This window comes from Homo sapiens, chromosome 14, assembly GCF_000001405.40.
Source record: "Homo sapiens chromosome 14, GRCh38.p14 Primary Assembly".
In the NCBI taxonomy this organism is placed as follows: Eukaryota; Metazoa; Chordata; class Mammalia; order Primates; family Hominidae; genus Homo; species Homo sapiens.
In genome coordinates this window covers 46803510-47956942 of record NC_000014.9, presented here as the reverse complement: position 1 = coordinate 47956942, position 1153433 = coordinate 46803510, and the positions used below count along the sequence as shown (strand labels likewise).

At 35.3% G+C, this 1153433-nt stretch overlaps 1 protein-coding gene, 1 long non-coding RNA gene, 1 other non-coding gene and 4 pseudogenes across 14 annotated transcripts, besides 17 other annotated features; 5 read left to right on the top strand and 2 right to left on the bottom strand.

Annotated features, from left to right (window-relative positions):
* On the bottom strand, nucleotides 161189-162500 carry LOC100420098 (kinesin family member 20B pseudogene; annotated as a pseudogene).
* Nucleotides 161304-161803: an enhancer, noted in NCBI's record as "OCT4-NANOG-H3K4me1 hESC enhancer chr14:48264343-48264842 (GRCh37/hg19 assembly coordinates)". NCBI's record gives its function as "activates a minimal SCP1, AML or CMV promoter by ChIP-STARR-seq in naive H9 embryonic stem cells {active_cell/tissue: H9 hESC(naive)}" and the evidence as "EXISTENCE:reporter gene assay evidence [ECO:0000049][PMID:30033119]".
* Nucleotides 161804-162305: an enhancer, noted in NCBI's record as "OCT4-NANOG-H3K4me1 hESC enhancer chr14:48263841-48264342 (GRCh37/hg19 assembly coordinates)". NCBI's record gives its function as "activates a minimal SCP1, AML or CMV promoter by ChIP-STARR-seq in naive H9 embryonic stem cells {active_cell/tissue: H9 hESC(naive)}" and the evidence as "EXISTENCE:reporter gene assay evidence [ECO:0000049][PMID:30033119]".
* On the top strand, nucleotides 161929-191990 carry LINC00648 (long intergenic non-protein coding RNA 648). Its single transcript, NR_039996.1, has 3 exons — nucleotides 161929-161971; nucleotides 167000-167037; nucleotides 189186-191990. It is a non-coding gene; the product is annotated as a long intergenic non-protein coding RNA 648 (long non-coding RNA).
* A 3848-nt stretch (nucleotides 191991-195838) lies between these two features.
* MIR548Y (microRNA 548y) lies at nucleotides 195839-195948 on the top strand. Its single transcript, NR_037503.1, has one exon. It is a non-coding gene; the product is annotated as a microRNA 548y (primary transcript).
* Nucleotides 280102-280601: an enhancer, noted in NCBI's record as "H3K4me1 hESC enhancer chr14:48145545-48146044 (GRCh37/hg19 assembly coordinates)". NCBI's record gives its function as "activates a minimal SCP1, AML or CMV promoter by ChIP-STARR-seq in primed H9 embryonic stem cells {active_cell/tissue: H9 hESC(primed)}" and the evidence as "EXISTENCE:reporter gene assay evidence [ECO:0000049][PMID:30033119]".
* On the top strand, nucleotides 281338-1117320 carry MDGA2 (MAM domain containing glycosylphosphatidylinositol anchor 2). 12 transcript variants are annotated; one of them, XM_047431049.1, is made up of 18 exons: nucleotides 613697-613845; nucleotides 650801-650866; nucleotides 655393-655532; nucleotides 738748-738922; nucleotides 812669-812865; nucleotides 825097-825229; nucleotides 859820-860089; nucleotides 895365-895694; nucleotides 921639-921932; nucleotides 999300-999569; nucleotides 1036783-1036931; nucleotides 1074722-1074899; nucleotides 1079434-1079454; nucleotides 1082743-1082898; nucleotides 1083352-1083510; nucleotides 1101789-1101919; nucleotides 1111072-1111177; nucleotides 1114924-1117320. In XM_047431049.1, the coding sequence occupies exons 6-18, from the start codon at nucleotides 825199-825201 to the stop codon at nucleotides 1115010-1115012; spliced, it is 2184 nt and encodes a 727-aa protein (XP_047287005.1). In that variant the 5' UTR covers nucleotides 613697-613845; nucleotides 650801-650866; nucleotides 655393-655532; nucleotides 738748-738922; nucleotides 812669-812865; nucleotides 825097-825198; the 3' UTR covers nucleotides 1115013-1117320. The 12 variants fall into 12 exon arrangements, 11 of the variants coding, with proteins under 11 accessions (NP_001106970.4, XP_011534824.1, XP_047287007.1 ...); NM_001113498.3 differs by lacking the exons at nucleotides 613697-613845; nucleotides 650801-650866 and adding an exon at nucleotides 281338-282426 and having other exon boundaries at nucleotides 1114924-1116851; XM_011536519.3 differs by lacking the exon at nucleotides 650801-650866 and having other exon boundaries at nucleotides 608798-614001.
* Nucleotides 336800-337999: an enhancer, noted in NCBI's record as "CDK7 strongly-dependent group 2 enhancer chr14:48088147-48089346 (GRCh37/hg19 assembly coordinates)". NCBI's record gives its function as "activates an origin of replication core promoter dependent on BRD2, BRD4, P300/CBP, MED14 and CDK7 cofactors, with strong dependence on CDK7, by STARR-seq in HCT116 cells {active_cell/tissue: HCT116}" and the evidence as "EXISTENCE:reporter gene assay evidence [ECO:0000049][PMID:35650434]".
* Nucleotides 390556-391055: an enhancer, noted in NCBI's record as "H3K4me1 hESC enhancer chr14:48035091-48035590 (GRCh37/hg19 assembly coordinates)". NCBI's record gives its function as "activates a minimal SCP1, AML or CMV promoter by ChIP-STARR-seq in primed H9 embryonic stem cells {active_cell/tissue: H9 hESC(primed)}" and the evidence as "EXISTENCE:reporter gene assay evidence [ECO:0000049][PMID:30033119]".
* Nucleotides 391056-391557: an enhancer, noted in NCBI's record as "H3K4me1 hESC enhancer chr14:48034589-48035090 (GRCh37/hg19 assembly coordinates)". NCBI's record gives its function as "activates a minimal SCP1, AML or CMV promoter by ChIP-STARR-seq in naive and primed H9 embryonic stem cells {active_cell/tissue: H9 hESC(naive and primed)}" and the evidence as "EXISTENCE:reporter gene assay evidence [ECO:0000049][PMID:30033119]".
* Nucleotides 420138-420705: an enhancer, noted in NCBI's record as "NANOG hESC enhancer chr14:48005441-48006008 (GRCh37/hg19 assembly coordinates)". NCBI's record gives its function as "activates a minimal SCP1, AML or CMV promoter by ChIP-STARR-seq in primed H9 embryonic stem cells {active_cell/tissue: H9 hESC(primed)}" and the evidence as "EXISTENCE:reporter gene assay evidence [ECO:0000049][PMID:30033119]".
* RPS15AP3 (ribosomal protein S15a pseudogene 3) lies at nucleotides 512419-512872 on the top strand (annotated as a pseudogene).
* Nucleotides 566706-567396: an enhancer, noted in NCBI's record as "NANOG hESC enhancer chr14:47858750-47859440 (GRCh37/hg19 assembly coordinates)". NCBI's record gives its function as "activates a minimal SCP1, AML or CMV promoter by ChIP-STARR-seq in naive H9 embryonic stem cells {active_cell/tissue: H9 hESC(naive)}" and the evidence as "EXISTENCE:reporter gene assay evidence [ECO:0000049][PMID:30033119]".
* Nucleotides 655455-656654: an enhancer, noted in NCBI's record as "BRD4-independent group 4 enhancer chr14:47769492-47770691 (GRCh37/hg19 assembly coordinates)". NCBI's record gives its function as "activates an origin of replication core promoter dependent on BRD2, P300/CBP, MED14 and CDK7 cofactors, and independent of BRD4, by STARR-seq in HCT116 cells {active_cell/tissue: HCT116}" and the evidence as "EXISTENCE:reporter gene assay evidence [ECO:0000049][PMID:35650434]".
* Nucleotides 678439-678518: a silencer, noted in NCBI's record as "silent region_5695". NCBI's record gives its function as "represses an Ori minimal core promoter by ATAC-STARR-seq in GM12878 lymphoblastoid cells {active_cell/tissue: GM12878}" and the evidence as "EXISTENCE:reporter gene assay evidence [ECO:0000049][PMID:35858748]".
* Nucleotides 742830-743030: a silencer, noted in NCBI's record as "peak2152 fragment used in MPRA reporter construct". NCBI's record gives its function as "represses an SCP1 promoter by STARR-seq MPRAs in K562 erythroleukemia cells {active_cell/tissue: K562}" and the evidence as "EXISTENCE:reporter gene assay evidence [ECO:0000049][PMID:32103011]".
* RPL13AP2 (ribosomal protein L13a pseudogene 2) lies at nucleotides 755817-756394 on the top strand (annotated as a pseudogene).
* Nucleotides 847779-848760: an enhancer, noted in NCBI's record as "OCT4-NANOG-H3K27ac hESC enhancer chr14:47577386-47578367 (GRCh37/hg19 assembly coordinates)". NCBI's record gives its function as "activates a minimal SCP1, AML or CMV promoter by ChIP-STARR-seq in naive H9 embryonic stem cells {active_cell/tissue: H9 hESC(naive)}" and the evidence as "EXISTENCE:reporter gene assay evidence [ECO:0000049][PMID:30033119]".
* Nucleotides 852356-852915: an enhancer, noted in NCBI's record as "OCT4-NANOG-H3K27ac hESC enhancer chr14:47573231-47573790 (GRCh37/hg19 assembly coordinates)". NCBI's record gives its function as "activates a minimal SCP1, AML or CMV promoter by ChIP-STARR-seq in naive H9 embryonic stem cells {active_cell/tissue: H9 hESC(naive)}" and the evidence as "EXISTENCE:reporter gene assay evidence [ECO:0000049][PMID:30033119]".
* Nucleotides 852916-853477: an enhancer, noted in NCBI's record as "OCT4-NANOG-H3K27ac hESC enhancer chr14:47572669-47573230 (GRCh37/hg19 assembly coordinates)". NCBI's record gives its function as "activates a minimal SCP1, AML or CMV promoter by ChIP-STARR-seq in naive H9 embryonic stem cells {active_cell/tissue: H9 hESC(naive)}" and the evidence as "EXISTENCE:reporter gene assay evidence [ECO:0000049][PMID:30033119]".
* RPA2P1 (replication protein A2 pseudogene 1) lies at nucleotides 959138-960564 on the bottom strand (annotated as a pseudogene).
* Nucleotides 970950-971150: a silencer, noted in NCBI's record as "peak2151 fragment used in MPRA reporter construct". NCBI's record gives its function as "represses an SCP1 promoter by STARR-seq MPRAs in K562 erythroleukemia cells {active_cell/tissue: K562}" and the evidence as "EXISTENCE:reporter gene assay evidence [ECO:0000049][PMID:32103011]".
* Nucleotides 1070301-1071500: an enhancer, noted in NCBI's record as "MED14-independent group 3 enhancer chr14:47354646-47355845 (GRCh37/hg19 assembly coordinates)". NCBI's record gives its function as "activates an origin of replication core promoter dependent on BRD2, BRD4, P300/CBP and CDK7 cofactors, and independent of MED14, by STARR-seq in HCT116 cells {active_cell/tissue: HCT116}" and the evidence as "EXISTENCE:reporter gene assay evidence [ECO:0000049][PMID:35650434]".
* Nucleotides 1138114-1138645: an enhancer, noted in NCBI's record as "OCT4-NANOG hESC enhancer chr14:47287501-47288032 (GRCh37/hg19 assembly coordinates)". NCBI's record gives its function as "activates a minimal SCP1, AML or CMV promoter by ChIP-STARR-seq in primed H9 embryonic stem cells {active_cell/tissue: H9 hESC(primed)}" and the evidence as "EXISTENCE:reporter gene assay evidence [ECO:0000049][PMID:30033119]".

Below are 1153433 nucleotides of genomic sequence, written 5' to 3'. Positions count from 1 at the left end.
AAATATTTGGCTCCTATTCTTCAATCAAACCTGATTGTCAATAGTTAAAATTAAAAACAACTACTTCTTTCCTATTTCCTCATAATTGTCTATTGTTTCCATGGAATAAAACTGTGGATGCACAAAAACCAGGTGTGCTGTCTTTGTAAATAGCCCATATATTATACAACATTGAAATTGATTCTGACAGGTTATTTATTGTTGGCTTTACTCCAAGATTGGAAATATTATAACATTGTGAGATGAATATATTGAGAAAAGAACAGTAAGGCAAAGAATAAATAAGCAAAAGTAATTAGGAATGGATTACATTCTTTAATGTAAAGGAACACGTTTTGCTAAAGTATGTACAACTCCCAATGCATGTACAATTCCCAATAGCAGAATTTTGTTGAAATTAATTCTTTGAGCTATTTTCTGAAAATTTAAAGTTTTGTTTTAACATAATTTTTTATGTTGTGTTCATCTTGTCATCATTTGGATGCCATCAAATAACCATTAACATCTTTTTCTCAGTAAATAGAATGATTTCCTACAAATTTAAAGAAATCATTTTATTTGTTTTTAATTGAAATTTTAAAATATATACCTTGTCTATTTATTTTGACCATTAACAGTGAATGATAAGTAGCATAAATTATTTCTACTAGTTCTGACTCTGCTTCTCTGATCTATGCTATGGTTTTAACAGGTTAAGAGAGCTAAATGTCTTTTAGTTTTCTGTAGCATAGTCAGTTAAGCCATCAATAAACTTAGATTCCTGTCCTGGTTGTTGTAGAACGAGATTACTATTATAATAAAAAATCAGTAAGTATATCAGATTACACACATCTTCTGTATTCTAGAGTTAATTTCCTCTAGTTGTAATCATGAATTCTTTTAGATTAATATAATCATGAATTCTTTTGTGCTTTTTTTCTTCAAAAATGTTAAGTTTCTGAAATTCAACTATGTTTAGTCTGTGCTGCTTATTAATTTTCTTTGCTTAAACTCTCGCTTTGAATGAATATACTAAAAAATTTGTTCATATATCTGGAAGAACATATACAGAATATTTGCATATGTACTTAAGAGAAAAATCACTACATGAGACAGATTGTGGGTCTTAAAATGTGTTAAATAATGTAAAACTGTTTTCTGAGATGATTGAAGCAATTTACATTCTAATTAACAGAATATGAAGATACTAGGTGCCTACAATCTTGCCAGTAGTTACCTATCATGTGGAAATTTTGGCCATTCTGGTGGATAAATAATAGCAACATGTTGTCTTTTTAATATTTATTTTTTTTTATCACCAATAGTATGAAAAATATTTCCATGTGTTTATTGGCCTTTTGCATTTTTTCACATTTGAAGAACTTGCGCTAGTCCTAGTTACCTCCCTTTTTCTCATTGACTGGTGTGGATTCCTTATATATTGTAGGTACTATTCATCCTCTATCTTATGTGTAACAATAATCTTCTCCTTTATGTGAAGTTTCTTTTAAGATTTAACCTTTTTATTATCATCATTTATTGGCTAAGAGGTAATTTATTTAAATGTAATGATAAAATTCGCTATTAATAAATTACCTCTTAACCAATTTTAGTTTAGTAAATAAATGTAATGACAAAATTAGCTATAATAAATTACCTCCTCTTCTAGAAGTCATTCTTTGCAGATTCTTTGAAGATCATTTTCTATATTACATTCTAGAATATGATCAGTTTTAGATTTCACAGTTAAGTCTTTGATCTGACTAGAATTTCCATTTTTTAAAAGTGAGGTAGAGGCATAATTTAATTTTTTTCCATATGGATACCCAATACATCAGCTTTTTTGTTAAAATGATAACTTTGTCCCACTGTTCTGCAGTAGATCTCGTTGTATTTTAATTGTCTATATATGTGTGGCTCTGTTTCTGAGTTTTCTATGTATCCTATCAATCCATGTATATCCTCAAACAAAATCTATGCTGTCTTTACTACTGTAGCTATATCTTTAGCACATATATCTGATCATGTAAATACTCTTTTTTAAAAAATACTAAACTGGCATTCTTTGTCCTTCGCATTTTTCTAAGAATTTTAGAACCAGCCTATCAATTTCACAAAAATGTGTTGAAATGTTTAATAGTGTTCTATTAAATCTGAAATTAAATTCTGGAGTATCAGAGTTTTTGAAACCTAGAAATTTCAATATACAGCCATGCATCACTTAATAACAGAGAGGCCTTCTAAGAAATGCCTCCTTATGCAATTTGGTCACTGTGTGAACATCATAGAGTGTACTGATATAACCCTAGATAACATAGCCTAATAAACACATAGTTTCTATGATAGAGCCCTTGGCTCCTAGGCTACCAACCTATACTGCATGCTACTTTACTGAACACTGTAGGCAACTGTAACTCAATGGTGTCTCTTTGTGTATCTAAACATATTAATATAGAAAAGTTACAGTAAAAATATGATATAAAAGATAAAAAGAGGGCACTTAACATAGATGGAGTATGCCGGCATGGAAGTTCCTCTTAGTGAGTCAGTGAATGAGTAGCAAGTGAATGGAAAGGCCCGGGGCATTACTAGACACTATGTAGACTTTGAAAACATTGGACACCTAGATTATATTAATTTTTTTTAATTTTTTATTCAGTAATGAATTAGCCTTAGCTTACTGTAACTTCTTTATAAACATTTTATTTATTTTAATTTTTGACTCTTGTAGAAACACTTAGCTTAAAACACAAATACATTGTACGACTATAGAAAGATATTTTCATTCTTTATGTCCTAATTCTATGGCATTTTTCTATTTTTAATTTTATTTTACTTTTTAAACGTTTTTGTTAAAAACTAAGACATAAGCACACACATTAGCCTAGGCTCACACAGGGTCAGGATCATCAACGTCATTGTCTTCTGACTTCACAATTTGTCCCTTTGTCCCTCTGAATGGTTTTCAGGGACAATAGGACTTATAGAGAGAGCTGTCATCTCCTGTAATATCAATATCTTCTTCTGAAATATCTCCCGAAAGACCTGACAAAGGCTGTTTTTTTTGTTTGTTTTTTTTTTTTGAGATGGAGTCTTACTATGTCGCCCAGGCTGGAGTGCAGTGGCGTGATCTCGGCTCACTGTAACCTCCGCCTCCCGGGTTCAAGCAACTCTCCTGCCTCAGCCTCCTGAGTAGCTAGGACTACAGGCACTGGCCACCATGCCTGGCTAATTTCTGTATTTTTAGTAGAGACGGGGTTTGGTCAGGCTGGTCTCGAACTCCTGACCTCAGGTGATCCACCCACCTCGGCCTCTGAAAGTGCTGGGATTACAGGCGTGAGCCACCGCGCCCAGCTGGCTGTTTTTTTTATAGTTAACTCTTTTTATTAAGCAGGAGTACACTGTAAAATAGCAATAACAAATATACAGCTATCTAATGAATAACATAGATTTAATATGTACATGTCCAGTTATAAGCAGATCTTTTTCAACCAAACATGGATTAAAAATACAGTATTTGCAGGATGTGAAATATGCATATACATGGAAGGCCAACTTTTTATATACACAGGTTCTATAGGGTCAACTGCAGGACTTGAGTATGTGTGCATTTTGGTATATGTGAGAAGTCCTGGAGTCATTCCTCTGCTTATACTGAGGGACAATTGTAGTACAGTAAATACTAGGTGATAAGAATTTTTCAACTCCATCATAATCTTATGGGACTACTGTAATACACACAGAATGTTATTCACTGAAATGTTATATGATGCATGATTGTATAAACATGCTGTATCTCTCCATTTATTTTGATTCTTCCTTAATGTCTCTCAATACTTTGTTATTTTTATCTTTCATATTTTCTTTAAATTCATTCTTAGGTACTTTGTATATTTGCTGCTATTAAAAAGTACATTATTAATTTAACACTAAAAATTGATATATAAAAATCTAAAGTCACCAAAATTAAGATAATATGAAGAGTGAAAATGTTCTAGAACAAATAATGGCTTCTCTCTTTTTCTCTCGCTAATCTAATTATTAATTTGAACTAATCTCTTCAATAGAAAAGACATTATTATATTGTTCTAATTCTTAAGCATTTCTAGTTCTCAGTGCCTGAATTTTGTTTTTGTAATTTTTGGCTCAGTATGAAAAATGAACACACACTGAACACATAAGAAATCATTATGTACTCTAAAAGTAAAAAATGGATAATTTTGATTATGATGAGGTTGATGGGCTAATTTTAACAGAGAGTCTCTGAAGCTGATGACTTATAACGATAAAAATGGTCATCTTATATTATTAACTAACAAACTTTCTTATATTGCACATTTTATTGTGTAAGTACATACATGTAACACCGATTTGCTAGAGTTGTTTGATTAATCCTGATCATCTAATTGTTTAAAATCAATTCATAATATCAATATTTTGTTCTTGATGTAAGCTACTATTAAGCTCAATTATCTTTTTTAATAAAATATATATTATCTTATTGATGAAGTAGAAATTTCAGGTAATAACCTAAAACAAAAACAAAAAAATAAAATATGTGAAACAATGGTTTTCAAGATATTGGACATCAAGCAATAAAGGATAGAGTTCACTGAGAGACAAGACAGAGATAGGGTTAGCCCTAGGAATTCCTCCACTTACTGACTTAAAATGTTTACAAGCACTGACGCAGTGAAGGGAAATCAAGGTGAAGCTCAGCTCACTCCATGAGTTGAGAAGATGGAGCTTAGGTTCCCGCATAGACTAAGGTAGGCAGAATTTATCAGGCAGAATACCAGAGAGAAGAGAACTTCACAGAGAATCTGATATCTGCAAAGGGTATCCCTTGACTATTCAGCAGTGATCAGAACATAAATGTGAGCAAATCTTTCAAGGCAAGGGAAAGAACCAACCAAATGGATTAGAGGAAAGGGTACATCTATTTCTCCTGATCAAAGCATAAAATCTAAAAATTTACAGGACATTGAAGAGTATCTACAAGGTTGTTGCCTCAGCAGTGGTGAAGATTTAACCTTAGATTAACTGCTCCTTTGGTTTAACAGATTTTTAAAACATTGTACTTTTTACCAATGAATACATAAAAAAAAAACACATTGTTTCCAAACACAAAATTGTGTCCCAGAATACAGCTCAAGAGTATTTGTAAGAATATATAAATATCCAGCACACAACGATGTACAATCTACAATGTCTGGATCAAATCAAAGATCTCCAAGAATGCAGAGAAACAAAAAAATACAATTGGCCCTCTGTATACACAGTTTTCACATTTCTGAATATGGAGGTTCAAATAAGGAACTTGAGCATCCATGAATTTTTGTATCTGCAGAGATCCTGGAACCAATTCTCCATGAATATAGAGGGCCAAATATATGTCCTAAAGTGAGGAGAAAATAAATTGATTGACTTTGACAATAATTGAAACAAATATTACAGTTAGCAGACAAGGATATTAAAGAAGTTACTAGAGCTAAATTCCATATGTTCAAGAAGTTAGGTAGAGACATAGACAAATCTCAAGTCAAATCTTTAGAGTTGAAAATTACAATATCTGAAATAAAAATTCCACTGGATATGACTAATCACAATTAGACATTTCATCCTTTTTTTTTTTTTTTTGACAAGAGTCTTGCTCTGTTGCCCAGGCTGGAATGCAGTGGCACAATCTCAGCTCACCTCCATCTCCTGGGTTCAAGCGATTCTTGTGCCTCAGCCTCCCAGGTAGCTGGGATTACAGGCTAGAAAGAGGGAAAGTGTTGAAAAACTAACTGTAGAGTACTACACTCACTACCTGGGTGATGGGATCATTTGTACCCCAAACCTCACCATCATGCAATATATTCATTTAACAACTCTGCACATGTAACCCGTGAATCTAAAATAAGATCTAAAATTATTTAAAAACTAAACAAAATAAAATAAACATATTATTGAACCTATGTTGATATAAATAAATAATTGAATAAATATTTATTCAATCATGTGAATAAATGAGGGAGAAGAAACAATGTTTCACAGAGAAATTCCAAATAACAAATACAGAAGGAATGAGAAAAAAATCACCTTTAGAACAGTAATGAAACAATTACCGAGGCAAGATGAACTTAAGAATACTAAAGTTACTGGGCTAAAGTTTAGGTACAAAGGATAATTGTAAAGCCTAAAATATATTGTCCAAAATACGTGTTAAATTACTTTTGTGGTTTTACCATATGTCTACAAAATCTGTGATACTGCTTTCTCTGAGAGAAGCTTAATTTCTTTTCTTGATTTTGGGGTGGAAATGGTGACTTACTTCTAAATAATGGAGTTTGGAAGGAAAGAATAGTAACTTTAGGGTGGAGAAACCCAAGATACAGTACCTTCACCATGTGATCAACATACTGTCACCAGCAATGTCAGGTGGACATCGTGTATCACTTGATATTATGTGATAAAGGGGACATGCCACCTTGTTTTATTTTTTTCCTAAAATCCATAACTTCGGGCTAATCACGGGGAAACATCTGGAACAAAAAACAAGAGAAAAACGTTTTGTAAAATACCTGATTACTGCTCTCAGAGTGTCTAAGTCAGAAAAACAGAATGGTGATGACATTGTCATGCATTGAAGCAGAATAATGAACCTATATAAATTACTAGTATATGCAGCTAGGTAATCTGGATAGATCCTGGAAGGCTAGAGAAAGCCTGTAGTTTAGTTAAGAGTATTGTGCCAATAGTAATTTATTTTTTGACAAATGTGCAATAGTTATATGAGATATAACATGATGGAATGCTGCCTAAAAGATGTAAGTAAACTCTGTGTACTACTTTTGTAATTCTCATGCAAATGTAAAATCGTATCAAAATAAATTTTTAAAAATTGTATGATGCTCATCAATTGACTCAAAACTTACTGTAAAGACATAGTAGCTAAGACAATGTGGTACTGGAGAAGTATAGATACAGATCAATGGAGCAGAACTGGAAGTACTGAAGACAACTACACATACATGGTCAATTGATTTCTGAAAAAATGCAAAGGCAATTCTATGTAGCTACGATAGTATTTTCAACACATGGTGCAAGAACAATTAAGCATCCTTATAGAAAACAGAACCTTAATCTATACTTTCTTCCTTACACAAAAATGAACTCAAAATGGCTCATGACCACAAATATAAAACCTGAAAATAATTCTGTAAGAAACAGGAGAAAATTGTTACAGCCATGATTTAAGCAAATTCCATATTACAGTTCCAAAGAAATCCCACGTAAAAATAAATAAATTGTACTTAATTAAAATTAAAGACACTGCTAAGAGAACAAAAGACATCCCATGCTGTGAGAAAAATATTTGCAAGCTTCTGGATAAAAGGGCTTGGATCCAGAATATATACAGTCTTAGCAAAACTCAGTAAGTATGTAATCAACCCATTAAATATGTGCAAAAGGTTTGAACAGATAATTCTCCCAAGAAGATATACGAAGGGTAATAAACACATGAAGAGTTGGCTCAACATCATTAGTCTTCAGGGAAGTGTAAATTATTACATCACTACCTACTACCAGACAACTAATTGAATGACTTAAAACACAGAGAGAGAGAGAAAATACCAAGTGCTTCGTGTTTGTGAGGCTGCAGAGCAACAGGCACTCTCATACATTGATGCTGGAAGTATAAAAAGTACAGTTGCTTTGGAACAGAGTGAGGCAGCCAAGTATAACGCGGTCCCGGAAGAATCTCCAATCAGCTGCGCACTGGGAGAACAGGGTGGAGCCACACACATTTGCAAGTGGGAGGAGCCTGGCCCCTCCTGTTCCTGTGGTAACCTGGGATTCAATCGGTGAGATGGGGGCCTGTTAACAGTAATCCCTGTCATTTTGCTGTGCTGTTCTTCCTTTTTCCTTTGCTTCCAATAAATTCCCTTCCTCTTTACCCTTCAAAGTGTCTGAGAGACTAATCTTTCCTGGTCGTGTGATAAGAACCTGATTTTCAGCTGAACTAAGGAGAAAGTCTTGCAAAAAGAGTGTGGCACATTTATATAAATGTAAACATATACTTACCATATGACACAGCATTCCAACTGCCAAGTATATATTCAAGTAAATTAAAATTTTGTTTACAAAAGCCTGTATGCAAACATGTATACTAAGCCTGCATGGAAACATGTATACTTTGTTCATATTTGCTAAAAACTAGAAACAGCCCAAATATGCTTCATTTATTGAATTAATAAATAAATCGTTGTGCATCCATACAATAGTGGAATAGCAATATCATAATGCTACTCCTCAATAAAAAGAAACAAATTATTAATCTATGCAATAACATAAATGAATCTCAAATGGGTTATGCCGAGTAAAAGAAGTCACAATTAAAATGTTATATATGATTCCAGTTATACAACATTCTAAAAGAGAAAAAACTCCAGTGACAGAAAGTGGAATGGAGCAGAAGTTGCTTGGGACTGGGCATGAATGGAAGTGTTGATTGCAAAGAGGGATTGTGGAGTTTGGGGAATGATTTTGATAGACATGACTGCAAGCATTTGCCAAAACTTGCAGAAATCTTCACTAAAAAGAGTGAGTTGTACCAAATATCAATTATACCTTAATATATAAAAAAAGGAAAAGCATTGATCCCTTTTCTAGTTTTCTTTACAAAAATCTAGGATTTCAGCATTTACTTTAGCTCCAAAATGACATTTTAAGTAGAGCTTTTTGATGAAAAACATTTAATCCCCATGAAATTGTATTTAAATATTTTTTTTGCCCTGCATACTTCCTGCAGTGAATAAAGATAAGGAATCATTATTTCCTGAAATAATTTTATCTTAAGGAGACTCATGTATAATAAATTTATAATAAATAAATGTTAATGTTAATAAGTGAACTTTAACAAATGACTTTAGTGTAAAATTTGTCCTATAATGATGTTTGAAATTGAAACTAGAACTTTGAAATTGGAACTTTATTATTGAGAAGTGAGTATCAAACTGTATTACTCCAAAAGTTTATCAAATGTTTAAATATGTTAGAAGTTGACATAGAAAAAAGATAAACATTGATAATGATATATTGGTTATGTTTTCTTTGCATAATGGGGAAATTACTCTACTGCTGTTAACTAATTGTAAGCATAAGATATTCCTGAAGATGTTAATGATGCAAATGCAGGTGATAAAACCACTGTTAGTGACATAGTATTAATGGGTATTCTATTAACTGCTCCCCTTGAACAGCATTTTTCAGTGAGCAAGAGATTCAAGGCCATTTATTCAGTTAAAGTGGTATTACTTAGACAGAGAACCATATGAGTGGACCAGATAACAATACCATAGTGTTCTAAAAGGCTTTTAAAACAGCTTTTGTAGTGTTATTTTATCCCTAAGTACCCTATTCCATCATTGTGAAGAGATGTCCAACTCCAGGTTGAATACAGCAGCAATAATAAAGCTCCATTTCCAATATCCTCAAAAATTTGTAATCAATGTGTATTGCACATATGTGTACAGATACAATGTAGTTTGGATCTGCATATGTGAGAAGTTTTATTAAATATATGCATTGAAAATAAGAACTTCTAGTATTTACAGTTTATATTTATCCCACTATTTCATTTACCACTTTAGCAAAATACAGTATGTGCATAAATAGTGATAAAAGAAAAACTTCAGCCAAATTAAATGTAAAGGAGTTTAATTGAGCAATGAGTGATTCATGAATTGGGCAGCCCCCAGAATCACGGTAGAGTCACAGAGACTCCAGGAGTGCCTTGTGGTGAGAACATATTTATAGACAAAAATTGTAAAGTGACGTACAGACATCAAAAGTGAGGTACAGAAACAGCAAGATAGGTTACAACTGGGCATGTGCCTTATTTGAGTGCAGTCTATGAGTGGTTGAAGTATGGCCGCTGGGATTGGCCAACACTCAGGTATTGTTACAAGTTCATGCTATTGAGTTAGGTCTTTTTTTTTTTTTTTTTTTTGAGACAGAGTTTTGCTTTTGTTGCCCAGGCTGGAGTGCAACAGCACAATCTTGGCTCACTACAACATCCACCTCCCAAGTTCAAATGATTCTCCTTCCTCAGGCTCCTGAGTAGCTGGGATTACAGGTGCCCGCCACCACACCTGGCTAATTTTTGTATTTTTAGTAGAGACGGGGTTTCACTATGTTGGACAGGCTGGTCTTGACCTCCTGATCTCAGGTGATCCTCCCGCCTTGGCCTCCCAAAGTGCTGGGATTACTGGAATGAGCCACCGTACCCTGCCAGGTTTTCAATCTGTCTGACTATTGAGCTAGGTTACAGTTCATCCACAAGGACTAAAATATGGAAGGACAGAGTCCTTCTCAGGCCATATTTAGTTTGCTTTAACAATTTTCCCCTTTTGGTCATTTTCTCAATTTTGAGAGAATGACCATAACCTTTAGTATCATTATCGTAAATGTACTTCTATGGTTTTGAACCTCACTGGTTTCCAATAGTGGGTTTTGCAAGGAGGGAGGACTAAGTAGAGGGTACCTCCTTAGGCTGGCACATTCTGTTTACAGGAGAAAAAACAAAACCTGGTCTGTTCTAGGATCTATGTATTTTCTTGAAGCCTTAGTTTGATTATGTCACATTTAGCATGAGTGACTCCATTTTAGTTTGGTTTGGTTTGGTTTGTTGGGGACTAGTGCATACGCTCAGTTCAAAATAATGGCCTCCAATAACTTGGTTTTAAAAGATGCCCCCCTTTTTGCCAGGTTCTCACTTAGGTGAGAGTGTGACCAAAACTTAGGGCCTTAGCACCACTCTCAGTTACCATCATTTTGGGTTTCCAGTCTCAGTACGTCAGTCATAGGATATGGTGTCCTCATGGTGGCACACTTCTTTCAGCTTTTGTCATTCCAGTTGGAGAAAAATCATTTGACATCCGGGAAATGGATGCATGCAAACATTTAAAACTTTTGAAAGAATACAGCACACCAGGGAGACTATTATTATGACGGTCAGGAGGATAATACCAAGAGTTTGGAGTATGCTCCTTACCTAGGGTCCTCATAACCAAACCACATAAAATTAACTAGATTAAAGAATGAGCTAGATAAAGAGTCTACTCGTTCGAGTAAGTGGTCTTTTCATTAATCCCCTACAACTGATTTTTTATAATCTACATTTGATATATTTCTCCAGAGGCCACAAGCGTCAGCAGCTGCACAGGTACTTTTCTGTTTAGCCAATTCTATTATTTAGCATAATTTCACAAGAGAAGTTAAAGTGTATTGTGTAACAATAGCCTTTAAAGTAGAATTTGCTGTAGAGCCTATTATGAGGGAGACATTTCTAATTATTTCCTCTTTTATTCTAAACCATGGAAAAGGACCTAACAAATGATGTCTTTCTAGAAGAGTGAAGGCCTTCACTCTAGAAGAGAGAAGGCAATGTTCTCTTTAATCTGTGATGTGGGTTAAGAAGAGTTTTGACTGATTATGAGGTAGCATATGTACCACTAAAGTTTCTCACCTACATTGGGCTTTCATCTTTCATCTATTAAAGTATAAGTTTATTCATGTATAAGGCTGGCTGCAAAATTCTTCACAAATAAAAGTATACCCTATAACTGCTTATAATAGATCTTCTTTTCATTTCTATTGTTCACAGAGGCATAAACAAAGAAAGATATTCAAAGATAAGAGTCTCGTGATAGTAGACATTTTGAGCCATGATCCTGGGAAAAGCTGTTCAGATCAAGGACGCCATCTTCTTCTGGAGAGAAACTTTCCTGGTTAGTTTTACTTTAAGGGTACCAATGGGTGTACAGTTCCAGGGATGTGGCAGGACCTTTCTCAGTTGTGAGATTAGGAACCCAAGGTTCAAAACTCCAAAGTTTTGCTGTAGTGTGGATGGCGAGGACAGTCTTTCTCTGATGTTCTCAGAAGATCCAGTCCTTAGGTTCTAGATTGTGAAGGAACTGTCCTCTGTGAACCATAAAAAGCTTTCTTTACCTGGTGAAAATACACTGTAGCATAATAATCTACTGTTATAACATCAGCCCCCTTGCATGGGAAAGCTTTATACAACCAGAAAACATGCACTGAAAATAACAATTGAATGAAATCCCTTTATAAATTTTTAAATGGCCCATCAGGTAGCCAAATATACCTTAAGCTTTGATTGTCTTTCCAGGAATATGGAACCAAACACTGGTTTTAAACTATTTACACAATTTATAAGTCACCATATCAATATATTTGATTTGGATTATTTTATCTTTTCCATGACAAGTCATGGAATGCAGAACCTTTAATAACAAAACTTTTAGGACTCAGGAAGGACAAGGTGGACGTCTTGGGTCTTTATGAGTCCATGCTTAACATCGGACTTATGTCCTCTTGAATACCAGTTGTTTCTCCAATGTAGCTGCATAGCACTGATAACTAATGGGTTATCATAGGTAATTTGACTTAGACCATGTAGCTCATTCAAATAGTATATTTAAACAATTTTAGTATTGGCTGATTTAGCATGATAATCTAGAGCTTGATTTTTAAAGGTTTAAATACCAAAGGTTTAAAACATTGGATATCACAAAATAGAATCTTAGGTTACCATAAGTCATTTACTTAGCCAAAATGATAATTCAAAAATTTTTTAAAGGAAAAAATATTATGCTGATAGAGGAGACTTAGCTTTCCAAACAGGACCCAGTGAAGACAGCATGAGGCCAACTGATTGTCTCCTTTCTTTCCTTTCCCCCCATTTTCTTTTGTAGTTTACTTAAAAGGTAAACAAAAACTTTTCATTATATTTTACTATTACATAAAAATCATTTTGAGAAGAGAAAAACAAGTTTTATGTTTTCATTAGTATACTTCAAATATTAAAGCTAGTTTTTAATAACATTTTATAAATCTATTCAGTTTTAATTAGTTTGACCAAAAGGTAATATTTTTATAAACCTTTCATAACCATTTACAATATTTTTTCAAGAAAACTCTGTTGTGCTTTTATTCCAATGTCCAATTTATGGAAAAAAACTGAATAATGTCATTTTAACTTTTGTCAGTATGTTCACACATAAAATATCTTACAATTAATTTTTATAAACCTACCGCAACTTGTTCAAACCTCTAGCGTTATTTAATTTGAAACAATCCTTTAACCCTCTAACCTAGGCAAAAATTTACGTTCCCATACCATCTTATAATCTCTTACAAAAACAGATTTTATTCTTCTTACACATCTTGAATGTAAACTTATTTTTTCAGTAGTCTCAATTACATATGGCAATGTTAACTCTCAGAGACTTTTACTTTTGGTGAAAACCTTGGTAAGTAAGGAATTCTAATTAAGTACTAGGTGTGGAGTCTAGCCTAGAACACAACAGGCAGAAGTGCAGATAAGGGCTAACTCTCCTGCACAGCTAGGGGGCATGACCAACTAGTCCACATCTCCCCAGGCCTTATCTAGAATCTAATATCTCCAAGGTAGGTAAACTGAACAATTTTCAACAGCCTAAGAAGCAGTTTATAACCTTAAAGCATTTAGTAAACTTAGTATCTGACCTGCATAATTAAGACCAAATGTCTTTATTTTACCAATAATTTTTATTTTATTACTATTATTTTAAATTATACTTTAAGTTCTAGGGTACATGTGCACAACGTGCAGGTTTGTTACATATGTATACATGTGCCATGTTGGTGTGCTGCACCCATTAACTCGTCATTTACATTAGGTATATCTCCTAATGCTATCCCTCCCCACTCCCCCCATTCCACGACAGGCCCCCGTGTGTGATGTTCCCCTTCCCATGACCAAGCATTCTCATTGTTCAATTTCCACCTATGAGTGAGAACATACAGTGTTTGGTTTTTTGTCCTGGAGATAGTTTGCTCAGAATGATGGTTTCCAGCTTCATCTATGTCCCTACAAAGGACATGAATTCATCCTTTTTTATGGCTGCATAGTATTCCATGGTGAATATGTGCCACATTTTCTTAATCCAGTCTATCATTGATGGACATTTGGGTTGGTTCCAAGACTTTGCTATTGTGAATAGTGCCACAATAAACATACGTGTTTGTGTGCATGTGTCTTTATAGCAGCATGATTTATAATACTTTGGGTATATACCCAGTAATGGGATGGCTGGGTCAAATGATATTTCCAGTTCTAGATCCTTGAGGAATCACCACACTGTCTTCCACAATGGTTGAACTAGTTTACAGTCCCACCAACAGTGTAGAAGTGTTCCTATTTCTCCACATCCTCTCCAGCACCTGTTGTTTCCTGACGTTTTAATGATCGCCATTCTAACTGGTATGAGATGGTATCTCATTGTGGTTTTGTTTTGCATTTCTCTGATGGCCAGTGATGATGAGCATTGTTTCATGTGTCTGTTGGCTGCATAAATGTCTTCTTTTGAGAAGTGTCTGTTGATGTCCTTCGCCCACTTTCTGATGGGGTTGTTTGTTTTTTTCCTATAAATTTGTTTGAGTTCTTTGTAGATACTGGATATTAGCCCTTTGTCAGATTGGTAGATTGCAAAAATTTTCTCCCATTCTGTAGGTTGCCTGTTCACTCTCACGGTAGTTTCTTTTGCTGTGCAGAAGCTTTTTAGTTTAATTAGATCCCATTCCTCAATTTTGGCTTTTGTTGCCATTACTTTTGGTGTTTTACACATGAAGTCCTTGCCCATGCCTATGTCCTGAATGGTATTGCCTAGGTTTTCTTCTAGGGTTTTTATGGTTTTAGGTCTGACATATAAGTCTTTAATCTATCTTGAATTAATTTTTGTATAAGGTGTAAGGAAGGGATCCAGTTTCAGCTTTCTACATGTGGCTAGCCAGTTTTCCCAGCACCATTTATTAAATAGGGAATCCTTTCCCCATTTTTAGTTTTTGTCAGGTTTGTCAAAGATCAGATTGTTGTAGATGTGTGGTATTATTTCTCAGGGCTCTGTTCTGTTCGATTTATCTATATCTCTCTTTTGGTACCAGTACCATGCTGTTTTGGTTACTGTAGATTTGGAGTATAGTTTGAAGTCAGGTAGCATGATGCCTCCAGCTTTGTTCTTTTGGCTTAGGACTGTCTTGGCAATGTGGGCTCTTTTTTGGTTCCATATGAACTTTAAAGTAGTTTTTTCCAACTCTGTGAAGAAAGTCATTGGTAGCTTGATGGGGATGCCATTGAATCTATAAATTACCTTGTGCAGTATGGCCATTTTCATGATATTGATTCTTCCTATCCATGAACATACAATGTTCTTCCATTTGTTTGTTTCCTCTTTTATTTCTTTGAGCAGTGGTTTATAGTTCTCCTTGAAGAGGTCCTTCACATTCCTTGTAAGTTGGATTCCTAAGTATTTTATTCTCTTTGAAGCAATTGTGAATGGGAGTTCACTCATGATTTGGCTCTCTGTTTGTCTGTTATTGGTGTATAGGAATGCTTGTGATTTTTGCACATTGATTTTGTATCCTGAGACTTTACTGAAGTTGCTTATCAGCTTAAGGAGATTTGGGGCTGAGACCATGGGGTTTTCTAAATAGACAATCATGTCATCTGCAAACAGGGACAATTTGACTTTCTCTTCCTAATTGAATACCCTTTATTTCTTTCTCTTGCCTGATTGCCCTTGCCAGAGCTTCCAACACTATGTTGAATAGGAGTGGTAAGAGAGGGCATCCCTGTCTTGTGCCAGTTTTCAAAGGGAATGCTTCCAGTTTTTGCCCATTCAGTATGATATTGGCTGTTGGTTTGTCATAAATAGCTCTTATTATTTTGAGATACGTCCCATCAATACCTAATTTATTGAGAGTGTTTAGCATGAAGGGCTGTTGAATTTTGTTGAAGGCCTTTTCTGTATCTATTGAGAAAATCATGTGGTTTTTGTCTTTGGTTCTGTTTATATGATGGATTACAGTTATTGATTTGTGTATGTTGAACCAGCCTTGCATCCCAGGGATGAAGCCCACTTGATCATGGTGGATAAGCTTTTTGATGTGCTGCTGGATTTGGTTTGCCAGTATTTTATTGAGGATTTTTGCATCGATGTTCATCAGGGATATTGGTCTAAAATTCTCTTTTTGTGTTGTGTGTCTGCCAGGCTTTGGTATCAGGATGATGCTGGCCTCATAAAATGAGTTAGAGAGGATTCCCTCTTTTTCTATTGATTGGAATAGTATCAGAAGGAATGGTACCAGTTCCTCCTTGTACCTCTGGTAGAATTCGGCTGTGAATCCGTCTGGTCCTGGACTTTTTTTAGTAGGTAGGCTATTAAGTATTTCCTCAATTTCAGAGACTGTTATTGGTCTATTCAGGGATTCAACTTCTTCCAGGTTTAGTCTTGGGAAGGTGTATGTGTCCAAGAATTTATCCATTTCTTCTACATTTTTCTAGTTTATATCCATGGAGATGTTTACAGTATTCTCTGATGGTAGTTTGTATTTTTGTGGGATCGGTGGTGATATCCCCTTTATCATTTTTTATTGAGTCTGTTTGATTCTTCTCTCTTTTGTTCTTTATTAGTCTTGCTAGTGGTCTATCAATTTTGTTGATCTTTTCAAAAAACCAGCTCCTGGATTCATTGATTTTTTGAAGGGTTTTTTTGTGTCTCTGTCTCCTTCAGTTCTGCTCTGATCTTAGTTATTTCTTGCCTTCTGCTAGCTTTTGAATGTGTTTGCTCTTGCTTAAAACTATCTTTATCCCCAAGATTACTTAAGTCACATGAACTAAAAGGCATGAACACTTTTTATTTTGCTTTCAAAATATGTAAGTGCTTATTTTTGTTTAAGCCAATAAATTAGAGCTCTTTTATATAAACATTATGCACAACAATATATAATTACACAGACAGTTGGAAGATTACTACAGTAGTTGAAAGATTTTTCATTTGTCTGTTTTTAAGTTTCTCACCTGGTTATTTGCTTTATCGTGGAGTCCTTGGAAGAACAGGGCCAGGAAAGGGGTTTCTAGTGCCTCCTGTTTTTCCCATGGAGTCCAGGCTGTTCAAACCTTAATATCCAGTTTTAATTAAGCTTGCTTTTAACCGTAGCACTCTTTAATAAAGTCCTTTTAAAATTTCTTATTACCCAATTTTAGCCAGGCCAAATGGCCAATATTTCTGGCTTTTGAATTTTACCAAAGGTAACCTCCCAGGTGCTCAGAGAAAGGAAAATTTAAGATAGTCTGTGGAGGTAAAGACAACAGGTCAGGTGGATATGAAACCAGAAAGGACTTACTTCCTAAGCAGGGAATCCCACTCAGACCACCATTGCGAAAGGGAAAGAACCTAGCTACTGAGCTATGGCACAGGACAGTCTCTATCACACTTCCCTGAAGGAGTCTAGAGTAGTTAATTTTGAGCTTGTAAAGGTTTTTGACTACTCAAGATAATTTTTAGAGCTAACTATGACATAAACCCTAAAATTCCTGTTCCCTGGAAGGTGGAGACCAAAAATACTGTCATGTGGTTACAAGGTCAAGCTCCCAAGATCATAAAACAAGATAGAGACCCCATCTAGTTTTTTGGCTTGTTTCAGAGACCTGTAGGAAAGTTTGTTACTGAACAGCTTGCTGGGCCATCTTGACTGCAAGCTTATGGGGTCCTAAGCCCATGTTTTATCCTAAGGTACCCCTCGAAACAGAAAAACAAACTCATAGCACATCAGTTTAAGGACTAGCCTCACAGTTCTTTTTCTCATTAATAAAAAATTTACAGAAGAGATAAACAGTGATTTTTACCATTCATTCGACTGTTTGCACAGAAAGAGAGAAGCCAAAAATCTGACTGGTAAGAAATTTTTACCTTTTTGCCCACACGCCAGGCTTCTGGGTTCCCTTTCTCTGAGCTGCCCTAGTGACTCAGCTTGCGGCACCATTGCCCTGGGGGCCAAGACGCATCATAAAGGAAAATTATCCAGAGCAAAATACGTGTAATAAAACATAGACATTAGCCACTCTGCTTAGCACCCAATATCAAACTGGTAAGGCTCAAATTTGCCTTCAGATGGGCCCCGACATCTTTAATCCAACCTCCAACTAGGAGTTTCAACACGGGGTCTCTGGGCAAGATAGTCACCCTGAGTAATAGAAAAGATAAGAAAGGGAAAGGAGAAAGAGAAAAGCATTGCCTGTGGCAGGGTGGGGCAGGCAAAATGATCAGGGAGGCCAGAGAAAGACCCACCCATTGCAGTGACACTGAAAAGTTCAGGTGGCTGCTTCTTGGTAGCAAAGGGATTTTTTCCAGCAGTCTCATCACCTCTAGTTTCCCCTCTTAGGGAGGAAAAAGCTCCCCATGTCCCACGATCCTGTACATGCCTAATCTTGTCACCCACAGCCGTCAGCAAAGAGTGCAAGGCAGATTATTCCAAAGAGAATAGCAGTTGACATCCTGTTGTGCCAAAACTGTTCTTAGCCAGAAGGGACTTTACCAAGAGCCCTCACTTTTAATCGTACTTCAATGCATTGTTGTTCATACGGAAAGTTCCACTATTAAGTTATCTTTAGTTAGATTTTGCAGTTTCTGTAAGACTTCGCTGCCTCCCAGGCCTAAAGTATAGGCCAGAAGGAACTCAGTTTTCTCAAAATTAAGGATCCCATTTGCCTAAAATATTGGCTAGGTTCTCTTGATTAACTTGTCCAATGATTTTTCTTATCTAAGTGTGCAAGAAAAATGAAACAAAGGGGTAGAACACAAAATTCCCTCTGAATTTTCAAAAGCCAAGTTTTATAACCCCTGTAATATTACTGCTTACTACCAGTTCCTTTCTGACCCAGTCAGATGTAGGAGGCCTCTAGCTGGATCTAAGCCAGTTAATTCCCAGATCAAATCCATTCCTGGACCCAATCTAGTTTCTTTCTCGACTTCAAACCCAGTTTGGATCAGAAATTTGCTCAAAGAAACTCAGAGAGCTCAAAAAACAAATCCGTGGAGCTTCAAAATCCAAGAAGGAGCTCACCCACTATCCCAGCTGCTCTGAGAGATCAATGGACACAAATGGGTCTTGCAGATACTTTGTGTGTTCACTCAGTGATCCTGGGGGTTGCTAGAAGCTCCATTTTGGATCCCACTCCTGACATCATCTGATAAAAGAAAGTCTTCAGCCGAATTTAATTTAAAGGAGTTTAATTCAGCAATGAATGTCTCCAGATTCCTCATGGTCAGAACAAGTTTACAGACAAAAAAGGTAAAGTGATGTACAGGAATTGGAAGTGAGGTACAGAAACAGAGATTGGTTACAGCTAAGCATGTGCCTTGTTTGAATGTAGATTGAATGCTCAGCAGTCTATGAGTGGTTGGAAGTGTGGCCACTGAAGTATGGACAACACTCAGCTATTGTTACCCATGCATCCTTGCATACTATTAAGTTTTCAATATTTATTTATTTATTTATTTTGAGGCAGAGTTTCGCTCATCACCAAGGCTGGAGTGCAAATAGCACAATCTTGGCTCACTGCAACCTCCACCTCCTGGGTTCAAGCGATTCTCCTGCCTTAGCCTCCTGAGTAGCTGGGATTACAGGCAACCACCACCACCACACCCAGCCTCTACTTCTCAGGCTTTTTGTATTTTTACTAGAGATGGGATTTCACCATGTTGGACAGGCTGGTCTTGAACTCCTGAACTCAGATGATCCACCCACCTCGGCCTCCCAAAGTGCTGGAATTACAGGCATGAGGCACTGCACCCAGCCAAGTTTTCAATTTTGTCTATTAAGCTAGGTTACAGTTCATTCACAAGGACTCAAATATAGAAGTATGGAGTCCTTCTCAGGCCATATTTGGTTTGCTTTGACAATAGTCACAGTAGTCTTTTTCTAATTTAGTGCAAGTAGTTATATATTTTGTTACAGAAATATGAATATTCATATAAACAGGTTGCTATTACTATAATAGACTGTTGTACATTATTGAGTATATTACATAATTTGCAAATATATAGACATTACCACTCTAAAAATAAAGCAAATGGTAAATTCTAAAACATATCTAACCCAGAATATTTTATATATGCATTTTAGAACTATAATTTCCCGTATATCATGAGTTAGATAGTCCATCCTGGGATTGTTTTTATTTTCTTCTAATCTCTGAAAGATTATTTATATGGAAGAGCTTTTTATTCCCCAAAGATATTGTGAAGCGTTACCTGTAAACATTTTGGGGGATTCATGTCACATTAATAATTAAATGTCATTCAATACTATAGATCTATAAATTCCCTGGTTCATTTTCTAGAAATGTTTATAATAATTTATAAACACTAGTAGAAAAGTATTTATCTCATCTAATTTTTTAACTTCAATACATAATGCTCCTCATATTTTCTCCTTTTTCTCTTTCTCAGTCTCTTTCCAAATGTCTCTTTCTTTACCTTTCTCTCCCTTCCTTATCTCTCTCTATCTTTATAGGTATTTCTATCTCATTTTTTTTTGTTGTTTTTTTTTTTTTTTTTTTTGAGACAGGATATTGCTCTGTCACCCAGGCTGGAGTACAGTGGCACAATCACAGCTCACTGCAGCCTCTGCCTCTCAGGCTCAAGTGATCTTCCCACCTCAGCCTCCCAAATAGTTAGGACTACAGGTGTGTGCCACCATGCTTTGCTAATTTTTGTAGTTTTTTAGAGACAGGGTTTTGCTATGTTGCACAGGCTGTATCTCGAATTCCTGGGCTCAAGCTATCATCCCTCTTCAGCTTCCTAAAGTGCAAGGATTACAGGCATGAGCCATGGCATCAGGCCTCTATCTAATTTCTATTTTACCTATAGTTAGAGGAAACTCTTCTCTTGGACTTACTGGATCAGGCTTTTCTAATCAGACATATGTTTTCCCTTTTAATTGTCTTCCATATATCTTCATCTTTTTTGAGTATACTCATTCTCTCATTTCACTGTTTCAGGTATTTTAGATAATTTTCCCTTAAACAATGTCTACTATTCTGCACATTCATTTTAACATCTACATTTTGTAGCAATTCTAATTGCCATTTTTTCCAAATGTATTTTTTGTCTTAATATACAGTAGTTCCTCAAATAATGTCATTTCATTCAATGTCATTTTGTTGTAACACTGCCTAGAAAGAAATCTATTTCTGTCTGGGGCCACTGGCTGTGTGGAATTTGTAGCTCTCCCCATGTCTGCCTGGGTTTTCTTTAGGTACACCAGTTTCCTTTGTGAAAAGAAATAAAATTTAAAAGCTGTTGGAACCCCAAAAAACATTTTAAGCCTTGAGAGAAATAGGACTGTAATCTGAGCCTCATATGATTACAACTTCTGTTCTCAGATTATAGATTAACTTGCTTTCTTCTTTTACAATTACTAGAGAGAATGAAACAATGTCAGGGGCAAAAACCTCCTGCCTTCTTAATTAGCGACGCTTATTATAAATTAACTTCCCCTTTTTCTGTCCTGCTTTGCTTAGACCAGATGACAGCAAACTCATGATTATTACATCCTCTTTATAAACTGCTAAATGTACCCTTCCCAAAAGGAAACGCTGCCTATAAGGAATCAACTGCTATAATTATGTGCCAGCCTTGTATAATACAAATAATGTAATCCTGCTGAAAGCACCTCTGTCTCTGCCTGTAGATAAAATCTTAACGTGCCTACTTTTGAATGCTGACTCCATTCTTTTGGCATTGGTGTTTCCAGGTGGTCTAGCCTCATACTCTGTGCTTGAACAAATTCTCTTTCAATTAGATTCTGATCCTTTTGATTATCGTAGGTTGACCCTTCCTGCATCCTAAAGATGTGCAAGTTTGGTGAACCAGTGTTTAAATTTCCCAGTCTGAGAAAGTGTAGGCATATGAGTGTTTTAACCCTGTGGTGGGATGATGCGTGTCCAGGGCTGGTTCCTACCTTGTTCCCTGCACTGCCAGGAGAGGTTCCAGCCACCCACCTCTTTTTTTTTTTATTTTTTGAGACGGAGTCTCTCTCTGTTGTCCAGGCTGGAGTGCAGTGGCGCGATCTCAGCTCACTGCAAGCTCCGCCTCCCGTGTTCACGCCATTTTCCTGCCTCAGCTTCCCGAGTACCCGAGTAGCTGGGAGTACAGGCGCCCGCCACCGCACCTGGCTATTTTGTTTTTGTTGTTGTTGTTGTTGTTGTTGTATTTTTAGTAGAGACGGGGTTTCACCCTGTTAGCCAGGATGGTCTCCATCTCCTGACCTCGTGATCAGCCAGCCTCAGCCTCCCAAGGTGCTGGGATTACAGGAGTGAGCCACCGTGCCCAGCCCACCCACCTCCCTTGAGTGGAATATATGGGTTAGAAAATAAATGAAAAATTATTGTAAAATAAAAATTTTTAATAAGTCTACAATAATCATATAAATGCATGACAATAAATGACTCAATTGCATGGTGACAGGAGGAACTCCTGACAATTTCTGACATCACCACTGTCACTAATCACCAAAAATAAGGTAAATAATTATTTTACTTGTTTTTATTAATCTTTCTTAAATGTAAATATGGCTTACATTTATTTCAATGTTTAATATTAGAAGCGTTTTGAGTCTGTTTAGAAGTTTGGTTATGTTTTTGTGACAACAAATCTACTTTAGGAACTTTTACTCCTGTTTATATCAATAAGCCTATGGTAAAATTCGTTTCATTATACATTGTTTTGCTCAAAGTCACAGTTTCCAAGAACTTACTGATGAGGTTAAGTGATGATTTATTGTACTGTTCATTTTTTTAAAATAACAGATACTATAATTGTAAATTGTTTACAAACCACTTATACAGTATTACTATTTATGAACAGATATTGCTATTGCAAAAAACAATGACATATTTCTTTCTGTCCCATGGCACAATAGAGTATTTTAATTTTCTGTGTCCTAATCCATTAATAATTCTCTTAGTGCCTGCAGCGTTTAGGGCATCTTCTTTTATAGAGTGGTAAAACTGCAGACAGCAAATGTTAAATTCACTTTAACATGCAGCTCTGCCTTCAACAAGCCCATGTTACACCGATTCTTGGTGTCAGTTCAATGTGATGATATCAAAATAAATATCCTCTCGACAAAAGCATTTGAGCATGGAGCATTTCGGATTTTACTTACTAAGAACAGTAGATTTGTAGGCTTGTAGAACATAGTTAACAACTCTTCAAAGATGTTCATCCACTTTTTGGCTTGTTTTGGTGAATAAGCTCCTTACTAATCTGGTGCTTTGCATCTCTGAAGTCATTATGAGACTATCCATGTGTTAAATGTCCATCATTATTGACACATTAAATGTCATCATAAGTTTAACCCCTTTCTCATGGAAAATGGTTTTAAAGCACAGAGCTAACTTGAACTTGTGAAATCGAAGTTGGATCCTATGAATGTTCTCTTTTAATGGGCTCTTTGCAGTATCTTTCAGATATACATGAACCAGTGAGCAAAGATTTAAAACTTCTCTTCTTTTCATATGCTCATTAGTCTTTGAAGGTTCTCCATTTATGAAAACTTCTTAATTTGAGCTGCATTTTGAGTAGGCTTAAAGCCATATCTTTTGCTTACTTTTGGGCATTTAAACCATAGTTCCCCACTATTAGATCTTATATACTAATCTTTTCCTACACGATCCTCAGCCAGTACTGCATTTGTCTGCATATAAAGCTCTCACATCAAATTTTCTCCTTTTTGTGCATGTAAAGATTTACTTTTTTTTTTTTTTGGCTTTCTAACTGCAGCCATATTTTCTTACATAAACTGACTAATAGATTGAGCCTCTATGTATTGTCTTCGCTTAACTCTGAAACCATGATCTATGTGTATATTTTATAGTGTTAGCATTTCATGTCAGCCTGGAATACCATCTTGCCAAGCAGTCACCTACAAAGCCTACTATATAATACATTTTCATTTTATCTGTTTTTTTGCAGAAGAAAAGATTAATGAAATAGAATCCTAGAAATTTTCTTGAAATCAACTCATTTTGTTCATATTCATCTATTTTCTACTGTATGTACAAATGATTTGGGCTGCTTTTTCACTACATCGCTACCACTTCCTATTCCATCTCTTGTAGATAATTTTTAAAGACTGGATACAGAACAGAGTTTCTACCTCACCATTTCTTTGGTAAAACTAGAAATAAACATGTGAATCCTTTGCATTTTAGTAATACTTTTAGTTATTATGACAGTAAAAAAAAACAGGAATAGCAAAGCAATGAACAGGAGAAAAAATGAAAAAACTTAATGTACCCCAATTTTTTTTTACAATCATAATATCTGACCTCTATTTTCTCATTTCCCTCTATGATTTCACTATTGCATTTGCTTATATGGGTAGCATTTATATTAGTAATCTCCCAATCCCCATTTATTCTATTAAGTTTCCACTCCCAGATCCATAAATCCATCATTTGATTTATCTATAAAAAGTGTTTATTCCTTGTCTCACATGTGTCATTTGTAGTTTCAGAAATTTGAAACTAAATGCAAAGTTCAGTCATATATCAGAAATTATTTTCTCTTGACATTTCTTTAAAAGTTTTTATGAAGGAAGACAGAAAGATGAACCAATCTACAACTACAGAAAGGTTGCCTGTGCTAACAGAAACTTGAAAAAAAAAAAAAAGAAAGAAAAGAAAATTGCCAGTAAGGTGATAGGTAGGCATTTCAAAAGACATGATCACTTGTTGGACTAAGCTGAAGCCAGTATCAGAGATTTTTAGCAAAGATAAATAAACCTATTATAAAATCCTTCCAAAATTCTGACCCACAATATAATGATTTGCGTGGCCCCCATCCTGAAATTCCTGCAATATCAGAACTTCTCAACAGTTAGTGATTACCTATGGCTGGTAACAAGGTTTTGATCAATAGTGTTATTATAGCCAATAGGCACTTAAAGAGTACTAGGTCACACTTGGGTAATGACATCAGTATATTCCTGGTCCTATTGTTACTTCATCATTACCAATTTTTTTTTTTTTTTTTTGCTCCTTGTGTTCATGTCCATGAGTTATACTGCATTCAAAAAAATTGTCTAGATTTCCGTTTACCTCCCCCTCTGACTTCAACATGGCCAAGTCAGGTTGAGAACCCCTGATCCCCTATCTTTTTGAGGATCATTGGTTTGCCATGCCTCAGTTTCCAATTTTAATCTCCACTGTTGTTTCCTTTCTAGCTACAGCAGATTTCCTGACAAAGCTGATTGACCGGGTTTCAATGTATGGTTCTTGTTTAAGTCTGAAGCGTGATCCCTTTATGTCTCTAAACCGGGGAGCTGTCACCTATAACCAGACATCAAAATGATTACGTTAACAGTAATGACAATAACTAAAATATATTATGTATTTGATATGTACCAGTCACTGTGCCAAGTACTGCACCATGCTTTATCTCATTTAATCCTCATAAACATACAGTTTATATTATTATGCTCATTTTATATGAGGAAGCTGAGTTTCACAGAGTAAGTAGTTTAAATTGGGTCACACAGCAAATAATGCTAGAAAAACATGACCTGAATCCAGCTGGATGCAACTCCAGATCTCAACCACACTTACCATACTATCTCTTTCTACCTGCTTTTAAACATTTTTTTTCTGATTGGATTTTTAAGATAAGTGATTTGTTTAAACCCCTAGTCATTAATCCCGATTAACTTCTTCACAATCTTAGTTTCCACAGTGTGGGGGTGTATCAAATGGCTTATTTAACAGCTAGAGCTACCCTCGGTCTTTTGTCAGTTTTAATGACTATTAGGAATCAATGAAATAACTGAATCAGAATTATTATCTTAATTATTTTAATGTGACTACTCTTTGTCTAGCTACTGTTTCTGGGGGAAAAAATCTAGCAAATCTATGATTTAGGCTCAATGCCATATTTTAAAAATGATAAGATCTTTGTACCAAGAATAGACTCCTCAATGGTCCATGCCGTTCCTCAAATTATAAGCAGCTCAAATCTAAAACTATGTTCTCAATCTTAGCTCCCAGTCTAGTTCCTAGTCCTTGTGATTAGTCTTCATGAATATTCTCTCATTCTCCCTTCTCTCCTTCTTTCTCCTAATTGATCCAGAACTGCACCCCACTGGCCTGCCCTCTCAAATCAAAATATCTTAAAGGAGTTTCTTTCATCATTATGTCAGTGGTAGCTCTACCAATCTGCACACTCCCAGATGGCTAAGAAATACTTTTAGATCATCTAATCATGTGCTTTTCAGATTCCTGATGACTGATTTATAAGAAGATTATGTTTCATAAATTGATTGGGTTAGATAAGGGACTATTAAAATTTCATTATTTCTTTCAACTGTTGTTATGACTATGACCACATTTAGAATTAAGTGATTTGTTTTAATGTAGGTATATATGAAGCCAGGATAAGGAAAAGAAAGGGAAAGTAATTATTTCCTTTTAAAAAGTGGAATGATGCTAATATGGCCAAAATATGTTTGACTTTGTCTGGCATCAGTTTACTTGTATTATATCCGTCAGCAAGAACATAGGTGAAGGAGGTCAGTAGTCATTACTTCTTGATAAGACTTACATTCAAGGTTCCAATTTCAGATTGTATTCCTAAAAATATTCCTATGATTTAAATTTGCAGATGGAGTGGTTTTTAGCTCAGAGTTTATGTGATAAAACAACTAACTTAAGCATCAAAACTGGCATCAAAATTGAAGAACATATTTTATTTCCAAAATAGAAGATAGAAGATATTGTTTTAATACAATACATTCTAAATTTTGGTGGTAAGACTCTAGAAGGATCACAAACATTTAAAATGATAAAAAGTAGACTATTCAAGAATGTAACTAACAGAAAATCACAGAATATTATTTTATTTTATTTATTTATTTTTTTTTTTTTGAGACAGAGTCTCGCTCTGTCACCCAGGCTGGAGTGCAGTGGCGTGATCTCGGCTTACTGCAAGCTGCGCCTCCCAGGTTCACGCCATTCTCCTGCCTCAGCCTCCCAAGTAGCTGGGACTACAGGTGTCCGCCACCACGCCCAGCTAATTTTTTGTATTTTTAGTAGAGACGGGGTTTCGCCATGTTAGCCAGGGTGGTCTCGATCTCCTGACCTCGTGATCCATCCGCCTCAGCCTCCCAAAGTGCTGGGATTACAGGTTGAGCCAACGTGCCCGGCCGAGAATATTAATTTTATGTAATACCAATGTGCAATACAGATCATTCAATAAGAAATCTTTGTTACAATTTGATAACTGGATTATTTAAAGTCGTCACCTCTCTCTGTCTCTGACTGACCTGTAAAAATTTAAATATCTGAACATTTTTCTATAGTTTTATGTAATAACTGTAAACCAAGTTTGAAAAGAAATCACAGAATATATTTTAAAATCCAGTTCCCATCTGGTGTCTCACAGCTTGAGTTTTGTTTCAAGGTGATTTTTAAAATTGTATGTCACACAGAGATGTCAGTGAGCAATGATGCATAACCATGTGTGGACTAATTTATGCCACAAGCACTCATTTGAGGAAGGAAGAGAGAAATGAAACTTGGTCATGTTTACTTGTTACAGAATCAAGTACTGTACTGATATCAAATGTTCACAGAGTTCATAGAGTCAAAATTAAAAAAGAAAACTCTTTTAACATTGAATGGGGACATAGTCACCAAAATTGTATACTAGGAGTCTTTATTTTTAGAAACTTTTAGAAATGTATTATAACATGGAAAAATTGAAAAAAATTGCTAAATCAGCTACAAAATTGAGAAATGTTGGTTTACTCATGATCCTTTTTTTAATCGCTAATGTTTTTCTTCATTATTTAACTCTCACACACCCACACATATATATGTATACACGTATATGTGTGTATGTGTATACAATGATACATTCATTGAATCATTTCATTATCTTTATTTTCAGAAATAAATATAAGAATCATCACAGAAGCAACATGGTAGAATAGGAAGCCCTGGACCTTCCTTCCCCATCTGTCCCCCTACAAATGTATTGATTCAGCAACAATCACTGACAAATTCCCTTTGTCAAAAATCAGGAACTAATAAAAAGAGTCAGGTCTGGTGGTCAAGGAACAACCCACTTCAACCCTGCACTAGCTGAATGCTCACTAAGTCCTGGACATAGGGTATAACCTGAACTACCACCTCACACTCTCATTCTAGCTGTGATAAAGATTTTTACCTAACCTAAAAATGGAAAATAAGCAAGGCAAATGCCCTGTCTATTGGCAAACTCCTGGTCAGATAAATCTTTTCTCTCTACAACATAGTTAAAGAAAAATAAAACCCTAATAATTCATTGTTGAAAACTTATTGAAAGGCATGGAAAATAGTTGCCTATTGTTTCAAAGAAAGTCTTAACTGGGAAAAGGTTCTTAGCTAAAAACAGGAAAACTGTTCAAAATCTCTTTGACATTCTTGACATGGAGGCAATATTCATATTCATGAAAGATAATCAAGGGCATAAGAAAAGGTGAGCTGATATTTAAGTATGAGTGTGTATGACACATATACCAAAGAAAAAATGGGTTAACAAAATTAAATCCTAACTACAGAACTCACCTTTTAGTGAAGTATATTACTGGCATAGAAAAAAGGTTGAGGGATTCTTCTCAAAATTCAAAATACAGTAATGGAAATATGCAGAGGATAAGAAAGTAAAAGATAGATATGGGGGACATAAGAGAACTTTAAAATTAAACAATTTCATCTAAAAATAACAGATCAGGAAAAAAAAACAGTAGAGAAGCAAAAGTAAAATTCATAAAATATCCAAATGCATAGACCTGAATCTGTATATTGCTCTAGGAAAAAAAAGAAAAAAATGATGAGAAAAAAAGCAGGATGGCCTTCTTTTATCTATAACTTTATAAATCAATATGAGAAGAAACGTGGTGCATACCAGTTGTTAACCCAAAAATGCTCCAGTTAAACTTAACCAGCCAAGGAAAACTATTTTATTTACTTACACATAATTAGCATGACTTGTATTTCTAGGTATGAAGGAGTTGTTTGTAGCTTACCAATGACCCTTTTGAGAATAACTCAGATGGAAAATACACAAATGTATGTTCGTATTGACTTTGGAGAGCTGAAGAATCAACCTGAAATAGAGGAGACAAGAGAACTGTGAAGAGATGACATGACAGGCTATTGCCTTCTTCCCTCTGGACACTTTCTGATTCTGGTCCCTAGGCAAGAGTTCAAGAATCTGGGTTTTGCCTGAGAAAAGCTTACTTTTGAGAAGCAGAAAAGAAATAGAGATTTCAATTCATTCAGAAGGCTAAAGAGACTTGAGAAACAACAACAAAAAGCAATAAAAAGAGAACCCTCCAGTGAATGTCCCACTTTCAGGAAAATCAAATTGAACAACTATCCACACAAGAAAATACCTTCATTAAGAACTAAAAATTAGGTAAGCAATCACAGTACTTGGTTTTAATATCATATCAAGAAAAGAGGCACTGAAGATGGTAGGAAAGACAATCTTGGATTGCAGAAACTACCCCTTCCCCATTCCCCCAGAAGCAACTTTGTGGTGCAAAAAGGGTTCCAGTAAGCTCCACCACCATAGCATAAAGCACTCTGGGGTCGTACACTTGAAGGCAGTTTAGGCCACAGGATAGCAATTCCTGGGCAAATCCTGGTGCTGTGCTGGTCTTAGAGCCAGTGGACTTGCAGTGCACAAGACCTAGTGAGACACCAGCTAGAACAGTCATGGGAATGCTGGCATCACCCTTTTCCCAACCCCAAGAAGCACAGCTCACAGCTATGGGAGAGATTTCTTTCCTCTGCTTGAAAAGAGGAGAGGGGAGAATAAACAGGGTTTGTCTTGCAACTTGGATACCAGCTCAGCCACAGTAGAATAGGGCACCGGGCAGAATTCTGTGGCCCACATTTCATGTCCTAGCTAGCATGACAATTCTAGACACACCCTAGGCCAAAAGGGAACCTGCTGCCTTGAGGGGAAAGACCTACTCCTAGCAGGATTCATTACATGCTGACTCAAGAATCCACGGGCCTTGAATATACACTAGCGGTACCCAGGCAGCACTCACAGTGGGCTTTGGGTAAGACCCAGGGCCATGGTGGCTTCAAGCGTGACTCAGCTCATCCCCAGCTGTGGTGACCATGAAGAGAGTATCCTCCTGCTAAAGGAAAGGAGAAAGAAGAGTAAAGGGGACTTTGTCTTGCAGCTTAGGCACCAGCTTGGCCACAGTGGAGTAGAGCACTTAGCAGTATCCTGGGGTCCTGATTCTGTGCCTTGGCTCCTGAATGGCATTTCTGGACCTGCTCTGAGCCAGAGGGGAGGTCACTGCCCTGATGAGGGATACCCAGGCCTAGCAGCATTTACAAGCTGACGGAAGAGCCTTTTAGGCTTGAGCGAATATCAGTAATAGTCAGACAGTACTCGCCATGGCCCTGGGGCAGTGGTGGCCATGGGGAAAGACTAACTCTGCATGAGGAAAGGAGAAAAGAGAGGGAAGAGTGGGAAGAACTTTATCTAGAGGCTTAGATGCCTCAATTCCCTTTGAATACTCCGAAAGCCTTCCCAAGAAGGATAGGTGCAAACAAGCCCAGACCAAGAAAACTACAATAAATACCTAACTCTTCAAGACCTAGACATCAAAGAACACCTCCAAGCATCAAGGAAAATATGAACTCACCAAACAAACTAAGTAAGGTACCAGAGACCAATCCCAGAGTGACAGATGTATGTGATTATTCGGAGAATTCGAAATAGTTGTTTTGAGGGAGCTCAACAAATTTTAATCATAGCACAGAGAAGGAATTCAGAAACCTATCAGATAAATGTAACAAAGAGATTAAAATAATTTTTAAAAAGCAGAAATTGTCGAGCTCAAAAACGCAACTAGTATACTGAAGATTGCATCGGAGTCTCTTAACAGCAGAATTGATCAAGCAGAAGAAAAAATGAGTGAGCTTGAAGACAGGATATTTGAAAACACACAGTCAGAGAAGGCAAAGGAAAAAAGAATGAAACAAGACTCCAAGAAAATAGCATGCCTCAAAGATCACTGATCTTTGAAAAAGCTGACAAAAACAAGAAATGGGGAAAGGATTCCCTATTTAATAAATAGTGCTGGGAAAACTGGCTAGCCATATGTAGGAAGCTGAAACTGGATCCCTTCCTTACACCTTATACAAAAATTAATTCAAGATGGATTAAAGACTTAAATGTTAGACCTAAAACCATAAAAACCCTAGAAGAAAACCTAGGCAATACCATTCAGAACATAGGCTTCATGACTAAATACCATTCAGGACAAGGACTTCACGACTAAAACACCAAAAGTAATGGCAACAAAAGCCAAAATTGATGAATGGGATCTAATTAAACTAAAGAGCTTCTGCACAGCAAAAGAAACTACCATCAGACTGAACAGGCAACCTACAGAATGGGAGAAAATTTTTACAATCTACCCATCTCACAAAGGGCTAATATCCAGAATCTACAAAGAACTCAAACAAATTTACAAAAAAAAATCAACCCCATCAAAAAGTGGGCAAAGGATATGAACAGACACCTCTCAAAAGAAGACATTTATGCAGCCAATAGACACATGAAAAAATGCTCATCATCACTGGCCATCAGAGAAATGCAAATCAAAACCACAGTGAGATACCATCTCACACCAGTTAGAATGGCAATCATTAAAAAGTCAGGAAACAATAGGTGCTAGAGAGGATGTGGAGAAATAGGAACACTTTTACAATGTTGGTGGGAATGTAAACTACTTTAACCATTGTGGAAGACAGTGTGGTGATTCCTCAAGGATCTAGAACTAGAAATACCATTTGACCCAGCCATCCCATTGCAGGGTGTATACCCAAAGTCTTATAAATCATGCTGCTATAAAGACACATGCACACGTATGTTTATTGCAGCACTATTCACAATAGCAAAGACTTGGAACCAACCCAAATGTCCATCAATGATAGACTGGATTAAGAAAATGTGGCACATATACACCGTGGAATACTATGTAGCTGTAAAAAAGGATGAGTTCATGTCCTTTGTAGGGACATGGATGAAGCCGGAAACCATCATTCTGAGCAAACTATCGCAAGGACAGAAAACCAAACACCACATGTTCTCACCCATAGGTGGGAATTGAACAATGAGAGCTCTTGGACACAGGGTGGGGAACACCACACACCAGGGCCTGTTGTGGGGTTAGGGGAGGGGGGGAGGGATAGCATTAGGAGATATACCTAATGTAAATAACGAGTTAATGGGTGCAGCACACCAACATGGCACATGTATACATATGTAACAAACCTGCACATTGTGCACATGTATCCTAAAACTTAAAGTATAATAATAAAAAAAAAACCTGAATGATCTCTACAATGAAAACTGTGAAATATTAATGTAAACAATTGAAGAGGACATACAAAAAATAGAAAGATATTCCATGTTCATGGATTGTAAGCATCAATATTGTTAAAATATTCAGACTACCCAAAGCAATCTACAAATTTAATGCAATCCCTATCAAAATACCAGTGACATTGATTATGGAAATTAAAAAATCAATCCTAAAGTTTATTTGGAACCACAAAAAACCCATAATAGCCAAAACCATCTCAAGCAAAAGGAACAAAACTCAATGAATCAGATTAGCTGACTTCAAATTATACTACAGAGCTATAATAATCTAAACAACATGGTACTGTCATAAAAACAGAAACGTAGTCCAATGGAATGGAATACAGAACCCAGAAATAAATCCATCCATCTACAGTGAACTCATTTTTGACAAAGATACCAAGAACATACACTGGGAAAAGCATAGAGTCCTCAATAATGGTGTTTGAAAAACTAGATATTCATATGCAGAATACAACTAGACCCCTATCTGTCATCATAACAAAAATAAAATCAATATGCATTGAAGACTTAAATCTAAGCCTTCAAAATATGAAACTACTAAGAGAAAACATTGGGAAAATTCTCCAGGACTTTGGGTGGGCAAAAAATTCTTGAGTAATACTCCAAAAGCACAGGTAACCAGAGCAAAAATGGACACATGGGATCACTTTAAGTTAAAAATCTTCTGCACAGCCAGGGAACCAAACAACTGAAGGAAGAGACAACCCACAGAATGGAAGAAAATATTTGCAAACTATCCATCTGACAAGAGATTAATAACCAGAATATGTAAGAAGCTCAAACAATTCAAGAGAAAAAAATAATATGATTTTTAAAAGGGCAAAAGATCAGAATAGACATTTCTCAAAAGAAGACATACAAATGGCAAACAGGCATATAAAAACGTGCTCAATATCACTAATCCTCAGAGAAATTCAAATCAAAACTACAATGGAATATTTCACTTCAGTTAAATGGCTTTTATCCAAAAGACAGGCAATAATGAATTCTGGTGTGGTGCAAAGGGAAGCTTCCTACAATGTTGGTGGGAATGTAAATTAGTACAGCCACTAAGATGTTCCTCAAAAAACTAAATATAGAACTAACATATGAACCAGAAATCCCACTGTGAGGTATATAGCCAAAAGAAAGCAAATAAGTATATTAAACAGATATCTTCATTCCCACATTTATTGCAAAACTATTCACAAAAGCCATAATTTGGAAGCAATGTGTCTTTCAATTGACGAATAGATAAAGAATATACACAATAGAGTACTATTCAGCCATACAAAATAATGAGATACGGTCTTTTGCAACAACACGGATGGACTGAAAGAATATTGTGTTAGTGAAATAAGCAAGGTACAGAAGTGGGATACATTTTCACACATTTGTGGAAGCTACAAAATTAAAACAATTAAACTCACAGGGATAGAGAATAGAATGATGATTACCAGCGGCTGGGACGGATAGTGGGTGGGAGGGGAATGTTTAATGGATATAAAAACAGAATTAGATAGAATGAATGAGCACAACAAGCTGGCTACAGTCAAAAATAATTTACTATACATTTTAAAACAACTAAAACAGTATAATTGTATGTCTGTAACACAAAGAAATGATCAATGCTTGAGGTGATGGATACCCCATTTACCCTGATGTAATTATTACATATGATATGCCTGTTTTAAAATATCTTATGTACACCATAAATACATACATCTAACATAAAAATGAAGAAAAAAAGAGTTAGCCAAATGAGAAGGGAGGAATGAGAGCTGAGCCTATAAGTAAGCCTTTTTCCCCTAAAGACATTTGCCAAAATGTAAAGTTGCATTTACAATGAAGTAAATAACTAAATAGCCTCTCAAAGATAAGCAGAGAATTTAGCTGTCTCATCAGCCCAAGAAGAAAGAAATTGCAATTGAGACCTTCCATGTGGGGAGGCCCTGGTGAAATAGACCAGGCTCTTAGATGAAAGTCTTGCTAGGTTTGGCCTTACATGAAGGTAAATCAGACAAGACGATTGTGGATAACTATAATGAGCAGTAAGGTTGGGGCAGTACTTACCATTGTTGATGTCCCTTGGGTTGAAATTGATGTACAGTCTGCCAAAATTTTATTTCAGTTGTAAGTGACAAATAAACCTTTATAGAGGTGTTTGTTTCATTTTGTTTTGGTTTTCTAAGCTGAGTACTTGAATCTACAAGAAGGTTACTTCCCAGATTTTTCAGAAATTACTGAAATTGGCTCTAAACTGAAATTAATTCCTTGAAACCCAAAATGCCATTTTGGTGTGCCACTGCAAGTAGGACTAGTGGGTTTAGTTTCTTAATGATGTTTTGGCTTTAGTCTCTCTCATGGTAGGTTCAGTGGGTTTCTAAATACATTCTGTAGTTATTTATCCCAGTTCCAGACTGCACGGTTGAAATAGACATATTCAACAAACAGTAGAATTTCCTTACAAGTTTCCTGACCTGTGGAGTAAGAACTATCATGGTAAGACTTGAAAGAGGAAAGAAATTAGAACTGCTTCTCCCTATTAAAATAATAATTCAAAACCGATGCTACATCCCTGGAAAGATGGCGAAGTTGTGTGTTACCATCATAGACTTAAAGGAGAAAGGGGTAGTGATTCTTACTATTGTGCCCCATTTTGCTTGTCTGTTTGACTGTCTGTGAAGGACACAGATGGATATTGGAGAATGATAGTGGATTACTGTAAATTTAATCATATTTTAACTCCATTTTCAGCTCCTTTTCCTGATTTTTTTCCTGGAGCAAATCAACACAGCCTTGATACTTGATATGCAACTAATATTCAAGCTAACACACACACATACACACACACATTATAATCTGTTAGTAGAGACAGACAGGATAAGTTTGCCTTCTCCTGACAAAGAAAACATGCAATATGTGTCAGTATACATTTACTATCTTACCTCAGAGCTATATAAATTCATGTCTAGCCTTATAATAATAATAATTTACTTTTCAGGAATGAATTTTGGATATCATTCTGGTTTGCTTCATTGATATCATTGTTCTGACTGAGCAAGGTAAATAAAAAGTAGTGAATAGTGATACACCTTCCTATGACATATTCTGGGGCCAGGGTGAGGACCAAGGTGAGGTGAGTCAGGGACTCTCCTTGGGAGCAAAAGTTAAGGTGCACCAAAAAAAACTCTGGATCAAAAATATTTTCAAGTAATATTTAAATAAATCAATTAGATTTTTTAAATTCGTGAGAAAAATATTAAAATTCTAAATAATAATTTAAATAATATTTAAATTATTAAAACAATTTAAATAATGACAATTTAAATAATAATTTAAAGAATAATGAGTAATACTTATTTTTCCCATTTGACTAAGGCTCCAATATGGTATAGAGTGGCACTATTATTAATCCTGAACAGTAAAACAGAGCCAACCAAAATTATTACAGATGAAGCACTTTATTATAGGAATCTGAGTTTGCACAGATGTGGGAGAGATTTGAGGAATAAAGATCTGGAAGGCTACAACAAGATTATAAAAAAGGTCATTACTACTTTAGTCTGATGCACTGGAGTAAGTTGAAAAGCTACTGTGGGTTGGGGAAAAATGTTTAGCTACCAAACTGACATGAATTGGGAGCTTATAGACAGTTTTATATAGTTCATTACTATATGTGTAACTGGTGGGAAAGCCTGTGATATGTAACTGATGGAACAGCCTGTGAAGCCACCATGTGTAGATGAAGCCACTGTATCTGGCAGTCTGACAGCTATGTTCTCTTTAGAATTACAGCCTTTGCTTCACTTCTGTTTCCCAAATCCTGCGCTAGTTCCTCTCATTGGTAAAGTCTAATCTGGATCCATATAGGAAAGAATATAATAATGAAGTGTTTCCAGTCTTGCATGTGGTGGTTATGCCTAATAGACAACAGACAATTCATCCGTTTGTCATCTCAGCAGCCATACAAAGCTTTTTAAATTTATCTGAATATAGGTAAAGAGTGTATCATGCTTCTGTCTAAGCTGGCATAACTATCCTTTATACAACATTCTAGGGTTACATACACAAAATAAATGTTTATAGAAAACCAAGATAGGGGCCAAGATGGCCCATTAGAAGCAGCTGCAGTCAGAGGATCTCACTGAGAAGAATGAAAATGGCAAGTGAATCCTGCACTGGCAACTGAGGTATCCAGGTTCTTTCATTGGGACTGACTAGATAGTTGGCATGACCCACTGACAGCAAAGAAAAGCAGGATGGTGCGACGGCCCACCTGGATCCACATGGGGCAAGGGAGCCCCCACCCCCAGCCAAGGGAGGTGGTGAGTGATCATGCTACCCTGCCTGAGAAACCACACTTTTTCCACAGATCTGTGAAACCAGTGGATCAGGTGATCCCCCTCATGAGCCCATGCCACCAGGGCCTTGGGTACCAAGCACAGAGCCGTGCAGATTCTCAGCAGCCACTCAGCCGGAAACTGCCTAAGGCTACCAAGTAACTGGGGAGAGGGGCGGATGCCATCACTGTGGCTGCCTGCTGCCTAAGTTGACTGAGCTTCCTGGGGGAGGAGCAGCAGCCATCACTGAAGCTCCTGTCTGCCGTTTTTCCCCTGCCAGTGTTGAGGAGACTGGATAGTTTGGACCCAGGAGGAATTTCCCACAGCACAGCACAGCAGCTATGGCAGATTGTGGCCAGACTGCCTCTTTAGGCCAGACCTGCACCCATCCCTCCTCACTGGTGGGACCGCCCTGCAGGAATTTCAGCAACTATAGCCAGGGGTTTAGGGAAAGAACTCTGATCTTCCTAAGACTGAGCCCTCAAGGAGAGGGGTGGCCATGGTCTCCATAAATCAGTAGACTTAGTCTTTCCCCCTGCTGGCTCTGAAGAATCCAGGCAATCTGGATGAGTGGGATTTCACCCTGTGCGGGGCACCCTCTCCGCCAAGGGGCAGCCAGAGTGCTTCGTTAACCAGGACCCAGATCCAGTGCCTCCTGATTGGGTGAGACCCCCCAACAGGGGTCACCAGACACCTTATACAGGATCGTTCCTGCTGGCATCATGTCGGTGCATCTCTGGGATGGAGATCCCAGGGGAAGGAGCAGGCAGCCATCTTTGCTGTTCTGCCGCCTCCACCGGTGACATCTCCAGGTGCGGGAGGAACCCAGGCAAATAGGGTGTGGAGTGGACCCCCAGCAAATCTCAGCAGTCTTACAGAAGAGGAACCTGACTGTTAAAAGAAAAACAAACAAAAAGCAGAAAAGGCCTTTGATAAAATTCAACATTCCTTTATGTTAAAAACTCTCAATAAACTTGGTATTGATGGAACATACTTCAAAATAATAAGAGCCATTTATGAAAAACCCACTATGTCATACTGAATGGGCAAAAGCTGGAAGCATTCCCTTTGAAAGCTGGCACAAGAAAATGATGCCCTCTCTCACCACTCCTATTCAACACAATTTTGGAAGTTCTGGCCAGGGCAATCAGGCAAGAGAAAGAAAGAAAGAAAGGGTATTCAGATAGGAAGAAAAAAAGTCAAACTGTCTCTGTTAGCATACAGCATGATCCACATTTAGAAAACCCCATCGTCTCAGCCCAAAGGCTTCTTAAGCTGATAAGCAACTTCAGCAAATTATTACTACTATTGCTTTTGAGAATATATTACTTTCTTATTTTTTGAGAATCATTATTTTTAAGAGCTTTTTGAAGAACAGAATGCGGCTAATCCTGTCTAACTCTCTCTGCCTTTGTGTTTGGTTCCCTAAGTTTTTAGTGTAATGAAAATGCACTGAAAAGATGATGGATTTTAACCCATCAATTTTCTCTTCTTACCCTGTGTCCTTGGTTTGTTATATTTATATTATCATTATAGGATACTTTTGACAGATATTTTGATTGTTCATTTGACACAGTTTAGTTACACCTTCTTACATTCTCCTAAATTCTTCACTTAAAATTATTCAATCAAATACATTTCATTTTCATATTTTTATATGTGTGTGTATGTGTGTGTATATATATGTGTGTGTATATATGTGTATATCTATATACACACACATATACACATATATACACACACACAAATATATATATACCAAATATATATGTATACCATATGTATTATATATATAGACATATACCAAATATATATATATACCATATATATATATGGTGGGGCCTTTTAGTAGAAGTACCTCAAGTGTTTCAGTTTCATCAAACAGGTTTTCATATCTGTAGACTGTCTTATATTTGCATTATATACTATGATAGCTTTATAGTTACTTTGTTTTTCCTATAAACTATCTTTCTGAGACCATATATAAGTATTTAATTTCTCTTTCAACTTGAGGATCAATTGGCTATTAATGATTTCTGAAAAAAATTCGTTTGTATTTTCCTTCCTAACTACCATACAGCAGAATATTTACAACAATGTAAAAAACTTCCTCCAATTAAGTGTTTGTTGTCAGCTATTCTTAAAATAAATAAAGTCTAGCTTTTCATCAAAAGACAACCCTCTTTTCTTCTAAACCATTTCTGAAAATAGCTGTAATCTTTTGACCATCTGCCATCACTACATAACAAATACTAGTCACTAGTCACAGACTAGCTATTTTCCTTTTGTCGTATTTATAATTAAAATTTTATTTCCTCAGCATCATCAACACCATTATTTTTTTCTTAAGGAAATGAGTTAATACATCAATGGAATTATGTTTTCACAGTCATCTCCACTAACTTGTCGTACTTTTTTGTTCAGCTTGTTTCTTCTAGTACCTTTCCTCTAGTGCCTGTCTTCTTCATTCTGGGCATATTCATGGCCGAAAAATCAGTTTCTTAGGCATGTTTTCCAGTTGAGTTGCTTTCCACTTTGACAAATGGTTTTGAATGAACTCTTCTCACCTTTTTCAGCTCTCTTTTTAAATTACCTACCAAAATGGTCCAATAGATTTACTTTTTAGTCGCAGTTACAAACTCTTACCTATTTTTCTAGATGTATGTTCTCTCAAATTTTAGGGGACTTCCAAGGTCAAGTCTTCCCTTTTTTTCCCATAAATTTCAGCTTTCTGCTGCCCTCTCCTGGCCTTCTGTGGCATGTAAACATTTAATCCTACTGCTGAAAGTATAAATCTAGAGTTTTACTTCGAGGGAAGTAAGGCAAAGATTCTGAAAATTTAGTGTGTATCAAAATCTCCTGGGAAGATTGTAAATAAGTTACAAAGCCTCTCACTAGGAGATTATGATTCTGTATATCTGAGGCAGAGATCACGAACCTTCAGTTTTAATAGACAGTGTTACTGTGATTCATGTGAACTATAAACCACATTTCAAGAAACCCTGAAATAGGAAAATCTGACTCAAGGTATTGGTCATAAGCTCTTTGGTTGAAAAAGCAAGTCTTGAAACAATGATATTCATTTAGAAAAAAGTGTTTTGCATGCCTTTCAATTTAAATGTTTTAATTTTTATGTAAATGGCAAAACAAAAAAAAATAGTATTTTGGAGTTATCTAATTGACATTCAAAATTAGCGCAAAATTTAAAGAAATATAAATACCTAGGTACAAGTAGATACAATGACCTCTAGCTTATTAGCTAACTCTTCTTATTCTTAGAATTATCTGCTCTGGCCCAATTTTGTTGTTGATTAGTCATTAGGACAAGTCAGATCTTTCTTGTCACAATCAAATAATTCCAATAAATTCTACTGATCCTATTTGCAAGTATCAGGTCAATAGTCTTTAAATATGGATTTTTTTAAATCTAAAAACACATAAAACTTGCTTAAGTGTGCAGAATTAGATACAATATTAAATTTATTTCTCACTGATGTCTGTAACATTTATTTGCCAAAGTCTCTAAATGTATGATTCATAAGCTTAGCCCATATGAGAATTACCTGATAACTTTAAGAATATACCTATACTTGGGTCTCACGCCAAGAAATTCTGATTTAATTGATCTGGGTACATTCTGAGTATCAGAATTTTTTAAACCCCCTGCCCCAGGTGAGTTTAATGTACTCTAAAACTCTTTTTCACTTAGACTTCTGGCCAGAACAATGGTTGTTGTTCATCTGTTTTCTTATACTCTCGGGAGCCTGCTTTGCCTCATCTCCAGTTACCATCATTTTTATCCTTGAATTATTGATAGAATATGTAATTTCTAAAACACATAAAATTGGCTGGAGGATATTCACGGTTATGGTGCATCTGCTAGGCTCGGTATTGGGGGACAAGATCATAAAGTCTTCAGTTATTTTGTCTTTAATAAGTAGAAGCCTGACATTTTCCAGAGTATTGCAGGACAAAGGATGCTTGAGTCCTTGATCTTTTTTCTCAAAAACAGTTGAAATAATTAAAAAGCTAGGTAGCATACCTTTTTCTGCATCTATAGCTTTTGCTAGTAACACATAGTTATCTTACTCTCTTAATTCTGATTCTGGGATTCAAATCCATACCTATGTCGGTCTTAACTTCCATGGCATAGGTAATTTATATCCATTCTCTATAAAAGATTGATAAAAATATAGCATCGTCTTCTGAAAGAAATTGGAATTCTAAAAATAGTTACATAGCTAAAGATTTGACAGCATTATCAATGGGATGTAAAGTGGCTTCAGGTCACATATAAACAAAGATATTTTCTGAGTTTGGCCTCATCAGTATGAATTTGTCTAAAATATGGATTTAACATTTTACATAAATTAGAACTCTAAATAGTCATCAATCTCTAAGGCTAGAATGAAGGTATACTTAATAAAGTAAATAACTGAGTACATTAAAGGTGCCCATTGTCCTTAGATAATATTAAGCTGCAATGTAAGCAGTGTGAAGGACAACGCTTGCCTAAAGCTACAACATGGAAGTATTTTAGCTACTTTAAAATGCTGCATTAATTCTTTATGTAATTCAGGTTGTAAAGGAGAGAAGAAAATTAAGGCAGTTCTGCAGGTTTGCACTTGTCTTTAATGTGCATTTTTAATTGAAAGATAAACTTAAGTAGGAATTTGGAGTGCCTTTTAAATAAGGTCAAAAATCTGGCTGAGAGAAAGCCCCTTATCATAAATCCTGTGCTCAATTTTTTCCAGAGAAGAGTGAACACAAATGTAATGAGATACAGAAATTGTTATACTGTTAGTAGTTTGTGCACCTTCTCTCTTAAGGAGAAAAAGGGAAAAGTTCTCAAAAAGCATTTGTCTTGAGACAGTTGGAAAAGTGAGTATGTTCCCTCCAGAAAACTAGGGAGCACATGCAGAGGAAAGTGTAGCAGATTAAAGCTGAATAAAGAAAAGTCATGGAAAGTGGTTATTTACAGAAAACAAATACAATAAATTATAGGTGTGTATTAGTCTGTTTTCACACTGCTGATAAAGACATACCGGAGACAAGGCAATTTACAAAAGAAAGATGTTTAATTGGACTTACAGTTCCACGTGGTTGGGGAAGCCTCACAATCATGGCGGAAGGCAAGGAGGAGCAAGTCCGGTCTTACCTGAATGGGCAGCAGGCAAAGAGAGAATGAAAGTCAAGTGAAACGGGTTTCCCCTTATGAAACCATCAGATCTCTTGAGACTCATTCACAATCATGAGAACAAAAAAGGAAAGAAATGCCCCCATAATTCAATCACTTAACACTGGGTTCCTCCCATGACACGTGGGAATTGTGGGAGTTACAATTCAAATGAGATTTGGGTGGGGACACAGCTAAACCATATCAAGGTGCAAGGAATATTTTGTGGAAAATGGTGAAGCACCTGCTTATTTGTTCCAGACTGATGGAGAACAGGGTGGAAACAGAGGATAACATAGGCATGTTAACTACAAGCTAATCTTCAGCAGTTACAAGGAGCCCTCCTGATTCTCCAAGATTACAAATCAAGTTTAACTAGGTTTCTGAATCCGCAGGGGTGCCAGCTTACAATTGGTTTACTAACAAATTAACATAAAACCCCTACATTTAATAAAAGTCATTCACTTTTGTTGTTTTGTTACCCAGAACTGTCACTAGTACAAGATATAATCACTGAAAGAAATAGTTTCCCCACCCCATATCCTAAAGAAGTCTATTCCTAAAATGGTCTTAACGCCCTTACAGATGAGTAGGGCTCAGAAAAGAGATCTTTGTTGAGCATTGACATTGTCATCTGCAGTTGCTGTACCAAGTCTCAAAGCCTCTAGCATAAACTAGCGAGAACAAAATGAAGTAAGGAGCTTGAAATAGGGTGCATAAACATGTCACTACATACTGACTACATACAATCTTGATGTAAATGACTATTTTAGATCCACTTTACATTCATGTTGAGAAAACCCTTTTCTTTCCAGGTACATTTTATCCCTGTCCTCTTCGTGTCTAATTTTCATAAAAGAGTTATTTGTATTTACTGTGCCCATTTACCCTCTTTCCACTCTTTCTTCAACCCATTACCATCATTCACTTTTTACTATATCTTTAAAATGGATTTTAACAAGGTGATCAATGACTATTATGTGGCTAACTCAAATGGGATTTTTAAATTTGTAAAATTTTTATCTTTTTTGCATTCTCTCTTCTATCTGTGTCTCTAACACAACTCTCAATTGATCTTTTCTGCCTTCTCCCACATCTTTACCAATTTATTTTCACTTATCTGATATTTAGATCCAGAATCCTAGTTCATGGGTCAGCAAACCACGGCCCATGGGTCAAGTCCAATTTGCTTCCTAATATCTGCTAATAAAAATTTATTGGAACATAATAATGCTCATTCATTTATATATTGACTGTGGCCAATTTAGCACTACAATGGCAAATGTGTAGTAGTGACAGAGACCATTTGACCTACAAAGCCTAAAATATTTACTATCTGGCCCTTTATAGAAAAAAAAAACGTAGACTCCATTTATAGTATTAAATATTAGGCCAGTTTCTCATTTTTCTAAAAGTTTTTAATATAAATTTCATCAACTCCTCTGCCTTCAGTTTGTATCTGTAAAGAGATGACTCAAATTTATTTAGTAAGTCTAGATGACAATTCAGGGTTTTAAATCTATATATCCACTTGCACTTTCACTAGTTCTAATGGGATGTCTCACAGATATTTCAAAGCCCGATTCACAATTTATAATTTTGAATTTAAATTCACACACAGACACACACACACATGTTCACACACAAAACTGCCCTAATTAGCTCCTTTCCTTAGTGAATGGTGCCACCATTGATCCAAGTGCTAAAATCCAAAGTCTGCCATTCACAGCATCTCCCTTTCTCTACACTTCACCAAAGGTAAGCAGTAGCAAGTCCAAGCAATTCTACATTTTAATGTATCTCATACGTGTCTGATTGTATCTGTACATATTAACTCAATTTTTGTTATCTCTCATCAGGACAAATGCAATAAACCCTTCGCTGGTCTCCCTGCATCCATTTGTATTTCTACTCTATCTTCTTTGTATCTAAAAAAAGAAGGGTGAGGAGTGTCTTTTTTCAAAATGCAAAAAGTGTTAACTGTTCTCTGTGAGAGGTGGTTGTAGTTAACATATTTATGGTATGCTGACCCACATGCATTTCAATTTGCTCTCTCTCTGACTCTTTATTTTTTGCTTCTACTTTAAAGGAATACATACAGTTTATATAGCTTAGATATTTAGGCAATCTCTAAAATATTTATGCACTGATAATCAGATCTTTTAAACTCCTACCTAATGATACATACTTATATACAAAGTTGTAAGTTCTGTGTATAGCTTACATCTCATTCCTGGCAGAATGCTTTATTTATAAAGCAGAAATACTGCTGCCAATTATAAATTTCCCAAATTAAATCTTTCTGAATTAACCTTAGCAAGTCTGCTCTTTTAAACCTGTATTTCTACAGTAAGCTAGTGTATATCAAATATGAATGTAAAAGACATAAAGACCTCCCCACCCCCCGCCACACACACACACATCATTTTGTGCAGTACTGGGCCAAGCTTTTAAGCAGACTAAATCGGGTACTCAGTCCAGCCACCCCCTTATCCCTGCCTGGGTCCTGGCATGTAACTTTATCTGTGTCAGCCTGATCTTGAACTCCCACATCATTATCACAAAATGGCTGGTTTTAAGTCACACACTGAGTTCTAGGTGAATTCCCCCAGTAATGACACAAAATAATATTCCATTCTATGTCTAGTGCAAGTAAGTAATTTATCATTTATAGAATGAATTTGAATGTTTATTCTTTGTGACCTACTATGCAGGTCCATCAAACCCTCGCTCCCTTCTGTCTCCAAATTTATCCTAGTTCACGCTAATCCCTGGGAGAGAAGTGCTGCAATATTCAAATGACATAAGCCTTTTACTGTGCCTTCAGCAATCAGTTCACTTGCCTCTCCAGTTGCCTGACTTAAAATACATGCCTGGTGTTTGGAAAACCAATAGCAGCTACAGGAAGTGGGCTGGGATCAATTAAGCCAGCCATAGCAATCAGTGGCTCTAAGCCTCTATATTAGTTTAATTAATTAATTATTCATTCATTCACTTACAATTTGTATGTCAAGTTCTACTATGTACCAAAATCCTTACTAAAATTGAGGAATGCAGCAGTAAAAATGAAAGTGAAAAGAGATAAAACATCCCTAACTTCATAGAGGAAAGGTACAGATAAAAAAACATACATAACTGCAACATGGAGTATGCAAATTGGAATGACTGTTTTGAGGAAACACAAGACAATAAGGAAGAGGGGTGAGGAGTGTGTATTCTTAAATGGTTGATTAACACATTTCTCATTAATAAGTTTATATTTGAATAGGGATATGAAGAATAAAGGGGACAAGTGATGTTATTAGAGAAAAACATCCTGGTCAGCAAAGCACAGGCAAGCTGTGGACATTTTAGGGTGTTCAGGAATACCAAGGAGGTTGGTAAGTCTAGAGCAGATTGAGCAAGAAGGAGAGTAATGAAAGACATCACCAGAAAGGAAATAAGGAAAGAGATTTTATAGAGCCTTATAGGGTGTTAAGGGGACTTTAGCTTTTCTTTTGAGTGAGACGAGAAGTTATGGGGATTCTAAGCAGAAGAGTGACACAATATGACATGTTTTTAAAAGGATCACTCTAAAGTCAGTGTAGAGAAGAGAATATAGAAAGACAAGGGTGGAACCAAAAGAACAGTAAAGATGTTTTGCAAATTTCCATTGAGAGATGATAGCGGCTTATACTATGTTACAGTGGTGGAAATGATGTGAAGTGTTCAGATGAATGCCTTTTGAATGTTGGGTTGATGAGATTTGCAACCAGAATGGATATTAAGTAGGAAGTAAAAACGAGTGAAAGATGTTTTTGGTATGAGTGAAGTGGAAAAATAAATTTAGCACTGAATTTATTCTGGGAAGTACAAGCTTTAGGAACAGGGAAGAGTTTTGGACATGTTAATTTTGAGACAGCTATTAAATCTTCAGTAGAGATGCTGTGTGTACTTTTGGATATGAAAGTGTAGAGTTCATGTCACAGCATCTATATGGAGATATAAATCGGAGAGTCATTAAAGTACAGTTGGTATTAAAGCCATCTAACTAAGTGAAATTGCTGAGGGACTTCGTATGGATAAAGATGATAACGGTCTGAAGACTGGGCTCTAACCACGAAAATATTAAGAGTTTGGGGAAATAAGAAGGAACCAGCAAAAGAGATCGACAAAGGAGCAACCAATATAAGAGGAAACCAGACAAACATGGAGCCTCAGAATACAAGTGAAGAACATGTATCAAAGAGAAAAGAGCAATCCCTTCTTTTAAATCCTCCGATAGGTCAAGCAAGATAACAATACAAATCACCATTGGATTTACCAATATGGAAATGATTAGTGATGAAGAGTATTTTTCTTTTTCTTTCTTTTTTTTTTTTTTTTTTTTTTTTTTGAGACAGAGTCTCACTGTCTCCCAGGCTGGAGTGCAGTGGCAGGATCTCGGCTCACTGCAAGCTCCACCTCCTGGGTTCACGCCATTCTCCTGCCTCAGCCTCCCGAGTAGCTGGGACTACAGGCGCCCGCCACCACGCCCAGCTAATTTTTTTGTATTTTTAGTAGAGACGGTGTTTCACCGTGTTAGCCAGGATGGTCTCGAATTCCTGACCTCGTGATCCGCCCGCCTCAGCCTCCCAGTGTGCTGAGATTACAGGCGTGAGCCACCACGCCTGGCCGATGAAGAGTATTTTCATAGAGCAGTGGGGGAAAAAATGTCTAATTTAAATAGTTTGTAAGAAAGAATGTCCAGGCATGACTTTGGAGGAGTATTTTCTGTACAGTGGTGGAGAATAACAGGTCAGTAGTTGGCGAATATATGGGGTATTAGGAGATAATTTTTTCCTTAAAAATACTGAACAATACGTAATTACTGATTAAAATGCTATTGTGGAGACGGAATAAATGATAATGTCAAAATTAGAATAAAGAATTCCGTTTCAGTAGGTAAGAGGGAACTAGTAGAAATATTGTCAGGAGAAATGGCAGAGTATAAGGATATGAGAGAAGATACATGGGTGATATGTGTTAATATATTAGGGGAGACTATACAAGTTCCCTTCTCAGTGAAATAGGAAGAAAAATGGTCAGCTGAGGATAAAATAGGAAGAATGTATAAACAGCTTATGTAGAGAGCATATGACATGAAATGGTTTTCTTATAAAATAGGAAAGTAAGACAGTAACATTATCTCATGGCACTAAATACCTCCTGGTAATTAGTATTCGGTTTCTTCCAAGGTTGAAATTTTGCCATATGCATATGATAAAGGAAGAAAAGGGCAAGGAAGTTATTATTGTGCAAAGAAGTGATTATAATGATGGACCATGGAAACCGAGCTGTGCACAAGGGGGAAATTTTATTTTTTCTCATCATTTTACATCAAGAGTTAAAATTAACCAATTTATTTATTTAGCAATGCCATGGTGCTTATGCACTAGTAAGTTTCTAGTAGACAAAGCAAATTTAACAAAATAATCAAACAAATAATTTAAAATTACTCTTGTAATAAGTATAACAACGGATAGGTGCATGATATAATAGAGGGATTTGAACATTTTAGATGATCAGATAGTTCTTAATTAGGGAATGTAGCACTCAATTTGTCATCTGAAGAATAAGGAGAGGTAGCCTCTGGCATATGAAAGAGTTTATGCAAATACGTTGAGTGGAGACGTAGTGTGGCATAGACCAAGGAATGAGCAAAAAGCTGGAGCTATGAGAGTGAGAAAGATCAAGATTCAGAATGAAGCTTAAGAGGAAGGGAGAAGGTAGATAATAAAGGGCCTTACAGTTAGGGTAAGCATAAAATTTATCATCAAATTTTGTACCCTTATGAATGAAAGGGCTGCTACTGAAAATTATGCCACTAAGATAACAGATATAAACTGAAACTGCCTTGGCAATGTAGTGTGTACAGTCATTTTATTCATAAAGCATTTTAAGGACTTAAATTTATCTACAAGTCACAGTGAATTATTGAACATTTTTGTGCAGGGAAGTGAGACAATCAGACAAATTTTGAAATAATCACTCTGGCCACAGGGTAGAGATTAAAATGGATAAAATTCAGATTGACTCTTTAAAGAGTAATTTAAAGAGGCCATACAGAAAATAACAGAAAGATAAATATAAATTGAGAGAAAGGATTAATTCAAGATATATTTATCAGGTGAAGTTTACCCAACTTTGCAACGCTGTGGTAATGGAAGGTGCTAGGACAGACTTGTGTATTTGAGGCTTTAATAACTGAATGGGTGATGAAAACATATTCTGAAATAGGGAATACTGAAAGAGAATAATATTAGAAGAAATATCATGGGCTCACTTTTGAATATATTAAGTTTGGAATACTCTTTTTTATTTTTTTTTAACAGTTGACTATAGGCACAATGTTCTACAGCAGACCTCTACAACCTACTCACCTTACATAACTAAGAAATCACGCTTGTTAAACAGGAACCATTTGTTTTACCCTACACTCACTCTCTGACAACCATCACTCTACTCTCTGTCTCCATGAGTTTGCTTATTGCTTATTTACCTCATGCTGTGGTTGAATGTTTCCCCCAAAACTCATTGGAAACTTAATTCCCAATGCAACAGTGTCAAAAGGTGGAACCTGTTAAGAGGTGATTAGGTCATGAAGGCTCAACTCTCATGAATAAATTAATGCTATTATTGTGGGAGTGGGTTTCTTATAAAAGAATATTTGGCCCTCTCTTGTCTCTCTCTCACCTCACCCTTTCTTTGTCCTTCAGCCATGGGATGACACAGCAAGAAAGTCCTCACAAGATGCCAGCGCCATGCTCTTGGACTTCCTAGGCTCTAGAACAGTGGACCAATAAACTTGTGTTCATTAAGAATTACCAAGCTCAGGTATTTTGTTATATCACAAGACAGACTAAAACACAACGTATAACTGGATTCATAAAGTATTTTCCTTCTATGACTGACTTGTTTCACTTAGCATAATGCCTTCCATATTTACCCATATGGCAGGGTTTTCTTCCTTTTTATAGTTGAATAATATTTATTGTGTGTTTATTCCACATTTTCTTTATCCTCTCATCAGTTGATGGACATTTAGGTTTTTTTCCAAATCTTGACTATTATAAATAAAACTACGATGAATATGAGGTTGCAGACATATCTCATTTTTTTTTATATGTACCCAGAAGTGGAATTACTAGATCACACAGTAGTTTCTCCTTTCATTTTTTGAAGAAACTCCATGTTTTTCATATCAGCTGTGCCAACTTACATTCCTACCAAGTGTTCCATTTTCTCCATATCCTTGCCAAAATTTATTATATTTTATTTTTATGCCAATAGCCTTCCTAACAGGTATGTTGATATTTCATTGTGATTTTGATTTACCTTTGCCTGAGGATTAGTGATGTTAAAGATCTTTTCATATAACTCTTGGCTGTTCTTATGTCTTCTTTGGAGAAATGATCCATTCTAAATTGCCAAATGTTATAATTAATGTATTTGTATTAACTCTTTAGTTTTTTCAAAAATATCAACTTAGATATTTACCTAATATCTAAGATTTTTTGTAGTATATTTTTCTAAGTAAAGCTGCACAAAATTTTGAGGGAAATTGAATTGACTAGTGACTATACAGGAAGGAGAAAGCTGTAAGTTCAAAAGGGATAAAACATGTAATAAAGATAAAAAATGGTAAATTTGACAGTAAAAATTAAAATGTAGTGTGAAAATAAAGATAATTTGATAGTAAGTTAAAATAACATTTATACAAATTATTATAAAAGCATTTTGTGAAATATAACCAATTCACAAAATAAGAAATAAAAAATTTGGTATATGGTAAATTGTACTGGCCATGTAACATGTAATTAAAATAAAAGTAGAACAATATTGTCTATTACATAACAAACACAAAAATAATAGTAATAATTTTTTTTTTCTTTTTTTTTAATTATACATTAAGTTTTAGGGCACATGTGCACATTTTGCAGGTTAGTTACATATCTATACATGTGCCATGCTGGTGCACTGCACCCACTAACTCGTCATCTAGCATTAGGTATATCTCCCAATGCTATCCCTCCCCCGACCCCCACCCCACAACAGTCCCCAGAGTGTGATATTCCCCTTCCTGTGTCCATGTGATCTCATTGTTCAATTCCCACCTATGAGTGAGAATATGCGGTGTTTGGTTTTTTGTTCTTGCGATAGTTTACTGAGAATGATGATTTCCAATTTCATCCATGTCCCTACAAAGGACATGAACTCATCATTTTTTATGGCTGCATAGTATCCCATGGTGTATATGTGCCACATTTTCTTAATCCAGTCTATCATTGTTGAACATTTGGGTTGGTTCCAAGTCTTTGCTATTGTGAATAATGCCACAATAAACATACGTGTGCATGTGTCTTTATAGCAGCATGATTTATAGTCCTTTGGGTATATACCCAGTAATGGGATGGCTGGGTCAAATGGTATTTCCAGTTCTAGATCCCTGAGGAATCGCCACACTGACTTCCACAATGGTTGAACTAATTTACAGTCCCACCAACAGGGTAAAAGTGTTCCTATTTCTCCACATCCTCTCCAGCACCTGTTGTTTCCTGACTTTTTAATGATTGCCATTCTAACTGGTGTGAGATGGTATCTCATTGTGGTTTTGATTTGCATTTCTCTGATGGCCAGTGAAGATGAGCATTTTTTCATGTGTTTTTTGGCTGCATAAATGTCTTCTTTTGAGAAGTGTCTGTTCATGTCCTTCTCCCACTTGTTGATGGGGTTGTTTGTTTTTTTCTTGTAAATTTGTTTGAGTTCATTGTAGATTCTGGACATTAGCCCTTTGTCAGATGAGTAGGTTGCGAAAATTTTCTCCCATTTTGTAGGTTGCCTATTCACTCTCATGGTAGTTTCTTTTGCTGTGCAGAAGCTCTTTAGTTTAATTAGATCCCATTTGTCAATTTTGTCTTTTGTTGCCATTGCTTTTGGTGTTTTAGACATGAAGTCCTTGCCCATGCCTATGTCCTGAATGGTAATGCCTAGGTTTTCTTCTAGGGTTTTTATGGTTTTAGGTCTAACGTTTAAGTCTTTAATCCATCTTGAATTGATTTTTGTATAAGGTGTAAGAAAGGGATCCAGTTTCGGCTTTCTACATATGGCTAGCCGGTTTTCCCTGCACTATTTATTAAATAGGGAATCCTTTCCCCATTGCTTGTTTTTCTCAGGTTTGTCAAAGATCAGATAGTTGTAGATATGCGGCGTTATTTCTGAGGGCTCTGTTCTGTTCCATTGATCTATATCTCTGTTTTGGTACCAGTACCATGCTGTTTTGGTTACTGTAGCCTTGTAGTATAGTTTGAAGTCAGGTAGTGTGATGCCTCCAGCTTTGTTCTTTTGGCATAGGATTTACTTGGTGATGCGGGCTCTTTTTTGGTTCCATATGAACTTTAAAGTAGTTTTTTCCAATTCTGTGAAGAAAGGCATTGGTAGCTTGATGGGGATGGCATTGAATCTGTAAATTACCTTGGGCAGTATGGCCATTTTCACGATATTGATTCTTCCTACCCTTGAGCATGGAATGTTCTTCCATTTGTTTGTATCCTCTTTTATTTCCTTGAGCAGTGGCTTGTAGTTCTCCTTGAAGAGGTCCTTCACATCCCTTGTAAGTTGGATTCCTAGGTATTTTATTCTCTTTGAAGCAATTGTGAATGGGAGTTCACTCATGATTTGGCTCTCTGTTTGTCTGTTGCTGGTGTATAAGAATGCTTGTGATTTTTGTACATTGATTTTGTATCCTGAGACTTTGCTGAAGTTGCTTATCAGCTTAAGGAGATTTTGGGCTGAGACAATGGGGTTTTCTAGATATACAATCATGTTGTCTGCAAACAGGGACAATTTGACTTCCTCTTTTCCTAATTGAATACCCTTTATTTCCTTCTCCTGCCTAATTGCCCTGGCCAGAACTTCCAACACTATGTTGAATAGGAATGGTGAGAGAGGGCATCCCTGTCTTGTGCCAGTTTTCAAAGGGAATGCTTCCAGTTTTTGCCCATTCAGTATGATATTGGCTGTGGGTTTGTCATAGATAGCTCTTATTATTTTGAAATATGTCCCATCAATACCTAATTTATTGAGAGTTCTTAGCATGAAGCGTTGTTGAATTTTGTCAAAGGCTTTTTCTGCATCTATTGAGATATTCATGTGGTTTTTGTCTTTGGCTCTGTTTATATGCTGGATTACATTTATTGATTTGCATATATTGAACCAGCCTAGCATCCCAGGGATGAAGCCCACTTGATCATGGTGGATAAGCTTTTTTGATGTGCTGCTGGATTCGGTTTGCCAGTATTTTATTGAGGATTTTTGCATCAATGTTCATCAAGGATATTGGCCTAAAATTCTCTTTTTTTGTTGTGTCTCTGCCAGGCTTTGGTATCAGAATGATGCTGGCCTCATAAAATGAGTTAGGGAGGATTCCCTCTTTTTCTATTGATTGGAATAGTTTCAGAAGGAATGGTAGCAGTTCCTCCTTGTACCTCTGGTAGAATTCAGCTGTGAATCCATCCGGTCCTGGACTCTTTTTGGTTGCTAAGCTATTGATTATTGCCACAATTTCAGATCCTGTTATTGGTCTATTCAGAGATTCAACTTCTTCCTGGTTTAGTCTTGGGAGAGTGTATGTGTCCAGGAATTTATCCATTTCTTCTTGATTTTCTAGTTGTGTAGAGGTGTTTGTAGTATTCTCTGATGGTAGTTTGTATTTCTGTGGGATCGGTGGTGATATCCCCTTTATCATTTTTTATTGTGTCTATTAGATTCTTCTCTCTTTTTTTCTTTATTAGTCTTGCTAGCGGTCTATCAATTTTGTTGATCCTTTCAAAAAACCAGGTCCTGGATTCATTAATTTTTTGAAGGGTTTTTTGTGTCTCTATTTCCTTGAGTTCTGCTCTGATTTTAGTTATTTCTTGCCTTCTGCTAGCTTTTGAATGTGTTTGCTCTTGCTTTTCTAGTTCTTTTAATTGTGATGTTAGGGTGTCAATTTTGGATCTTTCCTGCTTTCTCTTGTGGGCATTTAGTTCTATAAATTTCCCTCTATACACTGCTTTGAATGCGTCCCAGAGATTCTGGTATGTTGTGTCTTTGTTCTCGTTGGTTTCAAAGAACATCTTTATTTCTGCCTTCATTTCGTTATGTACCCAGTAGTCATTCAGGAGCAGGTTGTTCAGTTTCCATGTTGTTGAGCGGTTTTGAGTGAGATTCTTAATCCTGAGTTCTAGTTTGATTGCACTGTGGTCTGAGAGACAGTTTGTTATAATTTCTGTTCTTTTACATTTCCTGAGGAGAGCTTTACTTCCAAGTATGTGGTCAATTTTGGAATAGGTGTGGTGTGGTGCTGAAAAAAATGTATATTCTGTTGATTTGGGGTGGAGAGTTCTGTAGATGTCTATTAGGTCCGCTTGGTGCAGAGCTGAGTTCAATTCCTGGGTATCCTTGTTGACTTTCTGTCTCGTTGATCTGTCTAATGTTGACAGTGGGGTGTTAAAGTCTCCCATTATTAATGTGTGTGAGTCTAAGTCTCTTTGTAGGTCACTCAGGACTTGCTTTATGAATCTGGGTGCTCCTGTATTGGGTGCATATATATTTAGGATAGTTAGCTCTTCTTGTTGAATTGATCCCTTTACCATTATGTAATGGCCTTCTTTGTCTCTTTTGATCTTCGTTGGTTTAAAGTCTGTTTTATCAGAGACTAGGATTGCAACCCCTGCCTTTTTTTTGTTTTCCATTTGCTTGGTAGATCTTCCTCCATCCTTTTATTTTGAGCCTATGTGTGTCTCTGCATGTGAGATGGGTTTCCTGAATACAGCACACTGATGGGTCTTGACTCTTTATCCAATTTGCCAGTCTGTGTCTTTTAATTGGAGCATTTAGTCCATTTACATTTAAAGTTCATATTGTTATGTGTGAATTTGATCCTGTCATTATGATGTTAGCTGGTTATTTTGCTCTTTAGTTGATCCAGTTTCTTCCTATTCTTGATGGTCTTTACATTTTGGCATGATTTTGCAGCGGCTGGTACTGATTGTTCCTTTCCATGTTTAGCGCTTCCTTCAGGAGCTCTTTTAGGGCAGGCCTGGTGGTGACAAAATCTCTCAGCATTTGCTTGTCTGTAAAGTATTTTATTTCTCCTTCACTTATGAAGCTTAGTTTGGCTGGATATGAAATTCTGGGTTGAAAATTCTTTTCTTTAAGAATGTTGAATATTGGCCCCCACTCTCTTCTGGCTTGTAGGGTTTCTGCCGAGAGATCCGCTGTTAGTCTGATGGGCTTCCCTTTGAGGGTAACCCGACCTTTCTCTCTGGCTGCCCTTAACATTTTTTCCTTCATTTCAACTTTGGTGAATCTGACAATTATGTGTCTTGGAGTTGCTCTTTTCGAGGAGTATCTTTGTGGTGTTCTCTGTATTTCCTGAATCTGAACGTTGGCCTGCCTTGCTAGATTGGGGAAGTTCTCCTGGATAATATCCTGCAGAGTGTTTTCCAACTTGGTTCCATTCTCCCCATCACTTTCAGGTACACCAATCAGACGTAGATTTGGTCTTTTCACATAGTCCCATATTTCTTGGAGGCTTTGCTCATTTCTTTTTATTCTTTTTTCTCTAAACTTCCCTTCTCACTTCACTTCATTCATTTCATCTTCCATCGCTGATACCCTATCTTCCAGTTGATCGCATCGGCTCCTGAGGCTTCTGCATTCTTCACATAGTTCTCGAGCCTTGGTTTTCAGCTCCATCAGCTCCTTTAAGCACTTCTCTGTATTGGTTATTCTAGTTATACATTCTTCTAAATTTTTTTCAAAGTTTTCAACTTCTTTGCCTTTGGTTTGAATGTCCTCCCGTAGCTCAGAGTAATTTGATCGTCTGAAGCCTTCTTCTCTCAGCTCGTCAAAGTCATTCTCTATCCAGCTTTGTTCCATTGCTGGTGAGGAACTGCGTTCCTTTGGAGGAGGAGAGGAGCTCTGCTTTCTAGAGTTTCCAGTTTTTCTGTTCTGTTTTTTCCCCATCTTTGTGGTTTTATCTACTTTTGGTCTTTGATGATGGTGATGTACAGATGGGTTTTTGGTGTGGATGTCCTTTCTGTTTGTTAGTTTTCCTTCTAACAGACAGGACCCTCAGCTGCAGGTCTGTTGGAATACCCTGCCGTGTGAGGTGTCAGTGTGCCCCTGCTCGGGGGTGCCTCCCAGTTAGGCTGCTCGGGGGTCAGGGGTCAGGGACCCACTTGAGGAGGCAGTCTGCCCGTTCTCAGATCTCCAGCTGCGTGCTGGGAGAACCACTGCTCTCTTCAAAGCTGTCAGACAGGGACCTTTAAGTCTGCAGAGGTTACTGCTTTTTGTTTGTCTGTGCCCTGCCCCCAGAGGTGGAGCCTACAGAGGCAGGCAGGCCTCCTTGAGCTGTGGTGGGCTCCGCCCAGTTCGAGCTTCCCAGCTGCTTTGTTTACCTAATCAAGCCTGGGCAATGGCGGGCGCCCCTACCCCAGCCTGGCTGCCGCCTTGCAGTTTGATCTCAGACTGCTGTGCTAGCAATCAGCGAGACTCCGTGGGCGTGGGACCCTCCGAGCCAGGTGAGGGATACAATCTCGTGGTGCGCGGTTTTTTAAGCCCGTCGGAAAAGCGCAGTATTCGGGTGGGAGTGACCCGATTTTCCAAGTGCCGTCCGTCACCCCTTTCTTTGACTCGGAAAGGGAACTCCCTGACCCCTTGTGCTTCCCAAGTGAGGCAATGCCTCGCCCTGCTTCGGGTCGCGCAGGGTGCGCACACCCACTGACCTGCGCCCACTGTCTGGCACTCCCTAGTGAGATGAACCCGGTACCTCAGATGGAAATGCAGAAATCACCGTCTTCTGCGTCGCTCACGCTGGGAGCTGTAGACCGGAGCTGTTCCTATTCGGCCATCTTGGCTCCTCCTTCATAAATTTTTAAATGTTATTGTGACATTAGTATATTAAATGCTGCTTGCAGAAATATAATTTAAATGTTTTTAATACATGATAATGTATATTTCTAGTTTGAACTAGTAATTTAATTTTTGTGACTTCACTAGAGCAATAGATCTAAAATATTAAAAGTTAAATGATAATGTTATCTGGTCTATACTATTCAAATTACTTTGCTATTTATTCATATTAACTTTATGATACAATATGTCACTCTTTATCAATATTCCATGTGCTTCTGAGAAAGATGTGCCTTTTTTGGGGGAAATAGAGAATTCTATATATGTTGTCCTATCAAATGTATTGATGTGTTACTCACTTCCTCCATACACTAATTTTCATCATTTTGATCACTTGATTTCTGAGGAGGTATATTAAACTTTTCTATTTTTGTTTTATTTGTTTTGTTTTGTACAGACAGGGCCTCATTATGTTGCCCAGGCTGGTTTTGAACTCCTGGGCTCAAGTGATCCTCCCACGTAGGCCTCCCAAAGTGCTGAGATTATAGACATGAGCCACCACACCTGGCAGGTACTATAATTTTGTAAAAAATTCTTATACTTCGTAAACAGTTTCTTCAAATGTATCTCATAACTTTGTTGGTAGTACTAAAATTTTATTTTTATGTCTCTCATTTCTCCCTTTAATTTTTTGCCTTGACTTCTCCTCAGTCTGCCGTGTTGTTATATTTCTATTTTTGTCATTCATTTAGTATGCTTTTTATCCCTTCATAGTCAATATTCTATTCTAATTTTGTTTTATTGGGGCCCTCATCAATTGCCTTTATTTGTTTCTCTGTTGTTGTTGTTGCAAGCTTGTTGGTTTTTACTGATATAATCATGTCTACTTTTTAATAGGTAAGTTTAAGGTATTTACACATACCATGATTTGTGATATACTTTAATACATGTTACCATTTTATTGTTTTCTATACCACAGGCTTTCTTTTCATGGGTTTTCTCATTCTTGTGTCTTCTTACGCAAGTCATGTTAACTTTTTGTTCTATTACTCTACTTTCTAATATTTTAGAAGCTGTGTTTTTAATCTCTATTTCCCTAATTATCCTTAAAAATATTAACATTACGGGGTCAATGAGTGTCTGATTTTTCTATTCGGAACTAGACCAAGGGTTAACATTCTTTCCATGCTCCCCGCCTTTTTCCGCTTCTCCATCTCCAATAATGATGCTATATAAATGTGACATTAAAACTATTATTATGTTTTTATAATCACTATTTAACTTGATTTAATTGATATTAATAATTTATAATTGTTTATTTTATACCATATTAATATTGATTTTAATATTTAATACTTAAATATTTATTGGCATTTATCTTCATTTCGTAATTCTTCTAGATTAAGTATGGTAAATTTTCTGATAATTTAAATGTCCAAAAGTGTCTTTATTTTGACCTCACATTTAATAGTAGAGTGAGTACATAATTTTATTTTTAAAACTAGTTTTGTTGATAACTTTGGCAATATCTTACAACATATATTTTCTCTTTGGAAGCATTTAAGATAGTCTCATCACACCTTATATGTTCTGATATTTCTCCAGAGACTGTACTGATCTTTTTAATGTTACTTATAACTTAGGAGGATTCTTCTAGTTTGAGGATGTGACATTATTTAGTTTTGAACACTTTCCCTCGATTGTTTCCTTGAGGTTTACCTTATGTTCATTTCCTGTTTTGTCTTTCTGAAAGTTCTATTTGCTGGATATTGTCATTTCTAGAATTATCTCTCAGGCTCTTGACTTTCCTTCCATGTTTTCTATTTACTTTTCTCATTGTTGGCACTTGGAAAGAATTTTTCCTGTTGACATAACTGCTAATTAATTTCCTCTTCACTTATGCCAGTTGTGCTAGTGAGCTCTTTATTTTGCTGCTGCTGCTGCTGCTGTCGCTGTTTAATTAGAGAAAATGTGAATCATGAGACAGACATGATTAAGCCACTGGAAAAAATTATGAGACCCCTATAATCCAATTCAGGAGAAGGACACAGAGAATTTCCCAAGATAACAGCAGAAAAATTTCCCAGGATAATAGTTGTGCAACATACCCAAGAGAAAGTAATTCAGATAGGAGAATTGAGATTCCCAAAGGAAAAGTTTCCAAGAGGGAAAAAAAATGAACATTTATTGTTATGGATTAAATTGTGTCCCCTCCCCACTCTCAAAGAAAAATATGCTGAAGTCCTAACCCTCAGCACCTCAAAATGTGACCTTATTTAGAAATAGAGTTGTTGCATATGTAGTTAAGTTGAGGTCATACTGAAGTAGGGTGGGCCCTTAATCCAATATGACAAGTGTCATTATACGAAGAAAAGAGACACAGACACAGGAGTGGCAGATTTGGGGGAGAATGCCCTGTGATGAAGGAGGTAAAGTTTGAAGTGCTGCAGCTGCAAGCCAAGGAATGAACACAAACCCCTAGAAGCTAGGAGGAGGCAAGGAAGGATTCTCCCCTGTTGTTGTTTTTTCTTTATAAACTTTTGTTTTAAGTTCAGGGGTACATGTACAGGATGTGCAGGTTTTTGCATGGTTAAACTTGTGTCATGGAGATTTGTTGTACAGATTATTTCATCACTCAGGTATTAAGCCTAGTACACATTAGTTATTTTTCCTGATCCTCTCCCTCCTTCCACCCTTCACCCTCCAATATGCCCCAGTGTGTGTTCCCCTCTATATGTCCATGTGTTTTCCTCATTTAGTTCCCATTTATAAGTAAGAACATGCAATATTTGGTTTTCTGTTCCCTTGTTAGTTTGCTAAAGATAATTACCTCCAGCTCCATCCATGTCCCTGCAAAGGATATGATCTCATTTTTTATGGCTGCATAGTATTCCATGGTATAGATATATCACATTGTCTTTGTCCAGTTTATAATGAGTAGTTATGTTGATTCCATGATTTTGCGGAGTATTTGGGTTTATTCCATGTCTTTGCTATTGTGAATAGTGCTGAAATGAACATACATGTACATGTGTTTTTATAATAGAACTATTTCTGTTTCTTTGGGTATATACCCACTAATGGGATTGCTGGGTCAAACAGTATTTCTGTCTTTAGGTCTTAGGAATCGCCACACTGTCTTCCCCAATGGTTGAACTAATTTACACTCCCACCAACAGGGAATAAGCATTCCTTTTTCTCCACAAGCTCATTAACAACTGTTATTTTTTGACTTTTTAATAATAGCCATTCTGACTGGCATGAGACAGTATCTCATTGTGGTTTTGGCTTGCATTTCTCTAATAATCAACGATGTTGAGCTTTTTTGATATGCTTGTTGGCCACGTATATGTCTTCTTTTGAGAAGTGTCTGTTCATGTCCTTTGTCCACTTTTTAATGGGGTTGTTTGCTTTTTCTTTTAAATTTGTTTAAGTTGCTTATATTAGATCCAGGTATTGACCTTAGTTTGCAATTTTTCTTCCCATTCTGTAGGTTGTCTGCTCATTCTGTTGATAGTTTCCTTTGCAGTGCAGAAGCTCTGTAGTTTAATTAGATACAATTTGTCAGTTTTTGCCTTTGCTGCAATTTATTTTGGCATCTTCATCACAAAATTTTTGCCTATGCCTATGTCCTGAATGGTATTGCCTAGGTTGTCTTCCAGGGTTTTTACAGTTTGGGGTTTTATATTTAAGTCTTTAATCCATCTTGAGTTAGTTTTTGTATATGGTGTAAGGAAGGGGTCCAATTTCAATTTTCTGCATATGGCTAGCCAGTTTTCCAAGCATCATTTATTGAATGGTGAATCTTTTTCCCATTGCTTATTTTTGTCAGGTTTTTTGAAGATCAGATAGTTGTAGGTGTATGGCCTTATTTCTGGGCTCTCTAGCCTGTTACATTGGTCTGTGTGTCTGTTTTTGTACCAGTACCATGCTGTTTTGGTTACTGTAGCCCTCCCTACAGGTTTTAGAGGGAGCATGGCCCTGAGGAAGGAATGCTTGCTTTTGAATTTCTGGCCTCCAGAACTGTGAGACAATACATTTCTGTTATTTTAAGCCACCTAGTTTGAGGTAACATTGTTATGGCTGACCTAAAAAATTAATACATCCATCAATTTTCACTGGGTGCAAAGATATTGACTAAATTATAAAACAAGGCAAGTATTAGCTAAACCAAAAAGTATTAAAGAGACATAATTGCAGCACACTAAAGTGTTCAGCTATGAGTAATATTTGAGCAAACATGATAGTATAGGCATTCAATATTGACTTTACTAAAATTTAATATAACTGTAGAAGTATAATGGGAAAATAAAAGTAGAAAGAATGACATCAAAGATCTAGATACTTATCTACCATCACAGAAAGTCAATATTCTTTTCCAAAATTGAGGAATCAAAAGATAACAGTATATGTTATTCAGATATATGGAAATATGAAAATAAAAAGCTGAGTCTATGCTGCAGATGAGAGGTGAGCCTCTGGAATAGTGAAAAGGCATCACTAGAACGTTCTTGACTTTTTGTTTTAAATATTTTATTTCCATTAATTTAGAAAATGCTGTTCATATATTGCTTGATAAAAGTAAAGCAAAGATATAAAAATTTACTGCCTATGCAATAAAAAGTAAACATACAAAGAATGTTTAGACTCTCAGAAATTAAAAAGATGACAATATCCTTAACAGAATAAAAGATATGAGATAAAATCTCAGAACTCTCCCAAAAGTTAAAATAATATTTGAAAATACAAAATTAAATAATTAAAAACACATACGATTATTTTTTAAAGTTCATCATATCAATTCCAGAAAAATATAAAACAGATAAAAGGTACAGAAATAGATAACTAAAGATACCATAGAAGTCAAAATATACAAAGACTTCTTTTGAACTCTTTATCTTTTCAGGTCAGTCTCCTGAAAGCCTTCATCCTCTCACATACAACTCTATAATCCAGTCTCACTGGGTTTGTTTGTTTTTTGTTTTCATTTCTAAAACTCTCTATGCTCTTTTTCACATCTGGATGTTCTCTTATGCCCTTTTCTATACATGGAATTTAATCTTTGATTTTGTTTATATGTCAGTTTTGATGCCTCTTCTTTCTGGAAACTTTCACTGGTGCCTTCCTACTTGTCTTGTGGGTAAGGTTTCCTCTTGGCACTCTTATAACTCTAATACCCATATTTGAGCACTTATTAAGCTCCCAATATTATATAAATATGTATTTCAACATTTTCATTTTCATCATGTTAGTCCCAAACCTATAGGTTCTTTGTGTTATACGAATAAAGAGTAATCTACATTATTAGGGAAACTTGAATGTATATGTGATTTCTGTCTAATGTTTATTGTTTAAAGGTAGACTATATTATTACAAAATAGCATCAGCCAGATGATAGTATTGTTAGACATTTATAGGTCTTTTTTACAGAACTGCCGCAAGCTATTTTTTCTATGCCATTCCTTAATTTTCAAATCAGTAGTCCAAGACCATTTGTTTGAAAATTATTCAGACATTCTATTTTCTAAATTTAAAACTATAATACTCATGTACAATTACTGAGAAAAAATATTAGAAGTGATAATATCACATATAGCTGAATCACATTCAGTATTGTTCTTCAATTCATAGCATAAAATAACATTTTTAATTTTTATTATAGTCTATATCTAATGCATTTTTATTAATTATTCAAAGACTATGCCAAATAACCTAAGAAATACATTCAAGAATCATAATTACTATTTTCCTATTGCCTGATAATGATGAATATCATATACATATGTTTATTAATTTCTTTGAACAAAAGTAATGTAACAAAAATAATATTTTATTTTTGCATTTCTGTGAAAGCTTTGTAAGTCTGGTAAATCAGATTTAAACTCAGCGCAAATTCTTAGAATGTCTGCTTGCCAGCTGGGAATGGAACTCCTGGGGATTCTGCAGGCATACTGAAGGATTGATACAATGATAAAGTGCTCTGAAGATCTCCAAAAATATTCTTGGATGAAAAGAAAAAGAAAAAGATAACCAAATGATACCTGTTTAAAAAAAAAAAAACAGCATTGAGATTGCATTTACATCCAAGCAAGAAAAATGTACCCCAATTATTTGTTATTCTTTTGCGTAACTAATTCAATAGTTGAAAAACAACTCAAAAGTCTAAAGACCCAGAACTCCTTGTTTATCAGAGTTCTTTTTATTTGTTTGTTTTGTTTTTTTGAGACAGAATTTCGCTGTGTCGCCCAGGCTAGAGTGCAGTGGCGCGATCTCGGCCCACTGCAAGCTCTGCCTCCCGGGTTCACGCCATTCTCCTGCCTCAGCCTCTTAAGTAGCTGGGACTACAGGCGCCTGCCACCACGCCTGGCTAATTTTTTGTATTTTTAGTAGAGACGGGGTTTCACCGTGTTAGCCAGGATGGTCTCGATCTTCTTACCTCGTGATCCACCCGCCTCGGCCTCCCAAAGTGCTGGGATTACAGGCGTGAGCCACCGCGCCCGGCCCATCAGAGATTTTAAATCACTATCTCTATTTCCCTTACTAGTCTGGCAATTTTTTGCTCAACACTCAAATGTATCCGTAACATGGATAGCATTTTAAGAAAAAATACCTCAAACGATGAATATATTTTTGATGATTTCCTTTTAAAGTATATTGTTTATTTTTTAAAAGTTTTAATTATTATGAATACATAATAGTTGTACATATTTATGGGGTATATGTGGTATTTTGATACAAGTATATAATGTGTAAGAATCAAATCAGAGTATTTGGGGTATCCACTACCTTATGCATTCATCAATTGTATTATGATAGGGACATTCCAATTCCATTCTCTTAGTTATTTTGAAATATACAATAAATTATTGTTAACTATAGTCACTTATTGTGCTACCAAATACTAGATCTTATTCCTTCTATCTAACTGTATTTCTTTTTTAACCATTACCATCTCCTCTTTATCTCCCTCTCCTCGTTACTGTTCCAGGCTTTTGGCAACCATCATTTTACTGTCTATCTCCATGAGTCCATTTTTTTTTGTTAGCTCTCACATATGAATGAGAACATGCAAAATTTGCCTTTCTGTGCCTGGCTTATTTCACTTAACATAATGTCCTTCAGTTTCATCCATGTTGTTGCAGATTACAAGATTTCATTCTTTTTTATGGCTGAATAGTAATTAATTGTGTATATGTACCACATTTTGTTTTTTTCTTTTTTCTTTTTTTATTATTAGTATTTTCGGTGGCACAGGTGATTTTGGTCACATGGATGAGTTTTTTAGTAGTGAATTCTGTGATTTTAGTGCGCCTGTCACCTGAGTAGCATACACTGTACCCAATATGTTGTCTTTTATACCTCACCCCTTTCTCAACCTCCCCTCAACTGAGTCCCTACAGTCCATTATATCATTCTGTATGTTTTTGCATCCTCATAGCTTAGCTCCCACTTATAAGTGAGAACATGACAGTATTTGGTTTTCCATTCCTGAGTTACTTCACTTAGAATAATGTCCTCCAGTTCCATCTATGTTGTTGCAAATGACAGGATTTCATTCTTTTATGGCCAAGTAATATTTCACTGTGTCTATGTACCATATTTTTCTTCAATTTTTATTTTAGATTCAGGGTTTACATTTGCAGGTTTGTTACCTGGGTATATTGCATGATACTGAAGTTTGAGAATGAATGAGTACCATCACCCAAGTACTGAGCATAGTACTCAATAGCTGATTTTTCAACCCTTGCCCCTTTTCCTTCCTCCCCCATCTAGTAGTCTCTAGTTTCTATTGTTGCTGTCTTTATGTCTCTGAGTACCCAAAGTTTAACTCCCACTTATAAGTGAGAACATGTGTCTACCAGATTTTTTTGGATTCATTCATCTGTTATTGGACACTTAGGTTGCTTTCATATCTTGACTATTGTAAATAGTGCTGCAATACACATGGAAGTGCAGATATATATTCAATATACTGATTTTCTTTATTTTGGCTATATACCCAGAAGTGGGATAACTGGATCAAATGGTAGTTCTATTTTTAGTTCACTGAGGAAGCGCCATGCTGTTCTCCATAGTGGTTATACTAATTTACATTCCCACCAACAGTGTATGAGGGTTCCCTTTTCTCCACATCCTCACCAGCATTTGTTATTGCTTATCTTTTGGATAAAAGCCATTTTAACTGGGGTGAGATGGTACCTCATTGTAGTTTTTATTTGAATTTCTCTGATGACTAGTAATGTTGAGTATTTTTTTACATACTTGTTAGCCATTTATATGTCTTATTTTGAGAAATATCTATTCAGATATTTTGCCCATTTATAAAGTGGATTATTTGGGTTTTTCTTCCTTATTGAGTTGTTTGAGCTTCTTATATATTGTGGTCATTAATCTCTTGTCAGATGGGTAGTTTGCAAATATTTCCTCCCATTCTGTAAGTTGTCTCATTCTTTTGTTGATTGTTGTATTTGCCAAAAAGCAGAAACTTTTTAACTTGATGTGATCCCATTTTACCATTTTTGCTTTGGTTCCCTGTTTTTGAGGTCCTACTTAAGAAATACTTTGCCCAGCCCAATGTTCTGGAGAGTTTCCGCAATTATTTCTTTCAGTTATTTCATAGTTTAAACTCTTAGATTTCAGTTTTTAATCCATTTTCGTTGGATTTTTGTATATGGTGAGAGATAGGAGTCTAGTTGCATTCTTCTGCATATGGAAATCCAGTTTTCCCAGCACTCTTTATTGAAAAGACTGTCTTTTGGCATGTTCTTGGTGCCTTTGTCAAAAATGAGTTCACTGGAGATGGATGGATTTATTTCTGAGTTCTCTATTCTGCTCCATAGGTCTATGTGTCTGCTTTGATGCCTATACCATGCTGTTTGTGTTACTATAACTTTGTAGTATAATTTGAAGTCAGGTAATGTGATGCCTCCGGTTTTTTTGCTCAGGATTACTTTGGCTATTCTGTCTCTTTTGTGGTTCCACATAAATTTTATGATTACTTTTTCCATTTCTGTGATGAATTTCATTGTTATTTTGTTGGGACTGCAATGAATCTGTAGAACTTTTTGAACAGTGTGTACCTTTTTTTCAGATAGTGTGCATATTTTAACAATATTAATTCTTTCAGTTCATGAACATAGAATGTCTTACCATTTGGTCTCTTCCATTTCTTTCATGAGTATTTTAGAGTTTTCATTGTAGAGATCTTTCCCTTCTTTGGAAAAGTTTATTTTTAGGAATTTCATTTTATTTTCAGCTAGTGTAAATGGGATTACTTTCTCGGTTTTGTTTTCAGATTGTAAACTGTTGGCATGTATAAATACAACTTTTTTTGTATGTTGATTTTGTGTTCCTCAACTTTACTGAATTTCTTTCAGAAGATGCGAGAGTTTATTCATACTAGTCATGAAATTAGTTTTCTATAAATTTATGGGTAAATGTTAATGAACTAAATTTACATATTTACTATTATTATCTTCTAAATATATTATTAAATAGTTTGTGTTTTGAATATATTCAAGTGACATTTGTTTCCAGGATAAGACACACATATTCAACACTTCTTAGGCTATGCTTTTAATCAATTGCTACTAATCTGTGGCCAAAAAAATCTAAAATCTACACTCCCTTATATGCTTACAAATACTGTGGACCACAATTAATACTGTGTTATTTCCCCAGTTTAAATTGAAATGTAGCAAATAATTTTATAAGCTATCTCTCTTCAGGAAATTCTGCCTTTAAAAAGTCACATTAAATCTTATATATTTTTAGATTACCGGGCCTATTTATTGCTCCGTTACTGCCATCTTTTTATCTTATGGGATAAAAAAAAAATCACACACAAAAAAATGTGGATTCTTAAATGTGCTGCTGGCCCTTGTATATTTATCTGAAAGGTAGGGGAAAGTACAAATTGACTACTTAAATGAGCCACTTGGGAAAGCAACAGGGACTAACCTCAAATAATAAGAGGTCAAATCCTGTCAAGGAAATGTGTTTGCTATCCAATGTTTTTTAAAACTCACTTAAAAAACTGCCTGTTAGATTGGGAAGCATGCTAAGTGCAAGAGCTGCTGTGAGAGGCACAGACAGTGGTGAACTATAATTTTAAGTAAATCTGTGTATGAAAGAAAACTGACACTACAACCCATATCCTTTGCCCTCAGAGGTTACAACATTTAGAAAGCACTTGAAATGTTCAGTGCAACATTTATATCAGTAAGAAATCTTAAATTGTTGAATAACTCGATTTTCTTATTGCTGTGGGAATTTAGTTAAATGCCCATTAATTCTCAAGATTTTGTGTGTGTGTGTGTGTGTGTGTGTGTGTGTGTGTGTGTGTGTGTGCTGGAGTTTCACTCTTGTTGACCAGGCTGGAGTGCAATGGCACGATCTCTGCTCACTGCAACCTCCCCCTTGCAGGTTCAAGTAATTCTCCTGCCTCAGCCTCCCGAGTAGCTGGGATTACAGGCACGCATCACCACGCCTGGCTAACTTTTTGTGTTTTTAGTAGAGACAGGGTTTCACCCTGTTACCCAGGATGATCTCGATCTCCTGACCTCAGGTGATCCACCCACCTTGGCCTCCCAAAGTGCTGGGATTACAGGCGTGAGCCACCATGCCCAGCTGTCTGAGTTTTTAAAAAGCCTCAAACTTAAAACTCATATCCACTTACATTCCCTGGTTAATTAATCTACAGTTAAGATAGCATTTCTCATTTTGCAAAGTCATCATTTCCACAAATTTTACTTTCTTCAAAATCTATAATGTTTTACCTTTAAAAAAAATCCTTAGCATTTGTGTACATGAGAGCAATGTAATTTTAGGGCTGAGATCTCAACTGCAGCCAGTTGTGCCATTTTCTCCTCTGTGGACATTCATGTATATAACATGTCAGTGGGCTGTATTTAGGATGACGTACACTATCAGATAGATTTTCAATATTATTTTGTTCTTTATTCAGTTGTTTTGTTAATATTGATATTAATCAAGTTTTCTTCAAGCATAAATGCCTTTAGCAAAATGCAATTGGCAGATCATTGGGCTACAATTGTTTGTACTCTCAATGATAATCCATATTTTATAAAGGTTATATATTGATCATACACATCAAGAATCAGAATGTGCTGGTTGAACCTAGTTCTTTTTTTTTACTGTGCTGTGCAAATTATGAGTAGCCCACATGTTCAGGCCTCACCAATCTAAATAAATATAAAGTCACGTTTTCATATTACAGAAGCTTGTGTTCCCTCCTCATAATTGCTGCATCTCAAACTTCTCAGCAAAACAGAATGCTCCCAAGTTATTACTGAGGGTTCACAAAAGAGTGTCACTTGTTCTTACAATGTAGTGTGCCCTCTATATTTGCAACACAGGGTCTTCCTTTGTTGCTACTCCAGCTACACCTGCCCAGTGTCCCTTCAATCACTTGAAAGGGATGCGCTATTTCCACCTGGCAGTGGAATTTCTTAAGAGACAAGCAATGTGCTTGTCCAGCATATTCTCCCTGATACTCCAATATTCCCACTCTCTGTGCAGTGCCGGGTTCTGAGTGTAAACAGAGAGAATGGCTGTCTTCACAACTCTGAGCTAAAATTATTCATCCGTTCCTCAAATCAACAGTACTTAGGCCCAAAGTTTGAAAAAGTTTCTCATGAAAGTAATTTTTCCTGCATCTCCCCTCAGCTGCTCAAATCCTGCAAGTAACTCTCAAAAGTAAAAATCAATAATGAAAACCACTCATTACAAAAATAACCTCTCTTATTCAAGCACACAGAAAAACATATTTATCCTGCTTCCTCACTCCAGCCCACAAGCAAATAAAGCAAACTTCTTCAGGAATATAACTCCAGCACATCTTCACCAACCAATACATGTTACCTTCTAGTATACATATTAACTTCTGGTTAACTTCTTCCCTGACAACTGACTACATCCCAAGCCCATTAAGACGATTTGCCAAAAATGAAGAAGCATCCTGCACCAATTGAAACAGTTCCATTAGCTATGACTATGTCCCAGAGCAGAAGTCTGCCAAACACATATTTGCCCTTGAATTAGATATAATAAAACACCAGTTCTAGTCATTTGTTGTAAATGGTTGTGTTGGAATGCAATATACCTAACAACTTGATTATTTTCTGGAGGATGGTACTAAAGAAATAAAATAGTATTCATCAAATATTTAAGCATGTGCCAAACACTATTCTAAGGATTTCACAATATTAAGAAAAATTCTAAGCAAAATGGAAATGAGTATATACAGAACCCTAAATTCAAAAGGTATGAGAAATTAGAAGTATTGTCAGCATGCCAGAAGCAAGAACAACACAAATAGAGTAACTACAGAAACCAACAGAAAAACCACATGCGAGTGAACTTGTGCTTGTTGTCCATAACTCAACTGCACCATCGGCAAATGTGCTACGCCTTGTATAGACTATGGACTATTCGCGATTTTTTTTTTTTTTTACTTAATAAATTTCGTACCAGCCCCCTTCCTCAAAGCACCATCTCTCAGAGCTTAACTATGAAACACTGTTTTCAGTTTGTTCCACAGCACTCTCTGATGCTCTGTTCTTGCTATGTTCTTTTTGTTTTTGCATCTGTTTCTGTTTTTTAAAAGAGATAGAGTCTGGCTCCGTTTCCCAAGCTGGAGGACAGAGTGCAGTGGTGCAGTCCTAGCTCACTGCAACCTGGAACTTCTGGTCTGAAGCAATCCTCGCATCTTAGCCCCCTGAATACCTGGGACTACAGGGACATGCCACCACACCTTGCCCAGCTAATTTTTTAAAAGTCCCCTTTCTCTGTTTCATTTTATATTGGTCTTGTTGTCGTTTTCAATTTTATTAACGTTTACTTCTACGATGTCTAATTTACCACTTATATGTCCAGCATATATTTTACTTCTCCCATTGTAGTTTTTATCTTTAAAAGTTCAGTTTGGGTTGCATTTATTTATTTATTTAATTTAGGGACAGAGTCTCGCTCTGTGGCCCAGGTTGTAGTGCAGTGGCAAACAGCTCACTATAACCACAACCTCCTGGGTTCAAGCAATGTTTCCCCCTCAGCCTCCCAAGTAGCACACCCACCGGGCCTGGCTCATTTTTAAATTTTTTATAGAGATGGAGTCTCACCATGTTGCTCAGGCTGGCACTGAACTCCTGGGCTCAAGTGATCCTCCTGTCTAGGCCTCCCAAAGTGCTGGGATTACAGGCGTAAGCCACTGCGCCTTGCTCGGGTGGCTTTTAAGTCTCCCTTTTCTCTACTTAACAGGTTCAAATCATTCCCCAAATTTCTTAAACATATGGAATGCAAGTATATGAACTATTTTAATGACGTATGCTACTAATTTTATCATTGTTAATTGATTTTAATTGACTAAATTTTCTCCATGTGAGGGGTCATAATTTTCCTTTTTTGGGGGGAGGGGGGCTGCCTGTAACTTTATTGAATGCTAGACATTGTAAATGTTGCTTTGTTAGGTGATGGGTATTTTTTTTTTGTATTTCTTTAAGTATGTTTTATTCTTATCCTGAGATATTTTAAATTAGTTGAAAACAGTATAATCTTTTGGGATCTTGGTCTTAAACTTTGTTGGGTGGGACCATAGCAACATTTATTTGAGGCTTAATTTTTCTCCACTATTGAACATGCTACTAAATATCCTATCAATTTTGAAGTTTTCCACTATGATTTGTGAGAAAATGAACTATTTCTAGCCAAGTGTGAGCTCTGGGGATTTTCTTCCTTCTAATCCTTTCTGAACTCTATTCCAGGTTTGTTAGTTTCCTCATCCACATCCTGATTAGTGCTCAACAGAATACTCATGAGATAGTTGCATCTTTGGAGTTCTCTCTCTGTGTAACTCTGTCATCACTGATACTCTGCCCTGCAAACTCTGGCCATCTTGGCCTTCTTAGACCGCCAGTTCTGTTTTTTGTGCTCATGTAGAGTAGCAGACTCCATCTTGCTTTTTTACTCAGTGCCACAATCTAGTATCTCTCTCTAGGTAGTAAACTGGGGATATTGTAGGGCTCATCTACCTGTTTTCCTTTTTTTAGAGATCATGGTTCTTTGCTGTGATGTCCATTGTCTTGAAAAGCATTGACTCATGTATTTGTATTGTTTTTGAAAATTGTTTTAGGCAGTTTTATGGACAAATTCAGTGTCTCCCCAAAATACATATGTCGAAGCCCTAACCACCACTGTGGCTATATTTGGACATGGGGCCTCTAAGGAAGTAATGAAAGTTAAATGAAGTCCTAAACATGGGGTTCTGATCTGAAAGGATTGGAGTGCTTGTAAGGAGAGACATCAGAGTATATATATTCTTTATCTCTCTCCCTTGCCTGCCTTCCTCTTCCTTTGTCTCCCTACCCATACACAGGAAAGACCACTCACTTGAGAATACAGTAAGAAGGCAGCCATTTGCAAGCAAGAAAGATGGCCCTCATCAGAAAATGAATCTGCTGGCCCCTTGATCTTGGACTTCTGACCTCCAGAACTTGGAGAAAATAAGCCAAGACACAAATTTCAGTGATACAGAGAACATAGAAGTGAAAGCATGGAGCTAATATCAGCAAAGTCCAGTAATATTAATACTAGTAACATTTATAAAGTATTTACTCATGTGTTAGCTACACATGTGATAAGTACATCATATGCTAAGTGTTTCTTTTCAGGATTATGTAGAAAAGCTCAGAACTCCTAATCAGAAAACCAACTCTCTCTAGACCTCTAACCCATTATAGAAAGTAGTGAGGAGGGTTCTTGAGAACTCTGGGTGCTTCAGTGACCTAGCAAGAACTTCATGCTTGCTTGTATTTCTCCTTCTTAACACCAAAATTCTGCCTTGTGACTTAGGAACTAACATCACTGGTCATCCATTTTCACCAAGTAATTCCAATTTATTTAAAAGGCCAAGTGAACATATTAGAACTAAAAATAATATGGTTGGAATTGGGAAGTCAGCAAATGGAATTAACAGCAAATTGGATACAGCAAAGGAGTACATTTGAAATCAGATCAATAGAAAATATTCAAATAGCAGTAAAAAAGGGGAAAAATGGAAAATATAGAAAAACAATACAAGACATGTAAAACATAGTAAAAGTTTTATATGTATGCACATAAAAAGAGAGGTAAAAGACAGTGGATCAGAAGAATTATATAAAGGAAAAACATCTGAAAATATTCCAAAAGTCATGAATAACATCAATCTGTAAATTCAAGAAACTGAAAGTCCTGAGAATAAATGCTCAGTAAAAGTCCTAAGAAAACCATTATAATAAGCATCCTAGTAAAACTGCTGAAAACCGAAAGCAAAAAGAATATATAAAAGCAGGATGAGCACTAGGCTTAATACTTGGGTGATGAAATAAACTGTACAATAAACCCCCATAACACAAGTTTACCTATGTAACAAAGCTGCACTTGTACCCATGAGCTTAAAATAAAACTTAAAAATAAATAAATAAATAGAGATGGTGATGAAAAAAGAATATATTAAAGCACAAATAAAATGGATATGTTCTCTTCAAAGAAGTGAGGATAAGAAATTTCTCAATAGAAATAATTGCAGACAAAAGCTAATGGAATGACATATTTTAGTGGAGAAAGAAAATAATTGCCATTCTAAAAGTTTATAATAAAAACAATCTTCAAAACTGTATGTAAAATCTGCATGCTTATAGCAACACAATTTGCAATTGCAGAAATATGGAACCAACCTAAGTGCCCAACAACCAATTAGTAAATAAAGACAATGTAATGTAAATAGACGACGGAATACTACTGAGACATAAAAAAGGAATGGAATAATGTTCTTTGCGGCAATTTGGATGGTGCTGCAGGCCATTATTCTAAGTGAAGTAACTGAGGAATGAAAAACCAAATATTGTATTTTCTCACTTATAAGTGGGAGCTAAGATATAAGGATGCAAAGGCATAAGAATGATACAATTGACGCTGGGGACTCAGGAGGAAGGGTGGGAGGCAGGTGAGGGATAAAAGACTACAAGTTGGGTACAATGTACACTGCTCAGGTGATAGGTGTACCAGAATCTCAGAAATCACCACTAAAGAATTTATCCATGTAACCAAAAACCAACTGTACCCCAAAAACTATTAAAAAAATTTTAACTATATATGAAATAAATACATTTCCAGACAAATAAAAAGTGAAAGAATTTTTTCCAGAAAACTTGCATTTAAAAACAAACAAACAAAAACCCAGTAAAATGAATTCTGCTGGCAGGAAGAAAGTGATCCAGAAGGAAACAAGAGAATGAAAGAAGAAAAGAGGAACATAGGTAATGATAAATGTGTGTGCAAACACAGATGAATACTGACTATAAAAACATCAATAAGCATGTATTCATTGCATATGTATGTGCATGTACATGTATGCTTCCTGGTGACTTTCAAATATTGTCTTCAACTTTGACCTCTCATCTGAAATGAGCACCCATATATTAAACTTTTGTTTCAACGTCTCCTTTTTTAAGTCTAATATACATCTCAAATTTAGTATGTTCAAAATTCAAATTGTGGCCTTCCCTCCTAAATGATTGCATTTTCCATAGTTGTCAATTTCTTGATGAATGGCCAGTTTAGTTTTCCAATTACTCAGGTAAAATATCTTTAAGTCAACTTTTACTCGTATAGTTTTTCGTAGATAGATATACTTTCAACAAATTCTGTCTTCACACTATTGCCAGAACCAGATAACACCATCTCCACTGCAAACATTCTGATCCATCTTTCCCTTGGATTACCCCAATTGCCTCCTGAGTGGTATCCCTTCTTCTCCCTTCCCTCCACACAGGTTATTCTCAAAACAGCAACTAGAGACATCCTTTTCAAAACCTAAATCAGACCTTGCCACTGTTCAAAATGATCCAGTAGATTCTATTGCATTCAGAATAGAAGTAAAGTTCTTTCAGCAGTAAACAAGGCTATCCTAAATATGCCTCCTGTTATCTATCTGACCCCGTCTCATACCTCTCTCTCCCTTTTGCTAACTCTGCCTCAGCCATAATGTTTTCCCTTATTTTTTTCAAAATTCCAAGCCTGTGCCTCTCTAAGAAACTTTGTAATTGCTATTTTCTCTACCTAGAATGCTCTTCTTCCAGGCATTTGCACCTTTTCTATTTCATCTCCCTCACCTCCTTCAAATCTCTTCTCAGACATCTCCTTATTTATCAGGCCTTTCCTGACCACACAATTTTTAACATTAACCATACCCAGCACTCCCCATTTTTTTCCATATGGCACTTACCACCATCTGATAATCTATACATTTTACTTTTTTTGTCCATATTTTTTTTTTCCCAGATGAAAGCGAAGTAACATGAAGGCAGGTATTTGGCAGATATCTTATTTCAGTGAGTGCATCCACAGCATAGAAATAGCCAGAAACATTTAGACACCTAATCTTACTTGTTCAGAGGAACATGTAGCAATACTGAACATTTAAAATACACATTTTACAGATGGGAAACAAAGTAACTACTTTTGTGAAGCTCATCAACAAATAAGTGCTGAAATCAGGAGTAAAACCCAAAATACACCAATCTGTCCTTTCTGTTTGCCATTGAGCTGTCTTCAAACCTTGCTTCAAACCACTGAGGAGGAGGATTTAATCAGTCTTTGTGTTCCCACTGGAAAGACCTTGAGCTAATGTACACAAGGAATTTTTAAGACAGCAAAGCCGAACCTATATGTTTCTTTCAATAGGTTGGATCTCAGAAAGCGATTATCTTACAGTATGTCTGGCAAAACTGTTTACTCCTTGGAGCCTTTTAAGATAAAATTAATAGAAAGTATTTGAGGGACTCTAACCGCCTGCTGAATTAATCATTATTTTTCACTGGGATTCTTGAACTTGAGATGTAGTGAATGGAGTCTAGAATTTTAAGTGAGAAGTCTTCGGAGAGACAGCACCCATGTTTCCCACAAGAGAAGCAAAGGGAGATGGTCTTCAGAAGCAAAGCTAATGATGAAGCAGAATCAGGAGAGGAGAGAATAGGAGAAAGAGGCTTTTGATCATTCTTCTAGTGCACTTTTTTACTGACTTTTAGTAGAAATGCATAAACATTTTCTACCATAATATAACCTGAAAGTTTTCAGCGTTTCTTTTCTGTTTTTCTTTATTTGAAATCTGTTTTCATTGCAAGAAATGAGGATATAATTTTGTATATATGTGAACATCAACTGCCAAAACATCATGCATTGAATTGTTTCTATTTTTCATAGTGATTTGGGATCACTTAATCAAAACAATCTGTATAAAAATAACTTTTACACATTTTAATGAGATATGCTTTCTAGATGCAAGCTAAAATACTGGTGAGTAAGAATGTTAAAGATCAGACATATCCTTGAGTATAATTCAGGGGCCATTTATTGCCCTGAAAACCTCAAAATTCATGTGTAACATGGCAAAATATATTTCAAGATTACTATGCTATAAACACATATTATGAAGAACAATCCATCTTATTTCTGTGCTGTTTAATAATCAGATTATATGGTTAAATGTTTTCATTAATACAAATAGGTAGATAGTAAAATAAACATTTATTTTAAATAAATTGTATAGTAACAAATACTTCCATAACAAATTGGCAAAAACTTAGTACTTATTAAAAATTGGTATCATTCAACAGTTATATAGAAATGATAGGCTTGTTTCTATGTATAGGACTGACTTTTGATAAAATCCACATTTTCTTCCACTGGAAAAAATTATCTACTTTCTCTTTTACCACGACATGATGTTTTTCAAGTGTCAATTATACAAGGAACTAGTACAAAGAGTTTCATATGTTCATGTATTTGGTACATATCTTACATGTTTTTATTAGAAAATAAAGTCTAGTCATAATTTTTTAAATATTCCCAGGTTTTTATAGCTTTAATATTGACACCCATTATTCTCTATTTGGAAGTGTTTACTATTATTTTAAAAAGTGGTCACATTTTTAAGAAGGAACTGTCTTTCTAGGAAATAAGATTACTTCCTACACGTCACTCAGGAAAATATTTATCTGAGTATACATCTAATATTTAGATGATACCAAACCGTACCAAATTGGCCATGACTCATCTCATCTATAGTTGATCTCCATATCTCTTACTACTGCCTACTTATATTTTATTTTAAACATAGTAGAAGTGTATTTCAATGTTCTTAATATGAAGAACAATTGATATTCCAGTCTTGTGTGGTGCTTCTCTCTTACTTTTTTAACTTCTCAAGGGTTACATGTGTTTCTCTGTTTTTATAACATTAAATAAATCATACATTACTTGAAGAGTTAGTTTCCATTTGCATCACTTCCCAGATCATTAATAAAACTTATGCTAAGATCAATCCCTATATAAGCTCCCTTTAACTTGACAGTCTACTGTTTTTCATGATTCTTTGTTTGCTGTCCTTCAGCATGTTGTCAGTCTTGCTGACAATCCTCATGGCACAGGGACTGTGAGTTAATTTTTCAAGCAAGACAGTATGAGAAATATGAAGCAATTTTAAAAGACTTGCAATGATGGATTCTCCTAAAGCAAAATTCTTCCATTGCTTATGAAAGTTATTTACGAAGTTATTTATCATTAATATGAGATGAGAATTATCACAATTCATTTTTTTTGATTTATAAAGGAGAGCTTTACTTCTCATACAGGGTTGCAGCCTGCAAGGTGGCCATTCTGACAGGCTGGAAAGCATAGCCTCAGTTCAGAAGCCAAAAACAGACACTTCTAAAGAGGGACAAAGGGAACTGGAATTTATGCTGAACAGGGAGGCCAAATATGCATTAATCACAATTCTGGTTTTTGTTTTGTTTTGGTGTGGTTTGGTTTTTGAGGCAGGGTGTCACTGTGTCACTCAGGCTGGAGTCCAGTGGTGCCATCACAGTTCACTATAACCTCCACCTCCTCAGCTGAAGCAGTCGTCCTGCCTCAGCTTCCCAAGTAGCTGGGATCACAGGCATGTGCCACCATGTCCAGCTGTTTTTAAAAATTTCTTGTAGAAATAGGGTGTCCCTGTGTTGCTCAGGCTGGTCTCAAAACTGCTTGGCTCAAGTTATCCTCCTGCCTCGGCCAGCGAAGGTGCTGGGATTACAGGCATGAGCCACGGTACCAGTTATTATTGTTGATATAATGTATTTTAGTGCTGTCTCCTTTAATACATGTATAGTAAAATAGTAATAAAATGTGATTAGAAATTCTATCAGGCCATTTAAACCATTATATGTAAAAGCTTTGCTCCTATTTATTTGTACTTGTTCTTAAATGAAAATCTGGATCATTTTTGTGTTCCAATTATGAACCAGCCCCAACTACTTCAATATGATTCTTCAATTATCTAAAATATTTGTCAGTTTGCTAATCGTGTATAAAAATGGTATCATTCATTCCACAGAGAGACTCACAAAAAGAGCAGTTGAAGCAACGCAGTATCTCTCATCTAGTTTATAATAGGAGATATATTTCATGATGAATACATTGACAGTTTCCTTTAAGCATTTTCTACAGCCTTCAATCAATATTCCTTAGGTTTTGTGAAATTTATATAATGTTTTCGGATATCCCCTTAACAGTCAGCCTCCTCAAAGATACCTGTTTTGTTAATTATGAAAGAATGTCTTTCATTTCCTGTTTTACAGATATAAGATTTGTATTAATTTCTATTTATATTGTCTAGGTAAATTTTTCTAGTTTATCAAAGAGGAGAGACAGTGGTTGTACTTGATTTAACTGTATTTGAATGATAGCAATGCCTAAAATCTTGATGACTTTATTCACAAATATACAACAACAGTTTCCTGAAATCTAAATTAATGGCATTAGCCCAGGTGTTGGCAAATGTTTTACAGAAATAAAACACCTTTTTTTCCAAATGAAATCATGGGAATATCTCAAGATATATAACAGATAAAAGCAGGTATCTTTATGTGAAACAGGTGCATGGGTCTGGAAGCTTTTTCCATCTGTGTCTAGACCCCCAAGATTTTCCACCTCACACCCTAAGTCATCTCCAGAGAATTCTAATATGGTGAGAATATCATTCTGTTGATTGGGAAAGTTGGCATGGAGATGTACAATCAAGAGATACACATTCAGAGGCAAATCAATGGCCTATGCAGATATTAGCAAATAAGGGTTAAACACCCATTCCCCCACCACACACACACTCACACACGCACACACATTTGCTCTGAAAACCTGCAAGTGTTCTATAGAAACACAGGTGATCACAAGGAAGATTCTACTCTATTGGCTGAGATGTGCCAGATGTATACTAGGTTTGTAGCCTAGGAGTAGTAGGCTATCCTATATTGCCTAGGTGTGGGTAAGTGCACTCGATTTAGGTTTGGGTAAGTGTACTCTGTGATGTTCTTATGAACATGAAACTGCTTGACACATTTTTGTGAACATGTCCTTGTCATTAAGTGATAGATGACTATATTTATAAATGTGATACAGGAATCCCTCTCTGTACTCTAGCCCCGGGCACCAGAAAATCAGTCATGAACCTGATTACAATGACAGTCTACTTAGCAAATAAAGGAAGAAAACACTCAGGAAAGCCATCTTAATAAACAACTAATTGGAATAATTTAATTTCCAAATATTTGATTTGTTTTTAGCTTGTTTCTCCCCCTTTGGGTGAGCTGAATTGACAAGTTACCTGGTCTAAAAAAATGGCATAAATAGACACATTGACCAATTTCTCATTCTATTTGGAAATGGGTGAGAATTAAATGAATAACACAAAATAATTATTGGTCATACGCGGTGGCTCATTCCTGTAATCCCCACACTTTGGGAGGCCAACGTGGGCTGATTGCTTCAGCCCAGGAGTTTGAGACCAGCCTTGGACGACATGGCAAAACCCTTTCTCTACAAAAAATACAAAAATCAGCTAGGCATGGTGATGTGCATCTGTAGTCCCAGCTACTCGGGAGGCTGAGGTGGGATGATCGCTTGAGCCCGGGAGGTGAAGGTTGCAGTGAGGGTTGCACCACTACCCTCCAGCCTGAGTGACAGAATGAGACCCAGCCTGAAAAAAAAAAAAAAAAAGCGTCGTTTTCCATTTACAAATAAGTGTAGACACAAAAATCCTGAATAAATTATTTTTTAGAAAATGTTTTATATCTTTAATTTTTATAAACATACATCATCAAATATACTATATGTATGTCATACACATGACATAATATACATGTGTGTTATAATATCTTTTTGAGAGCCTAGTACACTTTAGAATAAATTCATCATAAATGCTTTGGTTTAAAATTCCAAATTTAATTGTTTTGATTTAAATGCTAAATGGCACTGAGAAAAAACTGCACGTTACATGAATTCTTGAATAAAAAGGTAATATCTATAAATTTATAATAATATTATAGTAAAAGTGTATTTATAAAATTAGGCATTACTCAAGTGTCCCAGAAGAAGTCAAGTTATCTTTTAGAAAACAGAAATTTTTAATATATTTTCTTAGAAGTTATGCATGAAGTAAAATATTTTATTAACCTAAGAAATCTGAATGATGATGTACTTTTTTAGTCTGAAGGTTTACACATTTATATTTTTATTTCCTGCTATTTAAAAAACATTTATTTATGTTCAGGGGAATATGTGCAGATTTGTGACACAGGTAAATTGCATATCACCGCAGTTTGGTGTACAGATTATTTCATGACCCAGGTGATAAGCATAGTACCTAATAGGTAATTTTTCAATCCTCACCTTTCTGTCACCCTCCACCCCCAAGTAGGCCCCAAAGTCTGTTGTTCCCTTATTTGTGTTCATGTGTACTCAATATTTAGCTCCCACTTGTAAGTGAGAATATGCAGTATTTGGTTTTGTCTTCCTGTGTTTTTTCACTTAGGATAATGGCCTCCAGCTTCTTCCATGTTGCTGCAAAGGATGTGATCTCTTTCTTTTTTATGGCTGTGTAGTATTCCATCATGTATATGTACCACATTTTCTTTATCCAGTGTATCATCAGTGTGCATTTAGTTTGATTCCTTGTTTTTGCTATTGTGAATAGTTCTACATTGAAGATATGCATTCATGTATCTTTATGATAAAATGATTTCTATTCGTTTGGGTATATAACCAATAATGAGATTGCTGGGTTGAGTGGTACCTTTCTTAAACTTCTTTAAGAAATCACCACATTGCTTTCTATAATGGCTGAACTAATTTACATTCCCACCAGCAGTGTATAGGCATTCTGTTTGCTCCATAACCTTGACAGCATCTGTTATTTTATTTTTTGACTTTTTAATAATAGCCCTTCTGACTGGTGTGGGATGGTATCCCATTGTGGTTTTGATTTGCATTTCTCTAATGATTAGTGATGTTGAGCATTTTTATACACTTGTTGACCATGTGTATGTCTTCTTTTGAAAAATATCTGTTCATGTCTTTTGCTCACTTTTTAATGGGGTTGTTCTTTACTTGTTAATTTGTTTATATTCCTTATAGATTCCTGGATATTAGAACTTTATCAAATGCATAGTTTGCAAGTATTTTTCTCCCATCATTTGGTCATCTGTTTACTCTGTTGATAGTTTCTTTTTCTGTGCAGAAGCTCTTTAGTTTAATTAGGTCCCATTTCTTAATTTTTGTTTTGGTTGCAATTGCTTTCGGAGTATTTGTCATAAAATCTTTGCCAGGGTGTATGTCCAGAATGGGATTTCCTAGGTTATTTTCCAGGGTTTTTATAGTTTCAGGTTTTGTATTTTAGTGTTTAATCCACCTTGAGTTGATTTTTGTATATGGTGTAAGAAAGAGGTCCAGTTTCAATGTTTTCCATGTAACTAGCCAGTTATCCCAGCACCACAATGCTAGGATTTTGATGATCACAAATTATATATGATTATATTTTAATGGAATTTATCTGAGCACCAATCTCATGTGTGACTGATTTTCAAAATGTGTTAAATGAAATATACTTTCAAGGTCCATTTATTCAAGATGAGGTTCATGTCATATAAAATATAAATAATTTCTTAAAAGTTATAAAGACAAAACAGTCTTCTAAACACCAGAGTTCACATGGATTCCTAGAGTAAAGAGAATGTTTTTTATTAAATGATACAATAGTTTTAATCAGTGCTTCTACAGAGTGTAATACATAGCTCAAAAAAAGTTCAGTATATTCTTTAATCCGATTTTTCAACTTTATTTCCTCAATCAGCAGACAAGGAAAAACATTTTTCTCCAAACATTTCTGTAATGAATAAGTGTATTAAACTACCAAGTTCTCATTCATTCACTCACTAATTCATGTATACATTTATTTATTCAACAAATTTTAATTGAGAGCCTACCACATGGCAGAGACTATGCTAGGAGTTAGGTTATGAGCATGCACACAAACACAGACACACACCGATTACTATAAAAGGAAGTTAATAATATATAGAGGATGACAGATACATAATTGGATTTAATGTAGATTGCTAAACTTTGTGTTAGAATAAAAATTTCCTCCTTGAATATATCTGCCGAAGGTTAGCAAGGTAACTTTATCTCCGTGCAGTGTGGACAATATGATTTCCTTCAGTATATTAAAGTTAATTCATGGTTGTATATGTTCTATATTTAGATTCATACACCACTTCCCCCAAAACAAATCAAAATTTGGAACTAACTGACTAAGAATTGACATTAATGTTAAAATTAAGGGAAAAAGGCTGGATGAGGTGGCTTACGCCTGTAATCCCAGCACTTTGGGAGGCCAAGGCGGGTGGATCACCGAGGTCTGGAGTTCGAGACCAGCCTGGCCAACATAGTGAAACCCCATCTCTACCAAAAAGTACAAAAAGTTAGCTAGGCGTGGTGACACATGCCTGTAATCCCAGCTACTCAAGAGGCTAAGGCATAAGAATCGCTTCAATTTGGGAGGCGGAGGTTGCAGTGAGATCGTGCCACTGCACTCCAGCCTGGACAACAAAGTAAGATTCTGTCTCAAAAAAAAAAAAAAAAATCAGACAAGGACAAGAAAACAGTTATAAGAACCCTATTTGATATGTTCAAAAGCTTAGTAGAACATAAAGATACAAAAAACACAAATTTGTAATGATGAAAATTCTAATACCTGTTATTAAAAAACTAGATGGAATTAATAGTAGATTAGACTTTGCAAAAGAAAAAATAATGAACTTGAAGACATGGTAGTCCAAGTGAAGCACAAATTGAAACAATACGGAAAGAAAATTAAGACAGTAGCATTAGAGAGTTTTGAGACAAATGCAAATGACCTAGAAACTAAAATTGGAGTCCCTAATGGAGAAAAAGTAGGATGGAGGGACAGGAGAGAAAAAGTATATGCATATTTTTCTAATTTGAAGAAAATTATAAATTTAGAAATCCCCCTCCAAATCTAACAAACCTCAAGCACGAAAAAAATGAAGAAAAAATATATCAAAGCACATTATAATCAAATCACTCAAAATTGGTAATATGGAGAAAATCCTAAGGCAGCAAAAGAGAAAAAGCACAAATTACATACAGAAAACCAAAAATAAGGAGAATGGCATATTTCTTTTGAAAACATTGCAAGTGAAAAGATAATGAAGTAACATTTTAAAAGTACTGATTTTTTTTAAATCCTATAAACCTAAAATTCTATATCCAGTGAAAAATCTCTTTCAAAAACAAAGATGAACTAAAATCCTTTTAGACATTGAAAAGCTGAAAGAATTATTCACCAGAAGGTCTGAACTATGAGAAATATTAAAGGAACTCCTTCACTCAGAAAGAAAGTTATACCCAATGGAAATATAAATCAATGCAAAGGAATGAATAGCACTGAAAATGGTAACTATGTAAGTCAATATATTTTTGTATTATTTATAAGTCTTTAAAAGAGAAATAGTTGTTTAACAAAAATAATGTGTTGTGAGATTTAAACATATATAGATTTAAAATGTATAACAATAAGAGCAAATGGCTTGGGGAGAAAGAATGGAATTATATTGTTGAAAGGTTTAATAATTTATATGAGGTAATATCATATCATTTGAAAGTAGACTTAAATAAGATAATTATACATATGCTAAACCTTGAAGCAACCACTAAAATAAGAAAACAAGATTTATAGCTAATAGGCCAACAAAAGACATAAATGGAATTATAAAATGTACTTCCTTGATCCAGAAACAAAAAAGGCAAAGAAAGAGAAAAACAAATGAAGCATAAATGGAATGAACAAAAAGCAATAGAAAGATTATAGATTCAAATGTAACCATACTGATAGTCATGTTAAATGTAAAAATCGCCTAACCATCACATTGAAAAGGCAGAGAGTACCAGACTGGATAGAAAAGTAAGAGTCACCAATATGCTGCCCAGCCAAAAAGCAAACAAACAAAAAACACTTTAAAGACGCAATTAAATAAAAGATAAAAGCAATAAATATTATTGGCTCTTCTGAAACTCAAAGGTTTAATAAAATTAGTCCTGTTTTCCATCAAGTAACATGGAATCAGCAGTTCACTCTGGAACATATTCCCAACGGTCAAGGTCAAGAACATTACTGTCAAGTAGATAATTGTGGCCCTTTATTTATTGTTACAGGTGGAGTTAAATAGATTTATGTATATTCTGGGTTTGGCTCTGCAAACTAGTGACTGAAGCCAATGCTATTGAGATGGAGTCTCGCTCTGTCACCCAGTCACCTCCCATATTTAAGCAATCCTCCCACCTCAACCTCCCGAGTAGCTGGGATTACAGGTATGGACTACCATGCCCGGCTAATTTTTGTATTTTTGTTTTTTTCTTTTTGTGACGGAGTCTCGCACTGTCGCCCTTACTGGAGTGCAATGGCACAATCTTGGCTCACAGCAACCTCCACCTCAGGGGTTCCAGTGATTCTTCTATCTCAGCCTCCCGAGTAGCTGGGATTACAGGTGCCCACCACCACACCTGGCTAATTTTTTGTATTTTTAGTAGAGATGAGATTTCACCTTCTTGGCCAGGTTGGTCTCGAACTCCTGACCTCAAGTGATCTGCCTGACTAAATTTTTGTATTTTTAGTAGAGACAGTGTTTTGCCATGTTGTCCAGGCTGGTCTCAACCTCCTGACCTCAAGTGATCTACTCGCCTTGGCCTCTGAAAGTGTTGGGATTACAGGTGTGAGTCACTGTGCCCGTACTCTTAGTTACATTTCATCAAATCAAGGCACTCACTTCACTTCCTACTTGGTATGACAATGGAATAACAAATATTACCTTCACTGGGCCAATCATATTCCTTATTACCCTCACAGCAATGGGTTAACAGGAAATGGCAATAGATAAGTGAAAATTGGCTATAAAGGCTGGCAAAGGGGACGAAGTCACAAAGAATTAAAGAGCTGGTTCACAAACTCCAGTATTGTTTTACAACTTAACGTGAAGGCAACTAAAGATATATCTCCATTATATAAGCTATTATACTTTTAGGGGAAATTGTGAAACAGGAACTGAAAGATGACAAGGGAATTTAATAGAAATCTTTCTTGCTTTACCATAACTTTTAAATTACAAGTCTAATAGTCACTAGACTGGCTACAATTAAAGATACCAGATGCCACAATTTTTCAAAAGGAATACTTTATCTATTAAATTGAACTAGCATTCTAGATGTACCCTAATTTATAAAATAAGGCTTTTTTAAAATTTTTGAATCTAATCATATACAACACAATCAAATTATTGCTAAGTGAAGAAATATCTACCTAGCCAAAAAAAAGTGACAAAAAGTCATAACACGGCATTTTTTATGGAGCTTGGTCTGCAGTTTACACAACAGTAAAAGAGCATGGGGCTTTGGAATGAAAACACTCTGGTGATGGTTCCAATCTATCTGCTCAGTAGCTCTTTTGGTAAAAATTAAAATTGTAACATTTTATTTAGCCAACTTTATTGTCCAAATGCTGTCAGCACAGTATCTCACATTCCACATGCTTTTTCAATGTGACTTTACCACTTCCCCTTCAAGATGTAGAGTGTCATCTCTCTTTCCTTGAATCTGGGCCGGTCTTGGTGACTTGCTTGTAACCAACAGAATGTGGCAGTAGTGATGCTATATGACTCTTCAGACTAGGTCAGAAGGAGGTCTACAGGTTCTGGCTATGTCCCTTGGAACACTTGTTCCCCAGAAATGCAGTTATCATTCTGTGTGAAGCCTGAATCTCATGAAGTCACAACTGAGGGTCTCCAAGTGACTACCTTACATAGCCTAGCCTTAAATTCATCCCAGCCCAGGCATCAGACATTTGAGGTAAGTTCTTAGATGATTTTAGCCCACAGCAATTCAAATAACTCCTGCTATTCCAGTGGGAAGCCAGTAGGCTTGCAGACATGGAACAGAGACAAGCCCTCATGTATGCTGTCTGAATCGCTGACTCAAGGAAATCATAAGCATAATATAATAGTTGTCGTTTTGTATCATTAAATTTGGATAACTTTGAGGTTTGAAGAATTAAGGAAGATAAGGTATAAAGATGACTAATTTATTAAACAGTCCATTGTCAGCCCTCACTAAGGGTAAATTTCCTTCTTTTATTTACCTTTAGATCAAGAGATCAGACAATTAAACTAGAATTGATCATGCATCAAAACTTTACAATGCCCTAATTAGGAATGATAATAATGACATAATATACACCTTTGAATGAAGTATTGAACAATTTTTTGAAAAAATTGTTCAGTTGAACTAAACAAATTTTTAGTCTCATTTTAATAGCTAATATGCCTCTTATTTTAAAGTTATATAGTGTGAATGAAATAAAAATTCAATCTAGATTATACTCAATTTTCCTATGTAGTTTAGTTTCTTTTTCTTTAAGGAATGGCTTTGCTTTCTTTTGAACGTTAACACCCAGTAATAATGATGACTTTATTAGTTACACAGATAGGGGAGTAAGTCTTGATTCATAGGAAGAGTCAACGCTAAGTTGGGAGCCTGCAGTCTTCTCAGCATGATTTTCGTGTAGTGAACTCTTTGGGACAACAGGCTATTTCATTAAATCATTCCTCTTCTAGCCAGTTTTTACTACTACTTCCCCACACAGCTCTCCCTAACAACGCTATCATTCTCTTACTTCTAATTGTGTCTACACTAACTGTATAATGTTTTGTATTTTGCAGAAAAAGCATATTAGGTGGCACTAATTTCGTTCAGGAAAGAGCACTAGTTCTAGGACAAACATGAATTATTCTTGCTGTAAAACAAGAGATGACTGCCTGTAAGTTTACTTGTTTTATCCTGGAGGTGCTGTTGAGTTTGCCCAGCCTGGAAGAATCTTACAGCAGATCTGAAATTATTAATGTTTTAAAAATATAAATGTTAGCATTTAAACATGTTTGAAAAACTTTAATTTCCTAAAAATGGATTAAAGGAAATGGCAAAAGATTAAAATTGATATAGAAATATATAATGTTGTTTAATAAATATTCACTTCAATTTTACTGATTCATATCATCTGGGGATAAAAACCAGACCATAATAATAACTACTATTCTTATTGATATAAAGCATATTTCAAAGAACAGTGGTAACACGAATACCTTAAAATTATTTCAAATGATTCAGAATGATACCATATGCTTTTTGGCTATGATGTGACTTCTAACTTTTCTTCTTAATTATGTCAGCTGTTATAATGAATTCAATGACACCTTTTTCCAGCCTAGATTTTGCAACAATATATGTTTTGCAACATATCTATAAAAGAGCCTTATGTATCTTTATCTTTATTGGGAATATACTCCCAATAAACGGGGTATCCATTAGACAAGTGGTAAATTTAATTTTTCCTCAAAATTTAAAATAGGGCTGGGCATGGTGGTTCACACCTGTAATCCCAGGACTTTGGGGGACTCAGGCTGGTGAATCACTTGAAGCCCAGAGTTGGGACCAGCCTGGCCAACATGGTGAAACCCCATGTCTACTAAAAACACAAAAAAATTCGCTGGGTGTGGTGGTACACACCTGTAATCCCAGCTACTCGAGAGGCTGAGGCATGAGAATCGCTTGAACCCGGGAGACGGAGGCTGCAGTGAGCTGAGATCGAGCCACTGCACTCCAGCCTGGGCGACAGAGCAAAACTCCATCTAAAAAAATAAAAATAAATAAATAAATAAATGATTCTCATTTAGTTCTATCTGCACATCTAGAAGTTAATTTTAAAACAATTTAATATGAAGGAAACAATTTATCGAGGTAAAGCTCACTTGAAGAATTTGTGTCTGATTCCTTACTGTGGCTTCCTCCTTGTCTTTTCACATACTCAGTAAACTTCATATTTGTTTTCCCTGTGTGTGTATAATATCTAGAGAGAGTAAAGTCATTTATGTTCAAGTGTGTGAGTTTATATTAACATATCTGTTTGGTTTATGTTTTTAAAAATATTTAGGTCAGAGTAAGTAAGAAAAGGGAAAGACCTCATTTACTATAATTTTTTTGGGGGGCCAGCTAAGAAGTACAGTTGTATGTAGGTAATAAGAATTAACTACAGTTAGAAGTTTCTTTTGTAGCAGGAGGTTTCATGACTGTAATGAAGATATCCTTCTTTGTGTGTTGGTTTTATTACTTGTTTTACTGTAGGCTTACATTACTTGAGGCATTAGTTTCTTTCTGTAATTTGCAAAACTGACATTATTAGGAATCACTGTATCAGAGGTCATCATGCCTGCCCACCCGCTGTCAATACATGCATGAGCAATAAATTTAGTTAACTTATCTTGAAGCCTAGCCTTGTTGGAAATGAGGACTGCTGAGTCTTTTGACCTCTCACAGTATCCCTCTTGCTTTAAGTTTCAGGCTATTAGTTTCTGCTAGTAAAATTATAGCTTCAAATGTTCATATTCAAAAATTTAAAATGTCTAAAATTGAGTATCCAAGCTTCTGCCTTAAACAACTAAAAAAGAGTAAAATAAGTAAGTGTAAATAAGAAAAAATTAAAAAGTAAAAAATAAATAGTAAACCAAAAAAATGAGAAAAACAATGAAAACAAGCTATTTCTTTTAAAAGACTAATAACATTGTTAAATCACTAGGAATAGTAGTAAAAAAAAATGTAGAGAAAAGACATGTTTTCCAGTACCAAGATTGAGTGTGGATAAATTATTATAGTTTCTTTAGACATCAAGTAATACATTGTTAACGTTATGAGCAACTTTATGCCAATCAATTAAACATCTTTGATGACTTGGAGAAATTTCTTGAAAGGCACAAGTTAACCATGAAGGTTCAAAAAATCAGTAAGTGGAACTAACTGTATATCAATTAAAAAATTGAATTCATAATTTAAAACAGTTCCACAAATAAGGCATGCACATCTGCTTACATTGCTTGGATTCTACACTGTACCGGAGATGCTAGTCAGTGCAATAAAGCACATAAAAAATAAAAGACATACAGCGTGGAAAGGAAATAGAAAACTGTCTTATTCACAGATCACTTGATTGACTATAAAATCCCAGGAGTCTACCCCAAAATCCTCTATGACTAGGACATGAAATTAGAAAGGTACAGTGTACAAGATCCAGTATATATTTTTATACTAGCAGAAAAATATTAAAATACAATATTGAGGGGAAAAGTGGAACTTACAGTAACATCAAAATTGAAACGAATTCCCCTTCCTGTGTCCAAGGGGAACATCACACACCGGGGCCTGTCGTGGGATGGAGGGAGGAGAGAGGGATAGCATTAGGAGATATACCTAATGTAAATGACGAGTTAATGGGTGCAGCACACCAACATGGCACATGTATACATATGTAACAAACCTGCACGTTGTGCACATGTACCCAAGAACTTAAAGTATAATAAAAAAAGATAAAAAAATATTGAAACGAATTTATCAGAAGGCTTGTGAGCCTCAAACTGAAAACATGAACAATTGCAAAGATAAATTAAGTAATATTTAAATGTATGAGAAATTATAGTATGTTCATGGGTGGGAAAATTAAATTTTAAATATATAAATTTTCTGCAAATAGCTCAATAGTATCAATACAATATCATTCAAAATATCAAGTCATGCTTATGGACAAGCTCATTCTAAAATTTCTGTGGCTATGAAAAAGACCTGAATAGATAAAAGTGTCTTGGGCCGGGCACGGTGTCTCACGCCTGTGATCCCATCACTTTGGGAGGCCGAGGTGGGCAGATTACCTGAGGTCTGGAGTTTGAGACCAGCCAGGGTGACATGGTAAAACCCTGTCTCTACTAAAAATACAAAAATTAGCTGGGCTTGGTGGCACACGCCTATAATCCCAGCTACTCAGGAGGCTGAGACAGGAGAATTGCTTGAGCCCGGGAGATGGAGGTTAAAGTGAGCCGAGATCCTGCCACTGCACTCCAGCCTGGCTGACAGAGCAAGACTCTATCTCCAAAAAAAAAAAAAAAAAAAGTCTTACAAAATGAAAATGTAAAATATTATTTCCACTCACTATCTGATTTCAAAACTTAAATAAAGCAACAACATTCAAGACAGTATGATAGTGGCATGAGGAAAGATAAATGTCAATGGAACAGAACATAAGAGTCCTGAAGTTAACCTACACATATAATGTAAATAGATTTTTGACAAAATCTCCAAGGCAATTCAGTGGAATAAAGAAACTCTTTTCAGGTTGTGTTGCTGGAGCACTTGCATAAATTCTGGAGATATATTGACCCTGATCTCACATCATAAAAGTAAAATAATTTGAAATTATTCATAATCCCAAATAAAAAGCTAAAACTATGAAGCTTCTGAAAGAAAACATAGTATACACTTTATAGTAAACAAAGTTTTCTTAGAAAACTGAAACGTCAGAAAAAGCACTAACTACAAAACATGATAAAACTGAACTCCATTAATACCATAAACTTCTGCTCATCAAAAGTCACCATTAAGGAAATAAAAACATAGAAGCCACAGACTGGGAGAACATATCTGCAAACTCACATATGTGACAAAATACTTCTTTTATTCAATATATATGAACAACTCCAATAAAGCATTTTAAAAATTTCAACCAAATTAGGACAAAAAAATCAGAAAATTTAAAGAAAGACATAAATTGGAAATAAGTGTATGAAAAAGTGCTCCATATCTTTAGTCATCCGTGAAATGGCATTAAAAATACAATGACATACCACTTCTCATCTACTAGAATAGTTAAAATTAAATGTCAGCATCAACATTGGAAAGGATATGGAGCAACTGGAACATTCCTACATTGCTGGGGCTGTGTAAAATTGTACAATCTCTTCGAAAATTGTGTTTTTTAAAATTAAGCTAAACATGTTTAGCATATGACACCACAGTTTCACTTGTTAGGCTATCCCCTCAAGTAAAACATATGTACTGTTAAATAATTACAGATAAAATATTTGGTAGATTTATTATTAGTTGCCAAAAAGCTAAATGTCAATCAACAGGAGAATGGGTTTTAAAAATTCTGATATATTCAGAGTGGAATATTACTTAGGAAATAAAAATGAATTGCTGACTTATGCAGCAACAGGCATGAACCTCAATATAATGTTAGCATTATGTTAAGCATTGTCATATATGGCAAAAGTAACATATGTTAGTATAATCAGAAGTGTGATTGTTTATGGAGACTGGGATTAATCTAAAGAGAAAAAGAAATTTTCTGAGTTGATAGAAATATTCTACATTGTGACACTTGTCAAATTTCATCAAAGGGTATACAATATATGAATTTATCACTTTATATAAATCTTACCTCAAAAAGAAAAATGTCCAAGAAGTTCAAGTGTTGATGAGGATACAGAATAGCTATACTTTTTATACATTGTTGATAGGAGTGTAAAATGGAATAACCTCTTTGGGACACCTGTTGTCAGTATCTACTAAAACTGAACAACATATATCCTGACAACTAGCATCTGTACACCTAGTTATTTATCCAAGAAATATAAATGCCTATGTCCCCAGGAAGATATTAAAAATGCTCAGACTGCATTATTTATAATGGCCATAAACAGGAAACAAGCCAAATTTCCACCAAGAGGAGAAAATAATCCAGCTTATTTAGGAGTGGCAATATTGACATTTTGGACCAAATAATTATTTTTGTGGGAATTATCTTGTGGATTATAGGATTTGACAGTATCCATGGCCTCTATCCACTAAATGTCACTAGCAATCTCACAGTTATGACAATCAAAAATATCTCCAGACATTGCCATATGTACCATCAGGGCACGAAAACTACCTCCATTTGAGACCCACTGAGATAGAATAACATGGTATATTAATTTTCTGGTATATTACTCAACAATAAAAATTAATGAACCATTAATCAACACAACATAATAAAACTAAAACAAGGTAGTGTGTTGATAAATGTTTAACAACATGTTCTCTGAGGGGAAGGTGACGGGGAGGCGGATATGGAGCATTTGCCATGGTTTCTACAACTATTTCAAAGTCTAGGTTTTAGATGGTAATAGATTTATGTTTTTTGGAAAATATTCTAATATTTAGGCTATCCCAATGTATCTGGATATGTGGTATACCTTCATTAATTAGTTTATAGGTGCCATTTCACAATTTATTAAAGGTATTATATAAAAGTTTACGAATCTATAAACTTTGAAGTCTTCTAATGTTGAGATTCTATAGTATTTATAAGATTGACATTTGTCCTCAGAATCTATTGCTTGTTTGTGGTTTTTAAAATGAAATGGACCTAAATTTTTAGTGATTTTTTTAATAAATGTTCCTTTTGCGTTCATTTGTAAATTCAAATGTGTCTTTTTATCAGTCACTAAGAAGAAATTGCTTTATATTTTCAAAATTTAATGTATTTACATACGTATATGTATATGAAAGATCCCTTTAATATATGCAAATAAGTAAAGGTCAGGCCTTACTTAGAAGTTAAAGATGATATTGGGACCACTGACATTTTTTTTATTGAGCCTGTGGTTCTGAATTGCTGATAATATGGATATTAAATGTGACATTGAATTCTATCGAAAGATGCACTCACAGGAGTAATTAAGAGGGGGTCAAGAAAGGAAGCCTGGCTTTTGATTCCAAAAGAAAACATTTGATTTCTAGATCAAATCGAAGGACCAACCAATCATGCCATTACAAATTCTGTAACATGGCTATAATATCTAGATTTCAAATAAATAGCACAAGTGAATTCTTGAAATTTAACTTTCTATCTTCATCCCCATTTCACTACTCTTTTTCTCTGCAGACTCAAGATGAAAGCTGATTACAGACTGTACTTGATCACTAACAAATGAGTCAGCATCTTTTTCAGATTTGAAAGATTCCTGGATTGAGTCCTCAATTAATACCTCACATACTAATACAGTCACTAAAGCTATCAACATTTCTTTGCAAAGCAAGGAGTACTTTGTTATACCACTCCAAATCAATGTCATTCAGTAATTTGGGGAAAACATTATCTGTAAACTACATCCACTTCTATCACAAAATGTACAAGTTCTTAGAAAGCAAAGGAGGGTAAACACTGGGCTTCATTCTTCCTCGTGTTAGTTTAAAAATGTAAACTAAATTAGTATTAGTAAAACACACTTGTGAATGCCACTTGAACATCTCTTTTGCATCCTTCACTAGAGTTCGAGATAATTTCAAAAGCATTTCACAAAAGTTGTTTACACTTTCAGTAATGGCTTAGGTGCATATAATAGAAGTAAGTTTGTGTCACTCAGTAACTGTATCTATTCTCATGTACATTTATCTCTAAATTTCACCAACTCCACATCAACCTTCCTGATCATAATTCATCTCAGGGACACTAGATAAAAATCCAAAATGTTTTTTTTTTTTTTTTTTTTTTTTTTTTGAGACGGAGTCTCGCTCTGTCGCCCAGGCTGGAGTGCAGTGGCGCGATCTCGGCTCACTGCAAGCTCCGCCTCCCGGGTTCACGCCATTCTCCTGCCTCAGCCTCCCGAGTAGCTGGGACTACAGGCGCCCGCCACCACTCCCGGCTAATTTTTTGTATTTTTAGTAGAGACGGGGTTTCACCGTGTTAGCCAGGATGGTCTCGATCTCCTGACCTCGTGATCCGCCCGCCTCGGCCTCCCAAAGTGCTGGGATTACAGGCGTGAGCCACTGCGCCCGGCCAAAATGTTTTTTAAGGAAGGAAATTGGTATTTGTCTTGGAAGCAATACTTAATGTATGTCATTTGTGAATATTTAGTTACAGCAAAGTTATGTTTGTTGTGAAGAGCAAAGCAACTGCCCCTTTCAAAAATGAGAACATAAATTACTCTTGCCCATAAATGTAAAAGCATGCCCTTGCTAAATAATACATGGTCAGTACCAAACTATAACTGCAGTGAGAAAATTGATTTCTTTGAGAAATTTAGCCAGTGCCAGGTGTTAAGAAATCTTATTTCATGTAACTGATTATAAATTATAAATATAAACTTACACTTTAGCCATTACATGTCTAATGCAATTATTTGTTGTCTCTTAAAAGTTTATAAAACTCACAATATTAAAATCGTCTCCAAACATTCCCAAAGATATGAAACACATTGAACTTCCTTGTAATTAAGAACGAAATGCAGTTTGCTTTATTTAGGCTCTTTCTGCCTCAGTTCTTCAGATTATGACCATAATCTCCTGTAATTAGGAAGTACTTCATACCTTAAGCAAGTTTTACAACCCACTAAAAAGCTAATTAATTTTAAGTTCGAATTGGTTCTCTTGCACTGACATTGCTGTGAGTAGTTGGCTTGGCTCAAATATAAAGTGCACTTATCTTTGACCTTATATAACTGAATGCAAGGGTAGCTCATTAGAAGAATTGTAGCATTTCTCTTGCATGGATATATTACTAATGGTTGGTTTTCAGATGGAAAAAAAATGATATGGGGCTGCAAACTAGTGAAAATTCAGGCAAGGTCAAATACCACATGCAGTTTAAGGCCTCTTTTCATTTGCTAGTGACATTGGGAGGGAAGCAAGCATCTAGAAGTCAGATAGAGTGTTTATGCCTTCTTCGCTGTGCTAATCTTTCTAATTTTGGTTTTAAAGCATTCAACCTAAGGTTATTTAACCTTACTGGGCATCTTTACAAAGCAATGTTCTTGCATTTTCAGAGAAATATATGTATTTACCTATGTGCACAAGATGCCTCTTATAATCACCTCAAATCCTTCTGGCTCCACCGCTTCCTAAGCCATTGTTCTGGTCACCATGTCCTTGCAAGCTTTGACCAGCTTTGTGAAGATGCACTTGGAAATGCGGCAATGCCTTGGCTCATGCCAGTGTCCTGTATTTTTTCTCTTCTGCCCTCAGATACATGGGTTGCCAAGAAGTATGGAGAGTTAACAACTATGAAACTGCTCTCAACTAATGGAGATCAATGTTTCCCCTTCTTCCAACTGTACAGTTTCCTGAGATAATTTACTAAAACTCCTTGGGAGGTCCACCTGTATAAAGCTCAGGTGGCTAGTAACAAATGCCAACTTGATTGTTTGCTCATTTTCCTGTTTTATTACTTAACTCCTGCTCCCTGAGATCATTTCCCAAGTAAACTACCTGCATGCCAAACCCTCCCTTAGTCTTAGCTTTCAGGAACCTGAGACAAGACAGTAAACAAGACATGCAACAATGAACACATTGACAGTCTTTTTTGAATATAATTGTCTCCTACTTTATAACATGATAAATATTAAGAGACTAATTTCTAGGTTTCTTAATTTCACCAACAGGCAAAATTTTTTAAAAAAATAAAGGACTAATGTAGCATTGACAACTATTTTTTTAACAAGTATGAACATTTAAAACAAGATAATCATCTTCTTATAATCCTAGGTTCGAAAATTTAACCTATATCTGGATGTAAAGAATGTGACTTGTTAGGGCATTGGGTAAGTTATTAGGACTTTAGTCAAGTTATTAATATCTTGAGCCTCAGTTCCTTCATCTGTAAAATGGAGATAATAATAGCTTAATAAAAAGTTCTAATAGTAGCACAGTAGATAATCGATAATAAAGTGTATCAGATATTTCTTGTGGCATAACAAACCAGCCTCCATCTAAGTAGCTTAAAGTATCAACCATTTAATTTTCTCAGGATTCTAAAATGTGGGCTGGAATCAACAGGCCTGTTTCTACTGCTTTCTCTCTCTGGGGTCTTTCATGTAGTTGTCACAATCTAGAAGTTTCACAAGAACTAGGTAGTTAGTTCCAGATGGCCTCACTCACATATCTATCTGGTGGGTTAGCTGGGTACCTTGGATCTCCTCCAGGAGGTCTAATGAGAGGACTGCTGGGGTTTCTTACACTGAGGCAAGCAACATTCCAAGTGGGAGAGAGGGGAATCTGTAAAAACCCCTTGAGGCTGAGACTGATAAGTAACAAAATGTTAGTTCTTTCTCATTGGATTGGTCATAGCAAATCATAAGGATTTGGAAAGGAAAGAAATAAACTCCACATCTTAATGAGAGAAGCAGTAAATAATTTCTGGCCATTGTAAGGTATCTACCTCAGGAGTAGTACTTGTAAAGAACTAAGTACAGTGCCCAGCACAGTCTCTACTATTTAAAAAATAGCTTATTTTCATTACATATTGGTATTTTGTATTCCTGTTTTATAAAAGAGGAGTTAAATTCACTTTTCTTGGATGTGCAGAAAATGTATTAAGCTGAAGAATAGTACTTTATATGTAATAAATCTAGCCTAAGAGAAACTAAACATATTTATTTTTCTCATTTCACACAAAATATCAAATCAATGTATATGTAGATAAATATCACTAGTTCCAGCACCACAGCATCAGCGTTTAGTAGTTACTTGTGAAAAACACCATTTTTATTTATTTATTTATTTTTGAGGTAGAGTCTCACTCTGTCACCCAGGCTGGAGTGCAGTGGCACGATCTTAACTCACTGCAACCTCTACCTTCCAGGTTCAAGTGATTCTCTCACCTCAGCCTCCGAAGTAGCTGGAATTACAGGCACCCGCCACCACACCTGGCTAATTTTTGTATTTTAGCAGAGACAGGGTTTCACCAAGTTGGCCAGGCTGGTCTTGAACTCCTGACCTCAGGCAGTCCACCTGCCTCAGCCTCCCAAAGTGCTGGGATTACAGGCATGAGCCACCGTGCCCAGCCACAACACCATTTTTCTTTTACAATCCAGTCATATGGAATCCAGTTTGCCTCCTTTTTGCACAAAAGTTCTTACCAAAATATGACCATAACATGATTTCCATGTAATTTTCTGCCCCATCAGACCTAGAGCATCCAAATATAAGAACATATCTATTCTGCTTGGGAACAAATTACAAGGTTAGGATTGTGTGGTTCCCTTTCTACAAATATTCCTAAACTTCATGTGTAAATTAAGGCATAAACTTAATTATAGCAATGGACACAAAACAAGTACAATCATCCCTCTATATCCATGAGGGATTGGTTCCAGTATTTGTATTGGAATTTGATATTTTCCCCCACATGTACCAAAATCAATGGATGCTTAAGTCTCTTATATTAAATGGCATAGTTTGAGTATAACCTACACATATGCTCCTGTATACTTTAAATCATCTCTAGATTTCTTATAATACCTAACACAATGTAAATACTGAGTAAGTCATTTTCATACTGCCGAGACCAGGCTCGGTCATGGAGACCCTAACCCAGCGGTGCTAAAGGAATTAGACACACACACAGAAATATCATGTGTGGAGTGGGAAATCAGGGTTCTCACAGCCTTCAGAGCCGAGAGTCTCAAACAGAGATTTACCCACATATTTATTGACAGCAAGCCAGTGATAAGCATTGTTTCTATAGATTATAGATTAACTAAAAGTATCCCTTATGGGACATAAAGTGATGGGCCGAAATAAAGGGATGGGTTGGGCTAGTTATCTGCAGTAGGAGCATGTCATTAAGGCACAGATCGCTCATGCTATTGTTTGTGGTTTAAGAATGCCTTAAGCACTTTTCCGCCATGGGTGGGCCAGGTGTCCAGGTGTTCCTTGCCCTCATTCCAGTAAACCCACAACCTTCCAGCATGGGTGTCAAGGCCATCACGAGCATGTCACAGTGCTGCAGAGATTTTGTTTATGGCCAGTTTTGGGGCCAGTTTATGGCCAGATTTTGGGGCCTGTTCCCAACACATACTGTATTTTTAATTCATACTTTTTCATTGTTATATTATTATTTGGGATTTCATCCAAATATTTCTGATCTGCAATTGGTTGAATCCACAGATGTGGAATCCATAAGTAACCAGGGCAAACTGTATAAAGATTTCGCCTGGGAATATATGGCCAAGTGTCAACTCCATTCTTGTTACTTCAGTAACCTCCTGTTACTCTCTTCAATATAAGAGTAACATTTTCCATAGGTGGTTTTAAGTATTAGATGAAATAATGAATGTGTATGATGCCTTAGAGCAAAAGTCATTATTTATAATACACACACACACGCACTCAAATGTAAGCTATATTTACTATGTAACAATAATGCACTTCATATCTAGTTATAAACTACTGAGTGCCAAGACTTCCACATTAGTCTTTGATTGTGCAAAGAATGTTGGTCCACGAATCACTTTCACAGGAATTTGATTTCTGCATCACTTGGTTTGCTGAATGTCACACCTCATCTCTGTATGCCTGAGTGCCTGACCACTACTCCTTGTCCTGTAGACCTACACCCTAGGCAAAATAACTAGGATTACCTGCTAGCTTCCCTTCAGTTAAATCAAATACACTTCCTACCAGATGACTTGGCATTGTAGCTGCTCAAGACCCATAGTGAAAGGATTAGAAAGTGATAATCAAAGTAGCTAACCTTGCTGCTCTACTACTTGTCCATTTTAGGAGAATTGGATCAGCTACACCAAGATAGTCTCTAAACAGCAATAAGATTCCACCAGACACTCTAATTACTATCATAAGATCTCAGTACATTGTGATCTTGGTAGGATTGAATTAAAATCTTCCATAACCCAAAGAAGCTATCCTCTAATTTCCTGATTTAGAATTTTTTCAGGGCATCTCTGCCTGCCTTCTGGAATTGATACAAGTTGATAATATGTAAACAAAGACTCATACCTATTGCACCCAGGCCTTACAAAAGACCAAATCAGTTACGTTATTTTCTAAGGTACACTAAGTATGCTTTTTATTTTGATGAGTTACTTAGCAGGACTTGTTTATTCAAACAAACTTTCTGAAAACCCTTTAGAATTTCTACAGTTTTCAATGATTCTTATTTTGCCTAGTATATATTCTCAAAATTCACAGAAATTATATGAATCGGTTTGTTCTAAGCATAATTTGTATCAAAGAGGAAATAATTAGGAAATATTTATTATGTTCTATCCCTAGAATAATACTTATTCTAGCGTCTTTTCAGAGAACAAATGAGCAAAAAAGGTGAAAGAGCAAGCAATTCAAATAATATAAACACTCAGGTTAAGAAATCTAGTTATTTAAAATCTGTACTTGGGAGAAAATATTCACAAATTATGCATCCCACAAGGTCTAATATACAGTATCTATAAGAAACATAAACAAATCAACAAGAAAAAAATATTAAAAAGTGGGTAAAAGACATGAACATAATCCTATCTAAAGAAGACATACAAATGACCAACAAATATATGAAAAAATGCTCAACATCACTTATCATCAGAGAAATACAAATTTAAAGCACCATATAATACTATCTCACACCAGTCAGAATGGTTATTATTAAAAAGTTTAAGAATAACAGATATTGGTGAGGTTGTGGAGAAAAGGGAATGCCTATTCACTGTTGGTGGAAATGTAAATTAGTTCAGCCACTGTGGAAAGTAGGTTGGCGATTTCTCAAATAATTAAAAACAAAACTACCATTCTATTTTTAGCAATCCCTGTAATGGATATATACCTAAAGGAAAATACATTGTTCTACCAAAGAGACACCTGTATTCATATGTTGATTGCAGCACTATCCACAATAGCAAAGTCACAGAATCAACTTAGGTGCCCCTCAATGGTGGATTGGATAAAGAAAATGTGGATGTGGCACATACATATCATGGAATACTAGACAGCCATAAAAAAGAATGAAATCATGTCATTTACAGCTACATGGATGCAGCTGGAGACCATTATCCTAAGTGAATTAACATAGGAAATACTGCGTGTTCTCACTTATAAGTAGGAGCTAAATATTGAGTACACATGGCCATAAAGATGCAAGGCAATAGATAGTGGGGACTCTACAAGGGGAGAGAGAGGGAAAGGACAAAGTTGAAAAACCGCCTATTGGATAATATGTTCACTATTTGGGTGATAGGATCAATAGAAACCCAAACCTCAACATCACACAGTATAGCTATGTAACAAAACCATACATATAACCTCTGAATCTAAACTTTACAAAAAATTAAAATTAAAAATAATAAAAATTATTCTTGGTTTATCAATAGTGAAGTCTTAAATGGATTTTAGTTATTGAAAACAAAATAGTATTGTTTTAGTCCATTTGTGCTGCTATAACAAAATATCTAATGCTGGGTAACTTATAAATAACAGTAATGTATTCCTCACAGTTACGGAGGCTGGCAAGTCCAAGATGAAGGCACCAGCAGGTTTGATGTCTGGTAAAGGCCTATTGCTCATAGGTGGTGCTATCTGCATGTTCTCACATGGCAGAAGGGAGGGAAAGGGCAAAAGAGGACAAATGCTGTATCTTCTCATGGTAAGAAAGTCTAAGAACAAAAAGGGCCTAATTACTTCCCTCCAGCCCCTTTGTAAGGTGCTAATTATTTCATGAAGACACTACCCTGATGACTTAATCACTTCCCAAAAGTCCCTACCTCTTAACACCACCACGATAGGGGTTAAGTTTCAACACATAAATTTTGGAGGGTACACATTCAAACTACAACAATTATTTAATAGCACTGTATTATTTTCTAAACCTAATTACCAAGGTAAACCAAATAATTTATATCATGAAGAGTCATGTAGTTTAATGTAAGGTGAACACATGTAAATGTGGGTGAGCAGTGGAAGATTATAAGTCAAATTTACTAATTCATCATGTTGGCATTCTTTCTAACAATCTTTGAGATACTTATGTAAATGTTCTTTTGAGCAGAAGGTGGTTTAAATTTGAGGAGAAAAAGATTCACAGTGAAGACATTTGTGATGTTTTCAAGAGTATTTGTTTTCCTCATGGGGCTTACTCGGGAATAAGATGTTTCACTCTAAACGTTGAGGTCTTTAAAACAAAAGAAATGATCCTTTACATGACGACTGGAAACAGAAAATAAAATACCACTACAGGAAGCAAAGTAATAGTAGGAGCAAATGGTTGTAGAATGGAAAACAAGAAATGAAAGTGAATCATAGGCTGTGTGGAGAAAATGAAAGAAACATAGAAAAAAGATTATTCAGAAGAAATGGAAGTCAAGAAAAAATGAGTCTGAAAGAATATGTTGCTGGTGTAAGAAAGTCTTAGAAATACCGGTGATAATAGGACAGTGAGATATTTGTGGAAGCAGCATTTTAGCACTTTGAAACAAGCCAAGGGGAAAGACTGAAGAAGATAAATCAATCCAATTCTTGAGGGAAAATTACCACATTCCCAATGAACAGCAATTAGAGGCCAAAATTTAACTCACCCCTGAGTGCTTATGTAATTAGATTTGGAATATTTGCAGTGATAAATAGTCTAGTAAAAATATTGATTGGAAGAATGGTACAAAATGAAAAGATCTTGGAATGTATAATATGACAAAAAAAAAAACTGTGGTTTAACTTTCAGCTTGAGCTCTTAATAGCAATGTGACCCTGGGCAACTTATTTCAGTTCTATCAAGATAATTTTTTTGATATATTTATTGAGATAAACCTCAATTTCCTTATCTGTGAAAAGATATTTTAACTGTCTCATTCTGTTGTGTGTAAAATTATTAAATCTAATGGATTGTAATAATTAGAATTGCCTTATCTGGGCACTGCTTGGGAGAGAAATACTTATTTTTGAGAGACAATAATAGTCCTTTAAATCAACACCCTCATGTCCAGCACTGTATATCTTCTCTTCCCTCTTATTTCTTTAAATTAGGAAAGGTTAAATAGAAATGATGGAAGTGGCTGGATCTAATATCATTAATATCATTAGAGTAGTTAAATTTATAAAATCATAACTTCATTATAGAATTTAAGAGCAGTTTTAGCAGTGCTAGGAAAGAAACTACTTAAGCATTTATTCTTTTTATAGTTTAGCCTATAACACAGCAATTTGCTATTTTATTTTCCCTCTGTTTTATGTATTCTTAAAAGACAAGTGAGCATAAAAAATCCTATTAAATGTTGCATAATTGATGTTTGAAGGTTATAGTCCCACTTTCTTCTGTAAAACTTTTAAAATCATAAACCTTAAAATAATTAGAAAAAATACATGTTTGTCCAAATTCATAAACCAGATTTTAGCCTTATGAAGAGTTTCTTAGAGCTTCTCTTTTCTCATCACCTATCAGTGTAGCATATTCAGAGTTCAGAGATTTTCCTACAAGAGAAGGTACTTTTCTTTTTCTCTATTCACCACCTGTCCCAAGAACTTCCCATTGAGAAAATAAGAAACATTAGAACAAGTTTCATGCTATTTATTTAGCCATAATGGAACTTTGGTGATTTAAGAGAGATACCTGCAAAGATGGTTAGGATATGACATGATCAGATCTTTATCTTGGACTATATTTCACTCAAATATAAAGTACCTTATATCATTCAAAATGAGCATCCTTTTTCAACAGTTTGTACATATAATGTTTATGTCTACCTCTATAAATATTATTCCCATTATCCCTCCTTCTGACAATTTTTATGTAAATTTGATGACATTCTTCTTGCATTCTTATCTCCAGGATAATTCAGACTGCTTCCAGAATGGGTAAAAGAGGGCAAGAAAAGATGTGACTACAATAGTCTGGGACCCAAACAGATTAAAGTATGAGATATTTCATAGCATAAGCAGTATATTATTAATCATATTTCCTAGTACATAATACATGCTCAATAAGAAGTTATTGCATTAATTTAACTGAAGACTGAACTAGAATTATCTGAGTGAAATTGCACAGGATCTAGGAGATATAAGAAATGGTGGAAGGCTTGCTAGCACTATCTGACACTTGATTGGCCATACAGATTCATCAAATGGGAAAGACAGCTGATACAAGGAGGAACACATGACTGGGAGAATCATGTGAACTAAGAGACTAGGCTTTAAAAAAGAGAAATCGGAGCACATTTGTGGATGGAAGATGAACTATTTTTATTTTGAAATGTTAAAAATTAGACGCCTTTATTGTGTTAAAATATCCTTCGTGGAGTTGGAAAAAGTTTAAGATTGTAGAAATGTCCTTACAATGTTAATTTATCTGGAGCTGGGGATTTAAATCCATTTAATATGGCTCAATTCTGTTGAGCAATCTCCTTAACTGTCTTGGGATTCATTCCCCTGTTATCATGATTCGTTTCAGACTGTGAGTTCCTAACAGAGAAGTTAGAAGAAAATGGGAACTTAATCTCAAATAATATAATAGATTTCTTCAAGCTATACAACTTTCTCTCCCAAGTTTTTCTTCCTGTACCAAGTCCAAAGTATGAACATGCCTTGTTTCCCTGTTTAGCACTTTTAAGGTTTTACTCAAATATAAAGTAGCTTATATCATTCAAAATGAGTACTCTTTTTCAACAGTTTGTGCTTATAATGTTTATGTCTACCTCTATAAATATTATTCCCATTATTCCTCCTTCTGACAATTTTATGTAAATTTACAATTTATATAAAGCCTTCTATCCCTAGACAAAATTATTTACCACTCAGAGGTTACAACCACTCTGCTCTATATTACATTTAAAGATTTTTATGAACTTCAAAACTCCCATTTCCTAAAACTTCTACTTCCTCAATCAATTACTCCTGGTCAGTTTAAATAAAATATAGCAGCAATACCTTTCTCATGACTTTCTCTATCTTCTAAAATTACTGTTCTCAGAAAAATGGGTGTGGCTTCATTTGATTTCTGCTTTTGCTGAGTGTAACCTCTAGTAAACATACACTTTGCAGCATGGTACAGTGTTTAAGACCATTGTCTCAGAGCCAGACTGTCTGGGTGCAAACCTTGAGTCTACCACTGGTTTAGTAGTTGTGGCACTGATCAAATCACTTAAACTTCCTGATCCTCAGTTTCTTCATCTGTACCTGAGTAGAACAGTAGTTCCTATTTCATAAGGCTTTGTGCTGTGTATCTTATATTTGCCCACCAGATTCCCCTCTGAACCTAGTTCCGGTCTGTTCTGCGCTCTGGAGGGTCTATTCATATGAATGGAATCATTGAGTTCTCGTGCCTGATAGCTTCCAACTGGACCAGAGATGAAGGAGGTGGAGTGTGAAGTAAGAGTATTTATTCTCCTTTCTTCTTGCCAGGTTACTGTACATTGGCTGCATTCACCAATCAAGGGCTATAGCTTCTGGTTGGCAACAATTCATATAACTATAGCTTCCATTAATTCCTCCTTTCATTTGCCCCTTCAGGTCTAGGGATGGTAAAAGACTTCCACTATGCTAGCCCCATGCTATCAGTGCCCTTCTTGAGGTAGATTCAACTGTCCTTATATCATTTGTTTAAAATATGCCATTATTTTCCTGTTGGCACCCAGAGAGTAATTGAAGAAATTAAAGGAGGTAATAATGTGTCCAGTGCATAGCAGAGTCAGTTCTATAAAAAGGGTTAGATATTATACCATATTATTATCATTATTATTCTATTATCTCTGGATATTTGAAGTTTTTATGACATAATAACATGTATCATTTACATACAACTGGTAAGTTCAAAGTGCTTAATGTAAATCAACTAATTTAATAACACAACCCTGCTGAGTAGCCACTATCATTATACTTTACCAGAAGAACTAAGGAATAGAGATACTAAGTAACCTGCCAAAGATCCTACCTGTAGTACGTACCAGAACTGGAATTTAACCTGTCAATCAGCCTTTGCATTATTTGCTCTTAGCAATCTATATTGCTACCTTCATATCTTCTCTTGAGCCAGTAACCCTGAAGTGCATTTTTACTCTGACCTGTCTTTAATATCACTCTGTTTCTCTCTTCTGCTCTCTTTTATGGAAATTTATTTCCATAAAATTTATCTTGTTCTTGCCCTCATAGTTGTGCATGTTTGTGCTGATATAAATTTTCTCACCAACTACTAATTTATCTTGCCTCCTAAAAATCAATTGAGGTAAATGAGGTACATAATGCATTCACAAAATAGAAGCAAAATGATGTACACATGCACCAAAAAATAGAAGCAAAGTGAAGAACTTAAGTGAACATGTTTTAATGATGGAGCTTAAATACGAGCAAACAAAAATCATATAATCATAAATAATGCTAATACAGAGAAAAAATGATAAGCATGGGATTACTACATCAAGCATCATAGAGATAATAGAAAAAAGTATCCAAATACAAAACACTTTTGCCATTTCAAAATATTAAACATAATAACATAATTTTAAATGTAATCTGAAACCTAATTCTAATCCTTTACTGTTTTGAAATAAGGAGTACCACTTAATTTTAATTGGATTTAGTTTAAATAAGATATAATCATCAAGTAATAGCATATGTTTATAGTACATATTCATCATGTTATTAATTTTAAAATATAATTCTTTTATTTCCTATGTCTTATACTATTTTTATATTTCCTAACAATGGTACTTTTCATGTTTATCTCAGGAGGAAACAAATTTATATTTTAAATATGAAGTGATACTTGCTCTTATGAAATAACACTCAGAAATATAAGTATTATTTACTTTGATTTACTATTTGATACACATAAATATATATTATTATAATCTTTAATGAAAATAAATGTATATCAAAGGCCTACTATATTCCAGATACTTTGCTAGTTACTGTGATTTGGAGAAAAATTAAGATTCTGGATCTACTCCAGGAAGCTTAATATCCAGTAGAGAAGATTAGCCTTAAGAATAAAATATTTCAATAAAAAGAACAAAATATCCTGAGGAAACCCCCAAGTGAAGGAAAAGTATAGTGATTATAAGCTATCAAGGAACGTTTACAGGAGAATTAATCATTCGAGCTAGGTGTGATTATTTTAAAAGCTTTTAAAAAGGAGAGATCATGAAATTGAAGAAAGAATCATTTCCAGTAGAGAGAAATGCTTAAGTACAGGATAGTGACTGGAAAATTAAGCATATTTTCAGCCTAACCAAACTCATCTTCCTCTGGAGTGTACTGTATACCAAGTATAATAGTAAAAAGTAAGACATGAACACCAGGGTGGTGGCAACTCATGTAGATTATTGAATGTTAGTCGAGGAGTTTAGACTTCCTTGTTGAAAAACTGAATGTCACCCCTTTAGAAAAATGTATGATGTCATCAGCATATGGGCTAAATTTAGGGTAAGAGAAAATAATGGCAAAGAGACCAATAAGAAAGCCATTGAAATAGTGAATGTAGAGTATACTATGCACTTGAATTCTTTCAATATCTTTGTGAATATAAAGCAGGGGAAACATATAAGAAACATTTGCTGTGTCCTGTTCATGATCACTCATAGAGATTACATAGAATAGGTTCACACATTTCCTCTCAAAGGCATTTATTATTTGACTAGATGACTTTCTACATCCTTTATGAGAAACTTTATGAGTAAGTAGTTTGCATTTACTAATGTAATAGTAAAGAAAAGTAGGATAAGAAAAGAGAGCAAGCTGTTTTGGTTCCTGTGGCTTTATAGTATAGTTTGAAGTTGAGTAGTGTTATGCCTCTGGCTTTGTTCGTTTTTAGGATTGCTTAGGCTATTCAGGCTCTTTTTGCTTCCATATACGTTTTAGAATAGTTTTTTTCTAATTCTGTGAAGAATGACATAGTTTGATAGGAATAACATTGAATCTGTAAATTGCTTTGGGGAGTATGGCTATTTCTATGATAGCTACTCTTTTAGTCCATTAGCATGGAATGTTTTTCTCATTTTTATTTTTAGTTCTGGGGTACATGTGCAGGATGTGCAGGTTTGTTGCACAGGTAAACGTGTGCCATGGTGGTTTGCTGCATCTATCAACCGATCACCTAGGTATTAAGCCCAGCATGAATTAGCTATTTTTCCCAATGCTCTCCCTCCCCCAACCCCCCCGACAGGCCCCACCCACTATGTGTTGTTCCCCACCCTGTGTCCGTGTGTTCTCATTCTTCAGCTCCCACTTGTAAGTGAGAACACGCGGTGTTTGGTTTTCTGTTCCTGCATTAGTTTGCTGAGGATAACAGCTTCCAGCTTCATCCACATCCCTGCAAAGGATATGAGCTCATTCCTTTTTATGAATGCATAGTATCCCATGCTGTATATGTACTACATTTTCTTTATCCAGCCTATTGTTGATGGGCATTTGGGTTGATTCCATGTTTTTGTTATTGTGAATAGTGCTACAATGAATATATGCATGCATGTATCTTTGTCATAGAATGATTTATATTACTTTGGGTATATAACCAGAAATGGGATTGCTGGGTCAAATGGTATTTCTTTTTCTAGATTTATGAGGAAATGCCACACTGTCTTCCACGATTGTTGAACTAATTTAAACTCCCACCAACAGTCTAAAAGTGCTCCTATTTCTCCACAATCTGTCCAGGAACTGTTGTTTCTTAACTTTTTAATAATGGTCGTTCTGACTGGGGTGAGATGGCATCTCACTGTGGTTTTGATTTGCATTTCTCTAATGATCAGTGATGTTGAGCTTTTTAAAATATGTTTGTTGGCTGCATGAATGTGTTCTTTTGAGAAGTCTCTGTTAATATCCTTTGCCCACTTTTTAATGGGGTTGTTTGTTTTTTACTTGTAAACTTGTTTGAGTTCCTTGTAGATTCTGGATATTAGCCCTTTGTCAGATTCATAGATTGCAAACATTTTCTCCCATTCTATAGATACCCTGTTCACTCTGATGATAGTTCCTTTTGCTGTGCAGAAGCTCTTTCGTTTAATTAGATCCCATTTGTCAATTTTTGCTTTTGTTGTAATTGCTTTTGGTGATTTCATCATGAAATATTTGCCCATGCCAATGTCCTGAATGCACGTACATCTAGATTTTCTTCTAGGGTTTTTATAGTTTGGGGTTTTACATTCAAGTCTTTAATTCATCTTCAGTTAATTTTTGTATAAGTTGTGAGGAAGAGTTCCAGTTTCACTTTTCTGCATATGGATAGCCAGTTGTCCCAGCACCATTTATTAAATAGGGAACCCTTTTCCCCATTGCTTGTTTTGTCTGGTTTTTGCTTGTTTTGATGGTTGTAGATGGGCAATCTTATTTCTGAGTTCTCTATTCTGTTCTATTGGTCTATATATCTGTTTTTCAACCAGTATCATGCTGTTTTGGTTACTGAGCCTTATAGCATAGTTTGAAGTCCCATAGCATGATGACTACAGCTTTGTTCTTTTTGCTTAGGGTTGTCTTGGCTATATGGGCTGTTTTTTGGTTCCATACAGATTTTAAAATAGTTTTTTTTTAATTCCTTGAAGAATATCAATGGTAGTTTAATGGGAATAGCATTGAATCTATAAATTACTGTGGGCAGTATGGCCATTTTTATGATATTGATTCTTCCTATCCGTGAACATGGAATATTTTTCCATTTGTTTGTGTCCTCTCTGGTTTCCTTGAGCAGTGGTTTGTAGTTTTCCTTGAAGAGACCCTTCACTTTCCTTGTTAGCTGTATTCTAGGATTTTATTCTCTTTGTAGCAATTGTCAATGGGAGTTCATTCATTATTTGGCTCTCTGCTTGTCTGTTTTGGGGTATAGGAATGCTTATGACTTCTGCACGTTGATTCAGTATTCTGAGACTTTGTTGAAGTTGCTTATCCACTTAAGGAGCTTTTGGGCTGAGACAATGAGGTTTTCTCGATATAGGATCACGTCATCTGCAAAAAAAGACAATATTACTTCTTCCCTTCCTATCTGAATACACTTTCTTTCTTTCTCTTGCCAGATTGCCCTGGCCAGAACTTCCAATACTATGTTGAATAGGAGTGGCAAGAGACAGTATCCTTGTCTTGTGCCAGATTTCAAGGGGAATGCTTCTAGCTTTAAGAGAGAGTATCCTTGTCTTGTGCCAGATTTCAAGGGGAATGCTTCTAGCTTTTGCCCATTCAGTATGATATTGGCTGTAGGTCTGTCATAAATGGCTCTTATTATTTTGAGGTAGGTTCCTTCAATACCTAGTTTATTGAGAGTTTTTAACATAAAGAGATGTTGAATTTTCTCGAAGGCCTTTCCTGCATTGATAATCATGTGGTTTTTGTCATTGGTTCTGTTTATGTGATGAATTACATTTATTGATTTGCATATGTTGAACCACCTTGCATCCCGGGAATTAAGCCAACTTGCTCGTAGTGGATAAGCATTTTGATGTGGTACTGGTTTCAGTTTGCCAATATTTTATTAAGAATTTTTGCATTGATGTTCATCAGGGATATTGGCCTAAACTTTTCTTTTTTTGTTGTATCTCTGCCAGGTTTAGGTATCAGGATGATGCTGGCATCATAGAGTGAGTTAGGGAGGAGTCCTTCCTTTTCAATTGTTTGGAATAGTTTCAGAAGAAGTGTTATCAGCCCCTCTTTGTATTTCTGGTAGAATTCAGCTGTAAATCTATCTGGTCCTGGGCTTTGTTTGGTTGGTAGGCTATTTATCACTGCCTCAATTTCAGAATTCATTATTGGTCTATTCAGGAATTCAAGTTCTTCCTGGTTTAGTTTTGGGAGGGTGTATGTGTTCAGGAATTTATCCATTTCTTCTATGTTTTCTAGTTTTTTGCATAGCTATTTATAGTATATTCTAATGGTTATTTGTATTTCTGTGGGGTCAGTGGTAATATTCCTTTTATCATTTTTTATTGTGTCTATTTGATTCTTCTCTCTTTTCTTCCTTATTAGTCTAGTTAGCAGTCAATCTATTTTATTAATTTTTTTCAAATACCAGCTCCTGGATTCATTGATTTTTTTTAGAGTCTTTCGTGTTTCTATCTCCTTCATTTCCTCTCCAATCTTGGTTATTTCTTGTCTTTTGCTAGCTTCAGGATTTATTTGCTCTTGGTTCTCTAGTTCTTTTAGTTGTGATGCTAGGGTGTCAACTGAGATCTTTCTAGCTTTTGATGTGGGCATTTAGTGCTGTAAATTTCCCTCTTAACACTGCTTTAGCTGCATACCAGAGATCCTGGTATGTTGTCTCTTTATTTTCATTGGTTACAAAGAACTTCTTGATTTCTGCCTCAATTTTATTATTGCTCAGGAGTCATTCAGGAACAGGTTGTTCAATTTCCACGCAATTGTGTGGTTTTGAGTGAGTTTCCTACTCTTGAGTTCTAATCTGACCACATTGTTGTCTGAGATACTTTTTGTTATGATTTCAGTTCTTTTGCATTTGCTGAGGAGTGATTTACTTCCAATTATGTGATCAGTTTTAGAGTAAGTGCCATGTGGCACGAAGAGGAATGTATATTTTGTTGTTTTGGGGTGGAAATGTCTGTAGATATCTATCAGGTCCACTTGATCCAGAGCTGAGTTCAATTCTTGAATATCTTTGTTAATTTTCTGTCTCAATGATCTGTCTAATATTGACAGCAGAATGTTAAATTCTTCCACTATTATTGTATGGGAGTCTAAGTCTTTTTGTAGGTTTCTAAGAACTTGTTTTATGAATCTAAGTGCTCCTGTATTGGGTGCATGTATATTTAGGATAGTTAGCTCTTCTTGTTGAATTGTCCCCTTTACCAATATGTCTTTTTTGATCTTTGTTGGTTAAAAGTCTATTTTGTCAGAAACTACCATTGCAAACCCTGCTTTTTTCTGTTTTCCATTTGCTTGATATATTTTCCTCTATCCCTTTGTTTTCAGTCTATGTGTGTCTTTGCATGTGAGATGGGTATCTTGAACAGCACACCCATGGGTTTTGACTCTTTATCCAGCTTGCCACTGGGTTACTGTAGTTGTAATTGGGGCAATTACAATTACTGTGTAATTGTAATTGAGGCAAATATAACTGGGACATTTATCCAGCTTGCCACTGGGTTACTGTAGTTGTAATTGGGGCAATTACAATTACTGTGTAATTGTAATTGAGGCAAATGTAACTGGGACATTTAGCCCATTTACATTGAACATTAATATTGTTATGTGTGAATTTGATTCTGACATCATGATGCTAGTTGGTTATTTTGCAGACGTGTTTATGTTTTTGCTTCACAGTGTCACTGGTCTGTGTATTTCAGTGTGTTTTTTTGTAGCAGCTGGTAACAGTTTTTTCCTTTCCATATTTAGTGCCTCCTTCATGAGGTCTTACAAGGCAGGCCTGGTGTTGATGAATTCCCTCAGCATTTGCTTGTCTGAAACAGAAAAAAAGATTTCTCTTTCACCTATAAAGCTTAGTTTGGCCGGATATGAAATTCTAGGTTGGAAATTCTTTTCTTTCAGAATGTTGAAAATTGGCCCCCAATCTCTTCTGGCCTGTAGGGTTTCTGTGGCTTCTGCTATTATTCTAATGGGCTTCCCTTTATAGGTGACCTGACCCTTGTCTCTAGCTGCCATTAACATTATTTCTTTCATTTCGACCTTGGAGTATCTTATGATTATGTGTCTTGGGGTTATTCTTCTTGTGGAGTATTTTACCAGAGTTCTCTGGATTTCCTGAATTTAAATATTGGCCTGTTTTTCTAGGTTGTGGAAGTTCTCCTGGATGATATCCTGAAGCATGTTTTCCAACTTGGTTCTGTTCTCCCTGTCTCTTTCAGGTACCCCTATCATACTTAGGTTCAGTCTTTTAATATAATCCCATAGTTCTAAGAGGTTTTGTTCATTCCTTTTCATTATTTTTTCTCTAATCTTATTTGACTTATTTCAGCAAGATAGTCTTCAAGCTCTGATATCCTTTCTTCCACTTAGTCTATTTGGCTATTGGTACTTGTGTTTGCATTTTGAAGTTCTTGTGTTGTGTTTTTCAGCTCCATCTGATCATTTATGTTCCTCTTCAGACTGGTTATTCTGGTTAACAGCTCCTGTAATGTTTTATCATGGTTCTTAGCTTCTTTGCAGTGAGTTAGACCATCATCCTTTAGCTTGGCAAAGTTCATTGTCACCCATCTTCTGAAGCCTGCTTATGTCAATTCTTACATCTCAGCCTCAGACCCATTCTAAGCTCAGCTGGAGACTTGTTGCAATCTTTTGGAGGAGAAGAGGCACTCTGGCTTTTTGAGTTTTCAGCATTTTTGTGTTTATTCTTTCTCATCTTCATGGGTTTAACTACCTTTGGTCTTTGAGGCTGCTGACTTTTAGATGGGGTTTTTGTGGTGTCTTTCTCATTGATATTGTTGCTTTCTGCTTTTGTTTTTTTTTAGTAGTCAGGCCCGTCTTCTGTAGCGCTGCTGTGGTTTGCTTGGGGTCCACTCCAGCCCCTATTCACCTGAGTCTCTCCCATCCCTGTAGATATCACCTGTGGAGGCTGCAGACCAGCAAAAATGGCAGCCTGCTCCTTCCTCTGGGAGCTCTTTCCCAGAGGGCCATGGCCTGATGCTGGCTGGAACATTCTTGTATGAGGTGTCTGGAGACTCCTGTTGGGAGTTCTCACTCAGTTAGGAGGAGTGGGGTCAGAAATCCACTTAAATAAGCAGTCTATCTGCCTCTTGGCAGGGTGGGTATGCTGCACTGAGGGAAATCCCCCTCTTCTGGGCTGCCCTGACTCTCCAGACCCAGCAGGCAGAAACGACTAAGATCACTGATCCAGGATACTGCAGCCAGCCCTCCTCCCAGGGGCTCCTCTCAGGGTTATCAGTGTTCTATCCATAAACCCCTGGCTGGGGATGCTGAGATTCCCACAGGGATGCCCCACCCAGTGAGGAGTGGATCTGAGTCCCACCCCATCTCGCTGGCACCAGCAGCAAGGGAAAGCAGCCACTGGAGCCATGGTGATGGCGGCCACCCCTCCCCCCAGGGAACTCAGTCTTCTTAAGCAGTTTCTAGCCAGCTGTGCTGGCCAGCAGAGATACCAAACTAGTGGGTATTAGCTTGTGGAATTCCTTGAGAGCGAGGCTGCTTGTCTCCCTGTCTTCAGCCCCCTTCCCACAAGAGTGGATGGGTCTCCTGCCTCATGGGAATTCCCGGAGTCGGAGTATGCAAATACTCCTGTGTCTCAGTGCCTGCTCAAAGTGGCCACCCATATGAGCAGTCCACCTGAGCAGTTACCATGATTCTCCACAGCTTTGTGTTTGGGAACCAAGACTCTGGAAGCGTGGCTCAGGAAGTGACCTCCTAATCCATAGGTTGCAAGGATCCCTGGGGAAAACCTGGTTTTCAGGGAGAGGAAGCTCAATTCCTCACCATCTCCCTTGGCTGGGGGAGAGAGTTCCCTTTGGCACCTGCAGTTCCCAGGTGGGTGGGTGGGGTCTTACTCCACCCTGTTTTTGCTGACTCTCAGTGGGTCACACCAACCACCTAGTCAGTCCTAATCAGAGAGCTGTTGTACCTCAATTGAAGATGCAAAGTGCACTCACAGTTTTTTGCTTTTTAGTGGGAGCTGCAGAATGGAGCTTACTCTATTTGAACGTCTTGGCTCCACCAAATGTTTTCCCTTTGTGTTGTCCCTGATTCCTTTTAGCAGTGTTTTGTAATTCTCCTTGTAGAGATCTTTTACCTCCTTGGTTAGGCGAATTTCCTAGGGATTTCATTTTCTTTGTGGTTCTTGTAAGTGGGATTTTGTTCTTGATTTCACTCTCAGCCTGAACATTGATTATGTATAGAAATACTACTGATGTTTGTATATTGATTTTGTATCTTGAAACTTTGCTAAAGCTGTTTAACAGTTCTAGGAGCCTTTTGGCAGAGTCTATAGGACTTTCTGAGTACAGAATCATATTGTCAGCAAAGAATGATAGTTTGAGGTTTTTTTTTTTCCTATTTGGATGCCTTTTATTTATTTCTCTTGCCTGATTGCTCTGGCTATGATTTCTAATACTATTTTGAAAAGGAATGTGAGAATAGGCATAAAAACAGACACACAGACCCAAAGGAAAGAATAGAAAACTCAGAAATAAAGCTACACACCAACAAACATCTGATTTTTGACATGGCTGACGAAAGCAATAGGAAAAGAACTTCCTATTCAAGAAATGCTGCTGAGATAACTAGCTAGGACCCCTACTTTTCACCACATACAAAAATTATCTCAAGATGTGTCCAAGATTTAAAGGGCAGGCCTCAAATTATAAAAATCCTGGGAAACAACCTAGGAAATACTCTTCTTGACATTAGCCTTGGCAAAGAATTCTCAACAAAGTCCACAAAAGCTATTGCAAAAAAAAAAAAAAACAGACAAGTGGAACCTAATTAAACTAAAGAGCTTCTGTACCACAAAAGAAACTATCAACAGAGCAGACGGACAAGCTACAGAATGGGAAAAAGATATTCTCAAACTACGCATCCAACAAAGTCTAACATCCAGAATCTATAGGAAACTTAAACAAATCAACAAACACAAAACACATAACCCCATTAAAAAATGGGCAAAGGACATGAACAAACACTTCTCAAAAGAAAACATACATGTGGCCAACAAACATGAAAAAATGCTCAACATCACTAATGATCAGAGAAATGTAAATCAAAACCACAAAGAGGAATCATTAAATAGTCAAAAGACAACAGATGCTGGTGAGGCTGCAGAGAAAAAGGAATGATATAAACTGCTGGTGGTAATGTAAATTAGTCCTGTCACAGTGGAAAGCATTTTGGAAATTTCTTAAGGAAATTGAAACAGAGCTACTATTGTACCCAGCAATCTCATTATTAAGCATATACCCAAATGAAAATAAATCACTCTACCAAAAAGACACATGCACTTGTATGTTCATCACTGCACTATTCACAATAACAATGACATGGGATCAACCCAGGTGCCCATCAATGGTAGATTGGATAAAGAAAATGTGATACATAATCACCATGGAATACTACACAGCCACAAAAAGGATAAAATTATGTCCTTTGTAACAGTGTGGATGGATCTGGAGGCCATAATACTAAGTGAATTAACATAGAAACAGAAAACCAAATACCATATGTTCTCACTTATAAGTGAAAACTAAACATTGAGCGTACATGGACATAAATATGGAAAGAATAAACACTGCAGACTACTTGAGGGTGGAGGAAGGGAGGGGGAATACGTTGAAAAACTACCTATTAGACACTGTGCTCACCATCTGGTGATAGGATCCATACCCCAAACCACAGCATCATGCAATATTCCCATTTAATAAATCTGCATGTGTGCCCGCTGTATCTAAAATATTGAAAATATTTTAGAAAAATATTGAAAATATTGAAAAAGAAATGAAAAAAAGAGCAAACTTTTAGGAATGAGGAACAGGCTAAAGCAAGGGAATAATTGTTAAAAAGGAGAATTGTAGAATTTACCCAAGAAATGAAGAGCTCCCTACAAAAAAGGGAAAAACTTTGCTATCAGAGGGGCTATACATTAATAGAGGCTGACCCCCATCCTCTGGCATTGAAAGTACAGCAGCCTGAAAGTTGCCATAGCAGTCTGAAAGATTCCATCCAGACCTTCTGTCCATCTGTAGAACTAGCACCTCACCTTTTCACAGCTAGCAACCTCGAGCCCACATGCCCTACACAAGCCCCATGACTCATTTCGATCCTGTATGCCTGCTCTCAAAACCCACCCAAAGTTATTTTTTCAGACATCTCTTTCAGCATTTAAGCATTTGGGGTTTTCATGATAAGTATTTGGGGTTTTCATGATACCAGTCATCATAATGGGGAATGCTTTGTTCTTAACAAGTTTTGTTAAGATATACTTAGCAAACTTACATCCTTTAAAACACAAAAATGATTAAAAACAATATTTAGTATAGTTAATAGGTAAGCACATTCTTGACAACCAGACAAATTTATATTTCTCAGAAGGGCAGTATGTGGGAGTTTAAAACCGAGTTTAGAAAAAATTTTAAAAAGCACACTGCTATTTTTTATTTACCTACGCAAATTTGTTTACGATTTTACCTGTCATTTTAGACTTACCTATGTAAATTTTTTAAATGACCCCAAACTTTAATGTTTATGGAAAATTTGTTCTCATTTTATTATACTAATAGTAATATGATGTTTGTAACTGTTTAGTCATTAGACACAATTGGTTGCTGACCAGTCTGCAAATAAATGTGAAAAACTATAGTGCTGCTTAAAGATGTCAATGACTAAGAGAATAGCATACACACTAGTATTAAAAAACCCACCAACCAGAAAAACCTCTGGACCAAATGGATTCACAGCCAAATTCTACCAGATGAATAAAGAGGAGCTGGTACCAATCCTACTTAAAGTATTCTAAAAACTCAAGGAGGAGGCACTCCTCCCTAACTCATTCTATGAGGCCAGTGTTATTCTGATACGAAAACCTGGCAGAGACATCATGAAAAAAGAAAACTTCAAACCAATAACCCTGATGAATATAGATGCAAACATCCTAAACAAAACACTGGCAAATCAAAACCAGCAGCATATTAAAAAGCTAATCAGCCACAATCAAGTAGGCTTTATTCCTGGGATGCAAGGTTGTTTCAACACACACAGATTAATAAACGTGATTTATTACATAAGCGGAACTAAAAAAACCACATGATCATCTCAATAGACACAGAAAAGGCCAACAAACTAGGCATCAAAGGCACATTCCTCAAAATAATAGGAAATATCTTCAACAAACCCACAGCCAACATCACACTTAATGGGCAAAAACTGGAAGTATTCCTCTTGAGAACCAAAACAAGACAAAGATACCCCCTCTCATCACTCATATTCAATATTGTACTGGAAGTCCTAGCCCAGGCAAAGACATCATGATGAAGTCTCCAAAATCAATTGCAATAAAAACAAAAATTGACAAATGAGACTTAATTAAACTAAGGAGCTCCTGCACAGCAAAAGAAACTATCAACAGAGTAAGCACACAACCTACAGAATGGGAGAAAATATTTGCAAACTCTGCATCTGACAATGGTCTGATATCTAGAATATATAAGAAACTCAAAGAAATCAACAAGAAAAAACAAAAACAAACAAACAAAAAATAACCTCATTAGAAAATAGTCAAAGGACATGAATAGACACCTCTCAAAAGAAGACAAACACATGGCCAAAAAGCATACAAAAAAATTCTCAATATCACTAATCACTAGGGAAATGCAAATTAAAACTACAATGAGATATCATCTCACACCAATCAGAATGGTTATTATTAAAAAGCCAAAAAATAACAGATGTTGATGAGGTTGCAGAGAAATGAGAATGCTTATACACTGCTAGTGGGAATGTAAATTAGTTCAGCCACTTTGGAAAGGGTCTGGAGATTTCTTAAAGAATTTAAAATAGAACTACAATTAGACCCTGCAATCCCATTACTGGGTATATGCCCAAATAAATATAAATTGTTCTACCATAAACACAGATGCATACATATGTTCATCGCCGCCCTTTTCACAAGAGCAATGACAAGAAATCAACCTAGATGCTCATCAGCAGTGGGCTGGATAAAGAAAACTTCGCACATATTTACAATGGAGTACTATGCAGCTATTTAAAAAAAAAATAAGATCATGCCCTTTGCAGCAACATGAATGGAGCTAGAAGCCACTATCCTAAGTGAATTAATGCAGGAACAGAAAACTAAATACTGCATGATGGAGCTAAACGTTGAGTACACAAGCACACAAAGATGGGAACAACAGACACTGAGGCCTAGTTGAGAGTAGAGGGTGACAGGAAGATGAAGATTAAAAAAACTACCTATAGGATATTATGCTGACTACCTGTGTGACAAAATTACCAGTACACCAAATTCCTGCTACACACAATTTACCACATAACAAACATGCACATATATCCCTTGAACCTAAAATAAAAGTTAAAAGAAAAAAATTAAAATTAAAATAGCATAATACTAGCCACTACTAGAATATCTTACAAATAATTAAAGAATAAAATAGAAAAAGATTTTATAAATACAGTCAGAGGGAGTAAATGCAAGGAATATTAAAAAGACAAATACATAAAATAATAGAGAAAGTACTCAGATTGGTCTAAATACTAAATCTATACACATCGTAAAAGAGCAGACCTAACCATTATAGGATTATATCACTATGAAACAAAACAGAATGAGATACTTAATGCAAATAAATTCATTATGATACCTCCACAAGATATATTCATTGAAATTATGTTATTGAAGAAGATGTAAGGTTATAGAAAAAGCTTGAAATAGGATAAGTAAAATAGATATTCTAAAAATTATACGTTATATATGGACCGGGCTCAGTGGCTCATGCCTGTAATCCCAGCACTTTAGGAGGCCGAGGCGGGAGGATCACCAGGTCAGGAGATCGAGACCATCCTGGTCAACACGGTGAAACCGCGTCTCTACTAAAAGTACAAAAATTAACTGGGCGTGGTGGTCCTCACCTGTAGTGCCAGCTACACGGGAAACTGATGCAGGAGAATCGCTTGGGCAGAGGTTGCAGTGAACCGAGATCATGCCACTGCACTCTAGTCTAGCAACAGAGCAAGATTCTGCCTCAAAAAAAAAATTATACATTATGCATACAGATATTTTATTATATAAAAATATTTACTTAGATATTAGAGATGGTTAAATATAGAAACATATAGATATATATTTGCAACAACAAAACCAACAAAGATACACACCAAAATATTAATGGTAATATTTTCTGAATAGTCATAATATCTGAATTATGTGATTAATGTTAATCTTCAAATTTTTGGTAGTTTTCAAACTATGCCTCAAATTTTGTTTTTATAAAAGAGGAAAAGGCATGAAAAGCACAACACAAGTTTCCTTGTTTCCTTTTGTTAAAAAAGAACAAAATGACTAATTATTTGAAGAAAGAATTATATCATTATCGCCTGAACTCAAAATTTCATTGACATTATTTTGTTTTGTAGAAAAACACTACCTAATATTTAAACAGTTTGAAAGAAACAAATTACGTGTTGTCATTTTGCCACAAATTTTTGTATCTGAATGTTTGGGAAATTTGGATTCCATAATATATATTGCATTAACTGAACCCTCTAACTTGATCAATATCTCTAGAAATCATATAATCATGTTGAAGTTTGAATTTTGATTTGAGGAACTGAATTTGCCTTGAAGATCTCTTCCTGCTTCAGATAGAGTTCCCATGTGAAAGAGCATCAAAAAAATATGGTAATAATAGAGAATCATGTTATAAAGTATAGTTTAATATAAACCACCTCTTTCAGAATTGCCTATAGTCAACAGATAAGTCATGTATAAACACTAATGTTTAAGGACCATTACTTTAGAGTTTCCAAAGGTCTAGCCACTCCATCGGCTTACTGAAGAACTCTAATTTTATGTAGTTGACCTAAAATACTTTTAGAAGGCTTTTTCAGAAAACTTGGCAGGGCCTCCAAATAGATTTGGAAATGAATCTCATTAAAAGATATAGATCACAATAATCTAAGTAGATTTTACTGCTGACACTAGTCCTTTTGTGCCTTTTGTTGATGTTTTGATGTTATTTGGGAAGCTCTTCTAGGATTCAGAGCATCGATCAGCATATAGGTGATTCTAAGTTTTTAACTATGGAAACATATCCCCCCCAAAAAATATCTTCTATATGCCTACTTATATTTGTACAAAGGAACAGTCACTGTAAATGAAGAAATTTCTGTGACAAAAATTTTAACAAAAGAGCCTCTTAATAGTTCACTATTTCTTCACTATCCCCTTAAAGCAAATTGTCATGCAGAGTAGATATGTGGCATGCTTGTCTATTCCAGATAAATTGAAAGGAAGTTTAATGTAGTTTTTGTACCCAAACTTCTTTGAAGTCTTCTATTTTCAGAGAATATGGAAAACTCATGTGGACATTTGGCTCCTTCCTCCAAGGCAGTCCTAGATATACAATATAAATAAAAAGACATTGATGGATCAAAGAACAAAATGTAAAATTATGAACTTTTGGCAAAGAAGAAAGTCATTGTTTCTCCATGTGTGTGAAAATGGGCAGTTCAGATAAGTTCATTGGACATCTTCGATGGGGAATGCTTGGGGGATCTTTTCTCTTCCCTATTTACTAGGTAGGTCAGTGCCTCCTTAAAACTGGAAAGGTAGCTGTGATAGTCAATTTTATATATTAACTTGGCCAGGTCACCGTAACCAGTTATTTAATGAAATCAAACCTACTAGGTGTTGCTATGAAAGTATTTTATACATGTGGTTAAGATCTACAACCTTTTGACATTAAGTGAAGGAGATTATCCTCAATAATGTGGGTGAGGATCATCCAATCAGTTGAAAGCTTTCAGAGGAAAACTTGAGGTTCCCCATTGAAGAAGAAATTTTGCCTCAAGACTGCAGCATTTAACTGCTGCCTATTTTCAGTATATTGGACTGCCTTACAGAATTTTAGCTTGCCAGCCCATACAACCTCATAAGTCTACAACCACATGAGCCATTTCCTTATACTAAATGTCTCTCTGCTTGACCCTTTATATATGAAGATTTATATAGTTTTACATATAGTTTTTATATTTTATATATAGACAAAGGATAGAAAATTCGTTTTATATAATCTTTTATATATATATACAAGATAAAAAACAATCCAAAAAGATTTATCAATATGCACACATACATCTAGATAAATTATAAATTATAGTGAAATTCAAGCAAGAGTATCTAAAATACCATGACATTTCCCAAAGCTTCTAGAGAAAGCTTTTGCCCTAAATGAGCAAGCAACCTATTGACATGAGGAATCACTTACACTGCAGGCAAGAAAACAGTGTTACATCATTTTCAAGGTATTAAGGAAAAATAACTTAAATAAATAAATGCCATAATTTTATACTAGCAAACTAATTTTAAATAAACATATAATATAAAGTTATTTTTAATAACACAAAAAGTCTCAAAAGTTTTACAACAAAAGAAGCTAATCAAAATTATAAATGGAGGAAATAACCAAAAAAGGATTGTGATAAATCTAAGAAGATGCTAATACGTAAATTGTGTGTAAGGGTCAGTAAATAACTTACTGAATTATACTATTATCTAAATGTATAATAAACAAAAATATTCAAAAGAATGCATAACTGAATAAAACAATACCAAATGATGGTTTTGGAGGTTGGAGTACTGAGGGAACAATCAGGAAATGAATATATGCCAGGTATTTTGACAGGAAGGAAATTTTCATTATGTCAAGCAAGTAATAGAGGAAAAGGTTTTAAATTACCTTTATAAATGAGATGTTAAGTGAAGCACAAAAAGTCAAACTTATGCAATTTGCATATGTACAGAAGAATATTGTATCTATTCACTGATTAAAATAAATGTAAATAAGTTAAATTCATTTACCAAAAGAGAAATCCTAAAAATTTGTAAAAACAAGATCCAGCATTATGTAACAACCATGAACACATTTTGAAAGAGGACAGTGGTAGATAAAGAAAGCTTGATAGTAAAGGAATGGAAGAAGATATTCTAAGATAAATAAACCTAAGGAAAGCAAAAGTGTAACTTTGAACACTAGGTGAAATAAAATTTATTTTAATGGAATTGTTTATTATTTATAATTGCTAAAACATCAAAAAGGACCGATAATGTAAGTGGCCACTAAATATAAAACTTTTATAAGTAAACATTGGATAAAATCTTTGTGACCTTGGTGGCACAATTTTCTCGACAGGTCATAAAAATTGCTAGCGATTAAATTTAAAATCTAGAGTATATTAAGAACTTCTGCAATTCAGTTAAAATAATAAATAAATAATTTCAATAAAACAAATAGGCCACATCTTAAATGGACACTTCAAAAGAAAAGATAGAAGAATGGCCAGTAAGATTATGAAATATTGCCCAACATCATTAGCAATCAAGAAAATCAGCTAAAGCTACAATAAGATGCTACATCAAATCCACTAAAATGGCTAAAATTAAAAAGATTGATAACACTGAATGTTAGCAATGATTAGCAGCAACCAGACTCTTAAATGTATGTAAAATATCCTACTATTTTGTAAAACAGTCATTAAACAACTATTATATGACTGGGCAATTCCACTCCTATATATTTACACAATAAATTTTTTTAATATATTAAAAGAAGATTTTAAAAAGATGCTCATAGTAGTTTTATTCATATTGCCCCAAACTGAAAAGAGCTTAAATGTCAATCAATAAGAGAATGAATAAGAAAATTGTGGTGCATTTATTTAATTAATACTGTCTGGCAATAAATGGAACAAATTACTAATATATACAACAATATAGATGATTCTCAAAAATGTATATTGAACAAAAGATGTAAATATAAAAATTAACATACTGTGTAATATATCTTTGTGTGTCTACTACCTCAAGTGACATATTAACAACTTCAGACAGGAGAGGAACAATCTTGTCAGATAGGGAAGGATTGTTTCTGCTGACAAGAAAGGCTGAGTGGAACTTAGACTTCAGATACTGAGAAATACCTGATTACACCAAAGCATCACATATCAATTCTTAGAGTCCCGCTCTTTTCCAACAGATGTCCTAAATTTAAATAAGATATTTTCAGAAGCAATCAATACAACTTATTTTGTAATTTGGCAACCCAAAGAATCAGACTCTTTTCCTGATTTTTTGTATAATAGCATTGTGCCTTCAAGAGATAGATTCTACTAAGAGGCAACATGGATCTCTCATCCTCTGACAATTCATTGAGGAAGAATTTTAGGCTCTAATCTAATCATTTTATTTTTTCTATGAGAGTGCTAAGTAAGTGGAAAAGAGACTAACACACAGTCTTACATTACATGTTACATGATAAGCACTTTATTCTAAGCAACTACGCATAGAACTATAAGTACCTCTTCACAACTATGGACTATGTGCTGGGGCATTGCCTTGTTCTCTGATATTTAATTCTAGGATCTATCTAGAAAGATATTTATTACTTTCAAACCCAACCAGATCAATTTAGCAACTTAGGCCTTCCCTTTTCTTGAGATTCTCTGGCCTTCCATATCTCCGTGTAATATTTAGTCTATCAGTCTGTGTTCTGTACCAAAAAAAGATAATCCCTTCTAGCTAATTTAGGGATTTATTTCAAGGTAGTAATTTAAAGGATTTCTGGAAGGGCTGATGAAACATAACAGAGTGTGAGCTGGTAGGAATGCACCAAAAGCCACCCCACACAATTTTATCTTCAGCTGTTGCTCTAACCCACATCAGGAGGCTGCCTGACAAGTTGGGAAGCCACTTCTATGGTATCCTCTGCTACGATGAATCCTTTCATTACATGAATTAAATTATATATGAGTGCTAAATGACATAAAAAGAACATAGTGTATAACTGCATTGGTTTATAAGAAAGCTTCCCAGTTTGTTCACCTTTTATACTAAGTAATAACATCTGAAGGCACAGTACACTAATATAGTCTATGCAGCAAACACCAATAGTTGTCACTTTCTCCCTAAACATGATATCCGTTCACCGTCACCTTTCTCCTGGGCCCAGTTTTTGAAGCACCCTTGGAGGTATTTAATATGCAGTTTGAACTATATTAGAGTTTGAGTTTCCTATTTGATTATGTCAGATTGGCCAAAACATAGGGGATATGCATTTTATTTCACCCAGAGATAGGAGAGGTTTATGGAAAGCTGAAGACCTGAAGTGAGAACAAAATTATTTGCCTTTTGATTGAATCTTACTGCATACATCTCATTCAACAAACCATTTAAATTCAATGATAGACTTTCCAACTCTTCACTTGTCTCTGATATAATTATACAACTATAGCCATAGCTTCATTATTGGCAAGGTGTACTTGCCCTCATCTTGACACTGAACTTGAGCATGGAATTTCTCTGGCTAATGAGAAGTTAGTGTAAGTTACTTAAGCAGAGTCTCAAAATGTATTTGTGGAGTTCAGTTTGCCTTCTTCAACCCTGGTGATTCACCATGAGAAGAAAATGACCCCAGCAAGCCACTGATCTTCTACGTGGATCACAGAATAAGATGCATGGAGATGGGCACATGCACTGGCTGATTGCTAGACCCAGAAGATTGAGCATCATAAGCAGCATACCTGAATCCAATCTGTAGTCTACAGCTGGAAGCCTGGAGCCTAGATGTTAGAGTACATCCTTGGCCAGCCACAATGTGGTCACCCCATGACCCATGAGTATGAAAATTAATTGCTACTGTTTTAAACCACTGATTTTTAGGGTGACTTGTTACACAGCATTACTGTAGCAATAGCTGACTGATACACATTAATATTTTAATTATATACTTGTATTCCTGTGTGTAATAAATTGTTATGATTCATCTAGCTTACCCAAACTAACATATTCTAGATAAGATGTGGTTGAAAGATGTTAAAACTATTATAGAAGAAATAATTAGAAAATGATAACTTTTATAATTGAAATAAAATATATATTAAGATTTTAGCACACATCTAACAATACATTTTTTAACCTTGCAAAAATCTTTCTTCCTTTTGCAGAATATTTCTTTTTGTTGTTAGTTTAAGGCTAGTTGAAAGCATATTCATAGATGGAGAAAAATCTAAACTAATAGAAGTAGCTCTAGGGAGGAAATTCAATGTTTGCTAGAATGAATTTTATCAAAAATAGTCTAAGTAGAACTCATTAATTACATCAATTATGAAAAATATTTATGAAGTACAAATATGGGTAAATTCCATGTATAAATTAAATTTCAGGTATTATCTCATTTGGTCCCTAGTATAATGTTGAGATATTCTTTTTTAATAATTATTCCTCTTTCACAGATAAGAAGACCAAAGTAAAGTTTCTTGTTGAAAATATTTATAAACAAATTTACTTAGTAACTATTTAAGTAAAATGTGCTTGTAATAAGTTAAATCAATATAATACAAATATGTAAACATTTAGGAATTGATACTATTATGTTCCCTCACCATTTTAAACCAGCTGTTTGGCTGGGCACAGTGGCTCACGCCTGTAATCACAGTACTTTGGGAGGCCGAGGTGGGCAGATCACTAGAGGTCAGGAGTTTGAGACCAGACTGGCCAACATGGTGAAACCCAGTCTCTACTAAAAACACAAAAATTAGCCCAGCGTGGTGGTGTGTGTGTGTGCCTGTAATCCTAGCTACTCCAAAGGCTGAGGCACAAGAATCGCTTGAACCTGGGAGGCAGAGGTTGAAGTGAGCTGAGATTATGCCACTCCACTCCTGCCTGGGCGACAGATCAAGACTCCGTCTAAAAATAAAAATAAAAATAATCCAGCTATTTTAGCCACTTTCCTAAAATCCAATACTCTACATGTGTCAAAGTGATAATGGGTAAAATTTCCAAGGTAATCGGTTAAGTTTCCTTTAAATATTTCCTAGAAAAACACTTCAAAGAATATAATGCTTCACCTTTAAAATGAAGACCAAAAAATCAGGCTATTGAAATTAGTTCCCTCAAAAACATGAGTGCCCCCTAATGTACAGAAAACATATTTTAAGGAAATAAATACTTCTGAAGTCCCTACTCCTCTTTATTGCAAGATAACGTAAGTGATTTAAAGTTACAAAATACACAAAATTAATTAAATTTTGAAATGTATGAGAAAGATGTAAAACCTGAAGGGCAAATGACTGCAAATAGCAAGAGCAGACTAATAGCAAAGAAAAAAAAGAGCAAGTTATGTAGGACTAGCATATTAGGTGTGTGTGATCTAAGAACAGTGAAGTCCTCTGCCTTTGAAATGTGACTACAGCCCTGTCATGCTCTAATACTCCACAGGGCAGCAGAATGATTGGAGTGAATATTAACTCAGACAGTTCTGGGGAGTCTCTATTTAGCAACAGCTGTATGACTAGCACAAACCTAATATTGTAGAACAGGATAGATAGTAAGACACCACATAATCTTTTGGTCATGGGGCACTGTTACATAAATGCATCTGTGTTGTTCATTTGAAGACTGCTAGCAACAGTTTATTAGATTTAAACAAAAGGACTAAAGTCAAAACTACACAATATGCAATTGTAATAATCTTCCCTTACATTCTAGGCAGGTGTGTTAGTGTGAGGCATCAATCCATCTGTTAAAATCACATTTATATTTCACGGTTTGTATTTCCTTGTAAAGAAAGATATCATAATTCTTAGGATCAAAAGTTTGCAGAACTACAGATCTAGGTGAAATTCTCAACTGAGTTACTTAGTACTGATCTGAACTGAGCAAATATCAGCTTTAGAAACAACCATACAGTCTTCAAAGAGTGTTTGGAGATATGTCAACTAATATATATTAAACCATTAAGCCCTTAAGACAGTAATTAAAACATGGTAAGTACTGAGTATATGTCATTTTTTTATTGTCAATATTATTGATCCATTTTCTTATGCTTTTTCTGTTCTCACTTCAAATTTTAGAACACTTAATTTGAAGACACAGTCTAACGTGCTTAGTGAAAATATGAGATAGACAGGAATTATGACAAAAGTTGGGAGAGATGGAATCATTGTAAAAAGAATGTCAGTATGATAGCCACTGAAGTTTTGCTGTGCTCAGAGTTAAGCTGGTGTAGCAGTTTAACAAGTCTAGAAATCAATCAGAGAACACGGCTTGTTCTTCCTGCTGCAGAAAGTAGAAAACTATTACTGTGTTCATGTAGATCAGTGGTCTTACATTCTCTAATATTTTCTAAAATTTCCTACACTGTACCTCCTTATCAGTTCAGGCTGCTGTAACAAAATACCATAGACTGGATGCGTTATACACAACAGAAATTCATTTCTCACAGTTCCGGAGGCTGGAAGTCTAAGATCAGGGAGCCAGCATAGTTAGGTTCTGGTGAGCAACCTCTTCTGGCTTGCAAACTGTGTACCTATTACATCTTTCGACGGTGGGAAGAGGGTGGGAAGAGACCTAGCCAGCTTTCTGGTCTCTTCTTATGAGGGCACCAGTTCCATTCCTAAGGGCCCCACTCTTATGACCTAATTACCTCTCAAAAGCCATCACATTGGGATGAGGTTTTATCATGCAAATTTTGGGGGGAACACAGTCTATTGCACAGCTTAAAATCACATTTATAGGAAATATAATCTAAGAGCCAGGCACGGTGGCTCACTCTTGTAATCCCAGCACTTTGGGAGGCCAAGGCGGGCAGATCACGAGGTCAGGAGATCGAGACCATCCTGGCTAACACAGTGAAACCCCATCTCTACTAAAAATACAAAAAATTAGCTGGTTGTGGTGGCAGGCACCTGTAGTCCCAACTACTCAGGAGGCTGAGGCAGGAGAATGGTGTGAACACAGGAGGTGGAGCTTGCAGTGAGCCGAAATCGCGCCACAGCACTCCAGCCTGGGCGACAGAGTGAGACTCTGTCTCAAAAAAAAAAAAAAAAAAAAGAAAGAAAGAGAGAAAGAAAGAAAATAAAATATAATCTAAAACAAGTCATTAGAATAATTCAAAATCACACATTATTGATGCAAAAATCTTATATTATATTGATTCAAAAGTATCAGTATAGCTCATAACCGAAAGAAAAGAAACAAGATTTATTGCAAATAATTAGCTATTATAAAAGACCTTATGAAGTCATTACATTCCTGCACCTTCTCAAGGTAAGTTTGAACGTAAGAGAAGGAGCTTAATATAACTAGTGCAGGAAAATAAAAAAAGAGACATGTGTCCAGATACTAACATAAAAACTGTATTAAGCTAATTAATAGTTGTCAGTAAGATAGCTAATAACAGTAATAAATAACAGTACAGCCCAGTGTTGTCTAATATGATAACCCCTAGCCTGGTGTGATTATGGAGCATTTAAAATGTGGTCAGTGGTACTGAAAATTGAATTTTTAATGTTATTTATTTTAGTAAAGTTAGATTTATATTAAAAACTAAGAAAATGTACAATATCTCAATAATGTTTACACTGATTAATTATAGGTTTGAATTACAGTTAGGAGATGCACTGTGTTAAATATAGTATATAATTAAAATTATTTTTTTCTGTTTTTTTCCGCTTTTTGTAATGTGGCCACTAAAACATTTCAAATGATAAATGTGACTTACATTTGTATCTCCATAGCACAGTGTTGCTCTTGTCAAAGTGAGCGCTAGACCTCTGAGCATATAGCAGGATAAAATTGATTAATGATAAATTATCTCTCTAATTTGTTGAAACAATTATGTGTTGAAACAAAATATGTGATTTTTATAACTGAGACATATTATTTCAATATGTGATTTCTGCAACCTAGATTTATGCATGTTACAAAAAATTAAATTGCATACATATGGGTGTGCATATACATATATATATAAGATTTTAAAACAATCTTTATTCATTAAATTCAGTGAGAATTCTGAATTTTATGTGTTCTATTGAAGTTGCTTAAAGTGTATTAAAAGGAATCTCATGTTTCCTCTGCTACACAGACCCATCAGTAATCTTGCTTTTGCCAGAATTAAATTGTAACCCTGACAGCCTTTCACCAAACATGTTCTTGGAAATTCCAGAGCAATTTAACTTTCTTCTTTCCAAAGAAATGTATATAAGACATCAAACACCTTGCATAATTAGATTGATTAAAGTGTACTTTGGTCCCTGAAAACATTGATTTTCAGCTCAATTAAATTTTTCAGAAAATTTTTGGCTAACAATGTTCTTCCTCTATTTCAAATAAATTAATTACTCAGTCCAGTTTTGTAAATTAAACTAAAATTTAAAAAAACTAATCATGTTCTCATTTTAGCAGCCATTCAAAAAAAGCAATCTACTTGGATTTATCTAACTTCTGCAAAAATAAAAGCTGTAAAAATGTTTGATGCTCAGGCTACTTTTAAATAATATATGTTTGCTTAAATATCTCATGACAATTCTGGTTACTATAAGATTGATCTTATTTTCTAGCAGCTTATAAAGGATATCATTTAACTATACAAATATATAAAGATATCTGAAAGATGTATCATATCATTTTGTGATATTTGAATTATGATGCTTAATTTTTCATTTAATGAATCAAAAATTTTTTAATAATTTTATATAATTAAAAATTAAATATACATTAAAAACTCATCTGAATTCCAATTTCAAATGAATGCAATTACCATTGCATAGTTTATTTTTTATTTTGTTGGTAACACTGTGATATGCTTTGGCTGTGTCCCCACCCAAATTTTATCTTGAATTGTAGTTCCCATAATCCCCATGTGTTCTGGGAAGGGACCCAGTGGGAAGTAATTGGATCATGGGGGCGGAGGTAGGAAGATGTGGGGAAATTTGGAACTTCCTAGAGACTTGTTGAATGACTTTGGCCAAAATATTGATAGTGATATGGACAATGAAGTCCAGGCTGAGGTGGTCTCAGATGGAGTTGAGGAACTTGTTGGGAACTAAAGCATAGGTGATTTTTGCTATGCTTTATCAAAGAGACTGGCAGCATTTTGCCCCTGTCCTAGAGATCTGTGGAACTTTGAATTTGAGAGAGATGATTTAGGGTATCTAGCAGAAAAAGTTTATACGTGGCAAAACATTCAAGAGGAAGCAGAGCATAAAAATTTGGAAAATTTGCAGCCCGATGATGCAATAGAAAAGAAAAACCCATTTTCTGGGGAGAAAGACAAGCCTACTGCAGAAATTTGCATAAGCAACATGAAGCTGAATGTTTACAACCAAGATAATGGGAAAATGTCTCCAGGGCATGTCAGAGACCTTCGTGGCAGCCCCTCCCGTCACAGACCTGGAGGTCTAGGAGAAAAAAGTGGTTTAATGGGCCAGTCCCAGAGCCCCCCACACCCTTTGCTGTGTGCAGCCTTGGGACCTGGTGCCCTGCATCTCAGCTGCTCCATCCATGGCTAAGAGGAACCAAGATACAGTTCAGGCCATGGCTTCAGAGGGGGCAAGTCCAAAGCCTTGGCAGCTTCCAGGTGGTATTGAGCCTGCAGGTGCACAGAAGTTAAGAATTGAGCTTTGGGAACCTCCACCTAGATTTCAGAAGATGTGTGGAAACACCTTGGTGTCCAGGCAGAAGTTTGCTGCAGGATGGACCCCTCATGGAGAACCTCTGCTAGGGCAGTGCAGAAGGGAAATGTGGGGTTGGAGCCCCCACACAGAGTCCCCACTGGGGCACTGCCTAGTGGAGCTGTGAGAAGAGGGCCACCATCCTCCAGACCCCAGAATGGTAGAACCACTGACAGCTTGCACCATGCAACTGGAAAAGCTGCAGACATTCAATATCAGCCTGTGCAAGCAGACAGAGGGGCCTGTGCCCTGCAAATCCACAGGGGCAGAACTTCCCAAGGCCGCAGAAACCCACATCTTGCATCAGCATGCCCTGGATGTGAGACATGGAGTCAAAGGAGATCATTTTGGAAACTTAAGGTTTAATGACTGCCCTATTGGATTTTGAACTTCATGGGGCTTATAGCCCGTTTGTTTTGGCCAATTTCTCCTATTTGGAATGGCTGTATTTACCCAATGCCTGTAACCCCATTGTATCTAGGAAGTAAGTAACCTGCTTGTGACTTTACAGGCTTATAGGCAGAAGGGACTTGCTTGTCTCGGGTGAGACTTTGGACTTGGACTTTTGAGTTAGTGCTGGAATGAGTTAAGACTTTGGGAGACTGTTGGAGCGGCATTATTGTGTTTTGAAATGTGAGGACATGAGATTTGGGAGGAGGCTAGGGCAGAATAATATGGTTTTGCTGTGTCCCCACCCAAATCTTATCTTGAATCATATAATAGTTCCCATTAATCCCCATGTATCATGGGAGGGACCCAGTGGGAGGTAATTGAAACATGGGGGCTGTTCTCATGACAGTGAGTGAGTTATCATGAGATCTGGTGGTTTTATAAGGGGCTTTTCCCTCCCTTTACTGCATACTTCTTGCTGCCACCATGTGAAGAAGGGCATGTTTGCTTTCTCGTCCACCATGATTGTGAGTTTCCTGAAGACTGACTTCCCAGCCCTGCAGAACTGGGAGTCAATTAAACCTCTTTCCTTTGTAAATTACCCAGGCTCAGGTGTTTCTTTGTAATGGCCTGAGAATGGACAAATACACTGAATGCAACATTCATTGATTTTGAAGCATCCCTTTAACATCCTTAATGCTTTCATATTGTCACTTAATAATGCAGTGAATTACTAAAGTACCTAGAGCTATTGAAGTTGACTCTAAATCCACTTTGTTGACCCATCATTGCTGATAGCCAGGTAGTGGTCTTTGAAAGTGAATATGTTTTTCTATGAGATATTTTTTAAGGGATTTGCAAATTGACAATCTCTTTGTATCTATTCTCAGTACTTTTGAAAGTAACATTTTTTCATGTTATTTAATCTTTATGAAACTTATTTATAAGCAGCATTGAATCATTTTCATATAGGATACTTTCATCTGTTGTATGAAAATGTGCTTAGCTGCAGTTCATTGCACATTTTCATAGAAGTGTCAATGATCTTTGACATTTTTCACAATTTCCTCAAGCCTTCTTAATACAATATCATTGCTTAGTGAAATACAAATTTTTTTATTTGGATTTCTTTCTAACATAAAATAACAATGTTTCATACAGCTGGAAATATTAATATTCTTTAATATTTTGGCCTTATGTATCTTATAATGCATTGTGCTATCCTGTAAGAAATAATGAGACCTTTATTTCTCCAATTAGGACGTATTTAAAACAGTTTGGTGACAGTAATACAGTTTTCAAACTTTTCTCATAAATTTCAGAAACATGATACTATATCCTTGCTAATTTAATCAGTGTGCTCCTTAGAAAAATTTACATTCAATCTTGTAGTTTTATTGTTGCATTTAAAAATCTGTTGCTCTGTGGTGGCTCATGCTTATAATCTTAGCACTGTGGGAGGCTGAGGTGGGAGGATCGGTTGAGGCCAGAAGTTCAAGATCAGCGTGGTGAAACCTCCTCTCCACAAAAAATGAAAAAAAAATCTGAGTGTGGTGGTGTGCAACTGTAGTGCAGCTACTCAGGAGGCTGAGGTGGCAGATGGCTTGAGTCCAGGAAGTGGAGGCTGCACTGAGCCATGATCATGCCACTGGATTCCAGCTGGGGAGACAGAGTGAGATCCTGTCTCAAAATTAAAAGTGTTGGCAGACTAGTCATATGATAAATGGTTCAATTATTAGATAAGCTATAAAACTATGTTAAATAACCAGCTAAATATAATTGATACCTTTTCTTTGTATTTGACATTTTAAAATATTTTTAAATTTATATTTAAAATTTTCATAAATATATTATAAATGCAAACATACACAGGTATGTTACATTGATAACTCAAATATCATTCGCAACTTTGACATTGTAATATCATTTTCCAAAATAGGCAACAACTTTTGGTAAAAGTTGAGCAAAACAGTAGAAAACGTTCCCTTGATTTATAGATGAATTCCAGGAAAATTCAATGTATATTACAACCACTAAAAATATTTTGGTTATATGTATAATGGAGTTAGATTCTAGGCTCAGATGATTTTAAATGGCAATGAGGAAAATTCAAAATTTGTGCAGCATTGGAGAATTTTGTTTGTTTTGCAGGACAGCTCCATGGTTTATAAAATGTCTAATATTCTTGGTCTTCATCTACTAATGCAGCAACATCCCCTAATATTTTAGCAATAATCAAAGAAATGCCTCCAATAAATTTCTAAACACCCTGAATGGTTGTGGCTCTGTTATCAAGGAGAGCAGACTCGTTATAAAATAGTGAATTCTGTTATCCATGGGAAACCCATTGCAGACTTGTGCCACATTTCCCTCTCATCTGCTATTCTGTGTCCTTTTATATTAAATCAGTAATCTTAGTTATATCATAATCTCCTTCATAAAAGCAGCTATTATTAAAAACTTAACCTTTGCAAGAGACTTTTGGGTTCATCACAGAAAGATGATATTAGGGGGCTTTTTAACAAGTTCACAAGAATTAATTTTTTTTAATATTTCTGACATGAAATTTCTGTTTCTGTATGCTAGACACATAGTTTTACATTAAACATATAATATACAGATTCATCTTTACATATCCTTTATATAAATATAGTCATTTAGTAAATGTTGTAGTGACTACAATATATATTTTAAATGAAAAAATAACATAGCTTTGCCCTCTGAAACACAAATGAAAGTGATCATTGACTTGCTTTTGCATACAATATTTGTGTCTTTATTTCAAACGAAGGAAGGACTTCGTGTGCATTTAATATTATCAAAACATTAAAATACACATTTAATCCTCACAACAATCCCAAGAAGCTATTAAAGATGAAGAAACAAATATCAGATTAAATGACATTGTCAAAGTCATAGTGAAAGTCAAGTTTGGTTAAGCCTTTCTACTCTACCACCCTGCCTTCCATCTCAGCTTGTCTGTGCATGGAGTGTTCCAAACTTTTCCTTTTAAAAGGCCCCCTTGTTAATGATAAATAAATATCATAATGACCCGGAATATAAAAATAATTTTGGAAGTATGTTTTAATGCATCTAGTTTTTGTTTGTTTGTTTTGATACTTTGCCTCCTTATTGTCGTTATACTCAACTTATTCTGTTCATTTTTAAGGCTATTGAAGCATCTTGCTATTTTTAATTATGTGCTGTTCAATGTAATGAGCATTTTGGTTATTGAATAAGTGTTAAATGCATACTTCCCCTAAAATATGTTTGCTATAGTCTGTAGACTAATAACATGGATTTTGGAAATAAACAAGCCAATGCTACTGTGTTTCATATCTACACTGAAAGTACTGAATTTCCTTAAACAGGTAAATTTAAAAGTTGTACTTGTATGTGAGGATTTTAAGAATATTGCTAGTTTTATAATTAGAACTGTGAGAAAATCCATTTCAGAAACCTCATCAGAACTATCAGTGTGAATAAATCTATTTACTTCTTTTCAGACTCTTACTCCTCTGTATTTTTATTTTTCTAAGACGCTTTGTATAGTCACAATTTCTTTGGAATACCCATAAATCATCTATTCCCCTAATATTAGTCTCATTGAAAAGCAGTATTTATGATGGGATGATTGGAAAACTATTTATCATCTCTCTATGGTCACTCAGGCTTTGATCCCAGTCTTACTTGTATCTGCATTTCTTCTCACTTTTAAAGAGACAGTTTCAGCCCAGCCAGGTTATTCATTAGTCTTTGATATAAACTTAGGTTTTTAAGCACTTGTTCCTGTGAAGACTTATGTAGTTTCTCTTGCAGTTTTACGTTGTTAATTGGGACAGTCAGCTATTCTCACAGCTTCGTTTCTAATCATCTCCCATTGAATTTCCCACCACAGACTAATTTTCCAGAGTTGGAAAATAATAAGCACATTCTCTCTTTGATTCTGATGTCAGTTTCCCAGTACCTGAAATACTCTACATTATTTTCCTAGGCAACTTTTTTTTTCCTTTAAAAAACTAGACCTAGCCAGGTACAGTGGTTCATACCTGTAATCCCTGAAATTTGGGAGGTGAAGACTGGAGGATCACTTGAGCCAGGTAGTTTGAGACCAGCCTAGGCAACAAAGTGAGATCCCTGTCTCTACAAAAAAATGTAAAACATGGCCAGGTGTGGCAGCACACACCTGTAGTTCCAGCTACACAGGAGGCTGACGCAGGAGGATTGCTTGAGCTCAGGAGGTGAGGACTGCAGTAAGTCAAGATCGAGCCACTGCACTCTAACCTGCAACAGAGTGAGACCCTGTTTCAGAAAAAAAGAAAACTGGAACTAGACTCATGGGCAGTAGGGCAAGGTGAAGGAGAAAGTGAAATATTTTCTTCCTAGGCATACTGAGCTAAATATCTGCTGTTGGTATGAGTTTAAGATTGTCTGCAAAACACCTGGTTATCTTCATTATGATGCTCTCTCTTTTTGTGTTTTCTTCTCCACAAACAATACTTTCTAGTGTCACAAACCCACAGTATAAATAAATGTAGAAATATTAAATGGGAAAGCTGCATAAAAGTGTCCCTCTTCTTCATTCTTATTATTGATATGTTCTAAATTTCTATTTATATATGTGAACATTATAGGAACAAATCGTTGCTTTTTGTCGATTCTTCACATCCACAAGGTTCTTTCACTCATGGATACCCCCATAAATGTTTGATTTTTTTTAAGAAATTAACTTGTAGAACCACTACTGATAAAACTTGAGAACAGCTGATATTAGTTTCCACCTTAAAATAAATACATACTTATAAATTTAAGGTTGTTTATATATTTAATTTTACTGGATGCTGTGGTGAAAAAAGAAAAGTGATAAATAGAAACTGCAGGAAAAAAGCAATACCTATAATTGTTAGAGATGAGAGAATTAATTAATTTGAAAGTGAAATTGCACTGCCTTATTTTGACCAAAATGGAAAGAAAATAGCGTGGCTAAAATGGAGAGAATGAGAAGATAATCAGATCACTGACCTTAGAAATAAAGTACACTATCCAATTCTCTAGGGATATGCATTCTCATGCAATTAAGATATATAGTGGAGACTAAATAGAAATTTTGAGAATTAAAATGATATTTTAAATGAAAATCTAATGTAAGGAAACTAAAAGAAAGAATCCAGAAATAACAAGTCATGCACATCGTACAAAAGAAAGGAATTCTTTAAAAAATTAATAAAACAACTTCAAATACTAATTCACTTTATATTTATAAACATGTATATTAGGATACTTGTTTTCATATAATCGAACATGACCTAAAATAATTTTAAAACAGTTTATGCTGTAAACAAATAGCTGCTCATAAGAGAATCCTCATAGGAAAACAAACATTCCAGAATGGAGCCTCCTTAAAAATATATTTTATAAAATCATTTCCAATTTCTATATTCAAGTTCCCTGTAGTTTTCATTAATTTCTATGGAGCAGAAATACATTTGCTTGTAAATGTATGCCTTATTACAATGACTTATAGTGTAAGGTGCTTAAACAAGCAAACATATACGACATATTTGAAATGTTTAATCTCACTAAAAAAGTTTTAAAACTCAATTTTATTAATAATAATTATAAAGATTTACATGTTTACTATCAGAAATAAACAAATACATGTGCATTAAAACAATGGGGCTGGAGCAGAGGAGCAAGATGGTTGAACATAAGCCTCCACTGACCATTCCATCTGCAGAAACACCCATTTTAACAACTATCTACACACACACAAAAAAAAACACCTTTATAAGAACCCAAGCTCAGGTGAGCCCTTAGTATCTGTTTCTAACTTTATATTTCCTAAAACGAGGCATTGAAAAGGTAGGAAGACAGTCTTGAATTGCCAACACCACCCTTTCCCCCATCACCTAGTAGCAGCAGGTGGTGCAGATAGAGAATTTGTGTGTTTGGGTGAGGGACAGCACAGCAATTGTTGAACTTTGCATTGAACTCAATGCTGACCTGTCATAGTGTAAAGAAAAACTGGGCAGAACTCAGCTGATGCAAGACCATAGAGGGAGCAATTAGACCAGCCCTAGCCAGATGGAAATTGCTCATCCCAGTGATCAGATCTTGAGTTCTGGCAAGCCGGATCAGTGGGGGTTAAAGGCCTCTGGGTTCCTAAATAAACTTGAAGGGCAGTCTAGGCCACAATGACTACAATTCTTAGGCAAATCAGAGTGCTGTGTTGGCCTCAAGTCCAGTGTACATAAGGGACATGTGACTTAGTGAAACATGAGCTGGGGTGAATAAGGGAGTGCTTGTGCCACCCATTCCCCAACCCCAGGAAGCACAGCTTGTAGCCCTAAAAGTGACCCCTTCCTTCCATTTGAGGAAAGGAGAGGGAAGAATAAAGAGGATTTGTCTTGCATCTTGGATACCAGCTCAGCCACAGCAGGATAGGGCACTGGACAGAGTTGTGAGGGTCTCATTCTAGGCCCTAGCTTCTGGACAACTTTTCTAGACACACCTGGGCCAGAAAAGAACCCACTTCCTATAAAGGAAGAACAAAATATTGGAAGATTTCATTTGCCACTCACTAAAGAGCACCTGGGCCCTGAATAACCAGCAGCAATACCCAGGTAGCATTCATCATGGGCCTTATATGAGACTCTAGATTGTGATGGCTTCGGATACTAGCTCAACCACAGTTGGGTAGAGCACCAAGTGGGCTCTTAGGGTCCCCAATTCCAAGCACTGGTTCTTGGATGGCAATTCTGGACCCACTAGGCCAAAAGGGAGCTTGCTACCCAAAAAGTGAGTCTCAGGCCTGGCAGCATTAACCACAAACTACAGAAGCACCCTTGGACCTTAAGTGAACACAAGAGGTCACCTGGAAGTACTCTATGTAGGCCTGTGATGGGGCTAGCCACAGGAGAGGCTCCTCTGCCTGTGGAAAAGGGAGAGAAGAGTGGGAAGGATATTTTTCTCATGGTGTGATGGCCAGGTTAGCAGCAGTAGAATAGAGAGAGCGTCTGGTAGAGTTTTAAGGTTTGTGACTCCAGTCCCTGGTTCTTGGACAGCATACCTGGATCCACCTGGGGCCTGAGAGAACTTGCCAACCTGAAGGGAAAGACACAAGCGTGATTGAATTCACCACCTGTTAATTGTAGAGCCCTATGGCCTTGAGCAAACATAAGCAATAGCCAAGTAGTAGTTACAGTGGGCCTTGGGTGAGACCCAGTGCTGTGCTGACATCAGGTCTGACTCAGCACAGTCCACATAGTGGTGGTCACAGGTTTACTTAAGTCACCCCACACCCAGCCCCAGGCAGCTCAGCACACACAGAGATATATACTCCATTTATTTGGGAGAAGGTAAGGGAAGAGAACAAAAGTCTCTGTCTGGTAATCAAGGAATTCTTCTGGATATTATCCAACATCACCAAGGCAGTACATCTATGAATATGCAAGAACCACAGTGGTACTGAACTTAGTGTGCCCCCTAATGCAGATATGGCTTAGATCAGAATGCCCACATCCCTTCAAATACCTGAAAAGCCTTCCCAAGAAGAGCAAGTACATCCAGCCCAGATTGTGAAGACTACAATAAATACCTAACTCTTCAATGCTCAGATACCAGTGAACAGCCATGAGCATCAGGTTGCTCCAGGAAAACATAACCTTACCAAATGAAATAAATAAGGCATCAAAGACCAGTCCCAGAGAAGCAGCTATATATGACCTTTCAGAACAAGAAATCACAATAGGTGTTTTGAGAAAACTCAAAGAAATTCAAGATAACACAGAGAGGGAATTCAGAATCCTATTAGATAAATTTTAAAAAGTGAATAAAATAATTAAAAAGATCAAGCAGAAATTCTGGAGTTCAAAAATGCAAGTGACATACTAAAGAATATATGAGTCTCTTAATAGCAGAATTGATCAAGAAGAAGGAAGAATTAGAGAGCTTGAAGACAGACTATTTGAAAATACACACTCAGAAGAGACAAAAGAAAAAAGAATAAAAACAATGAAGCATACTTACAGGATTTAGCAAATAGCCTTAAAAGGGCAAATCTAAGTTACTGGCCTTAAATAAGAGTTACAGAGAGAAATAGAAGTAGAAAGTTCATTCAAAGGGATAATAACAGAGAATATCCCAAACTTAGAGGAAGAAGTCATCATTCAAGTACAAGAAAGTTATAGAATAATAAGCAGATTTAACTCAAAGGGGACTACCTCAAGGCATTTAATAATTAATCTCCCAAAGGTCAATGATAAAGAAAAAAATTGTAAAAGGAAGAGAAAGAAACAGATAACATACAATGGAGCTCCAACATGTCTGGCAGCAGACTTCTCAGTGGAAACCTTATAGGGCAGAAGAGAGTAGCATGACATATTTTAAGTGCTGAAGGAAAAACAAAACACACTGTTACCTTTTACCATAAAAGAGTATACCCACTGAAAATATCCTTCAAACATGATAAAGAAATAAAGATTTTCACAAACAAACAAAAGCTGAGGCATTTCATCAACAGCAGACCTGCCCCAAAAGAAATGCTAAAGAGATTTCTGCAATCATAAAGAAAAAGGATGTTAACGATCAATAATATACCATCTGAAGGTACAAAACTCACTAGCATTAGTAAGTACACAAAAACCCACAAAATATTATAATACTCTAATTGTTGTGTGTAAATTACTTTTAAGTAGAAAGGTTAAAAGATGAACCAATCAAAAATAATAACTACAGCAACTTTTCAAGACATATACAGTACAATAAGATAAAAATAGAAACAATAAAAAGTTAAAGAGTGGGGAGACAAAGTTATAGTGTAGAGTTTTTATGAGTTTTTATTTTGCCTGTTTGTTTGCTTAGACAAGCAGCGTTAAGTTGTTATTAGCTTAAAATAATAAGTTATAATATAGTATTGCAAGCCTCATGGTAACTTCAAATAAAAAAAACACAATGGATACATACAGAGAAAAAAGCAAGAAATTAAGTCATACCAGCAGAGAAAATCACCTTCACTAAAAGGAAGACATGAAGGAAGAAAAGAAGAAAGAGAAGACCACAAAACAACCAGAAAACAAATGATAAAATGGCAACAGCAAGTCCTTACTTACCAATAATATCATGGAATTAAAATGGACTAAACTCTGCAATCAAAGACATAGAGTGGCTGAGTGGATGAAAAAATGAGACCCCAATGATCTGCTGCCTACAAGTAACACAATTCACCTATAAAGACACATATAACTGAAACTAAAAAATAAATAAATAAATAAATAAAACAGAAAAAGATATTCCATGACAAGGGAGCCAAAGAAGAGCAGAAGTAGCTTATACTTATATAATAAAAAAGGATTTCAAGGCAAAAACTATACGAAGAGATAAACAAGGTCACTATCTAATGATAAAGTGATCAGTTAAACAAGAGGATGTAACTATTGCAAATTTACACGCACCCAACACTGGAGCACCCAGATATAAAAAGTAAATTTTATTAGAACTAAAGAGAGAGATAGATCCCAATATAATAATAGCTGGAGACATAGCAACCCACTTTCAGGATTGACCCAATCTTCTAGACAGATAACAAGGAACCATCAGATTTTATTGGCACTATAGACGAAATAGACCTAAGAGATATTTACAGAACATTTTATCCAATGGATACAGAGTACACATTCTTCTCCTTAGCACATTGATCTTTCTCAAGGATAGACCATATATTATTTTGTACATATAGTGCACAAAACAAGTCTTAAAACATTCAAAAAACAGAAAAAATATCAAGCGTCTTTTCTGATCACAATGCAATAAAACTACAAATCAATAACAAGGGCATTTTGGAAGCTCTGCAAACATACCTCAATATGCTGCTGAAGTAATAGTGGGTCAATTAAGATGGTAATTTAAAATTGTCTTGAAATGACAATGGAAACACAATATACCAAAACCTATGGGAAACAGCAAAAGTAGTACTGAGAGGAAAATTTATAGCTATAAGTGCCTACATTAAAAAGTAGAAAAACTTCAAATAAATAACCTAACAATGCATCTTAAAGAACTGGAGAAGCAAGAACAAACTAAAGCCAAAATTCGTAGAAGAAAAAAAATAATAAATATCAGAGCAGAAACCCTCTGTTGCTGACCTCCACCTGTGGTCCTTCCTTTACAATGGCAATGAAAGTTTTTCTTTTGTTCTTTCAGCCCCAGAACAGTGTGTGGAGGCTCACATTGTGAACATTTACTCCTAGAACTACCATAGCAACATACCAGGAAAACTGAAATAATTTTCAGTTTGAAATAAACAGCTTTGCTGCTGCAAACTTTGTTAGACAGCCAAAAAACTGAATGCCCAAAGTGTGAGAGGGGGAAACTTCCCCTCTGAACACACATCCTCACTGGGGAACCTGAAAATCCAAATCATGGGAGAAGGATTTAACCTTACCCAGAGCTGAAATGAATTTAGAGAGCTAACCAAAGTATGAAAGTAGAAGAACAGCAGGAAGAGCCCGATAGGCACTCCCAGTCCCCACTGGGAAGCCATTTTTTACTTTATCTCACAGGGGTACTAGGGGAGGGCTGCCGGTGGACTTGGGGAAGGATGAAAGGGAGAAGGAAACTTTCAGCTGAACTTTGTAATAATTTTGCCCAAGAGTAAATTTTCCTGGGCAGAATCTGGGGTTAGGTAGCAGGGGGGTGAATAGGAAGTACAGAAAAGAGCACAGAAGCCATGGCAGGGTGGAAGGGGTGAGTCCTGAAAGCCCTGCTTGCTTTCTCAGTGAGAAGGCATGTAGACTGGAGCAAGATCTCAGCCAGATACCTGGATATAAACTCAGTGCTGTTGATGAAGCATGGAGGGAGTGAGACTGACCTTGCTGGTGGCATGGGAGCTGGGTAAGACCTGTCATTGCTGGTGTTACCCCCACTTCCCTGGTGACCTGTATGATGCAGCAGAGGTGGACATAATCCCCCTGGGAACATAACCCCATTGGCCTGAGAACCACACCTCCATCTCTCACAGCAGCTGCAAGAAGCCGCACCCATGAAGAGTCTGAGCTCAGACACATCTAACCCTGCTCCTAGTGGACTTTCTCTACCCACCCTGGTAGCCAATGACAAAAGACATAATCTCTTGGGAGTTCTATGGCTCTTCCCATAGCCTGAGAAACCAAAATGCCTATCCAAGTGACCCTATGGCAAGCTTGTATCCGCGCTATACTACTGCAGCTGATGCTGTCTTGAAAGCACCACCTCCTGGCTGGAGGCTAACCAACTCAAGCCATTACAGCAATTCATAAAAGAATGACCCTGCTCCAAGAAAGGAGAAAACAACAGCTAATTCTACCACCTGTAATATCCTGACTAACCGGAGGTCTTGAGTCTGTCCATGTGACAACTTCACTGCCTGCACAACTAGCGTTTGAGAAAACCAGCATACTAAACAAAGCTAAAACCAAGGACCTTCACAGAGTCCAAATCACTCCCCTGCTACCTCCACTGCAGAAGGAGGCTGTATCCACAGCTGAGAGACCTGAAGACAAATCACATCACAGGACACTTTGTAGACACTCCCCAGTACCAGCCCAGGGCCTGATGGCTCCACGGGGTGGCTAGACTCAGAAAAGCAATAAAAATCACTGCAGTCTAGCTCTCAGGAAGCCCCATCTCTAGGGGAAGGAGGAGAGCACCACATCAAGGGATCACCCTTTGGGACAAAAGAATCTGGACAGCAGCCCCTGAATCCTAGATCTTTCCTCTGACATAGTGTGCTCAAATGAGAAGAAACCAGAAAAACAATTCTGGTAATATAACAAAGCAAGATTCTTTAACACCCCTAAAAGATCACACTAGATAACCAGCAATAGATCCAAACTGAAAAGAAATCTCTGATTTGCCAGAAAAAAAAGAATTCAGAAGGTTGATTATTGAGCTACTTAAGGAGGCACCAGAGAAAGGTGAAAACCAAGTTAAAGGAATTTTAAAAATAATACAGGATATAGATGAAAAAAATCTCCAGAGAAATAGATACCATAAATTAAAAATAATCACAACTTCTGGAAATGAAAGACACACTAAGAGACATGCAAAATACACTGGAAAGTTTCAACAATAGAATCAAACAAATAAAAGAAAGAACTTCAGAGCTTGAAAACAAGGCTTTAGAATCAACCCAATCCAATGAAGACAAAGAAAAAAAGAATTTAAAAAATGAGTAAAGCCTCCAATAGTTGTGATTATATTAAATGACCAAACCTAAGAATAATTTGTGTTCCTGAAGTAAAAGAGAAATCTAAAAGTTTGGAAAACTTATTTGAGAAAATAATCAAGGAAAACTTCCCTGGCCTTGCTAGAGACCTAGACATCCAAATACAAGAAGCACAAAGAACACCTGGGAAATTCATTGCAAAAAGAACACTGCCTAGGCACATAGTCATCAGGTTATCTAAAGTCAACATGAAGAATCTTAAGAGATGTGAAGCAAAAGAGTCAGGTAACCTATAAAGGAAAATCTATCAGATTAACAGCAGTATTCTCAGCAGAAACCCTGCAAGCTAGAAGTAACTGGGTCCTGTCTTTAGCCCCCTTAAACAAAACAATTATCAGCTGAGAATTCTGTATCTAGATTCCTTAAACAAGACAATTATCAGCCAAAAATTTTGTATCTAGCAAAACTACACTTCATACATGGAGAGATAAAGTCCTTTTCAGACAAACAAATGCTGAGAGAATTCTCCACTACCAAGCCAGCACTACAAGAACTTCTAAAAGGAGTTCTAAATCTTGAAACAAAACCTCTAAATACACCAGAATAGAACCTCCTTAAAGCATAAATCTCACAGGGCCTATAAAACAATAACACGATGAAGAAAATAACGAAGTCTTCCCACAACAGCTAGCAGGATGAATACAATAGTACCTCACATCTCAATACTAACATTGAATGTAAATGAGCTAAATGCTCTACTTACAAGATACAGAGTGGCAGATTGGATAAGAATTCACCAACCAAGTATCTGCTGTCTTCAAGAGACTCACTTAACACATAAGGACCCACATAAACTGAAGGTTAAAAGGCAGAAAAAGATATTCCATGCAAATGGACACCGAAAATGAGTAGGAGTAGCTATTCTTATATCAGATAAAACAAACTTTAAGGCAACAACAGTTAAAAAAGACAAAGAGGGACATTATATAGTGAATGATAAAAGGACTAGTCCAACAGGAAAACATCACAATCCTAAATATATATTGTAACACTGGAGCTCCCAAATTTATAAAACAATTAATATTAGATATAAGAAATGAGATAGATAGCAACACAATAATAGTGGGGGAATTCAATACCCCATTGACAGCACTAGACAATCATCAGGACAGAAAGTCAACAAAGAAACAATGGACTTAAACGATACCCTAGAAAAGAATGGATGTTAACAGACATTTACAGAACATTCTACTTAACAACTGCAGAACATACATTATATTCATCAGCACATGGAACATTCTCCAAGATAGATCATATGATAGGCCACAAAACAAGTCTCAATAAGTTTAAGAAAATCAAAATTATCTTGAGTATTCTCTCAGACAGCAGTGCAATAATATTGTAAATCAATTCCAAATGGAATCCTCAAAATTATGTAAATATATAAAATTAAATAATCCACTCCTGAAAGATTGTTGGTCGATAATGAAATCAAGATGGAAATTTAAAAAAATCTTTGAACTGAATGACAATAGTAATATAACCTATCAAAAACTCTGGGATACAGCAAAAGCAGTGCTAAGAGAAAAGTTCATAGCATTAATCGCTTATGTCAAAAAGTCTGAAACAGCACAAATAGACAATTAAGGTCACATCTCAAGGAACTAGAGAAACAGGAACAAACCCAACAGAAGAAAGGAAATAACAATGATCAGAGAAGGACTAAATGAAATGCAAACAAAAAATACAAAAGATAAACGAAGCAAAATGCTGATTCTTTAAAAAGATAGATAAAATTGGTAAGCCATTAGTGAGGTTAACCAAGAAAAGAAGACAGAAGATTCAAATAAGCTCAATTAGAAATGAAATAAAAGATATTACAACCAATACCACAGAAATACAAAAGATCATTCAAGGATACTATGAACCCCTTTATATGCACAAACTAAAAAACCTAGAGGAGATGGATAAATTCCTGAAAATACACAACCCTCCTAGATTAAATCAGTAAGAAATAGAAACTCTGAATAGACCAATAACAAGCAGTGAGTTTGAAGTGGTAATAAAATAATTTCCAACCAAAAAATGTCCAAGACCAGATGGATTCACAGCTGAATTATATTAGACATTCAAAGAAGAATTGGTACCAATCTTGTTGAAAGTATTAGATAAGATTCCATAAGATAGAGAAAGAGGGAATTTTAACCAAATTATTTTATGAAGCCAGTACCACCCTAACACCAAAACCAGGAAAGGACATAACAAAAAAAGGAAACTACAGACCAATATCCCTGATGAATACAGATGCAAAAATCCTCAACAAAATCCTAGCTAACTGAGTCCGACAACATATACAAAAGATAAGCCACCACGATCAAGTGGGTTTCATGCTATGAATGCAAGGATAGTTTAACATATGCAAGTCAATAAATGTGATACACCACATAAACAGAATTTAAAATAAAAATCACATAATTATCTCAATAAATGCAGAAAAAGCATTTGACAAAATCCAGCATCACTTTATGGTTAAAACCATCAATAAAATCTACCTAGAAGGGGTATAGTTTAAGGTAATAATAGCTATCTGTGAAAAACCCACAGCCAACATTATACTGAAGGGGAAAATTTGAAAGAATTCCCACTGAGAACTGAAACAAGACAAGGATGCCCAACGTCACCACTTCTTTTCAACATAGTACTGGAAGCAATAACCAGACCAATAAGACGAGAAAAAAAGAAAGGTCGTTCAAATCAGTCAATAACAAGACAAACTGTTGCTGTTTACCCATGATATGAGTGTATGCCTAGAAAACTCCAAATACTCATCAAAAAAGCTCCTAGATCTCGTAGATGAATTCAGTAAAGTTTTAGGACACAAAATCAATCTACACAGATCAGTAGCACTGCTACACACCAACAGTGAGCAAGCTAAGAATCAAATCAAGAACCTGACCACTTTTACAATAGTGGCAAAAATGAAATAAAATAAGTAAAAAAATAAAATACTTGGGAATATCCTTAACAGGAATATCCTCAAAATGTGAATGACTTTTACAAGGAAAACTACAAAACACTGCTGAAGTAAATCATAGATGACACAAGCAAATGGAAACACATTTCATGCTCATGGATGAGTAGAATCAATATTGTAAAAATGCCAAAAGCAATCTACAAATTTAACTCAATTTTCTCCAAATTGCCATCATCATTCTTCACAGAACTAGAAAAAACAATCCTAAAATTCATATAGAACCAAAAAAGAGCCTGCATAGCCAACGCAAGACTAAGCAAAAAGGACAAATTTCAAGGCATCACATTACCTGACTTCAAACTATACTATAAAGCTATAGACACCAAAATAGCATGGTACTGGTATAAAAATAGGCACATAGACCAATGGAACAGACTAGAGAACCCAGAAATAAACCCAAATACTTACAGGCAAGTGATCTTCAACAAAGCAAACAAAAACACAAACGGACACCCTATTCAACAAATGGTACAGGGATAATTGGCTAGCCACATGGAGAAGAATAAAACTGGATCCTCACCTCTCTCCTTATACTGAAATCAACTCAATATGGATCAAAAACTTAAATCTAGGACCTGATACCACAAAAATTCTGGAAGATAACATCAGAAAAATTCCTCTAGACATTGGCTTAGGCAGAGATTTCATGACCAAGAACCCAAAAGCAAATGCAACAAAAATAAAGATAAATAGATGGGACTTAATTAAACTAAAAAGCTTCTGCCCCACAAAATAAATAATTAGCAGAGTAAACAGACAACCCACAAAGTGGGAGAAAATCTTCACAAACTATGCATTCAACAAAGGACTAATATCCAGAATCAATAAGGAACTCAAACAAATCAGCAAGAAAAAAACAAATAATCCCATCAAAAAGTGGACTAAGGACATGAATAGGCAATTCTCAAAAGAAGATATATAAATGACCAACAAACACATTAAAAATGCTCAGCATCACTAATGATCAGGGAAATGCAAATCAAAACCACAATGTGATACCACCTTACTTCCACAAGAATGGCCATAATAAAAAAATCATAAAATAATAGATGTTGGTGTGGATGTGGTGAAAAGGGAACACTTTTACACCGTTGGTGGGAATGTAAAGTAGTACAACCATTATGGAAAACATTGTGGAGATTCCTTAAGGAACTAAAAGTAGATCTACCATTTGATCCTGAAATTCCACTACTGAGTATCTACCCAGAGGAAAATAAGTCATCATATGAAAAAGACATTTGCACACATGTTTATAGCAGCATAATTTGCAATGGCAAATATATGAAACTGGCCCAAATGCCCATCAACCAATGTACGGATAAAGAAAATGTGATATATATATATATATGTATATATACACATACACACCATGGAATGCTATTCACCCATAAAAAGGAATGAAGTAATGGCATTTACAGGAAACTGGGTGGAGCTGGAGACCATTATTCTAAATTAAGTAACTCCAGAATGGAAAACTGAACATTGTATGTTCTCACTTATAAGTGGGAGCTAAGCTATGGGATGCAAAGGCATAAGAATGATACAATGGACTTTGAGGACTCAGAGGGAAGGGTGGGAGGGGAGTGAGGGATAAAAGACTATACATTGGGTACAGTGTACACTGCTTGGGTGATGGATGCACTGGAATTTTAGAAATCACCACTAAAGAATGTATCCATGTAACCAAACACCACTTGTTCCCCAAAAACCTATTGAAATAAAAAAAAAAGATCAGAGCAGAAATAAGTAAATTTGAAATTATGAAAACAATACAAAAGATCAATGAAACAAAAAGGTGGGTTATTTTTAGAGATAAATACAATGAACATATCTTTAGTCAGACTATGAGAAAAGGAGAAAAGACACAAATAAATAAATCAGATTTGAATAAGTATACACTATAATCCATACCACAGAATTTTAAAGGATCGTTAGTGTCTACTATGAGCAACTATATGCCAATAAATTGGAACATCTAGAATAAATACATAAATTCTTAGACACACACAACCTACCAAGATTAAACTATGAAGAAAGCCAACACTTGAACAGACCAATAACAAGTAATGAGAAAGAAGCTGCAATAAAAATTATTCCAGCAACAAAAAGCTCAAGACATGATGGCTTCACAGCTGAATTCTACCAAACATTTAAAGAAGAACTAATAGCAGTCCTACTCAAACTATTCCAAAACATAGAGGAGGAATCACTTCATATCTTACTCTATGAGGCAAGTTTTAGCCTAATAACAAAAGCAAACAAAGATACATCAGAGATAGGAAACTAAAGGCCAATATTCCTGATGAATATTGATGCAAAAATCCTCAAGAAAATACTAAAAAAACCAAGTCAACAACAGAATAAAAAGATCATTAATTGTGTTTAAGTGGAATTTATCCCTGGTATTCAAGAAAGATTTGACATATGCAAATCAATCAATGTGATACACATTATATCAACAGAATGAAGCACAAAAACTGTACAATCATTTCAATTGCTGCTGACAAAGCATCTGATAAAATTCAACAGCCATTTACTATCTAAACCCCATAAACTGGGTTTAAAAAAACATACCTCATCATAAGAAAAGTCATCTACAAGAGACCCACAGCTAGTATTGTACTGAATGGGAAAAAAACTGAAAGCTTTTCCTTTACGATCTAAAATACAACAAGAAAGCCATCTTTCACCACTGTTATTCAATGTAGTACTGAAAGTCCTAGCTGGAGTAATCAGAAAGATGAAATAAATAAAGTCCATTCAAATTGGAAAGGAAAAAGTCAAATCATCCTTTTTTACTGATGCTATGACCTTCTGTTTGTACAAAACTAAATACCCCACCAAAACACTATTGAAATTGATTAACAAATTCAGTAAATTTGCAGGATAGAACATCAATCCACAAAATCAATAGCATTTCTATGTACCAACAGCAAACAATCTGAAAAATAAATCAAGAAAGGAATCCCATTTACAATAGCTGCAAATAAAATACTTAGAAATTAACTAAAGAAGTTAAAGATATCTACAATAAAAACTACAAAACCTATGCATGAAATTGAAGAGGACACAAAAATTGAAAAATATTCCCTGTTCATGGATTGCAAGAATAAATATTGTTAAAATGACCATATTACCCAAGGCAACCTATAGTTTTAATGCAATGTCTATCAAGGTATCTATGGTATTCTTCACAGAAACAGAAAAAAAAATTCTTAAAATGTATACGGAACCACAAAAAGCAGAATAGCCAAAGCTATCCTGAACAAAAAGAGTAAAACTGGAGAAATCACATTATCTAACTTCAAATTACACTGCAGAGCTATAGTGATCAAAACAGCATGGTACTAGCATAAAAACAAACACATAGATGAATGGAACAGATTAGAGAAACCTGAAATAAATCCATCCATCTATAGGATACTCATTCTCAACAAAGACACCAAGAACATATATTGGGGAAAGGATAGTCTCTTCAATAAATTGTGCTGGGATAACTGGATATTATAGCAGAATAAAAGTTGACTCCTATCTCACCTTGTACAAAAACCAAATCAAAATGGGTTAAATACTTACATCTAGGACCTCACACCTCACCCTATGAAACTATTAAAAGAAAACATCGGGTAATCTCTCCAGAACATTGAATGGGGCTGGAATTTCTTGAGTAATACTTCACCAGCACAGACAACCAAAGTAAAAGGGAACAAATGGGATGACATCAAGTTAAAAAGCTTCTACACAGCAAAGGAAACAATCAACGAAGTGAAGAGACAACCTACAGAATGACAGAAAATATTTGTAAACTACCCATCTGTCAAAAGATTAATAACTAGAATATATAAAGAGCTCAAACAGCTCTATAGAAAAAATCTAATAATCCAATTTTAAAATGGGCAAAAGTCTGAGTAGACATTTTTCAAAAGAAGACATACAAATGACAGATATATGAAAAGGTGCTCAGCATCACTGATCATCAGAGAAATGCAAATCAAAACAATGGGATATTATCTCACTCCATTAAAATGACCTTTATCAAAAAGAAAAGCAATAACAAATGCTGGCGGGGAGGTGGAGAAAAGGGAACCCTGGTACACTGTTGGAGGGAATGTAAATTAGTACAATCACTATGTAGAACATCTTGGAAGTTCCTCAAAAAAACAAAATTAGAACTGCCATATAATCCAGCAATCTCACTGCTAGATATATACCCAAAAGAAATGAAATCAGTATATCAAAGAGATATCTGCACTCCCACATTCATTGCAGCACTATTCACAATAGCCAAGGTTTGAAAGCAACCTAGATGTTCATTAGCAGATGAACGGATAAAGAAAATGTGGTACATATACAGAATGGAGTACTTTTCAGCCATAAAAAAATGAGACCCTGTCATTTGCAACAACATGGATGGAACTGGAGGTCATCATGTCAAGTGAAATAAACCACGCACAGAAAGACAAATTTCACATGTTCTCACTTATTTGTGGGATCTAAAAATTAAAACAATTTTACTCATGGAGATGCTTGAGGTGGCAGATACCCCATTTACCCTGATGTGAAATGAGAGGTAGCTATAGAAATCCTGAGTAATGATTTCCACATTACATGCCTGTATCCAAATATCTCATGTACTCCACAAATATATGTACCTACTATGTACCCACAAAAGTTAAAAATTAAAAAAGAATGAGATAACAATGAATGCTATAAAATCAATAGAATTAAAAATATAAATTAGATTATTGAAATTATTTTAATATATGACTCTACATAATATATATTTAAAGTATTATAGCACAATATTTCCATTAACAAAAAAATTAAATGTCATATTTATATTATCAGAATAAAAAACTGAATCTACAAAATTCATGCCAATGAAAATAAACAATTTTAACATATAATCTAACTGAAAACTATGAGAAAATTATGGTTCTTAAATACATAAAAATAAATTTTAATGTTGCTAATTAAGCAACTCTTTCTTGAGAGAACTTACTTTAATACAAAACAGACTAAAAAACTTTGCAAGAAAAGCCCATAACATCAAACACATTCTCTGTCTACATAAACCCTGGCACAGAGTGAAGAGAAAGTGATTTCGACAGCCTTTCAGGTACTTCTCGTTACCCCTAGTGGCAAATAAAATTTACCAAATATGTCATGTGCTTCCATATGAAGAGAGAGCCATGAAACTAATTCTAGGCAATGAATCTAGAAGTGAATCGTGCCGCTTCCGGGATAAGAATGGACATGAAGGTGTGCTTTCTGTCTGTACATTTCTCTGACCCATGTGCTCTTCTGAATGGTCTCTCAATGGCTGTGAAGCAGAGCCCCACCATGATGCACATTGGACATGCATCCTCAGAGAACATTAAATGTTGTGCTGACACATTGCAATTCTGAGATTGTTGCCTATCATGAATCAGACTCCCGAAATGAGAAACGTTTGAAGTCTGCATATTCAGGCCTGCACTATTTCACCAGCCTCACCAACAGAAATGCCTGGCCTCTCCTCTCAAAATACAACACCTTCATAGAGAAGCAAGATAATTGAGATTATTACTATTTCCAGAGGTAGGGTTAGGATTAGACATAAGTTTGGGGTTTAGTTTAAGTCTTAGGTTGAGGTTCTCATTAATTAACATGCTCTCAGGGAGCCACAGTCTAAGAGTTGTATATTATCTCTGAGTCTGGAGATAGCTTATGATATTAAAAATATACATAGCTCAGTAGACAAAATAATAAATGTTGGAGTCAGGGAAGTATGAATTCAAATACTTGTCATTTACTGACCCTGTGAGTATGGACTAGTTACTGAGTATCTGCAACTACGCTTTGTCTGGAAAACAGGATATCAAATCTGTTCCCATAGACCAGTTATTTTGATAGAATATAATACATTATGAAAATACTTAGCACAGTATTTGGCATATGATAATAACTGGTAATTATCATAGGCTTACTAAGTGCTCAGTAAGTAAAAGTTATTATTAACTTGCCTTGATTCTTCTCCAGTGATATCATTCTATAACTCATAGTGTATATGTTGTGAAGAATCATTGTTCTAATCCTGTCTTTTTCTATTTTCTTCTCTTTAAAAGTTTGAAAAAATTTGTTCTAATATTCATTTTTATATAATTATTATCTATACTTTTAACCAGATTATAGCATACTTATGATTTAATATTAAATTTTATCAAATATTTGTTTGTTTGTTTGTTTGTTGAGACAGAGTCTAGTTCTGTGGCTAGGCTGGAGTGCAGTGGCGCGATCTCGGCTTACTGCAACCTCTGCCTCCCGGGTTCAAGTGATTCTCCTGCCTCAGCCTCCGGAGTAGCTGGGACTACAAGCATGTGCCACCACGCCCAGCTAATTTTTTTTTTTAATAGAGACGGGGTTTCACCATGTTGGCCAGGATGGTCTCGCTCTCTTGACCTTGTGATCCGCCTGCCTTGGCCTCCCAAAGTGCTGGGATTACAGGCATGAGCCACTGCGCCCAGCCTATCAAATATTTTTATAAAAATTAATAATTTAGGTGTTGAGCTTCATACCTATGTCTAGTCCGTAGTATGATTCAAAAAATGTAGTTTTATAATTTTGTAACAAATCTTTCAATGTTTTCATTGGCGTGCAACTTTAATACATTGACTAGATAAATTGACCTAAATTCTCTTTCATCCTTCATCCTGAACTCAAAATCTCAAGCAAGCTAAGCAATAATACCCCGGACTTCAAGGATGAATGTTGGGGCAAGCAGGAATGATGGTGGAGAAATGAGAGGTAGCTGTAGAAATCCCGAGTAATGAATTTAGTCTCTAATTGTTTGTCCTTTTTTCCTAAGACATTTCTCTCACTGCTTTCAATTGAGCTTACTCTTAAGTCTCGCTCCCCCTCAGAGACCTGGTTTACAACAAACTGGACCTGTTCAACTCATTTTTGTCTTCCTCGCATGCTATTTCCATTTTTGACTTAAATTTTCAGTGAAACGTGCTCTCTTTTTTCCTACAAAGCTAGTTAAATTCCTGCATTATTCTAAATGGTCTTATTTCTCTTCCACAGAACATTTCTCATATTTCAAATGGGGTCTTTGAAAGGGAAGGGTCACAGAAATCCTATTTTCTTCTTTTTCTTCCTTTTTTTTTTTTGTTAACTATAAAAGCACGTGGATTCTAGATGCCAGGGCATCCTCTCCTGAAAATATGTTCTATATTGGAGAAACTTAACATCATACAATTTTGTCAACAGAAACTCGCACCACCCTGGGCTGTGTTGGGTGATTGTAGTGAAATACAGTTCTGACACATTTGCAATCACTTGTGCATTGTCTGGCCCAAGCAGCCTGCACTCCATTGGCCCCTCTGTCTCACAGTGCTCACCTGCTGGCTGTCATTTTATGAAGGGCCTTGATTGCAAGTGGCCTTAGCTTCAGGGTACTCTGGAGCTATATATTTTTCTGTTTTTAGCTATTTTTTTAATCTGCCAGTTGCTTTTGAGTCCTGAAAAAGAAAAAAATACCAATACATACATATATATATAAATGTATGCATATATATGTCCACATTATATTGAAATATGATACATTAATATAATCACTGACAAAAGTTTTACTCTTTTTTTCCAGTTTTATAAAATCAAGGCTTTATTTTGTTTGACTCACTTAAACCTGAGTTATTTCACTTCTCTTTTAATACCTTTAGAAGTCACAAAGCTTCCCAAATTTCCCTTAACATTTTTTCAAGACTTTTATGTAGAAAACCTACTCAACTCTGTAGCATTGCAACTAGGTCAGATAGAAATTCCCTGGAGGAAGTAGGGAATGTATCTATCATTTTCATATGCTTATTACTAGGAGCTCATCTGAAATCTTATTAGGGTTGAGTACAGGGATTTATTTATTTCCCTTCCCTTTGGCTAATGACTTATTTACATATTGACCTGTTCCATGGGATTTTGGAGGGAATAAAAAAACAATAAATAGGCATTTGTCTCGAAAATGAAATAGTATTCAAAATTATATTTTTATGAAAATCCTTCTTTTGTTGCATTAGCAATTTGAAATGATCATTGTGTCATGAAATAATCACTAAATGACATATGGTCCTTAATCAGCATTGTTCACTGCTGGCAGGATCATAGAGTCATTGGACTTGCAAATTCAGGTTTTAACTTATGGTGGCTTAGTGTATTGTATGAAAATCGGAGATTGGGTATTTTAAGCCAAAAATATTCAACTCTGATTTTACATACGTGGATACTACTGGCCTGCATAGCAAAATGAAGTTTATTATCTGCTTTTATTCCATTATTGTGAGGTTTGCTTAGGATATTTGTGTGAGATTTTATATTAAATGAAAGATACATGCTGCACCTTTTTTTAAAAAAAAGCAAATTGTGTATATTTAAAGATAATTCTCCTAATGATGTAGCTAACCTTATTACAGTGTTGATCCTAAACAACATTCCTCATATGATTTATGGAAATGTATCTCTCTTCAGCAAATATCAGCTCACAAAACTGATCTGCATAAGGACTAAGATTATCATAAATAGAAACACTATTTTTGATTGAAGACGTTATCTCCACAAAATCAAAAATTTTAATCTGGTACAGTAAGAATTAGAAGAAATTAAAATATTATCCTTCCCTAATTACATGGTGCCAAATACAGCATTGTTAATTTTTTAATGACAAGTATATTACCGATATCAATAGCTTTTACTAATAGATATTATTGAGATAGAATATATAATGAAGATTATTTTAATAAAATAGCATTGCATATATATTTATTATGGGTGAACAGAAACTGCTAAGGCATAGATTTCTCTCTATTTACAGCAGAAAGTAAGTTCCAAGATAAAAACCAACTGGCTCTTTTTTAGCATTATATCATGTATCACTGAATTTTTATATATATATAAATACTTCAGGTTATTAATCCACTTTGATGTTACTAAACCTTTGAGGAGAAATAGGAACAAGTACAATATTGCTTCTTTTACAGATAGAGCAAACAAGATGATAATGCATAATATCACAAAATTGCCCAAATAAAGTTCTTGTCAAGAAATTTTTTCAGATATACTGGGTATTCTGAATATATGCTTGCTTTCATTTGTTTATCTTATCTAAATTTTAGTTATAACAATCTGAGATTGTTACTTTCTATTTGTTTAGGAAAATAAACTGTCTTATGGAGGTTAAGTGACTTTCAGAAATTCCAACAACTTGTCAACAAAAGAGTTAACATTATGATACTGTTCTTCTGTCTTCTATTCTAAGGTGTATTCCATGTCTATTGCAAATTGAAAAGAATAAAATTAATTCATAATAAGAATATATCAGCTATTTCTATGATAAACAAAGCCTATATTTCCATTGTCTTCTCTAAGAAAAATATTTCTGTGCAGTGAGACAAATTTTGTCTTTTCTGGCTACCTGATTTCCTGGATTACTTTGTTGGAATGGATCCTAAGAACACAGTTCATTGCCATGATTCAGAGTAAGTATTTGGACATAGATGCTGCTCCCTGGATTTGTTTCAGGGCTACAGTTTGGCAGTCTCAGCCCTACCTTTGATTGATAACAAATCAAGATGGCTACTATAGTAAGCTTTACTCCTAAACTTAGGGAAGACAAAGAAAAAATAAATCTGTGAACTCATAGCTTTATGTTATCATTTATATTTATTTCTAACTAATAAATACCATACTTCAAAAAGATCGATCTTATCTCCAGCAGCACTTGTGCACACAAATCATGGAGTACTGGTTATGTGCTCCTTACAAAGCCTTTCTTTTACCAGTGTCTTTTATCTTTTTAGTTAGGATCTGAGCTTTTTGATACCAATGATATATTTTATGCCCTTTGCCATTCATAGTGCACTAAGTCAAAGCCTTTACATAGTAGATTCTGGAATTTTTTAAATTTCCTTTTTGATTATTTAATTTATTGTGTTTGACTCCACTTAATATTTGAAAATGTTACAACTTTAGAAACATTGTTATTTTCTTTTTAATTTTGTATATCCAGATAAAATTATTTAAATAATATCCTCTATTTTCCTGATAATTATCTGCATCTCATTTAATTTAAATACTTTTTTATTCCTAATTTTCTTAATGTTAATAATAAATCCTCAATTTAACATTCTTTTTCTTTACTAGTACTTTAGTCACGTAACAGTTCATCAAATTCTGTTAGAAATGAATTCTGTTCATTTATAAAAATTTTTATATGTGTCTTCAGAAATCAAATTTTAATTAAACAAATCACTACGTTCTTTAAAAAAATGCATCTTAGTGCATATTTTTATATATTGTAATTATACATTTTCAAACCAGTATTCATATTTTCTTTTATTAAATGGATTCATATTTATTTATAAACCATTTCTTACAACTGTATTTTGGCATGTCTTTGGAGAAATTACATCTTTTAGAATATATTGTCACAGAAGGGCCTCTCAGGGTTTCTCTTCCTCCTTCTATTTTACAAAATAAAGTGATATTTGATTTAATGTAGCAAAATGTCCAGTGATACTTTTTGAGTCTCCACAAATAATGTCATGAAGATATTCTATTTTTGTCCACAGAAGTCTTTTACTTTTAGCTTTTATGTTAGGTCTATTATTCATATTCTATTAATTTTCAAATGTGATATGGAAGTCAAGGGTTCATATATATATGAATGTGTATATGTGTGTTTGTGTGTGTGTATATATATATAGTTGTTTAAACACTATTTGTTGTAAATAATTTTTGTTTCCCAATTGACTTCTTTGGCTACTGGGTCAAAATCATTTGAGGCTTTTATCTGGAATTTTTAAAAACTTTTTCTTCTATGCCATACCATTCATGGTCCTTTGTTTCACCAATATCACAATATCCTGATGATTATATATTTTATTGATAATGAATCTTGAAGCGAATTAGAGTAAGTTCTCTAAATCTGTTCTTTTTCTCAGAATTACTTTGTTGTTTTTCTATATAAATTTTTAAACAGTGAGTTAATTTATTTGTAAATTTTTGCTAGGATATTGAGATTGCATTAAATCTATATATCAATTTGGGGAAAATTAAAATATTCATAAATGAAGTGCTTTAATCCATACACATGCTATATATCTTTATTTCATTACTCATTTCCCACCCAGCAGGAAGCTCTGGGCACACAACCACCCTCAAGTGCCAGATGTTTCTTGCCTGGTCCTTGCTATGAGACTCAATGTTAGGCAGATCAAGATATGGGAGATGCAGACGGGGCTCCTGCTTTTGAATCTTTCCAGCCACCAAGATGTTGTAGCAGATCTGAGCTTTACACCCAGTGGCGGTTTGATTTTAGTCTCTGTGTCATGGGGTAAGACTCTTCGCATCTGGAACCTGAAGAACCATGATACGGAGGTGAAGGAACTACTTGGCAATTCCAAAAATACTGTATTTGCTCCTTTCTCCACTTTACCAGTGTCATTTTTACCTTAGAAAAAGGACTTTGTTCACTTCTCTTCTATCCCTAAAATACTCTTAGAGTCTACTCAATGAGCTTTCAGAGAAGAAGTCTTAAATATTTTTCATTAAATTTACCATAAAGTATTTTATGTTTTTAAATGTTAGTGTAAATTGTTCTTTTAAAAATTTTGTTTTCTAATTGGTCATTGCTAATGCATAGAAATTAAGTGATTTTTTGATACTAACTTAGTGTCTTAATTCATTAGTGCTGCTATAACAAAACACCATAAACAGGATACCTTATAAACAAAAGAGATTTGTTTCTCACAGTTCTCGTGGCTGGGCAACCCCATGATCAAGGTGCCAGCAGAGTCAAAGTCTGTTTAAGGCTATTTTCTGCCTCATAGAGGACACCTTCTAGGCGTGTTCTCACGTGGCCGAAGGGACAAGGCAGCTCTCAAGTTGTTCTTTCATGAGGGCACTAATGCCATTCATGAGGGCTCTGCTATCATGCACTAATTAATTCTCAAAGGCCCTACCTCCTCAAACCATCGCACTGTTGATTAGGATTCAACATATGAATAAGAGGGGAATGCAAACACTCAGACCATAGCACTTAGTGACCTGAATTTTTGTGGAATTCACTAATTGCCTCTAGTAGATATTTTTATAGATTTCCTTAATTTTATTTTCCATCATTTAATTGATAGTATTAAAAGATAGAATTAACTTTTGCGTATTAACATGTTCTGCAACACTGGTATATTTATTTTTAGTCCTAATATGTATTATTTGGTAGATTCCTTAGAGTTTTCTACACACAAAAGAGGTCATATGAGAAAGACAGTTTATTTTTGTCTTTGTAAGCTCTATATCTATTTCTTTTCCTTGACTTATTATATATACTAGCCAGTATCTCCTCATATGTTAAATGAAAAAGTGAGAGAAAAATCATTTGCTATGTTTTTAACTTCAGGGGGGAAATGCACTATGTCATATTCAGTATGATACTAGCTACAGAAATTTTTAATAACTTCATTCATTAAAGATATGTCCTTCTGTTTCTAGTTTGATGAGATAATTTTCATCAGTGGATATTAAATTTAGTCATTTTTTAATACTCTGAAAGGATCACATAATATTTTTCTTTTTTCTATTAATGTGTTACACTAAATAATTTTTGTATATTTTTGTATCTTAAACAAATCCTATGTTATTGGGATAAGCCATATTTTCTTTTTTTTAATTAATTAATTTATTTTTTATTATACTTTAAGTTTTAGGGTACATGTGCACATTGTGCAGGTTAGTTACATATGTATACATGTGCCATGCTGGTGCGCTGCACCCACTAACTCGTCATCTAGCATTAGGTATATCTCCCAATGCTATCCCTCCCCCCACCCCACCACAGTCCCCAGAGTGTGATATTCCCCTTCCTGTGTCCATGTGATCTCATTGTTCAATTCGCACCTATGAGTGAGAATATGCGGTGTTTGGTTTTCTGTTCTTGCGATAGTTTACTGAGAATGATGATTTCCAATTTCATCCATGTCCCTACAAAGGACATGAACTCATCATTTTTTATGGCTGCATAGTATTCCATGGTGTCTATGCGCCACATTTTCTTAATCCAGTCTATCATTGTTGGACATTTGGGTTGGTTCCAAGTCTTTGCTATTGTGAATAATGCCGCAATAAACATACGTGTGCATGTGTCTTTATAGCAGCATGATTTATAGTTCTTTGGGTATATACCCAGTAGTGGGATGGCTGGGTCAAATGGTATTTCTAGTTCTAGATCCCTGAGGAATCGCCACACTGACTTCCACAATGGTTGAACTAATTTACAGTCCCACCAACAGTGTAAAAGTGTTCCTATTTCTCCACATCCTCTCCAGCACCTGTTGTTTCCTGACTTTTTAATGATTGCCATTCTAACTGGTGTGAGATGGTATCTCATTGTGGTTTTGATTTGCATTTCTCTGATGGCCAGTGATGGTGAGCATTTTTTCATGTGTTTTTTGGCTGCATAAATGTCTTCTTTTGAGGAGTGTCTGTTCATGTCCTTCGCCCACTTTCTGATGGGGTTGTTTGTTTTTTTCTTGTAAATTTGTTTGAGTTCATTGTAGATTCTGGATATTAGCCCTTTGTCAGATGAGTAGGTTGCGAAAATTTTCTCTCATTTTGTAGGTTGCCTGTTCACTCTGATAGTAGTTTCTTTTGCTGTGCAGAAGCTCTTTAGTTTAATTAGATCCCATTTGTCAATTTTGTCTTTTGTTGCCATTGCTTTTGGTGTTTTAGACATGAAGTCTTTGCCCATGCCTATGTCCTGAATGGTAATGCCTAGATTTTCTTCTAGGGTTTTTATGGTTTTAGGTCTAACGTTTAAGTCTTTAATCCATCTTGAATTAATTTTTGTATAAGGTGTAAGGAAGGGATCCAGTTTCAGCTTTCTACATATGGCTAGCCAGTTTTCCCAGCACCATTTATTAAATAGGGAATCCTTTCCCCATTGCTTGTTTTTCTCAGGTTTGTCAAAGATCAGATAGTTGTAGATATGCGGAATTATTTCTGAGGGCTCTGTTCTGTTCCATTGATCTATATATCTGTTTTGCTGCCAGTACCATGCTGTTTTGGTTACTGTAGCCTTGTAGTATAGTTTGAAGTCAGGTAGTGTGATGCCTCCAGCTTTGTTCTTTTGGCTTAGGATTGACTTGGCGATGCGGGCTCTTTTTTGGTTCCATATGAACTTTAAAGTAGTTTTTTCCAATTCTGTGAAGAAAGTCATTGGTAGCTTGATGGGGATGGCATTCAATCTGTAAATTACCTTGGGCAGTATGGCCATTTTCACGACATTGAGTCTTCCTACCCATGAGCATGGAATGTTCTTCCATTTGTTTGTATCCTCTTTTATTTCCTTGAGCAGTGGTTTGTAGTTCTCCTTGAAGAGGTCCTTCACATCCCTTGTAAGTTGGATTCCTAGGTATTTTATTCTCTTTGAAGCAATTGTGAATGGGAGTTCACTCATGATTTGGCTCTCTGTTTGTCTGTTGTTGGTGTATAAGAATGCTTGTGATTTTGGTACATTGATTTTGTATCCTGAGACTTTTCTAAAGTTGCTTATCAGCTTAAGGAGATTTTGGGCTGAGACAATGGGGTTTTCTAGATATACAATCATGTCATCTGCAAACAGGGACAATTTGACTTCCTCTTTTCCTAATTGAATACCCTTTATTTCCTTCTCCTGCTTAATTGCCCTGGCCAGAACTTCCAACACTATGTTGAACAGGAGTGGTGAGAGGGGGCATCCCTGTCTTGTGCCAGTTTTCAAAGGGAATGCTTCCAGTTTTTGCCCATTCAGTATGATATTGGCTGTGGGTTTGTCATAGATAGCTCTTATTATTTTGAAATACGTCCCATCAATACCTAATTTATTGAGAGTTTTTAGCATGAAGGGTTGTTGAATTTTGTCAAAGGCTTTTTCTGCATCTATTGAGATAATCATGTGGTTTTTGTCTTTGGCTCTGTTTATATGCTGGATTACATTTATTGATTTGCATATATTGAAGCAGCCTTGCATCCCAGGGATGAAGCCCACTTGATCATGGTGGATAAGCTTTTTGATGTGCTGCTGGATTCGGTTTGCCAGTATTTTATTGAGGATTTTTGCATCAATGTTCATCAAGGATATTGGTCTAAAATTCTCTTTTTTGGTTGTGTCTCTGCCCGGCTTTGGTATCAGAATGATGCTGGCCTCATAAAATGAGTTAGGGAGGATTCCCTCTTTTTCTATTGATTGGAATAGTTTCAGAAGGAATGGTAGCAGTTCCTCCTTGTACCTCTGGTAGAATTCGGCTGTGAATCCATCTGGTCCTGGACTCTTTTTGGTTGGTAAGCTATTGGTTACGGCCACAATTTCAGATCCTGTTATTGGTCTATTCAGAGATTCAACTTCTTCCTGGTTTAGTCTTGGGAGAGTGTATGTGTCAAGGAATTTATCTATTTCTTCTAGATTTTCTAGTTTATTTGCATAGAGGTGTTTGTAGTATTCTCTGATGGTAGTTTGAATTTCCGTGGAATCGGTGGTGATATCCCCTTTATCATTTTTTATTGTGTCTATTTGATTCTTCTCTCTTTTTTTCTTTATTAGTCTTGCTAGCGGTCTATCAATTTTGTTGATCCTTTCAAAAAACCAGGTCCTGGATTCATTAATTTTTTGAAGGGTTTTTTGTGTCTCTATTTCCTTCAGTTCTGCTCTGATTTTAGTTATTTCTTGCCTTCTGCTAGCTTTTGAATGTGTTTGCTCTTGCTTTTCTAGTTCTTTTAATTGTGGTGTTAGGGTGTCAATTTTGGATCTTTCCTGCTTTCTCTTGTGGGCATTTAGTGCTATAAATTTCCCTCTACACACTGCTTTGAATGCGTCCCAGATATTCTGGTGAGTTGTGTCTTTGTTCTCGTTGGTTTCAAAGAACATCTTTATTTCTGCCTTCATTTCGTTATGTACCCAGTAGTCATTCAGGAGCAGGTTGTTCAGTTTCCATGTAGTTGAGCGGTTGTGAGTGAGATTCTTAATCCTGAGTTCTAGTTTGATTGCACTGTGGTCTGAGAGATAGTTTGTTATCATTCCTGTTCTTTTACATTTGCTGAGGAGAGCTTTACTTCCAAGTATGTGCTCAATTTTGGAATAGGTGTGGTGTGGTGCTGAAAAAAATGTATATTCTGTTGATTTGGGGTGGAGAGTTCTGTAGATGTCTATTAGGTCCACTTGGTGCAGAGCTGAGTTCAATTCCTGGGTATCCTTGTTGACTTTCTGTCTCGTTGATCTGTCTAATGTTGACAGTGGGGTGTTAAAGTCTCCCATTATTAATGTGTGGGAGTCTAAGTCTCTTTGTAGGTCACTCAGGACTTGCTTTATGAATCTGGGTGCTCCTGTATTGGGTGCATATATATTTAGGATAGTTAGCTCTTCTTGTTGAATTGATCCCTTTACCATTATGTAATGGCCTTCTTTGTCTCTTTGATCTTTGTTGGTTTAAAGGCTGTTTTATCAGAGACTAGGATTGCAACCCCTGCCTTTTTTTGTTTTCCATTTGCTTGGTAGATCTTCCTCCATCCTTTTATTTTGAGCCTATGTGTGTCTCTGCACGTGAGATGGGTTTCCTGAATACAGCACACTGATGGGTCTTGACTCTTTATCCAGTTTGCCAGTCTGTGTCTTTTAATTGGAGCATTTAATCCATTTACATTTAAAGTTAATATTGTTATGTGTGAATATGATCCTGTCATTATGATGTTAGCTGGTTATTTTGCTCGTTAGTTGATGCAGTTTCTTCCTGTTCTTGATGGTCTTTACATTTTGGCATGATTTTGCAGCGGCTGGTACCGTTTGTTCCTTTCCATGCTTAGCGTTTCCTTCAGGAGCTCTTTTAGGGCAGGCCTGGTGGTGACAAAATCTCTCAGCATTTGCTTGTCTGTAAAGTATTTTATTTCTCCTTCACTTATGAAGCTTAATTTGGCTGGATATGAAATTCTGGGTTGAAAATTCTTTTCTTTAAGAATGTTGAATATTGGCCCCCACTCTCTTCTGGCTTGTAGGGTTTCTGCCGAGAGATCCGCTGTTAGTCTGATGGGCTTCCCTTTGAGGGTAACCCGACCTTTCTCTCTGGCTGCCCTTAACATTTTTCCTTCATTTCAACTTTGGTGAATCTGACAATTATGTGTCTTGGAGTTGCTCTTCTCGAGGAGTATCTTTGTGGCGTTCTCTGTATTTCCTAAATCTGAACGTTGGCCTGCCTTGCTAGATTGGGGAAGTTCTCCTGGATAATATCCTGCAGAGTGTTTTCCAACTTGGTTCCATTCTCCCCATCACTTTCAGGTACACCAATCAGACGTAGATTTGGTCTTTTCACATAGTCCCATATTTCTTGGAGGCTTTGCTCATTTCTTTTTATACTTTTTTTCTCTAAGCTTCCCTTCTCGCTTCATTTCATTCATTTCATCTTCCATTGCTGATACCCTTTCTTCCAGTTGATCACATCGGCTCCTCAGGCTTCTGCATTCTTCACGTAGTTCTCGAGCCTTGGTTTTCAGCTCCATCAGCTCCTTTAAGCACTTCTCTGTATTGGTTATTCTAGTTATACATTCTTCTAAATTTTTTTCAAAGTTTTCAACTTCTTTGCCTTTGGTTTGAATGTCCTCCCGTAGCTCAGAGTAATTTGATCGTCTGAAGCCTTCTTCTCTCAGCTCGTCAAAGTCATTCTCCATCCAGCTTTGTTCCGTTGCTGGTGAGGAACTGCGTTCCTTTGGAGGAGGAGAGGCACTCTGCGTTTTAGAGTTTCCAGTTTTTCTGTTCTGTTTTTTCCCCATCTTTGTGGTTTTATCTACTTTTGGTCTTTGATGATGGTGATGTACAGATAGGTTTTTGGTGTGGATGTCCTTTCTGTTTGTTAGTTTTCCTTCTAACAGACAGGACCCTCAGCTGCAGGTCTGTTGGAATACCCTGCCGTGTGAGGTGTCAGTGTGCCCCTGCTGGGGGGTGCCTCCCAGTTAGGCTGCTCGGGGGTCAGGTGTCAGGGAACCACTTGAGGAGGCAGTCTGCCCGTTCTCAGATCTCCAGCTGCGTGCTGGGAGAACCACTGCTCCCTTCAAAGCTGTCAGACAGGGACATTTAAGTCTGCAGAGGTTACTGCTGTCTTTTTGTTTGTCTGTGCCCTGCCCCCAGAGGTGGAGCCTACAGAGGCAGGCAGGCCTCCTTGAGCTGTGGTGGGCTCCACCCAGTTCGAGCTTCCCAGCTGCTTTGTTTACCTAATCAAGCCTGGGCAATGGCGGGCGCCCCTCCCCCAGCCTGGCTGCCGCCTTGCAGTTTGATCTCAGACTGCTGTGCTAGCAATCAGGGAGACTCCGTGGGCGTAGGACCCTCCGAGCCAGGTGCGGTAAACCATATTTTCTTGTAATATGTTTTATATGTAGCATTCAATTTGCTGATATTTTTAAAAGAAATATTTGCCTCTTATTCATGAGAGGTATTTGTCTGCAATACTTCTCTGTTTGAGTATCCTTGTCTGGTTTTGGAATCAAAGACATACTTGCCTAATAAAATAAGTTTTAAATACTTCTTTTTCTTCTGTTTTCTAATATAATTAGTATATTGTCATTTTCTTAAATGCCTAGAATCCACTAGTGAAGCAAAACAGTCCTAGAGTTATCTTTGCAAGAAGATTCCATCATTAAAATTTTATTTTTTTAAATATTAATAATACTGTTGAGATTTTTCTATGTCTTGTGCCAATTACGTCTTTCAAAAAATTCAAAACAATTTTTTTCTACTCCATTCACGTTGTCAAACTTATTCACACCGAATTATTTGTTGCATTTTCTTAGTAATGTAGTACTGAGAAATGACATCCATTATTTCATTTCTTATTTTGGTAATTTGTAGCTTTTCTCTTTCCAGAGGATTACAAATTTTACTAGTCTTTTCAAGTATTGCCTTTTTACTTTGTTGACATTCTTTACTTTTTGTTCATTTTCATTTTTAATGACTTCCACTGTTATCTTTAGTTTCTTTTTTCTAACTTTATAAATTTGAGACATATATTATAAATTCCATGTATTTTTGATTTGTAAACATAGTTACTAAATTACCTTGTAGTATACACTTTAGCTTCATCTCACACATTTTGAAAATTCATGTTGTTACTAATATTCATTTCTAAGTATTTCCTAATACTGATTTCTTTTTTTTTTTTTTTTTGACTCATGGCAATTTAGAGTATGTTGAGTAATTTTCACAAATTTGGTGTTTGTCAAAATTATCTTTCTGTTATTGATTTCTATTTTAATTCCCACATGGTCAGAGAACATACTCTGTTGATTTCTGTTCCTTAAAACTTATGTTAACATATTTTGCTATATTTATGTCTATGTGCTTCAATGTTTATGCTACTATAATTAGTATTTTTTAAGTTTAAATTTTTTTTTTATATTCAGCAATGAAAAAAAGAAAGAATTGAACATTCCATAATGTTTAGATGTTAATTTTTCCCAATTCCATCTATTAATTTAACAGAATCTCAATAAAAATCCCAGCAAGATGAGAGGCTGAGGTGGGCGGATCGTGAGGTCAGGAGTTCCAGATCAGTCTGGCCGACACAATGAAACCCCATCTCTACTAAAAATATAAAAATCAGCTGGGCATGGTGGTGGGTGCCTGTAATCCCAGCTACTCAGGAGGCTGAGGCAGGAGAATCACTTGAACCTGGGAGGCGGAGGTTGCAGTGAGCCGAGATCGCATCACTGCACTCCAGCGTGGGTGACAGAGCTAGACTCTATCTCAAAAATAAATAAATAAATAAAAATCTCAGCAAGCTTTTTGTAGATGTTCTGTTCATAAGATGGTTCAATATTTATGTGGAAAGGTAAAGCTACTAAAATAATCAGAACAATTTTTCAAAAAAAAAATTTGCAAGACTCCTATTACCTGATTTTAAAGCATGTTATTAAGCTTCAGTAATTACAACTGTTTGCTATTAACAAAAAGATAGAAATACCGATCACTGGAACACAATAGAGATTCCAAAAATATACTTACACAAATAGGGTCAAAACACATAAAAACTTACAGCAAAAAGAGTGAAAAAGAAATTCTGCATCTAGAAGAAAACATAGGACAACAATCTACATTACCTAGGGCTTGACTGTGTGTTTTAAAGTACAGCATTAACAGTATAACTCATGAAAGAACATAATGAAAAATTAAACTTTAAATAAAATTTTAAAATATTTTGCTCTGTGAAGGATGCAGTTGCAAGAATGAAAAGACAAGTCATAAACTGGGAGAAAATATTTACAAATAATATATCTGATAAAGAGCTTGTACTTAATTAATAACAAGGCAAAAGATCTAAATAGACTCTTCACTGACAATTCCCAAACCTGGCAAGGACTCAGAGCAGCAGGACCTCTCATTCATCGCTGCTGGGGATACAAAAAGGCACTTTGCAATGTAGTTTGGCAGTATCTTACTAAATATAACTTAGATTTATCATACAAGGTAGCAAGCGTGTTCCTGAATATTTACACAATTGATTTGAAAATATATGTCTAAGAAATACATGCAGATGAATGTTTTTAGCAGTTTTATTCATAATCACCAAAAATTTCAAGCAATGTTGAAATAATATCCTGTAGTTGGATTAATGGATCAATAAACAGTGGTACATCCATATAATGGAATATTACTCAGTAATAAAAATAAATAAGCTATTAACTCATGGAGCTACTTAGATGAACTTTAAGTGGATGTTGCTATACATAAGAAGTCAGGCTGAAAGTCTATGTTGAAGTCCATTCGTATGACATTTTGGAGAAGGGAAAACTGTTGGACTGAAAGACAGATCAGGATATTCAAATGATTGTGGAAGGGAGAGTATTTGACTAGGAGAGGCACTAAGATGTTTCAGTTCAATGGAATTAATCCATATTGTAGTGTAGTGGTGGATATAAAATGCTATGCGTTTGTTGAAACCCATAAAGATGTACCACAAAAAGGCCGGGCGCAGTGGCTCACACCTGTAATCCCAGCACTCTGGGGACCGAGGCGGGCGGATCACGAGATCAGCAGTTTGAGACCAGTGTGGCCAACATGGTGAAACCCCATATCTACTAAAAATACAAAAATTAGCCAGGCATGATGGCAGACCGCTGTAATCCCAGCTACTCCACAGGCTGAGGCAGGAGAATTGCTTGAACCTGGGAGGTGGAGGTTGCAGTGAGCCAAGACCACGCCATTGCACTTCAGCCTGGATGACAGAGCAAGACTCCATCGCAAAACAACAACAACAACAAAAAAAAGATGTACAACAAAATGAGTAAACCTTAATTTATACAAATTAAAGGAATTAACCAGAAGACTGTATTGTATGCAATGAACATAGTGACGAAAAGATTCTAGCTGTATCACAAATTTATGGAAAATCCTCACTGAAAAGGGTGGGCAGAAAACTAGCTGACAAGTAATTTTGGAAAACGGTGCTTTGATTGGAAACTCTAAGACTAGAAACAAAAGGAACTGTACATAAACACTATAGTTGTTTTTCACAGCCACCTGGGTTAACAATTCTGAAAAAGCTGTATATGTAGAGTAGGGTCGAACGAATATGTAAATACATGGTGGATGCTGTGAGGCAGGTTTATTTCTATTGGGAGAGCAGTTTCAGATAGGCAAGGACAGGGGAAACTAGAATGAACCACGTGGTAATGGATTAGAGTTAGGGACAGCTGTGTGAACTTATGTCTAGCGTAATACAGATACAAATATATAAGTAGGTAAATGATTATATATATTTGTGTAAACATGAGTTAGTACACATATATATATTCTCTAGTTCTATCAGTTGAAGACCTAGAAGTAGCAACACTACAGTAAAACTGACACACTCAACTACCAGGTCTTTGTTTCTAAAACTGTTCTCCAATAAAATAAATCAAGATTCCTTGGAGAAATGGCCTAATCCAAAGATGAGCAGGGAATACACAAGATGAGCCTAGAGTACAGCTACTCTCAAAAAGATGAGAAATAACGACTCTTGGTGAGGATGTGGAGAAAGAGAACCCCAGTACACTGCTGATGGGAATGTGAATTGGTACAACTACTACAAAGAACAGTTTGCAGAATCCTCAAAAAATTAAAAATAGAACGATCATTTCTGGGTATATATTCGAAGTAAATAAAATCATTAGCTCAAAGAAATATCTGCACTCTCTTGCTCATTGCAGCATTATTTATAATAGCCAAGGTATGAAAACAACTTGAATGCTATCAACAGATGAATAAATAAAGAAAATGTAGTACATATACACAATGGAATACTAATCAGCCATAAAAAAGAAGAAATACTGTCTTTTGCAACAACATGAATAAATCTGGATGGATTATGCTAAGTGAAAAAGCCAGACACAGAAAGATAAATACTGTGCAATCTCACTGATATGTGGAATTCATAAAAATCCAACTCATGGAAACTGAGAGTAGAATACTGGTTGCTAATGGACAATGGCCTGGCGGTTAGGGGAAATGGATGCATGTTGATGAACGTGCACAAACTTTCAGTTATAAGATGAATAAGTTCTGAAGATCTGGTGTACAGCATGGAGACTAGAGTTAACACAATACTGTATTGTATACTTGAAATTTTGCTAGGCCGGGCGCAGTGACTCACCCTGTAATCCCAGCACTTTGGGAGGCTGAGGTGGATGGATCATGTGAGGTCAGGAGTTCAAGACAAACCTGCCTAACATGGTGAAGCCACATCTCTACTAAAAATACAAAATACTAGCCAGATGTGGTGGCAGATGCCTGTAATCCCAGCTACTCAGGAGGTTGAGGTAGAAGAATCGCTTGAACCCGGAGGTGGAGGTTGCAGTGAGATAGCTGCCTCACCCCATTCTATCATCTAAGAACACAGCAAGAAGGCGCCCTCTATGAAACAGAAAGTGGACCCTAACCAGACATTAAATCTGCCAATACCTTGAACTTAAGAGTTCCAAGACTCCACAACTGTAAGGAATAAATTTCTGTTATTTTTAAGCCACTCAGTTCATGATATTTTGTTATAGTAGCCCAAATAGACTAAGACACTGTCTCTTGAGTGTGGGTTGTAGCAAATAGTGACTTGCTTTCAAAAACTACAGTGTGGAAGAGAGGAGAATGCCTTTACAGTTGAAAAAGCTGTTCAACACTACTTTGGTCAGGTAATCAAAGTTAATATCATCAACAATAAGTCACGCTGTTAGCATATATCCTTACTACAAGTTGATGAAAAAGATACTTTACAATCTAAAGCTCTTTTTATGCAATCTGTTTTCCTTCTCTTTCTAGTTTTACCAGTATTAATACATTGGCAATAGAAATGCTTTCCTGCTATTCCTAATGACCCTCGTGTTTGTTATTCACAGGTGTTACCGTGAGAAAATATCTTGAACTTCTACTCTGTGTGAGTAAACTTTCTAGAAGAACCAAATGACATTTACTTTTAATGTAATAATTACTATGTTTGAGTTTAAGTCTACTAAAATGGTATTTGTTTTTCATCTCTAGAGTGAATTGATATTTTTAGTATTCCATTTTATCTCTTCTTTTCATTTTTAGTCGTGTTTCTTTGTGTTATTTATTTTGTCGTTTCTCTTATGTATCTTTAATCTATAACAATCTAGCTTCTAAAATAATGTACTACTTTATAAACAATAAGAATTTTACAAAAATATAATTTGAATTATTACCTTCCTGATTTTTGTGTTCTCATCATATATTTAATTACACAAATGTTACAGGATATCACAGTTCATTGTTATATTGCTTTAAACAGTCCATAGTATCTTAAAGACATTTAAAGAGATAGATACAAATATTGATATAAAGTTATGAACATAGATGTAGATATTTCAAAATTTTTTGTAAATATGTTCTATATATTTACATCTTTCTGATGTTCTAGGTTTATGTGTATTAGATTTATAGATATTCACTTTCTATAGCCTGAAGAACTTATTTTAGTCTTTCTTGAAATGCATTGCTGCAAATTCTTTGAGCTTTTATTTAAACATACCTTTATTTTACCTTTATTTTACAAGATTATTTCTTTGAATATAGAAATTTTTATGCATAATTTTTTTCCAACAGTATAAATATTTCATTCTAATTTTTTTTGGTTTCAATCATTTCTGGTAAGAAATCAGCAATTGTCTCAATGTTATTCCACCTTAAAGAATGTAATGTCTTTTTTCCTCCACCAGTTTTTACTGTTTCCTCTTTTCCTTTGTTTTTCAGCAGTTCCACCATGATATGTCCACGTACAGTTTCAGCATACACATTGTGCTTAACCTGTGAATTGATGTAATACCAATTTTGAAAAAACATTTGCTATTCTATCTTTAAATAGTTTCTTCTGTGCAATTTTACTTCAACTTCTTGAGCTTCAATGACTATGTTTCATATTATGATTTAATTTTATATTCAATATTTGTATTTTATAGCATCCCTTTAATCTTGCAAGCTCCATTTTCTTTTATTTACTCTTTGATATGGTTTGGATTTGTGTCCCCACTCAAATCTCATGTAGAATTGTGATCCCCAGTGTTGGATGAGGAGCCTGGTGGGAAGTGATTGGATTATGGGGATGGATTTCTCCTGTGCTGTTCTCATGGTAGTGAGTGAGTTCTCATGAGAGCTGGTTGTTTAAAAGTGTGTATCAACTCCCACTGCTCACTCTTCCTTCTGCTCCATCCATGTAGGATGTGCCAGCTCCTCCTTCACCTTCTGCCATGATTGTAAGTCTCCTGAGGCCTCCCTAGCCATGCTTCCTGTACAGTCTGTGGAACTTTAATTCAATTAAGACTCTTTTCTTTATAAATTACCCAGTCTCAAGTAGTTCTTTATAGCAATGACAGAATGGAGTAATACACTCTTTTACTTTTGGTGTTTCAATTTGAACAGTTTCTACTTACTTGCCTGTTGGTCACTGACTCACTGATTCTTTCCTCTGCTGTGCAGTCTTCCAATAAGCTAGCTGATCAGAATAATTATTCATTTCTGTTGCCATATTTTTAATTTCTAGCATTTTCCGTTGACCTTATTCTTTATAATATATGCTGTGCTAGTAGTTCCCATCTGTTCCTGCTTGTTGTCATCTGCTTTTTGCCCAAGGTCATTTAACATATTTCACATAGTTACTTTAAAATAGCTGGCCTATCCTTAAGACCGTTTAACATTTTTATTACAGTTATTTTTAAGTCCCTGTTTGATAATTCTCACATCTCTTGACTGCTTCTCTCCTGAAGCATTTTCTTTCCTCTTCATTTGTCTAATAAATTTTGCTTACGTTCTGGACAATTTGTGAAAAAAAATAGATGCTGACGTAAATATTTTTGGCTATAAAAGGGCATGCTCCTTCTGAGTCAACCTAGCCTATAGTTGACCTAGGTCTAAACTCTGTTGTTGCTTCAGTTAGATTTAGTTCCCTACAGGTTTCAAATTATTTGAGGGTAGTTTTAGAACCTTTATTTTAATAAACTTGGGATCTGAGTGTCTGAGCCATTTATTTTCATGTCATCAGATCTCATGCTCATGCACTTGGGATAGTTTTATTTCATCTTTCTTTCCCCACACCCAGCTACAAATGGCATCTGCTGCATGCTTATTGTCAGACCCAGAGTGCATATAGGGATGCCCTCCATTTTTTTTTTCTCATTGTCCTCAGACCTCAGTAATCTCTGTACCTTTGCACCTTTAGAAGTCATTCTCACCTGTTCTCTAGGCACAGAGAGGTGCTTTTCCCTATTAAGTATAAGGCACCATGGCCTAAGGGCTTTCTCGCAGTTATACTGCTCTGCCCTCACATTTTAGCAGGCTCATCACATTACCACATGATGAGTATCTGAAGTGTCCAGAGGTTTCTCTCAGTCCTACTTCTTCCCCTCAGACTTCAGCAGGCCCTACACACCTGAACCTCCCATGGAATCTGTCTCAGCTCTCCTGTGCTGCCCACAATCTTTCTCATGAGAGCTCAATAAGGCTTGTGGGAAAGAGTTGGCGGATAGTTGCAGATATTTTTCATCTATGTCTCCTAGGGATTCTGTCATACCAGTCTGTTATTAGTCTTTAACAACTCATTGAAAGTATAACTGTTTTCTTCTTGCTCATAGCTTTGGTGGCTTCTTCATTATTCAGCTGTTTGGCCACAGATTAAAGCATTTGTGGATCACTTCTATTCTAAGCAAATCACTGTGTGGGTTATAATTTAGTAGGTTTCTTTGCATGCTCCCATCTCTAATGAGCTTAAGAAACTATGACTTTAAGTTTCGCGTGGTTAGGATTGAAGAGACAATCCTCTTGCAACTCTATGTTCTAAGTGGAAGAAGAAGATATCACCCATTATTTTTAATGGACTAATTCTCCCAGTAGTATCTTTGTAAAATGATTAATGAAAAATGTTTTGAATTTTTTTAAAAAATTGCAATTTTTTTATTTCTATAAGCTTATTTAGGAATAAAAGCTTTTAATTTTTCTAAAAATATTGGGATGCCCATGATATTGGAATTTCTCAGAAAAATAGACAGTTTCAGCCAGGCATGGTGGCTCACACAGTAATCTCAACACTTTGGGAGGCCGAGGCGGGTGGATCACCTGAGGTCAGGAGTTCAAGACCAGAGTGGCCAACATGGTGAAACCCCATCTTTACTAAAAATATAAAAAATTAGCTGGGTGTGGTGGCGGGCACCTATAATCTCAGCTACTCGGGAGGCTGAGGCAGGAGAATCACTTGAACCGAGGAGGCAGAGGTTGTGGTGAGCCAAGATCACGCCATTGCACTCCACCCTGGGTGACAGAGCGAGACTCCATCTCAAAAAAAAAAAAAAAAAAACTCTCTCTCTCTCTCTCTCTCTCTATATATATATATATATAGTATATATATATATGTATATGTATATACACACACAAACACACACACACACACACACACACACAGTTTCTATGTCCTGGGCTTACTAAATCCCAGGCATAAATCCAATTTACAGTAGCTAAAATAACAAACAAACATGGTTAACTGCTAAGAAAATATCATGGTTTTACACCACAAGTTAAAAGCAAAATTCTCCTGTATGTAAAACTAGAACAATATTGCTATGGAACTAAGAATCCTGAAGTGTAAGTATAAAATTCTAGGTGAGATTAAGATAGTTTTGGGAACATAAAAGTCATGTTGAATACAAAGATTGATCACTTAATAAATTGATTACTTAGACCTTATTTAAATCAATGTTTAAAGCTTAAGAGAGGCAAAACAATATTTTTTACAAAACCTGAATATAAAATATTTGCATTTTAACATACAATCGCCTTGAATATAAATTTGAAAACTCCAGGTTAATATATTCTAAAGTACTAATGAATGGTTTAATCATAAAAATTACTATTATTCAATAAATTCAAAAATGTGCACACTCATCCAAATGTAGTAACAAATTGGTATTGCTCTATTTCAACCATGTATTTCTTATTTAAAAAATGCATAGTTGTCCTATTAATCAGAAAAGTTCTGAGTTACAAATTAGCAACCAGTTAACTCAAGAACAAAAACAATAAAAAAAATTATTGATTAAATCTGATTATACATATGCAATAAATGTTGACTGAAGACTATATTTATTATTAAAAAGTCCATTAGTTCTTCAATACAAAAGAACAAATTATAATTGCAATATGAGTAAAAGGGAAAGAGATAAACTGAAGTTTATTAAGTAGTTACCATGTGACTGGCACTATTACATCACAACTTTATTTTTTACAATGTGCAGTTTATGGAACTTGTGGTAAAGAGGTCAGTTTCTTAGCCTTAGTCAAACACTAGTGGGGCTTAGTTTCAAAATCAGGTATGACTGCCTTTTAATTCCATCTCTAAGAAAAAAAAAACTGGAGGTGATAGGATTAGAAGGATAAGAAGATGAGGCCTAACTTCAAAGATAATAAGTTTTGTGTAAAACCACAGACCGTAGAAAACAGAATGAGGAGGGCCATCAAACAATGAAATTCTCTCAGGGAACATTAAGTCAGTTCTTGGCCACAGAGAAAGGAATACAAATATTCTGGCAGGTCTACACACTGGTTATCTAATAGTGAAACAACTTAGGCAAGGATTTAAAGTATTACCAAATCACCGAGGGCTATGGCTGGAAGAATCAATCAAAGGAGGCATAAAAATGCCTCATAGTTGCACCTAGGGACTCTTTATAAAATAAAGTTTGGTTAAAACATAGCTAGAGATCAGCAAATAGCTTGAATATCCTCCAGCAATGCTCAAGGCAATGAAAGAGTTGACTATGTTCATATACACAGCTCCAAGATATTCAAGTGGTAGAAAGACTGGCAATTTTAAAATACAAAATGACCCTGAAATATCAACCAGCTGGAAAAAGCAACAACTTTCTACTTTTCTGAACAATGTCTTCTTCAAGCTACTTATTGTCCCCTGGACATTCTTTATGAAATTAACTTAGAATTAACTTTTTACGTATTAATTTACTAAACTCAGTCCACTAGCCATGATCTTTAAAATATGTAATATCTCCAGAGAATGCTTTATATTTGGATGACAGCTTTTATTTAAGCATTAAAGTGTAGATGTTTGAATGACAAAAATTAAGAGCTTTCTATCTGGGCTTTATCATATCACAAAGGGCAGAATTGTGTTTTTGGAACAATTTTGAATATTAGAATTTAAACACATAGATAAATACACATACACATATATTAAGTCAGGTATCAAATTAAATAGAAATTGTACTATCATGCTATAAAACTATATTATAGCTATGAAATATGGAAATGTAAATGCTATATTATAAGGGAGATTACTTTCTTTAAAAGCTCTGCCTATGAAAATCAGCAACAGAGGTCAGTAGGTTTGTTTTCAAATATGATGCTTCAAAATGTACCCCAGAAGTATCAATTCTGTAGGTTATTGGCAGTTCCTTTTCTCCTCACGTAGAGAAATTAATATAACAAATAAGGATAATTATCAAATCTATGGCTATATCTGTGAAGTCTTTATTTTTTATAGTGAACACTTTTCCTATAAGCAACAGAAAAACCAACCATGAAGTAAGAAAATATTTCACTTAACAAGAACCTAAAGTTAAGCAGTCACGCTTTTCCTTACTCATCTCACAAAAATCAGGATTCTGAGTCAACACCAGTATTAGTTAAGATTAGTTTTGGATTTAAGGGACAGAAAATTCAAAATAAAAACTGGCTAAAAATATGGAAATTTAATTATTTACTGTGTAAAAGTTCAGATACATGAACCATGGCTGAAAGATGCCCTACAGAATTGGATATCTAACATTTTCTTTTGTTGTTACATCATTTTTATTTGGAATTCCATTTTCAATTCACCTTAAGGTAAAAAAAATTGCTTTAGCTAGAGCTGTATGCAACAGGATAAACTAGAAAGAGGAAAAATATCAAAAGTTGCATATCTTTCGTCAGAACTTAATGACCTGACTGCAACTAACATCAAGAAAAGTTGGTACATATATAGACGTTAAGCTGTTTCTATTATAATTTTCTTGTTTTTCCCTGGGAGACCAAAGGATTGTCACAGCTTCAGCCACTGCAGAGTTAGGTTTTATTCAAGGGCAGGAGGCAGAAGAAGCAGGAGCTATCTCCATCTGTTATCCCCTTATTATCTAAGAGGATATTCTTTTTCCAATTGCTTCCTCAGGATATCTCCAGTTACAACTCATTGGACAGAACTAGGTCACATGCCCAGCTCTAGCAGCCAGGACAGTCATGAAAGCAAGGATTTATCAAGGAGAATAAGATTGGTTTCTATGACCAAAACCAATGATAATGAATCCTCTGCAACTGGGAACTTTGGAGTCAAAACAAGGAGTTTTGTTGGTATGCAAAATTGGAGAACACCTATTAACTAAGCAAACCATAGTGTTTGCCAGTATAACAATGTTTTGGATTTTAAAAATCCAACAACATTATAAAGCCAAACACAAAAATATTTAGCACAAATTGTTCAGTTTTGGAAAGTGGTATTAGAAAATTGAAAGGAGAAGAAAAGAAGAAAGGAGGGAAGGAAGAAATGGAATAAAGATCAAATGTTTTACATTTCCAAATATTTATTCAAATAAACAGGAAATCAAAGTATGTAATAAACTAGAATTGAACAAAACTGAGAATACAACATATAAAAATATTACACAATGCAGCTAAAATTTTTCTACAAAAATTAAGTCTTAAATGTTATGAGAAAGTAGGAAATAATAAAAATACATATTATTAGATTAAAAAAGAAAACTACAAATATATTTTAAGATATGAAAAAATAATTTGAAATCAGTATGCATTTTTAATTTTTAAAAAACAATCATGTGACAAACTAAGAATAGGACACAAGATATTTACCCTATTGAAGAATATCATGAATCAATAGAAAACCCCTTATTAACAGAGAACAAAGAAATGATGCCCAATTGAACAACTATTATTTATATTATTATTTTAAGAAATATAGTAGAAAATTGAAGAATTTAGTCATCTTAGTAGTGGAATGTTAATAATGATAGCTTTTATTATTAATAATACATAGAAATATAGGTACATTAACATTATATTCAAATTTATGAGAGAATACAGTAACATTCAAGACAAGATATATTATACCTTATGCCATATCCCTGCTCTATACTGTAGTTCTATAATATCAGAAATAAACAGATTTTTTAAAAGTAATGTAAAAGTGTTGATATGGTTTTGTTGTGTCCTCACCCAAATCTCATCTTGAATTGTAATTCCCATAATTCCCGCATATTGTGGAAGGGACCCAGTGGGAGTTAATTGATTCATGGGGGCAGGTTTTTCCCGTGCTGTTGTCATGATAGTGAATAAGTCTCATGAGATGTGATGATTTTATAAAAGGGCAGTTTCCCTGCACACGCTCTCTTGCTTGCTGCCATGTAAGACATGTCTTGCTTCCCCTTTGCTTTCTGCCATGATCGTGAGGCTTCCTAGCCACGTGGAACTGTGGGTCAATTAAACCTCTTTCCTGTATAAATTACCCAGTTTCAGGTTTGCCTTTATTAGCAGCAGGAAAACAGACGAATACAAGTATCTTTCCCACAATACAAATAAAAGAAGGGTTAAACAACATTAATCTGCAAGACTGTTATGAAGAAAGTAATAAATCTCTACTTAAAAATGTAAAACAAGACCTGAATAATTAGAGAGATATCACATATTCCTAGAAAAAAAGAGTTACCATGGAAAATATTTTACTTATATTCAAATCCAAATAAATACAATACAATCATGTTTCTATAAACCAATAAAATCTGAGTCAATGGACTTCCCTAGAATATTATCTATATAGGATTCTGAAACTCAAATCGGAGGTGCTAGGGAGACCTCAGCTGATCTGAGAATCAACAAAAAATCTACTGGCCTGCTAAATTCAAAAGATATGCATTAAAATACTGTCATTAGGCAAAATAATTCATGGTTTCTATCATCACCCTCACACACACAGAACAATGAAAACCACAAGCTCCACTGATCCATACATATTACATGTCATAAATTGAAATAGTGCTGCTGTTCATGTGAATTATGATGACGTCTTTGGGCCACATGGTATCCATTCAGCCTCCAACAGTCCATAGACTAGAGGTCAGCCATGTGGGCAGTCAAACATAGAGTTCCAGTAAAATCTCTGGAAACTAAAGTTCTGAGGAGCCTCCTCGGTTGGCAATATTCTATGCATATTGTCACACATTGATGTCAGGAGGGTAATGCATCCTGAAAATAATAGAAGCCTCACATTTGAAACACCCACACCCCCACTTCATTGAACTCCACCCTGTGCATCTCTTCCCTTGGCAGATTTTATTCTATATTCTTTCTCTGTAATAAACCATAACCATGAATATATCACGGCTTTCAGTGAGTTCCCTGGGTCTTTCTAGTGACTTGTTAAATCTGAGAGTGATCTTGGGAAACCCCCAAACATACAACTGGTATTCAAAGTGAGGATGGTCTTGAGTACCGTGTCTTCCAACTTCACAGAAAATATCTCACGTTTCCCCTTACAGATACTCCTTCTTTAATGACATTGTACAGGACACCAAATGCTTGTAAAATCATGCCTAACATGAATTTTTAACATGGAGTCAAGAAAGTAATAATGAGTTGTGTAGCTACCAAGAGATCATAAGAGATAAGGAGGTTTTCTCAGAGGTATTTTTCCTAGAAGTACCAGTTACTGAAGGAAAGAAGAAATTCTGGGTCATCGAGGAGACTAAAATAAACTGCTGCCATAACCGGTGCTGCTGGTGTTTGTTGACTGGGGTATCCACTGGGAGGATGTCAATGTGGAAACACACTATGGGCTAGAGGAGCCTGGTGGCCTCTACTATTCCAAGGTGTGAAACCATGAACATCCGGGGGAAATGGTAAAGATGCTTAGTCTATGAAATATTGCATCACAGAGGGAAACCTGACTCTCCAGTAAGCCTGATGAGCTCAGATGAATTGTACACAACCATAGAGACTTGAGGTTGTAGATTATCTCTTAGGTAGCAAACAGAAGATGTGGTCTGCTAAGAGAATACTGTAGTGCTATTTTCCAATTGAATTTTATATAAAATTAGAAATTCATTAATCCGGAAAATAATTTACTTCTAAGGTTTACTAATTATTTAACACCTTTTAATTAAACTAAAGTTTAAAATATATATGCATATATACTACATAAATGTCAGAAAATAATTTTAATAAATTTGTAATAGTATTTATGATACAGTGTGAACTGTACATTTGGCAGAGTTGCTTAAACATCTAGGTAAAACAATATAAGCTTAAATATAAAAGAAAAAAACACTAAGTTTGTTTTAAATTACCTCATTTACATAACAGAGTGTGACCATAAAGCTCAGTCTTTGCTTGGTCATGTTTAATTGTTTCTAAAATGATTGGTTTTTAGTAAGAAGCAGCTTACCTTGGGCTTAGAGGGGAAATCAGAATGTTGTATCAACAGTAAATAATAAGATGCTAGTACGATAAAGGAGATTAAGGAAAAGTATGAGAAACACTTATTAAAAAACATATGCATTGGCTGGGTGCATTGGCTCACGCCTGTAATCCCAGCACTTTGGGAGGCTGAGGCAGGCAGATCACGAGGTCAAGAGATCGAGACCATTCTGGCCAACATGGTGAAAACCCAAATCTACTAAAAGTACAAAAAAAAAAAAAATTAGCCGGGCGTGGGGGCACACACCTGTACTTCCAGCTACTCGGGAGGCTGGGGTAGAAGAATCTCTTGAACCCGGGAGGAGGAGGTTGCAGTGAGCAGAGATTGTGCCACTGCACTCCAGCCTGGCGACAGAGTGAGACTCTGTCTCAAAAAAAAAAAAAAAAAGCATTTTAAATATGTAAAATTAACCCAAGCAATGAGTATTTAATCAGTTCACTGCTTAAAAATCTTGTGACAATGAATCCCTTATCATTGTTTCTATATAATAAAGAACACTTGTACCAGTGTTCGTGATAAATTTTTAAAGTGTGGAGACACTAATGAAAGTCATATCAGCTTATTTTCAAAGAATCCCAGAGTATCTAGGCTGAGTGGGGGAAAACAGCCACTGAACTTGATACTCAAGGACATATCAGGAGGGAAAGGGCCGAAAATACATTGGTAATCAGCAGTAGTTGATATTTGAAAATAGGCTAGGAGGCCCTGTACTAAGTGCATTCCATGTGTTGCTTCACAGGAAGCAAAAGCTGATGTCAATTATGATAACTGATCAAAATGGTGAATTATATGAAGCCCGATTTAGTAGCACAGTCCGACCCTTTCTACCACTCTCCAGTGTCAGGAGAGGGTGTGGAGAGTTTGTATTTGCATATTTAGGAGTTGGAGGTAAAATGATCTTTGTCCTTTGATAAAATTAAGAACTGTATAAATTTCAGTGATACAAGGGATTGCAGCTACCATACCCTGGCTGCTGGAAATTGGTTTATTTTAATTGTGAGATCATATCCAGACATAATACATGTTCCTGAATGAGCATAACTGATTTTTGCAATGTTCTCATACCTAGAAATATAATGCTGTGAATGACAGCAGAATGACAAGGGTGGCTAAAGAATAGCTCCCCAAACACGCTCAAGGCAACTGGTGAAGAAATGTGACCCAATATTTTAACCAGGTTCTTAAATCATTGCAGTTTGGCAGTAGACCTGGGGGAGGGAGTGGGCAGGAAAAAGAGGTTTTTTAAAAAAAGAAAAGACGAGAGACAACACAAAGATCTGCAATAATAAAGCTACAGGCATTTCAAGTGATTTAAACAACTCTCTTTTATCTAATTGCACCTGTGTATGCAAGGCAGTGTTGTTTAACATAACGGTAGAGGAGTAACTGGGAATTATTGATAGCTGTTCAGGCTCTTTCAGAGGAAGGCAGAGCTGAGCACTTCTCCAACCTGCAGCCTTATCTCTGTGAAGCAGCAGCCGTGAGAACATAGCTCACTCCATCTGTGTTATATTCTCTGATCTTAGCAGCTGAGGAACAGCAGGTGATAGACTCCTAACGTCTAGGGAGTTGGAGCAATTAGACAGCAAAGAAATAAATACTCGACACAAATAGCTCACTGCATCACCACTGTTTACCTATACAGAGCTCTTTGGAAATTATGTGTTATCAGTTTCAAATCATACACCTTAAGTTACCTGATGTTTGAAGATGTTATAATATTTGGCTGGTAGCCTGAATTTTAGTGGGTTATAGATTCCAAGTGTTTTATGAATATCGTGCCTTTGACTCTTGTTTCCTTTCATTATAATGGACAATGCTTGTTATTTAACATATTGCATTATGCAGTTTGTCCTATGTCAGTAAGCCTGATGTTTTGGTGAACATTTTTGTGAACAGTAGAAGGAAAAACTTTGACAGAATTCTGTATTGAAATTTCATATTATTATTTGTTCCGTTGCTATTGTTGCTTCAACAAGCTTGAATTCTGGTTTGTTTGTTTGTTTGTTTGTTTGTTGCCTATTGTTTGCTCTGCTTAATGGAAAACAGGAACTGGTAGTTTTACTTCATACCTAAGTAGCCTGATAAAGTTCTGGTCTGCAACAGGGAAAGGATATTGGATCTCTTGGAATTGCTGAGGAATCTATATAATTCTCTAAGGTACTCATTTTACTGAGGTTTACATGGCGTGTAAAAACAGCCAATGTTTTTAAAGGGATACAGATTGCTATTATGTTACATAAAAGTTTTGCCTCCCAAGTCATGGAAAATTAATAAATTAACAAATGAGAAAGGGAGAGGAAAAATAGTAGTGAACTATAAGCTGGTGAGTAAAGAATGTAGTAGCATATGTTAAGAATGTGGTATGAGCTGGACACAGTTGCTCATGCCTGTAATCTCAGAACCTTGGGAGGCCAAGGTGGGTGGATCCAATGGACTCAGTAGTTCGAGATCAGCCTAGACAACATGGTGAAACCCTGTCTCTACCAGAGACGAGATTGTGCCACTGCACTTCAACCTGGGTGACAGAGTGAGATCCTTTCTCAAAATAAATAAATAAAAAGTGATGTGTCAAGTCTTTTCTCCAGCTGAATATGTGTGTCTCACCGGCTTTTCTGCATGTGCTATCTGTGAAACTGTAGAGGAGAAAAAGCTATTTCTTTTCCTCGCCCATCGCTAGGTTCATGACTGTGACTCCTGTAACAAAAGACAGATTACAAGAGAAAACCATACAACGTATTTAATATAAATTTTACGTAATATGGAAATTTCAGAGGTGAAAACTGTGTATATTCGGAGGGGAAAACTGTGTTTCCCAAAGAAACAGGGAAAACTGTGTATATTTTATGCTAAGCATGATGAAGAAGTAGACAGTTGTGGAGGAACATGATTGGGAAAAAGGAAGATATGATCTAATAGCTATAAACTGGGAGAAAATTTAGCAAGACCTGTTTGTTCTGACAGAAACCAGAATATTTCACCACAAAATATACTTTTTTGGTGTATTTCTATATGGCTATTCTGAAGGGCTGCAACCCACAGAAATACCCCTGAAAAAATTGCCCTTTTGTGTGGGAGATTTGCATTATAGAGAAAATCTGCATTAGTAAAAAAATACAGCAACGCAAACAGACTTTTTCTGAGGGTCCTCTTATCCGGATCCAGGAAAGATTAACTCACAGAAAAAGAGACTAAAATCTTATACCTTCAAAGAAGTTTTGACAGAAAAATGTTACTGCAGGCCACCATGTATTCTTTCTGAGAGTTGCTATCTGTGAGATTTCTGCAATAACAAGTCTGCTTTTGCTCACCATGCCTTTCCTCCTCTCTCCCTCCCATATCCTATCTTTCCCCTATTCCTTCTGTAACCTCAAGATGGTACAAAAACTTCAGCTATCTGGCACTTCCTTTGAGTCTCATACTCAGTGCATGGCTCCTATATCTATATACATGTTAGTAAAATTTGTATACCTTTTTGTTCCTGTTCATTTGTCTTTTTTTTTTTTTTTTTTTACACAGGTATCCTAGCAAAGACCTTGTGAGGACTCAGAAAAAATATTTATATTTTCTCCCCTTCAGATTTTTCTTGGTGTTCCTGTGTGACATTCCTTTCTTCTGGGTATATTTCAAAAATCCCCTGAAATAAGAGTCTTATGACCTATTTTCAGGGGAAGCTCAGCTAGGTTTTATGGTCTGCTTCAGGAGACAAGGTCAAGGTGAATTACTTTTATTAACTGTTTCTATATCCTGCTTCAGAGACATCTTCCTGTTTCTGTGGTTTGATCAATTCCTTCAGCTTAAAATACTCATTGTGTCAAGGTGCTGTATTTTGGATAGCACGTCCTGAACCACATCCCTGTGTAAACTTGGGCAAGTTCCATAATCTTAGAATATACTTAGTTTTCTCATATGAAAAATATGCGAAAGGAGATTAAATAGGACTCTTGTGAAAAGTAAACAAATAAACTATATTAGCAGCCTATTATCATGCCTGGAACATGTTAAGTGCTTAGAAAATATCAATTATTGTAACTACCTAAATAAGTCACCAAGTAAAAAGCCAGTGTATCTAAATTATAAATCCAGTCATTCTAATTCTAATTCTTGAGATTCAGTCATGGAAACTGTCCATTTTGTTCACTAAAGATTATTTGTTGTGCTATTAATAAAATCTGCACATAATACCTATCACTTTATGTTTCTTATATTTTTCAATGTTAGTCATTCAGGTTTCAGGGAATAGGACATGGCATTCACATAGGAAATGAAATCTGTACTCAAATTGGGCAACATTTGGCAGATGAGACTTTTGATGTCTTTTGTAGTGTTGGCACACATTGCCTATTTTGGATTTAATTAAGACTTCAAAAATTTAATTTTCTTGGAAGTAGTCTTTTTAATGTCCACATCCAGAGACATTGTTTTGTAACTAAAACTGTTGACCTTTTTGAAAAAGTTGTTCTGTGTTTTTTTTGTGTTATATATATATTAAAACTGGTTTTTATGCGTAGTTTAAGAAGTAATTGTTAAAATTTTAAAGGGCTATTGAAAGGTTTCACTTCTTCACCCATGAGTTAATACTTGACATTTAACAGCTAGTGTTTTATTTTAGCTAGCAAAATTTTAATTTTTGTAAAACAGACACTATTTCTGTGCAGTGTGTAGAGCCCACTCAGCTGATTTAAATTTTTTTTACCTCAGAATGAGTTAATTTATTCCACAAATTTCTCAAATGTTTTGAGATGATAAAAAGGTAAAATACTATGAATGTTAGTGAGTGAAAATGGGGGCATACTTTGAAAGGAAAATGATGTAAAGTTGGAAATTGAAGTACTACAGAAACATCTTCGCCTACTTCAGAATTCCCTAGGATCTTATTTCTTTACTCAGCAGGCCTTTAAAAGTCAGATTAGGGAATGAAGACCCATGAGGTTATTGTGCAGAGACAGTGCTAGGGAAGTTCAGTTCATTTGGGCCATCATCATGGAGATAGAAAGGACTAGGAAACCCCAGAGTCAAGAAGAATAAATCTCTTCCTCAGTGCCATGACAAGCCATGTCTGAGCCTGATGCAAAAGAAGAAATGGGCTCTGCAATATACACTTATGTAAAATATCTGTAAATTTCATTTGTTGAACCAAATCGAAAAAGGTAATAAAAGTTAATAAAAATCAAAAACCATGAGTATACATAAAGGCCTGCATTGCCTCACTTGTTCCAACACTATTGTCAGCCTTTATTGGCCCACCCCATGGGGGATGTGACAGTTTTGTGGCCCTGACTAGGACCTAGGGCTCATTGGGAACAACTTTTTCTCTTGCACAAAGCACAGGGTTGTAAAACAAACAAGAAACAATAGCCTGTCTTTATAATTTTCTTCACCATGGATTTTTTAAAGTATTTTTTTTAGAACAGTTTTATATTCACAGCAAAAGTGAGAGGAAGGGTCACAGCATCAATGTACCTACCTCCTGTCTCCACACATGCATAGCGTTTCTCATTATCAACATCCCCCACCAATGTGGTACATTTCTTATGACTGATGAACCTACACAGACACATTATTATCACCCAGAGTCCAAAATTTACATTATTGTTCACTGTTGGTGTTATACATTCCATAGGTTTGTACAAATTTGTAATGACATGTGTCCATCTTTATAGTATCAGACAGAAGATTTTCACTGCCCTGAATTTGCTCTGTATTTCACCTATTCATCCATCCCTCCCCTCAACACCTAGAAACCACTGTACTGTTTGACTGTCTCAATACTTTTGCCATTTCCAGAGTGTCATATAGTTGAAATGATACAGTATGTACCTTTTCAAATTGGCTTTTTTTTTAGTAGTATGCATTTACGTTTCTTCCATGTCTTTTCGTGGATTGAGAGCTCATTTCTTTTTAGCAATAAATAATATTATATTGTCTGGATATACCACAGTTTACTTATTCATTTACCTACTGAAAGACAACTTGGTTGCTTCCATGTTTTGGCAATAATAAATGAAGCTGCTTTAAACATCCATATGCAGATTTTTGCTTGGACATGTTTATAGCTCCTTTGGGTTAATATTAAGGAGCATAACTGCTGAATTGTAGGATAAGAGTATGTTTAGTTTTGTAAGAAACTGCTAAACTGTCATTCAAAGTGGCTATACCATTTTGCATTCCCCCCAGAATGAATGAAGGTACCTGTTGCTCCACATCTTCATCAGCATTTGGTGCTTGTCAATGTTCTGGATTTTGGTTACTGTAATAGACATTTAGTGGAATTTCTTTATTTTAATTTGCATTTCCCTCATGATATAGGATGTGGAGCATATTTTCATATGCTTATTGCTATTTGTGTATCATATTTGCTAAGGTGTCAGGTCTTTTGCCCATTTTAAAAATTGTTTTCTTATTGTTATGTTTTAAGAGTTCTTCGTATATGTTGAATAACAATCCTTCATGACATATGTCTTTTGCGAATATTTTCAGTCTATGATTTGTCTTTTCATTATCTTAACAATATCTTTTACAGAGTGGACATTTTTAATTTTCATTAAGTTCAGCTTGCCAATTCTTTCTTTCATGAATTATGCCCTTGCTGTTATATATAAAAAGTTATCAGCAAATCCAGGCTCATCTGCAATGTCTCCTATGTTTTCTTTTAGGAGTTTTATAGCTTTGCATTTACACTTAGGTTTTTGAACCTTTTTGAATCGATTTTTGTGATGGGTATAAGGTTAGCATTTAGATTTAGTGTTTTGCATGTACATATCCAGGTATTCCAGCACCATTTGTTGAAGGGACTATCTTCTCCATAGTATGTTTTTGATCCTTTGTTTAAGATTAGTTGAGTACATTCATGTAGCTTTATTTCTGCATGCTCTCTTCTGTTCCTCTGATCTGTTTATCCTTTTGCAAATATTAGGCTACCTCAATTACTGTAGATTTAAAGTAAGTCTTGATGTCAATACTACCAATCCTCCAATTTTGTTCTAGTCTTTCAATATTGTCGTGGCTATTCTGGTTCTTTTCCTTTTGCATATAAATTTTAGAATCAGTTTGTCAATATCTACAAAATGACTAGTGAGATTTTGATGAGGATTGCATTGAATTTACAGATCAAGTTTGGAAGAACTGACATCTTGGCAATATTGAGTTTTCCTGTCCATGGACGTGGATTGTCACTCTAGTTCTTGGATTCCTTTCATCATAGCTTTGTAGTATTCCTTGTACAGGTCTTGTATATATTTTCTTGGATTTACACCTAAGTTTTTATTTTTGTAGGTTCTAATATAAATGATATTGTGTTTTTAATTTCAAATTCAAATTTTTATTGCTGGTATATAGGAAAGTGATTGACTTTTGTATTTTAACCTTTTGTCCCACAACCTTGCTATAATTGCTTATTAGCTCTAGGAGGGTTTTTTGGTCAATTCTTTAGGCTTTTCTACATAAATGATTACGTCATCTGTGAACAAAGTTTTATTTTTTCCTTTCCAATCTGTATACCTTTTATTTCTTTTTCTGTTTTATGTCATTAACTAGGACTTTGAGTACAATGGTGAAAAGCAGTAGTGACAGGAAATATTCTTGCCTCTTTCTATTTTGGTGGGACAGCTTCCAGGTCCTCATCATTAAAGATGATGTTAAGCTGTAGGCTTTTCGTAGATATTCCATTTCAATTTGAGGAAGATTTCTTCTCTTCCCAGTTTACTGAGAGTTTTTGTCATATGTCAGTGTTGGATTTTCTCAAATACCTTTTCCGCATCTATTGATACAATTTCACGACTTTTTAAGCCTCTTGATGCAATGGATTGCATTAATTGATTTTTGATATTGAACCAGCATTGCATATCTGAGATAAATCCCACTTGGTTCTGATGTATAAATCTTTTTATATATTGTTGGATTAAATTTGCAAATACTTTGTTGAAGTTTTTTTTTTTTTGCATCTGTACTCATAAGAGATATTAATCTGCAGTTTTCTTTTCTTATAAAGTCTGTCTGGTTTTGATATCAGGATGATGTTGGCCTCATAGAAAGAGTTGAGAAGTACTCCTTCTACTTCTATTTTCTGAAATAAATAGTAGAGAATTGGTATAATTTCTTCCTTCAGTCTTTGTTAGAATTCACCAGTGAACATCTTTGGGCCTGATGCTATCTGTTGTGGAAGGTTATTAATTATTGAGTCCATTTCTTTCATGGATATAGGGCTATTTGGATTTTGTATTCCTTTTTGTGTGAGTTTTGGCAGATTTTGTTACTTAAGAAATTGATGCATTTCATCTAGGTTATCAAACTTATGGGCATGCAGTTGTTCATAGTATGCCTTTACTATCTTTTTGTTGTCAATGGAGTTGTAGTGATATTCCCTCTTCCATCTCTGATATTAAAAATTTGTGTCCTTTGTCCTTTTTTTTTAGTTGGCCTGGTAGAGGTTTATCTATTTTATCTATTTTATTTACCTTGCAAAAAATCAGCTTCTGGTTACATTGATTTTATTTATTGATATCTTACTTTCAAATTCATTGATATCTTACTTTCAAATTTATTGATTTTTTGCTCTAGTTTTCATTATTTCTTTTCTTCTGCTTATTTTGAATTAAATTTTATCTTATTTTACTAATTTCCAATGGTAGAAGCTTAAATTATTGATTTTAGATCCTTCTTCTTCTTCTTCTTCCTCTTCCTCTTCTTCTTCTTCTTCTTCTTCCTCTTCCTCTTCCTCTTCTTCTTCCTCTTCCTCTTCCTCTTCCTCTTCCTCTTCCTCTTCCTCTTCCTCTTCTTCTTCTTCTTCTTCTTCTTCTTCTTCTTCTTCTTCTTCTTCTTTCTTTTTTGATGGAGTCTTGCTCTGTCGCCTAGGCTGAAGTGCAGTGGTGCGATCTCGACTCACTGCAATCTCTGCCTCCTGGGTTCAAGCAATTCTCCTGCCTTAGCCTCCTGGGTAGCTGGGATTACAGACACGTGCCACCACGCCCAGCTAGTTTTTGTATTTTTAGTAGAGACAAGGTTTCACGATGTTGACCAGGCTGGTCTGGAACTCCTGACCTCAAGAGATCTGCCTGCCTCGGCCTCCCAAAGTGCTGGCATTACAGGTGTGAGCCACCTCACTTTTCTAAAATATGTATTCAATGCTATAAATTCTAAGACCTGATTTTACTATATCTCACAAATGTTATAGTGTTTTCATTTTCATTTATTCCCTTTTTTTGTTTTTCTTAACTTTTTTTTATTTATATGTTATCTTGAAATGTGTTATTCTGAGATTTTTCCAGTTATCTGTCTGTTATTGTTTTCTAGTTTAATTACATTGTGGCTTGAGAGCAGACAATTCATCATTCTTTTTTAAAATTTTTCTTAAGGTGTGTTTTATGGCCCAGCATGTGTTCTATCTTAGTTAAGGTACCATGTGAGCTTGAGAAGAAATGTATTCTGCTGTTGTTGGATAAAGTAGGTCTATAGATGTCAATTATATTCAGTTGATTGATGATGCTATTGAGTTCAACTGTGTCCTTAAATTTATTTTCTGCTTGTTGGATGTGTCCATTTGTGATAGAAGGATGAGGCCTTCAACTAAAACAGTGGATTCATCAATTGCACCTAGCAGTTCCATCAGTTTTTGCCTTCCATACTTTGATACTTTGTTTTTAGGCACATATACATTACAGGTTGTTATGACTTCTGGAAGAATGAACCCCTTTACCACTATGCAATGCTCCTCCTTTTAAGTTAATATTATTTTTAACAGACAAATCATAATTGTACATTTATAGGGTACAATGTGATGTTTTGATATGTGTGTACCATGTGAAATAATTAAATCAAGCTAATTAATATACACATCACCTACTTTATCCATCATTTTTCTGGTGAGACATTTGAAATATACTCTCTTAGTTATTTCGAAATACAAAATACATTATTGACCATAGTCACACTGCTGTGCAATAAATATCAACACATTCCTCCTAGCTGAAACATTGTACCTTTTGCCTAAAATCTTCCCATTTTCTCTATCCCCGTCACCCACCCAGCCTCTGGTACCTATTATTGTAGTCTCTACTTCCATGATTTCAGCTATTTTAGATTCCAAGTATAAGTGAGATCATGCCATATTTGTCTTTCTGTGTCTGGCTTATTTCATTTATCATAACTTCCTTCAATCTCATCTATGTTGTTTCAGATATTTTTTCTTTTTTATAAGGCTGAATAGTATTCCATTGTGTATATGTACCACACTTTCTTTATCCATTCATCCATTGGTGGACATTGAGGTTGAATCTATGTCTTAGCAAATAATGTTGCAATAAACATGAAAGCGCAGATAACCCTTTGACATACTGACTTCATTTCTTTTGGATATACATTCATAAGTGAGATTGCTGAATCATATGCTAGTTACATTTTTGGGGGTTTTTTTTTCTTTTTTTTTTTGAGACGGAGTCTCACTCTGTCGCCCAGGCTGGAGTGCAGTGGCATGAACTCCGCTCACTGCAAGCTCTGCCTCCTGGGTTCACGCCGTTCTCCTGCCTCAGCCTCCCAAGTAGCTGGGACTACAGGTGCCCATCACCACGCCTGGCTAATTTTTTGTATTTTTAATAGAGAGGGGTTTCACCGTGTTAGCCAGGATGGTCTCAATCTCGTGACCTCGTGATCCGCCCGCCTCGGCCACCCAAAGTGCTGGGATTACAGGTGTGAGCCACCGCGCCCGGCCTAGGTTTTTTTTTTTTTTTTTTAACAGACTAGTCATACTGTTTTCCATAATGGTTGTACTAATTTACTTCTCATACCTCTGTTTGTTCTGAAGTCTGCTCAGTCTAAAATTAATATAGCTATTCCTGCTTTTTTATTAGTGAGATCATAGCATGTCTTTCTCTCTCCCTTTATTTTTAGTCTAATGTCTTCCACTTTTTTACTGACTTCTGTGGTTTTAACTGAACATTTTATATAATTCCATTTCTCTCCTTTCTTAGCATTAGTTTTACTTCTTTTATTCGTGTTTGTTGGAGGTTGCCCTAGAGTTTGAAATATACATTTACAAGTCCACTTTGAAATAACACTATACTACTTCATGGTTAGTGCAAGTACCTTATAATAATAATTTTTAAATATCCCAATTCCTCTCTCTCATCTCTTTTATCATCACTGTCATTCATTTCACTTATATATATGTGCACACATGCACATATACACATACATAATAAAGTACATTATTGTGATTAATATTTTGAACTAATCATTATTTCTTAGATCACTTAAGAATAAGAAAAATAAGTCTTTCTTTTAGCTTCACTTTTTAAAAATGCTCTTCCTTTCTGTTTGTAGATCTGAGTTTCTGACCTATATTTATTTTTTATCCTCCGAATTTGTCCATAGAATTTAATTTTTTTTTTAATTTTGGCAGACTTCACCATACAAGAATTGAGCCTGGTGTTTTCTTTAAATTATTTTATGATTACTTAAAGCCATTCTTTATAAATTTTGGTAAGTTATATTTATCTATGTATTTGTTAATTATTTTTCTCTTTTCAAAATTTTTAGCAAAGTTTTTCACGGTTCTGTTTATTCTAATGTCTGTTTTGGTAAATTCTGTTCTTCAAGAAATATATTCTTATTATATAAGTTGAAAATTTTATTGGGATAATATTGTTTATAATATCCTCTTGTTATATTTTAACATCTTTAGGGTCTATAGTGATATCCTCTTTTATTCTGCATATTTTAAATTTGTGCTTTCTGTGTTTGTTGATCAGTCTTCCTAGGAGTTTATTACTTTGATTCATCATTTCAAAGAATTCGTTGCTTTGTTGATTTTTCACTTTTACATGTTTGTTCTCAAGTTTTTAATGTTGCAAGTTATGCTCCCTGGGAAGCAGACTATAGGTAAAACATAGCACAGTAGGTTGATTGGGTAGTGTTCTTGGAATTAACACCAGGAAGGAAAGGAAAGGAAGCAGAATTGAAAGACAAAGAAGTTTGACTTTGATAGAGACCACCCTGGCCAACATGGCGAAACCCTGTCTCTACTAAAAATACAAAAATTATCTGGGTGTGGTGGTGCACACCTGTAGTCCCAACTACTCAGGAGGCTCAGGCACGAGAATCACTTGAACCCCGGAGGCGAAGGTCGCAGTGAGCCGAGATCATGCCACTGCACTACAGCCTGGGCTACAAGATGAGACTCCGTCTCAAAAAAAAAAAAAAAGTTGGATTTTGATTCATTCACAACAAAAGCTTCTTTTAGAGTTCTGGAACTGGGATAACTTTTTAGCATTTCTCTGATTTATTGCAACCGGACCAGAACTTTTTACTCCTGTATCCACCAGTATTGGATGTGAGATGCTTCAGTAAAAGATGAAAAGATGAAGGACTTCCAGGAAGGCAGTTCTATTAGGCAGCAGCACTCCAACAGTTTATATAATAAGCAGCTTAGGAAATGGGTAGTGAAGCACAGTGTCCACTTCAGTTAATCCATGCTGCTCGAATCCATGTGTACATATATGTTGGGAGCAGCTTCTCCATGATTCTAGTATGTGTGTATTTTTTTCTTTCTCTAGTGGAGACTTATTAAATGAAGAAACCACACAGCTTCCAACTCTGCAGTAGATCTTGGGCTGTAACTGATATTCAACATTACCATCCTTGTTGTAAACTGAATGTCATATCCCTCAAAATTCATATGTTGAACCCCTAACTTCCCCTGTGATGGCATTTAGAGGACGAGCCTTTGGGGCATAGTTAAGTTTAGATAAGATCATAGAGGTGGGGGCCCCATGGTGGAATTGCTCTCCTTATAAGAAGTGAAAGACCAAAGCTCTCACTCTCTCCCCACCATGGGAGGACACAGCAAGAAGGCAGCTATCTGATAACCAGGAAGAGGGCCCTCACTAGGAACTGACTGCCAGCACCTCAACCTTGATCTTTCCATCCTCCAGAACTGTGAGAAATAAAGTTTTGTTGTCTAACCCACCCACAGTATTTTTTACAGAGGCCTGAGCTAAGATACTTCTTAGTTACGCATTTTCACCCTCTTCGCCCTTAAACAGCACCTCTGCTGGTCAGGTGGCCTAACTTTGGAAGACTCAGACCTTCATCTGTGACAGTTCTATAGTCACAGTCGCTATGCCTTCTCAGGTCCTGGCTGCTGTATTATTACATTGATTCTCAAAGTTGTACAAGAGAATATCAAAAGACACCAAAGTGGATTAAGATTAGTTACTGTTAAAAATATTCCTCCTGCTTTACGTTCTACAAGAGCTCTACCTTTTTCCGAAGTTCAGATCAATTATCCCTATCAGGATAGTGACTTCTCTTCAAGTCACTTGGGAAAAGTCCCCTGAAGTACACTGGAAGAAGCCATAACTTAAGTTCATTGAAATTTTTGCAGTGTCCCAGAGTCGATGTATTCTACCTTTGTCGACCAGAACTTCTCCATCATACAGTCCAAACTTGTGGGTCTGGAAAGCACAAACTCTGTAAATGAGAAACTGGTGATGATGTTAAGTAAGTTATTTATATTTTAAGTCCCTGATTTTAGACTCATGTATTTTACCTACTCGGAAAAAATCATATTATGGTTGTTGATTTAGAATACACATCCTAAAAAGTGACATCCCATCTTTGTATGGTCTCATGTCTGAGCTAGGCATCCCACTGAAATCTTTAACTTAACATGCCATTGTTCCACTACGCACCACCCAGCAGCTAATTGGTCTCCACGCAGAATGGTGCTATTAGGGGGACTCAGTGATTGTCTTGTATGTATGGACATCATGCAGTAACAGGAGATAAATTTGTGTTGGAGACAGGGAACCCATGCTACTGAATTTATGCATAGTCTTCCTTACATCACCATGGTTACCATGTCTACATGCACCTCATGCTCACACTTGGGTTGCGTGATGGTTAATATTGAGTGTCAACTTGATTGGATTGAAGGATGCAAAGCATCGTTCCTAGGTGTGTCTGTGAGGGTATTGCCAAAGGAGATTAACATTTGAGTCCGTGGACTGAGAAAGCCAGATCCACAATCAATCCGGGTGGGGACAATCTAATCAGCTGCCAGCATGGCCAGAATAAAAGCAGACAGAAACACGTGGAAAGACCAGACTGGCTAAGCCTTCTGGCCTCCATCTTTCTTCCATGCTGGATGCTTTCTGCCCTTGAACATCAGACTCCAAGTTCTTCAGCTTTTGGATTCTTGGACTCACACCAGTGATTTGCCAGGGGCTCTTGGGCCTTCCACCACAGACTGAAGGCTGCACTATCAGCTTCCCTACTTTTGAGGTTTTGGGACTCGGACTGGCTTCCTGGCTCCTCAGCTTGAAGACAACCAATGGTGGGACTTCACCTTGTGATCCTGTGAGTCATTTCTCCTAATAAATTCCCCTTCATATAGACACTATCCTATTAGTTCTGTCCATCTAGAGAACCCCGACAAACATGGGTTGCTATCAACTGGACAAATCATTGCCAACTAAGTTTTTTAGTGCTTCAGCACTTCTACCATAGTTAGTGTGCACTAATGAATGCAAACATTTGTATTACCTAATACATGGTCTGGTACAGCATCCTCAGATGTGAACTATGCTGCCTCCTGTATCCAAAAAGGACTACCAAATGTTGTACTTCCATCTTATTGCAGTGCAGTAAGAAATATTTTGTCCTTTATTTTGTAGATGTCCCATCATGCCCTCAACCACAAAACACCTAAATTTTACGGTTATAATCGCTGTCAGTGGTTGTACGTTGATATTCTATTGTTCCAGCACCATTCTTTTCCTATTAAATTACACTGGCAAATTTGATTAAAAAAAACAACTGACTATATATGCTTGTAAACATTTCCAGATTATGTTATTCTTTTAATCTAAATATGTGTCCTTATGCCAATACCCCACTCCATCTATTACTGCAGTGTATGATAAGTCTTGAAATCTAGTAGTGTAAGTTCTTCAACGTTGCCCTTAATTTTTAAAATCACTCTTGCTATTTAAAATTGTTTGTATTACATGGAAATTTTATAATCAGCTTGCCAATTTCTACAAAAGTCCTGCTGAGATTTTAATTGGTATTTTGCTTGTTCTGCAGCTTAATGCAAGAAAATTATCTTAACAATATTGAATTTTTCAATCTATTAACATGTTATATATTACTGTTTACTTAGGATTTTTTCACTTTTCCTGCCTTGTTTTGAACTGATATTGTGGTTTTAAGTAATTTTTTTTATTTCTACTATTGGCTTAGTAACTATGCCCCACTTTTTGATTTTGTAGCACAGTTGACCATTGAACAACACAAGTTTGAATTGTGCATGTCCAATTGTCTATGGATATTTTTCAATAAAAGTTACACTGAGTGCATCAGCCTCTCTCCTTCTTCTCCTTCTACCTCCTCCAACTGTTCCACCTCTGCCACCCCAAAACAGCAAGAACAACCCCTCCCTTCCTCCTCCTCCTCCTCAGCCTACTCAAGGTGAAGCTGATAAGGTAAGGATGAAGGCTTTTATGATGGACCACTTCTGCTTAATAAATTGTAAACGTATTTGCTCTTCCTTAGGATTTTCCTAATAACATATTCTTTTCTTTAGCTTAATTTATGTTAATAACACAGAATATAATACATGTAACATACAAAATATGCGTCAATTGTTTATGTTTTTGATAAGGCTTCTGGTCTAAAGAAGGCTAATAGCAGTTAAGTTTTTTGGGAGTCAAAAGTTATACGTGGATTTTTCGACTGCATGGGGGTCAAGTTGTTCAAGGGTGAATTGTAGTTCTTCTCATGTTTACAAACTTACCATATTATGTATTTGAATAATAGCACACTAATATCATATATTTACTTACAACATAAGAATCTTACAATTTTATGCTTCTACTTCCTACCTCTCATCCTTTTTTTTTTTTTTTTTTTTTTTTCCTGCCAGCTCCACCTCCCGGGTTCATGCCATTCTCCTGCCTCAGACTCCCGGGTATCTGGGACTACAGGCGCCCACCACCACGCCCAGCTAGTTTTTTGTATTTTTAGTAGAGATGGGGTTTCACCATGCTAGCCAGGATGGTCTTGATCTCCTGACCTCGTGATCCACCCGCCTGGGCCTCCCAAAGTGCTGGGATTACAGGCGTGAGCCACCGCGCCCGGCCTCCTCATCCTTTTATTGTTACAATTGTTATTGTTGACATTCCCTTTATTTCCACTTGTTATAATCTGTTTGCTTTTAACAATTTCTAAATATTTTTAAATGAGGAGAAACAATGCATTTACCCACATAAATATAAACCATATACTTTCATTGTTTTCTGGATTGTAATATTTCAGATGAGAAATGTGCCAATATTCTTATTTTGGTTCCTGAGTAAGTAATGTGTAATTTTTCTTTAGCTATTTTTAAGGTGTTCTCTTTTATCACTGATTTTTTCAACAATTTGGTTATAATGTGCCTCACTGTGATTATCTTTTTCTTTATATGAGGGCAAAGGTGTGTTAAGTTTTGAAAACTTAGTTGTCTATAGTTTAATTCAAAATGGGACAAATTTGTGGTAATTATTTTTGCAAATATTTTTACATCTTCGTTTTTATATCATCAATCACGTAATGTCTGTGCCACTTGAAATTGCTTCACACATCACTGAGACTGTTCAGTGGCTTTTTATTATTTTTCTTTGTGTTTCAGTTTGGATAGTTTCATATCATATGTGTGAGTTCATTGACATTTTCTTCTTCAGTGTCTGGCTACTATTAAAAATCAGGACTTTTTTATTTTATGTATTTTACTTCTTAATTCTAAATTTTGCATTTGCTTCATTTTTATACCTTCCATATCTATTTTTATTCATGTTTCTTTTAAAATTTTTGAACACATTTAAAACAGCTTTTGTGAAGCCCTACTCATATAAATCCACCAATTCTTTCAGTTTCTGTTTCTCTTCACTGATTCTTCTCATGGTCATGGCTCACATTTTCCTGCTTCTTCTCATATACAGTAATTTTAAATTTGGCCCCAAACTATGAGAGCTATATTGTTGAGTGTTTGGATTTTGTTGCCATCCTTTTACAAATGTCAATTTCATTTGGCTAAGTAAGTATGTAATTGTGGATCAGTGTGATTCTTTAGAGGTTTGCTTTTAAGCTTTTTAGGCTGGACTTAGAGAATTCTTTACCTCGGGACTACTTTAGCACTTATACTAAGGCCTGAACCTTCTCATGTTTCCACTGAATGTTGTAGATGTTCAATCTATTCTGGTTGGTTCAGAAGTAAACATTTCCCCGCCCTACCTGAGCTCTGGGAGTCCTTCAGCTTAAAGCTCCCAGCCCTTTGACTTTTCCCATGCATGTACAACTTAGTACCTAGAACATTCTCAAGGAGACCCCTGTGCATATTCCTGGAGCTCCTCCTTCACCTACTTTCCTTCTCACTGGTAATGTGTCCTACACATTCAATATTCCAGGTAAGTCAGTCTTCCCTAACTCTGATCTCTGTTTACTCAACTCAGTGAGATCATGCTAGTGACCCCCTCTGCACCACAGGTTGGAAAGTAGTTCCAGGCAGTTAATAGAGCTCACTTTGTTTCCACTTCCCTTGGACCATAATCCTAAATTGCCTAATCTCCTATATCTGAAAGAATTTGACTCATACATTTTCCAAGTTTTCCAGATATTTATAATGTTAGGAAAGCTCCTGTCTCTGTTAATCAGCATGGCCAGAAGTAAAATTCTGTGTCTGTTCATTCTTGACATTTTCGTGTTTACTGATTTTGTAATTTCACCTATTATTTATTTAAACATTTCATATATAGCATTTTACATTCAATTTCTGATAATTTCTATATCTGAAGCCATTGGGAGTCTTAATTAGATGTTTGCTATTTGTTGTTTCTGCTGTCTCACTCACCATGGCTTGATTTCTTTAATCTTAATCTTTAGGTATCCTAGGGTCAACTTTTTCTCCAGGGTAGAATTTGAAATTATCTCTGCTAGGAGTTTGATGTAGTAAGACCTGGGACCAGGCTTGCTGACATAATGCCAGGTTTCCAGGATCAGCTCCCTCAAGCTTAGTCTCTGGAACACAATGCTAATTTCAACACTTGTCTCAGGCTAGCTCCAACTTTCCCATTTGTGTCTTGCAGGTAGCGCACTGTTCTTTGATTCTATCTCAGGATTCAGGTCATTTTTTGCATGTTTATTAGGTTGTTTATTTAAGGGGTGCTTGGAGATTTACTTATTTCCCTGCAACCACAGCAGTGCATTGAAATGTAGATTTTATAAAGAAGCTAGTAGTTTTCCTCATAAGTTATTTATGTTGATTCTGAAGATCTTTATGTCTTGGGTGTTTGGTTTTGGTTTTAGCACTGTGTGTGTGTGTGTGTGTGTGTGTGTGTGTATGTGTGTGTGTGTGTCTGTGCGTGTGTGTGTAATTTCATCTTATTTTGCAGCAGATCCAGTGTGCTTCTCAAATATTAGGTTCATGCTATTGATTTTGAAAAAATCATCATTACCATCTCATTCCCTCTTATTCTTTCATTGAATCTATCCCATTTTAATCTATTATCTTATTTATCTCTTAAACTTGCTTTTAGTAACTGTAAAATCCTCAGCTCTTTCTCTCTGTTAATTGCCTGTTGAGAATTATCTGCTTTTTAATCATCGTGTCGGAGTCTATTATTTGCTTTCTCAATATCCATATATTTCGTGTAGTAATGCTATTTTTAGCTGAATATGTGTCCATTTACCTAAATATAACATTTTTCAGCACTTTTTGCAGCTACTTTGGGTCAGTTAAATGGTATATACGTGAAATTGATGTACAACATTTGGATCACAGTTTTAAAAGGAAAAGAGTAGGTCTTCCCATTCTTCTTTCCCACTACAATGGAATGTATGTTTGTGGCCCCCTAAATTCATATGTTGAAACCGTAATCCCTCATCTCAATGTGATAGTGTTTGGAGGTGGTACCTTTCAGAGTCGATGAAGTAATACTGTTAGTGCTCTCATGGATGGGATTAGTGCTCTTATGAGAAGAGGCCATAGAGTAGCTAGCTCTCTTCCCTTCATATGAAAATAAGATCTTGGTAGTCTATAAACCAAGAAGTGAGCCTCAACAGACACATAATCTGCCAGCACCTTTATCTTGAACTTCCTAGCCTCCAGCACTATGAGAAACAACTGTTTGTTGTTTAAGCCACCAGCCTATAGTAGTTTGTGACAGCAGCCTAAACTATTAGGTTGGTGCAAAAGTAATCACTGTTTTTGCCATTACTCTCAGTGGCAAAAACCGTGATTACTTTTGCACCAACCTAGTAACACCTTCACTGTGGGGGTGCAGACATGGCAGATGTGGAGCATCCAAGCTGGACTCTGATTAAAAAGCTAATTGAGGAAGTTACAATAAAGGATCTGGTTTGTTGACAATGTGGAAATGTCTTATCTATCATCGAAGTCCTGAAATGCTTACAATTTATGAAAGAGAAATAGGCCGGGCGTGGTGGCTCACGCCTGTAATCCCAGCACTTTGGGAGGCAGAGGCAGGCGGATCATGAGGTCAGGAGGTCGAGACCATCCTGGCTAACACGGTGAAACCCCGTCTCTAACAAAAGTACAAAAAATTAGCTGGGCGTGGTGTCGGGCACCTGTAGTCCCAGCTACTCCGGAGGCTGAGGCAGGAGAATGGCGTGAACCCGGAAGGCGGAGCTTGCAGTGAGCCAAGATGCATCACTGCACTCCAGCCTGGGCGACGAGCGAGACTCTGTCTCAAAAAAAAAAAAAAAAAAGAAAGAGAAATAAACATCTATCTTATCTGAACTACTGTTTATGTGGAATTTTGTCAAAGCCACCCATATCCTGTTCAGGATTTATATATATTATATATATATAAATCTATATATTAGAAGGTTTTTCTTATTTAATATATTTTTCATTTTATAACTTCTATTTGGCCTCTTTTCAAATATATCTGCTTTTTATGTCACCTTATCTCTTATAGTAATTGATTTCCTCTTTCCTGCTTCATTCAATTTAAAGCTACTTATTTTATAGTCTCTATGTCAGAGTCTGATCTGAGAAGCAGTACCACCAGATTTGTGTATAATAAGGGATTTGTAATAGGGATTTGCCTTATATATTTGTGGAAACTGTTGAAAAGTCTTTGTGAAACTATTGTTTCTGTGTCTAGTGCTGAGCCTAAAGTCATCAGCGCACACAGTCTGAAAGATAAAATGGACGTAAAATGAGGGAAGCGAGACAAACTGGTACCTGCAAGAATAAACCCGAATCTATCAGGACAGAGTTGCAACCCTGCTTCCATGTGTCCAACTTTAAAGTTGGGGTAATCTGCAGGAGGAGCTGCTATGAGCTAAACCATACCTCACTGAAAGTCAGAGTGATTGAAAGTGGGTGTCTGGCAGCTGTGGCATTTCTGAGGGCCCAGCTACTGCCCTACTCCAACAATGTGATCCCACAGATAAATGACACCTGTGTGAGCTACAACAGTGCCATGTGCCCAGTGCTGACTTTCTGAAAATAAAAAGAATATAGATGCTGTTTCATTTCATCCTTCCAACTCTCATACAAAATATCTCTCATGGCCCTCACTAACAAAGATGATATGGTTTGGCTGTGTCCCCACCCAAATCTTATCTTGAATTCCCGAGTGTTACGTGAGGGACCTGGTGGAAAGTAACTGGATCACGGGGGCAGGTCTTTCCCATGGTGTTGGGTGGGTCTCATGAGATCTGATGGTATTACAAGGGGGAGTTTCCCTGCACAAGTGCTCTCTTTCTTTGCCTGCAGCCATCCATGTAAGACATGACTTGCTCCTTCTGCCGTGATTGTGAGGCTTCCCCAGCCACATGGAACTGTAGGTCCATGTTAAACTTCTTTCTTTTGTAAATTGCCTAGTCTCAGGTATGTCTTTATCGTCAGTGTGAAAATGGACTAATACCAAAGAACTATGCTTGGAGGGGAATTCTGGGGAATGCAATTCCAGTTTAGTTCATTTGGCATGATACAAATCCACCATAGTCTCTGTAGTAACCAACATTCAATATTTTCCTAGTAAACATTGGCTCCTGGTATTCACACTCCTATCTAATTCCATCCCACAATTAATAGGACTTACATATATGACAGATAGAATATTGTTGAAGTGAAAGTGTGTGATGTAAGAATTAGGTCATTAAAAAGTTTACAGCCTCCTCTCTGGTCTTCCATTTTTCTCATTTTGGGAGGAGTTAGCTACCGTGTTCTGAGGACACTCAAGTAGCCATGTAGAGAAGATCATATGGAGAAAAAACTCAGGCTGACTGCCAACAGTAAGCACCGATTCTCCAGCCATGTGAAATAACATTAGAAGCAGCTTCTTCATCCCCAATCAATTCTTTAGATAATTCAAACCAGTCAGCCCTCAAGTCTTCCAGCTGATACGTCAAATAATGTGGAAGTGGAAAGAAATCACCCATCTGCACTGAGTGTGTGACCCTTAAAAACTGAGAGATAATATGATTAGTGTTGTTTAAGCCACTAAGCAACAGTTAAATAACACAATCTTTAGTGCTAGATACTGCTTTGAATGGATTATTTCTTCTCCTGGTTTGCCATTTTGTATTTTGAACTCATTTTGGAAGAGTTTTATTTGGAATGACACTAGATGGTTTGGTTTTAGAGTGTTTACCATCAGAGTGTCTTGCATTTGTTTCTGTCAGATGCATGAGGGGATCCACTGATCTAAGTATAATTTGACACCAATATTTTAGCTTGAGGATGCCCACATCTTATAGACAATTGAAAAAAAAATGAAGCCCAGATTCACATGACATGAAATGCATTGTCTTAATTTGTATTTTCCTGAAAGCATTGCTTGATACAATGACTTATGTATAGGTGGCATATTTGGGAGGGGGGTCTCAGTAATTCAGAATGAGGCAGGGAAGAACATGATACCAATAAAGAGTATGCTACTGAGCTGTCATCATCGCTGGAGGGAGATGGGGCTCAATCCTTCTGGGGTGTTCTCAGAAACAATATCAAGTATCCCTCAGAATCTTCCTTTGGAAAGGAGTTGAGAAATGTTTTTCCTAACTCCCATCCTCCATTGATTGAGGATTGTCCAAGATGTGTTATGGGCTTTAGAGAAAAGCTGGGGGGTGGGACAGTTACATGAGTTGAGGACTCCACTAAAGGCATAGAAAGTCTCTACTACAGCTGTAGCAGGAATTGAAGATGGACACAGAGCATGTGATATAGAACCTCAATATCATCTGATTACAAATTCTAAGGAGGATGTTTTTTACTCTTTACCCAGAGACCGAGTCACAATAAACAAGCTTACATGTATATATATATATATATATACACATCACAATATTATTGTGCCACTGCACTTCAGCCTGGGTGACAAGGTCGCTCTGTCACCCAGGCTGGAGTGCAGTGGCATAATAGTGCCTCCACACCCTCACATCTCCCTCACACACCCTCAACTTCCAAGGCCGAAGCCATTCTCCCACCTTAGCCTTTTGGGTAGCTGAGACCACAGGCATGCATCACCATGCCTAGCTCATTATTGTATTTTTTGTAAGGACAAGGTATCTACATGTTGCCCAGGTTGGTCTCAAATTTCTGGCCTCAAGTGATCCCCCTGCCTCAGTCTTCCAAAGTGTTGGGATTACAGGTGTGAGCCACCACGACTGGCTTAAGTTGTCTTACTGTGCCAGCAGGAAAATTATGTTTTCTTATTCTGTCATTCCAGTGAAGGTCTAGCACTTTTGCAGATCTAGCACTTTCTGCTTTACCTGAAAAACTCAGTTCCAATTCACTATCAGCACTCTCTACTTCATCTTCTATTCTAATGTGAACATTGGAACCAAGCTACTAAAATTTCTTTCTTCCCTGAGAGTAAAGCTGCAGCATCACCTCCTAAATTTATCGCTCTAATTTTCCATCTCATCATCAATCTGAAACATAAATATTTTATTTACTTTATTGAGAGTTTAGCTGTCCATTTGTAATATTTGTTTTTCAATGTTTTATCCATAATTTTAGGTGCTTTACAATAGAAAGATATTCAGGGTATCTAGTCAAACACATTAACAAAATGGAAATCCCTGGCCTTCTTGCTTGATTGCAGTGTGGAAATTCTCTGAGGAAAGAGATGCTAGCCTTTCTGTCATTAAATTCTAATCATTCTCCAGTGAATTCTCCAGAAGGGATTTTGGATACAGTGATCCTTGATAGGATCACTAAAATATGATTTGGGAACTAATGAGATTTGGGTGGGTAGTTGGGAGGGGAAATGCTATTGGAATGCAAGACAAGACTGTGAGCTTTGGCTGCAAAAGTAATTCCCCAATGTTTAGCCTAAGATTGAAACCATTCTTAGTTTCAAGCTAAATTAAGTAAAGCATTGCAGAAATCATCTAAATAATTCATGCCAAAACAAGACATAACTATGTTTTGCCAATATTTTGTAGCTGTTTCAGATTGTTATTTATTTTTAGGGAGTAACGAATGGCAAGGGGTAAAATTGTGATATCAGTCAGAATTTCTATAATTATAGTCTGAACATATTATTATATTTTATATGCTTCTATCAGGATATAAACTAAAGAAACATTTACTCTTCTCCACTTCATTTTACACTTGCCTGGGCTCTTTGGCAAGTGCCCATATTCCCCTTTTCCTTCTGTAGTTAAGGAAACAAGTCTTTTTACTATCTTTGAGAAGTAAACTGATCTAAATTGTTAATCACAGTCGAGTCTCTCCTTTGAAGAAATGTATATGGTATACGTATTTCCTTGATCTTATAAATTGATGTAAATCCACTTATCAGAATTTTTCTACTTCTTACTGCTTCTTAGGAAGTCCTACTGTTCAGAAACATCCAGTGGTTCCCAAGACTGGCCATGCATTACATATCAACACACGAAAGCTTTTAAGAAATAAAGATTGTTCACTCCTGATAGGATTTAGGATTTACAAAGGTGTGGATCAAGTACTGATAATATTAACAAACTTCTCCAAGTAATACATATAAATTTTGCTTAGCCCAGATTCTCAGACTCCAGTGAGAATCACTGAATTAGAATATGTCAATTATTTTCCTCCAGGATTTAGACAAGATCTTCTAGCAACTAATGTACCCTTGAATGAACAAGGAAACTATGGCTTAGAGAAAAGGAATGAAAATTACTATTGTCAAAATGGGATCTGATTACTAATGAAAAGTAAATTGTTTAGAAGAAAACAGTAATGGGCATTTTTAGACAGAGGAGTTAATTTGCTGTTTTATTTATCTCTACCTCAGTAAGACTGAAAGAAATTTATTTTAAATTAGACAAGAACATAAGGAAATACTCCTTCAGAGTAAAGCTACAGGATAATGTCCAGTTATTTTTATAAGATCAAACTGGTTTTATATGTGAGCCCAACATATGAATGTAATTTTTTAGAATTAAAAGGTTTAATATTTTTATTTTCATTGTTAACTGAGGTATAATTGATGTATATCAATTATACGTACTTAAAGTTAAAACTTGAGAAGTTTTGACAGATCTGTACACCTGAAGAACCATCATTACAATTAGTGTAGTGAACATATTCATCACCCCCCACCAGAAGATTCTTCCTGCTTTTGTGCAATCCCTCCCTCCTTCTGTGTAATTCCACCCTCCATCTATGTATATCTCCCTCCAACTTCATCGCAGCCCTCCACAGGGAATCACTCTGATCTGCTTGCTGTCTCTATTAATTGATTTACATTTTCTCAAATTTTAGATAAATGGAATCATGTAATATATAAAGATTATTGTCTGGCTTCTTTAATTTAGTATGGTTATTTTTAGATTTATCTACATTGTTGTTTGTGTAAGTGGTTCATTTTGTTATTGCTGAATAAGATTCCACTGTATGGACATACTACTATTTGTTTATCAATTCACCTGCTAATAGAGAATTGGATCATTTACAGTTTTGGGCTATTACAATAAAGCCGTTATGAACATTTATGTGTAAATCTTTGTATGACTATAGGCTATATATTCACTTGCGTAAATACCTACAAATCAATAGCTGGATCAAATGGTAGGTATTTCTTTTTTTTTTCCATATATTTTTAAAAGCTGCCAAACTGTTTTTTTTTTTTAAATGATTGCACCATTTTCTAATCTTATCAGCAATGAATGAGAATTTCAGATCCTCCACATTCTTACAAACAATTTGTATGGACAGTCTTTAATTTTAGCCATCTAATAAGTATGTAGTAATCTCTTATTGTGGTTCCAGTTTGTATTCCTGTAATGACTAATGATACTGATTATTTTTGCATGCTTATATTTTATTCATATATCTTCTTTAGTAAAGTATCTGTTCAAATTCTTTTTAATTTTTTTTTGGTTGTTTTCTTATTGAGTTTAGGGATTATTTATATTTTCTCTGTATCTTCTAATAAGTCATTTACAATTTTTTTTCCTACAAGTTTGTAGTATTGGGAACAGGCCCCCCAAAATCTGGCCATAAACTGGCCCCAAAACTGGCCATAAACAAAATCTCTGCAGCACTGTGACATGTTCGTGATGGCCATAACGCCCACGCTGGAAGGTTGTGTGTTTACCTGAATGAGGGCAAGGAACACCTGGCCCACCCAGGGTGGAAAACCGCTTAAAGGCATTCTTAAACCACAAACAATAGCATGAACGATCTGTGCCTTAAGGACATGATCCTCCTGCAGATAACTAGCCCAACCCATCCCTTTACTTTGGCCCATCCCTTCATTTCCCATAAGGGATACTTTTAGTTAATCTAATATCTATAGAAACAATGCTAATGACTGGCTTGCTGTTAATAAATACGTGGATAAATCTCTGTTCGGGGCTCTCATGTGAGACCCCTGATTTCCCACTTCACACTTCTATATTTCTGTGTGTGTGTCTTTAATTCCTCTAGCGCCGCTGGGTTAGGGTGTCCCAACCCAGCTGGTCTCGGCATTGCAGTTTTTCTTTTTATTGTCCTAACAGTGTCCTTTGAAGCACTAAATATTTTAATGTTGATAAATTCAAGTTTATCAATTTTTTATTTCATTATTTTTGCAACATATAAGGCCCGAAGTCACTGATATGATTTGGCTCTGTTTCCCCACCCAAATTTCACGTCTAATTTTAATTCCCAGTGTTGACAGAGGGAGCTGTTGGGAGGTGATTGAATCATGGGGGTGGACTTCCCCCTTGCTGTTCTTCTGATAGAATTTCCACAAGATCTCATCAGTTGAAAGTGTGTAGCACTTCCCCCGTTCTCTCGCCCTCTCTCTCCTGCTGCCATGTGAAGAAGGTGCTTGCTTCCTCCTCACCTTCCGCCATGGTTGTAAGATTCCTGTGGCCTCCCAGACATGCTTCCTATTAAGCCTGCAGAACTGTGAGTTAATTAAGCCTCTTTTCTTCATAAATTACCAAGTCTCAAGTAGTTCCTTATAGCAGTGTGAGAATGAACTAACACAGTCACAAAGATTTTTTTGTTTTCTTTTAGTTATTTTATTTTATTATTTTATTTATTACTATTATTTTTTTGAGATGGAGTCTTGCTCTGTTGCCCAGGCTGGAGTGCAGTGACACAATCTCAGCTCACTGCAACTTCCACCTCCCAAGTGGAACATGATTCCACTTGAATCATGTTCAAGTGATTCTCCTGCCTCAGCCTCTTGAGTAGCTTAGACTGCAGGTGCCTGCCACCACGTCCAGCTAATTTTTGTAGTTTTAGTAGAGACAGGGTTTCACCATGTTGGCCAGGCTGGTCTTGAACTTGATCTCAGGTGTTTCCCCAGCCTTGGCTGCCCAAAGTGCTGGTATTACAGGCATGAGCCACAGATCTGGCCTTTTTTAGATATCTTATAGTTCTATATTTTACACTTAATTATAAGATCCAATTTGTGTTAAAATTTTTGTATTCGTGTAGACATGAGTTCATTTTATAAGGAAATAGGGATGATATTGAGTTTTAAAAAAATTTGTTGTCCATTTCTGAACTCATGTTCTGACCCATTAAACTGTTTGTCAATCTTTATGCAAGTATCATACTGAATCCTATTAAATACTTCAGCTTTATATTTTGAAATCAAGTAATGTTAGTATTCCTACTTTGTTTCCCTTCAAAGTTATTTTGACCATTCTTGTTTTTTTTGCATTTCCATATGCATTTTTACAATAAGCTTGCTAACTTCTACAAAAATAAAACTGATAGAATTTTTATTGGAATTATGTGGAATCTACAGATCTATTTTGGGATAGGTGTTATCCTAACAATACTAAATATTTTTACCTATGAGCAAAATATGTCCCACCATTTACTTATGTTTTCTTTAATTTCTCTCAGCAATGTTGTGTTTTTATTCAGTGTTCAAGCATTGCATATTTTAGGTCAGATTTATTTAAGTATTTAATAGTTTGTGATGCCATTGTAAATTACATTTTTTAATTTTTATTTTTCTATTTTTATTGCCAGCAGATAGTAATATAATTGATATGTTTCAAATCAATATTTCACACTGAAGACTTTCTAAACTCCATTATTAGTTTTAGTAGATTTGTTTTAGATTTCATCAGATTGTTCATATGGATGACTAGGTTATTTGCTAATAAACACAGTTTAACTTATTTTCCCATTTGTATGCCTTTGATTTTATTTTCTTGTCATATTACACTGGCTAGAACCTCCAGTACAATATTAAGGAAAAGTGGTGAGGGTAGTCATTCTTGTCTGTTTCCTGATTGTACCGGAAAAATCAGTCAGTATTTTACAATGAAATAAAACATTAGTTGTAATTTTTTCATAGATGCCATTTATAAATTTTGAGGAAGTCTTTTTCAGTTTCTATTTTTCTGATAGTTTTATCAGGAACAAATATTAGATTTTTGCCAAATGCTTTTTCTATATCCATTGAGATAATCATACAATTTTTCTTTTTCAGTTTGCAATTATGATAGGTTTCAATAGCTGATTTTCAAATGTTTAAAAGAACCAGGTTGGGGATGGTGGGTCACGCCTGTAATACCAGCACTTTGGGAGGCCAAGGCAGGTGGGTCACGATGTCAGGAGATCAAGACCATCCTGGCTAACATGGTGAAACCCCATCTCTACTAAAAAATACAAAAAATTAGCCAAGTGTAGTGTCATGCACCTGTAGTCCCAGCTACTCAGGAGGCTGAGGCAGGAGAATTGCTTGAACCTGGGAGGCAGAGGTTGCAGTGAGTCCAGATCGCACCACTGCACTCCAGCCTGGGTGACAGAGTGAGACTCTGTCTCAAAAAAAAAAAAAAAAAAAAGAACCATGCAAGTCTGCATAAATTCACTTGCTCATAACATATTATACTTTTAAAAATATCATTTCATCTGACTTGCTGATTAAAATTTTTGTACCTATGTTTATAATGGATATAAGTTTATGAGAATATAGGTCTGTGTTTTTGTGTGAGTTTATGTTTCTTGTAATGTCTTTGTCCCTTTGGTATTAGGAGAAAGCTGACCTATAGAACAAGTTGAGAACTATTTCTTTCTCTTCAATTATATGAAACAGTTTGTGTAGAATTAGTATTATTTATTCCTTAATGTTTAATAGAATTCACTAGTGCAGGAATATAGGGTCAGAATTTTCTTTATGGGAAGATTTAAACTGCAAATTCAATTTCTTTAGTCGATATAAGGCTATTTTGGTTATCTATTCTTGTTCCATGACCTTTAGTAGTTTGAGGTTGTTAAATAATGTGCCTTTGTTATTGACATTGTTGAATTTATTTATATATTATTATAACATTGGTTTTAATATTTCCTTAATATCTGTAGAATTCATAGTGATGTCACTTCTTTAATTCCTTCTGCTGTTAGTTTGTATCTTCTCTCTCTCCCTCTCTCTCTCTCTTTCTCTGAACAGCCTGGCTATAGTTTAGTTTGGTTAATATCCAATCAATTTAATGTGAACAAAGTGTTTTACATGTGAGCACAACATAAGCATTACATTTCAGAATTAAAAGGTTTCAGACCTTAGTCTGTGCAGCATGGCCACTGTGTCTGGTCAGGAGGTGAAGCATCTAAAGTTTGGTATGAAGTAGCTTATTAGTACTGTTATCTCCTCTTTCTAGCCTATCCAGGTTTCAGGATTTTCTCAGCAGTGTGTAAAGAGAAAGATCCAGAAAGGGTTCATTCTAAGGTTTAATTCTTGGAAGTCAGGATTTGACTGGTTACTCATCTGGTTCATGGAATGAAAGGCAAGAGTATCTAAGTTTGTCTGGAGCCACAGTTTGCTTCCATGAAGGTAGCCAATCAAATATAGGAAGAGAGAGTTTAGTTTACTGATTACTTTTTGGATAGGTTTTGAGATATTTATATTATGACATTAGTCAGAGCTTTTGCATATGTTTCAAAGCAAAGCCTAGTATTAGGAACAATACAAGTACTGATATAAAGGAGAAGGACAGAAAAATTCCTAGAAGCCAACAAACATTTTGGAGGGTAGTGCTGAGGTATGTGAAAGGACTGGTAGTGAGAAGCAGCTTCAGAGCCTGATTGCCAGGGAAGAAAAGTCAAGGACAAAGAAGAAGCTCTAGTAGGTGGGAATTGAACCACTAGAGACCAGGAAATCTCACTTAACAATGTACCTTAATAAGTTTGCAAGGAGGACAGGAGAAGAAAGGCTAATAGTATTGTCACTATTAATGCCTTGGCAGGCATTAATTTTAATAATTGAATAGGAATTTAGAAAAACCTATGTTGAAGTAAGCAGTGAGAAATCTCTGGGGAAAGCAGAGGCAGGCAAATACCGTAGGACTTGAAGAAATGGATTTTCGAAGAAAATTTGAAAGCACATTGTAGTATTTTGAAAAAGTTGATAGGATTTCATAAGACTTCTGGTATTGTCCTTTCTTAGTAAAGGTGAAGGTTTGGATTAAGTGGTTCTCAGAAGTTCTTCATGGTCTGGTGCCAAACTATGCTGTTCATAAAACTGCAGGTATGTTCAACGCCACGAATGAGTTACAAAGTATTGTAACATTTCCTTACTTCAAGGTTGGCATCACAAGATTATTTTGAGCAACGAATATTTAAAATTATGTATATGGCATTTATTAGCGAGTTACATTTTCTACCTGATATTATGTTTCAACTTCGCACAGACATGCTTTAGAAATAAAACACTATTTTTTATTTAAGCAAACTTTCAGTTGATCAATTCATCAAAAAAACTCTTCATCTGCTTAATTATTAGATAGCTGCTACGATCATTTCCCACTAAATGTAAAGAAGGCTCTATAATATTATCGATCCATTCTGTGAAAGAAAAACAAAAACTCAGGATTCCAATTCACTACGCCAATAAATCAATAAATAAAGCTGAAAACTGAGTCATAAAAGAAACTGCCTTTCCTTTTGTTCCTAAGCAGATAGCTACAGATAAAAGGTTAAATGTCTCCATAGGTAGCTACTCTATGCTCACCTTATCTTATGTAAAGTGCCAATTTACTGAGCACAAGATGAATATATAATGGAATATTTCCCTACCTGCTCCTTTTCCCTGACAACATGTGAATTACCAGACCCACCTTATTTCTCCTTCAGCCCATTTTTCCCTTTTACATCTTGAAGCACTCAAGGTCATCTATGGAGAAAGGCACAGACCACAGACTGTTTCTGTGATTTCAGGTTTATTTCTTCCGGGCATGCCCTTAACCTTGGCAAAATAAACTTCTAAACTGAGTGAGAGCTGTTTCAGATACTTTTTTTTTTTTTTAATTGAGATGGAGTCTCACTCTGTCACATAGGCCAGAGTGCACTGGAGCGATCTTGGCTCACTGCAACCTCTGCCTCCTGGGTTCAAGCAATTCTCCTGCCTCAGCCTCCCGAGTAGCTGGAATTACAGGTGCCTGCCACCACAGCTGGATAAGTTTTGTATTTTAGTATAGACGGGGTTTCACCATGTTGGTCAGGCTGGTCTCGAAATCCTGATCCCAAATGATCAGCCCACCTCGGCCTCCCAAAGTGCTCAGATTACAGGCATGAGCCACCGCGCCCAGTCACAATTCTAACTAAATTTTTTATTTAACAAATATTCAGTATGATTCATACTATTAAATGTAATCATTGTTTTTCATTTGTCTTTATCTCTGTATTTCATATAATCATTTCAACTATAATAATTTTTGAACATATATTTCCAATTGAAAAACACTCACATAGAAAAATCAACAATAATGACAAATATAAAGAAGAATGTTAAATATGTACATGTGGCTCTTGAACAACACGGGAGTTAAGGGCTCTGACATCCCAATGCAGTTGAAAGTCTATGTATAACTTTTTACTCTCCCCAAACTTAACTACTAAGAGCCTACCATTGACTGGAAGCCTTATGAATAACATAAGGCCAATTAACACATATTTTGTATGGTATATTGATGTGATTCTGTATTCTTACAAAAAAAGTAAGCAAGAGAAAATAAAATGTCATTAAGAAAACCATACAGAACAGAAAATATAATTACTATTCATTAAGTGTAGGTGGATTATGGTAAAGGTCTTCATCCTCATCATCTTCACCTAGAGTAGACTGAGATGGAGGAGGAAGAAGGGTTGCTCTTGTTGTTTCCGAGGTGGAAGAGAGGGAGGCAAGTAAGCAGGCACACTGGGTGTGACTCTTATTGAAAAAAGTCTTATGTAACTGCGTCCGCATAGTTCAAACCAATTATTGTTCAAGGGCCAGCTAGAAATATAAGAAATAGTGTTAAAACCACTCAAAATCTCACAAGACAGAAGCAAAGATTTTTAACAGTTTTTCTGTACACATGAACTCTGTCTAGAACCACACTTCTATAGATAAAAATGCAGATGTCTTCCTTTGTACTTTTTTTCCTTCTTAGGGGCCTCTGTTAAGTTTTCCTGTAATCAAGCACATGTTACAACAACAAATATCAAATATCACTTAAAATGTTTTAACGTCTACTGGGGTGAAAATGAGTGTAACATTCCCAGTTTAGAAGTCTTTTGACTGTCCCAGATCCGTATAGATAAATAAGAGGTGAACCTCCAAACGAATTCCACCTATTCAGATAGCATCTCAAAACTATGCCTGGGAAATGGGGGTAAGGAGGAACTAGAACCATTATCCCCTTCTCTCCTTTTCCCTTCACTACTGAGAATCTCCACCTTTAATTCTCTTGAAGTGTTTTCAATGACTGAGAGTTAAATAAATTTGTAGGTTGCAAATTTGAATCTTGCATTTAACAACCATTCTTTCAAAAGACACCACATTTGAACAATCTTCATTTTCTTTGGATGTTAATTTTAAACATAAAAAAAAAGAAGCTTTCTGTTTTGTTCTCTAATTATAACCCGAAGGTTTGGACAATTTTCCCAAAAGATGTTTATTTTCTTTGGAAAATAAATTAAAGGGGTTTTTCTCCTTAGTTATACACACAAAATCTGTTATTTAATTTATGGTGAATTTAATGAGAAATTAGCAAATGTGTTATAACACAGTCTGCACTTAATGGGGAATGGCAATTTCTGTTTAATGATTATTAAATGGTTTTATTGCCAAAATGCATCATTAATACACAATATTAAATTGGCATGGAATCTGAAACACAAACTGCATTAATGGTTTTCTTTTCATCCTCTCCATATTTTCCCTCTGCACCACTGCACACAAGTGACACCCACAGAGAGCTGGTTGCAAAGTCACTAACTTCTTTGAAGCAAATGTCCACCACAGCTTGGTGGGCACAGCATCACTCAGCTTCCCTCACATATAACATTGCAGAAATTAATCACAGAAGGAGGGAAAAGAGATTATGTTTTTTTTCTTCCCTGGAAGATTTAAGTTCAAAACAAAAAAGCCAATGTCAACATTATGCCTTATCCCTGTAAACTAAGAGGGAAGACTAATAACTAAATATGCAGTAGAAAGTGAGTTGATTCTGCCCTGCAGCATCATTGATACCAATTTGCAGAAAACTATGTCAAAAACATGAGAGTCAGAACAAAAGGGAGTTGAAATACTAATTTCCTTCTTTTTCCTATTGCATTATCGGTACTTTGTTAGAATTCTCAGTATTTTTCCCAGGGCTGTCATACTTCTGTAAAATGAAAGCAAATATGATTGCATCATAATAAAATAAGCAGAACCAAAGAGGGTAGCTAAAATGATATATCAGGAGTGACACAGAAATGTGATTTCAAAAAAAAAAAAAAAACCTAACTTGATTTTAAGCAGTCATTGCAGAATGTGTTAGCAAATGATGACAGCTTTCCAATCCTTTTTGTAACTCCCATTATAAACTTTATATGAGCTCTCTAACACTCCCAGTTTTTTCCATTTATTGTTATTCAGGATATTTCTTTATAATGAAAATGGTTTGACTGTATACGATTCTTTATTTTTTTAAAGATGTAAAAGTACAAAGATAAGGTTATAATTATTTTAAATAAAATAATATAGATAATATTGAGAAATATTTCCTTTTAGGATTCAAGCCTGAAATCCTACACAGGACAAAAGCAGCAGTCAAAAATTGATTGCTGGATAATGCCAAATTATGTGATACTTCTCAGTGTGTGTGTGTGTATTATACAGATATATATATATATAGCACATATATAATATATAATTGTATATATAATAATAACTGTACATATATATATATATAGTTTCTAACAGTGCTTTCTTTTTATTTGCATATTTCCATTAAAATGAACTAGCATTTTCCCAGAAGACTTTATAGCTTACTAGGAGCTCATAAAATTAGAGACTAGAAAAAATAAGAAAGAAATGAACGGAATTACATTTAGCTTCCATGTATTGCCCATAGCACCGTCACATAATAACAGTGATGAAATAGTGGCTCTTATTTTGATCTCCTGAAATCCTATGTGTGTGCTCTATCTCAGCTTTAGCAAACATGGTTGCATTTGCTAAAATTCACTGGATTCTCTAGAGTAAGTAAATACATTAATTTTGCCCAAAATGTTATGTTACTTTTATTCAACTCTTATTGTCTTCAGTGATATTCTAAAGCCAAATTTTGGAAAGATTTTTTTTGGGGTCATCAATGTCCAAATGGGAACACAGAAAATAATGGGCATATTTGGACATGAGGTCCAGCTCAGTGATTGTATTTCAGATGGCAAGTATACCTTTTTGTACAGAAGATAATATAACTTATCAATGTTACCAACATTTTGATATATAGTTAGCTTAGTTATCATTTTAGACCAGATATATATTTCTATCTTTAAAAGTAAAATTTGTCTCCTGAGTGATAATAATGTTCTAACATAAAGTAATGGGAAAAAATTGAAAAAGTTCCTTATTAAGATGAATAAGTGTGATTTCGTACTTACATATATGATATGTACGTACGTGTGTGTGTGTGTTTCTAATCAGTTTTTCAACTTGGTCACTCTAGAATTAACTGTCTACCTGGGTTTAAGTTATTGATCCACATATTGAGATGAATTGAATTGCAATCCAGTGATCAGACTTACCATTTGCCCATATCTGTTTTTGACCGGTATGCTAAGAAGTAGATACTGCTTTGTCCTGGGAATTAAATACTGACTTGGAGCCCTATATTTATGAATGGAGAGATTTATTAAAATCTCTCTTGGTTTAACACATGTCTTTCTGTTGTCAGGCCCTGACAACAGAAATGCTTTTCTCCACCCATGTCAAGGACATCCTTGTTGCCTCCTGATTGATTTGACCAACCTAGCAGCTGAGATTCCACTTAGATCTTACGATTCTCTTTTATTCAGTTGCAGATTGAACCATCCTTTAGAATGGATGTTTGTAGTTTGTTTGTTGAGCTACTACTATGCTTGTTATGATCGTCTCTTATCTTACAAATATGTTTGCCAGAACAGACCTAATGACAATGGGTGATTATGTTAACTCTTTTGATTTAAATTATAATTTATTTTGGACAAAAATTTTTTAAGGGTATAATCCTACTGGGGAAGTTCTTAATATATTTGTATGCTTTGTCTTCATATTGTATTTCTGCAATTTAAATATAAATACCTTCAAAGAAGAGACCAGAGCAACAGAACATTAAAAAGCACTATATTTTTAATTGGGTTGCATGAAAAAGCAGATTTCAGTTCACATAGGAAGATCCTTCCTAATTTAACCTTGAACTACTCCAAAAGTAATTAAATAACCCAAGAACAGAGGAGTGAGTTTGAAGATATTAAAAAACAAATTAGCCTATCACTAGATGGTGATGTCTTATATGCCGTAAAATAACAGAACCAAAATAGTTTAGAATATGATCCCTAAGAGTACTCCCAACTCTACAATTTTATAATACTGTGTAATGGTACAAGTCCAGTGTAACTAAGGTTATAAGCCCAGCTCCTTCTACATGCCATAGGCCCTCATCCAAAATGCTGAACCTTTCTGATCCTCATTCCTCTCATATTTAAAATGAGTATAATAATGTTTTCAGGGCCATGGTGAGGATTAAGGAGAGTGTGTCAAGCTCTCCAGCACTTTATTTGTAGACAATGTTATAATTTCATTATAGTTATTATTAAAATGATGTTTGATAAGACTTTAAAAGCTGTCCAATTCAAATATTCTTTCAAATGCTTAAATGTTTTTTACAGCATTATTGCCAATGCAATTCTGTGATTGTAAAATTTTAAAACATAGCTTCATTATCTTTTCATCTTATAAAATCTGGATATGTAAAATACAAAAATGTGGAGTTGTTTTTCTTAAGTTGAGGTAGAGGTCTCTTGTCCTACCAATTTACCTCCTTAGCCAGAACATCCTCTGAGCCTGAAAATCATGAATTATTAATACATTTTTATAGCTGCATAAACATCATTACTTTTAAGATAGCTCTTCCCTTATCGAATATCTACCATTATTAGAAAGCTCTTTCTTATAATAGAAAATAAAACTGCCTCTCTGGCACTTCCTCTCCATGAGACTGTTGCAACAATTTGTGGCCAAACAGAACAAGTCACCAACAGGCATTCTTAAACATTTGGAAACAAAAGTTAGTTTTACCACTCTTTATTTTTCAAAGGTAAAATTTCCCAATCTGAAGGAACACAGTTTATATATATTTTCAAATGCCTCCAAATCCATTGACACTCTTAGCTTATTTTATTTTATTTTATTTTATTTATCTTTATGATGTTACCCAAACACCAAGGGTTATTCTGACTAGGGGAAAGTATTATAAGACTGTGACCTCCCTTATTCTCAGAATATAACCTAAATCTGTATTTTCAAGCAATCATATCCCACTAATGACTAACATTTAGATTTCAGCCAAATAAAAGTTCTAAGGCTTTTTATACACTCTGCTGCTAAAATCAAACTGTCTCATTCCATATAGACAGGTTTTTTTTTTTAATTTTGAACCTAGCCCACTTGATGTTCTCTTGTTAAATCTGAAATCTAATAGGTATGACAAATCATTCATCTAAATTGTTGATTTGAAGTATTGAACAAGATAGATGTAAATACAAACATCATAGTGAAAACCTCTCTCCAGACTGGCAACAAATGATTCTTTAAGTGTCTTCAAACGCAGTAATTCTAGTCAATCCAAAAATACCATGAGCATTCAGTCACTACTTCTTTGTCAAAGGTAATATAGGAGGACATATTCACAAGTTAATTTAAAAAATCGTATATTAAACTGGTTGTGTTTAGCCCAAGTAAAAGCTACTTGTTAAAGCTTCATATCTAAGACTAGCACACAGTCAACACATTTATTACAATAATAAAAAGTAAATATGAGGAACTTTTAGAATATGTAGTATTTGAGGAGATACTACTGGACGATGGTACAAACATATACTTTGCATTACAACACCAAATTTTAAGTTTAACAACTTATTCTTATATTAATAGCTTTGATGAGAAAGGTATGCTGTTTTTCATATGAAGGAATAATATTGCAGTTTGTTCAACTGTAATAAGAACTTCAAGTGAGACAACTGACTTGTTAAAAACATGGCTAAAGATAATTCAATAATAAAAGTTTTTATCAGCACAAAAGGATTAAAAATTATAGAAAAGATGGTCATTATGATGTACAAAACAATGATCAAGTTAACTCTAGTACTGATGAAAATATCAGAAATTTCAGATCTGAATTCTTAAGTAAGAAAATAAGCTATGAGAACAAAGAAATCTGAATTTAGATCTATACGACTAGTTCTCAAACACCATGAACATGTAGAATATTTTTACAGAACACAGTGCTCCACATTTTGAGCAATAAACATTCATTCTTTATTCTGAGAGAAGTAAAGCAAAGCATTTCTACAGAAAATAGTTGTCAGGGCAAAGACATAGGTGTCTGGGCATATGCAAAAATGTATGTCAAAAAGCCAAGGAGAAAAATTAAAGATGTCTGATATCCAAAAAGTTTTATGCTTTAAAATCATAAGAAGTCAATGGGTTGATTTAGATTCTCTTTATGCATAATTCATTTCACTAGATCAAAATATCAATCAAACTTAGTATATAGAAATTCTATATTATTTTAAAAATTCAGAATGAGAAACTTTTATAATTTTCAAATCTATATTTAACAAGAATATGTCAGAGATTCTGAATAGAATTTTTTCTTTTTTTTGAGGCAGAATCTCTCTGTCACCCAGGATGGAGTGCAGTGGTGCAATCTCGGCTCACTGCACCCTCTGCCTCCTGAGTTCAAGCGATCCTCTTGCCTCAGCCTCCCAAGTAACTGGGATCACAGGCATGTGCCACCACACCTGGCTAACTTGGGTATTTTTAGTAGAGATGGGGTTTCATCATATTGGTCAGGCTGGTCTCGAACTTCTGACCTCAAGTGATCTGCCTGCCTTGGTCTCCCAAGTTGCTGGGATTACAGGTGTGAGCCACTGAGCCCAACCCTAATATAATTTTAATTAAAACATTTAAATGGTAAATATATGTATTTAATTCATTATTGTTTTCTTTTTCCAAATGAGCTTTAAGAGCAGAAGAAGCATATTTTGAAGAAGTGAATAGTTTCAGAAGTAACTAATATTTGACAACAGTTACCTTTTAATTATACAAGTTTCTGAAAAGTTTTTTTTAATTATTGGCATTATTTTACAAAAGTCTACCAGTTACTTTACAATTTTTAAAAAGCAAACACAATGGCCAGGTGTGGTGGCTCACACCTGTAATCCCAGCACTTTGGGAGGCTGAGGCCTGCAGATCACTTGAGGTCAAGAGTTCAAGACCAGCCTGGCCAACATGGTGAAACCCCATCTCTACTAAAAACACAAAAATTAGCTGGGTGTGGTGGTGCACGCCTGTAATCCCACCTACTCAGGAGGCTGAGGCAGGAGAATTGCTTGAACCTGGGAGGCGGAGGTTGCAGTGAGCCAAGACCATGCCACTGCACTCCAGCCTGGGCGACAGAGCAAGACTCCATCTCAAAATAAATAAATAAAACAAACAAACAAACAAAAAACATAAACACAATAGAATTTCTAAGACTGACTTAATTATTTCTACTATTTTTCTTTTATTAATTAATTTAGATTGAGTCAATAATTTACTTGCTCTTATATGGCTATAAAATTTGAGAAGAATCTATGTCATTTAAAAATTATGGGGCTTTGATAACTGCTTTTTTATTATTTAAATTTTTAGGTGGAATTAAGTATGTTAATAAACTTCTTAAAGTAAGCTTTTAACAATTTATCTTTTACCTATAGATAAAAATGTCAGCATATTAATTATTCATCTGGGGTTTCATTCTAAATTCCATTTTATTATGATGGACTATCAATATTAGGTCAGATAAATTGAGTTTTATTAATAGATGTGTATATCTTCATGAAACTAGGGTGGCTAAAGGAAAAAATGTTATGACATGAATATATGATATTTATATGCAATAGTTTCAAGTAAACTATTTTATAACCAAAGTGCTTCAAATTGTTCTACTTTGTGGTCTTTTTAACTCTATAAGTAACAATGTAGTATAGTGGACATAGAAAAAATATTTCAGTATCAGAGTACACTTTTCTAAAAATGTTATATGCTTGTGATAATTGATTTCATAAATTTATCTATTTAATTCATTAAACAAATATTATTCCTTTCTACTAAGTGCCAGACAATGTTTTAGAATCTGGAGATACCCCAGTGAAGAAAACATTTTAAAATGTCTTCCATCTTACACTGTAGTCTATATATTTGAATAGATGGGCTGAAAGTGGATGTCAACTTCTTTGTGCACAGTAAATATTTTGATGCTGTTGACAACTCCACCTTCTTGGTATATTCTATTTTAGTTCCACTTCTTTGCCAAACTACTTTTCTACCAACTTAATGTTAGTCTCCTTTGCTAGCTCTTATTTCAATACTTTAAATATTAGTGTTTCCAAAATTATGTTCTCTGGTTCCTTCATTTCTTTGTTGTCTAGCCATGAATATTAACATTCCCTTATAAGACTTCATCCACCATCTTTATGTATTTAATATTAACTTCTAATCTCTGATCTATGCCACGCCTTTGAATTCCATATCATTATTTGGAATATGATAATTTCAAATAATGATTATATTCCTGATCATATTCCTGTCTCTATCCAAAGTAAAGTTCAGGCACAAGCATTGTAAAAGGCAAACAGGATAATTTAATTGATGTATAATAACATTAACAGAACATTAGGTACCAAATAACAGCTTCCAACATAAAATGAAAGTATTATTAGTATTGAAATTATTGTTTTATATACATAAACAAACACAGCAGTACAGATAGCCTTTAAAACACACGTCATTGGGCTACGTTGCAGTGATCAATACAGTTAAAACATCAGAAGACATTAATTAATTATTAGAAAGATGTAGATTTGTCTAATACTGTAATCAAATGAAATTACATGTAAAAATCAGTAACATAATTTTATTATAAAAACTTAAATATTCTTCTAAACAACATCAAAACCATTATCAGGAAACTATAATAATTAACATAGAAAATTTTATATTGAATACTATAAAATTTAACTTGACAAGAATTTAAAATACTAACAGCATCACTAAATAGGGTTCATAATTGAAGTAAAAAAATTTATTCTGTGACAAAATGAATAATCATTGTTGATCAACATGTTTGGCACATCTCATCTCATAAAGTGATGGCTGCAGTCTCTAGGAGTTGATTTGCAAATTCACTAGCTGAAGGAGTATTTGGAACATCCCAGCCTGGACAGGAAACATAGAGACTGAAAAATGGTGTATTGTGGAGAGTAGCCCCCTCGCCAGGCATCATTCATGCTGAAATATCAAGGAGAGAGACCCTGAAAGCTGAATCTGAGCTTAGTCTTCAAGGGACTCTGAAATACAAGCACAGGATTAATGCTTCATGACATGGGAAAAATGTGTGAGGAAGAGTGAGAGAGTAGAGTTGTTCATGTTTATGCAAAAACACACACACATATATACATATACATATACATATGTCATGTTCTTAGCAGATTGAGAACTCTTAGTGTTTGTGCATTGTTTTAATATCTTAAGATCTTAAATTTTGCAAGCAATAGTAGACAACATTCTTGGCCAGGATGGCAATGTTGTCAAAGCAGACGTTAGACAAAATAGTGGAAGTTAGCACCTATCAACAGCTTCCAGTGAGAAAGAATCATAGCAAATGATATAAGAAAGCTGTAAAACTTTATGCCAAAACATTTTAAAACTTAGATGAAATTTACAATTTCCTACAGAGATTCCAACTAACAAAACTGCCTCAAAAAGAAATAAATAATCTGAATAGTCCGTAACTACTAAAGAACTTAATTCGGCAAGTTTAAATTTTCCCACAAAAATACACCATGCCTAGATGGTTTTATTAGTAAGTAATAAATATTACATAATAGATGATGAAATTTTTTACAAATAGAAAAGAGGAACCATCCTACAACTCATTTATGAGATTATATAACATTGATACAAAAACAGATAAGGACATTATGAAAGAATTTTTTATATCCATTTTACTATTTAATATAGATACAAAAACACAGAAGAAAACTCAGAAACAATATATAACTTACTGAAGAATTTGAGATTAACCCAGGATTTCAGTTAGTTTGATGTCAAAGACTATTAATGTAATTTGCCACCTTAGGAGAGTAAAGGTGAATATCTAAATGATCATTTTGATAAACACAGGGAGAAAAATATAAATAAAAAGTCTATAATCTTTCATGTTACATCCTTCAACACAAGGAAGAAAAGAAAACTTTCCAAATATGATAAAGAATATTTACCCAAAACTCATAGTGAAATATATTAAAATCATGTATTCCTTTTAAAATAGAAATTATATTATACATCGAGACTATGCCTACTGTGAGCAATTTTATTCCATCTTTTACAAGATGCTAAAGTCAGTGTAATCAGAGAGGATAAAGAAATAAGATGCAAGATTTAAAAGGAAGAAACAAGTGTTTCATAATAAGCATATTATAAGATACTCTAAATAGAAAACCCCCCAAATCTGTAGATATATAATTAATATATAATTCAAGGTACAGTCAGTTAAAGGGAAATAAGAGACAAGAATTTAATGCCAGTAATTGGGTTACAAAATTTCTACGTGGATTAGAGAAACAAAACAAAGTGAAAATAATAACGAGATTAGGAAAAATGGGGGAAGAAATCAGGTACTATAGGGAGATCTGGTGGTCTATGCCGGGGCAGGCACTACTGCAGAAAACTTCAGCCCTTTGCTGGTTACCAGCCTCCAAAACCTGTGCTCTTCTGAACTTACTTCCTTCTGTCCCCAAGTATGACCTAGTCACCACAGAAGGCACCATTCGTTGCCGGTTACCAGCACAAACACCATGATTGCCATAATCAATTGCTATAACCAGTTGCCTAAAACCACCTCTGCTATGGCTGCTGATACTGTGAAAGCCAACAGTTGCCTGTGGAAGCCACAGGCCAATGGCTTCCATCTTCCTCTTCTCTCCTCCTCTCTAATCTCCTGAGAGTGTTGACCTTTGGCAGGAATAATCCCAACCTCGTTCTCAAGGAATTCTAGAAATTCTCAGTTTTAAGTATCTAGCTTCAGCAGTAGAAGGATAGAATTGAAGGTGAGTGTGGGCCTCAGAACCAACAGAAAATATCAGGTGAAATTAATACAAGAAATGGGCAAAATTTCTAAATGCAAAAGCTAGATATAAAATCATTATACAAAAATAAATTAAATTTTCATATAAGTTATCAATCAGAAATTAAAATAGGCCAGGCTTGGTGGCTCACACTTGTAATCCTAGCACTTTGGGAGGCTGAGGCAGGAGGACGGCTTGAGCCCAGGAGTTTGAGACCAGTTCTGGGCAACATAGCAAGACCCTGTCTCTAAAAAAAAAAAAAAACTTAAAAATATTAGCCAGGCATGGTGGCATGCACCTGTGGTCCTAGCTACTTGGGAGACTGAGGTTTGAGGATCACTTGAGCCTAGGAGATTGAGGCTGCAGTGAGCCACGATGGTGTCAGTGCACTCCAGTGTGAGCAACAAAGTGAGACCCCCATCTCAAACAATAGTAATAAATTACTATGAATTATTCTAAAACAACTAAAATATCTATGACTAAAACTAAAATTACAGAACTTTATTATAAGACATTAAAGAGGCTGGGTGCGGTGGCTCATGCCTGTAATCCCAGTGCTTTGGGAGGCCAAGAGGAACAGATCACTTGAGCCCAGGAGTTCGAGACAAGCCTGAGCAACATGGTGAAACCCTGTCTCTATAAAAAATGCAAAAATTAGCCGGGCATGGTGGCATGCACCTATAGTCCCAGCTACTCAGGAGGTCGAGGTGAGAGGATCACCTTAGCCCAGGGGGACTAAAAAAAAAAAGACATTACAGAATATGAGTTGCAAATCATAACCAGACTAAGAAGACTCAATATTTCCAATATCAAATCTCCCCGGATTGATATATAAAATCAGAGTACCTCCAATCATCATCACTATATCATCTGTTTTGTTGTTTCTGTTTTTGTTTTTTTAACACCAAAATGTATATAAAATATCTAGCTCCAATATATACCTGAATGAGTTGAAATTGCTCTACCATATGTAAAGCATAAGCAATGAGACAATATATATACATATAGTAATTAAGACTGAGTAATGAATAGATAAATTACAGAGACTATAGTACCCAGGCTTACACATTATATCCCAAATGATAAAACTATCATTGCCAATCAATAGGAAAAGTATGGATTGTTAAAAAAAATTGTACTAACAAAATTATTTGATCTTATTTTTAAAAATTAAGTGAGATTTCTATTTCACATCTTATACAAATCATTTCCAGGAATACTTAATATGTAAGTAGTAAAAGCAAAATTTAGAACTTTTACTTTTTAAAAGTAAGGAATTATGACACCTGTTAATCAAAAGTCACCATAAAGACAATATACAAATTGAAAAAATTTTTCAGCAATATTAGCTGACAAATACTTCTACCTAGAGACTACAAAATTTTTTTTACCATATTAAAGGCAAATAATTACTCCAATAGAAAATGAAAAAAAAAATACATATTTCACAGAAGAAAAAATTCCTGTCCAATAAAAACATGAAAAAACAATCAGCCTAACTAGTCATTGTAAAATACTTTTTTTTTTTTTTTGAGACGGAGTTTTGCTCTTGTTGCCCAGGCTGAGTGCAATAGCGCGATATCGGCTCACTGCAACTTCACAGGGTCAAGCGATTCTCCTGTCTCAGCCTCTCGAGTAGCTGAGATTACAGGCATGAGCCACCATGCCCGGCTAATGTTGTATTTTTAGTAGAGATGTGGTTTCTCCATGTTGGTCAAGCTGGTCGCGACTCCCGACCTCAGGTGATCCGCCCACCTTGGCCTCCCGAAGTGCTGGGATTACAGGTGTGAGCCACCACACCCAGCCATAAAATACTTTTTCACAATCACAATATAATACAATTTTACACCCACCAGAGAGAAAATTTTAAAAAGTCTAACAATACTAAGTGTGAGAATGTAGAACAATTGCTGGTATAATGTAATCTGATATGATACCTTTGGAAAATGATTTGACATTATCTGGTAGAAGTAAAAGATACGTATATCTTATGACACCATAATTCAACTCCTGGAATAAATCCTTAAGCAACTGTTGTACATATACATATAAGGAGAAATTATAGTAATGTTAATCTTAGCCTGATTTTTCTTAGCAACACCTGAAAACAACCAATATGTTTTCTGAAAGGAGAGCAATTAACTATGTGTTTGTATATTTTAAACCAGTAGATGAACTTGTCACATTTGTTGAAACAGATGATACTGTGCTACAGTGCATTCTATTCACACATTCATTCTAATATAAGACATTACTATTAGGCTTACACAGTTTAAGGAAATAACAGAATCATCACATATTGTGCACTTTTTAATGTATGTAAAACTCACAAAAAAGTTCAATATTTTGCTCACAGTAGTGAAAAATATTCATATGTTTGTTTGTTTTTTATAGATAAGAGAAATAAGACCTACATAAGTTATCAAAAACAGAAATGTTTAAATGGCTAGTTGAGAACAAAATTTTAAACCTCTGGAAAAAGAGTAGCATTCATCTGAGAATTCTGAAGGTTCTAAAGTACAAACCTCTCAAAATAATTAATAGGAAATATAATCATTTTCTAGAACACTGGATGTTGTGTTTGTCCTGAACTTTTAAAAGGATGTTTGTGGTTATACAGGGAATTATGGACCAGTAGGACTTATATTATATCCCCTCCCCACTTAAGACAAATCACAAGGTAATTGATGAAAGAAATAAAGCTAGCCATAAAATATGTAAATAAGTTTAATTCCTTGGGAATAAACCATTATATTTTCCATGAAAGCATAATAATCTTTGCCCTCTGTAAGTGCAAACTAGTGCATTAGCAGTCTGAAAACTATAAGACATTTGAAAGAGATCAAAACAATTATTGATCAAGAAAGTTCGCCTTTTAAAAGTTAAAAGAAATTTTACAATTCCTTAATGAAGAGATGAAAAAATAATTAACCTTGGCATTACAGAATAGTCTTAGCTTGAATATGAAGTGAGCTAAATACAAAACTAAACAAACATTTCTCAAACAAAATAAAATGCCATGCTAACTTTTATAAGAGGGGATGATCTGTGGATGTCTCAACTTCTGCTCAACTCACTGATAATGAGAAAAAGCGCATAGAGAAATATCTCAGTGCCACCTGTCTCTGCACATGGTCACTCAGATTCCACCCCTTCACTGCCAGCCCTACAGACCATACAGTTCTTGCCACCTCCCAAGTTGACGATGCTCACCTACTCTCCCTGGGCTGATCTTATTTTGTGCTTATTTCCCATTAATCAAAGAACATGACTTTTTTTTTAATCTTCAAAGACATATTTTTCTTCCAAATACTTTTTTAATCAAAAGCTTTGCTATTCAGAATAATTGTACTCATGTGGCCTTCAGAAGATATTTTGGAGTTCTGAAACAGATTGTTCATTAGGTCTTTCTCTTTGCATTTCTTCCATAATGCACCTTGTTCTTCTACAGATGATGTAGGTGTTTCTGACAATACAGGTAAAGAAAGCTCATAAATATTTCAGTTTATCATCTTACTACACACATATTAACTGATATGGTTTGGCTTTGTGTCCCCATCCAAATCTCATGTCAAACTGTAATCCTCAATGTCGGAGGAGGGTCCTCCAACAATGCGGGAGGTGATTGGATCACGCAGGTGGACTTCCCCCTTGCTGTTCTTGTGACAGTGAGTTCTCACAAGATCTGGTTGTTTAAAAATGTATAGCACCTCCTCCTTCACTCTCTTCCTCCTGCTCCAGCCACATATTATGTGCCTGCTTCTCCTTCACCTTCTGCCATAATTGTAAGTTTCCTGAGGCCTCCTAAGCCATGCTTCCTGTACAGCCTGCAGAACTGTGAGTCAATTAAACCTTTTTTTCTTTATAAATTACCCAGTTTGAGGTAGCTCTTTATAGCAATGCAAGAACAGACTAATACATTAACCTAATACCTACTGTATGCGAGGGGAGTGGACATGCATTGCAGGAATGCCCTCTCAATGAGTTTGTCCTCCTTCACTAACAACATCAACAATACTTATGTGGATCACTTGAAAGGTAAAAGCAGCCAGCCTGCATTTGCCCTACAAGTCACACTTAGAATATGAATAAATGGAATACATTGAGAGTATTCCTCCAAAGAGAAATCTAAAGTTCATTTAAGTTGCCATAAAGAGAAATGACTTTAATCACTAAGAACATTATATTTATATTATGAGGTGGTATGCTTTATGTTTTTTTTTTGTATTAGCTTCATTTTAGACTTCATTTCGCATTCCTGCCCGTGTTTTACATATCTTTTCCTGTATCACCAATTTCTTCTATAGGCTATTGTTTATTTTATATATTCCTATGAATTGTAAATTTTCTATCTTTTAGGAACAAGATAGTGCATAAATAACTACACCTTTGACATATTCGTAGGTTGGTTTGGAGAAAGTTAAAGGTATACTCATGCATACTAAGAGTAGAGGAACAGATGGGTGTCAAGTATAACACTAACTAACCTATCTTTGGCATATATTATTCAAGTGATTATTGTCCCTAGATAATCTATTTGTTCCTTCATAAAATGTATTCTCAACCAGAAGTTCTCAGTATGCATAAAAAACAGATTTTGACAAATTCATATGTTCTGAAGCACATAAAATAGGTTGAAGGAAAATGTTTCCACACTGGGAACTTGACAACATTATAGTTGTGAGTATAACCATTTAGATGAGAGTGTAAGTCACGGAAAAAGGGAGGAAAATGTTGATATCAGAGAATTAACAGCAGAGAGATCGATGCAGGGAATATACAGGAAAAATTAAACGAGATTCCCAAACTTCTGGCCAGGAGAATGCACAGACTGTAGCTGTTATTTAAAAGATCAGAGTAAGTAGAGGAAAAAAAATCAAGTTGAAATAAGACTAAAATCTCTATTTCTGTGTATTTAATCAAGTGTGGGAGATATGACACATGCTTTAAATTGGCAATTAGTAATAATGAAAAATATCATAAAGATTGCTGCAAGAAAATGGAAGGAGAATGCAGTTAAAGAGAAAAGAGCATGGGAGAAATGTCGAAACCAGCTAAGATGCCACAGGATGCTAGCAGTATGAATAGGAACAAAAGCCTGAGGACACAGTGAGGTCTTCCAGTTGACAAAGAGTTCAAGAAAGCAAACAATATTTTTTAACCTAGACTTGCAGAAGGCATCAAAAAATTACTTCAGTAACAATAATTTCCCTTGAGTGATGCAAGATGTAGCCAAGCTGAAAAAAATATTGTAACTCTGAAAGACATTTAGACACACAAAGCAGGAAAATGGAAGTGGAGGGAACTGCTATTTATTGAGTAACACCTATCTGTCAAGTTCTATGCTAGCTGCTCTTCTTGTGTTCTCTGATTCCCCACTTCAAATATTGTAGCAAGAAGATTTGCAGCCAGTGGAATAAAACAAGGACATATACAAAGCAGGTAAACAACAACAAAAAAGACATTTACAAAGTATAATACTTCAGGTCACCAATCAAGAAGGGATTTAATCATTTCACAAGAAATTTCAGACAAGCAAGGCTGAGGGTCTACAAAGCAATTGGCATAGATTCTTCAAAATGTTATGATGATAAAAGATAAAGATAGACTAGGGAACAGTTCCGGATTTAAAGGGACTACAGAAACATGACAACTAATAGTATCAGAGTGTGATAATGGAAGTTAAATTAAAATAATGGTATTTTTCAAGATTGTATGATAATGCATATTTCAATCTTTAAAAACTTGTAATTTGTATGATGACTTTTTATTTCTGAATAAATATTGACTGTCATCCTTTTTTATTTGTAATGTTATATAATGTACAGTATAATAATATAAAAAAATGCAATTTCTTTTTTATGGGGCCCCTAAAATTGTATGAATTTCAAGCCCCACGAACCCCTGAATTTTCTCCTAGAAGCAGAGGCAGAATTTATACTCAGAAATGAAAGAAAAAGGGGAAATTTTTTTTATAGAGTAATTGTGTGCTATATAGTAAAGAAAAGAGGTGGGAATATTCATCTGAAATGTGCATCATCTTCTGGTTGAAGTGATCTCAGACCACTTTAGATGGATATGTTTACATTCCAATACTTAAAATCTATACTCAATATTAAAATGATCAATTAATGTGTACAACAGATTTATACACACAACAAAGACCCACCTATATTTTTATGATCAGAAAGTGATTTTACAGAAAGACTGGCATTTCCACTGAAGCAGAATCAATCTGCAGAACTCCATTGGAATGTTTAAACTGTGAAAGAAAACTCATTTACGAAATGCTGGCGTTAAAAATTAATAACTTTAAAGCTGGATTACCCTAGATATTTGCATTTAATTCCCTAGGCTCCTTCTTCATCCTGTTCATCTGTTATTAGCTGATTTTATGATATCAATGTGCACATCTATACGAACTGGCCCCAGTACAAGAGTCTAGTCACCTAATGTTTGAAAAACTTAAAGTTCTCATCAGTGAGTATAATGATCAGTTTCCCGTTTTTATACACGTGTTTGAAAGAAGCAGTCCTGGCTTTCAAATCTCAAGTATTTCATTAAAATCATCATACATGGTCTTTAACCATTTTGGTTCCAATATTGCTCAGTATTTTTTGACTGTTTGGATTCTCAAGCTGGGCCTTGGTGCTGTTGTCCTCAAAACTAGACACTATTTATTACTCATTTCAAGAATCACAAACCTCATAGTATAAAATCCACAAATGTAGGTTATATAGATTTTATTCAATTGTATATTTGTACATAGACTTCCATGTTCCATCCAAGTAAGTAAATATTTTGAGTGTCAGTTGTCACTTCAGTGCTTCAGAATGACATGTAGGCCCCAAAGCAAATTCTTACAAGATATTGTGTGTTAGTCACCTACAGGAATGTTCAAAAGATTGAGTATAATTTCTTGGTAACAGTTACCGTCATCTTAAATACATGGAGCTTAACTTAAAACTCATCAGCCACTCCATGAACGCTGTCTTGTTTAAAGAATATCTTGTCCCTGGCTTTTCCCCTGAGTTAATACGATATTAACAGGGTATTAGTTACACTTATCTGTGACATCAGCCCGCAGACTCACCAGCAAACTGTGACTATGAAGCAAGAGATGAGCTTTCAGGAAACAAAAACAAAAACAAAAACATTAAAAGCCTGTCAAAGATCTATCAACTACTGAGTTCTTGTGGGAGAGTTTCCTTCTTAGCCTCCATTCCCTGACATTGATTAGAAGCATGGGATCAGAAAGCAGCTCACTATTAGCCCCAAAATTACACTCTGGAAAGATACACAGCATCTGGCTGAATATGCTGTCAGACATTCTTTTATAGCAGGGCCAGAAAGAGAGAGATTTTGTATCTTATTTCTGTGGCCAGCACACTGTTAATTTCTAATCTGGTACAAAGATCTGATTAGTCAATGTAGTCAATGAACATATTTTGTTGATAAAAGCTCCAGAAAACAGTTAAAATGCAAACTACTTTGTTTTGGGAATTATTGATACTGTCCAAAAGACTTGCATCTGGCACTGTAGACATTTCAGCTTTCATCAAACTCTGCATGTCCTAGTTTTTGGCCATCCCCGTTCATGATTATTCCCAATTTTTTTGGAAATAACCAAAGGACTAATTAGGTCACTTGCAGCTTGGCTTCAGTGCCAGGTCCAGGATCCCAGCTGGAAGTGAAGGCGTTTAGGAGAGCAATCACCATGTCTAACACTGCTGCTTGGCTTTGGGGATAATTGACATTTCAAGAGCTGAACAAGCTTAACATTGAATGAAATGCACTGAGGCAGAGCTGACACTAGGAAATGAACACATTTGTTTTACAAATATTTTCCAGGCATTTGCTATGCGCCAGCCATTGTGCTAGATGCTGAAGACAGAAAGGTTAAAATTAAATAGCACCAGCCCAAGGAAACTACAGCCTATGGATTTAGATAAGTTGTGATTTACAATATAGTATGATGAATGCCACAACTGAGGCAAAGTAGAAGCGTAAAAGGGTTATAAAGGAAAAAGAAGGAAGGTTTTGAGGAAGAAGAGTCATGCTAGGGGTGACTAGGAAATAATAGCAGAAGTAAAAGAAAACAATATAAGTGGAAAACAGATTGTAAATTGAAAACATGGCACCTTCTCAGAAATCAAAATATTTAGAATATAGATTGCACGCTCATTCCCATGATTCTTAATACTCTGCATTATTACCTGCTTCTTACTTTTTTAGCATTATTTAAATGTTCACTATTCTTTAGTTTCTCATGCTTTGGTTCACATCTCCAACACTCTAAGCTCTTTACTGGTTTATACTCTTTGCCTATTTGGTTCTGCCACGATTTGATCAATCTTAGCCTTTTTCTCAGCTTAGATCTCATCTCCTTCAGGACATATTTAAGTGACCACATCTCCCTTATATTACCATCATGAAAACCTATAGAATCTCAATATTAATAGTTGTAGCAATTTATAATCACTGACTTTCATCATTACATTAGGCCCCTCCTATCCACAGAGGGGTATGTTCCAAGACCCCCCGTGGGTGCCTGAAGCCACAGATAGTATAAAACTCTAAAAACACTGTTTTTTCCTACACATACATACCAAGGATAAAGTTTAAGTTGAAATTAGGTACAGTAAGAGATTAATAATTACATCTAATAATAAAATAGAAAAACTATAACAATATACTGTAATAAATGTTATGCAAATGTTATGCAAATATTATGCTCACTCTGTCTTTCCAAGAGTAATATAATACTCTTAGACCACAGTTGATTGCTAGTAACTGAAACATTTGGAAGTGAAACAGCAGATAAGGGGGCGCTACTGTACTTGTTTATTGCCTATATTTGAGCATTTCTATCTCTGTTTCAGGACATAATTTTCATTGTTTGAATGTTATTTCGTCAGTATCTAGATCAGTGCCTGGTATATTATAGAGTCTCAACAAATATGTGTTAAACAAGTGAATGAACATTTCCCTCCTCTTCACTCTTACATTTCAAGAGAACATGGATAGTTGATCATATTTACCTTTGTATCCTCACAGTTTAGGTCAGTTCTTGATGCACAATCGATACTCAAAAGATAGATGTTGATTGATTAAATAAATGAATGCAGGGTGGAGAGCTGTAAGAAACTGGGTTGATGAGGTAAGTAAGAAGCCAAATCCTGAAGGGCTCTTTAACCCTCATTAAGGAATTTAGATTTTTCTCTGGGGGCAATATAAGCAAATGAATGGTTTCAAAATTGGGAGTGACATAATCAGAATTGTTTAAATAATAAAGGTGTCCCAGATGCAGTGTCACAATGAATCAAAGGGATAAAACTATAGCAAGTCTGGGAAATAAGTCTATAGAAACAATCTATATGATTCCATCTCTGTCCTAGGGATTAAATATACCAGCATAAGAAAGATAATGCTATCAAAAGATATTCTCCATGTGGGCCCTTTATCTTTATTTGGTCTTACAAAGCTGATGCTATTGCTTTTACATTTGTGTCCAAATGTTCCTTTTCTTGGACATTAAATGAGTGTTTTTTAAACGAAGCTCATTTATCATTAAACTATGAGGACATATTAGGAGGAGAAAACTTATTTTCTCAGGATCTTATTCATTTAACAATATTTAACATTAGCTGCCTTCCTTTTTTTCAGGTTTTGAGATTTTACTCGAAAATTTATAAAAGCAGAAAACTGTAGCATCTTACAAAATACGTTGAAAATGAGGTTGTATTTACCAATCACTGGGGGAATATTAATTTACAAGAGAGATACAAAACTGAATATGCTGGCTTTCAGTAGTGCACCTCAACCAATTTTCTAAATGCTTCTAACTTAGTAGTATTTAAATAAGTTTGGGAACCAGTTTAAAGGTTTCAGATAAAAGCAATTTAATGCCTTAGGAAGTCTGATAGATAAGACATTTCAGTCATATAGTTTACTTAATACTATATGCATTTCATCATTCAATATAAAAATAATGATAGATTTCCTGGAAGTTTATCAATTTTTGAATATCTAGATGATCATGAATAGAAGAGTATAAAGACTGTCATTAGTAATTTCTCTTTAGGAGACAATGTATGTACCACATACGTGCAGCTACCTAACCATAATTACATAGCGTGTCAGCAGCAGACCTCAGATTTGAAAACACAGTACTTGTGCATAAACTTTGGGTTGGTCTGAAACTAGGCTTGATTTCTCTTAATCTCTCTTTGTCTCCCAGATCTCATCAGATGAAGGATAAATAAACGTGTCTCTCAAAGCCATCTTTATTCGAAGAAGTTTCCTTCGCACTACAAATCTAAAGTTCTTTCTACGAACATCTTGTATGAATTGATACCTGATTAAGCGCATCTAACTACGTATTTGTATATGTGTCTCATTGCCTCATAAAAATCCAGAAGTCTTTAAATGTGATTCAAAACCAACAAAAAATCAAATAAACATTTAAATAAATTAGTGAGAAAATGTGATGTAGCAAGTAATAAAGAGTAAAATGTGAACTGCCTATCTAAAACAGGATAAAACTGAAAATGTATTTAAGAAAATAATATTTTAACAGCTTTTAAGGGATAGAAATTTTCTGCTAACTAGAGATACTTATAAATTTATTTATTTGTACTCCTATGATCCATAAAACTGAAATCTGCATTCCTTAAGCTAAAAAGAGACAATAGGGCATTAAAATGCTATGACTGTGCACTTTTGATGTCTTATGACTTCATTAGAACATACTAATTCTAACAGGTCATTAATTTATATTTATTTCTCTTATTTATACATCATTGATTTCACTTGTCAAGATCAAATTCATTGATAAAAATCTTTGCAGAATGGCTGGGAACTTCCTAAGAAATAAAACCTGAAGTTCATCCTATAGTTCTAACACAATGCATATAAAGGAGAGACTGTACCTAAATGTTTAAATATCTTATCCCAGGAACAAAATATCAGGAAGCAGTTTTTCTTGATCTACTGAAACAACAGACCAACTATATTATCCTTTTTTACAGAGAGACCACATTTTATTCTGCCCAAATATCTACGGAACAGTCCACAGGAACAATAACCTCAGTTGGGATTTATGATTTCTTTTCTTTTTTGTTTTCTTTTTTTGAGACAGGGTCTCCCTCTGTTGCCCAGGCTAGTGTGCAGTGGTGTGATCTTGGCTAACTGCTGCCTCTGCCTCCTGGGTTCAAGTGATTCTCCTGCCTCAGCCTCCCGAGTAGCTGGGATTACAGGCACACGTCACCAGCCTGACTAATTTTTGTAGAGACTAGGGGGTTTTGCCATGTTGCCTAGGTGGTCTCAAACTCCTGGACTCAAGTGATCTGCCTGTCTCAGCCTCCCAAAGTTCTGGGATTACAGGTATGAGCCACCATGCCGAGCCAGGATGATCTATTTTCTTATTACATTTATTTTCTGACTTTTTTCATGGTACAATATAAACTTTCAATTCCACTAAATGAATAATAACCTCCCAACTATTTTTAGGAAAAACAATTTGCTGAAAATATTAAGCAAAAGTGATTTTCATTGGATAATTGTTTTTCTGTGTGTTTAGTAATCTTCAGTGTTGTTATTTCATTGAGTATTTAAAAGACACTAGGAAAATCAATTGATGATGTGGCTTATTCAGGAAGAAAAATCATAGCATGTTCCTAAAGCCTGTATTATGAGTTAATTTATACGCTACAGTAAAATGTTGTAACTGACAGTATTTACAACTGTTAGTAGTAGAATCTAAGGAGACAGAAGGCAACAACTAGCCAGTCTTCCCTGTGAAGTCAAAATTCCATTCTCTTCCCTGGGGAAGAGGCAGAGTCAAATAATGGAGGTGCTCAATTTCTTACTCTCTGGGGTTACTTAATTTCTCAGCCTCGCAGCCAACAGAGTGCAATCAAGTCTCTACAAGAACAACTGATGCGGCTGAGCGCGGTGGCTCACACCTGTAATCCCAGCAGTTTGGGAGGCCGAGGCAGGTGGATCATGAGGTCAGGAGATCAAGGCCATCCTGGCTAACATGGTGAAACCCCATCTCTACTAAAAATACAAAAAAATTAGCTGGGTGTGGTGGCGGGTCCCACACCGAGTAGCCTGTAGTCCCAGCTACTTGGGAGGCAGAGGCAAGAGAATCCCTTGAACCCAGGAGGTGGAGGTTGCAGTGAACCGAGATTGCACCACTGCACTCCAGCCTGGGTGACAGAGCGAAACTCCATCTCAAATAAAAAATAAATAAATAAATAACAACTGATGCACGTGCACTCCTTTCACAACTGCTGGGCTCGGATGGTGGCTTATGCTGAGTACTCATGGAAACATTAATGTTTACTTCCATAATAGAAGGATTAATAACACACAACCTTCTTTAACTGACCAAAATCATTCTCTTCTTTCAGTATTGAAAAAGCCTAATGGTGAAGTAGAAACAGAGCTTTTTATTTATTTTTTAAGCAAAAGGAGCATTTAAGACTATCACTTCTGTATTGCTTAATATCAATATATTCTCTTTCTTCCCAACCACCAGCACCAGCACAACAAGAAGAAAGTATACACACATGAATACTCTGTACTATTTTATGACTCATCTCAGATCTCATTAATCAGAATTTTAATGTGGGGCCCAGGGAATCTATAATTTTTTCAAGAAAATAAAATTTTGAAAATGTGCTCTAAACTCTTGATAAACACCACGTTATCTGCCCATACAGATATATTTACTACCGGACACAGATAGAAGCATAATCTTAAGCTCTGAGAACATTCTCAGATGTGTATTACCAATGAAAACTGTAGCAATTAAGCCATGACACAATCAAATTAAATTTACAGTTTTAATAATAGCACTACATACATAGTATATATGAAAGTTTTCCCCAAATCATTATTTAATTACATGCATTTTAAGTTATTAGAAATACAACAGCTAAAGTCTGTCCTAGCTCCTAATGCCTATAAACTAATAAGTGCTTGTCAATTTTTTATTTTGCAGAGTTAAATGTGATCACATCCTTTCATCTATATTTCACTATCCACCCCCAATGCAATACACCTAAATGAGCAACGTAAAAATATTATTTTAAATATTTTACCATCACAGAGACTGTTCTATTTGTAACTAGGTTTGTTTTGGTGGCTATAGAAATATCTGGTAGTAGAGATTCAGGATTTCGTAAAACACAGGGCAAATGAGAATTAAAAAAAACTGGCTTTACATCTACTTGATTTATTTAGACAAATAGGGTATAGTTAAAAATGTTTTAATGAGTTTTATATTTATGTGAATTGACAGAAGAGGTAAAGGTTATCTGACATGTTTATCCTCCTTTCTGAAATAGACTGAAAATACGTTGTAGTTGGAATTTAGTATCTGGCAGTTACAACAGGCTCATAAACCGGGGATGACTTCAGCGCTTCAGTTAAAGACTGCAGATGGTAACATAAATGTGAACTCTCTTCAGATTTTCAATTTAGACTATAAAAGAGATTAAGAAATGAAAACCACAAATTATATAGGAAGAGAGCAAGAAATTGCATTCAGAAAAAAATCTATTTCAAAGCAAAATGGATAACTCTCCAAAAAAAGAAAGTGCAAGGGAATAGTTATTATAAATTCAGATAACAGTTATTGCAAATCAGATAACAGCACTGCATATACTATATTTGTGTAATATTGCTTTATTGTGTAGACTGCATATTACTGAAATGATCTTTCAGGGAATTGTCATCTTACTTTATTCACCATTGTTCTTTGCTTATTTTTTGTTAGTGCAACTGAGGAAAATGATTGAGCAAACTTAAGTCATTCAGAAATTCAGTAAAAGAGCTAAAAATAGAATAGACTTTACTGTCGGAATGTGTTTTTGTTTTGTTTTGTTTTGTTTTGTTTTGTTTTGTTTTGTTTGAGAAAGGGTTTCACTCCGTCACCCAGGCTGAAGTGCGTTATCTCAGCTCACTGCAAACTCGGCCTCCCAAACTCAAGCCATCCTTCCAACTCAGCCTCCCAAGTAGCTGGGATTACAGGTGCACGATCCCACACCTGTCTAAGGTTTGGTTTTGCCATTTGCCCAGGCTGGTCCCGAACTCCTGGGCTCAAGCAATCTACCTGCCTCCGCCTCCGAAAGTGCTTGGATTACAGGCAGGAATCTTAATTCCACTGTTGGCATTTCTTTTTAACTGTTCTTAAAAAGAGTCAAAATTTGGAAATTGTCCAATTTAATTACAGTATAAAACCATTATTTTGTTCTGAGTTATAAAATTGTGGGTATAACAAAGAATAACTGTGATGCTTGGATTCCTACAAAATCATGTGTTAAAAAATTTTGAAGACCTTAAATCATACTAGAAAATGAGTAACATGAGAATTATATTTTAGTTTCAAGCCTTACACATAATAAACGTTTCCAATAAGGACACTCAGTAGTCAATTTGATTATCTCCCCTTGGTTTGGGGGATATGTCACAGTGCCATCAAAAATGATCCCAAAACATGATCCACATGTGAAAAACAAGTAAATCAGGTTAGCTATTGGTTCCACATTTTGAAACTCCACATCTGCAGAACTGCAGCCTTCTTTCAAGAAGCTCTCTCCATCTAGAATGTATACAGCCTTGGATTATATGCCCAATGGACCTAAGACTCATCAGGACCAAGGCCAGCTTCACTCAGATTGCGCTCCATAGACTGCCTAGTCCTCTCCTCCAAGCCCTCTGTTTCCCACTTAGACAACTACCAGAATGCCATCTAGGCTTACACTTGTGTTGTTGCTGCATTGCCAACAGATAAAGGTGCTGTTTGAACTCTCTGAAGAAAATAGTCAAATGTCTCCTTTTTATTCTGCTTCTCAAATTAATACAGACTTTAAAGACACAACTCTTTCAGCATTTCACACAGTTCTTTATCCCCACAGCACATATCTGCTTCTAGAAAATCTAGGTCAAAGCTGTCACACAGTACTAGGAACCTCAGGCCCTGTCGTTAAAGCTGTCTCATCATGCCACACTTCACAAGTTCCTTGGTGACATTTTCTCTGATAGCTCAACCTCCTGCCAATTGTCTCCATTTTTACATGCCAATCCATACACCTAATATGTCTAAACATGTCATTCTCTTATGAGGCATTTCAACTTCCATGAAAATCAGAAGATAGATATATATTTATATTTATTTATATTTATATACCATATATAAATACAGTTCTTGGCTCCTACTATATATAAAAATATAGTCCTGGTTCCCACTCTCTCTATATGTGTAATTATTGTATTTATAATATATATAATTACAAATTTATAATATATTATAAATTTATATTTATAAATAAATATATTTATATTATATATAATTATATAATTACATAATCATATATAAATATATTATATAACTGTCTATCCATATATATATATATAAAGTAGGGGCCAGGGAATGGGGAAGAGAATGATGTTACCTATTTCTATAAGCTATTCATAACATTGAACTTCTCAGTATAAAAGGACTTAGTTGCCCAAGTACACAGAGAATTACTAACAATTGAGTGACATCAGTTTAACAGCATCCACGCTGTTATATATACACTTTCATTATCTCCCACAAAAAATTCTTTCACAAAAATTCACCTGAAAATTTTGATTTTCATGGTACATTATCATGATCATGATTTTGATCATTGTCTCCAACAACAACGATAAGAATCACAATATCTCAGCCTCACTTTATACTCTGTTCTTTTCATCCATGGTAGTAACATTCTACAGACAATTCATAATTTCCAGGACGCTTCACTTTATCCAACCGTGCATGCTAAGGCACTAGGAATGTATCTGGAGTAAAGTGGAGAATTGTGGTGAATATTCGTTGAATAAATAAATCAATAAATTAGTCAGCTTGGGCTGCCATAACAAAATACTGTATAATGAGTGGCTTAAACAACAGAAATTTATTTTCTCAAAAAGATCTGGAGGCTGGAAGTCTAAAATCAACGTGTTGCCAGGGTTGGGCTCTCCCAGGGCCTGTCTCTTTGGCTTGTGATAGCTGTCCCCTCATTGTGTCCTGACATGGTCCCTTATTTCTCCATGCTTAAGTCCACTGCCTTTAGGTGTGCCCAGATTTCTTCTTCTTATAAGAACACCATTCAGATTACATTAAGGCCCACCCTAAAGACTTCATTTTAACTTAATCACTGTTTCAAGGCCTTAAGCTCAAATATAGTCACATATGAAGTACTGGGGATTAGAGATTCGACATATGAATTTTAGGGGAACACAATTCAATTCATCTCCTGAACTATAAACACTTACATCATCCACTCAAAACTCAGTATTACAATAAGACAGGCAAATGCCAATTTATGTGAAAACCTCATTGTTATCTGTTTAGTCAGTAAGTATGCATATCCTATAAAAAATTTAAAATACTTTATTAACGGAGAAGAAACTCAGTAAAAATAATAAATTTTAATAGGAAAAAAATCAAGAAAAGAGTTACAATGTGTGATGGTTAATACTGTCAACTTGATTGGATTGAAGGATGCAAACTTTTGTTCTCGGGGGGTGTGTCTGCGAAAGTGTTGCCAAAGGAGATTAACATTTGAGTCAGTGGACGGGAGAGGCAGACCCACTCTCAGTCTGAGTGGGCACCATCTAATCAGCTGCCAGCACAGCTGGAATAAAGCAGTCAGAAGAAATTGGAAGGAGCAGACTTGCTGAGTCTTCTGGCCTTCATCTTTCTCCCATGCTGGATGCTTCCTGCCCTCACATCAGACTCCCAAGTTCTTCAGGTTTCAGACCCTTGGACTTAGACCAGTGGTTTGCCAGGGACTCTCGGGCCTTTGGCTGCAGACTGAAGGCTGCACTCTTGGCTTCTGTACTTCTGAGGTTTTGGGACTCTGATTTGCTTCCTGGCTCCTCAGCTGGCAGACAGCCTATCGAGGGACTTTACCTTGTGATCGTGTTAGTCAATTCTCCTTAACAAACTCCCTTTCATGTATACATATATCCTATCAGTCTGTCCCTCTAGAGACCCCTGACTAATACACAATGCCAATGTTTGTATAGGGAAACTAGTTAACAGGTTGAAGCTGTTCTTATACAATCCCTTCACATGTGTATTAGGTAAGTAAAGAGGATGTGTGATGAATGAAAAGTACAAGAGAAAAGAAGAAAAATAAAAACAGAACTCTAGAGTTCTAAACCCAAGGGCAACATTTTTAGTTTAAAATTAATTATATTGATGGATTTTGTTAAAAAAAAAAGAAAAACAAAGAAAAGAAGAACAAATCATAAAACTATTGTAAAAGAGAAGCAGAATTCTACAGTGGTTAAAAACAGCAGCTGGAAGCAAAGCAAACCTATGTCTCTCCCTGTGATTTGAATGACTTACTTAACTTTCTGAATCTGTTTTTTCTTCAGTAAAAAGTATTAACTGGGGATTAAAACAAGGCAAATGAAGAGCTTTGCACAGTGTCTGGAGAACAGTCAATATTCAATAAATGACAGGAAAAAGAAGAAGGATATACACGAAACTGAGTGCTAAATAGTCAACTTACTCGCATCAATATAGGGTTATGGATATGTGATTCATGTGGCACATGCTTAGTTTCCAGGTCAGAGCTAGAAATATAAGATCAAATCATCATCTTTTTCTTCTTGTTCATTATTAACCTTCTGGTAGTTCATATTTGCTGAATGCTGACTTTGCAAAACAATACGCTAGACATTTTATGAGCATGGTCTTATTTAATGTTCCATATACACACACACACACACACTCACACACCCCTAGTATTATTATCCACACTTTACAAATGAAACAAAGCAATTTTTCCAATGTCGTGCATTTACATTTAACTTAGGTATTTATAATTCTAGAAACTAAATTTTAGCCCAGCCTACTTATTGTCAATTGTGGTTGCTATTCAGATTGTTTCCAGAGAAGCCAATTGAAGCATGTTAACTAAATTATTTAATGTATATAAGATTAAAATATATTAAAATTACCTATTTATTGCAAATCTCAACCAAAAATAAGGTCAAATGTTTTCTCTTGCATTCTATTTTATAAAGAAGATATGACTACCAAGTAAACAAGTTAACTTTGGACATACATGGAAGAAAGGGGCTCATCTGTAGTCCCTTTCACTTGATAGATATGGGCCATGGGAACCTGCTTCATTGCTCACTTTTCAAAAGAGAACTTTTACTTTGATAGACAGATGGCTGCTAGAAGGTACCCCATGCCCTATCTTCTTGCCTGCCTTGGTCACTGATGTGGAAAGACAGAATTCCTGGAGCAACATGACTGATTTTGTTATCATGAAAGTAAAGCTAATAGCCTCTCAGAGGTGTCGAATTTAACAGCTCTGGAACCACATTAGAGCTTTAGGGTATAATTTTTGAATTAGTTGTCCATATTGCTTAAGCCATGTTTAATTGAGTTTTCTCATACTGAAAGCCAAAAGCCTCCCTGAATGATCCAAGTTCCATTCACTGTGCAAAAACCTTGAATAATCAAATGTGAATTAACTGTGACAATTCCTTATATTGATTTATTTTTTTCTCTAGTACACATACAAGATTACTATTTTTTCCCTGAGGAAAAAATAGATAATAATTTTAGACTAGAAAATATAGAAAGCTGTTCTTACACGAAAACTATTTTTATGTATGACTAAATTAACAAAAAGGCCTTTGGCAAAAAATGAAAAATTCTAGCAAAAATAATTTCACAGATGATATGAAGATTTTCCATGTAGCTCTAATTATGTGTATATTGCCCATAAAACAATTGGCATTTTCTGTATTTAGATCAATACTGGGCCAAAAAATTACAAAATAAGAAATACCTCTTGTCGTCATTGTAAATGTTCGTTTTGCTAAAATATCATTGATTTTTGTTTGTACTGTTTCATCATCAGTGATATAAGAATTCTATCTTTCTTCAACAATTGTAACACAATATATTTTCAGTGCAGACCATTTATTAGGATTTTGGTTGCTTGTGAACTGTAAATGATGCTGTTGCTGATGCTCTCCCTGGTGCTTACTATCCCTGAAACACCTTCCAAAGTTTTCGAGTTATCATCATAGAATCAGTCCACACTAGACTCCAGTCATCTGTACCATCATTGAAATTTCTTTTAAGGGTAATAGAAAGGGCAAGAGAAAACATTCAGAAGCCAAAAAGACTCTTCTGGTCTCCTAAGAGGTTGATGCCACAAGATTCTCAAGCAGAACTGGGTATACACAAATACATAACCTCAGAAATGCAGCACAGATTTGAAGTGTACCTGTACTCACAAGTTAAATAAAATTGTTATTTTTTAACATAAGCAATTAATAATATAGTGTTACAGATTAGAAATGCATAAGAATTTGGACACTTTCTCACTGTGTGAAAAGGGCAGACCTTCTTCTCTCAAAACTCTTCACAAACCATATCCATGAAATACTATAAAATCCCTGAAGACAGGTGATATCCTGTAATATAAAATAAAATGTTGTATTAACCTCTCTGCCATAGACATTAAAAAATTTTAGAATATAATTTTATATCAAAGTTTGTCAACTCAATCAAAAAAGGTTTTTCTTTTTCCTATAATTATATTTTCTTATTATGTATTCAAATATAATTTCTCTTTATGTTAATAATGGCAATGCTGGAAGGTAGTTTAAGGGAATTGAGGCTTGCTAATAATCAGGTGAACTGATCCTTCACCGCTAAGCCTCAAGACGACTACACGTCTGGCTAACAGCTTGACTACAATGCCATTAGAGACTCTTAGCATAAATCACTCAGCCAAGCTGCTCCAGGATCATGGATCTTCAGAAACTATATGAGATAGTAAATATATTAAGCTGCTAAGTTTTGGAGTAATTTGTTAGAAAGCAATAGATAACTAATACAGATACAAACTAAACAGGAACTATTTATTTGGCCATAGTAGTTGATAAATAAAAAAGGGATTTGAAGACTGATCAGAATCCATTCGCAGGACCGGAATCCACTTGCAGCATCTGCAATTCATGGTGTATGGGTATTGTTAAAAAGTATGTATTTCAAACAGTAGGTTAAGTGATTATTAATATGTAATTTGCTTTTTTTTGCAACAAAGTCCCAAGTTAGCAGGCATTATATATATGCTTATCCATCTAACTATCCATCTATCTTTCCATTGATATACTTAACTATCTAGAGATGGGACTAAATGAAGCCTACTTAAATATTAACAATCAAGGTTATGGGGCCTAAAAAGGGTACAATTTGTTTTACGTGACCAATTCTGTCTTAAAGAGTTTATTTCTTAATGTGCTGTTTATTCTATAATAATGATACTTCAAGGTATTGAGTGGTAAAATCTTATAGTACAATCTCAGGCAAAGAAAATGAAGAAAGCAGTTAAAGGCAAAAACAACACCAACAAAAAAAACATGGTGATGGCAGTGATGGCCCATCTGGAGGGACCACTGCAACGATGCTGACCGCAGCAGGGGAGGTGCAGTGGGGATGTGTGCTTAAGGAGCCAGTGAGGGATGGGAACAGGTCGAAGCCCCACTCCCTACTGAGTTGGTGGGTGCAGCTGCAGCTGCCCAGCCATAACTCTGAACTCAGGCACCCATACACTCTTGGGGCCCAGGAAGCCCCCCCTACCCTTGCAGACTTAGCAGTGCCTGCTCCTGCTCCCTGGCCTCTCCCTGCTCCCGGCACCTGCTCTGATTTTTAAGGAAAGCTGAAGCTAAGCCTGGGCACTGTCTTGACCTGGACAGGTGTGTGTGCGCTCAGGGTGGCGCTGACATGCCAGCCCCCTTTCCCCTTCTGAAACTTTGGGCACTGATGGGGCACCTCCAGGCATGCACTGAGCCACCCTCAGTGCCCCCACCCCGAGCCTCCCTCCCTGAACTCGTCAGTGCCTCAGCCCCATCTGAACCTTTGGGCACTGACAAGCTCAGGGAGGGAGACTTGGGGAGGGGGACTGATGGTGACTCAGTGCAGACCTGCAGGTGCCCCTCAGCACAAATGACCTGGTCACTGTGGACAGCATGTTGACAGAGGCAGGAGGAGGACAGGCTCCTGGGTGGAAAGGGGTGGGTCCCTGCTGAAATCTCACCTTCAAGCCAGGGACAGCCTGAAGCCTGCCAGTTCTAGGTGGAGTCTGGTGCCCACGGTGAGAACCTATAGTGTTTTAAAACCCAAAACCATAAAATCCCTAGAAGAAAACCTAGGCAATACCATTCAAGACATAGGCATAGACAAAGGCTTCATGACGGAAACGACAAAAGCAACTGCCACCAAAGCCAAAATTGACAAATGGGATCTAATTAAACTAAAGAGCTTCTGCACAACAGAAGAAACTATCATCAGAGTGGGCAGACAACCTACAGAATGGGAGAAAATTATGCGATCTACCCATTTGACAAAGGTCTAATACCCAGAATCTACAAGGAACTTAAACAAATTTACAAGAATAAAACAACCCCATCAAAAATGGGGAAAGGATGTGAAAAGACACTTCTCAAAAGAAAACATTTATGCAGCCAAGAAACATGAAAAAAAAAAAAACTCAACATCACTGGTCATTAGAGAAATGCAAATCAAAACCACAATGAAATACCGTCTCATGCCAGTCAGAATGGTGACAATTAAAAGGTCAAGAAACAATAGATGTTGGTGAGGCTGTGGAGAAATAGAAACACTTTTACACCGTTGGTGGGAATGTTAATTAGTTCAGCCATTGTGGAAGATAGTGTGGCGACTCTTCAAGGATCTAGAACCAGAAATACCATTTGACCTAGCAATCCCATTACTAGGCATGTAACCCACCCCCCACCAAAAAATAAATCATTTTACTATAAAGACACATGCACCTATATGTGTATTGCACCACTATTTACAATAGCAAAGACATGGAACCAACTCAAATGCCCATCAGTGATGGACTGGATAAAGAAAATGTGGTACATATACACCATGGAATACTATACAGCCATAAAAAAGAATGAGTTCATGTCCTCTGCAAGGACATGGATGAAGCTGGAAGCCATTATCCTTAGCAATCTAACACAGGAACAGAAAACCAAACACCACATGTTCTCACTCATAAGTGGGAGTTGAACAATGAGAGCACATGGACACAGGGAGGGAACACACACCCGGGCTAGTTAGTGGGTAGGGGGCGAGGGGAGCGAGAACATTAGGACAAATAGCTAATGCATGTGGGGCTTAAAACTTAGATTACAGGTTGATAGGTGCAGCAAACCACCATAGCACACCTACACGTTCTGCACTTGTATCCTGGAACTTAACATTTTAAAAATAAAAATAAATAAATAAATGTTAAAAATAAATAAGGTACAATAAGAGTTTAACAGCAGTAGCTAATGGTAAAATAGAGTAATAACAATAACAATTGTTATGGTAGTTCCCCTTATCCAATAAAATTGAGCAATAGCAATAACAAAACTATAACAATATAACACAATTACGTGAATGTGATGTCTCTTTCACTGTTTCTCAAAATGTCTTATTGTACTTAACTGACCCTTCCTTTTCTTGTAATTTGTAGGTCTGGTAACCAAAACCGCTACTAAGTGACTAAGAGGCAGGTCGCATATACATCATGGATACACTGGACAGAGGGGTGATTCACATCCCAGGCTGGATGGAGTAAGAGGGCACAAGATTTCATCATGCTACTCAGAATGGTGCACAATTTAAATCTTACAAATTGTTTATTTGTGGAATATTTCCTTTAATATTTTCAGACTACAGTTGACCACAGATAACTGAAACTCCCTAAAGTGAAATTGTGGATAAGGGGACTACTGTATTAATACATAACCAGAGTACACACAAGATGCCTTTTTTATAGCTATCCATTGATCTCCAAATATTGTTATTCTCCAATACGTACTCTACTGTATCTGCAGAGCTATTGCCCAACTGTGACGAGTTTTTTTTACAAATCTCAATGACTTTTTTAGTAGTAATCTTACATGAAAAGACTTCTTATAAACTAGTAATCAACAACTGAATTTAAGGAGAAGCTCTATAGCAAGACATAAACTCAAAAACAATAAAAATCTTGATTTATCCAGATATTTAGGAAAATAATCATTCAAGTTAGAATTTTATAGAAAGCTGAATATTCATTCTTTCAAAAAACACAAAAAAGATTGTTTTCAAGTTTATTCAAAAGTATAATAAATCACAAATGTATAGGCCAGTGAATTTTCACAAAATTATCAGATTTCTCTAACCAGTACCAAAAACAAAAGAACAAGTATTACACCTACAAAACACCCTTCATTCCTCCTCCAAATTAATTTTTATCAAAAGGAAAAGCATTATTTGACTTTTAACAGCTCAGATTAGCTTTGCCTGTTTTGTACTTTATATAAATAGAATCATTTATTATGTACCTTTTTGTTTCTGGGTTATTTTGTGCATGCTTATGAGATTCACCCATATTATTAGTAGTAGTAATTACTTCATTCTTACAACTTTTATATAGTTCATTGTGTGACTTTTTTTAATTTTTTTACATTTTTTTAAATTTTGGATTTTTCTAAAAAAAGTATTGCATTGTTTATCATTATAAATAATATATACTTAGAGTATTTTCTTCCTGATGCAGGTTCCTAATTTTGAAGATCAGTTACTCTCCTGTGAAGTATATGCTTTTAAGAACACTGGAGTAGTGCAGGGATTTTGGCCCTTCATCCATGTTTTCTTTTGATTTTAAGAATTTTGAGTCATCGTCCTTATTTTCATATTCTATCTTTGCTTATTTTTTCCAGTTCTCTATTTTTATCTGTTATGATTTGGGAAATAAGAATTTTGAACTTAATGAAAGTAATGTCAACTCATTTCAAACAGAGTTAACTGAATATTTACAATTGGCCTATAAAAACCGGCCCTGGGTTTATGAGATGGATAAGATAACAAAGTAATTGGCTTACTCTCAAGGGCAGGGTCTCTCCAATCATGTTCAATAAGGGATGGGTTTTTATTTTTCCTCAAATCCTTGTGGACTGATAGTTTTGTAAAATAAGACAAAAATAAGATACTAGAAAAAAATGAAAAAGTATATAAAACATAAGCCTATATTATTGATTCAACAGGTATCAAATTACTCTGTCAAAATAGTATGTAGTTTTCTAAATATATACTATCAATTTCTGTATTTACATCATTGTAAGTCAGTAATAAACATTTTACAAATCATAACAGTCCATGGACCACTACACCAATCAGTAAATTCTCCACAAAATACTCTAGGTGTAATCCTTGATTACTTCTGGGTTTGTGACTTTATTGATACAGTCATTAATTAAATTTTTATCTTCATCCCTATTTGACCAAATATACATGAAAAAAATGAAATTTTGCTTCACAGTATTTCCTTTGCTGCCAAATATAAAGCCTTAAATAACTGTTTAGTAAATTAATGAAAAAATGAATAAATGTATTGATGGGTAGATGGAATGAAATTGCATGAATCGTAAATTCCCTATTAACTGTTCAAAGAATATTTAATTTCAGATTTTTACCTGGGTCCCTAATAACTAACTGATATTGTTGTGTTTTATCTATAGGTAACCTTGTTCTATAGCCATGTTATAGTATAAGTTGTTATTTGTAGACAGGTTTATGTAGTGTATGGTGCTGTTGTCTCCTGCTCAATAGAGACCCTTTCTTTCCCTCTAGCCACTCCTCTAAAGCCATGTACAGTGGAGATATGTATACATCAGTTAGTGCTTTTAACCTTCCCCCAGCAAGTCAATATTTTCCTAAGATTTAAAGAAGTAGCTGTTTCCTCCAAGGCTTTTTTTCTTAGTCTCTAAATCTTAAGTTGCAAATAATGGAATCTAAGTTTAAAACCATGCTTCATCAGAAATACTCTCAATGTACTAATGGAACACATTATCATTGCTGATTATTATTTTCTCTAATACCATAAAACCTCTTGATTATTTCTAATACTCATATAATAAAATATATTTTATATTGGTAACATCAGGTAAATAAGTTGTTATGGATATCAAAAGTATGACCAGTACAAGCCAGCGTTTTATATTGCCTCCCACCTTAAAAATTACACTGTTACACATTGATATCCCTGAAAACAAATGTGTTAATACATATCACTCTGAATCATTCACAGTGATATTACTCAATTAATTGTTTATTTAATTACCCTATTTGGTAATCAAAACAGGTGTACAGGAACCATATCATGCAGTAATTAAGCTGCACCCCTATTAATACGTGTGTCTAAAGATTTTTTCACACTTTGTTATTTGACTAAGGCTATATCTTAGAGACTTAAATAAAATTCACTCAATATTTCTATAAAGCTTTTTGAAAATAAATATATTATATGCATAACAGATATTTTTGTATTTGGGGGCCTGCCTAGTATCTGTGCCTTTTCCTATGTTTGGAGACTTCTCCATTGTATAAGTCTTGACTGGAAGCAAATTTCTACCACAATTATAAAAGCCGAAAGCATAAGATTCTAACTTACCAATTTCTTCTGACAGATAGGATTCCAGAATGTTAGTCTAGATTTGGCCAAGCTTATGAAGCTCCTCGGTGTGTGAGTCTTGAGCTAATACACAAAGACTTGGGCATCATAAAGAATTCTTTATAGCAGAGACAGTAAGTGTAAGGTTTTAAAGACAATAGCATTTGGTGCCCAGTGCTTTTATTTTTGGCAAGATGAACTGTGGAATGGTGTTTTTACCAATGAAAGTAGTAATTCTGTTAGGAAAGAATTTTGGCTCTTTATTCTTATCAATTTTAAGACCTTAGGCTTCTTCTATTCTGGTATTTATGTGAGATCCTTGACATCCTTCCAATAAAGTTATTTTTTATTGTTATTAAGTTGCCAAAGTCAGATTATGATGGTTGCACATAAGAAACCCAACTGATAACTTGGTACCTAAAGTGATGCAGCAGAATCCGAGGAAAGCAAGAGCATCTTGGAATACTTATTTGGCTGGACAAAAGTAAAAATATGGCAGAAGCGACACTGTCTTTAGGCATAGCTCTTGACTGCTTTGAGATCTCTCATTTTCCTTTTGAAAGTTTGCTTTTAAGATGATACCTCTGGGAACACACCTTCCATACTGGAAGCCCAGAAGGTCATATGTAGATACTATAGTTGAGAGCCCTAGATGCACTCCCAGCATCAAATACTACCCCTGTGAGGGAGCCATCTTGGACATTCGGCACAGTAAAGCCTTCACATGACTGTAGCCACGTGGGATAAAGTGACATTCCAAGAGGGAATCATCCACTGATGCTGTCAAACCATGGAATACTAATACATTGCTGAGTAAAGCTATGTAGTTTGTGGGTATTTTGCTATACAGCAATAGATACATAGAAGTGACATATCAGTTAGCATCCAACAAGAGATAGAAACCACAACATCAATTTGAACAGGGAAAATGTAATATAAAATCTGTTAATTAGTAAAAAGTGGTTAATCTCAGCTCACTGCAACCTTTGCCTCCTGGATTCAAGCAATTCTCCTGCCTCAGCCTCCCAAGTAGCTGGGAGCCTGCCACCATGCTTGGCTAATTTTTGTACTTTTAGTAGAGATGGGATTTCGCCATGTTGGCCAGGCTGGTTTCGAGCCTTATTTCACATTGGTTATGTGCATTTCAGGCAAGGAGACAATCTGCAAATCTAAAGCAGTCCTTATTTTTGTTATTGCTCGTGAAGAGGTATCTATGACTTGCTTATCTTAATCTTATTACACATATTAAGTTAGATTTCCTTTCCAAACTCAGCTGGTTGTGGTGTTTTATCTAGTGGGTGAACAACCATTTCTGAAAGGTTTGAATCCTTAATGATTTTGGCTTTTTGATTTTATTGTTGTCATTTTCTATTAGCACTTAACATTGGTCATGGAAGTACTTAAAGGCACCTGCAAGAATCCCCTGGGTTCCAGACATAATCCTCATTGGCCTATTGTGCAGCAACAAATTCATGTCCCTTGAATTATTAGGATCAATCACTGCACCTAGTGGAGTGACACCTTTATTTGTTTACACACTCAGCAGCATGAAAAACCCCCAAAATATGCAGGCAACACTCTATGCTTCAAAGGGAATTGAAAGCATTATTGTGTTCCCTGGTGAAAGCATTCCCTTTTTGGGAATTAAGACCTCAAGGTTTCCAGGGTGGGAAACAAACATTCTGTGTCTGCATAATTAGGTAAAATCATGAGAGACACCAATCCCTAGCTTTGATATTCCAGCCTATGTTTCTGGTGTTAGGCGAAACAGAAATATGTAATATTGTCTCTGACCTAAATTATATACTTCATCCTATGAGACCACATTTTTTCAGAATAGTGTCACACATTATTACTATCAATGACTCTTCAGTAAAGCATTCTACCTTTGTATTTGGCCAACTACTTGAGTGAGAGAGTATGTAACAAGGCTGATGAACTCTGTAAGACCATTGTAGTTTATGTTGAGAAACTAGTGCCTTGATTAGAATCAATGCCCTGAAAATCTCATAACATTGATTAACGTATTATGAGACTGCAGATAGTGGTGCTAGGAGAAACATAACGAGCACTGAGGGCAAAGCCATATCCAGAAAATATTTTTAATCATGGTGAAGTTAAATTTCTATCTCCTCCCTCATGTAAAAATGTAATATATCTGCTTCCAAATGGCATGCTGGTCCACATGAGGAAAGGTGCTATATAGAGAACTCATTGTTGGTCTATGTTACCAGGAGATTAGGCACTCAGCGGTGGCATTATTCATGTCAGCTTTGGTGAAAAGGAAGCCCTCTTATTGAAGTCCATATTTCATCCCTACTGCTATGATCTCTTTGTTCACGGGCCCATTGAGTGAGTACTGGGATGGCTAGGGAAGGAAGCTAGGGAGGAGTACTGGTAACCATGGAGTTATTTGCCTACTTTGTAATTTAAGGTATCTTCCAAAGTGCATGCCTTTTGGTAGGCATTCACAAAAAGCAAAAATATCTTCACAATATGTTCCTACTCGAGATATCTGTCCACATGTCTTCCCAAGAATTTCTTCTAACCAATTTGTCACTCCTTTCACATCCCTAATCATCCAGTCAAACTACTAACAGCTATATATCAATCATTGTAGTCCTTAAGTCTAGATATCTCCCATTCCATCCAAAGCAGACAGCAAAATAAATTGCTTGAAGTTCTGCCTAACGGGAGGTCACACTTCACTGCTGCCCCTCCAGGGTCATCTTTGTGGGACTGAAAGTCTGCTGCTGGTCACTTTTAGGTGCCATAAGCATATCATCCAGAACCATCCAAAAAATATTGTTTTCTTGCTTTTAACCCCTCAGTCCATGGATCATAAGTAACTCCTCATGAGGCCAGAAGTGCGGTTTGAAAGAGAGGAAGCGATGCTGCAAGAGTTAGTTCCAAGTAAGTGTGAACCACCTGTTCATGCAACGTATTAGTACCTCTGGGACCTGCCTGAGCCCAGTTTCTAATATACTATGTCCATTTGATGATTATTGCTTTTGCTCATGCCCATCCTTTAGTCTGGTAGATCAGAAAATGACTAGTTCATGATTAAAAGATCAGACCTCATGGTACCTGATATTCCACACTTAGCACTGAGTCTTTACCAATGCTAAGTAGCAAGCCAGAAGCTCTTTCTCAAGAGGAAAATAGTTATCTGCCAAAGAGGGCATGGGTTTCCTCCAAAATCCTTAAGGAATTTTTAATCCTTTGTACTGCAGTTCTCCAATAGGTTTTTGCCAGGTTCTCCATACAGTATTCCTATTTGCCACAGGTGATTAGAGTATCACTGGATTGCCATGATTATAGGCCCAACAGAAAAGTCGGATTGTACTGAAGGGTAGATTGCAACAGAGCCTTCTTTTCCCCTGGGAGACCAAACTTACAGGTAATTTGGTACAGAAACACAGAAATGTGGCACACATTTCTTCCAAATTAAAAACAACAACAGCAACCCCACCAAACACTGCCTTGTGTACGTGTGTTGGTGGGGTGGGGGGTGGGGGCAGGGGGTAGTTAGGCAATGTGAAGTAAAGTAACCTGTGTTTCAACTTGAAGAATATATCTTGTGCCCCAGACCATTTGACTTACAGAAACTATACTGACGTGAGAAGCCCCTGAAATTTTGTGGGGTTTATCTCTGTCTCTCTGGCTCATCTATGTATTACTAAGATATCTAAAGAATTTACTACTTCCAGCTCATCCAATCCAATATGAACAATAACATCAATTTGTAGAAACAATGTGATATTTTGTGGAATCTGGTGATCAATACCTCTGAAGACTGTATTATGCACAAAGGAGGGGAAGAGACGTAACCCTGAGGTATGGCTGTGAGAATGTACCATTGATCTTACTAGATGAGACCAACTTCTGATAGTCCTTGCAATTTTTGCATGGAGAAAAAAGGACTGGTTAGGTCAATATCTGAAAACCAAGTTTTAAGTACTATATTGATTTTTCTACTAAAAATATTATATCTGGATTATTGGCTGCAAACAGAGTCATCAAAGTCATTCTCTAAGATCTATCCAACTTTTGTGTAGGTCAAATAGTCAAGTTAAGTGAAGATGTGATAAGTATCACCACCCTGCATTTTTACAAGTCTTTATGATGACAGTACAAACATTTTCAAAGCCTTCAGGCATTGTTTCTTGTTTAATATCTGAATAGGGAGAAAAAGGCCCAGTGGCTTTCATTTAGACCTTGTTACTATTGTGGCCTTTATGCATGGGCCACAAAGCTAGCATGGATTTTGCCATTTACCAAGTGCGTCTTTTCTAATATATATTCAGAAACTGGAAAAATAGCTATGGAATTGATCTGTAGACCAACTAGGAGCCCATTGTGACAAAATGGGGCTAAGACTTCAGCTTTCCCCTAACTACCATTACCTCCCGCTTTGTCTGGTGAACAATGGCAACAAATTTTGAAGGGTTCTGGGCACAATGGAGTCGAAAAGCTGCTAGAGAAACTTGCTAGAAGGCAAGGGCTCGTAGCCTATGAAAGTTGATGCTGTGATGAATAATAGTAGGCTCCCTACATAACAATCCACTAACTTTTATGTGGGACAAAGTGTATAGGGAAAAGGAAAGTTCTTTCCTCCTGCTCTGATCTTGCAGTGACCTTCTAGTGTCCATTACAGCATCAAGTCAAAGTCTACAATCTCAAATCCAGTCAGCTCAGTAGTCCCCCCAAATCACATCATCTGAATCTGTTAAGTAATCCATTAGGTATAGCACCTGGGAACAATTCCTCTCCATCTATGAATAAGTGACATTAAAAAGACATTTTCTCTACCCAACCACAATGGAGGGACAGGCATAGCATAACAGTTACAGACATTATGGTTCAAACAGGGAGGAAATGGAATATAGTAAGCGTTCTAAAATAGTTTCAAAATCAAGCCCAGCAAGCTCCATATGTTCCACCACCTGGAGTAATTCTTTGTGGCTCTTGACTCTGTCCTCTGGTCTCTGCTAACCTCACAAATTATCCTTCCTTTTTAGTGATAGTTAGCAGGATTTGCAGGTGAATAGTTTGTTTGTTTGTTTTTTTAATTCAAAGGTGTAGAAATTTATTTTTAAATGTAAACACAGTCCTAATATTATTTAGAAACTACATGGAAAATGAAAATCACAGAGTGTCAAAACTGCTTTGCAAGTGTTAGTTTAATTTCAGGACTAAAACATCAGGAGAATCAATCAAAATACATGATTTGAAATTCACATTCATGTATTTCCCATGACTTCATTATGAGACTGTATCAGTCAGGATAATCTAGACAAAAGATTAGCAAATAAGGCTCCATGGACCAAACCTGACTTGCCAACACCAACTTTTTACTTTGCTTTTAATATTTTTATTGTGGTAAGAACATGTAACGTGAGATCTATTATCTTAACAAATCTCTAAATATACAGTATAGTATTGTTAAGTATAAGCAAAATGTGCAGCAGATCTCTAGGACTTACTTACTCATCTTGTATAACTGAAATTGTATACAACTTGAACAGCAACTCCCCACTTCTCCCTATCCCCAGCCCCTGACAACTACCATTCTACTGTTTCAATTAGTTTGACTATTTTAGATACTTACATAAGTGGAATCATGCAGTATTTGCCCTTATGTGACAGGCTTATTTTATTTAACATAATGTCCTGCAGGTTCAGTCACGTTGTCACACATGGCAGATTTTTATTTATTAATGGTCAAATAATATTCCATTGAGTGCATATACCACATTTGTATTTATATATCCATCCATTGATAGATATTTAGGTTGTTTTTAAATCTTGGCTATTGTGAATACTGAGATGAACATAAAATAAAAATAAATTTTTGAGATTCTGACTTCAATTCTTTTTTTTGAGATGGAGTCTGGCTCTGTCACCCAGGCTGGAGTGCAGTGGCATAATCTTGGCTTACTGCAAGCTCTGCCTCCCAGGTTCAAGTGATTCTTCTGCCTCAGCCTCCCGAGTAGCTGGGATTACAGGTGCATGCCACCACGCCTGGCTAATTTTTGTATTTTTAGTAGAGATGGGGTTTCACCGTGTTGGTCAGGCTGGTCTTGAACTCCTGACCTTGTGATCTACCTGCCTCAGCCTCCCAAAGTGCTGGGATTACAGGCATGAGCCACCGCGCCCAGCCGGCTTCAATTCTTTTAATAAATACCCAGAAGTAGGATTGCTGGATCATATGATAATTCTATTTTTAATATATTTAGGAGCCACTATACTGTTTCTCATAGAGACTATGTTACTGAACCATGAGAGGTTTGGTCTAGGTCCTGCTGCTCCCGCACAGAAAGCCAATCAGAGACAATGATTATTGCCAAGGAAGGAGAATTTAATTAGGTGCACAGTGAAGGAGATGGGAGATCAGTCTCAAATCCAACTCCCTGACCAACTAAAATTAGGGGTTCGTATGACAAGGAAGAAATTAACTATGTATGGAAAAACAGGAACTCAGGAGGAGTAAGAAGGCAATCATAATGAATGAGGGGCCTGGTTCTCATTGTCTAGCTGGGATGTTTCAATTCTTTGATAACTTTTGAGAGGTCTGGTTTTTCATTGTCAGGATCTGCTAAGTTTCAGGCTTAAAACCAGAAGGGTCAATTTCTATGTTTATCAAAAACAAAACAAAACAAAGCTGTCTATGGGACTACTGGGTCGGTTTCAGTCCCCTCTTTGTATTGATTGATTCCTTAGATGACTAAGGGGAATCTGGTTGTTGATTTTTCTGGCTGCTTTATGCTGAGAAGGGGGTGTCCTTTGCAGCTGCATACCATGGATGACCACGTGACCACCCAGGAATCAAAGGTTAATCTAATACTGTAGTTTTCTTCTGAAAAACAATCTTTCTCTCTCTAGTCCTCCACTTCTACCAAAGACTAATCACAGCAGGACTAACTTACTTACCAAATAATCTTCAGTCTCATATACTTGGACTGATTACCCACACAAAGTGCAGCAAGAATCATTGTCCACAAAGGCTCTTCTAAATTGGCTTTGCTGGAACCTCTCACAAGGTCATTTCAGTCAAAACCATGGGAAAATAATCAGTTCTTTCAACTGTGTCCCATTATAAAAGGAAACAGATTCTTATTAAATGTATGCAAACAAACACATTGCCATAAATTAAGAATCACAAATAGTTTACAAATTCTGGGGAAATTAGGCAAAGAGAGATAAATATGCCTCAAATTCTGTATACTCTACTCAGTATACCTAAAGTGTATTTAAAAGCTATAAATAGCTCAAAAAAAGTTCTCCAGACCCTGAAAAGCAAAACAAAAATAATCACTGATATTTCAAATTTAAAAAGCCATAAAAATTATTTCAGTTCTCCATTAGTTCAGTCTATTCAACAAACTCCTGCTCTGCTTCATATTGGTTTAGTAGTCTTTGTGAACACATTAGTCTTTTAATTAGGGTCCTGGAAGTTTTCTCTCTAATCCAGTGGCACAATTTCCAAAGTTAGGAGAAACTTGCATCCAAGAGTCCTTTCCATGAGCTCCCCCAAAGAAGCAAGCTCTGGACTGTAATTGATTATAAGTCACTTTTGGGAAGAATCAACACAAAACAATTGTGGATGACAAAAGTCTTAAGGCAGCCATAAGTAAAGACACAGTTAACAAGGAAATTTTGTTATTTCTGTTGGCATACAACAATTTAAAATAATAATTGTAATCATTACTGACAATATAAATTAAGACACATCAGAATTTCAGGAATGTTACATAATCCTGGAACATATATTAATAACACATCTATATAAATATAACTCAAATGAAGCTAAATAGCACCTCACATTTGACAATGCTTCCTGTATAATTTTTACATACCAAATAGCCTAATATGTTTCACTCGGACTTCAGGGGACCCAATATCCAAAAACAGTTACTTTGAGGTCAAAAAGACTGAATTTAAAACTAATATTTTGCTGCTGGAAAATATGTCAAATATTAAAGTTTTAAGATACTTGATATCACAAAATAGAATCACAAGTTATTCTAAAATAGTCATTCATTTAGCCAAGATGATAATATGAAGACATTTACCCTTTGATAGTGAGTAGACTCAATTTCCCAAACAATAAGATCTAATAAAGATAGCATGAGGCCAAATAAATCTTTTTCTCCCCCATCCTCTTTTCTCCCCTGAATTTTACTCATAAGGTAAACAAAAATCTCTTATTATCCCTTACATAAAAATTTTTTTCAGAAAAGAAAACCAAATTGTACCTTTGTATAGTGTATTATTAATGTTAAAGCTAATTTTAATAAAATCTTATAAACAACTTATCTAATTTTAATCAGTTTGACCATAAGGTAAGATTTCCATAAACCTTTTATAAACTTTTACAACTTGCTATTAAAGAGTAGATCAGTGCTTCAAGAAAACCCTGTTATTCTGACATATGGGCTCCAACACTGGCTTTGCATCAGTGTGCTTTTGATATTAATATTTACTTTATAGAAAAGCTCTGATCTAATTTTACCCCTCAAAATTGACCCTTACAATTTTACATGCCCACCTCTTCTGTGATAGTCCCTGAGCCTAGATGGATTGAATGGTTGTAATTTCTGGCCCTGTGTCTCACAAGAGCAGTTCATTTTTATTGTCACTTTCTCACAGGTTTGAAGACAAGACTTTGACTTGTGTCAATGCTCAAGATTTATCTGAAGTAGGTGACTTTTTCTGACCCGGAAGTCAAAGCCTGTAACTTAACAGCACAAGAATTAGTTAATAGGATATTTATATTATAGAAAGTCCTATAATTCCCTCTAACATGTTACAAGTTAAAACATTGTAATTTGGAGTGCAGGAGTTACTGCCTGCAGCACTTCAAATCACTGTATGAAAGCAATTAGGTTACTCATTGCATATGTCTAATTGCTAGCATTCTAGTAACAGGACTGTGACAAAAAACATAAAAAATATGATAGGTCCTACGCCAAACTTAGCAAAGTAAGACAACTAATGTTTCTATCCATCATTAAAAAATGGCAAATGCAAATATCAGCTTTGGAAATTCAATAGGAAGACAAATAATCTTTCATTTAAATACCATACAACAAAATGGGGATGAAGTAAGAACAAGCACACGGTAATTTCTTTTCAGCTATTTTGAAAGAGCATCATCACACATTACCAAGATTAGTTTCCAGATACAGTACTGACAACTGATTAGGCAATTTCCACCATTAAAATCTTCAAACCAGTGCAACACTTGCATATATTTTGTTTTCAAGTACATACATGAAGCCACATCAGTGATAAATGTCTTGGGATAAAAAAATCACTAAAAGTCTCACATATGTTTATTACTACTTAATCCAAGTGAACATCACTACATTTCAATATTAGCAAAGACAACAAAATCAGTTTGAGAGAAATCCCAATGAACATAATTTCCTTACAGACAAGGCCAATCTTTGCAGAACACTAACACTGTGTACTTATATCACAGATTTTCTTCATTACTTAAAGGAAAAGATTCAAAAACAACTCAAATTATTGATTAAATTGAATTATCTTGGAAATAAACATGATTTAAACATTTTTATTCTCACCTAACAAATAACAAAATAATGTACTATTTTGGCTTAGAACTTGTAAACAAAAGTCTTTTATTTTTATTTTACATTTTGCTGGGAACCTTAAAGCTCATACCCTCTAGATCACCAGAAGTAAACAAAATCAATCAAATTTTAAGTGGCTGGTGTCGTCTATCAATTTTTTGCAGGCTGACAAAGGTAGCTTAGGCATTTTAGATACATAGAACCACTGAGAAGTTGCTGAAAATGCAAAGCGAACAAAATGGCTATTCATAAATAGAATCAAATAAAAGCCTTCCATTAGAACCTAAAAAAATCAATGGTTTCATATATATGTACATGTAAATAAAACTCAAATGATTTTACCTATGCAGACAATCAAGAATAATATTAAACAATGCAATGCAGACATTTATGTGAAATTTGGCTCCATGTTCAATCTGGCTTCATGCCTAACTATGTTTAAAAAGAATCTCCAAACTGCCAATGTATTTTATTACAGTATTTCTTAATTTACCTTCATCAAGACTAAGAGCTTTAGCTATAAGCAGGGTTAATTAGACACTTCTCCAATTTTCTATCAGGTTTTAAATAATATTTTACTATCTAAACTTTTTCAACTTTTATTTTCTCTGAAAGTGCACAGAGATACACATACAGAGAAACAGAAGAAAAACTACATATGACTTATACAAACTATCTATAACATTCTTGGACTTTTTGTTTTGTCCTAATTTTTTTTTCTTTACAACCTTCCATGCCAAAAATACATCTTCATATCCATAACTTTCTTCACCTCTCTCTCCTCTTTCCTACTGTTTTAATAAATAACCTTTTCAAGTCTGTAATGTGAATTAATCTTTAGATAACTTCTGAATTAGAAAAAATTATTCTTTTTCTCAATAAAACACATCTTTCTGGCACATTTCATATACAGAATTATGTCTTAACTAGAATTCTTATCTTTAGTAACCTTAAATTTTAGTGAAAACCTCGAAGGGAAGAGATCCTAAACTATCAGATGTTCTGGGGGCCTCTAAAACTGTGTATGCATCTTCTCTGGACTTGTTCATGTAAATTCTCCATTAGAGAGATTGTCCTGTTTCTTTTTTCAGAAGTTTGTAATGGCTCCCTCCCTCTGGTGTGCCTCTGCTGTACTGTGGCTTCTGGAGCTGAAGCAATCCCTAGGCTCTCTTATTTCATTATTAGTAGCCTCTAGGCATCTAGATTATGCCAGGTCTTGTCCACATTCCAATACAGGTGAAAATAAAACCAGTCCTCTGGGCAGTCACCTTAAAAGTCTAAACACTGGACAGATGTTCCAATTGTTTATTTCCCTCCCCTGCAATAAGCCAGGGGCTGAAAGACTTTCCAAGCATGCTACATTGAGCTGGACGTTGGCATGTGAACATGTACTTGAATAAGTCTCCACCTTTGTTCTCAGAGGCCCTCGGGCATCTAAATTTGCCAGGTACTATCAGTTCTCTGTGAGAAGCAGACAGATGTCAGTTTCTTGGGCAACCTCTTGAAAAGTTGGAATATTGGACTCATACTTTAACTCTTTTCCTCTCCAGGGAGAGGCTAAGTTTGGGGGGTTTCATGTGCTTTCTCTGTACTGAGCCAGGATAGGAGCTATGGCAAGGTTGTCCAACCCATGGCCCATGGGCCATATGTTGCCCAAGACAACTCTGAATGCAGCCCAACACAAATTTGTAAACTTTCTTAAAACATTACAAGAATCTTTTGTCACTTTTTTTTTTTTTAGCTCATCTGATATTGTTAGTGTTAGTGTATTTTATATGTGGCCCAAGACAGTTCTTCTTTCAGTGTGGCCCAAGGAAGCCAAAAGATTTCACACCTCTGGGCTATAATGAGTGCCTGTGTTTTAGTCCAACTGCTGTCTTTGTTCTCAGCAGTTCCCAATATGGGTCCTTTCCTGTCAGTGTTCAGATTCAGGAAAAACAGAAATCAGTCCCTCATGCAGCCGCCAAAGAAGACAATGTTGGATATACAATCTAGCTCTTTCATTTTCTCTCCGGGAAGAAGCTGAGACCTTGGGATTTCCTCTGGATTTCATTGTGCCAGTGGGATTACAGTAAGAAGGATCATCAAATTTTACTAAAACTTCGATCTAACTAGTTTCATTCTTTTCTGGAGTACTGGAGCCACTCAGCTGGTTTCTTAATTTCTCACCAAGGAAACTGGTTCACGTATTATTGTTGAATCAGTGTGTCCATGGGGAGAAAAGGGGGAGAGAGCCTCTTATTCTGCCATCTTGCTCCAAACTCTACAGATGACTACTTTAATCAGCCTGGTTTTTACCACTAGAGTTTTTGGGGTGAAACACTCTTTCATTTTTTACTCTCTGTCACTTTTAGTCCAACCAGATAGTTTTACTCTAGACATAAAAATTTGAAGAACTTTCTGTGCCTACCGTGTATATCACAGGAATTTGCTCCATTATACAAGATACTTAGTGAGAGATCTTACCTAAATAATCCCTTCGTGATTTTTGCTTTTATTGATGTTGCTGAGGAACATTGCCCTTAAGTTTTCTAGAGGTCCTATGGTTTAATTGAGAAGCTCTGTGAGTCATACCCTTAATCTTAAAAAAAAAAAAAAGGCTTTTGTGTGGCTAAATACTCTTATCTTTTGATCTTTATGAGGTTTCAGGAGAGAGTTTTAATGTCACATCCCAGCATTTTCTATAGATCACACTTTCCTGATTGTAAATTTCTTCTATCTTACCATAGTTGCAATGTGGATTGGCTGAGAATTTCCAAAAATCATCAGTCCTTTTCCTTTTAGTATAATAATTCTTCTCTCAATTTATCTCTCTCTTCTCAAATTTTACTATCCCCGCCAAGCATAAATCAGGTCACACCTTCAAAACTTAGCTTGGAAAACCCCTTAACTAAGTATCATACCATAGTTCATTGAATCAATCCCTATTAATGTGTATTTGCACTGTGCTATATTCTCTTTCTTTTACAAATAGTACTACATTTTGTTTCCTGTACACATGCCTGTTTGTATATTTTTGCCAGTATATGTTTGGGATAGGAAAGAATTTCCAGATACAAGGGAAAATGTGTATGTGATATTGTCAGGTTGCCTAACTTCTTTCCTTACTTGTTGCACTATCTTGTGCTAAATGAGAATGCCTATTCCCCAAGTCTTACTAACATAATCATTTCAAACTTTTAAAACTTTTTCCATTACGATAGATGAGAAATGACATTTAGTGCACATTCATTCTGCATTTTTTGCTAGTGCACATTAGTCTGTTTGCATTGCTATAAAGGAATGGCAACCGGGTAATTTATAAAGAAAAGAGGTTTATTTTGGCTCATGTTCCTACATGCTATATAAGCATGGCACTAACATCTGCACAGCTTCTGTTAGGGGCCTCAGGAAGTTTACAATCATGGCAGAAGAGGACAAGGAAGCAGGTGTATCACACGATGAGAGAGCAAGGGGAAGGATGTCATACTCTTTTAAACAAGCCAATCTCACATGAACTTATACAGTGGGAGCTCACTCATTACCATGAGGACATCGCCAAGCCACTCATGAGGGATCTTCTCCCATGACCCACACACCTCCCACTGGGCTCACTATCAATTTTGGAGGTCACAACACAACATGAGATTTGGAGGGGACAGAACATCCGAACCATATCATATTGTGATTAAGAATGAGCACCTTTTCCTCTTGTTCACTTCATTTGTGAAGACTATTTCCTCTGTGTATAGAATACTTAACTTTTAATATTTTGAAGATATTATTTCACTGCCATCTGGCTTTAATTTTTTTCTGTTGAGGAATCTGGCTTCAATCCTATTTTAAATTCTTTGTAGGTAACCCATCTTTTTTCCGGGTGCTTTAATGATTTCTCTTTGTTTGTTTTGTTTAGTTTTAGAGCATATTTATCTTATTATGTGGAAGTGCACTTTCTTCATTTGACTTCTTCCTAATAAATATAATGGGTAAATATAATTTCAACTTTTTATTTTACATTCAGGGGGTGCATGTGCAAGTTTATTACATGGGTACATTGTGTGATGCTGAGGTGTGGGATACAAATAATTCTGTCCCCAGGTAGTGACCATAGTACCCAATAGTTATTCAATGCAGAGCCCCCAAGTTCCCTTCCCTCTCTAGCAGTCCCCAATGTCTATTGTTGCCATCTTTACATCCATGAACACTCGATGTTTAGTTCTCACTTATAAGTAAGAATATGCAGCATTTGGTTTTCTGTTCCTGCGTTAATTCTGTGTTCATCCTGTGCTTAGGATAATGGCTTTCAGCTACATCCATGTTGCCTCAAAGAATATAATTCCATTCTTTTTTTATGGCTATGTATTATTCCATGGTGTATATGTACCACATTTTCTTTTTCCACCATTGGTTCACACCTAGGTTGACTCCTTGTCTTTGCCATTATGAATAGTGCTGCAATGAACATACAAGTGCATGTGTCTTTTGGGTAGAACGATGTATTTACTTTTGGATATATACCCAGTAATGGGGTTGCTGGGTCAAATAAGAGTTCTGTTTAAAATTCTTTGAGAAATCTAAAAACTACTTTCCACAGTGACTGAACTAATTTATATTGTCACAAACAGCGTATAAGGATTCCTTTTTCTCCTTGCCAGCCTTGTCAGCCTTGCCAGCATCTATTGTTTTTCAAGTTGTTTATGATAGCCATTCTGACTGGTGGTGAGATTCTCATTGAGTTTTTGATTTGCATATCTCTGATGATTACTGATGTTGAGCATTTTTTCATGTACTTGTGACTGCTTGTATGTCTTCTTTGGAGAAGTGACTGTTCATGTCTTTTGCCCACTTTTTAATGGGGTTATTAGTTTTTGCTTGTTTAATCATTTAAGTTCCTTATAAATCATTTTTTAGATGCACGGCTTGTAAATAGTCTCTCCCATTATGTAGGCTGTCCATTTATTCTGTTAATAGTTTCTTTTACTATGCAGAAGTTCTTTAGTTTAGTTAGGTCCCATTTGTCCATTTTTGTTTTTGTTGCAATTGCTTTTGAGGACTTGGTCATAAATTCATTCCCAAAGACAATGTTAAGAATGCTGTTTCCTAGGTTTTCTTCTAGGATTCTTAAAGTTTGAAATCTTACATTTAAATCTTTAATCCATCTTGAGTTCATTTTTGGATATGGTGAAAGGTAGGAGGAGTCAAGTTGCATTCTTCCGCATCTGGTTAGCAAGCTATTCCAGCACCATTTATTGAAAAGGGAGTCATCTCCCTATTGATTATTTTCATCAACTTTGTCAAAGATCAGATGGCTGTAAGTGTGCAGGTTTACATCTGGGTTCTCTATTCTGTCCCACTGGTCTATGTGTCTGTTTTTTGTACAAGTACCATGTTGCTTTGGTTATGGTAGCCTTACAGTACAGTTTGAAGTTGGGTAATGTGGTGCCTCCAGCTGCATTCCTTTTGCTTAGGATTGTTTTGGCTTTCAGTTTTTTTTGTTGGGGGGTAGTGACCCCGTTTTTGTTTTCCTTTTGTATGACAGATCTTTCTTCAACCCTTTACTTTGAGTCTATGGGTGTCATTATGCATTTGCTTCTTAATCTGAGGCTTTATATTATCATCAGTTTTTAAATTTTTCAGTTATTATATCTTTAAATTTTAATACTTTTTTTCCTCCTTGGAATCCAATAATGTATACATAGACTATTTTTATTAATCTCGTCTCATATGCTCTGTTCTGTATTTTCTAGTCCTCTATATTTTTTTGCTATATTTGGGAAATTGTCTTCTGATCTATTATCCAGTTCAATAGTATTTCTTCATCTATATCAAATCTGTTATTAAATCCATCTTTGAGTTCTTGATTTCAGTTTCTCAATTTTCCAGTTATAGAGTTTCTCAGGTTATTATAAGAGTTTCCATTTCTGTGTAAATCATTTGTTTTAGTTCCTGGAATATTTTAGGTATAGACTTTATTTCCCCTATATATAGACCACAACTATCTGTCTTCCCCATAGATATTTCTATTTTATGTTTCCTCGGGCTTTTATCACTATATTAGTATAACAGTACTGTGATGAGCAAGTACCAGTCAGGTGACTAACATAACAGAAATATATTTTCTCACAATTTTGGCTTGTAGATGGCCATCTTCATCTGATGTTTTCACATCATTTTCCCTCTGTGTCTGTTTTAATATCCTCCTCTTATAACAACATCAGATAATATTAGATTATAGCTCATCCATTGTCCCAATTTTATCTAAGTCACCACTTTACAGGCCCTATCTTCAAACAGAATCATTTTCTGAGGTACTGGAAGTTAAAACTTCAACATATGAATTTGGGGGCAGAGGTGGCACAATTCAGACAATAGCAATCAATTTGCCTTATTTCTTCATACATTTGGATATACTTGATTAGGCCACCAGTATTGCTTATTTTAAAATGAATTGTAGAACTTCCAGCCTCAGTAGCATGGACGTATAGTCCCAGCTAGTTTGCAGGCTGAGGTGGGATGATGGCTTGAGCCAAGAAGTTCAAGTTCAGCCTTGGTAACATAGCAAAACCCCATCTCTAAAATATTAAAAATTTAAAAATAATTGGAAAATAAATAAATTGTAGAACTTATTTGAGACTTGAGGCAATATGATATTATCTGGATTACCTTAATCAAATAAGTGCTGGAGTTGATTTAAAGCTGTGATTCAGACCCAGTGAGAGCTAGTCTATTTCAGTTTCATCTTTACTCCTAAATTGCAGATCTTTCAGCTTTCAAATTAAACTTGGTATTTTACCATGCTTTATTTGTTTAGTGTGGCCTAAATCACAACTTTACCCTGCTAGGCCCTTGAATTTGTTGAAATATTCTGCTTTGCTTTTCAGCCTCTTGGCCACATCTTCAGGAACATGCTCATTCTTTGTGTTGAGAGAAAAGGGAAAGTGACCTCAATGCTTGGGTTACTATACTAGGTTTTTTTAATCTCTTAAATATTGGCCCCACAATTCTCACTGGCTTGTTAGTTCTCTGTTGTTTAGATAAACAGACAGACAGACACGTAGATTGATGTCAATATATAGCTATACAGAAATTCTCGTTACAAATTACTGATTTTTCAGTGGCAATTTTGATCCAAATTACCTAGACTGTCATTACCAGGAAGAAAGCTCCACCCCACTGATACTTCTTAATGAGCTCAAATTAGCTATGACAGCAAGGATACTGGAGAAAGAACAAACTAAAAATGAGTTTTATTTTTTCATTACATATTTCAAGTGCTTTTAATTATTATTTGAGAGGTAAACAATTAGTGTTAGAGACATTTACTATATTACTTCCTTCTTTCTTTTTGAAAGCATCCCTGGAAACTTATGCTTTTAAGTATTTTCTTCAAAAATTGATTTAGACAAAATAAATATCTTCGAGCCAAATAATTTTAAGAAATGCATATATTTTAAATGTTTGCTAAATTAGAAAAATAAATGGCAATTATACACTATCTGCAAAATAAAGAAGACAGGTAATTTTCAATTCTGCATGCTGGAAGTCATTGTTTCTGAGTGCAAATTCTTTTGGTAGTTTAAAAATTAAGATTAAAAATAACGGTCATTATAAGCCATATGCAGTGGCTCATGCTGGTAATCACAGCACTTTGGGATGCTGAGGTTGGAGAATTGCTTGAGGCCCGGAGTTCAAGACCAGTCTGGGAAACAAAGTGAGAGCAAGTCTCTACTATATATATATATATATTTAGCCAGAAGTGATGGTGCCTCCCTATAGTCCTAGATAATCTGGAGGTTAAGGTGGAAGAATATCATGAGCTCAGGAGTTTGAGGCTGTGGTGAGCTATGATTACACCATGCACTCCAGCCTGGCCAACAGAAAGAAACGCTGACTTTAAAATTAATAATAATAATAACAGTAATATTCACTATAAATTATTTTAAATAATCTGTCACGACCTTAGATTTCTTGTACATAATTTTATTTTATACTTATTAGCTTTCAACATTGTGTGAGAAATCAATATTTTGTGTTTACTTGAATGTTTTATTAACTAAATGTGATAATATTATTTGAATAGTGATACTATTTATTTGCAATGTATCATTGAAAGAAGGCAAATATATTGTATTACAAACCTAGACTTTCTCAAAAGTGATAATTACCCAATTATGTTTTCACAATTTCCTGTTTACAACTCTTTCTAACATTATTAATTCAATATGGAAAGTAAACATGAGACTCACTTTATTTTGAAATGTAAAGAAGTAACTTGAAATTCACTATCAGTTCTTTATTTCTATGCTAACAAGAGGAAGGGTTACATTTCAGCAGAAAAGGCAATACACCGAGTCAGATAAGCAATAATTTTATCCTTTGGGCATTTGTTTATCAAATAGAGAAGCCCTGAATAAATATGGAATTACTCTATATTGTGGGGAAAGACAACATATTTTTAAAATATATTGCATTATGTCATCATCAAAATTAATTATTTTAAGCATTTGCAAATTCAAAGCTGGATTTTAAATTAACAGATATGTCCCAAGAAAAAGAAAATTATTCTGAAACACCTCTAGTCATCCTAAAATAAGACTTTCAACATAGATTATGATTTACCCCCAAATAAAATAATTACTTGAAAACTTGGGTTAAAGTTAGGATGTAATGGTATAATCTAAGAATACTATTAATAAAATTGCAGTTTCTTAGCAAAGTGATCCAATTCAAGCTATGAAGAGATAGCAAGTCTCAAAAGTCAGTGTGTGCCTTTCACAATCTTTGAACCTGGGACACTGTTTTTCTGCCTAATTCCAAACCTGTAGAGTGAAAGCATGTATTTTACTCTCTCATTATATATTTTTCTTCAATTAACTAAATCCAGGTTTTGTTCATTTCTAATTAAAGCATTTTTCAACAAAATTTTTGGAAAAATAGTATGCTTGTTAGGAAGGTAAAGCATGGTGTGACTAGAGAGTGGTTTGTCTTTAGATTAGACTTAATAATAAAATGACAGGATGAGTGTTATCTGCTTTAAAAGACTCTTGAAAAATAGAATAATATAATATGTTCCTGTGTTGGTGTGGTGAGTGTTAACTGAGGAAGGAACGGGAATGGGGGAGGAATTTGAAAGTGCTGACAATATTCTGTTTGTTTTGTCTGTGTGCTGGTTACATCAGTGTGTTCAGTTTGAGAAAATTCATTTTACTGTACACTAATGATATATGCACTTATGATATATGCACTTTTCTGTGTATATTACAATTCCATGAAGATTTTAAAAATTAAGTGGGATAGGACACATTAAAATGTATAGCAAATGTTAATATTTATTGAAATTGAATGGCAGGATATATGGGGTCTTATGCTCTGCTTTTAGAATTTTGAAATATTTTGAGATTTTAAAAATAAAAGGATTTTTAAAATAAAGTAAGATGATGCAAGATGGATAGCTGGGTTGGCAACAATTACTGACTTCCTGGAATGAAGCTTTACATGAGAAACTAGCACTATTATATTTATGTAAAACAATGGCTTGGAACAAACATTGTGGTGATACGTTTAATTGAATAGAATAAATTTCTAAGAAATTACCTCTTGGACATATATGCATTGATTGACACCTCCAGTAATGATTTGGTATCATATATACAAAGCTTGGAGGTGAATCTCAGAATCACATCTAAGAAAGGGAAATGCTCTCTAAGAAAGAAGGGCACTTCTTAGGTGATGTTTCTCCACAAGTAGTGCCTGATCCCAGAAAGCACGGTTAGGGAAATGAGATCAAAAAGGGGGTAAAGTCAATAAACCATGTGCTAATAAATGGGCATTGCTGTGAGCAACTGGAGACTCAGATTTGCTGATTTCATACTGAGAGAATTTCTCACCAATGAGTGAGAAAGCTGAGGTTTTATCTAGCAATCAATATTCCTTATAGTTGCTCCTATGGGCATTAATTTTCCAACACCTCTGGCCTGCTCCTTAAGCAGACTTCATGTGCTTCTACAACTACAGAAAGCCCTCAGGTTGAGGTGTCTGAGGTAGGAAGCCATTGGCTTGTATGACATTCTTTACTGAAACTGCAGGTGACCTCCAGGGTGGACCAAAAGAGTAAGGTCAGGGCATTATAAAAATGCTACACATTCCTGAATGTATTTAACCAATGTTTCAAATGTATTAATATTACTACTCATCTAATAACTTTTAATTCATACTTTGTGGTTTTGCTTCCTTTTATTTCATATAAAGTTGATAATAAAAATAATAGTAAGATGCACAATGTATTTGGTTCAGATGTTTTGTATGGGTTCAGGGTTCTAAGAATTTTCTCTGAGATTCTGAAGCAAGAGTTCTTCCACTTTCAAAACAGGTGACCTGTGCTAAATCCATTTCAGTTTAATTTCTGTTGCTGTAGAATGAGATTTATTTATAATACAATCTTATAATTATACTTTGTGATTCTATCATTCTTTTCATCAGTATTTTGTAAGCAATAAGGGAAATTTAACAAAATTCAAAATAACCTGAAGAATACAAGCAAGGCAAAATTTATTAAGGCTACCAGGTAACAATATGCAGAATAGCTGGATTGTTTACAACAATGAAAGTAAAGATGATGACTTAAACTAAAAGTTTAGAAAATTTAATGTAATAATTCCCATTTTAATGATATGTGGCTATGAGACCCCTAATGCAGCCTTCTCCAGACAGGAAAAAAAAGAAAGCACAGAAAAAGACAAAAACTAATAAGGAAAAGAGAACCTTAGCCTTAGGCTATAACTGGGGCACAATTGACATACTTAAAATACACAGAAGTAGTTGGAGGGAGAACACAAGAAAGAGGGAAGAAAGGGAGGAAGGGAGGGAAGGAAGAAGGGAAAGGTGGAGAAAAAAGGCAAAGAAAAGGAAAGAGAGAAAGAAGGAAGGAAGGAAAGAAGGAAGGAAGGAAGGAAGAAAGAAAGAAAGGAGGGAAGGAGGGAAGGAGGGAGGGAGAGAGGCATGCAGCAAGGGAGGGAAGAAGGAAGGAAGGAGAAAGGAAGAAAAAAAGAAAGAGAAGAGAGGGAGGGAGAGAGGGAAGGAGGAAAGAAAGGAAGGAGGGAAGGAAGGAAGGAAAGAAAGAGAGGGAGAGGAAGAAAGAAAGAAAAGAGAAAGAAAGAAAAAAGAAAGAAAGAGAAAGAAAGAAAGAGAAAGGGAGATAGGAGGAAAGAACCTATCTAATTCTGGCAATAGCCTCCACTAAAGTCAAGAGATTGACTGCAAAAAAAAAACATGAAAGATGTTTTTTTGCATTCCCTAATTCAGAAGCTGTACTAACTAAATATTAGGCAAGCATGCCTCTTTACCTTTCAGGTGCAGTTTGCAAAGGAAGTCACACCATGCACACTTTCTGGAAAGTATAGTTAACTACAAAGTGAGCACTGAAGAGGTGACAGACATTTTAAAAACCCTGTTGCAGCATGCTGGAAATTATGGAATTTATCTACTATATTGGTTTAGAACCAGAAAATCAGATTCTGCATGTAGTAGAAAAAAAGCCTGAAAATAATAGAGAATTGCGTGGCTTGCTCCTTGCTAAGGCTAAAGCAACTTACCCTCAGCGATCACTCTCAGAAGGGAATTTTACCATTGCAAAAATAATAAGAAAACAGGACCTAAGACAATTCATTTGTTCTGCTAACAAAAATTAAATCCTCATAGATCTAAACTCTGTTTTAAAAGAAAAGTAATTAGCATCAGGCTAATACAAAATTCTGCAGCAAAAGAGTAAGGGAGTGACACTGAACAGAGCGCATCTCTGACAATAATTTACTTCAGGATCTAGAAGAAAATTATAGTTACTTATTTAACAAGGCTTAGGAGCTCCTGAGTGTCAGGGGAGGATATGAGACAAAAACAGGATGAAGAAAAGAAAGCAATAAGTAAGTTATCAAAAACCTTCAATGAAAATTATAAATCAGTGATAAAATCTCCATTTGACTCTTGAGCGGTTATTCACTGTTGTGGAAAATCACAGCGGTATATAGACCAGAATCATTAGAAGATTTTTTTTTAAGTATTTGCTTTATACTAAAGCCTCTTTCATATATATATGTGTGTGCCTCTGTGCGTATTCATTTGTGTATATAATATATAATATGTATATATAATATACATGTGTAATATATATACATATAATATATGGGGAATATATGTATATATAATACATGAAGATATATATAATGTATAATATATGTCTTCATATATATGAGGCGATATATATATGTATGTGCTCATTTGTATATATAATATACATACACATGCACATGCACACACATGTATATATATGAAAGAGGCTTTAGCATAAAGCAAATAGTAGTTGCTCCCAAAAGTGTATGACTAGAATAAACAAGGAAGACATAATTAAGAGACAACATTTCAGAGATGACAAAGGGCTTATTATATTTAAAGTATAATTTCTTAGAAAGTATATATATATATGTATATATATCCTGATGAAATATGTGAATCACAAACACGAAATAAAAACACTGAAAGAATCTGGGGAGAAAAAGCAGATACCTATAGTGGATGAAAAATCGACCTGGCCTCAGATCTCTTCTCTACAATAATGAATGACAAAATAAATTGGTGCAGAAGGCATCAAATTACATCAAGATACAATGCACATAAATAATCTAATTAGGGTTTTTTATATTTATATTTACAAATAAAATTTTTAATCTTACACTTCAGATTACTCACTATTTTTAGAGTATAGAAAATATTTACCTAGAAGAACCCTAAAAGGCCACAATACAAATTTCAATGAACTTAAAAAAGCAGAAATAATATAGTCTTCATTTTTGTCAGTATGCTATATTTAACGGGGCAGTTATCTAATCAAAAGGTAATTTTTAAAAATTCTTCCTGGCACCCCTAGGTGACCCAGAATTCAAAGCAAAAACTGTACAGTCTACGTGGGAACTAAAAAAAGACAACAGAATCTGTGCAAAATAGAATGAAACAGCAAATTCTACACTCAAAATCAGAAGTGCCGCAATAAACATACGTGTGCATGTGTCTTTATAGCAGCATGATTTATAGTTCTTTGGGTATATACCCAGTAGTGGGATGGCTGGGTCAAATGGTATTTCTAGTTCTAGATCCCTGAGGAATCGCCACACTGACTTCCACAATGGTTGAACTAATTTACAGTCCCACCAACAGTGTAAAAATGTTCCTATTTCTCCACATCCTTTCCAGCACCTGTTGTTTCCTGACTTTTTAATGATCGCCATTCTAACTGGTGTGAGATGGTATCTCATTGTGGTTTTGATTTGCATTTCTCTGATGGCCAGTGATGATGAGCATTTTTTCATGTGTCTTTTGGCTGCATAAATGTCTTCTTTTGACAAGTGTCTATTCATATCATTTGCCCAGTTTTTGATGGGGTTGTTTGATTTTTTGATTATTTAATTATAAAATTATAAACTAAGGTATAATTTCTATTTGATTATTCTCTCTTTTCTTCTTTATTAGTCTTGCTAGCAGGGCCACAGAGCACTATCACACACCCTTGGGACAGGTTCTTTCTTCTACCACCACTGCCACTGCTGCCACCGGGGCCAAAGTGTGTTCTCACCCGTGCCTGAAAGCCACACACATGTATGCCTGGAGTTGCTCCCACTAACAGCAACCTCCCCCACCACCAAGCAGTACGGCTGCTGTGCACAAACATGCACTCTGCGAATAGGCTCCTTGTACACTGCTGCAGCTGTCACCAGTGGCCCAAACACACTCTCCCCAGAGACTGAAAGCCTCCCAACTACCTGGGAATTCTCCCATTGGTAGAATTCCTCCAACCCCCACCAGCAGCAGGGCCATTGTACACTTGCATGTGACCTGAGTCCATATGCTCTCTCTATAGGTTGCACTGCTCTACCCATCATGGTCTCTGCCCCTCTGCATCACTGTGGGACCTGATGACAGGCGTGCCCCATCTCGCTGTTACCCACTGCTGCCACTGCTGGCCCTTGAACAAACCATCTAGAGACCAAAGAATAGACCCACCTTGACCCACCAACAATGCTAAAAATTGACAGGGATAACTCCTCACATATCAATAATAACCTTGAAGGTTAACAGATTAAATTTTCCACTTAAGATACATAGATTGGTTGAATAAACAACAAAACAAGAAAAATGAATCAACTATCTGCTGCCTACAGAAACTCATTTCACTTGCAAAGACACATAGAGTCTAAAAGCAAAGAGATGAAAAAAAGATATTCCATGCAAATGGAAACCAAAGCAAGCAAAGGTAGTTATATTTATATCCAATAAAAGACTTCGAGTGAAAAATAGTAAAAGGACATAAAGAAGGACATTATGACAAAGAGAGAAATTCATCTAGAAGATATGACAATTCTAAACATATAGGCACCCAACACAGGAGCACCCAGATATATATAGCAAATGTTATTATATATAAAGGTTGAGATAGACTCCAATATAATAATAGTGGAGACTTCGACACCACACTCTCAGGAGTCTAGAAAATCAACATAGAAACACTGGATTTAAACTGGACTTTAGACCAAATAATCCTAACAGACATTTACCAAACATTTTATCCAACAGCTGCAGAATGTACATTCTTCTCATCAGCACACAGAACATTCTCTGGGATATACTACTACATGTAAGGCCACAAAAGAAATCTCAACAAATTTTTAAAAATCAAAATCATATCAAGTATCTTCTCAGACCATGAAGGAATAAAACTAGAAATTAATAACAAGAGGAACTTTGAAAACTGTAAAAACACATGGAAATTAAACAACATGCTTCTGAACAAACATTGGTTCAATGAAGAAGTGAAGAAAGAAATTTTAAAATTTTGGAAGAAAATGAAAATGGAAGCACAACATACCAAAACCTATGGGATACAGTAAAAACATTGATAAGAGAAAACTTTATAGCAATAAACACCTACATCAAAATATTAGAAAGATTTCAAAGAAACAACATAACAAGTCACCTCAGGAAACTAGAAAAGGAAAAAAACACAAAACAGAATTAATAGAAGGAAAGAAATAATAAAGATCAGAGCAGAACTAAACAAAATAGACCAATAACATCAAAAGATTAATAAATGAAAAGTTGGTTTTTTGAAAAGATAATTAAAATAAACCACTAGCTACACTAACCAAGGGAAAAAAGAGAAACTCAAGTAAATAAAATCAAAAACAAAAACTTAGACATTATAATTGATACTACAGATATGTGAAAGATCATCAGAGATTATTATGAACAACTATACACTCAAGACTCTCTCTCGAAAACCTAGAGGAAATAAGCAAATTCCTGTATGAATATAACCTACAAGATTGAATCAGAAAGAAATAGAAAATCTGAATGGACCCATAATGAGTAAAGAGATTGAATCAGTATTAAGAACTTTCTCAGCAAAGAAAAGCCCAGGACCCAAAACCTTCACCAACAAATTCTACCAAACTTAAAAAGATGAACTAACTCGAACTGTCCTCAAAGTATTCCAAAAAATTAAAGAGGAGGAAATTCTCTTTAACTCATTCTAGGAGGCCAGCATTACCCTGCTAACAAAGCCAGATAAGGATACAACAAACTAAGAAAAGTATTGATCAATATCCCTGATGAATATAAATACAAATATCCTCAACGGAATACTGGCAAAATGAATCCACAGTACATCGAAAAGATAATACTCCATGTTCGAGTGAGATTTATCACAAGAATGCAAAGGTGGCTCAACATATGCAAATCAATAAACATGATACATCACATCAAGAGAATCAACGATAAAAACCATATGATCATCTCAGTAGACAGAGAAAAATCATTTGAAAAAATTCAACATTGCTTTATCATAAAAACCCTCAATAAACTAGGCATAGAAAGAACATCCCTCAATATCACAAAGGCCTTATATGATAAACCCAGAGTTCACATCATACTGAATGGGGAAAAGCTGAAAGCCATTTTTTTTAAGAACTAGAACAAGACAAAAATGCCTACTTTCACCACTCCTATTCAACATAGTATTAGAAGTCTCAGCCAGAGCAATCAGACAAGAGAAAAATAAAAGGACTCTAAGTTAGAGGAAGTCAAATTGTCCCTTTTTGCAGAAAACATGATGTTATAGTTAGAAAAGCCTAGACTCCACCAAAAATCTCTTAGAATAGATAAACATATTCAGGAAAGTTAGAGGATACAAAATCAGTATGCAAAAATCAGTGGTCTTTCTATACACTAATAATGAACTAACTGAAAAGGAACTCAAGGCAATTCTGTTTACAATAGCTACGATAAAATAAAATACTCAGAATAAATTTAACCAAGGAGGCTAAAGACATCTACAAAGAAAACTACAAAACACTGATAAAAGAAATTGAAGAGTGCAAGAACAGCAAAACATCTCAGGCTAATGGATAAGAAGAATTAATATTGTTTAAATGACCATACTACCAAGAGCAATCTACAGATTCAATACAATTCCTATCAAAATACCAATGCTATTTTTCAAAGAAATAGACAAAAATTCTGAAATTCATGTAGAACCACAAAAGACTCAGAATAGCCAAAGCAATCCTGAGCACAAAGATCAAAGCTAGAGGCAACACATTACTTTGAAATATATTACAAGGCTGTAGTAACCAAAGTAGCACTGTATTAGAATAAAAACAGACACACAGACCAATGAAACAGCAATGAAACAGATAACTCAAAAATACATCCATGTATTTACAGCCAACTGATTTTTGACAAAGGTGCGAAGAATATACATCAGGGAAAGGATAACCTCTTAAATAAATGTTGCTGGGAAAATTAGATATCCATATGCGGGAGAATGAAACTAGATCCCTATCTCTTACCATATACAGAAATTAACTCAAAATAGATAAAAGACTTGAACATAAGTTGGAAATTTACTTAAGTGTAAATTTATAAAACTACAAAACTACTAGCAAAAAACATAGAGGAAATACTCCAGGATATCGATGAAGGCAAAGATTTGATGGTTATGACATCAAAAGCACAGGTGACAAAAACAAAAATAGAGAAATGGGATTATATTAATCTAAAAAGCTTCTGCACAACAAAGAAAACAATCAATACAGTGAAGAGACAACCTGATGAATGGGAAAAATATTCACAAACTATTCATCCAACAAGGCACTAATATCCAAAATATACAAAGAACTCAAACAACTCAACAGCAAAATAAACCCAAATAATTTCGTTAAAAAGTAGGTAAAAGATCTGAACAGACATTTCTCAAAAGAAGACATTCTAATAGCCAACAGGTACATCATCAAATGCTCAACATCACTAATCATTAGGAAACTGCAATTCAAAACCACAATTAAATATCATCTTGTCCCAATTAGAATGACTATTAACGAAAAGACTAAAAATAACAGATACTGGTGAGGATGCAGAGAAAAGAGAACTCTTATGCACTGTTCGTGGGAATGTAAATTAGTAAAGCCATTATGGAAAATGATGTGGAGATTTCTCAAAAAATCTAAAAATAGTACTACCATATATTCTTACAATCCTACTACCAGGTATTTATCCAAATACTATTGGGTATTTATCCAATCAATACTACTGATTAAGGAAATCAGTATATCAAGGGAATAACTTAATTCCTATTTTTAATGCAACACTATTCACAATAGCAAAGATATGGAATCAACCTAAGTGTTCATCAGTGTATGAATGGATTTTAAAAACTGGCATATTTACACAATAGAATACTATTCAGCAGTAAAAAAGATTGAAATCCTGTCATGTACAACAGCATGGATGAAACTGGAGGACAATATATTAAGTGAAATAAACCAGGCACAGAAAGACAGACATTAAATGTTCTTATTAATATACAGAAATTAAAAGAATTGATTTCATGGAGGTAGAGAGTAGAATAATAGTTACCAGAGGTGGAGAAAGATGTGTGTCAGCAGCAGGTAGGGGGCGGGACGGTAGAGGTTGATTAATGCATACAACATACTGTTAGATAAAAAGAATAGCATCTATTGTACAATAGCAGAGTAGAGTGACTACAGTTAACAACAATGTATTCTGTATTTCAAAATAGCTAGAAAAGAGGGCTTCAAATGTCCCCAACACATAGAAATGATAAATTCATGAGGTGATGTATTCCTAAATATCCTGACTCGATAATTGCACATCCTATGTATGTACGTATCCCATAAACATGTACAAATATTATGTATCAATAAAATAATCTTTATTTCTTGTCTGCTTTTTTATTATTTGTTTCCTCTCATTAGAATGTAATCTTTTGAAAGAAACCAAATGCTAACGAGGGAGGTTAGTTAAATGGTTACATTGCGTTTACACATTGGAACGCTATTCAGTCATTAAAAATGTTGCTGGAAATGATCACTTATTGCAATGGAAAGATGTCATTCTGTATAAAAATGAAAAAATGAATATAAAATATGTAAGAAAAAAAGAATGTCATTCAACATATATCTTTAAAGCTGGGTGTGGTGTTGCATGCCTGTAGTCCCTGCTACTAGGGAGGCTGAGGTGGGGGATCACTTAAATCCAGGAGTTTGAGGCCAGCCTGGGAACATAGTGAGACTTTGTCTCTGATATATACATATATATTAGAGACATACATATGTTTATATATCTCTTTCTATATATATATCTCTCTATATATATCTATATATATAGATCTATAGATATATAAATATATATACATATATGTTAATATCTCTCTATATATCTTTATATATATTTATATATAGATATAGATACATATGTATATACATATATACATATATCTCTATATAGAGAGATATACAGATATATATACATATAGATATTATATACCTTTATAGATCTAGATCTATATTACATATATATATATGTCTATACATGTAGGCATACACACACACATACACAGATATATAAATATCCCTCCTCTAAGGCCTAAAATATTTATTACCTCAGGGCAGAGTGAGGATAAATGTTAAATGTTCTCTTCAGGCTTTTTAGATAGAGGAGTTGCTTTTTTTAAATTTATTTTTGTTTTTTTGGATGTGCACCTCAGCATGCCCAAAACCAGGATTTTTTTTTTTTTTTTTTTTTTTTTTTGAGACGGAATCTTGCCCTGGCACCCAGGCTGGAGTGCTGTGGTGCAATCACGGCTCACTTCAACCTTCACCTCCTGGGTTCAAGCAATTCTCCTGCCTCAGCCTCCTGAGTAGCTGGGATTACAGGCACCGGCCACCAAACCTGCTAATTATTTTATTTTTAATAGAGATGGGGTTTCACCATGCTGAGCAGGCTGATCTTGAACTCCTGACCACAGGTGATCTGCCTGCCTCGGCCTCCCAAAGAGATGGGATTATAAACGTGAGCCACCATGCCAGGCCCCAAACCAGGATTTTCACTTAGCATAATCTATGACATACTAAATAGTTATAGAACATTTTTAATATGTTCCAACCACACTTTTTAAAGATAATGCGGAATCAAATGGAATGAATAGAAAGAAACATATCAAAATACTTTACACGTGGTAAGGGTAATTGCTTTGTGAGGGAAAAAATATGTTCTGGATTGTGTGTGCCTGTGTGTGTGTGTGTACTGGTTCACAATATTATTTGGGGTTGAGGTTAAAAAAAATGGCAAGAAAAGACAGTTTGAAAGCTTCTACTCTACATAAATTTTATTTAAGGGAGACAGGAAGAAGAGGGAAATTCCCCTCTTCTGGTCAAAGGAAAGTAAGAAAAAAGAGGAGAGGGCTTGTGAGATTTCCTCAGACCTTTTCTAAGTAAAGTGGTCTTCATCAGATAGATGCAGGGGAATGCTGAGGACAGGGGCACTGCTGCCTTGATTCTTCTCTAGGACATCTCGGGGTACTACACCCCTATCTGGAGAGCAGCCTCATTGAAGTTAACTTGGGCATAGGAGTCCTTCAAGTCTAGTTTTCCTGGTTCTTTCTGGTTCCCTGATAGAGGGAATAATATGTCATCTATGTTTCAAAAAGCGTTATTCCACTGAGCTCTCAAGATATTTTTCTGAAGTACGTTTTACAGATGCAGAAACTCAAGTGCTATCGATTTGTCTAAGCTAGGCAAGTGTGATTCCATAATGATTTAAAAGAAAATTTCCTAAAGACAAGGAACTGGGATAAAGACCCTAGTTATTTGGTCTTAGCCAAATAACTTCTGTGTAGACTCTCACTTAAGGTACAAAATGAGCTCTTGTATTCATTTCCTAGGAATGCTGTTAACAAGCACCTCAAACTGGGTGGCTTATAACAGAATATTTTTTTTTATCTTACAGTTCTGGAGGCCAGAAGTATGCAGTCAAGATACACAGCAGGACCATGCTGTCTCTGGAGGATCTGGGAGACTGTGTTCTATGCCTTTCTCTTAGCCTCTGGTGTTGCTGGCAAGCCTTGACATTCCTGAACTTGTCAATACATCACTCTAATCTCTGACTCCATTGTCACAAGATGTCCTCCCCTGTGTGTGTGTCTTTTGCTGTGCCTTACTAGAGCATGTTGATCCCCATCTGTTTCCTTGCTCTGCTAAGCAATAAAACTTGAAAATGAAAATTAAAAAAGACATCAGTCCTATCGGATTAAGGGCCCATGCTACTCCAATATGACCTCATCTTAACTAATTTCATCTGTTGCGACCATTTTCCAAATCAGCTCACATTCTGAGATTCTGAGAAGGATGTGAATTTTGGGGGGAAACTACACCCTCTAGTACAGCTCCCTTTGCCACATTTCTTCTTTCCGTATCTATCTTGTCATGTTCTTGCCTGTTGGCCTACATCAGGTGACTCAGCTGCATAGGTTTATTTGGCTGGTCTTATTTTCTTTACTCTTCCAGTTTGATGAGATACACTGGGATACTGGCCTCTCCAAACTCCTAATAATCAATTTCCTTGCTACAGGTTTTTTTCCCCCTTCTTCAAGGTACTTCTTTTCATTGATTCCTCTGAAATCCTCCTACTCCAGCCCTGCATTCCTGTGGATCTCCTCCTGACCTTACAAAAAGATGTTTTGCCTTCCTAGGCCACCCCAAATAGACAGGTCCTGGTCCTACCACCTTACTAACTTATTTATAGAGGGTTGGGCAATGCAGCCATAAATTGAAAATATCTTATATTCAATTTATTTCTGATTCCCTGTAATTCCTGCTGCTCTATGGTTTCACATTTATTGAAGTCGAGCATCCCTTCAGGGAGAGGGCAAAAGCCAAGGGAAGAAAAAATGTGTCAGAGCAGATATTTGAGAGAAAAAGGTTTTTTAGGGGAACTCCCAGACTTAAGCTTTAAATTATTAAATTCTAGCTCAGAGGATTCAGACCATGGCAGTCTTTTGTAAACCAGAGAGTAGGGAGAATGCAAGGTTGAAATGAGGTCCATTTTTCCCTATACAAGGAAGGTAAAAACTGCCCTGGTGGGAGGCTTGGGGGACAGTGGAGGAACAGAGAGAGAGAGAAAGAGAGACAAAAGAGACAGCCAAGTTGGAAGATAGGTATATGCATGCTCCTTACACTTTAAACATTCTGTGGTATAGAAAGTCTTTTTGCAAACCTTGCCTTAACTCTGATGAAAATGCCTCACAGAGTATAAATTAGAAAATATACAAAGGAGTAGAAATGTCAACATGGTATATCCAGGTACAGAGAATGAAAAGTGGAGCCATTTGGTTTCCCAATGTGAGTGATATGCAAGAGTTCCAGAATTTCTTGATGGCCTCAGAGGAGAATGGGAAATGCTTCCATGGCTGGAGAGCTGGGAAAAGCCTGATGTTTGGAAGAGGAGGGAGCTAAGTCCTTTTTACTCAAAGCCAGTGGGCAAAGATGTGAGCTGTGGGTATAGCAGGGTAAGTGGCAGACACTCACAGATCAAGTGGAGGCCAGAAATATTGGACAAAAAAGGACATCCTTCCTCATTGTCAGGACAAGGGGAGAGGACAAGGAGAAGACTGTGTGAGAGTAACCCAGAAAAACTGGGTAATTACATAAAGAAGACTAAGTTGTAAACCCAGAAGATATTGTGTTTCTCTGACGTCCAAACATTAGCTGATATGAGTAGCTCATTAGCAGATTGAGTTTAATTATGGAGGATGTTAGAAGTTACATTTCTATAAATATCTGTTGTGATGGCAAATTTCAAGCCTATCATCTGGTTAAGACGCAAATATTCTTTTATTTCCTAGTACATGCACATCTGTAAATTGCTCCAAATACAGAATCTTGGAACACATTTTTCAACTCTCTTCTAGTCCTTTATATCTTATCTGCGGGTTAATCAGATCATCTCTTTGTCAGAAACAATAGATGTTTTAATATTTACATCACAAAATTTCTAATCTAACTTTGATGTTGATCTTTAATCTGGTCTATTGGCAATCTAAACGTGTGTGCATTGCTTCATACTGACATGCTTTTAAAAGATAGTAAACCAAGCATAGTGATAAACAGGAACTTCTTCACATTAATATTTAAGCTGTCGAGTTCTCCAAGGCTACATCCAGGGATGTGGCACTTTCAAAAATAATCTTGAAGCAGAATTGCACTCTCAAATTTTCAAGTTTCCAGAAGATATTAAGTGATGCCTAAGTACTGAACTGCCAAACCATTACAGCTAAACCATGGAAAGACTTCAGAATTCGATGTGACTGGACAGAAATGGGGCAGATGAAGTTTGAATGAAAGAAAGTAAAGTAACGCTTTTAGAGAAAAACATGTCATCGTACTTATAAAACTAAAGGTTCTAAGCTGTCAGTTCATCCCCAAATGGAAATTATCCAAGTTATTACCCCTATATATTAATACCCTTTAACTAAAAATATTATCAATAAAAATATTAAGAATAATATATTACTTGACCACTATGTGCTAGGTGATGAGTATATCTTACATGTATTATTTTATTTAAAATTCTAGTATTCTTTTGCTCTTTTCCTTTTACGGGATAAGGGGAATGTCAAGGTCATACTGACATCAACGATCCAGCCTAGGGCAGTCTGATGTCAAAGCTCAGACGTTTACCTACTATGTCACACTGCCCTGCACTGAACATCTTCTACTCTGGAACAAATCAGCCTTGTGTCTGTTCCTGAAATAGTGTCAGAATTATAATAAGAGTTCAAGGTAGACATGCCAGAATAAGAATAAATCTAGGGCAGGGCTACTAAAATTACCCAGGATATGGTATCTAAGGGTAGCCTTTTAAAAAATAATTATAGGTTCAAGATACAAATTGTATAGAAATCATGAGTGGTACACAAAATCCTGAAAGTTGAAATTAGGGACTAGCGTGTCTGGCTTGAAAAAGGGATGGCATTTACCAAACAAGTAAAAACTCTCAGAAATGTGCTGCTACTTTTAAGCTGAAGATAGAATATCTAGAATACCAAGATCCTTGCCTCATGCTTTCTGCCTCTCCTTCTTTTCTCAGCTAGATACTCTTCACTGGCAGCCACAATATATCTGAGACCTCAGCCCCATCATCTGGTTACAAATTACCTTGGCATCCTCTCAAACAGTATCCAAATATACAGCCTTTCCTGGGTACCTCCTTTTCTATTTGCACCCCCAATCTGCTGTTTCCAGGGATTGTTCTTTGGGTATTTTGTTGCTTCCTCAAGTTGAATATCTCTCCTGGACCTCTCTCAGTCCATACAGTGGGGATCTGGGACTTGACCTGCCTCCTTATTTCTAATATTAGAATTAACCATTCTTATTCCTCTCTTTGTTCTCACTAAAGCCCTCTTGAGAGATAATTCTGTTTCCCTAAATGAAATTTTCTCGTACCTAACAGCAGTGTCTGCATCCCACTGCTTAGGAGCAACTGCCCCCTATCTGCCTCCTGGAAATAACCAGCACCTGGAATCTCCAGTGCTATTCTGTGCCTCATGGCTTTCACTATCATCTGAAACAGCCAGTTCTATGTGATGCTTCTTAGACTTCTAAAATTAAGTCTTGCATGCTGGAAACTATTACTAAGTAGAAAGAAAGAAATGGGTGAACAGGGATTTGGCTAGAAATAATTTACCATAATCACTGATAATTTTCACATTCTTGTTTGGCAATAGTGTGAATAGGAGTTTGTGTGACTTAAGGGGCCAGCAGGGAAAATGGAAGTTGATGTAAACAACAAACAGGACCTGAGATTTGTGTTTTGGGATGAGGCTAAATTGGAAAGAAAGACAGATTTGTCCCCAGTGTTCTGAATTTGCCTTACTCAGCTGTATCTCTGGAGATACCAGTTTTTCTCACCTCTGTCCCACTACCTTGGTTGAATCTTGTGCCAACCTGTGACTCTTTCCATGAGAACGTCTCCCCCATGCTATGGAGGTTGGAACATCAAGCTCATACTGGAGAATGGAGACAGAAATTTTAAATAAAACTATAGTCAATAAAATGATAACAGGTTATGTGGAATTTTTTATGCTCTATGCAACACCCATATTCACTGTGAAAAATCCAAGAAACTTGTGATCTCTGAAATTATTTACACTGTTCCTGAAGAAAACTGCTCTAATGGGAGATATAAAGTGTGCTGGGCCAGATTTCATAGTGTTCTCTGGGCCTGCCTTCTATAGCTTTTCCCTTCTCTCTGATGTGAACCATCTCTTGCCTGTCCTTAAGCTTCAGCTCAGGCTCACCACCTGGAGGCCTTCATTAGCCAGTGCTAAGGTGTGGTTATATATATTACGTCTGGTTGGTCAGTGCAGCCTGAAGAATGTTGAATTGCAAGAAGCAAAAAAACGTCATTTGATTAAACTGACAATTATTTCCATAAGTAATCTATGTAGTATTTTCATAGGAATAGAAAACCCATATTAAATACAGTGCATTTAAAAAATCTGTTATGTAAGTCATTTAATGATTGCATGTAAAAGTTGCCACTTTGTGGCCTAGGACTTTGTTTATCTACAGCACTTACAGTATCAGTAGAGGTAATGGTGCATATGTTGACCAATGCACTCTGCCCACTAGATTGTGTGCTTCTTGAAGGAAGGAAATATGTCTCATAAAATCTTTAAGTGTACAACAGTCTAGGATAAGGCCCAGCAAAGAGTAGCTGCATCTAGCTATTTCCTCATTTTTAATTTAAACTACAACTGGAATAAATTGTAAATTGACTGGGTTCTCTAAGTTCTCTAAGTTCAAAGATTTCACTCAGGCATTGCTGAGGGCTCACTGGGTGCATGTTCCTTCCTCTGCAGAGATGAGCATTATACAGAAAAGAAAGGTCCTGGGCTCCTGAGGCTCTGTTCTAATGTTGAAGGTTAATAAGAGTAATCTCCATACTGAGTCTGGGCTCCTTTAAAATGATACACCAACGTTTGGGGATGACAAAGTATTCCAATCTAGAGTCCTTCACACACTCAAAGATCCTATGATTCCATAACTAAGCATTAAAAAGTACAGTACAAATATGGGGGGGAAGTACTACTTGAACAGAACATGATAAGCTGAAATCAGGAAGAGCCTCATGGACAAGATACATTATGTATGAGCTTTGATCTGAGAAGGGAGGTGCAGTTTATTGCCCCATGAAGCTACTGTGCTGCAAGTGTACAGGAATGATCTACTCACAAAAGGCAGATTTCTAAAATCACGAGACAATTTTTACCCCACAGGTGACCAGTGAGTGTCACTCATTTTTCTTCAGAAATGGCACATATTGACTTTACTTATAGTATGACGCTTAATTCCATCTAGTTAAAGTGGAATTTCAAAAATAACGGGTTCTCAACACTATGTGAATGATCCTCTGGGGGACCTCTCAAAATGTTTGGTTTCTCATGTCTTGTAAACCCAGAGGGTAAGCACTAAATCGCACCCTATAAAAAATAATATGCACAATTCATTTAAGTGAGGAAAAGGACCTTGGGGAAAGACTGGGGACTACACATTTTCCAGTGCTTAGGGTCCCCCACCCCCAACAGAAGTACAGCATGGGGAGAGGGACCTGCAGTGTGTCCTACCAGCCTATTATGGGAGCAGATAAATGAATACTGTGCTCCAGATTTCCCATGGCAATTACTTTTGTAACACATGTATAAATGTGCGTTTTAAACCAATCACTTCCTACCCATATGCTGTTTGAATAGTGAAGCATATATTCAACAAAGTGGACTGCGTACAGGAAACATTATTATCTCGGTTACAGGAAAAAAACACTACTATATTCCCAGATGTTCCCTATTAATTTTTAGCGAAGTATTTCCACACTTGTTGCAATGTAAATTAAAGATGCTTTAGATTTTCTAATCCTTTTGTACCTATAAGTTTTTAAAGCCCCTGAAACATTAGAGCTACCTCTGCCCCAACAAAAGAGCCTGTCTTTCACACAAGGAAAAGATTTTCCAAGCAGTTAACTTTAGTAGGAGACATTGCATATAAAATAAACTAATCTCTGAACTCCTAGTGTTTCTTCCCCCAGTGCCTTCATCTACTGTGATGACCATATTTCCTTTAAAGAAGACAGAAATAGAGAAGAAACGTTGCCACTTCCAAATGCTGTGGCCTGTTCTGCCCTCTAGCCAAGCATAACGGATCCTGGAAGACCTTGGGCGGCGGAGAGGAGATAGCGTGTCATGTAATTACCCTGGGTCTAAGGTGGTAGCTGGCCCTTCAGCGTGCAAACGCAGACGGCGGCATCAGAAATACATAACGGGCATTCGCCACCGCGGAGCTCCCCGAGAGGCGAGGGAGCGCTTTGGCGGGGGAGGTTGGAGGCCAGATGCCGCCGGCCTCGCGGAGCCTTTCGGCGTTGTCCATACTGATGAGCTCGGCTGACACAGGAAGGCAGAGCAAAGGAGGGGCAGAGGAGGCGCGGAGGCAGGCGGCAGAGCCGCGCACCCGGCTTTGACGTCGCCCGGCTGCGGCTAGCAGCTCGCGCTCTCAGCACGTAGCGCACAACGTGACCACACACAGCCTTCCTCCCCGGCAGCCCAGCAGCCCAGCAGCCCGGCCGCCGGTCCGCCTGCGCCCCGCGCTTGCCGCTTCGCCCTCCTCCTCCTCCTCCTCCTTCTCCTCTTTCTCCTCTTTCTCCTTCTCCTCCTCCCTCCATTCGCCTCCGCGGCGCGCATCTCCGCGCACACCCAGGGATCCCGGCCGGCGTCGAACCCCAGGCGCCCAGCCGCCCAACCAGGGCACCTCTGCCGCAGCAGCGGCCCGAGCGGACGCCACGCAGCCGGGTGCCCTCCGCAGGCGGCCGCTCCCGCGTTCACCTCTGGATGCCACCACTACGTTAGCTCAAGCGGGGAACCCCTTCTGCGGCTCCCTCCTCTAAACTCCCGCCTGTCCCGACCGTCCCCACCCCCTCCACCTGGCGGGGGCGGCGCGGAAGCGAAGAGGACGCGCGCAGTGCCGGTGGGCACGCGTAGACGTGTGTGCGGATCGGGTATTTGCCTGGCATTCTCCCTCTCTTGCAAGTGGCGGTGCCTGGACTCTGCTTTCGGCTCCGGGAATTGGTGCGGCCGGCCAGAGCACCTCTACGCTGGCCGGGCGCTAAAGGCTATTTTGGAGAGCGGTGGCGGTGGCGGCTGGGCTGGTGTGCCCAAGCGAGCTCCAGACGCACACTCCGCTCCCTGTTGGACCCTTTCCTCCTCCTTCTTCCCCCTCCTCCCTTCCCTCTTCCCCACCCCCGTTCCCCTAGCCCCACTCCTCCTCTTCCTCCTCCTCCTCTTCCTCCTCCTCCTCTTCCTCCTCTCCCCGTTCGGCGATGCGAGTCTGTATCGTGTAACAGGATTGGCGTTGCAATGGCAACTGATGGAATGGGGGAAGGCAAGACAGCAGGGCTGGGGGCTTCGGACTGCGGGCGGGCGGGCCGCTGTCGCCGCTTGACGCCCCTCCGGGGACCTTCGCGAGTTACTTTGTAAAGGCGAATCCAGGCAAGAGAGCCCTGCTCGGTGTCCTGGGTCAGAGGCCACTTCCTGCTCCTCGGCTGTCCAAGCCAGGCTCCTACCGCGCGGCACCCCCGGCCCCCTGCCCGCGCCCGCCGCCGGCCCAGCGCGCCGCCGCCGCCGCCGCAGCTGCGGAGACTCGAGCCCGCTTCCCTGAAGAACACTTCGCCTCGCAGCTCCCCTTCCCATCACCGCCCCCTGCTCCTCCCCGGCGTCTGCGATTTTCCCAGGCACCCGGTGTGAGTGCGGCGTGCGTGTGAGTGTGTGTCAGGGTATTGTGTTGTGGGAGAGTGTGTGAGTGTGTGTGAGTGTGTGTGTGCATGAGTGTGTGGAGTGCGGGGCTCCTGCGCTCCGCTCGCCGCCGCCGCCGGGGAAGGACAGACGGACGGCGCTTCCTCCTTCGGCGAGCGGTTCCCGGGCACCTCGGCTTGGCCCGGGCGCGAGTGGAGCGCGCCTGGCTGGCCGCCGGCCTCCTGAAGGTCCCGTTGCGTACCCCCTGGGCTGGATATGTTCATGTTCACGTGAAGATGGATTTACTGTACGGTCTCGTGTGGCTGCTGACAGTCCTCCTGGAGGGGATCTCTGGCCAAGGAGTGTACGGTGAGTGGAATCGCGACGCTATCGTGACCTTGTGATTCTTAGGCAAGATAGGCTGGTGAGCGAAAATGCACGACTCGCGCCGTTCCGGGGCCCCTCCCGGCGTGGCATTTGATTTACACTTCATCACGTTATTGGGAGCGATAAAGAGGCAGCGAGCGCGCTGCGGATTGGGCTGCGAGCCGCTTCCCCGGCGCCTGGGCTCTGGCTCGGAGTTGGGTTTAGCCGGCAGCAACGCACTCGTGCGAACGAGCGGCTTTGCACTTGATTTATCCCCGCGGGGAATCCGAGCTCCAGCAGTCTTTGATTTAATAATGGTTTGGCTCCTTGCATGCCACGGTGTCGGTGTCACGGTTTCCCCCCACCCCCCAGGGAAGCTTCCAGTGTGACCCCGTGAGTCTCCCCACCCCTCTCCGCCCCCGCCGCCTCCTCCTCTCCACCTTTTCCTTTTTCTGTGAATGCCTACATGCCTTGATTTTCCGGCTCAGGAAGTGGGGTGACAGTTGAGTTGCGTTCTGCACCAGCGGTTGCCATGAGCACTGACTTCGGGAGGGGAAAATAGCAGGCAAGATTCTCGGTGCCAGACACAATTAAGGGACATGTTTGTGTGAATGGATGAGCAAGTGCATGAATGAACGGACTGCTAAGTCCGCGCGTCTGGGTTCCAGGGCAGGACACTAGCTCGCTGCAGCGGGAACACAATCTCATCTCCCCTCTGGAAAACCCAGATTTAGGTTTAGGAACTAGAGAAGGGCAAGCTTGTTAATTAGGAGGTTTTGAAGTCCTCAAAAGCAAATACAGGTTTTTTTGCCTGTCAGCAGTTGGCACCCTTAGCTTTCAGGATGGAAGCACACACACACACACACACACACACACACACACACACATCCAGGTCATAGTTAATAGTGGACTAAAATGTATGTCTTCTCTTGGGACAAGCAGGTGGTGCCCAAAAAATAACTTCTGTGTTTTTGAGGTCTGGTGGGAGGTTAGAGGTGCACCCCTTGAGGGGACATCAAGCCAAGACCCGCCCACAGCCGGTCCCACCCCTCGCCCCTGAGTCAGTGTCCACAGAATGTGTGCTGAAAATCCAGCCCACTTGCCCTTGGTTTCACTCAGGGGTTTGGACTCCGGTGCTGCAGGACTAAGTCAATGGCTGACCCAGGGCAAAAAGGAATGAATATTTGTGGAAGTGTCAGAGCTTTCCCTGCAGACCCTGGAACTGACTGCAGAGTGGACACAGGTGCCAGTGAATCCTGAGTCCTCAAACTCTCTGGGAACGGAGTGCACAGTGGGTGGGTGTTTGGGGATGAATGCTACAGACCCAGCCTTTACTGTGTCCACTGTGTTCTGTCCAGGGCTGAACAGTGCTGAGGTGAGCTCTGGTACCCACTGCACTCCATCTGCTCCTCCCCTTTCCTGTGTTTCTAGCTCCCTTCTTGGCTCCCAAGAAACCTTCACTTTCTCCCGACTCTAAGGATCAGAATGTCCCCTCTCCCAACCCCTCCTTCCCAAGTGAAAGACAACTTGTCTCGTGGTGGTGATGGTTGTGGTAATGGGGGGACGTGTGTATGAGAGAGATGCTGAGTCTCCTGGCAGACCTCAAGGTTTGACTGACAACAGGAGGTGGGGCCTGAAAAGAGTAGGAATTAACTTAGTGCTCTTGTGACTATCCTGGACCCCGGTGCCCTCTGAACAGCTGAGAAAAACGGGGATTCTAGCGATGTAGGAATGCTGGAGATAAAGCTTTCTCAAAGGGCTGTTCCTTAGGATGGGAGAGTCTGAATTCTTCTCATCCCATGCCTAACTCTGTATTCCTCTCTCATTGATTCAGATCATCTTAGCTAAAAGGAATTTTTTGTTCTGGTTTGTTTTTTAAATTTGTATGTATGCATGTGTGAGTGTATGTGTGTGTGATGGGGTGATGAGAAGTGAGAAAGGTTGGGGACGTGGGGAGACAGTGGTACATTGCTGGAACTATCTGGATCAGAAGGACATGGTTCCATTTTCCTGTCACTTTTTGTTATTCAGATTATTTGCCCTGGCAAGTCTCAGATTGGGTAGTGGAAAAGGGTAAGATCTAGCAGAGAAGACAAATAGGAAACAATTGCATTAAAATAATCCTGTGTTTATGTCTGTTAACAATAAACAAGGAGGCAGTTCTGCTACTGAGCTGATGATTGTAATGAAAGTGGGGGTCTTTTTCATTTAGTTTTGTTTTTATATTGATGTGGTTATTAGTCATGTAGCCAGGAATAGAATTGTTTTTGTGTGAAAAATATTAATCAGTATTCCTGGCCATTATAAATGTCACAGCTATGAGGTGGGTTAAAAATTATGTATTACTTTTAAGATATGTTTTACCTGTCACAGAAGTTAGGTTCTCAAAGAAGATTAGGCCCCTAATCTTCAGCATTAGCATCACCCTGGAACTTGTTTGAAGTGCACATTTTTGGGCCCCTCTGAGACTTTCTAAATTAGAAACTCAGAGTGTAGGGCCCAGTGATTTGTGTTCATCACCTCGAGTGATGATTACAGTGGACACTGAAGTTGAGAAGCACTAACATAGGCTTACAGTTTCATTGCTTTGATTTTGTAAGTCATGAACTTTCTTAACCTAAAGTAGTTTTGTTTTTATTTGTGGAAGCATTTATAAGGAAGAGAACATTTTTTAAATTTATCAAAAAAAGGAATCAATTGTAAAGGACATAGACATAAGATTTAGTGTAAAGTTAAAAAGTGTGTTTTGAACATTTTATATGAATAACTTTGAGAATGATTAATTTAAAAGGCAGGGTTATTATAAACAGAAACTTCAACAGCCTAGACAGGAACTTTGCTAGCATAAAAATCTGTATTCCTTTATTTGCTTATATTTGCTACATGTAAAGCCATTCATACTACACACAAAGTAATATTTCTCAATAGTGTTTTCTAGTATCATGGTTCAAGAGGAAACACAAATGATTTTCTAGGTTACTCAGGCAAAATCACTTCATTGTAGCCTAAAATTGTTTACATGATTGAGAACTATGTCATTATAAACTTTCTTCCCTGGAATAGCTAGGGTATCCCTTTTCTCCTCTACTTCCTCACTGAAAAACTCTGAGCATGAAATTCAGATTCTGTTTTTTAGTGAATTGAGAATATTTGCTGTAACACATGGATTATATTGTCTCAAGTATTTTAATCTTCTTCCTGTTATGCCCAATCTGTTTGACAACCCTGTGCAATACTTAAGTGTAAAAGTTTCTGCTATAGACCTAGGAACTTACTGTCATTTATCTGGGAATAGTGCTTAGCAAACGAACTGCACAATAGCTAAGATTTATATATGGTGTCACAGTTGGATGAGGGAGATTATCTCTTAACTGCCTGCCTTCCACCAATAATTCTGTCCTATAAATTTTTTAAGTGGGATTTGTACTTTATATTTATTACATTTTCAATATCAGATGTAACATTATAGTAATATAAATTATTTGAAAATATTTCTGAAGGAAAAATTGCAAGAAAACCTCTTCATAATAGAATAGCACAAAAAAATCATATGGACTAACCAAGGCAATTTTAATGGATACTACCCATTTGACATATATATTTGGCAATATATATATGTGCATTTAAAAAATTTTACTTCCTTAAGCTATAGATTTTTGCTTATTGGATTTTAAAAAGTTATTTATATTAAAATAATTCTCCCAAATACTCTTGGAATGTTAAAGTTTTGTTTGAATTTTCCTTTTAGCTTAATTAAACATCACTGGATAACAAAAAGTCATTAAATGAACTGGTATCTATTTTTCACGTTATTAATTTTGTTGCACTCACATTTCATTAGATTTAGGATAACTAATCGATGTAGCTTCAAGAATTGGAATGTAAAACCTAGCTATCTGTATGCTTATTGAAGTACCTAGAGCTAAGTGATCCAATGCATTTTCTTAGTTTTGAAAGTTTTCTTTGTAAGTCATTGTATGGTAGTAAGTCATTTGGGTTAACTGTGTTTTCTAGAGATCCTATTGACAATGACATCATATCAATAATTGTATCTCCTGTAAACTTATCAGTTGGCTTGCTAAAAAAAGAAGAAGTACTCTATTGACATATTCTGTAATTTTACTTCTGGTCATCATGCCTTTAATTTCCAAGGAAGTTATTAAACATTATGAATGCATCAGCACAGACAAATCCCCACTGCAAACAAAAAACAAAATACAACTCAAGTCTGAATAGCTTTTTTGGGAACCAAATCAAACGGTGATTTGGTGTCCTGAAATGGTTAATTCACTGTCCAAAAATAGCTTTCAGAATGCATTAGAAGTAATAAATAGAGTAAGCTTAAGAAACACTTGAGTATGACAAATTAGCAAGCTATATTAACTCAATTCAGGTAATATCAGTAAATCTCATACAATTTAAGAATGACAGCCCAGGCAGTAGCTGGACAGAAATGGCCTTGGTGAAATTAAGAACAAGGGCATAAGTGACACAAGAAAGCTCTGGAAGATATTTCAGATGGTATTTTAGTGGGTTGAATCTGGATGGATAGGAAGGGATAAGAATGACATGGATGGTCAGTTGGCCATTACATTCAGTCTCAGGATGTTGCCATTCTCATAGCAAAGCTATCCGAAGGTATATTGATTATGATTTTTTTTTCAGATTGGGTTTGGAGAGGCCGTGTGATGAGATACTGCCTTTGACTAAACCATATTTAGGGTGTTAGTCTGTAGGAAAAGAGGAAGAGATTATTTTAATAAATGCTGTTAAAAAATCAATGTGAAGCTCTATTACATACCATCAGCTCCAACCTCTTTTTCCTCTTCTCACTCCATTGTCCCTACACACTCATGCACATTCTTATATTGTCACCACCATGGCCACGATCATGAAAGAAAAGTGGCTGGGCTGCTCATTGTATCTTGGGATCATTTTTGCCCATTCAAAAATTGTCCTTGTTGGTCATATTACTGAGATTTCACATGCAAAATGGGCAGATTATTTTATATAGTGTTACTTGCTCATGTCCTATATTTCCCTGGGAAAGCCCCTAAGTGGATTAATAAGTATTTTAGATTGAGCAAGTTGAGCCTAACTTATTTTACAATGAATAAGTCAGTGAGAGTGCCAGAGTTTAGACAATTAACAGTCAGAGATAAAAGTTTAGAGATGAAATAATTCCGGTGAATAGATGTCACAAAAGTAATTCCAGGAAGGCATTTTTCATGATCTTGATTTCTTTGCTTAATCTTATTATCTCTGGTTATGCTTCTTTATACTTATATTTTGCCAATATTTTTATTTTTGTTTTATAGTTGTGAAACACCTTAAACCCTGGTTGAGAAGCAGGGTACAAATAAACTTTTCTGCAAGGATGTGCTCTGTACTTCTTTAAAACTTATTATTTTAATGTAACTGCAGTAGGACTCATGGGGATGGGATTATAGCATAAGCCTTGTGAGTTCAATTGTATTTTATTAAAACATTGTCAGGAACCATGGTTTTGGGTTGTGTTCCAGGTATAGAGGCGATTCATCACTCATATTCTCTGATTTGATCCTCATGCTTTGAGAAGAGTCTTGCAAGGGTTGGGCTCAAGGTTTGTAATCTATAAAGGCAACAGCAAACAGCCAGATACACTGACCTACTCTGGGAACTGAGCTCGAGAGCTTATGCTCTTTGGTAGCTCAGATTAACTAAGGGAATGTGCTGTCATCTCAGTTAAATAAGATAAGGTCTTCCTTAGGCTCCCTTTTGGCTATTTTGGAAGGACATGCAAAGTATATTGCATATATTTAAAGTATGAAAAGAGTGAACATTTTTAGCTTCTTTGTAATTGACATTAACTTAATGGTCCCACAAAATAACTTTTGTTTCTTTGCTTCAGTGACTGAGTGTAAACACTATATTACTTAGAGCAAACAATAAAATATTGCATTCATAGAAAACTATATCCTATCTTTATTTTCAAATCCAATTAATAATCTTTTGGCCCTGTAAAATCATAAAGTGGGAGAAGAGACTTTAAGATATCATTAAATCATCTCACTAACTCAAGGCACAGTGATTTTACCATTATGTCAGGCAGATGGAGGTCCTGCATTGTTTGTGAAACTTATTTTCTCCAGGGTCCAGTTGTATTCATTAGATGAATTTGTTTTTTACAAATTACTAAAATCTCTTATTAAAATAATGGGGCATGTACTTAATTATTTCCGTTTTATACCGGTGCAATTCCATTTTCTTTTCTAACTATACCACCTTGCACTGATCCCATTTCAGCTTTTCTATATCAGTTTCTTGCTACTTTTCCAAGACACTATGCCATTTCTAATCTTACATTTTTAAAAACTGTTTCTTTTCCTGCTGATTTCATTGATTGAATTGAGTAAGATCTGTGCTTTCTGTTTCAACATCCAAATGATATATTCCCTAGGAGTTACAGAAGAGGATTTCAACTATTATAAACATATTTTTGGCTATTACACATTTGTTATTTAAATACATATTATGGTATGATGAAAGGCATTAGAAATTATGATGTAACTTACACTTTGTGTCTCTACAACTTTGCATAAACAGGAACCTCAGTTTCTTGCTGTTCCTGCTCAAATCTATATTAAGGACTGTGGTGTGGCTGAAATTTGGGGTCATGTGTATGACATGTTACAGTATCTTCAAGCAGTATATTTTTTGTCTTGTTTTGTTGTAATGTGAATGGTGGAAATAAAAATAATCAAGTGATCCTGTAGAAGGGGAAACACATCTTCCTGAAAGAGGAAGGGTTTGTTCACAGCTAGGCGTCTCTAAGTCTTAATGGACAGCACAAAAGACAGCTGAGATCTGAAGGAGGTGAGTAGGAAGTAAAGGCTATTGGAAAAATGTATCTACCCTTTAAATAATGGCAAAACAGCAAAAGCATATATTTTTATCTGAAGCCACTAGAACTTTGTTGTAGTGCATCAGGATGAAAAAGAAAAATGCCTGCTGTCTGCCTGAAGAAATACCATCTTAAGGGAGATTTTTCTGGTGTCCTGAAAGGAAAGGATGAGGAGATAAAGGGCTCTTAATAGAGCCTGTGGTCACTCTGAACCAGATTACTCTTCTCACTGATGGATTGTGGGATTTGGGAACACAAGGAAAGGTTGGGTACAGATTGATCATTGGAGCATTCCGTCTTTTACTCCTGAGTGTAACTGAGTTGGGTTTTTGCCTCACCTGTGCTGGACTGCTTACTAGGAAGGCAAGAAAATACTGGAGGAAGATGTGCCACTTTTCAGAAGTGGTGACCAGTTTGAATTCCCCACAGAAACTCTAGGCCTGTTTAGGTTCAGTTCTCATAAATTCAGTCAACTAATTAATGTATAACTGCTGTAGATGATGCATGTAGCTATGTAGTAATGTGTCCGGAATTGGTGGGTTCTTGGTTTCACTGACTTCAAGAATGAAGCCGCGGACCCTTGCGGTGATGTTACAGTTCTTAAAGGCAGTGTGTCCGGAGTTTGTTCCTTCTGATGTTTGGATGTGTTCGGAGTTTTTTCCTTCTAGTGGGTTTGTGGTCTCGCTGGCTCAGGAGTGAAGCTGCAGACCTTCGCAGTGAGTGTTAACAGCTCTTAAGGCGGTATGTCTGGAGTTGTTCGTTCCTCCCAGTGGCTTTGTGGTCTTGCTGGCTTCAGGAGTGAAGCTGTGTAGACCTTCGCAGTGAGTGTTATAGCTCATAAAGGCAATGTGTACCCAAAGAGTGAGCAACAGCAAGATTTATTGCAAAGAGTGAAAGAACAAAGCTTCCACAGTGTGGAAGGGGACCCAAGCGGGTTGCCACTGCTGGCTCAGGCAGCCTGCTTTTATTCCCTTATCTGGCCCCACCCACATCCTGCTGATTTGTCCATTTTACAGAGAGCCGATTGGTCTGTTTTACAGAGAGCTGATTGGTCCGTTTTGACAGGGTGCTTGATTGGTGCGTTTAAAATCCCTGAGCTAGACTCAAAAGTTCTCCACATTCCCACTAGATTAGCTAGATACAGAGTGTCGATTGGTGTATTTACAAACCCTGAGCTAGATACAGAGTGCTGATTGGTGCATTTACAAACCTTGAGCTAGATACAGAGTGCCGATTGGTGTATTCACAATCCCTTAGCTAGACATAAAGGTTCTCTAAGTCCCCAGCAGATCAGCTAGACACAGAGCGCAGATTGGTGCATTTACAAACCTTAAGCTAGACACAGAGTGCTGATTGGTGCATTTACAAACCTTGAGCTAGATACAGAGTGCCAATTGGTGTATTCACAATCCCTTAGCTAGACATAAAGATTCTCCAAGTCCCCACCAGATTAGCTAGATACAGAGTGCCGATTGGTGCATCCAGAAACCCTGAGCTAGACACAGGGTGCTGATTGGTGTGTTTACAAACCTTGAGCTAGATACAGAGTGCTGATTGGTGTATTTACAATCCCTTAGCTAGACATAAAGTTCTCCAAGTTCCCACTAGACTCAGGAGCCCAGCTGGCTTCACCCAGTGGATCTCGCACCAGGGCCACAGGTGGAGCTGCCTGCCAGTCCTGTGTGGTGCGCCCGCACTCCTCAGCCCTTGGGCAGTTGATGGGACTGGGCACCATGGAGCAGGGGGCCGCGCTCCTCAGGGAGGCTGAGGCAACGCAGGAGTCCATGGTGGGGTGGGGCGGGGTGGGGCGGGGGCGGGGGGGAGGGGGGGCGAGGGAGGGGGCGGGCTGCTAGTCCCGAGCCCTGCCCCGCAGGGAGGCAGCTAAGGCTGGACAAGAAATCAAGTGCAGTGCTGGTGGGCCAGCAGTGCTGGGGGACCTGGCACACCCTCCACAGCTGCTGGCCCAGGTGCTAAGCCCCCCATTGCTCAGGGCCGGCAGGGCCAGCAGGCCGCTCCGAGTGCAGGGCCGCCAAGCCCACGCCCACCCGGAACTCCAGCTGGCCCACAAGTGCCCAGCGCAGCCCTGGTTCCCACTCATGCTGCTCCCTCCACACCTCCCCACAAGCCGAGGGAGCCGGCTCCAGCCTCAGCCAGCCCGGAGAAGGGCTCCCACGGTGCAGCGGCGGACTGAAGGGCTCCTCAAGCGTGGCCAGAATGGGTACAGAGAGTAAGCGAGGGTTGTGAGGGCTGCCAGCACACTGTCACCTCTCAGTAAGTGCTGTAAAATCAAAGAGGTTATGCATGAATCCAGGAGATAGAAACAAATGGAAAAACAAATAAAATAAGGCTATGAGAAATACACAAATGTGTGTATCTAGAAGAAGAGAGAGGAATTACATTTCCTATTGTGGTTGGAGAAAACTTGAAAAAGCTCGGAACAGTTAAGACTTGAAAGTGGGTAGGCATAATATAGATAAAGAAGGAAGAAAGGGCATTGCTATTGTGTGGGTTCTAGGTGGAGGAACAGTGGTGCAGAAAGAAAAGTAGTCCTGGAATGGGTGTGTAATAAAGCCTCAGCAATTTCTTTAAAGTTTACCCCAACTAGAAAGATGTATCTGTCCTTTAACCTGTGTCATCATACAATTTTATTGTATGATACTCTGGAACTTGCTCAGATATATATGTCCATCAAGATTCTGAAGTGTGTGTGTGTTAAATGTGCGAAGCTAACTGACCATTTCTTCAGAAGGTAGGACAGTTATCTCTAAAGTTCCTGTGGGGGGCAACTCCTTTTGGAGGTAAACTCAAAGACTTTTTAAAGTCTAAATTTTTAGAGTGCTAAAAAGAAGTGCTGTTTAGCAGCAGCAACTATGGGTCCAGAATGACTAAAATCATTTCGTTCTTTACGAATGTACAGCCACTGGGATGAAGGCATTGCCCTTGTGAAAAGAGAGGTATGTGCTTTCATTATTGTTTTTTATTACAGTGCAAGACAGCATGATGTAGTTGAAAACTGTTGGGTAACGTGGGCTTTCTTCTTGTTCAGCTGCTGCTTTACTGTGTTACTTCAGGCAAAAATCTTGATCTCTATCCCTCAGTTTCCACATCGAGTAAACTCTTAGGAGAGTGGGCTGATGCATAGAAGAAATGTAGATATTAGCAAGAATAAGAAACTATGGCTGCATTTTTATATCTGGAGTAGAAGGGGGAGGGAGCATGGAGAGTTTCCCTTCTGTTCTTAAAAATCTACACTTAGATGCTCTAGCAGTTGAACCTCATAATAGGACTATCATTTAGTTTTTAGACCAGAATAAGAAGCTAGAAGGTAACAGAGACCAAGTAATTTTTTTTCTGGAAAAAATATTCTGGTTGTGTCAGTCTAGGGGAAAATAACAGAAACTGAGTATTTTTAAACACTTTAAGTATTATAAATATGTGCATGAAAATGCAATTTGATATTGTATTTCGATGCACGTGTAGTTTATATTGTTGCTTATGCTAGTCTCCCTTTCTCAATCCACATAACCCAGGAGTTTCTCCTTCTTCTCCTTAACAGTGGTGGTTAGCAAGGAGCTGGCATCCTCCCCCTCATTTGAGAGCTCCAGAGAACATTAGTGTATCCTAAACCTTATGGTTATGGGTAAATTTATGCTTATATAAATCTATAAGTGTGTTCAAATACGTGTATTGATCTTGTTGTTGAATCAAGGAGTAAGAGTATTCTTAATAGTCTTCAAGACTAATTAATAGTCTTCATTTCAAGACTAATTGGAAAACAGCAGTTTATAAAAATCAGCCACCCAATTGGAAAAAATAACCTAGGGATATATTTATTTATAAGAATACTTATAATTGGTAGTTAATACATAAAAACAGAAAATGAGGATAAACCATTAAATGGGGTCATCACACAATTACTGTGTCACATCTTCTAGTTTTGATCCAGAAGTAACCAGAATTGGTGTTTCCCACCCAGTCACCTAATCATTTAAAACATTTTTAAATTAGAATTAACTGAAAAGGACTGAGTGGGACTTTGCTCACCATTAAACTGTAACAGCCACATACCTAAGAAAGCATTTTATGCATAATGCAATCGTTTTCTTTGGCAAACACTTTCTATTTTTGGAGGGCGGAAGGTAGTCCACTTCCATATTCTCTATTCATATAATTAACTAGATGGCTGTAATTGCTTAATTCAATTATTATTCTCCATGTCTGAATATTAACTCAATATTAGTCAAGTATATTGGTCAAGTATCTCTTTAACCACATAGAAGGCAATCTTTACTCAGGACTGTGAAAGACAACAAAAATTGTTAGTTGAGAAGATTTTTCCCATTATGTGAAATGAGCAATATTGACTTTGCTAAACAAATCACCTTAAGCAAAGACACACAGTACTGTGTAATATGGAGAGATACAACTGCCAAGTAATTTCACAGTTGTCAGTCTAACTTGGTATCTCAGAATGAGTTAAGTTATTATCAAGAATTGGCATAGTTAATGCTTTTATTTCAGTTCTGAACTCGTTCCTTGTTTTTCATGGGTTACTCTACGCCATTATTGTGACTCTCTCTCATCCTTTGAGTAACTTATATTTTTCATTTGGTTCATGTTTCACACTGGTTTGTACCACCTGTACAACAGAGATGCTGTATGCATTTTAGAGTTTTAGGTCTTTGTCCCAATTAATCAAAGCTCAACCTTTGACTAATTTTGTTCTTCCTTTGTTGTGCATAGATTTATCTAAATATACTTGTCTAAGGAAGTGCAACCCTTTTCCATTATGACCATTCCCTACAATATTATAAACTCCATAATGACATCATTACTGTGAAAATCGGGGTTTAGAAACCTCCCAGTCTTTCCCCAAGACTAGAATAACTCCCAGTGGACTGCAGCCTGAAATAATCTGTCTTGTTACTCAGAGTCTGCTTACTCTCTGATTATTTCCTGTGCCTCACTATCAAACATCCCTCCAATTGCAGCAGCTGGTGTGGAAAGTGGCCTTCTTCTTGCTTCCTGTGATTTTGCAGTTGAACTCTATGGTCATTATATCTTTTTGATTCATATTTCAAACAGTGTTTCAGTTTTACTTTCTGTCGTCATTGATACTAATTTAATGCCTTAATCTCTAAGCTTACTTATGCAAAGAAGTACTTTGACACCCTTATGTTTAACCACCTTCCCTCTTCCAGAGAGAGCTAAAGAAGATACACACACACACATGCACATGTGCATATACATACACACATTCATAATACAAATATATGTTTGTATATAGAGTATTTGCATGTATACTATAAAAAATACATATTACATGTTCAAGCAGAAATCGATTAACTATGTTAAGAGTATATAAGAGTGCGTATGTGTATTCAAAAAATGCATGGAATAGTAGCTAAACTTTATTTAGGCTAATCCCAAGAAACTGGGTGCTTTTCCCACTTCCCTTGCAAAGCTGACTCTAATTCAGTGTTGGCAACAGAGTATGCAGTCTCTCACCTAATACTCAGTTTGTGTTTGAATATTTGTGATACATTCATGTTTCTATTGTTCATGGGTTTACAAAATTACCTTTAGAAACTCCAACTACTGGCTGGGTGCGGTGGCTCACTCCTGTAATCCCAGCACTTTGAGAGGCCGAGGCAGGCGGATCACCTGAAGTCAGGAGCTCGAGACCAGCCTGCCCAACATGTGGAAACCCTGTCTCTACTAAAAATACAAAAAATTAGCCGGGCGTAGTGGCGGGTGCCTGTAATCCCAGCTACTTGGGAGGCTGAGGCGGGAGAATCCCTTGAACCTGAGAGGCAGAGGTTGCACCACTGCACTCCATCCTGGGCAACAAGAGCGAAACTCTGTCTCAAAAAAAAAAAAAAAAAAAAAAGAAACTCTGATTACTTCGTTTTTTGCAGTTGACAAAAGAGAAATATTTCTTAGCTGCCTAACAGCAATGCATGTGCAGTTTATTCCACCTGCATTACAGTAATGTGTATATTTGAAGCTTAGCATCACTTGCATATTCAGAAGACCATCCCTGCCGTTCTATTAATCAGGTCTTTTAAGTTGTATTTTATTCTTTATAAGTGAGCTTTCAGTGCACCAGGCATATCTATATTCATGTCTGGATTCTAAAATACATGCACAAACAAAACTTAAGTAACTTGGATTATCTTTCATCTTTTTTCACCTATAATTGAAAAATAATTAAAGATGAGATATAGTAATTTTTCATAAAATAATTGCCATTTATCAAGTGCCTACTGTATGCCACACCTTGTATTAGAAGTTTTATACACATTGTACCATGCACTAATCTTTGTATGAGATAGATGCAAAATCTGAAGCTCATGAAGTTTAAATAACCGCCATATAGTTACTGGTGGCTGAATTTGGAATCAAATATGAAATGTATGTAAAAGTAAATACTTGTATTTATACTTATTTATATTATTAAAATTATATTCAGATATGTGTGTGCTTATACTTATTCTAATTAAATCATAAAAGTTAGGTAGCTTACATTGTGCTATGCATGAAAATTATCTTAAACAGTATATACTTGAAATGCAACTTGGGTAATAATACATTTTAGCTTGTCACATGCGAAGTATATGTAGGTAGCTAATGTCAGCACTTTATACCATATGGTTTTCTTTCTTAGAAAAGAAAGATATGTTTTATAATTCTTTTTTCTTTTCAGTATTGAAATGCCCATACTGAGGACTCTCTCTCATATAATTTATTTTTGGAATGATAGGATATTTTAAGCTTATTCATAATTAGTAACCTGTAAAAATGAAGAAATGGTTCTACTACATATTCTGCAGAAGTAGTTATATTCCTCCATGTAAAATAGTAGGTATGTGCTTATAAAAAATAACCACTGTCAGGTGTACTACTTTATTTCTCCCTAGGCTGATTAACAATCGCTGGTCTTGGAAAGATTGATAGTTAAATGTCATATTTGGCCTGATTTTTGTTGAGTTCCCTCCGAGTATTGCTTGGGCATTTTTCGCGCAGAGTTAATTGAGGAGACTCTATCAGCGGATTTCTTTTCTTGACAATCTTGTTGTGTTCAAGAGGACAGTTGATTGCGAGCTCTGCCCTTCTCTTAGCTGACAGTGAGTTCCTCAGACCTCAAAGCTTACAGATTAGTGCAGTTTAGTGATTTGTTTTAGGCTTTTAGCTACAGTATTTACCACTATAAAAGTCATTTTTCCTATGCTTTTTGAATGCTGTTATTGTGTCCTATAGTATAACCCTGTATCATTGTGACTATTGTGTGATTGATACAGAAACTGCTTCAATAGGAAACCATTTCAAGAGAGAACAGGAAAGGTATTATATTCAGCTGTAGCGCCATGCATTTCTAAGCAGCTGATGTTTTCTTTAACTGATAAACATCCCCCCTCAAATTTTCAGAGGCAATTGAGTCTTTAGAACTTTAACTCTTAATTCAGTCTGGCTGCAAGAGCACTGCCCTGAAATTCATTATACATTCACATTTTACAATTGGCAATTCATTAATTCTGTAGTATAACTGTTGTTATTGTATTTCAAAGCCAGATCTCTTCTTTAAAAAAAAAAAGCATGGAGAAGCACTGATTTTGTGAATTCCTTCTTTAAGCAATGGCTTCCTAATATCTGACCAAATGCTTGAAACTAATGGGATATGACTTTTTGCACACTGGAAATAGCGCTAATGTTAAATGGTGGAGCCATCATGCATTTTGTAACTAAAAATTTCAAATTAAACTGGAAGCCTTTGTAAAGGATAGAGTAAAAGATGAGTCAAATCCAAGTTCATAAGAGTTTAATAGATTTCGTGATTTTACAATTTACACATTTAGTTCTATATTTGGGAGTACTTATAGAATATAGTACACCTTTTTAAAGTCTTTCTCTGCTTCCAATTTTTGCATTTTGTGATATATTAGATGCATGCTCTATTTTGAGTGAGAGTGGATAGTGACTTCATAATTGAGGTATACACTTATACACCTAAGATTTAAGTACATCTCTATGTTGTGGTTTATCATTTAATTTTACCAACAATAATTAAATAATATCCATGAAAGCTGGAATACAGTTTCTTAAGTAAAATAAAAGGTAAAATATCTTATGAACCTAAAAATGCCATTTAAATGTCTTTGGCTGTGACGAAAGCTAATTTAGACTTTCTTAAGATATTTCTAAGTTTGTTCTAAGAATATTTTTAGCGGCTTAACTATTGACTGCTTCTCATTCATTTTACATAGCTGTCACCCTCCCAACAATTATTATGACATTTCAGAGGTTTTCACAGTAGTAATGAAAGACTCAGCATTTCTACAGATGGAAAGTTATTTATAAAGCAAATAATGAAAATAGTAAAGCAGAATTTCAACCTACTATTGTGCTCTGCTCTGGGGATTAGACTTGAAGTTGCATGGGTAGGAGCAGATGTGTTAGTTTGGTCATAATCTTAGCCTAGAGAAATAGGAATAAATTTATTGACATAGCAGGGTGATAGGATTTCATGTCATGAGGATTAATAGAATAGATCAAAGCAGAATGCAGTGTGTTCATGTCATAGGTTGACTTCTCCAGGAAACCGACCCCAAGTGGAAGGTTTACATGCAGGTGGTTTATTAGAGAGTGATGTTGGGAAGAACACCTGTAAGGGAAGAAGGGAGCCTGGGAAGAGCAGAGGGAGAAGGTGAACTCTGATTCACTTGCAACAGAGTCCTAGGCTGAGTGCATGGGATGCTGTAGAGTTGGGATGGACCTTCAGAGATATTCCAAATAGAGAAAGAATTCTGTTTACTCTCTTTTCTACCAGTCCTTGGACGTGGGTTGCCCCTGGGGCAGAGCCAATATATTTGGGTTAGGCAGCTCCCTTTACTGGAAGGCAAATTCTGGGAGGAACTCAGTTGTGAGCAATCATCAGGTAACACTCTTGGAAGTTGGGAGAGTGGATGTCTTCTTCATGCAGAAGGAGTTCTGAATGTTACACCCCATCTTAGACAGCTTTTGTTGCTCATATCTGCTTGCTTATCCTGTTTGAGAACTGGCCCTCCAGGAGCTGGCCTTTTATCTTAAGGAAACTCACAAAAGAGGATGGTTAGCAGGACAAACGTCAGCCAGCCCTTATGTCTGGTCTCAGAACCGTGTCTGATACTCATCATTCCTCTTTTCTACTACTTCTTCTAGAACCCATTACCCTTAGCTAGCAATTCTAAAGGATTAGATTGTGAACTTGGCAAAGTGAGCTGAAGGGCCTAAGATCTTGGTCACCAAGATCTTCTCAGGTCACAGCTGATGGATTTATCGGTTTCCTACCAGAACTAGGTAAGAGAGCATCAACACATACTTAAAGTGGGTCACTGGGGTGCCAGAGTTCTTCTCCCCTGCTCATGTTACATAACAGCAGCCTTGCCACCTCCAGACAATCAGGATTTATTATCCCTGCCTGAAAAGTGACTTTGTTCTTTGCCTGCTTGTCTTTTGCATAAGGAGCCCAAATAAACAGGTGACAACTGTCACAGGAGTTTGAGACTTTTGCTATTGTCCCTAAGAAAAGTGTCCCCCTCTGGGAACCAACACATCTTAGCCACACAGGCCCTGTAATTCTGGGGACAGGAAGCACAGGTACCCTACATATGTCATGAGAGTGAAGATAACTGAGGATACTACACTGTCTCCTCTTGGTTCTTGGACTTATGTATTCTACCTACTGGGGACACAGCTACATATAATAGTCATTAATTTAGGACTGTGTCATATCCTGCAAGTGTGGGGTCCAACTTTAAGAGTATCATCTCCAAGCTGCTGAATTAATGCTGCTCCTTCAAAAGTTTTCTATTAGATGATGTGATAGAACCAGTAAATTCCATTATCATTGCAGCACCTTCTTTTCTGTTCAGTGGATCCCTTTGGTTAGTACAATGTTAGGAGAGATCCTGTTTTAGGTATATCACATATTCTGAAATCTCTTACATTGATGTGTTTTATGGGGCACTGTAGGCACAAGGTAACTGTCAGTTCCAATCAAGATGAATTTCTAATCTTTCATTTGTAAATGGAGTCCATTGTACTCAATTTCTACCAAATGCCTAGTTAGTTTCCTTGAGGAATGGGGTACATCAGGGTCCCTCCTGCTGGCAGGTTGGACATTTAGCAGCAGCATTAGCTAGTTCAATGCTGATGAATGGGAGCTTTTGCTATTCAGTATATGGATAATGTCTATAATTTTCACTACGGCTTCTTCCCTTTTGTGTCTATTGATGCAACACTGGAGTAGCTGATGGCAAGCTGACTAATATCAATAAATCAAGTTATTCTGTATTCTGATTCCAATTGCTATTGCTCTGTAACAACCCACCCCAGCTTTGTGGTATAAAACACTCCCTTTATTATATTCGTGGATTCTGTGGGCCAATAATTTATATGAGGGATATTCAGAATGGCTTATCTTTGCCCCGTAATTTCTGAGCCCTTACCTGGGAAGACTTGGAGGTGGAGGATGACTTGACATCTGGAGGCTGGAATCATCTGCTGGCATCTTCACTGACATATGTGATACTTGAGACTCTGGCAGATAGCTGGGACTTTGGCTGAATTGAAAACTTTGGGCTTTCTTACAGCACGGTGTGAGGATTCTAAGAGTAAGTATCCTGAAAAGGTACAAAGGATCGCTTTGAATTTTGCCTTGGAAGTTACATGCATCGATTCCGTGACGCTCTATAGTTTGAGGCAGAGACAAAGGTCCACCCAGGTTGAAAGAAAGGGATTATAAATCCCACCTCTTTACACCTCTTTATGGGAATAATGTTAAGTTTACATTTGATGGAGGACTTGTAGAATTGGAGAAATTGTTGTGGCCTTTTTAAAAGAATACAATCTGCCACATGCCTCTTTTGTGGTGGATGCTCTCTGGGGGACAATAACATTGTCTACAAAGATCTCTCTACTTTGTGCCCACTCCCATAGGAGGTACATTTGCATGCCTGTTTTTCTGAGTTATTGTTGCTGATTTTCTGTCACTTCTCTTTGCAGGCGTCCAGCCAACAATCAGCTAAGTTATTCACTGCTGCCAATAAGACTATGTTTATTTTTACCGCAGCCACTTCTCTTTCCATACAACTTATATGGTCCCTGAAGCTGTACCCCATTGGGAATATTTTCTCTCATTGCACTCTTTGAAGGCACCCATTAGTGGGGCTGCAGGGCAGGTGCAGTACCTTTTTGGTTTATACCACATGTGGAGCTAACTGATCTGTGAACCTGTCTTGAACTTGGTGGTTAGACAGGACTGCCCATGCAGTCATAGGGATGAGCTGAGGGAAATGAGGCAGTGCAATAGGAAAGATGTAGGGGTTTGCCATTTCTGCATATAGCTTACTTGGGCTTTCTCTGTCTACTTGTGCTCAGTCCCAAATGTATCATTTTTATTTAATAATGGATTGCTACAGGACCTACTTGATCTTATGACTTGGCTGACAAAACCTAGTTATAATGGACATTTTTGGCACCATGGTCTCTTAATTGCCTATTTTCAGGCATTCTGCCTAAGTAAGTTCCCAGTAGTATGCCATAAACTGTTTGTCAAGTGATTTGTAATTCTATATTGCAAATGGCACAGGCTTGCTGAAAAACCTTCAGTGGCTAACATTGTGATTTTTCTACAGGGACTTGCCGTAGACTTTACGTGTGGCTTGTCACACTAAAGATACTTCTAATATCATGGGATGTGTGGGATTATATGGTCTAAGCTTGAGGAATTAATTCTTCAGTTGAACCTATACCTCCTCCAAGGTCTTTAACTGCCCTAAGCCACAGTCCAAGCCAGCATCCTTCTGTGGCACTGGTAAATAGGTCAGAACAGTATTCCCAGCATGGACTGTGTTCTCTCTTAGATCTAAAGTGTTCTGTTATGGATTGTGCTACCTTCTTATTGATGGGGAAAGTGAGCTAATTTGTTCTTTTTTTGGAAGATTGCTTTTTATTTTGGAATGTGCATCAATTTGTCTTTCTCTTTGGAAAGATTGTCTTTCCATGACTCAGGCCATAGACTCCTACAACTCACTGAGGAGGTGTCTATTTTCCATCCTCTGAGCACATGTCTTACCCAGACTTCCGAAGTACTTGCCACTTTTTGCTTATTCGGTTCTCTTACAGGATGTCATTGATATTATGTAATGGACCAGTGTAATGTTCTTTCTAATATCCAATACATTCAGATTCTTTCAGACTGTATTATGGCAGAGGACAGAAAAGTTATTATAATCCTGGGTCAGGATGGAAGATGCGTACTGCTGTTATGTCCATGTGAATGAGAACTGCTTCTGGTTCACCTTCTTGGTAGAGATGGATAACAGTGTTTTTGCTAGATCAATTGCCAGGTACCATGAACTAAAGTTGGATTAATCTGCTGTAGCAAAGATACTGCAACTGGCCAAGCACTTGCAACTGGGGCTTCTACTTGGTTGAATTTGTGTAGTTCAATTCCAACTTCCAGCATCTATCTGCTTGTTTATCAACAAGAGTGGTGAATAAAATGGAGGGCACAATGAGGACTATAAAATGTGCCTCCTTTAGATCTTTAAAAGTGGTACTGATATCTTACATTTTGTCTAGAATGCCATACTGTCTTTATCCTAGCAACATTATCATCAGGGTGTTATTAAATCCTGTATCCTGGGAGGGTCCTCCCACATCAAAAATGCCTCTCTTATCCAACATTATATTCCTTCCCATCTTAATCTAGCGTCCTTAGAATCAATTCATATACACACTCTTCTAACTTCTGCCAGTACTTATTGGCTAAATCTGCCTCTTTCAGAGCACAGTCTTTTTTCTTCTTCTTTTCTCCCTTGGTAATCTAAGCACCTTCATTGCTGGGTTAATTTGTAACTTAACCCTGGTGATGAGTTTGGCTGCCAGTAGGAGAGTTGGGGATATATTCTAAGGGGAAATATACTGTCTTCATAGGTGGAGATCTCTTCATAACTGGAACTCTCAGTTATTCAACTTTATGTTCCATTCTCTGGTGACCCAGCATCTTCAGAATTGGTTCCAAAGTTATTCTACTGATTCTACTGGAACATATTGGCTGGGTCCTGTGGCTCTTTTGAGCTATTGTCCCTGTCCTCCTTTTGAAGGGTTAGCACTTCAGCCAGTTGTGACTTACCGTTAGTTATTAGCCAGTTGGCCAGCAGAGGAGGTGGTGGAAAATCCTGGGTGGGACTTACATTCTTTTTCAGGGAAGAGTCATCTTCATTGTCTTCAAGCAGGAAACACTAGTCTCTTAACAGGGAGACTTCTGTAGGCACCTAGTGTCCATAGGAACCTGATGATCGAGATTATTGACTGCATCAAACTAGATTTTGTTATCTCTAGGGCTCTTTATTTTCCTAATTTGCACCCTTACTTTCATGTAGCTGACTTTTCAGGTGAATTCAACCATATCTAGAGCTTTGCTCTTATAATTAAGTTCTGTACCTGAACCTAAGGAATTTTTACACAATTTGTAGAGGTGAATTTCTTTTTATTTACTCCATGGGAAGATCTTTGGCCTTAAATTGATGGTTGTGTTAGTTTTCTTTTGTTTTTGTAACAAATTACCACAAACTTAGTGGTTTTAAGCAATATTAGTTCTCTATGTAGGTCAGAAGCCTGACATGGGTCTCACTGAGCTAAAATCAAGGGGTCAGCAAAGCTGCACTTCTTTTTGAAAGCTCTAAGGGAGAATCCATTTCCTTGCTCTTCCCAACTTCTACAGCCTCCTTTTATGTCTTGGCTTGTGGCCTGTTTGTTCCATCTCCAAAGCTAACAACATCACATCTCTCTGTGCCTTTCTTCCATAGTCCTGTCTCCCTCTGACTCTCCTCTTTTTCCGCTGTCTTGCACTTTCTGAGACCCTTGAGTACATTGGACCCACCCTGATAATTCAGGATGTCCTCTCTATTTTAAGGTCAGCTGATTAGCAACTTTAATTACATCTACAATCTTAATTCCACGTTGTCATGCAGTCTAACATATTCACAGTTTCCGGGAATTAGGATGTGAACTTCTTTTGGCGAGGTTTGGTTTGTTACTGGTTTATTACTGCTTACCACAGTAATACATCAGTGTCATCTTTCCATTTTCCATTGGCTTTCTCAAATGCGTGGGTAGCCTCCAGAGATAACCATCTAATTTTGTAGTCCTTGTAATTATTACTTCCCCCAACTCTTTAAGCACCAGCGACATTTCACTTACCTTCCTCTGATATATTATCCCAGTTCACCTAGAGAAGACAGAATTACATAAAGCTCAAGAGCAATCTCAGCCATAGATCTCAGCAAATCTCAGCAAAGAACTATTGCTTCCACAGTATTTCCTGGATGAATGAAATCTATTCTCCTGGAAAAATCATTGCTATTGTCTTGTTCGTATTTCCTGAGTTTTTTGTGTTCCATAGAAAATTGATTTTTCTATTTTAAAAGACCTTAACTGTGGCAATTTCACATGTTCTTATGGTGAGGATTATTTCTTGTCCATCTAAGATTCTTATGGGATATTGAGGTTCTACTGGGATAGCACTCATATCCACCAGTGGCTCCATGAGTTGGTTTTTGGAAGTTAGCAGGATAAAAATGGAGAGAAGATAGTTTGTCAGACAGTGCTTCAGCCTGAATCTGTCTCAGACTTTCAATTACTTCCCCATGGTGTAGTAAGAATCTGGGCCACACAGGTCAGTTCCTCAGGGATTTTGAAATCCTGATTTCTGACTCTGAGTTATAGTTCTTATTCATTTTTACTTTTTTGAAAAAATTAAAAGTGATATGTTTTCTTTCCACTATTAATTATCAGTTGCTGGATAAATATTTGTGTGTGCCTGGGGGGAGGGGAGCAGCACTGAAATGATCTTTGCAATTTTAAAAATTACTAAAGAGTTATAAGGTACTAATTTTTTATGCAATATCCACTTGCCTGGTTTGCTGATGTTTTACAGTACTTGTTTTAACTCAGCAAATAATTATATAATCCTGAAACTTTAATGAAATTTTAATATCATCTTTATAAGCTTGTTACTTGTGAATCAAAGTTTAATTCTATTTCAACACATATAACAATTATAACTTGAACAAATCAGTATTTTCAGATAAAGGAAACTGACTTTGTAGTTTTGCCATCATTGGAGTTAGTCTCATTTATATAACATTTAAGAACATTCATGTGTTTCTGATACTTTTATTGCTGTTATGTATGTATAGTAAAAGTTCCGATTTCTCTGTGAATAATTTATAATGTCTATATAAAACTTTGTTCTCAGGAATAATAGATGAGAGGAATATGGACTGTATATAAATTTTGTGTAAATAACCTTCTTTATTCCAAAATAACTTCAGATGTTCTGATAGTACTTTATAGCAAAAGAAAGCAATAATACTTTCTAGCAGATAATTATATTTGATAACTAATGCTTCTGTATATCTTTTGCTAGTTCTTCCTGTTCTCCTCAATCACGAGTAATCAAGATCCTTATATTTCTGTCCTTGTCCCTCTTTCTTTTCTCACCATGCACCCTCTTGCCTTGGGCAGTTTAAATACTGTCCCTGTCTGCCAACTTTTAAACTTACACTTCATATCAGGTCTTTGTTCTGAGCTCCAGATCCGTATGTGTAACTGTCTCTTTCACATTTTTACTTAGAGTGCTCAAAGGCATCAACATTAATTTGTCAAAAGCTGGACTCTTGGTCTACCCAACTCTTTCTCCTCATCCTACCTCTTCTCATTAAGTCACCCAGGTCCACATATCATTCACCTGAAAGTCATGCTTGACCTTGACCTTTCGTTTTTATCCCTGAAAGCAGATCGTCACCTTTATTTGGGGAGCAGTTCTGCAAAATAGATCTCAGATGTACCACTGCCACCACCGTTATCCCTTCCATGTTTCTATTTTGTCTCATCGAATGTAGTATTCTCTTCATTATTCTCCCATTTGCCCTGTGAGTACCCCTTCCTCATGCTTCATATAACTCCCTACATACATCCATACATCAAGCCTGTGTGATGGCTAAAAAAAAACAGCAGATTACATCACTCTTCTGATTTGAAAGCCATTCAGTGGTTTCTCATTCCTCTGAAGATAAATTTGAACCTCTACTATCATTCTCACACACTCCAGATATGGCCCTGCCCACTCTGCTGCCTCATCTTGAATTGCTTCTCCCTTTAAGCACTGTGGTGGAGATACAGTGATTTTTATTTCATCCCACGGAAGCGCTAAGTTCTTTCGTGCCTCAGAGTCTTTGTGTGTGCTTATCCATTGCTCCGAAAATGTCTGCCCTGTATTGGAGCTCTTCAGAGAAACAGAACCAATAGGATATGTGTGTATAGGTATTTATGGGTATACACACACACACACACACACACACACACACACACACACCACATGCACACACACACAGAATCTCCCTTAAGGTCATCTACAGGTTCTTGAAAACTGTGACTTTAAGCAAAATGACATATAATGAAACAGACTTTACCATAGGCTAGTTAACATAAATGACAGTTAAGTTCCTGTGGTATATTTTTGATCACAAAATCATCACTGAATTTCTAAATAAAGACCCAAAAAGCTTCTAATATTAAACATTGAAATAAATGTTAGTTACACATACTTTTAAGAAATAATAACACCAAGTAAGATAATTATTTACCCAATTTTTGGTGAATCATTGAGTGACAGCAGTCATAGTGGCAGTGGGTCAAATCAAGGAATAAAAGTTTGCAAAAAGAAAACTGTCACTACCTACCATCATGCAATTCAAAAGAAACAATAACAAATATGATGGGCTTGCTGAGTGTGTTCATTCCACATTGTTTTTTTGTGCATTTGTATGATTATCATCTGCTTCACATATTTTTATTTTACAATAATTTGTGTTAATTCATTCATTTATGCATTTTTCCAACCTGCTTATTCCAGTTCAAGGTTGCAGGTGGCCAGACTCTATCTCAGCAGCCCAGGGTGCAAGTTGGGAAGCAACCCTGGACAGGTTGCCTTTCCATCACAGGGTGCATTCACACATACCCATACTTACTCATACTGGGACAATTTAGACATGCCAGTTTGCCTAATGTGTATATCTTTGGGATTTGGGAGGAAAGCTGAGTACCCAGAAAAAACCCATACAGATATGGAGAACCTGCACACTCCACACAGGCAGTGGCTTCTGCTGGGAATTGATTTCTTTTTCTCATCAAAATTATAATGAAAGATGTTGAAAGAAACAATGTTATTCAAGGACCTGCTGCATATGTAAAATAAGGAATTGGCTCACATGATTATGGGGGCTGATAAGTCCCAAGATCTGCAGCTGGCAAAGTGGAGACCCAGGAGAGCTGAGGACGTAGTTCCAGCCTAAAGGCTGGCATGCTTCAGGCCCAAAAAGAGATGTTTAAGCATGACTCCCAGAGCATGAAAAAACATGATGTCTCAGTTTGAAGGCAGTCAGGCAGGAGGAATTCCCCTTTATTTGGGCAAGGGTCTGCCTTTTGTTCTTTTCAGGCCTTCGATTGATTGGATGAGGCCCACCCACATTAGAGAGACCATGTGCTTTAATCAGTCTGTTGATTTAAATGTTAAAATCATCTAAAAGCATCCTCATAGAAGCACTTAGACTAAAGTTTGACCAAATATCTAGTATCCTATTACCCAGTCAAGTTAACACATAAAATTAACCATTACATTCTCTACCTCTCTCCCAACTTTTTTAGCCTAATTCATCCTGGTTTTTCAATATTCAGATTAAAAATAGAGCTGCCTCAATTATCACCATCCCCTAAATTTAAATTTAAATCCACTGTTATGTCTCCTATAGCATTACATATTTTCTCTCTGAGTACTTATTATAATTTATTATGCTCTATATATTTGTGGGGTTTTTTTGTTTTGTTTTGTTTTGTTTTGTTTTTGAGATGAAGCCTCACTCTGTTGCCCAGGCTGGAGGGCAATGGCATGATGTCGGTTTACTATAACCTCTGCCTCCCAGGTTCAAGCGATTTTTGTGTCTCAGCCTCCTGAGTAGCTGGAATTACAGGCACGTGTCTCCATGCTCAGGTAATTTTTGTATTTTTGGTAGAGACGGGGTTTCACTGTTGGCCAGGCTGGTCTCCCAGGCTATGCTGTATAAATTTGTGAAATGATTTGTTTAATGTGTAAAATTGGATGACCAAAAGGACAGGAACTACTATGACTTGTTTGCCATTTATACATAAAGCACTTAGCAGTTTGCCTGACACAACACATTTATTTTACTGGAGCCACAGAATTAATGGGTAGATCCATGAACAAACGCTTTAGCTTAAATTTGTCTATAGATAAACTTTTAAGCAGTTGCTACAGTCTCTAAATAATAGAACAGTAAGAAAGTTTTCCAGTAGTAAGTTGCAATTTACTCCCTCATTTATTAAGAAGAAAAAAATACCCAATAGGTTTTTTGGCAAAAATGTAAAGTTACTCTTAATCACTATGACTATGGAAATAATAATTAAAACATTTAATGAGTATACAAATATTTTATATGATGAATTTTAGACATTTAAAAATGTATTGATATTACTAAATAATTATTTCCTCTAGGTACTAGACATGAGGTCAGAATACATATATAAACCATCATTTTTAAGTGTTAATGTGATAGCTGTAGGTACAATTGATGTTAATATAATTTTAGGTAAAAATGTATTATCTCTTCTCCATTTCTGTTTGTATTCTAAAGAAGATCTGTTTAAATATGGTTTAAGAAAGAAGTGTTGAACACAACATGAAGAAATTCCAAAGTTAAGTGATTTTATGAACACTTTCTTATGAACTTTATTTTAAGAACACTTCAATTAGGTCAAAATATGCTTCTGAAATGTATTCTGCAGAGAACATTGGGTGATTTTATTTATCCAGTCTTATGCTACCTATGAAAGGCTTTTACTTCCCATTCCTGGTCCCCTGTCTGCCATAGATCTTTCTCTGACTATACCAGCCCACTCAGATATTCTTTGCAGCTGAACTTTGCTTGTGCTTATCTTTCAGTGCCTTATGGTTTAGCACTTATTGCCCTCTATTTATTTTTGATTACGATCGTTCTTTGAGCAAATCATTATTAGACATTATGTATATAGCAGGCTACTTTCTAGTCATTGAGGGAAACACTCAAAGAACTATAAAAATGGTTTTTGTCTTCAAATGGCATATACTGTCATTGGAAAGATAAGGGAATTTATAATCATGCCCATAATAATACCATTTACTGAGAATATACTATATAGAAAGAACTTGATTTCAAAAATTCTCAACATACTTCTTTAATAGTATCCCAAAATTCAGAGGAAGAGGTTAAGTCTCAGACTGCATAAATAGTGAAAGGTTATGTAACTAATAAATGTGAAAGCCTAGATTAAAAACAGAAGTGTCTCACTTGACAATCTGTATTCATGTCTCTTAACAATATAAAATGGCACAGTATGACATAGGCAAACCATTGGAAGATTCACAGGAAACAAAGTTTGAAGTTGTGTGTGTGTGAGTAGATATTTGCCTACACAATTTGAAGTGGTTAGTCATAGTTTATTGTTGTTTTGTAGGCATTTATTTGTTTATTTATTATTGATGCATAATAGATATACATATTTTGGTGGCATCTGTAATAATTTAATACATTAATATAATTTGTAAAGATCAAATCAGTGTATTTGGGATAGCCGTCACCTTAAATGTTTGTCTTTTCAAAAATGGATCTATATAAGTTATAACAATAATTTTATAGAATTCAGAAAAAATGACAAAGATGCTACAATGTATATAGCTGATTTCATGTTTTATATTGCATGTTTAACCTTCTAAAACTTTTAAAACAGCTATAAAACACATATATTTTGGACATAAGGGTATTAATATTTCCATGTTATTTTGTGGTAGGCGAAAAGTGGCAAGCCACCTGCCCACCCCAATATTACTGTACTGCACAGAATAAGTTAAGTATCAACATGGGTAATGTGAACTACTTTTTTCTATAAGAGGAGATCAGTATTGTATACAGTGTTTATAAAAGGTTATGGTTTATGTCTCCAGTTGGGTTTTGATCAACTAGGATGAAAAATCTTATGACATTCAGTCCCTGAGCCAAATGGAGAAGTGGAATTGTGTTTCACATAAATTATCATTTTTTTTTTGCCTTTTTAAAGCTTGTGTCTGATGTTAATGCCTACTATTATAAGGAAAAGTCATCCCAAGGATGACATTACAAAGATTCATACAGTGCAATAAAATGAATAATTCATTTGAAATAGGCCATGTGTGTTACTGCTTATAATCTAATATAACATGTTGCAATTAATAGAAAACTTTTGAAGTTGATTTTGTAAGGTGAGCCTCCAAAATGTTTGAGCAGACCTAAAATATGCTTGAATAATTAAAATCTTAGAGTATTTTTAATCTTCCTGACTTAATCTGCATGACACGTATTTGGCAAATGGATACAAACATTTATTTTTATGAACATTTGACATATTAGAATACCATATATGATGATAGAGCTAAAGATTAATCCAAACAATATTGAGTATAGACAGACATAATTCATAAGACATGGCAATGTATTTCATTAATAAACTATCTCTTAGATGTTCATGTAAATTATGGTGCAGTAGAATGCTCCTAAATAGTTGAGTGAAACTTGGCCCAAGGGAAGCAGAGATATTAATCACACAAAGCACTATTTACACACACTAAAGAGTGTGGATTTAAGGAGCAAGTAAATCTCACTTTCAAATTACAGATTCACAAACAATTTCATTTTACATAAAATGGCTCTGATCAAAATTCAACCCTAAAATTAAATTGTCATCTAATATTTGTGCAGAATGTGCCATATTTTACGCTAAGGGTTGTAGGGCATTAAATGATGCATAAGAAAAACTTTTATTCATAGAAATTATGCTCATGATTGGGCAAGTATTTCATATGCATTCTCAGCTGCACACCATAATGAAGAATGCACTACTGTTATCCCCACTTCACTGATTATTATACCAAGCTTAGAGAGGATAAATAACATATCCAAGTTCACCCAACTAGTAGGTGGCTGACCAAGGATCCAAGGATCCAGACCCGAGAAGAAAGACTCTGAAGCATGCATTTTCAATCACTTTTCCACTATTTTGGCTTCAGAAGTAAAATTTAAACTGAAAATCTGCTAAGAATTATATGTATAATATATATGCATCTATATGTATTATATATGAGTATTATATATGTTATATGTGTATATGTGTATGTATATACATGCATATATGTATATGAAAAGCTTAATGAAGTAATTGTATGGATTCTTGAAGTATGCTTTAAGAAACTAGTTTGGTAATCTATCCTAGACAATCATTAGTAAGTGAAAAAAGCAAAACCTATTGGTATATTGTATATATTTATATCTTTGTATTTAACATTGAGTATATTTCAAAAATGAAAGTTTACATGACGTAGTCAAACTGAGAAAAATTTTCTTCCTTTTTTTTTTTTTTTTTTTGAGACGGAGTCTTGCTCTGTCGCGCAGGCTGGAGTGCAGTGGCGGGATCTCAGCTCACTGCAAGCTCCGCCTCCCGAGTTCATGCCATTCTCCTGCCTCAGCCTCCCAAGTAGATGGGACTACAGGAGCCTGCCACCACGCCCGGCTAATTTTTTTTTCTTTTGTATTTTTAGTAGAGACTGGGTTTCATCGTGTTAGCCAGGATGGTCTCGATCTTCTGACCTCGTGATCCACCCGCCTCGGCTTCCCAGAGTGCTGGGATTACAGGCATGAGCCACCGCGCCCAGCCAGTTTTCTTCATCTTTAATATTGGGTGTTATTGTTAATCTGTTTTGTTAAATAGTTACATTTTGGTTAGAGCTTCTTTTGATCAGTTGTAAGCATTTTTGTTAGTGCTGGTACTAGTTTTATGAAATCTTAAAAAAATGTATAATAATGAAACAGTCTGTAATTATAATATTTGTAATTATAAGAATTATTTTTATAAGAATTATACGAATTTTCTTTTAAGATTTATAAGAATTGTGAATCATAAGAATTGAATTGGGCCGGGCGCGGTGGCTCACGCCTGTAATCCCAGCACTTTGGGAGGACGAGGCGGGCGGATCTTGAGGTCAGGAGATGGAGACCATCCTGGCTAACACGGTGAAACTCCGTCTCTAATAAAAATACAAAAAAATTAGCCGGGCGAGGTGTCATGCGCCTGTAGTCCCAGCTACTCGGGAGGAGAATGGCGTGAACCCGGGAGGCGGAGCTTGCAGGGAGCCGATATCGCGCCACCGCACCTCCAGCTTGGGAGACAGCGGGACTCCCTCTAAAAAAAAAAAAAGGATTGAATTATAAGAATTGTGTAAAGATGGTAGCTGCATTATTTTTAGAGAAACAGTGTCTTAGTTTCTTATTGCTGCTGTAATGAATTCCCACAAATTCCGTGGATTAAAGCCATTCAAATATGTTATCTTAAGTTCTAGAAGTCAGAAATCTGAAATGAGTCTTATAGGGCTAAAATCAGTCTGTCTGTAGGGCTATGATTTTTTCTGCAGGCTCTAGGGGAAAATCAGTTTCCTTGCCTTTTCCAGCTTCTAGTGGCTGCCTGCATTCCTTAGCTCATGGCCCCTTCCTTCTTTTCCAAAACCAACATGGTAGCATTTTCAAATCTTTCTCCTGCTCTGAAACTCCCACCTAATTATTATTTTAAGATAGATATATATTTTTAAGATTTATTTTTAGTTTTAATTGACATATAATAATTGCATAAATTTATGGAGTAGAGTGTAATGTTTCCATATACATGTGTAGTGATCAAATCAGGGCATTTAGCATGTCCGTCATCTCATACATTTATCATTTCTTTATGATAAGAACATTCAAAATCCTCTCCTAGTTTTTTTTTTCAAATTTACAGTACAATATTGTTAACTGTCTTCACCCTGTTGTGCAATAGAACACCAGAATTTATTTCTCCTATCTTAACTATAATTTTATACCCATGGATCAATCTCTTCCCTTCTCCCTCTCCTTCCTACCCTCTCCAGCGTCTGGTAACTTCTCTTCTGCTGTGTACTTCTGCAGCTTTTTTAGATCCCACATATGAGTGAGATCATGTGGTATTTGTCTTTCTGTGTCTGTCCTGTTTCACTTCATGTCCTACAGATTCATCCTTATTCAAAAATGACAAGATTGTAATCTTTTCTTATGATTAAGATTCCATTTTGTATATATATCACATTTTCTTTATCCATTTTGTCCATCCATGGACACTTAGGTTGATCTTATAAGAATCTTTGTGTTTCCATTGAGCCCAATTGGATGATCCAAGATAATCTTTAAGTCTCAAGATCTTTAATGTAATCACATTTTCAAAGTTCTCTTTGCCATATAAAGCAACATATTCACAGCTTTTAGGGATTAGAGTGTGGGAATCTTTGGGGGCCATTATTCTGCCTACCACAGCCAGATTCTAGTATGTAGACTGAAGTGACTGTTTTTCTATGAAAACATATCTTTATATATCTTACAGTAGGCGTATAGATGCTCTAATAAACTAATTTCAAATTGGCTGTGGAAAAACTCACCTGGTCTACACTCTGATCCACTGAATGACCTTTTAATGTCTTATTTCCTCCTTTTCACTATATAAATTATACTGAACAAGGAGAGTGCTCAGTAATGAGCTTTTAGCTTTTACTGTATTTTTAAGAACTGATTTAATCAGTAACCCTCACAAAAATTTTTCTTTTCTATTTAAATAAAGAAAAGTGGAGAATCTATGCCATTTAAAAATCCTGGCCTTGGTTGTTCCTAAATTTATCTTTGCAGGTAAAATGAAAAAGTAAAAACATTTTGTTATTCTATCAAATGAAGATTATTACATAAGGAATGTGTCAGTCAAATTATGACTTCTTGATATTTTTTATGTACACAGCAGACCTTTTAAGAAGAGATTAAGAACTGTTAGGTACGTTAACATTTGGTGCCTCTTTGCTTTCCTACTTGAGAATGGCTGGTGATAGAAAGATGCAAGGTTTTATTTCAGGAACTAGGATGCTATTCTCTTGCATATTAAACTACTACTAGGGGATGGGTATCTAGGAATCATTGGGAAGAAATTGCCATATGCTATTTATGTAGGTAATTTCCATATAGCAAATCTGATGGTGTAGAGAAATCATTAATTTACATATGCATGTCCAAAAATGGTGAATGTTAGTGATTGCTGCATCATTTAAAAAATGATTGACAAGAAGCACCATAGATGCTAAAACAGGCTGCTCATTAAATATGTTTTCAACTTTTGATAGACATTTTATTAAAAATGGTATAATGTAATACTTTAAAATATTTTCCTTTTAAAAATTTTTTGCTTATGAATAGAATTAAAAATAAATGAAGATTTACAGAACCTGTTATGTATTTGGCTCTTCCTTTAAGAATAGAATGTGATTTCTCATTAGTATAAGGAAGGAATATAATCATTGTGATTTATCCAGAATAACAACAGTAATGCTAATAGCGAATGCTTACATAGTGGTTAGTATTTGCCAGGTGATATTTTAAGTGCCTTACATACATACATACATACAAAATACTCTGTTGTTATCCTTATTTGTTGACATATGAGGAAAATTAGGCAAAGACACATTAAGCCCAAGTCCCATTAGTCTTAAATAAACAGCTGGAGTTTGAACCCAATCTATCTCCAGCTCATTAAGAAATAAATTATATTGGATTGTTTAAAATGTTATTAGGGAGTAGTCTTGATGAAATGCGAATAAACCAATCCACTTATTAATCTTCTAGAGGCTAAATTTACAAAGTTAACCTTTTTTAGTTAACAGAAGTTGGGTTATGGAATTTACAATGTTTATGCTTTAATACAGATATTATCATCTAGAGATGGATAGATGATAAATAGATAGATAGATAGATACATAGATAGGGCTGGTAGAATTGAGGACTCTAGTACTTCTATATAATATGGATTTAGGAACACAGTTTGTTTGCTTGGTAGGATATGAAGCAGTGTTTGCCAAGCAATATGTGTGAGGCTGAGAAATGTAAATTTTTGATCCAAATGTATCTGATAGATAATCTGTGGGAACTAAAGCTCTCTCGAAGCCCTCTTTTGGAATGGTCAATGGATGTATGTTATTGTCTGTTTTTAATATGCTGCAAAGTCATGTTTTGAGCTCACTTTATTGTCTTAAAATGTATACATATTTGTTCAGCATAAAGAGTTATGTACTGCTGATTTATATATCACGCCCTTTTCTAAGTGCCTTGGGAATACTGATTCAGTTAATTCTCATAAGAGTCCAATGAGATAAGTACCAAAATAATTCCCATTTTACTGGTGAGGGAGCTGAGTAGTAAGAAATGGGTACATAGCTGAAGGCTACTGAGATAACAAGTGGCAGAGCTGTCTCCAGAGTCCATTCCTTATTCATAAATAAAGTAGTTCACATCTGTAAGAGCAAGTTCCCCTAGGGAGAGAATCTTCTCCCCTCCTTATTTTACCCCACTTTACAATTTTTCCTACGTTACACATTTGGAATGAGGTAATTAAGCACTGTAACACCCAGTTCCCATTCTTCACCACTTGGGTTCTAGCTTATTTTCATCTGCAGATTGTACTGATTCTCTTCTTTCCCCTTCACTCTCCTCTGCTCTCCTCTTCTCCATTCCTATCCTTGCATCTCTTCCCTATCAAATGAGTTCAATTGATGAATGAACTGCTAAATAAATTAATACACTTCTGAAATGGCATTTTATATGCAGTGCCTGACAACCTTAGCTAAAGCTATTACATGCAGATGAGGTATTACAGCAAAACTTTCTAATTATTTAATATCAAATTGTGTTATCACAAATGTTCAACCTAAAATATATTCTAAGAGGTTGATATCCTCATTATGATAAATAGCAGCTTTTTAGAAGATAGCCACTACTTATCAATCTTTCTTTTGATTTCTTATTGGCTCTCGTCTGGACTTTTGAACTCCTGGCCACCATTCAACTCCCTATTCAAATGCTGTTTCTTTTTGGTATCCTCTCTTTCACTGGATCTTCTCTCTCCTTTCCCTTTTTCTCTAATACTTGGATCCTCATTATAGTATTTTCATTAGTCTACTTTTTACAGTCACATTTGGACCTGGACTCATGTAAACAGAAATGGTGAGATGTCTCTAGAGACACTCATTGAATCAGGGATTACAATTGTCCACAGTGGGCAGAGTTGACAATGTAAATGAAGTAACTCATCATGCTCTGGAATCAGACTTGCATATACTTGACTAAGGAACCTGTTTTGTCCTTTAGACCAGACGTGGTCATTTAGGAATCAAGCTAATGATCTGTATCCCTGGCAAGCCTATGGACTTCTTGGCTTCACTTCAAGTATAACAAGTTGAGACATACTTAATTTGCATTGAATACATACATATGTATAGGTGTACATATGAATACTTCTGTATTTTTAATTAAATGAGTAATTTAATGAGTGTTTCATTCACTGGGAAGAAGATGAATATTGCTTCTTGCCATTGAGGAGCTACTTGAGTAGGGAAAACAAAAAAAAAAGGTAAAGAAATCATTGCGAACTTGCTTATTCGGGAAATGGTTGATACGTACTTTCTTGGTGCAAGTCATAGTAAGCTCTATAGTACTAGCTGTGAACCAGAAACAAGTGCTCCTGCCTTTATCAGCCTTACACTGGGATCTTGTGTATGAGAGAAAGCAGAAAGGGCTTGATGATAACATAAAGAAAGGAAGGCTTCTTAAAAGAAATTATGTTTAAGTCTTTGTAAAAGCATCAGAAATATTGAGGGACGTGAGGATATTTTGTGCAGAGGGATAAGCATGTTCAGTAAGCCACAACTTTTGACACTTGGATGACTAGAAGTGGGACAACTATTGGAGAGTAGATGGATCTTAGAAGGTGAGAGAACAGTCAAGTGTCAAGGAAGATGTACAAAGAAGAGGTAGGATTCTTAACATTTGGGGCTTTTATGATATGCTAAAAATTTGATTTATATGCATTCTAGAATGATACAGAAATCCCTCCACAAATTTTTAGAAAGGAATATGACATGATGATTTTACCATTAAAAGCCAACAACCACAACAATAAAGAGCAACCATAAGGAAGACTAGTGGGGTAAAATTGGAGGCAGGAAAGACAGTTCAGAAGTCATTGCAGTACATCGGGTAAGAAATAATGAGGGCATGAATTGGCATAATCATGTCAATGTTAAATGAGGGAAGACTCACTGAAGAGACATTTAGAAGAAAAAACCTTCAGAAGTTGAAAACTGGATATACACCATCAGGGAGCAGAAATGATTCTCAAATCCTTGACTCAAGATGTAAACTATCCAAGAAGGGGACCATTTGGCATTAAACTTGAGGGTGAGGAAAGAGGAGATGGAGAAATATATGACTTACGTTGTGACCATGTTGTGCATTAAATGTGCGAAGACGCTCCCAGTCAAGAGAGCATAGCTAATAGGAAGCTTGCTATAGTTCTGGAAACAAAGGCAAGATGTTACCTAGAGTTACACATTTACTTGAGAGTTCTCATTCATTCAGCAGATATATACTTACCTTCCATTCTTTACCAAGTACTGGGCTTAAAGCTAGTGATGCAGTAATGAGCAGGTTAAGGCCCCTTTTCTCAAGGAGCTAAGAATGGAAAAGTGAATAATGGGTATTTGAGAGTTTAAGCTATATAGATATTTGAGATTGTCCAGGCAGTGTTTCTACTGTGCAGAAAGGCACATGTGGAGTCTTATACAGTGTTAACATTTTGACGGATTGTTGTTGGAGGAGAGGTCCTTGAATGAGAGACTGGGAAGCAGCAGCCTCTGGTAGGAGCTGAACTGGGAAACACATGGAAACATAGAACAGTATACAATATGAAATGCCATAAAAGTCTTAAATAAAAGAAGAATAAAAATAGCATTTTTTATTTGAAATCTAAGAGGTTATCTGTGCCCCTTTTGTAAGGAGTTATGACGTACTTGTGCGCAGGATTCAACGTGTAGTGCTTTGATGCAAAAATGCAAAGCACCGTATGCTGGAGCCCATGAGTAACTGTAAAAGCAAGGAGGGCTCATTTCTTAGACAAAATAATTTTTTACAAAATTACTGTCTCTGTTATATTCAAAGGGGAAGAAAGTGGAGGAAAGCCAAAGGATTTATCTATGTCTGGGACAGAGTTTTTCAGAGAGTGAAGTTCATGGCGGATGAGGCATGGTAAGGCGGTAGTGAATATGTTTCTTCATCAAAGTTTTAATCAAATGACATTTTCAAAAGATATAAATCGCTGTTCACATGGAGCTTACATTCTAAGAGGGTAAAATAGACAACAAATTTATATCTATATCTATACACACACCTTTATACTCACGCATATCAGGTGGTGATAAGTGCTATAAAGAAATATAAAATAAGATGAGAAGATAAAGAAAAATGGCAGGAGGTTCCTAATTAAAGTAAAGTAGCCAGGGAAGACTTTCTGTCGTGACATTTCATCAAAGACCTAAATTATGTGATGAAGTTAGGGTAGAGTATTGCAGGGTGAGGAAATGCTGACTGCCAAGACCCTAATGTATGTGAATGTCTGGTATCTTCAAGGAATGCCAAGAAATTACACAGAACTAGAGAAAGTAATAGAAGGTGAGACCAGAGAGGTAACCAGGGCCCAGTTGTGTGAGGCTTGACCATTTTAATAATGAATTGTAGGGTCTGAATGGTGATGTGAAATAATCTATCACAGGTTTTAAAGGGATCGCTTTGGTGCATGGGTAAAGACTTGACTATAAAGGGTTAAACCTGTATGAGAGAGGCCTGTTAGAAGGCACTTGCCATAGTTAAGGGGAAGGATGATGTGGTTTGGACTAGGGTAGGAGATGATGCAAAGATTCATGATGCATTTTGAAAGTAGAGGCTTAACAGTTTTGAGTACTGGGTGAGGGGTATGGGAGAAAAAGAGGCGACCAGAACTATTCAGGAATTTTAGTCGGAGTAATGGTGCAGGATTAGGCTGAATAAATATGAAGGTGAAATTGTTTGGGAGATCTGTAATTCCTACTTCTTACCTAACACTGGCAATTGCATGTTCCAAAGAGCCTGCACATGGTATACATTTAATGAATGTTGGCATTAATTCCATCCAAAAGTAAGGATGGAGAGGCAGTTTTTGTTTGAGGTGCACAAATTACTCTAGGTACTGTTGTTGCTAAGTTTTCTCACAGCAAAACTGGGTTTCTAATTTATTATCTTCCCCTGAATTCTCTCTGCCTGTTACTCCTACTGCTCAAATTAAATTTATTTTGATTGATTTCAACTGCAAAATGGGTTTTATATTTATATGTAAACATTCGTATATCTGCACACACACCCATAATGCACACGTGTATTCTGTGGACACGTACAGACTTAGCATGGACCCCTTTTCTACTGAGTATTTCTGACTGTGGATGTCAGGGGCCTCATCTAAATTATTTGCTTTAGGCATCATTAAACCAGCTTCTGTGATTCTGTTGTAGCTTTGAAGACTATAATCACATGTTCAAAGCCTGGCAGGATTTGATTGAGAATGATGGTGGCAAAGGAGACAGTAAGCAAATGAATCAGAGTTGTGTCATATCATCTCTTTGGGTAACAGCGTAGACATTTAATCTTAGTGTGTTTTAGTTTGCCTCACCAAAGCCAGTGTAGGAACAGAGCTGTGCAATTAGCATGAAAGTTCATCCAAGAAGAACAATGAAATGAGACCAGCTAAAGTTTAGTATTACGTATATCATATCTGAAATCTGACACTTGACACTATCTAAAAACTAACTTGCACTTACAATTTGGATAACATTTTCTATGGTGAATTCGCATGAGTTTTTATTTCTTATAATATGTTACATGAGGGCATTTTTATGCAGAGCTACATGTATTTACAATATGCAGAATTTAGATTTTTAAGAGGTAGGAGTGGTACAAACTTTTGGGGAGATATTTAAACCTCCAAAAATTATTTCCTTGAAGTTTCACCAGGATATTCTTGGAAAATTGTTTAAAACTAAATTTTTGTACTGGTTATTTTAAGTGACAATTTGGCTGTATTATCTCAGGAGGAACTTAGCTATTAGGAGAGTGGTTTTCCTCTCAAATTCATTTTCTTATATTTATGCGGAATTTAGTTATTTTAAATAATTTGCTGCCAAAGTTAAATAGTTTATTCATAAAATTAAATAACTGTGGGTATCTTAACAACCAACAAAACCAGCATCTCATAATGGTTAGAGTTAGAAGCGCTTGAATTATTCTACTTGGATTTGTATCCTGTTTGTACCCCTAGCCAACTGGGTGATCTTGGTCAACTCATTCCACTTCATATACATACCCATATCCATAAGTATGTTTTATGAGACTTGTGTCCTTATTTATAAAATGCAGATAAAATAGCGGGTCTCATAAAGTTGTTTTATATGTTGAAATGTGAAAAGGGGTGTACATATTTATTATGATGTTTAAAACATTGTAAATACTTATGCACTTTTTAAACTGCTTTAAGTATATGCATACATTTATTCATTTTTTTAATTTTTTTTTTTTGAGACAGAGTCTCGCTCTGTCACCCAGGCTGGAGTGCAGTGGCATGATCTCAGCTCACTGTAACGTTCATTTCCCGGATTCAAGTGATTCTCCTGCCTCAGCCTCCCGAGTAGCTGGGATTACAGGCACGCTCCACCATGCCCAGCTAATTTTTGTATTTTTTTTTTTTTTTTTTTTTTTTTTTTTTGAGACGGAGTCTCGCTCTGTCGCCCAGGCTGGAGTGCAGTGGCACGATCTCGGCTCACTGCAACCTTCGTCTCCTGGGTTCACGCCATTCTCCTGCCTCAGCCTCCTGAGTAGCTGGGACTACAGGCGCCTGCCACTACGCCCGGCTAATTTTTTGTATTTTTAGTAGAGATGGGGTTTCACCATGTTGGCCAGGCTGGTCTCAAACTCCTGACCTCAGGTGATCTGCCCACCTTGGCCTTCCAAAGTGCTGGGATTACAAGCGTGAGCTACTGCACCCGGCCCACTCAAGCATTTATTAATGCTGGCTTCTGGATGCTAGATATCTTCAGTTGATGTAGCTTTCTGTAGCTACAACAATTTTAGTGGATTTTGCTCTGATGATTAATTCAAACCTGGAAACCAACAAAAACTGCCTTCTTCATTTGCATGAATGAAGGCACAATTAGACAGCTTTGAGGTTTCACACAGTTTATTTCCAGTTATACTGAGAAGTTGTTGCTTTTAATAGTAAAATTAATATTCTTTTACCTTTTTTGCTTAAATTCAAGTTATACCTTATGAAGATATATGTGTTTTAGGAGTTTTTGAGTCTGGGGGGATCAAAGTGTTTGAAAGTATTATATAACCATAAAAAGATCAGATGTAGTGATATGATATCCATGTTGTAAGAAATTATTTGTCCTTTACTGGCAAGCCTTATTCCCTAAGTAGCTTTTTGAAAAAAATTTCCGATTTATCCTGCTGCTTCTTAGTTGCTCGAGCATTTTAAAATAGACAACTTTTTGAATGAAGATTTGCAAATGGCCTGTGTTTTTTGTCAATAAGTTTATTGTCTCACCATCGTTCTCTCAGATTATGTCTTACATAAGATGTGTCTATTTTTATGTTTTCTAATTTAATACTTTTCCACCTTATTCTTCGATATTCACACACTGCTTGTATTAAACCTACACTCACTGGAAGATAACAAGGCATGAATAATTTTCCTGACAGCAAATCAGCATTATTGTTCCTGAAAGTTTGAGTTGCAAGATTATAAAACATTCACACTTCTGATTTTAAGGACCATTGAATTTGGGGGGTTAATTGTTTTCTCTGAAGACAGATTTAAATCAGATAATGGCCACAGTCCTTTGTACCCAGAAATTGATATTTTTCTAGCCTTGTAGAAAGGTATTAGCACTTTGGCATCAAAGTACATTTAATATGTAAGGGATGATGACAACTCATGGCATTCAGCCTGTTGAAGTTAGTTTTTATAAATTAAATTCATGTCTACTGGAGCAACTTTTTTTCGCACAATTATCCCTACTTTTAAAAAGTATTATTATTTGTAAACCATCTGCTCTGTGTTAGATACTACGTCAGGTCATATAAAAATTAGGAGAGAATAAATTGATGATATCATATTCAATTCTGTTGTATGTCTCATTTAATCATGTCTAAATCATAATGTAGGCATTTATCTGATTTTATTAGTGATGAACCTGATACTCAGATAAATAAGTGACCTGCTTAAGGTCAAAACTTTGAGATACAGAATCCTTGGACTTTCTCTTAGAAAAACAACATAAAATTTATTTCTTGCCATGCTTTGTAGAGTACTTTAATATAAAAACTAGCTGTGATTAAAAATGAGTGACGATGATACAACTCATAAATATTGTTTACCACCTGCCATTTACTGATCTAAATGTTTTCTGTCTATAAAAACATTTAATGTTCAGCACAACTCTATTGGGTAGGTATTATTATTATTACCCATGATAATAATCAGATGAACAATTTGAAGCACAGAGATGTTAAGTCACTTGCCTGAGGTCACACAGTTTATTAAAGAAGTGTTAAACTATGATTTTTTAGCCTGCCATTGAAATAGTTTTATTTCATACTAATGTGCTCTTTTGAAAGTGATTCAGTTAGTGAACCTGAACATGGTAATGATTGAGATGGAAGACTCTAAGAGCAATAAGCCTTTTGCCTAGCATCCTATAGATTTTTCATTTGTCACAAAGTAAATAAAACAAAAGTATTCTTTGCCTATATGAACTGGGGCTCAAGAACTCATGAAGTCAGATTAACTGCTACTAAGATCAATCAGTCTAACTAAAGTTTATGGTTTAGGCATATGAAATAGAAAGTTGATCATTTTATTTAAAAAAATGTAGCACAAAATATAGCTTAGAAAAGCTAAAAAAGAAAAAACAGTTTTGTTTACTGGAGGCCAGATTTACAAGCGATTTTTCTTTTAGAACAGACAACATTAATAAAATTCTAAGACTGTGTTTTTACATTTGAGGAATTTTTTTAAATGGACACATATAAAAATATGCATATTACACAGAATTTATTAAGTGAGCTTACACAGTTATACAACTAATAAATTATTTGTTTTCTTGTCTACTTCTTGATATGATTATATAATTTTTTACATAATTGAAATCAGTTTATATCAAATATTTTGTATGATATTTTATGATAACATGAAAAGTGCTTATGATATAACTAATTTTAAGGGCTGCATTTGATGTGTCATAATATACAAAATTCATTTTGAATCTAGATAGATTTTAGTTTTTCCCCTCTATTTTGAGAAATACCACACTAAGCAAAAAATTACAACAAATGGTGCATTTGGCTTTTTTCTTTTTATATTTAAGGTGAATTCCTTGAGAGAGGATTACTGAGTCAAACTATACAAACATTTTTCCAAATTACCTCCCAAAAGATATGTACTTTATTTTCTTTCTTAAAGGATCCACTTACTGGCTACATACACTTTGGTCTGTACTTCATCCTAGGAAAGGACAGTCTATTTTTCAAACCTTTCACCTTTATAGTATTTTAATGTAGGGAGTTTGTCATCTAAACATTTCGGACCCAGTTAATAGAGTTTGCACCAATCCTTATGTTACAAAACTCAGGATCCTTTAGCTAACCTACAGGAAGTATTTTTGAAGGTGCTTAGACCCAGGGAAGAATTAGACCCAGGGTAAATGGTCTATCATATATTTAAAGTGGACTGCAAACTAAAATTTGTCTTGTCTTTATAGCAGCATCAGTAGAATTCTGCAACTTTCGCACAGCATTTGTAAAATAAGCAAAATGTGCAGTGTAGTTCACTGGAAATTACTGATGTGATACCAGTATTTTGGGATGTATTGGAATTCTTCAAACTGAAATTTGGCGTTTTTTCTTATATGCCCACTTAGTTTTGTCATGTTTACCTATGAATTTATTTATACTACATGTTTACTAAAGTGTTTACAACATAAACTAACATCTCACATTTTAAAAAAGTAAACAGTGTTAGAGATTATCCCTGAATGGTTCAATTTACACACTTACACATGCACAAATACTATGATTATTCCTTCCAGGAGCAGCTTTTAAAAGTGCACAGCCTGTGTAGTTGGAGAGTTCTTTGGAATTCCAAAGCCCCCTGCTCTTTATTGAACTAAGGTTTAACTGGTGTTCTTATGGGCTCATCTCTGTGTCAGGTGTCCAGAATTCAGCAGCAAATAAAATGGGCATAGTCCTGACCCTTAAGAGCTTCAATATAGTGGAAGATTTGAACAATAAAAAAAGACATCGTCGTTCCATGTAATGGGAACAATGACAGGAGCAGTAGGGGGCATGATGAGCGCAGTTAGGATACTGACCAAAAACATTTCTAGGGTCAATGAAAGCATCCCAGGTGCATGAAAATAATATTTATTGACAACATTTGCCAGGCAGCATGCCAACCACTTTACAAGCATTATCTCATTTAACATTTATATAGTTATATGAGATAACATATTTCCATTATCCTCATTTTAAAGAGGAGGTAGTTGCAAATTAGAGAAGTTAAACAACTCCTTCAGGTTCACACTGTAAGAAATGATAGAGTCCCAGTTCAAACACAGGCCGAGTTAAAAGTATGAGCATTTATTGTTGAAAAAAAACTTGAAAGATAAGTGAAGTGTTAATCAGAAGGAGAGAGAGGTTGGGGAAGGAAGGAAAGGAAGAGCCCCCCCCTCAAAAAAAAAGAAAGAAAAGAAACTATGCCAAGTCTTAGAAGACAGAAAGAGCATGACAAACTCAAGGAAAATTAAGAAGGTCATTATTTATGTTTCTTTTAATGTGAAAGACAAAATCACATGCTATAAGACCATAAAGGAAAATAATGATCAGTTCATGAAGGATCTTTTAAGATAACAAGTTTGAACTTTATTCTGAGGGAACTGTAGGACCACTGAAGTTTTATTAAGAAACATGACCTTTTACAGTTTGCTTTTTACAATGTTTCTCATGACTACCATTTGTGTATTGGAGTAGAGGGAATGAACAAAACTGGGAACAGTTAGGAATAGTAATTTAGGTACTAGATAATAGCAGCCAGGCTGGGAAAGTAAGGATGATATCAAGAAGACATATTTAAGGATTAAAAAGACTTAATGATTGGTTTGGACTCAATGATTGGATGTTTGTGTAGGAAGAGAGAGGTTTCAGGAATGCAGGTATGTTTCTGGGATGGGAGTGAATTCATGGCACCATTCATTTCTATAGGGAAAATGGATGATAAAATTTTGTGCAGGAGGATGATGAGTTTGCCCTTGGACATATTAAGTGACTGCAGACATGTCTAATTTATAGTAGGACATATGAATGCACAGTTCAAGAAAGATTAAACAGGGCATCAGGATTTGTGATTTACATCCCATAACAGTATTCATATGGTTTCATGTCCATGCATAGGTGTCCAATCTTTTGGCACACCTGGGACACATTGGAAGAAGAACCTTCATCTTGGGTCATACATAAAATACACTAACACTAACAATAGCGGATGAGCTAAAAAAAAAAAAAACTTAAAAAAATCTCGTAATGTTTTAAGGAAGTTTACAAATTTGTGATGGGCGGCATTCAAAGCTGTCCTGGGCCACGTGCGGCCTGCAGGGTGTGGGTTGGACAAGCTTGCATTAGATATTATGAGAAACCCTTGTCTTGCATCAATGTGTGCAAGACAAGAAGCTTGCAAAGTGACTAAGAAGGACCTTACAAATCATAGGAGAAAAAGCCTGGAAAGTGCAGTGTTGCAGCAATGAAAATAAACAATTGGGAAAGGAAAATATTAAGAGTCAACTACTGATAGGAGAGATATTGGGTGAAAAGTAATTTTGGTGTGAATAGATTATATTGAGAGTTGAGGTAGAAACCAGGCTAACAGGGTAATGTATGAGTGGCAGGAAATATTGTCATCCGTTACGGATAATTTGGGGAAGAAATTTGGCTTTGTTGGGATAGGATGGGCTGAAAGGTTATGTGATGACAAAGAGGGCTTTTCGTTTTTGTTTTAAAAAATAAGAGAAATTTAATCATTTTAAAATAGCAATGGAAATGTATTTAGGGAGGTTCCTGGAAAGGAGTTTGGGCTGGGGGAAGAGAAGATTCAAAAATTACTCTCCAGTGTAGGCCAGAGGAAGGGGATGTGGATAGAAAGTGTCCATTACATAGCATCTACTGTCCTTGAGAAATGAGAAATGAGGTCATCATCTGGTTACACTGATGGGAGTAGAAGAGAACAAGATTATTTAAATGCTCCAGAACAGTGGTTTTCAGCTCTGGCTATGAAAACCAAATATCAGACAATTTATGTTAGAATCTCTAAGAGGTAGCATCTAGGAATTACTACTGCAAAAGCCTTCCAGGTGATCACATTGTGTATCCATGGTTGAGAACTATTAAGAGGATTTTTTACCTATCTTTTCAGAGGAAAAAAGGAGCTGTCTTGCTCTGTGACCAAGGATGGATTTCTTAGCATTTCTGTTTTGCTTGCAAAATGGGGATAACAGGGCTTAACCTCACTAGGTTGCTGTGAGGAATAGCTGAGCAAAGAGATGTAAAGCAACTACCATACTCTCTGGAATATAGGAAGTACACAATGAATATTGACTGTGTTGTTTTTTGTATCCAGATAGAAAAGAATCTTAGAAATGTGTTTCATTTCTAATATCTGGCTGTTCTATGTACTCAGGACATTGGGATAGTTGTATTGACTTCATTGGAATGCAACAGGTAGAGAATAGATACTCTAGATGTCCTTACTTCCTTTTGTACTATTATAATAATTCATTCTCAGAGTTACAGGATGCATAGCTGCATATGGCTTATTTTGATGATCGCCATTGTTTTTAATATTTAGACAACTGAAAGTATAGGATTCTTTCCAGAAAGAAAGTCTCTGTATTGTATGGATAATTCTGTAAGCACAAAAAGTAAGATTTTTACTGAAGAAACAGACATGAAACCAAAGTGTTTGGATCATCAACTTGTGTTATCTGTCACTGAAATGCATTACATAATCTTTGACATACAAAATTTGAATCTGTGTATGATGCAAACACACACACTTATACACATACATAGACACATACTACATACATATATACTCAAATTACAAGCTAAAAATTTAGTTTCCATAGTATAAAAATAACCTATTGAAACTTTTATTGCTCCATGTAACCGATACTTATAAAAATATGTAACTTTTTGAGGTATATATTGCAGAAGTGATTGCTAACTAGGCTTTTGTCTATGTGTTCATTTTATAAGTACAACAATTAAGTGCCTGTGTGACTTTTTTTAAACTTATGCTGTGTGTGTGTTTGTGTGTATTTTTTCCTTCACAAAAATGGTATACATCCTTTTTTTTTTTAGTATCAGAAGTACTGCCTTATATCTAAATCATATTCTGTGAGCCCTCCCCACAAGTTATGTTTTTATACCTTGCTTTTATACCTTGCTATTCAGAGTGTGGTCCATAGACCAGCAGTATCAGTATCACCTGGGTGCTTATTGGACATGCAGAATCTCAGGGCTCACCACAGACCCCCGGAATTAGAATCTGCATTTTAATGAGATCCTTTGGGTGATTTGTGTTCACAGTAATGTTTGAGAAGCCCAAGTGCCTCAAGGGAAGCCTTTTCTTCTCTAGTAGACATTTTCTAATGAGCTGCAGAGGAAGGAGAATGTTTATTCCTTTAGGAAGAAAGGATGCACCTAATTTTAATTGCTTAACTATAAAATATGCATAACTAATGTATAAGGGAGAAAGTAATAAGGGTTACATTTTAGCTAGTCGGCTGCAAAATAATAATTCCTTTATTTTAATAACAAACAGTTGTATCTCCTTTTGTATAAGGCATCTCTTCTTACCCTGAACTAGTTACAACTTCATTCTCCAGTACTTACTCTCTGAACCAATGCCTTTATATGGAAGATCTCCCGTTTTCAGAGAGGTAAACAGAAACCGCTGTGGTATGGCACAAATAGGGCATGCCTGCCCTCCACTATTTCCTTTTTTTGGCATACAACTGTTTTCAATAATGTATTACTTAGCCTGTGTTTATCAGGCAAATGCAGACCATAATAGTTAATAAATTTTTAAAAACCAGAACAATAATACCAATATATCTGTAAACCTCCACTCAGCTCAAATGAATCAGAATTGCTATTAATATAATGCTGTTGTAAGAATCATATGCTGTCCTTCTAGTAACTTATTTAATAATAGCATGTACATCCCCACAACACAGATATGACACAGATTATTTATAAGCCGTTTTTATTCACATACAACCCTAATGTTTTTTTTCTTGTCACCAATGGGAAGAGATACCCTGGATGTGAGGCGGGCCCTGAGATGGAGGTTAGCATGCAGGATGTTTGTTAGGTGTGGTTATTAGAATCAAGAGAAGTGAAAGAACAGAAAAGCAGGAGTGGGTACAGGGAGGAGTTGAGTGAGGCTACAGTGCCTGTGACAGCCTCTGTGTACTCCATGGAGAGTTCTGGAGGTGGGATGGCTCTTCAGCCTTGTCTCAAGTTGGGATATGGGGCTGACCTTTATATATGTGGAGTATGAGTGTCCCTGCAAGGAGGAAAGTCCTCAAACGCAGCAGTTTCCTTCGAGACTTTCTAAAGCTACGCTTAAGCGTAGCACAAAGTGAGCTGTAACTCTCACACCAGCTGGGGGGAAAAAAATCTTCATTCTTGAAGGGGAGTCTGGCTGGTGCATCATAGTATCCGTCATATTTCCCCTTGAGATGTAAGTCTAAAGAAATACAAGGTCCTTCAGTATATCTTGATACTCAAAAAGAGGTTAGTACTGTTCACCATAGTTTTAGTCTTAGGAGTTTTGGTTGGTCTTTGAAAATTGCCCATTTGTTAATCTAATACTTAGTGAGAACCCTCTATAGGCAGTTCTGTATTATACAATTTCTTAGTGTTACAAAGTTACATAGAAATCACAATTCGTCAAGAATAATGAAGCTTAATGAAACAGACTTTAAATTCATTAAACAAATATTTCTAAGCACCAAATGGTGCCAGTCACTGTGCCAGGCCTTGAGTTTAGGGTGGTGAACAAAACCAACGTGTTCTCAGACCTCATGGAACTTATGGAGGATGTAGAGGCAGATATGAAACAAATAGTCATGCAAATAGGCCCATAATTACACATTTTGATAGGAGCTATGAAAGAAAAGCAAAATATGCCATGCAAGAGCAATTTGCATAAAAATGGATGAGGAGAATTACTGAGAAAGTGTCAGGTAAGATGAGACCTGGAGATAAGTGATGGCAAGAGTGGGGAAGAAGAGAACTTGAGACAGTGGGAAGAGAATATGCTAAAGCTGGTAAAGAGTTCAGGTTCGCTCCTTTTCTACCTACCTACCCCACCAAAACCCCAAAACTATGGCAGGTGGTACTGTGTCCGGAATTGGTGGGTTGTTGGTCTCACTGACTTCAAGAATGAAGCCGCGGACCCTCACGGTGAGTGTTACAGTTCTTAAAGGTGGCGTGTCCGGAGTTCGTTCCTTCTGATGTTCGGATGTGTGCGGAGTTTCTTCCTTCTGGTGGGTTCGTGGTCTTGCTGGCTCAGGCGTGAAACTGCAGACCTTCACAGTGAGTGTTAGAGCTCATAAAGGCAGTGTGGACCCAAAGAGTGAGCAGCAGCAAGATTTATTGCAAAGAACAAAAGAACAAAGCTTCCACAATGTGGAAGGGGACCCCAGCGGGTTGCCACTGCTGGCTGGGGCAGACTGCTTTTATTCTCTTATCCGGCCCTACCCACATCCTGCTGATTGGTCCATTTTACAGAGAGCCGATTGGTCTGTTTTACAAAGAGCTGATTGGTCCGTTTTGACAGGGTGCTGATTGGTGCCTTTGCAATCCCTGAGCTAGGCACAAAAGTTCTCCAGGCCCCCACTAGATTAGCTAGAAACAGAGTGTTGACTGGTGTATTTACAAACCCTGAGCTAGACACAGAGTGCGATTGGTGCATTCACAAACCTTGAGCTAGATGCAGAGTGCCGATTGGTGCATTCACAATCCCTTAGCTGGACATAAAGGTTCTCCAAGTCCCCACCAGATTAACTAGACACAGAGTGCCAGTTGGTGCATTCACAAACCTTGAGCTAGATGCAGAGTGCCGATTGGTGCATTCACAATCCCTTAGCTAGACATAAAGGTTCTCCAAGTCCCCACCAGATTAACTAGACACAGAGTGCCAATTGGTGCATTCACAAACCCTGAGCTAGGCACGGGGTGCTGATTGGTGTGTTTACAAACCTTGAGCTAGATACAGAGTGCTGATTGGTGTATTTACAATCCCTTAGCTAGACATAAAGGTTCTCCAAGTCCCCACCAGATGAACTAGATACAGAGTGCCGATTGGTGCATTCACAAACCCTGAGCTAGACACACGGTGCCGACTGGTGTGTTTACAATCCCTTAGCTAGACACAAAGATTCTCCAAGTCCCCACCAAACTCAGGAGCCCAGCTGAATTCACCCAGTGGATCCCGCACCGGGGTGCAGGTGGAGCTGCCTGCCAGTCCAGCGCCGTGCGCCTGCACTCCGCAGCCCTTGGGCGGTTCTGGGCGCTGTGGAGCAGGGGGCGGCGCTCGTCAGGAGGCTCTGGCGGCGCAGGAGCCCACAGAGGGTGGGGGATGCTCAGGCATGGCGGGCTGCAGGTCCCGAGCCCTGCCTCGCTGGGAGGCAGCTAAGGGCCGGGGAGAAATCCAACACAGCAGCTGCTGGCCCAGGTGCTAAGCCCCTCACCGCCCGGGCCGACGGGGCTGGCCGGCCGCTCCCAGTGCGGGGCCCGCCAAGGCCACGCCCACCCGGAACTCGCGCTGGCCCGCAAGCGCCGGGCGCAGCCCCCGATTCCCGCCTGCGCCTCTTCGTCGGCACCTCCCTGCAAGCTGAGGGAGCCGGCTCCAGCCTTGGCCAGCCCAGAAAGGGGCTCCCACAGTGCAGCGGCGGGCTGAAGGGCTCCTCAAGCGCGGCCAGAGTGAGTGCCAAAGCCGAGGAGGCGCCGAGAGCGAAGGAGGGCTGTGAGGGCTGCCAGCTGGCTGTCACCTCACAGTGTAGCGGACAGGAAGAAGAATGTTGCCAGGCAGGTAAGGCTGAAGACTTAAGCCGGACTATCTCAGGTAGAGCCTAAGGCGGCTGTTGTCCAGAATTCAGGAGACAAGTATTGACTGTTTTTAATGATATGATTAGTTTACCAAAACAAAAAAACCAAAAAATCAAAACAAAAACCTATCTGCCATGTAGAAAATGGATTCAGCCTAGATTGTTGATAGATAGAATGCAAATATTCAGAGGATGCAGTAAGACCACCCAAGAGGGCATCTAATCAAACAGAGGGTCAATGCCATGCTTGAGCAGAGACTTAAGTATGAGTGAGTCTCACTGTACCATTGATGGGAAGCAAAGGATTCTAGGTCTAGGAAAACAGTAACTTGGAATTAACAGAGACTGGAAACTCTGTCTGGTGTCCTGAGGTTCCACTTAGAATAATTAGCTGTATAAAGATAGCAAAAGAACATGGGGCAAAAGAGAGGGCAAAGGCTAAGTCATTGGGCTCCTGAGATTAAGGTTAAGAATTTTTCCTTTTTTCTGAAAACTAAAGCACTAATGAAGGCTTTAAAGCAGAAAAATGACCATCAGCCTAATGAGCATATTAGAAAGATAACTTTGTTAGTCCTGAGAAATAAAGTTTGAAGAGTGATTGGTAAGACTTGACGTAGGGAAATGGTTAGACAGACATTTCAGTAATCCAGATAATAAATAAAGGCGGCTTATTTTGAGACACTGAAAATAAAGATTGAGGAACAGAATCTAAAAATGTTTCATGTGAATCTTTATATGTCTATTTTTATTTGCCAGTTTTATTTGATAATCCAAAGTCATGGGGCAATTTTGATAGTTGGAAACCACAGTTACCCTATTTTAGACTGAAAATACAAATATGAATTTTGTGTAACATTGCTGTTAGGGTGATATTGTGAGCATCAGCATTGGTATGTGAGTAGCAGGTACAATTTAATATAAGTTTTAATAGGAGACTAAGTAAAACATTGTTATATAAATATTTTAGTAAAGAATCTTGTATTCTGAAGTTAAATGACATACTTTTTTTTTTGTTTTTGCATAAACATTGTTTAGGATCATCTGTGTCCTTTATCATTTCTCTCACTGCAGATCTAAGAAGTTTGACCAACTTTTAATAGAGGCCCTTACAGTATGCTAAAGAAAAGCATTCCAAGATAAATAAAAACTTGTCACAGAAACAACTATACTGTAACCTGTTGTGTAAAAGGAACCATAGATTTGTCACTTACTACCTATACAATCTAGGGCAAACTGTTTAATTTTTAGGGCCTGTAAGTTGGTCAGGGCATATATATTGCAGCATTCTACAACATAAAACTTTAAAAATGAGAGTTTCAGTGATTTTTTTAAAATTTAGATGTCAAGTGAATAGTAGAACCAAGTCTAAATGAAGGTTCCATTTAATTATGATACTAATAGAAATATCTATATGGGCAAAGATTAAAATCATATATTCAAAATTCACTTATCCTGCATTTGCAGAGTTTAATGGGGTGCCTGACATACAGTCTCTTTATTTCTATGTACTACAGTTTTTATCTGAGAAGCATTTCTTGTTATGAAGAAGATAAGCAGAAATGTTATGTTTCCCTAGGTTGAGATCAAAGGAACTAAATTGGTTTTGACTTCTACCATTTCAGTGACCTCAATTTTAATTTAAAATTAGAAGCATATAGGGAAATTATTTGCCATCTATCTTACAGCCTGGAGCTTAAAAAAAACTGATTAGATATAAGAATATTCATTTATATTCAGGTTCTGGAACCAACCCTTTGGCTCTATTTATATCCTTACAGTTTGATAAAATGTATAGTTGTTTTCTCATGGGTAAATAGAAAAGAGTTATCATTTATTTATTTGTTTGTTTGTTTGTTTACTTATTTGAGATGGAGTCTCGTTCTCTTGCCCAGGCTGGAGTGCGGTGCTGTGATCTCAGCTCGCTGCAACCTCCACCTCCTAGGTTCAAACGATTGTCCTGCCTCAGCCTCCTGAATAGCTGGGATTACAGATGGCCGCCACCATGCCTGGCTAATTTTTGTGTTTTGAGTAGAGACGGGATTTCACTGTGTTGGCCATGCTGGTCTTGAACTCCTGACCTCAGGTGATCCGCCCGCCTCGGCCTTTCAAAGTGCTGGGATTACAGGCGTGAGCTACCGCACCCGGCCTAGAAAAAGATTTATCAGACAAAAGGAACGAGGACCTTCAACCTTACTACGTTGTGAGCACATATTTTACAAATTACAATGATTAAATTAAAACAATACTTATATGGGTAGACATTAAAGGAAAATCAGTGCCTCAAAAAAGGGGATGGTAAGGCTAACATAGATTAATAACCTCCTGAGCATACAATGTAGCTGAACATTTTTCTCACTGAGATTACCAGAAGAAGTCGGCCATTGTTCTTTGGTTTGGGAATTAAACAAAAGAATTTGTTTGAAGTGATGGATAATTTCAGTATATACTTGGGTTTTGCCATATAGATAACCAGCTAATGCTTCTGACTTTTCTGCATAGATTGTTTAAGTGGCACACATCAAAGGGGTAATAGTTTGGGTTTTAATTATAATCCATTACAAACTCACATTGGGATTTTAGGCAAGTGTTAAAATTTGCTCAAGCCTCAATATTTTTTTTTTCAGTTATAAAATGAGGATATTAATACTGGTTTTCTGTAACTCACACAATTGTAATGACAATTAAATGAGGTGTTTATGATGAATGGGAAAGCATTTGAAATAAAGGGAAGTGCTATGCAAATAAAGTAGTAATACCCCCTTAGATCACTTAAGACATGCCTGCCTCTGCTGGTTCACAGAGAGAAGTATTTAATATATCCTGATGATATAGGCTGACAGTACTGCATTAGATATTGTATGTGACCTAATTTTTTAAAAAAATCTATGCATTAGTTTCATTGAGACCACCAGTCCCTTGAAACTTCAGCTTTTATAGTTTCTTGTCAGTAGAAACATCCTGTCTTAGTTCAGTTTTTGTTGCTGCAATGGAATATCACAGACTGGTTAATCTATGTAGAAAAGAAATTTATGTCTCACAGTTTTGGAGGATGAGAAGTCCAATATCAAGGTGCTGGCATCTAGTGAGGGCCTTCTTGTTGCATCATCCCATGGTGGAAGGGTGGACAGGCAAAAAAGCATGTGTGAGAGAGAGTGGAAGGGGACTGAACTCATCGTTTTATCAGGAACCCACTCCTTCAATAACAAACCCATGCCTGAGATATTGGCATTAATCCATTCATGAAGGCAGAGCCCTCTTGATCTAATTGCCTCTGAATAGTCCCACTTCTCAACACTATTGCGTTGGGGATTTTTTTCCAATACGTGAACTTTAGGGATGCATTCAAACCCTACCACACCCTCACCACCATCCTTTAATTTTCCTGACTTAGATAGAATAGTCCACAATGACAGCTACACCCTGGTCAACATCCACAATTCATTTCCTGGTTGGCTTCAGTGCAACCATCTGGCATCAGAAGCTACTCTGGAACAAGCCACCTATCTACTTCCCCATGACTATGACCAATCCTAGTGTTGCCATAGAAAATCGCCCAACTCTGAAGATTCATGCCATTCTGATGACATTTTACAACAGGCTAGCAACAACACCTAGAAGATTTCCGCATCCATGGGTCAGTTTCCCTACTTATTTTCTGTAGTGGCTGCATCAGACCTCATGCAACTTCCTAAAGATCAGCTTTCGTCCCCCACCACCTTTAATTGACAACAGATGGTGTTATTTGTTTTCACTGGGAAATCATCATCAGCTGTCTGCTCTACCTGAAACATTCTTTCCATATCAACTTTGTCTACTTCATCTACACACCTCCCATTTATTCTTGAGGTTACAACCTGAGGAAAATGTCCTTGATCCAAGTCAATGTGTTTTCTCACACTGGAGGACACATATCCTTATAATTGCTGCTTCCTTTTCATGATTTCTCTAACTCAATGAAGGCAGAATTGCCCCCTTCACAGTTGTCTCCTTAATGCCTATCACTGTGTCTGACTCATAGTTAAGTGTTCAATAAATATTTATTGAGTAAAAAATAGTGATGTCATTCATTCTCCCATCCCCCTCCAAATCTTCTTCTTCTCTCTTTTGTGGCTCTCTTCAGGTTACCTTTTCGTTACCTTTAACTTTGACTTAATGCAATATGTATTTATTAAGTAACTGTCACTCTTCTAGGCATATCAGGAATTTATAAAACACATAGTTTTGTTCTTTGAAGGATGTTAGAAAATGAAACAGATATATGTGGAATATGTTATAATAGCTCATATGAATTTAATACTTACTATGTTACAAGCACAGTGCTTATCACCATGCCCATTATCTCATTTAATCATCACTATGTTTAACCAACATTACATGTTAATTCCTATGTAATAATGTATTAGTTTTCTCTACATCATGCTCTGGTGACATAATCCCAGAATTTCAGTTGTTTAGAACAATAAAAACTTATTTTTCGCTTACAACGTATGTTGGCTGTGGTTCAGCTGGGATTCTGCTCTGTGTCTTCTTCACTTTGGGAACTAAACAGAATGAGCAGCCCCTACTCAAGATATGTCTTAGTCCTTCTTAGGGGTTACCAACATTCAGACCACAGTAGGACTTGACATTCTTGTGTCAGAAGGAAAAGAAAGAAGTGGCAGAAACAGTTAACATCATCCCTGCTCACATTTTGCTGGCCAGAGGAAATCACATGGCCACTCCTAATGCCCATGTTTTGATGTGTTATACTTATGAAGAGATGCTGTTTGCTCTGGGGGCATGATCAAGAGAATTACATGAAAAGAGGCAAGAATGTATTATTAAGGAGTGGGAAGCCAATCACAGTGGTGAGCTCTTGTAGTCCTAGCTACTCAGGAGGCTGGCGTGGGAGGATCATTTGAACCCAGGAGCTCCAGTCCAGCCTGGGCAATAGAGCAAGTCCATGTCTCTAAAAAAAAAATTTTTTTTTAAGAAACAGTAAAAAAAGATGAGGGAGGTTGGGCAGAATCTCCCATGCATGTTTGAGTATTAAGAAAAGTGGCATGGAAAGAAGAAGGGAGAATAGTAATTCCTAAAGACTAGACCTTAACTGTATTTAATATAGGGTTCAAGAATTTGTGAAGGGACTTGGAATTGTAAATAAAAGGAAAATCAAGTTCTAATATGCAAGAATATGAGTGGTGGGAGTTAATGAGAGTGCTCAGTAATGCCAAATGCATGTATTCAGGCATAAAGATCATTAATTTGGCCAGCGGAAGGAGGGTGACCAAAATTTCAAAGGATTTGCTCTGTTTAAGTAATCTCCAAATATTTGTTATGTTGAAGTATATTACAGGTAAATGGCTGGATCTAATTTTCAGCATTGGAGATGCTCAGTGATTACAGTCGTAATTGGACTTCAGGTGACAAATAGTGGGCAATTTTGCCAACTCATGCTTTACCTTGTCTTAATTAAAGTGATGTTGTGCCGTTGTGCCTCAGCCAGCCTGACCCAGTCACGGTGAACACAGATACCCAATCATTTACTGCTGGGGAAAGTTCAGGTTTGCTATTCCAAAAGACTGAAAGCCCATTCTTTCAATTTCTCTCTTCTTCCCTCAAAGCTTTATACTGTATTTGAGCCATACAATGGCAACCAGATTCTTAATCTTATTTAAAAATTGTTGATACTCTGAAGGGCAGTGTATAAGCTAATTTTATAATTTGGAAATTGGAATAGACAAAATTTGGGGGCAAAGTTTATGGCCCAATTAGGGAAACAATTAGGTTATCCTGCCCTCTCATCAGTATTTGAAGAAGTATATTTGTACGCATCTACAATATACATCTATTATTAGATGGAAAGTATTCACGTGTAATCAAATCTTTATGATTTAAAAATTTGGAATTCAAATTGAAGAAAGTTTTAACTTGCATTTGCCAAAGATTTCGTCTAAACAACAATTTTCTAAGAGTATCTTTATATATGTTAACAATATCACAGTGGTGTCCACTATATATCATTTTGTTCCATGTGTCCTGGCACAGGCCACACAGTGTCATGACTGCTAGTTATTGCTGTCATTCAAAAACTCAGTTATTAATGTATTCTTGAATCAGAAACAGTGATTCATAGTTTGATAAAATATTCTGTTGCCATTGAGCATTCCTTTATTTCTAAAATGTAGCATCAATTCGATGCCTTGGTTTTCATATTACATGCATGGTTAGGTCCTCATATCCATCCTTCAATATTTAACTTCAGATTTAATGTATGCCGGCATTAAGCCAGGGATTATGTGTGCTCCTAGCCAAGAGCTTCCTGTGAACCTTTCATTGGAGCCTCTTTGGTGGCCAAGATGTGAAGGAAAGTTTGAGCCATCGGAATCAAGTGGATGGCTGTGTGCTGGGATGAGGACAACAACAGATCAATCTGTGAGTCAGTCAGGCTCCACTGCCAAGAGTAGAGCAGCCCTGGATATCTAAGTAATAAGTTAAATTTCAATCGCATTTAGAATCAGTGTTAAAAACCTATTCAGATATTGTCTGTGGTGAAAAGTGTCCAACTGGATGACTGAGTTTGTCAAAGGAAACAAAACATAAAATTCACAGCCTTTTAAAACGTCAGTACCAGAATCAAAAAGAGCAATATAGCTCCTTATGCTTGACCTGTGAGTACAGGGAATTACCTACTCATCTGTGAGTTGTGCTACGTGCTCCCTTGAAAGCCCTTAAGGCTTGGTCATTCTGAGATTCCATGTTTGCCATCCGAAAGCTGGAGAGATGTGTCACTGTGCCCTTTATCTGCCTCCTCAGATGCTTTCTGACTGAATACACAGTTCTGAGTCATGGCTACTTCCACCCTTCACTTGATGTATGAAGACTTTGACTTACCTGTGAAATTATTAGTATTAGTTTTAATGTACTTAAAGCTGTTTGCTAATTCATTCAAAAAAATAAGCTATCCATTTCTTTGTTAGCAGCCCACCTCATTGTGATGATGACGCAGCTAACTACTGTACCATAAAGAGTACAATTTTTATTCATGTGGTTTATATTTGGAATATTATTATTGGGCAGTAAAATTATTAGTTACTATTTATGATTGTCTAGTTAGTAGTATCTAACACAATGCTAGGTGCGGTATAGACATTGTTTCCAATCATATTAGCAGTTTTGTAGATAATGTATCTGTGTGTGTGTGTGTGTGTGTGTGTGTGTGTGTGTAATTAAACTGAGGCTCAGAGATGCTATTATATCAATGTATCAAAATCATTATAACCTAGAGATTTGTACTTCAGGGCTGTGTATCAAAACCTTGATTCTTCCATCCTTTCAACCTATAACAAAAAAAAAAGAGGCCTGCGGAAGCTAGAGTCCCTGGATGGGTCACATCTGACCACCATGAAAGGCTTTTTTATTCCCTCCAGTGTGCCTTGTATGTGTGGCCCTTTTCTGTGATTGCTTTGAAGAGAAAATTTGGAAAACTCTAAAGTCTACTAAGTTGTGGTACTGGAATTTCAGCTCAAGTCTGCATGGATCCAAAGCTGTGTTATTTTGCGTCATCATGGCTTAGTTTTTTTGTTTTTGCTTTTAAACTCAATCTAATTTCGTTCATGTTCCAAGCTTACGGACATTTGTAATTTTGTGGCCAGTTAAAAGTACTAGAATAGACATTGTAGAAAAGTAAATGCAAAGAAGAAATGCAAGGTAGATAAAATAAAATATTAGATGCGGCATTCAGAAAAATTGCAAAAATGAGCGACATACAGTGCCTTCTTGTAACACATTTAGAGAACTTAACATGTATTGCAGTAAGAAAAATTGAAGTAGAGAGTTTTAGAGAGTCTTGAGAAAGGACGGGTCACATTCAGGGAGTAGGGGATGATTGAAACATCCAGATAGACATCCACACAGACTTGATGGACAGGTAGGCTTTTGATAATGAGGAGCATGCAGATGGACACTTGGCAAAAGGAACAGATAAACAGAAATGGAGGTACAATGCCTACCAACTTTCATAGAATTCACTTATCTTTCATTCTGAATTTTGCATCTGCAAAAAGTGCACCAAGATAGGTCCTCACTACTTTATAGGCATCGGAATGATATTTAAGACTGACTGTGATACAATTTATGAGTGGAGCATTTTGCTTGATTAGAAGCAGCATCTCAAGCTAGTACAGTTATTTGTATTTATGCATATGTTTATCCTTGTCTCCCTTTTGGCCATAATGATGATAATTATGTTTCTCAAAATTGCTCTGAGTTTTGCCATTTTCACCCCTATTGAACACTGATAGGATGTAGCTAAGAGATGCAAAACCAGTGAATTCTTAGCTGAATTCAGACTCTCAGATTCAGCTTATATTGAAAACTTTTTAATTAAAAAGTTATTTATTAAGAAGCTGTTTGGGTTTTTTCTAAGTACTGGCATTTTTTAATATAAATCTTTTATTAATCCACTCATTTATGTACAGTGAACATGAATTTACCCACCATTCCCCAATTACATTGTTCTTCAAGCTGCCTCTGTCTCCATCTTGGTCTACGTATACTATTTAGTTTGCACATAATATGCTATAGGCAAATATATAAATAATATGCATGTAACCTAAGGAAAAAGCAATAAATATAAATTAGTTTACCAAGCAACTCAGTTATGGTTTTGTAAGACATCCATAAAGAAATTGTGTTAGGAGACAGTTAATAAAGAAACTATATGAGACCTAAGAACTGTAGCAAGCTGGTAGGTTTAGTGCAGAAATTGTTTTTTAAAACTGTACTGACTTGACAGCAGCATGCAAGCTCACCAGTTTTTCATTTAAAAAGGACTAATAGGCCGGGTGCGGTGATTCACACTTGTAATCCCAGCACTTTGGGAGGCCGAGGTGGGTGGATCACCTGGGGTCAGGAGTTCAAGAGCAGCCTGGCCAACATGGTGAACCCTGTCTCTACTAAAAATACAAAAATTAGCCAGGTGTGGTGGTGGGCACCTGTAATCCCAGCCACTCGGGAGGCTGAGGCAGAGAATCGCTTGAACCTGGGAGGCAGAGGTTGCAGTGAGCCGAAATTGGGCCACTGCACTCCAGCCTAGGCGACAGAGCGAGCCTCCGTCTCAAAAAAAAAAAAAAGACTAATACAATTTAAGTGATCTTAGAAATGCTTTATTATTCACCCAGTTTACCAGAATATTCTACTCTTCACTATATATGAGACTGTTAGATCTTTTGTAGGCATATGAGTTGAATCCCTTAAAGTTCTTTATTTAGTAACAAGATCATACCAACAGTGGTGCTCTAAAATCATTGCTGTCCGGTAGAACATACGTGAGTGATGGAGATGTTTTATATTTGTGCTGTCCAATAGGACAGTTGCTAACCACATTTGGTTTTTGAGCACTTGATATGAGGCTAGTAAGAATGAGGAAGTAAATTTTTACTTTTGTTTAATTTTAATTAATTTTAATTTAAATAGTCACATATGATTAGTGACTACCTAGTATATAGCTCAGTTTTAACTGATTCATGTCATATTTCTAATGTTTTTGGACAAATGTATCTTGTGAACATTTTATATATGAGCTCATACAAATATGGAAAATGCATTTATAGTCCATTATCTAAAAAATTGTTCTATTTTTATGTTATGCTTTCTTAGGTGCAAACTTTAGAAATTAGTGAGATTTCAGTTGTCCCTTTTGTGTGTGACAACTTCTAAAAGTAGCCTAAGGAACCATTTGGCCCATTACTTTGTGCTTAAAGCAGACCCAGTAATTCACAGGAGAAGCATATAGAAGAGCGTTTGGAAACTCAAGACAGGCCTCAAGCAAAAGGTGTCTGAGATAAAGAAGTACGTGCTCCAAAACTGTACTGGCAGGTAAGTAATGAGGAAGGAGAAGTTAACATCATTATAAAATTTAGGTCTTCTTCTTTTTTTGGCATTTTAACCCAATACCTAGAACAATAATAAAACAACAATTATCTTACAAATTATATAAGTAGCATAAATGCATAAGCAGACACTGTTAACGTATCTCTTCTAATTGGCTAATTTAGAGTTTACTGCCAGGAACAAAGTAGTCTGGAAATTTTAGCAGCGTATCAGAGGAGGAGCAGACAATGTGCAGACACTTACTTTGGTTCTCCTGTCAAATTTGACAGTAATGGCCCTTCATATTTTACTGTCTGCTTCAAAATTCAGAGTCAAATGTATTTTAGTTATAGCACTGAAACTCACAGTGCTTATTGGTCTTATGCTGAGATTTTGTGGTCCTGATCTCTCTTCCTCACTTTCTCTCGCTCCTACTCATTCCTCCCAGGAGACGTGGAGTAACTTTTGTTCTTGGAGAGATTGGAAGGAGGAACAAGGCCTCCCCCTTTAGTATTTCCAGCCCCACCCATGCTAGTGCCAAAGACCCCATTGAAGGGCTCAGGCTCAGATTGTTCCAGTGTGTCAGTGCTGAATGGACATGGTCAGTCCACTCAGTTCTGGGGTCAGTATCAGGCATCCCATTTGCTCACAGATTTCAGTCATACTTTACAATTTCCACTTTATTAATAATCACGGTGAGGTGGGGAAGAGGTTTGTTATTTATTAGACCCCTTTGAAACCTAATAGTTCTCACCTAAGCTGGTGATAAATGAGATTGAGGCTTTAGGATTGCCTATTAGAATATCTGGGGGACTGTGTCAATGTGCATTTGTCCTCTTCCTTCTATCCTCTGTCTAACTGACCTAATTCAACTGCAGTCCCTGTAAATATCTCCACTGAGAACTGGCTTAGGATATTGGAAAAGCCCAGTTACTATTCTACTTAGTGTAGACTTGCACATTCCGCATTTCAGACTTTTAACTACACCAGGCTACTATACTGTGAAACATTGTTGTGTATGTGGGCTTGGGCTAGAATCATACACTTTACATTTATCTTGGTCAGTCCCTCAATGCTTAACATAGCCATTGATCTGTATAACTGGAATTACTCTTAATATGTTCATGAATTTCAAATTTTATATTGATTTTTAGTAAAATGTTATTATAGAATGGTTAAAATCACTATTTTGGTGGAAATTAAAAGCACCACTAAAATGTTATTTTTAAATTTTCTGAATCTTTTTTTATTAATTCAACATCTGTTGCTCAGGAGGTCAAGGCAAATAAAATAAATGTGTTTGTCTTTTTTATGGCCATACATCTATGAGAAAGAATATAAAGGCAAATAATAATAATAATAATACCACATCAGGAATATGAATCAAATTTGCTATAGGATTTTTTTAAATTAAATAATGAATTCTACCCGAGAAAAAAATAAAGCAAATAGGTGCTTACTAAGCCCACCAATTATAGAATCTACTTTGTGACTGCCAAATACTAATAATAAAGTTAAACTTATGGAACATTTACTGTGTACCAGATACAGAGCCAAATCCTTAATAGATACAATATTCTAAAAATCCAAACCCCACCTGAAGTGGGTACTATTATTGGCACCATATTATAGAAGAGAAAAGTAAGAGATAGAGAAATTATGTAATTACTAGGCCCTGGAAACATGTACCTTAACATCTTACAATGTGGAATTGGTTTAAATCTGAGATGCATACAAATTGCTACACTTCTCATTTTCCCTTTTCTTCAGTAGAGGTTTTATCTGATCAGATAGCGATTTAGATCTTTGTCCCACTGGAGGGTTTTAAATCAGGAAACTTGGCCTTTTTAAAATCTCTAGCCATTTTTAAGAATCACTCATTGGTGAACACTTCTAATTTATATGGCTTCATGGAAGCATGTTGTATTAAAATTAATCTATAATTTATCTGTGAGTTAGCACGAGTGTGGAAATAACATTAATGGAAGGCCAGTATTGGGTGTAAGAGAGGTAGGCTTCTGCTCTATAAAACTGAATGAAATGCATCTGAGAGAAATCATTGATTTAAAAGGTGAAAAAGTGGCCGGATGCGATGGCTCATGCCTGTAATCCCAGCATTTTGGGAGCCAAAGGTGGGTGGATCACTTGAAGTCAGGAGTTTGAGACCAGCCTGAGTAACATGGTGAAACCCTGTCTCTTCAAAAAATAAAAAAATTAGCGCAACATGATGGCAGGTGCCTGTAACCCAAGCTACTCGGGAGGCTGAGGCAAGAGAACCATCTGAACCCAGGAGGCAGAGGTTGCAGTGAGCTGAGATCGCACCATTGCACCACTTTTTTTTTTTTTTGAGACACTGTCAAAAAAAAAAAAAAAAAGAAAAAAGAAAACAAGAATAACCAATCTCTGGGCAAATTTAAACAACATTTTTTATGGGGAAAATTGATTTTTGTCCGGGAAAAGTTTATCATAACTTCTAAATAATCTATATAAATTTCTTCTAGAATGGCACAAATTCTGTTGTCAACCCCTCCAATAGAGCTACATAGTAGCCATATTTAACACAACTCCAAATATTGCAAAGATGTTTTAAATGTGTTCATAACTGATGAAAGAAATTTAAAATAGTTCATATAAAAGTATAGGTAAAATTTTTAATAAGTGAATGGGGGTTTATTTTTAGTGTGACATGAAAAGTTAACCACATGAAATCTTTTACCAGCAAAGAAAATTACATTGTCATCACGTGTGATGAATGTTGATAGGACAGATATGTATCATTCACAAAGGAAATCAGGATAGCTATATATAAATGTATGTGCAGATAACATATTAAATCCATATCCTAGATTGTTTGGGTGTTTTCAGCCCTCATAATATGAAGTGAATCTCTCTTTCACAATAAATAATATTTCTGCAAGTTCAGGATTTGTTTATTTCTGGGATGGTTGGTGGGTGTGCGTGTGCGTGTGTGTGTGTGTGTGTGTGTGTGTGAGAGAGAGAGAGAGAGAGAGATAAATGAAGTAAAGTTGCCTGCAAATAGTAGATTCAGAACTTCCTCCCCAAAATATGCATTCCCCTCTTCTGGTAAATGTCTGAAGTCTACCTTGCAGCTTGTTTTATTTCTTTTGTTTAAAACTTTGCTAATGTGTTCAGATGTAGAATTCATTTGAATAGGATATGTTTTCAGCAGTTTGCAGTCTAATGAACAACGGGGCTTTTGGGGTCACACAGAGCTGGAGTTGACCCTTGCCAGTAGCTGGCTGAGTGGCCACAGGGAAATTATTTATACCCTAAGGTCTCCTCAATTATCTCTACAGGAAAATAAGGTAATGGTAGTTACTTCAGAGTTGGTATGAAAAAGAAATGAGAAAACTATAACAATGATCACAATGGCTGGTGTTTGGAAGGTGCTTAAAACTCAATGTGAACGGCTTTCTGAGATTCTTCTCTAACTTCGGTTTTCAATACCCGCAATAAGGGAAAGAAAATATGGTATCAGTAGGTCTCCAGAGGATGCTAAAGTGTTGGAGAGGTGAGGAAGGGGAAATATTAGGTCCTGCTAATAAACTTGATCAGCTTTTAAGTATCGTCAGGTTTAGATAACTGGAGCACATTTGCCTTATCAATAAGTACCATATTTTAAAATAGATATGAATTTTATTCTGTGTATTTTTACCTGGTGGAATATGTATAAAGTACACTTAATTTCTTGTATATAACACATTTCCTATAGAAATGCTATTTTAGCACCTCTTGTGGGAAAAAAACAAAGTATAGATAGCTTTTAAAGAGTACCAACAGCGGCAAATTGCTTGGAGAAGGTATAGAAGCATACCCAAATAGTTTCTCATAGCCAGTAATTTAAAAAATTACGTTATAAATGCTGTTTGAGAAGTTGAAAGACAGATCACCTTGGAATACTAATAAAATTTAAAATTGAGATGACGGAGGTTCTAACCTTCGACATCCAGAACTTTGAGCAGCTTAAGAAAGTTATATGACTCAAGTTTTTGTTATTGTTGTTAAAGCTTGTATTTGAAAAAAACATTTTGAAGTATTAGAAACATAACAACTTATTATTTTAGATTGGTAGTTTTTCCATGAGTATATGTAACCTCCTAAATTACATGAATTCTATTGAATAAGCTTTTATACTGTGACTGTGGGGTGTCACACTTTATGCCAGATGACAGCAATGAATAAAACACAGAAGATCTATCTATCTATCTATCTATCTATCTATCTATCTATCTATCTATCTGTCTATCTATCTATCTATCACATTTGAAATATAATTTGGTGAATGCAGTGATAAAGTAGAATTTGGGTACAGAATAGGGAAATCATATTTCTTGGATTCAGCATTCATTTGGAAACTTGCGAAGTATTGCCAGATAAGATAGCCGGAGTTTCTTCCCACTAAACATTTTGTTTGAGTCCCAAATAATTTTTTAAACTTGTGATTCTGTGGTATCTCTGCCTTGCTAAACACAACTTTCCACTCTTGGAAAGTAATAGGTTTTAGTGTTTCTCTGTTTACTGAGCAAGTGCTTCACATAGGTGAGTTACTCTGCTGTTGCTCCCCATAATTGCTTTTTGATGTGTTATGTTATACTGTTGGCCAATAAAGTGCTTGATCAATATGCACTACATCCCAGATAATCCTGTTATTTTCATTGGCTCTACTATGCTTTGTTTGGCATGTGGCTTTCCAAGCACTTAAGATTGGGAACATCTCAAACGTAACATCAGAACTGAATGCCTACTGTTTTTTTATTTTTTGATTATGGCCATTTTGGCAGGAGTAAAGTGATATCACATTGTGGTTTTGATTGGCATTTCCCTGGTCATTAGTGATGTTGAGTATTTTCTCATGTTTGTTGGCCATTTGTATATCTTCTTTTGAGAATTGTCTCTTCTTGTCCTTAGCCAACTTTTCGATAGGATTGTTTGTTTTTTTGCTGATTTTTTTTGAGTTTGTTGTCGATTCTGGGTATTAGTCCCTTGTCAAATATATATATAGTGAAGATTTTCTCCCACTCTGTGGGTTGTCTGTTTACTCTGCTGACTGTTCCTTTTGCCATGCAAAAGCTCTTTAGGTTAATTAAGTCCCAGCTATTTATCTTTGTTTTTATTGCATTTGCTTTTGGGTTCTTGGTCATGAAATCTTTGCCTAAGCCAATGTTTAGAAGGGTTTTTCCAATGTAATTTTCTAGAATTTTTATAGTTTCAGGTCTTAGGTTTAAGTCCTTAATCCATATTGAGGTGATTTTTATATAAGGTGAGAGATGAGGATCCAGTTTCATTCTCCTACCTGTGACTTGCCAATTATCCCAGCACCATTTTTGAATAGGCTGTCCTTTTTCCACTTTATGTTTTTTTTGCTTTGTCAAAGATCAGTTGGCTGTAAGTATTTGGGTTTACTTCTGGGTTCTCTATTCTGTTCCATTGGCCTATGTGCCTATTTTTATACCAGTACCATGCTGTTTTGGTGACTGTGGCCTTATAGTATAGTTTGAAATCAGGTAGTGTGATGCCCTCAGATTTGTCCTTTTTGCTTTGTCTTGCTTTGGCTATGCGGGCTCTTTTTTGGTTTCATATGAATTTTAGAATAGTTTTTTTCTAATTCTGTGAAGAATTATGGTGGTATTTTGATGGGGATTGCATTGAATTTGTAGATTGGCTTTGGCAGTATGGTTATTTTCACCATATTGATTCTCCCCGTCCTTCACAATATTGATTCTCCCCATCCATGAGCATGGGATGTGTTTCCATTTGTTTGTGTCATCTATTATTTCTTTCAGGAGTGTTTTATAGTTTTCCTTGTGGAGGTCTTACACCTCCTTGGTTAGGTATATTCCTAAGTTTTTGTTGTTGTTGTTGTTGTTGTTGTTTGTTTGTTTTTAGCTATTGTAAAAGGGGTTGAGTTCTTGATTTGATTCTCCGCTTGGTTGCTGTTGGTGTATAGGAGAACTACTGATTTTTGTACGTTAGTCTTGTATCCGGAAACTTTGCTCAATTATTTTATTCTAGGAGCTTTCTGGAAGAGTCATTAGGGTTTTCACGATAAACGATCATATCATCAGCAAACTGTGACAGTTTGACTTCCTCTTTACCAGTTTGGATGCCCTTACTTTCTCTTGTCTGATTACTCTGGCTAGGACTTCCAGTACTATGTTGAAGAGGAGTGGTGAGAGTGGACATCTTATCTTGTTCCAGTTCTCAGAGGGAATGCTTTCAGCTTTTCCCCATTCAGTATTATGTTGGTAGTGAGTTTGTCATAGATGACTTTTATTACATTGAGGTATATCCCTTTTATGCCGATTTTGCTGAGAGTTTTAATCATAAAGGGTGCTGGATTTTATGGAATGCTTTTTCTGCATCTATTGAGATGATCATGTGATTTTTGTTTTTAATTCTGTTTATATGGTGCATCACATTTATTGACTTCCCTGGTATGAAACCCACTTGATCATGGTGGATTCCGTTAGCTAGTATTGTGTTAAGGATTTTAGCATCTATGTTCATCAGGGATATCAGTCAGTAGTTTTCTTTTTTGGTTGTATCCTTTCCTGGTTTTAGCATTAGGGTGATGCTGGCTTCATAGAATGAATTAGGGAGGGTTCCCTCTGTCTCTGTCTTGTGGAATAGTGTCAATAGGATTGGTAGCAATTCTTCATTGAATGTCTGGTAGAATTCTGCTGTGAATCCATCTGATCCTAGATGTTGATGTGGATGCGGTGATTGGGGAACACTTCTACACTGCTGGTGGGAATGGAAACTACTACAGCCACTATGGAAAACAGTGTGGAGATTCCTTAAAGAGCTGAAAGTAGAACTACCATTTGATCCAGCAATCCCACTACTGGGTATCTACCCAGAGGAAAAGAAGCCATTATACAAAAAAGATACTAGCACACACATTTTTATAGCAGCACAATTCACAATTGCAAAATCATGGAACCAACCCAAATGCCCATCAATCAACAAGTAGATAAAGAAACTTATATATATATATATATATATATATATATATATATATGATGGAATACTACTCAGCCATAGAAAAGGAATGAATTGACAGCATTTACAGTGACCTGGATAAGAGTGGAGACTATTATTCTATGTGAAGTAACTCAGGAATGGAAAACCAAACATTGTATGTTCTCACAGATATGTTTCAGCTAAGCTATGAGGACGCAAAAGCATAAGAATGATACAATACAATGAACTTTGGGGACTTGAGAAGACGAGTAGGAGGGAGGTGAGGGATAAAAGACAACAAATACTGTGCAGCGTATACTGCTTGGGTGATGGGTGCTCCAAAACCTCACCAATCACCACTAAAGAACTTACTCATGTAACCAAATACCACCTGCACCCCAATAACCTATGGAAAAATAAAAAAGATAAAAATAAAAAAAGAACTGAATGCCTGATTTTCCCTCACTGGACCTGCTCTTCTAGACTTTTGTTTTTTTCTCAGTAAGTGATAAATTCATTCTTTTAGTTGCTCAGGTCAAAAACCTTGACTCCCTTTTTTCTCTCCAGACCAAATTCCAACCTGTCAGCATAGTTCTGCTTCTACAAATATCCAGAATCCAGCCGGTTTCTCTGCTACTACCCTCATCCAAGTCACATGTCATCACCTGTCAACTGAATCACAGACAAGATCCTAACTAGTCTCCTGCTTCTTCCCTGTGCCCCTCCAGTCTGTTTTCAGTACAGCAGCCAGAGTGATTCTTTTAAAACTTACTTTTACATCTTTCAGCTGCTTAGAACTTTCCAGTGACTCCTTGTCTTATTCAGAGAAAAGCCAAAGATCTTTACAGTGGCATAGCAGTTCTATATGATCAGGCCCTTGTTGCCTCTGAATTTCCTTTTTACAGTGCCTATCTCCTACTAATATAGCCACCTGGACTTTCTGCTCAGTGTTCTTCATATATGGACGTGCATTCACCCATTTCACAGCCTTTTTATTTGTATTTGTTATTCCCTTTGTTTGAATGTTCTTCCCTACGAGCCTCACTTAGAATTTTCTCGTGAACATCATATGCTCTCAAATATTTTTGCAAGAATGTATGGATTTAGTGGGACCTACACAAAAGTTGACATATAAGTTGCCTTACTGATGTCTGTCTGAGGATCATGTTACATAATTAGGATTATTTGTTTCTCACAGTTCTGTCCAGAAAAAAGTGGAAAAGTCTTAATAAAAGATGCGCAATTCACGAGGAACTACTTGTGCTTATTCCTAAGCCAGTGTCTATGAGAAATGATACATGCTATGCATCATTCAGTGATATCTTTCCCACCATGAGTTAAAGGTATTACTCAATGGAGATTAAACTGTTATTTTATTGGGCTTACATTATGTCTCTCAAACCATTACCAGTGACATTGTGGTCATGGAAATGTAAAAGAAAATCATAGTAATTTAAATAATGACAAGTCTTTTAGAGCTTTGTATTTTTTATTATTAGGAAAAAACAATAAATGTAAGTTTATCAGAAAAAAAAATGGCTGTGATGCAATTCAAAGTATTACCACAATGCTTGCTTTTATCATATTATGAACACTTTTCCTGTGGGGCTGGATTAGGCCATTTCTAATATACACAAGAGTATTAACCTCTTTTAAGTATTCAGATAGCCATTGACTACTTATTTGAACATACTGAATTAAGTTTGCTTATTAACCAGTTTTATAAAATACATATCCCATATCCCCTCTGGCCTACATGATGCAATCAAAACCACTTACTCTGGATGCAAGGAACTTCCTGCTTTGTCCATTGATCTGATGACCTCACTACCCTATTGCTTGCAAGGACCCTCTAACCCCCTGCCCTCTATGCCCTCAAAATTCAGCTCATTGACTTGTATGTTATGAACCAAAACTGCTGCCATTGATCTTTGGTGTCCAACCATACAATTTGAACCATTTCCCAGTTTAAAATGTTTATTTTAAAACTAAAGGCACAGAAGATTGTATTTAAATTTTTATTTTGCCTAAGGAATAGTTATGTTGATATATAGCAACTAAAATAACCTTATATTTTCCTTCTTAGCTGCAGTAAAATTCAAGAAAGGTGAAAAATAAGTGGATGAACAAGGTTCATATATCACTAGTTGTAATGTTTTCTTAAACTATAAATGAAATTGAAATACCTATCTTTGTAAATATGCACTTTATTTTCTTCTTTTCCCCATGCTGATCTCTTTCATAGGAGAGTAAAGAAGTTACAGAGATTTGGAAGCAGCACATATCTGGAGATGAATGTCAGGCAATTTGTGTTCTGCTAAAGTGTGCAATATAATAGAGAACCATAGGTTTTTTTCCTTGGGTATTTATATCTTATAACAAATCTTAACTTTCAAAGTAATTTGACTCTTGCTAGTCATTGACCAAATAATCTTTAGCAAACAATAGTGCAAATTTTTTAAAATTAAGGTGTTGAAAAATTTTCCTCTACCATTTAAAATTTAGAAAAAATTAGTTACACCAGTGCGTGTGTTTTCTTTATTCAGGCATCCTAATGTTGTAACTTTTACCTATACAGGACATTTTTTGTATTACTCATTAAGCTGCTAATAAAATGGCAAAGTTTAAGCAGTAGGGAAAACCGGTGAATTATTTTACAAAATTCTCTGTGCTTCATGGAGCGAGGCATTTCAGTTTTACAGAAGATGCATGCTTTCTGACTCACTCACAGCAGCTCTTTTTGTCCTACAAACCATTTCTTCCCAGTGGGAAACAGATCATATCATACATCTTTATAAGTATACTGTGCACTGTAGGGAAGGGTGGTGCATTTTCAAAGTAATATGGTGGATCTGCTGACACAAGGCAAACAGTACCTTTAGTATTTAGCCTCAGATGTAAGTTTTTAGCTGGAGGCCATGATTCCAAGATTGCTACACACAGTCAGGTCTCAATTACCCCTACTGATGGAGAAGTGCAGGTATCTCATGTTCTGACATGTGATAAATATAATAAATACATTTAAACATATAGAATATATATTTAGCTTTTGAATTAAATTGTGTTCCACACAATAGATACAATTTAAAAAGTTTCATTAGGCCCATATCAAAATTTAGCTTTCTTTTTGGAGTACTGATGTTGACAGAAAAGCAAGAGATTCCAAATTATGTGTCAGGAAGAAATTACGTGGGATTAAATACTTTAGCCTGGCTGGTAGATCAACTTTGCACTTTCTATATCTAGTTCATTTGTCCAGTTCATGCAACAAACACATATGTTCTAGATACTAAGGACATAATAGTGAGTATGGAAAGGAAGGTCCTTGATCTCATAAACTATTAATTTAGTTGGAGGGAAATAAATAATAAATAAGTCAACAAATTAAAATGCAAGGTAATTTCAGCTAATGATATGTGTTATGTAAAATAGTGTATCAGATTAATATTTAACACACTAATTTGGGCAACAGGCACCATTAGATATGGTGTTTGAAGACGGCCTCTTTGATTCAGCACCATGAAGGAAGAGACTTGGATGATGACCAGGAGATGGCCCTTTGTGTGGACTGAGCATATTTGAGATAAACCAAGGCCACACTAAAGAGTGGGAAGGGAGATAAGGAGAGATGGGGAAGGAATTGGATTACTGGGGGCATTACATTATGAAATATGTGTATACCGTATGATCAAATGGCAATAGAGATTTTGAAAACCTACTGTAAAATCAAATTTGCCTTTTGTGGGGGATTATCAGTCCTCAATTTTTGGAAAGGTATTCCACAAACGTCCTTCAGAACTTAAAGTGATTTTGAGGAATTCTGATTAATCTTTTTTTTTTCATTGTAACCATTATAAAGCTTATCTATAACACTATGGGAACATTGGGCATTGCCTTAATTTTCCTGCCTTGAATATTTGCTGGGCTGATTTGATGTGATTTTCTCCATTCTGGCAAGTGATCTTATTCTATCTGTAATGTTTATAGAAAAATGTGAAAGATACAGCAGTTTCTGATCTTCTGTTTACCAGCTGAGTCATCCATTCCCGTGTGTCTATACATCTCTCTTGTAGTTAGGACTTCTACATTTTAGTACATAAAGTCCTTGTAGCTATAATAAAAAGTGTGTGCATGTGCATCCATATGCACACATATACAAACACACAAATATTGCCACTTAACTATTTTTCTTCTTATCTATAAGTGAAAAAGAATGATTGCCTTCATCTGTCTCGTTGAAAATTTAAATGAATTCATGGGGTCCTGGTCAAGTGCTGTGTTACTCATTGAAAAAAAATGATTTGCCAAAGGCAAATAAATAAACCTAAGGGAACTCTTATGACTAGACAAATGTCTGTAGCATTGGTAGCACAGGGCATTTTAAACTATGGGGGAAAAGAGAGAGGAGGAGTAAAAGAAAATGAGACACTGAAAATGGAGTCTTTCAGTTATGCATGCGTTCACAGCATACACCCCCCCCAACCAAGTTTAGTGGTTTAAAAAAAAACCATGAATTTGTGAATGGTGTGGTGGTTCTTCTGCTGGTCTTGCTTGTACTGTGTAATGAGCAGTCCTGTGCAGGTAGGTCAGCTGGGATGGCTGGGCTTTTCTCTATGTGGCATTTCAGCCTCAAAAAGAAAGCCAGAGCAGGCTTCCTGAGAGCAGGCAATCTCAAAGTACCAAAAGGTTGAGAATGAGGTCTTTTTGGAAATTGCAAGATCATTTCCACTGAAAGTCATAGAACCAGCCCAGACTAAAAGGATGTGGAAATAAATTCCCGTTCTTGACAAAAGGGGCTGCAAAGAATATGTGGTCCTTTAAAATTTGAGAGAGAGTAAAACCAAGATTGAAGACTAGGTTGGGTGTGGTGGCTCACACCTGTAATCCTAGCACTTTTGGGAGGCTGAGACTAGAGGATCACTTGAAGCCAGGAGTTTGAGACCAGCCATGGCAACAAAGAAAGATCTTGTCTTTATAGGGGGGTGAGGGTGGGGGGGGGTGGGGAAGCTGTGAATGGTGGAACACGCCTATAGTTCCAGCTACTTGGTAAGCTGAGGTGAGAGGATAGCTTGAGTCCAGCAGTTTAAGGCTGCAGAGAGCTAAGATTGTGCCACTGAACTCCAGCCTGGGTGACAGAGCAAGACCCCATCTCTTAAAAAAATAAAAATAAAAACTAAAGAAAAATAATAAACATGGGATGAGAGTGGTGGAGGGGAGAGAAAGGGATGGAGGTGGGAAGGAAAGGAGAAAGTGACATTTGAACTGCCAACATGAAGGTTACAAATATTCCTTCCAAGTTTTATTCTGTTAATCAGCCATATGTAAGTTAAGAAAAGTCTTCCAAAGGCTTGGAGGCTGTGTTTGGCTGTTTTCATATTGCTATAAAGTAATACCTGTGACCAGGTAATTTATAAAGAAATAAAAGACATTTATTTGACTCATGGTTCCGCAGGCTGTGTACAAGCATGGCACCGGCACCTGCTCAGCTTCTGGGGAAGCCTCAAGGAAGCTTTTACCTAAGGTGGAAGGTGAAGAGGGAGCAGGCACTTCACATGGCAAGAGCAGGAGCAAGAAAGAGAGCAGGGAAGGTACCACACACTTCTAAACAACCAGATCTTGCGTGAACTCACAAATAGAAAGCACTCGTTACCAAGGGGATGGTGCTAAGCCATCCACTGGATCTGCCCCTGTGATCCAGTCACCCCTCACCCGGCCCTGCCTCCAGAATTGGAGATTACATTTCAACATGATATTTAGAGGGGACACATCCAAATCATATCAGAGACTATGGGTGCTGGGTAGGAGAAGGAAACGAGGAAGGGAAGAGAGCAGAAAGAGAGAACAAGAGAAACAGAGAGAGAGAGAGAGAGACTATGAGGGATAAGTGGGGGAACTGGAAACAAATCCTCATTCTAATTTTAGCTCAATCATTGGACAAAATAAAAGTATTTGCTAATCAGCATTATGCAGAATATAGGTATCTTGTTAGTTCGGTGGAATGACCGGGCATAGCACTTTGCAGTGTGATATCAAATATGACCCCCTTTGAAGAAGCTAGTCTTTCGACAGTGATGATTTTATGTCTATGGTATACAATTTGAAGATGTACTCTGATGTTTTGGACTGATACATCATTATGTGGAAGTAGTGCAGACTGATCTATTCGTGTAATAAAGCATTCAAATGAAATCCGATAGTTTCATTAATGACTAAGAAAGGATTATAAAAGCAAAGTCAATTAGTAGTGAGACAGGAAAAATTAGGATTCCTTTATTTAAATCTTTGAAGGTGGAAAAAGTAAAAATATTGCCTGTCTCTGCATCTTGGCAGACAGACTGTGTTGTTACTTAGAGAGTTGTGGTCCCAATTCTTATTGGGGTAGATTATATATAGACTCATCAATTTAAACCCCTAAATTGGCTAGATGAACTTGTAAGAAGAAGCAGGCTCCCAAGGCTTTGTGTGGGCAACAACTGGAAGTCCTATATAGGCTCTACTTAATGTAGGACTGATGGTCCATCTTGTTTCCTTCTTATTGATAACTTTAGCCATTCAGACGTACCAAGTACTTCACTTGGACTCCAGTGATATATTCAATCAGAACAAAGTTCAGAAGTGTTATGCAGGACTAATCCTAACGTTCCGCACTGTGGAGCCATTTCTCTATATAGTACAACGTATTTCACAGTCCTTGAGCCCTGAATAAGGGAAATGTATATGTTGGGCTACTTTTCACCAAGCTCTCTCTTTTGTCTGGTTTGCATGCTACAGACAAACTGGTGGTAAGTTTTCCTGCCATTGGAGGCCTCAAGGAAAAAGTCTAACAATTTTCTGTCTGTCACTTTTATCCTCCAAGGGGGCAAAAAGAAATTCCTGTGCAAACTCTTCCTTACTGTAAATAGTTTTTGATAGAGACATTGCAGGAAACTAAAAATATGCACATTTCAACCTAAAAAGAGAAGGAACATAGGTGGTCTCTTTTTTCCTGTTGTTTTTAGAAAAATTGTGATTTTTTTTTTTAAATAAAGAGCTTCAGAGCTCTGTAAACACCCTGTAAAATAAAGTTGAATTATTCTACTGTTTTAATGAGTGATTCATCTGATCAGAGTTAATGCTGTTCATTTCTCTTGGCTCACCATGATCTGGAAGCAGGCATTAATTAGTGCTTTTAGTGCACTCACTCCATGCTGGGACTCTAGGTCTTACCCGTGTTTTTGGATTTTAGAATGACTGGCACTCATAGGGCACTTTTGTGACTGGGTCTGTCGATTGGTTGTTTAACATGGTCATTTCATAGAAACATTACATTGCTGGTAGAAGATGGAAGCAAAATATGTGTCACTTACTTTAAAAAAATAGTTTGTTAGCATTCAAAATAGTCACAAGTTTTCAGTCCCGAGAGGAGCTTTCTTAGGTTAATAATGTAGCGTAGATTGTATCATTTATTCTGCATCATAAATGTATCATTGTTTCTGAATGAGTAAATTTCCTATAGTAGCCATACATAAAACAGTGCATAGCGACTCCAGGAAAATAAGCCTAAATCAAAACTCCGAAGCTGGGGGAGAGAATATAATTTTTGTACTTTTATGGATTCAATAGATTTCCTTGTAGTTAAATCAAGTTCAACTTTCATTAAAGAATGTCTTTTAGCATAGGCCCATACATACACAGACTCGCTTTCATATGCACTGGGCTAACAGATCTAAACACTATTCACTGATGTAGCTAAAACATGACCCTTTGACCTTGTCTCAGATGCCACTGAAATGGGAATGAAAAAATCTTTTACCCACATTTTTTAGGAACAACATTTTAGTTTTATCTCAACTATGTATATAACTCTGACATGCTATTGTCTTTCTTATTTAAAATAAGAAATGTTTTAAATAAAACCATTTCATTTCACTGTTGAATAATGGAAAAGGAAATGAATAGAGCTGTTTTATCCTACACTAGTAACAGAAAATAGCTTTATATGTAAGCATCCTTTATAGTTTAAGGGTCATACCTTAAACTATTTCTTTTTAATCCTTTGTCATCTTCCAGAAAGATAACTGCCTTTGATCAATACAGATTTTTTTTTAAAAAAATTTGCTTCTAAACCTAGGATGTAGAGACTGGTGAAGAAAGTCACAAAAGTATTCACTTCATGGCCTGTCACCTCAAAGGAGTCCTTTATCTTGCCCTATAACCACAGCTGTTCCAAACAGCCTCTCTTCATTGTTCTCTTTAAATATTAGAGACCTTCACTACTTTCTTCATGCCTCCTGTCTCACTCCTCATCTCTATTTAGCTGATGGCCCTGACTAGTATTTATTCGACAGAGCAAAAGGAGGTTGCCAATATACAACATAGTCAGTGCTCAAAAATATTTGTTAAATTAAGATGCTTAGGATTTCTGTTTGACTTCATATAAAATATTTTGTCAGCCTGTACTCTAAAAAACTTCTGAAAACATACTTATACTGTTACTCTAGATAGCTATACAGTCTTATAAACAGTAGATATTTTGTACCACATATCTCTGTATGTTGTAAGAAAGTGCTATATTAACAGCATACAATTTTGGTATCACTAAATTTAAAATTCTTGTTAAAGTTGCTCATTAAATCATGGGAAACCTACTGGCTAACATTACTTTTTTCATTACTTGGAGATGACTTCTGAGCAATCAGACAGACAGTTGAAAGCTGCCTTTTGGCAGTAGGGATGGATTGATAATTGAAGTGCAGTGCACTCTTCCCTACTTTTTTTTTTTTTAATGATCCGATGAGAAAAGACACAACTCGTGTAGTTTACCAGGACAAGGATGACTGAGGTTGGAGTTGTGAAACATAAGCATCCTCACCTGTGGGTTTAGATGCATTCCTTTTATCTCAACAGCATAGAACTCCAATAAATCAAGACTACAGAGAGTCCTGGAAAAAGTTTGGACACAATTCTTACTACCTTTAAAAGGAACCATGTAGACATTCATTCAATAAGAATTAGGTCAAGTATTAGACTATTTTCCTGGGACAACCATATACGATATTTTTAAAATTTTTTTTGAGACAATATCTTGCTCTGTCATCCGAGCTGGAGTGTGGTGGCGTGATTGCCGCTGACTGCAAACTCTGTCTCCCGGATTCAAGTGTTTCTCATGCCTCAGCCTCTCTAGTAGCTGGGATTGCAGGTGGACGCCACCACCTGCAATCCCCAAAAAATACAAAATACGAAAAAATACAAAAAGCTGCTTTTTTGTATTTTTAGTGCAGACAGGGTTTCACCATGTTGGCGAGGCTAGTCTCAAACTCCTGAGCTCAAGCAATCCACCTACCTCAGCCTCCCAAAGTGCTGGGATTAGAAGCATGAGCCACCGCGCCTGGCCCATATGCAATATTATAGAAGAGAAAATTCAATGTAGCCATGTCGTCTATATGGCTATAAGTCATGTATGTCACATTTCCTTGAAAATTTGAATTACACTTCTTTATTCTGTATAGTGTAAACTAACAACCAAATCAGCTCTTATTTTGGCTCTGTGGAGTGACATTATTGAGGATATGTGAAATATGCAGTAGGTTGTCTATATAAATATATTAAATCTTTAATTTGTATATATTTTATACATTCCAAAAAGACCTCTTCTTCATTTTAAAACACAGAGTTGAAGGGACGATGACACAGAATAATCCATCAGTAGACTTGATTCCGAGCCCTGGCTCTAGCACTGACCCACTCACTGACCAGCAGAGCAACCTTGAGAATGTAATTTACATGCTCTTGTCCTTATTTATCTGTGAAAGGAAGAGATGGGGACACACTTATTTTTAAAAATCTATTCCAGTTCTACATTAGTATAATTTTAGACCAGAAACTCGCAAAATGTATGCAGGAAATGTTGTCAAAGGGGGAAATGGAGGCAAAGTCAGTAACTTTTTTAAGGCCTATTGTTTGGTATGGGATCAAATTCATTGGTGGGGTCAAATGAAAATCTCATGACTCCTTATTCTAAGCAAGTGCTACTTTCTACTACTTCTTAGAATAAATAAAATATTGAATGCAGTAAATAGCTGTGTGTAAGTGCTTTGAGTTCCATATATTGCCTTTTCCTTTTGTGCCTAAGTATACATCAGTAATTATCTTAATTTGATTTGATGCCATTTGAATAAAATGCAAAAAAAAAAACAGCATTTGTCTTAGTTTCCAACTGACTTCATTCTTTCCTGATAGCAGATTTTCTATGTAGTTATGTTTTAGATGGAATGGCTTAACAGATTCGTTTTAAGTTAAAATCATTGACTCAATTACAGAATATCTTCTTTGTGCATAATGATATTTTGAGGCATACTAGAAGAGGACAGGCATAATGTCTTCCCAAATGGTCTTAGTATCTAGTTTAGGAGATGAAATAAACTGATGGGAAACAAATAGAGAATGACATATGGTGGTTGTAGCACACGAGATTCGTAATTTGAACTCAGACACTTTCTACTAAACTAGGTATATATTCACTAGGTATTGTGTCTAGATTTTTAAAATAACACTTCCTTACAATGTATCTCATATCAGTTAGTTCTCCTAATTATTGTTTCTGTGGAGAAAGTCTTTGAACCTTATTTAGGTGGGGAAGAGTGTAGAGACAGTTGTAGCTTGAAATACATAGAACATACTGTTTATCATTTTAATTCTTTGTCAGTATACAGATTCAGTGGCATTAAATACACTCACAGTGTTGTGCAACCATCACCACTATCTATACCCAAATCTTTTCAGAAATTATCTCTAACATAAACTGTACCCATTAAACAATAACTTCCCCTTCCCTTTTTCCTCCTAGCCTTTGGTTATCTCTATTCTACTTTCTGTCTCTGTGAATTTGCCTATTCCAGATACCTCATGTGAGTGAAGTCACAGAATATTTGTACTTTTGTGTCTGAATTATTCACTAAACATGTTTTCAAGGTCTATCCATGTTGTCACATGTATCAAAATTTCATTATTTTTATGGCTGAACAATACTTGATTGTATGTATATATCACTTTCTATTTATCCATTTATCTGTGGATGGATACTTGAGTTGTTTTCAACATTTGGCTATTGTGAATAATGCAGCTACAAACACCAGTGTACAAATATTTGTTCAAATTCCTGCTTTCAGTTATTTTGAATATGTACCTGGGAGTAGAATTGACGGGCTATGTAGTAGTTCTATGTTTAACCTTTTGAGGAAGCACCAGACTGTTTTCCACAGCAGCTGTAATATTTTATGTTTTCATCAACAATACATAAGGATTGCAATTTTTCAATATCCTTACTAACATTTGTTATTTTCTATTCTTTTTAAAATGATAACCTTCATAATAGGTGTGAATTTGTGAAGTCCTAGCTTTGTGGCTCTGGTTTGCATTGCCTTAATGAATAATGATGTTGAATGCCTTTTTGCATGGTTATGGCAGCTTGTTTTTCCAGCATGTATACTAAAGCACACTTTATGACTATGTCTTATAGACACTTTACTTGTAAAGGTTTATACGCACGCTCAATGTCTTAATCAATCAATGTTTTTTTCTTGGGTAATTATATCTAGAAGTGGCAAGTCCAGACTCTGTGTTTTGTGTGTGTGTGTGTGTGTGTGTGTGTGTGTGTGTGTGTATGTGTGTGTGGTGTGCGTCTCTGTGTGTGTTTAAGGAATCTTCCATATATTTAACTCTCTCTAAAATAAACTATAATTGACTATATTTTTTAAAGGAAGCCATAGTAGCAACTACTAAACCCAACCAAAGATGTGTGAAAGTATTTTAAAGTTGTTATAATAATTAGGAGAAAGGTGTTTGGCAAAGGTCTATTGTGATTCAAATGACTATAAACTTGTCATATTTATATTCATAAGCAATGAATATAAAAGAAAGGGAGATATTATAAAGTTATTTTTTACATTTTCCAATTTCTGAGATATAAAAATACAAAGTTAAAAGACTTAATGTATTCCATGACACCCCCGGGGCTAGTCATATTATAGTTGGAAAATTTTACCAACATTATTAACTTACGTTCATTATTGAAAAAGAATTTTGGTGAATTTGCTGGAAAGAAAAAAAATACAGGAAATTGTCACCTATAATATTTTTCCCAATTGACTTCAGTTTTACTGAAGAAAAAAAGTAATTTCTTTAATTAAAATATTCATTTTGTTTAAAAGTTGGATAGATTACTTCATATATATCATTTATTGATTACCCAATCTTGATAAATCTGTGATACATAATCTTGAATTTATTTTAATGATTCTCTTAGATTTTTTAAACCGATTACCCAGAAGATTTAACCTTTAAGGGGAAATTTTCATGACCAGAGTTTAGTAATGAAAGTGTCTCATAACTGCTTGAACATACCCCTCTATCACAGAAACTCTCAGTCATCTATATAGTAAGAAGGTTTTGATGGGATTTTGAATGTATGGTCTCAGTGTAGTAACACAGTGAGTCGCTAACACCTTAGCATGAATCCTTGATTTTATTTAGCTACTGATTAAGGCAGAGCAGGGCTCTTACAGAATGGGCTTATCTACCAGGATATATTAGTTATGGATACAGGCTCTTGATTTGGACTTGAATCAAGACTCCATGACTTACTAATTTTTAGGAGTTAGGAAAGCTTCCTAACCTCTACAGGACTAGTTTCTTCATCTGCACAAAGGGGAATAACAAAATACTAACCTCACAAGGATATTTTAAAAATTAAATAAACCACTCCACTTAGCAGAATGCCTGGGAGATGTTACATGTTTAGGTAGTATTAGCTGTTAATCATATTGGTAGTAATTTTTGGTAGGGGTATGAGGATAGAAGGAAAACAGAAAAGTACAATTTCTAGGCACTTGCTGTTTATTTATGTCACAAGGAGCCCTTCAGGACAGCCAAGGATAAAACGGGCTTCCTGGGAGGAGACAGAGTGGGGAAGGTGAGGCTGAAAGTGAAGCTGGATAATGGTCAAAAACAAACGTCACGTGCATGATACTTTTACTGTGGTCCCTGAATATATGAAACATCAAAGAAAAACATAAATATGGAAATAAGCCTCTAAAATGGACTTTCCAGAATGAGTCAGAAATGCTTTCTGAAGATGATGAAGAGCTAAATCTTTATCTGTTTTCAGGTTTCAGTTCTTAGGGTGAGTCAAATGCTTAAAGTTAGTTAATTCTCATGAAAGTCCTACTTCTTGACTCTAGAATTACTAGAACAAAACTGTATGTGTTTTGGCTTCCTTTTTATTTAACTTTAAATTTCATTTAGATATAATTAGCATGCAATAAAATGCACTTATTTTAAGTTTGTAGGCCCATGAGTTTTGACAAATGTGTACATCTGTGTAACTACCCTCACGGTGAAAATATAGAATACTTCCATTATGTCCCCAAATTATCTAGCTTTCCTTTGCAGCCAGGTTCCCCAACCTGGCCTCAGGAAGCAACTTACCTACTTTCCAGAATTATAGATTAGTTTTCTGTGTTCTATGATTTTATAAAAATGTAATTAAATAGAATATAACCTTTCATATTTGGCTTGTTTCATTCCCTATGGGGATCTTATTAAAGTCAGATTTGTTCCCATAGAAAAAACATTACACCTTATGCAGATGTCTGTTTCTTTACTTGGGGCTTTGAAAACTACCTAATCATATAAGAACATTGAGTTATGGGGCAGAGATCACTATATGTCACTATATGCCTTATGCCCTTGCCTAGAGTGGGCACTTTCCCAGTGACTCATTCCAGGTAATAAACATTTAAGATTCATGGCTGAGGGTGGCTCCTTCAAAGAATATAATTCATGCCTCTCACTTCATTATGCTGTCATGTCCTTCAGTGAATCCTTCACTTCGATTCAGCTAAAAACATAGTAGGATGAGTTTTTATGGGTTGCTGGGTTTTTTTTTTTTTTGTTTTTTTTTGTTTTTTGGTTTTTTTAGAAGGAGTTTCACTCGTCACCTAGGCTGGAGCGTGATGGTGTGATCTTGGCTCACTGAAACCTCCACCTCCCAGGTTCAAGCGATTCTCGTGCCTCAGCCTCCCGAGTAGCTGGGATTACAGGCGCCCACCACCGTGCCCAGCTATTTTTGTATTTTTAGTAGAAAAGGGGTTTCGCCAAATTGGCCACGCTGATCTCAAACTCCTGACCTCAGGTAATCTGCCCGCCTTGGCCTCCCAAAGGGCTGGGATTACTAATTTCTTAAAGTATATCAGTTTTTCTTTTTTTTTTTCTCTAATGCTATAGATCTGCAAGAAAAATGGCTTGAAAATCTCTCCCCAATTATTACATTAGTCACTTGCCATGTCCAAATACAACAGGCCTTTATAGTATGCAAACTTTTTGTTAGTCTCTTTCGGGGATAAGAGAGTAACTTGTTACAGGCTTTGTTCTAGATAAGCACGTGTATATCAGTCTGGGATTTGTGAAAAAAATGTTTAGCTGTACCTTGAAAGTGGGGAAGGTTTTAATTACGAGGAGTGGGGAAGCATTCACTGGTGAGGAGAATAAGTACTAATAAAGGCCAAAAGGTTTGAGGGAGATGGAGGAAATCAGGGAGTTGATAGATAATTTGTGATCTACACCATACAGTCTTTCTTACCCATTGTGCTACAAGCAACTTAAGAACAAAGATGCTTTTTGGCTCCATTTGATCACCAGCATCTAGCACAGTTCTGGTTACACAGTTGGCACTCAATACATATTGGTTTAAAAATGAAAGGGTGCATGGCACCTCGCAGTGGGAACTAGGCCTAGTGGGAATGGCTCTGAATCTACAGTACCTACCTGGTGAAGAATCATGGTTAAAGAGTCTTTAAGTAACTAGCACAATTGTTTCTGACTTCTGAGAATACCAGCAACACTTAGGGGGCAGTATTTCCTCCTCTAACTTTTGAGGAGCACTGGACCTAGAGTATTTCATAAAATGAAAGAGTCCTCTTTTGCTCAAATTGAAACTTAATGTGTCTATTAATTTATTATACCTTTCCAATGAAAACAACTCTGTGGGTCCTTCAGAGAAATCTGTACATGAAGCTTTGCTTTCTTGGGACTGTTGAATTTATGCACATGCTCTCAAGACATTATGCTAACACTTAATGATGAAAATCACAGTAGGATTAGTTATCACCAGCAGTAGCTATTATAAATGTATGGGAGAAAATATGTTAAAATAGAGGAAAATATTCATCTCCATCTCCTCACCATGTTCTAACAAACTGGGTCTTTAACAGTATGACCACCTACTCTAATGTTTGTCCTACACAAAATCAGAAATTCTTTAAAGGGAGCAAGCCTTAATTTAGGAATTAATTATACTTTGTACGAGGACTATTGCTTCACTCTATGCTGAATCTAAATTCTTTTCTGAGGGAGAAAAGTGCGCTGATTGATTTATTTTGAAAAAATTGTAAGTTTTATCCTGAAAAGTCCTAGCACTTCTACAGTTTTGCTAGTCATTCAGTTATATTTTAAATATTTAAAATGTGAAAGTCACTGACACAAATCTCTCTGCAAGAAATATTTGCAGTAACTAACCTCACAAATCGGCAAAGTTTTGTTTTTAACAAGTATTTTATGTTATTTTATTTTATTTTAAATTACGGGATACATGTGCAGGACGTGCAGGTTTGTTAGATAGGTAAACGTGTGCCATGGTGGTTTGCTGCACAGATCAGCCCTTCACCTAGGTATTAAGGCCTGCATCCATTAGCTATTTATCCTGATGCTCACCCTCCCCCATCCCCCAACAGGCCCTAGTGTGTGTTGTTCCCCTCCCTGGGTCATGTGTTCTCATTGTTCAGTTCACACTTATGAGTGAGAACATGTGGTGTTTGATTTTCTGTTCCTGTGGTAGTTGGCTGAGAATAATGGCTTCCAACTCCATCCATGTCCCTGCAAAGGACATGGTCTCGTTCCTTTTCTGGCTGCATAGTATTCCATGGTGTCTATGTACCACATTTTCTTTATCCAGTCTATCATTGATGGACATTTAGTTTCATTCCATGTCCTTGTTAATGTGAATAGCGTGGCGTGAACAAACGCATGCATGTATCTTTATAATAGAATGATACATTCCTTTGGGTATACACCCAGTAATGGGATTGATGGGTCAAATGGTATTTCTGGTTCTAGGTCTTTGAGGAATTGCCACATTGTCTTCTACAATGTTTGAACTAATTTACATTCCCACCAACAGTGTAAAAGCATTCCTGTTTCTCCACAGCCTTGCCAGCATCTGTTGTTTCTTGACTTTTTAGTAATTGCCATTCAGACGGGCGTGAAATGGTATCTCACTGAGGTTCTGATTTGCATTTCTCAAATAATTAGCGACGTTGAACTTTTATTCATGTGTTTGTTGGCTTTGTAAATGTCTTCTTTTGAGAAGTGTCTGTTCATATCCTTTGCCCACTATTAATGGATTTTTTTTTCTTGTAAATTTGTTTGAGTTCCTTGTAGATTCAGGATATGAGCCCTTTGTCAGATGGATAGATTGCAAAAATTTTCTCCCACTGTATAGATTGTTTGTTCACTCCAGTGAGAGTTACTTTTGCTGTGCAGAAGTTCTTTAGTTTAATTAGATATCATTTGCCAGTTTTTACTTTTGTTGCAATTACTTTTGACATTTTCGTCATGAAATCTTTGCCCATGCCTATGTCCCAGATGGTATTGCCTAGATTATTTTTCCAGGGTTTTTATAGCTTTCGGTTTTACATTTAAGTTTTTAATCCATCTTGAGTTAATTTTTGTGTAAGGTGTAAGGAAATGGTTCAGTTTCAATTTTCTGCATATGGCTAGCCAGTTTTCCCAGCACCATTTATTAAATAGGGAATCCTTTCCCCATTGCTTGTTTTTGTCAGGTTTGTCGAAGATCAGATTGTTGTAGATGTATAGTCTTACTTCTGAGATCTCTATTCCATCCCATTGGTGTGTCTGTTTTCATACCAATACCATGCTCTTTTGGTTACTGTAGCCTTGTGGTATAGTTTGAAGTCAGGTAACAGGATGCCTCCAGCTTTGTTCTTTTTGCTTAGGATTGTCTTGGCTATACAGGCTCTGTTTTGGTTCTGTATGAATTTTAAAGTTTTTTTTTTATTCTGTAAAGAATGGCAATGGTAGTTTAATGGGAATAGCATCGAATGTATAAATTGCTTTGGGAAATATGGCCATTTTCATGATATTGATTCTTCCTATCCATGAGCATGGAATGTTTTTCCATTTGTTTGTGTGCTCTTTGATTTCCTTGAGCAGTGGTTTGTAGTTCTCCTAGAAGAGGTTCTTCACTTCCATTGTTTGTTGTATTCCTAGGTATTTTATTCTCTTTGCGGCAGTAATGAATGGGAGTTCATTCATGATTTGGCTCTCTGCTTGTCTGTTGTTGGTTTATAGGAATACTTGTGATTTTTGCACATCGATTTTTTTTCCTTAGATTTTGTTGAAGTTGCTTATCAGCTTAAGAAGCTTTTGGACTAGGATTATGGGCACACTTCAACTTTCTCTTTCTATTTGAATACACTTTATTTCTTTCTATTGCCTGATTGCCCTGGCCAGAATTTCCAATACTATGTTGAATAGGAGTGAGAGAGGGCATCTTTGTCTTGTGCCGGTTTTCAAAAGGAATGCTTTTAGCTTTTGCCCATTCAATATGATATTGGCTGAGGGTTTGTCATATATGGCTCTTATTATTTTGACATATGTTACATCAATGCCTAGTTTATTGAGAATTTTTAACATGAAGGGATGTTGAATTTTATTGAAGGCTCTTTCTGAGTCTATTGAGATATTGTCTTTAGTTTTGTTTATGTGATGAATTATGTTTATTGATTTGCGTATTTTGAACCAGACTTGCATCCTGGAGATGAAGCCAACTTGATCATGGTAGAAGCTTTTTGATGTGCTGCTGGATTCGGTTTGCCAGTACTTTATTGGGGATTTTCACATCGATGTTTATCAGGGATATTGGCTTGAAGTTTTCTTTTTTTGTTGTATCTCTGCCAGGTTTGGGTATCAGTATGTTGCTGGCTTCATAAAATGAGTTAGGAAGAAGTCACTCCATTTAAATTGTTTGGAATGGTTTCAGAAGAAATGGTACCAGCTCCTCTTTGTACCTCTGGTAGAATTCAGCTATAAATGTCATGCTGTCTTAACTAAACTGCTGCCTTTGCATGGCAGTGAGCTTTTCAGCTTGTTTGAATTTCTGCCAAACTTTAACAAATAAGTGTGAGAGCATGAATGGGAGATGTACAATCCCAGAATTTAAACCTGAATTTTCACATCAGACATTAGCGGTTTTCTTTTGCCGTAAGGATGAGCAGAGAGAGAAATTCTCCTTTGTAAAGCTGGTACTAAAATGTTATAAGATTCCATAGACTAGAATCATTTCTTTTGACTTATCAAAGTTCTATTCATTGCCAGTTTAAAGGTGAAATGTCCTGTCCTGTTCCAGAGTTAGGCTGTAATTGGGTTAAATTGACTTTTTTTTTCTAACAATTCATCATTATTTGTTGATTAGTCATCAAATTTAGAAAATGTTACTTTGTGAAGTCAATGGAAAATTATCCTTCTGACTGTGGTTGATCAGTGAACATACTGGAAAATATTGTTTAATGCAGTGCTAATATAATTCTCCTGAAATACTGCTTATGAAATTTTCTTTATTTTATTCTATTCAGAAAAATTTTTGTGGTTACATAGTAGGCTTGTATATTTATGGGGTACATGAGATATTTCAATACAGGCATACAATGTACAATAATCACATCAGCCATCATGTCAAGCATTTATCCTTTGTTTTTGTTACAAACAATCCAATTATAATCTTTTAGTTATTTTAAAATGTACAATAAATTATTGTTGACTGTAGTTACCCTGTAGTGCTATCAGATATCTTGACTTAAACAATCTATATTATATTCTTGGTATTTTAATAATTAAATTTAATAAAATGAAGACAGACCTCCAATTTTTCTGATCTGTAAAAATTGTACCTAGTATTCATAATCATGCCCTGTATTTTCTTTCTAAATGTATTTTTTTACACCTTTCCCTCTACCTTGAATGTGTCTTACTTTGTCAAATTCCAACTCATCCTTAGGGATCTAGGCCATGGTCTTTTATTTCTACTAATAAGTGATAACTACATCTCCTGAAATGTCTAATTGCATCTTTCTTTTGGCATTTTTTATGTTTTGCTTTTTACAATTAAAATAAAAAGTGGTATCTGCTCCTACTACTTCTGGTTAACATTATACTGTAGGGTGTGGCTAGAGCAGTTAAGCAAATAAAAGAAAGAAAGAAATGGTATCTAGATTGGAAAGGAAGAAGTAAAGCTATCTCTGTAAATAGACAACATGCTTTTGTTTATAGAAAACCGTAAGGAATACACACACGCACACACACACAAATACACACACACAAAATTAGAACTAATAAACTAGTTCATTAAGTTTGTAGGGTACAAGATCAATACACAAAAATCACTCATGTTTTTATACACTGGCAAATGAACAATCCAAAAATGGTATTAAGAAAGCAATTGCATTTATAACACCATGAAAAAAGAATAAAGTACTTAAGAGTAAATCTCACAAAAGTGCAAGATTTGTACACTGAAAACTACAAAATATTATTGAAAGAAGTTAAAGAATACCTAAATACATAGAAAAATATCTCGTGTTCGTGGATTGGAAGACTTACTCTTATTAAGATGACAGTAATTCTCAAATTAATCTATAGCTTCCATACAATCTACATCAAAACCCCCTCTGCCTTTTTTGCAGAAATTAACAAGCTAATTCAAAAACTCAAATGAAAATTTGAAGGACCCAGAATACCTAAAACAGTGTTGCAAAAGACTAACAAATTTGGAGGATTCATGTGACCTGATATAAAAACTTACTACAAAACTGCAGTAATCAAGAAAATGTGATATGATATGTAGCATAGATCAATGGATTAGAGTCTGGCAATAAACTCATATTTTTGGTAAGTTGATTTTTCATAAGGGTGCTAAGACAATTCTATGAGAAAAGCAGTCTTCTGAACTAATAATGGTACTGGGACAAATGGATGTGCACATGCAAAAGAATGACATTGGACTTGTCCTTTACACCATATGCAGAAATTAATGCCAAATGAATTATAGACCTAAATGTAAGAACTAAAACTATACAACTTTTAGAAGAAAATGTAGGCCTAAATCTTCATGAGTTTAGGTTAGGCAATGATTTCTTAGAAACAACATCAAAAGCATAAGTGACAAAAGAAAAAATAGAGTGTGATTGTTAAAATAACTGCCCCACAAAGATGTCGACATTTGAATCTTCAAAGCCTGCAATTATCTTACATGATAAAAGGGACTTTGTGGATGTGATTAAGTTAGGGATCTCAACATGGGGAGATAATCCTTGATTATCTAGGTGAGCCCAATGTAACCTCAAGATTACAAGAGAAAAAACAAGGCAGGAGAGTTGTAATCAGAGGAGGAAATGTAAAGATGGAACCAGAGGGTGGAATGATGCAGGGCCAAAAGCCAATACATGCAGCCTCTAGAGCTGAATGGACAAGGAAACAGATACTTTCCTAGAGCCTCCAGAAGTCATGCAGTCCTGCCAAATTTGAGTGAGATCCATTTTGCCTAGAACTGTAATATGATAATTCTGTATTAGTTTCAGCCATTAGGTTTGTGGTAATTTATTACAGCAACAATAGAAACCTAATATATATAGATAAATTGGACTTCATTAGAATTGAACCATTTGTGCTTCAAAGGACAACATCAAGCGAGTGAAAGGACAACTTCAAAAATGGGAGCAAATATTTGAAAATCATTATCTGATGAGGGACTCACATGTAGAAAATATAAAGAACTTTAAAACTCAACAAGAAAAAGATAAATTACTCAATTAAAAAATGGCCAAAGAATTTGACTATCTTCTTCAAGGAAGATACACAGATTGTTAATAGGCATATGGAAAGATATCCAACATTATTGTTCATTAAGGACATGCAATTCATGCACTAGGATGACTGTAATGAAAATGATGAACAATAGCAATGTTGACAAGGATGTTAGAAATTGATACCCTCATACATTGTTGGTAGAAATATAAAATGTTTTGGCCATTTTGGAAAACAGTGGTTTTTCAAAATGTTAATCATTAAATTACTTATGAGCCACCAATTTGTGTGTGTGTGTGTGTGTGTGTGTGTATATATATATATATATATATATATCTATCTATCTCCAAGAGATTTGAAAATATAGTTTTACACAAAATTTGTATATGACTGTTCATGACAGCATTATTCATAATACTTCAAATGTAGAAACAACAAAATGTTCATCCACCTATAAGTAGATAAATAAAATATGGGCCATTTATATAATTGAATATTATTCAGTAATAGAAAGAAATGCAGTAATAATATATGCCACAATATGGATGAACCTTGAAAACAAGTTAAGTGAAAGAAACCAGACATAAATGGCATTTCTTATATGAATTCATTTATATGAAATGTTTGGAATAGGCAAATTCATAGGAAAAGACAGTAGATAAGAGGTGCAAGGAGTGTCTAATGGGTGGCAAGAGAAATGGAAAGAGATTGTTATTGAGTATGGAGTTTCTTTTGGGATGATGAAAACATTCTGGAATTAGATTGTGGCAATGGATGCAGAATTCTGCGAATATACTAAACAAAGACTCCTGAATTGTACACAAAATTGTGAAGTTTATGGCTTGCAGATTGTATCTGAGTAGAGCTGTTATTAAAAATATGTTAAAAAATAAAATTCAGGGCAATGAATACTTTGAACAGAAACATGCAAGTATTTCCATAACTTAGGAGTGCTACCTCAACATGACTCGGGTTGTTATGAAAGACTTCTTTATAGAAGAGATATCTAAGTAGGAACATAAAATAATTTGTTTACTCATATTCTCTTGTAGCCAGTGACCTCCCTAACAACAAGAAGTGCATTTTTGGGAGACACAGTGTCAGATAAAATAGACAGTTCAAGGGTGTATAAATGGCACAGTGAAGCCAACAGGAATAGCTAGATGCCCTCATTATATATATTTTTTCAATTTTAACATGAATATGTTTATTACTTTTTTTAAAAAAAGTAATAAATATATATTCCAAAAATATCTCAGGTTTTTATTTTAAGTTTTATTTTAAGTTCTGGGGTACACGTGCAGGTTGTTTCGTAGGTAAACTTGTGAAATGGGTCGTTTTTGTACAGATTATTTCCTCACCCAGGTATTAAGCCTAGTACCCATTTGTTATTTTTCCTCATCCCCTCCAACCTCTGATAGGCCCCAGCGTATTTTGTTACCTTCTATGTGTCCCTGTGTTCTCATTATTTAGCTTCCATTTGTAAGTGAGAACAGGCAGTGTTTGATTTTCTGGTCCTGATGCCTTCATTATTGTAGGAGCACATAGCATAAATTCAGCTGCGTGACCAAAACTAAAAAAATCCAAGAATTAATAGCTATTTGTAGTTAAGTCTAAGGTACTGACCTCTGAAAGAAAGACAATGCAATGGACAATGACTACTAAGGAAGTTTGAACATCACTGGAAACGGACAGATGTTCATGATGAAAGAGTGCTTGGACAGAGCAAAGCATGTGGAGACCACTTATAGATGATTTTGTGTGGTTCAGCCCATGTCTGCTAGGTACTCAATTTCCTTATGTTGCTGTCCTCCTGCAAGCTTCTGTGACTTTGGCTTTTGAAGGGCTTTCTTTCAACCCTCATGGAGGGTGGGTGTGAGGAAATGCTTGGGGACAGACATACCCTAGAGCTGCCCTCAACCACTGCCAAATGAATGCTGGAGGATAAATATTCCCTGATTTTCTATTCTTTGGAAACAACAACTCTGGGAAGAGTGGTAGACCATTTCCCAGATGTGCCCAGTGGACTTGAGTCCTGATGTCTGCAGATATAACCTGTTCTTTGATGCCTATCATGTTGGCTGACTTGCATTCATTGTCTTGCTTTATTTTATTCTAAGCTTTCTAAGATCATCCTAGCAAAGACTCAGCTATACTCAAATCCCAGTATTTTGGGTCTGCATCTGAATAAAAAAAGTTTTAGATACCACTGAAACAGGAACCATGAGTGAAGACATTACAGAACAATCAGAATGACAAACTAAATCTCATTGACTAACATAGGTGGTCAGGTAGAGTGTGAAGACATTGTGTTGTTGGTCAGGGTTATGGTAGTAGTAGTATTAAGTGCAGTCTCGTGTTGACGGTTAATGCTATACACCAATTCTTTAGGGAGTAGTCAATTAAAATGAATCATTGAAACAAGCTTAATTTAACTAAGACCAAGTGGGAAATGGAGATATTATTGAGAAGAATAAAATAATAAATACTATTTACATCTGTCCAATATACCTCCTTTCCCGTTCTGGTAACAGACATCAGCCTCCAGAACTCAGGAGTAAACATGTGACCTAGGTTGAACAAGTTGTAGTTACTTCTCCTCCCATCTGCAATAATTGCTTCAGAGCTGACCAGTCAGAGGCCTTCCCAGAGACTGTATATACTGAGATGAAGGAAGAAAATGTTTCTTGCCTCTTGTTTTGCTAAGATTGAATGATGTGTAAGCTGAGAGCTCCCGGACTGAGGAAGGTGATACACAGTGGAAGACAATTGGAAAAAATGTACATAGGAATATTAGGAAAATATATTTATGTATAAGGGAAGGATGAAAGGGGAATAGGTAGAGAGAGGGAGATGGGTAGATCGAGTCTGAAAGTGAAAGAGAATTAAGAAATTATGGCAGCCTATTAGATGCCTTATACTTCCTAGTTATGGGAGCCGGTGAATCACTCTCCTTTTGGCTTCTGTTGGCTTACATTGAGTAATCAGTTGCACCTGAGAGACTCTTAACTGTCAATATCTCTCTTTCCTGCGCATTACCGTACGCCATACTTTCTTATAAGCCCTGTGTTTGTATTCTCATTTAATCCTTATAGCACTTTCCGAAATGTGTATTGTTATTACTCAATTTTATAGATAAGAAAACTGGGGTTAGAGATCAGTAATTTGCTCAAGTTTTTTTGTTGTTATCAGTAGAAGCAGGATCTTAAACATAAAGTACAAGTTCTGTGGTAACCCATCATTATTCTGGAAGCTGAGTGGTGCTAATGCTGCAGAGAAGCTATTGGGTGAACCAACATCTGGAGAGTTGGGGAAAAGGCAGCCATCCTATTTTACATATATTTTTGTTTCCTACAGGACCTCTATACTGTCTTTCAAATAGTCACTCAATATATTTTCATTTAGTGCCAAATTACCTATTTGGAATAAACAGTTAAGACTGTAAACCTTAGCAAATTATATTCAACCAGGAATAGACACTCCTGTATGCATATATGTTTCTAAAAGTATGTTAGAGTCTGGGCATTACAACTTAAGTTGATATTAACTGTTATAAGGAACATTAAGTAGGAAATAAAGTTTTGCTTGAATGGGGAAGTGGGATTCAGAAAAAGCTTTATTGAGTGTCATCCTGATATGAATAAATGTGTACCATTCAGGTTGAAGAGGAAGGCATTCTAAGGACAGGGAGCAAGTGGGAAGGGTATGAAGCCATGAAACAAAATGAGTGTTATGGAAACTGTAACAGCTTGGCTGAGTTGTGGGGTATTAATGGGATGTAGGCAATGATTAATTCATGGAGGAACTTCTATGGGATTATAAGAAGTTTGAATTTTATTAGTAGGGAAAAAGAAATCACTGAAGATTGGATATTCACAAAGATGGCATAAGAAGATAAACCTTTAAAAATGGAGGATGATTTTGATTTATGCAATAGGGGAGATTTAGGAGATTTTGTGATAATCCAGGCAGGAGGCTCTAAATTTCTGAATCAGTGCCATAGCAGAAGGAATGGAAAGGATGCGTATGAGAGTTTTTAAGATATTTAAGAAATATGAAATTTGGTTATCTGTACTACAACGACAGAACAGTGCTTTTCTCTACATAAAGCTCTGTCTTATTTATGGTTCTGCTACTTAAATTATATCTACATAACAAAATATAATCAGTCATCAAGTATTGATTGAACAACCATCATGTTCTCAGATTTAAGGTTAATCTGTAGCAAACAGATAGTTATTCACAAGTGTGATCATGTTTTACATTGTATAACATATTACATTAAAAAAATCAGTGACTTGATTGCCAGAAGAGAACACATTTGATTCACATTTGTATCCTCAGTACCTAGCACAATGTGCAGATAATAGAAGGTACATAGTAAATGCTTGTTCAATGGGTGAGTGAAATATTAACAAATTTCATGGAATCACTGAATTAAAAATTAAAGCGTTTTATAAAATATGGATGATTTTATTATTTAAATAAACATTTACAAGTTTCTCAAATATATTGTCATCAGAGGGATAACTGGCTAGGTGCTTACTTTTTACCAGACACTTTGTGACCGTGAAAATGCAGGAGATAGAGTAATCAGAATAAGTAACTTAATTGCCTAGTGCCTCAGTTTACGCATTAGCACAGTAGGGATAAGATTGTCTTCCCTTTACATAACTAAAATGTGTTGAGGATTATGTGGATTTAAAGTAATTAAAAATAAAAGACTAAAGGGACGACTAAGCTCTTCGGAGAAAATGCTGTTTACACATAAGGTAATCATTTCAAATTCTAAAGACAGCTAATAAAGAAGTTGTCTTTAAAAGTAATCACATATCATCTGGGGACCAGATTCCAGCCTGAAGACAGAAGGAGTTTTAGATGATTTTAATCCAAGATCCAAATACAGAGATTTAAATAAAGAACAGGTAGTTATTAATAAACAGACATAATGTAAAATTTATCATTTTCTCCATCCTCCAGAAAGTTAAAGGCAGATAATTAGCTTTATTGCTGGGTGTTAAGATATTTATCAATTTTTCAAGGTTGAGAGAACTCAACATACGTATTTGAAATATATTTCAAGAAAATCTTGATTATTCAACATCCCAAAGTCTGACAGCTGAAAGTCTCTGAAAATAAATGAGAAATCAATTAAATGCTTTTAATGAGAATTGTCAAGGTGAATCAAAGGCTCATATTGCCATTTAAATCAGGAGTTGCAAAGTTCTCTGTTCTCACTGGCTAGCTGCTTCTTGTCATTCAGAGCTCAGCTTTAATCTCATCTCCTGATAGACAGGTCCTTCCTGACCATACAGTCTAATCTAGCCATTCTCCCTCACGTCATTCTATCTTAAGTCTCTGCATTACACTACACTTGCTCATTTATTTACTTGCACATTGTCTGTTTCACCTCAAGCTCTGTGAGAATAGAGACCTTTTCTGTCTGGCTTACTTATCTCTCTCCAGTGTCAAAAACCATACATTATGTGTTCCCAGTAAAATTTGATTGAATTAATGAGTTATGAATCAAAATCATAATTTGGATTGTCTTTAGAAGAAATATCTTAAGCTTTTACAATTTGGTGTTATTTACCCATCAAAGAGAGTGCTGTGGCATTCACGATAAGATGTACATTTGCTCACTTGCGGTAATTAGAAGCTTATGCAGTGAGAGACTGAGTTGAACCTGACAAAGAGGTTGAAGTTGTTACTAATTCTGGATTAAGAGAAGATGTTTTGAATAATTCTATATCATCAAAGAGTACTGATGAATAAAGTACAATTTTATTGAGAATATAAACAAACCCCAAGGAAAACTGCTGCTTCCTTTGATTGATTTATCTGGGTAGAATAATGGTTATGTAGCACTGTAGCACAAGCCTAGCATCGATACATCCTGCTTTGATATTTAAGCTAAACAATGGAAAAGATTGTATGTGATTTGATTTAGAAGTAGAAGCCATAATGTTTGCTCTAGAATCAGTGCTGACACTCTATATTGAAAATACAAAATATTATAATCACTAAAAATTAATAAGAAACTAAGACATGGAGTCATCGAAGATGATTAGGTTTCCAAAAAGTCCGTACACTGAACAAGCAAGGTTTAGCATATAAATTGAGACATTTCCATCAAAAGGACTGAAAATAATTTCAGTGTAAATATCAGATTCAGCCACATGTAAAAGCCATTCTCATCACATTTTTAAAACATGAATTGATTGTGATTCCATCTTTGCTGTTGCATGTTTTATGAAAAATCTTGAATGAAATATAGAGGTCCATTTTCATGACACTATTATGGAGGACTGGCCGTTGGAAGAGCATTCCTTTCTTCCTCCCTCTTTTATGTCTCATATCCTACTTAGACCTTTAAGAGCAGTGTGTGCCATAATACTGTGTCAGGAATTAAGACATAAGTAATGAAAAAACAACAACACCATAGCTAATGTTTAGTGAATCTTTACTGTATATCAAACACTGTACTAAGAATTTTAAGTCTGTTATCTTACTTGGCACTAACAATAACAATATGAGATAGATAATATTATTATGTCAGTTTTACAATTGAATAAGCTTGCAGAAGTTAATTTACTGAAGGTCCATTTTATTTCAGAACTTGCATGCTTAACTGCTGTTTCTTTACCTACAATAATGAATGCAGCACTGGGCAGAATGAGGGAAACAGCTATGTAAAATAATTTTTGAAACCCAGTGTGTATTAGCCAGGTTATATGCTAGAAAGCGCTAACTAACAACAAAATTTCAGAGACTTATAATGGTAAACATTTACTTTCCTGCATAAATTCAGGTTGTTGCGCCTGTGTTTTCATTTTGGGACCATTGGCCACTGGGGCATGTTCTTTCCACGAAGAAGCAAAAGAGAAGAAGAGTTTTATACCTACTAAAGAAGGCTTTACTCTGAATTGGCAAATGGTCACCTCTGCTCAGGTTCTGGTTATCAACACAAGTCATGTGACCAAGTCCAAAATCAATGGGACAACAAAATATAAGGATTTAGAGTGGGAATATGCACTGTACGTATTTCATACGGTAGAACTTTCTATGTTCTTTCCATGTTACTCAGCTAAGTTCATTCTAAAGTGTATCCCCCAGATTATTTGATTCTTTTTAAAAGACTATATTTGAACATATTTCCATAAAAACTTGATTGTTCACAATTCCCAATTCTTATATCCTCAAATAATCAAAACAGTCATCCTTTACCAGAGCTTGGATTATTGAAAATGAGGATTGAGTGAAGTTAGCAGGCAGAGGTAATGTGGAAATGATGCTTTTTTATCTGACTCTTATTCTCAAATCCTGTTGAGAACTACTTTCTAAAAATGCTACTTTTCTCAAGTCAGTAAGTGAGCTCAAATGCAGAAAGTAATAAAGGAGAGGTTGGAGAGAGAATTCTCTTTCCTGTATGTTCATGAAAATACATGCTTAGGGCTTTCATGAGCTTGAAAGCTGGATGAAGGGATAAAAGCTTTTAAAGCAAATTATTGAAGAAATTTAAGGCATTTTGATAAGTTGTAAGTGCTTTCCTGATTTCACGTGATTAAAATTTTGCTTTGCTCAGTGTGGTTGAGCTATTCAAACTTATTAGCAATCATTTTTCTTTTCTAAAATGACACAAGTTAGAGAAATCTGGTAAGCCAGCCAACTACTGTTGATATATGCTCCTTTGATGTGTAACCTGTGGAGACGGCCATTGTCACCAAGTTGGCTAAGAGGAAACAGGCAGCATGTTATGTAGTGGAAGCATTATTTCCCATAATTGCAAACCATAGAGTAAGAAAACCAGTGCCTTGTTCTGATGTAAAGCCTCAGGAAATTGTAAATACATATTGTTTCAAAGAAAAAAAAATGACTTCCAAGAGACATACTGGCTTTTTTTTTCTTTGTGCTTTCAAATATATAGAGACTCCATGTAGTCTCCTCTTTTCAGAGATTACTGGCAGGTGGAATATTTCCCCTTTAAATTTCTGTTTCTACAATCTCAGATCTTCTGTTGATAGAGCTTAAAATAGTGGCTCGAATGGAATCTTGTTGATATGGTGACATTTTGTAAAGACTCATTGCTGTGGTCTAGATATTTGTATACCCTCAAAATTGATATGTTGAAACCTACTACCAAATGCAAAATGATTAAGAGATGGAGCCATTAGGAGGAGATTAGATCATAAGGGCAATGCCCTCATGAATGGGATTAGCAGCTTTATAAAAGAGGTGTGAGGGAGCTTCTTTGCTCCTTCACCACATGAGGACATAGAAGGCAAAAATCTATGAGGAGTGGGCCCTCACAAGACACTGAATCTTGTGTCTTGATCTTGGACTTCCCTGCCTCAGAAACGTAAGCAATAAATTTCTGTTGTGTATAAATTACCCAGTCTAAGATATTTTATTATAGTAGTAGGAACAAACTAAGACATTAATTTACATGTAAAAACTTGAGCTTTGGAGAGTATTCAATAGAGCTGGGTTCAAGTTTTTGCTCTACCATTTAATTGGGGTGTGAATTTGACAAAGAAAAACAATCTCTTTGGATCTGCTTTCACATCTGTAATATAAGAATAATAATTCCTCCCTCTTTGAACCTACTATGTAAATTAGATGTAAATACATATATTCACATAGCATAGTAACATGTAATAATACTAATAATGGGTATCCAATAGTTTTAGTGATTGCTATCACTTTTTAAAAAATGTTTTCACCTGGAAAATGGATGTGTAGCAAGGACTACCTTCCCTCTGTATAGCGTTGAGTCTACTGGATTCAATTGTAGATTTTAGTGTCTTTTGAGAGCAATCCTAACTTTCTGTAAAGATTGATGTATCATGATTTTTATTATTTTTAGATGTCTTCCAAAGCACAAAGAGAACACATATTTCATTTTAAAAGTGAGAATAAAACTTACCCTATCTTTTTAAATTATCATATCAGTCCATTGGCCCTTATTATAAATTTAAGATATATTATGGGATTTTAGCGGTATCATTTTTCCTGTATCTTGAAACACATTGCTGTTTCATCATTCCTAGGGATTATTTCTTTATTCATCATTAATGTTCAACTATCATAAAATTACTAAAAAATACAATTAAAAGGGAAGATAATCTGCAATTATTAAATGAGTGAAAAGAAACAGCAGCACTATAGACTTTGATTATGTTGCTGAAATTTCTAAGCAAAATCTCAAACCATGAATCTTCAGATTACCATATCCTAGATGAATTTTCTCAAAATCAAGAATAAGTGGATGAATAATATCTTTTTAAGGACAAAAATAAATATGGCATTCTCACTTCATTAGTCATTCAACTGGAAGGACATTATCATGTCATACTTTACTACAAAAACTTGATCCATTCTATTTTGATAAAAGGTTATCTTTTGTAATATTTTTATCCAAGAATTCATTTGGAAAAGAGGTTAGTATGTTTCAATATTTTTACAAATTGTAACTTTTCAATTGTCTTTCCTGTTCTGTAAATTATTCATAAAACTTAAAAATATATTTAAGATATTTGTATTAAAAAATTGAACCCAAATAGCAAATGGTGATGATTATTTTTCCTGGAATGCTAAGGGTAAGATATTCATATACTTTGACCTAACATGGTACTCCCAGAAGTTTGCCTTAAGAAAATCTTTCAACTAAAGCAAGAATAAATTCATTGCAGTACAAAATGTAAACAAGCTAACTGGATAACATAGGGAATGCTTTGATAAATTGTGATGTATCAACAGCATAGCACATCATGTAGCCTCTAACAATGATAGTTATGAAGATCATGCAAACTTAGAAAAACACTTCTGATGTTGACTAAAAACAACATTTAAAGAATCCAAAAGAACTTAATAAGTCAGTACTTTTTGTAGGAATTATGGTAGTGGATGAATTAAAAAGAAAAATATTAACTCTGCTGTTTTTCCATTATTTGAGAAGAAAGACAATTAGTAAAACTAGCAAACTTAATTTTGCCCTATTTTGGTGATGTCTCACTATCGTCATTGCTTGGCTGGGGAACTGAATTTAGATTTTGATAATTTCCATAGAGTAAGATGGAAATTCACCATACTTTTGGGACATTGTGTATTGGGACATCATTTTGCTCAAGCAGTTTATTTCTTTTTTTAAATTTTTTATTTTACTTTAAGTTCCAAGATACAAGTGCAGAATGTGTAGGTTTGTTACATAGGTATATGTGTGCAATGGTGTGCTGGGCCTATCAACCTGTCATCTAGGTTTTAGGCCCCACATGCATTAGCTATTTGTCCTAATGCTCTCCTTCCCCTCACCCCCACCCCCTGACTGGCTCTGATGTGTGTTGTTCCCCTCTCTGTGTCCATCTGTCTCACTTACGAGTGAGAACATGTAGTGTTTGGTTTTCTGTTTCTGTGTTAGTTTGTGGAGGATAATGACTCCCAGCTTCATCCATGTCCATGAAAAGGACATGATCTCATTCCTTTTTATGGCTGCATAGTATTCCATGGTGTATATATACTGCTTTTTCTTTATCCAGTCTATCATTGATGGACATTTGGGTGGGTTCTATGTCTTTGCTATTGTAAATAGCTCTCCAGTAAACAAGTGTGCATGTGTCTTTGCCGTAGGATGGTTTATATTCCTTTGGGTATATACCCAGTAATGGGATTGCTCAGTCAAATGGTATTTCTGGTTCTAGATCTTTGAGGAATCACCACACTGTCTTCTGCAGTGGTTGAACTAATTTACATTCCTACCAACAGAATTAAAGCATTTCTATTTCTAAACAGCCTTGCCAGCATCTATTGTTTATTGAATTTTTAATAATCGCCATTCTGACTGGCGTGCAGTTTTGATTTGCATTTCTCTAATGATCAGTGATGTTGAGCTTTTTTCCATATGTTTGTTGGCTGCATAAATGTCTTCTTTTGAGAAGTATCTGTTCATATCCTTTGCCCACTTTTTGATGGGGTTGTTTTTTCTTGTAAATTTGTTTAAGTTACTTGTAGATTCTGGATACTAGACCTTTGTCACATGGGTAGATTGCACAAATTTTCTCCCATTCTGTAGGTTGTCTGTTCCCTCTGATGATAGTTTCTTTTGCTGTGCAGAAGCTTTTTAGTTTAATTAGATCCTATTTGTCAGTTTTGGCTTGTATTGCAATTGCTTTTGGCGTTTGCATCATGAAGTCTTTGCCCGTGCCTATGTCCTGAATGCTATTGCCTAGGTTTTCTTCTAGGGTTTTTATGGTTTGGGGTTTTACATTTACGTCTTTAACCCATCTGGAGTTAATTTTTATATAAAATGTATGAGGTGTAAGGAAGGGATTCAGCTTCAATTTTCTGCATATAGCTAGCCAGTTTTCCCAGCACCATTTATTAAATAGGGAATCCTTTCCCCATTGTCAAGCAGCTTATTTCTACTCTTTACTCTACTTTTGTCTCCTGTCTCATATATCTTCCTCCTTTACAGAAATATGCACAGTAACATGATTAACTTTACCATCTTTCTTTAAGAATAGTCTAGGCTGGGCATGGTGGCTCGTGCTTGTAATCTTAGCACTTTGGGAGGCAGAGGCAAGAGGGTTGCTTAAACATAGGCATTTGAGACCAGCCTGGGCAATATAGTGAGACCACATCTCTATAAAAAAATAAACAAAATTAGGGGGGTATAGTGGCACATGCCCGTGGTCCCAGATACTTAGGAGGCTGAGGCAGGAGGATTGCTTAGGCCTGGGAGGTCGAGGCTGCAGTGAGCTGAAATCGCAGCCTGGGTGACAGAATGAGAATCTGCCTCCTAAGGCACTGATACACTGATGCACAGACTAGAGATAGAAAATATATCTTAGATTTTTGAGATGAGCTAAAGAAGTTATCAGTTAAATGAGTATTTGGCCCATAGTAAGCCATTTATACTATTTTTGTTATTATCAATACTAACATTTGTCTTCACCCACAGTAATAAACTAGTATATTTTTGCAAGGCTCCCTTCTCATGTATGCACCTCATTGGCTCCTTTAAATTTGTACTCTTCCAATACAGTACAGATTGACTTTGGAGATTGAACACTGGGGAAATATGGCTGTTTGTTTTTATAATGATTGATTTGACATTTGCACCATCATGCATACCTTAATTCTGAGATATGACAAAAGCAGGGAAATGAAGAGCCAAATTCATGTGGAAGGAATCTCTCTATTTTTAGTTGTTTTTAAAATCATACCAGTAATTCACATTAAAACTCCATTATGGAAGCAGTTTTAACAATACTGGTCTATACTGTAGAAATACATATTTAATTCTTTCTAGAGTAAGCTGATTTTTATGTTTTTTGTTTTTGCTTACAGCTTAAATATTTCATAAAAACTTTGATACTGGTTTAAAAATAGTATCTGTAATGAAATGGGAAAATAGAAATTAAGTTAGAAAATCTGTTTCAAATATATAGAAGCCAAGTTATAAGCATACATATAAACAGTCTCTGTGATTGACATTCAGATTTGTACTTCAGCTTCTAGGAAACTGGAGTTGGGGTTAAGGAGGAAGCAAACATGATGTAATTATGTAATTTATAACACTGATAAAGGAATATATATAATAGTTCTTCAGAGGAAGCCCAGATTTCTTTAGCACTGAATTCCAAAATGCATCATGTGGGTTTTTGTGTGCTAAATATAAATTGATAGGAAATGTCCTAAATTATATTTTTACATAATATCAGTATTAAATTTTATGTATATTTTATGTGACCTTCAAAATTAGAAGCACAATATTAAATTGTCTTTTAGTAAAGTTGATTCTGTGAGGGACAAAATTTATGTAATTGAAATTCAAATCCTTACAGTAGCTGATCTTGATCTCTGATAAAATTTAAAGTACCAAGGGAAAGGGTGGCTCACACACATGTTCCCTAAACATTACTTCTTGTCCTTCATGGATAGTAGATGGCAAAACATCCAAAGTTTTATTTTCTAATGATTACCTATGAGGTTGGCATGGCAAAAGTAATTTTTGCCTGGAAATACTTTAAAACTTGTATTAATAGTCAGCATGTTCGGCCAGTCAATCAGCAGTTCCAAGTGACATGGTGGAATTTCTCTCAGAGTCTACACAGTTTTAAAGATAGACTAGATGGTTTTGGTTATTTGCCAGAAAATATGTTTATGCTTTTGATAGAATTAATGTGTGACTCATTTCTTCAAATATTTAGATAATGGGACCAGATTTTTTTGCTTGCTATTTTATATGAAAGCTGTTCATTAAAATGATGAAAATCATATCATCAGTATTTAAAAGGAAATTACTCTTCACTGTAGTACTGGGATTTGATTTTTTTCTGTTTTTCAATTATCTAATAAAATGTCCTCTCCATTATTTCGTTTACTACAGTTGTCCATTTGCAAAGTTAATATATTGATTGCGTTTTGTAAAATGGACACAATGATTAGAAATTATCTACTCAGAAAAGTAATCTGGAAGAGTAAACTCAGAAGTCACTCATACTAAAATAAGCCATGGGTGTTCCAAAAATAGAAGACACCTACCTATATAAACTTTATACACACAGACCTATGTACACTTTATACACACAGACCCACGTATACTCATGCACTTATGCCCCTTAATGATAGAAGATAGAGGGTGTGGGTAGCCCAGGGCCACATAGCAGCTGGAATAGAGCAGTGAGGAGCACAGACTCTGGGGCCAGACTTGCTGGCTTCAAATTCCAGCTCTAGTGACTGGCTTCATAACTTTGGGCAGATTATTTGCTCTTTAGTGCCTCAGTTTTGCCATCTGTAAACAGAGCTAACAGTAGCAACTACCTTACAGTGTTGGTGTTCAGGTTAAATAATTAGTATATGTAAAGTATTAAGAAGTTTTTCTCATTCATAATAAGCACTGAATAAATTTTATCTATTATTTTTATTATTAGTAATAATAGCAGTGGTACTAGACATGAAGGCAAAGAACATTCTTCATTTTAAAGGCAGAAATCAGATATTACAATTGACCTGTCATGACTGGATTAACTAGAATTAGGGTACAATTCATAGTTAAGAATATGAAAGCAAAAAGAATATTTGAAAATTGTATTTAGTCCATCAAACTGGACTAAGAAATACAGAGTTGGAATATAAGGGTGGCTGAATATAAGGGAAGCCAGGGACAAAGCATATGAAAGTTCCGTTGCTGGGCCAAGCCCAGGAACCCAGGAGAGGAAAGATGCACTTGCAAAGCTGGCCAGTGTATAGGATTCTGGCATGGGGACCTTGGCAAGCAGCCCAGGAAGTAAGACCGCAAAGGAGTAGTAAAGTACCTTTACTTAGGCTTGTGATATGGATAGGGCCACAGTTGCTGATCTTCAGCAAGGACAATAGTGTTTGAATCGCCTAATACCTACTTGGGTTTAATCTGCTCTCTTCCTTGGTCTGACTCTAGCATGTAAAAAAAGCCACGATCCACAGAACCCATTTTCTTCTCCATAAGAACTTGCCATATATAACCTAATGTTTTTGCTTGTACTTATATACACCATGTGAAGTTTATTATCAGCATAACAAAGAGAAAAGAGAATAGCGAATAAAGACAAAAAATGTTCATTTTGATTCAAAGCACTTTTGATGCAGTCCATAGAATTGAAAGTATTTTTTTTTTCTATTAACTTTGAAGTTTTACTCTCTACTGTTTCACCTTTCTGGAATTTCTGAAAACAGCAGCATTCTACAATGAAATCACTTCTTAATTTTTAAAATAAGGTTAACAAATGCATGAGTTGTAAAACACTCCTTCCATGTCATTTCTTCCAATCAGCTCTTCATATGCTTTTAGCTGATTTTCTCCTGCTTATTAAGAGCAGCTGTGTTTAAGCAGCTGGAGCACAAGTTGGCCAGTAAATGCATGTTATATAGACATTTAATACCACTTGGTGCTTTATCAGGCTTTACAACCTCTAATTAGTTAAACCACAGAATACCCGAGCACATTAGGTAATTATTACTTTTCCCCCATTTCACAGATAAGGAAACTGAGCGTGAGAAAGATTTGTTTTCTATTAGACTCTAATGGTTAAAGACCAGTGTGTAAGATGAACACTGGGTTTGTGAAAAAACGTGCTGTCTAGTGATATGGCAAGTCCTCAGGGCCCTGGAAATGAGAAATGTAATAACATTGCTGCCAGTATTATCCAAAAGATTATAATGTGGCTGATAGCAAGCTACTTTTTCAGAGCTAGTAATAGTCTATGTATATTATGCTGGATTCTCTAACCAACAGTTCATACTCAACTGCTTGGAAAACACTCCCCAAAAGAATAATGCTCATTTCTTCAGTGTTGTTATCTTAATCAACTCTCATCTTTTCATTGATATTTTGATGGAACTTATATCTGTTAATGTTTCCAGGGGTGTAAAATGAGTCGGAGAAGCAAATTCCTTAATGGATATATTTGGTTATGGGATTACGCATTAAATTAGAGAAATAATCAGTTGCAGAGGGGTTGGTCGTTGGTATTGTTTCATAGGGATCTGCTAAAAAAAACAGAAGACTGTGGTAAATGAATTAGATTGTCTGTTTCTTAGCATAATTTCTGCCTTTAATTATTGCTTTACACTGAACTAGAAAGAAAATATTAAAATAACCAAAAAATAAAGAGCATTTATATTAAAATTCTAATCAAAGTCGGGTAAATTTGTTTCATATATGAAGTTTAAATTAGTCTGCTGTTCTGATTGGTTTACACTATTGGATTGTGCTGCTGAGGCCAGAATTTCTGGTTCCATTTATATATGGGCCAGTTAATTTTCCATTGTGAAAAAATATATTACTGTTTCTGAGGTCTGTATTCCTAAGTCCAGCTAGTTGCCTTCCCAGAAACTTGGCTGCCTCTCTTGAGTAGTACCATTGGAGGTAGAGAGTTCCTCCCAGAGGACCTAGAGAAGACATGCTGCCTATTTTAGGATTTGGTGGAATTTCTACCTGAAATATTTGGTCCTTTGTAAGCCAACTCTGCAAAAACCTGAGTATTGACCTAGGGGATACCACCAATTCATCCCTTAAACATTTTTGATGATCGATTCTTATGTTTGAATCGGGTCAGAATTTGTTTAAAATTATGCAATCAAAGTTTAATAGCCTTAATCATATTCAAGCAATTGTTATAATTAATAACATGATCCCAAATATTTCTGATTTAAGCAAGATGTACAGCTAGCAGTTAATCTAATACATAAAATATGGCCCATGATTTAGATAAAGTTTGTGTGGGGACATTAAAAATATACAAGCGGCTTTTATAAAGTAATAAGAGAGCACATGGAAGTCAAAATTGTTGTTCATAGTCACTGTACACGCACATACCTTGTATTTTGTAGAGAAGAAAAATCAGCAATGTAATAAATCATAAATGCCACAAGCAGTGCAACAATTTGGAACAGCAAGGGATGGGATTGAATAGCCTCAGATTCTATTTGGAACTTCTTTCTGCAGTAAAACAGACATGGAAGACATGCTATGTGGAAGGAGTAATAAGAATAAATGGTGGAGACCAAAAACCAGATTCTGTATTCTGACTGCATATACTTTTATTTAACAAATGAGCAAAGTATGTATGTGTGTGCATAAGAATGTACTGTTCAGGTGTGTTTGTGTGAATGTATGCAGTATTTTTTTAATTATACTTTAAGTTCTGGGATACGTGTGTGGAACTTGCAGGTTTGTTACATAGGTATACACGTGCCCTGGTGGTTTGCTGCACCCATCAACCCGTCATCTACATTAGGTATTTCTCCTAATGCTATGCCTCCCCTATCCCCCGACCGCCCCCCGACAGGCCCCACTGTGTGATGTTCCCCGCCTTATGTCCATGTGTTCTCATTGATCAATTCCCACTTATGAATGAGAACATGCAGTGTTTGGTTTTCTGTTCTTGTGTTAGTTTGCTGAGAATGATGGTTTCCAGCTTCATCCATGTCCCTGCAAAGGACATGAACTCATCCTTTTTTATGGCTGCATAGTATTCCATGGTGTATATGTGCCACATTTTCTTAATCCAGTCTATCATTAATGGACATTTGGGTTGGTCCCAAGTCTTTGCTATTGTGAATAGTGTCACAATAAATATACGTGTGCATGTGACTTTATAGTAGAATGATTTATAATCCTTTGGGTATATACCCAGTAATGGGATTGCTGTGTCAAATGGTATTTCTACTTCTAGATCCTTGAGGAATTGCCACACTGTCTTCCACAATGGTTGAACTAATTTACACTCCCACCAACAGTGTAAAAGCATTCCTATTTCTCCACATCTTCTCCAGCATCTATTGTTTCCTGGCTTTTTAATGATCACAATTCTAACCAGCATGAGATGGTATCTCATTGTGGTTTTGATTTGCATTTCTGTAACGACCAGTGATGATGAAGTTTTTTTCATGTTTGTTGGCTGCATAAATGTCTTCTTTTGAGAAGTGCCTGTTTATATCCTTCACCTACTTTTTGATGGGGTTGTTTGTTTTTTTCTTGTAAATTGGTTTAAGTTCTTTGTAGATTCTGGATACTAGCCCTTTTTCAGATGGATGGATTGCAAAAATTTTCTCCCATTCTGTAGGTTGCCTGTTCACTCTGATGATAGTTTCTTTTGCTGTGCGGAAGCTCTGTAGTTTAATCAGGTCCCATTTGTCAATTTTGACTTTTGTTCCCATTGCTTTTGTATTTTAGTCATGAAGTCTTTGCCTATGCCTATGTCCTGAATGGTATTGCCTAGGTTTTCTTCTAGGGTTTTTATGGTTTTAGGTCTTATGTTTCAGTCTTTAATCCATCTTGAATTAATTTTTGTATAAGGTGTAAGGAAGGGATCCAGTTTCAGCTTTCTGCATATGGCTAGACAGTTTTCCCAACACCATTTATTAAATAGGGAATCCTTTCCCCATTGCTTGTTTCTGTAAGGTTTGTCAAATATCAGATGGTTGTAGATGTGTAGTGTTGTTTCTGGGGCTGTATATTTTTAAGAGAATATATACCTTTGGTTGATAATATGAAATGGAAATACAGAAAAAAGTATCACTTACAAAGTAATATATCATTTAATCTTCTAACAACTCCATGAAAGGAAAATTATTATCCTCATTTTGCACATGAGTATACTGACTTAAAGAGGTTAAAGAACTTGTCTAAGTTGAACATATATCTCTAACTCCAAAATCTGTGCTTATTTGAATATGATAGTAGCAGCTTTGGTTTAGAGAATGTTCACGTTAGGTTGGTTTTGCCATTGAAAGTAATGGCAAAAACCGCAATTACATTTGCACCAAGAATATAATATATTGAGGATACTAAGTGGGTCCTATGTCTATTATTTCTTTAAGTAGAAAAGCATTCTTTCTTTTAATTTTAGTTTTTGTAATTAATTCTGTGGCATATTTGAGAAAGAAGATAACATTTTTAAGGTTAATATTTTATGGCATCTTATCTGGACACATTCTAATATTATATATTGATTTAAAAAAAACCTTTTCCTTTATTCATTAGATTTGATCAATGTGTGAGGTTACACTTAATTCCAGTTTAAATATTTTCCTATCTTCAACAATGAAGATTTATTTTGCCTAAACATTTTATTCAATACTTCATTAAAGTTTTTGCTCTATGAATGTAACCATAGATCTTTAAAAGCAGATTTACAGTTCCTCATGCTTAAGATGAACCTTTCTTTAAAAGTGACCTTTTTGAAATTAAAACATTAGAAGTTATTAATTGTACATAAGTGGAATACAAAACAACAAATGAATAATCTGTACCTGAAATATACTTAAGTTTGATTTATCCATTGGATTATTCTTTTAGTAAACTGAATGAATTAGGACACTGTGAGCTGTAGTAATGGAAATTCTGACAGAACTGGCCTAAATAAGAAGAGAATTTCTTATCTCCAGAATTTCTCAGTGCTCGATAATTGATTGTTGACTGAACCATAGCATCAGGACCTCTCTACTTACTGCCCTACCATTTTTGGTGTATAGTTTCTTCCTTTGGCTGGTTTCCATTGTGCTTGCAAGATGGCTGAGAACTTGACCTGGGACTGTGTTGGGTTTTTCTTCATAGTCAATGAGAGACAGAAAATCTGTTCCCCAATCACGAAATGTAAATAATTTTTTTAACCTGACTGGACCAGATTAACTGCAGTTGCCATGTTAATGCCATGCACTGGTGCAAGCCAGCAGTACTCAAGATCCATCCCCTGGAGGCAGTTGTGGGGAAGATGCATGAACAAAATTGTGGATTAAAATGAGGAGAATGATTATTAGATTTTGGCCCTGGACACTAAAAACACATATTATTTCATAATCCAGTATTAATGTGAGTTTCAACCTTAGTTTTTATATAAGATCTCTGATTATCAAAGAGTTGAATTTTGTTTTGTTTTTTTCTCACCCTGTCTTATGGTGCTGACAGAGAGTGTTATTTTGAAAAGCAAATAAAGGTATTAAAAACAAAAAACTCCACAAGGTTAGATATATTATTTATTTCAGTAATCAGCCGATTTTATATCAAAAATGACAATAAATGTGATAGTAAGTTCAAAACCAGCCTGGGCAACATACTGAGACTCTGTTAAAAAAAAAAAAGACATTAATTTTATGTTTTAGTAAGATGTGAGGGAAGAAATTACCCTACCAAAAGAAAGTTAAAAACTCTCCAAATAGAAGCTTACTTCATAAACATCAGTGCAAACTTAAAAAAAAATTGGAAGTACATGTTTTATAGCCAGCAAAGTAAATGTCATCAAAAGTTGATCATGAAAAAAATTCTGCATTAAAAAATATTCTGACCCCAGCAACAATTTACAATATAACAGGATTATTTTTTATAGACTATAACGATTGGCAGAAAGATAATTTTACCAATCTACAAATATTTCTTAACAGAAATTATTTAAATACTCTTTAACTTTATTCTCCTTAGAAAATATAAGCTTAATAGTGTTTGGGGCAATATCTATGAAATTTAAATTGGAATAAATGATCAGTTAAACAGACTTTAAGTGGTGTAAATCATCCATGCCACCTTCTCTAAAGACATATTTGAAATTTCTCTTTACTGTGAAGAAAATGCTCTTTTATCTTGGTGATGTATTTTTGCTAAAAATTGGTTATTAATCCGTAGTCCATGCAGTCATATTCAGTATTTAGTTGTACTTGTCAAAAAATGAATTCCAAAATAACTGCATTTTGTTATATTTGTATGATTCATTAAGTTTTATATGTTATATTAAAAGAATGACTGCTGATGAATGCTTTAAGTGGACAGGAATAAGGGATGCTGAAGAGCTTTAACATTCTTACTTGCGGTACTGGAGTAAAATCCCCCAGAACAGCAGTTGGTTGATGACTTTAGTCTATATAGACAGCATGAGTTCCATAAAATCCACATGTGATTTTAAAACTTCTAACTTTAATAACCTCGCTGTGTCATAATTCAGGCAAGCTGGAACATAATCCATATTATTAGGGCCCCAGCAGTACTGACTAATGAAGAAAAGAAGGAAAATGGGATTTAGTGGACACATGGGAGTGAGCCCAGGAAACCTGTAAGGCTAGATTCTTATTGGGAGCTAGCATGGGAGTAGCCCAGAACGTCCAAAAACATATCCAGGTGTTTGGAACATGCCAGCAAGCAGAGGAATACGAGGTTTTAGACAATCTGACAATTCATAGTGAATTTCAGCCATGCCTGGAAGTACAACAAATAAAATTTTGTACTTTTTGTTGATGAGGTGAATGTTAAAATCAAAATAAACAAAAACTATACATAGAGTTAAGGCCTTAGTTTAGTGGAACACTCTTAGATCAGGTTCCCTGGCCCAATAAGAAACAGGGGTGTTAGGGAAGTGGAATTGGAAGTCTAGGCATTTTCTGGGTCAAGCAAATGCAGATGATAGCAGCTACCCCAGAAGAGCATGTGTTCAGCCCTCCCACAAATGCTGTAGACACTGGATCTCATAATGGAAGACTTAATTTTACCTTACCTACAAGTGTTTTGCATATGAAGGCATTCTCTGTCATAGTTGGAATGAGCTCAGAAAGATGAAATTTAGTTTCTAGACAAACAGTATTGCTGCTTGTTTGGGCAAGCAAATGTTGAATGGTTGCTAGAGTGTGTCATTCAACATGTAGCATTTCTAGGATAATGTATGATAAGTGTTTTTCCTTCAGTTGTTATGTTCCTCATTTTAGCTTGCCATAAGTAAAGCTTACCATCTTATTCCATTACAGATACTTTTTGTCACAGGTTCTATAATAAACATGAATTGCAAATAATTACATATGATAGATGTTTGGATGGATATCTTCTAAAATATTTTAAAATAATACTTTATTGGGCTGGGCATGATGACTCAGGCCTATAGTCCCAGCACTTTGGGAGGCTGAGGTGGGAGGATCACTTGAGCCCATGAGTTCCAACCTGGGCAATATAGTGAGACCCCATCTCTACAAAAATTAAAAAAAGATAGCTGGGCGTAGTGGCACATGCCTGTAGTCTGATTTACTCAGGATGCTGAGGCAGGAAGATCACTTCCAGGAGTTTGAGGCTGCAATGTGCTGTGATCACGCCACTGCATTTCAATCTTGGCAACAGAGCAAAACCTTCTCTCAAAAAAAAGAAAAAAAAAAAGGAAGATGGATGACTAGATGCAACAAGGAGGAGAGTCTACCACCAAGGAACTGGGACACCAGGAAGACTAGCATACTCCAAGCAGATCTGCACACGGAAGGCATTGAGAGTGGACAGAGGGAGGACACAGATGCTGGGCTGAAGAGGGAGGAAGCTGGGAACTCTGCAAGGGGCTACCACATACTAGGACTAGTTCCTGGCCCCCAGTGACTCCTGGGGAATGAGTGTGTTAAGCAGGCATGGTGCAACCTGCTCATGCACAGACCTCTGGAACCCTGGCAGGAGAAGTCTCCCCAACCCCCATGGAAACTTGAGGGAAACTGGCAGGAAGAGCTACTTAGAGAAGTGACAAGTGCAAGACTCCAGCATGTGTGCAGCCCAGAGGGTTTAATGTGGGAACATGTGCCAGGGAGCACATCCAGGGACATTCATCTCCTAGGATTGCCTTGCTCCCCTGGGATACTCTAGCTTTAAGTGAACTGTCAGACCTGAAGAGACCAGGGTGATCTTGCCTGTGAGACAGGGCCAGTCTGACCTGAGCATGCTTCTGTCTGCTGACCTCTCCTGGGATCCCAGCCTGGATGTGCCTGCTTGCTGTACAGCCTTGGATGCCCAATTGAGGTGCCTTTCAAGGGCATACATCATAGCTCCTGTACTAGCAGACCATACCTTACCATCAGAGAGCTCTAGTAGAGCAGCCCTTGCTGACACACACCAGCCTACACATGTCCTTCTTCCACCACAGCTGCCCGTGTTACTTCACTGGCACACACTCATCCACAGTCATCACCCATCACTTTGCTTGTGTGCATATGTGCAGGCAAACCTTGCCTCTCCTTCCCTGCTGGCATGTGGATGTATGTGCACCCACCATGCCATTGCTGCTGTTGTGAGTGCACCACCTGCCCTGCATCACGATGCTGCCATTGCTGGCGCAAACACATGCACAGACACCAGCAACACCACCCCCACTCCAAACTACCATTGCTGCCAGAGTGAATGAACACAAGGACATCCGCACCCCCATTCCCTGCCCCACATTGTCACAGCTGCTGGCACGAACACCTGGACAGAAATTGCCAGCCCTACACCTGCCAGTGCCCTGTCCCCATGCCAGCACGGCCATGGGTATGAATGTGTGCACATGGACCCCAGTGGATTCAGCCCCCAGGGCTGCCTATGCCACCACTGCCAACAACCTTATGGAGACTGGTGCCCAGGACCCACCAGAATCTCACCCCATCCAATGAGCATGCACTCTGTCGTATGGCCACAACTGGTGGCACAAGAAGCAAGGAAGTCAGATCCTGCTGCTACTACTCAACAAAGAACTTTGTCTGGCACCACCCTCAGAGAATTGTGACCAACGGTTTGGGAATGCGGACTCACTCGGCCCCTCCAGCTCAGCAGGTTTCCAACCTCCAGCCAGAGAACAAAGCTGGGGGCCTGATAACAGCCCCCCAAAGTTAAAGTACACAGCCCAATAATACTGAGCTGAACCTTGGCCCTCAAAAACCTACAAGAAACAAAGCCAGTCAACTGGACCTACCTTATGCCACAATCAAACTGCCAAGGACATCAAAGAAGATAGAAAAGCAAACAAAACAAAACAAAATAACAACAACAATCCAAAAGGCAGCAACTTGAAAGATTGAAGGAACATCAGCCCACACAATGAGAAAGAACCAGCACAAGAACTCTGGCAACTCAAAAAGCAAGAGAGTCTTCTCACCTCCAAATGACTGCACTACTTCCCCAGAGCAGTGGTTCTTAACTAGGCTGAAATGGCTGAAATAACCAAAACAGAATTCAGAATACAGATAGGAGCAAAGATAATCAACATCCAGGAAAGAGTTGAAACCCAATCCAAGGATTCTACAGAATACAATAAAACTATACAGGAGATGAGAAAAAAAAAAGTGGCCATTTTAAGAAAGAGCCAAACTGAGCTGATGGAGTTGAAAAACTCAACAAGAATTTCAAAATACAATCACAGGTATTAACAGCAAAATCCACCAAGCTGAGGAAAGAATCTCAGAGCTTGAAGACCAGCTCTCCTCAATAACTCAGTGAGACAAAAAATAAAGAATAAAGAAGAATGAACAAAACCTCTGAGAAATATTGGATGATGTAAAGAGACCAAATCTGTGACTCATTGACATCCCCGACAGAGAGGGAGAGAAAACAAGCAATGTGGACAACATATTTCAGTATATTGTTCATGAAAATTTCCTCACTACAGACGCCAGCTGATATGGTTTGGCTCTGTGTCCCCACCCAAATCTGATCTTGAATTGAACTTCCATAATTCTCACATGTGGGAGGGACCTGGTGGGAGATAATTAAATCATGGGAGCAATTTCTGCCATACTGCTTTCATGGTAGTGAATAATTCTCCTGAGATTTGAGGGTTTTATAAGGAGAAACCCCTTTTGCTTGGCTCTCTTTGCCTGCTGCCATCTGTGAAAGACGTGACCTGCTCTTCCTTGCCTTCCACCATGATTGTGAGGCTTCCCCAGCCTCGTGGAACCATAAGTAGATTAAGCCTCTTTCTTTAGCAAATTGCCCAGCCTCAGGTATGCCTTTGTCAGCAGCATGGAAACAGACTAATACATCAACAGTCAAATTCAGAAAATGCAGAGAACCCATGTGAAATACTACAAAAGACCATCCCCAAGACATATAGTCATCAGATTCTCCAAGGTCAAAGTGAAAGAAAAAATGTTAAAGACAGCTAGAGAGAAGGGGCAGCCACCTACAAAGGGAACCCCATCAGGCTAACAGTGGACCTTTTAGCAGAAAACCTACAAGCCAAAAGAGATGAGGGCCTATATTCATCATTCTTGAAGAAAATAGTTTCCAACCAATAATTTCACAAACAGCCAAACTAAGCTTCATAAGTGGAGAGAAATAAGATTCTTTTCAGACAAGCAAGTGCTAAAGGATTTCAATACCACTAGAATTGTCTTGCAAGAGATCCTGAGGGGAGTGCTAAACATGGAAGGGAAAGAACATTACTCACTGCTACAAAAACACATACAGTACATAAACCAGTGATACCATAAAGCAACCACACAAACAAGTCTGCATGATAACCAGCTAACAACATGATGACAGGAACAAATCTGTATATATCGATATTAACTTTTAATTTAAAGGGGCTAAATGGCCCAATTAAAAGGCACAGAATGGCAAGTTGGATAAAAAAGCAAGATTCAGTGGTATGTGAGACCCATCTCACGTGTGGTGACATCATAGGCTCAAAGTAAAGAGATGGAAAAAAAAAATCTACCAAGCAAAAAAAAAAAAAAAAAAAAAAAAAAAAAAACAGAAAAAAGCAGGGGTTGCTATTCTAATTTCAGACAAAACAGACTTTAAACCAACAAAAATTTTTTTAAAGGTGAAGAAGGGCATTGCTTAATAGTAAAGGAATAAATTCAACAGGAAGACCTAACTAACCATCCTAAATATATATGCACCTAACACAGGAGCACCCAGATTCATAAAGCAAGTTCTTAGAAACCTATGAAGATACTTAGGTCACTACAAAATAATAGTGGGAGACTGCAGCATGCCCATTGACAGTATTACAGATCATTGAGGCAGAAAACTAACAAAAATATTCAGGGCCTGAATTTGACATTTGACAAAATTGACCTAATAGACATCTAAAGAACACTCCACCCAAAAACAACAGAATATACATTCCTCTTATCTGCACATAACACATATTGTAAAATTAATCACATAATCAGACATCAAGCAATCCTCAGAAATTTTTTTTTAAAAAAATGAAATCATACCAACCATGCTTTCAGACCACAATGCAATGGAAATAGAAATTGATACTAAAAAAATGACTCAAAACCATAACATTATATGGAAATTCAACAGCCTGCTCCTGAATGACTTTTGAGTAAATAATGAGATTAAGGCAGAGATCAAGAAATTCTTTAAAATTAATGAGAACAACGATAAGATACAATATACCAGCATTACTGGGACACAGCTAAGGCAGTGTTAAGACGGACATTTATAGCACTAAACTCCCACCAAAAAAAGATAGCAGAGTCTCAAATTAACAACCTAACATCACAAGTGGAGGAATTGGAGAAACAAGAGCAAACCAACCCCAAAGCTAGCAGAAGACAAGAAACAACCAAAATCAAAGTTGAACTGAAGGAAATTGAAATGCAAAAACCCACACCAAAGCAACAAATTCAGGACTTTGCTTTTTGAGAAAATTAAGATAAACAGAACACTAGCTAGACCAATAAAGGAAAAAAGATTCAACTAAACGTAATCGGAAATAAAACATGAGACATTACCACCAATCCCCCAGAAATACAAAAATCCTCAGAGGCTGTGATGAACACCTCAGTGCACACAAGCTAGAAAACCTAGAAGAAACTGATGAATTCCTGGACACACACAACCTTCCAAGACTGAACCAGGAAGAAATAGAATCCCTGGATACCAATAATGAGTTCTGATATTGAATCAGTAATAAAAAGCCTGCCAACCAACCAAACAAACAAACAAACTCCCAGGACAAGATGGATTTACAACCAAATTCTGCCAGCTGTATCAAGAAGATCTAGTACCATTCCTACTGAAACTATTCCAAAACATTGAGAAGGAGGGAATCCTCCCTAACTCACTCTATGAGGCCAGCACCATGCTGATACCAAAACCTGGCAGACACAACAACAAAAAAATACAACTTCAGGCTGCTATCCTTGAAGAACTTAGATGCCAAAACCCTCAACAAAATACTACCAAACTGAATCCAGCAACACATGAAGAAGTTAATCTACCATGATGAAGTAGACTTTATCCGTGGGATGCAAAGTTGGTTCAATATTTGCAAATCAGTAAATGGGATTTATCCTGTAGACAGAACTAAAAACAAAAATCACATGATCATCTTAATAGATGTGGAAAAGGTTTTTGGTAAATTTCAACATCTCCTCATGTTAAAAACCCTCAACAAACTAGGCATTGAAGGAATATACTTTAAAATAATAAGAGCCATCTATGACAGATTTACAGCTAACATCATGCTAAATGGGCAAAAGCTAGAAATATTCCCCTTCAAAACTGGAACAAGACAAGGATGTCCTCCCTCACCACTCCTGTTCAACATAGTACTGCAAGTCCTGGACAGTGCAATCAAGCAAGGTAAAGAAACAAAAGGCATCAAAATAGGAAGAGAGGAAGTCAAACTATTCCTGTTTGCAGACTATATGATTCAACACCTAGAAAACCCCATGGTCTCTGCCCAAAAGCTCCTTGACTGGATAAACAACTTCAGCAAAGTTTCAGGACAAAATCAATGTACATAAATCAGTAGCATTCCCATACACCAACAACGTGCAAGCTGGGAGCCAAATCAAGAATGTAATCCCACTCACAAAACTTAGAAAAAGAATAAAATAACTAAGAATACAGTTAACCGGGGAGGTGAGGGATCTCTATAATGACAATTACAAAACACTGCTGAAAGGAATCAGCGATATGAACAATTAGGAAAACATTCCATGCTCATGGATGGGAAGATTCAATATCGTTAAAATGGCTATGCTGCCCAAAGTAATTTACAGATTCAATGCTATTTCTGTAAAACTACCAATGACATTCTTCACAAAACTAGAACAAACTATTTTAAAATTGATATGGAAACAAAAAAGAGCCAGATTAGTTAAGGCAATCCTAAGCAAAAAAAAACAAACAAACAAAAAAACAAAACAAAACAAAAAAAAAAACAAAGATAGAGGTATCATGCTAGCCTATTTCAAACTATACTATAGGGCCAAAGTAACCAAAATAGCGTGGCACAATACAGAATCAGACATGCAGAACAATGGAACAGAATAGAGGGCCCAGAAATAATGCTGCACACCTATAACCATCAAATCTTCAACAAAATTGACAAAAACAAGCAATGGAGAAAAATTCTGTATTCAATAAATGATGCTGGGATAATTGGCTAGCCAAATGCAGAAGATTGAAACTGAACCCCTTCCTTACCCCATATATAAAAAATCAATTCAAGATGTACTAACAACTTAAATGTAAAACCTAAAACTGTGAAAACCTTGGAGGATTACCTAGGATATAGGACCTGGCAAAGATTTCATGATGAAGATGCCAAAAGCAATTTCAACAAAAACAAAAATTGACAACTAGGATCTAATTAAACTAAAGAGCTTCTGCACAGCAAAAGAAACTATCAACAGAGTAAACAGCCTACAGAATAAGAGAAAAATATTTGCAAACTGTGCACCTGACAAAGGTCTAATATCCAGAATCTATAAGCAACTTTACAAAGCAAATTTACAAGCAAAAAACAAACAACCACATTAAAAAGCGGGCCAAGGACATGAACAGACACTTTTCAAAAGAAGACATAAACATGACCAAGAAACATGAAAAATGCTCAATATCACTAATTATAAGAGAAATGCAAATCAAAACCACAATGAGATACCACCTCACAACAGTCAGAAAGCCTATTATTAAAAAATCCTAAAATAGGCTGGGCGCGGTGGCTAACGCCTGTAATCCCAGCACTTTGGGAGGCCGAGGCGGGCAGATCACGAGGTCAGGAGGTCGAGACCATCCTGGCTAACACGGTGAAACCCCGTTTCTACTAAAAATGCAAAAAAAAAATTAGTCGGGCGTGGTGGCGGGCGCCTGTAGTCCCAGCTACTCGGAAGGCTGACGCAGGAGAATGGCGTGAACCCGGGAGGTGGAGCTTGCAGTGACCCGAGATAGCACCACTGCACTCCAGGCTGGGCGACAGAACGAGACTCCGTCTAAAAAAAAAAAAAATCCTAAGATAACAGATGCCAGTGAGGTTGCAGAGAAAAGGGAACACTTATTCACTGTTGGCAGAAGTGTAAATTAGTTCAGCCATTGTGGAAAACAATGTTGCGATTTTTCAAAGAACTTAGACGTGCCATTTGACCCAGCAATCCCATTACTGCATATATTCCCAAAGGAATATAAATCATTCCACCATAAAAATACTTGGCTGGGCATGGTGGCTCATGCCTGTAATCCCAGCACTTTGGGAGGCCTAGGCGGGTGGATCACCTGAGGTCAGGAGTTTGAGACCAGCCTGACCAACATGGTGAAACTTCGTCTCTGCTAAAAATACAAAAATTAGCTGGGCGTGGTGGTGGGCACCTGTAATCCTAGCTACTCGGGAGGCTGAGGTAGGAGAATTGCTTGAACCCGGGAGGCGGGGGTTGCAGTGAGCCAAGATCGTGCCATTGCACTCCAGCCTGGGCGACAGAGTGAGACTTTGTCTAAAAAAAAAAAAAAAGAAAAGAAAAAAAAACTTGTACTCATATGTTCATCACAGCACCATTCACAGTAGCAAAGACACGAGATTAACCCAAATGCCCATGAATAGTAGAATGGATAAAGAAAATGTGATGCATATACACCATAGAATAGCCATAAAAAAGAACAAGATCATGTCCTTTGCGCTTTGCAGGAGGAACATGGATGGAGCTGGAAGCCATTATCCTAAGTGAACTAACACAGCAACAGAAAACCAAATACCACTTGCTCTTATAAACCACAGCTAAACATCAAGTATATATGGACACAAAGAAGGGAACAACAGACTACTGGGACCTACTTGATGGTAGAGGGAGGGAGGAGGGTGAAGATTGAAAAACTGTCTGCCGTGTACTATGCTTATTACCTGGGTGAAAAAATAATCTATACACCAAACCCTTGCAACACGCAATTTACCTATGTAATAAATCTGCACGTGTACCCTTGAACCTAAAAGTTTAAAAAAAGATTAAAAATTCATCTCAACTTTTCATCTAAGGTCTTATTGATTAATGTTTTAAAGTACTTTATTATTTGAGACTCCTGTATAAAATCTCAAACAATTTAATATAAAGCTCTTTTGCAGAATCATATGTGTATCGTATGTATATATTCAAATTTTAAAGAAAATATAAAATTTACAGATTATAGCTGCCTATTTTACTTCTTTAAAAAAATCAAACAGGAATGATAGAAAATTATCTAATCAGCATTCTGTGAGAAGCTCTATTGTTAAAAATAATCATTTCTCATCATAAATACACCCCCAAGATTTTATTATAATTGTCATTATTTAATATCTATTTCTTCTCTGCCCTTGGTGAAAGGGTTAAATTTATATGCACTTATAAAAAGGATAAGCATGTTTTCATTGACTGGCAGGAAACAGTTATTTCATAAAAGGCAGAAAACTTGTCAAGATGGACAAAGAGGATGTGCACGTGTGCTCTCCCTGAAAGCAGAGGCTAATTATGAAATCCACTACTTAAAAGCCTGTTTTATTTTGTCAATTTACATCACTTATTTATTTCTGAAATCCAGAGATGTTTACTTATTATTTTTGGAAACTTGACTGTTGTTCTTCATTTGTTGAGGTACAAATAATGTACTCCCCCAGAAAACTGCAGAGTGAGTCAGTCATTTTCAGTAAGCATTACTTTTATATTGAAAATATAACTTCCTCCAGATGCTGGGTTAAAATCAAAACTAGCATTATATTAGCCTAGACCTAAAATTTCTCCAGGATATCAAAGTGGACTAATTCTTTTCTTACCCCTGCCCAACCCTATCACAGGTTATTTTAAACCAGGATTGGATACTGTTTGAAGAGTAATGTTATTTTTAGAAAACATTACATTTGTATCCATAGGCATAGATGGGAATAGAGTCTTCACCCAACCATAGTCTTTTTTTCTAGGTGCTCTGGCATTATGGTGTCAGTCATACCTTCTTCCTGCCACACTCCCCACTTGCCTTCATTTTCACTGTCGACTATTCCACAGGATTCTACTTTTTAAAGTCATGATGACTCATATTTATTAGAAAGTAGACTATTCACACTGATATCTCAACTATGTAAGATAAGTGAAGTATTTATAATGACAAATGTGGATAATCCAAAAATCTATTTACCCATCTTATGGATCTGTTTGAAGCTCTTTTATATAACAATGTGGAGAGGTGAGTTTTGAATGTACAAATTAATAAAGGGAGGCCAAATCAAATGTTTGTTAAAGATGACTCATAAGTCAATCATATACATTTATAATACAAGTTATAGACATAGGGCTAAGGATACTATTCCTAACAAATCTTTTATTCACATTATATCTATAGTGCCTGACGTAGAACATGATGCCATATAGCAGGTACTTAGTAAAAGGTTTTTGATTGAGAAATGGATTTAGTTTGATGCAATATAACATTTGTGAAAATTTTTCTCCATTTTGAACTGTTGAATGTTGACTCAAGCTTTTTAACATTGTATCTGCCTCCCCTCCCTTTCCTACCAGATGTTGGAAATCTCTCACTTTCTCTGGTTCTTAAAGACCTGTCATGAAAGGGTCTTTTCTCACAATTGATTTGTCAGCCTAGACTACTGGGATGTTCTGTAGACCTAAGGAACTGTAGAACCAAACCTATTTATTTTATAATTGCAAATTACACCCTTAAATTTTCCCAGAGATAAAATGACACACCAATTTCTGACATGTTCCTGATTTTATCATGATCTTTAGAATCATTTGAATACTAAAACGTGTCCATCCTCAAAGTTCTGTAAATTTTACTTCCATTAGATTTGTAAATCTTGCCTCCCTTATAGTGCCATTTTTCTTCCTTGGTTAAATTAGTCCAGGAAACACAGTCATTCTGGGGATAGTTCAATTTTACTCCTGAATAATAATTTGTGAAATGTGTATTATGTACCTACTTTCTACAAAAATAAAATGAACTATGCGCCCTGGGGAATGGAAAGATTCCAAATGCATGGTTGTTCCCTCCCAAAGAAGCTATGCCATTGTGGAGCTTGCTGAGGCTAGTGTCAGAGAGTGTGGCATTCACTGGATACATGTGTCTTTGGATCAATCACTTTGTCTCTCAGTCTTTTCTTTATTAGCAAACTGGGGAGAAATCCTCGATTACAGAGCTATTGTGTGCATTAAATTTTTTAATGCAGAAATTTTAGCAAATAATCAAACACCACATAAAGATACTAAACATCCCAGAAAAGCTTACAGAAGGAGCGAGGAACTGTACCAATTAAACGTTTTAGTTTTATTTTAGTAAAAGTGCCATAGAGCTATAATAGCAACTATTTACTGAGCTTGTATTATATGCCAGGCACTTTTCATTTTAAACTCAGATAATTTTACAATAACTGTATGAAGTTGCAACTATTATTTTCTCCATTCTGCAGACTGGGATGCAAAGGTTAAAGAAACTTAACTTGACCAGGCTGTTCCAGCTGGTGTATTAGGGATCCAAACTTACATAATCTAGTTTCTCTGTTGTTCTGCTCAAGGTGATGAAATTTTGGAAGCTGAGTTTACTTCTGGCTGTAATCCAGAAAAATTGTCTTTAAAATGCAACCTTGGAAAATACATAGAATTCTAACAAGTGCAGATGAATTTCTGAGAAGATCATTCCTGACCCAGGGGATTGTGTGAAGAAAGGATCAGGAGTGGGAATGTATTGGGCAGGATTTGGAATGACTTTTGCAGATGTCTGGAGAGAATTGAAGAGGCAATTAATTACAGGTTCTGATAGTTGGGATAGATCAGATTGTGGAGTCTTAAATGTCACTGTCTGGAGTTTGTGTTTGATTAAGTGGGCAACAGAGTCCTATAAGCTGTGCTATGTGTCACTTGCAATGACAGAACCAACTTAGAAGCCAGGCACAACCTAAGGTCTGATGCTGGGAAATTTGAGTGAAGCTACCCACCCGAATATAGCCAGAAAAGCTTGAGCAAAAGAACTGGGGGTCAGGTGTCTGGAAGGGAGTCACTCAGTAAGAGTGAATGTTAAGAACCTAGCTCAAGATAGGCCCTAAATTCAGAAATGTCAAAACTTTTAAGCAAAGGAAACTTTAAAGCCCAAGCAACAATTTTGTTTGTTTGCAGCCTGTTTGAAGAACCAGTTTGCTCTCACTGATGGCTAGGGGGATGGAGGAGCTTTCTTAGGGTTTACAAGCAGGGCTTACATGGAAAGGAAGGTAAATGATAGAGTTGTGTTTGTGGAAAAAATAATTACCAAAGGGTCGAGATGGATAGAAGAGACTGAAGATAGAAGGAGCAGTTTAAATGAAATCTAGTGGAGTTTTTGTCAACTTAATTATTTAATTGTGGGAGGTGGAGAAGATCTAGTGACTAATTTTTGCTGATTCACTATTGCTCTATTTTCTTATCTTCATTTTTCTGGGAAAATGTCTCTTGCAGTGTAAATATTTTTAACTCTTAAAAATATGATTGTGGTGGATTGTTACTTACATTCCTGCCTCTTGAGTCTTCCTTCTGAGGATATGGGATGATTATGACTTTAAGTTGAACATACATGGCAACTTAATGACAACACTGAGTATGGCATCATCAAATATCCCCAGCACACATATTGGTCAGAATAAAATGCTGTGTCTTTCCCAGACTCAGGAGTGTATAGTCTTAGTTCCATTCTATGTCCAGTTTCATCAGTCTCTCTTATACACAACTTACAAACTCTCCACAGCCACACACTCTCAGTTCTTATAAGAATGAGACTCCAGTGACTGAGAAAGTTGCAGCATTGTTGAATATAAAGCAATGAAAATCAAAGTTTCTGAGTTCTAATTCTAGTACTACTGCTAGATAGTTGTACGACCTTGGTTAAAAATATTGGAGAGATATTTGCCTTCAACTTGACTAAGAAAGCCAGAGAAAGCATTGGTAATGCTTTTTTTTTGGTCAGTGAGAACACACACAATAGGAATTGTATCTCTTGTTGCCAGCTTGTACTTTGACAAAGGTAGCCATTCTGTTCTAATAATCTCCTTTCCCATAACGTTTATAGGCCACAACTCAGGATTCAGAATGTCATTTTGGCTTAGTTGAACTTATTTGCTTGTCTGGACTTTGCCTTATTCTGTAACTCCACTGGGAAAAATTAGAAAAGAGAAATATGGGAATAAGGAAAAGAGAGGTCAGATAGGTCCATAACAGCTAGTGGTGAATAACTTTTGTTCTCAGTTTCCACACTGATAAAAGAAAGCATTTGAAGGAAGTGATTGCTAAAGCCAAAGTGTAAAGACTCTGTATTCTAAGTCTTCTAAGACTCTGTATTTGAATGTAACCAAAGTTTAGAGGTAGTGGATTAGAATAGAAAGAGTCCAGTCTCAACCAGAGACTCTTAGGTGAAATGGAAAACTATTTTTTGTCATTAAAATTAGGAAATTGGATCAACTCATTATTCAAACAAAACACGTAACATTAAAAATTATTTATCATGAATACAATTAGGGAAACAGATTTATTAAAAAATGTACTAGTAATAAAATTACCCTGTTCTTTGGAAATTTTCCCAAGAATTATTACCAACTTCTAAGCTGTTTAGTATTCCTATCCACCAGATATTCATTCATCCAGAATGAGTTAGTTCTTATGTTGTCAGGGTAGTCTCTGAAGACAAGATAATTTTTCAAGGTTTTGCCATTATTTGAGTGCATCACACAAAAACATAAGAGAAAACGAACAAACATGCATTTCAAAAAATATCTTCAAAGTTATTTTTCCTAGCAGCAAAATTCATATCCATATATTTGCTTTTCTGGAAAATAAAACAGAGACAAACTACTAGGTATGTGATATACTCATCATCAGAGACAGTCAGATGGCAAATGCAGACTGCAGCTCAGAGAAAGGAACACAGCCCAAATCAATATCACCTCTAATGGAACTCCCACGCCAAAATCCAGGACATAGGCATCCAGAGAATCAAATGCTCTTCCATAATGGAGAGTGATTTCAGCAACTGAACATTCATTGAAAGAAAATGGATTTCTTAAATGATAACGGGGGGTGGACGGGGAAAGGAGGAAGGATTAAAACAACAAAACCCAGACGAAAATACATAGAACTGCTGTTTTCCCACCTGAAAAATAAACAGAATGCTTCATTTCATTTCACCTGTGACTTAGCTATTAGGAAAGTATAGGTAGTTAGATATTATCTTCATTACTGATAAATATTTATTGAACACCTAACGTGTGCAAAATATTGGCAAGTTTCAGAGATGCAATAAAATATAAGACAACATATATACTTTTATGCCATATTTTTTCTATTATGAACTATATCCTATAGTATTGTTTTTATAAGTATATATACACATACACACATATATAAATACATTACAGTCACACACATATGTATACACATACTTGTATGTATGCAATGTATATGTAGGAAAATATCAGGAATAAATATTTCAAAATGTCAGTAACATTAAAATAGAGGTGACATTTTCTTTTACCTTTTAGTGTTTTCCAAAAGCTTTCAAATGTCCACACTATTATTTGAAAAAATTAGCTATTTAAACATTAAATAAATAATAAAGATATAATTCATTTCAGATATTACTTAACAAGTTAATTATCTATTCATGTTACATAATAATAGAAATTGTTGAATGCCTAGAAGGAGTTCCAAGGAACTGACCATAATATACTAGTTGATTTCTAGACATCACATGTCATAGCCATAGTTATAATGTTTTTTAGACATCTATTCTGTGCCGAACACTTTTCTTGTTGCCAGAAGCAGTGAAAAAGTACACAAAATTCTTTGCCCTCAGAAAGTTCACATTCTAGCGGGGAGAGTTAGATAATGATAATAGAAGCCAATAAATATGCAGTACATCAGATGATAATAAATGTATAGATAAAATAAATCAACGAGGTGGCACAGAGTGCCAAAGCAGAGGTTAGGGCCGCCTCAGGTTAGGGCCGCCTCAGGTTAGGGCCGCCTCAGGTTAGACCTGCCTCAGGTTAGGCCTGCCTTAGGTTAGGGCTGCCTTTTAAAATAGGTTGATGAGTGAAAGTCTTCCTGAGAGGGTAATATTTGAGTAAATATCTGAACGAAGTCAGGGAACCAGCCAGCAGATAGCTGAGGGAAAAGCAATCCATGGGGAAGGAACGTAAGTACAAAGATGATGTAGCAAGAGCTTGCTTAGTGTGTTTGAGGTATACAAAGGAGTCACATGGAGACTGAAAAAAGGCAAGATTAGGGGTAGTAAGAGATGTTATTGTGCTTTTAGTAAGAAAGAAAAAATTTGACTATTACTTTGAATTTAAAATTTTTTAAAAAGCCATTGGTGGGTTTTTACCAAAGGAGTGACATGATCTGACTTTTTCTCTTACATTTTTTTTTTAACAGAGAGAAAGAAAAAGACCAGTTAGGAGGCTGTTGTAGTTCAGGGGTGAAAAGATGGTGATGGTTTGGACCATTATAAAAGTGGTGGAAGTTATGAGGTGTGATCAGATTCTAACTGTATTTTGACATTATAATAAATAGGATTTGCTGAAAGATTGGATACTGTAGTATAAGAGAAAGTATTCAGGAACTTCCTCAATATTTTTGGCCTGAACAATGGAAAGGACATAGTTGCAATTTCCTAAGGAGGGTTAAACTGTGGAAGAGCTTTAGCTCAAAGCCAGTTTTGGACATACTAGTTTGGAAATGCCCATTTAATATCCAGGTGGAGTCATTGAGTAGACAGTTGGATAGTCAGGTCTGGAATTCAGAAGAAAGCTTGAGGCTGGAGGGATACATACGACAGTCAAAGGTGGTATTTAAGTCTGTGGACCTAGGTAAGATCTCTGGCAGAGTGAGTGCTTATACAGTAGAAATGAAGGTCAAGGGCTAATCCTGGGAGAACTACAATATATAGGGTCACTGAATTGAGATAAAAGCAGGGTAATATGAAATGGCAAGGGAGGAGGAAAGAAAACTAGAAAAGTTGATATCTTGAAATATTATTTTTAGTCTGGTTTAAAATAAGCCCCAAATGATCATAAATCTTTCAGAAATAACGTATCCTTTCTTGCTGGAAAACAGAAAAATAACTGGAGTCCTTTTGTAAATACTATTGTTGATGTTATTTCTCCTACTGTTTTTCACTTTCCTCTTTCACATATATTAATTTCCTCTTACCGCTCCAAAAATAATAAAGATAAGATCTACCGGGAAAGGACAAATGGGAATTGATTTGTACCTCGTAAGTATTACATGAAAAAAAAAATTCTTAAATATGGCTACAAATTCTTTTGAACTTGTTTGTTTTGTGTTCCAATATGTCAAGGAATAGATATCCACATGTAATACTAAGGTCTTGGGAGACCTGGCTTTGCATCTATTAATATTTCTATTGCTTTTTATTTTGTGTGAATTCTTGGGAGATGCAGGATTGATATATAAAATGTCTGATAATGCAGAGATGTCTATCAGTGATTAATAAGAGATCAAATTGGGGGAAAGGTTGAAATTATTAATGTAGGATGGCATGGACATCCTTTATTTAAATAAAATGTCAGGGTGTTTCATGGAAACCCAGAAGAACAATATGTTTGTATTTAGGTATGGTGTGAAGAAGTGAGAACATCATGATATTTAGCCTGAAGTGCAGCTGCATGCAGTAGATATGTTTTGATAGAACAGAAAAGCATAGAAAGCAAAAGTGTTTATCCCCAGGCAAAGAACAGGCTTCAGTTATTTCTGAGCTGGTCATCAGAAATCACCCTAATAAGTTAAAGGCTGGTCTGTGATAAAAGGCTAAAGGAAAACCACCTACCTAAGCAGTCTGGAGGCAGAATTTAGAGCTATGCATTTCAAAATATTTTTTTAATCAAAAACAATATTATCCTCTTAATTATATTAAACAATTATTAAAGTTGATTTGTATTTTAACTTAATATTTACATATATACTAATACATTAATATTACACATATCTTTCTCATTTTAATAAGTACTTTCACCTTTATGAATGCCCTTCAAAAGTGTAAATTAATAAGACTCTATTTGTGCTTTAAAAAGGCTAGGTTGGTTTGCCTCCTACATGTTCCATAGAGATCAATTCAGCCTGGTGGCCGCAACTTGACTTGGACTCTGCCACTCTCAGTGTGAATGCTGGGCCAACCTCTGCTCTTTAAATTAAACAAGGGAGTGTTTTCCTGTGTGTTACCCGGTTATCAAAAATAAGATTCCCCTAAACAGAACTGATTATAACTGGTAACAGAAGCAAAACCATTGTCCCATCTGGCAATATTCATATAATTTCAGGAATTCTGCTTTATTATTAAATGCAGGGGCAGTGTTTACAAAGATGCAGTCTCATATAGTGAGACAAGAATTTGGTCTTTTCTTTTTTTCAGGATAGTGAATTTAAAAGTGAAAAAAAAAACAGTGAATGAATCATGTATTAACTTACATAACATCTAAGAATTTCTGTGATTTTCTTCACCAAATCATCTACTCTACTGATAGGTTGTTCAACAGTACTGTAGACTCATTTAGTGTCACATACACATTCTCTGCAATATCAGTGTCTGTGATAGTGGTTTTATATTTATAGAGTATGGCTTTTATATGCTTGATACTGTTGATTCCGAAATAAGTGAAGGAATATTAACATATTGAAGTGGTTTGCCAAACATATTGTACTGTATCCTATAGCCACAGCCACAGTGGGATTATAATCATTTTATTCACAAAGAAGTCACTAGTAAAGAAAATAAAATGCTATTTAGCCTTAAATATCTAGTTTAGAAATTGTCACTAAATATCTTTGAAAGACATTTTATAAAATTAACTTTACTAGAGTATATGAACCTGAGTACCTGGGAGTGTGAATCATTAGCTCAAATTAGGAAAGACGTGGGGGCAGGGGTACTGATTTAGTTATGAGTTCTTTTTGGAACTTGTTGAAATCATGAGGACAAAAGAACATCAATGAAGCAATACCCAGCAGGAAGTTTTTTTAAAGTATGCTAACAATTCACAAGTGAGCTTAGGAGTTGAGAAGGAGATTTGGGGATAGTAGCTGTGTTTGTCAGCTTGGGCTGCCATAACAAAATACCACAGATTAAATGGCTTAAACAACAGCAAAATTATTGTCTCACAGTTCTGGAGGCCAGAAGTCGCAGATCAGGGTGCAGCATAGTCGCTTTCTGGTGAGGGCTCTCTTCTTGGCTTATAGACAGCCACCTTCTTGCTGTGTGCTCATGGGGCCTTTCCTTAATGCATGCATATGTGGAGGGTTGGCAGTATGAGAGCAAAAGAGTGCTCTTTGGTGTCTCTGCTTATAAGGACAACCAGTCCTATCAGATCAGGGCTCTTCACCCTTATTACCTCATTTAACCTCAATTACATTCTTATAGGCCATATCTCCAAATACAGTCACATTGAATATTAGGGGTCCAACCTATGAATTTTGGAAGGAACTTAATTTTGTTCATAATAGTCAGCAAAGCCAAGGAATAGGTAGAATTGCTGATGCTTTGCATATTGAAAATATAAGAGTATAAGAGCCAAAGGAAAAGTCTGATAGTAAAGAATGATGAAGACTAAGAGAAACCATTGACTCTGGGTAGTAAAGTGCCATCATGAGAGAACCACACTGGAATGGTGGAAAAAGGACCTCCAAAAAAAACTGTTCTTCAGAGAGAGAGAGAGAGAGAGAGAGAGAGATAATACTGGTGAAACCTATCAACATGAACTTTTTTAGAATTCTAGAAGTAACTCAAAAAGCTGCAACAATCCAGAGTATTTATTTGAGAAAAATCATTGAATTTCAAAAAGAGCAAAGAACTTTGTGGCATTTTTTTGCTTTCTCTATGTTCATCCCACTCTCCCTTACCAACCAGCAGCTTCCTGAAAGCAGTAGCTATGGAAACCAGCAGGGTATCATCCATTGGTGAGAGACAACAGATTTGGAACCCCTCAAAAAACTCCATCCTCACTGATTTGTCACTATTTGACCTGTCTGGCAGATCCCTGAAAAAGCCCCATTCACAAGTTCTATGTTTTTTTACCTCACGTAGAGCTCATTCAGTGAGGAAAGGCCTATCACTCAGGAGTTTGTTGAAAAAAAATAAATAACCTCAGCTGCAGTTGTGAACATTGTTGCTGTCTGAAGTAGTGATACCATTTGGGCCAAACAATAGACTGACTACAACTTTAAAGGACAATTTAAGGAAAGAGAAGACCATAGGAGATATGATAATGTCCGCCATACTTCTGGAGATCTAGAAGGCCGCAGGCATGTGCACGCTGGCCACATTCAGGGTTGTGTGCATGCCCAGAAAGGAATTCAGAAGACCTTAATTTCTCACCCTTGACTGATCTCGAGGCTTTGCACAAACAAGAAGTGAAGTCTAAGACAGTTTTTAAATGTTAGAATTTTGAAAACACACCTCCAATACACACAGAGAGCTCCTATTCAAAAGCTAAGAAACTTACTGGTTCAATGCATTTAAGAAATCTCTGTCTCATCATTTGCTGCTCATATGCTAACTAAGCAGAGACTTCTATGGATGCATGTAACAAAGTATATAGACTTTCTGGATTAGTCCTTAAGCAAAAAAATTAGTCATTAAGCAAACAGCAGCAACAACAAACTATGGGGATGGAGGAATCTGTTTCTTAAATTGTCCCGTTTTCAACCAAAAAAAAAGAAAAAAAGTCGCAAGAAACAGGAAAGCAATGCTCATACAGAGGTTTAAAAAAAAAGTCAAAACAAACTATTCTTGAGGAAGTTCAGATGATGGGTTCAATTGAGAAAGACTTCAAGTTAGTTATTTTACATATGTTCACCAAACTAAAGGAAACTATGTAATAAACTAAATGAGAGAGCTCTAGACAGTAACCTGAGACCACATGAAGTAATAAAGAACGCAGGTAAAAGTTACTCTACACATGCATGTAAAAGAGAGTACAAATATATTTTAGTTTGTAACTTTTTTATCTGATTTAAAAGGCAACAGTATAGTTTTAGAAATTGGGTTGGTGGATTTATCATATATAAGGATGTAATTTGTGTGACAATAATAGCAGAAAGCAGGGGAGGGGCGAACATAGTTATATTGGATCAAAGTTTTTGCATGGAAATTAAGTTGTTATTAATTTTAACTAGATGGTTAAGATTTTAGATTAATCGTATTTAATAATAACAACCACATCTAAACCTAGGGATATAATTTTTATGCATTTACAAATGCTCAATTGATGCTTTACAGAATTTACAGTTATAGAATTTAACTAACTTGTTCGTGGTCATACCAAGAGTAAGCACAGAGCCAGATTTTAAATCCAAGACTTCTTATTTGAGAATCTCTGTGTTTAACATATTTTAGGCTTTGAAAGAAGTTTATAAAGCAGTAAGCAACTTTTATGCTTTTACCTGGGCAAACCTGGGAATGTCAAGTAGCTGTGAAAAATGCTATTTCTCTCTTAGCTGCAGCCAGTTTCTCTGACTGTCACCCTTACTTGGCATGACTGATTCCCAACTCCTGTCCTCCCAACTTTGTATTCCGTTCAGACCAAACCCTGGATGGAAACACATAAAACCTAGGAAAGGAAAACAGGAAGATGAGGAAGTTGGAGAAATCATGTTCTTAGGATCTCCCCTTCAGTTTTTGATTCTGTTGAGCACCAACAGTGATACAAAATAGAGGTGCAAGGATGAAAAACCAAGGGGCTAGTGTTCAAAGGTTTCAAAGCCTGTAATGAATGCATGTGGCAACTGATGACTGCAATTCTGCCCATTACCTTTTATTGTTGCCCTGGCCCTCTTCTGTATATACTGGATGCAGTCTTTCTTTCATGTATAGAAGAGTCTTAATTCAATCTTGTTGTGCTGTCACTGTCTTATCAATAATGAAAAAATTAGGTTAGGACTAAAGTAGAGCTGTTTTAGTCTAGATTTCCTTTTGGTAATTCATGTGAGACACCCTCATTAAAAACTGAATGGGCCTAAATAACATGCTTCAGGAAAATATACACTGGGGATAATTTTTTTTAAAAAACAACTTGTTTTGTTCCTTTGTGAATCATGGAGGACAAATAACCTTGGTTAAAATAAGTTACTGACAGCTTTAACATTAATTCATTCCATTTACTGTGTGCCTAAAATGAATCAGGTACTGTTCTAGGCATCAGGCTCTAAAGTGAACAAGATTTAACTCCCTGACTTTCTGGAGATCCACTGAAGGTAAAAAAGGGAATAACCCAGGAGCTAGAGAGACCAAGAAACATTCTCAAGGTTTTAAATTAATTTGAAATCCCAGACACTCAGCCCCTGTTTCTGGAGCTCCCACAACCCTTCTTTGATGGCCAGATCCCTGGTCAAAACCAAAGGGATTTTCCTGTGTGTCTCATTTTGGAGCCTTTCCATTTCTCATGTTCTTTGGATAGAGTTAGTGGCAAAGCAAAACTTCTACATTTGTATGGAATTACTTCCTGATGGTCCAAATACAGTCCTTGAATTTGTTTTCCCATAGAAATATGATGGTTCTCTTCATATTCAATATTCAGTAAATATTGTAGCCTGCTTCAATAATACTATGATGAGTAGATTCTGTAGGTAAACATATACCTGTATGTGTGTGGATATTACACAAAATTAGTCCACATTATTAGTTGATTAATAACTGTGTCTTCTAATCTTTCCCCAGAGCAACCACCTGACCCCCTTGAGTGTTTTCCAGCAGGACTCCTTTCTTCGCAGCATACCTAGTTACATGCTGCTCTCACACTGTATCTTATTAGTCTCTATTTCCTATCCTTACTAGATTCTCATGCCTGTTAAGCTATATCATTCTGCTTAAATCATGTTTTCCAAGTTCATGTTAAAATGAAGCTTCTATATAAAGTATTTTTCTCCCCATCTGTAACTTCTCTTCTTCTGAATTATCATAAAATTATGTTTGGATTTATTTTAGCATACCAATATACTACTTGGCATAATAGTTTTGTTTTTCTCCTAAATACAGTACTTTTTTCTCCATTCCACCATTAAACCAGTCATTTAAAAGGCAGAAATTCTGCTTAAAGCATCTAAATGTTTCCCAAAAGTGCTTAGCACAGCACTGCATACTGAGATGAACACTTAAAATACAACCTGTTCATAAAGTGGGCTACATTAATTCCAGCCAGGCATCTCAATAAACACTATTTTTAAATTGATCAGATGCACTTGAAGGGCATTGCTTTCACGCCCCCACACTATCTCCTTGATTTCTTTTTGTAGCCCACCACTGTACATGAGACTGCTGCTGTTTTTTTTTCTTATTATCATTATTAAATACTTGATGTTAGAATCCAAGCAGCTTCTTTTTTCCTTTGACCATGACGATTTCTTAAATGTCATTGATTGAAACCACAGAGTTGAAATGTGTTTTAGGGAATAAAGCTTTGTTGGAAGAAAGTCACCTGTGTAAATAAAACATTATAAGTAGAACCCTGCATAGTTTTCCTTTGCTTTTGGTATGTGCAGACCTTTAATCTATAGCTTTCATTCTTCTTTATAATGTATATCAAATCATGAACATGTTCTTTTTTGAGAAATAAAGTGTATTCTACCTCTCTCACATGATCCCTGCCCCTCTTTCTAATCTTTTGTGATCTATAGAAACATGAGATGTTTTCAAACCAAATATTGAGTCTATCTGACCACAAAATGGAGATTTCCTCTTTAGTGAAAGTGTGTGTTGATGGATTTTATGTTGTGCAATTTAAACTGCTTCTCAACCATTAAATATGGACACTTAAATGCATTTAGGATTTAGACATCAGCTTTTAGTGGCATCAGCCTTCCTATTTTGTTCTCTTTTTTTGCACAAGTATTAAACACAGCCAACAGTGACTTCAGATTAATTCATGGATATGAAACTCATTTGTCACAGAACCTGACAGATTTTCACAATACTAATAGAAGGCCAGCATTTTTCATTTAAATATTGAACTTGGTGTTGCATAGTTGAATAATGAAAATGATTCTTCTTTCTTAAAAAATTAAAATCAATTTTGGTTGGCACAGAATTTAGATAATAATTTTATACTCACTTACCTTGGTATCATTCTGTTAGTAAATTAGATTAAATTTAGAAAAGATTGTTTTACTTTTAAAAATAAATCCAGTCTGAAACTGCAGCCATCCTTGGTGATCTAAAGGGTTCTGGGAATAAGCTATTTCATATTGGCCCTGTAATATTACTGTCATGGTATCTACAGGTTTGATCCCATTAGACAGTCTTCTTTGTATTATCTAGTACAGACTGGATGGGAGAAACAATGTGATTGGCTTTGCTAATTAACCTCACCTCTTGTGGGAAGACAGAGTCCTCACAGCCCAGCACTTCACAGGTCATTAACCAGTTGACCTGGTATTCAGTGTACTCCTCTGGACCCATCAGTGACTACCCTCTGTACAAAAAATAAACCAACCAATAGCATTAACAACAAAGCAAACACACACAAAAAAACAAACAGCATAGCACTATCTTACGAGGAAGCATCTTTGCTGGAGAGGGGAGTATTAGGCTTGGCAGACACATGATTGACATATCCCATCCACCCATTCATTCAGAATTGGATTTGAAGAGGCAACAATTACCTCACATTGAGCTTTCCTGGCAATTAAAAAAATATGCAATTTAGGAAGCATATATTTTATTATAGTTGTTAGCCCATAACTACAAGTTTTAAATAGGAAAATTGTATATTTTACCTTAGGAAAGCAAGTTAGTAAAATGCACTTTAACCTGCTAATGGTTTTTTTAAAAATCAGGGAGCTTACACACGTAGTCTCATGACTGGTTAGGCATGAACACAATTTGACTTTTAATAACAGTTATTTTCTCACTGGTGATATTAATCTTAAAATTTAGTCTCTGACATACTTTCTATAGTCTTTATATTTCAAATGTGTGGACATTATCTTTAATTCTTTTGACTATATTTAGTATTAGAACTTTATAAGACCCGTTCTCAAAGCTTCAAGATATGCCTGAGGAGGACCAAAGAAGTTTGGCTAAATGTTTCCTAGTAAATATAATGGAAAGACACTGGATTAAACAAAGTTAATCAGGTTTTTTGCAATACATGTTCTCAAAGCCTTTCTATGTTACATATTTTGGGACTCTGGACTCTGGCAGAGAAGGTTAAGAAACCGACCCCTGCTCTTCTTTATACTTAGAAAGCTCACTGGACTAATGCTCTGTAGTTTTCACTTTGCCAAATGATATTTTAGTGCTTAATCTCTTAGATAGCATCTTTCAAAACATCTCCCTTGATGATTTATAGATTTTTATGAAGTCTGGTGACTAGATTAGATGATTTATGACTATACCTCTAGCAGGGTGCATGAGTGAACACAAGATATTTTTGAATTATCTGAGTATATTCATTTGAAGTGGCAAGAACAAGGGTCATTAACTTATTAACCATGTGGAAAAACTAGAAAATTGATGGTGTCATCTGCTCAGAAGTTATATTCAGTTCATTGCTTTGGATCATGCTTATGTCCTAAACTCTTTTATACTGAAGTGTCAACGATTTAACCAGCCATCTCCTTATTTCAAGGTTAGTGTTTACTTTCTGCTTGTACATCTTAAGACAATAAGGCAAATTATAATAATCCATGAGACAGTGAACTCCGTTCCTGATGTTGTTTGTCACACTTTCATAATTGCAATTATTATTTTCTGCATTTTTTAAATATTTTTCTACTTCCCATTCTTTTTGTTTTTTTAGAGTGCGTGCATTACTCTATAACCTAAAAGATAAAATACTTTTATAGATCTATTTTCTCTGCTGTTGTCGCTGGGACAGGGTCTTACTGTGTTACCTAGGCTGGAGTGCAGTGGTGCAATCATGGCTTACAGCAGCTTCGACCTCCCAGGCTCAAGTGATTGCCCCACCTCAGCTCCCAAGTAGCTGGGACTACAGATGTGCACCACCATGCCTGGCTAATTTTTCTATTTTTTTGTAAAGACAGGTTTTTGCCATGTTTCTCAGGAAGGTCTCAAAGTCTTGGGCTCAAGCAATTTGCCTAGCTTGGCCTCCTGAAGTGTTGGAACTACAGGTGTGAGCCAGTGCACCCAGCCTATACATCTATTTTCTAATTCAACACAGTGTCTGACACATCTTTGTATTATCCAGTTGTCAATATCCACAAATTAGTTAATGCCAAATATAAGAAGCAATTATTGCTTGTTAATTAAAATAAAACAATACTAAAATGTATATAAAGTAGCATTTTTATAATAGCACCTTAGAATTGTTTTGTCAAAATTTTTTTAAAATCTGATTTAACTGGTTTATTTTTACTCCAGTTGACTTGTAGGTACATAGCAATTTTTAAATGATATTATTATGTCTTCAACCTACTAATGACTTAAAATACTGTCTCTCTTTAAACTATACTAGAGTGTAAAGGATATAGTAACAGTCTTGACTCTGAATTTACCAGTAAGAGTATAAATATCACTAAAATTAAATAAAAACTGAAAAAGCATCAACTACACTAATCATAATCAACCTCTGACTTATATTGTGTACCAACCGATTCATCGAATTGCTTCTCAGAGGTTTTTACAAAACTCACAGGAAATTGTCTAAATACAAATCTTTTCAGAAATAAAGATGAGTTTTTAAATGTCTGTTAAAGGCATAATAACAGAAGATATTGTGAGTAGAATATCCTAAGGAGAAACATGTGCTTTTCAAAAAATAAATATTTTGGCTCCCTATAAAATACAATCTTAATTATTTATTATGACCATGTAGTCGCAGAATCATGGAACACAAGTGGTGCTTTAAGATTATGCTTTAAGGCTACATCATCCATTCTTTTGCCTTGAATGAGGGATAATTCGTAACAAAATAATAATTGTTTCTTATTCCTTATCCTCCTCCTTCATGGTTTTCCTATCTTTGTGTCTTTCTCTTTTCCTAACTCTTTCTCTCTCTGTGTCTCTATATTAGTCAGTTTCTTCTTCTTTCCCTTTTGTGTTAGACGAAGTAAGGAAAGTAGATGATAATGCGTTGAGAGAGCAGTTCAGTAATCCAGAACAGTATGTGGTAAAATGAGTGACAGCACCAGTATTTTACTTTCCGAAGAAGACAAAGGAGCCTTGTGTGATTCTCCCTATAAAGCAGAAGACAGATTCAGGCTGCTCAGGGGAGGAGCAGCCAGAGCCCTGGAGGACAACCTAAGAACAGTATTGGGAAGTGATTGCAAGGCTTAAGAAGAGGATAAAATGGAGTGGTTTCCAGGGGAACTCAAACACTGTAAGAAAATTAGAGATTGTAGATGAAGACATTTCTTCAAGCTCTCAGAGCGATTAAGAGGTAAAACTATAATTCAACTGTCCCCTCCCCACTTTTTTTCTGATTCCAAAGCAGATGTTCCTTCTGAAAATTTACTATGTGTGGGCTACTGGCAGAAAAGGCTGAAAGAATAGAGAATGTAAAGAGGAAAAAGGGAAGAGACAGTGATGTCTTTATGGGGACAAGAGCTTATGGGTAAGAGAGAGAACTGCAACATTAAGAGTTTGAGCATCAGTACAGAAAGGGTAAATTTAGAAACCAAACGAGGAATTAAATTAATATACCCCAAGCATGGGAAAATTATGTGGCCTCCTAACTGCTGTGACTGCTTTCTGCCTCTGGACATATTTCGTTTGTCTTGCAAAGTGTTTTGGTTTTATTTTTGGATTCTTCTTGTTCTCAAATTGAATTAGTGCCTACATTTACAGACTAGATTATACCCCAAAGTGCTCATTTTATTCCACTTTTGAAAAGTCTGAAAATGACAATACATGATTCTTATTCCTATATGGTCACAATTTTCAGTAGAGATCATAAATAATTACTCTTTTCAGACACACATTCATCACTTCACTCAGGGACTCACCCCAGCCTGCTTCAGTCATTTGTCTGCCTTGGTATCTAGGTGGATTTGAATTTTTTGAAATCTGAAGTAAGGAGCAAGCAATAATCTAATCTTAGATTGTAGGATGAGTCATTTGACATGTATTTACTGATCAGGCAGTAATCTAGGACATAAAATATAATATAGTGAAGAAACCAGAAAAAAATTCCTTCATGGTGATTGTGTTTTAATGTGCATGGCAGATAATTACCAATCAAATAAAATATATAGTGTGGTTGGGTGTAGTAGTTCATACCTGTAATCCTTGCACTTTGGGAGGTCAAGCTGGGAGGATTACTTGAGATCAGGAGTTCAAGACCAACCTGCACTACATAGTGAGACCCTGTATCTAAAAAAATACATGTTTTTAATTAGCCAGGCATGGGGGTGCATACCTGTGGTCCTAGCTTGGAAGGCTGAGGCAGGAGGATTGCTTGACCTCAGGAGTTTGAGGTTACAGTGAGCTATGAGCACACACTGAACTCCAGCCTGAGTGAAAGAGCAAGATCCTGTCTCTCTCTCTATGTGTGTGTGTATATATATACATATATATATATACACACACACACACACACACATATACATATACATATACAAACACACACACGTATACACACAGAAAGAAAAAATAGGGGAGGGACGGAGTGTGTGTGTTGGTGATAAATGCTTAAGAGAAAAAGCAGGAAAGGGGACAGGAAGTATCAGTGGCTTGCTATTTTAAATAGGATAGTTAGGAAAAGTCTTACTGTGGAAGTACCACTTGAGTCACTTTAAAATAAGTGGATGGGCCGGGCACGGTGGCCCACGCCTGTAATCCCAGCACTTTGGGAGGCCGAGGCGGGCGGATCACGAGGTCAGGAGATCGAGACGATCCTGGCTAACACGGTGAAACCCCGTCTCTACCAAAAATACAAAAAATTAGCCGGGCGAGGTGGCGGGCGCCTGTAGTCCCAGCTACTCGGGAGGCTGAGGCAGATGAATGGCGTGAACCCCGGGGGGCGGAGCCTGCAGTGAGCCGAGATCGTGCCACCGCACTCCAGCCTGGGCGGCAGCGAGACTCCGTCTCAAAAAAAAAAGAAAAAGAAAATGAGTGGATGATCCCTGTGGCTCTTTTAAGGAAAAGAGTTCTGAGCAGAGGGCAAAACCAAGGGCAGATGCCCTGAATGGATTTGCTAGTGTGTTCTAGGAACCTTGACGAGGCCAGTGTGGTGAGCATGGAATGAACCAGTGGGAGAAGTAACAAGGGTCCAGATTTGGAACGCCTTACAGGTGACTGCTACTACTTCAGCTTTCACTGACTGTGGTATGAACCATATATAACTGTAAATATTAGGCTGTAAAGAAAGTGAGTTTATGCCAAATCTACTCTAAGCTACACCATGAAGCTGGATATGATTTACCTTATATAACTATCCCCCACTTCTCTCAGATACAAGTAAGGGTAAACTGTGCTCTTTAAACAATCTGTATAGTTCACTGTGATCGATTGTTTGGAAGAAAGGATGCAGGTAGGTCCCAAAGATAACAGAATAGAAATGATCAGGTCTTAAAATGGGTGCTTGTTGAGTACAAATTCCTCTTTTGATTGTTGAGTGATGTTCTGGGTATCTATTCACTGCCTGTCAGCTCCATAGCCACCCTTCATTATCTGCTCCGCTGTAATGGAGTTAGACCCTCCAAGTGTTTCTCCTTTGTACATCTTAAAATTAAGCTTTGTCAGTAGAGGGCACTAAAGCAACATTGCAGAAGGAAAAGGGTTTCTTTTCCTGGTTCTGGTGTGATTTGGTTTTGCTTTTTGCTACTATTGCAAGAATGCCTGCATGGGAACATCCGGTGGCACTCTGCTTTAGCCACACACCCAGTGCATGCAGTCCGGGGCACCAGGTTCTTGCTGTGGCTGTCCCTGGTTTATAGATGGTCTCCTATGTACAGTTGGTCTCCTGCTGCTCTGCTGGTGAGCAAGCTCCAATGCTCTGACTCCATTTGTGTGTGCACCAACCAGCCCTCACCAGCCTGTACCCTGAGGGAAGTTTCCACTAGGCTAGACAAATGTGGATCAATTCTGGTCTGGACAATTCAGCAGACTTCTCCACTATCTACCGGGCTGCAGCCATACCTTCTCCAGTGATCTGAATCCTAGACTTGGGGAGGTCTCCCACTTACCCAAGTTGTTCCTTCTTAGGTACTCCGTTACCCCTGAGATATATAATGAGCCCTGATTTATATAATATATATGGGAGAGAGAGAATATGTGTATGCATACGTGTGTATCACTAATTAAGTGCTGGCACCCAGATACGTGCTGTATAATTGCTATGCTAATCACATAGGGTAGAGTAGACAAGGGGATTTTTACCTTTCAAATATCTTAGAGTTCAGTGGGAGAGAGAGAGAAAAAGAAAGAAACATATACACACACAATCACATCATGTGGTAAGACTTATGATGGAAGTGACAGAGTAAATGTAATAGGAAGGTCAAGTACATCTGATAGGGAGAGTTAGAGATGTTTTGAGTGTGAGAAAACGCTGCCTTTAAGGACCACCCAATCAAGAGTTGTTGTGTTGTTATCTTTGTATATAACACGAAATCTCAACACAAAAGATAATTTCTAAAGATGCTTAGTCTTGTTATAGACTGAAACACTTTGACTTACCCATTATTGTTCCAGAACTATAATTTACTGGGAATCACCTGGTAGTTGAATAATGAAGTCGACTTTTTAGATGCTTACTTAACACTCATGAAATTATGCACTGACCAGATTCTCCTAATTGTAGAAAAAAAAATAATTCACAAATTTGAAAGCTCATGTCAATTATTTAGTCATACTTTAATAAAATATTGGGGCAGGAAAAGCTCTCAATTTTATTTTATCACTAAGCCATATATATCCAGGGCACATATTTGCATATGGTTACAACGTGCTAGCACAGATTCGAAACATCATACATTTGTTTAACTACTGCTTCTTTTAAATAATTAGGACTTAAAAGAGTCTAGCAATTATAGTTTAAATTGCAAATGGAAAAACATAGAGGTTCTATTTATCTGAATCTGTATTGTCTTAAACATCAGTGCTGGTAGAATTACTTTGCATTTAGCAGTATTTTTCCTTATCATATAAATAATACATTAAGGTATAAAACTGCCCACCTGTGCTGTACATGGTTATTGTTCATTATGTTGTCCTTGGGAAGTCTGGTTCCTAAATATTTATTACTATGAACTCATCCAGTTGCTTTAATTCATAAGGAATATGTGGAAATCCTAATCTTGTTCTTTTGAAATGCAGTGAACCCTGGAATTAATGTGGTAGCTGAAGTAGGGGGAAGTTTAAACCACAATTCTTTTGCACAGGATCAATGGATCAGTTCCAGTGTAAACAAAGGTTGGTTTAGTCAAATTAGCCATCTGTCTCTGATGAATTTAAACAGTAATGTGACACATTTAGTACTGTAACAAGCTTTTGCTTATTTTTAAGTTTTTTTTTTTTTTTTTTTTTTTTTTTTTTTTTTTTTTTTAACAGAGAGAAGGTAACAGTGGATAATAGCAGCCCTGGGTTTCCTCTTTAGATTAACTCTTGAGCTGCATAGTAGCATCTTTCTTTCATGTACAACAGTTGGCAGAATTTTTTTTTATTATTATACTCTAAGTTTTAGGGTACATGTGCACAACGTGCAGGTTTGTTACATATGTATACATGTGCCATGTTGGTGTGCTGCACCCGTTAACTCGTCATTTACATTAGGTATATCTCCTAATGCTATCCCTCCCCCCTCCCCCCACCCGACAACAGGCCCTGGTGTGTGATGTTCCTCTTCCTGTGTCCATGTGTTCTCATTGTTCAATTCCCACCTATGAGTGAGAACATGCGGTGTTTGGTTTTTTTGTCCTTGCGATAGTTTGCTGAGAATGACAGTTGGCAGAATTTGTAACGGTTGCACGTTTGAAGGAACTTCCATTTCTAGATGCTACAGTTCTCAAATTTTTTCACAGTCACTTGACATCTGTTCAAAGTCTTTTTTTCTTCATGGATTAACCAGTTAAGTCTGCCATTCTTCCATAAAGTGGTCTATAAGCTTTAATTACATGCATGAATTTAGTGTCATATTTTACTTTTGAACAGACAGAAAGATGTCTACTTCTTTTGTTATGTGGCTAACTTTAAGGCAAGGTCATACATTTAGGGAAATTGGACCTCTGAAATCTCTTGATGGCAAGGCTATATGGAATATATATGCTTAGCTATTAAAACTATTGGTTATTTAACCCATTTCCTGTTTAGAAACAGTGCAGCCTGCTGCCAGTACTCATTTATCAGGGCAAAGGGGAAATGGTTTAAGTAAAATCCTTTTACTATTCATAGAAGTTAGTAGTAGTGCAATAGAGCGAGACTCCATCTCAAAGGAAAAAAAAAGTTAGTAGTAGTTCTGGATTGTCTTGCTGGATAATTTTCACTTCATTACAAACTCCCAATTATTTCTTACAACGGTATAAATATATTCTGGTACTTATTCTTCTCCATTGTTAAAACTGGTATGATGGTTGATTGGTGTGATTAACAAGTCAATAGAGGACTTGTAAACTCTTAACTCTTAAGTGACAAAATGCTTGGAAACTCCCATCTGCTGCAGCAATGTGAGACTCACAGTTACCTCCATACTTCAGAATAGACAGAACATAGGACAATTATTACTTATTCATTTCTTTGTGCTAATATTTACATCACCTTTGGACATACAATCCCCCAGATCACAGATGTGCTCTATAAATATACAACCACCATCTGGAGGAGAAATATACCTTTAAGTTTGTTTTTAATGATTCATTTGTACATATTTCATTTGGTAATTTGTATTTGCTTGACTGTGTCTTTGTGATAGATTGAATTTTCCACCCTAATTCTTCACCCTACCTTACATCCACACCCATTGTTTTGGGTCTTTGTAGTTTCTCCACCTAGAGGGAGGGTTCCATTTCTTGATTTGAGTTCAGCCATGTTACTTGGTTGGATCAATGAGATGTTAACAGATGTGGACACACTTAATGACTTTCAAGGTATGCCTGGGCTTGCCCTCCTGGGTTCTGCCATTGCCATGAGGGCTCAGTTAACCTCTTCCTCCAAGAAGTAAAAGAGACATGTGAAGCCCTCTTGGAAGGCAAGACTAGCTGACAGCAGCCTAGACCAGCCAATCCCCAGCCGACTGGCAGTCATGGGAGTGAGAATAAACAATTGTTGTTTTAAACCACTGAGTTTGTGGGTGGTTTGTTATGTATCACATTTGTGTCTAAAATTTTGATTGATTCAGTGGCTTTTATTATGAAGAACACTGCCTTTAGAACTATTGTACTGGAAGTTAAAGAAGATGAAAAATTTCAGTCTGCACCTATTTCATGTTTATTTGTGTCCTCCTTTTTGTTTGAATTTACTTATATCAAACATCACCACTTCTGAGTTCCATTATCTGCTTCTATTTTTAGCCTGTCACTTTATTATTGAAATGCACTCCTTCCCGACTCAGAGCCACTTCTTCCACGTCCTTTCTAACACAGAGCTGACTAAACCCTGGCCTGTAGTCTTGGAGAAAAATGGCAAACTCCTCACAATGACTGCCAGTTACCTCTCAAAGTCTTTCACAAAAGCAGCCCCTTTGCCTGACTGCTAATATAAGACATGACATTACTTCCATTCCATTTATACTGTTTGCATTTGACTTAATTTCCCAAAGTTAGGTGTTAACCTAAATAAACTAGTACCTAACTTACATCTGCATGCCCAAGAGAGGAAAACAAAATGGCTTCTTCCAGAACAATGAATTTGCCCTAAAAAGGACATCGTGTTTCTGCTCTTAGAACCATCAAAAGCAAGTAATTGTCCTGTTATATGAAAGAAATTGTGTAAGTGATATAAATGGAATGTACATAGCTGCTTTTTAATTTTTTTTTTTCATTTTGTTAGGAATTAAAATACAGACTGAATACCCAACACCTGGAAATCCTAACGTTGACAAATAGGTTCTGAAGAAACAGAAGTAAAAAACATGTTGACATATTAAAATAGAACTTTTCACAATTCAGTTTCTAATTTTGAGACACAATCTGGATTTTCCTAGGATTTAGCTGAGTGGCATTCAAAAACAGCTGCAACAGGAGCAGCAATATTGTGTTCCTTCAGCTGTGTCCAAACGGATCTGTGAGACATTTAGGTGCTTCAGTTTCTCTCCAGATAGTCTGGGAGTTACTGGGGAGGTTTTCCATTATATGTTTCACTGTAGTTCTAAAATTTGTCATGTGTTATCTGATATTGTCTACCTTTTCTGCTATTGGTGCCGCAATATACCAGACTTGGTTCAGAGTGCCAGGACAACCTGTGCTTTTGAAGCTACTGATATGGTTAGGCTCTGGGTCCCCACCCAAATCTCATCTCAAACTATAACCCCCACATGTGGAGGGGGGGACTTGGTGGGAGGTGATTGGAGCATGAGGGTGGTTTCTTCCATGCTATTCTTGTGATAATGAGCGAGTTCTCACGAGATCTGATGGTTTTGTAAGTGGCGGTTTCTCCTGGCTCTCTCTCACTTGCTGCTATGTAAGACATGCCTGCTTCCCCTTCCACCAGGATTTTAAGCTTTCTGAGGCCTCCTCAGCCATCCAGAACTGTGAGTCAATTAAACCTCTTTTCTTTATAAATTACCCAGTCTCGGGTAGTATCTTTATAGCAGTGTGAGAATGGACTAATACAGCTGCTATTTTTGTTGGCACCAAAGCTATTGAATCTAAAGCCAGCCCTTTTCATTGTTACTTGATCTTTTATTGAAGCTACCAGCTTCTCCCTCAATCACACCTCTACTCTGGGGTTTAAATATTATGAGTTCATGAAGACTGGGCTATAAATCAACCCGAGTAATAGATGTTTCCCCTATTTTAAAGCACTCTTACCTAACCAAAATTAGCTCACTGTCTTTGAACTTCTATTGAGCCCCATGTCTCACCCATTGGATACTTTTTTTCCCAGTAGTTTTCTAAGTTACATGAGGCTCCCTACACATATCCAGACCCATTTAATTACTATAGTGGAAAAGGTTTAGGCTGCTTAAACTAGGACCTCATGTAGATTATAAATATTTTATAGTGATGAATTTTACCTTTTAAGCTGCATTTATCATGATAAGGGAATGCCATATTTGTACTTTTTGCTTACTGTCTTTACTAATCAAATAACAATATAATAATTAATGCTATTTAACAAATAGATATTTGGGACCTACTGTGTACCATATCTTTTGCTAAACTCTGGAGCTAATAAAATGATAAGTCAGAAGTTACTTATTTTTTCTAAATAAGTGTCCAGTCTACTAAAGACACACATATCCATTAAAAATACACAGGAGTGATAGGAGGATACCGTGACACAGTCAGTGTAATGAGGTCACTATTCTTAAAATTCCAAATTAGGACACAGGCATGATAGCATATGCTGATTTCAAATTATATTCTAATATGTGGTGGTGTTTTGAGCCTTCTCCATATGTGTGTGGAGGCAGACAATACGTGTGGAAAGAGACATCATCTCCTATTTCTGTATCTTCCAAGCCTCTTAGTCCCAGATGAATTTATGTAAAATGTTTGATCCAATATGTGTCTTTCAGATTGGAATTTTACTTGTTGATCAATCAATAAATCCCAACATATATACTAAGAATCAGCTGGTGGGTCTTCCACAGTGCTGGATATTGTGGGAATGGAAGGGCAGACAAGAATAAGGAAGACTGGAATGTATGCAACATGATCTGTGCTCAGAGTTTGTAATCTAATTGGCGCATGTCTCAGACATATGTTGCTTTCTTTCCTGGTGTTTATTTCTCCTTCCTCCAGCACCCTGATATTCCTTTGAAGGATTCATCCTGCCACCATTCTAAGCTATGTGTAGTGGGAAGATTTGAGGACACCACTGACTCAATAGAACCATCTCTGGTCTCAGTGATTGACTTTAATGATGGATATGTGACCTAAATCAGGACAAGAAATAAATAATCCCAGGATTAAGTGGATGCTGTCAGAAAAGATGCTGACTTCAACGGAGCTGTAATATGGGGATTGGAGAACTAGGGCTGATGCAGCCATGTTGCTACCATAAGGGAAGGCATGATGTTTTGGAGGCCATAGGATGGAGCCTAAGATGCAGCCTATTCCAAGGAAGGAAGAACAGGAAAGCATAGCAAAATCAGATCACTGATAACATTGTTTGAGGCACTGGATAAAACCTAGAATTGAACCTAATCTGTACTACATCTGGATTTTAATTTGCTTGAGCTAATTATTCCCTTAAAAAATGACTTTGGATTAGTTCTACTGTTACTGGCAGCAATAAAAAGTTTTAACTGATACAAAGAAAAAAATATTCAGTGGTATGACTTGTGAAAAAGAGCTCAGTAGCAAGAAAATTAGAAGAAAGTAGTATCACTGAAAAGCACAGATTAATTCTAATGTGATAGTGCAAGGAGGTGAATATGATGTAGTGGAAATATACTAAACTTGATTTGCTCTATTGGTCCCTGGAATTACTGGACTGAAATAGAAGAGAGAGCAGGGCTAGAGGTATGGCCCTATGGGTAACTATTAAGATGACAGTTAAATTCATTAGAAATGAACTCACAAATAATAAACAGTAAAATGCAGTGGACTTAGTGAGAAAAATTTATTGTTAGGGCAAAATTGGTGGGTGAGAAGATAATGAAGGCAATAATAAAGAAGGAAAGACCAAGTCAGGACCTGTCAAGGTTATAAAAACCAAAGAAAGAGAAACATTTATAATGCCAATTAAAATGGATAGATCTAATGCATTTCTTTAATGCTAATGACTGCAATCGTAATTGACTTGGAAGATGAAAACTGGAAATTTTTCTCTGCCTTTAAAGGGCTTGGTAATTAATCATAAATATGTAGAGGCGAAGACTGCTGTTTGATGCAATTATAAGAGTCTGTAGCTCATCTCCCCTCACTTTGCACTGTTAGCCTCAAATTATGTGAAAGACTTAGCACCCTTATAAGGAGCTCCTGAGGTGGACTAGAGAATCTAGATGTGGTGGTTTCTGTTGAATAACCCTTATGGTGGTCAATTTTCTACAACATTTGCTTTGATCGTAGTAATATGTTTGTTGGTCTTTTCCTCATTAAATTATTTTCAGAATCTTTCTCCCTTGATTTTATAGACTTCTAAATATAAATGCACACAATTCTCTGAACCAAATAGAATACATGTTTTCAAATTTATATGGTTTTTACCTACATAGAAATAAGTGCTTCAAATAAGAAACCATTATTTCCTTAATTTCAAAGGGTAAATGCATTCAGTGTTGCAGTCAACATTTGACAAGTCTTTATCAACATGTCTTGGGTTTAAGGAAGAGTCTCCCCGACTAAGATGAAAGAATACTGCTTAGTTTAGTGCTATAGAATGACAACAGTGAACATGCTATGCTCCTAGAGATAAATTCATTTAATTCTCATAACAATTCTATGTGCAGATGTTATTATTATCCAAGGTTTACAAGCAAGGGATTGAAGTTCAGATAGGTTAAGTCACATATATAATAATAATACATTTTCTAATGGCTGCCTAAAATAGGTCAAATACTTCTTTTCCCTTTTAATATGAGTCGCTGCTAGTATTGTCTTTTGAAGGACCATAAAACACATACACATTTTATGTGATTGTGCGTCTTGTATCCTCATTTTGAGAGTGATCATATTTGAAGTCTTTCTAAAGGAGAAATACCAGATCCAAAGAATTATATCCTCTACTGGGAATGTAATGTTAATTAGGTGGTTTTTGTTTGTTTGTTTGTTTTGAGGTGGAGTCTCGCTCTGTCGCCCAGGCTGGAGTGCAGTGGCATGATCTTGGCTCACTGCAAGCTCTGCCTCCTGGGTTCACGCCATTCTCCTGCCTCAGCCTCCCGAGTAGCTGGGACTACAGGCGCCCACCACCACGCCTGGCTAACTTTTTGTATTTTTAGTAGAGACGGGGTTTCATCGTGTTAGCCAGGATGGTCTCAATCTCCTGACCTTGTGATCCGCCCACCTCGGCCTCCCAAAGTGCTGGGATTACAGGCATGAGCTCCTAGGTGTTTTTAAATCTTATACGGAAAATTAACTTTAGTCTAAAAACTTAAAGGTGTGCAGATTACATGAACTTAATTTACTTATAATTTAGGTAAGGTGAACACTAGAAAAAATATTTGTTTTATTTTACCTATCATTTTGATGTTGCTCATTCATGTTTCTAAGTAGCAAAAAATTCAAGTGAAAATGTGATTCGTCTAACTATTGTGGGATCTAGCCAGCAGCCTGCAATGCAACATGACTCTTTCTTTGTTCCCAGGCAGATTGGCAGGTCGAGAAGTAATAGACACACACAAGATAGGGGGTCCAGGGGGGTCACTGCCTTCTGGTCCTGCGATGCCGCCAATGCACTTGGTATACCGGCATTTATTATTAAGTTTAGTGAGGATGGGGGTAAGTTAATGAGGGATTTAGGATCGTTTGATTATGAGGTGAGAAGGTCACATGGGGATGAAGTAATTCTTTAGCATAACATCTGTATGCAGAAGTACAGTATACAGAGATAAGAATTTACAATATAGTGTGTATATCAGTAATTTCTAACAGAGCCTTAAAACAGAAACAGACTTTCCATAACCTATGATTAGCAAGATATTAATCAGCAGTAACAGTGGCAGGAAAAGCTGGTTACAAACAATCAGTAGAAACAGGACGTGAAGCTAGACAACTGGTTAGACCAGAAATTCTCCGAAGGGAGTATGCCTTAACCCTAAAGAGGCCTAGAAGAGCCGTGGCAAGATGAGGGCATTTATAGCCCTATCTTATCCATATGAACAGGCGCCCCTCATGCATCTGTTTATAGGCTCTCCACAAGGGTTGCATTCCATTCCCAGAGCTATGAACATCTGCTTTCCTGGGATAGGAATCTTGGTGATGTGAAACCTCCCTGACTACACGTCTGTTCATAGGCTCTCTGCAGGGGGAAGCACATCATGCACTGTTGGCTCATTCTGGCAGCCCAACCTGGCATTGTTTTTACACAATCCTGCATGCTATTTTGTATTTACAATAATCAGGAGGATTTCATCTTTTATTCCGTAGCAGTAGTTTCAGGGGGTCTCCCTACAGTCTAACCACTATGGCAAACAGGAATGGTGAAAAATGCTTGGAACTGTATAAATGTCATATTCATACATATCCTACAACTTCTAAAAAGTCTTCAGGAAAGTTTCTAACTGTGACATGCATAACGGCATTTAGCCAAACATGTAACTTACCCCTACCCATCAAAACAACTGCTTCTCCAGGTATAGTTCTAGCTGACCATTCTCAGTATGTTTCATGAAATAAAATAATTCAGCAATTTAAGTCAAGGGTTCAGAATGCTGGAGTAGAGTTCTTTGTTAATGATCACTAAGAATGTTTAAAAAAAATTAGAAAGAGAGATTTTTAATTTTACCTTTACAAGAATACATGTTTTTCTTTATTATTATTTAATTAAATCTTCTCTATTATAATAAAATAACTAAAAGTATATAATTGGATTGTTTGTAACACAAAAGATAAATACCTGAGGGGGGGGATACTTCATTTACTCTGATGTGATTATTATGCATTGCATGCCTATATCAAAGTATCTCATGTACTCCCATAAATATATATACCTGCTATGTACTCACAAAATTAAAAATAAATTTAAAAAGTGATAATTGCTCATGATAGAATTTCTAAGAAAGGATAGAGTTGATATCTGTCTATGATTTATAGAAGTTTTTCTGTGATGGTTATCTGAAAATAAACTCGCTAAAGTTATGCACCAATGAGCTTTATTGCAGATGTAGTTTATAAAAAAGTTTGTAAAAAAAAAATTAGCCAGGTGTGGTGGCGGGCATCTGTAGTCCCAGCTACTCAGGAGGCTGAGACAGGAGAATGGTGTGAACCCGGGGGGCGGAGCTTGTAGTGAGCCCAGATCGTGCCACTGCACTCCAGCCTGGGAGACAGGGAGACTCCATCTCAAAAAAAAAAAAAAGTTTAAAGTTTGTAAAATCTCCCTTGACACTATAGGAGGTAATGATCTATGTCCCTTTCCTAGAAAGTTTTCTGAAATTATTTTTTGGAATATATATAGTTTGTACCTGAGAGTAGATATTTAGATTATTTTCTTGGTGTAGTAGATAGATTGTTTTACAAGATAAAATATATTGATGATCTTATTCATGAGTTTCAAAATCAGATGCAAAAAGAGAGAATTTATTTAAGGCTATGTAAAGTTAGAAGAGAATTATTTGATTTGATCAATTTGGTCTAAAAAAACTAATGCACCCCAAAGCAAATAAATATTAATCTAATCAATACTTTCCGTTATATAGATCATTTAAAAACTGGTTAAATGTAGCTTTTAAAACATTTGTTTTACTTAATGTTGTTGCCATAATATGTCTATACTTTTTGTGGATTATTATTTTCTAGTCTTATTTGCAAATCTACTGGAAATCTATTCTCAGGCAATGACAGAAGAGACCATGATCTCCTTCTTTTATTGGAAGGTGGAAAGTTGCCACAAGTTTCAACAGCCACTGACCAAAGAACTTCCATATTTTGGATTCTTATCAATATGTATGATGACTGTTTGATGAGATAATATATCATGAGCTGTAAACAACTAGAAGATAAGCTCTCAGAGGGCAGAACAGAGTTTGTTTTGTACTGCTTTATTCTGCATGCTAACATCATGCTCTGCCTACGATAAGCACTGATTAAATTTGATTGAATGAGAGCATGGTGGGTCAGAGGTGTGACTGTTAGCAGTGCCGTGTTTAGGTACAGGAGAAAGGCTTCTAGAGGACTTAGGCACTGAGAAGAACAGGCCTGACCTGGCCTCAGTTCTTGTGAAAAGGATGTGGTGGTTTTATTTGGCCTTAAGTTTCATGTGTGCTTGCTCTGAAATGTGGATACAAAAAAGGTCAAGGGTAATCGTATTACATATTATAACATCTAAAGAAGGAGTCTTATTTTGTTAGCTTCATGCTCTTGCCAGCATTTTCTGTTTTTGCCTTCTGTTTACTCCTTGCCCTTAGTGTGTAAACATGCTCAAGTTTCTCCAGCATTAAAACTAAAGAACTTATTTGGCTTTTACCCACTCCTTTTATCTCTTTCCTCTCTCTCATGTCCAAATTATTAAGGAGGATAATTGGTAGTGGATGTCTTCAATTTCTCCTTTCTCATTTCCGCTTAACCTCTCTGCAGTCTGGCATTGCCACCACTGCTGTGCTCAAAATAGTTCCATTGAAGCCTCCAAGGCTGATATTATGAGGGTCAAATGCAGAGGGTATTTCTAAGAAATTCTTGCTGCATTTGAGGCTTCTCCTCATATCCACTTCTTGAAACTCTGTTCTCTTGCTCCAGACTTCAGAGTTTCCTCTTTTCTAACTACCCAACCTCACGCCACATCACTCCTGCTGTATACTTTAGCTTTCCCCAAGGTTCTGCCCTCAGTTTTTGGCTCACTTGTTTTCTCATGTACACATGCTTCACAGATTATCCTTTCCACTGCAAGTATTTTTAACACAACCTCTATAATAACTGTCTTTTCCTTTCTTTCCTACCTCCTGCCCTTCCTTTTTCTACTCCTTCCATCCTCCTTTCTTTTGTTCCTTCCAAGAATCCATCTATAAAATTCTTGACAGATACACAACAAAACAATGGCTGTTTCCTAGTGGGAACCAAGAGATTGTGTCTAGTTTCTTTTTATAGTTTTATTTATTTTCTGATTTATTTTACAATGAATGTGAATTAGCTTTAAAGTCAGAAGTAAAAAACAAAATTATTTCCAACTAGAAACAAACAGAAATAGTGATTATTCTCAAGAATAAATACCCTGTTTGACTCTCCCGTAATCATCTCACACACTTGACCTTACCCTCTGTGTGAATTAAGTGAAGGGCAGGAACCATGTCTTAATCACCTTTGTAGGTTGTTCAGTATGGTGCTTGGGACTTAGTAAATACTCAGTGAGCATGCTGATACTGTGATAAGCTCACTGCACTCTCTACAATTAAAATGACATACCAAAATCTTGGGAGACGTGGGTGAAAACTCAAAGCAGATGGGGCTTGGAACAACATTCTGGAGAGGAGAGTGCACCATGGTGATCTCAACAATTGTTCTACTTTTTTCTTACCAAAATCTGTCTATTTTCAGCAAAGAGAAGAGAGCCTGAGGAGGAAGTATAAAGTCAGACGCTTACAACAGACTTGCTGGGTTGGAGAGAGAGACTGTCACAGCCAGGGCTGCCAAGTAAATCAGGACTTGAGGGTGAAGAAGAAATCTCAGAGAACTAAACCAGAAATAATATGCAGTAGGTGATTTCCTCTGAAGGCATTTGCCAATTCTTACACTACACAAGTGTAGGGTGAAACTCCTTGAAATCAAGCAGAAACCTGTTCCCGGGAGACCAAATAGCTGAGCAAAGATATCACCGTCCAGTCGTCCTGGGGAGAGAGAAGTTAGAGTTTAGTGCCTAGGAAAGTGGAGTGGTCCTTTTAAATACCACTAGCTTACAGTTTTGATCCCAAAAGTACTATGATCCAAGAATAAGAGCAAACTGGAAGAAAACACCATCCCTAACAAATCCCAAAACTCACACTTAACTGAAGATATCAGTACCTTACCTGCCTTCTAGAATAAAATAAAATTCTATTTGGAGAAAAATCAGACCAACCAGAGCTTTTGTGCAATATCTTGTGTACTATTTATAATATTCATTTAAAATTACCTGGCATGCTGATAAACAGGTTCAGATGACCACAAATGAAAAAAACATATTTAATAGATTATTTAGATTTTGGAGTTATCAGGAACGCCTAAGTATGATTAATATTTTCAAGAAATAGAGAAAAAGATGGAGAATTTTCTTAAAGAACTGGAATCTGAAAAATGCAGTGATTGAAAATTAAAAATTCAATATATGGATTCATAACAGATTTGGCAAGTCAAAGGAGAGGGTTAGTGAACTGAAAGATCAGTGCCTAGAAATATCCAGATTAAAGCTCAAAGAAGGAAATGCCTAGAAAATGAAGAAGAATATTTAAAAACTGGTGACATGTGCCTACATATATATAATTTAGAGTTCTAGAAAGTGAAGAGCAAGAGAATGGGACAGAATCAATAAAAAATTTAAACTGAAGATTAAGCCACAAATCCAAAGTCTGTACACTCCAGGAGGGTAAATATAATGGAAAAAAAACACATCTGGACACACCATAATAAAACTGCTGCAAAAAAAGAGAGAGAGAAAAAAAAAAAACTTAAAATCAATTAAGCTTTTTTTTTATTATTTTATTTTATTTTTTGAGACGGTGTCTCACTGTCGTCCAGGGTGAAATGCAGTGGTGCAGTCTCGGTTCACCGCAACCTCTGCCTTCCGGGTTCAAGTGATTATCCTGTCTTAGCCACCTGAGTAGCTGGGGCCACAGCTGTGTGCCACCACGCCCGGATAATTTTTGTATTTTTAGTAGAGGCAGGATTTTACCATGTTGACCAGGCTAGTCTCAAACTCCTGACCTCAGGTGATCTGCCTGCCTTGGCCTCCCAGAGTGCTGGGATTCCAGGCTGAACCACTGTGCCTGGCCAGCCAGGCTCTTTTAATTTTGTTCATTTTGAGTTCCACATTTATAGAAAGTGACTGAAAAAGTAGAGAATATCCAGTGGCAAGTGTCCAGAGATCATAAAAGACCAAGAGACTGGACCTGGAAACCAGAAAACCATAAAAAAGTGAGAGATGTGGGAACGTTAAACCAGAAACGAGTAAGTGAGACAATTACCGTAGTCTTAAAAAATTTCGAGTGTTGTCAGGATGAAAAGGCAATTTTCTTGTTCTGTGTTATCCAGAGGACAGAGTTAGGATGCAAGCTGCAAGGAAGCAATTTGTGACTCAACATAGGCAAGTTTAACAAATGAAGCTGAATGAAAATGGAACAGTGAACTTCCAATCATTGAGATTTTTAAACTGGGATTTAGAGGACAAAGCTTCACAAATGTAGAAGGTATTCTTAAATTGAATGTGAGTTTAATGAGCACTCCTGTAAGACTCCTTGTAACTTGAAGGTTAAATAATTCTGTAATGTGCATTCTAGTGACTGATGGTTGTATTTTCATGACCACAACTCGCTTAAGAAATCATTCATTTAGTCATTAACTTAGCAAGTGTTACTGAAGACCCACCTCATGGAAGGCCCCCTCACAGGCATTGGAGCTACCAAGAGGCATAAGACACAGTCCCTGACATTATTTTGATTGTGCACATGAGAAAGCCTATTCTGGAGAGTTTATAACTTATTCAGGTCACTATAATGTAACTTAGTACGAGAGAAGACAGGACATATATTATTAAAATGGAGCTGAATAGTGTAAAAGATAATTCATCGCCACTAAATGGGTATTTTATTCCTTTTTACAGAGGAGATTACGTGCTGTTTGTCATATATTGAACAAAACTGCTATAAATATAACCCTTTTCAGGACACTCAGATGATCTTAGCATACTGTAGCTTAATTCTCTAGAAGCCATACTTGGAGCCTCAATGTTCTTATCTTAAATTATCTTTCATTTCTTCAATGATCTCTACTTTCTGTTTCAGTTGTCAGTGTAATGATTCCAGTTTTCTGGCGTGAAGTGATCAAATAAGTCTTTATGTAATGGTAGAAGAAAGATGTTATTAATAGTAATTTTTAAATGTATTTTCTGTGCCATTAAAGTAAAATCCTCTGCACTTATTTCCTGCCCCAAACATTTTCTCCTACTCAGTCTAATAGGTTTAACACTCCTTGATCCCATTATTTTAATAATCTAGGCTGAAGGGTTGGCTTACGTTGTAGTTTGAAATAAGGATACAAATCTTCAAAAATATGCTTTTCATACTAAAGTCTATTTTAAAAACTATCATCTAGTAGAAAAGATGCTTTACATTTAAAAGCACCTTTAAACTGGAGGAGGAAATAAAAGAAATACCACATACCTCAGTTGTGTTCTATCTGTCCTTGATTTTGCCCTCAAGCATTACTGGAAAGTATTGTCAGTTCCACTGCCTGAAGATGGTTTTTGGAGGAAAATAAATGTTTCAACTGTGACGCTGTGTTCCCATTTGATACACCTTTCAACTTGCAAGCTGCTGAAGGAAGAAATAGGGACATTTCGTTTCAGTGACAAACTAAGGCAAAAGCAGCTTCTAATATGATGGATAGCAAAATAAAAACAGATATCTCTGTTGTGATCGTGTGCTGAAGGCTTAATGAACTCACCCCTAGTCTAGCTATAGGCTCACATATAGGCAGGCAGACAGGCCTGGAGTCACCTGGAGACTGAGCCCACCTGGGGATTAGAGCAAAGTGCAGGTGCCTTTGCTTCATCTGTTTCCCTGAATGGTCCTTACCTGTTGTCATCCCTCACAGTTTCATTTGAATTTATATCGAGACAACCTGAAGATTCCATGGATCGATTACAGATGTTAACCTCTAAGTATTCTGAATTCCAGTCTCTTTGTCATCACTTTTTCCACTTCAGATAGATTTTGCTAAAAGCATACTAACACATAGAACTAAGGGCATTCTCCAAATCACTTTAAAATTATAAAAAATTAAAATTAAAATAATAGATAATAATTCAGGGTCAATATCAATTAAATTGTATTTAACCTCTACTTTTTGTGTTGAACTTCTAATGTATATCCAGAACTATTTTGGTGATTCTAATTAACGTAGGTTTTACCATAATAACTTTGTGTACTTACCGGGTGTTTTGTCATGTGAAACCTGAATAAGCGAGAAATATGGACTTGATTATATTTTCATTATTTTTCTTTCGTCCTTTTTGGCCTTTGCTTATTTGGCATGCCTAGGTAGGGAGCACAGGCTGTTTCCTATTTCAAGAGCATGTTGTTAATGTTTGATAACTATATAAATGTACACAACAATACTGATGAGCCAAAGAAATTAAGCTTTGCAAAGGGCAGCTTTAATTTGTTGATCTGGAGCTTGGAAATGTGGGTTATTTTGTGATTGAATAACGTTCTTGAATGTTTAATGTATGGCCCCATTTACCTTGATTAGCTCAGCAATTCGTGACACATTATTTCCAAAGATGCTAATCAATTTTAAATCAAAATAGATTGAATTGCCTCTAAAATTGTGGAGATTACCCGAAAGTGTCAATCTTTTTGGGAAATTGAAATTCTGGCATCTTAATGAATGCAGCCTAGTTATGGAAGTACTGTATGAGAATAATGGGTTTTCGAAATACTATAAAGTAGGGATAAACTTCTGAATGTAATAGTTACTTTTAAATTAATTTAGCACTAGAATTATTTTATCTATTACATTTGAAGGAAATACCTCTGCTATTATTGCTGATTCTATTCCTTGTATAACTGTTAAAATTTGAAACTTAGAAATATCACCCTCACTAGTTATTATCTACCTCATTCACTTCTTCTGGATTGTTCTAACTTTACAGTTTCAGACATTCTCTGTGGTCAGATGGTAGCAAAACTACTCAGAACTGCATGTATAAAATTATTTAAAGCAGAAAGAGAAGGCAGTTTCTTTAGAGAACACTTCCAACTGAACATAGCATTTCTACTGATATTTAATTGTGTGTGTGTGTGTATATATACACATATATACATATATATACATATATACACACATACACAAATATATACATATATATACCCACACATATAAATATATTCTAGATATTTAATTAAAACACAACATTATGTTGTTTTGATTAATCTATTTCACATGTTAACTTGCATTTCTATTGCAAGAGAAAAATCATTGGCATACCTGTATAAAGAAAGTGAAATGCAAAGTTTTCTAACCATTGGTTTATATTAGTTAATGTGTTTAATTTTAGTTCAGTGGAGTATTTAAAATAAGGAGAAATAGAAAAGGAAAATGTTTTCCTTTTAGAGTCATTCAGGGGCTTAATATATTAAGAACTAGAAGGACAGTTTTTTGTTTCGTTTTGTTTTGTCTGAAAAGTAAGTATAAACATGCCTATGGGCTGGGTGCGGTGGTTCACGTTTGTAATCCCAGCACTTTGGGAGACTGAGGTGGGCGGATCACCTGAGGTCAGGAGTTCGAAACCAGCCTGGCCAACATGGTGAAACCTCGTCTCTACTAAAAATACAAAAATTAGCCAGGTGTGGTGGTGGGCACCTGTTATCCCAGCTACTCGGGAGGCTGAGGTAGGAGAATCACTTGAACCCAGGAGAAAGAGGTTGTGGTGAGCTGAGACCGTGCCATTGCACTCCAGCCTGGGTGACAGAGTAAGACTCCATCTCAAAAATAAAAATAAAAAACAAACATGCGTATGGAGATAAAAATCACAATTTTTAATAACATAAAGATATTTTGAAGAGTGGTCATAGCATTTTGGAATTTGTATGATCCCATCTCATATTGAGCTCCTACCATTACTACCTTTGGTGCTTTGGACAAATTATTAAACTCTTTGAGCCTCAATTTTTTCATTCATAAAATGAGCCTAATTACTACTGCTCTGTAGAATTTTCTGTTTATTTGTTTGTTTGTTTTTTGGAGAGGGCAATGGCAAGGTCAGGATTTAATAAGATATATGTAAATAACTTAGCAGTGCATCACTGCACCTGGTAAATGTTCTTGTTAAAACTGCTCTTAATGCATGAATGATGAGTCAGGGAACTTTGCAAGGTACCCTGAGAAAGACTGAAAGAAGTACATGTGATATCATCTAAAAACTGATCCCCCACATCCAGATTCTAGTTTCTTATTCAATAATTGAATATAAAAAATTACAGTCATTGAACCAATGACTAAGATGCTCTGGAAGGAGGAAGCAAGTCTTCCCTTAAAAAGACTGGGGTCAGGGAATGTGGGAAATCAATTTTAATTTCTGTGTATGTGTGTGCCTTCAAAGTGGAAGTTATTTTCACTAATTATTTTATCCATGACAGGTTTTGCTATCCTTGGATTTAAATCAATGACAAAATATCAATGTCTTCAATAAGCATTAGAAAAGAAATAAAATTCTCGTGTAAGTTGAAATTCATCCTGTACTGATATTGTTTGACAAATTATTGTTCCTTAATTCTGAATGACACCATTCCTGTACTTTGAGGAAGGTCAATATTAGTTTAAATCTGAATTTATCTTTAACTCAAGTGAAGTTTATTCAAGTTTTTCATGTAATGAATCTAATAGATTGGAATCATATTTCAAGGAGTGGTCACTGGTTCCTTCAGTGTTCTAAAGTGTACATTCATTTCCAACACGTCAAGTGCTTAATTTAAAACACTTATTGATTCTTGATTTTTGCTTGGACGTGAGCTCATTTATTTTAATGGAATTGTTAATAAAATGTCAGCTTTCTCCTGTTCTGTGTTCTGTATCTGTTTTCTGACTACACTTACTTGTGATGTGTCATAGAAAAAAATGACTAATATAATTTCTCAGGCCTTGAAAAGTACTTACACTTTAATGTCCATATTATAGATTTTTACGTTAGGAAGTTCACATGGGTTCATAATATGCAGTTTTACTTATCATTGACATCAGCCTCTTCTGGGAAATTAATCTCATGAGTTGCTTGTAGTGGGATAATAGCAGCAACTGTGCTTTTGGATGATCATTTTCAGTGTTTTATGATTTTAGGCAGCATTTTTGTTGCAGGTATCCATTGCATTTAGCTTGATTTCTCAAAGTGTATATTTGTTGAGTCAGAAGGATAGAGTGACTTTTCAAAAGAGAGGAAAACATCATTAAAGAGAGAATAGTACATTGTGAATGCAAATCCTTAGAGAGCTCATAGTGGCTCCTGAGAATAAGTGAAGTAGGTGATTTGATGATGTGATGCTTCCTAGGGAATATGGCTCAGAGGTCTGCACTTCATAATATCTGAGATCTGGAATTAGTCTATCTGTTAAGCCAGGTGTATAGACATGGCATTTGCCAAATAAGAAATGACTTTAAAAATATGAGGTTGTTCCAAAATAGTTCCCCTTGTTCTCAAGCAGTGGCTCTACTGATTTATTATCTGGCTTCATGGAGAGGAGAGAGTTTATTATCAAGAAACATAATGACCTTCTAGCTCAGTGCACTTTATTTACCTGAAGTAATACTGAGATGGGGGAAAATGTCTTTGGACTCTTGGTTTATCTCTTAATTCCAAAAAAGAGGAGAAAATAGTCCTTACTCATTTGGATATCATTATCTCACAAATTATAGCTTATTAAGGTAAGAATGCCCATATATGGTGTAAACTCATAATTTTTTTTCCAAATGAAAAGATGACTCCAGAAGATTAAAACAATGTGACTTGGAAAGTAATTAGGGAGGGTAAAGAGGGATAAAATTTTTCCACTTCCCTCTGACAAAATAATCAAATAAAAACTTGGGAGAATTTAACCTTTGCCGTTTTTATACTTGCGTTTACTCATCATTTTTAAAAGAAAACCATCAACTATTTCCATTAAGCATTACATGTAAATTCAAACTCTCTAAGATAGAGTAACAATGTAATTGACCACATGAGTTGTATTTTTGAGTCATATGCTGTATACAAAATTGCAATTTAAAATAATTGCATGGAGGGGAAAACAAAACAGGTGACTTAAGACATGTGGACCTTCCATCCTATGAAGAGAACTGTGGAGAAACAAATAACAATCAGCTGCTTAAATTAGAATGTAGGTATGCATGAAATATAAAATAGATTAAGAACTAAAAACAAAATAAAAATATTTTAATTGGTAGTGTTTTTTATTTGTTTGTTTGTTTTGTTTTGTTTTTGAGACTGAGTCTTGCTCTATCGCCCAAGCTGGAGTAAAATGGTGTGATCTCGGCTCACTGCAACCTCCGCCTCCCGGGTCTAAGTGATTCTCCCTGCCTCAGCCTCCCAAGTAGCTGGGATTACAGGCACCCACCACCACTCCTGGCCAATTTTTGTATTTTTAGTAGAGACGGGGTTTCACCATGTTTGCCAGTTTGATCTCGAACTCCTGACCTCAGTTGATCTGCCCGCCTCAGCTTCCCAAAATGCTGGGATTACAGGTATGAGCCACTGTGCCCAGCCTATAACTTGATTTTTTAACAACCAAGGGCATATGGCCTCCAAAAGAGGCAAAAGTTGGAAAATGAAAACAGTAAAAATTATGATAGCCTAGCACTTAGCTAATTATCTATGTCTCCTGAATGTGTGTTTGACAGCTTCTAGTGTCACCAGACTTTATATAAAGCAGACTGATACTATAGATGGCTTATGGCTCCTAAGTAGCTTTATTGTCAGATTCCTGTAAGAGGCTTAAACATGTTAGTCATCCAACTTTCTTTTTAAAATGTTTCCCTATAAAGATATCTAATGTTATAGAATATTAGATAAGAAGAAAAAGCATAAAAGTAGACATAAAATAACAAAATGTTTTTTGGCAAATGCTTTTTGCATATTGTTGCAAATTATGAGCATATTCTTATCTATTTTGTGTGTGATGTGATATGTAGATCAATAATAAAAAGCTTAATGTTTTGTTTTATTCTAAGCAATTAATTAGTATCTTATAACAGTTTATACCAAGTTTTATATATTTATCAACACACATATGCATATATAACATTAACGTGTGTTTTTTTAGAAATTATTTATCTCTATATAGATATTTTTAAAATTGCATTATTGTTCTCTTCTTATTAAAAAGAAATTTAGCACATTTGTTCTCCTGCAGTATCTGTGAAGCCTGGTGAACTCACTACCACCCGCCCATCCTCCACCCTCACAAATTTAGCAAGTTTTTCTGGTTACAGTATTCTGCTTCTAGAAATCTAGAGTACCATCAGTCAGTTGCTGTGAAAGAATTATTTCTTTGCCTACCTTAGTAATATACATATACATGCCCAGTTAGCACACCCATACCTCTTCACTCTTTACTGCTCCAGTCACCTACAATATAAAAATCTCTTTATTTCTATTACATAACCACCCCCATGACCACACACGATAAAGCATATACATTTTTCTCTCCTCATCATGGGCACTCATCACTTTAATTTTTTACACTATTGATATTTTTAAAAGAAAGAAGAATTACAAAGTGAGGAAATTTAAGACACACAACATTTAAGACACACTTTTTCTTTATATTAAAATTTTCAGCTTTCTAGTTGAAAAAACAGTTTCATAAATAGGAACAAATGAACTCATGTAAATTAGGTTATTAAACATTTTTTGTCAGTTTCATGTATTTAAGTATAAGCTATTCTTCATGATGTTTGAGTAATGTCAGTTCACTCTAGCCTTATGCACAAATATGTGGGTAACTGAAGGACAGAGGTGTCTATGAGCTGCCCAAGTTCATTGAGTTGATTGCATGGGAGAATCTAAGAGTACATTGCCTCTATCTTTCTGGAATAGACTAATTTTATACTGAGTCATTTAACATCATATTTTGCATTTAATATAAATTTACATATATGTGATTTTTTTTCAAATCTCATCTGTGATTTGCATATTGCTTTTTTAAAATGAAGATTAAAAATAGTATTTTTGGAAGTTATAACTTACTTTCTAAATATTTTGCTGTAAATATCCTTTGTTTTCTTCTGCCATTTTGTACTTTTGCTATGAGTGTTCACATGATGGCATGCTAATATCTCTGCATTAACTTTTACTGAAGGATATATTTTAACATCATAATTTTCCTTCGGAGCTCTGGGGTGTTTTAAGCTTGACTTCTCTTGATTTTAGTCATCAAAAGACTCCCACATTGAGAGTTAAACTATAAAAGTCAGCTGAAAGCATTTTTTGCAGGCATGATATTTTCCTTGCACTAATTTAAAAAATTCAATCTAAGATTCATTTTATCTGACTGGTATTTTCAGTCTAAAAGGAGGATAAATAATCATATGTGAAAACATTTATTGACATATATAAACTATTTGTTAATAATACAACTATGCTGAGTCTCAATCTGTGATTCCTTCCAATTGTTTCTTCTGTTTCTCTAATGAATGTATCTATAGTGCATGGGGCAATTTTTTTATTATCAATAAAGTGTCCACTTTTTTTGTTCTTATGGATAACAGTATATTTTCTAATCATTTTCTAGCTTACCCTTGAATTAGAAGTCTTTCAGTTACATGTGGTAGAAAACTTAACCAAAATGGGCTTTAAAAATTAAAAGATCATAATTCTGCCTGCGTATCTGCAAAATAAGATTTTTCTAACTTGATGTACATCTTGATCTAAAGGTTCCTGATGTCATCTTTGAAGTTTGGCTTTGCTTATCTGCAGTGCTTCAGCTATGCCCGACCCTATGAACAGGGACAATGTCCAGGTCAGCTTCCCACATGGCAGCTGAAGTTCAGAGGAAGATTAGCATTTCTTCTGGTACTTCCCCTTAAAAAGATGGTGAGATTACTCTACTGCAAAACCCAACAAATATCTTCTTATGGCTTATTGGCTTCATCTGAGATACTCATCCCTGAATCAAACTCTGTACTCAAGAATATATTCAAGTCTATTAATCAGTAGTAATTTAGTACCTGGTTTAAACATGTGTCCCTTTGAATCTAAGGCTCCACACGCTAAGAATAAGTTCAAAGGAATTTGGCAGAGGAATATCTGGGGGCTACTGGTGAAAGAAATGGGGATTACATGCTGAGAAGGTGACAATAAATGTCTGCTACAGGTCATTTGTAAAAGACCATTTTACAACACTCCTTATGAAAAATGATCACTGGTTTGTTTTTAATTTCCTGTAAACTCATGGTTTTACTTGGTAAAATTTAATGCACAGGAAGGATATGGTTCCAGGATATGTGCTATAAAGGACTGATGAATATGCAAACAGGGGACATAAGCATCACCTGCAAGTCAGGTCTTATTTCCAGAAAACTATGCATAAATGGACTTTGTGCCTAAGAAAATGTACTAAGTCTTTGAACTGGGGCTAATGATTGAACTATGGTTATTTTCCACTGGCTTTAGAAATAAAGAGTCTCATTCTCTTTGATATAATTTCCTGACAGTGGAATGCAGGCAGTCTTTAACTTAATAACTGATTATGATTCAAAAATGTATTTGGTGTTTCAGAATTTGAAATAAACATGTAGATATTGGTTCTGTACTATTTGCAGATGAGAAAACTGAGGTGCAGAAAACTCAGTGAATTTGACCAGGGCCACACAGCCAGTAAGTGACAGAAATGGTATTTATACCTGTACAGTCTGTGTTCTTAATTGCTGCATATACTGTCCTTCAAAGTTGGGCCTTTTTTTATTCCTAAAAATATATTGTGGTACCTGATAACTTATGTTTCTAGACTTGCCCACCGTGGCTTATTTATCTTTTTGTACTGCTGAGCATATTATTCTGAGAGTTAAAACTAACCCCCTTAGTTTTAACTAGGGTGTTAGATTAGATTCACCTCTCATCTCTGTCTTAAGTACTTGTTGATATTTGGCACCCAGCCACTGGATAGTCATTGATTCTATTTTCAGTGTGTGAAGATTCCGGAAGAATCAGGAAGCAATGCCCCATTGATCTCTATACAAAGATAGCAGACATTCTGCTCACTGACTGCAGTGATGTCAACATGCGACACAAGCTTGGCCTATCAGATGTGAACTTTACATCTTGATATGTGCAGGGTATTCACAGGTTATTCACAGTAGTGGTAACCAAATGGAGAGTCCAGCAGCATTACTGAAAATTACTGTGATGTTGCCAGGGGAAGCATCTTAAATATTCATTGCTGTGGCATCATCTTTATAATCAACTAGCCAGCCCCTCATCCAGGCGTAATTCTCTAGTCTGCTGTGCAAGTCTAGGAGTCACTCTAAATGCTGAAATAAATTCCTTTTCTGCAAAAGCTCTTTACCATTACTTTCTAACTATGACTGGCAGAGCCACTTTTCTACTCTGTTCTTCAACTAATTTGTTTATTCAGTAAAGTTTATAAGAAAATACAAAGTGAGCATAGGAACAAAGGTAGAACTTTGTGTATATGAAGAGACAAAACATAGTTAATCTATATTTTAGAGATAACTAGGCTTAAATTACACAGAGCTTCTTATCACAGGAGATGGGACAGGGCCACTGGTCCCCTGCTGGCATAAGAATATCTAGAGAGGTGGGAAAGAAGAAAGAACTTAGCATTGTCATGATGTGACCCCCTTGTAATCAGATGTTTTGGCTGACAAGCAGTATCTAAGAGTATCAAAGAAATAAATGAGTTGTCTTTTGCTAATCATTGGAGAGGAGGGATAAAATAAGGGGAGGGATAGGAAGCACCCTTAGTTGGGACTATTATTCCTATGTGATCTTTCAAGTATAAAGGACAATTTACTTTATATGTGTATAAAATAAGACCCCGTCTGTATAAAATGGACTGCAAGGCATGAGATATAATGGAAGTATACTGATGGTAGAATTACTGGGTATCATTCTAGTCCCAGGGCTGGTGTCAATAGGTTTGTGATTTATGGAAAAACATCTCAAGAGTTTCCTGTGTTCTTGTTTGTAAAACAAAGATTAGAGACATCTAAATACCCCTCCTTCTCCAATTATTACTACAGAAAACTCAAAGGGCAGAATTCCAGGAGTTAATTTTAGTCTAGAGTGGCTTTCTGATCTAATTTTACTTGCTTCTTAAGTCCAACTAGGAGCTCACAAATGAAAGATGGCTCGTCAGTGTCACATTTCTCAGGAACTTGGGGGCATTGCCCATCTCTCTTTTAGACTTAAAAAATGAGGCCGGTTGTTTAAAGGAGAAAAAAAAATATGCCAAGTGGAGTTTTCTCTTCAACTGCAGCTAGTAATTGTAGTAAGTCTTCCCTCCACCTTTCTCAAAAACAAAACAAACGAATTGAAAACAGTAAAAGGCTGTCAAGGTGGTCACCTTGTTAAAACCAAAACTCCTTGTTGTTAAGTCTGCTGTTGGTGGCTTTGTTGTCAACTTCTGAGTTTCAACTCCCCACTCCGGTGTCACTACATTCTACATAATGTTTTAGCCTACTAGCCTATTCCTAGAAATCAACAAGATTTGTTGAGCTTTTGCATTATTTCAGATGTTACATATTCATCTTAGACTATTCCAATAGTATCTGAGTTCTTACACAAAGAGGGAAGGTACATAATAAATGTTGTTGAATTGATTCATATGTGAGTTACTTACTGAATTTGGAGAAACCATTTAATATTAATTTTTACAGCATTAGAAACAGAGGTCAATTAATTTTTAACTCAGAATATATGATAGGGAATGCCAATTTAATGTACTTTTAGTTTCTTAAATTTCACTCTCCAGCTATCATTTATTTATGGTTCTTAGCCTTAGGAACAATATGTATCCGAAGAAATGTTTACATTGTGATTGATTCTGCTATTACTGGTGAAATGCTTATTTACCCATTCATTTTTCCAGAATGGGTAAATAAAATTATCTATTTTTCTATGTGGGTAGAAAAAAATCACTAAAAATTGCTAGTGAAATGCTCATTTACCCATTCATTCTTCCAGATGAATGAGTGGGTAGGAAAAGTCACTAAAAATACTCGTGGGAAAGAATTAAATGATTCAACATTTTCCACATCAGGAGATCTTGCACAAAATATTAAATTGTCCCATGTATATATTAAAGTGATTGTTTAGAATATTTCTTTCATTGTAAGCACCACTAGTACATAAACTATTACTGCTTTGTTCACTACAGTATCAGCCATATAAAAAAATGAAAGAAAGTCTTCAATAAACATTTGAGCAATTAGACTGAATACTTCTCCTATATAATTTGTAATAGTTCCTATTTTATTAAGGTGATGCTTTCTTTCATCATGAGCTTTACTTCAGTAACACTGCTGTATAAGAAACATTGTTTCTGTAAAAGTCATCAGTATTTTAGATTTGTTAGAAAAAAAGCATAAGCTATTGACATGGAATGACTATATATAATAGCAAATGGTGAAACAGTTCTTATCTTGAAGATGAGGTACATGAAGTGTACATCAAATAAATAATACAATAACTAACTTTGTGAATGTAAGGATATTATTAAAAGTTTCCTTGAATACTATTTAGTCAATTTTTTGTGGCATTGTGTATAAACGCAGCAGAGTTTTGAAGTTCACCTCTGAATGCTGGTTGAGAGCTAGAAAAGATCGTGTGTTAAATGAGGATGATAAAACATGGGACCTATTTTCTTCCCATTCTTTCATCTAGCTCAAAGATGGCTGACACCCTCACAGTGAGAAAAAGCCATGGATTTTGAGTGGCTCTATAGGGAATCTACTTTATAAGAGACTGACATCAATAATTTCAAGATTATGCTGTCATCTCCTAAGAAAATCATTGAACTGTGGATTTAAATTAGTATTTCACAGTTAAAATACTATTAAGTATGGACCTTGGCATGGACTACGATAGATTTATGATGTCGATAGAACAAAGCATCTCTTAATAAGTCATTCAAATCTTTGGCATTTGAAAGGTGATACCATTTCAGTAAGTAAAATGGAGAATTTGATTTCTGATTTTATAGTCCCCCAACTCTGGGGTCTATTTGAGTCTTTATGAGTGATTTTGAACTACAGTTGAATTGAGATCACATTAAATGTTTATAATGAGGAAATTATCATGTATACCCAAAATTTTACTGAAAATTTCCTAATGCAGAAAAATGAGAAGAAAAAGCTACAATGGGTAGTTTCAAGGTCACTTTTTAAAAATTCTGACACTTATTTAATTTAAATTCATTGTTGGACATCAAAATCAGATATAAACAGGAAACGTTTTACACTCTAACATGTTTATGTGTCCACATATGCCACCTGAACTTAGAAAGAAAATAAAATACTAAGTCAGTTGATATGCATGGTGTTCAATGGGCAGTTTTCAGTAATTCTCATGGTGCCCCATGAGACAGTAGCACATGCCAGCTCTGTGATCCTTGACAAAGACTTTACTGAACCAAAGTTTACTGTTTGTGGGTTATTGTGCTTAGGTATGCAAAATGGCTAGAGCAATTTGGAATATGTAGGCCTGCAAGTGTTTAACATTAAATACACACACACACAAACCCCTGTTTCTTTGAGCGGTAGACCTGACTCTGTGTTGCCATAAGTTGTTCACCTTCACCATTCCTTTTTCACTGTCTTCCTGCTCTTCCTTTCTCCTCAATTCAATGAAGATAGACTTCCTGCCTGAACTGGCTGCTTTACCAGTTGCATTGATATTTCTAGTTTAAAAGTGTTTTTGTCTGTGTATCTGTCTTCATTTGCTACCTTTCCTCTCTTAGGTGTGTGCAATATACAAAAATTTTAAATAATAACTTGAACGAAACAATTTTTATACTCAGGAAAATATAAGTCCTGTTTTAAGTCCATTAGAATTGAAACAATAGGAAAAGGGCAACAAACAAACAAAACAACCCTCTTGCACATTAACTGTTTCCACAAAAAGAAACTTTAAAACAGTTTAGTTATTTAATAGATACTTTCTGTGTTATAAACAAAACAATCTCTTCCATGTATACTATTTAAATATAAAATAATTTTAAATGTTTATTTAATAGATTCAGTATGTAAATACAAGAACCTCTTATGTGTTAGCTGTTTCCACATCATATAAATTTTTAAATGTCTAATTATTTAATAGATATGTTCTGTATTAGAAGTGGTTATGTTTTTTTCTATAAACATATTTAATGCTGAACTTATGACACAGTCTTTCAAAATTCAATTTCATTTCCACCAGTAATGAGGTTTCTTTTGGGCCAAAATGTAAGTTGTCTTCCTTCATTCATTAATTCATTATAGTAAGGTTTGTTTACTGAAGGTCTTCTTCCTGATAGGTACTGTCCCAAGATCTGAAGGAACACTAATGAATGAAATATAGTTTTTGCCTTCATGGAGTTAACATGTGTAGGTCGGTTGGTAGACACAACACAAACCAATAAAAATAAGAAAACTGTGGATTACAATATCTGCCATAATAAAGTTGAGACAGGGCAACAGAATAGAGAACAACAACTTGTAGAGGTAAGGCTGTTTTTGCCAAGATACTTAATGAGGCCTGTACCAAAGAAAAAACATTTGAGCTGAGATCCACACTATGGGAGCAAAGCACTCCCATTCTGGGCTGAGTAAATGACAACTGCAAAGTCTCTCAGGCAGGCATATGTTGGAGCAGGGCAGAAAGAATCACTATTGATGGGAGGTTAACTGTGATGAGATCAGAGAGACAGGAGCCAGCTCCTGTAAGGATTTATTGACAACCACAAGCAGTTTGGATTTTATTGTAATCACAATGGAAAATCACTGGAAGGCTTCCCATTTATCCTTATATCACCTAGGTGATATCAGTCTTCCATTTCAGGAAGAAAAGGGAGGGGAGGAATAACTAAAAACAGCAACATGACTATTCAAGGATGTTCTGATTACCTCAGATTTTTTTTAAGACATTGAGTTAAACAATCACAATAAATAAAATTAGGCAGAACTCTCAAGCTAATATCCAAAGGCTAAAGGCCAAGATAAGTTAAGGTTTGTAGAATTGCTTAAAAGGGCTTTTCATGTCTTATTTAGAAAATGTTAAACAAGGAGAACTCTCTTTAGTTCTCACTGTATATTTCTGTCTTAGTTTGGGTTTCTATAATAAAGTTCTATAGACTGGGTGGCTTATAAACAACAGGAATTTATTTCTCACAGTTCCGGAGGCTGCAGGCTTGAAATCAAGGTTTTAATATGGTTTCTGGTGAGGGCTCTCTTCTAGGTTGCAGACTGCTGTCTTCTTGCTTCATCCTTATGTGGTAGAAAGGGTGAGGGAGCTCTCCGGGGCCCCTTTTATGAGGATGCTAATCCCATTCAGGAGGGCTCTGCCTGCATGGCCTAATCACCTCCCAAAGTCCCACCTCCTGTTACCATCACAATTGAGAGTTAGGAATTCGACGTACGAATTTTCATGAGACACAAATATCAGACTATAGCATTACACACCTGTCCCCCCAAAATTCATGTTCTTCACATACACAAAATAAATTAACATCCCCACAGCCCTAAAAGTTTTAACTCTTCCCAGCATCAACACTAAAGTCTAATCTAAACATCATTTGATCAGACATGGATGTAACTCAAGGTACGATTCATCCCTAGGCAAATTGCTGTCAAGCTGTGAATCTGTGAAATTAAACATGTTATGTTTCCAAAATACAAACATTGGAGGCAGTCATAAGATAGACATTTCCTGTCCAAAAGGGGGATAGAGAAAAGAAGACGTAATGGATCCTAACTCCAAACTGCAAGACAAATTTCATGAGATCTTAATCCTTAGGAATAATCCTCTTGATTTGATACTCTGCTTTCCAGGCCCACTGGGGTGAAAATGTCATCCACATGGCTTGGTAGGAAGGCCCCCCACCCCAGTGGCTCTCTGTCTAGGTCCCACAGCTATTCTGGGCTGCAGTCCCACACCTGTGGCTGTGCCAGGTCGTCATATCCTTTGAAAGGTAGGTGGAGGCAGCCATGCCCCCAGTGCTCTGCTGGGCACAGCTCCTTTTGCCTACATACTTCAAATAAAAGAGCTCCCCACACTTCCCCCTTCTGTGCTTTCATACCACTTTCCTTCAATGATCCGATCCACTTTCATGGATAACCACTTATGATCTCCAAACTCATTTTTTAACTCATTGTCCTTAGTTCCAGAATAAACATTTCAAGGGTTTTACAAAATATACTCACGCACAATACTATCCCATCCCATCTCAGCAAAGGTGCTTCTAGCATTCTATCTTTTTTGTATTATAGTTTACTTAATTACTCAATGTAGACTAAATTCTGTCATCTAGACATGTCTGTTTTTCACGGCATTCTGGTACAAATGGCAGCTACTTTCTCATGTTCTCTTGTGTGTGTGAAGTGTGTGAACGTTGAGTAACCCAACTTTCTTCATAGAAACCTGTCTGTATCTGCAACCATCTTAACTCTTTGCCTATATTCTCATAAGAAGGTGTGTTCCTTGGCCGGTTGCAGTAGCTCACGCCTGTAATCCCAGCACTTTGGGAGGCCGAGGCGGGTGGATCACGAGGTCAGGAGATCGAGACCATCCTTGCTAACACGGTAAAACTTCGTCTCTACTAAAAATACAAAAAAAAATTTAAAAATTAGCCGGGCATAGTGGTGGGTGCCTGTAGTCCCAGCTACTCGGGAGGCTGAGGCAGTAGAATGGCATGAACCCGGGAGGCGGAGCTTGCAGTGAGCCGTGATGGCACCACAGCACTCCAGCCTGGGCGACAGTGTGAGACTCTGTCTCAAAAAAACAAACAAACAAACAAAAAAGTTGTGTTCCTTTATGCACAAGACTTATTTTCATGTCTGTGTTTATCTTATTGCCTCCTATATTGTTCTAGTCAGGATATCTAAGCTACCCACTAGATTTCATATCCATATGGAAATAACCACCAAAAACAATCAATGCAACAGCAACAAATAACCTTTCTTACTTATACGTGGAGACTTTGTTTTTATAACAACAATGGGAGTAAGTGTTATTCTTTTTTCCCTTCTGTTTCTCATTCATATTTTTAAAAATTCAGAAAAACTACTGGTAGCAAATATATATATATACAGAGAGAGAGAGAGAGAGAGAGAGAGAGAGTCAATCAGCAAATTAGGAAATATGTGGCTGCCACTAATTAACTCTACATTACTCAGATATTTTTACAGGAAGCATGCTCCTTAATAAAGGACCAGTATAGTAAAAATAGAGCAAACAGCTATATAAGAAATAGTGTAAGGAACTGGAAATATTTAGTCTGGAAGTAAGATTTATAGGAGAGATAACTTTCTTCGAATATTTGAATTGTAGCCTTGTTGAAAAGTAGCTATCCTTATGTTGGAAGTCTTCCATAGAGAATGGAAATGATTACACTACTATATCAGGAAGACTTCCTAACAAATAGAGCCATTCAAAAATAGAATTCTTTTTCACTGATGTCAGGAAGTACCCAGTGATATTTAGATAGAGGCAAGACTTGTCAAGAGAGGCATAGTGGGATTCATGTATGAGGATGAGCTGGACTACATTAAAGTTGCAGTCGTTTTTTCAGTCCCTGCTTCAGTTCTCAGATTCTGTGTTGCAGCAGAGTATAAAGAGTAACCCAAGCAATCAACTGAAAGATCTTAAGCCCAAATTTAATTTTCTTCAGTTATTGACATAATCTCAGCAGAAACAAAATTTTGTATGAATTGTTTAGGCAGTTCTGACACTGAAGATAAGATCCATAGAAGTATTATCTGGGAGGAATTCTTTAAGTATAAAGAAAAATACTAAGAGAATAATGCATTACCTATATCACTAGGGACAAGTTGAAATCACTATTCAAAACCTTTCTTTTTCTAGTGTCTGATAATTTATAGCCAACATGTTATAGCTACTTGAAAGGGACTAAAAGTGAGAGGTTTATCAGCTCTTTTTTAGTTAGGATCAAACATGGCTATGTGAAATCTTGTTCTCTCTCCTTTTCAGGTCTGGTCTGTTTTGTACACTCTTTACAATTGATATTACATTGAGCTTATTTTCCCAATTTATTTTTATGCAAATGGATTTCTAAACTGATGTGTCAGTCCTGCTCTCCTGGTAGTTCATCTTCTGAATGTTTAAATCACCATTGAATGTATTTTTTTTCACAAACCATGTTCATAATTCTGTCTTCTAAATCCTCTTCCTTATTCCATTACCTAATTTGAAAGTAACCAGTCTCCATTATCTCCTAGGTTCCTATGGCAGCTGGATAGTCCTTTGTTATAACCATGATTCTACATTCTCTGCAATTTATCTCTCTGTTCTCTTTTATATTTTCATTTATGATATTAAGTAGATTTGATATTATCATGTATCCTCATTTCAATCCATTATATGCTCAACTGCCAACAAGTGCTTCTTATCAAATTCTAGTGAAGTAACTTGGAAGAGCACAATGATGGTACATGGTAATGTGCAAAAAAAAAAAAAAAGTAAGCAGCCTTTTTGTCTCTTCTTCCACTACCTCCTAGTGACCATAAAAACAGAAAAAAAAAAGTCTAAACTCACGCTGGCATCCAGAGCCATAAAATAAACTCTGGATTTTAGAGATCTAGGCTGGCTCTGCTGCAGGAAACCATCCAGGGACCTCAGTTCCATCCTTTGTTTGACTTCACACCTTCTGACCTCAAATGATCCTCCCGCCTCAGCTTCCCAAAGTGCTGGGATTACAGGCGTGAGCTGCCCCGCCCGGCCTGCATTCTTTTTTCATACTAAGTGTTGGAAATTCCTGTGTGTATTTTATATTTGCAACACATCTCAATTAGGACTTGTCTTCAATAGCCACCTGTTTGGCTAGTGGCTACCATACTGGACAGCACAGGACAGGCCTGGAATGGTGGCCACTGTTGCAGAGGCAGTGACCTTAACACATTGTTCTCACATGCATAGTGAAGCCTAGTCAAGTGTCAGAAACTTCCAGCCTATAAAGGAAAAGAGAGAGAAACATACGAAGTCCGGGGCAAGCAATTTAATTTAAAATACTGAGAAGAAATTTGCACACGACACTTGCATTTGTGTACCATGACAAGAAGTCGTTCATGTGGCCATATCTGGGTGTGAACAAGGTTGGGAAATAAAGCTTCTAAATGGGTGTTTGTAGGAAAAATAGATTTTTTTAGAGGAAAATTAGCTGTTTTTTTAATCAGTTCCATTTTTTCATATTTATTTTATCTTATGTGTCAGCCTTAGTTATGCGCCTTTGCTCAAACTGGTTAGCCCATTTGGATGTCTTCTCTGACATCCAAACTCCATTTGCCTAAACACTTTGTGCTCAAAAAATTACTTTCTTTATAGAGAAGATGCTGATCATTCCAGACAATAGGAACTTACTGAACTCTCATAGCTCTTTATCTATGCTCCTGTCATCACTAGTAACTCTGTATTTTAGTAGTTATTTATGTGCATGTCTTATCTCTCCTACAAACTTTTTGTCCACAGAGAATAGGACCTGTGTCCTATTCATAATTTTCTCCTACTTCACTGTGAAGAATGTGCTTTGAGCATCATTTCTTCTCAGTACTCATTTGGTGAATGTGTGAGTAAATTGATTATTATTTTTCTAAATTTAGGTCCAACCAAGTAAAAAATCAATAGACAAGACTCATAATGGATATATGCCGAACACATGAAGGTCTTACCATAGATTATGAATTATTCCATAGATAAATTAACTCTGGATTTCAATTCAAATTATATTTTTTATTGATTTTGTATTAATGTTGCAAGAAATGGCAGTGTAAGTTGAAATTTGGGGGTTAACTGAAAACTAAGGGAGAATTAGGACACATTTTGCAAATAATGACATAAAAATAGTGTATTTTTTACTAGAATGGATTATTAAAAACTTGATCAATTATACATTAATTGGTTCATTTCTTCATTTGACAAACACTTGAGTACATAGTGATGCAACAGGCATTTTTTAAAAAAATATTTTGACACATCTTAATTGTACTTATTTATGAGTATAATTTGATGTTTTTATACAGATCTATGTTGTGTAATGAGTCAGTCAGGGTAGTTAGTGCATACATGACCTCACGCAGTTATTTTTTTGCGGTGAGAACATTCAAAAGCCCCTTTTCTAGCTATTCTGTAATATACAACATTTTACTGCTAATCTTAGTCATATCACTATGCAATAAAACACCAGAATTTATTCCTCCTACTTGTAAGTTCGCACCTGTTGACCAACCTTTCTCCATCTTTCCCTTCCCTCTCCCCTTTCTGACAACCACTGTTCTACTCTCTGTTTCTGTGATGTCCACTTTTTCTTTTTTAAAGATTCCACATATGAGTGAGATTATGTGGTATTTGCTTTTCTGTGTCTGGCTTATTTTACTATTTTACTTAACCTGATGTCCTGCAGGTTCATCCATGTTATTGTAAATGACAGGATTTCATTCTTTTTCATGGCTGAATAGTAAGTCCATTGTGTATACAGCACATTTTTTTTATCCATTAATTTGTTGGTGGACAGCTAGGTTGATTCCATGTATTGGCTATTACAAATAATACTGAATGAACCATGGGAGTGTGGTTATCTCTTCAGCATGTTGATTTCATTTACTTTGTATGTGTAGCCACTACTAAGATTGCTGGATCATATGATAGTTGAATTTTTAGTTTTGTGTGGAACTTCCGTACTGTTTTCCATAATGGCTGTACTAGTTTACTATCCCACGAACAGTATAAACAGTTTGTTAGTGTTCCCTTTTCACACATCCTCGCCTGCATTTTTTTTCTTTTTTTTATGATAGCCCTTCTAAATGGAAGGAAGCTGTATCTCATTGTGGTGTTGATTTGCATTTCCCTCAGGATCAGTAATGGGCATTTTTGAATATACCTGTTAGCCATTTGTATGTCTTCTTTTAGAAAATGTCTATTAAGATCTTTCTGCAACAGACATTCTCGAGACTTCGGATATAGCATGAAGAAGTCAGACATCATTTTTGTACTCCCTCTTGTAATATTACAATATAATTCACTATAATGTGATGGAGAAGAAGAGCATTGAAAAAAAATATATGTATATGTAAAATTACCCACCAACTGTTGTAAATGTTATCAAAACTGGTCACCTATAGCAGGTTCCTAGTCCATAGCTCAGTATTCAAAATTAACATCTGCATCCAAGGAATAATAATGGAGAAAATTAACAACGGCATACAAAGAATAATTATGGTTTAAAAAACCATTTTTAGAATGAAAATATGGCAATATGGATTACTGAGCAATTAAAACACCAAAGTTTTGAAAGAGTTCATTTAGATTTTTTTAGAGCAATTTGATCCTTGGTCTCCCTTCACGTTTAACCCCAGATATATTCGTTTTATTACAATGTAATCAATAAGTATTGTGTCACCTAGCTGTATAAAAAGCATCATAAAGTTGCCGTGTATTCTAGGTTATTAAGGAGATATTAGGGTTACACATTTTGTACATCTATTTTTGGTACTAGGCTCTATAAAAGATGAGAACCCTTACTTAGAGAGGGAAGCTAGGACTAAGCATTCACAAACTAGATACAGGTTAACCACATTTTAAAAGAATGTCACAGATACATAGTGAAAAAGGAGAAAGTAAATGTCATCTTGAACATCAATACCACTCAACCATATTCCAGAGAATATGCATTGGTATTGGCAACCAGGAAAATTGTATTGGTATTGACAACAAAATAAAGGGATAAGAAGCAAGGGTAAAGTTAAGATAGTAGAGGAGGCCGGGCGCAGTGGCTCACGCCTGTAATCTCAGCCCTTTGGGAGGCCGAGGCGGGCAGATCACGAGGTCAAGAGAGAGAGACCATCCTGGCTAACACGGTGAAACCCTGTCTCTACTAAAAATACAAAAAATTAGCTGGGCGTGGTGGCGGGTGCCTGTAGCCCAGCTACTAGGGAGGCTGAGGCAGGAGAATGGCGTGAACCCAGGAGCTGAGATTGCGCCACTGCACTCCAGCCTGGGCAACAGAGCGAGACTCCATCTCCAAAAAAAAAAAAAAAAAAGGTAGTAGAGGATAATGTAGTGAGAGAGTGGTGAATCAATTAATTTTGCTAATCATATCACTTATCTAGGACTGCTTTTACTAAGCCACCTAAATATGCCTTTTTTTTTTTATGATACCTAAAGCATGTTTTACTCTCTGACCTCTTGGCTTTTCCTATAACTAATTTTGGACATGGAACCCAGCTATATCCACTGTACTGATCATCAACAGATTTTAAAACAGATTTATATTTCAAGTACATATTTTTTAAAAAAGTAAAATGGTCTAAATTGTCTCATTGCAGTCCATACTATAATGGAGAAACATCAGGTAACCAAGTGCTACTTTGAAGGATGAATTTGAATTTTTAAATGTTAAACGGGGCATTTGTGTATGTGTGTTTAAACTTTTTCTGAAGCAGGATGATTTTAATAACATAATATATATTAAAAAGTATCGTTTAGCTGGACACAGTGGCTCAAGCCTATAATTCCAGCACTTTGGGAGGCAGGAGGAGGATCACTTAAAGTCAGGAGTTTGAGACCAGCCTGGGCAACAAAGCCAGACCCCTTCTCTACAAAATAATAATTAAAATAAATTACTCGGGCATGGTGACAAGCATCTGCACTCCCAGCTGCTTGGGAGGCTGAGGCAGAAGGATTGCTTGAGTCCAGATGTTTGGAAGCTGCAGTGATCTATGATCACGCCACTGCACTTCAACTACAGACTGGGTGACACAGTGAGACTCTGTCCCCCCCAAAAAAATACAAATAATAAAACAAAAAAACCCCCAAAGGATTATCTTTGAGATTTAAAATGTTATACTGGATTCACAAACTATTTCAGTTCTTTGTGTAGTATTTAATAAAAACCTTCTCAGAAAGTTAGTTATTAGAGTGGGCTTATCAATATCCTAAAAGGTATGGCTTGAGATACAAATCTTCATGATAAAACTGATGAGTGGCATTTCTCTGGCTAGGTTCTTTGGTTTATGTTTTGGTGTTTTACACATGAGACAGAATTTAGTTCTGTGAGGGAGCCTTAATTTCATCAGTGTGATCATTGAGTATATGCATTTATTCTTTCTTCATTTGTTGGTTTATTTGTAATTTTTAGAAATGAGGGTCTCACTCTGTCACCCAGTCTGGATTGCATTGACATGATCGTAACTCAAACTCCTGGCTTAAGGGATCCTCCTAAAAGTAAGGGATACTTTTTAATATATATTATATAATTACAAACATTCCTGGATGCTTCAGAAAAAGTTCCTTAGCCTCCTGAGTAGCAGAGGCTACAGGCCCAGCTATTTTGTCTTTTTTTAAACCTTTCAAATGGACCTTTTAAGTCAACTTATAAATTAATATAGCATAATTAATTCTATGTATCCATAACTCCAGTAATTATGAGGCTCTCATCTTATTTCTTCTCTTTCACTTTTTTGCTAGATAATTTTACTGGAAATCTTGCACATGTTATTTCATGTATAAATACTTATATAATGTATTTCCAACTAATATAGACAATTGAATGGTGTGTTAGTTTGCTAGGGCTGCCATCAAAAACTACTATAAACGAGATGGCTTAACAGCAGAAAAGTATTGCCTCACAGTACTGGAGTTTACAAATCTGAAATCAAGGTTTCAGCAAGGCCATGCCACTTCTGAAAGTTCTGGGGAAAGAGCTGTTCCTTGGATTGTAGATAGCTGTCTTCTGGTGTCTCTCCACATCATATTACTTTTACTTGTGTCAATCTTTGTATCCAGATCTTTCCCTTTATGACATCAGTCATACTGGATAAAGGCCCACTCTAATGACCTAATTTTAACTTGAGGTTAATTGACCTCATTTAACTTTACCTCTGTAATGACTTTCTATCCAAATAAGCCCACATTCTGAGGTATTGAGAGTTAGGACTCAAATATATCATTTTGGGGTGACACAGTTCAACTCATAATAAACATTAATCTATCTAACACCATTATTTACAAAATCCTTAACACTATCTAATACCAGTTCTTATTCAGGTTTCCTTGATTTGCTCTAAAATATCTTAGTAGATATTTGAAATATTGGAGCCAAAGAATATCTGCTCATTATATTTATTTGTGATGTCTTTTTCATTCTGTAAAGGACTCTATCTCATCCTCTTTTTTAGAAATGCCCTTCAGTTGTCAAGAAACTGATTTACTTGTCCCATAGAATGTTGTGCATTTTGAATTTGACTGAATCATTTCTTAAGAAGTCATGTAACCCATTCTACTATCATCTCTTACCCGTAAACTGGTAGTAATATTCAGAGGTTTGATCATATTTAAGTTCAGATTTTTTAAATGTTACATCATATCATGAAGCACATAATATCTGACTATTCCACTTTCAGTGAGGATAAAATTCATCGGTGGTTTCAGGGATGGTTACCCTTATTTTTGCATTATAAAATATACATTAATATGTAATCTAACAAAATTCACTGATGATCATTACCTAGATCTATTATTATTTCACTGGGGTTTCAAAATAGTAATTTTTATTACCCTTTTTGTATTTTTAGCTATAATCTTTAATAGAGAAGAACTCTCCCAAATTATTCAGAAAAAGCAGGGTGAATGTTTGATATTTTTTCTTTTTTTAACCAACTTTGAATATAAGTTGCTTCTAACTAACTACAGTTGTAATGAATTGGTTCTATTAACTTTCGTTAGTCTCCTTGTGAATATATGGATTTTAAAATGTCTGATGTGTTTTGATCAATTGTAGTCATGATTATTTCTAATGCTAAAATTGTTGCATTCTGGACCCATTGGAACCCCTTCTGCTTGGTTCTGGCAACTTCCAAGCCTGTCAGCACATGCCCCAGGTTCATCTTTTATGTATCCTCCCAAGAGTCCAAAAGTCAGCTATTTCTCTGGGAAGCACTGGTTCAAGTGAGAATTAGTATTTGGATACCACAAACTTGGTGCTAGTTGTTAAATTTTGAATTTTAATGAAATTTCATTTCAGATTTTCTGGCTCAGCTATCTAAATCAGTATATATTTTTCATGACCAGTTTTCTTTCTGTTCTTTTGTAGTGTTGATTTTCTTATTACCAATGTATAGAGAAGACCCCTGGTTACAACTGTAATCATATACAAAATAACCTAAATAGGGAAAGAATTCCTGTTACGGGCTGAGGCCTCTAAATGGTCAATTGTTCAGTCACAGGATTAATTTACCTTTTGAAAGACTTTTAAAATATCCAAGGAGTTCAGTCAACAGGAGCAGATGAGGAAATGTGTTCAACATAGTTTTGACCGAATTGAAGGGGTATGAGCCACACAGATTTATGTGTGGGGATTATACATGTTTTCAAGTATACTTTATCATACTGTTTTGTGAAAATATGCAAATGATTTTTCAGGGGAAGTAGACATGCAGATTTTTTTTTAAATCGCTTTAAACACTTTTAGTATTGGTGTATTTTCCAACAATGTCTACTACTAAATTTCACATTTTCTTTCATCTTCAAATTAAATATAGACACATATATCCCTGTGGTTATCTGGACAAAGATAAATGCCTGGACACAAAATGAGAGAATGCACAATTATAGTAGAATAAATTAGATCCGATTGAAAATGAAAATCTGTTTATAAATTCTCAAGCATGGAATCGCAGTGCCTACGAACTGCCCCTTCTAGGGAGACAGAGCCTGGATGTCGTGATTTAGTAAGTACAACAACTCATCAAAAGATAAGTTCTGCTTCTGTTGTGCCTCTTATTTCTCTTATTATCTTTGGAATAGCCAATCTTTGCTCATCTCTATTGCTGGAAGCTGTAGGTATATAAGCTGATAGTGGTAGGGAGCTATAGGACAACTGCACTGTTCAGATTCTAGCAATGCACATAAAAATAAATTAATTGCCTATTTACAATTTATGAAATACTTTCTTGGTCTAGAAGAATAGGGAATAACAGTGTTTATGTATATTGTGACTATTGGTAGAAGGGCATTAACCTGGTTAAATTTTAATTCTGTATCAATGGGGGGAGAAAGAACTATATTTGCATAGACATATAAACTAGTTTTCAATGATTTTCCAATGTTAACAAATATATAGGCAAAATCTACAATAAAGGATAAAGCTCACCTTTATAGCAAATCCTGGAGTATTGATATCTCCAATATGCTAAGATTTGCTCGGGATTTAAGATATCTCAGTCTAACAAAGACCAGTAAGTGGGAAGACAGCCAGGTACATTTTATGCAACTTTGTTCCATTATATTATATTATGGACTAGTTCCAGCTGAAATAATTAGGAAGAAATACGCCTAAAAAATGAACACACACCTTTGGTTTCAAATATGGACTAAGATTAGCTGATTAGCTATCCTGGAGTGATATGAACATATTGGCATATAATACAAGGAAAATAAATATTGTAGAATAAAAAAAATGCCAGAATAGCTAAGTATTAAAATATTGAGTGACTACTTCCCTGCTACATGATTTATAAACTGTAGTTTCATAAATTATAAATGGTGATGTCAGAACAATAAATAAGGAAACTGCTTTTATAAAAAGTTTTCGGACCAAAATATGTAATAATACACAGGGTATATATATATGCCAAAAACTGCTATGCCAAAATCCTTCTCATTAGTACTATATGCTTTTCCTTTTCAGTGCAAGAATTGAAATATTTTTTCCTAATATTTTTATTTTGTTAAGCATTGGGCCCCTTTATTTCATATACATTGCTAATGTGGAAATACTTGTTCCAGTGCATTCGATAACAATTTAAGTAATGCCATTATTTTTTTCCTGACTTGAGTGTGTTAGAAATATAACCTTTGTTGGTGAATTCCTGAAGGAAAGTTTTCGTGTGTTCACTCAAAAGTATGATTTCTCTTGTACCTATAATGATGGGAAAGACACTGTGAGCACATGTATATACTAACAGTAGATTAGAATGAGGATGCCTTCATAATAGCACAGTCTAACAGCAAAAATCAAGATCTTCTATGCCTGCCTTGTTCCAGTAACAGCTTCATGAAAAAAAAATATTTATCCTTTGCTCAGCATTTTGTTGTAGGAATATTAGCTCAGTGAACAAGTTGCAATGCATATAATTAGAGTTGATAAGAGAGGGTAACTGCCTCAGAATAGTCTATGGAAATGAAAAGGATTATATTACAGCAAAGAAAGGTACATGAGGAAGATTCTGGTATCTGGATATTGATAGAAAAGTTAGAGATTTATAACTAACATGCCAGGTTTCCTGTCCAGTAGACCTAGTTTCATCTCTGCTCCTTCTGCTGTTTGCTTTCTGCCTCCCATGTGGAGCCTGTTAGATGATTACTTAACTTTCAGAAAAAGTACCCAAAATAGAGTATTATACCTAATCCTTACTTAAAGGAATATTTATTAGAAAGTAACATACAAAGTGAATTTTTGTGAATTACATTGTATTTTTCCATTGACTTATGTTAACATTTCAGACATAGTGTTTGTGATTTATTTTTAAATTTCAGTAGCCTCTGACAGTGCAAATTTTATTGCCTCCCAAATTTGTAGACGTCAGAAGTTACTGATTGGGTAACAGAAATTTCTTAGATTATAGATAATCACAATTTAAAGGAAATGTTCTGATAAAGTAGTTATAAAGGGAAAATACCCCAATAACACTAATAATTACACACTAATATGTTTATTTTTAAATTTTATTATTATGTTACTTTAACTAGAGCATAATCTATTTATGTAATGTTCAATTTTTAAACCCTCTATTAAATTGACATACAAGCAGACTCAGTAAATTATCCAGGATCTCTCACCAAACCAATCAGCGGTAATGTTTAACGAGTCTATTAACTGAATTTGTATATTAAAAGACTCAATATTGGCCAGGTGTGGTGGCTCATGCCTGTAATCCCAACACTTTAGGAGGTTGAGGCGGGCAGATCACTTGAGGTTAGGAGTTCGAGACCAGCCTGGCCAACATGGTGAGACCCCTTCTCTACTAAAAAATAGAAAAATTAGCTGGGCGTGGTGGTGCATGCCTGTAATCTCAGTTACTCAGGAGACTGAGGCAGGAGAATTGATTGAGCCAGAGAGATGGTGGTTGCAGTGAGCCGAGATTGGGCCACTGCCCTTCAGCCTGGGCAAGACAGTGAATCTGTCTCAAAAATGAAAAAGACTCAACATTGAAAATCTTAACAGTAGTTAAATCTCATTCTCAATGAACATTTTTAATGGTTTCTAAATTTATGAACATAAATAACCTGTGGAAAAAATAACTGATGTGAACTTCAGTCCTTTTTCAGGGGTCTCCAACCCGCAGGGTCACAGACTGGCACCAGTCCATGGCCTATTAGCAACTGGGCCCCACACAGCAGGAGGTGAGCAGCGTGTGAGTGAGCATTACCACCTTAGCTCCACCTGCTGTCAGATCAGCACAAACCCTATTCTAAACTGCACGTGCATGAGAGGGGTCTAATTTGCCTGCTCCTTATGAGAATCTAATGCCTGATGATCTGAGGTGGAACAGTTTCATCCCCAAACCATCCCCCTGCCAACACCAGTCCATGGAAAACTGGTCTTCCAGAAAACTAGTCCCTGTTGCCAGAAAGGTTGGGGACCATTGTTTTATTTTACTGAGCATATATGTATAATATATTATATATATTATAGTAAAATGTATAGATTACTGAGCATATTATACATATTATAGTAACATATATGTATGCTCAGTAATATATATATTATAATTAATTAAACAGTATATCAGCATACTTAATCTCTAATTCCAACACCAATCAGATATCTTTCTTTTAAAATTTCTTTGGTAAATTCTCCACATTCATTTTTCCACAACTGAAAGTTAAAATTTTCTATAAAAAAGGTGGGGAATCAGGGGCCTGGGCAAGGTGGCTCATGCCTGTAATCACAGCACTTTGGGAGGCTGATCCAAGGGAATTGCTTAAGACCAGGAGTTTGAGACCAGTCTGGGCAACATAGCCTGACCCCATTTCTACAAAAATATTTAAAAATTAGCCAGGCTTGGTGGTGTGTGCTTGTAGACCCACCTACTTGGGAGGCTGAGGTGGTAGGATTGTTGGAGACTAGGAGTTAGACATTATAGTGAACCATGATTGCACCACTGCACTCCAGCCTGGACAATAGCATGAAACTCTGTCTGTAAAAATAAATAAAATTTTGTAAGCATATGGATAGGTACAAAAGATATTATTTTTCCTTCTTCCACCTGCTTGTGGAAAATTTATCACAGCATTAACTCATTCATTCATTTGGTTCAAAAATTTTTGGTCCATTATAAAAATATGACAAGCAAATAATTATTAATATATTCAATGTGTAGAATGAAAAAATATATTTTAATTATTAAATGTACTAAGTATGTGAAGAGGCAATTTACCCAAAAATGCAAATATCCAATAGCTTTGAAAAAAATTCAATCTCACTAATTTTCAAAGAAATTAAAATAAAATTAGGGTGAAATAATTTTTCGAACATCAAATTAAGAAATGTTTTTAAATAAGAGATAACCTAGTGATTTTGAAAGAACAATGAAATGGGTATTTATGTACACTGCCACTGAAAATGAAAATTTGTTCTTCTTTGAAAAGCAACTTGGAAATATCTGTGTGAAGCAATGATAATTTCTTTCCTTCTATTAAATGATCACCATCCTCAATAGACATGCACTGTGAGAAATACTCGAATAGTTATTCAACAGCATTAGACATAACAATAGCGTTTAATCACCACAAATAACATTCCTTGAAGGTAGGTCTATCACATTTTGCAGATAGAAAATTGAGGCTACGAGGAGTAAATAAAACTGCTCAAAACCATGAAGATGGCAAATAGGGGGTATATAATTTGAAAATAGAGTTGTCTGAGGCCAAACCTGGTTGATTTGATTTATTAGACTATTACCTGTGGGGGAATTATAAATAAAGTAAAAGCAGCATGATTTCTAATTTTCCATAACAATATTGCCAAATTTCTTTCTTTTATTTTTTTTTTCTGGATTTAGGGATACAAGTGGAGTTGTGTTACATGGATGTATTGTGTAATGGTAAAATCTGAACTTCACACAAATAGTGTACATTGTACCAAATAAGTAGTATTTTTCCCCTCATGCCACCCAACCACCCACCCACCTACCTTTTGAAGTCGCCAGTGTCTATTATTACACTCTGTATGTCCATGTGTATGCATTATTTACTCCCACTTATAAGTGAGAACAGGTGGTTTTTGACTTTCTGCTTCTGAGTCATTTCACTAAGGATAATTGCTTCCAGTTCCACCCATGTTGCTGCAAAAGAGACAATTTTATTCTTTTTATGGCTGAGTAGTATTCTATGATGTATGTATGTGTGTATATACCCATACAAATATCTAATCTATTACCTAATGTATACACACACATACATACACTATAGAATACTACTGAATAAATGTGAAAATGTGACGTGTGTATATATATGTGTGTGTATATGTAAAATATATATATACACATATACACAATATATATTTTACATATATATATATATATAATCACATTTTAAAATTCAGTCAACAGTTGATAGATGCTTCATACCTACAGCCAACTGATCTTTGACAAAGTGAAAAAATATACACTGGAGAAAGACACCCTATTCAATAAATGGTGCTGGGAAAATTGGATAACCATATACAGAAAAATGAACATGGACCCCTCTCTCTCACCATATACAAACATCATCTCAAGTTGGATTAAAAAACTAGATGTAAGACCTGAAACTATAAAAATTCTAGAAGAAAACCTAGGAAAAACTTTTCTGGGCATTGGTCTAGACAAATAATTTATGGCTAAACCCTCAAAAGAAAATGCAACAAAAACAAATGGGACTTAATTAAACTAAAAAGCTTCTGCACAGCAAAAGAAATAATCATCAGAATAAACAGACAACCTAAAGAATGGGAGAAAATATTTGCAAACAATGCAAATGTGTTTCTAAAGGCTTTGTTCTGCATGCTTTGAGGGAATGTAGCTTTGGCTGTTAGCCTTAATTTTAAAATAGTAGGATAGCAGCCAAACTATGGTGATTATAGAATGAGTTTCAGGAAGATTAAGTTTATATACCAATCCCTGCACAAACATTTCTATAAAACTCAATTTCATGTGTTACACAATGTATTAGTCTGATCTCATGCTGCTATAAAGATCTTTCCAAGACTGGGCAATTTATAAAGCAAAGAGGTTTAATTGATTCACACAGTTCAGTACGGCTGGGGAAGCCTCAGGAAACTTACAATCATGGTGAAAGGGAAAGCAAACATGTACTTCTTCACATGGCAGCAGGAAGGAGAAGTGCAGAGTAAAGAGAATTAAAGCCCCTTATAAAACCATCAGATCTCATGATAACTCACTTACTGTCACAAGAAAAGCATGGGGGAACCAACCTTATGACCTAATCACGAGGTCCCTCCTCCAACACTTGACGATTACAATTCGGGTTATAATTCAAGATGAAATTTTGGATGAGGACACAGCCAAACCATACCACACAGCAATCTATATCTATATATATCTCTTGAATGACTGCTAGAATGACTTTCTAGAATTTATATTTATTGAAAAATTATAAATCAAAAATTGCATTTGTTATATGCATTGGTAATGACAAAAATAAGCCAAATGTTTAAATAATATACTTAATTATCTATGGGAGAGAAAAATACTCCAAAGTGGAATTTTAAAAGTATTCGATAGTTACTTTTTGGGAAATAATATTATTCAAACAGATACTTAAAAACTATTTTAGATGATTTAGGCCAGGTCCGGTGGCTCACACCTGTAATCCCAGCACTTTGGGAGGCCGAGGTGGGTGGATCATTTGAGGTCAGGAGTTCAAGACCAGCCATGGACAACACGGTGAAACTTCATCTCTACTAAAAATACAAAACTCAGCCCAGGCAGTAGTGGTGCGCACCTGTAATCCAGCTATTCAGGAGACTGATGCAGGAGAATTGCTTGAGCCTGGGAGGCGAAGGTTGCAGTGAGCCAAGATCACAGCATTGCACTCCCATCTGGGTAACAGAGTGAGGCCTTGTCTCAAAATATATATATATATTTTATATTATATAAAATTATATATAAATATATTTTACATGATTTTGTTATAACAGTCCCAGAAATATTTTTAGTTAATAATATTGTACATGTCTATTCAATTCTTTCAGAGATGGGGAATAACTGGATGGCTTAAGTACTATATATCTGCTTATTATTACAGGTCTTACCTTAAAGATTGCAAAGATAGTTTAAAATGTAGAATTAACAAATGTTAGGAAGCCACATTCATGATACCTATGCACTGTATTATTTTGATACTGGTAATAAGTATTATTAGAATGATTTTTTAAATTTTCTTCAAGAATATCAACAATAATTAAAAGATAAATGTAGCATTAGAGAAAATAATAAAATGAAACAAAATTTCCCTAGATGCATGTAAAGTAAGTATTCTTCTGGTTTTTGGCTTGATACTTTTAAGATATAACTGTCTCACCTTGAATTATGAACCAAAAGACTGTATATATTGCACAAGTCTGTCATGGAAATAATACTTTTATTGTTGCTCATATAATTTAGCAAGGTCATGGGTGGGGTTTGGGACAGTAAAAAAAATTTCTTGTATGTTCCTGATAATATTATAGACTGAACTATATTTAATGCAGTGCTTTAAAATACTTAACTGTCCTGTCAAAGTAAAAATAAGCACAGATAATGTGATCTGAAATTGATCATATTTTAACTTGTCTATGGTGATGAAAATTAACTTATAAGATTTATGATCTTTTCCTCTGCTAAAGTACAAAACAGTTTCTCTGAATTTCTTTTGTCATTTTTCTCATTTTCTGTCCTGAATCATAATTTTAGATATATATATGTATATCTATATGTATATCCACACACACAAACACACACACACGTATATAAAATGAGCACTCATTATAAACTCATTGAGAGTGTGATATCTGTCTGATTAATATTTGCATTGTCTGCAGAACAAAGATTGAACATTGTACTTAAACAGAGACTTAAATCTTTGTCTAATGGATGATTGAGTGAATATATCATCTCCACCTTCTGTTTATGTCCATTGTGTTAGTTGTTGACACCAAAAACCATGGCAAATTTGATACGCACTTTGGGTTCATTCTGCATCGAAATCAACTTCAACATATTAATAGTGGAAAATTAAAGATTAATTAAAGTTGTAAGCAAATGCACAATTGGGTTCATTTGAGGGTTCTTGGAATGAGGAAGCTTTGAAAGAAAAGAAGAATTTATATTTGTGTTACATGGTTCAAAGAGAATAAATGTTCTCGAATGGTCACAGATTGCTGGAAGCTCTGTAGACAAATATATTTGCCGACCAAACTCAGATTCTAGACAATGTCATTGCCATAAATAGAAAAATAATTTATTTAATTATAGAATGAAAAGTGTGTATTACCAGGATGTATGAAAACACTACCCCAACACTGTGGTCAAATGTGATAACTTTATGTTAGAATTTTTTTTAGGAATAACTATTGGACACTTTGAAAATTAATAATAGCTTTAATGTCTTTTTTTTTTCAATCAGATTTGTCACATAACTACCGTGGCGTACACGTAAAATAACAATTGTCCAAAGTTAGTATTTATTGTTGACAGGTATTTATCATCCTGGTGGTATTCTTGGGGAGAAAAAAAGATAATTATTTCTTAATCATGGCTGTATATCTGGGATACCAGTTCAGCTTAAAAAAGCAAAAACAAAACAACTACACCTTCTCAGGCCTCCATTTTGATCTTCATGGTTTTTATTATGAGTTCTGCATACTTTGGCTAAGGAGTAAGTCTTCTGCTTAAGCAGAGATTCTGGGAGATAAAGTACTATCTAGTCTTTCCTTCGTATAGGCATTCTTAATCTTTATTGTTGATATCTTGGTGCCTCTTTCATATGGCTTCAAATAGGATAAAGTTCAACACGCCCCTTATTCTCATAGAGGAAAGGAAATCTTTAAAATGTTTGTGGTTTTACGGCAAAATCTGTACTCCTAAGACCTTCAGAGAAACTCTCAGGAGGTGTTGGTTTATTGGTGTTCAGTGGTTTTAGGGCCAGTTGTGCTCTTCTTAATCGATTCTGTAGAAGGCATTTGGTCACAGCTTGAGGGTCTCACACATTGCTTTAGGATGTAGACTTATTAATGAATTTCATGTTTAGCTATAAGCCTTAGTGATAATTTTAGGATAACAAAAAAAATTCTGCTTAACATTTTGTTATAATTATTTCCTAAAAATCCATTTGTCCTTGGCATGTGATTAGATTTGTTTATCTATCTAATCCTCTATCTGTTTGTCTACCCACTGTCCGAGTATCAAAGGCCAATTCTTCCAGTTCTTCAACAGACAAAAAAGAGGACTTTCGACAGCAATCTTGTCACAGGTTCTGTGAAATGTTGTTCCCTCTTATTGCATATACACAGCTCATCACTGAAAGAGATACCTACGCCAGGCCTAGCCAACTGATTCCCGTAAGAAGGTTAATTCATTCTACTGGAGGATCAGGGAATCATACAACCCTTGGAGGGGATTCTTCAGAGTTCCCTGTAACTAGATGACATTTCACTTATTACAGCTGATATAATATTTTTTATTATCACTTATGTTTTTAGATTTTCAAAGTTTCTTCCTTTGTAAATTCTTACATCATATTCCTGTTCTCTTAAAATTCTACAATTTAACACCTTTAATGTTACTTCTATTATAGCTTTTTAGCACCTCCTTTTATGCTCGCCAATATGTATACGATTGTGAAAGTAAAACTTGGCAATTACTGAGTTAATGTGATGTGTGTAGAGGAGACAGACTACACCACCTGATTTGATTTCAAAATGAATCTTCATTTAGTCCTCAAAGAGTTATTAAATGATGCTGTTAGTCACTAGTTATTGAACAGCGGCTTATTTTCTTGAAATGTATTCAGAATAAGATTCTTTTCTCAAATATTTCATTTAATTAGGTTCTTTGATAGTATTTGCTTTAAATAAAATGTTTTCAAATTACTGAAAGTGATTTCTCTATATATGCATACTAGTGCTGGGGTAGTCAGTAGAGTTCAACTTTTCTGCAAGTAAGAAAGTGATTTTGAATAAATAACAGTAACAAGCACAGAAAACTAGAATGCAAAAATACTTTATATGAGCTAACCCCAAGAGTTGGAATCTTTACACAGTTTATTAGCAAAAAGGCTGACTAATCTCACTATTGTAGGCATTCACTTGGGGAATAAATTTTATTCTACTGCTGACACACTATATCTCATTAAGGCAGCAATCACTGTCTCAATTTTGTTGTTCAAATTCAAAGTAGGTGCATATAGTCATTCTTTATTCTTTGTTAGAATCCTGTAGAAAACAGGCTTCCCACAAAAGTATATATGAGTATGAAGACTACCAAGTAACTTCTGATCTTGAGAGTAACCTTGTTTTCAGAAAGTGATTCACTAGTATGCAAAGGAATGCTGATGATTAGTTTGAGCTATGTAAGGAAAAGAAACTCATGGGGAAAAAGTGAACTGAAGATATATTGAAATGTAATAAACTGTGAAGAGAACCAAGTGCTACCCAGCTCTTTCATTGAGTACTTGCATGACATTGGCAGCATTCCATTTGCTGCCTTGATTTTCCCTTTATAAGATGGTGATGGCAACAGTTCTGAATGCTTAGAGTTTCTATCAGATAAATAGCATTTTAAAAACCTTGAACAATTTAAAATTTTATCATGCAAATTTTATATAGTCCATTTACTGTTTGGATTATCAGTGCCATTTGCTTCTTTTCTTTTGACTACCTGGTTTATGCATTTCACAGACCACTATGATCTCCCCCAAATAAATGGGGAGCAGAAAGTAAAACGGGCCACCAAAAAAAGGTAGCATGTAGGAAATATCTTGTTTATTCCTGTCAGTTAGTTTAATTAGCTGTCAATTTTTGAGTACGATGTTCAGGGATAAAACATAAACTAAAAAGCCTATTTCATTTAGTAATAAATGAGTGCCACGAAAAAGTTATCATAAATTCAGTATACAACCATAACTTAATGAATTTCATTTATAAATTTGGAGAGAAAAACATTTAAAATGTGTTTGAGAGTGCTAGTTGTGATTAAGATTTCAGTTCAAATTTTTTTTTGTGTCAGAGAAGCACTAATTTCTCTTTATCCATTTATATGTTTATTAAATCTTGTCAGTCCTCAAAATTATTATAGACTAACAAGGAACTTAAATTGTCCACATCTTTTTTTTAGAAAAACCTACATCATCATAAATACCAGGACTGATATGCATAACTGAGAGAGCCCTCAGAATGGTATACAAGAAGATTAATTTTTTAATTATGTTGTTTAATTTTAATTATGTTGATTAGTTTTTTAATTATGTTGTTTTGCAAATTATCAGATCATAACTTTGTCTTACCTGTTATATGAGGAACACTTCCTCTTATCTAAGAGGAAAACTATAGTAATTTGTCTGTTTCTCCTGGTTATGACAAACATGTTTCCCATAGCACATTTTTCTTTACTTTTCTAGTGAACCTCTGTTGTGCAGAGTGTTATGAATTATCATCCTTGATTCCTTGATTTATTACATACTCTCAATAGTTCCATACATGGCCTGCTTTTATTTGTTTATTGTTTACTAACTTTTGGATTTACTTATAAATCTCTAATAAACAATCAATAATGACAGTTAAAATGAAAACTAAGATCTTATTTGCATTTATGAGGTGTTTCTTCATCCATTCCTTGCTTATGCTCATTTTTCATTTGCTCTTTTTTATACAGTTTTAATTCATCAACATATATCCCTTAAAATCTATTATGCTAATCATTGTTAACTTTATAAAAGAAGTGGCATTCATTTCTATGATACATTGTTAAGACTAAATCAGTCACAAAGCACACAAAGTAGTAGAAATATAGGAGGTGGGATGTCAAAGAGTATAATAATTTCCCTGAATCTGGTGCATGAACAAAATGCACAGACCATTTGCTTCCTTGGGAAAGGTAGCTAGTCAGCTTATGTCTCTTGCTTTGCAAAAACTGGTTTTGTAAAGAGATTTTACTTACTATAGTTTGGATATTTATGAAGTTCTATTCGTTCTCTAGCCTAAGTACATCATCTTAGTTTGAAATCTCATATGTCGACTCATACATCTGACAATACCCCTTATAGGGTGACCTACTCGATTCAATAAAATATTCATTTAAACTTAAAATGCCCAATGATCTAACCAGGGTCGAAAACAAGTGACTTGGAGCATTGAGATAACCCAGAGAGCCCCAGGGCTGTGTAGCATTAAATAGTTCCTACAAGACAGCCTGCATTCAAAAAACCATTCCTAACCCACCAATAATTTTATTTTCCTACTGCTGCAATGCTTCATAGGCAAGAAAATTCTGGTATGATACATAAAAATAAATGATAATTTAAAATCTAAATCATTTCCCAAAAAGCCACATAAATATAGACTTGTTATAATGGACATTTTGGGGGTTATTGCCAAGACTAAGAAAAGGAATAATTCTTGGAAAATCTAAAAAGAAAAGTTAATTTTCAATAAATTAAGATTTATTAAACAACAAGGAGGTATTATGCATTATCTATGTATGCTACTGCTTCCAAATTTAGAAATAAGCAACCAATAAACTTAAAAGTTAACATTAAGAGATGTCAGGCTCAAATAATTACCTGATATTCTTTTCCATTCTTCCATTCTGTAAAGAAGTCATTTAGATGACATAATAATAAAGCCAAAGTGCTAGGAATATTGAATATTAATAATTATGACTATTCAGTGAAGTTAGTGATAATGAAAGTTTTCATTTTCTGTGAGTCTTCTCTGTGCCATAGTCTTTCACTTTATTTCATTCAACTCATACAACTCTGTTGCTTATGGTTTATAATTTTTATTTTACAAATAAGGTGTAGAAATATTTGGTAAGCTGCCCAAGGTGTGAGTTTTATTAATGTATGACTCATATTCCTTATTGTGGAAAGATACTAAATCTTCTTTAAATCAGATCCAGATGGATTCTAGTTTTTTATCTGATTGAATGTGGTCTATAAACTCTCCATTGGGATTATCCACAGTAATGTTGATACAGCTGAACATACATCAGGAAGATATGAATAAAGCAGTGTTTCATAAAATACCTATGTCCCTTGTTTTGAACGGGTCCTGTGATACTGCTTGTTTACTCAAGGTTTGGCTAAGGAAAAGTGATTGCAATGAAATTAGGAATCATTCAAAATGAGCAGTTATTTTTCATAGCTAAGGGAAGAGATTTTTGTGTTTCTGATACTGTGAATTGATAATAAATGCATAAACTATCTGAAACTTATTTATACATAAGAATGATAAAGGAAAACAACCCACAGTATTAATTTGCTGTCCCCTTGTGTATTAGTCTTTTTTCACGCTGCTGCTAAAGACATATCTGAGACTGGACAATGTACAAAATAAAGAGGTTTAATTGGATTTACAGTTCCACATGGCTGAGGAAGCCTCACAATCATGGCAGAAGGCAAGGGGGAGCAAGTTATGTCTTACATGGATGGCAGCAAGCAAAGGAAGAAAGCTTGTGAAGAGAAATTCCCATTTTTAAAACCATTAGATCTCGTGAGGCCCATTCGCTATTATGAGAACAGCATGGGAAAGACCTGCCCCGATGATTCAGTCTCCCACCGGGTCCCTTCCACATGTGGGATTTATGGGAGCTGTATGATGAGACTTGGGTGGAGACATAGAGCCAAACCATATAATTCTGCCCCTGGCCACCCCCCAAATCTCATATCTTTACATTTCAAAACCAATCATGCCTTCCCCACAGTCCCCTAAAGTCTCAGCTCATTTCAGCATTAACTCAAAAGTCCAGAGTCCAAAGTCTTATCCAAGAGAAGACAAGTCCCTTCCACCTATGACCCTGTAAAATCAAAAGCAAGTTAGTTACTTCCTAGATACGATGGAGGTACAGGCATTGGGTAAATACAGTGATGCCAAATGGGAGAAATTTGCCAATACAAAGGAGCTACAGGCCCCATGCAATTCTGAAATCCAGCAGGGCAGTCTAATCTAAAGTTGCAAAATGATCTCCTTTGCTTCCATGTCTCACATCCAGGTCATGCTGATGCAAGAGGTGGATTCCCATAGTCTTGGTCAGCTCTGCCCCTGTGGCTTTGCAGGGTATAGCCTCCCTCCTGGCTGCTTTCACAGACCGCCATTGAGTGTCTGCAGCTTTTCCAGGCGCATGATGCAGGCTGTCCGTGGATCTACCATTCTGGGGTCTGGAGGACAGTGGCACTCTTCTCACAGCTGCACTAGGCAGTGCCTCACTAGGGACTCTGTGTGGGGGCTCCAACTTTACATTTCCCTTCCACACTGCCCTAGCAGAGGTTCTCCATGAGAGCCCTCCCTGCCCCTGCAGCAAACTTCTGCCTGGACATCCAGGGATTTTCATACATCTTCTGAAATCTAGGCAGAGATTTCCAAACCCAAATTTTTGACTTCTGTGTCCTGGCAGGCTCAACACTAAGTGGGAGCTGCCAAGGCTTAAGGCTTGCATCCTTTAAGCCATGGCCCAAGCTCTGCATTGTCCCCTTTCAGCCGCAGCTGGAACAGCTGGGACACAGGGCACCAAGTCCCTAGGTTGCACACAGGGACCCTGAGCCCAGCCCAAGAAACCACTTTTCCTCTTAGGCCTCTGAGCCTGTGATGGGAGGGGCTGCTGTGAAGACCTGTGACATGCCCTGGAGACATTTCCTCCATTGTCTTGGGGATTAACATTTGGCTCCTCCTTACTTATGCAAATTTCTGCAGCTGGTTCGAATTTCTCCTCAGAAAATGGGATTTTCTTTCCTATTGCATTGTTAGGCTGCAAAATTTCCAAACTTTTGTGCTCTGCTTCCCTTATAAAACTGAATGTCTTTAACAGTAGTCAAGTTACCTCTTAACTGCTTCAGTGCTTAGAAATTCCTTCTACCATATGCCCTAAATCACTCTCTCAAGTTCAAAGTTCCACAGATTTCTAGGGTGGGGCAAAATGCAACCAGTCTCTTTTGCTAAAACATAACAAGAGTCACCTTTGCTCTAGTTCCCAACAAGTTTCTCATCTCCATCTGAGACCACCTCATCCTGGACCTTATTGTTCATATCACTATCAGCATTATTCTCAAAGCCATTCAACAAGTCTCTGGGAAGTTCCAAACTTTAGCACATTTTCCTGTCTTCTGAGCCCTCCAAACTGTTTCAACCTCTGCTTGTTACCCAGTTCCAAAGTCATTTTCACATTTTTGGATGTCTTTTCAGCAGCGCCCCACTCTACTGGCACCAATTTACTGTATTAGTCTGTTTTCATGCTGCTGATAAAGACATACCTGAGGCCGAGCAATTTGCAAAAATAAAAAATAATAAGAGGCTTAATTGGACTGACAGTTCCACATGGCTGGGGAGGCCTCACAATCATTATGGAAGGCAAGGAGGAGCAAGTCACATCCTACATGGATGGTGGCAGGCAAAGAAAGAGAACTTATGCAGAGAAACTCCTGTTTTTAAAACCATCAGCTCTCGTGAGAGCCATTCACTATTAGGAGAACAGCATGGGAAAGACCTGCCCCTACGATTTAGCCATCTCCCACGGGGTCCCTCCCACAACATCTGGGAAGTATAGGAGCTACAAGATGAGATTTAGGTGGGGACAGAGATGCAAACCATATCACTGTGTGAAATTTGAATAGCTGTTTTGGACTGTAGAAATCTCCATGAATTTTGCACCAAGCAGGAGAGCAAAATTAACCGATGATATTGAATCCATTAGCAATTTTAAGAAAATCTTCAGTTAGTGAATCCTCCCTAACATTAACAAACATCTCTGCACTTCTGATGAATCTTTCCCCTGCTTTTAAAGCACTAATTTAGCAATTATTCATTTCAATTATACCATTGTCATCAAGGGCTGCTCTATTGGATGGACTTGACTTTATTTTGCAACCTTGTAAAATATCCCTCTATATTTGTATGAAAACTGAAGACCAAATGTATTTCACATCTAGTTGTGTCCGTGGAAGTAATTCCTACATATATATGTGTTTTTTTAATTCCTGGCTTATAATTTTTATATCATAATTCTGATATGGCTTTATAGTATAAAGCTAAAACTTTGTAAAAAATAGCTATCTCAAAAAATATCAAAAAGTGATAAATCTGTGAAGGAAATAGAAATATGCATGTAGCCATATACCTACTATTAATTTTGAGGTTTCTCCAACTTATTTACCCTTGAATATGTTTTACTAAATTAATTAGACAAAACTTATTTTTAAAACTATGAAAATGAGGATGAAACAGTTTCTGATTAGAGAAAATTTGTATCTCAAGAGTTTTGACACCACAGGTACTTTTTACCAATACTGGGTAGACAAAAGTAAAAATTGCTGAGGAGTGGGAATACTCCAGCACTTCTTGGGGGCTAGAATATGTCCTCAGCTCTTGTCTTTATAATATCATGCTGTTTAGAAAATGGAGACTCAATAACTACTACAAGATGAAAATAGATGCCAACCACTCACTGCCTGCTGAGATTTGCCAGTGTGAGTGGAAAGTAGAGAGGAGTACTTGTGGGAAAATGAGGTAAATATGAATATGTTAACAGATGGAAAGCCACTGTTATTTTGACTTCTGTGATGTACTCATGAGCTTTCAGCTTTGTCTGTCACCATCTGTACTTCTCTTTACATACATGGTGGACCTTGATGCTGTGTGAGACAGGATTTAGAGCAGTTTTCTGTTGCAACTGTTGGAAATGTAAGGTCTCAGATAAATAATTAGAGTGAGTCTTAAAATTGAAGCCTCTCAAAGTTGAAAGTCAGCTTTGAACATGAGAATGACGGGACAGGACGAACGAAAAGAAATAAAAAAGGCAAGTCTAGTGATCATGATTATGATGATTGTTTGTGTCTCTTTGAATGAAGCAGGCTCTTGCTCATCAAAGTTTCTGATTGAAAGCTTGACAAAGGCAGGGAAGTTAGTGGAAATGGAAGAGGAAGAACAATATGGAATATCTGAAATATATGATCACTTAAAGTAAAAGTAATGTAGAATAGCAGTAAGTACAAGTTACCAATTTTAAACAATAGATATTAAATGTTTTGGAATTGTGGAAAAGAAAAGATAGGGTCAATAAAGATACTCCAACTGATGTTTCTGAGTGTCATGATCTAAAAAAATATAAATGAAAAACTTTTTTTAAAAAAGATTACTTATTTTTTAAAACTTGAAAGTATGTCATAAAATGTCAGTTCAGTAAAATGTTTTCACTGTGGTATTTTAAACTTGAACAGGAAAAATAAGTGCATTAGAAGGGCATGGTATGGGGATGTAGAAACAAAAAATTCAAAACGTCTCTTTCCTTCCTTTTCTCTTTTTTTTTTTTTCATTACTCCACCATCCGATCCTTCAGAAAATCTTCTTGCCTATATTTTTAGAATATATCTAGAATCTGACCTCCAGAATACATCTAGAATTTTTATCACCTCTGCTAGTGACATCTTGGTACAAGCCAAATCTCCTAATAAGTCTCTCTGATCTTACCTTACTTACTATAACTTATCAACATAGGAGTTAGAATGATAATTAGAAGGTGGTCAATAATATTGAGTGAATAAATGAATGAATGAAGAAGGAAGAGAGAGGTTTCATGTCTTTGACACAGGTTTCCTTGTAGTATAATCTAGAAATTTAGATTCAATTCAATTTTGTAAAATAAACATTAGATTTTAAAATTAGATACATCTGCATTTTTCAGAGTCAGAATGAACTCTAGTCCATTGCTCTCTGTGCTGAATGAGGCAGCTGAAGCCCGGTGAAAGACAGAGGTTATGTGTTCTATGTCATAGTTTTACTTAGACCTGGAACTAATTTCCGTTTGGTGTTTCCTCCAGTATGAAGATAAAAACTGTTGAGAAGAAATTGAATGATGTCCAGAGTCATGCAAAATGCTGCTTTTTGAATGGCCCTGTAGCAGAAACTTTGTAATTAATTCTTTGCAACCTTTTTTATATTAGGGAAACTTCCCTCCATTCCTCTTTTCCTAAATTTCTATCATCCTGGGACCATATAATTTTCTCCCACACCTGGGAGCCTAAGAATCAAGAGCTAAAGCCTCCTTATTTGTTTTCTTTTCACCTGGAAATTACAATGTCTTTAAGAACGAACTGTGGAGCTACATTTCACTCACTGTTGTCAACCCATGATAAATTCTAACTGGAAAATCTAGCTTCAAACTTCAGACTGCTGATTATTTACAATATCTTACTAAAATGTCAAATAAGACTTCTATATCACGGTGCCTGTGTACCTGTAACATTACTGAATTGGGGGTAACAATATCCTCCTGTTTTTAACTGTTTCTTTACTTCTGACCACTTAAATAGTAACTCAAATATAGGACACTTTGGATAGTTGGGATTTTTTATTTTTCAGAAATAATCTGTGGTGCTTCTAGTGAAAACTGCATTTTTTTGTAGCATTTTAATTTTCACCAATGGAGAAATAAGGCTGATACGGTATTTTTCCTGCCAAATTTCCAAGTCAAATATAAATCATTTCTGGCCCATAAATGTTTTTGTCTTTGAATGCCTCCTACCTAGGATGGAGAAACTAAGCAAAACATCATTTCTCGTATGTGACTTAATTTAGTGGATCATAAAAAGTCCTTGAGCCATTTGGTCACTGATAAGTGATTGTATGACTATGGTATAATTTGATTACTTTTGTCTGTAGGCAAAGATTGGATATTTTTGAAGCAGAGCTACTTTAAATCTGTATCAAGACACAGAGAAACATTACATTAGCAGTTCAGGATATTAGTGTCTATAAGAACTCATTCCTCTTCGCTATTAATATGTTGAACAAAATACCTTGCATCTATAAAACTTATTTTCCATCACGAGCAGACCATATCATTTGCAAATTTCATTTCCCGTAAACCGGTGTATCATGTAAATGTTGTCAAACAAAACTCTGATAGTCTACTCAGTTAGATGTTGGTTTAAAAGTTTCTAAGTTGAAATTATTTTTTTCCTCTCTGGAAATAGTACTGATTCTTTGCCAAGTCAGATTTCCTCCTACGCTTATCACTTTATATGTGGAAAATGGAGTAAAAGAGTAGGAGGAATAAGGCTAGTATCTTTTCTTAGCATCACAATAACTTAGGCAAGAACTGGATCTGGTTAACTCGTATTTGCTGTGGCAATGTCATTATTTATGTACTGTTTAGCGATATTACTTGTTCTTAAGTGTTAGCCTGTTCTTATATAAAGACATAATTTCTCAGGGTTTTTTGCCCCTTCTTTATCCATTTCTACTCTCGTACAAGATGAAGATTACCATTATAATAGCAAGGTAATTATTACTATCAGAACAATTCTCCAGGGTGCTTCTCCCTATCAGTGTAAAAATGAATCATATAATCATTCTATAATTTGAGAATTTTTACAATAGCACGTTGTCCTATTACAGAAGAATTTACAATATCTCATTCTTCATAGAGATTCATATTATAGCACACCACAAAAATATTTTGCTGAATCTTCAATGCTAGGTTTCAGAAGCCACTAGAGGTATTTAAGGACCACTTCTGGTGGACTAAGTTTATTCTTTCTTCTTCTGTGAACAATAATTAGAAAATGAAGTGCATCTTCATCACTTTTGAAAAAAAAGGCAAAAATGCAAGAAAATAGTATTTTTAAAAATAATATTAATGTCTAGTAAACAATATGTTGTATTTTAATAGGAAAAAATATGGAATTATTGATATTTGTTGCTTGAAATCTTAATTCTTGTAATTATTTTTGCCAAGTCATAAAAGCAATTGGGAACTAAATGTTATTGCTATTGGTGAAAATTGCTTTATTGTAGATAAATCGTTAAGTATTACTTTTATAGTATTATTGCTGCTTAGGCTTAGAAGACATGCTAGGAACAATTTCCTTGGCATATTAAAATAGTCATCCAATGCTTATGTAAAATACCACTAGAAACTATTTTAACATTATGCAGTTCTTGGCTTAACTGTAAGCTAAGAATTTGTAAACCTTGATATGTTTAGTTCTTCTCTCTGAAAATGTTTGATTTTGTGTGATTATGAATTAATTTTACACATGCCAAAGTTTGAGCTATACATTAGAAGTTTTTAAATAAATATTAAGGAAAAACTTAGGTGTGAAATAATTTCTAAATAATCGAAACATTGATTTTTTTGTAAAGGAACCACATTATTTATGATATTTGTGCCCAGTTTAGCATATGAAATTTGAAAGGGATGAACCTGGAGGAAGAGAGAATAGAAAGGATATTATTGCATAACCTTTGGAAGGTAAGATGTGAACCTATACAGTGGCAAGGAAAGTAGAAATGGAACAGACATGATTGACTTAAGAGGTATTGTAGGAACTGGAAGCGGTAAATTGTTGGTGTAAATATAACTGAGGTTTTGTGTGGTTAGCTGGGAAGGTGATGCCATCACTAAGGGAATGAATATAGGAGATGTTATAAATAATTAGTATCTGGAAAAGCTTGTTTTTTTTTTCCTTACTCATCAGATATTGAATGATTACCAATGGTTATTTAGAAAAACATTTCACCAAAAGTAATCAATAAATGTGTAGGTCACTAAGTGCCTCTATGAAATATCCCTGTAATGAAGGTTAGATGCCAAGAAGAAGCAGGAGATCCTTCATTAGATTGCACAGTTTACACCTTTGGGTTTATGGACTATAGCATTAAAAGTATGTAAGTAGTCTTCACTGTAAGTCCTTGGTTTTGAAGTGATTTAAGCCTTCTTTGAAAATTAAGCAATTATGTTCAGACTGAATATTATTATTTAAATCATCATCATTTCACCCTGCATCTCAAAAGGGAAGATGTTATCTATTTCAAATTATTTCTGACTTTATATCAGGATTTAGTAAGGTTAGATGCCAAGAGGAGGCAAGAGATCCTTCATTAGATTGCACACTTTGCACCTTTGGGTTTATGGACAATAGCATTAAAAGTATGTAAGTAGTCTTCACTGTAAGTCCTTGCTTTTGAAGTGATTTAGGCCTTATTCAAAAATTAAGCAGTTATGTTCAGATTGAATATTATTATTTAAATCATCATCATTTCACCCTACATCTCAAAAGACAAGATGTTATCTATTTCAAATTATTTCTGACTTTATATCATGATTTAGTAATTATTATATGCAAATCACCTTGCAAATTAAGTTTGAGAAAAAATTTAACATGTTTATAAGATTGTTACCACAAAGAGTCTGCTACTGTTACTCTCGGAACTAATTGTTTTAAAATAAGCATTGTGGATATTTTCTTTTGATGGAACTATTGCAAAATCTGACTTGCCCACGAAAAGCCCAAAGTGAGGCTCCTCATAAACTACTTATCATTTCAAAGGCTTCAAGATGTCAAAAGATTTCTAATTCTTCAAAGCCATGTCTTTCACTCATCTATTTAGCGTGATCTGTCATCCATTGGTCAAACATTCTCCACTTAATCTCTAACTCACAGGAGATTTTTCTCAATGTGTTTTCCCTCATCAGAGAAGGGTCACTAGGAGAGATACTGCTCTTGTATATTAAAACATATATAAAATAATGTTTGCAACCAGGTGCAGTGGCTCATGTCCGTAGTCCAAGCACTTTGGGAGGCTGAGGTGGGTGGATCGCTTGAGCCCAGGAGTTTGAGACCAGCCTGGGCAACATGGTGAAACCCCATCTCTGCAAAAAAATACAAAAATTAGCCAGTCATGGTATCGGGCACCTGTAGTCCCAGCTCTCAGGAGGCTGAGGTGGGAGGATCACTTGAGCCAGGAGGTGAAGGCTGCGGTGACCTGTGATAGCGCCATAGCACTCCAGCCTGGGTGACAGAGAGAGATCCTGTCTCTAAATAATAATAATATTTTCAAATACAATTGAATTTTTAATAAAAATATCATGGAATACAACATTTGATATTGAATAACCTTTTGTTTTGGCCATCAATGTGTTCTTTTAGAATACATGCAATATGTCTGCATGTTAAAAATATGTCTCCTTCAAGTAACACAAGAAAGCTCTGCACTGAAGTTTGGCTAATAAATCATATTGAAGACTAAATTTCTACTAGTCAACTGAAACTTTTTAAGGTTAAACTTTTATTTTCTTTAGAAAAAGTATGTAAGGTTGAGTTTTGCCTTTGGCATTGTGAACTAGAATACAAGAAGTCTTGTCCATTTTAAGAACAAAAATAATATGTTCCAGCAGCACTGAGTCTATTTTTAAGTACCTTAAAAGCAGCAAGATACGGTGGGAAGGGCAGTAGTCTGGGAATAAGAAGGTCTGAACTGAGTTCTTTTACTAATTAGCTGTTTTGGCATGGACAGGTGCCTTAACCTTCAGGGACAAAGTTTTCTCCTCTATAAAAGAAAGAGGTTTGCTTGATGATCTGACAGGGTTCTTGACACATGTAAGTGGGAATCTCTCTGGGATGTCACAGTTTTTTTTCTCGATTAAAGCTAGGCAATATCCTTCTCACATATTTATTCTATTAGAATTTCTCTCTTATGAATGAATGAATATCATTCTTATATCTCAGACAGAGGGTTAGCACAAAGAAACTGAAATTGTCATGCTGGAGGGCCTTTGGTCAAATATTACATATAATTTGGCATTCAGGAATAACTTAAGTCCAAGATAGAAATCAAAGTTGAGAACCAGTAATTACTTAAATCAGGTAAAGACAAAAGCTTCATAAAGCAAAAATCAGAGTTAGATTCATAAATGAAAACGTGGGTAAGGACTTGGCAAAATCAGAAGAATCAGCGTATGGACTCTGGTTGAGACATTAATGAAGTGGGAGCTTGCTTTCCATATCGTGCATTCAGTCTTCCTTCCATTTCACAATGAATTACTTTCTACTTGACACTACTTTAGGTTCCAAAGATATTAAAATTGAAATACATGTTTTCTAACATCTTGAATCTTAAAGCTCTTACAAATAAAATGACTAAAAACTGAAAAAAAATGTATTTATTGAATACTGATTGAATATCAATCCTTGTCTCAAGCACTTTACATGAATTATTTCATTTAATATAATAATTTTGAAATGTGGATGTTATTTTTATTTATTTATTTTGAGACAGATGCTCACTCTGTCACCCAGGCTGGAGTGCAATGGCACGATCTCGGCTCACTGCAACCTTCACCTCCTGGGTTCAAGTGATTCTCCTGCCTCAACCTCCCCAGTAGCTGGGATTACAGGCGTGCGCCACCACGCTCGGCAAATTTTTGCAGTTTTAGTAGAGACGGGGTTTCACCATGTTGGTCAGGCTGATCTCGAACTCCTGACCTCCGGTGATACACCCGCCTCGGCCTCCCAAAGTGCTGGGATTACAGGCATGAGCCACCACGCCCAGTGAAATATAGATGTTATTATTAGATGAAAACATTGAATATTAAAGAGATTTAGAAGATCGTTGATGTCAGAACTGGCTTTCAGTGCTAGATTTGACTGTGTACAAAAGTCATGTTTTTATATTTTCAATTATATTTTCTCTATTACATACCCATACACGTATGTCCATATTTGTTACTGAAAATTTATAAAACATGAATTAGGGAAAATAAGACTAATTTAAATATATATAATCTCATGCTAAATGATAAACTCTGTGTCCCTCAGATTTTTTCTAGGCACAAATTTATATAAAATGTATCCATAAAAAAAAAGTTTCACTGTGTTTGTTTTCTATTTTTTTTCTTCACTCAGGAATATATTTATAGGCCAGTAAATACTTTTGAGATCAAATTCAATGACATCATATGATATTTGATTAACAAATATATTCATTTCCTTAACAAATTTCTTATCAGTAAGCACTTATTTTGTCTCAATCTTTATTTTACAAAAAAAAACCTAAGTTGTTTACGTGTGTCTCTAAAACTTATTTAACATTATTTTATTGTTTAGGATATTCTAGATTAAATTTATAAACATTTATGAGAGTTTTGTTAAGTTTTGTTGAATTGTGCACTCGAATATTTTTGACATTTTATACTCCTAGCAAGTGTGACTGCCCTTTTCTTCATGTCCAACACTAGATTTCACATATATGTGCATATTGTTATACTTTTGATAATTTGGCAAGTTGTTTATATTCATGGATCTTTGCCTAATACTCAGCTTGAACATTTTTATATATGCTTTTTAGCTATTAAAATTTGTTAAATTGATTTTAAATTGATTTTTTTTACTTTAAGTTTATTCTTTTATTTTATTTTTATTCTTAAACTTTTAAGTTCCAGGGTACATGTGCAGGATGCACAGGTTTGTTGCATAGGTGAAAACGTATGTCATGGCTGTTTGCTGCACAAACATGTCAAACATGACAAACATGATATATGATCAACCCATCACCTAGGTATTAAGTCCAGCATGCCTTTTCTGTTCTTTCTGATGCTCCCCGATCCCTGACAGGCCCCAGTGTGTTTTGTTCCCTCTACTACTGTGTTCATGTGTTCTCATAGTTCAGCTCCCCCTTATAAGTGAGAACATGCAGTGTTTGATTTTCTGTTCCTGCATTAGTTTGCTGAGGGTAATGGCTTCGAGCTCCATCTATGTCCCTGAAAGGATATAATCTCATTCCTTTTTATGGCTGCATAGTATTACATGGTGTCTGTGTACCACATTTTCTTTATCCAGTCTATCATTGATGGGCTTTTGCGTTGATTCCATGTCTTTTTATTGTCAGTAATGCTTCAATGAACATACACGTGCATGTATCCTTATAATAGAATGATTTATATTCTTTCGGGTATATAGCCAGTAATGAGATTGCTGGGTCAAATGATATTTCTGCTGTCTGCATCTCTGAGGAATTGCCACACTGTCTTCTGTAATGGTTGAACTAATTTATATTCCCACCAACAGTGTTAAAAGTGTTCCTTTTTCTCCACAACCTCGCCAGTATCTGTTGTTTCTTGACTTTTTAATAATTGCCATTCTAACTGGCACAAGATGGTATCTCATTGTGGTACTGATTTGCATTTCTCTAATGATGAGTGAAGTTGACCTTCAATATGTTTCTTGGCCACATGAATATCTTCTTTTAAGAAGTGTCTGTGCATGTCCTTTGCTCACTTTTTAACGGGGTTGTTTTTTCTTTAAATTTGTTTATGTTCCTTATAGACTCTGGATATTAAACCTTTGTCAGATAGATAGATTGCAAAAATTTTCTCCCATTCTGTAGGTCATCTGTTTACTCTGTTGATAGTTTCTTTTTGATGTGCAGGAACTCTTTAGTTTAATTAGCCCCCATTTGTCAATTTTTGCTTTTGTTGCAATAGCTTTTGGCATTTTCGTCATGAAATCTTCACCCACGCCTAAGTACTGATGGTATTGCCTAGATTTTCTTCTAGAGTTTCTATAGTTTTGCGTTTTACATTTAAGTCTTTAATCTATTTGAGTTAATTTTTGTATAAGGTATAAGGAAGGGGTCCAGTTTCAATTTTCTGCATATGGCTAGCCAGTTCCCAGCACCATATATTAAGTAGGGAATCCTTTCCCCATTGCTTGTTTTTGTCAGGGTTGTCGGAGATCAGATAGTTGTAGGTATGTGGTCTTATTTCTGAGTACTCTATTCTGTTCCATTGGTCCATGGGTCTGTTTTTGGACCAGTACCGTGACGTTTTGGTTACTGTAGCATTGTAGTATAGTTCAAAGTGAGGTAGCATGATGCCTCCAGCTTTGTTCTTTTTGCTTAGGATTGTCTTGGCTATACAGGCTCATTTTTGGTTCCATATATATTTTAAATTAGCTTTTTTTTTCTAATTCTGGGAAGAATGTCAGTGGTAGTTTAATGGGAATAGCATTGAATCTATAAATTGCTTTGGGAAATATGGCCATTTTCATGATATTGATTCTTCCTATCCATGAACATGGAATGTTTTTCCATTTGCTTGTGTCCTCTCTGATTTCCTTGAGAAGTGGTTTGAGTTCTTCTTGAAGATGTCCTTCAGTTCCCATGTTAGCTGTATTCCTAGGTATTTTATTCTCTTTGTATCAGTTTAGAATTGGAGTTTATTTATGATTTGGCTCTCATCTTGCCTTTTATTGGTGTATAGGAATGCTAGTGATTTTTGCACATTGTCTTTTGTATCCTGAGAGTTTGCTGAAGTTGTTTATCAGCTTAAGAAGCTTTTAGGCTGAGACAGTCGGGTTTTCTAGATATAGGATCGTGTCATCTGCAAACAAATATAATTTGACTTCCTCTCTTCCTATTTGAATACCCTTTATTTATTTCTCTTGGCTAACTGCCCTGGCCAGAACTTCCAGTACTATGTTGAATAGGAGTGGTGAGAGAGGGCATACTTGTCTTGTGCAAGTTTTCAAGGGGAAGGCTTCCAACTTTTACCCATTCAGTATGATATTGGTTATGGTTTGTCATATATGTCATACATGGCTCTTAATATTTTGAGTTATGTTCTTTCAATATCTAGTTTATTGAGAGTTTTTAACATGAAGGGATATTGAATTTTATTGAAGGCCTTTTCTGTGTCTATTGAGATAATTATGTGTTTTTTGTCTTTAGTTCTGTTTATATGATAATCTTATTCTTTTTTTATTGGAGTATTCATTTTGGGAATTTTCTTTGTAAGCCTTTTTACATATCATAATATTAATCTTTTCACTCTTTATTTTGCAGTCCCCGTCTTTTGCTTTTCAATTTTCTTCATAGTGTTTTTTACATTTAAAAGAGGTTAATATTAATTTATTGAAGTTTATTGGTGCTTCTCTTTTTTACTTCTGCCTTTGTTTTTAAAAAATTTCATTTTAAAACACGAAAAGCCTTGCTCTCTCAAAAATTGCTTTAGAGTACAATATATTCTCTTAGGCACTGCTAAGGCTATGATAAATCCAAGTTGTTTATTAGTATTGTTATAGTTTATGTAATAAGTGAGAGTTGTTACATCCATGGCATATTTTTGGAACCTGTCATACTCTGTGACTTGGAGGGAGACCCCTAGCTCTAACTACTCAAAATGAGTGGAATTAGAACCACAGAGCAGGGCTGCCAATGGACTGAGCCAGTGGGGTCTGTGCCCCTGTGACCTCACACTTGCTCTGATTGGTGACTCTTCCTATTGTAGCTGCTTCTTCATATCCTTCTATTTATCCTCATAAACTCATGGCACACCTTGCGCCCAGGTGTCCTCTATTATAAATAACCTGGATCATGCAGGTTTTTCCTCCCATTGGGCATTCATGTGCTTCTACTCGCATTTCCCCAAATCAACCTCCTGGGTTCTAACCCTCAGTTATACAACTGTAGAATTGTCTTTTTAATTGGTTGGAGAATACTATCAACAAGAAGTAACATTTTTGAGTTTTTTAAAAAAAAGCCAGACACTCCTGTAATCACCCTTCATGTATAAACTCATTAAGTCATACAACCATTCCATGAAGTAGGCATCATTATAATTTTCTCCATTCAACAGCTGAGGAATTGGAGGCTCGGGCTTTTAAAGTTATCCAGCTGGTAAAAGAAGGAGCCCTCTCCACAGCTTCTTGCATTAAACATCTTCACCCCTTCCCTCTATGCTTCATGATAGTCAAGTTCCCCCACCTTATTTTCTTCTTTCTTTGTTGCCACCATGTCTAGGACATGGCTGGCTAATATACTAAATCCACTCCAACCATTTCATTCTAACCTCCACTGGCATTAACTAAACCTACATTACCTTGTCGTGGAAGCAGACAAGGTCTGCTTGTGGTCCCACGAGACAGTGGCCTCATAAGATTAGAATACAGTATTTTAGTATACCTTTTCTTTGTTTAGATATGTTCAGATACACTAATGCCATTGTGTTATAATTGCCTGAAGTATTCAGTACAGTAACTTGCTGCACAGATTTGTAGCCTAGACGTGATAGGCTATGCCATATAACCTAGGTGTGCAGTAGGCCAGACCATCTAGGTTTGTGTAAGTATAGTCCATGATGTTTGCACAATGACAGAATTGCCTAGTGATGCATTTCTCAGAATGTGTCCCTGTCATTAATCAACACATGACTGTATATACTATGAATATGACCATTTATTTTATAGCTAAAATATGTATATAGGAGTAACTCAAAATGCAATAACTAATAATGAATTAATTGTGCTGGGGTAGTGGATTGCGTATACTTTTTCTCCCTTTTTCTGGATTATCATTAGTTTTGTTATGTTACTCTTACAATTAAAAGGAAGAAAAAGAATCACATAGTTCACATTATTGTTTTCTATTTATTTCCTGTTCCCCACTGTATTACATTGCCTTGAATGAAAAGCATTTTATCCAGTATTCCCTGAAAATATAATAACACCATAAACATTCTATTTGTACAAGCCTGGTCTTGTAACAAGCTTAAAGTTATTTGGAAAGTGATATAAACGATTTTTCAGCTATTAACTTCCAATTTAGTTAATTATTATTATTATATAAAATTGGAACTCTTAAAGAACACAAGAATTATTTTGCTTTCCAAGCTTTCCATGTTTTTTTGCTTTCATAGAGTTTTTTACTAAATTAATTCCCAATGAGTAAATATGCCACTAAGAGGATTGAGGCAATGTTGAAATTTAGAATTATTTGCACACTAACCAAATAACAACATCTATTATCAGTTATTTTATTTGAATTGAGTAAATCCATGTAAGCAAAACTAGATGTTTTTAAATTAAAAATAGAAAGCATTTTGCCAGAGAAGACTAGTTCTAAAAATGGGGGAAAATGCTGTCATGATATAATTGTTCCTTGAATAAATAAACATTTTCCTAAAATTGTATTTCTTAGATTGGTTCATATAATGATTTTTCTTCCACGTTTTGATTTACTTGATTTTAAAACATGTGTAACTAGTTTAATCTAGAGTAGAAATAAAGTGCTGTTTTTTAAATGTCAAGACAATTTTACAACTTTCTCACTGCTAAGTGATTTAGCATAGACTGTGCAAAAATGGTAAGGTGACAACATCCAGAGTCTGTCAGTGAAAAAAAAAAAACTCCATTAATACCATTAATCACAAGAACAGAAGAATGCTCATGAATATCTCCCCCTCATCTTTAATTTTTATTCTAACAGCCATCTACCACGTACCTGGCAAGATACAAAAGAAAAAAAACAGACACACTTATTCCTTGCACTATCAACTCACAATATTTGAGGACACTAAAACAGTGGTGAGTATAATTTACAACCTCACCTCCAATACCACCCCAAGTAGAGAAGTCCATAATCTTCCCATATTTCTGCCCATTGCCACCAACCTTCAGATAACACTTATAAGTGAATCCACTGTTTCTGGTAAATCATAATATGTAAATTCACTCCCTGATAATTTCCTATAAACTTTAAGGGAAAAATAGTCTCATTACTAAGTATAAAATCAGCATCACTTCCGTGCTTTCATTAATTGATGACAATTTGGCCACTGGAAATAGCTACTCCTGGGATAATTTTTCATTCTTAATTTTGACAGAAATGGTGGGTAATCCTTTAATGGAAGTCCCATTAAACCTATCCCACAGGGATTGTAAATTAGTTCAACCATTGTGGAAGACAGTGTGGCTATTCCTCAAGGATCTAGAACTAGAAATACCATTCTACCCAGCAATCCCACTACTGGGCATATATCCAAAGGATTATAAATCATTCTACGATAAAGACACATGCACACATATGTTTATTGTGGCACTATTCACAATAGCAAAGACTTGGAACCAACCCAAATGTCCATCAATGATAGACTGGATTAAGAAAATGTGGCACATATACACCATGGAATACTATGCAGCCATAAAAAAGGATGAGTTCATGCCCTTTGCAGGGACATGTATGAAGCTAGCAACCATCATTCTCAGCAAACTGTCACAAGATCAGAAAACCAAACACCGCATGTTCGCACCTATAAGTGAGAGTTGAACAATGAGAACACATGGACATAAGGAAGGGAACATCACACAGTGGGGCCTCTCATGGGGTGGGGGGGCTGGGGGAAGGATAGTATTAGAGAAATACCTAATGTAGCTGACAGGTTGGTGGGTGCAGCGAACCGCCGTGGCACGTGTATACCTATGTAACAAAACTGCACGTTCTGCACTTGTAACCCAGAATTGAAAGCATCAAAAAAAAAATAAAAATAAATAAATAAATAAAAAGATGAAAAAAAAACCCTATCCCACAGGAAGCCTCACAAAATCTCCTAGCTGCCACTGTGATGGAGCTGACCTTACAGTGAGCCTGCCTGTGGGGTTACTGACTGTTTCAACTCCTTGGACATTTTACCTTTCTTTTATACAGAGAAGAGATGTGGAGAAGGGGATAGCAGATACCCAGTTTCTGTATTTTTATAGATTTTAGCTTTCAGGCTGCCCTTCTAATATAACATGAAAGTGCTGACACCAGTTAGAATGGCGATCATTAAAATGTCAGGAAACAACAGGTGCTGGAGAGGATGTGGAGAAATAGGAACACTTTTACACTGTTGGTGGGACTGTAAACTAGTTCAACCATTGTGGAAGTCAGTGTGGCGATTCCTCAGGGATCTTGAACTAAAAATACCATTTGACCCAGCCATCCCATTACTGGGTATATACCCAAAGGACTATAAATCATGCTGCTATAAAGACACATGCACACGTATGTTTATTGCGGCACTATTCACAATAGCAAAGACTTGGAACCAACCCAAATGTCCAACAACGATAGACTGGATTAAGAAAATGTGGCACATATACACCATGGAATACTATGCAGCCATAAAAATGATGAGTTCTTGTCCTTTGTACGGACATGGATGAAGCTGGAAACCATCATTCTCAGCAAACTATTGCAAGGACAAAAAACCAAACACCGCATATTCTCACTCATAGGTGGGAACTGAACAATGAGAACACATGGTCACAGGAAGGGGAACTCACACACCAGGGCCTGTTGTGGGGTCGGGGAGTGGGGAGGGATAGCATTAGGAGATATACCTAATGTTAAATGATGAGTTAATGGGTGCAGCACACCAACATGGCACATGTATACATATGTAACAAACCTGCACATTGTGCACATGTACCCTAAAACTTAAAGAATAATAAAAAAAGAAAAAAAAAGAAAATGCTGATTTCTTTCCAAATCTAATCCAAAATAATGTTAAATAAGCCTCTTGACTTAGCAGTTTTTGAATATTTATATTATGCTATTATGTAGGTCATCGTATATAATTTTCATATTTCTTTGGAGTATATCATGCATATAGCAATCAGATAGAATAGAATCATACTTATTTCTAGAGTTTTCCCATTCATGTAAAACCTGAAAAAATATTTTTTTCAAATTTTCAGCCCTCAGTATGGAGCAGGTTTGACATTTTAAAGGCAATTTAAATGATTATTATTTGCCTAGTAAATTCTCAAGATTCCTTGTATGCTCACACAGTTTGCAATGAGATGAAATCATGTGAAAAGCAATGCACCTGGCATTTATATCCATTATATCCAAAAGAGGTGTCGAATTTAACTAAAATATACTTTAAAAAATTTCCTCACTGGTTTAAGCTTGATTTTAATACTATTTAACTCCTTATTTAAACAAAAAAAAAACACCATAAGAAATTCAATTTATGAGGTCTGAAGAAGTTTTGCTGGGCACAGCTAAGGATTCCAGCCTATCTTTGTGTTCGCTGACTTATTAAGTGTCGTTTAGAATTGGATTAATTTTGGTCTCAACTCTTAGTCCTCATCACAATCAGAGTTGGTATTCACATAAGCCTTTCTTTGAATAGGCTTCAGAAACAAAGACTACTTATTCTACTCAGCTCTGATTAAGAATTTTATAGCACACAGGGACAAATAATTGGGGTCAGACTTTTCAACTGCAGCACAGGATGAAGAGCAGCAAAACCAACATGTGTCCGTCTACTTTGAAGCTGCCATAATTATATTCAGTTTTTAACTCCCATAAAGAAGAAATCTATTCATTACTCTTTTCTTTCTTTGAGACATTTTTTACGATTACGGATAGTCAGGACCTTAGATAACTGGAAAAGGGCTCACGAAGTTGGTTTGAGGCTATCCTAAGACTGTCTATGTCACTGTTACTCACCTAGAAATGCTTGGATTGTTAGAGGATTGCAACACTGTACTGATTGCCTTCCACTCCTCAGCTGTCTCTGTCCTGTACTTACCTTGTAGAAATGCAAAACCCACATCACTGTCAATGTGTCACTTCTGTAAGCTACTACTTTCCATAACTACCCATTATTATAGGATAAGGTCTTGTTTCTTCAACTTCTTACCCAGTGTTTCCCATTTTCTGCTCCATCTTCATACAGACATTTCATTAAGTAATGACACTGTGTTAACTGAGTTTTCATTTTACTGTTGTTTTAAGTACAGAGTTAAAATGTATGGGTCATTTTGTATAAGACCAGTCAACAAGGTTAAAATATTAAATAATACAAAATGATATATTGGCATCAAAAATGCACTAGGCTCTGTTTTAAACACACACACACATACTTATTGAATCATCAGAACAACTTCATTTATCCCTCATTTTACAGAGAAGGAAACGGAGGCACAGAAAACTAAATGATTTTCCCAAGGTCAAAGAGCTGGTAGGTAGAAGAGTGAGGATTCATACCCAAGCAAAATGGCTCTCAGAGACTTTCAATGTACCCACTACATTCTGCTGTCTCTTTATCTACTTCTGGGTGTTGAAAATTATGACAAGCTATCAAAACCTTTAAAGAATGTCCTCATTCATGCAATTGTAGGGCATATTAATGAACGGAGGAGGGTGAAAGGTGACAGTCTCCTTCCCCAGAGGCCTTATCAAGAACTTTTATTGGATATCATGCTACAAGATTTGTGTCTCTCTACTTTCAGATTTCCTTTTGCTTGAAACTTTTATAGTTATTTTTTCATTCCTGCAGCACATGCAGTTTGCATTCTAGCATAGCAATCTCAGCTACCCATAGTCAGCCATTGGTACATAATAATGCTTAGTCTTTGATGAGGGTAAAGGAAACCTTTCTCACATACTAAGAGGCTCTATTTTTCCTCCTCTAACTTCCAGCCTTATTTTGGCTTCTCCTTTTTAGTGTTTTGGCAAGCATTTGTCATAAATCTTTGTGACTTTTGTTGAGAGAGTAGTAATTTATGATTCTGGTTCCATTTTAAAGAATAGAGTTACTTCCTTAGTGGCACCTTCACTATCTTCCTTAGTTACAATTACTTCAGTTCACTGCCTCTGAGCTGGTGGTGTGTCTCAAACACTTGGCCTTGTTTTTTCTAGAAGTAATTCAATTACCCTTCTTGTTCTCTCTTCAACTCCTTCTTTTACTTACATTGTGCCCGGTAAAGTGCAAGGGTCAGAAAGCAAAACTGAAGGTACCTGCAGAATGAATGAATGCATATATAATTTTGTATTATAATATGTTATTAACATGAGAGTAATATATTATCAATATATTAATATCCAATATATCATGTGTATGTGTATGTACAGAAAGCCTCATCCACCCCGCTGCTCTAAACATCTATTTCAGAGGAGGATTTTGTAGACTTCACTTTGAAATAACAGTCCTCTTGAAAGGTATCCCTGTAATTCAAAGAATGAGAACGCATTCATTACAATGTGAGTTGAAAGGCGGCATCAAGTTATCCCATGGACATCCCTGTATTGTAAATGAGGCACAGCTTTGTCACAGAGAGGCTGGAATTGAAATTGGAAAATTGGAAAAGAAGTTTCTTCTCTGTTTCTTGAGGATAAACCTGGTGATGTGTTATCTCCCTGTCTCTCTCATCTGCTTATCTCTATTTTATCTCTCTCCATCTGTCAATTCGGTTTTCACATAGACCCAAATAAGGATGTAAATCCCAGCCTCAGTTATATAACAAGAATCACTTAATTGTTCCTAATCCAATTTTTTTTTTACTTTTATATTCCGTGTGGGGGTCCTGCAAATCTTTGTTACGTAGATAGACTCATGTCACATGGGTTTATTGTACAGATTATTTTGCCACCCAGGAATTAAGCCCAGTACCCCATAGTTATATTTTCTGCTCCTCTCCCTCCTCCCACCCTCCACCCTCACATACACCCCAGTGTCTGTTGTTCCCTTTTTGTGCTTATAAGATCTCATAATTTAGCTCCCACTTATAGGTAAGAACATGCAGTATTTGGTTTTCTGCTCTTGTGCTAGTTTGCTGAGCATAATAGCCTCCAGCTCCATCCATGTTCCCACAAAAGACATGATCTTGTTCTTTTTTATGACTACATAGTATTTCATGGTGTATATGTACCTTGTACAATCTGTCATTGATGAGCATTCAAGTTGATTCCATGTCTGCTATTGTGAATAGTGCTGCAATGAACATTCACCTGCATGTGTCTTTATGGTAGAACGATTTTTATTCCTCTGGATATACACCCAGTAACGGGATTTCTGGATCAAATGATAATGCTGCTTTTAGCTCTTTGAGAAATCGCCATCCTGCTTTACACAATGGTTGAACTATTTTCACTCCTAGTAACAGTGGATAAGTTTCCCCTTTTTTCTGCCACCTTGCCAGCGTCTGTTATTTTTTGACTTTTTAATAATAGCCATTCTGACTGGTGTGAGATGATATCTCATTGTGGTTTTGATTTGTATTTCTCTAATGATCAGTAATAATGAGCTTTTTTTCATATGCTTCTTGGCCACATGTATGTCTTCTTTTGAAATGTATGTGTTCATGACCTTTGCTTACATTTTAATGGGGTTGTTTGTTTTTTTTCTTGTAAATTTAAGTTCCTTGTAGACTCTGGATATTAGACCTTTGTCAGATGAATAGATTGCAGAAATTTTCTTTCATTCTGTAGGTTGTCTGTTTACTCTGTTAATAATGTCTTTTGCTGTGCAGAAGCTCTTGAGTTCAATTAGATCTCACTAGTCAATTTTTCCTTTTGTTGCAATTGCTTTTGGTATCTTTGTCATGAAATCTTTGCCTGTTTCTATCTCTAGGATGGTATTGCCTAGGTTATCTGCCAGGGTTTTTGTGAGTTTAGGGTTTTACCCTTAAGTCTTTAATCCCTCTTTATTTAATTTTCCTGTATGGTATAAGGATGGGGTCCAGCTTCAGCCAGTTATCCCAGCACCATTTATTGAATAGGGAGTCATTTCTCCACTTTTTTCTGTCAGCTTTGTCGAAGATCAGGTGGTTCTAAGTGTGTGGACTTATTTCTGGGCTCTCTATTCTGTTCCATTCATGTAGGTGCCTGTTTTTGTACCAGTATCATGCTGTTTTGGTTACTGTGGCCCTTTAGTATAGTTTGAAGTTTGGTAATGTGATGACTCTGGCTCTCTGGCTTTGTTTTTATTTTTTTGTTTGTTTTGTTTTGTTTTGTTTGCTTAGGATTGCTTTAGCTTTTTTCGTTCAGTATGAGTTTTAAAATCGTTTTTCTAGTTCTGTGAAGAATGTCTTTGGTATTTTGATAGGAATAGCATTGAGTCTGTAAATTTCTTTGGGCAGTATAGCCATTTTAATGATATTGATTATTCCTATCAATGAGCATGAAATGTTTTTCAATTTGTGTCATCTCTGATTTCTTTGAGCAGTGTTTGGTGATTCTCATTGTGGAGATCTTTCACCTCCCTGGTTAGCTGTGTTCTTGAGTACTTTATTTTTTTTCTGGCAATTATGAATGGGATTGCCTTTATGATTTCGCTCTCATTTGGCTGTTGTTGATGCATAGGCAGGCTGATGATTTTTATACATTGATTTTTTATTCTGAAACTTTGATGTTTTTCAGCCAAAGGAGCTTTTGGGCCAAGATTATGGGGTTTTCTAGATACAGAATAATGTCATTTGCAAAGAGAGATAGTTTGACTCCCTCTCTTCCTATTTGGATATCCTTTATTTCTTTCTCTTGTCTGATTGCTTTAGTTAGGATTTCCCTTAATTCAAATATTAATTTAAATATTTAATTCAAATACTTGTGAGAAAGAGAATTTGATTAATTTTTCCTATCCCTTGTGTTATTTTATCCTGGATCTCACATCCACCTTTGGTCCATCTCAGGTCCAGTCAGCTCTGATTTATGTCTGCTGATACCAACAAAGCAACAGAGGCTCTGTGTGTGTGTGTGTGTGTGTGTGTGTGTGTGTGTGTGTGTGTGTACATAGTAAGTGAGAAATGAATTTTAAAGCTAAACTACCCAGTTTTTCTTTCATTAATTGTTCTAGAGAGGTTTGTGAGTATTGTAATAACATTCTTAGATTATACCCATTGGTAATCCATCCTAATCAGTCCTCTCAATGAGTATTTGGCCATTAATTATACTGTGATGAAGTAAAATACTATATTTAAAGTTGTATCCATTACAAACTAAAGTAATGCCATTACATAAGGAGTAATCAGAAGAACCTTTGAGCCTCTACATTATTATAGGAAAGCAATCAAAACAATAACAAAAAGCAAAAACAAAAATATGATGATTAAATGAGATGAAAGGTGCCTGCCACAATGTTTGACACATAACTGGTGATTTTAAAATGTTATCTATTATTTTAATAATACTAAGTATATGACCCTGTTCCCAGAAGTTTGCTTGGAAATTAAGAACTCTTACATCCAGATAATCCCCTACCCCTCTCTTTACATATGTGAATTTTCTCATTTTTCAAAGTTCTCCTCAGTCACTACTTCCTATGTGAAGGTAGAGCTTATCAATCAAGGCTCACACATGAAACCCAATTGACTTTATTTTTCATCAGGTGCTTCATTTGCATGATACACAATATTTATATGTTGTAAGATGTACAATTATTTGTAATCTTGCATATTATTTATTTTATTATTTGCTATTTTATTTTTTGTATGTCTGTGACCCCTCATTCTATACCTAAATTGTGAATATCCTGTAAACAAGGGCTAAGACATATAGTCCACACAATATCCATCATTGCACTATATGTTTGGGTGCAAGCATTCATATGATTTCTAGCAGGAAATTGTAGATAGCTAATTTTAAAAGGAATTTTTTCAGTGGAATGGGACAAGGAAATAAAGTAATTTTAATAAAAATTTAATTTGAGATATAAATTTGCTAAAAACTATTTTCTATGACAAAATGTTTGTTGCCCTCAGTTATATAGCTGGGTTTTTAGGAATTATAGGACTACTGAATAACTGAATGATCTTGTTCCTTTCCAAGTCTTAGATTTTAGTTTATTTCTGCAATACACACACATGCACACACACACACACAAAGATTTCTTTTCTAAAATGATCATTAACTCCTCCACAATTTTTGTGGCAAGCCACAATGATACATAAATGTCTCAATTTTGCTAGTAAAGTTCAATTTTGAAACTCTATGTGCTTTGATCATCTGATGTTTATATGTTGCTAACGTGTTCAATCACTTCCATATGAGAGATGGATGAAGAAGAAGTCCAAATAATTATTTAGTTTTGAAACATTCTAGGCAAAAATGTCACTTATTTTAGTCATTTGTTTTTTTATGCTCCATTTAAAAAAAAAATGCTTCATTGTTCGCATGACGTCAGTGTTTCCAAAACTTCTACATTGATAGTAATCATTGGGAACACGGAGCTTCCTGTCTTTCCCTGGGAGATTCTGAGTTAGCGACTCTTAGGTGGAAGTTGTAATTTTAACAACAGTTTGTATTTTTAAATGTAACTTATATTCTGGCAGAATTTTAAAAAATACCTAAGGCAATTGTTAACATCCAGGAAGTTTGGAGAAACATCCGTATGAAGCAGTTATTCTTTTTGTCTGTTTCCATCATTCCTAGTTACCAACCTTTGTGGGCTTCACCTAACATAATCACTAGTTGTATTGAGAACACCTTTTTTTTCTTTCTTTTTTTTTTTTTTTTTGGGACGGAGTCTCTCTCTGTCGCCCAGGCTGGAGTGCAGTGGCACGATCTGGGCTCACTGCAAGCTCCGCTTCCCAGGTTCCCATCATTCTCCTGCCTCAGCCTCCCGAGTCCCTGGGACTACAGGCGCCCGCCACCACGCCCAGCTAATTTTTTGTATTTTTAGTAGCGACGGGTTTCACCGTGTTAGCCAGGATGGTCTCAGTCTCCTGACCTCGTGATCCACCCGCCTCGGCCTCCCAAAGTGCTGGGGTTACAGGCGTGAGCCACCGCGCTTGCAAGTTGGATTTAAAGGTACGAAAGCAATTAGAGTGTATTAAGCTTCTTTTAATGGCAAAGAAAATCACTCACCTGAAAGTATTGTTAGCTGTTGAATTGTCTTCATTGCTTTTAAGATATTTCTAATTAGAACAATTTACTGTCCTCAATCAATTATGTAGGGATCCTACAGATTTTATTTCAGGGACTATCCTGAAAGCACATTACTCATCTATGGGTTTATTTTGTTATTGTTGTTTCGATCCTTTCAAAGTGCACTTTGAAATTAAATTGGGTTTCTGGGAAAAGTGGAAAGCTTTGAACTTCAGTAGTATCGTTCATGTCACGTAAAAATAAAATGGGGATCATATGTTGCTCAGTTCTTTTCAATACATACCTACCTCTGGTCTTTTTTTGTTTTTATTTTTTTCGTTTTTATTTTTTTCATTTTTGATGCCTACTTATGGTTCACTCTGTAATCCACAATCTTTACAGGTATTCTTGGGGCTTGAATATATTTGAACTGCTGAGCACAGAGCCTGTAAAGGAGAGGATGCTCACAGTGGGAAACCATTTTCCTGAGAAATAAATGTACTACAGAAAATTTAAATTGCTTCCATTTTTTCACAGTGCTATTCTGTTAGTAAAACTAAGACATGTTCTTCGTTGTTATTTCTAGGTTTGAATCCCCTCTGTTCTAAGAGCTTTACAATTCTCTTTCTTATTTCTATTTTGAGTAACAAGTTTGACCAAATGTTCTTCCTGGTGCAGCTGCCTGGACCCTACTGTTTTGGCTTTGTGCTTCCATCTCACAGTAGATACACACACACACACACACACACACACACATACATTTTTTTAACTTGGACTACATGGAATGATGAGAGTATTTAATTTTGACTCTTTCATTGAAGTAATTAGGAAACTCTAGGGTTATTCTGATTTGACTCCATGTCTAGCCTCCCTGGTCCTATCCTCTTAGCTGTTAATGATTGCCATTTGTGTAAGATGAGTTCTTAAAACAGAGTTGTTACTAATAAGCAGTTTTACACTTGTACAAAATTTATTCCCTCGGATTTCAAAAAACAATATTTGAAGATATTCTTTTAAAAAAATCAAACTGAAAGGAATTCCTTTATAGGATGTAAAACTCTGTGAAATAAATAGCAATCTATACCTTTCTTATTTAAAGGTTTATAATTAATGTGTTTGGACAACAATGCACAACATTAATATATGCTCTCAGGCTTGAGCTGTCTGCATTTCTGATGATGGGACTTATTGGCCTGTGTGGTTTTAGAGTCATTCCAAGGCGAACAATGGATCAGGGATACTCATATTATCCTTTGTCATAGTCTATTTGACAATCACCACCTAGAACCAGGGGCCCCCTGGGTTCTGTTTTCAGTACACCATGGCATGCCATTATGTAATATCCCATCTTCTAAAGAAGACACATCCTTGGATGAGCCTCATGAGTTGCCAAAATATTACTGTATAAAATTATATATATTATCTCCCAACACTTACTATAACTTTCTTTTTCATCTTTCGTTATGAATTTTGCAAAAATTTATATATCTTTTTCCCTTTTTTATAGTAATTCTTTCCCCTCTCTTCTCTGTGTCTCATCTAAATAAGTAAGTCTAATGTTTTTCTAAAAATAGAAAGGCAAAAATACACCAAATTGTAAATGTTGTAATACAGTGCTTATGTTTTACATTTCTTCTCTCAGTTATAACCTTTCTTTTGTTTCTACTTAATCCTCAGACTATTTTGAAATCATTTCAAACCTTCTTTACTCTTTTTTTCCTTCGTGTATCCATGTTTACAGGCAGAGCAGGAAAAGTATTTACTTATGACTTATCATCATTTAAAGAATCAAAGTTTGTAATGCCTAAAACAGGAACAAGATGTCCTCAGAATATTTTCTGTATTAGGCATATCTAAAAAGAGAATTAAATCTTTTAGGAGTCAATTTTAATAATGATGATGACTGAGAATGAAGAAAATGATATCACCTTTCATCGTTAAATATTAGAATCAGATCAATGAAAATATTTATTTTGAAATTTTGAAGTTAAAAATAACAGATACAAATTAAGGTAGACAGCCACTACTATATTGAGAAATCCACTCTTTTTTATTATTATACTTTAAGTTTTAGAAATCCACTCTTGATCATTCAAAAATAAATTGCCTGGTTTGAAAAATTTAATTCTATTCTTCTTTTCCTATTTCTGGTCACTACTCTGAAAATAATTCTACTTCATAGCATTTTTATAGAACTTGGGAGAAGCAGCTACCATAACACATAAATCAGTACATTTCGGTATTAATTCCATAACAATTTTGATAAGACTAATAGTGTTTGAGACAGAGAATAATGAAAGAAAATGCAGTTAATTTGAAGTTTTCCTTTCAATATGTAATTTCACTTTAAGAGTTTAATATATCCTGTTACAACTGTCTCCTACTGATAAAAATAAAAAAAACCCACACCTGCACAAAGGAGAAAGCAGAAAAGAAATAAAACAGGAAAGAAGGAAGGAAGGAAAGAAGGAAGGAAGGAAGAAAGAAAGAGAAGGGAGGGAGGAAGAGAGGGACGGAGGGAGGGATGCAAGGAAGGAAGGAAGGAAGGGAAAGGAAAAGATGGAAGGAAGACGACTGATTGAAAAATCTATCTCTCAATTCTGAAAAAAAAAAAAGTGAAACTAATGGTTAAACACTAACCACAATATGAGAGGAATTCTTCATGCTTTAAAATAGTACAACCCAGCCTCCTAAATTCTTGGGGATGCAGGACCTGTACTATGGAGAAAACCAGGCCACTGTCTTATACCCCAAACCTCCAGGACCTATGCCAGCCTTCGGAGGTAATCCTTCTTGAGAAAGTAAGAGTCGTTTTCCTTTCACCCATCATCAGTAAGTCAACAATTCAAAGACATCAAGAATAATGGAGGGGGAATTGATGGCATCACATTTCCTTCTGGAGGTGTATTTCCAGCATAAAATGTTCTGCAGAACAGTAGAAATAGGCTGAGCCATAGGCATTTAGAGATTTTTCTGGTCAAAGAATTATAGACGGCCTTAATTTCACTAGGACATAAATACTTCTCTCCCTAGTTAAAGAACTATTGAAGGGCAGAAGAAAATATACCTTCATCCCACAGAACCATACTAGATAAATTTCTGGCCATTGCTGGAAATTGAACTGGAAGCGCTGCATCTCAACCCTGCCATGAAGTGGTATATTCTTTCAGTCCCAGAGGACAAGAGTGCAAAGATTAATTCACACATTCCTTTCTTCAGTTAGAAAATTTTTTCTTGTTTGTTTATTGTATATATTAAGGGTGCACCTTGATGATTTGATATGTGTTAATGTTGTGAAATAATTACCACAACCTAGCTGATTAACAGATCCATAAACTCTCATAGTTACCTCTCAGTGTGTGCTGACAACACTTAGGATCTATCCTCTTAGCACATTTCAAGTATACACCAGAGAGTTGTTACCTATGGTCACAATGCTACACATTAGATCTTCAGAACTTACTCATCCAGCATAACTGAAACTTTGTACCCCTTCACCAACATCTCTCCATTTCCCCCTCACCGCAGTCCTTTGTAACCACCAGTTTACCCTCTGCTCTCACCATACACAAAAATCAACTCAGAATGGATTGAAGACTTAAACATAAGACCTGAAACAATAAAACTTCCAGAAGGAAACCATGAGGGGAAAACTGCTTGATATTGGTCTTGGCAATGATTTTTTGCATATGATGGCAAAAACACAGGCAACAAAAGCAAAAATGTAAGTGGAACAATATCAAACTAAAAAGCTTCTGCTCAGCAAGGGATACAACCAACAAAGTGAAAAAGGCAACTGAATAGGAGAAAATATTTACAAACCATATGTCTGATAAAGAATTCATATCCTATATATAAGAAACACGTGTAACTCAGTAGCAACAAAACAACCTGATTTAAAAATGGCCAAAGTGCCTGAATAGACATTTTCTCAAAGAAGACTTACAAATGGCCAGCAGGTATATGCTCAATATGTCATTAACCAGGATATCATGACAAGATTAAAAAAAAAAAAAAATATGGGGAAGACATCTTATGGAAAAGATAAAAAATTAAATTAATTGCATAAAAATGAGCACTATCCTCTTAACCACTTGGAAGAAGAATGAACTTGTGAAAATAATAACAGTAAATGATTTTACAAAATATGTGCTCTTGTCATTAGAAAAATAATAAAAGTTAAACAAACAAATAAACAAACAAAAAAAAAAAACAGAAAAAAATGACTCTGTGGCCTGAGAAGGAAAATCATTAATAAAAGGTTAAAATTATGTTTAAAGCACATAGACGGACTCAGGCTAAGATTTTTTTAAAAAAGGAAATAAACTAAATTTTTTAAAAGTAGCTGAAAAGGAAAACGAAAATGACATAATTAACTCCAAATTCGAGGCAAAGAACAGTCGAGTTAACATTGTAGAATACAAGTCATATTGAGGAACACTGTTAGAAGTTAACTCAGAATGTCTTCTTTGGAGACAGTATATTATCTCCTCTCTCTCTAAACATTTTTGTTTTCTAAATTATTGTTTATACCATTTCAGAATGGCTTACCACATAGCGTCTTGAATTCAAATTTCTTCATGCCTTAATTCTCAATTGTATTTTAATTTACGAAGGGTAATGAGTTTGTACTAGTGTATTTCTCATTGCATTTATTAAATATTTGCAGAAAGTGTGCCTTTTAAAATGCATGCTCTCAAGCAGTATACCTGTCTAACAAATCTGCATGTATATTCCTGAATCTAAAATAGGAATTGAAATTATTTTTTTAAATGCATGCTGTTTGATGATATGTGACTAATATTTCCTTTTATGGGAGAATATATTCCAAGAAGAAACATTAAATTTTCTCATTCAAAGTTGGTAGTAAAATATGTATGTTAAAATATTTACCATCAGTACAATTATCTAACTCCATTAGCTAATTCAGACCTTTTGACTGTGTGTGTTGGCTCATATGTGCTTTATCAGAATATTCCTTCATTATTCTCTCTAACACCAAGTTCAGCCAGATGTTGTAGTATGTCAGCTTTGGTTCTAAAGATCTTATTATACTGATTAATCTAGAATATCTGAGGTGCTGACCAGAGTCTACATAGAGCATGAGGGTTTGTTTTTTTTTTTGAGTATACTCCAAGTGTTTCTCTTAAGTAAATTTATTCAGTAAGACCTAGTGCTACTTGTAACCAGAACATATTCACACAGAGTCACTATATTTCTATTGCTCCTATATCAGCAACTTTGAGAAAAGAAGCCCTTTAATTTCAAACATCGTATTTCTTTCTTCAAAGAGTTTATTCCATTTAATCGTGTGCATTTATTTATCTCTCACAAACGGGCATTCTAACATCCCACTTGTCTAATGATTTGTCCACTATCTTATAGTTTCACACCTATATAACTCTTTTAAAAGGTAAACAATTGGCCGGGCATGGTGGCTTATGCCTGTAATCCCAGCACTTTGGGAGGCCGAGATGGGTGGATAACCTGAAGTTGGGAGTTCGATACCAGCCTGACCAGCATGGAGAAACCCCGTCTCTAGTCTCTACTAAAAAAAAAAAAAAAATTAGCCAGGCGTGGTGGTGCATGCCTGTAATCCCAGCTACTTAGGAGGCTGAGGCAGGAGAATCACTTGAACCCAGGAGGCAGAGGTTGCGGTGAGTCGAGATGGCACCATTGCACTCCTGCATGGGCAATAAGAGCGAAACTCCTTCTCAAAAAAAAAAAAAAAGGTAAACAATTTTCTTGCTCACACTGACTCAATTGTCTATTTTAGGATAAGCATTATAATTCTTGACAACTTTTCCATTATCTCTTAATAATCTAAAATATTATATCCCCTAAAGTCATATAAAAGGCAATAGAAATAGAGGGCTTGTCCTTCCCTCCTTTCCTTCTTTCACTTACAATGCTTGTTACAAACTCATTCAAGTAATCTCAGTATTTTTTTCACAGCCCATTCTCACTCATGTTCTTTCTTTCTTTATTTTAATTTTTATTTTATTTTATTTTATTTTACTTTATTTTTTGAGACAGAGTCTCACTTTGTTGCCCAGGCTGGAGTGCAGTGACATGATCTTGGCTCACTGCAGCCTCCACTTCCCAGGTTCAAGCGATTCTCCTGTCTCAGCCTCCCGAGTAACTGGGATTACAGGCACCCACCACTATACCTGGCTAATTTTTGTATCTTTAGTAAAGAAAGGGTTTCACCATGTTGTCCAGGCTGGACTTGAACTCCTAACCTCAGGTGGTCCACCCACCTAGGCCTCCTAAAGTGCTGGGATTACAGGCGTGAGCCATTGCACGCAGCCTCTCACTCATACTCTAATATTTAACCTTCAATTTACATTCACTCATAAGTATTGAAAACCAAACAAAACTACTGTTACTACTGTTTCTTTGTCTTATATTCAAGATTACTTGGTAAGTCATTTTTTGTTATCTAATATTTACTATGCCTTTTTAGGTTGATCTCTTTAATGTGCCACTCTTTTACATGCTTCTTCCCCTATGCTTTTTTGAGACAGAGTCTTGCTGTGTCATCCTGGCTGGAGTAAAGTGGCATGATCTTGGCTCACTGCAACCTCTGCCTCCTGGGTTCAAGCAATTCTTGTGCCTCCGCCTCTCAAGTAGCTGGGATTACAGTCGTGTGCCACCACAGCCAGCTAGTTTTTGTATTTTTAGTGGAGATGGGGTTTCACCATGTTGGCCAGGCTGGTCTCGAACTCCTGACCTCAGGCGATCCGCCCACCTCGACCTCCCAAATTGCTGGGATTATAGGCGTGAGCCACCGCACCCGACTGCAATGCATTCTTAAAAACTAGATAATATATATCCATACACACCTTCAGGTTCATTTTGGCTTATTATTTTGTACAACAGAAATGTTACAAGTTGCTTCATTATTCTCGTCTATATAATGTCCATGCTTTATCATCTAATGTTCATATTTTTTAAAGGTATTGCATGATATTGTTTTCTCATCTTTCTAGACTATTTAACAAAGTTGAATGAAGTGATTATACATATATAAATGCCTTTCAATCACACTGTTATATCCACTTCTCCACTGTGGTTATTAGTGTTCATTTGTGAGTGCTATCTTCCCAACAGTCCCCATTTCCAGGAGTGAATGTCTCCTTGTTATTCATATTTAATCTTTTCTCAAAGTCATCTTTGCTTGGAAGAATGTGGAATTATCTCACTCAAAAGAATGGATTCCAGGTCTGCAGACATCCTGAAAGAAAATTTTTATCATTCATTACTTGAGGGAATCATTCAACACACTTTCAGGTTTTTAATTCCACCCATTATAATAGGTGCCCATAAGCTAACATCTCAAACAGAATCTTTTTATCAAGACACCACCACTGTTAAACCTGAGAAATTATTATAAGCTCAGAGAATCAGGTACATGTGTAAAAGCTTATTCTTACAGAATGTGAAAACTATATACACAGTTTTAAAAACAAAACAAACAGAGAATGAATAATAATCTTTTATTGATACCTTAAGGACATTAAATAGTACTATCGAATTAGCTTGTAGATGATTTTGGTCCTGTGTTTTATGTATTTAAAGTATTAAAGAAATATTGAGGTTATAAATATACCATGGCCCAGTCATTCCTCTTCCTATAAGGCAGAATGTAAAACATCATTATTTATGATAAACAATACTGCTTTTTTTTCACCCAACTTCCCCTTCATCGTAAATAAACATTGATGCAGTTCAGAGGGAAAGAGAAAGTCTGTCACAAGAATGTCATTTGCTCTGTCAGACATCAAAAATTAGAGTTGGCTGCCTATGACACTCTCCCACCTCCCTGGATGAGATGAAGTGTCAATCAATCACTTGGATCAGCAGCCTAAAGAACAAAGAGGCTACATTTATTAAGCTAAACCTCCCTATTGGGGGCCGTTTTCACAATTCTAGTAGCAGAGGGAGTACATAATCTATAATATGACAAATCAAAGATTTCAAAGTAATGTATGCTATAATTTTAGCATGACATTTAACATCTGCTACATCATCTTTTAACATGTTCATCTACATGGCTTAATATTCCATGAGATTAGAAGACTCACAGGAGCAAAGATACCCCTTCCTATTTCATCAGCTAACTCTAGTTCATGGAACTCACTGCACCTGATAGGTGTCAGTGCTCACCCAAAATCAGATCTCATCAGACATTTCCAACTGCTTCCACCTCTTTAGCTCCTTTTATAAACTGGCTATAGATTAGTCAATTATTCAGAGCTTAACAAAGAATTTCAGATAATTCTATAATTAAAACAACTCATCAGAATGACTGCTCTGAAATTTAGTTAACTAATATCCATAAGATCTTTACTTTTTTGGCTTGAAATTATGAGATTTCAAACCTTGTACTTTTCAATTTGGCTCATAGATGAGGATTAGAGTTGGACAGTGGTCTGATCAGGAGGTAAGAAATTACCAAGAAGAGTGAGAAATGAGTAAAACAGACTTCTAGACAGTTCAAGATTTACTCAGAATTTACTATGTGAGGGAGATGATTATGATACTTATTTCGGTTATCTTTCACTGAGTAACAAATCACTCCCAGATTTAGTGTCTTAGAATGACATAAATTTATTATTTTTCACAAGTCTGCAATTAGAGCTTTGAATTTGTCAAAGACAAAAGACTTTAATATGCTTTGAAACTCTACAGCACCCCTTTGTAAGGAAAATTTTTATATTTAAATATGAGAAAGAAAAGGAATTTAAGAAATATGACAAAGCTGGAATAATCAAAAGTAAAGCCCAGGCCTAATCATCAGTTGATCATACTTGAAAAGGTAGCCTTTACTTAAAGTTACTCTTTTGACATTTCTTCCATTTCTATAAATGTATATATTAATAGAGCATGTAATAAATTATAATATTATTACAGAGCCAGACCATATGAAATACTTTAAACTTTATTAGAAAATGAGAAATTATTATAATTTTTATAACTTAAGGTAGACTGTTATAATTAACCCCAAATTATTAGTGACATAATATAATAAAACTATATATTTCCCAGCAATATAACAGTTACTATAATGTGCCTGTAAAGTTGGTGGCCTTCCACAATGTGACTCATGGTCTCAGATGCCTTCAGTCTTATGTCTCTACCTTCCACTAGAACAATGTAATTTTTGCCTTTTAACCAGAGCACAAAAAATGAGAGCATGGTAAAGATATAAAAATTTCTTAGCTATTTTGTCTTAGTATTAATAAATATCCCTTCTGTTAACATTCTATTGGAGAATTAGTTAAATGACCCCATCTAGAATGCAATGGGACTGGGAAATGTATCCTTGGTTAGACTAGTGCTAAGGAGCAACAGTTCTGTTTTTAAAGGAGAGCACAAATCTTTGGTAGACCACTGGTCATTTCTGTTGCAGTATGATAAAAATCTTTGTTTTGGAAGAATTCCTAAAGGTCATCTGTTATAACTATATGTCTGATAGTTGAGTCCTTTTTATGAAATCCAGTACAGTGGCCACCTAGCCCAGAAGGTCTCAATATGTCAGAACATAACTGGTATATATCCACCATTTAAGAGAGAAGTTGAAATTTTAAAAGTAACTAAAAAATAATGTCTTAAAGTTTTCATAGGATTTACTTTTGTCATGATATAGTTGATTTCATTCATTGTTACCTTTATTCACATTCAAGTTTCTTCTGTATTCAAGTAATATGGCAAAATACTACATAATCTACAGGCCATCCAATCTATTTATTGGATCCCTTCAGCAAAATGTGGGGAATCTTATGAACATGTTTTGAATGTCTACATCATGCATCAGTATGTGTAAGTTTGTGTGGTGGGGGAGGGCACTGAGAAACTTTTGACCTGCCTATACATGTGTGATAGCCTGCTTGTTACCACTCAATGCTGCTTTTCCCATCTTTAAAGAATCCTGTTCAAAATATTTCTTTTTAGCTATTAAAAACATGTCTTCTTTAAGATTTTGCCCTTGAAAATGTGCACCATATTGAGCAAATCTAGTGCCTTTCCATAATGGCATCCCTCAAAATGTACCCAAAGAAGTTATCTATCTCCAATTCCTTCAAACCAGTACAAGATATACTTTCTGACTATTCATATCATTCTCCTCTAAACATTACTGAGTCTTTCAAAGGAATTCTCTTCTTTGCCTGTATATATTTCCATTTGCTTAATTTGTGTCAGTGTGGGGAAATGGCAAACGTTTTATTGTAACATATATTACTACATTTTCATTTACATAGAGGAGGATAAAAAAATCCACTGGGCAGGACAGAAATCTCATTATATTGAACAGCTAGCTGCCTAATGTATTCACTGTTATCCCTATGTAGTTAACAAAGATGCACAGAGAAATCTTGTGACTAAAACTGTCTTTATTACTACGTAGGTTTTTGGCCCATTAAATGCATCTATTTTCTCATCTTGGTAGACTGTCACATATACATTAGCCTCAAAGATTCCTTTAGTTTATGTTAAGATTAGAAGGAAGCTTTAGCAGTCAGTTCCACATTCTCTTTTCCCAGAATCATATCCTGTTATCTGTGTGGCTTCCAAAGACAGGGAAATCTAGGTTTCTCAGAGTCCATTTTAGTATACCAGGTATATATGTTGGAAATGAGCAAAGTGATCAGGAAAAAAAATCAAAACATTCTTTTCCATTCAAATCTATTTATGATCACTTCATTCCTTCCACAGATTCACTAAAGTTTTTCCCTTATCCCAGTTTCCTTCTTTGGGTATTCTTAAAGAACCCTTGATAGACTTGGTTCAAATTAGAGATCTTCTTCCCTGAGTAGGAGAGAATGACCTCCAGCTACTTCCTAAGGTTATAGTGTATGGTGCTTAGCAAGTCTTTAAAACCTACAGGTAGTAAGCCTTATTTCAGTGATTATGAAGGAGGAGTCAGAGGGTTGTAGTAGTGGAGACAGACAGGGAAGAATCCACTGAGGTACCTTTTCTAGGGAGTAGCTGCCATTTTAGTATCCCTTTTGTGGTGAGCCATGGTTACTGGCATGTGTCATCTCTCTCAGAAGAGTTAGAGAATAGAAGAAGTTGAGAGCACCTGCCCCATACAACTGTTAATTTAATAGTGCCTCAGCTAAGTAAGAATTTTTAATTTGAATCCTTCAGGTTATTTGAAAAGCAAGTCCTTCAGTTCTCTATTCATTAACCTTTATTATAAATTCCAATCACAATCACTTGAAAAAATTAAACTACTCACCATTTTTTGCAACAATTGCACTTCCCTTCAGCTTGAAAATAAGGAGTCCTTATTCATATTAACTAATACAACTTTTTTCCCCGTTATTATAAAGGCTATATGTAACTGTCCTGAAGATCCTAATGCATCACATTGTAGTCAGTTCTCAAAAATGTCTTCATAAATTCTCATAGATGCAATAAGAATAGTTCAAAATGACAGTTGATGAAAAACAGATGTTATCATTTGACATTGAGATTTTTAAATTTTATCCTTACATTTCATTTGGAGAATCTCTTCAATATCTTTAATAATGTTAATGATGTCATTGTCAATATAGCACTGCTTGGAAATTATTTCCCAATTTCTGACTAGCAACTCCTCTGCAACTCATTTGAGGCTGGAAATAGATGATGCTCATTTAAGTCTGATCTGTGAGATATACCTTTCTTCTGATTGCTTTGCCTTGGGGGATACTATTTTATGTGTTTCAAAGGATTTTGCTGAGAGAAAATAAAGAGAGAAAAGTGACAACTCTACAAAGTTTAATATTTAAATGCACTGAGGGTCTAATATTTGTTACCACATGCTAAGTCCCATTTTAAGAAAGGAGTAAACCTCAAATCCATTTACCATATAAAAAGCTATCTGTACTAAAAAAAACCTTCAAATGAAGATAGATATTAAGAAAAAAGAATATATGTGGTAATGCATGTGTTAGTTAATTATAATGAAACATTGCACTATATATATATAGAAAACATCGTGCACAATAAATGTATCACTTCTATGACAGTTTTTAAAAAGTAGTGACTAAATTGTAGCAAAAGAACATATAGGTTGTCTATCTGTCAATGATGACTGCAAAAAAAATGAAACAATTTGAATTTATGGAGTCTGTTTAGGCTATGTAAAATTTTTTTCACATTTTTAGGTAGCAACTCTTTTTAAATGACGAGTTTTTGTTTTTGTTTTTGTTTTTGCATAAGAAAGCACATTCTGACCAAGATTCTGGAATATTTTCACAAAGCATAAAAAAGTTGGTCGATGTCTGCCTAGGTAGCTTTGCTTTTGCTCTGCATGATTATGTATATTTAGAAAACCTGAAACCATTTTTTTCTATCTTTCATGTTATTTTTTGGCTATCTAGTTAGTTACAAAATGAGATACTAGTATTATATGGCTCTCTCTAGCTATAGTTTTAATGTTATTAACCTCTTAAGTGTGTTTAACTGTCTGTCAAATCTATGTAATTTAAGAAGGTAAATTAAATGATTTCTAAGTTGACTTTTATTTACAAACAAAAAGTTATGCTCCTTTGAAATAAAACAGTCACTGTGGCCAATTCTCATCAGTCCCTACTTATGAAAAGACTATAATAGGCACAAAAAATAGTTAAGAATATGTTCTAAATTTATTTATAGTAGAGGTGAGTCTAATAGTCTACTTTGCTCCTTCTGTAGCAAAGTCCTCATTTATTTCTGCTTGAGACCCATAAGCAACTCGAATTTAAAATATGAAATATGCTTTTGTTGGTATAATAGTGTTTAAATGAAAGTATACTCTTCAGACACAAATAGCATTGAGGAGTTTCCAAAAGTAAAGAACAAAAAAATGCCATATGCCTTCACATTTTTAGGAATGGTGCTGGACTACTGTTGCAGGACAGGCAAAGACAAAATGCTAGTTTAATGAGTCCTGGCTGTTCATCTAATTTTAAAGTTGAAGAATCTAATGGAGTTAAGATTCGTCTGGAAAGAACTGGAGAAATGCTTTCTTTTCACCTATTATCATCTGTTTCTACCAACACAATACTTGTGGCACCAAATGTGTAGGATTTTTCCTCATATCAGCAACCAGTTCTCCAACTCTCTGGACACCAACTGGGTAACCTACAATTTAATGAAATTCTGACACTAACTATCTGGAGTTAGTATCAGATCCTGCAAGCTAAGGACTCCGTTCCACATGACTGCCTTCACTTCAGATGCCAGCTGCAAGTCCTGGACCACTGAAACTTTTGACCAACTAGCAATAAATGCAGGGGTTTCCTGCAATCTCTTTCTTACGCTTGATAATTTGCAGCATAAGGAACTCAGGAAGACACTTTATTTACTATTACTGTTTTATAAAGCATACAAATGAAGAGCGCTTTGAAGAGGTTCATAAAGAGAAGTCCAAAAGTGAGCCTCTGTCCTGCTAACTTAGGGTACACCACCCTTTCAACATATGGAAGCATCACCTGTCTGGAAGTTCTCCAAACCTCATTACTAAATCTCAGCTCCTCTTCTCTTCCAAGAAGTTGTGGGGAGTGGTATTAAAAGGTTGTTGATTGGAGTGGGGGGATTGAAAGTAGACTTCGGGCTGGGCACAGTATCTCACGCCTGTAATCCCAGCACTTTGGGAGGCCAAGACAGGCAGGTCACTTGAGGCCAGGAGTTCGAGACCAGCCTGGCCAACATGATGAAAACCCTGTCTCTACTAAAAATACAAAAATTAGTTGAGCATGGCAGCACATGCTTGTAATCCCAGTTGAGGCATGAGAATTGCTTGAACCGAGGAGGTGGAGGTTGCAGTGAGCAGAGATCTTGCCACTACCCTCCAGCCTGGGTGACAGAGCAACACCCAGTCTGAAAAAAAATAAAATAAAATAAAATAAAATAAAATAAATAAATAAAGTAGGCCTCAAATAAAGCTTCATCTTTCTGGAAACCAAAAGCTATCCTTCTCACCAAGACCCATCTCACTAGAATAAGAGGGATTGCTATTACCCAGAAAATTCCAAGGAATTCAGGAGCTCTTTGTCACTCTGAAAGACACTCTTATCACCCCACTCAGGAAAATACAAGCGTTTTAGGAGCCTTCTGTCAGGAACAAGGGACCAAGATCAAATACATATTTCTTATTTTACCACATATCCTCCAGTCAAATGAGAGAATTTTAGAGGAGCCTAACGCCCTGATATTTTATTTCTGCCTGAGAAATTTAGAGACAATACGCTTTGACTGGAGCTGTGTCCTCATCTATGAGAGAGCTCACTGCATTAGGAGTGAAATCATTTCTACTGATGGTAAGAACAAAAGTCTACATTTCCCATGGATGATAATGGATCACAGGACTGGGAACCATCTACAGTGAACTTAACGAGAATTTTGCTAGGACTGCTGTCCGGAGGCACCAAATCTCTGTAGAGTTGACTACTGTATGCCCCCATAGAATGTTAAGAATTGCCATCATAAATGACCAGCTAGAGAAGTTTATTGCTGTGTCTCCTGTCACTGTGGAGATTTTACATATAACCCACATAAGCATCCAACAACAGAAAACACAGCATTAGTATGGAAATACTACCATACAAGGCAGCCCAATAACCCACTGGCACCTGAGGCAACGAAGGAAGCCTTCTCCTTTTTCTTTCTTTGTCCCATTTCTTCCCTGCACTAACTCCCTAAATGGATTCAGAAACTGTGGCCAGGAAGCAGAGAGAGGCATTGGGATAGGCGTGAGATAAGAGCCTGACCTTTCTCTTGTCTTCAGCAAGAAACTTCCCAGGCTAGCAGTACCAAGCCAAGCCACAGTAGGGTATGCGGGAAAGTATTACCTTCTGTGAAGTCAGTAGCTCCCTGGACTAAACAGTTTTATTGCTAAAATGGTGATATTTAGCATGTGAGAGCAACATGAAGCTATTTTAGTATCAAGAAGTAATAGGAAAATATTTCATCCACAGGTTAAGGAAGAATGAGTCCATGGGTCAGGTTTAAGAGAATAGTGTGGGAAAAAAATAAGTTGTTTTCTGATTCTATACCATTGTGTTCAGCACATTCAATATAATGATTAGAGTCACTACAAGAATGCATGAGATTCATTCATAGTATGTGAATAGAATTCTGTTGTGCCACACTTAAGTCTGCAATAGAGGGGGGCTGAAATAAATATCATGGATATTAATATCACCAATTTAAATTTGACTTTAGAAAGTGGGTGCTCTCTGATCTCCCCCACCCTGTCTTTTACTTTTTTTAAAATTTTCTACATCCACATACCCTGGCTTAGGCTTTTTTTAATTTTACTTACTTCTGGGATCTAGCTAAGGAGATGCAGAATAGGAGAGTGGATGATCTCACTGACAAGTGGGAGAACTATCTTTTTGAACGTTATGTAAACTTCAGTCTTGCAAGTCTTCATCATGCAAGAATTTTTTTTTCTCTTTTTACCCTTATACACCGACAACACTCCCCACTTTCGTTTTTACAAAGAATTTTCTATTAAAACAAACCACCCACCAAAATATTTCTAGTATTTTCATTTATTTCACAGTGAACCATACCCTAAAGGAAGGGGAAACCTATAATATGACTGTTTAAGCTGTAGCTCTCTGTTTAGGCTTTTATGAGCTGTAATGAAACCAGGATAAATTCTGGGTCACAAACACATAATCATTCTTGCTAATAATGACTGATTCTGTAATCTTCCACTCAGATTTCTTGTATAATCTTCTCACATATAATTCCCAATGTATGAATATAACATTTTCCCCTGCTTCTTTGTGAGTAGGTAAGAAGACAAAATTCCCAAGATGTTTTTGCTTTGTTACCTCCAACCAAGTACTCATACACATCTTCATGTAAAATTTCGTCTTTAATAATTACACACAGGGATGACTCTCTGATAGAAGTTCTTAATTTTTTTAAGGAAGTGAGTAAAAAGTTGTACATAGGCGTGGGTTTGTGAGAATTTCTTGAAAAAATAATAGTTAAACAATTTTGCAGGCTAAGACTACAAAGCTATGTGCTTGTCACATAAGGTATTGACCCAGACTGCTTTGTGTGTCCCTACAAGAGTTATGGAAATAAATTATATTTTGTTCCATTGTTTCTATTTTTCAGCCATCGTACCTCTACTATTGTGGTATCAAGAAATTGAATTCCATTTCTGACTCATTGGTTTGCTTTTTCTGTTTGTGCTTGTCTTGTTCCAGACAATTTACAAAGGGACTACATGACATCCAAGGAAGTTGGTGTGCAGCAATTTTTCTCTTTGTTCCCTCCCCTTCTGCTTATCCCTCAAAGTATTCTTCATTTTCTTATTGTCACTATTTCTTATTGCTGTCCCTCTCTGGATTTTATTTTGTCTTATGAGTAAGAGTGGGTAAGAATACAAATTAAGAAATTAGTTACACTTGGGTTTTTTCAATAATTTTTTTCATGAAGCTTTTCCTTGTCACCTAATAACAAAGGAAGTTGGCGAACATGAACTCACAAATTAAAAAGAAAAAATAAAACTCTCTTGTTACAATTTAAATAGAGTATGCAAGGTGTGATTTGCAACTTAAAAGTTGTACTTGTTGTTTTGAATTCTGGGGATATATGAGGGAAAACATTTACTTTCAGAAGCTATAGATGCTTATTCTCTGAACAATGTGTGTAAACAGAAAAGGTCGCTACAGCCAGGTGATGAAGGTGGCCAAAAGCAGACATTTTTCCACGATCTTGCTGCTGTTTCAAGTGTGTTTTATCTCTTCCTTCCTTCTTTCTTTCTTCTTCCTCCTCATAGTCAACATTGATCTTCAGTGTGGGAATCAAATGCCCTACCACTGAACTTCACTTATCTTCAAAAATGGAGAAAGCATACCAGGAGACTTGAGGCGACAACCAGGATCAGTGTTTTCTGTTCTTACTTTTGTCCACCCATACACCAGGTTTAGCACTTACCTTTACACTAACCATCTTTTCCACTTTCTCTCTCCATGCATATCCTACAGAGTCTCACCTCAGAGCAGATACTGTGATAAAGTCTTAATCTCTGACTTATTAATTTTCTCAAATGCATCATTGTACATTTCATAATACTTTGAATATATAGTCCTTAGAAGTAGGTATTATGTCACTATTCAATTAGGTTATGGTATATGAAGATTTCAATGTACAACTCCTCCCTTTAAACTTGAGAAAAGTAAGGTTTAGCTGGTAAATCCAGTCTTAGTGACCTCTCATGGAGTGCATGATTCACTACTATTACAAGCTAAGACTATGAGGCTTAGTGACCATTACATCTAATTACTTACCGTCATCAAGTTCACCCTTCCATTTTTTTAAAGGTCTGGTGAATAATCAAGGTTTTAATACAAGATGACCCTTTTGAAAACCCAGAAGTCTTACATGCATGCTTTATGAATATAAGGTAAAAAGTTTTACTCCTTAGCAGGCGGCCTACAGGCAATCAAATCACCGTTCATTTAGAAGCAAGATGATCTCTCATTTAAACATGTACTTCTGTCCTTTTTCCACCATCTTTCCATGCCACCATAATGGTGCTCATGATTGTCCTGGCTGATGCTCTCAAGAGCAATAACAATGCTAAAAAGAGAGGCAAACATCAGGTTCTTATGGGGCCGTGCTCCAGAGCCATCATCTGGTTTCTCACTGTGATGATGAAGCGTGGTTACACTGGCAAATTTGAAATCATTGATGATTACACAGCTGGGAAAAGAGCTGCGAATCCCTCAGGCAGGTTAAACATGTGTGGCATGATTAGCCTCAACTTCGATGTACAACTCAAAGACCTAGAAAAATGGCAAAACAGTCTGCTCTTCTCCAGTCAGTTTAGTTGTATTGACAACCTCAGCTGGCATCATGGACCACAAAGGAGCAAGATGAAAGTGCACAGTAGGGAAAATCCTGGGGATTATTTTTCTAGGGATGTAATGCTTACAAATAAAATGCTCAATAGACAATAAACAAAAATAAAAGTAAAATAAACGTGTACTTCTTTAGTGTTTCTTATGTGCAAGAGCCTATGCTGTGGAAAAGATAGATGTATACCTTCAATAAAGTTATAATCTAGTAACTGTGTTTTGGCAAAAAGGGTGTCCCCAGAACCTATGTAGGAAGGAAAAGTACAACTTTCAGGGACAAGCCTAGGATTGAAGAACATCCTTGGGAGTTTCCAGGCAGAAGGCCTTGGACCCTCTCTCTTATGGATGCCGAAATTCCAACATTCACCTGAGACCTCCCTCTTTAGGGACATCCCTAGTCATATACAGGTGAAAGGTGTCTTTCTTTGCAAGGGGCAGCTTACTGATATCTCAATTTTTATTCTGGATTTATTATTATTTGAAATATTACAGGAATTTGAGGATGAACTTGGACAATTAGTACCATATTTGATATTCTTTTATTATAAAAACAAAATACAACATAAATGCATAATTTATGAACTGAATTATGCAATGGTGAAATGCAGAACAATGAATATTTATATAGTAAATATACGGAAACAAATACATATATAGAAAAGTCTAATTCTTTTAATTTTGTGAGCCAGTCAACACAATTACCATTTCTCATCTGTTTTGAAGCTAGAGCTCTCCTAGTGTCATATAGTAGTTCTCCATATCCAAGGGGGATACATTCCATCATCCCCAGTGAATACCTGAAACCTTGGATAGTACCGAACACAATTGCCACCAATTGGAACACATGTCTGTTCGTGTCTTCTACCCACAAATTTAATGCCTTTTATATCTTAATTGAGCATTTATCATGCACTCTGGACATAACTTTGGCAGTCTGAGGTGGAACAGCAAAACTGGCATGAATTTCTTTTTGCCTCTTTACAATTTCATGATCTCAAGATTTGTTCTCACCGTAGATCTTAGCAAGTTCAGCATACAATTTTTTGCTTTCCTTAAGTTGAGAACGTGCACTGTTTCATTTAAAGAAAGTACTTTATGGCATATCTTAATTGCTAGCGTCACTATTTTTGCACATTGCGGCCATGATTAAGTAAAATCAGGGTACTTGAACACAAGAACGGCAATTCAGTGACAGTCCATCTGATAACTGAGATGGTTAAGTGACTAAAGGGTGGGTAGCATAGACAACATGGGTACGCCGAACAAAGGGATGATTCATATTCCAGTGCAAGATTTTATCATGCTACTCAAAACAGCATGTGATTTAGAAGTTAGGAGTTATTTCTGGAAGTTTCCTTTTAATATTTTCAGACCACAGTTGACCAAGAGTAAATGAAATTGCAGAAAGCAAAACTTTGGATAAGCGGGGGCTCGAATACACAGATGTGGTATCCGCAGGAAGGTGATGGATGTGGGGATTAGAGTATATGCTGGGCTTCATGGTGCCTACATTCCGTTTGCTGTGCCTCACTATTTAATGCCTTTAAACTTTTGTTTGCCCAAGTAGGAAATGAGGGGTATAATAATACCTATAAGGTAGAATCATTGTGAGGATAAATTTGTTAATACTCTGCTCCTGCCTTCACTACTGACCTCATCTCCAGTGAGATTTCCTGCTTACATCACCTCAGTGCACCAGCCTCCTCTGACTAAGTCCCTGACCAGGTCATGTGCATCCCTGACTCCTGTGCTGGAAACTCCTGTCCTGTCTCCCTCTGCTGGAAACACTGAGCCTACAGACAACTGTTTGCCTTACTCTCTCATGTAGGTCTCTCTTCAGATGATCAGAGAAGCCTTTCTTGCTGTTTATTCACCATTAGGTCTGTACCATCTGGAACACTACCTGACACTAAACAGACACTCAATAAATGTAAGTTCAGTGAAGAAATAAATAAATATGTATACATACCTTAACCGACCACTTATCACAAAACAAGAACTCAAAGTATCCTCTCCATTGCCTCTATTATCAATTATATTGTTAAAAATTGATCCCAACCTATGATAAATCACATGACAAGTAGTGTTTGTTTGAGCCCCCACATTTTCTACACCACAAGCCTGTTTATCTTTTCTTCACTAGACTGCAGTGAAGGGTTTTTTTCTTTTCCTAAATAGAACCTTAAATCAATATACTTGACTGGGTTATCTATTTTCTGAAATCAAATAGGAAAATATTTGTTCTGTTGCACAGAATGTGTGCATTTGACACTGATTCTATCCCAAGATACATTGTGGCAGCTGTTTCTAATCATTCTCAGCTTTGTCCTCATGATATTGGGTCTAATTAATAAGTTTCACTAAAACTTCAAGTACTGGTTTATATTTCTATTAACAGTATTCTACCAATTGGCATAATAGCATATTTAACTTCTGTAGTTTATCTACCAAGTATATATTGTGATACTCTGCTAGTTGTCGTATGTTGTTTGTACCCATGACAAATCTGATTTTCAAAAAACTGTCAATTCCATGAGGAAAGGGAGTCTATATGGCTCCATAATATAACCTTGTACTTATTGATGCTTAATGTAAGTTTGTTGAGAACATATTTATTTATATACTTATTTTGGTAATTAGAGTTAGATTATCTCTTAATTTTCCTACTATGTCCTTCAGAATGTTTAAAAAATTGCTTTACTTCCGTCACTTATTTGACTTTTTAAAAATTTGCGCTTTTGCACAAATGTGCATTTTGAGCAACCTCAGTTGGTCAGTGGAATTTCAGTCAATGAAATCCAGCCAGCGGGTATTCATTGTGTTCCTGAAACCTCACCAGTCTGCCTGCTCCCTGTCCGGCTCAGTGCTACCTGCATTGTGAGCCCATTCTATTTCTGCTCTCCACACTTGGTTTCCGTGACCAGCTGCCCTTGTTATGTTGTTCTCAGTTTGGAAGTCCTTGACTCTGCTTGATCAAATCTTGCCTATTAAAGGATCTCATCAAGAGCTTTCTTGGCTCTGCTACTTTGCCTGATCACTCAGCTCAGAGTTCATCGGTCTCACCTTTTGGCTCCCATAGACTTGTGTTTATCATTCTATTTGTGGCATGTATTTCCTTCCTTGCTTCATAGTTGCTTTGCACAGATCTGTCACTCTTACTGTATTGTAATACAGCTGAAGGTATGGAATGTTTGTTTGACTGTGTATTTGCAGTCCCCAAATGAAATCAGTACTTACCATATATTCAGTTATTAGCTGTACCCTTGAATTTAATTCTACCTCTGAAAAGGGTAAAGGGCAGAGGTAAGAGAAGTAAATTTTTTTTACGTAATGATACCTTGGATTCCAGAGGAAATAATCACATATTTCCCCCATGAAAGCATAACTATGGGGACAAAGGGCACCCCTAGAGTGAGAGGAAGATCTCACTGTTTTTTATATTTTGACAATTCCCTTTCCAGGGAATTTCTAGAAGCCTACAGAAGCCTACAGAAAGTGTAGAATCATGCTGAGTTAGACTCTGGGGTTTATTTTAGCTTTTCTTTATTACTTTATGGTATCTACCAGAGATACCAACTAGAAGAATTTCTTTTCACTCTTCTCTGGAAAAGCGTTTATATAAAATTGCCCAGTGATTCTCAGTTTTGCCAATCCTAGGTTTAACAATTACGTATGACTTAAGTTGCCATCACTGTCCCAATAAGCAGACGCTAAGACAAGGTTTCATGAGACAGTGATGTACTAGAAAGCATTCCCATGAGTGAGGAAATGGCACAGGGAAGGACAGCAAGTAAGGATGTGAGATAAACAAAGTCCCATGGACATAGTCCCTCAGGGGAACTCTGGTAATAGTGGAGATCACACTTCAGAGATGTCAGATCAGGGGCCAGATATTTATACGTCCTCATTAAGGTCTGCCCCAAATGTGTACTTTTTCCTGTGTGCAGGCAAAGCAGGCTGCAGCAGCTGAAGGGCTGCTTTCCTCCAGGGATCCTCAGGGGTATGCTGTTGGGAGTGAGACACTGGAGCCGACACATGTGATGGGGAAACAATCCTAGAGGTATGGATGGAGCAGTGACATTGTCTGCACTGTGCTGCCTATACTCCTGCAGGTTTCTGCTGAGAATCTTGGCACTAGCAAGAGAGGTGGTAGGAACAGTGCACACCAGGTGCAGGCAATAAGAAGGTACATTTTCTGTAAAGAATTTACAAACCAAAAAAAAGAAAAAAAGGCTAAAAGTAAGTCTGCTTTTTATTATCTTCATGCACCAACAATTGTGGAAACTGACTAATAAAATACTTCTAGCCCTCATATGCATACACACCCATACACACACACACACACACACTCCCTTAGTGAATAACTGTCCTGGCCCACTCTTAGGTACTCGAGTACATACAACCATAATCCCTGCCATGATTGGACAATAATATTTAGACTATACATACAGACATAGACACACACATACGCACATATATGAAAAAAAAATTTAGTCGGTCATTATCCCTGTAGGTACAAATAATTTGGCATTCTTTTTAAACCACATGAAATCAACCACAAAAAAAGAATTTTTCTACAGCTATGAAATATAGATGTGTCTTTCTGCAACTGAATCACCACAAGCATAGAGGGAGTAGGGACAGCAGAAGGGGAGGACCACTGACAATGGAGAATGTTAACCTAACATTGCAATTCATTCATTTTACAAATGTTTCTTGAATGACTACTAGCTGTTGGATACTGATTGCTATGCACATTTTGTGATAAATGATTATGTAAGTATAAATTATTCCATTAACTCATTTAGGAGATAAACATACACACACATACACACACAAACAGAGGCACAAAACATATCTTACATATACACACATCAGCTATGCATATATCTATTTATATCATGGTTCATTTCCTTATTTGACTTAAGTCATTGCCATATCTCTCAATATAACCTGCTATATATATCTCTATCATAACTAACTATTCTAAAGAAAGACTCTTCATGTGTTTGGAATAACTTCTCTTCCTTGCCTTTCTTTTTTTTTATTATTAACCAGAGCACTACTGCAGTTTATTACAGCATGCTGAGCAAGACAAAAGGACCTAATTCACTACAGAAGCCTAATGCATAAATTCTGCAGATTATTTGCTAGTGAGTCAGCCTATTTACCAAGATAATTCAACTTGCAAATTAGTCATGTAGAAAGATTTAGTTGGCGAAGATAGAGTAGGCACATTTGCCCTAAAAATAGACACACTATGCTTGTTCCTAAGGCAGTACAGTAGCACCACACATAAGAGACACAGTGAAGCAGAGAGAGACTTTTTTTTGTTTCTTATCCAAATGATCAATTCCTTTCCCTGATAGAGCTTGGAGCACATTGCCAAGCATTTGTGCCAGTTTTTTCTACACTGGAAAATAAACCCTGGCCCATGCTAATGAATCAGGTCCTAACAGCACCAATTGGTCTGGTTCTTCTTTTGCTTTTTGCATTGCTGACATTTCCTCCTTCCAGCTTGGGAGTTGCAGCTGCAGGGATAGAGCTGCAGCATATTTCTGGCTCCTGTCTCTTGAAAATGTCATAATGGAGCTAGAGAGGGAAGTAGCTATACTGGTTTACACATATGAGAAACGGGAGCTGTTTAGAGCCTGATCAGGAATATTTGAAATTATTTGAAAAATGACTAGGGCTCTAAACAGCTCCCATTTCTCACGTATGTAAACCAGTGCTAGGCTGCAAGGTCAGAACACAGAGTTTGCCTATCAAGTTATATCCATATTTCTTTGAAGGTGGTGGGATGGTTAGATATATGTGCCACTCCTTTCTGGAGAGGACAGTAACTTTCGGTATGCTGTTGAGTAGCCTCCCATTGCAAAATTGCAAAATCTTACCTTACTCTTGTATTGAAGATGAGCTAAAATCTTTACCTTTAGATTATTCTATTTTTAGACCTCAAGTTTGCAAATGTAATAGGAAGCTAAATCAATGCACAGATGGTTAATAAGAATACAGTTCAGTAATGGATAGGTTGTACCCAATCCATCCACTGATGTTTCTGAATCATACCCTAATGTAGAATGGATTATAACAATTAAGTCTAAAGGTACTTCAGAATGAGGTCTTGAGAAATACATGGCTCCATGTATATTTGACAAGCTACCTATAATGGGAGAAATTCTTGACTAGAAAGACTGGTACTGTGCTTCATGAGGAAAGATACCACACATAAGACTTGACCTTATGTAGTGCTCAGAAAAATGTTGCCTTTATTAGAGTGTAGCATGACTACTCAGAATAAACTAGTGCTAGAGCTCATTAATGAGGCTTATTCAGCAAATTACTCCTACAGTGGATATGCTTGCATATTGCTGGACTGAAATACCAAAATTTGCATGTGTTTTTCCAGCTGTGCTTGTTTGTTTAATTTAAATGATCAGCTGCAGATGAAATTCTGATCATATTCTTAAATTAGGAGATGGCCCCAGTTCCCTGATCACATTTGAAGGCTGATTTGTTTCACACAGTAACTTCCTATCATTTGTTGCCTCCACTCTACTCTGTACTTCATTTGAAATTTGGCAACCCTTTCCATTTACAAACTGTGGGTGGATTTGAGTACAAGACATGAGGAAATACTATAGCCACTAAAGAAATGGAGGGACATACATTGTCTTCTAGTAATTTGCAATCTTTCCAGAGTTGCAACATATAAGCAGCATGGAACAACTGGAAATATATCAAAGATATGAAATGGAATACAAATAATAGCTGTTATTTACTGAGATTTACCATATGCCCTTGACTAGGCCATGGTTAGGTGCATTATCACATTTAATTAAACCTCTCAAACCTGTAGTAGGGAGCCTTATCATCTTTATTCTCTAGTTGAGATATCTGAGGCACAAGACAGTTGAATATTTTGCTTTAAAATCTGAATGCTAGTTGTCCATGTAGTTAGCCATTATTTCATACAGTTATATGCTTACTTAACTGCTTTGGGATGGAGAGGAGTAAATCTGACCTTATTTCTCACAGAGGTGAGTTTAGAGGAATTGTCCCCCTCCCCACCACAAAAAAAAAAGAAAGTACAATTCTAGGCTAAAAAGAATGAAGTAATGTGCCTGCTCTTTAAGTAGCTTTTTGTATGGTGTTAGAGAGAGACAAATCAACCAAAAACTACATTGCAGAATGGGAAGTACTGTGGTAGGTATACGTGCATACAACTTTGATGAACACACAGAGGAGAACTCAAGGGTGCCTAGATATCATTCTTTTTTCTGCAAGGTACAGATGCAGTGAGCATGTATCAAGAACTTGGATCCTGAGCTAATGCTTTCCTCAAGAAATGAACTGGCTAGATTGCAAGCTTGTCCAACCCGTGGCCACTGGGCTGCCTGTGGCCCAGGACAGCTTTGAATGAGGCCCAACATGAATTCATAAACTTTCCTAAAAAAATGTTTTTGTGATTTTTTTACCTCATCAGCTATCTTTAGTATTAGTGTATTTTATGTGTGAATCAAGACAATTCTTATTTTAATGTGGCCCAGGAAAGCCAAAAGATTGGACACCCCTCGGCTAGAGGGTACTTTCTATGGTTTCCCTAAAAGCCTGGGTATTATAAAGAAATATGTTGTGTTCACCCAGAGAGTATGGCATACTCCATCAGGGGAAGTTCTTTTCCCTGCCATTCTCCTAGTTTATGAACTCCAGTTGGGGTCCCCTTTTTGTACACCTTGAAAAGAAAATGCCATTTGTTCTGCTTATCTGTACTACTAAAGACTAGCTACATGTAACATTATGAAACTCAGTTTATACATAAAGATGATTCTGTATAACATAACTTGAAACCTATTTCTAACCCTTGCTACACTAGAATACACTTGCTACACCTGAACTATTATATAAACTTTAGCCATTTAAAAAATCTTGAATTTCTTATCAGCTTTCATTTATCCCTGTTAGAAAGACAACTTCTCAAATTGAGAAATGAAAACACTGGGAATATCAGAGATGTATTTATGGATGAGTTTTCCCTGAGATGTCCCAGTTTGTAGACAACTATAACCTATGGACTTTACTATTGAAGTTTTGGGTGCACAGAATGCAGGAGTCAAGCTTGAGAAGGCATTTAGTCATAAGGATGGCCTCTCTGACTAAAAGCGACCAGCTTGAGAGAGAGACAAAAAAAGGAAAAGAGCCCCAGAAAAAAGCCCATGATTTTAGGTCAGTTGGAAACAATGTAGATTTTCTAGAAAGAAATTGAATGATGCAAACTGTTTGACAGCCACGTTCTGCCAGATTCATAGGGAATGGATTTGAGAGAGCTGAGCCCAGAAGCATAAAGTCCAGGGGGCACTTTTTCAGTAACCTGGTCATGAGGGAGTGGAATCATCCATCACAGTATTGTTGGCAGGAACAAAAAGCCATGTGCCTCTCAGTACAAGAGAGGTTTGGCAGGACTAGCATTTTTCAATAAGCCTTTAATACTTGTGAGTTGTTACCATGAATGCAAATGGCCATTTATGATGACTCTAGAAAGTTTTAGAAAACAAATTAAACATTATTATGAAGGCCACAGTAGTCACATGGCATAGGTCCTAGACAGTGCTAAGCCAGGTGGTTAAAATGTGGGTTGAGGGTTTTGTTAGTGAAAACTGCTGATGCTCAAGAATGCCAATTTCTAGGTTATGCTCAGACATGCTGCTGTGGTCCATGCCTCAGACTCACTGATGTGTGGGTCCAGGTGAAAATGTGCACAATCCCTATTTAGGAAATGATGGGTAATTGTGGAAAAAGTATACAGCAGCCAAAAATATTTGCATTGCAGAAATGCATTTTAATGTCTGGCAGAACACAAAATCTTGGTTTAGTTAAAAATTAAGAGAATTGGGTATATTTAAGAGGGTGCAGCAGCTCTTTCTCATGAGTGATACTTTCACTAGAACTAAGCATGGTAACTAACTGTATTTGCCTACATAAAGTGAAGTTGTATATTGCAATGTTGGTTTGTTTTGCTTTGTTTTGTTTTTGAGATGGAGTCTTGCTCTGTCTCCCAGGATGTAGTGCAGTGGCGTGATCTCGGCTCACTGCAACCTCCACCTCCTGGGTTCAAGCAATTCTCCTGCCTCAGCCTCCTGAGTAGCTGGAATTACAGGCATGCACTACCACACCTGGCTAACTTTTGTATTTTTAGTACAGACAGGTTTTCCCCATGTTGGTCAGGCTGATTTCAAACTCCTGACGTCAAGTGATCCACCCACCTTGACCTCCCAAAGTGTTGGGATTACAGGCATAAGCCACCGCTCCCAGCCTCAATGTTGGTTTTAATTAAAGCATTATAAACCACCATCTTGAAATAGTGGGGTTCAGATTAACCAAATCAAAATTTATGCACACCACACTTAAATGTTGATTGTAACTATAACTAAATAAAACTAGAAAGTAACTACGAGGTGAAAATTATATTAGCCCATTTAACACAAGCTATATTTACCACTTCCCATATATCTTTGTGATGTACTTAACATCTCAGACATCCTTAGGGTATCTTATCATTATCTGTAAAATACTTTATTTTAGGCAATAAATACAAAAGTCCACACTGGTTTTACATACACACTGAGAATGATATTCTACCTTCTTTGACCTCAGAGAAATAGTCTAGAATTAGTAAGAATCACTTGATCAAAGTGTTAGCTTTCCAACTGAAAAGTCACTCAATAAGCTATGAACTCAAAAGACAAAGTTTCACAATGCTACAAATTATCCTAGTTCTATGAGATATGACATTTGTTGTCTGTTTTTCAAATAAATTAAAGGTAACATTACTATTCTCAGTAGCACAAAACACCTATAAGTAACAAATTACTGGATAGTTTTTAAGTAACTTTTTCAAGGGGGTCTGTATCTGAGTATTATTGAAATAGTTGAATTTTTGTCAAAATTGGAAGTATCACAGAAAAACACTCATATGGCAAGAATAAAAAAGGGCACCTATTCAATAATTGATAAGCTATTCTTAAATGATGATTTCCTAAAATAGAGAATCTTAATGTGTATTTTTGTCACCAAAAGTCTTATTTTTTTGCTATCAGAGTGACTTTTTTCAGATATGAAAAGCTTTTATCTTTTAAGAGATATATTCTCTTATTATTTAGCAATGGTTTAAAATTAATTTGAGAATGATAATTATGGATACATATGCTAATATCAGATATGTCCACCACATGATTAAATTTTCAAACACATGCAAAACTTTACAATGACTGATAATTGTTTCACTGACCATATCTCAAATTATTCTCTGTGAAGCTTCAACACATTCCTGAATTAGCACATGTATTAGTTTCCTGCATAGCTAGATGAGATATTTAAATAGCAGATAATGCTTTGTCTGCTTTGAATTACAAAGAGATGATTTCATTTTTCTCAGTGTGCTTATCCCAAATTGAAGTCTACAGCTTTATTCCATTTTCATGGAATAACAATGTAAATGGCGGCATCAGCCCCACAACACTTCATTTCCCTGATGTCGTGAATCCAGAATTTCTAATTTCCCTTAGTGAATAGTTTTTCAAATGTCTCCTTAGTCCTGAATTAGATTTTATAAAGCTTTAGGGAATATCTTCATTAAGATATCAAGCTACTTGCTTCAAAACTGGCAATAGTCATCTCGATTATTTTATAGGGTAAAAATATTTTTCACAGTGATTTTAAATTATTTCAGTTCTCTTGTCTTCTCTATTTTTCTATGTGTTTAGTTTTGGTAATCAAAGTGTAGTTTCTCCAAAAATTCAGGTGGGTGGAGGAACATCACGTTTTTTCTTAATCAATACTTAGTGTTTCCAGAAGACGATCCTAGCCAAGAAACCAAGTAGAAGGAAGAGAGGCCTCTGTTTCCCAGAAGGACAACTCTGCTGTTTTAAGGTTTCTATGTCTAATAGTATTAAAATGCTTTTAATAAAAAAAACTATTGACTGTGGTTGTGACCATCTTATAACTACCCAAATTAATATTTCCCCTCAAACACTTTTTTCTAAAACTTCCTATGCTTTGTTTATACCCTGCCCTTTCTCTTTTAAAAAGGCAGTTATATCTATCATTACTGGCTCAGTGCATGCCTTCCTCATGTGACCACAGGGACAGCTCCTGGAGAGTCATTCCTCTTCATCTTTGTGTCCCAGTATTTGACACAGTTCCTGGCACATGGTAGGTATTCAATAAATAGGAAAGGAATCAATGAAATTATATTAATGCCTGGGTTCTGATATGCTACCAACTTCTAAACTAATTATTCTTCTTCAAAACTCTAATCTTCATCTACCTAGATCATCCAACAAAATAAAATAAAGATGATTGTTTCAAACTAGAGTTTCCAAAATGTCATCCTTCAGAAATTCATTGCTTAGAATATATTTAGACTATATTGTACAAATTAGTAATATCAAGATCGGAAGATCAATTTTTCTAACATTCATATTTAAAATTTTCTTTTTTTCAAATTTTATATTCAAGGCAACCATTCTTTTTGTCAGAAGGGCACAGAAAGTATAAGGTAGTTCATAAGGCCTTTGTTCATATAAGTGAAAATATAAATATACTGGTGGACTGAGATCCTATCCTGTTTTCAACTAAATATACCATGGAGAAATTTCAGCTAAATATTCCATGGAGAAATTTCTTCTACATGTGATGGAGATAAAATAGGAGCCAGAAAGTGCATATAAGTTATTAACTTTAATATACAGATTGTTATCCCAAGGACTTATAAATCTAATTTAGCGGATATATATGAGATAACACAATATGACACATTTCAACTGCTAGACAAGAGCTGTGGCCCCACATATAAGTGTGAGATTCCCTTAATCATCAGAAGTGGACATTAATTCAGTAATATCTTTTAACTCTGGACATTAAATAGACTTTTATCTTGTGCCATAGATTTTTAATATTTTTTAACCACAAAACTAAGAGCGAAAAATCCCCATGTGAATCTTAGTTATTCTACAGTCTTTAAAAAAACAATCAGAGCTTGATATGTGCACAGCACCCATAGGTTAGCACAGTCATTTAGAGTATTTTGATCTAATAGACATAGTCTTTCAAGAGTTGGTCATTTATGTTAATCTCCATTGGATAACCAAGTCGATGTAAATAATATGCTATCTATATTTGTGTCTCTCAGACTTTGTTCCTTCAAGTAATAATGCTTCAGGTTGTTCATAAGGGTCTTTGAAATAAAGAGTGCTTGTAGTCAAATATGTCGTGGAAAGCTATGTTAGGCAAATTTAAAGGTTCCCTTACTGTGGCACTTTTTAGACTCTTTACTGAAGTATAGCATGAACTGCCATTTAAAAAAATGTAATGTAGACAAATCTCAATGTTTTTAGTTACTAAGTCTCTATTTTAGACTGTCTTCATCTATTTTTCACCATGAAGTTACAAAAATGTGTGCCGTTAAGTATAACTTATTTTTGTAATAATATGATACTGTTACTCCCCAAACCCTCATTTGTGCAAAGGAAAAACAGCACTCTGGGTAGGATTTTAAACATGATCAAATTTCTTCAAAGCACAGTTAGTAGTAAAGCCAAGACCTGGATTTACCTCTTGTAAGTGTTCTGCTTTTTCCATCATAACAATACCAAAGGCGTAATATTTAACAAATTCTTTTTGTGTGCCTGGGCATTGGGATTAATATTTTATGTATCTTTCCACATATGAGTCCCATAGCATTCCAATGACATGAATATCATAATTTTATTTTTACTCAGGACCTTTGAATAAAAAGATTAATATAAATGACTTTTAAGCAATTTTTTTCACTAAATTTAGAAAATTTTATATTTTTCCCCTCCCTAAACTGATGATTAAAACTTACACCGTGAGTCCATTTTCAAAGCTGAGTGAGTTGCCATTGCCTATGGTGATACTTGTAACATCTGATTAATTGTTTAATAATTATTCATTCTCTCTAAGGATTCATACAGGAATATGAATATATACTTATATATTCTCATATATTCATATGTACATGAAAATAAAAAGAGGAATGAACCTATTCAATCACACATTATGACATGGTCAGGGCTAACCAATATTGCCTATGTCTGCAGACAATCCCCAATCAAAACAGATAATGACATAAAAACTATAAGGGCTGCAAATGCCTGATGAGTTCTTCCTGCATGCACAATTTTAAGCCCTGCACATGGATGAGTGTGCACTCAGTCAATCTTCAAAATAACCATATAAGATAGATACCATTTTACAGCTGATGAAAGTGAAACTGAATTAATTAACTTGCCCCTAGTCAAACAGCTAGACTGGTGGCACCAGTATTTGAATTTAGATAATTCTTATACTTGGTCATTTTGTGTACTGTCAATATTTAAATGAATGAGATGCCATCATTTGAATGAATAAGACTTTCAATTGCCATGAAAAATATTATTCCAAGTGCTTACTTGATATAGGATCTTATATGTTTAAACAGAAACAACTTAAGCTGCTCTATTATTGGTATTACTGGTAGATTGGAGCAGTATTTGTAATTGTGATTCAATAAAGTAATATAATGGTACCCCTTTTTTTGTTTTCCACAGAGAATAAATTTTATTTAGGTATTTAAAATTTCTTACACCCCCAATAAAGTGTCTTCCCACTCAAATTAATTAAGCATGCACTTTCTTCAATGAAGTATGAGAAACGCAGATCGTGGCAAAGGGATCATATGTAAGATAATCCTAGAAAACTACCTGGCTAAAAACACAGACATAATCTTGATATTCTCTGTCTTGGCACCACTATCTACTCAATTGCTTAGGAAAACAAACAAACAAAAAGAATTGTCCTCTTCTTTTAGTTTATAATTTCTGATCAACTCATCAGCCTGTTTTAGTGGCTTTACTTCCATTATCTCCTGCAACAGTTCCCTAAGTGCTTCTCACTGGGAAAGGGTCTTTCACAAATATGTCTCAGATCACAACACTGCCTTGCTTAAGACTATTACCATTGTTGTTATAATCAAATCCAAAGGGTGCAGAGGAGTCAACAAGGCACTGTAGGAACTGTACCTGTAGATCTGTACCTCTCTGATTTCAACTCCATTCTCCCATGTATTCATTACCTTCTAGAGACACTGTCCTCCTCTCTTTCCCACCTCAGGGACTTTGCACATGCTTTTCCATCTAGAATGCTGTTCTCGTTATCATCATCCAGACCTCCTTTTCAGTCAATTTTCAGATTATGTAATGTTATGGTCCCCCCACTCCTTGTTTCCCTCTTAGCTACTGATTCTATCACATTATTTTACTGTCTTCTGAAGATTCCTCATTACATGAAATTACTTGGTATTACTCCATCTTTCCCACTAAAATACAAATCTTGTTTCTCTTTTTCACCGATTTGTCCTCAGTACTGAAAATGGTGCCTCGGACTTTGAGGAACTCAATAAAATGTCTTACAATGAATAAATATACATCACATCATGATTAATAAGTGAAGCAGGCACTAAGCATTTGCATGAAAAAGCAAGTCTACCAAAACTGATTTATGAAGATTGTACCTAATGTGAATTTTCAGCATTTGATAAGTCACAATGCAGAGATGCAGATGATGATGGATGCTTTATAAAAAGAATAAGACTTTCCCAGAACAGAATGCTATGAGAGAAGAATGCCATGGAAAAGACAGAAAGTCTGCAGACCATGAATAAAGTGAAAGAGAAATCCAGAAGATACAAAACCATTACCTGTGTTATATTTGCTAAGAATTGTTATAATTTTCTAGGTGAGAAAGAACTGGAACTAAATATCAAAACTGTCTTTCTCCTTTGACATATATGCACATATAAAAATATATATGTGTGTATATATATATATATCTTCATATTTGTTAATTATATAAATTTCTTAGGGGTTTGTTTGTCTTTTGTCTTTGAGACAGTCTCACCCTGTTGCTCAGGTTGGAGTGCAGTGGCGCAATCTCAGCTCATTGCAACCTCTGCCCCCTAGGTTCAAGTGATTCTCATGTCTCAGCTTCCCACGTAGCTGGGATTACAGGCACCCGCCACTACGCCTGGCTACTTTTTGTATTTTTAGTAGAGACGGGGTTTTACCATGTGGGCCAGGCTTGTCTCGAACTTCTGACCTCAAGCGATCCACCTGCCTTGGCCTCCCCTTAGTTTTTTTATATAATAACTTGTGGATGATCCCATTATCAGTTTGTGATTTGATTCTGTTCAACAAAGCTTTTAGTATTTTGTATAAATAACTATTCCATGTAGCATTTTACAAAAATTTTGTTCTTAAGGTGAAGAATTTTGTATGTGTGTGTGTGTTTATATATATATGTATGTATTTTACATATATACATGTATATTTATGTATGTGTGGGTATGTATACACAAATATATGTGTAACACGTATATGTGTGTATATATACATAAATATGTATATATGTATGGAGAGAGAGAATGAGAGACAGAAATGATAGGGAAAAGCTCTTCTTAGAAAAGCCTGTCCCACTAGGGTTTCTTATTTGGGTTTGATATGATAATGAGATAGTAGAATACAAAACATATATGTAGAGAGAGTTCTGAACTCAGATGATTGAAAGTTAATATTTTAAGGTGACATTTTTATTGTGAAACAGTAGCACATTCCAAATGTTAAAGATCAAATATATACCTGATTTTGAAAATTAATCTTTATGTAGACTAATCAACATTTCCCTAGTTTATGGTGAGATTGAATGATAACTCACTATAAAAACATCTGTACTACTATAGTGTAAAGATAAAATGCCTAATTAAAATCTTGAAAGCAAGCCACAGCAACAATTGCAGTAAAACACAATTGTACTTTAAAACTGCACATTAATCTTTTCAAATATGAGAATGACTGAATGATACTAATATGATATTCTTCAGAGTAATTATCCTTATTCATTAATAATACATAGAAAAAAGTGAGTAAAGAGTTTCTTTAATTTTTTCCTGTTTTCTAGTTCTGTATCAGATTTGAAGTGGGATAAAGAATATAATGATATATTTTTAATGCAGTGCATCCCTAGGAAAGTTTCCTTGTGAACAGATCATGAAATTAAAATAGCTATGCAAAAAAAGAAACGAAAAATCTGGCAAGATCAATAAATGTGCTTTAGTGAAATCAAGGAATAATTTATCTTTCTTAGGAATTTAGCACCAGTTTATTTTTTTCTCAGGTTGCAGCTAATCCATAGATCTAGACTAACTGCATGATAAATTTTAGTCCTAGCATGTTCAAACGATAGATCTCTTAATAATGAGAAACACATCTGTCACACAATCTGCACTGAATCAAATGTTTAGCAGAGCCATGTGAGGCTTCCCCTAACTCACTGTTCATTGGCACTTTCTAAGAGAGAAAGATTTGCTAGATAATTGAAACAAATTCACCACTTGAGGAAGTATCTGGCATTACGTGACATCCCAGGAAAGAGAAAAGTGGTTCTTCTTTTTTGACCCTGTCTCTGTCTCCCACCACACAACCTGGTGACAATTACTCAGTTGCAATTAATTCTTGCTTCTACTGAGAATGTTGCAAAAAGATAGTAGGGCTACAGAGAATGAGGAGATTGTGTCTGTATTTATATTTGAATGAATAATTACAAAATGACATGGAGAACCTGGTCCAAAAACTTTTTTCTTGTCACTACTGATCAAATTGGTGAGTACTCTGAATATTTAGAATAGTGTTGAAAACACAGTATCTGCAAACCGTGGCATTTGAAGATCATAGCCATCCTTCCCTCTGTTTTACCTGACACCTCTCAGTTCTCTCTTGCTATTCCATAGCTAAAAAGGATTTATCATTTTCCTTAAATCCATCTCTGTGTTTTCAGCTTTGGAGGTGGATGTGGGAGGAAGGGAGCAGGAGGGTGGTGTTTTCTTTTTGCCTCAGACGACACATTAAAGCCATTTTTAAAACACTAAAGAAAAGTAATGGCCTTGTATGCCATTTTATTTTATTGACAATAATGGCATGATGGCAGTTTACGGGAAGTTTATACCTGTTTAGACTGAGATTTATTTAAACACTGTCAATTTAGAAACAATCTAGTAACTAGTAACATAAGTTATTTAAGTTATCACATAGTTGTAAAAATCACCTGAAATTAATTAGTCCTTGCTAACTATTATTACTTTGATGTGTTACTTTCCAGACATTTTTCCTATGATTTAAGAAAGTAACTCACAACTCACAATATGTAGAGAATTCCAAAGCTTGCTCTTCTTCACCAAGCAGTATATTATAAATGTCCTGCCTCCTCTGAAAATATGAATTTATATCAAATATATTTGATTTATAAAAAATATATTTATATTAAAGTCTTTATATCAAATACAATTCAGTGAATCCTCTATTGTTGGATAACTATGTTGTTCACTGCGTGAGATACATATATGTATATATATATATAAATGATATATATAAATGATATATATAATGTGTGATATATTTACATATCACACACAGAGATGCTTTTTCAAAAAATATGTTTTTTACAAAATATTAATCTGCATATTTTCTAGAAAATAATTTTTGGTGCTATTTTTTAATTATATTATCTAACTAGTAATACTAGTAACTTCCATATTTTGCATATTTCATAGTTAAAATGGTTGCTATCTTTTTGTTAAACGAACAGTTATACCCAGATCATCTTGTGGTGTCAAAAAAGTAAGAACGTGCTTTAAAGAAAAGAAAGGGCTCAAAAAAAGTAGGGGCATACTGAAAACATATAGGGGTCCTTCTGAAAGAGATCCCAATGACCAAATTTGGAATAACTTGATCAACAAGATAAATAATAATAGAAGTAAAAAAAATCACCATTAGATCACCACTGTAATAACTGCCATAGGCTAGATCCTCCGATGGGAGTCAAATTAGCAAAAATTTAGGAGGCAGAATTAGTGGGCAGAAATGTGATATCCTCTAGCAAATACTTTGTGAAGTATACAGAAGAATGTATCCCCGCCAAAATGTCCATGTTCTCATCTGCCAAAACTCTATGTTATTTTATATACTCTACAAAATAAACAATCAGTACTCTTTGAAAACATCCGGGCTGTGTAAGTCAGAGAACCCTCCCAGACTGGAGGACACAAAGAAGACACAAAGAAACTAAGTTTGATATGGGATCCTGGGATGGATTCTGGAACAGAAAAAGGGCATTCATTAAAAATCCAATGAAATCTTAAAAAAAAAAAGACTATACATTTGTGAATTTAGTATTGTACAATAGTTAATTTCGTAGCTTTGATAAATATTCTGTGGCTATGTAAGACTTTTACATAAAGGAAAGCTGGGTAGAGGGCATACGGGCACTCTCTCTTTTGCAAGTCTTTTAAAAGTCTAACATGTCAAAATATACACACATATATATTTATACACACAGATAATAAAATGTCTCAGGAATAGTATATCAAAATTGAACTCAAATGAACATTACTTTCTGAAACTCTCTGGAGAAAGTAGCCTTTAAATTACACTTCAGTGAAAAATATCCTAACACTCCTTGACATTCCTGAACAGAAAACAATTTACTTCCTGTTCCTAGAAGATTATAGCCTCAGTGGCTTTTCTCTGTGTGCGCGTGTGTGCGTGCTTAATATTTCCTTTACTCCTAGACATTTAACTGACATCATAATCACTGGTTCCCAAAGGTCTTCTGTTAGAAAGCATTCTTGGGATTTGATGGTAATGGATGCTATTATTTTGTGCATTTAGGTAACTGTTTGTACATGTATCTCCTACTGAAATTAAATGAGGGTGTATGTATCTGATTTCATTTTATTGTCTGGATCGATGTGTGCACTAATATTTAAAACCTGTTTTACCAGATAGTGCTAAAAATGAATATCTCCAAATCTGAAGTTTGTAATGTGAATATCAAACTTGGTGCAGCCTCTCCCAATAAGACATTAACATTGAACCACATTTTTCAAGGACAAGGATTTCACAAATTTACAGAAATACACCAGGGATTATGGAGACTTATCAGATAAGCTAAATTTAAATTGCCTGATAACTTTAAATGAGAAATTCTTTTTGAAGGTCTACCTTGGGAGCTGCTCCAATTCCCATCCCACTTGGGCTACTTCTTTACTGGATTTCCCCTATCTACCTTCCTTTTCATCATCCCCCACCTTTCTCTCCACACTTCAGATTGCCTTCTCCTGCAACGTACCAACACAAGATGCCTTTTCCATATCTCTATCCTTTAGAGTTAGAAAAATAAAAACTATGAGATTATGGATGGTTGTTTGCTTTGGATTATCCATAGCTAGGCAATGGGAGGGTAGGTGGAGAATGAGAACTTCTATCTTAGTCTATGAAATCAGTATTTTTCTTATGGAAAAGAGAAACATGAAGAGATCAGTTACCTATGTCACATAGATATGTATTGCTCCTGTGTAAGACTCTCTAGCTCCACTCTGAATTAACTAAATAATATACAATCCATGTCACATCTAGAATTTCACTGTTTGCTTAAATAATAATCAGAATCACAAGTAATAATCAGAATAACCATCCTCATAATTGTATGTGCCAAGGAATGATGCACTTCTAATATACAAATGAGTATAAGGGATATAGTTCTGACACACATGAGAAGATGTTGGTGGAGTATTACAAAGAGTGCTGAATTCAGTCACTCTGAACCTCAATTAAATATGCTCTTAAAACTTTTTTTTTTTTTTTGAGACAGAATCTCACCCAGGTTTAGGGCAGTGGCGTGATCATGGTTCACTGTAGCCTGCATCTCCCAGGCTCAAATCCTCTTCCCACATCAGCCTCCCAAATGGCTGGAACCACAGGCACAAACCATCACACCAGCTAATTTTTAAAATTTTTTTGTAGAGACGACGGTTTCTCCATGTTACCCAGACTGGTCTCAAACTCCTATACTCAAGCAATCCACATGTCTGGGCATCCCAAAGTGCTGGGATTATAGGTGTGAGCTACCGTGCCCAGCTGCTCTTAAAAATTAAATGAGGATTAAGGCCAGGCATGGTGGCTCATGCCTATAATCCTAGCACTTTGGGAGGCCGAGGCAGGTGGATCACCTGAGGTCAGAAGTTCGAGACCAGCCTGGCCAACATGGTGAAACCCTGTTTCCACTAAAAATACAAAAATTAGCCAGGTATGGTGGCTCACGCCTGTAATTCCAAGCTACTTGGGAGGCTGAGGCAGGGGAATCGCCTGAACCCGGGAGGCAGAGGTTGCAGTGAGCCGAGATTATGCCACTGCACTTCAGCCTGGGTGACAGAACGAGACTTAGTCTCAAAAATAAAGTAAAATAAAATAAAATAAAATAAATAGTTAAATAAAATAAACAGTGTGTTAGTTCTCAGAACACTGACATATCTTTTGACTTTAACAATCTTAGTCACTAGAAAAATTCAGTAGGAAATAATATATTAAGTTCTATCACATGATTCTTAAAAAGCTACATAAGTAAGAAAATAAAGCATCCTAATACATGAAGAATACATACTAAATTTCAGTTTCCATCTAATTACCATATTGAAATTAAAGAGTACACACACACACACACAGGCGTGGGGATAGGGGAAACTAAGTACAAATAAAGACTGACAATTAGTAGCTGTGTCATCTGGGCAAGTTAACACTTCTGAACTTCACTTTCCTCTTTTGTCAAATGAGTTGCTCTGATGATTAAATTAGGTGAACAGTGCGCGTAAAGCACCTAGTATCTGGTAGATGGATATCAGCATTAATAAAGGTTAGTTTCCCAGCTTTTACTAATAAGTATTGGGTATAGTTACTTAGTATGGAAGAGGAAAAAAGTTAACTCACAGAAGTGAATTACTTAGGAATTTAAAACATTTTGCAAATGCTTTTGACTTTTTAATTATTTTTATGACCAATAAGAAGAGTAATGAATTTCAAATTTAGCTCATGATACTATCAATGGGGATAAAATTTAATATATCATTATACAGATGTGTGACATGTTTAGAGTCCCTAGAATGAAAACAAGAAGAGAAAGCAAGGATTGTACATCTAAACACTGCAAAATAATTTGCCTAAGCATAAAAATATCTTCCACATACATAGAAGAGAAAACAACTGGTTATTTAATTATGGGTAGGAAAAAGGAAATTAATAATCGTTTAAGATTAACAGGTAAAATCTGTCGTCTGAATATCTATCTACCTATCTATCTATCATCTATCATCTATCTATTTAAAATCCATCTATTTATCGATCATATGTTTCTAGGGTTTCGAGTGTATAGAATCAGAATGTTAACTCTATACTTAGTCCTTAAAAGTGAGCTGACACAGAAGAGACATGTATTGTGGCTTTCATGTTGATGGCATTTGAAAAAAGGAACAAACATATTCTTCATGAAAAATTTCAGCTGATTATTTTTAACTTTATTTTTGCACTGTCACCAGCTCAGTCGATACCTACGAATAGGAAAGGAGTTAGAGAAAGAAGGATGGCAAAAATAGATATCATGAAAATTATAATGTAAAAAGTTAAAAAACTTCAGACCTAATATTTGAATGATGGAAACAAAACTTTATTCAATGTAAATATACCTTTAATTTAAGCTTTTTCACTTGATCCTTGCTTTTAAATGGTTCTTAGCTTGAATTTCGGGAATATCCTGGCAGTTCTCTCATTCTTTGGAAGACATGTTTGGTTAACTCATTTTCCTTTTGTTAACCTGGAAGCTGGAGGAGGCAGGAGGGGGTCAAGAGAGGTCTGCCACTCCTCTTTGGAGACAAGAGAGGTCTGCCACTCTTATTCACATTTGCCTTGCTAATTAAAACCTAAAGAAAAGCCCAGGACTTACTAGGAAAAAAAGTAATTGGGAAGTCAACATTAGCACTCATAGTTCCTTTTTAGTCTATGGAGAGTTTGCTCATGAATAAACTCAAATATTTAATGTATTGCTATTACAAACTACTGAGAATGCTTAACCAAGGAAGAGAGTAGAAAATTTATGAATTTGGAAATAAAAATCAGAAAATGCTGGCCTGGAAATTTATGAAACAAAACAGAGCATAAATGTCTATGCCATAGCACACTTCTATATTTTATAAAAGTGTCTTTTTAGTGGCATTTAAACTTCAAAGAATATTGTTAACTTTGTACAATACTTTATTACAGTCACCAAAAGTTCAAAATTGTCAAGCACATGATTTTTTTTAACTTGAAAAAAAATGAATTTAAAAGTCAACACAATTAGCAGATGATCTAACACCAAAGCAAACTAAACAAACTCAAAAAGAATGCATTCTTGTATTTTTTAAAAATTAAGAACATTTAGGAAGTATAATCTAGTTTTTGCAATGCGAGAGTTCTCTAATTCCATTACTATTATCCTGTTAGTAATAAACAGCTTTAGTCTTCATGAGAGGTTTCTTTTAAATTTGATTTTGTTTCCTCACATGCATCGGTTGTATATTGGTGTTCACTAGTAGTTCAGTGATCTACTAGGGATAATTACAACTCTATTTATGCAACATTATACAAAATAAATATTTTCCCTGAATATCAACACAGTATGGTTGTACTTTTTTGTCCTTAAATAACAGACTCAAAGCATTTGCAGCACGATTTTGCTTTTGTTTTTGTTTGTTTTGCTTTTCAGCTGGTCCACATATTAAAGGATGGAAGTTACAGAAATGTGTCCCACTGTCCATCTTTTTCTGAAAACATGAACCATAGTGTTCAAACTTTGTTTTGTTTGACCATCTGTGATGCCAGCCAAAGAAGGCAGGATTCTTCCCCACAATTTGCAATTTAGTTTGTTCTGTTTTGTTTTTTCTTGGCTGATTGACTTACCTAAATTAAATGCCTCATGAAACGAGCTTTTAATCTTTGACTCCCTTTGAATAACATCATTTGAAAATGTAAAAAACATTTCAGGTAGACGTAAGTAGAGACCCCAGAGTGAAATTCTCCAGATACGTTACATCAAACTGACCCAGAGAGTAGGTTCCTAGATTATATTAGGGGTTATTGATTGACCAGGTAAAATGTAACATTTTGACATAATATGTGTGTTTTACTCTCTGGAAAGAACAGCGGCACTCTTCCTATCGTATTCTCAGCTCTGAAGTCTATTTGCTGTACTATATTTCTCAGGTTTTATGCTTGAAATAGGCATGTTTTCTTTGTATATAAATGAATGTAAAATAACAAGAATCAAAATGGTCCTCTGAAAGGGTGCACCATTTGTGTTTGCTCTTCCTGATAGAGGAAATACAGTTTGTGCTACGATGCTTTATTATTATTATTATTAACTTACTCTTTTTCTCTCTCTTTATTGCTTTCTTTTAGATATTGCTTTTGAATCTAAGGAAAATGGGAGTCCTTATAAAAACTTAGTGTCTGATTTTAACAACAGTAAGGGCCTTTTTCACCAGTCAAGGTCTGTAATACCTATGGCTTCATGAGAAAAGGATTACAGTGAGAAAAGGAGTCCTACAGTGCTCAGAGCTTTGCAAGCAATTGAGCCCATCTGGCCACATGTGTCCATTTTCATCAGCTCCAAATTTTAGAATTTGTGTTTTATAGCACCAAGAAGAAAATGGCAACACATACTTGGATAACTTCTTTCTTCTCCTCTACTTCCTTCTTCTCTTTTCTTTTTGCTTTTGCTATCTTCAAGTTAATTAAAAGACCTTTTATATTAAATTGGTATGTAAGATTTTCCCAAATAAAGAATTTATTGGAATTACAACAGATACTGCTGTTTCCAAAATAGAAGACCAGGAAAGATATTAGATATAGTCTATCTCATTCCTTCCACATTTGAATTCTTTATCCTTCATCTTTATCTTGTGACGTGAGTGTGTTACTATGCCAGAATTATTTCTGAAGAGATTGATGTCAGTTGGTGTCTTGTCAGTTATTACAGTTAAATTGAGTAACTTTCAATTTACAATCACTATTCTGAAAGTAATTTTTTTAATTAGCTAAAAATATTAAGCTACCATATGCATTGTATGTGTGTATATATGTATGCATGCATGCATGTATTGTGCATATTCCTTCCATCCAAACCCCACACTGGCATAATTTACCCACTAATCCTTATTATAAAGTTGACAATCGTTTTAATTACTTGGATCATTTTTAGTACTAGCTTTTATTCACACTACAAGGCTTATATCTTGTTACCTTTTAATTTTTGGATTATTCTTGTTTGTATTTGGTTATACCACATATTTCCTTGAAGAAATTTCAACCTTTGATAAGTATGACTACCTCAATAAAAAGACCTCTCCAATTAGCTCACAAGAAAAATGGTCCACTTAGAAAAATATTTTATCCCCCATTGAATTATCAAACCAGTTCCACAATTATCAACTTAAATATGAATATGCAGTATATTTATAACAATAATAATATATTGTATATATTCAGAGATATAGTATATTTTCTTTACATGATTTTAACACAAATTAATTAAACAAATTTAGCTAATGCTAGAATTATAGCTGGCATATGTAAATAAGCAGCAAACCTGTATAAGAAATGTATAAGGAAAGGCCATTAGTAGTGTAGTTAAAAATACAAGAGTACTAAACATAATAAATCAAGTTTATTATTATGTGCTAAGATGTGTTCTGTAAAGGAAGGCTACTGTAAGAAATATTTTATACATTTTTCTCATGATTACTTGACACATATTTAAAGATTTCGAGCATCTTACTTTCTTTGGGTCATGGCCTATGACTTCTCATGGGTCAATCAGCCTACAATAAATATCATTAGGTATTTCAATAACTAAATCTCTGATAGAACAAAAAAAAAAGCTTCCTTTTGTGAATTCTTCTTTCAAGTGTGCAGTATTGATAAAATGAGGACAGTCTGATTATGTCCCTGTGCCTCTGCATTTAGTATCACTTCAGTCTATAATCCTCCTTTCTTCTTGGTAGTCCTTTGCCATTCCCTTTATAAATATTCATTTATACCATGGAAGTATCAACTTAAAATCTAGTTCAACCACTGGCAGATGGATAACTGATATAACAGTGTGAAGTGAATGACTTGCTCAGAGTTGTGCTTCTTAAAAATAACTCAAAATTATTTAGTTTCGTCTGAATACTCTTTAAATTTAACCTCCATTTAATCTGTCTTTAATCCTTTTCTAATCTACAATCTCTCTATATGGCAAGAACTGAAAAGTATTCCACTTTTTGTCACCAGAATTCATAGAGTACTTATAGTAGTATCAACAGTGTTTACTGAACAAATAAACCCTTTCCAATGAGCTGACCTTCTTAACAGAATTTCTGACCTAATGTTCTTCTTGTTCCCTTAGACCTGGGTTCTATTTCTCTCATACCAGTTAGATATAATGCTTGGAAAATGAAGTAAGGAAGTAAATTGCAATAAGATGCTAGCAAGTGATGTCTGAATATGTCATTCTCATTAAAACCATGTGCTATGGTCTGGATGTTTGAGTCCCCCCAAAATTTATATGTTGAAATTCTAACTCTCAGTTTGACAAGGGGTGGGGCTTCTGTAAGGTGATTTGGTCATGAGGTTGGATCCCCGATAAATGGAATTAGGACCTTCATAAAATAGGCTCAAGGTAGCTTGTTTGCTACTTCCACTAAGTGAGGACATAGTAAGAAGCCATCATCTAGGAATCAGAAAGTGGGTACTACCACAGCCTGAACTTTCAGCACCTTGATCTTGGACTTCACAGCCTCCAGAACTTTAAGAAATAAATTTGGGCTGGGCGTGGTGGCTCGCACCTGTAATCCCAGCATTTTGGGAGGCCAAGGCGGGCAGATCATTTGAGGTCAGGAGTTCGAGATCAGCCTGGCCACCATGGTGAAACCCCATGTGCACCAAAAATACAAAAATTAGCTGGGTGTGGTGGCACGCACCTGTAATCCCAGTGTAATCCTCAACTCGGGAGGTTGAGGCAGGAGAATCATTTGAACCTGGGAGGTAGAGGTTGCAGAGAGCCGAGATCATGCCACTGTTCTCCAGCCTGGGCGACACAGCAAGACTCCATCTCAAAGAAATAAAAAATTAAAAAATTAAAAAGTACCCTAATTTTTATAGCAGCCCAAACAAACTAAGATAGAAAATTTGTACTCGTCCAGGTGCAGTGGCTCACACCTATAATCCCAGCAGTTTGGGAGGTCCAGCAGGAGGACTACATGAGCCCAGGAGTTTGAGGCCAGCCTGGGCAATATAGCAAGAACCCACTTCTATAAAAAATTTAGAAATATGCCTGGCATGGTAATGTGCACCTGTAGTCCCAGCTACTCAGGAGGCAGAGGTGAGAGGATTGCTTGAGCTCCAAGGAGGCCAAGGCTGCAGTGAGTGATGGTGCCACTGCAGTCCATCCTGGGTGACAGAGAAAGATCCTCTCTCAAAAATAAAAAGAAGGAAAATTGGTACCAGAAGGAGTGAGGTGATATTGTAACAAGTAACTAAAAATGTGGAAGCAGCTTCAGAATTGGGTAAAGGGTAGAGGCTGAAAAAGTTTTGAGGTGCATGCTAGAAAAAGCCTACATTGCTGTGAGAGGACCATTCAGGGTGATTCTGGTTAGAGCTCAGAAAGAAAAGAGGAGAGCTGTAGTAGATAAAGCCACCATCAACTCAAAGAACATATGAGTAATCCTGGAGAGAATGTTGGTCGAAGTATAGATGGTAAAAGCTATTGTTATGAGGTCTCAGGTGGAGATGAAGAATATGTTACTGGAAACTTGAGGAAAGGTGATCCTTGTCATAAAGTGGCAAATAATTTGGCTGAATTGTGTTTGTGTCCTAGTGTTTTATGGAAGGTAGAATTTGTGAGTGACAAAGTAGAATGTTTGAAGAAATTTCCAGCAAAATGTTGAGTGTGTGGTTTGGCTTCGCTTGAATGCTTCTAGCAAAATGTGAAAAAGGGAAATTATTTAAAGACAGAATTTTTAATCAAAAGGGAAACAAGTTTAAAATTAGGAAAATTCTCAACTTATTTATATAGAAAAGAATGAGAAAGCACAGATAAGATTAATACGAATGTGCCATCTCAACAGAAGCCAAGAGTTACTCATCAAGACAATGAGACCTCATCACAATAGCTTTTATCATCCATGCTTCTACCAGCATTCTCTTCAAGATTACCTATATGTTTTCTGAGATGATGGTGGCTTACTCTACAGCTCTCCTCTCTTCCTTCTGACCTCCAAAGGACATTTCAGAGATTATGCCCTTTCCATTACAAACCCAGAGTGCAAGTGCATGGGGAGGGTGGGAGCAGAATGATTTCATGGTTTTGTTCACTGTACTCTGGCATAGTGCTCTTTAGCCACCTCAGATTTTGCTCCAGTAGGCCAAGGTGGGGGCACAGGATGCAGAAGCTCTCTCCAGAGGGCACAGGTGGTGAACCTTGCATAGTGCCATCTCTCCTGGTGCAGCTCATGCGTGTGCTCTGAGAGTGTACCTACCTCCACCTAGATTTCAAAGAATAGAGTCACTTGGAGCCTCACTCAGAGGGCCATCCCAAGGGCAGGGCCACTTCAAGAGTCCCCACTAGGGCAGTGCCTAGTGGAGTCATGGGGATGTGGGCACTTTTGTGACTCTGGACCAGCAGGGTAGCCTTCATGTGATTCTAGCCTGGAAGAGCAACATGTCCCTAACTACAACCCATTAGAGCTTCAGAAATGGCTGTGGGGGCAGGACTACAAGCAATGTTGGAGGTTCTCCTTGCTTTAGTCTGTCTGGGAGACTGGATATCAAGTCAAAGAAGATTATTCTTGAAAATTAAGGTTTTGGACTCACTCAGGACCTGTAATCCCTTACATCTTTCCTATTTCTTTTTCTTTTTTGGAAGAGGAATATCTATGCTATTCCTGTTTCACTGTTGTATCATGGAAATGCATAACATGTTTGATTTCACACATTCACAGCTACAGATCAATTTCCCTCAGGATGAAGTATACCTTTCGTCTCATCCATATCTGATTTAAATGATATTTAGATGAGACTCTAAACTTAGGTTTGTGAGTTGACGCTAGATAAAATGAAGACTTTGGGGGCTACTGAGATGGAATTACTGTATTTTGCATGTGAAAAAGTCACAAATTTGGGCAGGTGGGAGATGGAATAGTATGATCTGAATATTTGTGTAACCCCCAAAATTCATACCTCGAAATCCTAAACATGAAGGTGATAGTATTTACAGATTGCCCTTTAACAGATGACGAAGTCATGCAGGTGGAGTCCTCATGATTCGCATTAGCACCCTTATAAAAGAGGCCCCAGAGAGGTCCCTCAATCCTCCCACCATGTGAGGATGCAGCAGGAAGACGGCAGTCTGCAGCCTGGAGGAGGCCCTCACTAGAAACCATGCTAGCCCCTTCATCTCAAACTTCCAGCCTCCAGAAGTGCGAGAAATAAATTGTTGTTCTTTATAAATAACCCAATCTTTGGATATTTAGTCATATACCTTGTGTGTATTCTGTTAAGGTTTATACAAAAATTCTCTTGGGGTTAGCAGGACTGCAGATAGTAATATACTATGTTTTTTTTCCTATATACACATACTATAATAAAGTTTAATTTATAAATCAGGCACAGTAAGAGATTAACAATAATAGTAATAAAATAGAACAATTATAACTATATACTGAAATAAAACTTACATGAATGTGATCTCTCCCTCTCTAAATATTTTATCCTACTCTGCCATGGGTTTCTGAAGCCATAGAAAGTGAAACAACCTATAAGGGGGGTACTTGTGAATATGTGTAGATATCCAAAGTATATGTAAAACATATTTTAAACAAGATAGGATGATTAAAGTTGGTTAAATTATAGAATATTGCTAGTGTTTATTGTCTGAGACTATGAGGCAAAGATAGGTTGCTGAGTTTGTCATTCATGAAATATCTCTATTGATTAATCCATGTTTCTTCTTTATATGTTAGCAACCAAAATTATATCTGGTACAAAAGGGTTACTGATATAGAAATTACTCTGCATCTGGATCCAGTTTTGTTCCTCCAATTAAGATTTTTCCAAAGAGTCTTCATCACATCAGAATAGTAACATTAGTTTATTGGTGTTAAAGGAAATGGGTGAACTAAACAACCTGATGATGGAAGATACTCAAATTTATATTAAATATATATAATGATTTACATTTTCACTATTAAGATTGTTTGAACAGAAATGAATCTTTGTTTTTTATTTGCAATAGAATTATATCTAAATCTTTACAGTGTTAGTAAAAATGATGATTACATTAATTTTAAGAATTTTTTGCTTGCTTTTGTCTTTCTTTAAATATCTGTTTTATTACATCTAAATTTTTGTTGGGTTCTTGGTGACATGGTATAAATTTAAATCAGGAGAAAACATCACAAATCTCAACAATGATCAAATGTTCAACATAGTAGTGATATATACAGTAAAATATGAATCAAGGAAAGTAACTTCAAAGACCTCAACCTTGGCAGGTTTCAGATCCACAAGTACAATGTATGTTAGCATTTTTGTAGAGCTCTGGAAACTCAACATTAATTTTTAGTTTTTACTTAAACTAATTAATCAGCAAGTGCTTAATCTCATACTATTTCCCTTTTCTTATCTATCTATATCGCAAGAAATTCATTTTTAGATACTCATTTGTAATTTAGCAAAGGCTATTATTCTTTCCATTAATAGTCAACATTTACTGAGCACTTTGGCATATACTAGCTATATTTTATGAATTATATAGTTTATTTTTCATAACTAGTTGATGAAGTGGTCATTTGTTATCTCATACTGTAATAAAATACTCAATCGTAGAAAGATTAAGTTATTAGGCCAAAGCCATACAACCGGTAAGCATGGCTCTTGGGTTATAACAAGGTGCTGCTTATTTCTAGTCAGTGCTCTTATCTGCAATGTTCATGGACATTATGGAAATAAAAGTTGCATTTGGGATAAGTAGCTGGATAATAGTCTAGGGCTATAACTCAATTTCACAGCAGAGTTTTTCCACTGTATCTCACTAGGACTTCATATGTCCCTTAATTCCTGAGTGACATTATATCTCTTTCATTCTCTTGGCCCTTAAGAAAAGCTAGTTATCATTTTATAAATGTGATCTTCTTCTGAATAGACTCTCACATCCTAGAAAGCCTGCATCTGGTACTCTTCTTTCCTTGGAACTTAAAAGAGCCTGAGACATAGGCACTGTGTAGTTTTAATGATATTCATAACAGAATTGAAGGTTGATTTCTGTTCCTCTAATTCTAATAAATTTCTAACCATGCTGTTGCCATGGCTGATTAGCTAACTCACTCTATTCCCTTGTTTTCATAACGTCCTTTTGTAATTTATGTTTCATTGTATATAGAACATGTCACTTGGTGTTTAATCCCAATGAGGGATTAAACAAATGTCCAGTCCCAAAAAGCTGAAAAGTGTCTTTGTTTTCTCAAAGTAAAAAAAAAAAAACCAAAAACTATTACTTATAATAAATATAGCATCAAGAGGGAGAGGGATGGCCAGTCTTTTTGTTATATAGATATTTACCTTGAAAATGTCCATTTCAGACATTTTAACCAGAATAGTAATCTGCGTTTGACTCTTTCCAATTATTTAGCAAAACAAGATTTGAAATTATTCCCTTAGAGGATTCTTGAAGACCCAGGCAATGCCTTTAGTTACTTTTTTCTTCCCCTTTTTCATGTTACTTCTTTCTTTCCCACTGCCCTTCCCCTTAAAAACAGAGACCCATTTTTAGAAACTCAAACACCTAATGCAATGCATGAGACATAGAATAGAGACTTAGTAATTTTCTTGGCTTCATTTTATTAAAGGACATGCTCTTAACTTCAGCAATTAACCAAGTACAGGTTCCAGCCTATATACGAGTAATTAAAGCATGTGCTTTCCTTGATGTCTAATGTTTACTTCCAGTCAAATATTTTGCAGCCTGGTTAAAACTTTTGTCACTTTATAGATATTTAATAATGATAGGCCAGGTTTAATGTCAGTTTGAAATACTGAAATATGGCTCAAATATTAATTAGCCTGATGGAATGATTTTATTCACATGGAATTAAAAGGGTTAGCAATATACACTTTTCTAGACTAGAGCAAAAATGGTCCTGAAAAAACAAAATGAAATTTTGATGAGATTTTGATAGTTTTCAAAAGCACATTAATAAATCTCTGAGATACATCCATTTCCTTTATTTGTAATATATTCAGCCTTCAGTTAGAGTGTGGATTAAATTTGACTTCTGATTAAGGATGAATGCAAAACTGTTTAGCTCAAAGGCCCTTTTCTGAGACTCTCACCTTGAAATTGCATGGGCAACATGTGGTTTGTGTGTGTACCTCAATAGCATCTGAAAACCATGAGGCTCTTTCCCAAGGAAATGAAGCTGATGTTGGTGATAGCCTGGAGCATTTCTTTCATTCCAGCCTCTCCCTCCCTCTGTAAATCTACTGTCAAAATAATTTATTTTGTCACAGAATTTATACATTATCTGTAATCTACAACATTTCAAAAGTATTTTTGCAACTTGAAATATTTTCAGCAGGACACAGTAGCTCATGCCTGTAATCCCAACACTTTGGGAGGCCAAGGCTAGAGGATTGCTTGAAGCCAGGATTTCGAGACCCACCTGGGCAAAATAGTGAGACTTCATCTCTACAAAAATTAAAAACATTAGTTGGGTGTTGTGGCATGCGCCTGTATTCCCATCTACTAGGGAGGCTGAGGAGGGAGGATTGCTTGAGCCCAGGAGAAGTTGGAGGCTGCAGTGAGCTGTGAGCACAGCTGCACTCTAGCTTGGGTGGCTGAACGAGACCCTATCTCTTGAAAAAAATAAAAGGAAATAATTTTTTTATTTCTGTTTTGTTTTTCTTCTAAATAGTTGTCTGCAGAGTTTCCTGTCTCAAGGTTTTTTGTTTGTTTGTTTGTTTGTTTTTTGCCTCACATTATTCATTCTTCTCCTTTCCCATGAAGATCGACAGACATTTTATATCAGGAAAACTGAAGACAGTTGTGAGTGTTTTGATGCCTACACTTTCCTTCTTCTTTCCAAAAAATATTACCAAACTAAATGGGTGCTAGACTTCACTGGGTTACTGACTGTGAGACTTTAGACAGGCTTCTTAACTGTGATTTTGTTTCCCAATTTGCAAGACAGCAGTACTCCTAGTAAGAGTGACTACTTTTCAATGTCTTTGTGAATTGTTAATATTTGCAAGAGTATCTGGCACATAGCACTCCATAGGAAGTCTTACGGGTCTTTGGGATTATATCAAATGATCTAATATGGCTAGGGCCCCTGTTCCAATATAGGAACGGATGCCTGATGATCCATTTTAGAATATGCATTGATAAGCAGAATTTGTGAATTTGACAGACCAGTAGAGCAGATGGCTGTGAGCTGCCTGCTTTACACATAGGTTAATGCTAACATTTTCCTTATGTGCTCCTTCATGCGCCTACTGCCAGTTAACATTTTTCATTTCCATATGCTTTATTTTCCTATCTTCTGGTCCTATATAACATTTTCAGCTTATAGTTGTAGTTTTTTGTTTCCCAAGGCCAACCGTTATGATCCTAGTGACGTAATAAAATTTAAATAATTGAGAGAAAAATATGGGTAAGCTTATACTTAATTATTTAAGGGAATACAAAGTTTGGCTACAGTCTCCCTATCTGGACAGTGACATAAATGGCCTTAGTTCTAGGCATGATAATTTGTCCAGAGTTTGAGGACATTCTAGAATGTTCAAACCCCACCACATTAGCCACTTATATACATGCCTTAGTTTTCTTTCCCTCTTTTAATATTATACTCTGTAGTGTACTCTGAAAGCTTGGGAGTTTTTTTGTTGTTGTTGTCTAACCACTAACCCCTTCACACTGGATAGAAAAAAAAAGGACGTTTATGGTATTCCTATTATAATTATAAGGGGATCAATTCATATTATCTTGCCTTTCTTTTTGCAACCTACAAATCATCCTTTTCTGATTACTTCCATTTGCAGAAGAGATATACTTTTCCTCCCTCATAAACTGTGATGTACCTGTCTATAGGAAACAGATTAATTCTCCTACACTAAGCCAGTGGCCTGCCAAACACATTATGGTGAACTTTCAAGCCCTAGAAGACACAGATTCAATCCAGGGTTGAAAGCCTATTCAACAGACTAAAGTTGAATTAGAAAAGTATTTGAGAGTCTCAAATGTATGTGTCTTAGACATCTTTTATTTTCAATAACTAGCAGTGATTGATGAATAGTAGATACTTTATAAATACTTGTTAATTCGATTAGTAAAAAAGTAAATTTGATATTAGACCAATTTTGTTGAGCATAAAATACTTATCAAGTTTAATTTAGAGAGAACTTACGGTAAAAGCAATAGGCTGATTTACATAGAAAAATTAGGAATGTGGACATTTTGCAGTTATTTTTAGAATAATAAGCTTTGAAAAGTTGTTGTTCTCTGAAATGGCGTATTTTCTCTCTCTCTCTTCAGCCATGCATTTGATTCATTTACATGTTCAAAACTAGAAGAATATCTCAAATATCTCTTTTATGTAAGTGATTATAGTTGCTATGTCATTTGTTGTCTGAAATCACTTGTTATAAGTTTGTTACAAAGACAAACTTTAAGAAGAGTGAGGAAGTAAACCACAAGTATGTAAAAACAAAAAAACAAAAAGAAAACTGGCAAATACCAGGATCAAATTAGTACAATAAAAATTAAAGGAAAGGATATAAATGATTTCTTGGTTTCCTTAGATGACTTTTAACATGCTTGTTAAAATTTTCCAAGACTAGAAAAACAAAGTTATCACTACTTCATTTTTCTCTCACTCTCCCATATTTTATCATCCTCTTAAGTAAACTACAAGACACAAGGCTCATTCCAGGTTAATTATGCTTTTCTTGGTGCTAAATGGTTAAAGCCTTTAGTTCCAAAGATTAACTTATAGGCATGTCTTCTAACCAGTGGTTAGAATGCAAAACGGTCTTTGCTCTGATCCTGACAAGCTTCCTGTCTGAAGACAACAAATGGTAGTTGGCTCTTGTTAGTATGTGGACCAATTAGAAAAAGTTTTTAAAACAAAAATGAATCTCATAGCCTGTAATGATTGTGGTGCTTATTATGGAGCAGAAATCAGTTATCGTACATACTTCACAGACTTTAAAGTTTTTTGCACTTTACTCCTCAGTGATATGTGAACATGGTGTCACTGCTCACGTTTTTTTCTTATTGAATTGGTCCACGCTGTTTCTTTAGAATGCTCCAACCCACAAAGCGGGGGACGTAAATTAAAATCCAAGAAGCAATATTACAAATTGACTGTCTTTCTGCTGATGATTATACCGTATTCATGAGGTTTTCTTTCTTAAAAAAAATCAAAATAATATGAACGTGACTTTAACCTCTAAGTGTCATCTGGGTGGTTTGAAGTGATACAGCTTCTGAGGGAAGTGGCCTGAAGGACCTCTGCTGTGTCATAAAAGATAACTCTTCTTAGAAAACTGAACTGTACCTACAGTACTGATTAGAAATAGGGATGGCAGCATGTAGCTTTTTATTAGGCTCACCTGAAAATACACAGTTGCTTTTCTTAGAGTTCAATTTGCAGTCTAGAAGAAAAGAAAGAGTAAACAGATGATTTCAGACAAGTGTGATGAATGTTTGATAATAGTGTGATATATTTGTGATAATTAAGTGAAGCCATCTAGGAATGCTATGGTGGCTACCTAGGAAAAGAATCTCCGAAATTTTATATGTACATTTTTAAATTATTTAGAGAGCAGAGTCCCTTCCCATCACCTCCATCTTTAAAACCTTAGTTAAGTTCCCATTATCTTTTATGTGGTTTGGCGAAGTAACCTCAGAACAAATCTCTTGGCTTCTTCCCATAACGGGCTATGTTCAATACAGCAGCCACATTGGCTCTTGAAGCTTTTAAATCATATATTATTTGCTTTCTCTACATCTTCCAGTGTCTTCCCATTTCACTCATAGTAAAAGTTAAAGTTTCCAAGGGCCATGATCCAGTCCCCCCCGCCTTTCTGGTTTTATCGCCACATGCCGTCTTCCACCAATCCACTCCAGACACACAAGGCTTCTTGCTGTTCTTCAGAGATGCCTGTCTGCCTTGGAGTCTTTCCTCTCTCAGGTCCTTTTGCAGCCAAATTGAAAAGACTTCTTTCATGTGTCCACCTGGCTAACATTCTTACCTCCATCATGTCTTTTCTCAAATATTACCTTCTTGATAAGAGTCTCAATCTGGCCATACTATTTAATCCTCTATCTGCCCAGTCTCCTCAAGCAGGCATTCCTGACCCCTCTAACCTTACACTAATCTTACTTTTTTAAAAAGAGCACTTAATAATATCTCCTAATACTATCTAATTTAATTATTTTGCATTTAGAATTAGGTTTCTACTGATCTGAGGACAAATTACACAAATATAGAGGCAGCTTGGAGAAGAATAGACTTCCTAGCTTATTCAGAGTGTTGATAAAACTTTGTGGAGGTTTCATTGTCCTTGCTGATTTCCGGCTGATGGCCGCCCTTAGCGCTTAGAGTCCTTTCTCCATTTATTGCATGTGGATCCCTACATCTCAGAGCCAGCAATTGCTCATTAAATCTTTCTTAGGCATAAACTATCTCTGATTTCCCCCTCTGCCTCACCTCCTTTACACTTCCAGCGAGAGACAGTTGTCTACTTTTAAAAGATCATATGATTAGATTGAGCCTACCATGCTTATAAGAATAATCTCGGCTGGGCACGGTGGCTAACGCCTATAATCCCAGCACTTTGGGAGGCTGAGGCAGGTGGATCACAAGGTCAGTAGATAGAGACCATCCTGGCCAACATGGTGAAACCCTGTCTCTACTAAAAGTACAAAAATTAGCTGGGCATGGTGGCGCACATCTGTAGTCCCAGCTACTCAGGAGGCTGAGGCAGGAGAATTGCTTGAACCCGGGATGTGGAGGTTGCACTGAGCCAAGATTGTGCCACTGCACTCCAGCCTGGCAACAGAGCAAGATGCCACCAAAAAAAAAAAAAAAAAAAAGAATAATCTCCCTATTTTAAGGCTCACAACATTAATTATATCTACAAATTCCCTTGTGCCATGGAATACAATAGTCACAGGTTTTAGGGATTAGGGTAGGGACATCTCTGGGAAATCATTATTCTTCCTACTACATGTGTTATTTGTTATCTGTCTCCCCCTGTTAGAATGTAAGAAAGATTCCTGCAGTCAAGAATCTGCACCTGTTTTGTTTAACTAATGTATTCGGTGTCTGAAGGGAGGCCTTTTTAGCCAGTGGCTGCTCAATATACAGTATTAAATACAGGAATGAATAAACAAATAACTCTCATTTTCACTATAATATTAAGGTATTGCCCTATTGATTAACGATGAATCAGAAAAAAATAATTAACACATGGAAATTCTAACCTTACTTTGAATGTATATTTTAGGTTAAATCTGATTACATAAATGCATTCCCATATCCTTCTCTAAGAATACACAATATGAGAAAATCTACTAAAAGCCAAAGGACAAATTAAGAACCATATTTTCATGGATATAAATTGCTACCTTTGGTGACATTTGAAGATATCATGGAATTCTATAAAGAATTCACAAAGATTCCAGTTGAATAAAGGCAAAATATATGAATAAGCAAACAGAATAAAAAGTAAGATATCTAATAAAAATAATGATTACTGCATTATTAGTAAAATGACTGAAAATAAAACCAAAGAGTCCATTTTAAGCTTGAAAAGTAGTAAATAATTTGTAAATGATTATACTGAATGTAGATTAGGGTGCAATGAAATGGACATACATATACCACCAGTGGAAGTATAAACTGCTGCATTTTGGAAAGTGAAACAAAACAAAAAACAAAACAAAATACACCAGAATCTTAAATTAGCTCTTAGGTTTTAGCCTATAATGCACAATGGAGAAATCATGCCTAATGAAACAGAAACTTGGGCCAGAATTAATATGCACACCTATTCATTGCAACCTTAGAAGAAACTGGAAACAACCTACATAATGTTTTGATAAGGGAATGGATTGTATTTTACAAATAATACAATACCTTTTAGGAAATGAGAAAATATTCACAATATATTAAATGAAAAAAATGAATAAAAGTTCATACTGTACATAGCATAGTATATATTTCTATATTTGTACATCATATAATTAAGAAAAAACATCAAATTGTCAAACAGTGAGTGGCAGTCCCTAGAGAGTGAGGTTGTATATGATTTTTGTGTTCTTTCTAACTTTACAAAACTTTATAATTCTCTTCAGTAAGGATGCAGTGCTTTAATATTGAGGAGGAAATTATTTAAATCATTATGGGAGAATAAATATTATGTTCAACATAGGATGAAAGGCTGAGTCATTGAACCACACCTATTTCTATCAGTAGCCATTAAGTCCAAAGAATAGAGAAATGAAGAGGAAATAAGCCAATTACTACTTTAAATATTTCATGTCTCTTTCTGTCTATTCTTTCTGATTTATCCCTAGAAGAAGAGAAAATTAATAGGATGTAAATACTAGGATATGTCATGTTTTCTCTCTTTATCCCAACCCTTCCCTGGTAAATGCTGCTCCTCAGACTTTTATTTCGTTTCCAAATCTACTGCTATTTTAGTGTCTGCTTAATAAAGCATGCTAAATTTGTACCATAATTAAGTACATAGTTACCATATTGTCAGTCACTTGTACTACATTTAATAAACACTTGTCATAATTCAGAAATTTGTATTGTTTTTATAATTTTGTCATTTTAAAGGATGCTGGAATGAACTACTTAATTACATAGATTAGTTTGTGATTATCTCTCTGGGATAGATTTCTGACTTAACTGGAAAATTTTATTAGTTTTATTAAAATTTATTTCCAAATTTTTTTCCAAAATGAAATCTAATTTGCACGTCTACCAGCAGTGTGAGAGTATAACCTTTTACATATGTTAATTCTTACAACTAGGAACAACTCCTTTCTTGAATTAAACCACTTGCATAGTATTTCCACATAAAGAGATCAATTAATTTTCGTTTCTCTGGACCATTACCTAGGTTTAGACATTTATACTTTATAGGAATATTTTAGTTATACTGAAAATGATTGAAAAGCTTAAACTCAAATAATCCTTAAGGTTTTCAATTGTTTCTCTTTTATTCAAATATTAACTGTACAGGTGCTACTTACAATGTTGAGTCACGCATGAACATAAATAATGTTTTGGAAATGTTCTTTGTAGAGGTAAATCTTTTGATTAAATTTATATGATTGCTTCATGTGTCATTTATACTGTAGCAATTCAAGCACTTTAAATCTCCCTCTTACTGCCTTCATGCCCCAAGTGCTTGGAAGATTATGCAAAATTATGTGACAAAGGCACAGATTCTGAAAATAGAAACTGTAACTGTCAAAGTGATTTTGCATTTCATAATTCAAGAAAGGTATTTGGAAAGACTCTGAAATTGGACAAAGTATTGCACCTTCAAAGTCAAGTGTGTAGCTTTGTTTGGGGACTGATAGTTTCATTTTTTTCCACCAGCGAGGAATAGTAACATTGCTTAACATTACTACTCCCCTTATCTTCGAGAAACAGGCAAAACATAAAAGATATGTTGAGAAAGAGAAATGAATGATTAATTCTCAGATATTTTAAAAAGCACCATGTAACCATCTTTTTCATGGCTGAAGACTTTGTGGAATTTATATATATGACAGAATGGTACACTCTAGCAGTAATACATCAGAGTTTATATTCATCAGGAGAGAGCCAAGAGAAAAACATAAAATGAGGGTATGGCTTAAATTTTATTTAGAAATTCAATTAAGAACTGTAAGATGAAGGGCACATTATAGTTTCTTGATTTAAAAAGGATTTTAATTAATTACTTTGTACTTTTGATAAAGCCGCATAGAGCCATTCTTGTTATTAATCATTTTTACATAAGCATAATGCATATATTTATTAGACAAGAAATACATAGAAGAAAATACCTTTTGAGATATTGCTTAGAAAGCACCGATTAATTATTGCTATAAACATCATTCATTATTTCAGACTCCAAAACTTATAAATTACTTTTAATATTTATCGAAACTGAGCTGCAGTTTTTCATCATTGTTTTCATGGGTAAAGTCTTTATGATGCAAACAATCTAAGATACATTTAGGGGTAAGATGAGAAATTGTCTTTAAATACTTAAAAGATATCTGTCATAATCACTCCCTCAAAATAAGGCAAATAAACCAACAATCCTATTATAGCTTAAAAATGATAGGTAGGCTGGGCATGGTAGCTCACACCTGTAATCCCAGCAGTTTGGGAGGCCAAGGCGGGAGGATTGCTTGAGCCCAGGAGTTTGAGACCAACCTGAGCAACATAGTGAGACCCTATCTCCACAAAAAATAAAAACTTAGCAATATGTGGTGATGCACACCTATAGTCTCAGCTTCTTAGAAGACTGAGGTAAGAGAATCACTGGAGCCCAGGAGTTTGAGGTTCCCATGAGCCATGATCCCATCACTGCACTCCAGCATGGGCAACAGAGTGAGACCCTGTCTCAATTTTTTTTTTTTTAAACTTGGTATTGGCCCATTGCTGTGGCTCACGCCTATAACCCCAGCACTTTGGGAGCCCAAGGCAGGCGGATCACTTGAGGTCAGAAGTTCGAGACCAGCCTGGCCAACATGGTGAAACCCCATCTCTACTAAAAATACAAAAATCAGCTGGGCATGGCGGTGCAAGCCTGTAATCCCAGCTACTCAGGAGGCTGAGGCACGAGAGTCACTTGACCCCAGGAGGTGGAGGTTGCAGTGAGCTGAGATTGCATCACTGTACTCCAGCCTGGGTGAAAGAGCGAGACCCTGTCTTAAAAAAAAAAAAAGGTTGGTATTATAGAATAAATTTCTTTTCTCACCCATTGCTATGTTCATGGCTGATGACTCTCTATAACAAAATAAAGATTTAACAGGAGAAAAACATACAAATTTATTTAATATAAATTTTACGTGACACAGGAGCCTTCAGAAATGAAGACCCAAAGAAACAGGGAAACATGAATTTTTATGCTGAGTTTGATGAAGAGTGGACAATTGTGCAGCTGTATGGTGAGACAAGGGTATGTTCTATCAGGGAGGCCTTAGCAAAGCCCACTTTTTAGATACATCTCTGAGTCCCTGTATCTTCAGAGATAAGGACATCCCTTTTCTCTGGGTATAGAGTGGGCTTCAGAGGAAAATCAGATAATTTTTATGGCCTGTTTCATGGGAGAACAGAAGAAAGTTCAGGAGACCTTCCTTTTTTTGCTATTTTCTCAAATGCCAAGGTGCTGTATTTTGGCATAGCTTGTCCTGAACACCATCATTATGGAAAGCTAAAGCACGCAAATTCAAACTCCATTTGAACTGGTGATGGTGATGGTCATGGAAATGATGACAAACAGCAGGAAGAACTGTTAGCAAACTAAGAGTCATTCAAGTAGTAGAGGGTGAGGATATGAGTTGAGACAATGGCAGTGGAGATGGAGAGAGTAACTTGGCATTTGCCTGTGATTTGTCAGTTTAACGGACAGCACCTAGTGATCAGTTCATTGCAGGCAGAAAATAGAGAGGGAAAAATACAAGAAGACCGCAATATTGACCATGAATGTGATCATCCAACATTCATCTAGACAGCATAAAAGGGGAGTTTACAAAGAAGACTGATAAGGAATGGACAAGAGGAAAAAAATCTTATTTCCAGATTCCAGAATGGCAAATAAGAGAAGATTTTTAAGGAAGATGACAGTGTCAAATGCAGCAAAGATGTTAATTTGGTTAAGAAAAGAAAATGCCCAACTGAATGAGCAGGTAGGACATCTGGGACTTAACAAGAGTGCTTTTATAGGATTGGGGGAAATTAGACTAAGTTGATAAGTTGCTAGTGAATGCTGTTGGAAATGGAAAGTGGTGACTAGGAATAAGAGGAAAAGAAGGCCACTCAGCATGGACGCTAGAGAGAGAAAGTGTGGAGAGAAAGTCTGCTGTTTTTAACATGGGAAAGATCTTAAGAATGCTTTTGTGTTGAGGGAAACAAGAAAAGTCAAGAGGGAGAGATTATATACTGAAGAGAGTTAAGTGATGGTGCCAAATGCCTGAAGAGATGAAAAGGTGGAGAATTCACAGATAGGTGAGGAGGGAATAGTCCTTCACAGGACTACAAACTCTTTGTGAATGGAACAGAAGAGAAGGATTTTGAAAAATTAACTATAATACTTAATGGGTACATTTTTAATGTTAATGTGTGTGTGTGTGTTTGTGTGTTCCAGTATCCTCAGTTGTAATTTCCCTATTCCATGCAAATTTTAGGACAAAGATGAAACATACATGCATATGATATTTTGTAAACTACATAATGCTATACAAATGCAAAAATTTAAAAAAACACATTTTTAAAGAACAGTCTATGCTCTGCCTTCTCTTTTCTTCTTTTACATTCTCCTCTTCCACTACCTTTTCTACATCGTTCCAGCAACATTACAAAATACACATGCTTTGTAGGCTAGAAATGGAACTTCTGTATCATTTATAGCATTTCATTGGAAGGATAATGTATTCCTTAGTGAGCTGGAAATGTGGCACCTGAGGACAAGTTTAGCCTTCTGATTGTAGCAAATAAGACTCTGTTAGAGAATCATGGCTTTATGGCTTTTCTTTTCTCCTTTTGTCTCTCTCTCTCTTTTTTTTGCGGGGTGGGGGGGCGGGGGTTTCTGGGGTTTCTACCCTAGCATACACCAGTCATTAGTTTTTGAGTCTCCTAAATAAGGTTTGTGAAACATAGTAGTAACAATACCACTTGGTTTGCCAGTGTAACATTCTCCTGTTTTCCAAAAGCTCCTCGAGGTCTGAAATTCCACTTTTAATGCCTTTTAAAGATGTGCTAATACTACCTACACAGAGCTACGAATATAGGCATTGAGGAAAATTTAATTTGGTGAATGAGAAACAAACCGTGAAAGTCTTAAGTATTTCTCCTAGCCCACATAAGATAGACACCAATAAACTACACGCTTGTGCTAACTTTTGACCACAAAATGGAATTGTATTTTCATACTTTTAGATCCCATGTCCTAAAGCCAAAGCTTTACTTGTTACGAGGCATTTGAATATTGATAATTTACTGTCTCTCATCTGTCAACCCCTTGAGAATGACCGTATTAATTCTACTTCACAATGAAGCAATCTTACCACTCAATGGACATCATAATTTATCACTTAATTTACTCAGCAAAACTGTGCAATGACACTGGCTGGCATGGGGTTTCCATAAGAGAGCTTTCAGGTGATTGTGCTGGCGACATGGCCTCAGAAGATGTAGCATAGACTTCTGAGTGAATTGATCTGATTGAGTAGATAGACAGGATCACACAACAGCTGTAGGCTATGGGTTGGCCAGTAATTTGCTGCCAGGTAGCTTAGTACCAAACAGATCATCACCCAAACTCACAGTTTTATTTGATTTAATCATTCAGTGTTGATGTGCAAACATAACCAAACTATAACAGAATTTGTTGGTAAAAATTTAAGCCTTTTGGTGAGTACCTCATTTCTAAAGTTGATCATGCTGGTTGTACATAATTAGGCTACATTATCGCCCTTTTCTGGCAAGCAGAACAAAACATGGTTTTCTCTCCCCCTCCCCTTATTTCCCATGTAATAGCTCGGAATCTTAATCTTAAGGCATTCTAAGCTTTCAAAGTCTTTTTTAATTATACATTTTCCTGTCATCTTCCCTAAAGACACTTTTACTGTTTTCAAGGCTGGAATTCCGTTCTATTTTTTATCCCTATAATGCCTGTTGAAATAAATGGAGGTAAGAATTAATGATAAACTAAATAGATAAAAATAATGAGCAATTGTGTGATTATTGTTTTTGGTTGTTAATTTATCTACTTGATGTGTTTTTATTGAGATTCTACTGTTAATTAGACAAATGAAGCACCCAGAACAGTACTGGGGACATAAAGAAAAAAAAAATGCCGGCCGGGCACGGTGGCTCACGCCTGTAATCCCAGCACTTTAGGAGGCCGAGGTGAGCGGATCATGAGGTCAGGAGATCAAGACCATCCTGGCTAACACGGTGAAACCCCGTCTCTACTAAAAATACAAAAAATTAGCCGGGCGTGGTGGTGGGTGCCTGTAGTCCCAGCTACTTGGGAGGCTGAGGCAGGAGAATGGCGTGAACCCCGGGAGGCGGAGCTTGCAGTGAGCCGAGATCTTGCCATTGCACTCTAGCCTGGGTGACAGAGCAAGACTCCGTCTCAAAAAAAAAAAAAAAAGAAAAGAAAAGAAAAGAAAAAGAAAAAAAAAAAAGCCTTACCACTAAGGGTTTTTTTTTTGTTTGTTTGTTTCGAGACGGAGTCTTGCTTCGTCGCCCAGGTTGGAGTGCAGTGGCACGATCTCAGCTCACTGCAACCTACGCCTCCCAGGTTCAAGCGATTCTCCTGCCTCAGCCTCCTACCACTAAGGGTTTTAAGTCTTATGTGTTGTTTTTCTTCCAGCGTTTTGTTCATTGTTGGTGTCACTGATATAAATCCTACAAAGTATATTTTAATATTCACTAAACAAATGTAACTGGTAGATTTTAAATCGGAGCCAGATATAAATGCCTAAGTATAAGGGGATAGAGAGAACAGTCAAAATGTTTATTCTGTATAAATAGTAAGTAGAGGAAGATAAGTTGCAGAAAACAATAAAGAAAAAATAATAGTCATAAAAAGAAGGGAATTAAACATTGAATGTACAGTTTTGTGAGTTTGAGAGAGAATTCAAATGAAATGTTACCTTTGATAGCTTGGGACCATGAGTATACACATTGAAGAATAAAGATTTTGACATTAAATTGTGAAGGAAACAAGAAAAATCATAGTAAAGGAATATGCGTGCTGCAGTATAATTTCTCATAATAAATATATACTTTTAAATGTTCTGCACCTTGAATTTTTTTTCTGTTTATGATTGCTCTGTCAACAAGGTTATTTTTACCAGAACATTATGCATTCAAACTGGAAGAACATTGTCAGGGGAAAAAGGGAAGTAAATTGGAGGTAAGTGCTATTCTTATACCATATGTAAGCCTTTTAGGTGTCACTGCTTAATTATATATTCTCAGTGCCACACTCCAAGTGTACACTTGGATCCTCTTTACAGATACCTTCTCTGACCACATCAGCTGACCCATGGTGACTTTTCTTTCCTCTAAAATCCTAGAGCTTGTTATTTTTATATCCTAAATTTGATAATTACCATGCATTGTTATACAGCATTTTTTTAACAAAAAAACAGACATGATTTGTTTCGTGATTTTTTTGTAAACTCTTTAGGAAATCTTTAAAAAATCAATTATTGAGCATTCAGTGTTTGCTGGGCATTTCACTTTATTCTTATACGCATTTATTCAGTCTGCTCTAGCAGCTATAAATGTGTTATGTGTGCTCCTTAGAATTTAGCCACGATGCCATGCCATGCTATGCAGGGTGTTTTAGAATCTAATTCAGTCATATTAAAGGTCTTCTGAGGTTCCCGAAGAGATTGAAATAAATCTTCTTCTAAGATAATGAAGCAGCAGTAGCTAGTTATTTTGAGAATACAGAAGCAGATGTTGGACAATTATTCCTCATTCTCTCTTCCAACTATGCAAATAGATATTTCCTATTTCCAGTTTCTGTACCTGCTTTTCCCATTTTGCAATTTCTGTGGGTCCTTTATCTTCTCATCGTCAAGTAACTGGGGGACAATGAATTTCAATGTCAGACCCCTTCCTCGTCCTGTTCCTCCTCCTTTTTCTTTTGTTGTGGTGTTGTGGTATACTTCTTTAAGATGGATGCTTCCTTCTTTCTTATGTCTTATCTTTGACATTTCTCTTCTGTACATTCCCTTATTTGTTGCCTATGATATTTGCAAGTATCTTTCAATACCAAAATTTTTACCAAAAACCTGGTTTTCTTTCTTGGCTGGAGAGGAAATAACTTCTAGAGAGGCAGAGGGCTCATCAAATGAATACAAATAGAACCTAAGTATTTGTTGAAAGAGTAAGATTTGTTCTATAATGAAATCAAGTAAAGTTACTTATTGAGTACACAGGGTACAGGTAGATACAGTTGTGTATATATCAATTATTCTGTCCTCAGGCAATTTGAAATGTTTTTGAAGAAGCAACAAATACAATGCTAGAAATAGTTAAATACTAAATTGTATCTTACAAACTTTGTACTACATAGAGACTCAAAATCAAGAAAAGATGATATGAATATAAAGAACTAAGGGAAATAACTGAAAAGATGAAGTTTGTGCTACATATTAGGGAATTTTTAAAGCAGGATGGTGCCCTGAAATACATTAAATTGCATGAAATACAGCACCACAGAACCTGAGTTCAAGTCACACCTCTACTACTTAAACGTTGTGTGTCCATAGAAAAATCCTTTACATTCTCTCATCCTTGATTTTCTCATATGTAGCTGGAAATAATCATGATAGTTTAACAATAACTATCATTTATAAAGCCCTCATCAAATACCAGAAAATGTATAAATATATAGTTTCTATAATCCCCATAACAACCTCTCCAAAAAATAGTTTTTTCTTCATAGCGTAAAGTATAAAATGAGATGGAAGATGATTAAAACACTTACCTAAACTCTCACAGGCAAAAGTTAGTAGAGTTGGACTAGGACCCAGGTCTGCCTGGCTCAATACTGCTTCCTACAAGACTCTTGAGAGAATTAATGCAGATGAAACTGTAACTCTCAAAATAATATTGATTTCTATACTTCAGTATTTTTTGAGTTATAAGTAACCTGGGCATACAGTATTTAAGCTATAGTTCTATATCATGGAAAATGTGGGCTCAGGCAGTTAATTGAAGAGCCGTATAGTATCATGGTAGACTCTGAAGCCAAACCACTGTGGGTTTGATACCTGGACCAGACACCAATCATGTGACCTCAGTAGCGTCATTTCATTTTATGGTGCCTCAATTTATCTTCTGTAAAATTAGGTTAATAATGGTTCCATTCTCAAAGCGATGTTGTGAGGATAAAATGAAAATATATGAAAGTTCTTAAGACAGTGCCTGGTACATAGTAAGTGCTATGTAATTGTTAGTCACCAGATGTTTCTAATTCTTGAGGTATCTAAAAAGGTGAGGCAAATGCACTTGATAATTAGAACTTTACATTCTCTGTATTTTACCTCTCTTAATCTGGGTCTCTTCAACTAGCCCCTAAGGTTACCTCCTTGTATCCAGAATACAATTATATAGCATTTCTTTCTGAAGTATCTCTGTATGTGTGTTTACATGTATTTATATATAAATATCTCTATGTTTGCATGTATTCATATATGTGCTCATGTAATTTACATTTATAGAGATAATCTATTTATAAAGATACTTATCTATTGATCTATAAAGAAAAGAAAATGTCCAGATTTGCCTACGCTTTCTTTTATTTTGGCTTTTGAAAATTTCCTAGGTAATTCTTCCCTCATAATTCAATGTTAGGTCTTAGTTTTTTGGGGTTTGTTTGTTTGGGTTTTTTTTTGGTCATCTTTTTTTATGTTATAATTTAAGCTCTGGGATACACGTGCAGAACGTTCAGGTTTGTTACATAGGTATACATATGCCATGGTGGTTTGCTGCACCCATCAACCCATCATCCACATTAGGTATTTCTCCTAATGCTATCCCTCCCCTAGTCCCCACCCTCCGACAGGCCCCAGTGTGTCTTGTTACCCTCCCTGTGTTTATGTGTTCTCATTGTTCAACTCCCACTTATGAGTGAGAACATGTGGTGTTTGGTTTTCTGTCCTTGCAATAGTTTGCTCAGAATGATGGTTTCCAGCTTCATCCATGTCCTGCAAAGGACATAAACTCATCCTTTTTTTTGGCTGCATAGTATTCCATGGTGAATATGTGCCACATTTTCTTTATCCAGTCTGTCATTGATGGGCATTTGTGTTGGTTCCAAGTCTTTGCTATTGTGAACAGTGCTGCAATAAACATACGTGTGCATGTGTCTTTATAGTAGAATGATTTATAATCCTTTGGGATATACCCAGTAATGGGATTGCTGGGTTAAATGGTATTTCTGGTTCTAGATCCTTGAGGAATCGCCACACTGTCTTCCACAATGGTTGAACTAATTAACACTCCCAACAGTGTAAAAGCATTCTTATTTCTCCACATCCCCTCCAGCATCTGTTGTTTCCTAACTTTTTAAGGATCGCCATTCTAACCGGCATGAGATGGTATCTCATTGTGGTTTTGATTTGCATTTTTCTAATGACCAGTGATGATGAGCTGTTTTTCATATACTTGTTGGCCACATAAATGTCTTCTTTTGAGAAGTGTCTGTTCATATCCTTCACCCACATTTGGATGGGGTTGTTTTTTTCTTGTAAATTTATTTAAGTTCTTTGTAGATTCTGGATATTAACCCTTTGTCAGATGGATAGATTGCAAAAATTTTCTCCCATTCTGTAGGTTGCCTGTTCACTCTGATGATAGTTTCTTTTGTTGTGCAGAAGCTCTTCAGTTTAATTAGATCCCATTTGTCAATTTTGACTTTTGTTGCCCTTGCTTTTGGTGTTTCAGTCATGAAGTCTTTGCCCATGGCTATGTCCTGAATGGTATTGCCTAGGTTTTTTCTAGAGTCCTAATTTAAAAAAGAAAAAAGGGTTTTCATGGTTTTAGGTCTTCTAGGGTTTTTATGGTTTTAGGTCTTACATTTAAATCTTTAATCCATCCTGAGTTAATTGTTTTATCAGATAATACATATAGGAGTCTAGAAGTACAAATGTGACTATAATAATGAAAGCCTTCTGCATTACATAAGGTAGAACAGAAAAAAAATAAAATTCCTCAGCTTTGAAAATATGTTTATTAGGAAAAGTCTGTTTGTTCACTTAAAGTTACAGGCTAAGTTTGTTATTGAAAATTGATTTGTGCACTTGCCTCATGACTATTAGTGCACAGTCTACTATTTCTCCTCAATTTTACCCATTCCAACACTTATGAAACACATAGATTCTCTTGCTAGTCAGAAAATATGAAGACCTGGGTTTACTTTTTGTTTTTCATGCTTGCTACACACGAAAGTAAATATGAGAACCTGTGGCATAAATTGCTAGTTAAAAGAAAAATGGTCCTTTACTTCCTTTCTAACCTAACACATATTTAAACATTGTGAGTATTGTAACAAACTTAAACAAAATGGTGACTATACTGTTTTTATATATGAACATGATTTAAAAGTTATAATTATGTATGAATTCATTCTCAGCTCCTATACTTTATTAAGAAAAACCTACTAAATGTATATGTTTTGTCTGATAATATATCATAATTATTAATATGTTCATTGTCTATAATTCAGTCATGTTTATTTTCTAGGAATCATCATGTACATTTTTGATTGCCTTATAGTTTTCATTGTAACTCTCAAAAATCAAGTTCATATTGAATAACATCATTTTCCAATCACTAGGTATTTACTTTAGTAAATTATTTAAAAAACATTTTAAAAATTATTGCTTTCCAATACGTTTAATGTTATGTTTGGCACTTGCCATAAAGTCAGAAATTTAAGTATATTAAAGACGAAATATTGTATGTAGATATATATTATAATATGCCTCATCATATTTTTTATTCTGAGAAGAACACTGTGGGGAAGTAGATAAACATCAACACTCTGGGATATGACTACATATTGTGAACTTATTTTCAAAACTGGTATAAACTTTGAAAGTGTTCTTTTCATTCTGCATCAAGCTTTTTTCTTTTTTAAATTAGGACTCTAATTTGTTTAGGTGTGATATTATGTTGCAATATTTGAAAATCTAAGCGTATCAGAAATAGTTTTTTTGTTTCTGTTTTTTGAGCTGGCTTTTCACTCTTTGTCACCTGGGATGGAATGAAGTGGCACAATTATAGCTCACTGCATCCTCGAACTCCTGGGCTCAAACTGTCCTCCTGCCTCAGCCTCCTGAGTAACTGGGACCATAGGCATGAGGCCCCACTCCCAGATAATTTTTAAAATTTTTTTGCAGAGACGGGGGTCTCACTATGTTGACCAAGTTGTCTTGAACTCCTGCCCTCAAGTAATCTTCCCACCTCAGCCTCCCAGATTGCTGGGATTACAGGGATGAGTCACCACACCTGGCTAGACATAGTTTTAAATCTTTAATACATAACTTTATATTTGTTGTCAAAAATTATTCATTTTAAAACTTTCTAATAATTGTGGTTTTGAGTGTAATTCATGATCATAATATATTTTTGTTTTAATTTGACACTTTATGTTTAATCATGTGAATAAATCCACACATTTTAATAGTTATATAGTTATGAAATTCTCAAATTAAAATGTTACAATTTTAAAGAGACCAGTAACAAATATAGAGAGGCATGTATACTAGCATATATAAAGAGAAACATTAAGTCTTCTTTGTATTCTGTTTTAGATACATTCATTCAGAAAGCAATACAGTAGTCTCTCTGGCTTGTTTAAACTTAAGACTATTTTTTGCAGATAAAATCAAATAGCCACGCCTATATGATACTCTTTCTGATATGGTTAAATTGCTATCACAGTTGAGGTTAAGTTTAAGATGGTTTCTTAATGGTAAATATTGGGAGTCTAGGACCTTTTACACTAGGTTACAGATGCCTTCTTGCTGATTTACTGTGTTCTAAGTCAAGAAGCTTTGTTTCTGGTCCAGGCTTAAAAAACTATGTCTCCTTCAGTTGTTTATGCAAAACCTCAGTGGCTTAGTTCTTTTATTTTTTTAAGTGAAAATATTATTCTTTTGTGGATAGTTTAAAATTTCAAATGAATGAACAGATAAAAAAGCAATTAAAGGAATGCCACATGCTAACAAATGTGTAGCATTTTTATTATAAAAATTTTTTATTGTGATGTTATTTATATTCATGATGGTGGAAGTGATGAACTGGCATTTTCATTTCATAAGGGGAAAAAAGGGAGCCAGAATATGCAGGTTCACAAGCAATTTTGTATTTGGAGAACATGATTAAACAAACTTAATTGTCCTTCTTCTTCTGACTAAGCCACTGTCCAACCCAAACTTCCAGTGATCAGTTGTCCTGGTTTTGGTACCAAATGTTCGTTTATATTTATAGTCAAAATACAAGGTTTTCCAAGAAAACCTTAGGTTCCTGGTAAGCCAGTATGATTAGTCAAGTCACAAATACATTTCCTCATTTCCTGTACAGGCACAGGTCACAAGATTTTCTTACTATTGAAAGATGGAAAAATAGCTGGTGATCATATCAATGTAGAATGTTAACTGATTATCAATATCACATTCAGATTTCATTGGCCTTTGAAGCTTATAAAATTTTGAAGGAAGGAGGAAGGGCTTCTAAATGAATAGAATATGAAATAGCAAATCAAAAACCAGAGGCTGGTCCTTGGAAACAGACTGTGCAAATAAGGGGCCTTAAGCTTAAAGGTGATGGGAAATTAGCTTCTGCTGATTATAAATCCACTTTTCTCTTTCTCTATACCCACAATTTAAAAGAAAAAGCTGTTATCTGTGGTATTTTAATTTTAACATGGCAAATATATTCATGCATTAAATGTGTAATTATATTTTTATTTTTTTTAATAATTGCAATTTAAAAACTTTAAAATTTTCCCAAAATTGAAGAAAAGTTTGAAAAATGAAAACCTAAAATAAATAGGGATTCTGGTTTTAATATAAAGCAGTATGTTTGGAAGTAAGTTATTTTGCCATAGTAAGTACACAGATTCTCATCGATGTGAAAGAAATGAACGCTTTAGATTCCCCACTTAAAGCAACTATAAAGTTTTTTAATTTCTCAAGCCTGTCAATCTCCAGATAACAAAGATGTTTGACACGGCAAGCTATTTGTATCCCTTCTTGCAATTATTATTATTATTATTATTATTATTATTTTAATTATCTGGTTTCTTTGGTTAGCAGTAATTCAAGGTTCATCTAACAAACACTTTAGTTTTTAAGACTTTGGAAGATTACTTTCTTTTTTAGCTGCAAAAGCTTCTGAAAAAATACTGGTCTGATCTGATATTTCCTGCCAGAATGTGCTTGGCTCATGAAGAAATAAAAGTAACGAGATGCTCAAATTTATATTATTCCCATGCTTCTGAGCTTTTTCTTTGCCCTAAATGTGATCCTTATTTCCATTTAGGCAATAACAGACTTATGTGTTTTATGTTTAAATTAAGAAATCTCATTCAACAGATATTTTTTCTTTATTTTTTATTTTTTGGTTTAAAAATATGTATGTCTACCTCTGGACAGCAAGTGTAAGTGGGAATGTAGGCTGAGCCACATTGCCATGTAAAGCAGCTCCTCATCTGTTCCTAGCAGATGTTAGCAAAGTCTTGCTTCCTGACAAGGTTCCAGAAACATCACAGGATATGTGCAGCTCAGTAGGGTCTCTCTGGACTGTTTACCCTGAAAGTTCTCCTGCTTGTTGAAGGCAGAGTCTATATTTATCTTCCACTCAAAGATATTTGTTGAATAAACATAGATTTTTCTTGAAATCTGGCTAGGACTCAAAGGCCTACTTGCATGAGTCTGTATTATAATAAACATTTTTATGTGGGTCAAAATTTTTATGTGGGTCAAACATTTTTATGTGAGTCATGAGACATCAGCAAAACTAGATATTTTATTTCAATGTACTATGGCGACAGTTTTCCACCACTTTAAATGCTGGAACATTTGCTTCATGAAATGATAAAAGTTAATGATTTCTAAGCTTCATTTTTGTCTTTGCCCCTTTGACTTCAGTAATTAACTATGTCTTTTTCCTTTCCTCAACCTCACCTTAAACGATGTTATTTATCTATTTATTTATTTTCTTGTACATTCATTATTCACTCAGTTCTTTACATACGCCTTCCATTTGATGCGCTCTTCAGGAGATCTGAGTGTTAAAAGTTTGAAATTCTGAAAATTTGATAAGATAAAAGGGAACTTAATTTAAGGTCACCCTGTTACAGACAGAATTACCGGGATGTGCACAGCTTTGCCTCACAGCATGCCAAAAGTCGTCTCCTTTAGCCCTCTATTTGTTTGAGTGATGCATATGAGAATAATTAACATAAAGAGGTGTCAGTTTAAAATAACTTTTAATTAGTGCTTCTAAATTGCTTAAATCAAATCTTTGAGATACTTATATTAAAGGGGGTTTATAGACACCAAAGCTCACCAAAGAGAAAACGGAATGTCTGACACTAATCAAATGTAGCTGTGTGTTTCTAGTATTTGCTGGTGTTGACATTGAAAATTAGAAAAACATTTTCAAATTCATGTATTTTACTGTGAGAATGACTTTTAGAGATGATCAAGATCAAACCTGACATTTAATAATTGATAAAACCAAGATCAGAGAAATGAGTTGCCTTGATTAGTGTGTTATATTTATATGCATACCTGTGACAAGAAAAAATACAATTTAAACAGATGTCCAAAGTGAGATGGGGTTGACATATAACCAGGGAAGGCCGACTAACCGGCATCCACAGAGTGCTAATGGCTGCCATTATATTGTGTCTGACTTTCACTCCCTCAAACCTCGGAAATAACTCTGAATGGATCATCCCGTTTCTTAGAGGCAGTTTCACACTTGTCTATTCACAGAAACTGATTCCTAAAAACTATGGCAAAACAATGCCACCCTATTTATAATGAGAAATCGCTGTCACATGAGCAGAAATTCTGGAGCAGATTTGTGCATTTTCTCCCTTCGGCAAATCTACAGTACAGGCAGTCACAATCAAAAAGTTGCTAGGGCAGCATGAAATCACAGCAGAGTTTGCACTGAAAGGAAGTAAGAAGTGTTACCAGAGTTTGGTCCAGAAGAGCTTCACAGAGGATATCATACCGGAGGAGGGTTATTATGTGTCTGCCAAGAGAATGGAGAATATGATTCCAGCCAGAGAGAACAGCACCTTAAAAGCATAGCATCAAAAGTAACATGCTATGTCTCTAGTCTAGTGTGTTACATTGTAAATATGCAAGGGCTGGCTAGACAGGAGATGGTAGGAGTGGAAACAGCCAGGATAAGGGTTGGAAAAATAGAAAAGAGACCAGACCTTGAAAAATTTGGTCCATTCTATGGTAGGAAAAGAATTCAGCCAAGGATATCAAGAAGAAACATTTAGAGAAATAGGAAAAATTCCAGGAGAAACTGGTGTCCCGGAAACCAGGAGCAGATGTTAGGGAAATAAAATTAGAAACAAAATCTCCCAAACTGGAAAGCCTCTCCCACAAAAGTAAAGGAGAAAGAAACCGGTTTAATTATTGAATAAGCATTAAACTGGAATGTAACCTGCATCACAGAAATCCACTAAAGAGATTGCGAAGATAGAAAGAAATCACCCTTTTATGTGTCTGAGCAGGTACAACTCATTTCCTACGTGTTCCCAAGATAAACAATAACTAGTTCTCAAGTAAGAGAACTTGACAGCATCATTTGTCACACATAATTCATCCTAACTTAATTTGGTAATTGGGGTGACCATGCATATTGTCATATTAGCTAGTTGGCTTTATCCAAAGGAAAAACGATAGTATCTTTACGATGGAAGGTTGTTTTGGCGAGAGGCACCAGCCAAAGTTAGGCTCCTACTCTTCCTTAGGAATTGGGTGACAGAGACACTATCTTCCCTGATGATTCCATTTCAAAAAGTTACTTCCCTAGTCTTTGAGAAAGACATTCTGGGGTTGTAAAGCTGGCTTATTATCTTTTAAAAAGAGTTACATATATTGCAAAGAGAAGAGGAAGAAGTGAAAAGTTTTCTAAATAAATGCTTTAAGAAAAGGACAGAGAAAGTTTATTTCCTTATTTTCAACAGGGAGAATTAAGCCTCATATTTAATCTGTATTTGCCTTTAGGGACCGTTTTAAATTGAGAGTGATCAACACCTCAAATGCTGAAGTTCTACGGATTACAGGAGGGGCACAACTAAGAGTCTAAGGGAAGTCATATTGCAGCTCAAAGAGGCCTGTCCTCTACTTCCATGGGTAGCCTCTATTTGTAAGAGCATATTCAAGGAGCCAGCCTGCATTGTTTCTGTCTGAGAGTCAAGATATTCACCACTAAATAGTTAAATGGCTTCTCTCTTACTATCCTTTTAAAGTCCTTTGGCTCTATGCTTAAAATGTTGTTTGTATGTATTTAAGGGAATTATGTTAGAATCCTCTACCCTTGGGCATTTTAAAGTACTTGACTCTGGCAACAGGTTTTATTCACAGCTCTCTGGGAAATCCCTCCCCCCTTTTTTCACCCTGAGGCCCAAGGACTGCAAAGTAGGGCGGTATTTTGCCTTCTCACTTCTGCAGCTGCAGGGGGTGAGTGAGGCTGCTTTGCTTTCTGAAGTGTGTGTGTGTGTGTGTGTGTGTGTGTGTGTGGGTGTGTGTGTGTGTGTTTTCCTGCAAAAGGGTAATTGACAAGTTCTCTGTAATTGTTCAAATAGCTTTTTATTTTTCATTTATTTATTGTCTAAAGACATTCCTAGAAAGCAGTTTTCAAAAAAAGACCCTATAGATTAAAAATAAGTATTCTACATGTATGCCATTTAAAATTACAAAAATTAGTAAGGTCAGTCTAAGAAACACGCACAATATATTATTACACACATTTTTAGTCATTATATGTCAGTTTGGGGACTTTTTGTTATTTAATTTCATGATACATCATCTATTTTAGAAGTCAACATGTTTATGTGTTCACACCTATATTTTGACCATACAGCATTTGTATAACATTTATTTTTTCATTTCATGGATCCAAAGTATACACTGTGTTAATCAAAGCTATTATGAAGCACCAGCTATTTGCTAGTACTGTGCTGGATGTATTTGAAAATTTTTTGAAAAGTAAAGACTTGGTGCTGATCATAGGATTTTGGTGGTGAAATGTGACTAACAAATATAGATAATGCATAACTTTATATAATTAGTACAGAATTTTGTGGCACAAAGCCTCTGTTGCAATGGAATTTTTAACATTTAGACATCAATAAGAAATAACCAGGGAAGATGTAATACAGAAGGTAAAATACGACCTTTAGTTTGAATGACAGTCAGTGTATCCATCGGGACATATGCTTGTAACTGAGAGGTAGAAAGCACTTTATACTGCAAGGAGGCTGAGTGTGTCATCGTATGCTGAGGAGTTAGACTCAGGCCAAAGTGGCGTTGCTTTGTCTTTCTCTTTTTCTCTGGGTCACTTATCCTCCTCCCTAGGCTTCTCTGTGTGCACCTGCATCACTTTCCCCTTTTTCTCTGAGACCAGCTTTCTGTACATTTCTAAGCATGATAGAAGAATATAACTCACACTCCAAACCCCTAATTTTCTACATCTGTTCAAGATGCTACTTGGCATCTCAGAGTCCTGATTTCAATATCCTGAGAAAAAGAGAATCTGACTTGGTCAAGTAAGGTCAGAAATCTTCAGTCAAAAGGGCAACCAGTTAAGATAGATGAACTGATAATCACTTCCTAGAAAAAGAGTAAGGTAGGCAGAAGACACAGCATTCAGGTGGAGGTAGAACAGATTGTGGGAATGCACAAAAGCAGAAGGAAGCCTTGGTTTGTGAAAGGGAAAATAGCACTGTATTTGGGATAATAGAGTCTGAAACAGTTGATTTAGTGCCAGTAAGGAACTATCCGAGGATTCAGTTTACTTCAGTATACTATTCTCAACCTGGATAATGGTGGACAGTATTTAATTTCAGACTAGATTTTAGAAAAGGAACTCAAACTAAGAAATCACTTATACCGTTATTTCTTACTGTTTATGCCTCCATACCTAGGATAATTTCAACAAGCATTCTGGCAATACCTAACAGAAGAAAGGAAACAAAATACAAATAATCAAAACAATAAAGACAAAAACAAACTCCTCAGAGCATCCAGGAATGAGTTTTCAGGATTAGATAGAAAGGAAAATATGGAAATAGTGTTTGTCATCATTTTCGTCTGTGATTTCTGAGTAACCATACATTAGGATCAGAGGAACCAATGAAAATAAATGTAGTGAATATTCAAAAGTGAGATTTACTAGCCAAAAGGGATTTCCTATTCACATATTGTCATTTTCCTTTATATCGAAGGCTGTGCTTGTCTGACCCATCCCTTAAATACGGATAGGTTTGGACATAGAGAGGGTCTTTCTTACACGTAAACGTATCCTCAGTCCAGAGAGATGGTGAGATCTATGACTTTCAAAGTTGTCATATCCATTCTATGCAGGGTCTAGAGTATGTCAGTTAAGTATATTTATCCTGACACATGGATATTTAAAGTATAAATATGTTAAAAATAATTATGCCCACATGCTGAATTTGGCAAAGAAGTGTTTTCTGCCTCAAATGTTTCAAAACAATTGAGTATCTTGGTTGATTTACTAAGCAGCATAATTTAGAACAACTTCGGCAACTTCTAATTTTTATCTTTTTTACTTTATTTAGCTGAAATTGCTTACATCAAAAGAGTACAAAGGAGAGTAATAGAGGAGGGGTTGTGTGGGCATAAGAGGTACCTGGTAGACAGTGAGGACAGAGAGAAAAACACCCAGCTGTTTTGGTGTATTCCCCACAAAGATCCGAGTGCGTGATAGGGTCATAACAACTTTAGTCTCCACCTCCAGCTTCCATCCTTTCCCTCTAAAAGATAGAGGGGTGGGTTTGGGGGTGGGTGGAGAATAACCCAACCGTGGTACCAAAGTAACCCACTTTACTGTTTGTCTTGGTCTCAAACAACCTGTTCGCGAACTGAAGAAAGGATGCTGATTGTAGAACCGATTTGGCCTATGAAATTTTGAAATAATGTTAGAGAGATCCTTAACGTTTCCTGAGATTGTACAGCAACCAGTTCCTAGTAAGGTATTCTAAAAAAAGTATCAGAAACACGAGTCATACCCTCTGAAGATAACCTTGAAGAAGAACAGTCATGGGGCTGTACAGTCTGATCATATTTGCTTTGGTGCTTTTTTAAATTCATTATGTATCAAGAGCTGCCATTTGTTGAATATGTACCATGTGCCATATATACTATTTTAAATCCTTCATATTATCCTCATAAAAACCCAGTGAAGTAGATATTAATACTCTCATTTTGCAGATGAGGAAAATAAGACACTTTCTAAGATGACACAACTTGTAAATGCAGAGCAGAATCTGAAGCCAGGCAGTGTGCCTCATGAGTTTATGCTCACAGATAGTCTGTTACACTGAGTCATGCTGCAGCCCATATATAGTCCCTGAATGATATAAATACCATACTTGTGGAAGTGGATTCTTCTTCTTATTATTATTTATTATTAGTTTGACAAATTGCCAGAGGCTAGCTTCAACAGGTATTGATAGTCTTGGTACTTGTCTCTCCATTTTTCCTTTTGCTCTTCATATGTTTTCACTCTTCTTCTTAACTAATCAGTACTTTTCAGCAGGGCTCACATTTTATATTACCATTTCCTGAGAACACTTTTACCTTGTAATTGTCACTTTTGTTAACATTTCTTCTGAAATGATTACCATGTTCACGTCTTTGAGGAGTGGTGGCCATTTCATTGTGAAACTGATGATGATTATGTCTTTGTTAACTACGTGTTATCAGTCAGTGGTTTAATTTTTTCTCTGATAAAATTAACCATAATGAGTTTTTATGAAATCAAAATCATTGAAAAGATTATAAATGAAATCTATACTTTATTCTTTTCTTTCTTTCTTTTTTGGGTGGAGTTTTGCTCTTGTTGCGCACACTGGAGTGCATGGTGCGATCTCGGCTCACTGCAACTTCCGCCTCCGTGTTCAAACAATTCTCCTGCCTCAGCCTCCTGAGTAGCTGGGATTACAGGTGCCCCCCACCATGCCCGGCTAATTTTTGTATTTCTAGTAGAGACGGTGTTTCACCATGTTGGCCAGGCTGGTCTCGAACTCCTGACCTCAGGTGATCCAACCTGCCTCAGCCCCCCAAAGTGCTGGGATTACAGATGTGAGCCACCGCGCCTGGCTGAAATCTATGCTTTCATAAATTAGAAAAATACTCTAATGGATATGATATAGGTTTCCTTAATTCATTATACCATTCTGAATTACAACTTGTATTTATTACTTTTTCCCTCTGTCATGTTAGTGATTACAGTTTTGGGATTTATCAACATTATAAAATAGGTAAGCAACTGCCTCAGTTGCTATCATCACCGACTTTCCTTAGAATATCTTAGAGATAATTTGTTCATTTGGCTCACACAAAAGCTACCCCATTTCCTTCTTTCCTCCAAAGAGAGCAAATGTGTGACTTCTTTGCTCCTGACATTTAGAAAGAAACAGTGACAGCATTGCTAATGGCTGGGGAGGAAGGAAGATGGAAAGAGGGATCATTGATGCTCACTCACCTTTCTTCTGAACTACTTAAAACTTTGAAAGAAAAAAATAGCTTTTTAATTATCAGTGTCCTAATATCAGTGTTCTTCTCTTGAATAATAATATTATTATTCCATATTTAAAACAATGTCCTATTTGCCATTCTTGAAAATATTTATGATTGTGTTTCAATTTTTATTTTGATAGATAATTTCATATACAAAATGTATGCTAGCTAATATGGCTCTTAATAAATTATATTTATCACATATTTCAATTATTTTTCAATTTTTACTAAAATAATTTTACTGTACCTAAGGGAATGAATGTCAGTTTCTAATCTTGGTAAATGTGAGCCTTCATAATGAATTTTGTTTGGATCCAGAAACGATCAGTGTCATAGTAGATATTTATATTTATATAGTTATAATTATTAGACTTAATATGCAATTTACTTAAAACATAAATGAAAACATTTTAGACATAGTATAATTTTATAAATCTAATTGGTTTTATTATTAGATATACATCATATATGTAAAATTGGTCAGTATTATGTTCAACTAGGGCTCATAGACTGTTTGGCTGCTTCACCCAGGATTATATAAGCAGGTAATAACACAGTTAGAACTTGAAATCATGTCTGCTCACATCAAGAAAAATGTTTGCTCCCTTTTATGAAACCCTGGCAAGACAAATTTGAAATAGCTGAAGGCATCAGAAGTATTCGTTGTATGGTTCCTCCATTGTTATAGGCTCAGCTATCTTTGTATTCTCTGGTTGCATGGTTTCCTGATTAGCTCTGCAGTGTTCTGTTCATCTGGGCCACCCTACTGGGCTTAACACCCTCATTTGTTCAGTGACTTTCAATTTGTTTTTGCAATATTTTGTTCTCCACTGGAGAGTCTCTTAAGTGGGTATATCAGGTGGGATGGAGCCACTGGGAGCTGTATGGAAGTACTGTGGCACCCACCCAAGCAATCAGGAGCAGTGATTTGGATGGCAGTATGTGGTAAAGTTGCCCTCTCAAGCCATACTGCAAAACATAAAAGTATGAAATATACTGGGTTGGAAAAGAGGGAATGCAAATAATGGTAAATCTCTGTAGTTCCAAGTGCAGCCCATATAATACCAAGAAGAAAATAGAAGAAATCAAGAAGGAAAGGAAGAATAATACAAGATAACAATTCTATGAGGAATGATCCTGGAAAACTGCTGCTTGAGGAAAAATAAAATAGAATCTGCACATTCACTTTTGTTCTAGACTTTAAGATTATTATGAGGTTTAGTATCAAAATGAGGTTGTATAGTATGCAGAACATTGGAGTCCCCTGGATACTAGATCCCCTCATGTGGCTCAGCAGCAACTCGCCTAAGGGTCCATTCTCTGACTCAGTCCCTTTGCCTCCATCAATGCTGCCAAGTATTGACTCTCTACCTTCCTTATTGCCTCCTGGAATTTTTAATGTTATGTCTATATGATTATCAGGTTCTATTTTACAATACTTTGTAAGCCTCTGGATATATTTTTCATATGAAATTATAGGAGAGAGTATTTGATGGTATTCATTAGTTACTAACCAATATGGAATATCATTATGTTCTATTTATCTCTTTATCTAATCTATCTATTATCTATCTATCTATCTATCTATCTATCTATCATCTATCTATTTAACTCTATACATAGAGACTTTATGCTAGGCTGCCTTAAGCACCATGCAGTCCATAGATGACAATTTTTTTGTCTCAGGCATGATCAAAATCGTCATAACATATATTCACAATTAGAGTGCTTTGTGCATTAGCAATTCTAATGAACCGTCCGGGTGTGGTGGTTCACGCCAGTAATACCAGCAATTTGGGAGGCTGAGGCGTGTGGATCACAGGAGGTCAGGAGTTGAAGACCAGCCTGGCCAACATTGTGAAACCCTGTCTCTACTAAAAATACAAAGGTGGCAGGTGCCTGTACTCTCAAATACTCAGGAGACTAAGGCAGGAGAATCGCTTGAACCCAGGAAGTGGAGGTTGCACTGAGCTGAGATCATGCCACTGCACTCCAGCCTGGGCGAGAAAGTGAGACCCTGTCTCGAAAAAAAGAAATTCAAGAAATTCTAATGAGTCTCCATTCAGAAGAATGGTGTGATATGTGTCATTTACTTTCCACACAGAATTTTATTAATATTTCTTCAATGAATCACATATTACATACAGTAGTGATTTAATACATGGACCTTATTAGGCAAGCATTTGATAGGCACTACCAAGTAATCCAGTATATTTTTCTTTTCTTTTTTTTTTAATTGTACTTTAAGTTCTAGGGTACATGTGCACAACATGCATGTTTTTTACATATGTATACATGTGCCATGTTGGTGTGCTGCACCCATTAACTCATCATTTACATTAGATATATCTCCTAATGCTATCCCTCCCCCATCCCCTGACAGGCTCCGGTGTGTGATAATCCCCATCCTGTGTCCAAGTGTTCTCATTGTTCAATTCCCACCTATGAGTGAGAACATGCAGTGTTTGGTTTTCTGTCCTTGTGACAGTTTGCTCAGAATAATGGTTTCCAGCATCATCCATGTCCCTACAAAGGACATGAACTCATCATTTTTTATGGCTGCATAGTATTTCCTGGTGTATATGTGCCACATTTTATTAATCCAGTCTATCATTGATGGACATTTGGGTTGGTTGCAAGTCTTTGTTGTTGTGAATAGTGCCACAATAAACATACATGTGCATGTGTCTTTATAGCAGCATGATTTATAATCCTTTGGGTATGTACCCAGTAATAGGATAGCTGGGTCAAATGGTTTTTCTGGTTCTAGATCCTTGAGGAATCGCCACACTGTCTTCTACAATGGTTGAACTAGTTTATAGTCCCACCAACAGTGTAAAAGTGTTCTTATTTCTCCACATCCTCTCCAGCACCTGTTGTTTCCTGACTTTTTAATGACTGCCATTCTAACTGGTGTGAGATGGTATCTCATTGTGGTTTTGATTTGCATTTCTCTGATGGCCAGTGATGATGAACATTTTTTATGTGTCTGTTGACTGCATAAATGTCTTCTTTCGAGAAGTGTCTGTTCATATCCTTCACCCACTTTTTGATGGGTTTGTTTGATTTTTTCTTATGAATTTGTTTAAGTCATTTGTAGATTCTGGATATTAGCCCTTTGTCAGATGGGTAGATTGTAAAAATTCTCTCCCATTCTGTAGGTTGCCTGTTCAGTCTGATGGTAGTTCCTTGTGCTGTTCTGAAGCTCTTTAGTTTAATTAGATCCCATTTGTCAATTTTGGCTTTTGTTGCCATTGCTTTTGGTGTTTTAGTCATGAAGCACTTGCCCATGCCTATGTCCTGAATGGTGTTGCCTAGGTTTTCTTCTAGGGATTTTATGGTTTTAGGTCTAACATGTAAGTCTTTAATCCATCTTGAATTAATTTTTGTATAAGGTGTAAGGAAGGGATCCAGTTTCAGCTTTCTACGTATGGCTAGCCAGTTTTCCCAGCATCATTTATTAAATAGGGAATCCTTTCCCCATTCCTTCTTTTTGTCAGGTTTGTCAAAAGATCAGATTGTTGTAGATGTGTGGTATTATTTTTGAGGGCTCTGTTCTGTTCCATTGGTCTTTATCTCTGTTTTGGTAACAGTACCATGCTACTGTAGCCTTGTAGTATAGTTTGAAGTCAGGTAGTGTGATGCCTCCAGCTTTGTTCTTTTTGCTTAGGATTGTCTTGGCAATGTGGGCTCTTTTTTGGTTCCATATGAATTTTAAAGTAGTTTTTTCCAATTATGTGAAGAAAGTCATTGGTAGCTTGACGGGGATGGCATTGAATCTATAAATTACCTTGGGCAGTATGGCCATTTTCACAATGTTGATTCTTCGTACCCATGAGCATGGAATGTTCTTCCATTTGTTTGTGTCCTCTTTTATTTCGTTGAGCAGTGGTTTGTAGTTCCCCTTGAAGAGGTCCTTTACATCCCTTGTAAGTTGGATTCCTAGGTATTTTGTTCACTTTGTAGCAATTGTGAATGGGAGTTCACTCATGATTTGGCTCTCTGTTTGTCTGTTATTGGTGTATAGGAATGACTGTGATTTTTGCACATTGATTTTGTATCCTGAGACTTTGCTGAAGTTGCTTATCAGCCTAAGGAGATTTTGGGCTGAGACGATGGGGTTTTCTAAATATACAATCATGTCATCTGCAAACAGGGACAATTTGACTTCCTCTTTTCCTAATTGAATACCCTTTATTTCTTTCTCCTGTCTGATTGCCCTGGCCAGAACTTCCAACGCTATGTTGAATAGGAGTGGTGAGAGAGGGCATCCCTGTCTTGTGCCAGTTTTCAAAGGGAATGCTTCCAGTTTTTGCCCATTCAGTATGATATTGGCTATAGGTTTGTCATAGATAGCTCTTATTATTTTGAGATATGTCCCATCAATACCTAGTTTATTGAGAGTTTTTAGCTTGAAGGGCTGTTGAATTTTGTCGAAGGCCTTTTCTGCATCTATTGAGATAATCATGTGGTTTTTGTCTTTGGTTCTGTTTATATGCTGGATTACATTTACTGATTTGTGTATGTTGAACCAGCCTTGCATCCTAGGAGTGAAGCCAACTTGATCGTAGTGGATAAGCTTTTTGATGTGCTGCTGGATTTGGTTTGCCAGTATTTTATTGAGGATTTTTGCATCGGTGTTCATCAGGGATATTGGTCTAAAATTCTCTTTTTTTGTGTGTCTCTGCCAGGCTTTGGTATCAGGATGATGCTGGCCTCATAAAATGAGTTAGGGAGGATTCCCTCTTTTTCTATTCATTGGAATAGTTTCAGAAGGAATGGTGCCAGCTCCTGCTTGTACCTCTGGTAGAAATTGGCTGTGAATCCATCTGGTCCTGGACATTTTTTGGTTGGTAGGCTATTAATTATTGCCTCAATTTCAGAGCCTGTAATTGGCCTATTCAGGGATTCAGATTCTTCCTGGTTTAGTCTTGGGAGAGTCTATGTGTCGAGGAATTTATCCATTTCTTCTAGATTTTCTAGTTGCGTAGAGGTGTTTGTAGTATTCTCTGATGGTAGTTTGTATTTCTGTGGGATCGGTGGTGATATCCCCTTTATCCTTTTTTATTGCGTCTATTTGATTCTTCTCTCTTCTTTATTAGTTTTGCTAGTGATCTGTCAATTTTGTTGATCGTTTCAAAAAATGAGCTCCCGGATTCACTGATTTTTTGAAGGGTTTTTTGTGTCTCTATCTCTGTCAGTTCTGCTTTAATCTTAGTTATTTCTTGCCTTCTGCTAGCTTTTGAATGTGTTTGCTCTTGCTTTTGTAGTTCTTTTAATTGTGATGTTAGGGTGTCAATTTTAGATCTTTCCTGCTTTCTCTTGTGGGCATTTAGTGCTATAAATTTCCCTCTACACACTGCTTTAAATGTGTCCGAGAGGTTCTCGTATGTTGTGTCTTTGTTCTCATTGGTTTCAAAGAACATCTTTATTTCTGCCTTCATTTCATTACATACCCAGTACATTTGGGAGTAGGTTGTTCAGTTTCCATGTAGTTGAGCAGTTTTGAGTGAGTTTCTCAATCCTGGGTTCTAGTTTGATTGCACTGTGGTCTGAGAGACAGTTCGTTATAATTTCTGTTCTTTTACATTTGCTGAGGAGTCCTTTACTTCCAACAATGTGGTCAATTTTGATATAAGTGCGACGTGGTAGTGAGAAGAATGTATATTCTCTTGACCTGGGGTGCAGAGTTCTGTAGGTGTCTATTAGGTCTGGTTGGTGCAGAGCTGAGTTCAGTTCCTGGATATCCTTGTGAAGTTTCTGTCTTGTTGATCTGTCTAATGTTGACAGTGGAGTGTTAAAGTCTCCCATTATTATTGTGTGGGAGTCTAAGTCTCTTTGTAGGTCTCTAAGGACCTGCTTTATGAATCTGGGTGCTCCTGTATTGGGTGCATATATGTTTAGGATAGTTAGCTCTTCTCGTTGAATTGATCCCTTTGCCATTATGTAATGGCCTTCTTTGTCTCTTTTGATCTCTGTTGGTTTAAAGTCTGTTTTATCCGAGACTAGGATTGTAACCCCTGTTTTTATTTTCTGTTTTCCATTTGCTTGGTAGATCTTCCTCCATCCCTTTATTTTGAGCCTATGTGTGTCTCTGCACGTGAGATGGGTCTCCTAAATACCGCACACTGATGGGTCTTCACTCTTTATCCAATTTGCCAGTCTGTGTCTTTTAATTGGAGCATTTAGCCCATTTACATTTAAGGCTAATATTGTTATGTATGAATTTGATCCTGTCATTATGACGTTAACTGGTTGTTTTGCTCATTCGTTAGTTGATGCAGTTTCTTCCTAGCATCGATGGTCTTTACAATTTGGCATGTTTTTGCAGTGGCTGCTACCAGTTGTTCCTTTCCATGTTTAGCGCTTCCTTCAGGAGCTCTTGTAAGGCAGGCCTGGTGGTGACAAAATCTCAGCATTTGCTTGTCTGTAAAGGATTTTATTTCTCCTTCACTTATGAAGCTTAGTTTGGCTGGATATGAAATTCTAGGTTGAAAATTCTTTTCTTTAAGAATGTTGAATATTGGCCCCCACTCTCTTCTGGCTTGTAGAGTTTCTGCCAAGAGATCCGCTGTTAGTCTGATGGGCTTCCCTTTGTGGGTAACCGACCTTTCTCTCTGGCTGCCCTTATCATTTTTTCCTTCATTTCAACTTTGGTGAATCTGACAATTATGTGTCTTGGAGTTGCTCTTCTTGAGGAGTATCTTTGTGGCGTTCTCTGTATTTCCTGAATTTGAATGTTGGCCTCCCTTGCTAGGTTGGGGAAGTTCTCCTGGATAATATCCTGAAGAGTGTTTTCCAACTTGGTTCCATTCTCTTTGCCACTTTAATGTACACCAATCAGACGTAGATTTGGTCTTTTCACATAGTCCCATATTTCTTGGAGGCTTTGTTCAATTTTTTTTAGTCTTTTTTCTCTAAACTTCTCTTCTCACTTCATTTCATTCATTTGATCTTCAATCACTGATACCCTTTCTTCCACTTGATCGAATCGGCTACTGAAGCTTGTGCATGCATCACTTAGTTCTCCTGCCATGGTTTTCAGCTCTATCAGGTCATTTAAGCTCTTCTCTATACTGTTTATTCTAGTTAGCCATTCATCTAATCTTTTTTCAAGGTTTTTAGCTTCTTTGCGATGGGTTCAAACATCTGCCTTTAGCTCGGAGAAGTTTCTTATTACCGATCGTCTGAAGCCTTATTCACTCAACTCATCAAATTCATTCTCTGTCCAGCTTTGTTCCATTGCTGGCAAGGAGCTGCGTTCCTTTGGAGAAGAAGAGGTGCTCTGATTTTTAGAATTTTCAGCTTTTCTGCTCTGTTTTTTCCCCATCTTTGTGGTTTTATCTACCTTTGGTCTTTGTTGATGGTGATGTACAGATGGGGTTTTGGTGTGGATGTTGTTTCTGTTTGTTAGTTTTCCTTCTAACAGTCAGGACCCTCAGCTGCAGGTCTGTTGGAGTTTGCTGTAGGTCCACTCCAGACCCTGTTTGACTGGTATCACCAGCAGAGGCTGCAGAACAGCAAACATGGCAGAACGGCAAATGTTGCTGCCTGGTCCTTCCTCTGGAAGCTTCGTCTCAGAGGGGCACCCAGCTGTATGAGATGTCAGTTGGCCCCTACTGGGAGTTGTCTCACAGTTAGGCTACTCAGGGGTCAGGGACCCACTTGAGGAGGCAGTCTGTCTGTTCTCAGATCTCAAACTCCATGCTGGGAGAACCACTACTCTCTTCACAGCTGTAAGACAGGGATGTTTAAGTCTGAAGTTTCTGCTGCCTTTTGTTCAGCTATGCCCTGCCCCCAGATCTAGAGTCTACAGAGGCGGGCATACCTCCTTGAGCTGCTGTGGGCTCCACCCAGTTGGAGCTTCCTGGTTGCTTTGTTTACCTACTCAAGCCTCAGCAATGACAGATGCCCCTCTCCCAGCCTCACTGCCACCTTGGAGTTCCATCTCAGACTGCTGTGCTAGCAGTGAGCAAGGCTCCGTGGGCATGGGACCCTCAAAGCCATGCATGGGATATAATCTCCTGGTGTGCCGTTTGCTAAGACTGTTGGAAAAGCACAGTATTAGGGTGGGAGTGTCCCGATTTTCCAGGTACCATTTTGTCACTGCTTCCCTTGGTTGGGAAAGGGAATTCCCCAACCCCTTACACTTCCCGGATGAGGCGATGCCCCACCCTGCTTCGGCTCACACTCTGTGGGCTGCACCCACTGTCTGACAAGACCCAGCGAGATGAACCCGGTACCTCAGTTAGCAATGCAGAAATCACCCGTCTTCTGCATCACTCATGCTGGGAGCTGTAGACTGGAGCTGTTTCTATTTGGCCATCTTGGAATGACTGTAATCCAGTATATTTTTCTTCAGCTTTATCACATTTAATCTTATGAATCCTCTGTTTCATCAATGGATTATACCCTAAATTTCAATTTTTGATAATCTACCTCTTTGCCACTTTATATATCATCTCATTCTAAGTACCCATTTCTCCTCTCCACAGAAAACCACAGCTTTTTAATGTTAATTTCATTTTTATTACATCCAAGGCTTACTACTCTAAAACTTGCCTACTTCAAATCCAAAGAATTTAACCTTTTCTTTAACAAGTTCTTTATTTTTTCTATAGTCCACCAGCACTCTTATTGTTACTTTACATGTGGAGTAGATAGCATGTCAATCTTTTCAATTGTTTGTAATTAATCTTTTGGAAAGTTTGTGCCCCCCCTTTCCTACCTCCAGCAGATTTTGAAACCCCTCAAGGCTATGCATTTTTTCCTGCATTTTTTCTACAGTGTCTTAGTTCCCTGTACAAAATGACTGCTCAGTAAACTTTTGCAATGTAACTAATTACATTGTTTTGCTGAAATGGCATGATACCTATGAGGCATGAGGTTGTATGTCAGTTTTTAGATACACAAAGAAGACAGGAAAATGGAGAGTAAGAACGATAACTCAAAATCAAAGGGGTTGAAGAAAATCAGCAAGTATTTATCAGATTTTAATCCCCTACTGAGGTGAGAACTAAAGGCACAGAAGATAAGGTTTAAAGTTAGCATTAAATGAAAATTGTTCTAAAAATAAAGTTATGCTTGTAGAAATTTATGTTGTTTTTGTTTTTTTACAACTTGAATAAGACAACAAACCTAGATCTGAGATTGACCAATAATAGTTGGATTATACAATTTAATTTTTCTTTTTGTTAGATATATTGGCCTGTATGTATACTGGGCATGTAAATATGGATACTAATGATATTTTCCAGAAAAACAAGTATAGAATAAGTATGTGTAAAATATTTGGCTCATTTGCAGAAGATGAGCTCCAGCATCAGGCACACTGTTTTGCAGTAACTCTTAGAACTATTCACACAGGTTTTCAAAATTAAATGATCAAAAATCCCAAGCTGATTAAAATGTAGTAGGTATAAAATAAAGACTGATGAACATGCTTTGGGACAGAGACATTGAAATAAATTGTGTTTTCTGTTTAAAGGAATATGCTACAAAATATTGTTTATAGTTTTGAAGTAAATACAGTGGGAGTTAATTTTCCTGATGTTTCAGAAACATGCATTACATGGAATAATCTTGTAAATATAGGTAAATAGAGTATCATTGGCTGATTGGGTGGAAACTAAATAAGAGCAAATCAAGTTTTCCACATGGTAATAGGTAATAGATTACCCACTGTGGGCCAGGTTCTTTTGGGAGGGGCAGCTGTGGGTAAAATATAACTTTACTTATGTTGTACACATAAATTACACATAAATGATAAATCACAGCAAATAATTCCTGAACATTTCATAGAAACACAAAATAGTTACATTGTAAACTCTAAATCCATTGTTCTAGAGGTTAGAAAATGGTAGATGTGAATTGTAATTAGAATAATCAGGAAAAGTTTTATGAGGTAACTAAAAATTGAGATCTGGATAGTTGCGAGGATTGGACGAGTAAGATGTCATTAGATGGTTTAATGGAAAAGGAAACTGTAAAATGTAGTTATAGAATCAGAAAAATGAGTTAAAAGTTAATATTCTTTTTTTTAAGGTCTGACATTAGAAAATGGCAGATTTAGGGAAAGCAAGTTATTTAAAATATCATGAGTACATCAGTTTGGAATAGAAGAAAGATGAGGCCAGATTAAGGAGGATTTTAAAGGTCAAGCTAAAGCATTTTGAGTTTATTTGGCAAGTTATTCCCATCACCTGCCATTGAAGATTTTTAAGGAGTGAAGACGTTAAGTGGGTTTTAGGAAGATAAAGCTGGCAGCAGTATTCTGTATAGAGATCAAACAAAGTGATAAGGGCTTTGATTAAGATGGAAGTTGTAGGCTAAGCAGTTACGAAAAAGAAAATTAACTGTTACTAAATGTTTTTTTTTTTCCTAAGAGGCACTGTATATGAAAGTCTTTTTATTAATGATGACTAGTTGAACCCTCTGAAGAACTAGGAAGTAGATACTATTTTTATAGTTTTCTAAAAAATTTTAAAAAAATTAAAAAAAACAGGTTTTGAAAGGTTAAGTAACCAAGTAAATGCTTAGAAATAAATTAAGCCAGAATTTAAGATAAGCCCTATATTTGACTTCAAAATTAAAGCTCTTACCACTATAACACACTGAAAAAAATCTTTGAAATATAAGTAAATGATTAGTTGTAGGGATAAGGTCAGGTTTAAAGAAAATCGAGTCAAAGCTCACACTTGGATAAGTAATGAGTTTTATATTTAAACTCTCTTAACATCTAATAAGTTAGTTTGGTTATAAATTTTAGAAGGCATACCATTACAAATACTAGATTGGAACAGAAAGGATCACATATTTCTAATTCTAAATAATAACATTCATCCGTTTGAGAAAGAAATGTACAGAAAACCACAGAAGCAAATCCAGTCTGTGTTTTTCTTGCTCTTGTATAATACTCCTAAATTGATCTGTCACAGAATTTGAAACCATTTTGATGTTTCATTTCAAAATGTTAGTGGCTGCCTTCATTGATGACAACAGCGTTTGGCAAACTCTGTACTGAAAAAAAGATATTCATGCTGTGATTTAAATCACCAACAGGATAAAAATAGATATGAAAATCTTAATAATTTGAGCATCCAAGAGTATCAGGAGCCCTGCCTAGATTTAAAATTGAGATATTAATATCACATGTGTCTTACGGTCTGGCAATCTTGCTTATATAGAACAGAGTGAATAACCAGAAATCGAGGGAAAAGATCTGAATGGCCAAAATTTATCTCACAATATGTAAGCATTTAAGGTCAGGTACATTATTCATGAGAACTCAGGACTTCTCTTAAATGAGATTTATTCTTTCACTCTTATTTAGATGTATATTTAATGATCTTTACCATCAAAGGTAATTAGTGGGAAATCCTGGGGGAAATGTTGGTGTATTATATTTAAACTACATAGTCATAACATTAAAGATGATGTTCCTATTATTGACACCTATTTTCAAGAAAAATATGGCATATTATTATTAGACACTGCTTAAAAAGCCAAGTAGGTTTATAACAAAGATATTTTCTCATCCCAAATATGTAAAATTAAGAGAAAGTGTTGACATTTTAAGTGGGAATTCTTCACTAACAGGAAATTTTATTTATATGGAATACCTTATTATCCTTTGATGGCTTATTATAAGGTTTTTAGTTAATGAGTATAATATTTAAAAATGAATTTGTTAAGAAACAGTTATCATGTTGAAAAAATTGGTCATAGGTTTTCTTTCAGCTACATCGAGTATTATTCTTATGCCATACAATTCACCCATTTCAGGCCAACATTGAATGTTATTTAGTAGATTCACAAAGTTGTGCAGCTATGACCGAAATCTAATTTTAGAACATTTTCACCTCCTGTCCCCTCCAAAAAGAAACCCCCTATCCATTAGCAGTCACTCACCATCTTCCTCTTGACAGCCCCACAGCCCAGCCCTAGCCAACCCCTGACTTACTGTCTCTATAGGCCTCCTTTTTCTGGAGGTCTATATGAACGTAACCATATACTATGTGGTCTTTTGTGACTTGCTTCTTTCATTTAGCTTAATACTTTCAAGGTTCACTGATGCTGTATCATGTATTAGTAGTTCATTCCTTTTTATTACCAAAAATATTTCATTATATGGATATGCCACATTTTAAGTTAATAGATTTTTTTTCACCTTTTAGGTGGTATAAATAGTGATGATATGAATGTTTGTTAATGAGTTTATGTATGCATATATGCTTTCATTTCTCTTGGATATATACCTAGGATCACAGATATTTTTAAAGTGATATATTGGGATTTATATACTTTATCCTTTACTGATCTTAATTGTCACAATTTTTCCCAAAGCTAATTGAATGAATTAGTGTTGCTATATTTAAATAAAACAATTAAAAATCTCTCCCACCCCTTCTTCTTTTCAAAACTCTCCAAATGATCAAAGATAATAGCCTAGTTTATGTCATTCCATATTCTATACTGTTCTTGAATGCTTATAAACATATAAAACACATATACAAACTTATACAAGTGCAAAATGTATCATATACACATATGAGGTTTGTTATATGATTTTTAAAAATGGGATAATACTGGTATTTGCATTGTTCTACAATACAAATTTTTTTTATCATTTAAAAACATACCATGAGTTTTCCTCTAGGCCAAAAGAGATAGCTCTGACTCATTCTTCCTAGTGACACAGCATTCCATAAAATTATAATAAAAAGTATAATAAAATGTATATGAACATTTGCCTATCATTGGATAGTCAAATTTAATTATTTTCCCTCCAGTTTTTTTGCAGCTACAAAGCTACGATAATCATTTTTTACATATGTTTTTATAAGTAATACAATAATTTCTATAGGCTAGATTCCCCAAATTAGGATGACTGAATCAATAGTAATTCTTAAATTTACTATATATTGCTAAATTCATTTTCACAATGGTGGGTAGCAATTCATACTCTAACCAATAATTCAGGAGAGTAACTGTTTCAGTCTCTCCACCAGCACTGGATGTAGTAAATCTTTTTAAGTTTGCCAATTTTATGTGTATTTCGTTGTTGATTTAATTTGCATTTCTCTGACTACAAATGAGAGGGAATATCTTTTCATATGTTGATTAGCAATTTAAATTTCCTCTTCTGTGAATTGCTAATTCTTTTCCTTTGCCCTTTTTCTATCAAATTTGTTTGTTTTCTTCCTACAATTTATTGGAGCTCTTTACATATTAGGAATATTAACATTTGCTTATCATTTGTGCTGCAAATATTTTATCACTTGATTTTTGACTTTTTTTTGTTTTTTGCCATTATTGTTTATAATGTATGCAAATATATCTATTCTTTTTTCCCCCAGTCATTGTGGTTTGCTCAGAAACACTTTTTCTGCCTGCTGGTGGTAGAATATTTTCATATGATTTTTAAAGCATTTCTTAAGTGCATTTCAACTAATACTATGTTTATACAAAGGACATAATGTTTCTAAGGTATTCAGTAATATTCCTGATGTTAATGCAATATCCAACATTTTTTGCTTAGTTCCTTTTCTAAATATCAGATGCTTTATATAATTTGAGAGTATTTTATAAAATGAAATTATATACATTTTATTTTTGTAAACATATTTCAAAATAATAATTGAAAGATTACAGTATATGTTGTAAATGTTTTCTTCAAAAAAGGTTAGTTATAATGTTATCAGATATGAAATGAAAAATAATGCTAATAGATATTTTTATCAAAAAGGTAGGAATACTGATTTGTATGATGTTATAACATAAATCATCTCAATTTATAAACCTAGAAACTTAGAATTTATAAATCAATACAGAAACTATCTTGGTGTTTCTTATTTTCTGGTTCCCTTTCAGTAATAATGAGAATCTCTTATTCTTACAGTTGGAAAATCACTATGACTATGGAAAATTTAAAATTCATATAATACTTCTTAATTACTACATTTTGGGGGTGAGAGAATTTCAGAGATATTCCATACAGGGAACTACTTTTTGCCTTACCATCCTCAAACTATTTAACTGGTTCTGTGCTTCCCTTACTCTTATTCAGAATATAAAAATGTGCCTGGGGTAAGGAGATTAATTATTATAATGTTAATATTTTATGAGAAAATATATTAAATCATGTCTTGAATATAGTTCATGACTGGAGAGTCAGTACATTAATTTAGATGACTAAAAGAGATTGATACTTCCAAATAACTTGAGTCTGTATTTGAGACTTTAAGTAGTACTTTAGGTTTTAAAATTTTACACTAAAACTTAAAAATTCTTTCGGTGCATTAGAAAGATCAGCATTTGAAAATGGCTTATGTTTATTTTTAAAAATATCATAATTGTTGCTTAATAATAAACTGTCTTCAACAAAACTTCCTATAACAAAATCGCATGTCCTAGCAGGGAATCCTGGCTTGCAGTTTTAAAGTTTGAGAGAAAAATAAAAGTATCATTTATTTTTCAAGTGTATTTCAATTTGTAAAATTATTATTATCTTATAGAACTCCTTTTTCACCTCGTTTTATTAGTATGTTTTTAAAGAAGTTTTTCAAGTCAAAGGATATTTTAAAATTCCTTTTGTGCTATCAACTAGGTGTAGAATATATTCCCTGCTTTTGATGAATTTGTAATAAGGTTCGAGACATAAAATGTACATTCAGGACAGTATTAATCAGAAAAATATAAGACAAAATTTAAGAAGTGGTTAGGTAGTGCAGTATCAACTAAACAAAATGGGAATACAGAAGAGGATGTATTATTTGAAGTTTGAAAGTCATTGGACACCTAAAGCAAGTGTATGATTTGTATTATTTATTTGTTTACATAAGGGGTGGTTTACAGAGAGGATACTGACAGAGCAAAAAGAGAAAAGAAATAAATATAAGCTGTGCTAGAAGGAAGTTTAATGAATTTGAATTATATACAATATAAACAAAACTATTTCAATAAACAACACATTCTTACATGTGGATACTGTTTAAAATAGAAAAGTCTAACTTTCTAAATTTCTCTTTGAATGCCCAAACATAAAAATCTTAAACACACACACACACACACACACACACACAAAAAAAAAAAAAAAAAAAAAAAAAAAAAACAGTAAGTAGACCTAGAAAATAGTAATTCAGATATTCAGATACAGGTCTCTGATGAACTTTCTTTTCATAAGAGAGGGTTTTGTAACCTATGTTAAATCTCTCCCTCCATTCACAAACATTTAGTCCTCTCTTTCTCTTAATCTGCTTTTTTTTTTATTCAAAGCATTGTTTTTCTGCAGTACACAGTAAGTTATGTAATTATTTGTTATTTTCTCTTCCCCTGGAATGCAAATTTTCTAAGAGTAAAGTCTTTGTTTCACCACTGGATTATATCACTCATAATAATATTAAGCTCATGGCAAGAATGAGTAACTGTTGAATGCATTATTGAATGATTGAATTCATTATTTATTGAATGATGTTGAAAAAGTAAGGTTACCATTTGAGAAAAAAACGAAAAAAGAATATGTCTTTTGCCTTCATATTTCAACATAAATGTCAGAATTATTGAAGATTTATTTTTTAAAAAGATGGCTGAATAAGGAATAACATTTTAGGCATTAAATAATAGAAAATGTCACAAAGAAAGTTCTATTGAAATGATTACCTAAATGTCTAAAAGCTTGTATATACAAAAATATTATAAACCTATTAAAAACTAAGTGCCTAGTTATATGCTACAAATATATAAATGGGATAATATTCTTAATATAAAATTAGCTCACAAATCATGATGAAAAATATTCAACTTTTTAATGATTAATCATTTAAAAATGATTAATCTAAAAAAGTTATTAAACTTCCTAAAAGAAAAGCAGATGACCACTATATTGATGGGAAAAAATCATATTTTATTTATAATTAAATGAAATGCAAAATAAAATGCTAGTGAGCATCATTTTTCATCTGTCACTATGACACTATGAGAACATCTTTTTGTTGGCTGGTGGTGTCGGGACCGGGGAGATGGCTGGAGGACTGCAGGGTGGAGGGTGGTGGTAAGAGGATGAAAACCCTGAGTTCTCATACATTGCTGTGAGAAGGAGTTATAATGATTACTACATTTTTGAAAAGCCATTAGGAAATAGTGTCAATCTTAAAAACTATTCTTTCTCTTTAAGTACTTCCATTTCCAGAACTTTTTTTAAGGAAGTTTTCAGAGAAGTGGACAAAATTATATGTACAAAGATCTTCATCTCTGTATTATTTTTTGTTCCTAAAGTTCTAAAAATTGTTTAAAATTTGGAGTGGAATTAAATAAATGATATCATCATAATATGGATATGTCATTGTTTTAAATTGAAGTTATCAGAGGATTTTTACTGTCATTGGAAATATTTAATGATATATCACTAAGGGGGAAAAGCTGTATTGCAAAACTATATATCCAGCATGTTTTCTATCTACGTATGTAAATAGATATCTATCTAGGCATAAAACTCCAAATTGTATAGTAGTGTTTATCTCTAATAATGTTATTATTCATTAATTTTAACATTTATTTTGTAATTTTTGTAGTATCAAAATTGTTCTGCATTTTATATTATTATGCTTATAATCTAGAAAAGAAGTAATAAGTATTTAAAATTCATGCAATGTGTTTAGGAGTGCATGTATGGCATAAAAAATGGTGGAAGTCACTTGCTGATTTTTTAAGGTATAAATTTAGGTTAAATTTTTTAAAGTCAGAAAGCAAGTTAACATGACTTTTCTCCAAGCATATGTTATTATTATATGAACTCTCTAATTATGCGCTTTCTAGTAAAACTCTTTCATTCTGAACTCAAAGTTTTACACTAATGACAACGTAAAACCTGAATAAATATAAAATGTGATAGTATTCTTTAGAACAGATGGTGTCATTTAGATACTATTTATGAAAATTAGATACAATAAATGGAGTTATATATCTTACATCCTAATAACAAGTGACATAAAATTGCCATCGACTAGCAGTATTTCATGTTCTTGCCCCCGCAAAGCATAACCTTGCAAGCACAAGACTAATGCAGAATTTTAATTCTCTCTTGCTTTCAACTATAGGCAAAGTGATCCAATTTTATTACACTGTATGATTATTCAATTCTATTCTCTAATCTAGATGGTAGTAGAAATATTTAATTTGTAAATATATTTTGTTAAAGTTAGTGTTTACTGGGTCTATACAATCATTTATTTCTTTCAGTTCCAGATTCATGTAGCATAACTTTCTTTTTTTTAATTTTTATTATTTGTTTTGTTTTGTTTAGACAGAGTTTGGTTCTGTTGCCCAGGCTAGAGTGTAATGGTGTGGTCTCAGCTCACTGCAACCTCTGGCTTCTGGGTTCAAGCGATTCTCCTGCCTCAGCCTCCTGAGTAGCTGGGATTACAGGCATGAGCCACCACTCCCGGCTAATTTTTTTGTATTTTTAGTACAGACGGGGTTTCACCATGTTGGCCAGGCTGATCTCGAACTCCTGACCTCAGGAGATCCACCCTCCTCAGCCTCCCAAAGTGCTGGGATTACAGACGTGAGCCACCACGCCCGGCCATATCTTTCTTTTTAGAAAGTGTGTGGCTAACATAGGGTACTTTACTTTGATATTTTTAGGGAAAAATAATAAAATCTATACTTCAAGAACACTTTGCCTTTGGAAAAATACATTTTTACTTACCCAGATAGATACAAAGAACATCGCTTTAGTAATAGATAATCTTATTTAGAGTCACCTGAAGTAAGGTTTGGAGAAAGGCAAAAGAGATATTAGCCAAGTAAGGAAATTAACGAAAGCAGAGAAAACTGAATTTCAGAAGGGAGGTAGGAGGTCAAGAAACGTATGTTGGTAATTGTTGCTCTTGTGTAGATGAGATTTGTTTTGATTTTGGCAAATTGTGGAAGAAAAAGAATAGTACAGTTTTTAGAATGGCTTGCCCATGGAAACCTCTGGTAGTTTATGGCCTATCATTCTATAGTTTTATTTTGTGATAGTGTTACTCAAAATTAGAAAATTGGCATTTGGTTACCTGCGAAACAGTATTTTTGGTCGTTGTGACATCAAATTTATTATTACTTTATAGGAAAATAGAAACAAATTATGACTTTAAAGATATTTCCTGGATGCTATTGAAGGGTTTGTTGTACGTTAGTCTTTTTTGAGCATTTTGGTTACATGAACTCTTAATTGGTTTCATACTCTTTTTTGGTACAGCCAGAGACAAATATTTTTAGGGATAGCAATCTATAGGAAAGATTTAAATTGTTTAGAAAATTCCAAAAACTTATCATACCCTGAAACAAGATGGATGATTGCTCTTGCAAAGACAAAGAATACAACTTCCTGTGAAATTACTCATAAGAGTTAATGGATTACTTAATCCCAGTATATTTTAACTGTTTATCATAAAATAAAGAATAATTAAGATAGCTCAGTTATATTTGCATTACTCTGCCAATGTTAACAGTGGTTGGCTAATGAACTCAGATTTTATTCACTACTGTCAGTCTTTTACTTGATGACAGATGATTAGTCTATGGAACACATTATTAGTTCTAACAATGTAGATTAAGGTTTCTGCTCATTACTTTTTATTTTCACATACAAATTCTATTTTTTTGTTGTATGCAAAACTAGTAGGCCAAAGTCAAACTAAAAGTAATTTCATTATATCTAACTTTTAGTAAAACATAGTATCAAACATAATCTTTAAGGTATTTAAATCTGCTTGGAGATAAGTACTGTTACGTGACTTGAAGTTCATGTAATATTTTAAGTGCTTCTAAAGAAATAATAAATTCACTTGAAAAAGGCAAATAATAATAACAATAATAAAAACTGTACTCAATCTGTACTGATTTATAATAAAGAGCCAGAAGACAAAATTTAGTATTATATACTTTAAAAATATAGTACATATTTTTTGTAACAGACGAATATGTTATACTGTCCCTTTTATTGAGTGATTAGTAGAGCACTTACTGAACTATAACCTCCTGGTAAAAGTAGCCAGGTGAAGGGCGAAGAAAATAATCAGGTAGGCATCCTCATTTGGCTTTTATTTTGGCTCTTGCTAATAGAGATCATGGAAAAGAGGCCTAGTTCACCCTGGCTCATCCCGAAAGGACTAGAAAGAATAATCAACTCTCTAAGGAAATTCTAGAACAGCCCCCTTTTCCTTGTATTTTTTTTTTTCAGACTAATACATCAGAGCCAGATGTCCTTAGGGGATTTACATTTTAAAATTCTTCCTACTCTTTCTGCAGAAAAGACACTATTATGTAAAAGGGGATTGGTATTTGGGACTTTCTAATTCAGCACTCTTCCAATAGCCTTCCTGACCTCCCTCCAACAACAAAAGTCCAAAGCCCTCCATCTGGGGAAGTTTGAGCTATGTGAAAGAACGCTTGAATTTTTCTTGCCCTGTGGGAAGAATAGACCTTGTAGTCAGAACTGCAGTTACTGGAAGTATGACCTATAAAAGTGCTTTGGAGCTAGGATTTTCCGCCTTTTCTTTTTCCTTCATACATGGTTATTGAGATTGTCTTTGTGATTGAGTTCTTGGCACCTTAGCTCTAAAAAAGATTTAGATAAATTAAAAGAGCTTCCGAGAAAAGCCACAAAAATGACGAAAGAGTTAGAAGTATTGATGTATGAGGAAATATTAAAAGAATGAATATGCCTTGGCATGGCATTAAATGAGGACATGTTGCCATACTATAGCTATAAATATTTGTAAACAGAAGGAGGAGGAAAAATTATTTAAATGGTCCAATGAAGCAGTATGTTATGCAAGGAAGAGAAGGCTAAGACTGCGTATTAATGTCCTTCCTTCTGGATTTCCTCTCTAAATATGTTGGCCACACCTTTACTTGGAAACAGAATTAGTTACCATTTACTATCTAGAACACCTGAATGCCTCATACTGCTTAATGTGGGGAAAAAAAGGAGAATAAAATGAGAATATTATTTCCTTATCAGTTTGAGAAATGTCGTGCAATGTTTCTGAGCTGTCTAGGCCTTTCCTAGGTTTCTGTCTACCAGTACTGCTCGTGGCCACTGAGTAGCTTACGAATGGCAATGGGTTGCGCTGCCAGCAGCATAGCTGCAGTAATTCTGCCCATCCCAGTACAATGAACTCTTTGTGTTCCATGCAGTGAAGAGCTCCCTTCATTTATTGTGGGAAGAGTTATCTCCGCCTTAGCAGCTGTGCATACTGCAAGCTTCAGCTTCCACGGGAGAACCTTAACAGAAGGGAAAGGCAGGGGTGGGCCCCCAAGATGCACATTTTCCAGCTGTGCTCAGAAAGGCATGTCTTCCTTCTAATCCAGAAGGGGAAGAAAAACGAACCCCATCTTAAGTCTTTCAGAAATAATATACTATTGAGAGGCGGATGGAGATGAAAGTATTATTTGATTTATATGATAATACGCTTGGGCAACTGTTTAGTTCCCCAATCCCATTGAAGGGTGTAGAAAACAAACTACAAATTTCCCCAAAGGAACTTTATTTTGTACAGTTGGGTTTTCTTCAAATTGACTTAAATTGTTTCTTGGAATTCATACATACTATATCATGAAGGCAATGTTATATTGGGTAATTCAAATTTAGATGAGACCATGAAATTCTATTTTACCTATAAACTACTAATAATTCCATTTTGGCTCTACTAGGCAACTCTCCTCATGTTGTTTATGGGGGAAAATGAACTCTAAGCTTCAACTTAAAATATCAAGAGGACATACTCCTGGAGGACAAATTCCCTCAGTGGAAATCTGTACAATGCAGATTAGCATCACTCACTTTTAACTATCTGTATTTGCTTTTGTTTTTTAGTTTGTTGTTTAAACATATACCATTTTTATTTAAAATAACACCAACAAAACAAAGTGAGTATATCTGCATTTGCTTTAAAGAAAAGACTTTATTTGGTGCTTATTTGGTTATCATTCAACAGGAGAGCTGTGCTCTATCATTTAATTTAATTCTGGGGCCGGCGCGGTGGCTCACGCCTGTAATCCCAGCACGTTGGGAGGCCGAGGCGGGTGGATCACAATGTCAGGAGATCGAGACCATTCTGGCTAACACGGTGAAACCCCGTCTCTACTAAAAATACAAAAAATTAGCTGGGCGTGGTGTTGGGCACCTGTAGTCCCAGCTACTTGGGAGGCTGAGGCAGGAGAATGACGTGAACCCGGGAGGCAGAGCTTGCAGTGAGCAGAGATGGCGTCCCTGCACTCTAGCCTGTGCTCCAGAGGGAGACTCCATCTCAAAATAAATAAATAAATATAATATAATTCTGGATTAACAAATTAGCATATTCAGTATTGTGTCATTACATGTATACTTACTCTTTAGATATGACTCATAGATATTATTAAAAGTAGAAACAATAAACTCAGAGGAAATCACTGAAATGATTACCTGAAATAAAGATGGTGAAGCCACACTTGAGACTGTCCAGATTCTATCTGTGGTTCATCTATAATCATGTAATTTGGTGTAGGTCCTCTTTTATTTTTGTCCTTTAACACATAACTTTTAATAAGCTCATTTTTATTTAGACAGTTACTATCTATACATTTATGAACACTTTAAGGTATATAGTTCAAATTTTTTAAAATGCAAAGTAAAAGCATACATGTTAGACATGCAATATGTATTTAAATACATACATTCTACAGTAAATTAGATGCTATCTAGAAATACTCTTTGCACTCATCTATTTTGGCTTTCTCTTTCTCTCTTTCTCTCTCCTCATTTCTCTCTCCTTCCCTTCCTTCTTCCTGCCTTCTCTTCCCTTCCTTATTTGCTTTCTCTTCCTCCGGTTCCTTCCTTTCCCTCTTTGTCTCTTTCTTCTTCTAGCCCTTGTTTATAAAAGAAAGTAAATGATTACCAATCCATTTACCATGCTGTGTGACTTTTTATTATAATTCAATGAGCAGAAGCTGTTTGAAATTTGTGTCAGTATTTGGTGTGTATATAAATTTGATACAGGCCAGGTATGGTGACTCACTCCTGTAATCTCAGTACTTTGGGAGGCTGAGGTGTGCGAATCACTTGAGGTCCGGAGTTCATGACCAGCCTGGCCAACATGGTGAAACCCCACCTCTACTAAAAATACAAAAAGTAGCCGGGTATGTTGGTGTGTGCCTGTAATCCCAGCTACTCAGGAGGCTCAGGCAGGAGAATTGCTTGAACCCGGGAGGCAGAGGTTGCAGTGAGCTGAGATCGTGCCACTGCACTTCAGCCTGGACGACAGAGCAAGACTCCGTCTCAAAAAATAAAAATAAAAATAAATAAATTAAACACATAAATAAATAAATAATTTGATACAACCCAGATAGTCAAGCATTTCTTAATAAGTTAGGAAGTCTAATAGTATGTATAAAATATATTAAAATAAGGATTATAAAAGTGAAGGAAGACATCCTCACTAGATATTTATATCATTACCAAGATGATAAACAGAGACATTAATATCTTCAGCTATTCATAAGGGAAAGAAAAGAGGCTGCTTTTGCAAGGATAGAAAATTGTGTTAGTATGACCAAATTATTGACTATTTTCAAAAGCTTTACTAATTGCTTTTGCATCAAGGATGCATATATTCAATTCAAAACAAAAACTATCAAGCATTTCTAGTTCTAAGTGCTCCTACGGAATGAGATTTTACTGACAGTGTTCAATACACTAATATGGTAGTTTTTGATGCATTTGTTTTGAAGTAATTCAGGATAAGTACAATAAAATAATACCTATTGTCAAAACTGGTGAGAAAGCTTCCATCTTGAGTGTAGTAATAGCAAGCAAAATATCAGACTGATAAAAACATAGCCAAATTTGAAATGTTGTGTTAAATATGATGAAATATTTCTTCAAAATGATTGGGAAAACATAGAAACTGATGACTTTTAGTTTTTACCTAATAACTTTATAATCTTATATATTCAGAGTAATCTTTTTAGAAAAAAATGCAATGTGGTGAAAATATATATAAGGCACAAAAGAAAGAAAAGTAAATGCAACCAACGCAGCAAATAGCTGGATAATATTAAGCACATTAAAAATATCAATACCTCAAATTTCCATTTATTTGGCAGAATACTTATAGCAAATCCATGCATTTTAAAGCCAATAAACATTATATAAATGATAACCCAATTAATTGAAAATTGAGTAAATTGATGTGTTACTGTAGATATACACACTCAATACCTTCAAAATTATTTGATTTTTATTATTTTTAGAGTCTGAGTATTTATAACTTCATTTTAATATGTATGTGGAGAGGAGTCTTCTTTGAAACAAAGGGAAAATGAAGGTACTTCAAAATCCATGAAGATGTCTATATTCCCTTTATGAGATTCAATCAGTAATGCAAATTCATTTGAGTGAGAAAGAATGAAATCCAAGGCCACTTGGGATAGAAGGCCAAGCCAGGCTTCTAGTTCAAGATTCAGGACTCCTAAATCAAATGGAAGAGTGATATATATGCAAATAGATGTATGCTGTCTCATTGGAGGTTACAAACTTTCTATTTTGCAAAGTATAATGTTAAAACAAAACCCACTATCATTTCCATTTAAAGGAAGGACATATTTTACCACCAGAAAATCAAAATAAAAGTGAAGGATAGTAACACAGAATGAAGAAGAGTGCTTCGAATTAGGTAATTCCAGCTTTTTGAAAATCATACTCTGATATCCTTATATGATTCTAATTTTCCTATATTCTGGTGAAAACTTTCTCATAAACTGCCCAGGTATGCAGATCAATGATCAACCAAACAACTGAGTCCTCAGTTCAAACCCAAAGGATTCAAGAATGGAATCCTATGTAAGCAGTCCAAGAACTCATCTGGTCCAATCTCTTATTTTTAAGGGTAAGGAAACCCACATTCTGAAGCCCATTAGAAGGCACTGGATAATAATCATGCTTTAAATCTGAAGGCATAGGGGAGAAGCAGAGTTAGTTATTTGGGGGTGAAAGCAACATACTTTAAAAAAAACAACCAGAAATCAGAGACAGCACTAAGAGTTTTAAATAACCCTAAAGTTTTCTCTGCATTTAGGCATGGTATAGTAGTTTGCTGGAGCTGCCACGACAAAATACCACAGACTGGATGGCTTCAACATCAGAAATTTATTTTCTCACCATTCTGGAGCTGGAAGTCCAAGATCAAGGTGCTGGCAGGGTTGCTTTCTTCTGAGGCCTCTCTCCTTCGCTTGCAGATGGTCACCCTCCTGATGACTCTTCACATGGTTGTACCTCTGCGCACACAAGCACTCTGATGTTTATTTGTGTGTTGTAATTACTACTGCCATATATATATATATATATATAGAGAGAGAGAGAGAGAGAGAGTACAACATGACATTTTGAAATACATATACATAGTGAAATGATTACTACTGGCAAGCAAATTAACATATTCATTCACATAGTTATTATACAATTTTTTGGTGTGGCAAGAGCACCTATAATCTACTCTCCTAGCAAATTTTTATTATGCAATGATTGACTATAGATTTTATGTTGTACATTAGATCTCTAGACTTATTAGTCCCACATAACTACAACTTTGCACCCTTTGACCTACATCTTCCCATTTCCCCCATCATCCCTGGTAACTACTTGTTACTCTGTTTTTATGCATTCAACCTTTTCCTTTCTGTATCTGATTTATTTTACTTAGTCTCATGTCTTTCAGGTTCATCCACCTGACACTTAAGTTGTTTTCATTTCTGTGCTGTTGTGAGTAATGCTGCAATGAACATGGCAGCACAGATATCTCTACAAGGTGCTGATTTCATTTCCTTTGGGTATATATCTACAGAGGGATTGCTGGGTCAAATGAAAACCCTGTTTTTAAAGTTTTGAAAAACCTCCATACTGTTTTCCATAATGAATATACTAATTTTCATTCCCACCAACAGTATACAAAGGTTTCCTTTTCTCGATACCCTTGTCAATACTTGTTATCTCTTGTCTTTTGATAATATTCCTGACAGATGTAAAGTGAAATTTCATTGTTGTTTTAATTTGCATTTCTCTCATTGGGAAAGCACCTTTTCATATACCCGTTGCCCATTTTTATGTCTTCCTTGGAGAAATGTCTATTCAGATCCTTTGCACATCTTTTAATTTTTTATTTTATTTTATTTATTTATTTATTTATTTATTTATTTATTTATTTTTTGAGATGGACTCTCACTCCTGTTGCCCAGGCTGGAGTGCAATGGCACGATCTTGGCTCACCGCAACCTCCGCCTCCCAGGTTGAAGCAATTCTCCTGCCTCAGCCTCCCGAGTAGCTGGGACTACAGGCATGCACCACCACATCCGGCTAATTTTGTATTTTTAGTAGAGATGGGGTTTCTCCATGTTGGTCAGACTGGTCTCGAACTCCATACCTCAGGTGATCCGCCCACCTCAGCCTCCCAAAGTGCTGGGATTACAGGCATGAGCCACTGCACCCGGCCCTTTGCACATCTTTTAATCAAGTTATTTGTGTTTTATTTTTTTCTACTGAGTTGTGTGAATTTCTTACATATTTTGGTTATTAACCCTTTATCAGCTATATGGTTCACAAATACTTTTTCTTAATCTATAAGTTGAGTTTTCATTTTGTTGTCTCTTTTGATGTGCAGAAGCCTTTTAGTTTGATATATCCCTACATGTTTATTTTTGCTTTTGTTGCATGAACTTTTGGTGTGATACCCAAAAAACCATTGCTAAGGATGGTATAAAGAGACTTTTCTTTCATCATGTTTTTTTTTCTTTTCTTTTTTTTTTTTTTTTTTGAGACAGTCTTGCTCTGCAGTCCAGGCTGGAGTGCAGTGGCGCAATCTTGGCTCACTGCAACCTCCACCTCTCAGGTTCAAGTGATTCTCCTGCCTCAGCCTCCAGAGTAGCTTTTTTTATGTATGGTGAAAGATAAAGTTCTTAAATTCATTCTTTTGCCTGTGGATATCCAGTTTTCCCAACAGCACTGGAGAAACTATCCATTCCTCATTGTGCATTATTGGTGCCCTTGTTGAAAATTAGTTAACCATATATGCTTGAGTTTGTTTCTGGGCCCTTTATTCGGTTGTGTTAGTCTGTGTGTTGGTTTTTATGGCAGCACAATAGTGCTTTGTTTACTATATCTTTGTAACATAATGTTTTTTGTTTGTTTGTTTGCTTGTTTGTTTGTTTTTGAGACAGAGTCTCGCTATGTCACCAGGTTGGAGTGCAGTGGTGTGATCTCAGTTCACTGCAGCCTTCACCTCCCGGGTTCAAGCGATTCTCCTGCCTCAGTCTCCTGAGTAGCTGGGACTACAGGTGCGTGCCACCACGCCCAGCTAATTTTTGCATTTTTAGTAGAGACAGGGTTTCACCGTGTTGGCTAGGATAGTCTTGATCTCCTGACCTCGTGATCCACCTGCCTTGGCCTCCCAAAGTGCTGGGATTACAGGCGTGAGCCACCGTGCCTGGCCAGTAATATAATTTAAAATTAGGACATATGATGTCTTCAACTTTGTTTTTCTTTATCAATATTGCTTTGGCTACTTGAAGTCTTTTGTGGTTCCCTGCAAATTTTAGAGTTTTTTTGTTTGTTTGTTTAAGTGAAAAATGCCATTGGAATTTTTATAGAGATTGCACTGAATCTGTATACCACTTTAGATAGTATGGACATTTTAACAATATTAGTTTTCCGAATCCATGGGCATGGAGTATCTTCCCACATATTTGTGTCTTCTCCAATTTCTTTCATCAATGTTTTACAGTTTTCAGTGTAAAGATTCTTCAACTCCTTGATGAAATGTATTCCTAAGTAGTTTATTATTTCTAATGCTGTCATAAATGGGATTGTTTTCTTGACTTATTTTTTGCATAAGTCTTTATTGACGTAAAGACATGCAACTGATTTTTGTATGTTGATTTTTCATCCTGCAACTTGACTGAACTCATTAATTCATTCTTAAGGTTTTGGTGCTGTCTTTAGGGTTTTCTACGTATAGGATCATGTCTTCTGCAAATAGGGATAATTTTACTTATTTTCCGATTTGAATACCCTTTGTTTCTTTTTACCGTCTGATCGCTCTTGCTAGTACTTTCAGTACTATATTTGATACCCGCACAACGGGTGGGTTTGATTGCTTGGCAGGTGACAGTCTAATGACCACAACCAAGAAAGGTTTAACAAGGGGATTTTATTACTTTTAACAAGTACAGAGACCACTAGGGAAGTTCCCAAAGCAGTGACTCTCCAAAGAAAGATGAAAACAGGGCTTTTATTAGGCTGATTAGCTGAGTCATTGCATACAGAGGTGGAGTAAAGGCAGCACAGGAGCAGTTGCTGATCATGCTTCCACATCTATGCGTAGAAAATGGTGAATAGACACCTCTCTGGGTGAGGTTTTTAGTATACTAATGAGGAGAGGTCACCAAAGTTCATCCCCAATTCAGGCATGTATGGATCCAACTGGTTTTCTGGGGCAGAGCTTCTTCCTGGAATTTTTTGAAACAAGACCTCAAGGTGCAACAGTTGCAAGTAGGCACTTTTTCCACAGTGTGTACCAGAAAACCCAGGGACTATGGGTTACAAATCCCCCTCTGAGACATTCTACTCCTCATTCTTAGAGCTGGAGGTCATTGGTCTGTAACTACTTCATGTAGACCAGGGGCATTGAGTCCCCCTAAAGTTAGAAGAGTGAAACTCTTGCGCTACTGAGTTCAAGTAAGTTTTGGGGTCACCTGGAGTTGTTCAAAGGGGCCGATATTTTTGTTGTAATACAAGCTAGAGATGAAACTGTTGAAGTCTGGAAGACACAAAGTTTGCTATCACTTTAAATATTCAAAGACCAAAAAGTAACAGGGGAACAGTGGTCACTAGTATCCCCAACAGAGGAAGAACCCAGGTGAGGTGAGGTATAGTGGACTTGACTGTCTTGCAAACCTTGTTGCTTGAGCTACCCTTCTGGTTGAAGGAATGCAGCCATTCTGTGTATCTGAATATTTCTTTTACGTTAACCTCTGTTTTCCCAGAGGTGCTTACCCAGGTGCAACAGAAGGTACTGGTGACTGCATATACCCCTCCCTGTTCTGCTAGTAAATAGTCTAAGGCCAATTGATTGTCCAACCCTACACTGTCTAGTGAATTTGGAGAAATATGCACATTTTCGAGAGCCTCCCTGTGTTAGCTGCCAAAGTGTTGGATGATAGGGTGAAATTTTTTTAGGGTGATCTCATGGCATGCAAACCCCCCAAGGGGCAGCCAGCCCTACAGCAAGTCTGGTGTCTGACAAGATTAGTCCAATAGTCCTTTTGGGTCTATTATAGTGGTTGGTTTCGTTATGGACTATTATCCAGATGAGCCCCTGTAGGCTCTCAGTGCACTGTCCTAGGTATATTACATTATGTACAACAGAGTAATCCACTGCAAGTTGTGGAGGGGAGGAAACGGTTTAACCAACCAAGTAATTAGGGACCCCAAAGGGGAGAAGTAGTCTCATAACACTGAGAAGATAAGGATTCTCCACAAATCTCCGCTAAGTAAAAGTAAAATCTCCGTTAAGATTTATTTTTCCAATGGAGCTCTTCCCACAGCTCGAGGAGTGCTATATGATAGTCTGCAATATGCAGGGGGTTGTTTATCTCTTACCAAATTTTACATTGATTGTGACATTTGGTGTTAGGGTCTATCGAGTCCCCATAGCTGTCTGTGAGGGCACACCAATGGGTGGTGTTTAGAATGCAAAGTTTAGTGAGGTCAAAGGCAAGGAGGGTAGACATCAGACTTGCCTCCGTTACCTTCTTGTTCTGAATGCATTTGGTGCTTTTCTCTTTTTTCTGAACAATTTAAATAAATGAGGTCTACTTTCATGGTGACATTGCCCTTAGGGGTGAGGTCCACACAACCCACAGACAGGGAAGGGCCCCTTTATGCTGAGATAGGTTCAGGCAGTATTTTGGATCCCCTTCTTTCCACCATGTTGTTAATGTTCCCCTGCAAAGGGTAAGCAACAGGCCACTCCATCTGAGTCTGGGGATACGCATGGCATATTCAACATTCAGACAGATTATCTCTACCAGCTATAACATGGGAGAAGTTTACTATTGCACTGGCCTCCCAGAGACCACTGGCCACGGGAACTAAGAGGCCCAAGAAGCATAAGGAAAAGACAGGGTTCATTTTAAGGTGTCATATGGAGGGCTTTACTATCAATTGAGGACCTAACAGAGTGAAAGAGGGCGATAAGCATAGGGGTTCCTACAAGGGTGAGAAAGATGCCTAGTATGTTGAGAGAATGGCAAGGGCACATTTTAGTTATATGAGCCTTTTCTTCTGAAAACCAATTTGATATCTCTGACAGGTTCACAAGTGTGTGCTGGGGAGGGGTCCTCTAGGGGCTCCTGGGCTTTCTTCTCTCGTGAGTGATGAATCCAAGGTGTTACCCTCTGGAGTTTAAGGGAAGAATGAATACCTAGAAGCATTTGGCCAGGCCTTGTCCATGCAGGCTGAGCTGGTCCAGGGTGAGGCCAGTCTTTCAGTTCTTGATGTATACCCAGTCTCTTGGCTTGTACAGGTCAAGCTTACCTCAGTGGGGTTTGGGAGACTGCGGTTGCCTTAATGGTTGAGAGCAGAAAAGACACATGCACTCAGATGAAATGTGCATTCCCATTCAGAAACTGTCAAAAGAGAAGCATCTGCCTCCTAGCTTCTGAGAGTTCCCACTCAGGGTTACGCTAACTGGGAGAGGAGGATTGATGCTGGGAGTGGGAATAGGAAGCCCCTGGTACTTTGGCTGTGGAAGTGACTTCTCTTGTAGAGGTGGGGAAGGCCCAGGTGGTTGGGATGACAGCCGTCCTCTCTCTGTCCTCTTGTTTCCTGAGGTTTATGGAGCAGAGGAAGTCCTCCTCATCTGGGGGGCTCTCTAGGATTGGGAGCACTTTCTCTGGCAGTTTAGTGGGAGATCTGGGTGGTCCCACCTAGAGAGTGCAAAGCCTGCACTATATCTATAGGGTCCTTTTCTGGTACAGGGCCATAAAACACTGGACATAGGGTATCACATCCCATTTCTCTTATCCCTTACAGAAAAGATCTAGCTGTAGAATGATATGGTAATTAAATGACCTGATATTCCACCATGGTTCCTTGCTAGGGCCCACTACAGCCAGGCTGTATTGCAGAAGAAAATCATCTGCTTTTCAGTCATTGGGGAATACCCAAAGATCTTCCAGCGTTAGCGAATGCACCCTAATGGGCCTTTCTCCGGGAGAGAGGTTGGGTTCCTGATACCTTTGGGTCCTCATTCAGGGCTGATCATAGGTCCCAAGGGGTTTAAGTAAAAAGGTATTGGCTATACTGATATGCGATCATTACTTCTCTGATGTGTAAAAGAAAAATAAGCAGATGTGCGAGGGTAAGCTGGTGGGGCCCTAATGCAGCCCTGCATGCTCCCCACAAACTCCAACTGTGCTGCCTACCTACCCAGGCATCGGGCACAGTAGCTGCCCCTTCTTTTAAAAACATATCTGAAAACATACCCAGAATGTACCCAGGTAGTAAGAGCCTCTTCTCCTAAGTTAAAATTTTCCCAGCCTGTCAAGGTTGAGGGTTTCTGGGCATACTTGGGTCCCTTCTGGTTTTGGGAAATGTCTCGCCCACCACACACACCTAAAGACCTTAAACCCATCTTTTTGGAAAAAAAAAATTATCTTCACAGTTAATTTCACTGTTTGTTAGCCAGATCTAGATTACCAGTGACCACAAGGGATATGTCTCTCAATCCCCCAGGGCACCAACCAGCCAAAGACAGGGTTTGTTTGATCGCTTGGGTGACAGTCTAATGACCACAACCAAGGTGGATTTAACAAGGGGTTTTATTATTTGCAACAAGTAAAGAAAATGTTGGGGATAGTTCTCAAAGCAGTGCCTCCCCGAAGAGAGGTGAAAAGAGCCTTTCATGAGGCTGGTTATCAGAGTCATTGCATTTAGAGGTGGAGTAGCGGCAGCACAGGCACAGTTGCTGATCATGCTTTTTCATATGTCACATGTATAAAAATGGACAATAAACTCCTCCCTGGGTGGGGTTTTTAGCATGTTTGGTGGTGAGAATTTGCCAAAGTTTATCTCCAAATCAGGCATCTCTGGATCTGACTGTTTTTTGTTGTTCTGGGGCTGAGCTTCTTCCTAGAACTTTTTGAAACAACAAGAACTCAATGTGCAGTGGTTGCAGGTAGGTACTTTTTCACAGTGTGTACCCCAAAACCCACAGACTATGGGTTATATGTTGAATAGAAGAGGTGAGAATGGGCATCCTTGTCTTGCACTGAATCTTAGAAGAAAAATTTTCAAATATTCACTATTGATTATGATGTTAGCTGCGGGCTTTTCATAAATGGCCTGTGAGGAAATTTTCCTTCTATACCTAATTTGTTGAGAATTTTTCTCATGATAGGATGTTGAATTTTGTCAAATGCTTTTTCTATATCTATTGAGATGATCATATAGTTTTTGTCCTTTATTCCATTAATGTAGTGAATCACAGTTATTGATTTGGGTAAGTTGAACCATCCTTGTATTCCAGGGATATATCCCACTTAATTGTGGTGAAAGATCTTTTTAATTTACAGTTGAAAATAATTTGCTAGTATTCTGTTGAGGATTTTTGTACCTTTATTCATTAGTAATATTGGCCTGTAGTTTTCTTTTCATGTAGCGTATTTTTCTGGCTTTGGTATCATGGTAATGATGGCCTTGTAAAATGAGTTAGTATTCCCACCTCTTCAGTTCTTTGGAAGAGTTTGAGAAGGATTGATTCTAGTTCTTTAAATGTTTGGCAGAATTCAGCCATGCAGCTTTCTGGTTCTGGACTTTTCTTTGTTGCAAGCTGTTTACTGCTACGGTTTCTTTTGTTGTTGTTGTTATTGGTCTACTCAGGCTTTCTGTTTCTTCTTATAAGTACACCAGGCAGATTGGATTCAGATTCCTTCGTACAATCTCGTTTTAACTTAATCACCTCCTAAAAGATCTTTTCTCGAAATGTGATTATATTTTGAGGAACTAGGATTAGGACTTCAACATACAAATTTTGAGAGAACACAATGTAGCTTGTAACACATGACTTACTGAGGCAGGAGAGGTAGTCAAGGAAATGATCATGTTTCCTGGCAGCAGCAACTGTAGTGACCATACATCCGACACAATAAACCTTAGCATTCTCATTGTAATTGAGCTCATTCAAGCAAAGCTATCTTCAGTAGGGACTTTCCCTTCTAGAAAGTATATGCATTTTCATTTCACCTTTCCTTTTGCTCATTGTAATAGTAAAAGACACACCCCTGGGTGGAGATTTAAGATGCTAATGAAATATGCCATGTATGAGCAAGCATGTACAGCTACTGTGCATGTGCACCCAGAAGACCACCCAGAACATGCTTGCTAGTAACACCTCTTGCCACCTCCTCTTGAATAATCATGTAAAACTCCAATAAAGGGAGTTTCTCAAGCAATAATTAATGTTGCCTCATCCTTACAAGCTGCTCACCCTGAATCCTCTCTTTCAGGGTGTACTGTCTATTCTGCACCTAACTTTCAAAATATTCTTTTTCTTTTGCAGTGAATTATTCTATACTGCATCTCCTTTGCTGTGTGTCTCATTTAAATTCTTTTAAGCCAAAAAGAAAAGAACCGAGGTATCACAACAGCCATCAACATTTCCAGACTATTCACTAAAGCATGAAGCATTGTAAAGTAAAGCATGTCCCCTCCTCAAATGCTCTCGAAATAATCACCACAAAAAAAAGATTAATGACAAAATGGGAGATATTGAAATGTAGGGAATAGTATTGTAGTAACTTTACTGAAAATAGTCATTACTATCTGTTTAGTAACTTATGATTTACAAAAACCTTTTGCAAATATTATGCCATGTTTTTTCTCACAATAATCTTGCAAGGAAAAAATGAGATTAGGTGAGCAAGTCATACTAAATGTAAGAACTGTCAGTTGCGTCCATGTGAAGAGACCACCAAACAGGCTTTGTGTGAGCAATAAAGCTTTTTAATCACCTGAGTGCCGGTGGGCTGAGTCCAAAAAGAGAGTCAGCTAGGTTTGCTTTTGTGAGTTTATACAATGGTTTAGTCAGGATGGTTAAAACTAGGTATCCAAAGGCAGAAGTACCTAACCATGCCTAGGAAGGAAAGCAGTTGTTATTTTGTGGAAGGGGTTGGAGTTTGGGAGATTAACCAGACACGATCAGCAGGGAGAGCACGTGTGTTTTCATGAAGAATTATGCTGAGATAGGTAACCGATGAGGAAGAAATTTGGGCTTGACTAAAGTAATGGGGGCTGTCCGTGAAGCCTTGCAGCAGTACAGCCCAGGTAAGTTGCTGAGGCTGATGGGTGTCAGGGTCAAGAACAAATTGCATTTAATTTTTGAAATAATCATGTGCCAGGTGTTTTATAAATGTTATTTCAATGAATCCTGATAACTCCTTTTGCCTACTTTATATAAGAGGAAACCAAAACTCAGGATAGAATAGGAAACTAATTTCTTTCTTAAAAGATCCTTTCATGATAAGTCTCATGGAATTATATATGCATATGTGTATATATATATGTTTGTGTGTGTGTGTGTGTGTGTGTGTGTGTGTGTGTGTTTAATTTAGAGAGCATATAACATCTATAAGTCCTAGAATGAAATTCTGCTGAAGATATAGTGAGGCTTTACTAATTATTCTTATTATTTGTAACTTCAAGTATTTGAGGTACTTTTTCTGGTTTCACTGAAATCATCTGTGAAACGATTTCTGCTCCATATCCATTAGCAAATCATAATAATTAAAAGGATGATTGGCTTATTTTCTTAGGTATTAACATGAAACTTATAATGGAATAGCATAATTGATGCAGACCTTTTCAGTGAATAAGGTGGGGCAATGGATATACAAGAAACTCATTAAAGGCTAAGAGTCCAGATAGACGATTTTCAGACCCTGTATCTCATTTAGCAAGTGCTTATTGAGCCTTAACCAAGAATAGTTATAATCTTAAAGATGTTGAATCCTGGCCCTTGAGTTTACAGTTTGCTAAAGGGTAAAGGATAAAAATATAGTTATAATTATTGATATTTTTGGCAGCTGTCAGTTTGGTGCCCATCATGAAATTCAAGATGTGATCAGTCCAGGTGCGGTGGCTCATGCCTGTAATCCCAGCACTTTGGGCGGCTGAGGCCGGCAGATCACTTGAGGTCAGGAGTCCGAGACCAGCCTGGCCAACATGGTGAAGCCCCGTCTCTACTAAAAATATAAAAATTAGCGGGGCATGGTGGCAGGCGCCTGTAATCCCAGCTACTCGGGAGGCTGAGGCAGGAAAATCGCTTGAACCCGGGAGGCAGAGGTTGCGGGGGTGAGACAAGATCGTGCCATTGCACTCCAGCCAGGGGGACAAGAGCAACACTTCGTTTCAAAAAAAAAAAAAAAAATTAGCCGGGCCTGGTGGCACTGACCTGTAGTCCCAGCTACTCGGGAGGCTGAGGCAGGAGAATCGTTTGAATCCAGGAAGCCGAGGTTGCAGTGAGCCGAGATTGTGCCATTGCGTTCCAGCCTGGGTGTTGCAGCGAGACTCCGTCTCTAAATAAATAATAACAATATTTGATCACATAATAGAAATCCACCTGCACAGGCAACCACTCTTCTTCCTTTGACTATCCTTTTCCCACTGCACTCAGAACTCCCTTGTCTTTTATTGAAACTTTGTATTGAAATCTCTTCATGCTCCCTGGATCTAGCTACCAAAATTACTTAGGTACTTGAGAGCTATTGAAATGGAAATTTATTAAAATGCTAGGGTTACTTGTCTCTGCCTCTAAGATACATTCTCCCAGTGGAATTCTAGATTTTAGAAATTATTTCAGAAGTTTTTTGAATGAAGGCTTCAATTATTTATATTGTCTTACACTCCCACGTGTGCGCGCACACACACACACGCGTGCACACACACACGATGTCTGTTACAAAAATGACCAATTCATTTTGAACATGCTGTATTTTGTATATTTAGAATTTCATATACAACATTTATGTTTAAATAGGTAACGGTATTATTCAGATATGCCCCCAATGTTTTGGCTCCCACTTAGAGTCCTAATCTTTCTACCTGCTATTTCCATATCCCTGTCTATGCTGTAGCTTAACTGGACAGTTCTCCACCCTTGAAAATGCCCTGTATTATTTTACTTTAATATTACTCCACCCAGAAAATGAGAGCAGCATATAGAACTCTTACTTTTCCACTGGGCCAGGAAATGCGCTAGTGCCCTTGGGTGAACTTACACACAATACAGTTGCAGATCATGGTATAAAGTGGGGTTAGTTACAGGTGACTGTTTAAAAGAAGGCAGATTCTGTCCTGGGGGAGTAGTAAAGTTAACAAAAAGATTTCCAGAACATCGTTGGAGCATGATAGGGAATCGAATTCCAAGCAATATACAGAGATCTAAATGGACACAGTCAGTCATATGCTGACTTCAGGGTTATAAGGTCCCCGTCCTATTTCCTGAAATGAAGCTTAAGCCAGGGCAGGTCCTGCCTTCGAGAAATGGATGTATCTGATGTGATAGCTCTTGCCCTCTCATCTCCTGCCAGTGCCTCTCACTGGCTGGAGCCACATGGAAGGCAGCAGGCAAAGGAGGGCCAGGTTAATGCATGACTTTAAGGATCAACCTTCTGGGGGTAAAAGAATGAGAAGAAGAGAGAATGGACCTGGAAAGGTCAGCAGTTAATTTGCAGCTCAGAGAAGAACAGAAAGGACTGACTCTAGTATCGATTGCCTTTTATCTCTAAACATTTCAGAATCTATTATTAGAAGGTAAGATCTTTTCTTTTTGAAAACTAATTCATGTTTTTTTTAAAAAATGAATGTTTTCAAAGACAATTTAAAATGAAAACAAAAATGCCAACATACTCCTAAAAAAGGCTTTGTGCCAAAGAAAGATAAGTTTATTATTTTAAGGAGATAGTATAGTTGCTTTGAAAAGTCACATATAATTTTGTAAATAGGGAAGCTTATTTCAACCTAACTAATTTGCATTTGAAGATATGTATTATGTGGTATCTATTAAACATTTTATCTTAACTATAAATATTTGACTTTGTCAATAGCAATAATGATGGTTATCATTTGTTGAGTATTTATTATATGATAAGTGCATAACTGTTACCTGAAGAGGTTAAACCCATTTGATCTCTTTGAATGACTCAGCCCAGGTTAAACATTTAAGAAACGAAAAAGAGGCATTTGGACTCATGTCTAGGGCAATCCAGTGCCGGTAAACTTTACTGCCCTCTGACAGACCTTTTCTATTAGCACTTGTCTCCCTATCACGTTGTATTTCTTCGTTCATCACTTCAAGTAGGCTCTAGGGAATACTTTCAATTCCAGTTCCCTTTTGTCTCTCTGTTACAGTTGCTTGTCAATATTTGTATCAATTCAACTGTTTATTTTCTTTACTCCTACACCACAAATTCTGTATACTGCCAAAGAAGTCCAAATAAACAAAAAGATTGATTTCACTATAAGTTTATTTTTTCCATCCTTTCAATCTCCACTGGATTCTCAGTACATAGGAAATATTTCATGTTTCTCAGTAATTCTCTCTCCATTTCTTCTTGGGAGATGTTTTAAAATTCAACTTTTCTCCACTTGCAAACTAACTCCCTCTTCTACTCAAAAATTCAGCAATGACTTTTAGATTAACAGAAGCCGCTAAAATAAAATTTTCTTAAGTTCTTGCCACCAATTTCTACAAAGATTTTTGCTTCTGCACTCATTTTTTTCCACTCTGCCTTTGTCTCTCTGTCTCCATCTCTGTTTCTGGGTCTTTCTGCTACAGTTAAGGAGGTATTCTGTTCCTTTCTAAGTCACATCCCTCCAATGTGCAAAGGATTTCATCCCTTTTTGCCTTCTCGAGAAACTATCCCCCTCTCTCAAGCAATTATATTTAATTTCTAATTCTCATGAATTTACCATAAGCATTTAAATATGTTAAGGGGCCTGATGCGGTAGCTCATGCCTATACTCCCAGCATTTTGGGAGGCTGAGGTGGGCGGATCACCTGAAGTCAGGAGTTCCAGACCAGCCTGGCCAACATGGTGAAATCCCATCTCTACTAAAAATACAAAAATTAGCTGGGCGTGGTGTCACACGCCTGTAATCTCAGCTACTCTGGAGCCTGAGGCATGAGAATCGCTTGAACCTGGGAGGCAGGGGTTGCAGTGAGATCACACCAGTGCACTCCAGCCTGGGCTCCAGAGTGAGACTGTATCTTAAAAAAAAAAAAAAAATTTAAGGATTTTCCTATTTTAAGCACACACACACACACACACACACACACATATACAGAGAGAGAGAGAGAGAGAGAGACAGAGCACAATACAATTATTTTCTTCAATTCTAAGTATTCCTCCAGCTACTGCAGCTAAACTTTTCTCTTTATAGACAGGCTTTTTATGAAAAAGTTTATACTCCTGACTTTATTTTCTCATCTCTGAATTCAGTCGGCCTTCTCCACCTAAAACTTCACTCTTGTCTTCTTCCTGGGACCTTTCTCAATTCTGATTTTGCTTGACCTTTTCCTAGCACTTGATGTTATTGAACATTTCCTTATATTTTGGCTTTTATAACATTGCACTTTTCCCATTATATACCAATATGTCAGGTCATTTCATGTCAGTCATTTTTGTGGAATTTGTCCATTTTTACATATTGGACATCGTAATGATGTCCTTCACACTTTCTTCTGCTGCTTCCTACACTTACATTGGATTATCAAAATTCCCATGACTAATTTCCACTGTATGCTGATGATTCCCAAATCTTTATCTCCATTCCATATCTCTATCCTGTGTTTCATGTTGCAGTGCTCCAAACATTTCAAACTTAACATGTTGAAATCTGAACAAACAATTTTCCAAAACCCATATTTCCTCTTGTCTTCTCTAGCACAGTGAATGACAATAGCAACCACCTGGAAGTTCGAGACAGATACCTTAGAGTCATCTTGTCTATTAGACTAGTTACCAATTCTTTCCATTCCTTTATGCCCGTTATTACTCACTGGCAAATAAAATGCCACGTTTTTAAAATTCTACCATCAAAACATGTTACATTTATCACCTTTATCCATTCTCATTGCCATGTTTTCTGCCTTTTTCTAAAGTACATACCACTCTCAAATACGGGCATTATTGCCTCAGTCTCCTCAAGGTACCCATTCTTAATCCATTCTTAACACGTTCTTCCCTATTGAAACCGTTACGTGTGATTGCTTTTAGAATGACTTTTAAAAATAAAATCTGGCCATGTCGCTTGCCTGCTTAAAATTCATTGTTCATAAATCAAAGTTCAGGCTTTTTAATGTGGCTGCAGACCTCTGTTTAGTTGGTCCCCTACTTACGTCTGATCATTTCTCAATCCTTGTTTTATATACTTTAGAAGCAGCCATGCAAGAGTTTCACTTCCTTAAACACAGTGGTTGTGTTTGTGGTGCACTCCCCCGTCCCAGTTGTCCTTCCATTAGTCTCATCTTTCCATTTTCAGATAGGTACCAAGTTTTTTTCAGCCTTTCTTAAAAAGACACACTGAACCGTTCCCACTCTGTATACTTCACCATCTAAAATCTTACTGCTTTGTAATTGCCTGCTTTTCTATCTTTATCTGCCATGAATTATATTGTTCATGGATTATATGCTTTGCAAGGGCAGAAATCTTATCAATTTTATCTATTATTGTATTCCCAGTACTTGGAATGCTGGCAGGCACAATAAATGGTAAATAAATGTTTCTTGAGTGAATTAACAAAAATAGGATGTGTGCCATAAGAAAACTATAATTAAGAATATTTACTCCAGTTGGAGGGAATATTAATATCTAATATGTAAAGTATTCTCATAAACATGTTATGCAATACTAAGAACAACTCTCTGAGTAGGAAGGACTATTGTTTTATGCATGAAAGAACCAAAACAGAAAGTTTGGGATTTGTCCAAGGTCAGAAAGAAAGGGATTTTTAAAAATGCAATTAGGATAACCTCTAACCTCTGCTTCAGTTTTGCTTTTTCTGTCCCACACTGGCTAAAATTTTAAAGTGCTGAAGTATAAAATTTGCATATTTTTTAATCAGACACAAGATTATATGATGCCTAGCAGATTACAACTAACAATAAAACAAGAATAATAGTTACCGCTTATTGGATGTTTGCTATGTTACTTACTAGCTGTCCGTTAACTGTTGTTAGCTTGACTATTTGTTTTGTTTTTAAATTTTTAATTTTTAGTTTTCAAATTGACATAATCATTGTACATATTTTTGGGGCACATAGTGGTTTCAATACATATAATAGTGATCAGATCAGGATAATTAGCATATCCGTCACCTTATACATTCATTATTTCTTTGTGTTGGGAACATTCAATATCATCCTTCTAGCTATTAGAAAATATATAATATATTATTGTTAACTATAGTCATTTTACGGTGGAACAGATCACTAGAATGCATTCCTCCTATCTAGTTATAATTTTGCATCCTTGAAGAAATCTCTCTGCATTCCTCCCTTCCCTCTTCCCTTCCCAACCTTTAGTGTCCTCTGTTCTACTTTTTACTTCTATGAGATCAACTTTTTTAGCTAAAAAACTTGACTATTTGAAAAGAGCTACTTTTGACTCCACTCACTTAGATACTATCCCCAAATGTATTTGTGTTTATAATGAAAACAGTAAACACATGCTACACTTCTGTGAATATGAAATGTCTAGTATTTCAGTTAGCTAATTTATGACTATTCTTTAAGCTTCATTGTAATTCATCTTCAGTCTTACAGTGGAGAAATCCTCATGCTGTGGAAATTGTCAGATTTCTGTGGTTTTATTGTTTAACCAAGTAGCTTTTTTTGAGAGTTGGAAGTAGGGGTGGGGGTATGGATATAAATTTTCAAATTGTACAGGCACTAGATAGTTGAGAGTTGTCACCCAGAAATTGCTAAAAGTAGGAATTTAAAAACATCTTTGAGTTCATTTTTTTCTTCATCTTTTATTCTCTTGATACTTCACTTGCAAATGGATATGAAAACTTGTTTGGGGAGATATTTATTTGCATAAAGAATATTGGTGCAGTCCTTTAACTTTCATTATTTTATAAAACCAGATTGTAATTCTTACCTTCCTATTTATAGCATGTGTGGGAAGTATATTTTATTATAAAGGGGACAGGCTGAAGACCATCTTTGTTTCCGGTTGGGGCATTTCCAGATTGGATAAAATCGAAGGAGAGCCATCTGTTGAACATTTAGTATTCAGAACTGTAGAACTACTCCTGGCATCTGAGTTTGCCAAGTCCTAGCTAAAAATATATATTAAATGGGGTTTGCTTCCTTTTTTTATTGGTTTTGAACTCTTCTGGCAGAGGTTGTATATTCCCTAAGGAGAGAAATGTGAGAAAAAAAATGTAGACATTTATTTTTCATTTTCATTCACAAAACATTTGGTTGAAATATTAACATCAAATATGCCCAGACATTTCTACTTTCATTTCTATGTCTCTCCTGTAAGTTTTTTTAGAAGTTGTTATTAAATAATGATTACCAATTCATTGATTTTGTGTATGTCATAAACACACACACACACACTCTCATACACACACAGAGACACCCCTGTCTGTAGTCACATATTAAGTTGCAATTTTATGATAATGTAATAAAATTGTTAAATTATACTATTTCGCCAGCTCTTGGGAAAGTATTTTTTTTTGCATGTAACTCATCATCATTTACATGCGAAAAAAGAAACAAACAAAATATTTTTATATAGGTTAATAAATATTAATATTCTATCCACAGATATTAATTAATGAATGTCTTCTCTCATGGAGCCAAGGGACCAGTATACCAAAATCAAAACAAACAAACAAACAAAAACAAAGAAAATAACAACAGAGATTTGTTATATTTCTGTTTATTTAGAACCTACCCAAATACCAAACTCTATTTACAGCTTATTGTTATTAGCCATCATACATCTTGTAAAAAATTTGAGAAGCTCACATTCTTTAATAATAATCATTCTGGGACAGCAAACTAGTGTTTAAGGGAAGAATCAACTATTTTAATAATTGGCTCTGGTTTGCCTGGCAAAATATTACATCAAAACTGTTTGTTTGTGAATTATGGAAGGGAGGTTTTAATACAAAGGAATGTCAGTAGGCCCCACCCTGGCCAGTCTTTAACAACAGGATGAGAGGCAAAACATTTGTCCTGACAATACAGCATTGTGAAAAATATTTGACTTATGCACATGCCAAAACTAAAGATTCTTTCCTCTTTAGGAAATAAATAAATAAATCTCTTCACCCTCAAAAGAAATGTTTTTGATAAATGCCAAGAATAAAGAAGGCAGAAGGAAATTGTAAAGAAAATGAGGGAAACAACTGAGTAGTTGAGAGTGATTGTGTGGTAAACAGTGATCAGCTGTTTGCACTCAGAGGGGCAAGAATGACAGTTCAGTTATTTCTAGATGCGCGGAGGTATACACTCTTTTCCAAGAGTCAGGATAAATCAGTGAGCCTTAAAGTAGTAGATTCCGTTGTTGAATTGAATAGTGAATAGCTTTGTTGGTTTTCAGGGACATATGGCTATTTTATTCTGAATTAATGCATATTACCTTAACTGTTTTCTTTTTTTAATGCATTTTAAAATGATAGAGCTCATATAATTGTGAATGTTTGAATACAGAAGAAAAAAAAGGCCTAGAGCACTAGGGAAAGCTTTAAGAAATCAATTAACAGAGCAATATGAAATTATAATTAACTAAATGAAAACTTTTTAAGGAGATAAATAACTTTCCTTTGTATCTTTATGTCATTTTATTTAGATAATTAATGAAAATGGCATCTTTGTTCCTTTGGGTCTTCCTTTTTGTTAGAGAAAATATTTTTACTCTGTGGCAGTTAATTATGCTATATCAACTGAAGATAAAGCTAAAAAGAAGCCATCGTGAAAACCATTAAGGGAAAAATGACAAAATGAATGGAAAAATGGAATGGCTGCCTATACATGAGACTGATAAGTGAAATGTAGTGACATGATACAAAGAACACAAACATATATTTATGTTTGGTTCAAAGTTAGGCTTTTCACACCACTTTCTGTCCTCCTTTGAGCTGTGGGAGTATTCAGTTCATAATAGACTCACAGCGTCTCATTACTACTTAGAACTTAGTTAACATTGCCTTCCTGATGTAATACAATGCCCGGAATTCGATAATCGTTCCTGAAAAAAACAAACAAACAAAAAAAATCACCATTCCTTTTAATAGCTTGAGCCTGTACCAGAATGATAAGTGGAAATTAGTCCTCAAAGTAACCTCAGCTGTTTCATTATTGTGTGCCTCGAGCATCTGGTTATTCAAGGTGAGGCTTCCATGTTCAAGTATGAATCCCTTGGGATCTGCCGCAGGACTCACGGTAGTGCTGCCTGCTTCTCCCACTCTGTGGCTGACTCCCCTGAGGTAGCATTCTGCCAGGCAAAGCTGCCTTTCCTTCCTCCTACTACTGTGACTTCAGAAGGTATGGTTTTCCCTAATTTATCCCAAGTATGAAATGAGTTCCTTTCCTCTTTTTTCCCCCACACGGAACCTAGCCTTTAAGTGTTTAAGGAAGTTTTCTTTGTTTAATAGAAGTACAACATGGAGAAGAATTTGCTGCTACTTTTGTAAGTGTTTTATCTGCCTAAATCTAGGACAATTTATCTCCTCTAAGAATATCCTCAATTGAGCACCCATTCTCCAGACTGTAGGCCTACCTGAAAAACATTTCTCCGTTTTTCCGGGTCAACATCTTCACAAGACTACGCATTATTTCTATGCTGTGCTGGAATTCTTCTTAGTAAAATATATAGCTGCATTTTCTACTCCTATCACAGAAAACTAGCTACTGCTTCCACAGATATAAGAAAACAATATTCTGAAAGGAGTATATTTTCCTAGTTCTAGGTTTTTAAGTGGAAGGTAGTAAAGAATATAAGAACGTGGGTTGTGAAATAAGAGATACTAACGTTTGAATCTCAGTTCCACCATTCACTAGCTATGAACCTCTGTTTTCTCATCTGTAGAGTGGGAATAATTATTGTTCATTTCATATAGAAATTGTAGAAGATATATATACACACATATTTATATATGTTATATAAATATATATACACACATATTTATATATATAACATATTTTATATATATATATATATATATATATAAACATTTTGTGCTGGACATAAATTTTCAGTAACTGTTAGCAAGTTTAAATAAATAAAATCCCGATGTAGGAACTCATAGGCCTAGCTTATGAATGGAAATAAGCCAGGCCAGGCGCAGTGGCTCACGCCTGTAACCCCAACACTTTGGGAGGATGAGGCAGGCGGATCCCTTGAGGTCAGGAGTTTGAGAACAGCCTGGCCAATATGGTGCACCTGTCTCTACTACCTGTCTCTACTAAAAATACAAAAATTATCCGGGCCTGGTGGTGCTGGCCTGTAATCCCAGCTACTTGGGAGGCTGAGGCAGGAGAATTGCCTGAACCCGGGAGGTCAGAGGTTTCAGTGAGCTAAAATCAGACCACTGCACTCCAGCCTAGGCCACAGAGCGAGAGTCTGTCTTGAAATAAAAGACAAAGAAAGAAGCCAGGTTCAGGTTCTAGGCACACCCTCTCCCACAATACCATGCTGCTGTTTTCTCCACTTCAGCCCTCTGTCTTTTGCAAATAGCTGCCGCCAAAATAACACAGATAACTGCACAAAAATATTTCAATTACTTCTAGGGAAAGGAAAACACATAACACTTTTCTTCCAAGGAACATAAAAACTTACAGAGATCATTTTTAAATTTTAAAATGGATTTGTCTTAGTCAAATATGTATTATCAAAGAAAATATTATTTGCATTGAAGTAACTTCCTATTTTCAGATTTTCTTGAACAACTGAGTGTATTTGTTTTATTTTTGCATTAAAGAACAAAACCTGGACTTAGAATTTACTCCAAATTAAGAAATTACGTACCAAAGAGCAGATATTTCTTACACTTTAAATAGTTTTCATTTTACACTTTATCGTCATCAGTGTTGAAAAGAGTAATCCAGATTTAGTCACTTCACTCTATGACATGTGTAAAATCAGCTTATTTGGCCACATACCATTGCATCAGGAAGCCCAGAATCCTTGGATTTTCTTATGGCGAATATTATTAATTTCACTTGCATTTTCTTAAGAAATAGTTTCCCAGCCAACACTATTATGTGAAATTCAACTGTTTCTTTGCATGTTACTAACTGCAATCTTCCTTAAAAGGACTGTTTAGAGTAAGATCAATGTGGAGGGAAATGTAAGTTAGCCACATTATAAGATAGCAGATGAAACTGAATGCAGTTTCTTATATAGAAAGCAACAACAAGCTGCTGTTAAAATGTGAAGATAAGGCCTTCATTCAGAATGAAATTATAGGAAATTAAATATAGAGGGTGGGACCAATCATCAGTACAAGCAACCAACCTGAATCAATATTCTCTTAAGTGTTGGGTCTAAAATCACAGAAACAGCATAACAAAGCGGGATGAATTTTATGACATTGGATCTTGAGTGTTTGAATATATAACATGACTGAAACTTAATTCTATCTCTGAAATAAACAAATTTCATTTAAAATGTCAATTATAATCAACGTGTAGTGATTGCCTGGTCTGAGAATGAGTTGAAGACTGAGTCCAGATTTATGAGAAAAGAGGAACTTAATTGACATTTGCCATGCTATTGCATTAAGAAATGGCAGCAAACTCTTTGCTGATGCTCTTGTTACTCTGTCTCATAAAAGGCTACATTCACAAACCCTAAGAGGTCAGTAAGAATTTTTAAGACAATTTTGAAATGAATTGTTGGTTTGGTTTTGGCACTAACAAGTGACAGTGCCACCAGTATCAGAGACCCATCTGGAAATTATATCTCTGTGATTGAGATAGATTCTCCAGAGTAGGATAACTAGATGGCACTCGTTATTGATGTATTCTATATAATTACCCTGGATCCTGAAATTATGAGTAAAAATTAGTATTTTGGCTATTTTTTATTTTTCATTTTGGTTTACTGACTGGGAAAGACCACAGTGATAAAGGATGTTTGGCTTGTTTGGCACTCCTATTTTTCATTATAAATTGACAAGTAGGAATTCTATTTATAAATTGGTTTATGCATTGATGTCTGGAGAGTTTAGCTAGCCAGAATCATTCCAATTGAGTATATCCTGCTGTGATCTCTGGTTGTGCTGAGAAAATTAAATGATTACCTGTGAAACTGAGGACCCCTAAATTATGACTATCAAGATTGTCTCTGGAAGGCCTCTCCGAGTAGCCAGCCAACAGCACTGCAATGCTATTTTTCCTTTCTTCTTCTAATTCTAATATGAGTCTAAGATCAAAAGCAATTTCTTACTCATATATCTATCTTTAGAGCATACATATTTGATAAATTCTATTATTATTTTTTAGGACTATGTAAGTCTGAATTTGTTGAAAATTCAGAATAGGACTGGCATTACTAGGGAAAACACCTGTGTGGATACAAACTCATGATTATATAATGTATATATACATATGCTTATGTAAATGTAAGTTAGCCACAGAAATCATGCTTTCTGTTATAAAATTTTTAAGTATGTCTTAGTCTGTTTGTGTTGCTATACAGGAATCCCCGAGGCTCTGTAATTCAGAAAGTAAAGAGGTTTATTTGGCTCATTGTTCCGCAAGCTGTACAAGAAACATGGTGCCAGCAATTGCCTCTGGTGAGGGCTTCAGGCTGTTTCCACTCATGGTGAAAGAGGAAGGGGAGCCAGCATGTGCAGTGATTACATGGTGAGAGAGGAAGCATGAGCAAGTTGGAGGTGATGCCTAGTTCTTTTTATTATAACAACCAGATTTCACAGGCACACAGACCAAGAACTCACTCATTACATCCAGGAAGACACTAAGCCATTCATGAGGGAATCTGCCCCCATGACCCAAACACCTCCCACTAGATCTCACTGACCACAATACCACCACACTGGGGATTAAATTCCTACATGAGATTTGGAGGGGTCAAACCAACCATATCCAAACTATAGCAGTATAATTTACAGAATACTATTTTTAAACTTTTATTAATTATGTTCTCTTTTCTTGAGAAAAATAAAATCTCTTTTTGTATTATTTGTAATTGCAAATAAAATATTACTAATATTAAATAAAGCCATGCAAAAAATAGTGTTTCATTTTCTAAATACTAATGCCAGTTCCCTCATTCTTTTATACCCCTAAATATGACATACACACCCTTGTACTTTGAAGAGTATATGATTATAAATGAAGACATGATAGTCCATTTTAAATAGACTCCCTGTAAAAGATACAAATTTATTATTAGTGATTAATTTCAATCAGTATAAAATAGACACATTTTTTTCTTTCTAAATACTTAATAGGCCCATAGAAAATTTCAAAATGAGCAGCTCCTGATGAAGGTAATGGCTAATAGTACTGTGATAATTAAATTAGGATTTTGTGAGCCAGTTAGAAAGGACTGTACATCATATGAACAACACTACGTATCCTTAATGTTGCTTAACATCAAGTTTCAGGAGTGAAAATATTCACTACTGGGTTTGACATACTTGCAAATATTTCAGAGTTGAAGAAATGAATCATAATATCTCATAGCTCGAAAACATGCCTTCTGTGAAATAGCCTTATCTGAATCTATAGATACCTTTTATTTCCAAAGAAAGCAATTGTTGTGTTGTGAGTAGAATGTTGAGGTGTCCATGAACCTACCACTACATCTTTGCAGAATTCTTAACTTGACGGATTGACTAAAATGGCTACCACTCTTCACCAACCTACTTGAACAACTATTTTCTTAGAAGTGCTTATTTAGGTATTATGTGAACTCTGCCTTTGGTTATGATTCCAAACATACAGCTGGATTGATAATGTGCCTTTTAAAAGAGACTAATATTCATGTCTCTCAAAAATAAACATATCTATATATATTTCATATATATATATATGAGGACATTATAGCCCATGATACTAGCAAGATATGTAGTCTATCCAGATAGACCTTTTGTGTTTTTAGCATCATGTTTCTTCTCTCCCGTGGCATAATAGAGTTCTTCAGAGGCTACATATTTAATATATCCTATCTAGACAGTAAAATGATTTCCATAAACATGCACAAGCTGTTTAAAGCAGACCATATCAAATAAAATGAAATCTCATTCACTCTAATCCTCATGATCTAGTTTGATGGCATGCTAATTAAAAAGAACAAATACACAATTAAGGTATAACAGCTATTGAAAACCAGGCTTGTCTCACCTAGATTAGTAGAAAGAATAAAGTAAACATACAGATTATTTTTAGATACTTTCAGAACAAAATCGTTCTGTTGCACCATACAATTATTTAAAAACTCTCAAAGGGAAAATCAGACTATGTAGTAGCAACTGCAGTGCAGTGTTCTGGTGTGTGTGTAATTCAAAACAACATATCATGGGAAACAAGATATTTTCAAAATAAGGGGTATTCATAGACTAGCTTACACTAAACAAAGTGGGCAATGCAGGTGTGACATGTAGTTTTTTTCTTGATGTTTCCTCTAATGTAAACATACATTAACATACACAGTCTGGTCATGTGATATTGAATACTGTATAATTCTAAATGCTTAATATCATATCATACATTATGAAACTAAGGGTAAAAATTATTAATAGCCATCATTTGAACAACTTATCCCCCCCATTTTCTCTTTATTGTCTCTTTCTCCTCCTTTATCAAATATCTGATTTCTTTTGATTTTATTTTTACAGCTCTATTTCTAAAAAACATCACTGTGCTGTCAGTCTCTAGTAGTATTTATATCTGAGAAATTTTAAAGTGCCTCTCCTCTTTCTCATTCTTTACCTTATATCTACATTTTTTATCTTTTTCTCTTTTAATTCAATTGACACAAAAGCCTTGTTGTTCTTGCCAAATTAGTCAGATAGACGGGAGCTCTAATTTATAAACAGATTTGTATCAACATTTCTCAGAAAGAAGAATAGCCAGTAAGGCAAGTTGGTGCCCACTTTTCTCTTAATCTTAGGCTTTTGATCTGTCAGTGGCACCCACATCACCTCTTGCAGCTGTGCTGTTACTGAAGGGTCTTTACAAACAATTTTGAACATATAGAATTTTTAACATACTTACAGATTTTACCTTCCTTGAATTTATTACTTTATGTCATTGGTAATTTCTATGAGAAACTGAGTAAAGAATACAGTTTATATAAAAACGGTATCACTATAATTTAATGTAAATTACAGTTATAGTTAGTATTAGGGTTGAAATGTAAGTGGAATCAGATTTGAAAAGAGAACTAATGAATATTTGTAGTTTTGTTGTTGGCAAGATGTAACAATATTCAAGAAGGCAGGTACAGATACATATTTATGTTTTCCACATTGGCATGAATGTGAAAAGAAGAAATGAAAGAATGGTAGTCATTCATTCAACAGATAATTATTAAGCATACATTGAACATGTACTACAATGGGCACTGTGCTGGGTACTGTGGAAAAAATGGTGAACAAGTCAAAAAAGATGCCTGAACTCTTTTACACTCAGGAAACTAAAAAAGTAAATAAAAAATAAATAAATAAATATAATTAACTACTTCTTTTGAGCACTATTAAAGAAGCATACCATGTGATATGATGGAGATCTTGAGGGGGCCTACTTTTCTTTGAGGGAGGTGAAATTTAAGCTGAGATCTTACTGCATTATTAATGTAAAAGCTCTTTCCTCAAACCCTAAGATGCTAAGACTCTAAATAATTAATCTAATGTAGTGACTCAAAGTGGGTACTTTAATTTAAACAAAATAATTTGTGGTTACATACTATTGCACCTTACTAGTTTTGTGATCTAGGGCAAGTTACTTATACGTCAAAAATAAGAAAAATAATGCCAACTTCAAAGAATTATTAGGAGGATGCAAGTATTTCTTCCTCTTAAACATATCTTCTCAGTTCTATTTTCTCCTTAATGCCAGTCTCCATTTCTTTCTTTCTTTCTCAGCTAAATTCTTGAGATGGCTGGGTACTTGCTGGGGCTAATCTCTCATTCCATTCTTCCTCAGAATTACTAGAGTCTCCCCGCTGCCCTGCTTCCCATCACTCTGTCCACCAAAACTCTTCTGTTGTGGTCAGTGATGACTTGTGTGTTGTTAAAGGTAAAGATACATGAAGTCTACAAGACATCTCCTAAATGTTGATATTTACAATTCCTGACCTTTTCCTGAGCCTCAAACCTTCCACTCCTACACTTTTTCTTGTATGAGTTAGGGGCAGCTCCATCACTCCATTCAGGTAAAAAACTTAAAGTCTTTATCGAATTCTTTCTAGGGCTTCACACTCAGAAAAGTTCTGTGCTTGGTTTATTGCTCCACTATCACTCTACTGAAATTCCTAAATTTGTATTGAAATTTGAACAAGGGATCCTACATCATTTTTCTGTCTTCACTAGAACCCACAAATGTAGCTCTCCTGCCCATTTCTCTCCTATACCCTACATTTGAGTCCTGAAGTCCACTTTCTCCTGAGTTAAACTGAAAGCATCCTAACTGGCCTTCCTGCTTCAAATTTTGTCTCTCTTTAGTGTATTTTCAACACAACAGCCAGAGTGATCCTGTATGTATGTATGTATATATATATATAAAATATATGTGTGCATGTGTATGTGTAACATATACATATAATCTGACACAAATACATACATCTGTACACACCTATATGTATTTATGTAAGATTACATTATTTCATTGTTTAAAATCATCAGATGACTTCCTACCTTACTCAGTGTAAACACAGAGATTAAAAGCCCTACACAATCTGATCTCCTGTAACTGTTGACCTTATTTGCCATGACTGTCCCCTCAGTCTGCATGATTCTCTGAGCTCCATCTCAGGATCCCTCCCTCTCAGGATCTTTGCATTATTGCTTCCAAAACTTGGAAGGCTTTTCGCCTACATATCCATATGGCTCATTCCCTCGTCTACATCAAGGCTTTGCTCCAATGTCTTCTTTTCAGGAAAGTATTCCCTGACCCAATCTATTTAAAATTGCAACCCCTCAACCTACGGAAACCTTTTTTTTTTTTTTTTTTTACCATATACTTTTTTTTTTTCTGTGTAGTACTGATCACCAAATAATGTTGCTTACATTTTATTTAAGTTGTATCTGTCTTGGCTGCTACAATATATGAATTACAAAGGCAAGAATTTTGTTTGCTTTTTCACTGCTGAACCTCATCATTCTAAAGAGTAAGGGGCTAGCATTTAGTAGGTATTCAGTAATAGCTTTAAATTAATGAAATTAAATAAGGAAAGATACATAAAGTGCATGCTGTTGGTTCATGGATAGCCTGCAACAAATAATAATTTTACTGCTATCTTACAAACCACCCAATTTCAAAGCTACTCCAGATTACCTTAGCAGTTATGCAATTCACATTCCCATTGTTTTATCTGGAAAGCCAAAGCTCAAAGATTTTAAGTGCTAATTCAACAGATATTGCCCATTCAGTGTAAAGACAGAGCTGATCTGGACCTCCACCTCAGGGATCCTTCCACCACATTAGATAAACTTTCTGAGCAGTCACAGTTGCTTGTATTTTATTCTATTTGAATTATCAGTCATGCCACAGCCTGCATCTTTACAATACTGAAAATCTGGCCAGAGAGATATCAATAACATCTTTACTTTGCTTACAGAATTGTCAAGAAAAGATTAACAACTCACATAATCTAATTTTCATTTGTGTATAACTTGAAAGAATTAAAGATATTAAGAGCAATATATTTAAATAAAAATTTAGATATAACCACTATTTATTCACTGCATGTGGTTTAAAGAAATTATCCCACTAATGGTCTGAACAATCCTGTGGATGTATTATAATCCCGTTACAACTGAGAAAACTGATGCTTCCGGAGGTTCAGTGATTTGCCTGTGATCGTGCAAGTAGTAAATAAAGTATGAACTAAAAGCTATGCTACCTTACTCCAGAAACTTGCTTTTAAAAAATAACACCACACAAAACAGACATGATCCACTGAAAATGCAGATTTCCTACGAAAAGGATTTTTAATAATGAATGTATAATTGTGTTTCATTGTGGTGAGTCAAAATCACAAGACATAAGGTTTGAAAACAGGTCTGATATATCTCAACTCTAGATATTTTTTTTAATTTTTGCTTTTTCTGTACTAAGTCTGTGCTGTAGAGCACCACAAAAAAGCCAAGAAGGTTTTTTGCTTTGTTTTTGTTTTTATATGTCATTTGAAGATTTCAAATATTCTATATATCACCTTTTGAGTGTGATGAGTCCTAATTCCATTATAGACTTATTTTTAGTTTGTCATTATCATCCCTGTTGAGAGCTATATTTCCTCCAAATTCTGAATGCCAACATTTTCCTAGAGGAAATATCTGAACCATATTTACAATATATAGGGATCCAGAAATATTATTGTTTATCACTTGAAACTGAGAAATCATTTTAATAAAACTACTACTACAAATATATTTTAAAATGTAGGCACAGAGTATTTTTGTTTCTCATCTGTCAAGTCAAAATAGAATTTTATATCAACATACATTACTTAGTAAAATAGATTTGAGATCATTTTTATCTGTGAAATTATCTTATTTTATTAAATGATGACTTATTAAATTTGTGTGAGTATGAAGGTTGAGAGTGGAAATTGGGAGAAATAAAGGAGAAAGACTTATTTGTGTTGTGTGGCCTATTGTTGATAGTGGAACTGTGATTAAATTTATAACTTTAAAAATTATTTCTGTATTATATTACTAACAAAAAATAATATTATGAAACAAATAAAAATTGTCTGATCATTTGGATTATAGTGATCAAGACTTCATAGCCAAAATAAAGATTTTCATATTTTTGGTAATTTGGGATAAAATATTAATCTTTACACACTGTTCATCTACTGTGACTACACATTAGAATGTAACTGCATTCAAAATAATTGGAAACATGGATTTTCTACTATTGTGATAGTTTGTGGAAAAATCATCATACACCAGTCAGGTTGGCTATTATTAAAAAGACAAAAAATGACAGAGGTCGATGAGGCTGCAAAGAAAGGGGAACGCTTTTACATTGTTGGTGGGAAATGTAAATTAGTACAGCCTCTATGAAAAACAGTATGGAGATTTCTCAAATAATTAAAAATAGAACTACCATTTAATCTAGCAATCCCCCTAGTGGTTATATATGCAAAGGAAATCATTATATCAAAAAGTTACCTGCATTTGGTATGTTTATCGCAGCAATATTCACAACAGCAAAGATGGAATCAACCTAAATGCCCATCAACAGATGACTGGATAAAGAAAATGTGGCATAGAGATACAATGGAATACTATTCAGCTTTAAAAATAATCAAATCATGTCTTTTGCAGCAACATGGATGGAACTAGAGGCTATTATCTTAAGTGAAACAGCTCAGAAACAGTACCACATGTTCTCACTTATTAGTGGAAGCTAAATAATGTGTACACATGGACATAGAGCATAAAATAATAGTTATTGGAAACTCAAATGGTAGGAGGTTGGGAGGGGGCGAGGGCTGAGAAATTACTTAATGAGTACAATGTGCACGATTTTGGTAATGGTTACGTTAAAAGCCCAGACTTCACCATTAGCAATATACCCATGTAACAAAACTGCACTTGTACCCCTTACATTTTACAAATTTAAAAAATTGTTATTTAATTTTTGTTTTAAAATATGAAACTAGAATTATTTTCTGAAAGATGTTTTACATTAACAGTGAGTTAACTTAGTGTTTAGTTTTGAATTTTTTTTAAGTGCTTTACATCTTTTTCTTTCAATAGGACTTGATGATGACCAAAGTTCCCTCTCAGCTGCATAGGCAGACATGTGCTATTCTTTTTTTTCTGATAGGGTTATAGTTTTGTGTATTAACTCAAATTGGCTGTTTAATTTTTTCTTGTTGCCATTGTTTTAATGTTGTTTGGATTCAACAGCATGTCTGAATTCTGCCAATGTTGTGCTAACATGCTGTTGCCAAAAGTGACTGGAGTAAGGCCAGTGTGGTCACTTGGCCAGTTTCTGAATGCAAACCAGTCACTAGTTAACAGAATTTGAGAGCTTGAGGGAAACTTCATAAATGACTGTCTTTCAGCTTTCCAGCTGAGAAAGCTGAGACAATGAATATGATCACCTTGTATGGAATTACACAGAGAGTTAAAGAAGTTTAGATTTGATCCAGGACTTAATGGGATAAAAGTAACAGTTCATGTAGTAAAACTCAATATTATTATTTTGTGTGCATAGACATATCCTGAATCATTCTGCAAGTTTTTATTATGACTAGACATGCGAATAACTGGATATAATTTCCTATTCTTCCATTTTTCTGTATCCTTGGTTAAATTGTTTGACTTCTTTATGCCAAAATGTTCGTACGTGCTAAATGAGAGTTGTTTTATTTGATTTCCTTTTAGAAAAACATGCAAGTGGACAATTATCGAAAAGGACTGTTTTTGAAATGTTTGAGATTTAGAAATGAAAATTCACTAATACATAAATTTAATTACTGACAGCAAAGGTGTCCCTGATCTAGTTAAACTAATAAGTGAGTGCAAAATAAGGCAATTGGTCTTTATTAATCCTATTATATAATCTAATAAGCTTCTCTTTCCCTTAGTCCTGATAGGCTAGTTTGGAAGCAAAAACCAAGCAATGCTAAGTAGCTTTCCAGACAAGTATTAAAATAACCAGGAAAAATATCAAGTCATTTGAGAAAAAGAGAGGAAATATGTCTGCATGAAATGTGGTATGAAAGAGTGGGAGAGTCAGTAAAGAATCTGCGTCAACAGAAGCATTGTGAAAGGAACTTTTTCAGATGTCTATGTGTATAAGCTAAACTAACTACATATAGATTAAAATACTAGTTTCTACAGTATAAATTTTATTTGAGTACCTTCCTATTGGCATAATGACATCTACAGTAATATTTCTGTTGATTTTTCTTTCTTGCTTCATACCAAAGTGCTCAAGGCTAAATACAGGAAATTATATTTTTCTTTCTAATCTCAGCATTTGATTGAAGAATTATGTCACCTACCAGTTTATAAAAAAGTATTTTGTCATAAAAGTACGTTTTCCCCTAATGTTGGAAGTAGTGTTGTTTTTCAATATTTTGGGGAATTTATGTATGTTTATGTAGATATATGAATTTATCTTTAAACTTAACTTTTCATTGATCTCTAATAAAATTCTTAATGGAATGGTACAGCAATTTACAAAATTTTCATTATAAAAAAGTTGCTGGTTTAGTAAACCTAAGAAGAATTGGATTTTTAAACACTGATAAAAGCAGCCTACTCAGTCTGAATTTCATTAATAGTGTCCAAGTTCCACAGCTCTAGACATCACAGAAACATAGAGATAACACAGTCTATTAATGTCTAATTTTTTCATAGAAACTACCTTTTGACTTTATTGAAACACACAAATTTAGATAGACAAAGGATCTGAAAAATATTATGGAATGCAGCTGTTTAAATGGATTCTTCATTTTACTCATATGTATTTCAGCTGTCAAAAAGGAAATGGCCTTTGTGGTTAAATCATTTGCTTAGGTTTTTGAGCCTAAGTATCTCATATCTTTGATTTCTTTTTTTTTGGTGGCTGTAGAAAGATGAGAATCATTATGATATAGCTTTATTATAATATTTACTGTAGTATGCTACCTGTCATGATTGAAATTGACTTGGGAATACAAGTTATACTGGTTATGCTCATCAGAGACAAAGACATATCCTCTGTATATTTAAACCTCTCTTTTTGAAGACACAGTTTCACTTTACTATCAGAGTTCTGCTTTCCTGGCTTAAAATTTACCAAATATTTGTAGATTATTTCCTCTAATGGTGCATTGAATTATGAGCCATGTCATATAAATACTGTTTGAAATATATGTCCTTCTTTCTCTGCATTTCTTTGTATATCCCAGTTATTTAAAGCACAGACACATAGCACAAACTATGGCATTTGATATCTCAAGTAGAAATTTTGTTATAGGTTAATATATCTAAAATATATAAAGGAATAATAATTCTTGAAATGTGTATCAGCTTTAGATCTAGGTATATACAAATAAATCAAATTGACATACAAAATACCTGATATAAATTAAAATTTATATTAAGTGACCTGTAATTCACTCATAAAAATTAGAGAAATGTAACCTTTAAAATTGCTACTTGTGAAATATACATATAGGTGTAGATACAAGTGATTTTGCAGTTCTTCCTTTTAAATTGTTATGCCTTAATATTTCCAGCCCAAGTGGTTTCCCTGCAGCTATTTTAAGAAAATAAACATCAGTTTGAATATTATTAAAACACCTGATTGGTTCATTGAAATTATTTGCTTTCTTTCTCTCTTTCTAAATATAGAGGATTTTTTCCCCACTTTCTATTCTATGATTTGGGCTAAATTTTAATGTTGACGTCTAAAGGTGTGGCTTTTGGGTAAATCACTTAATTTTTCTTTAGTTTTCTCATTATAAAATGATTGCTAGATTACCTAGAGTTCTGTGATTATTGATTTTTGTATGTATTTTTCACTATCTGTTCGTGTCAAATTGTATATATTAACTAGCAATAATTAGTTCACTATAGTCAACACCTGGCATTTTTATTATAAAAATTTGAGACTTTCCAAGTATTCATGATATATAGTTTAAAAAATTTCTTGGAGAGCAGAAGATAAAGAAAAAAAGAATTTATTAAATGATCATAATCAACTTTACTTTTGTTTCTGGAAGAAAATAAACCACACTGGAATCTTACAGAAAAGCGATATGCTCATTAATGGGAAGTGAGAAGCTTTTGAAGAATATCAACTTTGAGAAACTCAGGCAGAGCACCTATCGTTCTATGCTAGGAACTACTAAGGTTCACTTGGGCCCTCCCTATTAGAGTGATACCCTCTCATATTCTTTTCTTTTCTTTCTTTTATTTTCTTCACTTCCCTTCTTCCTTTTGTCTTTTTTTCTTTTTTACAAATAAGACATGTTTAAGAAAATAAATATCTAGTCTAACAAGCTAAGCTACATTGTTTGTCTTTAGATAGTTCTTCAACATAATAGAGACTACGGGCTGAGCATGATGGCTCACACGTGTAATCTCAACACTTTGAGGGGCCAAGGCAGGAAGATCACTTGAGTCCAGGATTTCAAGACCAACCTGGGCAACATGGTGAAACCCCATCTCTACTATATATATGTATATATTTGAATTTTCCCCCTAGTTTATAACAAACACATTGTTTTAAAATATGAATTAGCTTTATGTGCTTTCACATATATGGTATTTATTAAATAGGCAATTAAGTTTAAAAGCAAGAACTAGTTAAAAATTTTGTGACTCCTGCTCTATTTACTGTATCCACAATGTGAGAGCAACCAAATGTTGCTATGATTCTTATCTTTTTTATTTGGGGATGCAGTGCCTTCCAAAACACTTATATTCTCCGCAATCTTAATTGGCTTATTGGGCAGCAGGTCCTAAAAAGAATCCACAACTTATATTTTAAAATCACTCAGTTTGCTTGCTTCTCTTCGTTGTCTCATATTTATAATGTGAATTTCCTTCAGTGAAAGGCTTTTTCTCTGAAGGTTGTTCTTACCTCTCACATTAGATACCTGGAAAAGTAAAAACAGAAATAAATTTAAAAAAATTCAAAACAGTTGGATATGTACACAGGGACACAGTTCTTTCAGACAGACTTACGAATTCACACTTGCCAATTAGTTCCAAGAGTACAGGCTGTGAGCACGTACAGTGTGAATGAAGTTTCTTCCAAGAATGCATAAAACGTGCAAATTGTAAAAATAGGTTTGTATTACTTAGGATCTTTAAAATGCAGCATGATATTAGCTTAAATTTTGGTTGTATGCCCTGAAAGAAGAAGAATAGGTTCTTTAATATGTAGTTTTCTTCTCCAAACACTTCTTTTTTGTACTTGCTCCAGCTGATCATTAAAGTTTCCCTGAGTTAGTAGAAATATAGGATTTCATAGCAGTTGACAAATACTGTGTGGAGAAAATCTTTCCCTTTCTGTTTCTTCAGGAATTTGTGTCTAAATCCACATTTGTCTTCCAGTGATTTAGTTTATCCCCCTCTGCCCGATATGGAGTGCTCAGACCATAAAATTATGTGATGTCAAGTGATGGTTAAAAAATCACCTCAATCTTTTGATCATGAAGAAGCTTCAGAAAGAGAGTGACTTTGTTAAGATTATCATAGGAAGAACAGTGTTTCTGTTTGTTTCTCACAAACACAATGTGTAATAGTACATTACTCGACATTACACAAAGAAAATGTGTAAGAGTACATTACTCTACGTCATTCAGCAATTGTAGGCAGGAAAACTTTGTCACTGAGAGTGAGACACTTTTAGATTCCTGTAACTTGCATTCTAGCTTCCACCTTTTCCTTAATATGTGAACTCTTGGTATTCACTTACTTTCTCTAAGCTTTAGGATTCTTCTATGTAAATGATGATGAGACAAGTATCCTAGGTTGTTGAACTTTAAATGAGTAACTTTATGTGAAACACACAACAAAGAGCCCAGTATATTTAAAATCATGGAAATACACACATATAAATGTTTGTACTGTATATGCATAACATGTGTGTATGTTAAATTTATAATTTGTGTAGTAATTTGCATTATACGATGTGAATAAATCATAATGAGAAGCAATTCTAAGAGCCAGGAAGATGAAATAAACTGTTATTTCTGGAAGACGAGTGCAATAATCTGGTCTTGCTTTCCATTAGGATTTATCAGCAGTAAGGATTTATTCATGTCTCCACCTGTCAAAATCCTTGCAATAAGGCAGTGGGAAATGGAAGCCCAGAAGCCTTCTTGTTATGGAGAATCAGATGATATCCTTGTTTCTTACACTCATGTAGGCCTGAATTCATACAATTTAATGTCAAAGACAAAACTGTTATATATAAAGGCACACAAATGCGCTGGATGTTTCCGATTGGTGCTTCCATACTCACTCTCTAACCCTGTCTACCTGGCTTTGTTCCTTGATGGGCTGACTCAGCTGAGCTCTCATTGGATTAGGCCAATGGAACAAAGGGGGAAGAGATTGATTTCTAGGAAGAGAAGAGGTTGGGGGTTTATTGCTCTAACTTCCTCTTTTAGGGAGCCACAGTTTGTCAATGGCTGTGTTCCTCTGTCCAAGTAATGGCTCCTGCCTGGAGGCCCTCATCAGCTAAATGTCTGGGCAGATCCAGACTTCTTGTCTGTTCAGGCCCAGGTGGGGAAGGGGCTTCTAGCCCTCCTAGTTCCAGAGTCTTTCACACTCCTCGCTGTTTCTCAACTCCATCCTCTCCTTGGTAAGCAGCCTCTTTGTTAATATCTCTTCAATCATGATTTTGAGTGTGCTATCTGATTCCCGACAGGGCTTTGACTGATGAAAAAAGCTTCAATGAAATAAAATTAATGATTTCTCTGTAGAGAGGAAGGAACAATACATTATTTAACTCCAGGGATCAATAGCAATTAATGTCTCCGTTTCTAAAGCCAAGACAAGCCATAACCAATTTCCCTGAATTTCTCTCTGTGTGTGTGATTAAGAGTTTAGAAAAATGATACAATTGTGTGTGTGTGTGTGTGTGTATACTATCTTACTGGCTTCAGGGTAGAGGGATGATGTGACTTGCATTTTAGAATGACTGGGGCAACAACATAAAGGAGAGTGACTTGAGAAGGAATAAAACTGAAGGCAGAAACATTCATTTGGAGACCTTTGAAATTTAGATAAGAGGTGAAAGTAACTTTAACTAGATCAGTAGGAGGAAAGTTGTACTAGAGAGGAATAATTGGAAAGCTATTTGAGGGGTGCTATAGTACAATGCTTAAGAATGCTCAGATTCTTACTCCCTTTGTGACCCTGGGCAAGTTATTTAACCTTTCTGAGTCTCATTCTTCACCTCTTCAAACTCAGGAGAATAGTACCTATCTCATAGAGTGTTTGTTTGGATTAAATTGGTATGAGTAAAGTGCATAGAATAGTTCTTGGCACATTTTAAGCATAATATAATATATATTTTAAATCTTATTAGCAGTATATTTATGGATGTGGAAAGATGTTGGCAGAGAGAACATGTCTAAATGACTTGCAGATATAGGATGTGACAGTGTGTGATTTTTTTGGTACCATTCACTGAAGTAGGTAATTTAGTAGGAAGTTCAGATCTTCAAGTTTTTCTGTTAATTACATGCACATATTTTTCCTCAAATTCACATTGCTGTCATCTTAGATTAATGTCTAATATTGTCATCCTCAACATGCTCAAATAAACCCCTTTGCATGGAATCTCAAGTGAATTCTGGGCATCTTCCGCAATAACTGTCTTAATTTGGTCCCGTTATCCCTAGTAGAGTCCTCCGTAATGATCCAATGCATCTTTCTTTCAGTTCATCCTACCCAAAGTGGCCTCTCTATAATTTTATCTAAAACCAACTATGGCTCTCTGGTATTTCCAGAATAATCTACAATTCAAAGCTCTTGCTCGTTTGGCCCACCTATTATATATTGCTTTATTTCTTCACTGTACTCCATTATCAGATATTTCTGAGCCTTGTTAAAATTTATTCCCTATACCTGGCATATATACTTCTCTCCTGCACATGCCTAGTAAACTTCTAATCATCTTGCAAAGCTCAGGTCACATTCAATTTTTGATTCCTTCTTCTGATCTTAGTTGTGTTCTATCAATCCCTCATGTCCTCGTGTCATATTAAGTGATGATCTATTATAGTACTTTTCAAAGTATTTTTGTATTAAAAAAGAGATCCTCAGATTATATTGTGAATATCATTAATGCAGCTCCTTGGGTACCCTGACCCAAGAGATTCTGATCCATTAGGTCTTCAGGTTTTAATGCAGAAGCTTATTTTCTGACAATCAATAGTCAAAGAGAAAATGATTGACACTACTTATCTACATGCCTATGGTGTCTCCTCTTGGTATAAAGTTATTATTCCCTCATGGTTGTGATATCTCCTATGGGATAAATGGATGGAGGCAATCATCCCCGTTACATTTGATGAATGACTTCAGTGTTGCTGAATTTTCTATTTCAGTTTCATAGTTTAGTTGAGAGATCAGTCAGATACTGAATACCCAACCAAAACAATCAGAATATACCACTTTTCATACCCATATCTTCAATGCTATTTCCCACTTCTCTATTACACACTAGTTCTAGTTTTTTTTCTCTTTCTCCTACGCTTATCAACTTTTACTCCTAAAGTTGTGCTACAACACAATAATCATGTCCTGTTTTTTACTTTTATTATAGCACCGTTCTTCTACTTTTTATTCAGATATATGGGCCTATTTTCCCTTGATCAATCTTTCCCCATTTTGCTATGTCATATATGGAGCCTACAGCTTTTTGATTTAATTACTCTGAAAACTGCCTTATCTCTCTCTCTCTCTCTCTTTCTCTCTCTCTCTCTCTGTGTATACAATACTGAATTACAACATTTACAACACTTTTTTCTGTTTCACGAGGGTGAGATAATCACTAATAGAAATCAAGAAAACCTCTTGCATGTTTAAATTTTAAAACCATTTATAAAAGATAAATCAACTGATACTAGAACCTGAACTATTAACACATAGACAAAGGTTCATAGTCAAAAAAAAATGCATGAATTTGTGATCTTTGCATTTTCATCACATTTTTCAAGGAAACTAAGATGGGAAATAAATATGAAAAGAATACTCTTGTGATAATATTGATAAAACAGTGAGTTGGCTCGATGGTTCTGCGACTAGAAAGATACACAGAGAACTCCAGAGTCTGGATGAAATTTTACCAAAGAAAAAAAAGTTCTGAGTTTCTCTAAATGGAAGGTAACTTTGATATTTTCAGCCTGATTAATCAAATGTGCATTTTTTCACATCTATATTTCCAGTGATTCTGGTGCATTTGGCTCATGGGTAACACCAATGTATCTGACTCTCCTAATTATACTTTGCACTTTAGGAAGAAATAAAAACTGTTTTTTATACTTTTGCATCACTCAGAGATCTTTTTTTTTCCTTTTGAGATGGAGTCTCACTCTGTCACCCAGGCTGGAGCGCAATGGTGTGATCTCAGCTCACTGCAAGCTTCGCCTCCTGGGTTCACGCCATTCTCTTGCCTCAGCCTCCCTAGTAGCTGGGACTACAGGTGCCTGCCACCACGCCTGGCTAATTTTTTATATTTTTAGTGGAGACAGGGTTTCACTGTGTTAGCCAGGATGGTCTCAGTCTCCTGACCTCATGATTCTCACGCCTCGGCCTCCCAAAGAGCTGGGATTACAGGCGTGAGCCACCACGCCTGGCCCACTCAGAGATCTTAATACACCATTTTGTATAGAGTAGCTACTCAATTAAATATTCATCAAATTGAATTAAATTTAGTTACTTAAGATTTGTTTTTTCTCATACCGATTTCTTCCATGCTATTTCATGCTTTCATAATTATCAAATTCCTTTCTAGTTTAAGTTCTTTTCCCTCTTGTGCTTTTGCCAGCTTCCAGTTTCAAAGTTCTATTGCAAACTAATTCTAACTGAAGACGTCATTCCAGTTGAAAATGTTTAGTAACTGTTCTATAGTTAAAGACAGTTTTATTTTCTCTGTCATGTTGTTTTTTGTTTTGTTTTGTTTTGTTTTTTGAGATGGAGTCTTACTCTGTTGCCCAGCCTGGAGTGCAGTGGCGTGACCTTGGCACACTGTAACCTCCACCTCCCAGGCTCAAGAGATTCTCATGCCTCAGCCTCCTTAGTAGCTGGGATTACAGGCCTGCACCACCATGCCTGGCTAATTTTTTAAATTTGTTTTTTAGTAGAGACAGGATTTCTCCATATTGGCCAGGCTAGTCTCGAACTCCTGACCTCTAGTGATCTTCCTGCCTCGGCCTCCCAGTATGCTGAGATTACAGGTGTGAGCCACTGCACCTGGACTGTTTGTCTTTTATGTAGGAAATGAACCATCAATTTCATCACATCTACTAATCAAGTCAAGCCACAAGTCATTTAAAAAATACCTGTACTTGAGCCTTTTATTAGCAGTTTTACATACAGTCACCGAAATGTCATCTGTAACTATATACCATATATATATATATATATATATATATATATATATATATATATATCCATGACTCTTTTTTCTCTGGGGCTTATTCAACACATAACAAAGTTCATTCCAGGAAAATGGGTGGTTAGTCTTTAAAATGGGGAGAAGAGTTCCACTTTGGAATTTGTGGCTCTGCTTCTCTGAAAGAGCCTTAGGCACCATCTCTCCTTCATTATGTATGGCAACTACAGAATTTCTATTAATACCATGCAGCTGTCCAAAGGAGGAGGATGTATGTGTGTGTAAGAGAATATGGTAGTGGCGATTCCAGTTATGGTTGGAAGGGAGAGGGAGGTTTACGTTAGCAGATGCAATCCAATGCTGATAAAATATTTCCTGCATTTGTATTTTGGCTTTATGATTTTGAAAAAAATATTCAGACTTCAGATAAATAAACTTTAAAGAATAGTAATAACAACAGGCTACTCTTCATAGAAGCTAGAATTATTACACTGTCTGAACCCGAACTGAGAATCTGAATATCCACACATGGTAAATAGAATCTGAGATGTGGATATACCACAGAAGTTACGTTACTTACGTGCAGGTTGCGTTTTCTGGGTCGTGTCATATTAAAAGTCCTGCCTGCTCTGTCTAGCACTGCTCCTGAAGGATAAAATCTGATTGAGCTCTGTTCTTCCAGGGTCTGTATCTCCTCGTCAGATTGTTTGAGTTCAAAAAACTTAGCAGTAATTTTTATTTTTTAGGCTTCCTTATTTTCTTGCTAGAAAGCACTGATATTAAAATAATAATAATAATAAAGCACGAAATGAAATATAGCACAAAATTACTTCCCAAGACTGTTGTCAGAGGATAACCTAATTTTCACACTTTAAAGCTTGTCAGTAGAATACCTATTAAAGAAGAGAAAATGTTATTTTATATGTGGAAATCTTCAGCTTCCCTGCTTTACAACTGTTTACTCTGCTGTTTAAGTTATTTCTGCTAAGGTTTAAAAATGTATGCTCTGTGACATATGGCCCATGTCTGTTAGTCTGTTTCTCCACTGATAGGAAATCAAATCCAAATATAACACTGTTAACAGGAAGTACTTTTTCTATGGAATATCTGGGAATCGCTCTGTCTCTGTCTCTCTCTTTCTCTCCACTCAGTTTCCTCTTACGTTTGAAGTTGAGTATTTTTAAAGAAGAGCCATTCTTAGCATTTTAATGACAAATAAACTAGCTATTTATTTCTAAGTGGAATGTTTTATACAGTTGTAAAATAGTAAGCTCCAGAACTGAAAGGGACTTTCTCAATATAAATTATTAAAAATGAATTATTAAAGAAACATTCTTTTTTTGAATGTTACCAATTAGTAGTTATTAAGGAGAGAGAAGATGGAAGTAAAGGCATAGCAATTTTCCAGACAAAAAGTTTATGGAAATTTAGTAATGCAATGTGACTACATTCTTATTAAGGTCATTGCACTGCTCTTGGTTTGTAAGCGTCTTTAACTTGTATAACTAAACAATCACTTATGAACAGTGTTGTAGTTTTTCTTTTTTCTCTGGCTCAGATAAAATTGCAGTAAGTTGAGTATCACAGGGTAGTCTGTGACTGTTAATTAGCTTTAATAGTTCCTACTAAATCTGTTTGTAGCACAGAAGAAACCACAGAATAGCAGATGGTAATCTCATTCTCTGGTGGGAGACAACTGGCATTGAATGTTGACAAGCTGAGCAGGTAGAGGTTAGGTTTCAATTACCAGCCTTTAGGGCAATCAATGTTTGATAGTCAAAAATAGAATGCATCTTTTAGTCAAGACATTTCATTTGATAAAATCTGCAGGAACTATTTTTTTGTGATGTTAACGATGCTCTATTAAACACCAGCTGTGTCAAAAAGCTATTAATTGAAAGGCAAGGAAAAATACCAACCAAGCTCTTTTCTTAATCCAGTGACCAAGGTCAGGTCTGCCACATAAGAGAATCTCAAGAGCAAATGCATAGGGTTACCCAGAACTGAGTACAGAGTCACTTTTGTGTGTGTGCATGTGTGTTTCCACTCTCAAGCTAAGACAGAGCAGACAGCTAATCATTCAGGACACAATCTACTCTGTCTGCCTTCATTCACCTTCAAATATGTCCTGTGTAGTCACCTATATGCTTTACATGTGTTTCCTAGAACGGTCATATCCTTGCCATAATATACGATAGGATGTCCTTGAAACTCCTCTGCCGATGAAGCCCTTGCTCATGTCTTCTTTACCCATAATCTCTTATAAGATTTTGGTTCAGTTTAATCTGGGGTACAATGTTTTTTGGGTAAATGGCAGAGATTGATAGATTTCCCCTAACTTTAGGGCAAACACAAGTACTCAAAGCATTCTTAAATCTCTTTAACCGAGGCTCTTCCCCTCCAGGAAAAATAGAGGAGATTATTGATATAAATTCAGATTTTATAACCATCCTTCACTTAAGTTTACTATATGTAAGTTTAAGGTACAATAAAATTGGGCTTCTTCACTTGGAAAATTCAAGTTTCTCTTTATTAGTATTTGGAAGGTTGAGAGCATCATTATTCATCACACTATTCAAAGGAAGAAAGGAAGGGAGGAGACAGGATGGAGGGATGGAGGAAAAGAGGAGAGAAAAATATTGAAGGAAAAGAAAGTGGTAGAGAGAGGAAAATGGAAGGGAGCATGAAGGAAGGAAGGATAGGTAGATGTATCGGATGCTATCATTCCTACTCACCTACAGGTTTGGTAACTATATTCTCATATAATCAGGGAGAAATGCCAAACTGTAAGCATCCCATCTTTCTCACAGAGTTTTTGTTTTTGTTTTTGAGACAGTATCTCTGTCACCCAGGCTGGAGTTGCAGTGGCACGATCGTAGCTCACTGCAGCCTTGAACTCCTGGGCTCAATCGATCCTCCTGCCTTGGCTTCCCAATGGGTTAAGATTACAGGCATAAGTCACCACACCCAGCCACAAATTGTTTAATAGTGTATTTGTTTGCTAGGGCAGCTGCAACAAAGTACTGCAAACTGGATGGCTTTAACACATTTATTGTCTCACAGTTCTAGAGACTCTAAGTCCAAGATCAAGGTGTCCACAGGGTTGGTTTCTTCTGAGGGCTGTAAGGAAGAATCTGCTTCAAACCTCTCCCCTAGCTTTTGGTGGTCCTTGGAGATGCAACGCATCCGTCTCTGCTTTAATGCTTATATGGCATTCTTCTTGTGTGCTTGTCTGTGTCCAAATTTCCCCCTTATACAAGAACATCTGTATATGTATTAGGGCCCACTCTAAAGATTTCAATTCAACTTGATTACCCTTGTCAAGATCCTAACTCTAAATAAACTCACATTTTGAATTAATGGAGGTTGAGACTCCAGCATTTCTCTTTTGGGGGAACACATTCCATCTATAATAAATGACATGTCCTTTTTTGGTAATATTACAGAAAAAAAGTTAATCTTTAAAGTATGTTTCTCCTATTGCTGCCATAAGACAAACAAACAAAAGATTCAAGGTAGTAGAGCATAGTGTACTTTCTTCCCATGAAAAAATAGTAGATGAAATATCTATTAGGAAGTATCTCTATCATGGAAAATAAAGCTTTGATAATTTTTATCAGGTCTATAGAAAATATGGAGATGAGCCTGAAGAGATTAAATACCCTTGGCACCTTCTTTCTATAGGTTGGAGTTTAGTAGCATGTGTTAGCTGAAAATGGGATATGCTTTTAATCATTTAGTTTACAAGGTGTTGATGTAATAGGAGGAACATATATTTAATACTTTAAGATGAATAAAGGTCTAGAAATGGGTAAAAACAATTTCATTATTTGGAAAACAAATATAATTTTGCAGATTATAATAGACGTTTTACAACTTGCCTGCAAATCAGAAATGTACACTCACAGAAGAGAAGATTTGTTTGAATTTGTTCAAACTCAAGGATGTTATTTACAAATGTCAGTATCTGTGACTTGCCTACATAAAGCAGATAGTCTACTGTTCCAGTCCAGAATAATAGGAGGTGATTGACGATCCACCAACCAGTAAGAATATTATAATATGACACCTCGGGAAAATATTGTAATACAATCATAATGTGCATTTTAAGCAGCACACTTTCAGACATTTTTATATGTAAAAGTTACCACATAATAAATAGAACATAGGAAAGGCAATTAGTCTTTACTCCTCAGGTTAAAGGAAAGTATGACATAACTTATCTTACCATAAGAGATATTGACCTGAATTAGTTTCATTTGATCAAGTGACAATCAGTTAGGAAAAGATAGAATTTAGAAATACAACTGCAAGTAATTTGTAAAATTAGAGTTAGTGTTTGCACATATTCAAGAATTATGTTTAACTTCTCTATTTCCTTCCTTCCTTCCTTCCTTCTTTCCTCCCTTTCCCCCCTCCCCTCCTTTCTCCCTTCCTCCCTCCTTTTCATTCTACTACAGATCTAGATAGGCCATTTTTTTCTGCTGCATTAATTAATTCATTCGGTAAGCGTTGAATGAACAACACAATGTGCTGGTCACATTGCTTGGTCCTTGGGATAAAATGCCAATAAAATCAGGTGCCGTTCTTGCTTGTAAGGAGTTTATTTTTAACAGAAGGTGACTGACTGACTTTAACAATCACAGATATGTGTGTAAAACTGTATCACGTTAAGTAGTATGAAGAGCTGGTTTATGGAGCTCTGAGTACCCATAAATGAATGATTGGATTTGTTCACAGGGGTCAAGGAATGTGTCCATGAGGAGGGGACACTGGAGCTGAGTTTTAGGTAAGCAATTAGATTAGTGGAAAGGACTTCGAAACTAGGGAGAACAACATGCATGCAAAGGCCTTGGGCCAGGATTAAACAGAGCAAGTTAGAAAGACCGGAAAGAGAGAGAAACGAGTTTGAATACCCTGAGGAAGCAGAAGAAGAATTTCCAGCGTTTTTAAGGTCATGTTAATGACAATTTTACTTTTAAAGTGTTAGAAAACCATTGAAGATTCTTGAGTAAGGGATTAATATGGTCATTTTGAAAAGATCACTAGTGTTCTCCCTGGAGATTCAATGGGATAGGTACCATCAGACTGCTTTTGCAGTGGTTGGAGTGAGAGATGATAGTGGCTTGCATTGGCATGAGAATGGCAAAGATGGAGGAAATGGACAGATTAAAAGGGCAAGTTCTTATGTTTGTGGTATATGAAACATTTCCGATGGTATTGCCATTCAATGATGTAGGAAAGGCTGAAAAAAGACACCTTTTTTGAGAGAAGAGAGGTGTTGAACGTGAATTCAATTGGATATATTGGGATATATTTAAGACATCAAGAGAAACTGTCAAGTAGACAGCTGGGCACAGGGGCCTAGAAGACAGGGCAAAGTCTGTGTGGAAAATATAAATTTGTGGGCCATATAGATGGTAACTGGGCCATTCTAAACGTGATGTATGTGTTCTCCAGGTAAGAATGGATGAGAAAAAGCTAGAGCAGCATAGGGACAGTCTTGTGGTTTTTTACTCTTTTCCCTATACAACCAAATTGGGATGAGCCCTAGGTCCTCTCCCCATATAAATCACTAATGGGAGAACATGATCTTTCTAGGGGAAGGCTTATTTAGTGTTGACTAGCATTACAGGAAGCTTTTCTTGAAAAGATATAATCAGAGCTTTAGGTAAACTCTTCCAAAAAAAAGGTATAAATGCCCTTAGCTTCACAGCACATTGTCAGCAGTCTCCATCTCAAGAAGATACAAAATAATTCAAAACAAATATCATGACATAAGTAAGTATTTTTGATTTGAGGTTTTCATAAATATACACACATATATCATGTGCAAGACAGTCCTTAGGTTTCTCAAAATTAATGATTACTTCTCTGTTTATTTAAAGAGGAAGTTTATTTCCAGAATTGAATTATGTGATCTTTGCACTAAATCCTAACTAAAAAAAGATTTTGAGTACCTGTACAGCTATTTATTATTGTATTTATCTTTTCTTTAGTGTCACTTATCAAATGAGTAATGTAGGCGCAGAAATATTTGTATTTCATTGTTACTGAGGTGCTCTTCTAAATGTTTGGCTAGAGACTGTAATCTGAATTAGGATCATGTGTAACCATTAATTTGCTGTCATAGTTTGATATACTAATGTAGGTCAGTGACAAAACACCACTTTAAGGTACTGGTAGCTAATAGGAGCTTATCGACATGAGAACTTGTCAAAAAGGCCTTTCAGTGTAAATTAAGGGAAGTTTGATATATGTCAAAATAGCTCTGGAATTAGACCCTCAGTTCTCTCATTCTCAACCATTAATTAAAATAGAGGCTTCATCTGCATAATGACATTTCTGGTTTATGTCACTTTTTGACTATTCATTTTAGGTATTGAAATTTCAGTATGGAAAATGCCATTTTATAATAGCTTGTTTGGATATTTCTTTTAATTTTCTACAAATATTTGGCTCCTTTTGAGATTATAATAGGGAATCAAATACATACTTTGCATTCTAAATATTAAAATGTTATTTCTAAAAATGCTGATTCTAGTGATTGATTAGACAGAAGCCTACCAGAATTGCTTCTCTCTTGATAAGCCTGCTAGTTAGTTATTAGATATTTCCTTATTTTTATATATTTAAGTTGTTTGTGATATTAAGTAAATGAAATAGTACTTAATTAAACAAGTTATTTTCCATGTTTATTTTTGAAAAGCCCAGTTTCAGTTGAAATTTTCAGCAATAATTTTCCTTCATTTATTTGATGAACTGACCTCAAAAAGAGAACTTTAGATTTGTTGACAATTTTGATCATTTCTTTACATGGGCAATATACATAAAGTTGCGGTTTATTTTTACAAATGTACTTATTTTTGGTTTCTTTGGATTTTGTAGAAATTATTGAGAAGAAAATGTAATGTTTTTTAGTAATGAGCAATAATATTACTTTTCACATGTTTGCTCCATACATGGAGATTTCAGACTCTCAACAAAAACTAAAAATTTGAATGGTTAATGCCATGAGCCAGAAAGTATGGTAAGTCCTAGATATGAATTATATAACATGAGTGCTACAACAGTATGAGGTAGAAAGCCATATCATCCCCATTATATAAATGAGGAAAAGGAGATTACCTTAGATTATGCTAGCATTTCCAACTCAGCAAATCCAACTTCACACACATCACAATAAATTAGCAACATTGGGAAGATTTAACTCTTTTATCATTGGAGACTTTATAACTAGAGGAAAGTTTTTTTTGTTTGTTTTTTGTTTTGTTTTGTTTTGTTTTTTTGCCAATACCATTAGGCAGATGTGAAAAAAAAAAACTTGTGGCAGAAAATTATTATTGAAAGAATAACATTGCTTTTTTTTCTTTGCTTTAAATTTTGACTGTTTTAGTTACTGCTCTAAATTATGTTGATATTGTAAAATTGTAATGTTGGTATTTGGGAGATAAATCCTTAGGACAGTGGGCCACTAAAAGTGGCCTTGCCAAGTTGACAGAGACGGTGACCTAAACCTTAATGAGCTTGGTCATTCCTTGGATTTTTATGTATTGTCTTATTTGCTACACAAATGAATTGAAAAGAATTCAAATGAGATTGGAAGAGTGCAAGAAGCTGTTGAGTTTCATTAAGGAATGTGGGAGGAGGAAAAGCAAAAATCTACACTGGCATCTTGGAAAATGACAAATACTTGTTATGCTCCAATGATGACCCAAGATTTATACCACGTGATGCCTACTGAGACCCTGCCAAGAAAGTCACTTACAGTAACACAATAAGTGAAAAAGGCAAACTTTTTAGAAGTTATAAATAGAGGTGTTGGTTTTGCTTCAGGCAGACTTGGTAGGGCAAAGAAGAGGGTGAGCTTTCTGAAGGCCAGAAACAAAATTTAAGACAAGTCAGAAGATTCTAAGTCAATAAAAAATGTCTGGAAGTTCACAGAGAAAAATATAGTGGATCCAGATAGATAAGTGTTTCCTTTATCCATCTGGATTAAGAGAACCAGGGTAACTGTAAAGTAGAAGTAGAAAAAGTATTATAGTCAGGGAGATAGAGCTTAGCTTAGAAATAAACTTAGAAATAAACTACAGAATCATTATATTAGCTCTGGGGGAAAAAATGTGCTCATTGTACAAAAAAATTGAAAAATACAGTACCATATTAAGCAAAAAGCAAAGATATCAGAAAATTAACTTTTCCAAGCATCATCATTGTTAACATTCTAGTTAACGTCCCTCTAGACAAGTCTCTAGGTACACAATATGCAATAGTACATTAATGGGGTCATACTATGCACATTATTCTTAGCAATATATTATGGATTTCTCGTCATGTCAATAAACTATACCATTTTTGTATTGGTCATATTGTAATCTATTTATGGATTTTTCACACTTTATTAATCCAATGCTTTATGGCTTGATATTTATAATTTTACCAATCATTTAAAAAATAAAACCACTTTAATGATTATACTTGTTCATATCTTTTCCCTCTTGTATGATTATCTCTGTTATCACTTTTTTTTTTGAGACAGAATCTTGCTGTCACCCAAGTTGGAGTGTAATGGTGCAATTATAGCTCACTGCTGCCTCGACCTCCTGGACTCAAGGGACCCTCCCACCTAAGCCTCACAAGTAGCTAGGGATACAGGCTCATGCCACCAAGCCCAGCTAATTTATTTTTCTTTTGTCGAGATAAGGTCCTGCTATATTGTGCAGGGTTGTCTCAAACTCCTGGCTTTAAGTTATCCTCCTGCCTCAGCTTCCAAAAGTGCGAGATTACAGGCGTGAGCCACTGTGCCTGAAAAATTATGTTTTAAGAAAAAAATTTTGAGAACATCTTTTTAGAGAACTCTTATGTGTACATACTATCTGTGTATGTACTAAGTTTACACATAAACTAGAAAATATTAATGGTGTACACCTGCGGCCAGCACACTATGGGTGGGACATGGTTCCATTAAGCATTAATGATCACATCCTCATAAAATCTTTTGTGGAAGGTTAAATTATTAATCAGCTTTACAGATACAGAAACAGAGGCACAGAAAGGTCAAACCATTTGCCCAGTGTGACACAGTTAAGTTTAGAGCTCTTGCTGAAAAACCACAGTGCTTACTCAATCTCTATACACTTCACACTCTTCTCAAACTGTGTTTTTAAAAATCAAATAATGTCAATATTTTTCCATGCCAATGTAATATTTGGAGTTACAAGTGTATATTTTTCCATATATGCTGTTATTGACAGTTTCTCCCAATATAAATATTATGGTGGGCATACTTGTATATGTATCTTTTGGCAATTTGTCGTCTTACAGTAATTTTTTTAGAGATGGACCAAAAGTTAAGTATATTTCATATTTGGATCAACATTGACAAACTGCTTCCCCCCACAACTGTACTGACTCCATCCAGTAAGTATGGAGGTATATATTTCTTCACACTTACTCCAGCTTTAGGGTAACCAATTCATTATTTTACTTATTACATTTACTAATATCTCAGGCAAAAACAAATTATTGAATTATGTAAATTTCTTTTAAAATAATTTAGATAGAACAACATTGAACATGTATAGACCACTTGTTTTTGAAAGTACATTTTGAGTTGGGCATGGTGGCTCATGCCTATAATCCCAGTATATGGGGAGGCAGAGGCAGGAGAGTTGCTTGAGCCCAAGTGTTTGAGACCAGCCTGGGTAATAACAATGAGACCCCATCTCTACAAAACAAAACAAAACAAAACAAAAGAGGAAGAAGAAATTAGCCAGTCATAGTGGCTTGTGCCTGTGTCCTCAGCTACTTGGGAGGCTGAGGCGGGAGGATTGCTTGAGCCTGGGAGGTTAAGTCTGCAGTGAGCCAAGGTAGTGTCACTCCATTCCAGCCTGAGTGACAGAGCCAGACCTTACCTTATTTTAAAAAGTAAAATAAAAAGAAAGTACATTTTGAAAGGCACCGATCCATGTGTTTTACAGCTTAGATTAGTTAAAGTCTAAATAGCTTATTTGGTTTGACATCTAACAAAAACATGATCTCATCACTTCTTCGGGGTTAAAATAGAATAATTTCCAAGATAACATTTAAAATTAAAGTTGTGCAAATTTTGGTGTGAGAATCTAAGCAAAATAATTTTACATTTAACAATGAGAGAGTATGGCTACAAATAATGCTTAGTTACTTTTTATGTATTAATATTTCTTCATTAGTTTAAAAACGGCAGGGAAATATTAATTAGCAGTTTGTATTAGAGAAAATAGGTTTATATATATATATATGTATATATATAATTAAATTTAAAAATCTTGTATATTTAAGTGTTGTGAGTCATCCATTTGATTTTCCATTATTATTAAGATTCTAAGGTTCTGTGATAGGCCAGGCATGGTGGCTCATGCCTGAAATTCCAGCATTTCAGGAGGCAGAGGTGGGAGGATCATATGAGGCTAGGAGTTCAAGACCAGCCTGGGCAGCATGGAAATACCCTATCTCTACAAAAAAAAAAAACAAAACAAAACAAAAAAAAAACTAAAAACTAGCTGGGCATGGTGGCATGACCTTGTAGTCCTAGCTGCTCAGGAGGTTGAGATGGGAAGATCCTTTCAGCTCAGAAGGTTACAGGTTACGGTGATTTGTGATGGTGCCACTGCCTTAAAAAACAAAAAGGACTGTCATGACAATGCAAATTTCCTATATTGTTTATTTTATTAACAAACTCTAACATTATTAATGACACTTCTTAGAAGAGGTGTTTATTAATTTATTCAGGAGAATGAAGTATATTCTCTTTACCACTGAAAGTAGGGTCTTGCTCTATGGCAAGCCAAAATGGTAAAAGTGCTTGTGGAGAGGCCAGAGTGTGAGGCTCAGCCCTGGGAGCCTGAGGTTACAGGTAATCTGGAAGATGGCAGATATAAGAAGGTTCCTGGGAAGTACCATGCCACATTGCCACATATGTGAATCACTGAGATACATACTTACAGAGCGAATTTCAGAACTCCATCCTCAAATAAATGAAAATTGAATTGTTTGAGCAGAAATTTTGGATAATTCAGCTCCTATATATAAATCTATGAGATTGTCAAAGCCTAATATTTTAAAAATTAGGAGCTGAATTGTAATATGTACTAATAATTGCTTATGTTTCACATTGTATGGTTTAGACAAATGTTTTTACTTTAGATTCTCATGGCACCAATTAACTTAATAAGAGTATCTTTTTTATCAGAGTATAAATTATTTATATTTCTTTTTCTGTATTCTATTCTTGCTCCCCAAATCCCCAAAGACACAAAGGAATGTCTAGACTTTTAAAAATGGGAATGCAGCAGGGTAAAATGAAATTATAATATATATAAAAAATCACAAAATGTGTTTCTAGCATAAGGCAGAATTGGCATCAAAACTAAGCTTTGGCAATTCACAAACCTTCACTGGGGATATTAATTTTGTTCAAATGGAAATAAAAAACACATGATCTTCAGGGTTTTAGAGAGGACTATAGATCATCAAAAAATAACATGAATTACACAGGTGCTTGATATTTACTAAGTTTACAGTCCATGAGGGTATTGCCCCAGTGGAGTCTGAATCATTTCTACCTTGTGGTAAACTGTTCTTCTGCCTTTTGTAGAAGGAGAAAAGAGCCAGACTTGGGGTATGTTCCATTATCTCACTGATCTCTGTCTCCTGGGATCCAAGATGTTTTTTTTTGACAGGCTAAGAAACTTGTCCATGGGGCTAGTCACAGGCAGTGGCAGTGATTTCTCAATGGAGAGAAACAGTGGGGACATTGGCAGGCCAGATCCTCACAATTCTCTGCCTACTATTGCTACTCTTGGAAAAGCAAATTGAAGTTTTCATTGTTGTCATATTTCACAGTAAATTTTATTTGTTTTCTTGATGAGTTAGGCTGGAAGAAATAACGTCTCTCTCTAATTACCCAATTTATGCTTAAGGTTGGAGCACAATGATAAGACTAATTTCATTTTGGTTAGTATTTGCTGGGGCTTTGTGGATGTTTCCAAGAAAACTGAAGAGCCCTTAATTTTAGAGAAGGATTTAAGTATACATTTCAGTCTACAGAGATTAAAAATGATGTCATTAGTACCTCTGCCTTTAGGAGTCCTGATCTCTTAAGGTGCTGTGATAATTTATAAGAGGCAAGGAAGATTTGGTTCAAAGAACCTTGAAGAGTTCATTGCCCACATGATATATGGCTTCTGACACTATTAACAGGATGCCATTTCACAAGTTTGATTTGGAGGGAAAGACCTGATCAAAGATTTTAAGGATTAAATGCCATCCTTTCCTGCAGTGTTATAATAGCTTCTCTCCCACTTTTACTATATTCTTGTACAAATTTCAAAACCTATAAAAAGTGGTACCATAAAGGCAAGAGGTAAGCTCCATTGTTTTTATCTCAGCTTTCTTGTTTGTTTGTTTGTTTTATACTCTATGACCTAGTTGCCAAGATTTCTGGAATATTTATGGGGTTTTTGGTCTAAAATTTACTGATTTGGTAAATATCTAATTTAACCTTTAGTGGGAGACAATTCAGGATGTAGCATAGGATCCAATATAAAAAAAGGAACATATATATATATATTCATTATGTGATGTTACATTCATACCAAAGAAGAGGAAAGCTTAGTTCCCTACAATATTTACCTTCAAGTTGGGGTATTCCACTTAGTTTATACAAGTCGTTTGAGCAACATGAGATTAGTTAGATATTTGATGGATTTTCAAATATCTCCCAGGTTCAGGTCAAATCTACTGGGAAGAACATAGTGAGGGACTTAGGGCGGGAACAGCCAGGTAGAGACAGGGAACATGGATGACCGATGGCTATGCGTGACTGCCTAGACTTGATGGCCCATGGTTCTTCTCTGGCATACTTGTCAGAAGTTGTCAAATGCTGTATTTGAAAAGAATGTTATGAACCTTAGATTCAGTGTAACTTTTTTTTTCATCTCTAAAACATGCAAGGGTTTTTGAAGTTTTAGGCTTAGATGCTAATAGGGAACTCTTCTAGGTGAAAACAAATAAAGGTAATCCTGATGAAATCTGAAGCTGCCAATGTGTAAATCTTCATGAAATAACATTTTTAGAATTGATATTGCTTTGTTTTAAAAAATAGGACACTTGTTGTTTTGTGGAAGATAATTCAGAATAATATTTTGCAATTTTGTATTCAATTTTTTATAAAGTTAATACTTGTCAAACAAGATAGTTTTTACACAGAAAATATGATTGCTTTTTATCATTGTCTTACCATTAGAATTTAAATTACATAATTTATTTTTTGTTTACCATTAAAATTTAATGTACATTTAATGTAAGTTTAAATTGTTATTGAATGTCATTGCTCTCTTTTGATGACAAACTTTCATCTGTCTTTCAAAATAGTATACCATATACTGCACATAAACAAGTAATTTGACTTTAAATAACAAATTAAATTAAAATTTAACTTAAATTAAATGTTTAAAGTTTTTTCTTTAAATTCTTGGTTAACATCAACCTAAAAAATTATGTCAACTTTTATTATTTAGCAAACGTTAATAATTGCCATCTGAAGCCAGAAGCTTCTGGATTTAATTTAATTGCCTTACTTTGGGCTTTGTAAAGTCTCTTAGAGTGGTTCAGTTACTTTATAACAATGCTACCCAACATGTACTAAGGAAATAATACAAAATATTAAAAACCTTTAATAATCAAGGCCTTTCAACTAAAGTCATATGAGAAAGATATAACCTTCTCTTGATTAAATCCAGTATATCAATAGGATCTTACTACTTTCACTTTACAACTCATCAAATTAAGGACAAAAAAATATTTATCTCTAGTGGACAGGAATACAATGTTAACCAAACATGGCGGTGGGAGGTTGGTAGAGGGAGTGCAGAAATAAGTTTACATTGATGTGGATATTGTAGTTAGTTTAAAATAACCAATGGAATCAAACAAATAAAATGATCTGCAGTCTGACTTAAAATAATATATATGTTGTTTATGTATCAGAATATTTTTCTATTTGGGATTACATAAATGACAATTACAGAAAGATTTTAACCATTTTTTGAAGAAATTATTGAATAGATATACAAGTTGAACATTTAGCTTATGTGCATGTTTGGATATGTGTTTATGTTCATGGGTGCAGGGAGTATGGCAGTGGGATAAAAGAATAGTCTTTATTGTGTTATAGTATAGGACAAGTATGTAATTTCAAAGATCTTTGCATAGAAGTAAAAGCAAGTAAGCTAAGGCTGAAGGAGAGCAAATGATCACAATAATGACCAAAAAAAGAAATAGCGATTTACCAAAGTGGTCTTCTATTTTCCTGCCCTGTTCTTTTAGAAATACAAATGATAGGCAGAGCCAGACTGTAGTAGACAGAGGAGGGCAAAGCACATGCCAAGGATGGCTGTGAATGTGTTATCATTATTTCTAATCACTAGACAGTAAAGGAAAGACAAGAGGAGTCCTGTTGATGGGAGGATAAATGTTGCTCTTTTGTCTCTGTTTTTTTTTTTAATGGGACACACTAAGCTTATTTATATGCTGTAGCATATTTAAATGCTGTGAGGATTAGCCTTGATTGTTTTACAGAAGATATTAAACAGCTTTGAGAGATTCCCTCATATGTGGTCCTGAAGTTGACAGAGTTGAATTTGTAAAAAAAAAAAAAAAAAAAACTAACAGAAAGAGAGGGAAAAAAGAAAAGAAAGAAAGTGGCCTTTTAGAGAAATTTATTTTTTAAGAATGTGGAAGGATACTAGAAAATAATATTGTAGTGGCAAAAAGTTGCAGTTGTGCTAGAAGTACAAACATGATGAGTTGTTGTTTCTTATGATTAAAGTAATTATTCTTTGCAGTCCTAAAATGCTGGTACAATATTGTTGAAATATTCAGTTTTTCACTTATCACTCCTTTTTACATATGAGTAAGCCTAAATAGCGGTTTTACTATTTGCTTCAAGCTTGATTTGACCTACTGAGATCTTTTTCCTCAGTCAAACCACACATCGTTCATCTTTTGACTCCAATTCTCTGCAGCCATTGCTCAGTCAAAATTCACTAATGCTGCCTTAATTCCCAAAGGCAATGACCTTTTGTCTGTGCTGCTCCTAACTGACAACTCCATGGTATGTAATATTTTTGGACAGTCCACTGTGCTCGGCTGTCTACTTATGTAACTTCTAAAGCACCTCATTTTCTTTGTTCTCCTTCTACCTCTCTGACTTTATAATCGCACTAAGTCTCTTTCTTTAGCTTCTCTAGTTAAGAATACATATTTATCATGGTTCTATCATAACTTATTCTCACTCTACATGCTCTCCTATAGAACTCTCCTCTATTCTATGTAGCATCAACTACCATTGAAAGCTCTAAAACTTAATGTCCAGCAACAACTTGTCAACTATTGGTGAACTCACCATCAGCATCCAAAACTGAATTCTCCACCTTCTTCTTCAAATCTTCATATTTTTTTCCTGCCTTTTTTTTTCCCCCCCACAGAGTATCTCTCTGTCACCTAGGCTGGAGTGCAGTGACAAGATCTCGGATCTTGTCTCACTGCAACCTCCGCCTCCTGGGTTCAAGCAATTCTCCTGCTTCAGCCTCCCAAGTAGCTAGGACTACAGGCACCCACCACCACACCTGGCTAATTTTTGTATTTCCAGTAGAGACTGGGTTTCACCATGTTAGCCAGGCTGGTCTCAAACTCCTGACCTCAGGTGATCTGCCTGCCTCGGACTCCCAAAGTCCTGGGATTACAGGCATAAGCCACCACAGCTGGCCCTGTCAAATTTTTTGATAATAAAACATGTAATGTAACTAGGCTAATGAGGAAGATGTTAGGCAATGGAGTTGTCAACAACAGGAGTAATATGGACTAGGACTGTATGCACAAAAAATATATAAAAATCAGTTTAGAATATCATTGTGAAAAAGGGAGGTGGGGGAGATCTCATGTAATATATTAAACCAGAAACTCAGATAGGAAAGAAAAGAATGGAAGCCACCATATCCTTGAAGTACTATACACGTGCTACATTGAACATTTTGAGATAAACAGAAGAAACCAATCATTGACAATGCTGATTAGCTAAATGTAACATGTTGTAGAAAACTGAGAAGTGTTTTATGAAAGCGTATGATCACTTAAATCAATAGAAAGCTGGGAAGAAAGTTTGATTATTGTTATGTTTGCTTTACAAGCAAAACAGAATGACAGCTAAGAGAATGGTATAAGTAATACATACTGACTCTTGGCCATGTGAGAACAGTAAGGTATAGGCTGTCTGTCTGTCTCTATCTGTCTATCTGCCTCTCTCTCTCTCTCTCTCTCTCTCTCCCTCTTTCTCTTTCTCTGTCTCTCTATCTCTCTGTCTGTCTTCAAAATATCAATAGTACATGAGTAATGCTGGCACAGCATGGTTTGCTGAGCTGTTCACTAGAGGTTCTAGGAGAGGGACCAGTGAACATCCTTCTCTCCACACTACTTAACTAAACAGATCTGTTACCTTAACCAAGAACATAAGTTACATTGACCTAGTGTGGAAGAGTAGCAACATGCCAGTGGCAACTTGAATTCCCAGAGAATAGCTGCGTGAGGGATTTGAGAGATTTAACTAAAAAACCAGGCTCTTACTTGAAGCTCTTAGCAGAGAGGAAGCTCCTTGTACCAAAACCATAAATAAAACCATAAATGCCTGATTAGCAGCACGTTTTTCAGGAAGCATCGCCATTACTGAAAAAAGTTTCTTCATCAGAAACATTTCTCATCTAAGCCCTCATGCCAACAACCCTCCACCCCCAATGAATTGGGCTTAGGGCCCCTCATCTCAAGATTCCCCCAACGGTGGGTAATGTGAGTTCCATGGCGATCAAGAAACTATCTCCTATTAAAATAAAAAATTGTCATCTTTCACCTAGTCAGGGTATAAACTTCAGTGTCATCTTAACTCTTTCCCTCACCCTCAGATTCAGTTAATTGTCATGTCCTTTCTAACAAGACCTCTAAAATGCATCTCTCCTCCATTATCCATTCCCAGGCCTCTCCAGTGTCTCTCCTATGTCTGAGACATAGTGGCAAGCTGATAAGGCTGTACAGTGGCAAGGTATGGAGTAAATGATAAACTACAGGGGATACATTTTTACATGGTTATTTCAGAAACACAATAGACACTGGCATATTACAAAGGCATATTTCAGATTTGCCTTTGAGCACACTGTTTTCTCTCTCTGAAATCTCCTTCCTCTTTTGCTCCCAAGAGCATCTCTCCAAACTTAGGTTAAATGTCACTGACTTTGCGAAACTTGTTAGACTCCCCCAGGCAGATTTAGCTATCGTCTGCTTTGTCTTTGTTTAGTACTTTTCATTTTCTTCTGTTAGAGTGTCTATCCTATTCAATTATCATATAATTTTAAATAATTTAGACAAACCCAGTAGGCTGTAAGCCTTTAGCAGGTGCAGCTCATGGCATTAATCATCATATCCCCAGCACAGAGTCTCATGCCTGCTATAGCAGCTGCTCAATAAATATACGCTTGAAAGTCTATATATGAGGTGAAAGGATTAAAATGCCCCTGGTTGTTGCCATTGTAGAATAATTTATTTGTACTATTTCTCCAGAGTGAATTTGGTTTAACTTTCAAAAGTATATTCTAACAAGATAAAAGAATGTCTCTCTTTTGCCCTTTTAGGCTGACCTCTTCAACCCAAAGCCAAAATGTCCTCGGATTAAGACAGTTGATATGATTAGTGTTAGGAAAGATTTTACATAATGAAATTTGGTTTACTTCAAGAAAATTTGGATGAATATGAGTCTCATGCAATATTTTAACATTGTAATTCATTGCTGACTCTACAGGGCAAAGGAGATCTTAACCCTTAGTCCAATTTAAGGATGATGAATTGAGGTTTTTTACCAACAAGGCAGAGGATCAGAGATGTCTTGCTTCAGGTATAAAACTGCAAATTGCATTTATATTTAAAGTAAGCAAATGCACTGCCATAATAGTTGATATTTTGCTAAAGTAAGAAGTTGATGTCATTATAGTGATAGTTGCTAAAATAGAAACTAAAACTCAATTAGTAAATAAATACCTCCTCTGTGCTGTGAATTATGTGATATGGGGATGATGCCAAAAATGATGCTCAGTCTGGCACTGAGATGCTTACTATCGTGTTTGAATGTGGAGAGAAAGGAAAATCACAAAGCAATAAATACATACCTCATGGAAGAAAAGAGAAGATAATCATTTATAAGTAATCCAAGAAGGTATCAGGAACATGGGTCCAATTATTGGTATGGGAATCTTAGATGGGAGAACATTATAAGCAAAGACACTTAAAATCTCAGGGTTCTTTGCATTCTCACTGAGGATAGCCTGATATTACAGAGAAATGGGACTTTTAGTTGGATGGTAAGCATGAGGACCCTTGACAGAGGGCCTAAATGCCACCCATGCACAGCGATTAGGACTCTATGAAATGTCATAGGGAGATATTGTAGGTTCTTAAGCAGAGAAACAACATAATGTAAATAGAAATTTCAAAATACTATTTTGATCATTGTGAAATGTCATGGATTTGGCAGGTACTGGAGGTAGGATGATGAACTGGGACAACATTCTATTGTGAAGTTTGGTTAAGTTTGGAGCAATTCTGCTACTTACATTCTTAATCTAGTTTATGGTGCTCTAACTGCTTTATTAATGGTTTCTCAATAGTTTTTTATACCCCTAGCCTAGTCTAGGTCTGGGTCTAGTTTGGGAGTTATTTAGAACACTAATTTAACTATGACAGACATAGTTTAAATAGACAGCATCAAGTAATGAAAAGAACAATAGGCCAGTGGCTTTGGTCTCGTTTAGCCACAACTAGCCACAGGATTGTGACAAAGTCATTTGATGTCCTCAGGCTTTTCTTTCCTAATCGGGAAATAAGAGTGCTGACCTATATGAACTCTAAGGTCCTTTCAAGTGAGCTTTGTGCACATAAAAGAATTAAGGGAAGCTTCCAAAATACTCTCATTATCGTTGAGCAGCTAAAATATTGAGCACATATTTTGATGAATACTAAAAGGAAGACAACTTCCACACTTAAAATTTGATGAAATATTCCACCCTCCTACAGGATAGGTGGTAGGTTCATGATGACTGCAGTATGCAGGCAATTACCTTTTCCAAGAATGTGTTATAATATAGAAGAAAAATAGCAGAAAATTAACCCTTGTAAATGTCACAGTGTGCTTACTGTATAATTTAAGTGGTTTAAATAAAGCTACTTATTTGCATAATGATGTTTTTGAAAGATATACCTTAAAAATAACAATACTAAGCATTGATTTGAAATTAAAACAAAAATAACAAGTGTAAATTAGTCTGGAAAGGATGTCATGTCACTATATAATTAGATATATTAATAAACGTGGGCTATCACTATCACATATGAAGCTAAAGTTAGCATGGAAATATATTTTAAGATAATAGATCTGTATTTTCTATTGAACATTTATTTTATTTTATTTTGCAAGCATTTATAGATTTTCATCAATTCGTTAACCTCTATAATATGGATATGACTATATTAGACAGATGCCTAAAAATAAGTACTTCACTAGTATTACTTATCTAAATTGAAGTCCAAATTTGATCACTGCCTGAAATGATTTGTAGGAAATGTGGTGTGAAACATATCAGAGCACTAAGAGAAACACCAAAGATAAGGATTTCTAATGTCATAAAACCAAACGAATTATTACAATGTCTAGACAGAGTCCAGAGACATGATGGAAAATTTTTAATAAATTGGTTTTATAGACCAAGCTGGACATTTGACTTAAGCATCATTTAATTTTTCAAATCAGATAAAATGATGCATAGCAGAAAGTTTAGTTACTTTAAAAAGACAAAGGAAAAGGATATTTTATTCCTTGGAGTATTTTTCTTTAGCCAACGAATATAATACCCAGAACCTAGTCTAACTAGCTCTGTCATTGCAGCTATCTGAGTGTTTGGTAAAAATGCAGATTCCTGGGGATTCCTGCAGATATATCAGGTCTCTGAACACCTTTGAAATTTGTATTTTTAACAAGTTCTTGAGGGGTGTTTATTATGCGTATTTAATGTCAAGACCACTTTTCTAGAAGTACTGTTTTGTTCTTATTCTACTATTGGAAACTTTTACCCATCATTTTGATGATGGATATTGGAAAGCAGGGTTCTGAGTTTCAAGGTTGAGTAACAGGATTATGCTTTGGTACCTAGAAAGAGCTGGACATAACCAGTTGTTTTATTAATCATAAGCGGTCTTTTCCATCTTCCAGTTTCTGCCTGAAATTGAGAAAGATAATGAAATACAACCTGATGTCAATTATTAAGCTCTATGGGTAGACTGTGCATTTATGTTATATAAAACAAAATAGTAGATATTGAAAACTATTCTATTTTACTTTCAGAACACAGCTTTTCCCAGAATGATTTTTTTCATGAGTTGGCCTTATAATCTTTTTTTCTTCCATAGAATCACCAAATTTATTTTAAAATTCTATAAGATTCATTGTCTTTAATGTTAGATAAAACATTCCTAATATGCTGGCACTGGCGTTAATTTTTAAGCAATCACAACCTCTGCTAGTAATACTACTGTTTAGGTTGAAGATATCTATCAGGAAATTCTTGAGATCACTGTCCTTTACATGAAGATATAACCTTTCCACTTGCCTTTAACTGAAATGATCATTCTCTTTCACTCCCAAATGTATGACAAACAAAAATGCTTAGTTCACAAAAGGAATTGATCTCCAATTTGAAGCTAGTAGCTGTCAATAATTTACTTGATGGCAAGCAGCATATCTTATTAGCTAAGTACTTCTCTCATGACTCACAGAAAGTTTCCATGTAGTTGTCCCCAACGATGTGTAAGTCAAGGAGTGTTAGTTAAATTTTACTGGCCCCTTGGCACTGAAGTAGGAGAAAATTATATTTAGAAATTTGGGCAGCTTTATGCTAATGAAGTTTCTTTTGAATCAGAATTTTAGACTCAGGCGACAATGGTATATTGTCTTCTTCCATGGCTTAATCAAGAATCATACTTTGTTTACATCAATACAGATGTCTATAAGTATGGTAAATTAAGTTGGTTTTCACTTCCTGAAAACCAAATCATCTTATTCGTGAGCTTATTAACTTGCGCGCTACATGACTTAAATAATTAACAGACAAATGTCAATGTCTTCCATTCAAATTCCCTTTTCTCCTCCAATTGTCTTCTTTCTTTTGCACTACATATTTTTGGTGCAATATTCCTTACTATGTTAAAATTTGAACTCAGAAAGGAAGGGACCTTCTCACATTTTAACAATCAAATTTTATCTTGTGGTCTTGTATTGATGGTGATTTCCTGAGGTTCTTCCACTACCTTGTTCCCCTGGAAATGTGTTGGTCACTGTTAGATAAATTTGAAGATTTCTTCCAGCAAAATCTTTAATGCCTTGGGGAGGTGTTAAGACTGATGAATCTGACTAATCTGACTATGGTGAAGTCTAATAAGAATTGCTTTTATAGTCAAGATGGTTCATGAGAAGATCACTGACTTACCTTTTCATGTATCTTGTCTCTCTTCTTCCTGACTCGACAGCTCCTCCCACGGTTCGTATTGTGCACTCAGGCTTGGCCTGTAACATTGAAGAGGAGCGCTACTCCGAAAGGGTCTACACTATCCGGGAAGGAGAAACCCTTGAGTTGACTTGTCTAGTCACAGGACATCCACGTCCACAGGTGAGTCCCGAACTGTGACACTGGAGAAAACATTCTCTGACTTTTCTCAGAAGTCAAAAAGTGTATATTTTAGAATATTTAGCTAAAACTGTGTGTGTGTGTGTGTGTGTGTGTGGGTGGGTGTGGGTGTGTGTGTGTGTAACTCAAGTGCAAGTATATGTGCAACGCAGGACAAGAGTGTGGATTTCGGAACATTCAAACTTGAGCTATTCTTTTGTATAAGATGAAAAAAGAAATTTTTGTTTTGGTATTGTGGGAAATGTAGAAGACACTTCTAAGGAAGCTGTTAAACAGACAACTACAAAAATATCTCAGTAGGATAACAATTCATATGGCAATGAGTTTATTTTAAAACGTGGAACATGATTTCATGATGACATAATTGCAACCGAGAGGTATTTGTTCTGAAGAATGTGAAGCATGAGGTCACACATACTTTTCTTACTCCTTGTCATTTTATTCATAGAAAACCTTGAAAAACAAACAGTTGCAGATACTGTATGCACTCAGGCCTTCAGAATCGTCATCCACAGCTTTCTTAAACTAATTTAATAGAAGCAATAAAAATGGAGACTTTTAAAGGGCACTAAAATTACAATATGCAAAGGCAAAGCCCAGGTGTGGTGGCTCACGCTTACAACCTCAGCACTTTGTGAGGCTGAGGCAAGGGGATCATTTGAGGCCAGAAGTTGGCGACCAGCCTGGGCAACAAAAGGAGACTGTGTCTCTACAAAAAAAAAAAAAAATTAAAAAATTATCTGGGCCTGGTGTTGCACACCCGTAGTCTCAGCTACTCTGGAGGCTGACGTGGGAGGATCACTTAAGCCCAGGAGGTCAAGGCTGCAGGTTGTCATGATTGTACCACCACACTCCAGTCTGGGCAACAGAGAGAGACCCTTTCTCAAACAAACAACAGCCAAAAAAAAAAGAATAAAAAATTTGTAGGAACAAAAGAAACAGTTATATAGAAGATAATATGTTTAGGTTATATATATATGATGCAACAATCTAATTTAGATGCAGAATATTGAGGATGTTTTACTCAATAATTGATAATTCTTATTGTCAATGACCTTACTAGCTCAAAATTCACATTTGTAATCAACACAAGCACTATGGTAGGAAAAATAGTTTCACTCAGTAGACAAAATTACATATTTTAAGTATTTGTGTTACAGGAAAAAAGAAATCCAGCTAACAAAGCTACAGAGGGAAAAGCGAAAAGTAATGTGGAGATTTTATGAACTCACCATTTTAACCCTGTTTTTAACTTCTGCCATTCTTAACTCTTACTGACGGATCCTTAAGTATCTTTTTATTTACCATTTTGACTCTGAAATGATAAAAATAGGCATATAAAGCATCACAGAATGAAGCATTAAATAGATAAGACTATGGCTAAAACAGAAATGGTAAAATATGTTTAATAAAACTCATGCTGTTGGTAAAATGAAAAAGAACAAAAGTAATCTGAAAGAATAATTATTAAAAATGTTGAAAAAGGAAAACTCACGATAACTAAAATTTCAAAGTATAACATTTGCTATTAACTGAAAATGGATTAAAGAATAAAATTGTCATAATGAAATTTAGAGAAACACAATTTGAGCCAGGATAATTACGCTTGATAGAAAAAAAAGATTCCAAAAGACAACATACAAGGACAGACTGATGACTGATAATTGTTAAAAATTGAAACAAGGAAATGGATATGTGAAACATTTTCATTTTAAAATTTATACAGAAAACAATGAAGTCCAGTGAAAATAATGTTACCAAAAATTTAAACAATGATAGACTTAATTCAAGATAATATTAACTCAAGGAAAATATAGTGTTGTTATAATTTGATTATATTTTTTGTTTTGTAGACATGGAATAGAAATTTCAGAATCAAAAGTTGGGATCTAAACAGGAGGGTCTAAACACATCCAAAAGAAGCCTTGAAGAGCTTTATGAGAGGCAGTTTATGGCAAGAGAAGACTCATTGAGGTTCCCATTAGTCCCACAAAGAGTGTACTAAATTTACACCTTCTGAACTCCAAATTATATTTTAAAATGCAACTTCTTATCTCTGTTTCTAACATACCCCAGGTGTTGCTCTGCTGCCTCTCTCTCCATCCTCCTGTCCCCTTAATATTAGAAATTTCCCATTTTATCCATACATTTTCCCTTTTTATCATTCACAATCAGGAGTACAAACTTTGACCTCTAGACAAACCAGATTAGGTTCTGAAACAAAGTAGATCATGCATTTTTATTTTTTTCCTAAGCAATTCCATTTTTTGGAAACATTTCAAGGTGTTTTGATCCTAAGAAAAATGTATTGTTTTGGTATCAATATTTTTTTATTCCTAGAAGTAATTAAGGTGTTTGCAGGTGAATCAGTTTCAGCTTATATTGCCCATTGAAAAATTAACTGGGCGGCTGGGCGCGGTGGCTCACGCCTGTAATCCCAGCACTTTAGGAGGCCAAGGCGGGCGGATCACGAGGTCAGGAGATCGAGACCATCCTGGCTAACGTGGTGAAACCCTGTCTCTACTAAAAATGCAAAAAAAATTAGCCGGACGTGGTCGCGGGTGCCTGTAGTCCCAGCTACTCAGGAGGCTGAGGCAGGAGAATGGCGTGAACCTGGGAGGCGGAGCTTGCAGTGAGCCGAGATCGTGCCACTGCACTCCAGCCTGGGCGACAGAACGAGACTCTGTCTCAAAAAAAAAAAAAAAAAAAGAAAAATTAAGTGGGCCTCTTCATTGTCAACAAACTGTATAAGGAAAGCTGACAGAACACCTGGGCCCTGGCATCCCGGCCAAAGTCTAAAGGGCAATGCTGTTGGCAGCTGGTCCTGAGGATGATTTTTCTTGGCTGATATGAGAAAGCTGGAATGACTTTCTCGCTTGGTCTAATCTGAGTATAATAATAGTTGGAAATGCAGTGGAAGAGAGAGGTTCCTCATTCACTCATCAGCAGATTTCTTAATCTGCTGCCTATTCTTGTAGCAGTAAGAGTCATAAAGATTGTTTATTTCCAAAAGTATTGTAAACAGCATTTTTTCTAGCCTCTTTAATTTTTTTTATGGTATATTGTTTAGTGATGGGTAGTGGCCTGAGAGTATTGATGTATCCAAAGAAAATGAAACAAGTGAAGGAGAGGTCAGTACGATGCAATGGTTAAGAGCATGATGCTGGAATCAGATTGTCTGGATGTAACCCTGGCTCCACCAGGACTAACAGTGTGACCTTGGAAAAGTTCCGTAATCTCCCAGCTTTCTGTGCCTCAGTTTTCTTTTTTATATATTAGGGATGATAATAACTATCTTATATCATAGAATCCTTTTGAGAGTTAAATTTATATTATGGATATATATACACACATATATTCTGTGTGTGTATATATACACATATTCATATATATACAAACACACACATACAAATACAACTATACATTCTTGGTACATAAGCATTATGTCAGCATGTAATAGAAACATATGTTGGCTTTATTATTTTTCAGTAATTTAGGACCATCAGCTCTAAGATCTAGATTTGGATGTGTAGGTATGAAAATAAGTAGATTTTAAAAATGGTTTTAGCATTCCTATATCCTGCTTTAAATTACATGCATTTAAATCAATTTCAGTATTTGTTGTGTTTTATTGCTCTGCATAGCCTTTACATCTCTGTTAATTAGCCTTTTTAGCTTGCAAGGAATAGAACTATGTTCAGACTACCTCGTTTAATGAGGGTTTATTACAAAGATGCATGAAGAAGTAAGAAAGAAAGAAAGTAAGGGTTTGCCAGTAAATCTAACAATCTAGTACAAACTCTAGATGTCTACAGCTTCAGGATTCAGCTACCCTTTTTCTTTCCTTCCCTGCCCCCCTCCTAACCTCCCTGCCCCTTCCCTTCCCTTCCCTTCCCTTCACACCCCTCCACTCCCCTTCCCTTCACTCCCCTCCACTCCCCTTCCCTTCCCTTCACTCCCCTCCACTCCCCTCTCCTCCCCTCCCTTCCTCTTTCTTCTTTCTCTCTCAAAATTGTCACGTCAATAATTTAAATACATTATAAATATAGTCTTCTTGTAAATGACTTAAACAGTAGGATATTTAACATAAATGTTTCTCTTCTCACTCCTACCTGCCCTCCTTCCCAGCAGTAGATATTAAATAGTTTGGCATATCACCTTTCAGTTCTCGTTCGTTGCATTTCCTTAAATGTAATTATTTATGTTCATGTTCCATTTTTAATAAGTGAGATAATGAAAAGTATTATTCTATGACTAGAATTTTTCACTTGGCCATGTGTCCAAAACACCAAGTATGGGTCAAGGCTGGTAGTTCTTAATATGTGGTTTCTGGAGATAATTGATTAAAAATGAAGATTCTCAGATCCCTTCACATTAGAAACCCCTGCATTGGGGCCAGCAATTCATGTTTTAGCAAGCCCTCCAAGTGAATCTGATGTCCACTAAAGTTTGAACCAGTGGCCTGGATCATTGTCTTCACTCAGGCTGAATAGTTCTTTGTATGGGTGCACTGAGTTTTGCTGTGAGTACTCTCAAATGTGTATAATTGCTGCTGTGTCCTTCATCATGAAATTACTTACAGATGGTCACTGTTATAAACAATCCAATGAATACTTGTAGGGTATATGTTTGTGTTGCCTGTATGTACATCTTTGTGAAATGTATGGTAGCATTGCTGTAGCATAGTTTCCTTCCTCAAAATGGAATTATTTAGCCAAAGTTGAAAGGGACCTGTTACTTGCTTTCTCAACGGCAGTGTATTTTTTTTATTTTTGTCAATTTGATTCAAGAAAGTAAATTACACTCTATTGTAGTTTAAATTTGCATTTTAAATCACTAGCCAATTTGAACATTTTCCCACATGTTTATCAGTCACTTGTACATCTCTATTTACTGGTTGCTGTTTATCTTCTCTTTTCTTACTAGTTTGCTGCTTATCTTCTTGTAGACTTGTGACGACAAATATACTACGTAAATAAATTCAATTGCTGATAAACATGTTGCCAATTGCACCTCCCAGTGTGTTACTTGTGTTTTAAGATTGTTTAAGATACTTTTGTTCTCAAGTTTTTGTTTTTAAAAGATGAATTGTTTTTGGCTTCTGAGTTTTGTAGCTACTTTAGCAAGATCTCCTTATATCCATTTTTTTTTCTAACAGCTTAAAGTCATTTATGTATTTGACAATTTAATCATCAGGAAATCATTTTGTCCTTAGTATGAAGTGTTAGTCTAGTGTTCTCTTTGTCTTTTTCTTCTCTCTCTTTCCCTCTTGCCCTTATACAAACAAGATGGTCAATATTCCACTGCACAGCTTCAAAATGATATTTTTAGCATTAGCAAAATTACATTAGTCTGCACCTTACTGTTATTCTTTTCTGTACCAATTCCATTTTAACTTCTACAGCTTTACTATATCTATCTATCTATCTATCTATCTATCTATCTATCTATCTATCTATCTTATCATCTATCTATATATGTATATTTTTAGACAGAGTCTCACTCTGTCGTCCAGGCTTGAGTGCAAGTGGCACAATCTCGGCTAACTGCAACCTCCGCCTCTTGGGTTCAAGTGATTCTCCCACCTCAGTCTACTGAGTAGCTGGGATTACAGGCACGTACCACTACCCCCTAATAATTTTTGTATTTTTAATAAAGACCCAGTTTCCCCATGTAGGCCAGGCTGGTCTCAAACTCCTGACCTCGGGTGATTCGCCCACCTCAGCCTCCCAAAGTGCTAGGATTACAGTTGTGAGCCACTGCGCCCGGCCTATAATACATTTTGATATATAAATGAGCAGGTCATTCCTTTATAGTTGTTTTAAAATATTTCCTCAGTTGACCTCAAACATTTTTTATCTACCCTATGAATTAGAAAATATGATTTTCATGTTCTCCACCCAAATAAATGTTGAGATTTTAGTTACATTGCTTTATTCTTGCAATGAGGTCATATGTAGAAAGTATGACCGGTTTTTAAAAGGAAGTTCTCAGTAGGAATACTGAACATTTGAACTCTTAATATTTCAGACTTCTCAGATAGCAATACAATTTAATTGTAACCAGTATAATGTGTGGGTCTTTGAATTTCTTTTAATAATAAACATAGGTATGCCTGTTTGCAAGGTTGGAAGATACTGACCTTCTCCGTTCAAAAATAAAACAAAGAAAGAATGTGCATCAATCAAAGCAGCTCTGCTTTTCTTCTTTTTATATGCTGGCTTTCTGGGTAAGATTTCATTTGAATAATATTTTTCATCACTAAAATATTTTTGAAAGCCACTCTTTAAAAATAATTATGTAAATCCAAAACACTAGGAAGCATTAAAATTGTCTAGTAGTTTATTACACCTTAACCTTAGTGAGCATTTGCTTTTTGCATAAAAAAATTTGGCTAGGCCATTTTTCAATTTTATAATAGAATTGTATTCAGTCATTTGATTGTTGTATAAATGCATTTTTAACTACCAAGGCTGTTGCAGAGTTATTGATGCTTTTGTCCTTGTTAATCTTCTATGCAGATTCTCAAATGGTAATCTTACCATGATAAAAATCTTAGCAAACATTAGTAGCCAGTTCTTCAGTTTGAAACCATTAGTGCTACATGTATTGTTCTTTGCAGATATTTTATATATCTTGATTCATATTCCTATACTTTTTTCTGATTTAGTCTATTAAATTTTTTACAAAATGAGAGTGCATGCACTTGAATAAGAAACATACTAGATTTTTGGATTTATCTCCAATTAATGTGGGCAGGTTTAGGTTCTACTATAATCAAATATTATATTAATTCTTTTTTGTGTTTTATAAAATTAATATAATTTGCTTTTTTTCGTCTGTGATAAACATATCTAGACTGAATCTGTCTGCTATATCATGTTAGAGAGTTTCCAACTAAAATAACTAATACTTTTTCAAATAATCTTTGGATAAGATGTGGAAAATGTTTAGGATAAGCATCCAAACATTTATTTTTAAAAAAATTCCACATCAGCTGGGTGCAGTGGCTCACTCATGTAATCCCAGGACTTTGGGAGGCCCGAGGTCAGCAGATTGCTTGAGCTCAGGAGTTCGAGACCAGCCTGGGCAACATGACGAAACCTTGTTTTTACAAAGAAATAAAAAAATTAGCCAGGTGTGGTGACATTTGCCTGTAGTTCCAGCTAGTCGGGATGCTGAGGTGGGAGGATTGCTTGAGCCTGGGGAGGTCAAGGCTGCACTGAGCCCTGATCTTGCCTGGGCGAAAGAGCAAAAGCCTGTCTCAAAAAAAAAAAAAAAAAAAAAAAGATTGCCATATCAATGGCTGCTTTCACAATCCCTGCCTCTACCTCATGTACTTAGTCCCATCTCCAGGTGATGTACATCTTTATTAAGTTCATGGTTACATGAATAAATGTATTAGCATAGCTTGTTTAGGAGGAAACACTTACAGTCTTCCTTATAGTCTTCAAATAGTTTTGTTTCCATTGATTTTTATATAGAATAAGAAAGGCTTTTTGGGGTCAACACTTTAACATACTCCTAAATTGCTAATACTTTTTACTCTCAGTGTATCAGCATCAACCAAAGATTTTTAGAAATTTTATTAAAATTCTCAAGAAAAGTTATTTTTGTTCATCATATTTACCTATCTACTATTCTCTCAGAATTCATCTTTTGTTTAATTTTATGAACAATCTAAAACATCTCATTCATTCCAGATACTATCTCAAAAAATATTAGATCATTTAACAGAGTGCCAAGCACAACATAAATGCTTAGTAAATGATAATCGTATTTGTGATTGAGTCGTTGATACTAAATAATAATTTATTTACAAACTTAATAATTATAAGCTATTACTCTTATCACTATATACTTACATTTAACTCAACAAAGTAGGTGGAGTATTCTTGCCTGTCCCATTGAAATTTGTCTCTTCTCTATGCCTGGATTTGGCTCCTGGACTTTGAGTAGAGGTAATGTGGGTCTAGAGTGTGACGATACTGGGCTAGGACTAATTTAAGAATAAAGTACTCTTCCATGACTTGGGTTAATTATGAGTAAGAATACCTGGAGCTAGTCCTAATATGCCGTTATGATAGTTCTTTGAAATTTAAACATCATGAGGACTTATAGTAAGAGAGCTAGAGATATAGGAGCTATCTTCACAGAATATTAAAACTTAGAAGACTCAGGGAGGTGGGAATGTTAGCACATATTTATTATATGAGACTCATTTTTAGAGGGTTCCCAAGGCATTCACTGTGAGAAATGCAGTAGTCAGATGGACACTGGCATCTCTGAGAAGCTCAGGGTGACTGTCCTCTGTATCCCAGGGTGTAGTAGGAGATGCTACCATAGAACAAGGATCTCTAAACTCAATGGTCTGACTGCCATTTTCAGAAATGGCAGAAGTTTAGTAGTAACACTTCACCAACAGACTCAATATAGATATCAATAGTGTGAAGAGCAACAAGGTCAGAATAGCAACCAGAATTCGTTTATCAACAAGGGTTTATGACAATGGATAATATATCATAGTGTTTTTAGGGATGAAATACAAGGGTAGCTGACTAGAGTGGTACTTGACTTATCTAAAAAGACAAAAATGACACCTTGAGGAAGTAGGCATTTTCCGCTATAATGGAAGATCACAATCATTCATCCAGTTTCCAAATTTAAACTACTTCATGGAGCCAACTCTTACTGGTTGAAAGGGAAACCAAGTTTTCTTAAAGAAAGACCTAGCAATATCCCTGAAAGTTACACAAAAATGCTGTCTCAATCCTTCCTTCAAAGGATTTATGGCCATTTTACATAGCAGCTTACACTGGAAAAAGTGAACTAGCAAAGCCTTTTGAGGGCTCTTAAAGGTACAGATCCTGAGCTAGCACTGACATCAATGGACTTCTAATGCTAATGGGGGCTTATGAAAGACAAGCGATAAATGGAGTTCTAGCCTGGGTAAGTGGATTGATCTACGGTTATTTCCCCAGACTCCCAAGTACATAATTGGGACCAACATACTTAGCAACAAGCAGGATCCTCACACTGGTTATATGACCTGTGAAATAAGTCAGAATCATTTTAGTAGAAAAGACCTAGTGGAATCCTATAAAACTGTTCTTCCCAAACCGATGTATGAAATCATCAGTAACACTGCTTCTCAGGAGAAACTTCAGAGGCTATATGCTACCGTCAAAGCTTTAAGAGTGAAGGAGTCATAGTCTCCATCATGCATCTATTCATTTCACATGTAAAGCAACTAAAAAGTCAGGCGGATTATGATATATAATAGCTTATGGTAAACAACCAAATCAGCGCAGCTGCTGGATCAGATGTGGTATCTTCACTGGAACAAAATCACACCCCTGGCACTAGCTGGTATGCAGCTAGTAATCTAACAAATGCATGCTTTTTAATTCTTATCATGAAAGAGAATTTAGAAGTTTGCTCTTATGTGGGATAGACAGTAATCCACATGTACATATCTGCCCTAGATCAGGGCTAACGCTCACTCTCTGTAATATTACAGTGCACAAGGAACTTGATTGTCTTGGTAACCTAGAGATGATTACACGATGGTCTCCTAACATGATTGTTCAACTTTACAATGGTGCAAAAGTCATAAGCATTCAGCAGAAATCTTACTTTGAATTTTGAAATTTGACTGTTTCCCAGGCTAGTGATGTGCAGTACGATATTCCCTTGTGATGAGGTGCAGTGGCAGCGAGCTTCAGCTCTCAGACAGCCACGTAATGCTGATAATCTACAGCGTACTGTGTATCCAGATGATTTTGCCTAACTGTGGGCTAATGTAAGTGTTCTAAGCATGTTTAAGATAGGCTAGGCTACACTATGACATTTGGTAGGTTAGATGTATTAAGTGCATTTTCAACTCACGATATTTTCAAGTTGCGTTGGGGTTATCAGGAGATAACCCCATTATAAGTTAAGGAGCATCTGTACTGGTCCATTGCATTGATTACATCATGGCATTTTTTACCTAGTGAACAGGAAGCAGCGAGTAGTGTGGATGCCATAGTAAGATGTGTGCATAACGGAAGGTGGTAAAAGTTGTTGCTCTTCACAAGTCCTATCACTAAGAATGGGGTGCAGAATAAGATAGACCTTTGGATTCTATGGGCTGCACATACTACATTTAAAATATTTCTCCAAGTCATTTTATCAGTTAATTTTGAAGGCTGGCAGTTTCGAGTAGGGCTAAGAGCAAGAAAGTGTTCAGCAGCAAGTCCAGCTTTCAGTGAAAATCGCCTTACTGCTCAGGCAATACAATCTAGCTGCTTTGATGTTGGATAAAGATGCTGTGTAGATTCTTCAGTAAGTTTGAGAAGAGAATCACAGCACAGAACTTTAGATTTTGGAGCAAGACTAAGCTTTCTGCAGCGAAGTACTAATTGCTGTTTGAAAAGCCTCTGTTTGGTTAATTAAAAGTAGGTTTTAGTTGATACATGCTCCCTTTGTTGTCCCTTGGTCAGGGAGTTCTGGGCACATTCTACATGTCTTCTCAGAGATTCACAGTAGAATGGAGTCTGTTACTCTAAGCAATGACCAGAGGAATCACACTTTCTTATATTGTGTTTTTTTTTTTTCATTCTTTGTGTCACTGTTCTAAATCCTCTACATGGTTTCCCTGGGATTATTTCCCAAAATAAACTCCTTTTTATAGAATTTTCAAGCTCAATGAGGAGTGTATCCATACATGTGACCCTAGTATCTTCTTCTTTGCTGCTGACCTGTGTTGCTTAACTGTGATTCAGAATTATTGTACTTTTATTTTCTTATAGACTTGTAAAGAAAAGCCATAAGTCATTAGCCAGGGTATAATGTTTAGTGAAATTTTGTTTTTATTTCTTAAGACCTTTATGTAACATAATTAGCATGAATATATTTCTAAGTCTGTCTGGACTGCTATAACAAAATAACATAAACTGGGTGGCTTATAAACAATAGAAATTTATTTTTCACAGTCCTGGGGGCTGAGAAATCCAAGATTAAGGCACCTGCAGATTCCATGTATGATGAGGGCTTGCTTTCTCATACTTGTTCTCCTTTTTATTTTAATCTCATATGGCAGAAAGGGTGCACAAGCTCTCTAGGGTCTCCTTTTTAAGGGTACTAATCCCATTCATGAGGTCTCTACCCTTGTGACCTAATCACCTCCCATAGGCCCCGTCTACTAATACCATCCTACTGGGGATTAGGATTCCAAAATATGAATGAATTCTGGGGAGGGACACATATTCAGAGCATAGCAGTATAGGGCTATATTTTCCTTGTTTGTTCTTCTCATCTCTTAAAAAAAATGTCTTTTACTTGAACTAAATCTAAGCATTTTACGTTTGCAAGTTCATGCACAAGGAATTTTGTGTGATAGAGATTTATGATATAAATGCAAAGTAAGGATTTGTTTGGTCCTAACAACTTTGCCACTCACATTTTCTGATGGTCAAAATTGGATCATGTGGGAGCTCAGAAAATGGATCTGAAAACTCAGAATCAAAATAATTAGATATACAACTTAGTTGAAAATTTGAAATTAGATGTCTCTCTGTGAAATCTATGTATTTTAATGAAAAATATTATATAGGTAGAAGGATAAGGTCAGAACCATTGTTTTACTACAAGAGTTGATATGAAATAAGTATTTGAAGATTATCAGGGCGTTTCAAGAAGAAAGAAATACCATCTGTCAACATAGAATTGAAAATCTATTGATTGCATTGCTCATAGTTATAAATATATCATTTTAAGGAAAACAGTTGTAATTTTTTTAATGTGGAAATTCTGAACAGTTACATGAACATCGATGAATTGGATTTTGTATTTTTATTATTTGAAGACTCTTATTGACATAGTTCAGAAATGTATTATTTAAGTAGGAAGATCACCAAATGGTAGATATTTCACAATATGTTTTTGTTCCTCAGATTAACCAACTTCAGCATAGCCTGAAGAGACTTTTTTAATCATGAAATGATAATCAAATTAATTGATCTAGTATATGAGTCTGTATTATGTATATGCCTTAAGTATGAGAGTGTGTGCGTGTGTGTGTGTGTGTGTGTGTGTGTGTGTGTGTAAGTCCAGAAAGTATGAGTTATTTGTTATATCCACCCCTATTATTTTAAAAAGGTAGCATGAAATAAATATAGTAGCAATCTACTTGTGGTCCTATTGAACACAATTTATCCTTTTCACTTTTGGTTAGCACATTAAAGATGCCAATTAAGACAATTAATTTACTTGAGTTTTCAAATCTCTAATCTAATGAAACACTCATTAAAATGACTTTAAAGGAGGTTTCAGACTTAAGTTTAATAACTTACAAATATAGAAAATACTGCCTATCTGCTTCTATGCTAAGGAATATGCCGTCAGTGGTAATTAATAATCTATACAACTGCTGGTTGTAAACATGATACATTTATTCTAAATTACGCTCATCACAGCCATTTTCTGAAAAGCTGCAAGATGCTTCAAACAAAATCAGTAAGGAATAACAATCTTTCTGTGATCTGAAAAAGTTAACTTATACTACACAAGGAAAGTGCCTATAAAATGTATTTCCAGAACCGAAAAATAAGAAAACAGTTATTAAGAATGATTCAATCAATTCTTTTTTTAAGGAATTGTTAATCTTTTATTTTGACTTCCTTTTAATGCCAAGGTCTTAACAAAAAAACTAAAAATAACATTTATTTTCCTGGCAGTTTTATCCTTTTCCATCAGCAAACATTGATTTCTTCCTTTTTCTGCTTCTTGTGGTACATGAGAAAACATTATCTTCTACAACCTGGCCCCTTCTTGTTTACTTACTCGCCTTTGGCAGAAATCATTAAATGATGCTGGATAAGCTTGAGCAGAACATGATCCTTGGTTAATTAGTGCCTTCACTGGTGGATTTCATAGAAATTCTGTATTTTTAAAAATTAACTTTTGTGCATCTGGGTCTGCAATATGGTATCAAATTGACGTGAATTTTTTGTGTTGATACGATACATAATCAGAACAACTCTCCATTTTGAATAACTCTTTGTGATGTCTTCAGGAAGATGTACTGTAGTCAGTCAAACTTACAGGTCATTTTGAAAAGAATTTTCTGAAATAGCACAAAAGCATGATGTCTGCTACTGCACAGAATGAATGTAAACATATTTCATGAGATATGTAAATTTTATATCTGCTAACATCCGTGGAGTCTAAATGGTTCTCAAATTCCAAAATTGGGCAAGTGCCTGAATTGTGTGATAGTGCCTTGTATTACTTCCCTTGGGCTTCCATAAGAAAGTATCACAAAGAAAGTGCTTAAAACAGGAATGTATTCCCTCTCCGTTTGGAGGCTAGAATTCTGAAATTACGGTGTCAGGAGGGCCATCATCCCTCTGAGATTCTGGGTAGAATCCTTCCTTGCCTCTTCCCAGCTTCTGGGGGTAGCTGGCAATCCTAGGTGTCCCATGGCTTTCAGCTTCATCACTCCAATCTCTGCCTCTGTTATCACATGCTTGTCTTCACATGGGGTTTTCCTCTTCTTGTAACGACACTGGTGGATTGGATTAAGGGCTCACTCTATTCCAGTATCCTCATCTCAACTAGTTATACCTGCAACACCTTATTTCCGAGTAACATCACGTTGTGAGGTACTAGGAATTAGGACTTCAGTGTATGCTTTAGGGGCACATAATCAACCTGTAACATATATTATTTATTCATTGAAATTAGATAATCCATACTTTTACTGAACAAATTCTAAGGCTACCTTTAAAGGGTCTATTGTACAGCATTGTGACTATAGTTAATAATAATATGTTGTATACTTGAAAATTGCTAAGGAGGTAGATCTTATATGAAAACTATGTGAAGCTATGGATATAGTAATTAACTTGATTTAACCACTTTACAATGTATACATATATCAAAACATCACATTGTACACCATAAATATATAATTCATATTTTTCAACTATTTGTTGATAAAATATTAATAAGTGGAACATGATAAATATGACTGGTATGCATCATTAATATTGAAGGAAGCGACAGTGCTTTTCCTACTGACTATATTTGTGGTCCCTTCTACTTGTTCCCACCCCTTCCTCTTTGCTAACTAAGTAAACACCTTATTTGTCACCTCTTCCCAAAAGCTTTGGTTGGTTTAAAAGGCTTGGCATATATCACAGGACGCTGTTTGGGGGAGTGAATGAGATTATAGGCTTTGGAGTCAAACAGCATGGTTTTAAATTCTACTGTCTCCACTTTCTAGCCCTGTGAATTTAGTTAATTTATTTAACCTCTCTTTTACTTGTTTTCCTCTTGTGTAACATAAGAATAGTTACAGTAAGTATATAGTACAGTTATTTAATGATCAAATAAAGTCACACAAGGAAAGACTTAAAACTCTGGATAATAATGATTATCGTAGAATTATAAAAGAGAATAATCAAATTATTTTCAAATTTTCTGTCTTTCAGTGAACTACAAATTCTTAGAGAACAGGGACTTCATGTTGCATTCTCATTTTCTATCATAGTAAAGTATATATATATATACATATATATATGTATATATATATATATATATATAATGATATGCCTGAGATAGTCCTGGTTTGTGGCTGTTGTTCCACTATACTTTTCAATAGCATTCTCTCTCTATTTCAAAAAGTGTCCTGCTCTGGAGGGTAAAATATATGGGATCTATTGCAGCACCATTCACAATAGCCAAGATACAGAATCAACCGAAATGTCCTCCGGTGGATGAATGGATAATGGACATGTAGTGTATAAACACACAATGGAATGTTATTCCACCACACAAAAAAGAATGAAGTCACATCATTTGCTACACCATGGATGGAACTGGAGGGCATTATGCTAAGTGAAATAAAACAGGCACAGAAAGACAGATGTTACATGTTCTCACTAACATGTAAGAGCTACAAATAAACTAATCTCATGGAAGCAGTGAATAGAATGGAGGTTACCAGAGGGTGGGAAGGGGAATAGGGAAGGTGGGATAAAGAGGGTTTGGTTAGTGTGTAAAACATACAGTTTGATAGAAGGAATAAGATCTAATGTTTGGTAGCACAATAGGGTGACTATTGTTCACAATAAATTTTTCTACATTTCAAAACAATTCAAACCGTAGATTGGGAATGTTCCTAACTTAAATAAATGATAAATGAGGTGATTGTTACTTCCAATTACTCAGCTTTGATTATTACATACTGTATGCTTGTATCAAAACATCACATGTACTCCACAAATACGTAAAAGTATTAGGTATCCATAAAAATTAAAAAGAATTAAAAGTTATATATATATCACACACACAATGCAAACACACACACACACACAGACACACAATATAGGACCCTAAACATAAAAGCTTCACACGTAGTAGGTCTCAAATATTTATTTAATGAGTGAATATGACAGGCATTATTACTTTTCAGTCAAATGGCATGGTTTTAAAATCTAATGTCTCCACTTTCTAGTCCTGTGAATTTGGTTAATTTAGTATTTTAATTAATTATGCTGCTTTTGGAAAATACTGAATTGTATTTGCCTGTGCTTCTGCTATTTACCTCTAAGAATTAAGCATTTAATAAGGAAATCTTCCGATTTACTTATGTCCGTGAGGTACTGTTGGAAGCCATATACCTCAATGCCTGTAGGAATGTATTAAATGCTCCCTTGATGGCTTAGAAGACTTAATTTGTCTTCTTATTTTACTACCCAGCTTGGACTTAAAGACACTTGGGAAATGGGACTCAATAATATGAAGCTATTAAAGCCCTTCAGTCAGAGAAAATTCTAGCTTTAAACCCTCTACATTACTTTTGACAACAGCACACAGTTTAAAGTACAGATGTAATGGTGAAACATTGGGATCTCAAGTCATTGGAACATATTCACAAAGTAATAAATTTTTAGACAATATCTCTAAATTTACTGCTTATGATTTATTGCTTACACCAAACTAAAAAGTTATAATCCTGTGTCTTAATAATACAGAGATGATGAAAGCTTTTTTTGTTAGAAAAGGAAAAAAAATCAATTTAGTAGAAAATAAAACAGAGTTACAAAAAGTGTATGCTAAAACATTCAACTTCATACTGACAACTAGCCATAGTTAATTTTGCTAGAAGGCTTTGAGGGAACATTGTCTCTGGCACAAAACAGAAAGCCCAAGGGTAAATTTAATTCCTTTAGAGGCAGAGAGAATTTGGATGCATGAAATAGGATGCATGGGTGATCCGTAAGTCATACATTCTATGAAGTATAAACTTCTCTAATATATCTTTGGATCCCCTCTCTGGAGAGCAACATATTGACTTGGCCAATATGTTAGTTAATAGAGTTGGTAAATGTTCCAATATTGTGATGGCACTCTGTAACATTATGTTTAGCAGTCTGAACATTGCTAAGCATTCTAGTCCACCTCTGTAGAGATTTGGTATGTTCATGGATTAAACTAAAAACTATATTTAATATACTATTAGACATACCGATAAGCTAAGTCAGTAGCTGCCTAGGTACAGGCAGACAGTCAAAGATATATCATCTGGGTAATGCTGGCTTGCTTCTTAGGCAGTTTCTTACCACAGGAGAGCATTAACCTTGGTAAAATAAGGCCACTCCAGGTTCTAATATTCATTTTACAAGTTCATAAATATGGTTTTGTTAGTATAATGGAGTAGATTAGAGATGGGTTTGCATTTTCCAGACTCATAAAGGCTGACACATGTACAAATGATCCAAAAATCAGGTTGGGGACATTTCTCATTATGTTTGAGAAATAATGAGAATGCATGCAAGTCAACCAAGAAACCAAATAGTATCAGGTTGACAAGCAAAAACTTTCGGCTGGGGTACCTGAAGGCCATCTTACCTACTATGGAGTAGGAAACCATGGGCTTGAGTCCAATGGCAAAGAGTTTCTCTCTCACACAGTTCTCAAATAGGTACTACTTGCCAAGCTGTCCACCCACAAGTTTGTTTTTCCATTCTCAGGGCTGACCAATTACTGTTTTGATTGACACATTCTTTCTTTAGCCATATTAATATTAATACATTCAGTCACATTACACTCAAGTCCCAGAGATGTGTTAACAATTTGGCTTCATTAAGCTGACTTTGCATGTCTCTATTCCAAATTCTACTTAATTAATCATAACTGCCCTCTCTGAGGATAGTCTCTTTTAAGTTATTTGGGATGGGTGCTTCTTCTTATATTTTATTAGAAAAACAAAATTTTGATGAAACTTTTATTTTACCTTATTTGTTCCTTTGCATTTCATGAATATGCAGACTAAGGCTAGAAAAATTAAGTGACAAGACCAAGGCCACCTAGATTGTTGGGGACAGAGGCTACCAAAGTGCTGACTTCAAGCTGCTTCCACTCTACTGCTCTATGTCTTCACACGTTTATACACTTTGTCCCCTTTTTAGGATTTGCATACTTTCCAGCTTTGTAGATTGAAATGATCTTACTTGACTTGTTCAGATTTTATTATCGTCACCCATCAAAAGCACAGCCAATGTAACTAACTCCAGGACTTTTCCACTGTCTTGCTGTTTATTTATTAAAACGACTATAGAAAGGAAAGCTGGTGGTTAATTTTTGTTATTATTTTTTAAAAATAGCACTACAGGATTATCATCATTTCTTAAAAGACAAAGCAAAAACAAAAGTATAGTCTCCTGAAAATGGGGTTTGAGAATTTGACAATGACAAGCACCGAGCATCAAAAAGATTTAAATTTATGGCAGAATGCATAATTGTTTCTCTCTTTGGAATTTTATTTACAGTTTACCTGGTTGCTTTTGTAACTTGCATCAAATGTAACAAAATGGTATTCATGTAATGTTTCTTCCTAACTGCACTGTAGATGCATGAAGTATACATATGTATAAGGTTATGTTCTAGGTGACATGCAAAACACACACAAAGTGTACCGTATCACCAAATATTAAAATTTTAAATTTTATTGCATTAAATAGCAAAAAATAGAGTTGAGTGAAGCATCTTCTCAGAAGAGCATACCAGTATTCATGCTATCCCTTTCCAAATCTCATTTTAATTTACTTTTCTTGAAGGTAGAGGACTGATTGAAATTCCATTCATTCTTTGTGAACTTTTGCCCTCATCTACCAACTTATTGCCCTTTCCCTCAATATGTTTTCCTCTCTTTTGCTTTCTATTTCTTTCCCTAACCCTCACTTCTCCTTCCTTTCTCTGTTACCACAATCTATACATTTAAAATAAGCATTCAATATTTGCCCAAAATTAATAGCCATAAGCATAATAATGTAACAAAGACCTTTGATATGTGATGACTTCATCACTAAAGAGATTTTTGGAGTGTACATTTGAACAATAGACATTTTCACTGCCTTTCCATTTAAAAAATGTATGTTATTTATTTATTTATTAAAGACAGGATCTTTTCTCTGTCGCTCAGGCTGGAGTGCGGTGGCATGATCATAGCTCATTGCAGCCTCAACTCCTGGGCTCAAGCAATCCTCCTAACCTTAGCCTCCTGAGTAGCTGGGATTACAGGCACAAGCCACCACACCCAGCTAGTCCATTCTTAATATTCACATGTATTTTACATTTTTAAAAAGATGACAGGTTGTATAGAACTGATTACCTGTTTTTTGTTTTTTGTTTTTTGTTTTTTTTTTTGAGACACATTCTTGCTCTGTCACCCAGGCTGGAGTGCAGTGGCCCTATCTCGGCTCACTGAAGCTCCACCTCCCTGGTTCACTCCATTCTCCTGCCTCAGCCTCCCGAATAGCTGGGACTACCGGCGCCTGCCGCCACACCCGGCTAATTTGTGTGTGTGTGTGTGTGTGTGTTTATTTTTAATAGAGACGGGGTTTCACCGTGTTAGCCAGGATGGTCTCAATCTCCTGACCTCGTGAACTGTCTGCCTCAGCCTCCCAAAGTGCTGGGATTACAGGCGTGAGCCACCACACCCTACCCTGTTTGAATTTTTGTAAACATCTGTCCATGAACATTTAAGTGGGAATTTCTAGCTCTTCAGGTCAACTATTTATTTAGTATTATTCCATGGAAAGTTGCATGAACCTCAAGTGACTGCATTAATGTCAAATATATCAGTATCTATTAGTATATAATAACACCAGCCCATGAAAACAACAACAACAACAAAAAGAATGAATGGCCACATTTAGAATGCTTATGCATATATTCGTTTTTCAGAAAAATGATAATAAAGAGTCTAGCATTTTCCTGACTTTTCTATACAAACATCATTTCAAGGTATCCAAATAATTGTTGAAGAAAGTGTCTTTTTTTTTTTTTTTTTCCCGAGACGGAGCTCTGCAGCCCAGGCTGGAGTTCAGTGGTGCGATCTTGGCTCTGCAACCTCCGCCTCCCGGGTTCAAGCGATTCTTGTGCCTCAGCCTCCCGAGTAGCTGGGACAACAGGCGCGCCGCCACACCCGACTAATTTTTGTATTTTTAGTAGAGATGGAGTTTCACCATGTTGGCCAGGTTGGTCTCGAGCTTCCGACCTCAGGTGATCGGCTCACCTCGGTCTCCCAAAGTGCTGGGATTACAGGCATGAGTCACTGTGCCTAGCCGAAAGTGTCTTCTTTACAGATGAATTTCAATTAATACATACTGAAGAAATTACAGAATTCAAAAATCAGCATTTTACAACACCTAAAAAATAATGGATTTATGCCGTGATCATCAATGACTGCTAAAATCATTAGTTGAAATATGTTGAGGAAATTAAAAATGGATGGATCAGTATGACAATACCTAGATTCTCTGATAAGTCCTAACCTAAGAATGGTGCAACCAGACAGTATATACCTCTACGTGCCTCTTGATAAGCACTAAGCACTAACAGTGCTATCCATGATTTATTCATGCTCTGTTATCAAATACATTTTAAAAATGGAAATAAACACAATTAAGCCTCTAGAATGAATTACAAATTCTGGAAAATACCTGGATAGAGAAATGTATTAATTGGCATCAAAATATAATCACTAAAATACATAATGTATGAAAATCTATAAGGCAAATCACCTAATAGCTGACATGGGATGGGGGGAGAGGGGTGAATTTTATAGATTAATTAAGATACTTAATGGTCATGTCATCCTTATGCAATGGATAGACCTTGTCCAGATTCTAATTGAAAAAAAAATACTTAAAAAGATATTTTGAGACAATAGAGGAACACAACTTGGTTATATTAAACTATATTGGTTATTTCATATTACATTAAATTATTATTTCATAGCATATTTAATTATATTTTATTTTATATTATATTAATTGAACACAGCTTGTTAATTTTATATTATATTAATTATATATTTTATTATATATTATATACCATATATAATATATTAATTATATATTTTATTATATCATATATACCTTATATATTATATTATTTTGTTTATATTACAAGGTTTAAAAATGGATTATGGTGGTTTTAAAAAATGTGTTTGTTAGAGATTCATACTGAAGTATTTACAGAGAATATGATATGTCTTGAATTTAAGACCAATAAAATAAAAATAAATTATTTAAAGGTGAGAGGGAGGATAGGGGAACTATAAATGGCAAATTATCATTTGTTGAAGCTGTGTGATAAGTATATATGGCCTTACTAAACCATTTTTTTACTTTTGAGTCGGTTTACAATTTTTTAGTATAATATGATGAACATGAAAAAGTAGCATTGGATTGGCTGTAGCATGCAGATGAACAGGTGATAGAGCATCCAGAATCCTGTCCCATAGAGCTCTCCACAAATCTCCACAGTTGGAGATTTAGTCTGGAAAACATTTTAAAACATTGCAAGCTAAATATCTAGAAAATCATATTTTTAATCATAGTAAAACACCTATAAAAAGTTTAACCTTGAATGTAGTAACTTCCTGCTACAGCCACTATAACGTGGGTTATACAATATTTAATGAATTGTACACAAGAATTAACTTGCTTTTTTGTTTGAGTAATGAGATAGATCGATGTCTGACAATCTCTCTTTTTTTTTTTTTTTTTTTTTTTTTTTTTTGAGATGGAGTTTCACTTTTGTTGCCCAGGCTGGAGTGCAATGGTGCGATCTCGGCGCACCGCAACCTCTGCCTCCCGGGTGCAAGTGATTCTCCTGCCTCAGCGTCCCGAGTAGCTGGGATTACAGGCATGTACCACCACGCCCAGATAATTTTGTATTTTTAATAGAGACGGGGTTTCTCCATGTTGGTCAGGCTAGTCTTGAATTCTCTACCTCAGGTGATCTGCCCACCTCGGCCTCCCAGAAGTGCTCAGATGGGATTATAGGCGTGAGCCATGTGCCTGGCCTGACAATATCTATTAAAAAAAAAAAATCAAAAACTAGGAGGCTGAGGCAGGATCTCCTGAGTCCAGGAATTCGAGGTGATAGAGAGCTATGATTGTGCCACTGCACTCCAGACTGGAGCCTGGAAAATAAAGTGAGATCCCATCTCTAGTCCTTTTAATTGTGAGCAGTTAAATACCAGGACCAGTTGTCTAATAAAGCCATATTTAGGGGATGGCGGGGGCAACATATCATTTGAATTTTTTAAAAAAGAAAAAGTGTGTGTGTAGGGGAATGGGTAGGTGTGTGGGTGTGTTTGTCTGTTTGGAAGAGATCTAGAGTTAAACATAAAAAAGGAATGAAAATACTAGAGGAAAACATGATTTTTTTTTAAAAAAAATCACAGGATAGGGAAGCCTTTTTAAGGATGACGGGAAACTCTGAAGCCATAAATAACTAGTATGTTTGAATACATTAAGTAGTAATAATAATGCAAAATATGTCTAGGGAAAATCCTGAATTACATTAAAGGCAAATGTCAAACTGGAAAAGAATATATAAAATATTTACAGCTTATATCCAAGAAAAAGAGATAATGTTTTCAACAAAAGAAAAGCACAGCATATTATAAGAAAAAGTACAGTGCAAGAGAAACATGGTCTAAGAATGTGAATAGGCAGAAATACACACACTCAAGTGTCTCTTAGACCAAAACTAGCTTAATCTAACACTTATTAATAAGCCTGATAAAAATGGAAAATAGAGACTTAAAAATGTTACATTGTAGAGAAAAAAGTAATTGATAATATACTCTATCAGTATGCATACCCTCAAAATTTGCTGATGGAAGCACACATTTTTAATCAATTTGGAAATATCGATTAAGACTAATGCACCTAGATTTTGACCACAATTTCATTTCAGTGTATTCATACTTGCATATGTATATATGTGTATACTGTCATTTATACTATGTACATGTATAACAAGGGTTTTCATTGCAACATTATATACTAGCAACCTAATTGTCAAACTTTAGGGAATTAGATACATAAATCAATCAAAAAGCAGAATACTATGCAGTTTTTAAAAATAATAAAGCCTTCCTATATATTCTGATGTCAAACTTTCCCCAAGATATATTATTAAATTAGAAGGGAAAATGACAAGGCAAGTGGAAACACAGTGCTGGCATGTGTATGAAAAATTCATGGAATAATCCTGAAAGAACATACAAAAAGCTAATAATAATGTAGGGGACAGGGGATGAGGAGGAAAGATACTTACTTTTTATTATATACATTTCTTGTTTCTTTTGAATTGTGTGTCATATGCGTATATTATCTATTCCATACCTTAAATTTAAAAATTGAATAGTACTCAGTTTTTAAGTACTGAGAGGTTGGTGAGGACTAGAAAAAGAAAAATAATCTCATTCTAATCTGACATCCTTCACTAAGCCCTGATACTTAACACAGGTCTTTAGATGACTGGACCATAATTTTGGACCCGGTTTGAGGTCTCTGCCTGGGGATCCCGGGTGCCTGAGTCTGTGGCTTGGCTCCTGACAGTTTATGGTGAAAGCTGGTCTCGCTGAAAACACAGAGGACCTCTAGGGGGCAGTGTTTCCCAGAGCTGTAGCCAGCTTCACAGTCTGAGTTCTGGCTTCATGACCCTGATCTGATCACTATACATTGTATGTATCAGAATCTCGTTGTGGACCCCATGACTATGTAAAATTATTATTTGTCAATTTAAAAATAAAATTGAAAAAAATTTAAAATATTCTCCAAGAGTAACCTTTTTACTACTCTTACTTTATGTATTGAATTTGATCCCTGTTATTGCAGTAACTTTTCTGATTTTTTTGTGTGTTCATTCGTTTATTTTTATTTAATTAATTTATTTATTTATCTTGACTCTTCATCATTCAACTTGAATTGTGTATCCATTCTTGCAGCCATGGAAATTTTAAACCTCAGAGGTTTTTCTTTCTCTTTTCCATCCTTTACTCCCCTCTATAGCTACTTGGGCTTTCCCTCCCTAACTCTTTTTCCCCTCTGCTGGCTGATGCCTGGAATCCCTTGCCTGTTTTTTGCTTCCTCTTCATCTCTGGGCTCACTTTGTCATAGAGCAGAATGATGGTAAAGAAATTCTTACTTAGGGTGAGGTTCCTAGCCATCAGCATTTCCAGGAAACTGGCGGGGTTGGGCAATTGTCAGTAAGTACTCTCAAGTTTCAGTCCTGTTACCAAGACATTCAAGAGAAATGCATGAACAATTTAGCCTTCCTGAGATTTTAATTCATCTCAGTCCAACTCCCACTGTATTTCTTAGCCCTATCATTTTGGTTGGAGAAACATTTCATAGTTTTGGTAGATTAGGTCCAAGTGACCTATATGCTTTTCCCCAACTGATGCTTTCAATTTCTCATAGTTAATATTAACCCTGTTTTACTTTCCATCTTCAATTAAATAAATTTCTTCTCTGAAGTCCTTCTCTGGTCAATATTGTCCAATCAAATGCATAAGAATTAGACAATGAATATATGTATTTTATATTTGTTGCTTAATTTAATATTTATAATTGTTCACTCAACACATATTTAGGGAATATCTGCTAGAGCATTGCTAGTTAAATCAAGGTGATAAAAATGGTCTAAATGTGCAATTAATTATTTAAGCCTGCCTCCCTTGAAAAATAGAAGGATGTCTTGTTCACTGTTTATCCACATTGCATATATGTTTTTAATTGTTTATCTTCTATAAGCAAGTCTTAGGTCAGGTTTCCTGGAAACAGTTTCTGAGATGAGGATTAACATGAAAGAGATTTGTTAAGGGAAGTGCTCACAGGAGATTGGCAGGGTCTGAAGAAAGCAGGATGGAGCAGGGAAGGAAGCAAAACAAGGGTGTGAGCTCAGGCAAAGGCACTGAGAGAATGGCTTCAGCCTGATCCTTCATAAGAGCTTTATGGCTCAGAGCTTCGCTGTCCCTTGTAGATTTGAGTCCACTGCCCTGTCCGCCGTGGTCAGGCCCTGTTCCTAGAAAAGAGAATTCCCAGGCTGGTAGTGGTGTGGTATGGTATTTTAGTCTTGGATTTCTGACTTTGTACTCCACACAGTAACCTAGGACTGCTAAATATATATTTGTAAGAGAAATGAATGGAAAATAAACTAGTAGGGAATATCAAGGAGCTTAGACTCTAGTCAGAAGAAGATATTGAGGAGCGTGATGAAAGCTGAAAAAATAAATTGCTGTTGTAATTCAGAGGAAGAACAAAAGATGTGTACTTCAGACCAAGTTGACCAAACTCATTGACCACTCCAAATAACACATTTCTGGGGCACAGAATAGTCATCACGTATTAATTGGCAGAGACATTGGCAATTACAGAATTACAATTTGTTTCTTTGCTAGTGTCTTTTTTAATTGGAATTTTTTTTATCAGAGATAACTTCCATTGGAGACAAAATGGAATTATAGTATGACCCATTATCTCTTTTTACTTAGAATAAATAAAAATGACCCATTTTTATAAAGGTGGTTTACTCAATTAAACAAAACACCTCCATCAACATTTGGTGGTTTATCTGACCACCTTAATATATTAATCTATTATTGCCTGATACACATTTTTCTGGATTTTAGATTTAAGAATAAGGTATTTGCACAAGTATTTATTTCCTTTCTGATAAGTAATCTGGAGAGATACCAGGGATTACGGCTAAATAGTAGCATGTTTTTTAATCAATTTATCATTTCCAAGACTTAGTTTCCTCATTCATCTAAGGAGGTTCCCTTTCACCTCATAGACTGGATTAGAACTTATAATTTGGACTCTGGTAGTGTTATGCATTTTTAAACCAATGCCTGATTATGTTTAATTAAGAGATGAATAGCTGGAAGATACTTCTGACAGACTGAACTGGCACTCTCAAATAAAATCATATAGGTGACAAACTACTACCACTGCATGTCTACACTGCCTTGACAGAGGTGTTTATCACTGGCTTCACCAGTAGTTTCTGCTTGGCCACTTCATCCAGGAAAGTCACAGTTGAAAAGACTGTCTAGTCAAACCCTTGAATTTTTCGCTTGAGACAATGGGAATGTAGAGATGGCAAGTGATGTTTCAGAGGACACAAAGTTAATGCAGGGAAGAACAGGAACTGTGTGTCAACTCTTAGACCTTGGCTCATTACATTACGCAGGCTGCTCTCATGCAGAAGTGAAGTATTTCTCTCCTGTAAGATAAGATGATCGGGCGCTTCTCTGCTTCAGTTCAATGTACTAAACTCTAAAAAAACTAAGCAAAACACTTCATGTTTAAAAATGAAACTGGAAATATTTGTCTAAAGCAAAAAATATTAACATGAGTGCTATAGTTAGCAATATTATTAAATGTTTCCCCCTTTTTTCATGGAATTATAGTATTACATAAAGCTTTTTAGGTATATTTGACAGTTATCTAGATTTAGTTTAAATCTAGGATAGTAACTAAAATATTTAAACTGGACTTTGCCTTAGGGCCTCCACATGAGAGGCATAAATATTTTAATTGTGTAATTGTTATTTTAATTATTTAAAGAAATATAAATATTTTTTAAATGTTTATATTACATTGGCCTTCTTTCAGCACATATACTCTTTCAACTGAGCTTAACCTGTAACTAGCAATAGCATAGTGTGAATAATATCCATCTGGGAACCACATCGTACATTAGAAAATCTATATAATGGTATGCCAAAGTTGTTAGGTATGGCTCTGTGGGACTCTACCCTGTTCTAAGCTAACAAAAGAGGAATTCACAGTATATCATGTTTACATGACATTGCTTGTTCGCTAACGTCTGTCTGGAATAAGGTTCCACTATTCTTGATTTGTTCCTTCTTACTCATCATTCAAACCTAAGCTGAGGTGATTTCTTAATATGGCACCAAAAGCACAAGCAATAATCACAACAAAAGTAGATAAATTGTACTAAATCAAAATTAGAAACGCTTGTGCTGCAAATGGGACCATTAAGAAAGTGAAGCAACACCTCACAGAATGGGAGAAGGTATTTGTAAATCATATATCTGATCAGGAACTTGTATAGAGAGTTTATAAAGAACTCTTACAACTCAATAGTAGAAAAATAATGCAATTTTAAAATGGGCAAAGGATCTGAATAGAGATTTCCCCAAAGAAGATATGCAAGTGTTCAATAAGTGCGTAAAATACATGCTCAACATCTTTAGTCATTAGGGAAATGCAAATTAAACCTACAAGGAGACACCACTTTATATTCACTAAAATGCCTATGAACAAAAATAAGGTCAATAACAAGTGCTGGGGAATTGGTATCCTTATACATTGCCAGTAGTAATAAAAAATGATGCAGCCACCTTGAAGAACTATTTGAGAATTCCTCAAAAAGCTAAACATAGTTACAATATGACCCAGCAGTTTTACTCCTTAGCGTACACTTGAGAAATAAAAACATACCTTCGCACAAAAACTTGTACACATAAATGTTCATACAACAGTGCTCATAGTACCAAAAAGTGGAAACAACCCAAATATCCGTCAGTTGATGAATGGATAAATAAAATGTGGCCTATCTATGCAATGAAATGTTATCAGCAATAAAAATAAATTAACTAATAATACATGCGCAAAAAGGAAGAACCTTGGAAACATTATCCTAATAAAGAAAGTAGTCATAAAAAAAAACATCGTGCATACTTCTGTTTATATGGAATGTCCAGAATAGGTGAATCCATACAGACATAAAGTAAATAGTGGTCGTTTAGGGCTGGTGGGGTTGGGGAAAGAGTCAATGGCAAGAGATGATGAGTGATAACTAATGGCTACAGGGTTTCTTTTAGAGGGAACCAAAATGTTCTAAAATCTGATTTTGGTGATGGTTGCGCAACCACGTGAATATATTAAACACTGAATTGTAAAACTCTAAATGGGTAGGTTGGATGGTATGAATGAAATTTCAGTAGTGATTGCAGTGAAGCCGTTAAAAAAATAAAAGCCCTACTCTTAGTGTAGCCTCTAGAATAATTTATCTGAAACTCAATTTGAGCTCATTTTCCTTTCTTTTGGTTGCTTGTGCTTATATTTATGTTGACATAAAAGTTCCTCATATGTCAATCTTTATAGCTAAACTCAAAGTTCCTCATGATCGGAGACAAATTCTTCTTTATTATTATTGTTGTTTTTCTAAACTTTTGCCAGGGTCTGGCATAGGTCTTCATGCATAGGGAGCATACAACTGAACTTCACTATATTATCCTTTACATTCAAACAGGCTTTTGAAATTATTTTTAAAAATGTTAATATTCAAAGTTTTTATGGACAGGAAAAATCTCTCTCTAAATGTTTGAAAATAAATATAAATTTTAATAAGGCAAAGGTTTCACCTTGAAAGTGTGAATGATAACAATAAATTGTAAGAGAAGACAATCAATATTTACATACTGAAAGTGACAAAATGTACCAGGCCATTAATATGATTTTATGAAGGAAAAATCAGATCAGCTTCCTTTTACTTTCTTCTTGTTATAAGGATCTTATAATTCAAAAAATCCCTTATGACTATTTTATCTTTCGTTAAAGCACCATTAAGCTTTTCAAACATTGTGAGTTTGCTCTGACTTTTCCTTGCCTCAGTATACTTGAGCAAAAGAGCTGGACTGAACCACTAAAATATTGTTATTCAAATATTATCATATGGTTTTACTGAAAGATTCCACTGTCATCCTGGCTTCATTAATAATATCAGAATATAATTTGACACGAATTTTGAAGATGGCTTTAAGTAACAATTATGAGTTGATTTTATGTTCAAAATTATGCTTGAGAAAAATAGAAAGTCCCTTACCTCAGTGATTTGCAAGATTTTTTAAACTGAACTCTTTGTTCCACCAAAATCTTATTCAAAATCCAGTATATAAGTCAGAAGGACAGAGTTGTTCTGCTTATCAGGGACTAAAAAGGGGGTCAAGAGATCCAACCCGTGGCCAGCGTCATCCCCTGGGATACCTCCAAAGATTGCTTCAGGCTCCTTAGAGTAAAAAATCACTGCCTTAGTTAAGTGGAAAGTAGGCCTATGCATTTCCCTGCATCTAAGGAGTTGTATTTTTTTATAGTAACCAATTACCTTCAGCTAAGCTAATTTAATGGCATTTCGCTAACTGATTAGCAAACACCTACCTCATATGTATATTGTTCTATAGACTTTTTAAAAATGGAAAGGTGTTAATAGGTTAACCCCGTGAAAACACACTGGTGTGATGAAAATAGCTATGGAATGAGGTGCATGAAATTTGTTACCAATAATATTTAAAGTGTCAATTTTTGCAAATGGTTTCCTTGGGAAAAAACTTGAAGATATTTCTATAGTCAAATTATCTGTATTCCCTTTTCTTCTTCATTAAAAGCCCAACTGGAGTACTAGGGAAAAAGTGGAGTACAGCTGATATGGGGATTGCTTCTAACCCTGGATATGAGTTTAAGAGTGGGTGAAGGGAGTGAACAGGTCCATCCTAGAAGGGCAGAGGATAGGTGAGAACTTTTCCTTCCCTTCGTCTTTCAACTCCCCCTCCCATCTTCTTCTTCTCTTGACCATGATTTTAATCTCTATTTCTATCTTGTTCTCTCTCCTTTCTTCTGGTGTGACATAACTGGTATCAGAGATAGCTTGGCCATTCACCCACAATGAAACCTTCAGTAAGACCTTTAGCTTTGACTTCAGTTTCTTCATCTGTGCAATAGAGATAATCATGATGCCTCCCTCGTGGGGTTGTGTGATGGTAAGTGAGGCAGCCCATAGAAAGCACCTAGCAAAGGGCCTGGGCAGGTAGTTAGGTCTCAACGAAATTAACAATTGCTCTTTCATTAGTTGTTTCCTTTCCCTCGTCTTCCCTTAAATTTCATTTTAACACTTAATGTGTTGTATTTCTTATTTATACTTAACTAAAGAAAAAAAATGCTAAGCATTTTCATTTGACTTTGTCAAGGTTTTGGCTTGAGGATACTTTCATGAAATAATAGCATGTAAAGGAAAAGCAAAACGTTGTTTATGAATATCTAGAGTGTCAAAACTGGGGTGTACACAATAGCAAACTATCAACTTAAAAGTGATTTTCAGCATACTGTGACTTGTCAAGGGTGAAGTCCTAGATTAAAACAGTTTTTCTGGAATTTGGTCACCACAATTGAGAAAGAAAATTATTTTAGAAATCCAGAAGAAAATAAGGAATGAATATTTGATATTTGAGAAATTATTTATAAACAAAATTTTACTGATAAAATTATTTATAAGTTTTTAAAGTTTTTTAGCTATTTTCTAACATTATTGATGTTTTATGTCTAAAGGGAGAAAAGAATGGTCTCTGTAGCTTAAATGACTTATTCAAGGTCAGGAGGTGCAGAGCCAGCCACAGGAATGGGACGGGAACTCTGACTTTTATCATTCCTACTGCTGTTTGATGACTCCTTCCAGGGCAATGAGCACTCCCAGCATCTTTCAAATCAGTCTGTTTTTCCCAGGGTTCTACTTATACGCAATTCTCATTCTCTGCTGCAGAGTGAATATTTGCGAAAGAACCTGGAACCACATTTTAGATTTTTACATTTCAACTTTATTTTCATCTTTTTCAAAAAGAAAAAACACATGCAAACTCTTAGTTGGCCAACAGACTTGCTCGCACTGTACTTTTGTAGGTATTTTCTGTTCAAAATTAGTTGTGGGGAAATAGGACAGAATTGCATTAGGGATTTTCAATTAATTGTGCTTAAAATATTAAAAATAAAAAGAAGGAATTCGAAGGTGAAGCTGTTGCTAGTATTGGAGCAGCACTAATGCAAAGGCAGGTAGAGCTAAGACTTTGGGGGCAGGAAAGGTTTGGGGTGCAGATATGGAGGTCTGGAACCATTTTTAAGTTCCTCTCTCTGATAATAAAACCCTAAAACCTTGCATTTTCTACTGCAGAGCATATGCATTCAAGACTAAAGTTAGTAATCCTACACAGGAAAGAAAATGGCAAACAGACAGAAGAGGAGGAGTGACTTCCTTTTAACTTTCCCTGGAAAGCTTCTAGGGACATCTTCAATCCTGCTAAGTATAGATTTTCCCTGCAGGATTGCGGTTAGAGGAAATCACATGAGTAAACAAGCCTCTTTTGTTTTGAAAGTCAAATGAAGACATATATTTCTACGTCTTTCTATTATTTTGAGAGCATATTCACATGTGTGCTCACGTGCCCACACACACACACAAACAGTGCACGCTTACATACAGCCTATTCCAAGCATAAATTAAAATGTATTTGTAGTTTTCTTACAGTGATGATTACTCTCCTATAAAATATTTAAGAAGTTTTTGTATTTTTCCATCACTGTATTTTGTCCTAAAAACACCGTAAAAGAGCTTCCTCACATCACCTCCTCATCTCATGCCACCTTGTCATTTGAGCCACACATAAACCAAGAAGAGATGTAAAGTGGTATTACCATTCCTTTTCCCCATTAACATTAATCTATATGTTTTGAATATATTTGGGTCTTTTTATTTTATGTTCTTCTGTTAAATCATAGCAACTGAAACTACTTTCTCTCCGAGTTCTTACATGGCATATACAAATATTACCCACATGAATATTAACGCTTCTCTTCTCAGTTATGCCACTTCAAGATGACTGGCAGTCTCTAGTTTATGGAACCGCTTGATCCTGTTCTATTAGACACAATCAGGATTGCACATACACGCAGTAGAAAATTCTGGTACTCTGGAAAGTAGGTAGAAAAAAAATCACATTACCTTTTTTGGAACACAAATAACAGTGTTTAAGTGTCTGGTATTGCTTAATGGAAAAATCCATGGTACAGTTCAAACTAAATGAAATAATGATGTAAGTTAGGGTGCTCCTTCAAACAGCATCTTAAGTAGATAGTTATGCACTTCTGAGATCAACCCCACAGCAGCCGTGCAGCCTCAGAGCTTGTTATGGAATTTCATATTCCTTTAATGGAAATGGCTCCACGCTGTGCTTTCACTTTTCCAACTGTGGCAGTAATAGTTAGTAATCAAGTCATAATGTAATAATCACAACTACAGGGAAATGCTGGCTGATGTAATGGGTTGCAAGGGGAAAAAATATTGGTGTTTTTCCAGACTTTATTTCATCAGTCTCTTTTGTCATATGTTGAAAGAATCTAAGAATATAGATGAAAACAGACCCTCAAAGGTGCCTACATAGATGATGCTATATCACTTGCTTATTTCTACTGAATTTTTCTCATCTCAGTACTCACAAAGATGTCACAAACTTGAAATTTTTATGTTAAAATCTGAAAAAACATTATGCTCTGAGTAAGAGCCTAGAACTTACCAAATTCTAGAGTCTGTCATATACTTTACTGATACTTTAATGAAGCAAGGATCAACAAAGCATATTTATGTTCTATAGTTTGCAATTACTTGAATTTTTTTCAGAACCTGGTTATTTATGATGTTTCAGGAATTTTCATAAAAAATGCTACTTGCTGATTAGAATGAGTTATTACTACTGCTTCTTTGATTAATTATGGTCTCCTAAATTTTCAATGAAGACACAAAGTCCTCTGATTTAGAAATACAAATTATACACTCATTCTATGAAAACTGTCCTGTCTAGTCTTTTTACTTTTTGGATAAGGAAATTGGTACATGAGAAAGTAACTGACTTTATGTTCTTCACGTACAGAATGGTATAAATGAATATAGTTAATGATGACCATGGATCGTTTCAAAGGGCCTATAGCTTCCCTTTTATAAGAATACATATATGACATAGCTTCACCAAAAAAAAATGCTTAGGGAAGGGCCCATGAAGTCCTACTACGTATAGTACTAGGCAGTGATCTTAAGGATGACAGAATATTTTCCTAAACTATATCCCTCAGCTAAACCTAACTACTGTACTTAAATGCCAAGTCCTACCATTGGAGCCTTCCTCAATCCACAGAGATTTTTTTCTCCTCCTCAGTTTTACCCAGGTATTAACAAGTAGGACTTAGCTCACAGTGAGCCTTACTTCACAGTACTCTGTGAAAACTTTATAATCCCAAAGTGTTAATATGCTTACAGAAAAAGTAAAGCATATTTATTTAAATCATATTTTGCTATTATTCTATTGCATATGGCAGCATTTATCCTTAAACACTGATTTCCATTAACATTGCCAATAATTTATCTACTCATAGAATTAATTCATGCTTCATTAATGCAGAGAATGTTTCAGACATAGTTTGCAGTAGAGTTTCATAGTATCATCAGATCATCACAGGGTAGACATAACTGTGCAACCCAAACTGCATCTTTGTTTCTAAAGGTTACATAATTATAAGGTTTTGGCACCAAAGAGATCAGAATTGCATCTAGACATATGACAGTAAAACACTTCAAGTTTTCAGAAATGGAGAGTTTAGAGGCATTTGGCACCTTGCTTTCTCATTATTATAGAGTTTCAGGATGGAATGTGTCTGAATTCTAGTCCTGACTATTGTTTGTATTCCTGTCTTTTCTGTTTTTTAAATAGTCAGTAGAATCCAGCCATTTGTTCTTTTAGTATCATTCTTTTTAAAATAAATTTTTCAAAATTATTTTTATAATGAATTTGCCTGTATATAAAAAGGAAATAAGGGCCTGGCGCACTGGCTCATGCCTATAATCCCAGCACTTTGGGAGGCCGAGGCGGGTGGATCACATGAGGTCAGGAGTTCGAGACCATCCTGGCCAACATGGTGAAACCCCGTCTCTACTAAAAATACAAAAAAATTAGCCAGGTGCAGTGGCACATGCCTGTAACCCCAGCTACTCAGGAGGCTGAGACAGGAGAATGGCTTGAACCAGGGAGGCGGAGGTTGCAGTGAGCCGAGATGGCACCATTGCACTCCAGCCTGGGCAACAAGAACGAAACTCTGTCTCAAAAAAAAAAAAAAGAAGAAAAGGAAATAAGATGTTTTGAGGCTGCATGAGTAGATTGTAGCCTTTGTCCTATTGTGTTAGGTACTTAAGCCCATAAACAAAATAATGTTTAAAACTCAAGGGAAGGGCAGAAAGAACGTTGCTCAGTACTACCAATAAATGTTTGTTAATCAAACCATAACATTTTGACCCTAATGTTGAGCACCTAGAAACTATAACTTTGACTTACTAAAGGGCTTGAAATTATTTTAAGTGCTTTATATTTTGTTCAGAAAAATAAATCAAATTATTAATCATTTATATCATTCATAATAAATAATACCAGTACAAATAACACAAAGCAAACAGTGGACAAAATTTAAGTTTAAAATTTGTAGAAGAAAAAAACAATTGAGGAAGATTGTGTTTTCTATGGGATTTTCAAATTGGTATGTGTGTGTTCATTAGAAGTAACCTATAAAACAGATATTGTTCAGATATGCATACACTTAAACCATTATTTCCAGAAAATAATGGAAAAATTAAATTATTGTGACAAAGTTTCTATTTGCCATTCGTGACCTGAGAAATTAGGAATCAACAGTCACAGTGACTGGAAAAGAAAAAAAATGACATAAATAACAATTAAAAATTGGATATGGACAAAATTAAATCAATGAGTCAAATTTTTTATGTCATTAACATTAGTTATGATGAATACATATAAAAACATTCAATAAAATGAATTTTAATGGAATTTAAAATCATTTCATTTCCTTTCCAAGTCATTAAATTGCCTTTGTGATCTTAATTTTAAAGACTGTTTTTTTTCACTTAGAATATTTCCACATTCATATAATTATGATTAAAAACTGTGTATTTACCAAAAAAAGAATCATATTTTGAGATCAAAGTGGAGAGGTCAAAATAGCTTTTACTGTGTCATTTCCCTTTTCCACCTTTGTATCTATAGACATGGTTAGATTCTTAACAAGGACAGTGTTACCAGGTACTTCATGCAATCATCCCTCATTAATCCTCTGAATAAACTCATCAATTCATTCAACAAATGTTTATTGATTACCATTACCATGTAAGCCACTATATTCAAAGTTAGGTATATAGACAAAAATAAGACAGACATAGTTTCTGACTTCAGAGAACAGGAAAATTATGAATTAGTGTGCTAAGTGTTTTGAATGGGGATGTTCTGGATAACATGAAGGCAGAGCACCTCTCCTAGACTTTGAGAGCCCAAAAAGGCTATGCATAAAGAGTGAAGTTGAAAGTTGAATAATTAATCAAATTACACTGGAAGTGTTGGAGAAGAGTAGGAGCAGAAGATTAGCACCTCAGGCAGAGAAAATTACTTGTTAGAAAGCTAAGTGGTGAGAGCTTGACACCTTCAGAGAACCAGAAATCAGTCACTCTAAGAGGGGAAAATACAATTCCAGAGACTGAAGAGATTATAGGGAACAGATCCTGAAGAGCTGAGGAAAATCTACATAAGGACTTTGGAGTTGAGTCCTCTCTGAAATATTTTAATTAAGATATTGACAGAATCAGATTTTAATTTTAGGAAGATTATTCTAGCTACATGCTAAAGAATGATTGAGCATGAGGAGGCAGGGAATAGTGGCAAGATGGAAGAGAAGGAGACGAAGTAGAAGACTCGTAGTTACATTGGTCAGATATGACAGTGGCCTGACCAGGGTAGTGGCAGTGGAGATGAACGTGTCTGAGACTTATTTTGGAAGTATAGCCTATGGGATTTAGTGATTGAATATATGTAGGGAGTGAAGGACTAGACAAAATTAAATAAGTCTGGGGTTTCTAGTTTGAACACTGGGTAGACAGAGGACAGGTGAGTAGAGATAATATGATAATAAATGTTCTGGAATAAAGAATGGGCTTGGGAGTTAAGCAGACCTGGGTTTGGGTTCCAGCTTTATCCCTGCGATAATTTGGGCTAGTTACTTAGTCTATTTAAACTACATCTCTTTGTCCACCTATACATTGAAGATGAGAGGTACCTCCCTATTTTGCTGTGAGGATTAAATGAGGTAACATATGAGGATTATGTGACCTCATTTAATCCTAGACCCATGCCTTGCTCATAGTGTTTGCAATCAATAGCATTAGTTGTAATAATAGTAGTAAAGATTTGTGGAGGCCAGAGATTATGATTTCTGTATATCTTATGTGGTAGGTGTTGTGATTTGTGATTTGCTTTTTAAAGGTCTGAAGAGAGCTTGATTGGAAAATTTTAAACTTCTGTGTTATTGGGAACTTGGGCGCATTAGTTTATTTGGTATTAACATGGAAGGCCTCTAATGTGAGATAAGATTATAGTAATGTCACCACTCCTTACAGTGGAGTTGTGATTCCTCTAGGAGTTTTCAGATTTGGCTAGTCAGTTTTTAAATAAAATAATTTTATCCTATGATAAGCTAATGAGTTTTTTTTTTTTTTAATGCATTCCCAAAACGAAGTTAAACACTGGCTTCCACAATAATGTCAGGTTTATGCCATTACATTTAGGGTCTTCTCCATGAACTTCAAAGCAAATAAGATAGTAACATACTCAAACTATCATGAATAGAAAATAGACCAACTAATGAAAACTCTCTAGAATGTTTTTATATGGATATTTAAAATATGAATTTTGCTATCATGGAGATACATATATTATTAAATCTTGATTAACTTTATAACATAGGGAGTGATGTGCTAGAGCCATCTCTTCATGGCCTGTGAAAGATTATTCTTAAACACAATGACCATTACAAATTAAATGACACGGTGTTACAATTAAATATATTAAAACCAAATGTAATACATACTCAAAACTAATCACTTCATAATTCTTTTACTGTATTACAAATGCTTTTGAAATTATTTATGTCTACTGAATCCATATGATGGAAATGCTATGTAATGATGTACAGTGCATCTCTTCCTAACTCTGCATTCAATGCCATTATAGTGGTAATTTGAAAACTGCCCTGTTGAGAATATTTCATCATAGAAATTGGCAAATGCTACAAATCGAAGCTTTTTGTTTTGCTTGGTTTCATTTGTTTAGAGAGCTACTTGTTAAACATTTACCAGCATAACACTGAACATAGGTACCTTTTTACAGCAACATTAAAAAATAAAATCATGTTCTCACACATAAGTGGGAGTTGAACAATGAGAAAACACTGACACAGGGAGGGGAACATCACACATGGGGGCCTGTCTGGGGATGGGAGGCTAGGGGTGGAATAGCATTAGGAGAAATACCTAATGTAAATGACGAGTTGATGGGTCATTTACCCATGGCAAGTGTATACTACCATGGCACGTGTATACTACCATGGCACGTGTATACCTATGTAACAAACCTGCACATTCTGCATATGTATTCCACAATAAAAATAAAATAAAATAAAAATAAAATCATAAAATTTTTAAAGAAAAAAATCACAAATATTTTTTAAAACTGAAGTGAAATATATTGACTAGAGTCAACAGAGTGAAAAGCCCTAATTACTAAGAAAATATTTTAAATTATTTGACACTTCCTTAGAAGGTAAGACTTGGAATGTAGAAAACTTAGTTCAGCCCTTTAAAAAAGACTTTCGATGTCCAATTCACTCTGTCTTTTTTAAAGGTATCCTTTTTGAGTAATGCCATAGAAGACTAATTGTACTGTGTTCCAAAAATATGCTTTAAGAAATGGTTGAAAAATTGCAGTCAACCCAATACTTTTAGCCTACCTGGAGCAAATAATTATGAATTTTAGTAGTTTGGCTCTATTATTTTTTGTTTATTATCTTTTACTGATGATGTCTATAATGACATGTTCCATTTGCCAAAGATTTTAGAGCAGAAACACCTGTGAAGAAATTTTCAGTAGTATGTGATTTATTAGTGAGTTCATTATAGATGGGTCTCAGAAGTACAAATATAGGACAGATTTCAAAACTAATGCCTCCCTGCTTCTTGAAAACAATTGCAGTTATTAAATTATTACACAAGGACACGCTGACTTAAATAGCTTTAACTTTCTTCATGGGTTCGAGAAATGGTAATGGGGTAAATTCTGTGATATAAAAAGTGGTTTGAATATCATCATTTTGGCTAAACCTGTTACAAAATGGAACATGACTTTGAAAGCTTGTACTGCTCCATAGATGTAAGTGTGGTCACAGGTTGGTTGGTGCTTGTTGGAGTTTTTGAACTTAGAGTTCAATTGTTATTTTTCTTTATGAAAATGGTAAAAATTGTAAATGACAAATGGTAAAAATTAGGATAAAATTAATAAATTAATTTTTCATTTTGATATAAAGAATGGCTAAAAATGTTGACTTATAAGTGAATATTTGTCAAGGCAAATCATCTTCTGCCAAATGCAAGCAAATGTGATGCTTTTGCTATTCAGATGTGATCACCACCATGGAATGAAGCCTGAGAGTTGGCCTAAGAAAGTCCAATGCAGATTAATCTATTGGAACTTTCTAGCTCTTTGCATGTATGACAATCACAGTAATGGTCAGAAAATAAAGAACATCATCAGTTGTACTACCCTATAACAGTTTTTTAATGAGGACTCCACTGAAACACTAAAAAACTAGTAGTAGATCAAAGACTTTTCTAATTCAAAAGACAGTCCTTCAGCCAGAAAATATAAATCACATATTTTCTAAGAGAAGCTTGAAAAATATGGCTTCATATTACTATTTAGTTGTGTCCTGAATACTTTTCTTAGGTGATGAGATCATAAGGCTTTTGGGGATGGAGGATGGGTGGCAGTGGTGGGGGTGGTGGAAACAAAATAACAATTTATAATTTGAATCCACGTGCCTAACTAAATCCACGTTCTTAAGATTGTGAGACATGAAAACATAAAGGAGAAATTTCCAATTTATTGACCCAACTATGCAGTGCCAGATTGAACTTAGAAAACTTAAAGTAGTAGCATCTTAGAAGCCGGATGTCACCAGGACAATACAGCCAGACTGGCAGGCAGGCAAAGGCAAGAATTACCCTGCTAAATTTGCCTTTGTGCAGGATCTACCCCACAGCCCGATAGGCCCTAAAACTCACACTTTGCAATGAACTTGGGAGGCTGACTCATGCTGAAAAAACTCACAATAATGTTAAGTTTATAAGCAGAATGATGATTAATTTATGTATTATGATACATTTACCTGCCAAAGAGGTAGTATCATTCTTTGGCTATGACATTTTTTCCTTGTTAGAAAGCTGTAAAGAAAGCCAAATTTTCATAAAGAGAGATAGATATAGGATTCACATATAATGATATTAAGCTTTCAAATCTATGCTCTTCATCTCCATGAAAGTGAAGTCCAAGATACCAGGGCCTGTCAGGCCAAATATTATGACCTTTTGGTCTTAACTTTCCTGTTCTGTATTTGAATAAGGTCTGCCATCTTTGTCTTTTGACTGTACTTTGCTCAAAACTTTCCCTATTGAACTTCTATTCTTCAGATTGATGGCCTAGATGGTGTTGCCCAAGCAAATTCATGGAGTAAGGGAGAAAAACATCAGAATTTCCACTGGTGCCTATTTGCATCATTTTTCTATTTTATATGTATTTTACAATGCACATACTATTTAATAATAACATCAAACAGTGTATGGTGTAAATTTTGTGTCAGTCGCTGATCTAAGGGCTTTAAACACATTTGATATTTGGGACAGCCTTGTGAGAAAAATACAAATAAAGCCAAGATTAAGTCATGTTAACTCATCCAGAGTGGAGGAGCTGAAAATTCAAAACAAGGTTGTCTGATTTGAAATTCCATGCTTTTAACCACTACACCATTCCCACAGTGGTCCCTAAATATAATCCATAGATGAATGAATACACATATATTAGTGAACAATATGTATTGATAGGGCTATATAGGTGAATCCATTTGTTCAGCCTTAGCCTGTTCTTTCTGATTTGAAAAAGTCTTTTGCATTTCTGAGTGTCAGCTCTCTGATCTGCTTGTCGTAGCCTGGTTTTGTAGTTGAAATGTCTGTGGGTAATCACAGCTCCCTGTTTACAGCCACTACTGTGTGTCTGGATTCTGGAAGTGACTACCTGGCATTACCTTTATAATCTTAAGATCACTCTAGCAACATTTAGTGTCATCACAGACTTAATGAGTGTTGCTTTCTTTATAACTAATTCAAAGACCAATGAGTCCCCCACTCTCCTTGTTTACTGTGCAAAAAATTATCTGCAAGACTATACAGTATAGTGCACTCTTTCCTAGGTTGCTGGTTTAGTTTACACTCATTTATCTCCATCACACAGGTGGGCTCATAAGACAAGGAGGCCCTCATTTAAGGAAAGAGGTTAGCTTCTTTCATCTGGGCATGGTGAGCACCCAGACACTTAAACATATGCAACAGAACAAGAGTAATTCAGAAAATAGCATAAAGTGTAAAGAGGAAAAACCTTTCTTGAAGTGAGATTTCTTCCTAAAGGTATTTTTGCTGCTGTACTTGGCATCTTGTTAATAAAAATATTACTTAGGCTATTTCAGTTCTAGTCTTCATACTTGTGTAATGTAGCACTGTGACTTAGGCCATCTGCTTTAACATCTTATGATATGCCATTCTTTGCTGCTTTTAGCAGATGAATCTTTCAAACAGCAGCTTATAAAACTTGATCCTTACTTACTTATTGCATTACCTTTTTCCTTGTTAAAATCTTCTGGATATCCAAGATCTAATTTCACATTTCACTCTTGACCATGTGCTTGAGATGGAAAGGGGATAATTAGTAAATGGAGATCATGCAGTTGTAAAAGATTCTAGCTAAATGCCAATTTCTGTTCCAATTTGGCTTTTTGTTTTGTTTTGTTTTAAATCTGAAGGCTTGAATTTTAAAAAGCCTGAAGAACATGATATTGAGGAGGCATCAAAAATGTGCTGCTAGTTATAAATAAAACTGTTTATATTTTTTGATGGATTTGTCCTTCCTAACGATGTTTTTCCAAACCCTCTGAACCCTCTTAAGCCTACACAGCTTTCATTGTCATTGCTATGTGATATGACATTGAGGTAATTTGCTTTTGCTCAACTTTTATGCCATTCTTGTCCATATTATTAACTCAGTGGGCTAGAATGCTAACCACTTTAAATAACCCATTTGTTGTCATAGTAACTGATATTAAAGCCAAATATAATCTGTCTCTTGGATTCCATATTTAAATCTTTGCTGGTAGTTGCATTCTTTAGTAATGCTATGGACTGACCATAGTACAACGTACTATGTACAAAGGGGATACATATTACAAAGGTATCCTGAAAATGTAGGTTTGATTGAGGAGTCAATTCAGTGACATCCAGTATCAGCTCCCAGCTTACAATGTGTTCAGACCCAGTCCAGTCCTGTCAAATGTATGTTCAGAGAACTCTAAGAAGGATGCTGATCTAAATATTACAGGGACTATATAGACAAAAATTGTATTTTTTCACTGTGGTTGTTGTCTATGCTGTTCAGTTTTTCTCCTTTACTTATCTTTGTAATTTTTTCTATGATGTTTCTAAACCTTTAAAAATTACACTGTGGGTACTGAGAAGAGAACAGGTACATTATAGAAAGCCTTTCAAGAGAGACACCTTCTGGACACACCTTATTATCAGCTCTGTATCTTAGGTGACTTCTGTGTCCTTTAGAGGCTCAGTAAAGATTCCACCTCCTGCTTAAAGCTTGACTGTCGTCTTTCACTTCTCTTATGTCACCTTTTTTCCCCAAAATATATGCACTGCATTGAGCACACAAAATTTGATTATAGTGCTAGGGTATCTCAGAGAGAAAGCTGTCTGTATACGAAAAACAAAACAAGTTAAATTTCCCTCATTCACATATTAATTCATCTGCATCAATTTAAAGATTCATTGCTCTCATCTGGACTTTGTACCCATTTTCTCCAGGCAGGTCAGTTTTTCACATATTCTTATATTTTGGGCCATGCTATCCTTTTTCTCCTCCTCTAAATTACCATTTTTCCATCTAGCACCATTTGAGACTGAATGAATTTTCTTAACTCCCTTGATCTCTGGAGATGCAGAGTTATTTTTTGTCTAGGCTCCCCATCCGCCCCCAGCTTCAAAATGAAAGAATATTCTCAGCAGCAGCTTATCTGTTGAATATGTATGAAATATCCTAGATGTTAGATCGTCTTGTCAAAGTCTCTTATATAATAGCTTGGTGGCAACATTGAGTCTTCTCCCTTCCCCCATATTTCTTCAACTAGCCCTCTTTCTGTTCTAAATGTGCAACATCCTGCTCAGCCCCTGGGTCCCTCTCTACTCTCTCAGATTCCATAGTTAGCAAAATTCACTTTCCTATGACTTCAGCAACCAGTGTCATTGAGCCCTTATTTTCTAAAGCCACTTTTCTTCGGAGTTCCTATTTTATATATCGCCATTCTTTTCAGTAGCCACATCTAGTATAGTGCTACATGTGTACCAATGGAATACTAGTACTGTGGGTTGTCAAATAATGTCACAAGAGAAAAGTGTCCTGTGTTCAAATTTGATTTAGAAAGCCTGTGTTAAACAAGCCAAACAGGTTTCTTTACCAAAGAACACCCATATGTTCATTATATGCCAACAGTGAACATTGTGAGTTTTTTAAGGAGAAAAGCAAAAGTAGCATTTCTCAAACATATCTTTTTGGTACACATTTTAGGACACTTATTTATAGGATTGGTTATTTTTATTTGCTTGTTTTAAAGTACAAGCTTCAAACAAGGGTATGCAAGTAGAAGGATATTTTTAAGGAATCAACCTAAATATCTACAAAACCTGTATGTGTATAGTTTCCTAAAATCTGCTTCAGAAAGATTTGATGAGATTTAAGTTCTCCTCCCCCACCCATTATAATCACTCTTATCTCTTTATAAAAGAGAAAAAAATCCACATACTGAGCAACCTTAATCATATTATTGGTACATTACTCCTTGGAAAACAACAACAAAAACGCTCCAGGGCACTAAACAAACAAATGGAAATTGGTCTTGGTGTAGAAAACAGTGAATAGCTTTTAGGTTTGAGTATCAGATTCTTCTGAAACTAAGGTGGTTTTCAATTCTTTTTGTTTTCAACATAATTGAAGATATACCTAATAGAGTTTCAGCTGACAGGTTATGGGAAACCATTTTTGATGATTTAGTATGGCACTGTATATTCTTTTTGTAGCTTGGAAGAATTTCCAGGAATTAAAATTTCCATATTCTTATTATGTGAGCAAATTTCTCAGTTCTTAATTAGAAAAATGAAAAAAAAATAAGCAGCATACTGAACCCTCTGTTCCATTCCAGCAACAAGTGATGATCTTCCAAGTACATGAATTATTAGAAAAAAAAATAGCCTCATCCATCTGATTAACAGATGCATTTCCAATAAATACTTTTCACATTATATAATACATTTATATTGTTTAAATCAAGTCTGTACTAATATAATTTTAGTGATAAGATTCTCAGTCTCAAAAAACCTACATTTTCCCACTTCCCATGTGATTATGGTTTGGATTTGTGCCCCATCCAAATCTCCTGTCGAATATAATCCCCAGTGTTGGAAGAGGGGCTTGGTGGGAAGTGATTTGATCATGGGGCGAGTTTCTTCCTTGCTGTTCTTGTGATAGTGAGTGAGTTCTCAGATCTGGTTGTTTAAAAGTGTGTAGCATCTCCCCCTTCACTCTCTTCCTCTTGCTCTGGCTATGTAAAATATGCCTCCTTCCTCTCCGCCTTCCACCATGATTGTAAGTTTCCTGAGCCTCTGCAGCCATGCTTCCTGTACAGCCTGCAGAACTGTTAGCCAATTAAACCTCTTTTCTTTATAAATTACCCAATCTCAGGTAGTTCTTTGTAGCAATATGAGGACAGTCTAATATACCATGTAATATGAAATCATAATTAGTAAATGATTTTCCAGCAAATGAACATACTACATGAAGATAAAATTCTGTGGGGAAAAGTGTCATGGAAAATGATTCAAGGAGAAAAAGAAATATCATAGCATTTCTATTAAAGAAGGCAGTGCTTTCATATTTTTCAGTGAAAGATATTGAGTATCAGATTGTATATTCCATGGACCTATTTAAAGAGGTGATGTAACCATTTTACTTTCAAATCTCAATAGCTAAAATGCATCTTTGCAACTAGTTAAAACTTAGGAAAATAATATTAGATGTCAATAAAAAAATACATGAGAAGTATCTGTTTTTTCAAAAGTCACCTAGGAGGAATATGAACAAGAAGTATGTGGAGACCAGTGCTACAAAACACTCTGGAAAGAACTGACCTAAGTCTTCAGGTTCTCTTTCTGAGGCCCAGACTCCTCTGTTCTTCCTGTCTTTTCAGGCCAAGTGACGCTTTCTGGGTAGAGTTCTTGGACTATAAAAAGTGATTCACTAATCAAATTATGTAGTCAGTTTAAAAAATTATTAATAGTTTTTGTGTTCAATAATTACAAAAATTGCGTTAAAGTAATTCTATAGGCCAGGCACAGTTCTAGGCAAACCACTTATGAACAAAATGATGCCAATTCCTGTCCTCATGAACATTCTAATGAGGGGATGCAGACAATAAACATATATAATAAAATATAAGAGTAGTAGGTGGAGAGAGCTGGAAGAAGTTGTCAAGGGGTAAATAAGATCCAATTAAATGTTTAGGAAAATCTTTGTAAGAAGCTGATATTTGAGCAAAAATCTAAAGGAGGCAAAGGAGTGACACATGTAAATATCCGAGGCAAAACAAGAGAAAACAGCAAGGGAAAGGTCTCTGAGGTGAGATCACACAAATATTACCGAGGAAAATGTCATTGTGAGAGGACTGGTGTGGGCTATGAGAGTGTAGGAGATAAGATCTGACAAGCAAGGGGAGCAGAAACACAGAGCCATGGTGTCTATTGAAATGACATTGTCTTTTATTCTAAGCCAGGAAGCTATTTAGAGTGCTTTGAACAGAGGAGTACAAATACTGCAAGCCACAACAAAGTAGTGTTGTTACTCACAACTAAGCTAACTTTCAAACTTGGGCTCTCTTAACCTAACTGTTCCTGTATATATCCTTTTCTTTCCCCATTCCTATCCCCTTCCTTTTTCATCTTGTCCCCCCTCTTTTCTCTTTTTTTCTTTCCCTTTCTTCCATTCCTCACTTCCTTCATTCCTCTTTCTTTTTCTTTCTTTCTTTCCTTCTTTTTTCTTTCTTTTCTTTCTTCCTTTCTCTCTCCCTCTCTGTCTTCCTGTCTTCCTTCCTTCCTTCTTTCCTTTCTTCCTTCCTTCTCTCTTTCTCTCTTTCTTTCTGGCTCTAATTTTAATTAAATTACCATTTTATGATTTGTTACATTTAATAAAAAGTGTTATTCGATTTCCTTCCAAATTACAAACCAACTCAATCAAACTATAATAAAGAAGGAAAAAGTTATATTTAAAGTCACAACTATGTAAAATCACCTCTTCTCCTAATGGAGTATCAGAATTTCCTTCCAGAGAAATGACATTTTGTTTAGCATATCTTCTTTAAGTGTGCAAGATGCATACTTCCGTGCATGCTGTGTTTGGAAAGAAAGAAGCAAATAGATAAACTGGATAAATGTACTGCTACTACAAGTAAGGAGGACCAGAGAAATGTAGGCAGAGAAATGGGGTGAGACAGGAGAAAGAAAGGGTCATAGGAGCAAAGGGTACTGTTGGTGAGTGTCACTCGTGGATAAATTCCTGACTGGAGTGGAAGGAAAGTGACGGAAAGACATTTAGGGGCAGGCATATTGAATATTTTATTTTTTGATTGGTAATATTGATACTCCTATGATGTAATCATAGCCCCTTTCTCAAACCATCCCAAAATTCAGTAGTCTCCCACACATACTCCATGTTAATCATGCCCTGGCCACGTCAGTTTTAAAGGAAGGTATTATAGGTTGCTGTGGGGCTTGAATAAAATAGCCATCAGAGTGAGATATAAGATCAGGGCTTCAGAAAAAAAAAAAAAAAGAAATTTGATTTAAAACCAAAAAAGGCCCATTAAAATAACCCAAACTTTGAGGAATTTGTAGGAATCTGGAGGTGGGCATCAAACTTCCCACTAAATGTAGAGAGTGGGGTAGGGGAAGGGAAGATGCAGGAAATGGGTCAATTTAATTTTATGTAAAAGTCTCAAAAGATGGGATAACATCAGTTAACACCTGGACTATACAAATATGCCAATACTGGTTTCCAGTAATACTTATTCTATGATCTCATTTACCAGACAAGCAGGACTAACATGCCTACACTGCTCAGATATAAGAATAATATCCTGGAAGCTTATTTTATGTTAGAACTGCATTGGGTAGGACCAAGGAATGTGAAAATATGAGGTACTATGACAAGCAGTTGACAGAATAAAAGCTAATGCACCTATTAAACCAAATTATCATTTTTAAGTAACAAGGCAAAGATGAAAAATTTAATTTCAGTGAAACTTCATCCTATGGAAATTGGGGAAGCTGAAAAGAAAATGAGGATTAAAAAGAGGAGGGAGAAGTTAGGGCCTAGGAAAACTTCCTGTGAAGAAAGTAGTTGCATATAAATTTTGAAAAGCTTCTGAAGATGCAGGCATAGGGCCAAGGGACAAATCTAAGTGTTAACAACCTGAATCTGAACACCTACAATGAACACACAAATCTGATCATGTTATATCTTACATAAAAGCACCTGTTGGATCCCACTACCTGTAAGGCACACAGTCAGTCCCCTGCCACCACTCTTTCATCTCCCGTGACTCCCTGGAGGGTTGTTTGTCTAGTCAAACCCATTCCAAGCTCTTCCTCTGAGATACTGTTTTCCTTCATACTACCACGCTTTGCCTAAAATTTGGTATATCCTTTTTCCCTTTGTCAATTTACAATCTCTTTAATGTCTTAGATACTTCAACCTTTCAGAATTCTGTTTTCTGTTTTCTTGCAAAATTAAAATGGGTAATATGTCACATGTTAATGTGATTTGGTTGTGTCCCCACCCAAATGTCATCTTGAACTGTAGTTCCCATAATCCCCACATGTGGTGGGAGGGAACCCGATGGGAGGTAATTGAATCATGGGGGAGGTTTCGCTCATGCCATTTTCCTGATAGTCAGTAAATCCTTATAAGATCTTATGGCTTTACAAGGGACTTCCCCCTTTGTTCAGCTCTCATTCTTCTCTCTCCTGCTGCTATGTGAAGAAGAATATGTTTGCTTCCTCTTCCATCATGATTGTAAGTTTCCTGAGGCCTCCCACCCAAGCCTCTTTCCTTTATAAATTACCCAGTCTTGGGCAGTTCTTTATAGCAGTGTGAGAATGGACTAATACAGTAAATTGGTACTGGTAATGGGGCTCTGCTATAAGAATACCCGAAAATTGGAACTGGATAACAGGCAGAGACTGTAGCAGTTTGGAGGGCTCAGAATAAGTAGGAAAATGTGGGAAAGATTGGAACTTCCTAGAAACTTGGAGGGCTCAGAAGAGAGGAAGATGTAGGGAAGTTTGGGACATCCTAGAGACTTCTTGAATGGCTTTGACCAAAATGCTGATAGTGATAAGGACAATGACGTCCAGTCCGAGGTGATCTCAGATGAAGATGAGGAACTTGTTGGGAACTGGAGGAGAGGCAACTCTTGCTATGCTTTAGCAAAGAAACTGGTGGCATTTTGCTCCTGCCCTAGAGATCTGTGAAACTTTGAGTGTGAGTGAGATGATTTAGGGTATCTGGTGGAAGAAATTTCTAAGCAGCAAAGCATTCAAGAGGAAACACAGCATAAAATTTTGGAAAATTTGCACCCTGACAATGTGATAGAAAATAAAAACCAATTTTCTGAGGAGAAATTCAAGCCAGCTGCAGAAATTTGCATAAGTAACAAGGAACCAAATGTTGATCACCAAGACAGTGGGGGAAATGTCTCCAGGGCATGTCAGAGACCTTCATGGCAGCCTCTCCCATCACAGGCCTGGAGGGCTAGGAGGGAAAAATGGTTGTGTGGGGCAGGCCCAGGGCCCCCCTGCTCTATGCAGCCTCAGGACATGGTGCCCTGCATCCCAGCTGCTTCAGCTCCAGCCATGGCTAAAAGAGGCGAATGTACAACTCGGGCCATTGCTTCAGAAGGTGCAAGCCCCAAGCCTTGGCAGCTTACATGTGCTGTTTAACCTGTGAGTATACAGAGGAAAATAACTGAAGTTTGGCAACCTCTGCCTAGATTTCAGAGGATGTATGGAAATGCCTGAATGTCTAGGCAGAAGCTGGCTGCAGGGGCAGAGCCCTCATGGAGAACCTCTGCTAGGCCAGTGTGGAAGGGAAATGTGGAGTTGGAGCCCCCACACAGAGTCTCCATGGGGGCACTGCCTAGTGGAGCTGTGAGAAGAGGGCCACCATCCTCCAGATCCCTGAATGGTAGATTCACCAACAGCTTGCACCGTGCTTCTGGAAAAGCCACAGCCACTCAACACCAGCCCATGAAAGCAGCCTGGAGGGATCTGTTCCCTGCAAAGCCACAAGGGCTGAACTGCCCAAGGCCGTGGGAACCCACCTCTTGCATCAGCATGCCCTGGATGTGAGACATGGAGACAAAGGAGATTGTTTTGGAACTTTAAGTTTTAATGATTGCCCTACTGAATTTTGAACTTGCATGGTGTGTGTAGCCCGTTTGTCTTGGCCAATTTCTTTCATTTGGAACTGGTGTATTTACCCAATGTCTGTACCCTCTTTGTATCTAGGAAGTAATTAACTTGCATTTGATTTTACAGGCTAATAGGAGGAAGGGACTTGCCTTGTCTCAGATAAGACTTTGGACTTGGACTTTTGGGTTAATGCTGGAATGAGCTAAAACTTTGTGGGACTGTTGGGAAGTCATGATTGTGTTTTGAAATGTGAGGACATGAGATTTGAGAGAGGCCAGGGGTGGAATGATATGGTTTGGCTGTGTCCTCACTCAAATCTCATCTTGAATTGTAGTTTCCATAATCCTCACATGTCATGGGAGGGACTCAGTGGGAAGTAATTGAATTATGGAGGTGGTTTCCTACATGCTGTTCTCATGATAGTAAGTTCTTTTGAGATCTGATGCTTTATAAGGGACTTCCCCTTTTGCTCGGCTCTCATTCTTCTCTCTCGTACCACCATGTGAGAAGGATATGTTTGCTTCGCCTTCTGCCATGATTGTTAAATTTCCTGAGGCCTCCCCAGCCACGCTTAACTGTGAGTCAATTAAACCACTTTCCTCTCTAAATTACCCAGTCTCAGGTAATTCTTTATAGTAGTGTGATAATGGACTAATACACGTGTACATGTTATTTTCTTCCTTTATTGAGAAATCACTCTCACCTTTTCCTTCTCCTCACTCCTTTGCCAGTTCTTGCTGTATTCTAACATACAGATCTGTTTAGCATTTTCATATCTGTCAAGCTTTGAATTCAGGTTGTTACTCCCAAACTGTGCTCCTGTAAGCACTTGTGTTTCATCACCAAAATGGTATAATGTCAGTGTGTCTCAATTTGCAGTAAAAACATAGTAAATTAACAGATTCAATTTTTTAAAATTCTGCATGTTTCTTGCATAGTTTTAAACCTTTATTGCTATCAGGAGCTTACTAGATTATGAAAAATGGAATAGCCAGTTCACATGAACAGAAATATGCAAAGTTGTGATTAAATTATTCTTTTGTTCTTTTTGAGAAGGGACTTGTGTGTGTATTATGATTATATTTTATGTGAAAAGATGCTGTCACAATTAAATATATCACAACCCTATTCTGTTCTGAAAGTGGTTTGCCTGAATAAAATTAGTAATTTATTTCTTATTTATTATAAGATTATCTTATTGTTAACAATGTTTGTGTACTTCATGAGAATCTAGTATTTATGAATTCTAGATTTTCTATGTTGTATCCTACCTTTAATCAAAGTATGTTCCCTATCCACTTTCCCTTTAGCTGTAAAATGGCCTGATAAAGTAAAAAGTGACCACTATTTTACCATCTTACAAATCTGGATTGAAAGTGAAGTTGTCCAGATCATGGCAGTAGAGGAAGAAGGAAGAATAGCTGGGGTGAGGGAAAGGTCACTCTGGGAAACTATAGCCTCTTCCCTTATTTCCAGTAGCACCTTTCCTGCAAACCACCACCAATAATAATAATAATAATAATAATACAAGAGAAACCAACCTTGTTCTGAGTCAAATACTATTAACTTCCCTATTTTTTAGTTGGAACAAACCCAATAACAGGTTAAAGTTCTTGTCAAGGACACCCAACTAATAAGCAGAGACAGCATTTTCTTTATGTTGATTGTGTTTTTTAATCTGAAGATTTTAAAGAAACGTTCTTTTGTCTTGAGTGAGATTGTTTTACTTCCAAACAATTTGGTATCTATCCAAGTGTGAGTGTGAATGATTTATGGGAAATTTGAACATCTTGGTGTGCTTTTTGTGAAACAGCAAACAAGTGATATTTATTTGTGGTAGCTGTACTTTTAATGACAGTAACAACAATCTAAGAATTGTACGATGGTTTATTCATCTCCCATATATCAATGTTCAGGATGTAGTACGTATACTTCGGGGGTAATGAGTTATATAGTAGACAACGTCAAGTGTTTTTTTAAAAAAATTATGTACTAAATATAATAAAGTGCTTACACTGTAATAGGACTGTTCTAACTTTTGAAGGTACAACAGGGCATGAGATGGATCAAGTCTAACCTCTTATGAGGCTTACATTTTAGTGGAGAACACAAGGAATACAGACAGAGTTATCTTGCTGAGATCTGAATGATGAGAAAGACCTGATCCATGTGAAGATTTTGGTGAGATGTATGAGGCAGGAGATAAAAGGGAAATTTTCCAGGTAGATGGAAGAGTAGGTGAAAAGGCCCTGAAGCAAGGACTGCAATGAAGAATTCTAGGACAGAAAACCAAACATATATGAAAGTCAAAGTTTCTGTAGGCATTTTAAAGCTCCATAATAGACAAGAGTAGTGGGAAGCTATTAGAGACTTTTAAGCAAGGATATAATTAGTGTACTTTGACTTATATTTAAACATTATTTTTTATCTGGTAAGAAAAATAGACCACAGGGGAAGAAAGAATGAAAGCAGATCAACCCAGTAAGAAGTGACTGATATATTTCAGGTGAGATAATAATAGTGGCCTGGATGGTAGTGGTATCCATGGAGATGCAGCTCCTCCCAGATTCAGATGATGAAGACATAAACCCCATCTTTCAATGGACAAAGGGCCAAGGAATTTGTGCCTATGCCTTAAAATTGCCACAATATCTTAAATTCTTCTTCTCTTCTTCTTTTTTAACAAAAGACACATATCTGTGTGGAAAACTTTCTTTGTCTCTTCAGGCTGCTACAACAAAAAACTTAGAACTGGGTGGTTTATAAACAACAGAAATTCATTTCTCACAGTGCCGGAGGCTGGGAAGTCCAAGATCAAAGTGCTGGAAGATCTGGTGTCTGGTGAGGGCCCACTGTCCTCTCACATGGTGGAAGAAGAGAACTCTAGTCGATTCAGTCCCTTCTATGAACTCTATTCCCATTCATGAGGGCTCCATCCTCATGACCTAATTAACCTCTCAAAGGCCTCACCTTCTAATACGATCACATTGGGAATTACGTTTATACATATGACCTTTGTGGGTACATACACATTCAGTCCATAGTAAAGAGTGTATTAACTCATTAAATTATAAATAAGTAAGTAAACAAACAAATAAATAATAAAACTTTAAAAATACAGCATAATCCAGAATTCACCAACGGCAGTCTTGCTCCCTGAAGCCAGCTTGGATTGTATCATGTGGTCTGTTCCAAGTTTTGAGTATTCTGCTCCCTGAAAGTTCCAGAGAACTGTTCTGCCTTTAGCAGTAAAGTATTCTGATAGATGGCTCCATGCTGGTGTTTTTGTCTTTTGCTATAGTCCAAGGGTAGGAATACATTGACTCAGTGTCTAATCTAATGTCAAGCTACACTACAGATACAATGAATTAAGACCTTTCCCACACTCCAGAATTTCCTTCATAATCTTGTGTCTCTACCCATGTCATTCTGATGCTTTTTAAACAATTTCTTCAGGACTTCTGGATACAATCATAATAGTCTGTGGGTGTTCTCTTTTAGCTTTTCAATAGTGTGAGGGTCTGTTTCCTTGCCATGTTAGTGACAGGTTACAGATGTATTGTCTCCTATTACCTTCTCTAGTTATCAACACTTTATTGACAGGATCTGCAACACAAAAGAAATACAAAGAAGAATCTTGTGAACTTTTTTTCAGTAAATAAGTGAAATAAGTGTCTTACTCCGTAGGACTTCAGCTTATTCCTGTACTGTTTACAGAAAAATCTAAAACTGTTTCTCTAAAAAAAAATGTAGCCTAAAGTTACTCTCTGTCTTGTCTTAACAATAAACTCTGAAGAAGGTAAAGAGGCCATAAGAATTGTGGTCAAACATGAGTCTGGGCATGGTGGTTCATGCCTGTAATCCCAGCACTCTGCGAGGTTGAAGTGGGTGGATTGCTGAAGCCCAAGAGTTCAAGACCAGCCTAGGCAACATGGCAAAACCACATCTCTTTAAAATATACATATATAATTTAGCTGGGTGTGGTGGCACATGCCTGTAGTCTCAGCTATTCAGGAGGCCGAGGTGGGAGGATTGCTTGAGTGCCAGTGGTGGAGGCTGCAGTGAGTTGTGATTGTGCCACTGCATTTCAGCCCGGGTGACAGAGCAAGATTTTGTGAAAGAGGGAAAGAAAGAAAGAAAGAGGCCGGGCGTGGTGACTCATGCCTGTAATCTCAGCAGTTTGGGAGGCTGAGGCGGGCAGATCACGAGGTCAAGAGATCGAGACCATCTTGGCTAACATGGTGAAATCCCGTCTCTACTAAAAAATACAAAAATTAGCTGGGCATGGTGGTGCGTGCCTGTAGTCCCATCTACTCGGGGGGCTGAGGCAGGAGAATCACTTGAACTTCAGAGGCGGAGGTTGCAGTGAGCCGAGATCGCACCACTGCCCTCCAGCCTGGTGACAGAGCGAGACTCCATGAAAAACAAAAAACAACAACAACAACAACAAAAAAGAAAGAATGAAAGAAAGAAAGAAAGAGAGAGAAGGAAGGAAGAAAGGGAGGGAGGGAGGGAGGAAGGGAGGGAAGGAAGGAAGGAAGGGAAACATAAATTTACTTTTGGTTTTTAGGCAATGGTAATATCACCAAATATACTAATTTTTTTCTGAGTTCTTATAGCAGCATTAATTGAATTTTTTTTCAAATCAATCTTGCTATTAGAGAAATACAACAAAAATTTTAAAATTACTTTGATAAACCTAATACTCCGTTGCTTTTAAGCAAACTGTTTTTGTTTTCTAGCCACTAATAAGATTTACAATTATCTGATGCTCAGAAATTATATTAAAAAATAAAGCAAACCAAGCTGAACAAAAATAAACAAAACCCAGACAATATAGTTTGCATGATGCCAGCCATCTGCCAATTTTGACTTATTTTATTACTATAAAACCGTATAAGTTCAATTAGATATTAAAGATTTGTCACATAACTTTTAAAAAATATAATTTTATATTTAGCTTTGCCCTGTCTAAATTATTACCTTGTGGCTACTATCTAGCAATGATTTTCTGCAAATTCACAGAAAAAATTGTCTTCTTTCATTAATCTATTTTCCTAAACTTTCTAACATGATATTCTCTCTTCTGTGAGGCTTATATAAGATGTGGAAAGAGGCATGCTTTTTATGTTATAATTTTCTATTCCTATTATTCCGTCTGATGTTTCTCATTTTTTTGTAAAATAAATTCATCCTTTTTACTCTCCTACTCCTTGTATAATATATGTTATATTTATTTTTTTTATTTATTTTTTCACTTATTTAACAATACCATTTGACCCAGCAATCCCTTTACTGGGTATATACCCAAAGGATTATAAATCATTCTACTATAAAGACACATGCACACATATGTTTATTGCAGCACTATTCACAATAGCAGAGACTTGGAACCAATCCAAATGCCCATCAATGATAGACTGGATAAAGAAAATGTGGCACATATATACCATGGAATACTATGCATCCATAAAAAAAAGGATGTATTCATGTACTTTGCAGGGACATGAATGAAGCTGGAAACCATCATTCTCAGCAAACTAACCCAGGAATAGAAAACCAAACACTACATGTTCTCACTCATGAGTGAGAGTTGGACAATGAGAACACATAGACACAGGGAGGGGAACATCACACGTCGGGGCCTATCAGGGAGTGGGGGGTGCTAGGAGAGGGTTAGTATTAGGAGAAATACCTAATGTAGATGACGAGTTGATGGGTACAGCAAACCACCATGGCACGTGTATACCTATGTAACAAACCTGCACATTCTGCACATGTATCCCAGAACTTAAAGTATAATAATAATAATAATAATAATAATAAATATGTACTGATGTTAAACATCTGAAACTAGTCTGGACACGGTGGCTCACGCCTGTAATCCCAGCACTTTGGGAGGCCCAGGTGGGCAGATCATTTGAGGTCAGGAGTTCGAGACCAGCCTGACCAACATGGTGAAACTCCAACTCTACTAAAATTACAAAATTAGCGGGCATGGTGGCAGGTGCCTGTACTTCCAGCTACCAAGGAGGCGGAGGCAGGAGAATTGCTTGAACCTGCGAGGCAGAGGTTACAGTGAGCTGAGATCACACCACTGCACTCCAGCCTGGGTGACACAGTGAGACCCTGTCTCAAAAAAAAAAAAAAAATATGAAACTATATCAGCACTATGGGATATACACACCTATTTATTTTATTTCTGTCTCCACACCCGGAGGAGTTCCACAGTTGACTCCTTCGTTTAAATACTACCCTTATCCCAAAGATGCAGGTTCAGCAGACGCAGCACCTCTTGTCCTGCAAGGTTTAAATTTTCCTTGTGGCCAAAATGGTCCTGAGACCAAAAGACACTGGTTAAGATACAGCCTGAAGTATAGCCTTAACATTACATGGTAGAAAGTAATTTTTATTCACAGAAAAACACACCAACACAGAAAAATATGTACAATGCCCATTTGATAACTGAGGATCGCACAATATAGCAGTAACTTCTTGCTTTGGCCATAGGCATCGGATAGATTATGGGGAATCTTCCTATTCTCCAAACCAAGGACTGCAGCCTCACCCTCTGCTACCTATTATGCTCCTAGGGATCATCTGGCTTTTTGTTGATACGTCTGAGTGTGTGTGTGTGTGTGTGTGTGTGTGTGTGTTTCATTACCTGCTTCAGAATTAATGGGTTTTTGTTCTTTCCTGTTAACCTTTCTTCTTATTTCCTTTGGAAACCTTAATACAGCTTTAAATACTTCTTTTATTTAAAAAATAAAGGGAGGAGTCATTTGGTTTTTGCAGTTTGTTGACCTTATTACTAGTCTTCATTCCTGGGGAAAGTGCTGTTCTTTCCAAGGCAGTTAGTAAGTAACTGGCTCTTTCCACACTTATCTGGATGAACCTGAGGAGTCATCTAGCTCAACCTCCTATACCTGTCAGTAGTCTCTTCTAACAATTCACTGTAGGTATGCATACAGTACCTATTCTAATACACGAGCATTTTGAGTTGCCTGAAAGGAGTTTGGGAAATTGCAGCCTTCTGGAGGGTATTGAAGTAGGTGCCTTTATATCTCTCCCAGCAGCCTTCAAATGCCTCTTATTTTTTACCAATATTGGTGATGTTAGAAATGGGTGTGAAATGACTAGATCAGGATCGGGGGAAGGACTGATAAATTTTTGGCTAGCTATTACTGGGAACAAACTGAAAAGCTGGACTTACCAGTTACTGGAGATAAAGCTGTGTTTTGCACATAATTGGTGCTCAAAGCATTATTTGTAAAATACATGGATAGTAAGTAAATATAAAATCAAATTGTTGATTAGCATAAACATCAGGTTAATGTTTGGAGTGGGCTGCCGAGGGAAGAGCATAGGGCAGCATAGTGTAGGAAGTGAGCTTGGAGAAAACTGGCCTCTGAGCCAAAGAATCTATCTGTGAAGCTCAGCTCCACTAATCATTAGCTCTATGTGACTTTGAGCAAGAAAGTTGCTTTTCTTACCTCAATTTCTTCGTCTGCAAAAAGAGGTGATAATGACCATCACTTTGTAGAGTTGTTGTGAGTATTAAATGAGTTAATGTTCCTAAAAATGCTTGAATGGAGCACTCTATAAGTGATTACCATTATTTTCTTAAGCAAATGGTTGCAATTACAAATAGGATGTTCCTATTTGAGTGAATTTCCAACTAGGTAATGAACGACTTTAACATTTTGTATGTTTTTCTTTAAATATTAGAAATAAGAATAAATTTAAAATCTTGTATGTTTACAAAAAATACTACCACTATGTACCTACAGTTTTACAACTTACTTTTTTCACTTAAAGTATGTCTTGAACAATTTTCTGTGGTCAGGACAGAAAAATTTTTCTCTTATTTCATAGTTGTTTAGACTTAGGAAGGCACTTTGAAGTCCTTTATTCTACCCTTCTAACTCCATATCATGAATTAATTGTGCAGTTGGCCCTTGAAGAACCCAGTGGGTAGGGGCACTGAACCCTACACAGTCGAAAACCCATGTATAATTTTTGACTTCACCAAAGCTTAACTACTAATAGCTTACTGTTGACCAGAAGTCTTACCAGTAACATAAATTGTCAGTTAACACATATTTTGTATGTTGTATGTATTATATCCAATAAAGTAAGATAAAGAAAAGAAACTGTTATGAAGAAAATCATAAGGCCAAGAGGGGAGGATCTCTTGACCTCAGGAGTTCGAGACCAGCCTGGGCTCGTCACAGGGACACCTCATCTCTACAGAAGAAAATTTAAAAATTAGTGAGGCATGATGGCATGTGCCTGTAGTCCCAGCTACTCAGGAGACTTGAGTTGGGAGGATTGCCTAAGCCTGGGAGGTCAAGGCTGCAGTGAGCCATGTTTTGCCACTGCACTCCAGCCTGGGTGACAGAGTGAGACTTTGTCTCAAAAACAAACAAATAAAAAAAGAAATGAAAAGAGAGTCATGTGGAAGAGAAAATATCCTTACTATTTATTAAGTGGAAGTGTACCATCACAATGGTCTTTATCTTTGTTTTCTCATTGAGTAGGCTGAGGAGGAAGAGAGGAGCACTTGGTCTTGCTGTCTTAGGGATGGAAGAGGTAGAAGAAAATTCACATACAAATGATCTTGTTCTAAGAGAACATGGGAACAAAATACTGTTTCGGTATATGTATATAAAAATATACAGACACAGAACCCACATTTTCAAAGCCTTTTCACAGGATAGCATCTTCTACACCTTTAATCAAGATGTCATGTCATTGAAAAATACCAGCTGGTCTGTGTACTATAACCTAGACAACAATATGTTTGCCATAAAGGCTGACTCTATTTTATGAAACCTTTAGAAATCAGTATTGACATAGATCCAAGAGTCAAATGAAAAGGATATAAGCAAAATTAATTTTGAAGAATTAAGACAATTATATTTATAAGTATATAATTGAGATTCTTTCAATGGAAAATTGTAGAGTATTCTAGTATACGTGGCCAAAAAAATATGTTAGATACCAAAGGCCAGAGATAGGCCTTCCAATAGCTAAGAAGTTCTAGTAGAAAAGACAGATATATAAATAAAAATGGCAAGAGTGTAATATTGGATACATAGGGACTTATTCACTTAATTCCAGAGGGTACATAACTTATACAGAAAATACATTGCTTTAGGGCAAATAGAATTTTATTTAAATACTTTAAAATTAATTGACTTCTATTATCTTCTCTATAATAATACATTGGGTATTATTCATTTGTTAAGCCAATACATTACAGTTCTGCAGGTAGTTTTTAAGAGACTACTACATGTCAGGCACTGTGCTAACTGTTGGAGATAAAATAATTAACAAAACAGGTAAGTTTGTCCCCTTAAAAGCAGAATCTCTCACAAGAGAGAGCTAAATAAAGAAGCAATTATCAAGCCTGCTAAATGCCAAAAAAGGGAAAATCATCAGGGGTAGGAATAGATTATTTATAGATCATAAATTTTAGAATTATTAAGCTAGAAATAATTGCAGTGGTCATCTAATTTTTTACAAAGCCATAAACTAAGACCCAGAGAGAATAATGGTGTAGCTATAGGCAGAAATGAAACAATCACACGTATGTCCTATCACCATTGGTTGCCAGTCGCCACTTAAAATTGTTGGAGCGTTTGGTTTTGTGTCCGGAATTGGTGGGTTCTTGGTCTCACTGACTTCAAGAATGAAGCCTCGGACCCTCGCGGTGAGCGTTACAGCTCTTAAGGTGGCGCGTCTGGAGTCTCTCCCTTCTGATGTTCAGATCTGTTCGGAGTTTCTTCCTTCTGGTGGGTTCGTGGTCTCGCTGGCTCAGGAGTGAAGCTGCAGACCTTCGTGGTGAGTGTTACAGCTCTTAAGGTAGCGCGTCTGGAGTTGCTCGTTCCTCCTGGTGGGCTCGTGGTCTCGCTGGGCTCAGGAGTGAAGCTGCAGATCTTCGCTGTGAGTGTTACAGCTCATAAAAGCAGCGTGGACCCAAAGAGTGAGCAGTAGCAAGATTTATTGCAAAGAGTGAAAGAACAAAGCTTCCACAGTGTGGAAGGGGACCCCAGCAGGTTGCCAATGCTGGCTTGGGCAGCCTGCTTTTATTCTCTTATCTGGCCCCACCCACATCCTGCTGATTGGTAGAGCCAAGTGTGCTGTTTTGTCAGGGTGCTGATTGGTGTGTTTACAATCCCTGAGCTAGATACAAAGGTTCTCCACATCCCCACCAGATTAGTTAGATAGAGTTTAGACACACAGGTTCTCCAAGGCCCCACCAGAGCAGCTAGATACAGAGTGTCGATTGGTGCATTTACAAACCCTGAGCTAAACACAGGGTGCTGATTGGTGTGTTTACAAACCTTGAGCTAGATACAGAGTGCTGATTGGTGTATTTATAATCCTTGAGCTAGATGTAAAGGTTCTGCACGTCCTCACCAGAGCAGCTAGATACAGAGTGTCGACTGGTGCACTCACAAACCTTGAGCTAAACACAGGGTGCTGATTGGTGCATTTACAATCCCTGAACTAAATATAAAGACTCTCCACGTCCCCACCAGACTCAGGAGCCCAGCTGGCTTCACCTAGTGGATCCCACACCGGGGCTGCAGGTGGAACTGCCTGCCAGTCCTGTGCCCTGCGCTAGCATTCCTCAGCCCTTGGGTGGTCGATGGGACTCGGTGCCCTGGAGCAGGGGGTGGTGCTCGTCGGGGAGGCTCGGGCCGCACAGGGGCCCATGGAGTGGGTGGGAGGCTCAGGCATGGCGGGCTGCAGGTCCCGAGCACTGCCCTGCGGGAAGGCAGCCAAGGCCCAGCGAGAAATCGAGCGCAGCGCTGGTGGGCCAGCACTGCTGGGGGACTCAGTACACCCTCCGCAGCCACTGGCCCGGGTGCTAAGTCCCCCATTGCCCGGGGCCAGCAGGACTGGCTGGCTGCTCCAAGTGCGGGGCCCACCAAGCCCACGCCCACCCGGAACTCCAGCTGCCCCGCAAGCGCCACACGCAGCCCCGGTTCCCGCTCGTGCCTCTCCCTCCACACCTCCCTGAAAGCTGAGGGAGTGGGCTCCGGCCTTGGCCAGCCCAGAAAGGGGCTCCCACAGTACAGTGGGGGGCTGAAGGGCTCCTCAAATGCCACAAAGTGGGAGCCCAGGCAGGGGAGGTGCTGAGAGCAAGCGAGGGCTCTGAGGACTGCCAGCACGCTGTCACCTCTCAGTTTCATGAGTTTAATATCCTCTATGCAAGGCAATATTTTATCAAACCATTGAATAACTACGTAATTATTGAAAAGCAGAACTGCAAGCGTGTGTGTGTGGGGAAGGTGTTATAATCTGTATGAACAATTATTCTAAATGAAATAGTAGCAATCTTCATAGGTTATTAGGATAAGACACTTAGTAGGTTTTATTAAGTGCCAGGGAAGCAGAAAAGATACTAAGGAAAATAAAAACAACACCTATTGTCATTTTCTATGCACCATCTCATTTTTTCTTCACAATGGCCTTCTATGTTGGATATAATTGTCTCTATTTTACTGATGTGGAAATGAAGTTCTAGAAAAAAGAGTACCTTCTTCAGGATCACAAAATGATTTCATAGTAAAGAAGGGATTTCAATTTAGCTATTTTGTTTTGTTCCCCTATGCAAAAATATTCTTGGTAGGTAAACATCACTTTGCCAATTGAATGTTAAACATTTTTTTTTACCTCAGTGGAAAAATCATAAAATATGTGCTAGGGTTTTATGATACAATGAAACATTATGGAATGCAGGACAGTCAGAGGAAAAGAGTTGGGAGATGAAAGTGTTTGGGACAACATTTCTACTCTTTTCACATAATTATTCATATAAATAATTTGGGCCACAAATAATTCACTGGCGACTTAAACTTTTGGTTCAAGGAGTGACCTTTAATTAAAGAAAACACCTTTGCTAAAGCAAACAACTAAAACCTTTCTAAAATTAACAAATTTTTACAATGGAAAGAAACACACACAAAAAACAAACACAATAATTTTTAAATTTCTTCTATCCTGTGAAGGAATTGACATTTTAATGGAAAAGATAGGATTTTTCTAAGTCCCAGGGAGTTGGCCCTATGAAAATAGCCTGAGGCAATATGAGGATGTTTGGATGTTTATCTAAAAGTGCATGGAGCCTGAAGGAGAGCAATGGTTTCACCATTTTGCCTGCATGTGCCTCCAACCATAAAGCACAGACTTAGCTTTCGTTAGGATTACTTAAGGTATTTCCCTTCCCCCAGGCCATCTTAAGCTTCCTGAGAGTTGAATTAGTTACACTTGTTTTAAGGAAGTATTAAAGTAACCTTTTAAATGATCAACTTTGCAACATCAAGTGACTCTGAAAGCCCATCTCCTGGATTGGTCATCCACTCCTAAAGGTTAAGTTTTCAAGCAGAACATGAAAACCCTCAATGATTTCAACAAACATATCTGGAGCAAGTTTCCTTCAAATAACCCATTTTCTAAAATCACACATGTGCCTCTTTATACTCTTGGATGGTATGCATAACATTTCCAAATTTAGCTGATTCAGCCAAATGTTATGAAGAAACCATCTGATTAAAGTAATTGGTAATAAAATATGAATAATTAAGTGACACCCTCCTTAGAGGTATTTGCTTTCAAGAGAGTTGGCTAAGTGCTCACTAATTGGGAGATCAGGAGAGGGCAACAGCAATTTAGCACACTGCTTCTGCTTTACATTTTCCTTTCTGGGTAATGTATTTTTTGCTAAAACCCCTCAGTTGTGTGTGCAATATTCTAAGACATGCACTACTTACATAGTAATAATCATTAATTATTTTCTATCCATGATTTCTGAGACTTCTTTTCAAATACTTCTTTTTCTCTCCACTCCCATACCACGTTCCTTTTCATTTCCAATTTGTACCTTTTCCTAAATGGAGTATCCACAAAGAAAGGCACATTTGGTGTTATTTTTCCAGACACTGACAAAATACAGTGCTTCTTGAACTTTTTAATAAACTAGTTACTCTTTATTATTATGATTGCTGTTTTATTGAATGTTCATAACTTAACACACTCCTATAACCCGGTTCAAGAAACTGAACATGACAAGCACAATATTCTTCTTCTTAAAAAATGTTTCTAGCTGGGCGTGGTGGCTCACACCTGTGATCCCAGCACTTTGGGAGGCCAAGGTGGGTGGATCAGGAGGTCAGGAGTTCAAGACCAGCCTGACCAACATGGTGAAACCCCCATCTCTACTAAAAATACAAAAATTAGCTGGGATTGGTGGTGCACGCCTGTAATCCCAGCTACTGAGGAGGCTGAGGCAGGAGAATCGCTTGAACCAGGGAGGCAGAAGTTGCAGGGAGCCGAGATCGTGCCACTGCACTCCAGCCTGGGCAACAGAGCAAGACTGTCTCAAAAAAAAACAGCAAAAACTGTTTCTAACCAAAAATAATGTCTATCCTTCCATTATTTTTGGTGAAATCACTTTGTGTTGTATCAGCTCTTTGAGTGACAAGGTTATAACACTGAATGTGCACAATATGTTTCAAGGACTGAAATATATAGAGAAAAAGATTGCTACTAAACTCTGGGAAAAAAATGTATGCCTAAAAAAAGATATAAAATTTTGATATAAAGCCCGTTGTTTCAAAAAGCAAGGATGCAATAACATTTGTGTATGTGGAGGAAAATAACTTTTATTCAATCAAATATTTATTAAAATAGTGTCTTTTCAGGCAGATAATTTAATTTAGAATGATCTCATTTGTTAAGCATTGAAAACTTTTTTTTCCCCAAAGGAAAATTCATTATCTTATTGAAATGTAATAGTAAAATAGCCAAAGGTAATAATAAAATAACTGACTTACAGCTCCTTTTGGTATGTGTTCCCTTGAAATATTAAGAAGTAACAAAAATTCTCTTCAATTAAAATTGTATGCCTGGTATCTGTTTTCTATGAAAGAAGCTTTTTATGTTTCACATCAAATTGATCAAAGCATATTACTTGCCTTTTGCAATGCAAACACATCTTTTTGAGAAGGCTGATTTTCTCATCCCTTAGAAAGTTTATAAATTATTTTACACAATGTACAGTAATTTATATTAGACATGTTAAAGTAGAAGCCTATAGTGAAATATTTATGATTAAAATAATGATATGTTTCAACTCAGTGATACTAGTCCAGGAAACTAAAGCAATGTGACAGAATTTGTCCGTAATTTAATTTAGCACTTATCAGAGCCCTTTTTTTTTTTTAATAAATTTTGACTTTCGTAAAGGTTACGGTCGTCAGGGTCACATAATATGTTTTGTTTCCCCCAAGCTAGCATGAGGTTCATATTAGGCCCTCAATACAACTTTATGATGGCGATAGTAGCACTCAAATTTGTGGAAGATAATTTACGTTTGATAGTTATCTGAGAACAACTAAACCCAGCTACATAAACACCAGTAATGGAGTTTTTGGTAAAGAATAAAGAGATTCTTGCAGAGCCGATCACAATTTACTTACAACAAAAAATTGAGATATTTCTTCCCATTTTAAACTTTCTACCTCTTAGCTCATCCTTACTTTCTATTAATTTAAAAAATATTATTATAAATCATTTTGTATTATTTGGGGTCCTCTGCATTAGTCATAGTTTTACTAAAAACAGTGTATTTTGGGTTGTTTTATTTTGTTTTTACATCATTATATGTGGAGAAATTAATGAATATATCTCCTTTTTGTTCCTGAACTTTTACTTTCTATTCTTCCTAACACTGCTAAGCTTTAAAGTCTTTTCATAAATCTTATTCTCTGAGTAAATGCCCGTCTGGGAACATGGCATTTCCACATTTTTTTTGAGCGGTCCATAGGGTAATTTATAACACAAACATTTTAATTAATAATGTTGATGTTTTTATTATTCCTAAATAGGTAATCTGGGTTTTGTTTTGTTTTGTTTTGTAAGCACGTAAGACCTTGAATTTCTTAGAGTACAGATTTCCCTTAGAATTACATGGGGGCATTACCGAGATAATTTCTGCTTGTCAATGCTTACCCAGAATATTCTAAAGAAAGACAGCAGCATGTCATAGAAGGGAGGTGAGTATTAACCACCTACTAAGTGTGAGGCACTGTGCTGGGATAAAGCAATCAACAAGATCTACACAATCTCAGCCCACATGAAAGTTATATTTTTTAGGGAAAAACAGGTAATACACAAATTCATATATGTTCTGATTTCTGATATTGGTAAGTGTGCTGAAGAAAATTGGAGTAGATGTGGTGATTGGGAATAATAGAAACTGCTATTTTTAATAGAGTGTTCAGGGAAGCCTACTCCAATGAAATGACATTTAGGCAGAGGCTTGCATGAAGTTAAAAGAAGAGAGACAGCAAAGAGTACAGGCTCTGAAGCAGGAGGACTCTTGGTGTCTTTCAGGAAGGTAGGTTTGCCTTGAGTTCAGTGACTGGGGGTGAGTGACAAGATATGAGGAAGGATATAGGGCCTGGTGAACAGGAGTGAGTTCCATTTTCTGGGCAATGGGAAGCCAAAAGAGGATTTAAGCAGTTAGAATGTGACTTGTGTTTTAACAGGATCACTCTGGCTGCAATTTGGGACATAGATTAGAGGGGTCAAGAATGGAAGGTGGACCTTGTGTCTAGGGAGAGATGATGGTGACTTGGGCAAGCAGATGAATATTTAGAGTAGTAGAAGAAAGTAGATCAAATGTATTTTGAGTGGAGAATTTTGTTGAGGGACTGCATATGGAGGTGATTCAAGAATTTCGATATGAGGAACTGGGTGAATGGTGCATGCCATATACATGGATATGGAGTTTTAATTTGCTACTTTTTGACAGTACACTTCGACATCCACTACGAACAGATATATTCGTATAACAATTATTTTATTTCTAATATTTTTGTGCAGCTAAGTGACAATCTGTGACCATTCCAGAAAGAATATCTTGATTGTTGTTTCCATTTTGCCCCATTTCAGTGACTGAGAAGAAATATGCCATCATTTTTACCTGTAAAACTATGTTTAAAAGTCCTACTCATTATTTAGAATCATTTCTACTGCATTGTCTCAGGTGAATTCAGAGGTATAAAGGTAAGTTTGCATTAAGGGCAAGGCCTGGGAGACCCGGGCGTAAAATGCGGCTCATAAGTGTTGCAAATCATTTGATTATGTTAGAAGTTAGAGTTCTCCAATTTGCTTAATGTGATTTTAATTTTTTTTTTAAGTCAGGGAACTAAGGTGTTTTAGATTTTAGGACCTTACCTTCTTGGTTCCTGCCCAATAAATGATTTTTTTCCTTAGCAAGGCTTTCTTTTTTAATGCACTAGATTCTCTGGCATTATTAATCTGAATTAATAATGTCTGTCAAATTAGATTTAGGTTGTGGGATAGGGAAGACTTGCTCTACTTTTGGGGAGGCAATAGCTATTTTTATAGGAACCTGAATATTATAAGTACTCCACATTCAGGGTATTTGCACTAGTAAGTTATATTAATAGGTAACTTGATAACATTTCTAAGAACTGGGTCAGAGGGAGATATTAAATTGGTGCCTTACAAGGTTTCTAACAGCTTGGCTTATTTTGCAAGCAAAGTTAGAGTGCATTTTCATGGAGACTTTTCTTTATAGTTTATGGCCCAGTTCAGGAAAAAGCTTCTTGAAAATAAACTTTTCCAAAATCTAAAAGCTGATATTTTATGTTAACTTATTTTGGACATTTTCAAACTAGTTGATTATTGGGTATTTTAATACTTTGCTAATGTATAAAGACACAGCATCCTTTTATCTGCTCTCAGAAGGCACTGAAATGGTTCTTTATTTATTTAGCAATCACTTATGGGATGCTATCATTGCTTCATCTATCTTTGCCCAGAAACTAGGGAAGCATTTGAGAAGACATCACTAGCAAAATCAGGTTTTTTGTTTTTGTTTTTGTTTTGTTTTAAAAGGTCATTCGAAGAAAGCATCCTGCCTACTTAACATTTCTTTATCACAGAAATAGCATGTGAATCTCAGTCTCTTTATGTTACCTCTCATGACTTTCCTCAAACACCAACTGCTCCTACACATTTCCTACTAGGCTTAAGTGTATCCTTCAGCTTTGGTCTTGGAAAAGTATCTTGTAATAACACTCTTGCCTCCCCACAGTGTTGTTTTTTTTTTTTTTTTTTTTTTTGAGGCGGAGTCTCGCTCTGTCACCCAGGCTGGTGTACAGTGGCCCAATCTCGGCTCACTGCAAGCTCCGCCTCCTGGGTTGACGCCATTCTCTTGCCTCAGCCTCCTGAGCAGCTGGGACTACAGGCGCCCGCCACTATGCCCGGCTAATTTTTGTATTTTTAGTAGAGACGGGGTTTCACCTTGTTAGCCAAAATGGTCTCGATCTCCTGACCTCGTGATCCGCCCACCTCGGTCTTCCAAAGTGCTGGGATTACAGGCCCCACAGTGTTTTTTGCTTGTAACACATTTTCTCTAACCATACCTTTGACTCTCTGCTTCTTGACCCTTGGACCCACGCATTGGCATTGGTAAAGTGTTTAATTCCCAAGGCCAATTTTAGCCTTCAGATATGGCTTCCTGAGCAGCCACTGGGGTCAGCTAATGAAGCTCAGCCATGTGGGAAAGTTAGTTCCTCTCGGCATGAGTCTAGATATATGGGAAACAGGAACAGGAAGGGATAAGACAGATAATTTATTATTATTTCTCCCATCAGGGAATGGCAATGGAAGTATGTTTTCCCTTTGCAAACCTTCCAGATAATCTGGTATGCAGAAGAAAGGCATATCACGAACAACACATCCTTTGCATTTCCTCACATTTTTCCTTGCCACAAGATTGTCCATCCCCTTTTCTTCTCTCATCTTCATTTCCTGAGCTTGCACCTCTCAAAGAAAATGTCAGTACTCTAATCCTTGCTTCAGGCTCTGGTCTTTTTAAAGGATTCAGACTAAGATAACTGTTATTAATCTACGCATTTAGCAAAGATTGTGAGGAACAGAAAGGTTTTTAAGATCCCCTCTGCCTACACTGTCTGAATTGCCATTAGTTGTTCACATTATTCTTTCGAGGATGAGTTTCTAAAAAAGCAAAAACAATAAAACCTCCTCCTTCAAAAGACACTGAAACTTTTTTGTATCATAATTCCAGGACTAAGAAAATTTCTTCCCAGTCAAAACTTTTAAGTAATAAATGTATTATAAATTAATAAATTGAATGATTGAACCAAAGAATCATGAGCTATTACTAATAGGCATTTTGATATGTCATAGGTTGTGATATGCAAAAATTGTTTTATGACCCAGTAGGATACGTGACTTCTGTCATTAGCTTCTCTTTGTCTTTCAAGTCTTATTAACTTTGGAAAGTAAGCAATTTGGAAGACAATATTGTAAGTGATGCTTGAGATGCTTAAGAAATATCTCACACTCTTTTAAAATCAATAAGATAATGAAGATTTTGATCATTTCAACATACTCTAATTATATAATTAGATATCATAATTACGTGTTCAAATTGTTACACATATGAACACTAATTTCTTAATAAAAGACAAGCCAGCTTTGTAAATATACCGTAATTGACTGAAGTGACAAAATTAAGTAAATACTTCCATCAGAGAATATTAGGGAAGGATAAAAATACATTTTTATAATACAATGCCTTTCTATGAACTCTAGCATCTGCTATTTGTTGGAAGTCTTATGTGTATTGTATTCATTTTGTAATGAGAGTTGCTGTGAGACTGTTACCTAAAATAATGAATGTATAAATGTATTAGGTGAGGCAAAAATCCTTATCATGAAGTGCCACAGTAGCGTCTTGGAATGTATGTCATTTCCTGTGGCCTGATAAGTTTAATATGTATTTATTTCCTCTTGGTGTTGTATCTTTAACATGTACTCTTGCCAGAGAAATTGATATTTGAACATATTTAATATCCCAGGACTTCTTGGGAATCAAGTATAGAAGCTGCAGTGGTAGATGTGCATTCGGAATACTGAGATCCTAGGTTTTTATCATTTCCTTTACTTAAGGAATACAGTATGTGAAAATTGCTATGATAAACCAAAATTTCAGATATGTCCAAACCTTAATTGATAATTGATAAACGGTGTCTATAATTTACCTTATGGTATTTTGTATACTAGAGGGTTTGTTATTATGCTAGATGACTTATGATTATGGTTTCACATATATCTACATATATGCATTTATATAATATATAATATGAATATTTACATTTAATATTTATAATTTAATGATATAAGTATTTATAGCATATATGCACACACATATATTATTAAGACAATATTAAGTTACTGTGTCTGGTAATTTTATTTTTATTGCTATGTGATTGTCGGTCTTATTATCTGAATGTAAAAAGTAAGTTCAGTGACAAGAAAAATAAATATTTAAAAAAGATATTTTGCTGTTTTTAATTTGAACTAGCCAGGTAGACGAAAACATTTTAAGGGTTACCCTCAATAGTTCAGGAGGCAACAAACAGGCTGAATAGTTTCAATTGTGTCACCTATTTTCTTAGAGGACCTGAGTGCAAGTTGTGAGGCTAATAGAGAGATCCATTAGTAGGGGTTCTAATTCATAACTTTTAAAGGTTTGAGTTCTCTCTCCCCAGTCCTTGTGGTGGGAGTGAAATGTTCTCAGAAATGTCTAAATGTAGGTTTGAATTGAAACAGTCTAATATACTATCAGGTCAATACTTTGCCTTTTAGTTAACCACATAGCATGGTTTCTTTTATAAACTGTAACAAAATGTTGTTTTCCCGCCCTTTGCGTAAAATTTTCTATAGTAACATCTTTTTCTTTGAATTTTAGGACCAGTAATTCCTCATTTTTATTCTCCCTCTGCCATCTTGCTTTAATGACCCACCTTACTCATACTACATATCACATGAAGAGTATTCAAAGCAATGAGATATCCTTAAGAAAATGACAACCAAGGCTAAAGTACAAATTTGGATTTTTAAGAAATCAAGGACAGTACACTGATGCAAGTTGAATATATGTTCACATAATTGCTAGCTTGAAAACTAAGCGCGTAAGGAGAGACGACCAAATCTTTATCATACGCATTGTAATTTTGACATAGATTTTAATATATCGGTTTTGTAATAAGAATTTTATTTATATTTTACCTAACATATAGTTTAGTGTTTTATATGCAGTTCTCTCAGTTATAAGGTCTAATGATTGTAAATATTGTGAAATATATCTTCATTTATGTCAGGATGAAACTAAGTATTCATGGGTTTTTGCAGATATTGGTTTTATCTTTACATGGATAGATGAACTGGTGACATAGTTTACTATCAAGCAGTAAACTTTTAGTTTTAAACTTTATAAAGTTATTTATTAAAGTGTAAGTACACTGATAATTTAAATACTGAGTGTGAAACTCTTTTATAATAGCAGTTACTTTCAGTTGAAGGCACATTAAAGTCTTTATGAATTACGCAGAGTAGCTTCTGCATGTTTAAAATAGTACCAAGTAATGTTTTCATTTAGCAGAACGTAACTTCTGATTGTTCACACTCTGTTGATGGTGCCACTTCTCTCTTTAGTTACCAATGCCCTCCTATTTTCCATCATTCCTCTTTCTGTCATTAAAATTATAGAATTGAAAACCATCATTTAAACTCATGGGTTTACAGATAATACTTAGGCAGCTAAGAGTATCTGTCAACAAATAAATTTCACTGGGCAGTTAGAGTCTATGGTGTTGATTTATCATTTTGGAATAAAGCTGCGGTTTTCTTTTATAGGTACCACAGGTAATTCCCTGGAGGGAGCATACTTTTGGAGAGTGGGGGCTGTAGAGGTGGCATAGTAGTACTGACTTTACACTTCACTTTCTTTGGCCTGGCTTTCAAGGTGAACCTCATTGAGGTTGGTGGAGAGTGAAGGGAGAAAAGGTTTATCAGTCAGGGTTCAATTGCAGACAATAGAATTCATTTAGCTTGTTTAAACACAAGTGGATTACTCTAGGTAATTAATTCCTTACAAAACATAAAGTCTGCAGAGAAATGTCCTAAGGCTATGCCTGCAAGAATAACATACAGAATAATATCACAGCACTTGCCCACCAAGAGAACTGCTTCTTCTGTTAGAATCCAAAGTAACTCTCCCTACCAAGGTCCAAGAAAAATGTACCTTAGTTATAATCAAAGGATTAAGAAGCCTGCCCTAAAACTGTTGGATCTGTTTCTTGACTATGTATACTGTGATTTGCACCAACAAAAACTGATGCTTTACAAAGCACATCTCTTCCCACTTAATCTGGTTCTGAATTCTTCATGATATAACCCAAACTCTGTCTGCAAGCTTAGAGCAAGGGAGTCTGGTAAACATAGATTTTAGCTTTCTGGCCCCTGAATTGAAAGAAGACTTTCTAGTCAAAAGTGGAATGAGATGATGAGTGTCCAGGAAACTGTATCCTGTGGTCATATGGGGCAATCATATGGAGAACTTTCCTATCCATCTACCCCCATAACCCATTTGATCTTACCATCTTTGTACAAAAGTCAAAATATCTAATTTGCTACTCAAGACATATGTCTGGAAGCTGCCAGTATGTTAACAATTATATCCTATCATTTCCCTGCTGTTTGTGGAGAAGAACACTCTGTTTTCAGAAGATTCTCAGACCTTTTTTATTTTAACTTTTGAATTCTCCATCTTCTCCCTTTTTTTTTTTTCCAACACGAAGGTTCAATTTTTTTTTCTTTTTCTTATTTTTTCCGTACCAGGAACATTCAGTTCCAAGAAACCCAGGTAGTGTTATTATAGGATAACTTTGTGTTTTATTCTTCATTGCTATTTCAATTAGGAAAAAAAATCTGGTAGAAATATAATATGTATAGGAAACTTTACAATGGCTGAGTAAAATTTAATAATGTGTGCTCACTTTACCAAGAGTTACAGCAGCCTTCCATTTTCACTTGTTCTTGGAGAAAGGTTTCCTGATCTACCTAAATTAAAGCTACTGGAGTCAATGTCTCTTAACATCAAAGTGAGATTGAGCACAGGCTCTGGACTCAGATGGTGTAGGACTTCCATCCTAGCTTGTTCATGTACTACTTTGGGATCTGAGAAAATCATTTTCCTTTCTGATGCATCAGATTCCTCATCTGTAAATTTAGGATCTAGTACTTAGTTAATGTGACTCTTAGGAGGGTTAAATGAGATGCATTAATAAATAATTTGGCCGAATAAGTCTTTAATAAATATGTGTGACTTTCAGTAGAAAAACAGTCAATACAGATGCTTGTTGGAACCCTGGAAGCACTATTTACTAATTGTGCAGTAGTAGGAAAGTTAGTTAATATTTTTGAATCTCAATTTAGTCATCTGCAAATTGAAGACTACAATATATTTACTGCTGGGGTTTACATGAAGACGATTATTGAAAAATCCCCAGTAGAAAATCGAGCACAAAATTAGTTTACATTTCTTATCTTTTTAAGCTTTATTCAAAATCCAAAGAAGGTAAATATAAATCCTTGCAATATTTAACCCTACATTAATCTAGTGGGTTGAAATATTTCAAATGTGTGTAGGAATAGTGTACTGTTAATGCTCTCTGATTCATTGGTCCTAAATTGGGCTACTTACATGAACATTTAAAATGGTCCTCTTTAATGTATATTGTTTCTTATGCCTCAGTTTAGTTTCGCATATCTTATTGATAGCTTTCAATCACCTGGATGTTGAATGGAGTTTAAATTGTAAACTGACAGATGTAAAGGTCATTTACATCTCCAAGTGTTGCAAGGTACCCATATAATGTGTTGTTGTTCTTGTTCCTATTTTTCTAAAAGTCGTTCAAATATTATAGTGGCAAAATATGAGGTAAAAATTTGTCCATAAGATTGAAAATGTACCGATAGGAATTGGAGATGTTAATTTTCTCTTTCCAGTTTCAGATGCCTGGAAAAATGCAGAGGGGCAGATGTTTCACTCTATAATATTCCTTAAGCCATTTTAATTTAACTTGTTTTGGGGGGGATTTTAGATGAATTATTAGAAAACACTGTTAGAATTGCACTGTATTATGTATTTGGTATAGTTTGGCTAAATTTACCTGCTAGAATACTTGAATACTGTAATTACAAACATCTCTGTCAAACCTATATGCCTTGGAAGCATCCCATTTTTCTATAATTGTGCTGTTGTATAATTTTGTTGGTGTTTAATCCCTTAAATAGCAGGAGTTCATTTGGTTACCTTATGAATAGATGTAAATATGACTGTAGTAGAGCACACTGGAACAGAGCAATTTATTTTTATTACATTTCTAATACTCTGCAGTGTTTGCAATACTGTTAATTTAGATTATATTCTATTATAAAAAATCATTAAAGGAATTTCTGCTTCATTTTCAACAAGATTGAGAATAATGGTGAAAGAAATTCCCATAAGAAACTTTTAAGGAAAGATGGAAATGCTCTTCCACAGCAACACTTAAAAAAAATCTTCCATTTGTAAAATTTGTGATAAATCAATATTGATTATTAAGTGTAAAAGTGCCAAATTTACATCAGGGAAACCTTTTGAAGCTATGGGAAAAACATTACAGCCAACTGGAATATCCTCCTGTATTTATTAACTCTCATTACAAAAAAGGGCTTGGAATATATGGTATGTCATTATAGCATCTTTACCTACATAAAAATGACATACTGATGATTCAGCTGTGATTTCCTGTTTTAGGCCATTAAAGGCCCAGTTTAATTTTTTTTTTAATGAATAGTTTATTTTTTCTCTCATGAGCTGCTACTCAATATTTTTTTTTAGATTTTTAAAATATAGCATTTCTAATGAATGCAGTTTTCTTTATTTCTTTAGTTACTTTTAGTTGTTTCTTCAAGGGCATTACTTTTATTATTTTGCATTTGATTAACAGATCTTTTATTTATAGGGCCTTCACATTTTAAAAATGTATTTGTGTATTTTTATTAAGTAATTTTTTATTAAAAATTGTTTGCCTGCTAATTCTGAATTTAGAAATAATAACTAAAGATAAGCATCAATTCTGTCTCACAGAAAAACAGTCTAGTGATAGAGATTATTGAGATGGTATAGTGGCTTCATGGTGTCATCAGGGACCCATTCTTAGCACATGACTTCTCTCTTGAGGTAGGCCCACAATTTAAATTGGATCCTGGATTCCCAGCTATCACACTTGAATTTCAGAGAATAAGGAAGAAAAGCTAGAAAGATAAGCTCCTTTTAAGGAGCTTTTTCAGAATTCCCACATGACACTTCTGCTTATGCGGTATACTATATATGTGTAAAAAAAGAAAATAGTTAATTTAGCAAGCTTGAAAATACCATACCTGTTTGCCAGGTTAGCCTTTGGCTGGCATCTCTGAATCTGGACTTCAAGAAATGTCCCACCATTCTCCAGCTGATAAGAGTGGCTCACTATGTCTATTTCTTTCTCTTTTTTTGCAAACAATATAGTTTATGCTGGAAATTTGCTTTAATTTTGGGAGACTGGAATTTTGATATATTGGGCAGAGGGTGCCTAAGTGGCCAGCCCCCAGCAAAAATCTTGGGCACTGAGTTTCTAATGAACTTCCCTGCTAGACAGCATTTCACAAGAGTTGTCATAATTCAACATTAAACATATCCTGTGTGACTCCATAGGGAGAGGACTCAGGAGCTTGTATCCTTTTTTCACCAAACTTTGCCCAATGCACCTTTTCCTTTTACTGATTGTGCTTTGCCTTCTTTCATTATAATATGTCATAGTCATGAATATTACTATACATATGCTTCTTGACTTACAATGAGGTTACATTCCAATAAACCCATTGTAAGCAGAAAAAAATGCATTAATTTACCTAACCTACTGAACATCGTAGCTTAGCTTAGCCTACCTTAATGTGCTAGCTAAAGATGCTCAGAACAGTTACATTATTATACAACTGGGCAAAATCATCTAACACAAAGCCTATTTTATAATAAAGTGTTGAGTATCTACTGTAATTTATTGAAAAGATCAAAATTTGAAGTATAGTTTCTACTGAATGTGTATTGTTTTCACACCATCATAAAGTCAAAAATCAAGTAGAAAAATCATTAAGTCAAACAAATCGTAAGTGAAACAATCAGTCAGAGACTGTATAATGAGTTCCACAAAGTCCTCTGTGAATCATTGAACCTTGATGGGGTCTTGGGGATCCCTGACAAACAGGAAATTTAGTAAATGACTATTTTACTACTTTTCAAGTTATGAAACATGTTTTAAAGTCTATCACAGATCCAGTATTTTTTTTTATAACTAAGATAAATACTAGTATGTTGTGTTTTTATTAACATTCTCTTTTCATCAAGGTGGACTGTAAAGTTTTGGTTTAAATAACTGGAAGGATGGAGTTACCAGTAATCGAGATGGGAAAGACTGGGAGAGTTGGTTTGGAGGGGAGATCAAGAGTTCATTTTGGATGTGTTATGTTGGCGATGGAGAGCAGGCACTTGGTGGCTAAAAGTCTGGGATTCAAGGGAAAGGCCTGAACTACAAATACTAATTTAGGAGCCATCATTACATAAATGGTATTTAAAGTACTCCATGAAGTGACTGAGGAAGTGAATGTACAAAGAAAATGATGAGGCTTTAAGGCAGTCAACTGTTCAGAAGTCAAGGAGATAAGTAAAAACCACCAAAATAGACTAAACTCATTCTACTTTGGGTGCATTGTGGAGTGAGATTTTGTCTAATTCATAATTGTATTCTCAGCAGAATTATATTGCCAGGAAACAATTCAAGCAACAATGATTTTTTTTTTTAATCATTACTGTGTCTCAGGCTCAGTTATTTGGGCTGGAGATACCAAGTTTACGAATAGTCCTTGCCTTAATGAACTTACCATTGGTTAAGGCAAAATTATTATATTTTAAGACTGATTCTTTAGAAATGGAGCTTGAGATGAGGATTCATGTGCAAGTGATTTATTAAGGAAATGCCCTTAGAAGAAACTGATAATGGAGCAAGAAAGCAGGAGAGGAAAGGGAGGAAGCTGAGCCAGGATGTGGTTTCACGAGGTTAGCGTCAGCCTGACACTGCAAATAAATTGGGGTGTAAATTATGCTGCAGAATCTATCCCATCTAGAGGCACGGGAGCAGGGCTTTCATATCCCACAATAATCATTCATCGGCTAAGAGTCACAGGGGTAGGGAATAAACTCCCAAGATTTCCCAGGCTTTCCCTCTGAGTGCAAGTAACTCTGAATCCCTAGTACCTTATTTCATGAGAAACAAAAAGTCCTAGTGAGGTAACATATAGGAAGGGTAAAGGGCTCTAAGGGAATCAGACAGAACACCTATTATCTCCTACAACATATACACAGCTGATTTCTAAAGCATGTGATAAGAACTCTCACAGAGGGAATTTCAGACTGCCATGGAAACAAAGGGGGCAGGACATAATAGAGCTTTATGAGAGAGGGAAAGCTTTCTAAAAAAATGATATCTGGAGGACCGGAGGGTGTTAACTAGATACTAAATGAAGGAAAAAGGGAGAACTTTCAAGTCAGAAAGGATCCCAGTATATAATAGCACATAGTCTCACGGTCATGGAAGGACTGGAGCTGTAAAATGGGGAGGAAAATTTTTCTTACCTTCTAAGCTTGTTGTGGCATTAAAATCAGAGGATGGAACAATAACATTTTGTAAACTTTTAAAGAGACCGAATTCTGATAATGGTGGTTTTGGGGCCCAAGAGTAATGTCTTGGCAGTGCGACAAAATCAAACTTCTCTATGATGATTGCATTCATTTCCAGCATTTTATATTTATAAGCATTTGCACCAAGATGTACCCTCCTGTCACCTCTAGTGTGAAATAGTGCCAGCAGGCCCTATCGTAGTGCTCCACATGCATATAGGAAGTCTGATGCTGTTTAAGAGAAGTACTAAGTTTATCTGTTTTCTCCGATTGTTTATTCACAGAGGTGAATAAATTCCTCAAAGGTTAAATTCAAAGAAAAGACAAAGGGAAAAAAGGATCGGAAAACCTATTGCTATCTGCTTTAAGGCCCATCTAGTGTTCAGAAATATTATGTCCTCGCCCCGCTATTTTACCTGTTTCTTACTTGTCTACCGTGATGAGTCCCTCTTCATCATTCTGTTTTCCGCATAGTGAGTAGACCTACTTTGTGAATCCCTTGTTCTTCAGACTCCTCCCATTTATTTATTTATTTATTTATTTATTTATTTATTTATTTATTTATGGTGAGACAGTGTCTCACTCTGTTGCCCAGGCTGGAGTGGTGCCATCATAACTCACTGCAGCTAGGAAATTTTTTTATTTTTATTTTTTGTAGAGATAGGGGTCTCCCTATGTTGCCCAGACTGGTCTCAAACTCCTGGCTTCAATCCATCCTTCTGCCTCGGCCTCCCCAAGGGCTGGAGTTAACAGGCGTGAGCCACTGCTCCCGGCCAGGCTCCCTTTTTCTATTACTGCCATGAGCTTCTTATCTGCATATATCTTGCAGAAATATTTTAAATTGCATCTTAGTAGTAGTAGTGGTGGTGGTAATAGTAATAGTAATCATGGTCCCTAATATTCTGGATATACTAGAAAAATGGGTTCTTATGCATTGAGTAGAGAAATGGTTTTTTTTTATTTATTATTATTACACTTTAAGTTTTAGGGTACATGTGCACAATGTGCTGGTTAGTTACATATGTATACATGTGCCATGCTGGTGCGCTGCACCCATTAACTCGTCATTTAGCATTAGGTATATCTCCTAATGCTATCCCTCCCCACTCCCCCCACCCCACAACAGTCCCCAGAGTGTGATGTTCCCCTTCCTGTGTCCACGTGTTCTCATTGTTCAATTCCCACCTATGAGTGAGAACATGCGGTGTTTGGTTTTTTGTCCTTGGCGATAGTTTACTGAGAATGATGATTTCCAATTTCATCCATGTCCCTACAAAGGACATGAACTCATCCTTTTTTATGGCTGCATAGTATTCCGTGGTGTCTATGTGCCACATTTTCTTAATCCAGTCTATCATTGTTGGACATTTGGGTTGGTTCCAAGTCTTTGCTATTGTGAATAGTGCCGCAATAAACATACGTGTGCATGTGTCTTTATAGCAGCATGATTTATAGTCCTTTGGGTATATACCCAGTAGTGGGATGGCTGGGTCAAATGGTATTTCTAGTTCTAGATCCCTGAGGATCGCCACACTGACTTCCACAATGGTTGAACTAGTTTACAGTCCCACCAACAGTGTAAAAGTGTTCCTATTTCTCCACATCCTCTCCAGCACCTGTTGTTTCCTGACTTTTTAATGATTGCCATTCTAACTGGTGTGAGATGGTATCTCATTGTGGTTTTGATTTGCAGAGAAATGTTAAGGTTAAAATTTTGTTGCTTTGTTAGAAAATTGTGGTTCTTTTTTTATAAAAACAGATTCAGAAATAAGTGTGACATATTGCTATAATTATTGTAGACTGATACAATTTATTAAAAATTGAACCTGTATGCTCTAGAGTTCTGTGCCATTCAGAATTCCACTTATTCTAATAAGTAATTCAAAGAGAACCTATTTCCTCTGTAATTTTCCCTGATATCAGTGCAGGACAAAAGGATAATTTTTATTTTGAAAACTCTAATAAACTCTGCCTATTAATAATTACGTACCATTGATAGTTCTTAATATTCTTGCAGGCTGGCACTCTGTAACCTTTTTAGGTTTAGTTCCCAAGGCTCTGGTGGCAGATCATCCCAATAATTATAGCAGATCAGGTGATGTTTATGTAATTTTTTTCTCAAGGATTCTTTTAATGCTAAAGGATCTTCCTTCAGAGTACAAATAATGCTGGGACAATGCTCACATTGACATGAGTACATCTGGCTGAACTCCTTGGCAAACAATAGAAAGGAGCTTCAGTGTACAAATCCTCATTCACTAGACATTAATTAAATGGGGCAACCTAGAAGTCTCAGGTCAAAGTATTTATTGAGTTTGTTGCATCTACACAATATACTTTTTGGATTCAGCCAAGTCTATCTATGCTTCAGGTTTTTAATATTTTCCTAAGATTATCTCAGTCAATACAGATTTAATTTAAGGCTATGTAAAAGCAATGATGTTTCAGGAAATATCTATATCTATATCTATATCTATATCTATATCTATATCTATATCAGACTCTATTGGGAATTGAATAGGCCTGAAATAAGAGAATCTCCATGTTGTTTCTTCAGATTAGGAAGAGAGTTACCAAGAAAAGTATTTCCTAAACTCTAGTATCATTCTTTTTCTGTTAATGTTATTTTTACAGAAATGAGTTTAATGTTAAATTGTAAGAGGATTTAAACACAAATGTAATAATATAGCTGATATGGTTTGTCTGTGTCCCCACTCAAATCTCATCTTGAATTGTAGCTCCCACAATCCCCGTGTGTGGTAGAAGGGATCCAGTGAGAGATAATTGAATCATGGGGGTGGTTACCCCCATGCTGTTCTCATGATAGTGAATCCTCATAAGATCTGATTGTTTTTTAAGGGGCTTTTCCAGCTTTGCTTGGCACTTCTCTCTCCTGCCGCCATGTGAAAAAGGATGTTTTTGCTTCCCCTTCCCCCATGATTGTAATTTTCTTGAGGCTTCCTCAGCCATGTAGAACTGTGAGTCAGTTAAACCTGTTTCCTTTATAAATTACCTAGTCTTGGGTATTTCTTCATAGCAGCATGAGAACGGACTAATACAATAGCATATCTGAAATCTGGATGTATTTTATTCACATTGTGAAACCAGGGGTTGTCCGAAACATCCACTCTTCTGTTTTTCCAGAGTTAAGTAACTATCAAATTTTAGCTGGGGGATAGGAAGAAGGTGCTATTCAGAGTAAAGAGTATATTTCCTAGCCTTTCTTGTAACTAAGGAAGAATAACCATATCATATAAGCAGTGTCATGAGGCAGCTTCTAGAACCTTCTGTAAAAAACAAGTAGCAGCTGCTTTTTGCCTGTTCCTCTCTCCTAAACAATCTTAAGCAGTAGTTTACGATACAGCCCAAACCAACATTAAATTAAAATAAATGCTGATGAGTACTGAATTAAGTTAAAATAAATTCAGATGAGTTTTTTATTCATTCATTCATTCATTCCTTAATATGTAGAGGGTACTTAAGGTTTATATTTTCCTGTGTGTATTCTTTTCACTGTTGATATGGTTTGGTTGTGTTCCCACCCACCTTAACTTGAATTTTATCTACCGGAATTCCCACATGTTCTAGGAGGGACCCAGGGGAAGGTAATTTAAACATGGGATCCGATCTTTCCCATGTTATTCTTGTGGTAGTGAATAAGTCTCACAAGATCTGACGGGTTTATCAGGTGTTTCCGCTTTTGCTTCTTTCTCATTTTCTCTTGCCACCACCATGTAAGAAGTGCCTTTTACCTCCTGCCATGATTCTGAGGCCTTGCCAGCCATTTGGAACAGTAAGTCCAATTAAAACTCTTTTTCTTCCCAGTCTCAGGTATGTCTTTACAGGCAGCGTGAAAACAGACTCGTACAACTGTATTCATGGATTTTAGTATGAAATGGTTTTCTATTCATCGGCTTCTGGATACTTAGCAATTTTCCTTTTAATTTTCTCTTTGAACAATAACAATGTGAATAAAGGTTTCCATGTATTAGTCATCTTTTGATAATTTATTTATAGCTGTATTGAACTAAGTTTCAATAGCATGCCTGTCCTACCTCTAATTTTTGATTAGTGAAGGTTTACTTTGCTATCAACTACATGATCAATTTTTGTAAATATTTAATGGACATAAGAAAAAAATTACCTTGTGGATAGATGACTTTCTGTATATTTATTAGTCTTATATGTTTATTGTATTTTTTTAGTTTGTCCTGTATTTCCTCTTAACTTAAAAAGTTGCACTATCAAGAACTGCCTGAATCTCAGAAAGCTGTATTGTAACTTTCTACTGCAATTGCGTGTTTGTCAAATTCTTCCCTTTTTAATTTTGTTTGCTTTTTGTCTTTAGTGGCTCTGTACTTTACTGAATACCAATCACAAGTAATATATTTATGCTTTTGACTTTTAATATTACAAAAAGTGATGTCTTTCTCTCCCTGTTAGTTTTTAACTGCAAATTTATTATTAATTTAATCTTATTATATATAAATATTATCACTCCTAATTGGTTGATTGATTTTAGTTTACATAATTCCATTACAACTTTATCCATGCCTTCTTTTCCCATCTTGGCTTCCAATTTTCTATTGTTCCAATCATTTATTTTTATTAGATGTTAACTGTACGCAAGCTTGTTTTAACTTTTAAATTCAGTCTAGTAGGCTCTTTTAGTGGATAAATTCAATCTATTCACATCTAGTCTATGACTGATATAAGTGTTGTATCTTACTGTATAGTGGTCTATTGCATAGAATGGTGACTCTAGTTAATAATAATGTACTGTTAACTGGTTTCAAAATTAATAAAAGAGTAGGTTTTAAATGTTTCACCACAAAAAAAATTCGAGGAGATGAAATTGTCAATGGGCTTGATTTAATCATTCCACAATGTAAACTTATATTAAAACATCACATCGTACCCCAAATATATATACACACATATATATATTTGCCAATTAAAAATAAAATAAAAATTAAATGTATATTTATTTTAAATTATACATTTTTCTTTTACCTTTGCCCTATTTTTCTCATCATTTTACCAAGTTTCTATTTTTTCCACTCACTTCCCGTAATCTCTTTTTTTTTTTTTTTTGAGATAGAGTCTCGCTCTGTCACCCCGCCTGGAGTGCAGTGGTGCAAACTCTGCTCACTGCAAGCTCTGCCTCCTGGGTTCACGCCATTCTCCTGTCTCAGCCTCCCAAATAGCTGGGACTATAGGCGCCTGCCACCACTCCCGGCTAATTTTTTGTATTTTTAGTAGAGACAGGGTTTCACCATGTTAGCCAGGATGGTCTCGATCTCCTGACCTCGTGATCCGCCTGCCTCGGCCTCCCAAAGTGCCGGGATTACAGGCGTGAGCCACCGTGCCCGGCCCTCTTTATCTCATTTTTCCTTCCATTAATGAAACTGATTTTTTTGTGATACTTTAATTGACATTTATGCTTTTTAAAATGTATAAACAAGATCTGTTTCACCCACAGGGACACATTTTCCCCTTTCAACTATCCCAAGGTTTAAGATTCCAGAGTAACTTTTTTCTCTCCTTTCCTTTCCTTCCATCCCTACAATGTTACCTCTGCTTTGCATTACATTCCCACCCAAACTTCTAGGTTTTGCTAGGTTATTACAAATCTTCTTATTCTATGTCCTTTTGGTTTTAAAAAACTTTATTTAGTATTTAAATTGTATACTAACCCAAGGAAATCCTCCTTATTCATTAAATGAATATCTATTAACTGCCCACCACAATATGCTTTTCTATATCTTCTCACAATCCCAGACCTCAGATACAATTCGTTAGTTGGGAGTTAGAGTATTATTTCAAATATTTTCATCATGGGGGGCTATTTGAACCCTGAGGTTAATGAATGTTTGCATATCACTGAATATTTTTATTTCACACAAATGAGCTCTTGAATGGATATGGGATATTGGGAGATAGCCCTTTCCCTCACCTTTTTCAGTAAATGTGGATGTTATTCCACTGTTTTTGAGCTTTCCGTGTTGGAGATGAGAATGCTGAAGACAAACTGACCTCCATACCACTCCAGGAAAATCAATTAGAATTGAGTTTGGCTATCAGTCACAGAAAAATCTGAATAACAAGTAAACAAAAATTTTATTTTTCCCCATATAGAAGTCCAGGGCTATAAATAGTTTAGGTTAGGTAGGTATAACTCCATGGTGTCAGGATTTCAGATTTCTTCTATTTTACTACTTCTCTGTGCTTGATTTTTGTTTCAAATCGGCCCACTGTTCAAATGGAAGCTACCAAAACTGTGCAAAACATGAAGTGCTGCTTCCCTGTAAGGACATTTCTGCTTGAAACAGCAAGAATGTGGCTAAATGGATGGCTGGGAAATGTCTTTATCCTGGGCAGCCATGTGGCGATTAATAATTTGGGGTTTAAGAAGAAGGAAAGACAACATTAGGGAGTGACTGGGCTCTGTGACATTACAAGTTTGTCCCTTTTTCCTGGAAGCCTGAACAATTTTCTTTGTAGACTTTGAGGTCACAACTTTTATCGGAGTATGTATGGAGGTTTCTTTTCTCATCAGTTAGGCATGTGACTTGGTAAACTCTTCCAATGTGTAAATTTATGTCTTTCTACCACTCAGAAATATTTTATTTCAGTATTTATTTCTTAAAAGTAGAGAATAAAAAGGGAGGAAAAATTTTCTAAGTGATTATTTGCATTTCTTTCTACTTCTATTTTCTACTTTTCTATTTCCTATGTTTCATTTGAGAATTGTTTCATTTTTAAAACTTCTTTACAATAAACAATATTTGCTTCTGGTAAAGTAAATTAAGTATAAATAAGAATTTAAAATAAAACTTAAGAAAATAACATATTTCACTATCCTCTTTTTACTCCCAGTCCCATTTACAGAGTTTTGTATGTTTCCTTGTGTAATTTTAATAAACATTTAGTAATATGTACACACATGAATACACACATATGCTATTTTTACACAGACGAGACTATTCTCTTGTTTCTTGCTTTTTGTCTTTTTTAACTTAATAATACATTTTGTATTTTATTTTTTCTAATGACTGTATTCAGTTCAATTTTAGAGTCAATTTATAACCACCTATCGTTTAGCATTTATATCATTTCCAATGTTACAGTTTTATACATACAGTAGGCTAATTTCTATGCATTATTTTGCAAATATGTTAGTAAGGTAAATTTTAACCAGATAATTGCTAAGTGAAAGTGTTAGTATGCTTCCATTTTTGACATAATTTACAAATTTCTCCTTTTCTTCTTATGGGTATGTCAGTAATACATTTATAAACTACTGGAAATCAGAAATTATGCCATTTGCATCTTTGTGTATTCCATATATATAGAAGATTTGGAATAAATATTGATATTTCTTTTTGTGATTTACAGATTTTTAAAATTCATCTCTTAATAACATTTTTATTCCATTCACAATTAAGGGCAAACGTGGTTATATTTATAGATATTTTAATTATGTGGATAACTTTTAAAGATACTTTTTATGCCATTAGCTCATACATTTTAATTAACTTCATATGAAAATAGGTATATATAATGGCAATATTATAGGATTTCTGTTTTGATGATTCAGTATTTAGTTTCATTTTCCATGTCACAGCATATGTGTTTGAACAGAGGATTTCTATCAGCTGTTTCTCAACCTTAAAAACAAACTAAAATATATAGCAGGGCACAAAGGGAAATAAAATCAAATTATTTTTACTTTCTATTTTGTATCACTTTACAGTATGAGTATGTGGCTTTTATTCAGGTTTTATACACTAAAATACACAAAAGTTGAGTTGAATACCAGTCATTATTGCCAGCAAAAACGAAGTCTGTTGTAGACAGCTGTGTTTAAAATAATGGTATTGTTTATAATGAAATGTTTTAGATATTCAAAATGTTTTGGCAGTTTAGTAGAAATGTTCTCCTTGAAAAGTTTACATTATTTTTTAAAATAATTATTGATGTAAAGTGAATACTGATGATCAAAATAGACAAATCATTTGTGGGCTTATTAAGCAAAGCCATCAAAGGAAAACAAACTCTTAAACAACCAGGTGTTTAAAATTATACATAATCTCAATAAGCCATTATGGTATTATGTCTAAACTATTCAAATCAAATAGAAAATTTCAAATAAAAGAATGAGGCATGTCCAAAAATAAAATGAGAACCTACTTGGACAAAATAAGTAAAATTATCTCACAAGGTTTGGAAAATATGAAAAACAGATATAAATGTCCAACAAAAAGAAAAGTTAATCTATATTTTCAATGTACTACTGATATTTAACTCCCTTTATGTTATAGTTTATATTGCCCTCCACACTGACTAGGCAATTGATGAATTCTATGCAATTGAATTCAAATTACACACACTGTACAATGATGACATTACATTAAAAATTTTTTAATTCAATCGTGTCTGTAAACATTAATTTTTTCTTCAATAATTTGATGGGAGAGGCAATGTAGCAGCTCTAAATGCAAACTCTTCAAATGAGTGATTGCTATTTGATTTCTCTGTGGGAAAACCAACCTAAAGTAACAATCTTTGTTGATGCTTGCTCAGATCAGGTGGACCAAAACAGCAGGAAGTGCCTCTGACAGATTCCAAGACTCAAGTGTCTTCAATGAGACTTTGAGGATTACAAATATTCAGCGACACCAAGGAGGCCGGTATTACTGTAAAGCAGAGAATGGCTTGGGGTCTCCAGCGATAAAGTCAATCAGAGTGGATGTATACTGTAAGTAAATTTTCCAGAAAACTATAATTAAGCCTATTATGGATTTCTTTTGTCTTACAAGTCTATGGTTTTCTGAAAAACCATAGCGTTCTGTTTAGCTGAGAATGAAAACTGTGTAAAATAATGATAGCTCCCTTAAAACGTTCCTGAAGAAAGGAATCTTCACTAGAAACTTTCATAACTTCTATGATATAATACATATTCATTATGGAACACTTAGGAACAATATTAACAAGAAGACAGTAACCATTGGTAATCCCACTAATAACTAGGGTTTTAATGCACACATTTTTTATCTTTATATATAAAGATATACATGCATTTTTATATTTTTATTAAAATAGGATCATGCTGTATATTCTTTAACTTATGTTTATTTTTTTTACCTACATGTGAATACAGCTATTCTTGTTTATTTTTAAATGTACATCATACAAACAGAGCATTATGAATTGGCCTGTAAATGACCAAAAATCTCTACGTATAGTCTGCTTTTGGTCCAATTCTGTTAAAAGTAATCAGCACCAACCCTGGACAATGCTGTGCCACCTGAAAAGTGTTTGTTGATTTATTTTTGTTCTTAGTCTCATTTTCCTACATTTTGCTCTTGATGATAATATTTTAAATCTTTTTGGTCTCCTTACTTAATTCCCCACCGAAACAAAGCAAGGGCCTACATTTAATTTGGTCTTTTGCCCAGGTTTTTCTATCACTTCATTATGTTTTTACAAGAATTTGCATTTTAATTTTTAGGTCTCTGATGTAAGATAATTATTTTTCTTTTCTTAAAGTAATTTAGACATAAGCAACAACTGAGAGATGTTGTTTTTCTGCCTATCTTCCTTTCTTTCCCCTTTCTTTTCTTTCATTGCAGGATAGGATGTTACCTAGTTAGCAAGGGGCTTGAAATTATACATGGTCTACTTGTCAGATGCTCTGCTGAATCTCATTTAGTTATTTAGATGACTGAGAAGTGGGTGATAAAGCAGCACTTGTAATTTGCTTTCCACACTCAGATACCTGCTTTCCTTCTGGAAAGGATGGGGGAGAAATCCTTGTTTCATCCTCTCCAGTATCTTCTATTTCCTGAGGCCCCCTGCCCCTCATCCCTTAGCATAATTCAGAAACATTCATCCCCTGTACCACCCTTTCCTTATTATTATGGGTGCACAGGTTGACCACACCTGTATACTTCCCAAAATAATATAGCCCCTGGCTTCCATTTTCCTGACTAAATATTTTCAGTATTTTTGTTCATATACAATTTTAAATTAGGTTAAGTTTAATTTACATGAATTGAATACTTTTTGTAATATAATAGTGTAGAGTACATCCTTCTGCTGTTTTAGTTATTGTAGTTTAGGTCATGAAATTTTAAAATACACCTCTTCAATACCTTAAACACAATTGTAAAATCTAAAAACTTCTGAAAATCAGTGGGTATGTTTTGTTTGTAACTTTTATAAGCAAAACTTGATGTTAACTAGTGTGGTGTCAAAATTTGACCTGAAATGACTTGAATAGAAAAATAGAAAAAAGCTTTACACTCTTTATTTACCAGACTTTGAATAATCACGTTTTGCCCAGGAAATGTGTTTGATTATACAATATAGCCAAATATCCAGCTAAGTTTGTTATGTAATAGATGGCATGTATACTATATAACCTTTCTAAAATCTGAAAATTTCTGAAACACATACTCCAAAGGTTTTGAATATGGAATTTTTGACTTGCATTTCTGCAACAATAGGTCTGATAATTTAAAAATCTTATTGCTGGGTTAACAAGTTAAATATAAAGCGGGAAATTCACATTTTTAGAGACTTAAAAAATATTTTTCTCTTTTCCTTTTACTAGAAAGCCTTTTTCATTGCTAGTCTGCAGTATCCCTTCTCCTTTCTACCTGCTCATATCTCTTGCTGTGCAGACTGGGTTGTGCCTGAGTATCTCATTCATATCACACACCTTACTGGAAATAATAGCACTGTTATCTCCAGATTTCCCAAACCCTGCTAGCCTTCTAAAGTTTGACTCCTCTTCCATTCAACCACGCCTGAAGACATTTATTTTGTTACCTTTCTCTTCTTTGACTTCCTTTGGGGTTTTCTCATGCAACCTCGACTTGACAAGCATCTCGTTCTATGTTATTTCAATGAAACATCACTGTGATGCATACCATGTTGAAGTACTATTTTCAGTACTTGTTTGGTGGCTAGGCTTTATTAACAAGCTGTCTACAATTATACCATTTGAGAAAATAACATGATGTTAAGTTCTATACTCTATAAATAAACATGACATCTCTCTAATATAAATTTCCCAGAGAATGCCTTACCTTTAGCACCAATGATCTTTCTACTATGCGGATGTAAACATATATTTAAAGTAGTTATTCCTATTTTTGATGGCTTGAATAAATTAATTCCTTCAGATAGTAAATTTTCAAACATCCTTTGAGTGATAAGAACACTTAACAATAGAGACCACTAGACCTATCTAAGGAGTCCATGTGCTCCAAATACAACCTTGATTGAAGACCAGAGTTTTTAGGTTCAAGTACATTTTCTCTACCTGAGTTTCTATAATTTAAAACATGCTTTATCATTGTTGATAAAGACATGACTAGTGTATTCATGTTATGTTTAAATATGGCAATGCTGGTGTCTAAAATTGAATTATAATCCTTAAGATTTATTTGTGCTCTAATTTTGATTGAATGTTGGACAGCTTAGTTGAATAGATATTCATTTATATAAACTATAAGCAAGTGAATGAGTTAATTTATTTCAGGTACTTTTGCTTTAACTATTTTAGGAAATGCTAAAAAAAAAGGACTGTTTTTATCTGAAATCATGCCTTTAAAATCATCCACTGCATTGTAGGTTTCTGTTTCTTTTTCTAAACTGATTTCACATGTGGAACTTTCATCAATATCAGTACAACTTGGAAGCAGGATATGCATAAAAACAAAATACACTCATGCAAAATCAGCAGTAAAAACTATTTTTACAACACCAAGCTGAGGCAGACTATGACTTGGTTTAACAAAAAGAATAATTAATGATGTTAGAATTTATTCTTGAATCCCTTGTAAAAGATTGTCTCTAAAATCTGCCCCATAATCTATTGATGTATAATAACACATAATGTATATATTAATGTAATGCATCAGTAGTCTTAGAGAGCTTTTATAATAGTGAAAATGGGTACCTCTCAGCAAATCCCACGTTCTACAAGTTTCTACCTTTAGAGCTAAAACCTTCCTAAAATAAAATTATGTGCTAACATTATTTTGATGAGGAAATGTAGTTTCACGAAAGGAATTTGACACAATGGTGAATAATGTAAGATGAGATGACTTTCTTTAGATATTTTGAAATCTTTGTAATATCTATATTAACATTTTGATCACTTTGAGAAAGTTTATGTATCTTTATTGGCGACTTTTTCCCACATAATTTTCTAAAATTTAGTAGAAAATATTAAGGTATATAGATTTTATAAAGGAACTACCACATGCATTTTTTTACTATGTTAATCAAGAATACAGTTTGAAAAATTATTATAATCATGTTCCTCAATTTATAGGACCTATAATTTTATCATTTAAGAATTGTAAAAGCATTCCAAGAGTTTTAGGAAACATAATTTATTGATAAAATATGTTTATAGGCTGGTAGATTTTATAACCACACAGTGACTTGAATTTCCCGAATCTGATTTGGTTATTTATGCAAATATTTCTGATCAAAAGCTAACCAATTACAATTTTTGTTGTTGTTGTTGTTGGGGTAAATCGCTTCTGAGTGTCTTCTGAGTGGCTGAACATAGTTTCCCCCATGCCCACACAAATCTCATCTCGAATTATAATCACCATAATCTCCACGTGTCAAGGGAGAGACCAGGTGGAGGTAATTGAATCATGCAGGTGGTCTCTTCCATGCAGTTCTCGTGATAGTGAGTTTTTATGAGATCTGATGGTTTTATGAGGGACTCTTTACCCCCCTCTTCGCTCGGTACTTTTCCTTGTGAAGAAGCTGGCTACTACTCGCCAAAAAGGTACTCTTTCCATTCTGTGCTCAGCACGGCCGACTTGCGAAGAAGGTGCCTTGCTTTCTCTTTGCCTTCCGCTGTGATTGTAAGTTTACTGAGGTCGCCCCAACCATGCTGAACTGTGAGTCAATTAAACCTCTTTCTTTCATGAATTACCCAGTCTTGGGCAGTTATAGTGGTATGAAAATGGACTAATAGTATTCTCAGAAAAAAAAGGAAAATACTGTATTCATGAAACAAGAACAGGAAAACACAAACAAGGGACTTTCAGAGAATATAAAATAGCTCTTACATATTAAAAGTGATAACATAAAAATCAGCAGAAGGGCTGGAAAACAGTAAAACAAAATTTTACAATCAAGTAGATACTACGTAAGAAGATAAGAAAATTAGAGTATTTATCTAGCAGATCAAACATTTGAATAATAAGAGTTCCAAACAGTCAAAATGACGTTTTTTTTAAATTAAGAATTTCCTATCATAGTTGGACATGTGTTCTTAATTATAAAGCTACCACTGGATCCTTAACACAATGAAATAAATCTTCAATGCACATATCAGCATGCAACTTCAAAACATTAGGAAAAAAACGAAGCTCTTTAAAATGTCCAAACAGTTTTTATTTTTTCCAAAATGCTCACATGTAAAAAATTAGGAATCAAAATGGCACAGGTCCGCACAATGGAAATCTGGGGCTAGAAGGCAACTGAGTAAAGCTTTTGAAATTCTGAAGGAAAATTATTTCAACTAGAATCTTCTGTATGGCCAGGCTATTTTTTCAAATATCAAAGAAGAAGAAAGACATTTTTAGACCTATAAGATTTCAGTTTTTTTTGGCTAATGCACCCTTGCTGAGGATACTACTTTTATCTATTTTCCTCCAAAACTAAGAAGTAAACAAAAAAGGAAGAAATATCATCCCCAAAATAAGAGGCTATGTATAGGAAGATATTGAAGTTAATCTCAGAATGATAAGGAAACAGGGCAGCACGACAATAGAAGCTTGTCATACATTGAGCTTCAGAAGCAACCGGGACAGATTGAAGCTGGAATAATGGATGCTTACCTGATATTTTAGAGACAAATTCTCATGGAAATCTTAATAATATGGTAATGATAGGTGGATACAAAATTGAGTATACAAAATACGTGAGTTATTAAGGGAATGTAAAAAGCTATATGAAATGAAATGTAATCCAAATACACTACAAGGTTCCGCGGTAAAGATCGCTTGCATAGTCATAATAGCAACACTTGATTTAACCAAAAGCACGCTATAAATATATAGTGGATGAGAGGAGGTTAGTATAAGAGTTAAATGCTTCCTTTCTGTAAGAAGAAATCAGTAAGACAATGTGAAAATGAAAAATAAGTCTATAAACAGAAGTTGAACACTTAAAAATATGAAGGCAAAAGCATTTATAAATAGTTAAGAGGAGATGCATTAGAAAAGGTTGCCTCTGGGTATTGGAAATACCTAGGGTTGTTTGATGTATCATTATTTGGCTTTTAAAACTGCACTTGCATAGTTTGATTTTTAAAAAATTAATAAAGTACAGATGTGAAGATTTTTACCTTGGAGGTTCTTGTTACTAAGCTCCATGAAGTCAAAACCAATTTCATTCCAAATTTTAGCAGATCATTATTAATTCAGAAACTTAAAACTAGGTTTATACTCACACTTTATTTATTCATAAGAATTGGCATTCCTTTATATTCGACACCAAATAAAGTTGACTAAAAACATATTATCTCCTATATAAAAGATAGGCAAATAGCATAAGGAATGTTGGTACTACATTCTGATAACTAATTTTTCTTCTAAACTTTTTAGAATAAAACTCTTTAGGTTAATTTCCACTACAATTTTCTTACATGTTGTTTAGAATAAAATATTTTAAAAAATAACTTTGACTTTTACGTCATTCATTGAGTGTCTATTCAAAATATAGCTCCACTGAATTTTGTGGGCTAAAAAGGAACTTATTAAATAATTTATACCTTCAATGGGTTTAAACTACTTAAGAAGACAAAGTGACAATTTAATTCATTTAAATGGTTTACAAATGTTAAGTAATAAGGTTAATAACATAAATTATGCCACACAACAGTGAATGATATGCTAATGACCCTGAAAATATAGTGCTGGAAGTAAAAGTTTATTGTGGCCTCTTATGAAAGAAGTAGGATTTACATTGCAATTTTAAGGATGGGTTTTGAAAGAATTCTCCCTGGCAGTTCTACACTTTTTTTGGCAGCTTGGGTTCGGAACTCCTTTTTTCAAGAGTGTTTGTGTAACAAACAGCCTTGGACAATAGAGATAGTGTCTGCCTTTAGGGAAGAGGGCAGATTTGTTTCCTGACCAGGATAGTAAAGATAATATCTACCTCAGGGGCAAAGATTAATCAGGCTTTCTTGCAGGACCTTTATAAGATGGGGAGCTTCCTGAGCTCAGGGTCTCTTAGCTGTGTCAAAAACCAATGGTGTGCCTGGCATTCACCTGGGCTGCCCAACACATTGTTCCTATGAAAATTAAGGCGGGAAAACCTATGAAGACAGGAAGCACATACTTTTGAGGCTTCAGTAATGAGGTCTTTTCTCTCAGACCCAGGAGTCTTGTGTTTTTGGTTAGCATCCATGAAACTGTGGCAGACTAACATATTAGCAAGTAGGGAAAATATCAGACCCCTCACCATTCTTAACAGAGTAGTAGGGAAGGCCAAAGGTATCTTTTAATGGGTGAGAAATTTGATTAAAGGCACGAAATAAGGGAGAATAATCCCACAGAGTTTAGGGACTAGTGGTTACGATGGTGGGTTTGGGGGAGAAATGAGAGCTTAAATTGAAAGATAGACTGTTAATTATGTCATAATTATGTTGAACTTTTACTGCCAATGTTTTTACCATATGAATGATGATCTGCCATTTATGTAAGATGCAAAATAAATAAATTGTAACTTTCTTTTTTTATGTTTTATTTTTTTTAGAGACAGGGTTTGCTGTGTTACCTAGGCTCCAGTGCAGCAGTACAATCATAGCTCACTGTAACCTTGGACTCCTGGGCTCAAGGGATCCTCCCCCTCAGGCTCCTGAATAGCTAGGACTACAGGCATGCATAGTGGGGTCTTGCTTTGTTGCTCAAGCTGGTCTCAAATGCCTGGCCTCAAGCAGTCCTCTAGCCTCAGCCTCCCAAAGTGTTGGGATTACAGGCGTGAGCCACTTGTGCCCAGCCCCTGCAATTGTAATTTTATAACTGCAGAACTACTGATGAGGGTCAGCATTCTAATACCGATACTGTTTCATTTGTCCTAAGAAGCAATGGCCACTTATTGAGAACCCTAAAATCTATCTTTGGAGGAAGAAAGAGTATATCCTAGGTAGGAAAAAAAACGGTTTCATAGAATTTTGATGTGCTTATTCCCAAATATATTTGTTACCTTAAGATTCTTGAGGACATTTAAACAATTTTCTAAGAGTGTGTTCATCTAATTTTTTCACTTATTCTTAGCCATGACTGTGTGGTTCATAGGGTAATAGAGGCCATATGACTTTAAAGGTTAGGGTTTGATTAAAACTTGTTTTTAATTCAAAAAGAAATTAGACTGAGAGGCATTAGCTTAATAAGTTTTTATGTGTACAGACACTGTTCACACATGAGACAAATCTTTTCCAATATCCATTAAACATGTTGTAAGCATTCTTATTTCTGAAGCTTATCCCCTACTTTCATGTCACTTAGGTAGATTGCTGCATTTCATTATGTTCAGAACAAGCAGTGATATTTTTGGTCCTTGTCTGATAGATTTATTACATTTTCAACTGGGAGATTAGTATAACATATTATCAGTTTATTTTACAAGTACAATTTACCTGTGTTAGAAAGAATTATAAACCAAACAGCAAAATATTATTGACAATGAGTTTATTTTTATTGGAACCATCAACTTGATTTTTAGACAGAAAAGTTTAGGAAAAGGGCTAGAATGACTAATGGGAATTCTGGAAACGTGACAAACCCTGGAAAGAAAACAATCCTTTATGTAAATCCTATTAAGCAAAATTTTCTCACCCACCACCCATCCTCCCAAAACATCAGCCTTGGGTTTGGAAGGTCTTAATAATGTTTGATGTGGCAATTACAATGCTTATTAAAATGAGTTGCTGTCATGCAAATTGCCCTATTAATAAAATTTGAGACAGGATTTTGCAATTTTCTGAATTATACCGATGAAGAGTACTTGCTTATCAGTGTTATTTACAAGTGGGACATACAACCAATCTAATTTCCAAATAGTATTAGAGTTCCTAATAAAAGAGCTTTGTCAAAAATCCTATTACATACCTGTTTACTGATTCGTGTTCAGAAGACATTAGAGAAGAATTACTTTTAAATCAGTTTAGTCCTATCTCAATTATTATCCATTCAGTACTGGTCAAATGCACCCTCTTAAGATGCATTCACAGAGCACCTACTGGAGTCTTCCAGAATCTCACAAATACATCATCAGAATGGCAACTGTCAGCTTTCCCTCAGTTGCTCTGCACCTGTTCCTACTGCCTTTAGGTCCCTCATTCAACCTGATTCTGAAAATCTCAGGCATTCTATAAGCCTTCTGAGCTGGAGGGCTGGGAAGGCCACTTCAATTAGTCTGTCAGTTTGCAATGTTAACTGATGACCTACAATATGAAAACCACTCTACTCGAACTACTGGTGAGAGATAAAACAAAAATACAAGGCTTTTGCCCTGTAGAACCTTATAATTGGAGACATGAAAAATAGACCTAAAAGTATTTTGGTTAAAAATTAGATGAGTAAATCTAAAAAATTTGTTTACATATCAAAAGTACTAAGGGAAAAGTGATGCATGACATTCATTAGCCCTCTCACTAAATATGTTAAGGAATTTAAAAAAAAAGGATATAATCATTACATCAGTGTGCATTTAATTTCTAGGTTGTTACTCTTATAAAAACTATCCATTCCCGAGCAAACGTATTCTCAGGAATACATTTGTAATGAAAGCTTGTAGTGTTTTTCATAAAGATAGAAGGCTATTCGAATGTGTGCCTGTGTTTATACTTTTGCTCTTATTGTTACCAAGAGATCTTTTAAAATGTTCACATCTAAATTTCATAAAGATTCTCTTTCATCTAAAAATTATTTATAAATTTGGTCATTTAAAAGAAGTAAATCTATGGTTAAACTGAATAAAAGGCCCTTAAGAACACAGTCCATTGTCTAGGTGGGATTCCCTAGCCAAAGGTTATGTGGCAGGCAGATGCTCCTGCTGAGTCAGCCAGAGAATGGACATTGGCATCCAGGGTTCTGATTTCCAGGCGGTTCATGGAGCCCTCTGAATCTAGCTTTCTCCCTGAGGGCAAAGTCTGCTACCGTCAACTCTGTATTGCACAGACATTTCATAAAAAAAAAAAAAAAGAGTTTAGAGAAGGAATATAATTTGTACAAGTAAAGTGAGCTAATAAAATGGTTTGAATATAAAAAAGGGAGGATGTTTAATGTGTTTTTTTCCCACGTATTTTAAAGTCCAGCAAATTCTGAGTCACACAGAAGGTAAAGTAAAAGTTTGAAAGGTAAATTATTGCTTACTTAATTATTTAGCACTTGAGGCCATACTTTCTCTGAATGTATTCAGAATACATTATACTATCAAATTTAAATTTATAACAGTTTCAAGGAAACCTGGCTACCTTTGCTTTTGCTGTTTGGTCTATACCGTGAGTAAGGTCAAGTACTTTAAATATCCATTGTTGACTGGCATTATAGGATAAGGTGGACGGATTCTCAGAGAGAGTAAAAAAGCCATGAGATTCATACAAAATAAGAAGCTCTTTAAAATTAAAATGATTTCTACCTCCAACTTTAAGACAAGAGTTTATTTTATTTTTTCCCTTTGACAATTGAAGGAAATGATTCTTGAGAAGGGTGTCAGAGAGTACATCTGACCTTGCTTCAATACTTGATATTTTCAAAAACTTAGCTGTTCTCTCTTGATAGAGGGAAAAATTTAATACGTCTTAGCTTCTGAAACATACTGGTGTGATTGATCCATGAAATACTGAAGTATCTGAAAAGCAGCCTACTTTCAATCTCTTAAACTGAAAGTGAAGTGAAAATTTCTGCACCCTGCTAGAGGGCACTGCAGTGTTTTTATTCATGATCTCTTGAGTTTGTCACCAGGCTTAGAATATAAAAATCCCTGTTTCATGAGGTAATGCTGAGGCAGATATGCAATCAAGACATCCAGATGGCTGTGAATGAAGTAAATGAAAGGGTTTGTTTCAAACGTTTTCAGGTGTCCCTCCCTAAGCGCTGTATTCTAAATGTAGAAGGGAATATGTGAAAAAAAGCTTTTAGAAATATTTTCCAGTTTTCAGAATGAGCTAAAATAGAGAAAGGGGAACAAATTCCATTTTTTAATCCCACTTCCACTATCTTATTCCAGTCTCTCATCACTTCACACCTGGTTCCTGCAAAAGGCCTCCCAGCAGACCTCTCCCTCAATAATAGTTCTCTCCTTAAATATATTCTGCAGATTATTGCCAGATCAATCTTCCTTAAATTCAATGCTTATCACAGTACTTGCCGCTAAAAATTTACATTCTTTCTATGTTTTTGATTACTACAAATCCAAGCCCCTCTGCTTATTTTTTCTCCTATTCTGTTGAAATTAAATTCCTCATCCTCCTAAAGCAACATCCTTCGACCTCACCTCCCTGCTCCCCATCCTCTATCATGCTTCTTGACCCCCATATTCATAGCTATACATTTTGTTCTCCCAAAGGTCTTGTAAACTCCTACAGAGTAGAGGTCACCTTATGTCATTATTTACTGTAACTATGTCCAAATGAACAACTCAGTGACAAACTTAGGGTATGAGAAACACGTGTTGCTTAATTACTCAAGGGCACTGGAGACAAAATCAAAGTGATGTTATCTCTTTTAAAATGTGCATTTGAATTTTTATCTTCATCCTTCTTTAGACTTGTGGACTTTCATGATCTCTGACTTCTAAGAAATGGTCTGTCAGTCATCTATCTATCATCTCTCCATTTTTTAGGACAAGGTCTCACTCTGTTGCCCAGGCTGGAGTACAGTGGTGCAATAATAGCTCTCACTGCATCCTCGAACTTCTGGGCTCAAGTGATCCTCTCACCTCAGCCTCCTGAGTAGCTAGGACTCCAGGTGCACACTGCCATGGCTGGCTAATTTACTAGCTTTTTGTAGAGACTGAGTCTTGCATGTTGCCCAGTTTGGTCTTGAACTCCTGGCCTCAAGCAATCCTCCAGCTTCCACGTCCTAATGTGCTGGGATTACAGGTGTGAGCCACCGCACCCAGCCCTACCTATATACTTATTTTATTTTATTTTTATATTTGAGACAGAGCCAGAGTGCAGTGGAGTGATCCTAACTTACTGCAACCTTTAACTCCTGGGCTCAAGCAATCTTCCCACCCCAGCCTCTTGAGTAGCTGGGACTACAGGCAGGTGCCAACATGCCAGGCTATTTTTTTTTCTTTCTGTACAGACGAGGTCTCACTCTGTTAACCAGGCTAATCTCAAACTCCTGGACTCAAGAGATTCTGCTGCCTCAGCCTCCCAAAGTGCTGGGATCACAGGCATGAGCCACCAGGCCTGGCCTCTCTATATGTTTTAAATTAAAGTCTGTGATAACTCATTCTCAATGATAACTTACTGCTTAAACATTGTGTTCTTATAAATTTCCTCAAAGCAAGCATTCAGGCAAAGACATGATGGCATTTGTCCATATGTATATTATGAAAAAGAGAGCAAGTAACTAATAATCTTAATGGCAGTTCTCTGAGGGGTCAGTATGTTTTGGTTGGAAAACCCAGTGTTACAAATTAGCTATCTTCTTTCTTTTTTCTATGAACAGCAGTATTTTCAATGTGAGACTGAGATCTGCAAAACAATGTTTTTGAATAGTGCCCTTTGTGGGAGTAAAATTCTACTTCATATGGTACAGTATATAGTGAAGCATTCAGTATTCATTCAACAAACCATTATCAAATGACTTCTGTGTCGCAGATTTTGTGTGACTCAGTGCTGGGAACACAGTGGTAAACAGAGACAGCATGGTTATATCATCAGGGAGAGTAGAATCCAGCATAGCAGAGTTAAGATAATTGTTGTAGTAGCTGAAATGCTAAGCTAAGATTAGAAGATCACGGTTCCATTTCTCCTTGTGTTAGCTCTCAGACTTGCAAAATTGTGAATTTAACAAAGAGACTTACTTTTCTACATCTAAGCTTGTTTTTTCCTTTCTAAATGAAAAAATTGGATGAAACATCCTTAATCATCTGCAAAAGTTTTAGATTATTTATGAACTTTTTTTCTATTGAAAGGATATTTCACATTAAGCAGAAATCATCTAGAATGAAGATTTTTGAGTGTTTTTTGTAGTATAGAAGGAAAAATAGACCTCTAATAAACATATATTTACTTTCTTTTTCTAAGAACAGTTCTGAATAATTTTAATAATGTACCAATAAACATTTTCTGAATACCCATTAGGCTTGGAGATATTAAAATGTATAAAGCATATTATCTACCCAATAATAAATTATAGACTCTTTGAGAAGTAAGAATAGACATAAGATCATAAGCACAAGGAAGAGATGTTACAGAAGCTGAGGGGAATAAATAGTCGCTAAAGACCATCATGATCAAAGGAAGTGTTGAAGTTGTCAAGAAAGAGTTGACTTAGCAAGTCTAGGTGAGAGGGAGATATTTTTCTGACAGGGAGAATGGGGCTACATATATATGCATACATATGCACATATATATACACATATGCACATATATATACACACAAACACACATATACACGTACAGACAGAAACGAACTATATATGTATGTTATGTATCTGTATATATCATTTGTCATTTGAAAAAATTTGCTAGTATATGTGTGAATGATGAAGGGGCTGAGAGAGAGAAAGCAATCAATAGAAGCCCTCTTGTCTACATTTGTGACTTAGGCCACTCCAATTTAAGTAGATTGTTCAAATCTTCATAGCATGTTGTTGGCAAAAATAGGAATTAGAAATTAAGTCTTGTAACTGTGTACCCACAATTGGTACATAGTAAAATTGTTTTAGAATATATAATGTTGGTAGTAGAAGAACTCAACATTAGAAATAGAAAACTAGCACATTTTCCTTTTTAGCATGTCATTTAGCAAATAACATGTTTTATTAATAACATAGTGAATAACAAGTTCACTATGAGTCTGAACTGTTGTAAACTATTGTCAACAAGCTAATTCATTCAGTGAGCACACCTTTTTGAAGTTCCACTGTTAACAGAATAATACTAGGAATGAAGAAGGTGTTGCAACCGATGGGAATTAGAGGAATGAGATAATGTATTTTTAAAAACCCATGAATATAGTTTCTGTACTCTAGCTTAGAAGAGAATGCAAAGTATACCTAAAATGAAGTAACTGATTATTATATACTTTTTCAGTAAGTGCATTAACCTTTTGACAGAGAAGATTTTAGTTTTTCACTTCTATTTCAGGATTTCCTTTCCCATTGAATTTGTGTTTTATTTTACTTGAAAGACATATATGCATAAATCAACACATTTTCTGCATAACTTTATAATAAAATCATTTTACTAAATTGTTGCTGCTTAATTTTCTCTCCATGGTAAGTCCATTTCCATTCAGCTTTGTCTACCATATATCTTCTCTTGTAAGTTAAACATGTAGTGTTGTTCTAAGACAAGAATGGTAATATTGGTAATATTGACTGTAACTGCTGGATAAAACAAAGTGGAATGACTCCAGTCTTAGTATGCATAAAAAATTAATTAGCAAGCCTTTCAATTAAGATTGTATAGTCCTTTCAAAATGTTCACTGTGTATATGCTCATTTCTAATTCTGTTTGAATTTTTCATCTTTGTACTTTTCTAAATATTATTATGTGCCAACTCAAATTTTTCTTATTGACACCTGTCAGATCTCACCACCTCTTTTACCTTGCCTAAAGACCCCAAAGACATTTATCTGCTCTGTTGCAATTAGAGTGTATCCTCAGGAAGTATTTTTAGATAAGTTTCCTTCTCATAGCTCTGAAACCATATTGCGGGTTTTAACTCTGGTTATATATCCTAATCTCTTGTGATTTAAAACATTTGAAGACTCTTGGTCTAAGCCCAGATCTCTTGAATCAAAACTAGGTGTGTCATTTTAACACTCTGTCAAAAGTCTTCCCCTAGGGTTTCTGAAAATTACCCTGGTTCACAAAGCCTTCTGCCTCCTGAGCTTCTACTTCTCTTTCTCTGTCACTGTGCAATCTTGCTTGGGCCAATCATAAAGCATGGTGCCATTTGTTTTCACACCAAAACTCCACTACCACCAAGCCTCCATGAGCCCAGAAGACTTAACTGAAAATTGTCCAGATATGATTGAGGCTCCTAGCAATACCTAAAGCTCTACCTGGACCTGATGGAATCATTGATCCTAGTTTCTTGTGTTCCCTCAGTGTATTCAAACATTCTCTGTCTTCCTGGCACCATTCATCCCTGCATGCTTCTCTTTCCTTCTTCCTTTCAGGACCACAAAACAAATCTCTTTCCCCATCTGTCATCAACTCCCATGTCATGACAAATAGCATCCCCCTTCTCTAAGCCCCGATAGGCCCTCCCTCCTGAACTCCCAGCTTTACCTTCACCCTGAACACCTATAAATGTATTTTTAAAGAGTGATCTCTTTGGGGAAACTAGTGCCAAATATTAGATTAATGAAATGCTTCTACCTTGTTATAGCCAAATAAGAAATACCTGGATTCCTGTTACTGCAGAGTGCCCAGGTGGTGTTCGTGATAGGATCTGTAATTGCTTTTACTCTTCTTCTCCTTTTTTAATGTCTAGGTATATGTTAAGACCATAAACACAAATCCTTTAGCTTCAAATTGAACATGAGAATTGGAAACTCTTTTTAGGTATTTAAAACACCAAACTGGAGAGAAAAGTTATTTTCCAGTATTTCAAAGATCTTCCTTAACATTGCATTTAGCTATGTGTTATATAAGTTCTATAGCATTAACATTTGTCCCACAAGTATGTATTCAGTATTATGTGCTACTAACTTGGGCATTAAGGTCATTAGAGCACCATTGTGAGTACAAACATGAGCCAAGCTGCTGGCTTCTCATCCTGGATTTACACTGTCACTTGTATAAATTTTTATAATTCAGATATTTTCACTGTCTGAACCTCATGCACCTAAATGCTGCTCATTTGTAAAATGGAGACAATAATAACAATTCCTCCCTTATAGGATTGCTGTAAGGATAAAATTAGTCAGGGCCTGTATAGTTATTGGTTCAATGGCTGACACAAAGTCAGAGCTCAGGAAGGTCAGCTCTTAATTCCTATCGACAAATGGCATGCTAGGTTATAGGAGACAAAAGCTCCAAGAAGGATTGTTGTCTTTGACAGCCATTGTGACCTTCACATGGGTTGGTGCCTGATAAAGGGCCCTTTTTAAAAAAAAATCAGGAAGTTAATGGAAAGCTTCCAAGGGTAGGTATTGTTAAGCAAATGTGTTAATGAGTTAATCTAATTGCAAGCATGCATCTCCACCTTTTACTAGGTTTATAGCCTTGGACAATTTCCCTGGCTCTTTATCAAAGGCCCATGATGATATCTATACAGTTGTTTTTATTATCTAATCATCACAACTACTTTTACTAACATTAATCAAGTACTTGCTATTTGCCCCCAAAAGTGTTAAGCCCATTATAAGGATTTTAAGTTTTACAACTATAGAAAGGTTTAAAATGATGAATGACATGGTAAGAACTCAATAAAGGATGCTAAGAAGAAAAAGAGTAAGAGTGAAAGGAAGAGGCAGTGGGATATGTCATATTTAATTTGTTTATATTTAGGTGTAAAAGACTTCATGTATATTAAAATTATATCACTATTAATACTACTGGTACTCTACTAACAATAATAAAATAACATCTCATAGCATTTAATATGTACTGTACATGTGTCAAGTGCTTTACATATAGGATTTCACCTAATACATTAAATAGGTACAAGTCCCATTTTACAGATGATGAGTGGGAAGAAAGATAAATGATGTAAAGCAGAGAGGATATTTGATGGAATTGAGAATCTGGAGGGACTGGAATAAAAACTCAGATAACTTTAGGAAAAACTGTCTTTGTAATACAAAGGTAGACAAGAAGGAAATAGAAAAACAGATAAAGTAGGCTGGCAGTGGCTAGGAAGTTGAAAGAGTTCGTATGTGTTGTCCATTTTGAGACACTAAAATAGAAAGTTATTTTGGTGAGAATGTGAGCAACAGTTGGGTTAGAGGTCTGAAGAGAATTCTACATATTTGAGACAAGTATTGTGAAACATAGGACATGCCATTTACTTGGAGGAGAGAGGCTTGTGAAACAGCACTAAGGTTTCAGTCAGGTTGATGAGTAGGTGCACCAGGCAAGACAGAGAAAGAACAGGAGATGGGAGGCCAAGGTAAAAGGGAGAACAATCTGGGTTTATAATTTCAGAGCTAGGATGTCTTTGTGTGATCCTAAGGTCTAGATAATACTTTTGTGAGAGTGTTGCCGAAGTGAAATGGAAGTGACTGTCCTTTCAGTAGAGGGTATTAGGGAATATGGAGTTAGTGAGGATGGATTGATGCGGATATTGAAATCACAGCATTTGGTAGCAGGAATCATGTAAGAGAGAGGGGTTATAAACCACGTGAAAAATGTTCCTCAAGAAGTTGATGGAGCAGGTAAACTAGCAGCTAATGCAATAAAAATAGAAAAAGGGCTTTCCCAAGCTGCTGCCGAAGATGGCGGAGGTGCAGGTCTTGGTGCTTGATGGTCGAGGCCATCTCCTGGGCCGCCTGGCGGCCATTGTGGCTAAACAGGTACTGCTGGGCAGGAAAGTGGTGGTCGTATGCTGCGAAGGCATCAACATTTCTGGCAATTTCTACAGAAACAAGTTGAAGTTCGGACCGAGCGAGGCTTGCTGCCCCACAAGACCAAGCGAGGCCAGGCCGCTCTGGACTGCCTTAAGGTGTTTGACGGCATCCCACCGCCCTATGACAAGAAAAAATGGATGGTGGCTCCTGCTGCCCTGAAGGTCGTGCGTTTGAAGCCTGCAAGAAAGTTTGCCTAACTGGGGCGCCTGGCTCACGAGGTTGGCTGGAAGTAGCAGGCAGTGACAGCCACCCTGCAGGAGAAGAGGAAGGAGAAGGCCAAGATCCAGTACTGGAAGAAGAAACAGCTCTTGAGGCTACGGAAACAGGCCGAGAAGAACGTGGAGAAGAAAATTGACAAATATACAGAGGTCTTCAAGACTCACGGACTCCTGGTCTGAGCCCAATAAAGACTGTTAACTCCTCAAAAAAAAAAAAAAAGAAAAGAAAAAGAAAAAAGAAAAGAAAAATAGAAAAAGGGAAGTGGTTGCATATATGAGTAATTAAAAACTAATGTCATATATTGATTATGGCATTAAACTCTTGATTGCCTCCAGTGAAACAGATTTATTCTATAAAAAGAATAGTTTTAGAAATATGATATTCTTTTAAATTGTTTCGTTCATTCTGTTCTGTCTTCAATAAATATTTCTAATTATTTTAGCTCTATTGTATTTGATTACATTTTACTTCAGCAAAAAATAAATTAAAAATGCCATATATGGTGGTGATAATTGGTGATTTTTTTGTGCTAAGGCTTCTCCACTATTAGGTTCTTTCTTCTTCCTTTTTCGTTCTTTGGTCATCCTTATTACTATATAGAATATACATATGTAAACACATATATACAACATACAAGTAAATATATAAATATATATAAAGCATGTATTCTGTTTTCTTTTTCCATTTTTTCTCTATTAACAGCTCTCTTTTTGTTTCAGTCTCCTAATTTTCTCTTTCATTTACCCTTATTCATTGCATTTGGTTTACATATTATTTCTGGGTTCTTATGTCATCTGTATTTTATGTTACTGAGATCCATATTATGGTTTTATACTTTTAAATTTACTTAAGGATGCTTTTTACTATTGGTCAGCCATTTAAGCCAAAACTTGCAATGAAGTAGAAATGTCATACATTATGTTGTTCTAAAACTTCTGACTATCAAATCCATCTTTATATTCTTTGCAAATTGATCTGAATTACTATTCTGTAAGCTGAAAAAATAGTGGAGGAAGAAACTGTCCTTGTTTTTCCTGTTCTTCAATTATGTAACAAATACCTGTCTGTTTATTATTAATATTTATTCCACATAATGTATGATTGTTTTTCTTTGAGTATGATATCAATGTAGTATCTTATTAGTAGACTTCATCCTGTTATGTTATTTGTATGACCTCAGAGCAACAATCACTTTGAAATGAGTGAGTTGGAAGATGTTTTTCTCAGGTACACTCTAGCACTGACATTTTACTACAATCTTCATTTCTGATAAAAGTTTATGGTTTTGAAGCAACAAATTAGTGAAACCAAAAAATTAGTAGAAAGTGAATATTTTAAAAGCTAATTTTATTATTCTTTCAGAGATGCTTACTTTGTCATAATGATTTGTTGAATTAAAGAAAGTGTTTCTAGGATAAATAGTCAAAATTGTTGGAATGTTGAATTGGAAGATGGGAAGTTACCTAGACATCAAGTTTTATGTGTCTTTATTTAAAAAATCAGATGTGAAAATACTATTTCAAATTATATATATGACATATATATGTATAGAGAGAGAGAGGGAGAGGGACAGAGGAGGAGATTTATTTTAAGAAATTGGCTCCCACAATTGTGGGAGCTGACAAGTCTGAAATTTGTAAGGCAGGTCAGTAGGATGGAAATTTAGGTAAGAATTAATGTTTCAGTCTTGAATCCTAACTTCACAAAGCAGCAGGATGGAAACTTAGGCAGAGTTTTTATATTGCAATCTTGGAGAGAATTCCTTCTTTTCTGGAAACCTCAGTCTCTGTTCTTAAAGTTTTCAACTTTAAGCTTGTTCACATTATAAAGAATAATATGTTTTATTCAGCGTTTATTGATTAAGATATTAGTCACATCTAAACAATAACTTCCAAGTACTAATGTTTGACTAGGCAAATGGGCACCATAACCTAGGCAAGTTGACACATAAAATTACTCATCACATCTCTTTCAATTATTTGAGAGTTTATTCTTCATCCAAATGTCTAATCAATTCTCTTTTAAAATAAAAGACTTATAAAATAAAAGTCTGAAAACATTGCTAAATGAGTCTGGTTGAAAGCTTTAACAGAATATTCATAGCATCATTGCAATGTTTTCATCATAATTGTATTCATTTATAGCTAGTACTCATCCTATCATTTTATCAATTTTTTTTTTTGAGACGGAGTCTCGCTCTGTCGCCCAGGCTGGAATGCAGTGGCACAATCCCCGCTCACTGCAAACTCCACCTCCCGGGTTCACGCCATTCTCCTGCCTCAGCCTCCCGAGTAGCTGGGACTACAGGTGCCTGCCACCAAGCCCGGTTAATTTTTTGTATTTTTAGTAGAGACGGGGTTTCACTGTATTAGCCATCATGGTCTCGATCTCCTGACCTCGTGATCTGCCCGCCTCAGCCTCCCAAAGTGCTGGGATTACAGGCGTGAGCCACCATGTCCAGCCCTCAATCATTTTTTAAACAAGTTAAAGTAGATATCACTAGCCAAAGTTTAAGAAGTAAAGACTAACCATTTAATCTATTTTAAACAAATTGCTGTTTTGACCAGTTTGTTTTGACTAGGTCACACAAAAGTAATTCAATGCAAATGTATGAAGACAATACACTTATTGCTCATATGCACAGATCTGTAGCTAGAGATATAATTACATGGCTATGAATATTTTTTAAGTAAAAAAAATACATTTTTTACTTAAACAGGATTGCTGCAAAAGTGCATATGAATGGTATCATTTTGCAGGAAATCAAGGACTGAATATGTTACCATAACTCCATAGTGCTAAAATAATATAAGCTTTCTTGGCTGTTATGGTCCTTTCTGTTTTTGAGACAGAGTCTAGCTCTGTCGCCCAGGCAGGAGTGCAGTGGTGCAATCTCGGCTCACTGCAACCTCTGCATCCCAGGTTCACATGATTCTCCTGCCTCAGCCTCCTGAGTAGCTGGGATTGCAGGTGCACACCACCATGCCCAGCTAATTTTTGTATTTTTAGTAGAGACGGGGTTTCACCATGTTCGTCAGGCTGGTTTCGAACCCCTGACCTCGTGATCCACCCTCCTTGGCCTCTCAAAGTGCTGAGATTACAGGCGTAAACCACCAGGCCCAGCCTACAGTACTTTTTTCTAATCTTGTTGTTTCAGATTCACCAACAAGAACATTTCTGACAAACATGCCTGAGGGCAGTTGTCTTAGTCAATCAAGTTACCAAACAATACCATAGATGACTGGGCAGCGTAAATATCAAACATTTATTTCGTGCAGTTCTGGAGTCTGGGAAATCCAGATCAGGGTGCTGGAAGATATGGTATCTAGTGAGCCACGGAGCACTTTCTGCTTTGCAGATGGCTGTCTTCTTGCTTTGTCTTCACATGGTGGAGAACAGAGAGTGACAGCAAGGGTCTATCTCTTAAAAGGATGCTAATCCCCTTCATGAGGCTTCCACCCTCATTACCTAATTGTTGACCAAGGGCTCCACCTCCAGGTACCATATCATTCGGGGTTGAGATTTCAACATATAAATTTTGAGGGAACATAAACATTCAGTCAATAGCAGCAATGAACCTTTATAAATATGTATTACGTATTATAAAAATAGACACATGCACTTTTGTGTTCATCATGGAACTATTCACAATATCAAAGACAGGGAATCAACCTAGATACCCATCAATGGTGGACTGGATAAGGAAAATGTGGTACATATACAGCATGGAATACTATGCAGTCATACAAAATAATGAAATCATGTCCTTTGGATCAACATGAATGCAGCTGGAGGCCATTATCTGAAGTGAACTAACACAGGAACAGAAAACCAAATACTGCATATTTTCCCTTATAAGTGGCAGCTAACCACTGAATACACATGGACACAAAGAAGGGAACAATAGACTGGGGACTGCTTGAGGGTAGAGAGTGGGGAAGAGGGTGTGCATTGAAAGGCTACCTATTAGGTATTATGCTCACTACCTTGGTGATAGGCTTATTCGTATACCAAGCCTCAGCAACACATAATTTACCCATGTAACAAACTTACACATATTCCTTTGAACCTAAAATTAATAATGCCTATGTTGTAAATGATGATACATGAATCCTAAATTGAGAATATACTTTTAAATAATGAAAATAATTTTTAACTTCTTAAAATGTGAAGCTCTTATAAAGTAGCTTTTTAGGGTTATGCCACTATTCATCTGTTTATATTATAATGTAGCTTGTAAGACCTGATGTTATATAAAGTTAGTGGGCGGTGTTAAATCACTGCAAAAAGTATACGCTTAGGAAGCAGCTAGTACTTAAAATTCTGGCTCCAATGCTTAGAAGTTGTTTAATCTTACAGTATTTAAAACCTCTGCATCTTTCTCTTAAATAATAAATGGAAATAATGATTTCTTCATCCCAGGATTCTTGTCACTGAGAACCTCTTTACTATTACTACTACAGCTACTTATACTCTCCTATAATATGTTTAATGTGAACCAATTATTTCACACAATGTGTTTGGTGCTTTACATAAATTTTACCACTCAAGGGAAAATTATTTAGCTTATTTTAAGGTATTCTAGTTCCATTTTCCCTGAAAACAAGTAACTAAAAGCAGAAAACACTTTTTAAAAATGACTGCAATATTCTTAGAAATTAAGTAGATTACAAAGTCATTACATAAATGTCTCTTTGTTTTGAAAACTCTTCCTTATAAGTTTACTATTTAACTAGTGATATATATATATGTATATATGACTAAATGCCTGGACTAAGTGCCAAAATAGGATATATTTAAAATGTAAATCAAATTAAAATTAGCTAATACTAGAATGCTCAAAAATCATAATTTGCTGCATTTTCTCTTTGTGTCAGTTTTAACTTTATTTCAGACGTGGCTTTTAATTTTCTTTATTAGGCATGGTTTTCAGATGACTTTCTATAAATGCACTTCTCAGGCACTTAAGATGTTATCCACAGATTGAAGGGAATATGTAATCTATTTATAAATTCCTCAGCTGCCTTTCTTTCAATTGTCAGTTACAGACTTAAGCAAGTTTTAAATCTCTGTTGCAATAGCATTTTAAATTTCTATTTAAGATACACAACAAAAGTCAATGAACTGCTTGAACTTATCTCTTTTTATATGATTTTCAGTTTTGCAAATCACCAGGTTATTTCTTGATTTGAATATCAAAAGAAACCTTAATATGAAGATAATTAAACTTTGTAGATATAAGCCTATATTAATTATTTATCATTTTCCCATGGCCCAATAAAACCAGTTCATCAAACACATCCAATACACCCTGCATTGAGATGTAGTAGCTGGTGAGCCTTAATGTCTTTGCATTTTAATAAAAGGTATTTTCAAATTTTAAATAAGGGCTTAAAAGTGCTCCTTGGAGATTTGAGAATATTTTCTCTATTTTCGAGTAGATTAGCAATATTATTAATAATTTTGTTGAAAGAGGATGCTTTTCATGCTAGTTAAATAAATCTAAAAACTATTGCTAACCTTGATGGAAACTAAAAACAAAATACAATCATTGAAACTTGAAATATAAGTAAAGTGCACATGAAAATAATATAATTTGAAGTTGAATGAAGAAAAATTTTTATGCCACTGGTTTTAAATAGAATATGTACTATCATTATTTAACAGATACACTGAATTTTATGCCAAAATATGAGAATTGTACCTTATTGCACCAGAGAAAAAAAGTGAGAACTTGTGTTTAAATCAAACACATTCATATTACAGTCATTCCAGAATATATAAAATAAGTAAGAAAATGATACATTGCAACAGAAAACACAAACAATGCATTTGGTCCTGTCTCTATATTTTATAGCTAAATGGCTATGGGAAAGGCATGAAGTGTCTTTAAACTCAGATTTCCTATTTTAAAAAACTAGTGTAATAGTAATAATCTTGCAAAGTTGTGATGGGGGAAGAGAGAGAAAGAGAGAGTGAGAGAGAAAGAGAGAGTGAGAGAGAGAGAGTGAGATTCACCTAACTTCCTAATTGTAATTCTAGGATAACTTAAAGCATCATATCTCTGTGACATTCCTTTATGTGAATCTTCAGTTCAATACTGTAGTTTTATTATTGGTTCCTGGTTTATTATTAGCTGGTTGCTTTATTTTGTCAGATCCAAGTGCTTATCTTGAAACTGTGCTTCCTAGAGAGGGCCCAAGGGTCCAGTTAACCTAGTGGAATGAGAATTATTTACTATTCCTCTTATGCAAAGGGATAATCCCTATTTTTAAAAGGCTCAACAACTTTGAAGTGTGGATACTGTAAAAAAATATATATATATCAAAATGGGTGAATTTACTACAATTCTTCACTGAAAACGTGCTGATGATTAAATTTGTCTATGCTATATATGCATCAGAATGAAGCTACTTTGAAAATAGTTTTTGAGAAAAGCCTTTATTATTGGTGAGTCAGCAGAAGAAAAATGGGAAATGAATGACTCACATTCTTCTGGATGAACTTAAGCCTGAACCTTCTGAATCTGTTATTATTTAATTAAATCAGTCTTGTCTCTCAAAGTATTTAAGAGCATTGTTGCTGTGTCTAGAAAATCTCTTTCAGTTAAATTTCAACACTATTATTAGAATGTGATTTTGCTATTTAGGATACAGTATAGTAAAATAGAAATATAATTATGGGAAATACATGGAAACATTTCTTAAACACCTCTTTGAGTTATAGTGCTGCAGAAGTGATTTTTGAGTTACTTGTGCTAAAGGGACTTCAGAAAATTTATTCTGCTTTTGATCTTAGTAGCTAAAGAGGTAAGTCTGACCATTTAATAACTATACCATACGACTAAAGTAATTGAAGACCACTATAGGAAATCTTTTTCCTACTGTCCTTTATTGTTATAGCATGTTTAATGTAATTTTATAATAAATGACAAGTGACAAATGGCATTTTCAGCAGCTGTCTGAAGGACGCCTCTGAAAAGCACCCGAAGAAAGGAGCACAATTTTATCATTCTCTGAGCTCTAGGTGTGCTGTGAATCCAGGCTAGGACACCTCAAATAATGCCATAATTCACTGACTTTGCAGACACTAATTAGTAGCTTTCTGTCTGCTAATATGAGAAAGCTAGTGTGCTAAGCCCTTTATGTGCATTTTTCTATTTTTGTGCATTTTCTATCATGAGAACCATGACTTCCCCATCTTAACTTATATACATTGAGAGATCAAAGATAAACAGGATGGCATATTCTACATCTTCAGAAAGTTCATAGGCTACTGCAAAAAAATTCAGAATAATAAGGAAGTATTACATAGTCACATGGTTAAGATCCAAGACTCTGGGACAGATGGGTCTGATTCCTAATCTACTCTATCTATGAGACAATAGGTAAGATTCCAGATATTAAAGTAGTTAATAGTGGTATGGTACCTACCATACAATGTGATGACAAGTATTAAACAATATAATAAGGTAAGATGCTACATTCAGTGGCAAACTATTAGTTGCTGTTTCTGCTGTTACTGTTGCTATTATGACAGATCCTGCCTGGAATCTAGTTATTACGGAGGATAAATAAAGTTGCATTCGATTACTGAAATCTTACTTTTTCGAGAGGACTGAGAAAGTTTTCCAAGAAAGATAATACTTAAGATAAGTCTTAAAGTATGATTAGGAATGTCACCAAATAACTTAAGAATAAAAAGGTTTCCTGAACTTGGGATTTTTAAAAAATACAATGATATTCTTTCAATGAGATTCAGATAGCTCTAACAGGAGGTTTACATGAAAACTGTGCTGTTAGCACCTGCCTTTGAACACAAGACTGCACCACTGGTGAGTTTTGGGGAAGGAGTTTTATAGCAGTGAATATCAATCTGTTTTTATACATGACTGGTTAGAAGACACCCTTGCTAAAGTTAACAAGCATATGTGGTTGGCCTATTTAGCTAACACATTTAGGAGCTAACTGAGAATGACTGAACACATTCTATAAAGTAATAATTTTGTATAACTTGTTTTTATAGCTAAATTCAACAGAGTTTTGTACAGTAAACTCTGAACAATATATTCTGAAGATGTACTATTTTTCCATATCTTGTTTATTTATTTATTTTTATTTATTTATTTTATTTTTGAGACAGGGTCTCCCTGTGTCACCCAGGCTGGAGTGCAATGGGGTGATCTCAGCTCACCTCCCAGGTTCTCTGCCTCCCAGGTTCAAGCAATTTCCATGCCTCAGCCTCCCAAGTAGCTGGGACTACAGCTACGTGCCACCACACCAGGCTAATTTTTGTATTTTTTGTAGAGATGGGGTTTTGCCATGTTGCCCAGGCTGGTCTCCAACTCCTGAGCTCAAGCGATCCACCCACCTCGGCCTCCCAAGTTCTGGGCTGACAGGCATGAGTCACCTCGTTCGGCCCCATACCTCCTTTCAAAGTATTAGAAAAGCAATTGTTTTTCTTCTGGTCTGTCCCAAATTTCTCTTAGTCCATCTCACACTTTCTGGGCTTACAGGCATGAGCCACCTCGTTCGGTCCCATACCTCTTTTCAAAGAATTAGAAAAGCAATTGTTTCTCTTCTTGTCTGTCACAAATTTCTCTTAGTCCATCTCACACTTATCTCCACTGCAATTGTCGTTGCCTTGCCTTTATTATCAACTACTAATTGCAGAAAGTTCTTATTGTCTGCACTTGAGCACAGTTTAGATTTTAAATGCAGGGGCTTCATTAATTGCTTGGCTGGGGTGGTTGTTTTCTCCAGTATGCTCACTAAGGTGCAAGCAGTCAGTTACTCATTCTCTGGGATGGTTTTTCTCATTTACATGAGCTGTAGTAGTCTGCACTTGATTAGCATCCAGTTTTTTCTGCCTTGGTATTCCCTCCCTATGTGCTCATCATGGGTGGGTTCATTTTACTCTGTTCTGACTCTGAGAAGAAAAGCTAAACAGTAGATATGCAATATTACTCTTTTCTGACTGCGGTACATCAGGAGATTTATTATTTAACTATGATGTGTCCATTAATTGCAAAGATTGGCCAGCCGATGAAAAAATGGGTAGAAAAGTAGCAACTCATTATTAGTGGGAAAATTTATATTATTCTTACTTTGGTAATCTTGTTTTCATGGACATAGGGTCATTTTTCTACTAAACAATTTTGTTTGAAAAAGTAGTTAATCAACACCTTAATCAAATCAAGATGTTAAAACAACTGATGTGACAACTGAAACTTTTTGAGAATATAAAGATAACCGTAAGATGGCCTTTTCTAATAATGGATACTATAAAAATTGGTGATAATATTTCTAGAATTTTCATATATATATATATATATGTAAATATATATGAGATATATTTCCTAAATGTATACATTCAGAAGCTAATGTATTTTGTAGAAAGAAATTTTTGCTTTCTTAAAATGAAAGAAAAGATACTGGTTAATTTTATTGAGTCTTTAAAAATATAGATATATAAAAGAAGAATATGTAAGAACATTATGGTAGGTTTCTAGGGTCTCCATATTGTTTTCAAATATTTGAAGTGCTAATATGCATGAGATTGTAGTCCTAAGGGGGAAAATAGACACATACTTGTGTACTCACACACACACACAGATATGTATATATATGTTAGAGTGGCTAAATTCAGATGCTACAAGTACTTTTTGAACTTAAAAAAATTTAACATTCAGTTGAAAAACTATCCTTCCCTAAATCTAATATAAGAACCATAGGGCAAGTCTCAACTTGATATTTTCAAATAGTTGAATGAATGAATGTCTCCCGAAAAAGTGAGCTTATATAGAGAAAAAAACTGCACTAACTGACCTCTAACTATGTTGTTTCAAACAAGGTAGTGTAATAAGATTGAAAATCCAGTGCACATACAAGTCTCCATATTGGATTTTCCACTATGTTACCCCAGCCAGTTATAGCTGTATTCAACTATGAATATGAAATGAAAATTGATTTAGGTAGTTCCATAGTGAGCTACTTTCTCTTTTTTCCCCTCCTGGAAATATTTCTGTTTATAAAACTCATTTTATTAAGAGAGGAAAGAAAAATACCGAATAATTTATATGGGATCATGATTTTCTGAACATTATGAGACTAAATGTTACATGTTGTACAGGTATGGCAACCTTGTAGAGATGCACTTTTGCTTTTATTTTGTTGTTGTTGTTATTTTTACGTAGCCAAAGATAATGTTTTAAGGTCTATTTCTGGGAACTTTGACCTTACATTCAAGTCAATCTGTGAAGTAACTTAATTGAATTTGCTGTTTTTATATTTCCTCCGGAGATTATAAGAAAAATTCCAAAGGACACATACCTTGAAGGTCAATGTGTTTATATAATACAGCATGTCCTGACTTTCTAATATTTCAGCCCAAAGGACAGAAAGGCCCTTCGACCCAAGTCATTGATTTTAATCTGGCTTGCTGTCCTGGGAGGCTGTGTATATTGCTGTCAGTGAGACTGGTTACACATTCATGCTATTTTACCACAGCAGCGTTGCAAAGGGTAATTAGGTTCCAACTCTTAAATCAGCAAAGTGGCCATGTCCAGGAACTATACGGAAACAAAAGGAAGATCTGGCATGTTTCAATTTGCACAAGTAAATTAACTCTAGCCTCATTTTGGGTGTAGTGACAGATTTGAATTTATCGTGGACTGTTTAGTAAATAGCCAGGAACCTGAGCACTTCTGTAAGATGCTACCACTACCCTACAGCTAAAATGACAGATAAATGAGACAAATGATGGGATTTGGCAGACAAATTCTGGAGAAGTAATCAAAAGAGTGACATTTTACTAGGGCATTGTAACACAGCCTCATTATTTCTTTTTATTGCTACATGAAGGTGTCTTTTAGGTGTTAATTGTCACCATCTCAGTGAGAAAGACCACCAAAAATGATTTTAGATATATTAAGTCCATCTCCTACCTGACAAAGTGATTAAATACCTCTTTAATTCTGTACTCTTCAAAAATCATGTATCTAAGTTCTGTCTGTCACATTAATAATTTAAATATACACTGAAATTTAAGATTTGTTTTTATGATTTAGGAAACAATTATGGGATTAAACTTTTAAATGATGATTGTCTAACAGCAAAAGCATGCTTTCAATCATCATGAAACTGCAAATCAATGACAGCATTTTTGTTTAAAAGGTGATGGGGAGGAGGAAAAGTAAATGGATTCAGAATACCTCAATTTTTTTTTAAGGAGGAATAGAAATGACACCTGACTCGATATCAGCAGCTGTGGTTGCCATAAATAATATTTTTCACCTTTATCTTATGATTCTTAAGCAGAGGTACTTAAACCTACTATATTCCGTGGCTGTGGGGAAATAATCTCTATGGTTTCTTGTCAAGTCACTCTGGGAGGAATCTTTTCACAAAAGAGCAACATGATGGCTCTAAATTGTCCCTGTATCATGTGGGATTGCAGTAGCAGCACCGATAAAATTGTTCATATAGTTTAGCGTGTGTTTGTGGCTGAGCATGTATGGGTATTTCTATATATGGATGGGGGAGGGAGGGGATGGTAGGGTGAGAAAGAGGTAAGGGGAAGAGAGAGAATGTGTGCCACAGGATAGAGTGAGATCAAGGTTGCAATCTCAGGATACCAGAGCTGTTGGCTCTTCTGTCTTCTTGTTTTTAACTGAAAAATACCTCAAATTAAGTGAGCTGTCACCAACAACAACAGCAAAGCTTCTTGTTTCTAAGGACTGCTTAGAGTATTATACAGACAGAACCTGGTTGGGGTAGAGGAGTAGCCACAAGCATAAACACCACACATTTTCATCCTTTTACTTGAAGTTCAGTAAATATTGGGAATAAGTGTTCACAAAACAGTTTGTTGTATGTTCACAGTCATTCTCCAGCATGTTGGAATGTTGGTTTTCTTTTGGGGAGAGTATTTGAGGATTTTTTTGATCTCTTTGCTCTGACGTGCTAGAAATGAATCTCCTCCAATCATCTTTTTGAATATGTCAAGACTGTTTCATTTTTGTTCTTTGTAATTTTAACTGCTACAAACATTTTTTACATTTCATAGCCTAGTTTATAGTATTTTCCTAAGAAGAGAATCTTATTTATTACTGTGGAATAAATTACCCCAAAATTTTATGGCTTAAAATAACCAACATTTATTATCTCACAGCTTATGTGCATCCGGACTCCCTTCATGGCTTAGCTAGGTCTCCTCCTTAGAGTCTCACGTAAGGCTGTCATCAGTGTGTCATCTAGGAGAAGTTTGACTCGGGGCAGATTCACTTTCAAGCTTACTCACGTGATTGTTGGTGGGCTTCAACTGCTGTTCCCTCACAGCCTGTTTGCCAGAAATATCAGTTCCTTGCCATGTGGCAGCACACAACATAGTAACCACCTTCTCTTAGAGCAAGCAAGCAAGAGAGCAATAGTGGACACCCAAGAAGGAAGCCACACTGCTTTTGTAACATACGTTTTGAGGTGAAATTCTATCACTTCTGCTGTATTCTGTTTGTTAGAAGTCAGTCAATAGGTCCAGCCCACATTCAAAGGGAAAAGCTTATACAAAGACATGACTATCAGATAGAGGCAATCATTGGGTTTTTGTTTTAGGAGCTACTTTTCACAAATAGTGACATGCAACCAACGATGTTACCAAACAAGCAAACAAAAAGAGACAGTTTCCGGAGTCATTTTTATAAAATCTCTAATGGGAAAATATCTTTTCCTTTAGACTATTTTTACATTCATATTTTTACTACACTTTTTGTAATTTGATGGAGTATTTGGAACATAAAAAATGTAGAGCAATAAGACACACACACACACACACACACAACCTACTTTAATAATAAAACATGAACAATGTAGTTAAAATCCCCGATGTACCCTTCCTTTCCTAGGGATGACTGACATCCTGACTTTGATTTTCCTTCCGATATATTTACTTGTAATTTTGCTAGATATATGCACTATTAACAATGTGTTATTATTTTGTTGTTTTAAAACTTTAATGGTATCTTTATGTGTTCCCATGAATAAATGTTAAAGATTGTTGGAAAGTGCATTGTTCATAACAGCCAAAAAATCCAAAACTTTTAAAGAGGAAACAATCAACATATCTATTAATAGCAGAATGGATATATAAATTTTGGTGTATTCATAAAGTTGAATATTATGCACAGTGAAAATGAATGAACTAGAGTCACATATTAACATGGATTCATCTCACAAGCATTAAATTGAAGAAAATATGTTTAATACTTAATACTTAAAAATTTCAATGAATTTTTAAGTGGTTCAAAGTTACTTGCTAAAAATGCATGTAAGTCACCTTTCCTGAAACTGAAGAAATTATATCTTGCACTTTGTTTTTTTGGTTTGCCAATTGTTTATATGGGGAAATTAAACAGAATATTTCTGAAAACTCTTATAAAAGTTTAAACTTTTAAATTACTAATTCCAAGCCTATCTTATGATTATGCTTATTGTATATATTAAGTGTTGCTGGGATTTACATAGGTTTATTCAATTCAAAGTTTAGTGTCCTGGAAGCAAATTATTATTTCTCGTTTTTTTTTCTTTCATATTTTATTCTGAATGCCTAGAGAATTGATAGATGTAGTTGTGCCCCCATTTCCCCACCTAATTTCTCTTTCTTACAATTGGGAAAATTGCAGCAGCTGTGGCTAACTATTTACATTTTAAATAATAACATGTGTAAATAGCATCTTTCTAACTCTTCATTATTGGCAGCAGAAATAAATGGGAATATTGGCCCAGGCTCATTGTAGAAACAGAGCCACATTCAGAATGAGATAAAACAAATGATTATAAACTCATAGCAAAACAAGAGAACAGATTGTCAAAAGAGGGTGGTAATAATGATAATCAACAATACATAATAATCCTAGAAAATCGAAGAAATGCAGCAGATATATTTCTTCAGAGAGGATTAGATTCCATCTGTTGATTTACAAATGTCGAGTAATTTGAGAAGGATTAAATTACTAGAGGTTTCAATGACAGTTAAAAGTCAACTGGTGTTTAAGGCACATTGGTTAATAGCATGAGCTAGACTGTCTGGATTTGAAAATCAGCTCAATTACTTAATAGCTATGGAATCTTGACAATTTCCTAAACACTCCAGTTCTGTTTCCTTACTTGTAATCCTCATATGCTTCATAGGATTTCTCTGAATATTGAGTTAATTTTCACAAAGCATGTAGAAAAATAATTAGGCTATAGTAAGCACCCTATAAATGTTAGATTTTACAAGTGAAGCATGTTATGTGTGCATTTGTGATTATTTGAAAATAATTTAGTACTATAGGTTTATAAGAAATTTGATATTTAATAGGGCAAGCCCTTCTACTCTTTTTTCAAGTTTGTCTTATTTTGGCAATTTATTCTTTCATATGAATTTTAAAATTAATAAATTAAAATTAATAAGCCAAATTCCATAAAATAATCTTTATGTAATCATTGCATTACATTTATAAATTGATATGGGGTGGGAGTTGTTGCTTTACAATAGTGAATATTTTTATCTGTGACCATATGAATTGTTTCAATTATTTAGATATTTTTCTCAAGAACTTCAATAAAATAATTCTATTTTTTCTTAATAGTTTTGAATTTATTTTGTTTAATTTGGCCCCGAATTTTTTATGGAATCTTGTTTTATGAATGGATTTTCTTCTTCTTTTTTATCTAAATGAGTATTGATGGTATGAACATATGTACACATATTACTGATTTTTATGTATTAAGCTTGCATATAGCAAGCCTTCCATCCTAATTATAAATAGGTATTGAAATGTTTGAATGTTATTTTCTGTCTGCATTGATTTGTCATCTATATTTGTGGGTTTTTTGTATCTTTTATCTTAATGCGACTAAATATAGTACTCAATTTCCAAACATCAAATTTTACCAGTATTTCTGTGATAAATACAATTAAGAATGATGCTTGCTAATATTTAAGATTTTTGAATATGTTTATAAATAAGATTTATACTCATAAATTAGATTAGCTAAAAGTCCTTTCTCCTTTGGTGTTAACCAGTTTTATGGTTAAGATTATGTTAGCCGCATGAAACAGATTTTTTCTTTCCTAGGTAATTTGGTAAACATTCTCTGTAAATTGTCTACATGTTTCTTTTTACAGTTTTGACTCTCATTTAATTTTATTGAGTTATAATTCTATTCATGTCTTCTGTTCCCTCTCGAGTCAATTTTGATACTGTGTACAAATGTTTATAGTATATATATTGCCATCACATAATAATGTGTAATAATAGGCAAATTGCTTAAACTTTCTGACCTTTAGCTTCATTAACTACAAAATGGGAATATTAATAGTACCTAAAGCATAGGGGTGCTTTTAGGATTAATTAAGATAATACATGTTAAGTGATTAAAGAACACCACCTGGCATATAGTTTTTCATTTTTTCCAGAATAATTATTCTGTATTATAAAGTAATGACACACTTTATAACTATTGCCTTATTTTTCTACATTAATAGTGCTTCCATAATATTATTCTGGTTAATATTTTCCTTTTCCTATTCATCTTTTTTATTTAAAATTCTATTCATCTTTTTAATTCAAAAACTTTATAAAATTATTTTAACATATTTTATGTATGTCTCTTGTAAAAGATAATTAGACATTTTGAAAAGCAAATGTTTATCTTTTATTATCAAGTTAAACATATTTGACATAGTTCTAGCATATTACTCATTTATTTCTATTTTATATGGTTTATTTGCTTCATTTTCTTTCTTTCATTCCATTTATTTGTTTTCGTTTTATTTATTCTTTTAATGGGTTTTAAATTCACACATTCTATTTTTATATTTTAACAACTAAAATTTTAGCATGCATATTCAACCTTATATGTTAAACATTAATCAGTGTCTCAGTTCCCTTCATGATATATATGTTTTAAACATCTTTATTCACCTCAGTCCTCTATGTGCTACAAGTCTATTAGTATAATTAAAAATTTTTAATATGGTATTGTTACTACTAAAAATTAAAGACAGAATATTATGCTCTACTTTTGTAAAACAATTATTTCACCTTAAGTGTCATCTAATTAGTGGTATTTTTAAAGAAGTGTCATAGAATATTTGTTCTATATAGCCATATTGGTATCAAATAGCAAAACTTCCTCTGAAAAATGCAAATGTTGCTAGTCTTATAGGTGATGAAATAGCGTAAGAACTTGGGAAGAGAAAGAAAGAACATAGAAATGAATCTGGGCTACATGGGTATTTAATAATATAACCCAAAGTTATACCAGTATCAATTTATAAAATCTGTCATTATCTGGGTTGATTTCCGGTTAACTACATGGACAAAAAAATGTTCTAAAATATCCCAATAGAGTTCTAATTTGCAGCTGGTTGATTGTTTTACCCTACTATTATCTACAAAGCAATCATTCATGAATAAATACATCTTGACTAGCTTTCAAGGAAATATTGACCACTAATACATTTTAATTAAGGAATATCGAAGCAAAAGAGTTTAAATCAATAAGACAATATGAAAACAGCATGAAGTTTAAGCAGTAAACAATTATAAAACTTAAGAAAATAAATGTTTTTGTTCCACATTCATACATACACACATATACACATACACACACATAGATTTTAAAATTTATTTATTATATATAGTGAATGTGTAATAGAGGAAATACAGTCTTTCCTCTAAATTGCATGGGAAGAGGATTTAAGTCAGTATTTGTTAACAGGAGGAATTATCATGGAAGACATATTCCTGGAATTGATGTCTAAGTTGAGACCTCAAGAACTATGTCAGAGTTATGGATGCAAAAAGGGAGGTGGAGATTTCTATGTAGAGGAAAGTATAATATATAAGGCACAGAAGCAAGAGAGCCCAGGGGATTTTCATGTCAGGAAGACCTGGATTTGAATTCTGGTGCTGAACTATTTCGTGGAGGTCATTTTATTTCAAATACTGGTATAGTCTCTAACAATAATAACAATCTCGAATTTATGTTTTAGAGATTTGCTATGCATATGTATGTGTTTGTGTGTATGTTTTGCGCAATTCCTAGCCCAAAGTAAGTGATCAATAAATATGCTATTATAATTATTGTTGCAGTGTTTGCTATAATTATTACTGTTGCTTATTTAAGATGCTATAATTATTTCAACATAATTTGAGCACACTAAAATGAAAGAGTAGTAAGAATTAAAGTAGGAGGAAAAGGTAAACTATGGCAGATCATGAACCATCTTATCAACCTCATTAAAACATATGAACATTGTGGCAGTAGGGATCTATTGAAATGTCAAAATTGGAATATAGAAAGCTCTTTCTCGCTATAATGTGATGAATGAATGTAGGGGCAGGTGGAATGAAACCGAAAGGAGAAATGCTTGTAATGTAAGAGATGATGGGCCTAAATTGTGGTAGATGAAGTAGAGAGTGATAAAATTGGAGAGATACTTAGAGGTTCAACTGTGCTGGGCTTAGTTATTAGATCCAGCGGTTGAACCAGAATACATCAAGGCTGATGTAGATGTCTCAAATGTAGTAAATTAGATAGATGATGATACAGTTCCCTGGAAAAACAGGGATGAGCCCATATGCAGAGGAAGATAATGAGTCTAATTTTGAACATGTATACATATAAATGTTCAGAAAACAACCAAATGTATGTGTCTAAGCAAGCAGTTTTTTGAGCTGGATTTCAGTTTAGGAGATATGTCAGCTAAAAATAATTAGACATTATCATCAACATTTAGATTAAAGCTAAAATCATGTAGTGAATTAAATTGAATTGAGTTTCTGTAAAGAGTGAGAACACACCTGAGAAACACCCAGCCATATTTAAATATCAAATGGAATAAAAAGTTTCCCAAAAAAACCCAAAAAAGCAGTCTAATTTGTTTGAGAGCAGATTTGTATATGAATTTCATTAGGAAAGCAGAAAATATAAAACTGTATCAGTTATAGTTCTTGTAATTGTTGGTGTTATTTTCAACTAATTCAAAATGTCAACTACAAAGACCAATTTTACCTTAAAGTATGCATCTTTGGTTACTGTCTTAGTCTGCTCAGTCTGCTATACAATACTGCAGACTGGGTATAAACAATAGAAATGTGTCATCTCCCAGTTCTAGAGATGGGAAGTTCAAGGTTAAAGTGTCTGCCCTGTAGGTTTCCAGTGAACCTCTCTTCCTGGTTTGCAGATGGCTGGCTTCTTTCTGTGTCCTCTTCTGCTGGCCTTTCCACTGTGTGCACACACTCCTAGTGTCTCTTCCTCTTCTTATGAGGATCCCAGTCCTATTGGATTAAGACCCCACCTTTATGACCTTATTTAACTTTAATTACATCCTTAAAGACCCTATTTCCAAATAAAGCCACATTGGGGGTTAGGGCTTCAACATATTAATTTGGGTGTGGGGTACATAACTTAGTCTATAAGAGTTACAATATCAAAATGAGTTGAAAATTCTAATCTGCAATAGGATTAAAACTGCCTCAATGAAATGATTATTACAAGAAAAAAAATCTACCCCTTTAGAGTATTCTATATAAAGAGATAAGAATAATTATCCTGATATCATAGATATATAGAAGAATCAAATATTAAGGGTGCCTTCTCCCACACATACTTGGAACAACTCCTAGCATAGATTAACGTGTTAAACTATTAAGTTTTGAATGAACACTAAGTGAAAAAGTTACTATTTGATTAGTTCATCAGCAACTAAATGTAGGCAATTAGAAGTTTATATATAGGAACAAAGAAATAATTCAGTTTCAACTTTTTAATATAAATATGAATAAAATTACAGATCAGTCTAAATACTTTACAAATGTCACATAAGTTAGTTAATGGAAAAATTGTGTTTAGGACATAGCCTTTTTAATTTTTATTTCACCCACACTAGCTCATGATGTATATTGGTTTGCAGGAAAAACAGTATAATGTGACTTGCAAAGCAAAATATGAAAATAGAAATCAGGAGAGAAAAAAGATCAAAAGATGTGATGTTCACTTATTTAGTAGGAAAAAAAATAATTGAGAAGATAAAACTAAATTTCAACTAAAATGAACTTTCATCTATGAATCTGAAGTGAGAAGTAGTAAACCCTTGTTTCTAAAAAATCACAAGCTAAGGTTATATTAATGTATTTGTGATTAAGTAAAAGCATAGTGATATAAATGAAAGGATTCAATAACAGAATAATTTGCTGACGATGATGGCTTCCAGCCTCATCCATGTCCCTGCAAAGGACATGATCTCATTTGTTTTTATGACTGCATAGTATTCCATGGTGTATATGTACCACATTTTCTTTATCCAGTCTATCATTGATGGACATTTAGGTTGGTTCCAATGCTGCAATAAAACACAACAGAAAACCAAACACCACATGTTCTCACTCATAAATAGGAGTGGAACAATGAGAACACATGGACACAGGGAGGGGAACATCACACACCAGGGTCTATTGGGAGGTGGGGGACAAGGAGAGGGAGAGCAATAGGACAAACACCTAATGCATGCAGGACTTAAAACCTATATGACTAGGTGCAGCGAACCACGATGGCTCATGTATACCTATGTAACAAACCTGCACATTCTGCACATATATCCTGGAATTTAAAGTAAAATAAATATTTTAAATAAATAGAATAAGAGGAATAACTACACTGTCTTCCACAATGGTTGAACTTACTTACACTACTACCAAGTATATAAATGATCGTTTTCCTCTGCAACCTCACCAGCATCTGTGTTTTTGTTTTTGTTTGTTTTATTTTTTTGTTTGTTTGTTTTGAGTGGAAGTCTCGCTCTGTCGCCCAAGCTGGAGTGCAGTGGCACGATCTCAGCTCACTGCAACCTTTTTCTCCCGGGTTCAAGCGATTCTCCTACCTCATCCTCCCTAGTTGCTGGGACTACAGGCGCGTGCCATCATGACCGGCTAATTTTTGTATTTTTAGTAGAGACGGGGTTTCACTATGTTGCCCAGGGTGGTCTCGAATTCTTGACCTCATGATCCACTGGCCTCCCAAAGGGCTGGATTATAGGCGTGACTTTAATAATAGCCATTCTGACTGCTGTGAGATGGTATTTCATTGTAATTTTGATTTGCATTTCTCTAGTGATCAGTGATGTTGAGCTTTTTTTCGTGTGCTTTCTGGCTGCATGTATGTCTTCTTTTGAAAACTTTGTCCACTTTTTATGGGGTTTTTCCTTGCAAATTTGTTTAGGTTCCTTATAGATGCTAGATAGTACACCTTTGTCAGACGCATAGTTTGCAAAAAATTTCTCTCATCTCATAGGTTGTCTGTTTCCTCTATTGATAGTTTCTTTTGCTGTGCAGAAGCTCCTTAGTTTAATGAAATCCCATTTGTCAATTTTTGCTTTTGATGCAGTTGCTTTTGGTGTCTCTGTCATGAAATCTTTGCCTGTGCCTATCTCCTTTTACTTAAAAGTGGGAGCTAAATGATGAGAACACATGGATGCTTAGAGGGGAACAACATACATTGGGGCCTAACAGAGGCCAGAGGGTGGGAGGAAGGAGAGGATCAAGAAAAATAACTAATGGGTACTAGGCTCAATATACCTGGATGATGCAATAATCTGTACAACAAACCCCCATGACGCAATTTTACCTATGTGACAAACCTGCATCTTTACTCCTGAACTCAAAATAAAAGTTTAAAATAAAAGTTAAAGAATAGAATAAGAATAAAATAATGAGTAAATAAGTCAAATTTATTAGAACACATTAAGATATATTAACATAACTAATAAAAGTATGTCTAACAATCCCAAAACAGTCACTAAGAAGATATTGGCAAATTAGGGAAATATCCAAATTTAGTTCTAAAAAAGATAATCTGGTTAAGATAGAATAAAAAATAGAATAATTCAGTATCATGAATCTGTGAGTAACTACTCCAATAGAATATTTTGGTGAGAAGAAATATTTGAATTTGAAATATTTCAATTTGATAATTAATTTTTTATAATTGTTAGTTTAACATTCTTCACCTACCTCTGTGAACCATAGAACCTTATAATTCTGTGCTTTAAATACTTTTATGTGATGTGTATATAATTAAATCTCCAATATCACAGTAGCCTATTAAAATATATAATAAAAAAATGATTTTACAAAGAAAACCCCAAACCTTTAATTATGTGTAAATGAGACTCGAATTAATACAGGGATGTGTTGTGAACATGATTTTAGGAGTTGAATAGTATGGATATATCAGGTCTTCACAAATATATAATAGTTTACTTGCAATAATACAAATATTTAAAAGTCAAAGAGTTATGAAAAAAATGAGGATGTTTGACCTTAAATATTAAGCTACAGTAGAACGAACTATGTAGTGTAAATATAAATAGAAGAAAAATAGTAAAAGTCTCAAGTAATGATTCTATCAAAAGTAGAAAACATAAGTATAAATATTTTTATTACATATGAAAACTTTATTATGAGTGCTGTTGATTCGGCTCCCCATATAATATTGTACACATGTAATTATTATTTAATTATTATTATTTGTTTAATATTTGTCTTCCCCATGAGGACAATCACTGAGTTTTGGTCACAGTCAGTTGTTTGTCTTCTAACAAAAGGCTAGGCACAGTAGGTTGTCAACTAAAATTGTTTACCAAACAAGTTAACATTCTAATGATATATAGACCGGTTATCTACCAAAGTCCCTGGTGGATCTTCATTGCTTTTAAGACCAGTACTCCCATATGTCTCTCTAATGGATAGCTCTTTGCAGTTTCCTGAATATACCTTGTTCTCTTATACCTACAAGTATAAGGTACTTGTATACTGTATACAACAGTATACTGTTCCCTCTACCTGGAACAGTGCTCACTTTCTAAACTCAGGTAAAGTATCCTTCTCTACATTCCTTCAGGCAGAATTTGTTGCTATTTCTGACTGAGTTTCTATATACATTTGAATAGCTTGTGTAGTTAATCACATTTCTATAACATAATTGTTTCTGATAGTTCCCATAGCACCACGACACAAGATGATGATGGCTTATATTTCTGTTTCTTTCTGCCTCATTGAATTGTGAGTTATTCCAAAGTAGAAATGTTCTTTTATTTATTTATTCTTATACCTAGGTCAGTGCCTGGTACATAAATGGTAAACATGAAACATTTTTATATAATAAGTGAATTAACTGAACAATGCATTTTGTAAAACTCTTAAAGAAAATAGACTGGAAAAAAGGTATTTTGTATCTCCAAGAGCCCAAAGTTAGAAACAAATAAAAGGCAATATAGTCAAAGGTTTCCAGGCATACCAGGCATAGTCCCAGCTTTAAATATCTATTATGAATAGGGAAAAAACACTGATGTCAGCCTTGTGGCCCTCGACCGAGTAGAGATGCTCTTGAATGCTTTTTAGATATGGAAAGAAACAATGGCCCTAGAAAAGTCCTGGGAGTTTAATGAGTTGCCAAATGTGCATTTCTTGTTTTAAACCAGAAAATGACAGTGCCATGTCAGTTACTTTAAAACACCATGGTCCTTTTCAAATGAATTTTAATATTACTTAATGCCTTTAACTTTTTTTTTATCAAAATGGAGCTGTCCTTGACTATATTTTTGGATTATGAATCTACAATACCCAACCCCCTCAATGTGTATATTAAGTAATATATCCCTGGGATGCACTCCAAGGGGAATCTTCTTTGTGACACTATTAGCCATGGAACAGAATTGATTATGATGAAATATTACTATATATATTTGCAGTTAATCCTCTAAGCATTTTTATTAACCTTTGTTCCTCAACAATTCACAAATGCAAAACTAGTACAGCAGGTTTAATATATTATGTATATACACACACACCACATACATATAATAAATTAACATAAAATTTCTTCTTTTTAATTTTTATTTTATTTTATTATACTTTAAGTTTTAGGGTACATGTGCACAATGTGCAAGTTAGTTACATATGTATACGTGTGCCATGCTGGTGTGCTGCACCCATTAACTTGTCACTTAGCATTAGGTATATCTCCTACTGCTATCCCTCCCCACTGCCCTCATGCCACAACAGTCCCCAGAGTGTGATGTTCCCCTTCCTGTGTCCATGTGTTCTCATTGTTCAATTCCCACCTATGAGTGAGAACATGCGGTGTTTGATTTTTGTCCTTGCAATAGTTTACTGAGAATGATGATTTCCAATTTCATCCATGTCCCTACAAAGGACATGAACTCATCATTTTTTATGGCTGCATAGTATTCCATGGTGTCTATGTGCCACATTTTCTTAATCCAGTCTATCATTGTTGGACATTTGGGTTGGTTCCAAGTCTTTGCTATTGTGAATAGTGCCGCAGTAAACATACGTGTGCATGTGTCTTTATAGCAGCATGATTTATAATCCTTTGGGTATATACCCAGTAATGGGATGGCTGGGTCAAATGGTATTTCTAGTTCTAGATCCCTGAGGAATCGCCACACTGACTTCCACAATGGTTGAACTAGTTTATAGTCCCACCAACAGTGTAAAAGTGTTCCTATTTCTCCACATCCTCTCTAGCACCTGTTGTTTCCTGACTTTTAATGACTGCCATTCTAACTGGTGTGAGATGGTATCTCATTGTGGTTTTGATTTGCATTTCTCTGATGGCCAGTGATGGTGAGCATTTTTTCATGTGTTTTTTGGCTGCATAAATGTCTTCTTTTGAGAAGTGTCTGTTCATGTCCTTCGCCCACTTTTTGATGGGGTTGTTTGTTTTTTTCTTATAAATTTGTTTGAGTTCATTGTAGATTCTGGACATTAGCCCTTTGTCAGATGAGTAGGTTGCGAAAATTTTCTCCCATTGTGTAGGTTGCCTGTTCACTCTGATGGTAGTTTCTTTTGCTGTGCAGAAGCTCTTTAGTTTAATTAGATCCCATTTGTCAATTTTGGCTTTTGTTGCCATTGCTTTTGGTGTTTTAGACATGAAGTCTTTGCCCATGCCTGTGTCCTGAATGGTAATGCCTAGGTTTTCTTCTAGGGTTTTTATGGTTTTAGGTCTAACATTTAAGTCTTTAATCCATATTGAATTAATTTTTGTATAAGGTGTAAGGAAGGGATCCAGTTTCAGCTTTCTACATATGGCCAGTCAGTTTTCCCAACACCATTTATTAAATAGGGAATCCTTTCTCCATTGCTTGTTTTTCTCAGGTTTGTCAAAGATCAGATAGTTGTAGATATGCAGTGTTATTTCTGAGGGCTCTGTTCTGTTCCATTGATCTATATATCTGTTTTGGTACCAGTACCATGCTGTTTTGGTTACTGTAGCCTTGTAGTATAGTTTGAGGTCAGGTAGCGTGATGCCTCCAGCTTTGTTCTTTTGGCTTAGGATTGACTTGGCAATGCCGGCTCTGTTTTGGTTCCATATGAACTTTAAAGTAGTTTTTTTCATTTCTGTGAAGAAAGGCATTGGTAGCTTGATGGGGATGGCATTGAATCTATAAATTACCTTGGGCAGTATGGCCATTTTCACGATACTGATTCTTCCTACCCATGAGCATGGAATGTTCTTCCATTTGTTTGTATCCTCTTTTATTTCCTTGAGCAGTGGTTTGTAGTTCTCTTTGAAGAGGTCCTTCACATCCCTTATAAGTTGGATTCCTGGGTATTTTATTCTCTTTGAAGCAATTGTGAATGGGAGTTCACTCATGATTTGGCTCTCTGTTCATCTGTTATTGGTGTATAAGAATGCTTGTGATTTTTGCACATTGATTTTGTATCCTGAGACTTTGCTGAAGTTGCTTATCAGCTTAAGGAGATTTTGGGCTGAGGCGATGGGGTTTTCTAGATATACAATCATGTCGTCTGCAAACAGGGACAATTTGACTTCCTCTTTTCCTAATTGAATACCCTTTATTTCCTTCTCCTGCTTAATTGCCCTGACCAGAACTTCCAACACTATGTTGAATAGGAGTGGTGAGAGAGGGCATCCCTGTCTTGTGCCAGTTTTCAAAGGAAATGCTTCCAGTTTTTGCCCATTCAGTATGATATTGGCTGTGGGTTTGTCATAGATAGCTCTTATTATTTTGAGATACGTCCCATCAATATGTAATTTATTGAGAGTTTTTAGCATGAAGGGTAGTTGAATTTTGTCAAAGGCCTTTTCTGCATCTATTGAGATAATCATGTGGTTTTTGTCTTTGGTTCTGTTTATATGCTGGATTACATTTATTGATTTGCGTATATTGAACCAGCCTTGCATCCCAGGGATGAAGCCCACTTGATCATGGTGGATAAGCTTTTTGATGTGCTGCTGGATTCGGTTTGCCAGTATTTTATTGAGGATTTTTGCATCAATGTTCATCAAGGATACTGGTCTAAAATTCTCTTTTTTGGTTGTGTCTCTGCCCGGCTTTGGTATCAGGATGATGCTGGCCTCATAAAATGAGTTAGGGAGGATTCCCTCCTTTTCTATTGATTGGAATAGTTTCACAAGGAATGGTACCAGTTCCTCCTTGTACCTCTGGTAGAATTCGGCTGTGAATCCATCTGGTCCTGGACTCTTTTTGGTTGGTAAGCTATTGATTATTGCCACAATTTCAGAGCCTGTTATTGGTCTATTCAGAGATTCAACTTCTTCCTGGTTTAGTCTTGGGTGGGTGTATGTGTCGAGGAATTTATCCATTTCTTCTAGATTTTCTAGTTTATTTGCGTAGAGGTGTTTGTAGTATTCTCTGATGGTAGTTTGTATTTCTGTGGGATTGGTGGTGATATCCCCTTTATCATTTTTTATTGCATCTATTTGATTCTTCTCTCTTTTTTTCTTTATTAGTCTTGCAAGCAGTCTATGAATTTTGTTGATCCTTTCAAAAAACCCGCTCCTGGATTCATTAATTTTTTGAAGGGTTTTTTGTGTCTCTATTTCCTTCAGTTCTCCTCTGATTTTAGTTATTTCTTGCCTTCTGCTAGCTTTTGAATGTGTTTGCTCTTGCTTTTCTGGCTCTTTTAATTGTGATGTTAGGGTGTCAATTTTGTATCTTTCCTGCTTTCTCTTGTGGGCGTTTACTGCTATAAATTTCCATCTACTCACTGCTTTGAATGTGTCCCAGAGATTCTGGTATGTTGTGTCTTTGTTCTTATTTGTTTCAAAGAACATCTTTATTTCTGCCTTCATTTCATTATGTACCCAGTAGTCATTCAGGAGCAGGTTGTTCAGTTTCCATGTTGTTGAGCGGTTTTGAGTGAGTTTCTTAATCCTGAGTTCTAGTTTGATTGCACTGTGGTCTGAGAGACAGTTTGTTATAATTTCTGTTCTTTTAGATTTGCTGGGGAGATCTTTACTTCCAACTATGTGGTCAATTTTGGAATAGGTGTGGTGTGGTGCTGAAAAAAATGTATATTCTGTTGATTTGGGGTGGAGAGTTCTGCAGATGTCTATTAGGTCCGCTTGGTGCAGAGCTGAGTTCAATTCCTGGGTATCCTTGTTAACTTTCTGTCTCGTTGATCTGTCTAATGTTGACAATGGGGTGTTAAAGTCTCCCATTATTATTGTGTGGGAGTCTAAGTCTCTTTGTAGGTCACTCAGGACTTGCTTTATGAATCTGGGTGCTCCTGTATTGGGTGCATATATATTTAGGATAGTTACCTCTTCTTGTTGAATCGATCCCTTTACCATTATGTAATGGCCTTCTTTGTCTCTTTTGATCTTTGTTGGTTTAAAGTCTGTTTTATCAGAGACTAGTATTGCAACCCATGCCTTTTTTTGTTTTCCATTTGCTTGGTAGATCTTCCTCCATCCTTTTATTTTGAGCCTATGTGTGTCTCTGCGCATGAGCTGGATTTCCTGAATACAGCACACTGATGGGTCTTGACTCTATCCAATTTGCCAGTCCGTGTCTTTTAATTGGAGCATTTAGTCCATTTACATTTAAAGTTAATATTGTTATGTGTGAATTTGATCCTGTCATTATGATGTTAGCTGGTTATTTTGCTCGTTAGTTGATGCAGTTTCTTCCTAGTCTTGATGGTCTTTACATTTTGGCATGATTTTGCAGTGGCTGGTACCGGTTGTGCCTTTCCATGTTTAGTGCTTCCTTCAGGAGCTCTTTTAGGGCAGGCCTGGTGGTGACAAAATCTGTCAGCATTTGCTTGTCTGTAAAGTATTTTATTTCTCCTTCACTTATGAAGCTTAGTGTGGCTGGATATGAAATTCTGGGTTGAAAATTCTTTTCTTTAAGAATGTTGAATATTGGCCTCCACTCTCTTCTGGCTTGTAGAATTTCTGCCGAGAGATCCGCTGTTAGTCTGATGTGCTTCCCTTTGTGGGTAACCCAACCTTTCTCTCTGGCTGCCCTTAATATTTTTTCCTTCATTTCAACTTTGGTGAATCTGACAATTATGTGTCTTGGAGTTGCTCTTCTTGAGGAGTATCTTTGTGGCGTTCTCTGTATTTCCTGAATCTGAACGTTGGCCTGCCTTGCTAGATTGGGGAAGTTCTCCTGGATAATATCCTGCAGAGTGTTTTCCAACTTGGTTCCATTCTCCCCGTCACTTTCACGTACACCAATCAGACGTAGATTTGGTCTTTTCGTATAGTCCCATATGTCTTGGAGGCTTTGTTTGTTTCTTTTTATTCTTTTTTCTCTAAACTTCCCTTCTCGCTTCATTTCATTCATTTCATCTTCCATCACTGATACCCTTTCTTCCAGTTGATCGCATCGGCTCCTGGGGCTTCTGCATTCTTCACATAGTTCTCGAGCCTTGGCTTTCAGCTCCATCAGCTCCTTTAAGCACTTCTCTGTATTGGTTATTCTAGTTATCCATTCGTCTAAATTTTTTTCGAAGTTTTTAACTTCTTTGCCTTTGGTTTGAATTTCCTCCTGTAGCTCGGAGTAGTTTGATCGTCTGAAGCCTTCTTCTCTCAACTTGTCAAAGTCATTCTCCATCCAGCTTTGTTCCGTTGCTAGTGAGGAACTGCATTCCTTTGGAGGAGGAGAGGCGCTCTGCTTTTTAGAGTTCCCAGTTTTTCTGCTCTGTTTTTTCCCCATCTTTGTGGTTTTATCTACTTTTGGTGTTTGATGATGGTGATGTACAGATGGGTTTTTGGTGTGGATGTCCTTTCTGTTTGTTAGTTTTCCTTCTAACAGACAGGACCCTCAGCTGCAGGTCTGTTGGAGTTTGCTAGAGGTCCACTCCAAACCCTGTTTGCTTGGGTATCAGCAGCGGTGGCTGCAGAACAGCAGATTTTCGTGAACCGCGAATGCTGCTCTCTGATCGTTCCGCTGGAAGTTTTGTCTCAGAGGAGTACCCGGCCGTGTGAGGTGTCAGTCTGCCCCTACTTGGGGGTGCCTCCCAGTTAGGCTTCTCGGGGGTCAGGGGTCAGGGACCCACTTGAGGAGGCAGTTTGCCGGTTCTGAGATCTCCAGCTGCGTGCTTGGAGAACCACTGCTCTCTTCAAAGCTGTCGGACAGGGACAGTTAAGTCTGCAGAGGTTACTGCTGTCTTTTTATTTGTCTGTGCCCTGCCCCCAGAGGCGGGGCCTACAGAGGCAGGCAGGCCTCCTTGAGCTGTGGTGGGCTCCACCCAGTCGGAGCTTCCTGGCTGCTTTGTTTAGCTGAGCAAGCCTGGGCTATGGTGGGTGCCCCTCCCCCAGCCTTGCTGCCACCTTGCAGTTTGATCTCAGACCACTGTGCTAGCAATCAGCGAGACTCAGTGGGCATAGGACCCTGTGAGCCATGTGCGGGATATAATCTCCTGGTGCACCGTTTTTTAAGCCCGTCGGAAAAGCGCAGTATTAGGGTGGGAATGACCCGATATTCCAGGTGCCTACTGTCACCCCTTTCTTTCACTAAGAAAGGGAACTCCCTGACCCCTTGTGCTTCCTGAGTAAGGCAATGCCTCGCCCTGCTTCAGCTCGCGCATGGTGTGCTGCACCCACTGTCCTGAGCCCACTGTCTGGCACTCCCTAGTGAGATGAACACAATACCTCAGATGGAAATGCAGAAATCTCCCATCTTCTGTGTCGCTCACGCTGGGAGCTGTAGACCGGAGCTGTTCCTATTCGGCCATCTTGGCTGCCCTCTCCAAATTGACATAAAATTTCTAAAGTAGACTAGCTTCTGAAATGATTAGCAGCATGCATTCAAAATGTATATTTTCAGGAAAGAAACTACTTCCCTTTGAACAATAAGAAATCTCCCCCATTGATTTGTGTCATTTGTCAGTAATGAATAATTGAGAAGAATCCTAGAAAAGTAGTTACATTTTTCATATAAATTGCCTCTTCCTTGGTTAGTTTTTCTTCCAGTTAATCCAAAGGAACTTCTCAATTCTCTCAATGGTAACAGTGTGAAATTGTTTGATATTTTGTATTATTTTTACTTGTTTTTATGGCATATTCAGTTAAGAATTTATATAATATTCATTATGTTTGGGCCTTAGTATTATTAAAGCAAAAAAAATAGTTTGTATTATGTACACTTAGAATTCTCTCATTGTACATTCTATATTTAGAACCTTCAGTATTTTCCCACAATCTCTTCAGAGATTATGGCTTTCTGGACTGTAAAAAACATAATATTTCTAATAAAAATAAGCAATTTTTTAAAACGTTATGATTTTTAGAAAATTGCCTTAATTATCCTTGGGGTTGTGAGCCAATGGCTTATGAGTATATGACTTTACTTTTTCAAATGTATATTTGAATTAGCCTATATTTATTAAGCCAATATCTAATGTGTCAGACATCCCATCTTTTGATATTTCAATTTAAGTATATGAGAAGATGCTCTATAAACCACAAAGCGAAACATTTAAAGTTTATGTCAATTAAAAAATCACATCCTTTTGTTCACGTCGTTAACTTAAAAAATATTCTTCTTTAGGTTAGCCAACTTTCATCTAGGAAAATGAAAATACAGCTGAATCAAAATTGGTTTTGAAATTAGTCTATAGAAATGTGTTTCTTAAGTAGACTTGTCAGAAGTTTTTATAGGAAACTTCCTAGAATGTTTTATTCTTTTGTCATTTTAATATGATAACTCTGTATCTAATTGTTTTGTATAAACTTGTAATAATGCATTAAAGTTCTAATTAAATATATAGAGCTGTTTCCCCCTAAACAAAATGTTCATAGTGGCTCAGCTTTTTAATTCTTGCAGAAAGAGCTTTGAGGTTCAATAGACTAATCCTTGAATCTTTGCTTGACTTCTTAAGTCACTCAACATCTCTGAGAAACTAGCAGGTGAGTAGTTTCTCACCTATAAAATGACAATGATAGCACCTTTGTCAAAGCATTCTTGTAAAAGTTGGGTGAAATGTCAAATGCCTGTACAGTTTCAGACACATAGTTGGCTCTGACAAATCATAACAAATAATTTAGCATTATTTGTTATTATGATTTATTTCCTCATTATCAGTTGTTTCAAGTAAGCATTTCAAAATTTCAAACAATTTCTTATTGCTGTTTCTTACTTTCCTTCTTCTCATTTGCCTCTGGTTAACTGAGAGTTGAGCAATTAAATCAAGAAGCAATTTATTAATGTATCTAAAATCTTGGAGTGAGACTAGAAGCCAAAGGCAAGGTGCCAACCCCTGGGATTAAAGGGCATGAACTTATTTTGTCTAGTCAGAAGAGCTCTGTGTTCATGTATGAACTCCAGGAGTTATTCTGGTGATTGACAGTATAGGCAGATTAACTCCGGATTGTTGCAATATTATATTTAACATTTTGTATTTACTTAGTAATTCATCGTATTGTCTTGGCCTGACTGGAATGTTGTGAATGTGGAAGGAGAGTAGAGTGTGTCTTTGACAATATAGGTAATTTTTTTCAATTTCTGGGTGAGTTTTCTCATTTAAATATATTTGACTTATATTTTAGAGGAAATTATCATTTAAAAACCTTTAATCAGTAGTATCTAGTTAATAAGCTGAGAAACAAAACTACAGAAATTTTCAGTTTTAATAAACTACAGAAAAGTTTGTCTGTTATGCCATTGTTATTTTATCATAACTGTCAAGTAGAAAAACTGATTATGTATTATTAGTAAATATAAAAATCTCAGTTTTTAAGCTAATGCTAGGCTTACTTTTGTTCTAATTAGATCCATAAATTCATGCCTTAGTATTAAACTTTTTGTCATATGTAAGTAGTAGTTTATTTCCATGTTGACAATTTTTGGAAATTCTTAGCAAAATTACTGGTTACCAATAAATATGAATTTTTTTGTTAGTATCTATAGATAAATGAAGGCAACATGATATATTTTGAGAAGTTATAGTTACAATTATATCTGACACACTACATATTGGCTTCATGCATACAACTTAATTCAAATTTATATATATACATATATATATGAAAAGGTAACATCATATAAGCCATTGGCTCACAATTCCTTGTATAATTAATTAATTATAGAAATATCTATGAATATTTTAACAACAAGAAATGAAAGAAAATATTCTGAAAGGAAATTAGTTGTTAAAGTTGTCAAATGTTATATTTGGTCATATCGAACTCATAAGTAAGCTGAGATTCAATATACTCAGCATGCCTGTGTTGAAGGGTGTATGTAAATAAAGCAAAGTGGCTTTTGTTTCCTGTCACCTTACCATGCCCATTTGGAAGGGGAATTTTGGTAAGTTCATATGAAACTCCTTAATGCCTGAGAAAGACCAACTAAATAAATAAATTAATTAAATTTCTATCTATCTATCTATATATCTGAATTAGCCACTTAATTTTATCAATAATGAGACAATAAAAGAGTACTATTTAAAGTCTCATGTTATTTTACTTATACCCAGAAATATCAGATCTAAATGTTGCTAAGGTTTAACAGATTGAAATACTTTAGGTGATTTAGTTCCCAGTCAAAAGAAAAATCATTGAATTAGTGTCTTGAAGGCAGAATTTCTTCCATTAGCCTTATTAGCATTTTATTACTTTGCTGTGAAATTTCAGCTTCTTTAATTTAACATATAAATGTAATTTAAGGTGAATTAATTTGACTTTGAGGCAGTTTCTTAAAATGAACTTGGTTGATAGCTCTATCAGAATCTAAAACTTAGCACATTCAGCTTATCTTTGTTTCTAGAACTCAGTACGTGCCATGTAACTGCTCTAGATTCTGAATTATGTAATATATTATTAGTTTCAACACTCTCTTTAGTAATAACTTTTCATCAATTATCCAATGAGAGACAGGTAGTTAGGGGAAAAGAACTCGAGCAAAAGAAAAACAATAGCTTATATCAGTTGAGAATACCCAACTTAAAAGAATCTGAAGAGTTGTGTATTAATTTAGCAGCATTTTACTCAAATTATGGTAATGAAATTATGGTAAATTTATGATGAAAAATTATATAGAATATAGATGTTATTGAAAACAAAATTAAACTGACATTTAATTGTGGTCAAGATGTTAAGGTTTTTTTTTTTTTTTTTTTTTGAGATGGAGTTCCGCCCTGTCACTATGGTTAAAGAGAGAGAGAGAGAAGCAGCAAGTGGTTGCTTTTAGGCTCTTTTTTTCTTTTTAAAAAATATTCTCAGAAACTCCATAAGAGGAAAAGCAAACTCCTTCATGGCAGAGAAGGGAAGGCAGTTGTCAAATAAAGAGATGTAGACCTACTCCCATTGCATCCAGGCCATACAGATACACAGGTTTTCTGTAACAGATGTCTAATATGTTGACAATGGTCAGTTTAAAATGGGGAAATAGAGATATTTATCCATAAACAATGTGTCTATGGCCAAATGCAATGGAGTTGTACATTTTATCAAATGGAAATATGCAATAAAAGAGATGCAGCTGTGGTTGAAATGCAATTAAGTTATATGCTTGGGACATTACACAGGCAGCAGTCACTCATTATTGCAAGGCTGGTCTACCAAGATTCTCAAGTTTTACCTGATTGAGACTATAAATGAAATAATTGTATTTAGAGTAAAATATCATTTTGTTCATATAACCACTCACTTGTCAAATAAGAAATTGAAATATTTTTCTAGGATTGACCTTCCTGAATATTTCCGATAACTCCCTGAGATGTTTTCCATGTGTAGCTGGAATGTGCTTTAACTCTTGTAATCTAATATGCCTGAGAGGAGTGTCAATCAGAGCACTCCCTGATGCTTGGAAGTCCTTCACTTTTGCTATTCTTGCCTCCCTTCTGCTCCTTTTGGCCTTTGTAACTTTGTCTCTTGTGAAAAAAACACTACTGCTACTGATTTTTTTCTTCCTGGAAAATTTCTATTGCCTTTCTCCCTATGCACTCAGTCAGCACATGCTTTATGTTTTTCACAATCAACTGGCTTGGAGGTGCTTCCCACAGCAGAGCCTTTATAAGGAGAAGACATGAGTACACAGAGAGGTTAAGTATCTTGCCTTAAACTGCATTATTAGTTTTATGAGAAGAGCAAAGATCTTGGTGATTACTTAGTTTACCTTGTAACCAGTATGATAAACTAATTCTTATTCAACTTTAATGAGAATTTGTTTTATCCAGTTACTTTAAAAAATATGTATCAACTTCAGCAATAATAGTCTGGACCAAAAAAAAAAATATGGATGGTCACATCTGCATTTGGAAGCTAATTCTAGAGCAGCATTAAAAGTATATATAGAGAGAGTTGGTGGATTCTCCTAGGTTAGACATACCAGTGGTGACTGGTCAGAGTCTACATTTGAGAGTATTGTTAATTTTTCCCAATTTTCTGAGTGCTAAGCCCAGACCAGAGATGGCAACTGAGAGCAGAATTCTATGTGCCGGATACTTGGCTGTATTGTCTGATTATTCTAGCTGACACACACACTGTCTTGTCAGCCTGGAGGCCCTGTTTATCAGTTTTAAAATTAATAATTAGAATGAGGAGCATTTGGTAATCAGTGGAAGGTACAAAGTTGGTTATGCTCTTAGTACTATCAGGCTACAACTGGAGTCGTGTGTAATATGCTCTTACGTCAGGTGAAGTTTTTGTTGTGACGGTTCATATTTTTGTTTTGGCTTTTGTTTTTCATTTCGATAATCATTTGTTTCAAGTTGTATTCCTCCTATTCCTTCAAGCTTTGTAGACTAGAAGTCTAGAGCTGGAGATAAAGTTCTCTCTTGGTTGTATCTCTTTTGAGGACTATTCTAAAGACCTATTCTTAGAAGAGGTGCTAATAAAGTTATGTTGCCTAAGACCAGATAATGCTGATGACTGCATTGTGGATGAGAGAGCCAATGTTGTTAAAAGAAAGAAATGCAATTATGTTTCCTTTGAGTAGACAGAGAATATAGAAAATTATATATCTATAAATATTTTTTGAACTGATGAAATAAATTCTATATATGTTATTATTGGTATTAAATCTTTTGAAAGTTTTTAAGAATGAATTAAAGGTTAAAATAGTAAACAGTGGTGGGGCGCCATGGCTCACGCCTGTAATCCCAGCACTTTGGGAGGCCGAGGCAGGCAGATCACGAGGTCTAGAGATCAATACCATCCTGGCTAACACGGTAAAACCCTATCTCTACTAAAAATACAAAAATTAGCCGGGCCTGGTGGCATGCATCTGTAGTCCCAGCTACTCGGGAGGCTGAGGCAGGAGAATCGTTTGAACCTAGGAGATGGAGGTTGCAGTGAGTCAGGATCACCCTATTGCAGTCCAGCCTGGGCAACAGAGCGAGACTCTGTCTAAAAAAAAAAAAAAAAAAAAAGTAAACAGTGCTGCTTATAAAATGGGATAAATCAAAACACAGAAAAGGGTGTATAGGTGTATATGAGCCTTCAAAAAATGGAATTATCTCATATTTAGCCACTAATTCTTTTTTTATTTATGCAAATCAAGGTAGAACAAAAATGTGTGTTTTTATTCTGCCTATCGGTATGTAAGAGATTAGTTTGGGACAAGGGTTTATTACAAGAGCCAAAAATATCTATGTATGAGGACTTATAGTTCCATTATTACTACTAATTTGTTCTGAAAATATTATTTTTAACTGAGTTTCTTTGTATATCAGTTTTGGCAAAGGCCTAAAAAGTGAAATCATTTTAAAAGACCATCCATACCAGCATTGGAGACCCTTCCACTTTGATTTATATAAGCAGCTCAGAGTGGAACCTAGAAATGGAAGCAATTGAGGGTCCTTCGAGAGTTCCACCCTAAGATCTGTAGACTGTTTCCTCTACAAAGGATGGGGTACCTTTATCCCTTACCTCCCCTGCTTCTATCATCACCTCTACAGTCCTGAAGGAGTTATACCCTATGGCTAGTGAAAATGGAAGGGTCAAAGAACAAAGCAGATAAAGAGGGAAGAAAGGCTAAGTAATACCACTTCCACTCTTTCCCCCTCAAACTTTCGGGATATCAAGCCTGAACTAGAAGACAGCTGGGAAGAATAGAGAAATTTTAAATCAGAAACTTCACAGGTCTTTTACAAAGTTATTGAACTGGATATTTTAATTACAGAAATGGGACTGTTCTTTTTTTGTATTTTTTTATTATACTTTAAGTACTAGGGTACATGTGCACAATGTGCAGGTTTGTTACATATGTATATATGTTCCATGTTGGTGTGCTGCACCCATTAACTTGTCATTTACATCAGGTATATCTCCTAATGCTATCCCTACCCCCTGCCCCCACCCCACAACAGGCCCCGGTGTGTGATGTTCCCCTTCCTGTGTCCAGGTGTTCTCATTGTTCAATTCCCACCTATGAGTGAGAACATGTGGCGTTTGGTTTTTCGTCCTTGCAATAGTTTGCTGAGAATGATGGTTTCCAGCTTCATCCAAGTCCCTACAAAGGACAGGAACTCATCATTTTTTATGGCTGCATAGTATTCCATGGTGACTATGTGCCACATTTTCTCAATCCAGTCTATCATTGTTGGACATTTGGGTTGGTTCCCAGTCTTTGCTATTGTGAATAGTGCTGCAATAAACATACATGTGCATGTGTCTCTATAGCAGCATGATTTATAATCTTTTGGGTATATACCCAGTAATGGGATGGCTGGGTCAAATGGTATTTCCAGTTCTAGATCCCTGAGGAATCGCCACACTGTCTTCCACAATGGTTGAACTAGTTTACAGTCCTACCAACAGTGTAAAAGTGTCCTATTTCTCCACATCCTCTCCAACACCTGTTGTTTCCTGACTTTTTAATGATCGCCATTCTAACTGGTGTGAGATGGTATCTCATTGTGGTTTTGATTTGCATTTCTCTGATGGCCAGTGATGATGAGCATTTTTTCATGTGTTTTTTGGCTGCATAAATGTCTTCTTTTGAGAAGTGTCTGTTCATATCCTTTGCCCACCTGTTGATGGGGTTGTTTGTTTTTTTCTTGTAAATTTGTTTGAGTTCTTTGTAGATTCTGGATATTAGCCCTTTGTCAGATGAGGAGATTGTAAAAATTTTCTCCAGAAATGGGACTGTTCTTGTGATTGACTCAGGGAACTGGGAAAGCTGTGGAATGTGCCTAAAATTTCATCCAATAGCAGGATAAGAAATAGCCTGTCACATAGGCTTTCAGGGCCAGTGGGAGAGGGAATGGAGTTAATTTATAGCTATATCTATTGATTAATACTCATTTAATAAACTGTTCCATACAAGCAGCAGATTTCAAAATTGGCTGATTTAAATTAATCAACTAACTTACTGACTCACCTACTAACTAAACAAATAAATAAGTAAAAGTGAACTTTATAGAATTGCTTTACGATCATAGAATGAAATTTGGAAAACAGTCTGTGAGCTAGATGACATGGAGAAGCACAGCCCTCAATCCCTCCACGAGCCAGTGAGGACATGGCTGCCTCTTTTGCAGCCAGGGTGTGCTGAATTTCTCAATGTGTGCTGTTGTGCTCATATTAAATTCAGGGTGCTGTAATTAGCACAATTGCTCCTGCTTCCCAGGAAACAACATTGTTGTCACTACTGTCACCATATGCCACTGGAATGGGTCCTTCCAGTTCTTCACCAATGAATTATGGGACTAGATGTGTCTGAGTGCAAGGTTGGCTAAATGTGTTTTCCTCCTCGTGCTGAAACACAAAAGTGCACTGTATTAGTCCGTTTTCATGCTGCTGATAAAGATATACCAGAGACAGGGCAATTTACAAAAGACGGAGGTTTATTGGACTTACAGTTCCATGTGGCTGGGGCGGCCTCAGGATCATGGTAGAAGGCAAGGAGGAGCATGTCATATCTTGCATGGATGGCGGCAGGCAAAAAGAGAGCCTGCTCAAGAAACTCCCACTTTTAAAACCACCGGATCTCACAAGACCCATTCACTATCACCAGAACAGCATGGTAAAGACCCCCCACCCCCACAACCCACCATCATGATTCAGTCATGATTCCCACCAGGTCCCTCCCCTAACATTGGGAATTATGTGAGCTACATGATGAAATTTGGGTAGGGACACAGAGCCAAACCTTGCCATGCGCATAGTAGAGGTAGGTTGGGAAAGTGTTCTCTGTCCTGAGGCTGAAAGACTATAGCAACAAAGAAGGCAGGGAGATTGTCTCCAGTTCTTCAGAAGAGGCTAGTCTGCCTCTTCACCACTGGTCCATGGAGCAGGGATGACTTTGTCTTCCCACACTTTTGATATCACCTACCATTAGGATTCATCAACAACCAGATTAGAGCCCCAAAGATGTGACAAAGAAGAATAACCTATCAATAGTGTCCTGTGTCAGAAGCAGAAGTTAGTAAAAATTAAATGGAACATATACCCAATGAAACATAGAACAGCTTAAGTGTTAATAAATAAAAAGAAGGCTAATATTTAAAGAGATTTATTTGTCAGGTACATTCATTCGAGTGCATGTGCACATACATACACATATACGTGCTAGATTTGGTGATACTGAAAATCATAATTTCTTAACTAAATAGTTCAGTAAAAAAATTGGAAATGGGGATCAAATTAGTGGCCTAGGACAGGAAGTGCTAGAAATATCTCAAAATACAGAGCATGAAGTATGAAGATATATAAATCATGAGGAGGGGAAAGAGGGAGAAAGACTTGGAGGATATAGCCTATGGAAATAATATACAAATACCGGAAATTTTAGAAAAATAATTACATTAAGTTGAAAAGGCCTGAACTTGTAGCTGTGCTTACTGAAAATCCTGAACTCATACTGAATCAGGAGAAAAGATAACCACCTGAGCTAATACAAAAAGATATGAAATCCGAGGAGAAAGAGGAAATCACAAAGCAAAAAAGGACACATTTTAAAAAAGGATTTATATCAGAGTTCTTATATTTGATTTCAAACGATAAAAGGCAGCAGAATAATATCTATAGGTTATTAAAGAAGAAGACAGCAACTCAGGAATCCTGTAGCCAGTGACCATGTCATTGACCATAAGGAGAAAATATTGTTGTACAGGAATCCAGTGAGGATTCCTTTATATTATACAGTCTAAGATATATACTGTAGAAAAGATTGAAGGAAAAAAATAGTGACCTCAAATGGGTCAAGAATGTGGGTTGGCCGGGCTCGGTGGCTTATGCCTGTAATCCCGGCACTTTGGGAGGCCGAGGCATGCAGAACACGAGGTCGGGAGATCCAGACCAGCCTGGCTAACACGGTGAAATCCTGCTTCTACTAAAAATACAAAAAACTAGCTGGGCGTGGTGGCAAGCACCTGTAGTCCCAGCTACTTGGGAGGCTAAGTCAGGAGAATCACTTGAATCCGGGAGGTGGAGGTTGCAGTGAGCCGGGATTGTGCCATTGCACTCCAGCCTGGATAACAGAACAAGACTCCTCAAAAAAAAAAAAAAAAAAAAAAAAAAAAAAAAAAAAAAAGGATCTGGGGAGGGGGGTGTTTAAATCTAATGGATATGAATAAACATTCTGCAGTGTGTGGAATAAGAACCCAATTAGATTCTTAAAACTGAAAGCTATGAGTTTAAGGGAAATCTAAAATCAACGAAAACAAAATATAAGAGTTGAGGTTGGCAGGAGAGAAAAGAAGAAATAAAAAGTGTTCTAAGTTTCCTTATCAGGGGCAAGGATGTGGGCAGCAGAGGGTGGGGGCAGAGTGTGCCCTGAAGGGCATCTAAAATTTTTGCTTTATTGAAATGAGGGGAAAAGGTAGAAATTAATCACCTTGGAAATGAAAAAAAATTACCTCTTCTTGGGTATTCTCTCAAAAATTTTTGTATTTGACTAAATATATGTATATATATATTTTAGAAAAATAATTACATTAAGTTGAAATATATATATAACCTTACATTCTAATATGTAAATATTTGTATGGCATAAGTTCTAACCATAATAGAAATAAGTAATAAAATGGTGATTGTTAAATTATTTCTTCTTGGACATTTTAAACATACCTGGATAATCGTTGTATCAAAGGAAAATCAGTAGTCAAATTATATACCATTTAGAAGGCACTTAAACAGATAATTGATAGTAAAAACTATGAACAAAACAAATGCTAAATTCAATGGAAAATCAGCTCAAAATGCCGTAATTATTTTTTTAAAAAGTAATGGAACACCAGAAATTCTCATCCTAATGAATCACAAAAATGTAATTAAATTAAGTAAATTAGTACAGCATTAGTAAAGTAAAAGCTGAAAATAGCATAACAGCAAGCAAATACAGCTAGAAATTTTTAAAAATGCAAATCTGGTTATTTTAAAAGAAAAATAAAAATGACAAACCTCTTGTAATTCTAATAAAATAGGGAAGAAAGGAAGTAAAAATACTCCTGATTTGGAATAAGGAAAGAGACATAACCTTAGAAAAAGGAGAGATCACAAAATTAAGAGATGCTTCATGCAGTTCTTAAGGAAATTGATTATTTTCTAGCAAAATTTAAATTGTTAAATATTGTCCAAAGAGCAGTGCCAATCAAAAAATTTGCTTTTAAAGTTAGTATTAGAAATGTGATTAAGTATCTGTATTTGGTTGATGGCACCAGGTCAGATGGATATCTGAGTTTTCACTTACCTAAAATTAAAATTTATATGTGAATTTAATTGATTCTCAATGAACAATCCCAGCAGAGTTTTATGTTTGTCTGTGTGTGTGTTTATTTATTTATTCATTTATTTTAGAGACAGGTCTCGCTCTGTGGTCCAGAATGGAGTGGAGTGGCATGCAATTATGGCTCACAACTGCAGCCTCAACCTCCTGGGCTTAAGTGATTCTCTTGCTTCAGCCTCCTGAGTAGCAAGGATTACAGGATGCACCATGCCCAGCTAATTTTTAGTTTTTGTAGAGGCAGGGTTTCGCTATGTTCCTTAGGCTGGTGTTGAAATCCTAGCCAAAGTGCTGGGATTATAGGCATGAGCCACTTCTCAGCTGCTTTTTTGTTGTTGTTGTTTGTTTGTTTGTAAAAGAAAATAATCTGGACATTAACTGCAAGATAGATGCCTGAGAATAACCAAAAAAGCCCGAAATAGAATAGCAGCAAGGGACTGGGACAGGGTGAAGTTTTATTAGTAGAGTTCAGAAGCTAAAAACTTCTATGTCACATTAATATGGTTTTGCACAAGAAAAGAAAAATAAATTCTTATAACAGAGTAGGTAAGCCAGAAGTAGATCCTAACATGTGAAACTTTAATACATGATAAATTTTGGGTTCAACTCGTTGTGGAAGAATGAGTATTCAATGGTGGTGTGGCTACTATATCTCCATCAAAAGAAAATAAAATTAGACCTCGAAGTGACACAACATTCAAAATTCGGTTCTGGATGGAGTAAAGACTTCATCTGCAATCTAGGGGAAAACTAGCCATACTTTATTATATTTTGCCAACCAAAGCTATGCAAGAAAAGACAGTCATATCTTACTATATAAAAATTAAGTTATATGTCTATGAAATGATATTTGCTGAACAAAATTAATAGAAAAATAACCAAAAGATTCTCCATAATATACAAAGATTTTTTAAATTTTTAAAGAAAAAGATAACTAACCCAGGATAAAAATAGACAAAGGATCTAAGTAGACAGTTCAAGGAAGCAAAAATCTAGAAAATCATCAAGTGAAAGCCCAATCAAGTTCACCAGTCATCAGGGAAGTGCAAATATAAAGTAACAATGAGCTATCACTTCACACAATCAGAGTGCACAAAAATTTAGAAGAGCAAAAAAGCCTGTTACGGCTGAAATTCAGGAAGAAGAATACTCATATGCTTGTGGTGAAATGTACATTCCTTTTGGAAAGCAATCAGGCAAAATTCGATACAACTAGTTACAAACCAGGTTCCTTACAAGAATTTAAGGACAATTAATGGGAGTTTAGAGACAATTAATGGGAATGATTGACTAAATTAGAAAACATTCATGACCAGGGATATTATACAACTATTTTTAAAAGGGTGGGGAGGATTAGAGCTCTACCTTGGAGGAATTTCCATGAAGTAGTTTGTGTGAGAAAAGTAAGATTTTTTTTTAAGTGTTATATTAAAATTCCCATGTACTTCCTCCTCCATGCATGCACAACCCCTCCCACTACCAACTTCCAGTACCAGAGTGGCTGATTATAATTGATGAACCTGCATTGACACATCATTATCACCCAAGTCCATAGTTTACATTAGGCTTCACTCTTAATGTTGTAAATTCTATAGGTTTGGACAATGTATCATGACACATATCCACCATTTTAGTATCACACAGAGTAGTTCCACTGCCCTAAAAATCCTCTGTGCTCTGCCTATTTATCCCTCCTTCCCTACAAATGTTTGGCAACCACTGGCCTTTTTACTGTCTCCATTGCTTGCCTTTTCCAGAATGTCATATATTTGGAATCATATCATGTTGCCTTTACAGATTGGCTTCTTTCACCTACTCATATGCATTTAAGATTCCTCCATGTGTATTCATGGCTTGAGAGCTCACTTCTTTTCAGCACTGAATAATATTCCACTGTCTGTATGTGCTACCTTTTATTTATCAGTTTACCCACTGAAGGACATCTTAGTTGTCTACAAGTTTTAGCAATTAGAAATAAAGCTGCTAGCTGGGCGTTGCTCACGCCTGTAATCCCAGCACTTTGGGAGGCCGAGGCACGCTGATCACCTGAGGTGAGGAGTTTGAGACCAGCCTGGCCAACATGGTGAAACCCCGTCTCTACTACAAATACAAAAATTAGCCAGGCAGCTGTTCGGGAGGTTGAGGCAGGAGAATCACTTGAACAGGAGGCAGAGGTTGTAGTGAGCCGAGATCGCGCCACTGCACTCCAGCCTGAGTGGCAGAGTTAGACTCCATCTCAGAAAAAAAAAAAAAGGCTGCTATAAGTATCAAAAAAGTGTTATATGATTTAATTTTTACAAAAAGACAAAAATCTGTATACATTATATGCGTACATGAACACACACACACACACACACACACACACACACACACCCACCCCAGGGATATGTTCTGAGAAATGTGCCCTTAAATGATTTCATTATTGTATGAACATTGTAGAGCATACTTACACAAACCTAGATGGTATAGCCCACTACACACCTAGGTGATATGGTATAGCCTATTAACCCTAGACCACAAACCTCTACAGCATGTTACTATACTGAATGCTGTAAGCAGTCGTAACACAGTGATATATATTTGTGTATCTAAACAGAAAAACTACAATAAAAATGTGGTATTATACTTTGTGGAACCACCATTTTATATGCGGTCTGTTGTGACTGAAACACAGTTATGCAGCACATGACTGTATGTATAATGTATGTGTGTGTGTGTGTGTGTGTGTGTATAGATACTGTATTAGTCTGTTCCACACTGCTATGAAGAAATACCCAAGACAATAATTTACAAAAAAAAGACATTTAATTGACTCACAGTTCTGCATGGCTGGGGAGGCCTCCAGAAACTTAAAATCATGGTTAAAGGCACTTCTTCACAGGGCAGCAGGAGGGAGAAGAATGAGAGCTGAGTGAGGGGGGGAGCCCTTATAAAACCACAAGATCTTGTGAGAACTTATTATCACGAGAATAGCGTGGTGGACACTGTCCCTATGATTCAATTACTTCCCACTGGGTCCCTCCCACCACACATGGGGATTATGGGAACTACAATTCAGGATGAGATTTGGGTGGGGACACAACCAAACCATATCAGATACACACACACACACACACACACACACACACACACACACACACATATATGTACATAGTTTAAAAATTTATATCCTTTGTTATTTTCATTTTTCAGGAGTTTGATAGAAAATGAGTGAGGAAGAGGTAAAAGAAAAATCCTGGGACAGTTTTTCCAGGACATATCAAGGTTCAAAAACTCTTTCTCTAGAATAATATGCAAAATCATCAGGATAATATTAGCAAAGATATATAAAACATGTAGTTGCATATATTTTAAAAAACTTATTGAAGATGCAATGGATTCTAATTTGTGTAAGTAAATGAGTAAAAGCAAAATTTCACATTAGAATGAATGAATCTAAGTTTTATAGATAGCCACATTCTTAGAAATGTCCCATTTGAGGAAGTTGGCTGTAAGTATTCATTTTGTCTTTTATTATGAATGATCAAATAAGATTACCCGTTATTCAAAAATTGCTATGTAGGAAAGATATGAAACATTTCCTGTCATCAATATTTGAACAAAATTTCCCATCGATTTATCAAAGAAAACAGTGCTTTTGAATTGATATCTGCAGAATTACAAATCATTTATATTGATGCTTTGTTCTTAATTATTGATGTCTAACAATGATTTAATTTCTCTTTTGTATAGCTTCACAGTAACCATTTCAGTCAGGTTGTGGTCATTGACAGACATATGCATATAATTAGCGTTATCTATTGTTATGAGCTATCACTCATATAGTGCATTCATATATAGTTGTATTAGTAATATAAATTCTTGTTCATAAAGTGAAAAAATAATATGCTTCTCTAGCTTTAGTGCCTCCAAGTATATTGAGCAATTATTTTCCTTAAGGAACCACATTTATATATCTTCTGTATAGGATTTTTAAGATTTCTGGAACTTTCCAGAGAAAAAGATGACATCCAATATAGTTTTTAGTGTGTCTTTCCATCTGGGTTTTCAGATTAATTTGGTTTAATTCAAAGATTAAAGACAGAAAAATTGGACCAAATGGTGGAATAAACTCCTGTGGAAAACATGCTTCTGCTGTGAATATTTTTTAGATTAATTGATTTTTTTAACTTGTGACTACATCCTGTGACTTCAGTCGCAGTTAATAACTGATTAATCATAAGCCTATGGATTAATTGCACCAGTGCATGTTGGGAGGTGAGTTAGCTGGTTTATGTCACTAGAGAAACTCGAGTGGTAGTGGAGAGTGGACTAAACAAATGCTTCCATAATTTAGTGAACTGAACTCAAACGAAGCTATTTAGTGTATAATAACTAACTTTGGAGTTTTTGAGGTTAAGAAAGCGTATGCCTTGATGTAAATATAAGGAAGGGTCAAAAATAATTTTAAGTTTTCTAGCCTAGAATCCTAGAAGCTTAAATGAAAACCTTCTGAAAAATAGGGACACACAACTGATAAAATAAATCTTGGCCAGGTGTGATGGCTTATGCCTATAATTCCACACTTTGGGAGGCTAAGGTGGGCAGATCACTTGAGGTTAGGTGTTTGTGACCAGCTTGGCCCAGCATGGTGAAACCCCGCCTCTACTAAAAATACAAAAATTAGCCGGGGTAGTGGCACGCACCTGTAATCCCAGCTACGCCAGCGGCTGAGGCATGAGAATCGCTTAACCTGGGAGGCGGAGGTTGCAGTGAGCCGAGATCGCGCCACTGCTCTCCAGCCTGGGTGACAGAGACTCTGTCTCAAAAAAAAAAAAAAAAAAAAAAAAAAAAAAAAAAAAAAAAAAAGAAGAAGAAGAAGAAAAGAAAAGAATTGTAAAAAAATTCATATAAAAAATGTCGCAAGACCCTTGGGGTGTCGCTTTGCCAGCCAGAAACCTCTGTGGCCAGTGGCACCTTTGCCCAAGTTTTGCTCAGTTTCACTGGGTTTGTTTTGCCCTCTCGGCCTGTTAGGCTGTGCTCAGCTTGCGCTACTGGCCTGGATCTCACACCTGTCAAGGGTGAGCCAGCCATGGAACGGTGAGGGCTGTTTGAGCAACCACAGGGTCTGGCCACTGTGTACAGCCAGACATGCCAGCTGTAGCGGGGTGGGCAACTCCCGGCATGGGCGTTGGCTCCCTGCTAGGCCGCAGCTGGAGCAGGCGTACTGCAAGCGGCTTTCACTGCAGACACTGGGGAACATGGTGGTACCCAGAATCTTGGAGACGCGAGGAACTGCAGAGCTCCGAAGAGAGTGTCACAGCTCTGGCTTGGGGAGCTGCTAGGTCTGGGTTTCCCGAAGGACCATGGCTCTTCTCTGTTTCTGTCTTCTCTTCTTCTCATCATCCGCAATGTGGCAAGCAGGGAGGCATGTTTCAGTCCTGTTTGTGTTATAGCTCTTTCAATCCTGCCATTCAGAAGGTCCCGAGTTCTTGTCCCGCATCCAGTGAGCATGAGGTACAAGGACAACTACAGGCGTGAGCAAGGCGAAGAGGAGCTTTATTGAGCAATAGCACAGGTCTCAGGAGACCTGAAGTGGGTACCTCCTTTCGCAGGCAGGTCATCGCAGCATCTGTACGGCCCTCAGGTTGTCATGATGAGTGTACAGCTCTCAGTGGAGAGGAGACCCACAGTGTGTAGCTCTTTTCCCTAGGGAGGTTATCCTGTTGTCTGTCCCAGTCTGGCTGAGTCTGGGATTTTAATCGGCTTCCGAGGGGAGGAAGTGCTTGCTGATTGGTCCATGGGCAGCCATGGGCAACCCTGGAAAAAGCACCATAAGTTCTCACTTTGGTAGGGGGAACTGGCAGCCTAGGCCCCATGCTACAGAGTCCATGGTTTGAAGGTGGGATTTCACAGGGGTCCTGCCCCTTTCCGCCCAGCCGCCTATCTGCCTCTTCATGGCGCCCTGGCTGTTCATGCTAGGGAGTGCCTGCAGGCCGGTGCCGAGTGGCCCTCAGCCCCATCTTGGCCTCTCTGCTGTACTTGTCACTACCTAAAGTCCGGAGGTGGGTGAGGTAGTAAGAGGCTGGTGTGTCAGTACCGACCCTAGCATCATACACACCAGGCCTGGTCTTGACAGCGCTTGGGCTGGACCACAACTTTGCTCCAAAATTGGAGCCAGTGCTGGGAGCCGGGAGAGGCCAGGCAGTGGGAGCAGGCACTTCCAAGCATGCAGGGGCAGGGGGGCTTCACAGGCCAAGAGCACAGGGATGTCCGGGTCCACTGCTGCGGCTGGGTGGCTGCAGCTGTGCCTGGGATCACAGGGCTCCCACCCCACCAACTTGGAAGGGGGCAGGAATCCTGCCTGTTCCCGGCTCCCGCAGTTTCCATGGAGTGCACAGCCTTAGCTGCATCTCCCCCACTGCGGTCGTCGTCTTTGCAGCAGCCACTCCAAATGGGGCCACTGCTGCCATCAAAGTATAACACTAAAATAATAATTATTTACTAAAAAATAGCTATTTCAAACATTGGGCATTTTCCTAATGCTCCTTATGTTTTATTTTATCCTAGGAATTTAAATGCACTCAGCTTAAGGAAAAACAAACTCTCTCTGCTTAATGAAAAACAAAACAGGAACAAAACAAAACAAGACTCTCTTGATCACATGTTGTCCTCTACTCCCCTAACTACTTTTTTTATTTTTTATGTTTTTGTTAGAGCCAAGTTTCTTGAAAGGATTATACCCATTAATCTCTCCATGTTTTTACTTGACTTTCACTCTGTAAAGTACAGGAAAATGCTAGACCCATCACTCCACTGACACAACTCTGGCAAAGGTCCCCAGTGATCTATTACTTGCCAAATTTAAAGTCACTTTCCAGTTCTGTTGTCTTTTCACCACTTATTCTGCTCTCCAACCTCTCCATGGCTGTGGAAGTGCTATTTTATTTACTATTGATTTGTTTTGACTCTACCTCTCTTCTTCTTTATCACTTTTTCCTTAGTCTTTTACAAAGCCCTCCCGCCCAACTGTTTTTTTTTTTTTTTTATTTCTTTTCTTTTCTTTTTTTGCCTGTACTTAGTGCTGCCCAGGCCTCTCTCACTGGTCCTTCCCTTTTTCCATTCTGCATATTCCTTGAGTGGTCCATTCCCCTCCACAGCATACTGATGACTCCCAAATCCATATCTGTAGCCCAGACTTATTTTGGCTCTAGGTCGTGTACATTGCAACTGGAGGAGCTGCGTCAACCAAACAGAACTCAACTTTCTTACCTTTTACAACTCCCATCCCACTCCACCCACAGCCAGGTGAAGTTCTCTCTTTACGTTTCATGTTTCAGTTAGTGCACTGTCTACCCAACTGCCAAATCCAGGTCCTTAGAGACCTTTTTTAACTCCCACCTTTTGCCCAGCCCGGTTTCTAATCACTCACCTAGTTCAGTTCAGTTAAGCCTCCTCTCCATGCCCATTGTCACCCTTATTTCAAAGCCCCTGTCATTGTTCATCTCAGTTGTTACCACAACCTTCTTACTGATCTCCTTACCACTCTTTTTGCCACCCCCAAATCTCTTCTCCAGAAGGAGCTAGGATGATCTTTCTAAAGCGAAAGCCTGGCTAAAAAAGTAATGGAATGGATTTTCTTTAGCATAGATGGTGCTACTAATGATTTGGTCCATTTTTGTTTCTCAAACATCATACCAAATTACTATTCCTCAATACCCAGAAGTCTTTTCTAGCTTTGCTGGATATCTGATATTGGCTCTGATATCTCAGAGCTTTATGTGTGCTACTTCCTACTCTTCACATGTATACATTACTCTATACTTGTGAAGAATTTTGGCCCCTGTTGAATAATAAAAGTCATATGCACTTAAAATAACATTTTGTAATTATTTAATTTAATATATTATCTGGCATACTCTCTTCATAATTTAGGATTTATTTCAGGCATCATCTTTTCAGGTAGCCTTTACTGTTCTTTCCAGAAAGAAATAGTTGTCTGTATTTGGCTTACATCTCTATAGGATCATTTAGTTAATTGTGTTGTGTTTTTTTTTCATCTTATTCATTTATTTGCCTTTTTTTGACTCATGAACTGTAGGCTACTTGTAAACTGAGTTATTTACATAATGCTTACCATATTGTAGACATGTAAAATATGCATGAAGATAATGAACATAAACATTTTAGATTAAGATATATTTGATAATACTCATCGTGTTACATATATACTGGCAAATTACTTCATTTCTCTGAAACTTGACTCCCAGGACATTAAAAGAGACGAGGTTTCTATAAAAATGAAATTAGTTGGCATATGTAAAGTTTCTTCCAAACATCCTGGCCCAAAATAGGTATTCAATAAATATTAGGCATAGCATTCATTAGTTGATTATTTGTACACCATGTCCTGAACACCTACATGTTGAGATTAATAGAAACTCAAAAAAATATTGCAAAGTAAAACTGGGCAAGTAGATAATTCTTATAGGTATACAAAGAAAAACCATGGAAAAGTTCAGATTGTCTTGGAACATTTCTCTTACCATTACATCAAAACCTATGTCAAATTTTTCATACCACAAATTCTTTTGGGAGACAATTGGGAGACAGTTATTTCTAGAGTTGAGGAAAACAGCATATATTACATTAATTTTCTTAAACTGACTTTAATCTACTAGTGTTTGGCACATTTGATCAGCCAAAAAAAGTTTCAAGAAAATTAGTTTAGTTATAAAGGGGTAGCTACTGCATTTAAATGAAAAAACACATTTTTCTTAATTATTATGATACATATCAATTTCCTTGCTGAAAACTGACATTGACTATATTCATGACAGATTAATCTTCCTTTATATTAATTTATTAGATTATTGAGTGTGCCTATTATATTGGTTTTTAAGAATATAAATATAAGGTATGAGTCCTATACACATAGAAATATATTTTATAGGAAACCATATTGTTATTGAAATATATTTAAAATAAATACATATCAAATAAGATAATTATTTACATTACTGTATATATGTGAAGAATTTTGGCCCCAGTTTAATAATAAAAATCATACACTTTTAAAATAATATTTTGTAATTATTTAATATCTAGATATTTGAATTTCACACATTTAGCTTATAAAATTAAATTTATTTTAAAGAGATAAATATAAATAAAATAACAATAACAGAAGAGAGTTCAGTGTGGTTAGGTAATATTATCAGGGTCATAAAGTATGAAAATTGACTGTTGAATAAACATAGAGACATATTTTATGCTTCCTGAACTACATTTAAAAGCTAGAGAAAATTATGAATAGTAACTTCAAGTCCTTATCATAAAACTCTGTAGCAGGTGCTTTTTCTTCCTGGAAGCGTTGGAAGATGTTGGCTCTCCAGTCAGCCCTTCTAATGGAGTTGTCCTCAGCTGGCAAGAGCCACCTCACTGTGGGAAATGCTAATGCAGTGAAGCATCAATCTCCTTTGTAGGAAAACTCTGCAGGGCCACTCTGAAAGGCCTTCTCAACTGAACAGCTCCATCTGACCTATTTGGAAGTAATGCAGCACAGTTGAACTCATTCCACTGCCTAATCCCTCTTTTTTTAAAACACTACTACATGAGTTGATTCTGAGGGCACTCTCCAACAAACTTCCGAAATGCATGTCTTCGTCAAAGAATCAGATTTCCAAAGAACCCATTCTAGGTGATCTGAGGAAGATAACTTTAAAATGGAATTTTAGAGGTGGATCACTCAGCAGCCAACTAGCTGGCTGCAGTGAGGGCCCCATTGCTGTTGGCAGGTAGCTACTGATAGCTCTTTTTTTTTTTTTTTTTTTTGAGACAGAGTCTTGCTCTGTCACCCAGGCTGGAGTACAGTGGCACAATCTCGGCTCACTACAACCTCTACCTCCCGGGTTCAAGCGATTCTCATGCCTCAGCCTTCTGAGTAACTGGGATTACAGGCATGCACCACCATGTCCAGCTAATTTTTATATTTTTAGTAGAGACAAGGTTTCACCATGTTGGCCAGGCTGGTCTTTAATTTCCTACTTCAGGTGATCCACCTGCCTTGGCCTTCCAAAGTGCTAGGATTACAGGCATGAGCCACCACGCCCAGCCAACCACTTATAGCTCTTGATTGCTATAGTGGGAAGTTGTTAAAATCTTCACCTGTGATAAGGATAGGTATTGAGGAAAGGTAATGCCCTGTGAGTTCAATATTTCAGGCTTCTGAGGAATTCAGAGGAAAGTAATAATTATAAGGACAATGGAATCAGGTTCTGCTGGGTTCCTTTTACGCAGTGGAGAAAAAAAATGAAAGGCTGAGTGTAATTAATCATCACTTGACCGTGGTATGTGAGCATAAGACCTCTTTGGCAAAATACAAAGAGATTCTTATCTTCTGCAGTCAAAGGTCATAAAAGCAGATAATAAGGCTTAGGACTTATTTAAAAGTATAACAGAATTTCAAGAGGCCTGCATCCTCAGCTATGCCAGAGTCTGAACCCTGGTTGGGAACAAGGGGAATCTTACGGGAGGTTACATCTGAGTTTATGGACTCCACAACCTTGAAGTCTCAAATTATCCTAAACCATCTGGACCTATGGAAGTTGCCTATTCCTCCTAATTAGAGGCAGTCATTTCCATCTTGCTTGAAGATGATACAGAAACCTCTTCCCTTGGAGGTAACTCACACCCTTCTCGGGATAGAACCCCACTTCCATTCTGGCCACCAGATCCATATAGGGTCAATAGATGACATTACTTGGCTCTGGAATTGTTGGGCTTCTAAGACAGGAAAAAGATTATGCTTTAAATTAGCTATAGACCTCAGCCAGGAGTTAGGGAAGTATGTATGGAGCTAGATGCTGAGGCTGCTGGATGAGATGGGATGGAGAATAAGAGATTGAATAAAATTGAGGATGGAAAATAGGATCAAGTGAGGATAGTGACACAGATTATTGATATGGGAACATTCCACCATGATACAAGATTTAACACTTAGACAAGGACAGCAGGAAATAGTGTTATACACTGCTAGGATGGCTCTTGGAAGCTTGGGGAAAGCAATGGTCTCCACTAAATAAAGTATAAATGCCCAAACTGCTGTGCAGACAATGAAAAAAGGACCAAATGACTCAGAGAAGTGGGAATGCTAAAGTGAATATGTCATATAAGTTCCAGAAATATCATCAGCTCACTTTTTCTTTGTAAAGGCTTGGAGAATACCTCCTTGACTAAAGCAGTAAGAATGTGCTGATGGCTGAGACACAAGCATCATTAAGAAGCTCAGTGGTGACTGGACTGTCCTCTGTAGGCAAATGTTGATAGCAGTAGATGCTATTATAGAATTGGCCTCTCTCGTAACAGCGGGGATGACAGGTTTTCAAAATAATGGAGGCTAGGAGGTAGTTCTTAGTTGTCACAAGAAAAGGAGGCACACTTATTTTTTGTTTTTTGTTTTTGTTTTTGAGACAGAGTCTCACTCTGTCCCCCAGGTTGGAGTGCAGTGGTGTGATCTTGGCTCACTGCAACCTTCACCTCCCGGGTTCAAGCAATTCTCCTGCCTCAGCGTCCTGACTAGCTGGGACTATAGGTGCCTGCCACCATGCCTGGCTAATTTTTGTATTTTTGGTAGAGATGGGTTTCACCATGTTGGCCAGGCTTGTCTCGAACCCCTGACCTCAAATGATCCACCCAACCTTGGTCTCCCAAACTGCTGGGATTACAGGCATGATCCACTGTGCCCAGCCAGGCACATTTATCTTAATGAATGGCTTGTTCAAATATATCTAAGACTCCAGAATCACAGAGAGCTATGGAGATGGTTAACAGAACACAGCATCTCTAGGGGAAAATAAGTGGACAGCCAAGAAACTATTGCACAATCTACACAAATTAAAAATGGGTGAGTAAGAGTCTGCATATGGCTGTCTAATGAAAAGCCACGATCCTTGTCCAATTTCTGTACCTGAGGCAATTTTCAGATTTTGAGCTCGTTGACTGAAAACTTCAACTGAATCACCAGAAAGAACCCCGAAACACCATAGCAAATGTATGTGGTAATTATTCTCTCATTTCTTTCTATAAAAAACCTACATCCATTTACTTGAATAATCATACACTAGGGAGAATGGACTCCTGAGATACTTTGAGAAATGTCATACACAGGATCCAGATTGACCTGGATATCAGTATTCTGGAGTGGGCACATTGCCATGGATTATCTGGTCATACGTACTACATCAACTAAAAATGCCAACTTAATAGAGCGATAGAATGGCCTTTTAGAGAGGGCAATTGAGTCTTACAGAGAAAATATTCAGTAAGGAGTGGGTGCTACCCTCCATGATGCAGTTAAATTCTAAATCAATGACCATTATTATATGCTGCTTTTTCTCCTTATAGAATACCAGGTCCAAGAACCAAGAAGTGACCTCACTATCATCACATCCAGTGACCTACTGGAGGATTGCTTTCCTTCCCGCAACTCTGGGCTCTGCCAGTTTAGAGGTCCCAGTTCCCAGAAAGGGAAAAAGCTTCTATTAAGTGACATAGCAAGAGTCCCATTAATCTTTAAGCCATAGCATCAACTCAGTAACTTTAGGCTTCTGTGTCAGGAAGCAGCAGACAAGAGGAGTCACTATCCTGGTGGGAGTGACCAGCCTATATGAGGCTGTTGGTAGGACTGTTGTTACATAGTGAGGCAGGAAACAGTATGTTTGATACCCAGTTAATGCAGTGAGTCATTTCTCGGTATTCTCTTGTTCAATTTTGGTCATAAACAGACAAGTACATCAGCCTTGGTTTGAGAAGATATTATGATCAAGGGCTCAAATCTGACAAAATTCTAGTAATGCAACTAGGTAAGCTACCTATACCAAAAAATGTACTAGCGCAGGGTGAGAGGAATCTAGAATGGCAATAGTAGAAGGAGATGATGGATATAGTCCTACTATAGTTCCTTTTGAAAGTTTTCCCAGAAAGAGACTAACCAGAGTCTTGGAATAGCTTTTCACAGATAGATTTATCACACCTAGCAAGTAGATCTGACTGGATACTGCAGTGCACCAGTTAGATCCCTTCCCCAGAACTGAAGCACTCATTCCTCCCGCTGCTGAGAGTATTAACAGATGATTGCTATCAGGTAAAATTGCTCTCTCTAGAAATAAGCCAAACAGAGCAGGCCCTCCCAAGGTTATGTCTCCTAGCGAGGAGTAGCACAAATTGAATGACCTGTTGATAGGGGAGGTGGTCGGTGTATAAAGGCTTAGCCCCTTTGCCTCAGGGCAGGGCAGCTTTGAGGGGATATCACAGCTCAGAGAGTTCTGCAAAGCTACTGAGACCTTTTGTAGTTCAACCCTCCCCTTGATCAGTCCTACTTCTTTCACTCTCTCATATGTGTTGATCTGTAAGATACTTCCCAGAACCATTTCTGCGCACACATCTCTGAATCTGTTTTCTCAGAAACCTGTCCTAAATCAAATACAAATATTCAATATATATTTAGTAATATAAAGAATATATATTAAAATAGATTTAAGTGATATGTGTGTATAAATTACTTACATTATATATTATTATATATATAAGTATGTATATCTACACATGGGCATACATGTGGGCACACACAAACATACATATATAATCTCCCTTAAAATTGTATATTTTTAGCTGTGCCATCATTTCACTTGTCTTAAACAAATCTTGTTTTGGCATGTTGTTTTTAAATCTGAAATGCAAAAAACACTTAGAAATTTCTAAACATGAGTCAATTCAACAGATAACCTAGCCAATACTATAAGCCATTGTCACAAAATTAGAATCTTGAAAACCAATGACCCAAAAGTCATCCAGACCAGGGAAGAACAGGTTTGGTTTATTCCTGACTGAGTCTGTTGACACCACCACTTGACAAGAAAGAGCTGGGGATACATCAAGAAATGGGTGTTGGAAAGTACAAACCTATTAACTGTTTGGAAGTCATCATTGTTACACTGTTTACCATCAAATTCTGTTTTGTTCCTGAGCTTTCTGAATTCAGAATTTAATTTTTACAACACATACAGCTCATAACTTCTAAAAATGAGCCTGTGACTAAAGAGATTATGTTTTGAACAAGAAAAAAAGTAAATTGTTTACAATTGAATCAGAGTATCTTTTATCAAGTCACTAAGGCTAAATTCAATTAATCAATATATATGATGTATATGAAAGGCTAATCACCAAATTAATGAATATTTGATAGGTTTTAAAAATCTCAAAACATTTTATGATAATGATGCTGGTATCCCTAAATATCCGAACTTAATAAAACCAGACAGCATATATCGCTGCACAGCTAATAGAATGAATTTAAATGGAAAGTTCCTTTAAGCTTTACCAAAAAGCAGCAGTTGTTCTGTAAATTTAAACTACTAAAATTAGAGGCCTTTGAGGTAGCTGTGAAAATATTCTGATGTTGGAAGAAAAAAAGCCCTCAGAATGTTGCAAAACTAGAAATCAAAGTAGGGCTGTCAAGTGAATCACATTTGAAAAAAAACTTTTTAAAAAATGGGGAAATTTTGGATTCTGTTCTTTACTTTGATTCTCTAAGGTAGCTATTACTTCACTACTTTGGTTGGCATTTTATTATGTTAACACATCAGAGAGAATCTTTTCTAAGGAACAATGTCTTTTAAATATTCAGGGTAGCATATGCTCACACACTTCACTATTCTTATGTCCATATAAATACTGTAGGTTATTTCCAGGCCTTTGTTAAAGTTTTTGTCATGTAGAAGCATTTGATAGTCTGGACAATGGGCAAGTGGCATTTTACCTATTTATAATAAGAGTTGAATGTATTATGAATTGGTGAAATAAAAACAAGAAAACAGCATAGAATCAATAGGAGTTTAAATGAGACTCCAATAATGATAGTAATATTATTAATAATAGTAATAGCCAACTTTTATTAAGCATTCATTAAAAGTAATGTCAAAAACTGAAATTACTTTTGCACCAACTTAATACTATGTGTCCAGGGCTTTATGGACTATCTCATTTAATCCTTCAACAGCCTAAATAATATGGTATCATTATCATTCCGATCTGCTGACAAGGAAATTGAAGACCCCAAAGTTAAGTAACCTTTCTTGGTTATAATTAAAAGGGGTAAAGCTGGGTGAAGGTGGTAATGAACACAGCAGGTTTTGCATCATACTTAAAGTATATACTAAGTTTATACTAGCACATGGAACTAAAAGCTTGCTGCTTTAAGGGAAGTACACTTTTAAAATTTATCTTTCGCTTAAGAAAAGAACCTGGAATATGCCATATCAGGGGTTGGCAGATTATGGCCCATTAGCCAAAGCTGGTTGAGGAGTGTCTGTATTTATAAATAAAGTTTTATTGGAACTCAGCAACATTCATTATTAATTTACCTATTGTGTTTTGCTGCTTTCACACTGCAATGGTAGAGATGGGTAGTTGAAACAATCATTTGAATCACAAAGCCCAAGGTATTTATGAATTGACCTTTTTCAGAAAATGCTGAGCCTCTACTGTACAGTCTTTCTTTAGGATACATGCAAAATGACACATAATTAGTTCCAATATCCAGTAATAGAAACAGGAGTGCCTTTTAATAATGCCTTTTAGCACTCTTCAAATTAACAAATATAATCTGGAATATAAAATTTGAGATAACATTTAGTCCTGTGCAAGATCATATTTTGGTACTATACATATTCTAATCATTTGTAATTTTTAAATTATTTTTAATATATAAGTTATAAATAATTGGAAAAAGAAGTATATTAAGACAAAGAGGTCTAGTATAGTAGTTCACGCCTGTAATCTAACACTTTGGGAGACTGAGGTGGGAGGATCGCTTGAAGCCAGGAGTTTAAGACCAGCCTGGACAACATAGCCAGTCCCTGTCTGTACAAAAAAAAAAAAAAATTAGCCGGGCATGGTAGCACATGCCTGTAGTCTCAGCTACTCAGGAGACTGAGGTAGGAGGATGGCTTGGGTTCAGGAGGTTGAGGCTGCAGTAAGCTCTGATTGCGCCACTGGACTTCAGCCTGGTTGACAGAGCAAGACTCTGTTTTAAAAAAAGAAAAAAGAGAAAGAGTAAGTCAAGCAGCCTGATATTAATTTTTTTTTTGTCACTGAGGTTCATTGTTTTGGCTAAGCTCTTGAATTTGAGTGTTGTAAATTTTTATCTCTCTCATGGAACTCTGTTTTATGTGGCTATTGACAAAGAGTTAGAAATATACAAGATTAATTTTACTATATCCACAAATAGAGATACTAATATACTTCTTATCATTGGAAACGTCTTTGTAAATGAATTCAATAAGCTGAGTGAAAAAAAGAGTACCTAGTGGTAAGTAATACAATCAATGAGGAATATGCATTTTTGGTTGGGTTATATAAGCACAATACTTTAAAAGTCATCTATCTCATAACATTGCCATTTGGTTGTTTTTATTTCCTTTAGATTTGGATGATCCAGTAGTAACTGTTCATCAAAGTATAGGTGAAGCTAAAGAACAATTTTACTATGAGAGAACAGTGTTCCTCCGGTGTGTTGCCAATTCCAATCCTCCTGTTCGGTATAGCTGGAGACGTGGCCAGGAGGTCTTGCTGCAAGGATCTGATAAAGGAGTTGAGATTTATGAACCATTCTTTACCCAGGTATGAATTAAGGTACAGTATTTCCACCCTACTCTGCTAGGATACTTTCCTAATTCAGGCAGCATGAATTCATAGCTATTTGAAAAGATAGTTTCTCTATTCTGGCCTTTCAAAAACCAATGTGTGCTTGACTTAAAGATTAGAGAACTTAAATATAAAGGACAACTTATTTTTATGTGGTTAGTTAAATTTAAAATGTTAACTTTTGAAAACATTTTTTAACTTACTATGTCCTAACTTTTTTTTAATCTATAAGTTTTCCTATGTTTCACTATAATGTACATAGTTATACATTTTGCTAGCTGATTTGGGTTTTGTGGAAAGTATTTCTCAAAAGGAGAGATTTTGATTTCCCCATTTGCAAATGGTGAATAACTATTAAAAAAATGAAGAAACTTGTTTGAAATTTATTTGGCTTTAGTTTTAGGAAAGATATGTCTTTAATTTCCTTTAGTCATGTTTGTTTTTGACTTGGTTTAGAAATAGAGCTTTAATTATGCTAAAAATGAAAATATTTAACGAGTCATTAAAAATGTATTTAATAAAAGTTGAATTAATTTTACATAAAGTGAGCGTAATATGAAATATTCTTGTGTAATACACAAAGAGTAAGGAATTAATAAGTCCTGAGGAAGATATTGAAATTCGTGGGAATATTTGCATGCTGTTATTATAAAGGTTTTTTGATGAAAGAAGCATAAACCTAAATTAACAATGAAAAAGTTTTAAATAAAAAAAAATTTGGACAAATGTTCAAAAGTATTGTGATAATGAAAAATAATTTTAAAAATTATATAAATTGGCTAGGCGTGGTGGCTCATGCCTGTACTCTCAGCATTTTGGGAGGCTGAGGCTGAGATGAGGTCAAGAGATTGAGATGATCCTGGCCAACATGGTGAAACCCCATCTCTACTGAAAATACAGAAATTAGCTGGGCATGGTGGCACGTGCCTGTAATCCCAGCTACTCAGGATCCCATTTTTCACCATTGAATATATTTCCTTATATGGTAAACTAAGGCCTGAGATCCTTCAGATTAGTATAATTGCCAATATTTAGACATTAACTGTGGAATAATGCAGTGATTATATGATAACATCTGCACACATCATATATATTCCTGTTTTGCAAATAGATTGTAAATTAAAATATGTATTCTTTATTTTTTAAAAGGTATAGAACAGTTTTAACTTACCAAAATATAAATCTCTGGAAATCAGCATCGCACATGTATTACTAGTCAGTTCACCATAACATAGTACTGAAACGAAGCCTGTTCTAATCTGATCGTCTCTTGATTTAGGCCACTATGATACTAAGTGTTCTCTGCCAGCAGGCAGGACTGAATTTTCCCCCATACATTCCGCAGTACTTTAATGCATTCTCCAATTGTTACTAAAATGATTTTTTTAGTTTAAAATATTATCCAGATAAATGATCATCTATTACATATTTTATTTTTCTATTGTCAATTTATTTTTAAAATATGGACATTAAGATTTAGAAAACATGTTTTCCTCTAGAATCTTGTAAAACATGATAACATTTATAGATAATGAGGAAATTCTAAACATCTTTTCTCTATATGGCTATTTCTTTTTGTTTGTTTGTTTGTTTGTTTGTTTGTTTGTTTTTGAGATGGAGCCTTGCTCTGTCACCTGGGCTGGAGTGCAGTGGCATGATCTCCACTCACTGCAACTTCTGCCTCAGGGTTTAAGCGTTTCTCATGCCTCAGCCTCCTGAGTAGCTGGGATTACAGGCACCTGCCACCACACTGGGCTAATTTTTGTATTTTTAGTAGAGGTGGGGTTTCACCATGTTGGCTAGGCTGATCTCAAGCTCCTGACCTCAAGCAATCCACCTGCCTTGGCCTCCCAATGTGCTGGGATTACAGGTGTGAGCCACCGTGCCCGGCTATATGGCTATTTCTAACCTGCAAATGGGTCTAATCACTTGGAAATGAACACAGGGGCCTTGGCCAGATTTTGGAAAATCTTTCATACTATCAAAGTATTTAGGAATTTATTTTAAATTTATTAAACAAGCACAATCAAACTTTTAAAAAATTGATACATTGTAATTGTCCATATTTATCTGGTATGGTGTGATGTTTTGATACATGTCTACACATTGTATCATAATCAAATCAGGGTATTTAGCATATCCATTACCTGATACATTTATCATTTCTTCATGGTGAGAACATTCAGAACATTCTCGTCTAGCTGTATTGAAACATACAATACAATATTGTTAAATAGTCAACTTATTCTGCAATAGAACACTAGAATTTATTCCTCCAAAGTGTAACTTTGCACCTATTAACCAATCTCTCTCTATTCTCCCTTCTACCTCCCTCTCTCTAACCACTGCTAATGATTATTGTGCTCCCTAATTCTATGAGGTCAACTTCTTTAGATTCCACACATGAGTAGATAATATAGTATTTGTCTTTCTGTACCTTAATTATTTTACTTAACATAATGTCCTCCAGATCCATCCATGTTGCTGGCTCTGGGACAGACCCATCATTTGCAGCAATGTGGGTGGATCTGGAGAACATTATATTAGGTAAAATAAACACTCATTATTTTATAGCTGCATTCATTATTTCATAGCTGAATAGTATTCCATTATGTACATATTCCACATTTTCTTTATCCATTCATCTGTTGATGGACACTTAGGTTTATTCCATATTTTGTCTATTGTGAATAGTCCTGTAATAAATATGGAGGTGCAGGTATCTCCTCGACATACTGTCTTAATTTCTTTTGGATCTATCCAACAGTAGGATTGCTGGATCATATTATAGCTCTATTTTTAATTTTTTGAGGAACCTCTATACTGTTTTCCATAATGGCTGTACTAATTTGCATTCCCGCCAACAGTGTATAAGTGTTCCTCTTTCTCTGCATCCACACCAGAATTTGTTATTTTTTGTCCTTTTGATAATAGCATTCTAATGGGAGGGAGGTGATAGCTCACTGTGGTTTTGTTTTGCATGTCCCTAATAATTAGTGATGTTGAGCATTTTTTCACATAACTGTTGGTCATTTGTATGTATTCTTTTGAGTAATGTCTATTTACATCTTTTGCCCATTTTAAAATGAGATTTTTTTTTGCTATTGAGTTGAGTTCTGTGTATTTTCTAGATATTAACCTCTTATCAAATGCATAGTTTGCAAATATTTTCTCCCATTCTGTAAGTTGTTTCTTCACTGTGTTGATTGTTTCCATTCCTATGCCCAAGCTTTTTAGTTCAATATAATTCTGTTTCTCTATTTCTGTTTCAGTTGCCTGTCCCCAGACCAATGTCATGAAGCATTTCCCCTATGTTTTCTTCTAGTAGTTGTGTTATCTCAGGTCTTACATTTAAGTCTTGAATTCATTTTGAGTTGATGTTTTTATATGCGGAGAGATAGAAGTCTAGCTTTACTTTTCTGCATGTGAATATTCAAGCTTCCCAGCACTATCTACTGAAGACACATTGTCCATTCCCTAATGTGAGATTTTAGCACTTTTGTTGAAAATTCATTGGCTGTAAGTGTGTTGATTTGGTTATGTGCTGTCTATTCCATTCCATTGGTCTCTATGTCTATTTTTATGTCAGTACTATGCTGTTTTGGTTACTATAGTATTGTAGAATATTTTGAAGTCAGATAGTATGATGCCAACTTTGTTGTTTTTGCTCAAAATTGCTTTGGCTGTTTGGGATCTTTTGTGGTTTCATAGAAATTTTGGATTGTGTTTTCCAATATCTGTGAAGAATTTCATTGGTATTTTGACAAGATTGGATTGAATCTGTGGATCACTTTGGATAGCACAGACATTTTAACAATGTTAATTCTTCCAATCCATTAACCTGTGATATCTTCCAATTTAATTGTATCCTCTTCAGTTTTTCTCATCGATGTTTGATGGTTTGAATTGTATCCATCTTTCCCCTCCTTGGTTAAATTTATTTCTAGGTATTCTTTAGTTTGATAATATGGCAGAGGCCTTCTTAACACTGAGGACTCATCATCTCAGAGAAGCCATCTATGAAAAGCTGATATGATGTCTCATTCCTTCCTTTTTATACTTCCATATTGGGTTACTCTTTCCCTGTTTACTTTATCTTTTGCTTATTGTGCTAGTGTTTTTATGCCTCTCTCTCCCTCTCTCCATATGTGTATATATATATATATATATGTGTGTGTGTGTATATATATATATGTGTATATATATGTGTGTATATATATATGTGTATATATATGTGTGTATATATATACATATATATACACATATATATTTGTGTGTATATATGTATATATAACCTTATATAAACATATACATATATACTTCTTAGATGTTATTGATTTCTTGAACTACTGTTTCCCATACTGCCATGTGTACTCTATAATGAAAAAAACTTTTATGTTAGTATTGTTTGTATTGGAGCACTTCAATAATATTTTAATTTTTAAATTTATCTCCTTAGGTTGATAGTCATTGACCTTTGTGGCTTCATGACGTAAATAAGATTCAGTTAAAATAAGATCTAGTATATTCAAGATATGGGCATACCTTTTCCAGAGACACAGAGGTCACTAGGCAAGGCTTCTCCTCTAATGTTTGTTGATATATAAAGGAAAACTTAAGGTGATCAATAATTATGATATAAAATAAAAATCGTTGTCTAAATAGAGCTACACAACACTGCTATGGAGGGAGCACTCAAGGTGGAGACATTAGCACATGCAAGTAATGCAGAAGAAAGACAATGTCTCCAAAGAGTATCTGTATCTCTGGTTAGTTAGAACAATAATTAGTATGTGTGGAGAACAGGGAACTGTGAAGCTGGGAAGTCATACTGGGTATATATGGTGGAAGGGTTCAGATAATAGATCATATGTCTACTTAAGTTTTAATGTTAGAAAATGAAACTTCTTTTGAAGATATGTTTTCAATAATAATGTTATTTAATAATAATGTCTTGTTTTTAATAAAATAGAATTTCTAAGATGAGATATATCTATTTTGTATACCCATTCATTATATGTTAATAACTATAGCAATTTGAATTGAATATTTATTCCTGAATTCTGTTGAGTGACAAAAATCTTGTTTATACCTTTTTATAGACAATGTTTCCAGAAAAAAATTGGTCTGTGTTCCTAAAGCTGATATGAATTCATAAGCACATAATGCAGTATTTCTAAGACGAATAATTATACTTTTCGTCCTTCCACTCACTTACTACTAAAAGACATAGGCCAGCATATATCATTTTCTATTTATAAATTTGTAATAAATTAGTCATTAGAGCTTCATAAAATGAATCTAAATTGACAGACTTTAGTTTTTACTGATATCTAAGTATCAAAATGAATGAATATAATTTTTTTAAAGTTCTAGTTTATTTTATAAGTAATATGGAAATACGGCTTGAGGCTGCTTCATTACAGCAATGTCAGCATTGGTAAGGGCCACTAACTAATATACATTGTATGTCTTCCTTTTATTTCTTTTGTTAAAAAATAATGTCAAAAGTTAAATATATGTATTGCAGATAATTTTGTAATTGTTTAAGAAATGTTAAACAATTGCTTAAATCTTACAAATTGAAAATTCACTTTCCATTAGTCTAGAACTTTTGTAAAGATGTTCATGACATCATCTTGTGTATTGTAATTATACCATCTAATTACAAGACTGAACATATTTACATCAATTACCTAATTAGTTATAATTAGTCTAATTAGACTAATTATACAATTAGACAATAATCAACTCAAAATTCCTTTTTACAAATCATGAAAATTCACTTGCAAAAAGCCTCCCAACACCCAAAGTATCAAATTCAAATGATCAACAAAATAAAATTAATGTTAAAGTAGTTATAAATAGTAAAGCCTAAATTATACTCATTATCACAGGTATACATATATGCCATTTGATAACATTAATCTATGTGTGCACATATTCTCTGCTTTCTTATACATTCTGCTGTATTGTTTTAAAATATTTTTATTATATGCTGACTGTCATGAATTAAGAAGGTAAGGCTCAAAATTTTCCATAATTCTGTTATTTTAAACAATATTCCATTAACAGACTTCATCTGTATTACCCACTCTCCCATTGGCATGGTATATACATTAATCTTACATATTAACTTAGAGACCATGTTACCTGGGCCCTCTAGGTTCACATATCTTGGTATCTTGTTTTCTGACTGCAGGAAATCATTTTAACTCACCCAGAACAACTCTCCAATCCCATGATAGCTGAACCATTGGGAAATCATGGCTCTAGAGGCTTTTCTTTCTTTTTTGTCTATTCTTTACAGTCCATTTTGTTATTGTGTTCTGTGTTTTGTGTTGCCATATAGGAACACCTGAGATTAGGTAATGTATAAAGAAAAGAGATTTATTTGGTTCTCAGTTTTGCAGACTGTACAGGAAGCATGATGTGGCATCTGCGTCTGGTGAGGGCTTCATGCTGCTTTCACTCATGGCAAAAGGCAAAGGGGAGCTGGTATGTGCAGAGATCACATGATGAGAGAGGAAGCAAGAGAGAGAGGGGGAGGTATCAGATTTCTTTTTAACAACCAGCTCTCAAGGAAATTAACAGAGTTAGAACTCACAGCCCCCCTCAGGACATTAATCATCTATTCATGAGGGGTCTGCCCGCATGACCCAGATACCTTTCATTAGGCCCTACCTCCAACATTGGGATTAAATTTCAACATGAAGATTAGGGACAAACATCCAAACTATAGCACCTTCTCCTATGCCAATTTTGTTGCTGTGCTCTGAATAAGAATTAACTAGGATATGGATGTGCATACCATTGTATTTATAGGGCCACACTTGTAGGTCTTTAAAGAATAGAAATCATCTCAAACAGTAGCACAAATTCTCTTTTGTAATATCAATATTACCACCAAATTCATATTTTTTACCTTTAGATAACATAAATACCAGCAGTGTCCATGACCAAAAAAATTCAGGTATACAAAATATTTTAAGGATGCATCCTTTACAAAAGCCACCTCTGCATTTTAATGGCCAGAGCTGCATTGATGTTGATTCTCTGTACTTGATTATTGTATATATTTCCCTTGGGGCTTACCTTTCTTTTACATTCTCTTTTCCATAATTGACTGTTCAGCTCTGCTATGGGTGGCCCCAAATGCAGCTTCATAAATCTATCTTGCAGGCTACCCTAATGTAAAGATTTTTAAAGTTCCTATTACTACCATTAGAGTCAACATGGTTCAGGAAGCTTACTAAAACCTTACTGTGTGCTCTATTCCTATCTAGTCAGCAATCTTTTCTGAGTTGACAACATGCAAAACACTGCCCAAATGGTAGGGAAGAGAATTTGAAGTGATCTCATTAAATGGAAAGGCAGGATCAATACATAGACATAATGTAAATGATAAAAACATATATAAATATATACACAAATGTGACTGATATAAATAGACAAAAGCATTAACTCAAAAAGTAAAGGAGAATACGTATAGGAAGAATACACTTTTAGAGGATGGATCAGAAGTAAGAGCTTTTAGGTTGAAATCTCTTCATATTGAGGCTGGTGCAGTGGCTCATGCCTGTAATCCCAGCACTTTGGGAGGCCAAGGCAGGCAGATCACTTGAGGCCAGGAGTTCCAGACCAGCCTGGTCAATATGGTGAAATCCCGTCTCTACTAAAAATATAAAAATTATCCCAGTGTGATGGCATGCACCTATAATCCCAGCTACTTGGGAGGCTGAAGCATGGGAATCGCTTGAACCTGGAGGCAGAGTTTCAGCGAGCCGAGGTTGCGCCACTGCACTCCAGCCTGGGTGACAGAGCTAAACTATGTCTCAAAAAAAAAAAAAAAAAAAGAGAGAAAACACTTTCTTGAAATAATGGCTGTCAGATAAAATTCAAAAAGACTGGAGAGTAGAGTTGTTTGGTGAAATGGAGAATTAGGGTTGGTGGAAATCAAGTTTGACGTATCTTCCAAGAGGAGAAAGCAAGCCTTGGTGAAAAAAATTAGAAAGAGGAGATTAGTAGCGTTAAACACAGAATAAGTAACTTTAGAATAAATATAAATCTGCGATCATAGCCCCTCTAATATGACCTTTTCCAAGCTTTGAAATCTTATCTCATTTTATGCTCTTTGTTGCGCTGCACTCCAGTCACAATATATTTTTTGAAGGACACATCAGTTCAGATAGGAACAAAAAAATGACTCATAGCAAGGAATGGGGAGCATTAGGAAATCATAAAGAGATACCTCAAGATAGTGACATAACTAATTTGATGAGAATGAAGAGTTTATGTGAGGAATAAGGAAAAAGTGTTTTGCTTAGACTGCATAGAGTCTCAAATGACAAACTAACGGTTTTTGAAATGACCTTTCAGTGAAGGGGAACAATTCAAGGTTTTCTAGCCCTTAAACCTTGACCCCGCCCACCCCCTGAAAAAAAAAGAAAAGAGAATTAGAAATGCAGCATAGATTATCTTAAGAGATCCAAAAGGATAAGAGACTACATTTCTTCTTGGGGAAAATGTTGAGTGGGATAGACCAAAATTTAAGTATGTCCTATAATGTATGCTAGCAAACATTGCAACTCCAAGGACAAGAAAAATTAGGATAATCTAGAATTTATTAATTATAATACTATTGGTGATTTTTAGTAAGTTTGCTTTTTTTCTTTTTGTCTAGAGATTTGTCAGTTATCTATACATTAGTGCTCATTGGAACCATGATAATGGATCAGATTTCACTAGGAATATATTAGTAAAAGGTTGCAGACTTCAGTAACTAGAATATTCAATGGTAAAACAACCAAGAAATGACTAAATTATTATATCTGTAATTAATTGCCTATATACGAGGAGCTGTCACAGTAGTAAAGGTAATCTAAAGTGTTAGAAATAAGCAGAGAAGTATGGAAGCATACAAAAGAAAGGTTTATTAAATTTTAACAAGAGATCATCATCATTAATGAAATTACTAGGTACTATTTCAGTGGAATGTTGGAAAAGTATTATTCAGAAAATGCAAATTGAAACAGAATTTGTCAGTGGAAACAGAAACAAGGACTGACAGAGTATAATTAACTCTATGTGAGTAAAGAGACTTTATTATTAAATATACATCTAAATGACAATGTTCATTATTTGTTTATATCTGAGAATCATTATCACTCCGTGGTTGCTTTTAGAATATTGACTACATGCAGTAAATCTTTCAGAATGATTAGAGGTTGGTTATTTTTGGAGTAATTATGTGTGTGATATATATATATATATATAGTGTGTGTGTGTGTATATATACACACATAAATATGTAATTGCATGTATTATATATTGTTTCATTATATCATCATATATATGTAACTGCATGTATCTGTACCTATATATCATCAATATCTATATCCATGTGTTTTTTCAGTTGTAATTCTACTGATTTTCATTTGTTTTATTTCTTTTGATATGGCTCAAGTTTTGTCTTGAGTTTTGTCCTGATAATTTGTCTTCAGTTCAAATTTCCTTCCAAACCTAAAAGCACAATCTAGATAAATCATTACTAGAGTAACAGACCCACTTTCTTTTTTACAATATGCACAAATATCTATTGATTATCTGTAATAATGTAAGGGAATTTTTCTCTTAAGTGTATTTAGGCTCTGATTATATTTTACTCATTTAATTATATTGAGTTTATACCAGTGCCAAACAAATAGTAAATTCTGGAGAAATAAATATATATAAAGCAAACCTTGGGTAGTTACAGTACTATTAACTGAAAAAGTATTAACTTAAAAATTGTCTCCTCTCTGCTAAGCCCTGTGTCACGTGCCCAGAATATAATGCTGAGAGCAAGACAGACATAATCTCTACTCTCTGGGTACTTACTGGCAAAGGGAGAAGTCTGGCAAGGAGATGGCATAATTAGATTTCATGTATTTAACAAGTGAATAAAAATAATTATGTGAGGTTATGTATATGTTAATTAGCTCGATTGTGATGATTATTTTACAATGTATATCAAAGCACAGTTGTATACCTTAAATGTATACAATTATTTTGTCCATTATACTTCAATAAAGCTGAAAAAAATATTGGTTAAAGTGTAAATCATTGTGGCTTGCTTGCATTCTTAAGCTATACTAAGTACAATCATGAGTTTTTTAGTTGATTGTAGGGTTTAGAGCATTATGATTAAAAATAGATACAAAGAATAATTGGGATTGAACATGAGTAAAGATCAATAAAAGGATCTAGCTGAGAGACAGAGATACTGAATGTATGAATAAGAAGTTATAATTGGGTGTAAATTCCCATTATTACAGAAGGAGGAGTAGGTTTAAAGGAATATATTTGAAGTTCAATTTAGGATATGTTGAGTTCAGATGTGTCTGAAGTATCAGAATGGACATATTGACAAACATTTGTTATGTGTATCTGAAACTTAAGGGAGAATTCTGGAAATGGGGCTTAGACTTGGGAGTGGGGCAAGAAAATAGAGCTTGTAGTAGAAATTCATCAGCAAGGATAATGCCACCTAATGAAATGTTATAAAGTGAGGTTAACTATGGAACAAGTAGAATTCCAAGGAATAACACTAGTCGTATTGAGAGGAGAAAGAAAAGCAAAGAAATTTGAGCAATACGTGTGACAAAGGTAGGAGAGGTAAGATGTATCACTTTATTTAAAAATTATCTGAGTTGACTAATTCTAGCATATCATTTTCTTTCAACTGTTCTTTCTAGCTAAGCCCACTTTCTAGGCATTTTATATCATGTATGGGAATTCTGTAACACAAGAGAATAGTTTTATATATAAACTCTAGAAACATATAGATTTATGTGTATACTTGTATCGGATACATTTATATTTTCTTGTAAGTTAAAAATTCAGTGTTTCTTCTAAACAAAAATTGAAAGGTAGTTTTTTTTTGTTTGTTTGTTTTTTTTTTTTTTACCACTGAGGAAAATGCTAAAGGGGTGACTGATTTAAGACTGAATTTGGACAGTGAATGAAAATACTTATGGCCACAATTCCATGCACACTAGAATAGAGATTCATTTGACAGATTTGCAAAACTGTGTGCCTATGTCTGGGTAAGCTTTCTTGCAAATGAACAGCAGTGTTTTTATGTAGTAAGTCACTAAGTATTCCAGTCCTCCTCTATAACATATGAAAGTATTGCAAGTTTTAGAACTCGACAAATGTTACCCAGGTAAAGTGATGAAACACATTGTTCCGTACACACGTTATCTGGAAAAAATAAACATTTTGAATTTTTATAGTATCCCTAATACTATAAAATCATTGAGACACTGTTTTGCCATTAAAATAAGTAAGTTATTTACAAGAAGAACTATTTTGAGATGATGCATTAATGACTTTAGAAGGCAAAGAAAGCCCAGGGGACCTAATTTGAATTGGGCAGGAGACTACGTTTTGTTGTTTGTTCTTTTTTTCCTTTCAACAATTTCAATCCAATGTTTTTACAAAGTCTTTCTTGGTTCATCAAGAGTTTGTTAGATACTTCTGGCCACTTGCTTGATTTGCATCTATCTACAGTTGTGCAGATTTACCTGGAGAGTTACCCCTTAAACTCTTGAACATGAAATAACAAGAACAATAATAATATAGAAACACTCACGAATGCTTCTTTCCTTCAGTTTTAGATCTGTCACCTGTCATTGCTCCATATACAAAATATTTATGTTTATAAATGTAATTATCTATCATTAGATTTACGTAATTAACTTTGTTCTAACAACCGTGTTTCATTTGTTGGCGCTTCTTCAGATTCTTTTCTTTTGTCTTCTCACATCGATGTCTGAATAGATTGCAGTGTTTGTTGAATGCACTCCATTATTAAGTACACTGCTCTGATCTTTGCATAATAATTTGCATAACTACCACCAGAAATAGACTTTTCCCCTGAGGAAGCTAGTTTGCAAAGAAAATGTTATGAATTTTCATTGTAGTCTGTTAGTTTTTATCTCCAGGCATACTTAATATTACAGTATTATTTTAAAATGCAGTGTTATTTTAAAGTTAGTTCATTTATAACTTATTTGAAAGATAGGACATTTCCCTTAAAAAAAGACAGTCTGTCATATTCTGATAATAATATGATTTAATACAATGTAATGTGATGTGATGTTTCATTCATTCTGGTTGTGTTGGCTTTTTCTAATGACTTTTATTTTTTGTGTACATTTTCAGGGTGAAACAAAGATCTTAAAACTAAAGAATCTTCGACCTCAGGACTATGCTAATTATAGCTGCATTGCTTCAGTGAGGAATGTATGTAATATTCCTGATAAGATGGTGTCGTTTAGACTGTCCAATAAAACAGGTATGGAATTATCTCTGTATGTTACATGTATCTTATCTACAACTAATGTTTAAAAACTCTCTTTAACTTTTTTAAAGACCAAATGATTTCTACGGTGTATGTAGGAATAAGCACCTTTATTCCCAGAAAATCCTGGGATATCTGAAAAGCTTCATACATGGACACAGTAAAATGTCATTGTAATATACTCCATGTAATATGTTTACGTGTATAACATACAAAATTATAGCTCTTTAAAGTATTGCATTCTAAAATGTCACTAACGAGCATATATCCTGTTCAAAAATATTCTTGAGAAATACTAGATTCTACATATAAAAATTCGTGATTGAAGTTGCTAAATGAGTTTTGTGCTTTCAAAGTTAAGTAAAAGAAACTTTCTTTTACTTTGTGTCAAGTCAAGAAAACTAATAGGTAATTTCAGATAGATGTTTTTAGAACAATATTTTTGTAGAAAATGTGAAAACATTAATAGGATTGAAACTTAAGTTAGCCTTTGTTCAATAATATAGACCCCAGAATAACGGTAAACATATTTAGAAGAAATTGATAAATGAAAGAGCAAAGAGAAGGTATATGAGAAAAACATATTTTGTATGAATGTGCATAAAGAATTACTTTAATAAATTAAAATTTGAACTGGTTTTGAGAAACTCCAATTTTTCATATCAATATAAATTTTTACATATATATATTATTATACTTTAAGTTCTAGGGTACATGTGCACAACGTGCAGGTTTGTTACATATGTATACATGGGCCATGTTGGTGTGCTGCACCCATTAACTCGTCATTTACATTAGGTATATAAGTTTTTACTTTTAAGTAACTATATTAGACTAAAGATTTTTAAAGACCCTTTTCCCATTAAACAAAAATCTCTAAAAGTGTGGGCTTTTTTTGTGTCTGGGTCTAGACTCTGCTTGTGCCACTTACTAGCTTTTGCACCTTGTTGAGCAAGTCATCTTACTCTTCTTTGCCTGATTTCCTCATAAACTCATGAAGTTGTAGAAAGAATTAATGAGTGGATACGTATAAAGCATGTGAAACACACTTTATTAGTTCTTCCAACAAAGAGCTGGTCAGCAAATCCAACTAACTCAGTTGATAAAAAGATTAAACCTAGGACTTTATTGTAAAATATATTTTAAAAAGTCAACTATGACATTGGTTCATCAACATGTGTTCCATCGAGTTGCCAAGATTTCAAAATGTTCATTGTTTTATACATTTATTTTTCTATTCATCAGAAACTTATTGGGACCCTCCTATGGTTCAGCAATGGAGGAACACTGATTTTGGCTAAGATTTAAATTGTCTTAAACTAGAGAATGCTCGAAAAACAAGCAATGGGGGAAAGGATTCCCTATTTAATAAATGGTGCTGGGAAAATTGGCTAGCCATAAGTAGAAAGCTGAAACTGGATCCCTTCCTTACACCTTATACAAAAATCAATTCAAGATGGATTAAAGACTTAAATGTTAGACCTAAAACCATAAAAACCCTAGAAGAAAACCTAGGCATTACCATTCAGGACATAGGCATGGGCAAGGACTTCATGTCTAAAACACCAGAAGCAATGGCAACAAAAGCCAAAATTGACAAATGGGATCTAATTAAACTAAAGAGCTTCTGCACAGCAAAAGAAACTACCATCAGAGTGAACAGGCAACCTACAAAATGGGAGAAAATTTTCGCAACCTACTTATCTGACAAAGGGCTAATATCCAGAATCTACAATGAACTCAAACAAATTTACAAGAAAAAAACAAACAACCCCATCAAAAAGTGGGCGAAGGACATGAACAGACACTTCTCAAAAGAAGACATTTATGCAGCCAAAAAACACATGAAAAAATGCTCGTCATCACTGGCCATCAGAGAAATGCAAATCAAAACCACAATGAGATACCATCTCACACCAGTTAGAATGGCAATCATTAAAAAGTCAGGAAACAACAGGTGCTGGAGAGGATGTGGAGAAATAGGAACACTTTTACACTGTTGGTGGGACTGTAAACTAGTTCAACCATTGTGGAAGTCAGTGTGGCGATTCCTCCGGGATCTAGAACTAGAAATACCATTTGACCCAGCCATCCCATTACTGGGTATATACCCAAAGGACTATAAATCATGCTGCTATAAAGACACATGCACACGTATGTTTATTGCGGCATTATTCACAATAGCAAAGACTTGGAACCAACCCAAATGTCCAACAATGATAGACTGGATTAAGAAAATGTGGCACATATACACCATGGAATACTATGCAGCCATAAAAAAGGATGAGTTCATGTCCTTTGTGGGGACATGGATGAAATTGGAAATCTTCATTCTCAGTAAACTATCGCAAGAACAAAAAACCAAACACCGCATATTCTCACTCATAGGTGGGAATTGAACAATGAGATCACATGGACACAGGAAGGGGAACATCACACTCTGGGGACTGTTGTGGGGTCGGGGGGGGAGCTATAGCATTGGGAGATATACCTAATGCTAGATGACGAGTTAGTGGGTGCAGTGCACCAGCATGGCACATGTATACATATGTAACTAACCTGCACATTGTGCACATGTACCCTAAAACTTAAAGTATAATAATAAAAGAAAAAAAAAAACTAGAGAATGCTCTATTTCGTATAGTTAAAAGTCATTAAAATACAAGAACAATGAGAGAAAATTAAACTTTATCAATAATCATAAGAAATAGTTGATGGAGGCTGGGCACGGTGGCTCACTCCTGTAATCCCAGCACTTTGGGAGGCCGAGGTGGGCAGATCACGAGGTCAGGAGATTGAGACCATCCTGGCTAACACAGTGAAACCTCGTCTCAAAATACAAAACATTAGCCGGGCATGGTGGCAGGCGACTGTAGTCCCAGCTGCTTGGGAGGCTGAGGCAGGAAAATGGCGTGAACTCAGGAGGTGGAGGTTGCAGTGAGCTGAGATAGCGCCACTGCACTCCAGCCTGGGTGACAGTGAGAGACTGTCTCAAAAAAAAAAAAAAAAGTGATGGAAATTATGTTGCAGAAAAAAATAGAAATATAAAATCTTAGTGGACTTAGCACTTATAAAAGTTAATCTCATCTGACTTAAAAAAGGGGAAATTGGATATTGAGAAACAAGAATAAACAGGTTAACATATAAGAACTGGTTATAATTATGTTATTCTTCATGGCATGAAATGTATTGTGCCTTATAACTAATTTTGTTTTTCTTAGCTTCTTTAATTTTTTTGAAATATATAGATACAGAGAAAATTAAAAATAAAATGAAAGTATGGCCTATGGGATGAATAAAAGAATTACTATGGAATGAGGAAGAAAAAAACACTAGTATATATTATTAATTAAGTTACCACTTTGCACTTTAGCAGTGCCTTATTAATTTTTAAAATCTTTAGTGTTTTTATCTCAGTTTATTTTTATAACTATAGGAACATAAACAGGTAGATTTTTCTTGTCATGTATTTTTCTATCATCTGACACATAATGAACTGTCCTGCAGCAATTAAAGCATCCTCACTGGATTGTTTTGAGAATGAACTAAATTGACTTATGCAAAAATTCTTTAAAGACAAAGATAACCAATAAAATTATATTTAATATTTTTATGTTGTAGATGTGATTTTTATCATTTTCCAAGGTCCCACAGCTCATAAGGAATGGGGACTAGATTGACTCCAGTGTTTGAAGAGTTATTCTAAATAGGAGACTGACAGCTCTTCTTAGTTTTCACAGAGATGGAGAAAATGAACTTAAATCTCAGCCAGAGTGTTTTGTTAGGAATAAATAAGGACTTCATACCTTAAAGCCAAAAGGGGAAGATTACCAGGAAAAGTGATAGAATTCCTGAGATCTTTTAAAGTAACTGGATGACTTTATTTCTGTGATTATTAAAAAAAAAAATTTGGCTTAGAAAACAGTCTTTGAATACCTGTTCTATGGAGGTCACAGGAGTGCTGTACTAGAGATACTTTATTTAACCTTTCAGCTTTATGTTGCATTTTTTATTTTTCAGCTAATATGTATCTAGACTGGGCAAACATAAAAACCTATTATTCACCTTTATAAATTATCTCACAAAGTTTTTGATTGATGTTCACTGCAAAATGAGTATTAGAATTATGGTAAGTAATTGAGTTTAAAAATATAAACTAGTACCTATTCAACTCTTCAGTAACTGTAATCAGACATGTCATATGCTTCATACTTTACACATTCAAACTGGGTTCACTTCAGAAATTTTTCCATCTGGTGGTGCTCATAGTTGGAAGGGTTTGTGAATTTCAAATAGGTGAAATAAATGAGGTAGCTTTCAAAATACACAGGGTATAAATTAAGCTTAGAACATCCTCATGCAAATGAGTCTGTAAACTACAAGTAATTGCATGCGAGATATTTCATTGCTCTTTTAATAGTGGAAGAGGAACATAAGTTACCATTGCTATAATCAATGTGAAAGTCAGTTGCTCCTAGTGATTCTTACTGTTTTGAATCTCTAAGTGATGTACGTAAAATTACTGTATTTTAAACTGTTGGTTTGCAAAATGTCAAGGAAAATGTGTACCTTATTGAAAGAAGAAAATTATACATATTGTAATATGTTTCGTTAATCTTCTCTGTAAACCAATATGTTTATAAAAGTCTTACTTTACTTTAGAAATTATTCTTTCAATGAATGTCAAATAATTGGCTAATCAATGTACTTTTGGTAGAGACAAAATGCCACTGGAACATCTCCACAATCACATCAACTTTTTAATTGCAGTCAGTCTATGGACCTGATTTGCACAATGCCCAAATGATACAGGATGTAAAGATGGAAACAATGTATACTAGAAGTAAAAATGTCTAAAAAGTTCTTACTGCAGAACAGTTACACCATGGAGTAAGTTTTCTGGCTCCATCCCATACCTGCTGAACTAGACTTCCTGGCAGATGGCCTGGCAATGTATACACTTTAAACAAGTTTAAATAATTACTTTGGATGATAATAATATGTAGTCCTTGTTATCCTACTGTTTCCATGAGCCCATTCCATTTTGTGAATAGAAATTAATTATCTAGAACTGCTTCGAAAGGCAGTGTCTAGGTGTCATGATAAAGTCAATGTCATCTGTAGAATTCCAGTGATGTGGTTTCTTAACTTTCCTACTGTGAAATAGCATTGTGGTGGAACTCATAATTGTATATCAGCCAGAGAAAGTGTTAATTAATTTGTTGACTCCCATTTCTTGTTTGGCATGCTATGAAAATGTCTCCTGCCACAGAAGTGTCATTATGTATCACACCTAATCTAGCTGTCTTAAAATTTATCAAGACAGTTCATAGAATTTTATAAAAGATAAAGTGACTTATTTATTTATTTATTGTCATGCACCCTGACCAATTGACACAGTGCTTAGGAGGGTCTAGAAGTTGTTTTGGTTGTTTCCCTACTCATATTTGGATGAAAAGGGGGCTTACCTCTTGATTGGTAAATTATTTTTAAAATTTATATATATCTTTAACCTGGGAGCATAAATTCAAATTGCCATGAATATATACTCCCTTGATTGGTAAATTCTTAATGTAGCTGTATTTCTCATAGTTTATTAAAATAAGCCTGTTAAAATTTATAAGTTTAGATGGTAATATAGGTGTATTTTGAAATTATCATAATTAGGATAACTGAGTATAAATTATTTTAAATTTCTTATATTATGTGTGTTACCAACACTAGGACACATAGAAATTATGATAAAACAAGTTTTATTTATTTTAATGAATTTCAAGCACTTATGACTTGATGTCTCACAACTTCAAAGGCAAATAAGAATTAAGTAGGTTACCTATATTAGGATGAAAAACATATTTTTTACCTGCTTGAGAGGTTATGATGAAGTGTATAAAAAAGGGATAGGTGTGGCTCATTTGGCCTAATTATATAAGTCCCTTGATTTAGTCTGCTCTACCTTAGCATTTATAAACATTATCTAATTAAGATATCATCTTTAAATGGGATTTAATTCAAGAAACCAAGCCATAAAAGTATTACTGGCTATAGAAATAGAGGGAAAATATTTATCTTTCTCCTCCCTCCCTCTCTCACTTATTCTTCAATTTTTTTTCCTTTCTCTTCTACTCTTTTTTTTTCTTTTTGTCTCAATAAATTTTCATGGAAAAAGATAGAGGTCAAGAAACGTCTTTGTTTCCTATGTTAGGCAACTATTATCTCTTTTTATTATTTTATATAGCTCTTAGGAAAGTTATGATATAAATGTCCAGAAATTGTTGTGAATTTCAGTATAAAACCTTTGGTATACTGTTATCTATTCATGATAGTTCTCTTCATGTTTAGAGGAATTTAACTAACTTACTTAAGCCTTATGAAAAAGAAAATATCTTAGTTATATAAATTTTGATAGCTGTGGGCATGAAACAAAATACAAAAACAATTTCTCTTGCGATATGCTACACCTATGGTCATAGACAGCCAGTGTAAGTGCAAGAGGAAGTAGCAGCAAAGATTTTGCCGTAACTTGCACCTTAGTACTAACATCAGCCATTTTCCTTAGCCATATGAATTTCTCTAGCCTCTTGTGTTTAGATGATCTTCATAGCATCTAGATAATCAAGAGAATCATTTATTAGAATCTAGATATGCTAGTTAACCATCAATAACAGTTTTTAAGGACTATTTAGGTTTGTGAAAATAGATGGTATACGTATGATGATGTCCTATGTTAGTCAGCTTGGGCTGCCATAGCAGAGCACCACAGACTGAGTGACTGAAACGGTAGAAATTTATATTCTCATAGGTCTAGAGGTCAAAAGTTTACAAGGTGCCATCAGGGTTGGTTTCTGGTGAAGGCTATTTTCTTGGCTTGCGGATGGCTGCTTTCTTGCTGTGTCTTCATATAACCTTTCCTCTGTGCATTCATGGAGGGAAAGAGAGAAAGCTCTAGTGTCCCTTCCTCTAGTGTCCCAAACATGGACACTAGCCATATTTGATTAGAGTCTCATCCTTAGGACCTCATTTACCCTTGGTTACCTCTCTGTAAAAGCCCTATCTCCAAATACAGTCACACAGACAGGATTCAGGATATGAATTTGGAGGGAAAGACACAATTCAGTCTATAATACTCCCAAATTACTGAATGTGGACTTTGCATTTAGGATTGCTTTTCCTTAAAATTTCAGACATAAGTTTATAATATATGCTAAATCAAAGCAAGAAAATGAGTCAGATATGTTAAAGAGCCTATTCCTCACTGAGAACTCAAATTAAAGAAGTGACTCTATTGAGAACATTTATGGCCTTGTATTCTTAGCTTTGGGGAAATACAAAGAACACAACTCTAAAGGAAGAAGGTAAGATGAAATTTTAGGGAGAGACAGATATCACTCCTGTTATACATCATGGATTTTTAAAAGCATCGTCAAAAGATTACAGCAGGGACATAAATGATAAGTCAGTGAACTTGTGCATTATTCTTGGATTTTTTTCCCTGAGTTTCTTTTTCAGTGAGGGCAAAGCTAATATGTGAAATGGAAGAAAAAACATTGGACTTTTCACCTTTCATGCGCTAAAATATTGGAAATATGGGTGCTTTAATAATTTTTTATCATAGATAATAATCCAGGTTATCTGAACAACAGTGTTTACTACTACAGCCAATAATGGAACACAACAAATCTTATTAGAATATTGTAGATATAGAGAATAAGATGTTCCCTGTAACTCTTTTGCATAAGTTTTAACATTCAAAAGTATAAGGTTTAAATTTTGGTTCTGAAATCTTTTATGATGTTACTAATAGTTAGCTTCTCTAAACTTATTTTTCACCTTCTTAAAAATGAAGAAAACATTTTTGTTTTCAAAAATAATAACACATGGGCATCTTTTGGGGACAGCATTGTTCTGCCTACAGGGTATAGCTTCAATCATGGATGATTAATCTTGAAATAAGTTCATGATCATTTTATGGATGACTTTTGTCACTGCATATGTTAGATATTAGTATTTCCCACTAAAATCTATAGAAATGACTCATATTCTAGGTATATTTATATCTAACCTATTAGGAGAACAAATGTTTAACATAAATACAAAATATTTTTTATGAAATTGATAATGGTTTATTAGGAAATAGAAGAAACTTGCAAGGTTGTGGTTGTTGATATTCAACAGATTCTTCATTTCAGTGCTCTGTCATTTCCTAAGGTAATCAAGCACATATATGACCTATTTTCACTAATGTAACTTCAGAAATGTAAAAATATAGATGATGATAAGACAGCAAATCTTGAACAGAAGCAATGGTCATTAAGAGGTTTCAACTTTGGTTTTCCTAAGGCAGTATCCAGAGCAATAAGATGACCCAGATTTTTTAAAATTCTATTACTGTCATAAAAGGAAGTTTGCATGTTGCTGAGATCGCCCTACATTGGTGCATTTTGTTGTCCTACCAATGAAATTTTTGTATTTCTTTATTCAAATGTATCTTGAAACTATGGGTTCTTAACATAAATATACCCCATAAACTAGTAACTCTCCCAGAAGATATCATAATCCAGATACAATAAACAGCCTTAGTCAAATGAAAGACAACACTAAAAGCCATCTCACAATACAAATATTTTGGACCATATCAAATAATCTGTGTTTTAGCAAACATCTAGGATATTCATTGATTATATTTTTCTAACTTTAAATATGTATTATTTTTAATATGCTGTTAGATTATAATTGAAAAATTTAAAATAATTATTCATTAGAAAATCTTGCAAAAGTCCAGACCATGTATTTTGTATTTGTTTCAGTAGATTGGGTCGAGGATATGCTAAAATAAAGTAATAGGATTTTTTATACTCCTAAGAACAATTAATTTTTAATTTTCAAACTTGCTAGATTATGGATTTGTAGACCACAGCTTGGTTCTTTTCAGAGTTTTACTGGTCTAGTGAAATACTAAGAATTGCATTATCATAGGCAATAATTCAGTTGGTAGAAATACATTTTACAATTTCTTGATGATTTTTGAGCTAGTCACATATAACTTGTGGCTTAGAATAGCTCCATGATCATTTACTGACAATTTGCTTTTATAGGTTACTGGCTCTAACAAAGGAGATACAATAAAATACAAAATATTATTTTCTTAAGTTCATGTGGCCAGTCATATTACTTATTCACTCCGAATACTAGGATAGATTATGTCAAAATGTCATCTTTAGGCAGGGCAACCATCCTAATTTGCCTTGGACTCACTGGAAGTCCCACATCCTGGGAAACCCAATAGTCCCCCCAAAACAAAACAATTGGTCACTCAATGAAAAAATCCACTATCCAGCCTACCTCCATGTAAGATTCAAGTCTTAATGTCAATTATTAATGTTGGTGCATATGGAGCCTTAAACAACTCTACCTAAAGAAGCATTATTGAACAAGAGCTGGGTGTGGATTCTGGTTCTCTCTACAGTAGAGTAGTATGATCAATTCCTTCAACTCTGTGAATTTGCTTTCTGCTAAATCATGTTTATGAGGTGTTCTAGGGTAGGTAACATAATGATGGGAATAGAATGCTCACAATAAAATTTCACATTTATTTAGCAAAATAATGACAATAACAACAATAATAAAACACAGAGGAAATGAGGTTGCTACAAAGGAGTAGATGCAGCCCATAAGTACACAGCTGCCCTTGAGCCCCAAGGTCCATGCAAGCAAAGTTTAGGCATACAGAATTTGAGAAGATTAATACCTGATTGTGCTATTATCCTTTTATACATGGGGCTTACATGATTATTTCTTAAAAATTAACTGACAAGTTATTTCTGGACCTAATGCACATATTTGAGTGACTCTTTGCAAATATTTGTGCTATCAATATTTCTAGTAGAAAAAGTCACTGTCAGGAAGATTTTATCCTAACTTAAGAGAAGATGCATACCTAGCCACTGTTCTTCTCCAAGCTGTAAGGCATTTACAGTACCAGTTTCCCCAGATTCATACCTCACTACAGATATTGTGAAGATAAAATTAAATCATATGTTTATAGTAACTGGCAAATAGTAGGCTCTTAGTTATGGTGGTGGTAGTGGGTGTACTGAAAATATCCTTTGTGAAGAAAGAAAAGAGGCTTTCTAAAATATCATCTAGCTCATCAATTTTCCTTTTTCTTTCTTATTTAGTGAAAAGTATCAATGATATAATCTATCTACTAATATATATATTCAGAAGTAATATTAAATCATAGCGAAATTCCAAAATTTTGTCAATAGTTGGCAAAATAAGTAAATATAAAATATTGTATATCCATTTAATGTAAATTATATTACTATTATGCATGTTAGAGTGAGTATGTTTATTACATTAGTTCTGCTGAATTTTCTAAAGCCTTTTTGGAATATTCTATATTTACTTTCTTAATGAAGAAACCTAAACATGTTCTTATTGTGTCTGAAGACCAAGCAAACTAATCAGTGCCAGGTAAATACAATTTTTAAAAATATTTTAGTAGGAAAATAGAAACTGGTTTTTATCTCACCAAAGAACGCTTATAGGATACATCTCCAAGTTACAGACAAGGCAAAATGCAAACAGCTCTCCTTTGGCTCAGTTATAAATGAGTGAGTTTTTCCCCCCTGATATTCTGATATGATGAAATACATTTTTGTTAAATCTTCATGCTAAAATATTTATGCTTTCAAAACATTTTTCTGATGTTAGCTACACTCATAGGATTTAATAATGTGGTATAGCTAAATTTAGCCTTGGGGCCACTGTTAATATTACAGAGGCATGTGTACCACAACTCGGCATGATTTACAACATCCACATTGGTTTACGTGGAGCTTTTAATTAAATCAGAAAAAAATGACTCTATGTGGTAGTTCATATTGTAGGGATAGTGTATCCAGTCCATTGTTATAAGGACTAACAGGAGAGAAGATTGGTATGCTGGGAAATAGTGAACAGGTCAAGTATCAGAGATATATTAGCATCAACCTTTAACTGTACATCTGGATGCAGCATGTACTTTTTGTCTGCAGTTGTGGCAATTATTTCCAAAGCATCACAGTAATTTCAGCTGTTCCCTCAATTTCCAGCTTCTGCAAAGTCTCTTCTAAGAGCCACCTTTATATTTATTTTTTTCTTGATAACAACATACTCTTCTTGCTACTCTTCTGTTCCTGAAGAAAATAGGTATGTCTAGTTGTTTAGTAATATGCTTTAGTTCATATTTCAAAGGTATTTCTTTCTTCTACCTCCTTTTAGTCATTCTGCTTTAGTTGCTGTATTCTACTGTTTAATCATTTATGGATTGCATTTTCAATCACATTCTATCCAATAAATCTGCAGTTAGTCAGCAGTATTGGTTTTTGATAGGCACCCTGTGTCACAGGAATTTTTTTATTGGAACCTTGCCCTCATGTTCTGGGGACCTATTGCCTTGGTTTCACAAGCATGGAAATAATCAAGAGACAAGGTATTGGATTTTGGGCACAAATAGGTGTGACAATTAAAGCTACTCTTTACGTTTTTACTTTAAGAAGCTACTCTTAAAGTCTTTTCTTTGATTTGGCATTATGACATTGTACTCAACCAAGGAAAAGGTAGGATCTGTAGTCTTCCCGGTGAAGCGTCACTGGGTAGTGTAGTGTCTTTTTAGAAAATTCTTCAAAACCAATTTTCTTTGTTTTGCTGGCAAATGTTTGTAGTTCTGAAATGACCAAATAGAGGTAATTTTATACAGCTTGATTTAACAAGTAACAGTAGATGAGAATCCTTCAAAATGATTGTCACATATTAAGTGCAAATTAAAATACCTATGTCCAAAGTGAAGAGAGAAAATATTAGGCACCACAGGAAAGATATAAACAAAGCTATTGGAAAAGAAAGCAGGTAATATGGGTTCTTTATTTATCTGGTATTCAATATACAAAGACAATTGTCTTGAAGGGGAAAAAAGGAGGAAAAGAGACTAAATTCTTTCTATTCTTAATATGTCTTTCTAATTCCCTTGATCAGGAATACTTTATAAAGTCCTGTATTACTGCATATTTTCTTTCAAATTTAAACTTAGTTCAATGTGAAGAAAGCCGTAATGTTAGTGGCTTTGTTTTTTCATTTTGGAATCATCAGTAAAAAGCAATCTGATGTGATAGCCACATAAAATTATGATACTGTGAACTGTACAAAGACATTATATTACATTTTAAGGAACTGAAATATTCACTGAATATGCATGGTCTGCACACTAAACATTGTGTGTTTAAGAAAAATGTTAGATATGAATACAAGTTTAATAAAGCATTATTGTATGCATACAGATCCACAGTTAAAGAATATGTAGGGCCGGGCCCGGTGGCTCACGCCTGTAATCCTAGCACTTTGGGAGGCCGAGGCGGGCAGAGCACGAGGCCAGGAGATTGAGACCATCCTGGCTAACACGGTGAAACCCCGTCTCTACTAAAAATACAAAAAATTACCCGGGTGTGGTGGCGGGTGCCTGTAGTCCCAGCTACGGGGTGGGGGGGGGGGGGCGGGGCTGAGGCAGGAGAATGGCGTGAACCCAGGAGGCGGAGCTTGCGGTGAGCCGAAACTGCGCCACTGCACTCCAGCCTGGGCGACAGAGCGAGACTCCGTCTCAAAAAAAAAAAAAAAAGAGAATATGTAGGCTGGACATGGTGGCTCACACCTGTAATCCCAGTCTCTGCTTTGGGAGGCAGAGGCAGGAGGATTGCTCAAGGCTGGGAGTTTGAGACCAGCCTGGGCAATATAGTGAGACCTCATTTCTATGAAAAATAATTTAAAATATTATCCAGGTATGGTGGTGCATGCCTGTAATCCCAGCTACTTGGGAGGCTGAGGCAGGAGAATCACTTGAGCCTGCCAGGTTGAGGCTGCAGTGAGCTCTGATCACGCCGCTGCACTCCAGACTGAACGACAGAGTGAGAGACCTTTTTTTGTTGTTGATGTTGTTGTTTTTATAAAAAAAGCGTATATAATATGGGTCTAACTTTCAAGTCATTGGAGAGTTAAATAGGCAAATCAATACACATATACATTAAGAACTTGGAAAACAAAATAATTCTATATTGAAAACAAATGGTATTTTTTGTTTTTGCTCTACAAGGATATTTCAGTAGCTCATTAATCAGATAAAAAAGAGAAATGTGATGGTACCAAAATCTGTATTGAAAATACCAGAACTAGAATTTGAAAGCTGTATTTTCAGTAGCTTCGAGAAATAAAATATTGACAGAGAGGAAGTGAATTCATAGGTGATCCAATGTTTTATGTTTCATTTAAAAATAGTATTAAAAGGTTTTGTTGCTTTTTAATATTTCTTTAAGCAATATTCAATTTTGTGTAGTAACCTATTTAGTTCTTCTATATGTATTCCATTACAGTATTATCTTATTCAAAAAATAAATACCTCCTTTATCATGTAGGAGCATTGTCCTAGAACATGGCAACAATCTGCTCTGAATGTCTGAAATCCCTGATAAGAAATGTAGCTCCTTGAATAGTTAGGCTTGAATTGGCTCTTGTTGAAATTAGATCTGTGATAACAATACTAAGCAGCATTAAGTATTTATGGTAAGTCAATAAGTAATGACACCTACTACAAGGTCTGTAGTTTAAAATTGTCATTTTATTCAGGTAAAACACTTTTTTATGGCTTTGTAATTCAGTTCAGTAAATTGGCTTCTAACTGCATGCAAAACTTGGAACTAAATCCCTCTCCTTGGCACATTTATTTTTTAAAACATGGTTTTTAAATTTTATTTTATTAATTGCAGTAAGAACTCAACATGAAATATATGCTTCTAAAGTTTTAAGTGCACAGTACATTATTGTTGACTATAATTGCAATGTTGTACCACAGATCTCTAGAGCTTATTCTTCTTGCTTGACTTAAACTTTATGCCTGTTGATTAGTAACTCTTCATTTCCCTCCTCACTCAACCCCTGATAGCCACATTTCCACCCTTTGATTCTATGATTCTATGAATTTGACTACTTTAGGTACCTTATATAAATGCAATTGTGCAATATTTCTCTTTCGGGCTCATTTCACTTAGCATAATGTTCTGAAGGCTCATCTATTTTGTCACATATTGCAGACTTTGCTTATTTTTTCAGGCCAAATAATATTCCATTATATGTACATACCACATTTTCTATATTCATTCATCAGTTGATGCACATTTAGGTTACGTGCACCTCTTGACTGTAGTGAACAGAGCTGCAGTGAATATAGGAATCCTAATATATCTTTGAGATCCTGATTTCATTTCTTTTGGAAAAATAAGCAGTCCTGGAAGTAGGATTACTGGGTCATATGGTAGACACAGTTTTAATATTTTGAGGAACCTCTATATCGTTTTCCATTGCAGCTGCACCAGTTTGCATTGCACGAAGCTTCCAGTTTCTTCACATCCTTGCTGACACTTATCGTCTTTCTTTAAAAGTAGTAGTCATCCTGACAGGTGTGAGTTGGTATCTTATTGTGATTTTGATTTGCATTTCCTTTATGATTTGTAACACTGAGCATTTGTTCATATACTTATCCATTTGTGTGTCTTCTTTGGAGAATGTCTGTTCAAATCTTTATCCCATTTTTGAATCAGGTTATTTGTTGTTTGTTTGTTTTTTGCTATTGAGTTTTGGGATTTCCTTAAATATTTTGAAATCTCAATTGGATATATGGTTTGCATTTTGTTTTCTCCCACTTAATAGGCTGTCTTTTCACTCTATTTTTTTTTCTGTGCAGAACCTTTTTTTTTATTTTGATGTGGTCCCACTTGTTTATTTTTGTTGTTGTTTTCTATGCTTTTGTGTTATATCTATGAAATCATTCCCAAGATCAATGGAATGAATCTTTTCCTCTATGTTTTCTTATAGTAGTTTTATAATTTTGTGTCTTATATTTAAGCCTTTAGTCCACTTTGAGTTGTTTTTGGTGTATTGTGTAAGTTAGGGATCAGATTTAATTTTTTTCTTTGCACATGGATATCCAATATTTCCAACATCTCTTGTCTTTGTCTAGGAGACTATCTTTTTCCCATTGTGTTTTCTTGACCCACTTGTCAAACATATATTTGTGGATTTGTTTCTGGGCTCTCTATTCTGTTCCATTTGTCTATTTGTCTGTCTTTATGCCAGTGCTCTACTGTTTTGATTACTATAGCTTTGCAATACAGTTTGAAATCAGCTAGTGTGCTAACTCCTGCTTTGTTCTCCATCCTCAAGATTGATTTGGCTATTTGTGGTTTTTGTGGTTCCATATGAATTTTAGAATTTTTTTTCTATTTCTGTAAAAAATACCATTAGAATATTAAATGAGATTTCATTGAATCTGTAGGTCACTTTGGGCAGTATGGACATTTTAACAATATTAAGTCTTCCAATCCATAAAATGTGATGTCTTTTCATTTGTTTGTGCCCTGTTTCACCTCCTTCACCAATGTTTTGTAGTTTTTAGTATACAAGCCTTTTGCTTCCGTAGTTAAGCTTATTCCCAGGTATTTAATTTTTTTGGTGTTATTGTAAATGTGATTGTTTTTCAAATTTTCTTTTTAGATAACTTGTTGTTAATAGTACAAACAGGACTGGTTTTTGTACATTTATTTTGTATCCTGCAATTTTCCTGAAGTATTTTTTCATAGAGTTTTTAGGGCTTACTATAAATAAGATCATATGTTCTGCAAACAGGGACAGTTTCACTCGTTCCTTTTCAGTTTTAATGCCTCCTATTCTTTTTTCTTGCCGAATTACTCTGGCTGGGACTAACACTACTGTGTTGAAAAGAAGTGGTGAAAGCAGGCATCCTTTCCGTATTCCAGACCTTATAGGAAAACCTTTTTGATTTTCACACTGAATATGTTATTATCTGTGGGAGTTACATATAGGCTTTTATTAATATAAGGTAATTTCCTACCATTCCTAGTTTGTTGAGAGTGTTATCATGAAAGGGTGCTGAATTGTGACTAATGCTTTTTCTACATCTATGAAGATAATCATGTGATTTTTATCCTTTATTCTACTAATGTAGTGTATCACATTAATTGATTTTCTTATGTTGAATGATACATTTCTTTTTAACAAATGATGCTCTGAATCTTTTTCTTTCTCCTTTTCCCCTCTTTTTATTTAATTAACCATGTGGAAGGCATATCAATATAAACATAGAAATAAAAAAAAACTTGATATATCTGTGCCTGAAAAGCAAATATCTCACACAAACATTTAAGACAAAATCTATATATTTCTCGGGTTTCTTAGGGAAGGCCTTAATTTATTGAGGCACGTCTGCCTTCTAGAATTAGTCTCCTCATCCAGACATCTTCAATGCACACATATCCATTAAAGGGTAGAGCAGCAATCCCAGACATGAGCTAGTAATGAGTATTTGGTAAGATTTGAAGTATATATGACACAGTACTTGTCTGAGTTGTGACCCAACTCAAGCAATCAAGATATTATATTCTTATTGTATTTTATAAAATTACTTCTGGAATTAAAAGTAATTGACAGTTGTAATGCTTGAATGTGTTAAGTATGAATTTATATGTAATTTGAATGCTTTTATTTATTTTATCTGCCCTTTAGTCTAGAGTGTATTCAGCAGAATGTTGATCACTTTTGTCCTTTTGTCCACTTCTTATGTTTTACATTATACCGTAAAAGCATAAGCAAAAATTTTCTTCCATTTTGTAGGTTGGCTCGGATGATAGGCATTTTTTTTTTTTTTTTGGCTGTGCAGAAGCTCTTTGGATTACTCGGGTCCCATTTGTCAATTGTTGCTTTTGTTGCAATTGCTTTTGACGTTTTTGTCATGAAATCTTTGCCCATGCCTATGTTCCAAAAGGTATTGCCTAGATTTTCTTCTAGGGTTTTTATAGTTTGGGGTTTTACATGTAAGTCTTTAATCCGTCTTAAGTTAATTTTTGTATAAGGTGTAAGGAAGTGGCCTAGTTTCAATTTTCTGCATATGGCTAGCCCATTCTCCTAGCACTATATATTAAATAGGGAATCTTTTCCCCATTGCTTGTTTTTGTCAGGTTTGTCGAAGATCAGATGGTTGTAGATGTGCAGTTTTATTTCTGAGATCTCTATTCTGTTCCATTGGTCTATGTGTCTGTTTTGTACCACTACCCTGCTGTTTTGGTTACTGTAACCTTGTAGTATAGTTTGAAGTTGGTAGTGTGATGCCTCCAGCTTTGTTCTTTTTTGCTTAGGATTGTCTTGGCTATATGGGCTCTTTTTGGGTTCCATATAAATTTAGTAGTTTTTTCCTAATTCTGGGAAGAATGTCAATGGTAGTTTAATTAGAATAGCATTGAATGTATAAATTATATTGGGCAGGATGACCATTTTCACCATATTGATTCTTCATATCCATGAACATGGAATGTTCTTCCATTTGTTTGTGTCCTCTTTGATTTCCTTGAACAGTGGTTTGTAGTTCTCCTTGAAGAGGTCGTTAACTTCCCTTGTTAGCTGTATTCCTTTGGTATTTTATTCTTTGGTATTTTATTCTCTTTGTAGCAGTTGTGAATGGGAGTTCACTCATCATTTGGCTCTCTGCTTGTCTACTGTTTCTGTATAGGAATGCTTGTGATTTTTGCACATTGATTTTGTATCCTGAGACTTTGCTGAAGTTGCTTATCACCTTAAGAAGCATTAGGGGTGAGATGATGGGGTTTTCTAGATGTAGGATCGTGTCATCTGCAAATAGATACAGTTTGACTTCCTCTCTTTCTATCTGAATACCCTTTATTTCTTTCTCTTGCCTGATTGCCCTGGCCAGAACTTCCAGTACTATGTTGATTAGGGTTGGTGAGAGATGGCATTCTTGTCTTGTGCTGATTTTCAAGGGGAATGCTTCCAGCTTTTGCCCATTCAGTATGATATTGGCTGTGAGTTTTTCATAAATGGCTCTTATTATTTTGAGGTGTGTTCCATCAATACCTAGTTTATTGAGAGTTTTTAACATGAAGGGATGTTGAATTTTATCAAAGGCCTTTTTGGTGTCTGTTGAGATAATCAAGTGGTTTTTGTCTTTAGTTCTGCTTATGTGATGAATTATGTTTATTGATTTGTGTATGTTGAACCAGTCTTGCAAGTTGAAGCTGACTTGATCGTGGTGGATAAGCTTTTTGATGTACTGCTGGATTCAGTTTGCCAGTATTTTATTGAGGATATTCGCATGGATGTTCATCAGAGATATTGGCCTGCAGTTTCCTTTTTTTATTGTATCTCTGCCAGGTTTTGGTACTAGGATCATGCTGGCCTCATAAAGTGAGTTAGGGAGGAGTCCCTCCTTTTTGATCGTTTGGAATAGTTTCAGTAAATCCATCCGGTCGTGGGCCTTTTTTGTTGTTGTTGTTGTTGGTAGGCTATTTATTATTGCCTCAATTTCAGGCCTTGTTATTGGTCTATTCAGGGATTCAACTTGGGAGGGTGCATGTGTCTAAGAATTTATTAATTTCTTCTAGATTTTCTAGTTTGTTTGAATGGAGGTGTTTATAGTATTCTCTGATGGTTGTTTGTATTTCTGTGGAGTCAGTGGATATCCAGAATCTACAATGAACTTAAGCAAATTTATAAGAGAAAAATATTCCCGTTAAAAAGTTAGCAAAGGACATGAACAGACACCTCTCAAAAGAAGATACTTAAGCAGGCAACAAGCATATGAGAAAAAGCTCAACATCACTGATTACTAGAGAAATGCAAATGAAAACCACAATGAGATACCACCTCATGCCAGTCAGAATGATGATTATTAAAAAGCCAAGAAACAACCAATGCTGGTGAGGCTGTGGAGAAATAGGAATGTTTTTACACTGTTGGTGGGAATGTAAATTAGTTCAACCATTGTGGAAAGACAGTGTTGTGATTCCTCAAAGACGTAGAACCAGAAATACCATTTGACCCAGCAATCCTATTACTGGGTATATACCTAAAGGAATATAAATCATTCTATTATAAAGATATATGCACACATATGTTCATTGCAGCACTGTTTCCAATAGCAAAGACATGGAATCAACCCAAATGCCCATCAGTGATAGACTGGATAAAGCAAATGTGGTACATATATACCATGGAATACTATGCAGCCAGAGAAAGGAACGATGTTCTTTGCAGGGACATGGATGGAGTTTAAAGCCATTTTATTCAGCAAACTAATGAGGAACAGAAAACCAAATACTGCATGTTCTTACTTATAAGTGGGAGCTGAACAATAAGGACCCATGGACACAGGGAGGAGAACAACACACACTAGAGCCTGTCTTGAGGGGTAGAGGGAGGGAGAGCATCACGATAAATAGCTAATGAATGCCAGGCTTAATACCTAGGTGATGGGTTTATAGGTGCAGAAAACCACCATGGCACACGTTTACCTATGTAACAAAGCTGCATGTCCTGCACATGTATCCCAGAACTTAAAATAAAATAACACATTTTTTAAAAAAGCATAAGCAAAAAATTTTCTCATTCTGTCTCCCTTTTTCTCCTCACTCTTTCTCTTCTCTTCCCATTTCTTTTATCTTTCTTTCCTCTCCCGCTTTTTTTTACTGTTGAATAAACTTTGCCATTGTTCTGCATTCCAGGTTCCTCATCTCAGTCCTTTCAACTTAGCCCCTTTGTTGTTCATATTACAGGTTCATGATAAAGAGTTAGCCTGGGCAGACAGTAAGAGCATGAGCTCTGCAGTCAGACAATCTACATCCTTGTCAGGCTCTTCCTTGGAGAACTATGTAATTTTTGTGTCTCAAAATCTTCATCTTATTACTAACATCTAGCTGCTCAAGTGTATTACCTCTTATCTTTTTTAATCTGGCATTTTGGGGTGATAGTTGAAACATATGGAAGATAGGTTAATATTGTACTTTGTGACCCCATTTACTGTTCTATATTAGATAGTTGTTTCTTTCACTCTTTTCTTGCTGGCAGATTACCAACTGCTACTGTTGCTCTCCATTTTCCTGCCTCAAGAAGTCTTTCCATTTTAAATTTCTCCTCGTTACCTCTTAGATTCTGAGAATTTAAATCACTGAGCCAATTAAAAAGTTTTGTATGTGTGAGATGTGAACATATCCAGAGCAATGGCTTAAGAACCTCTTCCACGGACACTTCAGGATTTAGGCTTTGTAATTATGACTTATGTGGTTCACAAATCCTTTTCAACTTCTATTTTGGATGGTGAATATTTCTGCAATTCTGACTAGCAAATCAAGTTTGTTTTTACTCTATCCAATTTTTTCATAATATACTAGATGGCATCAATGCTATTCCTTCTTTCTGTTAGAGAGGCAGCACTAATTCTTCTCCTGGCCTAAATATCATCCAATATTCAATCAAACTTGGAAATTATGAATTTTGTTTATTTTGCATTGGAGTTTACCTACAGCCTTTTACATTCATCTTAAGCCAGATTCCCTAGAATAGAATCCCAGCTTCACTTTTCACTAGCTGTGTGACTTAGGGGTTATCAAAAGTGTTTCTAAATGGTTTCTCAGTTTGGTAAAAAATAAAATAAAGTAATAATAGTACCTACCTCCTATAATTAAATGAGTTAATGTATGCAAAGCTTTTGGAGAATGTCTAGGACATTTTAAGGGCTATAATTGTCTCCTAATTACAAACTCCACAAGGGCAGGATTTTGGCCTGTTTTTTTTCTAACATCTCCAATGCCTGGTATGCAATTGGTACTTAATAAATATATGTTGAATTAGGATTTTTTCTTAAAATAGAACATACGTACATCTCTAAATTTACAATGAGTTTATTTGGTAGTAATTGTTGGCCTAGCTAATTAATCCCCTGATGTGATTTTTAATCTTTGCTATATCATGGAACCAATGTAGACATTTGAGTAGCCAAACATAGATATATCATAGATTAAGAGGCTATATGTGCAGATGTTTTCCTAATCATGATAAAAACTTGCTCTAAGCAATCCTTTAGAAATTATGTAACAGAATTTTCTCACTTTTTAGAAGAGCAAACAGAGGCCCAGCAGAGTTAAATTTATTCAACATTATCCTTTAAGATTGGCTATAAATAAATGTTAGCCAAAATTTCTATAAAATAAAGTTACAGAGTCATAAAGGTGTTCAAAATATTACACTGTGATAAAGTGTCCCCAGAATGGATTATGAAAAAGAAAACTAATCTTTTTCAGACAAAATATTTTTCCCAGTAGGAGAGTACCTTTCCATATGGTACAAAATGAAAAAGTAAAAACTATAGCTATGAAATCAACACCAGATGGTCTTAGAGGTGATGTCTTTATCTCTTCTGCTGTTGCTATTTTACACTCAGAAAAGAGCTTTAAATCTTGACTAATTTGCTAAATCCCCATTAAAGTATGTACATACTAGCCCTCTTGTGAAAAAAGCCACGTAGCCTTTATTTTGGTTTCAGAGTCAACATTCGGCTGAGTTACATGGTTTATTAAAAATAATGTTCAATGGTATAAATGAACAAATAAGTACAAAGGAGTGCAAACAGTACACTGTATTTTTTTTTTTTGGGAGTGGTGCATTACATTTTGATAGATAAATGCTTTGCCATCTCCTTGTTAGTAATATAAAACATAGGTAAGTTTAAATGGGTAGAACAATGAAATAACTTGCAAGTTGTCATAACTAGAATTTGTCAATAAATGGCTCATGAAATTCTTATCATCTGTCACACTATTTCACAGTGTTTGTAGGTTTTTTTGATTATTTTATTTTACTTTCTGTAGTTTTTGAAACAAAGTCTCGCTGTCTCCCTAGGCTGGAGTGCAGTGGCACAATCTCGGCTCACTGCAGCCTCTATCTCCCGGATCCTAACAATTATCTTGCCTCAGCCTCCCAAGTAGCTGGGACTACAGGTCTGTGCCACCACACCTGGCTAATTTTTGTATTTTTGGTAGAGGCATATTTTTGCCATGTTGGCCAGGTTGGTCTTGAACTCCCGACCTCAAGTGTTACTCCTGCCTTGGCCTCCCAAATTGTGGGATTACAAGTGTGAGCCATCATGCCTGGCCTTTTGATCATTTTAAATTAAGTTTGATGAATACTCAGAGCTTAGATGGAGTTTTGGTTTAATAATTTTTAAATTCAACTTTCTTTTATTCAGTAAAATTTTATTGAGCACCTATTCTTTGTCAAATACTCTTCTGGGTGCTGGTGGTACAAAGATGAAAAACACTACCCTTTTTACTCTGATGTCCTACTCCTAAATATCTCACAGTGAAAGCATAGGGGCAAATGTCCTAATGAGGGGGTATTATAAAGAGCTATTCTCACACAAAGAAAGAAGCAACTCAGTTGGTCTGGACAAAAGCTGGAAATTTTGGTGAAGAATTGTTATTGTTATTTGAGCATGATAAATTGCCTGATGACTGGTTTAATGAGTGGACAAGCACTGGAAGAGAATTCCAGGTAGAAGAAATAGAAAGTTCATGCTCTGCTGATTTTGTGGTGAAAGTGTCTTTACAGTCTAGTACTGTGCTTAAAATTCTGGTGTTTTCCATTAATAACAAGAAAATTTTATGGACAACAAACACTTCAGTTGGAAATGCTTAGCTTGGATTTTTCTCTCTATGGGAGCTGACCCTCTGGGATTCTGCAGCAAGTGAATGCTCAGCTTCCTGTAAACTTGAATGAGACCAAGTTTGCCAGGACCTCACCTGTTGGAAAGAACAGTAAAGGATTGTTGATCAAGGGAAGGAGATATGTGTAGTGCTAATTTTTTTCTTCATCATACCTTGTCAATGTTTATAAAGACCTTTCACGCTGCTAGGTATTAGTACCCCAACTATTGGTATAGCTTATACACGGGGATCATCTTTTTTGCTTCACTGACTTTTGCTCACCTTAGAACACAAGTTCTGTTTCTCTAGCTTTTCTATTTATATTGTTCAGTGAATAGATTTCAGCATTTTCTTGCGCATCCGTGTGAAGAGAGCACCAAACAGACTTTGTGTGAGCAACATGGCTGTTTATTTCACCTGGGTGCAGGCGGGCTGAGTCCGAAAAGAGAGTCAGCGAAGGGAGATAAGGGTGGGGCCGTTTTATAGGATTTGGGTAGGTAAAGGAAAATTACAGTCAAAGGGGGTTTGTTCTCTGGCGGGTAGGAGTGGGGGTCGCAAGGTGCTCAGTGGGGGTGCTTTTTGAGCCAGGATGAGCCAGGAAAAGGACTTTCACAAGGTAATGTCATCAGTTAAGGCAAGGACCGGCCATTTACACTTCTTTTGTGGTGGAATGTCATCAGTTAAGGTGGGGCAAGGCATATTCACTTCTTCTGTGATTCTTCAGTTACTTCAGGCCATCTGGGCGTATACGTGCAAGTCACAGGGGATGCGATGGCTTGGCTTGGGCTCAGAGGCCTGATATTCCTGCCTTCTTATATTAATAAGAAAAATAAAACAAAATAGTGTTGAAGTGTTGGGGCGGCGAAAATTTTTTGGGGGGTGTTATGGACCTTAAATGGGCTGTACCCTGTAGCATTCCGAGGACAGGCCTGAATTCTGAGAAGGGAATGTGGTAAAAGTATTGTCCAGTCCTTTTTAAGTTGGTGGCTGAGCTTGGTGAGGTGTGTTTTTAAAAGACCTTTAGTCCATTCTACTTTTCTTGAAGATGGAGGACCATAAGGGATATAAAGGTTTCACTGAATACCAAGAGCCTGAAAAACTGCTTGGCTGATTTGACTAATAAAGGCTGGTCTGTTATCAGACTGTATAGAGGTGGGAAGGCTAAACTGAGGAATTATGTCTGACAGAACGGAAGAGATGACTGCGGTGGCCTTCTCAGACCCTGTAGGAAAGGCCTCTACTTATTTTGAGGGCCTCTAAAAGTATTAAAGCAGCGGCAGCCACTGCACGCAGACATGAGGGCTAGGCTAAAACAGTAAGGTCAAGTTGTTTGGAGAGAAAGGCTACAGGGTGTGGTCCTGGCTCTTGTGTAAAAATTCTGACCGCGCTAACCATGCCTAGGAAGGAAAGGAGTTGTTTTGTAGAAGGTGCTTGGGTTTGAGAGATCAGTCGGACACGATCGGCAGGGAGAGCACGTGTGTTTTTATGAGAATTATGCCGAGATAGGTAACAGATGAGGAAGAAATTTGGGCTTGATTGAAGTAATGGGGGCTGTCTGTGAAGCTTTGCGGCAGTACAGCCTAGGTAATTTGCTGAGCTTGATGGATGTCAGGGTCAGTCCAAGGGAAAGCGAAGAGAGCCTGGGATTAAGGGTGCAAAGGAATAGTAAAGAAAGCATGTTTGAGATCTAGAACAGAATAATGGGTTGTAGAGGCAGGTATTGAGGATAGGAGAGTATATGGGTTTGGCACCACGGGGTTTATAGGCACAACAATTTGGTTGATAAGGTGCAGATCCTGAACTAACTTGTAAGACTTGTCTGGTTTTAGGACAGGTAAAATGGGGGAACTGTAAGGAGAGTTTATAGGCTTTAAAAGGCCATGCTGTAGCAGGTGAGTGATAACAGGCTTTAATCTTTTTAAAGTGTGCTGCGGGATGGGATATTGGCCTTGAGTGGGGTAAGGGTGATTAGGTTTTAATGAGATGGTAAGGGGTGCATGATCGGTCGCCAAGGAGGGAGTAGAGGTGTCTTATACTTGTGGGTTAAGGTGGGGGGATAGAAGAGGTGGACGCAAAGGAGGCTTTGGCTTGGGAAGAAGGGTGGCAATGAGATATAGCTGTAGTCCAGGAATAGTCAGGGAAGCAGATAATTTAGTTAAAGTGTCTCGGCCTAATAAGGGAACTGGGCAGGTGGGGATAACTAAAAAGGAGTGCTTAAAAGAGTATTGTCTAAGTTGGCACCAGAGTTGGGGAGTTTTAAGAGGTTTAGAAGCCTGGCCGTCAATACCCACAACAGTTATGGAAGCAAGGGAAACGGGCCCTTGAAAAGAGGGTAATGTGGAGTGAGTAGCCTCTGTATTGATTAAGAAGGGGACGGGCTTACCTTCCACTGTGAGAGTTACCGGAAGCTCGGCGTCTGTGATGGTCTAGGGGGCTTCCGAGGCGATCGGGCAGTGTCAGTCTTCAGCTGCTAAGCCGAGAAGATCTGGGAAGGAGTCAGTCAGAGAGCCTTGAGCCAAAGTTCCAGGGGCTCTGGGAGTGGCTGCCAGGTGAGTTGAACAGTCCGATTTTCAGTGGGGTCCCGCACAGATGGGACGCGGCTTAGGAGGAATCCCAGGCTGCGGGCATTCCTTGGCCCAGTGGCCAGATTTCCGGCACATGTAGCAAGCTCCTGTGGGAGGAGGTTCTGGAGGAACGCCTGGCTGCTGCGGTTCAGGCCTTTGGAAGTTCTTGTGTGCTGGAGATGTGGCTGGGGTTTGTCTCACAATGGAGGCAAGGAATTGCAACTTTTTTCTATTATGGTACACCTTGAAGGCGAGGTTAATTAAATCCTGTTGTGGGGTTTGAGGGCCGAAATTTAATTTTTGGAGTTTTATTTAATGTCGGGAGCAGATTGGGTAATAAAATGTATTTTGAGAATAAGACGGCCTTTTGACCTTTTAGGGTCTAGGGCTGTAAAGTGTCTCAGGGTTGCTGCCAAATGAGCCATGAACTGGGCTGGATTTTTATATTTGATGAAAAAAAGCCTAAACGCTATCCGATTTGGGATAAAGAAAAAGGAGCATTAACTTTGACTATTCCTTTAGCTCCAGCCACCTTTTTAAGAGTAAATTGCTGGGCAGGAGGGGGAGGGCTAGTCGGCTAGTCACGGAACGAAACTGTAAGCCGGACCAGGTGTGAGGAGGGGAGGTGATAAAAAGATTATAGGGTGGAGGAGCAGAGGCTGAGAAAGAATTGGGACCTAGCTCAGCCTGGCGAGGAGCAGCCTGGGGAGGAGGGGAGAGGTCAGATGGGTCTGTAGAAAAGGAAGATTAGAAAGACTCAGCGATGCTTGGGGTTGGTACTGAGGGGACAGGCGGGAGGGAAAGAAGGAAGATTTGGGACGAGTTGCACTGGTCACAGAGATTAGGAAGGGACTGATGTGTAAAAGAATGCCTGGACGTCAGGCACCTCAGACCGTTTGCCTATTTTACGACAAGAATTATTTCGATTTTGCAGGATGGAAAAATTCAAAGTGCCATTTTCTGGCTATTTGGAACTACTGTCGAGTTTGTATTGGGGTCAAGCAGCATTGCAGAAGAAAATAAGGCATTTAGGTTTTAGGTCAGGTGTGAGTTGAAGAGGTTTTAAGTTTTTGAGAACACAGGCTAAGGGAGAAGAAGGAGGAATGGAAGGTGGAAGCTTACCCATAGTGAAGGAGGCAAGCCCAGAGAAAAGAGTAGAGACACGGAGAAGGGGTGGGGGGTTCTTGCCCTCCAGAAAAGCAGAGAAGGGGTTGGGGCACAGAAATAAGGGATTGGGGCACAGAGATAAGAGGTCAGGGTGCAGAAATAAGGGATTGGGGCACAGAGATAAGAGGTTGGGGTGCGGAAATAAGCAATTGGGGGCTTCTTGCCCCCTAGGAAAGCAGGACTTGCCACTAAGGGTGAAGGAGAAGGGGCTGAGGGGTACTTGCCCCTGCCCCAGGAAAGCGGGACTTGCCGCTAAGGGTGAAGGACCAAGGCGGCGTCCCTGCGTGGTCTGACACCCTTGAAACGTGAGTGTATAATCAGAGAGGCGTCCCTGCAATGATTAAACACCAAGGGAAGGCTGCCTTCCAAGTCCGTGACCGGTGCCGGAGTTTTGGGTTCACAGATAAAACATGTCTCTTTTGTCTCCACCAGAAAATGAAAGGAATTGAAATTAAGAGAAGGGAGAGATTGAAGTGTGGCACCAAGATTGAAAGGAGAAAGAGGTTGAGGGATAGTGAGGGAGGTTGGAGAAGAGAGTAAAAAGAGGCCGCTTACCGGATTTGAAATTGGTGAGATGTTTGTTTCTTGGGCTGGTCGGTCTGAGGACCTGAGGTCGTAGGTGGATCTTTCTCACGGAGCAAAGAGCAGGAGGACAGGGGATTGATCTCCCAAGGGAGGTCCCCCGATCTGAGTCACGGCACCAAATTTCATGCACGTCCGTGTGAAGAGACCACCAAACAGGCTTTGTGTGAGCAACATGGCTGTTTATTTCACCTGGGTGCAGGCAGGCTGAGTCCGAAAAGAGAGTCAGCGAAGGGAGATAAGGGTGGGGCCGTTTTATAGGATTTGGGTAGGTAAAGGAAAATTACAGTCAAAGGGGGTTTGTTCTCTGGCGGGTAGGAGTGGGGGTCGCAAGGTGCTCAGTGGGCAGGAGTGGGGGGTCACAAGGTGCTCAGTGGGGGTGCTTTTTGAGCCAGGATGAGCCAGGAAAAGGACTTTCACAAGGTAATGTCATCAGTTAAGGCAAGGACCGGCCATTTACACTTCTTTTGTGGTGGAATGTCATCAGTTAAGGTGGGGCAAGGCATATTCACTTGTTTTGTGATTCTTCAGTTACTTCAGGCCATCTGGGCATATACGTGCAAGTCACAGGGGATGCGATGGCTTGGCTTGGGCTCAGAGGCCTGAGAAGCATAAGTGTCACTTACTATATTTTGCAAAGTCTTAGTTTACTGAAGAATGTAACTTTTGGCAGTTTTCTTTGCTCACCGTGCTCTAATGACATAAATATCCCAGTCAAGCCTGGTAAATGCATATGACTTCAGAGAACAGGCAGGTGAAGTAAACATACAAAGTCAGTTAAGACAAGGAGAGTCATGCAGAGTGTGCTGTTTCTCTTCTTGTTAAGTTGTAAACTTCTGACAGCAGGGATTCTTTGACTCTTTTGTTCGCTGATATATCACAGCTTACTGTCACAGGGCCTGATATCTAGTAGATGCTGTAGAAATACTTATGAATGAATGGGTAGGGAACCTATTGCACTAGGGAGAACAAGCAATGCCTAAAGGCATTCATCACTGTTGATAACAACAACAACAGATACTGTGCCAGGCAAACAAAGCCCATCTAGGGAATCTCTCATTTAGGATCCATGGTCATATGAATCGCATCTCTTCCTAAAAGTTATGCAATTTTTCAAAAAGGAACAGTATTCTGCCTTTGCAATCATTTCCATAAATGTCTGTCCTGTGAATATCAATGAGAAATGCATGTTGGCTTCAATATCTGTAGCAAAAGTTTACTCCTACATTAAAAACTGTTTATGAATACAATTTCAAATATTGTTATTTCCTAGAGCATCATTTTAAATAGAATTTCCCAGCATGATACCAATCTTGGGCTTCATGAGAGTCAATCAATATGTGAAGGATAGTATTTGAATAATAACTCCACATAAATGGGTAGATTATTTTGAGTTTTCACATCAACTTCTAATATATTATCTCATCTTTATTTTGTGAAATATTCACTGCTACTTATATTTCAATGAAATACCTGTTGAAAATGAATTTCAATGAAATATATGAAAGTACAGTGATATCTTCATCACAGTGAAGTGACTAGTTCTTCCAAGAGAAATATTTTTCTATTCCTTGAATCTGTAAGCACAGTTTAAGCATGTTTCTCTACATACAAGCTGGATTTAATTTGTTTAGCATATGTATGTGTTCTATGGTTTAAATAATGTAGAGTCACGGAACAGAAGCGGAAACTTAATTGTGTATTTTTACCTCGTCTCTCTTAAATTCATACTGTGCTCTCATTATTTCATTTTTCACCCATATCTTGATTGATAGGGGTGCTTTCACTTACCGCCTACCCCTTCCTTGTTCTTTCTTTACTCTTTACACATTGTCTCCATGTAGCCACTCGTTGATCACTGGATTTACATGGAAACAAAGTCATAGCAGACACAGTGGGTGTCTTGCCTTTCCTCCTGTCCTGGCCTGGAGGTTGCTGCAGTTTCTTTGGACAGATTGCATATTTATTCTTCGATCTGAGAACTTTCACTGAATGCAGGAATGTGTTCGACCAGGGCATGAGATGGGAAAGTTAAGGCCCAGAGAATAATTCCCAATTAATGAGGGACAGGAGTTGATAGATAAGCACCTGAGCCAGGCTCCTTGTTCTTTAGATAGAGAGCTTTGCGGTGCCCTTGACTTGGTCTCTCAGAGGGTTCCTAGCAGCTGGGAGCCAAGTTTCCCACAGTGATAACCTGCTCATCAGTGACCCTTTACTGGCTTTTCTTCCTTCCTTGTTTTGCCCTTTTCTGCTTCTTCAATATGTTTCCTGTGATCCCAGCCCAAATCAACTGCTGTGCCAGGACCTGCTTTCAAACTAAAGCAGATATTTCCTACCTGAGCATTTTAAAATTGGCGTTTATTCTGTTTTATTATTTATTTAGTTAGTTTGTGTGTGTGTGTGTGTGTTTGTGTGTGTGTGTGTGTGTGTGTGTGTTTCTCCTTCCTCACAATCTTCTCTGTGAATTAGGTTACTTTATAATACTCAGATTATTTCCATTCAAAAAAAAAAAAGTCTTGAGCTTAAATTAGAATATCTCTAATTCAAGGCAATTGGCAGGTTTATACAATTGTTAACTGCTTTATACTAAGTTGCTTAGAGTCTGGATGGAAAGCTGGGTTCCTTTTTCATAATTAAATGCTCCAGATGTACAGAGAGCCAAAGTCTGTAAGGATGTAAAGATGATTAACACTGTATCCTGCTTTCAGATTTTAAAAAGGATGCTTATCTTCATATTTACCTATTATGTTAGGTAGCGGCAAAAACAAAGCACCTAAGAAGTCAATGACCTGCTAAAATAGTGTTTTCTTTCTACATAATGTATTATTACTTAACCCCAAATTAAATATTTGTGTCACACACCAAGAAGACATCATGAGGAACTGAATCACTATAATTTTTAGTGGGCATGAACCCCAGTATACATACTTGGGTTTGAAAAATATGTATCTGTCTCTACTATGTCATAATTCAGTATTATTTTTTCTTTCAACTCTTTATTCTGCCATAACCTCAGAAAACTTTATCAATTTGGAATTCCCACTTAATTTAAATTCTAGGAGATGCTGTTGTACCAAGGCCTGGAGCATGATGTCTGAATCCTTTGACAGGCATATATTTCCTGAGACTTCTCTCATTCCTATTGTTTTTGGCACTTTTCAGTGCTAGCTGGTCTCTCTGCTCCCTCCATTCCACCATTGTGGGACTGGGAGCTGTCTCCCTGGAACATGGAGTATTTTCCATGAGATGACTATGTCCTTGTCTATATAGGCAGCCACACTCAGTGACCTCAAATAGGAAGGGACAAACTGATCTCCTATGATCTTGAATATCCAGATGTTTGGGATTTGGTGTGGGTGTCAAGAGGCCAGTTATTCCTCTCTTGGACCCACTGAAGTGTCTGTTGCTCAGTCCAAGAAAACTTTGTTTGCCAGGAGAAGAGGTGCTTATGGGGAAATAGGAAGAATTCCTTTTTCTCAAAGATATTTTCTAAAATATACTTTCTATGTTGCAGTTATTGAAATTCTATTGAGAGTTCATGATTTTGGAAAATAGAAACCACAGACTTTTTGTTCCCCTTTCCCTTCCTTTCTTTCCTTTTCTTTCTCTCTTCTCTTATTTTCTTGTCATTCGAAATCACTATGCCTCTCCAGGACCAATTTCTTTCTATCTATCTGTCTATCTATCTATCTATCTATCTATCTATCTATCTATCTATCTATCTATCGTCCCTCCATTCATCAAGTATCCCCACTACAGAGCACCTCAGGCATGCTAGAACATTGGCATCCTGATCTTTATGAGGAGACTCAAATCTCTGTGGCAATGTCTATCATGACCTGTGCCTTCCATTATTACATGTTGGAAGACTACCAGCCTGGTATTCTGACTGGCACCATAGTCATTTTTAAGCACTGCTTACAGAGAGAATGTTTACAGCTGGTGGTGTAGTTGGAATTATTTTAATGTAATTGGAGCCACAATTTGACACTAATTATAAAACATTTAAAATAATCTATAATTTAGAATATAAATGCTCTGCTTAATCAGAAAGTTTCCCTCTTTTTTACTTTACGTATTTCACCTTTTTCATTTTTCATTTTGGTTTGATGAAGATCTCAAATAAATATTTCATACTGTCTCATCCAGTGTTTCCTTATCCCATTTCAGTTTTCATGTTTGATTTTTTATTGCTTATCAATGAGAATAAACTAATAATCTATCTCACATGTTGCTGCGATGAATCAATGGACATTTACATTCTGTAATTGTTTTTTAGAACAGTGAACTTTTTTCATGGTAATAAGGGAATTTATGACCTCTATGACCTTCCATGTTTAACCTTATATAGTAATGAGATAATTCAATTAACACATGCTGTAGACGTATGCTAAACATGTACATGATTTAGTAAAATGAACTTTATCTTTCTTCATGTCTTATATACCCATATAAGTGCAGAAGAAGAAGCTTGTAATGGATAGAATGAGGGTGGTTGGGCAGTTTCAGGACATTGTGAAAAAGTATCACTTACCTACACAAGTGCTAACATAGATATAGTACCTTTTGCCCATGAGCTTTTAAAGGTCCTGGGAAAATGTTGAATCTTGAAAAACAATAGTTTCAATTTCCAAATAAAAATATTATAAAACAAAATTAATAATTATTTATTTGAAATGTAGAGATGTATTTAAATATGTTTTATATATATGGTATAGGACTTTCAAAAGTCAAAATGGTAGAGATATTTCTGCAGTATGCAATCAGAATAACTGTATTCTATAGTGACCACATATTTTATAGTAGTTACTCACTTATTCATTTTCCCATTTACTGCCTCGTGTTACTAATATTTATTAAGCACCCACTGAGTTCCAAGCACTGGACTAGGCTGTGAGGGTAAATAAATGATAAAAGAAAACACTTTGTGCATCCTTTGTACTAGCTATTATCAAAAGGACTTCAGATTACGCATGTTAAATTATCTAAATACTTCAAGATAGTTACAAGTATTTTCCCCCATTTCAACAATGGGAAATTGAGGCCCTCAACTGAAAACAAAGAACTTGCTCAAGTTCACACAGGTATTAAATGGCAGAGTCAAGACTTGAACCCAGGTACCTTACTCTAGAATTTGTACTCTTACCACTTAACTATCACATTATATAATACTTCAGAGAATGCAATCATGACACTTTTCATCTGGCTGAAGAGTCATATTGGTAGCCTGGCTAATATACAAGGTAATATGAAGAAAAAACTGGCAGGGGTAGCTATGGAAACCTATAAGAAGAGAATGACTAACCTATAATGTTTTATGTTACTCTTTGTATACCCCCAAATTAGCAAATGATTCATCCAATATGAAATATTTTCCTTAAAATATTTTAATGGACAAAAATATTTTTATGTTTTTCCTATATCAGTTTTTACTCAACGACATGATTTACACTGAAGCTTGCTTGATAAATCTGAATGTCTCTGGTTCTTAAGCAAAGCCTTATAGTTTTAAAAAGCTGATATTTATGAAATAAAAAGTAAAATACTAGAACAAAATGACAATGATTTCAACTTTTTTTTCTATTTTGAAATTTAAAGCTAGCAAATTTTGGTATTAAAATATATACAAATATTTTTAAAGTCTTGAAATTGTTAGCTGTTTTGTGGTCTATCTGGGCTATTTTTAGTTTCAGGTATAAACAGATAAAATAAGTGCCACCATCAATAAACGTAACTTGAGCAATACTGTGTTTCCAAGTCAAATTTGGAAGAAAACATTTTTAACAATGTTGTGAAGGTAGTTCTAAAATGTATTATAGTTAGAACAGTGATCTTGTTATATATGCATTATTTTTTGAGCTTTGAAATTATCTTAAGCTTTTTTGCATTAAATAATATCTAATAGAAAACAACTCATCCTATACAAATCAATTTCAGGGGCAAATATTCCCGGACTTAATGTCACCATTGGGTATGTCCATAGTCCAAATATATGCTGTTAATGGCCTTTAGGCCTTGGGCCTTTTAATTTGACTAAAATGTGATGTAAAAGAAATTAATCTGTTAATATGATATAAATGTTGAGATCTCTATATTTTAATCAAATACTTGTGTATGATTATGCTATTTACCTTAAGTCAGGGTATAGAGATTTTCTTTACCTCTTCATGATGATATATTAATAATTAAGTATAATATCTATTTTCAGAATATTTAATTAGTACTGTCCTCCATCAGTTTAACATTAAATAACTCTTTGAGGTTTTTTTCACCAAAATATGGCAACTTTTGCATACTTTTTTCATGATGTGCATTTCCCAACAGGTTTGTAATCATAAATATTTAGAATTTCATATTAACTCCTCAGAAGGGCTAATAGTATGACATTTTAAAAATTCCCATATTATTTAAAGTGATGTTAGAAGACTCAACATGAAACATTGATGCTTAAAAAGGTCATACAGGCACTTCATGTCTTTCCCATAGAACTGTAATGTGAAATTATTTTCTTGCCTTTTCTGGCTTTTTTTTTTTTTTTTTTCAAACACGGCAGACAGTTTTGAACTTCACAAGTAGTCTAGCTTTTATTCTGAGTAAAACACTCCTCAACTCTAAGCTGAAGTTAATATATTAAAAAAAACACAGTACAATTGAACAGTTTAAATATTTCCGATGTAGATTGATTTCATATAATACAGCTCTAACTTTGACAAAATATTTCTGAATGTGTCACTTGAAATGTCATTATAATGTATTTCTCCTGTTTTTATTTAGGGATGCATTATTTAGGCTAGCACGGCAGTGTAAGCAGAAAAAAAATGTGCTATATGTGAAGAAAGTTTTTGTACAGTTTCTATTTGGAGTGTTTGATGAAAAGGCTGCACACAGCTTTTTCTACTGAATGAATGTTTATCTTTGTATTTTTTAACCTAAAAGATTACAAAAGACTTGTTTTCAGTAAGGGATTTTTATAACCCAAACAGTAGTGGCAAGCATGGTTTGGTGGCTGTTTGAGCTCTTGAATGTTTGTTTCTAAGTTTTAAAGCTGTGTTGATAGGAGCTCACTGCCTAGACCTTTGTAAGTGAAGAGGTTAGAGATGAAGTATGGACACTGCATTAGAATTAGATGATTTTATTTTTTTCTTTCGAGAACAAAAATCAGGCTCACTGAATGGTAAAAGCCTGGGTGATCTATGACTTTATCTGTCACTTGGTTGTATTCAGATTGCAAAAATTTATCATTTCATCTCAGAATGATCCAAAAAATAAATAATTAACCATCTTCACCATGAAAATACAAGGACTGAATATCTGCAGTATCTGTACTGGGAATGACAAAAACAGAAGATGATTGTCAGCATTAAAAAAGAAAGGGATATTTTGTTTTAAAACCTTAATCATGCTTATTATTCCAATTTCAGAACAATAATCCAGGAAACATAAATTTTATTTCCCCTTTCTATGTGTAAGATTCTTAATACAGTTCTACATGTTTATACCATTTAATTAAAATATGAAACCATTAAATCTTGTTTAAATTTGAGTAATACAGTATGATTTTGGCAAAAGAGGACTATATTTCATTTTAATTTTTTGAATGAACCAATATAATGCATGCTGTTGAATTCTAGTTGTAGCATATCTAAATAGGTGCACGTTCTTCTGTTTATGTCTTTTAGCATCACCGTCAATTAAACTCTTGGTGGATGATCCTATAGTTGTAAATCCTGGAGAGGCCATAACATTAGTATGTGTTACAACAGGAGGAGAGCCTGCACCTTCTCTCACCTGGGTCAGGTCCTTTGGGACTCTGCCTGAAAAGACTGTTTTGAATGGAGGAACTTTGACCATACCTGCCATCACCTCAGATGATGCTGGTACTTACAGCTGCATTGCCAATAATAATGTGGGAAACCCTGCAAAAAAGTCCACCAACATCATTGTGAGAGGTAAGTTTGCTGAAAGAATGTTACAACGTAGATTCCTAGGTTAGGCTCTCAAAAAGCAAATAATGGTTGATATAAAATTACCTCCTCAAATATTGCATGTATCTGTAAAATACAGATAAAATCATGTATAAATAATAATGGTGGGTAATTATAAGTGGAACTTAAACAGGTTAAAGATTAATAACAGTGCTTTATATATGCGTTGAATAGCTTTCATAACATATTCTTAGTGATACCATCAAATGCTTTTTATAATATGTTGTTAGCTAAAAAAAGATTGAAAGAAAAAATGTGGCTTGCAGCATAAAACATTCACTGTGTAAAATATACACTGATTGTATAATAGTTTAGGAATTCAGTAAATTTATCAATTTAATAAACTTTTATTGAGCCCCTATTACAATCATGGCTTTAAATTGTGAGGTTATATAGAGATCTATCAAACATTACCCTGTACTCAGGATTCCACTGTCAGATAGTGAAAATAATATATATCAATAGTCATATGATACGGTGTTCTAAAAGAATAAACAAAAGATATAGAAATTAAAAAATGTATAGCCACTTCTGGCTGAGGTTATTAGGGAATATCTAATAACATTCATACTAGGTCTTATAGGTCGAGTAGTGTTTTGACAGATTGAAATTGAGAAAAGACAGAAAAGTCAGAGATAGAAGACGCAATGCTTATTTGAGGAACTGAAGCAAAATGTAAGTCACTAAGTCAAAGTAGCAATGCTGTTCTAATGTGGTCATTACCAGCTAGTATGCTGGCACCATTTAGGCATGTTTTCTCTCCATTTTGGAAGATGGAAAGAAGTTCTGAGGCAGATGTACAAAGAGACCATATGCTTCTTCATATCTCACTTCACCTGGTATGGTCCTGGGTTGGAAGTGGAGGGTGCACACTGAGGCCTCTGAAGTTAAAAGGGACATCCATATGCTGAAGATGACCTTTTGAACACGCAAATGAAAATTACTTATGATGGAAGCAAAACATAATCAAATGTATAGAGATAAACACTTGTGATTTTGTGAATGTAGATTGTGGTGGTTTTAGTTATCTGTTATTTTGCAAATTATTAGGAATATGCTATTTGACAAAAGTATACTCTATTCAAAACATTTCAAGGTACAGTGTAAATCAAAACACTATGAATAGCGTACCATCTGCCACAAAATTGTATACCATACAATATTTATTATATGTACATATGTACATGTATAACATGTATGATTATTTTATATATCAAAACAAAATAAAACATACTGCCAGTTAAACTACCATAATGTCTTATGAGATAGAAGATTATTGAAAAAGCTCTTCTAAATTTGTTTATACTTTGATTTTTTTTAAAATATGTCATTTATTGGCCTGCATAAAAAGGCCAATAAAAGCAAAATAATTTAATTTTTTATAATAGTTCACACTCAGAACTCGACTTCTAAATTAGTTTTTATTACAGGGTCATTGATGATCATGGTTTTCTATACGATATTGTTCTTGTGTCATTAAGAGCATTAATAATTCCAAATTATGGAGAAATACTGCCTCTGAGATTTTATTTTAAGTCAGGTCATGATTACTAATAGCAACCATGACAGACTATTGAATGTAAGAGGCATTCTGATCTCAGAATTGTTAAAATGTAAAAATAAAGATGGATTTTAGAATCAATGAAATGTGCTCTTTATTTCAATTGTTTAATGAACTTCTACTGCACAACTACCATGGGCTAAGGACTCAGCAAATGTAAGGAATGCATGAGTGTGACTGCAAAGATCAGTGACTAAATGTCTGCCCTCAAAGGAGTTACAGTTCTTTATGGAATACAGAAATACAAAGTAATCGTATATGGAAATATATAGAAAACAAAGAATTCACAATGGAAGTATCCAACTTTTATTTTTAAAATATTAGTATTGAGAAATGGGGCTCATTTTAAGCCTTGTGTCAGTGAGCAACCAGATTCTGTTCTCTCTCTACCCCATTTTTTTAAAAGAGAAATAGAAAAATTGTATTGTAATCGGTGTTTGTTTCATTTCTATTTTTTGTTTGCTTTAAAAATACTTGCTTTTCTAAGTAGGCATAAAATAATCTACCAAATCTTGCTGTAATTATTAAAGTATTGAAGTATGATGATTAAAGCATTGAAGTATTGAAGTATAATGATTAAAGTGTAATATTAAAGTACTGCAACATCTATCCTTAAGTGCCATGAATACAATGCAGAATCTTTTATTCCATTAGTTTATCAAGAACAGTAACTTGTTAGAGAAAAATGATGCATTGAATTTAATTTTCATAATGGGATCATTTGCAACTATATTGAATCCATGTACAACTGGCAAAATGTCCAATATAAAATATCTGTGTTGCTTATGCACCCTTTGTAAGGGACTAACCCAGTGAACAACAAATATGTGCCTAGGGTATGATTTTCTCCTCTCTACCCTACCTAACAGTTTTCACCTGTATCCTTACAAAAGAAAGTTTCCAACTTTGACATGAAAGACCTGAAATAAACAAAGCCTTAAAAATTTATTTCTTCAATTTTATGATTTCTTTTTATGCCTTTAATTTATCTGATGTGTACATTTGCATAATCATATTATATTGCCAGTGAGACTTCTCAGCAGTGGCATTCACATAATTCATAAAATCAAGTTTGTATATAATCTTACTGAATTTAGAAGTAGCCTTGGTTTTAAAGGATCCTAGATTAAACTGTGGGGAGAAAAACCACTACAATAATATGAGGCATCTGATTTCTGGTCTACAGAAGTCAAGAAATTCAGTTAAGGAAAACAGTTTTCTCTTTATTACATCAAAGAAATTATTTTCAAGGCTTCTGAATGTGTAGACCTCTGTGAGTCTTAGATTAATTGTGTCATGGATACAGTAGATATAGAAATCTAGGTTTATCTCCTCTCATTCTTCTCTGTAATTAAATCAGGATCCATGGACCAGGTTTCTGAGTAAGCATAAAGATATTTTGTGCATCGAATTCCCATCCTCATTTAAGAATGTCCATGCACAGCATAAGAGTGTAGAGTGCTGATAGAAATAAAATTCAAGAAACATTTCAGAATTCTTTATTCTACTTTTTTAAAAATAGAGAAGAGTGTAAAGTAAATAATGGAGATAACACTCTATGTAGATAAGAAGTAGAAAACTGAATACAAATCTCACATGGTTTACTACTTTGGGAGAACATTTATTAATGTAGCATCAATGCCTTTTCTTATAGTTTTTTAAGAAATTGCAGTGTCTGAGCTACATTTCTCATAAGTTAGGAGAGAAGCAGTTGCCTAATACACCTGAAGGGAATGTTACATTGATTTCCTAGCCACGTGTTGTACACCCTGAGCTCAATGCTTTCCAAACTCCTGTTAGATATGTCACTTCCATGTAAAGGTCTCTGTTTTCATGATTCGTTCTATTTAGAAATGCCTACATCTCTCTTCTCTCATGAATTAAATCACTGTGTTGAACATGTATGGTTCAAAATACCAAGACATTACTGTATTTTAGTGTATAGTGGCCTCTTTGAATGTTCTGTAGTATATTCAAAATCACAAACCCACATTTAGTTCAGTGTTTTGGATGCATGGTCCAAAATAGTAATAACTCTAAACCTGATTTAATGCAAAAATTTCTCCCCTCCCCAGCTTGGGTCCACTTTGGCTGGAGAGCTGAAGTAAGAAAGGGAGATGGAGCACAGGTGGCTTTTTTGTCTGTTACCTCTCCACCTACCTCTCCACTTAACCCAACCCCAGCCTGATAGATAGGTTCTGACCACCGTAGCTCAGAGTGAGCTATGAAGATCTTCTCTATATAAAGCTTCCCCAATTCCTTGGTGACATGTTAATGGACCCTTAGAAAGTTTCTCTACCTAGACGATATATACATCTATGTAGATCAAAGAGAGGTGTCCAGTGATGGGCGTTTCCCTGAGTCCATGAATATGCCACATTTCCTGAACATCTTGTGCTATACCCCTACCCCTTTTCTGCTGACGGCTTCTCCCTTTTTCCTCTAAGCAGCCAACTAAACAGAGCCCAAGACATGGTCATGTCCCTTCCCTGTGAGACTCACATCTGTCTGTTGGAAATGCTTACCAATAGACTATGAGAGCACATAAATTTCAGTGTACTACCTCTGTTCTCTTGCCACACAGGTTTTAGTTTCTTCAGATATGAGTCAGGCAACATTGGAGGGAAAATATTTCAAAGCTGACAGGTCCCATGGAAAGCTCCTCAGTATGATTGAGATGAAACAGACAGGTTCTCCTTTCTCCACCTTGGGTTTGGAAGAAGTTGCATCTCACAGTTTTCTCTAAAGATATCCTTCTAATTAAATTTGGTTTCTTACTCTTCTTTTACCTTTAATTGTCTATGAAGTCTAAGAATCATGGCTTGAGATTTCTTCCACTTTCTCCAAAAATTCTGCATAAGAAAGAGGTCTGTTTTGCACTTACTATGGAATTCTGTGTGTTCTATTTTCAGGTAAAAGTGAGCCAGGAAAATTCTATCATCTAGTTTTACAAAAATGTAGAAGGATTAGAGGAATTTTCAAATTTTCTTACTGCATTCTTGAAGGTGATTTATCAGCCAGTCCTTCTGGTTCTATCTTCAAAATATACTTTTAATCAGATCCTATCTTTCCATGTTCACTGCTACCACACATGTCCAAATCATCGATGTATCACTCCTGGTTGATTAAAATAGTCTTTCTATTGTTATTCTTTCCACTGTAGCCCCTCTTTTAGAAATTCACCTGCTATATTAGATAAAGTAGCCTGGGCTAAGTTAATAAATATACCCATACATGTAATTACTCAAAAGAACTTCAGATTTTGTTCATGAAAGAGTACAGAGTATTTACTAGTTGATAATGCTGCTGAGTGTACTTGTGTGTGTGTGGTGGGGAGGTTGTTCCATGTGGTCATTCAGGTATCAGGGCTGATCATGTCTCTGCCATCTTCAATTTGTGGCTGCTAAGGTTACTATGGATGTTGCCTCCATCCCTGTCATCGGGAAATGGGACGGAGCTTGAATGGGCATACATGGGAGATTTTTATGGGCAGATATACATTAGTTCCAGTCAGTCTATTGACTAGAACTCAGACACATGCCTATACCCAATGGCTTGAAGGCTGGAAAATTCTTACTGTGCACTCAGAAATAACAAAAAAAAATCTCATTATCCTGATCAGATTCCTCCCATGGCTTTTCATCTCACCCAAAATGGAATTAAAATTCCTCATCATCATTTCATATGACTCCCATTTTTACTTGCTCTACTTTAGACGCATTGGTCTTTCTGCTTTGAATGTTAGTTTTCAAATACTACCCTCTAGTAAACACCTTCTCTGATTCCCCTATCTTAAGATAGCATATCTCTAATTTCCATACCATGATTTATTGCTTCTTATCACATCACTACCTGGAATTATTTTATCCATATTTCCTTACTTATTGTCTGCTTTTTAATAGGACTATAGGGGTAAAGAATTTGTCTGTTTATTGTCTTATTTAGTGATGTAGTCTTGGAGCCTAGAATATTACCCAGCATATAGTAGATGCTCAATAAACATGTGTTTAGTGAGAGAATCTCTTTTTTAAGTTCATCAGCTCATATTAGATTTCTTTTCTGGATATGACTCTTTGATAACCTAAGTAAGTATTAAATGATGTTAAGCAAAATTAGAAAATTCCATGTCCATACTCAATCATTAAATAATTTGTGTGATGTGACCAACTTGTCTGAAAGGTCACATTGTTCTGATTATTCATTGCTATGTAACAAACCATCCCAAAAGAGTAGCTTATAACAATAATAATCATTTGTTTTGTTCACAAATCTGGGAGTTGAGAGGCTCAGCTAAAAAATTCAGGGTATCCCATATAATTGCAGCTAGAGGGTGGCTAGGTCTGCAGTAATCTTCAATGCTTCTTTATTCAAATAACTAGTGCCTGGACTAAGAAGCTCCTACAGCTGGACTCCTCAGGGCTGTCTGTCTCTTCTCTTTGTCTCTCTCTCATTCTTGTCTCTTTACATGATTTCTTCTCATGGCAGCTTCAAGGTAGCCAGACTTCTATAAGACTGCCAGGCCAAGTGTTCCAAGAACTGCATGGGTTTTTCTAATGTAGCTTCTGAAGAACTACAGTATCATTATTGTATTCCATTCTTCAGTGCAGTGACACAATCTGGCCCACTCCCTGGAAGGGTCAAATATCTCTACCCTGTTATGGAACAGACACATTTTAAAGCCACTGTAGTATGCAGTATACCTCATAAACTATATTCTTCACATCATGCTCCCATGACGCCTTGATACCCATTTAGGCCTTTACTTTTTCCATTTTTGAACCCATGGCCTCTGCAAAATGACACTGTAAATGATTTTAGAATCAATGAAATGTGCTCTTTATTAATTTTAGAATTATTTCAGCATTTTTTTTTTGTGGATAGGATCTAAGAGTCCTAATATAAAGAAGTAAAGAAGTATGTCAATATTGAAATAGAGTTAACCTTTGTGGAAGAAGTCAATATGTATTCAATGAGGCATGAATTTCACTTTCATAACTGCACAGAAATATGCTGTAACCTCCAGGAACATTATAACTCTCTTCCAAAAAGTGATGATTTAACTAATTCTAGTTTATCAACATGAAAGGACTGTAGTCTTTAAATATGAATTTTAATATTAAATAATTTGTTCTGAACTTATTTGACTGAAACATGCCAAATATTAGCACTGCTAATATTTCTAAATTATCTTTATGCTTATTACAAAAAGACTTATAATTCCAAAGTTTTATGATTAAAAGTTCTTAACATTTGAGTGTACCAGTATGTTTAGAGAATAGTAATAACTAACACTGATTGAGCACTTATTGTGTACCAGGCTACCAGTAATGCTATATGCATTAACTTTTTAACCATCTCAATACAGTTATCAGGTAAAAAATTATTATTCCCTTTTTTTTTCAGAAGTAAAACAGAAGGCCGGGCACAGTGCTTCATGCCTGTAATCCCAGCACTTTGGGAGGCTGAGGCAGGTGGATCACAAGATCAGGAGATTAAGACCATCCTGCTTCCTCCATGTCCCTACAAAGGACATGAACTCATCCTTTTTTATGGCTGCATAGTATTCCATGGTATATATGTGCTATACATATGTAACAAACCTGCAGGTTGTGCACATGTACCTTAGAACTTAAAGTATAATAAAAAAAATACAAAAACATAAGACCATCCTGGCCAACATGGGGAAACCCTGTCTCTACTAAAAACTGCAGAAATTAGCCTGGTGTGGCAGCTCGCACCTATAATCCCAACTACTCAGGGGGCTGAGGCAGGAGAATTGCTTGAACCCAGGAGGTGGAGGCTGCAGTGAGCTGAGATCACCCTACTGCACTCCAGCCTGGGAGACAGAGTGAGACTACATCTACAAACAAACAAACAAAAAAGAAACCTAAAACAGAAGAGAGAGCATTAAGTAACTTCCCAAAAGCAAGCTTTATTTAAATAATAGAGCTGGGATTCAAAGACCACACAATAAGTTTCCAGGGCCATTTTCTTAGCCAAGGAGCGATTCAAATTTTAGCCAAATTTTTACAAATATTTAATTTTCTCCCAAATATTTGAACTGATAATAGTCCTTTTCTATTTCCTCTATTCTTGCATTGCCAAAGATGTACTAGGGATTCTTTCCAGATTCGGAATCCCTTCTTTTTATACTCAGGAAAAAAAAATCTCAACAATACTCAGTCTTCAGACATTTTTCTTAGTAACATTGTTTTCTTTCCCAAATATACAGCCTCTTTTAATTGAAGGAAATTCTGTTTTTGTTAATCAGTATTTTTCCTCCAGTAATGGTGGACATAATCTTACTTAATGTCAAGTTCTAACTAACATAGTGTTTACAGTTTATGATTTTCTAAATATCATTATATTTTGAAGGACTTGATAGAACTGACTGTCACTGGCTTTCTTACAAATGACTGTACAAAACTTTTAAAGAATTTGTAGTTACTGGAAGATATCAGTGGGAATCACTAAAGACAAAGATACAAAATATCCCCATAACTAAAACATTCAGCATAAGCAAGAAAATACAATGTATACTTACAACTGGGCACTCACTGTTTTTGTTGAAAGGTATATATCTTAAGCTATTAATCAGAATGCCAATCAGAATTAATTGGCAATTTCCCAGAATGATTTGATCAAATATAGCCCATATGCATTTCTGAATATAAATTAGTGGTGAATTTCCAGTTACTGGGCCAGTGTAGTTCTTCCCAAGCATTTAGATTCATCAAATTTAATTTTTACTCATCAATAGCTTTGTTACATAATCTTTCATTATTAAAACTATAATGATGATGGCTAAAATTGTAGAAAACCAATGCCTTCACATTCCCCAAAAGCAGAACTGTCTGCTGTGTGCAGGTGTCCCAATTATTCATGCAGATTAAGTGCTTATTTCTCTTTTCCCAATTTAATATTCTGTAGTAATTACACCTCCCCAAAACACCAGAGAGAATGTTATTATATTACTTTGTAGCTCAAAAATGCATTATTATCTTTTAAAAATTAGTCAAGGCCATATAAAATCTAAAAATTATCATTCAGTAGTTCTCATGTGAATTTAGGTAGCTGAGTTTCCTTTTGTAAATAAAACTAACTTATCCTTGTTCATTAAAATAATTTATGAAGAATTATAAATATAATTTCAAATAAAAAATTTTGTCTAGATATTGAAAAATCTCCTAATTTTATGTAATGATAGGCAGCTTAGTTAAACATGGTTCTTTTATTAAAACATTTAAATTTTCCTACTTAGTAAATGGAGTCTCTCGTCATATTTACTCTAGCCAAGAGAAAATCTTTCAATTTTCTTTTAAAAATGATAGTAGTGCTCTAAAAGTCGGCACTGGTTAGTGTCCAGAAAAGAGGGATTTTATTCAAATATTAACATTTCTAAAATTCTTTCATTAGTTTCTTTGAGACTCTTGGTAGTTTTTTTTTTTTTTTTTTGATACCCTACAGTTGTAAAACAGTGCCAAGACAATGAATACTAATATGAAAACGCATAATTCAGCATTTTTTCCTTTGTTGTGGCAGGTACTTAATTCCCAGATTCACTGGCTTACCAGATTTAGTTTGGACTAAATGATCTATAGGCAGGAAGGTGTAGGACAAGATATCTGTGATCTGGTTCTGGTTTTGCCTTAAACTAGCTCTGACATCATAGATATGTAAATAGGCCTTTGGTTACTTCTCTGTGATACTAAGAAACTGCAGTACATAAACTTTAAGATAGATTTGCTCTAACCATCTAACCATCTATAATTCTTTTTTTTTTTTTTTTTTTTTTTGATGTGGAGTCTGCCTCTTGTGTTTAAGCAATTCTCATGCCTCAACCTTCAGAGTAGCTGGGATTACAGGCACCCGCCACCATGCCTGGCTAATTTTTTGTGTTTTTTTGTAGAGGTGGGGTTTCACCATGTTAGCCAGGCTGGTCTCGAACACCTGATCTCAGGTGATCCACCTGCCTAGGCCTCCCAAAGTGCTGGGATTACAGGTGTGAGCCACCGCACCCAGCCAACCATCTATAATTCTATAAGAGCAAAATGCTCCGTGATCCATGCCCATTACAAATGCAGGAGGTCACATGTCTTTATGGATTCACATGTATTAACATATAATTATTGAAGAACACTAATTTCCTGATGAAGTTCTACTCTAAAAAATTATGTATTGGTTATTTACATCAGGATATTAAACCAGGAAAATAAATGCAAGTGATGCTTTAATAGGTATTTTAAAAATTTCTGCTCTATGCTATATCTGTGTCAGTTGCTATAAGGGAAAAGTCCCTGAGGCCATAGAGTTCATACACTTATGCACAAAGATATCAGGGCAACTCTCTCCATATGGCATGCAAAAGAATAAACTAACATCACAACTGAAGCATAGGCAATGTGTTGTTCAAATCTCAGATGAAGAAACAATTAATTCTGATTAGGGAGATAGAAAAAATTCCTCAGAGGATGGTGCCAATTAGCTGGGCTTTGAAAAATGAGAGTATCTACATATTCAGAAATAAAATGTCTCTTTCATTTGCTGCCCAGGATGGTGATATTAACTAGTTTTTTGAACTTACTTCATTTTCTTATTTATGAAGTATTAGAAACTATTGATAATTATTTAAAGTAAAAAAAAATCTATGTTTAACTTCTATCTTTAATAATAGAACCTTTTCAAAAAATAAGTAATGGGTACATTCTATTCTATGATTTAAAAATAATGCTTAAAACTTATTTTTGCAATTTTGAATTGCATGTGGTTTTACATACAATTTTTAATTGAATTAGCAACCTGACAAATTTTCTGTTTGCCGTGTTTTTCTGTCTCTTTGAATTCTGTTCAAATTCCTCCAATGTCAGTGCTCATTCTAAATGCTTCCAATGATTTCTAAATAGATGTAATCAAATATAATTCTTTAATTGTTCCTTTTCTAGATTCTATAGGATAATTTCTTAATTTTAGTTTTCAAAGAATCTTCTCTTCTTCTTTTTACTTTGTTGGCTCAACAAATATACTTTTCTGAAAACTGTATGAGAATGGAAATCATCAACCCAGTAATTCAAATCCATCTTAGCCAAAACAATCTGTTAAGATGAACCAAGAATTAGTGACTGCTTAAAAAAAAAACAAAAAACAAAAAACAAAAAAAAAAAACCTTACACATTGAAAGTCCATAATCACGGTAGTTAAAATTGATTAAACTATACATTTAAGACATGAACATTTCAATGTATGTAAATTATATTTCAGTATTCAAAATAAGGTAATTAATTTAAAAGCATTGAGATATATTCTTTTCTGCTATCTTAAAGTTTATGTAAAATCAGTGTTACTTTCTCTTTAATTGTTTTAAATAACTCAGGAGAAGCCATCTGGGCTTACAGATTGCTTTGTGCAATGACTGGCAATTTTAGATTTACTTTTTATAATAAATATAAGACTAGTCAAATATTTAGGAATAAACATTTTTACATCTTAGTTTTGTTTTTCTAGGAATCTGAATATGCCAGTTCAGTTGTCAAGTTTATTAATATAAAGTTGTTGTAATTCCTGTAATTATCTTTTTTAATTTTGGGGGAAGGGGGTCCAGGATGTGCTGGTAAACCAGCTCTCTGGAAAAAAAAAAAAAAGACTTGATTTATAGTATTTACCAATTTTCATAGCATGCATAATCAGATGATGGCCAATATCCAAGTTTTGTAGTTGGAAAGAAATGCATATAATCTGCTGTCATGAGCAAGAATGAAGTGGTTCCAACCAACCACTGTTGTAATCTATAGTGAGACTAGACTGTGATATTGATCATCTGTGTCAATATCATTCAGTTTTTCTCCATTAGTTTTACTAGAGGTTATTCAAATTCCTTAGTTACTTTAAAGAGCCAACATTTGAATTCTAGGTTTTCTTGATTGTTGTACATGTGTTTTCTATTATAATGATTTCTGTCCTTGATTATTCCTTCCTTCTATACCATTATATTTCAAATGCTAATTATTTTTCTAATTTTTAAAGCAGTGATTTGATTACTGATTTTATTATTTTCTGTTTTTCCTCATGTAGGCTTTTAAGACTGTAAATGTTCCTTTAGGTATACTATTAACTGTATCGCAAGACTTTTGATATGTAATGTTTATTATTATTCAGTTTGAAATACTTTCTTATTTTCACTGTGATTTTTTTTTCTTTGACCCAAGGATTATTTAGAACTTTATTTCTGAAGTTTCAAACACATGGGTTTTCTAATTATATTTTTGTTATTGGCTGTAGCTTAATTTCATTTTGATCAGAATTTAGATTCTGAATGTCTTAGTTAGCACGTGTTCCTGTAACAAAAATACCATAGACTGGGTGTTTCTAAACAACAAATGGTGATGTCTCACAGTTCTAGATCCTGGAAGTCCAAGATCAGTGTGTTGGCATGGTTGGATTCTAGTGAGGACACACTTCTGGCCTGCACACTGCAAACGTTTCATATCCTCACATGGAATAGAGCAGAGAGGGAAAGCCAGCTCTCTCTGTAACTCTTATATGGGTGTAATCCCACTCATGAGGTCTCCACTCTGATAACTTTGTCTAATCCTAATTCCTTCTGAAAAGCTCCACGTCCTGATACTATCACAAATGGGTTAGGGTGGGTAAGTAGGGTTACAACAAAAGAAATGTTGGGAAAACACATGCATTCAGTCCATAACACTGAATTACTTTTATTTTTACTTTATTACTCAGCATGTCAGTTTTTTTTTTTTTTTTAATTTTTGCTGTTTTTTAGCTTCTTGAAGTGGGAATTAGATAATTTACTTGAGACTTTTCTTCTTTTTTACTGTAGGCATTTAGCAGTGCAAATTTCCCTCTCAGCACTTCTTTAACTGTCTTACAAATTTTGATATCTTCTGTTTTCATTCAGTTCAGTGTGTTTGTTTTTTAATTTCCCTTGGTACTTCTTTGACCCATAGATTATTTAGAAGAGTGTTGTTCAGTTTCCAAGAATTTGGAGATTTCCTATAATCTCTCTGTCACTTATTTCTCTTTTAATTCTATTGCAGTTAGAGAACAATTGTGGTTTAAAAAATATGTTCAGGTTTGTTTTTAAGCAGCATATGGTCTATCCTATGTTCCATGGGAACTTGAGAAGAGTAAGCATTCTTCTGTTGTTGGGATAATGCTCGATAAATGTTGATTTGATACTATTAGTTGAGTTCTATAATATCTTTGTTGATTGGTTATGTAGTTTTTCCATCTATTTAAAGGGGGGAATATCAAAGTCTCCAAGTATAATTGTGGATTTGTCTATTTTTCCTTTCAGTTCTATCTGTTTTTGCTTCACATATTTTCTGCTTTTTTTTGGAGGGGGAAGGGTATATACAGATTTACAATTGCTGTGACTTTTTAGTGGTTGGACCTTTTGTCATTGTATATGTCCCTCTCTGAATCTGGCAATTTTCTTTGCCCTAAAGTCTACATTATCTAGCCACCCTGCTTACTTTTGATGGTTGTTTGCATGATATATATATTTTGTCCTTTTACTTTTAACCTACCTATATCATTATATTTGAAATGAATTTCTTATAGATAATATATAGGTGAGTCCTGTTTTTTAAATCCACTTTGCCAATCCTTGTTTCAATTGGTGTATTTAGATAATTTACACTGAATATAATTATTGAAATATTAGAGCTTTTCTGCAACTTACCTTCTGTTTCCAATTCTCTGTTTCTTATTTCTGTTTTCTTTGTCTTGACTTCTTGTGGGTTACTTTAACATGAAGAACTTCTTCTTCCTAGAATATAGAGTAGTGTACTTTTCCCTATTCCTTTCACTAAGTATAATTGCATATTTCAGGTTTACATTTTGATTTATTTATAGTATTTTTAAGTGTATGTTTTTATATAGCTTTCCACCTTCCACCCCACCCCCCTAGGCCCTAGCTGTATTTCTAAGAGTTTCTTTGTTATCTTTAGACATTTTATAGTAAGTGCTTAGATGTGGATTTTTTGTGTGTTTATTGTGCTTGGATTGTTATGAGCTTCTTGAATATGTGGATTACAGTTACATAAGTTTTAGAAAATCTTGGGCCAGTATTTCTGCAGATATTTACTTTTTCTCATTCTTTTTCCTGTCTCTTTCATTAATTTAATTTTTCTTATGTTAGACCTTTCACTGAGCTTTACGTATTTTGTGCTCTGTCCTAATTTTTCCTCCTTGTTCTTCTCCATCTGTGCTTCAGTCTACAAATTGCTTATTGTTCCATCTTCTTGTTCACCAGTCTTGTATTCTGTTGTTTCTAATCTACTAGTAGACATATTTATTGAATTCTTCATTTCACTTATTTAATTTTTTTTCATTGTAAACTTTACATTTGATTTAGTTTTATAGGTTCCAATTATCTGGCAAAATTTTTCATCTTTTCATTTAGCTTTTCCCAGCTTTGTATCCTATGTTCTTAAGTATTTCTATCATAGCTATTTTACTGTTTTTATCTGAGAACACCTGTTTTGATCATCTGTGGTCTGTTGGCTTTGCTATATTTTTCTTTGTCTTCTCTCTTGACAAGTCTTATTTTTTACTGACTGCCATTTATTTTGTATGAAAAACCGGCTCAGGATTAGGTTATCTTGCTTCAGAAATATTTTTCTTTTCTTTTTTATATTACTTTATCTTATAATAGATAAAGTACAGTCTTACTGTTTCATTCCAATCAGTGGCTGAGCATATTGAAGACTGGCTTGTTAATGCTGTATTTGTCTGCTATTTGCCCCATTCCTAGGACATAACCTTTCAGTGTTTCCAGTCGAGTACTCTGGACCATTCACTGCAGATTTTTCCTTGGATTTTCAGCCTACAGCTGTATACCTGAAATAGACAATGACTTGAAAGAAAAATAGCTATAGTATGTGAAGCTCATTTTTTTTTTTTTTTCCTTCCCTGGAATTTGATCTCTCAAGTTCAGGTTGCCTGAACTGATATCTGATACTTTCAAAAAGGACTTAAAAAAATCTCATTGGTTTTTCTTTTTTCTCTATGGGAGTGTTGATCAGCTGCCAGTGACCCCAGAAAAGTCAGAAATGGAAATGCAATTCAGTGTACTTTGAACTGAATATATTTGTAGTGAGACAGACTAACTTTGTATGAGTATTTGAAGAACAATGATGATAGAACACAGAAAACTCAAATTTCATAAGTGAGTAAAATAAAACATAACTGAGTAGCTTAAGTTGGTTAATTTTTCCAGCATAAATTTGATACTCCCTTAAACATCTATAGTTAAAGGAGCTTTTGCTATCTCCTAATTTTGAGGAGCAAAAAATGTAACAAAATATGAAAAGACTTTAATCTGATGTATTTACATAGTAAAGGTGATAACAGTAGCATAATTTTACAATGTAATGATCAACAGCACTGAAACAATAATTGGCAAATGGTTCCATCAGAAAATGATGACAAAATTTAAATTGAGCAATAAATTCACAATTCTTTCTTCCCTAATTGGATATGTCTGAATTGCAGTCACTGCATACTAAAAATAATATGGTAATGGATATGTCTTTTTCCGGTGATAATTTAGGAACCATTCATACTTACCAGTTAACATATGATATATGGTTGTATGTAATACAGCAATTTTATTTAGGAAACATGTCATTTCCAAAAGTAAGCTCATAATAGTATTTTCTAGATGAATAAACTCTAGTGTTTTTGTTTTGTTTTTCTAAAAGCACATGTGTCTAAATTCTCTGCCTAATTTTCCTGACCTTGGAGAAAAAAACTAAAGGCACAGATGTTATATGTTTAGAAGTTGCATTATAAGTGGGTAGTATATTGTTTTACAAAAATAGTTTTGTGAAATTATATTTAAAATATTACTTAATTGGAAAATATTTGATTTTTATAATCTTGATACTTTTGATACTTAGAGACATCTTATCATTAAGTTGTTCGTGTTTCCGTTTCATCATCTGTAGACTAAAGATAACATGGTATAAATGATCTGGAAATGAACTTTTGAAAAATGTATACATTTAAGAGCTACAACTTTTTTTTTAATTGAGAAAGAGTTGTTTATGAGTAAAATGAGAACCAGAAAGTAATACTATTTTAAATATTTTTTAAAGGAAATTTTAAAAATGAAGGTGTTGTCAACAATGTAAAATACCAGAATGAGTTAAGGTAGATGAAGACTGAAACATGAAAATAATGCTGCTGGTATACTGTAACATAGAGACACGAGTAAGAAGGCACATTTTGGCAGATCGTGGAAGTAACTAGTATTTAAGAAATAAAGACTCTGGAGTTGGATGATTTGAAGAAGTTGACCATGAATAAAAGTAAAAGTAGGATATGTGAAATAATGGTTTTTAATATAACAGAGACTTGAGCACTTGCAAAAGCTTGAGTTAAGTAATCAGCAGCAAGATGGAGATTGAAAATTGAAGAAAGGAAATGAGCAGAGTGCCGGAGGATGATAGATGCAGGCCCAGGTACAATAGCAATGGGACAAAGAATGGATCATTATGAAACACAATGGAAAAGGCTAGAAAGAGGTGGAACTATAAATGCGCTTTGACGTGGTATGGAATTCACTTTGGGCATTTATACTTAATGCTGTTTTAGTGAAGTAAAAGGCCATAGCTTTTGCTGACTGTGACCAGTAGGCTCAGGTATGGTTTTGAGGATAGTAAGAACAGATTCTTGAAGAAAAGATAAGAGAATGTGAGGGAGGATGCACAAAGCATCACTGAGCAACAGAGAGATTGTTGCATATTAAGTGGCCATGTTCTTAATATTTATTAATAACAAAATAATTTAAAACTAACTCATATATATCTCAAGATTTGTTTTCTAGAAAAATATTTTTAATTGACAAAATTATATTTTCTCACTGAAGTAAAACCTTTCCAAAGTCTCCATGGAAGAAAATTAGCTTGATCTTGCGTTATAAATTGTTATAAATTTCCTCCAGAAATAATTGAATTAAATGTAAGTGAAATATAAACTTATTTTTACTACTCTTAGTCTCTAGCATGTCTGAATTGATTTTAGAATCATTTCTTCTACCCTGTCTGTAATGACAGGACTATATCCCACTAATGCCTGAATTATGTAATTGGCATTCAGTATCTGTTAAATTGAATTAGACAAATGTTAACTTTCACCTGCCTATACTTTCCTCATTCTATTTTACTGAATTTCAGGTGGACTGCAAATAGAAATTAGGAGAAAAGGCCGGGCACGGTGGCTCACGCCTGTAATCCCAGCACTTTGGGAGGCCGAGGCGGGCGGATCACGAGGTCAGGAGATCGAGACCATCCTGACTAACACGGTGAAACCCCGTCTCTACTAAATACACAAAAAATTAGCCGGGCGTGGTGGCGGGCGCCTGTAGTCCCAGCTACTCGGGAGGCTGAGGCAGGAGAATGGCGTGAACCTGGAAGGCGGAGCTTGCAGGGAGCCGAGATTGCGCCACTGCACTCCAGCCTGGGCGACAGAGCGAGACTCTGTCTCAAAAAAAAAAAAAAAAAAAAAATTAGTAGAAAATCGGCTGAAACAAATAACACAGTATATTTGACAACATTCATATTTTGTCAACACAGCCTAAAACTACTTATTACCACATAACTACTGACATTTGGATGCAATAAATGTCTTTCTAAAGTAAAACTGAGTGCAAAGGGATAATTTGGCTATTCTTATCACTAAAATTTTTGCCAAATTTTAAATAATGCTATCAGAAATTATCTGTATTTTTCATATTTGATTTGCCTGCATCCCAATATTATTTCATTCTAGCTTGTACCCCAAATAGTGTTAAGAACAAGGGAATACTTAACAAAAATATAATTCCATGCTGAATTTTTCTGATATCTAAAAGGTTGAAGTAATGACATTTCATCAATGCTTGGGTTTTGCTCAATTTTGCAACAAAAATGTTAGAATCAAGGACAAAATTAAATGTATGGCTCCATTGTTTTGAGCAGTGAGTAGTTGTGGATCTCTCAATCTATTAATGAGAAATTATCCACATAATAAATTGCCCTAATTTATGCCTTCTTTGGATGACTAAAAATATCACCCAAGTAATCTGTAAATTACAAAGGGTATTTTATTAAGGAATTTTTATGTCAAGTGAAGAGTAAGTAACTGTTGATGTTCAGAGAGTTTTCCTCACTTTGGCCCTCTCTTCCTTTCTTCCTTCCATCCTTGTTTCCTTTTTTTTTTTTCATCTCACTTACATGTGGAATCTAAAAAAAGTTGTATTGATAAAAGTAGAAAGTAGAATGGTGGTTACGAGAGACTGGGGGCATGGGGAGTACTGGGGAGATGTTGGTCAAAGGATACAAAATTTCAGTTAGATAGGAGGAATAAGCCCAGAGAGGTCTCTTCAGCATGGCAAGTGCTGGTCAAATATTAGTAGCTTCCTAGAGAACTATGTCCTGAATAAATTATAGGTGTTATCAAGCCTGGATAGGAAGGACTGTTAGGATCATTTTTCAGTAATAGTTATAGGTAGAGAAAGTAGAAATGGAGATGTTATATATTTGCTGTGCTTAGTAGTCAACATTTTCTTTCCAAAAGTTTATTTTTGAAAGATTATTTTATTTCTCTAGTGAAAAATGTGTGAATGAAGTTATCTCAGTTTTTTCTTAATAATTTTCCCCCAAATTTGAGAAGGAAAAAACAGGTACATAGGTTGGTGAGTTGTGCTGTCCTAATGTCTAAATTGGATTTATATTTCAAAAATTTGATATGGATATTTTCTTTGATATGTTGACATTCTAATGAGTTTGTGAGAGATTCTAGCTCCATGTTTTTTATGGGAGGCTGTCTCGGCTTGACTGTTGAAGCATATGGTTCTGTACTTAACTGTCTTTCGGAGTTACTTGTCAGGGAGTATAAACTCAGTTATTGCTACAAATATCTTTCAAAGCCTTAATTCAGGATATTGATATATATGGAGGAGAGCATGTACTATATTTTCAACTATTCTAGGTCAGTAGATCTCATTCTGAAGGATGAATCAGAATCTTTAGTAGACCTTAAAAATCTAGATCCCCAGTCTCTACTCTAAAATATCATACCTGGAATCACTAAGGGATGTAATTCAGACATTGTGGTCTGATGTTTACCTTTTGTTAAGAACTGGCTTCAATACAGTAAAATCTGTCCCTGAATTGACATATCCTATCATATTATATCATATTTCCTCATCCCTCACGTATTAGAATTCCTTTTGCTGATTTCTCTTGGCCTGATGTTTTAAGCCTACACTAAGCAGTTTTTAAATAAATAGTCCCCCAAAATTGTTTCTTGTTTGTTGTAAGAGAGTTTTCAAAGATATTATTCATCACTCTATCTTATACCATTTTTCTGAGAACCATAAAAGAGAAGTTGTACTTCTCTTGTACAACTTTTTTTTAATCTGCAAGAACTGTCCGTTTTATAATTGACCATGTTTTCCTTATCATTTTGGTTGCCGTAATGTTTACTGTGTAATATATGACTTACCATTGTAAAATATATAGAATTTATTGCACTTTTTTTTTCATCAATGTCAGTTCTGGCTTTGTCTTATTTTCCTAACTGGATATTATCATTGCTTCTTTTTTTTTTCTGCAGATGCACTGTGTTAACAATAAATATGAACACCTGGTAAAATGTTCTTAGAACATGGCTAGGTATAAGTAAATTAGTTTCAGCTTCTAACTTGGGTTAAGTCCCATTATGTAGAAAATGCAAAATAACATCACACATATACAGCGATCATGCTGAGCCCAGAAGAACACAACTAAGAACAGGAAAACAACAAAAGAAAACAAAAAATAACAGTAATACAGCTATGAAAAGGGAGAGAACAACTGCATATGATAAAGTTCATGTACATCTTTCACAAAAGAGGCAGCGTAGCAAATTAGGAAAGGAATAAAGCTTTCACACTAACCCTATGATGATTGTAAGGAATAAGAGCTGATAGTTACAAGCAAAGAAAATGACCAAAACGAAAAGCAACTGACACAAAGTAAAAAATGCATGCCTGCCTGTAGCCATTTAGTGAAAGGGGAAAAGATAGTGTTTCTGTTATAATCAAAAGGAATCCAGCGCCTAACTGTGCTGTTCAGTAGTGTAAATTCATGATGCTGGTGCCTGAAAATGCTTAATGTTTAAAGTTGTGGTCTTAGAGTGCTGTTTTCAATGATACTAAAAAAAAAACTTGTTTTAAGTTCATGATGAGTTGCCAGCCAGACAAGTTTTAACTTTGCTGCAAAGCCCTATTAAATGAGAAATGATTATCTTATTAAAAAATGGGTGAGTAGAAATGTGCAGGATTTTCACATAAGGAAATATTTTCCAGGTCACATAAATTTCAATTATGACTCTATTTTGTTTCCATGAATAATAATGATGAAATAAAACATATGAAGCTAATGTATTGCACCATTGCCTAAGTCAAGGGGGTGGATTCAAGAAAATTAATTCTGATATAATCTTCTGAATAATAGCTTTATAAGATTCTCATTGGTTTGTTCCCAAGTTTCATGTGGACTTCCAAATAAAGGTGCATGGTTCATATAGTACGATTTCAAATATGTAGATAAAATAGGAAGTGAAAAAGGAGAGTCAGAGTAATTAAAGATGTTTTTAAAAAATAATGCTTATTGGTTGGGTAATACACACACACACACACACACACACACATAACACACACTCATACATAACACACACTCATACACATATATTGAAATACATCGTAACCTGATAAAATGTGATGGAACATGGCATTGTACTTTCAGCAGCCCCATTTATACATCTTCATTTGGCCTAACTGAGCTTTCAGAGAGTCATATGTTAAGAAAAATGTGTCATTTTGATTTTTAACCGCAAGAAATTATGAATATTAATGAAAAATATTACATATGGTATATATTGGATGGCTCCACATTTTATATTTTTGTTTTTTTCAAAATATCTAGAAAGTTAATGTTAAAGAGTATTAAGTTTTTTTTCCTCTGCATGTTTTTTGGAAAGACAGTTCATCTGTTATAATTAAACTTAAAAAATATTGTACAAGTTTCTATGAGATTTTGAGTAGTAGTTTACAAAAAGCATATAGTATTTATCAGGCACCATCACTAATCGTACCCATTTGTATAAGAAGGATTAATTTATTTCCTTGACAAATATTTTATTGAGTAAAAGTCAGTTTTCTTCACTAGTTTTATTTGTTAGTTATTCTTTGGGTTTTTTTGTGAGTATTCGATACTAATTTTTATATTGGTGATAGTTTTCAAAGGGTCATAAATGTTTAGCTTAATTCGAGGAGAATAGTTTAATAGGAGGAGGATAATCTAGAAATGTAAAAATGCATAGTCCACTGTTATCACTGGAGGGTACAGATTTTGTGTCTGTGGATATAAATAACAATAAACCAGCTGATTTTTTAATATTAATTTCTCAACTTCTTAAGAAAAAATTTTTTAAATATCAAGAATAGTACAAAGAACTCTCATATATAGCCTTTACCCAGCTTTGCTATTAGTTGAGTTTTTCTATTTACTTTATCATTCTTTATATAAATGTGTATAAATGTTTTATGAGTCCTTTGAGAGTAGCTTGGTGATATAGTGCCTCTTTACACAAAACACTTCAGTGAGCATTTCCTGTATAACCACAGTATAGTTATTAAAATATGGAAATTTTATCTTGACAAAATACGATTTCATTGATAGCCCATTATTCAAATTTTGTCAGTTGTCTGATAATTGACAAAATGGAACAAATTTGTTCAGGTTAATGATTAGGTGACAACAATCAATCTGATGACTACTTGGTAATAGCTTCAGATATGTCCCCTCTGGATGAAAAGCTTTACAGGTGTTGTATCTTCCATGTCACCAACCTAAGTGCTGTGACAACTTACTTTGTGGAAGTGAGGGTGCTCAGGAAGACAGCAATATGAAGTACCTCTGTTTTCAGGAAGCTTGAGAGTCCAGAGAATACAAAATATCTGGAAGAGAGTTTTCTTATAGACAAAGAATAGTGGCAATTCTTCAGACTCATTACATGAATTGGGGAAAGCATTACAAAAAAGATGACATTAGATCTGGGCTTCAGTGACTGAATCCAATGTGGACAGAGAGCATGGACAAGATGTCATACAAGGCAAATCCAACAGTAAGGGCACATTCTGGGAGACTGAAAAGAGTAAAGGAAATGCGGGGAAAGGTTTGATTATGTGGAGAATGTGTCATAAATGAAAGAGTGAGAAGGAAAAAAAAGATCAGACATACCTTAAAGTAGTGATATAAGAAATTTAATTGAGGAACATTGATTGAAGTGCTGCATCACATAAAAATCGAGCGGACAATGGGAAATAAGCAACTGTATCTCAGAGAGTTGAGAACAGAGGGTTTTACTAAAGTGGGACCTGTGCTGAGATACAGACTATGGATGTAAAAGCAAGCTGTGAAGAAGTGATAGTGTAGACGGAGAGGAGACAAGAGGTGCCCAGATTCAGGACAAAGGAAATGGAAGTATAATTGGTCTGGGAGCTATAAACAAAAGGTCAGAATAGGTTGTATACAGCAAATGCAGCAGGAGTTTGGACTGAGCTGCTGCTCCTCAGAACATATTCTCCCTGGCAATTGTTAAAAGTTCTGGGCTGGGCGCGGTGGCTCACGCCTGTAATCCCAGCACTCTGGGAGGGCGAAGCGGGCGGATCACGAGGTCAGGAGATCGAGACCATCCTGGCTAACACGGTGAAACCCCGTCTCAACTAAAAATAGAAAAAATTAGCCGGGCGTGGTGGCGGGTGCCTGTATAGTCCCAGCTACTCGGGAGGCTGAGGCAGGAGAATGGCGTGAAGTCGGAGCTTGCAGTGAGCCGAGATCGCGCCACCGCACTGCACTCCAGCCTGGGTGACAGAGCGAGACTCCACGTTCAAAAAAAAAAAAAAGTTCTGTTACTGGTGAGAATCAAAACTATTGAGAGGTTAAAAGTGAGTGATTTATATATTACTATCTTGAGAGTGAGAAATAAAAAGAGAGTAAATAAGAAATAGCTTCAGAAGATAAAGAAGTTGAGGAAAGACTTTCTGTATTATATTAGTTGTTGTTGCTTTGTTTTAATTAATGATTAATTAAATTAATTAATCATTAATTATTTAATTATGATCATGCTAATTTAATTATGATCATGTTCATAAATACATGGGAAAGACTTTACTGTGAGGAAAAATTTTAAGAGAAAATTGATGATGTGTGAGTGATATTCAATGCAAAGCTGGAGCTGAGTTCAGGAGCACAATTTAAGAGGTCAGCTTTAGAAAGATCAACCCGGCATCCTCAGAGACAGGTGGGAAATGAAAGCGAATGTTTGAAATTATAGAGAAACACATTTTGAAGGAACGTGAGAGGATTGTCTAGAGTGATTGAAAGCTAAGCTAAAACCAAAAGTTGGCACAGTACGAATTCCTATTCCAGTACCCATGAAGCTGCCACTCTCTGGAATGACCTTTCAGCATCTTTAACTGTCTGCCTTCCTTTTATCCCCGAATTCTCAGGCACCACCAAATACATGAAGTCTTCTCTTACCCTTTCACAATAATGAGTTGTCTTATAATAAAATACTGTCAGTCTTTGTCTTTATCAAATTTTTGGTTTCTATACTTTTCCCCATCACTAGGCTCTTCATCTGTGCACCTTTGGCAGAAAGAATAGTGATAGACATGCTGTGAGTGCTCAGAAATACGGAATAAAAAGCAGCTCACATCTAGTGTTTGGATATTCTGTGTTGGAACTAGCATACTCAGAGTTTCATGGATCAATTGTATGCTTCATAATTACTACCATTTTACAGATTTGGGAGATTGAGGCTCTATAGAGCTAACCGTACAACATTACACTGCCAATAAATGATGAAATCATATTAGAACCAGGCAGTCTGACCTCAGAATACTTGCTCTTCACTGTTTTCTATATTGACTCTCCCAGAAACCATTGCCACTCACCAAAAACTTAATAGGCTATTAATCGCTTACCCTTAAATTATGACCATATCAGGTATTTAGATATTCCCTCATGATAGTTGGTTACATTCTTAATACTCAGTGTTAGAAATTCGTAGGTAAAGAAGGTTGACTTTAAGGTGCTTAATATTGAGCCCTCAACATTTTTATCATCTTCTGAAGAGATCTGGAAATAATAAGTGTTTTTGTGAAACTTTTCTCAAGCTTTGGCCATGTGGAAAGGAAGTAGTTCCATGTTAATCTATGTGAGATCAGGTTAGACTCTTTTGTTATTGATACTTATGGGAGTTACGTTTAAATAACATTTCAAATGTTATAATTAGGATTAACAGGCTTTTGAAGATCCTGCAAAGTAAAAAGATATGCTATGGCACTTTTTAGTTTGTGCCTTAATATCTCAATAATCCTTCTGGGTGAGCTGATGACCTGCCTTCTCTGTTCGAGCCCTGTATTTCTAAAGGATGGCAGCATAAACTTTTTCAATAACAGAGGCTCTCAAACCCGAGAGTATATCAGAATCACTCAGAGGGGTTGTTAAAATGCAGATGGCTGGACTCTATACCAAAACCTGAGGATTGGGCCTGGGGTGTCATCCAATAACTTGCCTTTCTAACAAATTCTCAGGTGATGCTGCTGATATTGGACTAGGGTTCATACTTGGAGAACCAATACTTTAAACTATCACTATCATAGTTTCACTTTCAAAAAGTAGAAATAACTTCAGTGAATTACTGGTCTTATCATCAACTCATTTTCCTTAAGAATGAATTTAGATCAACTCCTCCAACATAATAGTCATTGTTTCTCTTAGATGTGTCTTAACATTAGACTGACTTATATCCAACAAGTCTCTAAGAAATGCAAACAATTGAACGCAAAATATTTTCTTGAGGTGCTCACAGATTTTGCACTTAAAAAATTGTATTTTCACTGTGTATAGGTACAATATAAGCTTTCTATAATGTCTCTATCCACATGTATTCTTCTATCTACCTCACTACAGAGTCTAGGTCCTAGTTTGGCTTTTCTCCTTTCTTAGAACGTGTGACTCTTATTTCTTATCAGTTAACTATTAATGAATACATTTTCATGTACCTGCAACATATAATACCTGCAAACCCCCCCCCCCCCAAACAACAACAACCAACAAACTTCCTGGGTCATTTTCGTAGAATATAAACTTGTATTCACTCTTGTTTAATATTTACCCAGACAATGTCTTTGAATTTTTCCTTAAATTGAGCCTGAACAACTATACGATGGTGACAGACTCCTTTGGTTCCTGTATAAAGTTACAGTAGTTAGCTCACCTTGAGGTATAGATTGACAACTAGGATTGTGAATTTTATTGTTATGATCACTATAAAGAAGTGGGTAAAAATGCTGCTTGTTTCATGTCTCCTTTATGCAGGTGCAGAAAATACATTTGATTCAGATCTCTGAAACAGGAATAGTAATTTTTGTTTGTTGTTTATTTGAGGAATTGGAGTATTTTTACGTCCCAGATACTGTGAATTGTGAAATTAGTATTTCCCTCTTTGCCTTTCTTCCTGTAAAGAGTAAAGCCAATTAAATGGCTCAACAAACAATTGTACAGGATGGAAAAGTATGTCTATACCACCAGCATTTTGACTTATTTGCTTGTTTGATAGAATTTTCTCATTAAAAAGAGAAAAAAAAAACCCACAGACACTATAGTATGTATTTTAAAAATATACTTTAAACACACCTAAGGAAAGGTAGGGTATACTTTTTCAAAAAGGAAAGATTATACATTTCTATTTATAATACATATAACATATTATAGCATATTAAATTTATTTAGTTTTGAGTCTCTTCACACCTCAGCACCCTGCCATCTTTTAATTAACCAACACATCCGGATCTTTGTTTTGTGGTTTATTATCAGAAACTCTATACCTGCAGGGCATTAAAGATTAAACAGAGCTTACCACATTGGAGAAGATAGCTTTATAAAGGGATTAAATTAACCTCTTTAACTCTCAAATACTCTCGTACTTACATGACATTCCATCTTTGAGCAACATACTGGGGTGTGTGTGTGTTGTAACCATAAGTATTTCTTTGACATTTGAAATTTTGTAGCAACGAATTCCCTAGACTGATCCTATTTTCATCTATTTTAATAATGCACATGACTAAATTTAATGTTGTGAAAGAAAAATTACATTGGATGCTTGTTAAAAATGGCAAGGAATATTTAAAACCATTCCCATGTGGGGAGAGAGATTTAACTCAACTCAGATGTAATAAAAGCAGGAGGATTTTTAAATGCTGGGTGAACTAATAGGAAGTACTGGAATAGGCTGGGTGCGGTGGTTCACACCTGTAATCCCAGCACTTCGGAAGGCCGAGGCAGGCGGATCACCTGAGGTCAGGAGTTTGAGACCAGCCTGGCCAACATGGTGAAACCCAGTCTCTACCAAAAAAATACAAAAATTAGCTAGGCTTGATGGCACATGCCTGTAGTCTCAGCTACTTGGGAAGCTGAGGTGGGAGAATTGCTTGAACCCAGGAGGCAGAGGTTGCAGTGAGCCAAGATCACACCACTGCACTCCAGCCTGGGTGACAGAACGAGACTATGTAAAAATAAATAAATAAATAAAATAATAAAAAAAAAGTACTGGAAGACTTTATGGGAGAGGTTGGTCAATGTGATTAAAACATCTGTCTTTGCTGTTTGTCTCTTTTCACATTTCAGAGTTAGGCTCTAGGCTCTTACCCTCTACAGAGAATGGGAGATAGGGGCAATGTCTCAGGAACTTCAAAGATGACTATTATATTTCAAAGGGATGGCTCCCACATACTTGAGAAAGACATTTTTGAGTTTCAGATTATTTACAACTCGATGGAGCAGAGGAAGAATTTACAATTTCTCTAAATTTTCAAGTTTTGTCGTGTAAATGCTGTATGAAAATGAGGACCAGGGGCCTATAGTAAAAAATAAATCTATGTAACAGAATAGAAGGATGATTACCGGAACAGGGGTGGGATTGGGGGAGGAAGGTGGGCATGGTTAGTTGGTATAAAAAATAGTTATAAAGGACGAATATGACCTAGTATTTGATAGCACAACAGGGTGACTATAGTCAATTATGATTATTTAATTGTACATTTAAAAATAACAAAGCATATAATTGGATTGTAACACAAAGGATAAATGCTTGAAGGGATGGATAACCCCACCCCACCCAAAAAAAGAAAAAGAAATAAATCTATCTAAAGTTTAGTTAAAATAGGGGGAATGGTTAGATGCGCCAGGTCAATAGTATTCACTCTTCATCTTCTTACCAGATAAGGCAATTAAGATAATTTACATAAATTGTTAGTAATTAAAGATATTTCTCATTTAGTCATTCAGTATATCTAAGTTATTTTATTTGGTCTGTAGTGTTAAAATGAAAACATATATTTAAATGATTTTAACACATTTTTCTTTTAAATTGAAATATGCATGGATCTGGTTGCAATATTCTACATCTCAAGAAACAAAACAAACAGACAACTATCTCATGTTCTAACATGGGCAGCAAAAGGAAAGAGAACATCAAGGGAAAACTCCATGGCTTCTAATTACGGCAAAATGATTTAGAAAAATCCTACCTTTCTCAACAAACCTGACTTTACAACTGCTGTTTGAATGATAGAACTGGGACAATGTCATGACAATTGTGATGTGAATGAGAACAGTCCACTAATTTATTTTCGAATGTTAGAACTGTTCAAGTGATAGATAGAACTCAAATGAACTGTTCAAATGATAGAACTCAAATGAACCAGGGAGACTGTCATGACAATTGTGATGTGAATGAGAACAGTCCATGAATTTATTTTCTTAAACGTTATATCCTACCAGTTATAGAGGCCAGTATAAAAGAGATGTTCAAGAAAGAAGAGCCAATAATGTAAAGTGACACGAAGTGGAAAGTGTAAATAATACAAACATGAATGGGAACTAGAAAATATTGGATTAATTGATTAGGAGATCATTACTAATCTTTGAGCCCTCACTGCCAGAGTAGCATCAGTGAAACCCAGCACATAAAGTATCCTAGTGAGTGAGTGCAACTGGTATTTCACCATTTTATCAAGCAATATGCCACAAATGGTTTGAGGGATTATTGGGGTTAAGAGAAGTGTTTTAAGTTTAGAAGTGACCTAAACAAGTTTCAGTCTGAGAGAATACAGTATGGAAGAGGAAATACTGATATTTCAAAAGAAGTGGCCAACTGGATGTAGGACCTCAGGATACTGTGAGAGAGGTTGGCAGAAGGGGCAGAATCACTTTGGAAAGGGAAAGGGCACCGCTTACGAGACAGAAAACAAAAAAGCTCAAGAAAGGTAACGAAAGATTTTAGATTAAGTTAGTCTCATTATCTCATCTAATTTTCACAACTACATGATCAATTTCATAAATATTAAGGATGTACTATTTTCAAAAGGATTTCAAATGAATTATATTTTGTACCAATCTTTCTAAACTGCCACTCATCTGATAGCTGTTTCTAGTCCTAGGTCTTTAGCAACTAATAAAAAGTATAATATACCTGAACACATTCTCATTTCTCATAGTGAAAAAGTATTATTAAATTTGATAGAAAAGGTGAGCTCAAAATACCCACTAATTTTTAACATTATAGGGCCAGCAAAGTAATAATCTTCTATTCAAATAACTGGTGCTAAGGTATCATGCTAATTCAGATACCATTTACATGGTAGCCACATGTAAATGTTTTCATTTATGACACCGATAAAGACATTTTGGTAATTTATCAGCAATATATATATATATATTTTTTTTTTCTTACTTAAAATAGGATTAAAATGGTAGGAATGGCAAAATAATAATGATAATAATTATGTTATTATTTTAGTTCACTTTTTCCCCCTTCTTAAGAAGAATTTACCCCAAAAAGAGTACATTGTGCCTGCCTAAAACGTCCTTTCTTTCTCTAATTCTTACCCAAAATGCTTACCTGCTGATGTTCTATTGAGAAAGGATATTCAAGAGACATTTATAATTCAACCATACTATGCTTAAACAATTCAAATGATTAACTGTACTAATTAGCTTTGAGTAAATTCACAAAATAAATAGAGCCTTGATACTTTACAATTAAATAGAACCCCAACTTCATTTCATCGTCTGACTCTACATTTAGATTATCAGGGGTGCTATGTTAAACCACTTTCAGGAAGGGTGTAACGTATTTTTGTTCTTGCATTATTAATGAACTTCCATTCAGACTAGATTGGCAAATGGAGTTGTTAGATACAGAGAAGTGAGTATAAGAATACTTAATAGCATATCAGAGAAAAAAATTTAAAAGACCTCCCTGCTCATATCCATTTTCCAGAATCTTTAATACTTTTAAGACTAACACTGCATATACTTTTTATAATAACATAAGATATAAATAAATTAACTCAAATTATTATTTCTTCAAGCAAATGAGAAAGATTAAGTCTTGTTCATATCAGTGCTTAGAGTTGTACAAAAGCTGATGCATTTAACTCCTCTTTAATGCTGTTTGCATATTGCAAAATGTACATTTCAGAGACAGGAACAAACTGGTAAGTTAATTTTGTTTTCTAAATTGTTGGTTGGAAAGAAAGAGGCACGCGGCTCTTAGTGTAGGTGAGTTTATTAGATGAATCTGAAATATATTTTTATAACTTCAATGTACCATTACTTATTAACTTAAAAAATTAAGATCATTCCCAAGCCCTTTAGCTTTTTAAATAATAAATATTATTTTCACTAGAGAGTCACACCTTGCTGATTATTTCGTGATGCTCATAAGGGAAATGCCTACAATATTAAGAATGGAATCTAATTTTACAGTCTTTTCAATGATTCTCTTCGACTGGCAGATTTTCTTAGGTCATTGTTTCCCAAACTTTATTCTCTGGGATGCTAGTCCTCAGAGATGTTCCCCCTTGGTAGATGCAATCAGCCTCTCCAGTAATGTGACAATTTGCATGTTAGCATGTTCAAAGCTCTGAAAAGTTTGGGAGAAATACGAACTTTTTTTCATATAGTCAATTTTCAAACTTTATTTGTTACACTTTGGTTGGTTGTTTGTTTCTTTGTTTGTGGTGGAGTTTTGCTCTTGTTGTCCAGGCTGGAGTGCAGTGGCCTGATCTTGGCTCACTGCAACCTCCGGTTCCCGGGTTCAAGAGTTTCTCCTGCCTAAGCCTCCCAAGTAGCTGGGATTACAGGCGCCTGCCACCACGCCTAGCTAATTTTTTGTATTTTTAGTAGAGATGGGGTTTCACTGTGTTGGACAGACTGGTTTTGAAATCCTGACCTCAGGTTCTCTGCCCGTCTCAGCCTCCCAAAGTGCAGGCATGAGCCACTACACCTGGCCTACACTTTGTTTTAATGTAACCTCATTAACCATTTTCTGAAACAGGTTTTAGCAAATACTATTTCAGACAATGTAAATGTGCGTAGATGTCAGTTTTTTTTTTCCTTCTTCCATCTTCAGATTATCAACTGATTATCAGTTGAGTAATTATCCATATTTGCTCAGAAATGATTATTATCTGAAGCATATAAACAAGCCCTTTTGGATGAAATCCTCCTTTACAAAGAGAGTTGTCTGATAGCCGATGTCCCATACACATAGCTAACTAGTCAGTGGATGTGCTAGAATGAGGTTTCTTGTGTTGTGTACAGAATTCTCTTCCTCACATATATTCCCATGTTGATGCTGTTTGTTCATCAAGTGTTATTCTGTTCCCACAACAAAATCACTGAATCCTTGAGGACATCAAATCTGTTCTTTTTCCTATTCTATTTCCCCAGATGCATCTCAGAACACAAGACTGCAACACAAAATCAAAATTAACAGGAACTTACCATACTGAATGGAAACAATTGGCATTTGTAAAGTTAATGCTTTGAAATGTCAATTATAATTAAATTCAATAAAGAGTATTAAGTACCAACTTTAACAATGCACCATATTCAGGATTTGGGGGCAATGAAGAAGAGTAAGGTGTACCCACTCCAACCCCAGGTGTTCACAGCCCTATTGAGGAGAAAGATAGGTTCCTAGTTATAGTAGGACAGATTATACATACTATCGTTTACTATCTTTTAAGTTGCTTTGCTGATGTAACCTATTTCCAACTGCTTATTTAATTGGCATTCAGTGGGTCAGGAAAATACTTCATCTTTCACACATAGATATTTTTATTCTCTTCAGCAAAGAATAAATAGGAAATTGATTTTTATTTATCTGATTGCACTATTAATGGTTTCTATATCCAGATCTCAACAAGGTTTTGTCAGTCCTTTAGGTTGTCCAGAATCCTACAACCTGATTATAAAACATAATCGATTTAGAGAGTCTTTTCAGCAATTTATCAACCTGAAATGGTGATCAGTGGTCACTCTGTATCTTACATTCTTCTGAAATAGATACTTAACAGAAGCTAAAAAGCTGACACCTCATATTTATTATCTCCAAAGAGATGCTTTTCACATTAAAGTATAAGACTGTTGTCTTTTTTTGTTCTGTCAATAAATTTTAGTTTATTATTGAATTACTATGTATTGCATACTTCATGGAACATTTGACCAACAAAACAATGTACGTTATAATTTTAAATCTAAAACTACAATCAAGATACAATCTCACAGCCTCCTCTTTGTGGAAACCACAAGCCTAGACTTCTCTGAAGGCAATGTTCCCTCTTTCAAGCCTATGCTCAAGATGTAATCTAGTTTTACATAACAGGAGTCTTCCATTGAACCATTGACATTCACATTCACAGGCATGGACTCTTATTTCTAGGGAAGGTGAGCAACAAACCCTACCCAAATTTTTGCAGTGAGTAGCCTCTGTTTCAATACTTGGGTTTCACTCCATTTACACAGCACATCTGTGTAGCCTGAAGAAGAGGGATTTCAGTAAGTGCAATTAGAATGTCCTTGCAAGTATACTGTTAAAAAGTGAATATAGGCCAAGCCTGTATTCAATTCACAATATTAAAAAAGGGAGGCTATAGTTACATTGCAATGTTTCCAAACTGATTATCCAGAACAGAGGTTCAGCTTGATGCCAATCTTTTACATGCACTGCCAGACTAAACAAGTACCTTTTAAGGTTCATCTATCACGATTTATGATACATTAAGCCAAATCTAATGTTCTCTCAGGCTGGTGTTAGGGGATTTTCAATATTCAGACTGAGAAATTGCATTTGGGGAAAGGGATTTCTGCTATCCTTTTTCCATAGAATTTGTTTAGTTCTATAGAGTCTCAATAAGTCTATTGGACCTCTGTTATACTCCAGTACTAATTACAGATTGATTTTAAGAGTTTAAAATCTTAACTGGTAGCAGGAAATGACTTTAAATTAACATTACATGAGCTACTATAAATTGTTCACGGAAAAAGAGAGCGTTTAATTATAAACGAAGGAACCTGCTGCCCAGTTGATTAACTACATCAAACACTTTATATTTTCAAAACTCAGGCACAATTGTTAATAAGCTATTTCTCACAATGTGTCTCTAAGGGAGCCTAACTCTATCACCTTCTATTTTCATAAATGATGCACTTGATCCATAAAAATTAGATTGCCCATCTTGGACCACGTAGACATGAAAAACTGGAATTAGGTTGCAAATTCTCAATGTACCCAGACCTAGTTTACAGAGCTATGCTCTTAGTTTTCTGAGCTAAGTAAGAAAACAAAATTTCTCTGTCCTCTGTTACTATATATGAGTACACGCACACACACCTTTTATCTGAACATTTCTTTTTTGTATGCAAAACCAGTTATGTTATTTTGTTAGAGGGACAACATAAACAGAAATGACTCTCTATTAAATAATCTGTTACTTATTCTGATGTTCCTTAACTTGAGCTCACTTAGCAGACTTGTTTCTCTTTTTCCCTTTAGATTCTGTGTCATTCAGAAGACTAGTACAATTGACTTAGGCCAAATCATAGAATTATCTGATAACTAAGATTCACCAATGTTTTTCGCTATGAGTTCACTCTTAAAAGCATGCTTGATTATATTGCTTTTTATTAATTTGTCTAATTGTATATTACATATAATCTTATGTATTAATTGATTATGGGTTTATAATCTCTAATATTTTTTCTTTGGGTTTTAAAGTTGTTTTTATGAATAAATATTCTATAACATAATACAGATACTGATTTCATATTTTTATCAGTATTTTTTGAGTTGTTTAGTATTTTAAATCTAATTTGGCTGGTAAGATTGCAGTTCTCTCAATATCACTTTAATATGTCACTATGCAGAGCACAGAAGTGGAAAACAATAGCTGCATGGTAAATAAATGACAACCACTTAAACATCTCAGTTTTGTGTGTGTTTACATATGCAACCAACATATATCTTTGTAATGAAAACTATTCTAAAAGATATCCCATATGAACCCTGATATTAGTCATATGGTTATTAATAAATTATTATATGCAATAATAAAACTTTCAAAATTGTAATCTTAAAATTTCTCTTTAAAAACAGGATAAAGAAAATTCTTAGCAAATGAAGGGAAACTCTCATTTAACTGTTATGGTGCTAATAAAAGTAAATGCTCTTGACATTAAATTTTACATCTGTTTTTAACAGAAAATATATTTTATACTCATATGATTTGCTTTGTACTGTAAAACTTCAATTACATTGGCATTGTATGAGCACAATTATTATATACCAAATATGGCAGCCAGATATGGACATTTCATCACATTTCCCTTCCCAAATACAATGTAAAGTCATAGGTCAGTGCCTGTGAAAATATGAATATATGATTCTAGGTAACAGAATACCAAAATGTATCCTAATTTCACCCTAGAGTAACTTACTGATAAAGATATGGTTAGGGGTAAATAAGATTCATAAGTTGCATTTTATTATGGAAAAATGTAACAAATGACAGTATGAGAATGTGATTTAAGTATTTGTCTTCTCATGTTTTCATTAAGATTAAAACTTAGTGCATTTTCTAAACAGTAATTCAGGGAGGCTGTCCTCTGAGATTGAAACTTCTTCAGGCATATAAAATATTTCATCGCTATATATGTCTGTGGTTTTTCTAGACATAAGTATCATAAATGTTGTGTGAATAAGTTGGCCTCTAATCTATGAATATGCAGGCTGCAGTACATGAGGGCCATGGTTATGTCTATTTTGTTCATGTCCTGTAGTCAGAACCCAGCCTAGTGGCTAGTCTTGAGGAGGAGCCCTTCAAATATATCTTAAATGAAAAAGAAAGACACAAACATTGTTTTTGATATCTATGTATATCTTCCTATTGAGATGCCAACAAGAAAGCAGATGAAAATATTTGAGGCTAAAGAGTTTTAAAACTTAGAAAAGTTTTTAAGACTTAAAAGTATATTTATCTCTAGTTCATTCTGCATGATTCTATAGATTTTTATAGTGCTTACTGGTTTTTATTGGACTAACTGACAAAAATATGGTTAAACTAAGGAGGGGCTATCCAGAATGCTGTTAGCAGCCTTCTAGTGTCTGTAGGTCCTCTAAATTCATGGCATTTTTGACAATATCATTACATATTTAGGCTTAATGTTAAAAGTGGATGACCAATATTTTATCCTGATAATTGTGTTTCACTGTGTATGCCACATTTTGTCATGTAGGGATAGTCATTTTAAAGGAGAGGGAAATGGGGAAGATGATGAAAAAAAAAAAAAAGAAAAATCTGTGTATAAGAGAATCACTGTCACAAAAGAGAGAAAGCTTTTCCATATTGAGTATTGTGGTATCATTCAAAGTTCAGGCCCTTAGTAGAAAGTCTATAGATGCTCCCTTGGCAGCCTTTTGGTAGTCATTACTACTGACCTCTTGTGAAAACAGCACTGCCTTTAGACCTGGAAAACATTTCTGTTAGCATACAAACCTGTTTTCTAAGCTGTCTGTGGAGAGGTTCTTTTGGTCATCCGCATTAGAGAGCCAACAAACAGTTTTAACTGGAAACATCTATGTATGGTAGAATAGAAAAGTTCATAGTAAATGTTTTGAACATGCTTTTTGCCCCAGGTTTTCTTTTTCAGTTCAGATTATTTCAATATATGAAAATGTTTCATGAATGTGAATGGACTCAAATATTACCGAACTAGTGTTGATCAACATATAGATACAACCTTAGGAGAATGTTCTTATGTCCTTTGTGTAATATTTGAGTTGTTTGGAAAATTATACAATAACTAAGTAGTGACATAGGGAAAGTATTAGGTTAAATGAGATCCATATTCTTACTTTTAATTTTAATATGCTATGACTACATAGAATCTGTCATTTGTTCAAAATTCAATGTCAATATTTAAGTATAATTGCACATAGACTTAAGGCATTACTTTTGATATCACTGGAAAATCTTACCAAATTTATAAAAATCAGTGTTCACAGTCTTTAATTGACTTAGATTTTTTTAGATTATTTCTGGGTACCTGCATGAGGTTTTTTGATGTACACACAACTTGGATATAAAAAAGAAATATATGTACACTTTATTTGGTTTTACTTTATTTCAGCTCAGAGATGATTATCTACAGTTAATGAATCCTTAAAGTTATGAAAGTAACACTAACTCCTTATGGAATTTTTATGTTGTAGCATTAAAAAAAGGACGATTTTGGATCACACCAGATCCTTATCACAAAGATGACAACATCCAGATTGGCCGTGAGGTGAAAATATCTTGCCAAGTAGAAGCTGTTCCTTCTGAGGAGCTAACATTTAGTTGGTTTAAAAATGGTCGTCCATTAAGAAGTTCTGAGCGGATGGTCATTACACAGACTGATCCTGATGTCTCTCCGGGAACAACAAACTTGGACATCATTGATTTAAAATTCACGGATTTTGGGACGTACACATGTGTAGCATCTCTGAAGGGAGGAGGAATATCTGATATCAGTATCGATGTTAATATATCCAGCAGCACAGGTAAGAGGCATATATTTATGATGTAAAAGATGTTCACATTTAGAATGATTGAAGTTTAACAGATCAAGTAGGTTTTAGTTAAAAATATTTTTTCCCTTTTAAGTTTCCTAAAAACAAAATTATAATGTTCTGAATGCTCAATGAATACTAGGTTCTGAAACACTGTTTTATCAGTTTTGATTTAGATTTACATAAGATTTTACAGAAATTATCCAAATAAAATTAATAGCATTGACTAAGATAGATATAGGCTTATAAGTTAAATAATACTAGTATTTCATCAAAATACTCTGAAGAGTCTAAAATTATATTAATAAAATTAAACAACAAATGTCTAGAGTTAAGACAATTTTCAGAAATTTTAAACAAAGCATAACTATATAGTGCTAAGAAGAAAATACTGAGAGATAATTTAAGAGTGTTCAAATGCAAAATATGTAAGAAATGTACCCTACACTAACAAAAATTGATATGTTAAAGTTGTAGTCAGATGTGATTTTTTTGCAGAATCATATGGTAAAATCTGTTCATAATGAAAATAGTTAAGTACGAAAATATATTGGAGTGAAATTCTTTCTTTTAAAGTTAAAAACGAAAACATGTTATTAGTTTTTTCTTGATTAAATGTACATCTGTTGACAAGGAAAATTACAGGGATTTGGTGGAGGAGGGTTCATTCAGATGCTTTAAAGCCCTGTGATTCTATGAGGCACAATCAGCACACATCCAGAGTTTCAAAGTAGCTGTATTTGTTTTGCCAGCTTGTTACCAAATTGAATTTTAATGGAAGATTCTTACATCATGAAAGATAAATAATATGTGTTGAAAACATAGAGACAAATGTAGTAGACACATGATCAGGCAGCGTTTTGTATCTTGTACTTTGAAGTATTCACCTATAATTTTGTGCCTTCTCATGGTTCCAAATTGCAGTGAACACTGGATTGATTTTACTCCTTAAGAATAGAAGTTTATGATTCAGGCTAACAAAAATGTGCTAACTTTGCACAATTGTGCTTTGTTCCTAGAAGATATTCAATTTTTATCATCTATCACTAAAACAAAAGGAAATTAGGGTGATGAAAAGTACTTGTGTTTGGACATTATTTCTTTTCTAGCTTAAAAAAAAGCTAGAGACAATAAAAACATTTTTAAAAAAATTCTAACATATTTAAACGTTGGTGCTAGCGCTAAGAGATGGATTATTTTAGGATATCTGAGGGAAAACTGTTGATACACACAGTCAGTTATCACTTGTTTATGTATTCATTCAATCAACAAATATCCATTGATTCTTCACCTCAGTGTGCTAGGTGACACTGTACACTGTACTGTATGACATTCCAATATAATATTTCCTGTAAGAGAGTAAGAGCAAATTTTGTAGATCCAGGATAATTTGTCCTCATTTTCTGAGGGATAGTTTCCCATAAATGTTCTAGACTTAATCAAAACCATTTCTTTGTTTGGTTTGGTTTGGCTGGGTTTTTTTTGTTTGTTTCCTTTACAGAACCAGTGACACAAAGCTCAGATCCAAAGAATCAATGCTTTTATCTAAAAGAACTCCTTTGATGGGAGCACAGTTTATATACCATTAAACTTAGACAAAAGATGGAGCACAGAATGGAGACAAGAAAGCAGCATTATATACAGGGCTCACAAAACGAGCCCTAACATTTATTTTTAAACATACTAGTTATATTGCCTGTTTGAAACTATGTGTTATATATGACAAAATAGTAAAGATGACCAACATTGATTTGTGAAATTTCCACCAATCCTTTAAAGAAAATTCAAGATTAGTAATAAGAGATTGGTTGTAATCATTAAATTTTCCTAACTATCATTAATTTGCCTGGCTACCCAAGGTAACACTATTGGAGATAAAAGAAATATATTGACTTCTTCCAAAACACTACCCCTGGAAAGTACCCACTTAACTACAGATAGATGTGGTTTCTCCATAGAATGGAAGCTCTACAAAGTCTGAGACTTTGTCTGCATCACTCATTGCTATAATCTCAATAGCCGAAACAATACATGGCACATAGAAGGTACTAAACAGATAATTATTAACTAACAAAATGACTAATTTATGCATACACCTTTCATTTTAGGTTTTCTCCCCTCCCATTGTCTCTATAATATAGACATTTGCTGTGCCTCTTACTGCCCTTATTGTAATTCCCTACTGACTTAAAGTTATTTGATAGACAAATTTATAGTGACTTAATGTTTTATCACTCCCAAAGACAGGAGCAGCTCCTCAATTTGTGGTGTCCAGTGAAAATAAAAATGCATGCCCCTTGTTCAAAAATTAATAAACTCACTATGGCAACATCAAAGCATTAAAGCAAATTTGGGGCTGTTCTAAGTGTGGCTACACGGATGGCAGGCTCTTGAGGCTAGATGGCCTAGGAGATTTTATTGTGATAGAAGGCCTACAGAAGATGATGCCTAACCTAAAGAATGAGTTACTGAAGATGATTACATATTCTGTCTTCAAGCCAAAACTGACCTTTGATGTTCCAATTTGCTTACAATAGAGTGGAATACTAGAATGCAGTATAAAGTTCTATAAATCTGAGATTGTATGATTCAACTGACATCATTAAAATGATATTTATCCCAATACTATTGAAGACTAAAGTGCTTTAATATGAAAATAGGTGTATTCTAGGATATAGTTTGAACAGTGAAAATGAATAAGCTATAGCATACAAGGAAATCTTGGATTATATCAATTTTATGAACCCTGGAGGATACTGAGGAAATTCACACAAATGGGATGAGTGAGTCAAAGAAAAGGAAGCAACAATGTAAGACATAAATATATATGTGGTGATGTGTTAGATTCTTGGTTTTGCTAGTATTTCTATTATAAGAAATTGAGCATTGACCAAATGGTCAGTAGCTGACTTGTGGGCTAAGCATTTCTTTATGTTAAATATAAGGCATTTTAGGGTGACATTTTAAAACATTTTGAAAATTTCTGAGCTTTTTGTTTTTCATATAAAATCTTACATCGAATCTCAATTGTTACTCTGTTGTTTCTTTTTCCTCTCTCTTTAATTCTTCATCATTCAATTTGAGTGTTACTGTGTTTTAAGAGTCATATAATGATATTTTTTAAGTAGAGGCTGAGATACCACAAGGCATTTTTACCTGAGACAGAAAATCATTTTTCTTAAATGACAGAGCCACATTTCAACATATGTTTTTGATGACTTTTAAAATTGAAATACAAAATATTTCAGGGAAGTAAATCCTAATTTACAGAATTATTCATATTCTCAAAAGACAATGATCTGATTTTAGAAGACAGTTTAGGGCCAGGCATGGTGGCTCACACTGTAATCCCAGCAATCTGGGAGGCTGACTCAGGAGGATCCCTTTAGGCCAGAAGTTTGAGGCTGCAGTGAGCTATCATGGTACCACTTCACTTCAACCTGGTTGACAGACCAAGACTCTGTCTCAAAAAAGCAAGGCAAGGCAAGGCAAGGCAGGGCAGGGCAGGGCAAGGTAGGGCAGGGCAAGGTAAGGCAAGGCAAGGCAGATTGGAGAGGAGAGAAGAAGGGAGGGGAAAGGAGGGGAGGGGAGGGGAAAGGAGGGGAGGGGAGGGGAGAGGAGGGAAAGAAAAGGAAAGAAGAAAAGAGAGGCCTCATGTGTTTTGGAGTTTGAATTTGATTGATAAAAACTATGATATATGTGATTATAGGTTGTCTTACTTTCATCTTTAAACATGCAAATTGTTTCATTGGGAGTATTTTTTTTTTAATTTAAAATTAGTGTTTCCTTTAGATTTCTTTCCTGTGTTATTGCTACATATACACTCTGTGTTATATGGTGATAGTACAAATAGGCCTTGCCCTTAAGGAGCTTACAATCTAAATCATCAAGACAGATTACGTAGAAACTAGGCAATATATAGTGGTTGCATACTGTGCTTAAAGCTTGATCGGACTTCTGTAGAAATTGTGAATTTTTTGTTCATGTGGGTATAAGAAACTTTTACAGAGAAATGACATTTGAGTTAAAACTTGACAAAAGTAGCATTGCGCTAGTGACAGTGGAAGGAGGATATATTTGGCAGAGTATAGAGGATGAAGAAAGTCTCAAGAATATTAAAGTGATAATTATTGTTTTTACTGTAGGGCTGATATTCATTGATATGAATATAAGCAAATTATATTGGTTTATTACAACTTTATAGTTTTTTATTACTGAAGCTATATTTTATCTGGCTAGACTGCAGGTAAGTTAAAATTGTTATAAATGTTTCAATTAAAAAATTAAATATACTATATGCTATAATTAAATATACTATACGCTATAATTCAATTTTACAAAATAAAAAAACTTCACATACTTGCTGAAAAATGCATGTGAATTTTAGCCTAAAATTTTGATGAAAGTTAAATTCTTAATTATTGTCACTTGATTGTCACTCATTTGCAAAAATATAATCGTTATACAGCAGTAGACTTAATTTTCAAAGGCATTGTTGCAAAATATCTCATTGCTTCTTCCAGTATTATTCCATGGTAGAGTCCTTGGATGCTCATTAGCTTGCACTTATTTCTTTGCATGACTTGACAAACTTGTAGGTTTATAGTAAACTCAGAAGCATCTGCATCATGCCTCGAAAACCTAAACAGTGAAACTGCTGATCTGTGGAATTCCCATGATGAGACATCTGGTGGACAAATATAGCAGAAGACTCAATACAGATTTTGATGATCTTTTTTCTACCTTGTTAGAGTACATGGACATTTTATAGGCAGAAAGTGGATCCAAATTTTGAAGTTTAAACAAGAAGCTGAAGCATAGGCATAGGTGCCTAGTGGTGACCAATTGAGAAAATCTGTTCAAAATTTTAGTTTGCTGCCACCCATCTAGTTACTATAATTATTTTAGTTAACCAGTGTCTGTACAAGTATTCACATCTGCAAAATGAAAGTTGTTGATAACACAGGACTACAGTACACAAGAAAGAAGAATAGTTAACAAACAGGAGGGCAACAGAAAAAATGACTAAGTCCAATTAATTAGATTTGCTTCCTTGTCCTTTCTCCAATTAAGGAGGAATAGAAACTCATGAAATTCTGCTGATTAAAACTGAAGTTTTATAGAATGGCTATAGTAAGGAATAGGTTATTTTATGTAAGTAGAAGTCATAAGACTATCACATAAAATACCCTGACAGAGCTTTGATCAGAGGAAGCTACCCTGCAATCAAAAGTTATGTAATTAGCATCTGAGGTACTGAACAGAGAAATATTAATTTCTTTCCTTGAATCCAAAATTGTGAAGTAAAATCCATGACCTCTGAATTAATGATGGACATCAGAGACTGGCAAACATTTCGTAAAGGGCTGGATAGTAAATATTTTCAGCTTTTCAGGCCATATGGTTTCCATCACAACTATTCCACTCTGCTATGATAATGGGCAAGCTGCCATAGGCAATAAATAAATGGGCACAGCTGTGTTCCAATAATACTTTATTTACAAAAACAGGTGGTAGCCATATTTTGCCCACAGGCTGTAATGCATTGACCTCAAACCTACACTTTTGATATCCTATTAATTCAGAAATAAAATAATTACAAAGCTAAACCTCATGGGCTTACTAGCAAATTAAACTCACATGTAACCGTTACTTGTCTATACAAACATTAATACATTTTATAAGATTGAGGTAAAATCTTATTAACAGATATAATCTAGCATTTGCTTTAATAAACTATAGAAGTTATAGGGGAGCACACAGAATAATGTTATTGAATCTAGTCAGCAAGAGTTCCATAGAGCAGCAGGTAGCATCTGAGCTGGATTAAGAATAAGGCACTAGATCTTAGGAGGAAATGAATCTCATTAGATCTTATTAGCTCACATTCACACAATCAAGAATGACCAAAGTATTTATCAGGGAGGCAATATGATCTGATTTGTGCTTTGGGAGCCAATTCAGTTGGTGAATCTGCAGAGTTCAGAAAAGAGACAATTAGAGAAATGATGGTGGAGAAATAAAAGAGAATTTCAAAAGACATTCTTAAGGCTTAACAATCAATCTGACAATGACAGCTTTTCCTGTTTCCCAAACAGTGAGACTACCTTTGCATTGTGACAGAATAGTCAGTGAATCATTTGGAGATAATGTAACAGAGAGAGGCAAAACACTTTCATTAAGATAAAAATTGCCTGGGTGACAGAGTGAGATCTGTTGGAAAAAAAAAAAAAAAAAGAAAAGAAAAAAAAATTGGACAACGGGGACAAGCAATATTTTATGAATAGTGGCTAGATAAGAAAAAAAAGATACAGAAAGCTTAGCCTAGTTTTTCTTCTAGGGTTTTTATGGTTTTAGCTCTAACATGTAAGTCTTTAATCCATCTTGAATTAATTTTTGTATAAGGTGTAAGGAAGGGATCCAGTTTCAGCTTTCTACATATGGCTAGCCAGTTTTCCCAGCACCATTTATTAAATAGGGAATCCTTTCCCCATTGCTTGTTTTTGTCAGGTTTGTCAAAGATCAGATAGTTGTAGATATGTGGCATTATTTCTGAGGGCTCTGTTCTGTTCCATTGGTCTATATCTCTGTTTTGGTACCAGTACCATGCTGTTTTGGTTACTGTAGCCTTGTACATCATTCTCAGCAAACTATCGCAAGGACAAAAAACCAAACACCTCATGTTCTCACTCATAGGTGGGAATTGAACAATGAGAACACATGGACACAGGAAGGGAAACATCACACACCGGGGACTGTTGTGGGGTGGGGGGAGGGATAGCATTAGGAGATATACCTAATGCTAAATGATGAGTTAATGGGTGCAGCACACCAACATGGCACATGTACATATGTAACAAACCTGCACATTGTGCACATGTACCCTAAAACTTAAAGTATAATAATAATAATAATAAGAGCTTTGAGACTCACTCAGGAACAACATCTGAGAAGTCAGTTAACCTCTTTGCATGTTAGATTTCTTATCTCTCCACCACAGGTTTGGAATATTTACAAGGCAAAGTTTGAGGAAATAGAATGAATGAAAGGGAGCGTAAGAAAACATTCTGCAGATTGTGTGTGAAGGGTACCATTTATTCAGTTGGACAGATAGATAGGAATCAGATAAGGTGCTGGGTAGTACTCACAATCTCTCTCATAAAAGGGCAGTTAAGTCAATGACCAATGTTCTTAAGTCAATTTAAGAAAAAGCCTGATTGATATCAGGCAGACTAATGTAGTGCAGAGTCCAGGCCCAAATTTACCTCCTAGTAGCTTTATGACCTTGGTCTGACTGGGCCTCAAAACTTTTCATCTATAGAATTATGGGATCAGCTGGAGAACTGATTTCCAAATAGTGTTTTAATGGCAATTTGGAATATTTGCAAGTGCTACTGAACTGCAGAGAGAAGCGAAATAACCAGCAGAGAATTTTACTCATTTCTTCCCTTTTCAACTTCAATCAGAGTAAAATATGTTTCTCTTGTATACATAGGACTTCTGTGTAAGATTATATTTGGACAAAGGATTCTGATTCTCAGACATATATGTGTGTGTGTATATATATATGTGTGTGTGTGTGTGTATATATATATATATATATATATATATATATATATATATATATATATATATATACACATACACACTAGGAGTATTTGCTACTCATAGTTGAAAGCTGTTGGCTTAGATGAGTTCTTCCATTCCTTTTAAGTATGTTGTTTTGCTTCTATGATCCCAAACTGTTATGCCTCGGTCATTTAGAATACAGTAATGTCACATAAAGGATGTATGTTTGTGAGAAGGTTTGAGAGAACAAAATGGTTTGAGATTAGTTGTAGCTGAAGGGATGGTGAAACATCCTCATGTTTCTGGTGAGCAATTAGAAAATCAGTTCTGATGATCAGGAAAAGGTCAGAACTAAAACATAGACTTCACAAGTAATTGTATTAATTTGAAACAGATGGGCTCACCCAAGAAGAGAATAAGAAGCAAAGCTATTACTGTCCAAGGAGATGATAAAAAAAGAAGAAACTGTGAAGCAAATGAGAATGACTGATCAATGGAAATCAAGGAAAATAAGCTCTCTAATTTGAGTAGAAAAAAAGAATATCCATGCAGTGGAAAGCTTTTTGTATTTAGAGCATCTTCACAGCCTTCAGTACTTCTTCACCGGCATGAAAATAAATGTGAATGATTGTATTTGTCCCAGAAACCATAATATTGATGCATAAATTTTGATAATGGAAGTGAGCTCTTATTTTCATTTAAGTGAAAGGATTGAATATGGAAAGAGTGAGGGAGTGTGACAGAGACCGACAGAATGAGACAGAGGATTAAGAGGAAGAGAGGAAAGGAGAGGGGAAAATGGGAAGGTCAAGATAAGAGGTCATCAGAGTTTAAATAGAGTATTTTGGTATGAAGAACATCCATCCTCAGATTATGCGGCATCTTCTTAAACAAGCCACAGGTAGCATTATAGACACTCATAGAAGGTGACAATTATATGAATCCTCTTTTCAAGAAGACCATTTAAAGGAGTGAAAGGGATTATTTAAAACATCGTTAGTTGCAAGTTGTTTTGAGAAGCATAAGTTATATCAATATTTTACTAGTTATATTTTGAGGGACATAAATATAAAAATGGAGAGTATTCTATTATTTCCTGTAATTGTTCAGTAAACATTAAACATGTTTTTCTATTAGAATTTTTCACATAAAATTGAATCTGTATTACTATGGAAAGAACATTGGATTTATAATTTCCCTCCAATTATCAACTGAAAATACTCCAATATTTTCCCCAAATATCAGAACAAAGGTTTGACTTTACAACTTATTATTTAACAGTGCTTAATTAGCTTTTGTCTAATTACTGTCCCATGTGTTTGGGACTTTCTTCATTTGATAATATTAAATACTTTTTCAAATTCTCAGGTGATAGGAAAGCAAGAGCAGATCAAAGAGAAATGAGAGAGTATACCCAATATATACTTCCTGTGCCCTTCTTTCTTTTCTAATGCAAGCAATGGGAACATAGAAACTATTTGAATTTTAAACGACTGGATATAAAATTCTCCAATCCAATGAGGGCTGAAAATAATTTTTAGCTTCAAAATTTGCATTTAAAATGATAACAGTGAGTAATGATGTATTAGAGTTAAAGAAACACTTGTGACAGATATCTCCATTCGCTGATAAAGAATAAATGCTTCCACCAGATTTATAGTTAACAATGGAATGTACATTACAGCATATTATTTTAAGGCTATAATACCAAGACCAATCCTGAAGTTTTTTATTAGAGGAGAAGATAGAGGTATAGGAAATGGTATGTTCACTACTAATGTAGTTATGATCACACTTCAGATTTTTATGGTCACAGATGACACTACTAACCTACCATTCACAATTGGCAAAAAGAAAATTAAATAGCAGTATTTATGATGATTGGATCCACAGGCTAACAGTTTCATCACCATTTTCTTCTATGTGGTAGTGAAAGCTCTAGAACTCTAGACCTCTTAGCAACAGAGAGAACAGTTATTAAAGTGATTTAATTTGTATGTGGTGTGTTTAAGTTTCATTTTACAGTTGGAATGTCTTAAAGCTCTTTCTTTCAAGGGTTCCAAATAGCTAGAACTATGATTAGTGCAAAGAACTTCTCCCCTCAAATCTGCTTGCCAATAAATATCTTTTCAGTTTTAAAAGAACCTAATTTTCATAATCTTTTGATTATTTTTCATTCAACATTGTTAGATATCAGTGAGGTTTGGAAAAGGGATGAGAAAAATTTAGAAAAACTTGAATTTGGGTTTTGATGGTGCCTTTATGGAACATGTGGTGTGTTCTAAATATCTATTCTTAATTTAAAAAGAAAATAAAAGATTACTGGGACAGGTCTCCACATATTTGTTTCATAAAACAATTTTAAAAGATAACCTACATGTCTTAATTATTAGCACGGATTTAAAATACTGAGGGCTTATTGATGACCTAATGCCTTTCATTTTATAGAGAAGGAAATAGACCCCAGAAGCATATATACTGTGTTCACTTCCACCTGACTTGACCTTGAAATCTCAGATTTCAAATCCAGTATGAAAGCTTGCAGCATGCCTTAAAATCTTAGATTAAATGAATATTTCCCTTTATTATCTCAGGCATTTCAAATATTCAGTCATATCCCTTTGACAAAGGCCTTGCAAGAAATGGTCATTGTTGACAGGTGTTGCAATATTCTAGAAGTGATTCAGGTAACATTCTAGTTGGATCATGTGATGACTTATTCTGTTGATCATGGGGCACAAGATTATCAGAGCCATATTCCAAGGATGCCACTCCAAAAAGTGTTAGGATGTTAGAGTCTCCTTGCCAGTCCCATATCCCGCTCCCAAAAGTTGGGAGAGATCTTACTTATTCTCACCAATGCAAGTATCTTTAATAGTATTTATTTCACCATGGAAGACCATATTCAACATCATGCTACATTAAAATTTCTTTAGTTCAGATCAAGATGATACTTGCCTTCTCCTAGCTGCCTGAAAACAGTGGACCCATGGTTTGGGTTTCTAAATTGCTATCTAACTGCAACTGGAGTGGATACACATGAGTAGCATTATATTAACAGCATCACTAGTATATACAATAAAATTTACAGCACACAAATGAAGGTCACATTGTTTATGGTGAATTATTTTTTCAACTCTTATTTCAGTGTATAACAGAAACACAGAAAAATGCATAAATTGTAAGCATGCAGTTTTGTGAACACCCATGTCAACACCAAATTTAAGATACAAAGTGTTGCCATATGCTGAAGTATTTCAAAGTAAGTTACAAGTAGACAGAAAATCTAAGGTGTTTGGAATGCTTCTTACATTCTCATTGCTAGGTTAAACACTTTACAGTTGGTATTTCACTGACGCCTCAGGACACCATTTAAGCAGATTTTGTGATTATATTCATTTTACGTATGAGAAGCTTAAGCTGTAGAAAGCGTAGGCCTGACTTTTATTGACACCACAGTTACTAAGTAGTGACATACAGTGTTGAACATAGGTGAATTCTGGCTGAAGAACCTTGGTTCTTTACACAGAACACACAGTCTTTCAGTGGAATGGGCTCAAGTAATGAGATTTTAGGCTCCAGAGATACACTCTGAGAAATGTATTTTTGATGAGGGAATCCATTTTAGAAACCTCAAATCACATTGTATCTGCCTTCTGACCTATTTGACTAAGGAATTGGAGCCTGGCAAGTCCTGTTGGGTGAAATTTAGCCCAAGAGGATGCTGAGGATCAGGGCCAAAAGCTTTAGAAAAGGTTGCAGAGCAATGATTTGCAGGGGAGGGAAAGAGTTGAGAACAGTGGAATCCTCTCCAAGTATATGATGGGTAAAGAAATCAGAATTTCCCAAATTTTATAGGTGTTCTGTCAGCAATAATGACTAGACCAAAAATATGTGAAAAGAGAAGACTGCCACTGCACTTTTGAAAACATTCTATGCAGAATATGAAAGGAAATACAGTCAGCCCTCTATATATAGGGTTTCTACATCCATGAATTCAATCAATCTTGAACTGTGCTCACTGTGTGACAGGATCATTCCTACCCCAGAGATCAGCATCATGGAATATACTCATGTAACAAAACTGCATATGTACCCCTTGAGTCTAAAATAAAAGTCGAAATTATAAAAAAATATTCAGAAGAAAAAACAATTAAAAATACAACAATAAAAATTATACAAATAAAAACTAATATAGTACTACTATTAAATAGCATTTACATTGTATTAGATATTATAACTAATCTAGAGATTTTTTAACATGTGTGGGAAGATGAGATAGGTTATATGCAAATACTATGCCATTTTATATAAGGGACTTGAAAACCTACAGATTTTGGTATCTGATGTGGTCTGGAACCAATACCTTCCCCCACCTCCATCTCCATGTCCTGTGAATATCAAGGAAGAATTGTATCTGTATGCTGGTAATTTAAGTATGTGAAGTAGAAATAATAAAATGACAAGCAGTTTAAATGTCGATGTCTAAAATGCATTTGGCATGAATGACAGTCCACTGTAAATGAAACGTAAGTAGTCCACTTTTACCATGGCTTTCTAAATAATACTTGTAAACAAAATAGATATAGTTGACATTTAAACAGAAATGTCCTTTCTTGGGAATAAAATGCAATGTAAAACCATATTTAAAAAATTGTATTAAACTCTTCACACGTATTAGTCCAGAATGAGTTATCTATCATTCCAATCAATCACATTATATAAGTTTTTATGTGGTTTTAAAATTAGGTCCATATGTTTATTGTAAACTTCTGTATACTTCTACAGACTAGCAGAATGGTTTGTAGAATGCAATCATGCTTCAGTAGAATATTTGTTAATAAGGCCTTCATGCAGCTATAAGAAGACACTCCTTTTTTAATTAGTTATCTATTAACGGATCTGTTAATTAAACCTCATTTGCTCTAAAGAACATGTGACCCTGATCTGTTGATGGAACATTGTGTTCACTGGTTGTTTCATTTTGCTCTTGACAAAAGATGAGAGAGCCAGCTTCGTTTTATGTCAAAATGTTTATTAAGGTGGCAGTAGTGTCTATTTCTACAGGATAAGGCATATTCAGTGGTATACAATCAGTGGTGTAATTAGGGAATTTGTAAAACAGGCATTGTCCAGGGTGATCATTTATAAGAGAGCTAACAATGTCACATGGGTTCTACAAGGAGACAAATGGCCTTTTTATTGCAGAAGTAATAAAATTTTGATTTTTTCTGGCCATTCTGCGTTGAGGATTTTACCACTGTGAGCAACAGTTGCTCCAGAAGGTAAAATAAATTGTGAATTACTTTAAAGCATCTTTCTTTTTCAATGCTTTTATAAAATGCCTTTGATGTATAATTTATGGCTTATCTTCCTTTTAATTTAGAATTCCTTTATCCACCAGAAAGCAATAACATAATTAACATGATCAGACAGTTCCTTATAACTTACTAGTCCCTGGTTTTCATGGCAACACCCTGACCTTTGTAAAAATGGACAGCACTGACATTTTGTTATCCTTGTAAGGGAGGAGTAGATGTATATAGGGATGTCCAAAACTCGTTATTTCATAGAAATAGAATGAGAGCTGAGATATCTGTATTATGTGCCATTTTGTTATAGTAACCAAACATATAGATCAAATTATTATGTCTAATGGGAGACAAATGCAATCTTCTTTCCTTGGATGGCTTTGGGGGAATGCCTCTGACTATTCAGATTAGAAAAGGTTTATTCCTGTCTTTTCTAAAATGTCATTTTCTTCAAATAGTATCCTCATGTAAAATGCATATGTGTCTCCTGGACAACAGACAACAGCAATAAAATTTATTTATATAGGTATAAATATATTTATATATTTGAATTATATAAACCTTTGTTTGACCGTGTAAGTACCTATCCTCAGTACTCGAGACATCATAAGTATGAATAAAACAAAATCTATATAGAAATGTATGCATAATAATAAAGTATGGTTATTGATACACAACGTACAGTGATAAGAAAACATAGTAATAACTAACATATTAATATATGGAGTGTTTACTATATGCCATACCTTGGCTTAAGAGGTTATGAGTGTTAAAAAATGTGAAGTAGGTACGATTATGCTCACTTTACGTAAACTGAAAGGTGCAGACTTGCCTACTTTCCCAAGTATACCCAGCTAGTAGGTGATAGAGCTAGGAACTGAATCTAGGCAGCCAGACATAAGCCTTGCTCTTTACAAATATATTACAAAATTCAAAGTGTTTAGAGGACACTTTCATGAGCATTGTGCCATTTTTTCATTACTCATTAAATTCTTATTTTCATCAGCTTAATTTGCAGATAAGAAAACTAAAATTAAGAAATCCCTTTGCCAAGGTTACACAGCTAGTATGTGGATTACAACCTGAGCCCAGGTCAAATTTCTAATCTTGTAAATTTACAAGTCTTCCAAACTCTCCATGGTTATTAAAAAAATCCTTTAATTTGGAAATAATAATTAGCAACCATCAGCTACAAGAAGCCTTACTTCTTGTGAAGTGTAGGTCTTGTGAAATATAAATATATGTTTTCACAATATATAGTGTAATTCTTGAAGATAATGAATAGCCAAATTTATCAGTCTTGCCCCTAGTCCTAGGCATATTTGTCTATTGAAGGGAATCAAAAATGTATATTAAAATAAATTGGTATTATCTCTAACATTGGGTACAAATTGTAACATATGTGGCTCTGCTTTTGTTACTCCCAGAGTAGTTGCTATTAATTTAAAGGATAACGCATTTGTGTAAATGTATATAAGTGTATTTGGATAAATCATGGCACCATTTCTAAGAGCAAGTAGGCAAGGATGCAAATATATTATGGAATATAAGAACTGTAGGAATTTGGGAATCGTAGTTGGCTTTTTAGCTATAGGATCCTCCTGCCTATTATTAGTAGTTTGTATAATAAACTGTTTGGAGTGCAGTATTCAACTTTTAAGGTTAAAATTCTTTATCAACTGCTTATACATAAATACAGTTTTCCAGATTTACTCTGCATTATTTTATTTATATTTATTTATTTATTTATTTATTTTTATTATACTTTAAGTTCTAGGGTACATGTGCACAACATGCAGGTTTGTTACATATGTACACATGTGCCATGTTGGTGTGCTGCACCCATTAACTCATCATTTACATTAGGTATATCCCTGATGTTTTCCCTCCCCTCTCCCCCAACCCCATGACAGGCCCTGGTATGTGATGTTCCCCTACCTGTGTCCAAGTATTGTCATTGTTTAATTCCCACCTATGAGTGAGAACAACTCTGCATTATTTTAAAAAATAACAAACATGAACTAAAACTTGATTAAGAAAGTTAATTTGAGGAATTGGTTTCTAGTTCTCAGAAATGGTTATAGGTTGACTAGTTCTTCATCGAATGACCTAGCCATTTCTTAGTAAATGAATATCTCAGCCCTTTACTTGATGTTTTGCATCTTATCATACCCCCTTTCTTTTATTTACTTTATTATTATTATTATCATACTTTAAGTTTTAGGGTACATGTGCACAATGTGCAGGTTTGTTACATATGTATACATGTGCCATGTTGGTGTGCTGCACCCATTAACTCGTCATTTAGCATTAGGTATATCACCTAATGCTATCCCTCCCCCCTCCCCACACCCCACAACAGTCCCCGGTGTGTGATGTTCCCCCTTTTTTTTTGAGACCGAGTCTCACCCTGTTGCCCAGGCTGGAGTGCAGTGGCACAATCTCGGCTCATTGCAACATCTGCCTCCCAGGTTCAAATGATTCTCCTGCCTCAGCCTCCCAAGTAGCTGTGATTACAGGCGCCCGCCACCACGCCCGGCTAATTTTTGTATTTTTAGTAGAGACAAGGTTACTGCATGTTGGCCAGGCTGGTCTCAAACTCCTGACCTCAGGTGATCCACCCACCTTGGCCTTCCAAAGTGCTGGAATTACAGGCGTGAATCACTGCGCCTGCCCCCCCTTTCTTGTTATAGCAAATCCAGTGTTTCTTTTGTAGAGTCCCTATTCCCTCCAACATTCTCAATCTAATACATATTTGTTGCTTACTACAATTTTGACATAATTCTTTAACAAGCTGAAATATCTTGCTCCTGTTTACTTAGTTGTTTCAGAAAAAAAAAGTTTTCCACATGTGAGACTTTATATACTTAATTAGTGTTTATTATTTATTTATGTATTTTAGTATGTGAGAAACATACAAGTCATGGAGGTTAAAAAAAGAAAGAACTATTTGCTTTTATTTTTTTTCCAAAGAGTTTAGGACATTCTCTTAAGAGATTTATTTTAATTATTCTAAAAAATATTTTATTATATGCTCAAGTTAGAAAACCAAATTATATGAAAATCATAACAATTCAAGATACTTGAAATCTTAGCCAAATCGTACCTTAGCAACCTTAGCTGAAGTCCCATTCACTTATCTGTTCATGAGGCAGCAAGAATAGAACCTGTGTTTATTTGCAACTGGTCTTGTAGCTTGAGTAGCAGGGAAAATATGAATGCCATGCAGAGAATGATTTTCTATTTTGTTCTTTCATCTTACACTTTGTATTCTATTGAATCCCTCAGAGACTATTCTTATGCCATAGCAACACCTGCTGGGTGAGGGAAGTTGGAACAGCCACAACTGTTGCCTGCCAAACCTGTTTTCCTGATTGAATGGCACTGCATGCTCCCCATCTCCAATACCAAACCTTTTAGAGTTGCTACCCTCCAGGAACCTATTTCTCCCCATATGTTTCAAGTAATGAACAATGCCGTTCTAATAAGATTTCCCCATTTCTTTCAAAAATAGTCATTATGTATGTGTGTGTATGCGTGGACATTTCCCCTTAGAACTTCCAAATGCACATGCTGTGGTATTTTAACCTCATGTTTGTTTTTAATGTGGGCTTTCTTCCTGTTCAATTGCTAGATTTGTAAACATTGTCAATCCTGTTTAGTTAGCATTTTCTGATTTACTATGTGTGAGGTACTTAAAAGTGTGTGTCAGTGTGAAAAAAGGCAGTTTTTATTTACAGAGTGTGATAAGAGATGTATTATGCTTATTCATATTATGGACAAAAACGGTAGGCATACTATCTGGTGTGAAGACATATTTATAAATGCTTGTTTCACATAGGAAACATTTACACACAGGACTGCAAGTAATACAAGTCTTAGAATATAGATCCACATGGACATTCTATCATAGGGCCAACTAGCCTTTCCTTTACTGCTGATTGAGGAAAGTCATGGAGTGGACAAATTACTCAATATTACCAAGTGCTTCCAATATTTTAGTGTATTATTTCTACCTCCTTGCATCATTACTGTATCCAAATCAAAGTCTAGTAGATGTACTAACATTATAAAAATCTATTGTTTTTTGGTGGATGTTTAAAATTAAAAAATAAAAGAGTTCATATATGAAAAATGATCTTGAAATTTATATGCTTTATAATTAAGCCTTGGATAATCAAGAGCTGATTATTAATCAATGGTTTTCTTACTTTGGTTGCTTAGTAACCTTGATTTGTGCTCTATCAATCAATCAAGAACTTATTAAGCACCTTGAAAAAAAAAAACCTTTAAAATGTTACATGATGTGGGAGCTACTGAAGAAATAGAAAAACCCTGATGCTTACATCAGGACATTTTCGTTACATATGTAAGTGCACATTTCGTCATGACATGTACAGAATAAATTGGGCATGCTCTAATTCAGAGACATGGAAGATGAATAAAAGATGCAGAAATCAGAAAAGAGTAAATAGAACAAGAAACTTAAATTGGACCTTAAAGAATGTAACAATCATTGGTTGGGAGGTCAAACTCATTCCTGAAGAGAAGAAAGGAAGGAAGGTGAGGCAATGGGAATAAGTCAAGTATGTTAAGCAGTTGAAAAGACCAGCCTCAATTGAATAGAGAGCTTTCCACAGAAACACTGTGGCTTATTAAGGTTTGACAAATAAGATGGAAAACAAGCAGTGGGATTTAGACCTTCTGTTCTGGTAAATGGGAAACTACTGTAGATATTGAAATAATATAGTGACATGATTTTTAAGAAATAGTAATTGAGAAATGGTAAATAATATTTTTTAGATGAAGAAGAGACATTAGTCAATCAGATCTTAGTAATTCATTTAAAAGGGGAAGGACAACCCAGAAGGACATGTAACAATATAATATTATTATATCAACCTATGGCTCAGGGAAGTTCTGCATATTTTCAAACCACCACCACACACAAAAAAATTTAGGTGCTGCATATTATATAACTCAACATGTTAACTTCATATTTTTATATACTAAGAATTGTTTCTAGTAAGTATCCAATAGCAACCTTTATTCCTTTAATAAGAAATGAGCTGTAGTTTAGCCACCTTCCATCAAACCGTGTGTTGCCTATCATGATCTCTAAAAGGAAGCAAATATCAGCAGGTCCATTAATAAATGAGGAATGTCTAGCATGTTGGATTTTTTTTGTCATCCTGAACATCTCTCAAGCACACATTACTGTATTTTAAAAATTGACACGCGGTTATAATCATACTGGAAATGGGTCAAGCATATTAGTTTAAAAGGTATTATTCAGACTTGGAATGGAATTATTTTTGAATAGAATGAAATTCTCAAATTTGCCTTGTATCATTATATGAATATTTTCCAGTGGCCACTGACAATTGGTGTTCTTATAAATTTTGTATTTTAAGGCAATTCTTCTAAATCTTAGTGGTGTGTTCACATCATCTGTGAGGTATATGATAATTATAATATTTCAAATATTAATGTATGGAGGTTTTAAAATACAGATTAGAGTCATGACATTATTCTCACTTACACTGAATGTACTTTCTTGAATGAAAGAGAAATGAGTGGAGTTACAACAAGCATACTGACAATTTCACTTAACCAGAGGCTTATCTTACTTATCCTGTTGTGAGCTATCATTAGTGATGTGCCATTGACAGTTGTTGCAAACGCAAATTATTTAGTTCTTTGCTTCTATGTAAAACTACTTTGTGACTTCTCAAAACTTCAAAATCCGAGTATATCCATGTGCATGTCTCATGCTTATGAAGCCAATCTGTAAATGTGCTAGCAAAGAAGAGATGGAGGACTGCTGACACAAACACTGAAACAGCACTCAAGTGTGATAGAATATCTTTCCTTTAAAACTGTGCTCTGAAATGAAGATGTTGCTTACCTTGGAGTCTCAATCAGATCACCAAAGATGAAACTCATCAAATCTACAGCAATTTTTTTAACCCATCTCTTGTTTTGAAGACACGCACCTGCATGCGTGTGCATACACACACACACACACACAAAAAAAAAAAAAAAACATAGATTTGGTTCATTTGGATTATTTGCATCTACAAATTTACTACTTACTTTAGTCCTACTTTTTTACATTTGTTTATATCTGGTCAGGATGAGAATTATTGAATTCTGTTCTCTAAGGGTAACTTTCATAAACATAGTATCTCTGAAGTTTTATTTATTTATATGTTAAATATAGACTATACATTCTACTCGAGAACATACATATCTTTTATAAAGTACTTCCCTCCAAAATTCAGGTGTAATTGAATTAGTGCCATGCTTATTTTAAGATTCTTGGAAATATGAGTCTGATTGTCTTTTGGAAGAAAATTATATTATTTATTACTGAGCTTCTTATGATTCTTATATTGAAAGAAATATAGCTTTTGTTTCAATATCTACTATTAAAGTGCACTACAGTCATATTTTTAAACCAATAATTCCATTAAAAGCACATTCAGATGTCTTTGTTTCAGACAGCATGATATTTTTCCACATAGTTCAAATGAACTAAACTTCTGCATTCTTTTAAGCCATTTTCTAAGTAAAGAATAAAGATAAAATTTTCTCAGCTGCCTTCCCAATGAAGAAATGAAAATATTTTCTTTTTCTATATTTGCTTCATTTTACAGTCTGTGATCAGTGGAAAAGTTGACAGAAAAGCAATGTGTTCAAATCATTTGTCTATTTATTTACGTTTGGAATGAGAAACTTTGGTGTCATATCATGTTTTTCCAGTTTCTCTGATTATAACATCTCCTGCAGTAGTATTTCAGGCAAAAAAATATCAAGGGCTGTGTATAGACTATATACACATATATACTGTAACATATATACTATATGTTAGAGAATGTATCTGCATTTTTATTAGGAGTGACTTTTTCTAGCAAGTACATTGCATAAATGGGGATCTTACATGGTATAGACATTTCAAATATTTATGCTAAATTTGATACGTTTTCATTATGAGACAATTTTTTTAAATAATTTGATTTAAGACCTAAAAACCAAATGATAAAATTAAATTTCATGTCTTCAAATTGCCTCTTTCCTCTGTTTTTTTAAAAAATAATTCATAACTTATCTATTCAAATATTTAAATGAAAGAAAAAAGAGAACTGGAAGAGTCTTTTCTTGACTTCCTTAACTTTTTCACACACCCACACATCTCAAGATCTGCATCAGAAGTATATTCTAACAATATATTTTGCATAAGATTATGCTACTTGTAGGAGCTACTAATTGTAGAATTACTATATTTCATTATTATTTATCACATTTGTTCCAAAATATACATGATTCATATTGATTATGTTTATCTCTATTATCTATTATTTTGATAGCTTTTTATTTTCCTATGTTCCTACCATCTTCTTCTGCTCTGCCTTTCTTTCTTTCTCAATTGTTTCACAACTTTCTTATCTGTGCCAAACAGGAAAGCAAGACACTAGACTTTAGAGACAGATTAAGGCTCTGTGCCCTTAAGGAGCTGCCTGGTCAGGGATATAAACATAGAAGAAAATACAGGACAAAGTCACAAGGACAGGTTAAATGGGTAAAACATACAACGTAGTGTGTAGTCAGGAAGAGTAAGTAACCAGGTCAGCCTGGATTTACAAAGGGAATAACATTTGAACTGAGTTTCAACACATGGGGCAGACAGAGGGTGCTAGAAGACAGCAAGAGCCAGACACTCTGACCATGGAAAAGAACTGCTCATTCAAGGGCTCAGAGGTTAACTAGTTGGTGAAACTTCAGTAAAGGAGTGTTAACAGGAGTTAGTGATTTTGGAAGAGCATTTCTCAGTCTATGTTTTCAGAACATCATTTCCAGAGTGATACATTTGTGTTATAAAATGTGAAGTTTTCATTGAATGAGTTTTGGGAAATAGATTGAATTAACATTTTAAAAATTTCTGGGCTTCTTGGGCCCTGTAATATGTTATTATGCACTATATATATTGTTTAATCAGTAAAAAAAAGAGGGAAATAAAGAAAATAAAATTTATCAGTAATCCCACACTCTAGAGAGAACCGCTGTTAGTGTTCTGGTATAGTTCTTTCTAGGATTTCTTTTCCTCTAGACTTTTCCCCATGTAAGTCTCCTCTTCCCTGAATTAGTGCCCAATTACCTTGCTATTTAATGTATATATTAGGTGTAAAATTTTGTACTGTGTTTCTCTATGTGAGAGATGGTATGCTAGATGGTAACAATGTAAAGACAGAGCATGTATAGCCTACCCTTCAAGAAGCTCCCTGTTAACATTCATTGAAAATTTTTTTAAAATAAATTTTATTGTATATATTTGAGGATTACAACATGATATTATGGGATACATATGGATAGTAAGATGGTTGCTATAGTGAAGCAAGTTAACATATTCCTTATCTTGCATAGTTACTTGTGTGTGTGTGTGTGAGAGAGAGCCAAGAGAGCTAATATGTAGTTATTTAATATATAAAAATTAGATACAACTGTTTATACTGAACAGTAACATGTTTTACACACTGAATAATAGTCATTATAGCTATTTATACTACTTGCTAACATGCTTTTCCCACTTAATATAAATGTCTTATCAATAAATATAGGTCTATTACATCATCATTTAAAAAGACTGTGTCATATTCTATTGTTCAACTGTTTTATGATTTATTTAACAACTCCATTAAGCTGTTTTCAGGTTGTTGTTTTTTAAATTAAACCAGTGTTGTGACAAGCACTCTCATTGAGGTTTGTAGTCTTCATACTGACATGAACAAAACTGTTTATGATGATAAAGCTTAGGGCAGCAGGAAGCCTGGAAGAATGAGGCTAGTGACAGAGAGACCACTTAGGATGCTGTCACAAGAAGATAAAATGATGACTTCTACTGAGAAAACTGCCTATGGCCATGAAAAGAAACAGGCAGATATGAGACATAGTTTTAAATAAAGAAATAACAAGATTTGATGGCTGTTTTGAAGTGGTGGACAAGAGGAAATGGTGAAACAAATAATACTGTATGGTTTTCAATTAATAGATGGAATCTGTTGAAATTAACTATTAACCAAGTCAAGAAATAAAATGGTGCTTAGGCTTGAAAGACTTTTGGAATATAAAGATAGGCTGCAATTATGAGCCATTGGAATAAAGTTATAATTTGTTATTATCAACACGTAAAACAGAAGTCTATGAGAACAAATGAGATCTCTCAACAGAAAAAATTATAAGAACAATTAAGAGAGTTGAGTAATTCTTAGAGATAGAAAATTTAGTGGGGACAGAAAGATAGAAAAACATATAACAGGTTTGAGAAATTATACAGTCTTTTTGGCCAGGAGAGTTGTAGGGAAAGGTTAACCCTGACTTCTAGATTTAAAATCTATTTTTTTTTTTTTTTGAGATGGAGTCTCACTCCGTTGCCCAGGCTGGAGTGCAGTGGTATGATCTTGGCTCACTGCAGCCTCCACCTCCTGAGTTCAAACAATTCTCCTGCCTGAGCCCCTAAGCCTCCAGAGTAGCTAGGACTCCAGGCGCCCACTGCCACGCCCGACTAATTTTTTTTTTTTGTATTTTTAGTAGAGATGGGGTTTACCGTGTTGACCAGGATGGTCTTGATCTCCTGACTTTGTGATCTGCCCTCCTCGGCCGCCCAAAGTACTGGAATTATAGGCATGAGCCACCGCATCTAGCCTAGGAAGAGACAGATATTAAATAATCTTTTAGCTAGATTTTGCTATTTTGTAAAACCTGGGCTAATTTATCTAAAAATCAATTTTTATGTTATTGAGATTAAAATTGAGGTTTATATTTCTGTAACTTTAATTCAGCAGGGAGGAAAGTTTATCTAAATACATGAAAAACATAAACAAATTTTAAAAGGGATATTTGAAATATTTAGCATGATAACATTTAAAAAAATTATAGTCAATAATCTATTGTGATTTGAACGGTCTAATGTAATAAGTTGTTTAAATATCCATTTTATTAAGTTAGGAAATAAATACTATCTTTTGACACCACTTCTCTTTTTAACTTTTTACTATTCATTCTTGTAATCAGAACATCAATAACGTTGAGGCTAATAAAGTACAAATTCTTAGTTTCAAAAATGGTAAGGCTGAGCACGGTGGCTCACGCTTGTAATCTCAGCACTTTGGGAGGCCGAGGAGGGTAGATCACCTAAGATCGGGAGTTTGAGACCAGCCTGGTCAACATGGTGAAACCCTGACTCTACTAAAAATATGAAAAAATTAGCTGGGTGTGGTGGTGCACACCTGTAATCCCAGCTACTCAGGAGGCTGAGGCAGAACAATCACTTGAACCCGGGAGGCAGAGGTTGCACTGAGCAGAGATTGCACCACTGCACCCCAGCCTGGGCAACAGAGCGAGACTCCATCTCAAAACAACAACATCAACAAAAGGTAAAATTAATACAGACGGTGTTTTGGTTGGCCAAGGTCAGGTAGCTTGTTTTTGGAACAGATATGGATTGTATATTTCAAGTAATAACCCTCCATTAGTCTTTAAAGTTATACATTTTTTATTTATTTTACACAGATTTATCTAAATTTGGATATTTATTTTGAGGTTGGTATATCTTATAAGCAGTTTTGACATGTGAAACATATTCAGATATAGATGATTGAGGTATTTATTTAAGAAATATAGATGTTGGCCTTATCCACTGTGATAGCAATAATAAATGACTAAAGAAATCAATAAGAGGATAAAAGAAAGAAAAGATAATTTGCAAAATACTTACTGTATACTCCCTCACATTCATCTCTACTCTTTCATATTTGAAACAGTGACCAAGTGACAGGCAGGGATTTTGTCCAATTTGTCATGAGCAGGAAGAGAGGAGTCTATTGCTAACGCTCAAAAGTTATTAATTCCAGATACCATTGTTTATTGAACCTGCTTCAGTATTCATATCTTTACATTAGCTACCTGCTATAAGTTAGTTTTTGTTTGTATTCTGTTCAAATTGAAGTATTTATTATCTGTTATTCTCAATGTTCTTAATTGTTTATTTTAATATTAAATATTTGGTCCTTAAGATTATCAAGGGGGTTTAAATGAAAGCATAAAATCCTTAATTGTGCCTGTCACATAGTAGGGGGATAATAAATGTTAAATGCTGAGGTTATTCTGCACCCTTTCCCATGGAGGGTGAATAAGTGTCACAGTTCCATTCCAATCCCATTGTCTGAGCATGCTGCTTAGATTTTAATTACATCATTCACTTCAAAAAGAACAAATACTTTGCCAAAATTATTTAATTGTTTATGTATACCAGAACAAATTACCCATTTGGGTTTATAAAATGGAGCCGTTTTAAACATATATTTTGTTAATGTCAATTTCTAGGATGTATATATCTACTTCAAAATGGTGGTGGTGAATAGTTCATATTGTTTAAATTCTAAGACGTTATGCATTATGTAATTAGTGTTTTAAACAATAAGTGAAGGAATTAAATGAAAAAGTGAATTGAAGATATTTGAATAGGAAGATAATTGTCATATCACTTTGAACTTGAATTTATTTGTCTCTATAATGAGGAAAACAACATTTCAAAATTAGTTGAAAAATAATTTTAAACATAATTATGTTTGGTTTTGTACCTGGGCAGTGGGCCATAATCAAACTAGAAGGAAGAGTAAAACCTTTCACTTTTCATTCATGTGCAGTACTACTTCCAAAGGGAACATATAACATTTATCGGAAGGATAGAATTATTCATGTTTCTGGTTATTCGTATTTATAGCATTCTATTTAGCTTGTGCTTTTTTGATAGATGTTCTACTGCACAAATGCATTTGAATTCATATACAATTGTGTAGGAAATAAGAATCTTCCAGTGGAACTAGTGATGTTTGTAAGAAAGATCGTTGTATAGTATTTCCCTCATATCACTTAATGGTTTTCACTAAATTCTAACATAAATATATTTCAGCACAATAAAGTAAGTTACAGTAAAATCAATCTAACTTCTCATAAATATTCTCTGTAAATCAGAAATTAACTTTACTCGAGAAAAATTATAATTCTTTTTTTTTTTTTTTTTTTTTTTGGAGACAGAGTCTGGCTCTGTCGCCCAGGCTGGAGTGCAGTGGTGCAATCTCAACTCACTGCAAGCTCCGCCTCCCGGGTTCACACCATTCTCCTGCCTCAGCCACCCCAGCAGCTGGGACTACAGGCGCCCTCCACCATGCTGGGCTAATTTTTTTGTATTTTTAGTAGAGACGGGGTTTCACCGTGTTAGCCAGGATGGTCTCGATCTCCTGACCTCGTGATCCTCCTGCCTCATTATCCCAAAGTGCTGGGATTACAGGCGTGAGCCACCGCGCAAGACCAAAATTATAATTTTTATATTCGTTGAAATATATTTTGAAGATTTAATTAAAATTAATTTTGTAGAAATATTGGCAATATTATGGCAAACTATTTACAATGACATCAAAATATTATGAAGTGAAATAATAATAAATTCAAATATCACAAAAAATTAAAAGTCCAAAAATGGAGAATAGAATGGATTTTCAAATTGCTTGATTTCACTCCCACTAGGCAAAAAACAAATCCTAAATCTTAGCAATTTGGCAAGTTTTAAACTAGTCAAAACTTTTGATTTTAGATCAGAGGTTTCTCTTTTTCCCTTTCTGACTACTTGCACTTATTGTGACTACTGAGTCTACACAGCTGAATGCTACTCTTCTATGAAATGCAAATGTTAAAGCCCCAGTTAATGGCTAATTATTACAGGTCATTGAGAAGATTATTCTTATATTAACCATTTTTCAATTGAATGCCTTATTTATTTTGCTAATGTTTGAAGTCCTCATTTTAAAATATACAGTGAAAACAATTAAGAATGATTTTCAGTGAGAGTATATTCCATTTATTCCCAAGGTTTTTGATCATCCGAATTGTCACATTTCTTCAGCCAGCAGAAATTGTTTCCTTATGATTTTCTGTATCTGAATATGCTTTACCAGTTTATACTAACCTTGAAAAATTTTCTTTTTCCCATTTCAAGTTCCACCCAATCTGACTGTTCCACAGGAAAAATCACCATTGGTCACCAGAGAAGGAGACACAATAGAACTGCAATGTCAAGTAACTGGCAAACCTAAACCAATCATCCTTTGGTCTAGAGCGGATAAAGAAGTTGCAATGCCTGATGGATCAATGCAAATGGAGAGTTATGATGGAACACTGAGGATTGTGAATGTATCTAGGGAAATGTCAGGAATGTACAGATGTCAGACCAGCCAATACAATGGATTTAACGTGAAACCAAGGGAAGCCTTGGTGCAGCTCATCGTTCAGTGTAAGTAAATTCCCTTTTATGCATTTCCATATGGGGACAAGGGAAGAAGTGTTACCATTATTCTACTATTAATATGAGGTGATTTTTGTAACTAGATTGAATGAACTATTTCTACATTTCTACATTGGATTGAATGAACTATTTCTACATTCTACATTAATGATACACAATTTAAACTATAATCTACCCTAAATGTGCTTTTTGCATGAGCTTATACACACTAATAGAAAGAGTTGTTTTAGTGTGTGTGTGTGTGTGTGTGTGTGTGTGTGTGTGTGTGTATGATAATTATGATGGTGTTATCTGGTTGATGGTGAGAAACTGTCCATGTGCAATAAGCAAAGTGGAGACTGGAAGTAATTGCTAATTCAGGTTGTAATACATGTTTGTTTTCACAGTCCATGTTTTTACTTCAGGCAATTGCATGTCCTTTTCCCAAATTATCTACCTATTTCAAGCATCTCTTTGCTTAAATTATGGAGATCTAATCATTGAAATGTTATATTTGCATACCTGAAGTTGTAACAGTGAATTACGTAATTATCTAGTAATATAGTGATAATTCAGGAAAGTCTTAGGTGCTGAATTTTTGCCTGATTTAATCTTAGCGGGTAATTGTTTTACTCTGAGAATTGAATAAGATACATTTTAAACTATTTTTATATTTTTACTGAAATCACGGTTATAGTTCTAATTAAAAATGTAGATATTATGGACTTTACATTTGATTTTATCATTAAAAATACCTAAATCCACACACTTAATGGTCAATAAAATGTACCAGTGTTACTATTGTTTGGTTTTTACAGAATGCCCTGGTAACTGGGCTGCCCAATGGTAAAGACACTGCTGAAAAAGAAGAAAACTAAACACAATCTACTCAACCTCTGATAGTGCTACTGCAAATTTTAATTGACATACTATTTGTTAAATATACAATATCAAGTTTTCATTAAACAGATGAATTAGGTGAAACCATGCACTTCAATAAACGATGTCATTTTTGTCTGACTCTTTTGTAACTCAGGAAATTGAAAATAGAATTTAGTCCAAGAATGTCTATTTTTATATTAGACTTAAAGTTGTTGGCAGAATGAATGAACTATTTCATATTTGAGAGAATAATTAAAGTATGAGACAAATGTATTTATGCATGAGATATGTGAGTGTGGGGTGAGAGACAAGGTTCTGGGTGCTGCTTAACCATTCCCTGCCCCTCTTCTATAGAACCTCAGATTCCAGATATGCTATTTGTCTTATAAACACGCAAACTGATATTTGCAAACAAATGCCAAATAACCTGGCTGATTTCTAATCGATTATGAGTTTTTTCTCCAAATAAGGCAGGTTTTAGATGTCAGGTTTCATTCAGCAGTTTAATATTGCCTTTTTCTCACTGGCCTCTATACTCATGACAGTCTGTTCATGGGTATGAGGATCATGTGAAAACAGGTTTCAGAAAAAAAGAAAAGAAAGAGAGTGAAACTGCTTCCCATTTTCTAAAAAATGAGATACCCTTAAGTGACCACAAAGGAATTTGATGTAATTTGGAACACTTCAATCTTGTTGGTAAACACAGAATTCTGAGCTGCTTCGAGTTATGCACAAAGCTTCAGTGTTCCTGCAGCTATTAGTGCAATCAGTTTTCACTCTGCTCACTCCTTTCTGCAGAAGCTGATACTAGTAAAACCTACAGAACCCAAATGGCTTTAGCGAACTTCAAATTAAAGTTTCAAGAAATCAGAATCTCTGTTCTCCATAGAATATTCTTAACTCCAGAATTCTATTGATTAACTAAATTTCCTATTTTTTCCTTTCTCCTGCTTCTTAATTAGTCCGCTAGAAAATAAATTCAGCATAAGATTTTAAAATTCAACTCTATAATAGGAATGACAATAAACAGTGGCACAGTTGTCTCTAGTGTGACAGGGATGAACATAATTGAGTAAAAAATACCGATAGACACAGGCAAAGTTTAGTTATTTTAATGTAGGTAAAAATGATACAATTTGTCTGCATCCCAAGGTGACTTCCCAGAGCAGGGGTTATAATCCAACTGCATTTCCTCTCAGAGGAAAACTTCCCTGGCCTGCCCAGGAAGGCAACTGGATGCAGGCAGTCTTGCCAGCTCTAGGTGAGGATCATGTTATCATGGCTTTCAAGGACCTCCCTTCCATATATTTCCAAATCTTCTGAAGAACTTGGTTATATGTCACTATTTTTCAGGTACAAATAACTGGTAACAACTCCAGAATATTCCTGAGTACATCAAAGGTTCATTTTCCAGGCATGTAATCTCTGCCAGCAGATCTTGCCTACATGCCTATCTAAGGCTTATTCTTGCAAAACTAATAGTACAGGAATTCAGATAATGTTTTTAAATTGAAAAACAGTCTAACTTTTATAGTGATTTTTTTAAGAGACAGGGTTTCACTCTGTTGCCCGGGCTGAACTACAGTGGCACGATCATAGCTTACTGCAGCTTTGTTCAGTAAAATCGGGCTCAACCAATGCTTCCACCTCAGCTTCCTGAGTAGCTGGGACTACAAGTGTGCACCTCCATACCTGGCTAATTTTTTAATTTTGTGTAGAGACCGGGTCATGCTATGTTGCTCAGGCTTGTCCCAAACACCTGACTTCAAGCAATCTTCCTGCCTCGGCCTCCCAAACTGTTGAGACTACAGGTACGAGCCACCATGTTCATCCTGATTTTTTTTTAATTTGAAAATAATTTATTTTTTGCTTAACTTGGATACCTGTGCTACATGTAAGAAATATTAATATGGACTATTAAAAACTAAGTTATATCATTCATATGTGGATATACATATGTATACCTCTCTATATATATTTTGTATCATCCTTAGCAATTAAGTCCATCATTGCAGATAACAAGCTATGCTTTATATATTTTGTATTCCCAGCATAATATATTTTACATGATAGCTGTTCAGTAAATTTGTTGTGTAAACACACAAAAAAATGCATGCCTGGTTTGTTAGTCTATTGTTGCACTGCTATAAAGAAATACCTGAGACTGGGTAATTTATAAAGAAAAGAAGTTTAATTGGCTTACAGTTTTGCAGGCTGTATAGGAAGCATGATGCTGATATCTGCTTCTGGAGAGGCTTCTGGAAGCTTACAATCATGGCAGAAGGTGAAGTGGGAGCTTGCACATCACATGGCCAGAGCAGGGGCAAGAGGGCAACCTGGGAGGTGCTACACATTTTTAAATGAATACGTCTCATGAGAACTCACACTATCCTATCGCAATGGCAGTGCCAAGGGGGAATGGTGCTTAACCCATTCATGAGAAATCCCACACCAAGATCCAATCACCTACCACCAGGCATCACTTCCAACACTGAGGATTACATTTCAATATGACATTTGGGCAGGGACACAGATCCAAACCATATCAGCTGTTTTTTTATTACTTAAGTATCAGGGATAGCTGAGGATTTGCTGCATACAGATTTCTTCCATAAGATGTTTATTACATTGACAAATTCTGGAACTGCCTATTTTACACGCAAGCACACACATATTTATGTATAATTTCATCTTTTAAGACATAAAAGAATGTAAAAGAGGTGGCAATAATAAATAAGATAGAAAAAATCCAGTATTTTCAAGATATTTTTACTTGCTTAGTTTTACTTGCGTCCAATTAAACAATAACCACTCAAAAAAACTAAAGGAGCACAGAATGAATTGTATGTAGGACATCAATGAGTGTAGGGCGTCCATCCCTAAAAGGAAATAGTGTGTGTGTGTGTGTATATATATATATATATATTTCTAAATAATGTAAATAATGGAACCATCCACTTATAGTTCTAAATATCCAAATGAGGTTTATTCTTAGCTAATGTTATGTTTAAAAGGAAGCAATATAACTTACAAAATTATAATGTTTATACAAACTTTTTGAATTACTTACTCTCACTAATTAATGCCTCTTGTTAAAATTTGTACATAATGAGGGACAGAAGCCTAGAGATATTTTAGACCATTCTATATCCTGTTAAGAGTAACATAGTCACTACAATGAAATAGTTTGATTAATTCTTGTTCACATTGCTAATTTTTAGAAAACAAAAGGCTTTTTCTTTATGACTTTTAACTTCTACAATTGCCAGTTACCACACAGATTATGGACCAGAGTATGAAGTTGAAAATATAAGTGTTTTGAAACAAAAGTATTTTAAAATTAAACTTAAAAGGTTTTTCTGGGTAAAACTGCAAAGTACAATGTAATGTTTTAATAACATTAAAAAATTTTGTCCATTGTTTAATTTATTCCCATTTTTTGGAATGATAATACAATTTTTTTGAATATTTGGCTCATTTTTATTTGAAGCAGCATTAGAATAGCATAATTGAAAATAAAGATATTACATATATTAATTTATTCATAGTATTTAAAAATCATAGTATGTATAGAGCTTACTGAACAAAACTGAAACAACTTTCTTTTTTCTCTTTTTTTTTCTGAGATGGAGTTTCATTCTTGTTGCCCAGGCTGGGGTGCAGTGGCGTGATCCCAGCTCACCACAACTTCCGCCTCCCTGGTTCAAGCAATTCTCTTACTTCAGCCTCCCAAGTAGCTGGGATTACAGGCATGTGCCACCATGCCCAGCTAATTTTGTATTTTTAGTAGAGATGGGGTTTCTCCATTTTGGTCAGGCTAGTCTCGAACTCCTGACCTCAGGTGATCCACCAACCTCAGCCTCCCAAAGTGCTGGGATTTGACAGGTGTGAGTCACTGCGCCTGAACAACTAAAACAACTTTCTAAACAAAGTACCTGATTGTTTGAATATTAATTATATAAAAGTTCCATTGGATTTCCAAATATATATGTTAAATAAGAAACCAGGATATGTGGGCGGGGGGTGGCTCACACCTGTAATCCCAGCGCTCTGGGAGGCTGAGGTGGGTGGATCACGAGGTCAAGAGATTGAGACCATTCTGGCCAACATGGTGAAACCCCAACTCTATTAAAAATACAAAAATTAGCTGGCTGTGGTGGTGTGCACCTGTAGTCCCAGCTACTCGGAAGGCTGAGTCAGGAGAATTGCTTGAACCCAGGAGGTAGAGGTTGCAGTGACCCGAGATTTTGCCACTGCACTCAAGCATGAGTGACAGAGCAATACTCATCTCAAAAAAAAAGAAAAACAAAAACAAAACAGGATACAGGATATGCTTATTGTCTTCCTAAAAGAAAGTATTGTTTTTATATCTGTATTATATAAGTATACTTACACTTATAAAATTATATGCTACAATTTTAATTTGATAAACTATAACATTTTATTTGTAATATAAGCTGTCCTTTAGTTTCATCTCAAAGCGCTATTAAAGTCTTTTAGTAATGTGAGTATATTTCAAAGTATACTTCCTTGAAAATTAACTGGAGAATATATTGCATTGAATGTCACTTTTGCTGTTAAATCTCCACCATGTAGATGCACATTTGTTGTACCTTCAACTAATGACATGATATTTCTGTTAAGCGGTATAAAATATATACTAAAAACCAAAGACAGATGTTAGTGTTAGATTGTGTTAAGTAACTGCCTTTTACCTAATTCCAAATCTAATTAATATACCCCTTATAATTTGTATTTTCCAAACAAAGAAAAATTATGAAAGAAAATAATCAGGGCTATTGATAAACCCATGTTCCTCACCTGTTTCAGTTTCCCAAGCAAGACCAAATTAGGTGAAGGAGAGAGAGCCAGAGATCAGGGTTTTATTTTTGAGGCTTTTTCTCAAGAAATCTAATGAAGAGAGTATGCTAGTTACTTTTAATCTAAATGAATATTCAACAAAAGCATAATATCATGAACCTGACAAAGCAAAATAAAATTAATGATAGATTGGAAAGTGCTGTAATACATATGTTCACTATTGTTAGATGAGTTACTGGGTAATATTCTGTAGCGTTGAGATAGAATTAGTGTACTGAGGTAATATAACAATTTTGTGATTTTCTAAAAGCAAAATTGTTCTGGAAATATCAGTGTGACCAGGGATTTATCTAAAACTGATATCAAAGACAAGGTAATTATTGATAAAAGAGGAAATACAAGAGGATCTAGGCCAGGCAAAAAGGCTATCCAAAAATTTTATAAATGAATGAATGAATTTTTAATTTATTAGGAGGGTAATAATGACTTTCAGCTCAGTAGCCTGAACAAGCTTTACTTGTCCAGCTCTGTTTCTTATTTTCTGTAATAATTCAGTCCATCTCTTCTCAGTCCCATAAGCATGATAATTCAATGTTGCCTCTCTGGCTAGGCTTTTATGCTCCTCTTCTGTTTATAACAATTCTTCCAATCTTTTTGCCATTTAAGTCCTAGCTAAGTCGCAACCCTCTATACTGCCTCTTGGTGATGACGAAAGATCTTTATTGATAGCTCCATGGACACTAGCATTAGTATGTAGAAGACAATTTAGAGCTTCAAAGTAAAACTTCATTTTGAAGACACACATTAGATGATATATTTCTTTCAAAATCACTAGGTTTTGTTTCAGTATTGCCTTTCTCAGAACTATCCTGTAATATTGGCTATATAGATAGTTTGGGAAATAATTCTAATGGTTGTATATATTTACACTGAACTGTTATTTTCTAATTGGATTTATTTCTTATGCCAAAATGACTTGATTCTAACAGCCTTTGGTTTCCTCACATAATATAAATTTATACTCAAAATTTGAGGACTTACCTTTGAGATTATTCCAAAGACTCTATTAGAAACATTAATGGTAAGTTCAAAGTTATTTTCCAGATGTTTTTGGTGATGACTGCATTAAGACTATATATCCATTGCCACTATAAGGATAATGACTTCGAAGAGAGCTTTGACTTGGAGGATTTTCTTTGACTCATAGAATCTTAGTTTTACCACTTATTTACATAAATATTTCTATTTTACATATTCCATCATCTACCTCTTCTCTGTAGTTAAGATCTTATCTTAAAAAAGAAGAAACAATGTATATAGAAACAATGTATTATAAGATAATGTCCAATTTAAACTCTGTACAAAATAAGATCTAGGATTATTATTTCCAGTCAACATATATCTTACTTTATCTTTCCATGGATTTACATTACTCTTGAATATTTGAAAACTGAGCTTCCCACAAATAAACATTATTTTCCAGAATGTTTCTAGGATGAATATACTTTAGTTGAACTGCTCCTGACATTCTGGGCGTTTTCCTTGCTCTCTATATTTTCATTCTTCCAGAGAACACAGCATGATATATAACTAAGGGGCAAATAACCATCTAAGGAAATTGTTCAAGAAAATAGAAAGAAATTTTCAGTCTCTTAAGGACTGAGTGCATTGCATATATATATATATATAATATATAATATCTTCAGATAGAGCAATTGACTATACATTATCTGAAAAGAAGATCAGTTTATCAAGTATGTGGCTCATGTAAGGAAAATAAGCACATAGTTTATTTTTCTGGTTTCTTCTCTGCTGCTACCTTAAAGTAAGTACAACCATAATTTAATGTTTAGATAAAGTGTATGTATTAAAATTTTTATTTTTCAGCATCTATGCAAAGAAGTGGGAGAGTGACCAGCTAGTTTTAACAGAATGATTAAAGGTACAAATTAAGCCAGGCAAGACTCATTTTTATTGATATTGTCAGCTAGGTACTTCTGTCCACCCCAACTGTGCAAAAATGAATTCAACTGGATAATATCATTATATCATTTCCATAATACCATAAGGCCGTAAGGATATTTTCTCCCCTTGAAACCCTTCACATATGTGATTAAGTTAAATTTATTTTATAGGTTTTTTTTTTCCATTTTTTGAGACAGGGTCTCTGTGTTGCCCAGGCTGGACTGCAGTAGCACAATCATAGCTTATATAGCCTCAACTCCTTGGCCCAGGCGATCCTCAACCTCCCAAGTAGCTGGGATTACAGGTGTGAGCCACCATGCTGGGCTAATTTTTACATTTTTTTTAAGAGACAGAGTCTTGCTATGTTGCCCAGCCTGGATTCAAACTCCTGGCCTCAAGCGTCCCTCCCATCTCAGCTTTCCCAAGTGCTGGGATTGAAGGTGTGAACCACTACGCCCCACTGAGTTAAATTTTCAATAAAAAGTTTACATGCCTCTGTTCCTGGGGGCTTTTTTCTTTCCTCCCTTTTTTGCTTTATGCAAATATAGTTTCTTCTAAGAAAAATGAACATAAACACATATATAAATATATAAGTATGACTATAAAAGTTCTGTGCCTTCATAATCTTTCTTAGTTAAAAAGGAATTTGTCTTTCTTCCAAAACCTAAATTCTTTCTTCCCAAATACAGAATTTGGGCATTTCACACATACTATGATCATCTCCCCTGTAACACAAAGGTAATAATAATAAATGATTATAATAAATCACACATAAAGGTGAACAATAATATATCATATGAACATTCCTGTGATATTATCAATTTATTTTAAATATACCAACAATAATATGCTTAGTGCTAAGGGAAATATAAAGTGCTATCAAATTAACTTACAGAGTTTAAGTTAATTTTTTCTAATCAAAGACCCATGCCTTTTGGTCTTTGATTAGAAAAAAATAAATTCAAAGAACTTCAGAAGTTAAGCAACAATGTAAGAAATTGATTGTCAAAAGAGTACTTTAATTAATGCATGATAAAGCCAATCTGAAAGTGAGAAATCAAAGGCAGTATTTGAGAGAAAGACATAACTTCCTCTCCCTCCAGCAAGAGATACACATTTACTAGAGTGTTTAATCCACCTACAGGCAGTATTCATATAGAATTTTAGCTTATATGTTGTTAGCAATTGTATCTTTATTATCAATTGTTTGATGTAATATCATATTTTAATATTTAGTACTAGCCACACATTTTTTGGTTTTGCATATATCATATTACGTTGGGTTATATTATGTGACACTAATAACTTTACTTTGTAGTAAATTCCTGTATTGAATAATCTACCAAGGGTCTTAGATTCCACTGCTTTTAAACTTGCGGGACTACTAGAGGCGTATTTGGTATCAAATTCATACACAAGGGTATAAGACAGAAACAATAGCTTGCCAACATGCCCTTCCACTCCTATTCCCTGCAGATCTTTGAAAATGTCTAAAAACATGTTTTAATTGAATCAGTGGAGGAAAATGAATGCTCCTGGCATCTAGAGAGTAGAGACCATGGCTACTGCTAATTGTCCCAAACACATATGGCAGTCTTCCAACACAGTTTTCTTGCCCAAAATATAATTTTTTTTTTTTTTGTGGTGGAGAAGGAGGCTCTAGCTTGTTTATTGTATGGTGTTTAGAGGCTACTTAGGCTTGTAATCTTTAGATTCCAGTAATATGTCCTTCTCCCCTATGTCATGACAATAAAAACTGTCTCCAGACATTGCCAAATGTCCCTGACTGGCAAAATCACCCCAGGTTAAGAACTGCTGCCTAGATGATGACTCATAGACAAGGAGACAAAGTCTACATAATTTGGGGATGGGAACTCTGGCAGAATCCTCAGCCCCACAGGAGCCAAAATCTCTGTTGTAACAAATCTATAGGCAGAATTTCCAGGGTCCTTGAAGAGACATGCCAGTTACAAGAGCCACTGCACTAAGCTCAAAGCCATGGCTTCCTATTAAGTATTAACATTCCTCTCAAATCCAGAAGCAATTTAATGTAGAAATGTCACCTAAGATTATAGTTGACATTCTTCCCTTGTCAGGTTATCAGGGGATCAGAGCTAGAATTTTAAAAGAAGGTCAAATTCTTGTACAGTAGGGAAAATGTTTATTCCTTTAATTGCACCTACTCTTTTCATCTGCCAAACTAAACTCTTAGCAATTCTTTTACTCTTATATTTTTCTGCATTTGATAATAATAATTATAGTTTCATATATTAAGAAAGCATGTTTCCAATATATTTTTGTTTTTTAACTTGCCTTTTGATTCATCTTTTGTGAACTGCTGTGCCTGTATTCTTCCTTCATAGGCCTTTTGGCTTTGTGTCTGGGTTTGGCAGGGAGTAGCTGTATTTCATGCTGTTCCATGAAATCATTTCAATCTACCTTGTGAGTTCCTTTCTCCTGGCAAATGAATATTTCCTTGAAGCCTTAAATATTATAATAAGCAAAAATAAAGGTTCTTCAAAAGGACACCTCAGGACTTAAACTGACCATGCATTATAACATTAAAATAAAATCTCCTTGATTATATACCATTAAGACATTTTAAAGGTGGAAATTACTCTTTCTTCTTAATTCAAACTATTTTCTTAAAGAAAGAAGTCAAATACTTTTCTTGAAATTTAATATGTGTATTGTTTTCTTTGATATTGTTTCTCATTCAATGAAATACGAGTTTTAAAATGTTTTTCTAGAAAAAGATTATTATTTAACTTGAGTAGCATTTCTTTTTAAGAAGATAATTACACTAAATTAATCAAGGGAGGAAACTATTCAAAGCTAAGCAGGAAACTGAAATGTATTTAAGAAACAGGAAGTATTCATTCTTATAAGTTATTTGCCTTGAAATATATGGATGAAATGACAGAAGCGATCAGATGTTTCTTGAGTATTCTGTTTCTTTGTGCCCATCAGTTTCAACAGTTTATCCAGTGTTTGAAGCCATATGTTCATAAACACAACATAATTGCCTTGTGTACAACATAAAATGATGAATATAGTGCTTTATAGCTCAGTTAAAAGATGTAAGTAATTTCAGTACACAAAGTTTTCACTTTAAGTGCTCACTTGAAGCTCTAAGTTACAATCAATCATTCAATCACAGATATACATAGATATAGAGGCAGATGATGCAGATATTTAGAGAGCTATGTATGAATGCAGTGATGTATCCCTATCTACTCATCTATCCATCCACCTGTCTATCTGTCTATGTCTGTCTTATCTTCATGCAGAGGACATATTTACTGAGTGAACACTCATTCCTGCTAATGCATTTTTCTTCTTTGTCTTTTATGATATTGTAAATGCTAGTTCCGTTTTTACTTTTCAATCTTGTTTTGGCTGCTATTTATTCTTCTTCTCTGTATATCAGATTTTGATCCTATTGTTTCCTTACTCTATACTCTCTTGCTTGGCAATATAATGACTCAAACTGTCATTGCTAAGCAGATCTTCCCCAAATTTGTATCTGAAATATTCAGCTACTGCAAAATGTCAACTTAGTTTCTGTATGAATAACTTAGTTTCTGTATGAATTCTAAAATCTAATGTGACTAAAATTAAAAGTATAGTAATTCCTTTTAATTATTTTTTTCTCCTCTTGAATTCCCTGTTTCACCAAAAAGATTCCTCTCCTCTCTATTATCAAGAGCAAAGTCATTCTGTCTTTCCTTTTTCTAGCATACATTTCAAATTAGGATATTGTATTCTGAATTAAAGACCTGGTTTGAATTCCAGCTTTGCTATGTATTCATAATTTCTCTAAATATTCACTTTCTTATTTGCCATGATGAAAAGAAATCTTGTTATGATGGATTTTTCTGAGGATTAAATTAGATGATGCCTAAAAAGCATTTAGACCAGTGTTTGACAATGTTAGTAGTACTCCTTAAGGTTGCCTCTTTTTTCCAAAATCCTCTGAATTCTTCCCTGCTTTTCCATTCCAGCGCTTTTTCAAAGGTCAGACCCTTTTACCTCCTGCAAGAGATTCCTACTATTTTTACAACCTTTGATCTCTTTCCCTTGGCAACATTGCTGCATTGCTGTCAGATGAACTTTTTTCTTTCTTTCTTTTTCTTTTTTTTTTTTTTTTTTTACGAGTGGGAATACTTTCGGTTGCAATTGATGGAAAATTCTTGTCTAACTGTTATAGGCAGGAAAGTGTAGTGGGTTCCAGGAATGTAAACATTACCATCTTCTCAACTATCAACTCAGTTCTTTCTGTATTTGCTTCACTTAGTGGTTCTCATTTCCAGTCCACCTGAAAAAGCTTGCCCCTTTGTCTCTCACCCAGAGATTAACTACAGAGACGCGATTGGTTTGGCTTGGGTAACCACACTCCACAGCAGAGGCATAAATGCAAGCATTGTTCTATTTGGAAATTCTCTATGGCTACTCATCACCTGTGATTCAAAGTTTGGTATCCTAAACTGGCAAATAGCATTCCCTACCCTTTGTGAGATCATATTTCATGTTCCAGTCAAGGTGAACAGTTTATTCTCTTATGCACATTTGAACTCAATGCTTTTTGTCATTTCATTCCCTATGTCATGAATATCCTTAAAATAATCTTTATGAGCCCACTCTTTACAATCTTCAAGACATTACTCCAATATCATTTCCCCCCTGCTATTCCCTGAAGTCTCCAGCCATGTGTAATTTTTTAAAATTCTAAGTCTGTACCTTTTTAAAAATTTTCTGAACTTAGCAATTTCAGTCTTCAACTCCTAATATACGGAGACATTTTTCCTGTTTCTTTTTTTCTCTGTCTCTCTCATAAGAGATTATAAACTCTTTCCTTCATGACATAATTGCATACTGTAAAAATGCCTAGATCAGTAAGTGCATACATTGGTGAATTATTTGAAATATGGTTATGTTTTTCATTTATTTCATTTTCAATGTTTATTTATTTGGGCTGGGTGTGGTGGCTCATACCTGTAATCCCAGCACTTTGGGAGGCCAAGGTGGGCAGATTGCTTGAGTCCAGAAGTTCGAGACAAGCCCGGGAAACACCCCATCTCTGCAAAAAACTACAAAAATTAGCCAGGCATGGTGATGCACACCTACAGTTCCAGCTACTTGGGAGGCTGAGGTGGAAGACTTACCTGAGCCTGTGGAGGTCAGGGCTGCAGTGAGCCGTTATTGTGTCACTGCACTCCAGTCTGGGAGATAGAGTGAAACCCTGTCTCGAAAAAAATATATTTTAGATTCAATTGTTTTATTTTCAAATGATTTAGATTATATTTTTCAGTTACAGTGTTGTCAGTGAAGTTATAACTCTACACGTACAGTTTTTTGATACTGCAATTCAACCTAGGTGACAGTAAAATAATAATAAATAATAAAATGCAAAACAGGTTTAACCATAACTATAAATACGGTTACAGTCTGGAATAGGGGCATGATAAGGAACTATAAATATGGAGTATCGATTCTAAGTCTGGCTCTGGATTCAAATTCTAGCAGTGCCAATTTTAATTGTGTGACTTGTGTCTGTTTCTACCATCAAATTTTCTATGCAAATAAAGGGCTTAGTATGATGGTCTCTAAGTAATCTTCGAGTATGGAAGTTATTACCAACAAAATTTTCTGATTTATATAATAATGCATATGTAACAGAAACCATACTCTATTAATTGTTTCAGAAATCTCCTAGAAACTGCATGCTTGAATTAAAGGATGCATGGATGACAAAATTGCATTGCAACAAGTTATCTGTGTTAAAATAATTCAGATATGTGTTATAATGAAAGACAAGAATAAAAAATAAGAGATTGAAGGCTAGAGGCATACATAATTATATATACTTGGCTTTGTTGCATCTAGAGAAAATGCAGTGCATTTGCAATCTTATTAAAAGCAATTCTTGCTATATATAATGACAAAATTTCAGTGCCCGATGAATTAAAATTTTGAAAGTTTATAAAGGATGATGTCTTGTGAATTTTACCTTAATCTTTCCCTTTGGTTGTTTTGTGGTTAGCTTCTGTTTAGAATGAGGATGGTTGCTAGGTACACTACTGGATCCATATATCATGCATCTAAACATATGTTATTTTACAATTCCTTAGTTTTAAAGACTGTGGATCTGCTAACTTATGAAGGATACTACTATATTATTTCTTCTTGATGTAGCCAAACTTTTACACAAATACAAAGAAAAAAATCACAATGCTTGATAAATTGACTTAAATTATTTTATTTTTGTCTGCATGTCTGTTTCTTTGTAGATATTCTTTGCAGCTTATCTGTAAAGAAGATAAATTTTACAAAGCAATGGAAAAATATAGTAGCCTGGAAATTCATATTTCTCTCTCAAAAGCCATTTTTTGTCAAATGCCTAATTTAAAAATTATTTTCTTTTTCTTTTATTGTCTTTTTTAAAAAGCTTCTAATTTTTTTTTTTCTTCCTGAAAGTACACTGTCATAAAGGTTTGCTTCCAGTGTTTTACATGTATTAGTTCATTCGAGTGAGAAAAACTAATTTGTTCAGCCCACACAAATACATTTGTCTGGAGTTGAAAAACATTTGAATTGAAATGACCATTTTGATCTTTGGCAACACACAAAGTAACTTTTAATAAGTCACGTGACAGTGCCACAGTAGGTGTGTTAGGTTTCCTTCAATAGTCTTGGGAAAATATGATTATTTTCTTAGGCTGCTTTTGAATATTCTTAGCTTCAGACAGTTTTTCTCTCTCTTTCCTCTCTTCCTCTCTCTTTCCATACACACACATACATTCATACATACTTTTAGGGGATTGTAATTTGAGCCTATTGCTCCTTGAGTGAAGATGGAACATATCTGTCACTTGTTTTAAACAATCAGATTGGTTTTCTCTAGAATTCTACATAAGACATTCCCGATCTTTTTTCATTTTTGTACTTAAGATGGGTACCATCCTATGAAATATGTTTGGTCCCAAATTGTAGCTTGACCATAATTATAGAGTTTTGACATTGATGACTAAATAAATGTATTCTAGTATTTACTAAGAATCACATCTGATCTTGATCTTACAATTCTCAAATGTAGATTCCAGTAATTTCATATTTTTTATTTTAATTAGCTCATCCATAGAATTCCTTAACACTGATGCGTTTTCATTGTTAGATAAAGCGGTTCCCATAGTTGGAAAAAGATTGAAGATCCGCATTTACATTCTCTTTGTTGACACTTGATCCCAAAATGTCTGTGCCTTGAATTCGCAGCTTTAGTTTTGAGTGGGGACCTGTAAAGTTGTGCACAATATGTCTATAAAATGTATGTATGACCCTACTGAAAGTGAAGTTTCTGCATTCATCCAATTACGCTGAACCTAATACAAATATAAATGCATACTATTTTCCTTTTAGCAATAGTAATGCTACACAAATCCTTTTAAATATGATGCTGAGGTTTTAAAGTGTTTTATCTCCTTTACCAGGTAGATAATTTTTTTTTTTTTTTTTTGAGACGGACTCTCGCTCTGTCGCCCCGGCTGGAGTGGTGCAATCTCGGCTCACTGCAAGCTCCGCCTCCCGGGTTCACGTCATTCTCCTGCCTCAGCGTCCTGAGTAGCTGGGACTACAGGCGCCCGCCACCACGCCCGGCTAATTTTTTTGTATTTTTAGTGGAGACGCGGTTTCACCGTGTTAATCAGGATGATCTCGATCTCCTGACCTCGTGATCCGCCCGCCTCGGCCTTCCAAAGTGCTGGGATTACAGGCGTGAGCTACCGCGCCCGGCCTACACCAGGTAGATAATATTTTGACTTGAAATGTTGATTGTTCCAAATCCCTTTACACGTTGTTATTAGGTTGGTGAGAAAGTAATTGCGGTTTTGGCCATTACTTTTAATGTCAAAAACCACAATTACTTTTGCACCAACCTAATAAAACAACAGCAACAACAAAAATAACAATGAACTGACTTTTTAAAAAGCCAGATTACAAAAGAACATCTGCTTATAGTGTATCCTCTGTATCTCATTATTATTGTTTTGTGTACTTACGTATTCCTTTAATTTTGTCAAAATTATGATGATTCTTCCTACATTATACTCAAGACATCGGCATTGTTTTCATTCTTGGCTTAGTGATGGTTACTTTTTAATGCTTCATTCTTTTCAAGGTAATGAAACTATTTTTCATATTTTTTGACTTTAATCAGTATTCAAATTTGAAAGCTGTGAGGAATTCAGTCAATAAATATTTACTTCAATTAATTCATTCAATAAATGTTAATTCAGTCAATAAATTTCTCTGCTAGATGAAGGGAAATTCAAGTAAGAATTAAAGGTAATCTGTATACTAGAAAGATTATAATCTAATGTAGAAGCAGACAAAGACTTTTAAGGTAGGTTTCAGAGGTGCCATGTGAACACAGAGGACGGACGGTGTACGCTAATTATGTTTTGTCCTGACAGCCATATGTGTCTGGTGTGTGTTTTTACATTTGAGTTCAACAGCATCAATAGGTATAGATGTGAATGTGTAGAAGGATTTCCCCCTATTTTCCCACTTTGTTTTGATTCTCTCAATGGAGACTTTTTTTTTTTTTTTTTTTTTTTTTTTTTCAGTAAAATGGCTTGAGCCTTACAGTTTGGGAAGTTGCTTGGCCTGCCTTCCTAATATTTCTGAGAATTTCTGGAAACTCCAAGTCTCCTGTGAATCTCTTGCTTTGAATTCTTCCTGTGTTCTCAGTATCTACTTTGCTATCATCCTTTAGCAATTATAATTTTCCCCTCACATTACTTCATTTATTAGACATAATCTTTTTATAATTTTTTCAAAGCAGTTTTAATCTAAGGCCAAGAGGCAGAACAGATTATTGAAGATTTCTAGAAGCTAAGAGGAGGGGAAGTAAAAGAAAGAGATACTCTGAATGAATTATCAGTGTTCCCAGATAGCCATCATTAGCCTTTTTCTGCAGAAGCAACTTTTCTTTGGTAAGCCTTTTGTTAATTCCCATCTGAGTGAGATCTTTACTTCTCTTTATCCTTAGTGCTAAGCCACTAGCAGAAGGCACAACTCATAAACATCCTACTTATCATGTATAGCAATTTAGTTTTTTCCTGGTAATGTTCTCCTGTTTAGACTCCTGTCACAATCTAATGGACTAATAAAGGCGTTTCTTTAAAAAAAAGAACGGGGGGAAAAAAAAAGTCAATTACCCCAGAAAAAAAAATTATGATATTTCCACAACATAGGGTCAATTTGGACTTTAAAACAGTACACTTTTTACTTCTCTTTATAGTGTGTGAGTATATATGTTTCTGCATGTACTAGTGCTCTTGTGTCTGTAGGAAGGACTATCGAAGATAAAACAGGCAGAATGCACTGGGAAAAAGAACAGAGAGCAATAAATACCAGAAATATTAAGTCTAAAATTCAGCATAGTGATAAAATAAAAATATCTAAGCAAACAGACATTTTGCATGGACTCCTCTTAAGGGTTTGACATCATGTTAGTTTCATTTCTTGCAATGTGTTTTAGATCATTAGAAGCAATATTTAGAACACAAGATGGTAGCATAGATTTATATGGGATCTCTGAAATTTGAGAACATATATTTTTCACTCACTAGAGCAGGAAGATAGGGCCTATCTGTCTAATAAATGAGGGCAATTTTTTTTAATCTGTATTTTTCAGCTTTATGTGGAATTTTAAAACAATTTTCTTAAGAAATCATGTGAATATTTTCTTGTATTTTTTCCCCCTGAATGTTGAAGATTGCGTATATTTATATAAATGTTCCTGCTCTGATTTCAGGGTTGGTTAAATCCTCAGACTGTGTCATACTTTGTTCCTCGACTCTTCTCATTTCCCTTTTTATGGCTCTATCTCTTTGTAGCTGGACATAATATAGAATTGGAATGTATTTTATTTCTTATTGTATGTATTTCCTACTCAGTTTAAATATCATTCAGTGGAATATTTTATATCTCTCACTAAAGACAGTACAAAAATAAAACTAGATTTAAATTTTCTTCTTCTTTTTTTTTTTTTTCAATGTGGGCCTTGATGAATTCTTTTTGACCCTCTGGGTCAGAGGCCCTTATGGAGCAATGCTTCCCTTTCTAGATCTAAAATAAAACCTGTCTCTATGGACAGCAAAGGAGCATGAAGTCAGGAAAATGTTTTCCTTTGATAAGCTTGAAAAGTCAATTTCAAGGATAAAGCACCTTGATAAAAGTCAATCAGACTAGATAAACACAAATGGAAACCAAGAGAAATAGAGACATAAATAGATATGCAATATCATATACTTTTCCTAAATAGGAAAGGAGGTTACACATAAAATGCAAGTATTTTGCAAGCTGGAAACACAACAAAACAGAAAATAAGATAGAATATGGAAAAAAATAATAAAAATGACTACGAATAAGAGATATAAAAATATTTTGAGCAAATGTTTTAGAGGCTTTTGCAGGTGAGTTGCATAAACGCTCCATAATTTCCTGTTAACTTGGATCTATACGAGGTGGATTAACAAAGAAAACAGAGTTTAGACTATTAATTTCATTTAATTTTTTGATTATGAATATATATTTACAATAAATAATAAACTTTGCTTTAAAACATACTCATGTTAGTTATATTCATTATGAATTTGTTTGGTAAAACATTTTCACAGTTCCAAAAGCTGTGTCCAAGTTGCATCATCATAGGTTTCAAATTAGTAGAGTAATAATGATGGTTTTGAGCTGTTTCCTCATATATGCATATTCAGAGTGAGTCACGGAAATTCATATGATCATAGCTTTTTCAGTGCATTTATTTTTTAAGTGTATATTTGGAAATACTTTTCATATAAAGTTATAACTTTATGTTGACTATACAAAGTGAAACATAAAGAACAAATTGTGAATGATAAAGAAATGATCTCAGCTAGTTTTCTTTGTTAATCTTAAAAACCTAGCAGACTTAAGGATGTAATATAATAACTGATACTACATTATTTGGGAAAATATTTGAAGTGCTATTAATGATTTAATGTAATTTGGACCTCATGTTATGAAGGACTTACTGTTACTCTTCAGAGCAATCCTATGAAGAATGCATACCTACTCACCATTTTTTAAATGGCTAAGCCATTAAAAACCATGCAAATATTGTAACTGAGTTGGCAATTGAATCAACTAAAAGAGATGGAATCCACAGGACAGCTTGCAGACTCTTTCAACCTAGATACTTGTAAAAAAATACAATTAAAGAAATAAGTTTTAAAATTTTTAAATATATTTTTGCCTGTATTCTAATAACATAGTTATGTCTCTACCAAATAAACAGACAAGCATTACCAGTAAAGTAATGCTTTACTGGTGCCACCTTAATGGTTAGTCTGGGTAACTACTTCCAAATGGTTTACCTTTTGCTTGATCATTATAACTCTCCAAATTCTTATTTCATTCTTTGTTTTTGTTTTTTACATCTGGGCTCCTTAGATTTCTGTAATTCTGCATTTTGGGGGTTTATTTTTTCTCCTCTCTAATTTTATCAGTATCTTTCTCAGACTTCTTATTTGGAAGCATATGTTACATTCTTGTTTTCACTTCCAAAGTCCTAGTTCAGACACTCCTTGGGTCTTGCTTACCCTTTCTTGAGTCCTGACTTCATTTTTGGATATTCTCTTTTCTTGGGATTCTGTGATTCTCATCCTCTTATGAATGAATTGCAAATCCTTTAGCCTTGGATTATTGGCACAACTTAATTGGCCTCAAGCCTTCCCAGTCATGACTTTTCCACACCTACTCTCCATTGCAGCCATAGATAGCTCAGTTTTCACTTCCCCATGTTTTCATATTGCCACCTTTTTGTTCATGTCTATTTGATTTACATTTCTCCTTCCTTTTTTTTTTTACCTGAAGATAGTTAGGAATATTTTGTTTTATTGTCCTTTACTTCTTTGACCTTTCACATACTGTGTTTTTTATAAATTGAAGGTTCGTTTCCAGCAAGTCTATGGTGCCATTTTTTTTTTTTTTAACAGCATGTGCTCACTTTATGTCTCCATGTCACATTTTGGTAATTCTTGCAATATTTCAAACTTTTTTATTATTATTATATCTGTAATGGTGATCTGTGAGCAGTGATCTTAGACATTATTATTTTAATTGTTTTGAGGTGCCATGAACCACACCCATAAAAGATAGCAAACTTAACTGTTAAATATTGTGTTCTGACTGCTTTACTGACTGGCTGTTCTCATGTCTTTCTTCCTCTCCTCCTTGGGTCTCCCTATTCACTGAGACACAACAATATTACAATTAGGCCAGTTAATAACCCTATAATGTCTTCTAAGTGTTCAAGTGAAAGGAAGAGTCTTACATCTCTCTTGTTAAATCAAAAGCTAAAAATGATTAAGCTTAGTGTGGAATGCATGTCAAAAGCTGAGAGGGTGAAAGCTAGGCCTTTTGCACCAGTTATCCAAGTTGTGGATGCAAAGGAAAATTCTTGAAGGAAACTAAAAGTGCTACTCCAGTGAACACCAGATGATAAGAAAGCAAAATGCTTTATTTCTGATATGGAGAAGGTTTTAGTGGTCTGGATAGAAGATCAAACCTGCCACAACATTGCATTAAACCAAAGCTTACTTGAGAACAAGAACCTAAATTCTCTTCAATTCTATGAAGGCTGAGAGAGGTGAAGAAACTGCAGAAGAACAGTTTGAAGCTAACACATGTTGGTTCATGAGGTTTAAGGTAAGAAGCCATCTCCATAACATAAAAAGTGCAAGGTGAAGCAGCGAGTCCTGATGTAGAAACTGCAGCAAGTTATCTGGAAGACTTAGCTAAAATCATTAGTGAAGGTGGCTAGCCCTAAACAACAGATTTTCAATGTAGACAAAACAGCCTTCTATTGAAAGAAAATGTCAGTAGGATTTTCATAGCAGGACAGAAATCAATGACTGGCTTCAAAACTTCAAAGGATAGGCTGAATCGCTTGTTAGGGGCTAATGTAGCTGGTGCATTTAAGTTGAAGCCAATGCTCATTTGCCATTTCAAAAATCCAAGGGCCTTTAAGAATCATGCTAAATCTACTCTGCCTGTGCTTCATAAATGCAACAACAAAGCTTGGATGGCAGCACATCTATTTACAGCATAGTTTATGGAATATTTTAAGCCCACTGATGAGACTTACTGTTCAAAATATTACTGCTCACTGACAATGCACCTGGTCACTCAATAACTCTGATAAAGATATACAAGGAGGGCCGGGGGCAGTGGCTCAAGCCTGTAATCTCAACACTTTGGGAGGACAAGGTGGGCAGATCACCTGAGGTCAGGAGTTCAAGACCAGCCTGGCCAACATGGTGAAACCCCATCTATACTAAAAACACAAAATTAGCTAGGCGTGGTGGTGCAGGCCTGTAATCCCAGGTACTTGGGTGGCTGAGGCAGGACAATGACTTGAACCCAGGAGGCGGAGGTGCAGTGAGCTGAGATCATACCATTGTACTCCATACTCCAGCCTGGGCAAAAAGAGCAACACTCTGTCAAAAAAAAAAAGGAGATATATATATATATATATATACAAGGAAATTAATGTTTTCATACCTAATAACACAACATCCATTCCGCAGCCCATGAATCCAGGAGTGATTTTGACTTTAAGTCTTATTATTTAAGTAATACATTTTATAAGGTTATAACTATCATAGGTAGTGGATCTTCTGATGAATCTGGGCAAAATAAATTAAAAACCTGGAAAGAATTCACCATTCTAGATGTCATTAAGAACATTCATAATTCATAAGAGGAGGTCAAAATATAAACATTAATAGGTGTTTGGAAGAAGTTGATTTCAACCCTTATGGAGGAGGGATTCAAGATTCCAGTGGAGAAAATAACTACAGAAATACTGGAAATAGCAAGAGAACTAGAATTAGAAGATAGAGCCCGAGGATGTGACTGAATTGCTGCAATCTCACGAAAGAACTTCAGTGGATGAAGAGTTGCTTCTTGTGGATAAGCAAAGAAAGTGGTTTCTTGAAATGGAATCTACTGCTAATGAAGATGCTATAAACATTGTTGAAATGACAACAAAAGATTTACAATATTACAAACTTCGTTGATTAAGCAGTGGTAGGGTTTCAAAGGATTGACTCCAATTTGAAGGAAGTTCTACCATGGGTAAAATGCTATCAAACACCAGACATGCTTCAGAGAATCCTGAATGAAAAGATGAGTTCATTGATGCAGCAAACTTCATTGTTTTCTTATTTTAAGAAATCGCCACAGGCCGGTGGTGGTTAACAACCACCATCCTGATCAGTCAGCAACCATCAACATCAAGGCAAGACACTTCAGCAAAAAGAGTACAACTCGATGAAGGCTTAGATGATCATTAGCATTTTTTTGCCTTAGGGTATTTTTAAATTAAGGCACGTACATTGTTTTTTTAGACTCAATGCTGTATAGACTGCAGTATAGTGTAAATGTAATTTTTATATGCACAGGGAAACCAAAAAAATTCGTGGCTTGCTCTTCTGCAATATTTGCTTATTGCAGTGCTCTGGAAATGAACTGCAGTATCTCAGAGGTATGCTTGTACATGCCAACTCTGTCAAGATATCTGTACTGAAACTTCCCACTGAAATATGACCTCCTGCTTCTACACCCAGGTTAACAAACATAACATCAGTAACAATGAAAACAGTATTTGTGGAACACTCACTTTATGCTAAACACTATAGTAAGTGCTTTATATGCACTATTTGGTTTAAACTTTAAGTCACTCTCCAAATGTACATGTATTTTTATTTGGTTTTGTGTTTATTTAAGCCTTCTATGTTACTTTCCTAACCTAGGAACTAAGCTTATTAAGTTTGTTAAAGCTAAAGTGGTGATTGATTTATCTTTGTATTTTCTGTTATAGACAGTTCAGTAGTTGACACTAAATTGGTATTTGAAAATGAACTATTAATAAAAAATTACTAAATGATATAATAAATCAGTGGAAAATGTTCACTCTGAGAATGCAGCACCTGAAGTGTATGTTTGAACTGATTTACCATTTGCATCATGGAGGTTGATTCAACTGACTATTTTACAGACAAGTCAAATCATTTTATGCAAACAAGTATATTCAGTTTATAGAGAAGAGATTTTTCAGGAGACATATGAGTGAATCTCTATCCTTTATACCAATCTTTGATTTTTAAATTAATTCACTTTTGCATTTTTTTCTCTGATCTTGTCATCATACACTATTTTAATTAATATAGTCCTGACATACATGGAGATTGAGGAAATCATCAAAATCTTAATGTAAAAAAATGTAAATGCCTAAAAGCTAACGATGACACAATTCAGGAAGGTGCTGATGACAATAGCACATACTCAACTGAACACTTTGACATTATGTTTCTTCTTTGCTGGTGAAGACTGAAATTAAGAAAAACAGCAAAGAGAGAACCTGAGAAAAAATGTATACGATTTCATTATTTCTACTTTTACATGACCTATGAAGTATATTATTGTTTTCCATGGGGGATATCAGAGCTATCTACATGCTGATATTCTCTACTTTCCTTTGGATCTCTTAATGTAGATTGTCCTAATTGTTATATAGTATCAGAAATAAACTGTAAAAAATAACCTGTATATATAAGAAGCAGCCTATTACAAATATGCATTTAACAGTGTCATTTTTTGTCAACATGTCATTAAATAAATTAAAAAATATATGCTAGAGTGTGAAACTAATAGACTCTACATATACAGTTAGTGGAATTTATGAAAAATTTATTTCTAGAACTCCCAGTGTACTGCTTTGAAACATGTTTTGATGAAACATTCTATGGGTAGAATTTATAGGTTCAACAGAACCACCCAACTGAACTTGTTACTTTTGCTTCTCAACATATGAGCAGAAAAGAGATTCATTAGATTATCTTATAAAAGTTCACTTATAAGGCATTTATTTAAATTTTAAATTTAAGAACATGCATTCACATAGAAAATAATGTGATGAATGGTATGTACATTCTTACGGCCAACCACAGATTTATGTAATGTTCATGAATTGTAGTAAGAACAATGTTATTCCAAGGTCATAGTTCTAATTTCATGCTATGTGGGAAGTCATTTTTTTTCTCCGAGCTCTAATTCCACAGTAGAGTGAGTTTTTGTGTGTTTGTTTGTATGTTTGTTTGCAATTGTTCTACTTTTCTTCTGATTATCTTTGCCCAGCTCCAAATTCACTTTTCCCTATGATGCTAAAAAGTTATCTACTTTCTTTATTCTCCAAAGTAAACTTCTAATCATTAACCTTAAATACTCTCTGTACATAAACATAATGTGAAGTATGAGTTAACAAAATAAAACGCCATTCTCTTACTGCAAATGGATATTAATGGAAAATAAATCTGATCTAATTAATTCATGTCCATCTGTCCATGACTTATATTTATTTAATTATAATGAGGTACCAAGTTTAATTAATACAGTATTTAGTTGGTTAACAAAAGGAAGCTAGACATTCAAAGCACTGAATGAGTTAGATGAAGACATTTCTATGCAATTGTTTATATTCAATGACTAGAAAAACTTAAATTTCACATTGTGTTAATTACATAGGTGGGGACACTTACCCATGTCATTAATGCAATGCAAAAAATTAATGACATTTTGTGGGGACACTTAGGCGAGTCAACAATACAATGCAAAATTTATGTGTTTTGCATTGTGTTAATGACTCCCCTAAATGTTCCCACCAAATATTTAAAGTGGGGTAGGAGACAAAACTGGGAAATAAAGATATAGTTATGAATTTAAATAATCAGTTTTATAATAGGCATAATTAAAGAAAAAAATGATTACTTTATTGGAATATGTCAGAAAGGTGAATAAGGTACCCATATGTTAACCAGGTAAGTCCACTAATATTTTACGTCAGAGTGTATACATTCAGCTTTAATAAATTAGAATTTTATGTTATTTTTTTATATCTATTTTTTTCCTAAGATCTTAAATCCTTATCTGATTACCTTTAAGCTAGCACTTAGATTATCTCTAAGATTTCTTTGGATCAGTTCAAAAAGCATCTATTGACTATTTGCATGCCAGCAATTGGACTAAGTGCTGAGGATCCAAAGATTATTATGATCTAATTTCTATCCTTACACAATTTCCAACTGTCCAGGAAGTCAGAAATATACATGGATCATTTCCATGCCAGTCAGTAAAGGCAAAGATGCCACAGGGACTTGATGTTACAAGATCATTAATGGAGGAAGATTCAATCCTACATAGTAGAAGGAGTAATCAGAACTCTTCCGTAAGGTGTTGTCTAAATTGAGTTTTGAAAGATGATCAGACTTAATAGGTTGGGAAAGGGGGGTAAGGGACAGAGAAACCAGCATGCATGAAGATTCAGAGGGCTAGAAATAGCATGATGTATATGGATGACAGAGATAGGCTGATCATTTGTAGAATGAAAATTAAAGATAGAAAAGGCACAGCTCGGACGCAAGGGGTGTGTAGGGATCAAGTTACGGAATGCTAAAGTGTTGTCTGTCTCTTCCTGCTGCTGCCCTCTTTCCCTGAGAAACTAAAAGTTCAAAATTCTTACCTACATCTAATCTGATTCAGTAAGTATGTCCAATTGAGGAAATTAAATGCACTGCCTCACTGGGAGAAGACAGAATGACAATTTAGTGTTGTATACATAGTGTTCATTCATTGTGTCACATTGACCATAAAAAAGTAATTCTCACATCCTAGTTGCTATAGATCTGCCTTTTTCCCCTTTGAGTTTGTATTGCTGATAGAACTTAAATGTGCTTGGTTAGAGAAAAGTGGATACTGATTAAATTTTAATAATTGGGAACCAGAGGGCTAGGCCAGATAGCATGTCAGGATTCCATAATTAGGTAATGAGGTAAAAAAGTTTCAGGTAATCTGATTTGCAAAGAGTTGTCAAATTGAAATCAGCTGCATTTATGTTTTATTCTCATAATAGTTATCTTAGGAGAAACTATAGCATATTAAATTGGCTAACTTTTTTAGAACATCTAATCACTGTATTTGAGTATTTCTATCATGTATTATTGCTTTAATGTTTATTCCAGAGAGTAGAATAAATTTATATATAAGCAAAAAACTTATTGTAGTACCAACTTGATTTATGTGGAAAATGTGAACTAAACTATAGGACTATTTGGAGTGCTATACTGTACCATTTTATTTATCTATCGAATGAGTGCTACATTACATTGCACTGCTTAATTAAATATCGTAAACCTGGTGATACTCACTAGGAACAAATACACATTATTTTATTTATGAGTTGGGCAATGGGAATATTTTCTTGTACTTCCATGCTCTTATTTTAAAAATAGAAAGAAAGGATAATCACTTAATTTGCTGAGTAAGATTTAATGATTGAACAGCTAAGATGTGCTCAGGGAGAAATAAACATTTGAATGAATTTTTTAAATAAGGACCTTACCTATTTTTAAATAGCATAAATATTATTGCAAAAATAAATAAAAATACTGGAGTGTGAGATCTGATAGAATGATTGTTAATTATATGTATAAAGCATTTTAATTTTTAAAAACCCCTCCAAGCACATTATTTTAACTGTACTTCCAGGGCAGATATTTTATAGACAATGACGTTATAGCTTAAAAGTTTAAGTGACTTAACTAAATCACACACCTGATTAGTGACAGAACTGGGGCCAAAATTTCTAGAGCAGTGCCATTTCATCCCATTCTGTCAAATCCCATAAAGGATTTAAATATTTAAGTCTGTCTAAAATAGCTTTGCTGGGCAGAAATGTAAAATATATCATGCTTCTTAACTGTAGAAACCAAGGGATATCAGTCTTAGAAATTGCAGCTTATTTAGCAAGGTGGTCCAGGGAATATTTGGTTTCAAAGACTTACTGCCTTATGCCAGATATATTGTTTAGCTGCTTGTATGAGCCAATTAGGAGAACAATAACATTAGGCATTGGCTTGTTCTGCCAACACTACCTGTTAGGAATCGTTTTATCCACCTTTAGCTTTGAAATTGTATTTACCCTTTATGCTTTTGTTTTTCTCATAGTATCTTTGCCCTTCTTCATATTTACTCGGAGGACCTCTGAAACGTTTTTTGTTTCTCTAACATACACATTTCTAAAACATAGGTCCCCTGGTCCACATAATTTATATATAGAATGAGACTCAGTATATATTTATCCATTATGGAATATTCAAACTCATGGTTATCCAGTAGTTCACTACTGGTTACCATTTGATGCTTAGTAAACTCAAAAGTAGAATTGTAGAAACAAATAAAGGTCACAAATGAAACAAATGCATTTGGAAATTGCATGCTTTCCAAAATAATTTTTATCATTACGATACACTCTGTGCTCATTTTATTTTCTTAGATCATAATTGGAAATGAATATACTTGAGTATTTTAGAATTTGTTCCACTCAAATTTAATATAATTCTAGCAAAGGAAACAACTCATGGCATTAAAATGAGTATCGCTTACATGAGAGGCAAAACAATCTGATACACATTTATATCAGTAAACAGATAATTGAGGGACAAGAGAAATGATTGGGTGATCATTGAAAAGTATCAGTACTTTTGCACTGTATTTAATTTTCCTACCTATCTTCTTTAATTTTCTAATCTTGGAGGAAAAACAAATTGACCTTCTCTAATCATTGTTACATTCTAAACAGGCTACGTAAAGTTTTATTCCTTACTTCTCAAAGTAGCAAGGTCATGTTCACGGTGTCTTCATTTAGTTATCTGTGTTCATCTCACACCTAAGGAGATACGGTAAAATTTTAATGTATACTAAAATAGCCTTTATGAGTAGGTGTATGGTGAGCACTTTCCAACAATCAGACTCGTTCTTGTTACCTTCACTTACCAGATGCATGAAACCCTACAGCAAACATATCAAGCCATGGTGGACACCCAACATGAAATCTCAAACTTCAATTCATTAAGTAGAATCAATGTGAAAAATTGTAGGGCAGCAATTTATGACTGAATGTTTGGATTTTTTTCCTTAAGCATTTGTATTTGATATTTATTACTCTGCTTGTTCAATACATAACATTATTCACCATCAGGTATCTCTGTTCATTAGTCCATCATTTCTCTAAAAATCTTGACCCAGAAGTGGAGATTAAACCACAAGACCAGATTATCACTCTTATATGATACAAATTCCATATGAAGTCCTCAATGTATCCTCCATGGATGTTACCACAGTTTATCAGTTACCTGGAACTTGGAACTTTTAAAACGAAATATTCTTAAAGTTTCTTGGTATGTACATAAATTTGTGGAGGTAATGAGTTGCAATGAGAAAGAACATTGCTTAAATTAGCTTTCAAAAAGTTTATCTAAGTCTCCAGCCTGCTCCAGGACAATAATAGTCTGTTAATACTATTCTCCGAGAATAATGCATACTTTTCTGTTTTACATCTACCTAGCTAAAATGAGAGACCTAGGGGGTTATTTTATGACACAGGAACTCTGTTTAAAGATCAGTTTGCATCTTGCCTTTTAAAGGAAAAAAGCAAATTTTAAATGGAATTCTTATAGCTTAAAAAATAATAGAAAATAAAAGTTCAATGTCCATTTCCTCATCAGCTGGTACTCCAAACAAGTCAATGCTGAGAAAGAACTAAATAATAGACATCATCAGCTTCCCTAATATGGAGGATTAAAGGCATTTTCCTTTTCTTATTGTACACTTGATTTATATTATTTAAGTTATCTGATATGATATAATAGTTGACTGGGTGCTCACAAATTCACATTTTATATTCAAACTGGAATTCTGTTCACTCTTTATGTTATTAATGATATTTTATATATTTTAAAATTATAATTATAATTAAAACATATACATATAATATAATTATAAATATAATTTTAATTATATAATTATAATTATAATATTTTTAATATATGTTGTAGTGAACCACTTTTACATCTGTTTTTGTGAAATGGAGACAACGTTATTTCAAATTTAGCTACTGTAAACATTAATACCACAAGATTCTGAAAACAACATGAGACAAAATGAATTGCATCTTGACAGCTGAAAGATACCTGAGATTAACTGACCATAATAGTCCTTGCAATGTATGCTCAACACTTGAAATAAAATAATTATTATTAACAAAATTTTTTTGAAAACAATTCCTAATCATACATTTCAAATTGGTAAACAGAGGTGAAATAGTTGAACTTACTGTTATGTTCCAGGAACAACCATGTTTACTGATGACCACAACATAGGACTCCAGATAAACTAGTGGTTCTCAGAAAACATTCTGAAAAGTGTAATCCTCTGACAATCAGCTTAAAGTGCCGACAGCATCCATTTATAATTGCAGAATATTATAATACAGTTGTTAATTTTTAAAAAAATTTTAACAATAGATTTGCATAGTTTTAAAAATACTACACGTGGCTTATAAAACATACAATCAATGTTTAAGTATACAAATAAAAATATAGACAAAGCATCATAATTCTTACCACCCAGCAGTTAGTATCAATAGCATTAGATTGGTATCAATATACATATAGGGAGATGAAAAATAGAAAAATAACTGTATAAAATTTTAATATCAAAATTAGGTCATATTATACACATTTTTTCAGAAAACCAAAGTGTAGAGAGTACTTCCCAAATCATTCAATTATGCCAACATTATTCAGATATATAAAAAAGTAAATAACCATACAAGAATGTAAAAAAATCCCTACCAACCAAAATCCTTCATGAACATGGACATGAAAATTCTAAACAAAACTTTAGTAACTGAATCAAGCAATATATAAAAATGATAATACATTATGATGATGCAGAGTTTATGCTGAGAATATGAAGTTGGTTTAACACTCAACAGTTAAGCAATATAATTCATCATGTTAATAAACTGAAGAAAAAAATCCGTATGCTTCTTTCAATAAGTGCCCCCAAAATTTGTTGAAATCCAACAACAGTTCCTGGAGAACAAAAACAACAACAAAAACCTCTTAGATAACTAGACATAGAAGGGAACTTGCTAAGCCTGATAAAACTAAATACCAAAATCCTAGTTAACATCATATTCTATGATAAAAGACTGAATGCTTTCATCTAAGTTAGGAAAAGGCAAGGATGTCTTCCCTTATTATTTCTATTCATTAACCTACTAGAGGTTCTAGCTATTACAATAAGACAAGGAAAAAACATAAATCGCATCAATATTGCAAAGAAATAAACTGTCTTTATTCACAGATGATCTTATCATCTATGTAAATAATACAATGGAATCTACAAAAGATACTAGAGCTAATAAATGAGTTCAACAAGGTTGCAGAATAAGATATCAATATACAAAAATTAATTGTAATTCACCCCATATCTTCTGTTTATCTTCTATATATGACCAAAGAATAAACAGAATTTAGAATTAGGAAAGAATACCATTTTAAAAACATTTAAAATGTGATGCTGTATGATTGTCAGGGAAAAATCTGTGAAAAGATGTGAAAGACCTGCACACTAAAAGCTATAAAATACTGCTGAGAGAAAAACATTAACAAAGACCTAAATAAATGGAGAGATATGAGTTATTCGCAAATTGTGATATTCAATATTGTTTTTAATACTCCTCAATTGAATCTATATTTTCAAAACAAGCTCATTTGAAATTCTAGAAGTTTTCTTTGTGTTTTTGGATTTTGGTGTGGCAAAAGTTGACAAGTTAATTCTAAAATTTAGATGGAAATATAAGGGAACAACTATGGCCAGAGTAATTTGGAAAGGAACAACAAAGTTGGGTGACTAACACTATCTGATGGCTTATTGCAAAAATAGAATGTGGTCTTGGAATAGATGGACTTAGATTAATGGAACAGAATAGAGATCCATAAATAAACCCATATATATGTGGATATATATGGTTATTACAAAAAATGCTAAGGCAATTTAGCTGAGAAAGGATAGTGTTTTAAACAAATTATACAATAACAGTTGGATTTCCATACACCAAAAAGTGAACTTTGGTCCACCTATTGATCTATATACAAAAGTTGACACAAAATTTATCATTAATTTGTATTTCTCTGATGACTAATAATGTTGAGTATCTTCCGTGTAATTATTAGTTATCCATATATCTTTATTGGTTAAGTGTCAATTCAAATTTTATCTATTTTTAAGCCATTGTTTCATTATGCAGTTCTGAAACACCTTTACATATTCTGAATATATATCTTTCATTAAATGTATACTTTGCAAATGTTTTCTCACAGTCTGTAGCTTGTATTTTCATTCTTCTAAGTGTCTTTCAACAGAAGTTGTTTTATTTTTAATTTTGATACAGTCTAATTTATCATTTCTTTTATAAATTCTGTTTTGGGCATTGTATCTAAGAAATCTTTGCTTAATCTGAGGTCACAAATATTTTCTTCTATAAGCTTTATGATTTCATAATTTCTTAAATGTAGCACCCAAAATGCAATCCACAAAAGAAATAAATAATAAATTAGACACTACAGAATAAATGCCATAAACTTCTGCTGTTTGAAAGATACTGATAAAAGAATGAAAAGACAAGCCATGGTTTGGAATAAAATATTTGCAAATTTAGAATATGTAAAGAATTTTCAAAACTCAGTGATGAGAAAATTATAAAAAAAATGAGCAATATAGACACTTCATCAGAGAAGATATATGGATGGCAAATAATCACCAGAATGAGTACTCAACATTATTACTCATCAGAGAAATGCAATTCAAACCACAGTGAGATACCACTACCCGCTTATTAGGATGGCTGATATTAAAAAGACTAGCCATACTAAGTCCTGGAGGGTATGAATAGGCGATGGAACTTAACATGCTCTGCTGTTGAAGAATGTAAAAGGGTACAAACCATTGTGGCAAACAGTGTGGTAGGTTTTTTTTTTCATTTTGTTTTGGAATTAAACATTCACTTATTATAATCCACATCTAGGTATTTACCAGTGAAAAATGAAGCCATAAGTCTACTTAACAACTTACACACAAAGGTACATAGCATCTTTGGTTGTGATAGTCAAAAGCTGGCAACAACTCAAATGTCCACAAATAGATGAAGGAAACAAACTTCAATCATGGACACACGCAACAACACATATGAATCTCAAAATAGTTATTCTTCATGGAAGAAGCCAGCTTTTTTTAGAAAAGTACATATGGTCTGATTCAAGTTGCATTAATTCTAGAAAATGCAAACTAATGTACGGTGAGAGAGAGTAGATCATTTCTTGTCTGGGGACAAGGTGAGGAGGAAGGATTGAAAGGAATGGATTACCAAGGAGCATGAAGAAACTTGGGGTTGATGGACATGTTCTCTAACTTAATTGTGGTGATAGCTTCACAGGTTTGTCAAAGTATATGTCAGTAATTATCAAATTACACACTTACATATGTGTAGTTTATTTTTTGTCAATTATACCTCAACAAAGCTAAGACAGACTTACACAAAATGCATATATTTATCTAAAAATATCATTAATTTATCAAATATGTTAAATTCAAGTATAAATAAATTAAATTTTTTTTTTTAGATAGAGTCTTGCTCTGTTGCCTAGGCTGGAGTGCAACGGTGTAATCTCGACTCACTGCAACCTCCACCTCCTGGGTTCAAGCAATTCTCCTACCTCAGCCTCCCAAGTAGCTGGGATTACAGACATGCACCACAATGCCTGGCTAATTTTTTTTCTGTTTATTAGAGACAGGGTTTTGCCATATTGGTCAGGCTGGTCTTGAACTCCTGACCTCAGGTGATCCACCCACCTTGGCCTCCCAAAGTGCTGGGATTACAGGCGTGAGCCACTGTGCCTGGCCTAAAAATTTTTAATGTAAGAGATAAGTTATTGAATTTCTTAATCCATCAGGAATATTTATTTCCCACAACAGATATTTTGTCCTAAACCATTTCTCTAAACTTAAAAAAAGAAATTATGAGAAAAATTAAGACACATAAACCATTATATATTTTTAACAGTATATAGGACTTCAGACCATATTCATGAATTTAAGCCTTCTTATTCTTTATTCAATCTGATTTTCTATCCTTGTTTTTGTAAGTTTTGTTACTAGTTTTACATTGGGAAGGTTTATGAAATTTACATTGTTTTATAATTATTATTTTTTAAATTTAGTGTTAGTCTAATATTTGCATTACATTAATTTAGTGCCCACCAGTCCTGTTTACTCAGCACCTCTCCATTCCCAGCATCTTCAATTCAGTTGCCCCCACTCCACAACCTGGAGATAACAGATACAATATATTTTGCCTTTAAAAATATGTAGTTGAGAATCTTAATTCTTGCTTTCATAGCTTAGCAACATTTTGGCTGGAGATCTCTCTTGCCTGTGCTCTCCCTCTCCCTCCCCACTCCATTGATTATTGCTGTGAAAATGTCTAGAATGTATATACCACCACTGCTGCTACCAATACTTCTCCCAGGCAATTTATTCTGTCCGTGTGAATTGCTGAAGAACTATGTCTTATAACCTTGCATTTCAGTAACCTAACCAGGATATGTACCAGTGTTGAGTATTATACATCATTTTGTTTTTCTCTTGGGGTAATGTGGATTCTTTATTTTAAGAAAAAAAATTACATTTTGTGTAGTTTGCAGTTTCATTTGTTCAGGTCACTACCTCAGGAATACTTTATTTTTGTATTGAATAGTGTTTGATTTCTCCATTTATTAGTTCCTTTCTTATTTGAAAAGTCTCTTTCTTTTCCTATATGCATGTATCCTGGTTACATCAAATCTTTCTACCATGTTAGTAACAACTTTCAGCCACATAAGTTTTGTTCCCTTTTGTTTCTAATTTATCTTCTTGGTTGTTTTGGTCCTCGAATTGTTTTCATAGTGCTTAGTGTTTCTTTTCATCCTGTTTTGTTGCTTTAACTCCTCGTTTATGAACACCTATTTTACAGAACTCAATTTCTTATTAAGATATCCTATTTCACAGAGCACTTATGTAAAATTTTCTTCCATTCCTTCAATTGTGATTTTTTTTTATTCAGCTGGATTTCTTGTCTATATTTGTACGTCATATTCCTTTTCTTTTTAAAATTTGCTTATATTTTGTATTCCTAACCTGGCTGCATAAATGGCTTGAAATTTTTTCCATCTTGTTCCTGATTTGACAGGTTAAAAGAGACAATTTACTTGCTGTGATATAATGCAATTGACTTCCTGACTGTAGTTCCACTGTTTCCTCCCCTAGTTTAGTGTTCGAAGTCTGAGTATTTTATGTTCTGTCCACATCTTGGGCTGATGATGTAGTATTTTTTTCTCACCTAAAATACTTTGATAAGCTAACCTATTTTCTTTGTGTGTCATATTGAAATAATATGTAGTTTTCTTAGTTTTAGAATCAAACTATGCTTACTTTAATAATCAAAGAATTACTTAGGTTTTAAATGGTATTATTTTCTTCTCTATGTTGATACTTGAAGGAACATTATCTCTGAAAAGTCAAATATTCAAAGTGTAGCTTCCTTTGCATGCTAAAACACCACGATTATGAATCTAAGCTATTCAGTTCTCTTCCCAGGTCTGCTGCAACCTTAGGCAATTTACTTAACTGCCCTATACCTAATATTTGAACTTATGGATTACAAAGGCCTAAAAGATCTCAAAAACTTTTGTTTTATATTGGATCCTAAAACTTTATAATCATTCTATGCCATTTGCTTATAAATTTGGGAGTTAAACTTCCTCTTATATTTAAATATCATGATATAATAGCCAACAATGCACAGTTAGCAATTTAACTTACAAAGATCTTGCAACCTGTTATACATATATATATTTATATATATATTTATATGTATATATATTTATATGTGTATATATATAAATATATATTTATATATAAATATATATATATAAATATATATATACATATATATGTGTGTGTATATATATATATATAAATATATATATATACTCACAGCTGTCTGGAACCTAAGCAAGAAAGCTATTATTATCCTTAGAGCAGTTACATGCTTTGAAGTCAGGCTTTCTACCCTTTAAATTCCTTGTGTATTAAATAGATATAATTATGTCTAACTCACAGTGTTGTGAGAATTAAATATATCTGGCATATAGTAAGTATCAGATAAATGGCAACCACTAATATTCATGTAACTTTTTAGCTATAATATTTTTATTTTTATACATATAATTGCAGTTTTTTTTAGGCAAGATAACTAAAAGTTGTAAAGGGTAAATGACTTGTAAAATGTGTGCAGCTATCAAAGGACAATGCTGGTATTTCAATCCAGGTGATTCACTTCAAACTTCACCATAATTAAATACTATGTGTTACATCTAATGAGCATGTATCATTCTTGTGAAAGCCAACCCCTTAGACATGTGTGAAGGTAGACAGAGCAGATGATCTTACATGTCCTAATTTGTTAGGTATGTGTGCCCTTCCAGGCTATTTCTTCATCAATTGAAATATTAGTCAGGATGATTCAAAATTTCAGAATGAAGTTTGATACCCACAAAGATAATCCAGAGAAAAGGGGGTGGAGGAGTGCCTTCTTTTTGGTTTCCAAGCTGTCAGACGAGGGAAGATATGGCTGCCCTTGTTTCCTTACAGCCCCCTTCTTTCTTAGTCAATACTTTAAATATTTAAATAATGATGGATTCATGTTTATTCAGTTATACTTATGACAGTAAGTTTACCTCACTGCAAATACATCTATCAATAAATTGCAAAGAGGAATATCAGGGGAAAATTTTTTCTACTCTTCAATTACAGTGCAAAAAATATATTTTCTTTTTGAGATATTGCACTTCATTTAGAATCTAGTAATTTTGTGCCTATTTGGGCTAGTAATGATGAATCTAGTTTTGCAATACCTTTCCAAACACTTGACCTTAATTTAAAAACCAATCAATAGTGTCTGCAAATACTGCTTTTTTGCTAGTGCTTATGATCTCAAGAATTGGAAAAAAAGATTTTTTTTTAAATTTATTACCTTAATTACATTTTTTAGCATTATATTGTAAAATAGGTGGACTGCATTGCTTTACAGCTTTTTTTTTTACCTGCTGTGACAACAGTAGAATTTTTGCCTTCTGATTCCACAATTTATACTTAAATCGTATTTTAAGGTGCTGTATTTTAAATTTGACTAAAAAAGTCAACACTATTGATTGGTGAATAAAAATAATAATAGCCAGTGTATGCCAGAGATAATATTTTTCATCTACTGTATTCCATTCTGCATTTCTATTTCACTTTATCATTTTATTGACAAGTAATTTAGTGAACAGTGGATTGTTTCCTACTGGGAAGGGTAGGTTCCTGAGATTTCTTATGATAGAACAATTTGTAGTTGAACAACTTAACATTATATAGGAAAAACAGAGCAAGGGAAATTAAGGTTAGAAATGAAGGCATCAAATTCCTTGTCCAATTTGTAAGTACCTTGAATAAGATAAAAGTTGACCCACTAATTAAGATTATATAAATAAAATCATACACATATTTAGTTAATAATGATGGGTAGTGGATAATTAGTGTTCATTTAGTATTCACAATTGGCAACATAAACTTTAAAATTCTCTGAGAGGTTTGAAAAATGATTTTAATTATTTTTATTTTGCAAAGAATAGCTATACTAAAAAGAATTTTGTACGAGTATCAGACTTTCCACGAGCTTTTCTCATTTTGTTACTCAGTCTTATTGGCTTTCAACTTCTGGATCTCATACTGGATTCAGAAATGCAAAAGAGCTTGATATTGGAGTTTTAAAATTAAATACAGAAGTTTATGTAACCTTTATTTAGCCTACTTAGCTTTATTAAACATGTCCAGATAATATATTTCTAAACTTTCCTCTAATACGTATGTTTATATAACCCTAGGTTTCTCAAGATAGCTTCATTAGCTCCACCCTTCTTACAGTTGACTTGGTTTCCTCACTCTTCATAGACAGATAAATTATTATTTTTTCTTTTCATCTGTTTTTATAGAGACTGGATCTCACCATGTTGCCCAGGCTAGTCTCAAACTCGTGGGATCAAGCAATCCTCCTGCCTTGGCCTCCCAAAGTTCTGGAATTTTAGGTGTGAGCCACCATGCCTGGTCTAGATAAATTATTTTCTAAGCCCTATGATATTTCACTTCATTTCCCTTTTCTTCTTCAGGGCTCTTCAAAAATAACTCTTTTTTCCTTCTCTTCCATCTATTTCTTTGTCTAAATGTCTGACTCTTGTTTCTTATTTTTTTTCTGATGATATTCAATAAGGATTATTCAAAAGTCTTCAAATAACAAAATCACCATTGGCCTTTAAACTTAAAGTGTCTACAGAAGTTTTGATTGTTGATGATTTTGAAATCAGTCACACACAAAACTTGTTCACTCTACTTCCTTCCCATTATAATAGAATTTCATTAGTAATACTCATAAATTTAACAAACATTTTATCTTCTCTTTTGCATTTTTTTACAATACAACAGTTTTATTAAGCATGTGAATGCACTTATTTGGTACAAAATGTAGTCACATTTCTTCCTCTCCTCTGCCCCTTGAGGCCACCTCTCCAGAACCTTATGTTCCTATAAATGCATTTTTGGCAGCAGTAACAACAAAAAAGTGAAAGAAAATGCAATTCTGACAGTAATGCTAAATAACCAAAGTGGGAAACACAAATAGGCAGGGGTTAGTGGGTTTCTTAGCTAGCTCTTTAACCACGGGCCTTAGTACTGCTCATTTTAAGGAAACATTTTAAGAATAACAAACCCCCAAATGTTATTTAAGTAATACTGCTTACCTCTGTTGGTGGCACTTTTCTTCCATCTAACCTGATGTTATAACAAGCTTATTTGTAATTTCTTCGGGAAATTCTGCCCTAGTATATACATCTCTATCAATCTCCTTTGAGCTTAAAAAAGTCAAGAAGCAAAAACAGAAGACTAGGCAATTTCATAAGGATGCCAACTGAAACTTTCATGAGACCTACTTCTTAGAAGTCAACTGGCCAAATATATACACAGCTGTAGCCAATGGATTCTGAAAACAGATCCTGCTGGAAAATATCTCCAATACCCAATTAAATCTAGTTATTTGTGTCTATAGATTTTAAATGATCATCATTCACAGTGGGATAAATGTATCCCTGTATTCTAAGAAAAATTCACAGCTTCCTTTATTGAGGCTACAGATGTGTTGGAGCTGTTTCTTAAGATCCTGAAAGCTCAATCTTTCAAACCTTGGGCAAACCTTAATCAAATCCAACACCTAGTTTTTGGCCACTGTAAAGCTATTTCCTGGCATGAAGCTATTCCCACCAAAGTTCCCTACTTCACCCATTCCTGGGTTGCTGCTAGGTGCTCTCCCTTGCTGTTAGATTTGCTCAGTATCATATGCATTGGCTACTTCCAGAATATGTGTGGAAAGCTCATTCATATCCTTGAGGGGCATGATGTTAAAAGCTACTAGGCTCTTTTTGTTCTGAAAAGATCTCAGATGGCCATCACTTTCCCATATGTTTTTGAAGGAACCACAGTGTGGTTACCACTGACACTGTCTGCATTAAATCACTGGTGAGCCCCTATTGATGCAACTGTTGTGTCATCCATTTCATCAACAATATTGGCTGGAGTCCTCTCTGCAATATCTAATTATCTCCACAGTATTGATTTGAGAAATCTCAGCATTCCAAATTTTGAATATTTCACCAACAAGAATGGCAAAAAGACGCTGAGATCTGGTACAGAGTACAATGTTCTGGGCTTGGGCTCTTGATTTTTTTTCTGAGACGACGTCAGTGTTCCAAAGCCCCAGAGGACTCTGCACAACCACTGGCTCTTCCATAGCTGGAGTAGCCATGGATTTCCAATGCACTATTCCACATCTTGGTTGTGGTTCCCTCAGGAAAGAGGCCCAGAAGGCTTAGGTCTGGTGGGTTTCCAAGACACCTCAGAACCCTGTTGCTCCTGCAGCAGTCTACCTTTCACTGGTTTTCCTTGGCATTTTGGATACGAACAATGTTGAGTAGAGATTTAGAAAGATAATTCAAGTATGTAAGAATTTAATTTCCTATCAGCAGAAATTTAGTGCTCTTTGAAAGCAATGGCAAAACTTAGACAATAAAAAGCTTTTCCTAAAACCTATAAAAATAGTGGCACTTATCTCATATCTCCCAGGATGCTGCTTAAGGACTTTACAAAACTCTTAACATAAACTTACCATTTTCCTCCTTTTATGACCACAGGCTTAGAAGTGAGTAGACACTGGATGGATATAGACCACTGGATATAGACCAGTGCTTTTTTTTAAATGTAAAAAATGAAATGCGGTCTTCATTTTTTTCAACCAACTGAATTAAACATGTCACCTTTACACAAAATATATTATATAATATACAGAATTTAAGAAATTTGTTGTTTAACTTGCTTTAATTCTAAATATTTTTATCCTGTTAGACGAATAAGAAATAATTTTATATTAAAGAAATGAATATAAATGTTTATTATTGTATTACAAACATTTGATAATTTTCTTATACTAATCTTTTCCTTATTTTAAGTGTGTGAACTGATTTTTCATATTTATAAAAGTATATTGAAGAAGTTTCTGCTGAAAATACTTTGATATAAATATTATCAAATGAAACATTAAAACATTCAGAACAACTGGCAAGACTTATTTTCTTATAATGGATTCAGCAAAATGTATAGTCAAAAAAAAAGCAATGGTTATGAAATAGTTTAAACACATTGATTACCTGTCAAAAATGACAAATTAATTTAGAAATTGTAATTCATTAACTTCCTAAAATGTAATTAATTTAAATTCTGCCATATTTATTTAACACAAAGCAGTGTGCTAGGTCCAGTCTTTCAACCTTTAATTTATATTATCAGTAGTTCTTAAACTTTGGTCTGCAACAGTACTATCTAGGAGCTTGTTAAAATGCAGAAACTCAGGATTCTGCCCAGTCTATCAATTTGGGATAGCATGAATTAGGATCTGAAAATCAAAAAACTCCCTAATTGGTTCTAATGGACATTGATGTGATAGCCAGTAATAGTAATTTAGTATAACAAAATGGAATTAAGGTAAATAGAAATAATTTTTGTTTTGTTTTACTTAAATTGTTTTTTGATGCCTCAAATCCTTTTCATAAAATATTTATCGCCATCTCTGATCAGAGAAATGCTATTTTACTCATTAAATTTTAGATGTATGATTTTACTCTGTACTAAACAAGATAAACTTAGAATTCAGAATTCCAAATTTTTTATTTTAATATTGGTATTGACCAATATGGGTGTATCCACAAGAATGATACTTGTGGATAAAGTAATGAGCAAGGTCTGAAAATGATGTCTTCAGAAAACTGATTAAAGGAGCTATCCTTTGTGTTTTAAAAAAGGAACACAGTATAAGGAATTATATTTAATTGCATTTCCACTACCCTATGTTATTACCTTTTCATCAAGACAAACAATTAATGATTTAATATTTTCAATTTTAGAAGCTTTATACTTAAGGGTGTTTTGCTCTTATATTTAAGGCTGTTTTGCATCAACACTTGAATTGACTATTAAAATCCATTTATAGTGCAAGAGGCATGAGAGGAAGTAACGTGGCACTGACAGTAAGTTATTAAAATATATTTATTAATCTACGGTTTGGTCTGTTGATGTTCATTTTTATGTGTGGACTGAGTTTCTGTGTTTATGTATTTGAGTGTTTTGAGTGTGTGTGTGTGTGTGTGTGTGTGTGTTTGTATGTGTGCATGTTTGCCTTTTAGTTAATTTGTCATCCAAGCACTTCTGCCCAGGAGTTAGTCCAGCTGCAAAGCTTGAGGACACAATCCTTTGCAGACTGTCTTCACTCCTGACACCAATTGCAGTCCTGAAGGTCACTGTTAGGTTTGATAACTTGTTAGAAGGACTCAGAATTCATTGAAAGCAACTGTACTTAAAGTTACAGATTATTGTAGGGAAGAATACAGACTAAAATCAGCCAAAGGAAGAGTCATATAGGGCAGAGCTTGGTAGGGTTCCGAGTGTGAGGCTTCCATCCTTTTTCTGGTGGAAGCAGGATGGGCATTACCTTCCGAGCACTGATTTGTGACAATATGCGCAGAGTATTGCCAACAAGTAAAACTTATTCAAGCCTCTGTGTTCAGATATTTCTTTAAAGGTCCATTATATAGGTATGATTGATTGATCGATTACCCCGTGGTTGAACTCAGGTCAACTGATATGGTCTGACCCAAAGCCTCCTCCCTAAATCACATGGATGGTTCTTCTGGCATGTCTGTGCTACAACCTAAGATTGTTGGGTGTGACCAGTTCCCAACCTAAGCAAAGACACTTGTATCACGTATAACATGGACACCTCCCAGAAGCTGAATACAAAGGCAATACCTTTCTTTGGGCAAGACAAAATCTTATACTACATAGTTTTATAAAGCAGAAAGATTAAATAAAAAGATAGCCAGTATGGATCCTAGTATATAAGAACAACATAGGGGCCAGGTGCAGTGGCTCACGCCTGTAATCCGAACACTCTGGGAGGCCGAGATTGGCGGATCGGTTGAGACCAGGAGTTCAAGACCAGCCTGGCCAACATGGTGAAACCCGTCTCTACTGAAAATACAAAAATTAGCTGGGCGTGGTGGCATGCACCTGTAATCCCAGATACTCGGGAGGCTGATGCAAGAGAATCTCTTGAACTCGGGAGGCATAGGTTGTAGTGAACTGAGATTACACCACTGCACTCCAGCCTGGGCCACAGAGCAACACTCTGTGTCAGAAAAAAAAAAGTCCCCCCCAAAAAAATAGAAAAAAAGTGATAATTTTGTAAAATGTATAATAAGTATTATTTATCATCAGTGGTGTAAATGTTCAGGATTTATAAATAGTTATTAATTATGAACAATTGAGAACCAAACTAAATTTGAAACCAAATTAGGAAGTAAATAACCTTTCTGGAAGTAAAATGTTGATAGAGAAGGCAAATTGCTTCCAGGTGTTTTCAAGCAATCTCTGTTCAATTATGAATAATGGATAAAATGTGCTTAATAAACAATGCTATTTTATTAAAAGCATACCTCGCATCATCATAATGCTAGAATAATAAAATGTATTTATATTTCTAATAATCTGTTAACATTTTTTCATCAGAGGTTACTTTCCTAGTGTATGAGAAGAATTTTTTTTTTTAAGGATAACTATTTACAATGAATAACTAAAGAGCCAAGTAAAGCTCAAGATTGTATAAGTTATAGTTATTGGGGAATGAAGTATACAATTTCAGTACTTTTGGTTGAAAATGTTTTCACATCACTCATTTTCACTTGTCAATATTAAATGATATGTAAGCGATTAGGTTTAGTCGAGGCATATTGCTATGCTATTAATCAACTTCATGCAAGCCTCAGGAATCATCAGGGGAGACATGGATGCTATTTTTGCTCACAATTCATTTTGTAGCACTGAGCTCAAAATTTAATTTCTCTGCATATCAAAGTGAAACAATTTACACAGCTGTGCTCATTTTATAGGAGCTTTTGGCAAAGTGCAAATAAGTATATGATTACTGGAGAACTCCGGTCTCTATCAAATTACTATGAAGTAGTACCAACAAATGATCTGAATGATAGAATATTCTATTCTTGAGTGAAAAACATTATACAAATAAAAGTCACTACATTATACTATTCTAATGCATAATAAATTTAAGCATAAATGATTTCTACCAACTGTTACAGTATATAAATTACTAGTTAATTGTTCTGAAGCATTTCATTGTAACAAACATGGAGCTGCCAATAATTGTCCCCTTATGGGAAGAAGAAAACTGAGATTTAAAAAAAAATTGTTCAAAACTTAACTAATCACTTGAATGGTGAATAGTCCTGAACGTCTTCTGGTAACATTGGTAGATTTTAATCTACATTTTATTTTTGCTTTTGAATAAAAATATAGATTTAATTTTACTGTGGACATTTTAACAATTTAGCCACCTCCAAATTTAAAATTCCAAATTAGATTTACTACAGATTATTATCACTCGTTTCTTTCTTTTGCTTATGTTCATATTGTGGATAGATTTTAATTGAGAATTTCTTAAGCAGTGTCAGTGGAAGCAGTTTTATTGTCGTGTTGTGTACCTCAACTATTGAAAGTATCTGCTAGTTTTGATCTTTTGACAGAAAGAGTGTATTGTTAGGCGTAGCTTTTATTACTAAATCATGAAATTATGAGTTGGAAGCCATTATTCTCCTCCTAGTGAGACCATACAACTGTGCAATTTTCTGAGTCCATGACAAAATGCTAACCTATAATCAAGTCTCTTTTTGTATTTCAACCTTTGGATGGGATCCAAGAGAGTCTTATCCTGAATTCTGTGTTATTACAGATAGTGATCTAGCTAAGTTCTAGCCAAGTGATCTAGCTAGTGTATTGAAGGCACAAAATATTTGAACATTAACTTTTAATTTTAGGAGTTTATTATAAAACACAGTTGTATTAACTATTTTGTTTCTCTTGCAAACATTAGGGAAAATGACCAAGTTTTAGTTTCAGTGAATGAAGGAATTTCATATTTTTCCCTTAGAAACATTCCAGTATGAGAGGAGAAAAACTGATTAACTATTGTTGTAAGTTGGGAAATGTTCTCACAGACATCATTAACTTTTTCCATAAAAAGTATTGTTTTCATGTGTACCATTTAGTAGATATAAAATTTCCAAATAATTTAAATGTCCAAGCCATAGATGACTAAACTTTGCTGCTTTGACTCTTAAGACACAAATGACAAAAAGATGATACTAGAGACTATTAAGGCAAATTATCCAGTGACAGCTGGTATTGCTCTTTAATAAGTGTTCTCTTTGATAATAGAATGGACAAGTCAGTACTTAAAAATAAAAGTTGTTTTCTAAGTCCCAAGATGAGCATAATATTTCTTTTCTTTCTGAAAACTATAAGATCTTCTTTACATTCTATAAAAGATTTAAATAATCCTCAGGAAATGACCTTTCTAAGGCAGAGGATGTCTTCACTTTTATTATTCTGTATCTTGATGCTCCTGTCAAACTATGTGACATTTCCACAGAACTTTAAATAGAAATATGAAAGGACAGAAAAGGAAGTACATTCATAATAATAAAAAATGTCTGGCCATATGACCCCAATAAGACAAGTTAAATATATTACCACTACTTATTTCATATTGAAGGACCAGATGGTAGCCAGACAAAATCATTGAGGATAAAGCCTAATTCAGAGTGTGTGTTCTGATACTTGCACTGTAATCCCATAATCCTTTAAAGAAACAATCAATGATCTCTTGCTTCTGTATTTTCTAGCTGTGTCTTACGCGGGGTGTGTGTGTGTGTGTGTGTGTGTGTGTGTGTGTGGGTGTGTGTGTGTTCTAATCCATATATGATTATTCAATAACTAGAAGCTTGATGTTTATACCTTTTTGTGTTTAATCAGATTAGTAAGCACATTGCTATAACCAGCAAAGTAACATTTGACATATTATCCAAGAAAAATTTGTATTTTATTATCTATCTGGATCTAGGAGCCTTACTATAAATTATTTTTAATCTTTGATCTTGCTTTTTAATAAATCACACAATGTTCAAAGACTCCTATTTTCTAATGTGTAACTAGACATTAGCAGAACCTCAAAAATAAAAGGAGATAAAAGGAGTGGTTAACAATTTTTTGAAAATGTGTAACAAATGTTAACATGTTTCTTTACCTGTTTCCTGTATATGTTTGCAATACTTCTCAGAACATTTTTTTCTTGTTAAAGAATATCATGGATTTTCAAGAGGAGAATAGAAACTGTAGCAGAATTTTTAAACAAATTTTACTATGAAGATTTTAGTTTTCATTAAATGCTCATGATTTATATCTAGTAATTTATTTAAGAAATACTAAATGAGTACTTGAATTTCTATAGTAAACAAAGCTTTACAAGTCCTACTCTCACAGTAAACTAGTCTCTTATGACTAATATTCCATAGAAACTTTGTAATAGCTGAGAGGGAGTAAGGGACTATAATAAGTGCTTCATATATGATATCTCATTTAATTTTCAAGACAAACCTAAGAGTTAAGCACTGTTATCCTCATTGAAATTGAAACCTAAGGGAAATGAAGTTAACACATTTCAAGGTCACATGTCTAACAAGTGATAAAGTCTGGATTTGAACCTATGAACTCTTAGGAACATTGTATTATATAGAAGAGTATTCTTTAGTGACAGCCTGTCCTATAAAAGACAAAAGCAAATACTTTGTTGTATACATAAAAATTGGGGCTGTTATTTTAATTTCATAATATGGATAAATTGAATGCTGGGATACTAGTACCAGAAATTTCAGTTCAACTAAATGGGCTGTTGAAGTGCTAGCCTCCTCTATTGTTCTTTCAAATTCTGAGAATTCTTTTTGATTTTATGAAATATTCATGATTCACTTGGTGGTCCCTGCCAGCTGTCTCCTCTGCCATCTGGTTTGGTCCTGCCTAGATAGCTAATTGTGTAGAATATATATAAGTGCCTGTATATAGTTCAATCTGAAAAAAACACAATCTATATGGAAGTCATTTTAGAAGTAGAAGCAATCCATTATCTCATATTGTCTACATATTTTCCTTTCCCACTGGCAAATTACTCAGTAGTTTACTGGATCTTTATTGAGTAGCTATTGCCAACAGAAGATTAAAGTTGATGTAATATTTAGTCTTTCCTATGATAGTACTAGCATTGTATAATTCTAGCCATGAAGAAAAAGATGGATTAGTCACATATTGTCACCTGCCAAGATGAAAAATTATGAGCTTTCCACTTTGTGTTTAAATGTACCTGGAGTTCACTCTGATGAGAAATCATGTTACCCAAGGCAAGTCTTTTTTATTGTCTTCACAAGGATACCCCCCTTTTTTTTTTCCAGTGCAGCTATCCTTTTCTGATATGTGTGGGGGGAGTTCCATTTTCCTTCCACTATCTTGCAAGTATTCCTAGCCCATATAAATGGAGCAAGCCACTAAGAGCTGCTAGCAGAATTGGGGAAAACTACATAGACACAGAAAGTGGAAGTTTGAAATGGTATTAGAACTCAGAGTTGTGTGGACAGATACAAAGAAAAGTGATAACCAAGCAGAGAATTATGAGTGCATGTAATGAGTAATTTTTTGTTCATGTAAAGTACTAAAATCTGTGACTTGGTTTGTTTATGTAGATATAAATGAAAAGAGATTATTGCAAATTTGAGCTTATGCCATGGATATGCTTTCTTTAAAATGAAGGATGGAGTTTACTCTAGCAGTCCAGAAACTGTACTTTGCACAGTCTTTTAAAATCCTTCTCTCTAGTCTGAGAACACATGGGATTCTGTTGCGCATGCTACTATTTTCCAAGCGTCATGGTGGAGAAACAGTTGAAAATTACTCTTCTCAAAGAATCTATTCTGAAATACATCTCATTCCTGCTGGTAGAATCATTATAGAACACAAATTTCAATTCTACCTGAGAAGAGATAGATAAATGACATCTCCCTAAGATTCCTTAAAGCTCTACTCCATCCATCCCTCTTTCCAGCTCACACAGGGCATCCTCACTGATGCATATGAAAGCTGCACTTATTTATTCTCTTCATTAAGATTTGGTTTTCCGTGAGTCCTTCTGCCACTCATTAGCTTCTTCCTGACCATAATATGCCTACCCTGGTGTCCAACCGCTACACTAAATCTTCTGAAAACTGAAACACAGCTGTCACCATGCCCCACGTCAGCAGCTTCCTATCAGCAAACATGTCAGAATCTAACCTTTGCTTCCCTGGTGTTTCAGTTTTTATTAAGTTGCTTATGTTCAAATTAAACTTTATGGCAACAGCTGTCTCAGTTGTCGAATCAAAATTATGCTACTCTTATTTGATTTTTTCCATCAACCCTTCTTGTTTCTATCCAGTCTGTAAAGTAAATATAAATTCTTAGTAACTCTGCTTCTTTTTATTTGACTCTAGTTTTCTATTTCCTTCTTCATAATTTATGGAATAATCAGCATGATTCTCCCATTTTGAATCTGAGGACACAATAATAAACCAGAGAGAAGAAAAAAAAATACAACCCTTCTCATACATTCATATATGGCACTGCTAGCTAGTACCATCCTAAGAAGCCATGTTCTCCACTCTTTACTACTATTTTACTTTAATAATATTAATTTCAATATTATATTACTCATTTTTCCTTTCACCATAACATACTATACTCTGTACTTTACATAATAGTAACATACTTCTACAGCAAATTACAACATACACACACGCGCGCACCCCCCCCCACCCCAGAATATTCAGTCCCAACACTTTTTGGCATATATAGTTCCCTTACCCTACTAAATATAGCAGTTTATTAGTAAGGAAGATGTCCCCTTCTGAGGCCCTTAACAGTTTTATATTATTATATTTTGAATTAACTTAATCCAGGTTAAATTGCTTTGCACATAGAAGCAACATAGTAGTTGCCTTTCACATAGTTGTAAGTTTCACTGTCATTCCCTTCCCTTCAAGATCAGGGAGGCATTGTTCTAACTTTTTGTTAGTCTTATGCATATTTAGGAGCTTAATTAAACAAAAACGGTGAGATACAGGAGTGTTGCTCCTTAAAATGATTTTCTATTTTCGTATCACCAAGGTAAATTCCTTCTCAATATTTCAATGTGGTGAGTGACGCGTGGCTGCATCTGACTTCAGAAAAACTCAGAACACAGGCCTTCTGCCCTCTGCATAAAGGAGGAATACCTATAAAGCTGCTCCGTGGTTTCTGATAAAGAGTAGCTCTTGTGGATATCATGAATAAATAGTGAATAACAACATTCTGTACATTAGACATTTTTGTGTCGAATTCTCAGTTATGCTCTGGCAGGGCAAATCACAAAATATTTTGTGACAGTGCTTCAGCATTAACCAAGAGGACTCATTCATCACATGGACAAACAAACCAGTGATGAAAATCCCAGCCCTGTTTGCTTGACCAGTGTGATCCCAAAGAGTCACCGTGGGCATATTAGTGTTCATCATTTACTTGAGAGAACTGTCATTTGAAAATAAGTTTTCTGTCAATAAATTTATTAAAATAAGTGGAGGTAAATGCACATTCTATGTTACGTGTTTTAGTGTCACTATCATGAACTGTTATTACTACCAATATGCAGACACATACATACACACATGCATACCTACATGCCTACCTACATAAAACTGGTACAGAGTTGTGAGTGTCACTGTAATGACATGAAATTGAGCTAGGGCCACTTTGAATAAATGTGAAAAGTTGCCTTCATGAGTTATAAAGTCCATCTCTCAGAATGGTCATGAAAATCAATAAGCATTGTTAACCAAGCTTTCTAAGTAATTTCTGATAGAAAATCAGACACACTTGGCAGGTTATGCTAAAAAGTGTAGAATAAGTTACTCAGTTCTACTGACTTCAATAATTAAATCAGTCCTAGGCAATAAAATATAGCTTACTCTTGATGCTTTGGGACAAACAATTTGCCAGTGTGTTTATAAGACAGCATGCTAAGCAGCTAGTTGTGTCTTTTGGGTAGTTGATTTCTGTTGAAACTAATTTCCTTAAGACATTTATCTTTTGGAAATTTCATCAATAGCCTGTTTGAGACTATCTGGAATCCAGCAGAGTTAATTATGAATTTAATCAGCCTGTACATGAGAATCAGAAAGATCTTACATCAGTATTTTGGGGGAATATGATTGGGATATTCTGGGATCAGTGTTGGCAGATGCCCAGGTTGTCAGCCTTCAATATTGTTTTCCCATTTCATGTGGTCTTTAGTGTTGAGCAAATCACCCTGGTGCTTTATAATTAAAGGGAGTAGCTTTACCTCAGAAAGAATTCCTGAAGAGGCTTTGTTGGTATAAATAATAAAGGCACAGATGTAGAGGTAGCTGATAAAACTTCTTGTACAAAGGGCTTCTGTATCCATATGTGCATAATTGAGTTCTGCGTGTGACACTGTTCTTGAATTGAGAACAATTGATATATTTGTGCCATCTGTTATGTTGTGTCTGTGCCAAGTGCCAACACTATAAGCAAAAAAACAGTGGTCTGTGAGCACTGTAGTATACTAGTTACTACCTTCCCTTGGAACTTGATATTTTAGCAAGATTCCTCAGGCTGTCAAGGCTAACAAACTACAATGGCACTTTTTTGGTAGGCAAAGATAACACTCCTTATGTTTGCCTCTTGCTGAATCACATTCTTACAGCAACCTTTGAAACCTTAGAAGTCTTGAGGTTTTGTGTCTTTTTCCTAGAAAAAAAATGACTCAGTTGTAAATCGCTAATGGTGACTCTCAATAAGGTGAATAAGGCATTATTAATGCAGGAAGAAAAGTTGAAGAGGTCTGTGATTCTTAACATTCTTTTCACTTGATTAACCTGTTCATTGAAATTATGTAAGGTCCGTAAAAGTGTTCTTTGACTTTGCTTTGTGTTATTTTCATGATCAGTAGATGTTACCGTCCTGAATGTGCAACTCACTAATGCTCGACTTTATCAGCTCCACAGTAAACCATTCAAGCAAAGGTTTGCTCAGTTGTCAGGATAAGTGCCATATTCTATTGCTTAATTTTGAGAGCAGATTTTTCTACTGTTGTTTGGATTCTTTTTAAGTACGTAATATCTTTTTGACAGCACAGTATTTGGGGTAGCAGTAACTCAGGTAAGAAATAAGTATGCCCCCACAAAATTTACTCTTCTCCAAAAAATTGATAAAGCAATTCAGCATCCCATGGGACATAAAAACTTACATGTATGATTACATATAAATGTGTAATCCACTAGGTTCGGTTCAGTTCTTTTCAACAGACTCCTACATATACTTAAGTACTTGTGCTGGATTCCTTACACAGATGAAACAAATTAGTAGTAGAAAACAAAATTGATACTACTAGATTATCCCTTGCCAAGGTATTATTTTATATTTTTATCACTTCTTTCTAGTCACTTTCACGTTATTTCATTTAATCTTTATAAGAACTCATTGATAAAGACAGGAGAAATCTAAATCTAAGATTCACAAAATGCAAACTAGGAATTGAATCCCACAGAAGGTCAGTAGTTTGGTCCTAGTAACTGAAGCTATCAGCTTGAGCAATGGGAGGAGAGTTCTCTTTCCATGTCTGTAGCTCTACTCTATTCTTCTTTTACTGCTGTCTAATTCTCTTCTGAAGATTTAAGGGAGAAAATGAATATGAAAAAAATGTACTGATATTTAAAGAACAATTACTAGTTAAAAGTATTTTAAGGGAAATTCAGCAAGTGCCTACTTAGAAATTTCAGGATTAAGTATAATTTAGAATGACTGTTATTAGGTCCAAGCTTAAGTTTTGCCACTGTTAGCAAAACTAGGTGTTAAATATGAAAGGGCAAAGTGGAAAATTAAGTATAAATTTTGTATTTTTTCTTAACAGAAAATTAGAACGTGGAAGTAATTGTTAATTCTTTTGCAAATTGGCAATTCCAACTAACTATTCATCTATCAGTACTTTGATATGATTACCAGAACACATCTAGTTAAATAGTTAAGGACAAACTGTAGTACTATAAATCCATTGTGTAAGATTATAACTGTGGAATTGATGGACAAGGTAAGTATTCTTGAGAAATGTAATGGGGACAGCTGGATACAAGAATCCACTGGAAACCACTATCATGATTTTGATATAATTGCACTGATTTTCTAGTTAGAGATGGTGTGAGCAGAAAGCATCTATTTTCTAATTGGAAATAGTATGGGTGCTTTGATTATATAAAATATAATCAAAAATAGAATTACATAAAATATACAAAATATAATTGAAACACTCATAATATTTCCAATTAGAAAATACTTTCTGCCCACACACAAGTAAAAATAAAATGAATGCTTCCGTATTTGTATGACAAATAGGAATACTTCTACTGAACATTATTAAGGAAGAGGAAGTGAAGCAGTTTGAGGAAGTAGAAATTTACACCAGATACTCATTTGGAATACCAGGAAAATGAAATACTGAGTATATGATTTTCTGTGTTTGATAACATAAGTAAAGAAGCAAGACTGATGATGCAGATGTAGAGACTGGTACATATGCCCTGGGGGTTGGAATCTAGAGTTCTGAGATATCCAGTGGAATCATGTAAAATATTTGACGTATCTTTATTCAAGTAATATAACTATGTTTTATTACTAATATACTTACAGCACTATATTTGCACTTGTAACATCAATCAGATTAGTTATAATTAATATATAAATATACTTGTAATATTCTATTCATGTTAATTATAATATTAATTCTATGCACTTAAATAAATATTCAAACTAATTTTATTGAGAGTCCCAATAAGTATTAGGAGGTTAGCAGTTTGTCAGATGGAGAAGAGAATTAATCAAAATTCTCACTGTCTCCCATCTGTTTTGAATGGCAAAGACAAGAAATATGTTAGTGAAAAGTTACCACACAGCTGAAACTATTCTCTTTTAATGTGTGAAGTGCCAAAAAATTTAAATTTTGACACTTTCAGCACCTTGATATTACTGAAAACCAGGTCTGCAACCAGGAAGATATTGAAATTCATCCCTACAGAGCAAGGAGACTAAACAAATTAAACAAGTTCTCAAATGTATGTCATTTAATTTTTAATTCTCCAGTGGCACTTGGGATATCTCAACTTTTGGTAGGAATTTTTTTGATGATGCTTTGCTGGAAGCACACTTAAAGGCATTATTTTATTAATAGAATATTTCGGTTGACAGAGAAAAGCCAATTGAAGATTCTGTTAATTTCAAATTTATAAGTCATAAAATATAACTGTGAAGAAAATTTCAGAAAATTTTATTTAAAAATTAAAAATAATATGACCACATTAGAAAATATATTTATCAGAAAAATATTAATGAGAATATTAGAGAGATTCAGCTAAGCCACTGAATAAGGTACATGATTATTTGCCAAAAACAGTTTTGTTTATTTTATTTGTAATGCTCCTTTAACCAATACAATGTAATTTAGAATATTTCTTTAGGAGTGTGCATAGATATGGGCTATATTTTACTCTTTGAAAATATTTTTGCATCAGTTTTTTTATCAATAAACGTAATCCAGCATATTAACAGAACCAAAGACAAAAACCACATGATTATCTCAATAGATGCAGAAAAGGCCTTTGACAAAATTCAACAACCCTTCATGCTAAAAACTCTCAATAAATTAGGTATTGATGGGACGTATCTCAAAATAATAAGAGCTATCTACAACAAACCCACAGCCAATATCATACTGAATGGGCAAAAACTAGAAGCATTCCCTTTGAAAACTGGCACAAGACACGGATGCCCTCTCTGACCACTCCTATTCAACATAGTGTTGGAAGTTCTGGCCAGGGCAATCAGGCAGGAGAAGGAAATAAAGGGTATTCAATTAGGAAAAGGGGAAGTCAAATTGTCCCTGGTTGCAGATGACATGATTTTTTTTTTTTTTTTTTTTTTTTTTTTTTTGATGGAGTCTCCCTCTGTCACCAGGCTGGAGTGCAGTGGCGTGATCTCGGCTCATTGCAACCTCCACCTCCCAGGTTCAAGTGATTCTCCTGTCTCAGCCTCCCAAGTAGCTGGAATTACAAGCATGTGCCACCACACCCAGCTAATTTTTATATTTTTAGCGGAGACGGGGTTTCACCATGTTGGCCAGGATGGTCTCTATCTCCTGACCTCGTGATCTGCCTGCCTCAGCCCCACAAAGTACTGGGATTACAGGCATGAGCCACCATGCCCAGCCAGCATTTGTTTTTTAAAGGAACTAATTTTTGGTTATACCAATATATTAAAACTAATTTGTCCATCTGTAAATAAATATTTTTATTTTAATATATACCATTTTAATAATACTACTTTTACACCATTTTAATCATAGTATAATACTATTTTAATAATTTATGGACCTCCTTTACACAGTTTGGAAGATAAATTATACGGTTACCATACTAGTCTTTTCATGTTAGTACTCGTATGATATGGTGTCTTTTATTGTGGTCACTTGTGTACATAGCTGAAACACTGAGGAAAATTGAAAAGTTCTTGTTACAACACTTGTATGTGACATCACTCAAATACTATGTCTGAAAGAGTATTTAATATTTAGGTGATGCTCAAATACTTATGAATGTATGATTGGACTCATAAATCCGATTATATGCATATCACATATTGCTCAACTTCTGAAGCTCTAAGTTGAACTGATGATATCCTCCTATCCATCACTTCTGTCAGTATGCTTTTGGTTTGTCACCCTGTGATTTTGTTTGTAGAATCATTCACCTCTGTGGCCAGTCCATATCTTTTAGTTAACCAAGACCCATGTATATTAAAAATGCAGACTCAGAAAGTGTACAGTGCTCTGATTTTTAGTCCCAGCCCCTCTCTACTGTGAATGCTACCTTCTCACAATTTTCTCGACTTCTTTCTCTCTGTGTGATCAAAAGCTTGTTTACAAAACAGGTCATGATAACCTGGATCACTTCATCTTACAGTGATGCGCTCTTCTTGTGAAAACTTACAGTACTGGAACTCTATATCACTCTTTTCACACCTACCACTTGACATTCTTAAACTATTAAACTTATCTATTGTATTATTTAAAGGTTCATATATTTACGCCTTATCTTCTTTAACTTAGCCATAAGCCCTATGAAAAGAGGGACTTTGTATTATTTCTCAAAATGCCTGAAATGCTGACTTGCATACAGTAGTAATAAAAGCATAAATTTATATTTTATATCCTAGTACAGACTTTTTTTTTTCTTGGAGATGGAGTCTCCCTCTGTCACCCAGGCTGGAGTGCAGTGGTGCTATCTCTGCTCACTGCAACCTCTGCCTTCTGGGTTCAAGTGATTCTCCTACCTCAGCCTCCTGAGTAGCTGGGATTACAGGCGCATACCACCACAGCCAGCTAGTTTTTGTATTTTTAGTAGAGACGGGGTTTCACCATGTTGGTCAGGCTAGCCTCGAACTCCTGACCTCATGATCCGCCCCCCCCTTGGCCTCCCAAAGTGCTGGGATTACAGGCATGAGCCACCGCGCCAGGCCCAGACTCTTAAAAAGTCTCTTGAAAGGAGTCTTCAATCTCAATAGATATTTATTTATTGTCATAAATATATGCTGTTATCCAGAGACAAATAATAAAGGCTTTTTAAAGTCAAAGATGGTCAAAAGTCAGAATTTGAAACACAGGTATTCCTCAAAGATATTGGGAGTTCAGTTCCAGACTACTGCAATAAAGCAAATTCTGAAATGAGGCAAGTCACACAATTTTTTGGTTTCCTAGTGAATATTAAATTTATAGTTACATTATATTGTTGTCTATTAAGTGTGCAATAGCATTATGTCTAAAAAGTGTACATAGCTGAACTAAAAATACTTTATTGTTAAAAAATGTTTGCAATCATCTGAACCTTTAGTGAGTCATAGTATTTTTGCTGGTGGAGGGTCTTGCCTTGATGTTTATGGCTGCTGACTCAATGCGGTGGTGGTTACTGAAGGCTGTGGCAATTTCTTAAGATAAAACAACAGTGAAGTTTGCCACATTGATTAACTCATCATTTCATTTCATGAAAGATTTATCTGTAGCATGTCATGATGTTTGATAGCATTTTGCCCACAGTAAAACTTCTTTCAAAATTGGAGTCAATCCTCTCAAACCCTGCCACTGCTTTATCAATGAACATTATGTAATGTTCTAAATCCTTCGTGGTAATTTCAACAATGTTCACGGCATCTTCACTAGAAGTAGATTCTATCTCAAGAAACCACTATCTTTGCTTCTCCATAAAAAACAACTCTTCATCCACTGAAATTATTCTGTGAGATTGCAGCAGTTCAGTCACATCTTCAGGCTCCACTTCTAATTTTAGTTATCTTGCTATTTCCAGCACATCTGCAGTGATTTCCTCAACTGAAGTCTTGATCCTCTCTAAGTTTTCCATGAGTGTTGGGATCAACTTTTTCCAAACTCCTGTTAGTGTTGATATTTTGACCTCCTCCTATTAATCACAAATGTAGATTGTAGCATAATTCATAATGTTGATTTAGCATAATTCTTAAGGGCCCTAGGATTTTGGAATGGCAATTGAGCATTGACTTACACTTACACTAATGCACTTAAACCAGCTACAGTAGCCCCTAACAGTATAATCAATCTGTAATTTGAAGGTTTGAAGCCATGCATTGACTTCTCCTCTTTAGCTATGAAAGGTTTAAATGGCATCTTCTTCCAATAGAAGGCTGTTTCATCTACATTGAAAATCTGTTGTTTGGTGTAGCCACCTTTATCAATAACCTTACCTAGATCTTCCGGATAACTTGCTGCAGCTTCTACATCAGCACTTGCTGCTTCATCTTGCACTTTTAAGTTATCATGATGGCTTCTTACCTTTAACACCATCAATCAACCTTTGATAGCTTCAAACTTTTCTTCTGCAGCTTCCTCACATCTGTCATCCTTGATACCATTAAAGAAAGTTAGGACCCTGCTGTAAATTAGGGTTTGGGTTAAGGGCATATTGTGGCTGGTTTGATCTATTCAGACTGCTAAAATTTTCTCCATATCAGCAATAAAGTTGCTTTGCCTTTTTATCATTTTTGTGTTCCCTGGAGTAGCACTTTTAATTTTCTTCATGAACTTTTTCTTTGCTTTCACAAGTGGGCGATTTGGAGCAAAAGGCTTAGCTATTGGCTTATCTCAGCTTTCAATATGATTTCCTTAGTAAGTTTAATCATTTTAATCTTTTGATTTAAAGTGAGAGATGTGTAACTCTTCCTTTCATGTGAACACTTAAAGGCCATTGTAGGGTTGTTAATTGGCCTAATTTCAACACTGTTGTGTCTCAGGGAAGAGGAAGGCTTAAGGAGAAGGAGAATATGAGAGACGGGGAAGCAGCTGGTTGGTAGAGCAGTCAGAACACACACAACACATATTAAGTTTGTCATATGTGCGCAGTTCCCGGTATTCCAAAACAATAATAGAAATAACAATAGTAAGATCACTGAAAAAAAGGTTACTATTTTGGATATAATAATAAAGAAAAAGTTGGAAATATTTTAAGAATGACCAAAATGTCACACAGAGACACAAAGTGAGTACTATGCTGTTGGAAAAATGGCACTAATAAATTTGCTCAATGCAGGGTTGGCACAGATCTTCAATTTGTAAAAAATTCATTGTCTGTGAAACACAATAAAGTGTAGCACAATAAAACAAGGTATGTTTTTACATAGTTACAATGTTGAATAGCAACCTGTGTTTACATGAGCAGTCAATTCATCTATATATTGAAAGTCTATGAAATGACCTTTTTGCAAACTCAGTATCTAAGAAAAATGTAGTTACCATAATACTGAATGTGAATGGAGATATAAATATTATCTTGCCTCTCTGAGTCATTCAGGAAAGATTTAGCATTTTTTATAATAGGGATTCTATAGTATTTTCTCAATGTGTCTAAATGCAGCAACTATGACTTGGCAGAGGCAATGATAACAGTCTTTTTCCTGTTAACAACAATAATCTCCAAAAGCTGAAACTTCATATTTACAGTTATTTGATATAAAGGAATTTATGGCACATTAAAAAGTGCATTGCTTCTTCTCTCAGTACCTGTATGTGAAATATAGTGAAAATATATATTTTTATAGTTGTTGACTATTTTGAAGTATATCATGAGAGCATCCACTATAATGCCTGGTAATTAATATCAGCAGCAAAACACATTACTGTCTAAATTAATGCCCATATTCTTTATTTCATTTCTTCATTTAATTCAGCACTTCAATATTAGCATATATGTTAAATATCTTCCTTAAATTATAATAAATGAAGAAGCCAATTTTGAAACCTAATTACAGTGATGTATTAAAACATTTTCTAAATATGAATGGTTCCTAACATATTTTTCATCTGAATGTTTATCTTTGTTATAATAGACAAAAGAGTAAATTAAGACAATGTGATCACTATGCTTGATATGACACAATTTTACAGCTACTGGAATTATAATCATTTTAGTTTTATTTTCTTGCTTTGTTTTGTTTTGTTTGTTGTTTTGTTGAAACTATTATACCTAGAACATAATGAATGTCTTTAATCCTCAAGAAAAATAAAATGAGAAACATACTTGTTCAATATAAAGATACTCTGAAAAAAACTGTTAAGCCATAAGCAAAAACTGGAAAGAAAACAACCTCTACTCACTCTCATTTTTGGAGATGAAATTTATTTTTATAGTCCCTTACTACTGAGACTAAAGCAACACATTATCTACTTTTTTGGCCTAAGATGAGCCTTCACAATTTCTCCAGCAAGATTTTCAAGGATATTTTTTTTACCGAGTCCCCCTACATTATCTCCCCAATTTCTGCTGTTGTGAAAAAATTCTTTATTTCTGAAAAGTTTTATACCTACTAAGTTTACTACCATGTTATTGATCAATATTATATCTGTAACTGGTTTATAAAAGATGATCAATTTATATTGCATTTGTCAAACTATTTGTCTTCTTAAGTAAAATTCTGACTTAATTAGAACTATCAGCATATAAAATGGTTAGTTATAATAGACTTCCTGGTGCAAACGGCAACATTTTAACTACATTTCTGGGAGGCCAATATTTGCCTAATTGTGGCTATTATCAAATGACCATTTCATATTTGGATGTAAAAATGTGGACAATAATAAAATAGATTGTCTAATTGTGATTACTTACTAATATAGTTAGGGTTACTTATTCTAGAAAATGAAGTCTCTGTTTTCATCTTTTATTTTTTTTCTTGCATTAATGTTTGTCAGTCCTTGTGACAGGAAAAAAATATTAGAAATTTAACCTCTTCTTATTTCAACCCCTCCCATTCATATCATCCTTTAAGAAAAAAGTGAGGGCCTTGAATCCTAGAATGACTAGTGAAAGTGTTTTAAAAAAAAAGAGAAGAAATTTGAAAATCGGCTTTTTTTCTGATATGAAATTTCTAGAGTTAATTTTTAATCTTGGAGCTTGATGATACATATGTCATATAGTCATGTGTACTCTAATATGGTATATTTTTTTATGAAGCATAACTGTAAATATCTATTTTATAAAGCAAAACTGTAAATAATAAAGAATTGAGAATTTGGTCTCCATGTCATTAGTAACATAATTTGGATAAACAATCTTTTTTGACTTCTGTCTTAAATTCCATGAGAATGATGAAGTTTGAATAATATAAAATGGTATGTTTACATTCCAAGGCATGAACTTGTTAAAATTACAATTAATCTGCAATTATCTACTCATTAGTTTCAATAATGGTGCATATAATTTGAGAGCAGATGAGTAAGAAAAGCACAGTTCCTTTCTATCTGTGAGATTATATTCCTGAAGACTCAATTCTAGAAGAATTACTTTTAGAAAAATATGAGAAAAAAAGTATGTTAAATAACTGAAGAAGTGTCTGAACGAATGAACGATCTTGACAGTCATTAAATAAAACAATGAAGACAGCAAACTCAATTCAATATCAAATTAATAACGTTATATGTACCAATAACGGATATGATAGCTTCATTTTGGGATCAACCTTTTTATATTTTCAAAGAATTATTCATAGATTGGTTTTTATGCATGCTAGATAATGTAAAATAAAAGCAAATTTCTGCCTGAATGTCTAACTAACTGTTAGAAAAAACAGCTCTAACCAAGCTGTTTTCTTATTTCCTGATTCACAAGTATGAAGTCACATCAAATAGTATCATTTGTTCTAGAGGTAAAGAATGATGTCTCTGTCCTTTTTCAGTTCTATTTTTTAAACTTTACAGTAATGTTGGTTCAATTTCTGTAACAGTGGTTCATTGATGTTCTGTTTTGTTCTTTTTTGTTTTGTTCTAAGCCACTGTGTTTTTGTTTTTTGTTTGTTTTAAGCCACTGACTTCATTTTTGTTATTGTGGTAAAATACACATAATATAAAATTTGCCATCTCAAATATTTTTAAGCATATGGTTTAGTGGAATTAATACATTCCTAATGTTGTGTATCCAACACTGTCATCCATCTTCATAACACTTTTCATCTTGTAGAACTGAAACTCTCAATATATTAAACAATAACTCTCCATTTTCTCTGAAAATTATTCCACCATTTTCTCTGAAAATAAATCACCATTTTCTCTGAAAATAAACCACCAACGTGGTTAGGTATTAGAAGGTTGATCCTTTTGGGAGGTGGTTAGGTCATGAGGTCAGAGCTGTAAAGAATCGGATTAGTGCCTGTATAAAAGAGGTTCAAGATTGTTGTCTTGCTCCTTCCACATGCGAGGACATAGCAAGAAGCCTTATGTCTGAACCAGGAAACTGGCCCCCCTCAGACACTGAATCTGCTGGTTTCCTGATCTTGAACTTCCCTGCCTTTAGAACTCTGAGAAATAAATATTTATAAGCCACTCAATTTATGGTATTTTTTAATAGTAACTCAAACGTACTAAGATATCTCCTCCCCCAGCCTCTGGCAACCACTATTTTATTTTTGTCTCTAAAAGTTTAACTTCTCTAAGTACTCTATGTGAGTGAAATCATAAAGTATTTGTCTTTTTGTTACTAGTTTATGTCACCTAGCATAATGTCCTCAAAGTTCATCCATGTTGTAGCATATGTCAGAATTTCATTCCCCTTAAAAGCTGATTGATATTCTATTGTATGCATAGACCTCATTTTGCTTATCCATTCATCTGTTGATGAATACTTGCTTTGATCCCATCTTTTAGGTGTTGTGAATAATGCCGATATGAACCTGGCTGTACAAATATATCTTTGAGACTCTGCTTGCAATTAGATATACACTTAGAAGTAGAATCCCTGGATCATGTAGTAATTCGTTTTTTAAAATTGTGAGAAACAACTATACTGTTTTCCACAGTGGCTGTACCATTTTGCATTCCCTCCAACAGTGCTTAAGGGTTCTAATTTCTCTACATTCTCACCAACATTTGTTATTTTCTTTTTTTAAAAAGTAGTAGCTCTTCTAATGGATATTAAATGGCATCTCATTGTAGTTTTAATTAGCATTTTTCTAATGACTAGTGATGTTGAGCATCTTTATGTGCTTATTGGCCATTTGAGTATCACTGGAGAAATATCTGTTCAAGTTCTTTGCCCATTTTTGAATTGAGCTATTGCTTTTTTGTTGAGTTTTAGGAGTTTTTATCCATTCTCCATACTAATTGCTTATCATAAATCTGAGTTGCAAATATTTTCTTTCATTCTGTGGGTTACATTTTTACTCTGTTGCTACTTTAATGCACAACTTGAAAAAAAATACGAATTCCATTTGTTTTCTGTTGTCATCCATGCCTTTAGTGTCATACCCAAAAAATTACTGCCAAATTCCATGTCATGAAGTTTTTGTCCCATGTTTTCTTCTAAGAGTTTTATATTTTTGAATCTTACATTTAGGCCTTTGACCCATTTTAAATTAATTTCTGTACATAGTGATCTAACTTAATTCTTTTGCATGTGAATATCCAGTTTTCACAACACCATTTGTTGAAAAGACTATCTATTCCCCATTGAATGACCTTGCCTCTTTTGTACAAAATAATTTTACCATATATGCAAGGGGTACTTCTGGGTTCTCCATTCTGTTTGATTGATCTATATGTCTATTTTTATGCCAGTACCACGCTGTTTTGATTGCTGGAGCTCTGTAGTGACTTTTGAAATCAAGAAGTGCGAGTCTTCCAGCTTTGTTTTGTTTTTCAAGATTTGTTGTGGCTATTCAGGGTCTCTTGAGATTCATATGAATTTTAGAATGGGTTTTTCTATTTCTGCCAAAAAAAATGCCATTGGGATTTTGATAGGGATTGCGTTGAATCTGCATACGTCTTTGGGTAGTTTTGACGTATTAACAATATTAGGTCTTCCAATTAATGAATATGTGATGTATTTTCATTTATTTATGTCTTGTTTCTTTCAGAAATGTTCTGTAGTTTCCATTGCACATGTCCTTTAATTCCTTGGTTAAATTAACTCCTAAGTATTTAAATGAATTCTTACATATTTTACTACTTTTGATACTATTATAAATGGATTTTTTTTGTAATTTCTTTTTCAAAATGTTTATTGTTAGTGTATAGAAATGCAGCTGATTAGCTGGGTGTGGTGGCTTATGCCTGTCATTCCAGCGTTTTGGGAGGCTGAGGCAGGAGGATCACTTAAGTCCAGGAGTCAGAGGCTGCAGTGAGCTGTAATCATGAATAAAACTGTATCTCCAAAAAAAAAAAAATAACAATAATTTAAAAAGGAAGAAATGCAACTGATTTAGTATGTTGATTTTGTTGCTTTTTTACTTTTCTGATTTCATTTATTTGTTATAACAGCTATTTAACATGGAATCTTCAGGGTTTTCTGCATGGTTTTCTATCATCTGCAAACAGAGGTAATTTTAGTTTGTTCTTTACAATTTGGATGCCATTAGATTGGGGTTTGTTTCATTGTACCTGAAACGTCTTTAGCTGAAACATTCTTTTGCCTTTTAGAAAAAGCTGCCTACGTTTCACTGATACCTACATTTTTAAATGCATATATTCTAAATCTCCATTCATTTTTTTTATTTCAAAGCAGGCTGGGTCCTGTCATGACAGTTTTGCCTTCCATACAGACCTTCCTGCATTGTCTGTTAAACATTGACCAATTATTTGATTAAGGCATGGAGTCCAGGTCAGTGTTTCTCAAAGGGGCTGATCTGCAAGCTTTATGTATAAGCTGCACAATAGGATTATGTTGTTTGTATTAAAATGTAAGTTGATGCACTACTTCCTTTATTGAAAAAGTCTTCCTCAAAAAAATTACCAGCTGAACTTAACTGCACTGTCATGTTGGTTGTTTTTTGTAAACATAAGTTTTCAACTCCTTTGAGTAAATACTAAGGTCTATGATTGCTGGATCACATGGTAAGAATATGTATACTTTTGTAAGAAACTGCCAAAATATTTTCCAAAGTGGCTGTGCCATTTTGCATTTCCACCAGCAACGAATGAAAATTCACATTGCTCTACATCCTTGCCAGCATTTAGTGGTGTCAGTCTTCCAGATTTTGGGCATTCTAGTAGCCGTATCATGGTATTTTATTGTTTTAATTTGCATTTCCTTGATGACATCATGCACAGCATCTCCTCATAAACATAATTTCCATCTGTCTTCTTTGGTGAGGTGTCTGTTAAGGTCTTTGGCCCATTTTAAAAATCAGGTCATTTATTTTCTTATTATTGAGTTTTTAGAGTTTTTGTATGTTTTCAGTAACAATCATTTATTAGTATGTCTTGGCAAATATTTTCTCCCAGTCTGTAGTTTTTCTTTTCATTTTCTTGACTGTGTCTTTGCAGAACAATGAAAAAATAATTTCAATAGAGTCCCGCTTAAAAGTTACTTCTTTCAATAATTATGCCATTGGTGTTGTATCTAAAAAGCTATCACCAAGCCCAAGGTCATCTAGCTTTTTTTCTATGTTAGTTTGTAGGAGTTGTGTAGCTTTGGACTTTGATGTCATGTGATTTGGATTTGGATCTAAACCTGTTATCTGGAATGTGTGGGTTGCTTGAAAATGTAACTTCTCAGATTTAATTTCCTTATCTATAAAAAGGAGATAGTGATAATACTTTACACATTTGTTATAAATATTAAATGAAGTAATAAGTATATGAAATGTGCTAGCACAATTATATACTGAGTTAACCTAAAAAATGTTGGCCATCTCAATCCTTTTTTCTTCTATATACATTCAGACAGATCCTACAAATGGCTCAATATCTTTTCTCAAGTAGATGATTTCCATATAGTTCTCTACTGAATAAATTGGATTTATTTAAAAACTTGATTGGCAGTTCTTTTGTTCTTTCTGACACCAAATACCTGGTGTGTTTTCCACATCAATTCTCCAATTCTCCAGCACTAACTGGGTATTCAACAATTCAGTTTAATTCTCACAGTAAATATCCTGAGTTAGCATACATCCTACAAGTTAAAGGACTCAGCCCCACTAGATTGGCCCCATTTCAAATGCCAGTTACAAATCCCTGTTTGCCATCCATACTTCTAACCTACCAGCTATAGATTCTGAGGTTCCCATGATAACCCCTGCCACCTCAGGTTTGATAGTTGACTAGATGAACTCATGGAACACAAGAAAACATTTTAATTACATTTACAGGTTTATTATACAGTAGGTTTTACTTTCCATTGTTTCAACAACCCAAAGTCAACAGTGTTCCAAAAATACTACAGGATTTAAAACAATTGTACTGATAACAATATATTTTACATATTTATGAGGTACATGTGAGGATGTGTTACATGCATAGAAGGTGGAATGATCAAGTCAGGGTATCTGGGCTATCCATTACCCTGAATATTTATCATTTCTATACATAGCTCTTTTAGCTATTTTTAGCTATTTTTTAACTGTTTACCTCTTTAACTATATACCTGTCTTTTAGCTATTTTTATTATATAATACATTGTTGCTAACTATACTCTCTCTAATCTGCTATCAAGTATTGGGGTTTATGTCTTCTATCTAACTGTATATTTGTACCCACTAATCAACATATCTTTATCCCCTCCTCCCACCCATACACCTTCCAAGCCTCTGATATCTATCTATACTCTATCTCCATAAGATCTAATTTTTTAATCTCTCACATATGAAAGAGAATATGTGGTATTTGTCTTTCTGTGACTGTCTTATCTCACTTAAGATAATGTCCTCCAGTTTCATCCATGCTACTGCATGACATGATTTCATTCATTTTAATTGCTGAATATTACTCCATTGTGTACATATGCTACTTTACCCATTCATCCATTGGTGGACACATAGGTTGATTCTATATCTTTGCTATTGTGAATCATGCTGTGATAAATGTGCAAATTCAGGTACGTATCCCTTTGATATATACATTTCTTTTCCTTTGGATAAATATCCAGTGGAATTGGTAGATTGTGATAGTTCTATTTTTATTTTTTTTGAGTAATTGTCATAATGATTTCTGTAGTGGGTATACTAATTTACTTGCCCACTAGCAGTGTATGAATTGTCTTTTCTCTGCATCCTCACCAGTATCTGTTTTTTTGTGTTTTTGTTTTGTTTTGTTTTTTGTCTTTTTAGTAATAGCCATTCTAACTGGGGTAAGGTAATTGGTAAGGTAATTGTGGTTTTGATTTGCATTTTCCTAATGATTAGTGATGTTGAGCAGTTTTTCAGATACCTGTTGGCCATTTTTTATGTCTTCTTTTGAGAAATATCTATTTATGTCTTTAGGCCACTTTTAATGAGATTTTTAAAAAATTATTGAGTTATTTGGGTTCTTTGTATATTCTAGATATTATCCTTTGTCAGATTAATAGTTTGAAAATATTTTATCCCATTCAGCAGGTTGTCAGTTCATTCTGTTGTTTCCCTTGCTGTGCAGATGCTTTTAAATTTAATATAGTCCCATTTGTCTATTTTTGTTATAGTAGCCGGTGATTTCAATGTCTTAGCCATTAACTCTTTGCCTAGACTGATGTCTTAAAGTGTTTCCCCTATGTTGTTTTCTAGTTGGCTTTATAGTTTTAAATTTTACATATAAGTCTTTATTCCATCTTGGGTTTGTACATGGGTAGAGATAGGCATCCAGTTTTCTTCTTCTGCATATGGGTATTCAGTTTTCCCAGCACCATTTATTGAAGATAGTATCTTTTCCCCATTGTATGTTCTTGGCACTATACAAATTGTCAGTTGGCTGAAAATATGTGGATTTATGTCTGGACTCATTACTCCATTCCATTGATCTAAGTCTGTTTTTATACGACTGCTATACTGTTATTGTTACCATGGCCTTGTATTATATTATATTTTGAAGTTAGGTAATATGATGCCTTTAACTTTCTTTTTGCTTAGGATTGCTTTGGCTATTCTGGCTCTTTTTTGGTTTCATACAAATTCCAGGATTGTTTTTTTCTAATTCTGTGAAAAATGATATTGACATTTTTGTAAGGACTGCTTTGAATCTATAGATTGCTTTGGGCAGTAGAATCATTTTAATGACATCAATTCTTCTTATTCATGAAAATGGAATGTCTTTCCAATTGTTTGTGTCCTCTTTAATTTATTTCATCAGTTCTGTAGTTGCCCTTGCAGAGATCTTTTACTTCCTTTGTTAAATTTATTCCATATATATATATATATATATATATATATATATATATATATATATGGAATACTTTAAGTTCTAAGGTACATGTGCACAACGTGCAGGTTTTTAACATAGGTATACATGTGCCATGTTGGTGTGCTGCACCCATTAACTCATCATTTACATTAGGTATATCTCCTAATGCTATCCCTCCCCCTTCCCCCTACCCCACAACGGGCCCCGGTGTGTGATGTTCCCCTTCCTGTGTCCAAGTGTTCTCCTTGTTCAATTCCCTACCATCAGAGTGAACAGGCAACCTACAGAATGGGAGAAAATTTTTGCGATCTACTTATCTGACAAAGGGCTAATATCCAGAATCTACAATGAACTCAAACAAATTTACAAGAAAAAAACAAACAACCCCATCAACAAGTGGGTGAAGGATATGAACAGACACTTCTCAAAAGAAGACATTTATGCAGCCAACAGACACATGAAACAATGCTCATCATCACTGGCCATCAGAGAAATGCAAATCAAAACCACAATGAGATATCATCTCACACCAGTTAGCATGGTGATCATTAAAAAGTCAAGAAACAACAGGTGCTGGAGAGGATGTGGAGAAATAGGAACACTTTTACACTGTTGGTGGGACTGTAAACTAGTTCAACCCTTGTGGAAGTCAGTGTGGCGATTCCTCTGGGATCTAGAACTGGAAATACCATTTGACCCAGCCATCCCATTACTGGGTATATAGCCAAAGGAATATAAATCATGCTGCTATAAAGACACATGCACATGCATGTTTATTGCGGCAATAGTCACAATAGCAAAGACTTGGAACCAACCCAAATGTCCAACAATGATAGACTGGATTAAGAAAATGTGGCACATATACACCATGGAATACCATGCAGCCATAAAAAATAATGAGTTCATGTCCTTTGTAGGGACATGGATGAAACTGGAAACCATCATTCTCAGCAAACTATTCCAAGGACAATTTATTCCTATATTTTTTCTAGCTATTGCAAGTGGGATTGTTTTCTTGATTTTTTCTCAGCTAGTTCATTATTGGTATATAGAAACACTACTGATTTTTTTGTTTTGATTTTGTATCCTGCAACGTTACTGAATTTATTTATCAAATCTAGGATTTGTTTTTTTTTTTTTTTTAGACAGAGTCTTGCTCTGTTTCCTAGGCTGGAGTGCAGTGGCACGATCTCAGCTCACTGCAACCTCTGCCTCCCAGGTTTAAGCAATTCTCTTGTCTCAGCCTCCCAAGTAGCTGGGACTACAGGCACACACCACCATACCCAACTAATTTTTTTTTTGTATTTTTAGTAGAGATGGGGTTTCACCATGTTGGCCAAGCTGGTCTTGAACTCCTGACTTTGTGATCCACCCACCTTGGCTTCCCAAAGTGCCGGGATTACAGGTGTGAGTCACTGTGCCCGGCCCAAATCTAGGAATTTTTTAAATGAAGTCTTTATATTTTTCTAGATGTAAGATCATGTCATCAGCAAAGAGGGACACTTTGACTTCATTTTTTTAATGTAGATGCTTTTTATTTCTTTTTCTTGCCTAATTGCTCTGCCTCGGACATCCAGTACTATGTTGATGTGCTGCTGAATTCTATGTGGTTATATTTTTTTGGGATTTTTGCATCTACCTTCAGGGATTTTGGCCTGCTGCACTGTAAGCCTGTCTCTGGAGAGGGTGGAACCACTGTCAGTGGGAGCAGCTTAGGCAGGCACCTGTGGAACAGGTGATCTCCCCTTGTCTTGGTCCCATAATAGCCTGCAGCATCAGCATCAGGGAGATTTGTCTTCAGGGTGTGTGAAAGTGCCCAGCCTCCTGCCCTCCACCTTGGCCAGCTGCACCAGAGATGGTGTTAGCCCCAGGGCAGGTCACAGTTCTGGAGCAATTCCTCTACATAATATCTAGGCAGCTTTCTGTGTTAGTCTGGAGGCCCCCAGAGAGTCAAGCGGTTTTCTCATGCTTCGGATTATTGAAGTCATTGGTGGGGTTGTGAAGCCCTGGGGGTCAGTCACTCACTCTTTCCCGGCATCTGCAGCTTCTTTCCTTATTATAGTATTTTAAGAGAGAAGAGGAGGGACTATATTTACATCACTTTTATTACTGTATATTATTATAATCATTCTTTTATTATTAGTTATTGCTGTCCATCTCTTACTGTGCTTAATTAATAAATGAAAATTTATCATAGGTATGTATGCATGTATAAGAAAAAAACAGTAAATATAGTGTTCAGTACTATCTGCAAGTTCTGTCATTTGCTGGGGATCTTGGAATGTATCTTGCATGGATAAGGGGGGACAACTGTAGTGAATACAACTCAGGAACAGCCAAATAGAAAAGATGCAGTGGGTAAGGATTGATGAAGGTGAAGTATAGATCTTCCATGCTGTCTTCAGGCACACCACCCTGCCAACACTTCTATGTGTTCATGGAGAGAGAGGTTGTCATATATTAATTGTAGCAATTCAACTCTTCTTAATGGGCAATGGAAGAATTTAATTCCCTGACCTAATACTCTAACTCCTAGATTTTCTTTTATAAATATTGCATTTATAAATAATTATGAGCACAATTTTCCTTAAATGACTTTAATCCCAACAAAGAACCAGACAACAAGTATTTGGTTGGGCATGCTTTTGACTTGGGAAGATGTGGCTCGAGAGGAAATCACTCTAATGAGTACATATTTCTCAGTGCTCCTCCAATGGTTAAATAATTAAGATTGTACTTATACGAAGTCCTCCAAATAGACAGGACTGTTTCAACTCCTCTTTCAACTGTACGTGATTGAAGACAGCCCATGCATATTTAACGTCCATTGTCTCACACTCCCTTAAATATTTAAAAACAGGTTATATTAATATTTTTTAATATTCATTTGAAGGTTCTATTATTTATTTAAACATCTTTTATTGTTTTTAAAATTAAAAAAATTGCTTTGCTTACAGTTCTGGTACTCATTGAAACTGTCATTTTTTTTCAAGAAATAAATGCAAAATTTTATTCATGCTGTCAAAAAAATGCATGAACTACTTACTCTCTCATCCCCTTATTAAGAAATACACACAAATAAACATTTTCCTATAATCTGGTATTTTCATGCATTATTCTTCCCAAATAAGGTAGATATCTCTATATGGATTTAAATATTAGAACTAAGTATTTAGAAACCTTGCTGGACATCTTGAGCCAGTAGATACAAAAAGAAAATGCTAAAATCATTAATCTTGGGCACTTGTTACTTAATGACTTTATTACAACTAAAATCCTTAATTACTTTGAAAGGTTACACTTTTACCTTCAGACATTTAATATTCTACAAACACTTGTATAGATTATAATATATGGGTAATACCAAAATTAATTTACATGAAGTACATTGCCATATAAACTGCAGTTTGAATTTGATTCAAAATTCTGTAACATTTTTCTTTAAATTAGTAGTTTTGTTGTAATACTTTGATGCTTTCCACAAAGCATGACTTTTCTTCATTGCCTTTGCAAGGCTGTGAATTTTAAATGATGGTGTGAGTAGGTCAACCTCTATTTTAATTGATAACTTTAAATAACCAGTAAGGCAAGATTTTCGAAGTCCTCTTTTAGGGAGAGAGCTAATTCATGAACCACTGGTAGTATCTGCAATTGGAAATAATGTGACATAGGCTGTTTTTAAGAGCATGCATTCTGAAATCAGATTGCCTTGTTTGATTCCTTAGTCTGCTACTTTTTAGCTGGGTGACTTGCTTAATTTTTCTGTTCGTCTTTTCTTTTTCTTCTATAAATGGGTTATTGTTATAAAAAGATAATCTGTGTGAATATCTTAACACAGTATCTAGCATTTAGTAAATATTCAGTGTCAAGAAATATAATCTTTATTTTTATAATCATCCTTCAGTATACATGTAGTGTGGTAGTTTCATAAATAGACTTTTTAACCAACTATCTTAGTATAAGTGAAAAAACTTGTATAATATAATAATATAAGAGTCATATATTTTAATTGAACAAAACACAGGCACCTACTTTTCTTAAGAAATCCTACTTTTAAGCATTTCAGAATATGCTAAGTAGATTTTTCTCATAATATTCCTATATATTTCATTTCCTTCATGTTGAATACTTCATAAAAACATTCTGAATAAATTTTATGCCATAAAAAACTGATTCTATCACAATAGTGAGCTCTAACTTTTTTTTAACACCTGAAGATTTCTTTCATCATATTCGAAATTTTCACACTATACATTTCATCATAACTGCAAAGGCCTATCCTTCTCACCGGATATTCCAAAGAATGAAATGTCCAACTATTAATAGCTAGTATGCTTAAAATGAACCATCTATCAGGAGAAATTTTCCATTGACAGACTTGAGTGCACTATAATGAGTGCGCTTGGTTTAATATTATTTAGCTTTTTTGCGGTGAAGAAACCACCCTGGAATCAAAGTAGTGTGGGCAGTCTTTTAAATAAAAGGCCTTTTAAATAGCCTTTAATTTAGGGATGCTTTGCAACTCAGACTCTATTAAACTTTATGAAAATAGACTATGTTTGAAGAATTTTAACCCAACATTATCATTCTTCCTTACAGGCCATTGAAAATTGAATGGGCTGAATCTTTCAGGTGTGGGCAAATGACATTCATATATAGAGAGAGTCTAGAAAAACCCCCATTGCTGGTAATAATTCATTAAGTCGGATACTTTCAAAGAATTCTCACAAAAATCATCTATAAAAAAGTAAATATAGGCCGGGCGCGGTGGCTCGCGCCTGTAATCCCAGCACTTTGGGAGGCCGAGGCGGGCGGATCACGAGGTCAGGAGATCGAGACCATCCTGGCTAACACGGTGAAACCCCGTCTCTACTAAAAATGCAAAAAATTAGCCGGGCGTGGTGGCGGGCGCCTGTAGTCCCAGCTGCTCGGGAGGCTGAGGCAGGAGAATGGCGTGAACCCGGGAGGCGGAGCTTGCAGTGAGCCGAGATCGTGCCACTGCACTCCAGCCTGGACGACAGAGCGAGACTCTGTCTCAAAAAAAAAAAAAAAAAAAAAAGTAAATATATATTTGGGGATATTTTCCCATTAGGTATAATGAATTACACTGACAACCTCTTCCACTTAAAAGGAAATTTCTCCTTTTGTAAGAAGAAAAAAAATAGCTACAAACACGTTAACTTTGCTAGGCAAATACAAATATAACTTGACAGCAAAGACTGTATTCACTTAACTTATTAGTATTTGACTGTAGTATCATTAATCTCCACTTCAGTATTACATTCCAACGGTCATATCTTTGATTTTGTAATCATTCCAAACTTCTCTACCTGTGAGCTATTAAATTGCAACAATATGCTGTTCATTAACTGAAACGTTCTGGCTCCCGGATACCTTTGTCCTCAATGTATTTGCTTTTCAAGTTTTCAAGTTGTTCTAGCAAATCAGTCTGTTGGCTGTCTTCCCCTATGAGTTTCCTTCTGAATTCTTTCCTTCCTGAACCAGCTTAGACTGTCCCTTAAACTATGCCTTAATGTTTTGCCTCCTTGTCCTTTTGACTCCACTCATAGTGTCAGACTCTTGACTTTTGAAGGATAGAAGGCATCTGTTTCAGTTATTTCTTGCTATGTAACAAACTACTCCAATACTTCAGAGCTTAAAAGAACCACATTTTATTATATCTAATCATAGTAATTCTAACAGTGGATAGCTGATCTGGTCTCTAATGTCCAAGATGGTTTCTTGTGTCTGGAACCTTGGAAGGGACAAGTGGAAGTCTAAGCTAAACTCTGCCCTCTCCTTCTCCATATTGTCTCTGGGCCTCTTCACATGGTTTTTGCAGAGGAGAGGTTGAAGTTTTACATGGGGTTCAGCACTTCCAGAGTGGGTGCTTCAAAAGATAGGAAGTGGAACTGCCAGACACTTGTGTCCTGGTCCCAGAAATTGGCACAGCATCACTTCTGCTCTGTGTTCTAATAGTGAAAATAATCACAGAGCCCATCCAGACTTAATGAAATGAACATAAACTCCAGGTCTTGATGGGAGGAATTTTGAAGAGAATGTGTACATCTTTACTCTTTTAACACCACTCAAGTATTCATTTATTTAATGAATAATGATATATCACCAATTATAATGACAGATACTGTAATAGACACATAGGATGCAACAATGATTGGAGAATTTTAGGTCCCTTTGTAATGGAGCTTACATAAACAAGATATGAACAAAGAGTGAACATATGCAGAAAATATATGCAATGATAAATAAAAATTAACCAAGGGAGAAGTTACTTTACTAACTTGTCATCAAAGATGGGCTTCCTAAAGAGGTAAAATCTGAATGATGAGAATGAGCCAGCTATTGAAAGACCAAAGGAAAGAACATCTCAGGCAGAAAGAACAAATTAGAGGTCTAAAGTCTACAAAAGACTTGTCATGTAGAAACAAGAAGAAAACTTATGTGTTTGGGACATAGTCATCAAGACAAGAATAGTTGAGAATATGGCCAGAGCCAGAACTTGCAGGACCTTGAAGTCCTGAATAGCAAACAAGGGTGAGTCCATAAAGTTTTTCGAACAGGAAAGTAACATGAGCTGATTTTTCTGTTAAACACGCATTTGACAAATCTCAGAAGAATGAGAGAACAAAAGAAGTACATTGACCTATTACAGGTATACTGCAGGGAATTTGTTGTAGTCCATGTGAGAAATAATAGTAGTGGTAGTGGATATAGTGACAAATGTATAAGCTCCTAATATATTTTAAGGTAGAATCATCATAAATAATTATCTTTTAAAATCATGGACAGTGTTCTTGAACAGTTATCACTCATTATTTCTACAGTTTAACCATCAATTCACATACCCCAAACCCAAATTATATATAATACACAGAAAAAATGCTTCACTATATTCCTTAATGGTACTAAACTTGTCAAAGAAAAAATATATATTTTACATATCTTCAGTCTTAACTTGTTTTTTGATAGCATTTGGTACTTTTGACCACTCTTGTTCTCTAAAACATGCAGCTCCTTTAATTTTTGTAACACAACACTCTAGATCCCCACATCTCACTGATTGTTTATGATTATTCTCCTTTAAAAGCTTTTATTTTTCTCTAACCCCATAAGTGATTATATTCAAGAGTAAAGTTCATATTTGGCATTTTACTTATTTTTGTCTATACTCACTCTGAGCTATCTTAATAACTGTAACCTTCAGTCAGCCCTTTCTTCTGAGTTTAAGATCCATTTTTTCCCTTGACAATCAGATACATGTTTCTAGGCATGTAATAGACAAAATATTATGTAAAATCTCTCCAATGTAAACAACTAAAATCTGGACAATATTGTAAAATTAATATTAAAAACATTTAAAATGTTTATTTGAAAAATACTTTGTCAAATTTAATGAAAGAAGTACAATGAAGTTACATTTGCCTTGAGGGTATTTGCTGAATATGGACAAATTTGAGCTTCAATTCTGATGGCATCTTTGGGCAAGGGGTGCAGAACTTCAAACCCAGAATATTCACTAGGGGAGGGATCTGTTGGTAGAACTGTCTCCCAAGAAGTTGGATCTCAAAGGATTATATCTGTAGGGTAGGAGTAAAGCAGAAGTAAACCCAATCTACACATTCCCACTCCCAAGGGAGTGCAGGAAATGTGTGACTTTGAAATGAACAGGATGGGATGATGTGGTTATCCATTCTTGAAATTATAGTTACAAGTTGACCTTTATATGGATTTTTAACTCAAATTCAAGTCACTTGATAATTCAAATCAGCCTCAAGTCATGCACTTAAATGTGATCCTAGACAGTGATGTCTATAGTTGCCCGTGGACACAAATTTTCTCTGGAGAAAGAAACCATCATTTTAGTCATCAGCATATCCTATAAATATTTTTAAAGGGCAACAAATAGCATAGAATCAAATTGATCAAAATTAATCAAGAACACACAGGAAGACAGTACTTTGAAAGAAAACCAACAGAAAAACTTCCTCAAAACTTCAATTGAAATTATCAGGCAGTGGCCCGGTGCGGTGGCTCACGCCTGTAATCCCAGTGCTTTGGGAGGCCAAGGCAGGTGGATCACGAGGTCAGGAGATCGAGACCATCTTGGCTAACATGGTGAAACCCCGTCTCTACTAAAAATACAAAAAATTAGCCAGGTGTGGTGGCAGGTGCCTGTAGTCCCAGCTACTCGGGAGGCTGAGGCAGGAGAATGGCGTGAACCTGAGAGGTGGAGGTTGCAGTGAGCTGAGATTGCGCCACTGCACTCCAGCCTGGGTGACAGAGTGAGACTCCATCTCAAAAAAAAAAAAAATTATCAGGCAGTATAAAACAATTACTTTGTTTAAAGAAATGGAAGATAAGCTTAACTACTTTTTCAGGTAGTGGAAACATACAAAAAAGTGGTGTGCAGGTATACAAAATAACTATACAGAAAAAGAATAAATGAAGTATACGTTATTGGAATTAATACACAATATATATTTTGCAGATTAAGTAGGATTGGAGAAAGAATTAAGAACTGAATTAGCTCAGACGAATTTATTCATAATGCAGTACAGAAAAACCAACAAGTGCAAAATTTGAAAAGGGGTTAAAAGACATCAAAAGCAGAATGAACAGGATCATCTAATGAGGCTATAAAGAAGGAAATAGAGGTGTTATTTAAACAGCTAATGATGAGAATTTTCCAAAATTACCTCAGATGAAAGACACCAAACTTAACAGATCTAAGAAGCCCAACAAATTTCAAACCCATAAGTAAAAAGAAACTCATCACTAGGAACCGTATATTGAAACTGCAGAACAGCAATGACAAAGGTATTTCGAAAGTGGCTGGAGGAAAAAAAAGACATTCACGTCAAAGTGTGAGACTTTGAGTTGACCTCTTTACACCAACAATGGCCATCTGAAGACAGTGGAATTATATAATGATGCGCTGAAAGAACAAAGCCTGCCAACCTACAAGGAAAATACCTTTTAATGTTTTATGTGTGTGTGTGTGTGTGTGTATATATATATACGCATACACATATATGTATATATAAAACATTAAATATATATACATATATGTATATATAAAACATGTGTATATATAAAATATTAAAATATATATGTATTTTAACTTATATGTACACATATGTATATGTGTATACATATGTATAATTCTATATATGTATAATATGTACACAAATTCTACATATGTGTGCATATACACATATACATATAAAATGAAAATTATATTTCATGTACATATATGTGTATATATACACATATGTATGTATATGTGTGTGTATATATATAACATAAAAATGTATACACACACATACATACAGACATACATATACTTTGAGACCTTTATTTACTTCCCCACATCACTAATCATGGATTATTGCCTGCTTACGAGTGGCTAAGTCTTGGATCTCCTTAGGAAAACATAGCACTATTTCGTGTGTATGGTGTCCTATAAAGAACTTCAGTCTTTGGGTATAGCATTAAGAGCTCTTGGTTTCCCAGCCCACAAACTAAAATATATTTTTTAGAAAATCATGATCAAAAAGTTCACTAAAGATATGATAGATCTAAATGATAACTTCAGACACAAGGAAAGTCATCACAGATGGAAAGTCTACAATGAAAGAAGGAATGAAGGGCAAATAAGCTAGCAAATATCTGGACATTTTAAAAAATACTATAGGTATACCATATTATACTATAATGTACAATATAATTTTTTTTTTGAGGCAGAGTCCAGCTCTGTTTCCCAGGCTGGAGTGCAGCGGTGCAATCTCGGCTCACCACAACCTCTGCCTCCTGGGTTCAAGCGATTCCCCTGCCTCAGCCTCCCAAGTAGCTGGGGCTACAGCCACACGCCACATGCCCGGCTAATTTTTGTATTTTTGGTAGAGACGGGGTTTCACTATGTTGCCCAGGCTGGTCTCGAAGTCCTGACCTCGTGATCCGCCCTCCTCAGCCTCCCAAAGTGCTGAGATTACAGGTGTGAGCCACCACGCCCAACTATGTACAACAGACTTTTTATTAAAAAAAGAGGATTGAAATTCATGACACAGTAACACGTTAGAATGAGAATAAAAGGAACAAATTATCCTTAGATTATTGTGTTCTTCAGTAGTATAATAAGGGTATTGATTGATGTTTTTGGATAACTTAAGTATGCATGTTGCAAGCTTTGAGACAATCGGAGTAGTAGAAACAGAGTAAATAAATCTTCAAGTAGTAGTGGCAAAAAGATCAGAATGATAATGTAATCCATCCATCTAAAAGAAGGCAATAAAGAGTAGCAGAAAACAAATAGTACAAAATAATGTTACAGTAAATTTAATACAAAAATGTAATAAAATAAAAGTACAAAATAAGTAGTTACAGTAAATGTCAATGAATAAAGTGCTAAGTGCTCTGGGTTAAAAAAAGATTGACAGACTTAAAAAAAATCCTAAAAAATAAAGCATAAGCTCATGATGTTTAAAAGAGGTGCTTGTAAAATTTAAAGATACTGAAAGTATAAGAATAAAAATACTTATAAAGATATTAAAAGTATAAGATTAAAAGGATGGAAAAATATCACATGCAAATACTAACATAATAAATGCCAATGTAGCCATGATAATGTTAGACTATATATATATATGTATGTATCCACACACACACACACACACACACACACACACACACACACACACACACACACATATATAGCATTGCTGGAGATAAAAGAGATTATAGTGATAAATATTCAATATTCAACTCATGGACAACATAAAACAATTCTAAATTCATATATACTTAATAGCATAACCTCAAAACAGGTAAAGCAAAAAGGAGGCAGAACTACAAGGAGAATTTTTTAAATTAGATATCTAAAACTTTTAACTTTTTTTAGAGGAGTTTAACATACTCTTATGAATTAATTCAACTGGAATAAGTAGGCAAAAAATAAATGAATAAACAACCATATAGATGATTTGGACAACTCCTCGATATTAGAGTTGGCCCAATAGATACATATCAATCACACTTCAAAAGTGCAGACTATTCCTTCTTAGTGGGCACACCCAGAACAGAAATCTATTATATATTGTGTCATACAGCAAGTGTTAACAAATTCAGAGGATTGAAAACATGTGGACTATTTTATCTGACTACAATTCAGTTAAGCAAAAAATCAAAAGCAAAGAGAAAATAAAACATTACCCATATGTTTGGAAATGAAGAAACACTGCTTCTGGATGTAATTGACAGGTGCATGAAATGGACACATTCAACACACACCAATCTACCTCTCCTTTTCCTCACTGTCTTCATGACTGACACTGTTATCCACTTCATTGCCTAAGGCATCATTTTTGGTCCCACTGACCTCACCTTAGTTCAGGCTTTCACCAGTGATTTAATTTTTTTGCAACTTGTCTCTTCCCTCTGTGGTTTATGCTTTTCCTGTCTACCACAGTGTTTTTCCAAAGAAAAAAATTATTTGATCATATAAATCCTTTATTTAAAAATTTTAGAAGACCTCCTCAATACCAAGAAAATGCATTCCTTGAATAGAGTCTCTTTCTTTTCATCTTTATTTCCCCCCAAGCGCTTATGGTCTTCTTTTGTGCATCAGCTATGCTAATCCATCTGCATTTCTCTGAACATCCCTTCCTCTTCAGATTTTGTACCTTTGTATGTACCCATTCCTCTACCTGGAATGCCTTCTCTTACTGCTTACTCACCTGACCATCTCCTATACATTCTGGAAGACACAGCTGAGCATTATTTTTGTAGCATACTTGCCTGGTCAACTCTCATAGTGTCATTCACTTCTTATTTACTTAGCACTGTAGAATTATTTTTCATACAGTTTTGTAAATTAGCTTTTTAAATAGCTGCCTTCAGTATCAGACCATGAAGTAAATGAAGAAAGGAATCTTTTCATTGCATAATAAAAAAAGAATTCTTACCACTTTTAGACAAAGGACCCCAAACAAACAAAAAAGGAATATATTGATAATATTAGAATTAATAGGAAAGTTTAAAAATATTTGCTGAAAGAGGTACGAAGGATCAGTCAGCTCTAGTAGTTTCACCTGCAAATGCATTTGTAAAGCAAGGAGGCTCATTTACTTCCTACCCTCAGGAAATCACATTTCCCAACCCAAGCTAAAATTTCTGGGCTTAAATATGTTCTTCATTCACCTCCTACACTCCTCCTCTATTGCTGCATGTGTTACTGCAAATGGCTTCTTCTAATAAGAGTAGCTTTTGGCTTATTGCAAGTCACATCTTTCATCTGTTTTTACATATCTTTTCTACAGATCCCCCTGCAGTGGAACCAGCATTCTTGGAAATCCGGCAAGGACAGGATCGAAGTGTCACTATGAGTTGCAGAGTACTGAGAGCCTATCCAATACGGGTGCTGACCTATGAGTGGCGCTTGGGCAATAAATTATTACGGACGGGTCAATTTGACTCTCAGGAATACACAGAGTACGCTGTGAAGAGTCTTTCCAATGAAAACTATGGGGTTTATAACTGTAGCATCATAAATGAAGCTGGAGCTGGGAGATGCAGCTTTCTTGTTACAGGTAGGATTCCAGATATTTTCTTTTTATACATTTTGTTTTATTAGACCAAGAGATCTTAGACCTATGTCAATATAAGAATGAAAACATTTGTAAATCAATGGAGCATAGAACAGCTTGACTCCTCAAGTTAGAGTTTCTACAAATTTATTTTTAAGTCAAATTTATTTTAATAGTTAAAAGAATGCACAGGCCTACAAAATTACATAGAAGGTTATCTGAATTCTAGTAGAGTTAGTGAGGAGGAAATTGGTTATTATATTAGTCAATTCTCACAGTGCTATAAAGAACTACCTGAGACTGGGTAATTTATGAAGAAAAGAGGTTTAACTGACTCAGTTCTACAAGCTAAACAGGAAGCATGACTGGGAAGCCTCAGGAAACTTACAGTCATGGCAAAAGGCAAAGGGGAAGCAAGGACCTACTTCACATGGTGGCAGCAAAGAGAGAGAGAGTGAAGGGGGAAGTGTCACACACTTTTAAACTATCAGATCTCATGGGAACTGACTCACCATCACGAGAACAGCAAGGGGGAAATCCACCCCCATGATCCAATTACCTCCCACTAGAGCCCTCCCCTGAGAAGTGGGGATTACAATTCCACATGAGATTTAGGTGAGGACACAGAGCCAAACCATATCAGTTATTTTGAGTGTTTCAATAATAATAAGACATACTGTAGTGTTGGCTGGCTTTAATTAGATCAAGTTGCAAACATTTTTTTTTTTCTATTCAAATCTCATGTGAATAGATAATTGCTCTGGTTTTCTTATTACCAGAATTTTTTTTCTTTTGTTTATTTGCTTATTTATATATGTATTTATTTACTACCTGGCAATATATGGTGACTTTCAATTTTGTCTTTGACTGGCCATATGTTTACAAATATTCCAAGAAAAAGCAGTAGAGTTGTATCTGACAGATAGTAAATTAGGGAGAAGTATTGACTCTTTATGTCATTGTGTTTTAAACATTCCCTCTGTATTATGTCTTATGTAATTATTTACGTTATTTTTATAATCTATATACTGTACATTATTTATGAGTGACAAATTAGGAATGCATTAAAAGAAAATACTCCTCATTTTCTTTGTCATAGGTAAAGTTAGTTGTAATAGTTGAAATGTTCATGGTAGTAAAAAAAAGAAACTGGACATTATGTGTTATCTAAAAAGAAGTCATAAAAATGATTAAAATGTTCCAGACTTAAAACTTATTAATAGCATAAATTCTAAGTGGTAATTTCTAACTCATGAGGGAACTCTCTAATTATGAACTGCCTTTCGCCATTTTTGCTTTCTGAAATGTAATATTAGCTAGTCTAATCTAGGAAAGCATATCAGATGTCTGGATGAAACTTTGAAACACCAATTAGTTCATTTACTAAAACATATCAGGATTAGTATTCCTTATGAATTTCTCATGACTCGAAACTTTGAATCTAACGTAAGAGAGTCAGGGAATAGAAGTATACAAAGATCCATATATTTTTAATGCACAAAGCAAATCTTTCAAGATAATGCTGTTTACTTCTGAGACTCAACCAAAAACATTTTAAATTTTATTTTTTCAATTATTTTACTCTTCCACTTACCATGAATTTTGTATAGTCATCCCAAAGTACACTTGATCTACCTATACACCGAAATGTACGGAATTGAACTAAAATGCAATGACGTCTATACCTGTATTAGCTCACAGGAAATCTTAAAAGATTATTCCTCTTTTCTTTCTTCTTTTAAAATTCTATGTTTATGATGTATGTTAGAGTAAGGGGCTAAGAGAATACCGTTGTGTTCACTTAAATGTCAGAAGGGGTGTGAAAATAGTTTCCTGCTAGGAAAAAGAACAAAGTAAGCAAAGGTATTTTGGAAACTGTGATGAGCCTAGCTTGTAGTATATTATCCATGTTAAAGATAATTAACTATAATACTAAAAAATACTTTGCATTTGCATATATTTTATTTACTCGTATTTTAATGGTGAAGTCATAGCAGTTTTATGAGGTTTAAGTGAGCTTCATGAGCTTTAGTAGAAACCCAGATGCCATTTTTCATCTTCTATGATGGGCTATTTTTTACAAGTTCTAAAGGTTAAGGTAGCATATTGATTTATTAGAATAAGCCCATTTGTAAATTTGAAATTCCAAGTATTATCTATATTACTTATATATTAATATGTAGACATAAATAGTTCTATTTTAATAGTTCTGTAATATTATAGCACAGGATTTAACTGGAGCATGCATTTCAGTTTATCAAAGATTCAAAATGTCTCAATATTTAACTCTGGAAAAACATATACTTCAATACTTCAAAATATCTGGGCTTATTTTTTCATGGCATGACTGAATATCATTCTATGTTATACCCCATTATGTCCCATCACATTTCTTGATCTAGAAAAGAAAACCAGTAAATCTAGAGTGATTAAATAGATGGAGGATGAACAAAAGAGTTAATGATTCAGTGAAAGAAAATTTCTGAAAATAATTTTTAAATGAGAAAAAAGTGAATACAGAGAGGGTAAAAGGATGGCTTAAGTTGAAAATAAATCATATATATTTTAGGAAGCTAGCTAGTGCCCTCTGAAAAAGATAAGTCTATGTTCTAATCCCTGGAACCTGTGGATATTAACTTATATGGCAACATATGTAATTAAGTTAAGGATTTTGAGAGAAGGAACTTATCTTGAATTATCTGGGTGGGCCTCAAATGCAATAGCATGTATTCTTATAAGAGAGAGGCAGGGGGAGTTTTGAGAGAGAAGAGGAGGCAATGTGAGTGTGCAGTAATGCAACCACAATCTGAAGAACCCCTGGAGCCACAAGAAGCTGGAAGAGCCAAGGAATATATTCTCCCCTGGAGTCTCTACAGAAGTAGGAAGTAGGGTCCTGCCAAGACCTTGGTTTCAGACTCCTGGCCTTCAGACTTGTGAGAAGATAGTTTTTGTTTGTTTGTTTGTTTAAGCCACCCAGTTTGTGGCTGTTTGTCGTGGCAGTCTTAGATAACAAATACACTTTACAACTCACTATTTCAAAGAACCCTGCTGTTAAAAATTATACGAGATGAATAGAACAGTTTTGTCAACTGTCCTCAGTTTTATCACACTAAGCAAGCTAGACCCTGGAGACATGGGTGCACGTGTCTTACAACTCAGCAAAGTTGTGAGAAGGGGTTGCTTTTGCCACCTAAAGGGCTAACTGGAATAAGCTTACAACTGCAAGAAGCAGTCAATGAGGAAAATCAACCTGCGAGGTTTCAGGTCACCTACATCAGTAGACTGTGTAGGTTTAAGCTACACATTGGCTTAAACCAACCCCAAGGGATGCTTCAACATTGAAATGTTATGCCCATTACACAATATAGCAGAGAAAAGATGTTTCCAGCAGCTTGATTATATAGGAAACCAGATGACAGAATCTACTGGTAGATTCGGTTGACAGCACCAGAGATTAATGAAGATGCACTTTTATTCTTTTTTTGAACGTGAAGATACAGGCAATCTGCAGCAAAATGCAGCATTTATTTATAAAGTTTTAAATTATCTATGTCTTTCAAATTGTTCTAATTGATATTCCTAAATATTTAGCAATCAAGATGTTAGTTCTAAGCTATTCTAATTATGTTCCCACTAACTACACTTTCTTCATATTTCTTTACTTTAACAGACTTGTTTCTGACATTATGTTTTTACTGAAATGTTTATGGGCATCGGGAGACTAATATTTCTTGACAAGTCAGGCAAGACAATAATGTGAAAAAAAGCATAGTTTTTATATTTAGCTTTTTTGTTTTGTCTAGTTGCTTAAATGCAATAGTCTAAGCATATGCATTTATTACATGGTTTTAGATCAAAGAAAATAAGAGGAAAATAAAATGGTAATCAATGTTCCCTATATAATCCAGGAGATAAAAGTAGAATGCCCTTCTAACTTCCAGAAAGTGCATGTACACAGTTATATATACTTAGAGTTGTAAAATATTTAGGAATTTTATCAATGGAGACATTTTAAGATTCTTTTAAATGAAAGATACTAAAGGGGTGGTGTTTTTTTTTCAAAAGTTAACAGTGTATATATATAATAGATTTTTTATTGCATAACCATAAATTATAATTGAGTATAAAACCACCAATATGTACTCTCAACTGATTTTTTTTACAGTCAGGAATGTATTTAACAAGTATTTACTCTCTACTTACTAAGTGTGAGGTACAAGATTAAACATCAGAAAGAGAACAATAAAAACTTTCTCTGAAAAACTTTGCCAGTTTTACATTTGCATAGTATCTTGAAGTAATTTTGGTTTTATATCTATTGCACTTCTTAAGCCTTATATTCTCTTCTGGGATACTGCAGTTTCCTTTTATCTGATCTCTGAAATTTTCATATTGTTGGGCTTTATTTTCCTAGAAAACCTAGCTTATCTTAAGTGAGAAAGGTTGATTCTGTTCATTGCCTATAGGATGATATGCAAATTCTTCATTGTCATAATTCTTCAAAGCATTCATTAATATTTAAAATAAAATATATAGCATAATCTCTATTTCAGTTCTACCAGTTATTCCAAATTCAATTCAAATTTGACTATGCTGCCTTCCCCCAAATCATCACACATTTGTGGGACTCTGCCTTTCTTCACATGTTACTTTATTCTGAAATACTAGCTTTTTGTATATCTCTATGCTACAGTTATGGTGACTTTTGTATATGACTTTACCAGGGTTATGTTAATCATTATTCTTCAGCCAAATAGAAAGGTGCAGGCTGTGATAATATTTTATGATTCACAAATTAATGATTACTGCTGTAAATGCTTTTCTCTGAACATGTAAATAAACTCCAAATAACCAGGATTTAAATATGGCTTAACCATTATTTAAACAGTCTAGAAAATTATTTCACTCAGGTTAAGTGATGTATCATTTCAGAAAGTAACACGATGGTTCTGTTCCACAAAGTCCTTGGGAATTCAGGCTTCTTCCATCTTAATCCTCAACCACCATCAATAAATGGTACATCTTATAACCCTGACTACTTAAACTCCAGCTATTAATTCCACATTTCCTCCAAAAGTAAAGCATGCTTCTTCTTTTTGAGGAGACTTCCCAATAATTTTAGACACTTTTTTTTTCTGCTTGGATTTCATTGAAAATAACTTTATTGTATTGCTTCACCGTCAATTAATGTTGTGGGTATAGATTTTATTTTAAGAAGATTAAATTGCATTTATTATATATTTAAGTTTCCTTTATTGAAAATACTGCAATGAAATTAAAATGAGATTGCCAAGGAAAATCCTTGAACTATGGTTTTATCTCTGTAAACTATGCACCATTACTATTGTATCCCTTTTTCAGAGCCACGGACATTTAGTCTCAGAATAATTTCAAAAGATAGATGATATGAGGTTTAATTATTGACTCAAGATATTTTAATGCTAAACATAATAAAATTGATGGTGCTGTGTTGGTTATTATTTCTGCATAAAGAATTACATTATACAAAGTCAAAAGCTTTAAATAACATATTTATTGTCTCACAGTTTCTATGTGTCAGGATTCCAAGCATGGCTTAGCTAGATCCTCTGTTCTGGGTCTCACAAGGCTGCAGTCAGACTGTTGGTTGGGCTGTGTTCTTATCTAGACGCTCAACTGGGGAAAAGTCCCTTCCAAGCTTATTCAAGTTATGTGAAGAATTAATTTCTTTGTGTTGTATGATAGAGGCCCTGGTATTTGCTGGTTATTTGCTGGAGCTACCCTGAGACCCTAGAATATGCCTGCAGGTCCTAGAAGCTACCTGCAATAGTTTGTCCCATGGGCTTCTCAAAAGTGACTACTTATTTCAAACCCACAAGAAGAATCTCTAGCTCCAGTCTGCTAAAATGGAATCTTATGTACATAATACGATCACAGAAGTGACATTCTGTAACATTTTTTAGGTTCTGTTAATCAGAAAGAAGTCACGGTTTTTCCCTGACACTGAAGGAATTACACAAATATATGAAAAACAAGAGACAGGAATCATTGGGAGTCATCTTAGGGTCTTTCTGCCACAGCATTTCCTGCCACTAGGAGTCCTTTTTGAACATAGCCTACATAAGAATGAAACTGCTGTATCTATTGAAATATTAACTAAATAAATCCTTCATAGTTTAATCCCTTTCCTTAATCCTGCCAAATAGGGTTTTACAAAGCAAAATTTTGCCTGTAACTGCTACTCTCACCTCTAGTTTGGAAATATTTGAGCTAGGATTTCACATCCTGTATTTTCCTTTTGGCATATTACAATATTCATATTGACATATTGGAACTACCAGTTTCTCCATGTTCAGTATATAAAGAAATTAAAAATGACTGAGGACTTTAATATCACCTAAAACAAGATGTTAAAGGAATATAGCATTTCTTATTCCTGAAGAATAAATGGGAAGAAACAACTACTAAAGCAGATTTGACTCCACATCAAAATAAAGTATTTTATCTTTTTTTTTTAAATTTGGACTGAATTAACAGTGACCAGATAGAAAATATATTTTAGTCTCTGGCAATGTTTTTATTTACTTATTTATTTATTTATTGCTATTCAGCTAGATACTTCTTTCTTAATAATGTCTAAAAACAAGCAACATAATATTGTTAAAAATCATTAATAACTATCAGAAGTAAGAGCAGTCTAAACATACTTTGAAAATGAAAAATAATTGCCAGTAAAATTGTGATAACTCTAAAAGGCAAGAAATTTCAATGTCAAATCAAAGTTTCTCAAGGCCAGAATTTTGCTAAATTTATTAGAATTTTATTTATGATGATAACAGATGGACTAGTGGATCCCAGTATTTTAGCCAGCTTATGAGTTGCAGCTGTACTGAAAAATAACTTTAAGCAGAAAATGATATCACTTCTATGTACAGCCTTCTGTAATATACGAAGTGATTCCATACATATCCTTATCATCTCCAACAACCCTACTACATGTGCAGAAGAGATGGTATCACCCTCCTTTGACAGATAAACTAACAGAGGTCCAGTAAGCCAATAATAACATAGTTCAAACTCTTTTTGACACATATCAGTGACTCTTTTAGTAGTGATGATAAAGGAATATTTGAATAATCAATCTAGATAAAATATAGGGGAATCCATGCGAAATCTGAAAAATTAGGAATAAAAATGTAAGTATCACTTAATGAAGTTAATGCTATCACTTATTACTAAAATATATACCTTAATATTCAATTTAAATTCATATAATTTTTTAAACAGTTATTTTTCTCCAGTAAACATATAATGAGGAATTTATATTTCATATCATACTTAAATAAAAACTTCAATTAAAATTTTCATTATTTTTACAGCAGTTTGATGGCTCCTTAAATTATTTGCATTACTCATTTTCTTCATTATAAAATCATTTAATTTCTCCAATAAAAGATTCAGAGCAATGTTGCTATCAAAAATCTACTATTTAAAGTGCCACTAGCATTCAACCCTGCCATCCCACTACTGAGTATCTACCCAAAGGAAAAGAAATAATTATATAAAAAAGACACCTCAACTCCTATGTTTATTGCAGCACTATTTACAATAGCAAAGTCATGGAATCCAACTAAGTATCAATTAATAGGTGACTTAATTAAAAAATGTGGTATATATATGAGGAATACTATATAGCCATAAAAATTAATGAAATCATGTCCTTTGTAGCAACATGGATGGAGCTGGAAGCCATTATTCTAAGTGAAATCACTCAGAAACAGAAAATCAAAACTCAGTGTTCTCATCTATAAATGGGACCTAAACAATGGATACACATGGACATAAAGATGGAAATAATAGACTCTGGGGATTCCAAAATTGGAGAAGAGAAAGGGAGGTGAGGGTTAAACAATTACACATTGGTAAGCATTTCAATGCTCGCTATTTGGATGATGGGTACACTAGAAGCCCAAACCTCAGCATTATGCAATATAGCCATGTAAAAAACTACACATATGCCCCAAAAATCTTAAAAAATAATAAAAAAGAAATCACAGTATCAAATTACAGCATGGAGCAAATTACGTGAACTCCTCTAGTCCACATGGAACTCTTCTGGATGATGTACTGTGGGTATGACTGTGTTTTATTCTTGGTCAGTATGTAAAGAAAGTTCTCCCATGAATGGAAGATTTTAACATCTTCTAACAGATTAGCTCTGTGCAAGCCATTTAATTCTTTGTGGCCTTGCTTCCTCTATCTGTAAAATGGGAGATGATAAATCTGCTTCCCATGGCTCACATAATTTTAGGATTATCAAATAAGCTAATCAGTTTGAAAGTGTTTTAAAAACAAAGCAGTATGATCATAGAAAAATAAGATGAGAAGATTTCCAGATATACCCATAGGTAAGCTACTTTCTGCCTGAGTAACACAACATTGAAAATGCCCCTCCAAAAAGGCAGAGATGGAGAGGATGACTGATGTCAGAGATAAAGTAAGTAATCAATGCACAATTGAGCTTTGGTTGGAAAAGAAGTGTGGTAAGAATATTAGGCTGGAACCAATGAGGCCAGTGACAATATTTTGTGGCTTGTCTGAGAGATAGCTTTGCATTTTAGGTGAGCTTTTTCCCCTCTGTATATTATTCTGGGTGGCTTATTGCCTGACATTACCAAGGAGCAGAAAAGCAGCAATTCTAACTTGAAATATTAGGAGAAACGTTGAGAGAGAATCAGAGCTGGAAGGGACAGTGTATAGAAATGAGGGCAACAGGGTGGTTGGCTCTCAGAGTTTCTACTGTTCTTCCTCTCCTCACATCTCCATCCACACTCCCTCAAGCTAGACCACACCCAAGAGGCAGGCCAACTTAGGGTAAGAGCAGTGCCTGGACCTAGAGTATTTCAAACTGAGAGAACTGGAGGGAGAAAACTGAAGAGTAGAGGGAAGAGAAGATAGAGAATGGTAAAAATGATACTGCAACCAGATCTCTCCGTCCTGAAGCACTCCTTCCCTTTACCTAAGGAACACAAGCAAGAGCCTAGGTCATCCTTACTCTCATAGACAGTACTGGTCAAGATATTTAGGGATCTCACAGGAATAAAATATGCAAAATCATGAGCAAAACAATTATGAAAGCAAGAAGACAAATGGAATAATCTATTCCACATTAGGTAGGAGTATTAATAATCAGAAAATAAGATTTTTAAATACATAAAATTTCATCCTCAAAGAAAGCAGGGAGGATATAAGAAACATGATGAAGAAAAAAGAGCATTGCAGAAAAGAAATTTATGACAATGGGTATAAAAATGTAACAGTTGATATAAATAACTATATTACTAGACTAAATTGCAGAATAGGCACAAGGCAGGCATAAGTAGTTTGAAAGATGTCATAGAGGAACTCTCCCAGTAGAGGACACAAAGGTAAGTAAAGTCTTAAGAGGTGTGAAGGACAAAATAATAAGTATCTGCTTAGCAGGAAACCCATAAAGAAGTAAAAGACCAAATGCAGAAATAAAATTAAATGAAAAAAATAATAACTGAGATTTTTTTTTTAAATTAGAAAGTAAAAAGGACGACTGTATTAGTCTGTTTTCACACTCCTAATAAAGACACACTCGAGACTAAGAAATTTACAAAAGAAAAGGGTTTCATTGGACTTACAGTTCCGTAGCTGGGGAAGCCTCACAGTCATGGTGGAAGGCAAGGAGGAGCAAGTCATGTCTTACATGGATGGCAGCAGGCAAAGAGAGAGAGGGAGCTTGTGCAGGGGAACTCCTCTTTTTTAAAACCATCCGATCTCATGAGACTCACGGAAAGAGCATGGGAAAGACTTGCCCCCATGATTCAGTTACCTCCCACCAGATCCCTCCCACAACACATGGGAATTCAAGATGAGATTTGGGTGGGGACACAGCCAAACCATATTGGCTAGACTTCTGAGTGATGTGGCTCATGGAGTGACAGCAACAATATGTTGGGGGGAAAATTTACATGCTCTGATAAATTTAAATGAATTTTAAAATATCAAGTACAAAAATGTTTGAAAAGTTATTTATAGAGATAAAGCAGATAATTTATACAGGATTTAGAATTATATAGACATTAAACTTTGTGCAACTTGACATGCAGAGAGATAATGGAGTTATGTCTTCAAAATATTAAAGAAAAAGTAATTGAAAAAGAATTTTGCATGCAAATAAATGTACAATTAATTGCGAGGACACAATGAAAATATTCCTATTCTAAAAGTTTATCTTACAAAGATAATTTTAAAAAGAATTCTTGTTTGTTGGAATTAAGCAAGAAAGAGATGGATCTGAGGGAAAAGAATGGAATATGAGAAAGAAGAAAGAATGAGTAAAAACCTAATCAAGTCTGTTTTTTGTAAACAAGTAATGTTTAAAATATTTTATTCATAATCATTCAGTATTAAGACTTGAGTCAATGCCAATATGACATAAGGGGCAGGTCTTATGAGGATATAAGGGGAAGGACCTGGCATCCTTCCTACGACCTGTCAGTCATGGTAGGGAGTTGTTGACACTGAAAAATCAGTGTTTCACTGTACTGTCAGTTTTCCCTGGGCCTGTGGTGTAAGTAAGGTGGCTGGAGGAACTTAGGGGTAAAAGAGAAAATTCTAGTTTTGGAATCCTCTTCTCTGGTCTTGGTATGACTAGCTCTTTCTTTTTCTACAAGTCTTAATATATGTCATCTCTCAGAGACTGTCTTCAGAATATTGTCAAACCCAGAAATTATGTAACTGTTTGTTGACTACATCCACATCATAATGTATGTTCCATAGGAGCAAACATCAGTCCATTTATTGAATGAATATTTCAGGCCATTAATATTTCTCTTAACAAGCACTTATTCCTGCTTGTTAGCCTTTCATTTACTGCTGTATTGGCAACACAACTCAAGTGCAATATCAGTTCACAAGCAAATGCATTCATTCATTTCAAAGTACAGAAACCTTTGAAAAGGTCATTTTTTTTTTGCAGGCACATTAATAGATTGTTTTGTGAGTAAACAAGGGAGAATACACCAAGTTTCAATAATTATCATATAAATTGGCATTACAGCTGTAAAATCAAGCAATAAAGTTATATCATATTGAGCTCACTGCCTACAATCTCCCCTCCAATATCTGTAGGAATTCCTCATATATAGAGCACTACTAATGAATACTTATTCAATGAGTGAAGCTATAGGAAGAGAAAGGAAATTTAGAAGTTTAGATCTCATACCTTAATTTTTATTCAGATTAAATTAAAACATCATTTAGAGTTTTAAAGATTTTTGTCCACTTTTTGACTCAGTTTATCTGTGTTATAGCATATTATTTGTTTTTTTCTTTGTGCTAATTTTCTTTGATTTTTAATTTAAGCAACACTATCTACTTAACCATATTTGTTAACCATGTATTTAAAATACATGCATTATACAACTCATGTCTTCCTTAAAATCTTTTGAATATTGTGTTGTAGCTTTGCTAAAATCTTGGAAGTTATCTGGAAAATACTAATGGAGCCAGCCTTTCTACTACAAACGACCATAAAATTGGACAAACTACATGAGGTTACAATTTTAAGGAATAAAAACAGACAGTGCAAGGCTGCATTTCCTGTGAGAGGGAAACCCATGAAGTGAGCCCCATGATTATTCTAGCTCTCCATTTGGGGGAATTTGCTGTATATGAGCATAGCAAGGTAGATTCCAAGCCGAGCATGGATTTCTGGCTAAGTTTAAGAAACATATATTAAAACTCAAAGCAGCAAAAGCATCTATCTGCAGGACAAAATACTGTATAGTAAAAAACTCTGTAGAAGAAGGGTCATAGGAGTTAGTGTGGATCCTTACCTAAGGATCAGACTCTACAAGGATGAGGTGATTTACCATTTTCTTCTCTATGGGATTTTTGTGAGTAGAAAATTGATAATAGAGTTCTAGCAATGCTTAAAGGAAGCCAGAATTTCAGCTCATCAGGTAGATTATACCTCCTTAAATTCTAAACATCCTGATGAGACTCCAAAAGGATTAAATCAGAGGAACAAAAACCATGTCAGAGTAAAGACTTATTCTAGGTACTCCTTAACAAAGACTAACACCAAGCTCTGCTAAAATTTAGAGGGAGGCGGAATTTTAACGGTGAGTCCCACCAAGTTAGAAGAGTTTAGGAACATCCTTGGATTTCCACAGATTTCATCACTTTTTACATTAAACGTAAATGGCAAACAAAGGTTCAAAAGGGACAGCAGGTAATTGAACTGTCTACTAAACTAAAACTTGGCACTCTTTACAGGGTGAAAGAGAGCACAGTCCAGTTATTTATCATATATTCTTCATAATGTTCATTAAACAATAAAAAATTACCTGACATGAAAAGAAAATAGGAAAATGTTACTTTTGGTCCAGAATAATAGTAGTTTATTAAAAACTAACCTTAAGGTAGGCCAGATGTTGGATTTAGCAAAAAGCTTCAGGTAGCTATTATGAATATTTTCAAAGTATTATGGGAAAATATGTTCAAATAATTAAAGAAAAATGCAGATTTTGTGAGCAAATGAGTAAGAAATTTTAGCATACAAAAAACCCTAAAAAACAACTAGATGCAAATTGAACAACTAAAACTGCACAATAATTGAAAGAAAAATTCTATGGGTGGGCTTAATAGTATATTGGAAAAGGCAAGAGGACTGGTAAAATTGAAAACAAATTGAAAGAGCTGATACAACCTGATAGATCAAAAAATAGAGGGATTGAAGAATAAAGAGAAGGGACCTAAGAACATGGGGCACAATATAAAATAGTTGAAAACAGGTGCACTTGAAGTTCTGAAATAGAGTGAGAATGGGGCAGAAAAAATGGCTGAAATTTTCCACAAATTTACGAAGCAAACCCACAGATCCAAGCATATCATGGTGCACAAGGCAAGAAAAATACAAGAAAACCACACGTAAGAATACCATAGTCCAATTGTGGAAAACTAATGATAAAGAGAAAATTTTCAAAGCAGCCAGAAAAAAAAATGATATTCTGATGATATGTATGACAATTACTTTCTCATTAGAAACAATACAGCTTAGAAGAAAGTGGGACATCTTTAAATCTTTAAATATCTTTTGAAAATACTGTCAATTTATATTTTATGTCTAGTGAAAATATACTTTAAAAATTAGAGTCAAATAAATATATATATTCTGAAAAAAGCCAGAGAATTGGTAGTCTGTGAAACTGCAGTACAAAAATATGCTAAACGGTGATCTTTATACTTAAGGGAAAGGCTATCAGTGAAGACCAGGATCTATAAAAATAAATGAAGAGGATTAGGTATAGTAAATAAGTGGGTAAAGATAAAAGACTAAGTTTCTTTTATCTTTCAATTTCCCTAATAAACATCTATATAAATGGGGTCAACAAATAGCAGCCTGAGGTCAGCAAACTGTTTTTTGTAAATGAAGTTTAATTGGAACACACCTTTCCTGATTTGTTTATGTATTGTCTAAAGCTGCTTTCATGCTACAGCCACAGAGGTGAGTAGTTGCAACAATGACCATATGGCTCAAGCCAAGAATATTTACTGTCTCACCCTTTACAAATAAGTCTGCCAATCAATCTCCAGTTTGAAGAAAAAATAACAACATTGTAATTTAGGGTTCACAGCATATTTAGAGCTAAAACATGCCAATAGCACAAGCGATGGAATTAATTTGAATTATACTGTTGTAAATTTATTACATTTGTGATGTGGGAAGTGAGAAGTAAATAGGGACCTCAGAGAATCATGAAGTATGGAATGTGATATGTTAACTGGTACAATATTGACTCTAAGTAGAATCAGTAAGTGAATGTTGCATACTTTAAGCCATATAAAAATCCTTCAAAAGTTTTTTGAATTTAGTCAAAATACACCAAGTAACAGATGAAGGAAATATTGAAGAGACAAAACAAAGAGCAAGATGGTAGACTTTAACTCAGTCATGTTAATAATTACAGTAAATGTAAATGAGTTTAAGATTCCAATTAGCTGTCAGAAATGGTAGAACTGGACTGAGAAAAAAAAATGCACTATCTACAAGATACACACTGTTTTCTACCAAAAACGCACTTCAAATACAAAGACACAAAAAGACTGAAAGGAAATGGGGGAATACATAGCATTCAAACAGCAGACATAAAAATGCTGGCATGGCTGTACTATTACCAGAAAAAGTAGACTTCAAGATAGAGTAATTACGAGAGTTAAAGAGGAACACAATAATACTACAACAGGAATTTATAGGGAAGACATAACGGTTCAAATTATGTGAACATCTATTAATAGAGCCTTAAAATTCCTAAATAAAAAATACTACAAGGAGTAACACACTATTCCATAATTATAGTTCAAGATTTTAATACCCATTTATTCGTGATTGATAGAATATGGAGATAAAAAACACTAATATTTTAGAAGATTTTAAGCATACTATTAAGTAAATTAATTTACCCAACAGAAATGAAAGCACATGTATACACAAAGACTTATGCACAAACTTTAATATCAGCTTCATTTGTAATAGCCTCAAACTAGAAACAATCCAAATATCCATCAACAGATGAACAACTTGTGATCTATTCACGAAATGGAATTTTACTCAGTGTTAAAAATGGAAAGAACTACTGATACATGCAAGTGGATGGATTTCAAAAACAATGTCGAGTGAAAAGAACCAAATACAGAAAGTGCATATTTTATGATTTCATTTATATGAATTTCCTGAATAGGAAAAACTAATCTTTAGTAATGAAAAGTGGATTTTTGTTTGCCTGGGTCAAGGGTGGAGGTGACTAATTACGAAGGGGCAGGAGGTAACTTTCTGCAGAGATGGGAATCTATATCTTGATTATGGTGGTGATTACATAGCAATATATATTTTTCCAAACCCATCAATAATCACATTTAAAATTTATGAAGTTTATTATATGTAAATTATATCTGAATAAGGTACTATTGTGTTGTAAATGAATAAAACATCTGCTAGCTAAGGTAGGCTTCAGAATAGGAAGTGTTTCATAATGTGAATGACATTTGTTCCATGTAATGTTATAATGTATGTAATTTTTCTAATGCATATTGTAGTAACATATGCAAAGTAATTTAGCAAAATTAATTTTTCCTCAAGAATGATTTGTTCCTTTTTCTCCTCCACTAGCCTTCAAAATTATTTTAGTTGGGGAAGCTAAAATGGTTATTCTGCACAGTATTTCCCCTCTCCATATCAATGTTTCTCTCTTATATTTCTTGCATTAAGAGACAGCGAATGTTACATCAAAAATATAGAAAGACCCAATTTGTTGGTAGCAAAAGTCATATATAAAAGTTAAATCAGAAAGATATCAGTCAGGTTTGGAGTATTACCATTTTGTAAGCAGAGACAGTCACTGCTGTGTAAAATAATGGAAAGACAGAGATATCAGTCTCGAACAAGCTAGGGTGTAGGGTTGCAAAACTGTGTCTTACAGCTTGCTCACATTACTTTTGAGTCTGCATTAGATCTAATTTGTAAATAATAAGAAACAGTCTAAAAATTCAAACAGTTTCCTCTGAGAGAAAAGAAACTTTCTAATATGTACTGACACCAGAGAAGAATAGAACAAAGAAAACTGAATACAGAAAAGCACATCTATGTATATTAATATCCTATGTTTAGTACTGCTATTCTTAAGGGCCTATTTACCTCTTAGCACATTTAGATTTTCCGGTAGAAATTGAATGGTAATAAAACCAATCTGTGAAGGAATCACAGAACTTTTTAGTTCAGTGGAATCAAAGCCATCTCTCAAACCTCCCGGTGTCTGTTTAAGCACCTGGCCTCTGTCCTTCACCCTGAAGGAATGATTAATGGATGAGAACAGTGCAGAGTGTGTTCCAAGGGCATGCCTGAAACTAAGAGTGGTCAGGAGAGAGAATCCACAGATGATAGCCCACAGCCTGATCTGGCATCTTTTATCAAGAGAGATTTTGTGACAGGGCTCTAAGTTGAGAAAGTCAATAGACGTTTTCTTGTTACAAATTCTGTCAAGGATTCAGACCAGAGGTTATAACCACAGTCTTATAATTTCACATTACTTAAGTGAGCATTACTTAAGAAATCTCCTTCTCTTATCATTCTAATGACTTTGTCTATTTTAAAAGAATGTATGACAAAGACAGTTACTAGGAGCCTCGGGATCCAACTGCAGGCAGATAGATACCTGCTTTGCAGTCAGATCCAGTCCAGTGATTCCTTGCAAGGTGATAAGAGCAGTTATTTGTGCTCTATTCTTTTTCTTGTTCTAGGATTCAAATTCAAAACTTTTAGTTATTCCTGGAGAGGCACAGTGATGCAGGTTCAATAACCGGTTTCCTTTATTCACATCTAAATCTACTTTATTAACTCAAGTTATATGTTTTGCAGAAAATAAATGTTCCTAGAAGATAAACAGCATACCTTCTGGGCTTCTCTCCAACTCACTTGAACACCTCTTGCTCCTTGCCCAAATGATATTCAGCACATTCATATTCAGCGATGGACCACCCACATGTGCAGCAGCAGCACTTGCCAAGAAGTTAATGTGGTCTATAAGTACACCATTGAACATTCAGTTCTTTCAGCCTGGGAGTCGCTGGATCAGTTCATCCATCTGTTCCCCTCCACGCACACACTCAACCAATGGTCCTTTAAATGAATACAAGGCTTTTAGATATTTTGGAACTATTAAGTTCAACTTTTTTTTTTTTTTGAGACAGTCTCGCTCTGTCACCCAGGCTGTAGTGCAATGGCATGATCTTAGCTCACTGCAGCCTCCACCCCCCGGGTTCGAGCAATTCTTCCACTTCAACCTCCTGAGTAGCTGGGATTACAGGCGCCCGCCATCATGCCTGGCCAGTTTTTATGTTTTTGTAGAGACCAGGTTTCACCATGTTGGCCAGGCTGGTCTTGAATCCCTGACCTCAGGTGATCCACCCTCCTCAGACTCCCAACGTGCTGGGATTACAGGCGTGAGCCACCGCGCCTGGCCGGAACTATTAGGTTTTAAGGAAAGATATAGCTTTAGTCAAGACTAAATACATTTATATGCAGCTTATAGTATATTTATTATTCTTGAGTTAAATATTTAACAAAGTACTTGTAGTTCTTATTCTAGAGATTTAGTCAATCCTTATCTTTGTAAATTCCTGAGTCGACAATACTTTCAAATAGTGATATAGCAAATATGATTGAGTCCTAGGGATAAACTTGTAGTTTAAGTTTCCATACTCACAGAGGCAAAGTGGAGACCCTTTTGCAATAAGTCCTCCATCCTATCAGAAAGTCCACTAGCCTATACAATAACTCTGTAAATTAGGAGGAGAGAAAAGCTCCTTTCTTGAAGTAGATGTAGTTCCTATACCAGGGTAAGAGTCGTAGCAAGAGTAATACAGCCTGGATTTCAGCCTCAGTCATGCTTTCAGCAAGGCATGCACTTGGTTGTGAGCAACCATACCCAAAGGTATTGGAAATTAGTGTAAAATGGACTTTGGACAGCCTGAGTTCAAAATGTAGCTTCGTGACTTGATGGTTGCTTACTATAGGGAAAGTGGCTTAAGATCTCTAATCTTCACTTTAGTCTGTGAAAGGACAAAATGATAAGGATATTGCCATCTTGCATGAGACTGTGAATATTAAAAAACATATGTATGCAAGTTGATTAGCATGGTGCCTGACAAATACAGCAACTAACAACAAAAGTGCCTTAAAACATTTTGTTCTGTCTGGGAGAGATTAAACACCAATTCTTCCTTAGGCCTAGAAATAATTGTTTTATCAAAGATTAAGCTTCCAAATAATGCTTTAGAAACTGCTATTTTTAGTATTTTCTATGAACAGTGTTCTGTGGTAGAACACTGGAAGCAGGTTTACAAGGTCATGAATAGAAAGATCTCAGTGGAAAGCATTTCATGAGAATCTTGTTAAAAACTTTTTAAGTGACTTATAATAATTTTACTTATTTATGGGTTCCAAAGCAATGTTTTGATACATACAATATGTAGTGATCAAATCATAGTAATTAGCATATCTACTATCTCAAACATTTATTATTTCATTGTGTTGGAAACATTCAATATCCCGTCTACTAGCTACTAGAAAATATATAATATATTGTAAACTATAGTCATCCTACAGTGCTATAGAACACTACAATTTATCCCTCCTATCTGTAATTTTGTATTCTCTCAAAAATCTTGCCCTATTCTCTCCTTCTCAACTACCCCCCCACCAGGCTCTGGTAACCTCTGTTCTACCCTTTACATTTATGAGATCAACCTTTTTAGCTTCCATAAATGCATGAGATCATGAAATGTTCAACTTCCTGCTCCTTGCTTATTTCGCTTAACATAATGCCCTCCAGGCTTATCCATGTTGTTGCAAATGACAGAATTTCATACTTTTTTATGGCCAAATAGTATTTCATTGTGTATATATACTACATTTTATCTTTCAAGTCATCCCTTAATGGATACTAAGGTTGATTTCATATTCTGACTATTGTGAATAGTACTACAATAAATATGCGAGTGTAAGTATCTCTGTACTGTACTGATTTCCTTCCCTTTGGATAAATATCAGTAGAGGGATTGTTGAATCCTATGGTACTTTCATTTGTAGTTTTTTGAGGAACCTCCATACTTTTCTCTGTAGTGGCTATATTAATTTACATTCCCACCAACAATGTTTGAGTTCCCCTTTCTTGCAATCTTCACCAGCATTTGTCATATTTTGGCTTTTTCATAATAGCTGTTCTAATTGGGGTCAGATGATGTCTCTTTTTTTTTTTTTTTTTTTTGAGATGGATTTTCGTTCTTGTTGCCCAAGCTGGAGTACAATGGCATGATCTTGGCTCACTGCAACCTCCACCTCCAGGGTTTAGGCGATTCTTCTGCCTCAGCCCTCCCGAGTAGCTGGGATTATAGGCTCCCGCCACTACACCCAGCTAATTTTTTTATTTTTAGTAGAGAAGGGGTTTTACCATGTTGGTCAGGCTGGTCTTGAACTCCTGACCTCAGGTGATCCACCCACCTAGGCCTCCCAAAGTGCTGGGATTACAGGCATGAGCCACCATGCCCAGCCGGATGATATCTTACTGTGGTTCTGATTTGCATTTCCCTGATGATTAGTGATGTTGAGCATTTTTTCAAATATTTTTTGGCCATTTATATGTCTTCTTTGATAAATGTCTATTCAGATCATTAGCCCATTTAAAAAATTAGATTGTATATTTTTGTGCTAGAGATGTTTGAGATCATTGTATTTTCTGGATAGTAATTCCCTGTAATATGAATAGTTTGCAAATATTTTCTGCCATTCTGCATTGTCTTTTCAGTCTCTTGATTGCTTCTTTTGATGTTCACAAGCTTTTTGGTTTAATGTAATCCCATTTGTTTATTATTGCTTTTGTTGCCTGTGTTTTTGAAGTCTTATTCATAAAATCTTTTCTCAGCCCAGTGTTCTGAAGCATTTCCCCTATGTTTTCTTCTAATAGTTTTATAATTCCAGATCTTACATTTAAGCCTTTAATCTGTTTGGAATTAATTTTTATATAGAGTAAGAGATAGATGTCTAGTTTCATTGTTCTGCATATGGATATCTAGTTTTCCTAGCATCATTATTGAACAGACTGTCCTTTCCCAAAGGAATGTTCTTGGCACCTTTGTCAAAAATCAGTTGGCTGTGGAAATGTCAATTAATTTCAGGGTTCTGTATTCTAGTCCATTCGTCTATGTGCCAGCACCATACTGTTTTGGTTATTATAGCTTTGTAGTATATTTTGAAATTGGTAGTATAACGCCTTCAGCTTTGTTTCTTTTGCTCAAGATTGTTTTGGCTATTTAGAATCTTTTGTGGTTCCATGCAAATTTTAGGATTTTTTTTCTATTTCTGTGAAGAATGTCATTGGTACTTTGATTAGTAATTGACAGCAATTGCATTGAATCTATATATTGCTTTTGTGTGTGGTCATTGTAACAGTATTCTTCCAGACCATTAACATGGGATGTCTTTCCACTTCTTGGTGTCTTCCTCAATTTTTTTTAACCAGTATTTTATAGTTTTCCTTATAAAGATCTTTTACTTCCTTTGTTAAATTTGTTTCAGGTATTTGTGTTGGGGGGGGTGTCGGGGGAGCGGTGTGCCTGTTGTAAATGGCATTGTTTGCTTTATTTCTTTTTCAGACTGTTCACTCCAGGCATATGTAAATGCTACTGATTTGTGTAAGCTGATATTGTGTCCTGCAACTTTATTAAATTTATTTTTCAGTTCTAAGAGTTTTTTTGGTAGAGTCTTTAGGTTTTTCTGCGTATAAAAGTATGCCATCAGCAAACAGGGACAATTTGACCTCTTTTCCAATTTGGATGCCTTTTACTTTTTTCTCTTGCCTAATTGCTCTGGCTAGGACATCTAGTACTGCGTTGAATAAGAGTGGTAAGAGTGGGCATCCTTGTCTTGTTCCAGTTCTTTGAAAAAAACATGTTTAGCTTTTCTTCATTCAGTATGATGTTAGCTGTGGGTTTGTCCTATATAGACATTATTGTGTTGAAGTTCCTTGTGTTATGGGCCTTCTATACCTAATTTATTGAGAGCTTTTGGTTTTTTTTTTATGAAGGAATGTTCAATTTTATCAAATGCTTCTTCTGTGTCTATTGAGATGATCATATGGTTTTTGTCCTTTATCCTGTTGATGTGATATTTGGAAGCTATCCATACCACAGTATATGACGGGAAGAGAAAAGTCCTTCAGTATCTGATATTACAGAGATGAACAAAAATAAATTAAATTTCTAATATATTGTAAGTGAGATTTTTCCCTTGTTTGGTTATATATGCTATTTCAGATTTTGTATGTTGGTATTTTTTCACATATTATTTTACTTATACAATTCAAATTCATATAACATCTCCCTACATGTACCAATATACATGGACCTCCATTCCCATAAATAAAGATATTTTATTTAATAATGGGAGGTGAAAAATAGCAGTTCCTCATGGGAGAAGAGAAGGCCCAGCAGAAGAGCAAAGATGATGTAAGGGAAAGGTGTATATCTGTTCTCTGATTGTCCCTTTGCTTCTGGTTTGCCCCTATCTTATGGGCTGGTGTCAGAAGCTGACAGAACTTTTCAAGAACGAAATTGTAGACATGAACAGGAGCTCAAGTGATTGACTGGCAGGGACAAATTATGACTTTTAACCATAGGCACCTTTGTCTTTGTGGACCACTTCCTTCATTAAAAAATAAAGTAATACATCAAAATTTAAAATTATATATGTATGACTGTATTTATATAAATAGGATCTACAATCCCAATTATTATTATTTATTTAGTATTATTATGTTCATTTTTCTTCCAATTTTAAAATGAATTAAATTTAAAACATTTTCTTGGACCTCTGAATTATCATAGGTCCTAGGTGCTGTGACTCCTGTGCCTAATGAATAAATCAGTTCTGTCAAGTAAAATGGAAGTGTCGCAACTTCTCCCAACTCTCCATGTCAACCCAAACACTTTCTGCCATACCGATCCCTGCATTCCACACTCAAGGAAGTGTTGGAAGCCTCTGGAGATAGAATACCTGGTAGTGGTGGTGATGGTGAAGGTGAAGACAGTGGTTAGCTTTGTCTAGCTAGCTTTGTGGGCATTTATCATGGACTGGTGGAAGATGGAGCAAGAAAGGAAGGGCAGGAAAACCTAATGTTAAGTGGCTTTGTGATTACATGTGAGAAATCTCTTGGGGATTCCCAGAAAGAGGCAGGAAAAGGTTTTGGGGCTTGTAAGAATGTGGGTTCTAATAAATAATCACAGTTTTGGGTTATTTTACATATTGGCTTATAAATGCTTTTGTATATCTTGTGTATTTAGGAGGAGTACAGATAACATTTATGCTTCTTTTATGGCCCACATGCAAATAAGCAATTGAGTTTCTATATGATTGACTAGATACTTTAGGGATTGAGTCTTCAGCAGGGAATCAAGTAGTATTTCTTAGGTGCGGGATATGTAGGGTGAGCTGGATTGGTAAGAGAACTAAAGTGTGCTCACGGTGCCTATAACATGGGAGATTTGTAACAAAGGTGCACTCACTACAAAATGGGCGATTTGTGCTGATCTCAGGAATTGGGCATAATGTACATTAATCATTTTCTGCTTCCATCTCATTAAATAACATCCGTGGAATTTCTTCTGCACTCCTGATAATATCTGTGCTCTCCATGCCACCAATTCACATACTCTACAGTTGTTTCAGTAAAACATATGGTTGTGAGATTTGAAATAAGTGGCATAACTCTTTTTTTTTTTAAATTCTGACACTATCCACCTGGAGATGAAGTGGCATAACTCTTGAAGCAGTAGTTTGGAGAGTATTATGTACAAGCAAAAGAGAATCGCAAAATTGACCCAGAGCCTTAACTGTGACAAAAGCCAAATGCAGCATGTCATAGCTATTTTGACCTTGTGCTTTCCTCACCCACTGACAAAAAAGTAGTAATGACAATTGACATACACCGTGTATTAATGAAATGATTTTTTTAATATAAAATTAAGCAAAAGTAGGTTTGTGTTCTTTCTGCGTTCTTACAGCATTTGCTGTAATATTTCCATAAGGAGGGATTTCTGATTGTTTCATTTTACCCTAACATTCCTAATATAATATACCTTAAGGAAGGTAGACACAGAACCTCTCAGTTTGAATGCCAGCTTTCTTTGTATGTTTAGGTGAATTATGCAACTTCTCTTCCTTCTGACAAAATATCCATTTGGATCTTTTTGAGGTAAGATTTGCAGACCAGACAAGGACAGTAGTACGTGTCAGTTCAGTAATTATGATAGTCTTATTAACTTTTAAGATTTGCAGTTCAAGCCAAGAAATATGCCTCTGTGTATTTGACCTCCCTCAGCTCTGTGAAGACTGAACTAAGTTAATATTTGTGAAAGTTCTTTGTGAGCTGTAAATTCCTATATAAAACTGAGATACCATTTTCATTTATCAAGGTTTTTCTTGCTCCATAAGTCCATGTTTTTAGTTGTAAATTATAAAAGAATAATTTATAAACAGCAGTGCAGGACCATAATTCTGGTATGTGTCTTAAATACTTGCTAGAGTAGTGGTGAATGAAGGCCCCTTGGAAATCTCTATAATAGACAAACAAGAGGATAGATAATTTGAAGATTCCAAGTATAACATAAATGAAAATATAGTTTTTATTTCCCAACATTTTTTGAGTCCTAGGCAATTTCCTACTTGCATGCCAAGTGTAAAAACTATCGTTTCAGCAAATTTAAGTAATCCTTTTGAATTTTTGGATAAGATTCTTAACTAAACTTATTTTGAGAAAAAATTTGACATGTATTACTCATATTTTTCATCATTTTTTTGCAAAGTGTATCCAGGATTTTAGAGTCAAGGAGTTATTCATTTAAGTTGAAACAGTATTTATCTGTTAAATGCAGGAATTTATTTTATATTGTCCAAGAAAAGTATATATATATATATATATATATATATATATATATATATATATATATATATATTTGTTACATAAACCAGTAGAACTTTGTATAGTTCTGTAGGACAATGTCAAAAAGAAGCCATGGGTGACATAATTGTGTTGAAATAATGCCTCTTTAAAGTTTCAAGAAAATAAATGCAAACTCATTTAAAATTGTCTAATTAATTTTCAAATTCCCTCAAATTCTGTATATGTTAACAATAATCAAATTAACTTATGGAAATCTTCCCAAAGAATGTTATTTGATTTGATTTTCTTTTGTTGTTGGGGTGGCAAGGGAAGTGTAGTGGGAGATTAACATTTATTAAACACTTATATTTTGCCCAATGTTCTGATAGGTATATTATATAGACTAATCAGATAATTTTAAAAATAATAATTTGTGTATTATGATCCTTTTGGATCTTCAGATATGTCTTTTTATTCTAGCCCAATTCATAAAGTACTTGTCATTTTGAGAACCAAAAAAAAATTTTTTTAAAGACTTCTTGCTAGTAATGAAATCAATCTATTGCTATTATTATTTTGCTGATTACCTATATTTATTAATTAATTTTGTGAGTAAAGTCTCTTGATTTTCTATGACAGAACTCTACTCAAATGACATGAACTTTTCTGGAACGTGTCTTAAACTGGGGGAGAAATTTTACAATGGGAAATATATCAGGTTAGCATTCAACTGATGTGGAGTATGTGTGGAGTGAACATTTGATGGTTTGGTAAAACAGATATGTTTTCACCTACAAGTACTGTGGGGGTTTTGTTAGATTTATGCCTAAGCATTTTATATTTTTAATGAACATAAATTATATTGTATTGTTAATTTTAATGTCCATATGTTTATTGTTGATACATTCAAATACAATTGATTTTCCTTTGTTTATCTTATTGCTTACAACCTTACTGAACTAACTTATTAGTTCTAGAAATCTTTTTATATATTTCTCGTGATTATCTGTGCTGATAATCGTGTCATTTGCAAATAAAGACAGTTTAATTTCAAAAAAAAAAAGACATAATGTTGTAAGGATGAAGTAATTACTAAACCATGTTATTTCTGAAAACCCAAGTAGTTTGCCCACCTATTTCAGTCTGAGTGACTTGTTTCCTAATAACCAATGGCAGGATTCTTGGTGAATTATACAGTCTTGGGATCTGATCATCATTTTTCTAGTTTCTAATTCTTAGCAGTAAGCCTGGAGGGCATCATCGTGGGCCTTATTTTAATTATCTTTGCCTTTCTAGTGGTTATAAAATATTAATACAGGAAGATGATTTTAGGAAAGGTTATAAAACTAGATTTATGTTCATCCTATATTTAAAATATTGAAGAAAAATGATTTTTAAATTTAGATCATTTTAACTCATTATACTTAAATAACTTTTCAAGTATATATTTTTATAAACATACATTCTGTGAATATCTAAACATTTAAAAAGTATCTAAAGGAAATTAGTTTATATAATGTAATATTATATTCATGTGAACTTACATTATTGAAGCAAATTATAAAAAGACTAAGTTACAAGTTTTCATACAAGTCTAAAGATCTTCCTTTCTTTTTTTTTAATTTAGGAAAAGAAAATTGAAGTTGCCATAATTTTAATTACTATCGTTCTTTATGCTATCGTTCTTTATGCTAACACATATTAATAGCTATCGTTCTTTATGCTAACACATATTAATAAAGGAAATGAACTGTATATCATGAGAATCCTGCTATATGGCATTTTCTTTAAATGCATCTCTGAAGATTGAGTACTGTAAAAAACATAAAGCTTAATTGGAATTTGTCGAATTATGGGTTATGTACACACACATTATTCCATTTTGCTCTATATTACTTATTGTTATTCCATCGATATTTTTGATATTCTATGGATTACTCCAGTCATTTTTATTTACTTAAATAAAAATTTAATGAAAAATTTAAAAATGTTTTTATTCATATGACTACAATTAAATTGATTACATTTCTCAATTATAGTAACAAAAGTAGGCTGGGTGCAGTGGCTCATGCCTGTAATCTCAACTCTTTGGGAGGCCGAGGCTGGTGGATCACCTGAGGTCAGGAGTTCAAGACCAACCTGGCCAACATGGCGAAACCCCGTCTCTACTAAAAATACAAAAATTAGCTGAGTGTGGTGGCTCATGCCTCTAGTCCCCGCTACTCAGGAGGCTGAGGCAGGAGAATCACTGGAACCCAGGAGGCAGAGGTTGCAGTGAGTTGAGATGGCACCACTGCAATCCAGCCTGGGTGACAGAGCTAGACTCCATCTCAAAAAAAAAAAAAAAGCAAAAATAAACTAAAAGCAATTGGAATGAAACACATTTTTTTTCTAAATTATAACTAAAAATTATAAAAGAAATTGTCCTCCAAAGTTCTACTGAAAAACGTGGTACATATTTGAGTGCTTTATTCAGGGGAGATATTTTCCCTGATAATATTAACAAATTTAAAAATATTCTTTCAATTGACAAAATTTAACATATTTCTGATAACAACTCTGTAAGAAGTAAGTACCTGAATTACTCCTTCTTTCCTACCAGCTGCAAAAGACTATCTCAATAAAAAGATTTTGAGTTTTTTTTTTTTTTTTTTTTTTGAGATGTAGTCTCACTCTGTCACCCATGCTGGAGTGTAGTGGCGCGATCTTGGCTCACTGTAACCACCTCCTCCCTGGTTCAAGCGATTCTCCTACCTCAGCCTGCTGGGTAGCTGGGATTACAGGTGCGTGCCACCATGCCCTGCTAATTTTTGTATTTTTAGTAGAGACGATGTTTCACCATGTTAGTCAGACTGGTCTTGAACTCTTGACCTCGTGATCCGCCCGCCTCGGCCTCCCAAAGCATTAGGATTACAGGCGTGAGCCACTGCGCCTGGCCCAGATTTTGAGATTTTTAAAAAGAGTTTTATTTTAAGTACAATTGATTTCCTTTCAGATCCTCAACCGATGGGACAATATATGAAGAAGAGATATTTGCCATCTGGAGCTTATAATTTATTTAAAAAACAGGAAGATAAATTAAGACAATTAACTATTGAAAGGGTGATAAAATATAATGTGGTCATTTCATGGAGGTATTGTATTTAGTAACAGCAGTCGCTTTATCAAAATGAAGGTAGTTATAAGGATAGGGATTTTATGAATAATCCTAAGGAAAGAAAAGATTTGCCAGAGTGATTAACTCTTTCTCATTTCAAGTACACGTGATAAATAGAATCTTCTTAGTCATTATTTGTCATTAAACCGGTCTTATATAAGATTATTTAAGCAAGGAAAATAAGCACTTATTTTAGCTGAAGTTTTCTTCTAAGGGTTTTTAAGTTTGTGATTTTTAAAACGTCCATTAAATGTTCTAAATATTACTGTTTTTATTTACCAAAGTTTGTTTTTTTTACTGATGTTGGTATATGAAAGAATAATGCATAGAATACCAAAAAGGATATGAGAGTAATTTGGCTTTTAAAAAAAATATGCTGATGACATCTTAAATCTCTTTTAATTTGTTCTAGAGAAATTTAAAAAGGATTGCTTGTACTGCATCTACAAAGTGCAATTGGGACTAAGTTTTAATTATCTATCTGTGGGAGACAAATTCTGTTAAACTTTATTAAACTTTGTTAAACTTATTAAACTTTTGCCAACATTTGGGTATTACATGTTAGAAATATTGAACTTCTCAATCTTTTCAGTTTTTTTTTCTTCTTTGGGTGTTGCATACTCATGAAATAAATAGTTTTCAGTTGTAAATTAATACTTACAATTGGAATGACATGGTCAATTCCGAAAATAATAAAAATAGGAGCACAAATAACCTGTCAACTCATTGCATGATTAGGTAACTTTTGCATTTGTCACCCTCTCAAATTATATAATCATGGGCCGGGCGCAGTGGCTCATGCTTGTAATCCCACACTTTGAGAGGCTGAGGAAGGTGGATCACCTGAGGTCAGGAGTTCCAGACCAGCCTGGCCAACGTGGCAAAAACCTGTCTCTACTAAAAATACAAAAATTAGATGGATGTGTAATCCCAGCTACCCTGGAGGCTGAAGTAGGAAAATCACTTGAATCTGGAAGGTGGATGTTGCAGTGAGCCAAGATCGCACCATTGCACTCCGGCCTGGGAGACAGAGTGAGAGTCCATCTCGAAAAAAAAAAAAAAAAAATGTATATATATATATATATATATATATATATATATATATATATATATACACACACACACACACACACACGTATATATACTTGATATATATACATTTGCCCTACCAAATAAATTCTGTTGTCAAAACCAGATCACATAAATCATAGGCCTTTCATAACCTTCACCTTGAGGAATAATTAGCAAAGTTTCCAAGCAAGTAATTCCATAGACCCAGTATTCACATTTAGGAGGTACCAAATCTATCAGATGTAACTTCCTAATATTCATTTTCCCTTTTTAGGGGTTTGATGTAACATAAATGTTAAATATACATCATTCAAATTAGCACAGGGAATCTAGGCTTGGGGTCTTTCAAGTTTTATACTTTGCTAGTTAGAGATTCTATGTGGCTAACTTTCACTCTTCACCAAAGCTATGGTTCATACATATATAAATGGCATATTTGTTTAAAATAACAATTCGTCAGACAGGTCAAGCCTAAGAAAGACACTTTTTAGATGTAAACTTAGCATATTCTGAACTCTCAGATAAGAACCTAGTAACAATACACTGCAAACTGTAACATCCTGAAATAATTTAGAACAGAGTTTAGCAATCATGTGACCCCAGAGCCAAATTCAGCTGGCCAACTGTGTGTATATGGCCCATGAGCTAAGAATGATTTTTACATTTTAAATAGTGTGGTTGCTTTGTATTGTTCAGTACCCTCTACTGGCTTCAACTATATTATGTCTAAATCTGGGAAAGGACCTCAACAAGAAATAAAAATGATTTTATAGAAAACATTTTCCAGAATTCTTACATATTGGGATAAAATTATGATATGTTTTTGTAATTAAATGCTAAGTACTATGATGTAAATAATTATCATAGAACAAAGAGTTACTAAAGGAAGGAAGGATAGTCATGATTTTGGTATTAAAAGATAGATAACAATTGGAAAGCAGAGAGGAACTGCAGGAGGAAAGTATTTTAGTTTATGGGATCAAGGTGTGTGAAGATGAAACTGGGGCTTTAGAAACATTCAGTTATTGGCATGCTGAGTCACTAGAAAGTGGATAGGAGAAGTGAAATCATGTGGAAAGTTCATTGATTGATTTATTCAATAAATACTGAGTTACAAAGCTTTTGTTGGTGTGAAGTGATAAGAGTGAGATTCAATGTTATTAGAATAAACTCTAATAGTTACAAAGAAGAGGCAATCTAAAAGATGAATCTATAAATGCAAGAGAGGAATCAGAAAAAGATGACTGGGCAAGACTTCCTTTTATAAGTGAATTCAGCCATAAATTCCATAAAGCTTGTTCCCAGTTTCACTTGGTATATGTTCATCATAAAAATGCTTTAGACATATTATTACAAATTTATCAGTTCATAAATTCATATATTGGCTGAATGTATTGTTTTTGTGACTGAATTTTTTTAAAATAATGCTAAAATTGATTTTCATAAAAAAGTTTTCCAGATTAATAATAGGAAGACTAACTTGATACAGAATGTTTTAAATAAAATCATTTCTGGGAAATGAGACATTTATTTTTTCAGCAGATTTATTTTGAAGAGGCATAACCTACAAGAGAAATCATAATATTGTAACCAAAGCAATTGTACCTTATGCCCAAGCAGATTTAAAGGCTTTCTTTAAAGATCCCAGTGATTTGTAAAGACTGACAATGTATCAATAGTTTTATTATTTAACTAATCAGTAAACCTGCTTTCCAGGGCTATAAATTCTTAGGAAGCTCTTGAGTGCTGAAGTGTGGTCGCAGGGTAGTCTGCCTTAATGTGATGTGTACAGCTCTGCCTCGAGCAGAAGAAAATGAATTCAAGTAAGGGATGAATACACCAGCTATATTGCAATTTAAAAATAATGTTGTGATAATGACTAGTCATTGAAAAATATATTTGCTGTTACTAAATGGGAAGACATAGTTTTGATAAACACTTCTCTGTCTCAAGTACAAACGCGCTTTACCTAAATGATTTAGTTGGATTATAAATTGTTACACACATCTTGCATTCATTTTAAAAATGAATCTTCAACTGAGAGATGTTGTCATTGACTTCACTGTTGTATTAATTAGTTGTTATGTTTTTATTTCCTGCATACATATTGACAAGTTATCACTGTTGAACAAACTATTAATGACATTGAGTTTTATTGCTGCTATGACATTCATCTTAATTCCAAGATATGGTTTTAAAATCAAATACAATTGTTTAATTTCTTAAGTATTGCTTGTATGTTTAACATTTTTAAATTCCCTCTTCATATTAATTTAGTATCTTTCAAGCCAATGAAATAGGTAGAACCCATCAAATTGGTAATAATTCCTGTATTACTTACTTTTAATATGATAAGACCTAATATTAAATACCCTACAAATAAATGCCAAATATAGATAACAGCGATGAGTATATTGCTATTTTTTAGAATTTTCTTTTGACTTGACAGAATTAAATCTTACTTTCCTCAAAGTATTCTTTATGCTCCCAATTTCATGACACATACTTTTATATGGCTTTGAATCTAAAACAATAAGCCTTCAGAAGGACAGAATCTCAAGAGGTAATGAAATTTTTGACTCCTTTTCCAGGATGAGATACTCACAGTCATTTTCCCTCTCAGTTAGAGACGCTAGTGACCATTCTTCTCTCAAGACTGAAAATTTAGGAGTCTACGCTCAGGATCCGGTCAGAAGACACATGTTGATCAGCAGTATGCGCAATCACTTTTGAATTCATCAGCTTTTCTTATTTTCTCAAATCACATATCTTTTTTTTTATATAGGCAGTATTTTTTTACTAGTTTCCTGCCTAAGGTTTCTCACTCATTCAATCCATTAGCTTCTTTCCCAGCAGTTATTGTTGTAAAACATAAAATAAATTTATATCATTTCCCTGATTAAACATTTAGAAAAATGCCTGTTTCTGTAGCAACATTTTTTTCTCTCTTCTTTTCTAATTAATTTACTCAAGATTCATTAATTTGAAGATAATGTAATTTTGGTTCCAATAATTGCATGTTCTGTTTTGCCCTATGGAGGAATGACAGAGAGCTGCGTATATTTTTATTGTGTATTTTACCTAACATTTTAACACATAACCCACTGCCTTAGCCAGTCTATGTATGTGAACACTATATGACTTTGATTCTCAAATCGTTTGGCTATATGTATTAGCTTCTAGAGCTGTGATTTCTGATTTTTAGAAGGCTTTTTTTTTTTTCAAATCAGTGCATCATTGGCGTTTAAGTTCACCTTGGATTTCAGTATACATTTAAATTAGGTTTTAAATGAGAAGTTTTAAATTAGGTTTTATTATTTTTGATACTTTGCAAGTGTGTCTTTTGTGGAATTCTTTCCTTACCGCCATTTAAATTATTTGGTTCCTATCCAATTATTTGCCATCACTCAGTTTTCACACTAAAAAAATGAAAATTAGTGGATTCACTATAAAATCTTTTCTCCCATTTTCATGAGGACTGGTTAAAGTCATTTCAGAATAACTGGACTTTAGAGTAAATATTCAACATCTTATATCACTAAGATGCTTCACAAGTTAGCACTGACATATTTTTCCTGTATTCTGCAAGCACATGGATTACGTCAGCCATAGTGGTGAGAGCTGATGATACCATCCCTGTTCTTGAGAAGTGCACAGTTTGGTAGGAAAGGTGGGCACTGAATGTTATAACAGTACCATATCCTACAGTAGTTTCTAAAGTATCTATAACATATTCATTTTTCTCCACCTAAGGACATGCTTTATTTCTTCTCTTTTTTTATCCCTTCATGAACCAACCTTTTCTGTCTGAGAGATTTGATTTTTTCTTCTTTAAGATCAGTTAAAATGCCAGACATTCCTCTTGTGAAGCCTTTCTTTGGTCCCAGTAGACAGTATCAATTATTCTTTCATAGAATGTTCCATGGTGTTCGTTTATATTTTTCTATTGTATGACTTCAGTCTTATTAAGTATACTTATAAATTCTATTTCCTTTTTTTTTTTTTTTTTTTTTGAGGTAGAGTCTTGCTTTGTCTTCCAGGCTGGAGTGTAGTTGGGCAATCTCGGCTCACTACAACCTCTGCCTCCCGTATTCAAGTGATTCCCCTGCCTCAGCCTCCCGAATAGCTGGGATTACTGGTGCCTGCCACCACTCCCAGTTGATTTTTGTATTTTTAGTAGAGATGGGGTTTCAACATGTTTGCCAGGCTGGTCTTGAACTCCTGACCTCAAGTGATCCTCCCACCTTGACCTCCCAAAGTGCTGGGATTACAGGCGTGAGCCTCTGTGCCCAGCCTAAATTCTATTTTATTTTTCTATTATCTTAAGTCTAATCTTACTATTTATTTACCTTGTTAGTCTCTCACAGTGGAACGTTTTCTTGTGTATTTGTGTATTCAAAATGTTTGTGAATTTATAATCATTGGGATTTAGAGGAATTCTCTGCGCTTTAAGTTGACAGCATGTCTTTCAAGATCAATTTGTCATTGGCTCTTTTCAAGCACTCCAGCAGTATCAAAAGTCAAAAAAATTTTATGGTAACATAAATATTTTTGTCATCTTCCTATACTGGTGAGAGTCAAATGTTTTCTAGCATATCCTATGTCTGAAACTATAACTTTTCTAGATTTTAGTCATAGGTGGTGGCCTCATTACCAACTTCTCTTCTTGCAGTAGTCTATTAACCTTATCTCCCATGGGCCTGAAAATCCATCTCCCAATGGTAAAAAAGACCAACAGCACTCTATTTTTCTCCCCAAACTCTTATTAAATGGCTTGTTTTCAGCAGTGTTTTTTGATCCCTAGAGACTTCTTTTTCTTGCTTGCAAACATACATCTAAAAAGAGGTTTGGCATAATTTCATCTAGCATTTCTAGATGAAAGAAAGAAATTTGTTCTTGTTTTGAGTCAATTATGCCACCAACTGTATCAGAATTTGTTGTCTGTATGAGTTTTTTTTTTCTGAGATTGTGCAATCTGATAATAAAATGGGCTCATTTTATTTATCTAGATTTTCTCAGCACCTCGTAGGAAAGCAATATGTATTAGCTATGTATTGTCTGTTTTACAAAGTGAAAAATTGATAGATATCCCTAAATTTGCAAACATGTCCTATAAACCTGTGTAATTCTTTTAAGTTTATATTCATACAGTCTATTTTCCAAAATGTGAATTATTTTCAAAAGCAAGATATGTGTGGTCTTGATCAGTATTATATACCTTATTTTGTTTTTATTTCAAAATCTGTATTGACTTTACTGAAATCAGTTCCTTTATCCGAGCACATTTTAAGTGTTCATAGTGGGAATAATAATTGTTTTTAATTTATGTTTGAACTTTATGCATAAAATTATATTTTGCAATCTCAATGTAATCATTTTTCAAAACCATTTTGCAAAATGAAATACCAGTATTTCTATATAAATCTATAAAAATTTTCAAAAACAAATTTTTTCTATATAGATATTTTAGGGATATTTTTTAAATCCAAGATTTATATATAATCATACATGATGATTCCAAAATTTACCTCCCAGTTCAGTTAATGAATATAGTTCTAGGTTAGTTAATCTGAAAATATTTAGATTGGAACAACATTGTATAAGAATAAAACTAGAATGTGAAAAGTTAGATTGGAACAACATAGTATAGGAATAAAACTAGAATGTGACAGAGTAAGAAAATTTTCTTGGTATGCTTATTGGAAGAATTAAAATGCCTGAGGCATTAAAAATATATATATTTATGAATTCTTTCCCTGTTCAACCAGTAGATGTCATGTTTGGATGTCAAAGCCCAAGATTATTATAAGGATATTTCTTTGGTTTTACTGTGTCTTTCTTATGAATGAATATATAAGCATAAAGTATAATTGGCTCTGAAATTAGAGGAGAAAATTAAGTGTGTCTCATTTCAAAAAATTTAAGATGCCCTTTTCCAATAAAATCAGGAAGCATTTTTCCTTTTAAAGCTTTTCCACAGTAGGCTCAGTAGAAAGTATGCTGTGAGGCATAAGTAAGCATGCCTATATTTAATCGTAACAACTGAAAATTATTTCTCATTAGCAATTACTTATTACTAATCATTACTATTTATGCACCATCTAAAAACGTTTTTTACCTTTAATTCCAAGTAATATGATTATTCAACTAAAAAAAACTTTATTTTCTAATCTCATGATTCTAAGTAAAAAAAGTAACGGATCTTATTGTATTTGATTATTTATTTGTATAACCTTTCATATGTTATCCCCATCTCCATTCTGCACCTTCATTTATTTATCTATAATATGAGATATTGAAATAATCTCTAAAGTATTTTCTAATCTAATGCTCCATGAAAAAATATTACCTGTGATTTACCCAATACAGATAAAGCATTTAAAAAAATACATTGGAAAGTCTTTGTGAGAGCATGCAATTAAATATAAAGATAACGTTTTATAGTGAAATTTGATATATTTGCAATATTTTAATGGGTTAGATTGGAGCTTAATTTTTTACTACCTTGAAAATGGATCTTGGTAAACAAATTCATATTACTCACAAGATCATGAGGATCTGTTTTTCAACTTCAGGGTAAAACTATTTCAGTAACTTCAAAAGTGTTCATTTAGATAAATAATGTTCCTAGAATAATGGCAATTTGTATTCATGGCATGCAGCCAGTTATCCTCGTGGTAGTCAACAAAAGTCAACTATAATAAGATAGCTACTTCCTGAAATGCTTCGAATATTTCCTGTTATTATTCTATCCTACTTCGCTCCATCCGCATTATCTGATGTCTCTCAGTCTTGCCCCAGAGAGATCCTGGCTGTTGGATCAGGCATGCTGCTGCCAGTCTCAGAGGAGGAAGAAGACCAAAGAGATGTTTCTTATGACTTTAGGATAAGTTTTTACATCTTTTGTTATATAGACCTGGAGGTAATTTCAGAGAGAAATTTCAGCCTCTTTAAAGCATTCCAAATTGTAAGGTCTGTATTTCGTTGCATCAGAATAACCTAGGGTATTTGAGAATGTCTGGATTCCTGGTCACCACCTTAGAGATGAATTCATCCTTATGAATACTATATTTGGAAAGACCTTATTCTTTTTAATAAATATGGCCTTTCAAGAGGAACTTTTTTAATGTTATGAGATAATTTTGAAGTGCCAGTTCCTCCGTATTTAAACCATATTTAATCTAAAATTAGTTAACATATCAAATCCAGTTTGACAGGCAAATGTTTTATAGCAGCCTACACAGTTCAGTTTCGGGACTGAAAGTTAATTTAAATGACCATCTTGTGGGCAGCTACCCATCTCAGTCCTGCTAAATGGCTGTTTAAGTGTTGACTAAATACCTCGAATAAAGGGAAATTTATAGTCTACTGAGGTAGGCCATTCCATATTCAAAGGTCATTGGTAGAACATTTCTAAGTCAAAATATTTACCATTTTATTCGGAAATCACTGGTATTCATCTTATTTCATGTATCTGTTAACATTTATTCTGATTTTTTCTGTGATCTATTTCAACTCCTAAAAATTCTGTTTGCCCCCCCGCCTTTTTATCCATGCTAAAAAAAACCCCTAGTTGTCCCTGTATTCTCTTCTTGATTCTCTTTGAATGAATTGTTTATTTTATTAAGAATGGGCTACTTAGAACTGAATCAATCACCCTTAGGTTTCTTCCTTGATTAAATAACAGAAGCAACCCCTCAGTCCTCATAGAAAAGAAACACTAGACTTTTACCTCCCCAATTCAATCTAGATACCACTCTGTAATGAAAACACTCTAGGTTTATGTTACTCATCTAAGCAGCTCATTACTTCTTTAGTAAATTTGTAGGTATTGGATGTGTATTTTTAATTAAAACCTCTAGCTGTCTAACTCAGCTACTACTAAATTCACCTCCTTTATTTCATTTTGAAAAATTTTGTTTCAAATACAAATTATCAAGAATGTTTTGCTTGTTGATTCCTTCACTCAGTATGTTGTTTTCCTCTCATTTGAGACTTTTCTTTTTTTTCTTTTCTTTTTTTTTTTTTGACAGGGCCTGGCTCTGTCCCCCAGGCTGGAGTGCAGTGGCACAATCTTGGCTCACTGCAACCTCTGCCTCCCTAGACTCAGGTGATCCTCCCACCACAGCAAGTAGGTCTTCCTGAGTAGCTGAGACCATAGGTACACTCCACCACACCTGGCTCTTTTTTTTTTTCTTTTTCTGGTAGAGACATTATTTTGCTATGTTGCTCAGGTTGGTGGGTCTTTAACAACTAGGTTCAAGAGATCCGAGCACCTCTGCTGCCCAAAGTGTTGGGATTATAGGCACGAGCCCTACAGCTGGCCTAATCTAATTAAAAGAAAGAAAAAAAGAAAAGATGTTAAATGAGTGATGATAAAAATACAGCTTTTAACTTATTAAGAATTGCGAAGCTACATGAAAAGTCTGGAAAAAAAATGTAATTAATTTCCATGAATGAGGAGGCCATACCTGATTCATTGTGTTCTTAATACGTAGGACAATATTTTGCATTGAATAGGTTCTCATTAAATATTGTTGTATTATTAAATAAATATGTTATTTGTAATAGAAAAAATTATACTTCAGAATATTGGGAAGGTGGATCTATAATTCCAAATGGTGTGTAAACTTTTCATTTTGGCAATTAAGAAAAACTGAGATGGTTTGTATGTGGTATATACACTATACGTAATTCACATTTCTTTAAAAATCTAAATATAAGCTAAATATTGACCAGATCTTTTATTAATTAATTGTTTTAAGTTTTATTAAGTTCACTTTATTGATGAAAGCTGCAGGTAATACAAACACAAATTTTCATTTCCACTAATTGTTTTCTACACAGTGGATCACTCACTTCCCGAAATACCTCTTTTGACCTCTAGGATACCACATTTTTAGTTTTCCCCAAATTTAGGTTGTTCCCTCTCAGGCATCGGTGTGGTTTTTATCTCCTCCCATAACTCTTAACCTTGGATTGCCCCAGTGTCAGACTTTCACCTTCTCTATCTACTCACACTTCCTTGGTAATATCCGTCTCTTGGCTTTAAATTTAAATTCTATCTGCATGCCTATGGTTAGCAAGATTATATCTCCAGTCTTGATCTCTCTTGTATTCCAGACTAGTTATATCCTACTGCATACTTGGTGTATCCATTTAGATCACTCAAATTATTTAAAAATGACTTTGATCTTCTTTCTCCAGATTTCATCCTCCCATGGATTTCCATTTTGGTTGATGAAAATCCCATTCCTCCAATCACTTAGGCCAAATGCTTTGTGTTCTTCCTTCTTTTCTCACACTGCCCATCCAATCAACCAGGAAATCTCACATCTGTTCTCAAAACATATCCAGAAAATTGATTGGATTTTATAATTACTAATGAAAAATATAGTAGAAATGGTAAAAGGGCCAAAGGGAATAAGTATGCTTACACTACAATATGTCATCATTCAAATTTAAGCACACTTTCTGTTTTCAGGAAAGGCCTATGCTCCAGAATTCTATTATGATACCTACAATCCAGTATGGCAGAACAGACACCGTGTTTATTCTTACAGTCTACAGTGGACACAGATGAATCCTGATGCAGTGGATCGGATTGTTGCATACCGGTTGGGCATCAGGCAGGTGAGAAATCTAACTGATGTCCTTTTTTCTTTGTGGTCCTCTGTGAAGACCTTGTTGTTATCATTTTTCTAAGAGTTTTGCATGAATTCCAAAATATATTTTATGTATATGTGTTTCTGTATATAGATAGACAGATAGATATGTTTTCACCCTATGTATATTACTCCACATAAACTGTTCCGACTTACTTGAAAAATCTTTGAAATTACATATTTTTCACTATGACAGCAGACATACTAAAGTGACAGCCTTTGAGCCTTCTAAAATCCTTCATCACTAGATAAGAGAGATAAATTACATGGTATAACTTCATAAAAGGAACTTATTTCAGATGTGCTCACACTCACCTATACTGCATAATCATTTGTCTTGATTCCTAAGAAGCCAGAAGTTGTACATATTTTTGCTTTAGGGGTTCAAGACATATACAGAATGTTGCATAAGCTAATTTAATATGTCTGAGAAATAGAAATACTTTTGTAAAATGAAAAGAAATTAAAGTATGATAGTTTCTTAAGGGAGCTGAAGATCAAGGGTTATGTGGAAAAAACTGTATCTTTTTCAAAGGGTTAAAATGTTAAATTCACGTATCCTTTGTTTAAATGATATTTTTGAAATTTAAGTGGAGGTCTTTACATTGTTTCTTCTTAGCATATTATCTGGATGAATTTCAGCATAACAAAACATTTTTGAAGATTTATTTGATCACCACATAATCTTTTAGCTCTCTCCCAAAACCTTGTATTATCCCTAGATTGGCAAAGTGCATGTTCCACTTCCTTAACTGTATCACAGAAAAATCTTTTGAATTGGGATGGTAGAGAGAATAAAATTTTCATCGAGTAAGACTGATCAACCTCCAACGATTCATTCAGCTATTCTATCATAAAACCATTGTGTTTTACAATAAAATACTTGTGTGACACATTACTCACATTAAGATACACTGTGGCCGGGCGCGGTGGCTCACGCCTGTAATCCCAGCACTTTAGGAGGCCGAGGCGGGCGAATCACGAGGTCAGGAGATTGAGACCATCCTGGCTAACACGGTGAAACCCCGTCTCTACTAAAAATACAAAAAAATTAGCCGGGCATGTTGACGGGCGCCTGTAGTCCCAGCTACTCGGGAGGCTGAGGCAGGAGAATGGCGTGAACCTGGGAGGCGGAGTTTGCAGCGAGCCGAGGTCGCGCCACTGCACTCCAGCTCTGGGCAACAGAAAAAGACTCCGATTCCAAAAAAAAAAAAAAAAAGATACACTGTATGTAGCATATTCTTATTCACCCTGTTTAAGATTCTCAAAAAAGTGAAAGAGCTTTTCCTAGTGAAAACATCCTGGCCTTTGATAATTACTGGATTCTTCTCTAAGTGCACACAGGCTACCGATACAGCAGACCATAGTGGATCATTCACAGTGTTTCTCTGGTTATCCCTCATTGAAAAAGGACTGTAGGTAAATCTGAGCAAAACCGAAATCTATATTAACATCGTTCTACCCATTCTAATTTGCTAATTTTCTTAAACAGAGAAGATAGAAACAATAGCAGCAACAAAACAAATTAGCAGTTCTTTCTCCCTCAGTTTGTGGGCTTATTTCTTTTTTCCTTAACACAGCTAATATTTTATAACCTTTCATATTTGGAGTATCTATAAGGATTCTTGACTTTACACACCTCATACTCTTTTTAAAACTCCTTACTACATTGTTTAATCATTCATATTCATTTTTTTGTTATACATGCTTTGTAAAAATGTAAGAATCTATGACTAAATTTTCATTTGTAAAATCAATTGTTTTCTTTAGGTAATTATTGTGCTATTTTCTGGTTATAGGTCTATTTGCAAAGATAGAGTCATAATTGTATCTTTAGTTTCTTACTTTCTTCCTCAGTTACGTTTTCTTGGAGTCTCTGGGTAACTTCCCATTACTAGCTGTGTGTTTTAAGTTCATAGAATTTACCCAACCCTTCTCATCATCTTCTTCCTTTACTTTTATGCACCTCAAATACTTTGTTTCTACTTAGTATCTGTGTTGTGGATGCAAATCAAAATCCTTACCTATAAGCGAAATTTAAATGAGTTAGAATTCCTCCCAAGAGAGATCCCGTCATTTAAGCCTTCTCTTTCTCATCCATATCTTGTACTCATTAGCAGACTATCCTCTGTAATATTTTTTGCTGGGAAATGCTACACCATTTTCCAGTGACAAAGTCTTCTTTTATTTTCCTTTCCTGACATGAACATCTCCAAATTCAATTTTTTATATTTTTTATCATAAAACTGGTGTATAACTCCCTGATACGCAGTGACACACATTTCTCAGTCATTGTATTGTTCCTTTTGAAAAATTAGTGAATTTTCTCCTACTCTTCCTCTTTAGAATAAATTATATATGATTCCATATGTATGTATAAATTTCCCTTTTCTATGTTTTTTTAAAATAATGAATTCCAGACACACTTGGCTTCCAATTCTAGCCAATACGGCCTCATATTTTTATAGCTACATAACCTTGAGCATGTTTCTGAGCATATCTAAGCCTGGGTTTTTAATCCTGTAAATTGAAGATTATACCTGTCAGGCAATTGGAATATGAAGTGGATTATGTCCCCCACTTGTTCCACAGGCCAGGTACTCTTGTGCAGGGCACTCCTTGCACAAACAGTTATGGCAATTCTTATACTCATCTGTCAGTGTTGTATACAGATTTTTTAAAAGAGTACATTTCATGAGCTGAGCATGTGTAGTATTTTTATTATTTGAGTTTTATTCTAAGCCTAAGCATTATTTCAAGTCATGGTTTTCACAAAATAATTTCTAGACCTTTTTTTATTATGTCTCATTTTCATTTCAAACCTATTGTCTTCTGTAAGATCTATGTTATTGATTCACATTTTTCTCTTCCACTTCGAGTTTCATTTCAAGCCTTCTTGATTGGATCAGTAAGTCTGATACTAATACTGTTCTTTCCAGGTTTTGTAAGATGCATGCTATTCACTAGAGGAAAAAAAAAACATATTTCTAGTGTAATAAACCATGGTGCAGAAAACAAATATTTCCCTTACTCAATTTTTGAAGCTAACTCTTTACCTGCCACTGTATACATTCTTTTCTGTACTCCTTTGTTCTTAGGATTTTCTTTTATATTTAGAAATAAGCGTTTTTTTCTAGGGTGCTTTTTATGATGCCGTATTCTAATTGGTAATTTTACTCTTTCCATGGGAGAGAAAACTTTGATGTATCTTTCAGGGATGTCTCAATAAAGAGTAATGACTTTGTGCTGTTCTGCCAATGTGAATAAGATGGTGCTGTTTGTAGATGGGGTGTAAGAAGAGAAGGAGCACGTAGACACACGCCTCTTTTTTTCAAAACTATAACCTCTGCACTGAACTCTTGCATAAAACATCTCTACATGCAAAATGGCCCCAGCAAGCAACATTGCCTTTGAAGATTCACTTACAAACAAAAGTTTAGGATGGTAGGGCAAAAGTATTCTAGATACAATAAAATCGATGTAGTTCTTTTTTAAAAAATTCCTTTTTAATAACAGGAAACAAAGGCATTAATGGAAATAGGTGCTTTTTTTTTTTACATTCTAAAGGAATTTATTGCAAACATTACCTTTTTGGAGATGGGGAGACTGAGGATCAAGATCTCGAAGCCAGTTAGTAGCTGAGCCAAGGCTCGAACTCAGGTCTCTGTACGTTTCTCATGGACCCCAGCTCCTCCGCCCCTCTTCATCCTATGGAGGATGCTGGGACTAATGGGATTTTGAACAAGTCTTGGGAGTAGGAAGTGATGAGCTTTTTTAATGAGAACAGGCAAAGTTTTATCTATGTGGCGGATGTTACCAGACAGGGCAGTGTTAACCCTGGCTGCCCACTGGAATCACCTGGGGAGTGTTACATGTGGGCTAATGTCTGGGTCCCACCACAGACCAGTTGAAACTACTTCTTTGTTCTCCTCGAAGTGTGACCTGTCTCACCAGCTCTGTCATCTTTAGGAATGACATTATAAGCCAGGTTTTCTGGAAGTGAGGTTTGTAGACAACCTCCATCAGGATGCCCAGAGATGCCCAGAGATACCCAGAGAAGCAGATACCAAGATCCTGTGAGCTCCTCCTTAATACAAGCTCCTGGGTTCAGAAGCCTGGCCGCTGTGTTTATAGCAAGTGTCCCAAGTAATTCTGATGCACAGCCAGTGTATTGGATGTGGTTTATTTTTCTTCTAGTCCACATGTCCCCCGCAGTTCCTTAATGATGCCTCCTGCCGCTTTGCTTCCTTACCTTCCCCTTCTGCAGACCTTGAGTGGAAGCAGGCGTGACCCTGCCTTGGGAGGGACTGCTGAACTTCAAGGTTTTCAATTGATTTTGATGCTTTTCTCCTTCCTCAGAAAGGAAAGAGATTTAGAATATGGGCTTTCTTCATATTAGATTTAAGATAAGAAATGATAATTACAACACTAAAACTAACCTTTAAAAAAATCTGTTGATTTGTTTGGTAAATGAGTGATAGGATTTTATCTTTCTCCATTAGATTAGCCCCTCTGTTCTTATTGATACACTATATTTATACATGTTTATGGGGTACATGTGAAATTTTCTTACATGCATAGGATGTGTAATTATGAGGTCAGGGTATTTAGGGTATCCATCACCTCGAGTATTTGTCATTTCTGTGTGTTGGGAAGATTTCTAGCATTTTTATATTTTCTCAGAAAATTTAAATTTCTCCTTTACCAGGCATTGACATTTAAATATCAATATTATCTTAGGACACAATCAGATACTAACTTTTAAAAATCACCTTTGGATAAAGAAATCACTCTTGAATTCTGAACTGTTTATTATTTTAATGAAGATTTTATATTACATGCATGTAGCCTTTTTCATCTGCCAAACTATTTCAGAATCCTAAATCAATGAGCTTTTGAACATAGTAAACATAACTTGGATGGTTTAAATACACTGAGTTAGGCATGTGGCCTAAGCAATATACATTTTTAAATACATGGATTTATGTCCTAATAACTATGGTTCACATATTTTACTAGAAGGCCAAATTTTATTCAAAGGATTATTAATTTATGTTACATATTTTGTGATTTTTAAAGTCTTATTATTTTAGGCAATATTTCTATTTTTAGCCTATACATGTACATGATTTCTTCTATCCATAAAATACCTAGGTTATCTAGTACAAAAATCTCACCTCTTAATATCAAACATTGCCTTGATTACATAATGCATTTGTGTATGAGATGAAGTCTGAAAACAAATTCGATTCTTTAAGACTAATAGCAGATTCACTTCCTAAGACCTTACCTTATTTTTAATCCAGAAACCTTTAGAAATCTTATTAATCATTCTTAAATTAAATAGGATTATAAAAACCATTGCTGTGTTATTAAACTCATAGATGTAGGGGGTTGATAAATTGAACCCAGCATTCCCTTTTGGTTAAACTGTATGGTCTGTACTTAAATTTGATTAGGAAAGTTGTCTCAGATTTCAGTATTGACTTACACAATTTTCTTGTAAAATAATGCATTATATCTAGAAAAAAAGCACTGAAATTCTGGAATCACTGCTTTAAGAAACTTAAAAAGAGAACTAATATATAATGAGAAGCTAAAAAATTAATTTGTGGAAAAAAGTTTTCTCAGAATCTTTATGTCCTAACAAAGTTGTACTTTTTAGGCTCAGCTAAGCAATTGTTTAATCTCCTTAGACAGCTATTAACCTCCAATTATTTGCTTCATTTGTTGCTTAACAGGAAAGAGAAAAAGATTATTTGAATATCTACTTTCCTTGGTATCTAAGGAATTAAAAAACAGGAAAAATGTTTCTAAGTTATCTAAATATACCAAGCAACGTAAACATCATTTTACTTCATTTGAAATGTACACAATTACAGTTTTAAATAATACACAATTTTATACAGTTTCCTTTTTTATATTCAGCCATAGAAATACACAATGATGTGACTTTTTGACTGTATCTTTGGAAAGTAGGATATTTTATTTTAAAAAAATCCATAATTGACCAATTCCTTTTTTAAGTCATGTTGTATTAAAATATTTAGAATTATCATACTTATTTGCTCTCCCATTCAGTCAATAAAATTTGATTAAATTAGTTATATGGTAATTTCCAGGAATTTAAAAACGAAGTATTGTCCTCAACGTCTTATAAAAGTAAGTGGTTTAATAGAAATAAACAAAGAGTATCATAGAAATCGATGGGGGCAGTTAGTACTGCCAGGTAGTGGGGCAAGAGACACGATCACTGAGGTGCAAACTTCATTTGTTTGTTAATTTTATAGGTTTATTCCTAAACTTTCTTAAACGGTGACCACGAGTAATCACTAATTACTAATAAAAAGTAATAAGCAAAAAAGATATGTTTGATACAATTGATTGTTGGATAACTTTATTACAAATTTAATTTTGGTCTTCAGTAGATGTGACTATAATGGTTGAGCTATTGCTTATTTCTCCTTCCAGTTAAAACATTTTTAAAAGTTATTTTAGTGAATAATTTTTGCTTATTGTTGCTTGTTTTGTGCTTGACTTAGCCCATTTAGATAGATTTTATTGCAAGAACTGTTTGGAGGAACCATTTCATGCCTGTCCAGGAAAATCTGTGGAGATTTGATAATCTGGATTCTTTGTATAATCTTAAATCATGAATAAAATGACATCTTGCATAGATTAATCTTATAATACCATACTGAGTATACTGAATGTTATTATAATAGAGACAGGTACAACAGTTAGGCACATATTTGGGGCATGTACTGATGATTTAGATTAGAATAGTGAAAGGGGAGAAGAAGAAAAATGGAATTAAGAAAACGTTAAAATAGGCAGAACTTGAATTTTGACTTTGTTTTGGGGAACAATTTTGAAAAAGATAGTGACCTTATTTCTCTGTCATTCACTTCAATTTCTTTAGTGAATGCTCTGGAAAGCATTAAACATATAGAGATGAGAGAGAATGAAGGACTCAGAGAAATGTAGAGAAACCATTTTGTAAATGGTCTCTCTGGCTCTGGAAAAGAAATAAGCCATATGTCAGTTGTAAAAAGTGAAGTTTATCTTCATCTTCCAAATGAAGGACATTGCATATATCTGCTTCATTCCTACAAACTAATTTTACAATGTGTTTATGAGAAGGGATATATAAATGGTAAATTTGAGAGACCTGGGTCAGGGATGGACCCTTGACTGATGTAGAAGGTTCTGTAAAATAAGGGTACCTTGTCTTGGAAAACTCCAAATACTTCTTGAGGATTTTCTCTGAGTCTGGTGCCTTTGTATAGATTTAATTCTGTTTAGAAATATGGTTTGAGAAAATTAATTAGAAACGTGGAGGAAACAAGCAACCTCAAAGACACTTAAAAGAGTGAAAGAGGGTTAAGTTATTGACATAAATAAGATTTTTAATCAATGTTTACAAGTATTCCCATATTTTCACATGTGGACTTGTTAGGCTGGAGTGATAGGGGAGCATAAAACCGTTATCCAGATTAGAAACATGCTACTAGAATTTGGGTGAACACTTTTTCTTCAATATGTTAATTTACAAGTCAAAAGCATTAGATATGAAACTGAAGGTGGTAAAAATTTAGGCATAAATTTTTCATCTGAAGACAGTAGTAATAGAATTTCCAGCAAAAACGAACTGCAGGGTAGAAAAATCTTGTATTTGTATGGAAACTAAGAAGACAGTGTGTGAATGTGCATTCGTGTGTATGTTTGTACTTACAAACAAAATTTTAAAATATGAAAATGCAAATTTGCTTATGAGCAAAGTACAGCAGGTCCTTGAATAATGTCATTTGTTTAAGGTCATATGGTTATAACGTTGATGAGAAAAAAATTCAGTTCCTGGCTGGGACCACTATCTGTATGGAGATTGCATATTCTCCCTCGTCTGTGGATTTCTCTGGTTTCCTTTCACATCCCAAACATGAGCCCATGAGGTGAATTGGCATGTCTAAATGAATCACTCCCAGTCTGAGTGAGAGTGGGTGTGTGTCTGAGTGTGCCCTGCAATGGGATGGAGCCCTGTTCAGTGTTGGTTCCTGTCTTGCACCCTGGCTGCTGGAATAAGCCCTGCCCCACCCCATGACCCTCAACTGGAATTATTGGGTAATAATTATCTTCCTTGTTTGTATTAATATTTCTTAAATGTACGTATAGCTCACATTTATTTTATGTTTAATATTATAAGTGTTTGGGGCTTTATTTAGAAGTTTCGTGATGTTTTTATTACCAGAAATATGCCATGGGATCTTTACTCTTGTTTAGATATAAATTAACTTGAGGTAAAATTGATTTCCTTATATGTCATTTCACTTAAACTTGCAGTTGATTTTGAATCAATCATCATTCTCAATTGCTTCTTATAATTTTAATGATAAATGACTATTAGTTTAGCTTTATCATTTTCAGTTGTAGTTAAAGTTTCTTAAATTATCTTGAAATGTGGAGTCATCCACATCTTTACATGACTTTTATACCAAAAACCTGACTGCTTTTCAACATTTAAAAGATTTAACTAAAATAGCTGAAACAATATTTATCTTTGAATAATAAATGTTTGACATGACAGATGTCAATAAAACTACGTAACTACTGCTGTACAACTACTCAGTAATGGACTATGTTTTCCCAGCTTCTGTTTTCTGTTTTAAAATGTTCAAGAAAGAAATGCAAAATATCATTGATGTTTAAATTGCTTTATCAGACTTCAAGTTTTGGAAACCATTTGTAAAAAGATGGAAGCAATAATTTGAGTAGAAATTTGAAGGTGATAGTTTAGATATCATAGGCATTACTTATCTTTTTTATTTAACTTTTATTTTAAGTTTAGGTGTCCATGCACAAGTTTGTTATATGGGTAAACTTGTTTCATGGGGGTTTGTTGTGAAGATTATTTCATCACCCAGGTATTAATCCTAGTACCCACTAGTTATTTTTCCTGATTTTCTTCCTCCGCCCAACCTCCACCCCTTCAATAGGCCCCAGTGTGTGTTGTTGCCCTCTATTTGTCCACGTGTTCACATCATTTAGCTACCAGTTATAACTGAGAACATGCTGTATTTGGTTTTCTATTCCTGCATTTATTTGCTGAGGACAATAGCCTCCAGCTCCATCCGTGTCCCCGCAAAGGATATAATTGCATTCGTTTTTATGGCTGCGTAGCATTCCTTGGTGCATATGTACCACGTTTTGTTTATCCAGTCTACCATTGGTGAGCACTGATGGCTGAGACTATGGGTTTGCTAGATACAGGATCATGTCATTAAGTCTGACAGTTTGACTTCCTTCCTACCTATTTGAATGTCCTTTATTTCTTTTTCTTGCCTGATTGCTCTGGCCAGAACTCCCATTGTTATGTTGAATTAAGAGTGGTGAGAGGGCATCCTTGCCTTGTGCTGGTTTCGAGGGGAATGCATCCAGCTTTTGCCCATTCAGTGTGATGTTGGCTGTGGTTTTGTCATAGATGGCTCTTATTATTTTGAGGCATGAAGGACCATAGGAACAGTTCCAAAGAAGTTAAACTTTACCTTGAAAAGTGGGGAGACACTAAAAGAGTCAAAAGAGAAAAATCAAACAGTCATTAATGCAGTACTAAATTAATAGGGGACAAGCACAAAGTAAAAGCTGTTCTTTTTTTTCAAATGAAATAGCATGACCTGAATCTGATGCTGCATTGGAAATTTGAGAGAAATATATGTGGCAAAATCTGGAGGATTTGATGATTGAATGGAGGCTAGGGGAAGGGAGAGAGCAAAAAGGCAGGGATGAAAACAGTGTTCACTATTTACATGCTTATTGTCTTTAGATAACCTTATGTCAATTCATATAAATATTTGTCTCATTTCTATATATTAAGAACATACCCTTGAACATGATTATTTATATTAAAAATGAAATTTATATTAAAAATGAAAATTAACTCTTATTGAGATGGATGTTAGGCACAGGTTTAATGGAATATTTTCAAGGAAATGTAAAATTGTAACATTTATAAACAAAATAGGAAAGCTTCAAGTTAAAATATAAAAATATCTGCAATGTACTAATATATCCATGAGGTTCTTTTGTTTTGTGTTCTACAGATCTTAAGCTAAAACTTTTCCTTTAGAGTTCCATATCTTAGCAAAATGACACAATACAAAATTCATAGGTAGTTTTCCTATATTGAATAAGCAGTTTCTCTGCTTAGAGAAGCTGATTTTGAAGATATATGTGTTTATGCTATAATATAAGGTACTGCAATGATAGGTCATAATTTTTATAAAGGAAGAATTTTTAAAAATAGTTTCAATTTAGATGTATTTTTGTCCTTTACAATATCTCCTCTATAATTTTTTGATTATCCTTGCCTCATATTAGAAGGTATCTTAGTATCCCATTAATGTTAGTGAACTCAGTTAAGTGCTTCTATGTGTTGATATAAAATTATCTTTGGCATGTCAACTGTATTTTGGAGGGAGCATGTTGATGCAGGTACCAGGCCTTAATTTCTCCTTTTGAAAGGGACATACGGTGCTTCTGCTCACACTTTCTTCACCCAAGCAGCCCCTTGACTTGATCTGAGGAAAACATGGGAAAAAAAATGTTCTTCCTTGAACTTGTAAGAAATAAAAGAACCAAATACTTATGAAGATCTCAAATTACTACTAAGTTCTGCCTTTCTGAACAGCAATATTTGATTGAATATATTAATAGTGCATTTGATTTTCTAAAAATATAACCTCAAAAAGATCTACTTTTTATTTGTAGAATACTAAAGGAATAAGAATAAAGATTTGATTCATCTTTTGCAATTAAATGTATTATGTTCTATTATGTGTACATGAGATAGGAAGTGCACCAGACAGAAAATATCCATGATCTCATGAAGCGTATAGTTTGGTAGAGTAGGAAGCAGACAAAAAATTAACGGTTAGAAAGCAATTAATGCTATGCAACAAATAAAACAGACATAGAGGGAAAGCTGGCATCGTTAAAATTCATTCTGTATGCCAAATGATTGAAAATTTGGGAAGGTAGCAGAAGCTGATCTTTACATTTCCCACATGTTCATTATTTTGGGACAATTTTCAAACCATCTTGATGGAAAGTGGACTTATACTTCAATCTGGGGAAAGAAGGAATCTAATTTCAAATAATCAAGCACACTAATTGAAATGAAGCAATAATTTCTCTCATGTTCATTTGACATTTTACTTATTCTTAAAAACTATATGAGGTAAGGTAAATTACCTAAAGATTTAGTGGCTACATTTATAACCCTAAATTATGTTCAGGAGTAAGAAATTAGAAATCTTCAGATCTGGAATACAGTTTAAATCTATATATTTTGAGGATGTATTATGTCTGGTGGATATGTAAAAACCTATGGACAGTTTATAAGACAGATCACTTGCACAGCAAACTCTTGACGAATAAGAACTTATGAGAATCCAGGAGGCATTGTCGTGGAGGCAATTAGTCCTGCTTTGAAAGTGGTTAAGACTCCTAAATGTTTCAATCAATACTACATTTTCATGCTTACTTAAATAATTATTTTAAATTTTCTATCTCAATAATCACAATTTTAAAATAGGATAGAATAATCCTAAATAGCTCCAAAGAATTGATCAGGGTTAGAGTGCCACAAAAGCTAAGAGAGAGGTGGCAGAAGATAAAATTTGGTCCAGTTAGCATATAAAGTACTAGGAAATAAAGAGCTAGAGCTTTAGCTATTTCCATCCCCTTTCAGTCAGCCTACTCTAGGCACTGCAAATAGCTTTTGTTTTACATTTTTAGCTTCTGAAATTTTGAAAGAGGTTTATACCACTCCAAATTGTTAGTTCATATTTTGTAATAAGCACCAGAAATTGTGATTTTAAGGATCATTTTGGTTTTATTTCTGATATGATAGTGGTGTGATGATATGTGTGAGGGTTATTGTCTCTTCGTGGGGACTTATATCAATGTAACACAATGGTGCCTGCAACTCTTTTTGTTGCCTTTAAATTGGTACATAATATGCTAATTCCTAGGACAAAGATGTGCCTCTCATTCTGAGCTAAGGAGAAGACAGAAAGTACCTTAACTACGTACTCAGGAAAAATTCCTACTTTGTGAAACTTTCCTTTTTATTTAGGAAGAAATACTAATACTGTATACAAATAAACAGTTACTGTTGTATCAGGTACTAGTAATATTTTTGAGGGGTAGAATACAATCAGATAATGGAAAAAGAGTAGCATTGCTTTTGTATAAGATATTGTGGTCAAGGAATGCCTCTCTAAGGAGATGGCATTTGAGTAGAGACATGAATGATATGAAAAATGGTGTCACAAAGTAATTCAGCTAAGAAATGAGAGCAACACATAAGTATGCAATAGGAAAATAAAAGCCTAAGCAAATTATACATATGGAAATCAAATACATATGTATAATATCTATTTCTGTAGGCACTGTTTCATCAAAAGTCTCTTGGACAAAATTTACAGTGGTATATTATGAGAACAATAGAGGTCTAAATTCAAAAATGTCATGTGAATCTAATCATTAGAATAATATAGAGGTCAACAGGAGAGAATTGGCATTTTGCAAATTAGATCAGCAGGTATTCTCAAATTGTTAGAATGAGAGGACTGATAGAACACTTGTTAGTGGAAGATGAAAATGCAAAATCCACAACTGATTTGCTAGAAAGCAAGACAAGCAGTCCAGGTGCAGTGGCTCACGCCTGTAACCCCAGCACTTTGGGAGGCCAAGGCAGGAGGATCACCCGAGGTCAGGAGTTCAACACCAGCCTTGCCAACATGGTGAAACCCCAGTCTCTACTAAAAATACAAAAATTAGCCAGGCATGGTGGCATGAGCCTGTAATCCCAGCTACTTGGGAGGCTGAGGCAGGAGAATTGCTTGAACCTGGGAGGTGGAGGTTGCAGTGAGCTGAGTTCGTGCCACTGCACTCCACTCTGGGCGTCAGAGCAAGACTCGTCTCAAAAAAAAAAAAAAAAAAAAAAAGAAAAAGGTAAGCAAAGAATGCAGTGTTGTAATTGAGATTGCTTAATGGCAGTCAATTGGTAATTAATCTATGTATTGGCACATTTTTAATGTGCCATTAAATTTAAATAATGGCACATTTTGTCCGGGTGGGCAAAATGATTTCCTTCTGATCCAGAAAGATACATCTCTCTACTGAGTAATTGACTCTATTATGGTTATACATCATTTTAATAAATACTAGTCTAGACTGTGGGAATATTACAGTGATTCAAACAAAGAAAATTATCTCCCTTCCTAGAGTTGTATTATAAAGGATACATTAACCTATTGTTAGACAGTTATAAAGTGTAAAGTTCTAGCTAACAGATGGCAAGTAAATATATACTCTAATTTATATCAGTGATAGAATAGTGAAATCTTACCAAATTTTAAACAGAACTTGTGCATAATCATCTTTTTTAATTAATGGTTTTACTAGAAAGTGCCATGATAGGTTTTATTTTATAAAACAAGGCAATGACAAGGCTCAGTGTTTCTATCAATATCCAGGTTTATTCAGCATGTCCTAGGCACCTATTTACTTCCAAAAAGAAAGTTCAGTAATTCTGGTCCCAACTATTACTTCCTATTTTAAGTATTTTAGGACTATGAATTTAGTAGCACACAGTAAACTCTCAGTAAAATTATTATTATTATTATTATTATTTTAAGGACTCATCTCATTTTAAGAAAAGTAAGCTTAAGCACTCATTTTGGGGGTATACATTGTACAGATAAATTTATGAAATCATTTCAAAAGCAAGAAAAATGTCATTCCTTTCTGAAGTACATCTCCCTCTCCCCCTGCTTATTCTACAGTACAGTATCTAGCACAGAGTGGCTTAATATGCAATATCAATACTAACTGTATAATATTAATACTAATTATATGCTATTAGTAAATTATTGATGACTCTTTTATATAATGACAACATGCCATTGTAAGTTTTGAAAATTTTATGAGTTTAACATTAATATAACAAAATATTTTTATTTAAATTTTCAACAATTTTATCTATGCAGCTATGCATATTTTCAGTGCCCACTATATACCTGTTGACCCTCAGGGATTTATGTTTAATTTGGTTACTTTTACTACTTCCAGAAAAGATTAACTATGGCTGCTCACCAAAGAGATTTGTGTTTTTTTGTTTTGTTTTGTTTCAGTTATCTAATTTTCAAAGATTTCAATGAACATGCTTTTTTCTTTTTGTCATCATGAATTGAACTTTATGCTTATGAATATTTCATTTTTTTCTGTCACGTAGATCATCAGTCATATTGATGCTCAAAGCATCTAGCAATATAGTAACTCTTTTACAATATTTTTGTAACATATTGGATACCCAGATAATAACTTGATAAATTTTAAGATTTAAGAAACATTACATAGTCTTTTTCAATCTGTTTGCATTTGCATGCATTTCAATATGTGCATTGTTTACTGTGCATATGCATAATACCACAAATTGGTATCAACAATTATGTATGAGATAGTTTGCACGCAATCTCAAAACGACTTAAATAAAACTGTAAAATGGAATTTGGAAGCATAATGAATACACTTGCCAAGTGAAAAAAAAATAGAAAGAAATTGTTTTATTTGTGCTCCTGCAGTGGTTAGTACTTATTTTGTCACAGGTTTCAAGAAGTCCCAACTGCTTAAAAATAGCCTTTTCTAACCTTAAAATTTCACCATTGCAAATTTCATTGAATATCTGAAATACTTTCTGTCCACACCTCTTCTTGTATAAAATGAGTTTTCCAGGACTCACTTTAAGGACTTAACTTATCTCATGGGAACTTAATAATGATATTGTGAGAATGAAATATGAAATAAAAGATAATCATCTAGGTACAGAGTCTTGTGCAACATTAAAAATGTGCCTGGTTGTCTGGTTTGAATAGGGCTGTCCCTGCATGTTCCATTATTTCTGTTTTAATAGAATGTGACTTCCATATCCTTTCTCATAGTTACAGAGATTCCCATTTATTTCCATTGGTTCCACATAGACTACCCTGATAATACAACTTCAGAAACTGGAGGTAGCCTTCTAATAGTACAAATGTGAATTTTCTAAGAAACAAGGATGTTGAAAGCCTGAAGTTGGATATATCAATAGAGAAATCACCTGAGTTTGGGGTTTCTAGTCGAGTTTCATCTTAGGAGTTTAAGGATTAAGAACTATGTAAGTTTTCATTATTTATGGACTTCTACTTCTTTAAATGTAAACATGTAGCTATGAACACGGGAACACATTAGCTTGTGTAGTACAGACATAAAAATGTTTGATAAAAATAAATGGCTTTGGTATGAATTTTCTCAAATATTCTTAGTACATTTGAACAATCATGAGTAATAAGCAACGCTTTTTAGGTTGCTCACGGCTGGATTGTATTAGGCACATAAAAGTACTTAGCCTTATCAAAGCTCTGGATAGCTACATATTCTTTTGTAGATTCGACCCAATTTTGACTGAATTTTCCTAATTAGCACTTCTGCTATTAATGCCAGTATCAATAATAATGGCCATACGAATTATAATTTCTTAATCAAATATTTAAAATAAAATTGGCTTTTTTTTTTTTTTTTTGAGACAGAGTCTCCCTCTCTCTCACAGGTATGATCTCGGCTCACTGCAACCTCTGCCTTTCGGGTTTCTGCAATTCTCTTGCCTCAGCCTCCGGAGTAGCTGGGATTACAGGCATATGCCACCAGGCCCAGCTAATTTTTAATTTTTAATATTTTTAGTAGAGATGGGTTTTCACCATGTTGGCCAGGCTGGTCTTGAACTCCTGACCTCAAGTGATCCACCAGCCTCGGCCTCCCAAAGTGCTGGGATTACAGGCATGAGCCACCATGCCTGGCCCAAAATTGGCCATTTTTATATGTCTTCCTTTCAGTAACAAATGGATACACTGAAAACACCCTTGTTTATAAAGCAATTGTAATTGACTCAACATTGACAATTAAAAATCATCTTCCTTTATAAATGACAATTTTATAATGTGAACTGGATTTGACAATTCAAATTTGATGAACATACAGAAAGCATGAATACATTGTTATATATTAAGGTATTCAATTTTATTTCAACTTGAAAAAACTGTTGCTTGGAAACCAGGCAATCATAATAAATCACACAGTCATTTTTAGTAAATGGGCAAAGGCACAAACCGAGATAAAGTAGGCTTTTTGCCATAGAGTAAAACAGGCATTCCAGTATTCCACATATTACAAATAATGTAACCAGCACATATATTAGACTAATATTAACTTCAACTGGAATTTTTGGAGAAAAATTAAATTATATTGATGATCTATAATAAATAGAGGTATAATAATTAATTATAGAGCAATGGCTCTATAGTAAAGATGAAGAGGGGAAATGCTTTCATCTATTGGAAATAGAATGACATTCTCTGAAGTCAAGTATAGGATTAGACATTTTGGTTAAGATTCTAACATAAGTCTTCTAAATCATTCAAATAAAATTTACTGTTTTGAGGTAATAAAAAGTCAAGGTATATAAGTAACTGTCATTCTTACATTCTGACCTATAAAGGTTACACTAGACTAATTCTGCCCTAACAATAAAATTAAAAGAATGTGCTTCTTGACATGAAACAACCCCATACCCCTTTCTGTTAAAATATATTCTAAAAGGGAGATTAGTGTTGCAGAATTTCTGTTCCTTAGTTCAGCTAAATCTGGGTTCTTGTGTCACAACCAGGAAAAGTTAGGCATGTGGACACATTGAAAGGTGACAGGAACGGAATTTATTGGACGAAAAGAAAAAAACAAAACAACAACAACAAAAACTCTTAGCAAAATGAGAAGGATTCCTGCCAGCGCTCCCACCTCACAGATTGAATAACAGGCCACAGCACAGGAACTGAAGAGGCGCAGCTCCTCCCTGCTGCAAATGGCTCAAACTTCCCGTGGCTCCAACCCATTCTTGCAGTGTGTAGGCCGGTGGGAGATTCTCTGGGGCCCTCCCCCTTTTTGCCTCCTGCATCTATCATTAGGTTATGAAATAAAGAAAAGAAACACTGATTAATCTGTATATTTAACTAGGTCTGTGTATTCCTAGTGCCTTAGAAATTATAGCAAATGAAGCATTGTCACATTAAGTAGTGTAAATCTTGAGAAAATGCTTATATTCTCTACCATAAAATTCTAGATAGCATTACCTTGAACATACAGCAGATTCTTAGACATTATTACTTGAGAGTGTGAAAATATCATGGCCATATATGAAGCAATAAAAGTAGACAAATCGTGGGAAGGAACTCACTGTAGTCCTTGTATTATATACATTCTGCATCAATACAATGCTATGCTTACCTTATTTCAGTTGCTTAAAAAACAAAACAAAACCTTAGTTGTAGAAAATTTCTCTTAGCATAGAAAAGAAAGCAAATATTTTGGAAGGAAATAAGATTTTTTCCTTCAAAGAGTGTAATTTCTATGTATTCAAATATATGCTGGAAATGTATAAAACCATATTTGGGAAAAGAAAAAAAAGTACCTACTGTATATAATTCTTCCCTGTAGTGAGGGAGGGAGGGAACAGGTTTGAGAAAAGATAGAATGTGGGTTCCATATATCTGCAAAGTTTTATTTATTTTGAAAAGAGTTCTGAAGCAAATATACAGTTCCACTGATTACCACTTACGTTAACATTGGGAAGTAAACAAAAATAGTAATAACAATTCAAATGCAAACACTTTCAAAATTGAGGTCATGGTGGTACTGTTGAAAAAAATCAACTAAACTAAAAATAGATGTATTTATATAAAGACATTACACTTATTCTACAGTGGCATATGGTTTGCATAAAACTCCTTCTTGTAAAACAAGGGGAAAATGAGGGCAAATAATAAGTCATGGTTTTATATCCCTAAAAGGGAGGGAACAAGAAAGAGGGGTTCATCGGTGACAACTGCACTTAAACCTAGTGGCATCTGGATATACCTTATGAAGTAATTGCTTAAAAGTCATCCTCATTCCCAAGCAATATTCCTCATGATGATGAATAATTAAGATCTCCACACAAGCCACAGTTTTCCTTTTTGAGTTTACTTTCAGACTTGGACATAGCTCTCAGTTAAGACTGCCATGCCAATGTGGTTCAGAGAATGCTCAGTTTTGGTCACAGGCTCAGCTCACCATCCTTAAACCCTAGCAGGGAGCCTCAGTTGTTAAAGGAAAGGAAAAGGTTTGAACAAAGCTTTCCAGAGTGGTTGAGAAATGTGGAGAGCATTACAGGTTAATTAAATTGCTTTTACAATTGCATAAAAGCATGGAATAAGATATTTTTCTCATTTTATTTTCTGCATTATCCTCAATGTCTGGTACTGTTTGGCACATAGTGGTTGTACAGTAAATATTTGCTGAATAAATGAATAAAATGCATGTGGGATACTTTAGCTGAATAGGTTTGATTTTCCTCTCCTTTAATAGTTTGAAAATATTGTTCCACTGACTTTTGTATGCACAGATGCTATCAAGAAGCATGCCAGTCCGATTTTCCATCCTTTGTGCTTGAATACTCATGCTTATTAGATTTTCCAATATTTTATATTTCTTTGATACTCTTTTTAATTTTATTATTATTATACTTTAAGTTTTAGGGTACATGTGCACAACGTGCAGGTTTGTTACATATGTATACATGTGCCGTGTTGGTGTGCTGCACCCATTAACTCGTCAATTGGCATTAGGTATATCTCCTAAAGCTATCCCTCCCCCCTCCCCCCACCCCACAACAGTCCCCGGTGTGTGATGTTCCCCTTCCATTCTTAAAATTTACTATAACAAGTTTGTGTGTAAGTATTCATGTGTGTCATTTGTGTATCTTTTTCTCACCCTTACATATCCCCTTCAGTACTTTAAAAGCCTTTTCAATAAGCAGTGTTTTTTTTCTTTTTAAAATCATTTATTCTGAAATAATTACAGATTCACAGGAAGTTACATAGAAATGTACAGGAAAGTTCCATGAAACCTTCTCCCATTATGCCCACTTCAAGCCAGAATCCTACACAAACACAAGTACATTATGAAAACCAAGAAACTGACATTGGTACAATCCATGAAGTTTAATCAGAGTTCACCCATTGTACATGCATGCACTCATTTGTTTGTGTATCTGTGTTTGCATGTGCGTAGCTTTGTGTAACCATAATGCAAACAAGATACTCAACTGTATCATCACCGTAGACTCCCTGATGTTACTCTTTTATATCCCTTATCCCTGGAAACCACTAATTTCCTCCTCATCCCTATAATTATATTATTTCACAGTTGTTACAGAAATGGAATTATGCAATACCTATTTGTTTGAAATTAACTTTTCTATTTAGTGTAATTTCTTTGAGATTTATCCAACTTGTTGCATATATCAGTAGTTCATTCTTTTCATGGTTGAGTAGTATTCTAATGGTATGGGTGTCCTACAGTTTGTTTAATAATTCTTTCTTTAAAATACATTTGGGTTGTTCAAGTTTTTAGCTATTAGCAGTAAAGGTACTATAAGCATTCATGTACAAGTTCCTGTGTGAAAATAAATACTTGTTTCTCTGGGATAAATGCCCAGCAGTGCAGTTGCTGAGTGGTGTAGTAAGTCCATCTTTAGTTTTAAAAGAAACTGCCAAACTATTTTATGAAGTGGTTTTATTCTTTTCATTCCCACTAGAAATATATGAGTGAGCCACTTTCTGTATATGTTTATCAGGATTTGTCGTTTTCACTATTTTCATCTCAGCCATCCTGATAGGTGTGTAGTCATATCTATTTAGTTTTAATTTGTATTTCTCTAATGCCCGATGATATTTCAGATGTTTATTTTCCATCTGTATATCTTCTTCAGAGAAATGTCTGTGCATGTCTTTTGCCCACTTTTAAAAAATATGAGGTAATATCCTAGAAAATTGTACCATTGTATTTTCAAGTAGTGACTACTTTGTTTATTTTTTTCTTTTCTAAGTATATATGGATATTGACACATTTCTTTCCTACATATTTCTTTACTTCTTTTGTAATTTTTAAACTATACTGATACTCTACTGATGCCTTCTGAGAGCATTGTTTGACATAATCTGGTTCAAAACCTCTTACGTTAGATCTATTTTGCAATTCAGCCTATCTGTTGGGTTCTTTATTGCAATTAGTATTGCAGTATCCAGTATTTCTCAAAGGTTTTAAAGCTATATTTTGCCAACTAGCAACTTACAAAATCACTTCTGTTTCCTTGAGGATAGTTTTGTTGATTTAAAATTTTTGTCTTACATTTCGGTTAAAAATTTAACATTAATTGCATCCTCAGCTGGTCTAGGTTTTTTTTTTCTATCATTATTTATCATGGTTGAGCTTTTCTGTGAGCCCCATATTCTTGGTGAGTGCATATTCTTTTGGTGAGCACATATTCTTTTGCCCATGTTAATTGTCTTGGGCAGTAATATATTTCTGTGAGATAAGCTAAAGCTCAAATCGTAACTTCTTTCTAACCACCTGAGTTCAAGAATCAAATAGAAAGTGAATGGTACAAATGATTCATCTCAGAGTATAGCCTTTGGCATTGCAGACTGGATTTGACTCCTCTCCATGTATTATCATAACTCTCAGGGAAATTTATTGTAATTCTGCTTTGAAAAGACTCCTTCACATGTAATCATTTTGGGAAAAAAAGGGTGGGGAGGAGAGAAAACACTCAGGTTGCCAGTTTGCCTACAAATTTTATCTACTCCTGACCTATTACCTGGTATAATTAATTTTTGTTTTCTCAGAGGAAAAATCTTCAGTAATGACTGACTTATAAAAATGATGTGGTGTGGGAGAGAAAAAGTAAAATATCATATGCCAACCTATTTCCTGTTTGTGACATAATCCCCTTTCCATTAGCGGCTGCGATTTTCCCCTTAGGTTCAGGAATCTCCCTCTAATTTTATAGTGTCTCCAAGGTTGAGTTTGGGGAGGGGCAGAGATTCTGTTAGTTTTTCTTGTGTTTTCTTTTTAATTAATAACTGCAGTGTGGACAATTAAATACTTTCTTTGCTTATCCTAAGCTAATATTTTTATACTGTTTCATTATTTTTGTTGATGCCATCTATATGATTAAAAAGATTGACACCCTTTGTTCTTAGTCAGTTGTCTGACCTTAATGAAATATTTCATTTTCCTGCCAAACCTCATGTCCTATCCAGTCTTGTAGTCTTGTTCTGAAGTAAATAAATCTCTTATTTTCCTAACTCCCTTTCTTTGGTTGTGTTCTTTAAAGGAGCCAACACACAATATGTGATTGCCATAATACTTCAAATTATTTGTCAAGTACCAAAGAACATGTTGATGAATGAAGTTGTCAGAGTTTTAATGTTACCTCCCTAGACCTATTTATTTGAAAAACCTGTACTTGGATATCTCAGTGGCCTCCCAAACTTAATGCTTCTATATTCTAACCTATTCTATCTCAAACATTGTCCTCCTCTTGTGATCCCCATTAGACTGAATGGCCATTATCTGTCCCATTGCTCAAGCCAGCAAGAAATGTACCTTGACGCCTTTCTCTGTTTTATTCTCTATATCCAATTAATCAATAATTTCTACCAATTTTATTTTTCAATATTCTTCAAATCATTCAACCCTTATTCATATCTACCACCATCACTAACTTCAATTTCTTACCAGAGAAATTACCAGAGTCTCTTCCAAAATAAACTCTCGTTCTCCAAATTATTTTCCATTTATATTTCATATTTTTAATTGCTAATATTTTTCTTACTGATTATACAGACCCTTTATATATTAAGAAGGATTATGTCATATGTTTTGGAAATAGTCCTCCATGCATTTATCTTTTCATTTATTTGTTATTTTTATTTTTCATATTTTTACATTTTTATGCAATTTTTCCATTGTATGGTCTCTGAATTTCAGATCCTCTTAGAAAACATAATGCACTCAAAAATCTAAAAACATTCTCAAATATTTACTTGTAACACTTTATAATTTCATTTTTTACTTTTAAATTAGGATCTATCTATCATTTATATTGGTAAATTTTCCGATTTCCAAAAATAGATAAAGATTGTCACTATTTCTAAGCAAGGTCATATCTCCATGTTTTTCATATTATATGTTCCCAGATTATTATTATACATTTTGAGTGATAATTAAATTAATTGCTCACTGCACTCTTTCTACACATGTACCAATTGCAACCAAGTAATTTTAGTCATAATGGTAGTAGGAATAGAAGATGTTATTATTGCATTAGCTAACACTTGTATAATTCTTACTTACTGTTAAACATCTTTAAGTGCTTTATATATATTAATTCTTTTAATCCTCAGAATAACTCAATGAGGCAGGTATAGGTTAGACTTTAACATATAAGGAGAACAAAGACTCCGTCTAATTTGTTTAAGTAATAGGCTCTCAACAGATGGCTTTCAATGACTGAATCAATCTACGATATTGTGCAACATTTTCCATTAAAATAGAATGTTGTAGTTATTTGCCATTCAAAATATCAAATGACCTTAATGTACATCTTTGTATAAGACATCACGTGTTTCTCCAACTGTTAATTTCCTAAAGCAATGCGTTAAGAAATCTTTGATAATTAAAAAACATTTTTCTAGAAACTGACAGGAATATGCAGTACAAATATGAGGTTGATAATAAGTTAAAATAATATTTAAACATAGGCACACTTCAGTGGAGAGTGATACTAGATTAGATGCTTAGTAAATATAAGTATGTTAGTAGAGAACAATAATCTAAATATGGATTTCATATAGGAATAAATACGGATATCACATTAGGGCTTTCTGAAAAACATTTAAAATATGTATTCTAAATTGTCATTGATTGGTTCAATTATCGATTTACTTTGTGCCATTTGGGAGGCATGTTTATGGTATCTCTTTAAACAAAGAACCCTACTGGATATATCACTATTTCAATAGTTACTACTGAAAAGATGTAGGCCTTCCCAGAGGCCTCACACAGCACCTACACTTACATGTCATTGGCCAGGACTAGGTCATATGACCACACCTAATTTGGAGGGATGCTCAGAAATACAGCACTGCTAAAAATTGTTAATGAGTAAGTGGAGTGGGAAAAGATTAGCAAGTAGCATTTCTTGTCATATTGTCCTATATATTCATTAAGAGAAAGTTATTGTGTTTCATTGGCCATAAAATCACTAAAATACAATATTGTATTTCAGGTAATTTTAAATTTTGAATATTCTAAGACTCAAAGAAAACGTATAGAGAGCTTGAAGTTATGTTAAATTATATTTGAATATGTTTTAGATAACATCCTCATGCTCATGTCTGTTCTCCCTTACACTTCCAATTTTAATGCTCATATTAAAATTGGGATTATAAATATCAAATATATAACAGTAATATAAAAAGTTTACTCTGCTTGATCCTCCATTACTTTTTTCGTGCCAACATAAGTTAGATGATTTTAAATGAATGAATAAATGTATCAATTAATGTTGTACAATTTCTATGAGAAGAAAATATTACTGACATTTTAAATCCAAAGTGTAGTAAGTGATGCTAATCTCTATTTATACATTTGTGTAAGTATTCACAACAAGAAGCATTGCCTGTTTTTCTTACTTTTGTTCTTCTATGTCTATAATTTTAGGACACTTTGAGAATTAAATTTTTTATCATTGTCAATAATTGAATTAAAGCTATGGTACATCAGTATGTTTAAATTTATATATCAACATTCTCTACTGTGTAAAGTCTATGAAAATATATTAACCAAAATGACTGCCCAAATGGATATTTAAGAGACATCAAGCTAAAATAGCCTAACAAAACTTAGAAAATATCCATGGTGACATTATACATTTTAACCCAGTTAAATTGAATAATCCATCAAAGTGTATAGTAGCTATTATTATAAATAATTTTACAAAAGAGCAATGACTCAAATAATTTTAGCAGGAGAATAAGATTGAACTTTAGTAGCAATACGTACTATGGACAGTAATCGGTACTCACCAGAAGCAAGAACTTCAGTTGAAAGACTGTGAAAGGAAGTTATCAATGACACATGGAAGGGACAGGCGGCATTGCAGAATCAAAATATTAAGACTATTAGTAATAAATCCAGAATATAGCATATAGCAGTAGTAAAATATCCTGTAGGTTTATAGAAATATACCTAGTTATTCTTTTTTTTTTTTCTTTTTGAGACAGGGTCTTGCTCTGTCGCCCAGGCTGGAGTGCACTGGCGCGATCTCGGCTCACTGCAACCTCCACCTCCCAGGTTCAAGCTAATTCTCCTGCCTCAGCCTCCTGAGTAGCTGGAACTACAGGCGCCCGCCACCACGCCCAGCTAATTTTTGTATTTTTAATAGAGATGGGGTTTCACCATATTGACCAGGGTGGTCTTGAACTCCTGACCTCAGGTGATCCACCCGCCTCGGCCTCCCAAAGTGCTGGGATTACAGGCATGAGGCACCGCGCCTGGCCAACCTAGTTATTCTTAAAAATAATTGAAGGAAGTGATTATGATTCCCCTTATATAAAATAGATACTGTGTTAGTCCATTCTCATGCTTCTATGAAGAAATATCTGAGACTGGGTAATTTATAAAGGAGAAAAGTGCCTAGCAAAGGGGTAAAAGCCTTTTATAAAACCATCAGATCTTGTGAGAACTCACTCACTATCACGAGAACAGCAGTATGGGGGTAACTGCCCCCCTGATTCAATTACCTCCCACTGGGTTCCTCCCACACCACGTGAAGATTATGAGAACTACAATTCAAGATGAGATTTGGGTGGAGACACAGCCAAACCATATCAGATACCAAGATGAATAAAAACTAAAAACTCAAACCCTAATTATTAATTTATTACTACCTCCTGGATATTTTTGTAGTAGTCCTTAGAAAACCTACCTGATGAAGAAAGATGCTGACTGAGCTGCTTAATTCCAATTTATCAGGATTGAAATCTATAACAAAATTAATTTTTAGGTTGAGGTGTCCTTTCACCTGCTGATCCAAGCATGACAAGAAAATAATTAGAATGTGTTTTTTCCAAACTTGATAGGAAGCAAGTTTTTCTTTCATAGTAATTTATCAGAAGCTGCTAAAGAATGATTATTTTTACTGTTACACATGGTCTCTTGGGTGGTTTTCAATGTTGTTTTGCTTTAACAGATGGGAGTAATAAATACATGGTAGGGGGATATGTCAGTAATACATACAAATTCTTTCCTGAGGCAGTATGAAATACCCTGTCATTTAATGATTTATGTAACAGTTATGAGTACAAACTCAGCACAACCAAAGCACACATCCACTGGAGTCTCTAAATAAAATGGAAAGCAGAATCAGAATTCACTTTAACTGTCAGGTCTCACAAAATCAAAAGCTTTTTGTATGACTAACCCTTGTCCTAAAGATAAAAGCTAGATTTGTTATCTTCCTCTGTTGCCCCTTGCTATGTAATTGAGTTCAACATAATTAGGCCTTCCCAATGGTGAAAAAAAAATTTATAAATTTCTAAAGGAATGTAAATAAAGCACACATTTGTCAGGAAAAACTGAAAGCAACACATTTGATATAAGAAGAAGAAATGGAGAATAGTGATTAAGATTACAAGAGTAGCCTGGAAATTGGACAATATTGGGTAATAATATTTATATTATCTTCTGCTTCTTACCAACTGTATGACCTGGGAAAGTTTATTGGTTTAATCTACTTCTTCAACTGAGGAAATGAAGATAATAATACTAACCTCGATAGATTTTTTATAAGATTTAAATTAAAATAATGTGTAAAATATTTAGCAAAATATCTGGCAATAGTGAGTCCTCAAAAATATTAGAGTTACTACTTTTCGTTTTTCTTAGTAAACAAAAATACTTTAGTTGAGTATTCTCAACTGTCACCCCAAACTGCAATTCTAAAAATTGTGGAAAATGAATCAAATGTGCCATTAAAGGCTCAGCCTTTCTGATGTCTGGTGGTGGAATTAAGGGACATATACATAGAAGTCTAAAAAAATTTATAAAATATCCATGGTGACATTATAAATTTCATATTTAGGCACCCTACTGGCTGAAATCACAGTGAATTTAAGGGAGACTGACAGTACAATTTGTACTAAAAACACAGAAGATAACTTTTAAAATAGCTCAATCTCTATGATTACATTTTTAATTCCTATGTAAAGAATAATGTAGTCGTCAAAATTGTTCCTAGAAATTTGTAGTATTAAAATGTGAATACACTATTAATAATTTTTAAATTTGTCTTTTTTAATTGTACATTTTTAAGGTATACAACATGATGTTTTGATATAAATATACATAATACAATGATTACTACAGTCTCGCAAATTAACGTATTCATTCTCTTATATAGTTCTCTTATGTTTGTCAATATGTGGGTATATGTGGTACAAGTACCTAAAATTGACTCTCTTAGCAAATTTATATTATGTAATACTATTAACTGTGGTCCTTCTGTTCTGTGATTAATCTCTATCCTTATTTATCCTACATAACTGAACGTTGTACCCTTTGGCCTCCATCTCTCCATTTTCCTCACACTTACACCCCTGGTAGCCATTTTTCCATGTTCTATTTCTGTGTATTTGAGTTTTTGTTTTGTTTTGTTTTAGATTCCACATATAAGTGATATCATGCACTCTTATTTATTTCTGGGTCTGCTTTATTTTACTTAGCTTAATTCTTCTAGGTCCGCCCTGCTGTTGCAAATAGCAGTACCTTGTTTTTTTAAAGCTGGGTAATATTCAATTGTGTAATTTGCAGTTTCTTTATCCATTCATTCATTCATGGACATTTAGGTTGTTTCCATATCTTGGCTGTTAGGAATAATGATGCAATAAACATGGGTGTGCAGTTGTCTTTATAAGTTGGTGATTTCTTCTGGGTAGGTATCTAGAAAAGAGATTTCTGGGTCATATGGTAGTTCGATGTTTAACTTTTTAAGGAAGCTTCATACTGTTTTTCACAATGGCTGAACCAATCTACATACCCACTAATAGTGTAGAGGTTTCGTTTATCTCTAAACCCTTGCCAACACTTGTTATCTCATCTTTTTTTTATAATAGTCATGCCAACAGATGTAAGATGATATTTAATTTTGGTTTTGATTTTCATTTTCATGATGGTTAGTGATATTGAACACCTTTTCATCTACCTGTTGACCAGTTTTACTTCTTCTTTAAAGAAATATCTATTGTCTTTTGCTTATTTTTGCAGGGTCAGATTATTTGTTTTTTTGCTGTCGAGTTGCATGAGTTCATTATATAGTTTGGACATTACCCCTTTATCTGATAATGTGGTTCACACATGATTTTTACAGTTCATTGCTATCTTTGCATTTTGTTAATTGCTCCCTTTGTTGTACTGAAGCTTTTTAGTTTGATGTAGTCCCAATTGTTTATTTTTTATTTTGCTGCTTATGCTTTTGGTTAAATATCCAACAATTTCTTGTCAGAGCCAATACCAAGGGGCTTCCATCCCTTTTTCTTCTAGGATTGTATAGCTTCAGGTCTTATGCATAGATCTTTAATCCATTTTGAGTTAATCTGTGTATGGTGTAAGATACGAGCCAGTTTCATTCTTTTGCATGTGGATATTCATTTTCCCACACTATTTACTGAAGAGGCTATTCTTGCTTCATTGGGTCTTCTTGGTGGACTTATCAAAAATTTGTTGACTGCATATGCTTAAGTTTATTTCTAGGCTCTCTGTTCCATTTGTCTATATGTCTGTTTTTATGCTAGTCCAATATTGTTTTGATTACTATTGCTTTGTGAACACATTTTTATATTATTTTCTTTAAATAAGCTTATTTAAAAAACATTTTTAATAAAGTTGTCACTTGTATGTTAAGGATTGATGTTTTCCATTAGAGGCTCATTTCCCCACAGATGAGGGTATGTTAACCTGACTGTGACCAAAGTGACTATTATGAGCCAGAATGTCTCATATTAACTTCTACTACATAACACATTTACTTTTGTAAGTTTAGATAGGAAACTTGCAAAAGTTCAAATATCATTTCATTTTTAAGTCTTAAAATATTTATTATGATATTTATTATAAGTATTATAAAAAAGCCTTGTCATTAAAAAAATCCAATAATAAGGAAATGCTTTGGTGATAAAATTGTAGTTACTAGAATTTTATATATGTGCTGGATTTTAAATAATAATAACCTATTCTTTTAGAAACTAAAACAAAAAATTATTTAATGTATCGAAATTTCACCTTCTTAAGTCCTATTCATTAAATGTCAAATGTTTTAAACTCTACCAAATCATGAATATGAACAGTATTATTCAATATAATTTACTTAATCACGATTATAATTCCTTATTAAACGTATTGCTAACTATATAAAACAGGAAATAAATTATATTAATATAATAAGATAAATGTGCTCTGAAAGTTAAAAACATTAATCATTCCCTAAGGTAAGTGTTAGCAATTACCTTTCAAATATTACAAAGGGGCAGGAATAAGAAAGGCTAACAAGATTCATTTGAACATTATTTATTCTGTATGTTTTCTGAGATACCATATTTACTCTTTTCTCTTCATTTTTATCATTTTATTTTTTCTAGAATTATTATATTTAGAAACAGTAATTCTACACATTTTAATAGAAAGAGTTAAAATATAAAAATATAGAAACAATTTAAAGTTAATGAGCTATTTCATTGATTTGCTTGGGATTAAAAGAACATAGCAATCACTCAATAAATATTGGCTATATTTTAAATATTCTCACATATCCCTTTAATATACTTTAAACTGACACATTAGGAATGTAAAGTCACATAAAATATGTACTGAATATTAAAGACTACGTAAAATGACAGTCTTTGTTTTCATCTTCACTTCAGCTTTAGCTACTGTGAAAGGAATAATTTTTTTCAAGTTACTAAAGAACTTACTTTTTTCCAAAGTTCTGTTTTATTGTATGTGTCATAGTTGTTTTGGAACTACATATTTAACTTTATCATAACACCCTTAATTTATGTAGGAAGTTTTAGATTCAATGTTTTTTCAACTTCAATTTCTACTTTTTCTATTACTTCTATTTCTGTGATCGCAGGGCAAGAATATTTCCCTTGGTTGTCACTAAAGACCTTGTTCTCTGTGCTTAATGCTTAGTTTTCTTTAAAAAGATCCTTGAAGTATACTTGCAAGGCCTTTCATTTATTTACTGGTGAGCTTTACCAGAGACTCTGCTTGCATAGCCAGTTCACATCTCTTCAGACAGCAGTGGCTCACTAAGATAGGTGAGGGAAGAAAACTTGCTAAACTGCATGAAAGACTGAGAGACCCACTGATGCTGTGGACACATTCAATGCTGTCTTTACCTGAGGGCTGCTGTGTTCGTTTTGTTTTATAATCAGTAACTGATGCTAAAAGAAATATAAATAAGAAATACTATAGGGAATTATTTTCAAGATACTCAAAGCTAAATGCAAGTTGAAAGTAGTTTGCTATATAAGTTAAAAACTTTTTGAAAAGGTCAGTTGAGAATTTGGCAAATTAACAAATGCATTTTTCTATTCTTGTAATTTTCTTTATTAACTGCTCTCTCATTACTTAAAATTACAACAGAGAAGGCTAAGGCTTATGGCACAAGAATGGGAAGACCAACCTACACCTGCACAAAACAAGAAAGGTGACAAATGAACTTTTAATAGATTGTATAAAGTCCAAGCAAAAACAGTAGCCTTGAAAACCTAGTATTTAAATCAAATAGAGGTCATGGTGGTGGAAGTGAGCAGGAGGTGGCTGGGGGAGAAAAAGCGTTGAGTTCTGAAATGCTTTATGTCAGGAATAAAAAATATCAGGAGCAATTCCCAAAGCAAATACAGAGTTCCAGGCATGGTAAAGAGGATTATTTTAGCATAAGTGAGAGAAGAACAATAGAGTGGGTCCTATATTCCCTGATAAAGAAAGGCAATAGAGTGGGTGCCTATATTCCCTGATAAAAGGCATCTACAACCCACCAGAGTAGGAAAGAAGGATGCATGCTCACTTCCCAACATGTAGTTGAGGAAGATTGCAAGACTTGCCTAGAAGTTCTGAGATCTGGGTCCCACTTGGGGGAGCCCTCAAGTAGCATAGTAGGGTAGACTGAGTCAAATTTTCAAGGAATGGGGCCTGGTATTTCTTTGCCTTACTGTAGTTCTGGGGAAGCTGTCAGGATTCACCAATCCCACACCGCTTCAAAAGAAAAGGGAAAGATAATGATGTTAGGCTCAAGGAACTTGTGATTTGCTTAAGAAAAATGCAGACTGAATAGAACTAGTGACTAAAAGCCAAGACAGTTCCAAGGACATAAAAAATAAATGCTATGCATGCTAGACGCTAGAACACAACTAGAAAAAACTGTTGAAGTTGAGTTCAAACAAGAAGTATTCTCTCCTATACCACACCAGGATGCTTTCAAGGAAAACTCTTTAATTTAGACATAATTCAATTAAGAAAAATAATACAAGATTCCAAAGACCAAAGGCAGATAAAAACTTATAAATTTCTGGATATCTAAAAAATACACAGTCACTTCTAAAGGTGTTAATAGCACGAGCAAAGTATGATAAGCAAAATATTTCTATGATGTGAAAAGTGCCTACTCAGAAGAATTCTTGCTGAATGTAAAGAAGATGATACTCAAATTTGTGGTAATGAAAGAAGAAAAGTTATATAATTAGTTGAATAAATGTTTGCTATTACTAGTAGAAAATAAAAATAAGACTCATTTAACGCCATGTTAGTTATTATCTCCTTTCCCTAAAAGGGGTTATTAAAACAATAGTGCATCTTAAAAATCAGTGTTACATTTTATTTGGGATTATAAGACAATTTGATTTTAATCCATGAAAATGTCATCTTCCTGATTTCTTATTCTGTTGGATAATCATTAGTGTGAGTGATTTAGGGTCTGTAATACCTGGATTTTTAATGTCAGCTATTATTTTTACTATCAGTATGGTTGCTAAACATGAATAGGAGTTTCCTATAAAATGGATATATCAATCTTTTATAGAGTTACATAAAAATAAATGAAATAAACACACATATATGCCTTGTATTCAGTTGTTGCATTTCCTCTTCTATTTTAGTTTTTACTTACCTGGTACTTTTCAATGGAGCTCATTATAGTGGTTAAAAAGATTTATAGTCCAAGAAAAAAAAAAAAGAGGAAAACATTACCACTTTTATTCCCTTCACATTTCAGAATCTGTTGCAGCCTTCTGCTTTTAAGTTAGTCAATTTTGTTTCTTATAAAATTAAGAGAAAAAATTAACATGTTTTTTCCTCCTGAGACCTTTTCAGCAATAGCTTTTTAATTATCTTCTGTGGTAAAAATAACAAATTATAGTTTTTAATAAAAAGTCTCACTTTAGGGTACTTGGGAGGTTTTAGGCTAACCTCTAAATCATCTGAATGGAATATACCTCCTGGGGATAAAAGAAAAAATTAAATGGATTTTTAAAATTGACATGAAGAAAATGGTTTAACACTTACTTACATATCATCATGCTTATAAGTATGATCTGGGATTGTCATCTGCTGTATTGTTTAGAACCCATCTTCTCTGAGGGTTTTCTGGTATTACGTTCAATCAGTGGAATAATATTGCATCTCCTTTTATGTATGTGCAAACATTGCATTTAGTTTTCCATTTTTACATTTTGCACAGCTCACTGAGATACAATATGAAGTATTTAATTGCTTATTCTGCCAACTGCTGAAGTATACACTTTCATTACAGCTTAAATTAAAGACTTGGAATCAAAGTTATTGCTTTTTTAATACACATATGAAGTTATGGACACTGGAGTTTGTAATAAGTAACAACATCAACGTATCTCCTGACTAAAATTACTTGAGTAGAACACTCATTATAACAAGAGGATACCTGCAGTGTCCCTTTGTAATGTACTACAAATTTTCAGTGGTATTAAACTCTTATTTAAACTTATGTTAACATCAAGGAAAGTACACCTTGATTAAACTTGTGTCTTTAGGTAAAAGTAAAATATCAAATAAATTATTCTGTATATATTTTTGTGTGTTTAAATTGATTTTATCTATCTTTTAAAATCATAGCACTTTGCCTATTGTTCATATATATATAAATCTAAAATTAAGAGACAGTAAAAGTGTCATCATTTATATTATGTTATAGTATTTTAACCTACCAAACTAATAGAAGCTTCATAATACCTAGTATTAACTATGCATGCTTATCTGAAAGATAAGTGCTTTCTGTGGAATTAGGATTTTTATCCTTCACCACTGTATGTAAATTCAGTGACTGTATGCAGTTTTCACTGAAATAACTTTGATTTTCTGCCGTACTCCTTGGAGGCCAGTTAAAAATACATTGTATGCTGGCGTTTAATTTCATCATATTTTTATCAAGTTAATGACCAGACATAGTGTATTATAACTAAATATATAAGGGCTCTGGTAAAAACAATTAAGGGAGCAGTATATTCAGGGAAAACAAAGGAGGAAGTGATACCAAAAAGAGTCATTTTGGGTCTAACCACATTCTGAAGCTGCCACTTAAAAGAGTTACCTTAACCTGTCTCTGCCTCAGTTTTTTCATTCATGAAATAGGGCTAAATATAGTTACTACCTGCTAGGGTTTGTGGGATATTACATATAATGATAGGTATAAGACAGTTAAAATAGTGGCACATGGTAAAGACTAATAGATGTATTTTTTTTCTTAATTTTCTGAGCTGAAAATACAAGTTAGGAAGTTATCAATGTAGAGATATTAGAAGAAGCTACTAATAGTAATGAGGTGGTTTAGCAGGACTAATCTGTGCCTCACTAAATGTAGCCTCTGGATTATTTGTGTCCAAATTACTATGTGGGAGAGGAGATGCTTTTTAAAGATCGTATTTTTAGATCTCATTGAACCATAATTGCTGATGGTTGAGACTTAGAATTTTGGTTAACAGTGTCATCTAGTGATTCTCATGCATGCAGAAATATGAGAACCACTAATACAGAGTACCACAAACGCCATATACAAAATTCTGGAGAACATCAACATTTAGAACACAGGAAAAGAAAATAAGGAGTAGCCAAAGATGCTGATGTGGGAAGCAATATGAGAGAGAGCACTGTCATAGAATTCAAGGGGGAAAGAGTTTTAAGAAAATTCAGAATTCCTTCTCTCTCTTATTCTCTAATTCTCTTTATTAAAAACAGAGAAACATTTCAGGCCTACACAAAATAACATAATCATAATTTTTACATCTACCATTAATCTAAAACAAAACAAAACAAAACAAAAATCACCTGGTAGAGTTGAAGTCCTTTCTTTACCCCTCACAACTGCATCATCATCTCTTGCACTCTCCTAACCTATTTAAACAGTATCTTCAACTCAGTGTTTATTATTTCTCTTCATTTCTTTATTCTTTAATATGTACATAGCTATACATCCTCTTTAAAATGCATAGTTTAAAACTAAATTTTATAACATATCTACTTCAAAATTAATTTTAGTTCAATATTTTGTGAAAATTTTCCATGTTGATGTATGTTGCATAGGTTCCTTTTTCATGCTATATTTTATATTCCAGTTTATGAAGAGTCTACAATTTCATTATCACCTCTTAAACGATTGAGGTATAGATCATTTTCCATTTTCTATGCGATGAATATACTTGTTTCCAAGTATAAGAATTTATCTGTTCTCATTGTAACATGGCTTTTAATGCAAATTACTCTCCAAACTTATACCAATTTGCATTTTCATCAAGGACACATGTTTGAAAGACAATTTTTCATGGATTGCTTATATTTCTTTGTGTCTTGTGCCCAGAGGCACCAGTTGCCCTTTTATTACAACCTGTCTTTTCGAGTCATTAGCATAGCAAACGTCTTTTGAATGTAGTGTCTTCTTCTGGAACAGAGGGGAGGTTTGTTTGATGTCCTGTGATGTCTCCTTTCTGGGCAATGGTTGGACACATTTGGTTACTATCAGTTATAAAGACTAAGGTTTCTTAAACTCAGAGTCCTTCAGATGTGACGCACAATCAAGGCATGTGCAGCGTCCTCCTTGGCACATCTGCAGTACTTCTGTGGAACTTCAGAGGTAAGGAGGATCAATGCTAAAATAAAGCTTGGGATTTATGCTGAGTCATGAGTCATTTTCTCTGACCAAGTAGTCTCCAGTCTTCTGCTAATATTCATGATATTGTGGCAGGCTAACTTGTTAGCTTATACGTAGGATAAAAATCTCATTTGTTTCCCACCCCAATCCTCTGGTTCTGACATGCACAAAGATTCTCATTGTTTTACATCTATACAAAGCCCTAATAGTTAATCTTTAAAAAGTTTCTGCCTACTTGATGGTGGAAAATAAAGTTGTGGTTTTAATTTCCATTTCCTTGATTCATTGTGAGGCTAAGCCTCTTCTTTAGTTACTTACTTATTTGGATTTCCTCATCTATGAATTACTTGTTGTTATTTGGCTCAATTTGCTACTGAATTCTTTTCCTTGTTATCAAAATGAGTTTTTAATAAAGTCTAGTTAATTGTGTATATTAACATGTGTATAATATCTTCTTCAAACCTCTGGCTTGTATTTTTCCTGTTTAATGGTGAATACTGATGAGAACAAATTTTTTAACTTGAAAGTTTATATTTAATTAATTTTAAATTTGGTAGACAAATTTCTCAATCTTTTTCTTCATGATTCATCCTTCCCTATTCTGTTTAAGAAAGCAATATATTGGCCAGGCACGGTGACTTACGCCTGTAATCCCAGCACTTCAGGAGGCTGAGTTGGGTGATCACTTGAGGTCAAGAGTTTGAGACCAGCCTGGCCAACATGGTGTAACCCTGTCTCTACTAAAAATACAAAAAATTAGCCAGGCGTGGTTGTGGATGCCTGTAATTCCATTTACTCAGGGGGCCGAGGCAGGAGAATTGCTTGAATCCTGGAGGCGGAGGTTGCAGTGAGCCGAGATAGCATCATTGTACTCCAGCCTAGGTGACAGAGCGAGACTGTCTCAGAAAAAAAACAAAAAAGAAAGTAATGTATTACCTGAGATCATAATAACATTTTTTCTGTATTTTTCCTAACTGATTTAAATTGTATGTTTTAAATTTAATTGTTTAATACTCCTGAGACTGAATTTTATGTATAAGATATAAGGTTCCAATTCAAGTGGTTTTTTTCCATATGCATAACCAATTGAATGGTATATATTTTTCTCTCTTCTGTGCAGACACTCTATATATTTTATATTTGGGCTTTCTTCCCATGCCATTATTTAATTTGTCATTTGTGTAGGACTGTGCTGTAGCACACATATTGTAGTTTTTATTTCCAGAAATGTAGCAGTCAAGACTGTATAATTAGGACTAACTTAACCTTCAGAAAACAAATACTTATGAACATATAGTATGTGCATATATGTGAACATATGTGCATATTATGTGATATGTGTATGTGTGTGTACCTGTGCATATAATGTGTACATGTGTATGTGTGTGTACATAGAGAAAGTACTACGTAAAAATCCAAGGGAAAATGGCATTCAAAAGTAACAGAATTTCTGCCCAAACTACTTTTGCCCTCAGCTGTTTGCCAACCCAGACAAACTTGAACTTTGATTCTTAATAGTTTGGCACCATTGAGGCAGACAGCAATGAAAACTCAAGGCCTTCTCAAAGCAAGGGATCTTCTCCACTCTAATTTGTGACACCAAAGAGTTTCACAATCAAAGTAAAAGTAGGCCATGTTGTTGATGACCTTAGGAGCATGTCAGAAACAATGGTACATCTATACAGAATATGTCTTTGTCATAGGCCACAGATAACCCCCAATAATAGAATTTTAAGCCATATTATCAGCACCAGTGAAAAATAACCAAGCAAATAAAAGGAGAAAAGCCCCATGAAAAAGGATACCATAGATTTCAGCTAAGAAAAATATCAGACACATATTACAAGGCAATGATGCATACTATATGTTTAGATACATATAGAAAGAGGACTGTATTTGTCATATATATATATCTGAATTAAGGAGAATAAAAAAATCTGTCACAATTGTATAAGCCAGCAAAATATTAATAGCTTAAAAGTTACAATTTACAATAGCAAACAAAGCTGTGGATTACCTGTTATCTCATCTAATAAATTATATGCATACATTTAATAAAGAAAGCTTCAAAGTGCTTGTAAAAGACATTCAAGTGTATATGCATATGGAAGGATAGAGTGAGAGAAAAGGAAAGAGAGAGATTCCTACGTAGACAACTCTATAGATCTATTTTGGTTTTGTTTTTCCAATTATTATACACTTTATTGTTACTAAAGTACAATTTTAAATAATGTTGAGCATTCTCACTTGTAATTCTAAAAAAATTTCTAATATATAAGCATTAAAAATAAAGCATCCTCTACCTTTTTGTTGGATCTTCTTTATCAGATTAATCAAGTTCCCTTTCATTCCTAGCATGTTCATAGTTTTATTATAAATAGGAGTTGATGTTTCCCAAATTTTTCTCCATCTAGTAGAAATATGTTTTTTCTTCTTTTGCCAGTTAACTATGTTAACACATTTTCTAATGTTAAGCAATTCTTGCATCCTTGCAAGAGAAACAATACTGGATGTAAAACTTGATGAATTTGATAACAGTACTGTATGATGAATTTGGAAACAATATTGTATGTTAAAACTTTATGAATTCGGTTTGTATACATAAGTTTTTCTTTCTTGTACCATCCTTTTTGGTTTAAATTAAATAACATAGCTGGAGAGTTATTGTTTTTCTTTTTAAAAATATCTGCAAGATTTTGTAAAAGATTAGAATTCTTTCCTGAACATTTTGATAACTGTGCTGTGAAATTATCTGAGCATTGTGATTTTTTAGTGAGGGAAGCATTGTGAAACTCATTCTTCTTTTAACATATTACAATCACACTTTCATCTTCATTACTCTGACACCATTTATTTCAAGGAGACCATCGCTTCCATCTTGCCAAATCCCATGGTAAATTCCTACCCTTCATCTTAACTTCCTAACATTCTTCTTATGGAGATGTCCTCTGATTTAACTAAAGAGTGCCCCTTTCCAGCCTTCCCACTATGACTTTCAATCTCCTTGTGATTTTTTATTTTTCTCTATTGTACATATGACTAACTGAAATTTTATATTATACATTTGTTTATTGTGCCTCTCTTTTTAATAAACTTGAAAAGTTAAGGATTTGTCTTTGTTTTATACTTTTAATGCCCATAATATATGGGAACAGTTATATATGCAATGCATATGTTTGCTAATGTGATAGAGTTGTAAGTATTCAAGAATCTCGTATGCCATTAATATGTTAAGCAAGAAGTAGCTAAACTTTGATCTCTCCCGACTTCAAGATCAGAGACACTTTGGAATTTTCTGACTCTTACTAAACATTAGATGATATATTAAATCTATTAAATACCTCTGATCATTTGGCAATTACCTGCAAACATATGCATGCAAACATCTCAAAATTTGTTTATCATTATAGAAACTTGAACTTTAATAATACGTATTCATTAATATACGTACTTTTTGATTTAATAAAATTTCAAAATTTGTTTTCAATTTTCTTAGTACCTCTGAAGAACATACTGGGAACATTATTCTATTATTGTTTTGATTTCAGGCTGGACAGCAGCGCTGGTGGGAGCAGGAGATTAAAATAAATGGGAATATTCAAAAGGGAGAATTAATTACATATAACTTGACAGAGCTAATTAAACCAGAAGCTTATGAAGTCCGACTGACTCCTCTCACCAAATTTGGTGAAGGAGATTCAACAATTCGTGTGATCAAATATAGTGGTAAGTAGCCTTTCATTTAAAATTATTTATTTATATATTTAACTATATGGAAAATTTTGGTTGCTGCTATCTACCAAATTTAGACACAAAGTAAAACTTAGCATATTGACTTTCTGGATCATTAGCCAGTTAACTAAACAAAAAAACAAAAACAAAAACCTTAATCACCATAAATGTGACATTTGATTACAAATGTAGAGATATAGAATAATTTAGTTAATTGTGAACCTATGTGATATAAGCAATGTTTCTTTATTTTTGATCCTACAAGTTATAATACAATATTTGTCTGCATTTTATCTTTTCAAATTCTTGATGACTTTAAAACTTTTTAAGAAGTAAAAAAAGATCAAAATTCATTTTCTGTTTTTTAAATAAAATTAATAGATTTCAGTTTTTGAGCAGTTTAAGGTTTACAGAAAATTGGCAGGAAGTATACAGAGCCCCGTCTCCCTGACACAGTATCCCCATTATTAACGTCTTACATTATTGTGGTACATTGGTAAAAATTGATTAACAACTACTAAGAAATTATTATTAAAATCAGTATTATACATTACAGTTATTTGTGTTGTGCAGTTATATGGATTTTGACAAGTGTATATAATTTCTCCACCATTACAGTATCACACAGAATAGTTTCACTGCCTGAAAAGTTCCCATGCTCTACCCATTTATCTCTCCTTTCTCCAGTCCGGGCAACCAATGATATGTTTACTCTGTCTATAGTTTCTCCTTTTCGAGAATGTTGTAAATTTGGAATCATACAGCATGTAGTGCTTTTTAGACTGCCTTATTTCACTTAGAAATACATAAGATTTCTGTATGCCTTTTTGGGACTTCATAGCACATTTCTTTTTATCATTGAATAATCTCCATTGCATAAATGTACCAGTTTATTTATATACATATCAAAAGACATCTTAGTTGCCGGATTTTGGTCTTGGTTGTTGGTGGCCATTCATTTTTCATATTGCTAATGTTAAAAAATGCTAAATGTTTGTGTGTGTGTGTGTGTGTGTGTGTGTGTGTGTTAGTGATAGTTTTCTTTTTATTAACTATATGCATAAAATATTTCTTCACTACTTAAATGTCCTATTTGGAGAAAAATAGAAATTAGTGCAGAACTTTGAAAAAGTTAAAAGTGGATCTAAAACTTTTATCTAGAATTAATATCTCAAAGAGAAACAATGGCAATTAGATATATTTATTCTTTCTTTTTTTTTTTTTTTTTTTTTTTGGAGACGGGATTTTGCTTTTGTTGCCCAGGCTGGAGTGCAATGCCGCAATCTTGGCTCACCGCAACCTCCACCTCCTGGGTACAAGCAATTATCCTGCTTCAGCCTCCCGAGTAGCTGGGATTACAGGCATGTGCCACCATGCCCTACTAATTTTGTATTTTTAGTACAGAAGGGGTTTTTCCATGTTGGTCAGGCTGGTCTCGAACTCCCGACCTCAGGTGATCCACCTGCCTCGGCCTCCCAAAGTGCTAGATTACAGGCATGAGCCACTGCACTCAGCCTAGATATGTTATTTTACTGTATACTAAAGAGATAAATATTTCAAAAATTGAAATTTGTGTGCATTTTAGAATTTTAATATTCAGTGTTAGCTGTAGAATTTTCAATGTATTTCAGGTTTGAATGAATCATTATTTAAACAGTTCATATTTATTGTATTGCTTCAGTAGAATATTATTATTACTATATATATATTTTTGAGATGGAGTCTCACTCTGTCTCCCAGGCTGGAGTGCAGTGGCATGATCTCAACTCACTGCAACCTCCGCCTCTTGAGTTCAAGTGAATCTCCTGCCTCAGCCTCCCCAGTAGCTGGTATTACATGCACTTGCCACCACGCCCAGCTAATGTTTGTATGTTTAGTAGAGAGGGGGTTTCTCCATGGGCAGCCTGGTCTCAAACTTCTGACCTCAGGTGATCCACCCACTTCAGCCTCCCAAAGTGCTTGGATTACGGGCATGAGCCACAGCACCCGGCCAAACGTGATTCTTTTTATCACTGATTATCAGAGCCTGAGTTAAAAAGATAATAGAATGCTTTGTTTGCAGCTGAAGTACTCCATTGTGTTTACCCTTAAGTATACGTTTCCTGCTTAAGGGGAAAGTAGTGAATACTGTCAAACGTGAAATATGAAGTAAAACTATTAACAACTCATTAAAGTTGTTTGTACTTACAGTTTTTACCAAATAAATAAGATGTATAATGTAGAGTGCATTAATATCAATATCTTTAAAAGATGAAGATATTCGGACCCAGAAAGTTTCAGTGTCCTGCAAAGTTAAATGACTGTGAAATGACAAACCTGACTAGAATTAGGGTTCACCACTCCATTAGAGAAGATCTTTACTTCTTTGCTAAAGTTAATTGATCATTATGACTTTCCTTAAGAGATTTTAAAAAGTTAATTAGCTTAGTAGTGGTTATTGAAAACTCTGAGGCAACAAACTAAAATGAAAAACACATGCAGGAAATAGATATTACTTTTAATAATAAGTTTTCAAAATTGTTTTTACATACTTAGGCATACATATTCAGATCTCCAACATTTTTATTAAAATTATTTTTATGTGATATAGGTTTGGGCAATGTATACTTTAATGGTTTAGAGGCAATGTATTAGTCTGTTTGGGCTGCCATAACAAAATACCATAGTGGGAGGCTTAAACAACACAAACTTATTTCTCACACTTTTAGAGGCTGAGAAGTCCAAGATCAAAGCACTGGCATAGTTAGCTTCTGGTGAGAGCTCTCTTCCTAATTTATAGATGGTCACTTTTTCACCATGTCTTCTTCACATGGCAGAGAGAGCTCTCTGGTGTCTCCTCCTCCTCTTATAAGGACACCAATCCCATTGGATTGGGGCCAAGATTAATTTAATCTTAATTACCTCCCTAAAGGATTTATCCCCAAATACAATCACATTGGGGATTAGGCATTGACATATGCATTTTTATGGGGACACAATTGTCTATAATATGCATTTATAAAAAAATTATACATGCAAGTTCAAATGAAAGAAGAAAAAACTGGACTCGCTGAACTATTTAGAAGTTTGTGCAAATTTTCACAAAGTTAACTGCATTATGTATAGTGAATTTGGTGAATTAAATGTTGGAGGCAAAGTCTCAATTAAAATTCAGTCTGGTAAGAGCTTTACATGTACATACAACATATCTTAGAACTAAGTTATAATTCAAGGACGCTTACATCTTTGAAAGATAGCACATAATTTTTTAAGAATTTCATATTAACTATGAAATAATTTTAATTTTTACTAATTTTAAAATTAAAATACATGGATATCTTGCCAAAAAATTAAATTGTTATTTTTAGTTCACTTTCAGTTCCTTTTCTGTTATTCTTTTCATAATTTGCAATGTGGAATGTAGAATCAGAAAAACAACTACAGTAATGGGAATTGTCTTCTGTATGTAGGAATAGTGGAAATCATTGAAAAAGTTACTCTGTTAAAATTTATCATTTGTATACTAATGTTGCAATTATATATGAATATTTTTGCCCGTCAGAGTTTATTACTGTTGCACAAATTTAACAAAAGTGGTTAATGACAACCACTAAGAAAATGACAAATCAGATAAGTTCTGCACTGTAAATTAACTGCCAATTGTAATCCTGGGAAACTACATTCTGCCCATTGTAATCTTGGGGAATTACATCAATGCTGTCCTTCATCCAGATTGGAATATTTTCTCAGAGTGATAAGTGGTTAATTGATATATACAGATACAAATTTGGCCCTTAGATGAGAGATATTTTTGTTGTTGTGTTAGTAATATTTAAAGTATTCATTTCTCTTTGGGTGGAAATTCATTGGCACTTGTATTGCAAATATAATTAGTTTTAGGGGAAAAAAAATTCTTTTGGTACCCCAGAACAGAAAATGTATTGCTCATCATTTTAAAATTCTGTGTGCATGCACACGTGTATATGTATGTGTATATTTTACTGTAATTAAACAAAAAGGCATTGATGTAGCTATTCATTTTAGTACACATATTACAACATGATATCAGGATTGCTTTATTTTCATCTGTGCCATGAACTTTCTACTTTACTCTCAGTAGAAGTAGAAAACAGCAAAAAACAAAAGTGGAAACTCTGCTAGATAATTGTTTTCATTTTTAAATCACCTAGATTATAGATTGGCCTAGTTTCAGCCTCAGTTTTGATATCTGAGTATTTTTGTTTAGCACTAGTTCAGATATTTAAGAGGTCAGAAACTCTATACCTTGAAAAGGGAACATTTCCTGTGCTATTTAGCATTGGTCTTTTTGGTAATTTGAGGCTGTTATTGCTGAGCTCCAAAGCAGATTATATTCAATCCTCTAAAACAAAATGGATTGCAGATATAAATCTCAATGGCCACAGTGGGAAAGATCATTAAGTTTTGGTAAGGAACTATGAGACACTGATTAGACTTTTATTTATAAAAGACATTCAAGCCATGCTAACATTGTTTTTTTGTTTGTTTGTTTCTTTTGCTTTTCTTGTAGCTCCTGTAAATCCTCATTTGAGTAAGTATATTTTAACTTACAAAATGGCACTATATTTAATAAATACAAAAATATAATGTTTATAAATATACAAAAATTGTTTAGTAACTATTCTTAGTTGGTTTAAAACACAATTGTTCAGAATCAGTAAAATTGGCATTAAATGTAGATTTTAAATTTCAAAGGATAGGAGTATAAATACAATTTTTTAATACTGATAATTGAGGTTTATAGATTTTCCTAAATATTGAAATATGGAGCCATTTACCAACCTGCTTAATATTTGCTATTTCTGCAGCTGTGGGATTATTTTTTTCTTTTGTGGGATTGCATATCATTTTTATCGTTGTTACACGTTTCTTTGATTTTCCTTCTTTGAATGTCTATATTCCACTTATAAAAGAGTATGGTTACTTAGAAAGTTGGTATTTGATGGGTTTAATTGAGACTTTCTTTTATAGAACACTAGTTTACACTCCAATGTATTTGGTCTAATTTAGGTTATGAATTCTATAAAATTGTTAAATTTGGGGACTTCTGGAAAGTTTTTATTTTGTTTTATATTAAATGTTATAAGATGATATGTATCTACCTGAAAAATATTCCCATATATGAAAACTTCTCTCTCCCTGGAAAATAATATTAAATCAACAGAGGATTTACTATGAAGACATATTCTAAAATCAGAGCTATTTATTTGTAATTTAAGGTTAGATTTCTTACAAGTTTAAGGACTAAAGAGCATCGTCTCTGGGTGCAAAAGGACCACTGGGTATCAGGATTCTTGTTCCTGAGTTTTTTTTTGTTTTGTTTTTTCATCATATTGAGAAGGATTCAGGGAAAATTCTGCAGACCAAATAAAGCAAAATTTTGAAGACCACGTAATGGAGAATATTTAAGATATGTTTAATTATTTCTATGTAGCCCCAGAAACTCTGCTAAAATCATGTTGTAATTAGAAAACCAGTGGAAAATTCAAGATCCACTTGATTCTCAGTTCTATATCTTTGTGAAAATCCTGGACTTTATTACTTATTTATACTTATTACTCTTTTAGTATTTTATATTACATTGACTTTTGAAAAGTTTGTACAGCTCATTGCGTTATCATTATCTATCAGATATTCTTTATTCTAATAAACTTTTTAAATGAATAAATGTATTTGCACATATTTATAATTGTCTCTTTTTAAAGTGACAGGACTATCATAAAATTCTTGGGTTTTGACTAGTGAGTTTTATTTTCATTTTACCTGCCAACTTTTTATAAATTTTCTTCAGTAATAGGCTTATTTATTGTAAAGATATATGTCCTTAGAAGGAATCGAGAGCTATTGATGTTGCTTAAGTATCTTTGTTTGATTTGAATTATTACACTAGTTATAATATTATAAACAACTTACACCATATAAAATAACCTAAACGATGAAAAATTTTAGGCACAACTGACATTTTTTGTAGTTTTCATAAGCTGCATTATTGCTTAATTTTACTATGAAAGACTTAAATATTTAGGTCTCAAAAATTATTGTATAGATTTTTAAAGACAAGATATTTTCTCTTTTTAACCAAGTTTAAATTACGAAAAAAAGGTTCAACAGTGTTATAAAAATTCATTATACATAATTTTAAATAACATATAAAAAGTAAGACTTGGCAGTAGATACATAAACTGAAATCCTTTATCTTTACATTTGTTCTGTGACTCTTTTTTGTGCATATGTAATATATAATTAAATAACTGAAAACATTCAAAATCAAACATTGCCTTTATGGTATTCAAACCGCCAGAGTAGCAACTAATGGAATTTCATGTCATACCTAAAATATCTTTAAAGAAATACGTGCATGTATGTAAATGCATACACTGCTACACTGCTGTTACCAACATTATTTTTCCAACTGATAGCATCAAAAGGTCATGTCTTGTTTGGTACAAGGTCTGTGACATAAATATGTGTCTAATAAATATTTTATGTACAATAATGTTTATTCAGAAATTTATTGAGTTATTTATTTAGACTCCCTTAAATATGTATATTTCCTGTAACATTACCTACCCAGAATATAGAATATAAATAAATACAAAGAGATAAAGCAAGTGTTTCGTCTAAAAAACAAAAACAAAACATAAACTCATTCCCTAAATTTAAAGGAAAAGCCTTCTGTTTTATTTTTATTTGTAAGTACCAAAAATTTTCAATTAATTCAGGTACATGATCTCAACCAGGACTCCATTTCCAAGGATATCTGATAAATCTAACCCCTTATGGGTAGGTCGGAGAGAGACTAAAATGGAAGTCTCTGTTCTTTAAGTGTTTATATCTCTATGAATTCCAGGGAATTTGGATTCCATTTGACATTATCATTTAATAGCTGACCTTTGCCAAAGTTTTCTCCTCTGTAAAGCCTCATGAGTAAGGATTATTGTGATTTCACAGAGTTGTTATGAGGCTGAGTGAAATAATATACATTATGTTTATTCTTTCTCAAGGATACACACTCTTTAATAATGTGTCTAGTGGACCTTACCAACTTATTTATACCTATTTTTTTCAAGCAGTAAGAAAACCTTTGATACCTAGAAACATTACTACTACCACCCACATTTCAGGGATAGTTGAAAAAGTCTTTCTCTGAACTTGTGTTGGCCCTGAACTCAACATACGTTAGGCATCCGAGAAATCACAGTCCTTCAAAGTCTTTAAAAGGTCTTTTAATTACTTCATTTCCATACTGAAGTTCAAGTATCTGGGAAACCCACATTCAGATAAAGTAGGAAGGATAAATACTTTTCAAAATAATTTGCTATTAGCTTGCCCTAAACACACTTCCATTTATGCAAATGGATATTTAAAAGCATCTCTAGACATGCATGAAAAATTATAAACTTAAAGTATACCAATTTAAAACTACCCTCAGGTAAATTAATAAAGGTAATTTTCCAATTGACAGTTTTGTTTTGATTGTTTCTATACTGACAAAATGAAAGTTGGGAAAATTCTTCAGCAATAATTCAAGCATAAATTATATTCTTTAATTTCAGTTATCTGGATATTTTAGAGAAAAATTGTTTGAGTCTTAATTATTCAATAAGATATTAATTTACATGTAAAATTCTTTTACTTTTTCATTAAAATTAGATTGGTTTTATGTTTAGTTGTAATCTTCTGCACCATTATGGCTCTCATGCCATTGTCACAATCTTGCATTATTATTGCTATGTAATATTTTACATTTTTCTTATGAAAATATTGCAGTATGTGTATTAATTTAATTAATATTAATTTAATTAAAATTTACCAACAGGAGAATTTCATTGTGGATTTGAAGATGGTAATATTTGTTTGTTCACTCAAGATGATACAGATAATTTTGACTGGACAAAGCAAAGTACAGCAACAAGAAATACAAAATATACTCCTAATACAGGACCTAATGCTGACCGTAGTGGCTCCAAAGAAGGTATGGGGGTATGACCTTTTGTGTTCATAGCAATCAGAGACTTTTAAAAACTGCTATAAATATGAAATACTAATATTTAGCCATATATTTGAAGATTATGGAATAAAATATTAAATTTTCTGTACAGTATCAATTTAGATATTTACAAAACTTTGTAGACATTAATTTTTTCTCAGACTTCACTGATACATATAGTAGAGAGAATAGGAATTTTTTGATAATTCAAGTCTAAATTTCAACTTTTTATACATTTTATCTTTAATTTGGTAGATCATTTATTCTTTGTGTTACAGCCACTATTAGTTACATATACACATAGAGATTTTATAAATGAGATGCAAATCTTCCTATCCATCTTTATTTTGTATGAAAACTATAAGACTTCTCAGTGATTTGAAATTTCATTATGCCTAAGAATAATGTGTTTAAACACTTTATTTTGTCTGTTTTAAGGTTTTTATATGTACATTGAGACATCACGACCCAGATTGGAAGGCGAAAAGGCTCGACTTCTCAGCCCTGTTTTCAGCATAGCTCCCAAAAACCCTTATGGACCCACAAACACTGCATATTGTTTCAGCTTCTTTTATCACATGTATGGACAACATATAGGTGAGATAGCAATAATTACTGATTCTTACAAAATTAATGATAACTAAGAAGAAAAAGGTTCATAAACACACAGCATTAAAACAATTTTTGGTCAAAGAATGCTATAATTCACTTTTTAAATGATTTATCTGCAAATTGCAAAATAAGATAGTAAGAATTTTTTCCCACCATCTAATTTAGATTTGGAATTTGACATTTTAGATCATCACCTACCTCCCTTTGGAATCCTAAATCAGGTAGACAATCAATGAGTTAAATTCTTTACCAGGTCTCATGGAATTGACACAGCATAATTTAGGCTGCTTCTTTCCGAAGAAACATGCTTCGACAGTGACTGAATGCATATTAATCATGATGAAAAGTAATATTGTCATGTTGCTATATTGACAGTTATTTTTAGCACCATCCACATATTTGAAACGTTGGTGTGATTTTTTTCATGTTTTTAAAGTATGCCAAACACACCCAGTAAGATTTAAGAACATTCTAGGTCCTGCACAGCATACAAAGATAAAGACACATTTCCTTCCCTTGAGACCTTGTACAGTAATAGAGGATAAGATCAGATGCACAACTGTGCTAGATAGAGCATGACATTACACTGAGAGTAGACCTAGTAAACTCTGTGGGGAAAAAGATCATGCAGGTCTACCATTCTTTATGTGCAATTCTAAAATCCTGAGAACTGAATATCAATTTTTAAAATTTAATTATTTGACATTACATGTTAGCCTGATATATAACCTGAACTGATATGAACCTATGTATAGTCTCTATCCAAATGAATGTGGACATTTATACCATTTGCAGCAAAAATATTACTGTTTTTAATAATATGATTCTACTCGAGACCATTCCAGAAGATATCACATGATATAAGTGATATAATCTCTCACCTTTCTAACATAAGACAAAATTCTAAATAATGAAGTATATCTAACCCCATAGAGCTTGAACCAGGGATTGTGGATCTTTATCTAGTTGAGGAATGAGTCACTGCATCAATACAAACAAGAACATTTCTCTGGTATGCAAAAGAGGTATGTTTTCAATACGCAGAGATTAGCACAGGGAGGGTTAAAGCACTGGTAATAAGGAAGTAAAATTTGAGAAGTTAGGATTACATTAGTGTCTTTATATAAATTAATAAAGTGATAGTATAAATATATGTGATGTAAACTAATACAATTGGACACATAATATGTATCAGCCACCATATTATTTAAGCTAAGTAATACTCTCAATTAAGTTTGTAAAAGTGAACGTCACTGTCCATCTTTTACCGTGGAGAAAACTGAACCTCAAGAAGTTTGTGTGAACTGCCAAGTAAATGGTTGTGCTGGGATTCAAACTCATACCCAACAGTATTAACTAGTATTCTTCACAGTATACTGACAAGCCTAAATGGATAGCACTTGGGTTTTTTTGTTTTGTTTTATAATTTATTTTTATTTTTATTTTTTATGAGACAGGCTCTTGCTATGTTGCCCAGGCTGGTCTCAAGGAATCTTCCCACCTTCGCCTCTCAAAATGCTGGGATTACAGGCATGAGTCATTGTGCCCAGCCAGAAAGCTTTTGAGAAGTTAAACTACTATAAACTTGAAGTCAGGAGACCTGGGCAGGAACTTGGCTGTAGCACTTCATCACTGTAATACTTCAGAGAAATCACTTAAAATGTCTGAACCTTGGTTTCCTTATCTGTAAAATGAGAATAATAACTCTTATTTCAGAAAGCTGTAGTTTAAGTTAAATTAGGCAACATACATAGTATCTTCAACCAGATGGCAGACACTCATAATCTTAGGTTACTTTGAATCTGAAATAGCAATAATAATAGCAATAATAAAATAATAGTTGACATTTATGGAGTACTCATCATGGGCTAGGATACTTTGTGGATTATTTCTCTTAATTTTCACGATCAACATTTGTGCTTATTAAAATCATTATCCTGTTTCATAGATAACAAAATTGAAATACAAAGGACTTTAGTTACCATGCCCATCACCTGGCTAAGTAGTGAAGCCATAACACAAACATGGGAAGCTGGACAGAGTCTGCCTGTTTTATTACTGTGCAGGAACACTTGTTGGAAGATTTTGCAAGCCTAGCTAAGTATGTGACAGTTACTTAGTAGTGGTGTGAGTTATTAGATTTTCTGCAATCAAAAAGCATAATGAGATATTTGATTTAGGAAAATAAACATAAAAATAGGTAAAATCATTCAGAAACAGAATCTAGACTGGGAATCACTTAAAGAACCAATGAAAGGAAACAAATCGCATAATTGCCAAGCCATTTTATTTATTGTGGGATTACTATATTATTACTAATGTAGGATTAGCTCAACTCTAATTCTTCCTTTTTGTTAATAATGTATACTCTGTTTCCTCTTTGTTTTGAATATGTGTCATGTACTTTCTTTCTCCTCTTCCAATTTACATTGGATCACATATTTTAATTGATTTTTAAATAAATATTTCCAAGACCAATATTCTGAATTACTTAAAGTCATAAAATATGTTCACCTTATTTATGAGACTAGATTTTAGGGCTTTACTTTAAAATAATTTTAAGATACTTTAAAAATACTTTTAATACATCATTATAATATACTTTTAACTTAATAGTTGTTAGTCTTATCTTCTTTATTGTCAATGGATGTCCAGTTGACGTTCTGCTAGTTTTATTCTGATTATTTTGGGATGAGGGAAAATTAGGAGGACAGTTCTCCATTTCTTGGCAAACATTTACATTTTGACCCCTATGTCATTTCTTTGCTTCATCAGACTGAAGGTTGCAGGCTGGGTATCAGGTCTATTACTTGAGTTCCTCTCAGCAAGCTGCAGGCATGCTGCTTACTAAAATCTAGGCAAAAATACCTGGTCCAGACATTGAGTAATCAGTTAAAGCTAGATGAGATAGTTCATTAGAGAGATCTGCTGGTAGTTAAAACATCCCCTCTTTGCATATATTATTTTCGGACTTTCATTCATCTGTAAACTCAGGAGGCATTTATAGCCACTGGTTTTACAAATTGTATTTTCAGTTTTAGTCATTCTTTTGGAAATCCAGATTCAAAGATGCCTTGTCCTGAATTTCTAATAGCCTAATTAAATTTATAACTTCATGAGTAATTGTAAATAAATCTTGAACTTTTAACTGTGACTAAAGGACAGTATACCATTGAGAAGGTTCATAATTATCTAATACAGAAATGAGCAATACCCTACTAAGAAAAGAGATTCCTCTTTGAACTAAAGTTAAATATGTTGCATTACTTATTATTTGCAATATAACAAATTTCCCCAAACTTTTGTGACTTAAAACAACAAATATTTATTATCTCACAGTTGCTGTGGGTCAATACAAGTATAGCTCAACTGAGTGCCTTTGGCTCAAAGTCTCTCCTAAGGTTATAGTCCTTCCAGAAAAGGACTCCACCATAATTTGAAGACTCAGTTTGGGGAGGATACACTTCCAAGCCCACTTGCTTGATTTTTGGCAGGCTTTGCTCCCTTAAGATATTGGACTATAGATACTGATTTCTTGCTGGCTGTTGATTGGAGGCCTCCCTCAATTCCTCACCATGTGGACATCTCTACAGGGCTGTCGCATAACATGGCAGCAGGCTTTCTTCAAAGCAAGTAATCCATTAAGAAGAGAGAGAGAATGCATGCCCAGGATTTTTCATAACCTAACCCCTGAAGTGATATCCCATATGTCTGTCTGGTTCCATTTAATGTGACTGAGTTGATAATTCAAGCCCATACCCAAGGGGAGAGAAATGCCCAAGAGTGTTCATGCTAGGACCTAGGTTGAGTTGAGCTCTGCCACATTGGTACAATTTCTTTTTAGTTAAATGTTTCATCAAAATTGATTGAAGAAAAAAACATGTTTCCAAATGAAAACTATAATGTTATCCTTAAAGTACCTGCTGATTTATATGTAAGTGATACAACATCTGGCCATGATAATAATAAAAGATTCTTTCAGCATTCCTGTGACTACTAATGGACATTTCAATTCTCGATGAATCCACTGAATTTCTAATGTTCTTGCAAAAAAAAAAAAAAAAAAGAATCTCATAGGAGATCACTAGATATGACAAAAGTGTATTAAAAATAAGTTAAATGCATCATTCATTTCTTTAAAAAAAGAATGTGCAATGTAAAGGTCATATCATATCAGGAAATTAAGGCACTTATGAATACATTCATTGTACTTGATACGAATGGTTCAATAAAGTTGTGTCTCTAGAAAGCTAATTCCACTATGGAGTAAACAGGGGGAAAGCAAAGGAGTTCATTAATGAAGAAGCAGGAGACTGTAAAAGAACTGATAAATAGAGATGTGGGATTGTAGAAGGGCTTATTTTAAGAGGAAAAAGAGGTAATAAAAAGGGTAAGCTTAGATGGGAATTTAGAGCTCTGGCTGTGGAATGAGACTTTTAAGAGAGAAACTGATGCCATTTCCACTAAAGCGGTAAAAAAAAGAATTCAGTATTAATAGTAACATGGCTTCTGATAGATTTCTAGCTGCAATAACAGCAAGCTGACATGGAAGTTGCCTTCCTAACAGTCTCCATTTTCTCTGCAAAACAGATACAGAGGTACATGTTCAAAGAGGAGATAGCTTTAGGAGAGTGGTAAATGGGAGCACAAAGTAACTGACAATATAGAGACAGCTGGAGAGGTTGGAGATGAGGACATCAATCTGTAGGTTTCTGAAACGCATTTTGGAATATAATGGCCAGTTTGAGTCCCCATCTGTGCGTAGTACTGCATTTCGCTTGCTAACTGATTTTCTTGCTGTCTTTTTTAAAAAGTCCATAGCTTCCAGGGTAAAGATCTTTCTCTAAAAGCAGTAACAGGACCTCAAGGATATATGCCCCTCTGGCTTTTCCTTGGGGTAGCTTCATAGTCTGTTCCAGTCATACTTGAAGTTTTTCGGGTAAAGCTCTCTTGTGCCTGAAGCCTCTTCACAGGCTGTCTCTTTTGTCCTGCTGAACTGTAGGCTTGATGGGAGTAGAAATGATGTCTCTTCTGATGACACCCTGCCCTGCATGTAAATATTCAAGTACTCCCCCAAAAAAATTAATAAATATTTGTTTATCTAATTGAATAAGTACTTTTTCTCCTGTTTAATCATCTAAGTCATGCATAACCTTCCTTAAAAAAGCAATTCAGGGATATATGCTGAAATTCTTTCCTATCTTCTCTGCTCCTTTTGTTCCCAAAACTCCTGATATGTATACCTATCATAATGTTTATCACACTGACCCCTGTAAAATTGTAAACTCCTTGAGAGCAGTAACCATGATTTATTTACATTTGATTCTCGGAAACAACATTTACACAATAGATTTAAAGAATGATCCAAACTAGATTCTTTTGCTTCTGGATATACTAGAATAACAAAACAAGGGAATTGAAAGTATGCAGTTTAGTTTGGAAATAGAAGGTAGTTTCATTAAGACATTATAGATTGTAAAAAAAAAAACAGACAGAAGATGAAGTTTATTATTGACTTAACTTGAATTTTCATCTATATGCTCTGGCAACTAAAGTAAAAAGAAAAGCAAAAGTGTCACATATTCTTAACAATTAATGCAAAGAGAAATGCATATTATAAAAGTACACTTGAGTAATGTTACCAGCAATATCTTTACTTACTAAGATATTCATATAAAGGATAAAGATATAAAACTTGTTCAAATAAAAATTTAATATATTGATAAACCATAATACAGGATAAAATAACATTTTTGTTTTCAGCTGAAATATTAAGGACCAGGTATGTCACCTTATGATGATCTAACTTAATGTAGAGAAGGAATGTAAAGAATCTGAAATTAACTAATCATTAAGTTTCTCTTTTTTTATTATTATTATACTTTAAGTTTTAGGGTACATGTGCACAATGTGCAGGTTAGTTACATATGTATACATGTGCCATGCTGGTGCGCTGCACCCACTAACTCGTCATCTAGCATTAGGTATATCTCCCAGTGCTATACCTCCCCTCTCCCCCCACCCCACAACAGTCCCCAGAGTGTGATGTTCCCCTTGCTGTGTCCATGTGATCTCATTGTTCAATTCCCACCTATGAGTGAGAATATGCGGTGTTTGGTTTTTTGTTCTTGCGATAGTTTACTGAGAATGATGATTTCCAATTTCATCCATGTCCTTACAAAGTACATGAACTCATCATTTTTTATGGCTGCATAGTATTCCATGGTGTATGTGTGCCACATTTTCTTAATCCAGTCTATCATTGTTGGACATTTGGGTTGGTTCCAAGTCTTTGCTGTTGTGAAAAGTGCCACAATAAACATACATGTGCATGCGTCTTTATAGCAGCATGATTTATAGTCCTTTGAGTATATACCCAGTAATGGGATGGCTGGGTCAAATGGTATTTCTAGTTCTAGATCCCTGAGGAATCGCCACACTGACTTCCACAATGGTTGAACTAGTTTACAGTCCCACCAACAGTGTAAAAGTGTTCCTATTTCTCCACATCCTCTCCAGCATCTGTTGTTTTCTGACTTTTTAATGATTGCCATTCTAACTGGTGCGAGATGGTATCTGATTGTGGTTTTGATTTGCATTTCTCTGATGGCCAGTGATGGTGAGCATTTTTTCATGTGTTTTTTGGCTGCATAAATGTCTTCTTTTGAGAAGTGTCTGTTCATGTCCTTCGCCCACTTTCTGATGGGGTTGTTTTTTTTTTTCTTGTAAATTTGTTTGAGTTCATTGTAGATTCTGGATATTAGCCCTTTGTCAGATGAGTAGGTTGCAAAAATTTTCTCCCATTTTGTAGGTTGCCTGTTCACTCTGGTGGTAGTTTCTTCTGCTGTGCAGAAGCTCTTTAGTTTAATTAGATCCCATTTGTCAATTTTGGCTTTGGTTGCCATTGCTTTCAGTGTTTTAGACATGAAGTCCTTGCCCAGCCTATGTCCTGAATGGTAATGCCTAGGTTTTCTTCTAGGGTTTTTATGGTTTTAGGTCTAACGTTTAAGTCTTTAATCCATCTTTAATTGATTTTTGTATAAGGTGTAAGGAAGGAATCCAGTTTCAGCTTTCTACATATGGCTAGCCAGTTTTCCCAGCACCATTTATTAAATAGGGAATCCTTTCCCCATTGCTTGTTTTTCTCAGGTTTGTCAAAGATCAGATAGTTGTGGATATGTGGCATTATTTCTGAGGGCTCTGTTCTGTTCCATTGATCTATATCTCTGTTTTGGTACCAGTACCATGCTGTTTTGGTTACTGTAGCCTTGAAGTATAGTTTGAAGTCAGGTAGTGTGATGCCTCCAGCTTTGTTCTTTTGGCTTAGGATTGACTTGGTGATGCGGGCTCTTTTTTGGTTCCATATGAACTTTAAAGTAGTTTTTTCCAATTCTGTGAAGAAAGTCATTGGTAGCTTGATGGGGATGGCATTGAATCTATAAATTACCTTGGGCAGTATGGCCATTTTCATGATATTGATTCTTCCTACCCATGAGCATGGAATGTTCTTCCATTTGTTTGTATCCTCTTTTATTTCATTGAGCAGTGGTTTGTAGTTCTCCTTGAAGAGGTCCTTCACATCCCTTGTAAGTTGGATTGCTAGGTATTTTATTCTCTTTGAAGCAATTGTGAATGGGAGTTCACTCATGATTTGGCTCTCTGTTCATCTGTTATTGGTGTATAAGAATGCTTGTGATTTTTGTACATCGATTTTGTATCCTGAGACTTTGCTGAAGTTGCTTATCAGCTTCAGGAGATTTTGGGCTGAGACAATGGGGTTTTCTAGATATACAATCATGTCGTCTGCAAACAGGGACAATTTGACTTCCTCTTTTCCTAATTGAATACCCTTTATTTCCTTCTCCTGCCTAATTGCCCTGGCCAGAACTTCCAACACTATGTTGAATAGGACTGGTGAGAGAGGGCATCCCTGTCTTGTGCCAGTTTTCAAAGGGAATGTTTCCAGTTTTTGCCCATTCAGTATGATATTGGCTGTGGGTTTGTCATAGATAGCTCTTATTATTTTGAGATACGTCCCATCAATACCTAATTGATTGAGAGTTTTTAGCATGAAGCGTTGTTGAATTTTGTCAAAGGCCTTTTCTGCATCTATTGAGATAATCATGTGGATTAATCAAGAGTTTTGCAAGAATGGATTAATGCTTTCTAACAGATATGCTGGCATTCAAGGATTTTAAACTAGGAACTTAAATATTTTTATACAAGATATTGAGAAAGCAAAGATGGTATTTTGCATGATTTTATGAGTTTGATTTTTATTCTCATTTTGGTCAAAGACTGTATTTCTTCTGATTAGAATTCAAAATGTCAAGATTCTTGCTTACATATCAAATATATTCTCAAATAGGAAATCAGCTCACATATTGGGATTTTTTTTCCCTTGGAGTTAAACGCCATATGAGAAAGAATGTTAAGATAAGGAGCCATTATTTTAAAGCCTTGATTTCACTGACTCTAGGAGAATCTCAGTGGAATAAATATAAAATATTAAGGTACTTGCATTCTGATAAATTCTCAGAATTAAGTTCCTTGAAGAAGACAACTCTTAGGTGGCTGAGGGGATAGATAAGGCTCCTTAGTGTTCTCCATTTAGATATTAGGGAATAACTACCAAACTGTGAGCTGTTTGATAATAGTTGATATTAAGTCACGCTTTCTGTTAAGAATTAGTCTATGCTCTCAGTGAAGTCCTGTTGGTATTTAATGCTGATAATGCCAATGCTGTAAATGTGAAAATAATGCTATAGATGGAAGACATTCATTCAGTAAACTGCTTTTTTTTTTTTTTTTTTTGACACAGGGTTACAACAAACCTTTAATTTGTAAAAAAAAAAAAAAAAAAAAAAAAAAACAGCAATATCTGCAAAGCGCAACAAAACAAGATATGTCAGTATTTGTGTGTTTACAACTCTCAATTTGGAGTCTAGTACATCCTTTTACAGAAAGCAATAAAAACCAGACTTATAGGAACTAAAATGTAAAGAACTAAAATGTAAAGACATAAAAATAAGGCAAAATAATTAAGTTAGAATGTTTGAAGTATTAGATTGACTAAGCATCACTTCTAGTTTTGTAAGTCAACATTATTTAGAAATAATTTACATATAACAAAAGGTACAAATTTTAAGTGAAGTGTGATGAGTTTTGACAAATGCATACACTCATTTAACCACCCTCACATCAATGCATACAATATTTCTACCATTCCAAAACTTTTCTGTCCCTTTCTCCAATCTCCTCCCACCACTCTCACCCTAGGGAAGCACTGGACTGTTTTAACACTATTAATTAGCTTTGGCTTTTCACTGTTGTGGGGTGGGGGGTGGGGGGAGGGGGGAGGGATAGCATCGGGAGATATACCTAATGCTAGATGACGAGTTAGTGGGTGCAGCGCACCAGCATGGCACATGTATACATATGTAACTGCTTTGTTAAATGAGATGAATTTAAAATTGAGGAGGTGGATAGAATCTAGCCATGACTTATGACAATGTATAATAAAACTCTTTTTACAGGTACTTGTTATAGACCTGCTAGTAAAACTATATGTAATCTTTAATACATTTATCTTTTTAGAATCCAGGTTTGAACCACTAACTACTTCTAAACTCATTTTTTTTCTATTCTTCATTGATGATGGTCCCTTAGACAATGTATGTAATAAAATCTAGTGTGTTTAAGCAAAATTAATGATATGAACTGAGTAAGGCTGAGAACACAGTAGCTGAGAAAGGCTGCTACTTCAAACCATATAAGTCTAATTTTCAGTATAATTAATAGACAATATTATTTCATCAATTGAATTGATGGTAAGCAATTGAGTTAACTGCTTCTGTTTCTCATCCAGTGTACCAAACTTTAAAACTAATTTCATTGACATTAAGGATTTATTACAATGGGTATTTTTTACCCTTAGGTTTGAATTCACTCATTTCTGTTCAATAGGATGAATTGCACAGGCTGTGTGCCTAATCCTAGTGTTTAGAATTCTATAGAGAATAAATGACAAATATGATAAAAGTTTTTTATTCATCAAATAGTTCATCATCTTTTTGAGGTAATAAATTTCTGAATAAAATAAAAGTCAGAAAGTAATATGTATCAAAATGTAGGACAAGCCCATGGCGTGGGTGAACAAGGGAGAGAAGACTGAGGGGTACATTAAAATAAAAGTGTCTATGGAAGAGAAGAAATATAAAGCATCCTACAAAAGAGGGAATTATATAGGAGGTGGAGAACAAAGGCCAAAGAATATGAGAAATGGACAAAGCCAATGTATGACAATGGAGAATACTGTGCTTATGGAAGAGTAGAGAAAGTGATAGAACTAAAGAGGGAAAAGGTCAGCGTAAGGGATCTGACTTACATCAGAGAAATAGAAAGGAAAGCTATAATTTAAAAACATTTTGGACTCTAATGTACAAATTCACCTGTGCACCAGAAGGAATGGTAATAACTGTAGAAAATAAACTGGCATTTTTCATTTAGGATAGCACTGCAATTATATGTTGAAAAAATATCAATGGACATGGGCAGCTGTTTTTATTCAAGCAGAAAATAATGATTTTATAATTTCTCACTTTGTATGTATGTATAAAACAAATGATGCTAGCAATTACCTATCAATATACATAGATCTTGCCTAGAGCTGGATGATTTTGGCACATCCTCATTTTACATGAAATGTGAAACTCAGTAAGTCTGTGTTACTGATTATAACAATGCGATTTGTATGCAAGTGATCTCCAGACCTCAGAATATACCAAATTGCAAATTAATTCATGTAAATGTGGCAATTTCAAGACTCTATGGGGAATATGTATGCACATTTTAGGACATATACTTAAATTATTTATCTAAAATATATAATACATATTTATAGTACAATAATTAAAAGTAAAATTATGTTAAGAACTTAAGAGAACTAGGTTAACAGTAGTGATAAATATTATTTATGCAAATTATAGTTTATATTATAATATATATTAAATAATATTAAAATAATAATCAGGCTATTGCATAATGCCATGAATAACCTCAAAGTTTTGGCCATTATTCGTGAGATAAGACAGCACTTGTGTCATTTAGCCTTTTTGCCTGTAGTCTTTAAACATAAGAGCTGACTAAAGTCCTCTAAGCTCTAGCACCTGATTTTTGGAGAGTGGTGACCAAAAGATGAGAATTAAGAAACTAAGGAAAAGAAAAAGTTTGAGTTTTGCTTAGCTTCTGCAAACTTATATTCTAGAACTATAGAATTTGAAAAATCCTATAAAATTGAAAATCCTTGGAGATGATTAAATTTATATGTTTTGGTATCTGATGTCTACTAAAGCATGAACACAGTGTCTCTGGGGATTTAAACTTACTTTTAAGGAGTATTAACACAATCCATCATATTCACTTCAGAGTTTTTTTTACTATAATACTATAATGTGCTGAATCAGCTTTGCTGAATCTAACTTCTCTTGAATAGCTTTATTCTATTTCACAAGTTCTAATTTTGTTGACCAAGATGACTTGACATAAGTTTAAATATCTTTTGGCACTGATTTCTCTTTTATAAACTTAAGAACTAGAAACTTCCTGGGAGAAAAGTTCCAAAATCATTTGTTGATTAACACTGCTTTTCTCATCACCTCTAAAATATATCAGTAATAAGTAGTTTGCATTCACTGACTGGGATAATCATATAATTATTACTATATATGTAAAACATTGAAATTATATTTGAAAGATTTATTTCAATCAGTTGTAGTTCTTGTGTCTTTTTCTTATCAAACAAGTAAAATTTACCTTTTTAAATAACATCTAGCCACAATTGAATACACCTTGTTTAGCCTATTCTCAAACCTAATAAGACCTCTGGGATAATTTACACCTGGCTTCTTTAAACCTAGGCAAAATATTTTTTTACATATTATGTATTCAACAAACATAAATAGAAATAACTCAAGTTTGAATTTATATTACATATGTAAAAAGAAAATGTTAAGAAATATAAACATAATTACAGGCAAACAGAATTCCCTTAGTGAGAAACAATATTCAGTACTGGCACGATACCCTATAATTACTGATATAAGAAAGATAAGTCACACATATTAATATGTTTTACTAAATCATGTATTTATTAAAACGCATGAATTCTGAAGGACATATAGTATGCACTATTTTGTTAGCAAACTATAATAGGTCTTAAAAATATTCTTTTAATGTTTTTTAAAAAGTGCATTTCTTGATTGGATGTATTTCCTGTCAATTAAATCAAAATAAAAGGTCATGCAACCCAAGAGAAATAAAACTCTATATGAAAGGGTATAAGAGAAGCCTCAAAAATTGTCTGGTGAAAAATGCCAAAGGATTACTTCTTATTATTCAAGAATGAATAAAGAGGAAGAAAATGGAGAGAGGAAAAACATGAGGTTCTAATGAAGATTCCATAGAATAAAAACTGGCTCACATGGCACATAGTAGAAGAAACATATACTGGTGAAAAAGACTTACTGAATTACTTCAAGTGAAAGTAAAATGTGTACAGCATATGCTTTATATATTTAACAAAGCATATAAGAATATGAACTTTACGAAAGAATATAAGAGAACAGTGGACCAAGAAAAAGATGGAACTGGATAAAGTCTAGATATAAAGGAGAATTCTGTGAGGTCACAAAAGAGTGATACACTTTAAATAGTATAATAGCAGAATAAAGATGACATTGGAAACAAAACAACAGAAAAAAACAATATGGTTTGGAAATTAAAGTCAGTTCTGTGGAAGACAAGTTTGAGATTCTTTCTTACCCTGAAGAGGAAAAATGATAGAAGGTAATTTTGAAGCAAAAAGTGAAAATGCAACACTGAAAGATAAAATCAAAAAAGAAAACTGGAGAACCATAAGGACAAATATCCATGAATTATTCCAAAATAAAATACTAGCAAATTGATTCAGCCTTATAAAAAAAAGTCAGTGGTCTATTATAAAGTACATTTTATTTCTGTAATATACGATTAGTTCAACATTATGGAATGCATTAATATAACCTAACACATCAATAGAGGAATAGAGAAACCTTAGTTGAATATTTTATATAATAATAAATGTGCTGATTATATGAGAAATAATATATGGTTTACATACTTTAATTCTCACTAAAAACTTATGCTAGTTATCATCATTTAGTTACCATTTGCCTGATGAAGAAGTTGAGGGAATGAGAGATTTAGAGATGAAGCCAGAGTCATCCAGCTGTGATATAAAGAATGCAGTTTTTGCTTAAAAAGTGGATACCCATATTTATATACTTCTATTATATGCATACATGTGGTCTTATGTGTAAATAATTAAAGAAAATTTCTTTAAAAAGTTGAAGGATAAGCTACTCTATATCATATAACGATACATAAGCAGGTAAATATTTTTTAAAGGCTAAAGCAACATACACCAAAATGTTAAGAAGGCTACCCTCTGAGTGATTTAATGATAATGTTATATTGTCTTTTCTGTTCATTAGAATTTATGTAGCATATTCATATAAATAAGTTTATATACTACATTATATGTAAAGTTTATATGTATATTGTGAAGCGTATATATTAACATATTACTAATTTATATCATTATCTGTAATCAAAATGAGATCATCTAAAGGCCAAGGAGTAGTAAATGATATCAGATAAGTCCTGTTGCCCTAAACAAGCATAAAAATGGGCAAAATATATTAGAAACCATTTTTTAGAGAATAGACCAAAAAACAGGGTAGGACTGCAATGGATGAGAAAAGAGAAACTAATGGAGTGATCTCCATGACAGTCAAGTTCTCTGCCTGAGGAAAATTTCCTGACCTTGCCACAGATCCCAGAAATTCAAGCAGAATGTGAAGATCCCAGTCAGTCAGAAAACAAAGATTAGTGTACTGTACAATTGATGTCATTGGAATCTGTGGGTCAGGGTAACAGAAAGAAAAAAGATATGCAGGGTTGAATCCAAAAGTCTGTATGGGGTTCCCTCATGACTATTTGCTGAAGGCTAGACTGTACATGTAGAAAACTAGAAAAACCAAGACTTATAATACAGCAACCTTTGTGAGATTGACAGCACAACAAAGGTGGGGAGAGCAAGGAGACCTGAGAGGAGAGCAGCATGGAATATTGAAGTCTCAGCCATGAAACTTCATGAGAGTGTAGAGATCTCATAAAACCCCTGGCAGCACAATGAAACCAGAAAGGCTAGAATCATACTTGGGAGAAAGGCCTTCTCTAGACATTCTCCAAAACAGCCTAAACTAAATGCAAGCCCCAGTAAGATTCATAGGTAAGACAGATTTAGAGATTGAGTCCCATAAAGTTAGAGAATTTAGGGCAACAATTTTGGCTTTTCACAGATCTGCATTAGTAGTGGAAAACCAAGCCTATACAAGTTCAGCATGGTCAATTTATAACTGAACATTTTGCTATAACAGGAGCCAATAGCCTTCTGAGAAAGATTACAGCTGAAGAGTCTCTATAATGTTCTATCTACAATGCCCATTACTCACTGAAAGTAACTAGATATCCAAATAAATAGAATATATGATTCATAGCCATAAAAAGTTAACATCAGTTCGTAGAAACCAAACTTAAGAAAGTTAGACTTTGGACTTAGCAGATAGAGGCTTTAAAGAAGGTATTATAGGCCGGGCACGGTGGCTCACGCCTGTAATCCCAGCACTTTGAGAGGCCAAGGCTGGTGGATCACGAGGTCGGGAGATCGAGACCATTCTGGCTAACACGGTGAAACCCCATCTCTACTAAAAATACAAAAAATTAGCCGGGTGTGGTAACAGGCGCCTGTAGTCCCAGCTACTCGGGAGGCTGAGGCAGGAGAATGGCGTGAACCCGGGAGGCGGAGCTTTCAGTGAGCCGAGATCGCGCCACTGCACTTCAGCCTGGGAGACAGAGCGAGACTCCGTCTCAAAAAAAAAAAAAAAAAGAAAAAAAGAAAAAGAAAAAGAAAAGAAAAAAAGTATTATAAATGTGTTCCGTGAAATAACAGAATGTGCTGAAAGAATCAAAGGAAATAAAATGCGTGAATGGATAAAGAAGTTCAGCAGAGAAAGAGAAACTATACTAAAGGGCTAGGACTAAATAAGAATTATACTACAAAGTACAATAAACAAAAAAATTTACTGGGTGGGCTTAACAGAAGACTGGAGATGACAGAAAAAAAAAAGTCAGTGAACTTGAAGACAAAGAAAATTTTCCAATTTGAGAAAATAGGGGAAAATATTGAAGAAAAATAAACAGAGCCATAATGACCTATACAAGAATATCAAGTTACATTATATATAAGTACTTTTATATATATGTACTTTAATATACATATATATTTAAGGATTTATATATAAGTTAATTGTGCAAAAGAGAGGAAAGAGACATGTGGCAGAAAATATTGTTAGAAATAATGGGACCAGGCGTGGTAACTCAAGTCTGTAATCCCAAAAACTTTGGGAAGCCAAGGCAGGAGGATTGCTTGAACTCAGTTGGAGATCTACCTGAGTAAGATGGAGAGACCCCATTCATAAAAAAAGATAAATAAATTAGCTAGGCATGTTGGGGTGCCCCTGTAGTACTAGCTACTTTGGAAGCTGAGGTGGGAAGATCCCTTGAGCCCAGGAGTTTGAGGCTGCTGTGAGGTGCCATGGCACCACTGCACACCAGTCTGGGTGACAGAGCAAGACCCCATCTCTTAAAAAAAGAATAAGATAAAATAAAACAAATTTTAAAAAGAATTAATGGAAAAGACTTAGAAGAAACTCAGCATAACCCTGAGCAAGATGAATCTAAAGAAAACCGTATTTACATTCATCACAATCAACTACTGCAAACCAAAGGGAAATTCTCTAAAGCAGCCTGAAAGAGAAAGAAAAGCATACTATATACAAGACAAACAAAAATAAATGATGGTTTACTTCACATTAGAAATAGCATGCAGAAGATAATGGAACACCTTTAATACGTGGAAAAAAAACCCGCCTGAATTCTAAACCTCACAAGAAATATGAGAGAAATGAGAATATTTTTACTTAAAGGAATCAGAGAAATATTGTCCCTAGAAGCTCACCACTGCAAAAAATGCTAAGGGATGCCCTTTGGGCCATGGGTGCCAGATTGTAACTCATATCTACAGGTAGAAATGTAAACCACCAGAAATGGAAATAAGTGGAAATTGAAACGCCATATTTCCTTTCTTCTTATAATTTATAGAAAATATATTCATATCTGGCTCTTAAAAAATAGTACCGGAAGGTAAGGTTTACAATGTAAACAAAAGTAAAAGATATATTTGAGTAAAGAAATGGGGCAGATAAATGAATTATAATGTTGTGTAAGGTTGTTACATTTGTGGAGTGAGATATAGAAAGTGAAGTGAATAGGATAAGGTAATAGTGGAACATCTGAAGGGAGTTTGAATTATGACTTGTAGATATGAAGAAGTAAAATATTGACTCTAATTAGACTCTGAGAAGTTATATCTTAACTCTAAAATAATCACTAACGCATAGTAAAAGGAGATAAAGTTAAGTCAGTAGAGTAAATAAATTGAAATCTTAAATTTTTATTTTTTTATAAATCCTGAAAAAAATCAGTTCCTGATAAAAAGGAATGGAAGGAGAGAGGGAGAAGGAAAAACAGAAGAAAGAAATGCAAACCAACAGGATGGTATATTTAAGTATAAACACATCAATAGCTACATTAAACATAAGTAAACTAAACATTGAATTTAAAATGACTAAGAAAACAATAACATAAATATCATCAATATTACGCTTAGGGAAACTCACCAAACACACAAAAATTATATAATGCCTAATTCCATTAATATGACACTCTATAAAAGAAATCATTGATTAGTGATAGAAGCCTGATTACTAGTTATCTAGCAAAGGGAGGGTGGCTGGGAAGATAAACTACAGAGGAAAGTGAGAAAATTGTTTGAGGAAATGGAAATGTTCTGTATCTTGAACATTGATACAATCAAGATGCATTGATTTTATCTTGATCAAGTACTAACATTATAGTAGACATTAGTCTAAAACTATTGGCCTGAACACATAGAAATGAATGAATTTTATTGCATGTAAATTTTGCCTCAATACAGTTGATTTTTAAAATTATCTAGTAAAATATTGATTGCCTAGTGATTAAGATGTAAGACTCTGAAACTCCCTGAGTTCAAATCCTGCTTGTGCTATTTTCTTACTGTATGACATAGAGCAAATTGTTTAACCCCTCTAAGTTTTCTCATCTATAATGTGGGGATAATAATAATAAGTACTTCATAGGATTGTTGAGAGGATTAATTCCTCATCTGGAGTAAGTGTTTGATATATATTTATTGTATTAATATCATTATCATCATTAATATCATTACTGTGTACAGCACATTAAACTATTGAAAGAGAGATATCAAATAATGAGATAAAAGCTATCTTCATTTTATTTTCCAATAACTCTTTTAGAAGAAAAATGAGACAGGTAAAAATCAAACTGAAAAAATAAGATGCTAAATGATAATATAAGACGACAGAATTAGAGTCCAACTCTGAGCAAGTTATTCAGTACATGATTACATGCTATGTTAATTTCCTCTTGCTACTGTAACAAATAACAAATGATCACCAACTTCATGATCTAAAACAACACAAATTTATTAGCTTATCATTCTGGAGAACAGAAATTTAAAAAAAGCATTCTGGGCCTAAAATCAAGATGTCAGCAGGGCTGACTTCTTCTGAAGCTCCAGGAAAGAAGCCCTTTCCTTTGCCTTTACTAGCTTCAAGAAGCTGCCAGTAGTCCTTGTAGCCCCTTCCTCCATCTTGGAAACCAGCCATGTAACATCTCTATCTCTCATGGCCTTCTTTCCTGTATCAAATCTCCCTCTGCCTCTGTTTTATAAAGCTATATGTAATTGCATTTAGGACTCACCCTAATAATCTAGAATAATCTCCCCATTGCAAAATCCTTAAATCCCTTTTGCAATATCAGGCAACATGCACATGTTCTAGGGAATTAGGAGATGGTTACTTTTGGATCAAATGTCAAATGTCATAAGAGCAAGATAGGAAATGAGAGGAGAAGAGAGGACAAGACACTAGAGTGTTCTGTAAAATTTCAGTTTAAAAAGTTTACAAGTGTTTGGTCAAGGAAAAACAAATTTGAGGTGAAAATGAATATGCAAAATAAAATTTTATTGTCATTTTTAGGTGTCTTAAATGTTTATCTACGTTTGAAAGGGCAAACAACAATAGAGAATCCACTGTGGTCTTCAAGTGGGAATAAAGGACAAAGATGGAATGAGGCTCATGTTAATATATACCCAATTACTTCATTTCAGGTAAGAAAAGTAGTTTTGGCTAATTAATTGCTGTAAATGAGCATAATATTAAAGGTGGATCTTGAGCAAATATTAAAATATGAATATTCAGAAATTCCACGATATAAGCATCACAAAAATTATATGATTAGGTTTTGCTTTAGTTCTAAAAGCTGTTTTATAAAGATAAATGCGCTTTTCCTTTATTCATTAATACTCATCAAGTAATTGGTTTGAATAATACTTTATCAAAATTTAAATGATTTTCCTGGAAAAAATGTAATCCATTTCTATAAAATCACATGCTTATATTTTACTCCCTGAAAAAAAAATTATTATAAGTTTCTATAATAATGGAACTTGGTAATCAATTCTCAATCTGTTTGAATTTTTCTTGATTAAATTTTATATACTTACAACAAAAAGTTCCTTCTGATTTAATGCCATATCAGTAATTGATCAGTGATTATTAAAATTAAGATGACTTTAAATAAGTTATTTTTCTTTGTTTCTATATAGAAAAGAAGTAAAGCTTAGAGAGTTAGCTAAGAGAGTTACCAGTAAAGATATAGAAATTGTAAAGACTGCCACACTGGCCATGATAGCTAGAGACAACAGATCATTAAGCTATTTCAGTGGAGTTAATATACTGTTTAATGATTTTAATGTGTATAAACATATATACATATATAAATATATACATATCCAAATATTTTTATATTTTAAAAATATGGTAAAATATCTTCAAAGTCTATGACATATATCTTATACAGCTCTATGCTTTATTTCAAAAGAATTCAAATCTATTTCATGACATTATATTTATAGCATTGAATCTACTAGTGATTTTTTTTATGCATTTCATGGCATATGTTGTAAGGGTATAGAAAATCGTGCCAGTTTTTAATTGGTGGAATGACCTTTTCTTGTAATCTAATCTATAAATTCTAATTGCTTTGGAGATTGCACTTCTAAATCAAACCAGGATGATAAAAATACATAGTCATTCACAATGATAAACAATCAGAGAGTAAGACTGGCTAATTATCTACAGATATATAAAAGATTTATTCCCATATGATTCTGAAAAATAATCATTTTGTTTCTATGAAGATCAATACAATTGTGAAAATGAATGACAACATATCATCAAACTAAATTAAACTGGGAAGACAGGATTCCAAAGTATTACTGATAGAAGTAACCTTAATATTAAGATGTATATACTGATATTGTCATTAAAAAGCAATTTTTTTCTAAAAAGTTGATATTATTATAGATATACTTTCACTTTCCACATGACTGCCTCTCCAACACAAAATTCCAGCAAAGTTCACAATAAACAAAAATACCAAGGTCATAATATACCACACATTTTTTGAAAGATTTCCACTGATTATAGCATCCTTGTTGTTTTTTTTTTAGAACTTTTCAGATATTGTACCATACTCTTCTTGTTTGCATTGTTTCCAGGAATAAATCTGTGGATAGCCTTAAATTTATTCTTCTGTATGTAATGTGACTTTTTCTCTGTTTGCTTTTAAGATTTTCCTTATCATTCGTATTTATAAACTGTATTGTGATGTGCTTTGATATATTTTTCTTCCTTCTATATGTGCTTTGTGTTCACTGAATTTCTTGGATCTGTGGATTTATAGTTTTCATAAAATTTGAGGTTTTTCTCCTCTTCTCCTTCGAAGATTTCAATCACACATACATAAAATTGCTTGAAAGTGTCACACAACTCATTAAGGCATTTTCATTTTTTTCTATTTATGTTTAATTTGTGATAGTTTTTATTATGTCTTCACATTCAACAATAGTTTCTTCTGCAATGTCTAATTTACTTTTAATTTTATTCAGTGTATTTTTCATCTAAGTCATTGGATTTTTCATCTCTGTAAGTTCAATTTGAATCTTTTAAAAAATATTTGTATGTCTTTAGTTAATATTTTGAATATATGAAATCCAGTTATAATAACCATTTTAAATCATTATTTGCTATTGCTAATATCTGTATAAGTTCTTGGTTGGCTTCAGTTGATTGATTTTTCTTCTCATAATGGATCACTGTTTTCGTTATTTTTTTTACAAGTCTGGTAATTTGATTGGGTACCAGATATTGTGACTGTTACCTTGATAGGTGCTGCATATTTTTGTATTCTTATAAGTATTCTTGAGCTTTTTCAGGGAAGATAGTTGAGTTACTTCAGAAGAGTTTGATTATTTTAGGTGTTGCTTTTAAGATTTCTTAGGCGAGACTAGAGTAATGTTTGGTATAGGGCTAATTATTTTTCATGATGGAGGCAAGACTACTCTGAGTCGTCTACCAAATGTCCCATGTATTATGAGGTTTTTCCATGTGGTGGATGGGAACAGTCACCATTCCCAGTCCTGTGAATGCTGGGCACTATTAACTCAAATTCACCCCTCTGTTTCTTTCCCAAGTATTGGGTAGATTGCTCATTTCATGTCCTGATCAGTACTCTGCTGAATACTCAAGGAGGACTCTCTGCAGTGCTCTATTTCTCTCTCTCTTTCTTTTTCTCTGCCACTGTTTTTCTCTGGTATTCTGCCCTGAACATTCCAGCTTCCCTTGTTTTTTTGAACTCTCATCTCCTCAACTCAGATTTTCTACCAGGTTTCACCTTCTTTTCCTCTACTTGCACCATGGCCTAAAACTTTGTATTGGTCAAGAGAATTCACCTTATTTGACTCCCATTTCCCAGGGATCACACTTCTTCATTATCTGATATCTAGTATCCTGAACACTGTGGTTGGCCCAGTTATTTGGTAATTTAAAGTAGAAATATAGCCTTGTTCCTGTTACTCTATTTTTCATGGAAACAAATGGAACAATCTGTATTTGTAAATAGTTTGAATTGATGCATTTTTAAGCTATTTAAATTACCAGTGGAAAATAAAGATAGATAAAATCATCTTTTCATTTTGATCGACGCTCTTTCATTTCCCAACATATTTCTAGGTCTATTGGCTAAGGACTTTATTTCATTAATCTTGATTGTTCAAGGAAACGTGAAACACAACTAAACAATCCCATGCCACTTTTGTTGTTTTTGTCTCGTTTCATTTTAGAGAAATTTGTTTTGAATTGTTTTATAAAAAGTTTTTTTTTTTACCCAAAAATCTTTTATAACTTGTCAAACTTCTCAAAAATACTTTATTTGGTATGTAACGTCTTCTAGGAACTCCTGATAACAACAATGATACCAATATATTACTATATAAATTAAGGTTTGAGAGGTTTTAATATTACTCAAATGTAACTTTCTGGTATTTGAGGATGTATTTACTTCAAGTGGACGGCACAACTTTTACCTCTTGAAATTTTACACAGAATATAAGTGACTTTGAGTCTCTTTCACTAGCATTTACACTGTTTTATTTGTTTTGAGTTGCATGACTTTAAATTAATTTGATCCATAAATCCTTTATAAAATTACTTGGACAGTCCTTTGTTTGAGTGTGTCCAATTAGTTTGCTTAGCTGAAAATACAATTATTGCTTAGTACTTTTCAAGACAAGTAGAAGTTTTATTCTATTGAAATTTATGTTGGGTTCATTTACTAGAATTAACTTAGCATGATCAGTGCTTGGGATGAAAACAGATTTTGCTACATTGGGAAAAATTAGGGCAACAATTCCAAAGAAGCAAAATGGATATATTCTTATAATGTCAATGAATTTTACATCATATACCAGGGAAAATATTTAACCATCCCCTTTTAATGCTTTACTTCTTTCATAGTATATTTCAAATGTTTTCCAGGGGTAAAGTGTACAACTAGATTGTGAGACACAAGATGCTCTTTACGTTTTCTTAGTTTAAGAGAAAGGGATTCTGGAAACCTCCTGCTCTTACATATTCATTTAAAGACTTAGAAACAGGTTTTGAGAAATTTTTGAGAAAATTAAGATACAAATGCTTAACACTGTAACAGGGACTGGAAAAGAGACTATACTGCTCTCCTTACATCATGCTGCCTTATGTTCCAACTAAGAATAATAATAAGCTAGAAAATATTGTCCTCATTAGTAGACATTACATGCTCATGTAGCATATCTGGCATTCTAAGCCACATTCCAGGGCAATTATATGGACACAATGGTGGCTCCTGACTTAACCATTGAAAACATTTACCAATTGCAGCTCACAATTTGATGCATTTCTTTGTCTTTCCCAACAGTCGACTCTCATGTTATTATTTAATATTAGAAATGTTGACAACTAATTGACATTTGTCCCACAAGATGAACTGGCAGAGTATTGTTAAGTTAAACTCACTGTTCATATTTGGGTAGTTTCCCCAGGGAAAAAGCCAAGGCTACCCACTATGTCTATTATGCTGTCTCTCTTCAAATTTGTTTTGTAATGGTTGAGGATAGTTCAATTATTTGCTAAACCAGTGATAAAATAAAGATAACATTATTAATGCTAATGGTTATTTTTAAATATATTTATATCCTGAAGTTTTTCAAAGTGACATATACTGTCAATTTTCAAACTGCAGTCTTAGGGTTTTGCATTTGCCTTAGCAGTAATGATTAGAAGTGATTTGCCTTTTGTCAGGAAGAAACTATGTTGTAAATATTTGCAGAAGTCACCATTAACAATGAAGGCAAATCATCAGAAGTGCATTGTATTATTTAATTCCCCCATCTACTTTTACACATTCGTGATTCATGTAGCTCTTCTTTTCTTGCTGAGAAATTACATTTGACACATACTTTTATAGCATCATCTATATCTTTATTTTGACATCTATATTTATATGTTTTAAAGCATTATAATGTATGTAAGAAACTGTCAATTAATGAAACAATTTTGTGAGGTACAATTCTAATACAGAAATCCACATTAATTTTTTAGAATTCCCGTTTGAATTTACTTACCAAAAGTTAATTTTCTGATTAGGCAATATTTTTTGTATGTTAAGGTTGCGAAGTTGCATGAACACACTGTGAAAACATTTCAGTTTTAAACTTGTCATTTCAATTAAGGGAAATAATTTTAAATAATAGTGCTATTGTGCGGGAGGAACAGGTTTTGCATAATTTTATCCCTCTTTTAGGAGACCTAAACTTTCACATTTTCTCCATGGGTACCTAGTTGCTGTTAGTTCCTTCTTCAAGTTAGTTAAACCAAATGCATTTCAGAAGTACTGAAGAGGAAACGAAAATGGTTTTATCTCTGTAATGTAATAGTAGTCAAAATAATGATGGAAATAAATGATGGAAATGATGGAAATAAAAATATGACAATTTAACTCTTTAAACTAGAGAGTCTTAATTCTCGAGATAAATATAATTAAGATTTTTTGTTGTGTAAAGATCACATCTTCTATGGCTAAATACATCATATTTTAATGCACTTATAATTTCTCATCTGTATATTCTAGAAAACGTCAGCAAAGATTTATTTTTACAAATGCTTAAAAGTTTGGCTAAGGCACATTACTTAAATTTAATATCTACACTTTATATTTGTCTAATCTAACTCACACAGAAACCATGTCAAGTAAAACATGCTCTCTCTAGATCTTAGTCTAGGAGTCATTTATGAATCTGTTTGAATCTATAAAATTTAATTAAAGTAATTCAGAAATATAATTGTAGTCAAGAGCTCAGAGCATAAATAAAACAATGCAATAAATATTTATTGGTGAAATTCAACCTGTTAAAAAATAATCTACATCTTTGTAATAGCAAAACTGTGGAAATTAAAAGGAAACAAATAAACATGCTACACAGGACCTTTCTTTTCCTTTCTGTTCAAAAAGGTCCTTGTGGAAGACTGCAGATTTCTCTGGCCTATTAAAATAGATTCTTTATCATCACAAGATTACAAATAAATATTAAAAATACAAATTATGACTGTACTAAGAGTTTTATTGCTAGAAATTATCTTTATCATACCAATAAATAACTAGATTTATTTAAACAAAATGTCTAAAATTCCTGCTATGCTTAAAGAAATTACCTTGCTTTATCAATGACAAAATGTAGTATCAATAATTGTAAGTGTAAATGTAAATAATATATTTGCAAATCAGCCTACTTTTTTTACTGTACCACTTCATTCATTCGGTATCACCAAGGGGTGAAATATTCATATAAGGTAATGTTCTAAGTATAGGAAGCCCTCTGGACACGTGACGCTTTGATTTTTGTTGATTGCTAGTTTTGTTGTTCAGCAAACCACAGACTTACAGTCAACATATTGCCAGTAGGTAGGTAGCACACATATTAAATTACATTAGTCAATCCGCTTCCTGATGTTTACTACAGATGGTTTCCCGACACAGTCTCTCAATCTGACTACAAAAGGGTCTGTCTTTCACAATTTCACTGCTCTGGGACTTTTTTTTTTTTTTTTAGCACAAGCCTAGGTCCAATCTTTTGATTTTGATCAAGCTGCACAGGGAGGCAGGAGGACAGGATGAAAAAGAAAATTAATATAAAAAGGAGGATTGTTTAATCCTTTAAAGGCAGTAGTAGGAGAAGTTTTGAAATGCTTTGAAGTAATGGCAGGATCATTGTAATTAAACTATGGCTTTCCCAGGACAGCAGCTTTGAAAAGTTCAGAAATGACTTTGACGACATGTATGTTTTAGTTTTGATTTTTAAAGAAATCTCACCATTTTATATGACTCCCATCTGGAAGTAACAAGAACTTACTAAGTGAAAGCAATTGTGTACTTTGAATAAGAAAAAGTGTATTTTCTTCAAACTTTTTACCTTTACATAGCTAAGATAGGAAATCCATGTACTGCAATTTTGTTTTGGCTTCAGTGATACAGAACACTGTGGATGTTTTTCAAACATCCTTCCTAATAAAAGGATTTTGACTTCAGCTTTATCTGTGTAAATTTCAAGTGCGAGCAGGTGCAGAGCATTTTAACCCACCTTTATTAGACTCTTCACCACATCTCACTTCCCCACATAAAGCCCATGGGAATGCAAACCCCTTATCTTTGCTATGGCTACATTGTAAACCCTGTATTGCACTCTACAAGCAGTATTTAATATTAACTATTGATTTACTCTAACATTGACTCTCTATCAGGTAAGGGACACATATCAAAGAGGGAAAATATACCCCAAGACTTAAAAACCTACTTTTTGGAAAAAGGAAAATATTTTCTCACAGGTAGTTTGCTCATACGGGCAATTTGTAAAGGCTTTAAAGAACAATGTGCTTTAAATAAGTATGAATAATAATTATTTGAAACGTAGTCACCTCAGCCTTGTTCATAATAGGAGACAATAGTTTTAATGTCTAACGATGACTATAGGGTACTGGTTAAATAAATTACATCCATAATGTGGAATATTCTGCACCTTAAAATGACTTCCCTTTCTTCATATTCAATTCTCTCAAATGTTCATACCGTTCATTTTTTTCTAAATCCTTTCTCATAGACCTTTTAAATAAAGGACTGTTAAAAAGTCTTCTGAGACTTTTTAAAGCCACTTCCCAGTTACCTTTCCAGACACCATCCTATCTCAAATGGAAGTCATCATTTCCAAGCAGCCAAAATAATACTTCATTGTAAATTCTATCTGAGGACTGAGAATTTGCTAAACTGCTAACTTGGTTCTAAATATTTGAACTACAGCTGCCATTTTGTTTTGGCTTCAGTGAAACAGACCATTTTAAATGTCTTTCAAAGAGATGGCTTTGGAGAATCTTTAAGAACATGCTTATCTTAACATAGATAAGCAGGAAACTCCATATTTATCATATCTGTATATCAGTAAGAACTCAAATTTTTCTCTGCTATCAAATCATGAAAATTATTATTTGTTTGATGAACTACATTTAAGTGAAGGACAGGGTCTCAATACAAAAGTTGACAACTGATGCCTCTGGTTACTACCTGGAGATTCCCACTGATAATATTATGAGAGCATATCAAAGAACATTGGATAAATTTCTCAAAAGTAGCCTAAGTTCTCTCAAAATCATCATAATTAAGCTATGGCTTTCCCAGGACAGCAGCTTTGAAAAGTTCAGAGATGACTCTGATTTGCCTTTGAGGAGATGTTTTCAAATAAAAACAAAAACAAAAACTTTGGCATTGATAAAAATAAACATTGTCAGATTTGTTGTGATGACATAAGTCTAGAAATGTTATTAATAAAGCACATTACCAGATTGATGTTAGAAACAGCTCTTTATTAAACTATTCTTTGGAATGACCAAAGCAGATATTTCCTTTTAACATGTAAATATTTTTCTAGAACTGTATACCCACCACTAAATGCATGAATTGCCTTACAGTATCAAAAAGATTAAAGTTTTGCTGAAAGCAAGGAATAATTTGGGAGCCATAAAGAAAATTCTAAAAGAGTCCTGTTTCTGTAAAAATAAAAAATATATAAATTTGCTAATTGTGCTTCTATTGTCATTGTTTTAAGTATTTAATAATAAAGGATTCTGATTGTACTCATTTATTCTTTCAATATTCATGCACTGAGCCTCAGTGACCACCATTGTTATAGACACCATAAATTCAAAGGTATACCGTGAGATATTCAACATAAATAGACTGATACATATCTTCAAGTTTAAAAAAATGGAATATCAGCAGTGAAATCATGGAGGTAAATTATAAAGTCAACATGGGAATATGACGAACCTATTCAATCTATTTGTGAGAAATCAATGTCAGAGATAGAAACACTTTGTTCCGGGCTTCAATATACATATTACTGTTGTAAAGAATTCAGAATTGATTCATTCTTTAAAATATTTCTAGAAAACTAATGTTATGAGTTATGTTCAGATAAAACCAGAAAGAATCTATCTCAGAGAAAGACTTTTCAAATAAAACATTTTTTCTTATCCTTAAAAATTAAAAGAGGATGTGTAGTCATTTTTTTTAATTGTATTATTTAATTAAGTTTAGTTTTGCTTTAAAATCGACACAGAGCTTTTGATGTGAAAAACTAATACAATGCAAGGAAGATTCAATTACTGGTTTTGGGATGAAAGTTTATGTTTTCTGCAAGTTTTAATTTTGAAAGCCATCAAATATAAAAGATGCCAGGATTACTGACAAGTTTATTTTTGTCACCTTGATTTCTCAAGAGAAACTGATCTGCAAATCAAAGCTCCACATTTAGGTTTGTTTCATTCATATTTGTAGCTCATTTTTGAAGGTATCCGAGGTCCTGGAATAGAAGGTGACATTGCTATTGATGATGTATCAATTGCAGAAGGAGAATGTGCAAAACAAGACCTAGCAACTAAGAGTAAGTATCTTTGCTTGAGATTGGTTTGTTGTAACGTTAAAGTAACATTACTATTAAATTAACATTTAATTTAATTAATTTTAAAAACGGAGTTATTTTTAGTTGGTTTATTTAGAAATTTCTTATATGTAATACCCTAAAGTTTGTTCAGTTATTTTTAAAGTATTAAATTCAATTGTAGACATATTTGGCCTAAGATAAAATAGAAGTGAGATTTTGATTTAGATCTACGTAAGGCAAGTACACTTTGATTTTTAATTAAGATTTTAAAACACTTTGATATTATTTGTTTTAGAAGATTTAAAAACTTGTATTAAAATATTTGATGAACCTATATACATAGCACATATTTACAATGTAAATTGTATTAGTCAATCTTCATACTGCTATAAAGAACTGCCCAACACTGGGTAATTTATAAAAGAAAGAGATTTAATTGACTCACAGTTCAGCAAGGCTGGGAGGCCTAAGGAAACTCACAATCATGGCGGAAGGTGAAGGGGAAGCAGAGTACCTTCTTCACAAGGCAGCAAGGAGAATTGCTGAGAGAAGGGGGAAGTGCCCCTTATAAAATCATCAGATCGGCCGGGCGCGGTGGCTCACGCCTGTAATCCCAGCACTTTGGGAGGCCGAGGCGGGTGGATCACAAGGTCAGGAGATCAAGACCATCCTGGCTAAGACGGTGAAACCCCGTCTCTATTTAAAAATACAAAGAAAAAATATTAGCCGGGCGTGTAGTCCCTGTAGTCCCAGCTACTCGGGAGGCCGAGGCAGGAGATTGGCGTGAACGCGGGAGGCGGAGCTTGCAGTGAGCCAAGATCACGCCACTGCACTCCAGCCTGGGCGACAGAGCAAGAGTCTGTCTCAAAAACATAATAATAATAATAATAATAAAAATCATCAGATCTAGTGAAAACTCACTTTCATGAGAAGAGCATAGGGGAAGAGCCCCCATGATTCAGTTACCTCCACCTGGTCTCTCACTTGAAACATGGGGATTATGCGGATTATATTTCAAGATGAGATTTGGTCTCTCCCTTGAAACATGGGGATTATGCAGATTATATTTCAAGATGAGACTTGTGTGAGGACACAAAGCCTTACCATGTCAGCATAGATGCTTTCATTCGTCCAGTTTGTGAATATAGTGAATATATTTCCTGATTTAGCCAATTTTTTTTTTTGAGACGGAGTTTTGCTCTTGTTGCCCAGGCTGGAGTGCAACAGTGCAATCTCTGCTCACTGCAATCTCCGCCTCCCGGGTTCAAGTGATTCTCTTGCCTCAGCCTCCTGAGTAGCTGGGATTACAGACTCGCGGCACCACACCCCGCTAATTTTTTGTATTTTTAGTAGAGACGCGGTTTCACCATGTTGGCCAGGCTGGTCTCGAACTCCCGACCTCAGGTGGTCCACCTGCCTCGGCCTCCCAAACTGCTGGGATTACAGGCGTGAGCCACTGTGCCTGGCCTTTTGCCAGCCATTTTAACAGATTCAGCATTGTAAAGAGCCTAAATACATATATTAAGTAATGAAGTAGACCTCATATTTATGGTCTAATCTCCTATCTGCACCACAAGCTTGTTTAATAATTTGATTTTCACTTTATACCCTTTTTTGAGTATTATGGTTTAATGATATATTTAATTTTATTTTTTTGTCACAGGTCCATTTTATAATAGAAGAGATATAAATAAAACATGATGAATAATGCACAAAGATTTAGAATTATGTATTTAGCTGCTTCTTAAAGTCCTCATCTCCATATTTCACATTCGAAGCTATGAAATCTAAAATCATTCCTGTTAAAAATGACTGCAATTGAAGGATTATCTTAGACTCATCTGGAATCTTTTATTTTGTGGTCATATATAGAGAAAGTAATCAAACTAAATTTACACAAATTACTCATCAATTATTTAGCACATACAAAAGCATGAAAATCTATGTTGTATAAATCTAGAGCAAATCAGAGTCTTTGGTAATTTTCTATATTTAGTGAGAAACTGTACCAGTCTAGATGTTGAAAGTTGAATGTGTACAATTGTCCACTGATTACTCATATGAACTGAATTGACTCAATTCTTAAGTATTGTCAAAAGACAAAAACTAAGATTTTTATATAACAATGAGCCATTTTGCTCATTGTTATATAAAATGAAAATATATTAAAAAGTCATAAACTTAGTATTTCAAGTAACATATTTAGTAAAAATGTATCCTTGTGTCTGTCTAGTTCTGCTTTAGAAAACCAGTAGCTATACTCAAAAGAACAGTTTTTCTAATGCACAGGAAAACATGTATTCTCCTCAAAGGAGAATAGGATTTCTTTTGAATTTCATAGTATGACTGAGTGGCAGTAACATTTTATTAATTGAAGGCAGTTACAACTATATACAGAAATTTTACATTTTCATAATGTAAGCACAAATATTATAAATAAATTCAATAAATTGAATTAAACTTTTCAAAGGAAGAAAGCAAAGGAAATTATTTACTCCCTAGTGCAGAAAGAAAGCATAACTGATAAAACTAGCCACAGTAAATGCCTGTGAAAGCCCATAGGGACTTCATTACTGTACAAGTTCTATTACAATAGAACATTTTTATAATTAGTTTTTTTTTTCTCTTAAACTAGCAAATCCAAGAAATGTGTGGCAGTTTTAAATATGAAAACACCCCCTGTATGTATTGGGTGTATTTATATTTAAACTCTATAAATTAGGGGAAATAAATAATCTTAATTGAACACAAATAATCTATTTGGCATCAGAAAGTTTTCTGTTACATTTGTGTCATTTAATTACCATTTATTAAGTTCATTTTATGACTAGCATTTGATTGATTGATGATTATTAAATGAATATTATATTCTAAGTACAGACCAGCCTGAAGGCTGAAAGCCTCTTCCTGATTCCTCAGGCTGCCAGTTCTTTCCAGGCAATAAATGGAACTATGGTCCACACCATGCAGATATAAGATTGTATGTCTCAATTTTCAAACTCAATTCTCCCCTAGATACAAGCCACTTTGCAACTTTAGCTAGTTTAATGAATTATATCTGTGTTATCCCTCCACAGTAAGGCATGCATTCTAAGAGGCATCAACTGGACACCAGGTTTTAACAGAAATCCCAATTACAGTAGGACTTTCCAGGCCGATTGGTGGAAGGGATTTTTTAGTTTGAATGGACTTCATCATGCCTCTAAAAGTTAAAATAAAGAGAAAATTATTTGTATAATTTATAGATAATGGACCGATCTAAACATGGATCATCTACTAGTTGCAATAGTTAATTTCTGTACACATAACCATCCCTTTCTAGTTTTCATTAAGATAGATTTTCTTTCAGTCTTCAAGCTTATCCACTTCGGGAAGCTTGAAAAAAAATCTACTTTTTGAAGTATTCTGATAATTTTCTCCATGTTCCTGCTTTCCTGTGGCTAGCAGAACTCTTAAGATTGAGCTCAACCACAAACCTATGTGAATATGTTATGAACAAGTTTTCATAGCATATTATATCAATTCAAAATCTGTAAATCTTTTTATCAAGTGCCTTAACCATATATTCATTTTCCTTTTCACTTCCCTTAGCAATGAAGCTGATAAATAAAACAAAATAAAAATAAATATTTTCCAGAAATATTTTCCATATACTTGTTTTATTATTCACCAAGGTTGTGTTAGTAGCTACGTGGAATGCTTATTATTCTTCTTTTTTTGTTTGCATTTATTTTCCTTATCTTTAGATTCCGTTGATGGTGCTGTTGGGATTTTGGTTCATATATGGCTTTTTCCCATTATCGTCCTCATCTCTATCTTAAGTCCTCGAAGGTGACCTTATCCTGGCAGAGGCTATAAAAGATTCACCAGGCACTGGCATGAAGAAAGAGTCTTTGTAAATGGACATTGAACAAACAAACTACCAAAGATTCCTCCACTGACTACTGACTCAAAAATAAAATAATAAAAACAAATTTTTTTAAGCACTGGGGATAAAAAGACATCATGGAAGTATAACTTATTCCAGACTAAACATAAAAGATAATCTTGACCTGAGTAGAGAAGAGACCTTCAGGTGCTTTTGTGGCTAAAAAGATTACAGCGTCATCTGGTTGAACTCTGGAAAAAAAAAAAAAAATGAAAAAAAGAAAAAAAAAAGAGCTATAGAAATCCTTGTCAAAGCACAAAGTCATGGCTGGTTTTGTTTCAAATGAATAGTTTGCTTGTTACCATGGAAACCTAATGGCCTGCCAACAAAAACCTCACTGTAAACAGGGTACGTGAAGAGCTGGCATTTATTTTCCTTACGAGAAGGTTTTCGTAGAGAATTAAATAAATGTAGGCCCTTTTACCTTTGGCTGTTACCCTTCCTTGAAAATAACCCGAACTCAGAATTATTTAAAGCATTCATGTTTCTCCCCACCTTATCCCCATCCCACCTTTATTATTATTATTTTTCTCCCATGGCTAAGCTAGATAACTGTATGCTGTCTCTTTTTGCATGCACTACTATCCAGGATGGTAAACCTGGGCTTACATGTTACACAGGCTTATCGGAGTTTGCTTGCGGCCACTTGAACACCCAAACTACGTCATCTGTTCCAATGAAGAAACCAAACCACCATCTTTTATAAATTGCCATGGAAACCAAGTGCCTTCAATGAAACAAGCCTGAATAATTTTCAACTCAGAAGCTTGCACTGCTAAGAGTGGTTTGTGTAAAACTATTTTATAAACAAACTACAGAGCCTAAATGTGCAAATTACAGGCAAGACAACAAAGCCGCTTCTGAAGAAGAAAGGACCGAAGCTGCTGCGTAAGCCCATGCAGACAAGATATTTGTTGTTTAACCTCCTAGACAGCCATGGCCTTTCGGCTTATTGTCCATTAGAAAATCACTTCCATTGAGACCAGACATGGAGCAACACTTTTTTTCTTCCAGGTTATTAAATGGGTCAACCAGAGCAAAAGGTTATTAAGAATACTTAGTGCAGAAGGTGGTAAAACACAAAAGTGATTTTTTTACTCTAACCTCCATTTGAAATGAAATTGGCCCTAGCTTTAGAGGGAACAAGAAAATGTTTGGGATTGCAGTGCATACTAACTCTACAGTGGAACTGGGCCTGAAAAATCTGGCTTTATTCTAAACTCTGAGGGTAATATGCCTCTGCCCTTTAGTCAGACTCTGTGCAAATTGTGAAATATTATTTTATTATTTTACCAAGATTATAAAAACACTTTTACAAAAAAACAAAAACCTGTAAAAATAATTTTGAGCTACCTGACGACAAATCATATCTTTAACCAGCCAGTTTTCCAATGCATTGTAAATTTCACTTAAACCTGTTGGTTATGAAAATTTGAAGATCATTTTCCTTAAATTATCTCAGCTTTTAACTTCATTTAAAAAGACTTTTGTCTAAGAAGAATATTATTATTATATGTTCTTTCAACACCCCAGGATTAAAAAAACTGATTATGCAAGCAATTGGAATATAAGTATTAAATTATAGCATTTGCAAATATTAATATAAAAGCACAACAAAATGTAGTGGAAAATGACAAAGCTTGTTTTTTAAAACAATTCTGTAGAAATGTTTGTGCAAATTCAGTAATTCAACTTAAAATATAATTTTACAGCTATGTTCAATAAAGCCTCTTTCCAGGTAAGGTATGACAAGCAGTATGTGTGTTTGTTGAGCAATGTTCACTTATCACTAAAATGAAATTAGTTATACAATTTATTGGTTACCATGGGATAAATCTTCAGTGCTCCACATACCTTAATGTCTGCAGAAAGAAATTTTAATAGGAACTCCCTGATGCACTCCCCTATATTGTAATACATGCAGAAAGCAGTTAAACCTTTGAAGGTAAAATATGAAACATATATGAACCTGGAATTTAATGTCTATTTTCAGTCAGTTCAAAAGGGGACCAGTTTGAATATTTAGGTAGTGATGGAATTGATCTGAACCAAGTCCTTTAAATTAAACATAATAAACAAATGAGTTTCATAACTTATTTGAATGAATTAGACATCTTAAAATTTTTTCAGAGTTTCACAGTAACCCATATACTTTATCAGACCAAAGAGATTCAAGTACACAATATCTGGGGCATTTCTTTTACGTTTTACAAAATTTCTCTTCACCTTGACTTCCATTTTGTGGCAACTAGCCCCTTTTCTCCACTATCTCTTATCAGTAGATCACCCTTTTTAATTGATTTTCAGCACTCTCATTCCTGATAATAGCAATGAAAATGTTTTAGATCTAAAAGGAGACTCTTAACTCATTGCCTCTCCCTCCCTTGATCTTTAAGTTGATTTCAGTGAGGCTTTTGCAAAAAAATAAAAAATAAAAAAGACTGTATTCAGAATATTTAAATATACATGTGTCCTTTTCAGGTAAACAATCAAATGTCCTGTTATTCTAAGTAATCCTGCACAAAGAAGTAACTGTAAGAAAAAGTTTCAATCCTACTACTAAGCATTTATAAAATACTAAAATCTTTCCTACCCTCTCAAACAGTAAGAATACACAATGCTTCAGAAGTTGATGAGAACTGGCTGGTACCACAAATTAATTTTGATTAAATTTTTTAAAAGTTGCAGATGAATGTGAAGAACAAAGGGGCAATCAGAAGAAGTGCAAAGCAATCAAACTTATTGAGATGGTAATAAAACGTATATCTCAAGTGGGTTCTGGATCATTCACGTAAACCAACAAACAATTTGAATCAACGTTTTTCACTACAGATCATATGTTCAGTTGCTTTAATTGAAAGTAAATGGATAAAATGCAGAAATTTTAAAAGATTGGGATAAGTGAAATGTAAATTTTGTTAAGTAACCTCTTCTTTAATATTAGTAAAAATAATGAAACTTTTAAAACACTCATTTAGCAACTGCCTTCCTTTTCCTAATATTTTTTGTATTTATTATGAACTGGACTCACCAACATATTTTTCCTTTTCCATTTTGATAACATATTTAAAGTGTAATTGATGCCAATATTTTTTGTTCTTTTATAGAGAGGCACCAGGCAATGGAGTTTTTAATGTTGTGGAAGAAAGAATATACCATGTAATCTCTTATTGCCAGTAATTGATCCCAATTAATTTGGAGTATTATTCTATTTCATGAGTTCAAGAATGCTTGTCTCTCTACATGTTAACATCTCTGCAATTGGGCCTATTTTAATTGCAATTGGCAGCATTTCTTTGTAGTGATATATAAAATGCATCATAGATATAATGAAATTCACTAAAGTCACTAACATTGCCAGAAGTGCCAAACTATGCCTAATAGTACTACTTTTCAACAAGCCCTAAACTGAGAAGAAAACACCCAACCATATTTGTAAGATTTACATCAAATGCTCATTGACTATGCAGTATTTAAAAATAATGCAATTTTTATTTTGTCCATTTTAAAAATCTGAGTCCTCTCTTAAGTACATTATATACATACCTAGGTACACTCTTTTTTTTTCTTTTTCCTGCTACGTGTTTTTTAATTCCACCACAAATCACAATATGCTATATATCCCCGTTTAAAATGTTTCCTCCTTCCGTGTTATTCACAGTACTTTGTCACAAGTTTGGCCTGCCATTAACTTTTCTTTAAGAGATTTGAAAGATGCATGGTACACCACAATGTCATGCAATAGGCTAAACTAAAGGTATTTTATTTCACACATATCACAGAATTGACTTCGGCATGGCAATGAATTATGATAATTATAATATTGAGAATTACAACCCAGCTAGTCAGTTACATCATGTAATAGAGTAAAAGCAATTCAATTCTTTTGTATTTTAAAATATGATGAAATACAAATTACAATTGTATTAACTTCACCAAACATGCATTTTTATTTTAAAAACTTTATAATAAACATATATGTCAATAAAATGTGTAACTTGAAGAACAATTAATTCATTTAGTTATGTAATTAAGACTGTATGAACCTGGCTGTGGTGTTTTACATGATCGATTTTTCTTTGCTCTGATTAGTGATTTGAAAGATGGTGATGGAATAATCTGATTTTTATAGACTGATTTCCAAGTATTCTTGTGAATGCGTATTATTTACCACAAAACTTTTTTTTTAATGTGCCTTTCAAAGATGAGGGCCAATCAACAGACATTTAAACTGGAAAATCTTTACCCCAAATTAATTTGCTTCTTGGTTGATGACTACTGTTTACTAATTGTGTCATCTGTGTCTCACCAAAGCAGAAGGTACACTCTTCTTGCAACTGGGTAGTTGATGTCAATGAGGAGTTATTGCATTTTCTGTGAAAACAATAAAATCATAGGGTTCAATCCCAAGCTATTTCCTTTCCTACAATGTTCCCTTTGTGGCTAATCAGTTTATTAGTTTTCTTAGCGCTTATTTTTAAAAAGCAATGTCTGGCATTTTCTACTTCTGTGTAGGAGAAAAGCTACCACAGAATGATCGGAACTTTTTTCAAATCTAATATAAAATGTTCTTTGCCGAATATCCACAATATTTATCAGTAAACATGTATGTTGTTATTACACAGAAAAAGAAAGACTAAAGACTTGAAATCTGTATGTGAACTATGTCAGTTCTGAATCAATCCATATGTTCATGTCTGCTTAGAAAAAGAAGCGAGGCTTAGAAAGGGAGAAATATTCCATATATTTGTATATGGATGACTTTATTAATATATTAATTTAAAGCTTAATAAATTATGAGTGGTGATATCACTACCCTGAACCTACATTGAATATATTGAAATTAGGGAACTGGAATTCAAAATGTTGAGTAGGGCAGAGGTTAAACTCTGGGTAGAAACTGAAATAGTTTTCTCGAGGAAATATTTACAACTGATTGAATTTAATTTCAATTGTACTAATTTTCCATGAGTTGAGCTAAAGTGTATTCTTATTTTTCAATAAAACAATGGGAAATTCTATAAAATAGGGATTAGCTTGTTAGTTTCAGTTCGTTTTTGTATGGCTCTTAATTGTTGTCCTGGGTTTCCAGGATATCATTTTTATTTCTTGAGTCTTATCAATATATTTAAATGTGTAAGTTTAATCAAATATACATTGTGTTAAATTTATATTGAATATTAGTTTCATTTGAAATCTCAAAGTTTAGTTTTAATTTCATTCCTTTTGGTATTTTCTTCCTGCTAAATAGTTTCAGATAGCTGTATGTTATTTTCCCTTGGATTTTTTTTCAATAAATGAAATTATGTTAAATACTCTATTAGTGTTTTGGGGAAATTTCTGCTCTCAATAGCATTTAAGTTAGAAACAAAAAGATATTTAGAAAAGCAATTATGTTTGCAATTTAAGATGAAAATGCCATCATTTCTTTCACTATTGAAAAGCTTTTATAGACTCAACACTGCAGTGAGCACAATTAGCCCATTAAGATATGTGTGGATTTTTACATCCTTTCTAAGGGATTATTTATAAGATTGTGTTAAACAAACAGGCATTAAAATCTTCCTGAATTAATGTCATTTAAGAATTATAACTCAGTTTAGTAACTCTGGGCTTCTGTATGATATGTGAAATAATTGCGGTTTAATGGTGCTAATGTAATTCAGGAAGATAGTTTTAATCACATATTTCATGGGGACACTAGGATGAATGTGAGTTTTCTGGGAGAAACAAATAATATTGCTTGACAGTGATTGAATGAACCAAAGTATAAAGGGTATTCTAAAAATTAACTTGCTTATCGTTGTTTCCCTACTGACATTTTAGCTTAATTTTATCTTTATTTTTGGTATTATATATATAAATAAACCTAAGAAATTTTGGAAATGCAGATACAATTAACATTAACAGATTCATTAACAGTGTTCAAAAATCAGCCCCCCAACTGCCTTCTAACTATGTTTAATTGCTGTTTATTTTTCATTGTATTTTTTAATTGCTATTTTATTTTATTTTTTAATTCTATGTTTATTTTTTAATTGCTGTTTATTTTTCATTTCATTGCTGTTTATTTTTCATTTTATTTTATTTTCCTTCTAACTATGTTTAATTGCTGTTTATTTTTCATATGCTATTTTAGTTGAATTAAGGATCTTACCTAAATTTGTATTTCCCGTAGTCTTTAGTTGTCTACATACTTGCTTCCCAAATGAAACAGTAACCTCTTCCATCGCAAGGATGTGTCATTCACATCTTCAGTAGTCTTTATTGAACCTAGGTAAATTGTAAGTCACGGTTCTATGGAGACTACTGAATTAGTGATTATCGAAATAATTTATGATTTAGAGCCATATTTAGACCAGAACTTACTCAGTTAGCCTAGAAATGAGCACCAACTTCATCTTTCACTAATAAAATCAATGTAATTTCATAGAAGAGATCTCCTATATATTGAGAAAAAATGAGAAGCCAACTGAAGAAACAGTTTAACCATTTGCAACATAACTTTCTAGCACTTCTTAGTTTTACAGAAAACAATTGTATTTCTTAATAAAAGAGCAAATGTTAATGTTTCTGCAAAGAAAATCATTATATGTTTAAACTAAGGAAAATTAGACAAATTCTGTATATTTTGTGTTAGATATCATAATTATACATGAAAATAATACTAGGGAATCTCTATAACTAAAATGTATTAATTATAGAATATTATGCTTCATTTTACATCAGTAGGATCATATAAGCTCCAGCTAAATTCAAAATCTTAGCTCCTTTCTAGAGTTTGCTGCAGTATATATTTCTTGGGATCTAAACTTGAAGTGTAGTATACTCAGACATGCAAATATTTTTCAGAGTTGTATGATAATTTGAATTGTAAAACAAAATTTTAAAATTAAGACTATTTTAGGTAATAGTTCATGTAGCAGAAACTAGATTCTTACGAATGGAACAAAATAATAAGAAACAAATTAATTTTCAAAATTGGGAACAGTATTGAATAGAGAGGACTGTTAATTTTTATTATTTTAACTTGTTTCTGCTTTGAATTACATTTTTTAATTTTCAAAACTAACACAATTTAACAGGCTGTTGAGTCCAAAATATAAGGATGGTATGGTGCTAATATATGGCAGCCAAATAATAATTATTAAGTAAATGAAAAATAAGTACTACAATGTCTGTTGTAAATTTTTAATGAAAGAAACATACATCTTTCTTTTTTCAGATTTTGGTAATATCTTGTACAAGACTGAGATTTTGAATGTATCCAAAAGGCTTTTTCCAATGCAGTCATATCTGGGGGTGCTGGAAGGGTACCCATTCTGAATTAGTCCCCCCACTCTAGAATATGATGCAATTATTCTGCAGTTTGCCATTCAGTTATCCATTCCTTCATCCTTAGTGCTACTTTTTTCCATTTAGTATTCCTTTAAACTACAAATACTTTCATAAGAGAAATATATTAGTCCCTAATAATATGGGGTACATTTTATCCGATCAAAATCTTCCCAATAACTATAATAATAGGCTGAGATAACTTACCAGAAAGCACTAGGAAAAAGAAGCAGAAGCATGCTAAAAGAAGATGTATAGGACTTGAAAGACTACATTCATTTCATAATTTTCCTGAGAATAGGTTCAGCTTGCATGCCCAATACAGAAAACGTAGATAGAATGAGAAGAATGTCCAACTGTCAGATACATGCAGTGGATCAAAGAACAGAATTGCAGAGTTTATAGAACAGAATCATAGACAATGAAGTCACATAGATGGGGACAATATGAATAGATATGGATAATGTAGTTAAAATGAAATTAGTTAAATGAGTGCTCACATCAGTACAAGAGAGACAAAAGGAAAATTTTGTAATCAAATTCATTTGGTAGAGACATAAAATCTAGAAAGTGAAAATAAAGTGTTCAAATAAAGTAAGTTTGAAAAGGAGTTGCAATAAACACATTTGCAAATATTTTACCTCATGTTCTTCTTGCTTTCTCCTCTTTCCTTTTCAGTGACTATTTACATCTTGGCTTCTCTGTCCACTTTCTCCTTCCTGTGTTATGTGAAGTCACATAATGTAGGTTAGTTTACAGTAAATTTTACTTTAAGACATATTTCAACAAGCAAATTCCTGTCTCAGAGTGCTTCTGCTCACACTTTTACTCTAGCACTTTCTCATTAAGTAATTTTAATCAACTTATTTAATGTTCCTACAACTCAGTTTTTTTCTCCTGTAAAATAGGCATAATAGCTACAGTAATAATATGGTATTTTACAGGATTCATGGGAGGCTCAAATGAGATAATCTGTGAAAAGCACTTAAATAATTTCCTAGAGTATAGCAAGCATTAAAGAGCACTCTTTACTGATATGCTTCCTATTATTAGAGAAAGAAAAAGAAGAATGTTGAAAATCATGATGTCTGTTACAATGCACATGTGCCAAGTTTGGAAATGAGCATCAAGTTATTTCTACTTTCTCTAATAATATTACTTCAAGCCCATGCTTATGCTTACATTCATACACACACAGCATTTACATAATGATTTATCATTTTCAAAGTGTTCTCAAACTCATTATTTTATCTGTTCATGGGTTAGTGACTTACACGTAGTATATGTGATTCTACATATGATGGAAGACTTACGATTTTTTTTCCAGAACCCTGACTCTTACGGCATGTAGAAGGGCACCCTTTCACATGTGACCCAGGAGCAAAAAAAAAAAAAAATATATATATATATATATATATATAGTGCTTAATAAGCAATGTCCCTTGTATTTTAATACCCAGTGAACCTGCATACATTAACAAATCTAAAGCAACATTATTTTACGTAGCATGAAGAAGAAAAAAAAACCTGTTTTTATTGTGATTACAAGAACCACCAGTTTTAACAGTCAGTCCTATTTCAGAGATGTTAAAGTGTTCTTAAAAATTAAACATTAACTGGCCAGGCATGGTGGCTCACGCCTGTAATCCTAGCTCTTGTGTAATCCTAGCTCTTTAGGAGGTCGAGATGGGTGGATCACCTGAGGTCAGGAGTTCGAGACCAGCCTGGCCAACATGGTGAAACCCCATCTCTACTAAAAATATGAAAATTGGCTTGATGTGGTGGCGGGCGCCTGTAGTCCCAGCTACTCAGGAGGCTGAGGAAGGAGAATCGCTTGAACCCAGGAGGTGGAGGCTGCAGTAAGCTGAGATTGTACCATTGCACTCCAGCCTGGGCAACAGAGCAAAAACTCCTTCTCAAAATAAATAAATAAATAAATAAATAAATAAATAAATAACATTAAAATTGATAAAATATGGCATCATTTATAATTATTCCAGATATTTCATTTGAATCTCATAGGAAACCTGCTTTGTGTATTAGAATGCAGCCAGATTGGGAATTTAATGTTAATCAAAACCTCCTAGGATGGTTATTGACAATTGAGATTCCAAGGTTTTGGCACCAGAGGTTTACGGTCAATAGAGATGGTGGAAGGGAGAGGGCCTAGGTTTTAAACAAGCTGCTTAAATAATTCTGGTGTATATGATCAAAAAATCAGAATTTGGTAAACATTGGTGTAGTGGAAAGAATGTACGTTCAAATCGTGATTTTACCATTAGTAGCTGTGTGACCTTATGTAGATGGTTTAAGTTCTCTGTTCCTTAGTGTCCCTTGGACACACCATAGAGCAGTCTGGAGCCAGACTGCCTGGATTCTTCCTATACAATTTCCCTCCATTCCTTCATGTGTAAAAGGAGGTAGTATATTGCCTAATTTATGAGCTAATATATGTAAAACACTTAGAATATTACTGGTAAATAAGAAGTGCTACGTAAGTGCTTACTCACCTGTAAAAAAAAGGCGCAGCAATAATAATACCCATCTCATGATGCCATGATGATTAAATGAGGTAAGGCATATCAGGTATAATATTTAGCAAAGAAACCATTTTAGATTTTTTTTTCAAAATAATGGCTTAATGCAGTAATCTGTCTTCTAAATAATTTTAAATTTTTTTCATGAAAAACCCTTTTTTTAACCTTGTTTTATCTTGAGGATAGACAAGGAAGAATTTTCCACAATATTTTAATGATGCAAATATTTTAATATTGTTATGTAACTGACATAAATTGTATTAGCCCTCAAATGAAGTAAGTTCTCTGGTATTACTTTCTAATATAAATGACTTTTGAATAATCATGCTTATTTTAGAATGTAAACAATTAGAAAAATTAGACATTTTTTAGTGAATAAGCACAAGTTTGGCATTCTTCAAAAGTTAATCATTAATATTTATATATGTACATATATTCTAGACAGAAATGTTGCTAATTTGTAAAAATTTAACCTTTTATTTTGACATAGATTTACATGCAGTTGTAAGAGATAACACAAAGGTTTCATATACACTTTACCTGTTTTCCCCCAATGATAACTTTTAAGACTGTAGTACAATATCACAAACACATCGACATTGATACAATCCACTAATCTTGTTCCCCAGTTTTATTTGTGCTTGCGTGTAAGTGTGTATTTAATTCTGTGTATTTTAAACACATCTATAGGTTCATGTATCCATCACCACAGTCAATACACAACAGTTCAATCACCACAAGGATCGCTCTAGTGTTGCCTTTTGACAATACATCTCCCTTTGGCCAGCTAATTCTACACCACTGGCAACAATTAATCTGTTCTCCATTTCTACAGTTTTGTCAATTCAAGAATGTTACATAAATGGTATTATACGCTACATAAATATTGGGGAGTTGCTTTTTTCAGCCTAATTTCTTGGAGATTTATCCAAGTTGTGGTATGTATCAATAGATTGTGCCTTTTTATTGCTGAGTAATATTGTGTAGTATGCACGTACTACCTTTTGTGTAACCATTTATCCATTGAAGGACATCTGGATTGTTTCCAGTGCAGGGCTATTATAAATAAAGCTGCTACAAACATTCATGTACACATTTTCCTGTGAACTTAGATTTCCATTACTCTGAGATAAATGTCCAGGAGTATAATGGCATGCAACATAGTAGTTGCATGTTTAGTTGTATAAGAAACTGCCAAATTGCTTTCCAGAGTGAGTATATCATTTTGCATTTCTGCCAACAATGTATGAGTGATCAAATTTCTGTACATTCTCACCAACATATGTTATTGTCACTGTTTTGTTTTTGTTTTAACTATTCTGATAGGTGTATAGTGATATCTCATTGCGGTTTTAGTTTGCATTTTCCTAAAAGCTAATAAAGTGGAACATCTTTTCATTTGCCATCTGAATCTCCTCTTCTGTGAAATGTCTAATCATGTCCTTTGCTTGTTTTATAATTGCATTTTTAAATGGTTTAGTTTTGAGAGCTCTTTTTATATTCAACATCAAAGTCATTTGCCAGATGTGTGGTGTTCAAATATTTTCTCCCTGCCTGCACCTTGTCTTATCATCCTTTTCACATGGTATTTTGCAGAGAAAAAGTTTTTAGTTTTGATAAGGTCCAATTTATTTATTTTTCCTTTATGGATTGTGCTTTTTTGATGTAAAGTCTAAGGATGCTTTGTCTAGGCTTAACTACTAAATATTTTCTTGCCATTGTAATTTTCAAATCAACGTTGCCCTTAAAATAGAAAATAAAACAAATTTTTAGACTTGTATTATGTTAGGTACATTTATTTTAACTCAAAGTACTGGCTTTTTTCATAGCAATGATGAAATATGTAAAATTATCAAATAAATGTGGCTAAAAGTTAGATATTTTAAGTATTAAATCTAAATTTAGAAGGTAACATTTAAAGTTAATTATATATTATCTGACATTCCATAGAAACATTCATTTAAGAAGAAGAAAGTTGCCTCTCTTTATCCCAAAACATACCCACAGATTACAACCTTGAATTTTTTGTATTACCCTTTAATATCACTAATAGGAATTATATCATGTAAAAAATCAGTCATACAAATAATTATATATAAGGATATTGTGGTAGTTCATAATGTTGAAAGAAATGGAAACGATCTAATTGCCCATCAGAAAGGGAGCATGACATAAAGCATTTGTGCTCTTATATCTACTCCAGCTTTAATAGCACAGTGCATCCTGAGGACAGCTGATTGCATGTGAGATTTTTTCAGGAACTAGGACCTATCCATGATTGTCATTCAAAAGTGTCAGACATTTAACACCACCACAACCACTCTCCTGTTTCCCCACCCTGCACCAGCAGCCTTGGATCAACTCCTCAGCTTTCCATCCCTGAGGGAGAATAGCTCTGAGGAGCCTGTTTTATAGACACCCAGAGTTCTCCAGTGAGACCGAGTTTATTACTCACCATGGTCCCTGGATCAAGAGCAATCCTTTATTGGTTGTCTTAACTTCCCTTTCTCATTTCCTCACATCTCAGAATTTACTGGCATCACCATCCAGATAAAACACTGCATTGAAACCCTTGTCTCAAACACTACTTATGAAAGAACTGAAAAATGATTTATTTGTGGAAGAGAGAAGCAAGAATCTGTTTAAGAAAATGGGCTCAAACTCAACATAGGATATATGTATTAACATATAAATATGTACACTATATGTTGTTAGGCTAAAAAAATACATAAAGTTAAATGTCATCTGATATATTTATAAAAACATGTATACCCTAAATTGCTAGGATTCTTACTGCCTGGTAGATATAATGAAGCAGTTTCCTTTTTTATTCATTTTCTATTTTCTTTCTGGGTACTTTTTTTTTTTTACATTGAGCATATGTTAATGTTGTTGTCTTAAAAAAAAGAAGGAAAACACCTGATGAGAGAAAAGGAAGAAAATGGTTTAGTGCAAGGAAAAGTTTTCTTTGGGGGTTTTATTTTTCAAAAGTGGATCCTTTCTAGATTTGGCCTAGAAAATAAAGCTTTAGGCATTCTACAAGGGAAGTATAATACAGTAAGGAGAACCACGTCTGCCTAGTGAAGTCCTAGGGATGTGCTGGGATACTGAAAACAGGATAATTATCAAAGGCAAATATTACTTAATGGCGCACATTGGCAGAGGAAATCAAGTAGGTTGAAGAGTCAAAATATGCTCTACTTGGTGAAGATACTTAATTCAAAGTTTAGGCTGGGAATATTAGTTGGAAGAAAAGAAAAAATCTTGATTGTGAGTTCATGAAAACTATAATATATGTATTAATGATTGGTAACAATGATGAGTTTAAATGCCAGAAGAAACATGCAGAATTTCTGTGTTGGAATATAATGGACATGTGCTTTAAGACTTTTCCCACTTTTATCCCTTCTTTCCAGTACACTAATTATTTGTTGATCTTAGTTATAGTCTCTCAACTGTATTTATTTGTTCTGGAAAATAGTGCACTGCATATGAAAGTAATCGCCGTCACAGTGAATGCATTTCTTTTCATCTGTCTGGCCTGGCTAGCCCTGTTGATTTGGGCATGTGGTAATGAGGCCAGTGCTGTAGACTCAAACCCCATACTAATTAGCTGTACATGGAGAGACGAACTCCATGGACAAACCTGCTACTCTCAACCAAACATCAGACCAATGCTTATTATCAGTCAGAAATGGGACTAAGATTATGCAGCTAAATTGATGGTTTTCATTACCTTTATTGAATAAAAATGTTAAAACTTTGTTTTTCACTCGTGTATTAATACCCTATGCTTCTCTAGTATTCCTCTTGTATGGAATGGCAGCAACAGTCACTAAAATTTAAGCCAGAAAACTGGGAATCAACCTTGATACCTCCACATTCTTCACTCCCTCTATTCAATCAATCACCACACCTATTTGTTTTGCCTCCTGAATATATTTCAAATCTATCTTGTCATGTCTAATGTCCCTACCCCAGACTAGGTTACCATGTACTCTTGCTAGGATACTGCAATAACTTCTTCTTGTAGACCTTTACATCCAATCCTGCTGTCTCTAGTCATTCTCTATGTTATAGCTTATGTGATTGTCTTAAAATGCAAGTACTATACACATTCTCCTTCTTGCAGCCTTTTAAAATCTCCCAGTTGCTCACCAAATAAAGACAGAATTCCTTAAAGTAGGACATAAAGCCTGCATGACCTGGTTTCTTCTCACCAATCCAGCCTTACAGCTCCTGTTTGATGGGCACTGGTACTCCCCAAGACATATCATATTTCATAATCTATCATCAGATTTAAATAAAGAAATGAATGATTATCCTACCACCTTCACTCACATTGCTTCAGAACTTTTTTTTTTTCATTTCCCCAGTGCCATCTCCATACTCAGGGTTGTGTCTGCTTTTGTTTTGTCTCTTAATGCTCTAAGCCCCTCTTCCTTTGTCCAGTTCATTCCTGATCTTAGCTTATACATACACTCCTCTGAAAATCCTTTCTTTATCATTTAGGCCAAATAGGTTTTCTCTATTATATTTACCCTTTTCCTTAGAACATTCCTCAAAAGTTTAATTGAATATTTGTGTGTTTTATTATTGTCAGTTAATTACCAGCCTATTACACTGTAAGCTCTAGGAAGCCAGGGGAAATATGCTTGTTTTGGTTACCTTTAAAAAAAATTCATAGGAGGGTCTCAAATATTTGCTAAATGACAATGAATGACTATATTTCCCCTCTATTGATCCCTTAGAAGCCAAGTCAAAAGATTTCCCCGAAGATTCATTCTCTTCAGCCATTTTGTATTGTTCATCACACTTTTTAATTTTGAAATTAAAATGTGTTGGTGTTACTGTGTTTGCTGGTTTTTCCTAATTGTTTTGAATACTATCTATCTATTGCTTCACATACCACCTATTTCTTCTTTTATCTTTAACTGTAGTTGTTTTCCATAGGTCTATGTTCATCCCACCCATTATAAGAACTACATCTCAATGGATGATATCAAACTGACTTCAATCTCCCAGACTATATTTGTCATATAGATTCAAAATGTATGATGAATCATACACTCTACAGTCCAAATCAGAAATCAGTTTCCACTTCATCACTAAAAAACATTTTTTCTCCTGAATTATGATATTCTTCTGAATTCTCTATCTTGGTTAATTTGGTCACCATTATGCTCCCATTTTTCTGGTCAACTATGTTCAAATATATTCAAAACCCATAGAATCATCTTTGCCTCCATGTGTTGTATCCAAAACTTAATCAGTATTGCTTCCTTATTCTGTCATCTCTAAGCCTTTTAAGATTTCATTCTGCTTTCAAAGAAATTCAGACAGAACCTGTCTTGACATTGTAATACATACTAACTCATGTCATTACCCTTGTACCCGAGATTCATCATCATAACCATGTCAAATTTGTCTTCCTAAAGATAACTGTACTCCTTTACAAGAATGTGGAGCCTCAAATATTTTGGTCCCCTGCTCAGGGATCCTTAGTATCTACCTATTGTATGCTGACAAAGGTACAAAATCCTAAGTGTGTACCCAAATATTTTTTAAAATGTTTATAATATATCTTGCCAGATTACTATGCATTGCAATTTTACTGAAAAGCATACTCTCCCTAGAACGTATTCACACTTTCTAAATTCTTTAAGCTTTACCTTACTATTCCACTTGACTTAAGTGACTTCTAGCTTATAATCTTGAGGTAGGAGTCCTACTCATTCTTGAACATTCGTGTCAAGTGCTACTTTTTATTCTGATTAACTTCTTGGACTCCATAACACCTTTTGGCACCCCTTTTATGGATATTTTGCTTTATATCATAACTATTAGGTCCTTGTCTTACTTCCTTAATGGAGACTGTAAGCTCCTTAAGAGCAGGTATTATTCCTTGTTAGTTTTATGTTCCCAGTCATGCAATTTCAAAGATTGGCATATACCAATATGCCAATATTTGTTGAATTAAACTAAATATGTAGGAAACCAAACTAATAAAAATGTATATATATAGAAAAAAATTCAAGAAATCATTAAAATTTGTACATCAGAATGTATAGAATAAAGACTTTATTATTCCTGCTGTATCATGTGTTTTATTACAAGATTTAATATTATTAATGCCTATAGGATTTAATTGTCTTCAAATTATCTAATAAAACCTTAATGTGATATTCCCAAATGTTCTGTGAGATAGTCAGAATAAATAATAGAATATTCATTCTAAAGATCTGTAAACTGGAGTACAGAGATTTTATAACAGACCTACTAAGACTTCATAACATAACACACCTAGAACTAAAACCAGGGTCTTTTAACATTCATCACCATAATACACTGTCTCATAATCCCAGTAATATTTGTTTGCAAATATAAAGTGAATTAATGTATTAATGGTGTTTGATAGTTTAATTTTTTTATCTAAATGCATAATATATGTAAACATATTCTGGATATTCTTAAAGATGATGAGAAGACTGACAAAACTAATGAAAAAATAGGAAATGACAATAATTAGAACTTATAGTTACTTATAATTATATATAGACACACATGCATAAAATTATGAATACGTTTATGCATCTAAATATATGTACGTGTATATGAATATATATACACACACAATTTGTTATATATGTATGTAGATAGACACATAGATCAGCACATATACATATATAGCATATGACTGAAAATTCTAGGTACATAATTATTTCTCCCAAATATCTTATAATTTAGAATAAATGTTGTGGGGATGAGCTCTCAGAAGCTAAACTAATCTCTTGACAAGGAATCATGAATCTGTATATAATATAGAAGTTCAAAGGAGAAAAAATTGGAAAAGATTTACATTCTCATCAAAATTTAATCATGTTCATCCTAGTCTGAAATTATCTGTAATGTATCAGCATAAACCAAAGTTCATATAACTGCAGCCACTTCAATTATTTTAGTGTTATTTGTACACAGCAGTCTTCACATGAATAATCCAGATTCAGATCCCTTGTGACACTTTGCATTTTGGATTCAGAGTCATGTTGAAAATTGTATAAGGAAGACGTAATGTTTAAACTTCAATAGTCTTCTTCATTCATCCTTAGCACTGAATACAGGCTCTATAGTAGAACGGGAATTTCCATGGTAATAATATGAAATGTTTTGATATCAAAAATATATAAAAGACTTTTCTGACACGCTAAGTACTTGGTGTGACTAAGAGGTTTAAGTGCAAGTGCACTGATATTGCTAAAGAAACGACATGACTTAGTTGTAAGGAAAATCTATTTGTAATTTCCCCTTCACCCCTATAAAAGAGTTTGTTGAGAAGTACTATGACTGTTTCCAACTGGCTATAAATATTAAGAAGGAATTTCTAGACTGTTAATTCTATGTTGAAATTGAGTAGAGATGAACTTCATAAAGGCAGAATTCAAGTAAGTCGGTCAAATAAACAGGATTATTGTTTATATTTATAATGAATACACAAAGGAGAATGTCATGCCTCTTCTGAAAAGATTTCCCAGTAATGCTACTGCCAATTTATTTGAATAAATTTATTTTCTGTCCCAAAGAATAAGCTTAGAAAAATAACAGTTTTGCAACTTGATAGTATAAGAGCAGTGTCCTACATGAAATATAATTTCTGTTAGAAAGGAAAAGTTTGTTCTAAGAAATACTTGCTGACAAAAGACACATTTAGTTCTTTTAAAAGTAGTTTAAATGATATCATTTGTCTTGTCATATTTCTCTGAGATTTTTTGTGGGTTTTTTTTCCACATTTGGATTTATATTCTTTTTAATTGTGAGTTGGTTGGGTGCTTAGTATTGAGGGAAAGGCAGATGTGTTGCCTGTACTAACTAGAGTATAGGCCTTACAACTTAGTCATGCTGGAGTTAGACTATTCTGCTTTCTTTTTACTTCTGAATTCATTTCTTCAAGCATGCATGAATTCCACAGAACTATAGAGTATGCTATTACAAGGTAGGTATGCTGCTTAGAACTGGGAATGCAATGTGAACAAGATGTATGACACTGCCCATTCTCAAGTTAGTATCATCAATTTAAGTGAGCTTTTGCTTTTCTATATTTAAGGCAATCTAGCCTCAGTCTTCTTGGTGGGAAACAGTAATAAGTCTTGAATGAAATATTTACGTGCCTACTTGCAGTAGCTCTATTCAATTCTCAGTAAATATTTCTTAAATATATCCCACCCACCCAGTATTTGTGAATGTTGGTTCTACTCTTGGTTTTGCATTGCAAAATTAAGGAGAATCACGTTGAAAATAAGATAACACTCTGCCTCCACAAACTACTCTCAGCCCATGAACCCAGTATCCCTTTGCTTTGTGAAACTGCTGTAGTGACCAAAATATGGTGGTCGTGAATGGAGAGAATGCAGACACTCTGGAGAAAGGATGCTGTGAGGCTCTGTCAAAATCAGTTACTCAGAGCCCTCACTTCTCTCAGATCTGATATTTTGCAAAATTATTAGTTACAGCTATAAAGCAAGTGTCTTAAAAACTCTGGGGCTATAACATAAGCAAACTATCTTTTTGTGAAGTTAGCTCTGACCCAAAACCTAAATTTAATTTAAAAAAAGAAATATACTTACCAGGAGCTTAACAAAATCTGTGATGCTGTGCAGTCAATTGAGAAAGAAGCTATATTTAAAGAGTCTTTGGGTAAATATGCCCATTTCTAAAGAAGCTATTACAAGCCTGACTTTCTTTATCCTTAAGTAAATTAGTACTTATCTGGTTAGCTATTGCAAGCAAACCTTCCAGGGTTGTGTTGCAAGTATAAAGGAAGAATAACCTAGAAATAACATCATTGGATTTAGAGGATTACCTGTATTTTGTTTCAACCATATTCTGTCCCCAATCAATAGAAATTTCCGCAGATTGAATGATTCTGTAAAACGACAACTTTCATAGTGATATTATAGTTAAAGTTGTTTCATTTTTGTTTAATCAGTTTCTAAGTTGTAATAAGATGTTTCTATTCACAAATGTAATGGGCTTTTTTAAAGCCATGGGTTCAAGAATGTATCTGTCTCTCTATTCATTTGATAATAAGAACAACAACAAATCAGTGACATCTATGAGCCAGGCATCGTTCTATGTATTAAGAACACAACACGATAAACGACAAAAATACCTGCACTTAGGTAGCTTATGTTCTAATAGAAGTATAAACTGCCACCACAAACAAAACAAAATAAACTGCTTTATACGTTGAATTGTGACAAGTGCTATGAATAAAAAATAATAATAAAGCCAGGGAGAAGGAAAGCATTGGAATTGTAAGATGTTGTAAGATGATCTGCTCTTCATAGGTTTAAGAACAGTTTAGGAAATTAATTGAAATGATGTATGCTAAAGAAACAAAGAGAAAAAAAGCATTCATTTGTATCAAATGAAATGAATGAAAATTACCTAAAAATTAACCTTTTTTCTTTCTTTCTCCCCTAATAGGAGGAACAGAAAAAATAAAAATCAAGAATTGCACATGTATGGAATTAATTCAAAATCAGATATCTCTCAAACAATTATGCTAGGATTGAAAACTATAATTGATTTTTAATAAACAGAATTTTAAAATATAACAATTGTGATATTAAAATTCATATGAGGTGTGTTGATTATTGTACACATCTCATTTCTCCTATGCACCACATTTTGTTTTAGAAGATGGATGAAAGGGGCTATTTGCAGATAAGGTCTCACATTTTGGCCGTAAAAAAAATCGGAGATGTATTTACCATTATTTACAACTTCTGATATGTCAAATACCTTTAGAAAGAAGAAAATCATTAAATCAAAAATTGAATTGCTGTCTATAATAAGTAGCATGAACATTATAGTTAATATCCAAGCAATTACCTTACATTTAGAATATTTAGATCTTTATATTTCTGTGTGGGTTACTTGCAAATTAACTCAGTTTTTGTTATATATTATTTATCAATTCAAAGCTGGGTGTTCAGATTAGTTACTTAATCTGACCAGTGTTTTCTGATTTTGACTCCTTGTCTCTCTCTCTCTAAAAGGCACATACATATGAAAAATAAGTTTCATAATTTAAACTCTAATTGACTTCTAAATACAGAGAAGTCAATTGCCTTACCTTTAAACTTTTATCCAATCTATATTTCCAGAGAAAACATCCAAAATTTTAGAGTCCAACTCCTATCTTTCTTTGCTTGATTATCTCTCTTGAATCTGATCAGTAAGCAAATTCTACCAATACCTTCTTCTTCCCACCTCTTTGCATTACTGATTTTATTAATATATCCTTTGCTCTCTTGACTGTATAATTTTGCTCATGATGTCTTCCTTTCCAAGATATCTTCTTTTCTTTCTGCACAAAATGGCCTCATGCATACTTTACTCAATGTTTTCTCAAATTCTAGTTTTTCAAGATGCTGTCTTTTGCTGTTTTACACTAAAATCTCTTTATTATTTTATGTTCATGTGGGCTTGTTCCCTCATCACTTTATTAGCATGGCTTATATTATTTTGTCTTGCTCTAATTTAATATTATGTTTTATTGATTTGAATCTTGGCAAATGCTGAACATTTTAGGAAAATAAAGCCCTGGAATTCTTCCTGTCCTCTGAGATGAGTGGGCATTCGGGGAGACAGCTATTATTGAAGGGGTCAAAGTTCAAGCTAGCAACTCAAAATTTAATCACCCTATTGATAAGACCCATTTATGTGTTCCCTCTTCCATGATACACTTCTTAGCTGAGTTAGTTTTGGCTTCCTCAATCTTCCCCAAATATACTGTAACTACCTAATTTGTTTATAAGTACTCTTTAGACATCTGTCTTCTCTCTCAAACTATGAACTCCTTATTTAAATTTATTCCTAGTACATAAAGTGTCAAGCACAAAGCATTTACTAATTAATTGGTTATTAAATTAAATTCCATTGAATTACAGCAAAAACAAAGATCCAAATGGCAAGAATGTTAACTTGGGGCTAAGCCCCAAAATTTTGAGTCAGGGTTCCTTACATCTTTCTGTCTAATATTAGCTTCAGATGGGGCTGAGTTTAGAATTAGTTGTTTTCTGTTGTAGAAAAAGGGGACACTCCAGAGCAGGTATTCTAAAAAATATGAGAAGCTACAAAGTTGGGAAAAATATTGATGGTAACAGAAAGAGAAAAAGCAGTTCATAACGTCTGAGAGAAGAGAAGATGTGGGGAGACATGCTATGTCATATAGATGATAGAACCCCACATATTTCTCAGGAATGGTGGGCTGCAGGTCCCGAGCCCTGCCCCGCGGGGTGGCAGCTGAGACCCGGCGAGAAATCGAGCGCAGCGCCGGTGGGCCAGCACTGCTGCGGGACCTGGCGCACCCTCCACATCTGCTGGCCCGGGTGCTAAGCCCCTCACTGTCCGGGCCAACAAGGCTGGCCGGCCGCTCCGAGTGCGGAGCCGGCCAAGGCCACGCCCACCCGGAACTCTAGTTGGCCCGCAAGCGCCGCGCGCAGGCCCGGTTCCCGCCGGTGCCTCTCCCGCTACACCTCCCGGCAAGCCGAGGGAGCCGGCTCCGGCCTCCGCCAGCTCAGAGAAGGGCTCCCACAGCGCAGCGGCGGGCTGAAGGGCTCCTCAAGCACGGCCAGAATGGGCGCCTGGACGAGGCCGGGGAGGCACCGAGAACGAGTGAGGGCTGCGAGGGCTGCCAGGTCCGCCAGCACGCTGTCACCTCTCAGTTTGAGAACCGTGAACTGAAGGTATTGTTCACAGCTCTTATTGATGAATAAATAGGGCCAGGTACGTGGCTTATACCTGTAATTCAGCAATTAGGGAGGCTGAGTTGGGAGGATTGCTTGGGCCCAGGAGTTTGAGGCTGCAGTGAGCCACTATTGGGCTACTGCACTCCAGCCAGGGGGACAGAGCAAGACTCTGTCTCTTAAAAAAACAAACAAATACACAGACCAGAAGAGTGAATAGTTAAAAAGTTTAGAAGCATCAATCAACCAGAGAAGCACACACCTGAGGGCTGTGAGGTGTCATTTCAGCCAGGATAACTTAATAATACTGTGAGACTGACTAACTGAAGACTGTCTCTGCAGCGTAGGTTTCTGAAAGGTAGTGAAGATAGATCTCTGGTGTTTGTAGCCCCCCAGATGTGGGACATAAGAAGTAGGTGAAGTTTCTAGAGCAAGTTTGCCTCACTTATTGCAACATAGAGCAATAGGATCCACACAGTGGAATGCAATGTAAAGCCCCCAAGCTGGGGAGGCGACTGAAAGATGCAGCCCAAGCCAAAATGAATTCCCCATGCCTAGAGAGACTATTTAAAATAGTGTCTTCTCAATGAAGTTTTTGCCTTTCTTCTCATTGATCCTATAAACTACACAAGAGATTGCTGTAGGACGACTTTCTTCTTGCTTCTGCTAAAAGCTGGGTTCTTGTCACACAACCAGGAAAGATTAGGCTCACGGACACATAGAAGGGTGGGAGAAACGGAATTTTTTGGGCGAAAAGGAAAAAAAAAAAAAAACAACACAGCAAAGCCAGAGAGGGGTTCCTGTTAACAGGACCTCATCTCACAGACTGAATCCCAGGTTCCCATCCTGGAAAAGGAGCGGCCAGGCTCCTCCCCACTCCAAAGGGCACGAACTTCCCGCAGCTCCACCCGGTTCACCCAGTGCACAGGCCGGTGGAGGATTCCCCAGGGACCCCTTTATACTTGACTGTCTCAAGATAATGACCACCATAGAAAGGACCACAACCTTATCATCTCCAGTGTGTGGCTGCTTGTGTTACGTATGATTGATCATAAGATTTAGATAAATTGCCACAGGCATTAAAAAACAGTTATCTTTCCCTCTTCCTTTTTGTCCCACCCTCTGAGAGCAAGGACAGTGGAAAGGCCAGTATGAGAGAAGCAGACCAAGTTTACCCACCCTACAATGCAAGCTACTGGGCTTTACTGACCCTGGTAGGGGGGGAAGGGTAAGAACATTAAGTAAACATGAATCTACGTTTTTAAATCTGTAGGATAGAATCTCAGTAACTGAATTACATTGTTGTAATAACCCAAGGTGAGTAACAAGTCATGGAATCAGACTAAAATATTCAAAAGTGATCTTGATACTCAGCAAAAATAATGGTAACAGAACAGAGTGGGTAAGAGTTACAGGTAAAATAAAGCCATTTGATGTTTATACTTGACAGAGATGAAACTCTTCACAGAGTACAGCAGAAAATTTACAGAAGCAAAGCATAAACAAAGTGGTTTCATTATCTGGCTAATAAGCTGACTTGATCAATATCAGCTCATTGAATGACACCAGCATGATGGAGGGACACCATATATTTAAGGATAACAGCAATTTGCGAGTGATTTTAAACGTCCAATTAAACCCTGCCCTTACATCAATTCCTCTCAGGATTATAGAGCTTGGTTTACCTCTCACTAACTAATTAAGAAGTGAATGCCAAGAAATTAGGATGCCTGAAAACACATGGTGAATTCTGCTGAACTTTTAGAATTGAAACATGGAGGGTGAATTAGATCTTCTGTAACATGTGCTTATGCTTTGGAAAGTGCATCATCTTAGAGATGCTGCTTCTCTGATTGTTACATTGACAAAGGTGAGCGGCACCATAGTGAGAGATAATGGGTGGCTTTAAATGAGCCATAAAGGAAGTCTATTGACTAAAGCTAATTGCTTGTCACCCATGGTTGCCTTTGAAAACTAAGTAGTCATTTCATGCAACATAGAAAATTAGAAATATGTGATTATGCCTTCAATTTGGATAAAAACTAGCCATTGTTTTTTTCAATAAAAAATTTTGATGCTTACAAGAAAAAAAAAATCCCTGTAGAGTTTTAAATGTGGGATTCTGCATTATGGTTGGGAAGCTATACTCTTTCAGCTATTGGAAGGATCTGCCTAATTCCTTTTCATTCTGTGATATCATTTCCCTCTAACCTTTAATAAGGTATAATTGACAATGAAAATTATATGTATTTAAGGTGAACAGTATGACTTTTTGATATACATATATTGTGAAACAAATATCACTATCAAGCTAATTAACGTATTTGTCACCTTTTTGTGTGTGTGCTGAAAAGATTTAAGATCTACTCTCTTAGCAACTTTCAGGTATACATAGTGTTATTAACTATAGCCATCATGCTGTCAATTAGGTCTCCAGAACTCTTTCATCCTACATAACTAAAACGTTGTACCCTGACACTTCTGTTTCCCTCCATAACATAGAATATATTACTTTTACATGAGGTTTTTTTTACAGTGGTGATGCAGTTAAATATAAAGACAAAATGCAAATATAGCACTGAGTTATTTACTAGAGTATAGGTATGTGGCTTCTTTTATTGCATGGAGGAACATATTTTGCATTTTGAGAAGAAAAAAAATCTGGCAGCATCTTCTGAAGTATCCATTATTTAATATTAGATGGCAAAGGGATTTATTATAAATTTTAAAGAGCCTATATAATTCTAATGGCCAATCATGTAATTCTTTGGGCACAAATTCTTTTTTCATAATAATTACTATGAGAATCTGAAAGCAAATGTACTACCATCACTGGCAATTACAAGTGCCAAATTATTAAGTGCATTAACAATTTTAGGCTACTGGAGTTCCACTTAATGCATTGGAGTAGCAATTTACTAAATGGACATAAGTGGCCTGAAAGATCTAATGCACCCCACAAAGGTAAGCACTCAATCACTTCATTACCATTGGATCATCTGTGTATTCAAGGATTGCGGGAATGAAAATTATCATTAAAAATGAAAAAGGGAAAAATGCACCAAACATAAGCAGTTTAGGTATTGCATGTTCTTAAGAAGTTAGAAATTTTAAGAGCCTTTTTGGAATATTAAATGGATTAAGTTTGATGTGACAAATTGTAGTCCACAAAGTTAGTTTTCTGTCAATACTTGAGATTCAAAGTAAGAACTATCCTGAAATCTTACTGCAAATGCTAAACACTATGTTGTGAAGCTGTTCAAAGGAAAAAGGGGAAAAAATCTGTTCATGAGTAGAGAGCTAATTATTCAAGGTTATTCAATTAACAAGCAAAAAATGTATCTGACCTTATAGACATAATGTTAAATTACACAAGGACATGAAGAACACAAGGGTATAAACATGGTACATATATTGAAAGGTTAAAGAAGTTTTGAGTAATTGGTTTATTTTATTTTCGTATTTCAGCCTGGCTTCAAAAAGAACACCACATATAATAGCCCCTGAGTTTGCTTTTTTGAATAAAAATAAGTTTGCTCTAAGAATTATTGATTCTGAATTTTGCAACTAGCTATCTTTATGCAAGTCTACTTTAAAATGCTTTTATAATGGATGAATATTAATGAATAGATTTAATAATCAAGTCTTTTATGTGAATACTACTCAGTTATAGATATTAAAAACCCATGATATATTGAGAGCCGAAATTATTTTGAAACACATTTTGTAGATGCTTCGTGTCATAGTCTAGGATATTTTTTGTTTGTGTTTTTGCTTGGCATTGTTGATCACAGTAACAGGTTATTTCAGGTAGTGCACGGTAGAAGTAAGGATTTGCATGGGTTTAAGAGAACCTGACTTTTACAACATCGATGAGGAGGAACTGTTACTGGCTGGAGAATAGAATTCTTTTTACATCTAAAGCTTGTATAAGCAACAGAACATTAAGAATGCGCATGATACAGCTCCCCATTTACAGTGCCTCAACTGTCTCTGTATGTTTATTTCTATCTGAATCTATTTTCCTCTCTTTCTGTTACCAGTTGGCTTTCCTATGCTTGCAATAAATGTTTACTGAGTGCCTACTATGTGCCAGATTATGTTCTTCGCATTTGGAACTTGAACCTCAGTGAACAAAACAGATACATATCGAGATTTCCTGAATGTTTCTTAGTTGTGGAGAGACTGATGATAAACAACAAATATAATTTTGAAAGTAAATTATGTTAGTTGGTGATTCGTGTTATAAGGAAAAAATAAAAAAAGTAAAGCAAAGCAATGGTAATTTGAAACCGTAATTTTTAATTTTAAAATTAAAAGAGATTATAATTTTAATAAGAAGTTTCTGTTGATAAGGTGAAGTCTGAGCAGAGACTTGAAGGTGGTGAAGACGTTAGCTCCATGAAAGTCTGGGGGAAAAATGTTCCAGAAAGAGAGAACTGGTAGAACAAAGGTCAGAGGTGAGAGTGTGCCTCTTATGTTCCAAAAACCATAAGGCATCCTCTGTGGCTAGAGCATGTTGATCAGGGACCTTAGTAGGAGGTAAGATCAGAGAGATAATGAGGGAAAGAAGAGGATGTAGGGCCTTTTGTGTTTCCTGCTGAGTGAAGCATATTTTGAAGACTTGAAGAGGATACGATCTACAATGTTTGTTTATTTATTTATTTATTTTAATTTTAGATTCAGGAGGTACATGTGCTTGTTTACATGGGTATTACATGCCTAATGGTGGGAATTGGGCTTCTAGTGGACCTATCACCCCAATATTGGACATTGTACCTAATAGATAATCTTTCAAACTTTTTCCTCTCCTTCCCACCCCATTTTGGAGTCTTCAGTGTCTGTTCTCTTCAAATTTATATCCATGTGTGCCCTTTCTTTAGCTCTCACTTATATATGTGAGAACATGTGATATTTGATTTTCTGCTCCTGTGTTAACTCACTTGGTGTAATGGCCTCCAGCTCCACCCATGTTGCTGGAAAGGATATTGTTTCATTCTTTTTTTAATGGCTGCATAGTATTCCATGTTGTATCTATACACCACAGTTTACTTATCAAATCAACTAAGTATCTTTTGGTGGACACTTAGGTTGATTCTATGACTTTGCTATTATGAATAGTGCTGTGATAAACCTATGAATGCAGGTGTCTTTTTTTATATAATGATTTTTTATCCTTTGGGTACCTACCCAGTAGTGGGGTTGCTGGGTTGAATGACAGTGCTATTTTTGGTGCTTTGAGATATCTCCATATGTTTTTCCATAGAGGTTGAAGTGATTTGCATTCCCACCAACAGTGTATAAGCATTTTCTTTTCTCCACATTCCTGCCAACATTTATTTTTTTGACTTTTTAATAAAAGCTATTCTGACTGATATAAGATAATGTATCAGTGTGGTTTTATTGATTATTGATGTTGGGCATTTTTTCATGTGTTTGTTGGCTGTGTGTATTTTTTTTTTGATAAGTGTCTGTTCAGGGCCTTTGCCTAGTTTTTAATGTTTTTTTAATAAATTCTGAATATTAGTCCTTTATTAGAGGCATAATTTACAAATATTTTCTCCCATTCTATAGGTTATTTGTTTAGTCTGTTATTTATTATTATTATTCTTATTTTGCTGTGCAAAAACACTTTAGTTTAATTAAATCCCATTTGTCATTTTTTTTGTTGCAATTGCTTTTAGGGTCTCTGTCATAAATTCTTTGCCTCGGCCAATGTCCAGAAGATTTTTTCCTAGGTTTTCTTAGATTATTTTTATAGTTTTAGTTCATACATTTAGGTCTTTAATCTATATTAACTTAATTTTTTATATGGTGAGAGATAGGAGTTCAGTTTCATTCTTCTGCATATAGCTAGTTTTCCCTGCAACATTTATTGAATAGGGTGTTCTTTCCCCATTGTTTATTTTTGTCAACTTTATCAAAGATCAGTTGTGAGTAGATATGTGACTTTATTTCTTGTTTTTCTATTCTGTTCCATTGATGTATCTGTTTATTTTTGTATCAGTACAATGCTGTTTTATTTACTATAGCCTCATAGTAAAATTCGAAGTCAGGCAGTGTGATGCCTCCGGATGTATTCTTTTTGCTTACTTTGGCTATTCAGGCTTTTTCTGGTTTCATATGAACTTGAGGATTTTTTTTTCCAACTCTGAAAAGTGGCATTGGTAATTTTATAAGAATAGTTTAGAATCTGTAGATTGCTTTGGGTAATATGATCATTTTAACAATATTGATTCTTCTGATCCATGAGCTTGGTATGTTTTCCATTTATTTGTGTCATCTACAATTTCTTTCATCAGTGTTTTGTAGTTCTCCTTGCAGAGTGATCTTTCATCTCCTTGGTTAGCTGTATTCCTAGGTATTTTATTATTTTTGTAGTCATTTGTAAATGGTATTGAGTTCTTGATTTGTTTCTCAGCTTGAATGTTATTGTATAAAAATCCTACTGTTTTTGTACATTGATTTTGTATCCTGAGATTTTACTGAATCAGGTCTAGGAGACTTCCAGGAGAGTATTTAGGGTTTTCTAGGTATAGGATTCTGATATATAAAATCCACCAGGAAATATTACCACTGTCTTCAAAATATGTACGAATTCAATCACCCAACACTATTTCCAGTGTTTCTGGTCACGATTATCATTTAGGGTTTTCTAGGTGTATGATTATGTCACCAAAAAGAAATAATTTGATTTCCTTTTTCCAATTTGGATGCCTTTTATTTCTTTCTCCTGCCTGATTTCTCTGGCTAGGACTTCCAGTACCATTTGAATAGGAGTGGTAAAAGCAGACATCCTTGTCTTGTTCCAGTTTTTAGTGGAAATGCTTTCATCCTTTCCCCAGGCAGTATAATGTTGGCTGTGGGTTTGTCATAGATGGCTCTTATTATTATGAGGTATGTTCCATCTATTCCTAGTTTGTTGAGGAGTTTTATCATTAAGAGATGTTGGCTTTTATCAAATGCTTTTTCTGTGTCTATGGAGATTATCATATGGTTTTCGTTCTTAGTTCTGTTCATGTAGTGGATCACATTTATGATTTGTATATGTTCATCCACCCTTGCATCCCTGAATAAAGCCTGCTTCAACATGATGAATTAGCTTTCTGATGTACTATTATTGGATTTGGTTTGCTAATATTTGTAGAGGATTTCTGCATCTATATTCATTAGGGATATTGGCCTATAGTTTTATTTTTTTGTTTTCTCCCATGTTTTAAGTGGATCGTATTGACCGCTTTATTGAAAACAGACTATAAAGAGCAAAGGTGGAAGTAGAGAATCAAATCACAAGGCTACTGTAGAAATCCAGGTAAAATATAGTAGTGACCAGAACCACTGGAAATGGTGCTGGGTGGTTAAATTTGTATATATTTTGAAGATAGTGACAATATTTCCTGATAGATTGGACATGTGGTATGAAAGTAAGCTAATAGTTAAAAAAGACTCCCAGATTTTGGCCTGGGCAACTGGAAAATAGAGTTGCTAATAAAACATGAAATTATATAGGTAGAGCTTTTTGGGGTGCAGGGCTGGTTTGAGGTCAAGGGTTCTTTTTTTTTGCTATTTTGTCTTTTAAAATTTTAAGATATATCTTTTTAAAATAGCAGATACGAGCCTAAACTTTGGGAAAGAATTCGGGTTATAGATCCAAATGTAAAACTTCTTAGATTCATTTGCCTACTTAACAACATAGGTAGTTCTAGCACGAGTTTGGTCAGGACTCATCTATGTTTTATTAAATCTATATATTTATCATATTTATTTATACACGCACACACTCACACATACAGTTATACCTATGGACTTACAGATATATCTGTATGTCTCTTGTCTAACATGGTGCTTTGAAGCACTCCCAATAAGCAAATTGAATGCATGAGTGTAATGAAATAAATGAAACAAACTGAATGATTTCTGGGGCCTTAGCCTTTCTGTCCTTCTAAAAGAGCATGACATGGTCCTCACTTCACAAGATGCTTTGAAGAATAAAAGAGGTATAAATATTATAGATCCATAGGGTACTATTAGACTTGCTTGTGGACATTTATTGATTCTTCTATGCTGAATTATGACCAGATTGCTCTCCTGTATTATTTTAGCATGACTGCCACCACTTACTGACACATTCTTGCCATCATTCCCAAGTCCATATGAGCATTCTGAGAGTTTGAGAGATTAGCATAGCTTCTTCCAAAGGTTTATACCAGAGCATGTCACAGAACTCCATCTATCATGTGGATACACATACGGAAAGGTATATATAAATATATCTATCTTTACTTGATAGCAAACCAAGATTTTCTTCATTCTATTCTCATGACCATGAAATCAAGAACACAAGATGTGCTAGTTATGTTATAATAATAATATTAATAATAATAGCTATCATTTACTGAGGTTTGCTGTATATCTGGCACTGTGCTAAGTTATATCCAATGACTCATTTACAATATTATCATATATATGTGACTGAGATGTATTCAGTCTTGTTTACTGTGTGCTAGTTAGGATGAGAGTTTATCATATGAACTGAACAGGACAATATGCGAGCAACAATAGGCATGCCAAAATACTGTATACATACTCTCTCCAAGGCCTTATTTAAATTTTCACTTCACTTTATAAGGAGAGGTACCACTAGTAATAAGATTACAAAGTATGCTTAATCCTCAGCCCTTACTGAAACAGCAGTGTGAATCTAGACAGAGAAATATTCCCAAAAATAAGAAGAGGAAGCAGAATAAGATATCTAAAAGGATGACATGGGCAAAAAGGCCAGAAAAGAAAATACAATAAAAAAAATCTTAAAAGGAGAAAAAATAAAAACAACTAAAAGGGATGTTTCACTGAAGCCTTCACTATACCCCACGAGGAAGCAAAACCACTACAAGCAAGAGCACTACAATTATTTATTTTTCTTGAAAATATGTGCATCTGAGCATTAAAACCCAGTTAGGTCTCCTCCCCTTTTATCAGTGGCAAAACTCCTCTTCCAGACCAGAACATTAGTGGCTATGGTGGTGGTGGTACATTGGTTGGGGTCAGTAGATAAGGACCCTTCCCTTGGGGATAAGGTGTATTGCATAACTAACATACCTAAGCAGGATTCCGTTGTACAGGACTTGTCAAATAAACCTATTGTAATAGAAAGGCTAACTCAATTTTAAATGTTAAACTGCAGACAATTTCAATCCTCCCCTCTCCCTCTTCTCTTCTTGCCTCACATTTGGGCAAACCAATCAGAAAGCTATATGCTATTTCCTGTGGCACTGGCAAGCAGTTCAAATCACATGGTCCCTGGATTTCATGAGGAAACCATCACATTAGCCCCACCCTTAACCCCAGTAAAAGCCCAGACTGGTCATTTCTCCTTGCTCTATCCAGCCATTTTAGGACATGCTTGGGAGCCTCCCCTGCTTCTCTCAAAAGCCTCATTATGTTATGGATAAATCTATTGATTCATTTTGGTATGTGTGTTGTGCCATCAATCTTGATATTCTAACCCATTTTCAATGAGGATTCATTACTTCTCCAAAGGGTGAACATATCATCTCTGTTCAACCAGGAGCATACCCAAGACTCTCATTTTGTGAGTCACCTTTTCTTTAATTTCAGACAAATTAGGTATTTATGTCATTATGAATATCTCTGATCATCCCCAAACCACTGAACATGATCAGGGCATTACTTTGATTATGTCTAATAACTGTACTCTATCCTAGTAGAAATTATTTTCTACTCTTTGGCCCATGTTAGATTATATTTGGTAATGTTATTAAGGCGTAATCTTTAGGGGGGGCTATAAAATGTGCTAAACAATGAAAAACTGGCAGTGTAATCTGCTCCCAAATATATCCCCTACTTTTAGCAGCTTCTAACATTTCTATAGCTTGCTCCCTAAGAAATATTAACATCATAAGACATTTGTAAAAATCATTTTATTTCATCCATTTTCTTTTCAATCTCCTGAAATGGGAGACAAAAGAGAGATTTCTTGGATGCCTGATTAGAGTTAAATTTTTTGTTCATTTCATTATTTGTTTTTTTGTTTTCCCCAGTAGTTGAAGAATAAGACAACTGCCATGAAAACTGATGTTGTCCCTTCAACATCTCCCAGGCTGAAACAGTCCAGTCTTAAATTTCATGCATTTCAATTCAACATTGCAGATTTCCAAGGAGAAAATGGGATACAGAACAATACTATATAAATCTACCATTCACAGCTGTAAAAAAAAGAAAATCACAGCCACATATGTAACAGTTACCATGTACCACATAATTGATTGAAAAACTTTATAACATGCAAGTGTAAATTATTTCATTAATAAGAGTAATGCTTTGCTAAATTATAAATTTTTCACTATCTGGGAATTGAGAAAAAGAAACCCGAAGTATGTATTCTGCCAAAAGACTCAAACTAACAAAAATAAATTAAGCGAGCTAAAGTCATATATATCTTAAAATATAATTTTAGAATCATTTTGGAAGTTTGCCTATTGCATATATATGAGTATAATAGTTAACAGATATTTTAGGAAGTGAGTCAACTCTGCTTTAGGAAGCACTGGATTTTTTTTTCTTTTTTTATTTCCTCCAAAACCCAGTATAGTTCAATATTTAAAGACAAGTTTATTATTCAAACTCTCCCTCATTTATGACCATATGATATAATAAAAACTTCTTTCCTAGTAATTATCATTTATTATAAACCATTCTAACCACATTTTAAAATTCCATGCCTGTGGCACAATAAAGAAATATATATATTTGGGCTTAGTTCCTGTTTACTGGCACCTAGCTTCTTAAACCCATTGAATCTCCTGAGTGAGGAGTGACTTTCATAGGCTAATGATACGACTTTTTGGCTGAGGTGCTTCTAGATAGCTTTAGGATGGAGTTTCGTTGCCAGAAAGACCGTCTTGATTTGAAGCTTAAAAATTTTAGCCGCATCCTATAACTACCTATAACTACCAATGGCCATTGATGTAATCAATCATGCTTATGTAGTGAAACTGTCGGTGTCTTGTGAATCAGAACAACTGCATTTTGAATAGGAGCTGGGTAAAATGAGGCTGAAACCTATTGTGCTGCATTCCCAGATGGTTAAGCCATTCTAAGTCACAGGATGAGATAGAAGGTCAGCACCAGATACAGGACATAAAGACCTTGCTGATGAAACAGGTTGCAGGGAAGAAGTGGCTGAAACCCACCAAAAGTAAGATGGCCATGAGAGTGACCGCTGGTTGTCCTCACTGCTATACTCCTATCAGTGCCATGACAGTTTACAAATGCCATGGCAACATCAGGAAGTTTCCCTATATGGTCTAAACAGAGGAGGCATGAATAATCCACCCTTTGTTCAGCATATAATCAAGAAATAACCATAAAATGGGCAACCAGCAGCCCTCAGGGCTGCTCTGTCTATGGAGTAGCCATTGTTTTATTCCTTCACTTTCTTAATAAACTTGCTTTCACTTTATGGACTCGCCCTGAATTGTTTCTTGTGCAAGATCCAAGAACCCTCTCTTGGGATCTGCATCAGGGCTCCTTTCCTGTAGCAAAACGTCCAAAAAACAAAAACAAAAACAAAACAAACAAACAAAAAAACACCCTAAACAAGGGTATTTGTAGAACTTCAGAGCTGGCAAACACATCCACATGCCGGGAGTGTGGCACACCCAAACTCCTGTGTTCAGGATCCTTCCAGACCTAGCCCAATGTACCTCTTAATCTGGCTGTATTTGATTGTATTCTTTATAGTAAACCAATGACAGTTAAGTAAAGTGTCTTCCTGAGTTCTGTGAACCATTCTAGAAATGATTGAACCTGAAGGAGGAGGTTGTAGGAATCCTTATCATTACAGCCAGCTCAGACAGAAGTGTGCGTACCCTAGGCTTACGATTCTTGTAACTTGTATCTGTAATGAGGACAATCTTGTGGTATGGATCCCTTAAACTGGTGGAGTCTGACAATTACTCCGGGTAGTTGATGTCACAGTTGAACTGAATTGTGGCACATCCAGTTGGTGGTCCAGAGAATTGAAGAAGTGGTTTTGGTATGGACAAAACCCACACATATGATGTTAGTAATGTTGTGAGTAAAAATAGATTATAGTGCCATTAAAATAGTGTTAATAATTTTGTTAATATATAATTTTCAATCATGTGTAATTATATAAAATATAATTTTATTAATATTTATTGAAGATTTATTATGTTATATCCTTAATATAAGCACTGGGTATAAAATGGCTGCAAAGAAGATGCCTTGAAATCCTGTGGGGAGGCAGACATTTATCAACTGAGCCAAAAAAAAAAAAAAGAAAAAAAAGGAGTAATAGGAATATGTAATCTGGTTGGGTGGTCATAAGTAGAGGTGTCTTGAAAGAAATACTGGTCAGGGTGAGATATTCTCAATGAATAGGCAAAGGGAGGCATCCCAGGTGGAAAAAATAGCATATACAAAATCCTCAAGCAGGACAGGATATGGTATATTTGAAAGAGTGAAAGAACTGTGGGCTGAAGTTTAGAGAGTGAAAGGGAGGGTGGCCTCCCTAGTCTACTTTAGGCAGTGACTGGCTGATTATATTATAAACTGTACCTTTACCCCCTTAAACAATTGGAAATTATAAAATGGCTTTATTGAGGAAAATGTCATAACCAAATTCATAAAATAATTTCATAAACATTATTCTTCTTTCAGGATGCAAATACTTATAAATAACAGGAAACCTAAATAAAGTTGGCTTACATCATTGAAAGTGCAGATATAGAGTGAGCTTCTGGAATTATCTAATTCAGTGCCTAAATGGTCACTAAAGAATCCCATTTCTTTTCTTCACTATATGGTTCACTTTTGTATAAGGCTCCTTTCTTTCATGATAACCAAATGACTACAGCACTTCAAGGCTTCATATCACATGTACCATCAGCCAAAAGAGAAGAGGGAGTTATTCTTACAGAATATTAAATAAGATATCTGAAATTCGTCTTAATGATTTGGTATATATCATATATCTACCTCAGAAATAGCCACTGAAGTTAAAGGAATGAAATCTAATGTCTTAAGTAAAAAAGTCCAGCCCTATAGGTCATGCTGGGATCAGTTTCTTCTGAAGTGCATTAACTGGTGGAGGAGAGATGGATATGATGTAGGAATAGTGCTGTATGGTAACAGGACGATGGAAAAACCCAAATGACAGTTGAAACAAGAACTAGACAAAGAAACCATAGGATAACAGAAAGCCCAACATAAGGGAGAGAAAATGGCCAAAATCCCGATCAGGGTGACATGTCCATGACTCAGGCAAACCCAAAGAAGGGGAAAAGGGGTCAGCAACTGAGGGTCCTTGAAATCCCCTCCTTTTCTAGAATATCTAATGACTATTCCACCCCCTAATTAAAGAAACACCTATAAAATAGGAATGCTGGGTGGTCACAGGAGAAGTGGGAAACATATCAGCAGTAATTTCACATAACAGCAAGAAAGGAGTTGTTAACATTAGCTACAAGGACGACGATGAGTTCTGGGCTGATATGATCCTAACAAAACAGGGTGGGGCCTAAGCTAGTTGAAACTGGCTGGGTCCAACATAGTGTTGGGTTTGACCCATGCCATATCACAGACTTAATTATGTGCTTATTACCATACTAAATCACACATCCACCAGTATCATGACAGATCCGAGCATGCCTATATTGAGTATAAGAATTAGTGGCATCTCAATTGTAAGAAATCTCCACCTTTTCCCTAGAAAACCTCATGATTATTCCACTCCCTAATTAGAAGAGCCCATAAAATTAGAAACCCAAACTCCATTGTGCATGACTTACTCTCCCAAATACACCTGCATTCCCACTCTTGAGTGTGTACTTTCAGTTTGCAATAAACGCTTCTTGCCTTTTGCTTCATTCTAACTTGTCTCTGAATGCTTTCTTGGGGCAGTTTCAAGAACCTGGAACACCACGCTGGGGTTAGTGATCTCACCAGTACCTGGAGACGCACCTAAGCCCTCTGGCAACATATACATGAAACAAAATCCCTAAGTTAGTAACAAGGAAGGAGATAATGGATGCTGAATAACATACCAAACTACATGTCAGTGCATTTGATAATCACAACACTCTGAGCTGGTGTTTAAGTAAACTAGTAATAGTAATTTTAAAAACCTACTCACTTAGTTAAAATGCTTTATTTTTAGCATTTTCCTTACTTAGTATTCCTAAAATATAACATTGAATTCCCTGAATTCCCTAGCAACAGAGAATCATATCTTTAGTATTAAATAAGTAATGAAAATTGGAATTTATAAAGCTTACGGGTTATTTCTTTTAAACAACTTTGTATGACATAAGTGACACATTGCTGATTAAAGGAGTTTTTGATTTTGGCAAAGGTGTTGCCCTGTTAAAGCTTAAATATAAGTCTAACATTAGAAGAGAGACATGAAGTTCAAAAATAAATTATTCAAGAATGATAAAAATATATTATAAGAAAATATAACTACAGGGTATATAATGGACTTAGACACAAAGATTACAAACAACATGTCAGGAAGTCCAATCTAGCAATGTATAAAGGTGTAATACATCCTGACAAGTGGGTTTATATAGGAAATGTAGAGTTGATTCAACATGTGAAAAACAATATAATTAAACATACAAAAAAGGAAAAAATAATAATTTCATTAAATGCAGAAAATGTCAATATCAACGTATTATAAATTCCTTCACCTGATAAAGGCTATCTATTAAAAACAAAGCTTATAGCTCACATTATAGATAACAGTGAAACCCTTTCTCCCAAAAATAGTAAACAAGGAAAGAATATTCAATCGCTCCACTCCTATTCAACATTATCCTGGAGGCTCTGGACTGTACAATAAAATACGAAAAAGGAGTAAAAGGCATACATTTGGAAAGGAAGATATAAACTGTTTCTATGCACAGGCAAAATAATTGTCTGCATAGAGAAATCCAAAGATACAAAAATTAGTTACTACAAATATTGTGAGCTTAATGAAGTCAATATATTTAAGATATATATATGACAATCAATTATATTTCTACATAATAGCAATGAACAACTGGAAATTAAAATTGAAAAAGCAATAATATTTATAATAGTACGGAAAAACATGAAATAAGTATACATAGCACCAAAAATGTAAACATCTCTATGCTGAAAACTACAAAATATTCATGAAAGAAATCCAAAAGATTGAAATTAATGGAGAGATTTGTAAGTTCAAAGATAGGAAGACTCACCATTCTCGAGAAGTTGTTAAGAAACTAAATTTTTGTACAAATTTAATGCATTACAATCAAAATTTTAGGGGGACTTCTTTTGTAAAAATTTACAAGCTGATTCTAAAATTTACATGAAAAATAAAAAACTATAATAGTCAAGACAATTTTGAAAAAGAAAAAAATGAGAGCACACACTACTTCAAAACAGTGTTAATCAAGACAGTGTAGTATTGGTAAAAGTATGGATACATAAATATGTGTGACAGAATAGAGTAACCTACTATAAACCCACACATATAAAGTCAACTGAGTTTTGACAAATATGCCAAGATAATTTAATAAAGAAAAGACAAATCTTTGCAATATACAGTGCTAGCTTCTGGTGATAAACTATTTATAATCCTATCATATGCAAAATACATTCATTTCTTTCCAAGTTTCCAAAGTCTTATCCCATTATATAACTAGCAAAAAGTTCCTTATCTTGCCATTTATATCAGTTCCATATGGAGAAGCTGCTGCCTCACTTTAGTTTCTTAGATACAGTTACTGAAGTATGACCTAAGGTATAAACAGACGTGATGCCCACCCACTCTCCACACACAGTAGTGGGACAGATATACAATAACTATTATAGACATTCCTGTTCACAAAGGGAAAAATGGAAATAACAAAATCATTAATTCATGCTCATTTTGAAAGTCATCCAAACAAGTGTTAGAAGGTCCTTGATTATAACTCATGATAGTCTTTCTAAGAAATAATGCTTCCTGACAATTGTCTTTGCCTTCTGGGGCTTTTTATTATGCTTTTTGGGCTCTTGGTTTCTCCCTCTCAATCATCCTTCTTTTCTGTAAAAGTAACCCATGTTTGCTGGTGCATAATTTACTTAGGCTGCTTCCTGCTGGTCAAATTTTGGGAATCCAAAAACTTTTCGCTTTTTACCACCTTCATGTCTTAATTGTAAATTCACAGTGTTTAGTGAATGTAATTGTTTTCAAATTTCGTAGGTCCCAGATGAATAATACTGGGGTTCACTTCATTCTCAAAACTTATACTCACAAATTTCTTCAAGATAAGTCTTCTCTACATAGGACTTCTACTGTGACAGCAAGGACAGTGCCTTTAAGCTTCTTAGAAAACCTATCATTTGTTTGAAAGGATCCATGAGATGATTAATTAAATTCTTGAATGGATCTTTTGTTTGAGGCAAGACCATTGATATGTCTGAGATCCTAACAACACATTTTACATTCATGCCTTTGGTTTCATATTTAGACAATGATTTTCTTACAGTGAACTGTATTTGACCATTTCTTGGAAGCCATTGCTTGATTTTTAACATGTTTTGCTTTTTGGGAAGTCTGATAATTTTCAATGCTATTAAACCTCTAATTATTATTGTTTTAGAGCATTTCCATTGTTTATCTCTTTCCTCTCACATTTTACTGTAAG

Excerpts from the sequence above, each read along its gene's own strand:
- MDGA2 (NM_001113498.3), top strand. The coding sequence starts at position 282,147 with ATGAGTGTGTGGAGTGCGGGGCTCCTGCGCTCCGCTCGCCGCCGCCGC. Across the intron at positions 999,570-1,036,782 it reads ATGCAGCTTTCTTGTTACAG|GAAAGGCCTATGCTCCAGAA; the intron begins GTAGGATTCCAG and ends TTCTGTTTTCAG. Across the intron at positions 1,101,920-1,111,071 it reads ACCCAATTACTTCATTTCAG|CTCATTTTTGAAGGTATCCG; the intron begins GTAAGAAAAGTA and ends TCATATTTGTAG.